The 1,024,684-nt window shown below is 36.6% G+C and overlaps 9 protein-coding genes across 20 annotated transcripts in view; 5 read left to right on the forward strand and 4 right to left on the reverse strand.

Annotated features, from left to right (window-relative positions):
- Positions 1-23,904: 23,904 nt before the first annotated feature.
- Positions 23,905-165,371, reverse strand: LOC143360356 (uncharacterized). The gene is made up of 27 exons (XM_076799111.1): positions 165,088-165,371; positions 100,882-101,067; positions 70,574-70,618; positions 69,274-69,495; positions 65,089-65,151; positions 57,286-57,525; positions 56,969-57,130; positions 56,478-56,604; positions 56,222-56,371; positions 55,959-56,135; positions 54,697-54,861; positions 52,046-52,392; positions 51,356-51,605; positions 48,520-48,713; positions 46,329-46,535; positions 46,136-46,241; positions 42,410-42,957; positions 37,190-37,388; positions 36,923-37,122; positions 36,676-36,775; positions 35,080-35,265; positions 34,140-34,432; positions 32,403-32,490; positions 32,155-32,325; positions 31,813-31,998; positions 29,542-29,834; positions 23,905-25,311 (listed from the first exon to the last, which is right to left on the reverse strand). Exons 1-27 carry the CDS (start codon positions 165,214-165,216, stop codon positions 24,826-24,828), a joined length of 5,520 nt encoding a protein of 1,839 aa, XP_076655226.1. The 5' UTR covers positions 165,217-165,371; the 3' UTR covers positions 23,905-24,825.
- A 641-nt stretch (positions 165,372-166,012) lies between these two features.
- Col4a1 (Collagen type IV alpha 1) lies at positions 166,013-212,949 on the forward strand. Its single transcript, XM_076799110.1, has 27 exons — positions 166,013-166,416; positions 167,727-167,769; positions 192,255-192,378; positions 193,025-193,147; positions 195,245-195,603; positions 195,886-196,020; positions 196,101-196,208; positions 196,556-196,777; positions 197,270-197,458; positions 197,532-197,648; positions 197,734-197,898; positions 198,214-198,516; positions 198,612-198,995; positions 200,823-201,029; positions 201,110-201,278; positions 201,355-201,482; positions 201,580-202,018; positions 202,104-202,453; positions 202,534-202,800; positions 202,886-203,057; positions 203,138-203,383; positions 203,486-203,851; positions 205,292-205,507; positions 206,611-206,982; positions 207,148-207,319; positions 210,738-210,852; positions 211,929-212,949. Exons 1-27 carry the CDS (start codon positions 166,397-166,399, stop codon positions 212,184-212,186), a joined length of 5,769 nt encoding a protein of 1,922 aa, XP_076655225.1. The 5' UTR covers positions 166,013-166,396; the 3' UTR covers positions 212,187-212,949.
- Positions 212,950-226,801: 13,852 nt separating this feature from the next.
- Tat (Tyrosine aminotransferase) lies at positions 226,802-275,365 on the forward strand. The gene is made up of 11 exons (XM_076799157.1): positions 226,802-227,199; positions 241,100-241,204; positions 244,692-244,759; positions 255,213-255,371; positions 262,505-262,696; positions 265,185-265,267; positions 268,839-268,908; positions 272,008-272,136; positions 273,197-273,280; positions 274,594-274,692; positions 274,770-275,365. The coding sequence occupies exons 1-11, from the start codon at positions 227,037-227,039 to the stop codon at positions 274,929-274,931; spliced, it is 1,314 nt and encodes a 437-aa protein (XP_076655272.1). The 5' UTR covers positions 226,802-227,036; the 3' UTR covers positions 274,932-275,365.
- Positions 275,366-336,596: 61,231 nt separating this feature from the next.
- On the forward strand, positions 336,597-859,408 carry LOC143360353 (neural-cadherin). Of its 4 annotated transcripts, XM_076799099.1 has the most exons (37): positions 336,597-337,274; positions 419,644-421,139; positions 422,417-422,461; positions 435,148-435,339; positions 435,810-436,056; positions 436,914-437,133; positions 440,453-440,729; positions 441,828-442,423; positions 443,463-443,609; positions 445,753-445,944; positions 452,138-452,328; positions 467,413-467,602; positions 471,790-471,972; positions 482,692-482,881; positions 833,304-833,447; positions 836,267-836,382; positions 836,969-837,133; positions 837,393-837,530; positions 838,337-838,523; positions 840,071-840,304; positions 842,139-842,311; positions 842,425-842,574; positions 842,650-842,955; positions 844,176-844,449; positions 844,524-844,732; positions 846,029-846,361; positions 847,041-847,247; positions 848,168-848,439; positions 848,885-849,090; positions 849,518-849,660; positions 849,818-850,429; positions 851,293-851,593; positions 853,278-853,467; positions 853,588-853,829; positions 854,353-854,568; positions 854,665-854,820; positions 855,416-859,408. In XM_076799099.1, exons 2-37 carry the CDS (start codon positions 419,711-419,713, stop codon positions 855,523-855,525), a joined length of 9,183 nt encoding a protein of 3,060 aa, XP_076655214.1. In that variant the 5' UTR covers positions 336,597-337,274; positions 419,644-419,710; the 3' UTR covers positions 855,526-859,408. The 4 variants fall into 4 exon arrangements, with proteins under 4 accessions (XP_076655214.1, XP_076655215.1, XP_076655216.1 ...); XM_076799100.1 differs by lacking the exon at positions 422,417-422,461; XM_076799101.1 differs by lacking the exons at positions 336,597-337,274; positions 419,644-421,139; positions 422,417-422,461; ... (6 more) ...; positions 445,753-445,944; positions 452,138-452,328 and adding an exon at positions 461,287-461,422.
- On the reverse strand, positions 501,799-509,302 carry LOC143360369 (fatty acyl-CoA reductase wat-like). 2 transcript variants are annotated; one of them, XM_076799146.1, is made up of 9 exons: positions 509,222-509,302; positions 505,175-505,359; positions 503,830-503,923; positions 503,517-503,762; positions 503,296-503,441; positions 502,927-503,226; positions 502,500-502,781; positions 502,144-502,401; positions 501,799-502,064 (listed from the first exon to the last, which is right to left on the reverse strand). In XM_076799146.1, the coding sequence occupies exons 2-9, from the start codon at positions 505,342-505,344 to the stop codon at positions 501,977-501,979; spliced, it is 1,584 nt and encodes a 527-aa protein (XP_076655261.1). In that variant the 5' UTR covers positions 505,345-505,359; positions 509,222-509,302; the 3' UTR covers positions 501,799-501,976. The 2 variants fall into 2 exon arrangements, with proteins under 2 accessions (XP_076655261.1, XP_076655262.1); XM_076799147.1 differs by having other exon boundaries at positions 505,175-505,356; positions 509,222-509,301.
- Positions 859,409-870,481: 11,073 nt separating the features above from the next.
- LOC143360316 (uncharacterized) lies at positions 870,482-871,835 on the forward strand. The gene is made up of 3 exons (XM_076799031.1): positions 870,482-870,573; positions 871,191-871,314; positions 871,773-871,835. Exons 1-3 carry the CDS (start codon positions 870,482-870,484, stop codon positions 871,833-871,835), a joined length of 279 nt encoding a protein of 92 aa, XP_076655146.1.
- Positions 871,836-918,374: 46,539 nt separating this feature from the next.
- Positions 918,375-972,842, reverse strand: Gw (trinucleotide repeat containing adaptor protein gawky). Of its 5 annotated transcripts, XM_076799108.1 has the most exons (17): positions 972,686-972,842; positions 964,308-964,357; positions 960,055-960,167; positions 954,466-954,643; positions 946,295-949,243; positions 944,992-945,341; positions 942,966-943,299; positions 938,791-939,315; positions 938,265-938,641; positions 937,007-937,204; positions 936,107-936,262; positions 935,503-935,982; positions 932,905-933,004; positions 932,681-932,829; positions 930,684-930,916; positions 929,801-930,167; positions 918,375-924,070 (listed from the first exon to the last, which is right to left on the reverse strand). In XM_076799108.1, the coding sequence occupies exons 3-17, from the start codon at positions 960,121-960,123 to the stop codon at positions 923,729-923,731; spliced, it is 6,807 nt and encodes a 2,268-aa protein (XP_076655223.1). In that variant the 5' UTR covers positions 960,124-960,167; positions 964,308-964,357; positions 972,686-972,842; the 3' UTR covers positions 918,375-923,728. The 5 variants fall into 5 exon arrangements, with proteins under 5 accessions (XP_076655223.1, XP_076655222.1, XP_076655221.1 ...); XM_076799107.1 differs by having other exon boundaries at positions 930,684-930,907; positions 932,681-933,004; positions 942,978-943,299; XM_076799106.1 differs by having other exon boundaries at positions 932,681-933,004; positions 942,978-943,299.
- Positions 972,843-988,353: 15,511 nt separating this feature from the next.
- Micu1 (Mitochondrial calcium uptake 1) overlaps positions 988,354-1,024,684 on the reverse strand; it is a 40,108-nt gene continuing 3,777 nt past the window's right edge. The window contains exons 2-11 of one of the 2 annotated variants that reach the window (XM_076799152.1): positions 1,020,446-1,020,596; positions 1,002,412-1,002,571; positions 999,116-999,153; positions 995,873-995,987; positions 995,441-995,601; positions 994,043-994,159; positions 991,470-991,594; positions 990,139-990,266; positions 988,738-988,827; positions 988,354-988,653 (exon numbers count right to left, since the gene is read on the reverse strand). In XM_076799152.1, coding sequence (XP_076655267.1) covers positions 988,499-988,653; positions 988,738-988,827; positions 990,139-990,266; positions 991,470-991,594; positions 994,043-994,159; positions 995,441-995,601; positions 995,873-995,987; positions 999,116-999,153; positions 1,002,412-1,002,571; positions 1,020,446-1,020,596 — 1,240 coding nt within the window. In that variant the 3' untranslated portion in view covers positions 988,354-988,498. Of the gene's footprint in view, positions 988,654-988,737; positions 988,828-990,138; positions 990,267-991,469; positions 991,595-994,042; positions 994,160-995,440; positions 995,602-995,872; positions 995,988-999,115; positions 999,154-1,002,411; positions 1,002,572-1,016,956; positions 1,017,117-1,020,445; positions 1,020,597-1,024,684 lie in introns of both variants that reach the window. The other variant, XM_076799151.1, reaches the window with a different exon arrangement.
- LOC143360368 (fatty acyl-CoA reductase wat-like) lies at positions 1,009,855-1,014,979 on the forward strand. 3 transcript variants are annotated; one of them, XM_076799143.1, is made up of 9 exons: positions 1,009,855-1,009,945; positions 1,011,839-1,012,024; positions 1,012,972-1,013,065; positions 1,013,133-1,013,378; positions 1,013,454-1,013,599; positions 1,013,669-1,013,968; positions 1,014,114-1,014,395; positions 1,014,494-1,014,751; positions 1,014,831-1,014,979. In XM_076799143.1, exons 1-9 carry the CDS (start codon positions 1,009,881-1,009,883, stop codon positions 1,014,919-1,014,921), a joined length of 1,668 nt encoding a protein of 555 aa, XP_076655258.1. In that variant the 5' UTR covers positions 1,009,855-1,009,880; the 3' UTR covers positions 1,014,922-1,014,979. The 3 variants fall into 3 exon arrangements, with proteins under 3 accessions (XP_076655258.1, XP_076655259.1, XP_076655260.1); XM_076799144.1 differs by having other exon boundaries at positions 1,011,842-1,012,024; XM_076799145.1 differs by lacking the exon at positions 1,009,855-1,009,945 and adding an exon at positions 1,010,905-1,010,983.

Genomic DNA, 1,024,684 nt, shown 5'->3' on the forward strand with positions numbered 1-1,024,684 from the left:
GCTATGACTTCAATTGGTTAAGCTAATGCTTTCGCTGTCGGTTCTGGGAATCTCGGCTGGATGTGGCGTACATTTTCCAAAATCTCTACATAGCTCAATGCCGCACGGTTGTGACATTAAAATGGTATATAAAATAAAGATAAGAATTATTGTTTTATACAATTAATCATGTTAAGCATAATTAATATTATGTTTATAATCATTTGTTGATTCACATTGGAAGTGTTTAGATTTTATAAATGCAAGCTGAACGAATTAGAAATTTATAGATATGTAATATTCTGTAAAATTCATTATAGTTAAAAAATATATTTATTTTTTAAGTAACAATAAACTATATTTACATAGTACCCAAAAATGAGTCCAAAAATAAATTATTTTAAGTGAGTTCCATAATAAAATTTATCATTTACTACCGCCGTTTAGTTTGGTGCTTTTAATAATTATTATTTTTATACAAGTGAATTCTACAAAAATTGCATATAATAGAAATATCACCGTCTTTCTATAAACTCTGTGTTAGGCACACGAAGAACATACAGTGAATCCGGGATACAGTGAATTCTCGTTACGAGTCAGTTGCACGGTTCTGGCGACTAACTAGAAAGTAACTAAGTAAAAATTTATTTTGCTCAATAATCCTTTTAATATGTTAGAAATGGCATATCGTTATTGTTAAACTCTTGTAATCTTTTTGCTGTTTTGAGTTACACCTACTCATTTTTGTCATAAATGCCTAAAATCCGCAGTCTAGTAATGAACAATAAAAGTTACTTCCCATTATAATTATATTAACGGAAAATTAGTGTAAATATGAACCGAATGATACAGTGTTTGGTATCTTTTTAATCAGAATATTTCCAGAAATATATTGGAGACAGTCTCACAAAAAAATAATTAATAATAAAAAAAGTGTAAGTTTTGATTTAATTTCATTTCATTAATTACTTTCATATTTCCCGAACGCTTCATCTCTCCGCGTCTCTTCCTTTCCCATACGCTGTCCGTTTTTGCGTCCGAAACTTTAATCGTTCATTATACAAGTAAATATCATCGGAATCATCATATTTGGTTCCATTTTAATCAGAAAAATGCCACGAATATGTTGGTGAATGTCCCATGAAAAAATAATGAAAAATAAAGAAGTTCTCGAGCTTCGCTGTCCTTTTCTATGTTCGGCACTGCATCAAAAAATAGTAGGGGCTCGTCAACAGCATTTGCGCGCTGTGACTTTGACAGATAACTCATAGGACACACGAATTACGACGTGTTTACCGACCGTGGAGAACTATAAATGGCGGTAAACTATCGTTGTCTTTTTTTAAGTTCGGCACTTCATCAAAGAATAGTGCCTCGACGACGACAACACCCGAGCTGCTGACATATAACACGGATTCACTGTATTTCAGCCTACATTTTTTTCATTATTATATCTGTAGATCAAAAAATGGGAGTATTTATTATACTTTAAACAGTATTTTTGTCAATACATTTTTATTTAAACGTCATGAATACTAGTTCTTTAATGTGTAGCACCTACCTGGGTAGTGTCCCCATCATAGCACCCACTTTACCCCTTTTACGACGCCATTCCCCCATTTCTCAGTTAGGGAATCCCCCCATTCCATGCTTCTGCCACACAGTCGTTCAAAACCGTAAAAACACGAACTAAAGTCGAACTTTTAATATCGTTGAAATTTTTTGAGATTTTAACTATAAATTCCTATATGCCTGAAGTAAGTTTTAACATGCATGTAGATGGCTCTAATACACTCAGAATTGTTTTGCACAGCGTTGAAAACAGCGAAAAAAAGAAAGATTATACAGTCAAACCTGTTTTTGTGCGGTACATAGGGACCGTATAAAAGAATCCGCACAAAAAAAAATATTCGGAAAGTTCATAAATAGCTACAACAAATAATTTTTTACAACGTATTAAAGAAAATTTTTTTTATACGTTGGAGAGGGACCGCATAAAAAAAGTCTCACTTAGAAAATATGTCAAAGATTTAGAAAATAACGAGAAAGTGCTTTCCAAAAAAATAAAGAATTAAATTACACTTGGAAACATTTTAAAAAAATTTAATTTCTCATTTTAAACATGGAGAAATTTTCAAAATGCACATAATTCAATACTACTCGTCGTAGTCCAAAACGCGCATCTTCTTGTGATGAGAACATTACAAGGGTGTTATAATGCTAACACCGTTGGCATTCACGTACCGCACAAAACAAATCGCACAAAAAAAAAAAAAATCGCATAGAAAAGGACCGCACAAAAACAGGTTTGATGACTGTATGTCCAGCTGAAATTGGTGTAGTTGGCCTAACTATATTTTGTGATTGATTGGAAATAGTTAAAATCTAGTCACGTAGTGTCAAAGAGCAACCTTTTAGCTACACGTATGTAAAAGATGAAAGCAATAACAATAATTTTAACCCTTTAAACAATATCCTTTCCTGAATCCCTTTTATTTCCTGCTTTTTAAGATTTAACTGGACCTACAAAAAATAATTAATCCTCGGTAACGATGAATCTTACACGGATGTATTCGTTAGAATCTATCGAAGGTTACTGAACAAGAATTGGCTGCAGCCGCTTGCAGCTTCGAAAGTCACAACAATATTTGTGCAGTCACTATGCCGAAATTTGCGGCGCGCCGCGTGAGGTGAAGAACTTGTGGGTCGTTGCATGCCAAATTTGATCAGAAGATAAACTTCATATTCCATTCTTAATGTTAATGCAAAAATTAACGCCACTACGGGCGAATATCATAAGTACATATTTCATATAACAAACTTGAAAATGAATCTCTTAAGACCTCCTCGTCCTACGTACTTAGTATACAATACGAATGGACGCGTTTCTAGTTTAGAGGATTAAGACTCCTTAGTTAATAACACATAATTATGTAGATCATTACTAAGGGAACGTCTACAATTCAATTGGTATTTTATCTGGTTTCCGTCCCTTTACCTGGTTAGGTATAATGCGCACCATACACTTAATGAATACCGGGTACTGAACGTGCACTAGATGATCGTAATTTGGGTTATCCCTAAGCTGTACGTGGGGCGTTGGTTGACTTGATATGTATAAATTTTACACATTTTCCCGTTTTTAAAGGTTAAAATATTTCTCTCGGAAGGAAAAGTCTCTTTTAAAACATTTCTATCCATAAGCCAAGATACTAATTATAAGGCCATTCGCTCTCAGAACGCTTTGAGAAGTACTCATTGTCAGAACGTGAATTTTGACAGAAGTATCTAACGTTCACAAACGTTGGGTTTCGGTCTTTTTAGTTCGTATTTGTTGTGTCACTACAACATTGGATTAACATTATGTTGAGCGTGCAATTTTTTTAGAATGTATAAAAATGAGCATGAGAATAAACTTTCTCCTTCAAAGTTCTCCATACATAAAGGTCAAGTGGCGTAACATTCTCCTATTTTTGTTGATAACTATGTGATAAAGCGTTAAACAACCTATGTCTATATAACATTTTTTTCTTATTTAGGCCTATAGAATATACTGACAAAGTTTGGCACTTTAAAACCGTGATTACCCTGTATAAAGGTAGTTTATAGTTTTTGTTACTTATCGTAGTAAAAAAATTACTCTAAAATCAGATTCTACGACCCAAGAAACCCCTAAATACGTTCTGTTCATAAAAAATAGCGTATAAATAACAACGTTATGAATTTAGTTTGCGTTTTCACGGTATCGAACCACTGCGTGTCACGGCCCGGTCACGTGACATGTTTCGTCCCTATCGTGCATGTGTTACAATATCACGTGACTAATCTGGCAAAGACAGAAAAAGGTATTCCCCTCAATTCCCCTCAATTCCACTGGTATGACGACACTGGCGAAGGGTGGTAACGAAGCTACCGAGGCACCAGCGAACGCGACAAAGAAGCTGAAGCAGAGACAACATTATTAAGAATCCAACCATCGACGAGTATGACTCCACGAAGAGGAAAAAATGTACATACTTCGACGCACGAAAATACAGCAAAATATGACTCCAAATGCAAAGCAATTCTATCCCAGTAAACAATTTGCTTTGAATTTGGCACCAAAATTTGTCTCGAACTTCCTATCCATATGTTTGCGCATTAGCCTCGGTATTTGAGTGCAAAGTCTGCAGCCAAAATTTCATGCCAAATTGAAGCCAAACCTTGGCTTCGTTCAGCTTCGTTATAGAGGGCAGGTCGGTCGCATTAAGAAAGAACCTAACTGTCGCTTGACTCTCCTGCGTCTCGATGGCAACTGCACTCTCTCCGATCGGCAGTTGATTTTCTGAGGACTATGGGAGGGGATGGAGCAATTTGTTTATGATTCCCTATTGAAATTTCATAGTGCTTTGTCTCAGGTACCAAACCCGCGGTTGTCCTCGACCGCCCATTGTAAGCACAAGAACGTACACCAGACAATCAATTTAACAATATCACGCTCATTAGGTTGGCACTTCCCGAATCTCGCGACCTTTCCTTAGCCTGGCGGCCCCGGATTAACCTTTCGGTCTCTCCGTGCACGCTAGTAAACCTTCATTCCGTGGGGACGTCTCCCCTATTTTTGAGGTTTATTGCGGCCTAAGGTAGACGCGTCGCGTCTACCTTTACACGCACTGGCTTGATATGCAACAGAACGCAACGCTTTGTCACAACGCGCCCACGAGATTCGGGTGACCATCGTTCGATAGTTTTCCACAATGTACAATTTTCAGCTAATACCGGTCTGCTCCATCCTCCTTCCATATCCTTTACAATACACGTGTATTTCCATACAATGAAATATTGCCGGAATTCGTTGATATCTAATTACCACTATATCTGCGTGACGGACACTGCACGACCTTAATTCTATCCGCAATATCCTCCCCCTCAAATTAAATTATTTAATTTCGCATGAGTTGACAATAGCGGGTCCTTCGCGGCTTTATTTAAACGCAGAACATTATTCTTATGTTGGTTTACATTTTTTTTTAACACTAATACATTAGAATATCATAAATATGGTTAGCACATATTTTAATGAAAAATGCTCGGAACTCGCAGAAACAAACATAGTTTTAACACTCCAACCACTACTACAGATTAATTAAATTTTTATACAATGTAATATTGAACATAACACACACACATACACACACCCCTTTTTTTCGTCTTCGTTAATTTAAACGACTTTTCTGGTATTTCGCGGACCTTCACCGCACATTAATTTGATCAATTTCCGCGTCGGTCTCACGAACTCGCCCTTCACAGTGCGCACTTTGGCCACTCTTACTACTTCATCCGAACCTGGATACACTTCGATTACCTTTCCCACTTTCCACGAATTTCGGGGCGCTTGCCTATCTACGACGAGGACAACGTCTCCAATCTTTAACGCCTCGTCCAAGTTGTACAATTTCGAGCGCGGAATCAGGCTAGGCAAGTATTCCCTGAGCCACCGCCGCCAAAACGCATCAGCGAAAAATTGAGCGATTTTCCATTGTTTACGGGGACATTCGGCCTCAGCATCATACTTTCCCAACCTAATTTCTCCCGATGACGTTCCCATTAAGAAATGGTTCTGGGTTAACGCTTCGTTGTCCTGAGGGTCGACCAAGACGTGGGTCAATGGTCTAGAGTTTACGGAATGTTCTATCTTCACTATTAAGGTGTTGAGCACATCTTCACTTGGCGTTTGATCGCGTAAAATCGCATTAAGAGCAACCTTGACAGATTTAATGAGCCTCTCCCACGCTCCGCCCATATGAGGCGCGTCTGGTGGATTAAAAATCCATTTTATTTTTCTTTGTAGCGCGTGATTCTGCAGCTTATCCGTTTCTATCGCGGTAATCGCATCGCGAAGTTCTCTATTTGCGCCTTTAAAATTTGTGCCGTTGTCTGTATAAATGGTCAAATGGGAACCTCGTCGCGCTGCTAAACGTTGAAGGGCCATAATAGCTGAGCTCGTGCTTAAGCTGTGCGCTAGTTCCAGATGAACAGCCCGGGTAGTTAAGCACGTGAAAAGTACCCCCAACGTTTCTCCCGACGCCTACCGATGCGGACGATCATCGGGCCGAAAAAGTCGGCACCGCAATGGCTGAATGGTCTCTGTCTGTACGCCACACGACCGGCTGGCAGGGCAGACATTAGTGGATTATTTGGCTTTCCCCGACGTAGCCTACATATGACACATTTACTTATTAAGGATCGAAGCGCGCGTCTAAGACCTACCACGTAGAATTGCTGCCGAATTTCATTTACAACCGCGTCACTGTTCGCGTGATAAAACCGTCGGTGATAATTTTCTATCAATAGCCTAGTAGCGGGATGCCTGCTATCCAAAATCACCGGCTGGTTGTTGAACTCTTCATCGTTCATTTTGGTAACCCGTCCCTGAGCTCTGAGAATCCCGTTGTCATCCAGAAAGGGATTCAACGCGATAATTTTACTTCCTTTCTTGATGTATTTCTTGGCTTTCAATGCCTCCAATTCCCCAGCAAACATTTCCGATTGGATAGTACGGTAACAATATTGTTCCGCCGAAATAATAGTCTCAGTTGTTACTGGGGCCTGTGGCCTTCCTTTCCATCGGTCGAACGCGGCCCTTACCCGCCTTGCAGCCACCAACAATCCGGGCCATCCTAACATTTTTGCGACGTGTGGCGTATAATATTCATGAACGTGAGCCACATATACTTGCGATTTTCGTAGCTCGGCGTTGTCAATTTGAGATTTCTCTTCCTCGGTCATATTCTTCTCCGTAGGCCAGCTCGATTCTGCCTGTCGTAAGAATTCTGGGCCGCCGAACCAATGGTTATCGGTATTCAGGTCTTTATTAGACCAGCGTGTCGCGTTGTCTGCAGGATTCAAGGACGATGGGACCCAGCGCCACTCGGAGCTTAGAGTCGACTCGCCTATCTCTCCCAACCGATTCGCGACGAATACTTGTCGTGTTCGCGGCTCTGATCTTATCCATCGAATAACGGTAGTGGAATCAGACCAAAAAAATCGTTGACCTATCTCGATTTTAAGCTCTTCCACGACAGTTTTGGCTAACCGTGCCCCTAACAACGCGGCCTGTAATTCCAGCCGCGGAACCGACAAGGGCTTCAAGGGCGCCACTCGGGTTCTTGCCATAACAAGGGTTATTTGTGCAGTGTCGTCTTCCATTATAAATCTTAAGTACGCAGCCGCTGCGTAGCCATTTAAACTAGCATCGCAGAAAACGTGCAACTGTATTTTTGCATATCGCGTTCCGGTGAGGATGTAACGACGAGGTAGACGGAGATTGTTTATTCCGCGGAGCCCTTCGAGCCAGGATAGCCAACCCGATTGTTCTTCTTTACGTAGTTGCTGGTCCCATACTACACCGCTGCGCCATATGTCTTGCATCAGTATTTTGGATTTAAGCGTAAACGGGGAAAGGAAACCCAACGGATCAAATACGGACTTTATGACGCGAAGAAATTCGCGTTTCGTTGGCCTCACTTCACCCCTTAAGACTTGCTCTGATATTTTACCCATCTCCAAATTGAAATGAAGTTCGTCTTTTCGGGTATCCCAGATAAGCCCCAGCACCCTTTCTCCCCCTCGATCGCATAGGCGCATTTCATTCGGCCTTGTCCGCCTTTTAATTTCCGGTATTGCGTTCAGAATTAGTTCGGAGTTACACGCCCAACCGTGCATTTCAAATCCTCCTCTCGAATTTATTTGGATCACGTCGCGAATGAGCGTTATCGCTTCACGTACGGTATCTCAACCGGCTAAATAGTCATCCATGTAACTATCGTTGATTATACTTTTTGACCCCTCTGGCATTGGTTCATGGTTCTCATTCGCGTTTTTGTTCTTTATGAACATAGCGCAGCACGGTGAGGATTTCGCGCCAAAGATCAAACGTGTCATTGCGTATGTTTCAGGGGATTTTGATTTGTTGGCGCCGCGCCACAGAAATTTTTGCGCCTCTTGATCCTCCTTTTTTACTTTCACTCGTAGGAACATATCTTTAATGTCTGCTTTAATCGCGAATACGTGCAAACGACAACGTAATAGGATGCCCGGTAAGGATTGTAATAAATCCGGTCCCGATTCCAGCTGGTCATTTAAACTGACACCCGCTGTTTTCGCCGCTGCATCAAAGACCAATCTTAGTTTGCCTGGTTTATTAATATTTTTGACTCCGAAATGCGGCAAGTACCACGATTTTCCATGATTTTCATTATCCTTTGTTTTTACCGCGTAACCGCTTGCGATGAACCGATCCATTTCCGCGCAATAAATGGCCGCGTATTCGGGGTCACGATCGAGTTTGTTTTCCAGGGAGATAAGTCTTTTCAAAGCCACCGCCTTGCTGTCCACGTTCTCCGCGCGGCTTTCTTTCCACAGTAGACCTATCTCCCACGAATTTCCTTGACGACGCGACGTTTTCTGTAATATCTTTAGCACCCGTTCCTGTTTCCCGTTATCTTTATTGAAATCGTTGACGCCGAGCGTGTCTATACCAAAATAGCTTCGTACTAGCGAATCAAGTTTTTCGTCGTCCTTCACCTCGCTCTCCGGAGATTCGTGTCGCGTCGCGTACGCACTGACTAGATTCTTTCTTTCCACGGGACGTTCGGAGACCCCATGCAACGTCCAGCCTAACTGACAGCGCGAAAGTGCGAAGCCTGTATTTCCGACTGTCCGGAGTTCCTCGTTGACTATCAGAGGCCAGTTGTCTTGCCCTATGAGAATTCGCGGGAGCGCGTTCGAGTATGGAGCTATTTTAGAATTCGTTATCCTTTCGACGTATTTTACCGTCTCTTCCGGGAGCGTCTGCGTGGGGAGGCTCAACTCTCGCATCGCTACGGCCTGCCTAATTTTGTGTGTTCCGTATCGACCTTTAATTTCGAATTCGACCCTCTCGCAATGGGTTATTAATTGCTCACGTGGTTGAACGCCTTTTAAGGTTATGTTTACGCGGGTTCCTCGCGCTCCTATTTCTCGCGACAACCCTCGGTCGACCAACGTAATTGTCGAACCTTCGTCCAACAACGCAAACGTACCCACGGATTTTTTCGGCCCTTGAATTCGAACCGGTAGTATCTTTAGTAGCGCGCACTCTACCCCTAGTCAAGTGCTCTTTGCGGTATCTCTTGCGACGTTTTCCGACGCGACGATAGTTTCCGGCGCTTTTCTGTTTGATTCCTTCCGACCCCTTCTCGTGTTTTTATTATCGCATCTGACATTATGGAGAAGGATATGGTGGTTGCCTTTGCAGGCTGAACAGCTCGCGCCCTTGCACTCGTTGCGCGGATGTCCCTTTTGCAAGCATTTGAAACATAATCTATGTTTTTTTACCAGAAACCATCGTCGCGATATCGTTTCCCGGGCAAGTCCCGTACAGTCGGCCGTGGCGTGGTTAGACCTATCGCAGAACACACATCTATTTACGCGTTCTTCGCGACCTTCTACTGCGTTTATTCTAAACTCTGCTTTATCCAACGTACTGGGACCCTTTCCCCTAATGCGTTTTGTCGTGCTAGGCAGCGCTCGCGACGTCGATGCAATATTCGATCCTACGTTGAAAACACCCGCCGCTACTGCGAGCTCCGCTTCTTTAAACAGGAAACCTGATAGTTTCTCTAGCTGCGAATTTTCCGCGGTCACTTCGATCGCATACCTGTTATAGGCGTATTTCAGAGCCGAGGGTAATTTGTTCCCGACGACTTGAACTAATTCGGGGCTGTGGAGGTAACCAGTGAGCTCCAAGGATTGAAAGGCTACCACCGCATTTCGAAGTTTAGTCGCGAACTGTGCTATGCTTATTGCGCCCGAGTCCAAGCGCGGTAGACCTTTAATGTCGTCTATAATCTTGCGCGCCACTGCATATTTATCCCCGAAATTTAACTCCAGTGTATGTATGACGGCTCCTGGATCCTGACTCGTGGCTAACAACGCACTTACGGTCTCGCGCGCCTCTCCCTTCAACGCGGCGAAAAGCCTGGCCATATTCTCCCGATCGCTGTACGCCCCGTGTTCGGACGTTAATCGGTAGGTCTCTTTGAAGTGTATCCATTCTACCGGATCTCCCGAAAACGTCGGCAATGACCCCGCAGAGGTAAGACGATTCATGAAGCGCGAACTCCCTATTCCCATCGACGCCTCGCTCACGGTTCGCAACGTATTTTCTATCGCTTGCACGAGACGCGCTATGGGGTCCGTGTGTTACGGACGTTGTTGCTCGCCTTGTTCTCGTTCCTGGTACTCACTCCGACCGGTCGACCCTTCGTTCCTGCTGCTGGTGCTTCCAGGTGAGCTTTCCGAGGACAACCCCTGACGTTGACGGTGCTTTCTCTCCCTGACGGCTGCATTCGTTGACGGAGTTCCAGGTCCGGGTTGAGTTCGACGCGGTGCTGCGGGTTGTCCTCCCCCCGGATACGGGTGACATCTGCTATGCAGATGACACCCTGGTTTATGCCGAGGGGGAGGACTGGAGGAGAACCAGGCACCTGGGTGAGGCTGCCCTGGACTGCGTGGTCGGGCGAATCCGGAGAATGGGGTTGACCGTGGCCGCCACAAAAACTGAGGCGATTTGGTTGTATTCGCCTCGGGTGTGGCGGCTAGCCCGCGGTCAAGATCTCCGGATTCGCGTCGCTGAAACCTCCGTCGCGATCGGGCCCAGGATGAGGTACCTGGGCCTGGTCATAGACGGCCGCTGGCGATTTGATGGACACTTCGAGCTCCTCGCCCCCCGACTAGAGAGGACGGCAGCCGCATTGGCGCGGCTGCTGCCGAATGTCGGGGGGCCGGATTTGAAAGTACGCCGCCTCTATGTGGAGGTGGTGCGGTCTATAGCCCTGTATGAGGCCCCCGTATGGCACCGCTCGCTCGGGGCCAGCACGCCCAGCCGCAAACTCTTTGAAAGAGTGCGGCGGCGGCTGGCCTTGCGGGTCATACGGGGGTACCGCACCATCTCCGCCGAGGCGGCGGGACTCCTCGCCGTGATTCCACCCTTCACTGTGGTGGCGGCGGAGCGGGCGAAGCTATACCACATCGCCCGCTCCTTCCGCCGCCCGCCGGGGGTGGGACTCACGCGCGAGGAGGAGTTGGAGCTGGAGGGCCAGAATCGCCAGGCCCGGACGGAAAGTTTATCGAAGTGGAGGGCGCTGTTGGCGCCCTCCACACGTCCGATTGTCCGGGCCCTCCTGCCCATATTTTATATATGGTGCAGGAGGCGGGGAAGGTTGACCTTCCGCCTCACGCAGGTGCTCTCCGGCCACGGTTGCTTCGGAGAGTACCTGCATAGAATGGGGCAGGAGCCGACTGCGCAGTGCCACCACTGCGGCGAAGATGTCGACACGGCGCGGCACACTCTGGAGGAGTGCCCTGCTTGGGCCGGGCCGCGCCGTGTCCTGAGAGCCGCAGTGGGCGGGTGGGACCTCGCGCTGTCGACCGTGGTCGACCACATGGTCGGCAGCGTGGGGTCGTGGAATGCGGTGGCCTCCTTCTGTGAGGTAGTAATGACCCAGAAGGAGGCCGCCGAGCGGGCCCGGGAACGGGACCCGGGCTCCGCGAGGAGGGTGTGGGAGCGGGGACGACCCCCGCGCCGACGTGTGGCCCCCAGGAGGGGGGCGGCGACGGCTGGTAGGGCGCGGGGGTCTCCCCCGCGCCAACGTGTGCCCCCGGTGGTGGGGGGCGGAGTGGGGTCGGCGCGGGGAGTTTCCCCGCGCCCTGTTATGCCCCCACCATTGGGGACGGCGAACCTGGGGGCCCGGGGCGTGAGCTGACCCGGGCCCCCGGGGGGGAGCATAGCTCCCCCCGTGATAGGCCGACACCCCCCGAGTTAGTTTCCCGGTGTGGGGGGCTGTCGGTCCGTCCCTCCCCGATTGGTGAGGGAGATCCGTGGGGGGTATTGGGTGAGGAAGGGTCGGGGCGTGCCGGATCACGCCTCCGACGGCCCTTCCTTCCGGTGGCGGCGTCTTCTTGCCTCGGCCGGGGCTGGTTCCTTCGGGGTACCGGCTCCGAGCGGGGCACGAAGACTCCGGGAGCTGTGGGTGGACCGAGCTGGGGTTCGGGAAGCCCAATCCGAAGGCTCCAGGGATGGGGACACCGGGCGGGTCCCTCCGCCCGGGGTCTTATAGCGTAGGCAGTGGGGGAGGTTAACCCCTCCCCCGGGGCATGATGATAGCTGGGAGATGTCCTGTTGAGTACTCGCGTGATCCAGGCACCTCCCGTGTAGCTTAGGTGGGCGTGAGGTTTTAGTGGGTAGTCCTCGGGGGTTCGTCCTCCGGGGAGAATCTCACATAACCCCGGCTTCCCCCAGGGAGTCGGGGTATGTATAAAACATGTAACGGGTATATAGAAGGCCCGCGACTTCCCCGCCTAACACCGCGCCTCCCACCGCCCCACTCCCAGCGAGCGCGCCGAGACCGCGGCCGAGCACAGCCTCTCGTCGCGGCCGCGAGGTGGCCGCCGCGACGAGCCGGCTGCTCGCGAGTGGAAGTGGGCGGTGGGAAGGATAAATAGGCCGCGAGAAGCAGCAATCGGGGCAGTTGAGGCCAGGCATGCGAGACCGAAAGCGACCGCCGAGTAAGCCCTCCACTGTACCTCCAACCCGACCGTACCACGTTCCGACCGTAACCACCGTTTCCGCCGAACACCCTCGCTCCCGTATCCGAGCCTGCACCGTGCAAACGGGCAGGAATCCCTCCCCCGAGGGGCGCAAGCCTGCGGGAAATTCATCCGAGCCGGCACCGTGCAAACGGGCCGGAATCCCTCCCCCGAGGGGCGCAAGCCTGCGGGAACTTCATCCGAGCCGGCACCGTGCAAACGGGCCGGAATCCCTCCCCCGAGGGGCGCAAGCCTACGGGAAACTCGTCCGAGCCGGCACCGTGCAAACGGGCCGGAATCCCTCCCCCGAGGGGCGCAAGCCCGCGGGACCGTCCTACAAACCCCTGACCGATTCCCCGACGCCGAGGCGATACCGCGCCGCCGCGATACCGCGCCGCCGCGCGACCGATCCGCCGCGCTACCGATCCGCCGCGCTACCGAACCGCCGCGATAACCCCGCGATACCGCCGCTATCGCGCCACCTGTGTAAATAGAGAGACTACGGACAATAAACGAGTATTTTTACCAGAAAACAACCCTACCCGTTATTCCTCCTCGAGGCGCTACCGACCCCTGGCAGCCGGCTGAGTCGGCACTCCCTCCACCCCGACGGATACCCGTCACAAATGGCGCCCGAACAGTCGAGATAAGGAGGAACCTCGAGGAAGGACCGAGTAGAGGAAAAGGCAGATGAGCCAACCGACCGGGTGGATATATGCGCTGAGAAAAAACGAAGCGATTTACGAAGCCAGCCAACGAGGATTAGCAACAACAGGCACGTTGGATGAATTAAGAAAACGTATAGCCGGAAAAATAAAAATGAAGGAGGATCCACCGAGCAAAGAGGAACTACCGAGCGCGATGGAGCAGATCCGCCGGTGGGGCACTCACTTCGACGGGAAAAACGCAGAAGATTTCCTGGACCGACTGAGAGACCTAGAAAGGAGCTACAAGGTCGCACCGGAACAAATCCTGGGGTGCCTCTCGGAAATATTCCGGGGACCTGCTCTACAATGGCTCCACAACGAACAGGAAAATTGGAGCACATGGAACGACTTCCAGAAAGCCTTCGAGGCACAATACCTCCCGCGAAACCGTCGAAGAGACCTCGAAGAGGCTATACGCGATCGCCTACAGAAACCAGGAGAACGGGCGAGAGACTACATAACGGAAATGCAAACGATGATGAGACGCCATGGAGGCTTCTCGACGGAAGAGAAACTAGAGAGACTCTACGTCAATCTCCGGGTAGAGTACCAACGGTACTTCAGACAAACCGAGGTCCGGGACATGGCAGAACTCCTAAGCCATACGGACGAGTACGAAGAACTCCTGGAACGAGAGAAACGCCGAAAGGCACCGGTAGAAAACCAAAACCAGATATACCAGGGCCCACGCATAAATAGCCTAACCGCCTACAACAGGGAAACCTGCTGTTGGCGATGCGGGCAACGAGGCCACCACCGGCAAGAATGCCAACGTGCGCCCCGGCTCTTCTGCTCATATTGCGGAACCGAAGGACGAACCACCGCCCAATGCACATGCAATCCCGTGGCGGGAAACGCCAACTGGATCGGCGGAAGAGGCACCGACCGATCGAGCAACCGGCCAACGCCTCCGAGGGGACACACCCCGATAACCGGCTCTTCATCAGGCTGGAAACCTACGGACGGCGGTTCCCGGCGCTAGTAGACACAGGAGCCACACGCACCTACATTCGGCAGGATGTAGCCGACTGGTGCCAAAAAAAAGGAGCCCACGTCAAACGAGGGAACCCGTCAGTCCGGGTCGCCGACGGTACATCCGCGAGGCTACAAGGAGAAATGGAGATACCGGCAATAATCTGCGAGAGAAAAATCCAACTAGCCTGCGCGATCCTGCCGACACTCTCACAGGCAGTCATTCTGGGGGTAGATGCACTCCACACGCTAGGAGTTACAATCACCCTCGGACCACACCGCTGGACCTTCGAACCGTGGGAGGAAAATGATACGCTGGAGGACAAGCAGGGCCTCACAGAATGCACAGAGGAGGAGGAGAACCGACTCCTAGAACTCCTAGACGAGGAGCTACCACGGTTCGAGAAAATAACGGGCACGACACACCTCATCGAACACCACATACGCACAGGTAACGCCGAACCGGTGAAACAACGGTACACACCACGAAATCCAGCGACCCAAGCAATCATTAACGAGGAAGTAGACCGGATGCTCCAAGAGGGGATTATCGAGCCATCGGCCAGCCCCTGGAGCTCACCCATCGTCATCGTCCGTAAAGCTAACGGAAAACCCCGCTTCTGCATCGACTTCCGACGGGTAAACAACATAACAGAGAAAGATGCATACCCTCTACCGCAAGTCCAGGCGACACTGGAAAAACTCAGGGGGGCAAAATACCTGTCAACTATCGATTTAGCAAACGGATACTGGCAGGTACCGCTGGCAAAAAAGAGCAGACCGGTCACCGCATTCACCGTTCCCGGGCGCGGGCTGTTCCAATTTAAAGTAATGCCATTCGGGCTACACTCAGCGCCAGCAACATTTCAACGGCTACTGGACACAATAATCGGCCCGCAACTCGAGCCTCGAGCGTTCGCATACCTCGATGACATAATAGTACTCGGGGCTACATTCGAGGAACACCTGGAAAACCTACGAGAGGTACTGCAACGCCTACAGCAAGCAAACCTGCGAGTAAACGCAGAGAAATGCCGGTTTTGCCGCACCGAGCTCCGCTACCTCGGACACCTGGTCACACGAGAAGGGGTCAGAACCGATCCGGACAAGGTGGAAGCTATCCGAAGCGTACCAGCCCCGACAAACATCAAGGGACTACGGAGATTCCTGGGGATGGTCTCCTGGTACCGACGATTCGTGCCACGCTTCGCAGACACGGCCGAACCGCTACACCGTTTACTACAGAAGCGTCAGAAATGGCACTGGGGAGAAACCGAAAATCAGGCGTTCGAGACCTTGAGAACGCAACTGGCCACCGCACCGGTCCTAGCCTGTCCGGACTTCAATCAACCGTTCTGCCTACAAACCGACGCAAGCCAGAACGGCCTAGGAGTAGTCCTCACCCAAGAGATCAACAAAGAGGAACGGGTGATCGCGTATGCAAGCAGGACACTAAATAAGGCCGAAAGAAACTACTCGGTCACCGAACAGGAGTGTCTTGCCGTAGTATGGGGCATACGAAAAATGAGACCATACCTGGAGGGGTACAAATTCACGGTCATCACCGATCACCAGGCACTCAAATGGCTGCAGCAGATGGATAACCCATCAGGAAGACTAGCCCGCTGGGGCCTTGAACTGCAGCAATACGACTTCGACATCCGTTACCGCAAGGGGGAACAAAACTTGGTGGCCGATGCCCTCTCCCGCCAACCAGAAGTGGCGAGCACACTCGAACCACCCAAACTACCGTGGTATGAAAGGGTAAAAACCACCGTAAAGGAAAATCCCAAGAAACTCCCAGAATATAGGATACACCAGGAAAACCTGTACCGCCACATACCGGACAATGCGGGACTAAGCACCGAATGGGAGTGGAAGCGCTGCATCCCGGCAGCCGAAAGGAACGGAATACTAAAGAAAATGCATGACGACCCCAAGGCAGGACACCTCGGAAGGGCAAAAACACTGGCCAGACTCGGCCAGCGATACTTCTGGCCGGGGATGAGACGCGACGCAGCAGCATACGTCCGTCGCTGCCTCAGCTGCCTAAAATACAAGGCACTGCAACAGGCACCAGCCGGGGAAATGTTCTCCACCCCGGCAATAGCCCCGGGGGATGTTATAACAGCCGACCTGGTAGGCCCGCTCCCCCGAACCAGCCAAGGATACAGCACGATCATCATACTGCAGGATAAATTCTCGAAGTGGACCGAAGCAAGACCACTCCGACAGGCAACCGCCCCAGCAGTCACCAGAGCACTCGAGGAACTCATATTCCTCAGACATGGATGCCCCCGGGTAGTCATAACGGACAACGGACGGCAATTCGAAAGCCATGAGTTCCGTAAACTCCTCCAACAATACGGAGTGGAACATAAGAAAACGCCGCCGTATACACCACAGTGTAACCCAGTAGAACGGACAAACCGGGTAGTAAAAACAATAATAGCCCAAACCACAGACGGCAATCACCGAGCCTGGGATCGTAGCCTAGCAAGCGCAGTGTTCGCATACAACACGGCCCGACACGAAGCAACCGGATTAACACCAGCGTACCTAACGTACGGCCGGGAATTACCGATCGAGGGAACAGACCGCCCTCCCACCGAAACGTACCGGGAAAACACCACCAACACAGACCTTCAAACACGAGTCGACACCATAGAACGATTGCACGAAGGTCGAAAAATGGCACGAACTGCGCAGGCACAGGCGACCGAAACACAACGTAAAAACTACAACCGGCACCGACGGAAATGGGCGCCACAAATCGGCGACGCAGTAATGCGACGAGAGCACCCTCTGTCGGCAGCAGCAGACGGCTTCTGCGCGAAACTCGCGCCAAAATTCTCCGGCCCGTATCGCGTCCGCGCAATCCTCGGCCCAACGGTAGTCGTAGTCCAAGCCGGTAGAGGGACACGCCACCGAGCCCACATCCAGGATCTTAAACCGTGCGACCTGGAGGGGGATTTCCGGGAGGAAATATTAAGTCGCGGAGAAGCGAGCGGAGCAGTCAGTCTGCAACAAGATGCCAAAGCAGAAAGACGTACCACCGGCAGCATGCCGAGCAGCGGCGATCCAGATGAGAAGAGACCCGAACAGCCGGCCAACGGAGGCCCGAATACGCCAGAGGTTAAGGGACGGGACGGTGCAATGGCCGAACCCCGCACACCGGCCAACACCAGCAGGGCCACCGACCAGGCGAGGACCGCCACCGCGGATGAGACCGCCGCGGAGGACAGCAGGCGAATTATCAGCGGTCACGGAAAGACCACCGGGCCCGGGGCAACAGCCCACCAACATAGCAGCGGCCACCCGGGAAAAAAGCGGGACGGAGGCCACAACGTCCGGAGGGCCACCACCAGCGGTGGGGCAGGCAGTAGGCCCCACCAGTCACCACGTGGGGGCAACACTGGCTGTCACCGACACGGACGACACCCTCCGGGAGCTGGAAGAACTTCTAGCCCAATACACGGTAACGGTACCGACACCACCAGCCGTACCCGCACCACCAACCGGGCCAGCTCCACCGACCGGAACACCAGCGCCGCCAACCGGGCCAGGCACACAAACAGCCAGGCCACCGGCCGGACAGCGGCCAAGGACGACAGCCCAGCCGCCAATACCAGGGGTGCGGCCAACCGAAGGCGACCAACCAGAGGGCCGACGACTGCCAGCCTCGGTCATGGAGGACGCGGGCCGACCGCACAGCTTCAACCTCCGCCTGGACCAGCTACCGCCGGGGGAACGCCACCGCCTGCCGATCCCAGGAGGGTGGGTCTACCTCCGACTATCCCGCGGAGGGATATTAAACATGACCTTTAAATGGCCGTCCAACCAGCCTCCCGGACCCACCCCATAGGTCGCACGGGAACCGTAGAGAGTAAGTTGTAAATAGCGTTAGTTATAAGTAACCGTAGTTCGTAAGTTATAAATAACCGTAGGTATAAGGTGTAGTTATAAGTAACCGTAGTTCATAAGGTGTAAATAACCGTAGTTCGTAAGTTGTAAATAACCGTAGGTATAAGGTGTAGTTATAAGTAACCGTAGTTCATAAGGTGTAAATAACCGTAGTTCGTAAGGTGTAAATAACCGTAGTTCATAACCGTAGGCTTAAGGTATAGTTATAAGTCCGTAGATAGTAAGTTGTAAATAGCGCGTAGGATTAAGTAGTACATAAGCCGATAACCGTTAGCGAGTAAGCCATTAGTAGATAAGCCGATAACCGTTAGCGAGTAAGCCATTAGTAGATAAGCCGATAACCGTTAGCGAGTAAGCCGTTAGTAGATAAGCCGATAACCGTTAGCGAGTAAGCCGTTAGTAGATAAGCCGATAACCGTTACCTTGGAAACAGAAAAAAAAAAAAAAAATGTAAATAGTACCGGCGAGGAAGTCTCGCGCCCCGAAGTAGGAGGGGGATGTAACGGGTATATAGAAGGCCCGCGACTTCCCCGCCTAACACCGCGCCTCCCACCGCCCCACTCCCAGCGAGCGCGCCGAGACCGCGGCCGAGCACAGCCTCTCGTCGCGGCCGCGAGGTGGCCGCCGCGACGAGCCGGCTGCTCGCGAGTGGAAGTGGGCGGTGGGAAGGATAAATAGGCCGCGAGAAGCAGCAATCGGGGCAGTTGAGGCCAGGCATGCGAGACCGAAAGCGACCGCCGAGTAAGCCCTCCACTGTACCTCCAACCCGACCGTACCACGTTCCGACCGTAACCACCGTTTCCGCCGAACACCCTCGCTCCCGTATCCGAGCCTGCACCGTGCAAACGGGCAGGAATCCCTCCCCCGAGGGGCGCAAGCCTGCGGGAAATTCATCCGAGCCGGCACCGTGCAAACGGGCCGGAATCCCTCCCCCGAGGGGCGCAAGCCTGCGGGAACTTCATCCGAGCCGGCACCGTGCAAACGGGCCGGAATCCCTCCCCCGAGGGGCGCAAGCCTACGGGAAACTCGTCCGAGCCGGCACCGTGCAAACGGGCCGGAATCCCTCCCCCGAGGGGCGCAAGCCCGCGGGACCGTCCTACAAACCCCTGACCGATTCCCCGACGCCGAGGCGATACCGCGCCGCCGCGATACCGCGCCGCCGCGCGACCGATCCGCCGCGCTACCGATCCGCCGCGCTACCGAACCGCCGCGATAACCCCGCGATACCGCCGCTATCGCGCCACCTGTGTAAATAGAGAGACTACGGACAATAAACGAGTATTTTTACCAGAAAACAACCCTACCCGTTATTCCTCCTCGAGGCGCTACCGACCCCTGGCAGCCGGCTGAGTCGGCACTCCCTCCACCCCGACGGATACCCGTCACAAACATTTCCTCACGATAAAAAAAAAAAGGTCCGGGTTGAGTTCCCGACGGTCCGGGCTGATCGAAGTTGAGAGGTTCGATTTCACTCCTCGCACTTTTCCTCGCAGAAGCTCGTGTTCTCTTAGCCATCGGCGAATCCTTATTCGCCTGTGGTGCAAGAGCCCTCTTCCTTCCTCTTGCCATCGACGCACTTTACACTCAAGCGAATTATAACTCACAACCGCCGAAAATTTTCCCGGGTTTCGGCACCACAATTTGTCGCTTGACTCTCCTGCGTCTCGATGGCAACTGCACTCTTTCCGATCGGCAGTTGATTTTCTGAGGGCTATGGGAGGGGATGGAGCAATTTGTTTATGATTCCCTATTGAAATTTCATAGTGCTTTGTCTCAGGTACCAAACCCGCGGTTGTCCTCGACCGCCCATTGTAAGCACAAGAACGTACACCAGACAATCAATTTAACAATATCACGCTCATTAGGTTGGCACTTCCCGAATCTCGTGACCTTTCCTTAGCCTGGCGGCCCCGGATTAACCTTTCGGTCTCTCCGTGCACGCTAGTAAACCTTCATTCCGTGGGGACGTCTCCCCTATTTTTGAGGTTTATTGCGGCCTAAGGTAGACGCGTCGCGCACATTTACACGCACTGGCTTGATATGCAACAGAACGCAATCGCTTTGTCACAACGCGCCCACGAGATTCGGGTGACCATCGTTCGATAGTTTTCCACAATGTACAATTTTCAGCTAATACCGGTCTGCTCCATCCTCCTTCCATATCCTTTACAATACACGTGTATTTCCATACAATGAAATATTGTCGGAATTCGTTGATATCTAATTACCACTATATCTGCGTGACGGACACTGCACGACCTTAATTCTATCCGCAACGCTAACCTTGTTCTGAAAGTAAATATTGGACAAAATCAGAGTATAACACATTTATACACATATTTTATCTTTTATAATACATTTTTCATGACGCTTTGTCTTTCACGGCACATTGTGGTGTTTACGCAGCACTTTCGTGAACAGAGCTATAGAAACTTAAATAAAATACCTTTTTCTACTCTACAAGAAGATATACTTAAATTTTTCCCGATATTTACTAACAGAACAAGGTTACGTCTGCTCTTCGTCCGACAGACCTGCCCTCTATAACGAAGATGAACGAAACCAAGGTTTGACTCCAATTTGGCATGGAATTTTGGCTGCAAACTTTGCACTCGAATACCGCACCTAATGCGGAAGTGGATGGGTCGGAATTTGAAGACTTTTGGTGGCAAATTTAAAGCAAATCAAGAGCAAATTGTTTACTGGGATAATTCTTGCAGGAATTTAAAAAGTTTCAAAATGCGTCTTGTATCCGCAAAGAAGTTCATAAACGATGAAAATTTAATGAAATATTCGAAATTAAATCCAGCGCAGGAATCATTTGTACCGTTAGGCCTCGTACAGACCTGAACATTTCGACGAACATTGCGCCGAACAGCGCGCCGAACAGCGAACGAAACGCAAAGTCGACATTCATTTGGGCGCGATTTTGCGTTTCGGACGCTGTTCGGCGCGATGTTCGACGCAATGTTCGTCGAAACGTTCAGGTTTGTACGAGGCCTTTGATGTATGTCGAAAAACCGACAAGCGATGGATCGACCGCGCGCACGAACGAAAACGGGTGAGCCTCGCACAAACCTGAACATTTCGACGAACATTGCGCCGAACGCCGCGCCGAACAGCGACCGAAACGCAAAATCGCGCCGTTCGGATCGCCGAAATGAATGTCGATTTTGCGTTTCGTTCGCTGTTCGGCGCAATGTTCGTCGAAATGTTCAGGTCTGTACGAGCCTTTACAGTTGTGCAATGTAGATAAAAAGGTAAAGGTAATATCATTCATAATTAGGTGGCTTCGGTTGGGTAAACTATTTTGTTCACGAAGACTTTATTTTTTTTTTTAGTGAGCAGTGACGAATCTGTGCATTTAATAAATCAGTATTTCGAATAAGTAATAAAGTTTATTATTTAAAACGATGATACACAGTATATAAATATAAAACTGCAATGCAAATATTGAACGGATAATAGCAACTATTTATTTATACTTTAGAATAACTTTTAAATGAAACTTAAAGAAATAGCATTCAGACGCGGCAAGTATCATACTATCGCGTTAATCCATAAATTTGTTCGTATTTGAGTCATACGTATGTATGATTCGCCACTACACTGACAATTAAGTGATATTAACGCTTCACGTACCAACTATTCACTTCACGTTCACTATTAATAGATTTTTAATGATTATAGAATAACTGAAGGATAACCTTATCAGTTTTCCTCAAAACAATAATTCCAAAAGTTGTCGTTATGGAAACATTTATTAAGCTCTTAACTGTTAGGTTGTCGCCGGTAAGTAAAGTGTTAGGTCATATCATTGTACACACGATCACTCAGTTTTCCCTCGACTTTTATCCACATTGAATCTAAAAAAGAACTCTTAGAATGTTCTTTCTATACGAACAAAATTATGGACTGGTTTAATATGAAATTATATATTATTATGTTCTTATTCAAGAACACTACATAACTGGCAGTTACTTTATTATATTTTGTTCAACTATAAACGTGTAATTATAAAGAACACTTGTTTGTGGAATTGGTTGATAAAATCTATGTATTGTCGAGAGAAATAAAATATATGATTATCAAATTTTACATTAGTTCTTTCTAGTGCTTGTTTCTTTTTATCTCTCCGATCGTCAAAGGCACGCTCGAAGGTATCTTTTATGCACACGTTCTCAAACGTATGAACAAAACATTAAATTGTCTTTTCTTTGCGACTGCGACTTTATACGTGCGTGTTCGATTTTCTTCTGACGCGTCAGCTTCAGTTATCTGAACTCTTTGTCAAATCCTCGTCCGTTCGAAGGTTGTGATAATTTGTAGTTATTCACTGGTTTTTGTAGTTATTTTCTGGTCGTTTGCAGCAGAACATAGCTTGTTCAGTCTATGTTTAGGATTATTAAAATCTCAATCACAGAAATAAAATACCGAATCAATAATCTATTATATCGTGTTATCTGACTTTTAACTTTAGATTGTAGCACATGAAATCATCAATCTTCAGCCACACATTACGTAAGTTGTTGACTCAAACGTATAATATAATTTGGAATTATTTAAAGAAGATTAGATAAGAATAATCAGATGGAACGTTAAATATATTTATTACAATGAACCACTTGGTCCTACTTGTCACTTGTGACGGACAAAGAATTTATGGAAATGAAAAATGAAAAATTGTCGTGAAACATTTAGGAAATGTACTGTCAAATAGCTCCAGCTAATTTAACAACCATTTGTATAAGGAAACGGACATTTACTGTAAAAAGTAATTGAAGATTGGCCTCAAAATACGAAGCAAATTTTAAATACTTTGGGATAAATATGCAAATATGAACCATTTTTTATTTTTGTGTTGAACAACCCACTACTCAAGATATGCCCATACGTTTTGGTAGATTTTGTATAAAAATAGAGTACTAATCACTTTCCCTAGATTATGTACGAACACGTGCACATAGAAGACACCCGAGGTATGCATGTACCCAGTTAGCCAAATGCTGTTTCAAACAAATTTAGTACCAAACCCCGCTTGGAGCAGAATTTGGTCCCCATTTTATATGAATTTGGCACCCAAATTTGTCGACAAATTCGTAGTAAAATTTGGAGACAGATGGATCGGAAATTGAGTGCAAAGTTTGCAGGCAAAATTCCATGCCAAATTATAGCCAAACCTTGGCTTCGTTCGGCCCTCGTTGTAGAGGGCAGGTCCGTCGCACGAAGAACAGACGTAACCTTGTCCTATTAGTAAATATCGGGAAAAATTGAAGTATATCTTCTTGTAGGGTGGAAAAAGGTATTTTATTTAAGTTTCTATAGCCCTGTTCGCGAAAGTGCTGCGTAAACACCACAATGCGCCGTGAGAGACAAAGCGTCATAAAAAATGTGTTATAAAAGGTAAAATATGTGTATAAATGTGTTATTCCCTGATTTTGCCCGATATTTACTTTCAGAACAAGGTTAGGTTCCTTCTTACTGCGACCGACCTGCCCTCTATAACGAAGCTGAACGAAGCCAAGGTTTGGCTTCAATTTGGCATGAAATTTTGGCTGCAGACTTTGCACTCAAATACCGAGCCTAATGCGGAAACATATGGATAGGAATTTCGAGACAAATTTTGGTGCCAAATTCAAAGCAAATTGTTTACTGGGTATCGATGTTTTAGACATCCTTCAACGATTCTCAGGAATCAGGGTCTGCACCACGGTTTTCGGTGGCTTCTATAAAAGACCTTTATTTAATGCAAAATACATAGGCAGTTACAGTAGCGATATATCGAACGAAGTAATCGGTGATTAAACTATTCGTTTCGCGAGTTTGTCACGTTCGAGGGCGGACTTCGAATTCGCAGTTTGCGTCGGGGATACGGGTCCCCGTACTATTTGGCATCAAGCATCGTCTCGAACTCAGACCGCACAATAGCCGTTGTAATTATATACGCTACAAGGAAGGGGCGTGATTACTTATCGAATAGGTTCTTCAAATATTTTGTTATATGTTATATACACAGAGTCGTTGCCTCCCTACGTTACATCACCGTAGAGGTCTTTATTTCGTGTGTATTCGACGTAACCGTATTTTAATCCGTGCAATTTTTAATAAACATTTACTTGCGTATTATAAGCCTCTGTTTCACGTGTACTGACATTTCACTAAATATCCAATTAATTTGATTCGATGTATGAATCAAATATCCAAGAATTTAAATAGATTTATTTATAGTACAAAAAGAATAGTGTTCTTTTTTTGAAAAATGCGATAGAATTAAAATGTAAGATATCTAAAATTTATCTAATGATCAACTTAATTGTTCTCTTTTTATTTTCGTGTGCAATAATACCGTATAAACGACGAAATAAACAATTAATAGGAAAAATCTAGACAAATAACTGGTGTAAATAATCACGAAGGTATACTTATTACAATTTACATAAATTAAAATGCGGATATTGTAGTACACGTATGTATACATCGACATCGGAATCCGTAATTACTCCCGTATTGGGAACGCATATCTTCTAATTTTGTAATGTATGCCGTACGTGTTTCGCGTATACGCGACTTTTGACTATAAGTTCAAAACCATGACCTCTGAATCGCCGACAACCGTGCCCCGATGATCGACTCCTTAACCCGCGTATGGGGTCTCGGTTGGTCGTTCCGGTTTGCGAACTCTGCCTCTTCTCCTGACCTGGTAAGCCACGTTTCGATTCGGTTGTCTTGCTCTGTTCGGCGGTTGTTGTTGCCTGTGATGTCCAGGATAGACTGGATAACGTTGCGGCGCGTACTGAATATTACCGGCGGACTCCCTTTGGCCGTTCGTCGAGTACGGGTGCAGCGTCCTCGTGCGCGCATCCTCCGTCACGCGACGACGAAGACAGACCGCGCAGCGACTCACTCGCGACGTATGATCCGCCTTCAGAGTCTGTTGCACCGGCTTACGGAACATCTCGTAGTCCTCGATGGTGGCCAACCAGTACGACGTGGCCGTGGAGAAGTAGTTGCAAGTGCCGAGGCCGCGGCATTCGATGAACGGTCGAATACGGAACTCCTCCAGACAGGAGCCAGGCGAGATCAAGGACTGACCGCCGCCACCTGCGCCCGCATCACGATGCTGCAAGTTTCGGTTTCGGATTAATCATCACGATATCATAGAACTTTCAGGGTAGCTGTCGGATCAATTTCAATGTGCACTCATAAATGGAACGGGGATGGACCAATTAACGGACCAATTTATTTCCTAGTTTTGGACTGTTACATTCGATCCACTCGTCGCGGATCGCAACAACGACGAAGAACGTGCCGAACGATTAGTACAGTTACTTAATTTATAATTCGGACGTATGATTTATAATTGCGCGTCAGGCGCAGAGGTGCTGCGGGCCGTTTCCAAAATTCCGCTAATTTTTCTGGCCACCGTGGGAACCTCGACAGTTATCGTAAAACACCTGGACACCACGTGCGAAACAACAGTAAGTTGCGACCGGCTAAGTGGTTGTAAATCACGACATCGATAAGACGAGATAAGACGAAACTAAACTCTCGACAATTTCCCATCCTAAGACGCAAAATAGACACACTCACGACCAATGACAGAATATAATTTTCCTCCACCCAAAACTGTAACCGACCAATCTCTAAAAAACCGAGTTTGCGTAAATTCAAACACGACGAGAACGCAGCAGAACGCTACGACACCACAAGACATACAGAACTTTTAGGAACACACAACCTAGCGAAATAGTGCTTTGTGCAACGAAAGTCCTCAACTCAGATAACTTATTAATAAATCAGTGTTCTACGAAACTCTCGCGCCGTCTATTTGTCCGATCGGGACAAGGGCCCAACCGTTTCGCGAAAAACCCTTTCGTGTGTTGCGGCAACGTAACATGGACCAATTCTTTTCTCAAAATGTCTAGGAACAAATTATAAAAGTAACGTGAGAAAAATTTGCCATCATGTTCAGGTATGAACAAAATATTTTGTTGATTCAACAGTTTGTGTTCCGTTGGCATTGGTTTAACCTTAGAAATGCATTTAAAATGTCTGATACGACTACTGATCGTATCGTTAGTGTTATTCAACAATTTAAGTTTAATCTACAAAATTTGTGTATCTATATCTATTGAGAATAATACAAATACGTTAAGAAAGTTGAGAAGAAATTGTAATATTTAACTCGTTATCATTTCACCTTCTATAGAGAACAATGAAACTTTAATGTGTTATACAGGGTTTTCGACTACAGGTGGGAGAAAATTTAAGGGGTCGTTCTACAAGACAATACAAGTCGAAAATAAAGAATAAAAAAATTGTGATTTCGGCTTAATTTTTTTGTTATTAACATTTAGAAATCCGCCTAATATGCGGCAACCCGACCAACAGAGGTGTATGTTGCGTACGTCACAAAGACGCGAGACAGTCACGTATCAAATAACAGATACTCCGCGTGCTTCACAAGAAGTGACAGCAAGGAATTCGGCAGAAGTGTACATCTCTGTTGGTCGGGTTGCCACATTTTTGCGGTCGGGTTGCCGTTAATAACTAAAAAATGAAGCCGCAATCGCAATTTTTATATTCTTCATTTTCGTCTTATATTGTCTTGGAGAACCACCATTCAAATTTTCTCTCACCTGTAGTCGAACATCCTGCGTATAATGTATACTTTAAGATAGAATTGCTACTTTTTGCTACCTTTGTCATGCAAGTTGATATAATACTATTTATGAGTGACTGCACGCCAGTGTTGCCAGATTAAGACGTGTCTCCCACTCTTCCCTTTCCCTTCTACGACACTATTCCCCTACGCTCCCGTCACAGCCCAATCGCGTGACGCAGTTCATGCATCTGTCACAATGTCACGTGATTAATCCGATACTGGCAGAGAGACGGTAGCTGTATTCCCCTAAATTCGAGTCAATTGCCCTGATCTAGCGACATTGTCGCACAACTATAGCTGAACACTAAAGACTTTTTTCTACATCGATTCTTTCATACGTCGTTATTATTTGTTTATATCATTGTATTTTGAGTTTTATTAGGTAGTTAATCGCGGAAAAGAAATCGCATTCAATCGAAGCGCCTTTGAGTTGTGTGTGTGTGTGTGTGGAGGTATAAATAATAGCCACGACGCGAATATAAACAACAGTATTATCTCTCACTGCTTATACATCCTGCTTATACATCGTGCCTTCTGGGTACCGCGGCGGTTTTTTTGCAGTATGTAGTACCCAACCTCCTGGTGTTGATCCGTCTTGTTGATGTTGGCCCCTCTGGTTGTAGTCGTCGCCTCACACGTCGTCGGGATCACAAATTTGGCGGCAGTTGAAGTGTCGTGAGAGAGGAGGAAAAGGAAAGGGAGCCTTTTGTCCTAGGTTTGCTAGAGGACTTGTCGGTAAGGTAAGGTTATCTAGCGGGCCCTGCCTCAGACGCTGGGATATTGGAAGGCGGTTGAAGACAATATATTGTCACGTCCGGTGGTTCGATCGCTCATGAATAAGACAAATAAAACTTCAAATAAAAATTATGCCACGCGAGGAGAGAAGAATAAATAAGATTAAGATAAGCCTTAAGATTCTAGGAAGTAAGACGGTGTCATGTCCGGTGATTCGACCGCTTAAGAATCAAACGAATAAAACTTCAGACAAAGAATTATTATGAACTATTGTTGAAACCCAATAATGTCACGCAAGGAGAAGGAAATAAATAGGATTAGGATAGGCGTTAAAATTTCTAGAAAATTAGATAGCGAACAAAACAATTCCAATTATCCTCCTGCGAGAGACGCAGCAAAGATCGATGTCACCCCGAAAAATAAACAGAAAGTGTGTCCAGTTGCGCCAAGTTCCAAGAAGGCACACTAATCCCATGGTAAGAATGACGCGCATTAGATAAAAGATCAAATCAATATCCTATTGAAACAATGGACTGTCCATCCTATAAAAGGGAACCAATACTTCAAAGATCAATCATTCTGTCATAAAGTTTGGACCAGACCAGTCCGTCATTGAAGTGAAGTTCAAAGTTCAGTAAAGGTTTAAGGTTTAACAAAAGTTCAGTGTAAGTGGTGAATTGGAATTGACGACCTGCGGCTGCGATTATTGGAATTGGCGACCTGCGGCTGCGATTATTGGAATTGGCGACCCGCGGCTGCGATTATTGGACTTGCGATCTGCGACAACTACATTTGCGAAGCGATACTAACCCAGCGACTCGGTAAAAATTAACATTATTATTATACGAAATATTTGTAAGCTATCTAGTTTATGCGTTAACTACACATAATCTCTATTTGTCAAATCATATTTAAAACATCTGATTCAGCATCTAATATTGAATAAATCAATAATTTTGTTTGTTTTTTGGAAAATAAGAATACAAATTATTTAAACAATCCTCAATTTTCCGAACCGTAGCCGGTGAATGCGGTAGGTTCAAAACTGCGTCTTATCTCATAAAAATCATAATCCGTCCTACCTGGGACGTAACAATATATAGGAATCGGTGACGGATCAGGTTAGTAGCGGGAAAGGTGTTCAGATGTTGAGGTGTCCATCTGGTGGCGAGCGTACGAGGTAGCCGCCACAAACTGCTACTCCTACTCTTCCTAATTTTCCACTATTTTCATCACCTTTCAAACACACCATCTAACCAATGAAATTCAATCGCCTAATAAATGAATCACACACCATTTTCCAATTCACACCTACCTCTGAGCTTCCCTAAAATCCTATGCGGCTACAACAAACTCAGAAATGTTTTCTCCATCGAACGACGATTGACTCCAAGTACAGCTGAGTCTGACTTGGAGCTCGCAAGCCACGTCTTGCACTTATCAATAAAGGAATACTTGTTCTCTAGAATTTGACCCTACGATCATTCACCGTAATTCCAGTTGTGATCCAAGTTCCCAATTTCGGGACCGACACGACACCACAACGTTATTACCGTAAATTTTAATTCTTTGATACGCAAAGATCCTAACTATCATCGGTTATCCAAGAAATACCGATCCATCATCACCCGAAACTATTTGGAGCCTAATCGACCTCTTGCAAGGACAACTAACAATTTCGCGCGGCGAGTATCTATCAGTATGATCAATACGATCTTATAACCGTAACAAAATTAGTAGTCGCGGAGGGGCTCCCGTAATTAGCACTTCTCAATGGACAACGTATTTTCCTTATTAGATCCGGATAGCTGCAGGGTCTGATTCGTTCACAATAACAAGTAGATTCTCTTTCTTTTGTTAGCCAACTTCTTATTTCTGTGTAGTAGTTTTCTATTTAAATTGTTATGGTGTGTGTAGACTTTTAACCAATGGCTGGAGTAATATACTCACCATGAGAAAACTGTAACCGATCCAAAGTTCCTCCCAACCTCCTGGGCATGTTGGTATAGACATAGTCTGGCTGTGCACCGCGATTAGCCGGGTAGGTGCTTCGCAAACGGAGCATCTCGAGATGTATCTACCGACTTCCGGTGACGGTATTGGCGTCATCGCCATTGGCATGGGCTCCGTCGTGCTCAACCAGTAGCTGTAGTCGTTACGATTCGCGTAATCGCACACGTTGTTGATGTTGCAGAACATATATGGCATGGCGGAGAATTTTCTAACACAACTGCCCGCGGCACCTAAGAAAAACAATCGGTTCACAAATATTAAAAATAGTCAAATTGTTTACTAGATCTAAATATACCTATTAAGTACACTTAATAGTCGTTAAGTTTTCAGTCTATCGGTTTTATAAGTTTCGTCATTGCTTCAGTAAATTTTTAGATTTAGACACCACTGGGGCATTTCAAAATTCTTTTTACATTGAGTTACACACACAAGCAGGGTGATTCCTGGAATTCAAAATTAAAAGCTATCGCCACCCTAACTATGCTCCCGTGAAGGTGATATGGATTCTACTAGGAATTACCTCAAATTTCGCAAGCCTTTAGATTCAATATCATAAGAGGTAGAAATCAGACACTTACAATTACCTTCAAAGATTCATAGGAACAAATTAATATTAGGGGGTCTGCGAGTGGGTTGTACTGTGCCCTCACGAGGGGGAGGGTGGTGGCTCCGCGTCGACGTTTCCCCTAGAGGGGGGTGGTGATTCGGGGGGTCAGGGTGCAAGCTGATCCCAGCCCCGGGACGGGTCGGCGCCCACCGAGTTAACTCTCAGCGTAGTTGGGGGGGGGGGGGGCGTGTAGGGTACGGTGGGGAGGGTCGTGACGTGCCGGATCGCGCCTCTGACGACACTTCCTCACCGGTAGCGGCATCTTCTTGCCCTGGCCGGGGCGGGAACCTTTGGGTTACCCGCTCTGGGCAAGGCATGGGAGCTCCGGGAGCCATGGATGGACCGAGCTGGTGCTCGGGAAGCCCAATCCGACGGCTCCAGGGATGGCGAGTAGAGTAGGTAGGGGGGGGGGAGGCTAACCCCTCCCCCCGGGTAGTAGGGTAGCTGGAAGGTGGCCTGTTGAGTACTCGTGTGATACAGACACTTCCTTTTTAGCTTAGGTGGGCGTGAGTTTTTAGTGGGTAGTCTCCGAGGATAGTCCCACGTAACCCCGGCTTCCCCCAGGGAGTCGGGGTATGTGTAATCAGTGGGTCAGTGGTGGTACTAGATTGAAATGCGCTCGCGGAACACGGGTGCCCCCAGAAGTCTAGAGACGGATAGGGAGGAGTTAGTGGGTATACATACTCGGCACTACACACCCCTGCCGAGGAGTCCAACATAACCCGGTTGGGTATTCTATATACTATAATAATATTTTGCCGAATATTGCAAATTACGCCAGAAAACGCAAAAGTAGGACTTTCGAGGGGTCAAGCGCTCTAGATTTATCTTTATCTAACACATTTGACCTCGGAACAGCCCCATCTTTGAATTATTGAGAAATGGTTTGCGGACTCCCGGACCCTTGCAATCCTCGTGTACGTATATGCGGATCTAGCGTTTTGAGCGTGGCACACTCTTACTCGAGCGGCCGGAGCCCAGGCTCTTAAGTAAGATTGATGAACCCAGTCAGACAAAACTGTCACGGCAAGAATAGCAGCAGAGTCTGCTAGTCGACGCAGGTATCAGATTTGCAGCGGACGGTTGGTACAGCGCCCCCTACACCATATCTGTTGCACCATCTAGCGACGATTTTAGTGACTGTAACTCCTGTTATTTCAATTACAACGATGGAGGGCGCGCATATACAATTATACATTTAACTGTTTAAAGAGCACTAAAAGCGACTGTTTTTCATTACTTTATAGGAAAAACAGAAATGTATTATTTCAGATTTTTAGCAATTTTTGCTACAATATATGTATTATAATTAAAATAGTCGCTTTTAGTTCTCTTTAAACGTAGAGCTCTCTTAAATGTATATTTGTATCTTCGCGCCCTCTATCGTAGAATTTGAAATTATTGAAATTGCAGAAGCCGCTTAGTGTCAAATAAAAATCTGCGCTAGCAGGCTCTGCTGCCAACATAGCACTAGGTTGCGGAAGCAGATGGGTATGGAGTTGGTCCGCTAGTCTCCCACCAGTGTAGCGGAAATTTGCTTACTGGAAAATACTGTCTCCATTTTAATTAAATATAAAATATTAAGGATATATCTTTCGTACCAAGATCTTGTCCGTATGGATGTCCATTGCCCATTATGTGCAGTAACGAGAAACCATCCCAAAGTTTAACCGTGTTCTTCGGACATAGGGGTATCATTTCAGACTGCGAGTGTCGCGCGAAATGGAAACCTCTGTTTCGCGGGCCTGGCCCTGGAGGCGCTGGAACTCCTGGTGGTCCAGAATATCCTAGAAAAATTCAAAGATTTCGTAAAAATATTTTAAATGCTTACAAACTTGGACTTTTAATTCGAACTGTAATGTTAACTTGTAGAATAAAAGCGAAGTATAAAATGCCGACTAGTTGCTTTAAGATTTATATTGACTATAGAATTCTAGTTATACCTGGTGGTCCTTGTCGACCAACAGCACCAGGATGACCACGATAACCCTCAGGACCATCTTCACCATCTGGTCCTTGGGGTCCTGACAAACCAATCATTCCATCCTCTCCTGGTCTTCCAGGAATCCCATCTTGTCCAGGTTCGCCCATCATTCCTTTCAGTCCAGGGAAACCTACGAAAAAGGTCGCCTTGGTAGTATTTTAAACAAACTTGTAAGTTTTTAAATCATTCAATTGAAAAGTGATTTACCTGGTAGCCCTACAGATCCCATGTCACCGGGTATCCCTTTCCGCGGAAGTAGCGAGAACGGATTCATACCACGATCTCCTTTTGGCCCCTGAAAAATATTATAATATAATATAAATATATGTAAATAATTATAATTAGAAATCGTACAATTAAGGTTGTCCAAGTTATTTCGAATAATAAATTACAAAATTAACATTTCGTTAATATTATTAATTATTACATTCTTATGTCTGGATTCGATGTTATTAAGCATCAGTTCCAGTATTAGCAAATTATAACATACATAGGGATAAAAACAACTGTCTAAGTAGGAATTAAATGGTACAAATTACAAAACTTTTTTCTGAAAGTTTTGCAATTAGTTTCCCATTATGTTATTTAAAAAGTTCGAGAATCAAGTTTCGTTTTTTAGATGAAACGAAAGATTATTTGATAGTACGTTTGAAACCGAGTTCAACAGTCTATACAGGGTGACTAATATTTACGATCACCTTGGAGTATTCCCGTTGTTTGTAATAATATGAAAAAATTAAATACACAAAACTTGCATGCTATGGCAGGGAAAATATAGTGATGCAAACATTTCTTATGTGGGTAAAGGCGTTTCGGTGATCTCAAGGTTACCTTGACTTCCTTGGCCTACGTTGTATATATGTATATCTATAGGTATTTGCCATATTGAAGTTGAAAGTTATTTCGATAATATCTTGTTAACTGTTAGGTTTAGGATATATGAACGTCAATAAATTTTTACCCAGAATTCGATACTCTATCGATTCATAATACAAAAGGTAAAAGCATTCTATTAAAAGGAATCGAGGCGACCTTGAGTACTTTGAAACGCCATTACTCATATCAAAAATGTTTGCATCAGAATATTTTCCTCTCTATATCATGCAAATTTAGTATATGTCAATTTTTTTCTGTTACAAATAGCAGAAATGTTCAAGGTGGTCAAAGTTATTAGTTCACCCTGTATAATATATGTATACACTTGATTATTTTAGTCTTGTAATGTGCGTACAAAACGGAGAAAACGGGACGAAGCTCAAAGAAAACGAAAGTAATGATAACCTAGAGACCTAGTACCTATATAAGTCTGTCGTCGTTTCTTTAATTGTTTAGAAATAGCGTTGTTTTACTTGTGGTTCTTGAAAACTATATTAGCGATGGATTTTCGATCTGCTCAAACTTTTCAGTCTGTTCGAACTGAAAATGCTTGACAATTCATCGTGAGATTCGATTCAAACAATTATCAATAACTCTACTTTTAGAGGTATAGATTCTGTCCTCTTCAAAAAATATGCATAGCATTTACATGTAAAATGCTATTGAAAATTAGTTATACAGGGTGTTGATTTGAAAACTTTCCAATCGAATATCTCGAAATGTATGAAAGATATTAAAAAAGTGTAAAACACGTGTCCAAGGATTCCGAGGGGGAAAGAGGGGGGCAGTATCAGTTTTTTATTTAGGCGGCGTTTTCAAGGTCATTTGAAGGTCGACTTCGTTTTTTCAAATGGAAACCTATATTTTTTGTTATGGAATCTTATTGCACGTAAAAAGACCAGCAATTTTCCTACTTTTTCATACTCTTTTTTAATCCGCGCACTAGTTTCGGATACCGTACAAACCTAGGTACATTAACTAGGTATATCCCTGTATATACATAGTTAAGGCAAATTATAATATTCAACTACTCAATGAGAAAAAGAATAAATATAAAACGTTACTAACTTTTGGACCTGGAGGTCCATCCAATCCTGGTAGACCAGGTTCTCCATGTTCGCCACGTTCTCCTTTAATTCCGGGTTGCCCTATGAATCCAGGAAGACCTGAGTCACCCCTCTCACCTTTGTGCCCGTATCTTCCATCGAATCCAGCCAATCCTACTTCGCCAGACTCTCCTTTGACACTGAAGCCAGGCAATCCCGGTTCTCCTGCGTAACCTTTTGGTCCTGGTAATCCAAGGAGACCTGGTAACCCTTCCAATCCCGGAGTTCCAGGATAACCAACAAAACCTTTCGGCCCTATTTAAACAAGTTATATTAACAGCAACAATGAGATTTGGTGCAGTATTGCGCCTCGAGTTTATTATTTCTGAACTTTTTCCGAATTATAAGTCACATTTCTTGTACTTGTAAATTGGTTAACAAAATGAACAAATTTGCAGATTCTTTAATGCAGGAACAAAAATTGATTACTAAATATAAAAATATTTCTTAACGAAATAAGGAGATAAAGAAACAAAATATTATAATGCGTGCAAGATGATTTTAGTAACTGGATCGAGCATGGTTGTGTTCCGAGTGGAAAAATCAAGAAATTGCAAAATGTAATTATGATTTGGTATGATATAGTACGCAAGTATAAGTAGATTCTTTGAAATATTCCGTGTCTAAATCATGTAAGATATTCTTTTGAATATCCAATTCCTTTTGTGCAATGTAACAATAACTTAGTTTATAAAGAACTCCACAATTAAGTTTTATCAATTCTTTCTCAGAAAATTGTTACTTCAAACTTATGAATACGAGTATATCTTCTTTTAATTTGTAGAAGTTCAATCTGCCGCACAAATTATCAGTATTATTAAAAAATGCGGGAATGATTAAATGTAACTTTTTGGAGATGAAGGTAGAGTACAGTGTTAAAGGAAAGTCTAATAAACACGAACCTTGATCTCCCGGAAGACCTTTCGGACCGCGGAAACTTAAACCAGGTTCTCCATGAATTCCTTTCGGACCATTTGGCCCATATTCTCCAGGAGCGCCTTTTTGTCCAGGAACTCCTGGAATGCCAGATATTCCATCCAATCCAGGTCGACCGTCTTCGCCATGTTCAGGGAATTCCCCAGGTGCTCCTAAAGTAGGATATTTTGTTATATAGTTGACACTGGATAACTACTCAGTCATGCATAAGTATCTTATAGGAACACCTTTCGGCTGAAGTTTCGAAAATCGCTCAAACCGGATTGAACTCAAATTTTGCACATAGCCTTATTTTGCATTAAATACATGTTTCCCAAAAGTACTTTTGGCGACTCGAAAAACTGTTTTATCATATTAGTATCATTTTCTACTTTACCGGCATAACGCTTGCATTAGGAATGGTTCTGAACATGTTATTGCTGTACGCAGGTTGGGTCAGGTCTGTATTAGATTTGGATACGATTATGTTTAATTTTTATTGTTGTATAGGCATGGTTGAGCGTGGCGGTAGATATCGCTTGGAAATGTATCCAGACACATTGATTGGTTTGATATAAAAACATGTTGAAATCGTTACGGAAATGCCGGTAAGGTAGACAATGTTATGTCAGTATGGTGGAAAATGACAATAAAATGAGAAAAAATTTGTTTTCAAATTGCCAAAAATCATCGAAATCCAAATCAAATTAATGCAAAAATGAGGCTATATGCAAAATTTGAGCTCAATCCGACTTGACCGATTTTCGGAACATTAGCCCACCTCTCGCTCATACGCTTTATTCACACACGAGCCCATTCTGTTCTGTCGCATACTAAGGTCTCACAATCTCTACAGTGGATGAAATTTCTTCTTTTTCAGTTGCCCGTCGTCATTTCCTAACCATTATAGTAGTTTGATAACTACTCATTTCTTGAGAGTGACCGTTTCTACAATCTCATAAACAGATAGTTATCGGGTATTCACTGTATTTAGAGCCAAGGGTAGTCACGTGACTTTTGCAAAACCAGCAGGTCGGCAACTGCTGTATAAGATTCGTCTTGGTCTGGATCCGACGGGCCTTAAAGTCTCTGACTAAATCTGTCACATTTTTTGCTCTGTATTATCGATATTATGAATTCTCACGCCAGAAACGTGCTTCAAGTTTTTGGCTTTATTTCACAGAGAATCAAGACAAAATATAGCTCAATTTGTAGCTGGAGATATTTTCTAGCGCGCGCTACTCTCGATTTCATCCAGAAAACTTATCAAATGCTATAAAAATGCTTGGATTTCACGGCATGCACATCGTCAATTTGTGGCCTACTTCTAACGCTTATATTACCAAATATTTGCATAATCTCGTCAGGTCATGACCAGCCCGCATTAGATTGAACCTTCCTCTTTCGAATGAGCCCTTTACCAGCGACAAAATATTCCTTTTTAAGGACGAAAACTTGATCCCCGTAAAACCATATTTTGTCGGTAATGTAGCCATTCTACTTTTGGCGCTCCGGGCCCTTAAGGTAACACTGCTATCATTCATTCGTAATTTTATCAAGGAATGAAAGTATATTATTTTCACCTGGTAGGCCTGGCCGTCCTTGGTTACCAGGAAGACCTGGCAATCCTGGCAATCCAGGGAAACCGTCAGGTCCATAGAATCCTATGTCACCTTGTTCACCCTAAAATAATTTCCATAAATTTGTTATGAACATTATATAGATTTTCAAACGGAATTCACTTTATGCAGCTAGTAAATGAACAAATTAATTTCTATCATCTAACTAGAATTTCTGAAAGATCCCTCGTAATGTCATTAGATTAAATACCTTTCGACCATGTATTCCTACGATGCCTTCGTCACCTCGCTCTCCCTTCTCACCCTGAATACCATTTAGACCAGGATTTCCGAAGTCACCTTTCTCTGCCACAGCGTACGATGGTAAACCTGGTTCACCTATGTAACCCTTCGGTCCTGGTACACCCGTTAAACCAGGCATACCTCGAGGACCTTGGTCACCAGGCATTCCTAAACAGAAATCGCGTTAAATATGTCTTGCTAATGTGCAAATTGTGTAACAGTATTGTAAGCTCACCTGGTATACCCATTAGACCAGGATCACCATCCAATCCTCTTTTACCCTTGGGACCATCAAATCCAGGGGGTCCAATTAGGCCACGTTCACCTTTTACACCATATCTACCATGGATACCAGCTGCTCCTTTTCTTCCCGGGAATCCCCAATCTCCAATTGGCCCCTTCAAACCATCCGGTCCCATATCACCGATTTCTCCCTGTGTAAAAAGTATTTCCAATTAATGTTTCGTTGCAGTGTCCAGTGCGGTAAGTATGAACAATAATATTAAATGTATTAATGCGAAGTCGATAACATTGATAGTGTGTAAGAATAACTTATCAACTAGACGTGTTTATAGTCACGCTACTAGTAGTTTGAAAATAATTTTCTGATAAAGACGAACCCTAACCAGACAATGAAAACAATTATAATATTAATAATATTGGTCCTTATTCTACAAAACAGTTACTTATTGCAGTTTTATTCCGATATAAGTCGATGGCTCGGGACGGCTTTCGTCGTAATTCAGATAAGGGTACCTATGTACAGTGAAGAGTAAAACTGAGTCCACACTATTTGAATCAGCATAACTTTTTTAAAATTAGATCAAATGACTTGAGTGTTTTTGAGAAGTTAGAAGAATTACTTTATTAGACGAGGTGTAAAGAATTAAAAAAAGAAATTTGAATTGGTAGGAATCACGAAAGAAACAGTAAAAGTTATTTTTTACACCTCTTTATCTGAGCCAGTATTAAAAATTTTAAAAATCTGTTTTATTCACACGGATAAATTATATCCATGGTAAAAATTTCATCGACATTGGTTAATTCGTTTACGAGTTGTAAACGATTAAAAGTGAGAAAAATTGCCATGTTTTACGATTTTCGACTTATAATTGCACTTAAAATCGTTTATAACTTGTAAACGAATTATTAAAAATTTGTGAAATGTTCAGCACGAATATAATTTATTCGAGTGAATAAAACACATGTTTTAAATTTTCAATACAGGCTCAGATAAAAAAGTTGGATACATCAATTATTTCTATTTCTTTCGCGATTCCAACTAATTCAAAATTTTTTTTCAAAAATTGTTTTCGCCTCATCTAATAAACTAATCCTTCTAACTTCTCAATAACATTCAAGTCATTTGATCCAATTTTAATTAAACTATGTTGTTTCAAATAGTGTGGATTCAGTTTTGCTCTCCAGTGTATGTATGTGGCTTGACTTTATTCTCGAGTAGGCGAGAGGTAGCAGCAGACCATAAAGTTGTCGACCGAGCAGTGGTATCTTTCGTTGGAAAAGGATAAAATATGACATAGGGTAAGGGATCCAATTACTGTGCCTATATTATTTATACTTATTTTTAAAGCATAATGAATATTAAAACGGAGATATAGAACATATACAGGGTGAGTCACCAAACGTTAGCACCTCAAATATCTTTGTTGTTTCTAAAGATACGTAAAATATGTTAAGGACAAAGTTGAATGGTACAATGGGGCTGACACGATGCAAAAATAAAATTTTGTTTTTATGTCATTTTTTTGGAGATATCAAGGTCACCTTGACTTTTTAAAATGGAACCACCCTTTTTTAAACACCTACAATGATAGTCCCTTTCATTAGGAATTTAGGGACTACAATTAGTCCAAGGTCATTCAAGGTCAAGGACAGAAAAAACGTATAAAACTAAAATATGGAAGCAGAATACGTTTATCACGGTTGAGACTTGTAGGAAATAGTAAACATACTATGGTCGTAGTTAAAGTAAACATACTAAGTTCCTTCAATGTTATTCAGCATTCTTATTTACTATCAGTATGTTTCCAAACGCGATTCCGCTATGTTATATTCGATGACTGAAAAGTGTGATATGATCACGATTTACTGTGAATGTAGAAAAAATGCAGGCCCGATTACTTTATGAAGAAAGGTACCCCAAGTGAAACACTCCTTCTAGACATACTTTCACTAATACGTACAGGTTGTTTCGAAGTACTGGAAGTGTACATGCAAGACAGTACAAACGGAAGAATCCCACGACTAATCAAGACAATGAAATTAATATTTTAGCAGCTATAGCTGTCAATCCTCACGTGAGTACGAGAAAAATTGCCCGGGAAGCAGGCATAAGTCAAAGTAGCGTAATACGAATTCTGGCCCGACATAAATTTCATCCGTTCCACATATCGCTCCATCAAGAACTGCACGGGAATGATTTTCAAAATAGAATTAACTTTTGTCAATGGGAATTGCTTCAAAATCATTCATTTTTTTCTAATGTCTTGTTTACGGACGAAGCAACATTTACTAATCATGGCTCAATTAATCTACGGAACGCCCATTATTGGTCTGTGGATAATCCGCACTGGCTGCGAGAAATTGATCATCAAAGACAATGGAGCGTAAACGTGTGGTGTGGTATTTTGAACGACAAAGTAATTGGACCATATTTCGTTAACGGAATGATGACGGGACGGAAATACGCTCAATTTTTGCAAGAAGATCTGCCAATTTTGTTAGAAGATGTCCCTTTACAAAATCGCTATGATATGTGGTACCAACATGACGGTTGTCCTCCTGCTCATTACGCACGAGTAGCAAGAGAAACGTTGGATTCTCGATATCCAAACCGATGGATTGGACGAGGCGGAACAGTTTCATGGCCAGCACGTTCGCCTGATTTAAATCCACTGGATTTCTTTTTATGGGGCCTGCTAAAAGAGACCGTGTACACGGATGCTCCAACAACAGTTGAAGATATGCGTCAGTGTCTCATCACAGCATGTACGAATATCACGTCGGATACACTTATCAGAGTTCAACATTCCTTCAGAGCTCGTTTACAACAATGTATCGACGCAGACGGCCATCATTTCGAACATTTATAAAATACAGGTATTCTGCTTCCATATTTTAGTTTTATACGTTTTTTCTGTATCTTTAGAAACAACAAAGATATTTGAGGTGCTAACGTTTGGTGACTCACCCTGTATATTAACTAATTTAAATGAAAGGAATTTAATATTTCTTCTCTAATATTCCAATTATTATAGTAATTGGCACCCCCACAATAATTGGATCGCTTACATTTCCCTCTCGTTCTGGTACTAACTTCTTATTTCGAAGTAAACATCGTCGTCTTATGTCGGATTAAAGCTGTGTATCGATTTTGTACGGAGCTTCTGTATGTACGAATTCATTATACTTTAATTCAACTGTCCAACAAATTGTAACCTGTTTATCACATTTTTATAATTGGTAGCTAACTCCGATAGAGCTTGACATGTTCATGTCGGCATGTATAAATATGGTTCTCTACTCTTAATCGTTTAACAATCATTTTTATGCATACATTTTGTTAACTTTGTTTCGAATTTATTAATTTTATTGTTAAATTTAATTTTTGTGAATAATTACCATTACATGTGCATTAGTAACCAAATTCAAATTTTTGTAAAAAATTTTGCCATGTACCGCACTCTCTCTAGAGTGCCAAAAAGCGAAAAATATTACATTAATTGTAGATGAGTGTTGCAATAATAATTCTGTATAATGGAAAGTGCTCACCAAGGTATAAGCATTCTTTTTACATTTTATAAAGTAAATTTATTTTTTGTATAAATTTTCAACGGTGGTTTTATTTATTACTTGCATATAGAACTTCAAATTAACATATAACAAAAACGGCAAAATATATCTCCTGGGATTCTTACATATTCGGATATATTACTTGTTATAGTTTAAGAATTTTATAGTTTTATTTGCAACTAACTGCTACACTTGTTAGTATTAGTGCACATAATATTGTTTTACAAACAGCAAAGATATCGTTAACGTTGAAAACTAGTGTTTTTGTTAATTTTAATGATTTTCGTATAAAAGAAATTGTTGATGTAGTTATAAAATATGTTGAACAATATCAGAAAATTTAATGAAAGTGTCTTGCTCGCTTTAAAAACTGTTTATACATATAATGTTATACTAAATATTTCCATTGTAATAAATAAAAGTTAAAAATTTGATTTTCTTAAAAATTACATTTCTCATAAACTAAGATGAATATCGGTGATTTCAGATTCGTATTCAGCGCATTAAATATTACTGCAATAATCATTCACCATTTATTGCGCTTTACTATTTTTGCTGTAGAAAATGTCGAGGATTGCAAATATTTTCGTTTATAAGTTCAAAGGTTCCTATGTATAATCCTCTGTATTTAGAGCAACCTAAATGTGAACGTAAAAATACTCTCTCTCATAAATTGTTTCGCATATAGAAAACCGATTGTACCTTCAAAACCGGCACAATAGGTCCAGAAGCTGAATGAATATAGGTTTGTGACAGAACCAGATACTTTAATTGTATAACAGTCATATTAACAATTATTTTCGGTATCGATTCAATCATTCAAACACAACATAAATTGCGTAACGACAAATATTAGATTAGGATTGTAAATTTGCCTTCAAATAATTAAATCCTTCAATAATGCTTCCGCTTCCGAAGTATGATCTGTACCCATTATTTTGTACCAAGGTACACTTTTTGTAGACAATTCAAATATTTGTAATAGACGATTTGAAGTTAAGGCGCTTATCATAAAAGATGGTGGTTCAATGGAGCAATTACCGAAGTAGCTAAAAGTTTTGAATATTTGTAAGATCAGTCAGCTAAAGCTAAGAAATGGATATAAGGAACTTTTTAAATAGACTGAAAAATGTCAGTGAAAGTATACGATAGTCGCAATAAATGAAATTTTTTGAATTTACTACCCAGGTAGCCAAATGCTGTTTCAAGCAAATTTAGCGCAATGTTTGCACCACACTTTGCGAGCAAAAGAGTTGCCCATTTGGTTCCAAACCCTGCTTGGAGCAGAATTTAGTCCCCATTTTATATGAATCTGGCACCCAAATTTGTCGACAAATTCCTAGTCAAATTTGGAGACAGATGGATCGCAAATTGAGTGCAAAGTTTGCATGCCTGTTTGCAGGCCCTCGTTGTAGAGGGCAGGTCCGTCGCACTAAGAGGGAATCTAATCTTGTTCTGAAAGTAAATATCGGCATGGAATTTTGACTGCAGACTTTGTACTCAAGTACGGAAATTCCTAATGCGGAAATATATGGATAGGAATTTGGAGACAAATTTTGGTGCCAAATTCAAAGCAAATTGTTTACTGGGTATTTATTAATAATGCAAAAATTACGTTTCATTTACTGTATTACATGCCTACCTTTGGTCCAGTTATTCCATGAACTCCATCATAACCTGCTTCACCTTTCATTCCCTGCAAACCATTGAAACCGTCGACAGCTAAACCAGGTTCACCGGGTAAACCAGGTCGACCATCCATGCCAGGATATCCGGGGGCTCCAATTTCTCCCATGAAACCATGTTCACCAAGTTCACCTTGCGGTCCACTAAACGAATTTTCTCCCGGGAGACCATCAGGTCCATCTAGACCTCTGTCTCCAGGTACACCTTTAAATCCAGGGAAACCTATGGCGCCGGGAAGGCCAGGGAATCCAGCGTCCCCTAGTTCTCCTTTAAGACCCGGCAGACCCGGAGGACCTTCTTCTGCACCAGGCCAGCCTGGTGCACCGGCGTCACCGACTTCTCCAACGTCACCATCTTCTCCTAGAGGACCAGGTGGACCCGGTGGACCGTCCCTTCCTAAATAACCCATTGGCCCATCGTCACCGTCGTTGCCTCTGCGTCCAATCATACCGAGTTCTCCTTTCAAACCCTTCATTCCGTCAAATCCGGGTGGACCGTCGGGACCTAAATGTAATGAAGCAATTCAGAAAATCATAAAAATTTTAAACATTTAAACTAGAAGAAAAATCATAACCATTTGCGTTCGCACCTGGGATACTGTTTTCTACACACATGTTTCTCGTTATTTTTATACTGTTCATGTATGTAGTATTGGTTAATAAATCTTGGCAACCCAGTTAGCCAAATGCTGTTTCTAGCAAATTTAGCGCAATGTTTGCACCACACTTTGCGAGCAAAAGACTTGCCCATTTAGTACCAAACCCTGATTGGAGCAGAATTTGGTCCCCATTTTATATGAATTTGGCACCAAAATTTGTCGGCAAATTCCTAGTCAAATTCGGAGACAGATGGATCTCAAATTGAGTGCAAGGTCTGCAAGCAAAATTCCATGCCACATTGGGGCCAAACCTTGGCTTCGTACAGCCCTCGTTATAGAGGGCAGGTCCGTTGCACTAAGAGCGGACGTAACCTTGTTCGCAAAAGCGGTACGTAAACACCACAATGTGCCGTGAAAGGCAAAGGGCCGTAAAAAATGTGTTATACAAAATAAAATATGTGTATAAATTATAAATATATTATACTCCGATTTTGCCCGATATTTACTTTCAGAACAAGGTTGGGTTCCTTCTTAGTGCGACCGACCTGCCATCTATAACGAAGCTGAACGAAGCCAAGGTTTGGCTTCAATTCGCATGGAATTTTGGCTGCAGACTTTGCACTCAAATACCGAGCCTAATGCGGAAACATATGCATATGAATTTGGAGACAAATTTTGCTGCAAAAGTCAAAGCAAATTGTTTACTGGGAATGTCTTTTCAGAAGTACGTACACTTGTATTACTTTTACTACCTCTATCTGTGAAACGTACAGGGTAATTCAGGTAACAAAAGTTTCCTACTGTTTGGTCTATGAAAAGATGATTGAAACGAAAGTTGTATGGATTCAGAAGTACCATATAATGTAATAATTAGTTTCTTTTATTTTTTTTTATCGAGATATAAAGATCACCTTGAGTTTTTTTCTATTGTGAGCGGTAAATTTTAATCTTACGGTTGAAAAGAGAATTTAATCCAAAGTAAAATACTCTAAGGGTAACTGGGGTGAAAAACAAATTGTTAGTGAGATATTCTTTATAAATGATTTGTAATGCAAAAATTTGCCAAAATGTTCTGCATAATTAAGAGATTTGCGTAGTCGATCGATAAGTGCAAGGGATACACGTTGAATTGTTTTTTCTTTTCTTTATAGCATAAATAAAGATCTTTTGAACAGCATTTCCTTCTGCAAACTTAGCTCACGCAGCAATAATTTCACTGTATTACACTGTACAACATCGTTGCTTATAATTAAAATTTTCCTTTTTCCAATGTGATTTGAATTAGCTCATGTTAAAGGTTATCATATTTTTTATGGGATGTGTATTTCAGAAAAATAGTAAACCATGATTAGTAGTAATCCACGACAGCAATAAACGATCAACGAATACGTATCGCTCGATTCACATATGCCCATCGATAACAGTGAGAATTGTCACGTTAATAAATTGCCAATGCTGATGAAATGGTCCCATTCAGCTAAATTCCGCAATCATGGCGAAAAATTAGTGCAACACGACCGTGGTTGATCTACCCATCTGTTTCCACAACCTAGCGCCATATTGGCAGCCGAGCCTGCTAGCCGCAGATTTTTATCAGATGCCACCACCTAGCTACTATTTTAAATGAGCTCTAGGTTTAAAGAGGACTAAAAGCGACTATCATAATTAGAATATCTATTATAATTACATGTATTATAATCTATTATAATTATAATACATTATAATACATTAATTATAATTTTAATACATTTCTGTTTTTTCTATGAACTAATGAAAAATAGTCGCTTTTAGTGCTCTTTAAACATTTGAATGTATAATTGTACATGCGCGCCCTCTATCGTTGCAATTGACGTGGCAGAAGTTGCAGATACTAAAATCGTCGCTAGATGGCGTAACAGATATGTGATATAGGGGGCGCTGTACCAACTGTCCGCTGCAAATCTGCTGCCTGTATCTCGTAGCAGACTCTGCTGATTTTCTGTCTTTGTCAGGTTTGGCTGACTGGGATGACTTTGATCGTGTTAATTGCTTCATGCGTTTTAGAAATGGTTTGCAAAACTAAGTAATTATCAACTTTTCACTACGTGGTTAAAGAAAAATGATTCGTATAGACTCTGTTTCTCTATAAATGTAAACAAGCCAAACTAATTACAAACCATTAATCTTAAAAAATTAACTGTCTTAACTATAATCTATTCGTACAAACCAAACGTTTCGACAATATAAAAAGTGTCTCTGAAATAATGCCTCCACTCTCTAAATTGTGTATTTTCTTCAAGCTGTTGAATGAAAAGTTATCTTATCATTCATACATGTTGTCGCTTTTCAGAAATTGTTCATCTTCTTCTTCATTCAGTCAATCATTTTTTCAATTTATTGTGTCATAGCGTGTACACACACCCAGTCGGCCAAACCCGCCATGGCAAGAATATCAACAGAGTCTGCTAGGCGACGCAGGTATCAGATTTGCAGCGGACGGTTGGTACAGCGCCCCCTACACCATATCTGTTGCACCTTCTAGCGACGATTTTAGTGACTGCAACTCCTGTCATTCCAATTACAACGATAAAGGGCGCGTATATACAATTATACATTTAACTAAAAGCGACTGTTTTTCATTACTTTATAGGAAAAACAGAAATGTATTTATTCAGATTTTTAGTAATTTTTACCACAATATATGTATTGTAATTACAATAGTCGCTTTTAGTCCTCTTTAAGCCTAGAGCTCGCTTAAATGTATAATTGTATATGCGCGCTAGATGATGGCATCATCATCTAGTTCAGAGTCACTGAAATCGGCGCTAGATGATGGCATATCGCGCCTGATGATGGATATTGCGCTATGTTGTGTAAACAGATGGATACGGGGTTGATCCGCTAGTCTCCGACCAGTCTAACGGAAATTTGTTTCCTGGATACATTTATCAAAACTATTATGCATATTGACATTACGACACAATAATTACTATGTCAATTTCATATATTTTATGTTATCACTTTTGAGAGCATTTTGAAGTTGAATAATCACCCAATGAAAGGTTAATTTTCAGAAATTAGACATTTTAGATAAAAGTCACGTACCTCGAATACCAACTTCTCCAATTCTTCCAGGCATTCCAGGTTGGCCAGGTATGCCAGGGAATCCGCGAGGACCCTGCACACTGTCACCTCGTTGACCCTTGGCGCCCTATTGATCGATTTTGTCCGTTAAATTCAATGACCAAACGCTTCACAGATTTTTTGTTCGTTTCTATTCGCAAGCGTGTAGTATTACCTGAAGGCCAGGTAAACCGGCCATACCAGGAGCTCCTTTGCTACCTCTGACACCTTTGGACCCGTCCAACCCGGATCTCCCTCGTAAGCCCATTGGTCCAGCATCACCGATGTCTCCCTTCTCACCCCATAAACCTTTTTCTCCAATGTCACCATATGTCTGATTTGAACCTGGCTCACCTCGCTCACCTTTGTTACCTACGCGACCCTGAAACGCAAATCGGAATAATTATATTGAGTAAGACACAGTGAAGGACGAAGATAGTCGTACCTTTCGTATATTGTACACACTTTTTAATATATAATTAATAATCTAAATAATTAATAATTTAAAGATAATCTATGTAAATTATCTAAACGATCTCCGTTATTGTTAGAAACATAAATTTTTATTCGTAAAAATTTAATGGTATTCAGAAGATTATAATATATAAGTTATTTGTTGTAAGTGCTAACACTAACCTAATGCACTATAATAGCTTGTCACTGATATGTTACAGCCCGTTCCGATACCATACAATTTTGTATCTAAAGATTTTTTGTATCCTTAATAACAACGATGATAATTAAGATGAACTAAGTCATTTCTTCCGTTTGTATACAACGCGGCAGAACAGGTAATATAAATGAATTTCTTAAAATAATCTAATTCTAACAATCTAATATTTTTTTGTGTTTCCATCATATTTATACTGTTGATTAAATTGAACTCCACATGAACCTACCCAATAATAATAAGTAAATTGAACCAACGTTTGAACAACATGACCGCGGTTTGTCTACCCATCCGTTTCCGCAATTAAGCGCAATATTGGAAGCAGAGCCTGCTAGCAGCAGATTTTTATTAGATGCCACCATCTAACGACGATTTTAGTGACTCGCTAGTTTATCTGCAATTTCTACACTTTCCATTTCTACAATAGAGGGCGCTCTAGGTTTAAAGAAGACTAAATGCGACTATTTTAATTATAATACATTATAATACATTAATTATAATTTAAATACATTTCTGTTTTTTCTATAAAGGGATGAAAAATAGTCGCGTTTAGCGCGCGTCCTCTATCGTTGTAACTGAAATGGCAGGAGTTGCAGTTACTAAACTCGTCGCTAGATGATTTAATGGTGTGGAGGCGCTGGACTAACCGTCTAAACTCGATCCGTAACCGCAAACTTACTGCCTATATCTCCTAGCAGACGTTGCTGATTTCTGCCATTCCCTGGTTAGACTGACTGGGTATTTTTATGAAAATATGTTTACAACATTTTCATTCATGAATTAATTTGAATTCCCTCTTTGCATAATACCTTTTTACACATAATTTCATAATTTATCCAAAATATTAGACATTCCATTAAAAAAACTGAAGGTGTCCTTCATATCTCGATAAAAAAGCAAAGTAATAAAAAACAGATTAGAGCACTGTATGTCCCCCAGAAAACTGTGCAACTTTTGTTTGAAACATTTTTTCGTACAACAAATAACTTACAAGTTATTTGAGATCGTCACGTTACTAGACTCACCCTGTATATGATAATTTGAACTATTTAAAAAATGAAATCTCTAACTTAAAAGACCGGCGTTGGACATATATCCGGTGAAGTGACTTTCCAGGAATTTATTCTTACGGTATCAGTAAGAATAAGAAATAGGTCGTGCGAGAAAAAGACTAAAATAAGTCGGCTCGTATCAAAGTGGGTCATCGTATCAAAGTTAACGCTTCCAATGAGGGGGGGGGGGACTCATGGCCATATATCCGGACAGAAATGTGGTCGTGTATGCGGACATCCCCACATTTTACACCGTAGTTGTACAGTATTTTTACGATCTCCAATTTTATACACAAAAATTTAATTTGCGAAAAAAAGGATTGTTTTTTATTAATTGAACAAATAAGGCTTTTACAGTTTGTGTACGTTCAATTTTGTGAGTAACTGTAGATAGTAGTAATGCCACATTATTTTTGCTGTATAAAATCATTAATTTCAATCTTAAGTTTACTTGTAATAAATCTTGTAGATAAGTCGATTATCTAAATGACTATAATAATTTTTCAATGACACGATTCTGAAACTGCGGCTTTAGATCTTTTAAATAGTATGGTATAAATTTGTTTCGATTAGGGATTATGTACTCAGCATTATTATTTATCATAATATAATTCGTGATCAATTTTCATATTCTATGCACTTACCGGAAAACCTACGGGTCCTTCATTTCCTGGAGTACCAGGGGCGCCACGTAATCCTTGATCTCCCGGCATTCCTGGGTATCCCTTCAATCCGACGGGACCTTGGCGCGCTATACCCGGAGATCCAGGTATTCCTGGTGCACCTGGATATCCTTCATCACCAGGACGCCCTTGAGCACCTTTTGCACCATCATCTCCTACAAAAATTTATGTTCATTGTTAAGTTCTACGAACCACTCTTCCAGTTCTTTGAATTTTGACAAAGCAATTTTTTCATACTTTTATAATTAACCACACGGTAGAAAACTGTGTCAATTGTAACTTGCATCGTTTTATCAGAGTTAGAGACACGTTTTACATATTCTTCTCCACGAAGATGTATTGTAAGAAGAAGAAGTACAAGTACAGTTTTTTTCTCGATATATGTCCCAAATATCTAGCCGATTAAAGTCCCAGAACTATCCCCACTGCCGCGAGGTGTACGCCGTGAGGGACTAAGAGGCTGGGACTGGCTTCGGGCGCCGAGGAGTGTAAACATAATATGGGTCGGGCATATCGGTGTGAGACGAGCAGACCATTACTAATTCAACAACAAAACTTCTTTATTCTTCATTATTTTTTATGGGACTTTCACCAACGTATTCGTGGCATTTTTCTAACGAAAATGATACCAAATATGATATAATTCCGATTATATTTAATTGTGTAATGAACGATTCAAGTTTTCGGACGCAAAGAAGGACAGCGTATCGGAAAGAAAGGGACGCGAAGGGTCGGGAAAGATGAAAGACTGGCGTGAGCTCAGACCTTTAAATAAAAATTTAAACATTTTTATTACCAATTATTGTTTTATGAGACTTTCACCAATATATTTGTGGAATTTTTCTGATTAAAATGATGCCAAACACGATATCATTCGGATCATGTTTACACTAATTTTCCGTTAATACAATGATAATGGGAAGTAACTTTCATTAAACAAGTAAATGTCATCGGAATTATATCATATTTGGTATAATTTTTATAATTAGAAAATGCCACAAATATGTTGGTAAAAGTCCCATAAGAAAATAATGAAAAATAAAGAAGTTTTGTTACTGGATTATTAGTGGTCTCACATCGATACACCCGACCCGTATTATGTTCACAATCCTCGGCGACCGTGGCCATTCGAGCTCCGCTGTCCTTTTCTATTATGTGATCTTATTGTACATAAAAAGACCACAATTTTCGTAAGATACTTTTTTTTTTATCTGCGCACCAGTTTCGGAGATATTTAAAGAAAAGTAGAGCGAGTCATACTTATACCGCAAGAAAGTTTGTAATTTCTTTATAACTATAACAAATTTTTAAAATGTTCTCCGTTGTTTTATAAACAATAATACAGACTCTACATTCCTGTAAAATTCAGCAACGCAAATCGTTGACGCTTCCTGGTTGTGTTTTATAAACAACAGACTTTGTGTCTCCAGAAAAAGAAGTCGACTGGAGTTAGATCTGGTGATCTTAGTGGGAATCGATTGTTTAACCACTGGCGAACTGGTAACGTGTAATGCGTGGGAGAAAAGTTCCTCATTTAACAAAAAATTGCAGTTTTCATCTCTTTGGTTTTCAAGACTTTCTGTTATAAGTGGACCAATGATGTCGTTCAGTTTTAGATACAGATTGTCATTCAAATTCTCTTGGAAAAACAGAGGACCTATAATAGCATTTCTCTATTATAAGATGTGGATTTTCCTTACTCCAATAACGACAGTTATGACGATTTACAGCATCATTTAAGAAAAAAGTGCATTCGTCACTAAAACAAATGTTTTTAATTAGATTAGGAGTGACGTTGATCATATTTGTTAATTCCTCACAAAACTCAATCCGCCTGGCAAAGTCATCTTCCAATAACTCTTGATGCAACTGCATTTTATAAGGATGAAACTTGTTATGTTTAAGTAATTTGTGCACAGATTTCACTGATACAACAGTTACCATGGAAACTTATCGAATTGAACTAGTAGGATTCACAGTAAACTGTCCTATAATTTCGATTTGATCAGCTTCTTTTATGAATTTTGGCTGGTTTCTTTTTAAATTTATCACCGATCCTGTTTCCTTAAACTTTGCAAGTAATTGTAACAAGTACGTATGAGAAATATGTGTATCAGGATGTCTCTCATTAAACGTAGCAGTAGTTCGACGAGCACTCTCATCGGCTCCATAAATAAAAATTATTTCTACTCGTTCTTCTAAAGAATACTCCAGTTTATACAATTAATTGTACTACGATATAGTATCTCTTATTACGATGATTCACACTTGACTAATAGTGCAATTTTATATTGAAAGACAGACAACATAAACAAGAGATAAATAGAGGACAATTTTGTTTTCAAACGGTACGTGCTAGTACAACTAGAAAACATCAACGATTTGCGTCAAAGAATTTTACACAATAATATGCCTCGCTCTGCTTCTCTTTAAATATCTCCGAAACTAGTGCGCGGATAAAAAAGTGTTCTACGAAAATTGCTGGTCTTTTTACGTACAATAAGATCCCATAATAGAAGATATAGGTTTCCATATGAAAAAACAAAGTTGACCTTCAAATGACCTTGAAAACGCCACCCAAATAAAGAACTGATACTGTCCCCCTCTTTCCCTCTCGAAATCCTTGGACACGTGGTTTATACTTTTTTAATATCTTTCATGCTAGGGTACAATGTGGCATTTTTGATGTGCAAATAACAAACAATAAAATAAGTAATTTCAAGCTGATAATCTGGAAGATCTGCTTATCTTATTTTCCTATTTAATATAAGCGACAGCGTTTTCCGTAACTTCTCACCTGGAGCGCCAACTTCTCCTTTGAATCCTTTTTCTCCGTCGAGTTTTATATCGTGTTGCGAAGATTCTCCTGGTTCTCCTTTCCTTCCTCTTTCACCTTCCGCGCCTTTCATCCCCGGAAGACCGGCGATACCTGGATCTCCTCTCAATAATTCACGCGGTACCTGTGCGTCGTCACCTCGCTCACCAGGAATGCCATCTATTCCTGGAAGTCCGTCTCGACCAGAAGGTCCTGGAGGTCCATGATCACCCTACAAACAAAATAGGTATTACGAATATAGAAGTTACTCCAAATGAGACACCTTATAAGTATGTTGAGAAAGAAAAATAATATTATCATAGGATTGAATCTGGACAAGAAAGTCTCCGAATATTTTATACGAATTCTAAGAAATATATTGTAGAACGGACGATATTTCAGTCTGCCCACAGTTTTATTTATCAATTTTTTTGAACATATTTTTAACAGTACTTCTTGTAAACACGTTATCTAGCCTTTCTATCGTTCCTAATGTAACAGCTATTGTCTACTTTGATACTCTGGATCAAAATTCACCCGTGTACCGCCGTCGGAGGGGTTAAGAAAATATAAAGAGGGTCGCTTACGGAACTCCTATACTTTCTAGAAGAACAGTATTTGTTCAAACATATAGTTAATTACAAGCTAAAAATTCAGATAACTTTGGTTAACCTTTTCTCCCTTAGGTCCTGGTGGGCCTGTGTCACCAGTAAGACCGAATTCGCCTTTTGGGCCCCTTGGCCCTTCTGGACCAGGATAACCCTTTTCACCAATGTCGCCAATTAGTCCTTTTAATTGTCCTCGAGGCAGTATGATTTTTCCTCTTTCTCCTTTAGGTCCTTGAGATCCAGCGATTCCTGGTCTTCCACTATCGCCTTCCAATCCTGTTGGTCCCATAATACCAGGTTTTCCGTAAGCTCCTTTCCGTCCACGTGGTCCCGTCAATCCAGGAAACCCAGGCGCTCCAGGATAGCCGTTCAGTCCAGAGTCACCACGTTCACCCTTTTCACCAGGCAATCCTATGTAAATAACGACTATGTTATTATTTAGATGTACTCGTTACATTAACTGATCAAACTGGTGATTAAATTGTTAGATTAGATTTGAGCCACGGGGTGTCGTGAGCTGGATGACGCGCGCGGTGTCCTATTAGATTAGGCATTGTGGGGGGGAGACCTTTACTTCCCCCGGGGTGTCATTATTGGGGAGGGGGGGGCGACGAGTTGTTTTCGATACGAGTTCCTCGCCGTCTCCCGTTAGCTCAGGGACGTCACCGTGGTAGAGTTAGTGGGTATACTACTCTAGGGAGGAGTCCCACATATTCCCTTCTCTTTCCCCGGGGAGGGCGGGGAATTCGTAATGCAATTACCACCACGTAAAAAAAAGAAAGATTACATTTAAGAATAAACTATATTCGAAAGAGGACTCCATCATAATAGGCGCCTGCCTTGGGCCGTTTTCATAATACGTGATCGAAAGGCACATAAGTTCGATAGCTTATTGTCAATGAATCGCAGTTCCCGTCTTTCGAAAACAGACCACAGTAAGTAAGTAAGTACTTATTGTAGCACGCAACTTCGTTTATCGCTAATACCCTTATTCTCTTAATAACTTTTTTTATTAAACTTGGGTAAGGGACTCAATTACTAATAATTGGTCCAATTACATAATGAATATTTTTCGTTCAAATCAGTTAATCTCTTTTTTAAATATTCATTATAGTTTAAAAATAAGTATAATTAATATAGTCACAGTAATTGGGCACCTTACCCTATTTGTATGTAACTTGCTGTGGCCTACATTAACATTTAGAATTTTTCTATAAAAGCCCAATATCATTGGTTTCCGTCGTGCAATCAACTACTTCAGATAATTTTTCATCTCTCATTCATATTTTCGTTTATTGTTTTTTTTTGAATTGTAATAACTCGGGTATTATTGGTTTAGTAACAACTATTATTGCTGGTGGCATGATATTTTTTGTTAATCGATAAATAATATTAAACGTGATACAGAAGTATGCTAAAATAGAACAAAATAGAAAAATTGGTAAACGTTAGCAATATTCATATTTCATATTTACTGTAAGGAATGTTGAATATAGACCATTTATAGTGTGAGCAGAAGTATCGATCGAAAGACTGCAAACGTTTCAAAGCTTGAGCCATCTACTTCATTCAGTTGAATCATAAATATTCCGTTGTAGACACGGACAATGTAAAATACTAAATAAGTTAGAGAACGACAACAACAAATCTATTAAAATCGGATAGCTGTTGCTTACGAGAATAATGATTACCTCATAAAGATTAACGCAAGAATTTAAAAAAGAAAAATGGAAGATATTTATAACGTAGCTTCGTATTTGTACTTTATTTATATTCGTGTTGTACAAATTGAATTAAACCCAATCATAAATTTGGATCTTCTGGATTTAGTTCATCGATTTTAGTATGGTAACGTTATGAATTCACTGTAAATTCAATTTACAGTTATAACTGACTGATGTTTCTGCATAGAAATGCTATCATCATTAGTTGCGCTAGTAAACTGATATTGTCTCGTCAATCGCAAATGGAGCGAAACTGTAGGATAATGTATGTAACTCATCAGACACCAATTTTCAAAGCCATACTCGGAGAGCGGGATATCGTTGACAAGCATCTTGACAAATTTTCAGATAACTTTGATAATTAATTTTCATTATCGTTTATTTCTGTTGATCTTGTTAATCTGACGGTGTTGTTCGAATGTTTCCTAAATAATTTTCTAATAGCCCAAATATTTTGACATTACTCGTCGAAGGGATTATAATTTGCAATATTATTAATTACAGTCAAACCTGTTTTTGTGCGGTCCTTTTCTATGCGATTTTTTTTGTGCGATTTGTTTTGCGCGATTTTTTTTATGCGGTGTATGAACGTTAACGATGTTGGCATTATAACACCCTTGTAATGTTCTCATCACAACAAGATGCGCGTTTTGGATTACGACAAGTAGCATTGAATTTGTGCATTTTGAAAATTTCTCCATGTTTAAAATGAGAAATTACATTTTTTTAAATGTTTCCATGTGTAATTTAATTATTTATTTTGTTTGGGAAGCACTTTCACGCCATTTCCTAAATCTTTGACATATTTTCTAAGTGAGACTTTTTTTATGCGGTCCCTCTCCACCGCACAAAAACAGGTTTGACTGTATGTTATTGCAATTTGTGTGTTACACATCCGGTGTATTTTATTTTTCATTCATGTTCGAACGGCTGGTTCTTCTAATTTGAGAAGGCGACTTTGTTTGACTGTTGCTGAATTCGATATACATACCTGGTGTACAAACGCCACAATCGTCACCCTTCAAGCCTTTTGAACCTCTGAAACCTGGAGCACCGGGCCATCCGTCCGGACCTGGAAGTCCTGGTAATCCTGGCAGTCCACGTTCACCTTGAGGTCCTTGAATTCTAATACCTTTGCCAGGAAAACCTTTCGGACCTTTTCATCACAGAAAAAATCGTTATTATTATTATTATTAGTTGTAGTAATATTATTGTTACTATTACTACATTCAAAGTCTAAAATATTATACTTTAATATTTGCGCTCTAATTAGACTGCTATCATGCCAGTGTGTGTGTAACATCGTACATCAATTATTTTGAAAAATGTTACTTAAATTATTCATTTATAGTTCAAAAATTGATATTCGGATAAATATTTACTATTTAACAATAATGTACAGTAATTTTTAGAGAATTGGACAATTTTTAGACGATAATATCGATCATATCTTTTAATTTCTTTAAATTTGCTTACATTACGAAACGTATTTATACGTTTATACACTACCCTGGGCAGAAAATATTTGATTAAAATCGTCAGTATGAGCGAATTATTTGGACATACATTAAATACGAAGAATAGTAAAAATAAAATTGTATATACATACACGTATAAGAGAAATAGGGTGTAAAACTTGATGATATTTTAAAAAAATATTATTACAATTATGAATTCTTTTGCCTTTTTACTAAATATAAAATAATAAGCCTGTCTACATCTATGTGAAAATTATAGAGAAATTTAAAAAGCATAACAACGTACTAGAACACTTTTTAATATTTCTCACGGTGAAGATGACGATAGAGATCGTCAAAAGAATGTTTTGAATGGTTCGGGACGATTAAACTCTTCCTTAAATCAACGCTTAATATGCTCATTCTCTATATTGTGAAACAATAAACATGTTTATTTTTACATTAATGTTTTCTTTATAGATGACGGGTATTATCATTATTGTATTTGCCTTTATCGTTAATGGAAATATTTTCTATATTGGAAATATGAATAATTACAAACATATACACTACATCTGTTTGATTGAATAATTTTTGCCAGGGATAGTATTTAACATTTAATTTGATACCCGTTTCCTATTGTTAACATACGTTTCTTGAGTAACAAAAAAGAATACCCTTACATAAATATCGTTATGCTGTAACGTTGAGTCGTTACAGTTCTCGTTATTAAATTGGACAATTGTTGTAATCGTTCGATGGCAATGGAAATAAAGATGTTTAAAATAATCGTTACCAGCAGTGCCGGGGTCACCACGATCTCCAGCTGCTCCTAAGCGACCAGGTGTTCCATGTTTCCCGTCGAAACCTGGTGGTCCAATAATTGTTACACCGGGAAACCCTTTTGGTCCAATGTCTCCAGGGGGGCCAACCAAACCTGGAGGGCCCTGTGTGCCCATCTGTCCAGGTAGACCTATCGTAATACAAATTGAAACATTTTTGTAACATTTCGATACATTGCCAGCAGTTTACGTACAAGGACTATTCTTAAATACGTACCATCAGACCCCGGCTCTCCTTTCACTGAAGTCCCTTTTGGTCCTGGCGAACCAGGAGGACCGGCAGGTCCTGGAGGACCAGGTGGCCCAATGTAACCTACTTTACCTGGTAAACCTGGCGTTCCTGGCTGTCCCATTGGACCAGAAGGACCTAAATAAAAAGAAGTGATTGTTAAAAATATTTCAATTGTTTTTCTACATTTAGAAAAATCTATAAAAATGTTCCCGATCCGGTACTCGAATAAATGAGAACAAACCTAGATCCCCCTGAATTCCAATATTTCCTTCGATTATTTCGTCGAGTTCCGGTATATATTTTCCAGGTTCTCCGGCTGCTCCTTGTTTACCGGGAGCTCCTTGATTTCCTGCTTCTCCGGGCTCGCCCTAAAGATATTTGCAATGCTTCTAACTTTAGGGTAATTTATGATTTTCTTCGTTTAAGAAAAACAGATACTAAATAAACAGCTATTTTTCAGCATTCATAATTATGCAGAGGGGCGGGTATACATTTTTCATTTAGATTCTCCAGATACTAAGGAGTGTCATTTGATTTTGTTATTTGCATATAATAAATTTAGCATAATAAGATTTAAAAAAAGATAATATCAAAGAAACACGCGACAAACTGATCACATGAAGTGTATGTATACTAGTCGTGTAAAAATATATTAAAATTCTGTTTAAACAAAATTTTTGTTTTCATATGGATTATCGACTATAGTTAGTAACTTCGACTATAGTTACTTACGTCTGTTCCGACTGATCCTGAATTTCCAGCATAACCTGGAGCACCTTTCTCTCCCTTTTCGCCCGGAGGTCCAGTTGGACCGTCTACGCCCTGTTTTCCTCTCGGTCCGTCACCACCTTGCTCTCCTTTCATACCCTTAATACCCAGAAACCCTGGACGACCCTGCGTACAAATTTTACAATCAGTAAATGCACTTTGATGGCGTGTATGGAGCTCGAGGTCATTGGAGGTGGGACTGCTGAAACTCACTTATACCCCGTTTCGTTTATTGTGATCTGAAGATTTGATCTTCAATCAAATTCGACGATATTACTTACCCGAAGACCTTTAGCACCTAATTCTCCCCTCCGTCCGCGTTCACCATAGTCCCCGTGCATCCCTTTGTAGCCTTTAGATCCCTTCACCGGTGTGGACCCGGTTCTCTTGATGTATTCAGTTCTACTAGACGGCCCAGGATCACCCCTGTCTCCCTGTTCACCTGGCGCACCTTTCACGCCGTACACTGTATCACCAGGTTCACCTTGCATACCTGGTAAGCCGCGCTCGCCTGGATAACCCTAAGATGAAACGATTATTTTCACACATTTTGTATAGAGTCATCAAACAAAGGGTATAACAAAAGTGCCCCTAAACCAAATTAAATTTACAATAGGCCATTCGATAGCTTATCCAAAGAAAATATTTTATGCCCATTTTCAACCCTATATGTCGACATGGGGATTAGTAATAGGGTAACAAAGAAAATCAGGTTTTTCCGTAATTTCTCTTATCCTCTTCAGTTCAAAATTCTGAAAAAAATCAGGCATATTTCAACTATTAGAATGCATGTCTATGAATTTTTTAAGAATTTTTAGCTTCGAAACTGAATCTTAAAAAATATAAAATTTTTGAAATGCCGATTTCTGGTAGAAGTTATGATATACTATGTTCATATGTTTACAGTTTTAGCATCTCGTTATGGTTGTTAACATATAATTTTTTTAGATTTTTCAAAGTGGAGTCACATAGCTAAAAAAATTAAAAACCGCTATTTTTTACCTTTTTTATGCCAATAATGAAATTTGAATCGTTTCCAATCCAAGATTGTATTAATGCTTTTCTACTACTTAGAACTTTTGGCATGTTTTTTGAATGAAACATAATCGTCACATCCCCAAAGTTTGTCGCTTCTTAAACTGATTCAAATTGACGAAATAAATATAGCACATAAAAATGGCATATGCTGTTATTGCACAAACTTTTAAACTTATATATCTGCAACGCATATGCAATAATAGAAAATTGGAACAAAATTAAAAATAGGAAATACATTTCTAGAATATAGAAATGACGTTATTTTCAATCCAACTCCCACATATTTATCTTTTTTCCATAAAACTATGCATTTGTATATATATATATACACTGTCTAGTCATGAGTGAACAATTCAAAATTTTGAAAAAAATCAGGCATATTTCAGCTATTAGAATGCATGTCTGTATTTTTTCGGAATTTTTAGCTTCGAAACCGAATTTTAGAAGATAAAAAAGATTGAAATGATTAATAACGAAGTTTAATAATGAAGACGAAGCTAAGAAGTGGTTGAACGTTCCTGAAAAAATTCATAGATATGCATACTAATAGCTGAAATATTCCTGATTTTTTCCTGAATTTTCAATTTAAGAGTTCATAAACAATTTTGTCACCCCATTACTATCCTCGATGTCGACATTTAGGGTTGAAAATTGGCACAACGCATTTTCTTTGGATAAGCTATCGAATGACCCATTAATTTGGTTTAGGGGCACTTTTGACCTCCTTATCCGGCTATACCCTTTATTGAGTGTGTCTTAATGATACGCAATATAAGTTTCAGTGCTTAACAAGACCGCTTTTATTAGATTCTCTTACATTGCACATTAACTGAAGGCGTGATTCCCGAGATTTGTATTTGGGTATAGAAGTTCATTACTTGGTATAGCCTCCAGTGCAATTCTCCATTATTATTACTCTCCGTTATCGCACGCTTTTACTCTTGAGAATACAACGCTACGTGCCGAATTGAGAGAGTTCTACAACCAACTTTCAGCTTAACAATAAGAATTATTCGAAAACGCAGAAGTACTAAGTTAACCCGTAAATTCATGTCCTTTTTTTAAATTATATGCAGATTAACATATGATAAAATATTTCCTGAAATTAACGCTGCGAACAATGCCATCCCCAAAATCATCCTTATATTCACGGCAAAATTGTGAAGATCTCATGAGAATCTTTTTTTCGTAAATATTATTTGTTATAGTATTGAAATTAAAATTTTTTAGATCCATCAGAAAGTACAGTTAATATTAATTAATACTCCATGATGATGCATTTGAAAATCCAGTTTATGCTTTTTTTTCAACGTCAAGTGTGGTTTTGTTTTGCTACAATAAAAAATTATATCCACTATCACCGTAATATGTAAATATGCAACAACCGTTAAAATAAAATGCAGGATACAATGAGATTAGGGTAAGGGACCCAATTACTGTGGAGTACCAATTACTGTGCCTACAAGGTCATTCCACGCGAAATCGGACACTTTTTGGAATAGGTAATGTTTCGGATTTTGTTCAGATTTAAAAATGTTGTAGTCTCAAAGGATTTTTCAATATCTTAAAAATTGTTGATTTTATAGACGTGTAAAAAAGTGTCACCCTTTTTGCATTAAATGGCTCTTTTTTCTAGCATAGCTTCCCAGTCGCTGCAACATTCACTTAAATAATTCACTCAAACAATTTTAAATAATTTTTAATTTCATCAATTTTAAAGTCTCCGCTTTTTGAAATCTGGTCACAATTCTGGTAAAGGGGTCACTTGTGGCTATATCCTTATTCCTCTTCAAATTTTTAAAAAGGTCCTTTCTATGAATAAATCGCATTTGTTTAAAACAATTGCAAAATGAATGGTGAAAAATAAATTTTTTTTAAAAAGGAAACATTTTCAGTAGATACTCTTATGTTTTCACTATAAGCTTCTAAAAACCCATTTCCATGGGTTTGTTAGTTTTACTCCTATAATTTAATGAAAAGAGGGTGACACTTTTTCTTACACGTCTGTAAAATCAACAATTTTCTTAGGTCACTAAAGACTGCTACATATTAAAGTTTGAACAAAATCCGAAACAGAAGCTATTTCAAAAAGTGTCTGATTTCGCGTGGAGTGTCCCCATATTAATGACACATGTTTAAAGAAAAAGAGATGTTCAATTCATTTAGAGCACACTGGGCTGAATAAAAAAGCCTTTGTAAACATAGGTCAAAAGGTCAACATTTCAAATATGAACATTTTTGTTTGCTAGCATTATGATCAACTTACTTCCAACCAGACCTGGGCAAAATTTTGAGAAAAAATATTAAAAATTCTATTTTAAACAGTATAATTTAATGTGGTTCAAATAAAATACTATTGTACTTGAGATAGAACGAAAAATTTCGGCAAATAAAATATTTTTATTTTCATAAACAGATTCATAACAAAGTATTATGTGTAGCTTAATTACGAATATTTGTGTGCAACATGTTGATAAACAGACGACAATATCGTAATAACATTACACGCAACAAAATATCAGAAAAGTATAAGTTACTATCAACTATTTGAAATACTATTTTACACAGTCCTACAAAATAAGTCTCATTATTTTCAATATTTTCCAAATAAAATACTATTTTCAAATAATATTTCAAAAACTTTTTCTTATAAATAAAGTAATTTATTTGCATGATTATAGGTATGCTTTAAAAATAAAGTGAATTATTTACTATTTTCTATTTAAAATACTACTTTGCCCAGCACTGCTTCCAACGCATGCGATGCTTAGTTCAGTGTTAATAAATCGCATTCTGAATGTCCTCGTTCAAGTGCCGACAATAGATTTTATCTGGAATCAGTCAGTTGTATATCAAAGGAAAAAGGACACGTGGAAAATATTCTGTAAATATCAAAAGGCCAATAGTAAATGAATCATGAAGTTAGCAAACAAAAATGCTTATATCTCAGAAACGGTTGACCTGTCGACCTATGTTTACCAAGGTTTTCTTACTCAGCACAGTGTGTTCTATATACCACACAAATATTTTTTAACGCCCTGTATATATTACATATCTCTTTTCTTAATATTCATTATGCTTCAAAAATAAGTATAATTAATCTAGTGTCAGTAATTGGTACCCGCATAGTAATTGGTTTCCTTACCCTAAATGTCGCGACAGTAATAGCGTGATTCTACACCTCGGGATCGGTGGAAATCTGGAAAAGAAGTTGCCGTAAAATCGTTTGAAATTAAAGGTCAAGAAGTCGAAATGTATTTCTTATATCGTGGTCCATTCATCCTCGAGGGTCAACTTTTTTACAGGTATCTTGGGACGACACAAAAACGTTCTCTCGAAAAATAACGTCAAAGTGTTAACATTTCTTAAACTGATTTGTGGTGAAACTGACTTAAACAAAGTGTAGTCACCCACAAATGAAATTGTATTTATTGAAGACATTTTAGATAAGTATAACTATTTAAATATCTTAAAACAGAATTTTAAAAAAACCGCCACAAATGTGGGGATTGAATTCTATTAAGACAATGACCCAAAGCACAAGGCCCGAATTGTGCAGGAATTTTTACTGTACAATTGTGCAAAAGTACTGCAGCCCCCTCCTCAAACCCCTGACTCAAATTCCATTGAGAATTTGTGGGATTAATTGGACCGCAGAGTTGGCAAAACGACGATGCATAACAAAAAAGCATTGAAAAACAGGATAAAAGAAGAATAGCATAAAATTAGCAAATTATTTGAAAAAAATAATTAGTAAAATGCCAAATCGCCTAAGACAAGTTATCAAAAATGTAGAGTACCCAACAAAGTATTAACTAATTATACTGAAGGTATTATTTTTATTTTATAAAGTGCCCCAATATTTTTGTAACATAAAATTTTCTAGATTTTTCTTTTTTACTAAAGCAATTATAAATAAGAAACCAGCCGTTTTTTCGGGAATACATTATTTATACTGTATTTTAATATAATTCAACTCAGTTTTGTACATAATTGCATATCCATTCAAAATACAAAGTTAGAATTCAAAATTATATTGTTGGAACTAATGCGTAATTCCCAGTTATTTCGTCAATAGCATGTGACATATAGCTATAGCATACAGCTATTAATCGTAAAAAAGTAATGCACGAAAGCAAAGAAATAAAGAATCATGTAAAGAGGGCTGATAGAAGAATTACAAGAATAATGTAAGAAAACGTAATACTGTATCAGCTGTGTAACTGACGACGTAAATATAAACATACTGAGTATAAAACCAGTTTAAGAACTGTTAAAACTTTTACATAATTTTTTGAAAAAATGACCGAGCTTCGTTCCTTTAACGAAGTTGATCCTCGCGATAGATGGATCACGGTATAAGACAAAATGTTAACCTTCTAACCTTGAACTTCAAGGTGAAGAATCTGATTTCCGCCGATCTTTAGGTGTAGAATGACGCTATAGTGGTTGTGACATATAATTTCCTCGCACCTTGTACCAGTATCGCCAGATCATGACTCATGTCCCCACTCTAAGTTCCCCCTCTAACGCGCTATTCCCCACGCTTCTGTCGCGCATACTCGGATACTGGGAGATAAAGGGTAACATTTTCCCCTCAATTCGTGCTGCCTCCCCTCATCAGGCGACACTGGACATATATATTTTATATTGTATCGTTTCACTTTGAAATAAATGTTGTTGTCATATCTTTAAACTCTTGGTACAGATTACTTCGCTACTACATAACGAGTTTCTGTTAATATTACTTAATTACTAATATGTGCAGTCAAACCTGTTTTTGTGCGGTGGATAGGGACCGCATAAGAGAAACCGCACAAAAAAGAATGTTCAGAAACTTCATAAATAGCTGTAACAAATAATTTTTTAAGAATTTTTAAAGAAAATTTTTTTTATGCGTTGGAGAGGGACCGCATAAAAAAAGTCTCACTTAGAAAATATGTCAAAGATTTACGAAATAGCGAAAAAGTGCTTTCCAAACAAAATAAATAATTAAATTAAATTAATTTCTTATTTTAAACATGGAGAATTCAATACTACTCGTCGTAGTCCAAAACGTAAAGTTTTGTTACCATTAAGTCAGTGATAAGTTTTTGCAACGACGGTCGTTTGATCAACTGCTTGTAAACGTCACGATAGCCAGATATACACAATCGAAGTTCTTTTTGGAATTTCAAACTCCTATCGAAATAGTTATCTATTTTAAGAAAATGCTTTTAAAATTTGTTGCAAAGCTGGATCCCTGTAGGGGATCCCCATTACAATGGTGTTATAATGCCAACACCGTTGGTATTCATATACCGCATAAAAAAAAATCAAACAAAACAAATTGCCGCACAAAAACAGGTTTGACTGTATATAGTTGCAAAGTAGCTTCACATGATATTGGTCTTCGAGAAAAACTAAACACAGCGTAATACGAGAGTTTGGTTTATTCGGATCCGACATCTCGTCTGACAGAGGATCCAAATTCTATCCAATTTCTCATGTTTTTCAGGACTAATCGTAAGTGAAAGCTGCACGCATGTATTCATTAGTTTCGAGAATTGCCGATGCAGGGAGCAGAGGTTTCGTGTTTCCGAGAAGTTGCCAATCTTCTCTCTCGAGAGAGAAGACGACAGCTCGCGTTATCAGTGACAGTCGTGTCAGCGGATGCCAGCCAGAGGCGCTAGACGAATCGGATTTCAGCAGATGCTGGCTCGTTTCGTATTTAACGATTGACACGTGGCATCCTTTTCTCCAGCCGCTCCGTCCTATGTGATTTGAAAATTCTTTTGCTATTTCCATTTACGAGCAATCGTTTCGTGTAATTTATTAGGTTCTTCCATACGAAATGTCCGATTTCTAACCGTAACAACATAATCCTTTCCGAATTAAAACCTATCGATCAAACCAACCACCATTGCAATCAACATGTTCTCTGAAGGAATCAAAAGTTTCTTGATTGTCTACAATTTTGACTGTCAACATTCTTCATTGTTTTGATTTTCTACGATATACATATATTGTTTCGACGTGTTGTCAATGCAACATCACTAAAAAATTGTTCAATTTTGAGCGCAATGATTTTTATCGATCTGAAACAATTTAGTTAAATACATTTAAACATTTATTTATTAATATTAAATTAAATATATTATTTATCATGAATTTTATTTGAAAAGCTACATTAGCTATGCGTCAACTGAAAAATAATTTCGGTAAAGCCATTTGTTACATAAAGCCAAGCGAGGCGGAATTTCTCTTGCGGACAAGTTGGATAAATTGCGCTGGAGTTTTTTAATTATTTCATTCAGCGAAGATAAGTTAAAAACTAGCTACATTCTTTCGACCACAATGAATGTTTAGCTATTTGTTATAGTTTACACCGATTAGCGAGGATTGCTCGCGCGCTTAACTTGTACATACGAAGCGAAACAGCAATAGCTGGAAGAATGTCATTCTTTCTAAAGAAATTCTTCCAATTGTAATTAAGGGCAGTCATCAGATCTGATTCTTTACTATCGCGACTGCGTTTAACGGCAAAGTCAGTGCACGAAGTCCGATTTGGATCGTCGGAAAGAAGTTTGCTGGCCAGTACAATAGTGGTTACGCGATTTTTACGAAAACCGTGTAAGGGAATTCCAGCGCGAGCGGTTTATCTCGTGATATCACGGCCGGTGAGTTCTCTCGGATTCTTTTCTCTGCTCGTTCGTCTGCTTCCTGGCATGGCTGTTAAATATTACCGAGGAATACTTCGTTGACCAGACGATATTTCATGCGAGCAGGTGGCGTTTCGCCAAAAGGAACGAGACATGTCCAGGCCCCGAAAGCGTTCTGCCTTTATCGCTCTCTTTTTCCTTCGTCCCTTCTCTCGTTCTCTCGCTCCTCGTGCCTTCTTGCGAATCAGCGCGGTGCGGCGCGGTGCGGTGCGGTGCGGCGCGGTACAGCGGTACAACCTAAACTCTCGTAAGAGAGGTTCACGAACCTCTCGGGTTGGCCCGATCGGTCGTTACGGTACCCGAGGTGGTACCCGAGGTACGAATAACTCGCGTTTCAGTACTCACCATGTCGCCCGTCTCTCCTGGAAGGCCCATTTCGCCAGGAATCCCGTACGATCCTGGGTAACCCTGAGGACAAAATTTCAGTGATTTGCCGGCGAACGAGATAAAGAAGCTTACTGCATATTAAACCAATCATTAGAGTCCGGATGTTCATGCATATGTTGATAGAATTTAGAGTAATACACCGACGGAGTAATACACCTGGCCATTATTTGCTAATAACTCGGTAAATACGTTTCGTAGCGGTTTGGAATTATGATATATGCTGTTTAATGATCGATTTGAACAGTATCTAACCGTCGAAAATCGTTTAGGACCGATATGGACAAACTTTCCTCTTAGCGGTGGAACTTGGACAAATTTTCGTCCAGGAGCCGACGGAATAATACACCTGGCCATTATTTGCTATTAACTCGGTAAATACGCTACGTAGAGATTTTTTTTTCGAGAAAAATTCGTAACCAAAGCTAAAATTTGTTTTGTCGTTAGGACAACCTAAAAACGGGTTATCTCTTTATTTTACACGCATTACGCAATGCATATGCTTTACATATTTATTTTTTCAGAACGCATGCTCAAATGTATTACACATTTCGTGCATATGCGCGTAACATATTTATTGAATCTGTTTTGCTACCAACGGTTGGTATTTGTGAATACCAGTAGAACTTTGGGACTCAGAGTTGTGCAGAATTACAATTGAATTACTCCAGGAATTATAATTACAAAGTAATTTAATTACATAGTAATCATTGATTTTCATTCAATTAAATTACATTGTAATTCGTAATTGCAATTGGAGTACAATTATAAAATACTTTGTAATTAATTTACATAAAATAGCGTTACGTATTATGAACAAGGACGAGGAAATTCTTCACAGTTCCGGGCTATACATAATTTGGAGAGCTGTATTTTAATTATATTGTATTTAAATTGCACATCTGATTAAAATAATTAGTGATTGAATTAACTGAAAGGTTGGAATTATGTAATTCAGTTCCGACGTCGTTGAATTACTATATAATTGAAATACAATGTAATTGAATTGCGTAATTCAATTATAATGTAATTAAATTAGCACAACTCTGTCTTGGGAACGATTTGAAAGAGGTTCGACAACATTTTTTTCTTCTTGTCCATTTTATTTTTCAACAGGTCGCGGAAACATTTAATAGAAACGATGCTGTTGCCTTTAAAACTGCTTAGGAAGAACAGAGATTAATAACTCCGTAACAAAGCATTTCCTAACAAACTTTATAAAACATTTCTTTCTTCTTTTTTAAGTTTGGAACATCCTGTATATCCCTTACATATTTTCATAGCTTTCTTACATATTTTATGTGCATGAACATCCGGACTCTACTCATTATGTGTTGGTATTGAATAAACTGTCTGTTACCTGTATTTTTTCTTAAACGATTTTTAATCCATTTATGCGATTATTTATAATAAACCAGCGAAGAAGTCACTTTCTTTCGATTTCTAGATGAGCTCGGGAAGTTTTGCGTAATTAGTGTTACTGTGTTCTCGAATTCAATTTCTAATAGTATTTTTTACTTATAAAAAATAAAACCACAAATTTTGCAACACTTCGATCATCACATTTGAATTTTGTGATAAGAAATATTAATATAATACAGAATGTATACATTCTACACACAGCAAGTGAACAAAGGCTTCTAAAATGCTTTTGCAAAATCAGTATTGGGCAAAATTTAATTAATAAAATTCTATTCGACATTATTGAATATCCAATCGAATCAAAATTTACCTGGATAAAAATTTACCCGAATAAGAATTTATTTATAGTTCTAACCAAACTAAAGATACTCTCGTGATTTAGGTGCTTGGCTTATTTGCAATAATAATTTTGTCGGGGACAAAATTAAGTGGAACTTAAAAATGAATAATTTCTTGAAAATTAGATCAAGCTACTTGAGTTTTTGTTTGTGATGTTAGAAAAATGAGTTTACTGAGCAATGTATACAAAAACTTGATTAAAAACGATATATTTTAAATTTTCATTTTAGGCACAGATAAAAAAATTTAAAAATCGTGCCCTACACTGTTTTCTTCGAAATTCCGGGCAACAGCAATTTCAAAAAAACCTTTTTACACATTATCTAGTAAACCTTCTAACATCTTAAAAGAACTCAAGTGGTTTGGTCCAATTATAGTTTTTAAAGGATTACTTAAAAATACTTAAATTTGTTCTCTCCTGTATATAAATACATGAATTATGAAAAGTAAAAAGTAGAATTAATATTCTATTTCAGTGGATCAATATAATGTTAATAAAATCTTTAAATTAACTTTCAACAATTTAATCTTTTGTAACATCGATAGGTGCTTAAGATAACATTGATCATGTTTTTGAGTGATGAAAATCAATATTAATTTCAGTTAAATATTAACTACGAAAATGAAATAACTGTATGAAGCTGCTTATTTTTTTTTTTTTGTTAATTGTCAAAAAACAAAATAAATTGTATTATTGGAGCAAATGATGGTAGGGATAGTTTTAGTAAGTTGATTTTTGTAGCCAGTACCTAATCGCTAAAAATGTAGGTATCACATTTAGTAATTTTGGATAATCGAAGTTATGTATTGTGTTACTATTGAGTGAATATTTGTTTTGTGGTTCGCTGAAATCAGAGGCATGCAGTATTGAAGTGTTAGACGCGAGCTTCAATCCCAACAAAAGAAACCAATTTCCAATTTAAACTCTTAAAAATCCGGCGCCTTAATGTAATCTACGTGAACGAAGAAATTTCGTCCTAGTTATATTCTACACGTTGCCCAATATGCCCGTCACGTTTCAAAGCTACTGCCACTCGCAAAACACTGTTTCTCTTCGAAGCTACGTGTCCAACAGTTCCCTTTCGACCTATCCTCGGTTTTACTCCCAGCGAGCAGTTTGATCCGGCGGAATTTATTCACAGGTCTTTCCAAAGTGTATGTTATGTACATAGGGTAAGGGACCCAATTACGGTTGGGGTGACAATTACTGTGCATATATTAATTATACATATTTTTAAAGCAAAATGAATATTAAAAAAGAGATATTAAATGTTTTTCATTAAAATCAATTAATATACAGTGTGTTTCAAAAGTGTTGTACTTTCTTGAAAAGGGTGATTCCCTAGGTCATTTGAAATAACTTTTTCCTTTGCGAAAATGTTCTCCGCGGCTACGTTCAAAAGGTATTAACAAAAAACATGGACTAACCAGAGCGCGGCAACAGCGGACCGGTCATTGGCCGAGCCGGAATCTGTCCGCTGTAGCCGCGTTCTGATTGGTCCGTGTTTTTCATTAATAATTCCTTAACAATGACGAGGAGAACATTTTCGCAAAGGAAAAAGTTACTTCAATTGATCTCAGGAATCACCGCTTTCGAAGAAGCGGTACAACATTTTTGGGACACCCTGTATATATATATACCTCTTTTTAATATTCTTTACGCTTTAAAAATAAGTATAATTAATATAAGCACAGTAATTGGCACCCCCACAGTAATGGGGTCCCTTATCCTACATATGTTGTTTATGGTACAGAACATATTTGGTTAAAAATTGTTGTATTATACATTCGGAGAAAAAAGAGGTACCTAATAGAGTCTATTAATTTTACATTACATCTGTTGGACGAGATGATTATCAAATAGTGACTTCTTCGTTGTTTATTTGTTGCAAAATCATAACGTGTAATTTGTTATTGTATTAGATTCACTGAAAAGACTTGTTCTTACATCTGTTTCGGTGGCCAAACTCTTTATAAACTTCAGAAAGATGGAATATACTTATGTATATAAAATAATATCATAACCCAGATTAACTGGCCTTAAAATACTATTGTTTTGTTATCACGATTTAATCTTGAAAATAAATGCACAGGATAAGATGGGTCAAAATACCCCTTATAATAGATATTACCATATTTCTCTAATTTCCTTTTGCATATTGAATAACTTTTAATTTTAGAAGTTGATTTAAATAGTCATTATTTAATGAAATGTTTCATATTTTATGGAAACTTAAAAAAAAAACGTCCATAATCAATCAACGTTACAAGAAATATTTTGAAACAGCTTAATAAATTTTTAATTGTCTGCTTTCTTAGCTTTGGTGTCAAGACAAACAATTTTTCGGTAATTTCATTCGATTTTATAGAATGATGTTAGATTACCTCAAGTCCATTGATGCCCGGAGTACCGCGGTCACCTTTTACACCGATCGAGTTGATACCACCCTCTCCAGGTTCACCAGTTGGTCCGTAATCACCTATCGGACCCGGAGGACCACGATTACCATAGACACCTGGCATTCCTGGTGCACCAGCACGTCCATCGGTCCCGTTGCACCCATCCAGACCGTCAGGTCCCATCACACCGGCTAGGCCAGTATAACCCTGTAGTCAATAATTTAATTATCATTAGTCTCTTATTTTTGGTTCTTTAATCAAGAAAGAATTATCAATAGACTGTACACTAGGGCGGCTATTATTCCCGACTTTCGAGTTTTGTTTATGCCTCCTCACCCACCAAAATTGTTCCACATAATAAACAAAAATCTGTACAAAGTTTGAGCACCCGCGGATAACGGGACAACGTGCCCCCGAGTCCATAAACATTAAAATAAACCTTATTAAATGTTCATAAAATCGTCTTTAAAAAAATGGAGAAAATTGTCAAACCAAAATAAAAAATTTTTGTTGAAATTTGAAAACTGAAGTGTTTACAGATAAAAGATGATAAAAACACACTCCAGTTTTCAAAAAATATTTTTTTGTTTTGTTCCGACATTGTTCTCAATTTTTTCGAAAACCGTTTGTTTTACGTAATACAGCAGAAAAGACGCAGCCTGTCGTATACAGAAAAGACGCAGCCTGTCGTATACATAAAAGACGATATCCTGTATATACGTAATTATCATTATCATTACTATAATCTGATCATGAATTGACGTTCACAGAAAGTGATGCTTTAGAAATTACTCTTGAAGTTATAGTATACATTTGTCAAAAGACAAACGCCTTTTAGACATTTCTAATGAAAAAATAGAAATGATAAATTTATTGTAGGGAATTTAAATAAGATCATCTAAACACTTCCGTCTGATAATGTCTTTAAAAAAGTGCTAAGGAGAAAGTTACATTACTTGAAGGTCATCGATCTTACAGATGATAAAACAACCAATTCGCATAATGATATTGATGAATATTCAAACGAGCGCAAAAATTTCTAATCATACGGTGGTTAACTAAAAACAATTTACTAAATCATTACCTATGGATTACGTAAGGACCTAATTCCTTCTCAGAAAGCATTTTTATTCGAAAGAATTGGAATGTTGTAAAACGCAATACTTTATACAATACTATCTGAATTGCATAATTTATGAAATTTTAACAATGCAAAAACTACCACGAAGAGTTTCCATAATTGATAACTTTTAAGATATTTATTAGAATAGAGGTTTATACAAACCGACAGTCCAGGAGGTCCAGGGAATCCTTGTATGCCTGGATCACCCTAAAAAGAAAACAAAGATTATATGCATTGCAAATGGTGGCTTCTTAAGTACTGCAATTTAGGTGCATGGTCTTTGTAGTAAATTTTTATGTATTCTCAGATAAAGTACTAATATCATAAATTAACAACTATAGATTTCGTGTATAATAAAAAATTACTAAAAAATGAAAAACTTCATTAACATTACTTGCACTTCAATAAATTGAAGATTTTTCTGTTATCTTTTTTCATATTAGGGAATGTCTGTACTATTGTTTATTTGGAGATTTTTTCCGCCCTTACCACGTATTTACAAAATTTGGTGATATTACATCGAATCACCCAATATTTTAAAACCATGAAATATAAAATCAATGGATTTCAAATATTATATTGCTTGAAACGATGACATATTTCATTAATATAAAATCCAAAATCCGTATGTATGTGATTTCTTTTATAATTTTTTACTGTTCTCGTGTAATATGGATGAAATTTTATTTAGTTGCTCGTTATATTTCGTTCGAAAAGTATAGACTACTTACGCAAACATTAACTGTAAAGCAGGATGTGAAAAAATTCAAGATTTTTGAGTTTGTTAATTTTTAAAAGATACCTATATCTCTCATTGTTTTAGAAGGTTATAAGTACAATGAAAATTGATTAAGATTTCATTAAATATGAGTAAGAATGATGGCTATTCGCATAAACAATACAATAATTTGATTTCGTCTATTAGTTGAATCGTTAACTTACTTTCCGATTCGACTGTAAATAGGTAGGGTCAGGAATCTAATTACTGTGCCTACATTAATTATACTTATTTTTAAAGCATAATGAATATTAAAAAAGATATATATATATATAAACTGATTTTAATGAATAAAATTGTAATATGTCTTTTTTAATATTCATTACGCTTTAAAAATAAGCACTCCACAGTAATTGGGTTCCTTACCCTATTCGTATAGATTTTAAATAAATAATAAATCAATATCACATTAGTTCCGGTTAATCCTTCGAAGTACATATGATTTTGTATTCACGAGTTCTGCAAACGCATTGAATCTACAATGTGTATTCACATTAATATCTTCAATGACAGACTCGCAAGTTTATAAAAAGAATCGGCTTCATGGTTACGCGATTGCCGCCTACTACATTTGTATAAACATGGTGCATCTGTAATTGAGAAGAACGATTATAACATCGCACCCTTGATTCACTGTAAGGTCATCTAATCAGCTTTGCAACTGTGAACAATCGAACGCTTCCTGATCTGTCGGGGCATGTAAAAGTGCGAAATCCCGACTATCAGCGAACACGATTTTCTTCCGGGTAAAATAAAGTGCGTCGTTAACAATTGCCTATCGCATTCAATTGCCTCGTGCCAAAGAGTGCAATATGATTGTACGCGTCGCATCATGATCACTAACAAGATTCGTGCCAGTTTTTTCGAGACCGCCAACAGTGTTTGCTCACGTCATTTACGACCGTGTAATTAGATATTCCCGACAAACTTTGCTAACGATTTCGTCATTACACTTTAGTTTAATTTATTCGTTGATGTGTTACTACTTTACTACAAAAGCTTACGACTATGTTTCGGCTAATATGTGTCCCAAAAATGTTGTACTTCAAAAATAGTGATCTGGATACTAGACTATATTCCTAAAAAGAATGTTTCGTTTCAATATACACGGTGTTTCAAAAATGTTGTACTTCCTTGATAGGGGTGATTGCTGAGGTCATTACAAGTAACTTTTTCCTTTACGAAAATGTTCTCCGTGACTTTGTTAAGGAGTAATTAATGAAAGAGACGGACCAACCAGAGCGCGTCTACTGCGGACGGATTTCGACTCGGCTAATGCCAACGCCACACTCAGCTGTAGCCGCTCTCTGATTGGTTCGTGTTTTTCGTTAATAACTCCTTAACAAACCAGCAGAGAACATATTCAGAAAGGAAAAAGTTACTTCATATAACCTCGAGAATAACCCCTTTCAGGGATATACAACATTTTTGGGACACCCTGTATATATACTCTGTAATAATGCTATATGAAAACTGTGTATAACACCGTACAAATCTAGGCTGAAGTTCCGAAAATCAGTTAAATCAGATTGAGCTCAAATTTTGAGCATAGCCTCATTTTGCATTAAAAACATGTTTCTTGAAAAGGCTTGGCGAATCGAAAAAAGATGTTGTATTATATTAGTATCATTTTATAACTTAGCGACACAACATTTTCTAGTTTACCGGCATAACGCTTAGATTAGGTGTCGGTTCTGAACTTGTTATTGCTGGACACGGGTTGGGCCAGGTCTGGATTAGATTTGTATATGATTATGTCTAATTTTTATTGTTTTGTAGGCATGGTTGAGCGTGGTGGTAGATATCGTTTGGAAATGTATCTAGACAATAAAAGAGACACGAACACATTGATTAGATTGATACAAAAACAAGTTGAAATTGTTACAGAAATTGCGGTACGATAGAAAATGTTATGTGTGTGGAAATATCAAGGACTTGCTCTGAAATTGATTATTTTACATTTAAGTAATGAATGATAACATGTTATCATTAAAACATTTATTTACGTATTGTTCACTTTTACCTATCGACATAGTGTACATTATTCAAATATTAGTATTTAATATACCAATTAATATGTATTTGTATGGTTTCTGTTTAATAACAGAATATTAAATTAATTAGTCGGTATTACTTATTCTAGATGAAATCTTTTATAAATTTGTATTATTGAATTTTTCAGAAATATTTTATAAAAATACTGTGGTTAATAAAAGTAAAAAACCATTGTTTAAATGTTGCATTTTTACTCTAAAGAACAGTGAAAAAGTACCAAATTCTAAATGTCGTGTAACTCAAATCATTATTTATTATTTTTATTTTAATATTGATACTATACAAAATAGCATTTTGTACAGTGTAAATTTTTAATTATTTCATTTAAAATTATTTATTTTATTTCAAAGCGGCCGTGTCAAGTTTTTAATGAAAATAATTAACAGAAATTGCAGTAACTGTTAATTTTTCATATGGTTTTTTTGTCTTGATAACTGTTTGCAGTTGTCGTAGCATATTCTCCACTAGTTTCGGAAGATATTTCTCATCCAATTATTTCCACGTTCTCTTCAATGTTGAATAATAATTTTTCTTATTGGTCACCTCAGTTTTTTTGTCTTCTAATAAAAAATCGACCATAGATTGTCTGTCAGATTTAAGTCAAAGAGTTGGGGAGGGCAATCGATAGCTTTCGATTTATTCGATTTAAAAAATTTCTGTGTAATTTTCGCCATATGCTTAGGGTAAGGGATGCCATTACTGTAGGGAGTACCAACGACTGTGCCTTATTAATTCTATTTATTTTTAAACCATAATAAACATTAAAAAAGAGATATTTCTTCATTAAAATCCGTTAATGTGTATGTTATACATCTCTTTTTTAATATTCACTATGCTTTAAAAATAAGTATAATTAGTATAGACACAGAAATTGGGTCTGTTACACTAGGGCCATTATTCTGTTTATATAGAAAATTGTTTCCCAATCCAATTTGAAGCAACGATGGCTGAAAATTTTCATAGGAAATGTCAATATACTTATTTATCGTCAATATACCATCGATTTTATTCAAAATACTCCCCACAATCACAATATTGCATATCTGAGTTGTGCTATCCTAGCACAACGAAGATATGCAATATTATGTGTGTCGGATGACCACAAAGTCTAAATACGGATATAGAATCCATGCGTGAAGGGCCGTGGATAAGAGTAAAGTGCCCTTGACATCGTTGTTCTGGGGAATTTGTATAGCATAACTCAGATATGCAATTATATGGTATTTGGATAACTGATACTAACTTAAAAATTACTTGCATATCCGAAACTATTATTTACCATAACTTTTTCCTGTTTATTTTTTTGAAGTAATACTTTAGCACAATGGTAGCACAACTCAGCGCAATTGAGAAAATAACAAAAAATTAAAAGTGGTGGACTACTCTAAAAATCGTTCTTTTTTTCTATTTTTTGTCGCATTTTTGATATTACACTGTTAATATTCGAGCACAATGTAGCACAAACTTAGCAGAATTCATCATAACAGTTGAAATTACGTAATTCTGAAAGTGAGGGGCTAACTTCTAGGAGGTCATTTTCTACGCACTGAGTCGTCTTTCACGACAGGAGAAGTTTAGATTTTCTTGAATGGTACGTACTGCGGTATACGATTTTTTCTTACTTCGCGAACAATAAGACAGGCTTCTCGACTAATGGTAAATCGAGTTTCTCTTGCATCAATTTTATGCACGTCACAACTGATTTCGCACACAATTTGTGAACTTGTGTCTTACACAAAATTTTCCTGCCACCTTCCTTTGCGAAAACCCTCGCGAAAAACTCGGCACGATATTTTTTATAATTAATTTTTGCACTTAACAACACGCGTTATGCACTCAACAAATACAATAGACACTAAAAATCAAACCATACTATAGAGTGACCAAAATACAGTCAAAGTTCACGCGTTAGAAAGGTTAAAGTTTTGGTCAGCATAAATAAGATAGTGGTCTCTTTTTGTCTTGGTAATTAGATGGAATATTCTTGATATAAAAATGAAGAAAACTCGATTTGTACAAAATGTTGTTTTCCATAGTGATAAGGAAAGGTTTAAATTACACGCAATTTAGGAATTCTTACTTTTTTTTTTTAAACATAAACAGTAACTTAAACATTTTGTTTAAAAAATTTAAACATTTTGACCGGTTTCCCTTAAGACTCCTAAACAATAGAAAACTGGAGTTTTATTTATTTCATCTAAATAACATAGATCTAAAACCTTTCTTGTCTGCTTCGACAATTGCTTTTCATATTTCTCAAGTTCTCAATGTTTAAAATATCAAACTTCGCAATCTTTGACACGAAAATTGTATTGCAAGTTTGAAAATACTTTGAAACGCGTATTTGTTCGAATGCATACATGCCTAAACTTTAAACTACAGTGGAAAATTCTCAGCTTCGTAAGATCATCTTCCGTTACGCAGAACGCACTTATCTTGCACGCGATTACGCACACGAATCGAAACTATAAAATACGCATAAAAAAGGAGCAGCTTTATCAGTTAACTTGTTACACAACTTCCAAGAAACGTGCCTGATTAAGGATATATGCCGTAAGACTCAAAAATAGTTATGTGTTACTTCATCGCGTCTAGCGCGAAAGTGATCGTAAATTGAAATTTTAAAACGTCTATTAACCTAGTATGCCCATTATTTAGATCTATTATTCAATATCTTCGGATCAGACCGACCTATATACATATATATTATCAATAAATAATTCATACTTTTGTTACTATATATTACTAAATAATAAACATTTGTCAATTAGGGAGGCGAGTCAAATCATCATTTTGTGTCCAGTTACGTTACAAGTATCATATTTTAGGTATGAAAGACTGAATATACAGTAATGAGCACACACAGCATGGATTGTACGTACACCTAAAAAAGATTTGTAAAACTCAAGGTTCAGTGATGAAAAAATATTAATTTGTCGCCATACTTTGTCCGAATAAATATAATCTTTGTAATATTCGAATTTCTAATTGGTGATTTTATGCACAATAGGCGATTGTTTCTCGCATATATCTAACAAGTTAGATCTCCTTCGTTCAGAGGAGAATGGATAAAATGATTAACACAACGTCGAAATTACTAGTGTGCAACAGTGGTTGTAAATGGTGAAAAAGCCTATCTCGTCGAGAAAGATAGATAGTAGGAACAAAATTATTTTGGAAATATATATACATGCCAATACATATGTACAATATACACATATGTACATGAAACTTTAATTATATCCGCCGCCGGAATTGATGAACTATGCGCAATTCTGTGCGCTGGACATCTAGAGAGCTAGCTGCAGCCGCATGTTCAGCGAAACCTTGATCGCCTCTTATTTAGAATCGTTAAAGTGAAAAATTATAAGGCGGCCGAACGATTCATGGGATCAATTATGCGCTTGTGTCGATTTATTATTTATCGAAATAGCACGCGGTCGAAGCGGCCCTCGTGATATTCAAGTTATTGCGAGAAAGTGGCCGAAGCCGGGGGGGGGGGGGGGGCTCGTGTTTCTGCGACGAGACCGATTAATACCAAACGTGGTTAAAAGCAACGTAATCGGGTCAGATACCAAATGTTCGAGAGCCATCGGTCCCGAACACTTATGGAAGTCTATGCGATGCATGGGACTGGCCGTTATCGATGTGAACATTTTCAACTAGATATACTAGAAGTAACTAATTCAGATAAATAATTTACTCTTTCTTTAAACAGACCGGAGGCATAAGATAAGGGATCCAGGTACTATGGGGGTACCAATGCCTGTGCCTATATTAATTATACTTATTTTCAAAGTATAATGAATATTAAATAAGAGATATCAAATTTTTTTTAAATTAAGTGTGTAAAACACAAAAGCTCTTAAAGTACGAAACAAATCATTTCGAATTTTTATTTCATAATTTAGAGCAATTTCGTGTAAAGCTCATGAGAAACCTTGAGAAAGTACTGAACAAATGAAAGTCAATATTCGGTAACGTAAATAATTCCAGCACACAGAAACGTGTAGTATATTAGTAAGACGCATTGAAATTACGAAACAATAACACTAATAAGAGCAATCTTTAAAATTTTTGCTGTTATTTTCGATAAATCCATTAACTGAAACGAATTTGGAAATAGCGCCATTTACTGTGTGCAGTAAGTAAGCTAGTTTTCGCTCAGTGCTTATTTACAGCGCTACACTGTGCCGCGTATAAGTACGTGAATTCACAGGTAACCAACCTCTTCCTGTACGCAACTCAGGTAAGTGCAAGCATAAACAGTAAATAACAAGTACATAACAGTATATATAAACAGTATAACAAAGTACGAATATCACCTAATCCAAAGACAATCAAAGATTTGTTGCTATTTACTTGTTTTTATCAGATTTATTTAAATAAATTGTTGATTGAATTATAATTAATTTGTTTATTCAAATTTATTTTTTTTTAATTAAATACTTATTAACATTATTACTATTGGAATTTGTTAAATTATGTCAAATATTAATCCTTTGTTATGCACAGTAAGGTGGGACCTCAGCTATACTTGACGAAAATTATTTTGTAGGATATTTTTAGTCTCACCCCCCAGAATTGTAACACTTGTTGGGAAAATGATCTGGAAAAAATTTGGAGTCGATTGGATCATGGGAACTTAAGGGACATCGAATTTGAAAATTTTGAATTTTTTAAATCTTCACATAAATACACGTTATGATATATCGTTGAATTTGTTTTTTTTTCTTTAAGGATACATACACAGCATAAACAGTTGTTAATAGAAAAAATATCCATAGCCTTGAAAATTTGAAAAAATGACCTTGACAAAATTTTTCTTTCCTGTCACTATATTCACTTCTTTATATACTACAACTTTCGTTTGAAAAGTTATTTCATATACAGGGTGTTCATTTGAAAACTTTCCAGCCCAATATCTCGAAAAGTATGAAAGATATTAAAAAAGTGAAAAACACGTGTCCAAGGATTTTAAGGGGGAAAGAGGGGAGTAGTATCAGTTTTTTATTTGGGGGGGGGGGAGGCGTTTCAAGGGCGTTTTGGCGTTTTCAAGGCCATTTGAAGGTGAACCTTGTTTTTTTAAATTACTTTGAAAACGCCACCCAAATAAAAACCTTATACTGCCTCCAGCTAGAAGCGGCTGCATCGAATAATTCCATTCTTTGAACCATTCACGTCCCTGGGGTTCGACACTAGGCTTTTTGTTTTGGCGACACGTCGGTCGACTCGGAGAGGTGACTTCTGTTTATACACAAACTTGCGATTATTCGCAGCGTGAACGGAATGTCCATAAATACAAGCTCTGCGCTTAACGTATAAAATCGCTCAAGTTTAAACACGCATAATTTTTGAACCAGTGAATCCCTAACATTAGAACTTGGATGTTTGGTATTTTCTCGTTAAAATCTACAGGATTATGTATAAAAAAGTTAAAAATTTACGGGTTTCCAAGGTACAGGTGCCCACAATTTTTGTATGTACAAACTGGCAAAAGAATATATTGACATTTCCCTGGAATTTGAACCGTTTTCTTGATTTTCTTGGATATCAAATTGTGAAAGAGAAAAAAATTCTAGTTACTGTAGCTGTAAAATAAATCAGAATAATATCAGAATCATGTTGCAAAAATAGGCAAAGGTAACTCCAGTATTAGATGTAAAATGTTTACATTAATAGTTGGCTGGTTATTTGATTGAATGAATGAGAGCCAAAATAAACGGGGGGGGGGATGTATGACAAACAATAATTGTCTTTGTTAAATTCACAGAACCGCGAACGGTTTGTAATTGAATGATATTTCAGCATCCTTTGTGAAATCTACGTGCTTCACTATGACCGAGCAAACGCGTAGAACTGAAATATTAGTGTGCTTTGTTGAGCCGTATATCAGCCGATTGATTTTAGCGTGTTATCGCCAGTAATGGTTATGCCAAGTACATACTTAATTAACAGAATCATGAAAAACTCTTCAAAAACCGAAAACTCAATTTTCGATGATATCAATCAAATTATCTTGTAACATAGAAATAACGTCTACGGTACTTTTACTCTTCCATATTCGCAATAATTTTTGAGATATGCACACGATACGTTTATATATGCGTCTGTTTATTACATTTGCATAGAAAACTAAACTCGTGCCAAAATTATATGTAAAATGAAGCATACAAGGGAAGTTGTCAAACTCGTAAATTCAAAAAATTATGATACTTTGCACACAAATAGAGTAAGTTATACCCAATACAACCCTACTTTTTTCGGTCTACTTATCGCATTATCGGGACGAAGTCAGCCCTTGAAAAAATTGTAATATTTTCTTTTTCGTGAAATATCTCAAGAACAATAAATGATATTTAAAAAAATTTGAAACGAAAGTTGCACGGTATTATTGTATCTACCAAACTGTGTAAAAAAATTTTTTTGAGAAAACTTCCCCCCGTAAGTCGTTTTTATATATACAATACGGCCGTCTGCAAGAACAACGTGAAATTCAACAGAAATAAAGTGAAACTATATTAAATTCTTTTTAATTTTGCCGATTAGTTTTGTATTATTTTGAGGATTTTTGTTTTGTCCTTTGAAAGATTGAATAAAAGATGTGCCGCCATAGCCAGCCAGTCTAAACATTTTACAACGACTGTTCGTCAATAATTGTAACTTACAATTAGAATCAGACGTACGGGATCCTCGAGTGATATGTCCTCCGAAAAGGTGACCTTTTGAGTGTAGAGGATTGTTAGTAACAAATTCCAACTCCATCAGTGAAGCTTTCTATCGCCATATCCACAAAACAAATCGAAAATTCGACAACCACCATTCAACTTCATGTGTAGTTGAAACTCACGACACAATTATAATTTGAAGGGTCACTAGTAGTCATGTTATTGTAGAAGACATAGAGAACACGAAATCATGTTAACGTCACGAATGGAATACGAACTTGTATGAAACATATTCAACATTGACGTATTCAATCATTGTAGCATATAAATATTATTAAATTATTAAGTCTTGAAGAGATTTATGTCTCATCCTCATTACGCATCTTAAGCCATCCCTTCGAGCAAACAAGGAACGAATAATGCTACTGCTGAATGCAATAGTTTTCGTATAACATTAATCCATAAAACTTTGTAGAAAATTCATCAATTACAGTGAAATTTCTTGTGTCTTCTTATTTTAAAATCGTTAGTAAAGGTTGTAATAAACTATCAAGCCAAAGCAGAAATTACTGTTAAGAAAATAATACTATTAAGTTCCTTTAAACCAGCCATTGTTTACGTTACTTTCACATTTTGTAAGGTTAATTAACATTATTTAAAGTTAAAGGAAAAGATTAATTTTCATAATTTATAATTCCAAATACAATGTTCTTCGTCGCACAAATTAAAATCTCTTTTTAAAAGAATCTTTGAAACGGAAACAATTTATAAAGTAAATAAAATTAATAAACGAACTTATTGAACATAAATGAATAAATTTAATAACATATATACACTAATATTTTGCAACAAATTTTGTAATTTGTGCGACTTTGAACTACTAAATAAGAAAGATATCTGAAACATTTGTACAGTCTGATTCAGTACATAGATGGTTTCATATGGAAGATTTGCAAATGTTTGGAACTAATTTTAATCGGTTTGTAACGCTTAAGAAAAAAAAAACATATCGGCAGAAAAATGAACAAATGAAAAGTATTGGAAGGAATATTTCTAATCGCCTAAAAAGTTTCTACTTTTAAAAAAAAATTGCTAATATAAGATACCTAGAAAGTGTTTATATCGATTGTGCTTAGTAATAATTCTTGAAATATTCATGATAATATAAGATATGTGACAGAGCATTCTATTTAAAGAAATCAAAATGACCTTGAAATCTTCGAAATGCCTACACCCATATAAAAAATACGATGCAAGTTTATTGTTTCGTATTATTACAAATGTATATGTTTCATATTATTATAATGGAAATATTCAAGCTGGTCAAAGTTATTGGTCCACCCGGTATGTATAGAGCGTGATAAAAACGTCTAAAGTTTATGCGACTAACATAAGAACCAAGGGTTGCGATAAGATGATTGAGCTTGGTCGAGAGAACAGTACTAAACTACAAATGCAGATTACTATTGTACAAGTCAGTCACCCAACAATTTTTATCAGAAAGGGATGGTACACAAAGTATGCAGTTCGGAGTACACATTCCTTCTACGATGACGTGTTTATGAAGTATGTTTATACACGCACTCATTTTACAGTGCGATTGTACAACAGTCTATGTAGCTCTTAGTAATGTCTCTGCTTGAGTATCTTGAATTGAATTACATACATACATACATACGAATATCTACAATGTAGATTGTTGTGACGCGACGTTGAAGCTGGTTGCTTTTTTATACTCTCCTGATTACTCAAAAAATACTATATCCTTAAAGTAGACAGTCCCTCTAATAATTTTTTGCAAACTATATATATATATATATATAGATCTGGCAAATCGATTTTAATACATCATATCGGGTAGTCGATTAAGGGAGTATTGTACTGTGAGCGTTTCATAAATTCTTAAAGAATATACCTTCAGAAATTTACGTGTAAAGTCTTATACCTGAATTCCTAAGATTAACGAACTTATCATTGTTTGAGGAGCGTCGATGGTTTACAACGACGTTCGACAGAAGTTGCAAAGACAGCTCGAATTTCCCAGAGAGGAAACGAATAAAAAACGTACCTTAGGATGGCTTTTATTTTCGACTTTTGAATTTCTTTTACGCCCCCCCCCCCCAATAAAATAATTAATTAAATTATCATAAAATCGTTTTTCTCGAATATCTCCTAACTTATGGACTGCATCGAAAAATATGTTCAACAAAACTTTCCGGCTCCGTCTTCTATGTTGTATTACCTTTTTCGTAAAACAAACGATTTTCGAAAAAATTGAGAAAAATATCGGAATAAGATCAAAAAATTTTTTCTGAAATCTGAAAACTAAAGTGTGTTTCGATTATCTTCTATCAGGAAACACTAACGAAAAACGTGTATTTTTTTTTAACTTGTTGAACTTACTGCTTTTTAATCGCATATTATTTTGCAGAAAATTGCGTATGTTTTCTTTACTAGAAGTCAAAAAATGTTCAGTTCACGCTTCGAAAATTCCTCTACACGTAAATATGGTCGAAGTACCTGCTATAACTAAGCTCATCCTGATTAAGAATCTTCTTGGCTTTCAATTTCAGATTAGTAGAACAGCCGGAATCATGGACACCATGAGACGATCTTTTTTTATCAGTTTTGATCGACCATGAAGCTAATCGGTTTTTTCTTGTTTACCGAGAAAATGTTCGCTGAAACTCTGCCAGACATTAAGGAAGGAAGGAAAGGTGGGAGGGAGGGAGGGTGGGAGGGAGGCAGGCGGAGCGTATCGGAATATGAGATCAGTCGACATCCGGTTCCACGTTGCTGGACGCATAGAATGATCTGTCAATGGGAAGTGCGTTATCGCAATACGCGTGGTATGCTATCCTCTCTTCTTCATTATTCTCCCTCTTTCGGTTTGTTCTACGCGTGCATTTAATGGGACGACCTAATTTCGAGAAACCGCAATCTTACTCTCCGACAGATCACACGGGGAAATTGATCTAGAAGTTTCTATCAAATATAATATCTGTAGTTACGAGGAAAAATGCCGCATATCACACGTATACTTTGACTTTCTTTCGAGATGTTATCGTTGAAAGTTATTAACACATTACTAGACTGCAGATTTTATGCAAAAGCAGAGTTGTGCTAATTCAGTTACGTTGTAATTCAATTGCACAATTGAATTACATTGTATTTCAATTATATAGTAATTCAACTACGTCGTAACTGAATTACATAATTCAAACCTTTCAATTAATTCAATTACTAATTATTTTGAACTTTGAAGAATTTCCTCGTGCTTGTTCGTAATACGTCAAAGTGATCGTATCATTGGTTAGTGGTAAGCTAAAAACGTTCCTTTTTTCAGTTTTTTGTTATTAGATAATGTATTTCATTTTACTTACATATAATATTAATGTTTGTTTAATGAGTCTCATTACATGATTGTCGTTATTTTTTCCTTTCATATATATCGTAGCCTAGGTAACGTATAGACATGTTTCTTTTTCCTGATTTTTATATTTATGTTTGAAATTTAATAAATATGTAACGTAGAAGTTATTTCTGTTCAGATATTATAAATTTGTAAATAATAAATTCCTTCTGTTTGAAACCTTCACATGGATTTTTCAAACTCTTATTACTTACCTATTACTTTATTATTCTTTAATTTTTAAGTTTGATTTAATTACATCGTAGTTCGTAATTGATGTAAATCCATTGCAAAGTATTTTATAATTATACTCGAATTGCAATTACGAATTACCTTGTAATTTAATTGAGTGAAGGTCTGAATTGTAAAGTACAATATGATTTAACTACAATGTAATTCAATTACTTTGTAATTATAATTCCTGGAGTAATTCAATTGTAATTCTGCACAACTCTGTGCAAAAGTGGGTAGGTGCAAATTGAAAAAGTAGAAAGATTAAAAGAATTGAAGAAAAGCAACATGTGATTTTCAACATTTTAAAATTATTAGTGATTAAAATTAAATGTTTAAACTCATTTTATCTGACAAAGGCAACAAGACACGTTTCAATCAAACTGTGCACATTATTATCCAAAAACGAACAATTCGGTTATTGTTTTCTTTTTATCATGGCTACCTATTTAATCTTTAAGGTAACCGAAGACAAATTTTTCATCCAGGAGCACATAATCGTAAACAGTTTGATCGAGTTCGACTTGTACTATGAAACTGTTGTCAGAAACTGCGAAGTATTAGATTAAAATGATGTGCTGTTGATTGTAGAACGGAAACGTTTCTCACCCCCGCACTTGGAGATACGAGAGGACGAACGAGCGCGTAGGACTCCGCTGCGTGTATCCGTTTCATGCCCGTTATCAACTTTCGATGAAAGTTATCGCCCATGAAATGTACTGGCAAATCAACAATAGGCCGAAAATGAATTGGAAAAGATTACGTTAGATTCTCGATAGATCTCGCATTGAGAACAGCTACATGTCTACATTTTTCATTCCGCTTTGTTATCGACACATACTGGTAGTTTTACTCTACCAATTACTCCAACTGAATTTTACGAATCTCTTGAACCTTTATGCATACATTTCGTAATGGAAACTTTAAAATTATTATTTTAATTATTTTAATTATTACTTTAAAAATTATTCGATTGAATTATATTTAATATTCATCTCTATCGAAACGGTGAATAGAAGCATAGTCAGATAATCAAGTTTTATCGAAATTCGCAAATACTATTTTTCAAATAGTTATATTATCAATGGTTATACATTAAATAATTATTAGCACAAATATTAGTGGGCCGCATCCAGCCCACTTATGGGTTAAACACGATTTTTACTAGTTTTCTAGTTTACTTTTCGACGTGTATTTAGCGAAACGATTAACTTTACCGTACAACCCATTTTTTTCATAAATAGACAGCGAAACGTTTCGACTGCAATCCCCCCCCCCCCCCCCCCGGGGGACCTAACCCAGACCTAACCTCTTTGGCAACTCCAAGAAAAATTAAAATACTTAACCTAACTGACGTTTGTATAGTCATTTTGAACGAATTTTGCCTAAGTCTGGGTTAGGTTTGGGGAGGGAGAGGGGGGAAGTTCGGGACCCAGGGGAAATTTAGTCAGTTGAAAAAGGTAGAATTTGTCACTCCAACAGTTTTCCACGAATATCTCACAAACCAAGGTCTTCCGGCTGTAATATGTATAGGAAAAAGTTGTTCAGAATGATGACCTTAGTTATATATTTCAAGGTCATTAAAATGGCTCGGCTAGGTCGTGCTATAGGTTAGAAAACAGACTATGTGCAGTAGCATCGGTTTTTTGTAGATGTCTCACAAACAGAGCTCGTCCGGTGATAACACGTAGAGGAAAAAGTTGTTCAGAATTATGCCCCCAACAACGTATTTCAAGGTCATTGAAATTTGTGAGGAATCCCTTATTGTAAATAGTTACCGATTTATGTATTCAATAGATATAACAAGCGAATACAATATTTAAATACATTTCGAATTCGGTCAAGAATAAATTACAAAGTGATAATGTATTTACCATTCGAATATTTTTTTGAAATGCTTTCTGTCGATCACTGTACGCATCATATTTTATGAAGCACCTATGATGACGGGACTGAAAAACGTAAACCATGCTCGTTGTGTCATAGAGCGACACATCGGGTGGCAAAATTTCTGTATGTATTGTGTACGTGCGTCTTGATGTTTATTTTGACATACCTTTCTATTTGTGCAATAAAAATGACTTATATGCTTCACATTTTACTAAAATATGTAGGAGTTCTAATATTTATTTCAAATATTGCTTCAACGCTCTGTGCTTTGTAATATTGATAAGAGATTATGCACATTTTTGTAGTTACTGTATTCCATGCGTTTGATCGTTGATTTTTATAAACAATCATGTCCGAAACATTTTTTTATATTTTTCGAAGAGAACCGCTGTCATTATATGTAGATTGACTTTCAGTTTATATGTTGATGAATAAGTATGCGATACATATGATCGTGTCTGCATGAAAACTGTGTTTGAATAAGTAAGCTTCAAATAATCTTTTGTGTAGAGTTTATACGGAGTAAAATCTAAAATTAGAAGTATTGTCTCATTAACTCCCGAGGTATTATAAAAGAAGCATTAAAAAACTTATTCCTGGAATTGTTAACAAAATTACTCTTCTCACAAGGAAAATGAGACAAGTATTTCACGCTACCCTAATACATTTTTGTGTAATCGTAGCGGGTGGTTCAAAGTGCGAATGTCACGAAGGGTTAATGGCACGTAACGCCTGTATATCAGAGAAGGATAGGTTCACGTGGCAGAGAGGCGTATCGACGGTGAAACAGAGATTTCTTTATCGGAGCATACAAGATACCCTACTTCGTCGAAACGAAACAAAACAAAACGAAACGAAACGAGGATTTCACGTGTGTCTCCTATGTCTCGTCAACGTTGACGTCTCTTTCTCAGTAAGCCTTGTGCCGCCTTGTGTCGCCTTGTGTTTCCTTCCTGTTTTTCCTTCTTCCCTTTTCTCTTGGTCTTTGATCAGTTTGACAATCTGCGCACGGCCGGCACGAAATTTTCTGTTTACTTTACTTGCGGAGCCTTCGCTCAGGAAACTTAATCATCGTGCACATGGTAATCAATACGAAACAGGTTGTTTTAGTCACCGCGTACTAAAACTGTCTAGTTTGCATTGCCACATAAGAATAACAAGATTGTACTCATTAACCGCAGTTAACTGCGGAGTTTAATTTTAAAAATTCCTCACGGCGCGGAATTAAAATCAAGCAATGACGAATATACACGTCGAACGCAGGTCAAATGCCTCTATAATAAATTTTACGAAAAAAGTAAAGCAGAATGAGAAAGAATTATATTTTTATTCGATAAGAAATTAACAATTCATTAACGTTAACCGCACCGTAATAGAGTTTTCGATTGACTTATATACACGTCGAACACAGTTAACTGGTTAAACCTTTAAGCGAACTAGGGTGAGGGACCCAATTACTGTGGGGGGTGCCAATTATTGTGCCTATATTAATTATTAGACTGCGGATCTTTATGCAAAATAAAATTGTTATACATCAATTGCAATCTATAAGCGCTAAGTAAACATTTATTTTGCTCATTAATAATTTTTATATGTTAAAAATGGTATAATGACACTGTTAAACTCTTTTAATCTTTTTACTGTTTTGAATTACACCTTCTCATTTTTGTCATAAATGCATAAAATTCGCAGTCGATTAATTATACTTACTTTTAAAGCATAATGGATATTAAAAGAGAGATATATAACATATAAATTACTAATAGCACAGTATTCGGGGGGGGGGGGGCACAGTAATTAAGGCACAGTATTCGGGGAGGGGGCACAGTAATTAAGGCACAGTGACTAATCTTTGAAGAGTATAAGCACACAGTAACTAACACGGGTACTTATATTCAAAGAAGGGTTTGTTTTATAAGAAAATTTATATAAAAAACGGAAGCTTTGAAATATAACTTTATATTCTTGAGAAAGGTTTGTTTAGAGAAAAAGAAGCTTTTGCTAGAGGAAATTTCGGAAGACCCGTTGCAGGACACAGTAATTGGGTCTCTCACCCTATTAGGGCTAATTTGGCCTCACTCCAATTTATGCCAATAACTATTTCATGTGCAACTCTTAATAATATATCTGTTTGTGGATTTGAGCGAAGCTCTATTTACCATTTCGATAGAGATGAATATTCAGCATAATCTAATTGAATCATTGCATCATTACTAAGGAACATTTTAAAGGTCCAGTTAAGAGTTAAATTTTGCACGATTTTTAATATAGATGCGCACAAATGAATACAATTATCCAATAGTGTCTGGTGCGTAATATACACTCGTGGCGGAATGTATATTGACACCTTTTCAAGCGGAATAACTTTTTTAAAATTGGTCCGAATGACTTGAATCTTTTTTAGATGTTAGACCGACTAGTTTGCTAGAGAAAGACTAAACAAATGTTTTTTTTTTAGATTACAATTGGTTGGAATGCTAAATAAATTAAAAAATAATGTTTTTTCAACTTTTTCATCTGATCTTATGACGATAATTTAAAAAATGCGCTTCGTAGATTTCGATAACTTATATGCATACTGAAAATTTTATAAAAATCGGTCAATGTTGCAATGCGCTACAAACGTTTCAAAATGATCACATAAGGGCGAAATTCCCTGGCAAGGTCGAAAATTTGCGACTTTCACCCTTAAACTCTCATTTTGATACGTTCGTAGCTCATTGCAACGTTGACCGATTTCGATGAAATTTTCAGTGTGCATGTAAGTTACCGAAATCAACAAAACGAATTTTTTAAATTATCGTTATAGGCCCAGATAAAAAAGTTGAAAAATCATCATTTCTTCATTTTTTTATCATTCCAACCAATTGCAATCTAAAAAAATGTTTGTTTAGTGATTCTCTAGCAAACTAGTTGGTCTAACATCTAAAAAAGATTCAAGTCATTTGGACCAATTTTAAAAAAGTTATTCCGCTTGAAAAGGTGACCACATACTTTTGAGCGGCAGTGTATGTTTCAAAATTAACAGTTTCGGAAATATTGAATTTGAAATACTTGATATTAGTGCAAAGATTTGATTTTATTGTCATTATCGAAGTTCTATGATGAAACGTGCACAGTGAAATAAATACTTGACTTTTCGAACAAAAGTAGATATATTTATTACAGCCAATATGTATTCAGAAATTAAACAAGATAGAGTCGGGGACAAAATTAAGTGGACACCCTGTGAAAACTAATAACTTTTTAAAATTGGACTAACGACCTTTTTTCTTAGATGTTAGAATAGACAAAAGAAGTTTGTTATTGTACAGTGTGGCCAGGATGCCTCAAATTAGATCAATATATGAGAAACCATCTACGTAGTGCTAAAGTTATTAATACCCATACAAGGTGGCCCTTAAGTCACTTTCCCATTTAAAAGATGAATAACTTTTCCTTAAATGTATGTTTTGAAATATTTGTTTCAGAGTTTTAAACTCTTCCTTTGGAAATTTATTACGGAAGAATTCACAACAGAGCAAAAACAATTAAATTGTATTTTTAAAATCAGTATTCCGTTATTCTAACGCAGGGAGCATACATTGGCTATTATAACGTTAGAAATCTACCGAGAAAAGGTGGGGATATTTGAACGACCAAGCGTACGTTAGTAACCCTCGAATAGGGAAGAAATTCAGGCCAGAAATTGGAACCAGAAACATTGAAACGCTTGCGAAAAAGAAAATGGAGCTCACCTACGCGACGTTATTTTCCGCTCCTGAATTAAAAATATAATTCCATTTCACGTACCTTGGACCATAATAAAAATAAATACAAATGATTAAAAAATAAAAAAGTTATTCATCTTTTAAATGGGAAAGTGACTTACGGGCCACCCTGTATATAGAAAATTTCATTTTTAAACTTGCTTTTGTCCGTCAGTATATGGAAGCCTTAAAATAAAGTTGTCTACGGATACGTTGCGTCGATACTAGACGTGGCAAGCAATCTGAGAGTGTCATTGCAACAGGAAGGGCCGCGCTTCCAGCGATAATTCGTGCCAATCCTGATAACGAGACAACGACGTAGACGATTTCATCGGGCTACTGGAAAAAGTCAGTCGCACGTGGGTATCCACGTAATATGTTATATCTGGGTAATCGTTACGTAGATAGGGATCAATGCCAAATGCCAGGAACGTGAGATGCTGTAATTTATCATTAACGCCTACGTCCAGAACCGGGCCGAATCATTAACCCAAAGCGCAGAGAACTGTGCCATTCCCACTACTCCTACCGTGTAATTTTGAAGCGCAGTCTTCTCTGCTCGCTTCTCTCCGCTGCCAGTGATGCTGATTGTCAGGGCAATCATGGATCGATCGGGCGCGACGTCGCGTCGTCAATATTTTACATTAGATTTTACATTATCGACGAGTTCAATTAGTTTTCTTCTTTTTTCGGGCAAAGACAAGAACAGTGTCTTTGCTCGCAGTGATCGATTTTATCGATTTTTCTACAAAGTAGGACAAAAATCACTATGACTCGGAAACTTAATTTATTTTACTACTTTAAAGACACATTTTCAGTTTTTTAAACAGTTCGGAGCATGTCAAGTTCGGTAGAAGAAAGGCATGAAACATTTTCAGTAATTGCAATTTTTTAGTTGAAATCAGATTAAATCGAAAAATATTTGTCAGTTATACATATTAGACATCACTAAGTAAAATTATATAATAAATTATTTAATTTTCCACTTAACCGTTAATGAATCCAATTATATAATAATTTTCAACTTCTAAAATAATTTCTTTTTATTTTCATCCAATTTTTTATACTTATCGACCACTATATGGCGACTTCTGTTTTTGTTTTCGTATGTGTGAATCTTTCACAGAACATGGTCGTTGACAATTTCCCAGTCTCGACAGTTTTAACTATTTCTATTTTTACGTTTCCACATTTTCTATATTTCTACATGCTTATTGAATTTTATTTCTATAGATCAATTTTAACATTTAAGATTCAAAAGAATCATTAATGAATCCCTAGATGTGACAACTTTTTATTTCAGTTTTCGTGATTTGTTATTAAAACGTTTTATAACGTGTTCTACTGCTGCAGGATTGAAACTAGTGATGAATTAATTTCAGAAGCTTATTTTCAACAATATAGATTATATGTGAAACTTACAATATGGGTATTGTTATCAAAAGTACTAATATATTGCGCAGAAAAGAGGATTATTTACGAAATGTATTCGCCAAGAATACATACGCAACTGAACCAACTCAGCTTGTTTAAAGAAGGATATGAGCGTAACTATTTTTTTTTTGTATTGCATTTTATATAGATAGGCTGGACTCGAACTACATTTTAATAAAATTGTAATTTCAATTGATTTTTTATTTATTCGTTAATTTTCCCTATAGTAATATATAGTATAGTATAGTTTATTCTGTCCTGAGCTTTTATGCAAAGATAATTATATTTTTAACACAGTACAGTTTTTTGTAATAAAATGTTTACAAAACAGTGAAATTTTTTTCTTAACATTTTTTTCATTTTATGAATAAATAACGGCAATTTTTAGTTGTACCTATTTTTAGACCCCATCCCCATAACAATGTGTACCGGTAAAACCGCTGCAAGACATAAAATCACACTTTCTATAAACTGTAAAATTCGCAATAACAATGCTTTTCGAAGCACTATTTTGTTACAGTAGATATTTAGACCAAAGTATTCTTCACCGAATTCAACTTCTCTTCATTATTACCATCATAACTCATAAACAAAGCATTGTCAGAAAATTTAATCTGCGTCATTTGAGAAGGCGTAAAATTATATCAAATATATGTAAATTACACGAAGTGATACATCGTTGCGTTAGAAAGCTCGACTTTTTATATTTTTCAACGGAAATAGCAAGTGGATGTTTGTTCGAAAAGTTACGACCCTGGAAGCTCTTTTCGTCTACTAAAAAATTTTTCGCGGAATTGATGCTGTATCCGTAGGGCTACTAGTGGGCAGAATTTCTAGGAAATATCGCGTGAGTAATTTTACGAGTTTTTTTCTCAATTTCATTGTATACACTCGAGGTGTTTTTTTTTCAATTCCTGAACTGCGTGGAAAATTAGAAATTTTTGCTGAAGAAAGAATTTTAAAATAATTTGATAACAGTAGATGATATCGCAAAAAATTGTCGCTGCAACAAGTGGTGAGTGTAAAAACACACAACTCACTTAAAAAATTTAGAAAGCTGTCTTAAATTAAAATTCATTTTCCGTGCGACAAAATTGGTAAAACGATGCGACAAATCAATGCTATGAATGTTTATAAAGGATCTCTAGGAATTATGGAAAACCGACTGTTTCTATTAATAACTTCATAACATAATCAAGTTATTAAATCTTCTCATTTCTCGAGTTCCAGGTAACATGCGAATGTTTCGCCAACCGCGATGAATTCACAATGAAGGATAGCGATTCCAGCGTTACCGTCACATGCCCTCGTAAACCCATCTGATTATTCGGAGTCCACGCATAAACCTATATCAAAACTGCTTCAATATAAGACCGAGCGTAGGAGGACATTCACAACTCTGTCGTCCGAAATGTCGAGAAACGTGGGTGAAACGTGCGATGACAAGAAGAAGAACAATATCGATACCGAATTGAGATCCTGTGGAATTTTTACAATTCCTTGAAAGATACAGCATCCTTATTCGATTGTATGTAAATTTCAGTGTAGATATGTAACATGCCGCTATAGCAGTCAGAAAATTATTCAAAATCATAATATAGGTAAAAGACCCAGTTACTGTGGGGTTACCAATTACTATGCATATATTAACTATACTTTAAAGCATAATGCATATTAAAACAGAGATATTGAATATTTTTCATTAAAATCTGTTAATACATATATGTTACATACCTCTTTTTTAATATCCAGTATGCTTTAAAAATAAGTAGAATTAATATAGGCATAGTAATTGGTACCCCCACAGTAATTGGGCCCCTTACCCTAGTTTTACGATCGTCACATTGAAAATGTGTCACTCAGTTCAGTCAATGTTACCTAATTATAATTGAATTTTGTGTTAACATGGATAACACGCGAATTCTAATTTAAAATTATTTGAAATTCATAGTGCAAATATTTTAGTGAAGAAAAAATTTTATTCGATTCAACTAATAAAGATATAACAATAGATCAAGATTAAATCTTTCTCTTTAACAATAAGTGTCCGAATATAAATGTGCTTCTTATGAAGCATCATTTTTGAAATTTATTTAATACTTTGCAGTCATCAAAGGCATCTTTGTCGTTCGATATATTCGTGAAACCGTATTTTCGGAAATTGAAAAGAAGTTTTTTCTTAAAATTCAAACAATTTTTTCATTTGTCTTCACCATTTTATCGACTATCGTTGTTTCTCATTTATTTTAGCTGTGACGATATTCACACTCATACTGCGCAAAAATCTTTTAAAATAACTAAGTTTAGTGTGTTGGTTTGATATTGTTGGGTTGTTTGTATCGATTGAGTGTAGTATAAATGAGTTTGAACAGAGTGTAGAGTGAGTGTGAAGTGTGAGAGTTGGCAGCGCTGAGAATATAGGTTAGATATTGTGTCACTTACATTATTGTTATTAAACTAGTTATAAACAGACTTGTGTGTTTCATAAATATTGAACTCATCTCCAATAGATGTGTGTTACGATATAATAGAATCTTCAATAACATGTCTGTTCTTTTAAAAATTCGCGAGCTTTGCTTCATTTCGGGATAGTTACGATAAAGGAACTCTTAATACAGTTATTCGATGCATCACTATAATCTCCACAGCTGGTATTACTGCTTGCAGTTTTCATAATTTACCGTACCAACAACAAACATACTTCTTTTGCAGACATCCTCCAAATTGGATTTACATTTGTTAAAAAAATATTTGTTATATAACACGAATAAATTTAAATTGTGTAACAACCGTTTTCTATTCTATAATTTATATTTTCTGTTCATTAAATAAATCGAGTATCAACATACACTGCTGGCCAAAATTATAAGTTCATTTCCTTTTTAGATCGTTTATTGTCGTAGTTATAACTGTTGTTCTTCCTTTTGCAAAGTTACGTAAAAATACATGAAAAATAAAGATAAGAAAGACAAATTTTTGTAATATTCGCAGAATCAATGAATTATTAGTGCTTTTACGAAAGTTGCTGTTAGTAAGAAACCATGTATTTATAAACTAAGTTTAATGCAAATTATTTCAAACAATTCCTCCATAACGGTTAAAGAACTAGAACGTTTCAGCTCGGACAATTAGAAGAATTTTAAAGAAACGTTCAATGATTAAGCATTTAACAATTAGAAAATTAATATGTTTGAAAAAATACATAAAATTCGTCGTCTTGAATTTGCTATCCATGGTAGTGCGAGTGTTTAAACATGACTTAGAAATCACTGCATGTTCTCCGGATATAAATCCCATTGAAAACCTATGGGGAATACTCGTTGAACGAATATGTACATCGAAACAATAAGCAATGTTTTACAACCCAGGAATTACAAGCTGCTAAAGCGTAGGAAGAAATTGATCAACAATTGATAGAAGTATTTGTAAGCAATACGAAAATAAGAATTTTTCAGCTAATTCATCCTAATGGATTAGCCACTGATTATTAAAAGCAATTTTCACCGTAAATAATTTATAAATAACTGGTTCTTTCTTAAATATCTAAACGTACAGTTTTGTGAATGCTACAATCAACAATTTTCTTAAATTGCAATGGATCTGCAAATATTGCAAAATTTTTTCCATCAATTTATTTGTCATGTGTTTTTACTTAATTCTGCCGACAATAAACGAGTCAAAAGAGAAGTGAACTTTTGGTGATCACTGTGCTGTAAGGTTCGACCATGGTCAAGCAGAGCGATTGAATCCTATTGCAGTGATCAACTCGACTTGGAATCATCAGTTATCATTTATCATCGCCGTGGCATGTTTTAAAACTGATTGTGAGAAAAAAAAGGTCAATGCTTGAAGAAAATCGGTGACGTGTACTGGCAACGCTGCAGCTCGCAGCGATCTCAAAAGGTCGCTTGATGCAGCGCAGCGGTACCAGAAAGGGCCATGACGTCATGTCCGCGACTCGTTTGGACCCGCTGGCGCGGCGTCCTAATATAAAGATGCAATCCGTTAGTGTCGTGAAAAAGAAGAAATGAAAAAACGCCCTCGTAAACTCTTATCTGGCCGCGAACTGATAGACGTTCATTAAGAGAGTTGACCGGCCGGTCGTCAAGCGGCGTGCTCTTAACATCATTTCGCATTGTTTCGATAAAGTTTCTTATCACCTCGTTACTGCACCGTCTCTTCTCCTGGTAACCTCGTTTAGCTTTTATGCAATCGCATTTCAAAGTGTGTTGCATTTTAATTAGCAAGACAATTCTGTGTCCCCAATGTATTCTACCTCGAATTTTTATAATTTTTACGTAAATTGCTTTGGTAACCGTACGTTCTGCATCTGCATCCAGTGTTTGTGTGCAACGTCGCTTTTAGTTGTTTCACCGAAAGAACGAACGATCATAACGGTTTAGTATAAAATATATTAAAAATTTACAAATTAAATTTATTAATTATTGTGTGTAATAATGTGCATGTCATTACCATTCCTCAGATGTTCAACTGAATCGAGTGTAAAAATTATATTTCAAATAAATATAAAAATAATAATGGATTATTTCCATTACTTTATTACTTTTGTTTTAAAAATAACATCATTTCATTTCGTGTTGAAATCAAATAAATAATTTTCAGATGAGTTTTTTTATTCGAGCTAATTTGTTCAAATAAAACTGTTTTATCTATGTGTTTTATCTATGACTTAATTAGAATTTCTAGACACAACGCATCGGCAGTTACACTTTAAATCTTTTCGCTCAGAACAGTTTGTCAAAAGAAATATATTTGAAATATTCTTGGCAGAAACTATTTAACAAATGATTTATTCAAGTACGAAATACAAAATTAATACAATACGAAAATATATCATTTAATATCCATATCCACACTTCATAATTATTTACTCCTTCAAATGAATCATGAGACATATTATTTAAATATTTATTATATCAAATGTGTCTGATTCGATTAAACAAATTCTGATTTCTTACGATTAACATTTTTAATTATTTGCGATTTATGTTATTATAAAATATGTAGAAGCTAGGTCTCCTCCTAAGACAAGTCATCTGAATAATTCCTACACCTTCGAAGTTATTTGATTTCGAAAAGAGACAAACCTTTTTCGTAGGTGAACGTGCTTGGAAGGTTTAGAGGTTTAATAGCCATAGGCAATTAAGTTCGTGAACAGGAAAGTAAATAATTCTTGGTTTTATTAACGGAATAAATTAAAACAATTTTGAATGTGTAAACTTTTGTTAAGATGCTTGAGAGTGTATTCGCTTTTTCTGGGACCAAAATATTAATTTCTTTTTTCGAAATATTTTCCAAATATTTTGAATATTACAGAAATTGTCAAAGTTGACGTTAGAATATAAGAAAGCATTATTACCATAACGAGATTGTAAAAATCTAGTTCCTAGAATATATCGTCTTATAAATTTCTTTGAATCCGTGGATTTGGACATTAGTTGTTAAACATTTAAGGAAACTGTACCATAGAGTAGATAGGACTCGCTAAATGATGAAGAAAAGACGTGACAAACGCGAATCGCGAATCGCAACGTTAGCATTTTTAAAATTATAAAGAATTTTTTGTTTCGGTTGAAACTATGTACCACCACTTTATCACTTTTTTCCTTTTCTGGTTTAGGAAAGTTACTGTTAGTTAGTTAAGGAAAACATAATGCACTTTTCAACAATGAATGAAATAAACGAATTACGTCCGAAAATATGGTAATAAGTAGTTAGTAAGTAATTAGGTAAGGCAATTCATTTATAACATTTCAATTTATTTTCAATTTATAACATTGAAAATATTGATTTTTCGACCTATAGTTATTAGGAACTTCTTAGAATTTAACGAGCACTAGATATCCTAAAAGTTATAAACACATTTTCATTACACTGTATAATCGGCATAACTGCTGGTTTGGTGATTTATTCGTTCAGATGCTTTTTGACATGTGATTAAATGGACCTAAACTTCGTGCTAAATGTTCAAAGATTTTCAAAAAGAACAAGATTTCCAAAAACTTGAAGAAATTCAAATAGAAGACATTCGAGATGAAGGAGAAATTTCTTTAGAAATCAGAAATTGTCCATTAAACAATAGTAAGAATATTATGTTAGTACTATGATTATTTATAAAAATTGCCGAAAACTGGAAATATATTTTTTTTTTAGATGTGGGTATAATAAGTAGCCTGGGGATCTTTATGCATTTATGGCTCTAGAAAATTTTCAAAAAATGCTAGAATGCCATATTCGACAGAATTTAGTACAATTTTGATATACTTCAGGTCTACAAAGGCTACTACCACTGAAAATAATATTTTATTTGGTTCCCCCTTAAAATTCCTCTAGAAAAATTGCAAACTGCATAAACTTCCGCAGTCTAATAATAAGTATCAAAGACAGTACCGGGCACGTTTGCCTCAATTGAGGCAAAGCCATCCCCGCCATAACACCTACTGTCCCCTTTCAGTAAGCGCCGTTACCGTGGGGCAACGAAGATGCGAGACTAAGGTGCGCACTGCACGAAAGAGAGGATGGTGGGGGAGGCAAGCGTTTGAGGGGCCACATCCGTCCCCAGCATTTATCTACGTCAGGGATGGGCATTTTTGTCTCGATTGAGACAAGACCGGCCCACCATAGTGCCCACTATCCTCTTCCACTGAGGGTCTTTACCGTGGGGCAACGAAGATACGAGACACCAGCGAACGCGACGAAGGTACGTGCTGCACGAAAGTGAGGATGGTGGGGGAAGCAAGCGTTAGAGGGGCCCCAACCGTTCCCTGCATTGATCTAAGAGCTGTTAAATAATCGTTGTCGACGAGTCGTTAGCGACTTTATTGAGGGAAGACGAAGAACAACTCTAGACTCTAAAGCGGAGCTTAAAGAACCGATAAAATAACCAAAATTATCAGCTAATATCTATTTCGATTGCGTTCCTATTACGGTTCTTGTATCGGTTCCATAAGAATAATTTTTTTGGTTCTGTATATCGGTTTTTAAATTGTTACAAAGTCAATCCTCGCATCGATTTTTCTGTAATAGAGAAAGATTTATGTATATTGTTGATTTTTAAGGAAGCATTGAAATAAACAACCTTCTTAGACTTTTAGCAATAGTATTCGAAGACTGTAAAAACGTCCCTGTTCCAACTATATGCATTTGTTTTCTCGTTGTCTCCACTCGTTGTTAGCGGTTTCCAAACACATCTGTACAACAAATTCGGGGTACAGAAAAGTGAACTAAATTTCTCAAACAGCACGAAATAAATCGATACTGTTCTAATTTATAATAATTTGAGTTATCAACTACATATACAGGGTGCCCCAAAAATGTTGTACTTCCTTGAAAGGTATGATTTCTGAGGTCATTTCAATTAACTTTTTCTTTTGCAAAAATGCTCTCCGCTACTTTGTTCGGGAGTTATTAACGAAAAACAAGGACTAATTAGAGCGCGGCTACAGCAGACGGATTCCGGCTCGGCGATATGTCCCGCTTAGCGTGACGTTGGCTTTGGCCAATGTGTTATTTTTTTTTTTTGGTTTGAAAAAACATGTGTTGTCACGATTCCGGTCCTTTTGCTGATCGAAAACAAAAAAAAAATGAGGAAGTATATTAATCAGTATGAATGTGACTATGGTCTGAACCGAAATAAACGAAAAATCTTGATTATTTACAAAATGGTATTTTATACTCAAATTACTGATTTTTTCCTTTTTCCACATTTAGTAAGTTATAAAAATAGGGAAGAAACGAGGGATTTAAAAAATTTTTATTTGTGCGATCACAGGGTTTGTGCTGGGGACCCTCTTCAAATTTTAAGTCGATTATTCAAGTAGAGCTCGAGATATCGTGGCAACGGTTTCGAAAAAAGTAGTTTCGAGAAAAAAGCGTTTAAATGCTTATAACTACGTTAATTTTGCGGATTCAAACAAATCCTCTCGCACACACATTCTACCACACGTATGCTTAAAGAAAATGCAACAAAAGAAATCGATCTTTTGAAAATAAAAAACCAGAATATCCTTAATGTCAGTCACATTGAGTGACCTTGAATTATTCTAATCGCTAAAACGTGTTGCCCACGGTTTAGGAAGTAGCGTTTCATGTTATTTGTACATTACAAATATATTTCCCATTGAAACGATTAAGAAGATAACAATAATCGCGATTCGTTTGACAAGAAAAAACAGGATTATTCATCGAGGACTATCATTCTGGATTCACGTCACGTCACGTCACATCGCGTCGCGTCGCGTCATCTCGTGTCGGCAAGGGGCTGGATCGAGTTGCGAAAGAACGGATTCGCGGTAGTTCGGTACGGTACGGGAACACCGAGTGCGGGCGGACTTCGTGGGAGTCCGCTGGTAATTCTCTCTCGTCCGGGCTGCTGTTCGTCTTCCTCCGCATTTGGACATGTTCTGATTCTGGTCGGTGACGCCATGGAACTGTCTTTTTTTTTATTCTTCTGTCGACTCACGTGTACGTTATCGCAGAATGATTGTATTAAGAACACGGAGAAAAGAAATATGAACTTGGTATCCTCGTCAACTGTTCGAATGGTCCTCGCAGGGATCGCGTCACGCCAACCCGATCGGTTGCGTTTGGTTACACACTTAACTCAGACCGATTTTTTCTCCAACTAAGTAACGTAGTAAAACCCTAATCATTCCAGCAGTTCGGATAATCGAGTATATATATATATATATATATATATATATATATATATATATATATATATATATATATAAGTACACCTCCGCTCAAAAGTGTGCGGACACTTAGGCTGAAGTTCCGAAAATCGGTCAAACCGGATTGAGCTCAAATTTGACACATAGCCTCATTTTGCATTAAAACCGCGTTTCCCAAAAGTATTTTTGGCAACCCGAAACAATTTTTTAATTATATTAGTATCAATTTCTACCTTACCGACATCACAATTTTTACCCTTTTTTCTACCTTTTTTCTTTACTTTACTTTAGTACTTATGTCTGCACGAAACGAATATGACACCTTCGAAGGGTTTAATTATCCTTGGCAAAGAAGTATGTATTGTGAATTTTTGTATACTCTGTAACATGTATATACATTATAATGCAATTAAAAAATTTACGTGTCCACGTTATCGTGTCAATTATAAAAGGCATGGGATTGTTAAAATGTATAACGTTGAAATATTTCATGATAAATATTACCATGACTTCGTGCAATGTACTTCCTTGTTTTAATACAGATAACATACATAGTTAATTTTAGCAAGATGAAGTACAGCTTTCTTCGGAGATTTTAACTCGTGTGATCATAACTAAAATAGCTCTAATGTTTGAAACTAGTTAAACACGGCTGACATACTATGATGTTGAAATTGACTCACAGCAATAAAAGAAATTTGCCTGTGTTTCTCGTTAACGCTTTTACGACGGGATTGCGTCAGTAACACAAGATTATTTCCACGTTCGTGTCGTCCTACACTTTTTACAGATGGTAACACATGAGCCTATCATTAAGATTATATGAAATTATATGCGACTAATCATGAAATATTTTCTATATTTAGTTTTCAAAACTAAAATTACCGATGTTGGAGAGTTTACATAAATTTAATTTAATCTTTTTTACATTGACTCTAATTGTTACTCGAGTTCACAAAATGCATATAAATTGATCACTACGATTATAACTACACGAAAGTACTATAGTTCATCAAATTTAAATGATGCTTACTTCGGACATCATATTTTTTGTCATTCGGTTAAAAAATTTAGGACTATACACTTTATATAATTAATATGAATACTCTCTGTATGCCTTTAGCGTCCTGCGAAACATTAAAATGCCTATTGTCAGCTTAACCTACTTTTCCTATTCCAAATTATTATTTGTCATTTCTCCATTAAACTACTTTCTTCTCAAGATTATCCTTCAGAAATAGAAAGAAATCTAATCAAACTTGTGTTTATGCTTCTGCAAACCTAATAATTTCGTGAGGCACTTAAATTAATAATACATCAACAAGAACTTGTTAAAAGTAATCTAGAGTACCTATATGTTGTACCTATATGATACTTTGGTTTGTATCCTCGGTACGTCAGGTTATACTACGAAATGTCATCCACTCTAAGACATTTTAAGATTCTTCCCAGAGTCAATGAAAAAAAATGGATTGCCTCATACATATATATCAACGTAATACTAATGACTACTGGCAGACACATCTAGTCAATTAATTGCAGATAAAATTGCTGACTTACCCGGTAACCCTTCTCTCCGGTGCCGCCATATTCTCCACCAGCACCTTTTTCACCCTTTGGTCCAGGGGGCCCATCTGGACCGATGTCACCCGGAAGCCCTTCCGGTCCTTGTGGCCCAGGGATGCCGGAAAAACCTGGATTACCTTTTATTCCCGTACAATTGCATTTGTACGAATCATTGCAGATCTAAAACAAATAAAACGAAAACGTAGGTCAAAAAATGTTCACTGATCGTGTCATTATTCTTTAAAGCAAGCACAAATACAAGTGTAGTTTATATTATGTCGTGATTCAATAAATAATCTAATTTTATTCTTATCTAGAATAATTAAACGAGTTATTGCCTGTCTGTAGAAATGAATCGATAACATATCGGTCAGTTTGACTTAGGCATAAATACCAATATGTTTTCGATTCTACTGATTCAACCTAAAGATATTATTCATAAAATTGGATTATGTGATAAACGACTCTTATCTATTTACAATAAGCATTATAAATTGATTAGTATCTTTTTCTTTGTTTGTGGGTTAAAATCATTGTAATGAATATCAACGTAAATGATTACGGTACATAGTGCATCACTTTTTGAATCTTCCATTAACCCCCCAGTGGGATTATTATGATTGCTGCGGCACTAATAAATTTTCTTTATTTTATTACGTTCTCGATGCAGCAAAGAAAAATTGATTTCCATTTACCAATTAAGTGGAAATTGATATTGAGTATATACATATATGTGTTAATTAAATACCGTTAATTAAAAGTACGTTTTTCATAAATCAAACAACCGTTTGTTTAAACTGTATAACAGTTCCAGAATCGAAGCACAATTTTATTGTGAAAATAAAGTTATATTATGTATGCGATTTCTATTATTTCACGATTCTACTCGTCCTTTTCCAAACGCACCTTGAATTTTTTAATTTAGATTGAAGTTACTTTTCTTCTGTTGTTTGAGTATCACCGAAGAGTTAGAGTAGCTGATGCTTTCAAAAACACTTGTGTTGTAGATCAAAATGTTTATTCTTGAAACGGGAAACTCATCTTTGAATGGTCCATACGCTAATCCTTAACGGCGCGTTTAATTCGGTACATAAAACATTCGTATATTTTCAAGATAAAATTGCATTCAATACATAAGCAACAGCTTACGTGTCCATCACAATGATGCTCGATTGAACGTCACGAATTTTTAAGAAAACTTTTCTTATGCAATAACTTGAAAAGTCTTTTGTTAGAACCAGGGACCAAAAATACCAGTTATTCTAAAATTTTCTACGATAAAAACCATTAATAAAAAGTTGATTATTATTGAAATTTTAGATCATCTACACAAAGTATAAAGAAAAAAATTCGAAGAATAAAATGATTAAAAAATATCGATTTTAATACTTTTTGGTTACAAATAACAGTTATTAGTGTCCAAAAAATTGAATCCTCCTCGATAACCGTTAGCGATGAAGAAAAACTGTTTCGATTGCTCATAACAGTTATCGATGATCGAATTTCTTTTCACTTGTTCATAATAATTATTGATGAGAAAATTCATTTCAGTTGCTTATTTAATTACTGAGTTGTCTACTCTTTTTCGGATGGACCAAGCCTGTGAAATTCATTGAGGAAGTTTCGCACAACAAGACGAATCAACAGACCATAAGAACAACACAAAATCTGAAAAAAATTTTTCAAAATTTTTTCAACTGGGAAACCAGAAATATTAGACTCCCGTATTTATCAAAATTAGCGTGAATAATTCACGCTGTGCCCGCAACTTAGGTTAGTGTTGAACGAACCTTTTCTGCTCTAAAATTAACGTTAGATGATTTGCGATGTAATTTGTTAGGAGAAAATGTGGGGAAACTCATGTTTGTCAGATTAAATTTTGATTCTAGCAATTAATTTTATCAATAAAAAATTTATTAAATAATTGATTGTCTACCATTTGAAAGTTGTACTATTTAATAGTGACTATTACAAATTTCCTTCATCAATAAGTGTTATGAGCGATCGAAATAAATTTTTCTCATTGATAACTGTTATGAGCGATCGAAATAAATTTTTCTTATCGATAACTGTTATGAACGATCCAAATAAACTTCTCTCATTGACAACTGTTATGAGCGACCGAAATAAACTTCTCCCATCGATAACTGCTATTAGCGATCGAAATAAAATCTCATTGATAACTGTTATAAGTGATCGAAATGAATTTCTCTCAAAGATAACATTTACCAATAAAAGAAAAAATTTTCGGTTACTTATAATCCTTATTTGTAACCAATACGATTTTAGTCGATGAAATACTTGTTATTCCATGACTGTTTTTCTTTTTGGTTATAACAGTTGTGGTTCCTGGTTAGAACTAGTCTTTGTAACTCAAGTTCTGATGTCGAGAATTTTTTATTGTCGTTGTGAGTTTCGTAAAAGAGGGATATTGTTCTGCAAATGAATTACACCATTGCACCTCGAAGGACGTTGTCTATTTGAGTAGTGTGTAAGAGGAGGTAGAACCGTACTTCCTCGCGTTTACTACGCAAAACGAAAGTTGCTCTGTTTGTGTCAACGAAACACGACCGGCGACCGGCATACAGCGTTTTTCGAGAGAAGCCTGTCGTCGTATGCACACACAAGACACATGTTCGTACATTACAGTTCTTTTGTACTTCAGTGTGAGATCGCTCATCCCATAGCTTTTTCCATATATACAGGGCAGCTTTTGAAACGTGCCGAATTTCAGTAAATCGTAGATAAATTTTTCACACTTGGCATCGGGGAACACATACAGTGGCGGACGCAAGAAAGTTTATTCTATAATTGTTTTGTAGTTAATGTGGCCTATGCAAGAATAATACGTTTATTTATTACGTATTCGGTTTTGTACCGTGCAAGAATCATTTTCTTTTAGCATTTTATTGAGTCTCAAAAAGGTCAAATGCAGTGACTGATTTTGATCGGGTTATTTAATTGAATATAATATTTTAGCTCTCGTTTCGCTGTTATTAAACACAGTAATAAAAGTAGCACACAATACCTTCCGCAATAACTTCCACAATATCACTTTTACTATTACCGAGCTTAGGAAACTAAACTGCCTATAAAATACTATGGTATCTCACGTTGATAACGTGAAAACTGTGTTTAAAAGCGTGACGTACCACCACCATTGAGAACGTTGCGTTTAGTCACGTTGATGAAATCTTATTTTTGAGTACATATACCAAATTACTTACATTTTGGATATATCTCGGTAAGTATAAAGTTTTGGCCCTATGTCTTTTAATACTGTTTTTTATGAAAATTTCATGCTTTATTCATATTCAATAAGAAATATGAAGCAGTTCACTTAAAAAAAAAAAAATTAAGATATGCTCCGTATCTCGATGAAAGGAGCAAAGAAGTAACTACAAAACAATTGCACCATGTAACTTTTGATTGGAACATTTTTTTCTATGATGAACAATTTACCAGATATTTGAAGTCGTTTCGCGACGAGAATCGCTCTAATGATCCGAACACGTTGCAAAACATTTCTTGTATTACAAAGGAGAACATTTCCGTTTATGTTTCGCAGCGTTCACGTTGGTTATTCAGGTGCACTCGTGTTTATTGTGAGTCGAATTTAGAGATTTGGAGCGTTAACCTGCTCAACGTCCCGAAACGAAACTTGTTTCGCTCGAAGTATCTCTTATTCTCTTGAATTGAAAACTTTGAAAAAATCAGACATATTTTAGCTATTAGACTACACAACTATGAATTTTTTAAGAATTTTTAGCTTCGAAACCGAATTTTAAAGAATAAAAATTGTTGAAATGCCGATTTCTTGTAGAAGTTATGAGATACGAAGCTTATACTTTTACAGTTTTAGCATATCGTTATGGTTGTTAACATATATTTTTCAGATTTTTCAAAGTGACGGCACATAATTAAAACAATCAAGAACTGCTATTTTTTACCTTTTCCATGTCCATACAAGTACCATGATCATATGATTCACACAATTAATTTCTTAGATAGATATTATATGAAATTCTAAATAATATGCATGTATTTCCATGGAAGAGTTCTTACTCCTCTGGCGCATTAGTCTTTGTCACTGTCATCATTGATTACAGGGTGTATCAGTAGACAAATTTTGGAGAGAATTTCTGCCGGCATTACAATTTGTGAAAGATATCGAACATGCGATAAATGATAAATTATCACAGCTATATGGGAGCAACAGCCAATGGTGCGATTACCATTTCCACAGTCACAGTAATGACGTAACTTTTGATTTCAGCATAATCTATTGCATCAGATGTATATTCTATGATTTTTTTAACTATGTGCTTTCACTTTGAAAAATTTGAAAAAATTATATGTTAACAACCATAACGAGACGATAAAACTGTATAAGTATAAACTTAGTATCTCATAACTTCTACTAGAAATCGGCATTTCAAAATATTTTTTTATTTTTTAAAATTCGGTTTTGAAGCTAAAAATTCTGAAAAATTCATAGATGTGCACTCTAATAGCTAAAATATGCCTGACTTTTTTTAGAATTTTCAATTCAAGAGGATAAGAAATATTACGGAAAAACCTGATTTCCTTTTTCACCCTATTACTACCCCGCGTGTCGAGATATAGGGTTGAAAATTGGCACATAGAATTACCTTATCTGACTACACCCTTTAACGCATGAAATATTCATTTACTTTTCAGTGATTAGATTTTTATTTTTGGTAGTAAAATATGTTTGATAATTAAGACTATTAGTTAAACGTACTGTTGAATGATCTTAAAAATCATGGTTCTATTTAAAAACGGAATTTAATCCTCTTATATTTTAAATTAATAATGCAAACCAAAAAGGAACCACCACCTAAAATTTTGTCGCCTGAACTGTTTAATTTCCATTAATGAAAAATTAATAAATTTAATCTCACCAAGTACATCAGCCTTTATGCACTTAGCTACGACACTGTATACATCCTGTTTCATCCTAAATTATTATTTTATATTAAAATTTTTTGATACTGATTATAGATTTGGAATTATTTACAATATTACTCTCGCCACTTATTATTTTTTACCTAGGCCCCCTTACTTTCATTTATCCTAAAGTTTATTGTATTAAAGTTTCTAAATATTTCTGAAATTACGAGTTTATATCAAATTTACTAATGCTGACTATCAGTAGCAATTTTATCTGTACTATTGACTAAAATATAAATAATTTAATATTTATAAAAGTGTGTAGTATGAATTTAGTATTGTTTGCAAGTATCGAATTACTTTCCGCTTATCAATGCACTTGAGATGTTTAATGAAAGAAACTGCATACCAAAACTCAAGATTTTATATAGTTTAAGGTAACAATATTTTTGAAATGTAAGCTAACAAGTGTGCAAATTGTCTAGCACATATGTATGTTCTGAACATTCTAAATTTTCATTTACTAATCCGTATAATAAATATCATATAAACCTGTTTAGGCGTGTTTGACATTGACTTACAATTTGGTATACAGCTATATACCAAAGGTGAAAAATGTACTTCTTTGAAAAGGGTGATTCTTGAGGTGATTTGAAGTAACTTTTTCCTTTGCGAAAATGTTCTCCGCAGCTTTGTTAAAGAGTTATTAACGAAAAACACGGACCGATCAGAGTGCGGCTACAGCTAAGTGTAATATTTGCATTGGCCGAGCCGGATCCGTCCCCTGTAGCCGCGCTCTGATTGGTCCTTGCTTTTCGTTAATAACATTTTATGTAATAAGAAAATTTTTGCAAAGGAAACAGTGTACCCTTTTCCTTTCAAGGAAGTACAACATTTTGGGACACCCTGTATAACTATGTAATATTAAACCAATTCTGATCGTTATGATTATTATTTTATGAGAAATTTGTTTAAAAAGTTCTTCAAACTTAAATTAGTTTACTTCTCAAAGAACTCAGTGTGCCAGTTATACGGAATTATTAAAATTATTCAAGAGGAAGCTGGCATGATTACATCATCTCGACAACATGAAGATCTGTTGTTTTTCTTTCTCTATTACCGTTTCGATGGTATCGTCAATGTGCCTCGGAATCTTTTCAGATAGCTTACTAAAACAAATATTTGCGATACCAGACGGGGTTCACCAATCAAATGTTTACTCAACCAGCCTACGGTACGCTTCTTTTTAAACAGATGCCCGGCGATTCGAGTGAAACCGTTTCACATTTTAATAACAAAGATTTATGTAACAGAAGAAAAAGTGAAACTGTACTTCTGCATCCGCCCACGATCGAGGATTACATAGTAGAATCAAGGTCACCTCTTGCATTAATGCATCAGTTTAATGCCTCCTACGTGATTGGTTGTGACGAGTCACCTTGTTTCCAATCGCATGTCAAGGTATCTTTGTCATTTTCACTTTAGATTTTCGCGGAGACACCGAGAACCACCGAACGTTTCGAACTTTTCTCTATTATTCACTTCAATAATTTTCGAAATTTATTTCGCTTAACATTCACACAATAACAATGTACACGGAAAAACTATTCGTTGTCTTGTGATTTAACGCAAAAGACTTTGGTGCATTAACTCACACAATTTCTTTATAAGATGCGAAAGTAATCATTAATGTGTCCCTATAATCCGTAACTGATGTTACAAAACAATTGTCTTCATGCTCGTGAGGTTTCGAACTCATTAAAACATTCAACGCTCATCTGACTGTCTTCTTTATTCCTTAAATAGAAAATTTTCTAAGTACAAGACACTTTGAAATTGTCGACATATATGTAATAAAATAACTTAATTTTATCTCACTCTTTATTATTACTAGGTATATATGTAAACAAGGTTTATGATGAAATGACTAGAGCACATGAAAAGGATACTAATGAATTGTGAACTGTTTATTCTGAAAATATATAATATAATAATTATTTTTGTTTCGAATATTGTGCAGTTCCACAGTTTCCACATTTTTTTTATATGTAAGCTCGTTGCATTTAAGTAATTTATACTTCATTTCTTAATTTTCTATTCTAAACCAACGCTGAAATTAGTTTTGCCGAACTACTATAGTTGGGTGATGTAGACTAATTTTTTGCAGACTAATTTAATTAAAATCGAAAGATATTTTAGATCTAAGTTATGTAGATTTAATACTACCAATTTATATTTATTCTAGTCTGAAGAATATGCATGTTTTTGACTATCGATAAAATCTATCGATAACTTTCGTAGCAGAAATATAAGTTTAAAAGACGGATAGAATCTTTCCATACGCCTAATATAATACAACCGTGGTTACTATCATTATGTGCACACAGAAGTGTAAGACTTAACTAAAACAAACACTATAATACGAATTAAATTTTGTGTACCGTTCAAATCAATTTGACAAAAAAAAGACGGTTTGTATTTATGTGTATTATAGTCGAGTTACGGACAAGATTTTATCATTAACTTCATTATTCACCAAAATCGTACAATATGTCTGTTAAATTGAAGAATAGGAGTTAAAAAACATAAATTATCTCTTGCGTATTGTTTATATAAGTTTTGGTTAATAATCTACGAAAGGCATAAATTTGCATAAATAAACCATTCGGTTTATAGCCATAATAAATAAATAAATAAATATCCGCAATCCACGTATTACTCATTGCAAACTGTTTCGTCAGTCTTATCCCGTTGATTTTCATTTTCGCATGTTGACCTCGAGCGGTAACAATCTTCCAAATATGTAATGTCTCGGTTTCTGGCATCGAAATGGCGTAACATGCCGGCTTGGACGAGAGTCGAGAAGATTACGCGATAAGACAGTCTGTCGCGAGTTATGTTCCACTTCGTCGCGAAAATCTTCAAATTCGAAGCCGCAAACTCCTGAGGAACAACTTTGCAACGTCATAGCATGCTAGAAGTTGGCAAAACTTTCCGAAATTTCTCTGTTGGGGACTCCAGTTTTCTTCTTCATTGTGGGATCGTTTGAGGAGAATAATGTTATTACAATCTCAAGAAGATGCAAGACTTTATATGTAAGCGCGTATCTGTATGAGAAACTTCGCAGATACAGTAAATATCGAGTACTGTAGTTCGAAACAATGATATGGTATACGAAGTAAACATGCTTTTTTCAGTTCTCTTAAAGTTCGAGTATACTTAACCTCTTCAGGGACGCATTTTCAATAATTCCTTGTTTTATTAAAATATTATCAGTGCTTCCATGCGGCGCAACTTTTGCTCTGGCTGAAGTTCCGAAAGTCGGTCAAGTCAGACTGATCTCAAATTTTGCACATAGCCTCATTTTGCATTGAAAACATGTTTCCCAAAACGATTTTTGGCGACTCGAAAACAAATTTTTATCATATTAGTGTAATTTTCTACATTACCGACACAACATTTTTTACCTTACCGGTATAACGCTTGGATTAGGTGCCGTTTCTGAACCTAGAATTGCTTTACGCGGGTAGGGTCAGGTCTGGGTTAGGTTTGTATATGATTATGTTTAATTTTTATTGTTTTATAGTCATGGTTGAGCGTGGCGGTAGATATCGCTTGGAAATTTGTCCAGACAATAAATAAGACGCGATCACATTGATTGGTGTGATACAAACACATGTAGAAGTTATACTGTAAGGTACAAAATTTGATGTTGCTATGGCAGAAAATGACAATAAAATGATACAAACCTTTTTTTCGAGTCGCCAAAAATCCTTTTAGGAAACTTGTTTTTAATGCAAAATGAGGCTATGTGCAAAATTTGAGCTCGGTCCGACTTGACCGATTTTCAGAACTTTAGCCTTTGCTTTTATCGTTGAGCGATTCTGCAGTGAATTTTTTGCTCTCCAACAAATTTTGATTATATTTCACTTCGAACAATTTTAATTCACGAAGAAATTGAACGTACACATATGTACCAATATCCCTAAAGAAGTTAAATAAAGTGCTGATTCAAACTTTGATTACGGCTAATGCTCATTGAAACGAGTAAAGTACTCTTAATGAACACTCGTCATCGATGGAATTTACGAACGAGAACTCTAGATAAAGTTGTGTTCTAAAAGAATGTTAAAGAGTCTTTTTAAAGTTTATTTCTAATAAGTTTGGTGTGACAATTGTCGCAGTAAAATGCAAAAGTTCTATGACTTAATTTACAAGTGTGTGGAGGTAACAGTGGATAGTAAACGCATTACACTCGCATATTCGATCAGTGCTAAAGGACGTGTTAAACGAGACGACTGATTGCGAGTACTATGTTACGCGTTATGACTGGTAATCTACATCGCGAACGAAGTGCACCACTTAAGCTAAGGAGACTGTCCTTGTCGCCAGAAGTCTGCATTACGAATATGTGTTTGCATCCATAGAATCATTGTTCAAACGTTAACTTCAATCTACGAAAACAGCCACCGCAATATCATTGTTCTTAGTGCTTAATTAGAGTACATACAAGTAAACGCACAATGCGATAGTATTATCATAGAATTCAAATTTCTGTCCCGTGTTTACATCACTAAAATAGTTAGGAATTCTTAACAATGCAATTGTGTTTATAAAATCTGACCAAAGAAATGGGTCGGTGTTTTTAACGTTAATACTTTCAGAATTAAGCAATCTTTAAATGAAGTAAATACAAATGGTTGTCAAATTGCATGGGTAAATAGTACTTTATAAGATATGAATAATTGTTTAAGTGCAAGTAACACTACTGATCAAAGTGATAAATATCTAGTTTCATTTTTTAAATAAACGCTACATATACATAGTGTAAGTGACCCACTTACTGTGCCTATATTAATTATACTTCTTTTTAAAGCATAATGAACATTGAAAAAGAGATATTAAATTTTTTTCATTAAAATCAGTTAATATATAGATTTTGTTATATATTTCTTTTTAAATATTCGTTATGCTTTAAAAATAAGTATAATTAATATAGGCACAGTAATCAGTACCCCCACAGTAATTGGGTCCTTTACCCTATAGCTTTTATCGTACGATTTGATAGTACGTGTTTGTAGAGCGAATGATTTGATAGCATGATAACCCGGTTTGATAGGAAGAGTTGATTTTGTATAAGCACAGTTGATCTATCACTGTTCTTTTCTAATTATTTTCAGTAGCGATTTGTTCGTGCAGTACAGCGGAACTCCATTTATACGTGCTTTATTCTCAAGATTTATGCTGAGTTTTGGAAATATCAACCAACACATCCGCAAGAAATACAGCGGTATCTTAGAGGCACAAATCCTCATACTCCAGAACTTTTGAAGTAATCTTGTAAATCTAATCGTGAGAAGCGAGCTCCAGCATGTGCCAGCCGTTTTCACCGAATGGCGGACGTTTACGAGACCCACAGGTCCAAATATTTATGCTACCGCCGAGGTTCCTGGATCTACGATGTCAAATTTAGTGTAAAACCTTGTAAACAGCTTTTTTTGAACCAGATTCACTGGAACTGTACTGTCGGAAGTTCTTTTTATGCCTCGCATCGTGTATCGTGCCCGAAATTACTGGAAAGCCACGGTAATACATTACAGACACGGATTGCGTAATTTCCATGACAGACAGTGAAAATCCAGCGAACACAATTCGACAATACATGTTAAAGCTCAACGGTGGCTATTAGAAACCAAGTATGTAGGATAAAGGACACAATTACTTTAGAAGTACCAATTACTGTGCCTACATTAATTATAATATATTAAATATAATGTATTCAATTATGATATACAATCATAATGAATATTAAAAAGGAGATATTCAATTTTTTTCAATAAAATCAGTTAATATATACATATTATATTATATATATTTTTAAATATTCATTATGCTTTAAAAATAAGTATAATTAATATAGGCACAGTAATTGGGTCCCTTACCCTATATAGTAGACGAGTTATTTCCGGGTGTTTTGCTAATAAGATATAGATGGATATCTTCGTTGATCTTCTTACATGTATATTATACCAATCATAATCTAAAATGTAGAGCAGTTGTTAAGTGTAGAGCCCGCGTCTCATAAGAAGATAGTCGAGAGGAATGCGAATGGAATTGGCAAAGAAATCGTCTGGTTGGTCAGGCGCACATAGTTGTGTCATACACGTTCTCGTTACTAGCTGAAAAGGGAACGTCGGGGACTGATAGACACTGATTTTGATGAAACTTTGCATAAATATTTATTAGACCTATCCGAGAAGATAGCTGTAATTCGTTCGTTCCCGTTTTTCACTTTGTGAGAGATATCAATCATTTGGTCCGAACCGCCCTCTCTATATACGTGCTTATAAGTCGTAAACAACAAAAGATATCAAAAAATGGTTGAAATAAAAGTTACACCATTTCTTGAGATCTATAAGTTGTACTTTTTTACCGCCTAAGAAAGCGGGGAATCGTTCAACTCTGGAATTTTATAGGTGCTGAGACCGGGCCGCAAAAAGGAATCAATCTTTTTCGAAAATTGAATTTCTAATATAAAAAAAATTTAGAGGCAGCTTTGTAGATCTCAAGAAACGGTATAACTTTTATTGCAACCATTTTTTGATATCTTTTGTTGTTTACGACTTATAAGCACGTATACAGAAAGGACAGTTCGGATAAAAGAGTTGATATCTGCTTACTAAACACGGACGGTACGTGTGTACATTATTGTGAAAAATATTATAGTTAATATTATAATCCACATTGAACTGTATTTCCAACTATAAACGGACAAAAATTTGGCTGGTTAGTTTTATTCCGAAAAGAACATTATAATGTGGCTGTGTAGAAATATGTACGATTTTTAATGTCTAACTGACGGGGTAGGTCCTGAAATATTCCAAAGAGAAAAGAACATTATTCGCGTTCAACAAAACGCAGTTATTTACTCGAACAATTTCAGAATATTGTCAATTTTATTTTTAGAAATAAGGAAAACTCAGTAGGTGCTAAATCTAGCGAACATGGTGAATAGTTAATAACAGGTATGTTTTTTTATTGCCAATATAAAATTTGTTGCAAGATATAAAATAAAGCAATTTCTCATGGCGGAATATTAAAGAACAAATAAACATATTGAAACAAGAAACTTGTAGGGCACTAACAATAAGAGAGGTTAAAATTACATAGTATTACTGTAACTTCATAAATGGGTTTACTACACAGTATATTTCTAAAAATATAAGTCCGAGAATTTTTTGAACATACCGTGTATAATAGAATAATTATTTAATTACAATGCTAGATCCATTCTTTAGTAATTTTTACAATAAACAGTGTTGCTAATGGGTCGCCATAGATTGAGCTATTTAAATTTGAAACATGCTGGGATACTGAAAACAAACAGCTAACAAACAAATAACTAATAATACGCTGGGTTGTAATTTACGAAATAATGGAGGTTCGGTTAAGAGTTCGTATAGACGAGGTTTAACATTAATTGATAAATTGGATAAACAAGGTTCTATTGTACCACGAATGAAAGTACAGTAAAGGTTCGATCTAAGCAAATTCGAACTGTTCGATCTAAGCAAAACGCCTATCCTCTCCACAGTGGGGGGCATACCCCGCGAGGGGCCATCAAGCATGAGTTACCTCGATCGCCGAGCAGTGTAAAGTGTAAGAGACCAGGAGATCACTAATCCAATTACAAAACTTCTTTATTTTTCACTATTTTTTATGAGACTTTCACCAACTTATTTGTGGCATTTTTCTGATTAAAATGACACTGAACACCATATAATTAGATCTGCATATAGTGGTTTAATTTACGGTATGTAATAAGTTTCAGATGTAAAAGAGGATAGAGAGCGAAGAAGAAAGAGAAATAGCGATCGCGACGGTCGGCAAACATTAAAAACTTATTGTATTGTTTAAAATACCGACGCGACGATAACTTTTTTATTTTTAGCTATGAAACCATTCCCAACAGATTTCTGAAGTGAAAGATCATGCTTCACATGTACATATGCACAGTAAATATGGGCCAAATTATATCTTGTTTGGTGTCATTTTAATCAGAAAAATGTCACAAATATGATCGTAAAGTTTCATTAAAAATAAGTGAAAATAAAGTAGTTTCATTACTGCGTTAGCATTGTCGTTAGCATTGTGATATGCCGTTTTATGTTGCACTTTTGGCCCCGCGCACAGTGCGGACAAATGGCCTAGTTTTGGGCACTTCTCTAAATTTGGTTATTAATGTATACGTTAATTTGAAGTTTTATATGTAATTAATAAATAAAACCACCGTTGAAAATTTATACAAAAAATAAATCTGCTGTATTCAATGTAAAAAGAATGCATATACTTTGGTGAGCACTTTCCATTACACAGAATTATTATTGCAACACTCATCTACAATTAATGCAATATTTTTCGATTTTTGACACTTTAGAGAATGCGAGTTTTAAAAAATGAAATTTAATAATAAAATCAATAAATTGAAAAAAAAATTAACAGTATTTATGCATAAAAAAAAAGGAACTTTTCGTACATCGTGATATAAACGTCCGCACTGTATTACAAAAGAATGAAAGAAAGAATGGAACTGTACGATCTAAGCAACGACACGGACTCGAGGGTTTTACTTACTGTTAGCATCTAAACCTTAGATCGAACCTTTACTGTATTTGTAAAAAGATGACAGCCTTTACAGCCTTACAGTCTTTTCCCGATATATGTTCTAAATATCTAGCCAATAAAAGTCCCAAAACTATCCCCACTGCCGCGGGGTATACCCCATAAGGACCCCAAAGCTCGAGTGTCCTCGGTCGCCCAGGAGTGTAAACATAATTCGATCTTTTAGCCGATATATGTATGTCCCTGGGTAGACCCGTGTTGTGGACATATATCGAGAAAACACTGTCTATTCTTTTATTGATTCCGTACTTTTATCGATTTTGTACTTCTCCGTCGTCGAATCGACCATGATTGAATAGTGACGATGCACAGTACAGCCAACCATTTATCAGAAAGAGAGTAAAAACTGTTGAGCAAATTGCACGAGTTGAACGGACTGGTTGAATTCTCCCTTGTCTCACGACAGCGCCTAAGAACAGCGTTCCTCCCGCTATAAGATCCCGATCTCGGACGTTCGCGCGATAAAGGTGAACCAACAATAGCCGTGTTGGCGAGCCGGAATTAATGTATTGTTAAACATGCTTCACACGGACAGGTAACGCGCGCGTTCACACCGTACGTGATATTGCTCTTATCGGTCTGCGGCATTATGAGGTTCAATTCCATGGTGGACATTCTCTACGCGAAGCTGTTCCGCGGTAATGGAACGGAATCGATGCTTGCAATTTGACCGCTGTTTCAGGAGCAACCTATACGTCACTGATTCTGGTACAACCGAAGTCTTACAGCAGTTTCCATTGTTATTTCTCGCAAGTGCAAATGTTTGTAAATCTAGTTTGAGAATTTTATCATTTATTAAGGGGGTATTCCAGTTTTTCATTAAAAAAAAATCGAGTTTTTGCATTTTATTTCAGCATACGTGTTGTGGAATATGTGTGCGAAAGAATCTCTTTGAATTCGTAAAATTAACGTAGGGTAAGGGACCCAATTACTGTGCCTATATTAATTATACTTATTTTTTAAGCATAATGAATATTAAAAAAGAGAAATTAAATTTTTCATAAAAATCAGTTAATATATATGTGTTATATACCTCTTTTCTTAATATTGATTATGCTTTAAAAGTAAGTATAATTAATATAGGCACAGTAATTCGGTCTCTTACCCTATACTGCGCCAGTAAAAATTTTCGAGTGGCGACAAAAGAAAATGATCCCGGCACGTCAGTAGCATTCGCTCGACTGACAAGTCACAATGTACACGCTACTACAGCGAGTTAGTGAGGTAACCTATAGACAGTTAACAGATATGTATTTGTTCTATTCTTAGGAAAGGCGTTATTCCGTATTAGGCCACTTGTCTCCAATACAAAGTAGAACTAATATAAAGTTTTTAATTAGAATTCATAAAGTATATTCAAATAACTGAATTTGAAAAATCAATTCGGCATTTCAATTATTGAATTCTAGCTGAGGTGGGCAATATTTGGCGAAATAAATATTTCAAGTACTATTTAATATTTTACAGTAAAATATTTTAGTAAAATATTTTTATTCTGACAATCTAAACCATGAAATAAAATGTTTGTATCTCAAAAATCTGAATAATAAAACAAAATATTTCCAGAACACAATCTACAACATAAAATATAATATTTTATTTCAATAATCTGGCATAAAACAAAATACTTATATTGAAAACGAACCATTATCTTCAGCAAGAATATTTAAAGTAAAAGGAATAAAATATTTCGAGATGAAATCCAAATATTTTTAATATTCTGCAAATAAAATACTATTTTAAAAACTTATTGCATCAAATAAAATATTTTATTTTCGAAGTTGTACGCATACTTCAAAATAAATAGGATTCTTTACTATTTACTATTTAAAATACTATTTTACCCAGCTGTGAATTCTAGTGATCTTGCATACTACTCTTGTAGCTCCAATAAAAAATGTGTAACACGAAGACAAATATTTTACTTTCTGGAGATGAATAAAGCTTGTAAAGTAAAAGAATTTGTAACTAAAATACTGCATTCCTATATGTAAGGTTAATTTGGACACCTAGAAATCAGATATCTACCAATCAAATTACTCTTACTTATCGAAATCCAGAAATTCCAATCTATTTTCAAAAGCTGTGGATTTAAAAGTTCAGCGTGTTGTCGCCATTACACGAAAAAAGCCATCGCGTTCGAAATGGATCCAGTTACATAAAATTGTGCAGGTCTAAACGTTCGACGGGTTCCTGCTAAATATTCAGCCGGCGAACGATCTACGAAACGGTCAGTTTACACAGTTTCCGATCTGATCGCCGAATCACCCTTTACGATATAAGCGAAAAATAAAAGACGACCAAGCTATTTGCAAGGAACGATAGTGTGATTATAATTTGTGTCCTATTTACGAATTCGAATCGAGGCTAGTACGGTTTATTTATTCGCACGCGGTTTCTTTTTTTACATTCTCTGATAGAATCGACTAATTATAGAAGTAATCATGTGTATCTGCATATATTTGTAATAGGTTATTCTGTGCTCAAACAATTAAAGGATATCGTTACAAGCATGTCGAAATAAAATGTGTAGTTTTATTTAAAAATAATAGATTGACATTAAAGTAACTGTTACACATAAATGTATACATATCACCATTTCGATAGCACATTGTGTAGAATATATGTACACGTCACTTGATCTAAAAGTTGGACACCAAATATTTATACAATTTAAACAAATTTTATGTCGCATTAAGAGAAAACATAAAACTGTTGAGTTAACAAAATTTCGTGTCGATAGTTGGAAAAATTCAAGATTAGTGAATAAAAATATAGTGGCATACATTAGGGAAACGTATGCTAGTTGCCATTATAAGATTGTTTATCTAATACAAAGAAATTATCACAGACAGGAGTGCTTTCATTAATGGTGTATCCGACGTTAAAGAATGTAAGTTTCTCTAAGAGCTTAAATCACCTAACAATAACACTAATGATTTTGAAGAAGAAAGTACAACGATTAACACTTCTACGCGATTTTAGAGTGGTTGCTTTTAAAAGTAACTGCTCATGCGCGATGAGTAATTTTTTAAGCTCGCCAAAAAGCCCAATCGAGTATTGTGAAACGCGCGTGACATTTAAAATTCTTGATATTCATTTAAGGTGTGGTGGAGAGAGAAAAAAAAATGATAAGATTGCATGCACGATTAATTGTGACACTTCGTGCCAGACGTCGTATTCTGTCTCTTTATGCAACCCGTTTCTGCGTAGAGATTGGTCGGACCGCGACCGGTCCAATTCGGTCCGGGACCGGTATCGACGGTGTGCCGAAATTACCGAACTTTCTCAGTGGAGAGTACCAGCATTAACCCATTTATGCTTGCGACTACAAGCATCGGATGGAACTTTTATCGATAATTAAATGTATGAAAACGCATGCTGCGATATCGGCGGCTCTTTTATAATTTAGCATCGATGGAAGATCCATCATGTATGGATCATTACCTTTTTCGATCATTAAATGTAAAGTATCGTTTATAATTATCCACCATTTATTATATATATACATATATAATATATATACAGTGTGTCCCACGAACACTGTCCACTTGAATACCTTGGTTATTACACACGATGCGGGAAAATGTTACTTACAGAAGTTGTAGGGTTCAAGAAACTATATAATATGGTATAAAATAAATGATATTCTTGCAAGTGGAGGCGTAGAGAAGATATAGAGGCAACCTTCGTTTTTTTTTTAAATGGAATGTCCAATTTTTTATGCTCAATTTCGATAGATTGGCGTATTCTCAGTATAAAAGTACTAAAGTGGATTTGTCCTAAAACTTACCGATGCTGAAATATTTGACTGTTTTCATTCTATTACTTTCATTATGGAACGTATTCAAGGATATGCTCACTACGTTAAATGTAAACATTGGTAGGCTTTCAACGTCTCTCAGTGTCAGTCAGATTCTCAGTTAGTGAACGTAAGATAGTCAATATGAAATTTTTATTCGAAGAACAATTAGAGATGCTTCTAATTTATGAAGAACGTAGGAGAAACGCAATTGTGGCTCGAAATTTGTACAGTGAAAGATATCCAAATCGCATATGCCCTTCACACAAGATTTTTGAAAGATTGTGTTAAAAATTAAAAGAAACTCGATGTCTCGCTGTTCGTAAGATGAATCGTGAAAAGCCTGTATGTAGTAATGAAGATAATGAAATTAATGTTGTTGCAATGGTACATCGTAATCCTCATATCAGTGTACGTCAGATTCAGCGCGAATCTGAAGTCAGCAAAAGTAGTGCATCACGAATTCTCACTCGTCACAAATATCATCCGTACCACATTAGCCTTCACCAGAAATTACATCACATGGATTATGTAAATCGTGTTAGATTTTGTGGATGGACTCAGGAGCAGTTATAAATCAATCCACTTTTTTTCTCTTTAATACTATTTACCGATGAGGCTACTTTTACCAACACTGTGCGTGTTAATTTACATAACACGCCTTATTGGTCAGTACAAAATCCTCGCTGGCTACGAGAAATTGATCATCAAAGACGCTGGTCCATTAATGTGTGATGTGGAATCATAGGGCAACAAATAATTGGGCCTTATTTCATTGTCAGCACTTTTACTGGTCAAAAATATGATACGTTCTTAAGAAATACATTGCCAAATTTATTAGAAAACGTGCCATTAAGCGTTCGTCAGACAATGTGGTATCAGCATGATAGATGTCTAACACCCTACGCTCGAAGGGTGAGAAGTACACTTAATACTAGGTTTACGGAGCACTAAAAATGATTATTTTGTATTGCTTCATAAAAATAACGTGAATGTATCTATCGAAATTTTTAGCCACTTTTTTAAATGATATATGCCCAAAGAAATCAATTTGTTAAATAATTCCTTATGGACGCATCTTTACAATCTCAATATTCGTAAATTAAGAATATTAGAATCCATCATTTTGACGGGTCCCGTAAATCTAGTGTTAATGAAATATTCCCAAATTGATGGGTAGGACGCGGTGGCACTATTTGCTAGCCAGCACGAAGTCCAGATTTAACACCCCTAGATTTTTTCTTGTAGGGAACATTGAAAAATATTGTGTATCGAGATGCACGAACAACTCCGGAAGATACGAAGCAACGAATTATCGCAGCGTGTGCTACAATAGACGCTCCAACAGTAAGACGTGTAAAAGACCTAACAGTTCAAAGACTACAACGTTGCATCGCTGCAGATGGCCGACATTTCGAACATTCTTCATGAAAACAGTTAAATATCTCAACAACGGTAAGTTTTAAGACAAATACACTTTAGTACTTTTATACTCAGAATACGCCAATCCATCGAAATTGAGCATAAAAAATTGGACATTCCATTTAAAAAAACAAAGGTGACCTGTATATCTTCTCTACGTCTTCACTTGCAAGAATATCAACAGCTTCTGTAACATTTTCTCGTGTTGTTTGAAATAACCAAGATATTCAAGTGGACAGAGTTCGTGGGACACACTGTATATACATAGGGGGAGTCACGAAAAACAGAACACTTGATTTTCTCTGTTGGTATGAAGGATAAACACAAGTTTCAAAAGTGAAATGAAACCGTTCAAACGGGGTAATACGATGATCGTCGGTATTTTTTAAAATAGTACTATGTTTTTTTAATCTCATTACGCGATGGCTAATGCCGAGACGAGTTCAACGACTTAGCACACTGTGACCATGAAATGATCTTGAGTGCAGAAATTAAAATAAAATGACATCAAAAAACGCGACTTTTATTTTATTAACTGTTCAAAATGGTGACCTTTGGCAGTTATACATGCATGAAAACGTTTGCTAAGACTTTCAATTTCACCTTGGGTTGTTTCAGGTGAGATAGTTGCACAGAAGTGAATAATTTTTTCTCGCATGATTTCAGGCGTTGTGGCTGATTCTCTATAAACATCATTTTTTAATTTACCCCATAAAAAGTAATCAAGGGGAGTAAGATCTGGTGAGCGAGCTGGCCTCAGAATTTCTCCTCCACGTCTGATTTGAGAATTTATTATTTAAGAACTCTGTCGCAGTTCGTGAAGCGTGAGCTGGACAGCCATCGTGCTGGAACCACGTGCTGGTACGAATATCTAAGGAAGCATCTTCTAAGAGAGCCGACGATGAAGTTCCTAGAAATGTGACATACCTGGCTGCGTTTAATTACTGAGCAGAAAAAAAGACTGGCTGTCAGTCAGGCTGTCATATTATTTTATTGTTTACTATTCCGGACCATACGTTGATCGTCCATGGCCGTTGCTTATCAATTCCTCGTAATCAGCGTGGATTATTATTGCTCCAATAATGCATATTTCTTAAATTCATTTGTCCATGGTTTGAAAATGGGGCCTCGTCAGTGAATAATACTTTATGAAAAAATTGTCTATCCTCGGTCATTCTTCTTAGACCCCACTTCCGTGAAATTCTTGATAAACTGATATGTAATAGGGATGCAATTTTTAAGAATGCAGTATTCGCATAATGCTGATTCGCATAAGACTGATTAATTCCACTTTCTCGAGCGAGCTGTCTGCTGCTAATGTGTGGATTCACATTTACTGCTTTTAAAACATTCACCGTATTTGCTGAATTTGTTGCAGTTTTAGTTCCTCCATATCTTTAACTTCCGACACTACCCGTTTCTTTAAATTTTTTAATTAAATTTGAATAATTTAAAAAGGACGGACAATTGCGTTCAGGAAATCGCTCCTCATACAGACGAACGGCTCCTCTAAGGCACTGGTGACTTTCATTATACAAAGCAATCAAATCGATCTTTTCTTGTGTCGAATAACGCATATTGAAACGTCTATCGACGAACTGATACTGATACACTGTCGCAATAAGTAAACGAGAATGACAGGCAGTAAATGATTCAAAGTTATGTATTGTTTGTATATGTTTGATGGAGATTATCTTTCACCAGCTGCTCAAGAATTCCAATTGTAAACGTTGGGATTTTGTGTAACAGAATTCAGATTTCTGGACTCAAAATCATTTCAAGGTCATAGTGTCCTAGGTCGTTGAACTCGTCTCGGTATTAACCATCACGTAATGAGTTTAAAAAAACATAGTACTATGTCGTAAAAAAACTTTAATCACAAAATCTATTGATGTCATCATATTGCCCCCGTTGAACGGTTTCATTTATCTTTTGAAACTTTCGTTTATCCTTCATGCCAAAAGAGAAAATCAAGTGTTCTGGTTTTCGTGACTCACCCTGTATATATTTATGTAACAAATATGTAAATGTTATCGTTAATTTCACTTTAATGTGTCCAGTGGAAAGTAAGATATAATTCACTTACTTGTTTTAGGGATTTATTTTTTGAGTACAAAACGAAGAAATTGTTAGGAAATGGGTATTGTAGGAGCAAGTATTCAGTATTGGGTTTTCGGTGTTCGCTTTTAAATACAAATTACAGAAGTATTTCACATTCCTGATTAAATACAAAATGCCAAGGTATTCGTCAACTGTTAGGAACAGTTATTCAATAGGAGTAATTTGTACTGACGTAGGGTAATGGACCCAATTATTGCGGGAGTGACCATTACTGTGTCTACAGTAATTAAACTCATTTTTAAAGCATAATGAATATTAAAAAAGAGATGTTACATTTTTTTAGAGGCACAGTAATTGGCACCCCGCAGTAATTGGGTTCCTTACCCTAACAGTCGAATGCAATATCGAAATGCATTTCGCATTCGCAACAAAAAGAATGAGAAATTTTCCAGTTGATAATGTATTTGTCATTCGACTATTTTTTTAAATGCTTCTCGCCCATCGTTGCTCTGGGGAAGAGACCGGTATAGGTACTGTTTTGTACATTACTAGATAGTAGGGTAAGGGACCCATTATCGTGGGGTACCAATTACTGTGCCTACATTAATTATACTTATTCTTAAGAGCCAATGGTAGTCACGTGGCTTTTGCAGAGTCAGGAGGTCGGTCACTGCTGTATAATTTCCGATCAAAGCCTTCAGCCACTGACTTAAGATCCGTCATGGTCTTGATTTTACTTTGATAGTTTCGGCTCTATTTCGCAGAGAATCAAGACAAAATATAGCTCAATTTGTAGCTGGAGATATTTTCTAGCGCGCGCTACTCTCGATTTCATCCCGAAAACTCATCTAATGGCATAAAAATGCTTAGATTCCACGGCATGCTCATCGTCAATTTTTGGCCTACTTCTAACGCTTATACTACCAAATAGCATAATCTCGTCAGCTGATGACCAGCGCGCGCTAGATTGAACCTTCCTCTTTCGAATGAGCCCTTACCCAGCGAAAAATATTCTCATATAAGGACGAAAAGTTGAGGCATGTAAAACCATTTTCCGCCTATTTTTGTCGGTAACGTGGTCACTCTACCTTATCGCGAATTTATGGAGTCTTGACTCTTAAAGCATAATGAATATTAAAAAAGAGATATATATACATTTATACCTTTTATACATTTATATATTATATTATATATTATTTTTGTATATTTATATTTTTTTTTATCTTCGTAATTGGGTCCCTTAGCTTACGTGTGTCTAGGGTAACAAGATCCTGCAAATGTAGATCTGCTCGGGGCATGTATCATGAACAATATCGTCTGGTAAAGAAAAGAGTCGACTGATCCGGCGCGGCGTGCGAAGTGGTCCACGTCCACGATCGCCTGCCCGTTGGGCAAGATACGGTGTGTGAGAAAGATAAGGAAAAAAGGAAAAAAGAAAGGACAGAAAATCAGGGTAAAACCGTTGCAGGGACCACGGTGTAGACTACTGTAGACGAAGAGGAGGTAGTCTATGGAATCTGCATAATGTGCAGTAATATTAAGCGACCTCGGCCCGACTAGATGACGCCGGTCAAGCGGATTCGTTGGCAAATTGTGGGTATATACAGGGTGTCCAACATAACGTTCGACTTGCGGGTAAAGGGTGATTTTGCGCACAAAAATTAGTCGAGAAATGGGAACAACGTGTTTCTACTGTTTTCCTCCTTTGTTCTTCTACAAACAAGATTTTGGTTGGAGGATATGTCGATCACGCGCAAACTCGATCGCGGGTCAACTTCACAATGTAAATTGTACACTCAATATGCATTCCTACTTCTATGTATACTTATAGACATTTCGCTTCAGACCTAGAATTTTCCAAATAAATTAAGACATATCCAGGAAAATGTATGCATTCCGTTGCCTTGTTCGCTTTAAATATTATTTTAATGTTAAAATCAATGATGAAATTAATATTCATCTGTATCGAAATGATAAATAGTTATATTATTAATAGTTATACGTTAAATAATTATTAGCCTTTTTAATGGGGCCGCTACCGTACAGTTCACCGCGTTGACCATAGAATTTAATTATCAGTATCTATCAGTAAATTTAATTACCACAATTTTTTACACTGTGCAGTGACCGTTCCATAACTATCCGTTTTTGCAACTCTAAAAATGGACATTTCCAGGATGTAAATAGCCTATCGCAGGCACGCTCAGCTGGTTAACCGTATTAGGGTAGAATAATAAATTTAATCAGTTCAATCGTCTCTACTAGTTTTGGAGATACAGTTTTCTTTCGATATAAGACGATGGCTCGAGATGGCTTTCGTATTTCGGATGAGGGTAACTATGTGGCTCGACTTTATTCTCGAGTGGGCCAAAAGTGAACACAGAGAATATGGGAGAGGCTCGAATGTAGCGGCAAACTATAAAGTGGTCGACCGAGCAGCGATATCTTTCGTTGGAAAAGGATAGAGATAGAATATGGCGTACCCTCTTATTCTGGCACTAAGCGGTGTCGATCTAACAACTTCAAAACAAGAAGAGGAGATAAAGATTTTCTTATTTCGAAAGAAATATACCAACGTATGAGAAATTATGTAAACGGATCACCCCATGTAAATAAACATTTCTTACATGTATGTTGCATTAACTACAAAGTGATTAGCAACCAGATGGCTGACAATTAACAATAATATAATTAACATGTAGTTTCAAATGCAGTTTGACACATATTAGTATAACTATTGAAATGATAATTGTACACACGTGTGAACGTTTATAATTTCTTGTAAAATAGAATTAATCCTACAAATTGCGATTTTAAATTAATACAATAATTGAAGCTGACTATATTTTACACATCTGGCATTTTATTTATCGAATATTAACGATGTTTCTTGAATAATCAAAAACATTTTAAAAAATCAAAGGGAGAGATACAAATTTTCAAAGCAGTGATTGCCAAGCTTAGAATATGGTGGTTGTCATACGTCAAGTTTTTTGTTCCTATTGTTGAGAGATTACGTAGTGAACAGTTCGCCAACAGATTTAGATTTTTTCTTCTTTCTTAAAAGTTACACGTAAGGGAAAGATTTATACTAATTTCATAGCATAATCGTTATTCATTTATGACAATAATTACTTTTTGATACAGTCTGCTTATTAACAGATTTCAAACATATAATTTGCAGGCCGCATTTCTAAGGTTTGCGGGCCACACATTGAGAACCCCCGACGAAAACGAAAAATCGTTACTTACTGTATATTTTTTATTATCCTTTTATAAGAAATTTAATCACGCCTGATTGTATTTCCCGCTCCCACATGCATACTTTGCATATTTACCAACACTTTTTATAGAGCGTGAAATGTTTACAGACTTAAATCTTCTCCAAAAAGTATGAAACACAACGTACGTTCTGATCTATCATATTAGATAGATAGGGGACTCAATTACTGTGGGGGTACCAATTACTGTGCCTATTTTAATTATACTTATTTTCGAAGCATAATGAATATTAAAACAGAGATATTAAATTTTTTCATTAAAACCTGTTAATTTATATATGTTATATACCTCTTTTTTAATATTCATTGTGCTTTAAAAATAAGTATAATTAATGTAAGCACAGTAATTGAGTCCCTTACTCTACGATACTCCAACCGTTCCAATAAGATCATGCCGACTGCGTTCGTTTCATAGAGCATACAGGTGTCCCAAAAATGTTTTATCTCCTTGGAAGGAGTGATTCCTGACGCTATTTGAAATAAGTTTTTCCTTTGCGAAATTTTTCTCTGCGGCTTTGTTAAGGAGTTAATAGCGAAAAACACAGACCAATCGTAGCGCGGATACAGCAGGAGGATTCTGACTCAGCCAATGCCAACGCTACGCTGAGCGTGAGCTGCTATAGCCGCGCTCTGATTGGTCCGTGTATTTCGTTAATAACTTCTTAGTAAAGCCACGGAGAACGTTTTCGCAAAGGAAAAAGTTACTTCAAATGGTCTCAGGAATTATCCCTCTCAAGGAGGTACAACATTTTTGGGACATCCTGTATACAGCAGACATACATAGAATATAATGACAATGGTGGGTACAACATGTATGTATATTGTAAAATGTAGAGGTACCCATTATGTAGGTATACTCAAGGACTTGGTATGTCCTGCACTTTTTAAATTGCGACAAACGTAAAAAAGTGAAGAGCAGGTTCCAACAAAATGAATCTTATGAATCCTAATGAGAGTCTCTTGATCAGATTGGGGTTGTATTATACATTCCGTCTAGAGTCCAAATACTTATGGACGATAATGTACGTCTGTCGTATCCCTTGAAGCTTTCTTCCTCCCTCCATCTCTAGATTCCCTCTGGCAGTTCTCAGTTTCTCTCCTTCTGGCTACCTTGCTGGTTCGTCTGCTTGTTTTCTTTATTGCATCGATCGCCGGCTGTGTCTTCTGGCACGTCGTCGTTCTTCGATTCGAAGCGGGCGAGTCATTGTCGAACGTAAAAGGTCGGTGGTACGCAATGATCGACGGACTTATAAAGTAGTGCTTAAAAAATCGAACGATTGCCGTGCTTGCATAACAGATTGAATTTAATGCTCCCCAGCCCCACAGTGTTCAAACTCTTATGGGAGTCGGCAGAAAATTAATAACTTCTGAACTAACTCGTTTTCGACCTAAGATCCCTAAATACTTTTACAAAGAGCACCAGAAGGTGCATCGATTAATGGAAAGGAAAAATACAATTGCGCCAGAAAAAAAAATAAAGCGATCGTTATCTTTGCATTGGATAAAAACTTTTTTCCTAATTTTTGTATTGCAATTTAGTATCGTATAATTACTGACCAACTTTTGTTTGAAAAATTGTTTCATCAGGTCATCGGAAATACGTGAAATGCGACACGCGATGCGCCCGTTGACCGTTGCGTACACCCTCGAATGTAAACGCGTTATGTTTCGGCAATTTTCTCCGATTCGGGCAAAGATGGGCAAATAAAATCAATGGCTATTTAAAGTATAATGTGTCCAGAAGTAGTGTACAAAAAATTAGGTAGGTACTGTTTGGTACCTTTTTCCAAACTCGAATTAAATTCGATAAACGTTCAACGTGAAAAATTGGGAGAAATTGTTATTTTTTGGAAAAAATTCTTATGGGCTTTGAAAGGCCTCATAATGCTAAAGATAACTTGTAAAAATCAAATTAATCGAATAAACATTCAACAAATGGCACTTGTTTCAGGAAATATATCGAGTTTTATATTCGATTTTACGCTTCGGTTTTAACAATAATATCACATTACATTACTATATTAACTACATTATATTACTAATGTTCTGTGCAACAAATTTTTTGAGGTATTATAATTCAAAAGTTGGACTTTTTGTGTGCGTCCGCGCCCGCGCGAATCCGACACATGATTGCGTAAGCAGCTTCGGCAATTAGTTTCTTCCGTCTCCTTCGTTCCTAGGGTGCTCCTCCTTTTCGTCGATTTCTGATATGTGTTCAGGTGGTCCGCGTCGAATCGTCCTTTTTTTGCGCTCTCGCCATGACGATCATCTTCGTTACGTGTTTCCTCTTTCCCCCATGGCCGCGTCGGCCGATTGCATCGCATCGCATCGGCGCGGCATACTAGCGACCTTTTCCATTCGAGCACGGACCGGTATTCGCTCGTTTTCGTCTCGTTTTTCTCTCACCTTTGCTCCGTACAAATTTCGTTTGGCGCGAGCCGTTCTGCTCTCAGGTTTCTTCTTGTAATGGCGATCGGCGAACTTTGTTAAGAAGCAAACAATGACCAGAGTTGTGCAGAATTACAATTGAATTACTCCAGGAATTATAATGACAAAGTAATTGAATTACATTGTAATTCAATCATATTGTAATTTATAATTCAGATCTTCATTCAATTAAATTACAATGTAATTCGTAATTGCAATTGGAGTACAATTATAAAATACTTTACAATTAAACTACATCGATTACGAATTACGATGTAATTAAATTAAAATTAAAAATTAAAGAATAATCAAGTAACAGGTAATAAGAGGTTGAAAAATCCATGTGAAGGTTTCAGACAGAAGGAATTTATTATTTATAAATTTATAATATCTGAACAGAAATAACTTCTGCGTTACAATTTTTATAAATTTCAAATATAAATATAAAAAGCAGGAAAAGGAAACATGTCTCTACTTTACCTAGGTTACGATATATATTAAAGGAAAAAATAACGACAATCATCTAATGAGACTCATTAAACAAACATTAATATTATATGTATGTAAAATGAAATACAAAAAAAAACTGAAAAGAGGAACACTTTGACGTATTACTGACGTAAAAACTGAAAAGAGAATCACTTTAACGTATTACGAACAAGGACGAGGAAATTCTTCAAAGTTCTGGGCTATACATAATTTGGAGAGCTGTATTTTAATTATATTGTATTTCAATTACACATCTGATTAAAATAATTAGTAATTGAATTAATTGAAAGGTTTGAATGATGTAATTCAGTTACGACGTAGTTGAATTACTATATAATTGAAATACAATGTAATTCAATTGTATAATTGAATTAGCACAACTCTGACAATGATTGTATCGTATAAACAAATAGAAATTAGATCTCATTTTTATTGCATTTTTTGAAGATATAGAATCTTAATAATGCTTTCCAGAAATATTAAGCTTATATTCATTGAAATAACAAAGTTACGACGATTTCTGGAGAACGATGCTTCGGAGTAGCGGTGTTACGCTGCCAGTAGAAAACTTGGCTATACTTTTCGTTAGGGGGCCACAAATTTTGGATTTTTTGTATATAATAAACAGTTATGCGTGTGTAAAGTTGAGTGATTTCAAGCGTTTTTGACAGGTAAGGAAGCAGCCACATTGGTATAACCATACCGATGAAGAATCATCTTGAATTTTTTGGTTTTTGTTCATCCTGAGATTTCGAATCATTTACACCAGCAAGATACAAGCCAAGACACAAGTGGATAAAACTATATCAAAAATTGTTCTAAGAGTAAATTGTAGTGAAGAGTAGCGAAAGCAATTACAAAAAAATTTCGTAGAACGTACCATCAGTTTGAAAAAAATGTTCGTGAAAATTGATGGATTTTTCAACGTTTACATGGGACACCTAAAGCGTCAATCATTCTGCGAGTACTTCTACACGATCTGTAGGAACTCAATCGTTATTTATCGTTATTTGTAACCTAATAACGATACTCTTAGGTTATCGAGAATCCTCCAAAATTATAAGGTACTGCGAGTAACTTCCATATTCGAATGCAACCACATTTCTACTTTGCCGCATTATAATTTTGTTAACACTAGGTTTACGGAGCATTAAAAGTGAGTATTTTACATTACTTTATAAAAATAAGAAGAATGTGTCTGTCCAAGTTTTCAGCCATTTTTAAAATAATATATACCTAAGGAAATAAGTTTGTTGAGTAATTCCACGTAATTTCACAATCTCAATAATCGTAAATTAAAAATATTAGAACCCGTAATTTTGACGGGTCCCGTAAACCTAGTGTTAATAATTAAAAAACCACATACAGACCTGTCTGGTACAATACTGTGATACTCTGTCTAGTTAACAATACCATACGTTTTATTTACATAATTTACAATGTCTGTTAAATAGTACATTTTAAATGAATATCTGATTTTGAATGTTTCTTTGAGATTCGAACCCTTGTGAAGATTAATCATCTTCTTCTTATTTTCTATACTTAGAATGTGAGTTAATATTTCGTAGGGCAACCCTCGTGTCTAATAACTTCTTCAAATATTCAGTATTAACACTGTTTCATTCTTCTTTTAATCGTTGTTTCTAATTTGTCTCACAAATTCTCAATGGAGTTGTAAAGGACCAAATTACTGTGGGGGTACCAATTACTGTTCGAATATTAATTATACTTATTCTTTAAGCATAATGAATATTTAAAAAGGGATGTATGTATAACACATATATATTAACTGATTTGAATGAAAACAAATTTAATATGTTTTTTTTAATATTCATTATGCTTTAAAAGTAAGTATAATTAATATGGGCAAATTAAATATATGCAGGACGAATAACAAAATTCTTATAGTTCACAGAATGACCATTTTTAATACTACCGATAAAGTTCATATTGTAAATATTATATTTAAAATAATTATCTGTTCGACGACAGAGATTTCTTAAAATTATTTTGGTCGCAGAAGTTGCACGAATAATAAGACAATCGAAAGTCTTTTATTAACGATAAAATATTTTCATTTCTTTCGATTGTTTTATTGTTCGTGCAACTTCTGCGACCAAAATAAAGAATTTGAAATTGGTTCATTGACAATGCTATGCGCGGTGCGTTAGCGATCCTTGGAATCGATAGAACCCGAAACGAGCCGACATCGGTGGACGTCGAATCAAACGGGGCGCTATCCAAAAAGAAAAGAAAAAAAAACGAAGGAGGAGAGCGAAGGTACGCGAAACGGGCCACAATATTTTATGCAAGTCCGTCAATCAATTTTTTTTGTTCTGGTCAGAACGCTTCTTTCGGACGATGGCCGAGGCAGCGAAGAAAGTGGCCCGCACGAAAAAAAAAAGAAGGTAGTAAAAGACGTCTCGTGCGGCGATGTTCATGAAACGGTACGAGGAGAAGTGGTGGACGAGGAAAGGAGTTAAAGTATAATCCACGTTTCCCCGACGCGCAGTGAGTTTGCATAACGAAAGGACAATCCGTGTCCTCTTCTTGATGCTTATCCACTTACGAACCTCCATATCGTATACACTTTTTGCGAGCAGACTTTTAGCAGATTTCCTTTTTCAGCCGCTTCTTCAGCGACGGGGCTCCGTAACCCGACACCTGAGTTTTGTGTTCAAGACAACGCAGGCACCGGCCGTGCGCATATTATACAACACAAATTAACTGCTCGTAATATTTCTTCGGATCAGCTGAATATCCGTTTTCACTCTTTCTATACAGATTTCGTACAATTAAATTAACTGTATTTTTACACTCCAGGGCAAAAAGATCGAAAACATCTTGCGTTTCTCATAGTTCTGTAAAATCCAATTTAATTTTACTTGTGCATGTTATTAAACGCAACGGTATATCGAAACTTTCAGTGGCAATTTGAAAATAAATTAAAATCGTGTAAATCTTAATGTGTGCTCTCTTTTTGTCCCGGAGTGTACGAGGAAGAAAGTTAACAGTCGAGAAAACATATTATCATGATTATACTCTAAATAGTAAATTATACTCTAAATTATTTTTAAAGCATAAAGAATACTGAAAAAGAGATATACAGGGTGTCCCAAGAATGTTGTACTTCGTTGAAAGGGGTGATTCCTGAAGTCACTGGAATTAACTTTTTCCTGGATAAAAATATTCTCCGCAGCTTTGTTGAGGAGTTATTCAAGAAAAACACCTACCAATCAGAGCGCGGTTACAGCGGAGGGATTCCGGCTCGGCCAATCCCAACGCCACACTCAGTCAGCGAAACCTTCGCCGAGCTCGAATCCGCCCGCTGTATCCACGCTTTGATTGGACTGTGTCTTTGTGAATAACTCCTTAACAAAACAGTTGAGAATATTTTCGCATAGAAAAACTTACTTCAAGGGAAAGTTTCTTCTAAGGAAGAACAAAATTTTTGGGACACCCTGTATAACATATATATTAACCCTTTGCACTCGAAGCTATTTTAACTCCAAAACGAAACATTTCTTCTGTTTCTTCATGTTATACATACGAAAATGGTGCAACTCACTCGTACAATACCGAAATGTTTAGTAATTTATTAAATACTAACAAATTTAATAATGTGAAAAATATTTTCAATAATGATATTTGAGTGTTAAGGGTTAACTGATTTTACTGAAAAAATTTAATATCTCTTTTTTGATATTGATTTTGCTTTAAAAATAAGTATAATTAATATAGGCACAGTAATTCGCACATCCATAGTAATTAAGTCCCTTACCCTAGGGTATTTACGAATAGGCACATCTGCGCCTATGTATCTGTATTATAACATAATCTCGACGAATATATATTGCATGAATTCGCTAATAAACAGAATTATATATCCTTTAGATTTTAATTTAAAATTTGCAAAAGGAAATAGGAGTTCGTAGAATATTGTAAACGTTAATATCGTGTATGGTTAAGATAATCATATCGTTTAGCTTAATGAAATAATTATTAATAACTCCTAAAGGAAAATTTATATTTGTACTACAATCTACATTTACTTGAATGCATTTGCTCTAAATATTGATTGCAAAAAAGTAGAATTTTATTCCGACCTAAATCTTCATCGCGAGTCTGACTCGTCATTACGGAAAGGGGCTAGAAAACAAAATGGTTGATTGATAGTGAAACTAATGAGAAAAGTGCTCGACTATGGCTTGAGAAAACAGTAAGCAATACCCCGTAATATTTGCGAAAAATATGCATAAAATCGAGAAAATCATATGCGGTCAAAATGATTTAAGCATGGAAACCATTCCGGTAGGTATCGGAAATTCAAGAGACGATTAAGTCTCGCGAATAACTTAATTTACGGTTATCAGAAGTTGAGAAAGGTCCGTCACGCCTATCGCTAGAACAGCCGAAACTCGTCGTATCGCTATAATCGGGCCATCTGATACGTCGATCGCTATATTCTGCCGGCAGAATGCAGAGCCCTACAAAAGAAACCGCGTCTGGCGCGTCACACAGATAAACTGTCTCGTATGTACAGCGGTTCGTTTGTGTTCGTGATTGATCGATCGGTAATCGCGCGGTAAATATGTACGAGCTTCGGGCGTCGATCTCGCCATCGATACCCTCGAACGTTATTACTTAACACCGAGCTCAAATTCGCGCATTGCGCCGATGCTTTTTTGCTTTTTCGATCTCTTGCTCGAAAAGAGGAAGTAATTATATGCAAATTTATCATTAATCTGCTCTCTTTTCGGCCAGTTTTGCTTTCTTCTTACGTTGGTGAAATGTGAGTCATCCAGTATGCGAAAACTCCATAATTGGAAGATTGGTAAGGGATTCTGGAATCGTTCGATGCATCGGTAATTTACAAAGCCCCAAATTTATATGCCCCAAATGTTTAAAAATGCGGGAGAAGGATGTAGCCGGATAAGCAGGTCAAAAGTGTCCCCAAACTAAATATCTTATCCAAAGAAAATACTGTGTGCCAATTTTCAACCCTACACGTCGGCACGGGGAGTAGTAATGGGGTGACAAAGACAATAAGGTTTTTCCGTAATTTCTCTTACTCTCTTCAATTGAAAATTCGGAAAAAAGTCAGGCATATTTGAGCTATTGGAATGCACATCTAAGAATTTTTTCAGAGTTTTTAGCTTCAAAACCGAATCTTAAAGAATAAAAAAAAATTTGAAATGCCGATTTCTTGTAGAAGTTATGAGATATGAAGTCTATATTTTTACAATTTTAGCATCTCGTTATGGTTGTTAACATATAATTTTTTCAAATTTTTCAAAGTGAAAGCACATAGATAAACAAATTATACAATATACACACATCTGATGCAATAGTTTGTGTTGGAACCAAACGTTATTACTGTGACTGTGCAAATGGTTATCACACCATTGCATTGGGTGTTGCTCTCATATAGTTGCCATAATTTATTCTTCATCGCATGCTTGATATCTCTCACAAGTTGTAAGGCTGGCAGAAATTCACTACAAAATTTTTTCTACTGAAGATATATAATACAATACAGTTTTTAAATTATGTGCTCCCACTTTGAAAAATCTGAAAAAGTTATATGTTAACAAACTGTGAAACTGTAAAAGTGTAAAAGTGTATCGTTTTTTTTACAAACAAACTGTAAAAGTATAAATGTAGTATCTCATAACTTCTACAAAAAATCGTCATTTAACAATTTTTCTTATTTTTTAAAATTTGGCTTCAAAGCTAAAAATTCTGAAAAATTCATAGATGTGCATTCTAATAGCTACAATATGCCTGATTTATTTCAGAATTTTCAATTGAAGAGGATAGCCCCATTACTACCCCTCATGTCGATATATGAGGTTGAAAATGGCAGAAAGTATTTTCTTTGGATAAGCTATGGAATGGCCTACTTCAAATTCAATTTGATTTGGGGCACTTTTGACTTCCTTACCCGGCTACACCCTTTGATGAGAGTCTTCAGTTGAGGGAGGGAGGCTGGTTTTTGGTTTCTATCTTCGAGAGGATTTATATAAATATGGGTGTCATTTAAATCATTAAACATTACTTTGAATTCTTAAGATGTTATGAAGATTAAATATAAACCATAGTTATTTATTAAAACCTTAAGATAATCTATATTAATAATGATCAAAACCGTCATAAATGTATATATTGCAAATCAACTAATCCAGTATCAAGACTACAGATAACAATGTATGTCGGACTTCTATGTTCAGAACTCACCGAATCCTATAATGCGATGTCCAAGTTTATGATGTAATAGGGTAACGATCGCTTTGATGACAAAAGGTCTAACAAGAAGCCATTTAGGTGCAAAGGAATCTATGTAATGTTTATTAAATCTAAACGAGAATAATCTAATCATTCTAGACATGTTCATCCTAAATCCCAAAAGCTATGGTAGTTTCTACTGGTGTGTAGAAATCTGAGGCTACGCACATCTTTATGGAGCCACGCAATCTTAGGGAGCATTCAGAGTTTAAGATATTTTAACGTTCAGAAGATCTAGGGGGGTTTGGGAATTTTGGGCCGTTCGGAGGTTCTAGAGATCGACTTGAAATATTAAACCCTTCAAACCTCGTAGAATTCTCAAGATTCCTCAAATTTCCCGAGACCCCTATTCTACAGAACCACTGAAATCCGCGGATTTCTCTGGATTTCCTGAGGATCTCGAGACTCCTAACGTATCTAAGGCTCTTTGCAAAGTTCTTGCCATCTATATTAAGTACACTATATCTTGGCTATTCGTGAAACGTAAAATATTTATAATGCGCATTGAAAAAATCTTTTGCCCTTCACAGCTGAAGAACGACCCAGCAAAGAATATCGTTTAACACTAACCGTATCGACCACAAAATGTGACCGATATAGCGTAAGTGATCCAATTATTGTGGGTGTGCCAATTTTTAAAGCATAATAAATATTAAAAAAAGAGATATTAAATTTTTCTCATTAAAATCAGTTAATACATGTGTTATATATCTTTTTATTTAATATTCATTATGCTTTAAAAATAAGTATAATTAATATAGGGACGGTAATTGGTACCCCACAGTAATTTGGTGCCTTAACCTACGATGTTTTGTAGAAACTGCAAGACTGAATTTATTTAGATTTTACACAATTTTTATAGCAATATATGTTCGAATGAAGCAATTTATATAATAATTTCTAATGTAAGTATCCTCGTAATTTGAATAATTATAAAATAACGGATGTGGAACCGGTCATTTGGCCGTGGTATGGTTGGCGTTAAAAATACAGGAAAATCTGGCTAAAAAAATGGCTAATCATTTCCGTGTGAATACTAATGTACATAGTAATAACGGTAATGACGATACTGTCATAATTGTTTGGATTCATTACATGTGAGAGTAACGAAAGAATTATAGTCGACAGTCGACGATGCATCGCGATATATCTCGATAATGAATGACTGGCTACAATAATATCAATGATTTACGATGTTCAAGATTAGCGGTCAAGTCGTGGTGTATCGAACAGAGTTTATGATAGTAAGAATAAAGTGTGACCTAAACGTATTTGAACACATCCATTAAAGTTGCACTTTCATGCTGTTCAATAAGATATAAATTAGAAACATGCACGTTATTATGTACAGGGTTTAAAGGAAGTGCTGCATCGTGGTTTTCAGCAGATGCATCTACACGCTGTAATCAGCGAGGACACGGTGAATTCAAGATCAACCTTTTTTGCATCGTATCGCATTTTACTTGTAAGGAGAAATTTCTTAAAAGATTATCCAAAAGTATCCGTATTTTCAAATATGAATATCGAAATTTCGTCACTAGTTAAACGAATTTTGTTAAAATTTAATGTTAGAACATTTTAATGTTAGGCTCCTAATTTTATGTTAGACCTTGTGATCTATATAGTCTCTCATTCAGTGAATCTTGTTTTTCCGATTTAAACATCAAAACCGGGGTCAAATTCACCTGGACAACCCAGAAATTTTTAACTTTTTTTTATACAATCCTGTAGATTTTGACGAGAAAATTCCAAAAATCTAAGTTTTAATGTTAGGAGTTCACTGGTTCAAAAGTTTTTTACGAATACCTCGTAAATTAAAGCCGACCGACACAAATAACATAACTGAAGATCAGTGAACTCTGAGGGGAAGATTCTAATCGACAAGACCACCGCATTTTTATACTGAACAATTAGAATATAAATGTAGAGATATTATGAACAAAGTTTATTAAATTAGTGACAAAATGTAGACACGAGTTTCTGAGGAAACGATTGTTTTGGAACATTTCCGTACATCCTGTGCATGATCAAACTAGATTCCAGAGAAGCATTGTTTTGTGTAATAAAGCTCCGTCGACGGGGCTTAACACAATGAATACAGAACACGGAATCATCATGAATTTAAATGCGATAATTATCATTTAAAATTCAGTTTCGAAAAGATTTAATGAAGCAACTAATTATTATAACAAAATTTTGTAGAAACGAACATTACATTTCTGTAACTTTCAATGCAATATGCGCGTGCAAATGGAGTGTAATTACAGATACAATTATTATGCATATGTTTGTACATATAATACAGAAATTAATCATTTTAAGAATATTCATTGGATGATAATATAGACATGTATATTGTGTACTGTGTATATTAAAGCTGTATTGGTTCATAAACTTGAAGTGTATTTCTCATACTCCAGCTCCATTTAATAATTATTTTATTCTTTACAAAATGACCGAAATTTTATATGTATCATTCAGCACTAGTATTTATATGATTATATAAATATTATCACGCGTGTAGTTTCGTGTTCGCAAACCAACATTTTTTAATACCTTCAATTCTCTTAATTTTTAACGACTTCATTAATTATTCTCACATATGCTTATTAACATTAATATTCGCAAGAGCGTACATTTCTTTCAGTTTAAACACTACATAAAATGAAAACACGAACTTTCATTTATAGAATTATATATTTTTTTATAGCAAAGCCAGTAGGTTAAGGGATTCAATTACTGTGGGGGTAGCAATTACTGTGCCTTTATTAATAATACTTATTTTTAAAGCATAATGAATATTAAAAAAGAGATGTTAGATTTTTTTACAGATATTAAATCTCTCGTTTAATATTCATTATGCTTTAAGAATAAGTAGAATTAATATAGGCACAGGAATTGGTACCTCCATAGTAATTTGGTTCCTCACCCTAATTTCATATTGCTTTTGAAACAAATCCCAGTGAAAATTCTGATATTTCCAAAAATCTAATGTGACGAACGTAACGTCCAATTTGACTAAAAATATATAGACTGAAATGACTTAAAAATTACAGACATTGATTCCTAAAAATAACAATAATTTTTCGGAATAAAAGCTTTCCATGTTCTAGGAAAGACGATTCGACAAACATCCATCGCTGACGGTTGCACTTACTGTTAGCATTGAACTCCGGTGTAACCCTAAACGTTCCATGCCAACTATAATCGGTCGTGCGCGTTTCTAGCGCAAGGGTCGAGTGTCAAGTTTAACTCCATCGACTCTGACCGTGTAAGTGCAATGTTGGCGCCTATTGTGACATCAATAATTGCAAACCATAGGCTTGGTTCACCATTCGATCATTCATCGATTGTCATTATTTCTTCCTACTGTTGGTGGTACGGGTCTATCGGACGTAAGGATAACAGGAATACGTCATAATGGTTCTTCATTATAGCCAATATTAGAATATTTTTATTTTTTAAATTCTGTAAAGGTATAATTATACTGTACCAACTATACTTTTTACAATTGATTTACACTTATGTTTGAATTACATTGTAATTACTAGACTGCGGATGTTTATGCAAATAGTTATGTGCTGCATCAATTATGAATCAATTATAGATAGATTTCGCCCCTTAATTATTTCGATACATCGAAAACAACAGAATAATATTATCAGATTTTTCTAATCTTTTACAGTTTTATATTTTACCCTATTTCTTCAAAATGTAAATACCATAAATGTCATAATCATTGAAGAATGAAACAATGGAATATAAACATGACTGAATGTGGTTGGAATATTAACTAGTATTAAATGTAAAGTAAATGTATTAATCATATAGTCAGTTTTGTAAATTGTGATACTAGAATATTGTTAAAATTTGTTTGAAATTATGAAATTATACAAAATTTTGTTAAATGTTGTTAATTTCGCACGCTAAAAAGTAATAGAATGAAATATTATAACAAATTATAAAACCTATTTTGAACAAAATTTCTTTAATTATTTCGCCGAAAAATCGTTATATTTATTTCAATAAAATATTTATCTTTGCAAATACATTGTTATGTAATAGAAAAGCAAATTGTTGCACTAGAAACTATTTGCGGTCAGTGATGTCTGAAAGCAATGCGAGCAAGTGGTGCTCGAAGATCATGTATCGAGGTGTAAACGGAAGTTTCAAGCGATAACGCGTTACACACTTAATACGTCAGCAAGTGATTACGGTCAATAATTCAATGTAGAAGAATCAGCAGCTCGTGTCGTCCTCTATACGAAAAAAAGTTAAAACTACACGATGATCACTCTTATCAATTCTGAAAATTCCAAAACGCAGAAAACTTTTAAGACCACAATCTGACACAACTAAATGCTACAAATGTTAAATACTTGCAAAGTCTTTTCTCGTAAATTGTTTTTTGTAGATTGCGAATCTTTATGGAAAATAAAAATGGTTGGCATGAATTGCAAGTAACAGCGTAACCTTATAAATCTTTCGGTTCTCCTTTAACAATATTACTAACTTTTTAATGTTTTTGTCATAATAAGATTGCTACAATAAGATTTAATCATTTTATAGAAGGTGTAATAACCAAAACAGCATACTAAGATTAAAATTTGTTAGCCAATATTATAATGGATTGCGGATATTTATGTCTAAATAGAATTTATCTAATGAACCTAGGTTACGTATCACATTCTTTATAAACTGGCGACGTAGAGTCATATAGGACATTACAATTTATAATATTAGCGAAGATTGAAGGGTTTTACGAAAGATCCACATGTTTTTAATTTCGTGGAAATGATTATTTTATTTTTATTTGAGTTTTAGTTAACAAGACATTGTCTTTAATGGAAAAAACGTTTAATCTCGACATACACTACCGCTCAAAAGTATCTGGACACTCCGCGGTGGATACGTCGATAAATCTCGTATTTAATTTTAGTGTAGTATTGGTAAGTTCCACATAGGTAATTTTTTATTTAAAACCTTAGATATTTCATAAGAAACTAATAAAAATCGATTTTAGTCACTATTTTAGGCACTGAAATAACTTTTATGCAATGCTAATACATATTTCGCAAGTGTCCGGACACTTTTGAGCTGTATATAATACTTATTATAGCTATAAACGACATTTTAAGTCATTCTACCACGACTCTATAAAACTCTTGTCAAAAGTTTTTTCTGTTACGAATATAGGTCAGAGACCCAATTACTGTGGGGGTACCAATTACCGTGCCTACATTAATTATACTTATTTTTAAAGCATAATGAATATTAAAAAGAATTACATAACTTATATATTAACTGTTTTAATATTCATTACGCTTTAAAAATAAGTATAATTAATATAGGAACAGTGATTGATAGCCCCAGTAATTGGGTCCCTTCTCCTAAAATATGGAAATATTCTCAGCTCGATATAACCTTTCTGCTAGTTTTACCCGCTGTAAAATTCATATTTCCAGTTATTCGTATAATCTGACGGAACTGGAAAGGACTATTTTTACGCGATATCGGGATTCCTGAAATTATGTCACCGTTGGACAGAGCGGTATTCATGGCGAACGAAACGAAGAGTTTAGGCAACGTCGCTCTAGCCCATAATTTTGTGTGCAACGAAACGCGTGAACGTGTTGCGCTAGTTCTTCCTGGTTTAATTTATCGGCGACACGTGAGTAGAGAGGAAAAAATATCCAGCTTATATACATAGAGTTCCGAACGCATCCCGGCTGGATACGTGCGGAAATAGAAACGGATATGCGGCCGGTAGCGCACCCTATTTTTGGGGATTGATCCAGCGACCGGAGCCGGAGCCGCTGCCGCTGCCGCTGCCCGTTCCCGAGGAATTCCTTGTGTCCCTTTTGTCATCGGCTCTAATCGTCCATTTGTCTCAGAACGTTGTCAGAGATTTTTTCTACGAGGGCAGTCCGCGAATCATCGATGGGGTTGTGGACACTTAACAGTGGCGGACAAATGAACGTTTAAACAGTAGCGTATACACGATAATTATCACAATTTTTACAAATTAAAATTTTACTCTAAAGTAGCAACGAATTTTTCATGAATAGGTTAAAGTACCCAATTGCTGTGCCTATATTAATTATACTTATTTTTAAAGCATAACAAATATTAAAAAGAGATATATAACAAATATATACAAAACATATTCAATTAATTAAACAATTGAACAATTGATATATGGAGTTACTTAATTAAACAATTGATATATGGAAAGCACTTGCTCTATAATCGTTCCATGTACTGTTTCAAGAGTGCTCGATAATAAGTGATTTAATTAATGTTCGTGGAGGACGATTTTTTTTTTTAATAAAAAGCTATGGACAAATTATGTAAAATGCGAATAAAGTTGTCTGACAAAATTATTTTCTGTTAGAACGTGTAGTAACGAACGACCTTTCTATTGTGATTTGACACATGACTGCGATGTTACAGTTAACAACATTGATTATTTATATATTACCTGCTAATTAGAATTATTCAAATAATGGTTAATAATATTATAACATAATGATATTAATATAGGAATTATTATTCATTTCAGACAACAACAGATTATTAATTAGTTCATTACCAGAGTCGCGTGTTACGAGTTTATTTACTGTTTTTTACTTCGAAATTTGAAACGGAGAAGCATTATTTGCTAAGTATAGGTCGGCGCGAAAGTAATTACAGTTTTCGTCACTTTAACCTTTGTCATGTTCGCGTGTTATACCGTCATAAGTTCATAGTTCACGCTATTAATTTGTGCAAATGATTTTTGCTTTTATAGTTTCGCGATGTTAACTTGGCACTGTTGAAGTAAGGACTTTTGCACCAACTTAATACTATTGTAAGAATGGTCAACCAATGCTGCCCCAAAAATGTTGTACTTCCTTGAAAGGGATAATTCCTGAAATCATTTGAAGTAACTTTTTCCAGTGCGAAAATGGTTTTGTTATTAACGATAAACACGGACCAATCAGAGCGTTGGCATTGGCCGAGTCAGAATCCGCCTGCTGTATCCGCGCTCTGATTGGTCTGTGTTTTTCGTTAATAACTCCTTAACAAAGTCGCGGAGAACATTTTCGTAAAGGAAAAAGTTTCTTTAAGTGGCGTCAGGAATCGCCCTTTTCAAGGAAGTACAACATTTTTTATACACCCTGTATACATATGTGTCTACGTTTAATTAATTAATTTCTTAGTACTATTAGTAATTAATATATTAATAATTATTGATCTTTTACTGATTGTTAAATCGTAATATCGTGAGTGTATATCTTCGAATAGTGTTAGCCAATCAAGACTTTAATTAGTGGAGAACTGGATGAAACGAAATAAATTCATTTGGAATGCAGCGTCTGATCGTCCGAGTGCACTTTTATAGATGCCATAAAGGCTGCATGTGGTATGTGTAGTGGGTAACGATTTTAGGTTAGCTATAAATACAGCTGAGCTAAGTCTTACTTTTATGTCGCCTTATTTAATAATCTATGTACATTGTATTATTAAATGCTTCTGCGATCTCACATTTTCTGTTTTAATTAGACATACATGTGTTCGTACTGAAACAATGATAATTAGGTTTTGCTATTATTATCACCGAAGTATACGACCCATAGTTCATTGTATCTTAAACGATTATTCAAATGTTATATCATTCTAAATGAAATGACATAACATGTACACAAATGAGTAAACATTTTATTTTTAAATCACACGTCTTAACACGTTTCCAGTCTCGTGTATCATTTCCAATCTGAAAACGGATTCCATTTTCAGACCAAGTGATATTTTTGTCATTAGTAGATACGGTATAGAAAAACTAAATAGTGTTGGCACCATTATTGCAACCGGGAAAAACGGCAATTTTTACGTACTTATCAAATTTTATAACGCTCTTGGTATACAATATGATTTGAAAATGATACCTCTTCTAAAGTAGCTTGGCAAGAAACGAATTAGCTTTTCAAGAGGAGAATAAATTTTTGTTTAACATGTTCGTATGAAACGAATTCTAATGGCCGAATTTTTATCAACATTCTCGAATTTGACCCCGTTCGAAACATTGAAATTTTATTGACAGCTTCACGAAAAATGTAGCCTGGATAGAAAAGTTGCAATTGTGTGCAGAAACCATTCTCTATGCAAACACGGGCAATATAGTGTTTTCGCGCTTAAATATAAATGGGCCATTATTACTCGAAGCATCGTTGTTACAAAAAGATATATACAATAAATTTCGTATATAAACGTTATATAGTGCAAGGAAACATGCATTTTGCCAAAGGTGACTATTAATTTAAAATATAAGAGGGTCTACATTTATTTTTAAATATGTATCTTTTTGTTAGATTTCTTATGAAAAAATTTGTCCAAAACGAAGAATTGCAAAAGATCTTTTTTCGAAGAAAAACATGAATTTTGATACACACAAAACGATATGTTAAAATTCCAAGGGAGTCGTTTAAATTATTTTCGTATAAAATTAAATAGCTACCGTTAAAAGTCGTAATATAAATTAATTATTTGTGGTGATACTTAGGAGAAACAAGCTGAACGTTTCAAGCATTTAATATTTACAAAAATATAATATTGGAATGGAACTTGACATGATGGTTCCGATAACGCAACACAGTTCATATGATAGGAGCTCGCTAATTTGATATTTGTAAGTCCACACAGGGTAAAGGACCCAATTATTGTGCCTATATTAATTATACTTACTTTTAATAATAATGAATATTAAGAAAGAGATATTTAACATACATATTAACTGATTTTAATGAACAAAATTTAATACATGTTTTTTAAATATTTATTATGCTTCTAAAATAAATATAATTAATATAAGCACAGTGATCGATACTCCCACAGTAATTGGGTCCCTTACCCTACTTGGAATCTAGCGTACAACAAATGGCAGTTTGTAAACATTTTGTGCACATTAAACTTGAAGAAGAAAGTCGAAAATGACATTTGCAAATGAAACAACTAGAAACTATTCGAGTTTTCGGAAGCGTCGCATGAGGAAACTCTATTAACATGCATTTGCATTGGGGGCTGAAATGCGCTATGAGAATCGAATATGTTCGATCCACAATTCTCGTGTAGTTTACAATCCCGCGAGAGCGTTACGCACCGAGACCCCTTGAACTCCAGAGCTTCTCCGATAGTGCATATCAAAGTCACACATTTCGTAAGAGATAGATTGCGTCCACCCTTAAACGTCCTACATAGATCAGGCACGCCGTTGTAATACTTGTGACATCGTTACTCGCGCCTGATATACATACGTAATTTACTAATTGATAAATTCTGCGGAATCCGCAAATTCTCCGCCCGATGCGCGCTTCATTGCTACCTTCGTCATGCTAATAGGGCTAGTTTGCCTCTATCTGTGCTGTCAGCGAATTCCTGGAGTTTGTAAGCGCATGCTAAATTGATGATATTACAGAGTTATAGGTATGTCGGTTCCAGTTGTTCGTGTGAATCGACAGCTTGAAATGTTAACTTAGAAAGTAGGAAAGACTAGAGACCCAATTGCTGTGGGGGTATATTAACTGAGTTTAATGAAAAAAATTCAATATCTCTTTTTGAATATTCATTATGCTTTAAAAATAAGTATAATTAATATAAGCACAGTGATCGATACCCCCACAGTAATTGGGTCCCTTTCCCTAGGTAGAGTAATATTTGTTTTACAAGGAGTTTGTATGTGCTCGTAATAATGTACACAAATATGTAAGCAGTAGCAATATTTATAGGAAGCAATATTTATGAAAGACAACGCATGTTACTTATTCGTAATTACTGTTATATCGTTGCTCTCTAGTTACATAAGTTACCATCGAATGCGTATAAAGTGGTGACTGAAATGTTCCGATTCGGTGAGACATTGTGTAAATTAACCAGTGAATTTCGGAAACGTACATAAATACTTATTCAATCAAGCAGCAAATGTTTATAACATTTAAATGCATTGGAACCTTTTGTAAAGAAAATAATTTATTTGATATTATCTGCATGTTAGAAATTGTTTTTTAAAAGTCGAAAATTGCATAAGTTTGTATATATAGTTAAAATATTTTATATACATAATTAAATTGCATCTACTTTAAAATATCTAATCTATGTATGTATGCCACGATGCAGTATCATATTATATTCATGTTAGTATTATCACTACGTTGCTATTAGTGATAGGAAACAGTATTGTTCTAATAAGATTTATTTAAACGTTTCAGAAAAGTTACGAATAGTTTATATGCATACATCTAGATATCATAGATATTATGATGTTGTTATTAAATATCTTCAATTCTTTCACTGGTGGTGAAAACTCAATTCATATTTATGAAGTAATTCATCATCCTATTGATATGACTTAGTTGTTATATTGGGAACGGAAGAGAATATAATATATACATTTAACACTATATTTGAATACTCCATTCGTATGTACAAAACGAATGTGACTTTTTTTTCATTACGTATGGCTCAAAGGCATTTTAGATTTAATTGCAAATAAATATTAAAAGTTCCTGAATCTTATTGTTCTCGAATGTATGATACCATACGTTTTGTAATTAATTTTTATGGTATACAGAAAATTGGAAGTGGTCTTGTCATTCGAATATTATAAAGTGTTACAATTTTAACAATTCTGAAAATTTCATACACCGTACAGTGGAGCAAAAATAGTAATATTTATTAACTTTTAACTTTATATACTTTTGGAATCATAGATTAGAAATATCTAAGGTCTGTTTGATTTTTATGGTCATTTCGTGTTTAATAATGTCAGAAAACACATTTATCATTTATTATATTACAGTCAGAAAAAAGTAGGCAATGCAGATATAAGATTACAAACTCATCAATTCCGATTTTTCGGTTATTATCGCCGCCGATAACATTCTTTCATTTTGATTTTAATTGCTCGAAGTATGTAATTCATTTTGTTTTTGTAAATCAACGTAAAAATATTTTGTATTAATTTTGTTTGCAATAATATATTTACAAACAATATAATATTTTACTAAATTTAATGTTATTTTGTAGAAATATGACAAGTGTTTCAGAGAATAAAATGAACGAGCATATTATCTTAATTCTCTGAATAGAAGTGGTTCAGAAATACATACTGTGACAGAAGATGATTACACAACGATAATATTTCCTAAATATCTTCCAGGAATAGATTTCGGGCGGAATGAATAATTACACGCATTTTGTCACATGATTGCTGAACTCAACAATTCTTCTACATATATGACATGCTCTTCGTAAAAACAAATCTTAAACAATAAACATACGATAATTTAATTCTACGAAATCGATTATTAGTAGCGACCTATCATTCGATGCATATTGTATTAATACTCATTTTGCAAGATGACCTTTTATTTATAACGTCTTTAAAGATAATGAAATTAAGAAAATCAGAGATGCTACAAATAAATGTTATAAAAGTTTCCATAGGAATGTCTGAATTTCCATAGGAATCGCGAAAGTAACACCAAAATTATAATGTTGCGCTTTCTCAATGGGTATTCGTACTGAATTTGATGAAAAAATAGACATGCAAAAACATTTCACCCGATTGTTTCGACTTTTTCGTATGAAGACTCTCTTACTTTGAACTTGTAATACAATTTCCAAAACACCCCATATCAAGGATGGGCATTTTTGTTTCAATCGAGACAAGACGGTCCCCACCACACCGCCCACTGTCCTCTTCCAGTAAGCACCGCCATCTTGGGGCAACAAAGACACGAGACATCAGCGAACGCAACGAAATTGCACGCTGCACGAAAGAAAGGATGGTGGGGGAAGCAAGCGTTTCAGGAGCCCCAACCGAGCCCAGCACTGATTTATACTTTAGATTTTAAATAAATTTACACGTATTGGTTACACTGCATGTAAACAATTCGTACTTGCAAAAGAAATTTTTAACCCTTTACACTCCGGAATTTTGTAAACACTTCTTAAATGTCGAGTCACACTCGACAAAGGAGTTCAAAGGGTTAAGGTGTGGTAGAGCTGTTGGATTCCGGGTTGGACCAATCGGACATCGTAGGGGTCACAGGTGACCGGCACTCGCCTTGGCTGCAGCGCCGTGGGGCCACCGGTGACCGGCATCGCATAATAAAAAATTCATGTTGGTGTCACGGGTAAACCACGTAAAATGCGCGTGTTACGTGTTAAATGTAACACTTGTGCATTATTCGCGATCACTTCCCGGTTGACAACTATTCGAGGATTTCGGAAAATGAATGCTGTGTCTCTGAATTGTAAATGCCGAATTCTTAGAGTTAGTATCCGAATATATACAATTAGCACGGACTGCGAAAAATACGGTGAGGGCTCGGATGACTACCCTGAGGATGCCTTATCCAGTCTGAGTTACGTGGATGCGTATGTCCTAGTGTCCAAAGTACCAAAAACAATTGAGTTATTGTGAACAACGAGATAGCCCTTGATGGTTGGTCATCCAACAGAGCACTCTTTATCCGAACATATCGTAGGGCAAAATGGTTTCGATGACTGCGTGTATTGTATAATAAAATTTCCCTAATTCGTCTCTCGACTTGCATTTGTCAGTTTCGATGATATGATATAATATAATGGAACCGAACATTGCCTCGTTCAGATTAGTAAAGTACAAATAAACAGAATTCTATTATATTCATTAAATACTGTTCGAACAATGGATCTTCGGATACGACAAGCTCTACTGTACTTTTTGCCAGGGGCACTGTCAGTTCTAATGCTTCAGTCACCTAACTGTTACAGTGGTGACATCGTTGTTACAGTTGGTTGATTAATGGGTCGATATCGTCGATTTCCACGAAACGAACTATCTTCGGGTGTCGCGTCGTGTCCCGAGCTTCCAGTGATTTCCATATATGCGAGTCAACTGACAAGAGGCTCGTTGGCGATAAACTCTTCACGCGGTTCATTAATTTTCGAATTCCTTTTTCCCCTCGCGTGTTTGCTGAGAAGCAGAGGCCGAGCACGATCGGGCGTGAATTTAGGTTCAAACAGGGGGTGGGAGGCGGAGGCGGAGGCGGTGGCAGGCGTGCGCGCCTATTAGCGGAACAGAGTGTGATATCGGTACGCTTATAAACAGACTCTCTATTCTCCTCCTAAGAGGCACTTTGTTATCTTCGATTGCCACGCTGAACTGTTTCATTCACGTTCGTAATAAATGGGTCGACCCATACAAGACCGGGACGGGATCGGGGACGTTTGGCCGCTAGATTCGAAACCAGGGTGTAGGGTTTGAGTCGACGGGGCTTCAGTGTTCCAAACTATATTTCTGCTCGCCCCGGTTGGGTCATTATCTCGAGCGTTTGACCATTTCCAGAAGGCCTTTCGGGAGCGCGTTGACAGTTCCCTGCTGTGCATGGCACAAAAAAAATGTTTTTAGGGCCTTCACGGTTCCTTAGGTAAACTATCGGTATCTCCCCTTTACAATACCATGGAAATAGGAAACCTTCCTACCTCTTGGTGAAACATCATACATCCTTGTATCGTATGTAAATTATACATACATATATTGCAAAAACGAGAATAGTTGTTACTTTTTTTTTTTAAGGAAATATCCACATTAGGAAGGGGATCATTCCATGTGAATTCGATCATTTTTTGGGGACTATGTCTCGAATTTTGATGACATTGAAGTATGTTGTGGTCCAAGAGAAAATGGGAGGCGGGGGTTGAGCCGGGTTATCACAAAAGACTGCTGTTCTCAAATAATTTATTTTTTCCTTGGTGAATGTCATTTCTTAATTAAAAGTATTAGAAATATCTTTGTTTTGCAAATTTTACCACTGGTTCAAGTGTGAAAAAATTTGAATAAATATGGCTGCATTTTACGTTTCTTCATCTTTCTCTTTGAAATTTCGTTTTGTAATTCGCGGAGCCGCAAAACTATTTATTGTACTATTCATTATTTTAGGTTCATAAAATTGCTGGATATTCTTTAGACATTCTGAAGTAAGGGTCGCTAGCGAAAAAATGTATGTATATGGAAAACTGCTAAATTCTTGTCCATGATAGCCTAAACATGGTTTGATGGAAGGTTCCCTGGCAGGAATGCGATGGCGTATCTATATCTTGTCCAATGAGACGAGACAGTAGACGTAAACATAGGCGCTCGAGTGCGACAGAGTTGAAGTTACCCTTACAAGACAATTAGCAAAGGACGCACGCTGGGTGCTTCACTGCCTTGGTCTCGTTGGACAGAGCATAGGTACGAATGCGCGGCCGATTGGATCAGAGTGCAAGGGACAGGCCTCGTTTCACGCGTACTTTCGGCTACAGTCGAGATATTGGCTACAGCGGTCACACATACCATGTAGCGGGTGACGTCGAAGCCAAAACAATGGGACTACGGGCGCAGCTGTGGTGGGGATAGGCATACCTAACGGTGGGCTTCTCAAGAATGGTGACACTTTCAAAATGGCGAAATTAAAATGGTTTCAAGTGTACGCTGCACCGCGACATTGCCTTCTTTTTGACGGTAGACGAGCGGTTACGAGCAGCAACCGAGCAGCTGTACTTGTTGTCCTTACACCATGTACATATGCGACTGCCACATGATCTAATACAATTATGAATTGTTAGAGAAATTCACTTCACGGACCTGTTTTTAAAAAATCGGACACTTCAAAATTGACGAAATTAAAATTATTTGAAGTGAACGCTGCACCGCGATACATAGCCTAGCAGCACGGTTGGCGCACGGTAGAAGCAGAGCCCGGGAGGCTGTTAGGCCTATGGCCTCCCGGGCACAGGGCCAACCGTGCGAGGCTGTGTATCGCGATGCAGCGGTCGCTTGAAATAACTTCAATTTCGTCAATTTTAAAGTTTCCACTTTTTTAAAAACAGGTCCGTAAAGGAGACACTTGGGGCTATAGCCTCAATTTTTTCAAATTTTTACCAATGTACCTGCTAGATCTTATAATATAATGAAAAAAGGGTGACACGTATTTTTACGCGTCTGTAAAACCAACAATTTTTAAAACATCGAAAATCCATTGAGTTCGATTGATAGGTCATCATCATCGGTGAAGTAGTTTTTAAAATAATACAACATTTATAATGTTTTTCTCCCTTCGCCACGGCGACCGGGGTCGCTGAGTATTCTTCGCAAGAATATTTCGTGAAACCCCGGGCCGGGCCCGGTCGGCTCTACCATAGGATCCTCAGGGGTATGCGGGGAGTAAACGGTGCTGGGGTTCTGGTAGCTAACCCCCGTGGTGCGCGGCACTTGGCCTTTGTTGCGAGCATCTTGAGCGCCTCTCAAGTCTGTATGGCATAGGGAAAACGTGCCCCGTTCCCGGTCCCGGTGAAACCCGTCTTGTATGTGTCGACCCTCGGCAGCGTGATGTCATTTGTGGCATCAGCACTCGCAACGGTAACAGTTGTACACTCCGTTGATTAAAACAATTGCCGAACACAGTGAGACTTATCCAACGTCTCATTCAGCTTCTGCATCTCTGCGATTTTGAGAAAGAGTTGTTTGCATATGTTGTGCACGATAATTTTAGAATTGTTGAGACATGGTGGTACAACATCACGTTTGTTTAAAAAAATTGAGAACACTTTTCTGCATTTTCTTTACGTTTTTCGTATGTACAGGATATACCGTAGTAAAAGGATCTCTTTTAATTCGAGCATTTAAGAAAGTTATGGCATTGAAAATGACTGCACGTCACAGGAGATAACTAACCTGATACTTCAAAACGCGTCTTCCTCGAAACTCCTCGTTCTGAAACTATTCATCTGTTCAACTTCAAACTTTAACAAATTATTTCCTATAGAAATTTTATACAATGGAATGTATTATTTTTCTGATATTTTAATATATTGAAATTCTATAAATATTTAAAGTTAAAATTATAAATATTCAAATTCTTAGAAAGTAAAGTTGTATTATTTCTAAAGATGAATTCTTTCCCCATTTTTTAAACTACTGAAAAACCATAGATAGTATCGATAAAATCTATACTTTTTTGTTCGTTAATACAAGAATTTTGTATTCTTTACTTTGCATTGAAGTGGCTTTTGGTGTTTAGCGTCAAGTTAGGAACTTCTGCATGATTATAAACAATATTATGTAATTCCGTCATTTTTTAAACAATAAAAGTTACGTAAAAGTAAAAGGTTAATATAATATACTGCTTAATATTCTCTAGAAAGATTGCACTGCTAATCATTTCTCGCGAAAAGGAATTTGGAAATTTCTTTCTAAACTTTTTATTGCTTTTATACGTAATATTGATACATAATATCGTTTTTGGATTTCTATTAATAAAAGGTCATTCTTTTAAGATACAATAGTCACTGATATTTCTAATAAAAATTACTCTTTTGCTCTGAAATCAATTAATTCTGATATTTCAATATTTGTTGAATTTACCTTTGAGAACAGTTTAATCACTATAAATGAACCAAAATGGTATAATAAAATCTGTAAATCTTGGAGAAGTATCTGGTTTTCCTTTTATTATCGTGAATGATTTTTCTATTTCTTAGAGTACTTTCATACTTCTTGGATAAATTTAGTTTGTTAGATATTTCATTCTCCAGAAGATATTTGTGAAGGCATGCGAGCAAAAGGCTGAAATAATAATTCATAATCTGACCGTAACATGCATTTGCCCCTTAACAATCAAACAACTAAAGATATGAGGTAACGGTAAATGACGCGTTTGTTAATAAATAATTTTAGACCGTGATGTCACGCGCAGCCTTCGCGCAATGAAACCAATATCGCGCAACATTTTAGTGGGCAAGTCGTAATTGTCAATCTCTCTCTTATATCCTAAACTACGCCTGTCAACGAATACAACTAGGCTAAGGGACCCAATTACTGTGGAGGTACCAATTACTGTGCCTATATTAATTCTACTTATTTTTAAAGCATAATGAATATTAAAAAAGAGATATTAAATTTTTTCCTTATACCTATATACCTCTTTTTTAATATTCATAATGCTTTAAAAATAAATATAATTAATATAGTCCCAGTAATTGGGTCCCTTAACCCAAGTCTTGAGCTTTTAGTAATACAGTATTTGTCATTGTTATGTTATTTAGTGTCTAATAATAATGAACTTCTTTACGTATTAGTACTCACAGATGTAGCTTTATAGTTTTATTTTAATTACAAATATTTCTGACAAGAGATCATTGAAAGTTGCTACTGCATATGTCACGAATGAGATCAGATTCTGATGTCACAGACTGTCCGTTATTTCTTGCTGATAAATGAAAGGTGAAGCAGCCATGACGCTCCAATGATGCGTATTCCATCCTCATTAATGTGCTGTCACGTTCCAGCACGCCTAACCACGCTTTTCTCAAATTTACAAATCAGCAGACCGCAAATAGACGTATTGTGTGCTGTGATCACATAACTGTTTGGATGACGTCACAGTTTCAATAGTATGCGAATAATGAACCGATCGACCGTATACAATCATCTTCTATTCGCAACGTTACTACAGTATTCTATCAATGAAACACTTGCGAAGTCAACGTTAAAAGTGGAATAGAATCTTAATGAAACAGTCACCGAAAAGGGGAAAGCAGGGAGGAGGTTTAATGGGTACACCCAGTAATACAAACACCTCTAATTGGGGAATCCCACGCTTCCCGAGGTTGAAACGGCCCCTGGTGTACAAAACACTTTACCTCCCTACACTCTAAAAAATAGAAAAAAAAGGAATCTTAATGATTTAAGCATCGCTTATCCGAGTATCTTATTATTGTATGTCTTCGTTGAATAAACAATACACCGTTGACTTAGGACTAGAGTTTAAGTGAATTTACATTGCTAGTGTAAAAATACAATTATACGCTGATTCATGGTTTCCCTATGTCGAATGATATTATTCTATAGCATGTCGTTGGATTCGTTTCCAAAACTATAAAGTCGCATTTAAAAGAATTTAGATTGATTTATAAATTTCCTCCACTACTTCACCCACACAAAAGTCATTTATAGCATAGTATGCTCCTTTATGCCAAACAACTTTTGTAGGAACACTTTTTTAACAACTTCAATCTTTCACGAGGTATTCCACCTTTCGTACTTAAATGTAAAATCCTGTTGATGCAGTGTCGCCAGACGAGGGGAGGGAGCACGAATCGAGGGGAAAAGTTATCCCCTCTCTGCCAGTACCGGAATACGCACGACAGAGACGAAATGCGTCACGTGACCGGGCCGCGGCGGAAGCGTGGGGAATAGCGCGGTAGAACGGGAAAGGTAGAGTGGGGGCACAAGTCTTGATCTGGCAACACTGGTAAGAATACTTCTTATATGTACCCTACCGTCTGAAATCAGCAGATGATTCCAAAATTTTTGATGGTAGTGTATATTCGTTTCTACCAATGTCTAAGTTTTAGCTAGTAATGTTATGAAAGGATGTGAATTTCCTTCTATCGTTTGGTTAAAATTTATTCTAATGAGTTCCACAGATGTGTAAAAATTGTTTATTTGCAAGTAACGGGGTATGCAGGACCGGGACGAAACGCGTCACGTGACCGGGCCGCGGCGGAAGCGAGGGGAATAGCGCGGTAGAAGGGGAAAGGTAGAGTGGGGGCACATCGCGCCGAGCCGGAATCCGTTTGCTGTGGCCACGTTCTGATTGGTCCTTGTTTTTCGTCAATAACTTCGTAACAAAGCCGCGGAGAACATTTTCGCAAAGGAAAAAGTTACTTCAAATCACCTCAGGAATCATTCCTTTCAAGGAAGTACAACATTTTTTGGACACTCTGTATAACAAAAACCTTACTAAGCATTTTATTCAGTTTTCGATAATCGTGCATGTGACATATGCACAAAACTTGTAATCTATGAATGAAGTTTCAGGCAAAATTGAAGTGTTATGAATCTGTCTGTATAGGTTTCAAGTGTAACGTGTCAAAATCGTGTAAGAATCTCTAAACATTAATTTCTATTTTCGTTGATGTTATTTTCGATTGTTATTTTCGTTTTTATTTGGTACGATGATGGGTGCATGAAGTCACAACTAAGGTGCTTGTTGGCAGCTTCAAATACGTGCTCAATTGTAATGAATACATTGCAGTAGTACATTCATCTAACAAAACTACTTGCGTGCTCTGTGTAATCGAAAAAATTAGTCGATGTGAACCATAAACATAAAGAGGTTAATTACGGTCAATGACATATTTGCATACAACCGTTCTAGAATGTGATGTCATTCATGTAACGCGTTTTACTACAAGTGACGCGTTATTAACGTGCTCTCAGCTAGTAGCACTAAAAGGTTTTCGCGCTGCGAAGGCCATAATGATTATAGTGATTTTAATTTCACAGTAAGGACAGATTAGAAAAACGTGATAGTCACACCATAACATCATTGCGATATTGTTTATGAACTCTGTTGAATTCAGTAAAAAAATTATGCTCCCGTATATAAAATTTACAGATTAGCATTTATAACAAGTCTGTTCCACGCATTTATATAATTTACATGTAAACAGTCAGAATTAATAATTAAATTGAACATTTGGAATTTCCGTTTAATTCTTGAGGCTATATTAATTGCCAACTAATTGATATATCTAAAAGTTTTAATCCAAAAGTATAAGATAATAGTATACTTCAAACACTTTATTGAGACATATAAATATAAAAATATTGAAAAATTTTTGTAAATTAATTAAATTGTAGTCAAACAGGTACCGGACCAAAACACCAAGATTATTGATTCACCATTAGGAGAATGACAATTGATTATTAAAAATGACAAAACAATGTGTATTTTGTATGAAACTGATTCACATGGAATTTATTGCTAAGAGATAAAAACTAAAGGTTACAGTATATGTTATTAACGTACTATTTACTTTAATATGCATATCATAATTTACAGATATGATAATTACTCCGAATAGTTTATGGATGTTATTTAGAACTGTTTATATTTTATGATTGAACAAAACTTATACTATGAACTACAGACATGAAAGAATTCACTGCTCTGCGTCACGTGTCGTCTAATGTACATTCGTACGAGTTTAAGAAAGGACTGTACCAAACGAATAAAATGTTCAAAGTGGGCGTTTTATTGGGCTTTAAGTACATCAGTCTTTTGCATTTTATTTAAAAATCGGAACTAAACGAACAGTTCTAAACAAAATTTGTTTTAATTAAAATTGCACCACCTTTTATAAACATCACGATCTATGCTATTTGCATTTCTTCTTGTCACTTCAAATGAAAATTACTTGAATACTACAATCTATCTTTAGAAAAAGAAAATAGTTTAGATAAGAAGTGAATGGTTTTGAGGGGGTCACGGTGATCGGGATCCGGCGGCCCGCGGGCGTTCGGGACAAAAATCATAACTTCTAAACGAATAAATTTTCGACTCAATACTTTTTTAAAGGGACTACAAAGATGAATTGATTTGCTGAAAAAAATTATATGATTTTAAATAAAGGTTTTTATGCAAATCTTCATTAACATAATTAATTGTTAGCTGAATATTTATTTAATTAGCTGAATGATTTATTTAATTTTATCTAATAATAATAAAAAATCATAGATCAAATAAAAAAAAACGTTTTATTGTAAATCTATGTAAGGAATAACAAATATGTACATTTCAAAAAACTGAAATTATTTTATTAGTATGATGAAGTATTTAATATTTCGTTCGTAGTATTAGCTTTCCACTTTTGGCTCAGTATAGTACGCAGGTTGTCCATCACTGTATTAGAGCATTAAAAAATGTATGATTCTATTTTTAAAAAACGCACATCACCTTCATGTGACCTCTACGCGTCCATTTATAAAAAAAAACTATTTGTATCATATTGTGGCCCCCTCAAAACCATTCACTTGTTATCTAAATTAATTTTCATATAACTTATAGTGTTTAAGTAACTGTCATTTAAAGATTAAAACTGGGCACCCTGTATAAACTATTACTCTTCATTGAAATCTTTACCGATTTTCTTGTAGATAAAAGAGCCGTGAACGAGTACCAAAATAAACGTATGCTTCCATCCGATATAACTCTTGTAGGTTAAGGGAGGAGGAGGGGCTGGGAGTAAGTTACTGTGGGGGTACGAATTACACAAAATTATTTGGCATTATTTGGCAATTATTTTGCCTATATCAATTATACTTATTTTTAAAACATAATGAACATTAAAACAGAGATATTAAATTTTTTTCAATCAGTTAATATGCAGTCTGTTGTACAGGATGTCCCAAAAATGTTGTACTTCCTTGAAAGGGGCGATTCCTAAGGTCATTTGAAGTAACTTTTTCCTTTGCCAAAATATTCTCAGCGGCATTGTTAGGGAGTTATTAACGAAAAAACACGGTCCAATCAGAGCGCGGATACAGTGGACGGATTCCGGGTCAACCAATGCCAATGCCACGCTCAACGAGACCTCTCGTCGAGTCGCTATAGTCCGCTATAGTTGCGCTCTCATTGGTCCGTGTTTATCGTTAATAACTCTTGAACGAAGCTGCGGAGAACATTTTCGCAAAGGAAAAAGTTATTTCAAATGACCCAGGGACTCAGCCTTTTCAAGAACAAAGTACAACATTTTGGGACACCCTGTAGATCTCTTTTTTAATATTCATTATGCCTTAAAAATAAGTATAATTAGTATAGGCACAGAAATTGGTACTCGCACAGTAATTGGGTCCCTTGCCCTAGTGACTGTTAATTGAATCAACTAAAAGTGAAATAGTTGTCGACTTCTAACGCGGCTGTACCTAACGTGACTTTTTCTAAAAAAGAAAAGAGCAGAAGGGGACAAGTAGTTCGAGACGCGTTGCAGCGAATGGTATTTCCAGGTCGGTAGACGGTGAAAGTATCATGCCGGCCGCGTCTACAAGATCGTAGGACAGAACACTTCTTCCCTATTTTTACCCAACTTCCCCTGTAGCCACGTGGGTGGAGCAACCTTACGTATTTAGCGATGTGAAATTCAGGTGAGAGTGTAAATCAGGAAATCGGGTGGCTACGGACATTTCGGAAACATGGGAAATATATGTAAATATCGAGGGAAGATCGTGTGAATTATATTATTACAATGCAAGCGTGGGCTTCACGCGGACATTCGAGACCAGATCAGGTATAAAATATGTTTCCGCGGTTCGTATAAATTATTCCACATATCGAAGCCGATTGTTTATTGTTTTATACGATTCATTGAATACGTTCGGCTAAATTTTTTGACCCACGACAAAAATGTGCTTCATTCCCGAAATTCGATAATTTATTGACATTTCCCATTTTAACTTGCAAGGTACATTAATTGTCGAAAGGATAAATCAAAATAAACCGAAAGTGTAAAACATTGTTTCAAGCTCGGATGTTGTAGCCAAAGTATTGACATCAAAGTATTAGAATCTTATGCAGGACAAGTGTTCGATGTGCTTTTGACAGATTCACGATAAGCCATAATGTGTCATTTTTTTTTAGGAAGCTATTGGATCAAAACGGAATGTATCGTTAAATCAGAAGCAAATACTAAAGCAAAATGCATTAGTCTAAATTGAGAGCATAAATAGAATAACAAAAATAAAAGATTACAAGAAACTCTTTTGTTGTAGGTTAATTGAATTAACAAAATTCAATCGACCTCTAACGATTAGAATGGAAGACTGATCAGTGTATACATAAATGAATTAATCCTACAAATATTTGAACACTTATTGTGTATAAATGCATGTCAAACGTATATATAATATAACATTCGCGACTGCTGTTATTAACATTTTCGTAAAGTCAGAATGACAATACAGACAAAAATTATAGACGACTATTACAGAAAAGTATATAATAATTAATTAACTGTGTATAATCAAATTTAAAAGCTACAACGCGACAAATTATTACAATTTACAGGAACATTTGTTAAAATGATCCATTGAATTGTTAGTGGTAAATCTTTGTCTTGTTAACTGCTGGATTGTTTCTGACAACTAGCGCATCCTCGCAAAGCGATTGTCTCCAAGCGACAACAACAGGAAAAGTTTATCGTTATCAGGCGTCTTCCTATAGAGGAATAACAACCTACATATTGTAGACAAAGTTGTAAAATGTTTCATAATATTTCTCATTCAATGGAAACACGCCTGATTTTTTATTCAATGGTTCCATCAGAGTAGGGGAAGGGAACCAATTACTGTGGGTGCGCCAATTACTGCGCCTATATTAACACATTGTTGTCGCGACAGTTCTACACACACATACTTGTATTGCCAAACTACTTTTGTTACGTATAGCGTTATTTTGAAGTTATAGCGATTTCTAAAAATGTCTAATTACTTACGCGGCGGCGAAAATATCGCCCAGGCTGAAAGCCGCGCGCGAAATGTCCCGCAAACAATGTGTCAATTACACTTATTTTTAAAGCATAATGAGTATTCAAAAAGAGATATGTAACATTTATAGTAACTGATTTTAATGAAAAAATTTAATATCTCTTTTTTAAAATTCATTATGCTTTAAAAATAAGTATAATTAACATAGGCACAGTAATTGGTACTCCCACAGTAATTGAGTCTCTTACCCTAATGCATAACTCACGCACAATAATAATTGAATCGACTTCCTTCCGTTTTAGAAGTTCCATTCTAGTATTTACAAAAATTAATTAAATCGTCGAAAAATTAAAAAATTCGTTCAAAAATTAATTAAATCAGTACGTGATAGAATGTCAATAGAATGTCTTGTTTCAAGTAGCAAAGAATAAACTGATACATAATTTAATTTCTTCATAATTTTCGTTCCTCGTTATAAATGATCCTTACGTATCCTTTACAATTAATAGACAATTGATACAATTAATAGAATTGAAGTGGTGCACGTTTACAATCGAAACCGTTCCAACCGTTTGAATGAATTACATGTTGGTTATACATATCGTATAACATAGCGATGACGAATCGGATAATTTGTTCTTTCACGCATAATTTAGCAATAACGACCCACGTCTACGAATGTTTAACCAGAACTGTATCGCGTGTCTCGAATGCAGGTTTTCTCGATTAGTCAAGATAAAGTAGCCATACCTTATAATCTCTGAAATAGATCCGTTTCATACTTTTCGAAAGCATACTTTTGTCCGATCTCGAACACTTGTTCATATAAATATTTTTCCAAATCTTTTATCGGTATTATTATTACAAAAATATAACGAAACACTATCGAAGGAAAAGAATACAGTGAATTCTCGATATATGTCAACAACACGGGTTTTGCCAGCGTCGTGTATCATCCAGAAGACATACCCGAGCTGTGTTATGTTTACACTCCTCGGAATCCGAGGCCTCTCACGGAGTATACATACACCGCGGTAGTGGGAATAATTCCGCGACGTTTATCATCCAGACCTTGGCGACATATATAGAGAAATCACTGTATTGTATATCTGAAATCTCTTAAAACATAATTCAACCGGTTAATATTTGATTTAACAACGATGCATCATTTCAAAATTTATCGGTATATTTGATTTTTACGGAAATCAGCAGGTGATTCCAAACTTTTGGATGGTAGTGTATATTCGTTTATACCAATTTCTAAGTTTTATTTCTTTATTTCTGTTTTCCTTTGGTTAAAATTTATTCTAATGAGTTCCACAGATGTGTAAAAATTGTTTGTTTTCGAAAAACTGAATAATAAAGGAACTGTATGAATTTTTTTATTGAAATCGCCGTTCTGTAAATATTGACACTTGTGATCTGTCTGTATCGTCGCAATGTTCTTAATCCTTTCAAGATGGATACTATTGTGTGAATAAAGCGCAACAATAATCGTCTTTTATATCAAGGGCAATAATACATAATATTAATATATGTAGACGATAGAAACGTAATAAACGATATGAAATACAGGGATCCTGCAATCTCCAAAATTTGGAAGTTTTGTAAGATATTCCCTAAGTATACGGATTTACATGTATAAACGTGCATACGCGAAACACAAAACTAAAATGACTAAAATGTCAAACAGTTTTTGTGAGTTACTTCGACAAAAAATTACGTGAAAATCCACAATGCAGTTATCAATATCTGAAAACAGTGCTGGGAAAAATAGTATTTGAAATAGAAAATAGTAAATAGTTTATTTAATTTTTAAAGCATACCTATAATCATGCAAATAAATTATTTTATTTATAAGAAAATGTTTTTGAAATAATATTTAAAAATAGTATTTTATTTGGAAAATATTGAAAATAGTGAGACTTATCTTGTAGGACTGTGTAAAATAGTATTTCAAATAGTTGATAGTAACTTATACTTTTCTGATATTTTGTTGCGTGTAATGTCATTACGACATTGTCGTCTGTTTTTCAACATGTTACATGCAAATATTTGCAATTAAACTACAAGTAACATTTTGTTAACTATTTTAGTTTCTTATGTTAAAAATTATAATTTATAATATTAACTATTTCCTCAACTTATTTTCATTGTAAGGAAATATTTGAAATACATATTTGCAGTACAACATGAAAATATTTTATGTTATGTATCTGGTTATCAAAATAAAAATATTTTTTTGCCGAATTTTTTTTTAAAGTAGTATTTTATTTGAACCACATTAAATTATACTATTTAGAATAGTATTTTAAATATTTTTTCTCGAAATTTTGCCCAGGTCTGTTCGAAAAGTAAATGTACTTTTAGAACATACTATATCCTTTTCTTTGGATCCCTAGACCATAGAATAAAAACGTAATAAAACCCAAAAAGGTCCACCATCCGTCAGCCTACCCATCTCCGTTTACGTGTGTATTTCGCTGCTGACACAACGGCATCCTTTATAGATTTCCGGAGAAAGCATCCAACATTTCGTCTATGTGTGCACAATTACCAGCGGACAGATTTATACTGTTATATTGTTGTGCTGGTGAAAAACATTTCTTCCAAACGTACCGAGAAAGTGGGGAACGGTGACCGGACTCCCTTTTCAACGATTTCTCACGATTCTGAATGACTGGTATACACATAGATATCTGTAGCAGGCCACTGTCAGCGGCCGAAACGAAGCAAAAAAGGTGCCTAAACCTTTTGACCCAAGCATTTACGTCGCCCCCATTCCAGCTACTGCGACCCATTCCCCAAACTGTTCAAGTTCTTTCCTTTCATGTTTCCGCGAAGGGTGCGCGCCTCTGTTCGGGCATCGAAATCGCCAACTAGCCTGTTTACTAGGTGACTTCAACGGGATACGATGTTACGTGGTGGTATGTTACGGGTGGAAACGCGTCGCTGCGAAAACATTTTAGGCTCAATTATTCTTTTTCCTCCTTTTGTATCTTTGCGTGCATATAAAATCGATACTTACATCAAATAAAAAAATGTCTACAACGTAATCGGAACTTTGCACAAATTTTTCTCGAAACTGTACTATTCAGCATAATATTAAGAATAGTTCGGGGATTATCGAATCGATTTCACTGAAATTTTGAAATAGTTTTTTCGAACAAAACTATATACTGTTATAACAGATTTTATTACAGCTGTCAAAGATATTACATTTACATAAAAGTCAAATGATGTTTAACCTTCAATAGGCCGTGGTGGCCATTATGGTGGGCAGAGACAAACTTGAGAGTTTTGCGTAACACGTACAACATAAATAAATAATCGTGGAGATCGTAAAGAAACTTCAAGTTTTCAATAAAAAAATCTCGGCTCTCTGGAGATTAAACTCGCGGGATAATATTTTTCAGTTCAAATAATTGTCATTCTCTGAAAAACAAAATTTTTTTAATATCAAGTAGTAATAGAAATGGCTTAACTTTACCTTGGCAACCCAGAAATGTTTAACTTTATTTTTATATAATCTTGACGAGAAAATGCGAAAAATCCAAATTTTAAAGTCGCTTAAAGTCGCTCAGCTTTAAACACGCATAACTTTTGAAACACTGAATTCCTCACATCAAAACTTGGATTTTTGGCATTTTCTCGTCAAGATCTACTGGATTATATAAAAATGTTAAAAATGTCTGGGTTACTAAAACGAAGTTTAACTCTGGAAATTTTTAGATATTGCTCTTAAAGCTACCTTTTCGAATAAAATTAATAGTAGCACGTAACTTAATAATTGTTGTCATTGTATCACAATTGTTCACACAAGTCAAATGGAATGAGGTATCGAACTTTTAAGTATTAACATCTTAGCTTAATAATTGATTGAGAGACATTTACACAAGCAGCAGACGATTGAAAATACTGATTTAGGTAAGTAGGTAACTTGATATTATAAGTTATAATATAAGTATATAAGTTATACTATAAGTTTTATGGAATCGGGTGGTGTGTGTGTGTGTTCTTAAATCTCACGTACGAATGATTACTATGACAGGCGTTCATTCGGGAGTCAATGGTACTTGTGATCTTAATAACTAGGTTCTCGTGAGTGCTGTGATAAACGTTGTGCGTACAGCGCATGTGTATCGACGTAATTTCTAAATATAAAGGGTGCAATTACCTTTGAACTACTTTACGAACAGCATACGGAAGTATAACCATCAGTAATAACTATGTCATTTTCTGAAACGCACTATGCGTAATGAGCGACTTTTATACAATTGCAATGAACTTCCTTAAAATGCTAGTTATTAAATCAAATTAAATTATAATTTCGTATTTGTTACACGCGTACAATGTACAACCGTATAAGCATTAAAATGAGAATTTAAAAATCACAACTTCAATTTCAACTGAAAGTACTACTGCAACGTATGTGGAATGCTAAATTATAAAAATTATAATTAACAATATAACAAAGAGCTATCAAATCTTTCAAAATAATTTACGCCAAATTATCAACGTTTGTACCTGTTATTTAAAATGATGTATTGTATTTCTAGAAAATACACTTTAATCTTTCATATTACAGAGACATACAAACGACTACCGAACAACAAAACATACTTTTCCCTGCAGATATATGCGCGGAAGCAGAGATATTTCAAAGAAAACATTGCATGATTTTCATACAAGATAGAAGAGTTATGAAATGATTATTAATCATTCAGAGTTTACGTGATCGTCAATTATTTCGATTTGAAATGTATTTTCAACTAAAACTATTATTTGGCAAGTGATCTATCTTGAAAAAATATGAATTGATTACGCATGCAGTAACATTGTTGCGTAAAGTTTTAATTAATCGGAACATTATTTCGGTATGAATTATTCATTATTTCCGGTCAAAAGATAAACAGTCTGTGAGATCACATACGAACCACACACGAAATCCAGTTTCGTATAGCGGGGGAGGTGTGATTTCTATTGTAGATGAACACATCCTTCCTACACGTATTATCCTAACTTTTACTTTTTGCATTCAACATCTAACAATTGATAAAATTGTGTAAAATGTGATTTTTGCTATGGATATCAAAAACTTCAGAAAATTTTGAAAATTTATTTTCAAAAAACAAAATGATTCATTTCATCTACAACAAGAGGAAAAAATTTATATGCACATATGTAGATATGTATATTACATAGTCTCTCATAAATCTTTAAAATATTAATGCACTTTTAACATATCAAACTATAATATTTTGAAAATTGATTTGCCTTCCATTCTTTTATTTAATAATAATGGCAACGATATCGAAAAACAATGACAAGTATTATTAATACGTTTGCTACCATCGTCACAAACGTGTGACGATCAGAATTTTGTATTTCACGTAAAGAAGATCAAATTAATTTGCATCTCATTATATAAAATAACAACGCATGACACTTGGAGAATTGTCAACTTTTCTATGGCAATATTTTTCCTCGTATTTTATAAGAGCTAAGTATAAGTTAACCTAAATATTTAAATTAAATATCACTTGTAATTTGTATATAATATATTAGAATTAAATTAAATGTCATAACTATGTAGGTTGTTGTTAAAACAAATGATGGCAGCGAACGTGCGAGGAGGTTCGTATCTTCGATTTCTTAGAAACAAATATTGAATTTCTTCGGCAAATATCGGATTACACATCGGTACATTTCGTTTGCAGAGTGTTGGAAAGTAGTATTTTACACAACAAACAGCTTTAGCTTTGAAATGAGAAACAGAATTTTCAACGAGCTTTGAAGTGAATAAAATCAGTTCAATGTTTTCAGATTATGAAACTCATTTTGCGAAAATATTGGATAGTGATACTTCTCGACGAATAATTCGGAACCAATGCACACAAGTAAAGATAATGTGACCTACATTTTAAGCATGTTCAGGAATTAACTGTAGTATTCATCATAAAGTTCATTCGACGTTCATTGCTCAATAAAATTTGAATATTTCCTATTTATTGTATTCGTCTGTAATGCCGATTTTCCCGAAAAGCCAATGGTTACGTCAGACAGTTATGTCACTTATAATCATTATAATAACAATAATAACTATGTGTAATCTAATAATTCTCAAATACCAAAGGCTTTCATTTTTCCAATTTCATCGATGAATATTTAATAACTAATTGAAAAACTTTAATCGTGTTAAAAGTATATCTACTTAAGTGTAAAAAGGTATATTCCATGAAAATGTTGCAATAATTCAATTTAAATCGTATTTCATATAGTCGTTTTTGTTTCTTAGAAACGAATTTATATGTAGACTCAGTATTGTTGAAAACGTTTAATATTCGATTAAAGTGAAATTCAGGTTCGATCGAGTAAATAATGGATCTCATCTTTCATTTGTAGAACAATCAATTTCCGACTGTGTGTCGAAAATTCTGTCTTACAAGCAGTAAACGCGACATCTTGGATTTCCGGTGCGCGATACGATCGAAACATTGAACGTAGATCAACGGTGAACACATAGCCGGCGCGCGGCTCGGCGTTCCCACGCGTGTCGTGTGGGCACGAGCCACGAATTGCCGTTCGCATTATGTTTCTGAAAGCAGTAGAACGACGAGCGTTGCTCCAGATGCTCGGGACATTATCTCGTCTTTTGGTAAATTGTCCTCACCTACGTTCATAAAACGTACCCACACCCGACGGTCGTCCAATGATCGATTTGCTGGGTCTCTGGGGGGTTCAGAACTCGAAGGAAAGCCGCAAACATCATATTCAGAATGACAGCGATAACAACGTCTCGGCACAATCTACCGGAAGTAGTGCTGACGAGTTGGTTCAGAGAACTTCTCGCATGCCAACTTTAATCGAGCGCGCTTCGCGCAGTGAAAATTTTCACGATAACTCGTGTGGAGAGAGTTCTCTCTCTCTCTCTCACTCCCTCTCTCTGCGCGCGCGTTCTCTTTCTGTATCTTTCTCCCCCTCTGCCTCCCTCCCTCCCCCCCCCCCTCTCTCTCTCTCCCCCTCTCGTTCTCCGATTCTTGCTCTCATAATTCTGAAATAATTTGGTAACGCGTGCTAAACTAACAATTCATTCGGGTAAAATTTCTATGAATGATGGTCGGATAACGGTTCCAAATCAAACATGTTTCCCGCCATCGGTGTTCGAAATACACACGTGTCAAACTTGCGTAACAGGTCCTTCGAGCGAGCGCATTAACGAGGCAACTTGAAATTGAAATAAATTACACGTACGGTGTGATAATTCGCTGTTGAGTCTCGCGTCGCGAGAACGCACAGTGTTTAGACTGTCAACACCATAGAGGTCAGCGAGGTAAGAATAAAGCACACTTGTTTCGTCATGATGATAGTTTTCAGGCGCCGCTACTAATATCTCGTGTTCACGGGAGGACATGCAAAAACCGTGATCCGACAGTTCTGTCAGTTGGCGTGGTTAGTCTATGAACGAACGGTATGCGACTGCGATATTAAAAGGAGTCACTCACCACAGCCTCGGTGACCGGTATCCACGTGACGACCAGTAGGGCAAGGACGCAGGTGACTCGTAGGACAACCGGGAACGGACGTAACCTGCAGGGTGCAGTGGTTGACGTTGTCGCGGCCCTAGGCCGCATTGTGCCGTCCGGGACACCTCCTCCTCCACCTTCTCGTTGTACAGAGGTACAGGTCCGTGGTTACTCTGTCCCGGTTACCTGTGCGGCAGCGGCGGCGGCGGTCCGTTCGAACGATAACACGCTCGTATTCCGTGTCTCGGCAGAGCTGGGTGTAACGATGCGGCGGTGGCTGGTCGGCCAGCCTGTCGACGGAGCGCGTGTCGAAGGGCCAGACAGACGGCAGCAGCCCGGTTGGCCCGTCCTCCAGATCAGTCGCTGCTTCACCCAGCCCGACAGGCCTAAGTTGGTGGCAGAGGAGGCGCTCTTCTCTCTTCTCCTCTTCGCGAGAGGCTGTATCCTTGCGCGCTGTAGCGCACCGCGCGTCACGCTGGCGGGTAGATTCTCCCCTCTCGTTCTGCTCGCCGGTTCGTTCGGATTGCTCGGTTCGCTCGGTTCTCTCGATTCTCTCGGTTCTCTCGGTTCGGCCGAGCCGTGGAGAGGCTTACACCGCGATCGACATCGGCTGAGGCCGTGAAACAGTCCTCGTGCGACGCGCGACCGAGCTCGCCTCGACCCGGTCACCAGTCCTCTTCTCCTCCGCCTTCTCCTCCTCCTCCTCCACCTCTTCTTCCTTTTCCTCCCTCCTTCTTCCGCGACTTCTTCCTCTTCTTCTGCTTGGTTCTTCTCTTCTTGCTTCCCTCTCCAGCCGCTGACTATTCTTTCCTTCCTCCACCTCCCTTCCTCGCTCCTTCGAAGCTTCTCCCTCTGTCCTTCCTTCTTGCGCCCTGTCGCCTATGGTATCTTCTGGTCCCGCAGTTGGCGGAGACAGGCTGGAGAGTTCGATTCTCTGGCCGCGACTGGAACGAGCAGCGGGGGAGGCAGGACGAAGAGTGTGTGCGCGCGTGTGTGTGTGTGGATAGCACGAGATCTCTCGCGGAACCGAGAGCCGAGAGCCGAGAGAAGCCTCTCTCTCCCGATCCCTTCGGCGGAGGAATTCTAGCTGGCGTGGCTCGGCAGCCGCCTCCACCTTCCTTCCCTCCACCCGAGTTCATTCAGAGCCCTCCCTGGATGGGATGGTCCACACACCACGTCTACTCGGTACCGGGTTCCCCGCGATATTTTGTGACTGCCTGTCCGTGCGGTGCTCTTCTTAGCCTGGCTCCGAGACTCCCTAGGCCCGTCGCGGAATAGGGAGGTCGACATGACCCGGTTGGGATTGCGGTGAGTTCCGATTCATCTTGCCTTCTCTTCGCTTACTATACAATTCTTCTCTGCGCCGCCGTTTCCTTCCACTTTTCTTTTTTCCTCGTCTTTTCCGCTTCCTCGTTCTTTCGAGAGTCTTCTTCGAGTCTTCTTCGTCCTTTTCTTCTTGACAGAGGCTGTGTTGGTTCGTCAACCTGTTGTTACGTCAATGATCTCTACCTATATTGCGCGCAGTGACACGTGCGTTCGGTGAACGGTGTGCTACTCGCTCGCTATGCTTTCTTCTCGACGGCGCGGCGGCGGCCGGCATGGGAGTACATTCCTTTGATAATCCCCGCGACTGGGATATATGTCGCGTCATTGAATAAAGTAGCGGTTTTCTTCGTGTCCCGGCAGTTCCTCTTTTCGCGGTGATCCCATATCCCAGCCCTTTCGTGTTCCGACTCTCGTTTCTTCTTTTACCGTTTCGTCGGGTTTTTATTTCGTTCTGGACTTCTGGTCTGTGCGCGGTCGCCCTCGGTGCACGCGCCACAAGTGTTTCCATGACAGACGGAGGGGGCTCTTTCAACCCCTGCTGACTACGTTCCGACGGAATGACGAGTGGATCTCAAGGACGAGGGACTCGAGTGTTTACGACCGATTATCCTTCGAAAGAGAAACGTTTATGGCGCGGCCGGCCCATTTTTTTATTCGTCACGTGATTTCGGTGTTGTCAGCTCGATAAATACTTATCGCGCTCCTCCGAATAACTGAATACGAAGAATTACGAAATTCTTACGAGATCTTCTATTTATGGAGAAATATTCGACAGGAAGAAGATAAAACCCTCGCGTCTTCCGACTCCGTTGCTTCACTTTATACTATATGTATGATCTTCTTCTTGTTTCGTTGTTCGATGCTCGTTCGCTTCTTTCTTTCTTTCTCGGTTTGTATTGTAAAATTCTCGAGGTCGAAAAGAACAAATGATTCGACGAGCAGTGATTTATATTGCACCAAACGTTTGTACAGATAAAGTTCGCAACGCTGAAGATTTCAAAGAACATGGTGGCCAGCTTTCTATCAACAGATAACTTCGAAGAGCGCTTCCTTTGCCAATTAATCAACTAACACTCAATTCCTCTGTAACCGAAATAAATTTGACATTTCACATAATTTCATCGCCGTTTTTACGATATCGCTTTCGCACGTAATATGGATAAAAAAATGTTACAATTCATTCTTGCGTGGTCCCACGCATACAAATGTTCTGACGCATGATACTTCTAAGCATTAAATTCTGATAATACCTAAATCAAACGACGGTTTTTCCATATTATTTCTCTTCACAGACTCGTCGCATCCGTAATTTTCCTGGCCGGGATTGTCAATGGGGTATGTACATTTTACATTTTTATACTTTGGCACTTTAGTTATAGAAACAACTGGATAGCGATAAATTTCATAATACTTGACAAATTGCTTTATGAAGCTACGGCAAAAACGTTATTTTACGATTACTTGTTAAATATCCTGTAAAAATATTAGAAGAGCTTCAGAATATTATAACATTACGTTCGATTTATTAAAATTATTGAAAGAAAAAATATATATTTATTTAAATTATATTATTATTATTAGTATTATATAGTTGACCCAGAAATTTTTTATTCTGCATAAAGATTCGCAGTTGATTTATCACTGATAATTTAAATTATATTTAAATTTATTACTGATAATTTGATTTAAAACTGATTGCTAGATTGCGGATTTAATGTGTGCGATATACCAGTAATACAATTTTTTAACAAAAAGTTTGAAACTCGTCAAGGCATATAATGATATTGTAAACGTATTGAGTATTGATGCGAGCTTCCATAAATACCTGTACTCTAAAAAATTATTTACAATCTACTGCCAAAACAGAATTGTTTGTTGGATGTTCATCTGTCACAGGGTGAGCGATTCTGCAGATTTACAGCACTCGATTTTCGAGCAAGTCAACGAGCGAACTCGAGAAACTGTTTTCTTAAACTCTCGCTACGCGAAGCGTTAAAACAGCAATGAAATAAAAATTCATGAAATTTCTGTTTCGCGAGGACGTGTGTTCAGTTACAGCAGCGACAAGTATCCAAAATACGTAGTTCGATTGTCGGTGGCGATAGAAGACAGTGTCGGAACAATCAGTTTGTTGAAGATACGTGGAATTTAAGAGGTCCGATTCGTTGGTACCGCTATCGTGAACGGTGCGCGATTCATTCATAGATTCGCGCGTGCATGCACGTGCCTGCGATGATTGCGTTGTACCGGCCGTTAGCCAAGAACTTGGCTGAATCGAGAGGATCGCGTTTCGATCGCATCGGGCCGTGCGATGTGCGATTCCGCGGCGCTTGCGATTCTGTCCGGCCTTCCCCTTTCGCGTTGCGCGAACACGCGCGCGAGCAGTCGCTGGTTGCCTGGTCGCATAGTCGCCTAATAGCATGGTCGGTGGAACCGCGCGAGGGCGAGAAAACTCCGTTGAAGGCCGTCAGACCGCTAATGCTGAAAGAGTAAACGCGCGCGACTCGCGCGACACTGTCGATCGTCCGCGCGATTAGATCATCTGGAACGTCGTTATTTCTGCGTTACGACGAGATGATGATCTGGGAGGTGCGTAGGACTTCAAACGATTTTTGCGATCCTGGGGATGCAGTGTGCAAATACAATGGAACGCGAGACCTATAAAGTTTACATACTTATTGTCAGTATACGAACAGGTACAATACGGTACGCGTATCAATAGTCCGATAAAATACGAGATATACCTGCAGTCAGGAGCAAAGTTCAGCCATTTTCATATTAAATAAGTAGAGCACATGATTATTACGTTAATTGGAACATAAAAAACAATTACAATTCTGTCACATTTGATTTGATAGTTACGCTATTTTATTTCTGACGCAATATTGCAAAATACACCAAGAAATATGTTTAATATTTTATTGAAGATCCTTTGACCGTTCTGACAGATGCAAATCGTCTCGACGTATTTGTTACTAGATCTTTACAATATTCTTGAGATTTTAATCCCTGTTGTTCCCCTACTCGGTACATTAATTCTTTCGGCGAAGGTGCTGGAGAGTACAATTTCTTTTTTTTTTGTTTTTAATTGCCTCTTCAAGGAAGTCCATATTTTTCGATTGAATTCAAGACTGGGCTTTGCATTGGCCTATCTAGGATTTTAAATATCTGAGAATTGTCATTTTTCTACTATAACATTGTATTTTTTACGTGTTTTTCGGATCTCAGTCTTGTCGCAAAACTGATATCGTCATCGACTGGCATATTTTCAATTGTTTCTGTCAATTTGCATTCGTAATATTTGTTTGCATGAGCACTGGTTAATTTGCCCTTTAACACGACACAGTAACCCTAATGCCATACCACACGTAAAATATCTTTACATCATGAGTCATCTTCGCTTCAATTCAATTCTACAGACCCTTTCGCGTGCCATTTTTGTAAGTTTCTCAAATCCATTCATTTTCGACCCATTTGACCACATCACTTTTTCAATTTTTACTGGTCCAATTGTTTATTTCTTTGCTTCTACATTTTGTTTTCGATCAATGAGATTTCTTTTCTTTTTTCATTCTCCATCTTGCGCGAAAGTCTCCTTCTAATGTTTTTTGCTGCCATTCAGGCTGATTTTGTCTCTGATTTTTTAATATATTTAACTACTCTTCTTTGCAAGCGATCGTTTTAAATGTTTGGCCTACCTCTGAAACTGCACGAAAGATTCAAATGTTCTTTTGGATGTTTTTGTACATTTAGGGTAAGGGACCCAATTACTGTGGGGGTGACAATTACTGTGGCTATATTAATTATTCTTATTTTTGAAGCATAATGAATATTAAAAAAGAGATATTACATTTTTTCGTTAAAATTTGTCAATATACATGTTATATATCTCTTTCTCAATATACATTATGCCCTTAGTCACATACATTTACCCTAATAAAAATATTCCTCACTTTTTTAACCATTTTACGTGTTGAAATTCTATGTTTCAAAAAATTAGGGTAAAGGACCCAATTACTGCGGGGGTATAGTAATTACTGCGTATATTAATTATACTTATCTTTAAAGCATAATGAATATTAAAAAAGAGATATCTAACATATGCATACATATTAACTGATTTTAATGAAAAAATTTAATATCTCTTTTTTCAAAATGAGTATAATTAATATAGGCACAGTAATTGGCACCCCCACAGTAACTGGGTCTCTTGCCCTAGAATATATGTGTATAAGGACGACACAAAGGTAACAGGTCGAGTTAGAAGAAAAATAAATTCTCGTTATTTTATCTGTGTTATCAAGCAACGCCAACAATATTATACAAATAATTGCTAAGATTTCGGAAAATAAAAGTATCGAATAGTTCCCTTCTTTCTGAGCGAAATCACATTGAATCGTCCGAGTGTCCTCGCGTAATCGCCACGATTAAAAGCCGAGAGATGACCATGGTTATTTAGTGCGATGACGAAATTTATTTGTGCTACAATAGTACATATGCACATGTAATAGTAATGCGGGTGAGATGGTTCTGCGAATTAGATTATTTGATTTCGTATACGTCATGAACAAATTTCAATTTTCAACTTTTACGACCACTTTTTTTATTTCTTCTTGACGTTATAATTTTACAAACATTTACTTTAATGCTTAAATATTTGTAAAAAACGAGACTAACGAAAACAAAGTGAATAAATTATGGCTGCACTTACATATAATTTTCATATTCAAATTGAATAAATGTGTTGTCCCTGATTATTAGGGCTTAAAGGGTGGATATATTTTTCGTAGGTATGAAGAAATCTGAGAATTTCAAACACGGAATGTATTAAAATATGCGGGCATAATTTCGTTCACAGCTTCAGTTCATTGAAATAAGAAATAGCATATATCAATATTGTCTAATTCGTATAAACAAAGTCCAATATCATATTTTTCCGAATTACAACTATTTCGCACGTCCAATAAGTATTTTCTCATGCTAATCTTTTTGGTATATAATACTATAATATACAGGGTGGTCCTGTAAAAATTAGGACTTGAATATCTCTGTTATTTTTGAAAATATGAAAAAACTATATTAACCGAAGTTTTTTTTTGTAAATGAAATATTTTCGAAGATTTCAAGGTCACCTTTCCTGATTTGAAATAAAAACGAATTTTTTTCTATATATGTACTATTCGATGTAGCTGGTCGTCTCTATAAAAAAAAGTAGTAAAGTACTACGTATGTCGAGAAATGATTAATTTAAGAGATATATCAACTTTAATTTTGTTGAATTCTGTAAATTTTATTTACCATCGTTTCGCGTTTATCTCGACACGAAATAAGATACACAGAAATCAACAAAAATCAACTCTTAAATTAATAATGTTTCAACATACATAGGTTACTAATTTTTTATAGGAAATGACGAGCTGCGTCGATTATCAGCTGCATAGAATAATATACGTTTCTGTTAAAAAAAAATAATGGTGACCTTGTAATCGTCGAAACACTTCCATCTACAAAATAAAAAAACTGTTATAGCCATATTGTAGTCCTCTTTATACTGATAAACTTTGGTTAATATTTCAAAAATAACAGGGATATTCAAGTGCTAATTTTTACAGGAGCACCCTGTATAACATTCCCATGCTCTGTCTGCTTGTTAAACGGAGTTTCCAACCAATCCCAACATCTGATAGTCTCGAATATGTCAGAGCGCCGGTAGTAAGACGTAAGGTGCTTATCTCGAGTCGGAGTAGGTTACTACGAGGCAATTTTTCTGGAGGCAGGTGAACAACCGGTACAATGCAAAAACTGCGGCTACTTGGAAGTATGTTCTCATTGAACATATGTTTATATTTTCTCTTATTTCAATGTACTCGATTTGTCACTAAACTTATACCCTCATGTTTTCGTACACCCTATGTATATAGGTACAGTATTATTCACTATTTTACGTAAATTAGCATGGAAGTTGGATAGGTTATTATAGTTGTCTCAGAAAATAATAGAACAACTAAACACAATTTTTCTGTTACCTTCGAAACTTGTTGCCGTTAATTATCTACATCAATGGAAATGAGTACGCAAAAATACTTAAAAGACTATAGCTAGGTTCGGGGGTCAACGCAAAAGAAGACATCCCATCATAATAGCTACGATTCCAAGGACAATAACTACCCAATATAAAAGATAGTCAAGTCGATGCACTTATTCCATATAAACAAATGTTAAGTAGAGCAGTAATACAGCCCGGAAATGATTAGAGGCCGAAAGTACTCGAAAAATATTTTTCCGAAAATTTATTTAAAAATAGTTTAAACATAGTTAAAAAATGTTTTTACAATGGTGTAGCAACATTCATACTGTTAGGAATCGAAAAAGACCTGATTAATGCAAAAAAAGAAATTGACTTAAACGGAATTCAAACCTGGTCTAAAAAAATTTCAGCGGTTTCGTCGTCGAAAACCATAGCCGCTGCACCAACCGACACCATTAAAAGTAAATTCGAAATATTCAAATATATCGTGCATATAATTTTCGTTTTTTTGTACTGTGTAAGTTTTAAAGTCTGGACGATGTTTTCTTGAACATGGGAATGTTTAATATTACATAATATATTTTTAAGATAAGTATAACTTATATTTTCACAGGAAAAACGCCGAAAAAAGTGGTTTTTATTTTTTCAACTATGGGTTAGGACAATATCTCATTGCTAAATTAAATCTGTAGTAGTGTCTCTTCAATTTCTGTATAAAATCTGCATTTTTTCGATTTTTTTCGTGTTTTTCGTATTTTACAACCACACTTTGCAACGGAAAAATCTGAAAACAATTCCAAATATGTGGCTTGGTATCCGAAATGTGTCAGATTTTTCCCAGAATTTTAAATTGATATTAAATGGGGAAAATGGGCCAAAAACTGGTTTTTCGTTAGGCGTTAATAGTATTTGTTGTGGGTGGGCGCATAGAGGACATATGAAGGTCACTAATTTTTTTCGATGGAAACATATTTTTTATTGCACCACTCGATGCATTTTGATATTCTTTACGAGAAAGTGTTAACCTACTTATGTGAAAAAATCATTTATTTCAGAGATACGAGAGGTTCGCTGTGACTTATAACATTTTTCATAACAATATAAAGTCAATTTTTCCGATAAAAATTGTAGTATCTTTTCTTCTGAACGTCAAAAGTCGATCAAATCTTCAAGTTTTTATTTTTCTAGAGGTTGCTGCAATCTCAATCTACATTATGGAAAAAGAATTATTCTTCTTTACATTTGCAAAACTATGACAGGAGCTACACATCACGCAAATAACAGCTTACACGTGGAACAAGTCGACATAATTGCACTCTGTCCGATAAATATATAAACAAATTCGAGTTACAAAAATGTGTACCAATAGATTAAGGACTGTACTTACATCTGTATATGTACATCCCACGAAAGTTAACTCTTTTGTTATTAATATTTTTCTGGAAAGAACTTCATAAAACTCGCTTATTTTTATACTTTGTTACACAAGACTTCCCCCTTAATTTAATAATAAGTAACAGAACAGAGTAATGTACATCATTCTCATTTTCGAATAATTCGAATAGATATGAATAATTTTTAATGTCTTCAGTCCTTCATCTGCTACAACATAAGAAAACCTATCATAATCACCAGAAAATGCGAAATCATCGCAGTTTAAACATCGACAATTTTTCAAGAATCAAAAATTTATTGTTCAAATAATTGTTGAATCCGGTCCAACACTTTTCTCCGATGGTACGATTAAAAGAATTAGTCAATTGTAAAATCCGTACACTTAGCTGAAGATAGTTTTATTACAAATAAACTGTAAACATTTTAAGGGTTTAATAAAAATTGACCAACAATGAGTTTTTTAACCACCCAGTTTGGAAAACGTTGTTTTGGGAAAATCGTGTTCGATGGAAGTGAAGTCTGTAACTGAAAGATACCGGATGTATGCAACCGCTTTGCGGGTGACTCTTTATCTAGTCTAAACAATATATAATCTGGTAATCTTTCTTATTGCATTCATATTGCAGAACATAAATTTTTCAGACAATCACCTCCAAGTTATCTGTGCGAACACTCGGCTCTGAGCGCTGCTCCACTTATGCAAAGCCTCTCGTTCTGTACTTTGAGAATTTTTTCAGATCTACATTGAAATTGTGCGGGAAATTTTGTTGGAATTTTAGATATTAAGAAGCTACAAAAGGGGAAAACTGAAAAAGAAATATTTTTCGAAGTGGCCTTTCCACTTTAAAATGATACCAAATAGATTATGGAATACGTGATGTTCATAGATAAAACTGTCGCGAGAAATAAGTAGTTTGCCAATATAATATGAAATTATTTTTGATAATTTAAAATTTAAAAACTTATTAATTATTGTATTGAAATGAATAGCAGGTTGTACAGTGTGGCCTAAAAGTGGCTAGACTATTTTAACATAGTGACCCCTTTTATTGTTTCAAAATTCACATTTATTCTTTTATAAACAAATTCGAATTTTAAATGGTCTAGCGACTTTTGGGCCACCCTGTATGTAGATGTTGATTATACCGATGATGTAGAATGCTTATTTTGCGAAGATAACTATAGAAGTACAATCGGAACACAAGAAATGTGGTGCTTCAGATACATTATTTACGTGCTTAACTTGTACGAAACGGAAAAGCCTGCAAAAAATAAAATATATCTGCTTATACGTATCATACGTTTAATAGATATTTGTTTTCTTCATAAATAAAATAGATAAATTAATAATACCGACATAAATAGAATTATGTACAAGTTTCTTCATCTTCTAACGTAGATTTCAATAATAGAAATAAATTTTTCTACTTTTGGCAAACTTTTAAGATTCTTTTTGTTTTGGTAAATGATTATATGCTCGATGTTAATCCTTCGCATACTAGAGTGAAACAAATAACGTTTTCAATCTGTATGAACGATTCAAATGTATTTCCAAAAATTATATATTTTTACAGAAGAGTAAGGAGTGCATTTTCAACAATTACTGAATGGTATAGAAAAAATATATTTTGACGATCCTGAGTGACCACTAGGGTGGCTCTTATTTTTTTTACGGCACCCCTCGGGATTGTTCCAATTAATAAAAAAAATCTATGCAAAGTTTGAGCTCGATCGGATAACAGGAAAACGTGCCCCTGGGCTCTTAAACACTAAAATAATTCATTAAAAGCTCGTAACATCGTTTTTCTCGAATATCTTCTAAATTATTAATTGTATCGAAAAATATGTTAGACTAAACCTGTAGGTCTGGACAGGCTGCGTCTTTTATGTCGTATTACTTTTTTTTCGTAAAACAAACGATACGCAAGCAAGCAATAAAATACGTCGCACCTCGCCCGGTCGATTTAGAGATTAATTTTTCCGAAAACCGTTTATTCTACGAAAAAAAATAATACGACATAAAAGACGCAGCTTGTCTAGATATACAGGTTTCGTCCAACACATTTTTCGATACAATTAATAACAAAGAAGATATTCGAGAAAAACTATTTTATGAGCATTTAATTCATTATTTTAATGTTTGAGGACCCAGAGACACGGTTTCCCGTTATCCGATCGAGCTCAAACTTTGCACAAATTTTTTTTTATTAATTCTAACAATCCTGGAGGGTGCCGTAAACAAATTTTCGTCAAGAGTAATTAAGAGCTAGCCTAATCAGACATTTTCGTGATAAACTATTAGAACTAGTTTCAATATCGTAGTTGTTCATTAGCAACTGATTCTGCATATAATTCTTTATTATTACGCGTTTAAGTTACTTCACGTGTCAAGATATTCAATGTGTGACAAAAAATTGTAAAACAACAAACATCGGCGCAAGAATTACGGAAGCTACGACTAACTTGCAAAAGCTATTCGAAAAATGTTTGTCGACAACATGAAATTTTGCAATTATAAAGTATTGTTAAAACAAGAGAAAACAGCTTTATTCGTTGAAATGAAAGAACTCAATTTTGACAAACAGCGCGAAAAAATGGTTTCGATCAGTGGTATCAGAATACCCGAAACGTTCGGTTACCGTCATTCTTCTTCGACGCGACGCAACGGCGAGCTTATTTTCGAGCATTGTACACTGGGGACATCGATAAAGCGAGGATCAATCGTCGAAGCGATAACAGGGACACAGGTCCCGGCGGATTTGTCGTCCGTGAACAACGGAAAGGTGTTAAATCCGAAATAGGGCAGTCGTCTGTTAGCGACCAGTCCGCCCACGCCGCCGTAACCGCGCGCACTGTAATTTTATTACGCCATGTACACGCATAAGTACTTACTTACGCGTACAGGCACGCGAGCCAGCTTAGTCACTATTGAAAATAGTTCAGAATTGACTGCGACCTGATTGCCGCCGTCTGGCGAATTTAATCGTTGTTTTTAACTTTCTAACGGACACGCGGTCCAAACGGTTCGAACGGACACACGGTAAGTTCGGTATCCAAAATCCATGCCTGTTTTCCGTTTACTCTCGCTTTGAGACACTATTCGACGACCACTTGTTTCTGCGAATGAAATTGTTTTACGTTGTCAACGAAAGTAGACTCGATATGAGATCTTTCAGGCACACTGCAAGTGTAAAAATTACTTTGCAATAATGGCAAAAATATATCTATTCAGATTACTGGCGATTTTTATTATAATACGTCTAATGTTCCAAGATACAAATTTATTGAATACATTTCTTATATATGCATTTCTTACAATAATCGTAAATTGAGAAAATTTGAAAGGCATTATTTTGAAAGGTCCAGTAGTTTTAATGTTAATCGCGCATTCAGTAAACTTGTTATAGCGAGACTTAGGTTACTTGCGATCCAAAATTTATAACAGTTTCTACAGTGCAAAATTGTTAATCTGTTTCTACGAAAGTTTCCTGGCATTACTTCTTTCTATTATTATTATTATTATTATTATTACAATACTACCGTTGTTGGCTAGCTATTTCTATTCTAAAATATACTATTTTTTATTTGTGTAGTTTGTGTACAGTGAATCACACTAATATTTGGACACTTTTAAAAGGACGATAACTTTTTAAATATTTTTGGTTTTTTTTTTCAGAAGTTAGAACAATTAGTTTACTACCCAACGTGAAAAAATGTTTGAAAAATGTATACAGGACGAGGCATCTAAGACTTTCACCTAAAATATCTCCGTTGTTTTTAGTAATACAAAAAGTGAAGTTTTTTTTTATTTAGGTCATATTTTCTGATATTTTAAGGTCATCGTCGTTTTTTTTTTAAATAGAACGCCGTATTTTGGTTAGTGTAACATTATAGCTAATGAAAAGACAAATTCAACCATGTATAATATATTGAACTTCAAATGACTTAACGTACGAACAGTATGTTCATGCTCACCCTAATCTACTATGGTACCGTTGATGTAAACACTGAAACATATAAACAATGTTGTATATATGTGTAGGTATATATGTTTATTTAGTAATGTTAAAATAGTCAGTATTATACAGACTCTTCAGCAACAGGTGGGAGACACCCTAAAAGTCGGCTGTCGAATACAGTATCGAACGAAGATTGAAACAATTATGTACAATCTCGACTTCGTCTTTCCCCTGTTAGCAATAAAAATTCTATTCGAACTATACCGATCCACAAATGGTAGCACGTGTGAAATCTGTAGGCATGCGAGCAATGAAGTACCGTGTAATAAAGAGAAATAATAATTTGTTTGACGCATCGCTATTTCTTGTTTTTTTTTTTTGTAAGTCTAGAGTCGCATCAACAGCACAGGTTCTAGCGACTAATGCCTAGATGTGATATATTAGTAACAACATAGCTAGGTTTCAACAGTTAATGTGCAGCAGAGTGTTCTCGTGGAAGTTTAATTGTTAACAACTCGAAATCGAAGTAAAAATCTGAAATTATATGATTTTGATGGAATCGACAACGTATTTTCCTTGTAGAAAGTTAGGTCTAGGTTAGGTCTGGGTTAGATCTAGGTTCAAGGTCATTTGAAGGTCATTTAAATCGGTAAGGATCTCCCTCTTCCGAATAATTACCGATAGATGAATCGTTAAGATCATTCTTGAAAGTTTGCTAAGCCTCTATTAAGTTTTCAATGTAATTTATCTTCAAATTGGTTTGAGAACTACATAAGAAATAACAACAATAATACATTGTTTTGACTCTTTACTTCTCTATTTATGAAATATCGTTGTCCACTCATTCCTATATTTCTGCCAAAATGAACACATTATTATTCTTCTTCTATATAATAGAATTTAAATGCATTTACAGTAAAAAATGTATAGAATTATCCAATTTGTGGTAGTAGAAAATTAACTTTTAATTAAAGTATATAATGATGAACGTAAAGCGCATAAGGTCGTGGAAACTGTTGTTAAAATTTTTACACAGGTCGAAAAATCGGCTCTACCCCCAGAGGCAGAATTCCAAAACATAATTGCTAATGTTAGTGATATTTGATTTCGGTATGATTAATTGTATTACTTGTACACATCTATTTTAATTTCAAATTATATAATCATATTTTGTGGAAAACTATTCCATAATGCAAAGTATCGACTAACAGTAATAAAATTTGTAAATTTATATGTGATAGCACATATAAAAACACATTAATACAATTATAAATAGTAACACTAACAATGTAGATGAATACGATGTTAAAACGATCACATATATATATAGATAACACTACATATTAACATATAATTTTACTAGGATTTGGATATAAATGTAGATAGGGTAAGGGATCCAATTACTGTGCCTATATTAATTATACTCACTTTTCAAGCATAATGACTGTTAAAAAGGAGATATTAAATTTTTTTCATGAAAATCAGTTAATATAATATGTTATATATCTCGGTTTTAATATTCATTTTGTTTTAAAAATAAGTGTAATCAATATAGGCACAGTAATTGGTATCCCCACAGTAATTAGGCCCCTTACCCTATTTATCATGGAAGTGTTAATAATTCATACCTCAACATCGAAGTAATCATTCATTATTATATGTACGCCTCACACACACGAGAGTCTCTAATGCGTGGAGTGCGCGTGAAATCGTTTCGCGAAACGAGAATGACTTGTATCATAACGAATGCTTTAAGTCTGAAGAACGAGTTTACAGAGGTAGCGGTATTAATGATAGTCTCTGGGTACTCAATTGCATGGTGAGCATACTTAAAGAGGATCCAACTGACAGTGAGTAAATAAGTCGTATTCGTGGAAGTTTCAATTATACGCATGTAGTTGCCAATTTGCTATTAACGAGATAGTACATAGTTATGGGTGTAGTTTCAGATTGAAAATTACTGTTGTAACATTAAGGGATAAAAGTAACGCGCACGATGTAGTTTAAGATAATTTTCCGCCTACTGGGAACCTCATAATTTTAGAACCATATTAGTTGTTTACTTTGTAATTTTAGAATTATTGGCAGCCATTCACAGTATTTCGAAATGATGGATTAAAATGAACCCCTATTTCAAAACGTTGTGAGTATTCCGAAAATATTATAGGGTAAGTTACCGGAGTACTGTGGGGGGTACCAATTACTGTGCCTATATTAATTATACTTACTTTTAAAAAAGAGATATTAAATCTTGTCATGAACATCATCAGTTAATATACAGGGTGGGGTGTTATAAACAGGTCACCTGAATAACTCGCTTGCTTTTGAAGATAGAAGAAAATGTGTTAGACCAAACTTGGTAATCGAGGCGCTCCTAATCTGATGTTGCTAATTTTTTTATAGATGGAGACGTAGAGGAGATATGAAGGTCAACTCTGTTTTTTAAAATGGAACGGTATTGCTTTTTATTTAAATTTTGTTACAGTATTTCAAGACGAATAAAATTACTTATTATGAGGGTCATTCAAGGTTACTCAAGGTCAACTGCAATAGAAAATTAAATGTCTCAAAGCACTTTTCCAGTAGCTTTGTGTCTTTTCTGGTTGTTGGCATACCGCTATGGTAATTACTTATAGGGGTCACAGAACATAAACAAACATTAAATCACATTGTACGCTTATTTGTATGTACACACAAATGTTATTCGAAATTCGACTACCGACTAGAGTACGATCGGGAAATTTTTCATCCTAGACACACTTCCCTGATAATTCTATGACATTCACCATAAACGATAACCATTTCCACATTCTCTGCTATTGTGTAACGCATTCTTGAAAATTGAACACTATGATTGAATATTACGAAGCCGTACTTTAGTCGGTAGTCAAACTACGAATAACATTTGTGGGTACAGACAAGCGTAAAATGTGATTGAATGTTTGTTTATGTTCTGTGGTCCTTATACGTATTTACAAGAGTGGTATGCCAAAAACCAAAGAAGACACAAAACTACTTCAAGAGTGCTTTGAGATAATTTATTTTCTATTGCATTTGATCTTGAGTGACCTTGAATAACCTCCATAATAGGTCATTGTATTCGTCTTGAAACACTAAAAAAAAATGTATGCAAATAGAACACCATACTGTTCCATTTAAAAAAACAGAGTTGACCTTCATATCTCCTTGACGTATCCACCTATAAAAAATTATATATATAAATAATAAAAATAATAATAATAATAATTTAATATACTAAATATTAAATAGTGGATACAATATGATGTTGCAGAAAGTCTTTTCAAGTAAACCACAAGTTATCGTACACAAGAAAAAGAAATCCTGTTCTTGATATTTTTGTATTTGGAACCCTGAGAATCAACCGAAACCTTACTGCTGCCGCGAGCATTATCTTAAACATTCGCGAGGCGCGGCGGCTTGAAATAGCCACGGTTCGTTGCTGTGATTTTTTCATCGCACACGTACGAAGATTTTATGAGTACGCGTCTGTCGGGATTGTAAAAATCGCTGGCGAACAAATTAAGGTGGCCCGGTCCAACGTCGGAGTTAACGTCGCTCGTTAAATCGGTTGAATGTGACGGGGAACCGCAAATAAAAGACCGCTGGATCGGTAGCGAATGGCGAACAAGGTAGAGGCGGAGAACCGAACGCGGCGAAGGAGGCGAAGAAAGTCGAGGGTAGGGTTGCAGGAGAATCAGCCAAAGGGTCGACCGAGATCCAAGATGATTCTGCACCGGTTGGTTACGCAATCGTGAATTTACGAAGGCGGTCAAGATACAGTGATAAAAGGAACGATTCGTGGACCGTCACGAAAAGATGTCTGCCTATCTGAAACAAGAAAATTGGGCTGCCATCGTTTAAACTAAACGGAATTGTCGTAGTTGCGCGATCGCGCATATCGTTGCTCCCTTCCAGCTAAGCGTAGAATAGTCGCAGATGATAATATACAAATCGTTCACTTGCTGCGAGAGTAACAAAGAATTGCTGTTTTAGGGAAAACAAGTTCGAATGTTCTAAATTTTTATCAGTGGACTGCGGATTTTATGGAGTTATCAAAAAAAAAAAAAATAAGCAGGTGAAATTTGAATGAACAGAAAGATTGAAAGAACTTTAAAATGTCGATGTAATATATCCATATATTAAAACCATTATCGAAGAAACGAAACTTTTGATAAGTTATAGAACCAATACATTATAACCGGAATATTCTTATTCAATATTATAAATTCTCATCCATGCCCTTGAAACAAACCTTATTCTGATTTATGACATTATTGATCGTTATTGATTTTATTATTTCTCCAATCGAAAGTTATTTAGTAATATGTCGTTATCGGTAAAATAAATATTTTCCATGACTCATGTGCATTATTTCATCAATACAGTTATAAATTCAAATAATACATCATCGATGACAAAGAAATGACAGAATCTTTACCTAATTATATTTACAGCAATATCGTATTACGAAGTATGGCATTTCTTCTGATATTTTGAAATAATTTATATTCAAATTCAAGCATACAACCGAGGTATGTCAATGTTGACGTAATCCAATTCGATTAAATGTGATGACTGATGTCAAGAGCACTCGCGTCATTCAATTTGGGAAATTCACTCACTCTGTTTGTAGAAAGTATTAGAAAGATCCAATTTTTCTGACTTATTTTTCCGAGCAAACGAGCGACATGGTATACATACACTACCGCTCAAAAGTATCCGGACACTTGCGAAATATGTATTAGCTAAAATGGTGACTAAAATCGATTTTTATTAGTTTCTTATGAAATACCTAACGTTTTAAAAAATTACGTTTATTAAAAATTACGTATGTGGAACTTACCAATACTACAGTAAAATTAAATACGAGATTCATCGACATATCCACCGCGGAGTGTCCGGATACTTTTGAGCGGTAGTGTACGTACGCATTGTTTGCCCTGAGTTTTTGAAATTCTTCAATAAGAAATCGAATTTTTAAGGTACGAAAATATGTTTCTCGCTTTGTTATACAGTAGGGTAGAGGACCCGAATACTGTGGTCGTACCAATTCCTGTGCCTAAACTAATTGTACATATTTTTAAAGCATTATGAATGTTCAAAAAGAGATGTATAACATACATATTAAGCCTTTGCACTCGAAGCTATTTTAACTCCAAAACGAAACATTTCGTCCGACCTAGAATATTTTCCTTCAATATATATTTTTTTCATATTATACATATGAAAATGGTGCAATTTACTCCATACAATACTGAAGTGTTTAGCAATTTATTAAATACAAACAAATTTAATAATGTAAAAAATATTTTGAATAATGATACAGCAATTTTTAGTGGCGCCTTACGGTCGCCATTCAAGTGCTAAGGGTTAACTGATTTTTATGAAAAAATTTAATATCTCTTTTTTAATAGTCATGCTCCAAAAATAAGTCTAATTAATATATGCACAGTAATTGGTACTCCCCACAGTAATTGGGTACTTTATTCGTTCTATAGCTTATATCGTTGCAGAAACGTGTAATAGGTTCTAGAAAAATTTGTTCTTAACCGAATGTTAGAAAAGTGCTCCTAATTATAATACATTTATCAAATTTCAAACAGAATTTGAAAACTACGATCTAAAAAGAGTATGCATAACATGCCTTCGTATGAAGTATGAATTAAGAAAATTTTCCGGTAATAGAATTGACTTTTTTTTAAATTCATCACTCATTCAGAAGATCCTATAATTTATTTAGAAAACTTATGTGAATGAATTTTCGAAACATGTATATTGAAAATTACGAAAGTTACTTTGTCAGACTAGGCACATCCATAAAAAAATTAATCTGGTGTAAAAATTCAGAACAAATTCTGTGAACATATTTCTGGGGATTTATCATTCAATAAATTATTGGTGAAATACAATGTTTACTCGATATATGTCCACAATATGCTTACACTCCTCGGCGACCGACACCACTTGAGCTTTGCGGCCCCTAACGGTGTATACCCCGCGGCAGTGAGGATAGTTCTGAGACTTTAATCGGCTAGATAAGTGGGACATATATCGAGTAAAGGCTGTATTTCGGGTGTAAAACTCTAAAGATTAATTTAAATTTGGTTGTTAATGTAAACATTAGTTTGAAGCATCTTCAGGAAAAAAACAGCTGAGATCACGAAGGATCTTCTTTTTAAGTGTGATAAGAATTATGAGCATAACTATTTGAATCGGAAATCCATTTACAAATTTACAAAGAAACGAAAAATTGTTCAACCGATCCAAAACCCGAGCGTCCATTACTTTTAATATGAAACTAAGACTGTCGAATACCTTAAATTAAAAATAGAATAAATATTTAGTAAACGATATTACACTTATTAGGGCAGTATATTTTTCCATATGTTTATAATATCTGTATACGTATGAGCATACATAATTTAGTAATGGAGTCAACTATTTTGTTAGCTCTAAATGATTTTAAGTTCATATCTGGACTTTATAATTCAGAATTTGCTGAATTTTAGGTCCAAAATAGCTTCTCTTTTAACGCAACGGTACTACCACTAATCTGTTTACTATCTTCAATCCTTAGGTTGAAGTGCGTCAAGTGGAGTTGGCTTAATATAGTTCATTTACGATAACTTTGATAGTTGTGAACTAGTATTAAACACAGACAATCTTCCTAAAATCTTTCTTTAACTTTCAACTACCGTTACTTTAAATAGAAATAATTCGAATACATAATTTCAAAATAAACTAACTGGAGCAATTCTTAGGAATTTGAGTTTTAGATTCGCTACCATTAAAGTATAAATAACACCAAATACAAACGTTTTAGTAACTCTAACAACTACAATAATTATATAGTAATAAATCATAAGAAAGTAAAATTAATTATTATTATTAATAACATTCATCTGTACTATAAGTAAAATAAATCATATCAATTTTCGGTGTTTGAAAAACTCAACCAAAAAATTCGTATAGACTGTTTAAGGTGTTACAAACCGAGTGGCAAAGAATTCCAGTCCAGGTTATTAATAAATTATATGAAAGCTGTACGAGGAGAATCGAGGCAGTAATTAATTGTAAGGCAAATGGTGGACATTGGAGATTATATAATTTTTAACAGTATTTTATATAACGATATTAATATTATAAAATACACAACGTAACTGTGTATCGTTCTGCAATAGAACCAGTAAAGATGTTTTCCCATATGCAATTAAATGAACATTACATTTACGAGTATTTCATTTGATATAATGCACAGAGTAATCATTAGACTACGATTCTTCAGCTGAATAAAGTAAACAAAATTTTACATTCATCCAATAATGTTTTATGCTACACTTTTATCGAATCGAAATGGTTACTAATAAAATACATTTACTCGTAATTCCAGTCGAATGTAAAGCGGTATAGTAAATGTAAAGCATAAAGAGAACATTTCCTAGGCAGGCACATCTCACAATTAATTCGGTCATTGGTAGTCTTGATGTTTTTATTGCCACCCGATTGAGAAAGTAGTGGATCATTCGTTGTTAACTCCAACAAAATAATTAAGTCAGTAATACGCAAAATTAATTTTTTTCCCAAAACGAACTAACACAAGAATTCTGTATGAAATAGGGTAAAGGACCCAATTACTGTGCCTTTATTAATTATACGTATTTTTAAAGCATAACTAATATTTAAAAAGAGATATATAACATATATTAGCTGATTTTAATAAAAAAATTTAATATCTCTTTTTTAATATTGATTATGCTTTAAAGATAAGTATAATTGATATAGGAATAGTAATTGGTACCCCCACAGTAATTGGGTCCCTTACCCTACTATGTGTAAAATATTCCAGGATTTAATGTACTACTTATGTTATATTCGATTCAATTACACGATGGAAGAATAATTTGAAGGTCCAATTGTGTATGACACGCTAAAGTAATTCTTTAATGTACCTTCTTCGTTGCTTAGAAATAAGCGCATTATCGGTAACTGTACAACGCTGATACGACGTATTCATGCATCTCCTAGCCTAGAATCTCAATAATTATTTAGAAATTCAAGTTATATTAAATAATTTATTAAATTTTCAATTTTTAACTGTTCATTAGAAAACATATAAAACTGCACTATATTAACATTTATATTTCATTGATTCGTACCATTTTTCAAGTTTGTTACACCAACAAGGTGAAAGTGAAATTATTTGCAAATAAAACTGGAAAATAAAATAACAGATATTATAATTGATTACTTGAATGCTATTTTACTAATCTTATTCAGACTCATGCCTTAACCGTAACTGTATGTAAAATTCAGTGTTCAAATCTTTTTTTAATAAAACATGATCATGATTTGTCAATCTAATGATAAAATACTTCGCAGTGATAGTTCTGGCATTCCGGAGTTTAAAAAAAAATAAAACGCAATACAACGAATAAATGTAATTTTTTCTATGGATAATGGGATCTACTCGTACAATTGTACTCTGTCTACTTCGTCAAATTAAGGAAGTGTCATTTTGCATTTGCAGTAATGATGTCAGTAAATCTCTGTCGCATTTGATTCACACGAGGTCATTACAAATTAGCATGTGATCAACAGGTTTCGAGGATTCGTAGTGAAAACGTAAGAGAAATATTTAGGAAATTATGAAAAATATCTAAAATAGACTTAAAACTTGGTACTTAATTGAGTATAAAAGTTTGTGCTTCAGATTTTGTTAAATCATTCTTTTAAAGTGTCATCAAATAATTTGCTTGAATAACGAGTGTTCATAAAAAATTTCATTCTATATTTCGCAAATTTATTTCATGCATTTATGACAAAAATGAGTAGGAATAAATTTCGAAATAGTGAAAACATTAATTAAACTAATATGAAACATATTAAGAAAGAAAATAATTTTCTACTTCACTCCAGTTTGTTGCAAATCAGGTAGAAAATTTGTATTTTGCATAAAGTATAGTACACTAAATGCATAATTTTGAGTAGTGCAGTAATTAATGGTTATATATATACTGGGCTATGGATTTTACGTATTGCAACACAGGCAAACGATTGGACAATTAGACTGATGAATAATTTCTTTATGCCTGAAAGCCAGTAATGCATTTCATGTATAAGAAGCAAAAATGAAACTTGAGAATGATTGGTCCATGAAATATTTGTTTTATTTTTACTGGATTTCTTAATTTGCGAAGTAAAAGACTAAACTTGAACTTAGAGGACCATAAATTCTGGACTCTTTTTTATATAATCCCGTAGATTTTGACGAGAAAATGCCAAAAATCCGTCTTAACGTTAGGAATTCACGGGTTCAAAAGTTATGCGTGTTTAAATTTGTGCGATTTCAAGCGTTTTTAACAGGTAAGGACGCCGCCATATTGGTATGAAACCGATAATTTTCATACCTTCTTTATTTGAGCTCGTAATGAATATTTAGAATATGCGTTGTGTAGACCTATGCTAGTTATACACAGTCTGAATGTTTCGGATAAACACAAACAGTTAAAAATTGCAGAAATCGCAGTTTTTCACGACTTTTCTCGATGAGAACATTTTCGCACAGGACAAAGTTACTTCAAATCACCCGTTTCAAGGAAATACAACTTTTTTGGGACACCCTGTATAGAAGAACACAATTTATGTAGTCAATCGAAACATTATATGATATTCTTAGTGTTATCTTTTGGAAATGAACCAGTATTTTGGAAACTGCCATTTCACGTGTATAAGTACATTGCACACCTTTTTGAATATTTATGTACGTCGATTATTTTATAAAAATAAGAAATTAAGTTTTTAATTACGTTGACAAATGGGAAATAAAATGACAGTGTAATTAAATCGTCATTGAAACAATAATTTATTGCACATTTAATAACGCTGTAGCGAAAAAGGTATTAATATAGCACAATTCACATTTTTTGACAACCGCTTGTCCATTGAATTATTTAGAATTGATGATGAAACTTTCCTAATTCTCGAACGTTTCCACAAATTTTGATATCTCTCCCGACGCCTCTGATCGTGTTCATTTCAACTTTAGATTACGTTGATGGGTCACAATTATCTTCCGGTTCGATAGCGCTCGTGTTTTCATTCAGTGTTTAAAAAAAGAAAACAGAAAAAAAAGTCAGTCCACTCTGTACACCATTAATCGTGGCCAGAACGCTCACGAAATGGTCCGGCAGAAGGGAATCAAAGAGAAACAGAGTCGTGGCACGTCATTTCGAAACGATAACGAGCCGGCTATCTCCCCGCGTTTCCTGTCAGTGCGTGCCATCCCGAAACGTAAAAAGGATAAAACGTGAAAACGGGGGCAAGACAATGACTTTCTGCGAACACGATGACGCATCCACTGAATCGAGCCAATCTCTGTGTTATGCTCGCCGGACGTCGAATAGAAGCTAGACCAGAGACGGAGGTAGCGAGTGGTCCATGATGCCCAGACTGCGAAAAAGAAATTATTTATCGCGATAGTACTTAAGTACGTTGCGTACGATATACATTGTGCACCGCAACTCTGTCCACCTGAAGTATCTTCATTGTTCTAAGCAATACGCGAAAACGTTTCAAATAAAAGATGTAGGATTTGAAGCAATTAATAATTACACAGCGGATCTTTATGCGATTTAACAATTCTCCACCTGATTTTCCACCTTTGCAACAAACTGGAGTGAAATAGAAACTTATTTTCTTTCTTAATATCTTTAATAGGTCGAAGATAATATACATAACAGTATTTTTTAATTCTTCTAATGCTTTCACTGTTTCGAACTATAGCTACTCATTTTTATCATGAATGCATCAAATCCGCTGTCTATAATAATACAGTAATATCTGTATTTTTTTTACAAGTTGGCGCGTAAAGGTGATGTATAGGTCACTTTCATTTACTTAAAATAAAATGATGCATTTTTTCTGGTCGATTTCAAGAATGGTTAATCGTGAATAAAGAAAAAAGTACTAAAGTTTTTGATATAATTGCAACCTGTTTTCTCTCAATCTCAAATCGTACTATTTGTCATTGCTGAAAGCTACATTGGGGAGAGGGGGGAGGGGGAGAATGCTATATTTTCTTGTTTAACAAAGGAACTTTTTACTTTCTACATGTACTCACTGGATACACACTGTCGATCAAACAGTTGAAGTGCATTCTTTACATGATATCATCTTTCCAGAAAGTCTGACATACCTAGAATTTGAGTACAACTTCAATTATTTTAACATTAAAATACATAGGTTTACAGAGAATATTAGTTAGTGAATTTGTCTCGAGCACATGCATGGTTGTAAGATCTGCTCAACCATCATTCTAGGTCAATTCAAGCACTTTCATTCAAATTATTCTATTTACCATGTAATTATTTGAAATACATATATGAAAATAGGAGGAGCCATCATTTGGATAATTTATAGATTCGTTTTTATTTTCGTAATTATTGAACAATTCGGCGTTAGACTTATTCTTATCATATAGGATTGTTTTTGTAGGAAGATGTTTCATTATCTTGGATAGATTAACATTTATTCTGTTTTTTATATTCAATTTTGAGGTTAGTTTTTAAGAAATTTAGGTACAGTTTGACAAATGTCAAACAGTGTCGTGTGTTTATGTTATAAACCTATATAACATATTTAAAGAGATAAATATTAAGTGATAAATATTAAGAAAGAGATAAATAATAGAAAGAGATAAGTATTAAAATTGCACAGTGTTAAATGAAGATGAAACATGTTCTGCCGTTTAATCCAGACTTGCATAGTAAGCATGCCCAGACTAGGCTGTGTATGTATTTTAGAAGTATTGGTAATAGCGTATTGGCAGTTAACGTTACCTCACAAGTATTATGGAGTAAGAAGATTCTTTTGTAAACGCTTTTAATTTCATTATCAATACATTTGATATATATGTATATAGCTTAGATGTGCTCTTTCGTTTCAACCTGAACGTAATTTATTACAAGTAAAGTTGCTCAAAGGGAAATATTGCTTTCCTCTTTGTATTATTTCCTTCTTAAGCAATCCTCATATAGAAGGCTTGAAAATAATTTATAATTTTCTTAAACAATGTTCCTTCAGAATTTAGAAACTATGCAATACCTACGCAGCATTTAACAATATTACATTTGCTGAATAAATCTGGTTTTCTATAATCTGGTTTAAACCATAAATAAATATAATGAAAAAAAACATTTTTCTTTAAGTCAATTAAATTTGAAAAAATAAAAATTAAGCAACCTTCCGTTGCACTTGTATTTATAGGTTTGTAGGTTTTTTAATACAGATATTAGTCAATATCTGTTTTGCATAAATATTTTTTGGAATATACTTGTGCTTAAACTTTTATTCAATGTAAAGCAACATTATTTCACTATACATACATCGCTCTGTATATTAATAGCTACAATATCCAACTTAAAAATAATAAATTTCTGTGGATACATATACATAGTGCAGTGCTTATATTTTGGGAATAAACATATTCAATATGGTAAACAGCAATTTGCTGCGTAATATCATAATATTGTAATAAATGTCGACAGTAGTACAACATTTGCTTTTCCTGAACTCAATTGACGTTTTTATATGAACGATCGATAAGAAGATTTACTTAGTCGGCAAAACATTTTACAGATCGCTTCAGTAAATATCATTTGAAGTATACTACAAATTTTTATGTTTTGACTAGCTGGATTTGTATCAATTGGAAAGTAAGTGCTTGAACACTTTTATAAATTGTATTTGTAGCTTAAACATTTGCTGAATAGTTATATATTATTTTTTATATTATTTGCTGTATGTAGAAATAATGCAAAACACAAATTGCAGTGCAAATTGTACTCGATAACTTTGATTGTAAACAAATTATTATTTTACTGTATTCACGATAGCTTGTTATAATTTTTATGGCTTCTAGGATAAACAGTTACAGTTCTTTTATTGCGTAGTAGAATATAAGCATTGTGTTATAAAAGAATTTCTTATTTTGTCGACTAACATCAACTTTTATCAATGATGACTTTTATGTTCATTAACGTACATTAATCATTTTAACACCATTATTTCTAACTCTATTTTTTATGACTTTCCCATAGCTTCTCTGAAAAATAACTTGTACATATATTTCAATTCCTTACGATGTCTAGAATCATACTTTGGTATTTATTGTTCCGAACGAAAACTAAAATTTGCCTATTTTTAAATAAAGATTTTAATAAAAAAAAGAACATTAGGGGAAATATGTTTTGTAGCGAATGGAACGTAGTAAATATTACACAGATAAGTATCGAATAAAATGTTAAGTATAAATAATCCCCCTTGTTTTTTTAAATAAAATTAAAATTGAATGTGTTATAAGGTGAAACTATACATAGAGCAACTCGCATCAATATTCGTACACTCTTGAAAAGACAATAACATTGTTTTAAAAATAGATCAATCGACTTGGATGTTTTAAAAATTTAGGGGGATTAGTTTACTAAGCAATGTGAAAAAGAAAATTTGAAAAGATTGTAATTGGTCGAAATTGCGAAGATAATGTTAATGGTTGCTTATATATTTAAGGCTATATTAATAATTTACAAAATGCGTTGCGTAGATCTGTGTTAGTCACATACACTCTGAACATTGAAAATATATTCGAATTCGAAAGAAAATTTAAGGGATGGTTCTCCAAGATAATATTAGACGAAAATGAAGAATAGAAAAATTAGGATTTCAGCTTGGGTTTTTAGTTATTAGCTCTTAAAATTCCGCCTAAAATGCAGCAACCCGACCGACAGACCTGCACGTTGTTTACGTCATAATGGCGCGCGACAGTCACGTATCAAAGGGGGTTCTTGCTCGTACCCAATGGTTAGACTTTCACGTCACACACTTTAGCCAATAATTCGGCCAGATCCAAAAATGCGTGGGGAATGTTCCAATCGAATGGTTTACAGCCGAATTCCTGCCAGGTGACTTCTTGTGAGGCACACGCAGTATCTGTCACTTGATACATGACTGTCGCTCGCCTCTATGACGTACGCAACGTACACCTCTGTTGATCGGGTTGCCACATTTTAGGTGGATTTTGAATCGTTAATAACTAAAACATGAAGCCGAAATCACAATTTTTTTATTCTTCATTTTCGTCTTGTACTGTCATGGAGAACCATCCCTTAAAGTTTCTTCCATCTGTAGTCGAACACCCTGTGTTACGCTTTGGAACCGAAAGTTGTGAAAACGGTACTTTTCACGTGATCCAATTTCAATGAAATTTTCAGAATGTATATGTACACTTATGTATAATTACGTAACGTATATACATATATTAGAAGGAGAAGAAAACTATTGAAACTTTTATGTCATCTGCGAAAAATTATTATTAAATTGAACATGTAAAACAATTTCTAATTTCGTTATTTTTGTTTCAGCAACGGTTCAACAATCCACCACCGGTAGTACCATTAGGACGAGGTGATATAGGAAAACCAACAAATAGCGATGACGAATACAATATTTCACCACGGTGGAAAGCTTTCCTTGCGAATAATGAAGGTAATTAAAATGTCAGCTCTATACAATATCAAAATTCGAAATTCGAAAAGAAATTAGAATTTGAATAAATCGTGGTGAAAGTGATCAATTTCTTCTGTACTTTCTGTTTATAAATATAAGAATACAGTTCTGCCATTCCAAAAGTTTCATTTGATATTTAATACTGCAAAGATATTCGTACAATTTCTTACATTGTTACCTTATAGTCATCATTACTCATCATCGCATTTTGTATTTGAAGAATGCGTACATACCGGGTATCCCAGAAATGTTATATCTCTTTGAAAAGGATGATTCCTAAGATCATTTGAAATAACTTTTTTCTTTGCGAAAATTTTCTCCGCGGTTTTATTAAGGAATGTAAGGAGTTATCAGGGTGTCTCAACATTTTTGAGACTGTTAAGAGTATTGTTAAGAGTTTCATTGGATAAACAGTTATGAAATAAGGACTATGTCATCAACGTACTACACTGAGTTATAAAAGCATTCACACGAATTGTGAATATAAAATAGTAGACTTACTCTTTGCTATTCCTTCTTGTAAATAATGGTATTTGTTACTGTTTAATGTTTTAAACTATATTTTGAATACATATTTTATGTTTTTCAAAATGTTCTAACATTTTTTATATTTTTTGGTTTTCAGGTTCCGAAGAAGATAGGCGGAACGTAGAAGCCTATGATGATCGGATCGACGATGACGGTTATAACCGACAAACCGATGACCGCGAATATGGTCGTCGGTCTGAAGGACACCAATATGGCGACGGTAATTAATATACTGAGCTAAATATAATGGTAATACAAGTGCTAATTATAAATTAACTCAGAGAATTATAATAGAATATCTACTGTTACTACATTACTGGCAATATCCGTCTACAATTTTATTGTTAATCATGCTTTGCAATTACGTGCATGTAATTGTCGAGGTGGAAAATTTGAGTTCTTAACTTTGTTCAAAACTAGCCATAAATGCTTTTAACGAAAATTGTCATTTGCTACAAATAGATTTATTCTAATTTGTAGTTTCAAAGACAGTATCAAAGACTGCAGCCGATAACATTTCTAATCTAATTTGTCAAACATCAATACGGTATCAAGCACCACTATAGATATCTGGGAAAATACAGTCACCTTAGAAAGCATTGTAAATTAACGCTTGCCCTATGGCAATAGCAAAAATTAACCCACAGGAATCAATACGAACTCGCGAACAATTAGAGAAGTTTTGGAAATAGTGTTATCTGAGACAAAGAAACCCGGATACTCAGCAACTTCATTAGTAACAAACGATAGTTGAAACATACAAATTTAAAAATTAATATTTTATAAAGAAGGTTTCAGGCTTTTAGAATCGATGTAGATTTGATCGTTTAAACAATGTACACGGTAATTCAATAGGTCTGCACAAAGGGAACACATGTGACATAAGTAGAATGATTTATTTAGATTTTGCTCACGGATCAATATAAAATTGATGATATCAATAATTACAATATGTTGTCAAAGAAAAGCGTTTGTCTTGTTTGTAATGTAACAGCCTTAGTTAGTGTAATATTGTGAGATTTGCGGACTCGAGTACTGTCCATTAATTAATGGAACCGTTTATCTTTCGCCTTTGCACTATTGTATAATAGTTGGCTATTAATCGATAATACAACCAGTTATATGCGCGCGCAACTTTATGGTGTTCCATAAAATTTAATGGATTAGAAAATTGTTATTCCAGAGAGTAGGAAATTTACTTTTCCCACACTTTTGGAAGGTAGTCTTGATTAGCAATGGAAGACTAATATGAATATGTTACATTTTCTCTATTAACAATTCCCTAACATCATAATCATATTCAAATATTGAAGTTTTGCACACATGTTCTAGATTGCACTATCCGCTTGGTCCTACGCGTAGGTATTTTCTAACACGTATCTCGGACTATTTATAGAGAAAAATTAGCGCAACGTTTAAATGTCTTTTCCTTATATCGGTATGTATCTTTAAGAACGAAGCTAAAGTTCTGAAAAACGGTCAAGTTGGATTGACCTCAAATTTTGCACATAGCCTCATTGTGCATCAAAAACATGTTTGCCAAACGGATTTTTGGCGACACGAATACATTTTTTTATCACTTTATTGTCATTTTCTATCATACCGACATAACATTTTCTACCTTACAGGCATTTCGGTGCCAATTTCAACATGTTTCTGTATCAAACCAATCAATGTGTTCGCGTTTCTTGTATCGTCTGGACACATTTCCACCACATTCAGCCATGCCTATAAAACAATAAAAAATAAACATAATCATATCTAACCCAAGCTAACCCAGACCTGACCCAACCCACGTACAGCATTAACAAGTTCAGAAACGACACCTAATCCAAGCCTTAAGTCGGTAAAGTAGAAAATGCTTGTCAGTAAGGTAAAATGAAAAATTATACTAATATTATACATTTTTTTTCGAGTCGCCAAAAATCCTTTTGGGAAATATGTTTTTAATACAAAATGAGGCTATGTGTAAAAATTCAGCTCAATCTGATTTGACCGATTTTCGGAACTTCAGCCAAGAACGACACCAACAATATCTTGATTCGATAAAAGTTTGTTGTACACGTTAAATGATTTTTGTTACACCTAGTATAGTTTATTGCAACAATAACTTTCGAACGACTTTTTAGATACAAATTTTATTTTTTAGTTTGAATGGCTTTTGTATCAAATAGAGGTTACAGATACTTGATAAAATGTTATTCTTAAACTCCTTAATGTACACAGAAAATTCAATTTGGTTTCATTCGAATTATTTTGTTTTGAATTTTGTAGTTTAATCGCCCAATGCCACCAGTAATCTTTTTTATTTATGAAGGCGACAGAGATCGAGGACCTTACAACGACGGACAAAATCGAGGTGTCCCTGATCCGTACAATCAAGGAGCCGGCGATTTTCATGGACGATCTCGAGGCTACGAAGACCGTTACAATACCAGGACACCTGAAGATACTCGTGGATCTGGAAACCTCGAAGGAAATCTTGAAGGTCCTTACGGTCATGGATCGACTGGTTATACAGGACACTCGCAACGTCAAGGAGGATATGGTGCGGCTGGCAGTTCGGACAATTATCCGAGCAGTTATTCAGCTGTACCAGTTCCAGGACATACTCGGCAGAATTGTACAGGATCAGGTTGCTGCGTACCGAAATGTTTCGCTGAGAAAGGTTCCAGAGTGAGTACTCATTTTTGCAAAAAAAAAAATCACTGCAATACAGTAAGAGTCCACAAATGTGAAAAACTTGAAAAAGAAAGGTAAAGCTCGTGAATAAATTCATTTCCTCATTGAGATATAGGAATAGAGGTTTCCGGATTTTTAAACAACAATGTAATTAAGTGCCGGGAGACCGTTGTTTCTTTTGAAAGAATTGTCTTTTTCGTGATAATTAATGAAACCTTATTCAAACACCGTGGTATTTTTATAGTATAACACAGCCAACGTAATTACTGTGCACAGGGTCCACCAGGTATAATGGGACCACAAGGTCCCAAGGGTCAAAGAGGATTTCCTGGAACAGAAGGTCTCCTAGGTCCAAAAGGAGAGAAAGGTGATCCTGGTCCTCAGGGATCGCGTGGGCAGACAGGTGATAGAGTACGTAGCATCGTACCGTCGGAAGGCAGCATACGTTAATTGCTATTCGTAGCCGTTCTAATTGTATCGCTTCTCCATAGGGAAAAATGGGTATACCCGGATTTCCTGGTATAAATGGTGTTCCTGGAGTTCAAGGTCCGCCAGGATCTCCTGGTTTTCCCGGTCGAGATGGCTGCAATGGAACTGATGTACGCAAATTAACGAGGGAATTTGATAAAACAAAGAACTGACACATTTATTTTATACGTTAAATTCTTGTAGTATAAGACTATTGCGTGAAACTTAAAACTTATTTATTTTTACTTGGTGTATTTTATAATCACATCAACTATTTCTACTTTTCTATAGACTTTTGAGTCCCGAATTTAATTGGTCGAATATGATTTCGAAATCAGATTATTTAGCATAATAACTTTTGGACCAAGAGCATTTGCAATTTCTATTAAAGATACTTGAATATTTCTCTAAGGATACTTGAAAATAATAATTTAGATTTCAATGCATTGGTATTCATATAAATTCTTGTATCTGTTAGGGTGAACCCGGTCTCCGCGGTATGCCTGGAGAGCCAGGCCCACGTGGTTTTAAAGGCCCTCCTGGTCACAAAGGAGACAAGGGTCAACCGGCATTTGCTGGGTCCTTTCCCCGTGGTCAAAAAGGTGAACCAGGTATTGATGGCGTGAGAGGACCCCCTGGACCACCAGGACCTCAAGGAAATCGTGGGTCTCCTGGGCCAAAGGGTGAACTTGGTCCTTTCGTAAGTGACCTCTTCCTTCCACAGTATTTCTGAAATGAATTCAATCAGAAACAAAAAGTGTAACGAATCGGGTGGTATAGGAAAGGCACATACAAGTAGAAATGTTTCTGCAACAACTCAATTTATTTGGTACTATGTTTATAACAGCTTCGGCGTCACTATTTTTCTCGAAACAAAGGTAGAGGACGATCAGTCGACTATTTGATCATCTCCCGGCCGCGATTGTTTTGTTGCATTTCATTTTGAAGCCGAAATAGTTTATAGACGTTATATCTTGTTTCTCGATAGAAGAGATCTAAGAAATGGTGTCCGTTGTAACTGCTATTAGTACTTTCCACTTCAATTTCATAACATATCGGTAATAAGAGTGGAGTTGGTAGCATCGTGACTGCTAGTGAGTCTCGATATACTTCTTTTGCAAAACGGACCATAGTTGTACAGTTGCATAGTATCTAAATAAATCTCTAGATAAATAATTACATTGCTATACAGGGACCATCTGGACAGCCGGGTCCTAAGGGAGAAAAAGGAAACATGGGTCTTCGATTCGAGGGTCCGAAAGGTGATAAAGGTCAGAAGGGTGAGGTTGGACCTAAGGGTACAGCTTACCCTGAATTACCCTTAATAGGAGTAACAGAAATTACAGGACCTCCGGGTGAGCCTGGAGAAAAAGGAGATAAGGTATTTAAAAAATCAAACGCGATACATTTTGTTCTTTTATTAACGAAATAATTTAATACGTTGTACAATATAGGGCGAAATGGGATATGATGGGCAAAAAGGTGAGCCAGGTCCACTTGGTGATCATGGGTTACCTGGTAGCCCTGGTGGGAAAGGAGAGAAAGGTTTGGTCGGAGCTCCAGGCATTCGAGTAAGTTTAGTGAAATTTATTGCATTTACGAGCCACATGAGAATGTAATACATCATCAATTATTGTGAACTGTTGTTACAACCAGGGTAGAGATGGTTTCTCTGGGCCTCCAGGACCACCAGGTCGCAAAGGTGACCGTGGTTACGATGGTTTAGATGGATTACCCGGACGTCCTGGTCTGAAAGGAGAACCAGGACGCGATGGTCCATCGGGTGTTCCGGGATTGAGAGGACCTCCTGGTCCACCAGGAGTGAGTGTTATCTACTAATTTATTTATAATATATTCATAGTAAACTGTTCCAATAACTATTATATACTGCTGTAAGACCTTGATTTATAAAGTCTTATGTTGATCGAAATGTCAATTTCTTGTTAAAAATATATCTCGTAGAGTCCTTTTTTATCTTATTTCGCAACTTCGGAACTAATACTATTTGCAGTACCTATGCAAGCAAAAACAAAAAAAAATATTCAGCACTCAGAAAGATTTTTCGAACACTCTTACTACAATAAAATACTACAATAAAATGAGCTAAGTTTACGTTAGACTTATTTTAATTATCAGGGCGGCAAGGGTACACCAGGTCCGCCAGGGCCTAAAGGACCTCAAGGATTCCCAGGTCCAATTGGTCCACGAGGTACTGATGGATATCCAGGAGATCCAGGTCCAAGAGGGCCACTGGGTCCTGCAGGAGGCCCTGGTTCAGCAGGTATCCCCGGTCCGGAAGGTTTGCCCGGAGAGAAAGGAGGGAAAGGCGAACCTGGCATCACCGGATTCCCAGGACCAACGGGACTTCGTGGTTTTGATGGTCCTCAAGGTCCTCCAGGTCCACGAGGTTTGCCAGGAGAGAAAGGGTTATCGATAACTGTAAGCGCGAAATTTAATGAAGAATTAACGACCTCTTTTAAAATATAAGCACCTAATATCCAACCTAATTTAAATGCTGTCTATCCTTCGTGAAGGGTCCAAAAGGAATGGATGGTGCACCGGGTTTAAATGGAGAAAAGGGACAGAAGGGTGAACGTGGTTACGTTGGACCACGCGGATTACCAGGAGATTCTCTGGATGGAATTCCAGGATCGCCAGGTGAAGCTGGTTTACCAGGAGAACCAGGAATTGCTGGAAGTGACGGTATTCCGGGGAGTCCCGGATCGCCTGGTGAAAAGGGAGAATTAGGAGGACGTTGCATAGACTGTTTGCCTGGTTTAAGAGGGCCTAAAGGAGATCACGGTTTCGATGGCAGCCCCGGAATTACTGGTGCCCGAGGACCACCCGGAGAACGAGGTTTTCCTGGAGAACCTGGTTCTGATGGCTTACCGGGACCAATCGGTCCACCAGGACCACCGGTATGAACTAATTGTATTATAAAATCTTGAAAAAATGATAACACGTTATCCAGTAAACGAACAACACATAACATGATTACGATTAACACGTATAGTTAGTATTCGTAGAAATCCTTGATATGGTTCGTTACTGCAGCACGCTTTTATAGTGAAGCTTCTTTTGAGAATGAAAAATTAGAAATATTTACGCATTTATTTGTTTTTATTTTTTTTTTGCTGGATTGCTTTATTCTAGATTAAATAAAAATAGTATTATTCCTCTTAATACGGGAACTTTTAAAAGGCATTGTGAATGTTTCCATAGCGCTGTCAATGGAGTTCAAAAAATTTGCTTTTAAATAATTTGAAAAAATAAGAGAATATTTATTCTTATTACCAACTGAACAACGATGTGTTACAGCTTTGCCTAAGCCCTCAAATATTTCATCTAAATATTTAGCTCGTAATAGTGTGCTCCAGGTGTCAGTTGTTTGCAATTCGGGTGAATAATGAATTAATGTATTATCTTAGAAAAGTACACATGTAGAAACATTGCCTAGTAAATGGGTCCGTACAAGCATGGGCATCATTCTCTATGAAGTTGTTAAAAACGACAACTTTCTGGAGATTAAGTGAAAGTATTCAGAATATTTCGTAGTCAGTACTGGTGAAAAGGAAGTGTCGATAACAATACACATCATTTTATAATTATATATTTGCAATAATAATTATGGTAAATGTTGGCAAAAAGGGACCCAGTTCCATTGACATTGACCTTACAATGTGTTGTCAAGGTTAACATTCCGAACAACTTGTCCCTATACATGTAGCCGTCGCTCGGTCTTAGTTTCCGAGATATTCATTAAAAAACTTGATACAAGTACACTTTTTTTCTGGGACAAGCTGTCACCGAACAGTAATTAAAATACAGAATCATATACAGCAGTGCTGGGCACATTCGCCTCAATTGGGGCAAAACCATCCCCACCGTGACGCCCTCTGTCCCCTTCCAGTAAGCTCCGTTACCATGGGGAATGGAAGCGTTTCGCCTATCGTGAGTAGCTACGAGGGTATGTTGGGGCAACGATGACACGAAACATAAACGAACACGACGAAGGTACGCGTTGCATGGAAGAAAGGTCGAGGACCGATACGGAAAAAGTTTCCTCTTAGCGGTGGAAGTTGGAAAAATTTTCGTCCAAGAGCCGACGGAGTAATACACCTGGCCATTATTTCCTAATAACTCGGTAAATACGCTTCAAATCTAGACCGATTGGTGGTGGAACTAAGCGTTTGAGGGGTCCCAACCGTGCCCAGCACTGATATACAGGATCTCAAGGAGAAGGAATAGTTGAAGTTGATCGGCGTTAGGTGCCTGAGAGGGTGGAGAGCTTGCATGGTCCGCACTTCGCATGGGTTTTTGTATGTACGTCCTCGCCGCCCCCTCACGCACCTAACATCAACCAACTTCAAATTGGTGGGATCGTTTCTTTTTTTGAAGTAACGAGCAGAATGTATCCAATGAACAATTGGTTCAAGCTATTAATATTATTTTTGACTATCCAGTTAATACTTGCAGAATAAAGTGTACTCGTAATCTCGGTTTATCTAAAGTGTTTTGGGAATATCTCGAAAACTGACACCGAGCGACGGGTGCATGTATAGAAAAAAGTTGTTTAAAATGTTGACCTTGACAACATACATTGCCAGGCCAGGTCACTGGAGCTGGTTCCCCTTTTGTCAACATTTACCATATTTATTATATTGTAATTCATGCAGTAACACGTACGAAACTAGTTTAACGATTAACATATTTGCATAGTTTAAGCAATGTACGTTTGTTATTAGGGAAAAGACGGTATTCCCGGCTCACCAGGACCTCAAGGAGAATCTGGTCAACCTGCCAAAATATCCTGGGATATGATAAAGCTAGAAAAAGGTGATAAAGGCATACGAGGTGAGCCAGGTCGACCAGGCCCTCTAGGTCCGATAGGTCTATCTGGAGAGAAGGGTGCGATTGGATTTGAAGGGTTCCCGGGACTTAAGGGTACTGCTGTAAGTGATACTAGAACATGGCTATTTGATCTTTGTGGTGACTTTTTGATTGGATTTCTGTAACTTTCTATTGCTTCCAGGGTGATCGCGGTTTCCCTGGACAAGATGGTGTACCTGGCAGGCCAGGTGTTCCAGGTCGTAAAGGAGAAAGTGGTCTCAGTATAAAAGGAGAAGCTGGAGAACCTGGTTGGCCTGGATTGCGTGGAGAAAAAGGTGAACCTGGTTTAGATGGAGTAAGAGGTGAACCTGGTAAGTGGTGATAATTTACTTTCAGACACTCTTTCACTAAATACGTGGAATACATCTTAATTTTTGTTTTGCATAGGTTCATGTCCACCGTACAATATTGCGGAGGGTTTCAAAGGTGATAGAGGGTTTCCAGGAGAAAGAGGAGTACCGGGAATACCTGGAAGAGATGGATTGAAGGGGGATAAAGGCCTACAAGGTTTCTCGGTTAGTAAATAAATTGTTTTTAGATTAGTATCTAGGTTTTGTAAATCCAATATATAAGCGTAATGTGAAAAGTAATAACAACATTTAATAAAATTAGGGCCCTCCTGGACCGTCAGGTTCAATCGGTGCTCCTGGACCAGTCGGAGCACGAGGATTGCCTGGTCCTCGTGGAGAAAAAGGTCCAATGGGACCAATGGGCTTCCCCGGTGAACCTGGTCGTGAAGGACCTAGGGGATTCCCTGGTGCACCAGCTCCAAAAGGAGACAAGGGCGAACCTGGAATTTCAATGAAAGGTGCTCGCGGTTTGACTGGCCCAACCGGTGAAAAAGGAGAACAAGGTCTTCCAGGACCACCAGGAAAAGACGGCCCTATTGGTTATCCAGGATTACCAGGATTTGCTGGTGAAAAGGGGGATCTTGGAATTTCTGGAATAAGTGGTTTACCAGGTGCACCAGGAGAGAAGGGAGAAACAGGACTAATTGGTCCTCCAGGTCCACCTGGTGTAGCAGGAACTCCTGGTATGGACGGAAACAAAGGTACGTGTATCGATTCCTATCCTTATTGAAACTGATGTTCTCTATGCTTCAACTCAAAAACTTATATAAAATTGATTCTATACAGGCGAACCAGGATTGCCAGGAGAACCAGGTAGATCTGGTCTTCCAGGGTTCCCAGGTACGAAAGGAGATCGTGGGGAACCAGGTATTGACGGACAAAAAGGATATCCTGGACGGCGAGGTCCACCTGGATCACAAGGCCGAATTGGTCTAGAAGGTTCACCTGGTTTGAAGGGCGAACGTGGAGAAAAAGGCTCACCAGGTTTCCCTGGATTGCGTGGACTAGATGGAAAACCTGGACGTCCAGGGCTAACTGGGTCCAAAGGAGACACAGGTCCTATCGGCGAACCTGGTGCGCCAGGTCCCGTTGGATTCGACGGACCTAAAGGTGATCAAGGACCAGTCGGATTCCCAGTATGTATTTTGGAATAATAAAATTCAACTTGTCTTTGTGTGCATATGTACTAAAGTTTTATTGTGGTTTGCTTTACTAGGGTCGTAAAGGAGAGCCTGGTCAGGTGTCTGAAAAAGGACAAAAAGGTGAACCAGGAATGCCAGGAATTCGTGGACCTCCAGGACCTTCTGGAAGAGATGGTATAGATGGTGCCAAGGGTGAATCTGGATTACCTGGTGTTGGGCAAGATGGACTGCCTGGTCCGAAAGGAGACGCCGGTGTACCAGGTCATGATGGCTTACCGGGATTAGAGGGGCAGAAAGGAGACACTGGAGTTAGAGGATATCCTGGATTGAAAGGAGATCTAGTATGTTTGCCTAGTAAAGTTATGAGTTTCTGGAAATAAATGATCTCACTCGATTTTAACTTACATTTTGAATTAATTTCAACAGGGGCCGCCAGGTACACCAGGCGAACCAGGGACGCCCGGTATCGATGGGTTACCCGGTGAACGAGGTGACATCGGTTTACCTGGTCCACCTGGTTTCCCAGGAGAAGACGGTGAAATGGGAGCTCCAGGTCGTCCAGGCCTTAATGGCGTTAAAGGAGATCGAGGTCTTTCAGGTAATAACAGGGAATTAAAAAATATTACTGCACTGATTGTACCAAAAATTAGTTAACTAATAACATATTCTGTCATTAAGGTCCTACTGGATATCCTGGATTGTCTGGTGGAATCGGAGAGAAAGGTGACCGTGGACCACCTGGCCCAACAATCCAAGTTAAAGGTGAAAAGGGTGAACCAGGTGTTCCTGGACGACAAGGTTTATATGGAGAAAAGGGTGATAGAGGTTTGGAAGGCTTAGCTGGATATGATGGGGAGAAAGGAGATAGAGGCTTACCAGGCCCAGTCGGAAATCCGGGACCACCAGGACCTATGGGTGTTAAAGGTATGTATACTTTGGGGTATTATTTTACGTAATATTGTTGATGCGATCGAAACCAATAAATAATGTTTGCGTCATTTATACATAATCGATTAATTACTTCAGGTGAAGAAGGGCCGGCCGGACCTACAGGTTTTCCCGGAGCCACTGTCAAGGGTGAGAAAGGTTTGGCAGGATTGCCTGGAAAGCATGGACGAGAAGGAATATCTGGAATACCTGGACAAAAGGGCGAACAGGGTTTGCCTGGTCTACCAGGTCACAAAGGAGATCAGGGTCCTTATGGACCTATTGGCCCACAGGGTGAGAAAGGTGACACAGGTCCCAGTGGAATTCCTGGCTCACCAGGTAGAGATGGTGCCCCAGGTTTTGAAGGATTGCCAGGTCAGCCAGGTGAAAGAGGTGAAAAAGGAGATGTTGGATTACCAGGGTTAAGTAGTCTACCAGGACAAAAAGGAGAACCAGGACCTCGAGGTGATTATTAAGAAATTGGTCTTATTATATTATTAAAATTAGATTTTGCGTTAATCAATAATAAGGAATATAAAACATTAACATTTTTAAATTATTTTTGAAATCAGAGAATTATCTTATCTTTTATTTTGCGTGAGAAACAAAAATCTCTGAAACAAAAAAACTTTAGGAAATTTAAAATTTGAAAAGACATAGTAGTGTTTAGTATTGAAGATAAAATAAAACTTTATATATATTTTTTTTTTTGGAAATGTGAATGAGAGTGCCACTAAAGTACATACTCTTAACACTAGGTTCAGGGAGCACTAAAAGTGACTATTTTACATTACTTTATAACAATACAAAAAACAAAAATGTGCTGCCTAAATGATTAGTCATTTCTTTTTAATAACATATACCTAAAGAAATAAATTTGTTGAATCATGGATATATCTTTAGAATCCTAATAATTGTAAATTAAAAATATTAGAACCCGTCGTTCTGACCCGTCCAGGTTTTTATTTTCAAGTAAATAATGAATATGGGGCCATTCCACACGAAATTGGACACTTTTCGGAGTAGTGTTTAGGACTTTGTTCAAATTAGAATATCTTGTAGTATTTACAGTATTTAGATATAGAATGTTATCTTAAAGAATTTGGAAAAATTGTTCGTTTTAAAGACCTGTAAGATAAAGTGTGAACCCTTCTTCATTAAATTATGACGGCTAAACTAACAAACCGATGAAAATGATATTATAGGTGCTTATAGCGAAAACGTAAGAATATTTAATAAAAATTATTTCAGTTGTAAAAACATCTTTTTTAACAATTTATTTTTTAATTGCTTTAAACAAACACAGTTTTTGTAGCTGGGATATATTGAAAAATTAAAAAAAAATGAAGATATAGTCCCACGTCTTTCCTTTACGGACCTGGTTTTAAAAGAGCGGACATTTTCAAATTGACGAAATAGGACGCGGACGATTGACACGCAGTACTAGCAGCGGTCGGGTGTCTATAAAAGTTGTTCTAATATCATGTATGCAACAGCCAGAACACACAAGGCTATATCATCATTTTTTTAAATTTTTCAATATGTCTCAGCTATAGAAACACTGAATTTGTTTAAAGCATAAGAAGCTGTGAAAAATATTTGTTTGAACTGAAATAATTTTTATTAGTTACTCTTATATTTCCACTATAAGTACTTAAAATATCATTTTCATCGGTTTGTTAATTTAGTCGTCACAATTCGATGAAAAAAGGCTGACACTTTATCTTCCAGGTCTGGAAAACCAGCAATTTTCAAAATATCGAAAAATTCTTTAAGATACCTTTATATGTTACTAAAAATATTAAAAAAAATTTTTTTTTAAATAATGGATAAAAATTAATGGATAGGTATAATACTGTTATATTGAAGAATTCATAAAAAAACAAGGTTTCGATTAATTTGTAGGACCAAGTGGACTAGACGGAGTGCCCGGAGAAAAGGGTGACAGAGGTTGGGATGGTGTGAATGGTGTAAGTGGAGCTCCTGGAGAGAAGGGTGATATGGGTTACCCCGGTCCGACTGGATTAATGGGTGCCCCTGGTTACCTTGGTGACAAGGGTGACAAAGGTGACGATTGCATCGAACCACCGATGGGACCAAAGGGAGACCGTGGATACCCTGGTATGTGTATTGAACAAAATTAGGGTAGTACTAATGATTTTGTGGTTCGTGCCACTGATAAACCTATGGGGAGCGAGCAAGGGGGGGGGGGTGGGAGTTTGTCCGCGGTAATGGAGGCACTTCCGTGACGTTTATCATCCAGACTTTGGCGACATATACAGAGAAATTACTGTATACAGTTTTGTTTTGAAATAAGGCGAAGGTTTGGGATCGGCTTTCCCCGTATTTCAGATCAGGGTACCTATGCTTTTTCACTTTGTTTTCGACTGGACCGAGAAAGAATACGGAGAGTAAGCGAAAGGCCCGACACGGCAAAATACATTGTATAAAGTGGTCGGTCGAGCTCTATGGCCGGGTCGGCCATATTTTGCGTTGGAAAGGGATAAAATATGAAGCAATTTGAGTATTACCGTTGTTCGGTCGTATTCTCGGTTCATGGCTGACACTTTCTCACTTGTTCATTAATTTGTAGCTTATATAGTCAGTTATCTTGTCAACAATTTATTGTTGCTTTATTTATATTTGCCTTAAATATATATTATTTTTGGTGCTGCCCGAAAAAATTCCGGATTTTTGTACGTATTGTATTTTTGATCAACTGTACGTTGATCGCGGAACTGAAGCGCGCAGTATGCGATAATTCGTGGTGTACACATCGTTTATAAATGCGTCTGACACATACATCAGACATGTTCGTTTGTATATGTACCCGAATTTCCACCTTCACACGCATCAAATAAATACTGTTCCTCGACTGCCTGCATCGTTTCGCGTCTTGTCGTTCGTTCGCCGCGGCTGTCTTATCTGTTTAATTAACATCACAGATTAGTACATATTCACATCTACAACGCATAGGATGTACTAAATCACATTCATGCATAAGCACTTGTAATTTAAACTGCATTCCTCTATTATTTTTACTAATTGATTTAGTATTTTTTGGAATAAGTAAAACTTTCATTTTGTGACAACACAGATTCACATAGCAAGTATTAATAGAAATGCAGAGTAAATTTTAATCTTTCATCTTGGCTCACAGGAAAACACTGAAGTTGCTGAAGTTCAGTAACAATTTTCCACATAAACGTTATCGTATTTTACAGGACCTACAGGGCCACCAGGACCACCAGGAGAAAAAGGAATGTCAGGACCACCAGGATTCCCAGGATTGGATGGATTTAAAGGTGCTCAAGGGCTACCAGGGCCTATAGGACCATCTGGCCTCCCTGGTTTACCTGGACCCGTTGGTGCACCAGGTGTACCAGGTCTGCAAGGTCCTCCAGGAGCTTTAGGTCCTGCAGGAGAACCCGGTCTGCAATGTGAAGCTTCGCCTGATTATTTGACTGGTATTCTGTTGGTCAAACACAGCCAAAGTCAATCAGTACCGGTTTGTGAACGAGGACATATCAAGCTATGGGAAGGATACAGTTTGTTGTACACAGATGGCGATGAAAGAGCACACTCGCAAGATTTGGGTAAGTTTTCAAAATGCATTTAGTAAAAATCGTTAGTCTAGTAACTATAGTGACGTTAAATGATCAACAAACTCGCGTCCAACTCGTAAATCTCGCATCTTATACGAAATTTCGTCTTCTCCAGTAATAACAATAACTTATCTAAATAAATTGTCGCAAAAACAGGTTACGCCGGCTCTTGCGTAAGAAAGTTCTCAACGATGCCTTTCCTATTCTGCGACGTCAACAACGTCTGCCACTATGCCAGCCGGAACGATCGTTCTTACTGGCTGTCAACCAATAGTCCAATTCCCATGATGCCAGTGGAGGAGACGGCAATAGAAGGATACATCTCCAGGTATGTTTAGCGTTTCCTTTAAGAAAAAAAGACACGGAAAAGTTTCAAATAGCTCCCGTCATTTTCTTGCAACGAAAAATCATTTTACGGTGTAGCGTTGTAATCGCTCGGGTTGGGGTTATTACGCTATTTTAATATTCCCGCTAGTCGAGAGGGGGCGGTTACTAGAACTCTCCTAGAATTCCCTATTTGTTAACTAATCGAAAGAGAAATCATTCGTGCCTCCAAGCACTGGATAGCGGAGAGGTTTGCACGAAGGCTAAAGAAAACTGGAGACCGTTGTCCTTAAGAGCCAAGACTCCATAGACTCGCGATAAGGTAGAGTGACCACGTTACCAACAAAAATAAGCGAAAAATGGTTTTACGTGCCTCAACTTTTCGTCCTTATATGAGAATATTTTTTACCAAGACGGATCTTAAGTCAATGGCTGAAGGCTGTGAACGGGAATGATACAGCAGTTACCGACCTGCTGACTCTGCAAAAGTCACGTGACTTGTTCTGATATTCGGTGTATAGAACCCGTTCATGCGAATGTTGACGCGATCGGAATGTTCCCGACGTGACGTGAGAACTGAAACAATCGTTTTGCGACCTTTGGGACTACGGGGATGATACACGCCGATGCTCACAACACGAGCACGGGTATGCGTGTTTACTACGGCCTTTCGCTCGCGTACTGTACAAATTTTCCCTAGGCTCGTACATCCATTCCGCGGTGTTTATCGTTTTAAAAGGGAGTCCATGCAGTTGCGGCAATATAAGTGCTCCGCTCTATTAGATGCAAACGAGCGATTGAGGACCAGTCGCATCATCCACGCGCTCAACCGAATATTCGGGGAGTAGCATGAATCGAAATAAGCACTAGATCTTGGCCAGACTGCCACACCTAGGAGCGCATCACTCGACACGTAATGTGGGCTTGAAATGAACTCCGGTGTTGGGATGAATGACTTCGACCGCACGAGATCTCATCGCTTTTCGCGACGCGGCGAACAATATACAGTAAATTCTGGTTGTGAGTCAGTGCCAACTTCACGGTTGGGAGTCAGTGGACTACTCACACCACCGCGGGGTATACCCGGCTCTCGAGCTTCGCTGTCCGTTTCTACATGCAACATTGTATCGGAGAAAGACAGATTCTCAGCCTTCTTGTCACTATCTGTCAGTAGTCATAGGTTTATGATAGATAGATAGGTTTATGATTTCTCAGATTTCGTTTAATTGTCAGTTGCCAGAATCGCGCAACTGACTTATGACAAGAATTCACTGTAGTAACAGTCAACTAGTGCGACCGGAAAATTCCGGGGCGAGATGGTCGATGCCCACACGTTAGCGTCTCACAATACCGAAGGGAAACAACCAGGTGGTGACGGCTGGACACGCTTGCGTGGGCTGAGCGACACCTCTGTTGTCCAAACGATATTGTAAGCTCTTTCTGGAATTATTTTCCAACTGGCCAGTGATCGCGCCAGCTGTCCAGTTCCTCGTAAAGACACACGAGTACAATCAGAAAGTGCCCATAGAGCAACATTGCAATGAGCGACCCCTTGCTTCCTCAAACGAGTCTACGAGACATGTCCCGAATGATTAATGGCGCGGAATTCTTAGCGACCCACGGCCGAATCCACCTTTCACAGGGACAGATAGGAACGACCAGAAATTATGACAGGGCTCATTAATGTAGAATAGGATCACTAGGGGAGGGGGTGGTCGGTTGCATTCGATTTCGAGATCCCGGCCGCCTCCTAATTACCTCAGGGAGGCCACCGTGGGGTTTAGTGGGTATACCCGGCATTGCACACACTGCCGGAGAGTCCTACATACACCCGTTCCCCTCCCAGGGGGTTCGGGGGATGCGTTTGCCCGTTCGACTTAGTGGGGGACGTTAGAGTGTGCTCATGGTGGTGGAATGGGATAGTAGAATGGGAAAAGGAGGAGAGGAAACAGATACCCCACAGACTTATAGAGATAGACTGCGCGGTCTGTACGGAGCGCTGAAGGCTAGAATGGCCGCCGCCGGTCAACCTATCTTACCCGCACACCGATAGTTGGTGTGTAATATATATGTATATATCTCGAGGAAAATATACTGTCCAACTTGGTATCTATGAGTCAGTATTTTTCCTGTAAGCACAGAGCAGCACAAAGTATTTACTAACTACTCTGTGTGCTATATAGAAGAAAATAGGGGAACCAGGCTCTCTCCCCACCAACTCGCCAATTAGAAAGAGAGCGCATGACCGGCACTATTGCTTTCTCTCTCACTCTTTATACCCCGTCAACGCCATTGTAGGCTTCAACTCCCCCCGTAACATGGCTCAGTCTAAATATATAAGTTTATGAGATACTCAAATGAGCATCTTCTGGGGGCACTACTAATAAGCTGTACCACGGCGCGGTTTGTGCACGTGATTCCTCGGTTTGAGGCGCGTACGTACCGAGAGTAGAGTGGTCGGTTTGTCTACACTACCGGGTCAACTTGACCCCTTGCTTACGTACCGGGTTTCGCCGAACGCGTCGCCGGGTCGCTCCCAAACGTAGAGTGATCTTTCTCCTGCTCGCATCGACTCAGACCAGAGCAGAGCCGCCACATTAAAACTTGTCTCCGACTATAACCTTCCCCTTCTACGGCACTATTTCCCCACGCTTCCGCCACGGCACGGTCACGTGATGTGTTTCGTCTCTGCCATACATGTGTCACAGTGTCACGTCACCAATCCGGCACTAGCAGAGAGAGGGTAACTATTTCCCCTCAATTTGAGTCAATTCCCCTGATCAGGCAACTCTAGATCGGCCTCCTTCGATCCGTATCGAGTGGGAATCGATGCGCACTCATTGGGGAGTTCTACGCACGCATTCTCGCTAATGGGACGATATCCTACAAGTCGACAATGATCGAGAATATCGTCGTTGCGGGTATCGGTGGGGTCGATAGATAGAGCTCAATACTGCTATCGCTTAATATGTAAGCCACACGGTTACAATGTATCACTTGTGACGTGCTTGTTCTATAGAGTTCGTTTCTATACAAAGATGTTAATGGAATTTTTCGATTCGAAAATTACGAAATTGCTGATTGATCTTTTTAACATGAAACTATTCGATCGATAATAAGATCGCACAGATTTTTATAGATTTATATATTAAGAATATTAAGTATAATCTAAAAATGAATGTTATCAGTAACTGCTTTGACGACAACAAAATAAAAAATGATAAGGGAGACACGTGTAGACAGTTACTATGACTGCAAAGACTTAACTACCAGCCAATTTTTGCATTATAAATGTATTTCATCATAAAGCTTTGAACATGTTCAAATGTAGTTATAACTTTATTAATAATTACTATTATATCAACATAATATGTAGGTTATACTGTTCAATTAATAATTGAAATGTTCTTCGTTTTCCACAGATGCGTAGTATGTGAAGTTCCAGCGAATGTGCTAGCTGTACACAGCCAATCGTTAAACATTCCAGATTGTCCGAATGGATGGACCGGCCTTTGGATCGGATACAGTTTTGTCATGGTATGAAAACAAACTATTGTATCCGAATATTTAACTACTCTACAGCCGAGACAAATTAACTTATAAATATAGATTGTACTGTATCCACTACACCATCGCATAGTGGTACTAGAAAATGCACGGGTCTGTTGGGACCCAGTTATAAAACCACTTAATACGTTAGCTATCACGCGAGTTTACTGCATTTTACATAAATATCATTTGTTTCATTCCTGTCATAGGTAAACATTATCGGTAATAATTATTATGTGTTCATTTGTTCATGTTATTTAACCCCTCTGACGGTGGAGTCCAGATCTATTTTGACCCAGAGTATCAAAATCGTCATTCAATTATTCAGTTTCTGGCAAATTAGCTGAATGCACGGCCATTGCATTGGGAACATGGATTCTTTTTATTAAATTCCTTTTTTTAAATTAGTCGAATCTGATAGTACCATACGTGAACATAGTTTCGATCAAACACGTAAATATACTCGTTCAACGTGATGTAAAGTTATAAAGGATACCATGCTGTAGTAGAATCGCAGGTTAAAGTTCCGAAAATTGGTCAAGTCAGATTAACCTCAAATTTTGCACATAGCCCCATTTTGCATTAAAAACATGTTTTCCAAAAGGATTTCTGGCGACTTGAAAAAAATTTGGTATCATTTTATTGTAATTTTCTACCATACCGACATAACATTTTCTATCTCAAGAGTGCCAGCTTCAAAATTGAACAATATGTGAAAATTGAATTGAACAAAATTGTACACACTGGAACAATAATTTTATCAGTGAATAGAAAATCTAATTGAAAGACGATCTCCCTTTACATCCTTTGTCCCAAATCCTAGAATAAACATGTTCCGTGTTCTGAAGATAGGTAAACTGCTCGAGCGAATCGTATATGCAAACCGCAGTTGACGTGGTTAATTTTCCGTTATCTACATACGTACATAGGTTGATATTGCTCGATATAGTCGCTCGCAATGTTTCCTGTTGACATTCTGTACAGTTGTTCATTGTTGACAGTGACAACCAACGAAATATTCCGACATAAACGATGCAAACTAAATGTTCGCATTGTTGTTTCAGCATACTGGTGCCGGTTCTCAAGGTGGTGGTCAATCACTGTCCAGTCCTGGATCTTGTCTGGAGGACTTCCGCGCGACACCTTTCATCGAGTGCAACGGCGCCAAAGGACACTGCCATTACTACACGAACGAGTACAGCTTTTGGTTGGCCACTATCGAGGATAGGCATCAGTTCCAAAGGCCGGAGAAGGAGACCTTGAAGGCAGGAAACCTCAGGTCGCGAATAAGTCGTTGCCAAGTGTGTATAAAGGACACGTAGACCCATACACGCGCGTTTATACTTGCTCTCTTTTTCCCTATTCACGTTTTTCCTCTTTATTTTGTGTTCTTTTTTTACTCGAGAGAAATTACTACTGCCGATAACTAGACCATCCAAAAGAAAAAGAAATAAAGCTATGAAGAACAGATCGAAGTCTCGCGACGGAACGAAGGAACGATCGTCCGCCGGTTGATTCCCGAAGAATTCACGCCGGTGCGGCGCGTCGGTAACGTCTAAACAAAGAGAACGGCGTAGCTTCTTCCTTCGTTTCCTCCAATTCTCCTTGCATACATCTCACTCTTTCTTGATCCTCTTGTGGTTTGTCTCTTTCTCTCTATTGCTTCTACTTCAAAATAATCTCTTTTCATACTTTTCTGTCGTTCTGTGCCATTCTTTCCTTTCATCTCTCGCCGAGCGCCACTTCTCTTGTCTTACTGCCTGCCTTCGAGTTTCCCGCGAGCGTCCCCTTATACGCCGTAAGTTTTTTGTTTTTCTATAACTATTCAAACAAGTGCCTAGCGTACTATTTTCTAGCACGTAAAATAATATATATATATTATATATATATATTTATATCTCGTTAATGTCGTATGAAAATTAAGTTTATCGTACTATCATCGGACACTGCCCATATACAATATGGCATACTTTACACATTGTATATTAATATAAACGAACTTAGCCTGATAATCGTGTCAAACCAAATATTTAAGTGAATAGGTATTTTGCTACGTAGCTAATAAAATTCTATTTTCAAACTTTACCGGCTTTATTCTTTTCGTCCAGCCTATCCCCTTTTCATTGTCGTTTAAAATTAAAACCAGATATAGAAAGTGTGAAAGAGTTTTCTTGCTTACTTACTTAGGTGTGTGTATGATTGCGAGAGGTCGATGGCCTAATAAAGCATATACGAGAAAGAGAAACGAATGTGGTTTGACTCAGGTGTGGTGAATTCGGATGAGGTTGTTTAGAGATTACAGTCTTTTCTCGATATATGTCGCAAATACCTGGTTGATGAAAGTCGCAGAACCATCTCCACTACCGCGGGGTATACCCCGTGAGAGGCCATGAAGCTCGAGAGGCCTCGGACGCCGAGGAGTGTAAACATAATACGGGTCGGGTACGACGTTGAGCGTGGATCAAAGAATAGTATCTCCTGGACGATATATGTCGCTGGCAAGGCCCGTGTTGTTGACATATATAGAAAAAAAATGTACTTCACAATGAGGAGGTTTATGCTTGATCCACTGGTGATGGGGATATTCATGTATCGGGTAGAGCTGTGGGGGTTTGAAGAAAGGAGAGAGGTAGAAGCGATACAAGTTAATAGATATGTCAAGTGGATTCTGGGGTGAGCAGACAAACACCTGAGTATTTCGTTTCAGAGGAAACGAAAATGGAAAAGATTAGGGTCAAGGCAGGAATAAGAGCATGGAAATTTGAAGAAGAAAAAAGGAAGAGGGAGAAATCTGGTAAAGGGGTGCCTAGAGGAGAAAGGAAAATTAATGACAAGAAGACAGGAAGTGCAAAGGAAAGAGAAATCTACGTAAAAAGGAATTAATTCAGCATGATAGGCGCACAGCAGAGGCCAGAGATGGTAGTAGATATCATGGAAGAGTTGGACACAAGAGATAGGGATATGTAACCATAGGTGGATATGGGTGGATATAGGTGGATAGATAGGGATATGTAACTATAACCAAACGTACAAATATATTCAGGTTATGAATCTATCCGAATATTTAAAAAAGAGGGGAAACAAGAAATCCAGCAGTAATAGCACAAGCAAGATGCGGATCGCTGAAAACATGGAACAAGTATTTACAGAACAAGTATCTATACAGGGTGAATTCGATAAAGCAGGACACCTAAATATCTCCGTTACTTTTCGTTGTACAAAAAAACTTCGTAGGACAAAGTTACACTGTTTGAAGGGTCGCATATAACGGTGTAAGGGAAAAAAATTTCAATGTCATTTTTATGAGATTTCAAGGTTATCGATGTTTTTATAAATGGAATGATATATTTTCGTTAACGTAATGTTGTAGCTGACAAAATAACGAATTCATGCATGTAATACAATATGACCTTCAAATGACCTTCAACCCAGAAAAATGGTATAAATAAAATTCAACGTGTAAGATTCATTTGATGTATTTCTGTTACGCCAAATGTTCAAAAATATTCCCTTGAAACTAAGAAACTAAGTTATCCGTAAAGTTTTGGACCTCAGAGAACAAAAAAAGGCTGCTTTGAGATGACAGGTATAGGGACGTACGCAAATGTCTTCGCCGCGGAAGCGGTGAAAGTGGTATTGGCGAACCTATGTCACTGTGTGCGTGACCTGAAGCCAGCGGGTCAAAAATTACTCCGGCACAGCACTCGGAGGGTTAAGTGCAAAGTTTGCAGTCGCAAATTCATGCCAAATAACTGCCAAATCTTGCCCTCGTGTAGAGGACAGATCGGTCGCATTGAGAACGAACCTAACCTTACTCTAAAAGTAAATATCGGGCAAAATCGTTATTGCCATTATTTTAAGATTTGTAAATATTTAAGTTATTGAAAATACATGAAACTGAGAATACATGAAATGAAAATACATTTTCCCTACTACAGCAAAGTTTTTACTATGCTGTTTGTACTACAGCCCCGATTTTGTTCAATACGGTGATTTCTCGTTACGAGTCAGTGCCAACCTTACGATTTGGAGTCAGTGGAACTACCCACACCACCGCAGTGAGGGGACGAAGCTCGAGAGCCGTCGCCGCCGAGGAGTGTGCCACAACATTGTCGGGTATATCGGTGTGAGACCAAAAGACCACCACTAATCCAATTACAGAACTTCTTTATTTTTTTTATAAAACCTTCACCAACATATTCGTGGCATTTTTCTGATTAAAATGATACCAAACAATTTTTCCATTAATGTAAAAATATGGCATAATTCTGAATACGATAATAATATGTCGTATATGGTATAATTCCAATGATATTTACTTGTAATGGCCTCCGCGTGAGCGCAGGCCTTTAAATGAACAATTTAACTTCTTTATTATTAATCATTTTTTATGAGACTTTCACTAATATATTTGTGGCATTATTCTGATTAAAATGATACTAAACGCGATATAATTCTGATCACATTTACACTAATTTTCCGTTAATGTAATTATTATGGGTAGTAAAATTCATTGTTTATTACACAAGTAAACATCATCCGAATTATATCATATTTGGTTTTATTTTGATCAGAAAAATTCCACGAATGTGTTGGTGAAAGTCCCATGAAAAGATAATGAAAAATAAAGAAGTTTTCTTATTGGATTAGTAGTGGTGTCCTAGTCTCGCACGGGTGTGCCCGACCCGTGTCATGTTCACACTTCTCGGCGACGACGGCTCTCGAGCTTCACTGTCCGTTTGTACGTGCAACATCGTATCGGAGAAAGACATTTTCTCAGTCTTCTTGTCACTATCAGTTAGTAGTCATAGGCTTATGACTTATAGATGGATGTGACTCTTAGGTTTCCAGCGTGCCCTGTGTATTTCAAATGCGACGCTCAGCGAGAACCTCTTTCGTCTAAGAGTCAGTCGCCAGAACCGCGCAACTGACTCGTAACGAGAATTCACTTTTTACCATGGCAGATTTGGCATGGACGCCAAGTGCTCGCCGCGGAGGGTTCGTCCCTTAGGGCTAGTTCAGACACGGCGGAATCCGCGCGTTTTCGACCGCGCGATTTGAACAGCGTGAAAATTGATAGTTCAGAAAGAGGTGGTAACTGTGCAGATATACAGGAGAGAGGTTGAAGCGATTCATGCTGGCACACATCCTAAACGCGCATAGTCCGTTAAACAACTGAACGCTCTCATAAGATCCATAGTAAACAGATTGTGAGGACACAGCGCGGGTTTTGTTTCCCGCGATCTAATGGCGGCAGCCGCGCGGATAGGTGCGAACGAATATGGAGACGCTAATGTAAATAAGCTGCTTGCGGTTGATCCACGCGATTTGCAAACGCGATTAGATTAGACGCGTACGGACCGCGTAACGCAGAGCGTAGCGGAAGAAGAAAAGATGAGGAAAGTGAGGGTCGTCTCACTTCCGCATTCTTGAGTCACCACGAAATGGGTTACTGTTTCGTTGGCCCTAGTCGCTAGAAATTAATGTGTAATGTAGAGACCGCGTAATTAGTAGTGCCGAGCGCCGAGGGTCAGAGAAGTTGCTTTCGACCAACTGTCGCGCCGCGTCGCACAGTGGTCTAAAACGCGAAATTTAGTGACGTTTTGGTATACCCTTTAAACAATTAAAGATATCGAAGTGAAATTTGAAGTGTAGAATATTAACAAATCATCTTTTTTAATGGTGCATAATGTAGTATACTTTTTGTTTATTTAATAGCTTTTTTACTATTTTTGGAATATATCTACAAATTTAACAACTTTTAGAAAATTTATTGGCAATGAAACACGTTCAGCTTAGTCAATATATTGTTCTTCTAAATTTTTGGTAAATCGCTCTTTGAATCAAATTTGTTTCTTGATTTTTCAGGGACTGCAAAGAGAATTTAGGATAGATGACTGCATCTCATCCTTCTTAAAAATGTACAGTCTGTGGTACCAGTATATAACACGAATTAAAAAAATTTTTAGCATAGCATAAACATTTGAAGTGTCTAGAGCCTAAAGTGTTTTTAGTCGTAAAAGAGTCCCGACGAAGAATGCGAGAACCTATGCGCACAGCCGCATGGGCGGCTTTAAACAATAACGTGTGACATAGGACGAGATAGGAAATAATTCTTGCATAATTATATAGAAGAAACTATACTGAAAATATTCCATTTTGTAAAATTCTATTGAGAGAGAGAGAAAGAGTACTGTATTCGCTTACAGAATTCGCTTGCAATTAATTTCCTACTAAATGTTTTGAAATTGTTTTTTCATAAAACTGATTATTTAGACATTTTAACATACTATCAACATAGTTTTGAATCAATATGAAGCAGTGAATTTTTTATTTTTGTCCATGGTTTGCGATACTGTGTGCCGTGGAGAACACCTTGCGCTATTCCACGTGCGGTTCTCGCAGACTCAGATTCGTTGATAACTATTAGAAGTTCGTTAAATACAAAAGTTCTTCGCGTACAAAAAAGAGCTTGAGAGAAACCGTTTGACCCGGGTGGACCCGGCTTATTGCGCGGCGTGTGAGGACCCAGCAACCTGTGGACTTAGCAACCCAGAAATTTCTACTTTTTTCTATATAATCATGAGCGATCGTGACAGCGTTTGTGACAGGTAAGGACTCTGCCATATTCGTATGTCCCAGACATCGTTCAACGAGCGGAGTTAGATTCGTGTGGAGGAGTTGAGGGGGTTGTGTGGAGGGGTGGGCCCGACTACGGTTGCAATTCTACGTTATCAACATCACCTTGTGCTTGTGATGCCACCTAGCGGCTCCGCTCGTTAGACGACGCGCGATGCTGAGTACATACTGTTGCGCATGTTGAGGGTTTGAGGCGTCCTTAGCTTCGATAACAAGGCGTATTGTAATGAACCGTTATCCTTTATTGACCGGAGGAGGAGCACTTATCTTTTGTGACCCTTCACTGCGAGGTCCGTCGACCGACTCACTCTTGTCTTCGTCAGAGTTGTGCAGAATTACAATTGAATTATTCCAAGAATTATAATTACAAAGTAATTGAATTACATTGTAACTGAATCATATTGTAATTTATAATTCAGATCTTCATTCAATTAAATTACAATGTAATTCGTAATTGCAATTGGAGTACAATTATAAAATACTTTGCAATTAAACTACATCAAGTACGAATTACGATGTAATTAAATTAAAATTAAAAATTAAAGAATAATAAAGTAATAGGTAATAAGAGGTTGAAAAATCCATGTGAAGGTTTCAAACAGAAAGAATTTATTATTTATAAATTTATAATATCTGAACAGAAATAACTTCTGCATTACAAAAAAAAAGAGCAGAAAAAGGAAACATGTCTCTACTTTACCTAGGTTACGATATATTTTAAAGGAAAAAATAACGACAATCATCTAATGAGACTCATTAAACAAACATTAATATTGTTGCGGAGGCTTCGGCTCCGCCTCGCCGGCGAACACATCTCTCAACTAACACAATAACACCGAATACTATTAACAACTAAATAACTATTTATTAGCTGTCAACGGACAATGTCAAAAGATGCGATATAGGTGCGTGCTCTCGCTTCGACGACTCGAGAGATTCTGTCGTCTGTCTACTTCCGTTGGCCGGATACCACAATATCGATACGACGGCCAACTTCTCTCGATCTTCGCAATCGACAGCTTCCATCGTAACAATATTATATGTAAGTAAAATGATACGTAAAATAAATACATTATCTAATAACAAAAAACTGAAGAAAGGAACGTTTTTAACTAACCAATAATAGGATCGACGTAATCGATAATACTTTGACGTATTTCGAACAAGCACGAGGAAATTCTTCAAAGTTCTGGGCTTTGCATAATTTGGAGAGCTGTATTTTAATTATATTGTATTTCAATTACACATCTGATTAAAATAATTAAATAATTAAATAGTAATTGAATTATTGAAAGATTTGAATTATGTAATTTAGTTACGACGTAGTTGAATTACTATAAAATTGAAATAGAATGTAATTCAATTATGCAATGGAATTACAACGTAACTGAATTAGCACAACTCTGGACTTCGTTGTATCGTCGGCACCAAGTCGACGCTGCAACGAAAACCACTTGGCATGCCGACATCGTGAGATATCGATACTCGCAATGCTCGAAATTCGTAACAATAATAACAGGACGGCGCCCTTGCCTGTCAAAAACGCTTACAATCGCCCAACTTTAAACACGCATAAATTTTTAAACCAGTGAATTCCTAACATTAAAACTTGGATTTTTTGGCATTTTTTCGTCAATATGTACAAGTTTATATAAAAAAAAGTTAAAAATTTCTGGGTTGCTAAGATGAAGTTTAACCGAAATTATTATGATTATTATTCTTATTGTTATGACCATTATTTTTATTACTATTGCTGTCATTATTATTAATTTTATCTTCACGACATTCGAAAGACATTAGAAAATTCGAAATTTAGTCTTGCGAACATTCTTCGTAGGATACTAAGCGTTCTTAAAACGCACGAAATTTAAGTCCTAAGGACGTCCTAGTGATGTGTGTCCGAAATGGACGTAGAACGTTCGGACATAAACGGGACATGAAACGAACGTCCTATGAACGTACGCTGCTATCTGGGAAGAGCGAAGACGTGTAGCCTCGTACAGTTAAATGAAATGCAAACAAAATATATAATTGATTTTTGTTCAGAATATAAACACAAACTTCCTGATACATTATGAGTAAAAACAAAACATATTTTTTATATAATTGTACAAGAAACAACAATATACTACAACCTGTGTTTTACCCACTCAAAAATAAGCGTGTAGCCTTAGACATAATTTTCTTTACTCCTTTACTCCTCTTTAATCCTCTTAAAAAGTTCCTCTGCAAGGCATTTGGCATTTGATTAAACAAATTTTTTATATCTTTTCTCACTTTCATCTGCTTATTTTTAGCTGTACCGTTTGGAAGCTCATCTCTATATACGGAGAAGATAAAATCTTTTTTTAAAAGCATCGAGCGAAGGTGATAGGAAAAAAATAGGAATATTCATATTTTTTAGCTCCTCAAATACAACCTAAACTAAACAAATACAGCCTAACTGTGATGGGGAATCAGAATAATGAAATGTAGGGTGGAGTGCGGCTAAATGTCCCATTTTTCAGATAAACCTATGTAACATTTAGTACTGACGACCTAGAGATACTTTTTTTTGCATAAACTATTACCGCAATGCATATCATACTTTACTTTTAAATAGGTTTTTTATTGGTACTGTTGTTTATTGTTAAATTATAGCACAAAATGTTAGTTAACTCAAACGCGCACACGGGGCAAAAAGTAAATTTTTTGAGCCAAAAAATGACTATTATTTGACAACTGGTATTTTATATAATATGAAACTAAATAAACAAGAAATTCCTTTTAAATTAACAGATATTTGTTAAATAAATTGTTCTTGTTATACAATATTGCGACATTATTTTAAACAAAACAAAGATTGTTTTAGATTCAGCTATCTTAACCCTCGGATTTCTGTGGGTCCAGGCCTATGGCGGAGAACAAGCAAATTTTACATGAAATGATGATTTCTAGATTTTTAGAGCCACGATTCAGATTCTAAAGATGAGTAATGCAACTGCACCTGTGACTGTACTATAATGTAATTGTAAGTGAATAATTTAAAGGAAAACGTTGCTTTCATATCTATATTTTCTATTATACTTATATTTATTTTTATGTATTATTTAGTATACTTACATATTAATAATGACGTACTCGTAAGCTTTGATTAAGTATGATCACACATTTGTTTATAAAAGCAAAGTGTGATTGAAGACTGTTTAGTTCAGAGCGAACAGTCCTATTGTTAGTTAGTTACGGCAGGCATAACAGAAAAGAGTGTGTGTGTCGAGGAGGCGAATGTTATAACAGTTTAAAACAAAATTTCAGTTTCGGAAGAATTGAACTGAGAATTCATCTACTGAAAACCAGCAATAAAACAAAATTTTGTTTATAAATATCGTTTTTCAATGTTAAATAAATGACTATATTTATAATAATATCATATTGAGATTGCTTTCAATATAAATAAAAAACCCCACTTTGTTTCATATCTCTATCATAAACAGAACAAAAGTTATGGAATTTTGTCCAAAAAAACAGGCATTTCGGTACACTGTGGCAGCGCACAGTGCGGACAAGTCGGCACATCTCACTACATTTTTATTTGACGATGCACGAAAATTTCCTTTGGCAGAACTCTTTATTAGCAGGAAATGCATATTATTATTCATTTAAACATCATTTAACAATTTTTTTTATGCATAAAAATAATTTCTTTTTTTTCAAATTATTAATTTTATTGTTAAATTTAATTTTTGTGACTAATTACCATTGCATATGCATTAGTAACCAAATTTAGATTTTTGTGAAAAAATTTGGCCATGGAGGCACTCTCTAAAGTGCGAAAAATCGAAAAATGTTATATTAACTATAAATGAGTGTGCAATAATAATTCTGTGGAATGGAAAGTTCTTACCAAGAAATATGCATTCTTTATACATTTAATAAAGTAGATTTATTTTTTGTACAAATTTTCAACGGAAGTGTTATTTGTTAATTGCATATAAAACTTCAAATTAACATAAAGCAAGAACGGCAAAAGATGTCCTGACATTGATCCATATTCGGATACATTACTTATTATAGTTTAAGAATTTCATAATTTTAGCTGCCACTTTTTGCGACTCTCAATTTTATAAACTTTTTAAGAAGTGTCCATACCTTTCCTTTAGGATCTATCGTGGAAAATTTGTTATTTTCTTTTTAAATATATTAGTTATATTGTTAAATTTCATTTTCTGTGAATAATTAACAATAAGTATACATTTGTAAACAAATTTGGTTGTAAAAAATTTTGCCATTTGTTCGCCACAGTTACAGTGGGGAATTTACTAGGAAACTTCAATATTCGTGTATATCACGATATGAAATACATTCCTTTTGCAAAACATGCGTATTAGGATGAAAATTGTTAATAATAATTATATAATAACCATTTTTATGTATAATACAATTTTGCAATAATTATATATCAATCATTTTTATGTATTTTTAATTTGTTTTTAATATATGTTTTATAACTATTGAAAAAGTAATAATAATGTAAGGATAGATCGAAATGTGCAAGATCACGAGAGTCAATGATTTTGAGTCGCAATCAAAGTACTGAGAATGACTCGGATAGCGAAGCAGCTGCAGCATGCTCGAATAGCATTTTGTTGAGTTTATTCATTTTATTCACTAGTATTATAATTTGTTTAAGTTTATTATTGTTAATTTTACATATGGTTCATTTATTATTAATTTTGTTCTAAACTTGTTAGTTTTTAAAAATAAATTTGTTAATTTTTAATAATAAATTTTTTTTCTAAAAATTTTTTTTTTGTTAAAATTATAAACTATATTGGTAAATATAATTGTCTGTCAAAAATTTCCTCTATATATGCATTAATAACCGAACTACGAGAAGTGCCGAAAACAGGCGATTTGTCCGCACTGTACAGCCGTCCAAAGTAAGTTTAAAGTCCTGTGCATTGTAATCGTATTAACAACTACGTAGTGCACATTTTGTCGATTTATTTCTGCATAGATCAATTTAATTTTTAATTTAATTTTTAATATCTTTTTATTTCTACATTCATTAATTACATAGATAAATAAGAATAAAGGAATTGATTCAGGTCGTTTACCTTTCAGCAAAATATCAATCATATGCAAACAAGGTGGTATTTATCGTATACATAACTATTTGAACTTTCTCGTGTCTGCCACTATATGTTTGTGTATAAGCAGCCATGTTATCAACTGCCACTTGGTTCCTGTGTTAGTAGAATAACAAAGATATTAAAATCGGGGACCATAACTGTTATTACCAAAAAGAAAAAAAGTCATGGAATAACAAGTATTTCATCGACTAACAGAACATTTTTTCTCTTGTTGTTAAATGTTATCGTTGCGAGAAATTCATTTCGATCGCTTATAACAGTTATCAATGAGAGAAACTTATTTCGATCGCTAATAACAGTTATCGATGGGAGAAGTTTACTTCGGTTGCTCATAACAGTTGTCGATGAGAGAAATTTATTTCGCTCGCTCATAACAGTTGTCGATGAGAGAAAATTATTTCGATTACTCATAACAGTTATTGATGAAGGAAATTTGTACTAGTTATTATTAAATAGTACAACTTTCAAATGGTAAACAATCAATTATTTAATAAATTTTTTATTAATAAAATTAACCAAATTTGATGTGACAAACATGAGTTTTTCCAAATTTTCTCCTGGCAAATTACACCGCAAATCATCTAACGTTAATTTTAAAGCAGAAAAGGTTCGTTATAATAGCGTGAACTATGCGCGCTAGTAATATTTGATAAATACAGGAATCTATATTTCTGATTTTCCCAGTTGAAAAAATGTTGAAAAATTTTTTTTCAGATTTTGTGTTGTTCTTATGGTCTGTTGATTGGTTTTGTTGTACGAAACCTCCTCAATGAATTTCACAGGCTTGCTCCATCCGAAAAAGAGTAGACAACTCAGTAATTAAACAAGCAACTGAAATGAATTTTCTTATCAATAATTATTATGAACAAGTGCAAAGAAATCCGATCATCGATAACTGTTATGAGTGATCGCAATGAACGTCTCTCATTGATAACTATTATGAGTGATCGACATGAACTACTCTCATTGATAAATGTTATGAGTTATGAGTGATCGAAATAAACTTCTTTCTTCGATAACTGCTTCGACCAATCGAAACAGTTTTTCTTCATCGATAATAGTTATCGAGGAGGATCCAATTTTTTGGACATTAATAACTGTTAATTTTAACCAAAAATTATAAAAATCGATATTTTTTAATCATTTTGTTCTTCGAATTTTTTTCTTTATATTTTGTGTAGATTATCTTAAATTTCAATAATGATCAACTTTTTATTCATGATTTTTATCGTAGAAAATTTTAGAATAACTGTTATTTTTGGTCCCTGATCAAAATGTCCCGAGCTACTAGCCTTTTCCCTATGAAAAAATGGGTGAGCCTGTCGAAGTGCTACCTCCTCTCCGATGTCAATGAGCTTTAGTTGTGTTGTCAAGGTCATCATTCTGAAGGACATTTCCCTGTAAAGTTTTTGGCGATCGGCTTTAGTTTATGAGATAATTGCAAAAACTTTATTTGTAAATGCATGGATTAGGTCTGGGTTAGATCCCCACTCCTAACCCAAAACAGTTTGTATTATACTGAGCGTACAACGTTTGTGCCGTATGAAGCCGTGTCCGCTGTCAAGAACACCCATCGATTTACAAGTAAAGTTTTCTGCGAATATCTCGTAAACTAAAGCCAACTACCAAAAACTTTACTGGGAAATGTTGTTCGGAATCATGACGTTGACAACAAATTTCCAGGTCATTGAAATCGGAGAGAAGGCAGCACTTCGACGCGTTTACCAAAAAATGTTTATCGGAATACCGATATCACAAAAATTCTGAAAATATCGAATAACGTAGATATCAATAATTTAAATGTAACAAATCACTGAAAGAGTTGGCAAAAAACACACATTTAAACATTTAAAAACAACTAAATGAAACCTGAAACATAACGCGAGATAAATATTTCCGGTTGCGAAATTTTAAAAACAAATGCAACAAGGCCATTCTGGTAGTTCGATCGCGCCGCTGCGCGGCGACGTGATCACGTCAGGTGTAAATGATTGTAGCAGCTGGTCTACGTAAGCAGCGAATTCATCTGAATAACCGATGAAAGAAGGTGTGGTGCTCGGTCGACCAATCTGACCGGTTCAACCGTCCTCCATCCTCCAATCAAACACTATTTTCGCAATAATTTGTATTTGTTGCGTATTTTCCAGGAGCATGCGATATTATGCTCTACATCGTTTTCAATGACGCTGTCTCATATTGCATTGAAAATATTGATTATGTAAGAAAGAATTTGCAAACTGATTTTACGAACTTCCCATAATGTCGGAGCAGTTTATCGAAATTAATCGTTTACTGATCACTGTCGGAATCATTCCCAGTGTACCTACTTAAAACATTCTCTGTTTTTTAACTACTGACCAAAACATTCGTTAACTGAACTTACTGATTTACATCTACGGATCTACTAAATTTACGGAGTCACTTAGAACAACACAAAGATTATAATTGCATAATCGTATAAGAATATTATTTAACATCACAGAATATTTTTTATTTCAGGGTAATCCATTTCAACTGTCTGCTGTATTGAGATGAATTCATCTGGAAATGTATAAACAAATTTTACACAACGAAAATAAATGTATCACTATTTAAACATAAAGTAACATATTTTCATAATACAATTTCAAAGTTAAATGGCGCATAAGGATAGATACTATGTTTTTATATACAGGATAACGGTATGCACGATTTTTCAAGTACTTCCGATAATTTAATAAAAAAGAATGTTCTCGACAAAAGTTAGTCAGTCTCGAATCCGTTACGAATTATAATATTTAACATTGTTAAAGAATGCTTTTCGTTAACAAAAAATCAAGATCATCTGGTCTTTTTAAATGGCACAATTTATTTTTGGTTTCATAGTATTGTGGCCAAGTGAAGAGTTCAACGACCTGCGGTTCTAAATATAACCATAGGAAGACCTTGAATTCTGAAATCCAAATTTGATTAGCAGGTACTATAAAATGTCAAATTTAATTTCTAGACGTTGAATCATACCTTTACCGATTACGTATGTTCCGTAAAATTGTAGTAGCAAAAATGGCTAAAACTCATTTTATTTGAGAAAAAATTCTAGGACACTAACTATTATACATGGAACTATATAAACAGAGTGATTTTCCTAATAAGTTATTGCAGAAAAACAGCTGTTAAAACAATTGTATTATCTCGATGACAATAATGGGAAAATAAATATATAATTACAATATATAAAATATATAACTATATATAATTACAATAATTAATAATTATTTCTTCAATAATGGGAAAATAAATGTGTCTTTATGTAAAAAATAAAAAAGATTCTGATTTGTTTATTGGTATTAGAATTCTATAAAAGACTAAATCTTTTGTTTCAAAGTTTGAAAATTATTTTATGCAACATAAAAATTATCGTTGGTGTCAAAGATGTGTATCGTGTTGTTTTTTTATATTAAAAACTTCAATTAGTTTTACGATTGATAATAGTTCATAAACAAGAGTTATCAGCCATTATTTCTGTAATGCATCATCGTATAATGTATCTACAATATTGGTATCTGTCACCGACAAAAAATTGTTTTTCAATCAGTCGTACTCTTTCATTATTGGGTTGTGATTCGATGCGTGATTTACAAGGGAAATTATTACGCAAAAATTTAGCTCCGACATTAACAAAATTATTAAACCGAATATAGACGAAAGTGTACTGGATTTTGTAGATAATTTTTTTTCTTGTATTTTACACATTTCTTACGGGATAAATTCATAAATATCAATAGTCTATTTATTAATTATGATAAATAGATTATCGATTAGTTTACGAACTTGAAGCTATTTACCCTCAATCATCCGAAACCCAGGGTAAACAATATAAGTTCCTATTTGATCCGAATTTCTTTAACATAGTGCAACATGCAATTCTGCGAAAACATTTGCAGTCTGCATATAAGACTGATTTTATGATAACCTATCATAAGATCTTATCGCACTGAACGCAGTGAATTTTTGGAAGTAATACACTCGCCCCTGTAAAAAAAACCGAAATCGCAATTATTCCTTTGATCGTATGAAAAACGATATACAAAATAGCTCGAGGCTGTTTGTCTACATAAGCAGGGAATCCGTTCAAATTAATTATGAAAGAAGGTGTGGAATCTAGTCGACCAATCCGACCGGTTCATTCGTCCTCCAGCCTCCGGTGGAACATTTCGATTATTGGCGAACCTGAATCGATCTCGCCTCAGTAATGGAGTACCACTTGAACCAGAACCGTCGTCCTTTGATCTTTCGATCATTTTTCGATACGGCGACAAAACTAATTATAATTTAAGTCAGCTCAACAATAGTTCGGACTAAACTCGGAGTGGTATACTTTGAATCACGTCAACATTTGAAGGCGGGAATTTTGAACAAGAAATGAACAACTCCGGACTCAAGATGACCGCCTCGATTTCTCGTCAACGGTGGAATGTCCGGGCGTCCGATATTGGCAGGAACACACACAATCCCATACGGTCCATTGTGGAGAACATCGTAATTGAACCAAATTCTACGAAATCCATGATCTCATTATCTATTGGTGAGATTTGTTTTTTTCACTTTGTTTTCATTTGGAAAGTTTCGTTTATTTGATGTACGAGAATTATTAGAGAACTGCACGCAAAATGCATCCAAAGAAATGTTAAAATCCTTCTGTTAAAACTTTCATATTGCATTAAATATACATTATTATTTATAACCAAACAAAAATTTTAGAGATTCACATTCAATAACTAGTATTCATACACATCTGTATGAATATAAATAAAATGAATATGAATGAAATGTTTGAAATGTTTACGGATATAAACAAAACAAAGACTTTAGAGATTTACATTGAACAACTAGTATTCATATACATATATGTGTGTAAATATGTGAATTGGCATGTAATTATAAGAACACACCTAAGGTTTTTTCCTCGAAGTCAAAAGAAAAACGAGAAACTTATGCTTGGCTTATCTACAATATACTGGGTGAGTCTCGTAACGTGATGATCTCGAATAACTCGTAAGTTATTTGTTGTACGAAGAAATGTTTCGAACAGAAGTTGCATGGTTTTTTCGGGGACATATAGTGAGCTAATCTGTTTTGTTACTTTGCTTCATTATCGAGATATGAAGGTCATCTCCAGTTTTTTAAATGCAATGTCTAATATTTTCTCTCAAATTCGGATAAATTATGAAATTCTGCCTAAATAAGAATTATACAAAGTGGGATTTAAAATGAATAATCACTGAAATATTTTTAAAACAAGCGGTGTTCAAACTGCTGTCCATTGCAGTCGATGTAATTATTTCAGCACATGCACTAATAATAGTGGCTCGCGATAAACTTAATTTTTTAATGTTCCCCGAAGGAAATAATCGAGCGGCTTTAAATCTGGCGAGTGAGGTAGCCAACCAATGTTACTGCCACGTCCGATTCCACGATTAGGAAATATTCTTCTTAATACTTGCCGCGATTGCCAAGCATAATGTGCTGGGCAGCCGTCGTGTTGTTACCACAATATTTGACGTATTAAACATGGTACATTTTCTAATAGACCTGGCAGTGTTTCAGATAGGAATGTGGAGTATGTTTGACCTGTTAGTGATCTTTCAATGAAGTATGGTCCAATGATCTGGTGACCAATCATGACGCACCAAACATTCACATTCCACCGGCGTTGGTGGTCGACTTCACGAATCCTACGTGGATTCTCTGTTGCCCAATAATGCATATTTCTTGTATTCACATCTGCACAATTTGTGTATGTGGCTTCGTCAGTCCATAAAACAGTCTGTACGAATGTACCATTTGAATCTTGTATCTGGTGCAAAAACCACTCACAGAACTCTGCGCGTTTTTCAAAGCCTTGTCCATGTACAGTGGCTCACGAAAGTATTCGAACGCTTACGTTTACAAACGTTTATTGACATAATCTTGAGATTTCCCCCTTACTACAGATACCAAATTGTTCTATACAGATTAGTTTAGTACATCTTATTTTATTCGTTAAAATTTGTAAACGTAAGCGTTCGAATACTTTCGTGAGCCACGAAATCTGCCTTGTACTGATGTGCGGATTATGGGCAACAGCTGCTAAGGTATAAATACGACATCCTTCATTATATACAATTTTACGATGAATTTTACGTTTCTGTACCTTAAAATTTCCATGTTCTTTGAGTCTTTTATTAAGCCTTAAAAAAGTAGAATGCCATGGCTGGTTTCGATTAGGATACTTAGCCTGGTACAAGATCTTAGCTTTCATAACATTTTCTTCATACGCACCATAAGCAATTATCATATCGTATCTTCCACTGTTATTGAACATCGTAATAATAAATATAGCACCTTCATCAATACGACTTTAACTTTTACTAAGATACTAAATAGGCATTTCATGATGATGATTTCTAACTTCTAACCGGGATCATGTTTACAAACATGGCCTGCCGTCGCAAACAAAATCGTGTTACGAATCATGTTGACGGAGCGTATTTCCCAATAGAAGATTATTAATTTGAAAATATCTCAGTAATTATTCATTTTAAGTCCCACTTTGTATAGTACTTTTTTACGCAGAATTTCATAATTTATCCGAATTTGAGAGAAAATATTAGACATTGCATTTAAAAAAGTGGAGATTACCCTCATATCTCGATAATAAAGCAAAGTAATAAAAAACAGATTAGAGCATTAGAGTATTAGATTAGAGTATTTTTAGTATAAATGTTTACAATAAAATAGTGTAATGTACTTGCGAGGGAACATCGGGGACTGATACACTTCGATTTTGGTGAAACTTTGCATAATTTTGCATTTGTGTCCGTTTTTCACTTTGAGGGAGGTATCAATCCTTTTATCCGTACGGCCGTTCTATATACGTGCTTATAAGTCGAAAACAATAAAAGATATAAAAAAATGGTTGAAATCAATGTTATACCGTCCCTTGAGATATGCAAAGCTGCGTGTAAGATTAAAAAAAAATCATTCTCTTTAGAGAATTGAATTCCCAACTTTTTTCTTGAAAAGAATGTACACGCAGCTTTAGAGATTTCAAGAAACGGTATAATTTTGATTTCAACCATTTTTTTATATCTTTTGTTGTTTACGACTTATAAGCACGTATATAGATTATGATTTTATGAAAAGTCGGTAAGTGATGTGATTCAATTTTTACGAGAAAAAAACTGAAACTAATTTTTTCGCCTTCAGGGTCACTGCAAAGTCGTGGCGTGTAGATCGTTAAACTCATTTTGACGCCGCTAGCACAAAAAAGGGTACATGTTAATACGCACAAAAATGCGATGACCTTGAAAGAACCGTTAAAACGACCTTCACTGGATTTTTTTATCTCCATCAGATGCACACCCTAAAACCATCGAAGTAACATTAAGTCATTATTTCTCACTTTCAGTAGTAGCGGAAATAATTTAGGTGCTCAAGTTAAAATGAACACTCTGTATATTAGTAGGTAATACGAGAAACATTTGTCTTCATCCACGAGTGTGCCCTATAGTGCCAATCAGATTCCATTTAAAACTTTTCTCATGCCTTTCACAGTTCACAAAATAATTGATTGTATTTCTTAATTCTAATCACGATATACAGGGTGAGGCACTAACTATTGCCACCTACAATAACTCCGGAAGTATAATAGTAGCAGAATAGTTTTCAAAACAAAAGATGCATGGAACAACAGGGGCTGTAATATGGCGTTAATCTTTTTTTCCTAGGTGGAGCCGTTTCAGAAATGTCAGTGTCACTTTTGTTTTTTTAAATAGAATACTATGTTTTGGTGGCTATTTTCTGATAGCGGCTATTGAGACGAACCCAACGAGGTGCGACATTAAGGTCTTTGAAGGTCTGTGTTGAAGGTTTATGTATCCTTTAATATCAGCTGTCATTTTTCAGTTACTTCGGATTATCTGTCAAAAAACTGTTTTGAATAAACAACCTATGATCCAGAGATACAATGCGTGTATACAGATTGTTCCACGCATTTGTTTCGGGTGATAATTCCGTTATCAGTGCAGATACAGAAAAATGTCAAGGGAGAATCATAAATGGTTCGGAGAGTACTACATATGTAAGATCGTGTTTTTTTTCTAGAAGTGAAATGGTGCATGCGCAATCAACAATTGCATATATTTTTTTTTAATGAAGATGTACATCTTTTTACACTGCTGAATTTCTTTCGGTATTCTTCGTAAGAAAGTATTGGGGTACAATCATACAAAATTATTAGTTATCGACATATTTTAAGAAAATGTTTTTATTGAAAAGGACGCTCAAACGCTTCTCCATTGTACACATTTTGGACAAGGTATTTCAATTGTTTTAATAACTGAGTTAAGGTGATCTCTGATTATTGTTATATATTGCGGTATTATGCGTTATTTTAGATTCTCTACAGAATTTATTGGATTTAAATGAATCCTATCTTTTAAATAACTCCATAGAAAAAAGTCAAGGGGTCTTAAATCACCTGGACGGAGTAGTTAAGATATGCATACTTATTTCTTAAATATTGTACGGCCACTCGGGAATTGTGGAAAAATTCCATTGGTGTGTGTTATGACAACACACAGCAACGTCCACAATTAGGAAATTGCCACGAAGTGGTTGAACATCTTCTTGAATGAAGACATTTTTCAAAGACATATTGGTAACTAGTGAATTTCTTACAATTGTAACTCAATATTTGTTTACGTGAAATTACGAGAGAAATCTCACTATGTAGAAAAAATAAGCATTTCCATTTACGAAAATGTTGAGGTTATGTGGGTTGTTACGTATGGAGAAGTTTCTCCGCGTTTATTTCCATTAGAATTTTTCTAATCTCTTTCCTGAGAACGAAAAACGTCTCAGCCGACCCCTTTGATTATAGAAGGGATGACTATACTCAGATTGAATGCAGCCAGCACAAAGCATGATTCAGTAACAATACCGTATGATTCTCTGACAGGAAACATCCTGGTTAACGCTTCGTTTAACCCTATAAACAGAGACCCAGCTGCGAAACGACAAATACGAGGACGCGACACTAGATTAAAAACGGACACACCCTCTCATTTTTAGGGTATATAAACCTATTCCTTTCCATTCTCTTCGATGAGTAATTGTGCAGTCACGTGTAGAGTCACGTTGAGTCGCATACGTAAGAGTCAGTTCCAGTGAGGTATGGCTAAAGTTCCCTTTCGTATCAATAGACCCTGATAGTCCAGTAACAGTTCTGTTTCAGTACCCAATAATTGCTTAGACCCCGCACTGCCACTGCGTCCACACCGAGCACCTTAGACAACAATACTTTTATTGTACACTCAATTCAATACTTGTAGCACACATTCAAATCAGAATATATCTGTGTTGTTTGGTAAATCGTGCATTCTATAAAACCCTCAGTTATTGTCCAATATCCTAATCTAGTAATTGAACGTTACGACACGATATAATCTTACCTCTCGGATTGTATCAATTAAATTATACTAGTTACGGAGCCTAATAACGATCCTAGCGAATCCCTGATTTCGCATCAGGTTCGTTCGCGACATACCATAGTCCAAACAGAGATTTCTCCAACCCAGTGGCTCCCCAATTTCGCATTGGGTTCGTCCACGAAACCTATACCATCCTCTCCCCAATTTCGCACCAGGTTCGTCCGCGTACCTAACTAACAAATTGAAACCATATTCCTTGGGTAATAACCCTTCGCCGGCCTCTCGCGCTGCTTGCGGCCCTGGCTCGTAACAGGATTTACAATCAACGTTGTTCATATATGGAGATAATTTGTGAAATAGAAGTGGGTTTTATGTAATAGAATGATAATATTAAACAAATGTACAAGAAATGGTAATGTGCACTGCCTAAGTCGCATGGAGAATCTACCCAGAAAGAACTCACTGTAAACAGGGTTCACACGCCATCTCCAAGAGAGGCCGAGCTGTCACGTGATTGTACCCATCGCCCCTAGTCTGACCAATGTAACAAATTGGGAGATTTGTTTTGGATGTTTCAACAAACAATAATGCAACTGTTTGAATGCACATGCGTCATTGCACTTAAAAAAAAACATGGTCATACGGACGTAGTACTCGATGAATACTGGTACTACACCTGCGCTGGTAATGGAGTTATCACTTGAATGTGTGGACCTCCCTGTATATGGTTAACTGCATGTATAAACTCAAAATTACCTTGTCTCTGCTATATAAAACTATACGTATGTACACTACAATATATTTGTAACTTCATAGAATTGTAGCACACGTTGAGATCAATTTAACGATCCAAATACTATGACCTTGAACTTAGATACTCTAGTTTGATCAATAGACATGTATAAAGAAAATTTATATAAAAACCTTAATTTCTGGTGGATCTCTTGCGAACGCTAAAGGAAATGATTTTAAATTGTGATATGAATGAATGGTGGTATTATAATCGCAGACCGTAGTTTGGATTTTGTTGTGCCATTTGTTGTGCTTTACTGGGCTTTGCTGGGCCTTAGCTCTGCTCAGAGATAGTTCTTCAATACTTCATAGACCCTCTTAATACTTTTGTTTGTTTCTGGATGGAGAGGAAAAGTATACTTTAAATCAACACCTAGTACACTAGATAATTATTTTATTATGTTGTTCGTACCCAGTCAGTCAAATTCCGCCAACATTGCGCAAGGTTTGAGCACCACGACCGCGGTTAGTCTACCAATCTGTTTCCGCAATTCAGCGCGATATTGGCAGCAGAGCCTGCTAGCCTGCAGCAGATTTTTATCAGATGCCACTTTAGTGACTCGCTAGTCAATCTCTACACTTTCAATTTCTACACTTTCCATTTCTACGATAGAAGGCGCGCATATAGAATTATATCTAAATATAAAGAGGACTAATTATATATGTAGATTTAAAGTGACTATTTTAATTACAATACATTACAACACATTAATTATAATTTAAATACATTTTTGTGTTCTTTCTGTAATGTGATGAAAAACAGTCGCTTTTAGTGCTCTTTAAACATTTAAATGTATAATTGTACATGCGCGCCCTCTATCGTTGTAATTGAAATGACAGGAGTTACAGTTACTAAAATCATCGCTAGATGGTGTAACAGATATGTGTTAGGGGGCGCTGTATCAACCGTCCGCTGCAACTCTTCTGCCTGCATCGCCTAGCAGACTCTGCTGATTTTCTGACATTGCCTGGTTTGGTTAGCTGAATAATTTCTGGGTCTGTCAACATCTGTAAAGATATCCCGTAACGCAGATTCATTTAAACACACAGAACATTTTAATAAATATTTAAAAGTAAATGCACATCGGAAACCCGTGCTGCATTTGAATTAAAGTTTCAAAACTATTTCATATGCATTACTTTCAAACATAATCGTGTTTCATTATTTTGGAAATACATATTGGTGAATGTTTTGAGTATACATAAGTAAAATGTCTAATGCGGGCCGGGTTCCCGTTATTCGATTACACTGTCCAACACCAAAAAAATTTTGCAATACCTGTTGGGTGATTCTTATACACTTTGTCATCCTAAAACCGAATCTGAAAGTAGAATTGCTCCATCACGCAACGTTTTCGAAAAATTTTGGTTTTTGTAAAAATGCCCGATATTGATACGAAACGACGTGTTACGCAAAAACTAAATACGCGAGAAAGTTCAAATTTGAGTCAAGAGATAGAGGGGACTCTCCTCTACATATTCATATAGTCAATTATATTTTTATGTACTTCCTAATAGTTGTAAATGGTTGTTAAAGTTTGAAAATGTGCCGACGCGGGTACTTTGTACGCTCTATTTTTGTATTTATGTGAAAAATCCTTTATCTAGCAGGAATTTACTATACAGGAATGCATTCTACAGACATTTCTGGTAAAGAAACCATTCACGAAAAGTATTTGGTTCCCTTAATGTACGAGAAGGATCAGAAAATGTTAATTGACAGCGTGTGCGCGACGCGTTCGCGCCAGACGGCCATTGCAGCCTTTTCGCGACTCGCCAGGGCCGTCGCTATGCGTAGTCGACGTTGGTACCACTCAAGTATGCCTTTGCTTACTATGATTAATTAAATACATTTTTTTTTACTTTTTGGGTGCCAATCATTACAAAAGATTATAAAAATACGAGTTATATTCACATTTCATTGTGGAAATGCTTAATAAAGAAAATTGACTGCAGCAATGCGGTGACTGGAAAATTTTATTTTCAGTAATTGTTGTCTTATCTTTATAATTGTAATAACAATGGACATTCAAGATTCTTCCGATTAAAATAAGTCCAAACACTATGTAAATGGGACTATTTTTATCGATTTTATTGATCTAAGTACATAATTAAGACATAGATCGCTCTATATTAAATCGATAAAATCTCGCGGAAGTGTATAAATTTTTGTTATATTCATGACGAAATTATTTTAAAATCAAAACAAGGAATACAATTCCAGCATTAATCTTTCATCAAGATATTTCAACAATGGAAAAACGTTACAAAGGAAAATACTTATGTGCGGATGCTTGCTGATTACTGCTGGACACTTATTATTGAAAATCGGGATACCAGGAACAAACGTCAAGCAAGGCGGAAACATTTTTAATTTGTTTACATCAGAAATAGGTAAGTTTTTGTATTCAATTTTCTTTATTAAGCATTTCCACAATGAAATGTGAATATAACTCGTATTTTTATAATCTTTTGTAATGATTGGCACCCAAAAAGACAAAAAAAAATGTATTTAATTAATCATAGTAAGCAAAGACATACTTGAGTGTTACCAACGTCGACTACGCATAGCGACGGCCCTGGCGAGTCGCGAAAAGGCTGCAATGGCCGTCTGGCGCGAACGCGTCGCGCACACGCTGTCAATTAACATTTTCTGATCCTTCTCGTACATTAAGGGAACCAAATACTTTTCGTGAATGGTTTCTTTACCAGAAATGTCTGTAGAATGCATTCCTGTATAGTAAATTCCTGCTAGATAAAGGATTTTTCACATAAATACAAAAATAGAGCGTACAAAGTACCCGCGTCGGCACATTTTCAAACTTTAACAACCATTTACAACTATTAGGAAGTACATAAAAATATAATTGACTATATGAATATGTAGAGGAGAGTCCCCTCTATCTCTTGACTCAAATTTGAACTTTCTCGCGTATTTAGTTTTTGCGTAACACGTCGTTTCGTATCAAAATCGGGCATTTTTACAAAAACCAAAATTTTTCGAAAACGTTGCGTGATGGAGCAATTCTACTTTCAGATTCGGTTTTAGGATGACAAAGTGTATAAGAATCACCCAACAGGTATTGCAAAACTCGAAAAAAGTTTAATTTTGTTGGACAGTGTTATTTCCAAATTTGGCATACATAATTATTTCACCAAGTGTCACAATTTAGGCAGGTAAGATAAAAAAAAATGAAAGTTGAAAAATAAGGACCCTATTCTTCATACAAAAGTCGGAAGAAAAAATAACCCGTCTTTCTTTAAATCTTTTTTTCGAAAAAATGAGCTTGAAAAACCGTTAGTACTATCTTACTGCTGTTATTTTATTTTCGTGATAACAAATATTATTCTCCTTTATACTGTACCTAATTGAATATTTCCTTAAGTAAGGACAATCCAAAGTTTCAATACTTTTTAAAAACCGTTTTATTAATCTAACAAATGTTCGAAATTTTAAACTATACACAAGTGCTCGTGAAACTAAATTATTTTACATTTCTTCTGGTAAATTATGAAAAAATGCCAAAAGAATGTTTGCTTTTAATTCTTTAACATCATTCAATATGTTGTCATTGTTGGAGTACACTTTAGATTTAAAAAACCGCCATAAAAAAAGTCGATACAGTGAATCCAAGTTTTATGTCAGCAGCCCGGGTCTTGTTGTCCTTTAAGAGCCAAGGGTAGTCACGTGACATTTGCAGAGTCAGCAGGTCGGTAACTGCTGTATAATTTCCGCCCACAGCCTTCAGCCACTGACTTAAGATCCCTCTTGGTCTTGATCCGACGGGTCTTAAGTCTGTGACTAAACTTGTCACATTTGTTGCTCTATAATATCGATATTATGAATTCTGACGCCAGAATCGTCCTTCAAGTTTTTGGCTTTATTTCGCAGAGAATCAAGACAAAATATAGCTCAATTTGTAGCTGGAGATATTTTCTAGCGCGCGCTGCTCTCAATTTCATCCAGAAAACTCATCCAATGGCATAAAAATGCTTGGATTCCACGGCATGCACATCGTCAATTTTTGGCCTACATCTAACGCTTATGTTACCAAATATCTGCATAATCACATCAGCTCATGACCAGCGCGCGCTAGATTGAACCTTCCTCTTTCGAATGAACCATTATAGTAAAATCATTTTCCGCTTATTTTTTTTTTTGGTAACGTGGTCACTCTACCTTATCGCAAATTTACGAAGTCTTGGCTCATAAAAGTAAGTGTGTTTAAAGTTGTGCGATTTCAAGAGTTTTTGACAGACAAGGGCGCCGCTATATTGGTATATACTCACAATGAGCCGAGCCGCGCGCAGGTTGGTCGGGGTTTGGTTCCTGTTAGGGGGGGGGTGTTTTTCGAATCTACGTTATCGACATCACCGCGTGTTGATGGAGCTACCTAGCGGCTTCGCTCGTGAGATGACGCGCGACGGTGAGTACATACCAACATGGCGACACCCTTACCTGTCAAAAATGCTTGAAATCAGCCAACTTTAAACACGCACAACTTTTGAACCAGTGAATTCTTAATGATGAAACTTGGATAATTGGCATTTTCTCGTTAAAATCTGCAGGATTATATAGGAAAAGTCCAACATTTCTGGTCCCCTATAGAAAAGTTTAACCGGTTATTGTAATACGGTGTTAGGAGAGATACTACTCAAGAAAGGATATTAAAGCATTTATTAATAATAGTAAATGTATGCTATTAAAACCTACGACCTCATTAAGGTGAAGTATGTAAAGCGAAAGTATAATAGAAAAGTGAAATGCGAAGAAGTTATAAGTTGAAGTTCAAAAAGTAATAAAGAATACAGCGACGTGTGCGAGATACGGAGCAAATGAGTTTGACAGTTGTATTTGTACTACCGGTGGTACATCCCGTTGTGAATGTGTTCACCCCTTGCACTCGGAGTCATCAATTCTAGACTCATAATGTACCCTTAAAGGGAACGTCCGAGTGCAAAGGTTTAAAAGGGAGTGGACAGATGAGAGGATAGGGCAGATAGTAGTTACTTACAGAAGAAGTCAAGAAGCAGACACAGTCGATGGCAGGAAAAAAGCCCAATACCTCGAGAGCACAAACAATGACTGACAGCTGGCGAAAGAAGGAAACGTTAGGTTAGGAAAAACATAGAAAGAAGACTGTGAAGGAAAACGCGTTAATAGAATGAAAAGAACAAAGAGGAAATGCGGAAACAGAGACAAGACGAAAAAACAGGCCAACGAATAAAAAAGAACAGGACAGAATCAGGCTGATAGCTAGACGCCTTTTGAATAAAAGAGAACATAGAAAACAAGAAGAAATTGGAAGAATAGAAAAGAATATCAAAAAGAAACTAAGGAATAGTGGGAAAATAAAGAGGACGTCGAAGAAGGTGGTAGAAGGGGCTGACGAAAAAATCTTTGACGATGGTGGGGAGGAATAAGTAAAGGCATGGATGTGATAAGGAAAAGTAGGATAGAAGAGAGTGAATGAAAGCGGATACAAGGAAGAAGATGAAAACCAAGCATAGAAAAAGCAAAATAAGAAAGAGGATGTGAAGAAAAGTTCCGCAGAAAGAAGGAAACAGAGAAGAAATTATGAAAGGAACAATTAACGAAACTTCTGGATAGAGTGAAGAACAACGTAATGGTGGCAAGTAAACGAAGAGGAAACGATGGAGTGATGGAGGTACGCAAAAACTTCGAAGAGAATGGAGTCGGCCAGCCAAACAGAAGGCTGAGGTTCATATCGTGAGGAGAGAGAATATAGAACGGCGAAGGAGACACCGTCCCTTTATAAGAATTGTACATTGTCCGTGAATATGATGGCGGACATCCGAATTACTCCAAAAAGTGGCTAAAGTTCCGAAAATCGGCCAAGTCGGATTGAGCTCAAATTTTGCACATAGACTCATTTTGCATAAAAAATATGTTTCCCAAACAGATTTTTGGCGACTCAAAAAAATTTTTTATGGTTTATTGTCATTTTCTACCATACCAACATAGCATTTTGTACCTTATCGGCTTATCGGCATTTCCGCACCAACTTCAACATATTTTTGTAACAAGCCAATCAATGTGATCGCGTTTCTTTTACTGTCTGGACACATTCCCAAGCGATATCTACAGTTACGCACAACCATGCCTACAAAACAATAAAAATTAAGCGTAATCATATCCAAACCTAACCCAGATTTAACGCAGACCTGACCCCACCCGCGTAAACTAATAACATGTTCAGAAACAGCACCTAATCCGAGCATTATGACGGTAAGGTAGAAAATGATACTAATATGATACAAAATAGTTTTTCTAGCCGCCAAAAATCATTTCGGGAAACATGCTTTTAATGCGAAATGAGGCTACACGCAAAATTTGAGCTCAGTCCGATTTGATCGATTTTCGGAATTTCAGCCGAAAATGTTTTTAACAAGCGATTAGGAGAACAAGGAAAGAAAAGCGAGTGAAGAGTTACTAAAGAGGGAGAAAGAGTTAAATGACTAAACGAGGAGTATGGAAGAGTAGAGATAAAGTATGAAAGGGTTAGAAATATTCTCGACTATATGCGGTCGATGTGGTAGTTAACAGATAAAAATAAAGAAGATGAGATACAGAGAGAGAATATTGAAAGGAAGGAAGATAATGATGATGCAAAAGATCAGATGAAACAAAGCATCGATATCAAGGATCCTTGAAATTAAACTAATTTGTCAAATACTGTATTGTATGTATGACAAACGTTCGACTTTCATCGACACCCTTTCGTCTAAATTAGTTCGTTGTATCGAGGTTTTACTGTACTTAGCTTACAGGCTGAAGTGGAACTGGAACTGAGTGATTACCCAGATATGGTGAACCGGCAAGAGAAGATTCAAAAGGAACTGGAGCAGGAGGCTCTTTGGTAAACTAATGTGTGCTGAATACGGGGCGCAAATGTGGGAATGAGAGTAAAAGTTGACGATGGAAAAGCTGTAGGAGAGGTGTTGAGAGACTGGGAAAGAAGATACCTAGTCGAGTCGGTACCACAAAGAGAGTAACTAAGAGTCAAAGCGGTACAAGAGCCTTGAGAATTTGAAGAAAAACTCGGTAAAGGGAGAACAAATGAACTAATAAGATTGTGTTGACAGGAGATGAAGAAAAAAAGGACAAATAAGAGGAACACGAGGACGAAGGTAAGTGGGTAAGAAGATAAGATCCATTAAACAGAGAGGAAAGAAAAAATAGAAGTAAAGCAAAGGTACTTATGGATGATCTACAGTTAAAATGTTACAAGAAAGTGGCGGTGGATAAAACACGCAAGTACACGAAGAAGGGGCAGACTGAACAGAGATGGAAAAGAATAATGAAGTTCAATCTAGAAGCCAAGATGAAAGAAGCTCACAAGTGGTATCTGCAAGTTGTAAAGATGAAGTATGTGTTGTGAAATAAAATGATTGTAGGAATCTTGGGAAATGGGGAGATTAATCTCTTTGAAACACGTTGCTGAATATTAATATATTTAGAATAAATAACACTGACACGATTAACGCTGTTTCTCGCAAGGCAGTCGCAACTCTACTCTCGCTCTTACCGAACATCCACGCTTTATATTCTTTCACCCCCTTGCATTCATCTCGCTTGCACTCTGTTTCTTGCATCCATCGCTTTCATTCTTAGAAATACACAAACTCTCCTATCACTTAGACCTAAACACTTTTCGTTCACGCCTCTTCAGTCACTCGAGTTTTCCAAACATACCGGCGCCGGACCGTCGCAACATGATCCGGTCGCCCGCACGCACGCACGCACAATGAACCATTCATCCCACATGATTACTGCAAGAATTAAGTAAACGAGAGCAATGTAACATTCTCAGGACAATTTTGATGCCTCGCATTGAGCCCTGAGATAATTAAAATCGAAAATAGAATTCTTAACAACGATATCAATTAATACCATGGCGCTTGTTTTTATGTCTTCGCATCTAAGGCCCGATGCCGTATAGTGTCATGTATTCTGCATGTGTTGAGGTAGTTAGGGGATTAAAAACCAAAAAACACGTGATAATTGATAAGATTTTTGTATACAGATCAAAAGTATATGTCACAAGGATCACGAAAATCTGATTCATATTTTGTATCACTTAATTTCATTTTGTTAATAAATTATTTTGTTTTCTGTTAATAAATGTCAGTAAATAAATAACTATGCAATTTCATTCTTACACTCATGATTATCTCTTACAACTATTTATGTTTCAGGCGATCCTACAATATTTGGCAACTTAAAACCACCAAGGGAAGTGATTGCAGCCGTTCAAGAGAGTCTTGTTTCTGAATTGTATAATGGATATGCTCCCAGTACAGGTATTGATAAGTAAATTATTGATTATCAATAAAACTATCATTAAACTACAATTTCAAATTTAGCAACATCATAACATTTATGGATAGGGTACCTTAATTATTTTTAGAATGTGCATACTCTCCAGACAAACAATAACATTACATGTGCTACTTTCAATGTCTGCTAATATAATTTGTGGAGATAGGATAAAAATATATTATATAGTATATTAACCCTTTGCACTCCAAATTTTATTTCAATTTCGTTACCAGCAGCTCCCAACGCTTTTAAGTATTGATATTTACTTCAAGATCATTCGCAAGATCATTCGTATTATCCTCCTAAGTTACGTAAGTTTTCTCTCGCTTAATAATAATAATAACAATAAACCGGATCGGTAAGAGCGTCGGTAACGTGTGCGCGACATCTATTTATTTGGACATGAAAGAATGTCGAGTGGGACTCAACAATGGAGCTCCTGAGATAAAAACTAATGTCGAGTCACACTCGACATAGGAGTGCAAAGGGTTAATAGTATATTAATGAATAGTATATTCATTCTTGGGTTGACACTCTTTTTTTTCCAGCGTTAGAACTAAAATCATAATATTCTAAATATTGTTGCGACGGGGTATCGCTCGACGATTACCTAGTCGCACAGTTAAATATAATATTTGTATGTAACCCAAATTGCGTTGCGTCTGCGGCTGCGTCGTGACTGACTTGGTAATGACAGAGAGGGGGTAACTGTATTCCCCTCAATTTCCCCTGTCTGGCAGCACTGCTTGACAGTGGTATATTCAAATACGACAGACAGCTTTACCTGTACTTTGACGTTTCTATGGTGATATCCGCAAGATTCCCAATACTTTTTGATACTAACAATTAAATTTATTTTAAATCGTGGACTGATCGGCACATGTTTCGTGATTTGTTGGGCTTCGCGGGAGCGTGATTTTATGTTAGGCCCCTGCTCTTGAAAAAACTTACGTTGCACTACTGTAGCACAAGCGTGTCCAACCCGCGGCACGCGAGCCACATTTGGCTCGTTCTGCCACTTCTTCATTCCGCTCAGGTAGGAAGTGACGTTCTTCCACTATTTGACACGGTCTGATTGATGATGGGGACTGTGTGGCTCGCGACGAAGAAGAAGTTGCACAGCCCTGCTGTAGCGTATGAAAGAAGAACAAACACCTATCACGAGGCCTATGTTATCAGTCCACGGTGTGACGCACCTTCACTGATTTAGCATGCCTGATGAAACACGCAGTAACAAAAATATGCTTCGCGATATCCCGTGATACTATGCTCTCGTGTAGTCGTCGCAGGAAAGACAAGGGAATTTATTATACAGTATTGAATTCTACAGACGTTTCTGGTAAAGAAGCCATTCACGAAACGCATTTGGTTTCGTTAGTATATGAGCAGGTCAAGAAAATATTCATTAACAGCTTGTGTGCGATGCGCCACGCAAGAAAGACAAACATTGAATTACAGTAATTTCTTGACTCGTCAGGGCCGTGGATATGCGTAGTCGACATTTGTGCCGCTTAAATATGTCTTTGCTAGCTTTGCTTCATTCTTCTTTTGTCCTCTTGGGTGCCAATCATTGCACAAAATTATAAAAATACGAGGTATATTCAGAATTCATTTTTGAAATGCTTAATAAAGAAAACTGAAAACAAAAGAAAAACTTACCTAGGCTAAAGTTCCAAAAATCGCTCAAATTCGATTGAACTGAAATTTTGAAATGACTCGAAACATTTTTTTATCATACTAATATCATTTCCTATCTTATTGGACACTCACTACAGCGAATTCTGCATTTTTTAATTGATGGAACACGGGTTTTAGTACGGAGCCTCTCCTCTTGCACCTGCTCCCACCCCGAACCTATCCCAGACCTAACAAAAATTCGTCGGTAAGGTAGAAAATAATAGTAATAAGATAACAAATTTTTTTTTGAATCGCCAAAAATTCTTTTGGGAAACATGTTTTTAATGCCAAATGAGGCTATGTGCAAAATTTGAGCTCAATTCGATTTGACGGATTTTCGGAACTTCAGCCCTTACCTATTTCTAATGTAAACAAATTTAAAAATGTTTCCGCCTTGCTTGATGCTTATGCGTGGTATCCCGATTTTCGCTTTTATTTTTACAAAAACCAAAATTTTTTGAGTACGTTGCGTCAAAGAGCAATTCTGCTTTCGGATTTGGTTTTAAAGTAACAAACTCTATAAGGATCATCCAACCGTAACAGCTGAACTTTGGTGTTGTGCAGTGTTATTAGAAGACTGTTTTTGGGTTTTATTGATTTTATTCATTTTTAATACGTTTGATTATTTGAAGAACCCAGGGCAACAAATGGTCAGCTCGATTTAGACATAACTGCCCACTTAGATTTTCTAATCATTCGGAGCAACAAACAGTCAGAGCAACTGTAAACATTCGCTTCGGAAATTGTGCGTTATTCGAGATTCGCGCCAAGTGAAGATAGTCATACGAGTATAGCACACAAAAGCGATCGGACTGTATTAGTGAAAAATAACAGCGCCAAAGCAAGAAAAAGAAAACGAAATCCAGAGAATTGGTTACGAAATAAAAGAAACAAAGCTTTAGAAGGACAAAGTTATATTACTGTGCGTAATAAAGAAAAACCAGCATGGCAAATCGGTGATCCTTGTGAATGTAAACAACAATGTTTTAGTAAATTTACAAATGCATAGAGACTGAAGATATTTAAAGATATTATTTTTATAATTTCTTTCTATAATAACTATATTACATTTCGCAATAAAATGTATTCAATAGTATTATTACTAAAACAGAAACGTGGCCGTAAAGATGATAGTAATAAATATAACTTCTTGTAAAAAAATGTCTAGTTATGAAATTATGTTAAATAAAATATAAAATTCTATTCAATAAAATAAATATATCGTTGACTGTTTTCTAATGTTTTTAGTCAATAAAAGTTCAAATAGTTAACCGTTTGTTGCTCTCAACGTATCTATAGGAATAACAATAAATTTTTGAGAGAATTTCATCTCGTTCGGGGCAAAAAACAGACGGGGCAGTCACAAACGTTTCATGATATGACCGTTTGTCGCACCGAACTATCGAAAAAATTTGTTCTTTTACAGTCACGTTGAAATCGATTTAACCGTTTGTTGTCCTGAGCTCTTGATTTGCAATCACTTGACCAGATACATGATACTAAATAAAGAATATTTAAAGAAAATTTGAATGTAATAAAAAGCTAAACAACGTGAAATTAATTTTCAGGATAAAAATAACGCCAACGATACACAAATGATAATATAACAATTTAATATGAACCTTTTATGGTATATCTCCCAATATTTTAAGTTGAGATCTTTTTCAAATATAAATAACTTCCTGTATCAATAAAACTGTAATATTGATGCAACGAATCTTTAAATAATTGATCGTACAAAGGTATATTACTAATTAACTAATAGTCTTCTTGAATTGTTTCAAATTGTAGGTTATCAGAGCGCTAAAGAAGCCGTTGCCGAATACAGTTCCAATGAATTCGTGAAAGTGAAGCCCGAGGTGAGTGGAAAGTCATGGAAGTTATAATGATATAGAATATTTCTGTATTTATTTTATACTATTTAATAATACCCTACATCGGATAAGGACAGGAATTCAATAAATAAATTTAAATTGAGATTATGCCGTTTTAGGGAAATGCAACAATTTTATGAAGAATATAAACACAAATCCATCGAGTTTGTCAAATTAATTAACACTAGATTGCCGGAGCGAGTCAATTTGACTCATTTACGATTTTACTGCTATATATGTAGAAAAACTTAAATAACTTTTTTTAAAACACATGTTGGTTTTTAATAGAATTATGAAGGTAGGTGTTTGGACTTGGACTTGTTACTATGTATACAAGTCGCCACGATTACATTTCATTATATTTCGATTACATTTCAACCCATTTGATTCGTTTAGATGTTATGCTGTCTGTATCACTTTAGTGAATTTAACCAACTTTTGTTACACCAACGAAATTTGATTACATTATTCAACACTACTTTTGTGTTGTAATAACGATTTTTATTGAAACAATAAAGATTTTGAAATTCAATTTTAATGAAAAGTCAGATTTTCAATTTCAAGAATTTCTTGTTTTCACTGTGAAAGCTTTCCAATTTTTTTGCGTGGCGTTTCATGGCCAATTATATGTATTCCATTATAAAAATGAAATTCTCTTTATAGTATTTTCTACTATTATCCTTTCTATCAAACAATTAATATAAGCAAACTATATATTATAGACAAAATAAAGACCATAGTCGATTATAGTTAACTCGATTACACTGTTCAACAAATCTAAACTTTTCTACGAATTTGTAATTGTATGGAAAATATTTCTAATAGATTTTTCATAAACTGAAATCGAATTTCTACATTTCATTTAACTTCTATATGTACTTTCATAGAAAATCAACTTTGACAACAACAAAAAAAGTAAACTTTAAACATTATAGACGTCTTGTACCAACTTCAATAATAATTATTATTTAGTTCTAATTGACATAATAATCTGTAGATTTTCCTGATGAAGGTGATATAGTTTATTATTATATTATGAGTACATAAACATGTTTAAACAATACCTTGAATAAAAGAAAAAGATGCCTAAAATGTACCAATTTGTACGAATATTTTTAAATTCATTTAAGAATTTAATTATGTAGAGAATGATGGCAAAAATTACAAATTATTCATTTTCAGTCTCCGAACATAATAGGAATGCTAATAGGACTACGATTGTATTTTTCATTATAAACTATTTAATAGTAAAATAGTGGATTAGAGTGTAATGTCTCCTAACATACAGTATACAGTACTATTATCCTACGAGACAAGAAAAACCTGTCAAACATTGAATACCCCTACCATGTGACGCCATAACGTTGAGTGTACTCTTTATATAGTTGATGAATGTTATAAACGTGTGGAGACGATGATCAGTTTAAGCATATAAATCCCACATTTCACGGAAAGTTAAATCTTGCACATAATACCTCTACGAGTGTGACAGGGCAAAGCCTCATAAAGGTACCCTCGGAAAATTACAACGTCGCAATTTTAGTCGAGTCTCAAAATACTTTTCACGTGCATAATACAGGATGGACCATGAAATGTGATCAGTTTAGATTATTCTGCTGTTAGCTGTTCTGTTCTGCTGACTGGAAATTTTTTTACCTAAAATAAGATGATAGAGAGAGAGAGAGAGAGAGAGAGAGAGAGAGAGAGAGAGAGAGAGAGAGAGAGAGAGAGAGAGAGCGAGAGAGAGAGAGAGAGAGAGAGAGAGAGAGAGAGAGAGAGAGAGAGAGAGAGAGCTCTTTAAAAGCCAAGACTTCATAATTCACAATAAGGTAGAGTGACTACGTTACCGACAAAATTAGGCGAAAGATGGTTTACATGCCTCAACTTTTCGTCCTTATAAGAGAATATTTCTCGCTGGTAAAGGGCTCATTCGAAAGAGGAAGGTTCAATCTAGCGCGTGATGGTCATGAGCTGACGACAAAAATTGACGATGTGCATGCCGTGGAATCCAAGCATTTTTATGCCATTGGATGAGTTTTCTGGATGAAATCGAGAGTAGCGGGCTGCGAAATGAAGCCAAAAACTTGAAGCACGTTTCTGGCGTCAGAATTCGTGATATCGATAATAGAGAGCAAAAAATGTGACAAGTTTCGTCACAGACTTAAGACCTGTCGGATCAAGACCAAGACGGATCTTAAGTCAGTGGCTGAAGGCTGTGAACAGAAATTATACAGCAGTTACCGACCTGCTGACTCTGAAAAAGTCACATGACTACCCTTTGCCATTAAGATGATTGTACCAAATCTTTTATCAGTGTTATGAGATATGAGCTATCAAAGCCTCCATCAGGTTTTCATATGTAAACCTGCAATGTTTTTATATCTATCTTTTAAGGGATACTGAGACAAATTCGGAAAGCATCATAACAAATATTTTTTCTGAATCTAAAAAGACTAAAGAAAACTCTTAGTTGGAACAATTTTGCATGATTCTATTAAAGAGGAATAGCAAGCTAAACTGTTACTTGATCTGTCGCGTACTGTTTGTAAATATTCTGTTCTGTATCTTGAAGCACATTATGCAATGGCAGCACGTCAAGTACTCGATAGGAAGTTTCCTAGATGTTGGATCGGTCGTGGCAGAGTAGTCGATTGGCCAGGTCGCTCTCCCGATCTTACTCCGTTAGATTTCTTTTTATGGGGTACAATGACGGAAAAAGTTTATAAAAAAACCTCCAACAACGGCGAAAGATATGCGACAGAAAGTCATAGAAAGAACTAAGCATTCATTTCTTAATCGTTTACGCGTCTGCATTGCTGTTAGTGTGAACCATTTTGTGCATCGATTCGATTAAGGTAACTGATATTGTTTCAACATTTCTTTGGTTTAAATGAAGAAGATATACTTTTTATGGTGCTTGCTGAATTCGTCTCAGTATCTCCTAGAAGCTGGGTGTAAAAAAATGATAAGTTTATCTATAAAAACCTGAACGTGACCTTGATAACTCTGGAAGAAAAGGGTTCACAACAAAGGTACAATTATCTTAAAGCTCTCCTTGAACCATGTCATTTCAAATAAAAAAATTTTCGATCTAAATTCTGGCAGCAGAATAATTTAAGCTGATCACGCTTCGTGGTCCATCCTGTATACTGTAAGAAAAAAATTTAATTTTGTGTGTTAAAGTGATGCAGCTAGTAACTTTTCAAAAATAATAAGCCGATATTTTTGATAAGTTGCACAGCGATGTTAACATGTGTGACTCACAAGGTTATAAATGTATAGAAAATATTGTATACAATTCATTACATAGAAAAAGAACGTATCAGTATATTGTATACAATCGGCGACACTGAACATACACACCTTTAAGGAGCTGTGTCTCTGTCCTTTTCTACGTTCGGCAATGTATCAGAGAATGGTGGCTTTCTAACTTAAAGGACGACAAGACCCGTGCTGCTGACATATAACGCGGATTCACTATACCTCGCAATTCTCACGTACTTTCACGTTGTGTACTCTCTCGTTGTTTCTATATAACGGACTGACTCGCATTCCCTACTCTCGAGATCACCTCAATCAGTCACTGAATATATATTCATTTGTATTGTGACTTTTAGAATGTCTTCTAACAGTCGAAACAAACATACCGACGATTACGTGATCACCTGTATCTAATTCCATCTCAATATTCTGGCCCTCTATTTGTATTTTTTTTTATCGCACGCTCTCATGCTGTGTATTTCTTCCACTTTATTAAGGCATCGTAACGAATCGACTTTTCTCCGCTGGAAGTTTCTCATCTGGTATTCGTTCAATTGCATGTAAGCCCTCTCTCGTGGACCTGCATATCCTGGCCAGGTGCCCTATTTTTCTGCATTTATTGCACTCCGTGTTGCGGTGCGGCACAGCTTTAATATTCAAGCTGAAAAGTATTCAACAATGTAGCACAAACTTAGCACAACTCAGCACAACTATTGAAATTATTTAATTCTCAAAGTGGAGGGGGGGGGGGGACCTAACATCTAGGAGGTCCACATAATTGTATCTTTGAGATTTGCAATGCAAAAATTTGTCCCGTTATGTAGGTTATTTCATGAATCAACTCTTCATCTGCCTCTTTAAGGAAGCGGAAACGACTCGGATTTTCCTAAACAACGCATATTTGGTTTCTAGCATTTCTTGCTTGAAGGGCCCGGTATAGCCACGTGACTTTTTCAGTGTCAGCAGATCGGTAACTGCTGTATGATTTTCATTCACAGCCTTCAGCCACTGACTTAAGATCCGTCTTGGTCTTGATCCGACGGATCTTAAGTCTGTAACTGAACTTTTTGAAGTTTTTGGCTTTATTTCGCAGAGAATCAAGACTCAATAGCTCAATTTGTAGCTGGAGATGTTTTCTAGCGCGCGCTACTCTCGATTTCATCCCGAAAACTCATCCAATGGCATAAAAATGCTTGGATTTCACGGCATGCACACCGTCAATTTTTGGCCTACTTCTAACGCTTATATTACCATATATCTGCATAATCTCGTCAGCTCATGACCAGTGCGCGCTAGATTGAACTTTCCTCTTTCGAATGAAGCCCTTTCCAGCGAAGCCCTTTTCCAGTAAAACCATCTTTCGCCTAATTCTGTCGGTAACGTTGTCACTCTACTTTATCGCGGGCCCTTAAGTCGAAGTGGAATAAAAAGCGATACTAAAACACCTAAATCCTCTATGAGTCCCTTATTTTTCTGCTTGTAACGATTGAAACTGCCACAGTCATCGTAGCTCCATTTAAACATAGCAACAAGTTCGGTTAACGCGTTGTCAATATTAAAATGAGCTACACTAAAATTTTCACACATGGATACTCGATTTAGTGTTATATCAATCAGTGCTTGAAGTTCAACTTCAGCCATAAACTCGACAACTAGTATCTCTGATGATGTTGGATAACCAGGAAAACACCGTTTCTTGGCTTTCAAAATTTCTTTATACGATGGATAAAGCTCCACACCTTCCTCTCTCGCTCCCTTTCGTAATTGCATGTACTGGTCCGTAGCGAGCTTGAATGAGGTCATTACACCCAGTGTTTCATCAGGGGTGTAAGAGACCGTTGATTTTTTATTGACTCCCGATATGCAGGTTTTCTTTTTATGATAGTTGTTTTTCTGGGCAATACTACTATTATTTTTATTACGAATATTGCGTCTCCTTTGCCCGCTCTTCGTAGTTCTAGTTCGGATGCGAAACAAAAATCTTGAAGAGACCTTTCTTCTATTTTTCCCCTTTTGATTTTCGACAGGCTTACGAAAAATTTTTTCACTGGACGTCCCATCGAAGATGCCGAAGTACTGAAGGAAGGAAAATGAATATTCATAATTTTTATATTACCATGTAACCACCCTCGATGTTCAGTGAATAATCGGGAAAATATCCGGTTACATTACAGCCACTTTTCTCTTCCCTTGATTAAAAATGTCTTGACTGATCTGGAACCAAAAATGTAGCACTTTTTTTATACAAACCTGTAGATTTTGACGAGAAAACTAAAACTGTAAGTTTTAAAGCTCGGAGTTCACTTGTTTAAAAATTATACGCGTGTAAATTTGAGCGATTTCAAGCGTTTTTGACAGGTAAGGGCGTCGAAACGTCTAATTTTGAAAGGCTTTAAAACTTCAAACAACACCTGTGAACATTTTTATTTCTGAAAATAAATGTAATATTTGCTTTTCCCATTTCGCATTTTTCGTCTTATTTCTGTTTTCCGTTTACATCTTCACTTTTATTTCTGGATGAAACAAAATACAACTTGCATATCCAAACAAATTTTGTTTATACTACACGATCGCACAAAACATTGTGCAAAAGAAAACATCTGTACCTCGTTTCATTCCCACAGAATTAATTCCAAACAGATTCCTCTTTACTTTTTAGTAATTTCACTGTCTAGTGAAGTGTCTGAGAGTACTTGATCTAAAGAACTATACCGTCGAAACAGTTCGTCTAACGTTTAACGCAACTAAATACGTTGACGATTGCGGTTTCAATTTTACAGATGCTTCGGGTAGAATTGGTTCGGTGTGTAACCAGGTGCATGTAGGAAATCGTTCATTTGCAGAGACGCTGATTCTCCTGTATGCACTTGTTCCCTGGTTGTGTGTGCGCGCGCGAATGAACACTCTGTATGCATGCACTATGACGATATCTAGTTAAACCGCCAGTTGATCGAGCTCTCGATGAAGTTCGCAGGGAAAATCCGATTTCCCTCGACGATCAGCCACGAACTGGAAAGTATTTGTTCCCTCGTAAAGAAGAAATACCGTCAGTTAATCGTCGAGTGAGTTGTGTATCTATGCTTCAACGGAACGACCGCATGCAATAAAATTGCTAAAGAGGTTTTAATCATTTTCGCACCGAAACGTTCACTTTGTTTCAACGCCTCACTTACCAGCAATTTTCTAACAGTCTTATTAAAGTCATACATCAACAGCTGAGAATTTCTCAATAAATTGTTCAAAAGCGGTAGCAACATCATTTATAACTAAACAGATTTTTAGAGTTAATATAATGTAACAGCTTCGTCTGAAATTATTGTTTAAAGAAACAATTAAAAAGCCTATTAACCCCATGTCCCATGATTTATTTTACCTTTTTCGCAAATGAAGCTTTAAACCAAAATAAATGTTATGTTTTTTTTCGATTTATTTCTATATTTAAAGTTACAATTGGCAGGGGTGGTACCCACAGGCATGAGGTGGTTTTACTTGAAAAATAAATAAAAGAAAGAATAACATTTTTTCGGTTGACGCTGCATTTTCGAAAAAATTGAGTTACAAAATTTGGCGGTCACGCGACCTGCTGAACAGGAGTCGGCTGGAGCGTCTGATCATGACCAATCAATTCTACTTCTTGCGAATAATGGGGCACACGAATTCGTAGAACTTGCAGACTCGTTTTCGTCAAAAACAAAATGTCAACCGAAGAAATGTTATTCGTTTTCTTTTTAAATAGTTTTACTCTTAGAATTACCTCATGCCGGCTTGTACTACCCGCCCTGAGACACCGTGTATGTATAACATAAGTCACCTAAAGACACATAAATAACCTCTCTAGTTTTGCAGGTAGGAGAAACGAGGTACAAAAGAAATGTTTGATGCCAAAGTTGTTGGGTTTCAAATGGAGAAATATGCATTATGTGAATTGAATATGACTATACAATTCAAGCATTGTTACCTAAAGATGCTCGGTGTTGACGCACTGGCAATGCGGGGCCTAAGAGTAATTATTAAATACCAAAATAGAACTGATACCGGTCTATTAGGTTGAATTGATTCGAAAGGGAACTTTAGCCCGATCTCATTAAAATTAACTCTTAACCATTTTGTTACGAGCGTCGACTATAGTTGTCATCAACGCTACGACCTGTGCATGCGAGCGCCGACTATAGTCGGCATCGACGCTATGACCTGTGTATAGGAGCGCCGACTATAGTTGGCATCGACGCTATAAACTGTGTAGAGGAGCGCGGACTATAGCTGGCATCGACGCTATGACCTGTGTACACGAGCGCCGACTATAGTTGGCATCAAGGCTATGACCTGTGTATAGGAGCGCCGACTATAGCTGGCATCGATGCGACGATCTGTGTATACGAGCGCCGACTATAGTCGGTAAAAAGATTCTACTGTACCTCTAGAGTACCTCTTGATTCGTTATGTAACACTTGAAAAAGTTGACATACAAGAGAATGCCTAGGTGGCGTTGAAAGACGTAAGTGTGAACATCGAAGACTACCGACGTGCAGTGTGCACACTTTTCGGCGCGGTGCACTTTGGTCCAGATTGAGGATTTAGCTGTTCACAAAGATTTTAACATTTCAAGATTTCAAGATTTTCAAGACTTAAAGCCACAGCAAAGGAGGTCGTTGAATTCGTTTCGACGTCAACTATAGCATTATTAAGTAAAAAATATATTGCGACAATTAAAAAATCAAGGCGACATTAATTATTTATGTAAAAACATTTTTTAAATTTTTTATATTGAACTTTATAAAAGAGTAATTACTGATTAATTTTTGTTTAAAACATTTTCTTGTCAGAGTACCGGAAATGCCCGAAAAATTGCGATAACATGTGAATAATTAATGATATTTAGTATATTATTGAAACAAATTGTGATGTTTAAAATCTGTCTTGGCAGGTGTATTTCTTATAAAAAGACACACAATTTTTCCATGTACACCATTTTCCTATCTGCAGTAGTTTCCAAAATATTCGTGGAAAATGTTTTTTACCCTCGACTTTCAGGTTTTGACCTTAGCTGTTACCAGGTTTTGAAATATCAATATAATCTTTAATTCTGTAGATAATGTGTTTTTTATCTTAAATTGCGATTATTTGGCCATCTTATCTTAAAAGAATTATATGACAACCTTAAGAACCTCTTAACGCTGCGCGCAGTTCCGGTCACAGAAGTGCTTTAAACAATAATAACTTTTGTACCGGGACCGAATGGGATGTGAAGCTTGCATGAGTGTATAGAGAAAAATGTACTGAAAAGAATGCACTTTGATGCAATGCGGAACTATATGGAACTCAAAAGTTATCCTTTACCAATGATAGAAAACTTTGGAGATCCTCTTTAGTTTACTAAGCATTGTTGTTTCAATAAATTATAAATATTAAATCTTAGTACACAAGATATACTCTCAATATAGATAAATACTATTCATTTGAAACAAAAATGGACATATAATATTAAATAGATTCTCCAGGATATCAATAAGAAATGAGGTAATTTTTTCGGAGAAAAATAGGATTCATAAAGTGTTGGTTTTTAAATGCTTGTTCTAATCACAATTTTTAATAAATCTCGTTAATTTCACCATTTTCGAATGTCATGGACATTTAAGAAGCAACATACATTCGATAAACATCGATATAAACAAGCTAATTCCTCGATATGGACCACAATGGAGTGCCCCGTTCAGTGACATTACACCGGCGGACTGCCATGCCATAAAGAAAGGGTTAAGAATGTGACACGATGTGACCCTACACGTGACTGCACACATACTAACCGAAGAGAGTGAAAATGCAAAGGTTTATGCAATATCTTCAAAATGAATGGGGTGGTCTGTTCATAATTTGAGATCACATAGGGAAACAGTCTAGTTTTTTACGTTTCCAATTCAATCAGGCCGCAGTTCGGTCCTTGTTAAAAGGGTTAAACGGAAACGATCCAGGAAAGATTCCAGTGAGAAAGTTGAACAGAATCTATTCTCCGTACGTAACAATTGTATACTATCTTATTGTAATATATTGTATGTAAACAATAGTGATATATTACATTGTATATTGTATACAAAAGCATTTAATAATACTATTCACTATTTCATACGAGATCTGTTAACTCAAGTTACCAAACTATATTTGCATTAATAATACATTGTTGTAAATCATTATGTATGACGTTAGAATTTACTATTAGTTTAAATTAATTTGAAACATACATAATCCACATAAACACGATGTTGTATATGTGCACGGAAAACAACATATGTATTTATGAATACGCTGTTAAACATAAATGTCTGGAACACACATTTCTAACCAGGTGCTATTTATTGGTTCATCTGCTTTCCATAAAAATCTGCATTTGCATAAATATCCACTCTCTAATAATTATCCTGGCTCATACAGCAGCTATTTTTTTTATAGAGGACGCTCAAATATATATTAGCACATCATTATCTCCGCTGTTGTTTAAATATGAGGAAACTGTATTGATCAAAGTTTTCGGTGTAAGAGGACTACAATATGGAAATAACAGTTTTTTTTGTAGGTGAAAGATTCTCGGAGATTTTCGGAGGTTTTCTCTATAAAAAAAAATTATTAACTTATGTAAATCGAAAAATTAATAATTTAAAAGATACTTCAACTTTAATTTTGTTGAATTTAATTGTGTTGATTGATAAACACGAAAATATGGTAAATAAGATCTACAGAATTAAGAAGAAATTAAAGTTGAAAGATCTCTTAAATTAATAATTTTCCGACATATAGAGGTTAATACTTTTTTTTTATATAATAACGAGCTGCATCGAACATTGCGTAGAAAAGTATGCAGCTTTCACCTCAAAAAAAAAACTATTATTGCCATATAGTAGTCCTCCTTATACTAAAAAACTTTGGTTAATAAAGTTTTTTCGTATTTTAATATGTGCTGGACCACTGCGCAACTGTATTCGTAGTTGATGCATAATAATTAACGTCCTTTGGAAGAAATAAGCCGCTATGTTATATATAAATAAAAGCAAAAACGTACCGATTAATCCTATTTTATTAAAATTCTGGTTGGTGTTAATTAAAGTAATAGTTCTATTATTTGTGAATATCTGTGTTAAAATTTGTATTTGGAAAGCTTAAATTTTCTTTTTCTTTGTATTTGAAGGACGTAATCCTTTGCAGCGGATGTTCTTGCGCGTTGGATCTCTGCATAACAGCTTTGGCACGGGAAGGCCAGAATATCCTGATACCACGACCTGGATTTTCGATCTATCGAACACTGGCAGAAGGTCTCGGGATCACCGTAAAATCATACGATTTACGTGTAAGTACAAACATATGCTGCAAGAAATTTACACACGGAATTCCGGAGCCTAGTTCTCACAGAGCTGCGGTACAATGTTCCCGTTCAAACTATACTTGTATGAAACAATTTCGAATGTGTTTTATTATTTTAAGCACGGACCAAAAGAACAGTTATTCTAAAATTTTCTACGATCAAAATCATTACTAAAAAGTTGATTATTATTGAAATTTAAGATAATCTACACAAAATATAAAAATTCGAAAAAGAAAATGATTAAAAAATATCGATTTTTATACTTTCTGGTTACAAATAACAGTCATTAGTGTAAAAAAAAAAATGGATCCTCCTCGATAACTGTTATCGATGAAGAAAAACTGTTTCGATTGCTCAAAGCAGTTATCAATGAGAGAAGTTCATTTCGATTGTTAATAACAGTTATCAATGAGAGAAATTTATTTCGATCGCTCATAACGGTTATTGATGATCGAATTTCTTTTCACTTGTTCACAATAATTATTGTTTGAGAAAATTCATTTCAGTTGGGTCATCTGAAATCTCATTGCCTCATCTGTTCATCACGTACTAATTCCACTTCTTAAGAACGCTAGGCACGCGAATTTGACGGATTTTTAAAGTAAATTTTCTCGAAAACGATGAGTCTTATTTTTTCATGTAAAATTATCCCCTCCACGTTCATACCATTTTGGGACACACTGTAGACATATGAAATAAAATAGTTTACAGAACTTTGAAGATGTTCTTTAAGAAAAAGGTTGACTGTGACCTATAGTTGCTTTAAGACTTCGCGATGAGTACTATAGGATGCAATAAAAAATTTTTTACCTGGACATAGTCGGTGAAGATCAATTTTGCTCCAATCATTTTTAACACATCTTCGTCGAGGGGTTAATAACAATTTGCATTCTTATGAATCATTTTGCAAACCTGTATTTTTTACAAATATCCATTCAACATGTTGCTGAAACTCACCTCTAAAACGGATGTCCATTACTTTCATGACACACAGTACACATATATGTATGCAGAATATATGTTCATTAGTATTACGTCTAAACTACAAAAATCTTTTAAAAGTATCTGGTATATTCATGATTTAAATATAATAACTAGACAGCGGATCTTTATGCAAAATAAAAATTTTGTAACTGAATTGCAACAGACTCGAGTAAAATAGAAAATTTTCTTTCTTAGTATGTTTAATAGATTGAAAATAATTTTTAAGAGATTGATTCCAATGTTTTTACTGTTGTAGATTACACCTACACATTTTCATCACAAATGCATAAAATCCACTGTCTATAATAGTTATAACAAATAACTATAACAAAAAAAAGTTCATAGAACGCTCAGTTAATATTTGTTTCCATTGTTCTATAGTGACAAAAATCAAAATCTACAAGTGATGAGTAAAATTTTCGAAACGTTATAACAAGCGTTTAACAATAACATGAATCCTACTCAAACAACTCTATGAAAAACGATGAACTAACTTAAAAAGTTAATCCTCTGGTTTCGAAAAAGATTGCAAGTAGCCTCTCCAGAAGTGTAACAACCTCTACCAATACTTGTCTTGCAGTTTCGTAATTCTTTCGGCGAACAAAGTGTTCCGATTTAAACCTTGCAAATTGTTAAACCGAGGTAAGAATAAGTTCCTTTTTCGTTTTGTCTCTCACTTTGCTCCCCGGTAGAAGTTTTAATGTCGCCTCTGTTCTCAAGACACCGCGGACTGTTTTAGTTCGGAACAGTAATTAAAACCACAGTGTCGTAGCTTTCCTTGCCTACAAGAGAGTGGGTTATAATCTACAGGTTGACACTGTAAATACGATACTGCTTTACATTCTATGTTTTCTTTGCGTTTCAATCACCCTGTAAAGATCACATGCATAAAATCACGAGACACTTATAGAATACATAAAAAAATCCGCTCGTGTATCGCAAACTCATGTTTCCGTACACGAAAACCTTGACCTTGATAAATCCGTTCAAGGACAATTTTGCACGTAACTTTTCAAACAGATCTCCCTCGATCCAAAAGTAGAAAATCCAGTTGTGATAGTCTTTGCACATAACTTTGGTACACACTGTACACCGCAACATGAATTATTTTAGACTCGAGCCCAAAATACATTTGCTATTTTTAGTAATATTAGGAAATTTCGAATTGTACGGACAAAAAGATATGGTTTTACGAAATAAATATTGTAATGAAGTAGCCGTTTTGCAGATTGTTGGAATTCAACGATACCATACCGTCTTAGATATAAGGGTTTAGTGTCAAGAGGCGGTTTTTCCCAACGACGCAAAGCCCCAGACTAGGAGGGGGCACGAAATCAGGGCCCCCCATTAGAAGTTAGCCCCCCATTTTCAGAGTTATGTAAGTTTAACAGTTGTGCTGAATTGTGCTAAATTTGTGCTACATTGTGCTCGAATATTTACACTGTAATATCAAAAATGCGATAAAAAATAGAAAAAAACCATTTTTAGAGTAGCCTTCCACATTTAATTTTTTGCAATTTTCTTAATTGTGCTAAGTTGCGTTAATTAGTGCTGACATTGTGCAAAAGTATTACTTAAAAAAAAATAACTAGAACAAAAGTTATGATAAATAATAGTTTTGGACATGCTAGTAATTTTTAAGTCAGTATGAGTTATCCAAATACCATATAATTGCATATCTGAGTTGTGATAGCATAGTTCAAGTCAGCACAACTGCCAAATTCCCCAGCTTAACGATATCAAGGGCACTCTATCACACGATATCAAGCTCTTGTCCAAAGCCCTTCCCGCTTGGATTCTATAGCCATAGAATAGGCTAGGCTAGCAAAACTCAGATATGCAATTATATGCTATTTGATTAACTGATACTATCTTAAAAATTACTTGCATGTTCAAGACTATCATTTGCCATAACTTTTTTCCTAGTTATTTTATTGAAGTGATATTTTAGTACGATGTTAGCACAATGTTAGCACAACTTAGCATAACTTATTGTTAGCGCAATTGACAAAATTGCACAAAGATTAAAAGTGGGGAGCCACTCTAAAAATTGTATTTTTCTATTTTTTATCGTATTTTTGATATTACAGTGTAAGTATTCGAGCACAATGTAGCACAAACTTAGCACAGTTCAGCACAACTGTTGAAATTACGTAATTCTGAATGTGGGGGGCTAACTTCTAGGAGGCGAAGCTAGGACCGTCTTCACTCCGCTGAAAGCAGCTAGCCTGAGCACATCGCATCCTTGTAGATTCTCACATGAAGTCGTCAGTCATCTTACATATAGATTCACTATTGTTGTTTGCTCATTAAATACAGGATTCCCCGAAACACTGTGTCGCCTAATAGAACAGCATACGCATATAAAGACTTTTCCAACACAGATAACACTGTCCAACACCAAAAAATTTTGCAATACCTGTTGGGTGATTCTTATACACTTTGTCATCCTAAAACCGAATCTGAAAGTAGAATTGCTCCATCACGCAACGTTTTCGAAAAATTTTGGTTTTTATAGAAATGCCCGATTTTGATACGAAACGACGTGTTACGCAAAAACTAAACACGCGAGAAAGTGCAAATTTGAGTCAAGAGATAGAGGGGACTCTCCTCTACATTTTCATATAGTCAATTATATTTTTATGTACTTCCTAATAGTTGTAAATGGTTGTTAAAGTTTGAAAATGTGCCGACGCGGGTACTTTGTACGCTCTATTTTTGTATTTATGTTAAAAATCCTTTATCTAGCAGGAATTTACTATACAGGAATGCATTCTACAGACATTTCTGGTAAAGAAACCATTCACGAAAAGTATTTGGTTCCCTTAATGTACGAGAAGGATCAGAAAATGTTAATTGACAGCGTGTGCGCGACGCGTTCGCGCCAGACGGCCATTGCAGCCTTTTCGCGACTCGCCAGGGCCGTCGCTATGCGTAGTCGACGTTGGTACCACTCAAGTATGTCTTTGCTTACTATGCTTAATTAAATACATTTTTTTTTTGTCTTTTTGAGTGCCAATCATTACAAAAGATTATAAAAATACGAGTTATATTCACATTTCATTGTGGAAATGCTTAATAAAGAAAATTGACCGCAGCAATGCGGTGACTGGAAAATTTTATTTTCAGTAATTGTTGTCTTATCTTTATAATTGTAATACCAATGGACATTCAAGATTCTTCCGATTAAAATAAGTCCAAACACTATGTAAATGGGACTATTTTTATCGATTTTATTGATCGAAGTACATAATTAAGACATAGATCGCTCTATATTAAATCGATAAAATCTCGCGGAAGTGTATAAATCAGCCGCACTGTTTTTGTTATATTCATGACGAAATTATTTTAAAATCAAAACAAGGAATACCATTCCAGCATTAATCTTTCATCAAGATATTTCAACAATGGAAAAACGTTACAAAGGAAAAGACTTATGTGCGGATGCTTGCTGATTACTGCTGGACACTTATTATTGAAAATCGGGATACCAGGAACAAACGTCAAGCAAGGCGGAAACATTTTTAATTTGTTTACATCAGAAATAGGTAAGTTTTTGTATTCAATTTTCTTTATTAAGCATTTCCACAATGAAATGTGAATATAACTCGTATTTTTATAATCTTTTGTAATGATTGGCACCCAAAAAGACAAAAAAAAATGTATTTAATTAAGCATAGTAAGCAAAGACATACTTGAGTGGTACCAACGTCGACTACGCATAGCGACGGCCCTGGCGAGTCGCGAAAAGGCTGCAATGGCCGTCTGGCGCGAACGCGTCGCGCACACGCTGTCAATTAACATTTTCTGATCCTTCTCGTACATTAAGGGAACCAAATACTTTTCGTGAATGGTTTCTTTACCAGAAATGTCTGCAGAATGCATTCCTGTATAGTAAATTCCTGCTAGATAAAGGATTTTTAACATAAATACAAAAATAGAGCGTACAAAGTACCCGCGTCGGCACATTTTCAAACTTTAACAACCATTTACAACTATTAGGAAGTAAATAAAAATATAATTGACTATATGAAAATGTAGAGGAGAGTCACCTCTATCTCTTGACTCAAATTTGCACTTTCTCGCGTGTTTACTTTTTGCGTAACACGTCGTTTCGTATCAAAATCAGGCATTTTTACAAAAACCAAAATTTTTTGAAAACGTTGCGTGATGGAGCAATTCTACTTTCAGATTCGGTTTTAGGATGACAAAGTGTATAAGAATCACCCAACAGGTATTGCAAAACTCGAAAAAAGTTTAATTTTGTTGGACACTGTAATCAATGTTTTTGCAAATAAGGTGTCGTACTTTCATCAACCCTCTATTAAAAATTGACGTTATCGTAATATTTATTTGCTTGACAATTTAACAAAGAATAACTTACGTCTCCTAAATCTAACGGAGTTTGGAGTATAAGATACTAACACAGCAAAGTTCGTCACAGATACGATGAGGAAGATCGTCTTGTTCGAAGGTAGAAGGGAGAGGAAGTTTTATATTTATTAATTTTTAAGAATTTTGTCACAATAAGTTCCCAAATAAAGTTGCGAGAATGTAGTTTGACGTTCGCCGCACTGAATTAGTATTCCGTAGGATGTTTCGCAATATCGTAATCAATCTGTAAAAAATCGTATTGTAATCGGATTCTTTTCGTAGACAGCATGAAAAATAAATCCTATGCCAACGTACTTACAACTGTTGACTACAGAGCTGGGTAAACTAGTATTTAAAATAGTAAATAATCCTATTTATTTCAAAGTATGCGCACAATATTGAAACTAAAATATTTTATTCGTTGCAGAAGTTTTTAAAACAGTATTTGAAACTAGTATTTTATTTAAAAAATAATGAAAATACTTGGATTTCGTTGAGAACTATCTTATTTATTTTTGTATTCAATACATGTATGAGTATAAAAACACTGTTTCCTAATGGCAAGATACATTTAATATTGATATTATTTAACAACGAACCTCAATAGGGAATCTGCTGCGTATATTATAATGGTTATACGCAAATCAGTAATAAGTAGACTACGGATTTTGTGCATTTATGCCAAAAATTAGAAAATGAAACACAGAATACAGAAAACAAAAGAAGATTTTTAGAGATCGATTATATTATTTACAACTTACTAAAATTCTTAAGAGAAGAAGTGTAGTTTTATGCAGTTCCCGTTTCTTGCAATTGATGCAGACAATTTTTATTTTGCATGTACATACTTCTTCAGAATATTAAAACGATACAAGAAAACATTCAAAATTTATTAGAAATCCCTTTTAGCACCATTATCTGAAACTTGTTTCTTAATGTCTTTTAATAACTCGACGATAGAAACTTTTAAATTTTAAATCAAAGGATGAGTTTGAAAAACCGCATTACTTATATTTTATGTCAAAGTATTACAATAAAATATTTTATTTTGTGTTTCAGGTTGTTACAGTGGAAATATTTTATTTTGCGGTTTAGATTGTCAAAATAAAAATATTTTATTTTTTAAATTAGATATCGTATTTAAAACTATTTTTTTAAGCCTCACAAAATCTAAAATTTAAAATGTTAAATAGAATTTGAAATATTTATTTCGCCAAATATTACTCACCTCTGACAATGGACTGACCACATACATTAATGTATTATTACATAACATATCTTACTTACAATCTTAAAATTATACTTAAATAATTAATCCTTTACTCTTACCAATAAGCATTAAAGAAATATTTACATACATAAATCTACAAGCTTACAATTAGTATCGTCTCTGTATGTTAACTTCGATTTTATAAAAATAGCATCGTCGGAGATCATCGAATTTGTCCTTCTGATTTCAATGTTCAACACTGAAAATAGGTTGTCTTATTTTTAAAAAGTTGTTAATTCTAAAATACGGGAAAATATGATTTTGTTAGAAAAAAACCCATATCGTTGAAATGTTTGTCCCTCCTAAATAAATATTTTTGATTTGAGAAATGTTCTCGCGTAATTTACAGACCGTCTGAGATATTTTATATTATAATTAAAGATAATTCATCTTAACTATAAACTATAGAATGTTATTTACGATGAATATACTACAAACACCAGGGTAGCATAATTATGGTTTTATTAATAAAGTGATTATTAACTTTCAGCCTGAGCTTAACTGGGAGATTGACCTAGATGATTTGGAATCCCGAATTGACGAATCGACAGCGGCCATCATTATAAACAATCCTTCCAATCCGTGCGGATCTGTATTCAGCCGGGATCATATACTTGACATTCTCGACGTGGCCGCTCGTTACTATGTCCCAATTATAGCTGACGAAATTTACGAATACATGGTACGTGTTCAATAATTATGTTTTACAATACGTAATAAAACATTTTGTTTTTCATGAAAACTAGTGCACACAGTGGCGCAGAAACTGGAAACGCGCAGAATTCTATTATTTTGTGGATACTGTCTCTCTTTCTCCCGTTTTCCCGTTCTCCCTCTCTTTCCCCCTTCCTCTCTGTCTCTTGCCACTACCCCTTCTCTCGCTCGCTGCATTTATCCCTTCTTCCCTGTATCCACTTAACTCTTCCCTCACTCCCACTCTCCCTCTCTCCTTCTCTCCCTTTCTCCTTCTCTCTCTCTCTCTCTCTCTCTCTCTCTCTCTCTCTCTCTCTCTCTCTCTCTCTCTCTCTCTCTCTCTCTCTCTCTCTCTCTCTCTCCTTAATAGAACTAATTTAGGTCCAACAAAAGTCAGGGATCCCGAATTTGGTGCTATGGTTAGTTTGGACAATCTCAGACTTGGTTTCCGGGATCTGGGAGTGCCTAAGCTCGGGCTTCCAAACTACTAAACCTATACTAAAGAAGTACAGAGGTCCACAAGCTTGCGCCTATGTCTATACGGTTCGTCATGGTCTTGATCTCTTAGTCCTGATAGCTGGAAACTTTGTCGTCGAATTTAGACATCAAGGGCCCGGTCTTCGTAGATTCGCGATAAGGTAGAGTGACTACGTTACCGACAAAAAATGGTTTTACGTGCCTCAACTTTTCGACCTTATATGAGAATATTTTTTGCTGGGAAAGGGCTCATTCGAAAGAGGAAGGTTTAATCTAGCGCGCGCTGGTCATGAGCTGACGAGATTATGCAGATATTTGGTAATATAAGCGTTAGAAGTAGGCCAAAAATTGACGGTGTGCATGCCGTGGAATCCAAGCATTTTTATGCCATCGGACGAGTTTGCTGAATGAAATCGAGTGTAGCGTGCGCTAGAAAATAGCTCCAGTTACAAATTCAGCTATATTTTGTCTTGATTCTCTGCGAAATAAAGCCAAAAACTTGAAGTACGTTTCTAGCGTCAGAATTCATAATATCGATAATACACAGCAAAAAATGTGACAAGTTTAGTCACAGACTTAAGACCCGTCGGATCAAGACCAAGACGTATCTTAAGTCTGTGTCTGAAGGCCGTGAATGGAAATTATACAGCAGTTACCGACCTGCTGACTCTGAAAAAGTCACGTGACTATCCCGGGCGTTTAATGGAGATTGTGGGGTTTTTTTTCTGTTCTGTATTCCGTAAACCTAGATCGTGGTCTTGTGTTGTTTCTAGTAGAACCCTCAAGTTGGTATAATTTGAATTCCTTAGACCTTAAACAGGGATCATAACACGAACATTTAGTGAACGTTTGAAAGTAGACGAGACACCGAGGACAGAATTCTGCCCGTTCCACCGTTTATCATATCTCAAAACCGCGCTAAAACGAATGTACAATTTTGTTCCGCTGTAAATCGATGGCTCAGGACCGCTCCCGACGTATTCCGGAGCAGGGTACCCTATGCGGATCTACTTTGTTCCCGAGTGGGCCGGGAGTGAATAGGGAGAATGTGCCGGAGGCTGGAATGTGGCGGCACACTACAAAGTGGTCGGCCGAGCAGCGATATCTTTCGTTGAAACAGGATAGTATATAGCATACCCTCTCGTTCTGACACTAAGCCAGGCTTGGGCAACTTCTTCCCCGCCGTCGCTTCACAACCCCCACTAACAGTATGCAGGTTCCTCCACGACTGGCCACTTCATATTACCCTAATGTGCTTTCATCTTTTTTGGAGACAATCCCCTACATAGGTTCCTAGCACCCCTCCTCCATCTCCAACACTCCATAGGAGCATGTAGGGGGGAGGGGGGTCTTAGGAATGGTAAGAGAACCCGATATGGCTCGCGATCCACCAGTTGCCCAGGCCTTCACTAAGCGGTGTCGAGCGGACAACTTCAAAAGAGGAAAAGGGAATACCGATTTTCTTATTGCAAAACAAACATCGTCGTCTTACAGCGAAACAAACTGTATAGCGATACTGGCGGGACTTTAAGTGGTCGGTAAGAGTAATCGTTGAATTATACAATTATACAATTAATCGTACTACGTATAGCATCTCTTATTACGATGATTCACACTTGACTAAATAGTACAATCTTATATTGAAAGACAGATAACATAAACAAGAGATCAATAGAGGACAATATTGTTTTCAAAAGTGTACGTGCTAGTACAACTGGAAAACATCAACGATTTGCGTCAAAGAATTTTACACAATACTGTGCTCCCCTCCCCCCTCTTTCCCCCTCGAAATCCTTGGACACGTATTTTACACTTTTTTAACATCTTTCATACTTTTCGAGATATTCGGCTGGAAAGTTTTCAAATTAACACCCTGTATAGTTATTTCTATGTACATAATACTACCAATGTCATGTTCTTTTTTTATTTGTTATTTGTGCCCACCAAGTATGTTGACACACTTCGTATTATAATAAGTTTTCGTTTTTTGTTTCTACTAGGTTTTCCCAGGACAGAGTTTTTACTCCTTAGCGTCTTTGTCAAGCGAAGTTCCTATATTGTCGTGCAGTGGTCTAACGAAGAGGTATGTCACGATTGATTAGACTACATCGGCATAAACTTCTTACATTAAACTTTTACATATTTCATTTTATCCGTTGGCCGTATCTTCCACAAATACAGTACCGGACAAAAGTGTTCGAACACTTTATATGAGGCCGGCAAAGGGTTATTACCCTAGGAATATGGTTTCAATTTATTAGTTAGGTACGCGGTCGAACCTGATGCGAAATCAGGGAGCAACTAGGATGATATAGTTTTCGTGGACGAACCCATTGCAAAATTTGGGAGCCACTGGGTAGAAGAAATCTTTGTTGGACCATGGTGGAGCGCGAAGGAAGCTGATGCAAAATCAGGGGGTCGCTAGAATAGATAGTAGGCCTCGTAAGTAATATAATTTCATTGACACAATCCGAGCGGTAAGATTGTACAGTGAATTCTAGATATACGTCAGCAACACTATTCTTTGATGTAGTGCCGAACGTAGAAAAGGACAGCGAAGCTCGAGTGGCCTAGGTTGCCGAGGAGTGTTAACATAACACGGGTCGGGTATAACAAAACTTCATTATTTTCCACTATTTTTTATGGGACTTTCACCAACGTATTCGTGGAATTTTTCTAGTGAAAATGGTACCAAATATGATATAATTCCGATTATATTTACTTATGTAATAGACGATAAAAAACGGACGGTAAAAAAATTTGTTTGAATGCAGTTTTCTGTAAATATCAAATTTAAAGTATATTTCGACAGCAGTACTTAAGAAATTTACAGTTACTGTGTAACGGTTGCGACTCGCTTGCGTGAGGCGTGAGCGAGGCGCGCGTGCCCTCCCCTGGATTCTCTCAGCGGCCAGGGTCATTGGAGAGGGCGAAGGTGTTTACGAAATAAATTAACTAAGGTTTAATGAGAATAACTAAGGAAGTTTTATTCTTGCAGACCGGGTCTCCTGGTCGGGCTCTCGGCCGACCTACGGCACAAACGAGGGTAGACGACCCGATATAAATCTAATACGCGGAGCAACGATGTTCGGTGACGATGGGTACGCGGAGCGACGGTGCTCTGTGACGGCGGATACGCGGGGCGGACCGGCCTCGCGACGATGGAATACCGCAGAAAGACCGGGGCGCGCTGGTACGACGGAATGTACGGAACGGCGTCTCTCGCGGACGGCGGGATCGCGGGGCGAGCGGAACTCGCTTTACGGCGGAACGCGGAACGTCGGGATAGCGCGAAACAACGGAGACGGGGCGTGTCGATTTACCACGGAGCGAGCCGGTCTCGTTATACCGGATAGCGCGGGCGAGGTAGACTCGTCGTATTCGCTCGGACGGGATCGGTTTCTCGGGCTGCGGATGGAATTTGCAGGAACCACCGCGGCTCAGCGATCGTGATAGTGAATTAGACGTTCTCTGCGTGTGCTGAGCTCGCGGGGCGCGGTTCGGCTCGTTACCGGATCGGTGGGACGGCTCGCTTGATGCCCCCGGCCAACCGCGGTGCGAGATCGCACGTAACGGACGTAGACCCAGAAACGTACGGCTCGACACCGGCGTCGTCGCTCGCTATCGGGAGTAGCCCGCAGGGGCGAGTTTCGAACGCTGCGGCGGTCGACCGACGTCTAAGCGCACGAGACGCGAAGCACGGTCGCGGATCGGAGAACGAAGTCGCAGGAATCGGGAAACGAATCTCGAGGATGGGGGGGGGGGGAGCCGGAGTGTCGCGGCGTCGTTATACTGACAAGCACTGCCGACGAGCGACTGCCACCTACCTCTGGGCTTACTCGCGGTCTTGACTTTCCTTACACGGGACGTAAACCCTCGTGTGCGTACGGCCAATCCCGGCGTTTACACGCACACACTCGGTAGTAGACCGTAGCACGTATGTTTTCACGCTGCTGCGAGAAGTCCGGAGCTCGGAGAAGGTTCCCCGGGAGCTGCTCCAGGCCAACTCCGGTTCTAGCGGGTTTCGGCGCGATCTTTATAGGCAGAGCGCGGACCTCGCGAAATGTTCGCGAAGCCTCGGCGCCCGCGGATTGGTCCCCGCTCGGGCCTGACTCGCGGATTGGTTCGCCGCTGGTTCTCGACGGTGATTGGTGCGGGCCTGGTCCACGATCGTGGACTCGTGACGAAACGTAGTAGACGTTTCGTTGCAACTGTTAGTTTGTGTACATGAAAATTATCAATATATGTGCATGTCTTATTTTGTATATTTATACAAAAAAGATACGAATGTTTAAATATTAATTTTATTAATAAATATTGTTGCAATGTTATAAATAAATTTGATATTCATCATTTTCATCTACACAAATTAAAAATAAATGTAAAATTCTTAAGTACTGCACTTCCCGCCCTAAGGCACGTGTTCCGTCAATTAAAATCAGCAGAATTCGCTGTAGTGACTGTCCAAAAAGTAGGAAATAATATCAGCATGATAAAAAAATTTTTTGGAGTCGCTAAAACTCCTTTTGAGAAACATGTTTTTAATGCAAAACGAATCTACTTGCTAAATTTCAGCTCAATCGGATTTGGCCGGTTTTCTGAACTATCGCCAAAAAAGAAAAAATAAGGTTGTATTAGATATAAGTTACTCTACTCGTATGCAAAGTTTCACAATTTTTTGAATATACAGGTTCAGTAACTTCCCTTGTTAGATCTAAAAAAATGGCGTATTTTAAATTTTCATGATAGCCACAGATAGAAAAGTTAAAATCGTGGCCTTCATTTTTTTCTTCGCAATTTCGACTAATAGCAATTTTTAAAAAGTTTTTGTATACATTATCTAGTAAACCAATCCTTCTAACATCTCAAAAATTCTTAAGTCGTTTGGTCTGATTTTTAAAAAGTTATTCGTTTTTAAAGGGTGTTCGAATACCTTTGTCCGGTATTTTAATTATCCAAAGACAGGGAAATCCATAGTTCCGTTTGTAATAGCGGAAGGATAAAAATAATTAACGAAAACCATTGATTACTGAAGCTGGAACCACTAATTCAATTAATTTCTAAAATGTTCGACACACATATTTTAGTTTTAAATAGTATTGAAATGATGTGAAAGTAATATTCAGCTGACAAATAAATTGGCAATCGAATAAAAATATTGTTTCATTTCATACAGTGTCATAACATTGATAGCTGGGTTGCGAATACATACAAACTTACGTTGTAATGGATTAATTTGCAAAGAGCAAAAATTACATGAAAAATGTTATGTTTAAAATTGTTTTCTGTTTATTGCTGTTTGTACGTACCATAAATCCATGAAATTCTCTGTTTATTCGGTAACCACTGAAAGGACTCAATGTAAACGTATTAATCCGCCTACGCTCGATTCGTACTAAATTCTCAACAAATTCCCATTTTCGTCTGATTGTATCGCATGCACGACGAACTCACTTTTAAATACACAATTTAGAACACTTTAATCCGTTTTGCTAACAAATCCTACTAAACGATCTGTTAACTCGTTCTCCATTTTCTCATGGATTTTTCATCGAGTTGTGGTTCAATCATCGTTATCACTCGCCAAACGGTCGCGCTACAACGGTGTTTCCGTTTCATTGAATTGTAAACGAAGAATCCCGGCGATGTTGCAGATTTTTAGTACCAGGTTGGCGTATGGGCTGGATAATCATCCATGATCGTCAAAACATTCTAGAGAAAGAGGTGGGTAACGAAATGGCAAGTTATATACATACCTACGCAACAGCTTGAAAATAATTGCTTCTTCGCTCGTATTGTGTCTGTAACGAGGACGGCTCTCGTCAGTCCCGCGTCCCGCGAGCCTCGTGCTTCTCCACGATTGGATTAAATTCCGTTGATTAAACTTTATCTCATCATTAAGGTTCCGTACCGTTCTTGGCACCGTTCGCTGTGTTCTTATCTATTCTTCGGCATGAATTTTAATAAAAAAAGAAAAAGGATTTAGTAAAGAACGGACGGAAACGACGAATCCAGGAGGGGTTGTTGCGAAATGTAAGAACCCAAATTTTGTTTCGCGTAAACCCTACGTTCACAAGCTTATTCTAACCAGTGATGGGCAAGAACCATTTCAAAAAATATTCGAATGACAATTACGTTACCAACTTGTAATTTATTTTTTTCAAATGCGAAATACTTGCATATTTAGATATTGTAATCGATTGTTATGCATTACAAAATATTTCTGTTAAACATATAAATCAATTGACATTTTAGCATTTTGTATTTAATTATGAGCTCTCCTGTTTGCTGTAGCCTTAATAAAATAATAATAATCATAATAAAAATAATAACTTAATGTTGTTACTAATAACGTAATGAATTTTATTTACGTTTATATTATTGTAGAAATACAAAATTTTCGGGACACCCTGTGTACAAAGCGTTCCAATTTTTCTCGCCTAGATAGCGTCATTCTATGAGTTTGTAAATTCTTCTACAATTTTTCACTTTTATGTATGGAATAGCTTAACATACAAATAAAATATATCAGATACAAAAAGGAGTAGTCGGATAGGGAGGTCAAAAATGCCCTGAAACCAAATTGAGTTTACAATAGGCCATTCGACAGCTTATCCAAAGAAAATACTTTGTGCCAATTTTCAACCCTATATGTCGACATGCGGGGGTAGTAACGGGGTGACAAAGAAAATCAGGTTTTTTCGTAATCTCTCTTAGCCTCTTCAATTAAAAATTCTGAAAAAATCAGGCATATTTTAGCTATTATAATGCATATCTATGAATTTTTTCAGAATTTTCAGCTTCGAAACCTAATTTTAAAAAATAAAAAATGGTTGAAATGACGATTTCTTGTAGAAGCTATGAGATACTACATTTATATGTTTACAGTTTTAGCATCTCGTTATGGTTGTTAACATATAATTTTCTTAGATTTTTCAAAGTGGAGACACATAGCTAAAAAAATTGAAAACCGCTATTTTTTTACCTTTTTAATGTCAATAACGAAAGAATCGTTTCCAATCCAACTTTTGGCATATTTTTTTAATGAAACATAATCGTCACATCCCCAAACTTTGTCACTTCTTAAACTGATTCAAATTGACGAAATAAATATACTACATAAAAATGGCATATGCTGTTATTGCATAAGTTTTTAAACTTATATATGTAATGCATATGCAATAATAAAAAATTGGAACAAAATTCAAAATAGGAAATACATTTCTAGAATATAGAAATAACGTTATAAACAATGCAACTCCCACATCTTTATCTTTTTTAAATAAATCTATGCATTTGCATATACATAAATCCACTGTCTACTCAGAAGTGAATCAATAAAGAAAAAAAAGAGCTAAAGAAGTGTATTAAGAATTCTAACGAAGGACGGTTAACCGTCTGTGCGTAATGATGATTTCGTCGAAAAGTCGAAAAATACTTTGCCAGAACAAGGAATTCAAAATTTCATCATTTTCCTTTTATGTTTCACAAAATTTGCTATCACTTGACCATAAAATTGTATAAATCCTTTCGAAATTTTGGAATTTGAACAAGACGACATAAATAATTCCCAGAGAATATGATTTTCATCACACTCGGCATCATTCTAAGACGTAGTGGTAGAAACACTGGTGCCGGTTACAGCAAGTGCACTAATAACAATGGAAATTACGTAATAAAGAAGTTGAGATATGTAGAATGGATTGAAAATAAAATATTTTGATATTAAAATTTCGTTCTTTTTATACAGAGCCAATTGCAACTTATATTCTGAACACACATCGTATTTGATCAAATAGAACATGTAGTATTGCAAAAAGAAAAAGATCAAACAACTGAGGGTTACTGATTTGTAATTTTTTTAAATGTAGCCTAATGTATTGTCGCTTTAACTGCTAACGGCCTTAACACTTGTATATTTAATTAGCGTTTTCATACACCTACAACTTAAATTTTTGTTTTATTATTTCTTTCCAGTTATATAACATTTGTTTATGATTTGTTCATTATAGAAGACAAGTTAACTGTTCATCAAATAAGAGACCAAATATTTTAATGTTGAAGGAGAAGGAATTGAAACTTCGTGAGTTCTTAGTACTCACTAAAAAAAAACTGAAAAAATGCATAATTAATCAATCAATTATTAGTCTGAAATTAGTCCGTTTGGCGAACAATTATGGCGTATAGATTGACGCGTATCTACCAGATAATCCTTTTTGGTATTTGGTAATGTTGAGTTTTTGTTTTACACAAAATTAATTGACCTAATATAGTTCCGAAACAATTCTTTTATTTATATGGAATACTCGAAGGTTTAATTTCGGTACATATGACAATCAACACTATTTTCTAACTAATCCTCCTAACTAAAATAAAATTCTTGTTGTTTGGTCTCATTTTTAAAAAATTGTTTTGTTTTAAAATCTGGCTGTACATATGAGTCACTGTGTATAAAACAGGTCTTCAGCTCATTGCATTAGTTGCAAAGAATATAAAATGTAATAAACATCCTAACATAAATAAAAGTAAACATTCATATAGTTCATATAATGCAGCATGCGCAACTGATTGCTCGAGAATACTTTACTAAGATGTTCAAATTTAAAATTCGAATTGATATATTATTTCATGATTCTTTACCAAGTGCCAAGTCAATGTATTAGTATTAAATTAGTATTAAATATTATTACTATTGTTTTAGAAATTATTTCATTCATTTTCTATATAATTTAATAGGGATATTAACATTACATCAAAATAAAAATTAATTAAATAAATATATGCAATAAATATTTTTATACATATTTTCCGTTTTTTTCGTAGATACGAAAAGCTCTACAATGCCTAAGCCAGAGAATTATCGGTAGTAACACACTTATTCAGGGCGCTTTGCCTGCGATTTTGAGGAACACTCCACAAACGTTCTACGACGACGTCATGAACACTTTATACGTTAGTATTAATATTTCTAATTAAGTAAGGTCTTCTTTTTTTATTGTATTATTATATAGTATTATGTAAGTAATCGCTTTACTAGTAAGATATAATATTTTCTAGTTTATGCAGTAGGGTAACATGTGAATAGGTCTTTGAAAGTAAACAGTTAGACTGTAAACTACGGCTTGTTTTTCCGTTTTCCTACCGATGAAATACAGGGGCCAACCGAATAACATGTACATACTTCGAGGATATTTGTTATGAAAAATGAGAAAAAAATGACATGTTTGTACAACGCATAATTTAGAAGTTACTCGAGGTTGTCAAGTTAAGTGCTTCACCCTGTATATAGATTGTTACCACGAACAATCGTTCATCTTATTTCAACGAGGCTTTGTAATCAACATCAATTTCGCCAGTGCTTCCGAGTATCGTCGTAACCTAGCGAAACGAGATTTATGCAGTGTTGCCAGATGAGGGGAGGGAGCACGAATTGAGGAGAAAAAGTTACCCCCTCTCTGCCAGTAACCGAGTATGCACGACAGAGACGAAACGCGTCACGTGACCGGACCGCGGTGGAAGCGCGGTAGAAGGGGAAATTAGAGTGGGGACACAAGTCTTGACCTGGCGACACTGGATTTACGAGCCCGTGAAATTCAGCACACGAATTGCCATATTCGAGGACACTACACATACATCATGTAATAAAATTGATAAATCAACACATAGAAGATTACATAACTAAATTATGTGCTATTTGAGGAACTATGCCATAACCGTAACAGCATATGTACACAGCAAATTTTCAATCCGGATTTTCCCAAAAACTAATCCTGGAATGAAAAGATTTTATTGTATAATTTTTTCCTAATTTTTTATAAGGAATTACCTCGTGTCAGCCTACATATGTTATTTGGTCATACCTTGTATAATCTTGGAAATATATAAAAGTATCCCCTAAATATCAATTTTCTAGAGTGTAACATTCAAAGTACAATTACACTTCAAATGTTTGAGTAGAAAAGGGCGAATTTATGTAGACCTTCTTCATTATTAATTATATTTATGATTTCAGAGTCACTCAAAGTTGGCATACGATTGTATAGTAAAAATTCCTGGATTAAAACCAATAATACCAACGGGAGCAATGTACATGATGGTAATATATGATTTGTTTAACTAAATTTTCTGAACACCTTTTCATTTATTTTTATCATTTGTTTCTATAGAATATTAAATAAGCGAACGTCGTTTTTCAATTAATCCCGTATCTTTTCCATCACATTGATTTCTGCTGATTGTCGTAGTATTTTCATTATTTTAAAATTGATGAAAACTCTCATGTTTCAGTATCATTCTCGCAGTTGTTGTGTTTTATTTCGTTTTGTATTTCTTTTACTTTATATTATGTATGATGTCATTATTAACTCTAACCGTATCACAACCGGTTTCACACTTTTTGTTCTATAATTATTGAAATTATAAAGGTGTGTCCATTAGAAATTATTGGCAATTATTTACAATAGGGGATTCCTCACCGATTTCAATGACCTTGAAATATGTTGTTGGAGGCATAATTCTATACAACTTTTTCTAAAAAACTGTTGCTACTGCACAGAGTCCGTTTTCTAACCTACAACTGGACCTAACCCAACGATTTTAAAGACCTTGAAATATGTTGTTGGAGGAATAATTCTATACAAATTTTTCTAAAAAACTGTTGCTACTGCACAGAGTCTGTTTTCTAAGCTACAACACGACCTAACCCAGCGATCTTAAAGACCTTGAAATATGTTAAGATCAACTATTATATAGTATAGTTATTTTGAACGAATTTCGGTTAGGTCTGAGTTAGATGGGGGTGGGGGATGAAGCCTAAAGTGGAAATGTAGTCATTGGTAATGTATAGGAAAAAATTGTTCAGAATGATTACCTTAATAACATATTTAAAGGTCTATCCTATCGTAAATAATTACCAAATTATTAAATAAACTTCTTCAAGTACATATTTCTATAAAAATCGCGGGAAATCTAAATAAATTCTGTCTTGTAATTTTTTTATAAATAACGTATTTTAGTGCCCTTTTGTGCTGGGTACACTTAATGTTGATATCATTTATTTTAAATAAGACTAAGCATAGTACAATTTTCTTCATAGTACTGTACCTAATATTCGTAATAAAGATATATAAAGAATTTTATCTCTTTTCTTATTTCAAGAAAACTGTAAACTGTTTCATTAGTATTAAAATAAAAGCATATTCGCGTTCGCCAAAGTGTGCCATCACATTTTCGAATTCGACGTATAGGTACCTACTACTTGATAAGTCAATCAGAAGTGATATCTTTCGCGGAGAATTTCGTATAATTAACTGGGTATTGAGCGCGATTTATACGTACTCGTGAACATGGGTGCCGTTAAGGCCGGTCGGTTGCAATTTACTGGCTATAAATTATCCTATCGGTTTCCAGGTTTACATAGATCTACCCTCTTTTCCGGAATTTAATTCGGATCTGGAATTCGTGCAGCGACTACTAATGGAGGAGTCCGTGTTTTGCCTTCCGGGCCAGGTACGCCGTTTAAATCCTGTATCAACTCGTTCGATGTTCGCCACTGATTACACGGTCCTCGATCTTTTTTTAAACAGTGCTTCGATTATCCATCCTACATGAGGCTGGTCATTACGGTGCCCATGGATATGCTGGAAGAGGCTTGTCACAGGATCCAGGAATTCTGCGAGAAACACCATTACAAAACCGCCGAAGACGTGCGAAGGGACAGCTTGGCTGACACGGAAATTCTTTACTAAACAAAAAAAAAAAAAAAAAAATAAAAAAGTTTAAATTTTTATTTAAAGGCCTGTGCTTACGTCAGTCTTTCATTAGCTATCCTTCTTTGCGTCCGAAACTTTCATCGCTCATTACTAAACTGCGGATCTTTGTGCAAATTAAAAATTTTCTTCCTGAATTGCAACAAACTTGAGTGAAATAGAAATTTATTTTCTTTTTTCATATGTTTAATGTGTTGAAAATAATGTAACAGCGTTTCAAAATTTTTCGAATGTTTTTACTGTTTTAAAATACGCCCACCCATTTTTGTCATAAATGCATAAAATCCGCAGTCTATTCATTACACAATTAAATATCATCGAAATTATATCATATTTGGTACCATTTCCATTAGAAAAATGCCACGAATATGTTGGTGAAAGTAAGAAATAAATAAGTTTTGTTATTGGATTAATAGTGGTCTCCTGGTCTCACACCGACATACCTGACTCGCACTATGTTACACTCCTCGGCGTCCAAGGTTTTCTACGTTCGGTAGTGTATCAAAGAATAGTATGTATGTACAATCTCTCAGACCACTTGTCCCGTGTAGACGCGTGTAGACCTGTGTTTTGGACATACATCGTGTAGACATGTATGTTTACACTCCTCGGCGACCAAGGCCTCTAGAGGTACGCTGTCCTTTTCTACGTTCGGCGCGGATCAGAGATTAGTGTCTCCTGGAGAATATATGTTTCTGGATAGACCCGTGTTGTAGACATATTCATTTTCAGTCACCTTTCAGTAGACTACCAAAGAATCCGCGATCACAAACAACGCTCGAATGTTTACATTGAGTAACCTAAGTTGTTCAGCCTGGTCTAAACGTGATTACAGGTTACATAGGGTAAGGGACGGAATTACTATGCCTATATTAATTATACTTATTTTTAAAGCATAATGAATATTGAAAAAGAAATATATAACACCTATATTAACTAATTTTAATGCAAAAATTTAATATCCCTTTTTTAATATTCATTATGCTTTAAAGAGAAGTATAATCAATATAGGCACAGTAATTGGTACTCCCGCAGTAATTGGGTCCCTTACCCTAGCTCATTAAAGTTTCAAATGTTGAAGATATAGCCACTGTCCGGCATTAGGTGCCGTCTGTCATTAGAGGAACTCCCTCTATTGTTTATATTGTTTATCCTTTTATTCGTCATCCTTCAAGATTGAGCGATTCAACCGTCAATTCCTGTACACTGTACCGTTCGGTGTTGAATAGAATTAGTCACACGATAACAACATGTACTTCATATAGAGAATTTTAATTGCTTCTCTATTTGTGTGAGAGGATGTCTGGCGTAAATCAATATCTCATTAACCCATATGATTACTAATCTCTACACCATCCAGCAACTTCGGTACGCTCCAAGCACGCATTCAGCTATACTCATGCCAACGGTCTAATTAATTTCCATTTCGCACGGGCACGTTAAACTTTACACTGGCAGTCTGTCGCTAAACATACGAATCCTGGTTAATTTCGAGGCAAAATGTTTCCACTTCGAATTCTATTGCGCTGCGTGAATAATACTGTTGCATTTCCCGTCTTAATAATTGAATCCGCCGGCATTGTCGCGCGAAATCCGCCAAACAAATTTCTGCTTGCCTTGTTAACGCGCCTTTAACAAATTATAGGCGGCGACGAAAACGTTACGACGAAACCACACCGCACAGTCGTGTCGCGACTGATAACACTGTCCAATAAAATTAAACTTTTTTCGAGTTTTGCAATACCTGTTGGGTGATTCTTATACACTTTGTCATCCTAAAACCGAATCTGAAAGTAGAATTGCTCCATCACGCAACGTTTTCGAAAAATTTTGGTTTTTGTAAAAATGCCCGATTTTTATACGAAACGACGTGTTACGCAAAAACTAAATACGCGAGAAAGTTCAAATTTGAGTCAAGAGATAGAGGGGACTCTCCTCTACATATTCATATAGTCAATTATATTTTTATGTACTTCCTAATAGTTGTAAATGGTTGTTAAAGTTTGAAAATGTGCCGACGCGGGTACTTTGTACGCTCCATTTTTGTATTTATGTGAAAAATCCTTTATCTAGCAGGAATTTACTATACAGGAATGCATTCTACAGACATTTCTGGTAAAGAAACCATTCACGAAAAGTATTTGGTTCCCTTAATGTACGAGAAGGATCAGAAAATGTTAATTGACAGCGTGTGCGCGACGCGTTCGCGCCAGACGGCCATTGCAGCCTTTTCGCGACTCGCCAGGGCCGTCGCTATGCGTAGTCGACGTTGGTACCACTCAAGTATGTCTTTGCTTACTATGCTTAATTAAATACATTTTTTTTGTCTTTTTGGGTGCCAATCATTACAAAAGATTATAAAAATACGAGTTATATTCACATTTCATTGTGGAAATGCTTAATAAAGAAAATTGAATACAAAAACTTACCTATTTCTGATGTAAACAAATTAAAAATGTTTCCGCCTTGCTTGACGTTTGTTCCTGGTATCCCGATTTTCAATAATAAGTGTCCAGCAGTAATCAGCAAGCATCCGCACATAAGTCTTTTCCTTTGTAACGTTTTTCCATTGTTGAAATATCTTGATGAAAGATTAATGCTGGAATGGTATTCCTTGTTTTGATTTTAAAATAATTTCGTCATGAATATAACAAAAACAGTGCGGCTGATTTATACACTTCCGCGAGATTTTATCGATTTAATATAGAGCGATCTATGTCTTAATTATGTACTTCGATCAATAAAATCGATAAAAATAGTCCCATTTACATAGTGTTTGGACTTATTTTAATCGGAAGAATCTTGAATGTCCATTGGTATTACAATTATAAAGATAAGACAACAATTACTGAAAATAAAATTTTCCAGTCACCGCATTGCTGCGGTCAATTTTCTTTATTAAGCATTTCCACAATGAAATGTGAATATAACTCGTATTTTTATAATCTTTTGTAATGATTGGCACCCAAAAAGACAAAAAAAAATGTATTTAATTAAGCATAGTAAGCAAAGACATACTTGAGTGGTACCAACGTCGACTACGCATAGCGACGGCCCTGGCGAGTCGCGAAAAGGCTGCAATGGCCGTCTGGCGCGAACGCGTCGCGCACACGCTGTCAATTAACATTTTCTGATCCTTCTCGTACATTAAGGGAACCAAATACTTTTCGTGAATGGTTTCTTTACCAGAAATGTCTGTAGAATGCATTCCTGTATAGTAAATTCCTGCTAGATAAAGGATTTTTAACATAAATACAAAAATAGAGCGTACAAAGTACCCGCGTCGGCACATTTTCAAACTTTAACAACCATTTACAACTATTAGGAAGTACATAAAAATATAATTGACTATATGAATATGTAGAGGAGAGTCCCCTCTATCTCTTGACTCAAATTTGAACTTTCTCGCGTATTTAGTTTTTGCGTATCACGTCGTTTCGTATAAAAATCGGGCATTTTTACAAAAACCAAAATTTTTCGAAAACGTTGCGTGATGGAGCAATTCTACTTTCAGATTCGGTTTTAGGATGACAAAGTGTATAAGAATCACCCAACAGGTATTGCAAAATTTTTTTGGTGTTGGACAGTGTAATTAAAACGAACAGTGAACAAACAGATGAACAATAGAGATAACAAGCAATCACACAAGACTTTACTTTCTCGCAATTAACTCAATTAAACACTTTCTACTAAAATCTCTTCATACTAGGGTAAGGGACACACCAATTACTGTGTCGTGTAACAGGACTTCCGAAATATTTTCTTAAAAAAACTATTTTTTCTCTAAAAAAACCTTTCTTAAGAATTTAAAATTACATTTCAAAGTTTTCTTTACCGATATAAATTTTCTTATAAAACAAACATAAAAAAATGGGTAATATGAAGTGGCCAGTGGTGGGGGCACTTGCACACTGGTAGTGGCGATCGCCAAGGGAAGGCGGGGAAGAAGTTGCCCAGACCTGTACTATACCATGAAATATCTGTTGTACCATCTAGCGACGATTTTAGTGACTGCAACTCCTGCCATTTCAGTTGCAATTGTAGAGGGCGCGCATATACAATTATACATTTAAATGTTTAAAGAAGAAAAGCGACTATTTTTAATTACTTTATAGGAGAAACAGAAATGTATTTATTCAGATTTTTAGTCATTTTTACTACAATATATGTATTCAGGAATAGTATGGTCGTGGACGGAAGTAGAAATTAACGACACTAGAGTATTGCGAGTAGTAATACGTAGTATAGGGGTCGAACATAATATATTAATTATATTATATTATTATAATACATATTACATTATTATAATAAGTAGTACTAGGGGTCGAACCTCCCCGATCGCGAGATACGATCGCTATGGTATTTCACGGTATGATCCGGGGCCCGAGGATCACTCGCGGGCACGGTCCAGCAATCTAGGAATTCGCGTGCGAGGCGCGCCCAGTTAGGCATGTCGCGGATAAGGCGTAGGGTGGGGGAAAACAAAGATAAACGCGTCGCGTTACCGAAAATCGAAGGATCACTGTCATGTTTGGCTTCCGCCGCGGTTAGTTGTGTACTTAGATCTCGCGTACCGTATAATCCTGTGTCGTGGCGAAGCAAAAGACAATCCAAGTGGCCCAGGTCGAGCCTGTAGGACGTCCTAATAAGGTTAAGGCCAGGTCGACCAGTGATCCTCTTTGATTTGGTTTCGCGAGGAGGCACGATAGTTTTCGAGTGAGAACGACACGTTCCCCATCTCGTTCTCTACAGTCTTTTCTCGATATATGTTGCAAATACCTGGCGGATAAAAGTCGCAGAACTATCCCCACTACCGTGGGATATACCCCATGAGGGCCCTCTAAGTTCGAGGGTCCTCGGACGCCAAGGAGTGTAAACATAATACGGGTCGGGTACGACATTCAGCGTGCAAAAAATCAGGTGGTGACAAATCAGGGGATCGTGGTGGCCAAGCCGGAGTTATTATCACCCATTCAAGCAGACTGTCATTTCTTGTTGACATTTTCATTTCTTTAGCTTCAAGGTCGTCCGAAGGTCACGGTATCTAGTTCGTTGAATGCGTCTTGATACGGGCTATAATACTGTTAAGTCAGAAATACAAAATACCATTTTAAAAAATGAAGGTGACCTTGACAATACTAAAAAATAATTTTTTCGACCTTTTTTTATTGCAATGTATAGCCAATCGAAAACTGATCAACTTTTGTTGAAAATATTTGTTTGTCAGATTATCGCAAATACTTGAAAAACGTGGAAAGTGTTACGTGGGACACCCTGTATATCGGGAAAACACTGTATTTCGTGTGTGCCGAGGCGTTTCACGCTCCTAGCCATTAGCTCGCGCCTAAGTTGAAGGTGCTTAGAGTATTTGGGCAGTTTCTCGTCAGCTAAAGATTCGAAAGTCTTTCTCGGAGGAGTCGCGGACGTGAGGAGTATAGTCGTTTTCGTATTTCGTTTTGAACACCGTTTCGCGGGTAATATCGAACGCGTAGGCTCGACGCCGACCACGTGCCCTCACGGACACGCGATGTCGCGTATCGTGCGTCGAGCGCGTCGAAGTCCGTTTCGTTCCGGGAAGTATCGGAACAGTCAAATTGTGATCTCGCCGTCATCCGCGTTCCGCGAAATCTCATCCCGACGAGATGATTGTAACGTACCGAACTACCGTACGAGTGCGGAGTTTTATTTCACGACAACCACGCGCTACGAATTCCACCGATTCGAAAATCTTGTCTGAAGAGTGTGGGCTCTCGGGTGCGGCCACGTGGCCGCGTACCCTTTTGACTCCAATTAACACTGTTCCTACCAAGCGTTAACAGTATCTGGTAAATATTGCCTTATAAAAATGGCAACCCTAAATTTATTAAGATTGTCCGTAATTTTCAATATAATAAATGCTTGGACAAGGAAATTTATTCCAATATGTTCCATAAATGAATTTTTATAGTTTCAATAATTGTAAAATCTAAAACCGGTCATTTTGACCGCGATAGGTTTAGTGTTAAAGAACTATTGAATCTTTCTTTCGACCTGCGGGGCCTACCGTGAGGGCTGTCCTCGTTATTCCTGTGTCCGAACCTGCGGACCGTTCACGTCTCCGTTACCATCTCGCGATACTCGAAATCATCGTGTTTCGCGTGGCACCCTTCCGGTGCCTGGCGACCGAGCTGCAAGCTCCCTTTTTCGTGTCGAACCTTCGAGAACGCGTTTCTACCGGGTGGACCGCGCCCGTACTGCCAAGTACGGCCCAGTCTCAGTACCTATAAAATCCCGGACTTGTCCCATTTTCAGCTTTCCTAGGCGGCGAAAAAGTACAACGTTGCAATGTACTGGGTGGCCCACATAACTCTTAACAGCTTAATATCTCGAAAACTATGCCATCCATTTTAAAGTTCTTGGTCTTAAATTGCATGGATCTGAAGGGCCTTTCTAATTACATAAACGTGAAGTGGCGCCCCCCTTTCCCTTTAAAGGGGGCCGGGGTACCTTTATAATTTTAAATATAACCCCCTATAAAACGTTACATATTTAGATTCTAAAGGAAAAAACAAGTAAATTTCGTCTGAAATGTTTTTTTGTCAGATGTTTCCATAATGAGATATAACAGTTTGAAGTTTCGACACTGAAGTTTCGACTGAAGTGGACTCTCTTAAAAATCGCATAGCTTTTTTAAAATTGGTCCAAATTACTTGCCCTCTTTTTTAGATATTAGACCGACTAGTTTGCTAGGCAAGGAGTAAACAAACATTTCTTTAAATTGCAATTGGTTAAAATGATAAAGAAATGAACAAATGATAATTTTTCAACTTTTTTATCTGAGCATAAACGATAATTTAAGAAATGTGGTTTGTAGATTCCACTATCTTACGTACATACTGAAAATTTCACTGAAATCGGCCAACGTTGCAATGACGCTACAAATGTTTAAAGATGATCACATGAGGACGAAATTCCCTGACAAGGTCGAAAATCTGCGACTGTCACCCTTAAGCTCTCATCTTGAAACGTTTGTAGCTCATTGCGACGGTTACCGATTTCGATGAAATTTTCAGTATGCATATAAGTTACCGAAACTCAGATTCTAGACTCAGATAAAAAAGTTGAAAAATCATCATATTTTCATTTCTTTATCATTCCAACCAATTGCAATCTAAATAAATTTTTCTTTACTCATTGTCTAGCAAACTAATCGGTCTAACACCTAAAAAAAAAAATTCAAGTCATTTGGACCAATTTTAAAAAAGTTATGCAATTTTTAAGTGTTCACTTAATATCGTCCCCGACTGTACAAGTCGAAACTTCAAACTGTTATATCTCATTATGGAAACATCTGACAAAAAAATGTTTCAGACAAAATTTAATTAGAAAGTAAATGTAATTAGAAAGGCCCTTCAGATCCGTGGAATTTAAGACCAAGAACTTTAAAATCGATGGCATAGTTTTCGAGATATTGAGCTGTTAAGAGTTATGTGGGCCACCCGGTATACACAGACTCGCGAAAGTATTCAAACGCCCTTTTAGAACAGTCTAACTTTTTCTAAATTGGACCAAACGACCTGACTTTTTCTGAGCAATTAGAAGAATTGGTCTACCGAATGACGTACAAAAAAGATTTTGAAAAAATTTCAATTGCTAGGAATTATAAGAGGAAATAGGAACGGCACTTTCCAAAACTTTTTTATGTGAGCCTGTAATGAAAATTTGAAATATGCGTTTTGTAGATCTATGTTAGTTATACACATGCTTCGTCGAAGGACAGCGTATGGGAGAGAAAGAGACGCCGAGAGTCGCGGCCGCCGACACATATCAAAGCACGCGTGAGCACAGGCCTTTAAATAAAACATTTAACTTCTTTATTATTAATTATTTTTTTATGAGACTTTCACCAATATATTTGTGGCATTATTCTGATTAAAATGATACCAAACGCGACATCATTCGGATCATATTTACACTAATTTTCCGTTAAGGTAATTCTAATGGGAAGTAACTTTCATCGTTCATTACACAAGTAAATATAATCGGAATTATATCATATTTGGTTTTATTTTAATCAGAAAAATGCCACGAATATGTTGATGAAAGTTTCATAAAAAAATAACGAAAAATAAAGAAGTTTTGTAATTGGATTAGTAGTGGTCTTCTGGTCTCACACCGATATAGCCGACAATGTTATGGCGGCGACGGCTCTCGAGCTTCGGCCCCTCACCGCGGTGGTGTGGGTAGTTCCACTGACTCCAAATCGTAAGGTTGGCACTGATTCGTAATGACTCATTACTAATGAGAATTCACTGTAATATGTATAATATTAACTAGCGGTGTGCGGGTTTCCGAAATTAGGGGTACCCGAGTCCTCGGGTCGATTTTTTGTGATTTAGGGCTGGACTTTCGGGTAACCCGACATTTTCAGGCATTCCGATTCTGTGCCCAGAAATTTTTAACTTTTTTATAGAATCCTGTGGATTTTTACGAGAAAATTAAAAAATCCAAGTTGTAATGTTAGGAATTCACTCGCTCAAAAGTTAAGTGCGTTTGAAGTTGAGGGATTTTAAGCGTTTTTTACAGGTAAGGGCGCCGCTATGTTGGTTAGAGGTTGTGTTCATTCCCGAACATCGAGAGATACAGAGAGGACAGACTATGAAGCTCGCTTGTCAAAAACGTTGAAAATTGCTCAACTTTAAATACACATAACTTTTGAACCAGTGTATTCCTAACATTAAAACTTGGATTTTTGGCATTTTCTCGTAAACATCTACAGGATTATATAAGAAAGTTAAAAAATTCTAGGAACAGAATCGGAATTTCCCGAAAATGTCGGGCTGCTCGAGCATTCAAATGATGCGGGTACCCGCCCGAGCCCGCCCGAGCCCGCCCGACTTTTTCCGAGTTCAACACGAACCCAAAAACTCCGTTACCCGCACACCTCTAATATTAACCTTCAGCTTTTATTAAGCTTTTATTGTGCACAGCAGATTACGTGACAGTAATTTTTCTTAAAATACTGATATTACTTTGTTAATTATTCGTAATGCACTTTTATGCTACCATGAATTATAAGTTGAAGTATGTGTATTCAGCACGTATTTAATTTGTGTGTTATAGTTTTTTAACTTTATCGTAATTCACGCTATATTTTACAGCACTATATCCTACATAATCGCATCGTATAATATTAAAATTACAACAATAAAACAATCGTAGAAAGGTGTTTCTGATGTGTTTATAGTAATTGTTTCAACTATTATACAGGATGTTTGGGAAATCGTGGTACATCCGACAAGGGCATGATTCCTCACATAAAATCTAGTTGAAAATAAGGAATGTAGTTTTTTCATTCGGGGCTTCATTTTCGAGAAAAGCGAGTTTGAAAATTCGTTAGGTACGCGTGTACTTAGAGTCTGTTTTGTTCGTTCGGTCTAGCCAGCAATTTTCTGTGATAAAAAATATTTTCTTTGCATTTACAGGTTCAAAAGTCATGGCCGAAGATGTTCGACATCAGTTCTAGCTAAAACTTTAATTTTCGAAGATCCAGGTCATTTCAAGGTCATGTTATTGTACATATCTGGATGTATTTTTCGATCAGTTACACGATGCAATAAAAAAGAAGTGCAGTTATGTATCAAAAAACACCGATGACCTTGATAACTCCGAAAAAATGACCTTCGGAAGAAAAGATTCTTGCCAAATATTTGGTCCACCGACACCATGCACATTACGTAACAAATATTTTTTGCATCACAATAACCTGAAGAGATATTTAGGTGGCCTTACTTAAAAAAACCACCCTGTACACATTCAAGTATACATAACAATTCCTGATTCCATATTCTAAAATCTTTTTAAACAGTATGCAGCACTTTACGATAACAAATTTCTCACAATCAACATTTTTATGTCGAACTTCTTTAGTTAGCTCATTCGTTTAACGCACTTGAAATAAATTACATACATTTACTTATAATTTTCTTTAAACGAAGTAAAATCATTTCTTTCACTTTCTAAATCTTATTGCGTCATTTTGTTTCATCTAGAAACTAATACCTACATTGCACTTCTGTTAAACACCTTCATCTTCTTATACACAATGTCTACAGCACATACTCACCATTTTTTGGACCTCGATTAATCTCCATATCATGTCTGATGGTAAATTGGAAAACACGGACATCTCTCGTATTTCGTGTTTCATCAGAGCCGGAGGTGGTATTATTTTCGTTGAAGACTCCATTGTAACAGAGCCACTAACGAACGCGCACAAACATAACCCGCTCATTATGCCTCGTGTACCAGCATTATTATTCGCCTGCGTGATAATGCTGATTACATTTGAATGACTATAAATACTTCGTACAACCAAATGGATGAGATAAGTAATTGCATCCTTTTATTCTCCAATTCTTTTGTTAACCCGTATACGGGTTATGATGACAATATTATTGCACGAGCCTCCATGACAATTCTACGAGCTTCTGTTTAAGATTCTTAAATGTTTAACATTTTATCAAAGAAATCTAGAAGCATATTTCTTTGTATTGGTAGTTTGAAATTTAGTGATAGCCATAAAGAACTCATATTTTTAATAATAATTCTATGGATAGATGCATAGTTATTGTACTATAAAGGTGAATATTTGAAATCGTAGTTCTACTTCGATTAATCAAACTTATAAAGTTCATGAACATGTCAAGCAACACGAAAGAATCCATTTTATATGCACTGACCTAATGGTTACCAACTTAAGCAATCTCGCTTTGCGATCTCGTAAAAGTTTTATTATGACTAATGAATCTAATGCAATTCGGTCAGAATGTCTTATAGTTCTTCCATCTTTTTAAGTAATTTATATGTACAGATTATATTGGGCTATATGAATTTGCATTGAAACGCATGAGATTGTAATTTAATTGAGCAATAATGGCGGTATTTACACAGGTAGATGAATTGTTACTTGATGCACGATCAGATTGAAGTAACTGTATTGGAAAATCGATACCGACACGGAATAGACGGTGAAGGTAGATGTTTTTAAATCTGTGTTACTATGTTATCATTCAGTTCAAACATGCGTTCAAACATACGTTCTACATGCTCCTTTGGCGCTATCATTATATCAAATTAGAATTTACTCTATTGTTCGTTTTTATTATCTCCATCAATAATGATGTTGCCCTTATTGTACGTTAATATAACCATTCCATTCCTTTTAACTCATTGTATGTTAGGTGTACATATTCTAAACCTTACCATTTTTTATATTCATGTGTAAAACAACTTACTGTACATTTTTTGGAAAATAAAATACTAACATTTTCAAACAGCACATCTTATCACAGATTGTTTAAAATCTGAAAAAGTAATATTTTAAATATTCCTGCTGCCGGTATTCTCCATAAATTACCTCTTTTAATATGAGTTGAATGATATATGCACTCAATAATGTAAAAATCAAATATTTCATAACATAACATTACACAAGCGAAAAAATACTACTTGAAAAATTACAGTGATCGCTGTGTTCCATTTTGAAGTAATAAAGTTTAATTTTCTTTCCTTTCTTTAAGTAAACTGGTTTATTTTACCGCTGTTCTGTACACTCAGTGCACCGAATCACAATAAGGGAAGCATGGCTTGAAAATGAAGGATTACTTTCGTAATGGGTGACTTTACTCTCAGAATACAGGCTCGATGCCTTTGTATACAATGTTTGCGTTCCGTTCTCAGGTTCGTTATTTCTCGCTGAGACTGCAAAGAGGAAGAATCTTCATCCTGGTTCCTTTTCCACTCGAAACTCTTCTCGTCTACCGACATAGTTCTTGGTTCTGTGCAGTTAGCTACGTTTACATTCAATAGCTGTTTTCTTATGTACCGTATACCCCTTTTTCTCATAGTTCGGTTTTGCGCTATTCTTCTGCTTCTGGGACCAAACATTTTGCACTTTTTTAATATAATCCTGTAGATTTTTAGAGGAAAACTCCAAAAATACAAGTTTTAAAGCGCGGAGATAACTCGATTAAAAGTTATACGCGTGTAAAGTTGGGCGATTTACATGTGCTCAGACATCGTCCAATGAGCGAAGCCGTGAGGAGGTTGGACTGGGTTAGGTTCATGAGGAGGTGGAGACTCCCCACCGGAGAGGGCCAGCTGCCAGGCCTGCCCGACTATACTTGCGAATATCTATGTTATCGATATCACATGCACGCTTGTGGTGCCACCTAGCGGCTCTGCTTATTACACGATGTTGAGTACATACATACCAACATAGCGGCGGCCTTACCTGTCAAAAAATACTTAAAATCGCTCAACTTTACACACGTATAACTCTTGAACGAGTGAACTCCGCGCATTAAAACTTACATTTTTGGAGCTTTCTCGTCAAAATTTACGGGATTGTATAAAAAAAAGTTCAAAATTTTTGGTCCCAGAAGAAAAGGTTTAATCCGGTTTTGTCTTATCATATACTTGTTTCCCTTGTGGAACTGTGCTTCATTTACAATTAGCTTGACTTTGTACAAAGTGTTATATTGATTTAAAAACTGTAACGTTGATGTTGAACAACGATGTTTCTAGATGAACGCATACGGGGTGCTCAACATAACACTTTTCACGATTTTTCAAGTACTTGCGATAATTTTACAAACACATATTTTCAACAAAAGTTGATCAGTTTTCGATTGGCTACATATTGCAATAAAAAAGATCGAAAAAATTATTTTTTAGTATTGTCAGTCACCTTCATTTTTTAAAATGGCACTATATATTTTTGACTTAACAGTATTATACCTCGTATCAAGATGCATTCAACGACCTAGCATACCATGACCTTCGGATGACCTTGAAGGCAAAGAAATGAAAATTTCAACAAAAAATGACAGTCTGCTTGAATGAGTGATTATAACTCTAGCTTGGCCACCACGATCCCCTGATTTGTCACCACTTGATTTTTTTTATGGGGTCATTTACAGTTAATAGTTTATGCTATTCCAATACAAAATAAGCAACATTTAAAGCAGCTAATTAGTACAGTATGCGAAGAACTTCGCTGTGACAGTATCATAAGAGCAACCAATGCAAACTTACTACGTAGAACGGAATTGTGTCTACAACAACATGGATCACATTTCGAACATTTGATGTGACTTTTTCACGAAATCGTTTGCATTCATTTAGTCAAGGTTCCTGAATTGAATGTAATTTCGAGTCTGTATAATAAACACAAGTTATTATCACCCATTCAAGCAGACTGTCATTTCTTGTTGAAATTTTCATTTCTTTGCTCAAGGTCATCCGAAGATCGTGGTATACTAGGTCGTTGAATTCGTCTTGATACGGGCTATAATGCTGTTAAGTAAAAATGCAAACTGCCATTTAAAAAAATTAAAGGTGACCTTGACGGTACCAAAAACAAAATTGTTTTATTGCAATGTATAGCCAATCGAAAACTGATCAACTTTTACTGTAAATATTTATTTGTCAGATTATCGCAAGTCCTTGAAAAATCGTGAAAAGTGTTACGTGGGACACCCTGTATATTAAAAACGTTCCTATTAATAAGTAATGCTTAATAATAAATTTAACGAATTATTGAAACTGTGAAATCAATTTTATATAGTATAGTATTATATATATTTTTTACGTAGTATTTCTAAATGACAACGAGTTAAATTTTGAAATTCTTACAAATATGTTAGTGTTCTCAAAATATTAATGTTTTTATTACTTTGCAAACACAAAAATAAAACAGATATTCAGTTCTATTAGTCGACTCATTAAAGTAAAAATAATATAAACATTTAATAAATGCATCTGTGTAATGTACCTAGTTAGTACATTACTTTTAAAGTTTTTATAATATTCATATGCTAAAATTAAATAAAAATGATGTAATCACTGCTTCTATAAATGTTCTTAAATCGGTAGAGTAAATATATAAGTACATGAAACTTATAGTAATTAATCTACAAGACCGTTATGTAGTGTTGTAAGACTGATTGACTCTGGCAGTACTATTCGCAAGCTATTTCATTGTAGCCGTAAGCAGAAATCTCTATTATCGGAGTACTGAATGGAGATTCCTTTGATTAGATTTATGACTGCTTCTATTTCTGGCGTTCCAGATCTACTCTATGCAGATGATAAATGGCAGATTTCGCCTTGCCGCACATCTGTTTCCACCATCTTCATGAAATGATCTTCGTGATATTATGTAAAAAATGTCATACAATTCAATATTTTTGTGGTAGTATTTGCATATGTTTTCTAGATTTCAGCATCGTTTGTAGAGACCAAAAGAAAGAAAAATACGCCAAGCTTACTAACGACACTAATGACGTCACTTGACTTAATGATAAGGAATTTTAGTTATTGCTTTTTCGAGAATATTATAAAGATGTGACGTATAATTAATAATGTACAAAAAGCTAATAAAACTTGTCATCCCTTGGAGAAACAGTGACTAAGTGATGTTAATTAATTGGAGCATTAATACGTTAGTGAGAAATTACGTGTATCTATACGAAAGTACTGCTCACAATGTGCAACAAACTAATATAGTTGCGGTCGATGTCTATGTATGTTCCCCTTCAAAATCAATTTATGTGTAATTACCTACCTCAGCTTGCCAATCTCCTTAATTGAAGAACCCTCCACGAGCGAGGAATGTAGATGTTTAAGATAGCTGACGTCGGTATTGATGAAGTGCTGCAAGTAAAGGGGCGCGTCTTCCAGTTTTGGGTTGCATCCGAAACCGCGTAGTAAGCATTAATATCCATAGAGTTATGTAGTTATGCTAGTCGGAGATTCATACACTTTTGTATGAAGTAGTTCAGTATTGATAATTTGTTCATACGTCGTGCGTCCATTCCGTGATGCACAGCGAGCGCCTCACGGGTCTGCAGGACACAGTGCGGTCATAGTCGCCAGATTAAGACTTGTTCCCCCACTCTAATTACCCCTTCTTGTACTAGTATTACCACTCTAATTACGCTTGTAAGCGTAGGAATGGAGGGAGGTTACACTCCCCTCCCTCCATAATGTATGAAGTGTTAGGGTGACCAATAGCCTTGAAAAACAAATTGTTCAGAGTGCAATCGTGGACTAAATTATCGTAAAGTAGCCGAAAAATATAAAGTTTATAAAAGTGCAGTACATAAACTTTACCAGAAGTATTAACATAATGCTGTGGAAGGAAACGTTTAGCTCTTGTAAAGAAATTATTTTGAAAAAAGATTACATGGAGTAACGCGAGCAACTTTGAGCTACTACATAAAACACGAGAACACACGTGTGGGGAAAACCGAATGAAACTTTAAAAAAGCAATATGTGTTACCTACTGTCAAATATGGAAGGGGATGCATAATATAGTATGGGCATGTTTTCTTGACGTAGACAAATATAGGGTGTCATAAAAATGTTGTACTTCCTTGAAAGGGGGGATTCTCTAGGTCATTCGAAGTAACTTTTTCCTTTGCGAAAATGTTCTCCGTGGCTTTATCAAAGAGTTATTAACGAAAAACATGGACCAATCAGAGCCCGAGCAGACAGAGCTCTATAGCGGACACATTCCAGCTCAGCGACAGGTCCCGCTGAGTGTGGCGTTGTCATTGGCCAGGTCGAAATTCGTCCGCAGTAGCCGCGCTCTGATTAGTCCGTGGTTTTTGTCAATAACTCCTTAACAAAGCTGCGGAGAACATTTTTGCAAAGGAAAAAGTTAGTTCAAATGATCTCTGGGATCAAGGTAATTTCAAGGAAATTTTTGGGACACTCTGTATATTGACATTTTAAATGATAACCTGGAAGAGTTGACTCTAAAACTGAATCTCAATGAGGGATGAATGCTACAACAAGACAGTGATCCTAAGCATACGGCAATAAAAACGTAACAATTTTTACAAGACTCTGGGATACAAGTCCTTGAATGACCTCCACAAAGTGCACATCTTAATCTAATAAAAAAATTATAGAGCTTATTGAATTAAAAAATACCATTAGGAAGACGCTATAATAAAATAACGTTTCTAAACGAATTAGTATTAAGATTTCAACAAATTCATTAAAATTATCCCCAAAAACTTGTGCACAGTATGCTACGACGATTAGAAATGGTAATTAAAGCAAGAGACTACAACACCAAATATTAGTTGTTCATTTTGATAATATTTATAAAGTGTTCACCTAATTTTGTCCACCAAAAATTGTATGTAATTTAGCTTAATAATAATATATTCTAATATATTAGTTATCATTATTAACATTGCTACATGTATTTCATTAAATTACTATTGACTTAAACTTTTTATTAATTATTGAACCTGTACACTAAATTTTGTCCACGACTGTACATAGACAACATGGTTGAAGTTAGGAAGCTATTATACGAGTATACGTAAACAAATAGGACATGAAAATAATGAAAATTATGTGACAGATATAGATTCTAATGACTATCAATCGACGCAAGCAAACAGTTCTTCTAGTTTTAAAATGAAAGTCAATCGTTTCATCTGAATGTAATTTTTCATTGAAAATATAATGTATGGAAATCGGAAAAGATGTATCACTTCGACAAGAGAGCCCCTATTTCAATTAGCACATTTTTCTATTGAAAATAATTGCACACACTTCATCCAAATTGTTTTATTATTTTTGAGAAATACACATTAAAAACATCGAGTGTGGTGTATCTTTGGTTTTTTATTTCAATATAATGTTTTTCTATGCATTCCACATAGCTAGGATAAGGAGCCCAACTACTGTAAGGGTGTTATTTATAAGTTATTTTTAAAACATAATGAATATTAAAAACAAGATATTAAATTTTTTCATTAAAATCAGTTAATATACATTCCTCAAGAAAATTAAAGGTTCACCTCTACGAATCAGGACAATGCCTTTCAGGACCATTTTCATTACCATTTTCACCCTATTTAGGTGGTCTTCCGTAGTAGTCTATAACTAATTTTTAAATTGTATGAATGGTGGTAGTCATAACTTGAAATATTGAAAGGAAAAACACGAGTGTTAAAGCTAGTGACATTTCCGACTTATCCAAGTTAGAATTCAGCGATGGTCTCCCTTTCGAACAGTTTCGCAAAAACCGCTGCGGTCGATACCTATTACGCGCCAGCCAGGTCATTTTGGCGCACGAAACAACTTGGTTCCCAGTGGTCAGATTTTCGTGAAAGTTGATATCGATGCAGTATTGATAAAGCTACTATCGCAAAATTTCGTCGGCCGGATCTAATTTAGATTGCATTCGAATGGTTCTGCAAGAAAACCTTTACCCTCTCGCGTAGAATACTATTCGTTTAACTTTTATTGGAAACACTGAAAATAATTACGCGTATGAAACGAATTTCTTCCATTTCATCATAGTTGTAAGATATCGTAATACAGTGGTTACTCGATATATGTCAAAAACACGGATCTTGCCAGCGACATACAGTGACTCACGAAAGTATTTGAACACTTACCATGAAATACTTTATTTATTATAATAAGTATGTTACACAATACTTACAGAAATATTATTAACTTTATCATAAAGTTGATAATTTATCATAAATTATTTATCATAAATAATTATTATAAAGGTCAAGTTTCAACTGAATCGAAATATTTATAGAATAGTTATGAATTATTTCTCACAAACATAAACTTTGATGATGCCACAAAAGTATTTGAACACACAGAAATGAGCTCTAAGAATAAATGAAAACAAAGTTTTTCAGGCACTGAATGTAAACATTCACTGTTGGTAGTTGTTCTACGTGCGTCAGTCATAGTCCAGCATTCATGGTGAAATATTCTATTGAACATGTGTCCCAAAACATCTGAAATTCCTGAAAATGAGAGAAAGTTAATTGTGAAGTGGCGTAACGAAGGAAAGACGTATGGTGAAATAAGTAAATTATTAAATATAAATAGATCTACAATACATTATATTCTTAAACGATCGACATCTGAAGGAACTGTAAAAATCAAGTACCGTTCAAGCTGTCAAAAAAAAAAAAAACTAACGGAAAGAGAAGAAAGAGCTTTGATCGGTGACATAAAAAAAAATCCAAAGATTTCTGCTACATAACTTGCAACGATAGTTAGAGATCACTTCAAGAAAGATATAAATCCAGAATTATGTAGAAGAGTGATACGTGAACATGATTATCATGCCAGGGTTCCTAGAAAGAAGCCGTACATTCGTGATATTAATAAGAAAAAGAGATTAAAATTTGCCAAGGAATTTATTAGTAAAAATGATGCATTCTGGAATCATTCTTTTCAGATGAATCGAAATTTAACGTTTTTTAATCGGACGGACGCAGTTTTGTTTGGAGACAAGCAAATACTGAAATGGAAGTGAAAAATTATGCTCTGGGGGTGCATGTCAGCAGGCGGTACCGGGAATTTGGTCTTCTAAGCAGGAATAATGGATAAATAGAAATATCTGAACATTTTACAGGAAAATTTAAAAGAAAGTGCAAGAAAATTGGGTATGTACGAACACTTACTTTCAGCAGGATAATGATCATAAACACACCGCAGCAGTCGTTAAGGAATGGATCATATACAATACCCCCCAAATGTTGGTCACACCACCACAAAGCCCCGATATTAAGCCGATTGAACATCTATAGGCAATAATAGGAAAAGGATTAAAAAAATTTAATATATCGTCCAAGGCAAGTTTAAAAGAAAAATACTCGAAGTGTGGCATTCTATATCTCCGAGTGTTACAGAAAAGTTAATAAACAGTATGCATACTCGCTTGCAACATGTTATTCGTGCCAAAGGTGGACCTACTAAATATTAAAGCTTTAAAAGTCACCTGTTCAATCACTTTTGTGGCATCAGCAAAGTATATGTTTACGAGAAATAATCCATAACTATTGTATACATATTTCCATTCACTTGAAACTTGACAATTCTATTTCTTAATTTGCAATGTTAATAATATTTCTGTTAGTATTGTATAATATACTTATAGTAATAAATAAAGTATTTCATGGTAAGTGTTCAAATACTTTCGTGAGTCACTGTATATCGGCCAGGAGATACTATTCTTTAATCCACGCCGAACGTAGAAAAGGACGGCGAACCTCAAGAGGCCCCAGTTCGGTCGCTCAGAAGTTTAAACATACATGTTCTACATGATGCATGTCAAAAACGCAGGTTTGGCAGCGACAAATGCCGTCTAGAAAATTGTACTATTCTTCGATACACTCCCGAACGTATAAAAGTATAGCGAAGCTCGAACGACCTCGGTCGCCGAGGAGTGTAACATAATACTGGTCGGATATATCGGTGTGAGACCAGGAGACCAATAACAAAACTTCTTTATTCTTCATTATTTTTTTATGGGACTTTCACCAACATATTTATGACATTTTTCTGATTAAAATGATACCAAACACGATATAATTCGGATCATATTTATACTAATTTTCCGTTAATATAATTCTAATGGGAAGTAACTTTCATCATTCATTACACAAGTAAATATCATCGGAATTATATCATATTTGGTATCATTTTCATTAGAAAAATGCCACGAATATGTTGGCGAAAGTCTCATAAAAAATAATGAAAAATAAAGAAGTTTTGTTATTAGATTAGCAGTGGTTCACACCGATATACCCGACCCGTATTATGTTACATCCCTCGGCGACCGAGGTCTCTGGAGCTTCGTGACCCTTCACAGGGTATGCCCCGCGGTAGTGGGATAGTTCTGCTACTTTTATCAGTCAGGTATTTGCGACATATATGGTGTAAACACTGTACCTACTTTTATCTCTTCCATTCAACATCCATCATTGTGAAAAATTTTATGATCTACAAAAAGAATAGAAACACTAGGAAACTACAATAATTTGTCGTTATTTGTTAAAAAATACGATAATATCAATCCTAAAATCAAATAGGTTTTCTTCTTAAGCAAGCAGATACCTATATAAATCGAAATATTTCATCTAATTAATAGCAAAAATTATTTCGTTGAATCTTTCAAGTATTGTTATTGTTATTTATTATTGTATGTTTGCTTTACAGTAAAATTCCATTTATTTGTACTAATTTTGTCACAAAACCTGGTTTTCCAAAAATGGTAATATGCTCTTATTATTCGGGTGGTTCATACGAAGTACTGTTTGGTAAACTCGTGTCATCAAAACAAAAGATAAACTGATAGGAGATAATAATATGTATATAAAGCCATGAATAGAAATTCGGATATATGAATATCAGATCCTGTAATAAATATAAATTAATCAAGAGGGTAATGAAAGCGAAAATTATTGGACATTTATTGTTCGAATATTTATTATCTGTTATTAAAATAAAATGATGTTCATCCATATGGCATGTGCTACTTATTAGTAATAAAATATATACGTGAACATTTTATCTACCGTAGTTTTCGTGAATGTTCCTTGCGTAAAAAATTAAGGCGTGTGTTGTTAATTAAGTATCTTTTGGATTGAAATTTTTACATTCTCAAAAGTAGCATCAAAATTACACTGTACGAATTTAATAAATCGTTAAACTAATTGAATTTGATACGACCAAGTTCTTTTGATGACTTAATACCGTTGATGATGAAATTCTCGTTGATGACTTAATACCGCGGGGCTTTTTATATATACTTTAATGATCTAACACAGTGATTTGTCTGTTACAAGTGGCATTTTATAAAACAGTATTATTCATAATTGCATGCTTTTGTTGTACGTCTTTTTGTGTTATTCCCGTGTTGTAAAAATATATTTTTTCGCTATCTGTCGCGATTAATATTTAGTATTGTCGCAAAGACACTTTTCTATTTTGATTGGCATCCTTATTGTGTTACCCTTGATAATAAATTTGAGAAATACCAATTTTTCACGTAATACGATATGATATAAATAAACATCCGGTAATTATTTACAATAGGGAATTCCTCACCGATTTCAATGACCTTGGAGTATGTTGGGGGGCACAATTTTAAAAAACTGTTGCTACTGCACGTAGACCGTTTTCTAACCTAGAACAGGACATGCATACTATACATACCTCTCGTATTCTTTATATCAATTATACTCTATGACTGTTCTGGCAGGGTAAGGTGGGGAGTAATGTTCCATTTTTCTTTAGAACATAACACTAAAGTTGATGTTATTAGTTTGATGATGTGTGTTCGTTAATATTATCGTGCTAATTATATTCTGTATTCTGTATATGTCAAAATTACTACCACAGATAATAAGTTCTCGACAAATTGCAGCAGCATTTTGACGAGAAATAACAAATTGCTTTTACGTATGTAGGTGATATAAACAACTCTTACCGTAACATAAAATTAGTCTAAAAGTAAATATACATACGAAAGTAAATTGGACCTTCTTTTCTCATTTACTAATAAATAATGAGCAAACAAGATATTTCTTGGAAAGAAGTATTTGGCCAACGGAATTTCTAGAAAAAAGTATTCGGCCAAATAAATTTGCAGTTAATCTACATTGTAAGAACTGAACAATAATATACTTAAAATTCGTATTATCTAATATTTAATTACATTTCCACGTGCGCATTTAACCGTTTTTGTGCGTTTAGTCATTGATTCATTCAAATTTTTTCAACCATTGGTGTAATTTTATTCAATTACATCTTTTGCAACATAGAATTAATTTTTATTAGGTTTTTTTACATAAACTAAGTCCATCCTTGTCACCCATACATTTTTTATTGGACCCTTGGTTAAAGGGTTAAGACCCTTTTCGGTTTACATTACACTTTAAAGCTGAAAAGCTAACTAAAATAACAGGTAGGCTGAAAAGCCTACCGCATAACTAATTTGAAGTAATTAAGTGCACAGTTCGAAAAACAAAGACATACATACTGAAGAATGTTTGTAACGTCGTATTACAATAGGTTCGGAAAGGAAGTGATTTGGTATGAAAGAATTGGTAAAAAATGCAGAACAGATTTTGTTTTCGACAAAATCGATTGCGAAAATTCGTCGGATTTGCGTGCCATTAGTGGGGTAGGGTTGGGTCAAAAGTCTGGCGAGTTAAAAGCCCCGACTTCCAAACCCTCATTCGTAAACAATCGATTGAATATTGCTTTGTGTACTATTTAGACGGTGAGAGGCAGCAGATGGCACTGCAGAGCCGTTTTTTGCTTTCGAATAAAAAATTGACAAAAATTTTAATGTCGAGAATTTTTATCCGTCAGACTTTTGACCCCATCTTACTCTACTTACGAGAAGTAGAATCGGCCGGGCATGAGCAGACACGTCAACCAATAACTTTTCACATTTGATATTCTCGAAAATGGAGCTTTACACACCAACCTTTGTTTGGGCATTTTCGACTTATTTTTCGAGTCAATGAATTTCTCTTTTACTACAAAACTTAAAAACACAGTGTATCATCAATTTGTTTCAAAGACAATCTAAAATTCATGTAATAATATTTCATTGCTGTTCGTTTTGCCGCCCACAAAGCTGTATTAGCAGTGATAACAACAAAATTGATTATAACACCGACGCTGATTATAATCAGGATTATATCTATAACTAAGGTAACTGAAATAACAAAACTCTGGTAACTAAAATTTCTCTGGTGAAGCGTGTAACATGAGAATATAGATTTGTGTTTTACAACTTTATTATAAAACTTTATATAACTTCTTTATAAAACTTTATTATAAATTGTTTATAACTTTAAAAGTGTTATTTTTTGGGTCCACGTTTATTCAGAAATTCTTTTTCCGATTGGCGAATACTATCTATTTTAAATGATTGGTACCTTTACTTTTAACACATCGTTTATAAATTTCGATTACAGATCTAGAATTGGTTCCATAGTTATTATAATGTCGCGTCAAATATCAGTTTCAGAACTGCGACATTGATTCTAATAACCGTTCTAATACCGTCTGTGTAGCTGCCATAATAACGGTCGTAATATCGGTTCCAGTCAGGGATTGTAACCTTAACCCGATTAGGATACGGTTCTTTAATATCTTAGGTAACCCACCTAATCCGATGATCTGTACATTGAGATCGTGCCATCAACTTGATTAATTTGCTTTCTAACGGGTTACAGCAGCGTTATGGATACTTTCTCCTATACTGTTACTGTACAGGGTGTAGAAAAAGTAATGGTAATCCGCCCTACAGGTGAATCTACACCTCCGGATCACTGGAATTTGTCAAAGAAACTTGCCGCAAAATTGTTTGTAACAAAGAAAATTGTTGTTAAAGTTTTTTTACATCAAAACGTTCTACTCATCGAGAAGAGAAAACGTTTGAAAGGAACCATATGTCGCAAACAAATAGTGATTCAGATATAAGCTGATCCAGAGGTGTAGAATCACCTTTAGGGACCTTAAGGGAGGAACCTTGTGTAAATGGCCTGTTATTCAAGAATTTTTTTTGAAAAATGTAATTCGTAGATTGTAGATTTATTAATAATTTATTAAAAAGATTTATTATAAATTTTAATCGTTAATATCAATGGTGCAATGGCGGCTTGGAAATGGCATCCTGGAAATGCGTCGTGCAGCGTACAGTCCACAAAAAAGATCTCAAACAAAAAAATCAAAATGGAATCGTTAGTTTATGCAAACACGCACAACATGACATTCTTCTTTTATTAAAATTCGTAAACTTGCAAAAATGGGGAAGTTTTGAAAAAAACGGATTTTTTGTTAATAACAATGTTTTAAATAAAAAATTAAAAAATCGGAGCTCGTCACGTAGTGGCCAATTGTTTGTAGAATGTATATATCGAGTTTCATAAAGATCGAGTAATCAGTTTTTGAGCTACGTTGCACGGCGTGCGAAATTTTGCTAATCTGCGATTCCAGAGCCATAGAACAGATCTTCTTGTTCCTCAAAAAGTTGTACTTCAGCCGTTGTTTCTTCTTTTCGAGAAGCACGTGCCTTTCTGACGTGAGTCCGACTGTCTGAGCCGTTCCGCCCAATGCAACCATTCACTTTATTTTGAAAATAACGTACAAGAACATCTCTGATCACTTTCTAACTTTTTTTATCGTATTACTGAGGAAATTTCCTGTCGATTTAAACAAAACAAAAACAAAAAATGCTAAAAAATTTCATTTTACACAAGGTTCCCCCCTTAACATTGTTTATTTTGGTTTTCCGTGGACGCACACCGATAAAAATATTAACCTACAGGATGATTAACATAAATTTCAACTCCCCTAATGTCATACAGCAGTCTTGAGCAACGGTTTGTTTACGAGGATAAGTTCCACGAACTGTTATCCCTACTACCAAGCTTAAGTCGCATAGTAAGTCTTCTACTGCACCTATCACTACTACAATCTACTAGGGTCATTCCATGCCAAATCGATCACATTTGACTGCTGGCATTGCTTTGAGACCAGTGGTATAGGCAACCCACCATAATAGCAGAGCGCACGACCGCCTACGACCTGAAACGAGGGTACACCGCGTCCTTTCCCAGCTCATTGTAACGGCAATTTTCAAGTTTCCATCTTTTTGAGGAGCTCATTTTGATGGGATAACTTCAAGAAATCTGATAACATTTTTTTCAAAATTTAAAGAAGCTTGGCCCTTCATGGAAAAAAACGCAAAAAAAGAATTCGCTTACGTCTTTTGATATTATATACTTAATTATCGAGGTTGAAAAAATTATTTTACAATAGCCCAATCCTTCATGAACAAAACAAGAAAATAATTTAGCTCGATCAGACAAACAGTACATGTTTATTCATTTCAAGAAACAGTAAATGTTTCTTCCATTTCTGACCTTGCATGACCTTGAAGGTCACTGTGCAGTATACTAATTTGTCTAAACACACGCTTTCATGTGATATAAAAAACATATACAGCATTCCATTTAAAAATTTGAAGATCACCTTCATATCTAACAAAATATGTAGTATAAACACAACAAAATTACATACGCCATTGTGTTGCGTATAAAAACAGTACTACTTTTTCCTCTTTCATTTTTTTCTAATATTTACTATTTACAAGAAAAACGCTGGCTAACAATAGCGTGAACACCCAGTATAGAAGGAAAAATAGCTCCAAATCACACCCCAGATAACATATCTGAAACCCATCGGAATCGGAGAGGAGTACTCTTTTGTAAATAATTACCAAGGAATTTTTTTAACAGATCTCCACCGATCGAGAGGTGTAGAATCACGCTATGGTGGTCGTGACATATAATTTTTATACACCCTGTACATAAACTCTAATATAATTTAGTATTTAATGTACACACATAAGTTCTAAATAAAAGATCTTGCTGAGAAACACCTCGGTGCAACATTGGTTGTCGCGCTTTGTTGCCGAGGAGACAAATTCTGTAATATTGAGGCTTGTCCAAGATAGATAGGTCCGTTATTGGAAATTCAGCGCCGACCCTGGAGAATCTCTTTGTGAATCTTCAGTGAAGTATTAGCGAGCCGTTGCAACAGTGGCTGTGGCAGTCTGTGGCGCGCCTGGAAACAGACAGGATAAGATGACTAGAATAAGAATAATCTGCTCCTATCGAATGAGCAGCCCACGTCAAGAAAAGAAAAAAAAGAAAAGATCGAAAACTGGCCATGTTCATAACTTCATTACCACTAGTGTACCGAAGTCCTGTACCCACTCTTCTGAGTTACAATATACTATAGTTTCCATATTGTCCACGAGACAAGGAGGTGGTAAAATCAACGCGCTAGAAGGTGACTACGTTGTGGGAGAAGTATCAAATTCAGTTTAAGACAAAGAGCGCTGCCATGTTAGTTCAGTGTCGCGCGTCGTCTAACGAGCGGACCCGCTAGGTGGCACCACAAGAATGCGGTGATATCGATAACGTAGATTTGCTTCACGGCCTGCCCTCTGCACACCACTCCCCCACTCCCGCCAACGAACCTAACCTCCTCGCGACTCCACTCATTGGACGATATCCGAATTCCAATATGGCGGCGCCCATACTTATCAGAAACGCTTATAATCGTTCAACTTTACACACGTATAACTTTTGAACCAGTGAATTCCTAACTTTACAACTTACATTCTTAGCATTTTCTCGTCAAAATCTACAGGATTATATTAAAAAAGTCGGAAATTTGTGGTCCCCTAAGGAAAAGTTTAACCTTGTTCGGAATTGCAGAGAAAGTACTAAAAGTTATTTTTTTACAACTTTTTTATGTGTGTCTATATTGATATTTTAAATAATACTTTTTGTAGATCTGTGTCAATTATACATATTCTGAAAATTTCATAAAAATCGATGAAAGTTTGAATGAGCTACAAACGTTTAACACTTTGAACGCCAAACTAGAAAACCCCAAAAATTCCATAAAATCAAAGTAAGTTATTTAATAAAATAAAAATTGCAAAAAATTATATGTATGATACTGAGTAATCCTCCAACTTTCTTGCATGTTACAGATCCTAATCAAGTTCAGTACAATGAATATATCAACGTAAAAATTCATTTTAAAACCTGCACAAATAATTCCGTCAGCCACATATGGGTGACGTGGCATTCAATGTGTTAAAGATGGTGAAAATTGCTGTTTTTCATCATTTTTGCTCTGTAACTGTAATAAATAAATCTAAGGATTCTTATGTCTTTCAGTGCATGTTATTTTTTCCTATATCAACCGATTTTGATGAAATTGTCAGTATATGTATAATTAATACAGATCTAGAAAATTAATTTTTTAAATTCTCAATATAGGCTTGTCTGTTAGGCTCACATAAAAAAGGTTGTAAACAATTTTTAGTATTTTATCTGTAACTCTGACCAATTGCATTGTCTTTAAAATTTTGTCACATAGTGTAGTAAGCCAATTGTTCTAACTTCTCAAAAAAATTCCACGCCTTATGGTTCAATATTTAAAAAGTTATCGTCCTTTTAAGAGTGGTCAAATATTACACTGTGTTTGATTGTATGTATTTGATTTCAAGCCATTCAAATTTTCACTTGTGTGATTACACGTGCATTTTCCACCTATTCTTTCGCTCTACATGTCAACCAAGAAGAACGCAATATTAGAATGTATTTACTAACCCAATGATTGTAAATATATGGAATGTGTATTATGTATTATGAACCGGTAGAATGTATCCTCGAGTTATGCTTTGCATCTTGGCGACTGTAGCCCCCATTTGTAACCGCGACGACAGACTTGTCCCGAATAATATTTCTTTTTCGCATTGGAATCCCCACCGAAGTCATCTATCTTCTCTTGTAATAACCAGTGTTTCTCATGCGCGCAAGCTGAAATGCTCTTGAGCTTCAAAGCCGGGGACAACCCTTTACGGTGTACAGTTTACGCGCAGACGGAGTAAGTGGATGAGGCTGCAATATTCAAATGCTGTCGATGTGGATATTCTTGTCTGTGGTGAACACCCCAACTGCAAGCATCCCGAACCCGCATGGAAAACCTGGTCGTCCTGCGGTGACATTAAGGAATAACAAGTTTTGCCAGGATCCTTCCTCGTCGTCGTACGAGTGACAATACAGGGTGTCCCACGTAACACTTTTCACGACTTTTCAAGTACTTGCGATAATCTGACAAACAAATATTTTCAATAAAAGTTCGATTGGCTATACATTGCAATAAAAAAAGTTCGAGACAAATTTTTTTAGTATTGTCTAGGTCACCTTCATTTTTTAAAATGGCACTTTGTATTTTTGACTTAACAGTATTATAGCCCGCATTAAGACGCATTCAACGACCTAGTATACCATGACCTTCGGATGACCTTGAAGGCAAAGAAATGAAAATTTCAACAAGAAATGACAGTCTGCTCGAATAGTCACGTGACATTGTGACACATGCACGGCAGACACGAAACGTGTCACGTAGAGTGGGAGACAAGTCTTAATCTGGCGACATTGATCCCATTTATCTCTACACCCCCTATAACCTTGTTATTTATACGGATACAAAAAACTGTTTGCGGAGAAAGTTATAGTATTTAGAGGGGGCATAAGTCTGTGTGGGTGATGGTCATCTCAAGGTTATATTTTCCGAGATCTTACAAATCAATCAAATCTTACAATATTTTTTAAATGTAATGATATTGTTTTTTATTTGCATATTAATAGAGGCGTCACTCAAGAGCAGCTACATTACCGGTTACATTACCCTAAACACTAAACAATATACTTCCCATTGCACATTGTTCTTGAGTGACCTTGCATAACCATCATAATAGGTCACTGTACTCGTCTTGAAACGCTCTATGAAAATGCCAATAAAAAACCAAATCCTTCCTTTATAAAAATTTTTCCCTGTTCTTAGAAAGACCTTAGAAAGTATGACCTTGACATGACCTTCACTCACACAGACTTACGCCCCCCTCTAAATACGATAACTATCTCCGCAAACATTTTTTTGTATTTATATAAATAACAAACTTATAACGGGCAGCAAAGTTAAATGAGACACCCGCCAAGCGGCGCAATAATGCTCGTTTTTCTACAACGGTCAAATATAGTGGGTCTTTTCGACGTGAAATCTGAACAGTGCGGTTGCTGTACGTAGGACTCAAACGGTTAATATACATATTTAACTGTACACCGCACCAATAAATAAAGAGCAAAATTAGAAAGAAAGTAGAAAGACTCATTTTTAAAGAAAAGAGAAACAAAGCTTAGAACTTCAAATAAGAATAAAAAATTGAAAGTAAAAAGAAAAATTTTAAAAACGATGAAAATCCCCATAAAAATAAAAAAAAAGATTAATCATAAGAGAGATTTGAACATGTAACCTTGGGTTACGAGTTCAGTACTGTACTACCGCTAGAATATCAAGATATTTTCTGGATACCATAAAGTTAATTGTCTTTATAAATAATGAGTATTGTCAAAAACGCTCGGACATGGATCTGCTTATTTTCCTCTAGATTCATCAGAAAAAGTTTAATTAAAATCAACGACCCAATCACGGTGACCTCTATTGTTAGATTCGCGTCCCATCATAATCAAAACTTATTCTGTATCAATAATTCTTGCAACGTTAAAATCTCCGCGACAGTTTCACTCGGGAGCAATTATAAGTTCCCTTTTAAAAAATAAATTACCCATTTATACAATACCATTTACCCGTTTTCACATGTAACGCCCAGAGATCCCATCACGGTATCCATTTGCTGCTCGAGGTATACTAATTTAAATTATTATTCTGCAGCTCCTGATGTTAATTTTACATCAGTTTGTCTGCGCGTTTTAACTTATGCTGCGGTTCCGGTATGAACCATACCGGATTATTTTCTCATGTAGAATCACCCCCTCCACGGTTGCACTATCAATACTGGGACATCTTGTATAGTCAACGTATAAACTACAAGCATTCGAATAATTCTATTTATTATTCACTTTTTATAAAGTAATTTGTACTTATGACATTAGATTTCTCATAGTTTTTGTAACAATACAATATTATTGTACATATTTTTATAATTACTGTAACTTTAATTATAAGCAAATAAACTTTCAATGTTTATTAAAAAGAATTTCGTGTACATATAAATGATAAAATTATCTTCGTCGTGTTGAGCCATTATCTGGTTTTGTAATTTTTCAAGTTTTTACTTCTTAATGAAGAAGCATAATTTATACATAAAATGTCACGTTTCCTTCTAAGGTGCCGTAACTTTGTCAATTTAATTATTCTGTTAAGTGCCCTAGATAAGTTATAGCCACTATAATAAAATTTCATAAAACTCCATACAATTTCAAATTAGACCACAGAGAGAATTTCAATCACGCAAACGACGTAACGATATTTGCACTGCATGCATGCACGGATATTAATTTGTCGATCATATTCGTTTGCATTCAATTTCAACAATATTTCTGAATAGTTCATTGTCCCGTTCTCAATCAAACAAAAATTGCGGATGAATAAAGTATGCAGTATGTTATGTTGTTATTTCGTGATATCTTAATGTAAGATGTGAAGTGGATATAGATTTGATATTTATGAAGGAACGAAAATATAATTTTTTCACGTAAGTAGAGTAACATTTTTTCGTAAAGAATATCAAAGTACATCAGCTTGTGCAATAAAAAATATATGCATCCATTTTTAAAACAATTATGAAAAAAAAAACAACATAAATGTGCATTTCGCGTAAATGGTAGTGAGCCACCCTTTGCATGCATATATCCACGGGGTAATAACAATACAATGCAACGTGTTAAATACTAAGTCACCGTAATTGAAAACTACCCTGCGATGAACAACTCCTTAAAAAATAGGGGCTAACTTCACCTTGGAAATCCAGAAATTTTTAACTTTTTTTATGCAATCCTGTACATTTTTACGAGAAAATGCCAACAATCCGAGTTTTAATGTCAGGAATTCACTGGTTCAAAAGTTATACGTGTCTAAAATTTAGCGATTTTAAGCGTTCCTCACAGATAAGAGCGCCATCGTATTGGTATATACGTTCGTATATTAGTGCGTGTCCATTTGAGAGTAAGACTGTCGCGAGTTACACTCAAGAGTCAAATTCGTCAGTGTTTTATATTGCACGAATAGAATAGCACTCTCCGATAGGATTTGAATGTGATTCGTTACGAGTCAGTTGCGCCGTTCTGGTGACTGACTCTTAGACGAAATCTGAGGTTGTCGCCGAGCGTCGCATTTAAAATACACAGGGCACGCTGAAAACCCAAGAGTCATATCCGCCTACAAGTCATAAAAGCCTATGACTACTAAGCGATAGTGACAAGAAGACTGAGGAAATATCTTTCTCCGATACAATGTTGCGCGTAGCTCGAGAGACGGTTCTCGAGCTTCGGCCCCTTACCGCAGTGGTGTGGGTAGTTCCACTGACTCCAAATTGTAAGGTTGGCACTGACTCGTAATGAGAATTCACTGTAACACACTGACGAATTTTTACTCTTGAGTGTAACTTGCGACAGTTTTACTCTCAAATGGACACGCACCCTTAGGTTTGTGTTAGGGGGTGCAGACGTCTACGCTTACAAATCTACGTTACTGACATCACCGCGTGCTTGTGGTGCCACCTAGCGGCTCTGCTCATTAGACGATGCGCGACGCTGAGTACATTCCAATATGGTGGCGGCCTTGGCTGTCAAGAACACTTAGAATAAAACTTGGATTTTTTAAATTTTCTCATCAAGATCCACTGGACTATATTTAAAAAGGTTAGAAATTTCTAGGTTTCCATGGTGCAGTTAAGCCGTGTTACATTCTTTTTACTGTTCGCTGTCCTCTTTCACATTCGAAATTTTAATCGCTTATTGCACAAGTAATTATGATCGTAACTATATCGTGTTTGGTGTTATTTTAGATAGAAAAACGACACGAATACAATGGTAAAAGACCCATAAAAAAATCAACAATTCTAAAGTTGCAATCTATTGCTTCGCTTGCACTAGTGTGAGTATCGCCGATACTTACCACTTGACTGGTTCCAAGAGGGATCCTCCAGTGGTGGGGATAAAATGTTGACAGTTACGTTAGAGACCTTTGCGACAGTTAAGTAAATTGAAGACAAAATTAATTTTTTGTAAATTTTTTGCAGTTTTTTAGAGAAACAGCTTTGGAAAAAGAATGCAAATTTCTAACTGTAAAGACGTCTTACATTTTGGCAATGTTAGTAATACAGTTCTAAATTATATATTAGTACTGTGGGGTCCGAATAGACTGTAACGTAATGTTTAAGAGCGTTTAGGTTTAAGTAATCTGTGACTGGGCCATTTGGGACACAGATGGTTTGCAGGCGAGCGGCGATGGCCTGCAGAACCGTGTTCCAAGCCTTCGCGGACAACGTTAGGTTTATTGTTCAGGTAGAGAAAGAAAAGAATAACTGGCGACGAGAGCCCTTGACGAAGGGAAAATGGTCAAAGTGGTTTGGAAAGTCGAAGAGAGCGGATAGAGCGCATAGTGTAGAACAGCGTGGTATTGAGCGGACCTCTTTGGCATGGTTAGTTTAACTAAGTTTAGTATTACTAGGATCTAATTAAATATATTTTTACATTGTCTCACACACAGATTTGATTTCACAAAACCTTCGAATCCCCACAATTCCTTGCGAATTCTCTTGAAAAAAGATGATATAGTTTTATATTACATTATTAGTACGAGAACAATGTTCAACTAATGGTTTCGGTTTACATGTCACCTAAAATGTGTCAACTTTTTTGCAAATTGTTTTTGCAAGTTGAAACGCTAGGGAATTGAGAGAAAGAATTGTTAGAAGCACGAACGCTGATCGCTGAGCGCATAGGTTTTTACTTTTTACTTGTGTACATCCCGATGCACTACTTTCTTTCAAGGCGCTTTCTGTTGCCAAGTTTGAGAATTCTTTAAAACTTCGGAAATATTTTTTTGAAATCTTACAATGCAAGAATGTGCAAACAAATTTTAATTTTTGCAACCCACTGTACAAGGAAACACTCTTAACATCTACGAAATCGCTATTCCAAAACATAATACACAGAGTGTGTATGTATATGTATATCTGTGAGGAGATGGAAATGACAATTTAAGTATTTATAGCAATGGAATGCATACAGAAATATAGATTCAATAACTACAACATTTTGCATTATTTGCTCTTTATATTAAAATTATTTTCAATAATTGGCTTGATTTTATTGATAATTTAACTCTTTCATATTCTTGTATTCCGCAAGAATACAAGCTGGCTGGCTGGCTGGCTTGGCTGTATAATGCAACGATTTAATACTTCTACACTGACTGTGCACACTTAGGTATCTACATTTGTATATTTCACGTATGAGCTATTCTTTGTTAGAAAGCAAATAAATCGGCACAAGTGTTCTTCGCAATTTTTCTAATTTTGTATAATTACAAAGAGTTTATTATTTCTATTGTTTAGTTAGTTGCATTCTAAAATACTATGATAATAAATATAACTCAATATTTACATAATGTTAATAATAATTGCCTATTGTTTATCTTTTGCAGTTACTCTGAGTACTTCATGTGTTATAAAAGTTTGGATTTAGAAGAAACTTTGATGTCTTCGAACTTTTTTTGTAATTCATAGCATACTAAATTTTTATCCATAAATTTTATTGCGATTTTAACCTCTTGTACTAGAATTTATTTTCCGGTCTCAGTGATTAAAATTTGTTTGTAGTTCATAATTTCTCAGAAGGAGAAGATTTATATCTATTGTATGCCTACATATAGAGGGTGTCCCAAAAATGTCGTACAACCGTTTAAGGGGTGGTTCTTGAGGTCATTTGAAGTGGAATTTTCCTTTGCAAAAATGTCTGCCTCGGCTTTGTTAAGGAGTTGTTAACGAAAAACCCGGACCAATTGGAGCGTGGCCATGGCGCGCGATGGCGGGGAGAGTCCGGCTTGGTAGCAGGATCCACTGAGGAGAGTGTTGGTGTCGCACCGCGGTGATGCAGTGAACAAGAGAAGGAGCAGAAATTTATTTAATTAGAAGTCGCTTACTAAGCCGTAAATGCACTTGCGGCTTCGTGATGTATGTCACTGGGCCATTCGGAGACAAACTGCACAGCTGACTTTAGGTATACGGCAATGCTGAAAGCTAAGGGATGTACGGTCAGATCAACGAACTGCACAGCTAGTAGTAGATGGTAGGTATGCAGGGTGTCTCACGTAACTCGACCATCCAAAATATTTCGCTTGTTTTTTACGCAATAGCAGCAGCCAACTTTTATTTCGCATAAAAATCCGCAGCCTATATTAGTTTAAATATGACTATTAAAAATACACATATTAGCAACCGTAAGCTTTGAATTGACAAGTCTACAGAGATGTTCTCTCTCCCGCGGTTCGAACAACGCTGATCTAACGCAAGATTTTTTGCATGTGTAGAAACAATTTTTACTCCCACGGTAGTACCAATACACGTCGTGATTTTATAGATAGTTTATTAAAACTGGGCAAATTGATAAATATACAAAGTATCTAGATCGCGATAATGTGAACTTGGCCATTAGAGTATTGTAACGTGATGAGCATGTACAAGTTGCGAGTCCTGGAAGTCGGCAAGAAATCTGTCCAATTTATGAAAATCGTTGCAATGTTGGTAAACACCCAATTAGAATTTCTTTTTTACTTAAAGGGCAGTGTTCTTTAGAACAGAGGTCGGCAAGAAGAGCACATTTCGGCCGCTTTTCGAGGGCTACACCCCCTTGTCCCGGCCGCGCGTCTTGCTCCCAATGACAGTCATAGTTCTCGAGCCACCTCAGGCGCGTACCTTATGAACTGCGCGTGGCGCATTAGGGCGATACCCGTATCAATAGGTTTCCACATTATGAAGGAGGCACCATTGCCAATGCGCATTTTTCGCACTTCGAATTTACTGAATGTTCGGATCAACTTATTTGTGCGAATGTTCGTTCTCCAAAATGCAGTACATTACAACGAAAAAGCGCACAAAGTTGCACGATTCTTCGCTTTCGCCTGCAATGCGAACAGCGACGTCCAGCCTTCCGTTAGACATTTCGGATTTATCCAGCACGTCTAAACTCTAAACGTACACGAATATGTTATTCCATATCTAAATAAAATTTTGGCAACGAAATTAAAAGCTATTTTCCAAATTTATGTTCTTAATTTATTTTCCATATTTATGTTCTTAATTTAGTTTTCAAATTTATTTTCCAAATTTACTATGCGACATAGTGGATTAGGCCCATAAGGAATATCACTGACAAAAATAAACCGCATTAACGATAATATCTCCTCGGTAATGTGGAAACCTATTGATACGGGTATTGCCCTAATGCGCCACGCGTAGTTCATAAGGTACACGCCTGAGGTGGCTGGAGAACAAGAACCGTTGTGGGAAGCTACACGTACGGCCGGGAAAAGGGGGCGCAGCTCTCGAAAATCGTCCGAAATGTGCTCTTGTTGCCCACCTTTGTCTCATAGCATGGAGCAGAGTGAAGCTGATCGACAGTAACCGTTGGACAGTTGCCAGGACGAGAAATCTACATACATATGTGTCCTGGAGCCCTTGATAATACTACATTGTCTGTTCCGGCGCGGAACACAGACCATCAGACTACCCTTAATTTTAATTTTCACCTTAGGAGCCAAGACTCCGTAGATTCGCGATAAGGTAGAGTGACTAGGTTACCGACAAAATTAGGCGGAAGATGGTTTCACGTACCTCAACTTTTCGTCCTTATATGAGAATATTTTTCGCTGGGAAAGGGCTCATTTGAAATGGGAAGGTTCAATCTAGTGCGCGCTTGTGATGAGCTGACCATAAGCGTTATAAGCAGGCCAAAAATTGACGATGTACATGCCGTGGAATCCAAGCATTTTTATGCCATTGAATGAGTTTTCTGGATGAAATCGAGATTAGCGCGCGCTAGAAAATATCCCCAGCTACAAATTGAGCTATATTTTGTCTTGATTCTCTGCGAAATAAAGCCAAAAACTTGAAGCACGTTTCTGGCGTCAGAATTTATAATATCGATAATACAGAGAAAAAAATGTGACAAGTTTAGTCACAGACTTCAGACCCGTCGGATCAAGGCCAAGACGAATCTTGAGTCAATGGCTGAAGGCTGTGAACGGAAATTATACCGCAGTTACCGACCTTCTGACTCTGCAAAAGTTACGTGACTACCCTTGGCTCTTTATGGAGGCAGAGTCAAAATTATTTTATTACAACCCATGCACAATACGCCTTGTGCAACCCATGTGAGGTATCGAATAAATTAGAAGTGGAATATATTTTTATCAACAAACAACTTTTAATATAATATAGATGAAAAATACTGAGATACACTTGAGACCCGCAACACTCTGTCTTCGCAACACACTCGCTCTCCACACGACCCCACCACACACACAACCTGCCTACCGCCGCGCCATCTCCTCTATTATATATAAAACTATCTCCACAACCCAGGCACAACGAAGCGGCCCGTCTGTTTTGTTAAATATATGTATATGTTAAAATTAATTACGTCCAGCAATCCAATTTCACTTTATTGAAACCCCACCTCCCTATCTCCGTAAAAAGACGTAGTGATGTAGTACTACGTTTTTACTTCGCAATAATAGCATATGCTTTTTACCTTTGCATAATATGTTAATAAAAAATACTATAATTAGCATGCAACTGTTCAAATACGATTTAATGACATTGTGTATTTTTAAGACCTAACAACAACATCAAAAAGGTCGCATCTAACTGTCTACAAATCTTTTTTTCCACTCCATTTCTCACAATTAATGAATAAAGAATTGGAAATTCATCATGTTGGTATTACGTTATTTGTCATGTGCATACCAGTGGGTATTTCGGTAAAGAGCCCAATGTATTTCTAATGAAAGCACCGTAAATATTGCCAAGGGGATTTCAATCGATGAAGTTGGAATCAATAAATTTATCGCCCATTGTGCCACACCACATATTAACGGACCATTGTATTTGGTGTTTAATATGTTATAGCCAATGCTGATTTACTGACAATCCGTAATATGCGTTGTGCAAATTAACGTGCCTACAATTAGTAAATGTTGTTACATCGGTAAATAGCACAGAATGATAAAATATACTATTACTGTGTCTTTCGCATTGAGCACATTGACCAAAGAGTCACTCCATGCCAAGTCGATCACTTCTTGGCGTCACCATTGACGATTTTGTTCTAAATGAAATATGTTGTAGTCCATGTGAAATTAGGGGCGGGTTTAAATCATTATTTTGCCAGTTTAGAATTTGTTTAAAAATTATAGGCATTCGAAGTTTGCAATTTTTGCCCATATTGGCGAAAATGGGCTTTACATACGAATTTTTATCTTAGGAACTGTTTGTCTGATTGAGCTAAATTCTATTTTGTTTTATTCAGAAAATATTGGGCTATTGTAAAATAATATTTTTCAACCACTGTAATTAATTTTATAATGTCGAAAAATGTAAACGAATTCCTCGGTTGTCTATCTCAAGCTAATATTTCTGATCTCAAAGCAATACAGCAGACCTCGTATACGACTAAATGACCCTATTTATACCTCGAAAACTATATTAGTAACCACTTTTGGCCCACGACACCTTTTTAATCATAACTACATTTATAGATGTTAATTTCTGTACCAATTGAATATGTTCTACAAAAAAGGTGTCATTGCTCGATGGAAACCACAAGAAAATGGTGTTTTTCTTCCATCGGGAAGGGATAAGGACGGGTTATGTTCAGAAGTATGAATATGATCATTGTGTGGGGTACACTTAGGAGTTGCGAGAAAAAATATAATGGAAACTATTTCATTACACTAAAAACATCATGATTGCACGAGCAAGTTTTCACTCGATATATGTCCAAAACGCAGGTCTAACCACAGACATATATCATTTAGGAGATACTATTCTCTGACCTACGCGACCTTAGACTCCTCGGCGTCCGAGGTCTCTCGAGCTCCTTGGCTCCTCACGGGGTTTACCCCGCAGCAGGGGGGATAGTTCTGGGACTTTTATCGGCTAGAAATTTGGAACATATATCGAGTAAACACTGTATTTCTTTATTTGATAATGGCGTAAAGCTATGAAAGCTTCTAGTGTCAGTAGTTGGTAATGCTGTTTCAAAGCGAGCTTGTAAACAATCAGCATGTTTTTTGTATTCATTTTGGGTTAAGTAATTAAACGATACTTTTTAAAAAGATGTTTCTGCTGATTCAAATAAATCTTTAGGGGTGAGAATTTGATTTTCCAACAGTCTTTGTAAGCTAATGTGCATTGCAAGTCTTTTAATACTTCCTCCAAAACCGTCACATGGTCCCTTACCATGAGCTGTTGCAAAAAAGTGCCATTCAGCAGGAACACCAAAATTGTTAAAATGATGAGCAGTTTCTATATTGCGCAGCTGCCCCGTCAGAAAAGTATATGTGTAATCTATTTTATGTTTACCGGATATTTATGTTTAATCAGTTTCGAAATGTCGTGTTCGATCGGTGAAAAATGTGATATGGTAATCGTCTACTGCGAATGTAGACAAAACTCAGTGCAAGCTCAATTACAATATGCAAGAACATATCCTGATCGGAGACATGCTAGTGTTCCAACTATCAAGATCATCTTCAAGCTCTTTAGAGAAACTGGAAATAAACCAAAAACAAATGTAAATAATGAAATAAATGTAAATCATAATGAAAAAAAAATCATATTATGACACAAAATCATAATAAGTCATAATATGACAAAAAGTGCTGCACGGTACGGCATTTGTAAACACGAGACGTCTTTCGATAATGTTTCAGTGTTTACATCAACGGAACCCTAGTGGAGTGCGGTAAGTATGAACATGGTCTCCGTACGTTAAGTTATGCTTTTTGAAGAATGACTTCTTTCAATGTCATTTGAAGGTCAACATATTATACATCGTTGAACTTATCTTTTCATTAGATTATCCGACAATAATTATCCCACTGAACCAAATATTTTTTCGTATTACTAAAAACAACGGACATATTTTTGGTGAAAGTCTTAGGAACCTCACACTGAATTTTAGAAAGTTAGTGACTATAATCATTTAACCATACGGATTTGCGGCTTATAATTATATTTATCTATTAATAAACAAAAATCTATACAATAATTCTTATTAAGAAAAATAATCAATTTTTTATTTGCAGTTCGAATGTTTATCAATGATCGTATAATCTAAACAGTTCATAAGACAGGTCTGGGTTAGGTCTTTACGAGCCGCTGAGTGGTCGTTAACGCGTAAACTATCATAATTTCCGGGGTGGGCCGGGGGGGGGGGGGAGCGTGAACTTTGCAGGATCTTTTAGAGGAGATGTTGCTGAAAATATTCCACTTTGATAGAGTTTGCCTTTCTTTGACCATTTTAAGATATTCCTTACCAAAGGTAAGAAACATGATTCTCTTCAGTTCACAGAGTATTCTTTTATAAATACAGGATTAAAAAAATTTTTTATTCCGAGTGCGTCGTAAATATAGACACGTATAATATTCATAAGAAAAAAAATGGGCTCATAATATTCAATAGATTTTCCAGGGCATTATTACGAAAGAAAAGGAATTTTTACGGCGAAAAATGGTATCTGAAGAAGCATGATCATTGAACGCTTATTTTAACGAGAGTTTTTAATAACTTTTATTAATGTTACCGTTTTCGAATATAATGGACATTTAAAAAGCATTACAGATTCGTTAAAAATCGATATGAGGAATTTGATTTTTGAACCCATGAACAGTTAGCGCGTCGATCTGTCCCACTGTGGGTCGGCCTATAAGGTAAAAGACGTGGTATCGTTACGTTGAAAGTACACTAGCTTTGCCAATGGAATTTATTGTTAATTGCGCCATGTAAAACTGATTTTGCAATGTCTGAATCTGTAATCATATTCGGGGTTGCGAGGTAGATTGTCCTACTCACGTGTTACGGTGAGAATTCATAGAATCGAATCGGATTAGTGTGAAAGTTTTCCAATATGCAAATGGTAGAAAATCCCGCCTTTTACAGTTGCGATAAATGAAATGCCGCACTGCACCTTCAAATGATTGCCCCTGATTCCACGTAACCGGTCTGGCTGCCCCTGAATACTCGCAGCCATTGCATCCCCTTCAGAATTACGTATAAAGAAATTAAAGTGCACGGGAGTTTAAATCGAAGTTTATCGAATTAAATAAATTAGCGTATTTAATAAATTAGCGTCGCAATTAATAATGCACTGTTCGTGTATGTATCGACATATTTATTATTTATTATTTGTAGATTAACGTTGCAAAAGAATGATTCAGCTTGGCTCTCTCCCCATAAATTCAAACGACTGACATCGTGGTTCCATTTAGAGTTGCGTAAAAAAAATCGAAAGTGCACGGGAGTTTTCCGTTTTGAATCAAATAAATTAGCGTCACGGTAGATAATGCACTGCTCACATTGTTTCGAAACCTTCAATGTACATTTTGAAAATATCCATCGATTGGACAATTATATTTTCGAAACGTGTCATTCCTTTTTATTTTATTTCATGTGCTAATTTAAAATTAAGTCTGATTCAGATCATTTGTTTATTACAAAATGAAAACAACGAAGAGGAAAAACTTGATTTCAAGAGGAAATTTAAATGGTTCACACGCCTTCAACTTAATCATTTGTGATTGTCATAGAAATTGTATTGTTTATGTAAATTGTTATCTTTGCATGGTTGCATGTTGTATTGTCTGCCGTCTATGTTGCGTGTTCTATTTAATTCACTGTACTTTCATTTCAATCAAAATAACAAACATATAACAAAAAACACAAACTCCACGTCGTGAAACTTGGACAATCGTTGTGATTCTCGATTTATAAAATTTTGTTTCTATAAAATATTAAAAAACGACGACCACATCGAGCTAATGGCTGTGAAAATAAAACAATTCTTCGACATGATTTTGAACCTTCAAAGACTTTCAAAGAATATCGACGAATTACGTACCCTGTATTAAAAAATGTTACGTGAATGTATTAAAAAATCTACGAATTAAAAATTCCAAAACATTTAATAATTTTATATCTGCACAAACAATTATAAAAATGAAAAGGATTTTTGAACACGTCAACAAAAATTCGTTGAAATGATTTACGACTAAATTATTTACGACTGAAAATTGTATACTGTAAATTAAGAAGCAATATGCCTTTGCATTTCAAGGGAAACAGAGGAGAAACCACTGGAATGCTTTCGATGCGATCATGGGCGGTTTTTATATGAATATAATGCTGCAACATTGCACTTCTAAAGCTGAAAACGCTGTAAAATCTAGCTACCTCAGACACACACCTTTTATGTTGCAACGTCATGTAGTTGATTAGCTGACTTTTCCATTTAGACAGAGTCCGCTATCGTGCTAGTGGATTTTCTACGGAGCCGGTAATTCAGAACCGTAGACAGAAAAATGCATTGCATTCAATTAGTCTATACTAATCTCAAGTCTGTATATGTACTCAGCGTCGTGCGTCGTCTAAAAAGCGGAGCTGCTAGATGGCAGCACAAACACACGGTGATGTCGATAAGGTAGATTTGCAAGCGTAGTCGGGTAGGCCTAACAGCCGGCCCTCTCTGCCTCCGCCACATGAACCGAACCGTCACCATCCTTCCGGCGGCTCCGCTCATTGGACGATGTCTGAATACATTCCAATGTGACGGCGCTCTTGCCTGTCAGAAACGCTTAAAACCGTTCAAATTTACACACGTATAAATTTTGAACGAGTGAACTCCGCGTTTTAAAACTTGCATTATTGGAATTATCTCGTCAAAACCTACAGGATTGTATGAAGAACAGCGCAAAATGTTTGGTCCCAGATGGTGAATTTCAACCCTAATCCAAACATTATGTGGGTAAGATAGAAAGGTAAAAACGGTTCGTAAGGTAAAAAATAATACCAATATGATAAAAAAATCTTTTTCGAGTTAAAAATCATTTTGGGAAACATGTTTTTAATGCAACGGTAGGCTATGTGCAAAATTTCAGCTTAGTTCGATTTGACCGATTTTCGAAGCTTCAGCCATTTTCCATGTCTGCGGAGTGCGAAATGCGAGTCGTACAAAATAAAAACGAAAAAGTAGATGCATGGAGCAATATAGTACCTGCAATGAGTTGCGATGTTAAAGAAATTGAGAGAAAGATAAATGTGATTCGAAGTCAGCAATTGCTTATAATCTACTAGCGAGCTTTTCACGAACTTCAGTGCGAGCTGTTTGCGAGCAGTTTGTTTCGAATTTTTATGTTCATTTAGAGAAATATTTATCACGAAGCGTAATTTTCTTTAGTGAAGAATACCCAGCACCGGGTTTTAAAATGTAAATACTGTGGCCATGCCCGACTGCAGACAGTCCACACGAGATAAAATGGTTTCTTGAGAAGCTTCCGGCATTCCAAAAATACTAATTCAGTGTTCGATAAAAAGTGTGTTACACGAACGAAACCAACTCGCCAGTTCGATCTACATTCGAGAAAACCTTTAAGAACCGTGAGAATTCTGAATAGCTCGTAACGGGGCGGACGGTTCTACGTAATCGTACTGCAGAGGACGTTTCGCGGACCCCGGCAGGAAGGGTCCTCATAGAATAAACGGTGCGACCGAATTAGGGTTTGCAGATTGTTACGACGCGATTGTACCGTCTGTAGAACTTTTATTTTATTGAGTTGTACCACACGGGTGACTGTAATACGCCATTTCTGAGAAGTTTTATACGCGTAATGTATTCAGATGTTTTTAATTAGATAACATTGGAGTTTCGCTACTAGAAGTTATATTATTACGTGACGTGGTGCTAATCACTGCTGCGGTGTGAGGGCATTGTCTTTTACAACCTATATGCTTGACAATTTAACCGTGGAGAGAGTGATTTTACATGAGAAAATAAGTCGAAAATACGAGATAAATTTTTTTGTTTGAGGCTTTGTTTTCGATAAAATCGAGTTTGAAAATTTGACTACTGATTCTATTTCTTACAAATGCTAGGTACGCAAACTTGACGGATCTGCAAAGTTTTAAATGGCCCCATAAAAAAAGTCGAAGGGCGCAAAATCGGGTCGGATCAAGCTGAAGAAAGGGACCTCCTCTTCTAATCCAACGATTTAATGCGTTTCTTGCAACTAAAGCATCATGCGCAGGACATCCATTTTGTTGCATCCACACTGTTAGACGAATATGTAGTGGTACATCCTCCAGTACGACAGTAATGATATCTTAGTATTATTTAAATCGAAATATTTCCTAAACGACTAATTTTTCAACATAAATAGATTAATACTTTTTTTATAAAGAATGTCCAATTGCGTCGATTGGTATATTAAAAAGTATATAATTCTACTTAAAAAAACGAAGTTGACCTTCATATGACCTTAACGCGATCACCCACGAGTAAACTAATAACACCAAACTATGCCCCACTCAGCACCATTTAATTCTTATCTGAGACATTTTTTGGTAGGACTAACAATAGCGAAGAAATCAAGATGTCAAAATCGGGTGAGACACGCTGTCTATCGCGCTTCGACTAGTGTCATTAATACAATAGAAAATGTCTTCTTATAATTAAAAAACATTGACGGGCTCGCCTGCCCGCTGTACCCGCGCTCTGATTGGTTTGTGTTTTTCGTTAATATTTCTGAACAAAAGTAAACAGCGGCAGTTACATGAGTAAGAAAAAGTTGTTCACGACAATCACTTTGAAAATGTATTTCAAGGCCATCAAAAGCGATAGGGTTGCCATGATTCCGAATAATTATGGCGACGATATCGCCTTGGTTGGCGATGATTAGTCTGGGCTAATATTGGCAGATTCGCTCTGTTATGCTCATTGACATGAACAAAGCATGAGAGATTATCTTGGATCTTGTTTTCTTAATCCACCTTCACCGTAATAACCCAATTAGTTCTTTGTCTGCTCGAGAGATTGTTTAGCTAAGTAAGCTGCTCGGTTTGACTGCAGGGAGGGCTACACACTCTTCACAGGATTCACAACTTTCCTGTTTCGCTATGATTGTAGAATCTGGATATTCCATATATGGATGCCCCACCAATAAGCTTGAAAGCCACTGGGCACAATGTGCATCGTTGTCTTTATTTCAATGTCCTTTGAATTTTGAATTTCGTGAAAATCCATGTAGCTCAATTTTTTCGGAGTTGGTCGCCATTACCAACGATACAAACTACAGTCAAACTTGTTTTTGTGCGGTCCTTTTCTATGCGATTTTCTTTTTGTACGATTTGTTTTGTGCGATTTTTTTGATGCGGTATATGAATGCCAACGGTGTTGGCTACGACCAGAAGTATTGAATTATGTGATTTTTGAAAATTTCTCCATGTTTAAAATGGGAAATTAAATTTTTTTAAAATGTTTCCATGTATAATTTAATTATTTATTTTGTTTGGAAAGCACTTTCTCGTTATTTTGTAAATCTTTGACAAATTTTCTAAGTGAGACTAATTTTCTTTAATATGTTGTAAAAAATTATTTGTTATAGCTATTTATGAAGTTTCTGAATATTTTTTTTTATGTGGTTTCTTTTATGCGGTCATCTACCGCACAAAAACAGATTTGACTGTATTTTCACCCAATTGTGTGAAACCTTTTGAAGCGCCCCCTGTTCCTGCTTAAATCAATTTAGAAATGTACCGATTGTATATTTCCTCGAATATGTAGCACACCAAGAGCGCACGTTGCGTCCGTCGATGACCGCGATTTATTTTCACTGGTCGCAGTACACATACGCCATACATACCACATGCTCGCGTTTAACCTCTCGGACCCGACATCAATACACAGTTCTGATACTGAGAAATATTTAAAAATTGATTATAGAAGGTTAAATTATTAGATGCGACCTGTTTTCGTGTATTTTTAAGGCCTTTGCACACTAGACCGCACCGCCGCCTGACCAGCACCGCACCGCCGCCGACGTTTTGACATTCTTCTATGTAATTTAAATGGGAGTGCGCACATATACCGGCAGCAGCACAGCACCGGATCGCCTCCGTATCGCCACCGGAAAATGTGCGCACACTAGACCGCACCGCCGCCGCCGTTTTGACTTTCTTCATAGGCCTCCTTGGGAGTGCGCACACCTACCGCCAACAGCACAGCATGGGATCGCCTCTGTATCGCCTCGACAGAAGGACATTCTCGGCGAGAATGTCCGAAAAAGTCAAAACTAGATTTGGTCGATCTAGTGCGCCGCACTATGGTCTGGAAACTCGCTTTTTGTAGCCAAAAGTATTTTAGCGTTATTTCAAGATTATTAAGGTTATTTGTTTCGACACCAACTATAATATTATGAAGTCAGAAATATATAGTAATATTTAAAAAATCGAGGTGATCCCTATTTTTTATAAAAATCTGTGCGGTGAAACAATTCGTCATTATTTATTTAAAAAGCTGTTAACTAGAACATTTCAGAGTTCCTCGTGGTCACCGTTTTTTAAATTTCTCGGGTGTAGCATTTGTACATTCGTCGAAGAGGTCGGGGTCTACAAATTACTTTACAGTAAACAGATGTTGTTCGACTCTGCCGACTTCCAGCTCAATAGTAATGATCTGTCATAAACCGCTCCATACAGAGCAGCGCCGGGGGACGGTACCTAAACAAACCGAGTCTATCGTAGGTATGCCTATCCCCATCTCTGCCGCGGCTGTTGGCCCAATTTTTGAGGCCGAAGGTCGTCGCGTTACACAATATGTGTGACCGCTGCAGCCAATATTTCGAATTCAGTCGAAAATGCGTGTGAAACAAGGCCTGCCTCTTCCACTCTGAACCAATCGGCCGCGCATTCGTATCTAGATACGTCACCGCAGTCCTGCCGGGGAACCTTCTTCTAAGCTTCGCATCAATACAACGTCACCACTTCGAACCCATACGAAATGGCGTCTTGCCACCCCCTACAATCGTGTAGTAGTGGGCGGTAACAGTTTAATATCTTAGCCCACTCCTATAACTCACAGCTTACGTCCTATATCATGGAGTTAATCACACGGGAATTTCTTAGTAAAAATAGTATCTATTGAGTCATTGGGAAACAAGAATGCACAGGTTACCTGAAAGATGGCAACAAGTCCTTACAAATAATGGAAATTATATCATTGAATAATATGAAACACGTATTTTTATAAATTGATTCAAATGTTTTCTTTGAAATACGGCAGAACTTTCCCTCCAATCTAATATATTTTTATAACAGTTTCAAGTACTCAATATTTGCAATTTTTGATGCTCCGCGAATTAAAAAACTGAATTTCAAACAGGAAGAATCGTAGAATACGACCGTATTTTTAAAAATATTTTTACACTTTAACCGGTGGTAGAATTTGCAGAACAAAGATGTTTCGAATATATTTTCATTAAGAAATTACATTTGCGATAACATGATGAATTATTTAAGAAGTATTTTATATGTATAATTTACGTATGATAAAATACATATAAGGATGTGCGATCCTGTTTCAGCGTTTTGCTTAATCTGAATTTCACGATTTTGTCTTCAGAATGATATATCTTAGGACAAAATAATCTGAAATGAATAATAATTTGGATTTAGTAGCTTGGAAGAGTTCTTAGTCTGTTGCAAAAAAATTTTTTTAATATCTCAATCTGGAAAAATCGACTTTTGGCCCTGAAAGGCGGCTTCCCTACATATGCTTGACTTTACGATTCCCTAGTAGCATTTATAGTTGTCATTTTGTTGGGCCTTGATTGCGATATTGGTTGGCCAACCGTTAAAAATGTCGCCTTTTTATGCAAGTGGGCCATCGGTCATGGCCAACGAAGGGCCAACGCCATTATTAACACGAACGGCCAACTGGGCCCGCTGACATACATTCGGTCATCATGTACGTAGATGCTACGATCTGAGCTACTAGATACGTCAACAAATTCGCTTCGCCCCCTACTCGCTTCGCTCATCAGCCCCGCGACTTCGTCACTCGGAGTTTTTGCGTGACAGAACTATCCTATACAATAGAGAGATATCTAAAACACGAGATATTCGAGCGTTTAGAAACGCGGTTTCCAGACCGCATAATATCACGTTCATTATCAGTGACATTAAGAACCTTTGATTATCAATTTTTAGAAAATTTCGATGACATTTTGAATTTTGACCACAAGTGAGCATTGTAAAGGGAGCATTGTGAGCTTTAAAATAATTCTACAATAGTTTTGGCAATAGATTTGGTGCGGTGCTGGTCAGGCGGCGGTGCGTTCTAGTGTGCGGCAAACAGCACCAGCGCGGCGTCAACGCGACGCCGGCGGTGCGGTGCTGGTCAGGCGGCGGTGCGGTCTAGTGTGCAACGGCCTTTATTCGCTTACTAGAATTTGGAGATAGCTAGGGAAAATATAAAAAATTCTAAAGCATCAAGAGATCATTATAACATCTGTAACATCGCATAACGTTGGCTAAACAGATGCAATTTGACAATAAAAAAAAATCTGACATCGTCGTCCTCGAAGAGTGAAAGCGCTCGCCTGCAGTTTTTGTTTCAGATTGTTTACATGCAGAACAACTCAGTGGTCACGCAGGAAGTTCTTCGGTCGATATTTGCATATATTTGTTACTGAAATTCAAATATTTGTCTCCGTCGCGTCGTTAAGAAACCGAAGCACTCCTTAATCCTTTGTAATATTCGGCTCGGCGACGATCTACTCGATCATTACTCTTGCAGTTATTCTAACTCTTCCACAGAGCGCAAATTTTCTGATATTTTCAGTTTGCTAAAAACAATTTCACAAAGTAAAATTTTCTCAAACCAAATACCGGTGATATTAACCCATTTGCATCATAAGGAAATATGAAAAGAAGGTCTTTATCACCAAACTTTTTTTTTTATTACATTTAATTAATTAATTTAAGTACAAAATGACTACAAGTAAAAGAACTTCATACTTCAGCATTATAAGAAAAAATAAATTGAGCGTATATATACGCTAACGATGCAAATGGATTAAGCATTGTTTTACTGGATCTTTTTAATCTAAGTGTCAATCAAGACCGTTTCAACATCACAGATATACGTTAAACTTCACTTACGGGACACAAAAATTTTTAACTTTTTTGTTACATGACCCTATAGATTTTGACGAGAAAATGCCAAAAATACAAGTTTTAATGTTAGGAACTCGGTTCTCGGTTCGGTTTTGGAACTTGGTTGCAAATTTATGCGTGTTTAAAGATGAACGATTTTAAGAGTTTTTAATAGGTAAGGCCGCCGCCACGTTGGTGTGTATTTAGCGTCGCGTATCGTCTAATGAGCGGAGCCGCAAGGTGGCACTACAAGTAGGCGGTGATGTCGGTATCGTACATTTTCAAGCGTAGTCGGTTTAACAGCTTGAACATTGAATCCAATTTTCTTCACTATTTTCTAAACAAACTACGCAGATCGTTCTCCGGTTCACAAGTACCGCTTCTAGTGTTCTAGTACAGTCAAACTTGTTTTTGTACAGTAGATAGGGACCGCACAAAAAAATATTCAAAAACTTCATAAATAGCTATAACAAATAATTTTTTACAAGGAGACCACTACTAATCCAATAAGAAAATTTCTTTATTTTTCACTATTTTTTTATGGCACTTTCATCAACATATTCGTGGTATTTTTAATATGATATAATAGGATAGGTAAATATGATATAATTCCGATGATATTTACTTGTGTAACGAACGATTAAAGTTTCAGAAGCAAAGAAGAACAGCATATGGGAAAGAAAGAGACGCGGAGAGTCGAAGTATTCGGGAAAGATGAAAGACTGGCATGAGCTCAGCCCTTTAAATCAAAACATTAACTTTTTTATTATGAATTATTTTTTTACGATACTTTCACCAATATATTTGTTGAATTTTTCTGATTAAAATGATACCAAACACGATACAATTCGGATCATATTTACATTCATTTCCCGTTAATATAATTGTAATAGGAAGTAACTATTGTCGTTCGTTAAACAAGTAAATATCATCGGAATTATACCATATTTGGTATCGACCATTGTTCGGAGGTAGGGGAACTCCCCTACATTTTTAATGTTTATTCGTCAAAATAATACAAGCAGTATCACTTCCGTTTCATAATTTGTTATATTTCCTAACAATGAAAATTAAAGTTTTTAATATTTTTAAATGTCAATATTGGATTATACTACTTGAATTTTTTTGAGAAGTTAGAACAATTGGTTCGCTATATAACGTGAAAAAATGGTTGATTAAAATTACAATTGGTCGAAATTACAGAGAAAGTACTAAAAGTTGTATTTTGCAACTTTTTTATGCGGACTTATATTAAAAATTTAAAAAGTACATTTTGTACATGTGTATCAATTATACATATTCTGAATATTTCATCTAAATCGGTCAACGTTACAATGAGCTACAAATGTTTAACGATGAAAGCTTAAGGGTGCAAGTCGCAGAATTTTGGCCTTGTCAGGGAATTTCGCCCTTATGTGATCATTTTAAAACATCTGTAGCTCATTGCAACGTTGACCGATTTTGATGAAATTCCCAGAATATGTATAATTCATACAGATCTACAAATCGTACTTTCTAAATTTTCAATGAAAGTCCACATAAAAAAGTTGTAAAATACAACTTTTAGTATTTTCTCTGCAATTTCGACCAATTGCAATTTTGGTAAAAAATTTTTCTCACTTTATGTAGCAAACCAATTGTGCTAACTTCTTAAAAAAAATCAAATCTTATGGTCCAATATTAACAAAGTTATACGATTTTTAAAAGCGTCCGAATATTAGTGGGAGTCACTGTATATGCACTGTATGCGTCACTGTATATGGGGCAACGAAGACTCGAGACACCAATGAACGCGACGAGGTTGCGCACTGCAGGAAGGTTGGTGGGGGGAGCAAGCGTTTAAGGGGCCCCGACCGTGCCGAGTACTGATCTACGCACCAATGGCATTCAGCAGTAAATTGAATGTAAGCGTTACATTATGAGACTAGTGTTTCTACAGTACATATGTTTATTGAGACGTCGATAGTTTGCACATTCAGGTGTAGAAGCTGTGCATAACGAATCGCAGAATAAAAGCGTCAGAGGACCTTCACTTAGGACATGTTTATTTTCTCCAAAACCTCCGAATCGATAAGATGGAGTTGAAGATAAATATTTACAAAAAAGAGTTAGAGTTATCTATGATTTCGATCATTTTTTGTCAAAATTGTCGCCTTGAGTAGAGTGGTGAAAATTTTACTTGGCGATCATTGTTTTCTAGAAAATAACTAAACTTTACTAGAAAGTTATTAATAAGGAAAATATTAATTATAGGTATAGTCCATCTCTTCAATTTCAATGACTATTGTCGTTAGTATCAGATATCATACACAACCTTTTCCTTTACATCTAAACCCGCAGAAATATTCGCTCTAAATACGGAGAAATATTTTACAAATATGTAAAGCATTTCTTAGATTGAAGATAGGCTAAGGTCATCTTTGAAATTTCGTTAGGTTCATGATATCAATCATTAATTAGTTTAATTCTATCACTGAACTGCATTTATTTTTAAAAAATCATTTATTTTTGATCGAGGAGTAGATTCTTTTTTTAAAAATACCCTCTAACAGAAACTATAAATGAATAAACAAAATTAAATAAAGAAACTGTTAAGAACTGTCGAAGAAATGTTTTTGTTAATTTCTACATACAGAGCCAACCGCAGAGTGAACCTTCACAACACTATATAGGACGATGACCTTGACACATATTGTGCTACGTTTTTGTAAACACATATTGTGGGTTTCAATAGCCATACCATCTGCTGGACAAGGTTTCCTTTTATCACTCGGCTACACTAACTTCGTCAGCCATATGCAATCAAACTATGTATATACAATTCAGATACTATGAAAAATATACCTCAAACAGACTCGAATCACTTTCAAAAATATGTAGGGTCGAGTCAAATTCGGCGTACAATTTGCTGGGGCGTGATGACGAATCAAGCTCGACATAGGACCATAACGAGTTTAAGAAAATAAATCTAATTGTAAACATGGTACAGTAACTACAGATAGCTGTCTTTTAATTAAATCGCCCACATCTTAACCCATTAGTACTGTAGGGAACACCGGAGCACCATCGCACATTTTTTAAAATTTGATCATATTTTTTAAACACGGGAAAATTTACGTATATGGTAGACATATTTTGAACTAAATGAATTTTTCTGAGATTTTTGAACGGTGTTTTAAATAATTTTTGTTAGATTAATTCTTTTCTGGTTTTTGTTCAATTGTGCCCCGGTGTGGAGTAGTTTTCGACGGCATTGGCGCTCAATTGGATATAAATATTAAATGCTACAATAATGTTATAAATTTATTTAACATTGTTAAACATTATATGAACAAGATAAGAGACACAAAAAAGCAGAAACAAGAAGAGAAGGTCTTTATGTTCACTTATTCAATTTCGCACCAAAATGCAAATCAAAATACAAATTTTTTATATAAGCATTTAATTTTGATATTCCATGTATTTTAATAGGCAGCTTGTCAACTACATCCGAACGCATTACTATTGAAATATCATCTACTTCAGGATAAATGTTAATTTCACTTAGACATCGTACCTAAATGTGCCCTTGGTGCTGAGTTTACTTATTCATAGCTGCCATGAAATATAATATACAGATGTTGACAAGTTAGAAATGATAAAAGCTTCTAAAATGATTGTATTCTTAAACCAGAATGCATAAAAATATGCATCATCATTTGTTTAGCCAATATTCCAACTTTTAATAATTTCAATTATGCTTACCTTACTTAGCAAAATCACAACGTACATACTTGATTTGTCTCTTACATAAGAAATTAATCACACAACTCAATCGACATTAGAAGTCGAAAAGTCAAAGAGACAATGTAACACATATGTAATATCAGCTACATGTAAAAATATTGTACTTGCTAAATAAACCACTTGGTTTAAAGCAATAATAAATAAATCAAAGTTCATTTAAATTATTCTTATGTAATTCTTATTAGTAATTTCTATAGTAAAGACCTTTAAACGTAATTGAATGTCAGCAAACGTACTGAAAAATGAAAATTCTGTAACAATCAACTATTGTTAACACTGAAACACGGATGAATGAAAATTATGAGAGATCTGATAAACAGTCTTGTGTAGATTCGCGATAAGGTAGAGTGCCCACGTTAGCGACAAAAATAGGCGAAAATGGTTTTACGTGCCTCAACTTTTCGTCCTTATATGAGAATATTTTTCGCTGGGAAAGGGCTCATTCGAAAGAGGAAGGTTCAATCCAGCGCGCGCTGGTCATGAGCTGACGGGATTATGCAGATATTTGGTAATATAAGCGTTAGAAGTAGGCCAAAAATTGACGATGTGCATGCCAGGGAACCCAAGCATTTTTATGCCATTGGATGAGTTGTCTGGATGAAATCAAGAGTAGCGCGCGCTAGAAAATATCTCCAGCTACAAATTGAGCTATATTTTTCTTGATTCTCTGCGAAATAAAGCCAAAAACTTGAAGCACGTTTCTGGCGTCAGAATTTATAATATCGATAATACAGAGCAAAACATGTGACAAGTTTAGTCAGAGACTTAAGATCCGTCGGATCAAGATCAAGACGGATCTTAAGTCAATGGCTGAAGGCTGTGAACGGAAATTATGCAGCAGTTGCCGACCTGCTGACCCTGCAAAAGCCACGTGACTACCCTTGGCTCTTAAGGTTTAAAACAAACGGAACACCTGCAACACCTTCTTCTCCTATCCGAAGATAAATGAACAGAACATAGACCCCTGCTATGTCATTAAAAACTCAACTACTAATCGAGCACCGTATCTGATTTGTTCCCAACGTCCCTTACCCTATCTCCTCGAGGGCTTCAGAGGTGTGAGTAGCTCGACCCTGTCTCAGATTCCTGTCACGATAAACCCCCGAACCTGCGACAATTGTCCGGAAATTGCTGCAAATTGAAACTAAATGAAAATATTGAAGCAGCATTCGTAGACAGTGTTTCGACTGTCACGTTTGAACGTTCCATTTGTAAGTTCGTAGCCAGCACTTGTACCCCATCGTTTATAGTTTATAGTAGTCAATGGTTTGGTGGGGGGAACTTGAAAATCGTGGTGCCCGCATCGTGACGCTTTGAATTCGCAAGACCGCGTCGACACGACGCGCGACGCGACGCCGTCTGACCGGGGTGGTAAATGCGAAGAACACCAGCAGCGGCCTCGGAAAAAGGGGAGAAGAAAGCGGCTGGGTGTTTTGCACGAGTGAGCAGACCGCGTGTGCCGCCTGCTGCATCCTGTGTTACGTTTTCCGTCCGCCCGGCGTATGTCAATAATAGAAGTCGAAATAAAAAGGGGAGGGGTTGGAGGGGGGGGGTTCTCTGTGCGAAACTTTTGAATATTATCGGAATTCCTAAAGAAAAGTATATGTATATTCGTATTTACCGTCGCTGAAGAGAGATTGTTCCGATATTTGTAAGCTGCCACAGAATTCTCTTTATGCTGTTTCTCTCCATACATATGATATACATACGTATAACACTATCCATGTCCTCTATATTGTTCGAAATTATTAGCCCAAGTAACATACTCCATTTGGTTATTCAACAGTATTAAAATTATAAATTTATATTTGATACCATATTAGATTTCCCACTAATGTATACATCAATCTCACAGATTATGAATTATATTTTTTGAACTTATTAGCAGTAGGTTTGCCCGTAGCTGTGCCCACGGGCGTCGGCAGGCGCCCTTCCTCGCTAATAGAAAGTATTAGTATCGGCTGTCAGTATTCCGAATCGTAACAATACTCTCATGGAAAACTTGAATAACTATATCGTCACACGAATGGTTCTTGAGCTCAAAAGGAATTTGCAATGGCTCACAAAAGTACTTAAACGCAACAGTATAACTTTTTTAAAAATAGGACCGAACGACCTCATATTTTTTGAGCACTTAGAAGAATTGGTTTACCAAATGACATGAAGAAGATGTACAGAATGACAGAAGATCTACTGTGACAGGTCTTCAGGTCTTCAGTGACATGTACAGAAGATTTTGAAAAAATTGCAATTGATAGAATTACACGAGAAAATAAAAAAGGCATTTTTAATCGACATAACTGCTTTACCGTAATGGGAGTTAATTCGCAAAGAAATGGTTGGAAAATGTGACCAATGATCGTGAGTGTGGAAGAATTTCGTGGCATCTGTGTGAAATAAACATACGATTCAACGAATCAACATGATTCTTTTTGTTAAAAACTTTTTAATAAACAACTAGAGACGGCTAAAAACCTTTTGAAGGTTATTCGGGAGGATGACGTTGACAACATATGTCAAGGTCAAAGTCATTGGAGCTGGATCCGCTAAACGTAATATTTACCCTTTATGCGTAGTTACTGTTTTCTTGTCACCTATTTTCATTTAACACTTTCGCACTGAATGAGGCACACATGAGTATGTATTTACATAAATGGATATAACGTTACAAATGGTTCAATTTCTTTTCAGATATGTTGTAACAGATGCCTTTCAGGAGTAACACATGCCTTTCTCGTTAATTAGTTAAAGAGTTATAGTAATTTCTGTAACATAACGTAACTTTGCGAGGTGCCGCAAACACGCTCGGCTCCTACATTAGAAATAACTCGATGAGAATGCGTTAACAGCAACAGTATCAGCATCACAGGAGCGTAATTTCAAGCAGGATCAAACTGCAAAAACAAAACAACATCAGCATGACGCGATACGTCTGTGAAAACAACATTAAAACAACTCTGTATGGTGAGAATGCTTACGATTATTAAAATTAATATTTTCTCGGTATGAATTATTCAATTTCGTTAAAATATGGCCTAAATTAAAATTTCTACACGGGCGCATTTGTAGTAAACAAATATTGATTGAACGACTCTAAATTATTGAATTTAAGCAAGATCTTTTTAAAGATGTAAGAGTACTATTACGAGTGACTGTAATCATGTTCCATTACCATCGGAGATAGATTTTTCGAAATCTTTATTTAAGTGTTTGCAGATTTGAAACGCTTCAATCAACAACACATTTCCAACTTCTAACACTAGTTACATCTCTGCACACGTTGGACGTTGTTAATTAAGAGCGGAGTATAAATGCTGTCGACTGCAATTTTATTCCGTTCGTTGTAATGAAATTTCACAGGGTCATATTGAAAAGTGGAAATACTACAAAGACTACATAAACGTTCGCCAGCGTTTAATAAATCATTTTTTACTATTAATTCCGAGCGAATGGGAGTACCATTTCTTTTCATTTGCGTAGAATTGGGTTTCAACTGTGCACACGCAGTTCCGTCGTTTTAATTGAACTGCTTCCGTTATTGTTTGTAATATTCTGTTTCTCCATTTTCCATTTTAAATGCATGGAATGCATTCTATCTGCATCCGAATTCCAAATTTCAGGTTGCGTTCCGAAATAATAAGTGACATGATGGAATCAAGGAAGCATTCGAACAAGTTCGATTGAAATGAAAGTCAAAATACGAAATTTAAAATGCTTTTATTGTAGTGACATGCAGCATACAACTGTCACGGTTATATTATAATTTCAGTTTGAACGGTTTCCGACATTGTAAATAGTATTTATAAACTATTTCTTCAAAATATCGTCGATATAAACAACGCAGAAGTATAGAAACGACAAAACAGTTATACCTTGTCGGAAAAAACGTTTCATATTGTCCAATTTTCGCCATTCAGTTGAACAATTCATTTTGATCGATTATCGGCCAGTGTAACGACTGTTTTTGACCTCGACGATATTCTTTTTACCATGCAGTTTTGATGTTACTCGATTTCAAATATACATGTAATTAATACGACGTAATCTGAAAATATGTCTGAAAATCTGTATCTGTTTCTTTACAGTTTCTCTATGTTTGCTTGAAAATATTGGAGATCAGTAGAATACTTCGCTAAACTTCATTGTCGGAACCCAGAAATTTTTAACTTTTTTCTGTATAATCATGTAGATTTTGACGAGAAAATGCCAAAAATCCAAGTTTTAAAGTTAGGAATTAACTGGTTCAAAAGTTATACATGTGTAAAGTTGAGCAACTTTAAACATTTCTGACAGGTAAGGGCACCGCCATATTGGTATGTACTCCGATATCGTCCAATGAGCTGTGCCGCCGAAAGATTGGTAGGGGTTATCTACGTTATCGATATCACCTGTGTGCTTGTGGTGTCACCTAGCGGATCCGGTCGTTAAACGATGCGTGACGCTGAATACATACCAGAACGGCAGCCCCCTTACCGTCATAAACGCTTAAAAACGCTCAACTTTACACACATATAACTTTTAAGCCAGTGAAGTTCTAACACTAAAAATTGAATTTGGGTATTTTCTCGTCAAAATTTACAGGATCATATAAAAAAAAGTTAAAAATTTCGGGGTCACGGAGGTGAAGTTTAACCGAATACTCATATGTATGTCTGTTATTGTATTATTAATTATTATCCATATTGTCCATCGCGAACATCTGTCGCATCGTTTCGTTTTTTCCTGGTAAACTATAACGTAAACCCGTAAACCTAGCTTGTGTAACCAAATTGAACAAATAGCACCAATCTTATGCTGTAAGAAATTAGCCGGTTATTAACCCTTAGCACTCTAATGGCGACTGTAAGGCGTCACTAAAAATTGTTGTATCATTATTCAAAATATTTTTTACATTGTTAAATTTGTTTGTATATAATAAATTATTAAACATTTTAGTATTGTACGAGTAAATTGCACCATTTTCGTACGTATAACATGAAAAAAATATACAGAAGGGAAATATTCTAGGTCGGAAGAAATGTTTCGTTTTGGAGTTATTTTAACTAGCAATTTAGCTAGCTATTAGCTATTTAGCTAGCTTTTAGCTATTTTAGCTTCGAGTGCAAAGGGTTAATGTTTATTTGGTTATTAATTTTTAATAAAACAAATAGTTTACTTAGATTTACAAAAGACGTGTTTTAAATTTATATTATTGTTGAAGATTAACACTCGACTCTTTGTATCTCCGCACCATCTGACTTGGGATCAACGATTTATCGTGCGAACCGTTCCCGCCTTTTATCGATTATTCTCACTTCGTTCCGTCTCTGTACGCTGGTAAGGCACACGATATCGCGCGGAAGTATGTGTCGCGTAATAAAGGCATAATTCAGTTACTGTGAATAGTTTATACCCTGTGACACACACCCATTGAATCTTCACGTTTATAGACACAGACAAAAATTAAAAAATCGTGACCTTCACTTTTTCCTTCTTAATTGTTGCCAATAACAATTTAGGAACAAAATTATTTACACATTAGCAACAAATATACACATTACTATTATTATTTACACATTTACATATTACTAATCCCCCTAACAGCTCAAAAAAATTCAAGCCGTTTGGTCCACATTTAAAATGATTATTCGTTTTTAAAAGGTGTACGTTTTTAAGGTTTTACACTTACTGTATATTTTTTAAACATTAAACATTTCAATCGATAGCGTTTGAATATTGTTATGACTCACTGTATCAATTTATAAAAGCTATTATCACTTAACCATTGCTTGGCATACGTGTAGATTCAATTCAAATTATATTTGAACCATTTAGTTTTATTTTTAGTATATAAAAATGGAGTCCACGAGAAAGAACCGTCATGCATATCAGACAATTAATTACATATACAGGGTGAGTCACCTAACGTTTGCACCTCAAATATCTTTGTTGTTTCAATGGGGCTCACACGAGGCCATAAAAATATTTGTTCTTATGTTAATTTGTTTAGAGATCTCAAGGTCTCACCTCCATTTTTTCTAAACAGGACTACCCCTGTTTAAACACCTGCGATTAGAGTTCCTTTCATTAGGAACTTATTACTCAAAGTCATTCAAGATCACAGACGGAGGAAACGTATAAGATTTAAAATATGTGAGCAGAATTCTTAACCCAGACCACACCCAAACCACCCGTTACAAACACCCACGATGATGATTATTTTCCTCTCAATAGGAATTCGGTGACTATAATTACTCGAGGTCATTCAGGGTCACACGCAGAGGAAGCGTATAAGATTTAAAATATAAGAGCAGAATACCTCTATTTTATAAATGTTCGAAATGATGACCGTTTACATCGATACATTTTTATGAACGGGCTCTAAAGGAATGTCGAATTCCGAAAAGTACATCCGCGGTGATATTCTTACATGCTGTGATTTTCAACTGTTGTTGGAGCACTCATCCGTAGGCTATCTGTTAACAAAATAATCTGTTTAAATTTGATACGTTTCATCTGTCTGTGACTTTGGATGACTTATAACAAAAATAATATAAAAGAAAACTGATTGTTTTCTTTGTAAACACAAGCCTAGTTTATTTGAATGGTAGTTTATATTTATATTGAAAAGATTTCGTCCAATGCGAAAAATTAGATTTGTTCTTGAAGAAGCATGTTTATTTTAAGATGAATAATCTTGCATATCTCCATAACAAATGCTTCTTGCAATCAGATAACTCTCTGAGGCATTACTCGATGCTTTCCTCATAAATATTTAAACGAAACGCACCACTTTTGTGCAGTTTAACCACGGAATATTCATTCCACACGACGTGAATTTGCTAATAGATTGGCATTTATCTGTCGTCATTTTATAAATATAAATCTACCGGTATTTAAAAATCATGAGTAATTAAATTCCTCGAATTTGTTGTACCATACAGGTATGTAAATAGAAAATAAATTATACCTACAATCTATTCTGAAGCGGGTCCTTAGAATTGTACACTGACAATGATATACCATTTCCATGAAATAAAAAACTAAAGTAATCCTTCCGTTTATAAAACACTTTTCGTTGAATTAAAGAGAATGTCAAAAGCCAATGAAATATTACCTAAGGATTTTTTTTATAGCTACTTCTTATAGTAACCAGTGTATTTACAGGCTTAATTAGTTATTTCTTCCATCCTTAAGTGGGGAACCTTGTGTAAATGGCCTGTTTTTCACGAATTTTTTTTGAAAAATAAAATACGTAGATTGATTTAAAATTTGAGATATCATTTATTAAAGTTATAATGTAAAGAAAAATATTTTTTATAAATTTTAATCGTTAATATCAATGTTGCAATGGCATCCTTGGAAATGCGTTGTGCAGCGTACAGTGCACAAAAATGATCTGAAACAGAAAATCAAAATGGAATCGTTGGTTTATGCAAACATGCAGATATGCAAACACATGACATTCTTCTTTTATTAAAATTTGCAAAATTGCAAAAATGGCGAAGTTTTGAAGAAAAAACAGATTTTCTGTAATCATTTCCTGGTAATAACAATGCTTTAAATGAAAAATTAAAAAATCGGAGCGCATCATGTTGTGATGAATTATTTATAGAATATATATACCAAGTTTTATAAAGATCGAGTAATCAGTTTTTGAGCTACGTTGCACGGCGTGCGAAGTTTTGCGTTTCGAGAAAAATGCGTTTAACGTTTGAGTAACAGAAAAATCGTGAAAAAAATCATAATGCATTTTAACTTACCGCGGTTTTTTGCTAATCTTCGATTCCAGAGCCATAGAACAGATCTTCCTCTTCCTCAAAAAATTGTACTTCAGTCGTTTTTTCTTTTTTTTCGAGAAGCACGAGCCTTTCCGACGAGAGCCCGACTATCTCAGCAGCTCCGCCCAATGCAACTGTTCACTTTATTTTGAAAGTAACGTACAAGAACGTCTCTGATCACTTTCTAACTTTTTTATCGTATTTCTGAGGAAATTTCCTATCGATTTAAACAAAAAAAAAAGATGCTCAAAAATTTCAAATTTCACTTTTTTTTTAAACACAAGGTTCCGCTTTAAAGTAATAAATTGCAATTAAGTTTTCTTTCTGCTAGAAAAGGGAAGTTTATTCCATATTTACCAACTCGAGTCTTATGATGATGCAGTACTGCATGACTCGGTATAAATGCATATAGTCACGCCCCCCCCCCCCGGGTGGGAGATAAAAGTGTCAGAGGACGAAAGTAACATTGTAAATAATTCAAAATCTATTATAGCTATTATCGAAAATTTTGGATATATGATGTATAATTACAATTGCAATACGCACATCCATGTCCCAACAATATACATAGATATGCATTTATATATACAGGGCATTTGGGAAATCATGGTACAACCGGCAAGGGGATGATTCCTCACATAAAATCTAGTGGAAAATAAGGAACATAGTTTCTACATACGGGACTTCAATTTCGAGAAAATCGAATTTGAAAATTCGATAGGTACGCGCGTACTTAGACAGACTCTGCTTTGTTCGCTCAGTCTAGCCCGCAATTTCTGCTTGCATCTGTGAACAGTATCGTTTAGGATATGGTATGACTTTAATTAATAACAAGGAGTCTCCACATTGTTTATATACAAAAGCGGCAATGGGAATTGCGGGCTAGATCGGGCGAATAAAGTAGACTCCGTTAAGGGCACGCGTACCTAACGAATTTTCAAGTTCGATTTTCTTGAAAATGAAGTTCCTTATGTAGAAACTATGTTCCTTCTTTTCCACTAGATTTTATATGAGGAATCATCCCCTTGCCGATCATACCACGATTTCCCAAACACTCTGTATATTGAACAAAATGACTATTCGATATCATAAAATAACTTTTTCGTAGTGCTTTAAAATTATGTCGATTTTTGATACAAAATATATGGTTTTTCCATTTAACACGTTAACTGCCACGTCAGTCACATATGACTGACAGTGATTTTTGACTATGTTTAGAAATTCATTTTTATTGTGGCATATCCAGATAAACCGAATTTTAAGACAGCACCCCCTATAATACATTTTAAAGTTCTAGTTTCGGTTTCTTTAATTAAATTACACTGATTTTGTGAGAATCTTTGGGATTGATTTTTGGCTCTGAACGTGTTAAAGAAATCAAGGTGACCTTGAAACGCCTTCACGCACGTAATATGTATTTACATCACAATATTTCTCCCTCTACATCGTGCAACTTTCGTAGAAATCTTTTTTTCATATTATTACAAGCAACAGAGATATTCAAGGTGTGCAAGCTGCGTGACCACCCCCTGTATTAATATGAAAATAGTGTATACTTTACCGAGGTATAGTTACCTTTCGGAGCATGATATAAAATTTTAGAATTTTGCGACTAGTAATTTGTGTAGAGCCTTTACCTTCATAAAAACATTTATTATCGTGATTAAGTACCATCATAAACGACGTTAGGGAAATCAATAGGTTTGCAATAAATCGTCTCTTATCAAACAATTCCGGGAAAACCGCAGGTGTGTAAAAATGAATCCCTCGCAGCACCAAAGTGCAAGTTCCTTAATCAAAGGGCGAAGATTGTATCGAACAGTGTGGAAACGTCAATCTCCGTTCTTTTGCCGCCCTTATCAAAGCCGGCCGATATTTCACGAGTAACAGCCTGAAATCTTTTGCAGTCTAATCTCGATCATCATGAATGTGACATGGGCAATCGTAAAACACCTGAACCGAATCACGAACCCTGGTCCGTGGCTCTACCCTCATTTACATAATTCTTCACGACCGATTAACGTAGCAGGGTCAGACAGTGATTCTTTGTACGGCGCGGCGGCGTGCAGCGTGCACCGTGCAGCGTGCAGCGTGTGGCGTGCAGCGTGCAGCGTGCAGCGTGCAGCGTGCGACGGCGTGAGACGGCGCACGGGCCTCGTGACTCGAGACGCGGTGGCATCATCATAATCTCCAACCCTAATCGCTCACGGTGGATCGAGTGACGCGCTCGATCAACATTAACGACACAGCCGAACCAAGTGCATGACCGAAGCGCACGGCTCGGGACATGCGCTCGCGCACCCTGCAGGGTCGAGGGGTGACGACGACGCGGTTCGGCGCGGCACGACGATCGCGGCGCGGCGCGGCGCGGCGTCTGGACGACAGGGTGGGGAGGACAGAGGCGGGGGTGCAATTGGACGGAAAGAGATGAAAGATGAGCGTGAGGGTAAGGTTGGAGAGGGAATAGAACACATCGGTCGAGTGTAGATGGTAGGGGCAAAGAGAGAGTGGGGAGTTCGCACGCCGACCGGAACGGCCCCACCAAGTTTTATCCAACGATCCGGGAGGCTCGTCGAGGTAGTGGTCCGCGCCCCACAGCCGCGACAACTTGAAACGCGTGTCGTTGTCGTGCTGTCTTCGCTCTCTGTCTTTTCGCTCCCCCTAGCCACAGAGAAGCTTCCGTTTGACAGAAAAATCGCGAAACAACTCCCTCTACGCGAACCATCGGGATCCGAGCGATCGGTAGTTCCCTCGAACACGGACCACCCCGGGGGTTGGGGTTGGGGTGGCAGATCTTTGCCTTTCCGGCGCGGCACAGCACGGCCGGACGAGTGAAGAGCGCGCGATTCGGATACGAAACGAGCCCGTACGAGACAGCGAGGTGGCGGTGACAGAGGGCAATCGTCCCGCAAAGGAGCATCTTCGTTGCCAGTGTCGTTGTCATATCGTGGAGGATTTGAAGTTACGGTTAATGAAAGGTCGTCGACATACCGGTGCGTAGTGAGCCCGTGACAGGGCTGGTTTCGAACGTTTAACCCCGCCGATTAGACAATGAATGTCCGTCGTGTGTCGTGGTTCGTTTTTTTCCGACTCGAACGATCGATTTGAACCGATCGAACTGTTTTCGAACGAGCACCCTCGTTAACCAAACAGTATCACACGGGTGCCCAGCAGTTTCGGGAGTGGTTCTGGTTATTTTCTGCACCCTTACTCGGCGATTAGCAGTTTCCTCACGAAGAGACATCTTGGGATATTCGCACCTGATATTCGCGTACGTATTTTATAACACACCTGGCTCGTGGCACCTAGTGCGGCGGTGCCATGCTATGGCCTCTCTCCTTAGGTTCTCTCCTACACCCCCAAACAGGTTATTGATTTTGCCGAAGTAAGGAGCCACGGATGTAGCCCGTACGCCCTGCGGCCTGCGACCTGCTCATTTTTCCACCCCTTCGCCTCCTGTCTCCCGTCTCCTCGTCTCCCCGTCTCCCTGTCTCTCGTTCTCTTTATTTTACGATTTTTCTTTCTCGCTTGCGTGTCCTTGGTACTCGCCGCTCTCTCACGGCGACACGAGCTTTACACGATCTTTTGACACAGTTTAACAAACGTTGGAACCTCCGGCTTGTGTGTTTCTTTGCTTTCAAGAGACAGGAGAAGAAAGTGTTATCTTTTTTCGGACGTTACCTGATAATTCGCTCTATTCTATCCGATCGATGGTAACGGGAAGTAAATATGTGCATGTGGGACCAATAAACATATTAAGGAACCGGTGTCGGCACCCTGAAGCCTGGCTAAAGCCGTACGTTGTCGTCGTCGTCGTCGTATAGTGTATCGTGTCACTGAACTGGCCGAGTAGACTGTTGCAGTGTGGCAACGTGACTATACACGAGACAACGGCTGCGGGTGAGATTCCGACTGACAGCGGATCGATCGATCGGTGAACTTTCCGTTACGAGACTTGGCGATTCTTTCGCGAAAGCTTTCGCGTTGTGTAGTAGATCAATAGAAACCACGTGAAGCAGGACGAAAGATCGGCCTCGGCCTCGCGCTCGCGCTCACGCTCTCTCTCCCACTCTCCCTTTCTCTGATTCTCTTTCCTACGGATCATCCCCTTCCTGCCTTGGCCCTCCCTTCCTCCCCCCGTTCGTTGCTTCTCCTATTTTCTCTTATTTTCTCTCGCTTTCCTTTATCCCTCTAGCCAAAAGGATTCGCGCGTTTCGCGAATTTTCTCGAGCCAACAACCGCTGCCGGATCGATATGTCGAACGCGACTGCTTCGCGTTCATCTCCCTTCCCGCCCGAGACGCGGAACCAAATGATTAGCGGCGGTCATTCTGATAGGTCTCGTTGTGTCATTGTCATTGTGCCCGACGAGCAGACGGCTGCGGGTGACGTGCGAATCGTTCGAGTAACGTCACCAACGGGATTCGCTCGACTCCGGGACGTTGTGCGCTCGTTAATTATGTAAGATTTCCCGAATTTCTGTCTATCGATCGGCGGGAACCGCGACGTTCCTGAATTCTTTATTCGTCCATGCCCCGACGGAATTTCGTATTTTCGGTCGGTTCATCGGCCGCGGAGTATCGAACTCTTGTGCTCGATTCTCATCGACTCTGAAGCGAACGTAAATTTCACGTTTTCTATTTATTACGAGCATCGATCCGCGCATACGGTTGTTTCATTTCTGAGAATCGTACGGAATTTATGCCTCGTAGTAAGCGTGCCTTCGCCAAACTGTAAATTCGTTAAGCGCTTGAACATTATGGAGATACTTGCTGTCGACTGCGGATCCTTATGCATTTATGGCTTATGAAAATTTTCAAAAAAAGCTATAATATAAAATTCGGTAGAATGTACTGTGTATTTTTATTTGCCTTGAATCTACAAAGGTTGTTCTCATGAAAAATGGGATTTTATTTCATTCCCTTAAAATTTGTCTGTAAAAATTGGAAATTGCATAAACATCCGCAGTCTAGTTATCAGATATTTTTCCATAGTCAGGAGGGAAAATTTGAAGAATTTGAAAAATTGTCAATGGCGAATTTCTGAAACTGCCTGAGCCTCTTTGCTCGAAATAGGGCCAGCTAGTAGGCGTGTCCAAGCTAGTCTGTTTCCACACAGATACACGAGCTTCCGTGGTACTTTTATTGTGACAACGTGTCGTTCGAACAAATGGTGTGCCTTTCGTCTTAATCGATGAGATTAATGAAGATTCTATCGGATCTGATTGGCACGATATGAATCGTTGCACGTGACTCGTAATTGTTTCATCTTTGAACGACTTTTCTTAACACTTTCACGTCTGGTGACACCAACGTGGTGCCATTGGCAAGCCGTTTATTATTTGCGTATCATTTAATAAAAAGCAGCTAAGTTTATTATGTTATAATGAATTTTATATTTTATATTTGTACATTTTAATGAACAACTTTGCAAAAAGTTCCAGCGACAGAGAAGAGAATTTTTGTGAACCGTGCGGACGTGAAAGTGTTAAAAGAAAGATGCTCAGCACATTTTACTTCATAAATATTTCGGTGGGAAAGAAATAATTTATTTCGTGCTGGTAGCGTTAGGTTATGTTTTCAGAAATTTTCGTTTCAATTCTTGGACGACCGTCATCTCACACGTCCAGGATTTTAACGCCATTTGCTATCTTGTGTATTAGTTATTCTCGAATATTCCTATCGAAACAAAAGTAGTAAAGTAGGGGTCTGCAGCTACGAGTTTTGTGAACCATAATTTAACGTGGCATGATTAACAAAAAGTTTTATACCGGTTACTGATAACCGATAGAAATGAGAAGTGTCCAGAAGTATGAAGTAATTGTTGAAAATTATAGCTCTCCGGTTTCGCGTGTTGAAATAGAGTGACAGACGTTACTTTCACAGTAGCAGATGGCACAGTACGGCCAATGACCAAGCGATGCAACGTGCTGTGGCCCGTGGAAGCCCGCCAGTCTCGAAATACGACGGAAGTAATGCTAGAGGGGAGAGGGGTGTTTTCTGAGCAGTTCGTAGCCAGTGATTCCGGCGTCTGTTCGCTGAAATTCTGTCAGCCGGACAGACAAATGTATCGATAAAACTACGAACCACGCGTATTCTTTTTCTAATTACAATAAAATTATATTGTAATTATTTATTTTATTCTAATTATAATTTTAATACGAACGTCATAAGTAGACTGTGGATCTTTGTGTAAAATAAAAGTTATTTGGATCAATTGCAAGCAGCAGAAGACAGATCAAAATTTCATTTCTCTTTTTCATTAATGATCTTAGCAAATAAAGGGTTCTAATAAATTTAATTTGCGCGATTATAAAGATGTATCCGTGAGGACTTATTTAACAAATTTATTTCTTTAGGTATATATGTATTATAAATAGAAAGGCTAAAAATTTGGATACATTCATATTCTCGTTTCTTTTATAAAATAATGTGAAATAGTCACTTTTAGTGCTCCGTAAACCTAGCGTTAAACAATTGAAAATAATATATCGACGTCCTTTGACTGTTTTAAATTGCGTCAACTTGTTTTTGCTACAAATGCATAAAATCCGCAGTCTACTCATAGGTTCACACAGTATAATTTAAGACAAAATTGAAACATCGAGAAGTCTGAAACACGTTTTAGACCATCATTTTTTATTCATAACGTAGAATTACAGCTCGACTGGTTTCGTGATTTGTGTGTGTGTGTCAGAAAGAAGTATTTGGTTTAAATAAACCATTAAACATGATAATATTACTTTATATTTACCGGGTATACTCTGCGAATATAAAAAATCATAGATAGTAACACACGAATGTGTTCCAGTGACTGCCGTTAAAACTTTCAACCATAAAGATACGCATGATAAGCATACGATTTCAATTCGGACAGTAATGTTGCAAAAGGGTCGGAAGTATTCGCACACTTAGGGGTTAAGCGGGTGAACAATATTTTTGTATGCAAATTGTGTACATTGGTAGATTCAGTTGCTGTGAGAGCACCGTGTAGTGAGTTTAGTACTTCGCTTGTATAGCGACATGGAGTTCCAAAAAATAAAAATCGTAGATATGCGAGAGGAAATTAATATTGGAATTACAAGAAAATTATACGTATAGATGGAATGCCGAATTCGAAGGTGCATCTACAGTGCATTATATTATTAACACACTGTTCACCGGTCACGAGCTAACTCGTGTTTTCATGCCCAAACGTTGTTGGGACAATATCATACCAAAAAAGAATATAAAAAGTTATATAAAAGATATGTCCAAAGTTTTATTTCAATGCATTATGTATAAATAATGTTTATTTAAGTTTATTTAGATTGTTTTACTTCCGCATTCAATTACAAAATAATAGCTGGTGACATGAGAATTGCCGTTCAACAGTGTGTTAAGAAATCAAAAATCGAAGAAACAATTGTGAACGAATACTATATCGATCGACAAAAGATTTCGAATATGCTCAACATGAAAATGCATATCAAAAAATATATGTTCTACTACACAGCAGGGGGGTGGTTCTGTGACGTTATGGACGTCTATGACTGCAAACGATATTGAAAATGAAGTTTTCATCTGTGACGTTTTGGATGAATACAAATATTTAGTTATTTTCGAAAAACGATTGAAGAGAAAAAGCTAAAAATTGCAATTACAGAAAGTCGTTTATTGCCAGCAACGTTTTGTTTATCAGAATGGCTAGAATTGCATACCATGTATCAAAAAACATGGTTGTTGTAAAATACATAACGTATGATACACACACCCCCAAAAATCCGTACATCAATTTCATTGTATAATGTTTCCCTAGATTACGAATTCCTGCCTCCGATTGCATTGTAAAATATAAAGGGTGACCCAAAATGACCTGACATTTTAATTTATTAATAAAACTTATCTTTTTTTAAAGTATGAATGTTTATATTTTAAAATAACGTACAAACATGGGGGTTATGTGTGGAACACAATATCTGATAAATGGACGCCTCGTCCCTGTTCGCAAACGTTCATTCTTCTGACGAAATTTTCGATAACAGTTTGGCATAATTGCAGACTAATTTCAGTAACGCTGCGTCCATTTGCTTCCTTGAGCTCCGGAATGATCTGTGGATCATTGGCATACACTTTTCCTTTCAGAAAACCCCAAAGAAAAGAGTCCAATGGCGTCAAATCGCACGATCTTGGTGTCCAATTCACATCGCCGCGTCGGATTTCCTTTTAAAAACGGACTTTTTGAACCGTCTCTGCAGTCTTCACCATTTTCGTAGTAAATTTTCACAATTTCTATGCGTTGTTCGATCATGTAATTCTCCGTGACTAAACCTCAATACTTCCTGACGCCAGTTATCAAAGATTCTATGTTCGCCACAAAACAAAAAAGGCGCGCAATTTAAAATGTCAGGTCATTTTGGGACACCCTTTACATAAAGTGAATTCTGAATTTCAAAACATATCTACAAAATCTTACCTATAGGCAAGTTATAGGGAAATATTTCTAGAATTTTTAATAAAACGTTCACTATTCCACGTTGTAATTATGCTTCTTTTAGTGGGAATTATCGGCACAGTTCGATCGTAAAGCATACATACATACATATGTTTGCATGTTTTGCCAGCGGTCGTTATCGGAGGCAATTTTATAGTTTGATCGAGAGTCAACAGAGATAATCGTCGCGTTGCGTCGCTTCAATTCTTGGTAAAAGCGGTCCAAGCACGAACGAGACATAAAAAGTCGCAGGCAGAGTTATCGAGACGCGAATTCATTGCCGCGCACACAAACGCAAACGCTGCGTGCTTCCCTGTCGGCCACGAGACTCTCGTCTCATGGAAATGGGTTCCCTGTTTGACATCGGCATACTATACTATACATTCTACACGTTCGCGCTCGTGGGATACGAGACAGGAGACAGAAAAGTGCGCGCGCGCGTGCGTCGTGTCTGTGTATGTCCGCACGTGAGAGTGTGGGTGCGCTAGGGTGCGTGGAGAAGCGCGCGCGCGCAAGCGTACCACGCACGCGCTGACGCTACGCGAGACGACGCGACGCGACGCGGTGTCCGCGTGGAACGCGCGCCTATCCCGAGGATCAGCAGCCTCTCTCGTTTGCTTCCCCTTTCGTTCTTTAGGCTCCCTTCGCTTCGGTTAAAGGCTCTTTAACGTTTGTGTGGCGGCTAGCTTTCTAAGCGGCTACTTAGGTCAGAGTTCATCGTTTGCCGGTCGACGATCACGGTTACAACGGATGTCCGGTGCATTGCAATCACTTTGTCTCGACGCTAATTCCTGCTGGCTAAACTGTACGACCACCATTCCGCGACAAATCGACCAGTTTTTCCTCTAGATATTGGAAATTTTGTTCAAACATGACATGTGATTTAACACATGAAAAAATAGAGGAAATTTCAATCACCGTTTTACGGGCCGTATTTATGAATTTTTATCGTAGAAACTGTTGGTCTGATTGTTATGACCTTTTTCTTCTAATTTAGTTAGTTTGACCTGTTTCAAGAATTTTTTCTTATTGTAAGATGTATTTCGATAGGCTGAAGATTATACAAAATTTGTATTTTATTCTTGTTTGAATATTAACCCTACAATGACACACTTCACTGTTATTACGAAAATCATAATATTTTCGTAAAATTATTTTTTTCATTCTTCTTTGGACGTCTCAAGAACTTATATTTGTACTTTGTAATTTCTACTTAACCCTTATGTCAGTAATCGAAATTATCTATGACATTCAGTGATGTTGCACTTTATAGTTTCAACGCATATGTTCACGCGTCAAATATAAATTAATCGGTGATCATCTTTTTTTTTTGCTGTAAATCATTAAATTATTAAAGAAATTTTAAAAATCGATACATATCTTGTGTTCACGTGAAACAAGTGTAAAGGGTAAACAGCTTCATTATTTTGAAGTTTATTCGATTCGTGTAACAGGATGTGAACATTGTGTTTAAGTGTATGCAAACTTTTCAGTATAAGTGAATCTAATAAAGGAAGAAAAATTGTAGTTATTTCCTACAGAATTATCTCGAACTGACCTCGGAATTTCTGCAAGTTTAAATATTAGAATAAAAGATGAACATTTGTGTACCTAGAGAACTAAGTTTACATATAATACAGGGTGTCCCAAAAATGTTGTACTTCCTTGAAAGGGATGATACCTGAGGTCATTTCGAGTAACTTTTTCCTTTGCGAAAATCTCCGCAGCTTTGTTAAGTAATTATTAACGAAAAACATGGATCTGTCAACTAGCTGGCATCAGTCTGCTGTAGCCGCACTCTGATTGGTCCGTGTTTTTCGTTAATAACAACTTAACGAAGTAGCGCACAACATTTTTGCAAAGGAAAAAGTTGCTTCAAATGACCTCAGGAATCACCCTTTCAAGAAAGTACAACATTTTTGGGATACCCTGTATAATAGTTAGATCGCATCCCTTATTGATTTATTCTGACAATTTATTCAAACAACATGGATTATATCTTCGTCCCAATGAATAAATGAATGTATTGTACAATAGTACTCTATCAACGTACTTAACATGTGAAGTGAGTTTGGCGTGTATAACAATTGTATACAACATACTATACAACATACTATAACAAGTGTATAACAATTACATTACTCATGAAATTTTTATCTTTCTTTGTCTTACAGTAACCAATTTGTATTGCAACAAGTGCAACAATACTTATCAATATAAGTTGAAATAGACGAAAATGTTGTTGAAATAGAATGCCTTAGGAGTGCTTATTTTATTTATCAATTCAACTTACTTATATTTTGTGTTTTTCTTTATAATAAGTAAAACTCAATTTTACATTGTAAATGAAATGATCGTAAAAATTTCTGGAATAGTGGCTTAAATGCAATGTTTTGACATTGACTCTGACTCATACAGTAACGCTACATTCTGCTCTTAATTTTTGGAGAAGTTATTACATAAAAGTTCCGATAGTGCGATATTAAGAAAGTGGACATAATTCACTCGTCAACTGAGGGGATTGTATATTTGTATGACATTTACACGCGTTTCTGCAATATTTTATACGAGCGATCTACTTAGAGTAGATTTTTATAGTTTTTATTTGAGAATGAAATGTTATGTGATACGTAAAATGATGAAAATTAGAGCGTGAGAAGGGCAATCATGTCATCATTTCGCTGGTTTGTATACAGGGTGTCTCACCTGATTTTGACATTTGATTTACATCACGAATAGCATACGTGGTAAAAACATTTTATGATATTAGTTTTTTTCTAGGTGGACGCGTAAAGGTCATGTGAAGGTCAACCTTTTGTTTTCTGCAATAGAGTCATATATGTATTTTTGAATGCACAAATCGATGCAGCTCAACATTTTCTATACAAAAAGCATTTTCCTATGTACATATGTACGTCGAACAATCATTATTTTAAGAAATATCTTGATTTAACGTGTCTCGACATGTTTATGGGGCTACTTAAAGAGAGTATGTTTACGTTGAATCTCCAACCACAAGGGCTGACACGAAGCAAATGTACATATTGTCGCTGAATGTAGCAAAATATCATGCGATACTGATATAGGGCAATCACTAGACCGTCGATTTCAAAAGTTCTGTGATGCAAATGGTTATTACATTAAACCTAACCTGTGAATGAAGTCAAGCGATATTCAAATCAAGATGTAGTGTTTACTCGATATATGTCCAAAACACCGGTCTAACCAGGGACGTATATCGGCTAGGAGATACTATTCTTTGATCCACGCTGAACGTAGAAAAGAACAGCGAAGCTCTAGAGGCCACGGTTACCGAGTAGTGTAACATAATACGGATCGGGTATATCGGTGTGAGACCAGGAGACCACTACTAATCCAGTAATAAAACTTCTATATTTTTCATTATTTTTTTATGGGTCCTTCACCAACATATTCGTGGCATTTTTCTGTTTCGATTAGTAGTGGTCTCCTGGTCTCATACCTAGTTCTGGGACGTTTATCGGCCAGATATTTGAGACATATATCGAGAAAAGACTGTATTGCTTAAAATAATGATTTTTCGACATACATAGGTTAATACTTTTTCATAGAGAATGTCGAGCTACATCAATGAGTGGAAAACAAAATGTATGATTCTGTTTTAAAAAACAAGATCGGCCTTCATAAGAGGTGTATGCGTCCACCTACAAACAATCCCATAATATGCTAAACTGATATATATGACAATAGATAAATATTTTTGGTACATAGCGGCATAAACCAAATGTTAAAATGCAGTGACACGTCCTGTATATTTTTTTCTAATATCTTTGTAGAGTGGTCATTCGAATTCTGCAGACGTCTGGATTCTGCAATTTTTGCTGATTTTCATAAATACAACTTTTATTTACAAATAATTTGCATATACGTACGTATTGACAAGGTGATTTATATTTACATATTATTGTGTATTTTAATCTGGAAAAATGTTCTATAAAAATATTATCACTTGAAAGTTTAGCTAAACTGCGGATGACTCAAAATATATTCAACTTTTTATCATTTGTTATTTGACAATAGTAGAGATAGTTTAGAAATTCTACGACAAAATGCGTTTCCTATGAAAAAGATTCTTAAAAAAGAACATTACATACACTATAACAAGTAATCACCAATATTAGAAGAGGAATCGCATAAATTGAATCCATGTATAAAAAATTCAAGTAAATCGAGAGATTATTCACCACACACGAAGAAACTGCACGTAAATAATGTGGCCCATAAATCGAGAGATGGGTGTACGTAGTAAATGTCAGCTGTTTAAGTATCGTGGAATTTTATGTTTACTTACTCTTCGCACAATGAATTTTCTACACATCATTTTTTAATAGAACCAAGATAAGTACCTAGGGTAAGGAGACCCAATTACTGAGAGGGTGCCAGTTACTGTGCCCACATTAATTATACTTACTTTTAAAGCGTAATGAATATTAAACAGGTGATGTATAATATCTATATTAATTGATTTTAGTGAAAAACATATAATATCTCTTTTTTAATATTGATTATGCTTTAACAATAAGTATAATTGATATAGATACAGTAATTGGCTCCCCCACAGTAATTGGATCCCTTGCGTTAGCAGTTCTACAATTCCCGTAAAATGGAAAAATGATTATTTCAGACCGTTGATCGATAAGATCAACAAACACAGTGCAGCACGGCTTGTATGCAATCACGGAGTACCGCAACATCACTCATTGTCAGTGGCTTCGAATCAAGATGTAACGTTTTGATGAGGATGTTTTGAAATAATAAGAATATTTTCTGAAGAGAACTAGATTATCTACAATACACATAAATAATGAGAAAAATGAACAATATACACTCGTTGACGTATTCTACATGTACGGATCGGTGAAGATCCGTAAAACAGAGTTGCCGCGAAATTGTCCTTGACCTTGAATTTCAAGGTCAAATTTCTTTCTATTGCATTATATTTTACGCGCTATGACAGTAAACAAGAATTTGACCTTGAAGTTCAAGGTCAAGGACAATTTTGAGGCAACTTTTTTTACAGATTTTCACTGATCCGAAGATATAGAATACTCCTATGGTAGCCATGACCAAACATTTCTTTACACCCTGTACACGATTAAATTATACATTTACAACGTCGAGAAGTAGATGCGTACTCATGATGTTGTCAGTATGTCGATGTTCGTCCTTAAAGAGTCGAAAGTTCATAGTCAATATAATTCAGTTTTTCAAAGTTTAAAAGAAGGTATCATTAGGAATGTAGAGATGTTAATTAACCCGCACTGCGATTTATTTTACGGTGACGGTGATTCGAATTTCTAGACTAGATTCTAATTTCTTCTTATCGATCGCAAAGCGATTTGATAGAGTGTGTATAGGAACATTTTGATTGATCACTGAAACGACTTTCGAGAGACACGCAGTAAATTTCTTGTTTAGCAATATGGATCAATTTTTAATTTTGTTGCATTATTCAATAATTGAATTATTCGTGTAAGTAATACTTTCACAATTACAATTACTATGTTGATTTTATACTGCCTCATTTTGTTATTTAGCCCGTATTTGTAAAGAATAATTGTCTCAGGTTCATGCGAGAAGTCTACACTGCATCCTGACCTTTGACGCGATATGGACGATATGTTACGAACTTTATAAAAGCTATTACCAATCGTATGGTATTCTGTCGACACGACGGCTATCTTCGTCGACTTGGTCTGTAATTCACGGGAAATCAAGAACAAAATTTACATAGTTTCGCGAATATTTCTGCTATCTGTCACGCTGTCTCATAAACGAGCCATGGAGGACACTTTCAGAGACACAGTGTGTAGTTTCTCCGCAGGGACGCGGCTAGATATCTCCGTCGCCCCGGAATGGCCGCGCAAACTTCGAGGACCGTTACCGGGAATGGGCGATTCTCTATGCACTCACCCCAAGAGCTTACAAATTAATGTTTATTATTATTTATACACACACGGGACCAAAATATTACCTGCTCTATACTACAAGCGTGCGCGTTTAGAAAGACGTTTTCCGTGCTTTATGTTCATTAAGCCTTCATAGCTCACACTCAGAAATAATGTTTTCTTAAAAGAAAAAACATTTACCCGCATAAAAATAACCGCTATTAGTCAAAATTCGCATAAAACTCTCTATACATTTGTACAATAGATCCTGGTTTAATTAAAAATCTTCTCGACGATATTTGTATGCCATTACAACAGCACATAAGCGCGTGTAATTGTCGTAAAAAGTTAAAAATTTAGAAATTAGAGGTTAGATGCAGAAAGAGTGACAGGCTTTTTTAAAGATGCAAGAATCTTTAGATCTATTGTATTACAATTAGGCACTGAAAGATTATTGGAATGTTAATTCGAATGTGTATAACTGATATACAGAGTGTCCGAGTATTGATGGTACAATTCCGGAGGGGGTAATTCTAAATTAGAAAATAAGTCGAGAACATGGAATAAATTTTTTTCATTTGACGCCTCATTTTCGAGAAAATCGAATTGGAAAACTCACAATCAGCGAGCATGCGTGTTATTGTATTGGAATTGTCTGACGTGTCTGTTCATGACCTACCGGTTCTACTTCTTCGCCTACTTCTTCTAGGCACGCGTACTCGACAGATTTACAAACTAGATTTTTTCGAAAATAATACCTCGAATGAAGAAATTTGATTCCGTATTTTTGACTTATTATCTTATGTCGAATCACCCGGTCCACGATTGCACCGTCAATACTGGGCAACCCTGTATATCTGCAGACTTACATAAAAAATTGTAGACAGCAAATTTTATTATTTTCTCTGTACAGGGTATCACAAAATTATAAGTCGCGGATGCCATAGCGCGATTCTACACCGAATTAGCCGAAAATGTACATTTTGTTTCCCAAAATTTTTTGTGTTCCAAAAATTATATGAACTTCAACATCATTTTTGAAGAGTACGGTTGAGTTGCGACCTATGATTCGCAGTAGAAAATGATTAAGAAAAAAGTTTTAGTTTTCTTTTGATCTTATTTTTCACATTCAAGGTCAATCTCATGTCATTTTCGACTAAATCGGGAGTGTAGAATCGCGCTATGGTGTCCGCGACATATAATTTTGTGACACCCTGTACATAATCGCGTCCACTAGCAATTTCTTCATAATTTCTTTTTCACGTCGTCTAGTAAACTAATTCTTCCAACAACGCTTCAAAAAGTTATTCTTTTTTGAAGAATGAATAAATACCGATATTTATGCGAGTCGCTGTGGAATGTTGGGTAGTAGCAAAACGTACAACCTAACACAAATTTAAACGATAAAATCGGGAAGAGATCAGGAAATGTTTAAAAAGGCGTGCATATTGTTTAACATACGCGTGCATTACATATCCGTTATAATTCTGTATGTATGTTTCGACCAATCCAAATTTTTTACCATGAAATAATGTGTTACGGTGTAGCTTGTTCTACGTTTAAAAAGCTGAACAACAAAACGGAAAAATCTTTAGACTGACTGAAACTACACTGGAGTTCTAAGTTTTAAAACCTGAAAATTATCACTGAACGCGGCATGCGTCCGCTACGTTGACCGCGCACCCTTTGTTCTGTTAGTGAATTTATGAAGCCAGATTTTGCATACCTCGCTAAAATATTTCGTTGTCGTTTATTCTGAAGTAATTAGAATAAAACGGAAACGGGAAAACGGGAAACCGTAGGAAACTTGTATTTCCAAGGCGTAATTAATAGTTTGGCGAAGCTGCAGTCATTCAACGTAAATTAAGAAATAATCTTTTTAAGGTGCTCGCTCCGCATTGGAGTACAACTGCACTATTAAATGGTTACGTTTGTCTGAACGAACGGAACTTTGGGAATTCTACTTCACCTTCAGCGCGGAGATGCTATTATTTATCCTTGCGGAAGGAGAGACCTACAACAAATTTTAGTCGAACCAAAGCGACGCGACGCGACGCAAAGCACAGTACAGACAAATGGCAGAATTTCGGGAAAATTTGCTTACTAATGTTGTATATATAAATTAAAAAAAGAAATTAACAAATTTTATGCATATAAATAAAAATAAGAAATTAATATTAAATGAACTACATGTAAAATTAATAATAATAAACTTAAACAGATTATAATAGTAGTAAACTAAATTAACAAACTTAACAAAGCTCTGTTCACTATCCGACTCATTCTCACTACTTTGCACATTTCTTATTAAATACACATCAATTTTTAATAATAGTTTTTCGATGTGATGAAATAAGCGGATTGGATGTGAGCAAAAGACTAATGTTTTCTCGATATATGTCCACAACTCGGGTCTACCCAGGGACATATATCAGCTAGACGATACTATTCTTTGATCCACGCCGAACGTAGAAAAGGACAGCGAAATTTTATAGGCTTCGGTTCATGACCCCTCACGGGGTATGCCCCGCGGAAGTGAGGATAGTTCTCGGACTTTTATCGACTAGATATTTGGGACATATATCGAGAAAAGACTTTATTAAATAAATCGGTGTTTGTTTCCTGTCTACTTGTTTTGCGTGTGTGGTTCAGACGATATTTCCTAATTTCTTTATGTCTGGCTTCTAAAGCATATGACTACCAAATCTTATAACTACAAACGAGATCCTGTATCTTTTGCAGCGCTATCAATCACTCAGACATGAGCTTAACCACTTGTCTTCCACACTTCTATTGCCAGTCCTGAATGGTCCCCATTCACGTTCTTCCAAACAATCTCGATCTCTTCTTATTACTTTTCCAATAGGTATAAAACAAATATTAAAAACAAATTAAGAATACATAAAATCGATTGATATATTATATAATTATTGCAAAATTGTATTATGCATAAAAATGATTATTAATAATAATTTTCATCCTACTACGCATTTTCTGGAAAAGAAATGTATTTCAAATCGTGATATACAGGAACATTTAATATTTCCAGTATATACCGTACTAACTGTGGCGGTCAAGTGGCAAAATTTTGGACAAGAATTCAAATTTGGTTATTAATGTGTATGTATTGGTAATTATTCACAGAAAATGATATTTAAAAATATGATTAATAAATTTAAAAAGAAATAAAAAAATTTTCCACAATAGATCCTAAGGGAAAGGTACGTGCACTTATGAAAAACTATATAAAAATATGTCCGGCAGTTAGTTGCAAACAAATCTATAAAATTTTTATTATATAACAAATAGTATATTCAAATTTGTAAAAATCTCAGGATATTTCTTGTCGTTTTTGTTTTATGTCAATTTGAAAACTTTCTTTATCGACATAGATTTTCTTATAAAACAAACGTTAAACCTTCTTTGAATATTATTAAATATAACATAAGAAGTTCTCGAGTCAGTTACTGTGTGCTTATGATCTTGAAATATTAGTTACTGTGCTTTAATTACTGTGCTCCCTCCTCGAATACTGTGCTGCAATTACTGTGCGCTTTACTTCAATAACTCTGTATCAATAACTACGCATAATAAAAGATTAATATTTAACATAATTTCACAAATTACGATAGTAATAATGTTAATAAGAATGTAATTTGAAAAAAATAAATGTGAATAAACGAATTAATTATAATTCAATTAACAATTTATTTGAATAAATTTGATAAAAACAAGTAAATAACAACAAATCTTTGATCGTCATTAGATTAAATGATATTTGTACTTTATCGTACTGTTATACATATACAGTATTATATTATATATACATATACACTATAGTATATACGTTATATACTGTTTATGTTTGCACTCACCTACGTTTCGTACAGCAAGAGGTTAAGTTATTCATCAATACACGTATTTATACGTAGTATAGTGTGTAACGACGGTGTAACTAACAATAAGCACTGTGCAAAAACTAGCTTACTTACTGCACACAGTAAATGGTATTACTTCCAAATGCGTTTCAGTTACTGGATTTATTGAAAATAAAACTAAAAATTTCAAAGATTGCTCTTATTAGTGTCTTTTTCGTAATTTAATTGTGTTTTACTAATATAATACTGACTTTGAACGGAATATTGACTTTTATTTGTTCAGTGTTTTCATAACGTTTCTCATAAGCTTTTCACGAAATTACTCTAGGTTATGTAACAAAAATTCGAAATAATTTCTTTCGTACTTTAAGAGCTTAATTTTAATAAATAAACAATTAACTGATTTTAATGAAAAAAATGTAATATCTCTTTTTTAATATTCATTATGCTTTAAAAGTAAGTATAATTAATAAGGACACAGTAATTGGTACCCCCACAGTAATTGGATACCTTACCCTAGTTCCTTTATTCTTACAAGAAACGGTACCTAGTCGTCCCATTTTGGTTTTGATGAAATCTTTGTGGGCTCACAGAAGGGGCAATGCATTCTTTCGATTCAAAATTTTGAGGTGAAATACGATTCTCTGAAAATTGGTATCCATGGACATAAGATTTAAATTAAATTAAATTAGAATTAAATTAGAATTCAATTTTCTCTATATAATACAACATTTTTTTTTGCCATCCTATTATACGTAAGAAATCATACAAGCAAATATGTATACTGTTTTCTTTCGATATAAGACGATGGCTCGGGACGGCTTCGACGTATTGCCGATCAGGGTACCTATTTGGCTCAACATTGTTCTTGAGTGGGTTAAGAGTTTATGGGACCCATAAAGTTGTCCGGTAGACCATAAAGTGGTGAGTCGTTCAGCGATATCTTTCTTCGTTGGAAAAGGATAGAATATCGCATACCCTGTCGTTATGGCACTAAGCGGTGTCGAGAGGACAATTTCAAAAGAAGAGGAGAGGATAGAGATTTTCTTGTTGCAGAGAAAACATCGTTGCCTTGTGTCGAAAGAAAACTGGATTTATAAGATATTATTGTAGGTGCAAAATTTCGGAGGATAGTCACCCCCTCCCCCAAACATGAATATCTGTCAATAAGAAAGGTATAATTACATAATTAATTATACAATTCTAAACATCTCGAGCAAACATGTATGGAGGTTAATAGATTTTTACGCCGGATTTAATACTCTATAGATTCATGATGCAAAAGCCGGGTCTTTTCGTTTAAAGAAATCAAGGTGACCTTGAAATCTCCGAAACGCCCTGACGCACATAAAAAGTGTTTACATCCGAATATTTCCCCCTCTGTACCATGCATTTTTGCATAATTTTTTCATATTAGTACAAGTAACGGTGAACCAAGTTATTGCCCCACCCTGTATATTTTGGATACATTTTTATATAAATTATTTTTTTCAAAAACTTGGCATTAAGAAGTGTTTCCTTCTACGGTCCTTAGTTCTCAGGATATACAGTAAAATATATTTTACATCTCGAACTTTGAGGGCTGCTTTTACCACCCTAATATAGACGACTACCGATACAAACAAATGCACGTCAAATATTATTTGAAAAACTATTTCTCGCATAAACTTCATCAAAAACAGTCTTCATTCTCGTAGTTTTCTTACGAGCATGTAACAGGTACAATGACTCTACGAAAAATGAATTCTTCTCTATTTGTGAGCATGGTACCTCCTGGGAGTACCACTTTTGTTAGGGATATATTTTTAATATGTCAAACGGTAAAGGAAGTGTAAAACAGATTTCTTATAGCACTAACAGAGAAAATTTGTATATTTACTCATTTTAAAAAGCAAGGTTATATCAATGAAAGTTTACGTGTATATTCGGAATGCATCTCATTATCTCGCGAAAACTACGAACACTAAAGGAACATTGCACCGAGTGACGATAAATTAATTGTCGCCGTCGTGTATCTAATTGCTTATTCATCTCTTAACTAGGACGGCACGCGAATCGATTGAGTGAATGAATGAGTCACCCTGTGTCTTCAATGGTCGTCATTTAGAGAATATCATAAATAATAACTTCGTGCAAAGTGCTTATGAGCCACATGCATCTATCCTTTGTCCTGTTCAAAGACAATGTTTCATAACTGCAATGGAGAATCTATGCGTATGAATGTTAGGTATGATATGATTACCACAGATTTAGAAAACAACATTTTTTGAAGTATAAGTGCTATGGGATGAATATATAAATACCATTTGTATGGGTGAATTTAAATTGAAGATCAAATTTCGTAGATTCAGTCTAGAGAAATTCTCTATTAATTAAATGGTATTAATTACTCGGAAAAGCGGGGAGAATGTAATTTTGGGGTACTCACAGCTATTTCTGTTAACACTTCAAATTTTGAATTGTAACTTTGGGAATATATTCTATAGATTTACTATTGTTGATTGAAGCAGAAAAAATTCGATTTTTTTAGTCCTCTACACCAGCCCCCCCCCCTCTCCTTAATCGACTGAAACAATAATAATAACTGTTAAGATACAATTGGTTGCATTAATGAATGTATATAAAATTGATAGAATTTTACATTTGAACACATAGTATAAAAATGTTATCAATATTTATACCATTGTTAAATATGGAACCATGTTATTATTACGTTTTTATTTATTTATTTTTAAATTCGCGCTTCACAAGTCTTGATCTGGCGACTATGTACACTTCCGCTCAAAAGTATCCGGACACTTGCGAAATATGTATTAGCATTGCGTAAAAGTTGTTTCAGTGCCTAAAATAGTGACTAAAATCGATTTTTATTAGTTTCTTACGAAATATCTAACGTTTCAAATTAAAAATTACGTATGTGAAACTTACCAATACTACACTAAAATTAAATACGAGATTGATCGACGTATCCGAATAAAGAATTGAGTTATGAATTTTGAGTAGTTGCTTCGCAAATGCATGGGTACTGCCCACCAGAATATGCACCATCTTCAGGGTGGAGGTATAAATTGCTGTAGCGATGCATATACAGGGTGTCTCAGGTTTTAATGTTCAAACTTTGTCAGTATATTCTATGGCACTAAATAAGAAAAAAATGTTATGTAAACATAGGTCACATAGAGCTTTATTGGAAAGTTATGACAAAAATACAGAATAGAAGTAATATGGGAATAGTAACCGTCTTGCTGTTACTGCAAGCATTGGCTCAAATAGATCATCAATATTTACATTCAGTGTGTTTATGTAAACTGTGCTTACTATCTGAGGTCACTTAAGATTCAAAGTAATTTTCGCCAGTAACAGCAAGTCGGTTACTATTCCTACATTACTTCTATTCTGTATTTTTGTTATAACTTTTTAATAAAGCTCTATGTGACCTACGTTTACATAACATTTTTTTCTTATTTAGTGCCATAGAATATACTGACAAAGTTTGAACATTAAAACCTGGGACACCCTGTATTTTAAGTCTTAACACGTTTTGGATGGACCCGGTTTTACCGGTAACGTAATCATACGTTGTTTCGCATGCTTTAAGTGGAAAAAACCAGTATTTTTCGTGATTTTATATATTCGATCACATTTGAATAGCGGATAATTAAGATATTCAGCTATAGGCTTTTGCAAATGATATACGTCATTTAACTATAGACAACCGACAACTGTCAGTCGAAAATTTTGTAAGAACCCAGTAGATCTGGTACGGCCGTCTGGAAAAGAGAAAAACCAAGAGGCGGCACCTGATCGATCGCGTCCATTGCCACGAGTTCGCGCAGGAATATACGTCATTTTCTATTAAGGCACAGAAGCTCTCAAATGTCCTGGCAATAAATCTTCATTTATAGAGAAGATTTGTTTGTTTGTTTTTAGATTTGTTTTTTTCGTGTACACCAAACAATGTTTATTTCTGTACAAAATACGAAATAAAAATATTTAATTCGTGAACAACGTCTATGTACTGTATTACCTCTGCGGAATACTTCCAAATTTATTGCACAGTGTTAAAGAAATTTTCTTAAAGAAACAAAATCTTTATTGCTATGCCGCTTAATACTGCAAGAAATTCCTATTCCATACCTATTCTTACCATGCGCGGTCAAAATGACGATATAAATTTATTTTTATACGATTTCAGTTATATAAAAAACAATGCGATGCTCGCTCCTCGATTTACAAAATTGTACTGTATTGTCCACCATTGCGGTTTGGATGTATTTGCCATGAAACGTACGTAACTCGAAAGCGTCTCATTCAAGAAGGCGGCTCATTTATTTTGAGTTGGCCATGCCAGATTAAGAATAACCTTTCTTTTATACTGATTGTTTACGTTTAGAAGAACTATTTAAACACCACATTATCTTTTGCGGTCAAATTGACTCGCGGCGGTAGGTAGGACGGGCAAATAATTCTTGGAATGAAAAAAAATAAAACCTGTAATAAATACTGAAAAACACATTGTATACATACTTTAAGAAAAGTCGTAAAGATAAATAACGATATGATCATGCTGTATGTACGAAATTGCACGCAGAAGTTTGAAAAGGTCAATTTGTCCGGCCGTGGTAGGTTTAGTGTTAACAAATGATTTATTAAAAAATGAAACAGTATTTAGAAGTTTTTCAAGAATGTCGTATGAGAACTGTGAAAAATTACTCAGTAAATATAATTGGACTGAAAACATCAAAGAAGGATACGAATTTTCGTTAATAATAATCTCTGTCAAACAGATATTATTATTAACTTTACGATTTTTAGCAATGGGTGATTCCTGCTCAAGTTTAATACATTTGTTTAACATATTGAAACAAGTCATTTCTTTTATTTAATAAAAAACTGAAATTTTAAACTTTTAAGCTTTTATTTGAACTTTTTTGATAAAATTGTATTTTTTTCATCAACTGATAGATCTTCATATGCTCTTTAACCCTTAAGTGCATAGGTAAACTAAATATTAGGAACATGAATGCATACTTACCTAATTCCTTGCTAACTTTGATTACAGCAACAATTTATTTCTGTAAACTTTCTGTAAAACTGTAAAATTTCTGTAAACTAAAAATGGCGCGGCTAAAAATGTTAACACAAAATCCAACACTGGGGTCCTTTGCGGACCCCACTCATGCAGTTAAGGGTTAAAAAAGTACGGATGGTCTTAGATCGGAAATGTATTAGTTTAGGAATTATTAACCCTTTGAGGTCGTATGTCTACTCTCAGCCACCAAAGCTTTTTTACCGTTCCAGTCGTATGTCTGCTCTCAGCCACCACAGTAAAGAATAATGCTGATCTTACATTACCCCCATAAACATATATAAAGAAGATTAAATGATGGAGAACTATAAAATATAATTTTTACATAAAACTAAAACATATTATTGTGTTACATATACCTAACGTTTAAAAAAGAATTAATAAATTTTGTTTTTCTTTTGTATCACTTTTCGTTCAACAAAAATTAATTCCGACCAGCACGACACCTATGCATAAACTTAATACGACCCAAAGGGTTAAATTTGTTCCGAAATGACCTATAGAATCGAACACTGTGGGTCCACATAGACCTTCAGCTCGCGACCAGATACTTTGATGTACCGCTCAGCTCGCGAGCTGTTCGCTATTCGCTAAAGTGTCCACACAGCAGTCGGCGAACAGCTCGCGATCTGTTGGCGAACAACAGTGTGGATCCGGCATAATGGCCTCTTCTCTGGTTCCACTGTCGAGCTCCTCTCAGCCAGAGCAAGCTTCAATTTGCAAGGGTAAGCTCGTCTTAAGATCAGTGAACGGAACAGCGTCGGGTCGCTTCAGCTTGCCGAACTTCGTTCAACGCCGCGCCGTGGTTGTTCGTCAAAGGAATATTACTTCGAGTTGCTTAACAATCACGACGCCGTTTGTCATGAATTTTTTCTGTGAACACATTACAGTTAGTGTCAACTGAGTTGAGTAAAACGAGTCGACAGGGTGTTCCAAAAATGTTGTACTTTCTTGAAAGGGTTGATTCCTCGGGTGATTCGAAGCAACTTTTTCCTTATCGAAAATGTTCTCCGCGGCTCTGTTTAGGAATTATTAGTGAAAAACGTGGACCAATCAGAACGCGGCTACAGCGGACAAATTTCGGCTCGGCCAGTGCGACCACTACACTCAGCGGGACGGTCCGCTGTAGCAGCGCTCTGATTGGTCCTTGTTTTTCGCCAACAACTCCTCAACAAGGCTGCGGAGAATATTTTTGCAAAGGAAAAAGTTAGTTCAAATTACCTCGGGAATCGCCCCTTTCAAGGAAGTACAATATTTATAAGTACACCCTGTGTATGCAATAGTCGTTTAAACCTCAGGGATTTAGCTCGCAATTTCTCGCGAATTATTATCTGTCCTCCCAATAACCAGATGTTTTACGCATTCACAAAATGTGTCTCATATGCAAGTGCGTCGTATTTTCTATAACTTTAAATAAACTTGAGGCCGTTAGGCTAATCAATGAGGGAAAATAAATTAATTTTCAGTTTCGGTTTACAGCAAATTCTGAGAGGTTTTGTCTAACTCTCACATCCAGTTAAAGATTACAAAAGTCTGCTAGCTTTTAGCTTCTCAAGAAACATGAGAATGTTACTGCTGATGGAGAAGAGTGACTATCTAATATATTGTTATAACGGGTGGCCCAGTAAAAATTAGCATTTGAATATCCGTGTTATTTTTGGAGATATTGAAAAATTTTATTAACAATAATTTTTCAGGTCAGGGAGATCTATAATATGAAGGTAATAATATTTTTGCAGGTGGAGAATTTTCGGAGATTTCAAGGTCACCTCTACTTTTTTAAATACAATCATATATTTTCTTATCTATAAGTTGGATGGAGCTCGACATTTTCTATAAAAAAAGTATCATATATGTTGAAAAATGATTAGATTAGCGGATAACAAGAAAATGAAATGTAGTAAAAATGAAACAAAAGACAATAAAAGAGCGAGAAATTGTAATAAAAAAAATGTTTAATAGAAAAAGTTATCAGGGGATAACTTTTTCACTACAAGAAATATATTTTTGAAATATATTTTTTATTAACTGTAACGATTCTTCACCGATTTCAATAACTTTGAAACATGTTGTCAAGGTCATGATTCTGAATAACTTTTTCCTCTCTATGTTACCTCCGCCGGCCATGGTTTTTCAGATATTCGCGAAAAAAAACTGTTAGGATGACTACAGGAAATTCCGCACTTTCCCAATAACCGAATTCGTCCTTTAGAAATTCCTCTGCAAAAAATTTAACCCAGACCTAAACAAGATTCGTTGAAAAATTGTACAAACCCATCCTTCCGTGGGTTAACAATCTAGAAACGGGGTTTCTTACCAATTTTGATAACTTTCAACCATGTTATGTAAGGTGTGATTGAGAACAACTTTCCCCTGTACATGGTACCGCTGCTCGACCTCATTTTCCGAGAAATTTGTAAAAGATCTACAGCGATCTCCGCCACTTTAAACAAATTTTGGTTAGTTTTGGGTTAGGTTTTTGGAAGGGGGTGCCGCGGAGGAACGAAGCCTATAGAACGAATTCGGTCTAATCTTTTTTGTGGTATTTACGAATATCTAAAAACTAAGGCCGAGCGGCGGTAACACGTATACAAGAAAAAGTGGTTCAGAATTATGACCTTGACAACGTATTTCAAGGTCATTGAAATCGTTGAAGCACCGCTAAAGTAAATAATTGCTATATTTTTATACGCAGTGTACGATTTTCGCTATAAGTAATTAACGAGTATAGTTAACAAGAATAATTAGCGAATAATTTCACTTTATTTCTTGAAAATCTTCCTCACGGAATATCAAGTTGGGGAAATCTGTGATAAGGTTGAATCTCTAACTTGATATTTTATTTTATATTGATAAAAAAATTTTCAAGAAATGAAATGAAATTACTAGTTAATTATTAGGTTTAGGGTTAACGAAATTCAATACTTTTTTACTCAGAATTCGACATTCTTCCATACTTTGGTATGAAAAATATAGTATCCCATTTTAAAAAAAGACAAAGTTGACCTTCAAATCTCCGAAACGCTTTCACCTATAAAAAAAAAAAAACAAAATCTACTACATAATGTACCCTCTTAAACCATGCAGTTGCATTTTGTATACGAAACTTTTTTGCACAACGTATACTTTAGAAGTTATGGAGGTGCACGAATTGCGTGGACCACTCTGTATTTCACGGCCATTTTGTCTGCTACAACTACCACGTGTATTTATTTACTAAAGTTAAGAACACAAGCTACTCAATATACTGCAGAATACCTACAATATGTATGTACAATCAAAGAGGAAAGTCAAGAAGCGTCAATTCCGATTCTTAATCGTTAACACTGTTGCAAACATAATAATGATATAAAAATTACAAAAATTCTAATTTGTAATATTTACAAGAAGCGTCCCGTATGTAGATTGTATTCTCTCCAATTTAAAATCTGGAAGTAGCACGGTATTATTACTTTCAGTTTTTAAACAAATGTGTTTTTATAAGCGGCGTCATTTCTCGTAAGAAATAAGGTATTATAAAGAGTACAGAATTTGTCTCTTCAGGAGAAATGAATTATTGTTTCGATCCAATGACAAGGATTTTAATACAATTAAAATATTATTATTATATGTCTGTGTAACATTGAAGCAAATGGATTCACCATGTAATTTGTTTATGGTTTGTTCAAAGAGACATTATAATTTGCCATTTTGCAAATTTTCTAGGAAGCAGTATTGACAAATTAATTTTTATTTTCGTTAACAAGTTTGGACGTAGGTTACTTATTTCCCCCTTGATTGCAATATTAACACTAGCATTGATAATGTTTATTGGTATTACCATCGTGAAATTTAAATTTAGAGAAGGTAAACGATTCTAAGTGCATCCGATAGAATTTGTTGAGTTGGATGTTCCTTAGAAATGTAATACATACGAAGATGAGTAAACGGAATGCTCCACTAAGAGCTATTTAGCGATGCTATAGGTTTTCCATGTAACGATTAATTCAAGCAGTGTAAGTGAATGCAATTTACTGTGAGTACTATCGACTTTGGGTACTAATTATAAAGTTTAATGTGCTTGGAGAGACGTTCTTGTTGCAGAGAAATTTAATCCGACAGTGTAAAACCAAGTTTCGCAACGCTCAGTTGAATCAATTGGATTGAGCTCTTTTACTGTTGAATGAGTTCTTTATGATGAAATTTTACAAGAAAAAAAAACATATTAGTAGCAACAGAAAGATTACTAAGTATTTTAATAAACTTTCGGTTATTTACACATCTCACGAATAAAACAGAATATTTTTCAAATATCTTTTTATCCGAATGAATTTATACATCACTTTCTTGTTATTTTCTACTGAATAGGTTTCGTTAAAAATTAACTTAAACTAGTCTAATTCGGTTTTACACAATTAAGTATTATCGGACCGCATCAAATTTACGTATTATAAAACCCAGCAAGGAGTATAACTATTTTTCGAGGAAGAAAAAGGTTTTTTTAAATAGTTAGGGAACAGCGGTGTTATCTTTCCTTATTTTCGTCACGGAGAAAGGAAATTACGATACTTATCGCGATAACAATCATCTAAACGATTACCACGGGAAGAACTCTCATTACCGTTCACCCAAGAGCCAATTTCTTTTTATACAATGATCTGATAGCTTCTTCAGTGCCTCCTACGATCGTGAAGGGGCGGAATAAAATCTTGTGGCGTATAAAGAAGCCGCAACTTTCGGATCGTTAGGTTTTTACGTGGTTGAGAGTAGCGGGGCGATTCTTGCAATAGCATTTACTTGCTTTAAACGGTCGCCGCTGCAATGATAGCAGAATTCGTTCCCCAGAAAACACAATACATTACTAGGATAAGGGACCCAATTACTGTGGGGGTACAAATTACTATGCCTATATTAATTATACTTATTTTTAAAAGCACAATGAATATTAAATAAGAGATATTACATTTTTTTTCATTAAAATGAGTTGTATCTCTTTTTCAATATTTATTATGCTTTAAAAACAAGTATAATTAATATAGGCACAGTAATTAGTACCTCCATAGTAATTGGGTTCCTTACTCTATAGAGTTCAAATAAAATATGAAACAATAATACACACGATTGGATTTCTGTAGTAATACGTTGTAAAAATTTGTAATTAACAATTGTAGATTTTCGTTTGTACTGGGAAAAATAAAGTTGTTTCGTTATTTTTTGTTTCTTGGTCAGACACGTAACGTCTTATCATTGTAATTCATATGTTTTCGCATTAATATTCACACATTCATATGTGTGGACTGTACCAATTACTGTGCTTACATTAATTATAATTATTTTTGAAGCATAATGAATATTAATGAATATTAAAATCGGTTAATTGTTTATTTATTCAAATTAAGTGCATAAAATACAAAAGCTCTTAAAGTACGAAAGAAATCATTTCGAATTTTTGTTATGAAACCTAGAGTAATTTCGTGTAAAGCTTATGAGAAACGTTAAGAAAACACTGAACAAATGAAAGTCAATATTCCGTTCAAAGTCAGTATTATATTAGTAAAACACAATTAAATTACGAAAAAGACACTAATAAGAGCAATCTTTGAAATTTTATGCTTTTATTTTCAATAAATTCAGTAACTGGAACGAATTTGGGAGTGGCGCCATTTACTGTGTTCAGTAAGTGAGGTAGTTTTCGCTCAGTGCTTAATTACAGGCGTCACACTATGCCGCGTGTAAGTACGTGCATTGGCAGATAACTATGGGTGTGCCGAGTACACGTATCATATGAATGCTCGGACAATCCGAGATTTTTGGAAATTCCGATTCTGTGCCCAGAAATTTTAAACTTTTTTTTGTATAATCCTGTAGATTTTGACGAGAAAATGTCCAAAATCCAAGTTTCACTGTTAGGAATTCACTGGTTCAAAAGTTATGCGTGTTTAAAGTTGAGCGATTTTAAGCGTTTTCGCCATGTTGGTATTGTGTTCGTTCATTAGCAACTTTAAACACGTATAACTTTTGAACCAGTGAATTCTTAACATTAATACTTAGATTTTTGGCATCTTCTCGTCAAAATCTACAGGATTATATAAAAAAAGTTAAAAATTTCTGGGTTTCGGAGGTGAAGTTAAGCCTTACTAATAATTAAACATTGATAATGTTTATATTCTAAGTTATGTATATGACAACGTATACACTTGCCTGAAGTGCAGTGATAAGGGAATTTTTGGATCCCCATTTCCTTGATTAGGTGCGTTGAAAAGTTAAGCAGATAAATCTAAAAATTTAAATAAAAAAATCTTTTGAATATACCATGTTTTTAAGACGGACTAAAAAGTATATAATAATTTTTCCTAACCCCATACAGATAGTCCTGAAAATTTGTGATTATGAATTTTGAATAGCTATGAAAATACTTGTACGGTTTAAAACGAAAAACGTGGGGCGCATGCAATAAATAATTGATGCGTGAATAGCTCACCTAAGTCGCTAACAATTTTATTGCACTTCAAATGATATGAACTGTTGTGTGAGTTTTCTCAACGGCAGCTACTCTCTACACTCCTTACTATTATCTTGCGCCCCACGTTTTTCGTTTCAAATGTTACAAGTATTTTCGTAGCTACTAAAAATTTACAATCACTCAGGACTATCTGTATGGGGTTAGGAAAAATAATTTTATATTTTTTAGTCCATCTTAAAAACGTGGTATATTAACACTAAACCAACCATGGTCAAAATGACCAGTTTTATATTTTACAATTACTGAAACTATAAAAATTCATTTAGGGAAAGTAGTAGAATAAATTTCCTTGCCCAGGAATTTCTTATATTGAAAATTACGGACAATCTCAATAAATTTATGGTTGCCATTTTTACCAGGCAATGTTTACCAGGTACTGTTGGTAGGTTTAGTGTTAAACATTTTTTTTTTTGTATTTAAACAATTATTTTCTGCTTTCTAGTCTTGTGTGTATTGTCATCCAGTTCTGAGCTATGTTTAAAGTTTCAAGTCTCTAGCTCATCGGGAAGTCAATTTAAAATCAATTGCAAAATTTGTACCGAACAGATAAACAGACAGACAAGAAAGCGAGTTAATAAAAACGTGGTAAAATGGCATTTTCTGGTACTGTTGCTATTTCCGTAATCCAACTCTTTATCTTACAATCTTTTCCCGTCTCCATTTGATCTCCCTTAGCGTTTGGCGACCTTGAACAGAGCGCATACGGCCCCCATTGTATATGCAATCACCGAGAAACTAGAATGGTTATATATTGAAACTAATTACGATACGTGTCCACACGCGAGCCCATAACGCGTCGAAGGGTGCGCAGAGAGTTATGGGAAGGGGGGACGTTTCCTACACCGATCTGCGGTACGTGCGATTGACAACAATGGCGAAGGGTGGCGGACAATGAGTCGAAGAGTCGAACCGGGAATTGTTACTGGTGAGGGTGCCGCTGCAATTTTGTAAATAGGGAATAGTCGGATTATTCTAAGCAACGATGATTCAATCCCGGGCACCCTGGCAGCTGCGCATTCTGTTGGGGTTAAAGTTACACATCATCCGGACCGTTGTTAGTATTTCGACATGGACGTAACCTCGTCTACCTTCCATAAACCGATCGTTTATCATGAGATCATGCGGGCCCGTAGGATGAATGATCGTGAGAGAACAATCCCTCTTTTCGAACGTATATCCTGTTTTATACCGTTTTATATGGTTCTCATGTGTGGACCGCAGTTTCGAATGTTGCTTCTGGACGTAAAGGTCCATTGGACAGGGCCGATAAATTGGTCACAGTAGGTGAGCATCTTCTGTGTCGATGAATATGGAGATCCGACGAGGGTATTTTTATTACACTCTGGGGCAAAAAGATAGCACATATTTTTCTCGTTTGATACCATAAACTGAAGAAAATTAATATTTTAATATGTCAATATTTTTTGGACATGTCCGTATGTATAATGCACTGAGTATTATCCACAATATTTGCGTCAACAGAATTGTAGGAACGAAAACGGGACAAAATGATAGCACAAGCTGCAGATTTTCTATTCTCAGTTGTGTATACGATCCTGAAGTGGATACATGCATTGTACAATCTAATTGTACAAAGGGTATAAACAAAGGGTTTATAATTGATAAAGGGTGTACGTCGTTTGTTTGTGCTTATTTGATAAAAAGAACATAGTACAGTGTTAGAAATCGGTCGTGGAAAAAGATTAAATGAATGTGATATACATACAAATTTTGAAGTTAAAGGAAGAACAGTATTCAGTTACAAAAATATCAAATGTTGTAAATAGAAGCCGAAAAGTAATTATAAACTTATTAAAAAATCTTGAAAATTACGGAAAAAAGAAGAGGTTTTTGGGAGTCCACAAAGTTTAACTGCTCGTGAGAAACGTGCAATATTAAGAACAGCAAATCGCAGAAAGCGGTGATGTAAACATTAATGTAAAAAATGTACGTAGGGTTTTACAAAAATGCAAATGTGTTAAAAAAATGTATAAATCTTTACCAAACAGAATGATTGAAGTAATTAGATGTAAAGGAGGTTGTACAAAATATTGAGGTTTGATTTTTATTAATTGATTGTTTTATATTTCAAGTTTTTCATTAAGTGTGCTATCATTTTGTCCCATTTGCGGACCACAATATTTACGTTTTCGTTCCTAGAATTCTGATGACGTAAATGTTGTGGATGATACTTAGTACATTGTAAATATGGACATTTTCTTCAGTTTATGGTATCGAACGAGAAAAAATATGTGATGTGCTATCTTTTTGTCCCGAAGTGTAGATCAAAATCGAAAATTGTTGCATTGTTATTGTAAGATTTTTTTTGGGGAACAATAACATGTTTCCATGCAAGCTCTCTGAACTTTTAATCACAGGGACTATCTCTAAGGATGAGATTTTATTTTCGAAATTTTTGCCATTATCTTTGATAAATAGCGGTCATTCCATAATTTAAGTCAACTTAAAAATGACTGTGTGACGAAAATGTTCAGATGAACTTGACCATTTTGACCATTTTACTGCATTACACTTGTAATACGAAATTTTCTAATTTCAGGTGACACATTAATTAATTCAAAGCGACAATCACATTTAATTTACTCGAACCAAAGGAATAACTTGCAGTTTTTTAAAAATTCGCTCCACTGCACTGGCTACCAGAATAAATGGAAAAAAATGTGTTAATTTAGGTCAACTATTCAAATTATTCATTTCCACTTTCCCAAACTCTATATGAAACCGATAACAATATTAGATTTAACTTTTTAAAACATTGCAATAGTCGAACGGACAACAAATCAAACGGTACACGAAACCCTGTGATTGCATCGGTGTCACGTGCATTGTCTGATATTATTTATATTTTAATCATAAGACCCCATTATCATCGTTTGCTATCAAAAAACCCGGACCACGGTTACAAACAGGCCATATCTATTTACAGTGATTGCGGTGCGACGACCTCGAGATATAAATACATATATTTCCCGCCTGAAATACGCTGAATAGTCTGAATAACTCTAAAACGTCTCATTGAGAGGCGCCTCTTTCTGTGTATTCACGTCGCAACGAAAGAAAGGGTTAACTTATGTCGCGACGAGACGCGAATATGCGAAGTCGATTTCGCGCTTCATACTTCTTTGCGAATTTTCAAACGGGAAATGTCGCCGGAACGACGCCAGCATTCATGGGAAATAATGTTCGCAGACCTTCGAGTCGTTTTCAGAGATGCGCGATCTCTCCTCAGCGCAACGCAGCGCCGCATCGTGTCGTGAATAAAGATAACGCCGGAAAGTTTTCGTGATTTAAGAACAAATACCGGTCGAAAATAAATGTTCTTACCTAACAAGTACGTGACCATATATTTCACGTCATTTTACAAACAACTATTTTTGCAATTTGAATTTTTCGAAATGAACCAATATTAAAGAGTGTAAAGAAATATTTGGTCGTGACTATTATAGACGTATTCGGAATAAAATTTAAATAAAAAGTATTTTATAACAATACAAGGAAAATATTGCGTAAATTTTTTAAAAATTTTTTAAATTATTTTAAATTATTTTTCGTAAATTATCACGAAATTTTAAAGTGTTTTTCAAGAGAACGGTTCACTTGTGACCTGGGACGATTCCTTTGAGAATTTTGTTGTTCGTTATGCGCCTACTATACGACGCAACCAAAGAAAATTTTACCTTGAATTTCAAAGTCAAGGACAATTTTGCGGCATTTTTTTCTAATGATGTAAAATACTCCTGTAATAGGCAAGACCAAACATTTCTTTACACCCTGTACATATCCAGTATTGTACTGATAATAAGAATACTTCAAATACATGTGTTCATATCAAATAAGTACTTAGGTACTTATTGGTAAGTACATGTACTTAGTAAACAAGAAGTTTTCTTCATAAGGTTACATAATTACTAGACTGCGGATTTTTATGCATTTATGAAGAAATTAGCTGGGTGAAATATAAAACAATGAAAAATATAAAAAATCTAAGAATATTGTTACGTTGTTTCGATCGTAGAAAGGCAATTAAGGGATGAAATTAATTTGAATTTAACTACTGCCTCCCACAATCGATGCAGAATATTTTAATTTTGCATAAACACCCGCTGTCTAATAATTACATAGGCAATATCTTTAATATTCGAACTGCTCCTAAAAAAGAAAAAATTATTTAATTGCATAGAACATTGCGTCATGAAATTCAGTTAACAATAATGTAAACTTTATTTATAGAATGTATCACATTCGTTGCATGATAATATCATGATGATATGCATACTGTGGGTAAAATGAAGTCGCCATGAAAAGATAGCTTTTTTTTGTCTAATGACGAGTATACTAATCCTTTGCTATTAAATAAAATTTAAAAGACTGCGTGGTGTAGTACGAAAAAAAGCACAAAAGTAATGCCGGTTTAAAAATAATGAAGCACACAAGTGCACTCCCTGAAAATGAAGCAAAACAATTAACATGTTAATGATGTAAAAGTATGAAAAAATAGTGTTACTAAAAAGAAGCTGGTGCCTACTAACACAAAAACGAATAACAATAATTGTATAAAACAATTCCAAAGCGTTTTTTAGATGTTGTACAACGATAAAGTAATCTTACCAAATATTAATATCATCTTTCATAAAATATGTTTATAAACCACTCTACTTTGTTATTAACGTTCCATCATTTTTTGTAACTTTTTCTCTCCATAATGTTTAGACGTAAATGTCGGAAATAAATTAGTTTTCAACTAGGTGCCAGGAGGTACGACGCACTATGAAGCCATTTTTAAATATTCTGTCGAAGTAGACTCACAAGGGAACATCGGGAACCGATACACTCCGATTTTTATGAAACTTTGCACAAATATTTATTAGAATTATTTAAGAAGATAGCTGTAAATCGTTCGTGCCCATTTTTCACTTTGAAAGAGATATCAACCCTTTTATCCGAACCGCCCTTTCTATATACGTGCGTAAATAATAAAATAATAAAGCGAAACAACAAAAGATATCAAGAAATAGTTGAAATAAAAGTTATACCGTTTCGTGGGATCTACAAAGCTACGTGTAAATTAAAAAAAAAAAGTTGGGAATTCAATTTTCTAAAAAGAATGATTTTTTTTTTAAATTTACACGAAGCTTTATGGATCTTGAGAAACGGTGTAACTTTGATTTCAACCATTTTTTGATATCTTTTGTTGTTTACGACGTACAAGCACGCATATAGAAAAGGCGGTTCAGATAAAAGGGTTGATATCTCCCTGAGAGTGAAAAACGGGCACGAACGATTTACAGCTACATATATTCTTAGGTAGGTATAATAAATATTTATGCAACGTTTTATCAAAGTTAGAGGGTATCGGTCCCCGATGTTCCCTTGTCAGCACGGAGACATTGCTGCGGGATGATTAACACTAAACCTACCAAGCATTAACAATATCTGGTAAATATTGCCTTATAAAAATTGCAACTCTAAATTTATTAAGATTGTTCGCAATTTTCAATATAATAAATGCTTGCACAAGGAAATTTACTCTACTATTTTCCATAAATGAATTTTTACAGTCAAACCTGTTTTTGTGCGGTAGATAGGGACCGCATAAAAGAAACCGCACAAAAAAAATATTCAGAAACTTCATAAATAGCTATAACAAATAATTTTTTAAAACATATTAAAAAAAAGTCTCACTTAGAAAATATGTCAAAGATTTACGAAATAGCGAGAAAGTGTTTCCCAAACAAAATAAATAATTAAATTATGCATGGAAACATTTTAAAAAAATTTAATTTCCCATTTTAAACATGCAGAAATTTTTAAAATGCACATAATTCAATACTACTCGTCGTAGTCCAAAACGCGCATCTTCTTGTGATGAGAATATTACAAGGCTGTATAATGCCAACACCGTTGGCATTCATATACCGCATCAAAAAAATCGCATAGATAAGGACCGTACAAAAACAGGTTTGACTGTAATCGTAAAGTATAGAACCGGTCACTTTAACCGTGGTAGGTTTACTGTTAAGAGGAAATGAATCTCATTTGTTTTGAAATATCGTTGCGCATTTGTACAAGGTGTGCAGCAATCTATCGTATACTAAGTATGTATATGCATTTCGGATCGCAGCACGCGTTCGCGTGCACTAAGCACGGAGCATGGAGCACGAGCTGCAAGCATCACGCATGTCCCGTGTCACGGCTACTATAATATTGGTCACGCCATATGGCGTCGATGGAGCGTAAAGGGTCGCCGGTCCTCGAGCTCCTGAAAGCAGTTCGCTTACCAGTCCTTCACCTTGGTGAGAGAGAGAGAGAGAGAGAGAGAGAGAGAGAGAGAGAGAGAAGGAGAGAGAGAGGTCGCCATTACAAGGAGATCCCGCCCTTTTGTTCCAGCCACATCGCTCCGGTGTGTTTCGCGCGCGCACTCTCATTTTGCGCATACGTGCTCTCGCGACGCGTCGAAAGATCTTCACCTCGTCCTCGCTCCCCTGGGCAATTAACGCTTTTTTCCCTAACCCTCCGGCGAAGGGTTCATGTAAATGAACGGTAAACGACCGGCTACTGCAGGAAATATCGACTACGTGACCCCTTCGCGCTTCTTGCCACATCAACGAGGAAAAAAAACATCGTTTCAGCGATTTTCGAATATTTCTTCGCGCGCTATTCACCCTGTTGAGCTCACAAGTGACAAAAAATTCTATCGATGTAAGACAAGGGGACCCATTACCACGGGGGTGCCAATTACTGCGCCTATATTAATTGATTTTAATGAAAAAAATTTTTATACTAACCCTTTGCACTGGAAGCTATTTTAACTCCAAAACGAAACATTTCTTCCGACTTAAAATATTTCCCTTCTATGTGTTTTTTTTTCGTGTTATGCATACGAAAATTTATTAAACACAGCAAATTTAACAATGTAAAAATATTTTGAATAATGATGCAGCAATTTTTAGTGGCGCCTTACAGTCGCCATTCGAGTGCTGAGGGTTAATTGATTTTAATGAAAAAAATTTGATCTCTTTTTTAATATTCTTTATGCTTTAAAAATAAGTATAATAATATAGTCACAGTAATTAGCACCCACACAGTAATTGGGTCCCTTATCCTAGTTGATTTCTACAGGGTGGGTCACCACATACTACCACTTCCATTCACATGACTCTTATTATTCATAGCGGAATGAAGGTTATTAACTTTTTTCAATGGAAACATATATTATTTGTTGCACCACTTGATGCATCTTGATATTCTTTTCAAGAAAATGTCAACCTACTTATGTGCAAAAGTCATTTGTTTCAGAGCAAATGCTGGAGAGAGTAAGTATTTGCGGACATTATGACGAGAGTATCTGTTAAATAAATGATTTTTTCACACAAGTATGGAACAATATAGAATTGAATGTCTCCAACAATTTTCTGCGACCTTTCAGCGCGCAGCGTTCTGAATTCAACGAGACACGCTGTACGCATAGAAACTATAAAAACAAAAGTATTCTCGCAACAATGAACATAAAATAAATAAATCATAAGGTATCAAATACTTGACAATTTGATGCTTATACAAGAATTTAAGTACGACAGAACAATTCGAAATTTGATGTCAAGAAATTATGTTCTATTAAGAAAAAATATACATCATTTATTAGAAATTAATGAAAATTGGGGTAAAAGTTTTAAAGGTTCTTGTTTTAAAGATTTTGATTATACAATATACTATGCAATAATAAATAAAATTCTAACTGTGAAATTGTACTATAAAATTGTAGTTACAGCTCCTGCAAAAAAACTTTTCCATTATAATGTTAACGTTATACAGATTAAGCGATAACAATTAAAAGTTGCATAGCATTTGAATGTAGCACAAAAAGATATAAAAATAACTCAATTGAATTGCGTAAACTTGATTGTTCTAATAAATTGCACAAATTGTATCACGGTTTAATAACATTGCATTACTCTTCGATATCCTTCGGTTAATTATTTCAGTAATTGAAGCTTCTCGTGTTCTAAATTCAATTTAAATCTGAATTTGCATATTAAAAGGTTGCAGAAAAGAAACAGATTACTCTTTGTTAGGGGGAGATCGAGACCAAATGAGGAATTGCTTTATACCATAATTTACGTGAATGCTTTCATATGCTAGAAAGTACACGAAAGGAGAGAAATGAAAAGCAAGTTTTATTTATCGTTATCCTTCCCGATTGTTCTCGCCAATAAATGTAGAACTTTCTCTAGCGTGGAAAATATTCACTCCGACAGACCAGCTCGGTCTCAAAGCTGACCCTTCAAAGGGTTGAACGGCAGAATAACAGGACGTGAACGCAATCAACGACGAATACGCGACGTAAAAGGCGTCAGACACAATGACGCAGTGGACACGGCTCGGCTTCAATATTGTTTTCCTTTGATCCCCGACTAGGAAGGTTAATTATTAAAAGAACCAATTTACGTTACGTTGTAAAACTGAGAATGTCGTTGGAATACCTTTGAACGAGTAAATCCAATTTCAAATACAGAAAATTTTTAATCATGTCGAAAAATTTTCATCTGTTTTGCCTTACGTAGATTCCATTTTCTTTTTTTCCATAATTATTCACAAGACATTAATGAACTTTTAATCTTACAAGTTATAATCCTGTACAACATGGTTCAAAACTGTTTAATCACTTACAGTGTTAACTTCTTAAAAAAGAAATAAAGATATCGTAGTTTGAATCGATATGATTTTTCTCATTTCATTGTTTTTCTAAAAAAGTAATACAATATTTTAAAATGAACTACTAATTTCTAAAACAACTGAAAGGCAGCAGACGATATTATTATGTTTACAGGGCTGATTCCCGAGGACATTTGAAGTAACTTTTTCCTTGCAAAAATGCTCTCCGCATCTTTGTTCAGGAGTTATTAACGAAAAGCAAGGACCAATCACAGCGCGGCTACAGCGGATGGATTCCGGCTCGGCCAATCCCAACGCCACGCGCAGCGGGACCTCTCGCCGAGTCGCAATCCGCCCGCTATAACCGCGCTCTGATTTGTCCGTGTTTTCCGTTAATAACTACGGAACGAAGCCGCGGAGAACATTTTCGGAAAGGAAAAAATTCCTTCGAATGACCTTAGGAATCACCCCTTTCAAGGAAGAACAATATTTTTGGGACACCCTATATAACTCAAAAGGTGATAGGAAGAAGTTACAGGATTTTTACATAAGGAATATACAACACAAAAACGACAGTACACATGTAAATTGATAGTTATGTATCTTTATCCGTTCAAATACCGAAAATTATACACTCGATAAGTAGCCATTAGAATCGCCTCACGCTACCACATTTATGTACGTATAGTCTTATGGTTGAAGAGAATGTTAGGGCTGGATTGGGGTATGTGGCGCTCCTAGACTGATTTGCAACGCGGTTAGTTCAGATTAGCGTTATTTTTCATTTTTTCATACCCTACTCATATTTTTTAGTAGCGTCCTATAAATAATTTTCATACTCCATCCAGTTCATAGACTGTTAACTGTCTAGTTAACTGTTCAGTTAACTGTTTAGCTAACTAATAATTAATCGGTTGATCAGTTATATAATTTTTATAGTTTCAACCTAGGTCCAGATAAAAAACGTTGTAAAAAGCAACCTGTCGGATTGTCTCCGTCATCCCTGTCAATTGAAATTTTCTGAAAATTTCTTTTTAAGTCATCTGGTAAACTAATCCTTCTAACTTCTACAAAAATCTAAATCGTTTAGACCGATTTTTAAAATTTCACTGCGTTTTAAAGATGTTCCAATACTAAACAAATGTGAGTCACTGTATGCATACCCTGCAAAGCGCACTATTGTAGCATTTGCTCGATCCACTTATCTTTAGGATTCTTATTCCACCAATACCACTGCAAATATGGGGCTTACAGTAAAGTGGATCACAGGAGTTACATGGATACGTGGGTTGATGGTGTTGGACGACCAACTCGCTTGGGTGAAGATAATAACTAGAGAGTTGTACGAAATTATTAATTATTCTCAACACTTCTTGGGCTTCCTTAAGTGGCTTGTTAAGCAAGACCCTTGTTAAGTATACATTCTGAAAGAAAAAAATATTCTGGATGGTGCAGCGGTCAAATGGACCGGTAACTAAAATATTAGCGGACTTTCGTGGAACGTGAGAACTAATTGAAGAGTGCGGTGCGAGAGAAATTAGTTTCATAAAGGTTATAGCTGAGTAAGGAGGTCGAAAGTGCCCCTAAACCAAATTGAATTTTCAATAGGCCAATCGTTCAGCTTATTCAAAAAAATACTTTGTGACAGTTCCCAACCCTATATGTCGGTATGGGTGGTAGTAATGGGGTGACAAAAAAATCAGGTTTTTCCGTCATTTCTCTCATCTTCTTTAGTTGAAAATGCCGAAAAAAATCAGGCATATTTTAACTATTACAACGCACACCTGTGAATTTTTTCAGAATTTTTAGCTTCAAAACCGAATTTTAAAATAAAAAAAAATGTAGAAATTAAGTTTATATTTTTACAGTTTTAGCATTTCGTTATGGTTGTCAACATATAATTTTGTCAGATTTTTCAAAGTGGGGGAACATAACTATGTATGTCTGTTTTTTTTTTCTAAAAAAATAAGAAACCGGTAATTTTCGAGCGCCCTCTGGCAAAAATCGATATAACCTCCAAGGTTAACCCGATTTCTGCCAGAGGGCGTGGCGTTCCGGTCGGAACAAATCTAGAGGAGCACTTTGCAGTTTTTGCAACGTTACAAAACTAATAATATATAAATTAGTATAAGTGTACATTGTTAAGATGAGTGCTAAACATTCGCGATGTGCTGGGTGTAATTCTTCGCTTTGCGTGTAGTTCTTCGATGTCTAGATATGCATATAAATAAGTTATGAATATGTTAAATATTATAAAATTCATAAGACATGCTCAAAACATTGCTGTCTGCAGTGATGTTTATGTACCGGTCTAAATTCTGAACAGAATATTTTTTTCGAGCCTGTCGACACAAAGAGAACTGTTTGGGAATAATTAGCATTCCTCGGCAAGAGGGTACGTACTAACTAAAGCAATTTAACGGCAATGGGAGTAATTTGTCGATGCTCGGCAACACGATTTGTTAAGTACACGCTACTGTGAAGCGTTTATTTTAAACGTATCTCGCAATGTTTTTGTCTGACATTTCGGAAAAAGTGTTAGCTATGAACACTTTTAGCTATGAAAAATTTAATATACGATTAAGCAAAATTGTTCAATTAATTTGCTATGACTGAACAGTGGGTAGAGCATTTGGTACAGTTTCTAACATCACCTCGTTTGTAAAAGATATGATAAAAGTTATTAAATTATGAATTTAATTGTTATTCGATCATTTATTGAGCATTGAGAGTTTCGATTACTTTAAAATTAATAAGAATATTTTCATTAAATCCGTCGTTTTTAATCAAGTTTATACGATGCATTTTAAAAACATTTTTTCTCCTTCTTACTAACGTCGTTTCCGCTCAAGCAATTTCTTTGCCTCATCCAATCAATTTGCTACTGCAGCGTTCACTGGGTTCAAAGAATTCAATGAACAGCCTCTTTGGAACGACACCGTTCTAGAAAGTATTAAATAAAATAACAGACTTGGTCAGCATATGATAGGTAGGCCGTAGTTGAGCAAACTTTTTAGCAAGTATTATTATATACTTATATAGCAAGTTACAGTAAACGAGATTGGCCCGTGGTATCCACGAATACGTGTTTGTAATAAAAGAGCTTAACAAGTATCTTTTGGTATTTAATGGCATGTTTCTGCTGTTTTATTTGTTGTATATTGAGTACATAATATTCTACACAGAGTGAATCACCAGATGTTATAACCTTGATTTATGTACGCATTATTATTATTCCTAAATAACTCCTAAACTAATCATTTTTCGACATACATATGTACGTTAATAGTTGAAGAGATTCAAGAGATTAACATACTGGTATTATTACATTTTTTGTAGGTGGAAACGTCAAGGACGTATGAAGGTCTTCGAATTTTTAAATGGATATATTTTGCATATATTTTCTTATGCACCAACCGATGCAGCTTTTTATTCTATATAAAAAATTATTTTTTGACGTACATATGTTAATAGTTTTTTTATATAGAATAAAAAGCTGCATCAGTTGATGCATAAGAAAGTATGCGGTTCCATTTAAAAAATCAAAGTTGACCTTCATAAGTCCTTGACGTTTTCACCTACAAAAAAAGTAATAATGCCAGTATGTTCATCTCTAGAAACCACTTAATCTCCATCCAAACATTTCTCGCTGTGAATAATAATAATGACGTAAATCAAGGAGGTAATATCTGGTGATCCACCCTGTATGTTTCACGTTTACTATACGTTCAGCGTTTGTTTAGTATGAGTTTAGTTTGATTTAACGACGTCTAGAAATACACGCCTAAACGTACTAGCAACACGTATTACACAAACATTATACATGCGTACACTAGGCATACACGAGGTTTGATCGCGCAACGTCCTCGTAGCGTGCCATGGGTTGTAGTAATGCCGGCACATTTTTCATTCAAAATATAATAAAATGGTGACAAAAACCCATAGATCAATTTTTAAAAGGTTGTTGATTAACACAGAATTGCGATGGATGAGGTTTCGCAATTTTTTCAGCGATCCTGTCATTCGCAAGCAAGCCAGTATAATACGAAATCAAATTGAGTAGATTTCCATATTATGTTGACGTATACAGCAACCTTTTATCAAAAGATCATGCAAAATCGAATTTAGATTTAAAGAATTTAGATTTAAATTTCACCAAACGACCTGACTTCTTTGAGCAATTAGAACAATTGGTTTTCCAAATGATGTGCAAAAAAGATTTTGAAGAAATTGCAATTGGTAAGAATTACTTTTCACAACTTCTTTATTTGAGTCTGTAATGAAAATTTAAAGTACAGGGTGTCCTACGTAACACTTTTCACGATTTTTCAAGTACTTGCGATAATCTGACAAACAAATATTTTCAACAAAAGTTAATCAGTTTTCGATCTGCTATACATTGCAATAAAAAAAGGTCGAAAAAAATTTTTCTTTAGTATTGTCAAGGTCAGCTTCATTTTTTTAAATTGCACGACGCGTTCAACGACCTAGCATACCATGACCTTCGGATGACCTTGAAGGCAAAGAAATGAAAATTTCACCAAAAAATGACAGTCTACTTTTGTGGGTGATAATAACTCTGGCTTGGCCACCACGATCCCTTGATTTGTCAGCACTTGATTCTTTTTTATGAGGTCATTTACAGTCGACAGTTTACGCTACTCTAATACAAAATAAGGAACATTTAAAGCAGCGAATTCGTACAGCATGCGAATAACTTCGCTACGACAGTATCGTAAGAGCAACTAATGCAAACTTACTACGTAGAACGGAATTGTGTCTACAAAAACATGGGTCACATTTAGAACATTTGATGTGACTTTTTCACGAAATCGTTTGCATTCATTTAGTCAAGGTTCCTGAATTGAATGTAATTTCGAGTCTTAATAATAAACACTCGTTATCATCACCCATTCGAGAAAACTGTCATTTCTTGATGAAATTTTCATTTCTTTGCCTTCAAAGTCGTCCGAAGGCCAAGGTATGGTATGCTAGGTCGTTGAATGCGTCTTGATACGGGCTATAATACTGTTGAGTCAAAAATACAAAGCGTCATTAAAAAAAATAAAGGTGACCTTGACAATGCTAAAAAATAATTTGCCTAGAACTACTTTTTATTACAATGTACAACCAATCCAAACCCGATAAACTTTTGTTTAAAATATTTGTTTATCAGATTATCGCAAGTAGAAAAATCGTGAAAAGTGTTACGTGGGACACACTGTATACGTTTTGTAGATCTATGTTAGTTATACACGTGCTGAAACTTTCATCGAAATCGATTAATATACACACGAGCTACAAGTAGGTAAAAGTGGTGAAAATCGTAGTTTTTCACGACTTTTGGTCAGTTTCTGCTTAAATTCCACAGATCCTAACATCTTTTTATGCGTGCCGTTTTTATCTGCGCCAACCGATTTCGATGAAGTTTTCAGTATGCGTACAACTAACATAGATCTACAAAACGCATGTTTTAAATTTTCATTGCAGGCTGAAATAAAACAGTTTTGGAAAGTGCCTTTTTCATTTGCTCTTATAATTCCTAGAAATTGAAATTTTTTCAAAATATTTTGTGCACGTCATTCGGTGAACCAATTCTTCTAATTGCTCAAAAAATGTTGTACAAGCTTCTGGCGTGCAAGGGCGCCCGGCAATGCCCGCGGGTATAGCGGAGGGCAATGCGGCGGGCAATGTGACGTCAGCGGGAAAAATATTGTCATTATTCGTATGGACAACTTAAGTCTTTATGATCATCTAGGATGATCATTCTACTTCGCTCAGCCTCGGGATAATCTGCTGTCGATCGCCGTCACTGCCTTCGACCAATAGCGACAGTACGTGCGACGAACACACGCAACGTTGCCCTAGGAGGCGTGGTTCGTTGCCCGCCGAGGGCGCCAAGTCGTTTGTGCCCGCGACACAAAATTCTCTGCCCGCACGGGCGTTAGCTGAACGGGACTGACGTAGACGGTACAATTTTCAGCGAAGCTAATCATCATAGAGTCGGGCATCCTCTGTTCAATCCTCCTGACCGGGATTTTAGACTTGAGCTAGTTCCCAGACATTTTGTATTTTCTCTTGTGGTGTGCTTCGTGTGTCTAATTATAGGCAGTGTAATCAGTGTAATCAGGTTTGAGCTGTTTCTCGCATGTGCGTACCTTGTCCGGTGTCAAGCGTCCAGCGTCTGGCGCCCAGCGTCCGGCGCGGACGTTCTAAATTCCGAAAGTTTAAACGCGAGAGAGGTGCCAGGTGCACAACAACATCCGGAAACTTTGTAGATTAACTGCTCCCAACAATAACTGCGAGAATAGCAACGGGCAGTGGAGGTAGGAACGGCAAGGGTGGCTTTAGACGCATAGAACCGTTATCGATTGACGTCCACGCTTCGTCCTCCCCGCCAGAACCGCCATAGTAGTCGCCGTAATAGTCGTCGGAACCGGCGCGCACCAGCCTCTCTCGCCTTTTCTCTCAATCAATTCGAGTATTTCCCTCTTCTTTCTTCTCTCTTCGTCCTCTTTCTCCATCGGTTTCTCGCCCGTTCGTGTCTGTCTCTACCTATGGCTGGTGCATCCCTCCACCCATAAACCTCCACCCACCGCCCTCCACCCTCCACCCTTCGCTCTAGAACATCCGCAGCGTCTCCTTCCTCGTTCTCTTCCGCGGTGAAATTCCACGAAGATTCTCTATTCCCCGCCCCGCTTCCTGCCCCCCTGTGTTCATGACGCTCTCGCTCGATCCGTTCGTCACCCTCTTTCCTTCCTCCATGTCTTTTTCATTCGGTCTTTCAACGTCTCCCGTACACTACTATTTAACTGTTTCCCTATCTTGCTCCAGCGCTACGGCGCGGCGTAACCCTCGCACTCGGCGTTTTCCTAGCGCCGCAAAAGAACCTCTCTCCATTTCGATCCTCCGTCCTTTCCCTGAAACCGAGCCTCCTTCCCTCTCGCCACAACTTCCTCCTGCCTTCGCTCTCTCATTCTCTCCCCCCCCCTCTCTCTCTCTCTCTCTCTCTCTCTGTCTCTCCCCCTCTCGCTCGCACTCCCATCCCCTGACCCCGGCTGGGTCTCTTTCGACGTTCACCCCCCTTCCCAGCTCGAGAGTTTGTCGTCCTCCGCGTAGCCGTCTCACTTGGCTCTTCGCTGCGGGATTTCTTCCGTCAACCCCGACACGAGGGCTCCCCTTACGTCGAGAGGCAACACAGACATAGAAACAAGATGGGGGAGACACAGTGATCGAGCAAGGAACGTGCGGTGGGGTAAAGGAGAGAGGCAGAGTGAGAGAGTGAGAGGAAGACGGCGGAGGAAGAGGGAGAAAGATATAAAGCAATGGGGAAAAAGAAGACAGACAAATGGCGCGGCGTCCTCCAATCGGGATCGTCCGAAATATTTTACGAGCTAAACTGCAACGGCGACTTCTACACGCCTGCAAGAATCGATGCTCGAAAATCAGACAGCCGAGGATAGTGATGGGTACTCGATTCTGCTCGCGTCACGGGCTTGAAAGCAATTTAGCTGTCTCGAGACTTTAGCTGTTTTAATCTTCCAGATTTAAGTTGAAATAAACGTAATTCGCCTTTCCTTAACAGCAGAAGTGCTCACTCTATTGTAAGTGACATTTCCATCGCAGCGTTCACTTCTGTCGTACTCGTTTTGCATACGAGACACGAATTTGCACTGATAATGTGGATCAGAAATAGCAACTCCGTCAAACGTATAAGACTGCGAAATACGAGTTCAGAGAGAGAGAGGGCGATCATATTGAATGTACAGGGTGTTCATTTGAAAAGATTCCAGCCGAATGCCTCGAAAAGTATGAAAAATATTAAAAAAGTGTAAATGACGTGTCCAAGGATTTTGAGGGGGAATGAGGGGGCAGTATCAGTTTTCATTTGCGTGGTGTTTTCAAGATCATTTGAAGGACAACTTTGTTTTTTCAAATGGAAAGCTATATTTTTTATTATGGGGTCTTATTGTATGTAAAAAGACCAGCAATTTTGGTAGGATATTTTTTTTATCCACGCACTAGTTTCGTATTTAAAGAGAAGTAGAGCGAGTCATATTATTATGTAAAATCCTTTGACGCAAATCGTTGATGTTTTCCAGTTGTACTAGCACGTACCATTTCAAAACAAAATTGTCCTCTACTGATCTCTTGTTTATGTTGTCTGTCTTTCAATATAAGATTGTACTATTTAGTCAAGTGTCAATCATCGTAATAAGAGATACTATATCGGAGTACAATTAATTGTATAAAATGGTGTATTCTTTAGAAGAACGAATAGAAATAATTTTCATTTATGGAGCTGATGAGCGTGCTCGTCGAACTGCTGCTACGTTTACAACTAGTTGTAAAGTTTAAGGAAACAGGATCGGTAACAAAAAGAAACCAGCCAAAATTCATAAAAGAAGCTAATCAAATCGAAATCATACGACAGTTTACTGTGAATCCCACTAGTTTAATTGGACAAGTTTCAATGGTAACTGGTGTATCAGTGGGATCTGTGCACAAATTACTTAACCATAACAAGTTTCATCCATATAAAATGCAGTTGCATCAAAAGTTATTGGAAGATGACTTTGACAGGCGGATTGAGTTTTGTGAGGAATTAACAAATATGATCAACATCACTCCTAATGTAATTAAAAACATTTGTTTTAGTGACGAATACACTTTTTTCTTAAACGATGCTGTAAATCGTCATAACTGTCGTTATTGGAGTGACGAAAATCCACATTATAGGTCCTCGGTTTTTCCAAGAGAATTTCAATGACAATCTGTATTTAAATTTACTATTTTCTGTCTGTATCTTCTATCTGTATTTAAATTTAATAAGTATCACTCGCTCTACTTCTCTTTAAATATCTCCGAAACGAATGCGCAGATAAAAAAAAGTATCCCACGAAAATTGCTGGTCTTTTTACGTACAGTAAGATCCCATAATAAAAAATGTAGGTTTCCACTTGAAAAAACAAAGTTGTCCTTCAAATGACCTCGAAAACGCCACCCAAATGAAAAACTGATACTGCCTCTCTCTTTCCCCCTCGAAATCCTTGGACACGTGTTTTACACTTTTTTAATGTCTTTCATACTTTTTGAGATATTCAGTTGGAATGTTTTCAAATGAACATCGTGTATGTATTTTCAATTCAAATTACAACGTTTGTAATAATGGTGATGAGATGTCACCGTTGATAGTTAAAAGTGTTTTCAGACAAACTTCATATATACTTATAATAAAATTCTTTACCATTTTATCCGGCATTTGGTTCAAATTTGAACTAACGTTCGGCAAATTTGTATCTCAGAAGTTTCTTGTTGCGGTTTATCAAAACTTAGAAACTCGGAACAAGTGTAGCAACAAAGTTTGAACGTTAGAGAAAAGAGAAAAATTCCATTTCGCAATTTAGTCGTCGGCCAATATTACAGGAATACCAGTTATCTTTGAAAAAAACTCGCTTCATATTCCCTGATTTCTAATGTAAATAGAAGAAGCCTGGTTTTGCTAGTTCCTCCGCGATTCCATTACGAATCACAAAAGTTTACTCAATAAAGTTGGTTTCCGATTCTGGAATCCGAGGTATACCGAAAAAAGTGCTTTTCGGAGGAAACTAGTGGGGAGAAGCGAATTGGGTTCTTCCCGCTGCGCTGCCCTGATATTTCCTCTACAACCACCAAGGAAGATATTTTCACAGAAAGAGCTACCGAAAATTACGCTTTTCCGCCTCCGCCTCGTTTTCTCGCTGCTTAACCCAGTTTCTCTCGACGAGAGACACGCCTCGTTAGACGGCCTCTTCCACGATCGGCAAGAGTTCCGGATCGCGAGCTGTCGGAAGGTGTAATGGGGTCGACGCGACGGGACGCGACGGGACGCGACGCGACACGACGCGACGGGACAACGCGGCTCCACAGCACAACGGCATGGAATCGCGGCCCACAGGCTTGCGCTTTCGAGATAATCGGAAATCGAAAATTCCCTTTTCCCGGCTTACGGTCAAGAGGCTGCACTTTCTCCGGCAACAGACCGTCGAACAAGCAACGCCAGGGAATCGGCGACGCATCGTCGCAGCGACTGGACCTATCGACGGCGAGGGTTCGCGATGCTTTCAGAGACGTCGAACTAGACAGGCTGAAATATCTTCCGCCAAGAGATCTCTCGTTTTTCTTATCGTACGCCAATTCGTGGCTGCACGGTAAACGTTTGGTATTGACAATTAACCCATTTGCATCATTAGTGTATATACACACTGAATTTTCCTGGTCACTATCACCGGAGCGTATATATAGGGTGTTCCGAATTTAAATGTCAAACCTTTAGGAGCGTGTAGGGGACCGAAAAACTAAGACAAAAAGTCTTTTAGAGACTTGCTCGTTTTTGCTTCGTTTTGGAGAAAATCGCAAAAATTCAATATCTCATTGTCAGTTGCTCTCTTGAGTTGTTGTATACACTTGTATTTGGGATTGTTTTGACATTGTTGTGTGAGTTGTGATAGTGAGATATGTAAACACTTGATGTTATCCTTTACATTCTTTCGTTTGTTTACATTCTTGCTTTCTTCTATGATTCCTTAATCAGTCTTTAGTCAGTTACTCAGATATTTTAGAGTGAATAGCTTCAGCTACAATGCCGCGTACATATTCTAATGTTGAATACGCTGATATAGTTTTAACTGATATAATTTATCAAGTTCGTGCTAGATGTAATGCTTGCATTGCTGCAACAGGGCAACATTTTGAACAATATCTACATTAAATAGATGATAACGTAAATAAAATGTAAATAAATAAGTACAAAAATGAAAACTTGTTTTGTTTCTTTTTTGGCGATTTTCTCCAAAACGAAGCAAAAACGAGCAAATCTCTAAAAGATTTTTTGTCTTAGTTTTTCGGTCCCCTACACGCTACTGAAGTTTTGCCATTTAAATTCGGGACACCCTGTATACGCTCAATTTATTTTTTCTTATAATGCTGAAATATGAAGTTCTTTTACTTGTACTCATTTTTGTACTTAAATATAATTAAAAAAAAAGTTTGGTGATAAAGGCCTTCTTTTCATATTTCCTTATGATGCAAATGGGTTAAGCCCGGCTGGTAGAGTTGATTCAATGAAATATGCACGTTCACTGACATTTATATTATGGTATCGATGGTAAACAAAGGAAGAGCGATGAAATGTTGCTTCACAAAGTTTATCGGAATTCTTTTATTAGACAAAAGTGAATGACACTATTCCTATTTATACCGCAGTTTTCCTCGAAATAGTTTCTTTGTGCAATTATCTACTTTGGTCGGTGATCAAGCTATTTTTGCATATCAATTTCTTCGTCCATGTTATTTCAGAAAAACAACAATTAAATAGGCATGATCGAACATTACGTAATCATTTTTTAGCAATTTTATGGGAATAAGATAAAATACAAATTTCCCTTTAATTCGTCCGTGGACATCAGAATGTATAAGTAATTTTTTATTTTTAATGTTTAAAATTGTTTGGATGAATTTTCAGTTTGAAACTAGTATCTATTCTATTTATGTGTCATTCTTTATTATCACATTATATGGATAGGATAAAGGACACGATTACTGTGAGGGTGCCAATTACTGTGCCTATATTAGTTATACTTATTTTTAAAGCATAATGAATATTAAAAGAGAGATGTTACATTTTTTTCATTAAAATCAGTTAATATATAAGTTATATATCTCTCTTTTAATATTCATGATTAATATTCAGTAGTCCAATGCTTAGGCTTTGACGTCACACGCTGCATAGTATGTGCAACCGCTTTAGCCAATAGAGCAGCTGGAGGCGTGCCCCTTCCATTCTGACCAATCAGCCCCGCACTCCTTCCACGAGACTTCTTGTGCGGCACGCATAGTATGCGGTCCCTCTTTTAAGCGTAACAGAGTTCGACAGTTGTTCGCCTGGAACTTCTTGATTGGTTGGAAAATTAGTTATGCATACTGCTACAATTTTTTTATACAGGTAATTCCATATGAAATTGTCAATTCTAATTCTATTGGAAAATCGATATAAGCTATTGATTTGAACGGACGCCCTTGCGTGACCTCGACAGAAAAGTTAGTAACAAAATTTCATCCATATTAAAGTTCTTCTCTTCGAATATGTATTAGCACAACTAAAATTTTCATACTGATACACAGCAGTGGATTATGGATTATAAACGCTATAAAAAAGTTCTAGAACAGAGAGAAGTGTCGTAAAAGGAAGTGTGCATGCAACTGTATTTTTTGAAAAAGAAGAAATCATTGTGATTCCCGGCTACAAACACGTGGTTCGTAAATCAAACATAAGTGAAATCTGAGATGTGTATATATGTATATGTATCATGCGTCCAAAATATAGCGAATGCACTAGCTATAACAGAGACGTATGGAAGCGGAGTAGAACGTTGGGAAGCTCGAAGGAAGCGTTCCTTGTTGCCAGAAAATCTCTTCTTGCGTTTCCCCTTCTATTTTCCGTGCAATGTACGCGTAACGGTCCAGAAGGGCAGAAAATTTAGTGGAATTTCGGACGTATTTTTATTTGAAAGTTTCCCTGTGTCTGCCTTCTGTTACACTGAGATTTAAAGTCTCGAGTTCCGAGGACGTCGCACGAGAAACTCCGTGTTTTTACGCTCGATTTATTCGCGTCTGTGATACGTTAAATACTCCCGTATGGTGGAACACGACGTATTTTTCAGAAGCTTCTTCCTCAAGCGGGCCATTAAAAAGTTTGGAGCTTTTTAAATTGCTATTCTTTATATCTCTACTCTTACCGTTCAAATCCATGTCAGAGATTGCAAGTGAATCTTGAATATCGTGAAGGATGCAAATCGAAACTCTTCAACACCAATCTTGGATGTATCTTTTATAAAAATTGCTACAACATTTGCTCTCTTCAATGTATATCATACAGTGAGGCATCTAAGACAAGTCATCTGAATAACTTCTACATTTTTTCAAATAGGAAAAAATGTTTCTGAAAAAGAAGTTGTTTGGTTTTGTGGGGCCCATTACGTGATGTACATAACTTTTTTTCAAGTGGAGATGCTTAGGAGATTTGGAGGACAACTCAATTTTTTAAAAAAATGGGATGACATAGTTTTCAACTCCTACGATTGCAGCCCTTTTCGAGATAATTTCAACAATATAGTAATTCAAGGTCACTCAAGGTCGTTTATGGTCATACACGTAAAACAGGATGAAAAACACAAATTCACTTTGAGTGCTTACGCAATGTGATATTTTCAGCTTTATTAATAAGCGGCAGCAACCGATACAAGAAGACGAAAAGAGTCTATGCTGCTATTGATCACCACGCACGTTACTGCGTAACGCAATCAGTGCAGTGGGCGAATGCTTCAGACGCTGTCTTTTTGTGGCAGGTCATCATTTTGAGCATCTGTTGTAACAGATTATTTTGGATTTTGGCTGAAAATATCCTATTATATTTACATTTTTACATTTATATTTATATTTTTCATCCTGTTTTACGTTTATGACCTTAAACGACCTTGAATTATCTTAAATGACAATATTTTGAAATTTTCTCGAGAAGGGCCATAACCGTAGGAGTTCAAAAATATGTGGTCCCATTTTTTTAAAAACTAAGTTTTACCTTAAAATCTCCTAAGCATTTCCACCTGAAAAAAAATTACGTACACCACGTAATGGAACCCCTCGAAACCAAACAACTATTGTCTGAAACATTTCTTTATATACTACTTTTTCTTATACCTATACTATGTATAAGAGGTGTTTAGTGTTTCTAATTCGCGTTCCTCAAGTTTATAATTGGTACCAGGATGTAAATACAGTTCAATACAGCCGTCCAATATTGTGTAAAAACAAGAAAAAGTCAGTATCGCAGTCTTGAATATTACACGCACTTAAATGCAGTCAATATTTGTTCAAGTAGTCTTTTTATAATGAAGTAAAACCGAAACGTATTATTACTTGATACGTAAACACTGAAATTAATATTTCCAAATTTTCCTTTCATTCCTAATTTTTCGATTCTGTTAGTTGCTGAATATTAGAAATGTGTATTTACTTGAAAACATTGGTAGTTTACTAATCACAAAATAGAATCACGTCTGTAAATTCTCAAAAAATTCGTCTTCGAAGAGTCGGAGCTGTGAATGCGTGAGTATGTAATCAAATATGTTTGAACGCCGACCAATTGGGGTCCCGTCCTGGTTAGAACAGGCTGCCTATTCACAGCAAAAGTGTAGGGGAACAAAGGTGGGTGTCGTTAATGCATGTAGCATTTGTCTTCGCCAGGAGAAAAGCTAGGATTCGTTCCAGTTGTCTTATCGAGTGTTCCTCAAAACAGTGTCATTGAAGTTCGTGTATTGGTTGATTCGCAGAATTAAACTTCAGGAAAGGATACAATAGCCTACGATCATTTTACGCCACTAATTAAATATTAGCGTACTACAATGCACTGAATGCCCTTAATAGTTAACAGTTATTTTATGGAAACGACGAATGAACAAGCACGCGTTTCTTGTGTTTTAAGAGTTTCAAAATCTTTTTAAAACTAGATCACAGTCTGTATATAGGTACTGTTAGTCAAAAAAATCGTACACCCTCCAAAATGTAATAATGTTTTTAAAAGTGGACCTAATCACCCGAGTGTTTCGAGATCTTAGGTTACTACATGCATGAGCAAAAATCTTGTAAGAGCATTGTAATTGACAGGAATTCCGATGAATATAGTGATGATACATTTTCTATGTTTTCGGCCCGAGCTTTTCCGTTGTAATAAAAATGCTGTACCTAACTGTAATAAATCGAAATATTCTGAAAATGTTGTATGTATCTACGTGCCACTTGTTTTGGCATGAATATGTATAACTGACACAAATCTGCAACACGTATTTTTTCAATTGTCATTAAAAGCACAGATAAAAAAGGGTGGTAAAAAAACTTTCGTTAGTATTTCTATATTTGCAATTTTTTCGAAAACTTTTTGCATTCATCAGATAATAGACTAATCCTTCAAATGTTCCGAAAAATCTCGTTATTTGAACTGTTTTTACAAAAAATTTATTTTAAAATGGCATGTGTATGGCCTTGTATAAATGGCGTTTTTCTAGAATTTTTTGTGAAAAATGCAATGCGCAGATTGATTAAAAATTTGATGTATCATTTATTAATGTTATAATGTAAACAAAAATATTTTTCATAAATTTTGATTGTTAACATCAATGATGCAATGGCGGCTTGAAAATTCTATAAATGCTCCGTGCAGCGTACAATGCACAAAAATGATCTGAAACAAAAGATCAAAATGGAATCGTTAGTTTATACAAAAACGCAGAACATGAAATTCTTCTTTTATTAAAATTTTTAAGATTGCAAAAATTGCGAAGTTTTGAAAAAATGGATTTTCTGCTATGAACAATTGTTAATAACAATGTTTTAAATAAAAAATTTAAAAATCGGAGCTCGTCATGTTGTGGCCAATTATTTATAGAATATACATATATACCAAGTTTCATAAAGATCGAGTAATCGGTTTTTGAGCTATGTTGCACGGCGTGCGAAATTTTGCGTTTCGAGAAAAATGCGTTTAAAGTTTGAGGAACAGAATAATCGTGAAAAAATCTTAATTCATTTTAACTTACCGCGGTTTTTTGCTAATCTGCAATTCCAGGGCCGTAGAACAGATCTTCCTCTTCCTTAAAAAGTTGTACTTCAACCGTTTTTTCTTCTTTTCGAGAAGCACGAGCCTTTCCGACGAGAGCCCGACTATCTGAGCCGCTCCGACCAATACAACCGTTCACTTTATTTTGAAAATAATCTACAAGAACATCTCCGATTACTTTCAAATTTTTTTATCGTATTCCTGAGGAAATTTCCTATCGATTTAAACAAAAAAAAAAAAATGCTCAAAAATTTCATTTTACACAAGGTTTTCCCCTTAAAGTGTGTACGAATACTGTTTTGACGGGCCCGTTCCACTTAACCGACAATGATTTCCCCGACAATGTTTACATCGTCACTACTTCACCGCTCTATGTGTCCACCGACATTCTGTTTTCATTGACATTGTGATTTCACTGACATTAGTCTTCATCGACACTTTATTGTGGTCGGAATTTCGATTTTGACTCGCTACCAAAATAATATCGCAGTTTGCAAAATTAAATAGAATATCCACGAGTCGTTTACGAAAAGTCGTTTGCGAATCGAGTCGGCGACAACAAAGTGTCGATGAAGACTGATGTCAATGAAATCGGAATGTCAGTGACAACAAATGTCCATGAAAACTAATGTCAATGACATCAGAATGTCAGTGAAAACCGATGTCGGTGAAATCACAATGTTAATGAAAACAGAATGTCGGTGAAAAAGTGTCGAAGTAAACATTGTCGAGGAAACCATTGTCGGTAAAATGGAACGGAGTCGTTTTGATTGGCTGTAGTTGAAGATTTGTTTACAAAGCTTAAAATTCCATTTGCTCTAAGTAAATAGTATTTTATCATGTTATTGTTTGCTTCCCGTTATAGTGTCGCAGAAAAGTGCTCGGTGCGCATGTTCGAATTTCCAATAAAATTTTTTCGGTTTCGCGAAAATTCACCAATTTTCATATAAATATTTTAGAAATACGAGCTCCTTGACATTTTAGCAAAACTTGCTGCCAGTACCCTTGAGAATATTCCGTTGAAACTTGAAACGCTCTGTGCGCGCCTGACTCTGTACAATTACGCTCATCACGTATTAAAATACCATTTACTAAAGAATTCCCATTACACGAGCGTCTGTGTTGTTACAAGATTTGATTGATTACGTGCAGCAACAGCGGCTAGTGAAATACAATATTTGCCAGGCCAACGAACTCGAAACGTCAATATTGCAGGATACCTATAGGGAGTCGGCTGTTATTTCAGGAGGAAGGAATCGATCGCGCGTGCCTGGTCTGATGATCGTTGTCTCCCTCGTTCAGTGAACGTTGCGACCTGCGCCACATCGCAGGAACCCCTCATTAACCCCTTTCAACGATTCGAGTACTCGCGATAATAACCCCTGTTATTACCGGTTTTTTAGCCTCCCTTCTCGTTGTCCGTTAAACGCGCATTTTGCCGGCCAGACGGCCACGTCACTTTCTTAGAAAACATTGCCCGACTCGTTAGTATGCGGTACTACATCTTCGTAATTGGCTTAATTAAACTCCCCACGTTTATTGCTAATCACCAACACGCCGCCACTTCACGTCCCTTGAATTTGTGCACTTTTCCGTGGACTTCCTGCCGCGTACGACTTCACATATCAACTGCTGCACTAGCATGCAGGAAACATGTCATGGCTTCGAATCTCTTCCGTTTCGAGTAACTTGTATTGCACGTAATATACAGGGTGTTTCGTAAATGGGGGGCAAAACTTTACGGATAGATTCCTAATGTTTAGAGAAGATATCAAGATATCTTGAGATTTTTACATATTTGAATATATCAATTGTTACAGTTTAAGAATTTTGTAGTTTTGTTTGCAACTAACTGCTACTCTTAATTTTATAAACATTTTACGAAGTGCCCATACCTTTCCTTTAGGATCTATTGTGGAAAATTTGTTGATTTCATTTTAAATTTATTATTTGTAATGTTAAATTCCATTTTCTGTGAATAATTAACAATACATATACATAAGTAAACAAATTTGGATTTTTGTCCAAAATTTTGCCATTTGTCCGCCACAGTCACAGTGCGGAATTTAGTATTATAGAAAAATTCAATATTCACGTATATCGCGGTATGAAATACATTTCTTTTACAAAAAATGCGTATTAGGATGGAAATTGTTATTAATAATCATATGGTAATCATTTTTATGCATAATACAATTTTGCAATAATTATATATCAATTACTTTTATGTATTCTTAATTTGTTTTTAATACACTTAATTTGTTTGTGTAATACCTATTGGAAAAGTAATAAGAATGTAAGGATAGATTAAGATTGTTTGGAAGAAAGTGAATGGGGATCACATTCCAAGTCCTAAGAATGAGTCGGATAGCGAATAGCGATTTGTTAACTTTGTTAATTTTGTTTACTACTATTATAATTCGTTTAAGTTTCTTATTATTAATTTTACATGTGGTTTATTTATTATTCATCTCGTTTTAAAATTGTTAGATTTTAAAAATAAATTTTTTTATAAAAATTGGTAAATTATATTGGTAAATTTCATTTTCTGTGGAGAATTACCTATATCTATACATTAATAATCAAATTTAGAGAAGTGCCCAAAAATAGGCCATTTGTCCGCACTATGCATCGTCTTCGAGGCCCGTTTAAAGGCATCAACAATGTTTTTGAAGTAATCGCCGGTCTATATTTACGTTATCGAGGTGTATTATTCTTGTTTACAATTTATACTTTATTTGAGAGCGTGTTCGGATCCCAATGAGGCGACGAGCTGAAACTTGAAACTTGAAACTTGTATTGAGACAGGAGGTGGACATATTGAACATTTTCTCTAAGGCGATGTGACGAGAATTGTGGCACAAAAATATTAATAACTCAGAGATTAATCATTTCCGGACCTATGTCTATATAATTTCTTTTTCTTCTCTAAGCATTAGGAATCTATTCTTAAAGTTTTGCTCCCCATTTACGAAACACCCTGTATACTATCCAAAACATTTAAAGAGTTATTACTGAGAAACGTGTCTACTGCGTTAGTCAAGTTCAAGTTGAACACAATCGTTGACCCTCCAGTCCAGTGCACGGGTTAACACAATAGAACTCCTCGTAATATCTAGATCAGTCCCGTTCAGTTATCGCCCGTGCGGGCAGAGAATTTTGTTCTCCGGGCACAACCGACTTGGCGGGCACGGGCGATAACTGAACGGGAGTGCATTAACACTTTAACTGCCACGTCAGTCACATATGACTGACAGAGATTTTTTACTATGTTCAGACATTCATTTTTATTGTGAACATTTTTATTGGTAAACCGAATTTTATTAAGATCTTTCGAATTGAAAAGGCTTAAGATAGCATCCCCTATAATACATTTTAAATTTCTAGTTTTGGTTTCATTAATTACATTACTCTGATTTTGTAAGAATCTCTGGGGTTGATATTTGGCACTTAACGTGTTAAACTTTCTATTCAAGCTGCATGGTCTACGGAGGATCAGGTTATTGTATATTCTTCATAAACATTTATAAACCATGTAATTTGCGGGTAGCCTTTAATAGAAGTAATATAGATCTAGGAAATTCAACTAGAAGATAGAATCAGGAGATTCAAATCGGTGCAACGGAAAGTTCAATCATTCAAATTGAACACATACAAACCGCAGAGAGCTGAAGTGGTCTAGTTTTCGATTCACAGGGTGGAGTCAGCACAGTCTACTGCTTAGAGAGTTGAATCAGGTTACCAAGGACCAAAGAATTGAAATTGGACTAGTCCAGGAACGGATTAAATCCGACCAATTCTTAATCAAGCGACTAAACCAAACAGATTTCAGGATGACGGAGTCTAAGTTAGAGCTGAGACTTTTTCAGAGTCAGTTGAGCGTAGAAATCACCCACTTTGGATAGTTTTTCTTACAAATCCTCGACGTTCAGACTTGTGGGGTTTCCAAAGTTTTTGATTTAAATTTTTTGACTTTGCGTATATAGGGTAACGGACCCAATTACTATGTCGGTACAAATTACTGTGCCTATATTAATTATACAGGGTGTTTGCGGAATCGTGGTACAGCCGGCAAGGGGATGTGGATTATAAGGACTATAAATGATTATGAATGGATTATAAATGAGGATTACAAGTAACCGTATAATTTTTTATAAGTAAAAGTATAATTTTTTCTCTTGCTGGTAAATGTTAACGTTGAAAGAAATTCATTTCGATCACTTATAACAGTTATCAATGAGAGAAATGTATTTCGATTTCTAATAACAGTTATCAATGAGAGAAGTTCATTTCGATAGATCATAACAGTTATTGATGAAGGAAATTTGTAATAGCTATTATTAAATAGTACAACTTTCAAATAGTAGACAATCAATTATTTAATAAATTTTTTATTCATAAAATTAATTACTACAATCAAAATTTAATGTGACAAACATGAATTTTTCCAAATTTTCTGCTGACAAATTACACCGCAAATCATCTAACGTTAATTTTAGAGCAGAGAAAGTTCGTTCAATGCTAACCTGAGTTGCGGGCACAGCGTAAATTATGCACGCTAGTTTTGAAAAATACGGGAGTTTATATTTCTGATTTTCCCAGTTGAAATAATTTTGAAAAATTTTTTTAGATTTTGTGTTGTTCTTATGATCTGTTGATTCGTCTTGTTGTACGAAACCTTCTCAATGAATTTCATAGGCTTCCTCCATCCGAAAAAGAGTAGGCAACTCAGTAATTAAATTAGCATCTCAAATGAATTTTCTCATACAATAATTATTATGAACAAGTGAAAAGAAATTCGATCATCGATAGCTGTCATGAGCGATCGAAATGAACTTCTCTCCTCGATAACTGCTTTGAGCAATGGAAACAGTTTTTATCGTTAACAGTTATCGAGGAGGATCCAATTTTTGGACACTAATAACTGTTATTTGTAACCAAAAAGTATAAAAATCGATATTTATTAATCATTTTGTTCTTAGAATTTTATTCTTTATATTTTGTGTAGATTATCTTAAAAGTAACAATCAACTTTTTATGAATGATTTTTATCGTAGAAAATTTTAGAATAACTGTTATTTTTGGTGTCTGCTGAAAAGCGAAGGTCTGATTCAGATTGATACGCGTCAGCACTGAATTGGTTCGATTTGAGTTCTTTTTTTGTTTTGCTGACAATTAGTTTGTCAAGTATCATCTAGGTTCACTAATTTAGATCTTTTTGTATTGGTTTGGTCTGATTCGAGATTCTCGGTCCTCGATAACTGAAGTTCTTCTGTTCTGACATAATCTAATTGAAGTTTTTTGGTGCGAAAACACACGGAAACTATAGCACAGCTTCCATTAGTAGCAACGTTGAGTACGGCTTACGTCACCAAAAACGTGCAACGTGCGTTGACTCCATTTCTGGTGTGTTGTGCATATTTGTGATCATGTTGGAAAATATATCTATATAGTAACAAATTCTAGATACCGAAACTTAATATTATTTTTTTTTATTGATGCAATTTGAATTTCAAGGAAGACGTTACTTTGCAATACTGTACAGACGTTTCAATTGATAATACATTATATTACATTATTATATTACTTACATTATATTATATTACTGTACAGACGTTTCAATTCATCATAATACATTATATTATACTATAAAAACTATAAACAGTCGTATATCTACTACACAAGCAGTTTAAAGATGTACTCTTTTCTTAAAAAGTGATATTATACTTGACATTGAAGTCATTGTTATTCGTTATTTAGTAAATATAAATATAAGTAGTGCGATGGAATTTTTGTATGATTTTGTAATTTTGTAATACATCCAATATATTGAGTACTAGATCTTTAGAATCGAATTTATCAAACAATATTAAATTTACAATTTATAATTATATTTCAAAATTGGTGGAAAAATTAAATTCTATGAGTGTCATATTAGGACAACGCACTTATCACAACAAACATTGAAACTACAAATTAATTGTACAAATCATAACTTATGAACCATAATGTCCAAGTGACCATAAATTATCGGCAATGACCAAAAAATAAATCAGCAAGCGACTGTATTCCTCTACGAAAGTTGTATGGGTACGCTTACAAGTTTAATTTCTTTGCGAGTACTATATACTCACCGGCACCATTAAACTCTTAAAACGTTCTTTTTAATTAGAAGTCGCCTCAGTCCAATTGGTTCCCGTCTATACTCTTCAATTACTTCTGTTTCCTTACCCTGTAATTCTTTGAACCGCTAACTGGAAAACGCAGCTCACTAATCTTCCACGAAGGAAGGTGTAATTTGTACGAACCTAAAGGATTGCGTTGTACCGTATACTATTATTGAAAACCTCGATATTACAAGTACGCTACGCATGCAGAGTCCTTATTAATCGTTACAACTGTTAAATATTATGGAAAGAAATTTAATGAAATTGTTAACATTAGGTACATTTCTCGATTAATCAAAGTGCCACGATTCTATTTTTTTCGAAAAATTACACGAGTACATGAATTGAGATTTGCAATGACATCACTGCTATACTATATGTGCGAATTAATGGATTTATGTAATAAATTCTCCCAAATACACTTTTATGATCTCCCAAATCGTAAAACAGAAAATCTGAAATTAATCATTCTGACGTACCTACCTGGTGCTTTCTGTTTTAAAAACGCTGGAGACATCAATTATTTTCTGTGTTTGAACTTTACTACTTGGAATTCTCGCACAGCTCAAGAAAAATTACATTTGTGATTTATCAGTTCGTTACGTACAGCTTGTGTAATTTGATTTTGTTAAATTATTTGAGTTTACATTACTATTATTATTATTTTTGTTTTAATTCAGGACGTTTCGGAAATTTGATATCTACAGTTTTTCATGAATACAGCTACCTAAAGTGTTAATGTTCATCTATCATGATTAGACTGCGGATCTTTATGCAAAATAAAAACTATCTGTATTGGTTGCAAGACACAGGAGCGGAACAAAAATTTCTTTCTCCTCTTAATTATCCTATTTAGCTGAAACCAATACACCGATGTCCTTAAATCTTTTTAATATGTCCACTGCTTTAAATTGTGCTTATCTATTCTTGTCATAAATGCATGACATCCGATTGTTCGTGATTGTACATGAAGCTTTCCTTTATATAAACCAAATATCTACTTGATATTTTCAAGATCATCACATTGATAAACCTAATAGCCATTAACCAGCGATTCAGACCTACTTGACTCCTTAAGAATTTAAGAACTTATAATATAATTTTATAATATTTTTCAATAGTAAATGACTTCATACAGCACCTTGCTGAATTCGATTCAATAAACTCCACCATATTATGACAAAAATATACAAAGACCTATTTAAAAATATTCAATTGACTTTGAAATTTCTTTTACGATATATGTCAACAGCACGTGTCTTGCCAACTTCATGTATCGTCCAGGAGACATACCCGAGTCGTGTTATGTTTACACTCCTCGGCGTCCAGGGCCTCTCCTGCTTGTAAGAGTTGTATTTTGCAACTATTTTATGTGGACTTACATTGAAGATTTAGAGAGTACGATTTGTAGATCTGTATGAATTATACATATTCTGAGAATTTCATCTAAATCGGTCAACGTTGGAATGAGCTACAGATGTTTCAAATTGATCACATAATGATGAAATTCCCTGACAAGGCCAAAATTCTGCGACTGTCACTCTTAAGTTTTCATCGTTAAACGTTTGTAGCTCATTGTAACGTTGACCGATTTAGATGAAGTATTCATCTAAATATTTTTCAATTTTTAATATAAGCCCGCATTAAAAAGTTGCAAATACAACTTTTAGTACTTTCTCTGCAATTTCTACCAATTGCAATTTTAATCAAACATTTTTTTTCACGTTATGTAGCGAACCGATTGTTCTTACTTCTCATAAAAATTCAAGTAGTATAGTCCAGTATTGACAAAGTTATGCAATTTTTAAGAGCGTTCGAATATTAGTTAGTGTCACTGTACATACTAGCTCCGGCACACGTGGGCTTACGATGCGCCGGTGACTACGGAAAATTCTCATTACGAGTCAGTGCCAACCTTACAATTTGGGGTCAGTGGAACTACTCACACCACCGCAGCGAGGGGCCGAAGCTCGAGAGCCGTCTCCCGAGCTACGTTCAACATTGTATCGGAGAAAGACATTTTCTCAGTCTTCTTGTCACCATCGCTTAGTAGTCATAGGCTTTTATGACTTATAGACGGATATGACACTTAGGTTTCCAGCGTGCCCTATGTATTTCAAATGCGACGCTCGGCAAGATCCTCCGATTTCGTATTCGTGTCAGTAAAAAGAACGACGGGACTAACATACATCGAGATTTCACTGTATGTCTCTGGATAGACCCGTGTTGTAGACATGTATCGAGAAAAAACTGTATTTCACTCGCCTTTCAGCAGACTACCAAAGAATCTGCGATCACAAACAATGCTCGAATGTCTACATTCAGTAACCTAAGTTGTTCAGCCTAGTTTAAACGTGATTACAGGTTACGTAAGGTTAGGGACCCCATTACTGTGGGGGTACCAATTACTGTGCCTATATTAATTACACTTATTTTTAAAGCATAATGAATATTGAAAAAGAGATATATATTATGTAATATTATATTCGTCTAAGAGTCAGTCACCAGAACGGCGCAACTGACTCGTAACGAGAATTCAGTGTATCGAGTCGCAGGAAATGCTTCGAGGTGTCGTGGTAATAAATCTTTTAATGTAAGATAGCTAAAATACACGACTGAAAAAAATAACAATGATCCTGCGAATCACGTGGAGTACCAGCTGAAACTCAAAAATAGCAAGCATTATTATCCGCATGATAAACACATAAGTTCTGCACGATTCTTAACAGACACTTACCCTCGATTGATTTTTCCGTTACGGCATGGCATTGTTTCCGCGTCAGATATCCAATGTTCGATATCCGGTTGAAGTTCTTAATAACGAAATAATCAGAACCGCGACTGGCTCTCGAATTCTATCACACTTAAACCACGACGATGATGGGTTGGTTTGGTGTGTGCTCGCATTGGTGAACGTCAGTTGCAATAGTTTTCGTAACGTGGCCGCTACCACCGCCGCCGCGCCGTTGTATAACCGGTGCGGCGTTCAATCTGAAAATTGATACTGACGCTAACGAACGATCTGTCGATTCCTGCTGCACGACCAGCTTCGCTACCCATACATGTATATCGTGGCAATTTGCTGGCAACTCATTCCGTGTATCCTTCGAATTCGCTGATAACCCTTTTTCGATATCGTTGTTACTGATTTTCGACGATTTAATTGCCGGATCGTATCGTTACGTGGACTCTTTCGGCCGTTGCTCCGCGCCACGTCAAGCCCCGTCAAGCCACGCCAAGCCACGCCGTCCAGGTATTAATTTAATGCTGCACCGGCACCGGTCGGGGCAATGATATCGATTAATCAGCAAGACTGGAGGAACGCGGGAACAAAATGCAAGGGTGATTTAAAAATATTGAAAAACATGAGGGGTGCGCCGGCGTTAACAATCGAAGAAGAGTCTGGATAAAAATAAGCGTGAATTACCCTTTTTAGAATTACTTGCCCCCTTTGATCGAGGAAGTGTCGTGCCGCGACGTTATGAATACGTAATCGAGTATGAATATTAATCGCATATCGTTGTGCAAGTACATTTTGTGCATAATCATCAGAAAATAACAGAAATGTTTAGATCGATTAAATCGTTTTTATATTCTGCATATTCGTTTCTAATTCTGTTTATTAACCCTTTGCACTCGGCGCTATTTTAATTCTAAGGCTAAATTTTTCTTCCGTCTCAGAATATTTTCGTTTTATTCATACGAAACTGATCCGATTTCCACATATAATATTTAAATGTTCAGTAATCTATTAAATACAAATTTTGTAATGTAACAAATATTTTGTGATATTTTTTTTTAATTTCTTTGAAATAATGTCACAACAATTTTTAGTGGCGCTTCAGAGTCACCACTCGAGTGCAAAGGGTTAAAGCCTGCAGTCTAAAAAGTGGAAACAGTTTAGTATGTATTCAGATTTTTATTACTATGCAGGGTGTCTGAAAAACATTGTACTTCCGTGAAAGAGGTAATTCCTGAGATGATTTGAAGTAACTTTTTCCTTTGCGAAAATATTCTCCGCGGCTTTGTTAAGGAGTTATTAACGAAAAACACGGGCCAATCAGAGCACAACTTCTGGCGGCTCGCGCTAAGTCTGGCGTTGGGATTGGCTGAGTCGGAATCTGTCCTCTGTAGCCGCGCTCCGATTGGTCTGTCCCTTTCGTCGATAACTCCTTGACAAAGCCTCGGAGGACATTATCGCAAAGTAAAAAGTTACTTAAAATTACTCCTGGATTCATCCCTTTCAATGGAGTACAACATTTTTAATTACAGTAATATTTAATTACAATTACAGCATATTCTCTATGAAACATTTGATTATTGAAGGGATCGTTTATTTATCTGGAAATTTTTTTATATTGGTTTATTTTAGATCGCATCAACATCTCTGGTTATTAGGGACCGCGTTATATAATATTACAATCTATTACAATCTATTATATCGCGTTATGTATCATACATCGCATTACATTTCTTTGCATTAGAATCTTACATTACGTTACCTTACATTGTTCTTCGTTACTTTACGTTACATTACTTTGCATGTAAATATGCCCCGTATATCCTTCACTGAATTTTACATACCGCATATTAAGGTATTGCGCAGATTGTTAATCTACAAGGTGATAGACCTTTAAAGTCGCTTCACGATTAATATGTAACAGAGTACTGGCCTTTTACATCAGGCGAGCCTATATATTAAATTTATAAATTACCTGTTGTGGTTGAACTGTATGCCATACAAAAATTAGATTTTCAACGTTGTTTATAAATTAAGCTATAGCTTATCGGAATAAGTATCTTAAACTCATCTAAATCTTGTAATTCATACATTCATTATAAAGTTGATCAAAATCCCTGACATTGCGTTTAAAAAGTAATACGGTTGGTGAAAATACCACGGATGGAAGTTATTGCGCTAATAACACGGAGAAACTGGTAACATACAGTGAAAATTTTAAATTTCTTGATAAAAGATTAAAAGTTTACTAAGTGTACAGAGACCAAGCACAGTTCTTTCATTTACACGTCAATTATAATATTGTAGTATATTTTTAAAATGAACAAGTTTCTTACGTTGCGTAATTTCACTTTTACATGCTACACCTTGCGGAACTATTTTCTCAGAATTCTCGTAGGGAAAACATAAACAAATTGTTGAGGAGAAGGCTCTATGCAGAATGGGCGATTAATCTCTACGGCGCGGTGTTGGTCTTTTCTTTATCGCCTAAATCATGAGTCTAATTTATTCCGCAATATCTCGAAATCTATCACATTGTTATTAATTATTAGACTAAGAAAATTAGTAGGTGCAATTTAAAACAGTGTAAAGATTAAAAGATATTGATATATTATTTTCTCTGCATTAAATTTGTTAGTGAAAAATAAAAATTTATATCCAGTTTCTATACCTTGCAATTGATGCGTAACCTTTTTATTGTACATAAAGACCCGGAGCCTATCGATTACTAATACGATAATTATGATGTTCATTGTGTTTGTTTATTTTTTTAAATTTTGAATCAAAACAAGTCGTATCTGTTAGCAGCAATTGACATGATAAACAAAATTATACATTTCAACATAATTTCGTTTGCATAACTTGCAGAAGAATAAGTTATAAGAAGAAATTATTTAAATATTATGTCAATTTGTTTGTCGGACGAATGTTTATAAATACTTGTTCTAGTGTAACTGTAACCAAGCAAAGTAATTCACGTTGACAATCCTATTATAAAATTATATATTTTCTTTGTGCTCAAGAATTGAATGTTTTTCCGGAGGAAGTTTTTCAAAATTTTCACATTCTAACTGACGAAAGGAGAGTATCATTTATCACAATATTTTGAAGTATGTATAAATACTATTACATTTTCGTAGATATGAACTAGTGTTTCTTCAAAATGTAAATTTACTTGAGTCCGTTACTCAGCGTAATAGATTGGATCTTGATTTTCCTTCATATCCCAAATATAAACAAAAATTTATAATTTTTGACACCTCTGGTTGACACCCCCAATTTAATGGTTATTTAACCCTTTCGTTATGGCATACAGTGCGGACAAATGGCCTATTTTTGGGCACTTCTCTAAACTTGGTTATTAATGTATATGTAATATGTATATATAGGTAATTCTTCACAGAAAATGAAATTTACCAATATAATGAATAAATTTAAAAAGAAATTAACAATTTTTATAAAAAAATATATTTTTAAAAGCTAACAAATTCAACACGAAATTAATAATAAATAAACCATATGTAAAATTAATAATAATAAGAAACTTAAACAAATTATAATAGTAGTAAACAAAATTAATAAACTTAACAAATCGCTATTCGCTTTCCGACTCATTCTCAATACTTTGAATGTGATGCTCATGCACGTTCTTCCAAACAATCTCGATGTATCCTTACATTCTTATTACTGTTCCAATAGTTATAAAACATATATGATATTAAAAACAAATTAAGAATACATAAAAATGATCGATATATAATTATTGCAAAATTGTATTATGCATAAAAATGATTACTATATGATTATTAATATAAATTTCCATCCTAATACGCATTTTTTGCAAAAGAAATGTATTTCATATCGTGATATACACGAATATTGCATTTTTCTATAATAGTAAATTCCGCACTGTGACTGTGGCGGACAAATGGCAAAATTTTGGACAAAAATCCAAATTTGTTTACTTATGTATACGTATAATTAATTACACAGAAAATGGAATTTAACATTACAAATAATAAATTTAAAAAGAAATCAACAAATTTTCCACAATAGATCCTAAAGGAAAGGTATGGGCACTTCGTAAAATGTTTATAAACTTAAGAGTAGCAGTTAGTTGCAACAAAACTATCTACAAAATTCTTAAACTGTAACAAGTGATATATCCGAATATGTAAAAATTTCAAGATATATTTTGCCGTTTTTGTTATATGTTAATTTGAAGTTTTATACGCAATTAATAAATAAAACCACCGTTGAAAATTTATACAAAAAATAAATCTGCTTTATTAAATGTAAAAAGAATGCATATACCTTGGTGAGCACTTTCCATTATACAGAATTATTATTGCAACACACATCTGCAATTAATGCAATATTTTTCGATTTTTGACACACTAGAGAGTGCTGCCATGGCAAAATTTTTTACAAAAATCTAAATTTGGTTACTAATGTACGTGTAACGGTAGCTATTCGCAAAAAATGAAATTTAACAATATAATTAATAAATTAATAAAAAATTAACAATATTTATGCATAGAAATGATTGTCAAATGATTAATAACATCAATTTCCTCCTAATATGCAATTTTGCCAAAGGAATTTTTCGAACATCGTGATATAAGCGTGTAGTGAGATGTGCCTCACTTGTCCGCACTGTGCACCGCGCCGAAAAGTGTGCACATTGTACGTCGATAGTCTTCGGTGTTCGCACTTCTGTCTTTCAACGCCAACTTGGCATTCTTTTGTATGTACACTTTTTTCAGTGTTACATAACGAATCAAGAGATACTCTACAGGTGCAGTAGAATTTTTTTACCGACCATAGTCGACGCTCGTATACACAGAGCGCCGCGTCGGTGCCGACTATAGTCGGCGCTCGTAACAAAAGGGTTAAAACGAATCCGTTTACTATTTTCGCTAAACAGAAGAGGACAAGACGAACCATTCAATGTAAACTGTGCTTCCAGCGCTAAGTACTACAATATTATATTTCATAGAGAAAAGAGTTTGATAGTACATACAAGGAAAGACAATCTACTCCCGACGCAGCCATAACCTTAGCCACCTAATTTTCCTTTCTGTTAGCGAAACACGTAGACATAGGCCATTGAATATAATCATAGCATAACAAATGTTTTGGCAATACGACGTCGGATGCCTGCCGGCAAATAAACGCGCGATACGAATCAAGAGTTAACCGCGTACCATCTCGTGCCTGCGGACTGCGTTTCGCGGTAGACGATTTCATGAAAACGACGATAATTTACCTTGCAGCCGGTTATTAACTTTCCTCCCATAACTCATGAATCATATTCCTCGAAACTGAACCTCATCTTCCTTTGATGAAAGGTCTCGTGCTTTTATTCTTGATACGACGAACCGAGTGCGAGCGTTCGGAAAGGTCACACTAGCAAATATGTAAGTATGTGTTATAGAACGCTACGCGAAGGGAGAATGACGCACGCGAAGCGTGTGCCTTCCGACATTTAGAAAATGATTCGGGTTTAGGCGCCGTTAAATCGCGTGGGTGCACGCACACAAGTCCCCCGCTCACAAGTATCCTTGTTCAATGATAAATCTTCTTCGGTTAATAGGCTTATGTCACGCTTTAATATGAGGAACTCGCATTCGGGCCGATGCCATCGAAGAAACCGACTACAGGCTTGGTCTCGTAATGCCCCGTGTAAGCGGATTAGTTCATCGTGAGAAACCAGTCTCGCCATTGTCTTCCGTGTGCAAAATTTTTCGATGGCTGCGGAAGATTGACCGATCGCGGTGTCCCTTGATATATTAGGGGGACCCATAAGTAATCAATTATTTTGAAATCTAAAATAAACTTTGTAGTAAATTCGACTTTTTATTTCTTAATTTATTATATAATCTCCATCATTATCAAGGACAGTTTGCCATCTTTCCTGCAAACATCTTCTACAGAAGTGAATGTTTTATTTCTTAAATAATGATCCAGAGATCTGAAAAGATGATAATCAGAGGGAGCAATATCCGGTGAGTACGAGGGGTGCGGTAAAACTTCCCGTTGCAATTCTTTGATTTCTTCTGAGTGAGTTTCGCTGTATGGGGCCGGGCATTGTCAATTTGCTGTATTACACCTTTTCTGTGGACTAAAGATGCCCTCTTTTGCAATAGTTCTAAATACAGCCGTTGTAATTGCTAACAATACAACTCAGCAGTAACTGTTTCTCCAGGTTTCAAGAACTCAAAGTGAATTATGCCACGACAGTCCCACCAAATGCTCAGTAACACCTTTCTAAGTGATAAGCTAGGTTTAGGGATTGATATTGCGGTTTGATTTGCAGAAAGCCATTGCTTGGAACGCTTTATGTTATCATAAAGAATCCATTTTTCATTTCCGATAACGATTCTGCTAAGAAATGGATCTCTACGAAATCTGGATAACAATGAAGTACAAATGGATCGACGAATATTCTTGTTGGTCTCAGATAATTGATGCGGTACCTTTGCGATGCCTTTGTATAGTTGACCATGTGGACCCAAGGCTTCTCGATAATTCTTGTATACTTAAATTTGGATCAGCTTCCACTAGAGATTTTATTGTGTCATTATCAAATTCAACTGGTCGTCCACTTCGAGGCCTGTCAGAGAGATCATAATCACCAGCAGCAAACCTTCTGAACCAACGTTGATACTTGTTGACCTTCAATACATCTCCATAAACATCACAAATTTTCTTTGTCGTTACCGTTGCATTAAATCCCGCATGAAAATGAAAAAGTATGGAATGCCGAATATGATCCTCGGAAGGTACGGACGCCACCATTTTATTACAGGGTTGTAAAAAAAATTATACTTTTTAGAATATTTTGAACACAGGCTGCTTTACCGAAAACTGTAAAAGAATACGTGTTTCCTCTTCAACGATCGGTACAAAACTAAAGGCAAAACAAATTCTTTACAAATAATGGATTACTTATGGATACCCCTAATATTATACGTACGTATACATTAGGGTGGCTCTTACTTTCGACATTTCAATTTTTTTACGGCATCCCCCAGGATTGTTCTAATTAATAAACAAAAAATCTGTGCAAAGTTTGGGCTCGATCGAATAATGGTAAAACGTGCCTTTTGGCTCTTAGACATTAAAATAATTAACCAGTTAACTGTTTCTGTCGAGTATATTTGCCATGCGTAAAAAGTAGTGACACTTTGCTGTTTAAATTACAATTTTAGTGAAAACTAAAATATAAAACAGTTTTTCGTAAATTCTTTCTTAGGTCTCAAAGGACTCAAGCGCGTATAATTCCATAACGCTATTTCCGAGCGCTTCAAGTACCTACAACTCGAAACTTCAAACTGTTATATCTCATCATGGAAGTATCTGACAAAAAAATGTTTCAGACAAAATTGACTTGTTTTTTCCGGTAGAATATAAATATGTAACATTTTATAGGGGGTTCCATTTAAAATTCCAAAGGTACCTCCCCTCCCCCATTAAAGGGGAAGGGAGGCCACTTCACGTTTATGTAGTCAGAAAGGCCCTTCAGTCCCATGCAATTTAAGACTAAGAACTTTAAAATCGATGGCATAGTTTTCGAGATATTGAGCTGTTCAGAGTTATGTGGGCCACCCTGTATATATATGTTTACTGATTTTAATGAAGAAATTTAATATTCATTATGCTTTAAAAATAAGTATAATTAATATAGGCACAGTAATTGGTACCCTCACAGTAATTGGGTTCCTGATCCCCCTAGTCTTCCGCTGTTTACTCTTCAAAAACTTCAGGGTTCCCGGAAACACTAATGTCTTTTCCAAAAGGTTAACTATCTAAATTACAAGGATAGACACGTTTAAAGGTGTATCAAATCCACAGGGTTCCAAGTACTAAAAAACGCTCAGAATCTTCAATACTGAAAGTCTTCCATCTGAATCTTACGATCCCTTCATGCTGATTGATCTTTGCTATCTTTAAGAACTTCGACAGTTTTTCTAAGATTCGTTTGAAGCATCCCGAGACTTTTCTCAAGATCTTTGAGCTTTTTCACACATTTAGAACCTCTTAAATCAGGCAAGCAAGAAAGTTCTTCACAGCTGGCGAGCCACGTCAAGAACAAAATCTGTAGGGAACGGCGGAGGAAGTAGTCCGTGGGTGTGGGTGAAGTTTCTCAAACATATCTGGTATCCGTGGTAGATTCACAGATTAGCCAGTTACGAGACTCTTACTCTTCGAAACATGATCGATATACAGGGTGTCCCATTTAAATCGGCCCAATTAAGTATCTCTGAAACTGATGATGATACTAAAAAATGTTCCAGGTGAAAGTTAAGAGTCGAGGGTAGTCACGTGACTTTTGCAGAGTCACCAGGTTGGCAACTGCTGTATAATTTCCGTTCACAGCCTTCAGCCACTGATCTAAGATCCGTCTTGGTCTTGATCCGACGGGTCTTAAGCCTGTGACTAAACTTGTCACATTTTTTGCTCTGCATTATCGATATCATGAATTCTAATGCCAGAATCGTGCTGCAAGTTTTTGGCTTTATTTCACGGAGAATCAAGACAAAATATAGCGCAATTTGTAGCTGGAGATATTTTCTAGCGCGCGCTACTCTCGATTTCATCCAGAAAACTCATCCAATGGCATAAAAATGCTTGGATTCCACGGCATGCACTTCGTCAATTTTTGGCCTACTTCTAACGCTTATATTGCCAAATATCTGCATAATTTCGTCAGCTGATGACCAGCGCGCGCTTGATTGAACCTTCCTATTTCAAATGAGCTCTTTCCCAGCGAAAAATATTCTCATATAAGGACGAACAGTTGAGACACGTAAAGCCGTTTTTCGCCTATTCTTGTCGGTAAAGTGGTCACACTACCTTATCGCGAATCTACGGAGTCTTGGCACGCATTCCGATGTAGATATCTTTTTACTGTGTGGACGCGTAGAGGTCAACTTTGTCTGTAATTGGAATGGTATATTTTTTAATGCACTACTCGATGCTCTTTATCATAAAAAATCATTAGTTCAAAAGATATTTTAATTATAACATTGATTACTGCAGTTAGTACTGTACAGATCCTAGCACTTACCTTTCTAACGTTGGTATTCGAAAGTACGTCCACTAAACGAAATATTCCCTAACCGTTGGATTGGGCGACGTGGGCATATTAAATTTCTGTCAAAATTACTAGATATGACGCCCTTAAATTTTTTCTTATGGAGGTACTTAAGAAATAAAGTTTATACGGAAGAATGTACAAATCCAGATGATGTAAAGCTAAAAATTCTTCAAGCGTTTCAGCAGATATCTGTAGAAATACTTCTAAAAGTTCATAACTCAATTAGAATTCGAGCAAATCTCCGAAGGACGTACTTTTGAATACTGACTTTAGAAAAGTGAGTGCTAAGACAAGTACTAACACCAGTACTCATTATTAACATCAAAATATCTTCTAAACTAATGATTTTTTGCCTTAAGTTATTTCATACTTTTATGTACGGAATAACGAGTAGCATCGAGTAATGCATTAAAAAATATACGATTCCATTTTAAAAAATAAAATTGACCTTCATATGACCTCTACGGAAAGTGTGCCCCCTGATACCGTTTAACTATTGTCTGAAACATTTTTCAGTATCGTCAACAATTTCGGAGATATTCGATGTAAACGGGACACCCTGAGCAAGGAGATGGACTAATATACTAATAATGACCTTAAGGGATAACTCTACAAGTAAAAAATGTAGGACTTGTTAGTAAAAATCTTTTCAACCCATGAATAGTGGTGTGCATAAATCACATAAGTGGACCGCTATTGTTCGACTTTAAGCGTTAATAATTTGTAAGTAGAGCAGCTATTGTTACAACAAAATTGTCATTTTTCGTCCCAGACTGACTTGAACACCTTGTGCTGTTAAATACACATGTTCTGGTCGTATTGGAAATTATTTGCCACAAACAAGTACGTTGCGAACAAATACGTTCAACGTGTTCTCCTTAAACTTTAAACTTGTGGAAACTTTCAACACACCCTAATATCTTCACGAATTTCGAGACCCTCTGAAGTCTAGACTTTTCAACATTCCCCGAGCGTCTTAATACCTCTACAGCCCTTCGACCTCCACACCCTTTTAAGACGTACGGTACACTTTCCGTGACACCAGGTAACCCTTACACTTTCGATCCCCTCGACGTTAGCCCATATCGAATTCGAGCCTCACATACTCGATTCGACGAAATTCTTTTAGATGGCTTCTAGCACATCTGCACGAAGTCTAATAATGTCTGGCTCGTCTATATTGTATCAAGTGCTGTCCAAATGATGCTTACCATTTTTTGTTTTATTTTAAATGCTACATGCAATATGATTATTTATTACATCATTTGTTTATGAAATTTCTCCGTCGTTTTGTACTCTAACATATGAGTAATTCACCTTTGAGTGGCCATTGGGATTGAATGGAATATATGCTTGCATACCTTCGTAAAAATAAAAAAATCGTTTTTTAAAAAATGGTTCATTTTATTAATAAGATCTTTCTAAAATACTCTTACAAAGTTTTATTTGGAAATTCGTCCAACTGATGGATTTGTACCTCCGAAAGTACAGTCACATTGCATAGTATGTACAATAGTAACAGATAATTGAAACTTTAAACGCGTTTTTCTAGAAATTAAGTTTTCTATATCGATACAAGAAACATCTGGAAGGTTACTCGATCAAGTCTTTTTAAGAACAATAAAAGCTGAAAGTTGAAATGAAAAATTATATATTTGTGTTTTGCTAAAGTGGCATTGGGAAAATGGTTGTCACATTCTTCTAGTTCAAGGTATTTAGCTCAATTTTTTAACAGATACTACTTAAAGGGTATAGCCGGATAATAAGGTCAAAAGTGACCCTAAACCAAAGTGAATTTGCAATAGGCCATTCGATAGTTTCTCCAATAAAAATATCTTGTGCCAATTTTCAGCCTTTTAATTTCTCTTATCCTCATTAATTGAAAATTCTGAAAAAATCATGAATATTTGAGCCATTAGAATGCACATCTATGAATTTTTTCAGAATTTTAAGCTTCGAAACCGAATTTTAAAAGATAAAAAAGGTTTTAATAAGATATACACATTGATTTCTCAAACAAACATAATTTTATGTATACGCAAAATTGTTAAAATTCTTTTATTTTAAACGTTCATAACATTGTCGCATTAATCGTGCGAACTTTGTATTTTTGCACATATGTAGCTGAATTTATGTGTGCACTCTAGCGGTTTATAGCGGAACAAAGACAAAATACATTTTGATGAAAAATATGATGTTAATATTTGCCTAGATCATAGTTACATGTTGTGCCAAAGTTGTACACGAAATTTTGACGTAGTTTGATTATTCTGAGGAAGTAGGTGGGTAGGTCCTTACGTTGATTAGAATTAAGTTATAATGACAATTTCTTTGTATTTCTAATATTAAATTATAAACCTTGAGATGATTTTAATCGATGAAAGTCTCTTTCACGTTCTGTTTGGTTTTTAGAGTTTAAGAATGGAGATAGTATCATAAACATAATTGTTGTAAATATCTACCGAGAGACATCCGAAATAATATAGATTATAGGCGTTTTTCATGTAGGATCTAACAAACCCCACGTGGCTGATCATGTGATTCTAAGGCACGTGAAGAGTAAAAAGGTTAAATAACAAATCAATTCTCAAAAGTAAAGGAACTAGTTTTGTTCACTATAGTAAGCTGTATGTAAACTTGCTATGCATATTTTAGACAAGATAATCCAGGGCATTTAAAAACAGGGAACAAAAATAACAGTTATTCTAAAATTTTCTACGATAAAAATCATTAATAAATAGTTGGTTATTGTTGAAATTTAAGATAATCTACACAAAATATAAAGAAAAAAATTCGAAGAACAAAATGATTAAAAAATATCGATTTTTATACTTTTTGGTTACAAAGAACAGTTATTAGTGTTCAAAAAATTGGATCCTCGTCAATAACTGTTATCGATGAAGAAAAACTGTTTCGATTGCTCCAAGCAGTTATCGATGAGAGAAGTTCATTTCGATCGCTCATAACAGTTATTAATGAGAGAAGTTCATTTCAAAATTATTTCAACTGGGAAAATCAGAAATATAGACTCCCGTGTTTATCAAAACTAGCGTGCATAATTCACACTATGCTCGAAACTCAGATTAGCGTTGAACGAACCTTCTCTGCTCTAAAATTAACGTTAGATGATTTGCGGTGTAATTTGTCAGGAGAAAATTTGGAAAAACTCATGTTTGTTTCATTTAAATTGTATTGTAGCAATTAATTTTATGAATAAAAACTTCATTAAATAATTGAATGTCTACCTTTTGAAAGTTGTACTATTTAATAATAACTATTACAAATTTCCTTGATCAAGAACTGTTATGAGTGAACTTCTCTCATTGATAACCGGTATAAGTGATCGAAATGAATTTCTTTCAACGATAACACGAGAGAAAAAATTTTCGGTTACTTATAATCCTTATTTGTAACCAATACGATTTTAGTCGATGAAATACTTTATTCCATGACTTTTTTTCTTTTTGGTTATAACAGTTAGAGTCCCTGTTTAAAAATAATGTTATTTCAGTGTTGTCCAAGTACATTTAGAACATTTCATAACCATAGCTCTATGTTTACAGGGCACATGTGTATTTTAAATTTTCTGAATATGAAAAGTTAATAGATCAAAATGACCATCTTGATTGCTCTTTTAAAATTCCATTAACTATGCATTGCATCGCGAAATTGCATATTTTTCATGATAAGCGAGAATACTAATAACTTGAAGACTTCTGACGCTGCGTTTTACTAAGATTATCGCCATATTCGCGCCGCGGTAGTAGTTTAATCTGTTTCAATTACCTTTTAGATCTCCTAGTCTCATGAATTAATCAGAGATTATTCTTTATAAAAGATATTCTTGAATTATTCTGCGTGTACCATGAATGGGAATGAAATTAAATTTGAACTCTAGACTAATATTTTACCAGCAAAAATGGAGTCAAATATTTTCATGAATAATGTTAAAAATTTTATTCATCATACTAGAATTAGAAAATTTTGATCTATACCTAGTTAAACAATACACTGTTTCATCTTATTCTACTGCATTTAACTTTTACATTATTCATGGTTCGTAGATGATTTCGAGAATCTTTGTATTTAAAAATATTTTCCAGGAACTTTAAATTTATTATGCCGATCAATAAGAAATTTATTTTAAGTTATTACAGTTTCCTTTATTATAGCACCGCATTTATCATGTACATGTCAAATTATAAAATCCACAACCTAGAAATAAGAAGTGACTTTGAAAATGTTTAATGCATTTTTTAAATTTTTAGCTTATTAAATGCTCTAATGAAGGAAATTAATGACAAATCTATTTTTGATTTCATAAAACCAATTGTAAAATGTGATTTTGCAAACAGTGAACCTTTTTTCTACTTTTTCATTGGTTCATCTTGCAATATAATATCGCTTACATATGCATACAGGGTGTCCCAAAAATGTTGAACCTCTTTGAAAAGAGTGATTTCCGAGATCATTTGAAATAACTTTTTTCTTTGCAAAAATGTTCTCCGCGGCTTCCGCTGAGCGTGACGTTGGCATTGGACGAGCCGAAATCCGTCCGCTGTAGCCGCGCTGTGATTGGTCTGCGTTTTTCGTTAATAACTCCTTAACAAAGCTGTGGGAAATATTTTTGCAAAGGGAAAAGTTACTTCAAATGACCTTAGTAATCGTCCCTTTCAAGGAAATATAATATTTTTGGGACACCCTGCATATCTTGGCTTTGTAAGCAGGAAGTTGGATGTCGCTTACAAGTGCATCTCAACTCGAACGGCCGCTACTGTAGAATGAGCTCACTTTTTTTTAGAGGATGTGGGGGTACAGCCCAATGTATCGTTTTTCTTGCTTGAGACCTACTAGTCCAAGCCGAAGGAAGTCATTTAATACGTTCCAAAGAGGGATTGGGTGTCGCATTTCACCAGACTTAACCGTATATAATTCTGTTCCGACCCAGGATCATACGTTTATCATAGAATTCAGTTCGTCATGAATAGACGTATATGTACATTAACATGTTTAGCAACTTATTACACTAATAGTCTAGCAACGAATCCGGATTAATGGTTAATTACTTTGATTATACTCTGCAGAAGTTGTAGCGGAAACTAAAGTTCAACAGTATCGTGAATTAGTCTCTGCGGAATTCTTATGAAAATTAAATGATTAATATCTTCTATCTTGGTAATACCGATTTCTGAGTGTGAGCTGACACTTCTGTCAAACTACTTTTCAATCATTCTTATCAAACATTCTTTTATTAAATATAGTTAATATAGAATATAAGAATATATATACACAGCGTGTCCCAGGTTTTAATGTTCAAACTTTGTCAGTAGATTCTATGACATTAAATAAGAAAAAAATGTTATGTAAACATAGGTCACATAAAGCTTTATTAAAAAGTTATAAAAAAAAGAATGGAAGTAATATAGGAATAGTAATCGACTTGCTGTTACTGCAAGCGTTGGCTCAAATAGATCAGCAATATTTACATTCAGTGTGTTTATGCAAGCTGTGTTTACTATCTGAGGTCACTTCAGATTGAAAGTAATTTTCGCCAGTAATAGCTATTAGTAAATTGTTGGAGTTCATATCGAAATGCCACAAGTATTTACGAATCGAGAATATGCAGATATGCATTTCATTTGCGGCTTCTGCAATGGGAATGGCCGAGCTGCTGCAAGGGAGTACCAACACCGATTTCCTGGACGAAGAGCACCGGATTACAGAGTGTTCATACATTGTCACCGACAATTATTAACAACAGGATCCTTCGATCCTTCGATCAGAAATGAATTCAATGGAGTTACAAGACATCCGTCTCATTATACCAGCTGATTATGAAAAACAATTGGAATCCTGTCAGTGGTATGTGCATGCAGATAATTTGTAAGATAATTTATGACCGCCACTCGACTTCTATCTGTGAAGAACTTTGAAAGATAAAGTGTATCAAACACGAAATATTCACGTAATGAATTAATACAAAAGATTAGTAATGCATTCAATGGAATAAAACAGAATAGAAATGAAATTCGCACAGCTATAAATTCGATTTTTTATCGCTGTCAATCATGTATTGTTAAGAACGGTAGACATTTTGAAATGGAGTATTAATTAACTGTGGAAGTGACGATGACAAGTAGTAAATACATTGATCTATTCGAGCTAATGCTCGCAAGAACAACATGTCGGTTAGTATTCCTATATTACTTGTATTTCGTATTTTTGTTATAACTTTTTAATAAAGCTCTATGTGTAAAGCTTATGTTTACCTAACATTTGTTTCTTAGTTAGTGCCATAGAATATATTGACAAAGTTTAAACATTAAAACCTGGGACACCCTTATATACATATAATTGTAGTAAGTAGACATTATATATATATAATGTCTACTTACTACAATTTTGACAAGAATATACAGACAAATCAATATGTAGAAGTTTATACATCCATATGTTTGGCAGTTATGTCCAAGGATGATTCACTGCGCATGTCACAAGTTATGTGACCGCATATAAATACGTGTGTACGCGAACAAAAAATCTAAAACCATCCCAAGCGTGGGAAACGGAGGGAATGTTTATATTTTCACATACAGTCTTGTAACATGCATACATGTGTAAAGCACACCCTGTACAGAGTGTTCGCGTCATTACTGGCCACCGTTTTTCTTTTTATACACTGAAAACCTCTGTCAAGACAAATTCATTCGTATACAACACAATGATCTTCAAGGTCATACATGGTCAAAAATGGATGATACATTTTGAATATTTCGTACTAATGTGTTTAAAAGTATACTTTGTTGAAAAGACTAGAGTAATGACTCTATTAATGCATACGATTACGTCATTTTGCTTTTCAAGTCGTTCACATCTCTGGACGATGAATCGTAACCGATATCTACACGAAATATTACGTACGAAATATTCAAAGTATTTTTTACATTTCTCACCTTGTATGACCTTGAAGGTCATCGTGTTGTATACGAACGAGAATTTGTCTTGACACGCACTTTTAAATGATATAATTCAATATATGTATAGTATCCTATTTAAGAAATTGGTGGTCACCTCCATTTCTCGAGAAGTAATGCAAATATGAAAAATTGATATACACTGTCTTATTGGTTATAAAAAACTGTTCTCTTTCATTTTTCTTTTTTCGAATCACAATAGTTTAAACAAAAACGGTAGCTAGTAATGACGCGAACATCCTGTATACTCCGAACAATTATGCTTCCTGTCTTACAAGACAAACATAATTTCTGTCGAATATTTTTACGACCAATAGTTGACAAAGTAATTGATACTAATAAAAGATTGTTTTATATTCGCAGCGCTTGCAGACGTGAAAGCTTAATATTAAAGTGCGTGCTAGTACGGGTGTTGGATGTGACGCGACCCTAATACCCTAATCACAAATTATCAAATGGAATTATGTCTTCTTATGTCCTATCATTATTGTCTACGTATCGTCCTTAACATGCTATTTGTATATCTATTTATGCGCTTTATATTAGGTGATGATTAAAACTTCAATAAGAAAATTAAAATACATTATTATGTTACAACAGCCTGTGTGCAATAAATATTTCGTATTTTTAATATATTTTCTTGTTTTACTATATTCATAGTTTTCTGTAATTGCTTAAATTTAAATAAATGGGATATCAATGTAACTTGTATTGTTAGTTGAAATGAATGTTCATTATTACAGTTTTATTAAGCATTTGAGTTAGTATATTTACTTTTTAATGAATATTTTTTGCTGTTAAGTTCATTTAAATCGGCGATTAAATTAACAAATGTGTTTAATATTGAAGTCACAAATAATTGTTTATTTTGGCTTTCAAATGAAAATTGGCTTTTTGGCTTTGAAATTATGTACCAGTCTATTTGTAGTATAATCTAGAAAGATTAATAGGTTTAGCTTCAAATTAAAACGTGTATTACACCTACACACACTAAAGCTGAAAGGTATCACGAGTTAAATATCAACATATTAAGTATTCCGGTTAGCTATGAGGGATTTTTTGGACGAAAGATTTGTTTATTTCAAAAGGATCTTAAATTTCATTATATTCAAAATGTTCCCTTTTGCAAATTATAATTTGCTCCTGCACTTCTGGCAATAAGTGCAGTCCACGATAGAGAAAAAATAAAAAATAATTCCGCATTCAATGCTTTTCAAAACCAAAGCCAGCACTTTTTAATCGCTAAATAAGTAAAATGGCCACCGCTGCACAGTGTCGCGAATGGCCATTTTAGGTGAAAAAAGTCATGTCAGAAAATAGATATAACATTCATATGTTCATCTTTCGCAATGTTTTCTGTGCCTAATTATACCCATAATAATTCGTTTAATAGCAGTATAAGTATCGAAATCAATACGTGAAAACTCCGAACAGTAATACGGCGATATCGTACGTTTATATTTGTTTTAAAGATAATTATGTTAGAGCAATAAATATTAATTTTTAAGCTTCTATGCACGATATTCTATATTAACATAAGTAAATATTTACATTAATGTTCACAAAATTCGTTAATAAAGTCCTGTACAATAATTTTTAGAGATTTTTTAAGTACCAGTTTTCTATGCCGGTTAATTGACTTTAATAGAGCAGAACTAGAAAGTCTCAAAAGTTTCCATCTTGAAATTTTTATTGCATTAAATTCAAACTCTATATGGAAGAGATTCTGACAAAAATCAGCTGCAAATATCTGCTAACCTGCCTGTCACAATTTTTTTAAGTCTTTATAACACCGTACGGTGGACCGAATGGGCATTCTAGGAAAGCAGGAGGAAGTGGCTCCAGAAATGATGGTAACACGGCTAGACGTTTCTTCAAAAACTTGACAAAAACTTCGAAAATAACAGGCATTAATAAGGAACTTCTTGAACGATTTTTTAATATCGTATCTGCTCTTTCTTCAGATCACAACAAAAGATTTATATTTGAATTAATATCCTTGGTTTTATATGCCCGTTACAGTGGACAAATTATTATTTCATAGTGTAGAAATAAGTAAATCATGCCTATTGCCAATTGGTATGATGTCTGAAGAGGCTCAAAAAGCTCGCAACAAAGACATAAGAAGGTTCAGAATTGGCCACACAAGGAAGAATTCGCGTGTATCTACAAACTACGACTTAATAGCAATGCTGTTAATTACTTCTGATCCTATCATAAATTATTACAGGGTGATACCGAAAAAAAAAATACAAATTCGCTACCGTAAGGTGTATTAGATCTACTTTTAACAAGAACTTCCGTCTAATCCCATAAGTAACTTAGTTGATAGCGATATTAGCGAAGAATTATTTTTATATTGTTATATTTAGATATTATTGTTATACTTATTTAATATTATATTTTTAATTTATTTTTATATTTGTTTCTATAATTTATATAACATTTTTCAATATAAATATTATTTTTAAAGGTTCTGCATATGTTGAATCCCATTTCATGACCTAACTTAAAATTTCAATCGGTTTGAAGAAGCGTGAAACAATCTATGATTTTCTTCCACCTGGAATGGCCATTCGCGACACTGTGCGCTGTATGGCTAGGGGTAGTTCGAAAAATGTGAGAATGCCCGAAAAACGAGGAAGAATGAACAGGGATAAGATATTCCACGGAAAAAAAATAACAAAATAACAATCACTTCGTCATTGTCGGCCTTTGTCAGACGAGATATTAATGCCGTTAAATGTCGGTGACCATGCTTGCGAACGACTGAAAGCGTCTCCTACGCGGAGAGGTTATCCGCCAGAGAAACACCGACGACGCGCGGCGCGACGCGACGCGACGCAATGAACAATGTCCACCGCGTTGCACCGGAAATAAGAACCGGCGCGTACGAGTTGACCATTGTCATTTAGTAACCCCCCTGTTCCATTTGATTCTATTCACGCCTCGGGAGAACCGGACGTGAGGTCAGCCGCGGCTCGTTTAAGTTCAAAACTACTCCAACGAAAAAAGACCCACAAACGACCAAACTTTTTCGTGACGCCACGTAACGATGTTTCGCATTCAGGCTGCATTCAACTTCCTCACGCTTTCGATTTGTACAAGTCAGAGGTAATTAAGCTGTTCGGTGTTAATCACTCTAATAAAAATTATTTCAATCCCATTTCGACCAATTCTTAAACATTTTTTGGGGCTGAATGCGAATCTTCAAATCGTGCTCCCCGTCGTCCTCAGTTCTTGCGAAATTCAATTTTGAAAAAAGTAATTCAAATTTAAGTATTCATTCTGCTCTCACCGTAAACAATATGGAATCTCTTAAATGCAACGGTGTAATTGTTGATCACATTATAAACGTTTAAAGATATGTAAACGATTTTCATGAAAAAAATGCCACGAATATGTTGTTGAAAATCTCATAAGAAAATAATGAAAAATAAAGATGTTTTGTTATTGGATTAGTAGTGGTCTTCTGGTCTCACACCGATATACTAGTAGTGTGGATAGTTTTTTACTTAGGGATTTTTGAGTGCCCTCGAAGAGAAATCGATAACTACATAATATATAAATGAATAAATAAGTCGTAATGAATGTTTTTGTGCTCATTGTTTTATAATGGATTGATATGTTGTTGCGGCACGGATCATAGAACTGTAAATGGAATAAATCAGAGGAAATTGAATCAGAAACTTTCACAGGAAGAACGCGTTAATGATGTTCCGCAAGCTTACCAGCAATACGTAGATACATATGTACATGTATCCGTAGTTATGCGTGTTTCTCGTTGCGATCCAGAATCGCCCAACCTATTTGCGTTTCGTTCCCAATGGGACAAACCACAATCAAGAGGTTGAATGTATATGAAAAATTGTGGACTCCAACATGGGAATTGCTCGTTATGCTAAAGCGATGTTGGCTTTGATACGTGTGTGGGTGTATGGGCCGCGTTGTGTACGCGCGCTCTGTTTAAAGGGAGACATAAATTCGAATCAGGGACACGAATTACGCTTGTCGAAATAATTTATTGCCAGTTCAATGCTACCAGTCTTCGTCTGTGCTGCTGCACTTTTGTAGAATGATCAGCCTGGGAACGTTGCAGATTACTAGGAGGGTAAGAATTCCCGTCGCAGTTTCATCCCTAAGTCACAGGGGTACAATGGGCTCCTTCAAAGCTTTGATCTTAGCGCTATATTACGTTCTCCGGTAATGGATTGCGAATTGCAATTTTTTAATCGACATGGCGCCGGCGTACAACTGGTCCTTCGGCCTAATAACTAAATAACAAAGTTACCGTGTCAATATCAGATGCGTATGGATGAAACTTAACAGTGTTTCCATCCTATCTTGTTAGTTGTAATTTTTTTAGGCTAGATTGTTTTATTCTCTTTTTCAGAAATGTTTCAGACAAAAGTTAAACGATATCAGGGGGCACACTTTCCGATATATGTAGATATCTGTTTTCTATGTGAACGTATAGAGGCCACATGAAGGTCAATTTTATTTTAAAAAATGGAATCGTACATTTTTGAATGCACTATTCGATGCTACTCGTTATTTCCTACATAAAAGTACTGAATCACTTATGGCAAAAACTCATTATTTTAGAAGATATTTTGATTTTAACATTGAGTACTGGAGTATTGAATACTGTACATGTCTTACAATAGCACTCACCTTTCTATAGTTGGTATTCAAACTATTTAAAGTTGACCTTCATATTACCTGTGCGCGTCCACATAAAAAACAGATATTCCATAGGATGTAGCTTCAATCTATTATCCTGCGTTGATGTGACTTTTTAATTTGTTTTTCACGTATTATGTTATTTCAAGATCTGTATAGATCAAGATCAAGATCTGTTTCACGCAAAATCGGGCGCTTTTCGGATTACTGTTCAAATTTGAATATGTTATAGCCGTTAGTGACACGTGAACATATCTCAAAGGATTTTTCGAAATCTTCAAAATTGTTGGTTTTACAGACATGTAGACTAAAGGATCGACCTCAAGAGGCTGAGTAACAAACTGACGAAAATGAGTGTTTAGGTGTTTATAATGAAAATATAAGAAATCTTATAGAAATTATTTCAGTTGAAATACACTCTTTTCACCATTTATTTTGCGATGGTTTTAAACAAATGCAATGTTTTCATTGCAGGGGAAAATTGAAAAATTAAAAAAAAATTAGGATAAGTGTCCCATTTACAGACCCGTTTGTAAAAATACGTACACTTTAAAAATGGAAAAATGAAAATCCTTCGAAGTGAACGCTGCACCGGCTATAACTGCCATTCTTACAGGTACCAAATAATACAACCACCACAGGATTTAATACCGTTATAAATTATTGGGAAAACTTGTTAATAATTTCTTTGTTAATAATATTAATTGATCCTCTGACTCTACTACAGATCCTGTTTTATTGAAACGTTTATTAAGATGGAGAAACTGAATTTCACTAGATTGTACTTTCTATGGATATCTTTCTTCGTACACTAGTTTATTTTGTCTCTTGTTTTTATTAGACTCATAACAAATATTTAATCCACTTTTTCCTGCGTACAATAACGATACATAATGATAACGTATGGTTTGGCTGGTTGTTTCGCACAACTATACTGGAACTAAAGGATTAAGCTTGTCTTTCAAAAACATAAACATTCACATAGTCAGTGGAAGTCAAATTGAACATGAGATGTAGTCTTATCACTACAACATACTAGTAAATACAATACTACGAAATGTTAAATCCATTTGTTTTATTTCTGCCCTTATATGACCCGGAAGACCATAGTATACTACATGGTTGAACCCGTCTTAATGTCCGTTTTCATTTAACGTAAACAAATATGCAGCATACCATTTAAAAAAAATGAAGGTCGCCTTTGTTTCTCTTCGGTTTTTTCCTAATGTTTACCTTTTATGAAAAAAACGCTGGTACAAATTATCGTGAACACCCTGTATACTCCTATAATATAAAAGAAGAGCATGAAACATTAATTAACACTCATAGAAAACGATAAATTAAGATGATAGATATTTTTTAGGGCGGTTATCACTTCTTAGCTATGAATTATGAATAGAGTGCGGATTTTATGTATTTATGACAAAAATGGGTAAGCACAATTTAAAGCAGTGGACATATCAAAAAGATTTAAGGATATCACCGTATTGGTTTCAGCTTAATAAACTAATTAAAAGAAAACAAAATTTTTTGTTTCGCTTCTATGACTTGCAATCAATACAAACATTTTTTATTTTGCATAAAGATCCGTAGTCTAATTATGACAGAGAAGAAATTCGTATGAAATATTTTTCTAAAACCATGTCTAAGTTTGCAAATAATTTAGATGGCACGCCCATTTAGGTGGGTGGTTGAATCACCCTGTGTATGTATAGACAAACTTCGTATGTATAGAATCACGCGTGTCATACTAATAGGAACTTCGTCGATTCTGTTTTCAGGAGGCGTCAGTAATGCTGTAGTATCAACGCAACCGTACTGCGAGGGGAGAGGACAAGAGGCTGAACGATGTGGCGTATACTAGTCGCGACGGTGTTGCTAGTGGCCACATCGGTGGGTGACAAGGTAGCGGTTTTGCCTCACGATGTTTATCCAGGCTACGAAGTAACGCAATTCGATTCGAACCGGTCGTCAAACTTCCGTCTGATGCAGAACGATTATTCGAAGTACTTCACCGTACTTCGGAACGGTTTGGTGATGACCACGTCCAACTTATCACCGTTGATCGACTGGCCGGTGAATCTAATCGTTCTCGAGGATCAGGCCAACGGCACTGAAACTCATTTCCTTCGTCTCTACGTGATTAATCGTAAGAACATGGTCACCTTCTCGCACGATCATCTCGGCGACGGGGAGGTAACGGAGAACTCTGCGCCGGGCACTTTGATCGACGGTTTTCCCGTTCTGCGCGCACGAGGAATCTTCCCGATCCATTATTCCGTTCTACCTGACGAGACCGGGGAAAGACCGTTTGCTCTTAAAGAGGAAAACTCGGATCATACCGCGTTAAATTTGACGGTGAACAGCCTGAAGGTGGGCGTCAGGGTGGTGACGGCGAAACCCCTGGATCGGGAAGCTAAGAAACTCTACACGGTCACGGTATACGCTACCGACGGGAACTACCTCAGTAATTCGAAAATCAGTGGTGTGGTGTATATTGTGGATGAGAACGACAACAGTCCAGAGTTCGAGAAAGAACTGTACACGTTCGAGGTCAGACCAACTGAATCGGACCCGAATGCGGTCCCGACTGCGGCCCCGACTGTGGTCACGAATGCGGTCCCGGATGTGGACCCGTACGCGGACCCGAACGCGTACCCGAACGCGGGCCCGACCGCGAACCCGACCGCGAACCCGAACGCGAGCGCCATTGAGAAGAATGAAGTCGCGTTGACGAGATGGAAACGTTTCTCTACTGTTGGCAAAGTCGTCGCCAAAGACGCTGATGGCGACAGGATTGCATACAAATTACTAACACCCAGTCGCCTGCTGGTCATTGTTCCGCAGACCGGGGAACTTCTGTTGGTCGACGAGCCGGAAATCACCATGGACCAAGACACCGAGCACGTGGTGACCGTGCAGGCTCACGATATTCGGAGTCCAAGTCGATCGGCTGAGAAACCTGCCAAGGTTGTCGTCCGATTCATAACCTACAAGCCAGAAGAGGTGCAGACCCATCGGATAGAAAAACGAAGGGTGACTAGAGCCGTTAGGCCAACCAAGAAAGTAGACTTCACCGAAGCGGATGGGAATATCGAAGGGAAAATTGCGTTCTATTTGGAGAAAGAAAACGAAAATGAAACTTATAAGATTAGGGACGAGAACAAGTGGGTCAGCGTAGGGCCTAATGGGTCTGTTACTGTAAAGCAGAAATGGGATTACGAGGAGTTGGGGTCGGAAAAGACCATTGATTTTTGGGTGACTATTACGAATATAGGTACGAATATTTTCATCACAGAAATCAATGACAGCTGAATATTTTTTAGTTGTTACCAAAGGAATATTAATTTGATCATATTTCTGCATTGGGTTGTCCTATATTTGATTCAATTTTGACCTCGCGCATTCTTCAAACCAGAGTCGTCTATACAATATCCTACGGTTTAGTTCGTCAGCCATAACACAACGTGCACTCTATGTATTTCGACTATTTTGAGTACTAAGTACAATTTGTAATGATTAACTAGAAATCTCAAAAATTCCGTAAAATCAAAGTAGTTTATTTAATGATATACAAATTGTAAAGTTAAAATGTATGACATCGAGTAGTCAACCTTCAACCATATTGCATTTTCCAAATGTTAATTTGATACAATGGATAAATTAGCGTAAAAATTCGTCTTTAAATATGGAAAAATAATTCCGTCACCCATATGTGGGTGACACGGCAGTCGGCATGTTGTCGAATGGAAAGGTATTTTACTTATCGGCTAAATTATCATTTGCTGTGACAAAATATAACGAAATTAGCACACACGTAAAATTTGCAGAACACTGCTTCGTTGAATGCGTGAAAACAAATTAATGTGACCTAAATTAAACGATATGGAAGAAAAAGAATCGCGTTAGTTTCCAGAAAACAATGGAGATTAGTGTTAACTTTTTTTACATTAACATGGTCTTGTTGGTAGAAGGGAAAACAGTTGTAATCGAGCCATATGCTTCAAAAGCTCTGTTTTCTTAGTATAAACATAAATAAAAGTTAAAGTTTTGCACAATTTTGAAGATAGTGATAAGAATATTTATTTGACGTATTTAACTTTGAAATGCCATAACACCTTTGGGAAGAATGTAAGCATACAAGTAAGTAATACAGAAAATACATATGTAATGATATATGTATACATTTTGAAATTATATATTTTTCTAGCAAGTAGGTATTAACCTAAATCGAGAAGATTAAATCTCATTCTTGCGTGCTTGAATTCTGAGTCGGTGATGAAATAGGATTCAAATCTAAGTCAGTTCAAAGGAAATCATATATGAATAAATATATTGTACATAAAACTACAAGGTCATTCATTGTAAATTGAACATTTTCTCATTTTTTAAAGTGTCAGAATTCCCATCTTTATTACAGTTCATAGAACATATAGGACAACCCAATGATTGTAAATTTTAATGTTAGTTAAATCACTTCTTTCAAACAGATAGTATTGCAAATACTTCAAAAAAATTGTTGATTAATGTTTATTTTGATGTTCGTGGCCGAAGATAGGTGTTTACGGTACCCGCCGTATACTCGGTGTCCATTTTACGGTACATTTTTTATTATTTTCTCTTATTTTCACATACCACGTACATCCGATCGTTCATCTCTACAGTCACGTATGCTATGGCTGGGTTCTGTTCTCCTTCTTTTCGAATGTGTCTTCGGGGGTATAGCAATCTATACTTCTTATAACTCATGCACGCTGCAACTTTCGACTAGCATCGAACGCGAATCATTCTAGGTACTTTCAACTTAATAGATTTCTATCACAGAAGAGACGTATGGGTTTTCCCTTTCGAGAACTAAAATAACTAAGGTTAACAAATCAGATATGTAATTGCCAATAAATGTGTATAATAAAAGCGACTTCAACCAATTCATTGTCACTGGGTTAGGTAGATAGTTAGGTAGATAATTCTGAACAACTTTTTCCTATACACGTTACCACCAGACGAGCTTCATTTCCGAGATATTTGCAAAAAACTGTTGCTACTGCACAGAACCCGTTTTCTAACCTACAACACGACATACATACATGCCTGTCGTATACTTTATATTATTCTCTTTTAATATAATTTTAATTTTAAATAATTTTAATATAATACAATACATTGGTGTAAATAATTACCTACTTTCAACTAGAACGATCTAACACCTCGCGCACAGTAGTTTAAACTATACTATGTACATTACCGCTCAAAAGTATCCGGACACTCCGCGGTGGATATGTCGATGAATCTCGTACAGTGAAACCTGTTTTTGTGTGGTCCTTTTCTATGCGATTTTTTTTGTGCGATTTTTTTTTATGCGGTATATCAATGCCAACGGTGTTGGCATTACTATAACACCCTTGTAATGTTCTCATCACAAGATGATGCGCGTTTTGGACTACGACGAATTTTGAAAATTTCTCCATGTTTAAAATGAGAAATTAAATTTTTTTTTAATACTTCCATGTGTAATTTAATTATTTATTTTGTTTGGAAAGCACTTTCTCGCTATTTCGTAAATCTTTGACATATTTTCTAAGTGAGACTTTTTTTATGCGGTCCCTCTCCACCGCATAAAAAAATTTTCTTTAATATGTTGTAAAAAATTACTTGTTATAGCTATTTATGAAGTTTCTGAATATTTTTTTGTGCGGTTTCTTTTATGCAGTCCCTATCTACCGCACAAAAACAGGTATGACTGTATTGAATATTAGTGTACATAGTATTGGTAAGTTCCACATACGTAATTTTTAATTTAAAACGTTCGATATTTCACAAGAAACTAATAAAAATCGATTTTAGTCACTATTTTAGGCACTGAAATAAGTTTCATGCAATGCTATACTTTTGAGCGGTAGCGTATACGCAGACTATACATGATGACCACATATTTGCACTAGTCAGCAGTTAGCAGAGTTACTTTACTTTGCTTTGCTTTGTCTCTTTCATAGTTGTGAACGATTGGCAATGAAGCTTTTCGAATTTTTCGATATCCGAAAGTCTAAAGCCAAACCTAACCAAGATTCTTTTCAAATCGCTATAGAAATCTAACTCTCCGTGGTCTTTGGCAACTCCAAGAAAAATGAAAATACTTAACCTAACTAAAGTTTAGTCATTTTTATCGAATTTTGGTTAGTTCTGGGTTAGGTTTGGTGGGGAAGGGGGAGGCTCAGTCGCCACCCCTCCTCTGCCGTAAAGGGGAAATTTAGTCATTGGAAAAAGGTAGAATTTGCTATAGTGATTTCAACAGTTTTCCGTAAATATCTCGCAAACCAAGGTCCTCTGCCGGTGAGGATTAAATAACAAATCTTCTCGCTCTGTTGTGAAATGATCACGCTTCATTCCTTTTAACTGGAATTTTTTCAAAGTTTTCAAGATTTCCTTCCATTTCTTTTAAAATAATCTATGATTTTATTTACACAAGTATCGATAAATACCATAAAATATTTGTACCATATACTTAAATACATTCTTGTAGACAATGAATAAGTGATACCTCAGTTCTTTGGAGGTAACATTTATTTACGCTTATATTTAAATGTGTTTCTAAAATTCGTTAGAAACGTCCAGAAAGAAATATTGGGTTGTCCGGAAAGTTCGTGCCGATTTTTAAGGGAAACTCAAACGCAGTACATTGAAATTTCGATATACATTTATTGAATTATTATAAGTGCCATTTTATTCCATAATCTTTCTCCACTCTTCACGCAACTTGCGTTGTTCGGCGAAAAACTTTTAAATATGATTTTTTATGTCGACTAAAGAGTTAAAGTTTTTGTCATTATGGGAATTTTGCATTAATCTAAAGAGATGAAAATCTGAGGGTGTAATATCTGGTTAATAGCGTGAATGGGGTAGCACATACCAAGCAAGCTCTAACAGCTTTTGGAAGAAAAAAGCATCAAATGCCTATAATTCACTCTGTTTCTATCCTAATCAAACTTTTTTTACAACTGCCTGAAAGATCACCTTTTTAGACTATGTACACATACCATTTGTTTTCAATCATTCTGACATATTCGGACCTATCCTAATGCCATCTACAGAAAAACGGCACGAACTTTCCGGTCAACCCAATATTTACAAATGCTGTGTGAATATGTACGCACTATTGGCAATTAATGGCACTAGCCTATCCATAACTCCAGAATAAGTACGGCAACGAAGCACGTAAGCAAAACATAATTTATATTCGCTCCAATTGTGTTGATAATTGGAGCTTTATTGTGTAAAAGGTGAACGTAGATAGTTATAAGTTCGTGAAAAGGACACGACTTGACTTTGAAAGCTTCATAAAAGAGCAACTAAAAAAGAGTGAACTATAAGTACTTTAGAAATCTTTCTGAACCATGTTATTAGAAGAAAGTGATTTTCAATGGGTTCATTCATAAAGGAAACAATCTTTCAGCTTAATTTTTTCGAATACAAAGCCTCCTATGTGGTGGTTGTATTCCTTCTGCCACATCTTGTATATTAGTTTAGTCAACATAAGTTTAAATAATATCGTAATATTAACAACTCTACCTAACCTAATGATTTTTTTTTAATGTCGCTTTCCAATATGTCTAATAAGCTACTTGTGAGTAACTTATCGACAGTTTAGTAATACCTAAATATATCTAGGTAAACACATAAGGTACATATACATACTGATTCATCTTAGCAATGAAGAGGTCACGCACAATTCAGCTTTGATTTGGTTAAAACTTGATAGATTCGTAGAATACTCATTCATATTCATAGGTCGTTGAAACAGTTCAAGTTTGAAGGACCTTTCAAAGTTATGCCACCAACGTAATTCGGAAACAATCACAAATGCAGAAAATATATTTTAAGAAGCATTCAGTTATTTTTGTCATGTAATGGTGCGTTTAGACGCCTCCCTGCCCCCCCCCCCCCCGCCATCAACACATTCCTGCTCATTTAAATGATGAAATCCATCGCGATCGCGAGCGAATATATTAATATAATATAATTATAGTAAACATATCGCCGTATTTCAAAATTATGTATTGAGCTGAACATTCGGCGAACGTGGCATTTATTTATATTTATGAAATCGAGTAAGCATCAAATTTAATATATTCTCTTGGTATAAAACCTTTACATACCATTGCCGATAGGTCTTCTCTCTCTCTTTTTTTTAGTGGTAATTGAATTGCAGCATCGTATGCACTTGTGTAATGTATATTTTCTAATGTCCCCTTTTAAAGCATATCGTCTTAAAATTTTTATTTTGAAGCTATTTACACTTAAATTATATTTCACACTGAAATACAGCCAATAAATATTGAAAAATTTGGAATAGATGACATTGCATAAGAATGATCTCTGTTATATTATTTGTGTTACGTAAAAACATTCAATCGTAGTATCGATGAAACTATAGCTCTAAAAATTAACTTCTTTATAAAAATGGAACATAATTATTTTCATTGTACTTTTTTCTTTTATTTCATTTGTGAACACTTAGACGTCATACAGTATTATTAACGGCAAATTACAATCGCATTTGCCCCTATCTAATATATTTATCCTTAGAATATTTTCATACATTATTATGATACGTTGTTGGATAATTTTAGCCCTCATCCGTTATTTTTAGTAGTTTTATACATTTTTCGTTGTCTCCGAACAAGTAATGCATATCGTTTTAGCATTTCGCAACAATATGAAGAATCCTATTTTAACGTATTTCGTGTAACCTCATTTTTTATGTTGAGAATTTACGGCGCTGTTTGTATCAATCTGTCACATTTTTCCCTCTATGCCAAAAAATAACGTCAAAACCAAAGAGCGACTTTATGAAGGTATTATTCATATTTTCGTTATATCGATTTTTACCGCTGTATGATTTCTGTGCAATGGAACAAATTAAGTTGATAGAATAAGGGATGGATGAGGGTTAAGTGTCGTCATCGACTCGCGCTAAACTTCTTTTGTTTTCATGTCCTGACGTGATGTAATCAAGCAACGTCAAGTCCAGAGAACGGTCGGCTATGAAAATCTCCTTTCACGTGGAAAGCATCCATTAGGGAATTGTCTTTAAAGTGCTTACCAGAGGTGTATTTACTAGATAATTTGAAGAACAAGCGCTGTGTTGGTTCCGTGTCATGTACGATATCGAATCTAGTAGTCAACGACAATTAAAAATATGTAAAATCCCTATAGTTAGGACATGAAGAGCATTTCAAGCAATAAATGTTAATATCAGGGACCATAACTGTTATAATCAAAAAGAAAAAAACTCATGGAATAACAAGTATCTCATCGACTAAAATCGTATTGGTTACAAATAAGGATTACAAGTAGTCGAAAATTCTTTTTCTTTTTGGTAAATATTATTGTTGAGAGAAATTCATTTCGATCACTTATAACCGTTATCAATGAGAGAAATTCATTTCGATCGCTAATAACAGTTATCGAAGGGAGAAGTTTATTTCGGTCGCTCATAACAGTTGTCGATGAGATAAATTTATTTCGATTGCTCATAACAGTTATCAATAAGAGAAGTTCATTTCGATCGCTAATAACAATTATCGAAGGGAAAAGTTTATTTCGGCCGCTTATAACAGTTGGCGATGAAAGAAAATTATTCCGATCCTTCATAACAGTTATCGATAAGAGAAGTTTATTTCGATCGCTCATAACAGTTATCAATGAGATAGATTTATTTCAATCGCTCATAATAGTTATCAATGAGAGAAGTTCATTTCCATCGCTCGTAACAGTTACTGATAAAGGAAATTTGTAATAGTTATTATTAAATAGCACAACTATGAAATGGTAGACAATCAATTATTTAATAAATTTTTTATTCTCAAATTATTTGCTACAATCAAAATTCAATGTGACAAACATGAGTTTTCCAAATTTTCTCCTGACAAATTACACTGCAAATCAGCTAACGTTAATTTTAGAGCAGAGAAGGTTCGTTGAACGGTAACCCGAGTTGCGAGCACAGTGTAAATTATGCGCGCTAGTTTTGATAAATATGGGTGTCTATATTTCTGATTTTCCCAGTTGAAAATATTTTGAAAAATTATTTTTCAGATTTTGTGTTGTTCTTATGGTCTGTTGAATCGTCTTGTTGTACGAAACCTTCTCAATGAATTTCACAGGCTTACTCCATCCGAAAAAGAGTAGACAACTCAGTAATTAAATAAGCAACTCAAATGAATTTTCTCATCAATAATTATTATGAACAAGTGAAAAGAAATTCGATCATCGATAATTGTTATGAGCGATCGAAATAAATCTCTCTCATTGATAACTGTTATGAGTGACCGAAATGAACTTTTCTCATCGATAACTGCTTTGAGTAATCGAAACAGTTATCGAGGAGGATCCAATTTTTTAGACACTAATAACTGTTATTTGTAACCAAAAAGTATAAAAGTTGGTTTTTAAGCATTTTATTCTTTGATTGTTTTTCTTTATATTTTGTGTAGAGTATCTTAAATTCCAATAATAATCAACTAAACTATTCTATTCTATCCTATTCTAAAATTTTCTACGACAAAAATCATTAATAAAAACTGTTATTTTTGGTCCCTGGTTAATACATAGAAAATTACGTTGAGATGAAAAAGTTGTATTTACGGGATTAAAGGAAAAACAAAGAGAGATAACGTACAGGTATAAGATTGTTAAGCGCTGCTACAGCGGACGAATCTCGGCTCGGACAATGACAATACCACGCTAAGTGGGACCTGTCGTCGAGCCGGAATCCGCCCGCTGTAGCAGCGCTCTGATTGGTCCTTGTTGCCCGTTAGTAACTCTTTAACAAAGCCGCAAATAATATTCTTGCAAAGGAAAAAGTTACTTCCAATGCCCCCCTTATTACCCCTTTCAAGAAACTACAACATTTTTGGGACACACTATATACAAATCCCATTATTTAATACACTATTAAGTTTTTCCTCCACCATTATTATGTCCTATTTATATTACCCCAGCACCTGGAGTTTCTTTTTTTATTGAAGAAAGAATTGAGCCATGGACAAAAAACTATAAGGGTACTTGCACTTACCGATTGTGTCTATGAATGTAATTGTCATGGAGAATATGTCACATTTTGAGCATTACTTGCATTAAAAATCATTTGAAAATATCCCAGTAACTATTATTTTTTACTTCATGTACTCCCTATATACTCTTATACTCTTGTAGTCTTATATTTTACTCGCTATAGTTATTTACTGAGGGTTCATTTCTTTGTTCAATTACAAAATTCACATCTACCTTTTACAATAAAAGGAACTCAAGGTGACCTTTACGATCTCGATGAAGAATCAGAACAGAAAACAAAACTAACTATTAGCCATTTATATATAACCATTATATTATGTACTGAATAGTTTACATGTAATTTAGGCAACATACTTAGCGTACACGCATATTAAATCATTTGCATATTTACGTAAATATTTGTATTTACATGCATTTATTGATAAACGCACACATATACTATAGTTTTACATTTCTATTGTAACATGAACATTGTTTTGATAATAATGATAGGTTATTGAAAAATTTGAGTATTCTATTTGAATAGATGATTGGTGGAATAAACGCAAAAAGGAACAGAATAATGATTCTGTGGATCTAATATCCGGAGAAAGAGAATCTATCTGAACAGAATGAGAGTGGCCGAGTTAGATGAATCACTCTGTATATGTATACTGTGAAATTTCTGATACACGAACAAGAAACATGACGAAAGGGGACCCGCAGAGCCGGGTGTACGCAGTAGTAGTAAGGGAAACGTAGCGCGGCGCGGCAAGAAATGTGCAACGATGACTTCCGGCGCGGGGCTCGCACGTGGATACAATTTCCTTTTGAAATGGTCGACTGTTCGAGCATTCCCTCCGTATCGTGAGTTCCACGCTAATTACAGTTTCGGCGGGTAGATTGAAAAAGGACGCGCGTTACGCATGAAGGGGCCGGAAGCATTCAATTATATATTCCGCTCTACTCAAAAAATGTTAGTCTCGCAATCATCGTATTATAATTACTCCTGTTCAGATTTCATTTTATTTTGCAAACTTTATTCCATATAGGTACATTCGCTGGGAGAACAAGTATTCGTACGTCATTGATTTCTATTTTCCATTAAAAATATTAGTGCAATATTTAGCTGAAATCACAAATCAATTTCATAAGGTTATCCGAAGGTGTACAAAAACATTGCTCTATTGAATTAATTTACAACTTGAATAATTCGGAGATGTTGCAGCTAACTCCATAAACATACTCGAGCCTGCTTTATTTCGAAAATATGAGGAGCTATTTATTAAACCCAAAATATGTCAACTTTGACGCAGACCTCGAATCTGCTCTTTCTTGCTGTGCAATTCATGATTACTTGTGCTTTAACATCACTCATACTCATAATGAATGTTTTCTTTTTCCGCATCGTCGGCTTCCACAGGTTACCAATGTTAGTAGAAATATTTCATATTCATTTTACATATATTTAATCATTTCTATATTTTGTGTATGAGCTGTTCTCAGGTCAAAATGATTTAATCGTCTTTGGAGATTTTTTCAATTTTCTTGCCAAATCAAACCAGTTGATTCATGCTTGACTTCTTCCACTTAAAGTGAATTTCCAGAATAACGAAGGCTTAATAACACTGAATGACACATATTGAAAAACTTTTATCAACTTGACAAGTGAGCAGCTCATACATTAATATATATCTGCAGTAGAATCTTGATTATTGCAATACCGATCCATTATTTGTGATTGAAATATCAATTATTGGGGAACACTTTTTTTTATATTTTGTGAAATTTTCTGAATATATGTATACACGGGAATACTATACTACGCTATGCTATATTATACTACACTATACTATACTACACTACACTATACTGTACTATACTATACTATACTATACTGTACTATACTATACTATACTATACTATACTATACTATACTATACTATACTATACCATACTACACTACACTATACTATACTATACTATACTATACCATACTACACTACACTATACTGTACTATACTATACTATACTATACTGTACTATACTATACCATACTACACACTACACTATACTATACTATACTAAACTACACTATGCTATACTACAGTATATTTTTTATGTCTGTATTTCTATTTTTTTCTTCTCTTCAATTTCTTCTGTATACAGTAAGGAGCAAAACTGTTTACACGCTATTTGAAACAGCATAACTTTTTAAAAATTAAACCAACTGACTTGAATGTTTTTGAAAATTTAGAAGGACTAGTTTGTGAGACAAGGTGTATATAATAAGAGTATAAATACTTTTAGCTTTTTTATCTGAGCTTGTCTTCAAAATTTAAAAAATGTGTTTGATTCACTCGAATAAATTATATCCATGCTGAAAATTTCACTGGTTAATTCGTTTAAAATCATACATTTAAATTGTAAAGAAAAAATTGCACTTTTAAATTGTAAAGAAATTAAAATTATCATGAATTTTGCCGACAATGCACCAGTGTTGTTATAAAAATAAAAGAAATTAAGAGAAGGGGAGAAAAGAAATAAAGACATTCAAAATATAGTATTCCCATGTTAGCCTCGCATGATTCGTCGTAAGACATAGCGTGACGTTATTAGATAGTAAACAGTACTTCCTGTTCGCTGAAGATTCGGCTGTGCTACTTCGCTCAGACACGAAGAGGAGTACTGATGGATGTGCTACGAGATGGCTAAAATAAAAACACGCTGTTAACAGGTTACGGGCCGGCTGTGGTGAACCAAAACCATAAAGGGTGAACCAATAACTGCGATCACATTGAATGTTTCCGTTATTTGTAACAATGTGATAAAATGATATATTGAAAATTGCGTGGTATAAAGGGGGAAATATTCTAATGCAACCTTTTTTTTATATGGGCGACATTAGGGGTAACGTATTTCCATGTATATTTCCATACAGTAGGGTAAGGGACCCAATGACTGTGGGGGTGCCAACTACTGTGACTATATTAATTATACTTATTTTTAAAGAATAATGCATATTAAAAAATATATATAACATATATATTAACTGATTTTAATGAAAAAATTTAATATCTCTGTTTTAATATTCATCATGCTTTAAAATAAGTATAATTAATATAGGCACGGTGATTGGCACATTCGCAGTAATTAGGTTCCTTCGCCTAATCCCTAGTAGATACTATTAAGTTTCGGACATATGCAGTTTAATACATTTTTGAGCAATCTGTAACGTTCGGAAACGAAAGCAGGAGGAGATATACATAGGGTGTCCCACGTAACAATTTTCACGATTTTTCAAGTACTTGCGATAATGAGATAAACAAATATTTTCAACAGAAGTTGTTCAGTTTTCGATTGGATATACATTGCAATAAAAATATAATATCACCCATTCAAGCAGACTGTCATTTCTTGTTGAAATTTTCATTTCTTTGCCTTCAAGCTCATCCGAAGGTCATGGTATACTAGGTCGTTGAATTCGTCTTGATACGGGCTATGATACTGTTAAGTCAAAAATACAAAATGCCATTTAAAAGAATGAAGGTGACCTTGACAATAGTAAAAAAGAAATTTTTCGAACTTTCTTTATTGCAATGTATAGCCAATCGAAAACTGATCAACTTTTGTTGAAAATATTTGTTTGTCAGATTATCGCAAGTACTTGAAAAATCGTGAAAAGTGTTTCGTGGGACACCCTGTATACGCATAATTTTAACCCGGCCCGTAAAGTGTTAAGAGAGAAATGGCGTGCGTTGCTGACAAGAGAAAACTTGTAGTACGACACCTAGAGAAAATATGTTAAGCATGCCTAGCATGAAGCATTCAGTTAAGAGCTAATTGTAAGAAAAATAATGATCGATGAATATTGCTAAGTTTCTGTTCAAACGCTTGTGTTTAATATAACTGTTTACAAAATATTTCAAAGTAAACGGTCTTTGGATAATCAAGATTTTACGACACCATAGTTTATATTCTTTGTACATACCAAGTGTACCAATATGTGCTCCAATAAGTGTTTTATAATAAGAAGAACAATTTAACAACTATCCTTTTTATAATATTACAGTGACGGCTCGATAAGCATAGAAGTTTGGGGCTCTAGAGTGTCATTTCTAGGATCTGTCTTGTTACCGAATGTACAGTCACACGCACGCTCCCCTGCTGCTTATCTATTCGCACTCTCGTAGGATCACACATAGACGTAGCGTAAGCGAGAAGCGATACTAACGCATAAGAGGGAAACCACGATGACGGCTAATTTAAGGAATTTTTTGGGCAAAATAAATTGTTTCTTTCTCACTTCTAATCTCTTCGGAAAGTACGTTTCCTCAGTTTCTGTAAAAATTTGATATAAAAATATTAACTATTATGTATTCAGTAATACTGGTAACGAGTGCGAGAGGCTTCCAAAAATTATACGATTTTCCGAAACTATGTACAAGAGAATAACTTTAATTGCACGTACGGATTTTCAGAAAAAAAAACAATTTTTGTGCATCGCGCTACGCCGATTAAAACTTTTGAGAGACTTTTTCGTTTCAGCGAATTATACTTTTATATTTGAAGAGTTCACTTTGGAAAACGCGAATATTAAGGAAAGATAGAAATATGTTCAATGTTTTCATTTCATCGCAGTGGTTTTCCCCTTAAAGAGTTAATGCTTATCGAGCGATTACTGTCACATGATATCAATTAGCGAATCACTTCTTGGCGCACCAATATAGTAGAATAGAAATAACAATTTAATAACAGCTTTGGTAATTTGGTAGTTAACGTAGAATGAAGCAATTAGTTTCGGGCATTAGATGCTTGTTCGGTGTAGAGCTTGAAATCTAGTGTGCTGTTCACCGGATCGATAATGTTTATAGGCGGTGACGGAAGGCGACGTAAGTTAATCATTCAAATTATGTTTCCCTGAGATAATATATTACTGGATTTACATTCTAGTAAATCGGTTCCGAGAACACTTGATCACTGTTGTAAACAAATCGCCGAAGAAAGCGATAACATTCAAATTAACTACCTGAACAATACTGAAGACCTGTTTATTCTAAATTACATTTTATGCTGTGCATTTCGAGATTTAAACTCATATTACTTTTAATAACGTTAAGCCTGTCATTTTTTATTACTTTTTCGAGAGTCTCGCGTAAGATTCATTTCAGCTATAATACAATGTTTGGCTGAAGTTTCGAAAATCGGCCAAATCGGATTGAAGTCAAATTTTGCACATAGCCTCATTTTGCATTAAAAACGTGTTTCACAAAAGGATTTTTGGCGACTTGAAAACAAATTTTGTATCATAGTTTCATTTTCACCTCACCGACACAACATTTTCTACCTTACCGGCATAACGCTTGGAGTAGGTGCCGTTTCTGAACTTGTTATTGCTGTACGCGAGTTGGGTCAAGCTGGGTTAGGTATAGGTTAGATTTGGATATGATTATGTTTAATTTTTATTGTTTTATAGACATGATTGAGCGTGGAGGTAGATATTACTTAGAAATGTATCCAGACAGTAAAAGAGACGCGAACATAATGATTGTTTTGATACAAAAACATATTGAAATTGGTACCGGTAAGATAGAAAATGTTATGTCGGTATGGTAGAAAATGATAAAAACATTGTTTCGAGTCTCAAAAAATCATTCTGGGAAACATCTTTTTAATGCAAAATGAGGCTATGTCCAAAATTAAAGCTCAACGACGTGGCCGATTTTCGAAACTATAAGCAAGACCTTTTCGCACCGATGAAAGTATTATAATTTAATTATGTTCTTTACATTAACAACAAATCGATATTTACCAATGTGTATAACTAATGAAGGAAAAAACTATTGCACTATGTACAGTGTTATAATATTGTTATTGCATATAAATATTAATTTGATTTATTTTGATATTACTTTATCCATATTCATCTTTATCTCGTAGGCATCGTGTATTGGAATTTTTGCGAATAAAATTCCAGCTTGCATAATATGATCTCTGAAAATGTAACGAATCTCGTTTCGAAGTATTCGGGTTACAGCATTGATGCGTATCAATAGGATGACATATTGTAGTTTACATCGAGAGGTTTGAATTCAACGGACCCAAAGGTCAAACTGCGAGGGCAGATTAATATCAAATACTGTTGGGTCACCGCCTCTGAGCACTATCCACCGCTTTCTGTCAACGTGTGCGCACGTTGCGAATGCATATCAATAATCGATCGACAATTGCAGACACGGACAATCAGCGTGTCATTATCAACATGAAGGACGTTAACGACGAGCCGCCGTACTTCATAAATCGGCCTCTCCCAATGCAAACGGTGGTGCAGCTGAATGCACCACCGAATACTCACGTGTTTACTCTTCAAGCGCGAGATCCTGACACCGACAGCAATATTCACTACTTCATTGTTCGAGATCGGAGTACGTATAAATATTATATTATAATCTTCTTTTCTGGAGAACCTGTAAAACTATCAATTTTTCAAATTATCATTTGTGAATCTGTTACAAGCATTATGTATTTCATATTTTCATTTATGCAGTGATGCACACTTAAGTGTCCGTCGCTACTCCCTCCCCCTCCTCCCTAATTCCAAAAAATCGGACCTCGGGCAGAGCTTCTAGTCAGTTATATCTCACTCACACACGTCCCCTTCAGTTGAATTCGCAGAAGCTACTTCCTTCACTTAAGTGTCCGCATTCGGTCCCAACTCGGATTGCGAACGCTTAAACTGTGCACCACTGTAGTAGTTTAATTTGTCGAACATGATCAAATCTAAGTGGAGGGTCACGCTTGAGAAAGATAGTTTCATAGTAAAATATGAATAACTGATCGCTATGAAATGAATTTTATTCGAATGAGAAATAAGCGACGCACGCTTCACTTGCAGCCGGAGGCCGTTTTGAGGTGGACGAACGATCCGGCGTCGTACGCACCCGTGGGACCGATTTGTTTCAGTTGGACATGGAGTACGTTCTGTACGTGAAAGCGGAGGATCAGAACGGTCGCATAGATGAGAAGCGTTTTCAGTCGACTCCTGAGGAGCGGCTATCGATCGTAGGTGGAAAACGCGCACCGCAGTTTTATATGACCGCGTATGAAGCTGAAATACCGGAGAATCAGAAGAAAGACTCCGAGTAAGTTACATACATACCTCTTCAATTTGTTTTTTCATCTCTCTCGTCGGTATATTCGGATTAAAATGTACAACATTTTCTGTAATACAAATGTTGGTAAGCTCTAATCCATTTAAGTCTAACTCAAGTTTTATTTTGTTAAGAAAGCCAGGCAGGTATAGTGCGCCCTTTCATGTCAGAAACCCCTAAAACGGCGCAACTTGACACATGTATAACTTTTGAACCAGTGAATTCCTCGCCTTAAAACTTCGATTTTTGGCATTTTCTCGTGAAAATCTACAGAAAAATATAAAATATAGTTAAAAAATTCTGAGTTTCTTGATATTTTGATATTTTTGTGATATTTTGCTTCTGCCTTTGAACCGATACAAATCAAGCTTAGTCTTTTGAGAAGAAATTAGAAAACTACATGGCCTTTTGTCTTCTGATAAGAGTGCACAAGATTATTTATTTAATTGGTTGAACGCTATAGCAGGCGAAAAATAAGGCTGTTATGCAATATGAATATCGCTGTACCGCATAGTAGTGCATTACTCGAAATTAGAATACGAAACATAATAAACTATGATATTTAGTATTCGGATTATTGAGTTCTGCACCTAACGAATGTCAAGAGAAGCGTTAAGGTCTTTAAAATAGACATGTGCTTCGTCCAAAAGAAAATGCAACAGAATACGATAACGGAAAAATTAACACCGAGAAATTGTTATAATTATCATTCGTAATAATATTTACTATATGTCTAACTAGATGCTATTCTTATAATTAGATTTAAGTAATATTTTCAAATAATTATGTACTTATGTAGAATAAATAAGTCACGTGCAATCATTCATTTATACTGCTATTTATTTCAGCATCATATCGGTGAGAGCGAAATCATTCGCTGATCGTGAAATTCGGTACACTCTGAAGGCTCAGGGCCAAGGTGCAGCAGGAACATTCAATATCGGGCCAACTTCCGGTATCGTGAAGCTCGCTAAGGAATTAGACTTTGAAGATCTTCGCCAACTTCACATTTATACCCTTACGGTCACGGCTACGGAAGATTCTGGTGGTTTTTCTACAGCAGTTGAGGTATCTTAGTTTCATTTCTCGCATAACTTTTCGTTTATCATAACAATTATTAAGCTTATTAATAAATATTTTTGGTAATTTTTTATATTGATTAATATTTGCCTTCGGTATTATCCATCGCATATATTATGTACTATCGTCAACAAAATATTTGATCGGTTTAATAAAAAAGAGAATTGGTCTTTTCAATGAATAAAAGCGTGTTAATAATTCCGTTATTTATGACATGACATTTCTACAACGCGGTTTCGCTTGAACGTATCAAAGTTTCGTTCTAACCCAAAATAACAAAAACAAAAACAATATTTATCATTTCCTATTATATTTTATTATCATTAGTAACTGATACTATTCATCAGAGACAGTTTTTCTCAATAAAAATATCTCCGTTATTGTTAGTTATAGGATAAGTTAGTAATTTTTAGTTAAGTTGTTTTTGTTTTTTGTTTATTCTTTCTTTGTGTATAATACAAAGTCACACAACACAGTAGGCACATACATAGTTCGTATACACTTGTAAATACTTGAAATTAACCGGTGTAAGTAAAATTGTTAGAAACAACTCTCTACTGGGTGGAAATAAGGAGACAGTAGTCTGGAGAGTTTCAGGTTAATCTTTATTGCATCGAGCTGCACTATGTTCCAACCAGAGACCAAAAACAACAGTTGTTCTAAAATTTTCTACGATAATAAACATTAATAAAAAGTTGATTATTACTGAAATTTAAGATAATCTACACAAAATATAATGAAAAAATAAATATCGATTTTTATGCTTTTTGGTTACAAATAACAGTTATTAGTGTCCGAAAAATTGGATCCTCCTCGATAACTGTTATCGATGAAGAAAAACTGTTTCGATTGCTCAAACCAGTTAATGAGAGAAGTTCATTTCAATCGCTCATAATAGTTATCAATGAGAGAAGTTCATTTCGATCACTCACAACAGTTATCAATGAGAGGAATTTATTTCGATCGCGCTAATGACAGCTATCGATGATCGAATTTCTTTTTACCTGTGCATAGTAATTATTGTTTGAGAAAATTCATTTGAGTTGCTTATCTAATTACTGAGTTGTCTACTCTTTTTCGGACTGAGCAAGCCTGTGAAATTCATTGAGATAGTTCCGTACAACAAGACGAATCAACAGACCATAAGAACAACACAAAATATGAAAAAAAAGTTTTCAAAATTTTATCAAGTGGGAAAATCAGAAATATAGACTCCCGTATTTATGAAAACTAGCGTGCATAATTTACGCTGTGCCCGAAACTCAGGTTGAAATTAACGTTAGATGATTTGCGGTGTAATTTGTCAGTAGAAAATTTGGAAAAACTCGTGTTTGTCACATTAAATTTTGATTGTGGCAATTAATTTTATTTATAATTTATTCTCTACCATTTGAAAGTTGTAATATTTAATAATAAATACTACAAATTTCCTTCATCAATAACTCTTATGATCGATCGAAATGAACTTCTCTCATTGATAACTGTTATGAGCGATAGAAATAAATTTCTCTCATCGACAACTGTTATAATTGATCGAATTGAATTTCTCTCAACGATAACATTTACCAACAAGAGAAAAATTTTTTATTTTTATAATCCTGACTTGTAAACGATACGATTTTAGTCGATGAAATACTTGTCATTCCATGACTTTTTTCTTTTTGGTTATAACAGTTATGGTCCCTGGGTCTGTCTACTCCCCCGCGATCTCTACTCACACCGCTATCGTACGTCAGATATCGCTGTCGTTTGCCTGTCGTACCAATCCACAAGAAAATATTAAACTTCGTTCTTTTTATAATACATTGCTTACATTGATTATACACTTTAGCCAACAATAAGGGTCCCGGTATCAACACCCGGACACATTTCTTTTCTATGTTTATCGATGTTTTTTTTACATGCAACTGCATATGTTTTATTGCCTTGTGTAGTTGATCAAAAAATACATCCAGACGCGCATAATGATATGACCTTGAAATGAACTTGATCTCCAAAAAATTAAAATTTTCTGTAAAATTTACGTTTATCAAAATCACAGGCTTTCGAGACGATATACCCAATACGCGCGAACCTGTAAATGTGAAGAACACGTTTCTAAACATATAAAGTGTTTATTGTTAAACCCCTTGCATTATAATATCGAATCAGTCTCGTGACGAAGATTTTGAACAGAGTCTACTAAATATGTATATTATTAATAGACTGCGGATCTTTAGGCAAAATAAAAATTGTCTGCATTAATTGCATGGAATGGAAGCCACGTAGAAGATTGTTTCTGCCTTGAATAATCTTAATGAGTTGGAAATAATATGTTGGGGTTCCTAAATTCTTTTAATCTTCTTACCATTTCAAATTCTACCACTATTCTACCACCTTGTTTTCGGCATAAATGCATAAAATCCGCAGTCTAGTCATTTCATATAAATCGAAATAAAATTCTACTTTATCGTTGTCGATGTAGAGCCATTATAGAGAACACATAGACCTATGTACATACAATAAAAACAAATTTCTTTCTTCGTCCAAGAAATTATGAACGACAAAGAAACTAGAATCATTGTAACTGTAAAATAAATCGTAGTGCAAGGTACTAAGGAATCATTTTTTTAAGTTCTCATCTTCATTGTGAATAGTAATGTTATGAAAAAAAACATGTTAATTAATTATTTCTCAAAGGAGATCTTTCTAATTGCATATCAGCTGAATCTGCATTACTAGTCGATGCAGAATCTATGCCCGATCAAGGTCGTTTGAAGGCCATGGTGTTACGCGTATTTAAATATGAACGCGTATTCGAAGCATGAACTCGATATGAAAATATGCGAGCATGAACTCGAACTGAAAGTTTTAAAAGACAATTCAAGCTAGTGATATATAATTATTATTTTATCGTTTGTCTTTATACAATAATAACTAATTCTCCGTGTTACATACCTGTTATCGTGAACATGAGCTTAATATCTGACATATGTGATGGATAAACCGAGCGCAAGCATGTTAATAATAAGACAAAATTACCCCTGTTTTAAATTTTGAAAAAATGTTCTAAATTGTGTAGTTGTTGTCTTTCCGATTACTGGTTGTTAGTGATTAATTATTATTATTACTTGAATAATGAAAAGCTTGTAAGAAACTGTATTGTAATAATATTTTATTACATTTAGCAATGTGTTACATTGTCTCGAGCCAATACTCTAACTTTAAATTTGTATTAATGAAAATCTGTTCTGTGGTGGCTACGTGTGTATAATATCAGTTTGAATTGTAGAATATTTGTGTGATAAAACTCTTATGCGATTTTTAGTTGACTATCCGAGTGTCGGATGTGAACGACAACGCGCCGAAATTCGAATTGCCTGATTATCAAGCGCACAACGTGGACGAGGACATATCGTTGGGAACAAACATACTAAAAGTGAAAGCGACCGACGCGGATTCCGGTACTAATGCGGAAATAGAGTATCTAGTGTCGGACGATCATTTTAGCGTCGACTCGCAGGGGATCATAGTTAACAATAAGCAACTCGACGCGGACAACAACAATGCTTACTACGAATTCGTTGTCACTGCCAGAGACAAAGGTATTTTTATTCTTTATAGAAATATTTCAACAAATATTTCCCTCTGTGAAAAATACTATAATAGAAAATTTACATATGTTTTAATATGAAATTTTCATCGGATATGCTACATAATTCACAAGTAAAAGCATTCAGAGAGCGCCATAAAAACACCATTTATTATGGCATTTACAACAAACAGCGTCAAGAGTTATTATTAATATATAGATAGTCTCTGACATTAATAGTGTGAAAATTTACATTATCGACGACGAAAAAAAAAATGTTAAGATACATATTGTTCATACAGCGGTGTAACTACTAAAACATAAAATAAACGTATTCATAATTGTCTGAAGAAGTTAGCTATATCGTCATATCCGGTTAAAAATCGATTCTTTTTACGTGTTTTCATAGGTAGGTAAATATTGACGAAAAGTTGTGAAATAAGTCTGTTTTCAAAATTTACAAAAGTAATAAAGTATAAAATGGTCATTGAAACTGTAATTTTTCTGTATGTAATCATCAGGATTATATTCTTTACAAAAGATGTGTTTTAGTTTTTATTTATATTCGGTCCAAAATACATATCTTGAACGCGTTTTTATTTCCTTGACCAGATTCCTCATTCCATAACGAGGCCATTTTGAATCTAATTTGTTGTTACCAGTGAGAAAGATTCTCTTGTTCAAAAAAATGAAATTTTTAAGATTTGATTATAGTTTCCGAAGCTACGAGATTAACAAAAATAATAGGATCATATAAATCATTGAACCAATTGATCGGCTCATTGGTCGAGAAAATGGTTAAGGAAAAATCTGAAAATTGATAGGGCTCATTACACATTATAGACGATGAAATATTTAGAGTTGATTAAAGTCATAACTGCGACTATTTCATGATCATGATTTTGTTAAATGAAATGCTACTTTTAATTATAGCCTGTTTTAACCGATATTGAGGCAAAATGAACCGTATGTAACAACACCGCCTTTATGATTATTTAATACAAATACATATAATAGTTTAGTTGATAATGTTGTAATAACAACATGTTTCCAGTCGTGAATACTGCTTATTGTCATAATGTCCTTCTGATTTCGATTTTTTATTATACAGGTGAGCCACCAAAGACGGGTACGGCGACAGTGCGGGTGTACACGAAAAACAAAAATGACGAGGAACCGAAATTCTCTCAGCAAGTGTACACGCCAAACGTGGATGAAAACGCTGGGCCTAATACCCTTGTCACGACCGTGGTCGCGTCGGACAAGGACGGCGACAATGTGAGATTTAGATTCGTCGGTGGTAACACCACGTCGGGTCAGTTTGTCATCGAGGAGATTACCGGTGTGATCCGACTTCACGGAAATAACATTTCCCTGGACAGGGACAAATACGAACTAAACGTAACTGCCCTTGACGATGGGGCTTGTTGTCTGAACGGACAGTCAACCACGCACACTAGCACGGCGGTCGTCGTGGTTTTTATCACGGATGTGAACGACAACAAGCCGGTTTTCAAAGACTGTAGAATGTATAACCCGAAGGTCGAAGAAGGCGCACCAAACGGCAGCACTGTGATTAAGGTGCAAGCCACCGACGAGGACAAAGGTGTAAACGGCCAAGTCAAGTATTCGATTGTTCAACAGCCTAATCAAAAGGGAACGAAGTTTACCGTTGATGAGGAGACTGGTCAAGTTTTAACAAATAAGGTACGCTTGGACAAAGATTTCACGAATTTGAGGATAAATACTCTGTTACGAATCTGCGTGAATCGTATACCCAGTGTCGCCAGATCAAGACTTGTTCCCCCACTCTAACTTCCCCTTCCACCGTGCTATTCCCCACGCTTCTGCCGCGGCCCGGTCACGTGACGCAATTCGTCTCTGTCGAGCACACTCCGGTACTGGCAGTGAGAGAGGGTCACCTTTTCCCCCCAATTCCTCCTCCCTCCCCTCACCTAGAGACACTGCGTATACCTGCATCAGTCCCGTTCAACTATCGTCCGTGTGGGCAGAGAATTTGGTTCTCCGGGCATAAGCGACTTGGCGGGAAACGAACCACGCCTCCTTCCGATGGTTCAGCCTATGACAATATTTTTCCCGCTGACGTCACATTGCCCTCAGCTATGCCCGCGGGCATCGGCGGGCGTCCTTGCCCGCCGCAAAGCTTGCTGAACGGGTCTGATGGTGATTCAGCTAAGCGTGCCACTTAACACACTATCGGCGGGTAACACCATGAGCTTGACTCACACGTCTAGCGAGCGAAAACAACCTGAAGGTTGCTTACAAAGAGTTGTGCAAAACAAAATATTTATTACATGAAAAAAAACAAGCATTGGTAAGTGCTTTACTAACACTTAGCGTACGTTCTGCATAAAAGGTATTAATACCCGACCCGCCGATTGGCGCCAGTCTGTGGAAAAGGTATTAATACCCTTCCCGTCGATAGTGTGTTAAATGTTATGTAAACTATTTCGTCTATGAAAAAATGGCTGAGACGAAAGTTAATAGCATGTGATCTGACTATTTGTTTTTTTCCTATTTTGCTTTATTATCGAGAAAGAGAGATAACCTTGACTTTCATGTCTACAATACATAAAACTACAACAGGAACAAGAACGTTTAGTATTCAAATCATAAAAACGTAGGTGACACAGCTCGATTAAACCATTAAATGTATTATAATTTTGTAAATATATTTTGAAACTAAACATGAAGACGTTGAATTATGTGTTCATAATACTTGCAGGTATTTGATCGTGAAGGAGACGATGGGAAATTTGTATCCGTTACTGTTAAAGCAACGGATCAGGGTGAACCTTCTTTGGAAGGAGTTTGTTCTTTCACTGTTGAAATCACTGATGTTAATGACAACCCGCCATTGTTTGACCGTCAGGTGAGTAAATATATAACTGAATGCTAATAACTACCGTAGAATATGAGAATCTACAGATATACAGGGTGTTAGACTATAGGTGGGACAAAATTTAAGGAGTGGTTCTCCGTGACAATATGAAATGAAAATAAAGAATAAAAAATTTGCGATTTCGGGTCCTCTTTTAGTTATTAACAATTAAAAATCCGCCCAAAATGCGGCAACCCAACCAACAGAGGTGTCCGTTGTGTGCGTCATAGAGGTGCGCGACAGCCACGTATCAAGTGACAAATACATGCTTACTTCGGTTCTCGGTTGGGGCCCTAGCGAGGTGAAAATGTTTCAAGGATTCACATATTAATCGTTGGCTGACTTTGAACCTGGCTAAAATCCACAAGGGCATTTCTAATATCCTCCCTATAGAATTGTCGAGTAGAAGGGATCAATGCCTATTCACTTCACTATCAGGCTCACACAAGTAATTGATCACTATAAAATTGTTTGCATATATCCAGTGTGTCCATAAATATTGAATGAAATCCTTGCAAGTGCAAGTGTTCACAAAAATGCACATATGTATTTGTTTACGTAACTGTACACAACGTACACCTCTGTTTGTAATAACTGAAAAATGAAGCCGAAATTGAAATTTTTTTATTCTTCATTTTCGTTTTATATTGTCACGGAGAAAAACCCCTTAAAAGCCAAGGGTAGTCACGTGACTTTTGCAGAGTCAAAAGGTCGGTAACTGCTGTGTAATTTCCGTTCACAGCCTTCAGACACAGACTTAAGATCCGTCTTGGTCTTGATCTGACGGGTCGTAAGTTTGTCACTGAACCTGTCACATTTTTTATCTGTATTATCGATATTCTGAATTCTGACGCCAGAAACGTGCTTCAAGTTTTTGGTTTTATTTCGTAGAGAATCAAGACAAAATATAGCTCAATTTGTAGCCGGAGATATTTTCTAGCGCGCGCTACTCTCGATTTCCTCCAGGAAACTCATCCAATGGCATAAAAATGCTTGGATTCCACGGCATGCACATCGTCAATTTTTGGCCAACTTCAATCTCTTATATTATCAAATATCTGCATAATCTCGTCAGCTCATGACCAGCGCGCACTAGATTGAACCTTCCTGTTTCGAATGAGCCCTTTACCAGCGAAAAATATTCTCATATAAGGACAAAAAGTTGAGGCACATAAAACCAGTTTTCGCCTATTTTTGTCGGTAACCTGGTCACTCTACCTTATCGCGAATCTACGGAGTCTTGGCTCTTAAATTTTCTCCCACTTCTAGTCGAACACCCTGTATATAGGATGCATAGCGTAGTGCTACCGCGAAAATTCTGGTTATTACGTACAAAAGAAAATCGAGAATATGTGTAGAATGAAATTTTCATGTCCGGATGTTTCGTTTTCGAGAAAATCAATTTTGAATATTCGTCTGTTACGCGTATATTTAATCGTTCGTTTTCTGTTCAGCGCTATGTTCAGACTGAAACAACAACCAAAAACTTTTTGTTGATTAATGTTTTTTAAAATACTTTTAAATCTCGAGATTTGTTACCTATTCCATTTGGAGCAATAAAAATGAGGTAAAAATAAGAAGCACGCGGAAACTCATTTTCGCCGTCGACGTGATCGCAGTTTACTGTATAATCAAATATTCAGGATAGTAAAGTATCTTTCAAGTCGTGATGCCAAATCTATGATAAAAGCTAAGCAAACTGTATATTTATAATTATGATACTGATCAGGATTGATATCACCATTTTGTGACACTCTATAGACATATCGAATCAAATAGTTTACCAAACTTTAAAGTTGTTTTTTATGAGAACGGATGACTTGAGACCTATAGTTTCTCTAAGACTTTTGTTCTACACGATGAGTACTGTAGAATGAAATAAAAAAAATTTTGACCTTGAAAAATTCGGCCAAGGTCAATTTTGTACCAAATCTTTGAACAGATATTCGCCGATCCTCAGGTGTAGAACCGTTACGCCGTAACGGTTTTTACATATAATTTCACGATACCCTGTGTACAGGTCAAATTGATTTTAACGCTAGGTTCCAAAGAAAATTCGAAACTTATTAAGGGTTGAAATTTCGAATTTATTGTTCTCGATGTTCGTATAACTGAAACTTTCATCTACTTGCAGCGATACATTGAGAACGTGAAGCAAGATGCTAGCATTGGTACAAATATTCTAAGAGTGTCGGCATCGGACGAAGATGCCGACAATAACGGGGCCATAACATATTCGTTGAGCTCGCCTAACAATGATCAAGGCTTGGAGTACTTTGAGATTCAACCAGACTCTGGTTGGATCGTGTTAAAGAAGCCTCTAGACGTGAGTATTTCTATTGTCGGTCATCTACTACATGTCTTTATTTAACAGTAACGAAAGTAATTATTCTCTGATGGATCGCCGTGTGTTCTCGAACACACTTCGCAGACTTTGTTTCTGTTATTTAATCGAATTTCGACCGTGCATTTTTATCGATATTGTCCGCATCTTTGTACGACTTGTTGAGCCTCGACGCTCCACTCGAGTATACTAAAAAGTAGCCCGATTATTTCGAATGTCGAAAATCTCGTTGAATATAAAAAAATCAATTGACAGCCGAAAACACACGTTCCATTCATCGCCATTGTTACGCCCGTACGCACTCACACATATAAAGTGGACGATTCCATTTGTATATGTATGTGTGCGTCTATACGATAGAATATATATATTGATATTTATACTATACTATACTATACTATACTATACTATACTATACTATACTATACTATACTATATAAATACAAAACTTAAGTGTACACCTTCTGCCGATATATTGTACGTTTACGTTGACTTACGTTCTTTACCACGACTCCGTTTTGTTGCTGATCGGATAAATTATATATACTGATATACGTTTGGTCGGCAATTATTTCTCTAATTATCACTAATATGCAACGACAATAAGTTTCCTTTTTACGGCACATGTATAGAACTTTTTAATTCCCATTGATATGCACAATGTGTTCACTATGGTAAATACTTAGCTATGCCTGATTTCCTTCAAACGCTTCATGTACCTGAATCGATCGACCGTTCGGGCTATTTTTGCAACAGAACACTCTCTCTCTGTCTTTCTCATTCTTTTCTATCGAGTACATACTCGCGGCGCGAGTACCTGTTTTACAAGTTCCAAATCGAGCTTTTTTCGAACACACCTCTTGTCTCCAATATTTTTGGTTTTGATGAAATCGCCGCGGTCGGTCGCCGACGAACGTCTAACGCGTACTGTTTCTCGTTTCCCCCTTTTGTTTGTCTCGTTTCTTTGCGTTATCGACCTCCGTCTAAGATCATTTTGTCCATTATTCTTCTGTTGTTCCTTCGTCCTCTCGGTTCGATTCGTCTTTGGACTCTTCTTGAAATCGTCGACCGTTCAAATCTAAATTTTCTTTTTCTTCGATTGGAAATACCGGAAGCCGCGTTCTTCTCTCTCTTTCTCTCTCTCTCTCTCTCTATTTCGCGCGCGCACGCGCGCTCGTTCGAACGGTTGCGCTTTGTTTATTTTTCTGCGCGAATCGAAAGAAGAAAAAAAGAAAAGGAAAGAAATGAACGACGAACAAAAAATGAAAACGGTTCGCGGTTTCGCGTCGCGGCGCGGCGCGGCACCCAGGCAAATCGACCGGTGGCGAAACGAGTGTGTGCACTTTTTCATTTTCCATAACCTAGCCGAAGGAGGACGTCTGCGAAAATTTTTTGTTCCCCTCTTTTTGGACACACGTGTCACACTGAGCCCGCGGAGAAACAACGGGAAGGAACGAACGAATAACAGAGCAAAAGGAAGGGAAACGGTCGACTTTACCCAACTAATCACCTTTTAATTATTCTCCTTAAACTGAATACTAATGTGAATGTTTTTCAAAAGGGAAGTGATGTTTTTTGAACTTCCAGGAGCAGGTGGGAACGACATTTTTTGAGCCCCACGTACGGTGTACTTCAACCTCTACGCATTTTGTGGTGCATCAGACATAAACAATTTTTGAAAATGCTTGCATATTTTATATGAATGTGTTTTTGATTCCTTTACAGGAACGGATCTCGCTCTCATTCCTATCCTTCATCTCTGCTCTCTCTCTCTCTCTCTCTCTCTCTCTCTTTCTGTCTATTTCTCTCTCTCTCACTCACTCTCTCTCTCTCTTTCTCTCTCTCTCTCTTTCTCTGTCTATCTCTCTGTTTCTGTCACACCCCACCACCCCCACTCTTTTGTCTCTCTCTCTCTCTCTCTTTCTCTATCTATTTTTACTTTGAATTTCTCTTCTCCATTACGTATATTTCGTTCGTTCTCTTTCATATTTGCCATCAATTTTTTCTTCTACTTTGCATCGTGACTAATCTCACTCTCCCTGTAATTTTTTCCTTTGATTTTTGCGGACGTTCACAAAAGATCTTAGAATCGAAAGAAAAAGAAAAACAGAAATGACTTTTACCATTTGCATTTTGTTCCCACTGAATTGTGAAAACTATTTTGAGCTTTTTTCCTTTTCGATTTTTGTTTCCGGTCGCGTCGTTGGAACGATCCGAGTAAATTTTGTATCTTTCCTTTTTGTATTTTGTAATTTCCTTTTCTCTTTTCTTGTCCTTCTTCTTCTCTCTGTCCCTTTAAACACGTCCCAACTTTCCTCCTCTATTATCCCGCAAACCACGACGTGACTGACAATGAGCCAAAAAAAAAGTGCAAACGAGAAACATTTTTTGCCGAGAGCGCAATAATAAACGATAAACCGTAAGAAATCTGTCCGTGGTGTGACATTTTTTCTTCTGTGATTGGGGCGGCATACCAGTGTCGTTACGGGACAGAAAAAAGCGAAATAAAGCGGATCCATAATACAAACGACGAAACAACGTTTAAAAAAAGAACCACCTAAAAAGCTAACCCACCGTAAAAACGTCCATCGGTTTTTGAGTGTCGTTAAAATGAAAGAATCAGACGAAGGGTCGTCATAATTTTTTTTCCTTCTCTCTGTAACTCCGGATACCTATCCCGAACCGGCAATCAGCTCCACTCTCTCTCTCTCTCTATCTCTCTCTGTCTCTCTCTGTCTCTCTCTCTCTCTCTCTGTCTCTCTCTATTCCCAGCCACAGAGCTCTCTATTATTCTCTTTCTGTCTTTCTCGCTATCTCTATTTCTATCTCTGTATCTGTCTGTTTCTTTCTTTCTCACGTCAAACCCAAATTCCTCCCGATGCCTACTTTAAACGCATTCTCGCTTGCATGCAAAATGCCTGCATTGGTTGATTTCGTAAAGGAACTAATTTGAATTTCTTATTGTTTATGTTTGTGTTCATTGCACCATTTACTTTCTTCGGATTTGATGATGACAAAAAAAAAAGGGCTGTTTTCCAGTAAGTAGGAACTACGTTCTTGTGTTTCCAACACACTTTGCATCGAGAACACAGTATAACATTGATAAGCATAAAAATGTTATATGGGCGCAACAGAGACAAAAAAAAAATAAGAACAGAAAAAAAAAGTAAACAGATCATACGCGTATGATATTCGTTGCAGTACTACTATAGCGCAATTTTTCCGTTCGATTAAATTAAGTATGTGTAATCCATTGTGTTTATCGTTTCGATTCGTTTGTTCTCGCCTCTGTTGTTGTTCTAAATGATTACTGTCACTCGGAGACGTCACTCTTGTTTTTTCTTTTATGTATTGCTCTCTCTTCTCTCTCTCTCTCTCTCTCTCTCTCTCTCTCTCTCTCTCTCTCTCTCTCTCTCTCTCTCTATCTGTCTTCTCTTTCTCTATCTATCTCTCTATTTCTCTCACTCTCTCTCTCTATCTCTCTCTCTCTCTCTCTTCGATCGATTACTTTCTTTTTATATTTACGTTCTATCTTGATTACCATACGCGTTCTCTAACGGGTTTGTTTCGTTTTTTATGTGTCTTTTTTTTTTCCTTAAACAAATTCGTTTCTTTCTTTGATAATGTACACTCGCGTCACCGCGCCTTTTGTTCGTTCTCTTGTCCTGGTCTAAGGCGTATCCGCAGGTGAAGGACCTCTTTGACATCGGGCACTGCCGATAACGATTTCCAACTTTGGTGAATGAAAAAAAATCTTTTCAAAATCTACATTCAAGGTTCAGTCATTTCAGTACGTCTACGATTTGTCATCGCACTGTGTGTGCGTGTGTATATCATTCACTGCGTATATTAGCGTCAACTCCAAGTACAATACTGATCGAAAAAGTGAAACGTTATCGGCACACAAGATTAACCAACTCTAGTTTTTCTGTTACTCGCTTGCAAAAGCGTGCAAAATGCAATCGTTTCGAACATTTCCTTTATTTCGAACGTTGACTCTGTCGGGTATGTATACATATTGTCATTTTCCAAACGCGTAGATACGAAAACTGTAATCCGGTAAGTATAGCTTATAGGACCACATATCATCGTGCATCGTTGAAAGTCAAATCGTCAAATCGATCGACTATCCAGTGTCTGGGTAGAACCGATCCCGACGATGGCAGAGAGTTGCAGGTCGGTCAGAGATTGGCAGACGCGTCCGGAGACCGTTGTTAACCGTTGTTAACCGTTGTTAACCGTAGAACAACCCCGAGTAAAAGAGGTCTGGAACGGTAAAGCGGATACACACGAGACTGTACGGTCCTTCACTCTCTTCTATGTCTTTCGTTTCGTTTCGCGGTCAAAGAGAAACAAAGGGCCCTCTTTGGGTCATCACCGACGGCCGTTGGTAACCGCGCTCGTCACTGAGTGACTTATCTCCCCGATAAAACGTCGGTAACAAAGAAAAACCAAAAACAAAAAAAAATAAACGAAAAGAAAAGAATAAAAGAAAACAAATGAACAAAAATTAAAAAAAAAATTCATCCGCCGACAACAGTCCCGAAAAAGTGTCCTGTGAGTTGACGGCCCAATGTTTTGCCACTAGCGTGACAGCTATCGCCTGCGAGTACGGGCCTCCGACAGAGGGATGCAAGTCTTGTCCGCAGACGTGGACGTTGAGTTAGACGTCGTAGACAGAAACAATAAACCACCTGTGTGGGATCAGAATGTATACGGCCCCATTCACATCAAAGAAAATGTCACAGTGGGTACTGTAGTGACGTCGGTGAAAGCCAGGTTTGTATGCCACGACATGACCGAGACAAGACACGTGACATGCCGTGCCGTGCCATGCAGTGCTACTCCCTTTCTGTCTTTTCTGTCTTTTCTCTCTATCTCTTTCGACGTCCGTCACGTATCCGTCTAATTTTCGTTGCTCTTCGTTACTTTTCTTCTATTCCGTCACCATTTGTTTTTTAACCCAGTCTACTTGTTCCGTAGGCGTCAAAGTTCATACGTTCTGTATCATTGGATCATTAACGGACCCTGTCGCTTATGTTATTTGTTACGTACATTCTTCTACTTTTGTTCGTTTCATTACATGTGTATATCGATGCCACTCTGTTTCTTTCTACGCATACATGATGTATTCCACGGGAGCTAAGGCATGCATGGTTAAGCGCGGCGCGGTAGATCGCTGATTGGTCGGACACTCCTACCTACTACTACCTACTACTACTACTGTTACTACAACTACTACTACCATTACTATACTATTACCACTACTGTCTATCCCTTACTTATGTTATAATTGTTACCACTCGTCGGAGTCGATTTTCTAGCGAACGTTTGAGAATCGAGCATATCCGACTACCCGAAATGTATGTATCCGGGGGCCTAACGAAAAATTGAAACAACGCGAACTCGGCAGTGGAAAACGTTCGACGCGAAAGGATTCTCGAAAGTACCGGCGAACGAATCGGCTTCGACGATTTTAGCGGAAAACATCTTTAGATGTGTACGAGTTCGGAAAGCCAGACGCCGGATTGTCCTTAGCGCGATGATCCGTATAGGGTAGGCGAGGATGTAGCGAGAGATCCAGGTCCCCTTCAATCTGTGGGGGTTTTATTTTTCCTTTCACGAGCAATAATAAGCAGGTGCAGAAGCGGCCGCGAAAGCGTATCAGCGATCGGCGAGATCCCTTGTCTCAGGGGATTGGGTGTCCCCGTGTTCAGCACGGTCAGCTTTCAGCTGCCGCTAGTCGTGCTTTGCTTAGAGCGTGAATCATGCAACTAGAAGGCTAACAGACCGAGCAGCGGCTAAGGCAGAGAGAGGCTCCGGTGAATATCCTCCAGGCAGACCAATGACATACTAACGTGACACAACGATTAACTACTGGCTACACCAGGGTGCAAAGCAATGGCTGGCAGATTATAAAACGGGAACACGCACAGATACTGCTCGGAGAAGAGAGACAGATAGATAGAGAAAGAGAGAGGGAGAGAGAGAGAGAGAGCGAGCGAGAGCGAGAGAGAGAGAGAGAGAGAGAGAGGGAGAGATAAACAGAGCGAGCAACATATTTAATCGAGAGCAGTGCTCCTCTGAGACAAACACCAACTGCCACGAGTCGTTACGACTGACACTAACGCCATTGTTTTTTGTTCCCGTTTGTTATACACGCGGTCTGGTGTAGCGTGAGATGTACAAGCTGGAAGCGACGGCTCAAGACAAGGGTTACCCGCCCTTGTCGCGAACGGTGGAGGTTCAGATTGACGTTGTGGATCGTGCAAATAATCCGCCCGTATGGGACCACATAGTCTATGGCCCAACCTACTGTAAAGAGAACGTGTCCATTGGGGCTAAAGTTGTGTCTATTAAAGCCAGGTCTGTCACACTGTTAATGCTCCGTGCGGCTCTGCACGAACCCGCCCTGCACGCAATCTCGTGGCAGTATTGTTCTTGTGCACGTTAATTGATATTGTGTACGGTTTCAAAACACACACATACACATACACGCACACGCGCGCACACAAACAGTCGCGTGCGCGCATCTACATACAGAGTTACACACTATGCAACACTTAAACGCTCGCGTACGTAATGTTGATCATGTCGGTAGTAATGGGCTCAGGATGCTTTGAACTTGGGACGATGCGTGACGGCGTTGCGAATCGCTTTGCGTATTATTCGAAGGTAGACAGTTTTGTATCGAACGGTCCAAACCGTTTTTCCTGAGTCTTGAATGTTTTTGAAATGTCAATTGTAGTGGCAAGCTATAATAACGCTTCACATCGAACAACGCGATCCGTCGTATTTTCTCATTCGTGCTCAAAGTAATTTATAGAGTATCATACGATATAGATATATTAACGTTACTTTGGCACTTTGGTGCCGTTGCATGGCATTGTGTTACTCGCGCCCCTCAAGAGCTGCCCACATTTTCGACTTCTTCACTGTGCCAGTACACGGTCAGTCTTTTGTTTCGAGTTTCTTAGTGCGTTCGATAGTTTTCAATTCGAACAACACTTGAAGTGATTCTCACGTTTAAGTAATTGTATTCAATTTAACGAACAGAGGTGTTGCAGGTATGCAAAACACAAACGTGTTAAACAAGTCTCGAAATACAACTTGTTCTATTAAATTATGAAAATCGTTCGGCCTGATACAATTTTAAAATGACCATGGTTTAGTATAGATTGATATGAATGCATCAGAATCAATGTAATCCTTTATCACTTTTCTAACATTCTAACGTTGCATAGCCAGTCCGTTTAAACTTCATCGATTTAGAAAGATTATATTGTCCAAATCGGATTCGTAAACACGTATACTTGTTTACAGTTGCTAACATGTTCTATCGAATATGTATTATGAGATTTTGCTAGCTGGATAACGCCCATTGCTACACGTGACAACACAATGAACACTCGCACAGATGGACACGCATACACGTCGGGTGGTGAGCACGAGTATTAATTTGAAGGGACGAAGAATGAAAGAAGAAAATATGGGGGAGTACGACGAGCGAATCAATCGTGAGAGCTCGTTCATTTTCACACAGGTTGCGTGAATTGCGCGCCGAACCGATGCGTTCTCCGTTCATTTGAATGCCCAAAAAAGAAACCAGAAAACGATCGTGCAGCGAACATATACAACATGCTTCAATGATCCTTGCCACTTGAACCCACAAACCCCAAGGTTGCCAGCGGTAAAGATCATTGAAGCTGTTAAGCACATGTTAAGACATGACGCCAACGAATACGAAAAGAGCTGTGTATTGGGTATAATGCATAAGGTAGTCGTTTCTTTCTCTTAGCCTTCGAAAATTGCATTTTCTTTCAATGTGACTCGTCCGTTTCGTTGCATCCCCCAGTCATTGTTCACAGACTCGACGACACTTAGCAGCCGTGCCGTGTCGACGCAACTCGCAGTCGAGATCAGCTTTGTGAAATTGTATAGAATTAATCGGTGTACGGAAGTGGTTTAGTTACTGGTTCCGTAGAGCACGGTACCAGAAATGTAGCTTGACACAAATCCCTACGATTTGTGTAAACGATGACGTGAAACGATTGACGTGAATCCCGTCGATTTTGAAGAGAAAATGCCAAAAATCCAAGTTCTAACGTTAAGAATTCACTGGTTCAGAAATTATGCCTGTTTAAAATTAAGCTATTTCAAGCGGTTTTGACAGGTAAGGGCGCCGCCATATTGGTGTGTGCTCAGACATCCGTCCAATGAGTGGAGCCGCGAGAAGACTACGCTTGCAAATCTACGTTATCGACATTGGCGCGTGCTTGTAGTGCCACCCAGCGGCTCCGCTCGTTAGACGATGCGCGACGGTGAGGACATACCAACATGACGGCACCCTTGCCTAACAAAAACGCTTGAAATCGGCCAACTTTAAACATGCATAACTTTTGAAACAGTGAATTCCTAACGTTAAAACTGGGGATGTTGTCATTTTCTCGTCAAAATTTGCAGGATTATGTAAAAAAAAAAGTCCAAAATTTGTGGTCCCCTAAGTTAACGTTTAACCCACTGATGTATTCTACATTTTGTCTCAACTTAATACTGTAACTCATGTAAAATAATTAATTCAAAACAATTTTCACAAGCATAGAAACAATTTTTTGTTTAAATTATTGACTCTATTGTTTGAGATTCCGGTTACATGTTGTCGTTGTAACAATGGAAATTCAGCAAATTATTACACGAACGATTTGTCAAACATATTTCAAATCTTCCGCACTTCCGATTAATATTTAAATTAGTTAATAAATTTAAATTATTTTTCAGTTACAGTTAGTTCCAAAACTGCTTACTTATTTTACGAAATATAACTTTATAACCGACAGTGATGTGGATGATAAATTTTCAATAATTCACATTACAAATATTTTGAGAATATAGAATATTTAATAGTACAGAAGATCTGATACAGGGTTATTAGAGTATGTGTACATAACTTTAGTAGTGAATGTAAGACATTGAAATTAGAAGAAAAAGTTTATAGAGCTTTTCGGTTGATAACACGGAAGTTGGTAAGATAGACACCCATGTCAGCCAAACCTGCTTTGAGCAAATTTTAATCAATGTTTGTAATCGTACTTTACGAGTAAAAGGCAGTCATTTTGATGCGAAGACGATGCTTGGAGCAGAATATGGTCCTTAATTGCTATGAATTTGCTGACCAAAACCTGCTGCCAAATTCCGAGGATAATACGGACACTGATGACACGGTGTTTAAGTGAAAAGTTTGTAGACGGAATTCCATGCCAAATCGAGGGCAAATCGAGGCCAAACCTTGCCCTCATGAAGAGGGCAGGTCGGTCGCACTAAGAGCGGGCCTAATCTTGCCCTAAAAATAATTATCGGATAAAATTGAAGTAAACCTTGTTGTAGGAGGGAAAACGGAATTTTATTTAAATTTCTAAATTATATAATGTTATATAATGTTTAAATATTTAAATTATTGAAAATACATGAAACTTATTTACAAATCTTAGAATAATGACAATAACGATTTTGATCGATATTTACTCTTAAAGTAAGGTTAGGGTCGTTCTTAGTGCGACCGAACTGCCCCCTTCATGAAGGCAAGGTTTGGCCTCGATTTGCCCTCGATTTGGCATGGAATTCTGTCTACAAACTTTGCACTTAAATACGGTGCCTAATGCGGAAACGGATGGATCGGAATTTGTAGACAAGTTTTGGTGGCAAATTTATAGCAAATCAAAAGCAGATTGCTTGCAGAGCATTTAAATGGCTCCTGATAATATTCAGTGAATCAGATGATCAATAGTAAATCATCTCGAGGTATTTCTGTGAAGACAGAAAACCAAGGAATACGACATAAAAACTTCTACAAACTTGGAAGATGGTCATAATGAACATACACATATACAGGGTGGACTATTTCAATGGGAACACCGAATGGAAACATCTCTGTTATTAATGATTTTATGAAAAAAGTTCTCAAATCAACGTTGTATTATTTCAAGGGGCACATGCAATGGTAAAGTTATTTTTTGTTTAAGGTCTTTCTTAAAAATAATTTGTGGTCATCGGTGCTGTTTTAAATGGAATGATGTAATTTATTTGCATATTCCTTCAAAGCATAAGAAAACAAAATTGTCGACTTGTACAACCATACGGTTTCATTACGGAATTGTAATTGTTATTTATGTCATGATTAGACAGCGAATCTGTATGCAAAATAAAAATTTTCTACTTGGATTACAACAAACTGTAGCAAAATGGAAAGGGTACAGTCGAAAAGGATGATCAAAAGTACCTCCAAACTAAATTAATTTTTAGTCACACTATTCGATAGGGCTTCCAAAGAAAACTCTGTATAGCAAGTTTCTAGTCTGTACCCCTAGCACAAGAGGAGTTAGGATGAACACGGTTTTAATGAAGTATGCCTTACATCTTCCGTTCTGCTCAACAAAAAATTACGAAAAATGTATGAACATTCTATCTAATAGCACACACAACTGTGAATATTTTTCGAATTTTCTAATGTAAATTCGATTTTTAAAAAATTCCAGATTTTATATTAAAGTTATCAGATGACCATGTCTAGACTATTATAGTAGTTGCGTCTTATTATGACTAATATTGTGTACTTTTTCACATATATTAGGCAGACATGTTGAAAAAAATTGAAAATCTTCAAAAATCCGAAAAAATACCAAAATTAAGACATTGTTGAAAACACTGTTCTCAATTTTCGGCAGACTTTTGTATAGAGTTCATCGTAGTTAATAAAATAAAAAATCGATTTTTCATTACTTTTCTATACATATATTATGCAATATTGAACATTTCCATATTTAGAGAAACAATCCTAAGGCGTGCGACTGCTAAACCTCTTTTGTAGTTTTTTCCTTTCCATATGATTGTTGTTTTAGAAATATTTTGAGCAAAAATGTTTAAATTAATACCTTTATTCATTGAATCTGTTGAATATGAAATGGATTTTAGTTGCGTATGTATATTTTAATTTAACGTGTGTTCCAAAATTTATGGTTTTGAATTGAATTTTTAATTGTGTATATTGTTTCTTTTAATATGGAAATGTTAAATACTGCACAATATACGTACACAGAAAAGTAATGAAAAATCCATATTTTATTTTATTAACTACGAATAAACCTCGTATCTTTACAACTTCTATGGGAAATATGCATTTTTTGGATTTTTGAATACCCTATTTTTTAAAAACATGTTTGTCTAATCTAAAAAATCTAAAAAACTACTGATTATTAATCATAATAAGACACAATTACCATAATAATATTAAAGTGACCATTTGATAACTTCAATATAAAATCAGCAATCTTAAAAATTGATTTTTCAGTAAAAAATTTAGAAAATATTCACAATTATGTGTTTACTATTAGATAGAATTTTCATGAATTTTTTTTGTAAATTTTAGTTCCAGGTTCGCCCTATAACTACCCTTGTGGTAGGGCTACCCCTAGGCCGTATAAACCTATAGACACGACACAAATAATTTTCTTTGAAACAAAGATAACGGAATACGTGACGTCACAAGTTCCAAAGATGTATAAGCCATGCTCTACTCAACTACTATGCTATACTTAATATATCCTAATACTAATACTAATAGTTTCGTCTTTAGTATTCTTATAATTAATCGCATCTTCAAAGTGATTACAATATTGACGTGATTTACGAAATGTTGATGTAAATGTCTTGATAAACAATAATCGAAACTGTATTAAATTATTACTTGTGATTACCTGGTATACAAGTAGGCGATTTTATTCACTTATCCTCTAAATTACATAACCGTCTAATGCAGAAAATAGCAAAAATATATCTGTTGTATTAAAAAAATACCGATGACTACGAAATCTCTAAAACGAAAGATGACTTTAGAGAAAAAATAACCTCACCGGTGCATGTGAAAATACAGCGTTTACTCGATAAATGTTCAAAACAGGATTATTTGTCCATCAAACAAATGTCTAAAACCTGATTCGTGTCATTTACAAATTACATAAATAAATCACAAAAGGTTCCAAGGGATGCAACGAAACATGGTGGTTGACATCGTGGTTCGTGCTGTTTGCAGATACGCAATGTTGCAAAAAGCTGTGTTACGCAATTAAACGAAAATTTGTCCGAATCTATCGGGAATCGAATGGCGGTGCTACGTAATCGGTCGTGCGCGCAAAACGCAAAAAAAATATGCGGACATTACAAAAACCCACATTCATTTTAGCAATTACGTGGATGACTGCGGAAGTCGCATTTAGCCGCGGAACTCATACTGTTAGTGTGTGTGTGCCGTAAACAATTTTTTGGGCATGTTTTACAAATAGATGCTTCCCTTAAACACGGTACTCGAACCGATATACATACGTTCTCCCTGACTTTGTCCAATTTTTGAGCGCGACACCCCATATTTTCCGTTTCTTCTCCATGGTTTTCTCTTCTGTTTTGTACGTTTCTTGCACCGGATTGGCTTTTTTCAAAATTCTTTATCTCTCATTGTTTCCGTTCTTGTTTTGGTGTGGTCCATGATCACCCTCATACGGTTCTCTAACGCGAAAGGTGTCGTAGCGCATCGTTACGCTAGCAAGACCGCAGAGGTTAGTGACGTCGCTATGACACGCGAACCAAAGCTTCTCATGAAAATGGTTTTATTTTTCCCCGTGAATACGTCTAAGTGTACATTTTGTAGTGGGTGAAGTTGTTCGATTCGCCTACTTGGAATTAGTTCGAGAACTTAACAACTACAAGTAAATAACTCAAAAAGTATTTTAAACTATACTTTCTTAGTGTTATGTAGATTTTGTTACTTATTGTTACCATGCTACGTAGCTCAAAACAGGTTGTGAACGTACTTATTGTTTTCGACCTGTCCTGGCTAAAGATTTTAAAGGGAAACCCAAAAATGTATTAGATAACATGATTTTTAAATGGTTTTTAAATATTGTCAAACGCTGTTTGCAGTTTTTCTAATATTTATCAATTGATACATAACATATGCACAAATTGAGATATTCTTTTCTTGATTTCTTAATTTTTTTTAAATTTATTAAATCAATAAATATTAAGAAGTCGTGGTATTTAATAAATATACTATCATAATCAATCATCATCATTCTATCTTTTTATCTATCATTTATTCTGATTTTTTCTAGCATACTCTTCACTTATCTATCTTTGATTTGAAAAAAAACTATATCTTCATGAATTGATCCAAAACTTGTGAACGAAATAAGAAAATTACATATGGAACTTTTTCCAAATTATTTAAGAGCTACGTTATTTAATGTTCACTGATTATTCCGCCCATTTAATATTGCAAATAATGTCATTTGTCACTGTTTGGTTAAAGTTTGATCGAATTCGATTAGAAGTCGCAATGATAGTAAATAAACTAAATTTTCAAAGATTCCAAATATTATGATTAACTAAAATATTTTATTTTGTTTTAGTGGTAAATAACTCTTTTTATAACGATCCTTTGTACGATTAATTTGAAATGAAATGAATTCATCTGTCGTTGATGACGTAGGTAGTTACATACGTACATACATACTTACATATGTTTCTATTTTAACATAGTTAACAGTGATTTTTCCATTTCTTTTTGCTGTCACTTAAATCTACGAAAACGTTTAGTAAACAAATTCAATTATCATAGAATTCTCTCTGATTCGATATGTATCGTAATTGAAATTGTGAATTAATGCAAACATCTGCAGTGTTCGTGTCAAGGCACAATTTGTTTTGAGCTATGCAATATTCTTGAATATTATTTTCTTTCAAAGTCGGCATTTTCGAAGTTATCAAACTGGTTCCGGTTACAAGCTCCAGCTCACATACACAAGTTTACCTCTGACAATGCTTTGCGTCGCGTTGTCAAGCTTTGTCCGCCACGTTTTCCGTTCTCCGAATTTTTTCGTTTCCAATTCGTTGCGAGATTTGCATTGGGTATAGATCATGGATATATAATATACATATATATATATATATATATGTTTATATATACACATATATATATGTATATGTATATGCATATAAAATACATCATACATACGTATTGTACATTACGTGAATGCCGTATTAATTTTTGGGCATGTTTTGTCAGTTGCTTATCTGCGGTAGATTACCGTACTGTTACTGAAAGCAAACATTTTCGTTTTTATCGTTTGATTTTTCATTTTTCTCCCGATTGTAATCGAACATTTTTCCGTTGGACCACGATTTTTTCTATTTTGTCTTACATTCGGGAGAGTAGTATCATTCTTGTAGTGGTTTTTTGCCGGTCGGACATTTTTTGCGCCAATCAGCGGCAAGCTCTGTATAACAGAGGCTAAACTTTTCTTCGGGAAACCAGAAATTTTTCACTTTTTTTTAATGGAATCCTGTAGATTTTTCCGAGAAAATGCCGAAAATCCATGTTTTAATCCTAGGAGATCTGTAGTTCAAAAGTTATTCGCGTGTAAATTTGAACGATTTTAAGCGTTTTCTCGCCAAAATCTACAGGATTACATTAAAAAAACAGTTAAATATTTCTGGTTTCCCGAAGTAAAGTTTAACCTAACATAGACATTCAACAGTTAGCTAGAACGTCTTGGGAAGGTTCGTTAGCAGACCGAAGTCGAAGGTTAAGTAAAGTGAATGCTCCATTAGTTAATTTTAAATGTTTTGGCGCGTTGTTAGAACTGACTTCGATGCGGCTGTCGCCAAAAAACCATTTTTCAATCGAAGATCTGGTAACGACGGAGTAAGTTAAGGTTTCAACCACAATTGTGTTTCGAAAACGGTGTTTTCTATGATGCACTATGGTAAAAACGAAAAGAGTGACTGCGATTTTCTGTCTTGTTTGGTTCGTCAAGTCAGACGATGCGTTAATTAACGATGATCGCGCTCATACACGGCTACCGACCACCACGCACCATGGTTCAGGGACAGTTCAAAGCACAGATTGCGGGTGCAGCAGGTTCACGTTGCTCGTTTGTGTCGTAATTAATCTCATCTCGTTCTGTATCGGAAGCATCGGATGTTCTCGCTTTCTTAGTATGCAATCATGGATAAAAATACTAATCACGCGTACGTTGCACAAATGCGTGGGGAATATCAGGTGAAAGGGTCACGCTCACTAATTGCTAACCGACACTAAATCCGATGTACACTGAACGTTTCATCCTTCTTATACTCTGTATTTCCTTTTCAGTTCAGTTCCAACTATCCCGTTGGTACACAAGTTTACCAATCTCTTTTGCAATATACTTCAAAGAATTCGGTCTACAAACAGTGCGAGTGTTATCGTTTCAAATCTATTGATAAATATTTTCACAGCAGCTCAACGTCGATTTGCAACCGGACATTTTTACGGATGGTCGGGATTTAGCTTGCGACGTACGCTGCAGTAGAAATATCCTACCGATTCTGAATTTCCTTTCGAAAAACGTAATGATAGAAGGACACACAGGTAAACAGTACTACTACAATTTTCTATAGAAGAATTCAAACTTGTTGGCTCCATGTATACGTAATAAACGTGAATGTATCTGTAACTGGTCGCAAGAGTGCCTCAAACACGTTTTCGATTGTAAATTTTTCGAACTTTCGATATTCTATGGATGTATTCATTAATACATTAGCTAAAAGTACGTATAGGTGAACCGGAAGGACAAAGTCGTATAATTCTAGCGTACAGTTTGCAGACATACACTATATCAAAGTATACAGAATTTTATCTTCGAACTGTTTAAAAAATTTGAAATTTAGCAGGCCTATGTAGACTCTCGTGTGTCTGATTGTACGTGCAGGTACTTAATTCTCCTCATTGATCAGGATTACGTTTAACTTTTTAAACCTACACGATAATGGCAACAAACCAAAGAAAAAACGTCGATTTCTAATTTCGTTCGAATTTATTTTATATAGAATATTAAGAAATCATACAACATTTAATTAGTTCAAAGTTATGCGAAAATTGCAACTTCATTGTACCACATTATTTTGCAGATGTGCATTTCCTTTGTATTTCATTTTATATCTAAAAATAGGTGTTTTTTTACGTTTCTGTGAAACGTTGCTTCTATTTGAATTGTTTTAAACCGGTGGCCTTTTAAAATAGCATGAGTAAAAGTCGCAGACTGTAGAAAAACTATTTTAAAATTTTTCATGACTTTAACAGCCAACTTAAAAATCCTCTTAATATTCCAGCGCAGTGCAGTCTGTTTAAATAGGCAATTTTTTAGATGAGTATTTTTTATAAAAACAGTCCACTTTTAGGGTTCGTACTTTTGAGCAATTTCGAGACTGGTTAATTTAATTTTTTCTGTCTAAGACTACATCTCGATATATATAGATACGCTATCACATTGCTAGTAAAATATACTACAACTACCTCCTCTCCGGTTTTTTCTAATGTTTACCTTTTACGAAAAAAACGCTGGTACAAATTATCATGAACACCCTGTATGCATATTTAAAAAAAGGAACACGAAATACTTTAGCTTTATTGTGTATTGTGGTTTGAAAGAAACTGATACGGTATTAATAACATCAACCCTTCCATAATTACGCGTTGCCTTTAGTGAAATTATAACAATAACACTTCTACCTTTGCAATCACTGCATCCAGAATTTCTGATCTCCTTCCAATTTGTACAATTCGAATCATTGAAACGCAGTGTTTGTCAATATTTTTGACACGGGATTGTTTGTCCTCCAGTCACTGTGTAAACGTAGTGACGCGTAACATCGATTCGTCACTGCAAACGTACAGTTGAAAAGTTTACGAGAGAAATTTTTCCTAAAATTCAATATTAAACAAGAATCAAGGATGCAAACGTAAAATTTTGAACGGTTCAATCTCCGTATTCGCTAACTTTGTTGTCTCTCCAAACAATTACTTTGCTTCAAAAGATTCTTGCAAACATTGAAATTACTTGACTTTAGTTCCTCGATTTACCTTCACGAAAACGTGAAAATATACGAAAATCATTGACTGTCTAAAGCGATTTCATAAATGTAGCGATAATATGGAGCGATTAAATTATTTGATTAAATAAAATCAGGAAGTACCGTTCACAAAATAAAGTGCAATTATATGGATTTATAAAATTTGAGAAGTTTTTGGAACTCTACGTATTTCATTGTTAGATTGGAATTCGAAACGTTTAAGCATGCAATGCTCAAATATAAAATTAATGCAACGGTGAATTTATTTGAACGACCTTCCATCTGTTCGCTTTTTTCGTAATTCTTAACTCGTTGATAATTCATTAAACTAATATTAAATTTCTTTGTTGGGTCTTTGTAAATGCTAATTAATTTAATGGCTGCAGCGATTGGTTCGTACGAAGCGGTAAATCCGTATTATCCATGTTTCACAACGGAATTGTATTATGCAGTACAGCTGATGTTTTTCGAACTCACTGTGTGTATTGATTCGTGGGAAAATGCTAAACTAATGAGTTTTACTTTTCCGTAAATATCCCAGTTTTCTTTAAACCCCTTTCAACCTATTTTACATGTAAGCTCAATCTAATGTTGCAAGTTTGAGTATCTTCTTTCGAAAAAGCAGACCATATTTTCATGTATTGTGTAAAACTTATCTTTAAATGCCTACTTTATTATTCTCAACAAGTGTTGAAAATAACGCATTTTGATATTACAAATGCATAAAACAATCTTTCACTAAATTTATGCGTTTACGATAATTTCAAATACAATGAAGTCGCTCCAAATAAATCGCATATAAAGAATATTTATACCGAACGGTCTTCAAAACATTACAAAATATGTGTTTGATTAAAATTTAAACTTAACAACGAGAACGACAACAATAAACATTTTGCTATATTTTACAGTAATAATTTCATGTTTGTGCCACCGTGTAATAATAAATCATCGAGACTTCAAATTAGCAAATATAATAATGTCTCGATATATGTTAAAACCTCGGAATCCGACATGTCACTTATATCGTGTATGTTATAGACACTATTCCCTGATCTCTTACCGCCTAGCATTAAACGTGGAAAAAAAATACCGAGTAACCAAACTTTTCTGATTTTCACCATTTTTTTTTTAATGAAAGTTTTACCAAAATACTTGCGACAATTTTCTTACTGAAATGTGCACCGCACATGACACAATGTAGATCATATTTACCTGTTTCATTAACGATACAATAGAATCTCGGTTATCCATGCTAATGAGTAGATTATTCGAATGATAGAACAGTTACCTAGCTATAGTGTTGTGTGAAAGATGTGTAAAGTAAAGTCTCGATCTAAGCCGGATCCTCGGTTCCGTGCTCCGACATAGATCGTGTAGAGCTATTAGTTTTTTGTCACCTCAGCGACCACGTCAAATATAGAAAAGGACAGCGCGGCAGAAAGCGCGCTACACGCTGTCAATTAAACCACTAAATACAGTTCAAATTGCATCGTGTTTAGTGTAATTTTAATCAGAAAAATGCCACGAATAAGTTGGCGAAAGTCCCATAAAAAAAGAAATAAAAAAGTTTTGTAATTGGATCAGTAGTAGTTCACACCTATATACCCGACTGAATATTTACATTTTACACTGCTCGGCGACCGAAACAGCTCGAACTGACAAAGATCGTATAGCCCCGTCCGGCTTGAATCAAGACTTTACTGTATTCGGATAATGGAGAATTTAGGTATCATCGGTTGAAATAATCGAGATTCTACTGAGTCCACAGTTGAACAACAAAATATGATCCAAATTATACCATGTTTGGTATAACTTTAATTGACACAAATATATTGGTAAAAGTTTTACAAAAAAGAATACTTGAAAACAATAAAATTTTTTCATTGGGCTATTATACCCCTCAGTTAGTGGGGATAAATTTTACATAAATATCGAGACTTTCATGTATATCGAGACTTTTATTTATTTCTCCTAACAAATATACAGGGTGTTCATCTGAAAACTTTCCAGCCGAATATCTCGAAAAGTATGAAAGATATTAAAAAGATTTCAAGGGAGAAAAAGGTGGGGCAGTATTTTGGCAGTCATTTAAAGGTCAACTTTGTTTTTTCAAGTGGAATCCTATATTTTTTATTATGGGATCTTATTGTACGTAAAAAGACCAGCAATTTTTGTAGGATACTTTTTTTATCCGCGCACTAGTTTCGGAGATATTTAAAGAGAAGTAGACCGAGTCATGCTTATACTGAGAGAAAGTTTGTAATTTCTTTATAAATATAACAAATCTTTTTCGAGATATTCTGCTGGAAAGTTCGTTTGCTAATGGCCTTGCTAATTTGCATAGATTTGAAAAGAAATTTCTAGGACTGGCGAAAACTGCTTTTCACTGCTTTTCTCAAATCTTTTCGCTATCAGAAAGTTACGAAACCTTCAAATTCACGTTCTAAGAATCTACCATACAGAGTATACATGGAGTACGCTAAAGTATATCTTTAAAGAACAGGTCAGAAGTTTCACGAATGAGAGATGAGAGTAGAAATTCCCTTTCCTTCTCGACGGGATTTCCTTCGTGAGAAAACGTTTAATATCCGTTGGTTCATTCCGAGGCTGCAAACATTCTCGGTCGGGAGTCGACATAAAATAGTATTAATCGTCGAAAAATTAATGCAAAGCTGGATTTACTTTTGTTAAGCTGACCGAGGGGTCCCCGTATACGAATCTCCTCGACCAATTTCTCTGGTCGCTGCAAGATTACACCGAAAAATGGCCGACTTTACACAGAGAGGTTGCAGCGCTGAGGATATGCGGATCGATGTCATTTGTTAGAATTATATGCTTTAAAAGAATTTATAACATTATAAGCTGCCAGACGCGGACGTCGATACTCTTCGATGGTTCATTTATGCCCAGGCATTCAAACGACATCATTAATTTTTTAATCTTTCTAACGGTCATTAGCAAGTCATTAAGGCAAGACAGGGACAGCTTATTAATATCGTGGTATGAACAATGTGGTTTGAAATCCATTATTAATATATCTATTTTACATGTTTTATTTTCTTCTCCTCCGGATGCTAAGATTTGTTGCTGTCCATCTTTGATGAAAGTGAAATGCAATGAAAATAATTTTTGATCGAAAATTTTGTTGAAATTATTAAATTTATAGGTTTCTTTTAATTATGCAATTTAGGCGTTAGCGATATGGTATTTACACTCTTGTTCATACGTCAATACATTTTACATTTGTTGATAATGTTTTGCAAAAATTTGGCGTCCCTCGTTTCCCTTTGCTAAATTGATGTATAACAAATTCATTTCCAACTTTCAATGAACATTTTCCAGAGTACTAATCAGTGTCAAATCATTGCAGAATAACTGTAAATTGGTCAGACATGAGTCAAATAAATGACAAACAAGTCAAACATTGTCAGTTTTAGAACTCCATCAGAATTGTATGTTTTTCATTGGGAAATGATAAGTCTGCAGAAGGCTTTTTGAGATTAATAAGTAGTTGTCTTCTATTTGGTATGAAAAAAAAATTGAAATTGGTAGCGAAAGGGCCAATGACGAACAAGTGATCGCAAAATTATACTTGTTGGTTTCCAGTATTATTCTACCACATTATCATTCTCGAGCGGCACAATTTTTTCGAAATGGCGCAAGAGTTTCATCCGAGTTCCCATGCTCTGTGACCTCTCAAAATTTTTCGACGAAAATACTTTAAAAGATTATCGGAGCATAACTGAGCATAACACGATGAAACGAATGTGTAACACTAGAATGGGGCACACACAGACACTCGAACGCAGCGTGATAAGAGACACCAGTTGTAAAATTTGTTGGTATAGAAAGCTAGGGAGCATGGTGACTGGGTGATCAAATTCACAGCTCTACCATACAGCAAGGATGCTACTAACCCAAACACTTTTCGGGCTTGTAGTACGCTTAGGTTGTTAGGGGAATTAGTATCCTTCGATTCGGACGAATCAGTTAGATGTACTTGACGTGTGTACATTTGAAACGGAAAAGGCAGGCGGCGACGGGAAGTATAGTTACGGTTAGGCGAGGATCGTGAAATTCTAGACCGTGTGAGTAGATATCTCTTGTGTTGTATGATTAGATGTTCGATTAGAAGCTCAGCTTCGTCAGCAGAGGGAAAACAATACGAGTAAAAGATACAGAGGGAAGGACGCAGTATACAAATGGATGATACATAGTCGATGAATCGCATGGTGATACGTTTCGTTTTCGAGACGGTGTACTTATTATGATTCTATTATCTAGTATCTCTTCTAGTCGGTAAATTTGTTCCTAGTCATGTATTTTCCGATATATATATATTATACATATATATATATATACATAATGTCTACCCTAGGAGATTTCCGTTCTCGTTTCTGTTTCCGTTTCCCGTTTCCGTTTGTTAAGTCGACTCCACTCGCAGATGGAGCTGGATCAGCGACCGGCTGCGATTTTGTAACACGTGACTCTGGTGTGTGTCGACAGCTCGGGGATCGAAAATAATCCGACGGTGTTTTACCGGCTAATGCCCGGCTCCACGGCACAGACCAACAAGTTTCACACGTTTTACCTTCAGCAACGTAACGAGGAGTCCGTCACGTGGGCCGACATCAAGGTTAACCATCCCCTGGATTACGAGAGCATAAAGGAGTACAACTTAACCGTGCGAGTCGAGGTATGTGCGTCTAACCTAGGATTGCAGTTCATTCGAACGGACGCGTTTTGTCCATTTTGTGTCCCTGAAACCGCAGCCGAAAAGCTCCTAACAGGGCAAGGAACCGAATTACAGTGAATTCTCGATATATGTCAACAACACCGGTCTTGTCAGCGTCAGTGTTATGTTTAAACTCCTCGACGTCCGAGGCCTCTCGAGCTTCGTGGCCTTGGCGACATACAGTGACGAGCAAAAGTGTAAACACACTTCGCTAGTTTTACATAAAACGTGACAATACAACCTATTTTTCAATTGAATGATAAAGATTAGGTACTAATAATTACAAAGTGAATAGGATAAACAAAACACAGCAGTTTATTTTCGTTAATATTAATAATATACGGAATATTTATCGAAAATAGGGATTGAAAACAATTTTTACAGTTTTGCACTTTAATTGTGCTCGTCGAAATAAAGCTTTAAATTAATATTTTGTCCATTTTTCTTTACTTTCTTGTACTGCTTCTAGCCTGCGTGGCATACTATCTATTAAATTTTTAATCATTTCCGGCTCAATGTTGGACCATTCTTGTTCTGTCCTTTTCCACAATCCATGAACACCTGAAGGTGGATTGTCATATTTTGCTAGCCTTATTTTCACAATTGACCACAAATTTTCGATTGGGTTCATATCTGGACTTTCTGCTGGCCACTTCATCACAGAATACTTTTGATTTTCTAGCCAGGTTTTTACTATCTTTGAGGTATGCTTAGGGCCCCATCTTGTTGAAATACTACTTCGTCTTCAGCAAATTCAATAGAATTAACAACAGAAGGTTAATTATTTTGCAACATATTTAAATAATGCTCTTTACACATGATATCTTTTATCCGAACTAAGGGACCAGCACCCTTATGAGTAAAACAACCCCAACACATAATTGAGCCACCCCCGAACTTCATAGTTTGTTTTATGCTACTTTCTTGATTGCTATTTTCGGATGAAGTCCAGTATCAAGACCTTCCATCAGATTCAAATATATTAATTTTTGTATCGTCAGACCATATAACTCTTTTCCAATCTTCTGTTGTCCACTCTTTGTATGTGTGAGCAAATTTTTTCGTAGTTTTCTGCACTAAGTGGTTTCATCTTGACTTAGACGTGTCAACTAACTTTCAAATAGGAGAAAAACTGTGTAAACACCAGTCTAAACGTGTCTTACTACAGTTGGCTATCAGTGTTTGTTGACAATCTCATTTCCCTAGCATTTGTGTATTATCTTAACCGTTTCTGATGAAACGTGCAAAGCTGTAAACATTGCTTCAAATTCTTATTTTTATAAAATATTATATATATTGTTAATATTATCCAACATAAACTGTTATGTTTTGTTTAGCACATTCACCATATAATTATTATTACCTAAGCTTTATCATTCAATTGAAAAATAGGTTGTATTATCACGTTTTATGTAAAACTAGCGAAGTGTGTTTACACTTTTGCTCGTCACTGTATATAGAGAAATCACTGTACTGTGCCTATGTCAACTATACTTACTTTTATTTTAAATTGAATGTTTTTCATTAAAATCAGTTAATATTATATGTTATATATCTCTTTTTAAATATTCATTATGCTTTGCAAATAAGTTTAATTATTATAGATACAGTAATTGGGTCCCTAATTCATAATGTAGACTGCGAATTTTATGCATTTCTAGCAGAAGTGAGTATGTGCGTTTTAAAACAGGCGAAACATTATGCAAATTTCAGAGCATCGATTATTTTCAACTTTTTTAAATCATTGAAGAGAGGAAGCAGTTTTTATTCGGCTCCCGCTTTTCGCAATTGAAGCAAAAAAATTTTCATTTTGCATATAAATCCGCAGTCTACGTGTTATACATTCTCAAAACGCGGGTTGTCACGTTATCAGTTACAACCATTGTTAAAAATATTTACGCAAAAGTATTCTGTTATTCTGCACGACTCGTTTCTCTAACTGTCAGATCTAACTTGGCAGATTTTTTACTGCGACTATCAAAACCCTTATTATTAAACTTTTATATGCAAAACTTTTATGTTTCAACAAAAATCCACGAAAATTTTAAGCAAAAGGAAAATAACAGTTGACAAACTAAATACATTCGTGAAAAAGGCGTCTGAAAGTAACTTTTGAAAAATTTGTACTTTCTAAGTTACAACCATTAAAATTGAATATTTGCATTTCTCAAGACACGAAAATATTTCTCAGGAAACAGAATAATTTCTCGTATTTTACATTTCTCTATTTTAGCAGTTTTGATTTATTTATTCTATACGAAAATTTGTTACTTCTCCTCAACTGTGTTGCAATCTGATGCATTTGTTTAAACTATGAGTTCGCGAAGAAAATATAATTGTACAGATGTAGAACAAAAATGAGTAAAAACTACGGAAAAATATTTTACGCAACTATTTTTAAGGAGCATGCGTGAGCCGAAAATTCATATCTGCATACAATTTTACGGTTAAGAGGAAATATGTTATATTAAAATATATGCATCGAATTTAGATTGTCTGCTTCCGAATTATTTATGAAGTAACCCAATGAGTCCATTCGCGGATGCCAAGAACGTTCAGGGATATTGACAAACGTGTCATAAAATCAAGAACAGATAGTACAATTGAATATCAATTGCATAAAAACGCAGTAAATCGCGAAAAGGGTTTCTTGCATTTCAAAGTACCAGTAAAACGTAATATTAGATACGACTATGGAGTTTCACAGCGAGTGCATTTCCCAGGAAATTTTTGTGTGGATGCTCCTGGTTAAATAACCAACCTTCTTTAATCCTTTTAGAAACTGGGAAGGTACCAACTTGAAAATCCGCTTACGAATCCTGGTATTATTTATATTCTAGACTGTACCTTTTACTTTCGAGACAGTAAACACTACTGTTCGACGATGGTGCGCTTTAAGGTTTCCGTATTAACATTGCTTCTTAAGAAAAATATATCCTCCTTTTTCAGTTGTTTGTTCGAATTTTTTAAAATAAATTCCATTCAATTGAAACGTTTTCAATGAAGAAATATAAATGAATTTTTAGTTGAAACTTTTATATAGATCAATGTATTTTAACCAAATATTTAACCAAAGCAGGGTTTATGATTTTTGCACATTTTGCTGGACAATAAATTAATTTCATTGTCTCATATTCGTAAAAGTAATTAATTCTAAAATTCATGTGGGCACTTTTGATGCAAGACTTTTCTCTTGAATAACATTTCTTCTACTTTCTTGCAACGTAATTACTTTATATTCATTTGGTTGCTTTGAGAAGAATGCACAAAATGATGAGAAATTATATCGGTCGAGCGCGTGGTTTTTGGAAGAAATAGTGGATGGCTAAAATTTCATTTCGTAGAGGAGAAAGGTGTTACGTTTCTTAATCTATTTTCATTTATACCGACCACTTCATATTATTTTATATCCCCTTTGTAGAAATAACTTTTCTTTTTCTTGATGAGCGTTTGCTCACAGGATAATCTCATAATCCGTTGAAACCACTCTAGATATATGTCCTACTATGAATAAGAAAATAAGAAGAAACATTACTGCTTTCTGAAGTCATGTTAATCCAGAGAATAACTTTACATTTTATTATTTTTCATTAATCGTGAATATTAGAAACATCTCCACACAGGTAGCCTATACCATACAGCTGTATATTTTGATTTGACCATTTATTAAACAACATATACAAACGTGACAAACATATTTATTTTTTGTATATTTTATTTGACCTCTTTACATATTCAGAACGATTGTCACGAAATTTCCTGAAACGTGCCTATTACAGGTAAAACCACGTAGAAAATATAAATAAATATTCGAGAATCCGTTTCTGATTTTATGAAATCTTCAATTTTATGTAATTACAAAGGCAGCAGTTTTAAATGTTCTATTTTGTTCTTGTTCTGTACTTCCCGTTTGATGCTTTGTCCATTGAAATTTAATTTATTCTCGATGCATATAATGTCGGAATTAGTTGGATTAACCGAACTACTGTATTCTGGGATGTATTGCACGCCATAAATACGATCTGCTATTTCTACATTTGAAAATGTTTCATTGAAATACGATTTTCTCCGATGAATACGTAAAAATTGATATGTATGTTTATAATTAGACATGCAAAATAGAATTCACTCTATATTCCCTCTCACAGAACAATGGCGCCCAACAACTCGCTTCTGAAGCGACTGTCTCCATTATCCTGGAGGATGTTAACGACGAAATACCTTTGTTCACTGAGCGCGAGCAAGAAACCGTACTCGAGGGCGAACGGATCGGCACTAAAGTGACACAAGTCAACGCTATCGACAAGGATGGCACTCATCCCAACAATAAGGTAAGCGCGATCACGAGTATCGTGATTCGTATCAAAGATTACATTAAGCTGATCAATTGTAATAGTTTAAAACAGGAACCAAAAATAACAGTTATTCTAACATTTTCTACGGTAAAAATCATTAATAAAAAGTTGATTGGTATTGAAATTTCAGATAATCTATACAAAATATAAAAAAAAAATCGAAGAACAAAATGATTAAAAAATATCGATTTTTATACTTTTTGATTACAAGTAACAGTTATTAGTTTCCAAAAAATTGGATCATCCTCGATAAATCTTATCAATGAAGAAAAACTGTTTCCATTGCTCAAAGCAGTTATCGATGAGAGAAGTTAATTTCGATCGCTCATAACAGTTATCAATGAGAGAAGTTCATTTCGATCACTCATAACAGTTATCAATGAGAGAAATTTATTTCGATCGCTCGTAACAGTTATCAACGATCGAATTTCTCTTCACTTGTTCATAATAATTATTGTTTGAGAAAATTCATCTGAGTTGCTTATTTAATTACTGAGTTGTCTTCTCTTTTTCGGATGGAGGGAGCCTGTGAAATTCATTGAGAAGGTTTTGTACAACAAGACAAATCAACAGACCATAAGAGCAACACAAAATCTGAAAAAAATTTTTCAAAATTTTTTCAACTGTGAAAATCAGAAATATAGACTCCCGTATTTATCAAAACTAGCGTGCATAAATCACGCTATGCCCGCAAATCAGGTTAGCGTTGAACGAACCTTTTCTGCTCTAAACTTAACGTTAGATGATTTGCGGTGTAATTTGTCAGGAGAATATTTGGAATAATTCATGTTTGTCACATTAAATTTTGATTGTAGCAATTAATTTTATGAATGAAAAATTTATTAAATAATTTATTCTCTACCCTTTGAAAGTTGTACTACTTAATAATGACTATTACAAATTTCCTGCATCAATAACTGTTATGAGCAATCGAAATGAACTTCTCTCATTGATAACTGTTATAAGTGATCGAAATGAATTTCTCTCAACATCTCCGATAACATTTACCAATAAGAGAAAAAATTTTCGGTTACTTATAATCCTTATTTGTAACCAATAGGATTTTATGTATAGTTGATAAAATACTGGTAATTCCATGACTTTTTTTCTTTTTGGTTATAACAGTTATAGTCCCTGGTTTAAAAGTTTTCATATCATTTTTGCTTAGCAATGTACTTGGAAATAGAAATAATTGATATGCAATGAATGAACGATATTTTAACGACAAAGGGTGTAGCAAAGTGATTACACGATTAACACGACTTACCTACAATACATAGAAAATTAGCTTTTAAACCAACAGACTTATTGTTGGTTCTTCAGGTATGCATAAATGAAATTTATCTGTTCAAAACAGCTTGGGATGATTTTAGTTTTATTGTTACTAGATGCACATCTTCTGAGCGTATAAACTTTTGTTAGTAATTATTCTTACACAGATGAAAACAGTCCTCAAAACTGGGGTAAAAAATATATTTTGTTATCTTGAGAACAAGGTTGTAGGAGAAAATAATTTTTCATTTTGCTTGGTTTTAAATTACAAATTCAACCATGTAAAAAAGTTTTTCTAAAAAATATATTGCAAAATTAATTTCTTTTTGCAGTTTTTTGGAATTTTTGTTGTTACCATATAACAAAAATTATCGCGTATATTGATTTGTCCTACTTCGCGCGAGAAGTAGGTAGGTATAGTGTTCTGGCACGTATGCCAGGAAGTATATTAAAGTTTCATAATATTTCGGCAATTGTTCTGTGTGTATCTACTGTAGCGTGCTCTGTTGTCCCTTTAACAGCCAGAAAAGGCATAAGTGCTACGCGGCGCGCGCGCGCTATTAATCACTGCTACGCCATGCTGGAACCTTGTACAGGGTGTCAAGAAATTATGTATAAAAATCGTTACAGCGTGATTCTACACCTTAGGATCGGCGAAGACTGATAAAAAATGTCTGGTGCACAATTGACCTTGACCGATTTTTTCAAGGTCAACTTTTTTATGATTATATAGTCCTCTACTCTTAGAAAACAACTTTGAAGTTTCGTAAACTATTTCATTTCATATGTCTATAGGGTGTCCCAAGATGGTATAAACGTGGTGCGGGTGATTCTATATGAGAAAGTACAGTCGACAACAAAATACAACAAATTTAATTTATTTCTTAAGAACGTTATGTACGCGAACTTGGCAGGTTTCTAAAGTAAATTTTCTCGAAAACGACGCGTCAAATGAAAGATTTTATTGTATATTTTCAATTTATTTTCTCATGTAGAATCATCCCCTCCGAGTTTATACCATTTTGGGACACCCTGTAGATATGTGGAATAAAATAGTTCATGTAACTTCAAAGTTCACTTGAGACCTCCCTTTGGGACGGTTCCTTTAAGACTTTTGTTCTTTGCAATGACAAACTATAGGATGCAATAAAAAAATTTTTGACCTTGAAAAAGTCGGTCAAGGTCAATTATACACCAAACTTTTTTAACAGATCCTCACCGATCCTGAGTTGTAGAACTTCGCTGTAACGGTTCTTACACAGGATATCTTGACACAAGTAACTGTTCTTGCATTGATGTTTAACTGAGGTGATATTTATTCCGATATGGATTCCTATCAGCAGAAAGAGCCGGTTACCACCCGATAATCTTCTCCTGAAGGGGGTGAGGAAAGCGAGAGGTTCGTGCCCCCAGGCACAGGATAGCGGAAAGGCTTAGCAAACGGATACAGTGAAGCGCTAAAGATCGCGGCAAAATCAAACAAATGTAATTGAATGCGACTGTACATGGCGTTTCACCTAACTCGAGCATCTAAAATATCTCGCTTGTTTTTATGATAGAAAAAAATTGCAGAAGATAACATTAGTTGGCTCAGAGGGGCAAATATTATGATAGGCAAAAAGATTTGTTCAAGGTTATATTTTTTGAGATTCCAAGGTCATCGAAGTTTTTTTCAATGGAATGATATATTTTTATTATCGTTATATGATAGCCGAGGTCAAGACGAATCTAATGACCTGTAATGTTATGACCTTCACGTGACCTTGAGTTTGTTATCACCAACGATTCCACACCATACATTTACACTCTATGGATGCTGGTGTACAACTTGTCGAAGCCATTTCGGGTTTTCAGGGCACCAATAATGCATATTATGTGTATTCAGTTGTCCATGGTTAGAAAAAGTTGCTTCGTCAGTAAAGAGATCGTCATAAAAAAAAAGTTCATTTCTTTGTATTTGCTGCAATGTCCATGTACAAAAAGCAACACAATTCTCAAAGTTGTTGCCATGAAGCTCCTGATGTAAGGATACATGGTATGGATGAAATTTATGGCGTTACAATACTCGGCACACACTTGCTTTGTAAATGCCTAAAGTACGTCCAATTTGTCGACAACTTGTAGTAGGATCAATACTGATTGTAGCCAATACAAAAGTTTCGGCATCTTCTCCAGTAGCACGCTTTCATCTTTTTCTGTTCAGTGATTTAATACTCCCCGTTTTACAAAACAATTGAACTATGCGGCCAAAACTTTGTCTAGAAGCATGATTTCTCTCAGGGTATCTTTCTGCGCACAGTTGACATGCTTGTAACGAGTTGCTTTTAGCCTCACCATAAACTAAAATCATTTCTATCTTTTCTGCATCACTGTAGACCATCGTTTCAGAGAAGTAACGTTATCTTTCACAATCGAATAAATCCCGATGGATTTCTTAAACGTACCGATTAGAGTCACCAAAAGGAGAAGAATTTGTATCAGTGTTTACAATTTATTGTAAGTGTGTTTACAGGCATTAGTCAAGGATCAAGAACATTTCTTGAAACCTCAGGGGGATCATGTCATCGTTATTTCACTACCTACATCTACCCTACTTTTTTGAATTTTTCAGACTCAAGGTCACGTGAAGGTCATAATATTACAGGTCGTTGAATTCCATTTAAAAAAACTTCGATAACCTTGAAATCTCAAAAAATGTAACCTTGAACAAATTTTTTTGTCTAATATTATATCATATAAATTATAAAAAAACAAGCGAGATATTTTAGATGCTCGAGTTAAGTGAAACACCCTGTATATAATGCAGCGGTGACTAGAGCGGTGAGCAAGGCGGCGTATAATAGCGGTGCACATAGAAACAAAAATGTTTGTTTCTGATAGCGGAGACAATCGCGGTTCGTAGGCATTCGGCTGTCGGACGTCAATCGTATTACTGCAACTTGAAATCGTGTAATAATAATTTTATTATAACATATTATACACAAGATAAATCTTTCAAATATTGGTGATATATTCTATAACAAAAAATGGCTTAGATTTGGTTCTGAAAAAAAACCAAACCAGGAAATAGCATCTTAATCAATCGAAATAGAAATAAAAGTTACGGCTAATATCAGAGAAACAAAATGAAAAAGATATAGTACTTTTTCAAAGCCTCATTCCACACGTAAAGAAACTGCCAGGTGAAAGAAAATTGTTACACGTGATGGATGTACAACAAATTGTTTGCCGTTATGTTTATAGAACGTCACAATGATCAAACCCTCCCTTTCAACATCAAAATGCTCAAACACAACACGAGCCAAATCCAAATATCAGTTTTCCTCATCCGTATCATTAATTCTTTTTATTATTAAAGAATTCAAATTTTAATAAATACAAATGATTGAAACATATACAAATATGATTATATAATACGGAATTAGCTTTACTTACCTAATGGCAGTGTTTTCCAAACTTCCGACATCTGTGTACCCCTCGTAAAAAAAAAATTGCATATACTTCAATAACAATCAAAATATTTTATTTTTTCCTTTTTTAGTACACAAACAAAATAATAATAAATGAAAAATAAAATTCATTCATAACAAAATATAAATAAAAGTTATATTTTAAATAACGTTCATTATAATCAATGAGAAGGATGAAATTGTTATGTTCAGACGACAGATCATCATAATTTGGTTCCCTGGTTGTTAATTTTAATCTGAGATGCGGTTCCACATCCAAAAGCCTGTTTTTTGTTTGACTTAATGTCGACAAATGCTGAAAAAGCAACTTTACATAGAAATGAAGTTGGAAAAGGCAAAATGTGTTTCAGGACTTTCTCTGTTAAAACTAGATACACATTTTGCATTTGCAACCAGAATAATGTTAAAGCTCCTTATGTTTATTTTTCAATAATCCGTCTGAACCTAATTCCAACAATTGTTTTCTTCTGCAAGCGGTAAACCTTCTGGCATGGATGCTGTATTAATGTTAAACGGATATCTTATCCATTTAATATTTTTGTTTAAATCAGGAAAATAGTTTTACAGGACCACTTGTAAATTCTCTAAATGCTGTGTTATACGTACAAAATATCAGCATCAATTTTACCAGCCGAACTTATTATAAACTCATGAAGAGAGGGAAACGAGTCCGCTTCTCCATTACCAACTTTCTATTGCCACAAATTTAATTTTGCCATGGTAGCGTTCACTTTGTCTTGAACTGGAAACAATGAAATTTCTTTGCCTTACAACGATAAGTTGAGACAATTTAAAACAGAGAATATATCTGCCAAGTGTGCCAATTTACAGAGCCATTTCCAGTCACGTAAACAGTTTCTCAGCTCAAATCTATCATTAAGAAAAACTTGAAGTCCATGTCCGAGTTCAAATAATCGGTTTAGAATTTTCCCTCGGGATAGGCAACGAACCGCACTATAAAAAAGAAGCTTAGTATGACTACTTATCATTTCTTCACACATTCGCGGAAAAAAGTTGTGCATTCGAAGGATTTTCCAGAACTTTCTGTACATCAGCGGGCGTACAGTGCGGACAAATCGCCTGTTTTCGGCACTTCTCGTAGTTCGGTTATTAATGCATACAGACAATTATATTTACCAATATAGTTTATAATTTTAACAAAAAAAAAATTTTTTGAAAAAAAAATTTATTATTAAAAATTAACAAATTTATTTTTAAAAACTAACAAGTTTAGAACAAAATTAATAATAAATGAACCATATGTAAAATTAACAATAATAAACTTAAACAAATTATAATACTAGTGAATAAAATGAATAAACTTAACAAAACGCTATTCGCTATCCGAGTCATTCTCAGTACTTTGATTGCGACCCAAAATCATTGACTCTCGTGATCTTGCACATCTCAATCTATCCTTACATTCTTATAACTTTTTCAATAGTTATAAAACATATATTAAAAACAAATTAAAAATACATAAAAATGATTGACATATAATTATTGCAAAATTGTATTATGCATAAAAATGATTATTATATGATTATTATTAACAATTTCCATCCTAACACGCATGTTTTGCAAAAGAAATGTATTTCATATCGTGATATACACGAATATTGAACTTTTCCAGTAAATTCCCCACTCTAACTGTGGCGAACAAATGGCAAAATTTTTTACAACCACATTTGTTTACAAATGTATACTTATTGTTAATTATTCACAGAAAATGAAATTTAACAATATAACTAATACATTTAAAAAGAAAATAACAAATTTTCCACGATAGATCCTAAAGGAAAGGTATGGACACTTCTTAAAAAGTTTATAAAATTGAGAGTCGCAAAAAGTGGCAGACAAAACTATGAAATTCTTAAACTATAATAAGTAATGTATCCGAATATGTATAAATCTCAGGACATATTTTGCCGTTTTTGTTTTATGTTAATTTGAAGTTTTATATGCAATTAACAAATAAAACCACCGTTGAAAATTTGTACAAAAAATAAATCTACTTTATTAAATGTATAAAGAAAGCATATTCCTTGGTAAGCACTTTCCATTACACAGAATTACTATTGCACACTCATTTACAGTTAATATAATATTTTTCGATTTTTGGCACTTTAGAGAGTGCCTCCATGGCCAAATTTTTTTACAAAAATCTAAATTTGGTTACTAATGCATATGTAATGGTAATTAGTCACAAAAATTAAATTTAACAATAAAATTAATAAATTGAAAAAAAGAAAAACAATTTTTATCCATAAAAAAAATTGTTAAATGATTTTTAAATGAATAATAATATGCATTTCCTGCTTATAAAAAGTTCTGCCAAAGGAAATTTTCGTGCATCGTCAAATAAAAATGTAGTGACATGTGCCGACTTGTCCGCACTGTGGGGCGTCTCGTGTTGCCAAAGCCTCTCTGTACAGTGATTTCTTTATATATGTATGTCGCCAAGGCCTGGATGATAAACGTCGCGGAATTATCCCCACTACCGCGGGGTATGTATACTCCATAAGAGGCCTCGGATTCCGAGGAGTGTAAACATAACACAGCTCGGGTATGTCTCCTGGACGATACACGACGCTGACAAGACCCGTCTTGTTGACATATATCGAGAATTCAATGTATATGCAACGATGTGTGGATATGACCTTTGAGGCAACATTTTGAATTCTTGCAACGAGTCCTTTATTCATTCTGACCATACTTTGCTCCATCTGTGTTTATTTCAACACATCTATTCCAATTAGTTTTGTTCTCTTGCGTACATTTATTCATAACATTAGAGATATTTTCTCACGTTGTATGACCTGATGAATGCTGGCAAAATAAACAGTCGTCATGGATTTCTTGATCTTTTTCGTATCTAACAAACGCAATAAGATTTGCAAAATTCGCAATATCAGTGGACTCATCAACTTGTAATGCATAATAACGACTTTGAGAAATATCAGACAATAACATCTGCTTTACAATTATTAGACATATCAGTGATTCGTGGATGATCTGTATTATTTGAGAGAAAAAATTATATATTGTCGTTTGTAAATTTTAATTTAATATGTCTGTCGCTTGACTCTCCTGCGTCTCGATGGCAACTAAACTCTCTCCGATCGGCAGTTGATTTTCTGAGGGCTATGGGAGGGGATGGAGCAATTTGTTTATGATTCCCTATTGAAATTTCATGGTGCTTTGTCCCAGGTACCAAACCCGCGGTTGTCCTCGACCGCCCATTGTAAGCACAAGAACGTACACCAGACAATCAATTTAACAATATCACGCTCATTATGTTGGCACTTCCCGAATCTCGCGACCTTTCCTTAGCCTGGCGGCCCCGGATTAACCTTTCGGTCTCTCCGTGCACGCTGGTAAACCTTCATTCCGTGGGGACGTCTCCCCTATTTTTGAGGTTTATTGCGGCCTAAGGTAGACGCGTCGCGTCTACCTTTACACGCACTGGCTTGATATGCAACAGAACGCAATCGCTTTATCACAACGCGCCCACGAGATTCGGGTGACCATCGTTCGATAGTTTTCCACAATGTACAATTTTCAGCTAATACCGGTCTGCTCCATCCTCCTTCCATATCCTTTACAATACACGTGTATTTCCATACAATGAAATATTGTCGGAATTTGTTGATATCTAATTACCACTATATCTGCGTGACGGACACTGCACGATCTTAATTCTATCCGCAACAATGTCGAAGTCCCGTTGGTAGAGGAAAAAAATTACAGTGCATAGAAAGGAAAAACCAAACAATGCATCGCGGCGTCGGTACAGCGGCCCCAACGCTCCTTTTATTTCCAAAAAATAAATACAATCCCAGAACTAAGAATCGAATCACGGAACTGATTGGCAAGGAACGATGCGGTACAGTCAAACCTGTTTTTGTGCAGTCCTTTTCTATGCAATTTTTTTTTTGTGCGATTTGTTTTTATGCGGTATAGGAATGCCAACGGTGTTGGTATTATAACACCCTTGTGATGTTCTCATCACAAGAAGATGAACGTTTTCGACTACGACGAGTAGTATTCAATTATGTGCATTTTGAAAATTTCTCCACGTTTAAAATGAGAAATTAAATTTTTTAAATGTTTTTAATTTTTTTAAATGTTTCCATGTGTAATTTAATTATTTATTTTGTTTGGAAAGCACTTTCACACTATTTCATAAATCTTTGACATATTTTCTAAGTGAGACTTTTTCATGTGGCCCCTCTCCACCGCATAAAAAATTTTCATTAATATGTTGTAAAAAATTATTTGTTATAGCTATTTATGAAGTTTCTGAATATTTTTTAGTGCGGTTTCCTTTACGCGGTCCCTATCTACCGCACAAAAACAGAGTTGACTGTAACAGTAAATGAGTGCGAATACATAAAGTGCAGCAGGTATTTCTTGCAATCGATACGCTTCAACGAATAATTGTGTTAGAAATTCTATATGCAACTGGAAACACGTCGTCACTTGTAGTTTCTGGTCAAATTCTTAATTGGAATCGATGAATACGAGTGGTAATTATACAGTTTTGCCTAATGAGTATCATAGTTGCGACTGGGTAGTTCGGTGATATTATATCACCAAAACTTTGTCAATTTCAGGGGGCTGAAATTGTATTTGTCAATAACACGGGTGTGATGGAAATATCGTGTAACTTTCTTGCGACGTGTAATACCATTATACTGCAAAATGCCATAATCAAATTTATTCGCGTGAGCTGCGCTTTTATTATAATTTTAAATGTTCTGCAATCTCATTGCAAATAAAACATTGTCGGTGAATATGAAACGTTGCTTTGCGAGAATTTGAATATATTTATTCACTGTTATTACCATTCCAATAAGTTTGTAAGACTCAAAACCGGTTTTGATTACTGAAATCAATACGTAAAAATTAATTAAATATTTAGTCAAGAACCCTAACATTTGGACGTATAATTGTAAGACTTATTATTATTTATTATAATTTTCGCTTAAAAAGTACATTTTTGTTAGAAAGTCAATATGCTATCTCCTAAATCCTCCGGTTTTGTACAAAACAAAAGATGCTAACGAAAATGAATCTCAAAATACAAATTACATAAGTAAAATATTAATTATGTTAACTTAAAAACAGAGAAGCTGTAGAGACATATAAGTGCAATAAGAATTTTTATCTATGTATACAACATACGTTTTTATAAAAACATTTTTTCTGTTTGTACTGCCTGTTGGTACTTACTTTTTGAGAACTGAGTGTGAATATAATATAATATATCTTACAAAATCGGTCTCTTACTGAATCATGCTTTGTGAGGGCTAAACTTTAACTTAAGAGACCACAAATTTTGGACGTTTGTTTATATAACCCCGTTGATTACGACGAGAAAATACCAAAAATCCAAGTTTAACGTTAGGAATTCACTGGATTTCAAGCAGTTTTGACAGGTAAGGGCGCCGCCATATTGGTGGGTGCTTAGATATTGCCGCATGCTTGTAGTGCCACCTAGTGGCTCCGCTCATTAGACGACGCGCGACGGGGTGAGTACATGCCAACATGGCGGCGCCATTACCTGACAAAAACGCTTGAAATCGGCCAATTTGAAACACGCATAACTTTTGAATCAGTGAATTCCTAACGGTAAAACTTGGACTTTTGGCATTTTCTCCTCCAAATCTACAAGATTGTGTAAAAAAAGTCTCAAATTTGTGGTCCCCTGAGTTAAAGTTTAACCTTTGTGAGAGTTGCATCCAGCTGGGGCGTAATCAATGCCTCCTTATGAATGAAAGGGTCTGTATAAGCCGTTTTCCCTTCTTAGAAAAGAGATTAGAACAATTCCAATCGAAATTGCTGAGATGTAAGTTCTCCGTGCGTAGCAACACCTGCGTACCACCTAAGTCGACGATTCTGTTCAATGAAATCAGATTAATCATATTAGATGAATTGATTTATGTCTTAGGTCACCTACTACGTCGTGGACAGCGACAGGAACGAGGGATTGAGCTACTTCGAGATCAACGAGGAATCCGGCGACATCTATACCAAAGTGGTGTTCGATCGTGAGAAGCAAGGGGCGTACGCGTTGGAAGTGGAAGCCAGAGACGGTGCAGCATCGGCGCGGCCCAACAGCAATGGACAGCCCAATTCAGGTAAGAAAGTTATAGATTTTTCTTTGAATCCTTTCAGTCATGACTTTGCTCGATTTGATAGTGCCGTTGTACACATACTGGTTAAGACTACCGTGCTATTATTCGAGATTTTAATTTCTTGTGAAAACGATTAAAGATTCGATTAACGATTCTTTTAAGTACGTTTCGCTGATAGATTCAGACAATTCGTCTGGAAGAAGCGGAAAAGTCTTAAAATAAATAATACTATATAATAAGAAGTCGAAGTGACGTTATAATATTAACTTTTTTATTCGATTGTATTCGAACTTCTTTTATTCACTTGACGATTAGTTAACGTCTTAAAAGTTCTGAACCCTTTTTCAGTCACCCGGTATACTTATTGCTATATTAATTGCAATAGCAATGTATTTTAGGATGGTTTTATTCCGATAGATAAAAATTGAAAAAATATCCACTGTTTACACATACGTAATCATTTTTCCGTTTTTTTGCCGAGGACATTTAATCAATGGCGTATCTAATCGTCGTAACTTTTCCAATATCCATCAGGGAATTTCTTGCGAGAAACTTCTTGTTTTTGAAGTAGACGTCGAAGTTGGACAATATTTGAGTTTCTCCGAGTAGAAGGCACCATGTAAAAACTCTTTACATTATTCCTTACGAGTCTGTCGAGCGGTTCATAGTTTATACGTAGAGGAATATACGACCCTGATACAGGATCACCAGATTAAGGGCCAGGGATAGTCACGTGACTTTTTCAGAGTCAGCAGGTCGGTAACTGCTGTATAATTTTAATTCACAGCCTTGAGCCATTGACTTAAGATCCGTTTTCGTCTTGATCCGACGGATCTTGAGTCTATGACTAAACTTGTCACATTTTTTGCTCTGTATTATCGATAGTATGAATTCTGACGCCGGAAACATGCTTCAAGTTTTTGGCTTTACTTCGCAGGGAATCAAGACAAAATATAGCTCAATTTGTAGTTGGAGATATTTTCTAGCGCTTGCTATTCTCCACTTCATCCAGAAAATTCATCCAATGGCATAAAAATGCTTGCATTCCACGGCATGCACATGGTCAATTTTTGGCCTACCTCTAACGTTTATAATACCATATATCTGTATAATCTCGTCAGCTCATGACCAGCGTGCGCTAGATTGAACCTTACTCTTTCGAATGAGCCCTTTCCCATAAAAAAATATTCTCATATAAGGACGAAAAGTTGAGGCCGAAAACCATTTGACGTAAAACCATTTTTTGCCTATTTTTGTCGGGAAAGTGGTTACTCTACCTTATCGCGAATCTACGAAGACCAGGCCCTTAAGACTGGTCTCCCACTTTACCCTTCCCCTTTTACGACACTACACGCCCCCCCTCACGGCCCGGTTAAGTGACGCGTTTCGTTTCTGTTATGTATATGTCATAATGTCACATGAATAATCTGTACTCACCTCAATGCGCTTGGTCTGGCGACACTGCCTCCTTCTCCGTTTGCATTCGCTTCTCGCAGGTGTCGCTGAAGGGTATTTCTTACGTTCTCTGCTGCGCTTTCCTTTTCTGGCATATTCACCTTAACCTTGCTTTTTCCGTAATTCCACACACTCTAACATAGCTTTACACTTTCGTTCCTCACTGCTCCCTTCATTTGTACTGCTACTTCACACCTTGCCCTAGCCTTCTTTTTAGGGGTTTGACGCCTTTTCTGCTGGACTAAACACAAGTACTTTCTGCGCTACTTCAGATAAGTACTTTCACTGGGTCAGTTCCCCTTCCCCCGATTTAACTTTGTTAATTTATGGTAATATAGTGTTTAGACATAAACATCAAAAGGTTACTGTATCGTTATAAGTGAATATTGATTAAATTAACAGAGCGCGTACACGTGTTCATCGAATAATACAAACAGGAAGAAGCATGCCAATAAATTCGCGATGATTAACTGATCCAGAGCTGCTGCTCAGCATGTCTATTAGCGGGCAAGCTACGAACCACAGTCGCCATATGGGGGGAGGGAGCACGAATTGAGGGGAAAAAGTTACCCTCTCTCTGTCTGCCAGTACTGGGTGAGACACGTGACATTGTGACACAGCGTGGAGGAGTGGTGTGGTAGGAGGGGAAATTAGAGTGGGGGAACAAGTCTTGATCTGGCAATCGTGCTACGGGCAAAGATACGGGCAAATGACTTAGCAGAGTGGGGGTAGGTCGTAGCACAGCCGTAGCTGGTCACGTGGCTGTGACAATGCGTGTGGCAGATACATGCAGCTTTACCCGCAGGGGCGTGGCTTCGTGCCCGCCGTTTTGTGTATACCGAGGGTAAGAAAATCGCTGCCCGTACGGACAGACGTTAAACAGCTCTGAACTAAACTTCAGTGAATTCTTGTTACGAGTCAGTCCCGCCGTTCTTTTTACTGACACGAATACGAAATCGGAGGTTCTCGCCGGGCGTACACAGAACACGCTGGAAACCTAAGAGTCATATCCGTCTACGAGTCATAAGAACCCTATGACCAGTAAGCGCTAGTGACAAGAAGACTGCGAAAATGTCTATCTCCGATACAATGTTGCACGGAGAAGCGGATAGCGAAGCTCGAGAGCCGTCGTCGCTGAGAAGTGTGCCACACATTGTCGGCTATCTCGGTGTGAAACCAGAAGACCACTACTAATTCAATTACAAAACTTCTTGATTTTTCGTTATTTTTTTATGAAACTTTTACCAACATATTCGTGGCATTTTTCTGATTAAAATGAAACCAAATATGATATAATACCGATGATATTTACTTGTGTAACGAGCGATGAAAGTTTCGAACGCAGAGAAGGATAGCGTATGGGAAAGAAAGAGCCACTGAGAGTCGCGGCCGTCGGCACAGATCAAAGCTCGCGTGAGCGCAGGTCTTTAAATGAAAAATTCTTTATTATTAATTATTTTTTTATGAGACTTTCACTAATATATTTGTGGCATTATTCTGATTAAAATGATACCAAACGCGATATAATTCGGATCACATTTACACTAATTTTCTGTTAATGTAATTGTAATGGGAAGTAACTTTCATCGTTGATTACACACGTAAATATCATCGGAATTATATCATATTTGGTTTCATTTTAATCAGAAAAATGCCACGAATACGTTGGTAAAAGTTTCATAAAAAATAACGAAAAATAAAGAAGTTTTGTAATTGGATTAGTAGTGGTCTTCTGGTCTCACACCGATATAGCCGACAATGTTGTGGCGGCGACGGCTCTCGAACTTCGACCCCTCACCGGGGTCCTGTGGTTACTTTCACTGACTCCAAATTGTAAGGTTGGCACTGACTGGTAATGAGAATTCACTGTATACAATATAATGTATTGAGAAGTGCGATGAAATCATAGTCACAACATTAATCCTTCCAATTTGTTGTTTTATACAATTGTGTCTACTGTACAAATGTGTAGAGTTTTCAATCTAATGATTACATCGTACAAGATATGCTGGATCGTGTTTCCGCATTATGGAAATAATTCTGCGATTGAATCTGTTGCAAACACACGGCGCTGTTTCCGCGACCTGTTTTAAGATTCCGTTGCTGGTTGCACACTTATCGGTTCGCCGTGATACAGTATTTAGTTCCCTTGGTAACGTTATACTTCGCCCGTTAACGTGGAATTTTCAATCGCGCATGTCATTTACAGTGGAAATTATCCGCACGTGTGTTTAAAGGCCGAGCTGATTGGTCACGATTTCCTAACTTTCCTCGGGGAGAAACATTTATGTATAGTCTGCGGTGTAAACCAATTGTTCCCTGTTTCACGCTAAATCGGCGGTATAATTTGGAAGTTGCAATTTCGCGTAACTCACATTTCCTACTAATTAGAATTGCGAAAGTTGAACCGCGCAATTTTAAACCCAATGAAATTCGTAAACTAGAATCTACGAAATTTATCATCATTAGATTGTGAATATGTAACTACCGGAATTCATATTTTTTAATCTAAAGTAATAATATCCAACATACCACATTCCATAAACATCCGTAGTACACTAACGCGGATCGTTTCTACGGAATCATTTCTACCACGTGATTTTCCATACCTGTCGAAATGAAATATTCAGTTATTTATCTTCGACATTGTTTACACGTTATTCTGCAATAGGGTACCTTGTATGTTGCACAAAGCATTACAAGTTAAACAATATGGATGCTAACAATAATGTGTATAAGGATTAAAGTGAAAATGCAATGAGATATCTAAGTACGTGATAAGTAGACAGCGGATTCTATGCATTTATGACAAAAATGAGTGGGCGTAATTTCAAACAGTAAAAAAATTAGATGTCTTTAATAATGTTGTTATATTATTACCAGCCTATTAAACATATTCGAAAAAGAAAATAACTTCCTACTTCGTTTCAGTTTGTTGCAATTCAGGTAGAAAATTTTTAATTTGCATAAAGATTCGCAGTCTAGTGATCAGTTAACTAAAACGAAAAGTAAAATACTTGTCTCTGTTATCTATTAAAACAACTATTTTAAAACCCTCATATAATGACAGAAACAATGATTTTCGAGGCCATTTTGTGAAGCGAGTTGACGTATTTTCACTACAGCTACATTGACATTGATAAAGTTATAAATTCAACCATCCGTACAAATGATTGATAGATCTCGGTATTTAATGGATTGACAAATGTACTTCCTGTGTATGTGTATTTTTTGTTACAAATATTTTTATGTACTTACTCAAATTTTCACGTCCTTTCAATTCCTGTATAGGTATATACAAGGTGTACCACATAACACTTTTCACGATTTTTCAAGTACTAGCGATAATCTGACAAACAAATATTTTTAACAAAAGTTGATCAGTTTTCGATTGGATATACATTGTAATAAAAAGACAGATTGGAAAAAATTATTTTTTAGTATTGTCAACGTCACCTTCATTTTTATAAATGGCACTTTGTATTTTTGACTTAACAGTATTATGGCCCGTATCAAGACGCATTCAACGACCTAGAATACCATGTCCTTTAGATGACCTTGATGGCAAAGAAATGAAAATTTCAACAAAAAATGACTGTCTGCTTGAATGGGTGATAATAACTCTGGCTTGGCCACCGCGATCCTCTGATCTGTCACCACTTGATGCACTTGTGTGCATCGATTTAAATCAAAATTGTACTGACATTGTTCATATATTTAAATAATTTAATTATTATATAACCATACAGACAAAAATTTTAAACAAAAATTGATCAGTTTTCGATTGGCTATACATTGCAATAAAAAAAAGTTCCAGAAAAATTTTTTCTGGTATTGTCAAGGACCCCTTCAGTTTTTAAAATGGCACTTTGTATTTTTGACTTAACAGTATTATAGCCCGTATCAAGACGCATTCAACGACCTAGCATACCATGACCTTCGGATGACCTTGTAGACAAAGCAATGAAAATTTCAACAAAAACTGACAGTCTGCTTGAATGGGTATAACTCTGGTTTGGCCACCACGATCCCTTGATTTGTCACCACTTGATTTTTTTTTATGGTGTCATTTACAGTCGATAGTTTATGCTGTTCCAATACAAAGTAAGGAACATTTAAAGCAGCGAATTCGTACAGCATGCGAAGAACTTCGCTACGACATTATCGTAAGAGCAACCAATGCAAACTTACTACGTAGAACGGAATTGTGTCTACAACAACATGGATCATATTTCGAACATTTGACGTGACTTTTCACGAAATCGTTTGCATTGATTTAGTCAAGGTTCCAGAATCGAATGTAATTTCGGGTCTCAATAATAAACATAAGTTATTATCATCCATTGAAGCAGAATGTGATTTCCTATTGAAATTTCTATTCCTTTGCCTTCAAGGTCATCCGAAGGTCATGGTATACTAGGTCGTTGAATTCGTCTTGATACGGGCTATAATACAGTTAAGTCAAAAATACAAAGTACCACTTAAAAAATGAAGATGACCTTGAAAATACTAAAAAAAAATTTTCCTCGAAGTTTTTTCCTTTTTTCTTATATTTGTAACGTTTGTTTAAAATATTTGTTTGTCAGATTATCGCGAGTACTTGAAAAATTGTGAAAAGTATTACGTTAATTATTTCTAAAAAATAATTTACAAGACATACGACATCGCTAATTCTCAAAATGTTGCAAAAATTTATACCGACTTCCACAGAATAAACTAAAATGTTTTCCTTTAGAAGACGTAGAATGGTAATTATTGTTATACATACAGTGAAAACACAAAATTTAAAATCACGTATCCACTATTTCTGGTTTATAAATCACACGTACAAGTTTGAAAAATTATATGAAATTTTCTCTATATTTCTTAAAGAAATTATTCTTTCAAAAATGTTTTCAGATAATTGAACGTGTGACGCAAAACCATGCCCTTCCGAAGAGATATCTCGAAAAATGTGTTTTTGACTCTCAGCTATAAGGGCTGTGTACACCCCTTCAATCTGGACGATTGCCGATGAAAAAATATATGTCAAATATTTTTCCAAGAACTATCTTTGCCAAACGTTTCATTAATTCAGTGTGTCTACTTTCGGTACGTTCTATTAGGTTGGAAAGAAAGTAATTTCGGTATTTTTAGGTGAAATAAAATCTAATTTTTTTATCAAAGCCATGAACTTTAATCAATAAAATATTTTCCATTTTGTTCTATGATCTTTTGCCATCTTTCTGGTAGCTTCATAATTCCGCGATCATAAAACATCTGACCCTTTTCGGTGAAAAACTGATCCAAGTGCGATTTCAGACCATCATCATTAGTGAAAGTTTTACCATTCAAAGAGTTTTGTAAACTTCGGAATAAATGATAATCTGATGGTGGAATGTCGGGGCTATATGGTGGATGTGACATCACTTCCCAACCATGCTCCAATAACTTTTCACATATTACCAAAGATGTGTGTGGCCTAGCGTTATCATGGTGGAACACGATTCCTTTGCGATTTTGAAATTCTGGCCGTTTTTCTTTGACTGCTATGTCCAGTTTTGATAGTTGTCGATAATAAACATCTCAATTGATGATTTGGTTCCTTGGGAGCAGCTCAAAATACACAATACCGTTGTAATCCGACCAAATTGACAACATGATCTTCTTTTGGTGCAATTCAGCTTTCGACGTGGTTTGGGCTGATTCATCACGCTTGGACCATGATCGTTTTCGAGTTGTGTTATTGCAAACAACCCATTTCTCATCACCAGTGATGATTCGCTTCAGAAAAGGGTCGATTTCATTTCGTTTGAGATGCATATCGCATATGTTGATGCGTTGCGTTAAGTGAATTTCTTTCAATTCGTGTGGAACCCAAATATCGAGCTTCTTAACGATTCCGAGACTTTTTAAACGATATTCTATAGTTGTATGCAAGACATTTAACCTGTCTGCAATCTCTCGGACAGTTATATTACGATCCGATTCAATAATGGCTTTCATTTGGTCATCATCAACTTCAGATGGTCGACCAGAACGTTGGTCGTCTTCAAGTGAGTTCCAGAACGGAATTTTTTAAACCAATTCTGGCACGTGCGTTCTGTTAAGCAATCCACACCATAAACTTCACATATATCTTTGCAAGCCTCGGCAGCTTTTTTACCTCTACGGAAATAAAAAAGCAATATGTGCCTATAATGTTCGTTTTTGCACTCCATGTTCAAATTGACACAGAACTAACAATTTTAATCAAAATTACGTGTAATTTGCTTCAAAAGTAACCTAAAAGATGCAGTTATGAAATGTCAGAAGGAAAACAAACGCAACGTTAACAGAAATCAATCAAACAAAACATAAAGCTATCTATTAGTGAAAACCGAAATTACTTTCTTGCCAACCTAATAGTTTGAGTTGTATGACATGCATCTCAAATGCATTCAGAAGTGATATTGTCTGTGTGTATTTGTAGTTAGGTTAATCAACATGAATTCCCCGCATTTCGCCATAGCATATGCTTTATTCATTCTCATATGGTAGAAATGGCGGGACCCCTTGAGAAAGTACCATATTTAATTAGAAATTAGTATGAGAGAGAATTGTTCCATCAAGAGCAGAATGAAATGATTACTAAATTAATACTAATTTTGTTCAGAAGAATGTCACGGTGTTAATGCACAAGACAAACAATCAGCTCACTCAACATAATTAATCGATATTGCAGCCTGATAAGTGAATAGAAATAGATAAGTTATACAGTCGGTCACGAAAATATTGGGACACCACTATAGTTTTGACTAATATAGTCCGTACTTCAGAAATTTATGCAATAAAAGTAAAAAGAGGTTTCACGTATGTTACTATGCAGTGTATAGTTAACAAAAACATAAGAGATATTTATTTACGATAAGTGATTACATAAATAATAATAGACAAATGAAAAGTACGCTCGTTTTCATGTCACGAAAATATTCAGACACTTGCTATACTTCTCAAGTTTCCAGGTTCCAGGAACTGACTGAAACAATGTTTGTAAACATATCATTCATACTATGTACAGAGTATGTTAGAGATCGAATATTTGTCAGTCTTGCTCAAAATTTGTGCGAAATGGATCGGAAAAATAAGAACACGTCGTTTGATATGCGACAATTAGTAATTTTACATCGGGAAAAGGGGAAATCGGTTCGCAAAATTGCAAATTTATTTAATATTAGTAAGAGCACGGTATGGGATATTGTGCGACGTTATAAGAACGAAGATAGAATTGAATCTATCCCTCAAGGGGGACGCAAACCGATCCTCAATACTCGTGATAAACGCTCCATAATTAGGAGAATCAAATGTGGTCCTCGGATAAGTGCTCCAAAGTTAGCAGCTGAATTAAATAATGACAGTGGAATATCAGTGCATCCGGAAAACATAAGAAGGGTGTTACGATCAGAGGGCTATAATGGAAGAATAGCTCAAAAAAGCCGTATATTAACGCGAACAACAGGATGAAGAGACTGAATTTTGCAAAAAACTGTATTTCAAAGGAAAATCAGTGGTGAGAAGACATAATTTTCGCGGAAGAATGCAAATTTAATATTTATGGAAGCGATGGAAGAATTAGAGTATGGCGGAAATCGAAAGAAGAATTAAATCCGAGACATTTGCAGCCGACTGTGAAACACGGTGGTGGGTCTGTGATGGTGTGGGGCTGTATTTCGGCCCATGGAGTAGGCGAATTAGTTTTTATCGATGACATCCTCGATAAAATCTTCACATTTTACAAAACCATTTTTAAAAAAGTGCTGATAATATGGGACTTCAAAGTGGGATAAAATTTTATCAGGATAGCGACCCAAAGCACAAATCGCGTATTGTGCAAGAATTCTTATTATACACTTGCAAGAATGTCCTCACCCACCACCGCAATCGCCAGATTTGAATCCCATTGAAAATTTATGGGATGAATTAGTATTGGGCAAGATTATCTAAAAAGAATAATTTGTAATATGCCAACGCAATTACGGCACGTCATAAAACATATGGGATATCCAACAAAATAATAATTTATAAAAACAAGATTTATATATAGTGTTATAAACTTAGTTTTGATAGTGTCCGAATATTTTTGTGACATCAAAATGAGCGTACTGTCCATTTTTCTTTTATTATTTATGTAATCACTTATCGTAAATAAATATCTCTCATGTTTTTATGAACTACACACTGCATAGTAACATACGTGAAACCTCTTTTTGTTCTTATTGCATAAACTTTTGAAAAACATAAAATTTTGCGTAACAAAAATAAAGCAAATGAATCTTACACGTTGAATTTTATTTATTCCATTTTTCTGCGTTGAAGGTCATTTGTAGGTTATATTGTGTTACATGGATGAATTCGTTATTTTGTCAGCTACAACACTACGTTAACGGAGATATACCATTCCATTTAAAAAAACATCGATGACCTTGAAATCTCATAAAAATGACCTTGAACATTTTTTTTAAAAAAAGGTTACATGTGGCCCCTCAAACAGTGTAAGTTTGTCCTAAGAAGTTTTCTTGTACAACGAAAAGTAACGGAGATATTTAGGTGTTCTGTTTCTTCGGACTCACCGTGTATATGTTTGTTTTGTAGAATTAAGTATAAAGAAATTTTAAATTAAACTCTTCGCCAATCAGAAGCAATCACGAAAATCACGAATCACTGAAAAATCACAGTGAGCGGCAACGAACGTGATCGAATCACGAGTGATCCAAAAGTAGCAGTTCACGCCATCCCTAATGACAAATACATGCAGCATTGCCCGCAGGGGCGTTGGGGTTCGTGCCCGCCGTTCTGTATATGCCCAATGCAAGAAAATCGCTGCCGGTACGGGCAAACGCTAGTCGGCTTGGCCTTAGGTTTTTCGATACAATTTGAGACAATTCGAGACAATTCCAACACAGGGAGAAATTGCACGCCGCAACATAAATAAGTAAAACATACGGTAACCATTGACATGATAGATATAGTCTGCTCTACCAAAGTTACGAAACAATCTGAAAATTTAACGGTTAACTAAAGTAGCCGTTAGTATACAGCGAGCTTTCAACATTCGACGACTATACTTGCCATTAGTATCGAAAATGCTAGACCGTTAATCCGCTAATGCATTTGTCATTTCTCTTTTTGAAGCGTATCGGCTTTGTTAAGCTCTTAAAAATATAAGCCATTGAAAGTGTCAGTCACATCGAATATTCCAGCTCCAGAGCAACAGTAAAAATTGATCGCGAAAAATGTTAGTTTTTAATGAAGGAATTATTACTAGAACCGTTATCGTCTGCAAGTATTTCGTGCACCTTTTTTAGTCATTCTATTTTAGGTAAATGTCACAGCCGTAAGATTATTTTGCAAACGTAACTGCTGCAATGGCGTCGGCATAGAATTACGTGATAAGATTGCATCATCGACAAAATAATCTACACGAACTAAAACTCATCCAACTTCTGGCTTTGTACTCTAAACGCAACGAAAATTCAGGGAGAAGGGCCTTCGAAGCGTTGCAACTTTCCTTTGAGTTCGTACTGTAAGCGGATTGCAAAGTGCGGAAAACTGCAGTTAATTTGCGATTCTCTCTACCAGTTATCCCTGTTACCGAATTCCTGTGGCTCCGCGCAACCATTCTTTCTCATTGTTTTTGTTCATTTAATAATCCCTTCAAAGCAGCGCGAAACACTAACCCGACTACACGGAAGATCTTGTTTTTAAATTTCGAGCAACTTACCAAGCGCATTTCAGGTACTTCGTGCGAAAAAAAGTCGACGAAATCACGTGGTTTAACTGCGAATTATGCCATTCCATTCCGTTGCTCATTGTTTCCTCATTAGATTAATAGGAATAAGCGGACAAAATTTGACAATCACTGTAATAATTAATACATCCAATTTTCTTTGTATCTAACAAACACATTTGTTGAAGTTGGAAGCCTTAATATAACCACTTCAATTTAATTTGCCACTTCAACGACTGGATTAAATAATTATCTTTTCTGTCAGTAACAGTTTTAAATAATTTTGTGCGTCAGTGGATAAACATTTCAATATTTCTCGCTAATTAGTAAGAATGATGCATATAGCTGTATCTTTGAACTACTTTTTTTACTATACAGGGTGTCTCACCTAACTCAGTGAAATACATTAGTTGGTTCAGAGATGCAAATATTATGATAGGCAAGAAAATTGATTCATTTTTTTTTAATTTACTGAGATTTCAAGGTCATCGAAGTTTTTTTAAATAGAATGATATATTTTTCTTATCGCTATATGATAGCCGAGGTCAAGACGAATCCAACGACCTGTAATATTATGACCTTCACGTGACCTTATTTGCCCCTCTGAACCAACTAATGTTTCCTACTTTTAAACTAATGTAATGTATTAATAACTGATGTATCCTTCTTTTAAACTATGAAAAAAGACAATATTGTCACAGAAGTGTTATAAATTCTCTCTTTTAACAAGCTAGGCGTTATAATTCCAAAATAACGATATTCACAAAAGTATAATTCAGTATCTTTTACGCGATATAAAAAATCGTTGTCAACACATATGCGACATGTGTGACATACGCTTGTAGCGAACGTGTTAATATCCTCCAATAATATCGAAAAGAAATTAAACATTGTTTGTGTAGAAAGCAGACATTTGTTAGATGATAGCATTGTTATTGATTACGCGTAGCTGCAGCACTGACATGTCGAGTGAAACAAGTGATGGCGGTCCGGTCGTAGCGCCGCGTTGCGCTTCACCGCATCTAGGCAGCGCGCACGTTCTATTCCAGGATATTTTCTTGGCATTTTTGAAATAAAATTGGTTCCGACAATTTGTCTGAATGTAGAGACATTTCTCGAACGGCTAACGAAATCCGTTACTGCAAATTTCTGCCGCGTATAGAACTTCAGTAAAAATTCAAAAATAACGTGTTAATCTTGAAGATACGCGGACATTTCTAACATTTACAGTTATTCGAAATAATTCTGAACTTTATGACTGGGATATCTCTAGTATTATTTCCGGGAAACGATCCCTCACCCTTGAAAACTGAATAAAATGTTCTAGTGTTTTTAGTTGTCGATGTAGTACAATAGAATTCTGATTATCCGAACTGAACAGGTTGACATGAAAGTTCCTATAATAGAACAATTTAATTACTATATAATTACTATATACATAATTTAATTACTATATGCTAGATTAAATATCTACTGATTTGTACAATGAGTAGTGTCGTTTGTGGATCGCCCTAGACTGCACTAATTAAATTTGAAATCTGTTGAAATATTAAAGATTTCAAACATCTCAGGGGTGGACAATCGAGGTCTTACTGTACTTTATTTTTTGCGAAGTCACCAGTTTTCATAAAAACTCATGTTTTTAAAAAAGTTAAGAACTTGTAGGGTTGTTTTAGATTTTTATTGATATATCCGATGTTAAACTCAGAAGAATTCCCCAATTAATATTGCAGATTTTAAGTTTGAAATTATTGGACAGTGTAATTTGTATCTTTCATACTACATACGATTCTTAATATTGTGTTATTACACAGCACATCATTACATAAATTTAGAAACATCAATCCAATAAGCCATTCAATCACCATCTCGGAAACTTTTTACTATTATTAAATTAATTGAAGTTGCAGTTACTAAAATCGTCGCTAGATGGTGTAACAAATATGTGACGGTGTAGAGGGCATTGTATCAACTGCAAATCGGTTGCCTGCGTTTCCTAACAGTCTCTGCTGATTTTCTGCTATTGCCGGGTTTGGCTGACTGGGTATTTACAACATGTAAAAGTTCTTAACTGCAAACGAATTACACATACAGTCACAATTAATGGCGCACACTTTAAATGAGAATAACTTTTTTATAAATGGACCAAACGACTTCAGCTTGTCCGCCAAGCAAGATGGAATAGTTTACTAGACGATATTATAGAAAAGTTATTCTGATTTAAAGTGTATGCCATTAATTATTAGACTGAGTGTCTACTGTAAATGACGTTTGATAATGAAACATTATGATTTTAATTTAATTACGAGGAACAAAAAAAATGGTATAAATTAACAAAAATATTTACAGTTGCTTCCACTCGTATTCGGAAATGAAGAGCCGTAGACCTTTGTGTAAGACGATCAAAAAACTGCTTAGAAAAACTGCTGGGTTTTAATTAAAAATTTTTTGCTACATAGGGATCTACCGCATAAATAAAAAAAAACTTTTCTTAGCGATATCTTTCATTTCTGTGCAACATAATTCATTGTTAGCCTATGTTACATCTATTTACAAAGCAGGATTATTTTTCATTGTTTAAAAATACAAAAAAGAAAGAGAATATTGTTATAAATAAAAACCATCTCTCAACCATATTCATACGGTCAATAACGAAACAATAGAAATTAACGTACTGTTATGCCGCGGGAAGGGGTATATGAAGAGTATCCTCGAATAAACTCCAAACTCTTCCAGCACAACTTAGGTTTATTTGGGAATAGGTCGCCAAGCAAGAATACAAGCGATTTTTGTACACGACGAATAACTTTGTAACAAACGAGTCGACTGACGGGCTACTTGTAACTTCTTCTCTGTCTGTCCGCGCCCTTTCACAGGGCCTTATATAAGAGTACAACTATGGAAGTTTGGTGGGGATGGATGACACTAGCCCTTAGAGATAGGGAATGACGTGGAGGTCGGAGTTTTCGCAGGGTTGGACTTTAATCTGAAATCTCTGTACCGGTGAGTAATTTTGCCTTAGTCTAGTAGATGAGAAAGCCCGTGAGTTCTGACTCATCTATTTGTCTGACTTATCTATAGAGAATAGATAAGTCCGGTAGTCTCGCATAACAGTACTATATGTTTTTCACTCTATGTATAGTGCGGTTTCCATTCATTATCCATGAAATAAAAACGGTTGGCTGTTATTCTTTTGTTTCAACGATATTGATCCGCAGCATTCAGATTACTGATTACGCAACATGTGTAGGCAACGATTTAATTGACAGGCAAGAGATCTCAATTGAATTAAAAAAAATTGATTGTAGAAGAAGTTTAAAAGAAGTCAGTATCTAATATTGTTTTTTAAAAAAAGCCGATGAACTGTACAATACATTATAAAAAGATGTACAATTGAAAATAGAACAAAAAACGAAGTTTCTCTCATTTTCTGAGATATCAAGGTGACCTTTAATTTTTCAAATGACTGTATATTTTGTTGATGCTACAATGTAGTCCTTAAAAAGATGAGTTCAACGACCTATAACAAAGTAGCTTTAATTGACCTTGAATCTCAACACGAAACATTGAATATAAGTAATAGAGTTACATAACTCTTCGCTTCATATTGAGGGTCAAGGTCAATTGAAAGTACTTTGTCATTGAATTCGTCTTTTTAAGGACAACAATATAGCAACAAAAAAAAACTATACACAGTCAATCGAAAAACTTAAGGTCACCTTGACATGTCGGATAATGTAAGGCCTTAAAAAATCGGACCGTATTTTTCTAATAAGCCCTCTCGGATACAATAAATTTCATTTTAAACATTTTTTTTTATAAGGTCAATAAATTACCCTGTATGTAGATTCGACATATATTACACATATGTATGTAGATACTAAATAGATTATGAGAAGCAATTAGACAAAAAGGATAATTGGCAAGATTGTTAATATTTTGCAATTATTAATTAAAATACGTTTGTTTTTCTTATGTACGAACACACCTGAGAGATGATTTTCATGAGTGACGCTAACACATTTTACTAGTAACATTTTGTTTTTACTTTTTGTATTTTCAAACAATGCGAGCTCATAAATGTATTGAGTACGATCCATTATTTTCGACAAAAATATTTAAAATAATAAAAATAAATTAAAATTAATAAAATATTTTAAGACGAAATCCAAATATTTTCGATATTCTCGAAATTCCATTTTAAAAACTAATTGCACTAAATAAAGTATTTTATTTTCAAATTGATTTTGCGTATTCTGTTATTTAACAACGAATAAAAAATATCTCCAGGAAAGTTTTTTTTTTAATTATATTACATTTCCGTATAGTGTGCGAATACGAATGGAAGCTTGTTGAACACATTCACAACGGGATGTACCATTGGTGGTACAAATACAACTGCCAAAATACGGCCCCGTCGTGAACGTGTTAAACTAGTAAACATTATGGAGCCAAAACTTCATGTCGATCGATTCGCTTTGCCATGGCATAAACAACACCAATAAAAAAAAACAGATTCGTATCTGCGGTCTGTGCTCTGACCAAATTCATAATAATCTATGTATATTCACGTCGAAATACGCACTGATTTCAATTCGAATGTTCAGCATGAGATGAGTTTCGTAAGTTTATGTACTACAAACTTAGTTATAAAATGCAATCTCGTTGATTTTGAATGAATTTAATTATGAAAATTACGGAAATTCTCAATGTTTAAGAGTAGACAGTTTCGAAGTGTTCAAATCTTTACAAGTCCTCGAAGGAGCAAAACGTTGTTCATATTTGATAGATGATAAATGGAACAGGGTACCACTGCTCGCGCGCACGGCCCTTGTGGGCAGATAGAGGCGCCAAACCGTGGCGTCAGAAAGCACGGGATATAGGTCGAGGTATGCATTAGGTTGTCCGAGAAGTTGCCGTTTTTCTGTAGGTGGCATTAGGATAGGTCTGAATATGTCAGAATGATTGAAAACAAATGGTATGTGTACATAGTCTAAAAAGGTGATCTTTCAGGCATTTTTAGAAAAAAGTTTGATTAGGATACATTAATTTTTGTTAGTTTTATACGCTCTTAAATATGGAAGGTAACAGAGTGAATTATAGGCATTTGATGCATTTTTCTTCCAAAAGCTGTTGGAGCTTGATTGGGATGTGCTACCCCATTCACCCTATTAACCAGACATTACACTCTCAGATTTTCATCTCTTTAGGTCAATGCAAAATTCCCATAATGACAAAAACTTTAACTCTTTGGTCGACATAACAAATCATATTTAAAAGTTTTTCGCCGAACAACGCAAGTTGCGTGAAGGATGGAGAAAGATTATGGAACAAAATTTAAATGTACTGCGTTTGAGTTTTCCTTAAAAATCGGCACGAACTTTCTGGACAACCCAATAGAATAAGCGCACGAGTAATAAACCGTAGGGGACGAACAATTGTAAGAAAGGTACTAGAAAGGTAGATAACGCGAATCGTTAACTCAAATAAATGTGGGCGTATTACAAAATACTATGAATCTTTATTCACGACAACCGTACACGACGACAGTCAGAATAAGAATGTCCTGCTGTCCCAAAAATCCTCAGCCGTGAGAACGCCTTCGACAGTATGCCTCTTTGTTTATGACACCCCCAAGCTAAAGGACTTTCCCTTAGGGAGGGGCAACACGCTGACAAAACCTACATGGCCTGCCTCGACCGTTTGCTTACTTCGATTTTTCTAACACAATATTCATGGAGAATGAATTCTATCGGTACATAATATCTATATACTATAAATAGTTAATGACTGTAATGCATCATTACTAATGATACTCTCAAATATATGTATTAAATGATAGTTTTGAATCTTGAATGATTGTGATTATTTGCATTTTATTAATCCTTTAGCGAATTTTCAAAGTAATCTTTGGAAGTTCAGCTACTCAATTCTCTAATTTAATATCGATTCTGGCAAAATTAGAAGCATAGTGAAATAATAGGAGATTGATTTACATTTGAATATTTCAACTGTTATGTTGACAATCGTTAAATAATTATTAGTGTAGAATTGCAGAGTACTATTCTGATACCAATCTACTTAAAAGTTAAAATTGTTTGGTCACAGATAAATTTTCTGCATATCATCTATTACAAATTTACTTTTGCTCTCGTCAGTTTGGTCTCGTAATATAACAACTTCAAATAATTCGTAAATTATTAGCTGTGCAGAAGGAAATTTTAAATCAAAATTGCAATCGATTTATCATTAGTTTACTTTTTCATCGAAATTTAAGTACATAATCTGTTGGAAACTATTCGGTTAATTATTACAGAGCGCGGTTCGCTCGGTGCGTGAGTAAATAATAATTACGCGTACAACGCGTTTCGCTACACGTGCGGCACAGAGCGTGGTTCGCGGTTCAATACTACACGTGTGCCACGGGATGACGCTACGACCAGAAAGCCCGCGCAAACAAAAGATTGTCGAAAAAACAAAGGACAATCCACCACGAGGCGGTGGCTTCTTCGAGAAACGCACATGCGTATTGATCCGCATCAAACGAGTCCGATCATACATTATTTGCTGCGACGCTAATTTATTAAATTAGATATGGAACACTCCCGCGCACTTTAATTTCTTTATACGTAATGCTAAAAGGGAAGCAATGGATACAAGTATTCAGGGGCAGTCACATCGGCCGCCAGTAATCAGGGGCAGTCACATCGGCTGCGAGTAATCAGGGACAATCATTTGAAGGTGAATCGCAGCATTTTAATTACCGAAACTCTAAAGGCGGGATTTTCTACCACTTGCATATTGGAAAACTGCCAGATTGAACCGCTTCGATTTTGCGAATTCTCACCATAACACGCGAGTAACGTATGCGCAATGAACACTAAATTCCATCAACAAAGCTACTTTACTTTCAACGTAAAGATACTACATCTTTCCCCTTATGGGTGAACGAGGCGTTCGATACGTTGTACATATACATTGTGTATGTTTATTAACGCGATTGAACCACTATGTTGGGGGGTTCGTTAAAAATGTACATGCTGGTGAAACGTAGTGGCACGTTCCTTTCACTTGACGCTCACACACCATCAAATGGCCATGGCATACGTCGGTACGTTCAGGTGAAGCTACAGTGAGTTCCGCCATGAGTGTATCCGGTATAGTGCAGCCCCCTAGTCTAATTTTTAGCCTGGAGCAGAACCTGCATCATCTTTTTAGCCTGGACTAGAACCGGCATCATCTTACCTGCATCATTAGCAGCGGATTCCAAATAATGCCAGAGTGAATGCTACTTCTATGTTAAAAAAGGCTCTTCTATGTAGGCTCTGATCCAGCCTAAAAGATGATGCAGGTTCCGTTCCAGGCTAAAAAGATGATGCAGAAAAGTGGGGACACTAATATCTCGATCGTGAGCACTCTCATGTCCTCTCTGGTATGGGTACGCCGAATATCTGCGACCCGAGTCCCACACTACCCCCTTCTGGGGTGTGCATAAGGCATTTTCCCCCTCAACCTTAATAAAAAAAAAGTATCTCATATCGCGGAACTTGTAAATATTCCCTGAATAACATGTATAGGCAAACGCGTCTATTCCTTTATTACCTCAAGGTGCTCAGTTTCGTCAACCACACTGAGACAAGGCATCAGCACCCAGGACTGCTGACTTGATATACGCTACACATGATATATGTATGTATAAAAATGTAATTAAAAGAGCGAGTCTATTAAATCTGTCATATTTGTATTGCACTTATATTTACATATGTATATATACATTCACACGAGTATATTCCAACACTTTACACAAGGTGGTAAACTATTGCGAATTCAAGTCAGTTTAATGAACGTAATTAAGCTCGAATGAAAAGTTGCATAACTGATAACATTACGCGCTATCATTACCAAAGAAATGATACAAAAAATACTGCAATCCACAGGACCAACAGGCAAAATATTGCCAGTACCGTGTAATGTAGCATACGCAATCTGAAATATAAAAATTGAAATTTATAATGTCAAATGTCATTGAAGACAATAATTATAATACTGCTACAAGAAATATTACTTTTTATATCTGACAAGTGCTTGCTCCACATTATCCATTGGATCATTTAAAAGATACACGCGGACACCTCTCCAGTGATATTGAAAATAATTCTCCCAATCTAGGTTTTCCACATTAAAATCAAAGAGCTTCCGATCGACAGAATTTAATTTTGACCATAGTTTTTGTACATTTTCATTCCGGAAGTTCCACTCATGCAAGTTGAAGTGTTCCATGGCATTCATAAATTTATTTATTTTCCTATACGTATCCATTAACCTGCAAAACGTAATATTTTTTAATTAAAATGATGATTAATTTGCTTTATATACCCTAATTATCATGCACAGAATATCAGACACATATAGTACACATACATAGGTTTCTGACCCATAAGACGTAGAATTGTATCTCCAATAAATCCTGGTATAGTTTGTAAGACAAAAGATTCAATTTTATATAAATAGAAATATTCGCTAGCAACAAGTGCGCAGTACCAAATAGCTTTTGTAGGAGGGGCGTCAAAACCAACAGCTTCGTTCAATTTTATATATTGAGTCGCAGTTATTGGATTTTGTGCCGAAGTTACTGAATTATAAATGGGTATCTTTTCTTCATCACAAAGTTCTGAATCGTTTTCCAACTTCGTCGTACGTTCTCTAGAAAATTATTTAAATTCGATTTAAAACAATTCTATTTTGTTAAACTTATTCTACCATAAATTAACAATGATGTAGGATTTCTTTCTACTTTTACAATCATTTGATTTCTATTTTGGAATGGTGACATAGTTAAACTGTTTACCTAGTTCCAATGTCCCAAGCAGCAGCAACAATATTTGCTATAACATAATCAGCAGGTATAAGTTCTGCTTTAATATATAGCTTGGCATATACTGTACGTATCAGCCCAACAGAAGCTCCCGCAATCATACCAGTAATACCATACAAATTGTTTATCCATCCTCTAATTGGTTCTTCATGTGTTGGTATGACAATAGAAGGTCGAACAATCGTTACTGGAAGTCCATCTCCATATTTAAGTACAGCGTTCTCCGCGACCGCTTTGGTAAGAATGTAGTTATTGGGGGCTTTTCCGCGCAATCTACAAAATGGAACAATTAACTTTGCCATCTCTACCTTTACCGTACATGACTTCTGACGTAATCCTTACATAGATTCCATTGCTAGAAGTTGATCATCATTCAAACAATTAACCAATGTTATTAACTTATCAGCTTCTATGGAATGTTTGTAATGTATTTCGTCGATAGTAGTATTAACACAATTTGAGAATGCAGTTGATACATATACAAACCCCTGCAAACGGATTCATTAGAAATAAATTGATTTGTATATCGTGTTGTCAATTGTTCGTAACAAGTTTTACTGTACCTTCAAGTTTGGCAGTTGTCTTGCCCACAGTAACAAGCATTTTGTTGTTCTCACATTCGTGTTCACTGCCACGCGGAGTTTTTCGTCGAACCGCACAGTTGCAGCAGCGTGGAAAATAATATTCGTATCCGTCAACGTTGCTTTAACTTCCGGTGTGATGCCAAAGTCTTCTTCAGACACATCACCCTCTATCATCACTATCTTGTTTAAAAAATTTGGCTGCTCCTTCCTCAATCTATCATAGATCTACACACATTAAAAACATTGATTATCATTCTGTCATTACTTTCATTTGCTCAATTATTCTACTTACAACTTCCGCGAAGTTTTCTTTAAACCGTTCCTCTGGAGACTTCCCCTTTTTCGGCCTTACCAGCATGTAAATTTTCGTAATACGTGGACAGGACCTATGAATATACAATACAAACGATTCCATAAAATTTCCTATTTGTTTCACGATCAACTGTCAAATCAATATATTTCAAATCAAAATAACGAACTATTTCCATACGTATCCACAATTGATGTACATATTTATACATATATGTATTTAATGTATGTATAAGGAATGTATCCGAAATGAAATCATTTTGTGCAAGAGTTTAAAACAACCTGCCAATTGATGCAAAAATTTAAAGTTCGTTAAAAAAGATAATGTATCTTCGAACTAGACAATTATAATGTAAATTTCACACACAACTACGTCAATGTAAAAGAACCGAATGCTCCATTGAAACGGCATCTACTCTATCGTCCGCAAGAAGAAAACAGAGTTACGAGAAAGAGAGTGTTGACAAGTTTATTATGTACACCACATAAACGTCAATACGGAACCTGGTTAATAGGTACATAATTGAAATTTTTTGTAGAATATCTCGTCACGTTACTAGCTATCAATGTGCTGCATTCTAGAAAGGCCTGCTTTAGGACGTTCATTACGAACCTAACGCGAATGGTTATTACAAATAGACCGCGGATCTTTATACAAAATAAAAATTGTCTACCCAATTACAAGAAAAGTGAATTACATAAAAATTAATTTCTTCTGTTAATAATGTTGATGGGTTGTAAATAATGAACCACAAATATTACATTCTTTTGATGTTTCTTCTATTAAGTAGTTTCATCTACTCATTTTTGCTATGAATGTATTAAATTCTCAGTCTGGTTATAAACGAATCACCTAATCGGTTGAACCGCTTGCGTAGAATGTCGAAAAGATTTTGAACGGTTTCTTTGTAGGCTTTACGCTAATTTCCGGATACATTCTTCTCTCCAATTCTAATTCCTTAATACCATAATAAAATAAAAATATAATAAAAATAACGATAAAAAATAGAACCAAGCAACTGTTTTTTAAATTGTAAAGCGATGTCCACACTGAATCAACAACGAGCAACTTTTCGTCGTCTCTTGTTGCCTTCTTCTTCCGTTATTCTTATTTAGGAAAAAAAGCAGAAAGCAACAAGAGGCGACAAGAAGTTGCTCGATCTTGCTTCAATGTTGACACAGCTTAATACTCACACAGAGAAAAATAAATAGTGTAGAGGTGTAGAGTATAATAGATAGTTCAATTGTTGATAAACGAGCGTTCATTGAAATATCGAAGCATGAGAAATGAATGAAAAATTGATTAAGTATATAATTAAAATTATTACCTCAATAATTTTTCGATAAGTAACTTGCCAAGGAACCCTGTTCCTCCTGTTATCAAAACGTTCGTTCCAGCGTAAAATTCTGCGATTTCGCTCTTTTCATAGCTCCTCGAAACTTGTGGTTGTAACGAATCCAATGGTTGGCTCATCTTATGGATGTCTGATATTTTCATCTTTTTTTGTACCTGCTAATTTAATTCGCAGAATATAAGAATACTGAAACTTTTTTCATGATAATAGATGCAAAATTGCCGAAAGCGTGCAATTGTAAACGAAAAATTAATGTTTTCATAAAAAATACTCGTCTCATTTATTTTTCGAAAGCATCATTAAATTTTTAATTACATCATTATCATTTGGGTTCCTTTTACACGAGTATGTAATTTCGCGTGTATACTTATCGTAAACAAGTATGAATAATACAAGTATGTATAATAAGGCAATTATGTATAATGTCATCAATCTTATGATATATTTAAAATGTTCGAACTTATTGTCTTTTGAACTTTCCGAGTCGAAATGTATCAAAAAGGTTGGGGTTATATTTAAAAAATAAGTAAATGGAAAAAGTCCTAATTGCAAAGCACTAGTAAGATTTTCCGTGCAATTCCTTTTTTTCTATCTACATCCGGCATGAGATTTAACTTAACTGACCCTCTGCTAGGCTTTTTCGAAGGCTACGGTCCAAGTTCTCAAGCCACCTCAGGCCCGTTCCATATGAACTGCGCGTGGCGCATTAATACGACACCCATATCAACAGGTTTAGTTCTGGGATTAATTTTTATATTCTTTGGAAATAAAAGGGGCGTTGGGGACCGTTTCACGCCATAGCCGCTGTACTGACGCCGCGATGCGTTGTCTGCATTTTCCTTTCTACGCGTTGTAATCTTTTCCCATAGCAACGGGACTTGGAAATATTAAACTTAACTGTACAAACGACAATAACTAATTTTTTGAGTATTTTTCACCCAAGATAAATAGTCCTAATTTAAAGGTTTCCAACCTGTGGGTTCGACGAGCCCCCCCCCCCCCCCCCCGAGTGCTAGGGTTAACAGATGAAATACAAATAAACTGGGTTAAAAAAGAACAAAACTAAATCGCATGCACATTACTTACAGGCAACCGTCGAATAACATGATTACATTGAATCCGCTATACATATCTGAAGTTCGAGTCTTGTCGTGCTCGGGGCACTGTTCTTTGATGAAGTACCGAACGTAGAAAAGGACAGCGAAGCTCTAGAACGTCTTTATTTTTCATTACTTTTTATGGGCCTTTCACCAACATATTCGTGGCATTTTTCTGATTAAAATGAAACCAAATATGATATGATTTCGATGATAATTACTTGTATGATGAACAATTAAAGTTTCGGACGCAAAGACGGAGAGTGTATGGGAAACAAAGAGACGCCAAGAGTCGAAGCGTTCGGTAAAGATGAAAGACTGGCGTGAGCTCAGGCCTTTAAAATAAAAATTAAACTTTCTTACTATTAACTTTCTTTCTTTCCTATACGCCGTCCTTCTTTGCGTCCGAAACTTTAATCCTTTATTCCGCAAGTAATTATCATCGGAATCGTATCATATTTGGTACTATTTTCATTAGAAAAATGCCACGAATATGTTGGAGAAAGCCCCATAAAAAATAATAAAAAATAAAGAAGTTTTCTTATTGTATTAGTAGTGGTCTTCTGGTCTCGCACCGATATACCCGACCCGTTTCATGTTCACACTTCTCGGCGGCGCACAGTGGGCAATTTGGACAACATCGGATTCAAAATCAAGGAACTTTCGATAGGAATGAGGTAGAGCGATGAAATTTTTTTAAAATGAAAGCTGCAACTTTGTAGAATATGGGAAAAATAGACAGATTGTGGTATGAACGTTTGTTAACCTCGAGAAAATTCGTTAAACGCGCACAAATTCAAGAAAATTTTAGTTTTTCCAATACCACGCGCGGAAAAATTTTTTTTAACATGCTATACATCATTTCCCATAGATTTTTTCACGCTGATTTCAAATCTGGTCTCAAAATTTGTCTACGACCTCAGGATTTTGCAAAAAATAGATTTTTGTGACAAAATATAATGAAGTCATTTTTTCGTGAAATGATTGGATGGTAATAATCTAATTATTTTTTCCATATTCTACAAAGTTTCAGCTTTCATTTTAAAAAAATTTCATCGCTCTACCTCATTGCTATCGAAAGTTCTTTGACTTTGAATCCGATTTCGTCCAAATTGCCCATTGTGCGGCGCACAGTGGTCCAAAAGCGCCAAAACGTGGCCAAAATAGGAAGGAATACTTCAATTTAGTTAAAAATTGATACTCATAGGTTTCTCAGGTCGCTGATTATAAATCTGATGTCAAAATTACAAAAAAATGGCGGATTCAATATGGCGGATGCGTAACCAAAAAAAATGATTGGACTTTCTTGAAAATTAGTATTCCTATATTTTTCGGGCCGGCGAATATGAATCTGATGTCAAAATTACAAAAAAATGGCGGATTCAATATGGCGGATGCGTAACCAAAAAAATGATTGGACTTTCTTGAAAATTAGTATTCCCATATTTTCGGACCGGCCAATATGAATCTGATGTCAAAATTACAAAAAACAAAAATTAATTTTTTTTAAACAATAAAAAAATTGTTGTATCAGAAAATTCTATAAATGGAACCATACAATGCTTATTTCACAAATTTTATTATAACTTCTACATTTTTCGAAAAAATATGCTTGTAACTAGTACCATGACTACCTCTGCGTCACAAAAATGGATCGCATTACGAATGGGGCAGTTTTGGGCAGCTACTTTTTCAAAATAATGTTAAATAACAGTATCTACTACAAGACTCGACAAGAATCTTCGTGAAATATTGTGGAATATACAACTTTTAGTATACATTTGAACAATCTGTGCACTAAGTTTTATCTTTCACTTCATACATTCCAAACATTAATTAATATAAATCCAATGTTATTATTATACATAGTACTTACATCCAGGAACAGCATCCATCGTACACGCACAAAAAAAATTCAATTTCTGTAAAATTGTAAGTGTGACACCTTTTTTTTTCACAACGTAGTTCACTGCACGAAAACTGCGAGACGACTGTATGGGATATTTATACTCCCACCATTTAGCAGGTATAGATAGTAAGACCTTTTTACCTTCGGTTTCTTATACAGTCATTACCTGAGTATCCAATACGGCAAGAGCCATACCCCTAACGTGAAATTAATTTTTTTCATTTTGGCCACGTTTTGGCGCTTTTGGACCACTGTGCGTCGGCGGCTATCGAGCTTCACGGTCCCTTGTTGTGGGATTGAGGTGTTACTTCACAGAACTCCGTTCATTATATATATAAACTTTAATCTCCTTGAAATAAACTTTACATTATGCGAACAATAAAAAACTAATTAAATGAAAATATACTGAAAACGCTACATGCTCGTTGTCTCATGGTCAGCGAGAGAGAGAGAGAGAGCCCTTCGTCTGTTCCACGCGGGAGAGCCGTTCTCTATTTTGTTTTCTCGAGTGCTGCGCGTGCATTCGATACTCTCCATATATACGTATATTTATGCTACGCGATACTCCATCATCCCTCACAGGGTATGCCCCGCGGTAGTAGGGATATTTCGACGTCGGTTAACTTAGAAGTCTAGGCGACGTATAACCCGTTTTCACTGTACTTTGTTTTAAAAAATTCTTTATGTTTTGTCTGTAGGAAATCTTCTGGAGAGAATAAACATTTGTATGTTTGATTCACAATAAATGTTCAAAGTAATCAGTCTGTCTTTACAAAATTTAATTTCTCAAATACTGAAGGCGATGGACAAAAGTCAATTACATTAGCACACTCGTATAAAATGATATAAAATGACGGGGTTAATTTTCAATCCGGTTTAACAATTTTGTATCTATATTGTGAATTCTTATTATGAAGCAAGACTGTACACAAAATTGATCTATCAGTGTAAAACATTTAGGAGACAGTTAAAGATTATGAGAAAAGTAAAGAAAGTAATACTGGAAAAGTTTACCTATCGCCTGTTCGAATAAGACTATCTTCGAGAGTGATGGACAATTTAATCCAATCGATGTGCATTCACCAACAAGGAATTCGAACTGCTGAGCTTTGTGGAAACAGTAGATCTATATAAAGTAGCTATAGGTTACGACCTGGCAAACATAATTACAGGTGCGTGCGTGAGTAGCGTGCGTCTAACATATGCATTGACAAGCAATTGTATATCAATACGGTTCATGACGGTTCAAGGTATAAACAATTTTTTGTATCACAACAGCAAAATGTATTTTTATTTGCAACTTATTACATTGTGTACTTTCTGGATGCATTCACTAACATGAAAAATATAATATAGTAAATTATCGTTGTACGTCAGTGCCTCTCTCACGTTTCCAAGTCAGTGGAATACCTCGCACAACCGCGGTGAGAGGCCAAAGTTCGAGAGCCGTCGCTGCCACATTGTCGGCCATATCGGTGTGAGACCAGAAGACCACTACTAATCCAATTACAAAACTTCTTGATTTTTTGTTATTTTTTAATGAAACTTTTACCAACATATTCGTGGCATTTTTCTGATTAAAATGAAACCAAACATGATATAATTCCGGTGATATTTACGCGTGTAATGAACGATGAAAGTTACTTCCCATTACAAGTACATTAGCGGGAAATTAGTGTAAATGTGATCCGAATTATATCGCGTTTGGTATCATTTTAATCAGAATAATGCCACAAATATATTGATGAGAGTCTCATAAAAAATAATTAATAATGAAGAAGTTAAATTTTTCATTTAAAGGCCTGCGCTCATGCGGGCTTTGGTCTGTGCCAGCGGCTGCGACTCTTCGCGGCTCTTTCCTTCCCATACGCTGTCCTTCTCCGTGTTCAAAACTTTTATCGCTTGTTACACAAGTAAATATCATCGGTATTATATCATATTTGCTTTTATTTTAATCAGAAAAATGCCATGAATATGTTGGTAAAAGTTTCATAAATAAATAACGAAAAATCAAGAAGTTTTGTAATTGGATTAGTAGTGGTCTTCTGGTTTCACACCGAGATAGCCGACAATATGTGGCACACTTCTCGGCGACGACGGCTCTCGAGCTTCGCTGTCCGCTTCTCCGTGCAACATTGTATCGGAGACGGATATTCTTTCCGTTTGAATGTCAGTCATGTTTGTATGCCATGACTTTCACGCGGGATGACTCTTAGGTTTCCAGCGTGCCCTGTGTATTTCAAATGGGACGCTCGGCGAGAACCACCGATTTCGTATGAGTGCAGAGAAAAGAACGGCGATACCAACATACAACGATAATTTACTATACAGTGAAAACGGGTTACACGGCACCTAGACTTCTAAGTTTACTTTACGACCGACCAACAGCCTACAATGTAAGCAGCGTCGAACATTATTGACAATTTAAGCTTTTATACTTTTAATCAGAATAATATTGTTAATACGAATAAGTATTAACTTGCATCATTAGCAGCGAATTCCTAATAATCCAGCCTAAAAGATGATGCAGGTTCTGGCCCAGGCTAAAAAGTTGATGCAGGTTCTGTTCCAGGCTAAAAAGATGATGCAGGTTCTGTTCCCGGCTAAAAAGATGATGCAGAAAAGTGGAGACACTAAAACCCCGAGCGTGAGCACTCTCATTTCCTATCTGACAATGCTCACCATGAACGGCAAACGAGTCGTGTATCACGGCATACCGCGAATTGAACGTTTATTAATAATATCCGCGAACTATAATCCACTTATCGGAGTGAAAGCTATTTATCTGTACGGCCAGATTTCCCAATTGAAAAAAGAACAGTACTTCTACAGAGCCCGCTCGTTAATTAATTTCCAGCTAGGCTTAACTTCACCTTGACAACCCAGAAATTTTTAACTTTTTTTTTATATATTCCGGTAGATCTTGACGAGAAAATGCCAAAAATGCAAGTTCTAATGTGAGGAATTCAATGGCTAAAAAGTTATGCGTGTTTAAAGTTGAGCGATTTTGAGCGTTTTTGACAGGTAAGGCCGCCGCCATATTGGTTTGTACATCTCTGTTATCGTTCTGACGTTAACGAGATAGCTCGCGACAAAGGAAATTTATGTAAAGATCCACAGTTTAAGTATAATAGTTTCTTTGAAAACAATGGAACATTTCTATACAAAGAAAGTTTTTATTTCTTATCTTCCATCGACGTCTGCTTTGAATTAAATACCTATTACAATTTAAATTTCTAACCTTCTTAACTTTCGCACGATTCATATTTCTTTGTCATAAATAGAGAAATTTCCGACTGAAGGTCGCCGCAAGTTTCTAACAGAGTGCCAGGCCTTATAAGCACGTCCAAGTTCGAACAATTAAATCCGACTTGTTGGACGGAAGTCAAGCATTGAACTAGCATTAGAGGAAAATTCGTCCGTAATACACAGTCTTAAATCGTGTCGCGACGTGTGAAAACCGCGACATGATACGAGCAGACGTAAGTTTCGGTAAATTCATTGGGGAGCAGGATTCGAAAGCGGATTCCGTAGCAGGTTAACCGTATTTATTGGAATGCTGGTCCAAGTGGACAATCTGGTCTCGTTGCATTATGAGGGGAGAAATGTGGTTTGATTTGGGGTTCTGTTCCTATCGCTTCGTGTGTTTTGCGAGGGCCTCGGAGGGCTTGCAGCCGCTTAATTAATTAACAAATACCGTCACGGGTTTATTCTGTATTTTCCGGCTTTGACTATGTTTTCCACCGTACCCTACTAGCTAATTCTCGGTATTGATATCTCTCCAAATGTTGACGAATCTTTTCGACACAAAACAATGAAGAGATGACAATTTTTTTCGTCTTTGTTGAAGTTTTCTTTTTAGTCGTTTCAGTTAAATCACGTATTTCGAAGAGTCGCATAGTTACGTATTTACATGAGGTAAAATAACTGAATTCGATAAAGGTTGCATAATGATTTCGATAGCAATTGAATAAAATTAATAAAAGAACATTTTAAACAGGAGACATACCCACGCCGTGTTATGTTTTCACTCCTCGGCGTCCGAGGCCTCTCGAGCTTCAGGATATACCCCGCGGTAGTGGGGATAATTCCGCGACGTTTATCATCCAGGCCTTGGCGACATATATCGAAAAATCACTGTACACCAATTTTAATAAAATTTATATGGAGGGTGGTTCTCAGAAAATATGCATGAATATCTCGCACACATATTTTTAGCGGTCATAATTAGACTGCAAATTTTATGCATTTGTAGCAAAAACGAGTTGATGCAATTTAAAATGGCTAATACATCACTTTCGACTTACTAACATTATTATAGAAAAAGAAAAGCTTCTATATGGTTGCTGTTTCTTGCAACTGATGCAGACCATTTTTATTTTGCATAAAGATCCACAGTCTAGTCGTCATTCTCGTTGCAGAGGTAAAATGTACACTTTCTTGAATATTTAGAAAACTAGAGGGCGTAGAATTTGTTTCTAAACTACGTCGTTTTGACTTATGAATCTAACTGTGTAAACCATGTTTGTTTAGAATCATTTGCTTAAAAACTTTAATGAAAATTTTATTCTTTTTGTAGCTGTTGTTATTAAATTATAATTCACTTTCGTCACAGCTGGTGTGTGGTTTTTATGAACCAAAATAGCAGACACGCTTTCTTGAAATTTTTGTTTTTTACCATACAACAATAATTATAAGCTATAACATACTTCACGTGAGAAGAAGTATGTATTCTGATATATATTCTAGGAGGTATCATGAAGTTTTATGTTTCTGGTAATTGTTCTGTACTAATAAAATGTCATTAATTTTCCCTGTGACAGCCAGAAAAAGTACAACATGGTTGGATTTGTAATTCAAAATCAGACTTCTTATCTTTTTCCCTGAACTTTGGAGACTATTTTCACCTTTTCAATAGGAATAATGGCCGCTAAGAAAAAAAAATATGCGTTGAATGCTTTTCCGACCCCTGCCTCTCAGATAAGCGCCATCAAAATGGGTGTATCTAGGCACCGTATAAGTGCCCCCTTTCATACCAAATAACTTTTGTTAAAACATTTTTTCACTATCTTTCGTCGTTTCTGAAACATTCTGAATTTCAAGATAAATGGCACACCCTGCAGGATTAAATATACAGCAACAACGAGACAATTTTAATTAACAGTTGAAGAATGCCGGTGTGATATTTCGTTCTGTGTTACGTAGATCTTCGGTTTTAGTAGATCTTTTTATTCATGTCACTTTGGCACTTGCAGACATTCTTTGTTCCGAAGATGTATAGGAGATATGATTAATCGTCGAGGTAATCCTTTGGTTACCACTGAGTCATAAATTCAGTGTAGAGCAAAAAAGTGTAATGTTCGACTGCATCTGCAAAAGCGTTTCGTGATTAATGAAATGAGCTACTCGGAGACAATTTGGAGAATGATAGAACAATTCTTTTCGGTAGAGTTTCTGTTATTTTGGTTTATTAAAAAATTCAGACGACTTTCGTAAAGCGTCTTCACTATTTCTCTCAGTAAATAAAACAATAGATTGGAATCGCTGAAACAATTTTTATAATAATCTAACTTCTGTGAGACAAATTAAAATACTTCTCTAAAAAAAATGGAATAAGCACGAGATTAAAAAAAGTAAAGTATACTTCTTGATTCTATTATAATCCTAGCAGTAACTGCACTAGTATACGTGGTGTAAATACTACAATTTACAGTAGTATTTACCTATAATAGTGTTACATAATAAACTGTACTATTCATATGTTTAATGTGAGAGCAGATGTTTTTGATTAATTCGTATATTAACAGCAGTTTTTAGTTTCTATTTTTTAATACCAAGAATCTTGTTTATTTTCGTTTGAGGCATAGAAGTGACCAAAATTTTACGTAAAAATTCGCATAATTGGTTAATTAAAGACAATAACTATTTTTTACGACCATTATTTACTCTTACTATTTAAGCATAAAAGATGTTTAAAATTGAAAAGATTCCTGTTTTTGAAATTAAATGTCTCGGAAATGAATATCTAACAAAATGGAGTGTGAGGAAAAAGAACAATTTTTAGAATCGCATTTGACGAATCAAAATTTATAGGAATCATCCATGGATTATTAGAACATATGAACAATGTCAAAATATGTATAATGAAACTGCCAATACTATTTCTTTTTTTTTTGTTTTAAGATATTATGGTATTAAGTCAAGGAAACTTACACAAGTACCGAAAGGATGCTACATTTACTAAGATTAAAGGATCATTCATTCGTACACGCACAACGCATGAAAGCATCTCTCATTAACTAATTAAGCTTTTTCAACTCCGACGAATTAGAATTTTCATCGAGTATCTGGCAGTAATAATTAAACTCGTCTCCTGCGAACGCGCGGTAATAATTACGTCTTTTGATGCGGTGAATTCTAATCGTATGAATGTGATATTGGTTTCATGTAAATGCAGTTTGGAAGTTTCAAGGTGATGCACACGTCGACGGGAAGACTGACGTCTAGAATTGTGATTAAATTCTCTTTCCCTATCGCTCTTTGCCCTATGACAAGTGCTAAAATACAATTATGTTAAATCGTGTCTTCTTGTTGCGCGAAGAGAAATATGGTACGACGATTTGGTAAGAGATACTGGTGCTAACGATACAGCGAAGCGTTGTAAAATTTACACGGTCCACGTTTCGGAGGTAATTAGAGTTTTGGATGTGATATCAAACGAGTAGCAGTTTGTAATTAATTGCTTCTTCCGGATGAACGGTAATTAAACGGCTCGGCTGTTGCTTATGCTCTACCCGGACGATACACGAAGCTAAATTGATGTAAGCGTGTTGTCGTTTTTCCTAGATAATTAGAAACTTAGAAGGCTTAGTTAGGCTATCGTCTCCCGACTTGCTATTATACGTACAATAAAGGGGAAGCGTGACATGTATTTCCGGCGTATAAACGCATAACAGTTTTTTATCATCTCAACGAGTAGAACATGTTTTACAAGATTCAACATTCACTTTCATTGTTATAAACAATTTTATGGAAGGTTTCTTTTGTGTAAATGCATGTGGAACATGTTCTGTAGATAACTGAGGAAGCTTGGAGGTCACACATGTACACATTGAAAACCACGACCTTATTAGAAAAAATTATTCCAAAGTGTATGCGATTATTTTCGATTGCTATCTTTAAAAGTTCCTATGTCTGCGTCTTTCTTTTAAAATAACCCAGGGTAAGGGACCCAGTGACTGCAGTATAATTGGGGTGCCAATTAGACCGTCCTTCCACGAAACGTCGCGTCATAGACGCGTACACGTACGCGTGGCGTAAAAACTGAAACTGAAAGTGTATGAATGTGTAGAAATTTATGCAGGAGTGAGTAACAAGGGATATGTATACAGGGTGTTCATTTGAAAACTTTCCAGCCGAATATCTCGAAAAGTATGAAAGATATTAAGAAAGTGTACAACACGTGTCCAAGGATTTCGAGGGGGAAAAAGATGGGGACTGTATCAGTTTTTTATTTGGGTGGCGTTTTCAAGATCATTTGAAGGTCAACTTTGTTTTTTCAAATGGAAACCTATATCTTTTATTATGGGATCTCATTGTACGTAAAAAGACCAGCAATTTTCGTAGGATACTTTTTTTTATCTACGCACTAGTTTCGGAGATATTTAATGAGAAGTAGAGTGAGTCATACTTATACTGCGAGAAAGTTTGTAATTTCTTGATAACTAGAACAAATTTTCTAAATGTTCTCCGTTATTTTCTAAACAATAATACAGACGATTTTCAAATTGTGAACGAAAGTTTTTGAAGGTATCTGTTGGAATAGCTTTAGATTTCTGTACAATTCTGCGACGCAAATCGTTGACCCTTTCTGATTGTGTTTTATAAACAACAGACTAAGTGTCCCCACAGAATGAAGTGGCCACTCAATAACACCTCTTCTACCGATCCATCTTAGTTGGAATCGATTGTTTAACCACTGGTGAACTGGTAACGTGTAATGCAGGGGAACACCATCATGTTGGAAGTACAAAAGTTCTTCATTTAACAAAAAATTGCCGTTTTCATCTCTTTGGTTTTCAAGACTTTCTCTTATAAGTGGATCAATGATGTCGTCCAGTAAATTTAAATACAGATTGCCATTCAAATTATCTTGGAGAAACAGAGGACCTATAATAGCATTTCCTAAAATGCCTGCTCAAACATTTATTTTTTCCGGCCATTGATTACTTTCTCTAATAAGATGTTGATTTTCGTCACTCCAATAACGACAGTTATGACGATTTATAGCATCGTTTAAGAAAAAAGTACATTCGTCACTAAAACAAATGTTTTTAATTAGATTAGGAGTGACATTGATCATGTTTGTTAATTCCTCACAAAACTCAATCCGCCTGTCAAAGTCATCTACCAATAACTTTTGATGCAACTGCATTTTATAAGGATGAAACTTGTTATGTTTAAGCAATTTGTGCACAGATCCCACTGATACACCAGTTACCATTGAAACTTGTCGAATTGAACTAGTAGGATTCATAGTAAACTGTCCTATAATTTCGATTTGATCAGCTTCTTTTATAAATTTTGGCTGGTTTCTTTTTAAATTTGTCACCGATCCTGTTTCTTTAAACTTTGCAACTAATTGTAACACGTACGTACTGTTATACCGCGAAGAAAGAAGGATGGGATTCTCTCGAGAAATAGTCCTTGTCTTCTTGATAACCTGAAGTTTTTATTGAGTAGGCCACACACACGCCAACAGATTGCTTACAAGAAACTCGCGCTTACAGAAATTATGCGTCCGTGCAATAGAAGTGTTAACTCGGAAGTGGGGGTCGTTTGATAAGAAGGCTCCTTACATGGTCCTTTTCCAAAGACCTTTGGAACCCTAATATGTGTCACCGGACACGTAACTCCGCCGTTCCTAGTCCAGTCAAATAGGTGAATCAGCCGGGCAAAAAGGGCGAAGATAAGGTTGGAGGATGATGCGGCATAACAGTACGAGAAACATGTGTATCAAGATGCTCCTCAATAAACGTAGCAGCAGTTCGACGAGCACGTTCATCAGCTCCAATAAATAAAAATTATTTCTACTCGTTCTTCTAAAGAATACACCATTTTATACAATTAATTGTACTACGATATAGTATCTCGTATTACGATGATTCACACTTGACTAAATAGTACAATCTTATATTGAAAGACAGACAACATAAACAAGAGATCAATAGAGGACAATTTTGTTTTCAAACGGTACGTGCCAGTACAACTGGAAAACATCAACGATTTGCGTCAAAGAATTTTACACAATAATATGCCTCGCTCTACTTCTCTTTAAATATCTCCGAAACTAGTGCGCAGATAAAAAAAGTATCGTACGAAAATTGCTGGTCCGTTTACGTACAATAAGATCCCATAATAAAAAATAGAGGTTTCCATTTTAGAAAACAAAGTTGACCTTCAAATGACCTTGAAAACGCCACCCAAACAAAAAACTGATACTGCCCCACTCTTTCGCCCTCGAAATCCTTGGACACGTGTTTTACACTTTTTTAATATCTTTCATACTTTTCGAGATATTCGGCTGGAAAGCTTTCAAATGAACACCCTGTATACAGTGATTCCCACTAATACACTGTCCAACACCAAAAAAATTTTGCAATACCTGTTGGGTGATTCTTATACACTTTGTCATCCTAAAACCGAATCTGACAGTAGAATTGCTCCATCACGCAACGTTTTCGAAAAATTTTGGTTTTTGTAAAAATGCCCGATTTTGATACGAAACGACGTGTTACGCAAAAACTAAACACGCGAGAAAGTTCAAATTTGAGGCAAGAGATAGAGGGGACTCTCCTCTACATATTCATATAGTCAATTATATTTTTATGTACTTCCTAATAGTTGTAAATGGTTGTTAAAGTTTGAAAATGTGCCGACGCGGGTACTTTGTACGCTCAATTTTTGTATTTATGTGGAAAATCCTTTATCTAGCAGGAATTTACTATACAGGAATGCATTCTACAGACATTTCTGGTAAAGAAACCATTCACGAAAAGTATTTGGTTCCCTTAATGTACGAGAAGGATCAGAAAATGTTAATTGACAGCGTGTGCGCGACGCATTCGCGCCAGACGGCCATTGCAGCCTTTTCGCGACTCGCCAGGGCCGTCGCTATGCGTAGTCGACGTTGGTACCACTCAAGTATGTCTTTGCTTACTATGCTTAATTAAATACATTTTTTTTTGTCTTTTTGGGTGCCAATCATTACAAAAGATTATAAAAATACGAGTTATATTCACATTTCATTGTGGAAATGCTTAATTAAAACATTTTTAATTTGTTTACATCAGAAATAGGTAAATTTTTGTATTCAATTTTCTTTATTTTCTTTTTTCTTTATAACATATATATACTAACTCATTTTCATGAAAAAACTTTATTATCTCTCCTTTAATATTCATTATGCTTTAAAAACAAGTATAATTAATATGGGTATAGTAATTGGGTCCCTAACCTCAGTAAGTAATAGCGCCAAACTTAGATGATTGTTCGTACCGTGGTCGTTATTGAAATTATATGTCTAATTCTTATTGTTCAACACTATCCTCAAATTACATATATGAAACAATAGAGCCGTGTAACCGATTATTTTTTCACCTACTTACATATGTGGGTGATATCTAGTAGGCCATGCTACTCCGAAAAATCCTTATACACAATAACAAACAGTTTTTATTGATAAAGTAATTATTCTGCAACAAATTCCTAATTAAACTATTTCTATCTCCTACAAGACTTTTCTTCTTCCAATAGTGTCTATCTTCTTATGGTTGTCATCAAAGCGACATTGTTTATTTTTTTCAAATTAACACTGCAGATAAAGATTAAATAAACGAATTTTCAGAATGTTTTCATACATGTGTTTTCCGCTTATCTTGCTTATATAATGACTTCTATTCAAAATGTTTTCCACTTAAACAGGTGTTATACATACGATAACTATTCAAATATATTTTATAATTATTTACATTTTTGTACGTGCCAAATTGAACAAATTCCAGAGCACATGAGATTCGGTGACCATCATTGTTCGTTTTTCCATATCCTGGTCTATATGTTTTCGTTTGTTTTACATTACTAACGAAATGAAACCATGTTATAGCGAAAATAACTTTTCATATTTCTGTAGATTGCATTTTCAGGCTTCCTCGCATGGCAGCTTTGAAGTTGTTTATGCTCTGCCACGAGTCTGTTAAATACTTGGAAATGTTGTGCGGTAAAGATAGAGACTGTTTGAGTTACATTTTACCTTATGTCTCTCCTTGTTTTACATGCAAAACTTAGTAAAGGAATGAGTTTAATGCAGCCGAACATAATTCCTCCACGAATTCCTTGCAGTTTTCGGAAAGGGAAAATTCATACAAGTCGGTAAAATTCCGAATTCCATTGCTGATTATATTGTTTCACGCGTACCTGAATTTATGCCTTAACATTTTTTTATAATTCTAGTGTATAGGGTAAGGGACCCAATTACTGTGGGGGTGCTAATTACTGTGCCTATAATAATTATACTTATTTTTAAAGCATAATGAATATTAAAAAGAAATATTAAATTTTTTCATTAAAATCAGTTAGTATATGTGTGTTATATATCTCTTTTTTAATATTCATTATGTTTTAAAAATAAGTAGAATTAATATAGTCATAGTAATTGGATCCGTTACCCAAGTTGTCGAGAAAATTAATTTTGTGAAGGAGAACGGAAATTTTGGGGATGTGTTGTTCTTCAACAGTAATAGCTACACAATCTTAACTTGCGTTGTAGTATTCTGTGGATTTTATTGAAAAAGGTGATATTAGATTAATATTACATTATCACTTCAAAAGTATGCTTGAACGGTGTTTAAGATGAAAGAAAAACGTAAAAGAAGGTGTCAATTACCGTGGATATTTTTCAATTTATTTTATAAAGTAAACATGCAGCGGACAATTTTCTTTACGCGACAGAGAGCAGCGCCAGTGTCGAGTATTACTACTGGTAAAATATAGCAGTAATAATAATATGTTGCAATTAATTTGTAGGCACGATTTTTCTATGCGCGGACAGAAACAAAACACTGTTAACGTCTCTCGAATTTATTTTCCAAATTTATTTTCTGAAATTATCATGCGACATGGCGGGATAGGCCTACAGGGGACCTAATGAGATCTAATGCGCCACCTGCAGTTCATATGATACGAGTTCATACGAGCACGAATTGAGGGGAAAAAGTTACCCTCTCTCCGCCAATACTGGGTTAGGCACGTGACTTTGCGACATAGACAGAACAGAGATGGAACACGTCACGTGACCGGGCCGTCGCGGCAACATGGGGGAATAGCGCGGTAGTCAAAATGGGAAGATTCCAAAGGAAGCAAATCAGAAAAAAAATTTCTTATCCCCCTCCACGACCCACAGGAGGCCGGCAAACTTTGAGGAAAAAATTAAGAACGTGAAATGGTCTCTTTTCACATGATTTTCCCAATATTCAAGTGCAACTTAAAAGAAAACTATTAAAACGATTTTAAAACAAGTAATTGTTATTACATTTTACAAATTATAATTTTTTCAAGGGAGCACATGTTTTTCGCCTAAATTTGAATTTTTAGTATGCATATGTCGGCCGGAACCTAACAGAACCTAGCACCGACTACACTGCGATAAACTATGATTTGTTGACCAAACGATGCAAAAACAATTCATTTGCAACAACTTGCAACAAATCTACCAGAAATTACAGATTTACTTCAGGAATATTAATGCAGAGAAACAGGTCTATTAATTCCACTTATTCTATAATTTGTTTAAAACCTGTGTAATTAATCAACATCGTGTAAATTCAAATTGATTTTTATTGGAATTTGAAGCTACAAATGTTACCTTTTTACCTATTAAATTTCATTCAATTGTCTCTAACGGTTTAGAAGTTATTATTTTAGAGCGCCAAAATGGCATTTTCGTCCACTGTGCGGCGGTAGCTAGTAGGCTGTGCCTTCGAGAATCGACCGAAAAGAGCAGTTCATTCTGTAGTCTGGTGTACAGTAACGAAATTTTCTTCTGCATATATAGTTGTGTAGCAATTTTAATCTTTCTAGTTTACTTATGATGCGAGGTAGAACACCGTTACTATGCAAAAGTTGATGAAAAATTGCGTGTGCGCATGAGAATTAAAAAATAGTTATAGATTCGTACTATGCTCGCAATAATCTATTAGAAACGATTACGAACAGTGTTTTTAACAGAAATCACTGCATTTGTTGCACGGACGCGTCAACATTTGTTGGAATTTGTTAGTTATTGCTCTTAATGACCGTAAAATGTAGTTTTATTTGAAATGAGCTTTTCCATTCGTGCTCAATTTTTTTTGTAATTAGTGAATGCGAATGTGAGGCAGGAACGGTACAAAAAAATCTGAAATCAATGTTCTTGTTAAAATGCACCGGATACTGCGTTTCCGTGGTAACATGAGCAATTGAGTAATTGATGGAGGTATCATATTGTGTGATATTTTATTACTAACGTGATGATAATAGCGTCGAAATTTATGTGCTGGTTATATTATTATTAGACTGCGGACGTATATTCAATTTGCAGTTTTCGTAGACGAATTTTAATAAAATCCAATCAAATAGAAGCTTCTTTCCCGCGATGGTAGTCTCTTTAGGTCAGAAATAAATTAAAATCTTACTCAATTCTGTCGAATTTTATATTCTAGCGTTTTTTGAAAATTTTCGGAAGCCATAATTGTATAAAGATCCACAGTCTAATTATTGTATTGTAATAATATTATTATTATATGATAATAATAATAATAATAATATATACAGTGCGTTCGCGGGAATACTAGCCAGCGTTTTTCTTGTAAATGGCTAACATTAGATAAAAAAATGAAAGCGGAAAAAGTTATACTGTTTTTGGAATGTTTTTGGATGAATGTTTTTAAAAATGAAGGTGATCCTCAATTTTTTAAATGTAATGCTATGTACATTTTTATATCATATGAGAGCACGTCACAAAACGAACTCATTCGTATACGACGTAATGACCTTCAAGGTCGCACAAGGTCAGAAATGAAGATTGTCATCAATATTTCTTTTTTATGGTGAGTTTTACTTTTTTTCTAAATACGTGTAGTAGTTCGAAAAATATTGAAAATCAAGAATACACTTTATGCGCTGAGTGGAATAGATATTCTATCAATTTTATCAAATATGTTGAGAGGTGCTTCTGAAATCTATGTAAAGTGACAATCAAGTTTAATGGAATGTAATTTTTCTATCATTTATAACCTAAAAGCAAAACTGAAATGGAATATTGTCATTCTTGAATTCTATTTTTTCTTAGATTGGCTTGCAGGATCATACTCTAAAATATATGAGGTATTAAATATACATATAGGACAGTCTTTTTGTACTCGCAGTACTTCGTGATATGAAACAGTTTTGCAAGAAAAATAGGGAAACAAGTTTCCTAATCACTCGAAACAAGTAAAATCAAATAGGTACACTTACTCATTCAAAAACGGTCGGCATAGGTATTTTTATAGATTATTGCAAATTTTCAATAATCTTACACAAGGTTGCAAAGGTACTAGTATGACGTCGAACTTAATTTTTTCTCGAATACGTTTTTCATATCCCTTCATAACTTTATTGATATAGAGGATAAGGACACCTATGGTTACCTACTTACGTAGGTAATGTCTGTGACGTAACTTTAATTAACAATTACAAACAATACTGTAAAATCGTCAAATGTGTAGTTCAAGAAATATGGGTAGACGTGAAATTTTCAAGTTCTATTACTAGAGAAATAATCCAAAATACGAATATAAAATAATTAAGAAATATTTATGGTACTATTACACAAAGGTTCCTTGAGTTGCAAGTTCCTCCACGGTTACTAGATTTAAATCCAACTTTGAATTTATGGGCCTGATGTTATCCAGACTATGCCCATAAGGACAAAAGAAGAACTATAAACATAACTATCAAAAGAGTGAGTTATTTGTATATATATAGTAAAAAATTTTCGTATTTGTATGTATATATAAAAGCAGCGTCAGATTTTACGTACACAAATACTGTTTTGTATTGAAACGAGTAATTTAAAAAAATTTGAAAAGACAGTTGTCAAAAGTGTGCAGATGAACGCGGGATTTGCCTTTATTGGTTAAACTTTACCTCAGGTAACCAGAAATTTTTGTGAATTTTTGTAAATGCCGAAAGTCCAAGTTTTAATTCTAGGAGATCAGTAGTTCAAAAGTTGTGCGTCTTTAAACTTAAAAGCTAAAGGTATAAGAATTCAAAATCCTTTCGACTTGGATGGGACCGTCGCGAAATCTTAACCGTAATGGGATACGCATCGGGGCAGGGCCGCCCGATTCGGGTCGACACCGCATAAAGTAATTCCTCGTTTTAGAGAAAGGTTTGCGACCATCTCACGTCCAATCTCTTTGTTTTTCATGTCGGGTGTGGTTACGTCGCGGGACGGTAGTTTAAGTTGCAGCCAATGATATCCGGCGCGACGTAACCTCTGTTCGTGATCCAATTGTCGACGACCGATCCATTAAGTCTGCCCGGCAGATCTCGTTTCAGTGGAACGCAAACCATGCTCGAAATGCATACACGAAGGGTGTGAAAACGTTATTCTTCGAAGCTTTCACCGTTCGATTCACTGGATCGACTTTATGGAAATTTAGCGAGAAAGGAAATCCCGGAAATTCATCTTCGCTGCGGAATTCGTTCTTCCTATCGCTGTACCGTACAAGCTGCGCTGTGTCATCATTTCAGAGACGCGCGTGTTAAAAATCATTTTATTGCTAAAGGATATACAGCGATTATTCTATATATATGTCCCAAAATCCTAACAGCTAAAAGTCCCAGAACTATCTCCACTGTCGCGGGGTATACCCCGTTAGAGGCCACGAAGCTCGAGTATCCTCGGTTACCGAGGAGTGTACATAACACGGATCGGGTATATAGGTGTGAGACCAGGAGACCACTACTAATCCAATAAAAAAACTTTTTTATTTTTCATTACTTTTTTATGGGACTTTCACCAACATACTCGTGGCATTTTTTCTAATGAAATGATACCAAATATGATGCGTCGGCGTGGGTCAAAGAATAACAATCTCCCAGACTACTTGTCCGGGGCAGACCCGTGTAGACCCGTGCTTTGGACATGCATCGAGTAGGACATTTACGGTTCCAGCAGTGTCTCTAGGCGACCGAGCTCTAGACCTTTGCTGTCCTTTTCTACGTTCGGCGTGGATTAAAGAATAGTATCTTCTATCCGATATATGTCCCTGGCTAGATCCGTGTTGTGGACATATATCGAGTACCCACTGTAGTTTCTAATCAAGGAATACACTCGCTTTGGAGAAAAATTGATTTTGCTACAAGCAATTGCTTCTACGTTCGTATCTTCTATCCGATAATTGTCCCTTGCTAGATCCGTGTTGTGGACATATATCGAGTAACCACTGTAGTTTCTAATCAAGGAATACACTCGCTTTGGAGAAAAATTGATTTTGCTACAAGCAATTACTTCTATGTTCGTATCTCATATTACATCGGTAAAAGGTCTGATTGTGAGCTAATTAATCATCTTCATAGAAAATTAAATTCTGAGTGATAGAAATATTCCATTACCCTGACAGCTTATTCATCCCTGCAAGTTTTCATTTTACGTTTGTATATTTCTTTTCATATTCGAGCATTTTGGTTGTAGTTCGTAAGCCGATTTATTTGAATTTCCATTCACCCTGCAGATTTACTTTACGATTGTATTCGTCTGAATAGGATGACTATAGTAAAATTTCACGTGGATGTGAAAATATAACAATTAAATTGTGGATAGATTTTATGAAAGACAGAATCGGGAATAATATGTTTAATTAATAGGAACGACTGCATGGAGGGTTTATTGATTATATGTAGCTCTATTAGCTTTCAGATTTGTTTACTTAAATTTGAAAATTTTTTATTTAAAATGAAATTAAATCGTTTATATTTAAATTTTTCGGTATCGTACAAGTAATGTTGTACAATAGTAAAATAACTTGTTCTTAATATGGAACGGAGAAAAGTTTCTTAAAAATTTTCAAATGGATTGCAGAGAAATTTTCTGGAATTTTGGTTTGCGAGAAATTAAACCCGAGAAAGACGTAAAATAGCAAACAATCGATCGCGTCTCGGCCACAACGCTTCTCGGAATACGTTACTCGGGTCGTTTGCGTTCGAGCTTGCATTCAGTTTCAACGTTCGCGAGGTGGAATGTCTAGCATTATTTAAGTATTCATTGGTTTGCTTAAAAATTTCCGGAGAACGTGTTCCGCCCAAATGTTTGACTAGGCGTTTGCGCAGCGAAATTCCGTGGAAAATCGTAGGTCTACCTGAATTTTAAAACGCAAAGAAATTGTTAGTGCGTGCAGCGATACGTGAATAAAGCAGGAACCTGAAACGTTGGCATCAAGAGCTGCGAGCGACGTTAACAGAAACGAAGCCATTCGATCAGAAAAACGTGCACCGACGCGACGGTGGATTTCACGCAACCTCGGAATTCTTCAAGGTCTATATTTCAATTTTCACCGAGAATCAGGCAAACTTTTCTATTAAAGTTTTCTTCCACTGAACCGATGGTTCTACCGCTTCCACAATTTTTACACTTTTGTTTGCGAAACAGAGTTGGTGATCGATAGTGCTTGTTTCGTCTCAAATGTGACAACTCCAATTTAAATAGGTATATTCAATATTTTTTTCTTTCTATAATAACCACGATCTTTTCTTTTGTACACCGTATAAAAACTAGAATTTAGTTGGAAGAATTAGTTGGAAGCAGAGTTGGCCAAATTTTATTTTAAATAATAGATAACAAATAACAAATTAAATTAATATTTCATTTACAAAGAATAATTAAATTTTTATTTAATGAGAAAATCAGTGTGTGTGTGTATTTTGCGGCAAGTTTCTTTGACAAATGTCCACCGACCCAGAGGTGTAAATTCACCTCTAGGACGGATGACCATTACTTTTTATACACCCTGTACATATATCAAGATATCTGTTTAATTGTGAGTCTACTTAATAGAAAGCCAACAATAAATGGACATTTGATAGGCCTCTCGATGCCAATTGTCCTTTTGTAACGACAAATCTATTAAAGCATAAGTCCACATACAGTGTGTCCCACGAACTCTGTCCATCTGAAATATTTTGGTTATTTTCAACAGTACGCGAAAATGTTTCAAATAAAAGTTGTAGGATTTGAAGGAATTAACAATACACTGACAGCAGTTTCTTGACAAGTGGACGGGTAAAAGAGATACAAAGGTAACTTTAATTTTTCTAATTGGAACGACTTACTTGTTATGTTTCATTTAGACAGAATGGTAAATTCTAAGTAACAAGGTACATTTGTCCCGAAACCTACCATTTGTGATATAATTTGACTTTATTCGTCCTATCGTTTTCCTTATACAATAAGGATAGATGACACTTCGAACGCGTTTCATAGCATTCATGACGAAAGTAATAGGACGAATAAAGATAAATTATCTCAGAAACGGTAAGTTTTAGGAGAAATATACTTTACTACTTTTTGATTCAAATATTACCATTCCATCGAAATCACGCATTAAAAATATGCCATTCCATTTAGAAAAAACGAAAGTGACCTTCGTATCTCCTTTACGCGTTCACTTATAAGAAAACTGCTATTACTACATTATTAATTGCTTTAAGTCCTATAACTTTTTTATTGTATTGTATTGTATTGTTGAAAATGACCAAAATATTTCAAGTGGACAGAGTTCGTGGGACACACTGTATAATGGTATTTTAAATTACACTGCATTAAACTATAGAGAAATAGATTTAAGAAATACATTCGATAACAGCGTTTTAATATGCTGCAATATGCCAAGATTGTATGAATCATATTACATAAATATTTTTAGTGATAAAATGATGATCTCCGGAAACAGTGTTTTAATAAAAATAGCTTTTTAAAGTAACTCGAGGATATACAAGTATTAAGTATGCCTCATCTAAATCGAGAACCAGAATGAAAACAATTTCGATGTTGATAGGCCGCAAGGAAAGTTTATTAAAAAATTTGAATGGAGTCGTTCAGTTCCTGTTTGGGGATTAATAATCTAGACTGAATTTGCACCGTTCAGCAGATACGATGGAGTAATGGTCGGGTAAATAATGGGAGCTGATGAAGTATGTAATATTTCTAGGAAAGAGGATGAGGATTCGTCGTCGGTTGAATTGGCTACGATTTCACGACACGTTTCAAGCTACGAAAATGCAATTCTGCTGTTGCACGACGACGCGCTGAATCTGAATCGCTATTTCGATCCTATTCAACCGGGAATGATAAATAGGAACCCGTTGAAATAGGGAAAGTGCCAATTTAAAATCGCGTTTCCAGACCAGAATAAAGCGTAGGCCGCGCCCTTTGTGTGGTCCTTCGCGTGGAAGATTGCGCGCAATTGAACGCGTTGCGGCTCTCATTCAACCATAACTTTCGTTCTGGGAAATTTTTCGAAATGGTATTCTTCCCTCTTTTCGATGTTTGGAAAAGATCGCGGTACAATCTTTTGCGAAGGGTTCGTTCTCGATACAAAACGAAAAATTAACTCGTGCGTTAGGGTTATATAGAATTTAAGCGTTCAGGCTATGGAAATCCTGGGACAGAGATTCGTCTTACGCACACGGAATGGTGTATCTAATATAAAGGGTGTCCCAAAAAGACCTGACATTTTAATTTATTAATAAAACGTATTTTCTTTTTTTTTTGTGGAAAGTATGAATGTTTTTATTTTAAAATAACGTACAAACATGGAGGTTATGTGTGGAACACAATAACTGATAAATGGCCACCTCATCCCTTTTTGCAAACGTTCACTCTTTTGTCGAAATTTTCGATAACAGTTTGGCATAATTGCAGACTAATTTCAGTCTCTGCAAAGTCTTCACCATTTTCATAGTGAATTTTCACAATTTCTATGTGTTGCTCGATCGTGTAATTCTCCATGACTAAACCTCAATACTTCCTGATGCCAGTTGTCAAAGATTAGTACTCTATGTTCGCCACAAAAGAAATGGCGCGCAATTTAAAATGGCGGTCATTTTGGGACACCCTTTACTAACTCTTCGTTACTTACGTTAAAATATACTGGGTATCTCACCTAACTCGACCATCTAAAATATCTCGCTTGTTTTTGATGATAGAAAAAAATTGCAGAGGAAAACATTAGTTGGTTCAGAGGAACGAAAAATTACGAAAAATTCATATGTTATCACCAACGATTCTACACCATACATTTACACTCCATGGACGCTGATGTACAACTTGTCGAAGCGATTTCGGATTTTCAATGCACCAATAATGCACATTATTTGTATTTAGCTATCCATGGTTAGAAAATAGCTTCGTTAGTAAAAAGATCCTCATAAAAGAATTTCTTTGTATTTGCTGTAATGCTCATGTATTGTACAACAAGCAACACGATTTTCAAAGTCGTTGCCATGAAGCTTCTGATGTAAGGAAATATGGTATGGATGAAATTTATGACGTTGCAATATTCGGAACACACTTGCTTTGGAAATGACTAAAGAACGTCCAATTTTTCGACAACTTGTGGTAGGATCAATATTGATTGTAGCCAATACAAAAGTTTCGGCATCCTCTTTAGCAGCAGGCTTTGACCGTTTTCTTTCCAGTGATTTAATACTCCCTGTTTTACAAAACAATTGAACTATGCGGTCAAAACTTTGTCGAGAAGGATGATTTCTCTCAGGGTATCTTTCTGCGTACAGTTGAGATGCTTGTACCGAGTTACTTTTAGCCTCACCATAAACTAAAATCATTTCTATCTTTTCTGCATCACTGTACACCATTGTTTCAGAGAAGTAACGTTATCTTTCGTAATCGACTAAATCCCGATGAATTTCTTAAGCGTACTGATTAGTAAGTAGAACACTAGGGGGGTCATGTCATCGTTCACTATTTATATCAAGTGCCTCACTTTTATAAATTTTTCATACTCAAGGTCACGTGAAGGTCATAATATTACAGGTCGTTGGATTCTTCTTGACCTCGGCTATCATATTCATATTCGGCTATCATATATAATCGGTTTACCGGTTGACTGGTTCCAAGGGGTATTCTTTTAGTTGTGGGGATACAATTTTTACAGTTATGGTAGAGATCTTTGCGACAGTTACGGAGATAATACTGTACTTACCGCTGCTAGTACCTGCTAGTCAACCACTATCGCATATTCTTCCCGTGCAGAGAGTCGTTAGAGGGGAATCTGATGGTAGAGAGGAAAGTGAAAAGACTTTTTTTGGTAACTCTGACTTGGTATTACGTCCGCAATGATGCACCGATTTTTTTAACCGATAGCGTCGCGATACACTATTGTTCTTCTTTACGGGTCAAACCACCCAAGAAATTTACTCAGGGTCGGGACTCTGATACTGGACAGTGAACTAGGTTAAAACTCGAAGATTGTTTATTAACAAGATTTTCGTTGGATTTTTAAAATAAAACTTCGGTTTGATATGCATACCTATTTTTTAAAAATTCTGTACATACATACAAGTTTCAGGTTAAATCGGTCATCTTATTTCCATAAACTAGTTACTATGGGCCTGCTCGTGAAATAATATTTTATTTTGGGGTTTCTGAGCAAACTAAATGATTTTGATAGTATGTTTTCTTAAATGAAAATGATGTTTGTAAATTATGGAAAATCGTAAATTGAACTATTTTGCCAATCACTCGATATTTCATTAATTTCATATTTATTTTATAATGTTAAATCTCATTTCCATTTGCCATATATTACAATTATATTATAATTAATAATTAATAAATTTGTAATTGAAATTAATAATTACATAATGTTCTATCGATTAAATAAAAAATTAGTTTTCAACAATGTAAATATTATACAAATTTCATATTAATTAAAATAGTTATATTATGGAAATTATTACTCTCTGCTGCTTTTGAAACAAACAAATAGAATATTTTCCTTCCTCACACTGTTAACATAAAAAATTATAATGTCTTTATAAATTAATTTAATTTTACCAAATTGTATCTAAATATTGAACAGTAACAATTGATAAAAATGTTTTCGTGATTCGATTTCAACTTCTACTTAATTCAATGGTAACGATAATAATGTAACAGTGCGTCCATAATGAATAAGAGTTAAGATGATTGAAATATAATTATCAACGTCCAACTTCGCGATTTATAAAATGTACGTTTTAACCCTTTGCACTCTAAGCTATTTTAACTCCAAAACGAAACATTTCTTCCGACCTAGAATAATTCCCTTCTATATATTTTTACTTCATATTATACATACCAAAATGGTGCAATTTACTCGTACAATATTGAAATGTTCAGTAATTTATTAAATTGAAACAAATTTAATAATGTAAAAAATATTTTAAATAAAGATACAGCAATTTTTAGTGACGCCTTACAGTCGCCATTCGAGTGCTAAGGGTGAAAAATTAAAGAGTAGTCAAAATCAATTGATATTTTGGCTTTAACACTAAGTTTACGGACCACTAAAAGCGGCCAGTTTGGATTATTTTATAAAAATATCAAGAATATATTCAACCAGATTTTTAGCAGCTTTTACCATAATATATGTTCCAAGGAATAAATGTGTTAAATAAATTTGTTATAACTGCATTTATGCAATCACAATAATTGTAAATTAGAGAATGTAGAATCCGCCATTTTGACGGGTCCTGCAAATCTAGTGTTAATGATCGAATAGTTGTACTACTTGGATTCATTTTGACCCAATTTTCTCAATGATTTCATTCATCTTTTTGGTTCTGGGTAACTGATTTAACTTGTTGGTTATTCAATAAATTGCCTTTGAAAGTTCTTGTTACAATTTCTGTCTTACCTTAGAATCAGTTGTAGTTTCCGCTTACTTTTAGAGTCTCGATTCATTCTCAAACAATTTTTCTTGTATGATTTCTCCGTTATCGAAGTTACTTCAAACATTTTTCGGCGTTTCGAGCAAGTCATTTTCCGCAGGTACCTCCAACTTTAGATATAACGTAATTAATCTATACGTATTATACTGGCTCATAATATTTTATCTGTGTTTTCAATGGGCACCATTCGAAGGAGTTTGTTTGAAAATCATTTAACTCCAAAACGAAACATTTCTTCCGACCTAGAATATTTCCCTTTCTAAAAATTTTTTTCATGTTATAAATACGAAAATGGTAGAATTTACTGGTACAATACTGAAATGTTTAGTAATTTATTAAATATAAACAAATTTAATAATGTAAAAAATATTTGCAAAAATTATATAGTAATTTTTAGTGACACCATCGCCATTCGAGTGCTAAGGCTTAAAACAAGATGTAAATGAACAAAAAATTAAGGTTCAAATTCATTTATTGTTAGATAAAGAGTCGTTTAAAGAATCGTAAAAAATATTCACCTTCCGAGGGTTAAAAGGAAGTGATTTGAAATACCTCTTTTTATTTCGTTCCTTAATCCGTTTAATGTCGAACAACAATATATCATCGTTGATTACACTTGCGAAAAATGCCGATGATGATACCAATATCGTTGCACTTGAATTACTATACTTCCTGCCACCGTGAATCCATCGTTGATTGTTTTATTCCAACTTAAAAAAGGATTAATTAGTCAAAGGGGAAATTTATTATAATCAATGATTTTTTTTATTCTCTACGTCCATGTTCCTCTATAAAAATATGCAATATTTACGGTAAAACACTGGCAAAATTATGGACCACATACGAAAGTACATACGTTCTGATAGCTGGTAGAAATTGTCAAGGAGATATAGAAAAAGAAGTACAATAGCTGTGGACTGTAAATCTACTTATATTTATTACATAGCAATATAAACATAAAATAAAATAAGTGTTGACAAACACAAAAACAATAAGTTGCTATGATTCGATGTAGAAAAATATTTTACATCCCTCGGGTAAAATTGTGCGATGTAGAGTTCTTTACGGTTTCCCAGGGGTAACCCTTGGGAACTAATAAAGAACTGCAAAATCTCAAGTTAAAAGGGAAAAATGAAGCAAACAGTGTCCGAAGAAAGATAGATTGTTGTTAGTTTCTAACAGGGATAAACGTTATCGTGAAATTTTTAAAATTCTGATTTATATTAATAGATGCGTCTATACCGTTCAGTATAGGGTAAGGGACCCCATTATTATGGGGTACCAGTTACTGTACTCATAGTGATTATACTTATTTTTAAAGCATAATGAATTTTAAAAAAGAGATACTAAATTTGTTTATTAAAATAAGTTAATACATATGTCATATAACTCTTTTTCAATATTCATTATTCTTTAAAAATAAGTATAATTAATATAGCCTCCACAGTAATTAGGTCCCTTACCCTGCAGTCCCTTAATGAAGGGATCAGAGGAAGAAAATCGACTAGTAAATAAGTCGTAGACAGGCCCATGCATAAAAAGTTTAATATGTACGATGAAAGGTGGGTAAAGAAAGATCAACAGGAACTCGAGGCTTCATGCCCCGAGGAATATTCAAGCAAGGTTATTAGTCCAGAAATAATAGGGGAGATGAGAACAATAAGAGATTTAAGAAAGCTCAATTTGCATGGTTGTACGGCTAGAAACAAACCGCTTCCGATCGAGAAGAATAAAGGATAAAGATTAAAATTTGCCAAAGAATATTTAGCTAACGATTTGAATGCCTGGGAAGAGGCCACTTTTGCCAACAGAAGCAGATTTAATATCTTCTAAATATTAGATTTTTAATACTACATTTGTTTAGACGTTTTCAAAGAGAATTTAGAAGATGGTGCTTACAAATTAGGAATTATACATCGCTGTATACTCAATCGCTCAATATACCCTGTTCTGGTATATTCTGGTAAAGTATTATGATATATTCTAATATATTCTAGTATATTTTGGTATATTCTAGTACATTCTAGTATATTCTAGTATATACTGGTATATGTAAGTATATTCTAGTATATACTGGTATATTCTAGTATATTCTTGTATATTCTGGTGTATTCTGGTATATTCTGGTATATTCTGGTATATTTTAGTATATTTTAGTATAGTATTAAGGTATATTCTAGTGTATTCTGATATATTCTAGTATATTCTGGTATTTTCTGTTATATTTTTGCATATTTTGGCGGAATTAAATAGAAACCCGCAGTAAATGTAATAAGGATGTGGCAATTACACAACTGTCCAAAGGTGATTAATATCCTTCCTCGGTGACCTGGTTTATATAATGGTAATAGTTTGGCATGAACTGGACATTGAAATGTGCAAACATGCGATTGCAAACAAGAATGTCACGAAGAGAATAGTAACAGAAAAATGGAATCTATAAAATAACAAGAAAGCGAGTTAACGAAAACGTGGTAAAATTGAGCCTGTTCAAAAATTGATAAAATCTATACCGACGAGATTCAGGACAGTAATATGTGGTTGGGAAAACCATTTTCAGTTTATAAAATATTTTTAAATAACTAACTAGATCGGCAATTAGTTACAGCAACCTTATTGTTTCTCTGCTTTTAAAGATTTTTTTATTTTGCTATTTCTACCTAATAAATAATAACGTACTAACTACTCTTTTCTATATCATACCGTCCTTCAAATGTTTATTACGTGAAACATAGATGCTTTTACATGCGTTGTACGATTTTCGCTGTGACTCACTGTATTAGTCGTAGTATAATTTATTCCGATAATCTCGATGCACGGCGATTGATGCAGAACTAATACATTATCGGTGTAATGTCTATGGAGAATCCATGCAAACCTATATTCATAGTAATTGCAATATCACGTTGGGTTTCGATAACAAATTCCGTCCAGCCGTACTACAGCGCATAACAGTTATTTTCGAAACTGTTTCAACCCTTGGTTTTGACAGATGAAAGCACATTTGGAGCATAACTCGTCGAAAGAAGGTAGATCTAGCTTTAAAGAGATTGGAAGGCAGTGCTTTAGAGAACGGTCGAGCTGCTCCAGTAAAAACATTGTTTCCGCCCACAAAGCTTGCGGGCTTCAGCCAAAGACGAAGCGTGTAGTTCTCGTGTTCCCTTTTTGTTTACCTTTCTATCGGTAAGAATGTGCTAAATAGAACGAACGGGAAGACAAAAGACCAAGAACGAATTAGGACAGACTTTCTTTGCCCTAGGTGGATTGTCGTTAGAGAAGCCGAGCTCACGCCGTCCAAAAGACATTCTCTTAATGTCGGGATTTCGGTATACTACTGCGTACACTAATCCTTCGTTTTGTGCATTCGCGACGGCCTGCAAATGATCTAACAGCAGGCTCATGCAAAAATTGTTTACTCAAGTATTTCGTTTTATAGGTGAATTTATAAGAGATGAAGCGAAACAGGAATTTATTTCTATTGCCGAGGATCTTACACGATACAAAATAGAATAAAAATATTATATTATCGTTGCAAACCGTAGATGCCTCGTGAAACGAGATAAGAACGCGTAGTAACGAAAGAAAGTTTATTACAATCATATAAAAATATGATCTCGTATAAATTTCACCGCACTTCCATATGTACTCTTCGGGACGCAACAATCATATCTCTCCACATGACATACAATACTGTGCAAAAGTCTCAGGCTACTTGCATTACACTAGAAATTTACATATTTGTCGATTACACAGTTACGTTGAGCGTATATGTATACACAATATTTTATTATACTAATATCATTATATAATGTACAGTTAAAAATTATGTAGTGTTATGATAGTAAGTACATAATGTTGTAATGTTATTGATCAAAATTGTAATACTTTGAATGTCCACCTTTTGTCTTAGTCACAGCATCAACTCCTCTCGTACTGCTTTCATAACATTTACTAATAACCACGATTGGAATTTTTTACTATTCTGTCCGTAAGGGTACGAACACGGCGGAGCCGTGATATGTACTAGCGAAGAGAGCGAAGCGTCGAAATAGAATGTAAGTACCTACATATACTTTTATGGTGGAAGCGTTCACATTGAAGCTCTCCTCGCTACTATGGCAGCTACTATCGCAGCTCCGTTCCCACTCGTACCCTTACATCTGAAGCAGTTCATCTGCATTTTTTGGATGACTTCGTACTCTATGCAAATAATTTCAAACATGTTTAGTAATATTTAAATCAGAGATGTGAAGTGGTTAGCTCACAACTCCTGCACTACATTTTCCAATAAATACGGGAAAACACGTGTTTCTTTTTTTATAGACCAGTATAGCACAACGACGTGTTAGAATTTACAGCAACACGGTACATGGTAACTAGTATGTATAATTGGCATAGATTTATCCAAGTATAAAAATGTACAGTGTTTATCCTATATACAGTATGTCCCTCGAGCTCTGTCCACTTGAATATCTTGTTTATTTCAAACAATACGAGAAAATGTTACTTACAGAAGTTGTAGGGTATAAGAAACTACATAATACGGTATAAATGATATTCTTGCAAGTGCAGGCATAGAGAAGATATAGAGGCACCTTTGTTTTTTGAAATGGAATGTGCAATTTTTTATGCTTCATTTCGATAGATTGTCGTATTCTGAGTATAAAAGTACTACAGTTGCTGAGATATTTGACTGTTTCCATGAAGAATGTTCGAAATGTCGGTCATCTGCAGCAATGCAACGTTGTAGTCTTTGAACTGTTGCGTCTCTTACACGTCTTATCGTTGGAGCGTCTATTGTAGTACACGCTGCGATAATTCGTTGCTTCATATCTTCCGGAGTTGTTGGTGCATCTCGATACACAATATTTTTCAATGTTCCCCACAAGAAAAAATCTAGGGGTGTTAAATTTGGACTTCGTGCTGGCCAGCAAATAGTGCCACCGCGTCCTATCCATCGATTTCGGAATATTTCATTAAGTGTATTTCTCACCCTTCGAGCGTACTGTGTTGGACATCAATTGTGTTGATGCCACATTGTCTGACGAACGCTTAACGGCACGTTTTCTAATAAATTTGGCAATATATTTCTTAAGAACGTATCATATTTTTGACCAGTAAAAGTGCCGTCAATGATATAAGGCCCAATTATTTGTTGCCCTATGATTCCACACCACACATTAATGGACCAGCGTCTTTGATGATCAATTTCTCGTAGCCAGTGAGGATTTTGTACTGACCAATAATGCGTGTTATGTAAATTAACACGCACAGTGCTGGCAAAAGCAGCCTCATCGGTAAATAGTATTAAAGAGAAGAAAAGTGGATTGATTTGTAGCTGCTCTTGAACCCATCCACAAAATCTAACACGATGTACATAATCCATGTGATGTAATTTCTGGTGAAGGCTAATGTGGTACGGATGATATTTGTGACGAGTGAGAATTCGTGATGCACTACTTTTGCTGACTTCAGATTCGCGCTGAATCTGACGTACACTCATACGAGGATTATGATGTATTATCTTCATCACTACATACAGGCTTCTCACGATTCAGCTTACGAACAGCGAACTTCCAGTTTCTTTTAATTTTTTACACAATCTTTCAAAAATCTTGTGTGAAGGGCATATGCGGTTTGGATATATTTCACCGTACAAATTTCGAGCCACAGTTGCGTTTCCCTTTCTTTCTCCATAGATTAGAAGCATCTCCAATTGTTCTTCGAATGAAAATTTCATATTGACTATTTTATGTACACTAACTGAGAAACTGATTGACTCTGAGAGATGTCGAAAACCTACCAATGTTTACATTTGACGTAGTGAGCATATCTTTGAATACGTTCCATAATGAAAGTAATAGAATGAAAACAGTCAAATATCTCAGCTACGGTAAATTTTAGGAAAAATACGCTTTAGTACTTTTATACTTAGAATACGACATTCGCAACTCCACTTGCAAGAATATCATTTATACCATATTATGTAGTTTCTTAAACCCTACAACTTCTGTACGTCACATTTTCTCGTATTGTTTGAAATAACCAAGATATTCAAGTGGACAGAGTTCGTGGGATACATTGTATGTCCTAAATGCCTAGCCGATAAAAGTCCCAGAACTATCCCCACTGCCGGGGGGTATACCCCGTGAGAGGCCAAGAATCTGGAGAGACCTCGGTCGCCGAGGAGTGTAAGGTCTCGTGGATCAAAGAATAGTATCTCCTGGCCGATAATTGTCCTTGGCTAGACCCGTGTTTTGGACATATATCGAGTAAACACTGTATTCACTGGCTTTTGCACAGTACTGTACTTCCAGTGGAATTATTCGGAAGAATCATAGGATCGGTAATTAGTTTTCTCCAAAATAGTCAATTTTGCTCATTTTGCTAGTTTGAAACCAGAGAATGATGCCAGGTTGTGGAAAATTTCTTTCGATCTGCATATTGCGCGTAGTTGGCTGGTATTTGCGTTGGTTCTGATTCCAATATTTCTCTTCCATTCGCGCCCTATCAGAATCATCACGGGATCCATCGGTTTCCATCGAGTGCCATGAATGGCTGTACGTGCGCGCGAGCACAATCTTTCGCGTCAGCTGCAGACCACACAGCCATTTTTTGGCGTTGGTTTACACCGCGGACCAGAAAGTCCTGTGCGTGGTGCGGGACGTAGCGCGCGATTAGAATCGCTGGCTGCCGTAGCTGCACACGGTTTCGAGGGCAGGTCTCATGAAAACAGCTACGAGATATCGATTCCATCCGCCGCAACTTCCGCGCAGCAGCCGTGCAACGTGCAACTCCTAACACTTGGGTCCATGCTCGTGCCTGTAACAGGTAACACGGGATTCGGGATTCGGGATTCGGGATTCGGGATTGCGAGGAATGATACCGCGCAGAGCACCGCCACGATGCTCCTGTGCACGCCATCGAACCAACGATTCTTCTTTTGTATCTCCGTGTCGTTTCACGGTTTGATTGGCAGGCTTGTTTCAGGACAAAGATTTTGGAATGAAAGTTCGCGGCGTATTATTAACCCGTGGATGACGTGTTCCCATTCGAAGTAACTTCGCTTCAAAACTAGGTGCATCGTATGTGCTGAAATTTCTGCGATCTTTTGTACATACATTGCTTTCCCTTTTTCTTTTTTTATTCTCTCCGCAACATTGAAACACGCTGCTGCGTTCTTATTTATCCGCTGCAGCATAACATTGGTGTCTGCTTCGAGATGGAAACCGTTCCTTTTTTAATTCTATAGATTCGAATGAATGCTGGTTCACTCGCATGGACTAGAGGGCTGCGACAGCGACGAAACACTAAAGGGGGGTATACGTGTCGAGTGTGTTGCTCCTTGTGGTAAATAATTAGGTGAATCCTCTTGCTCGTCACTTTCTGCTCAGGCAATAAAATATCTGGTAATAATACTAACACATACATCGTTACTTATCCATTGTTACATTCAAATTCTTGGTTTTATAATACAAAATTTTAGTAATATAAATTCATTCGCACAGATACAATTGTTGAACCACTGCAACCACGTTATTCTTATCGTGTAATTCGTAAGATTTTTATCTTATCATTCTATACGCTGTAAAATATAATAATTTTTTACTATCTCCTTTTCCCAAATTTTAAAAACGAGCGATACGATAATATGAGAAGGAACTGTATATGTATATATAGAGCTGTATACAGAGTGTTCGACTACAGGTGGGAGAAAATTTAAGGAGTGGTTCTCCAAGACAATATAAGATGAAAATGAAGAATAAAAGAATTGCGATTTCGGCTTCATTTTTTAGTTATTATCAATTAAAAATCCGCCTGAAATGCGGCAACCCAGCCAACAGAGGTGTACGTTGCTTAGGTCGTATAGGCGCGCGACAGTCACGCGTCAATGGGAATCCTCGCTCCCACCCAATGGTTAAGCTTTGACGACACACACTATATAGCGAATAATTCGGCTAGAACAGAAAATGCGTATGGCGGAATGACCCAATCGGCCGCTTACACGTCGAATTCCTGCCAGATGACTTCTTGCGAGGCAGATGACTGTCGCGTGCCACTATGGCGTACGCAACGTACATCTCTTTTGGGCGGGTTGCCACATTTTAGGCGGATTTTTAAAACTGGAGCCGAAATCACCATTTTTTTACTCGTTATTTTCGTCTTATATTGTCATGGAGAACCACCCCAAAAAAATTTTCTCCCATCTGAGTGTAGTCGGACACCCTGTTCAGAACTACTTTCCTATTCACCGTAAATTATAAGAGAAAACCTCTTTTCTTCGATCTTTTGTTTAACTTTACTTTTCTTTGATTTTACAAAAATATAAGTAAGAAACAAAATAATGGCGGGGGCTATTTGAAAATTCGAATTTAACATGTACAGGGCCTCTGAAATATTTGAAATCGTGTTAAATCATGTTCTCTAATGTTGTACACAGTATTTCATTTTCGCGTGATTCTCCGTCACACCGCCGGCGAAACAAACACCCCAGCGTCTCTGAGGTTCTGATTTGATCTCGTCCGCGGAGAAAGATGCAGGAGATGACGCGGGAGAACTATTTGCCCGGACACGATTGTCCGGCATAGCGCTCGTATACAAAGGGTAGCGAAAGGGTTACGTTGACGTGCCCGAAGCACGATTTGCCAGGAAACTTTCGGGCCGGGTGCGCATACAATTTCATGTTTATCTCGTCGCCTAGAAGGCGACGAAGTTACGCGGCTTCGGCTCACAAGCTATTGCCGCGCGAGGTACAAGGACAGGAGTTCCGAGCTTCCGAGCGTCCGTACTTCCGAGGGTCAGAGGGTCAGAGAGAAGCGAAACGTCCCCGAGTTCAGAGAAATGCGCTAGATGGAGGGGGTGTAACGGAGAAAGGTAGATAGGGGTAAATAGAGAGCCAGTTAATAAGCAGGTGGCGGAGGCAGGGACGCGAGCAAGGCGAGATACGGGAGAAAGAGAAACGCGCGGGTAAACTGCGCGCGAGCGAGGGTTAATAGTGAATTAGAGTTGAGTGGAAAGGGTGAATGAACGATGTAGGCAAGAGAAAAGAGAAACCAGGACTCGAGGCGAAACTTGAGGGAGAGGGCGAGGGAGAAACTCGAGGCAACGTTGAGTAAACGAACAGGACCGTCGGAGGAAACAGAATTTCGTGCCAGGAGCCACAATGTCTGAATTCTGATGGTGACCATACTGCGACCCTTCTGACTTCCGGTGCACCGCGATAACGTATGACATTATCTGCTTCGCGCTCCGCATTGTCCGTAGTTCTGGTATTTATGGGTGCGAATCTCGGTCGAGGGCGTAGATTCTTAGCCGGTGAGATTGGCTATCGGGTACAGTATCTTTATATCCCCACCCCACTTGGACCGTTCTTACGATAAAAATGCAGAAGTACGTTTCCTCGCGTCGCGTCGCGCCACCCACCTAACAATGCTTTTCCTTTTGAGAAGCTAACAATCGGCATTCAGTGCTTACTTCTACGAGAGTGATCGAGCGATTTAGTAGCCGAGATGAGTATAATTTTCTTCAAATTATACATACTTCGGGAATAGGAACAGTACAGCCCGATGTTTCAGTCATTTGCCATAATAAATTCTACATGTTTGTAGATAAAATCTCTTACTTAAATTTCGGCAGTATCAGATTTAGTGTAAACTGTTTTGAAAAAAAATTAGTGTTTCTAAGCGTTGTCAGTCCAATATTACCGCTGGTACAGAGGCAATTAACGCTCTAGTTCAAAACTAATAATTACTGTATTCTATATTCATAAAATAAACGTAGCGTTTGTAATAGTCCAAAAGTTCAGTTCCAGTTCAAGATCATGTTCATAAAGACGTGCAAAGTTCAAGCTCAAGGTATAAGATCAAGAGTCAAGATCCACCAAGTTCAAACGTCCATGATCAAAGTCCCAAATCAACTTGGTCAAAAGTCCAAGATCAAAACCCAAGATTAAAGTATTGTACAAGATAAAAGCTAAGATTCAACAACTGCAAAAGTTCATGATCAAACTCCTAGATCAACTTGTTCAAAAGTCCCAGATCACAGCTAAGATCCAAACAGTTCAAAAGTTCATGATCAAGGTCCAAGATCAGTTTGTTCAAAAGTCCAAGATCAAAGTACAAATTCAAAAGCCAAGGCCCAACAAGTTCAAAAGTCCATGATCGAAGTCCCAGATCAACTTCTTCAAAAGTCCATGATCGAAGTCCCAGATCAACTTGTTCAAAAGTCCAAGATCAAAGCTAAGATCCAACAACTGCAAAAGTTCATGATCAAAGTTCTAGATCAACTCGTTCAAAAGTCCTAGATCAAAGCTAAGATCCAACAAGTTCAAAAGTTCATGATCCAGATCCTCTTGTTCAAAAGTCCAAGATCAAAGTACAAATTCAAAAGCCAAGATCCAACAAGTTCAAAAGTCCATGATCAAATTCAAGATCAACTTGTTCAAAAGTCCAGGAACAAGGCACAAAATATAAAGTCGAAATATAAAGTTCAAATGTAAAGTCTCCCAATTCTTATCGTTACGTCGATTTGTGATGTTCTCGAAGGTTTAAATTCAAGTTAACTCGTAACCTCATGAAGGTTCCTAATATTCTGCCTCTGGTTCTCCCACAAATCCCTATCAACAAGTCGAGTAAAGATTATTTCCTTAGTAGGGATAGATAGGGGACCAATCAACATTTAGGGGCGTCATCCAAAATTGTGCAATGCCTACTGACCCCGTGATTTAATTTTCTGACGTAAGCCTCGCAGGGCGCTGCACACAGATCCCTTGTTCAAGGACCCCAAACCCTAAACTGGTGTCGCCTCTCCACCGACTGTGGGCCTGCGATGCGTCAATCGTCATAGAGTGGAGGACGGCTGGTCTGTTTTCCCGTTTCGAAACAAGACACTTAAGAGCCAAGTGTAGTCACGTGACGTTTGAAGAGCCAGCAAGTCAGTAACTGCTGTATAATTTCCGTTCACAGCCTTCAGCCACTGACTTAAGATCCGTCTTGGTCTTGATCCGACGGGTCTTAAGTCTGTGACTAAACTTGTACCATTTTCTGCTCTGTATTATCGATATTATGAATTCTGACGCCAGAAACGTGCTTCAAGTTTTTGGCTTTATTTCGCAGAGAATCAAGACAACATATACCTCAATTTGTACCTGGAGATATTTTCTAGCGCGTGCTACCCTCGATTTCATTCAGAAAACTCATCCAATGGCATAAAAATGCTTGGATTCCACGGCATGCACATCGTCAATTTTTGGCCTACCTCTAACGCTTATATTACCAAATATCTGCATAATCTCGTCAACTCATGACCAGCGCGCGCTAGGTTGAACCTTCCTCTTTCGAATGAGCCCTTTCCCAGCGAAAAATATTCTCATATAAGGACGAAAGGTTGGCACGTAAAACCATTTTTTGCCTATTTTTGTCGGTAACCTGGTCACTCTACCTTATCGCGAATCTACGGAGTCTTTCAGCCGTACCCACGTCCGTAACGAATTCTGAAAGCCAATCCTGCCAATAAATAACTCAAAATAAGTGTTCCACTCGGTCGCAGCACAGACCCAGACATGATATCTAGACATTTTTAGACAATTAGATAGCTGTGTAGGGGTGTTTACATCGATGGAGTTAGAATGAATGAGCTGATAATGAATAAGCTTGAACGGAGTGTATAGTGAGTATGAGGTGTGAGAATTGGCAGCGCTGAGGTTGTAGGTTAGAATCGCCGCGTGTGTGTGATATGGTTTGTTAGAGAGAATAGCGTGTATCGCGTGCTGCATTTATGTACCATTAACATTTTATTATTAAACCAGAATTAACCAACTACTGCGTTCCACAATTATTGAGCTAATCTCCCACAAGCTGTCACGATCTTCTAGATCAAACAGAATAATAGATGTCGCGATTCTACCTCAGACCTTTATTTGTCAAAATATTTAAAAATATCTCTCTCTCTCTCTCTCTCTCTCTCTCTCTTTTGCTCTGTGATGCATATGTCCGTGTACGTGTGCGTAAAGTAGAAAAAATCTGATGCGATAATTTCTATGTAGTCCGGTAAAACTTTCATTTTGGAATGTTTCAAGAGTAAGCCGAGTTCTCTTCATAAGTTTGGGAGAAGTCGAAGCGACTCGAGCCTGCTGCTTCAGACGTATGTGAGTTTTCGTAGCCGGAGTTCGCTCGTTCTTTACTTTCGTCTTCTTCTTTCTTGTTTCCGTCGTCGCCATAGTGCTTTGAGATGCGATGACTTCAGCCGTCTAGTTGAATGCGTGTCTTTTTGCCGGTGTACAACTAGAGAAGTGAAAAAAAGTATGGTACGCGCCATCTTTAAATTCACCTTGTCTCGCCGCTGTTCGAGAGCGTTACATTACAGCCGTGATGTTCCACGTCGCGTCGGCGATCGCAGGCCGGATTTCCGAATTTCTTGTCGCACGTCCGTTTCTACGACGCCCTTTTGGCTCTCGCTTGGAATTCCTGCGAGCTTTGCACGATTTGGCCGAGAATTGTACGAACGAAACGTAATCGTTTCTTCGAAACTTGGAAGCGAATTACGTGAGATGTTTTGCCCACGCGGAAAAATTTCGTTTCAAGTTTTCCTCGGAAATGATGCTTTTCAAACAGCGCGCCAGATACTCTACTGAATATTGTTTTTTACACTTTTCAATTTCAACACAAACGACGTTATCAAACTATTTCGAACAATACGTACTACAATTTCATGTACATTTACTCAAGCTAGTTAAGGGAGGAACCTTGTGTAAATGACCTGTTTTTCAAGAATATCTTTTGAAAAATGTAATGCGTAGATTGATTTAAAATTTGTGATATCATTAACTAACGTTATTATGTAAACAAAAATATTTTTTATAAATTTTAATCGTTAATATCAATGGTGCAATGGTGGCTTGAAAATGGCACCCTGGAAATGCGCCGTGCAATGTACAGTGCACAAAAATGATCTGAAACAATCAAATCAAAATGGAATCGTTAGTGTATGCAAATACGCACGACATGACATTCTTCTTTTATTGAAATTTGCAAAATTGCAAAAATGGCGAAGTTTTGAAAAAAACGGATTTTCTGTTAATAACAATGTTTTAAATAAAAAATTAAAAAATCAGAGCTCGTCATGTTTTGGCCAATTATTTATGGGATGTATATACTAAGTTTCCAAGTTCAAAGTCCAAGTCCACCAAGTTGCACGGCGTGCGACATTTTGCGTTTCGAGAAAGATGCGTTTAAAGTTTGAGTAACAGAGAAATCGTGAAAAAATCTTTATTCATTTTAACTTACCGCGGTTTTTTGCTAATCTGCGATTCCAGTGCCATAGAACAGATCTTCCTCTTCCTAAAACAGTTTTAGATCAGTCGTGTTTTCTTCTTTTCGAAAAGCCTTTCCGACGAGAGCCCGACTACCCGAGCCGCTTCGCCCAATACAACCGGCCACTTTATTTTGAAAATAACATACAAGAACATCTCTCATCATTTTCTAACTTTTTAAATCGTATTCCTGAAGAAATGTCCTACCGATTTAAACAAAAAAAAATTGCACAAAAATGTCATTTTACACAAGGCTCCCCCCTTAATGAATAATAGCCGCTATACCTCAAATTAATGATGTACAGCTAGTTTTTGTTCGATAGTGTACATTTACAAATATTTACAATCAATTCCGTACTGAGATTTACTTTAAGGATGCTCATGGATCGGTTTGAAGCCAAGAGTTAAAGGGAATGATTCTCTGTGTTAGTGACTGAGGAGTCTTGACAAAGGTCAAAAGACTGAGGCGAGATTGAGGAGTCTTGATTAAGGTCGAAAGACTGAAGAGTCTCGACTAATTGAAGAGCCCAGGGCAACAAATGGTCAGCTGGATTTCGACGTGATTTTAAAAGAACAAATTTTTTTAATAGTTCGGTGCAACAAATGGTCATATCATGAGACGTTTGTCACTGTTTGTTGCACCAAACGAGATGAAATGCTCCCAAAAATTTATTGTTATTCCTATAGATACACTGAGAGCAACAAACAGTTAACTATTTGAACTTTTGATTTATTAACTAAGAACATTAGAAAACAATCAACGATATATTTATTTTATTGAACAGAATTTTATATTTTACTTAACATAATTTCATAACTACAAATTTTTTTACAAGAAGTTACATTTATTACTATCATCTTCACAGCCACGATTCAGTTTTCGTCACAAATCATAACGTACCGATGATATGTATTTAGTAGTAATACTATTGAATACGTTTTATTACGTTTTTCAATAAAAAATATTCGTGAATAAATTTCACCTTATATAGAAAAAAATAATTTCTTCGTTTGGACGAAATTTCATTGCGAATCTTATCGGTTTCATCTGGTCACTTTTATCATTTTCATCATTATCTCGACTATTGAAAGCCAAAGTTATTATCAATCATTCAAGCAGACTGTCATTTTTTGTTGAAATTTTCATTTCTTTGTCTTCAAGGTCATCCGAAGGTCATGGTATGCTAGGTCATTGAATGCGTCTTGATACGGGCTATAATACTGCTAATTGTAAGTCAAAAATACATAGTGCCATTTAAAAAAATGATGGTGACCTTGACAATATTAAAAAAGACTTTTCTTTGAACTTTTTTCTTGCAATATATGGCCAATCGAAAACTGATCAACTTTTGTTGAAAATATTTGTTTGTCAAATATTTGTTTGTCATTATCGCAAGTTCTTGAAAAATCGTGAAAAGTGTTATGTGGTATATATAATATGTATAGTCTGAATTCATGTTTCCCCTTCTCTTCCAATATGCCACGATTTATAATAGAACATATTTACGTGCGAAGCTGAAGTTTGTCTTAAGTATTAATTAACAATTTTATTTAGTTACGGTTTTTTCATAACATGTTTAGCAATACAATAATGAATACAAATTTCTGAAATATTTATATTAACTTTTGGCATATGTTGTAACGATTTTGGGATTTATATTTAAAGATTATACCGTCCCACGCGAATTTCGCGTCATTCAAACGTGGAAACCATATTCCAAAAACCAGAATTCAATTGACGCATTTTCAGTACAAAGCACAAAAGTGAAGAGTAATATGATAGTATTTGGTGTAATAACTGTGTGCTCACGATATTTTCTCTGTATGAATGGAATATTCATATAATAAAAGTTATTAACAATAAATTTAATGTCTAAAAAAAGAATACAGCCCGTATAAAAAAGTAAAAGTTGTAACATTATGACCAATAAGAAGACAAATTCTATAATACGTTGTCCTTCAAATAACCCTAACGGAGTTGTGCAAGACCTACAATGTTTATTTTGTTTCGTATCATCATGTGAACAGAGATAGAATATTAATGAACGCGTTTAAAATGGTGGCATTTTCACATTTTCATAATTCGCCCACGCAAAGTAGGAATTATTCAGATTTTTCAGTCTATGAAAATCTTATTCATCCACGTGAAAAGAATACTGCGAAATTAATATTTAAATTAATTATGATACAATATTATACAATATTTGAAAGTTATGCAGTGAAATGTTATATCAAAACCAATACATAAATCATATTATCCAATTAAAGCAATTCCACTGCAACACTGTAGTTTAATGATAGTGTCGTAAAAATAAATAGAAAAGAGTAAATGATCAAATAAATGATATTTATTACAACTAGAGCTTTCGTTTTTGCATAGTTTCGAAAAGAAAATAAATGCAAAGGGAAGTTACTAATTTTTATCGACGAAATATTTCTGAATTTATTCGAGTTGATATAGTATTATATTTAGTGAATACTAATAGATAAAAATAGATTCATTTTAATATTGATTTGTTGCAATGGTGGGTCTGGTAGATAGTCGTCCAAAAATAAAATTTGTATAATTATCGAACACAGAATCTTGTTTGTCTCATAGGCGTAACTATAGCCCGCTCAACGAGGCGAAAAGAAAACGTAAACACGAGCGCATGTTCAAAATTTCTACGACTTATGAAATAAGAAGACATTTTTCTGAAAAATCTTCAATTTCATTACAATCATCACAATCGTTGCTCGTTATGAATATAATTATACCTAAATAATGGAATTACAGTAATCTCTCTCAATAGTTCGCTATACGGAGCTGTAAGGGAATATTCTTCCAAGAAATGACATAGTAGCAACATTGTACGTATTTATTTATTAACAAATGTGTTATTATTTTTAGTATCTCGGGAAGAATATTCAAGTAACGAAAATAACGATAACAATATAGTAGATAAAGATCAACCAATATAAACAATGAACCAGATAATGATATAAATTACATATCTTCATCTTTAAATATTTTCGCATTTGAAATACAAAGCGTTCGAACGCGTTGTAGGGGAAGACGAACTATTGAGAAAGAGTACTGTATTTGGGAACGTTTTTTGCCATATTAAAGGATTGAAAAAAAATTCGATTATTTACGATTGGTTCAATTTTTCTAAAATTATTCAGTTTTAAGGGGTGTTTGAATTAATTTTAGAACCACTGCAGGAACCATAGAATAAAGGTAGCTATTCGCAGCTGAGAATCGTCAATGGTAGCCAATAGCTGCGGCCGCATTTATCAAGCATGTATTTACGTTTACTGTCTCGTCTCGTTGGATAGACTATACCAATTAAAGTACGTATGAAACCGGCCAACGTAAAATAACCATGCGCCTTTTATAAGTACATCGCGCATGAAATGGGGTATAGATACTAGTAGGCCATTCAGTAGGCAAATTCATTATAATGCATAATAAAAAATTTATATATTAATAAACAAGATAGAATTCTTACTCATTCTTACAATTCATTATTTTTACTTGCATCTGATAATGATGAAGATAGAGTTTTCTGAATGTAGATAATTCTGATAAAAACAAGTAACAAAGTAAAAAATGTTATAACCATTAAAATAAATTATTAAAATTAAGGTAATCGCACAGTTTAATTTTAACGATAGGTAATAATTAAATTGTCGATTTTCTTACAAATATAAATTTTTAAGAGGTAATATATGCCAAATGGAATCGCAAAAAGGTTTCTTCATTTTATTAGAGACGTTATTGTATTCCAATGAATATACAAATCTTGTAATACTGTTTTTTGATAATATATTTAATAGAATCAGAAGTACTAAACAAGGAATAGAAAAGTATGAATAGTATATGAAGTAGTAAAAAACGAAGATTCCGAATAGATCTGATATGAAAAAGATAAAACCATCTAAGGACGAGGTTTTTTAAACATTAATTGGACAAGTAACAAGCGTAGATCATAGACAGCTGAAATATTACGCTATGCGTCAGATTTGCAAGTAATAACGTGCAAAGCATGAATTTTTTTTTTTTATTGCAAAAAGAAAACAAGATGGCAAACATGTTGATGTTACTGTTATTAAGATAATTATGACTATTATTAGCGCCATGAAAGGAACGAATCAAGAAGTAATTTTGGTGCAATTCGGGTCGAGTTTCTTCGAATGAAAGAAACGAACGATCCGAAATTTGCGGCACGGAGAGATCTTTTACAATGAACTAGTAAAACCCCGACGTCAGCAGCGATAGCTTTGCGGCATACGATCGCCGGCGGCCACGAACTCGGAAATGGTTATATCAGATAATTTCGGGATTATATGTCAGCTATATTATCTCTTTTCCGAACAATTTCGAGAAAACTTGCCCCGTGCAGCGTGCCCGAGCGACGCGACGCGACGCAACGCAACGTCCAAGGGCCAAAAGTACTAGGTAGTACCTAGTAGGTACTAATGCCATATCGTTTCGGGGTAGGAAGAGCGCAGCGATCGCGTCGATCTCGGCCACAGCGGTAGTGTCTGATGCGTTTCAGATTATCTGGTTGAATCGTTGAATGTAGTCCCAATCGTTGCGTTCGAATGGAGGTCGAGTATTCGGAAAAGGGGAGAGCATTGGGAACTTTGCAGCGCGGAACTGAAAATTTTCAGTGGTTCCTACCTTCGTAGCAGCATAAAAAATGCAATTTATAGACCGGGGCCGTGTTTTATTTTCTCTCTCGCTCGGAAGCGAATGCATATTATATTTAAATAGCTTCATGGGCGGACAAACTTCGCTCGTTGTTCCGGAGAGCGTGTTGGAAAACTGTGATAAATAATACATTGTATTACTTTTTCGCCTATCGGTAGTTCGAACAACATTCTCTGCATTTAATGAACGCATGCATCTACATTTATGATGTACAGTTAACAAGAAAAAGAGGCAGGGAGAGGAACACATTTAGGTTGCACCTAGAAGTTTTACCGATGCAATCGTAACGTAATATTAGGAGGACCCATAAGTAATCAATTATTTTGAAATCTAAAACAAACTTTGTAGTAAATTCAAGTTTTTATTTCTTAATTTATTATATAATCTCCATCATTATCAAGTTTGCCATCTTTCCTGCAAATTTTCAATCCCCCTCTTATAGAAATCCAGGGTTCATCAAGCAAATTATGATTTAAGGTGCCTCCTTACATCTTCTACAGAAGTGAATGTTTTATTTCTTAAATAATGCTCCAGAGATCTGAAGAGATGATAGTCAGAGGGAGCAATATCCGGTGAGTACGAGGGGTGTACTAAAACTTCCCATTGCAATTCTTTGATTTTTTCCTAAGTGAGTTTCGATGTACGGGGCCGAGTATTGTCAATTTGCAGTATTACACCTTTCTATGGACTAAAGATGCCCTCTTTTTCAATAGTTCTGAATACAGCAGTTGTAATTGCTGACAATACAACTCAGCTGTAACTGTTTCTCCAGGTTTCAACAACTCAAAGTAAATTATGCCACAACACCTTTTTAAGCGATAAGCTAGGTTTAGGGGTTGATATTGCGGTTTGATTTGGAGAAAGCCATTACTTGGAACGCTTTATGTTACCATAAACATCCATTTTTCATCTTCGGTAACAATTCTGTTAAGAAATGGATCTCTACGAAAACTGGATAGCAAGAAAGTGCAAATTGATCGACGAATATTCTTGTTGGTCTCAGATAATTGATGCGGTACCCATACCCCTTGCCTATATGCTGTTCCCATTTCGTGTAGGTGCCTTTGTATAGTTGACCATGTGGACTCAAGGCTTTTGGATAATTCTTGTATACTTAATTTTGGATCAGCTCCCACTAGAGATTTTAGGGTGTCATCACCAAATTCAACTGGTCGTCCACTTCGAGGCCTGTCAGAGAGATCATAATCACAAGCTGCAAACCTCCTGAACGAACGTTGGTATTTGTTGACCTTCAATACATCTCCATAAACATCGCAAATTTTCTTTGTTGTTACCGTTGCATTAAATCCCGCATGAAAATGAAAAAGTATGCAATGACGAATATGATACTCGGAAGGTACGGACGCTGCCATTTTATTATAAGGTTGTAAAAAAATTATACTTTTTAGAATATTTTGAACACAGGCTGCTTTACCGAAAACTGTAAAAGAATACGTGTTTTCTCTTCAACGATCGGTACAGAACAAAAGGCAAAACAAATTCTTTGCAAATAATTGATTACTTATGGGTACCCCTAATACTTTCTACTATTTTCGCTTTCGTGAATTAACGAGGGAATATCTATTCAAGTTACACAAGTCGATTCTAGTGAAACTTGTATGTGAAATGGTTCTTAGAAAAATATTCGGAACACGTTATTTCTATCGGCCATCGTCTGCCTGCATTAAAGGAATGAAAGCAGATCTTAAACTTGGAGGTTAGAAGTACACTTTTCTGGAGAAAAATTTCAGGAACTAGAGTGTAGGACACTAATTTTTTTTTTAATTATATGTTTTAAACGGAGAATTTAGTTGCGTAAGGAGTTTTTTTTTTAATCATATGTTCATGGATTTTAATTTCAAAGCATCTTCTTTCACTTTACCATTCCTTTAATCCTTTCTTTCTTTATTGTGGATGTCGACGCAAATAAGAATGAATGTACCAGTACAAAGAATGGCCTGACTGATGAATTAGGAATGGTGTGTTAAGAAATCTGAATAGAAGTGTGAGGAATTTCAGAATGCGGTTGTGTGTACATACAGTGTGTCCCACGAGCTCTGACCACTTGAATATCTTGGTTATTTCAAATAATACGAGAAAATGTTACTTATAGAAGTTGTGGGGGTTAAGAATCTACATAATATTCTTGCAAGTGGAGGTGTTGATAATTACGGCAAGTATGCCGTAATGAATTATCAAATGACCGAGCGTATTTTAATTCGGGGTAAGAACATGTTTAACCCTCTCCCTTATTTAACAGTATGGCGGCATGTTATCTGTCGTCGTTGCAATGCTAGATCAATCAAATGATTTTGTAAGACATTGTTTCCTTTGTAATGTAGAGTGGAAGGGTCTTTTCAGGAAGCTAAATCGTGTAATTTAGAAAGATGCTTTATTAAATGTTCTCTGCCAAGTCTGAACGTGAACTGAACTCGCTTAACGGACAACTCAAAACGAAAACTAGTGTCGGCGGTTTTTCACTCTGACCTTATAGCTCGAGTCGTCGTCGATCAGTTATTGTGTCGAAAAACACGGGGCGACGACCGCGCGCCACAACATTGTCTGAGGAACGACAATCCTTCCTCGCGCAACGGACACACGCTTGTATACAAGGCAGCGCAAGGTGTTTCTTTTACAGTAAACTGATAACAAAATGTTCACCACTAGACTCGTGTTGGTCCACACTTTAGTTGCCATCGAATTTGTTGGCCTTAAGTTGTTTTACTGGAAGACTAACTTTCTTAAGCTTAACTACTTAAGAGCAACTATAACAACATTCCGATTAAACCGTAACTACTTCTTGTTACTAGTAATTACATTTGACTCTGCGCACTTTATCCTATTAATGCATACGTTCACGAACTCGACGAATAATGTCCTCCGCGTAGACGAGAACCTAGATCAGTCCGTTCGCAAGCCCTGCGAGGGGCAAGGGCGCCCGTCGATGCCCGCAGTCATAGCTGCGGGAAAAATATTGTCATAGACTGAACTATCGAAAGGAGGCGTGGTGCGTTGTCCGCCAAATCGGTTATGCCCGGGGAACCAAATTCTCTGCCCGTACGGGCGATAGCTGAACGGGACTGATCCAGATCATTGAAGAGATTATACGAAACGAAAATTGTCCGTCGTATCTTCTAAATTAATGACATCAAAAAATTCACCTCCGAGAAAGTATAGTTTCCCTTGTACCAAGTAATTTTCATGTAAACATTTTTCTCGGATATATGCATGTACAGTACTTTTAGTTGAGAGATAGTGGTCCATTTACGCTGAGCTACTTCACGGTGAATATACTGTACACTGTGTACGTCACTTGCGCTTGCAACGGTACTATCTCTGTGTTTGCTGGGTTTAAGCATTGTTCTTTTATAAATTTCCTTGTTAAGCATAAATATTTTCACTCAAAATGGCTTTGAAGGAGAATCCCGTCACTTACCGGATGTTTCGACGAACAGAAAATGGTAGTATCGTATCACAATGGATACAATATTATAGAAATCTCCGAAAACGGCTTAACACTTATCCTACCACGGTCAAAATGACCGGTTTTCTATTTGACAATTATTGAAATTATAAAAACGTTTTCATAGGAAATTACTGAATTGACTTCTTTATTTAAGCATATATTAGGGGTATCCATAAGTAATCAATTATATGCAAAGAATTTGTTTTGCCTTTGGTTCTATACCAATCGTTGAAGAGGAAACACGTATTCTTTTACAGTTTTCAGTAAAGCAGCCTGCGTTCAAAATATTCTAAAAAGTATAATTTTTTTACAACCTTGTAATAAAATGGCAGCGCCCGTACCTTCCGAGTATCATATTCGTCATTGCATACTTTTTCATTTTCATGCGGGATTTAATGCAACGGTAACAACAAAGAAAATTTGCGATGTTTATGGAGATGTATTGAAGGTCAACAAGTACCAACGTTCGTTCAGGAGGTTTGCAGCTTGTGATTATGATCTCTCTGACAGGCCTCGAAGTGGACGACCAGTTGAATTTGGTGATGACACCCTAAAATCTCTAGTGGGAGCTGATCCAAAATTAAGTATACAAGAATTATCCAAAAGCCTTGAGTCCACATGGTCAACTATACAAAGGCACCTACACGAAATGGTAAAGACATATAGGCTAGGAATATGGGTACCGCATCAATTATCTGAGACCAACAAGAATATTCGTCGACCAATTTGCACTTCGTTGCTATCCAGATTTCGTAGAGATCCATTTCTTAGCAGAATCGTTACCGGAGATGAAAAATGGATTGTTTATGGTAACATAAAGCGTTCCAAGTAATGGCTTTCTCCAAATCAAACCGCAATATCAACCCCTAAACCTAGCTTATGGCTTAAAAAGGTATCGTGGCATAATTCACTTTGAGTTGTTGAAACCTGGAGAAACAGTTACTGCTGAGTTGTATTGTCAGCAATTACAACTGCTGTATTCAGAACTATTGAAAAAGAGGGCATCTTTAGTCCATAGAAAGGTGTAATACTGCAAATTGACAATACTCGGCCCCGTACAGCGAAACTCACTTAGGAAAAAATCAAAGAATTGCGGAAGGGAAGTTTTAGCACACCCCTCGTACTCACCGGATATTGCTCCCTCTGACTATCATCTTTTCAGATCTCTGGAGCATTGTTTATGAAATAAAACATTCACTTCTGTAGAAGATGTAAGGAGGCACCTTAAATCATAATTTGCTTGACGAACCCTGGATTTCTATAAGAGGGGGATTGAAAATTTGCAGGAAAGATGGCAAACTTGATAATGATGGAGATTATATAATAAATTAAGAAATAAAAACTTGAATTTACTACAAAGTTTGTTTTAGATTTCAAAATAATTGATTACTTATGGGTCCCCCTAATATTATAATGAAAATCGTACAAAGTTTAAGTAAATTCAATTTCCTCCCTCCTATAAGACGTTTCACTTTTACATGCTTTATGTTTGATAGGTTTAATGTTAAACGACTTCAATGAGAAAGAAATATAGACAAATGAATTCCGGAATAGTGAATTATGGATAACAATTTTGTTGATCGTATAAATGTTATTTAATTTTGCAATTATTTACAAATTATTAAAAATTAATTGCTAATTCTCTACGTTTTCCTGAAGAACGTAAAGTTCCGGAAGAACCTAATGCTTATACAGAAATCTGCTCACGATTACAACATTTCAATCCTAAAAGAACAGGATTCAATACAGTTAAAGCGACTCCAACGACACTTTTGTGGAAATCTTTCATTTCCTTGAGAGGCTATTTCAGTCCATCTTTTATATTTCGTCACCTTACACAGTATTCCACTTTACGGTCGTGACATAGGGTTTACGATTACTGTACTCAATATCCCATGGCGCGGCGCCCCTTTGTGCTACGGACAATTATTTGGTTCTGGTAGGTGATTGTGCGGATGACAACGAATTCTCATAACAACTGATAGAGCTCGCTGACGTTAAACGACAGTTCTCTCTGTTCTATGTACAGTGACTCCCACTAATATTCGGACGCTCTTAAGAATCGCATAACTTTGTCAATATTGGATTATATTACTTGAATCTTTTTAACAAGTTAGAACAATTGGTTCGCTACGTAACGTAGAAACAAATTTTTGATTAAAATTGCAATTTGTTGAAACTGCAGAGAAAATACTAAAAAATGTATTTTGTAACTTTTTTATGCGGGCTTATATTAAAACTTTAAAAAGTTCGTTTTTTACATCTGTGTCAATTATACATATTCTGAATATTTCATCTAAATCGGTCAACGTTGCAATGAGCTACGTTAGTTTAACGATGAAAGCTTAAGGGTGAAAGTCGCAGAATTTTGACCTTGTCAGGGAATTTCGCCCATCATTTTGAAACATCTGCAGCTGATTGCAAAATTCTCAGAATACGTATAATTCATACAGATCTACAAATCATACTTTCTACATTTTCAATGCAAGTCCATATAAGAAAGTTGCAAAATACAACTCTTAGTATTTTCTCTGCAATTTTGACCAATTGCAATTTTTGTAAAATTTTTTTTTCATTTTATGTAGCAAACTAATTGTACTGACTTCTTAAAAAAAATCCAAGTCGTATGGTCCAATTTTAACAAAGTTATACGATCTTTAAAAGCGTCCGAATATTAGTGGGAGTCACTGTATTTCAAATATATGATCAGCAACGAATCTACGGTAGTATTTTTAACTGTTACTGAAATTTCTTCTTTTCTCCATAGTTAGTAAATCTAATCTTACATTCGATGTAAGTGATATTCTTTTCGTTTGTTGTAACAATTTTGCTCCTTTCTCGGTCCTATTATTTTCCACAAAATGTTGTTTACAGAACGAATTTCTTGATTATATTTCCACAGTGATATATGATTTTCGGAAGGTAAAATTTGTTAATTACGATGACATAAATTTGTTCACCCGTCAAACATGTATAATACGGTAGTAGCGCACACAATACGTGCTCGCATACATATGTAGAAAATGCACATGCACCCTTTTTAGAAAACTGCATCTTCATTAGATGACACGAAATTTTATTCTACAAAGAAATAAAATAATAAAAACACTGCCTTGATAATAACACGAACTTTTGGATCGGCCCATCACACCTTTTTGCATACGAAGTTTCAGCTACCTTAACAATTCTTAATTTGCGTGAACCAATTGTTAAAAATCGATAAGTAACAACACTGCATGAATCGGAGCAACACAATAGTCTCCATTGTGTTATATCGGTTTTCGAATTACGAGTATTTCGAACCAGGGATTGCGACGGTTATCGGCAAAACAGACGCTGAAGTATAAATTTTGGAAAAAATTGTTAGAACTACGAACTTCAGAAATTATATTTTTTTCAAATCTTAGTTAATGTGTAGTTAATGTGTATTGGAAATAGAGTCTAATGATTTGTTTAAACTTCATAAGGTTTACGAGTAGATAATCATGCCCGAAATAATTGCGGTTATAGGCTACACATGATTTGAATTAGTGAGAATTAATGAAACTTAATGGGAACATGTCTGCCGTCATAAATTTTGGAAAATTAAAGAAACCCTCAACATTTGACTTTCAGTTGCACATTTTTAGGTAAATAATACCATTGCATTATTGTATTTTTAAATCTAAACTTTAATTTTTTCGTCATAGTAATTTTAGTGAATTTTTAATGACGAATTTTCAGTGAATTATATTAAGTTTACGTGTAAACTTAATATAATAGATGATTTAAAAAAAAGAGAAAATTAACAAAAGGAAAGAAAAAAAAACACGATACTTATTATTAGAGTCTCGTTTGTTTTTATATTGATGATTTATTTTTGTGACCATCGTTCGTAACGTTCTTATACTATACATATTATGCATATCAAAACAATAATGGATCTTGCGATTCTCTTTTTCTTGGAGAGAGGCTGAAAATTTGTTTCGCTGACTCTAGGATTCGTATTAAAGCATTTTGCCTGCATTATTTCACATCACGATATCTATTTGTGGTTAGGATTGAAAGATCGACTGCTTTGAAAGAATACTGCAAAGTGCTCCTCTAGATTTGTTCGGACCGGAACGCCCTCTGGCAGAAATCGGGTTAACCTTGGAGGTTATATCGATTTCTGTCGCAGAGCGCTCGAAAATTAGCGGTTTTTAATTTTATCAATTATGTGTCCCCACTTTGAAAAATCTGAAAAAATGATGTGTTGACAACCATAACGAGATGCCAAAACTGTGAAAATATATGTTTAGTATTTCATAACTTCTACAAGAAATTGGCATTTCAAAATTATTTATTTTTTAAAATTCGATTTCGAAGGTGAAAATTCTGAAAAAATGTATAGATGTGCATTCTAATATGCCTGATTTTTTCAGAATTTTCAATTGAAGAGGATAAGAGAGATTACGGAAAGACCTGATTTTCTTTGTCACTCCATTACTACCCCTCCCCTTTCCCCTGTCGAAATATAGGATTGAAAATTGGCACAAAGTATTTTCGTTGGATAAGCTATTGAATGGCCATGCAAATCTAATTTGGTTTAGGGACACTTTTGACCTCCTTATCCGGCTATACCCTTTTTCTTTGATGCACTTGACACATTAAATATTCATATTTACATACAAAAAGTTCAGTTCATATTAATTTTCTTGCCATAATATGTTTGCTAGTACTATTCCACAGGAATTGTATGATCAGCAACAATCGACGAATTAATCGTTTGTTTGCACGTATGCTAACCGTTCCTCGTTTCAATACAATTCTACAGCAGCCGCCGGAATCGGTGACACTAATTTGCCAAAGTGTATAGCATGTGACAAATATATGGAAAATTTGATGCTATTTGCATCGCGAGCTGACGCAATTGATGACTACTCTCGTGCCAGTTCGAACAATTCCGTTGAAGCTTGTAATCGGCATTTCGTTCAAAATTGGAAGCTAATTTCATTGTTATTCGAGGTACCGTTGTCATTGAAATTGCATCGTTCAATTAGAAACAATTCGGGATAATTTATTGAAAATTTACAGCTGAATGCAAAACTGTAATTGAATCGCGCCTGTAATCGTCGTTGTGAAAGTACGTGCTAAAAGAAATATTGTCGTTAACGTTTCGCTACGAAATGATGATTTTCATTTCAAAACTAATAATTGACTCCCGTTTTTCTGGGATTGGATTAACTTTTGTCGGCCGTACATGTTTCTTCTTTAGTAAATTGTAAACCTCGATAGGTTTTTAAATTTAAATTGTTTTTATATCAACTATGACAAGGGTTATTATATTAACTACTGTTTTTAACGACATTTTTCAATCAAAGGACTTGAAAAAAATGTGAAAATTGCGTGTGTCAGAATGACGCACAGGGCCCTTGTTGGGACAATTGCTGTAACATATTTTGCTATTAACAGTACTATAAAATATATATTCATATTTACAGATTGTATCATGTTCAAAAATAAAAGTCATAAAAAGCACATAAATTGTTCAATAAATGGCAGAATAATATCATCATTTACGTGGAAAATGTGCCAAATTGGCACGAGGGACGGATGGGGGTTAAATTGATCAATAATTTGAAACTGTGAGAATTTCGCTATTATTATATTTTAATTTCTGTTATTATTCCCAATGAACCCAGTATACGTGCGTGTAGTATTAACTATAATAATTAGACTGCGGATTTTATGCATTTATGATAAAAATGGGTAGGTCTAATTTAAGACAGTAAAAGCATTTGAAGTATTTAAATATACGATTATATTATTTTTCAATCTATTAAACATATTTAGCAAGAAATTAAATATTTATTTCGCTCAAGCTTGTTGCAATTTAGGCAGAAAGTTTTTATTTTGCATAAAGATTCTCAGTCTAATATTGGGTTATCCGGAAAGTTCGTGCCGTTTTTCTGCAGGTGGCATTAGGATAGGTCTGAATATGTCAGAATGATTGAAAACAAATGGTACGTGTACATAGTCTAAAAAGATGATCTTTCAGGCATTTGTAGAAAAAAGTTTGATTAGGATACATTAATTTTTGTTAGTTTTATACGCTCTGAAATATGGAAGGAACGAGAGTAAATTATAGGCATTTGATGCTTTTTTCTTCCAAAAGATGTTGGAACTTGATTGGGATGTGCTACCCCATTCATCCTATTAACCAGACATTACACCCTCAGATTTTCATCTCCTTAGGTTAATACAAAATTCCCATAATGACAAAAACTTTAACTCTTTGGTCGACATAAAAAATCACATTTAAAAGTTTCTCGCCGAAAAACGCAAGTTGCGTGAAAGATGGAGAAAGATTATGGAACAAAATGGCACTTATAATAATTCAATAAATGTATATCGAAATTTAAATATACTGTGTTTGAGTTTCCCTTAAAAATCGGCACGAACTTTCCGAACAACCCAATATTAATAGAGAAGATCGTAAACTACTGCAGCTACAGATGTGTAATTTAATGCAAATATGTAGCTTTGTATCTTTTCCTTATTGTTCGAATTTTTGTTTGTCGCTTGTTAAAATGCGAACGAGAAGCAGGAAAATGGAAAAGCTGACGAAGAAGATCATATCGCGGCACCGCACCAGCTCGTAAAGAAACTGCCGTCGAAGACACATTGTAAAGACCTTCCATTTCAAACCCGGACTTCCATATTCACCCGATCTAGATTTCGACGATTGTTATCTGTTCCTCAATTTAAGGAAAGTGTTACGAGAAAAGAGATTCAAGGGAAATTTTTAGGGAGCTCCAGCTGCTGAACTTTTGGATTAGAACCGAGAATTTCAGACGACGGTCTTATAAATTAACAGCAGACGTACAAGGCAGAGAGTTTTCAATCGGTGAAAACGTTAATATTTAAACTAGAGACTGTCTGAATATAAAATTACATTTTTCTTATTGTTTCGAGAATAACGACGCAAGACTGTTACAATTTTTATCACACGATATTTCTTAAGTAACAACTAGAATGCGGATTTGATGCATTTATATTATTTTCAATCTGCTAAACATAATAAGATTCCATTTCAGTTGGTTGCAATTCAGGTAAAAATTTTTTATTTTGCATAAAGATCCACAGCCTAATAATAACTAAGATTGCGGATCTGTATGCATTTATGGTTTATGAACATTTTCAAAAAATGCTAGAATATAAAATTCGACAGAATTTTCTACGATTTTTATTTGTTTTGGATCTACAAAGGCTTTTATTTAGTTCTACTTTTTTAAAACTTGTCTATAAAAATTAGAAATTGGACAAACATCCGCAGTTTATTATTAATAACTGTGGACAGAAATGATTCGAGCAATTCATTTATTTTTCACTGCTAGTGACGTCTTCCAAACCAACCTATTTAAGCATTTAACATTGCAAAAGACCTTCTTTTTGTTGCCGACCCTAGCCGAGCACTTCTTTTATGCAGATCGTCCTGAATTTAGAAAATGGTGTTCATTACTCGGCTCTTTGTCCCTATTCCAGCGCCATTTGTCCGATTTCAATGAACGCCTGACCTATCGCTACTTAGTTTGCATAGACTAGCTGTGCATTTCGATTTCACGACCTGCGAGCAGTTCCTCTGATAGAGCTGGACGTTCCTTCGAATTCGCGTTCTAATCTTCGCAATCAGTCTGACAAATACACGACGCGACGGTCTGCTCTACCTAGTGCAGAACTCAATTACCGCGGCTAATGCTCGAACTTTGGCCTTTGCTGTTACCGCTAGAAAACATCGTATACTTAACTCGGAATTTCTTTTCTGATCAATTTTTTGCCAAATTCTCGGGTTCGATTTTAACAGATTCTTCCTTCGCTTTCTTCGGATTCCGACAGAATGTTTTTTCATCTTGTTCATTAGAGGAGGTTAAACTAATTTTTCATTCTCATCAGGAACGTCATATGATGTATTAACAGAATCCATTGCTCTTTAAGTGTAGCGCGACGTTAAACTTTTATTGCTGTTAGAAAATATATTTTTGAAGCGTCAAGAATTTTTGCTAAAACTCTCAGCTACTTCACTTTACTTTTAAATGAATATTTTAATTTTGCTGTATGTACTCGTCATCTAATACATATTCAAATTAAATTGACGCACGACAATCTTATAATTAAATTGATGGTTAAACTTCACCTTGGCAACCCAGAAATTTTTATCTTATTTTTATATAATCCTGTACATTTTGACGAGAAAATGCCAGAAATGCAAGTTTCAATGTTTGAAACTCGCTGGTTTAAAAGTTATGCGTGTTTAAAGTTGAGAGATTTTAAGCACGGAGAGAGGTTTTTGATAGGTAAGACCACCGCCATGATGGTATGTACTCAGCGTCGCGGGTCGTCTAATAAGCAAAACCAAAGTTCCCAAGGTGAAGTTTAGCCAAATTGATTTATATTTATGATGAATAAAACGAAAACATAAAGGAGAGTTAATTTAAATTTATTGAATTATAACAACACTGTACCAACGTACCGAGGACGTTAGTAAGAGAGTTTAATAAATACAAATATGGGAGTTGCAGGTACATATTTGTAGCTTATGAAAGGCGAAGAATATTTTCAAATCAAAGTACAAAATCATATTACAGCAAGTAATAATACAGTAGACTATATTAATTTGCCGCTGAACTTAGGTTTACGTCCATACTCAAATTTTGCGTCGCACTTGCGACTACATAATATTACTTTTGTATTCTCAATAAAATAGCACAAAATCACTTTGTATATTCATTATTTTTTGTAATATTACATTGATGCACAAAATCACTTTGTATATTAATTGTTTTTTGTAATATTACATTGATTTATATTTGTGACATCAACTATAAGCTGAAAATGGTCATATTTAAACAACAACAAAATTTTGCCCATGAATCACCCTCGAGTACATCTACATCGTATCATTTGAATCCCTCTTTCAGTTTGTAAAAATCATGTATTGCCGAAACGGGCTGAAAACTACGTGATGAAAATAAATAAGAAATATCAATGAAAGAAGCTTCATTGTCACTAAAACAAATTGCAAACACGTTTTAAATTCATGAAATGGTCTTACTGAAAGAATTGCTATTCGTATTTAAAAATTTTTCTAACAATAAAGGAACTTCTCATTTTACAAGCAGATTATGATAGTATAGATTGAAAGTACGTAATTTCTTGCGCACAATAACATTTCATTGTACAATACATTTAAAATAAAAAGTTATCACATTTTCACGTCACATTAATATTCGGACACGTATTTTTATCGCACATTTTTAAATCCAGAGACTGTGAAGGTGGACGTAAAACTTTAGAAGATATTTGTAACTTTTAACAAACAATCTACTAAAAATGCAAATAATATGAGTACACAAAGTACTTTCAAATTTTATCAAGACATCTATTGTATAACGCGAGTACAGTACAGGACTATGACTTAAAATCACAAAAATAAGCGAGATATTTAGGATGCCGAAGTCAGGTGGGATACCCTGTATACAATGAATTCTCGATATATGTCAACAACACGGGTCTTCTCAGCGTCGTTTACACTCCTTAGCGTTTGAGGCCTCTCAAGTTTCATGGCCCCTCACAGAGTATACCTCGCTGTAGTGGGGATAATTCCGCGACCCTTAACTTAGAAGCCACGGCGACCTATATTCCGGGTTCACTGCACAGTGAATTCGCGATATATGTGAGCAACACGGGCCTTGATGTCGTTTATTCTCCAGGAGTCACAATTCTTTGATCCACGCCGAACGTAGAAAAGTACAGCGATGCTCGCCGCCGAGACCTCGGTCGCCAAAAAGTGTAAATACATTCGTGCTATATTTTATTAGTCAAAATCACAGCGGCTGTCGACGAGATCCTACTATTCTTTGTGTTATGTTAGACTCCCCGGCGACCGAGGTCTCTCGTGATTCTTGCCCCTCACGGGGTATACCCCGCGGTAGTGGGGATAATTCCGCGACATTTATCATCCAGACTTCGACGACATATAACACAAATTCACTGTTTTCTGTACCGTCTATTTTCAAATTTTCAATTGTAACACGTAAAGAAAAAGAATCAAAATGTCTTTTAGCAGGAACGATATTTTTAGCGCTACAATTCTAATAATGCAGAACAAATTACAAAACAAAAAATTAAGTAACTTATCAACTTGTCCTAGTTCCCGCTCCTTCATTTATCTCTGTAATTGTGTAATACAATCGAACGAGTGTTAGAATAAATTTCTTAAAGTTATTAATTCAAGTATGATATATTGCAATTATATTGTATCAGGAAGGAAACTTAATACATTAATCAAATTTGTTGTTCGAATCATTCACGAAAGCTTATTTCACCAATTTCCACCGATCGATAATTTTATTTCACGAATGTTTCGTTCTCGATCTCTTGTTTCTACTCAATGACGGATATGTAATAATTTCTACTATAATGTTGTTATTTTTAACTTCATACTTTTCGAGTCTAATCGAAATCTTTTCGGATTGTATAAGCATTAAAAATTGTACAGACATCCGCTGTCCAATAATTGCTTTTGGAAAACCTATGATAAAATGATGATATTTGCACGTCCCTGCACCCCTCCCGATACGAAACGAGGTAATCTGTGGTTGTCTGAATACCGAAAATGTAATTAACACGAGAAAATTATGCAAACTCGGATAAATATTCGGCATACCTCGAATAGCTGGAACGCTAATATGAAAATCGGTCAGTGAATTAGCTGTTAGGCTATGTAGAAATCCCCTATCGTGGAATCTTCTGCATGTCAGTGTGGTTCATGCAAACGGAATATTCATATGAATAATTATAGATGACGGTGATTTTTAACGTAGCTGTATGTTTTCGTCATTCATTATTATAAACCATCTGTAATTTGATTCACGAACGAAAACTATATTTCGCATTCACAAATATAATCATTTTGATGCCTTTGATATGCATTTTGCGGTAAAATGGCGTTAATGATTATTGAAACCAGAAACCTAATTATCATGCATTATCATCTATAATCGATAATATAATTACCAATGTATGAGGTATCTTATTACTTTTACTTCTCTCAAATTGAATGCAGACCATTTCTCGATATAATTCCCCGTTGTCATGTGTAAAAAATGTGAAACAAAATGATTATCAGTTTGTACGGGAGAAATCATGCTTTGGGTATTTTTCAAAATACAAACAAATTTTATTTCTAAAAGTTACAATGAACGCGTTTTGATCGTAATAAATAGAACGTATCATATAATATAAACTATTTTGGCTCAGAGCTATAACCGTTCTTTGAAGATTTTATATATTTAGCAATCAAACTAAATTGTTCGTTATTTATATTAAATTTAATAAAAGGGTCAGCATCGATTTTAAGAAAATGGGGGCAATAATATGTAAAAGAAAATTGATGCATGAGAATATAACTGGACTTAGCTATGGAGTTGCCGAAATATACCTAATAATTAATACAATTATATTAACAAATCTTTTAATTGACGCAATAAATTGTTTTCATTCTAGTTTTCAAATAGTCAACAGCCTGTAACAATAAAGACCACCAATCTTTTCTAAACGTTTTGTTATAATTGTTTCAAACTAAATCGGATCTTATTATTCAGAACGTTTCTCTTATAATCGACATTTAAGTTCATTCTAAAAGGAGTAGAATGCAAAAAAATTATTACAAATACTTTGTGCAGCTTTCAAAAATGTATTTGATAGTCGTTGTTTTGTTAAGTCACGAAAAGCGGATTAAATACCGTTGTTCGTTGGCGAGCGTGTTTAACAAACGTTTGGAAAGTTCAGCCAAGAAAGATTCTTTTTAAAAACATACATTGATAGGAGAAACTGATACTAAATAATTTACTGTAATTTTAGCGATAACCGAATACAGGTTGTCAGGTGAAAACTTGTTAGGTAAACATGTAGAAAAGGGGACTCTTCATCGATTTTGATGTACCCGAAATATAGAATAAATATAGAAATCAAATACAATACTTACAATCTTTGTTGTGTGCAACATTATACAAACTCCAAGAAGTGTGATCGCAAGCCACATCAACAGTTTTGATTGCTATTTATTGTTTCTTATGTATTATTTTAATACTATATTTCATTTCTTCTTCTTATGTATAATTTATAATTATTATCTTTTGTGTATGTAGTGATAGTTCTAGTATTTCTTCTGTAAAATAATAAGTGTCATTTTCAATCAGTCCTTCAATCATTAAAAATATATTATTTAAAATTTATTGGAAATCCAAAATGGATTTTTACGTGTGAAATATAGAAAAAAATAAGTTACCATGAAGGCTACACCAAACTGCTGCGTAGAAACATTGTGAACTAAATTGACATTTTACAATTACGTCAAAACTTGAATTGTAAATATCTTGCAAACTATTGAGTGTCTGCCCCTATAAAGAGGTATTTTCGTAATCAGGAGAACTATATCTATAACTCTGCAAAATCTCAACTAAATCGGTGACGACAAGGCTTTGCAGTCTCCTTTAAGATCTTCTCTACTTATACAGTGTGTCCCAAAAATGTTGTACTTCCTTGAAAAGACTGATACCCGAGGTCATTTAACATAACTTTTTCCGTTACGAAAATGTTCTCCGCGACTTTATTCACAAGTTATTAATAAAAAAAAAAAAACACGGACCAATCAGAGCACGGCTGTAGCGGGCGGATTGCGACTCGGCGTAAGATTCCGCTGAGCGTGGCGTTGTCATTGGCCAAGCCTGAATCCGTCCGCTGTAGCCGCGCTGTGATTGGTCTGCGTTCCTCGTTAATAATAAAGCTGCGGAAAACATTTTCGCAAAAGGAAAAAGTTACTTCAAATGACCTTAGAAATCTCCCCTTTCAAGGAGATACAAAATTTTTGTGACAAACTGCAATTTTCGCCGTTTTCAAACGTTTTGTAGCTCATTGCAATGTTGACCGATTTTGATGAAATTTTCAGAATATCTATAATTGATACACATCTACAAAATGCAGTTTTTAAAATTTCAATGTAGGTCCAGGTAAAAAAGTTGCAAAATTCAACTTTTAGTATTTTCCCTATAATTCCGACGAATTGCGATGTTTTCAAAATTTTTTCACACATAATGTAGTAACCTAATTGTTCTAACTTCTCAAAAGAATCCAAGTCGTATGGTCTAATATTTAAGAAATTATCGTCCTCTTAAAAGTGTCCAAATATTACTGTGATTCACCTGTATATAAAATTTGAATTGCTGGAGAATTTTCTCCCGTCATTATAATATTCTTGGGGTTGTCTATTTGATCGATGAAAGAAAATGATCGAAAATGAAGAAAATGATGACATCTATGTGTAAGTTATAGGAATTATCTCTTAAACCCGTATAATGGTTGCATAAACCGATAACCATCGATCCGAACATTTCCAGTGTCAAATCCAAACAATCGCATTTTATCCGGCACGGATACGAATATTTGGGAACGGAAAACGAGATATTAAAAAAAATCCGGATTATTTCCGGTGACCTATATCGGGGCGTCCAAGTATCATCGTGCTCGTATAAAGGCGAGCCCACATGCGCCGCGATCCGGTCTGTATAAAAGGGCAAAATACCTATAGACAGGAAGGATATGAATTTAACGAACCATTGCACGGTTCGAGGTTCCAAGCCGATAAAATCGTAGCCATCGACCGATTCCGGGGACGTGTTAGTGGAGAAATTTTCTCAATATCCGCAGCGACCAATATGGCTGTTATCTGTCCGTGAGCATACTGTTGTCGGGACACGCAAAAATCGCTAGACTAAATGGACTCTTTTACGGTCCGTGTAATGTGTTTTTGATTGGGACGAGTATTTTGAAATCTTATCACGCTTTAGGACTGTTACGAACTGAATGAGAATGCATGACCGACCGTTTATCCTCTTACACTTCACCGAATCGCAGCTTATTATGAGAAGCTTTGCGTCTACACGGCGAAAGCTACAATATTCGAAGTGGACCACCAGTGTCGCGGAATTAATTAACGCTACCTACAAAACAAAGAAATTTACTAAGTAGATTAACTCTCTGCACTGGAAAACATAAGGGATGGTAATATGAACCACATTTTTGTTTTAATGGTGATACATTAATTTGTATATAAATACCGTGGAAGAAGTCCACTGTAATACATATTACCTAGCAACTATCAGTGAACTAGCCAGCGTTTTTCAAAAAAAAAAAAAAAAGAAAGAGGAAAAAGTAGTACTGTTTTTTATACGGAACACAATGGTGTATGTAATTTCTATGTGTTTATACTATTTTGTTAGATATGAAGGTGACCTTCAACTTTTTAAACAGAATGCAGTATATTTTTTTATATCACATGAAAGCGTGTGGCTAGACGAATTCATCCGTCACCTTCATATCTAACAAAATAGTATAAACACAAAAAAATTATATACGCCATTATGTTGCGTATAAACAACAGTACTACTTTTTCTTCTTTCATTATTTTCTAATATTTATTATTTACAAGAAAAACGCTGGTAATAGCGTGTAATAGCTGGTAGTAGCGTGAACACCCAGTATATGTAGAATCGAGACATCCCCCGCCCTCAAACAAATACAGCAGCGTGCGGTTAAATCTCACTTGTAAATAAGATCTGTACGGTTAAATTTAACTTGTACATAAGATCTGTACGATTAAATTCATACGACTCAACTCCACTTTTCTCCCTTCATTCTTGAGCTTGCTGAAGACCATCTGAGTAGACAAGAATAGAGATGAATATAATCAAAAGAAAGTAGATAAAAAGATGTGCCGTTCGACTGCCAGCGAAAATTTAACTGCCGACGCCCGAACTAATGTAAAGGGTATAGCCAGCTAAAATAGTGAAAAGTGACCCCAAACTAACTTGACTTTTGGTCACACCATTTGATGGGGCCCCCAAAGGAAACCCTCAGTGGCAAATTGTTTTTTTTTCTACTCAACAAAAAATTACGAAAAAATTCATGAGCAATACCGATTCAATTTTTCAATTATTTTCACGTGTCAATAAAGTCACTAAACTACTATGTAAATGATGAAATATTGACAGCATTGTAATAAGATGATGTTAAAAATAATTTTGGATTTATGCAAACGAATATCTGAGTGATTCGTAGCAATAGTATATGAATGAAACGATGAAATTGATTGATTAGCAGTTTAACTAGAATTAATGTATTAATGCGTCAGTGATTTATTAATTGATTCCATTTCAGAAAATGTCCAGGTCGTAGTAAATACTGGATAATTGGAACGTGCGCATGCATGTTCCACGAAAATCAATCGCGTTAATAAAATTGCAATTACCTACATAGTTCACACTCATGTAATAACACGAAACACTGCCTCGATCTGAATGAGAATTTCGGTCTACAAAATAAATTATAGCCTGCTCGCAATATTTTCTACATCAATTAACGAAATAATGGAGTGTTACCACTTAAAGAGAACTTATTATATGGCCGCAATTATTTCACTTTATAGCTTATAATAATTATAAAATAACCAAAACACTAAAAACGTTTTAACATCTACTTTGAAAAGCTATTTCACGACAACTGGAATGGAAGAAGTTGTACCAATCGAAAAATTCTGCTATAAACACGATATCTTAAGGACTTGTTTGGTTAACCTATTTTTGAATGGAAGTATAATCTAAAAATGCATCAAATTTTTAATTAATCCACGAACTTGAAGTTTACAATACCGTGATAATTATTGCTGGCTCCATTGTCTGTTCCATAAAAAAATACTTTATTTCGTAGAATGAAAGAAGGAACGATCTATATGTTTATCATGTGGTCGTTAGGGTTATTTTCAAGAAGGCCAGACTGTTAGGAAATTATTGATCGCGGATGAGAATTCAAGAAGGCAGGAACTAGTGCTGGCTGTCTGCAGCACCTTGCGGTTTCCGGTTCGTAAGCCGCGTAAGTGTGCCGGAACCTAGCGTTTTGAAAACGAGCAACGCGCCACAAGCTTCCTCGAGAGCATTCTCAGCCGGGTGTTTTTCCTTGCTCCTGTCGACCGAAGAATTACTGCAACGACACCGGTAATAAACCGGTATATCGCGTAATTGCGATACCAAGATCGCGTCACTTTATCGAAGCAACGTGATTTTATCCTATTTTATGTAGCACCGTTACTTACGAACGACATGAGTTGCCTTTTTTCGGAAGTGCTGTTACTGCACTTTAGCTCGATGAATATCCCATCAGTTAGCGAGACCTTTTGTTTGATTCGTGTTACGTACTGAGAAGTTTTCTCCACGTTCATTTCGATTAGTTCTAATCTCTTTTCTGAGAACCAAAAGCGTTCCAACAGGCTCTTTTATTAGTGGAAAGTATTGTATGACTTCTTTATATGAAAATCTTTAGAACACTCCATTCTGGCATCCGTTAATTAAGATTCTGATAGGAAATAGCCCGGATAACCTTCATTAACTCCATTTAACGAGAATCTAACTGAGGCCTGGTTTTCATTAGAAGTGACAAAAAATGTGATTGTAATCCTACGTGACATTAAATCATAAACAGTGCGTCAAAACCGTGCATCATAGGTAACAATTTCTCCAATTGTACACCCACTAAATTCACTCGCGACACAAACACCAACACTTGTAACAATTTCAATTCAGAATACATTTGTCTTGTTTGTTAACTCGCGTAATCTACAACCCTTAATTATTGCCTAATATCCTAATCTAATAGTTGAACGTTCCCAGACGATTCAATCTTATCGCTCGGATTGTATCAATTAATTTATATACACATACATAACTTATACTTCTATAAGTTACGAGGCTTACTAAACTTAAACTTAAACCAACAAAGATTTCTTCAACCTAGTGGCTCCCCGGTTTCGCATTGGGTGCGTTCACGAAGTTTCATCCTCCTAGTAGCTCCCCGGTGTCCCATCGGGTGCGTCTGCGTTTGACTCCAACCTCCCAGAGGTTTCCTGATTTCGCATCAGGTGCGTCCTTGACGTCAACTATCCTAGCGGCTCCCCGATTTCGCATTGGGTGCGTCTGCGTACCTAACTAACAAATTGAAACCATAATCCAGGAGCAATAACCCCCTCGCCGGCCTCTCGAGTTGCTCGCAGCCCTGACTCGTAACAAGTTGAAACGTCGCGTCGCGTCTTGTCGTTCTCCTCTTATCGATATTACATTTGGAGATATCGTTTGATAAATAGGCATTTCAATATAATAATTTTAACTGATTGTGAGAATAAATCAAAAACTTGGAACTCTTATCGATGTAATACTACTTTTGTTTTATTTAATTGTAAGATATTGCAAAACGTCCAATTCTGTTGAAGGTCGGACAATTATTAAATATTTATTTGCAGTGCATTGTGGAGAATTGTTCAGATAATACAACTATTCCAAAGTTCTTATTGTATGGATATTTAAGTGATGTCTTTAGTAACACACGCTCTCGCTATAGCGTAATAGGGGATTCCTCACCGACTTCAATGATCTTGAAATATGTTATTGGGGGTATAATTCTGAACAACTTTTACGTATACATGTTACCGCCGGACGACCTTCGTTTTCGGATATTTGCAAAAAACTGTCGCTACTGCACAGAGTTGGTTTTCTAACCTACAACACGACATACATACCTCTCGTATACGTTACATTGTTCTTTTTTCTGTCATTACGAGTCACGGTCTTGTATCAATTGTTGTTTCTGCGGGATGACATGGCTGGATTGGGATGGGAAGAACAAGAACGATCTATATAGTACCTTGCGCACCGTCGTTCATACTACATATTATTCGCAATCTAAATAGTTTCTCAATATTGCCGTGGGAAGGCGCATTCGTCGCAGGCATACGTACAGCGGTATATACTTGAACACATACTTACACTAGTCTGCTGCTAACTGCTGTTAGCAGTGTTATGTACATAGTCTTCTTCAACTATTTAAGGTAAATAATTGGCAATGAAGCTATTCGAATTTTTAGATATCCGAAAGGGCAAAACCAAACCTAACCCAGACCTAACTAAGATTCTTTGCAAATAGCTACAAAAATGTAACTCTCCGTGGTCTTTGGGAACACCAAGAAAAATTCAAATACTTAACCTAACTGAAGTTTGTATAGTTATTTTGAACGAATTTTGGTTAGGTCTGGCTTAGCTTGGGGCGGGGGGTCAGGTCTAAAGTGGAAATTTAGTCATTGGAAATAGGTAGAGTTTGCTATAATTGTTCTATAATTATTATAAAAAGTTGTTTAGAATGATGACCTTAATAACATATTTCAAGGTGATTGAAATCGACGAGGAATCCCCTACTGTAAATAATTATCCATAATAGATAGATACACATCTGCACGAGAGGATACATACATACATATATTCATAGAGATCGTAAGCACGTGAAATCCGTAGTTTATTGATGGTTATTGAATCTACCGCGTTATCGCGATCAAACAGCAATAATTAGCTGCAGAATTTGTGCAGGTTATTAGCTTAAATAAGAGTAACAAGTAGGTTAAATGGACCATTGGAGAGACGTAGCAACGGAAAGGATTGCATCCATGGCGTTCGACCTACCGGAAGAGCTGCGTAACACCGCACAACTGACCGGGAAGTACCCGGAGAAACTCGCTAATTAAGCTTGAGTTAGGGATGCCCAGGAGGGTCGATGCGAGTTCTATGAAATTAATATTGTGATACTCAGTATCCTCAAATCATTTACCCGTAAATCTCAGTAAATTAATTATTGTGAACAGAAACAGTACACTGCTTATTAGGACGTTTGAAGATATATTAACTTTATGATACGATCAATTAAGGACAACGATTTTCGTTGATCTTCTCAGTGGTCAACAAATTAACTTTAGACCGGACCAGTAGAGTTCATTTTATTATCGAATATTTCTGCACATTTCTTGACTAGGTAATGGATGCGTAAAGGAAAACTTGTTTGTGGTCAGAAGAATGGAATGAATCTGCAAAGAGGACTGGTGACGATTGTAATATACATACTTATCAAACACTCTTGCACGATTATAACTTATTTATTATTCTACATTTGCTAATAGGCATACTATTCAGTGGCAGAGATTCTCAGAGAATCTCAAAACACGACAGTATCATAGCTCAATAAATTTTGAACGATAGCAGGCCACTGAAACGTATGCTTGCTAATGCTAAAATTTATATTCGTTCATTGTTCCGCTGTGAAGCAGTCGGCTTTGTTCGCATTTCCGCCGAAAATCCAGCGATGTATTTATAAAACATTTTCTTGCCTGATACCGATATGGAACCACTGCACCGCACCGCACTAATTCAATTGTCTAAAATTCATTTGGTAGGCAATAAGTCGCGAGTCAACAGAGTATTACTGCGATCGAATCTATGATTTACACTCCAACGGGATTTCAGAGAAAATTCGCGTGATTTTTAGTGACATAAAACTGAACGCCAACTTCAGTGACCACCAGCAATTAATTGACCTGTAATAAGTTTGTAAGCAATAGACCAAGCTGACCAATAGGCTATACCAGGCCTTTTTTTTTATCGTCAGGGAAATGCATTACGCATCCCCCGAACCCCCTGGGAGAAGAACGGGGGTATATGGGACTCCCCGGCGGTGTGTGGAATGCCGGGTATACCCACTAAACCCCACGGTGGCCTCCCTGAGTTAATGAGGTGGCGGTCGGGATCTCGAAATCGAATTTAACCGACCACCCTCCTACCCTGGCAACAACGGCCCCACCCCGGAGAGAAGCTACCCCCATGTGATCCTACTCTAGTAGGACCCCGCGCGGGCCCCCCACACGGAGTCCCCCCACCCGAGAGCCGCTAGGCTCGGCGATACAAGTCCCATCTTGTGTTGGAGAACCCCACCCTCGCTCGAGGGGTGGAGTAGCCCCGAGGGGCTCCCCACCCGGCCGAGGGAGAAGGTCTCCGCACGCAGTAAGGAGGTGTCAAGGCAACTTCCGGCTCCCGGGGTATGATGTCAGCTGTGAGGTGTCCTGTTGGGTACTCGCGTGATCCAGGCACCTCCCCTATAGCTTAGGTGGACGTGAAGTTTTAGTGGGTAGTCTCGGGGGGATTCCTCCCAAAGATGGTCCCACATAACCCCGGTTCTCCCCAGGGAGCCGGGGTATGCGAAACGCATTTCCTCACGATAAAAAAAAGGCAACTTCCGGCTCACCCAGTCCCCTCCCGCTCCACCCAGCCCGTGACGCCTGGTACGGAGGGCGGAGGCTACACTAGGCCTGGGCAACTAGTGCTCCGAGAGTCGATGACATAACCGGCTACCCCCACTATCGCGCTCCGGCCTTACCTTCCTTACGGTAGGGATGGACACTTTTATCTCAATTGAGACAAGACCGCACCCACCATAGCGCCCACTGTCCCCTTCCTATAAGCGCCGTTACCGTGGGGCAACGAAGACGCATGAAAGAGAGGTTGGTGGGAGAATTTGGCGTTTGAGCGACCCATCACTGCCTTACAGCGAGCTCGTATTCCCCTCTCACGCTGGTGTCAGTCGGCCTGTTGGGCGACCGTAGCGTGATAATGGAAGTAGCCGAGTCATCGACTCGGAGCACTAGTTGCCCAGGCCTGGGCTTACGTTTCTATTGAGGTTATACCGTATAAATGTGGAAACCTTTCTTGTGGCGAACTCTAACATATACACCGCAAACTGTGGCAGTAATCGTAAATAATAACTGTTATTGTTCAACTGATATGTGTTACCATGCAAATGATAATCGGGTCACTGTTTGCTTTAACTATTGTAAATACCAATTATTGACGCCACTGTGGTGTCATATGAATTTCAGCGATTAGTAACCAGTGCTACCACTTTGATATGCTTTATCATCATATTGTTTACGTATATTTACAATATTTAAATGTGTGTTATGTGTACACGAATATATATGCAGAATGTCTGCCACTTTTAAGTACCTGGAGCATAATTTAAACATGTTATCCAACCCAAGATTATTTAGAAATTTACAAACTGTGTAGAGCTGTATGGTTTAGAGGATCAATTTTTGTTGTTTAAATCGAACATTTCATTTTAAATGATTTTCGAGATTTAACGCGTTCAAAGTGACAACTGTGACACTGTCCTTATTTAACATAAGGACTGTGAACGAATGTGAAATTCCCTTATCTTTGATGGCGAATATAAAGGGTGTCCCAAAATGACCTGACATTTTAAATTGCGCGCCATTTTTTTGTGGCGAATAGAGAGTACTCATCTTTGACAACTGGCATCAGGAAGCATTGAGGTTTAGTCATGGAGAATTACACGATCGAGCAACGCATAGAAATTGTGAAAATACACTACGAAAACGGTGAAAACTTTGCAGAAACGGTTCGAAAAATCCGTTTTTAAAAAGAAATCCGCCGCGGCGATGTGAATTGGTCACCAAGATCGTGCGGTTTGACGCTATTGGACTATTTTCTTTGGGGTTTTCTGAAAGAAAAAGTGTATGCCAATGATCCACAGACAATTTCAGAGCTGAAGGAAGCAATTGGACGCAGCATTACTGAAATTAGTCCGCAATTATGCCAAACTGTTATCGAAAATTTCGTCAAAAGAGTGAACGTTTGCAAACAGAGACTAGGCGGCCATTTATCAGGTATTGTGTTCCACACATAACCTCCATGTTTGTACGTTACTTTAAATAAAAACATTCAAACTTTAAAAAAAAAGAATACGTTTTATTAATAAATTATAATGTCAGGTCATTTTGAGGTACCCTTTACTTTCCCTTCCGTCCATCCCTCGTCCGTTGCGTCACAGTGATAACTCACCGAGCGTCTACTGTAAGTTGAAAAGATGCACTTCCGCCTTTCCATCGCAAAATATGTTTAAAAAAGTAGAGCCGTTGGCTTCTGGATAGACGAGGTTAAACGAGGTTTTCTGGTAAGCTCGGTTTGATCGTGGATGCTCGTTTGCTAGATGAGCTTTCCTCGATGTGCGCGTCGCTGCACCGGAACGCAAAAGGTGATGCTATATGTGTGCTTATGTTGAACGGCTGACCGTAACGGCTCTGCACTCGTGCATGCACTTGGAAACACTGACTTCCCCGTGGAAGCTCGTAACGTTACGGCTTAATGGTACTTGTCCAGTTGCTGTTATTAATTGTCATTGTGATACACGCAAGGTAACATGAACAACATGAATCCTCAGCGGATGTTGTTGTTTGAAGTTCGAATGCGCGTACGAGTTCCGTCAGACCGTTCCATCACCGTTCTCGAACAAAGCATTTTTGGCGGTCATTCACCTGCGATCACGCCATTAAACGCAATAATGGGTAATAATTACTAATTTTGATGAGCTTAAAGTATGTTGTTTGTCACTATTTTAAACAACTTTCTGTCTATGTACAGGGTGGCGCAATAACTTTTTCCACCTTGAACATTTCTGTTACTTGTAATAATATGAGACATGTATACAAAAGTTGCATGGTATGGAGAGGAAAATATTGTGACATAAAAATATGTTTTATGTGGTTGATGGCGTCTCGGAGATTTCAAGATCACCTTCATTTCTTTACATGGAAAGACTCACCTTTTTTATTACGTAAAAATGTATTAACTTTCATGCGTCCTAGATCTAATAGTTAACTAGACATTATCGAATTAATTTACCATATGTACTCACCATATTTAAGTCGAAGGACATCAATACGAGCACCTACTATTATGTAGCTTCCAGGTAAATACTAGGTACGTATTAAAAATTGTTTCGATAATATATTTTTAACTATTAGGTTTAGGACACATAGAGGTCAATACATTCTTATGCAGTATTTGATAATCTATTGATTCATGATCCAAAAGGTTGATTTTTCCAGTTAAAGAAATCGAGGTGACAGTAATCTCAGAAACGCCTCCACGCACGTAAAAAATATGTTTAAGTCACAATGTCTCACCCTCTATACCATATAATTTTGTATACATCATTTTAACATATTACAAGTAACGGAACTATTCAAGGTAGACAAACTTATGGCCCCACCCTGTACATAGACATAAAGTTGTTTAGAATAGTGATCCGAACAGCACACTCCAAGCTGATCAAAACCTGTGAGGAATGGCTACTGTAAATAATTACCTACAGGAGTTGGCTAACTTTGATCGTTCGTTAATATTTGCTACTGGGTTTGTTTGAAACAATGTTCTCGGGATGAAAATAATCCCACGAATCGTTCGTCCTGCCGTCCAATAAAAAGTCTTATTTAAAACTCGTTTTAACACTTATACGCTCCTAAGAAATAGTTACATACAATATTTTTGTTTTACAATGTATTGTAGTTGAACCAATTTATTCGTAACTTCATATTTTACGTAACTACGTTAAATTACAACGAGATCATGGCAACTTCAAAGATTTTATAATACCTAGACACCAAAAATGGGTCAGTTTTCACCCAAAGAATGTATGAGGTTTCATTTAATATCCATAATATATCTATTAATATCGGTTTTGTGAAGGACAGGTCTTTTAACAGTAGGAAGAAATGGTGAACTTAAGATTTTATTGATCATAGTTAGGGGTGTGCGAGAACCCGAAATATCGGGAACCCGATGGTCGGGACAAGTCGGGAAGAGGTCGGGTCGGGTCGGGTCGGGTTCCCGACAATTTTGACATTCCCGAAAGAATCGGGTTTCCCGAAAATTTCGAAAATATAACATATGACGCTCCTGAAAATAATTCACGATTCTTTGGGGAATCCCGATTATTTCGAGAATCCCGATAAATACGAGAATCCCGACTTTTTGGGAATCCCGACACTTTCGAGAATCTCGAAATTTTCGGGTACCCGTTCCGAACCCGAAAAAATTTCGTGTTCCTGACCCGACACGATATTTCGGGTTCTCGTACACCCCTAATCATAGTTCAAATAGGTAAAATTCAAATAATATAAAGAGGTATGATAAGAATTGCGAATACATTTAAAAAATGGTGCCTTTGCGTGCGATCGTTAAACTTGAATATTGAACGTACTACAGTTCAGCGTGCGGATATATATTTTCACCCTTGAAAATGTTGAACTGTACTTTTTCAGCGGACACATTGTTGGTTCTTTTCGAAAACTGTTTACAATTTTCAATATATCTACTTATTTATTTCTTATTTACTTCCGACTACTTACATACAGAAACACGAGACGACTTTTTTCCAACCTTACTTCTGCGATAATTCACAAATACGTAGACGTTTACAGAAAACTTCCTTTTCCCAGAAAAACCACCAAGAAAATAATAAATTGTTTTGTATGTTGGCTAAACAGGAGGTATTCAGTGCATATATAGTAACCATTTCGAAGGTCTAATTGTAAGAGGTTAGTCCTCTACACTGTGTTACTGTTTTTCATATACAGGCGGTGGTCTGGTAGTTCACCAGACTTCATCACCTTCATTTACGTCATTATTATTATTTGCAGCAAGAAATGTTTGGATGGAGGTGGAAATGTGAATTGTGAAATGTTTGAGATGGTTTCAAGAGGTGCACATACTGGTATTATTAGTATTTTTTAGGTGGACGCGTTAATGATTTATGAAGATCAAGTTTGATTTTTTAAACAGGACCTTATATTTGTTATGCACCAATCGAGGCAGCTTTCTATTCTGTATATAAAAGTATCAACCTATGTATGTCTAAAAATGATTAGTTTAGAAGTTATTTAAAAAGTCAAAATTGACTTTCATAAATACTTGATGCGTGCTCCTACAAAAAAACAACAACAAATAATACCAGTATGTGCATCTCTTGAAGCCATCCAAACATCCACATCTCCATCCAAACATTTCTCGCTACGAATAATAATAATGACTAGACTGCAGATTTTATGTGTTTATGACAAAAATGAGTAGGTGTAATTCAAAACAGTAAACAGATTAAAAGAGTTTAACAATGTTAATACACCATTTTTAACATATAAAAATTATTAATGAGCAAAATAAATTTTTACTTAGCGCCTACAGATTGCAATTGACGTATAAAAATTTTATTTTGCATAAAGATCTGCAGTCTAATAATGACGTAAATGAAGGTTATAAAATCAGGCGAACCACACCGTATAGAGGGGACAGATTTTTAAAAAACTTGAACCACGTGTTAAAGTAGAAAAAACTCAAAGGACGAATTAGTGTAGTACTTTCTCAAAATTTTTTTATGCAAAGTTTCATCGATTTTTATGTTTGGCTCGGAAATATTAGCAAAATTCTTAAAGGTAACACAAATATAGAGAATATGTTTAAATAATTGTAATTAATTTCTTCTAATTCTAGTAGTAGTAATTCCCAGCTAATTGCGTGTTATAATTTTTCATGTTACAGGTAAGGAATTTTTATGACTATCATCCTCCGTTTTTCTTGGAAGATTCCTGAAAGTCACACCGTTTAAATGAAGATTTATTGAACACGTAAGTAATAAACTTAAGTTGCCGCTGAACGTTTGCTATGAAATGCACGCTAGACGTCTTATAATGTTATGAATATCTTAATAAATTGAATATCGGCGTATTTATGTACGTTACCAAACCATACGTAATTGGACGCTTCGTTGAATCTATTTAAGAACTTTTTATCATTGTTATAATCCGAATATCGTACTTGGACTTAAAAAATGGATTTTGATTTGTCACAAATCTTTCTTCTAGATTTTCCGAAGATTAGAATATAAAGCAGTATTGCTTTGCCTAAAGCATTTGTTTTTAATTTAATTCCTGTATTTAAGATTTAGATACTCAAGCATTTCATACATTATAAGATGGTTTTAAATGTTCAGATACTTATGAACGATAGTGTACCATATTTACCAAACAGCACCTGAAAGTAGAGAAACTGAACGGAGGTGTTACAGAGGAACTAATAGAAATTGTACACAAACGACATGTTTAACCCCTTGTCCTATGAGCTAAGTCTCGATGGCGCGGTCAACAATTAACAACAAGGTCGGTCACGCGTCAAGCCATTTAGCTGTTCATCCGTGCTCTCGAACTTGTGCGAATTGTTTACGTTTGCTGCGATCGAAATAGCACCAGTCAGATTCGGGTTGTTTACGTTTTGTCCGATCGAAGTACCACGAATCATGCTCGTGTTTCTCATTTTTGACCCAAATTTCTTACCACGAGTCTCACTTGATATTGTAGATTAACCCATTTGCATCATTAGCGTACATACACGCTCAATTTCCTGGTCACTATCACCGGAGCGTATATATACGCTCAATTTATTTTTTTTTATAATGCTGAAATATGAAGTTCTTCTACTTGTAGTCATTTTTGTACTTAAATATAATAAAAAAAAAAAAATTGGTGATAAAGGCCTTCTTTTCATATTTCCTTATGATGCAAATGGGTTAAGGGCTTAAATTAAGAGTAGCGTGGGTAAAGGTACGGTTCAATAGTGAGATTTATACACTTATCAAAACTCAGTTAACTGGATACCTCTGGTACCGTTAAGCAGGCAATTCTACACGCATTGTGCTATTTTCCCGTTGGAGAAATAAGAAACTTATCTACTGTTTCCCCCGCTTATTGCTAGTTTCCTTTCGGAAAAATAGACTTGATCACTTTCCTACTAAAGGCTATAGCCTTTAGGGGGGAGGGCGGGTGTCAAATTCGCTCCCAGCCCAATTTTAATCGAGTTTGAACAATTCGATAGCTTACCAAAAAAGAAACCTTTCTGCAAAGTTTCAGCCCGATACCTTATCTGTAAGGGTAGTTATACAGCAAAATCGAAAAACAAGTTTTTAGCCCATTTTCCCCGTTTAATGACAATTTAAAATTCTGAAAAAAATCTAACAGATTTCGGATACTAAGCCACATATTAGGAATCGTTTTCAGATTTTTCCGTTGCAAACACTAGTTGTAAAAAACGAAAAAAAATCGAAAAAATTCAGATTTCATATAGAAATTGAAGAGACACTACTACAGATTTAATTTAGCAATGAGATATTGTCCTAAGTGTTATACTCGATTGTTTTCAAATTCCTGAGTCTGGTGCGTCATAGTTGAACAAAATAAAAACCACTTTTTTCGGCGTTTTTCTCGTGAAAAACTAAGTTATACTTATTTTAAATATATATTATGTAATATTAAACATTTCTAGGTTCAAAGAAATATCGTCCAGACTTTAAAATTTGCGTAATAGAAAAAACGAAAATTATATTTCGATATTATTTTTAATAGCATTGGTTGGTTCAGCGGTTATGGTCTCCGGCTGCGGAGCTGATGAAGACTTTTTGGACCAGGTCCGAATACCGCTCAAGTCAATTTCTTTTTTTTTCGTTAATTAATAATAATCAAAACATTTTTCAACTATGTTTGAACTATTTTTGAATAATTTTTCGGAAAAATATTTTTGGAGTACTTTCAGCCTCTAATCATTTACAGTCTGTATTACTGCTCTGCTTAACATTTTTTTATATGGAATAAGTGCATCGAATTGACTATTATGTCTTTTACATTTTGATTAGTTATTATCCTTGGAATTGTAGCTATTATAATGGGATGTCTTCTTTTGCGTAATCTATAAATAAGATTAATTAGTTTGGTAACACGAAATGTATAATACTTAGGACAATATCTTATTTCTAAATTAAATCTGTAGTAGTGTCTCTTCAATTTCTACACGTAATCTGCATTTTTTTCGATTTTTTTCATTTTCACAACCGGACTTTGCAACAGAAAAATCTGAAAACTTGATGAAATGTGTCAGATTTATTCAGAATTTTAAATTGTCACTAAATGGAAAAAATGGGTCAAAAACTGGTTTTTCGATTTTCCTTTGTAACTACCCTTACAGATGAAGTATCGGGCTGAAACTTGGCAAAAAGATTTCATTTTTGGTAGGCTATCGAATGGTGCAAACTCGATTAAAATTGGGCCGGGGGCGAATTAATTTGACCCCCAAACCCGGCTATAGCCTTTCACAAATAAACAAAATTCTTTATCTGAGCATAGTGTATTCAGAATTTGAAATTATAGGACATGATTAATTGTTTAGTATCAGTTCCTATATAAAAAATATATTGTTTAACGTGGGAAAAGGATTAGAGAACAAAAACTTATTAGAGTGAAAAACATGAATTTATAACATTTCCATGTTATCGAGGAAGTATAAAATAAGCAGAAAAATTTTAAATGAATACACTGTGTATAACGCTATGTACTTTGAGGGAAATATTTTTAAACGTCGTTTTTATGAATCATAGAAATATATGTGCTATATACTGGATAATTAGTTTCATAGAAATAACAGTTGCCTTTAGCCAATCAGCATTTCATTTTACCTTATATGGCAAATAATACGGCACCGAGGCGAGGCTTTCATTAAATTCAGGGGGGGAATATTTCATCGCGGATTTTCATTAAAATTCACCGGCCCGTTTCACTTTCCATTAAAAGCAAAAAATTAATAGAGATTACTTTGCATAAAGCGTTGAAGTTTTCACGGAGAAATGCGTACCTCGTTCGGTGTTTTAGCTTGCGGCATAATCTTTCCATTTGCACGTGCAGATTACAGTTGGACATGATTTTATACGTTGTGCGAACGCGCGGCGGAGGCTTTTTGGAACGTTTGATTTATAAAAATCTCTAAAACTTTGTGACTGCCGGATGGTTCTCGCATGAAGAAAGGATTTTACAAACACAGGTGATTCGGTTATACTGTTTCCACTTCGCATTAATGATTTATTACGTTATACAATAATAAAATAGACCTGATAACATTCTACTATTGGAAAAAAAAATAGAGTTCATGATCATAGACATGCCTCTAATTCTAAACTTTATCGTACATGACTTGTGTCTACGATATAAGTATACTGTGAATTCTCGATATATGTCAAAAGCTTCGTTGCCCCACGGAGTATATCCCGCAATAGTGGGGATAATTCCGCGACATTTATCATCCAGGTCTTTACGACATATATAGAGAAATCACTGTATCCTGCACGTTTGTGACGTACAACCTATTATTTTTGTTATCGTAATTTTCAACCTAAAATGCAGTTCAGAAGTGGTTGGGAAAAATGTAAACAATGATCAATAATTGTATTAAGTTATACTCTCGTAAGTACTTAGGCATGTAATATCATCACTAGACTGCGGATCTTTATGCATTTATGGCTTCTGAAAATTTTCGAAAAATGCTATAATATAAAATTCCGCAGAATTTAAATAGTACGATTTTTATTTATTTAAGATGTACAAAGGTCACTACCACTGAAAATTAGATTTCATTTGTTTTGGCTTTCCTAAAATTTGCCTACAAAAAATTGAAAATTGCACAAACATCCGCAGTCTAATCATCACACGTTAACGAATAGCGCAAACTTTACTATCTTTATTCGTACTTAATTACGTGTAAAGTACTTCATAATATGTTCACATATTAATTATCTACGTATGTCTATAAAATAATATTTTCTACACATATTGTCTGGATATCAATTCGGTACAGAAAAAGGATTGTTCGAACAGCGATTTCATATCCTTCGAATCGCACAGTTCCGTCAAAACTAAAAATAAATGAAAGTCCACTTATCTAAAATTTAATGCATCGTTTTCTAGGGCCATTATAGATTTCGCCGAGAGATAAACTTTTTCACAGAATGTTACAGTAATTGGCCTTGGAATGTATGTTAATGTAATTCAATAGAAGCACAGCAAGGGAAAGAATCGAGAATAAAAGCTATGAAACTTTCCGTGCAACCACGCGTAAATGGGTTTTCCAATTTTCGTCGAAGAGGAGGCGATACGATAGAGAGGATGGGCGTCCTGGAAAATCAGAAACGCAAAGAACGTCGGTACATATTTCTTTATGGTAATTCTTCGTTCCTTCTTTTTCTTGGAAGTCACTTTTTTGTCTTGACTGTTCGATTTCTTGACTTCGGCGAAGGTGGTAGTGTGGGAGCTGCGTTTCCACGTTGCTGGAAATATTCTTCTAACGGGTGTGAGCCTTCCATTTCTCCCTTCTCCTTTCTCTTTTCTTAACGAAGGGAAACGAAGAAGTAATTCTCTTTCGTTACACAAAAGGAATTTCACATTAACACAAGCAAAGGTGGACTCGGAGATTTTCGACAGTTTCCAACGATGCGCGGCGGCGGCTGCGCTTGGAAATTCACGTCCTTTTTCTACTCTAGCTGCGCCGGGAACACCGTGCAAAATTGTTCACCTCTTTTTTCGCCGTGTGCTGATGATTCCTCCTACTGATGCTACACAATTTCGACGCGTTCCTTCATTTTACTCTTAATAATATTGTCATAGGTTGGAACGAAAAATGCGCAAAAATTCATTTTATTCAAATATTCTGTAGGAATTCGGTCTCGACGGGTCTTTTCGATGGGATTAGGATTAAGGTCAGTGTTCAGTTTTTGAAATACTTTCTATCTTCATCTTGAAAATGAAATCCGATAACCTGGTTCCAATTCTAATCTTATTCGAATTATAAATTCGTGGAAAAATTCACTGAAAATATTCTAGAAACTTGTTTCTGTCATTTTTCTATTTTTTCAATATGAAAATATCTTTTAAAGATATTGTGTGTTTTTCAATTCGATACAGTTCTTATCATCAAAGTTTCATAAAGTTTGTAGCTGTCGTAACTTTAGTCTTGATAAAAAAAAAATGTTCTAATCTCACGTTTTTAGCTGGTGAAATTCGTCAATTATACCAGGGTTTTCCAGCATCGGTACAACCGAGAAGGGGGTGATTCTACATTAAAAAACAAATGGAAAATAAAGAATAAAATTTTTTCACTCGGGCCTTCGTTCTCGAGAAAATCTTGTTTGAAGATCCGTCGGGTTCGCTTGCTATAGTATATGCAGGAAGTAGAATTGGTTGGTCATGATCAGACGACTCCTATCGAATAACATGCGTATTCGCTGCATGTTCAAATTGGATTTTCTCGAAAACGAAGCTTCAGATGAACGAATTTTATTCTATATTTTCGACTTATTTTCTCGCGTAGAATCACCCCCTAGATTGTAACACCAATGCTGGGACACCCTGTATATGCAACTTTACTAAAAGAATTTAAAGTTGACAGTGGTGTTTGACAAGTTCACAGTAATTTATTGCAAGAACAGAAAACAATTGACATAGCTTTACGATTGTCGGAGAAGGAGATTAATCCATTTTGTCATACCAGCTGCATAGATATTAAAAAAATAACTAATATTCATATATGTATACATGATACCGCCGTAGAAATAGTGTTAATCATCGATGAAATGAACTTGATTATTTTGACATATAACGTGCATAAACACGACAAAAGTGTAGGTTCTGAACAGAATAAATATGAATACCATTTAATTTCGAATTCACGCATGGTGTCTTATTCAGTTTGCCGTCAATTCCATGCGTCATAAGTTTATTATATAAATAGTATATACAAAGCCAGTAACTGCTTTGCTGTCGATTGGTATCAGCTGTGCGTAACGCTTAAATAAACAACTCCGATATTTCCTGAACGGTTGTTGATCAACTAACGCTGTTAATCAATTATCTGTCGATAGATCATTATCGCATTTACAGTCTCGTGGCAATAATTATTGCTTATTACAAGCAACAAAAATAAATTCTGCTTACAGCATATGTCTGTCTATGTCAATTTATTATATCATACAGATCGCTGAACCGTGTGCGGAGCGATATGAACTCCATTGAAATAATTAATAAAGCAATTGCATTGAAACGACGAACACATAAGTTGTCGAATTAACATGGTAAAATTACTCCAACTGCGTAGCAGTATGCTGTATGCTTGCTATGATTATATTACATTTGTAAATTATTCATTGAACTTCGAAGTAGATTCGACATTGTATTATATCTACAACGCAAAAGGAAATGTTCACTAAACTTAATATTGTTGGGTTGTCATAACTGACTCACGATTACGTTTCGTGCTCCGTGCCATAATTAACCTTCTGTATTTAAAGTGGAGACGCCCAACAGGGGGTGAGGTATTAGACCTGGTAAAATAATTAGGCGACTTTAAAAAATGAATGGAAACAGAATACCGTACACATTATTCAAACTTATCAGGAAAATCAATATTTTTGGTCATTTTACATTCCCGACCTATCACCACTACCTTATTATCCTACATACAATTCCAGCAATACCATAGCGAGCGAACAATAGAGAAGTCCATAGTAAATAGTACGTAATGTACGACGATAAACATTTAGGGACTGCAGCTTTCCAAACATAATGATAAAATAACGCTTAAATAAAAAACTAAAGCAGCGAATATACGCATGTCTTAATATTACTTTAATATAACTTGGAATATTCAATGTGTAGTTTCTCTACATATACAGTCTACATATGTATAGTCCTATTTCACTTATTGAATCCGATCAACTGTTTTTATTTACCGTAGTAACAAAGTTTGAATTAGGATTTCAAAACTATCGTTGTATCAGCGCGTGGTCTTCCTTCTGTCTTTTTTAAGACACATTTGCTAAATGCCATTTTTGTTACAAACATGCCGTTTCCATTATTGATAGTTATCATTAACTAACGCACATTTCAATGAATCTCAAACAAAATAGAAAATACATGACTCGCGTTATCGACGGACTATGTACAAAAGCAGTTGCACATTATGTGGTAGTTTCTTCTTCGAGAAAGTTTTATTACTCTGATTGCGAGAAATTTTTTCTGTATTATATGTATGTATTTTTCATACTTTATTCATTTTAATATCAACAGTTCAATATAGTTTAAGAGTTTCGAAAAAATTTTGCTAAGTTCCTTTACAAGATGGTCACATAAGGACGAATTTCGCCCTTATGTGATCATCTTGAAATGTTTATTGCTCACAGCAACGTTAACCGATTTGAATGAGATTATTTGAAATTTTTTTCAATTATTTATATAATTGACGTAGATCTACAAGATGCACGTTTTAAATTTTCATTGTACTCGTAGATAAAAAAGTTTAAAAAATCGTTTCTTTGTTAGTTTTAATATTAGATTACAGCGGATAACAAACGTGTTGAACAACGAACGAACAGAACAGAACAGAGCAAAAACAGAATAGAACAAAACACTATGGGACCCGCAATGGTCCCCAACTCAACGGTAGATGTCGCGGCAGAAGATACAAAGCAATAGCGCGTCGCGAACTTATAAACTAATACATATGCGGATTGTAATCGCTAACATTCTGACTTTTCATTTATTTTTTTTTCTTCGCACTTCCGACCAATAGCATTTTTTTCAACATTTCGTTTACCTGTCACTTAGTAAACTAAGTCTTTTAACGTGTCAAGAAAACTCAACTTATTTGATTCAATTTTAAGAAAATTTTGCGATTATGAAATGCGAATACTTTTAGCCAGGGTTTGTATTATTGTGACTTATAAGGTGAAAGTCTAAATAAAAGTCCAAAAACAATTATGTCCAGGGCCACACGCTTATTTTTAAGTGGGTTAGAAACAGAGACTGTAGTATGCTGCCATGTTTTTGTAAAATTATTTTAATTGAGGATCTCATTGTGTTTAGCCGATTTTTTAATGTATTATTTTCTATTATTTTAGATTACGGATACGTATGTTAATTTTCTGTTCTGTAAAAAGTGTTGTCTCAATAACCAATTGAAAATTTGTAGATTATAAACGTATCTTCATCATCTCCTAGAGGTGGATATAATGTATAATATTCCGTTTCAGTTTTCTTGTCGAATTCAATAGCAATCATAATCAATTCATCGTCAGAAGATATTGCCATTTTTTGTACAAACTGGACGCGAACAAGCACGTAGGTTGAAACGAAACTGATTTTCGAGAAGCGGGAAGACCGTGAGCGACACAATATACGACAGTGGGTTTAAGTACTATACAGGGTGTTCATTTGAAAACTTTCCAGCCGAATATCTCGGAAAGTATTAAAGATATTTAAAAAATGTAAAACATGTGTCCAAGGATATCGAGGGAAGAGGGAGGCAGTATCAGTTTTTTATTTGGGTGGCGTTTTCAAGGTCATTTGAAGGTCAATTTTGATTTTTCAGATGGAAATCTATATTTTTTATTATGGGATCTTATTGTACGTAAAAAGACCAGCAATTTTCGTAGGATACTTTTTTTATCTGCTCACTAGTTTCGGAGATATTTAAAGAGAAGTAGAGCGAGGCATACTATTGTGTAAAATTCTTTGACGGAATTTGATGTTTTCCAGTTGAGTACAACAAGTACCATTTGAAAACAAAATTGTCCTCTATTGATCTCTTGTTTATGTTGTCTGTCTTTCAATATAAGATTGTACTATTTAGTCAAGTGTGAAAAGAGAGTTTTTTCAACAGAATTTGAATGGCAATCCGTATTTAAATTTACTGAACGACATTATTGATCCACTTATAACAGAAGTCTTGAAAGTCTTGAAAGATGAAAATGGCAATTTTTTCTTAAATGAAGAACTTTTGTGCATCGAACATGATGGTGCTCCCCCCGCATTGCACGTTACCAGTTCGCCAGTGGTTAACAATCGATTCCCACTAAGATCACCAGATCTAACTCCGGTCGACTTCTTTTTGTGGGGACACTTCAAGTCTGTCAACGATTTGCGTCGTAGAATTGTACAGGAATGTAGAGCTATTTCAACAGATACCTTCAAAAATGTTCGTTCAGAATTTGAGAATCATTCGTATTATTGTGTAGAAAATAACGGAGAACATTTTGAAAATTTGTTATAGTTACAAAGAAATTACAAACTTTCTCGCAGTATAAGTACGACTCGCTCTACTTCTCTTTAAATATCTCCGAAACTAGTGCGCAGATATAAAAAAATATCCTACGAAAATTGCTGGTCTTTCTACATACTATAAGATCTCATAATAAAAAATATAGGTTTCCATTTGAAAAAACAAAGTTGAACTTTAAATGACCTTGAAAACGCCACCCAAATAAAAAACTGATACTGCCCCCCCCCCCTGTCCCCCTCGAAAACCTTGGACACGTGTTTTACACTTTTTTAATATCTTTCATACTTTTCGACATATTCGGCTGGAAAGTTTTCAAATGAACACGTTGCATATTCGGGTATGTGATCGAACCGAGAGCGAAACGTGAGCATATCTGTATACAGTGTGTATCGAATCTAATTGTAAGGTGGTTTCTGTTCAATATCAAGTAATACATGTCTGCTCGAGCAGCGTATTACATTCTAAAACTTCGCTAATTCGATATGTACGTGTCAATCTGCATGTTGAAAATATTTTATATATTCTTTGATCGTTAATTTTCCAAATCGTGTTCGGAATATCGTAGCGAAAAATAATATCAAGTGCGCATCACGTTTTATTAATTGGTCTTGTAGGAGACACGAGTTTACACAGACCGCAGGCTAATTGAATTTCATGAGAAACGCATGAGTCGATTGTATCGTACTCTCGCGCGAGAATTCATCGTTAAAATGTCACAGATTTTACGCTATCCGTGAATAAAAATTATTAATGATAATGAATGCAATTCAGAATATGATTTAGACTCAAACCATTAACAGGATGGAATAATTAATAAATTCGATGCAAAGACAGCACATAATATTGAACAGAACGCATTTATTGTGTATTAATGCAAGAATTATTGAACCTAATGGGCTCAAATCGCCCATTACAAATGTCTTATTGTACAACGACTGAAACCATAAATTTAATATTGTTGGAAGTTGTTAAATAAATTGCTACCAAAATAATATTATAATACAAAGTGATCGATGTTGAGTCGTGATTTGTGGGGCGATTCGAAGTAACTTTTTCCTTAGTAAAATTTATCTTAGTGGCTTTGTTAATGAGGTATTAATGTCGAGGAGAATCATTTGGACCGATCTGTTTTTGCTATTTTCTAACGCAATGAATGCGGTGACTCTTAGGAGTTGGTATATGGTGGAGTGGTGTTGCCTGAATCCGAATTGTTGGTTAATCAGGATTTGGTTGGATGTGAGGTGAAGATTTAGGTCGTTCAGGATTATCTTTTCTAGGACTTTCCTCAACGTACTGATGGGCCTGTAACTAGTGGGTGTTTTGCTGTTCTTACCGGGTTTTCTGATGCGGATGATTTTTGCTAGTTTGCTAGACGGTGAGTTTTATAGAAAGGTTTTTAAGTTTGATTGGGGTGATTTTGTCGTATCCAGATATTTTGTTGTTGGCAAAGGTGGAGATGACGTCTCTGATGGATCGAGGGGAGGGAGGTAGGGGTATAGGGCCGTTGTCAGATGATTCGAGTTCGGAGATGGATTTTTGTACCTCTGGTTCTGCGTGAGAGGGAAGGGAGAGGAAGTTGTCGTAGATTTGTTGGAAGACGTCTGCCAGAGTGTTGGCTTTCTCGTTGTCCGTGTAATAGCTGGAGGAGTTGTCGGTTAGAACGGGGGTGGGTGCATGTTTGTTGCTGGTTAGTCGGTAGGTGGTCCAGAAGGTGTTGTCGCAGGTTCTGATGTTTTGTAGTTTGGCTTGCCATTTGATGTTTTTTGCTTCTGTGATTAGGCAGCGAATTTTACCAGAGAGGAGGTTTCTTTGGAGTTTAAAGAAGGGATTGCCGGTTTTTTGATATTTTCTTCTGTGCTTGTTCCTAAGTTTGATTGTTTTTGTTAGCTTTGCGTCGGATTGAGAGGGTGGATTGTGGTGTGTTTTGGTGGCTTTTTTGAATGAGTGATTTATGTATTTTTGGAGTCTATCTACTTCTGTTTCTATGTCGTCGGTGGTGTTAATGCTGGGGTTAAGGAAGTAGGAGTCGTTTAGGGGCCTGTACTTGTTCCAGTTGATGAAGGAGTGATTTGGGAGGGTGGCATACTTTTGCTGTTTGCGAGGGAAGGTCGTTTTCTGTGAAACAGGTCATTGCGTGGGGCAGGTTGGAGGGAGTGGAGTTTGGTTGTTTGTACGTGTAGGTGTTGCTATGAATGATGTTATAGTTTCTGGATTCAGAGTGGGATTTGAGGGTGCTTCCGTTTCGGTTGTAGGAGGTGTTGTTCCAAAGCTGATATTTATCGTTCAGATCACCTCCTACGCGGAAGTATTTGGAGTGTGGGTGGGTTGTGATGGCGCCGTGGTCGGTTTGCGTGATTTTGTTTTTCGGAGGAGAATAGAGAGCACCGTTTGTTATGGGGGGATTTGTTTTTGTTAGGATGGTGGCTATTTCCATGGAGGAGGTTGTGGGCTGGGGATGGTTTGGTAGGGGATGGAGTTCTGTATTAGGATAGCTACTCTGCCACTTTTGCGTGTTTGTTGGGATCCGCCCGCTCGGATCACTTTGTACTGTGAGATTCTGAGGTTTCCGGATTCTGAGAGCCAGGTTTCAGAGATTAGGACTATTTGTATCTGGTTTGCACTTAGGTAGTGTTGGAGTTCTGTCAGTTTTGGGAGAAGACTGGTTGCGTTCCAAGTCATGTATTTGTGGGTGGATGGGATCGAATTAACCATCGAGTTGTTGAACGATGAAGATGATCGCTCTAACTTTGTCGATGCTGGTTTGACAAGGGATGTAGTGGGTTTTGATGAGGTCTAGGATTTTGCAGAAGGTGTCTAGTTCGCCTGAGGCCGTTTAAGGAGTTTATGGTGTCGGAGGTGTTGATGGGAGAATTGATGGAGGGGGGTCTGGGGGTGGCTGCCGTGGCCTTGGCATGGAAAGATGTGGTTTTGTCGTGGGGAGGGGTCTGGGAGGTTAGGTTTTTGGGATGTGGGGAAATTGGACGGGTTAGAAAGTGGGTGAGGGAGTTTAAACGCCTTTGTCTTAACCATCAACTGATTTGCTGACAGGTTAAGGGGAGGGAACCGAACCTGACCAGGGCAAGCTCCGAATGCCCCGACACAATAATGATCGTCACGCTATGAAAGAACGAACGGCCGCTAGAGGAAGCTAAATAGTAACATTTCTGTCCAGTAGGGGAGCTAGGAACGTTTTCCAAAGTTCAGTATCGAGCAACACACTGTATTGGTAAAACAGAGGAAGAGAGAATGTACGGACGTACAACAACGTGGATGGCGCTGTCGTAGCTTCGTTCGAATAGCCGTGCCGCGGCACACTCACACACCGCCTGATCAGCGTGTACGTGTGCCGACGGCGATCGCAAGGGTCAGGGATGCCTGGAAATATTTCCCAATAATGCAGTCACGGGACTTGTCAATGGTGAAAAGAGCTAGATGAAAGTTCTATCTAGGGTGGAAAGGTCCTCAGAAGTCGTACTTTTGCATCATTGAGAAACGGTTAGCAATATTCGGCAGCACGTCGTTTCTCAGGGAGGCTATGGGAACTGACATGGCGGCACACTCACACACCGCCTGGTCGGCGTGTACGTGTGCCGACGGCGATCGCAAGGGTCCGGGATGCCTGGAAATATATCCCAATAATGCAGCGACGGGACTTTTCCATAGTGAAAAGAGCTAGATAAAGGTTCAATCTAGGGTGAAAAGGTCCTCAGAAGTCCTACTTTTGCGTCATCGAGAAATGATTAGCTATATTCGGCAGCATGTTGTCCGCCAGAGAGGCCCGTAGGAGCATGAGCGGCGCGACAACGTGGATGGCGCTGTCGTAGCTTCGTTCGAATAGCCGTGCCGTGGCACACTCACACACCGCCTGATCAGCGTGTACGTGTGACGACGGCGATCGCAAGGGTCAGGGATGCCTGGAAATATTTCCCAATAATGCAGTCACGGGACTTGTCAATGGTGAAAAGAGCTAGATGAAAGTTCTATCTAGGGTGGAAAGGTCCTCAGAAGTCGTACTTTTGCATCATCGAGAAATGGTTAGCAATATTCGGCAGCACGTCGTTTCTCAGGGAGGCTATGGGAACTGACATGGCGGCACACTCACACACCGCCTGGTCGGCGTGTACGTGTGCCGACGGCGATCGCAAGGGTCCGGGATGCCTGGAAATATATCCCAATAATGCAGCGACGGGACTTTTCCATAGTGAAAAGAGCTAGATAAAGGTTCAATCTAGGGTGAAAAGGTCCTCAGAAGTCCTACTTTTGCGTCATCGAGAAATGATTAGCTATATTCGGCAGCATGTTGTCCGCCAGAGAGGCCTGTAGGAGCATGAGCGGCGCGACAACGTGGATGGCGCTGTCGTAGCTTCGTTCGAATAGCCGTGCCGTGGCACACTCACACACCGCCTGATCAGCGTGTACGTGTGACGACGGCGATCGCAAGGGTCAGGGATGCCTGGAAATATTTCCCAATAATGCAGTCACGGGACTTGTCAATGGTGAAAAGAGCTAGATGAAAGTTCTATCTAGGGTGGAAAGGTCCTCAGAAGTCGTACTTTTGCATCATCGAGAAATGGTTAGCAATATTCGGCAGCACGTCGTTTCTCAGGGAGGCTATGGGAACTGACATGGCGGCGCACTCACACACCGCCTGGTCGGCGTGTACGTGTGCCTACGAGGGCTGGAAGGGTCTGGAATTCCGCAACCCATTTCTCTATAATACAGGGATGTGAATTTTCAGTAATGATTCGCACTAGATAAAAGGATCAACCTAACATGCTGAATCCCTCGAAAATCCGTAAAAATTATTGTTTGCGAAATGTAACAAATGGTTTGACAAACTATATTTAAATAAATGATTCTTTTCTAGTTTTTATCTCTAGATACAAGTGAACGCATTCTAAATATTTTCAGTAAAAATTTGCTTTCTATAACTCCGTGCCGTGACATTGACACTGGAGGGTGTCATAAATTAGCCCTCCCACGACACTGTCCCGCCGAAGACGAAAGAACTTTCCTGTAACCTCGGTGCAAAACACAGTCATTCTCTAAAGTCTGAAACATCACCGCTTCGCACGAATGTACGATTGCCTAGTAAATATGATCCAAATTATATCATGTTTGGTGTCAATTTTATCAGGAAAATGACGCGAATGTGTTGAGAGAAGTTTCATGAATATATTATGAAAAACAAAAGAATTGGGACATTGCATTAGTATTGTCTCACCGATATACCTGCACCCGCATAATGTTACACTCTTCGGCGGTCTAGCTTCTGGCCCCTTTGAAAGGTAGACACTTGGGGGCGTCATAAATTACCCGTTCTCCGATAGTGTCCTGCCGAAGACGAAAGAGCTGGTATGCAGCCTCGGTGCGAAACACAGTCATTCTCTGAAATCTGAAACATCGTCGCTTCGAACAAATGTACGAATGCGTAGTAAATATGATACAAATTATACCATGTTTGGTGTCATTTTTATCAGAAACATTCCACAAATGTGTTGAGAGAGGTTTCATGAAAAAATAATGGAAAACAAAAAAGATTATGTCATTCCATCGGGATTGTCTTACCGATATACCTGACCTTGCACAATGTTACACCCTTCGGCGGTCTAGCTTCTGGGTCTTTCGACAGGTACACGCTTGAGGGTGTCAGAAACTAGCCCTCCCAATATAACCCCAGATAAAAGAGCTAAGGGGCACAGAATGCCTGTGGGATTAGGACAAGTTTCACCGATACGTAATGTTACGATAAAAATTACAATCTCATTAAAGACAGTCCAAATGATGCTTCATGTTTTTAATCTATTTATTAATACATGCTTTTATTTTTTTATGCTTTTATGTTTTTAATCAGAACAATATTGTTAATACGAATGACTTCTAGAGCTTATCTAGAGCATTTGGACCGTCTTTAATGAGATTGTAATTTTAACTTTCAAATTTTAATACAAATTTTTTTATCTTTCATTCGTTATTCGAAATTTTTATTTCGATAACTATTTTGCCCAACTCTGCGTATTGATAATATCATTAAAATATACTTACGAAGTTACATACGCCTAGAAGGTATGACAAGAAGGTAAAGTATGACAATTTTTTGAGGAGTGCGGTAACTTCGTGAGGATATTTTAATGATATTATCGATACGTATGCAACTTCATTCGAAACAAATTCGTCGGAATTCCAGAAATATTTAATTTAATTTAATTTAATTTAATTTAATTTAATTTAATTTAATTTAATTTAATACAAAATTTAATGCAAATAAAGATTATGCACATGTTTGCTAAATATACCTACTGTAATTATAAAAAAAACCAAGTATATTAAAAGTTACGTTATAAGTTATGAATGAAGTACCGTTATTACCATTATGTATTTCATAAAAACGCAGAAACTCTCGGACCCCGCGTACCGTCAGGCCGGCCAGACAATGCATACAGAAATCCATATAAAATGCGGAACATTGCAAGCGTAGTCGGCCTGGCCGTTCGGTGTGCCGGTCGTTGGGTGTAACATGGGTCAGGTACATCGGTGAGACAATACTAATGCAATGTCATCATTTTTTTTGTTTTTCCTTATTTTTTCCTGAAACCTCTCTCAACACATTCGTGGAATGTTTCTGATAAAAATGATACCAAACATGGTATAATTTGTATCATATTTACTACGCATTCGTACATTTGTTCGGAGCGACGATGTTGCAGATTTCAGAGAATGACTGTGTTTCGCACCGAGGCTGCATGCCAGCTCTTTCGTCTTTGGCTGGACACTATCGGAGAAGGGCCAATTTATGACGCGCCCAAGTGTCTACCCTTCGAAGGGGCTAGAAGCTAGACCGCCGAAGAGTGTAACATTATGCGGGGTCAGGTATATCGGTGAAACAATACTAATGCAATGTCCCAATTCTTTTGTTTTTCATAATATATTCATGAAACTTCTCTCAACACATTCGTGTAATTTTCCTGATAAAATTGACACCAAACATGATATAATTTGGATCATATTTACTAGGCAATCGTACATTCGTGCGAAGCGGCAATGTTTCAGACTTTAGAGAATGACTGTGTTTTGCACTGAGGTTACAGGAAAGTTCTTTCGTCTTCGGCGAGACAGTGTCGTGGGAGGGCTAATTTATGACACCCTCCAGTGTCAATGTTATGGAGCGGGCCATCGACGCAAGATACTAATTCGCAACAGGTTGCTTTCAAACCATTAGAGATATTGAAATCAAATTTTTACAGAAAATATTTAGAATATATTCATTTTTATCTGGAGATAAAAACTAGAAAAAATCAATTGATAAATATAGTTTGCCCAACTATTTGTTACATTTCGCGAACAATAATTTTTAGGGATTTTTGAGGGATTCAGCATGTCAGGTTGATCTTTTTATCTAGTGCCATTACTGAAAATTCACATCCTTGTATTATCCAACCTTCCAAGATGCTAATTGGCTAAAGCGCTTTTCACTATGAAAAAGTCCCGTCTCTGCATTATTGGGAAATGGTTAGTGGCATCCTAGACCCTTGCGATCGCCGTCGGCACACGTACACGCCGACCAGGCGGTGTGTGAGTGTGCCGCCATGTCAGTTCCCATAGCCTCCCTGAGAAACGACGTGCTGCCGAATATTGCTAACCATTTCTCGATGATGCAAAAGTACGACTTCTGAGGACCTTTCCACCCTAGATAGAACTTTCATCTAGCTCTTTTCACCATTGACAAGTCCCGTGACTGCATTATTGGGAAATATTTCCAGGCATCCCTGACCCTTGCGATCGCCGTCGGCACACGTACACGCTGATCAGGCGGTGTGTGAGTGTGCCGCCGCACGGCTATTCGAACGAAGCTACGACAGCGCCATCCACGTTGACGCGCCGCTCATGCTCCTACAGGCCTCTCTGGCGGACAACATGCTGCCGAATATAGCTAATCATTTCTCGATGACGCAAAAGTAGGACTTCTGAGGACCTTTTCACCCTAGATTGAACCTTTATCTAGCTCTTTTCACTATGGAAAAGTCCCGTCGCTGCATTATTGGGAAATATTTCCAGGCATCCCGGACCCTTGCGATCGCCGTCGGCACACGTACACGCCGACCAGGCGGTGTGTGAATGTGCCGCCATGTCAGTTCCCATAGCTTCCCTGAGAAACGACGTGCTGCCGAATATTGCTAACCGTTTCTCAATGATGCAAAAGTACGACTTCTGAGGACCTTTCCACCCTAGATAGAACTTTCATCTAGCTCTTTTCACCATTGACAAGTCCCGTGACTGCATTATTGGGAAATATTTCCAGGCATCCCTGACCCTTGCGATCGCCGACGGCACACGTACACGCTGATCAGGCGGTGTGTGAGTGTGCCACGGCACGGCTATTCGAACGAAGCTACGACAGCGCCATCCACGTTGACGCGCCGCTCATGCTCCTACAGGCCTCTCTGGCGGACAACATGCTGCCGAATATAGCTAATCATTTCTCGATGACGCAAAAGTAGGACTTCTGAGGACCTTTTCACCCTAGATTGAACCTTTATCTAGCTCTTTTCACTATGGAAAAGTCCCGTCGCTGCATTATTGGGAAATATTTCCAGGCATCCCGGACCCTTGCGATCGCCGTCGGCACACGTACACGCCGACCAGGCGGTGGGTGAATGTGCCGCCATGTCAGTTCCCATAGCTTCCCTGAGAAACGACGTGCTGCCGAATATTGCTAACCGTTTCTCAATGATGCAAAAGTACGACTTCTGAGGACCTTTCCACCCTAGATAGAACTTTCATCTAGCTCTTTTCACCATTGACAAGTCCCGTGACTGCATTATTGGGAAATATTTCCAGGCATCCCTGACCCTTGCGATCGCCGACGGCACACGTACACGCTGATCAGGCGGTGTGTGAGTGTGCCACGGCACGGCTATTCGAACAAAGCTACGACAGCGCCATCCATGTTGACGCGCCGCTCATGCTCCTACAGGCCTCTCTGGCGGACAACATGCTGCCGAATATAGCTAATCATTTCTCGATGACGCAAAAGTAGGACTTCTGAGGACCTTTCCACCCTAGATTGAACCTTTATCTAGCTCTTTTCACTATGGAAAAGTCCCGTCTCTGCATTATTGGGAAATATTTCCAGGCATCCCGGACCCTTGCGATCGCCGTCGCACACGTACACGCCATTCACGCTTTCGCGCCGCGCATGCTCCTATAGGCCTCTGTTTTACCGATACAGTGACTACTGACGATGAGACAGATCGGGAACATAGTACAGCGCTCGTAGCGAAAAATGTCGGAACTATATTTTGATGAAATACTCAATGATCTAATTTTTCTTGGTGCCCGCTTTCATTTGTTTGATACGTAAGCATACAACATGATCGGCGTGGCATTGAGTTCCTATATGTTCCCGCTAGGGTGGAAAGGTCCAACGAACTCCATACGAGCTCTGAATCTCTCGATATTTACGATAATGTCACTCGATTAAGCAGTATGCTGCTGAATATTGCAAATTACGGCTAAAAAACGCAAAAGTACGACTTCTGAGGACCTTTTCACCCTAGATTGAACTTTTATCTAGCGATTTTGACTACAGAACAGTACTATTTTTGCATTGTTAACAAATGAGAGCGGGCCTCCCGTACCCTTGCAAAACTCGGGTACGTGTGCGGAACTAGGGAGGGGATGCACTCACACAATCTTGAGCCGTGCCCACCGCCTTAATGACCGTTGTGTGATGTGCCTCTCCTAGCGTGTGTTTATGTCTTCGCGCGTCGATGTGTCCTCGCGGCATCGCGAGTTTGCTTACTCGGATTATTTCTGTATCTTTTTTCTTTGTCGTTAGCTGTTTTGCTGACCGGTTAACGACCGCTACACCAGTATACGCGTATGTTTTCGGTGGCTCTGGTTTTCTTTACTTAGGACAGGATAGTGCCCGCTTTGAAGGTGATTTTGTAGGTGGGGTATTTAGCGTTGGTGGGGAGTTCCGTGCAGGAGAGTGGGTCTAGGCCCCGATTTTTTGTGTTGGTGATTATTTTACCAGTGACTGTGCGATCATTTAAAGGCAAAAGTGAAATGCGATTTGTTCGTGCAACTATCTATCCAACCAATCGTACGCCGACAAGTATGACAAATCGTATCGCCCGTAGGCGATTTAACTAATAACGATTGTTATTCGTTATTCGAAGAAACATTTGTTCTACCAATCCCCAACTCTGCTGTATTGTATAATGTAATCAAATGTTCTATCGAAAACACAGAAACTACACAACGGTTGCGATATTGTAGCCAGAAGTGCGGTTGATTGATATGTCAATTCGAGCAGCATAGACAGTGCTCGCGTTTCGTTCCGTATTGCGCTCTAGCCGATCGAACATTCGTTTCGGCCAGCAAGCGCGCGTAAAAGGTGAACTGCCCGAGCAGATTAACCTCTACGAGTTTTTGGCGGCAACGATGTCATGCGCGCAACGATTGACACAGTTGGTGAGATGGAATGAATATTGTATCGTGACGGTGAGCAAATTCGTTACAAACCGGGTTTCATCAACTGGTCATACTGCAGCTTTTCATTCCGACGTGAACCGGACTGATGCTAGAAGCCGAATCTTTCGATCGATGTTTTATCATTTTTCAATAAGGATCTACGAGAGCTCGGTATGAAACATGTCCATACCAAGTGCTGAATCTCGAGAAACTGTTTCATGTTACTGTACGGGTTCCTACCACTCATCTTTCAAATAATTTTTCGGGAAATTCTACACGAATTGAAATACTTTCTTTTTCATTTGCGTACCTTTAAAATTGTGAATTACATCTCAGCTTGTACGGAATTTTTCTGTTTCACAGCATATACAGGGTAACTATTCGTTATGAACTTACTACGTAACTTCTTTACCATTGGAAGTTAATTCGCAAAGAAATGATTGGAAAGTTGGAGAGGACGGTAGAAATTTTTCGGGAAGCATTTAGATAGTTTCCCGCGTTTCTCCGTCGATGCCCATGACACTAGCACAACTACCATACCCTCAGAAAATACGATCGCAAACAGTTAAAATCGGATTCTGCTCCTTCTATTGTTCACGACTCAACAACTGCTCGACGCTATCACTACGCTCCGCACGGCCAGTCGCCGTCAACAGCGCTCCGATTGGTTCGTGCTTTTCGTTAATAACTTGAAAACAAATCGCTCCAAGGCGAAACGGAAAAGGAAAATTCTGCTTAGAGTCACCTCAGGAACCACCCCTTTCAGGGTTCTCCATACTTTTTGAAACACCCTGTATAGGTCTATAAATACTTTTCTACCGAGTTAAATAAATTGAAGTTGCATATTAATCTGAAAGACTCAATATAAATATTCATATTACAATTAATATGCAATTTGTACGATCGAACGGGTAAGGGACTTTGGAGGAATGAATGAATCGGCAAAAGGAAATTCCTCATTGGAAATTATTCTATCAAGTGGATGGAAGTAAGCGCAAACAAAGAGATGGACATTCAAATTGATATTTCTGTCTGTTCTTTGAAGTAAATGCAGATCCCTATGATATACATCTACTACTTATTTATCTAAGAACAGACGAAGTGCTGGGAAATACAACTACAAAAATAATACAAAACTTTAAAAGATTATGTTTCATATTACGGGATTAAATAGAAATGATTAACAAACCAAATAGACGCTGCAAGTTTCGCGGAATCTCAATTAAAATATATATTTAAAAATTGTATTAACCTTAGCTTTAACTCCTCCGACTACAGTAAATCCGCGTTATATGTCAGCTGCCCGGGTTTTGTCGTCGTCGGGTCACTATTCTTTGATGCAATGTCGAACATAGAAAGGGACAGCGATAGTCAGCTTTATTTATAGTTCGCCGCGGTCTGTAAACACGTCGTAATTCGTGTGTCCTATGAGTTATCTGTCAAAGTCACAGCGGGGAAATGCTACCGACGAAACCCTACTATTCTTTGATGCAGTGCCGAACGTAGAAAAGGACAGCGAAACTCGAGACTTCTTTATTTTTCATTATTTTTTTATAGGATGTTCACAAACACATTTGTGGCATTTTTCTGATTAAAATGAAACCAAATATGATATGATTCCGATAATAATTACTTGTGTAATGAACGAATCAAATTTCGGACGCAAAAAAGGGCAGCGTTTGGGAAAGAAAGAGACGTGGAGAGTCAAACCGTTCGGGAAAGATGAAAGACTGGTGTCAGCTCAGGCCTTTAAATCAAAACTTGAACTTTTTTATTATGAATTATTGTTTTACGAGACTTTCACCAATATATTTGTTGAATCTTTCTGATTACGGATTTCTGATTTCTCCTCGGCTGTGGCGGCTCTCAATTTATAATATAATAATTTTCTTTCTTCTTTGAATAATATCTCGTTAACTATTAGGTTTAGGACATATGAAGGTCAACGCTTTTATACTCAGATTTTGATACTCTATCGATCTTTGGTATAAAAAATGGGATATTCCATTTAAAAAACTGAAGTTGACCTTCATATGTCCTTTACGCATCCACCTACAAACAAGCTACTAACATCAGATTAATGCCCCCTCGAAACCAAGCAAGTTCCATCTGATGTATTTCATCCTAACACCAATAGCAGCCGAGTTATTCAGGTGGCCTGTTTCTGGCGCCTCACCCTGTATAATATAAATACTAGCAACCTACCTTCAAGTATTGATCTGTGATTGAATGATTATGAATGTTAACGAGCACTCGTATTTTAATAAGTAGCTTTCAATATGAACAACAGATTGGTAGAGACTCAGAATTCATGATCAGTGAAAGAGGATATGTGATGTTATTTTAAAACACTACGATGAAGCTTCTGGTATTTGTATTCGTTTAAGTTATTTATAATTCATTTTGGTACATACGAGTTTTATAAAACCAGTGCGGAATAATATTTTACTTCATTACGTGAATGTAAAAGAAAGAACGGCTTGTATATTTCAAAGTTAATTTCATGTTTAAATTATAATTTAACAGGCAGTATAACTCTTTCCTATGCTCGTATAAAGTAGAAGCATATCTTAAGAAAACTGTCACACTTCCAAACTAGATTTACTTCGAACAAAATGGAAAACTACTTAGCTTCTAATGAATCTATAATTTTTCTCCTTCGATTTAATTGCTCCACACGTTCTTAATTGGAATTGAAATGGCTCTCGCCGTACCAAAATCGCGTCGCGACCAATCGTTGGAATCTTTGGAGTCCATGCTTCAGTTTTATTCACGTTTTTACGTCGTTTTCCCGACGGTAGCAAAAAATCTAGGTCACAGGATCACCGATGAGAGGAAGTGTGTAAAACCAAGAGGAAGAAAACTTTCTAGTGTACATTGAAGCATTCACGAAAGGAGCCCGTGACACATAGCAATTAGTGCTTTTAGTTTATACAGTGTCACCTCGAAAATATGTCGCATGGGGTTTCATTATGTAGCGAAACATTCAGTTTGTCAAAGTATTTTATTTTAAATGTATGATGTTCGATACACAATTGTGTACAAAAAAACTAAAGACAAGATTAGTCTTTGGTGGTTGCACTCAAGGTATACAAATAGAATTAAGTATAATTCTATAGAGAATTGTTTTCATATACAAAGTTATATTTCTTCGAGTAACTGTTAATAGTGTTCGAAGTTACATTGGTACAACAGTAGTTTCCGAATATTTCATTAAAACGTTTCTTGCAGAAAGAACATATTATTAAATAATTAGCTGAGCATCATGTGTTCTGTCTGTGTTTCCTCTTATATGTGTTAAGGCTGTTTACAAGGCTTTCCAATATTTTGGGATGTAAAAGGGAGAAAAACAAAATGATGTCGAGAATTCCTCGTTTTCCAAATTCTACTGAGAAGGAAAATAATACATACCTTTATGAAAATATTATGATTCATCATTCATCTTCAAATAAAATAGGTCAATTGTTAATCATAAATGAAATAAATCAAACATCGCTCCTGAACAATCATTCAATTTCAATATTTTGTTTTTTTATGTTTTGCCCCTAATATTAAATTAACGGATCCGGGTTCCTAAATTAATTTTAGACTCCTTAATTAACGGCTCCTTCTGATATTCACGTGATACTTTTCAGGTTTTTAAAATACATAACCTCATACCTTTAATAATTCATTATAATTTGCAGTACAAGTACGGGAGTTTCCTTACCGAAGAACTTTACCCGTTCTTAAATGTTTTCAATATTTTTAATATCAAGTTACGGCGAAGCAAAACTGCTTGTACTGAACAGTAAATATAACATGAGATAATAATCAAATGAACATTTTCTTACCGATGCATTCCTTTAACTACATTTTCCGTTGTGATATTGCACAAATTAATGTAGTTTAATTATATACATTGTGATTAAATTACAACGTGGAGTCAGGTTTTTATATTGTTTCAGGACAGTATGCTTTTATTATTCTCATTCACTCATTGCTTTTTTCACCCATTAAAGGCTTCGTTATTTTTTCATTAAATTATTCTCTTGTGAATTTTTCTGGAAAATAATTCAGCCTTCCATAAACGTAGGTTGTATGTGTGTAATATTCTTCTTTGAAGTATGCTCATTGTAGTTTTCTTGATAAAGCTTAATTAATACGTAATGTTTAATTTCGTTTAATGATCAATTGGTTTTCACTACATTTTTCTGATTACTTTCATATAAATTACTTGTGTTAAGTATTTTTAAACATCGTGTTATTCATTTTAGAGAGTTTTTCGAAACGTAGTTTTCTTTATAAGACCTTTGCTTTTGATAAAGTGGAACCTGAAAATTTTTTTACTTATAACATAAAAAATATGTGCAATTTCCGGCAAAATAATATACAATTAAAAAAGATATGTTCCGTAAGTTCGAAAAAATTCACATTTTTCGTTAATATTTATTGATAAAAGATAACGAAAATACACTTCAGTTTTCAAATTTCAGATTTTGATTTGACATTTTTCTCAATTTTTTCGAAAACCGTATTTTTTGCGAAAAAAAGTAATACAAAATAAAAGAGGTCGCCTATCCAGATGTATAAGTTCAGTTTAACATAGTTTTCGATACAGTCTGTAATTTAGAAGGTATTCGAGAAAAACGACTTTATGAGCATTTAATTAATTATTTTAATGTTTAAGGGCCAGGGGGCACGTTTTTCCGTTATCCGATCGAGCTCAAACTTAGCACAGATTTTTTTATATTAATTGGAACAATCCTGACGGGGGGGCATAATCAAAATTTTGAAAAAAATGTTCGTCACGAGTAAATAAGAGCCACCCTAATGTACATTCTCGCGTAGAAGCATTCGAGACACTTGAAGACTTCTATGGTTTGAGGCACAAAAATAATGTATGCAATTTTATACAGTTATTTACTTTGAAAAGTATATGTGATTTAGCAGTTAACAAGGCTTGAGATCATTAATTACTATACGAATTTTAAAGTTTCTTGATTTTGATTTAAATAAATCATATTTAACGTCATAAAAGTGATTGTTCCGTTATCCGAACATTTTTGTCTCCTTATTAGTTCGGATATGACAGGCTCTACTGTACTCCGAAATTAAACTGAAGAGCTTTAAACATGTATAATCGTTGAATTTAAAGGTTTCTACAGAATTCCGCGCACAAATGCATATATGTATATCGTTTCTGCGATCGAGAGAAAAGGAAGCTTTGATTATCGATCGGAGGTCTTCGCTGATGGATTACGTTATTGACAATGCGTGGTATACCAGAGTAAGTTTGCGTTAGCTATGGATTAGGCCTAATGAGTTGGAGAGCAGTCGAGGCTTGGTTCAATTCCCGAGAAGCACTGACTGTATGATTTCCCGAAATCCAGCGTACATACAAATTCCACGTATACATATGTAGGTCTGGGTTACATATGACGCACATACGCGGAAACGACGAACGTCGTTGGCTCCGGTTTATTACACGCTCCAGCTTGGGCGTCGAACGCCTCAAAATCGAATTTATCGTCGCGATAAATATTACCAGTAGAAAAGGGAACTCTGGTGACATTTCGTATGGAGCAAATTCTTTCCGCTGTTCTTGACGTTTTCCGATTTCTATTGCTAGCCACTATAAATCGTGATCAATAAACGTAAACTCGAACGTTTCTCACTAAGATATTGAGTTTTTCTTATTGTTCGACACTTAAACAACCAAAGCGTTAATAAAATGATTATTACTACTCGAAATTAATTAAGACCTTCTATATAGACGATATAGAAGAGATGTCTAGGACATGTCACTTTTTAAAAATATAATATATTGAATTTTTTTCTCATCGTTATATTTCACAGATTTCAGCAAATTATGATTAAAACTCGTTCAAAGTACAATATTCTTTACACTTTACAATACAGTGAATTCTCGACATATGTCAACGACACGGGTCTTGCCAGCGTCATGTATCGTGCAAGAGACATATCCAAACCGTCTTATGTTTACACTCCTCGGTGTCCGAGGCCTCTCGCGCTTCGTGGTCCCTCACGGGGTATACCCCACGTTACTGAGTATAATTCGGTGAAATCACTGTATTCTACTTCTTGTATTAAAGGAAGAAGAACTGAATTCCAGAACGGCCATATATAAATTATCACGTCTTTTTTAAACTTTAGATATATGTAACACAATAATATATGTTAATTTTATGTTATGTAAAAACTATATTTTATATTTTTCTTGTCGACTTAATATAATATAAGATCGATATGGTTCTTTGCTGTGGTGGCTGAGAGCAGACATACGACTGGAACGGTAAGAAAGCTTTGGTGGCTGAGAGTAGACATACGACCGCAAAGGGTTAACTAATGCGTTCGCAAGTGTCAATATATGCTCAAGAAGTTTTTAAATCTGATGGGCCAAACTGGTGTAAAGAATGTCGAAGCAGCAACTTTTTGTCAGGGTCGGTGATCTCGTAGTACGTTCGAGAATTTAAGTCGATCGTCTGCTTCTCGTGGTCACTTTGTCGAAGAAATGGGATCAGCAGATTTTCTCTCCTGAATCTCATGGACTCCCGGAAATGTCGATAACCTAATGCACTCGGTGTCCAAACTTCATGATGGAACTTGACTATTAAGGTCGAAAAGTCTGTTTAAAAATTTCTCTTTCTTCTTATAAATTTGATTATAAGCAGCGGAATAGTATAATATCGCATGTACAGTGTTGAAGATATTAATAGTTGTGTACATATAATTGTATAACTAAAAGCTGAGTATGCCAATATGGATTTTTCCTTAATGTGACGACACGTTCGGTTTGATTGCTTTATTGCGACTGACTTTGCGACTAACTCTTTTAACAGTTGTCTTATATCAGTAATAATCTCGAGATATTCGACGCACGTACACTTCTAATTAATTCGCTAATTCATAATAAACTTCTGATACACATCTTATTAATACACTTCTAATTAATTCACTTGTAATTAATTCACTTTTAGTTAATTGCATCTCGTTTCAGGTATAAGCAGGTAGATCTATTTAAAATCTCTAAAATTTGAATATATCTGATTCTTTTTTTAATATTTCTGATATATCTGATTCGGTTATCAATACCTCGCAACACGGTGATGTATCCGATTGTGGATATTTTGAACATGATAAACGTGGCATAATCGTCGGAATTTAATGAAGCGAATTCGCCTAACGACGCTCGGAAACAATTATTGTCGTTAAGCAACGAATTCAGGGATGTCACTTTGGTCTGTTATTGCACCGACGAAACTCATTACCAACCAATCGTGGTCAAAATGAGTTAAATAGTTGAGTGATTGCGCGGGTCGCCGACTTTCCTACCACGCACGGTTCATTTGTTGCAATTTACGACGAAATCCATATAAACAGCGGCGGATAATGAATTTTCGAGTTCAACGTTCATTCTTCAGCAGGCCTGCGAGCAGAGTAATAGCGTTCCATCGTTTAAAACGTGAAATTAAATTTTCCCAACTCCTCTGGACACGTTTCAGAAATCCACTCTGCAACTTTTGTATGGTAGTACTCAGAGAATTCGTTTAGGTCACATTTATGATGTACTCGTCTGTATACACGTCTGTATATGTACAAATACACACATATCTTAATATTGCCTTCAAACTCATTTTAAAAAGATCTGACACAAGACGTATGTTACCAAATCATAAATTAATAATGTAAAAATAAAACTTTCTGCAGCTTTGCGACTAACTTGTTTCATTCGAATCAATAAGAGGGTTATATGCAAAGAATAAGTTCTTATGAACAAAACATGTTTGCTGGATGATTTCAAGCACTAAATAATAATACTAAAATACTCGAATATCGCAGATATGGTGTATACGTTACAAGTGGTTGGCGTGTACATGCGTTGGGTTTGCAAGTTGACTGTGTTCTGTCTGTTTCATCTAAGTAAGTACAGTCTCTACTCGGTAAATGTCCTAAATATCTAGCCTATAATTGTCCCAGAATTATCCCCACTACCGCGGGGTATACTCCGCGAGGAGCCACGAAGCTCGAGAGGCTTCGGTCGCCGAGGAGAGTGTGACGGCTACGCGGTCTCTCGGAAGAAAGCACGATCTAACCCGAGAGCGCGGGATCTACAAGCTGTCCGGATTTAAAGAAACGCGGGTTCGATAGGAATATTATGGATCGACACAACTAATCGAGTGACCACGCAGTAACAAATGTATATTCTCAAAAGACAAGTAAAAATAACAAATGATAACAATATAAACGGATAACAAAATAGCTCACCAAAATCACAGCCTCTCGTAACAACAAAACAACGCAATTAAAACGCTGAACAAAGAATAATTCTCGGTATACAACCTGTAACTAGAAGACAAGAGAAAACCGTTACAAACGCTCAAAAGAGAGACCAGCGCGGAAACTAAGACTTTACGAATAAAAATACAATATTAAAACTGGAACTTAACAACTACGAGCACACGGGCTCGGCAAGACTAATAGAATAAAAGAAACTATAACTAATTAACGGAAACCCAGACTTTCGCCCGGGCGATACAAAGAAAACCCTGAACGAACTCTGTCTTAACGAGTTTACGGCTCTATCGACACGCACCTCGCGCTTGTACATCGAAGAAGGACAATTCTTCGCTAGGTTTCGGCTAGCTCGGCCCGCTGACCGGCTCCCCTCCCTTCGCGCCTAACCAATTAGATTTGGGTCTTAGTTCGACAGCCCAATCACGCGCGTTACGCATTCTTCTCACTCACGCACAACATTCCTCTCGCTCACGCACTCTTCTCCAACGGTCGTCGAACGGCGAAGCTACGGTAAACAAAAAGGACCTAGGACGGTCACTATACCCGCGCCGAACGCTCGGTGTGCTCAGTTAGGGTGACCCCACAATTGCAAAGAATTACCGAGCACAGCCCTTTGTTCGCACGCCCAACACCACGCGACTAGCCTCTCCTCGACCGTTGGGATAACCGCTTAATGCCCACGGCCCGACTGGCGAGGACGCGAAACAATAAACAAGGTGACGAACGGGACGCCGTCAGCTCTGCCTATACCTAAACTAAATACTAAATCTAAGATATAAACGTTTCCGGACGGCGTTGATTCCAAGAAGGGTATTCGTTACTTAAATACATTCAACGCGTAATAAACTAAAATATTATACATCGTCAAAGGCAACACTGTGATCAATTAGGGAGATCCCACAATTCCTAAGAATTATCAATCACAGTGCCACCGACGGTTAAAGCCAAATGGTTACAAAAATAATAACTATTGCTTAAAACGAATCATTATCAAAAGCCGCACCGTGGTCAATTAGAGAAATCCCACAATTACTAGAATTATCAACCACGGTGTTACCGACGATTTGAAACCCCAAACAATAATTGTTCGGAACGTAACAGTCCTCCCTCCTTAAAGTCATCGTCGTCCTCGATGATGTAACATACAACTATACATTTTTGCGCCTAACCGGAGCTTACTTTAAGGAAATAGTGGTTCAAAACGGCGGTCGAAAAAGACCTGGACGCGAGCGTTCTTCTTATATTTCGTATACCTGCTAACTGCAGTATCCGCCATAAACATACGCAGTGTCTGTACTCTATCCGATGCTCTTACTGTATTGTATGCACATGTTAATACTACCCTATCTATTTTCTTACAGCCTTCCACATCAATGATTCCTATATACGGGCAGTTCCTAATCACTCTACAAATGTCTTCGCCACTGATTAATGGATTTGACCTGCAATGCACCTCCTTTAGTCCTTTTAGTGACCCCAACGCGTACCCTGGCACTTCTGGATATAAATTATTAATTTCCAGGACCTCTAATTCCTCTAGATTTATTAATGAATCGAGGGCAGCCTCTCCTCTTATATTGGTACACCCACTTAAATTTAAGTGTGTGATTCGTGAGAGGTTTGCGCTGATTACGCGTACCGTGTCCACCGTCACCCAACCGCAAAAAGTTAGTGATAGGTGGACGATCTCTCGCATTACACGAAATATGGGCAATGCCGGATTTACTGGCCCTAGGTCTATTTCCACGAATTCTCCTTCTTCCATATGAAGCTGAATGTCCATTTCATTCGGGTGCAACTGGGCTTCGGCGAAGGTCAGCGCATGGATCTTAAGGATTTTTAAAGATTGTTGCAGGCCTCTATTGTTACACAATGTAGTGAGTATCGTATCGTCCGTCAGTGTCTGTAGCAATGTCAACTCTAAGGAAATCAAATTCTGTAATGTTTTTATCGTATCTATCAAGTATTCTGCTGTAATTCCAATACAACGGTCTAATTTAAAATGACTTAGTCCCGGATTCAAATGACGGAATGCTTTTCCACCTAATACCGTCCCGGAGAGTTCAAGTGACTTCAACCCTTTAGCTCTTTCGAACACCTGCGCTAATTCGGGCTCTACTGGCGGTTGCGATTTTCCTAACGTGATACTCTCTAATTTACTCGCAACCTCCACCAGATTTCTAATTGCCGATGGCCGCACGGTTGACGCCGTAAAATCTAAGTGTAAAAGGTTTGGACACTCTTTCACTAATATAGCTAATATTTGCGGTTGTAACAATCTCGAGATGCTCTCATCATTAACCATTATTACCGTTATATGCTGCGCTGTTCTACGCAGCAACCAACGTAAGGCGCTCATACTAACCGTCTTCCCATGCCAACCGTGCGGCCAACGCCAATCCGTTATATCTAAACGCTTAATCGAGCTATATGACGCAAGGGTCCCCTCTCGCCACCTTGTTGATACTAACTCTAGCGCGGCCCTGTCTTGAAATTGTAAATACGACGCTATTTTTGCTATACAATCCAACGGTAAGGGTATCTTGTCCGTTAAATCTAGGCCCGGAAATGGATCTGCTGATGGTCGTGGCGCTATGAGCTTTGCCTCGTGCCATGGGTCCGCAGGTCGGATCCTCAGCTTTCTTTTGTGTATGACAAAATCCTGTCCCACCAGCTTCTTGGCCTGTTCCGGGTTTCCGAAGGTCAGAAATGCCTGATTGCCTGTGGGCTTCCTCAGGACTACCGCATGCTCTGCCCCATGTGGTCGGAAGACTTTCATCAAATCCTCCTTCTTAGTATAGTTAGCCAGTCTCAGTATCAGCAACCTCCTTCCTTCTCCTGCTGTCCCTGAGCTGCACCCTGGTTGTGGCTCCATAGTTATCAATATAATCCTATGGTTACAATGTTGGTGTAAGTACGTGTAAATACTATAGGAGACAACACAACATATAAATAATAATGTTTCCTCGCGCCAAATGGCAGCGGTTCGCATCCACATCGCATCGCAATGAGTAGTTGTTTATGTCGCACGTCAGTTATGTCCACAGTCTGGTTTATTTAACCTTACAATTGGTTGTACCCATCCGAGGATGTAGCTTAACCTAAGTTGGTCTGTAACTTATTACAATAATTATTAATGTTTGCTTAAAATGCTAACGCAATTCGCCAGTCGGGCCCATCGTTGCACAAGCGCCGGCTGCGTTAATGCGTCTCATTCGTTAAAATTTGAAAAGTGAACAATAATAGATCTTTAAACATTAACGTGTTTCTCTCTTTCAGCGTTAATCAGTTTATAACTTTAATTTATCTATGTGTTTGGTAAATTGCTTTCCGTTATCGTCTTCTAAAATAACATTGTTTTTTGCTAAAATTCCAACAATTTTATATGGTCCCCGATAACGATCGCTGAATTTTCCAGCTCGCGGTTCGATTATGACGCGTACCATGTCCCCTATTTTCCCACGGAACGGTCGCGCCTTCTTATCGTAGTAACCTTTAGATCTTTCTTTGGCTTCATTCTGATTCTTTGCCGCTATTGTATGCATCTCGTTTAATCGAACAATTAGATCAGAAAGATAAGTATTATATGTAGGCAGTCTTTCGTCCTCTGGGAACGAACTCGGACAACGAGCAACCTTTCCAAACACTAATTCATAAGGTGTGAAATTGGTCGCTTCATGTACCGAAGTGTTGTACGAAAACATTGCAAACGGTACTAGCCTATCCCAATCGTCATATTTATCTACATAGTGGCTAATATATTCTGTTAATACTATATGACTTCTCTCTAATGCTCCATTCGTTTGTGGTCTATAACCAGACGTCATAAAATGTCGGATTTTGAAAATCCTCGTCAATTTTTGAATAACCTTATTCAGAAAACTTGTTCCTCTGTCTGTCAATATTGCTCTAGGAGTACCATATTGTAATATCAAATGGTTCGTTAAAGCGTGCGCGATTGTCTCAGCTCTAATGTCAGGAACGGGAACTGCTATACCGTATTTTGTTAAATTATCTTGCATTGTTAATATATGCCTATTTCCATTGGGAGTTGTTGGTAATGGTCCTACTGTATCCAACGCTACCCTCTCAAACGGCTCTGCGGAAGTATCCGTTATCAACATGGGCTCGCGTGTTTTGGAACGGACCAACTTTTTATTTTGGCAACTATTGCACGAACGAATAAATCGTTTTATTTCTTCGCGCATGTTCGGCCAATAAAATCTCTCCCTAATTCTATTGTAGGTTTTAGTGACACCCTTGTGTCCTCCTATTAGGCTCGAATGCATTTCAGTCATTATTTGTTCCCTATATTCCTTAGGTGGTATTTGGATGTTTCCCTGACAAATGGTTGCTGTTATTTCGCTTTCGTCTAAAATATCTGCTAATATGCGCTTTAACTTGTTTTGCGGTACTTTCCCTAGCATTTCATCCGTTTGCGATATCCGGAATGAATTTAAATTTAACTGTGACAGTTTATGTTTTAAGTTTTCTAATGCTATCTCCAAGTTTTCTATTGTTGGTTCGTCAAAATAATTCTTTTTAATTACTACGCTGAATATCACGTGCTTTCCTTTTTTGCTAACCAGAATCTGACCTATTTTTAATCTATTACTTTTAAGGAACTCCGTGTTTAATATTCCTAGATCTACCAATAGTCTATTTAATGGTGTAGCCAATTTACAATCTGTTGGAATAAAATGCACATAATTTCCTGGTCTGTATGTCAAATTTTCTCGGGTGTTGCTAATGTTTTTACTATTGAACTGTGGTAAAGCTGGTTCTGGTACTATTGTTTCTTTTATTTGAATGTTAGATGAATGTGTGGCCATACGTGTATCTCCCTCCTTAGAATTCGGTCCACGTATTAGGTTTCCTAATCTATTGTATAAACTCTGGTTGTCTATGTCATCATTATCTGACTGTGTGCGATTGTGTGTTTGTTCAAGAATGGTTGTATCTTCTGATGAGTAATCTGTAAGTGTTTGTTGTGTTTTATTCGGTGTTAAGAAGGTATCGTCTGTGTCGTCACTGTCTAGTATTTCTGGCAAATCTATTGAAATATTGTTGTCTACTTCTGATTCCGACTCATCGCTCGACGAGGTGTCATTCGGACTTGAAGCCTTAGGGTTACCCCACAATTGCTTTGAATTAGGCTCCAGACCCGGCAAAACACTTCTACGTCGTCGAAGTATCGGTGTGTCTGTCAGTCTGTCGTCTGTCGTGTCACTGTATATGTCCGTATCAGTGCTGTCATAGTCAATCTGTTGTTGTGCATTTTCTGATTGTTTAGATCTTGTTCTTGTTGCTATGGATTCTGGATCGGGAGTTCTAAACCTAACTCTAGTTGTTTTAGAGCCTTTCGGTCTACCACGGCCTCGCTTTCCTATTTCCGGTGTTGACTCTGTTAAAGGAAGTACCCGTTTAGCTGATGGTCCTTCATCGTCGATATCTGATGATGACGACAGTGAAAAATCATCAGATGAGACTAATTCGTTGACTACTACTGGGTTTCGGGATAATGCATCAGCATTGGTGTTTAACTTCCCTGCTTTATGAACAAAATCGTATTCGTAGTCCCTCAATTTCAGTCTCCAACGAACCAATCTCTGTCCTGGGTCCTTTATAGAATCTATCCACCGTAATGGCTCGTGATCGCTAACTAATGTGAACTTCCGTCCATATAAATAAGGTCTAAAATGGATAATTGCATATAACACAGCTAAACACTCTTTTTCAGTAGTAAAATAGTTTTGTTCTGGTTTTGTTAATGTACGAGATAAATATGCTACTGGCAGATCGTTCCCATTGACTTCCTGGCTAAGGACTGCGCCTATGGCTGTATCCGAAGCGTCAGTTGTCAATGTGAAAGGTTTTTGAAAATCTGGATATTGCAAAATCGGATTCTGGCATAATGCTTTGCGTAGTTTCTTAAAACTTTCCTTCTGTGGTTTACCCCAAACGAATTTCGCATTTTTCTTTAATAGTTCTGTCAACGGTTTAGCCTTTGCTGCAAAATCTTTAATAAATCTACGGTAATAGCCGGCTAATCCCAAAAATTGTTTAATATTTTTCGGGTTTTTGGGACGCGGAAAATGTTTAACGGCTACTATCTTTTTTGGATCGGGCCTTAAGCCTTTTCTGCTAATGATATGCCCGAGATAACCTACTTCTGTTTTCAAAAATTCGCATTTATCTGGCTGTAGTGTTAGGTTTGCATCTGCCAATCGCGAAAATAAACGTCTAACTTTCTTCTCATGTTCTTTTAAATTTTTCGCATACACGACTATGTCATCTAGATATACGAATACCTCGATTCCTTGTAATCCTCTCAGTAATTGATCCATTAACCTTTGAAAGGTTGCTGGTGCATTTTTTAAGCCTTCGGGCATTCGCACAAATTCGTAATGCCCATTAGGTGTTGTAAAGGCTGTTTTAGACCTATCTTTTTCATTCATTTCAATTTGCTGGAAACCACTGGCTAAATCGAAGGTTGAAAAATATTGGGCTTGACCCAAATGGTCCAGAATCTCAGAAATATTTGGTAACGGATAAGCGTCTCCTATCGTTTTCTCATTTAATTTCCTAAAATCTACCACCATCCTCCATCTAGGATTGCCTTTTGAATCGGGTTTTTTCGGAACTATCCATAATGGAGAGTTATATGGTGATTTAGATGGCTTAATAATTCCGTCTTCTAATCTTTTTGCAATTTGTTTATCTATTTCTTGTTTATGAACTATTGGAAATCTGTATTGTCTAGTGTTAATAGGAATGTCATCTGTTGTGTGAATGTGGTGTTTAATACAAGAAGTTACAGGCAATTTATCAGTAGGTAGGTGGAAAATATAAGGAAATTCTTCAACGATATCTATTACATGATCTTTTTCTTCTACGCTTAAGTGGTCTAGATGTAATCTATTCACTATTTCTGTGACTCTGTCAGTGGTTTCTGGCATTTCTTTATCTGAATCTGTCTCGAAGTATTCCTGTTCTTCGGGAAAATTATGCAATTCGAAAGGAATCAATTCCTGAGGTGGAATCTCTATTTGCACGTCTTCATCTAGAGAATTTATAGCTAGGACATGGCACACGCCGCAATCGTTGACCGATACGGCTGCTTCGCCAATATATAATCCATCCTTACATTGCAATCTTGGTAAATATCCTTCCTCCAGATTTTCATTTACTACGTCTATGGCGATCGCTTGTCGACTTCTAGCTTTTATTGTTAATATACGCGGTTTTAAATTCTTACGTTTCGGATTTTCCAATGCGTTTCCGTCTACAAATGGAATCGGTCGAATTGGGTCGCTCATGGTTACAATCGTATTATTTGTAAATGAAATTTCTGCTTGTTCATTACGAAGGTATTCTCTACCTAGTATACCATCGCATTGTAGTGGAAATGTTTTCCCTACTACATGAAATTTCACCGGTCTATTTCGCAACTTAACCATGACTGTACCTATCGTCTTTACCTTTTCGGTAGTTATTCCCGACATTATAACCGATTCGTCAATTGACACACGTAATTCCTCATTTAATGAATTTAACTTTATAATGTTTATTTCTGCACCGGTGTCGATTAGAAAGTGTGCTGCTCCCGTGCGTAGATCTGATGAAATTATTTTTATTATTGGGGCATCACGTTTAATTTCTATTGTATTTACCGGCTGTTCTTCTCTAATGTTTTTACTAACGGTTGACGCTGTGTTCCTAAAGCTGGACTCTCCGTCGCGTCTACACGGCGAGTCGTTTGTGAGTTTAAATTCTGACTATTGTGTGTTTGAAAACGAACGTTATGTGGTGAAGGTGAACGAGACCTAGCTATTGTCGGTTGGTAATGTGTTTGATCTGAATGTTTTGAAGTTGAAGGTTGAGGTGACTGTTGCCGGGTTTGGAATCTACTATTATCTCTATACCGATAGTCATTTCGAGGTCGTTCTGAATACCAATTTTGTTTATCATCTGTACGATAGGACGAACAACACGGCGGAATTCTACACGTACAATGACAGTGTGAATTTACTGGTTCACGAAATTTTGAATATCCGAAATCATTATATCGGTAATTTTGCGATCTAAGTGGTGAAAAACTTCGCGGACTCGGCGATCTTGACCGATGATCTCGATAAAGCGGGTAGTTTTGAAATTCCCTATAGTTGTCTCTACGTGATTCGCGCGGAGGATAACTTTCCGAGTGATCAATACGCCTTCGATTATCGTAAGACGGTATCAATCCCGTACTCATTTGATCTTCTACTCTTAGAGCAATTTCTAGCGCGCTCTCTAACGTAGATGGATCTCTCTGAGCTACCGCTCTCGCGAGTTCATCGGGCAAACCGCGGATAAACGAATTTAACGCGGTCGCTTTCGCATAAACGACTATGCTATCTGCCTCGTCTACGTATTTATCCTTGATCGAACTATGGAATTTACCGATTAAGATTTTTAATCTATCGTAAAAACTATACACCGATTCATGCTTTTTCATACGAATTTTTGATATCTCTTGCTGATAATATTCGTGTGATTTGTCCTGAGAAAAACGTCTTTTTAAATGTTTAATTAAATTGTCAATTGAATCAAACGATAGGTCGTATATACAGTCTCGAGCTTCCCCTCGCAATTTTGAAATCACCGCGCGAATAAACATTTTCTCACAGGTTTGCGGAAGGCAAAACGCGGCATTTTGAATATCTATCAGAAAATCCGAAATTGAAATGTTACTTCCGTCAAAATACGGTATCAACGCGGTTGCTTGTTGCATCGCGAGAGTCTCAGCCATCGCCTCAGACGTAGCATCATTAAAATATTTCGATTTTAATGCCGGGTTAGATACTGGATTCGGCATTTTTACCAAGATAATGCACAGTCAGTAATGATAAAATTCTCAGATAAAACAATAGATAATATCATAAATAGCACAATAAATATAAAATAAATAACACAATAATCGATAAATAAATAACACAATAAATAATATAATAAATAGCAAAATAAATAATATAATAAATAGTACAATAAATAATATAATCATAAAATATCAATGATTGTCAATAAATAAAACAAATCAATCTTTCGAACCCAAAATTATTGGAACTTTTGCAAAACAATTTTAACAATTAACATAATATAAGTTCAGAAATATGTGTATATACTCAGGAAAAAAGAAAGAAAAGAAAATATACAAGAATAAGTAAATCAATGAATGAATAAATAAATAAACAATTAATTAAATGAATAAATGAATCGATAGATCAATAAATAAATAAATAATAAGAATTAAATAGATTATTAAATCATACAGCTACATATATATATACATATTCACTCGACTAGTATCTCAAAGAAATTATTGAAAATATTTCATAAAAAAAAAAAATAAAAAAAAAATACTGCGGTCAATAAGATAAAATATCATAATCAATCCATAAGATTCCAACTCTAATTTTCATTCAGTAACGAATAATATCTAATCAAAGGGCAAATTTTGAAATTCTATATAAAAATGTATAGAGAAAAATTTCCAAGAAACGGGGTTGTACAACGAATTGTAATAAACTAATTTCCGATACTAAATTCTGTTACGAATTTAATGTTAAGCTAAATTTTGGAATAAAACTTTGTAAATGAAATTTTAAAAGAGATCCTCTTTCGAGAATATCTCATAAAGAAAAATCAGGATTTGTAACGAGATATTCTTCAGAATTTTCCGTTTCTTATAATGGCGAAAAATTTTAAACAGCATCCCACTTCTGACACCAAAATCTGTGACGGCTACGCGGTCTCTCGGAAGAAAGCACGATCTAACCCGAGAGCGCGGGATCTACAAGCTGTCCGGATTTAAAGAAACGCGGGTTCGATAGGAATATTATGGATCGACACAACTAATCGAGTGACCACGCAGTAACAAATGTATATTCTCAAAAGACAAGTAAAAATAACAAATGATAACAATATAAACGGATAACAAAATAGCTCACCAAAATCACAGCCTCTCGTAACAACAAAACAACGCAATTAAAACGCTGAACAAAGAATAATTCTCGGTATACAACCTGTAACTAGAAGACAAGAGAAAACCGTTACAAACGCTCAAAAGAGAGACCAGCGCGGAAACTAAGACTTTACGAATAAAAATACAATATTAAAACTGGAACTTAACAACTACGAGCACACGGGCTCGGCAAGACTAATAGAATAAAAGAAACTATAACTAATTAACGGAAACCCAGACTTTCGCCCGGGCGATACAAAGAAAACCCTGAACGAACTCTGTCTTAACGAGTTTACGGCTCTATCGACACGCACCTCGCGCTTGTACATCGAAGAAGGACAATTCTTCGCTAGGTTTCGGCTAGCTCGGCCCGCTGACCGGCTCCCCTCCCTTCGCGCCTAACCAATTAGATTTGGGTCTTAGTTCGACAGCCCAATCACGCGCGTTACGCATTCTTCTCACTCACGCACAACATTCCTCTCGCTCACGCACTCTTCTCCAACGGTCGTCGAACGGCGAAGCTACGGTAAACAAAAAGGACCTAGGACGGTCACTATACCCGCGCCGAACGCTCGGTGTGCTCAGTTAGGGTGACCCCACAATTGCAAAGAATTACCGAGCACAGCCCTTTGTTCGCACGCCCAACACCACGCGACTAGCCTCTCCTCGACCGTTGGGATAACCGCTTAATGCCCACGGCCCGACTGGCGAGGACGCGAAACAATAAACAAGGTGACGAACGGGACGCCGTCAGCTCTGCCTATACCTAAACTAAATACTAAATCTAAGATATAAACGTTTCCGGACGGCGTTGATTCCAAGAAGGGTATTCGTTACTTAAATACATTCAACGCGTAATAAACTAAAATATTATACATCGTCAAAGGCAACACTGTGATCAATTAGGGAGATCCCACAATTCCTAAGAATTATCAATCACAGTGCCACCGACGGTTAAAGCCAAATGGTTACAAAAATAATAACTATTGCTTAAAACGAATCATTATCAAAAGCCGCACCGTGGTCAATTAGAGAAATCCCACAATTACTAGAATTATCAACCACGGTGTTACCGACGATTTGAAACCCCAAACAATAATTGTTCGGAACGTAACAAGAGTAAACATAATACGGGTCGGGTATATAAGTGTGAGAGCACAACTAATCCAATAAAAAAACTGAATCCAAATATGATATAATTCCGATGATATTTACTTGTGTAATGAACGATTAAAGTTACTTTAGAGATATTCGGCTGGAAAGTTTTGAAATGAACACCCTGTATAGTACTTAAACCCACTGTCGCATATCGTGCCGCTGACGGTCTTCCCGCTTCTCGAAAATCAGTTTCGTGTCAACCTACGTGCTTATTCGTGTCCATTTTGTCCAAAAAATGGCAATATCTTCTGACGGTGAATTGATTACGATTGCTATTGCATTCGACAAGAAAACTGAAGGGGAATATTATACATTATATCCACCTCTAGGAGATCTAGGAATTAGTATTAATTTATAAATGTTTATATTGCGGGGAAAAAACCATTTTGATTTATGTGGTTGTCACTCTCGTAGAATACCTGAGTGCGGGACAGAAAAGCTTCTATGAGTTTTCATTTGGAAACGCAATGTCCTGGCCACGTCTCGAACTAAAGTCAAAGAGTGGCTTTCATCGCATGTTCCATCGATCGATAAGAGCGGTGTGACCCAGGAGACTTTGACAGATTTTTCAATTTTTTAAGTTTTGACGTTTCCGGGAAGGAAGTAGTAGCGGTTTAGTCGCGTCATCTGCTAAAGATTGCGGACAAAATGGCAGAGAGACCTCAACGACAGACTTTCCGAATGGACCGGGTCGAGGATATTTCGGGATCTTCTCTCTGAAGGCTTCAACGTAGAAAATCCGGAAGCAAATCTACTGCACGCCCGAGTTCATTTCTGTTTAGCTGCTTCGAAGGCTAGAATCGAATTCACAGCCGGTGCCTTCGAGTTTCATTTTATTTATTCGTGTCGCGAACGCGCGTGACTCGATGGTGGGAATTCTCTGCGATTTTAGCGAACGAGGAATTGAATCTTGGAACACGTGAAACAGTGGGAATCAGTAAGGTGTCCAGTACCCAGGTGCTTTATTTCCAATTCTATCAACACTTTGAATTAAACCAACCGACGATCTGCAGTTCGTTCCGGGAACGAAATTGTGGTAACGTGGCCTGTTGACACGGCAACGAGATTAAAACGGTAAATTCTCCGATGGAGATGTAGCTCCTACAAAATATACCTATATTATACGTAGAGATACTATTTAATATTTGTTCAATCAATACATCTTTTCATTATGTGTAATTTTCATATATGTATATGTATACATATATCATAATCTCATCATCTGACATTTTGTTTATTATAAAAAAATTAGATATTTAGAATTGCCAAGTTAGGTGGAACACCCTGCATATTGTTCAACATAAGAATTTAATCTATTCATTCAAAATATTGTAGTATAAAACTAAAATAATATAAGTATAATGCGTAAAAAATTCATACCTACTTAACCCTTAAGTGGACCTCCAAAATGTACTATGAAAATGCAGTGATTCGATTAAATTATATTTATACTTAACATTCGTCTCTATCGAAATGGTAGATACAGGCATGCGTCGCTAAAATGGCGGGAATACGTTCTGAGATGTCCGTCGTTAAGCGATTTTGTCATTAAGGGTGGACTCTCGTATAAACGGAGACAAAGAAGCCAATTTTCGAGGAATGTTTATTCGAAATCTATTTATTAAACATATCTGTGACTTTCTACAATTATAGATGAGTATTTGTAGGAATAAAAAAAAATAAAGAGATTACATAGATATACATAGCATTTCATTTAAAAAACTGAAGGTCACCTTCGTTTCTCGAAACATAAGTAAATATTGAAAATTGACATAGTGTGAATTCTTCCTCTTTCATTTTTTTGAAATACTTACAGTGGACAAGAAAAATGCTGGTCCAATTGAACACCCTGTATGGTTGTGTAAATGAACATGTATTTCAGCGTACAAAAAATAAAATAAGCATACGATATAAGAGAAGAAAATGAATTCTTTTTACTGTTTAAATTTATTTACTGTAAACTAAAATGCAGACATATTAACCAATATATTTTGTCTAACTGAAGGATCATCGGGAGTGCCTAATTACAATAATAATAATAACAGCTCTCACGTAAATACCATGTAATTTGTTTACCGCTGCCAATCCAACTTGTTGGCTGTATTGGAGTTTCGCAAAACTAGATCTACAATAACAAAAACAGAAACGTGAAAGTATAAACAGTATCGCTACTTAAGCATCTCTTTGTTTATACTCCTCCATATTCCTGTTTTTCAGTTTTCAATAATTACGGATGCTAATTAGCTTATTAGAGTTATTCATCATCGAATAAAATGTCCTCGGTACAATTAAATCGTGCCCTTAAATGTACAACATCAATTGAAAAGCCAAAAGAAAAATTTATTTATTTGATTATGTTATATAATATAAAGAAGTCTAAACGCAGCTCTTTGTAGCGCTACGAGCAGTGCGAGTAGTAAATTGGAGTCAAGCAACAAGCGTGAAGTTCAAACTTTAACAAAAAATTACACCGGGTCAACTCATTAGCAGCATATTACGTCAAGATCAAAGTTATTCGAGTTGTCTCTCCGACAAGTATCAAATAATTTTTCGAAAAAGTAGATTATAATAGCGAGAAGCACCAATCAATACATCAATGGTCTCAAATAAATTGAAATATTAATGCTTTCCATTGAACGTTAGGGTCAAAGAACGATACTAATTATACAGGGTGTTCAACTACAGGTGGGAGAAAATGTAATGGGTGGTTCTCCGTGACAATATAAGACGAAAATGAACAGTAAAAAATTGTGATTTCGGCTCCATTTTTTAGTTATTAACAATTAAAAGTCCGCCTAACGTGCGGCAACCCGGCCAACAGAGGTTGCGTACGTCATAGAGGCGCGCGACAGTCACGTATCAAGTGACAGATACTCCACGTGCCTCACAAGAAGTCACCTGCCAAGAATTCGGCGTGTAAACCATCCGATTGGTTCATTCCACACGAATTTTCGGTTCTAGCCGAATTATTGGCTAGAGTGTATATCATCAAACCATATAATGTATAACGTCTAAGCCTAACCATCGGTTGCGAGCGAGGACCCCCTTTGATACGTGACTGTCGCGGAACTTCATGACGTAAGCAACGTACACCTCTGTCGGTCGGGTTGCTTCATTTTAGGCGGATATTCAATTGATAATAACTAAAAAATGAAGCCGAAATCGCAATTTTTTATTCTTCATTTTCGTCTTATATTGTCTTGGAGAACCACCCATTAAATTTTCTTCAACCTGTAGTAGAACACCCTGTAGAGAAACACATTGAATTATTTACGGGTTACATTTACGAATTACTTATGCGTACTCAATCGTCGATTAAAGAAAAGAAATACTTGTGAAAGTAAGCAGTCTGTTGAAAATACATGACAGAAAACATCGGTTTATTGTTCGTTGTATGAATCGCATGAGCATTGAATCAAGAACAACGTGTTACACGCGGTACACGCCGTACCCGGGGTACACGTCGTACAAGCTGTGGGCTGTGAGTTGTGGGCTGTGGGCTGTGGCCCAGTTTTCGATCGGCACAGAAAATCAGGAATTAATTCAGCCCGCGATTACCGAGCTCCGGCGTTGTCTGTCGACGCCAAGCAATTGCAGAGCGACGCTCTCCGGTTTCACTGATTTCCGGGGAGATGCGCCGCGGGCACTATTCCTCTTATTGCACGTACTTCCTGTCACCGCGTATTGACCTAGAAATCCATAAATTCCGGCGACAATATCGATGCCGATCATTGGGGAGTGACAGACGGCGAAAGAGGGCGATAGATGGTGCAGATACTCCTCGTACGTTTCCGGATAATGCGCGGATTGCTACTCTATCGGGTGTAACGTTAATCCTACTATTTGGAATCGATGAATTCATGTCTGTCTACGCGATCCCCTACGCGGCTTTCGATTCTTCAGCGTTCGTATTCAGAGACGCGCGCTGCCGCAGATTAAAGAGTTCAAAGCCGATTACTTGCTACCACGTTGAATATCAGAAAATATAGAGAGTGCGGTCGAATCCGTATTGCTGGAGAAATAGAAGTGAACGCTAATGGGATACTATATCGTATTGTCGCATTTTGGCCTCCTTCCTGACCAGTGCTAGAACTCGTAGTTTTATCAATAGTATTCTTCAAAATTAACAAGTACTCAACTATTGCAATACTATCCGAATTTCTTACATTTAAATAAATAACCATAAAGCACGCAAATAGTTTCTAGTGAAAACGTAATAACACTTTACCATCCATTTAGGTTACACAAAACACCGTGAAAGTAAAAAGATGTTATACAATTATACAATGTATTGTTACATACGGAGACTGTTCCGTTTGTGACTCTTGACCCTTTGAAAAAGCTATGCGCGGAACAAAGCGTTAATTAAAAATGAAAGGGCCCGTTCAAAATCGACGAGAACTAGCACGCTCTCCCTCTCCCTCTCCCTCTCCCTCTCCCTCTCCCTCCTCTCTCTCTCTCTCTCTCTCTCTCTCTCTCTCTCTCTCTCTCTCTCTCACTTTCGATGGTACAGCGAGTTGCACGATTTCCAAAAATTCAATTGTAATAAAAAACGCACGTGGCCCCTCACCATCTTTTAAGACGATTTCTCATAATCGGGTGAATCGAGTCGACATAACTCGTTTAAAACCGTACCACGACGCACAGTGGCCTAAAACGCGAAAAGAGACATTTTGCAAAAAAAAAACAAGTATCTCATATTCACTTGTATTGAATGCTTATTACTTTCTAAATATTCATCAACCTTGAAAATTAAAAAATTAATAAAATTTTATAAATACCATTACTGTAATAAACGGTTGAAGTTGGAAGTTTTTGAAGACAGCCTTTCTCTTTGAGATGCCCTTACAATCCTTTTTAATATTTTCCTTCCTCATATTTTTTTCCTTAAACATGTTATGCCAAATGCAATGTAGAAAATTTTCAAAATTCTTAAGACTTCGCAAGGAATACTTCTGTATCATACAAGATCATAGAATTTTACAAAATGGAGTATTTTCAGCATACTTTCTTCTACACAATCATGTAAGAATTATTTTCAATTTCGTCCAATATCGCGTGTTATTATTGTTTAAAGTCTTTCTTTAAAGGTCTTAAAGGTTCTCAGGTTCTTCGTCGGCACTCTTTGACGACTAAAAAACACTTTAGGCACTAAACCAAATTTTATTTAAAGAACGATTTTTCAAAAATTGAGAGGAATAATATATTTACTAAGCTGAATGTGTTTTTAAAAGTTGTTAAATTTGGAAATATACTTAAAAAATAGTAAAAAAAGCTATTAAATAAACAAAAAGTATGGTACATTATGCACCATTAAAAAAAAATTACTTGTTAATATTCTACACCCCAAATATCACTTCGATATCTTTAATAGTTTAGAAGTTATACCAAAATGTCACTAAATTTCGTGTTTTAGACCACTGTGCTTCGTGATGACGTAAGCAGCTCCTCTGTTGGCCGGGTTGCCGACATAATAACTAAAAAATGGAGCCGAAATCACAATGTTTTACTCTTCACTTTCGTCTTATATTGCCATGGAGAACCACCCCTTAAATTTTCTCCCACCTGTAGTGGAACACCTGGTATAAGGAGTAGTATAATATTATGTCGATACTAAAAAAGTGCAATGCGTCTAATAAAGAATTGCGGAGTTATAAGAGAAACAATATACGATTTTAACATTTTATGAAATGGCACGATCGATATGTTGAAAATTTGTTGTGGCGCATCGAATAAACACTACATGTACACATAAATTACGATAATGGAATAGGTCGATATAGGTACACATTTCTTACCTCAAATTCACACGAATCAGTAGAAACTGTGTTTTAAAATTTTCCGCAGTCATCTTTTGATAAAATCATAAAATTGCTTACTCATTTTGTGATCGTTCTCTATCATCAGACTTTTAAAATCTTCAAATAACTATAGCGATCACTTTCTATGTAGTGTGACGCCAGACACTACATCCACAATGTTTTAATAAACCGTAGCATTCGTTTCACTAATTATATATAAAGATATTACGAATGATTTTATTAGAAATTGACTCACTAAATAGAAGCAGTCTTCGGAATCGAATGTTCCGAATTTTTGCAATCGTAAAGACTAAAGACTCAGGACGTTATATATGGAAAACGTTTGTTTACGAGTTATTTAAAGGAAAAATGAAATTGTGCACGGTACAGGTACAGATACGATGTTCATCGTGATTCATAGATGCATAGAGCAGCGATGCTCTGTCATTAATATCTTCGTCAGGTATTTTGCTCTTGATTTTTAACACAAGATAAGCGACGCTTAGATACACGATGGAAAGTAATCAAACACAGACGAGTCAGATGAACAGCATACAAAGGGATAGTAAATTTAATTCCGGGGATGCGGATACAAGGAGAAAAATATTACCCTGCGATCGTTCCCAGAGATTGAGGCTGGCTTGTCTGTCGCGTCAACGTGTTTCTTGCGCAGCCCATCGCCGCCAGCGCAGCGGATTAAAATCTTGTTTTTCATTAATGCCTTTTTATGAATTACTGCCGACCAGACTCATGTTTTTTGTAGATTACTCGTAACATACTGCGCACATTTGCAAACGTTACTCATAAATATTATCTATTTATTTAAGTGCCTGACATGTGCGATAAATACGCTTGGAGATTTAAAGATTTTTAGATTAATAACATACAAAGGAAAATTGAACGTATTATAAGTCTTATGTTAGGATTAAACTAAATTTAACGTGCTAAATTAATAAATATGTAATCATGATGGAGATGGGACCCAATTACTGTGGGGGTACCAATTACTGTGCCTATATTAATTATATTTACTTTTAAAGCATAGTGAATATTAAAAAAGAGATATATGTATAACATATACAGGGTGAGTCACCTAACGTTTGCACCTCAAATATCTTTGTTGTTTCTAAAGATACGTAAAATATGGTAAGGACAAAGTTGAATGGTACAATGGGGTTGACACGATGCCAAAAAAATTTTGTTTTTATGTCATTTTTTTAGAGATATCAAGGTCACCTTGACTTTTTTAAATGGAATCACCCTTTTTTAAACACCTACAATGATAGTCCCTTTCATTAGGAATGCAGTGACTATATTATTCCAAGATCATTCAGGTCAAGGACAGAAAAAACGTATGAAACTAAAATATAGATGCAGAATACCTGTATTTTATAAATGTATAATTGGGCCATGATTAGTGAATGTTGCTTCGTCCGTAAACAAGACATTACAAAAAAATGAATGATTTTGAAGCAATCCCCATTGACAAAAGTTAATTCTATTTTGAAAATCATTCCCGTGCAATTCTTGATGGAGCGATATGTGGAACGGATGAAATTTATTTCGGGCCAGAATTCGTATTACGCTACTTTGACTTATGCCTGCTTTCCGGGAAATTTTTCTCGTACTGACGTGAAGGTCGACAGCTATAGCTGCTAAAATATTAATTTCATTGTCTTCATTAGTCGTGGGATTCTTCCGGTTGTGCTGTCTTGCATGTACACTTCCAGTACTTCGAAAAACCTGTACGTATTAATGAAAGTCTGTCTAGAAGGAGTGTTTCGCTCGGAGTACCTTTCTTCATAAAGTAATCGGGCCTGCACTGCATTTTGTCTACATTCACAGTAAATCGTGATCATATCACACTTTTCAGTCATTGAATAAGACGGAATCGCATTTGGAAACATACTGATAGTAAATAAGAATGCTGAATAACAATAACATTGAAGGACCTTAGTATGTTTACTTTAACTACGACCATACTATGTTTACTATTTACTACAAGTCTCAACCGTGATAAACGTATTCTGCTTTCATATTCTAAATCTTATACGTTTTCTCTGTCTGTGACCTTGAATGACCTTGGAATAATTATTGTCACTGAATTCCTAATGAAAGGGACTATCATTGTAGGTGTTTAAAAAGGGGTGGTTCCATTTAAAAAAATGAAGGTCACCTTGATGTCTAAAAAAATGACATAAAAACAAAATTTTTTGTTGGCATCGTGTCAGCCCCATTGTACCATTCAACTTTGTCCTTACCATATTTTACGTATCTTTAGAAACAACAAAGATATTTGAGGTGCAAACGTTAAGTGACTCACCCTGTATATTAAATGATTGTAATGAAAAAAATTTAATATTCATTTTGCTTTAAAAATAAGTATTATTAATATAGGCAGAGTAATTGGTACGTCCACAGTAATTGAGTCCCTTACCCTAATCTAGAACTCTATTAGATCATGAGACAGATTCTGTATCCGTTAATTATTACCGGTTTCGATTAAATTTTTCATCGTCCATGTAGTTTTTATCTAAAGTTATGTAGTCATAATTAGAAGTAACGTAACATACGGCTGCCAAAATTTATCTGACTGAACATTTTTTATACAATGATTTCCTGTTCAGATTATTATACATAGAATAGCAAGAAATAGTTGAACTAATGCAACGAAATGGTACGTATTAGGAACGGTTTTATCTAATTTGTTATAATATACTTGAATTCCAGATTTTATGATGTTTTTCTGTTTTGAAGATATTTAAAACCAATTAAGATAAGAGAAACTATATAATTAATGTTATAATATTACCACTTACGAATTAAGAATTAAGACTATCGGTCAAATCATTATTTAATGCTATGAGAATACTTTCTCGTCGAGAACTTTTCTAATATAAAAATTATTATTATCTAATTTTAAAGGGGAGACGGAGACATATAATTTTGAATTTCATGAGAATTAATTTTAATCCGTATTGACTAATGGTGAACCGATATTCAGTCAATAACTGTACACCTACATCACATTTAAAAATGTTGCGGTCTGGTAATCGAGTGACATAAATCTATGGATCTGAACTAATTATGCTAATGTGGTATTTAGTGTCATTTTATGTAACTACAATTACATCGTTAATTTCGCCTATATCAATAATTTAACATAATTATATTGAATTATTCTGAATAATATTTGAATTACAATCATCTCATAAATTCTTCCTGGTCTAATTAGATCCAATGGGTGGATTTAATGATAAAGGATCATAGTACAATTTATAAGAAATGTTGGATTCGATATCGTGTTGTAATAGTTAAAGAGTCTACAACGTAACTAGTCCAACGCAACTAGTAAAAAGTTGTTTGAACTAAAATTTTATTCATTCGTAAAACCTTTTACACGAATTGGTAGTCTGGCTATAATTATTAAGAAAGATTTTATTTTGATTTGTTTGATTATCATAGCATAACACATCGACGGTGCTCTTTAAACAGAAAAGTTTAGGGGCGCTTACATTGAAAACATATAATTTTTAGCCTATTATTTATCATTAACTAAGATACATTAACGATAAATGGAAATATAGGTCAAATTATAATGATCACAACACATGTGATCGTTAAATAAAACTTTGTAAATAGTTACTAATTAATCCAGATACTTCGCTACGAAGAAAATGTTAACAAGTCATTGTTTTAGTAAAAAGTGAATTTTGCAAAACTCATATCACTAGATAAGGTTACATTAGTAACAGGTGACTGTAAAATGGAAAAATCAACAATACTTTTTACTCCTTCGTTTTTCGTCTGCTCTTACGTTATGTCTACGGTACCGACTAAAAATGCAGGACTATTCTGTGAATCAATGAAAATGTTACTACATTTATGTTACTTGGCTGTGTAGCTCAATTTTATAAGTGGGTGCTAAGAATTTTTAAATACTTCTTTTTAATTTTCGTTTAATTTTACTTCGTTTTAATTTTCGCCGTGGGTCATAAAGATGCTTCTTTGTAGTGTGCCGCATGTAGAGAAGGATAGTGATTGAAAAAGATAGATGGACTGAGGTTCGACGCTTCGATTCTCTGCTTCTCTTTCTTTTCCGTTCGCCGTCTTCTTTCACGTCTGTAACTTTAATCGCTTACCACACAAGTAATAACTATATCATGTTTGTTGTCATTTTATTTAGAAAAACAACACGAATACGGTGTCAAAAGTTCCATAAAAAAACCAACAATTCTAAAGTTTCAATCTTTTGCGTCGAGCGAGTTTACCGGTTGACTGATTCCAAGGGGGATCCCCAGTGGTGGGAATAAAATGTTGACAGTTACGGTAGAGACCTTTGCGACAGTTACGGAGAGAACCCTGTATTCCGCTAGAACCGAAAATACGCGTGATTTGGGGCGTGCCCTTCCCGCATTCGTTCCAAGAGAGTTCTTTTCAGCTCCCAATAATAATATTGAAACTAAAGCTTCACCTGAATTTGCAATTGATTCCTCTGATCGGAAGATCAAGGCGAATGGAAAGTTTTCCGAAACTGACATCCGAGAGGCCAAATGGAAACGGAGTCGAATTGCTTTGAATGCAACTATGCGAGATGCGACGATGCGACGATGCTGTAAGCACAGTTTCCTCTGGCAGGGAACAAGCCGGAAACGTCGCGTCGATTCGTGCCAGACGCTTTGAAAACCGTTCTCTATCGTATTCATTACGGGGCGGAGGATGGAAAAATCGATCGAAGTACAAGTGGCTTAAGGCCAGTTTCCGGAGACAACGAGTGCCGATCGTATGTTTCCCCGTAACGGGCTCTACGTTATCGTGTAATACTGGAAACAACTTGTTAAAATAGAGAACGGCCTGGCGGTTTCATTCCGTGCCCCCACGTGAGTTAAGGTGTACGCTGTAACTTGGTGACATTCTACGGCCCTTGGCTCCTCCGATCAACTTCGCCTTTCGTGTTCCATTCAACATTATAGGAATTGGTTTTGAACCAGTGTGCTCTTAGTTTAGAACTTTTCTCTGAGGAGCTCTTCCTGCTAAAGATATAGTTTTAAAACCCGGACAGAAAGCGTTCTTACTGGATATGAAAAACATACACCTATCGATGATCCCTGAAATCTTATACCGGACCAAGTTGAATGTTTCTATACGATTATAAAATTACAATTCTTGACCACCAATAAAATGTCATGTTTTGAAATGGAGGCAAATCGTCTTCAACGCTTATAACATGATTATATCGTCAATGAAATATGTATAAATGATAGAAAAATTAAAATATAACAAAGCGATGCATTGGTCCTGGATGATTTATTCTTTATCATTTATTCACGACACAGTTGACAATTTTTGATGGTACCACCTGCTTTAGAAAGGAATGAATAATTTGTCGACCCGACTAACAAAATATATAGTATAAAAATACTGTTGAATAGATATCGAATAGGTATTACAGCAAGCTCCTGCAAATTGATACTGGCACGATTCATTATCAGTTTCGGCATACCAATTGCCAAGAGTTACGCGCTATTGAAGCTATGTTCCAATAACGTCAGGATCACGAGGTGGAGAAATCTGTCAGTGGAACACTGCCGTGAATACTGCTATCATCATACTGCGACCCTGCAGTCATTCCCTTTCTACAAGATTCATTTACCATGGAGTCCAATTAGATATATCTATATTATCACTTCTATTTTCAGAATCTCTATTATCTTTCTCGGACAACTTATTGATATTGTAAAAGTTCCTCTATTCGTCCACGCTTTTCGAGGGCGCTACACTCTCTCCCCATTCACTACTTTCTCACTGGCCGTTACCGGCTTTGTTCTCGATATATAATAATCCCCACGTGGTCGATCGTGTAGTGAAATGCAACAACCAAGCAACAATTATAAATATTAGTACTGTTAAAGTTAATGGGAGAATGTAACTATAATGTCGTATATACATATATAAAGATATACAGACTGTTCGACAGATGGGAGAAAATTTAAGGGGTGGTTCTCCATGACAATATAAGACGGAAATGAAGAATAAAAAATTTACGATTTCGGCTTCATGTTTTAGTTATTAACAATTAAATTTCCGCCTGAAATACGGCAACCCGACCAACAGAGGTGTGCGTTGCGTACGTCATAGAGGCGTGCGACAGTGACGTATCAAGTGACAAATACATACTTACCTTGGTTCTCATTTGGGACCCCAGTTAGGTGAAAATGTTTTAAGGATTCACAAATTAATCGTTGGACTGCCTGCCCGCTAAAATCCACAAACGCATTTCTAATATCCACCCTATGGAATCATCGAGTAAAGGGAGCCTTTTCATTTTACAATCAGTCTGACTTATTTATTTGTGATTACTACAACATGGTTTCCATATATGCATTGTGTCCATAAATATTGAATGAAATCCTCGCAAATGCAAGTATTCACAAAAATGCACATATTTGTTTACGTGACTGTCGCGCATCTCTTTGACGTACCCAACGTATACGGTAGGGTTGACGCATTTTACGCGGATTTTTAATTGTTAATAAAAAAATTGCGATTTCGGCTTCATTTTTAAATTCTTCATTTCCGTCTTATATTGTCATCGAGAACCACCCCTTGAGTTTTCTCCCGCCTGTAGTCCCACGTGGGTAACGTAGGACCGAAACACATGTATATAGTGCGCGAAACGAAACCAGAAGACGCTGCAAGAACAAACGCGATTTCACACATACATATAATTACAAAATATCCAACGTAAAGTGGCGCGCGAATCAAACTCACACCAACAAGTACATTAAAGGGAACAATGAGAAATTATGTTTAATAAATAAAATGTGTAAATTGTGTTTATTTAAAACTAATCGCAAAAGAGATTTCTAATTCATGCACATATGTATATGTTTTCTACATATACATAAAGATATCACCAAAATCTCATATAACAAAACCATTAAAGATGATTTATTAAGCAATTGTAATAAAAATATGACATATGAAGATAAGTTACAGCAATAGTATGTTTTTCCCGTAACGTAATCATAGAATAATTTTGGATAATAATTTTTATGATCCTGGGTGTTGATAAAAATAAGGGACCACCGTTTATCGTTTGAGGCTTTGCTTTAAAAAACAATGAAAAATTTCATGGAAAAACAACAAAACTGTTATTTATGCACTATGAATCTTTATACAAACTGCTTTCTTGCATCTATTGCGAAAGATACAGACTTCCTCTCGTTAACAAAGTCAATCACCTGAAACTAATTGATCCATATTTATCAATACATTTACTCTATCTATTGTTTCAAATGACTTCTGATCCTTTCTGTAACTGCCTAAAATTCGCAGTGTGATTATTTATTATCTCAATATCACACTGAAAACAAAATAGTCTGTAGGAAAATCAAAGTGAAAACAATTTAATTTACACAGAAAGTTATTTTCTGTAGCAATAACATTGATCCTGGAGGCAAAGGCGTAAAAGATGAATAGTGGTTTTTTTATTTCCATCATTCACCTTATATTAAAGAAATCAACGTTTTGCGACAAAACTTTATTCTTCATAGTGAATACTAATGCTGTTCAGTAAGCTTTGTGGCGGGCATGGGTAATTTGGCACACACCGATGCTTGCGGGCAAATAATGAGGGCAGAGCTACGGGGCTCCGTAGTGAAGTCATTTGAATTAAAGCGGAAAAAGATCGTGATTTGTCTCATGCCAATCGGCTAATGCAAGGTCACCGATTACGAATCTGAACTTGAAATTTTAAAAAACAAGATGACCGATCTAATATGGCGGACGGGTATTCGAAAAAATAATTTGATTTCGCCATTGAAATGGCGAATCCAATATTACAAAAATGAATATTACATTTCAATAATATGACGAAATAAATAATATATTTTAAACATACTCTTTAAGGGTGAAAGTAAAAGCAAAGCATATTTGTGTGTTAGTGGGGGGCTACCTCAACACCTCCTTCCTTTCCCCTCGTTCTCTAATATTGACCTAAACGAGGCGAAAGACTTATTCACATATTACATATAAAAAAAATTTTCAGATATATGATTGTTTATTAAAAAATGGACATTCTACTTCCTCCATACATTCCAATTATCGCCGGTAAACGCCAGTAAAACTCTGTAACGTCAGTTGTGTTTTGATATTCATGAAATCCAGTCGTCATAATGGTATGTATGTAAATGTAATACATACTAGTTTCAATATACGGCAACTTACGAGTTTTCATAATATCAACGGAAGATCGTAATATTAGATTAAAACGTATAGGCAGGAGAGATTAAATTTTGCAAGAGAAATCGTTTAAAAAAAAACATACAGTTTGGAACGGCGTCCTCTTCGGTGACTAAAGTAATATTTCCGGTTCTGATGGACGACAAATGGTGTGGCGGAAAATGAATGAAATATTTAAATTGAGAAACATGAAATGCACTATAAAACACGAAGCTGCAAACGTGCTTGTATGGGGATGCATTTCGTCGTTTGAAGCAGGCAACTTAGTTTGTATTGATTATAGGTATAACATTTAAAAAAATAATTTAGGCAGAAATAATTTATAAAAACTGAAATCCCTGACACCTTACCAAGTAGTACCAACGTATTGTGCAGAAATATTTGCTATATGTATAACTAATTAATTTCTAAAATTATTGCAACCACCACCACAAACTAATCTGATGAATTAGAAAAGTTGCAACAACTTCCAAAGAAATGTTGAAACAACGATTAGAATAGTACAAAGAAGAATAGAATAGTATTACCATTGGACATTTGAGAACAATAATTTGTAATATGCCCCAACGCTTAAAGGATAAATTAGTCACGAAGTTAACCCAACAAGATATTAGGCAATTTTCGAACTATAAAAAATAACAAAAGCGTTAATAACTTTTAAAAGTGTCCGAATATTAATATAATGTTGAAATCAAACGTTATTTCATTTAAAACGTACCTACTATTAAACAAATATTGTAAATTACGTAAATAATATTTAGACTATTGTTAGCCAAACACAGTAACTCGATTCAACAATATACCAGTCCATGTACATATGTTTTCTTTTTGTTGCAAGCTAAATTATAATGCCACAAATGATATGTAGTACAAAAACAAGAATTGGAGAAGCGAATATGTGTACTTTCTCCATATCGAAGGAATGGTCTCGCATGCATGTATTCTCATTTCCTTAATTTCACAATTAATACAAAACAATGAGGAATAATGTTGAAAATTGCTGCGAAAATTATCCAATAATTTGCTTACCTTGCAAGCCATGTTTCAATGATCCACAGTTTGGAGAATGCACCGAAATTAATTTTATACGTACATACATGGTGGGGTACAACGAAGCGCATTTTCAGTTTACAACTTTCTAGAAAATTACTGAGGACTGTTTCATCTTGTTCGTTTACGCAGTTTTGGGAACCGCGAGTTGGATTATTTCAACGTGGATTACGAAGCGAAAATAACTGCAGAAGTCATTTAATGAAACAGTTTCCACGAACGCAATACATGTTATCCAAATTGGACACAAATGACTGATCCATTTGCCATAAAGAAGTATAAAAAAATGTAATTGTGACTCTAAAAAGGAAAATAGCTTTTTCCAGAAACAGTTAATTATTGAACTGTCACTTTCTAGTAGTTTCTATCTAACATTAGAAAACAAGACGTGTTATGGTCGTTTCATTAATTTCACGGTACAAGATAGTTGGGATTTTAAAATCCAAATATGAGACAGGGTGTATACAGGGTGTCCCAAAAATGTTGTACTTCCTTGAAAGGGGTGATTCCTGAGGTGATTTGAAGTAACTTTTTCCTTTGCGGAAATGTTGTGCGCGGCTTTGTGAAGGAGTTATTAACGAAAAACACGGACCAATCAAAGCGCGGCAACAGCGGACGGATTTCGTCCTCGGCCAATGCCAACGCCACGCTCAGCGGCACCTGCCGCCATGACAGAGTCCCTCAGCTTTTTTCGCGCCTTGATTGGTCCGCGTTTTTCGTTAATAACTCCTTAACGAAACCGCGGAGAATATTTTTCCAAAGGAAAAAGTTACTTCAAATGACCTCAGGAATCACCAATTTCAAGGAAGTACAATATTTTTGGGACACCTTGAATGTAATTGGTTTTGACATCCTTTAATTTGAAATTTTTCTGCGCAACCACATTCGCTATTCATTACGTAATATGCTCGCAGTATATTAACAATCGCTATGTTCCGAACTATGCCATTCTTATTTTGCACCATTTTATTCTAAGCGCTTTAGGACTGTTCAAACTGCTCATGCTATACAGCAACGGACATTGTTCCCTAGGGTCATTTTAAATTACAATAAATTACATCAAAGAAGCTTATTTAGTTCTTTTTTTAAATTAAAGTATCTGCGTGATCTACATTAATAGAGAAAGCTTTAAAAATGTTCGTAAAAAAGAGAAATAGTAGCAGGAAACTGGTAAATTATACGGTAAAGAAACAGTAAGCACGTTATACGTAATAGGAAACAGAAAAATTCCACGCCACCTTAAACAAATAATCACATGTTCATACTTCTAAATTGCGGTTGCAAAGCCGGCAATAATATTACCAGGTAGCGTAATATCCGCTGGGCAAAGAATCCTTGGAAAATTTAGGTTCGAAAATTTCCGTGCGCGCGAACTTTCGTATACGTGACCGACCACCGCCCAACCTTGGCTTATCCCGATGGCGTGTTAGCACTTTCAACGCGTTTATCGAGAATAGAATCGGGTAACCGGATTAACAGGTAACCCGTGCCGTATAAAGAAAAAAACTTGTATCACATCGCCGCGCCGCGCCATGCGGTTAACAAGGTAAACAATGTTTTCCTACCAACGATGTCCGCGTTCCTTTCGAAAATCCGTAGACCGTCGTTGTTTCTAAAAACTTTGACTTTGTTACGAAAATATTTTATTTCCTCCACTTTTGGATTCCAAGTCTCTTCAGTTGCTTCATTACATAATCTTTGCGACATACGCGTAATCAACTGCCTAATGTTTCACACTAAATCGTCATTGATTGAATTGTCTATTGGTACAATATACGTATACAGTACATACATGTATTCAGACGTTGGTAAACTTGTCGAAGTGCTACGTTCTCTCCGATTTCAATCAGCTTTCGATATGTTGTCAAGGTCATCATTCTGAATTACTTAGAATTCAAATGTTCAAGTACGAGAAGCTTTAATGTATGTAAAATATACGTGTGTAGGCTGGCTTGTAACTCAGAGAACTAAACATAATGTTACTTTTAAAAATGTTATTAAAATCATCAATTGAAGACAGTAGGTAATGGAAAATGAAAGGATTTTTATACTTTTGAACCGGAAGCTGCATTGCTAATGTCATTGTTAAACCTTTCTTTTTAAACTCGCTTGTTTATGTATCTACCTACAATTAACGAATTAACCGATAAGAATTTTATCTGATCAGAAGTTCCGTGAACTAGAATACTGCTCTTTCAAGTCATGAAACTTACAAACTTGTTAAAAGACTCTGTAGTCTTCGTTAAAATGCGTCGATTTGAAAAGAAACGTTAATTTAAAAAAGCAGGTCATATCTTGATCGGAAGGTTTTAGAGATTTTTGGAATTTTTGTTACACAACATCATTTCCCATGAAATTATTCCAATCATCACATTACAACATGGAATCAAATTCTAAAATTAAGTCTAACTTCGACTCTTTCAATGTTTCAAGATTATAATGCACGTAAAAGTGGAATGAAATGAACAATTTATAAATCTATGAATTAGATAATGGTAAAAATGACATTGCAATGAAACTTTATTCGCGATTTGACTTTTTCTTTCATCATTCTGCAGGAATTCTGGAATTCAACTGAAATGTAATGCGCAAAATGCGATGCATTTTTTCTTCTGCTTGTTTCTCGTCTTTTTTATTTGCTTCACGCTACTTCCCTACATTATCCCCGAGATTACGAGTGTTACACGTAATTCAACGTAATAACTTTTAGAGTGCAGTCGCGGCCTTAGTGTGAGGTTATTGCAGTCGAACATGCCCGGTGAATTTCCGTACGAAGAATGGAGAGTATGCTCGAGAAAAAATATCCACAGGAAACTTTTACTTCTTTTCTCATGCAATGTTCAAAGATAATATTATGGCTGTTACGTTACTCGTGGAACGAACTACCTTTCGACGCGACGTTTGGTGTAAACAGACGATTTCGATCTATCTGACCTCTAGGGAATTGAAATTATAATCTTTACTAGATGAATTATTTGTATTGGAGTTACTTCGTTTGATAAAAGTACGATAGTTTTTTCTTGATCAATGTTTCTTGAACCCTTTGCACTCTGGAATTTTGTAAACTCTTGTTAAATGTCGCCTCAGCTTCGACATAGGAGTGCAAAGGATTAATGGTTTTTGAAGATCATTTTTAAGGTCACCACCGTAATCATGTTACTAATTAAAATATTACATATTTTGTAATTTTTTATATTTTTCCATTAAGAAAAAGGAACATAATGGAAAATTACGACGAACAACAATAAGCACAGAATACCACCAAGAAGTGACGAACTTCTTAAAATGTAATTGATGATTAAAGCAGTACTGATCCTAAAGGTGGTGTAATGGACGATATTGGTAAAACATTCGGCGATTACTTTTGGAGAATGCTTTAAAGTTTATTAACCCTGCAAATAGCCAGATTAACTGTCGAATTCAGATGAACCTCGTCTTTATTGTTTAAATGAAATTTCGTTATTTTTCCAATGCAGAGCAATCGACAAAGATGCCACTGAAATAGCTATACTCGTCTATAAAATCCATTCAGAATTCATATCTTGTAGCTATATTACGACTGTTTATTCGTATATAGTGTGCGGGACAAAAGTATTCGTACACTTGGAATATAGAAACAAAAGCAACAATATCTTTTATGTTATTAATTGTATTTAAACATATGTAGCTGTATATTGTATATAACACTTATAACAACAAATGAGCAAGAACAAAACTTAATTACATCATTTCGTAACTTACAATAGCAAATTCGTACATTTCATTATTACAAGTGTTGCGATTAATTTAACGGGAATTTCCTAAATTAATACTTAGTAGGATAGCACTTCTGACGAATTACTTCATGTAATCTGTTGGGCATTGATAACACTAAACTTTTAATGAAATCAGATTCTAAATTACACAATTCTCTCTTTAATATTTTTTTTTAAATATTCTTTCGATGTGATGTCGCATTTTCGTACATTTTTTTTCAAGTTTTGCCCATGCATGTTCGACGGGATTTAAATCTGGTGATTGCGGAGGAGTTACTAGCATGTGGGGAGTATTATATAACAACCACTGACGCACTATATGGGCTGTATGTTTCGGATCACAGTCTTGTTAAAGTAAAATGTTCTCCCAATACCTAATTTATCTGCACTTTCGTGTAAATTTTCCTTTAAAAAATTTAAATATAAATGTTTATCCATTATTCTATCTATGATTACTAATTTTCCGACTCCAGAAGCAGCAATACATTCCTACACCATCACACTTCCATTTCCGTGTTTCGTCGTCGGTTGCATAATTTTGGGACTAATTCAGTATTAGCTCTCCGCCACACTTTTTTATGACCATCCGACTAAAAAATATTAAATTTCGACTCATCGGAAAATATTACATTCCTCCAGAAGTCGTCGCTAGCATTTACGTATTCTTCTGCAAATTCCAATCTCTTTTTTTATTTACTTTGCTGATGAGTGGTTTCCTCTTCGCAACTGTGCTGTTATATCCTCCCCGATCTAGCACTCTTCGTACTGTTTTCGGACGAACTTCCTTGTGCATATATTCTTGAAGGTGTGTAATAATTCGGACGATTTTACGCACCTCTCTCACAGTTAGCTTCCAGGCTCTGCCGTTTCTTTCTTTATTCTGCAATGTTCTCTCTCTTTTATATTTACTTATTATACGCTGTACAGTTGATCGCCTTCTTTTTAGTATTTCTGATATATTTCTATATGATTTTCCCTCTTCGTATAACTGTATAATAATTTTTCGTTCTTCCAACGTAGTTTCATTGCGTTTTCTACCCATATTGCAAATATTCACTAATAACGTGTACTCGCCACGACTAGAATTAATGAAACTAACACGATATCTTCTAAAGTAATGTTTACATTGATCGGAATGTTGTGATTCCTTCGTAACTGCTGTGTTTATCAACAGAAATGGTGGTGTAGGAATACTTTTGTCCTGGCAATTACTTACGGTAGTGTGAATTTTCAATTAATTTCACGTTACTAAGTGATGTTATTGGCTTTGTTTTTTGCTCATTTGTTGTTAGAAGTGTAATGTATAATATACAGTCACGTATATTTGAATATACTTAATAATATAGAAAATATTGTTGCTTTTATTTCTATATTCCAAGTGTACGAATACTTTTGTCCCCCACTGTATACAGGGTGGTCCACGCAATTGTTTCAGAACATAACTCCGTTATTAATGGATTTACGAAAAAATATCAAAAGAGAAATATAAATGGTTCGAAGAACGCTACATTCGTAGACCTTTAGATCTTTTTTTAGATGCAACTGTGCATGTGCAATTAACAATTGCATCATTTCTTTAAATAGTAATGCATATTGTTTGTTGTACTAATCGACTCCTCTGTTCATTCTATGTAAAAAATTATTAGGGTACCATACCAAAAAAATTATTCGTTCTCGAGATATTTTCAAAACATGTCTCTGTTATGACAGCAATGTCGAAACGGTGTTTACGTTCACTACATTGTCGTGAAACGCTTGAACATCTTCTTCAATAAAGACAGGTTTTGAAAATATCTGGAGAACTAATCATTTTTTTTTTGCCATGGTACCCTAATAATTTTTTACGTAGAATAAACAGAGGAATCGATTATAGCAACAAAAAATATGAATTTCTTTTTAAAGAAATGGTGCAATTATTAATTGCACATGCACAGTTGCACCTAAAAAAATCTAAGGGCCTACGAATGTAGTGAACTTCGAACCATTTATCTTTCTCTTGTGATATTTTATCGTAAATGCATTAATAACGAAGTTATGGCCTGAAACAATTGCGTGGACCACCCTGTATATCTACCTGAAACTGATTTATGAACAAAACTGCTTCCAAAGAACTTCAGTCTCCGCTAGCAACATGCTCAGTCTCATAGCATGTTGTTATTATGACGAGTCGGTTACAACAAAACGACAAAGGATGGTAAATGAAAATTGAAGCAACTGTCTGCAGTTGATAATAAGAAAGAACGAAGAAAGTAAGATAGGATAGATAAAAAACATTCTAGCTTGGCAGCTGCGTCGCGAGGGAAAACTCTTCCCCGTCGTTTTTTCGAGGATCAACGTTTTCAACGGGAAACGCTTTGTCGTGGCTCGCTCTTTAATTCCTTTTCAAGCTTTGAAATTATTTTATCCGACGTCACGGACCTAGGCGCTGGTGTGGGTGAGGGTATGGGCTGTGGGTGTGGGTATGGGTATGGATATGGGCGTGGGCGCGGGCGCGGACGCAGGCATTTGCATAACAATCTCCGCAACCTTTGGTCTCCTGTTTACGCGGACACGAGTACCCCACCAGAGACCGGCCATCGTAAAAGATGGCAGTGTTTTTGGATATTTGTTCCCGCGACCGACCTATTTCGGCGAGTTTGATGGGCCGGGGACTTATGCGGTGAATTATGTACTGCGAAAGTTCTCCCGTGCGATTTTTACCCTTGGATCGTTTTGTCATTCCTTTTTCCGGGCTCGGTTGCGACGGCAATGGCGGCGACGGCGACGGCGACGGCGATGGCGGCGGCCACCGCGGCAGCGGCTTTTAAGCCAAGTAACTTTTCCGCTTTTATAGCGACGGAATTCAGTTCCGAAGCGAGAAACCTTCGATCCCGATCGCCATGGTCCGACGACTCGTCGCTTTTCTTTTCGAACACCGGCGACGCGACGCGACGCAACTGGGCTCGAACGGCTTTTCTACGATCGTTTCGAACTCTTCGTTCAGCGTCCGACTGCAATTAAGGTCGCATTCTTACGTTAAAGTACACCGGTAGCTTGCCGCCTCTTTCTTTTTTCTCCCGAGCTCACAGGTTTTTTAACTTCATCTCTGAAGCTTCGTACAAATAACTCGGAACACCGTTGCCCAGAGATAATAATTAAAGCTTGCGCATTATTGTGAATGTATAGTGTCCTTGGGAATAGAGCGAGTGTCATTCCACCCTCGTTCCGTTTCTTTCAGTGAAATAACTGGAAGAGTTTAATTATTTTCATCCAACGTAGAAACGGAATACGGGAACTTGAGGAGAGAAAAATATATATATGCGTACATATACCGTTCGTGTAAAGAATTCCATGTAAGCTTGATTACGGATATGGAAAAACTATATTTAATTGGAAACGAATATGATTATTTCGTTTTTTGTCTCGACTCTGGTACGTTCTTCTTGAAATTATTACGCGACCATATATCACGTCTTCGGATTCATATTACATGGTGCGCTTACATGAATCACGTGAACTTTATGTAAGCAACATTTCCTTACGACAGAATATCAATAAACGTTACATGCTCGATTTAATTCCATTATTATGAATATTTTGAAAAATACGATCAGGTACTTCGGCCTTTTTTGTTTCAAACGGAATCGCCCCAATTCTTTGCAGAATTGACACTTACGTAAAATTATAAAGCGGAATAGTGATTAAGATGACACACGTTTCGTATTTAGTTATTAACCCTCGGACTTCTGCGAGTTCTAGGACTATGCCGGAGTCATTTCTGACCCTCGCCGATGTTTCACTAGTTTTCTTTCGATATAAGGAGATGGCTCGTGACCGGATCGTCGTATTTCGGATGAAGAAAGAGAAGGGGATAGCGATTTTCTTATTTCGAAATAGAAAGCGTCGTCTTATATCGGAATAAAACTGTACAAACTGCGACTGGTCACGAATGACTCCGACATAGCATACGGTAGGATAAATTGTTAAAACTGATTAACCACATTTCTTGCGATTTTTAATTTTTACAAAACACTATAAAAGTTGAAATTCTTTTCCGAAGCTGTATTATATAATTATTCGGAAAATCCTATTCAGATTGTTACAAAATTACGTATTCTTGTTCACGCATTTATACGTTTAATATATTATAACATAAAACAAAGCAACGACTTCGTTAAATACTTTTAATTCTGAAGATATGTTATACGCACCGTTGGCTCGCAAAATAAATTAACGCTTCGACGACACTGCTGTAATGAATTAACAAAAAGGAATAATAACAGTTTTAATATCAACACGGAAACGAGTCGATAGATATGGTACATTGAATGAAACGGAAATTCGACGTTTTTTTATTACAATAGACAGCAGTATAGTTGTATATCTTTATTTTAAGTAAAATCTGGTCTTGTATATCCAAAAAATCAGGATAGAAATGCCATACATATTCTTTCAGGATTAAAACTCAAAAATATTTAAAAATTGTGTTTAAACGCTTGGAACTACAAGATACCATTCATTATGTAAAAGTATTTTAATTTTTTTACATTATATAAAAGTATGAATATTATTTTATTTTTTTCTGAACGTTAAAACAAATAATATGCTTCACGATATTTGATATTTGAGTTCATATTAAACATATTGTACCACTCACGTCTCTTACCGAATATTACCAATATATGTCTATACAGTGAATAGAAAGGAGTAAATATAATTGTTAAATTCGAAACCACAAATAAATCAATTATATTACAAAAAAATTGTTACAGTTAAACATAAATATTATTTTACTATTATTATTATTTTGTTAACAGAATTCAATTGTCACTTATTGAAGAGATTGCCGGATGTATGCCTAGAAATTTAAAAATCAATTAAATCAATTATGTTGCTTGCTAAATACCATAAATCCATGTTCATAAAAATCTAAAAAATTAAAGATGCGCGTCAGTTCAGGCTCATCAAAATCGAGAAATCGTGAGAAATAGATAATCTAAACAATTACCTCGGCTTTAGATACTAAAATTAATATGTAAAAATTAATTATTTAATTAGAACATTTTAACAGGCAAGATATTTCACGAGCCTGTTTTATATTTACGGTTACAGGCATACTTCGATACAAAAATGATTGCACTTTTTACATAATGCTAGATATTTTTCTAATTCCTGTTAATAATATTTCAGAATAAAGTTCAATATTACGCTTTTCTTAAATTTTTACGCATTTTTACTTAGGAATTGTATATTCCTACACAGTAAAAAAAGAGACTTAATCCTTATATTTTCTACGTTAAGTCCTAGTATAGATATCATCTCGTACTACAGCAGCTTTCATAGAATTATATATATGTATATTACTATTATACTACGAAATACGTTTGAAATTTAGAACATGTTGCTATACGGGCGCAGTAGGTGTAAATGAATCAAAAACTTCCCTTGGTGGTAGTTCGGACTGCGACCAATCCGAACTCAATTGAGTATGCGAACGTAATTGCAATACAACCCCACGACGTGTTGAATCACACAGTACACGTGTTCGATCTCAGCAATAACTGTCGCCTCCACCTAGTTGCATTTATCAAACGGACAAGTGACGGTCTAACAATATTCAACGACGTGTTGACACTGCAGACATTCCGTAACATTTATGGCCATGATTGTGAAGGAATATACAGACGTATGTACGAGCGAACTAAAATGGTTGTAGTCACATAAATGTTAACTCTTTTGTTTCAGAATTGGATACGATATGATATAATTCCATTATACAGGGTATTTGGCTACAGATGGAAGAAAATTTAATTTATTAAATTTCTCCATGACAATATAAAACGAAAATGAAGAGTAGAAAAATTTCGATTTCGGCTTCGTTTGTCAGTTATTAACAATTGAAAATCCGCCTGAAATGCGGCAACCCTACCAACAAAGGTGTACGTTGCGCACGTTATAGAGGCGCGCGACAGTCACGTAAACAAATATGCGCATTTTTGTGAATACTTGCACTTGCGAAGGTTACTTTTCAATATTTGTGGACACAATGGATATATGCAAACCATTTTATAGTGATCACCAGTAAATTACTTACGTGAGCGTGATTGTAGAGTGAAAACGCATTGATTCCTTCTACTCGATAATTCCATAGGACGGATATTAGAAATGCCCTTGTGGATTTTAACAAGTGAGTAGGTTCAATGTCGTGCAACGCTCAATTTGTGAATCCTTAAAACATTTTCACCTCGCTGGCGCCCCAAATGAGAACCAAGGTAAGCATGTATTTGTCACTTGTTACTGGACTGTCGCGCGCCTCTATGACGTACACAAAGGACACCTCTGTTGGTCCGGTTGCCGCATGTTAGGCGGATTTTTAATCGTTTATAACTAAAAGACGAAACCGAAATTGCCAATTTTTTATTCTTCAGTTTCGTCTTATATTGTCAGGGAGGACCACCCCCTAAATTTTCTTCCACCTGTTGTCGAACACACTGTATTTCAATAGGTAGATCTACTGACCGATTTAGAACGGTTGAGAAGCACTATAATTGTTCTTGCGTACCATATAATTGTGATTTTATTGATGAACGTAATAGGAATCAATAAAATAAAAAACTATTGGTGCAAAAGTCTATGTCGAGTCTGAGTCGACATAGGACTGCAAAGGGTTAACAGTATGAAATTTGATGCAAGATACAGTGATTTCTATATATGTCGCCAAGGCCTAGATGATAAACGTCGCGGAATTATTCCCACTACCGCGAGGCATATCCCGTGAGGGATCACGAAGTTCAAGTAAACATGACACGGGTCGGTTATGTCTCCTGGGCAATACACGACGCTGGCAAGACCAGTGTTGTTGACATATATCGAGAATTCACTGTACTGCGGTAATTATTTATTTTAGCAATTTCTCGCCGATTTCGATAATCTTGAGATATGTTGTGTTCTTTTACAAATGCCCATCGATCCAGAGGTGTAGATTCATCCCTAGGACGAATGACCATTACTTTTCTTATACCCTTCTCTGATTCTTCTCTGTCGTGCATGCGCGACAGTGTCACGTGACTAATCCGGCACTGGCAGAGAGAGGATAACTTTTTTCCCCCTCAATTCGAATCAATTCCCTTGATCTGGCGACCCTGGGTGGGCATGGGCATATTGGGCGCACGCCAATGCCCGCGAGCATAGGTGAGGGCAAAGTTACGGGAAAATTACGTCATTTGAATTAAGACGGTGATCATTCTATTTAACAATTTTTCTATGTTCGGAGAAGTAAAATACACTGCCCGTACGGACGATAGCCGAACAGCAGTGATCTTGTACAATTAAAGAAAACGTAATGAATTATTAAATTCGTTAACGATTTCCGGATTCTTTGTTTCTCTTCTTTGTTACAATCTCTGTCGATTAACCTGTTTATCGAGGCAACGATTAGGTAACAAATTAAAAATTGTAGGATCTGATCAATCAAATTAGGGTTATGAATATTTCTTATTTAAAATAACATGTAAAATTGTAGTATTCGACTTAAATAATTGAAGTGCTCGAGAACGATATCTATTTGTCGACGATTAAGCAACAGTTTATGAAAATCAATACGTCGGTGCACTGTTCATTATATGTATAAATATATGACAGTCTTTCTGTCTGTATAATATTGATTTTTCAGAATATGCACTGCGTATGAAATTATGTTGGCTCAATGTTTCTGCTATCTTTTGATGCTTCACGGGGAAATACTTTTTCTATTTTTCTCTGTTGTGGTAAACAAAATTGTGGAGCGATAAAGAAAATATCTTATAACTTTTATATAATATAACTTTATAATATAACTTTTTCTACTGCCGGTATACTGCTTGTGGATGTATTGATTCAACTATAACATATCTCGCACTTTTTACAGAAACAATACAGGGTGAGACAGTAAAAACTACCACATGAAATAACTCATTGTTTATTGACTCTTTCAAAAAATGTTTGAAATGAAATTTATTGTATCCGAGGGGGCTCGTTGGAAAAACACAGTTCGATTTTTTAAGGGCTTATATTTTCTAAAACTAGATATCAAGGTGACCTTGAGTTTTCAAATGACACTATATATTTTTTTGTTGCTAGTCCCTATAACAAGGTACCTTCAATTCACCTCGGACACAATAAATCTCATTTCAAACATTTTTTTTTTTAAAGTTAATAAACAATTATTTACTTCAGGTGGCAATTTTTACTGTCTCACCCTGTATAAGATAACGTAACATTAACTGAGTAAAACAATATACTGCGAATTTTTTGTCTTGCAGTGCATAAAACAGGGTGACGATAGTGATACGGTCGAAAATTATTGCTTGAAATTCCGTTCCCAGAGTGATCGTATAAGTTATGGGCTACGCCTAAGCGAATGTATTCGAATATCTAACCGAATGAAAATATGTGTTTCTGTAACAGAAATGGAGCAAATTGCATAGCTTATCGGTAAGACATTCGAGACCTTTCCCTAAGGCCTAAGGTTTCATCCGTATTTGAAATTTGTGTGGTACCCAGCGCGAAAATAACGCACGCGTATCGAATTCCGCATCTAAACGGGCCGCGTTTGCTCGGTTGCTCTCGAACTCGAGTAATTAGTTCGGCTGATCGAACATTTATGAACGTGGGGCGGCATTCGTGAAACGCAATCGCGCCTCACCCCGTGGTCCTCGCGATTCGATGGCACATGACTGCGCAGCTTGGAAGAACAATCTGCTGAATCCGGGAGTGGCGTTAGACATGTATGTATCCGCCGGAATTACGTTGCCCCTGGCTACCATAAAATGTAACCGGTAGACAAACGTTACGGGACTTTAACGTGAATCATTTACTTTCATGAATGACGCATCTCTTCGGAGCTGTTCCGACCTTAAAATCTCCCGGCTACCATCTCTTTTTTCTCTCCCTAAAATTTGTATTTCTATGATAATTTACGCTATCTTGCCGCTTTACTTGTTCATTTCATTTTATTACGATACGAAAATTAATTGTATGCGTGTACCAAACTTTTACACTCCCGTGTACGGTTTTAATTGTTTAAGATATAGGTACTAAAATTTTAGATAAGCAAAACATAGTAATTTGCATTTATTAGGAATTTTGCACTTCCCTGGCTCGGTTTTAATTAGAAAATACGAATAAGTTAAGTTTGGCCTGGTATCATTTAGTCGTCTTCTTCCAACTGGCCTATTAGATTGATGGTACATTCCCTCGCAGTTAATCTTTTATGTTTGAAATTTCATGTTAAATTGTATTTGTTTGGCTACATGCTGAATGTTTAGACGAGTGCTGGGCACGGTTGGGGCCCCGGAAACCCTTGCTTCCCCCAACAACTTTTCTATCGTGCAGCGCGCACCTTCGTCGTATTCGCTGGTGTCTCGTGTCTTTGTTGCCCCACCGTATGTAGCTACGTAGCAATACGCAACAGGCAAAGCGCGACCTTTTTCCATGGCAACGGCGCTTACTGGAAGGGAACAGTAGGCTCTACGGTGGGAATGGTTTCGTCTCAGTTAAGGCAAATGTGCGCAGCACTGGTTTAGGCAGTTACTCGAACGTACCACCTTAAGAGACAGTGAATTCTCGATATACCGTGTGTCCCGCGAACTCTGTCCACTTGAATATCTTGAAGTTGTAAGGTTTAAGAAACTACATAATATGGTATAAATGATATTCTTGCAAGTGGAGGCGTAGAGAAGATATAGAGGTCACCTTTGTTTTTTTAAATGGAATGTCAAATTCTTTATGCTCGATTTCGATAGATTGCCGTATTCTGAGTATAAAAGTACTAAAGTATATTTGTCTTAAAACTTACTGTTGCTGAGATATTTGACTGTTTTCATGAAGAATGTTCGAAATGTCGGCCATCTGCAGGGATACAACGTTGTAGTCTTTGAACTGTTGCGTCTCTTACACGTCTTATTGTTGGAGCGTCTATTGTAACACACGCTGCGATAATTCGTTGCTTCATATCTTCCGGAGTTGTTAGTGCATCTCGACACACAATATTTTTCAATGTTCCCCACAAGAAAAAATCTAGGGGTGTTAAATTTGGGCTTCGTGCTGGCCAGCAAATAGTGCCACCGCGTCCTATCCATCGATTTGGGAATATTTCAGTAAGTGTATTTCTCACCCTCGAGCGTATTGTGTTGGACATCCATCGCGCTGATACCACATTGTCTGACGAAGGCTTAACGGTACGTTTTCTAATAAATTTGGCAATGTATTTCTTAAGTACATGTCATATTTTTGACCCGTAAAACTGCCGTTAATGATATAAGGCTCAATTATTTGTTGCCCTATGATTCCACACCACACATCAATGGACCAGCGACGTTGATGATCAATTTCTCGTAGTCGGTGAGGATTTTTTATACTGACCAATAATGCGTGTTATGTAAATTAACACGCCCAGTGCTGGTAAAAGCAGCCTCATCGGTAAATAGTATTAAAGAGAAAAAAAGTGGACTGATTTGTAGCTGCTCTTGAGCCCATCCACAAAATCTAACACGATGTACATAATCCATGTGATGTAATTTCTGGTGAAGGCTAATGTGGTACTGATGATATTTGTGACGAGTGTGAATTCGTGATGCACTACTTTTGCTGACTTCAGATTCGCGCTGAATCTGACGTACACTGATGTGAGGATTATGATGTACCATTGCAACAACATTAATTTCATTATCTTCATCACTACATACAGGCTTCTCACGATTCGTCTTACGAACAGCGAGACTTCCAGTTTCTTTTAATTTTTTCACAATCTTTCAAAAATCTTGTGTGAAGGGCATATGCAGTTTGGATATCTTTCACCGTACAAATTTCGAGCCACAATTGCGTTTCTCTTACTTTCTCGATAAATTTGAAGCATTTCTAATTGTTCTTCGAATGAAAATTTCATATTGACTATCTTATGTTCACTAACTGAGAAACTGACTGACACTGAGAGACGTCGAAAGCCTACCAATGTTTACGTTTGACGTAGTGAGCATATCCTTGAATACGTTCCATAATGAAAGTAATAGAATGTAAACAGTCAAATATCTCAGCAACGGCAAGTTTTAGGACAAATACACTTTGGTACTTTTATATTCGGAATACGGCAATCTATCGAAATCGAGCATCAAAAATTGGGCATTCCATTTAAAAAAACAAAGGTGACCTCTATATCTTCTCTACGCCTCCTCTTGCAAGAAGTTTTTCTTAAACCCTACAATTTCTGTAAGTAATGTTTTCTCGTATTGTTTGAAATAATCAAGATATTCAAGTGGACAGAGTTCGCGGGACACACTGTATGTCAATAACACGGGTCTTGCCAGCGTCATGTATCGTCCAGGAGACATACCTAAGCCGTGGTACGTTTACACTTCTCGGCGTCCGATGCCTCTCACGGGGTATACCCCCCGGTAGTGGGGATAATTCCGCGACATTTATCATCCAGATCTTGACGACACATATAGAGAAATCACTGTACAGAACAACTCGGAGATGGTAAAAGTAATAATAAGATGGTAATGTAATAAATGAAACATAAGATAGTTTGAAATGAATGAAATGTTACGTACGGAGGTTTGTCCTGCTTGACTTTTGATCCTTTTCTGAGAGGCATATGCTAGTGCAAGGGGCCTGCTGTTTAGAACCGAACTGAACCGGTGCAGCGGTCTCACGATGGCGCAACAGGCTGGACCAATTCCAGGAAATTCTGGTCGAATCTAGAACACACCAGTGCCACCGCCATCTTTTAAAATCAATTTTGCTGGTATACATACAAGGGGCACGGTGGTATATGTATAAATCTTCTCATGAGCAGGTGCACTTCAGGTATAGCTTCGACCGGATTATAGTCGCTTTCACTCTTCATTAACCATGCAGTACTTACTGTTAGGAAGTCTAGTCTAAAACAACCCTGCACTTCTCGGCGCATCAAAATTTGAGAGAAAAGATTCGGTGTCCACGACAAAATACACACAACCAATTGTAGGCTTAAAGCTGAATTTGAATATGTACGTACATACATAGAGGGTGTTCATTTGAAAACTTTCAAGCCGAATATCTCGAAAAGTATGGAAGATATTAAAAAAGTGTAAAACACGTGTCCAAGGATTTCGAGGTGGAAAGAGGGGGGGGGGGGGAGCAGTATCAGTTTTTTATTTGGGTGGCGTTTTCAAGGTCATTTAAAGTTCAACTTTGTTTTTTCAAATGGAAACCTATATTTTTTATTATGGGATCATATTGTACGTAAAAAGTCCAGCAATTTTCGTAGGATACTTATTTTTTATCTACGCACTGGTTTATTATTATTCATTATTATTATTATTATGTGTACAATTGTGTCATTGAGACTAGAAAAATCAAAAGCTATGCTAATAACATTAGAATAATGAACATCAATGCACTAATGAAAATTTGATCAATATTGTTAATTAAATGATATTTAATTCACTTAAAATAGCAATACATGGAAAATATCTTCAATTTAACATTGAATTAAGTAATTTATAATTAGCAGTGTTTAATGTCAGTATAGAAATAAGAGGTAAAGTAATCCGTATAAATGTTTCATTAACGCGAATGCTCAATTAATTTGCATGAAATTTGATTTTGAAGGATATGTTCGATCTCCTTGTTCAATTCACGTGTCGAGTGTAGCAGATAATTCAATCGAGATCCGCGCGGTGATGTATCAGTATGTAAATGATGTCCATTAATCAAATGGCATTGTATTAGATCAGACACAGAAACAAAATGGGGCGTGCCACGTAACTGGGTGTAATCGATTCAGCTATCAATGATAAAAATGAATTCCGACGCGAGGACATACTACATTTATGGTAAGCTAATGAATTCAATTTGTTAAAAAGACCATCTCTGGAACACAATTTCATAAATTGTAGCATATAGTTGTATAACGATAATAATTCATAATTTTTGGCAGTAATATTTCATTGAATAATTGATTTTATTATTTAAGTCTTTTCATTTTATTATTTAAATCTCCAACTGGATATGAAACAAAATTTTTCCATTAAAATTGTATCCCGTAAACATGTAAATTCCGTTACATATAACTTTTAAAAATGTGAAGATAATAACAGCTATTTTAAAAATTCAGTAAACAAGAAATTTTCTGCATACATATGTATAAAATCTGCAAAAATTAGCACTTGTGAATACTTCTGTTATTTTTTAAAATATGAAAAAACTTTATCAACCAAAGTTTCTCAGTATGAAGAGGACTACAATATGGCTACATGTTTTTATACACTATTCGATGCAGCCCGTCATTCTATATACAAAAATAGTAACCTATGTATGTCAAAAAATTATTAATTCAAGAGATATTTCAACTTCAATTTTGTTAAATTCTGTAGATTTTAAATACCATCATTTAAATACCACAGATGGTAAATACCATCATTTAAATACCATGGATGGTAAATACCATCTTTTCGTGTTTATCTCAACGCGAAATAAGATCTACAGAATTTAACAAACTTGAAGTTGAAATATCTTTTAAATTAATCATTTCTCGCCATACATAGCTTACTACCTTTGTATAAAGAATTATGAGGTGTATCGAATAGTGTATAGAAAAATATACGCTTTTATTTTAAAAAATTAAGATGACCGTGAAATCTTTGAAACTTTTTCACCTGTAAAAAAAAACTGTTATAGCGATATTATAGTCCTCACGGTACTGAAAAATTTGGTTAAAAAGTTTTTCACATTTTCAAAAATAACAGAGATATTCACAAGTGCTTATTTTTATAGGACCACCCTGTATGTAAACATATCTATAGATTTATGTTATTTGTGTTAATAATTTACAAATATATTTTGCCTTATAACATGTCAAGAGTAGACATGTAGATTAAAGATATGATTTACATTTCTATCGTCTCCAGATTCGTAGACACGATTTCGTAACCGAAAAAAAGTACATGACAGGAAATAAAGTTTATTTTGCTGATGACTCAAAATCCATTTCACTTTAGACATCGTATGGTACGAGATTTTATTTAGTAATTTCCGTTGGTGGATAAAAGTGGAAAATAGAAAAAAATTAATTGTATAATGCTATAATTTCCCGCGTACCATACTATTTCTGTTTGAAATATTTTTTAATGCTGCGAAGAATTTATTAACGATTTAAAATCATTACGTTAAACGTCTCGCTCTGAATAATCCACTGTGAAGAATTTATAAAACTTTGTTTTCAATGTAATTTAATTGAAACATTTCAATATGAAAATACTGTACAGAACACGATATTTTCACAGATATTGTTTTTCAAGAAAAATACAGAAATTTATTATTATCGAATATTAATACGAATAACAAATGAATGATAAAAATGTATCGTTACATTCGGGAAATAAACGTCGGAATTTTAATTGGAAAATAATGTCAGATGCGTTACTGTCAACGATTGAATACACCGGATGATTTTGTAGTATGTGAAAAATGTTGTAGGATACATACATACATAGATTCAGGCACAAATAATAACGCAAAAAGTTTATATGTACGAGCATTCGGTACGACCTTGTTTTCAAATTACCGCGAATTTTGTGACAATCTTTAACACAGATGCAGACATAAAAACTCCTCATCACAAATTGTCTGTATCATTTAATTTTTGATTTTATGAAAAACATTATTTATTTGGTAATAACTGTTTCCAAACGTAATCTGAACTTATGACCCTCATACCATTCATATGAAACCGTTGATTTATGACAAATATTTTTCAATATTTCGAATGTTGTTTCAAATAAATATTCAAGGTATTGGAAAGAACTATTCAATGCGCGCATGATACATAGGACACACCACATGTTGACAATGAGTAAAGAAACCTTATTAGAGATACTATACATAGTTCGAAATCTCAACCCTTCAAGTGGTACAATATATTTTTTCATGCTAACATCATTTTACTGGGTTGTACGTATTGCATACACACTTTACCTCATTGTTTATCAAATGCATTTATGTTCCGAATGTCTCTATTTAAATTTCATAGATACTTCTTGGCAGAAGTTTCATCAGAACTTATAATTTTATTCAAATTTCGCTTTTACCGTATTATTCCTTATAAAAATCTAAGTCATTTTTATTTATATAATTCTTTTCTTATATCTGTTAGTTTTAGAGTTATCGAGCTTAACAAATTTTCGGTAATTATTTACAATAGCGAATTCCTGACCGATTTCAATGACCTTGAAATATGCTGTTGGGCTTCTGGAATTGGCTTCTTCAAAATTTTCATAAACTGTACGGTTTAGTAGTTATTCGAGGTAATCAAATTAGCTTGAAGCCCTGTATATTGTATATACAACTTACTGAAACATCAAGTTCTATTTTATCCAAACTATTTTATCATATCTACCTATTATATTATTATATCTATCTATTTTATTCAATTCTATGTTGTTCTATTTTATTTATTTATATTTTACTTTATTTATTTATTCAAACAGATTTTCCTACTTAAATACAATGCAAGAAATTGGTGACAAGGTCATTATTTTTTGTTCTTCCTTTTGATGCAAATGGGTTAAATGAGTCGATTTTCGGGATATTTTATCTTGAATTGGCGAGGCTTTTCCGCAGGTCTACGATGCGCGTCGCTTTGGGATTTTATGCTACGCCCAGTTCGCGCGACGAGCAGGCTACGAGCGCTGCACTGCGTACATTGCAAACTAGCTGCGAGATAACAATCGGGTATTCAGTAATAATGTTCTTTAGAGATAAGAAGTGTAATGAGCTATGTGGTTACGTCGTGTTTTATATTCCGTCGTTTGAACGGTTGTTTACGTTTCATTAGTTCTGTCTCGCTTTTCACTTTACTTTTAAATTAAATTTACATTTATTTGTAATTTTAATTTACTTAAATTTAAGTTAAATTTAAAGCAAAAGATTTGGTTTACCTCATTTCTGTTTAATCTGTTTCAATCAAATCTATTAAAACGGTTCCTATATTTTTTAATATTGTATGAATTCTATATTATATATTATTATTATTATTTTATAAATCCAATACCGTCGGTCCCCAAGGACTGGCATAACGTTTAATGTATTAAGCGTAAATATATTTCACCTGTTTCGGATAAGTGTCCGAATAAAAACTTTCATGAACAGGTCTCACTCGTTTTTTTTTTTAATACCGAAATAACATTGGGTGTATAGGTTACCTATAGAATGGAGCAAAACAAAACAAACCCATATAAATAATAATTCTCATTTAGTGTAACCGATATTTTCGGAAATTTTAGTCCAACCCTTGATAAAATGTGTGTACACTTTCCCACCGAAATTTGGGTAAGCGCTAATAACCAAAGCCGCCATCCTCTAGAACGCCTTTAGTTATCCGTGGGTCGTCCCTTCTACGTGGACTCAGCATTAAAGTAGTTTGTGTAGGAGGAAATTCGATGGGCGGATTAACGGAACAGCACAGAAACTTCGTTCGATACTTCGTTGGTGGCGGCCACTGACAAAAATCTGCGCAACTGAGTTTCGGTACACGGAAACTGGACCAAGCGATTTCGCCGGTATCGAGATTATATAGATTACCTAACTGCATTCGGGCGGCGCGCGGCGCGGCGACAGAACTGATTTACTTGGAACCGATATCGATGTCGAGAAAATGTTCGGGTACGAATCTTCTGAGTAGCTTTTCAACTTCTTGAAGCACTGCATACACGAGCGCGTCCAGTTTAATCAAGAAAATAACTCGACGCATCGTTAGTGTGAGAGGGTACAGCCGGATAAAAAGTGCCCTTAAACCAAAATAAATTCACAATAGGCCATTCGATAGCTTATGCAAAGAAAATAATTTATACGAATTTTCAACCCTATATTTGGACATGGGGGGTAGTAATCGGGGACAAAGAAAATCAGGTATTTCCGTAATTTCTCTTCCCCTCTTCAATGGAAAATTCTGAAAAAATCAGACATATTTGGGCTATTAGAATACACATCCATGAATTTTTTCAGAATTTTTAGCTTCGAAACCGAATTTAAAAAAATAAAAACATTTTGAAATGCCGATTTCTTGTAGAAGTTAGCAAATTTAAGTTTATATTTTTACACTTATAGCATCTCGTTATAGATGTTCACATATAATTTTTTCAGATTTTTCAAAGTGGCACACTTTCAACACTGACAATCTATGGAGCATGTGTGCGTTGGTGTGTATTACAAGTGCAAAGAGCAAATCATGGGCAGACGCGTTAACCAATTTTCGGTGGATAAATCGCATGTTTTACGATTTTTAAAAAACGTTTTCTTTGAAGCAAAGCTTAGTGAAAAACAATTTCCTTCCACACTTTCGACTTACTTTTTCACGTAGTATCGTCTCCCCTCTGATTATACTACGAATATTGGAACACCATGCATATTTTGACGGAAGCAAATATTGTTTTATATTCTTAGTTTCTGAGATGCGATAGGTAAGCATATTTTGATTTCTTAAATGGATGTGTTTGTTTTTCCAAGATCATTTGATAGTATCACATACGTCTATATAGATAACTTCAACAAGCTATTAAACGTACAGTCGATTTCGAACAATTTTTAGGATAGTGTGCATACTACTGTGAATTTAGTTTGCATTATTACTGCTCAAAACAGTTGGAAAAGTACCGGATTGAATATTGCTGGTCCTACGAATCATCGATACTAACTACTCGAACTGGATTTGTCCTGCTTTATTCGTAAATGTTCAAACCCTCAAAACTACTATAATTGTTGAATGTAAAGGTATATTTATATTATATTGGCGCCGACCTCTATCGTAGCGTTTGGAAGTATTCGACCGCCACATGAAAATGGTACTGAAGTTAAGGGCCCGGGACCCAAGTCACATGACTTTTTCAGAGTCAGCAGGTCGATAACTGCTGTACAATTTCCGATCACAGCCTTCAGCCACAGACTTAAGATCCGTCTTGGTCTTGATCCGACATTTTTTGCTCTGTATTATCGATATTATGAATTCTGGTACGCCAGAAACGTGCTTCAAGTTTTTGCCTTTATTTCGCAGAGAATCAAGACAAAATATAGCTCAATTTGTAGCCGGAGATATTTTCTAGAGCGCGCTACTCTCGATTTCATCCAGAAAACTCATCCAATGGCATAAAAATGCTTATATTCCACGGCATGCACATCGTCAATTTCTATCGCTTATATTATCAAATGTCTGCATAATCTCGTCAGCTCGTGACCAGCGCGCGCTAGATTGAACCTTCCTCTGTCGAATGAGCCCTTTACCAGCGAAAAATATTCTCATATACGGACGAAAAGTTGAGGCACATAAAACCATTTTTCGCCTATTTTTGTCGGTAACCTGGTCACTCTACCTTATCGCGAATCTACGAAAACCGGGCCTTTAAACGAGTAACGCCATCTAGGTTAGTCGGAGACACGTGCCTGTAACAGTGTCGGCAGATCAAGGCTTGTGTCCCCCCTCTAACTTCCCCTTTACCGCACTATTCCGCCACGCTTCCGCTGCGGCCCGGTCACGTGACGCGTTTCGTCTCTGTCGTGCATACTCCGGTACTGGCAGAGGGAGGGTAACGTTTCCCCTCAATTCGTGCTCTCTCCCTTCGTCAGGCGACGCTGGGCTGCAGTGGCGCAAAGTTATTATAATATCGTTCAGTTAAATAAATGCTACATACAACGGTTATCCACGCCCTTTTTCTCATTAATAATAACGCTGTATACTCAAATATACTGTGCGTATATCAGGCCTGGGCAACTTCTGGCTTGCGAGCCACAGACGACTCCTCGTCCTACTTCTGGGTCCCTCCATAAAATTCCTGTGGAGTGTAGATATACACGCATATATTCGCAGTTACGCTGTCACGCGAGGCAAAGCGTGAAATAGTTGATAGTGGGGGAACCGTTACACTGGCAGTGGGAGTTGTGAAGCGACAGCGGGGAAGAAGTTGCCCGGGACTGCTGTACGTACATACTGTGCGTATGTAAATCAAGTAAATACGGTTTGAGGTATGCACACAATTCACGATTCTTTATTGAAATTTGCGTGGAATAAAAACTTCACTACGGGCGAAAATAGGTCGGCGGTTGTGAATCACATCTGTGTCACAGTTCGGTTTTTGACAGGCGTGAGTCTGTCTTTGTTGAAGTCTCATAAATGTTTAACACTATACAAGGAAAGGAAACATTTCTCTGGAAAGAAAGTGACGGTGCTAGCTGTAAATCTGTCAATTTTCGATCCATCGAACCACTGTTGTAGACCCTCTCATTGTCAGATCGTCCTTCTATAGATCATTCCTTTCTGTTACTATTGTAACATAGTATTCGCAACTGCGCGTAAGATTACCCAGAAACTGATCGACTAGACAGCCGTCCGACGGCATGGCATCGTATTCCAAACACGTGCGCGCGCGGAAACTCTCGAGGAACGCATTATCATCGTATATGCGATGCTCGTATTATCGTAGCCGTGGAGTTTTCGGGCGGGCCGCAAATCCCTCGGCGTTCGGCCAGATGGAAATGTGGAAAAATGTTTCGTTTATACGGGTCGTTTCACGGTGTTCGAACACGTGGGTCGGCCGCGTTTCTATGCACGGGTTGGAAATTGTTCGAAATTCGTGAAAACGTTTTCGGGAATTGGCGAGCTGCGATCACCTCCTCGGCTGAAACGGTTGTCGAACGCTGGAATTTCTATGAAACACGAAATCATAACTCGCATGTTTGCGGAAGAGGAGGGTCAACCGTTTAGGTTTCCATCGTAAATCAATTATGCGTTTCAGCTTATCGCTTATCGTTCGACACGGGAAAAACAGGGCGACTTGATACCGTATTACGGTTATCTATGTTCCAATCGAAGATGGATTGCAGTTCCTGATAGGATCCTGATTGCAGATCCTGATAAGGATTATGGTTAGATTGTATTTTGACAACGCAGTGGAGCCTACCGTACTCGCACAACGTTGCAAATATTCTAATTACTTAATACATATTTACAAATAGTCATTCTTTCTTTTGAACATTTTATATTATATAAATTACATACTGCGGAAGCTTAGGTTCAGAACCATTTGTCCACTGTCCTTCAATCCAATGTGAATAATTGTAATAGAAGAATTGTAATGGAAGCAATTTTTCTCCTATTGTTAAATTCAAACGTGGTCAAACTTGGTTTTATGCGGTCCTTTTGTGTGCGTTTTTTTTTTGTGCGATATGTTTTGTGCGTTTTTTTTTTATGCGGTATATGAATGCCAACGGTGTTGGCATTATAACACCCTTGTAATGTTCTTATCATAAGAAGATGCGCGTTTTGGACTAAGACGAGTAGTATTGAATTATATGCATTTTGAAAATTTCTCCATGTTTAAAATGAGAAATTAATTTTTTTTTAATGTTTCCATGTGCAATTTAATTATTTATTTTTTTTGGAAAGCACTTTCTCGCTATTTCGTAAATCTTTGACATATTATCTAAGTGAGATTTTTTTATGCGGTCCCTCTCTACCGCATAAAAAAATTTTCTTTAATATGTTGTAAAAAATTATTTGTTACAGCTATTTATGAAGTTTCTTTTTTTTTTTGTGCGTTTTTTTATGCAGTCCCTATCTACCGCACAAAAACAGGTTTGACTGTAATACATTTTGAACAAATACTTTTTGTCAGCCCTGACAATTATTAAGTCTGGCTAATATCCCCACTAGAGGGAAGAAATTAGTCGATAGTACAACGGGTATATTAAACTGTGTCCTTATAGTTGTAGAACTTCTTGTAATATCATTTAGAAATAATAAGTTACTAACAAAATTACAAGAAGTTCCAGAACTGTGGGAACACAGTTTAATATACCTGTATTAGACTGAAGTAGAACTTCAGGCACATTATTATTATTACACACATTGTCTATTATGGCAGGATCAGGGAATCCGTGTGGCACCTCTCAGGGCGTAGTTCCGTCTAAGGACAAACCGCTGGTGAATTGATGATGGCTGGAAAGTTAAAGTTGTGCAGAATTCCGTCGAGGCGCATTCATTAACACATGTTTAGAAATTTAGGGATCTTTATGTATGGCCACGTTGGAGTGCACCTTCTTTTCCGATCGTTGAATTTTTTCCGGGACACCCACTACGATTGTAACAGAGGCTAAAATAATTCTTCATTGTAGTACAGTAAATTCTCGTTGTATGACAATGCTAACCTTACAATTTGAAGTCGGTGGAAAAACTCACACCACCGCGCACAGTGCGGACAAACGGCCTGTTTTCAGCACTTCTCGTAGTTTGGTTATTAATGTATATATAGATGAAATTTTTTACAGACAATTATATTTACCAATATAGTTAATAATTTTAACCAAAAAAAAATAACAATTTGAAAAAAAAATTCATTATTAAAAATTCTAAAAACTAACAAGTTTCGAACAAAATTAATAATAAATGAACCATATGTAAAATTAACAATAATAAACTTAAACAAATTATAATACTAGCAAATAAAATTAATAAACTTAACAAAACGCTATTCACTATCCGAGTCATTCTCAGTACTTGACAAAATCAGACAATAAAAAAGACTTGTCCGCACTGTGATGCGGTGAGTGGCCGAAGCTCGGGAGCAGTCGCGGCCCCAACATTGTCGGCTATATCGGTGTGAGATCAGAAGACCACTACTAACCCAATTACAAAACTTCTTTATTTTACATTATTTTTTTATGAAACTTTTACCAACATATTCGTAGCATTTTTCTGATTAAAATGAAACCAAACATGATATAATGCTGATGATATTTACATGTGTAATGAACGATGAAAGTCTTCCCATAACAATTACATTAACGGAAAAATAGTGTAAATGTAATCCGAATTATATCGCGTTTGGTCTCATTTTAATCAGAATAATGCCACAAATATATTGGTGAAAGTCTCATAAAATATAATTAATAATAAAGAAGTTAAATTTTTCATTTAAAGGCCTGCGCACACGCGGGCTTTAATTTGTGCCGGCGCGGCGGTCGCGACTCTGGTCTCAACTCTCGAAACTTTCGTCGCTCGTTACACAAGTAAATATCATCGAAATTATATCATATTTGGTTGGACTTCCGTTTCCGGTCGCGTGAGAAATTGAGATTCGAAAGAGTGTGTGCGGAAATTTAGAGTGAAAGTGCTGAGAGAAAGAGGTGCGTGGGGAGAAGGTGTGTGGAAAAGGGTGGCTTGAGGTTAGGGTCAGGCGTTAGAGAAAGGGATAAGGGCGGGGAAGTGAGATAGAGAGTATTGGAGGAAGGATAAAGTGAGTGGAGAAAGAGGTTAGGTCCGGGTGACGGTAGAGAGGAGTGCACGGCATTACTTCTGGAAGGAGTGGAAGGTGGCGTAGTCTAGCGGGAGGCAGATAGCTCAAGGAGGCGGGAAATTTGAAAAGGAGATAGGTAGAAAATAGAAAAGAAGTGCAGCAGTAATGAGTGGGAGAGATGGTGAAGTTAAGGGGATGGGGAAGGTAGAGGGGGAGACGGAAAAAGAAAGAATAGGGAAGATTCCGAAAGATGACGAGTTGGAGCGGTGGTTTAGCGCGGAAAGTTTGGAAAGTTTAGAAAGTGGCGGGAGGAAAAGGGGAATAGAGGAAATAGAAGGAGGAGAGAGGGAGGTAAGTGGAGTTTTTAAAAGGAGTGAAAAAATAGAAAGGTCACCAGAGAGGATAAGCAAGGAGGAGGGGACAGAAGTTAGGGGGCTGGAGGAAATGATGAGAGGGTTAATAGAGGAGGTGCGGAGGATGGTGGAAGAGATCAAGGAGGAGAGGGAAGAAGGGAAAAGGTGGGTGGAGGAGTGGAGGAAAGAAATGGAGATGTGGAGGGAAGAGAGGAAGGAGGAGGAGAGAAGAAGGGGAAGGATAGAAAAATGGTTAGAAAGAATAGAAGGAAGGGATGTAGAAGTAGAGGGAAGGGTAGAGGAACTGGAAAGGGAGGAAGGGGAAGAGAGGAAAAAAGGGGGAGAAGGAGGGATAGGGAGGGAAATTGTAGAGGATAATAGAAGAAGAATTAGGAGAATAGAGGTAATGCAAGATAGGTGGGAAAGGAAGGAGAAGAGGAAGAACATAATAATAAAGAGGATACAGTTAGAAGGAACGAATTTGAAAGAGGAAGTAAGGAGGGTGTGGGAATTAGTGGGGGTGAAGGAAGAGGGAATAGAAGAAATAAGGATGATAGGGAAAGCAGGAAAGGACGGGTGTGGGATGGTGCGAGTCAAAATGGTGAATCTGGAGCAAAAAAGGAAAGTAATGGAAAGAAGGAGGTTGCTAAAGGGAAAGAATGAATGGTTAGACGATGATTTAACAGAGGAAGAAAGGAGGGCAAGATGGAAAATAGTAAGGGAGGCGGAGAAGGAAAGAGAGAAGGGAATGAACGTGCAGGTAGGTTATATGAAAATGTGGGTAAATGGAAAAATGAAGAGATGGAATGAGATAGAGGAAGTGTGGTATGAAGATCAGGGAAACGGGAATGGGGAGAAGGGAGGGGGAAGTGCTAGGGGTCGAGGAGGAAGGGGAGGAGTGATTGAGTAAAGTGGACGAATGGTGAGAGAATAGGAGTGGAAGAAGTTTTGGAGAAGTGGGATGAATGAAGGAAAAAATTTAGCAATCAAACAATAAATTCGAAATAAGAGAAAATATAGGAGGATTGGAATGAATGGTGAGCGACCGGAAGAGGGGGTCCGCTGGCTAGGGAAGGGAAGGCGTGGATGTGTGTGTGAGAGGGGAGGTGATTCACAGAAGTGTTAAGAGTAATCTAACTTATATAGTTCATAGTTCATGTAACATTATGTATTTCTTTCTATACGTATGTTAGTACAACATCGCACTCTCTCTCTCTCTTTCTCTCTCTCTCTCTCTCTCTCTCTCTCTCTCTCTCTCTCTCTCTCGAATGCTGTTGGCGTGGGTGCTACAGTTCATTTATATGTTTAGTTTTAGTTTCATTTTAGGTTAAGATATAGGAGATAAGATATGGGATAAGATGATAGAAAGTAAGGTAATTTTAAGATAGGTTAAGGTTAGGGCAGGAGCGGCGCGAGGAAGGAACGAGGAGGTTATGTGAATTGAGTTGTTATGTAAAATAAAGTATACATATCATATTTGGTTTTATTTTAATAAGAAAAATGCCACGATTATGTAGGTAAAATTTTCGTAAAAAAATAACGAAAAATAAAGAAGTTTTGTAATTGCATTAGTAGAGGTCTTCTAGTTTCACACCGATATAGCCGACAATGTGTGGCACACTCCTCGGCGACGACGGCTCTCGAGCTTCGTTGTCCACTTCTCCGTGCAACATTGTATTAGAGACGAACATTTTCGCAGTCTTCTTGTCACTAGCGCTTAGTGGTCATAAGTTTCTTATGACTTGTAGACGGATATGACTATTAGGTTTCCAACGTGCTCTGTGTATTTCAAATGCGACGCTCGGAGAGAACCTCCGATTTCGTATTCGTGTCAGTAAAAAGAACGGCAAGATTGACATACAACGAGAATTCACTATATAACGCAATTTCTCTGATACTTGGTATTTATGGAATCCTAACTTCCGCCACAAATCTCGAGTGGCTTCGTACACTGGACTTAGTCCGGACCGTTCCACCTTGGTTCGGTAGGTCCGGTTCCGGACCGTTCGGCTTGATCCGGGCCGTTTGGCTTGAAAGGCTTGTACGCCTTAAATCGGATTATTGGTCCGACCAGCTTGTTTCAAGTCATTCGAGGCAACCCATATGCTTGAGCACGTTTGTTGACTTGATGACCCAACAATACGTATAACTTATACGTAATGGAGGGTGTTATCTGACTACCTCATATTGTATGATTTGAAATTTATAAATACAGATACTGGACGTAATCGTTTTTACTTTCATATATAGGAAAGATTGAAACGATTGCTACCGTTTGAATACAATGTACATGCAGGGTGTCCCAAAAATGTTATGCTTCTTTGGAAAAGATGATTCCCGAGGTTATTTGAAATAACTTTTTCCTTTGCAGACATGTTCTCCGCGGCTTCGTTCACGAGTTATTAACGAAAAAGACAGACCAATCAGAGCACGGCTATAGCGAGCGGATTGAGACACGCCGAGAGGTCCCGCTGAGCGTGGCGTTGGCATTGGCCGAGCCAGAATACGTTCGCTGTAGCCGCACTATGATTGGTCTGCGTTTTTCATTAATAACTCCTTAACAAAGCTGTGGAGAACATTTTCGCAAAGGAAAAAGTTACTTCAAATGACCTCGGGAATCGCCCCTTTTCAAGAAAATACAAAATTTTTGGGACACCCTGTACATGGTTTCTTCATTTTTCTTATGACGATTCAGTAGAAAACACTATCGTTCTATCACCCGGATCAGCACGGACAGATATCGTAATTTTAATTGCTCAGTTTTTCGAGTTTCTTTCGAGGACATAGCTGAAATTCAGGTTGTTTCATGACCTATATGCTAATACGTTTCGCTACCTACCTACTTGCAGAATTTCAAATTGATCTGGTATTTACATGATTCAGCAATCAATAGATAAACGAACGAACAACATTTCTCCTTCGCATGTATTAAATATTTAGTATTTGTGTAAAAATTTCGGTAATTTAGATGCTATAAATACGTCGGGTCTGTAAAAATTGAAATTATATTTATTGTATTTCTATTCAACTTGTTGAAGGACAAATTGTCAAGGAAAAAAGTTATTCATAACATTCAGAATTGTTATTAATTTTTAGCAGGTCGATATAGGCTCCTCAACGAAAAGGAGGACGGTTCAAATGGAATCATTGTCGCAATCAAAATGATTTTCGAAATTGAAGTTAACAAAGCTTTAGCAATTATCTACAATCTACACTACATATACCTGCATAGCTATGCACATATGTATATGTATGTATATCTGGTCGTGAAGTTACGAATACGCGTGAATGGAAACGCTGGTAAATGATTTGCCTGTCTATCAATTGTGAGACTAACACGAGTCAAATGACGTGCATGACCAATGACCTATGCAGTGGAGGCCGGTTTAATTAATTCAATTCAAGTGACGTGCAAAGGGACGAAAAAACATTCAGGATGCATCTACCCAAATCTACTTTAAATAGTGTCCTTTAGTAGTATAAAGAGAATATTATTTAACGAGCAAATTATAATATGTATGCAAGTAATGTCTTTGAAGCACTCAAAGCCTTCAATTTCTAGTATAATATTTAATTTATTATACAACAGCACCAGTTGAACTGTGAAGCACCCATGTTATATAGAAGATATAACTAATGCTAATGCAATATGCTAATGAATGTTAAATTAATATTAAATTACGCTTTTCCTTTGTATTCACAGAAGACTACTGTTTTCATTTATGTCGCGCAAAATTCTTACGTGTCCACCATTATTATTCGCATACTTGTTTTAATCTGTTCCTTATTTCACAAATTTGTCAAAGTCATTCTATTCTATTGTATTCGGCAATACTATAAACGACCAAAAATGGAAAGTGCTAATTGCTCGACGAGCATGCACAATCAATTTATATAAACGTTAAAGTAGAAGGATCTTAAAACATATTATTATATATTATTATTCTAGTTACAAATTTGCAATTTACTACTACCTGTTTATACTGATTGTATCAGGAGAATATAATCAATTAAATGGACATACGTCCAGTATCCTGTTAATTCTGTTTGCAGGTGTGTCCAATTAGATTTGGGTAATATGTAACGTATGCAGTCAGTACAAGTGGTATCAAGCGATTTTTTTATGAAACGTATAGTCTTTACGTCTTTCATTTTCATTCAAGAAAGGGTGACTTTCCCACTTCACCTTTTTCCGAAATATTCTGTAATACCGTTTTTACAAGTTAAGAATTTTATTACTTTCTAAAATGGTGTTGCATCTTCGAATATTTGAAAATATAATATTTTTTAAATAAATTCAGTTTCTCCGTCGTTACGAAAATAGAATTTTTATACAATGTTCTGAAATGTTCGGTCTTTCTCTTATTCCTGACCTTGTATGACCTTGGAAGTCATTATGTTACATATCAATGAATTCGTCTTGTGCCACGCTTTATATTTTTAATGCCTTATGGCATTAAAAAACATATAGCATTCCATTTAGAATACTGGAGGTCGCCTTCGTTTCTCGAAATATGAAGTGAACATAAAAAATTGACATAGGTTACCGGGTTGCCATATGCCAGTAAGACTTATAGTATAAGTTTATAACAAACACCCTGTATACGTACAGCCTCTTGCAGGGTAATTCCGGGAGAGACGCACCACATTTTGTTTTCTGTTTAATAAAAATTTTATTGAAAATAATTGAAAGTATAACCAGGCATAGTTTAATAATTTATTTAAATCTCTTTAATAATATATGACGTTAAATGAGTAAAAGTTTTATTTTACTACATTAATATGCAGTTTAAAAAAGTTCGAAAAAGTGCATTTCTCCCTAGGGCCTGGGGTTAGATGCACTCCTGATTGGGGATAGACGCACTCCTTTCGTTTATACTTTCTTCTCCCTACTTGTATTCTATTTTCTTTTGTCTACCACATATTACACAAAGGAGAATACATAGTACATGTTGCGTGGAGCCATTTAAGGCATTCTAAACAAGAAGTCCAATCTACATTAGGTGTGAGTTGAATAATAATCTTCTAAACATTCAATAAAATAGTTATTAGAATCTACTATGCAGTCGTTTTTGTAAAAAATGAAGCATCTCCTTTATAATTACCTAATTACAGAGCAATAAATATAAATTAATTAATGTTAATTAATTAAAGTGTAAGATGTTAACAAATAGTGTGGCAAATAACAACTCTCAGTTTTAATTTATTGCTTCTTAATTAATTAAAAAAGGGATGCTGCATTTTTTATAAAAACGACTGTCTAATATACTTAAATACGTTAATGGTGCATCTGTCCCTAAATTGAGGGAGAGACGCACCTATGCAAAAACAAGAACCAGTACAAAAAATTTGGTCAAAACACGATGAAAAATCGTAAAAGAGAAACCATTGTCACTATTTAAGTCGATACTGATAGTTAAAACCATGCCATAAGAAGGTAAAAGTTTGGAGCATTAAGAGGTTTTAATATTTCTGTTACACGTAAATAATATAATACCCGCGTTCTTCGTTTTGAGATTATTCACAAATCTTAAAATGTTATAAATAATAACAGAAAAACAGTTGAGAATCGTCCAGTATTGCCACAATAAGAACTGGTGCATCTCAGCCTATGGTGCGTCTACTAGCTATAAACCGTTTTGAAAAAATATTGCGATGTTCAATTATTTTGTTTTTGTGTCGAAAAAGCTTCGACATACATTTTTGTATGGTTGTCCGTTTTCTCGTATAACTGGTGTACATATCCGCCAAAGTTGGGGATGGAAAACCTATCGTACTTTATGAAATATGTTGTACCTTGTGCGATAACGCGACAATCATGCAGTAAAGTAGTTTCCTGAAACTTTTGCACGCCGCTATGTGTACAATTTTCAGTTGAAACCCAACGGTGGAACTTGTGGGAGGAAAATGATTATCACGGTAAACGGAAGTGAATAAAACATTCATCATCATTTTTAAAAGATAGATTATTTCATCTTCCTGATCCTTAATGGTTCTAGGATTAATGATCCAGAAATCGACGATCGTTCCCGCCGTAAGAAGCCCCTCTAACGTCTTCCCGAACTGTATTACGTTAATCCTCGATAAACGTTTCTCTTCGGACGATTCGAGTCTTCTTACCGTCCGATTAACAAGAACCGCCTTCTACCAGCGAGCAATCGACTCCATCGAGAAATTAACTCTGGCGTTTACGCCGTAATCAGCCTCTTCGTAAACGTCGACCTGCCGAGAGATATTCACGGAACAATTAAATTATCTCGATGACCCCGAATCTCGATGCTTCATTAGTCGCGGACGCGAATAAGATATCTTCAAGCGGATTAAATCGATCGTCGCTTCGTTCTTCTCGGAAAGAGTTCAGCATAGAACGTGCTGGACACGAATTCATCGTGACGACATTTGAGACCCTCGGGTGGCGGGATTAGTGTCTCGAAAAGTAATTTGTACTTGGCAACCGGGACACCATTTGCCTAAGTGCTAGTTAACTGCAATCAAATCGGTCAGACAAATACCAGACCGGAGATTCTCGGATTAAATAGGGAACAATTATTCGAGCGATCGTATCCTACGGACGATATCCGATTACCATTTGTCTGATGATCACCATGCAGGGCTAATTCTGCTCTTCGTGTATCTGCTCGCAACGAATCAGAGAGAGTGCCGAACATAGAGGCCGGCCGAAATTGTCTGGGGGCTGGTTGCGTAATGGAGTTTTGGATCAGTTGGTCCGGATTGTGTCGGCAGTTGTTCCCGTCAACGTCGTCAGACGTGAAAACCGCATTTCCGACGTTCCCTGTATCATGCACTCACTGGCCCAGTAAATTGAGCAATGACGATTTTCGTTGCCACGTTAGAAATTCGAGCCGACACTTTCTCTCGAAATGTTTCGACAGAATTTATTCGGTAACTGATATCTACACTTTCCATTCGAACTACGAACTCTATGGTTTTTTTTTAATCTATAGTCGTAGCCGAGCATCCGTTATTGAAAAAAAGTGTCGGTAGACACTCAGGTGCCCTGCAGTCGGAACCATCCGGTTGTTCGGAAGCCTTAACACTAAAACTACCGACCCTTAAAAGTGACTAATACATGTTGTCTTATAAAAATGACGAGGTTGAATTTATTTGGATTTTGTGCGGTTCTCCTAAATATATTTATTTAATCATTTCCCACGAAAGCATCTTTACCATTTCAGTAATTGTAAAATAGAAAATCTGGAACGGTCATTTTGACCGGCGGTGGTAAGTTCAGTGTTAAGGGGGGCACCTTGTGTGAGTGGCCTGTTTTTCAAGAATTTTTTTTTAAAAATGTAATGCGCAGATTGATTTAAAATTTGAGGAACAATTTACTAATGTTATAATGCAAACAAAAATATTTTTTATAAATTTTAATCGTTAATATCAATGGTGCAACGGCGGCTTCAAAATGGAATCCTGGAAACGCGCCGTGCAGTATACAGTGCACAAAAATAATCTGAAACAAAAAAATCAAAGTGGAATCGTTAGTTTATGCAAATACGCACAACATGACATTCTTCTTTTATTATGATAAAATTTGCAAAATTGCAAAAATGGCGAAGTTTAAAAAAGACAGATTTTCTGTTAATAACAATGTTTTAAATAAAAATTGTAGCCAATTATTTATAGAATATATATAGCAAGTTTCATAAGGATCGAGTAATCAGTTTTTTAACTACGTCGCACGGCGTGCAAAATTTTACGTTTCAAGAACATCTCTGATCACTTTCTAATTTTTGTTATCGTATTCCTGAGGAAATTTTCTATCGATTTAAACAAAAAAAAAAAGAATGCTCACAAGTTTCATTTTACAGAAGGTTCCCCCCTTAAGAGCCAAGACCCCGTAGATTCGCGATAAGGTAGAGTGATCAGGTTACCGACAAAAATAGGCGAAAAATGGTTTTACGTGCCTCAACTTTCCGTCCTTATACGAGAATATTTTTCGCTGGGAAAGGGCTCATTCGAAAGAGGAAGGTTCAATCTAGCGCGCGCTGGTCATCAGCTGACGGAATTATGCAGATATTTGGTAATATAAGCGATAGAAGTAGGCCAAAAATTAACGATGTGCATGCCGTGGAATCCAAGCATTTTTATGCCATTGGATGAGTTTTCTGGCTGAAGTCGAGAGTAGTGCGCGCTATAAAATATCTCCAGCTACAAATTGAACTATATTTTGTCTTCATTCTCTGCGAAATAAAGCGAAGAACTTGAAGCACATTTCTTGAGTCAGAATTCATGATATCGATAATACAGAGCAACAAATGTTACATGTTGAGTCACAGACTTAAGACCCGTCGGATCAAGACCAAGACGGATCTTAAGTCAGTGGCTGAAGGCTGTGAATGGAAATTATTAATTAAAAAGTCACGTGACTATCCCAGGCCCTTAAGAAAATGAATAATAAATAAATAACCGGTTTGGGTCAGATTTCTTATAGTGGCGGTGCAGGGTGAGGGGTGGAGCCCCGTTCCCGCTCTAAATGACGAATTCGGTCATTAGGAGAAAGCGGTGTTTGCTATAGTCATCCTAAGAGTTTTTTGCGAATACCCAAAATACTAGTATAGGGTAAAGTTGTTAAGAACGATGACCTTGATAACATATTTTAAGGTCACCAAAGTTAGTGATGAGGACCAACTTCTATATAATTACGCAAGTTTGCTTTGCGACTACATTTGACCTTGGCTGACCTTCAATCAAAGCATGCTAAAATCATCTGAACACCGGCTATCATATCGCGATAAAAGAACGCAACAATCCATTTAAAGGGATGTAGCCGCGCACATGAAAAAAGTTAGCGTCACAATATTTCCTCATCTATTCTATGCAAGCTTTTAATTTTTTCATATTATTACAAAGAACGAAAATATTCAAAATGGATCTAGTTATTGTCCGACCACGTATAAAACAGAAAAATAAAAGAATTCGTTGGGAAAATATAAAAGATAACGTTAGTTACCAGAAGTCATTCGCACATTTTCTACAAAATGTATCGCATTGTAAAATACAAACGTAAAATGGTATCGCTTGGGTTGGAAATTATATCTACCACATTTCAACCATGTTCGGTGTCCGTGTGGGTAGTTACAGGGAAAATTAAAAAACCCGGTCTTCCCCATTTCCCTCTTTTAATTACGTCTAAAAATTCTGAAAAGGCTGACACATTTCAGGTTACGAAGTACATGTTAGAGAATTTTTTCACCTTTTTATTGCAAATTCTGGTTATAAAAAATTAAAAATCTAAAAAGAAATCGAAAAAAATGGAGACTTTTCATAGAAATTGAAAAGACTGTCGTTGTTTCTTCCGTGAGAAGCTAACTTGTTCTTGCGTTTTCTTCTTTCAATAAATATACTATGTAGTATTAAACATTTCTACTTGTTTATTCGAACATTTGAAAAATATTTTGAAGAAACGTGTTGGAATACTTTTAATTTTACCGTTTCTTGAGCTTTTACCTGCAGCAAATATTGGCGGAATGCAAAAAATAATAGTTAGCCTTCTAAGTTATTGTTACTAAATTACTGTTACTATTGTTACTATCGTTACTGTTTTAAATCTTACGTTTATACAAGCAAGACATACATGTTTGCTGCATTGCACCTTGACTGATCAAAGATCGGTATTTTTAATTAAACCTCATACGTACATTTACTATAATTAACGGGGCATGTGGAAAGAGAAACCGCATGCTAACAACGATAATTGAGAAGGCTTGCTTTAATTTTTTTAATTCCACCTACAGTTAGTGAAAATGAAAGACTCGACTATTAAACAAGTTATACAATGATTTATATGATGATATATTGCATGACGATATTTTTAAAACGACTTGAATTAGATGGTAAGAAATTGAAAAAGAACGTGTAATTTATGAAATAAGGAAACTTATCCTGTCCGGGATTTCAATTCGTGTTAAAAAAGTTTCCAAAGGTTCCGCAGTCGGACATCTAAGCGCTGCTCCACCTGCGATGCTGAAAACTTCGTGAAGATATTGGAATATAATGCGCATATTATTGTCGTTTATTTAGAATTTACTAAAACTGTTAGATTTATACATTGTTTCTCTGAATGTATAATAGAAATATTAAATACTATCTACATAATATCCTATTTCTTGTATGAAAACAATACAAGTGCAGTTTTTCACGGATAAAGCATTGAAGAACTTGATTTTTATCTTTTTTTTAACTACGATGTACCTTATCAAGAATGTGGAAAAAGTTTACCATAACGCTTATACTGACTCATTGCAGAATTAATATGAAAGTAGCATTCTTTCAATTTGAGTGAGAAGTTTGAATTTCCTCGATTTTTTGAGGTTTTTAATCTTTTATACCCTGAGTTTACAACAAAAAAAATTGAAAAAAGTCTATAACACGTCTTTTGTAACGCAAAATATGTCTAAGCTTTCTTCAGAATTTTTAGATGCAATTAAGAAGGAAATTGAAGGAAACCCGGGGTTATGTAATTTTTCCTATAACTACTTTTACAGGCAAAGCACAGGATCACAATTGGCAGAAAATGTTTTTTCTTGGTTAACTATCGGACCGTGCAATATCCGTTAAAATCGGTTTAACGACCCCCTTAGCCGGCTATACCATTTACTTAAATGCCGTACTGAAACATCTTCTGGCCTTTTTGTAGATGCACCGTTTAAAATTTTCTCAATTTTATATAACGAATTATGATCAGTATTTTCTTTAACGGTTTTTCGAAAAGTATCGTGCACGCTTTCTATATTTCTCACAATGTTTGCAGATTGAGATAACTGTGATTCTTTGTCACAGTTAATCTGTTCACTGCACACCAGGTAAAGAACAATACCTCCTTCGAGAATAAACGTTGCATCGACGAATTCATTTGTCAATTTATCCATTCGTTAAACGCAAATTGTTTGGCAGTTCTCGCTAGGCATTGTGAGGAAAATTAATGAACACTTCTAACGGTCACTAAACTGGCTGTTACGTTGAACTTACACGTTAAACTGACTGATTATTATCGGATTTCCCGAGAGTTGCATAACAGTATCATGAATTATAACTCTGCAAAAATAACCGATGACAAGGGAAAAGTATTTAAAATGCGCAAGAAATATGTAACATATTCAGTCTGTCATATAAAATGTATAAAACATATGCAACATGAAAAATATATATTCGCACAAGTATTCGCAGTCTAGTCATGATAAATTAATATCATATAATAGGGTAAGGGACCCAGTTACTGTGGGGGTACCAATTACTATGCCTATATTAATTATACTCATTTTTAAAGCATAATGAATTTTAAAAAGATATCTATCGAGGGGCAAAGAGGGGAGGCAGTATCAGTTTTTTATTTGGGTGACGTTTTCAAGGTCATTTGAAGGTCAACTTTGTTGTTTTCAAATGGAAACTTCTATTTTTTTGTAGCTAAAAAGACCAGCAATTTTTGTAGGATACTCTTTTTATCCACGCTCTAATTTATATAAAATTGATAACTGATTTAGCCTGACTTTTCTAATTCTGAACTAATTTTAGTGAAAAAATTTAATATCTCCTTTAAAAAGAATGTTAAAACATTCATTATGATTTAGAAATAAGTATAATTAATATAGACACAGTAATTGGTACCCCCACAGTAATTGGGTCCCCTACCCTATATCAATGAATTCTGAAAATCAGAAGTTAGTTTCTGTTGGCCAAATTTCTATTTGTGAACATTAGGTCATAAAATACTACTCATTTTTTCTATAAAAGTTATGAAATCAGAAACGAACTAGCAGTCCTTTAATTTGTGGTAGCGTTGGCCAACGAGGAGATCAAGCGAACGTTGGGACTTGGCGGCTTCACGTCTCTGAGGGCCGTCGTTATTAGAGCCCTGGAGGTTGAAGCCGTCGAATCAATTACCGGAACGAGTAGGGGTTACGATAATCGCTTCAAGCCGTATTCTTTTTCAAAACAAAATGTTCCTGAACGGAGTTGGGGAGAGCGTGGAAACGGCCAGCGTGAGGATTCCGGAGGGAACAGGGACTACGTACAGAAGACGAATTTCGTGAACCGAAATTCGAGGATGAACACCCATCAGGAAAATTGACCCTGGAAATGTTGGAGTTGCGGGCAAACTGGGCACCTTCGGAAGCACTGCCCGAAGATGCGAACAAAGATGGGAAACGTAAAGAAGTCAGCGTAACGGGAGACCGTCCGACTTCGTCATCTGCTCTTCCCTCTGTTGTGCTGCGTCTGGAGGCTGTTCGACGGGGAGTTTCTTTTATTCAAAGCCAAGAAAAGGAGGATCATGGTTGATACGGGCTCATCGGTCAACCTTCTTCGAAAGGATTATACCGAGGGGCAGCCTAACCCGGCGAGCAGGACAGAGATGAAGAATTTTCTCGGTTTCCGGTCAGAGACTGCCAATTCTCTGTACAGAACGTTTTCCCGTCTTCGTCGGAGGTGTCGGACCGAGGAGGATTTCTTCCTCGTGAACATGACGAAAGAATGTATTCTCAGACTTGCATACTCGGAGAAGCATGCCCGATTACTGGACTTCGCGAACGAGGTCATCCATCTGAAGGGAAAACAACTATTGTTGATGTCCGAAGAAGGGAGAGAAAGACGCTGAGATTACCCTTACACCGTCATCGAATGTGTTCATAAAGTCTGTCCGAAGATCAAAAGACAGCTTTAGCCGAATTGTCGACGGAATTTGCGGATGTTTTCGCGGAGGATTCCGAGGAGGTGAGAAAGTGTGACATAGTGCGTCACAAAATAGACTCCGGAGACTTTCCCCCCATAAAACAAATCCCCAGACGATTACCTCTGCATCGACGTTCGGAGGTCGAAGAGCGTTCGGTAGTTATTGTCGAAGATGGAACGTTAGGGGGTCATTGAAAAATCACAGAGCACCTGGTCGTCACTCATTGTATTAGCGATGAAGAAGGATGGAACCACTAGATTTTGCGTGGATTATAGGCGTCTGAACGACATCACTAAGAAGGATTCGTATCCTTTTTCTCGTACAGAGGACACGTTAGACGACCTGGCTGGTTCCTGTTGGTTTTCGACAATCGATCTGGAAAGTGGTTATTGGCAGATATCTATGGATCCACTGCATAAGGAAAAGACTCCCTTTTGTGTGAACTGGGCTGTGACAATTCAAAGTTATGCCCTTCGGTCTTTGCAATGCTCCAGCTACCTTCGAACGCCTGACGGGCAACGTCTCAAGAGGGTAGAATTGGAAGATCTGTTTACCTTATCTGGTCGACGTTATAATATTCGGCAGAAGTATCGAAGAGGAAATTGAGCTCCTGCGGAAGGTGTTTGCTCGCCTGAGGGAGGCCTGCCTGCTGATGAGCCCGAAAAAATGTAGCTTTCTGTGAAGAGGTAAAGTACCTCGGGCATTTGGTATCTGAAGACGGGGATCCTTCCATTCCGGATGACAAGGTTTGGCTGTTCAATCCACGTCAAACAAGGGGCCGGTGTCCAAAGCTCTAATCTGACTGGGAAGGACCGTATATTGTCAAGGACCGATTGAACGAATTAATTTATCGCATTATTCGTCTTCCCAAGGCGAAACCGAAAGTTGTACACGTGAACCGACTTGCACGTCACAATGGCTAAAGAATGGAGATTTGGACACTTTTCGCCCAAGAAGAGGACGTTTCTTCGCAGAAGGCAAGGGTGTAAACTTTGTTCCGGCACCTCGGTCACTTTCCATTTGTGGAAGGAACGGTCCCAAGAATTGAGGGGAGGAAGTGGTATCCTGACTGGGATACGTCCCCAGGAGGGTCCTCCCCCCTTCGTAGGGTGGTGGTCGGTTGCATTAGATTCTGACATCACGACCACCTCCCAATTAGCTCAGGGAGGCCACCGTGGGGTTTAGTGGGTATACCCGGCACTGTACATACCGCCGGGGAGTCCCACATATCCCCCATTCCCCTCCCAGGGGACCGGGGGATGCGTAATGCATTTTCCTCACAATAAAAAAAAAGGACGGTACCCCCTTCCCCGAACAGTGCACAAAGAATGATGCACCGGTCCCATTACATTACTGCAGATGGATTTCTACAGTAGTGCATCCTGGAGAGGGTCCGACGGTTGCTCGGTGGAGGAAACACCCGAGAAAACGTCAAGAAAGAAGCACTTAAAGCACAAGAGTCAAAAGGAAGGGCGAGAAATGATGGAATGGCGTCTTCGCAGGACTAAGAGAAATACCTCGTACTAGCTTCCTGCTCAGGGTTTTTGAGGTGGTTTTCCCCAGAGATAGAGGACGAATGTCGGGACATTTACTGTCTGTTAAGGACCACAAAGGTGAAACGTAGTCGTTTTCTTTCGGCAACCTTTCAGTAGAGGTTGACGTGCCAGACATACAGGCTGACCAGAGGCTTAAAGTAGGACATCACCAAGCATGAATTTAGCCGCGGTCGGGACTCCCGCTTTTCGAGAGGGGGGAGTAGTGTTACGACGGCATGATGTCGTGACACTCGATAACCATTCGATCAAGAGAAGTCGACCATCGGATCGATATTCTGGTATCCAGCCAACAGGGCTGCTGTTGATAAGAAGGTCGATAGAACGACTCGAGACGCCGAAACGAGAACACGCACCATCTACTACTATTGTCCTTATCGGAAGTTTCCATTAGTTGTTAATAAAGAGTTGTGATGTTTCTTCCTGTTGTGAATGTGTTCCCCGGCAGAGCGGAAGTCTCCGCAATAATACGATTATTCAACTTGTACGATAGATGTGTATAACATGGTAGAAATATGTTCACAAAAAGTTGTCATAAGTTGATGGTTCCTCTAAAATATCGTCGGTTCTAATGACATACGCATGTATACATATGCATAGACATAAATTCATAAATAATCATTCCTTCCACGTTTATACCATTTTGGGACACCCTGTAGACATATGAAATGAATTAGTTTACGAAACTTTAAAGTCGTTTTTCAAGAGAACGGTTGACTTGAGACCCACGGTTTCTTTGAGACTTTTTATCCTGTCGACGAGTAGATTACGATTCAACAATACAAAATTTGACCTTGAAAAAACCGGTCAAGGACAATTACAAAGTTTAATGAAACTCCGATATGAAAAATTTGACAAGTATTTAGATACATTACACATACAGTGATGTCTCGATAAGTGTTGCGTTCCTGCCTGCACTTGACTGATACATGTTACGTATACCACCTTGTTATTCCATTCGACCAGAGCTGCTCAACATGCCAATTAACGGGTAAGGGCGCCCGCCGATGACCATGGCAGTATCGCCAAATGAGGGGCGGAGCACGAAATTGAGGGGAAAAAGTTACCCTCTCTCTGCCAGTACCGGAGTATACACAGCCAAGACGAAACGCGTCACGTGACAGGGCCGTGGCGGAAACAGGGGGGAGTAGCGTGGTAGAAGGGGAAATTAGAGTGGGGAACAAGCCTTGATCTGGCGACTCTGGCTCGTGGGCACTGCTACGGGCAAAGATACGGGCAAGTGACTTAGCAGAGTGGGGGTAGGCCGTAGCACAGCCGTAGCTGGCCTCGTGGCTGTGACAATGCGTGTGACAGATACATGCAGCCATGCCCGCAGGGGCGTGGCTTCGTGCTCGCCGTTCTGTGTATGCCCAAGAAAATCACTGCCCATATGAGCAGACGCTGATCAGCTCTGCATTAGACCCTTAACTACTGAACGAAAATCCTATCGCATTCTCTTTCAATGTTTCTTACTCCAACCCGCTAAGTCTTCGAAAGGGATGAACAATTTTACCACATTGTAATTTCGCGTTGCAGCAGACTCTATCATCTGTGACAGTTATCGAGGCGTTACTGTATTTTAAATTTTGATTTTTGTCATATATGACAACGAAAAGAATCGCACGACAAGGGACCAGGTATTGGAGTTTTAGGAATCCATTATCACGAGTTGAAACTTTTCAAGCATAGAAGCAGTTCGAGCATACTTACTTTCATAAGAACCCTTCATAAAGTGTCGAAAGCGGTATCGTAGGACGTGCCCATCGCAAAAGTATCAAAAGTATTACGCTTTTACAAAGAGAAACGCTTTCCTTGTAAAATCTCGGAAGCGCCATAGCGGTACGTACAGTGTGTCCCACGAACTCTGTCCACCCAAAATATTTTAGTTATTTTCAACAATACGCGAAAATGTTTGAAATAAAAGTTATAGGATTCAAAGCAACTAACAATACACTAACAGCAGTTTTTTGACAAGTGGACGGGTAAAGATGATACAAAGGTAACTTTAATTTTTCTAAATGGAATGACTTACTTGTTATGTTTCATTTCGACAGAATGATAAATTCTGAGTAAAAAAGTGCAAAGGTACATTTATCCCAAAACCTACCGTTTCTGAGATAATATGACTTTATGTGTCCCATTATTTTCCTTATATAATAAGGAAAGACGACACTTCGAACACGTTTCATAGCATTCATCACGAAAGTAATAGGAGGAATAAAGTTAAATTATCTCAGAAACGGTAAATTTTAGGACAAATGTACTTTAGTACTTTTTTATTCAGAATTTACTATTGCATCGAAATCACGCATTAAAAATATACCATTCCATTTAGAAGAAACGAAAATGATCTTCGTATCTCCTTTACGCGCCCACTTGTTAGAAAACTGCTATTACTATGATATATTATTAATTGCTTCAAATCCTACAATTTATGTTTCAAACATTTTCGTGTATTGATGAAAATAACCAAAATATTTCACGTGGACAGAGTTCGTGGGACACACTGTATATGTAGTGAGAAGTATTTCTTGTAGAGCGTCAAAAGTCGACGATTACCATGAACGTTACTATCAAGAATCTTTCGAACGCTACGATGCTGCTGCAAATGCACTTCACAATGCATCCTTAATACCATCGAAAATTGTTCGTTCGTTACACGTGCCAAACAATACCCCGGGATAACTCTGGAATATACAGTCAGCCGCAAACGGCTTGAGTTTTTCTTAGATGTTAGAAGGATTAATATACTAGGAAGTTTATAAAAAAAAATTAATTAAAAAGTAACATTGGTGAAAATTGCTATGGAAAAATTAATGGTCATGATTTTATAACTTTTTTGTAGGTCTAAGTAAGTTATGTACAAGAACAAAGTATCATCGAAATCGGTTGACGTATAAAATAGGTACAGGCATTAGAAGATGTAAGAATCTTTGAATTTTGGGCTTACGATTGATCTGGATCAGAGGTTGGCAAGAAATGTATGTTTCTACCGATTTTCGCGGGCTCCGTCCTCTGGCTCCCACCACAAGTCTTGCCTCACAGTTACGGCCCTAATGCTCGACCGACCTCGTTTCAAATTTCGAAATCACCTCGAAAGGACTACAATTCTAGTAGTTCAAAAATAAATGATTCCATCTTAGTTACTAATATTAACGGTTTTAAATCCCTCGCATTAATATTTCATATTTCATTATATAAAGCCATATTAAAATCTAGGCTGAAGTTCCGAAAATCGGTCAAATCGGATTGAGCTCAAATTTTACACATAGCCTTACTTTGCATTAAAAACATGTTTCCCAAAAGGATTTTTGGCAACTCGAAAAAAATTTGTATCATATTAGTATCATTTTCTACCTTACCGACGAATTTTGGTTAGGTCTGGGCATTAGGCCTACAGGGAATCTCGAATATTTGCTCGCACCGTAGAGATCGACTCGAAATAAATTCAGGCGTAAAATGACATGATGCGAGTTATAGTAGGAAGATCGCTAGCTGTTCGCTAAAGTGCCCACACTGCAGTCGGCGAACAGCTCGCTAACAGCAGTGTGGATCCGGCATTAGAGCCCCCGTTCCATTTCGGTGTCGCGCCCAATGTTACCGATGTTTCACGCATTTAGGTGTATTAGCAAGCACTGAATATGTATTCTGTATACTTTATTTCTGCTACGGGCGTTTAATATAATTTAAAGATTACAATTGTACATGGCACGTGTATTTCAACGGTAGAATTGATGTAATTAGACAGTGATGATGTGTAGTACTGCAGTAAGACAGATTAATAGATTCACCAGCATAAGTATCCTTACATATACAGGGTGGGGCAATAACTATGACCACTTTGAATATTCATGTTATTTGTAATAATATGAAAAAATTTTATGTACAAAACTTACACGGTGTAGAGGGGCCATATCTTGACACGAACACTTTTCTGCGTGGCATAGAGGAGATTTCAAGGTCATCTCTATTTTTTTAAAATGGAATGCTATGTTTTTTTGCGTGATGTGATGGCCGGTGTTGAGACGACTGCAGCGAGCTATCATTGAAGGTTACGCAAGGCCAAATGTGGCAGTAAAATAAACTTTCTTACATTACAGGAGAAACTCGAAGACATGACCGTTTGGGTTAATGCAAAGTTGCAATCTTCGTATCGCTGCATCACGTGCATGTCTTATCGTCACTAAACTTATTCTAGCACATGCTGCAATTATCCGTTGTTTCATATTTTCTGGTGTAGCGGGCACTTCTTGATAAACAGCATTTTTCAATGCTCCCCAGAGAAAAAAATCTAATGGGGTTAAATCTGGAGAGCGAGCTGGCCAAGAAACTAATCCTCCACGTCCTATCCATTTATTTGGGCAAAGTTCGTTCAGTAGATCTCTTACTCTCCGAGCGTAATGTGGTGGACACCCGTCGTGCTTTAACCATATCATTTGGCGAACGTTTAGTGGTACATTTTCTAATAAAGTCCCCAATCGACTTCGTATAAAGTGTTCATATCGTTCGCCAGTAAGATTTCCATCGATAAAATGCGGTCCGATTATTTGATCACCAACGATTCCACACCACACGTTAACTGACCATTGTCGTTGATGCTCAACTTGTCGTAACCAGTGTCGATCATCGATACTCCAATAATGCATATTATGCAAATTGAGATTTCCATGGTTAGTAAACTTAGCTTCATCGGTAAATAGTATTGAAGAAAAAAATTTGATTTGTATTTTGTGTAGAGCCAACAGATAATAAGCGACACGATTCATAAAATCCGTACCGAGTAACTCTTGATAAAGAGTAATATGGCATGGATGAAATTTATGCTGTGCAAGTATTCGTAGCACGCTCCTTCTACTGATAGCCGAGTCACGTTCAATCTATCAGGAACTAATCTGCCGGTTATGAGCTACAACTGCAAGAACACCAATTTCATTTCTTTCATCAGTTGCTCTTTTACGATGACTGCTTTTACGAGTACCCAAATTTCCTGTTTCTTTCAATTTTTTGCACAATCTTTGGAATGTTCGGTGCGTAGGATGCGTACGGTTTGGATATCGTTCAGTATACAAGGAAAGGAAATGTTTGTGTCACAATAGGCCCCCTTTGTACCGTGTAAATTTTGTACATAACATTTTTTCACATTATTACAAATAACGGCAAACTGGACATAGTTATTGCCCCACCCTGTATTCATTTTATTGTTATGGGTGTGATTATTCTTATCAATTAAAAAATTAAAAAATATGTATTTAGGATAATTTTATTTGAATAGTTTTTCATTTTATATTTATCTAATACTTTACATCGACGTTAAAATTTTAACGTAATAATATCAGTATGATATTTCTATGCAGTTATTCAATGGACACGATATGTGTTGGGTTCTCGAAAAGAACTCCATCTTCGTATTTAATCGCGGAAATAAATATATCTTTATTCAATTAAATACAAGCTGTTGCCGGCGGAGTTTATCTTTGGGCAACTAATTCCAGTAGTCGAATGGACGATGTTGTGTTTACAAGTGTCGGTTGAAATTGAAATAGCCTTGTCTCCGACACGAGACGTGCTGTTCGCGAGAACGTTAACAATTTCTTGAAAGACGTTGTAAGTGTCTAGTCAAGCCGTAATATCGATATAGTCTCGGAGAGATCTAAGGACTATCTGCTGCCCCGAGGTCCGCTGTTCTTTTTCGTCACCTCGGTGGTGACGCTATTTTGTGGCCATGGGCCCGTTTTCGGGGGAAGAACCATCCCTATTCGTTAATTTGACTTGAGGGCGGAGGATCTTCTGGAACGGCCCTCACCGGTGGAGGAGGAAGTCCCACCTCAAGTCAAATAAGGAAAAGTTCCCAAAATGCGATTTATGGGACCCCGGAACAGCGCGACGAAGGCCTAAGTGGCCCACGTAAGCCGTGCTAGCCAAGTGGCTAGCAGCTAATTTATTGCCCCTTGGCCGAGGTCCGGTGACGAAGACCAAGGGCTGGAAAAACGTGCGTTTACTGTCTCTGGTTTTCGTCCGTTTGACGAAAACCAGAGACACGGTTATTGGGGTTGTAGCGAAACCCGAGCGTACCTCGCGTCGTGCGGAAGAGGATTTACGACCCCTTGGCCGCCGCGTGTAGTGGGCCATAAGGCCCGCTGTGTCCGAATCCGGAACCCTCAAGTACCTCGCGGACGGTACACGGTGTGAGGGTCGCACGGATTGACTTATGGCCACTTTTCCAATGCCATCAGCTCGAATCCTCAAGCGCCTCGCGTGCGGCAACTCAAGGATTAGCCTTCTTCGTGATTAGTCGAAGGACGGACAAAAATCGGAAAAGGGCCTTCAACGACATCTGGAGAACGTGAAATTACGCCGTAAAAATAAAACTACGGTATTCTACGGGGGCCGCGGCATGCATCCTCTCGGAACCGTACATGCTCCCCCCGTTGAACTATACAAGTAGTTCAAAAAATCGCGCAATGTCGTTAATTACGATAAATCGAAAGGAACATCACATAACATAAACGTAAATCAAAAACTAAATATAAAGAAAAACCGATATACAAAACGATACGTAAAAATACGAAATATTCGAGAAACACGTAAAACGAACGAAACATAAACGCGTATAATATACTAATAATATGTGTCTAAAACTAAAATGCATAAATGATAAACGAAATACAAACGAAATATTAAAAATTCGAAAATTAAGGTTTCACGGGCTCGATCGGTAAAGGCGCGAGGTGTCGAGTGTTGCGTTTGTACGTGCCGTGAGTTGTGCGTACAGTTACCGCGCGTATTATGTCATCCTTGCCTGGATGAACCTCGATGACCCTTCCGATGTTCCATTGGAGTGGTGGCAAGTTGTCGTCCTTTAACACGACAATCGTCCCTTCCTTGATGTCATGTGAACCCTTTGTCCATTTTGCTCGTACGTTTAGGTGGTTGATATATTCCTTGTACCACCGGCTCCAAAAGTCCTGTTTTACCCTTTGAATATGTTGCCAGGTGGAAAGCCGATTGGTAGCTGTCTTGGTAAAATCGACTTCTGGTATGCTCGTCATTACGCCACCAATTAAAAAATGACCGGGAGTCAGGGCGGATAGGTCGTTAGGGTCTGAAGAAAGGGGTGTCAAAGGACGTGAATTTAGGATTGCCTCGATTTCGGTAGTAAAAGTCGCAAATTGTTCATACGTAAACAGTTCGTCGCCGACAACGCGACGTAGGTGGTGTTTGAATGACTTTACCACTGCCTCCCACAATCCCCCGAAATGGGGAGACAGCGGAGGTGTGAAGTGCCACGTAATCTCTTTTTCTAAGATATATTGACGGATTTCTTCATTTTCGCTTAAGGTCCGAAGCAAATCCGTCATCTCATTTTTCGCACCGACAAAATTTGTTCCGTTATCGGAATAAATGTTCCGACAAATGCCGCGTCGCGCAATAAAACGTTTTAATGCGGCTAAAAAGGCTTCCGAGCTCATGTCGCTGACGACTTCCAAATGTACGGCCTTTGTCGCGAAGCAGACAAACACAGTAACGTAAATCTTAATACGGTTACGGTTGCGGTATCGTCGTTCCTTTATATAAAAAGGACCGCAACAATCGACTCCGACATTCGTAAATGGTCGGGATCGCGAAACTCTAGCGGCCGGTAGATTCCCCATGACATAATTAGTCATCGGAGGATTACATCGAAAACATTTTATACATTGGCGGATAATTTTTCGCGTTATGTTTTTCCCATCGATGGGCCAATACAATTGTCGAACGTGGTAAAGAGTAGCTGTCAAACCCGAATGATAACCTTGTACATGAGATTCGCGAATAATGAGATCGGTAATATGATTATTTTTCGGAAGAAGAATCGGATGCATTTGATTAAACGGTAAATTCGAATTTTGTAAACGACCTCCAACACGTAAAATGCCCCTTTCGTCGACAAATGGGGATAACGGTAGCAACTTGCTTTTTGAATTTAATTGCGAACTCGTTTTTAAATCCTGCAATTCTTGAGCAAATGATTGCTGCTGAGTTAGCGAGATAATTTTTTCTTTCGCGCGTTGCAGTTCTTCGACAGAAAGATGTCCGGTGATTCGGGGTCTCGATATGAAACGTAGACAATAAGCGATGACTCTGGTTAATCGGCGGATACACGAATATTTACTTAAAATTTCCAAAGGTTGTACGGTGGTGGAGATTAAACACGTAAGTTTTCGTACTTCCGGTAAAACTTCTGGAATTTCGAAATGCGAAATTGGCCAAAATGTTTCGTCTAATTTCAGCCACGGTGGCCCATAACGCCAGAGACTGTTTGCCATGAAATTTTTAACGTTAGAACCGCGTGAGAGTAAATCGGCAGGATTATCGATCGATCGAATATGTCGCCATGTCTTAATATCTGTCGTTTCTTGAATATTGGCAACCCGGTTCGCGACAAAGGTTTTTAATGTATTCGGAGACCGTTGTAACCAATGAAGAACAATTGTAGAATCCGTCCACAATACGGTAGAGTGGATTTCCCTTCGGATTATTTGTTTAACATTGGTATACAGTTCGGCAAGCAATTTAGCTCCACATAACTCTAATCGCGCTAAACTAATGGTTTTTAGCGGAGCTATGCGGGATTTGGCACAAATCAAATGAACTGCGATATTTCCAGACATGGATATAGTGCGTAGATAGATATTGGCTCCGTATGCGCGCTCACTAGCGTCACAAAAGCCATGCATTTCAATTCGTTTAACTTCGTGTTGCGAAATATGCCGTGTAAAAGTGAAATCTTTTAACAACCTTAACTGCGCTTGATAATTCGACCACTCGGTTTGGATATCTGCAGGTAAGGATTCGTCCCAATCTAGTCGCAGTTGCCATAAACGTTGCATAAGTATTTTCGCGCTTACTGTTACAGGTCCAAGGAGACCTAATGGGTCAAATATTTTGGCAATAGACGAAAGGATTATGCGTTTAGTATGCGTTTGCCTGTTGTCAATAGATACGGTATATCTAATTGAATCGTCACGTGGATTCCAGATCACGCCGAGGGTCTTGACGGATTCATCGCCGAAATACTTCGGATGAATCTGATCTTCCGATAGTTCTGATAATAAATTTGGGTCATTCGATACCCACTGTCGAATGTTAAGTTCCCCTTTCTTCAACAAATTAATAATATCGTTACGTAATTTACGGGCTTCGCGGAATGTTGCAGCACCGGTCAAAAGATCATCAACGTAAATGTCCCTTTTAATGACCTCGGATGCTGCGGGATAATTGTCCGATTCGTCGTTCGCTAATTGGTGTAAACACCGTATTGCCAAGTATGGGGCTGAAGCTACACCGAAAGTGACTGTATTGAGCTCGTATGTAGAAATTTCGTTTTTGTCGTTCCGCCAAAGAATCCGTTGATACGGACGATCTTCGGGACGCACGAGAAATTGCCGATACATCTTCTCAATATCCCCGGTTAGCACGTATGCATGACTTCGAAATCGCAATAATAAAGAGAAGAGATCGTCTTGAATCGTCGGACCAACTTCGAGTGCATCATTTAACGATATACCGGTATCCGATTTAGCCGACGCATCGAACACAACTCGACATTTCGTCGTCGAGCTGGTGGGTTTGATGACGGCGTGGTGCGGTAAGTAGAAACCGAAAGAATTGTCGGGTGAGTCTATCTGTGTCATATGACCTAACGTGATGTACTCATTTATAATCGCGGTATATTCTGTCTTTAGATCGGGATTTCGAGCGAATCTGCGTTCTAAAGACATAAATCGGTTTAATGCTTGTGTTCGGGATTCGCCGATGTCTCGCTTCTTCTCGTTGAACGGAAGCGCGACAACGTATCTCCCGGATTGTTCGCGTGCAACGGTACGGATAAAATGGGATTCCACTTCATTTTCAATTGCCGACAAGTGATATTGTTGTGGTCCCTCTTCGATTTCCCAGAATTGTCTAAGATCGAAATTAACGGTATTGAGGAATGTTCGCGTTTTTCCGATAGAAACAGTAGGTGCGCTCCCCCCGATGAGCCATCCGAATTGGGTTTTGTGCAAAATCAAATCTGGTTTTCCCTTCGATTGAATCTGCAGTTGACCGATACTGAAACTAGATAATGTTGGTCCTGTTCCAATCAACATATCTACAGGGGAAGGCTTGTGAAAATGAGGATCCGCAAGAATAATATTCGAAGGAATTCGTAATTTACTGCGATTTATTTGGTGGTCTGGTAAGTGTCCTGCGATACGCGGTATGATAAAAAAATCGAGAGTGCGAGAAAATTTATTTAATCGAGACATAATCTTGACCTTTACAATCCGACTCGTAACCGTTTGAAGTTCATTCAACACATCGATATTCACCATTTGCATGTTAGTAGGTAGATTTAATTTTGCTGCAAATTCTTCGGTTATTAGGTTCGCGTTAGAACACGTATCTAATAAAGTGCGACATTCGATAGGTTGTTCTTGGTTGTCAAATGCACGTACGATTGCAGTCGTTAACAACCCGTGAGTAGCTCCGTCTGTTATTAAAGTTTGATGATTTTCGAATTTGGTCGGAATATCGATGTGGTTAGTCTGGCGTCATTCTTGATTGTTTAATTGCGGATCCGAACGAGATTTGATTTTTTCCAAAGGTGCGTGCGCGGTTTTATGCAGTCGTGAATTGTGTTTTAATTTGCAAAATTGGCATGTCCCCAACCTGCATTTATCCACCGAATGACCGGGCAACAGACAGTTCAAACATAATTTCGCATTTCTCACGGCTTCGATACGCTTTTCTATATTCATGTCTAGAAAATGAGGACATTGATACGTACGGTGCCCTTCGTTTTTGCAAAAAGAACAGGGCCATACTCGCGCCTGAGTTGCAAAGGCGGTCCGGCGTTGAAATTTCGGTGACGGAGGAGGTGAATTTCGCGATCGCGTTTGTCGAATGTACTGATTTTCACGTTTGTAGCTCGTAGGGCGAGACGACGTATATACGAGCGGTTTATTCATACATGCAATCGATGCATAATCCTGCGATTGGTGGGAAGCATTATGTAAGTGTTTGAATATGTCGTTTACTTTCGGAACTTCTGTGTCTATTAACGTATGCTCCCACGTCTTTCGCGTTTCGTCTCCCATCCGAGAAATGACAATGCTAGTTAAGAGATCATTAGCTATGTCTTCCCATGTTCTGCCTAAAGCTTCTAACGATCGAATATGAAGTTGCATATGCCGAACTAATTCTCGAATCGCGTCAGAAGAGTCATTTTTCATGAACGGGGTTTCCCGTAATAACGTCGCATGTCGCAGAACTAATACGCGTTTATTGTTGTATATTTCTGTTAAGTGGTTCCATACCACGTCGTAATTTTCTTCGCTTATTGTGAACGCTTCTATCGATTCTTTGGCTTCCCCGGTTAACGACAAAGTGAGATACGTTAATTTTTGTATCTTTCTCAGACTTGTGTCTGAATCGATCATCGATAAAAATGCATCGCGGAACGTTACCCATTTCTCTATTCTTCCGTCAAATTTTGGCAAATTGATGTTTGGTAGGTTTACAGAAATTTTATTCGCGGTTATTTTATGTTCGGATAAACTAACATTTTTATCATCATTCGGTTTGATTGACAGCGAATCTTGGAGCTCGAGAGCTGCCGCAAGAACTTCGTCATACGCATTCGTTATTTCCTCACGTTCTGATTCTATGGCATCATAATCCTCGGTTAACATACCCAGTTCGTCTTGGTTGTCGTTAAATTTTAGAAAAAGAGATCGGATTCGATTTATGCGTTCTTGTAATTTAATAAGTTCTCTTTTTGATTCTGTGAATGACTCGACAAATTTACCTAATGAGGTGATTTGAGCTTTAAAATAACTTCGATTCTGTTTAATCGAACGAACTTGTTTTTCAATGGCTTTGTCGGCTTTCTCGATATGTGCCATTTTTACCACGAAATTCGAGACAGGGAAACGAAAGGATAAATGGGAAATTTAATTGGCGCGAAAATTAAACGAGCCTACCTTCGCCGGTGTCGTCGTCCACGGAGTTGTCCCTGGTCACGATAATGCAGGAACGTCTCTGGAGTTTCGGAGGTTGACTGCTGACGTCGTCGTCCACGGAGTTGTCCCTGGTCACGCTAGCGCAGGAACGTCTCTGGAGCTTCGGAGGTTGACTGCTGATGCTGTCGTCCACGGAGTCGTCTCTGGTCACGGTATTGCCAAAGATGTTGAACTTCACAAAGTTCGTATGCGAATATGTTCATTGACCGACACTTTATTCACTCCAATTACGCCACTGGATCCGGTTCGAAGGACCATGTGTTGGGTTCTCGAAAAGAACTCTATCTTCGTATTTAATCGCGGAAATAAATATATCTTTATTCAATTAAATACAAGCTGTTGCCGGCGGAGTTTATCTTTGGGCAACTAATTCCAGTAGTCGAATGGACGATGTTGTGTTTACAAGTGTCGGTTGAAATTGAAATAGCCTTGTCTCCGACACGAGACGTGCTGTTCGCGAGAACGTTAACAATTTCTTGAAAGACGTTGTAAGTGTCTAGTCAAGCCGTAATATCGATATAGTCTCGGAGAGATCTAAGGACTATCTGCTGCCCCGAGGTCCGCTGTTCTTTTTCGTCACCTCGGTGGTGACGCTATTTTGTGGCCATGGGCCCGTTTTCGGGGGAAGAACCATCCCTATTCGTTAATTTGACTTGAGGGCGGAGGATCTTCTGGAACGGCCCTCACCGGTGGAGGAGGAAGTCCCACCTCAAGTCAAATAAGGAAAAGTTCCCAAAATGCGATTTATGGGACCCCGGAACAGCGCGACGAAGGCCTAAGTGGCCCACGTAAGCCGTGCTAGCCAAGTGGCTAGCAGCTAATTTATTGCCCCTTGGCCGAGGTCCGGTGACGAAGACCAAGGGCTGGAAAAACGTGCGTTTACTGTCTCTGGTTTTCGTCCGTTTGACGAAAACCAGAGACACGGTTATTGGGGTTGTAGCGAAACCCGAGCGTACCTCGCGTCGTGCGGAAGAGGATTTACGACCCCTTGGCCGCCGCGTGTAGTGGGCCATAAGGCCCGCTGTGTCCGAATCCGGAACCCTCAAGTACCTCGCGGACGGTACACGGTGTGAGGGTCGCACGGATTGACTTATGGCCACTTTTCCAATGCCATCAGCTCGAATCCTCAAGCGCCTCGCGTGCGGCAACTCAAGGATTAGCCTTCTTCGTGATTAGTCGAAGGACGGACAAAAATCGGAAAAGGGCCTTCAACGACATCTGGAGAACGTGAAATTACGCCGTAAAAATAAAACTACGGTATTCTACGGGGGCCGCGGCATGCATCCTCTCGGAACCGTACACGATATGTTTCTTGCATTGTTAGTTTTTTTAAACAAATCTTTAAAAGTATATGGTGTCTAATTTGACTGTTTTTGGAAATACTTACATATATTATATTTTATTTTACATTATTGTTAATGATACGGTTAAATAATCAAGATTCAAATATAGATTATATTTTGAAACAATATATTTAATTACGGCGTGCTAATTAGTTTTTTATATATTATAAAATTTTTTTCAATTGTAAGTTAAAATATGGATTACTAAATTAGCATTTTTTATTTAATGGATACTCATGAAGCTGCTGAAACGGTATTTAAAATATGATGTTGATAGTTTTCAATATTCTTCGATTATAACATATTTTGGCTTGACTTCTCGTCGTCATTGACCCCGGGAAGAGAAAATAACATATACACTGTCCCGCTGAAGACAAAAGAACTGTCAATTAAACGAGTAAATATGATCCAAATTATATAATATTTGGTTTCAATTTTATCAGAAAAATGCCACGATTGTGTTGGTAAAAGTTTCATGAAAAAATAATGAAAAACAAGAAAATATTGACATTGCATTGGTATTGTCACACCGATATACCTGACACCGTATCATGTTACACCGTTTTAACACCCCGTATCATGTTATACCGATTATTATAAAATGTTCCTTACAATTTATAATTCTATCACTGAAACATTATTAACCGATTGCAAATGGTTTTCTGATGAAAAGAAGTCTAAACATGCCGCAAATTGAATAAGTTGGACTATGCCGGTATTGAAACGTTTCCTTCGAAGTTCATCAACGACCTTTATTTGTGACTTTCGAGGGCGTATTCTAATTTGCGTAATTTTTAATATACGAATATGGGAGTGCGGATACACATGTACACTGCAACCATTATCATGCTACGATTGTTTATACTTTTCGTAATATTTTCGTACCGGAAAATAATATCTTTCCTATTAAAATTAAAATTAATTACATATGTTGTCATGTTAACATTTGTTAATAATACGTACGAAACTGAGCGGCTGGTGGAAGATAATCTCCGTCTACATAAATGTATAAAAACAAGACTTAACTTTGAAACATTTACTGCGTGCCACTGTCGCCTACTCATTGCGTCACTATATGAGTGTCAGTTCATCGATAGATGTTTCAATATGCGTTATTCAACACAAGAAAAGATTGATTTCATTGCAGCGTATAATGAAAGTCACCAGTGTCTTAGAGGAGCCGTTCGTCTGTATGAGACGCGATTTCCTGAACGCAACTGTCCGTCCCTTTCGAATTATTCAGATTTAATTAAAAAATATGAAGACATTGGTAGTGTCGGAAATAAATTTTATGGACAAATTCAGCATTTTTCAGAATTTTTTTGAGTGGGGTCTAAGAAAAATGACCGAGGATAGGCAATTTTTTCATAAAGTATTAGTCACTAACAAGGCTCCATTTTCAAACCATGGAAAAATGAATTTAAAAAATATGCATTATTCGAGAAATAATAATCCGCTCTGGTTACGAGAAATTAATAAGCCATGGACGAACAACGTATGGTGCGGAATAGCGGACAATAAAATAATAGGACCCTTCTTTCTGTCCAGTATATTAAACGCAGCCAGATATGTCACCTTTCTAGAAAATTCATTGCCGGCTCTCTTAGAAGATGTTTCCTTGGATATCCGTACCAGCATGTGGTTCCAGTACGGTGACAGTCCAGCTCACGCTTCACGAGCTGCGAAAGAGTTCTTAAATAATAAATTCTCAAATCGTTGGATCAGATGTGGAGGAGAAATTCTGTGGCCACCTCGCTCACCAGATCTTGCTCCCCTTGATTATTTTTTCTGAGTTAAATTAAAAAATGATGTTTATAGAGAACCAGCCACAACGCCTGAAATCATATGAGAAAAAATTATTCACTCCTATGCAACTATTTCACCTGAAACAATCCAAGGTATAATTGAAAGTCTTAGCAAATGTTCTCATGCATGTATAGCTGCTGAACGTCACCACTTTGAACAGTTAATCAAATAATCGCATTTAAATTTGATGTCATTTTATTGTAATTTTAATTTATACGTCCAAAATCATTTCAAGGTCACAGTGTCCTAGGTCGTTGAACTTGTCTCGGCATTAGTCATTACATAATGAGATTAAAAATACATAGTGCCATTTAAAAAAATACCGACGATCTTGAAATGACGTAAAAAAAAGTTAAACACAAAATCTGTTGATATCATCGTTTTGCCTCTGAACAGATTCATCTCAGTTTTGAAACTTTCGTTTATCCTCTATACCAACACAGAAAATCAAGTGTTGTGTTTTCCGTGATTCACCCTGTATATGCATGTATTAAAAAATTTACAAATTAAATATTTCGAAACATTTAGCAATTATATATTTGCATAAAAAATTTTAGAAATTAAAAAGATATGTGAACAAGTCAATGAATATTTAGATGATCGTATAATAAAATTATTTACGATGGAAACTTCTATACTTTAAATTAAGAAGCAATATGCCTCCGAATTTCGATAGCTCCGGAAAGCAGGAAAGAAACCAGTCGAAAGCTTTTGATGCAAGCATCGATGATTTTGTATGAATATAATGCGACAACATTGCACTTTTAAAGCTGACAACGCTGTAAAATCTAGCTTCCTCGGACACGCCGTTTGTGTTGCAACCTTACATATGTAGTTCACTAACTGACCGTTTCATTTCAATAGAGTTCGCAATCGTACGAGGACATTTTCTACAGAGTCGGTAATTCAGAACCGTAGACAGAAAAATCCATTGCATGCACAGTGTGTACGATTGTTAAGTCTGTGGTCTGGGTTAGGTTTCGGTTGTCTATATATTATCGTCGGTTTTGAGATAATTTAAAAACTTTTGTTCTCAGGTTAGCAGAAATGGTACAGAACTCTATGATTAATTCAATTATTAGTTTAGGCATTTATTGATATAAATGTAGTGACATGAAACATTATAAAGGAAGATAAAAGCACTATAACTGAGTTTGTATCCTCTACGGTTCACAGACCATGAGAGAAGATGTTGCTTCGCTATATTCAAGCCGTCGCGCGTCGCGTCGGTTACAAAAAGAAAAAGAAGTGCTAAGAAGAAACTAAAAAACAAGGCGTACAAATAAAGAATGGAAGAAAAGACAAACACGATTTGCTTTCACCATGTACTTTTTCTGATATAAATCTCACTGTACAGTTTTGAAATGGTACAATACTACCTCAACTTTCACCTAAATGCAGGCAGGAAGTGGGGGACTTATTGTTAGTCAAAATCCTATGTAAGCGTAATATTTTGAAATCATAATTTAAGCATCTCGTTATAAACAGTTTCTTAGTACTTTAAATCAACGCGATTTACAGCGTGTTCAAACAATAATGGTTTACGTAGCAGGATTATGTCCAAAATGGTTCCTGTGTAATTATAGCTACAAAAACAACGCGTCGAAAATATTTCGGTTTGTAAAAATGGAATACTTAATTCATACTTAAAAGATGTTCCTTGTAAATTATGATAAATATTATATTATTATAATGTCATATATTGTTAACGTAAATTTTCAGAATTGTGGAAGGTAATATTTTAAACAACAAATGGACATTTTTAATTTAAAAAAAAAACAGATGAAGAATAGTCAGTAGGTCCGTTAGGAAACCTAAATGCAAAAGTAATATCTAACTTTAAACATTTGATGCTATTAAAAATTTGATTACGTCTTATTAACTACTTTATTTTTGAGGTCAACGAGTATTTAGTCGATATACACGTACAATAAATATCGATAGGAGAAAGTTAACATTTTTAATAAAATGTTACTAAATTCTTTAATCCTGAACGGATTACGCTTCTTTGCAACCGTGCGTACAAGTGCCACATACAAAGATTGAGTTTCCAATGGTTCGTCTTTGAAATATATCTACAATAGTTGAGAATTAAAAATTTCGAATAGTTTGTTATTTAAGCACTGCTGTGTTGTATTTAATTGTACAACTTAACTGTAACGCGCATGCGTGTTCTTAGTACTTATACGAAGTTTTACTACTTTAAGAGGCAAGAGTATATTGCTTCCGTAGATTCACGATAAGGTAGAGTGACCAGGTTACCGACAAAAATAAGCGAAAAATGGTTTTACGTGCCTCAAGTTTCCATCCTTATATGAGAATATTTTTTGCTGGGAAAGGGCTCATTCGAAAGAGGAAGGTTCAATCTAGCGCGCGCTGGTCGTGAGCTGACGAGATTACGCAGATATTTGGTAATATAAGCGTAGGCCAAAAATTAACGATGTGCATGCCGTTGAATCCAAGCATTTTTATGCCATTGGATGAGTTTTCTGGATAAAATCGAGAGTAGCGCGCGTTAGAAAATATCTCCAGCTACAAATTGAGCTATATTTTGTCTTGATTCTCTGCGAAATAAAGCCAAAAACTTGAAGCACGTTTTTGGCGTCAGAATTCATAATATCGATAATACAGAGCAAAAAATGTGACAAGTATGTGTCTGAAGGCTGTGAATGAAAATTATACATCAGTTACCGACCTGCTGACTCTGAAAAAGTCACGTGACTACCCTTAGCCCGCCTTGCCGCCTTGATGACTCTGTGCTATCACACACCCATAGAAGAAACCCATATACGTATACGAAAATTGAAGATTTCACGAGGGCTCAAACTGACACTTCAATATCGCAATGAGCAATTCAGAATTGGTCAATTTGGCTTCCTAAAAGTTTATTTGTACGTTATCGTGGAGTAATTTGTAATATTCGGCGGCATACTGTCTGTCACGAGGCGTCTGACTTGCACCTCGCGGTTCCGACATTTTTCACTATTAGCGCCACTGTCGCTATTTACTTATTTCTTCGCAAGTTTAGTCACAAACTTAAGACCCGTCGGATCAAGACCAAGACGGATCTTAAACCAGTAGCTGAAGGCTGTAATCGGTAATTATACAAGTTACCGACCTGCTGACTCTGAAAAAGTCACGTGACTATCCCGGGCCCTTAATTCACTTGGAAACTTATGTCAGTCCTTGTAGTGTTATAATAAGCAGAACTAAGACGAAACGTAATTATTTACGTTTAACCTGAAAATCATTTAACTCTGTTTGAACGCAATTAATTCTGCTCTATTCTAGCGTTGAAATTTTGTCGGCGAAGAATATTCTATGTGCATACACATATCGAGACCGGTCAATCTCCTGTTGGACCGGTGCGACGACGCGACACGGCGTAGAATGCGAAACAACACTCGACATAATCTGAGCGCAGGAAATACGCCAGTCAATCCATTTCACTGCGATTTATGTGATAATCACCGGGCACTGTCTAGAACCATTCCCTGTGTCTCGGCTCCGGTAGATCGTGGTCGTGGTCGTGTATGAAATTGTTCTCGGACCACGTAACGGGACATCCGACTATAGGGACGTCTTGCCTGTCAGCGTTGTCTCTGTCCCTGTTGTCAGCTTCCACGCCATGGCCCGACAATATAGCGTTGTTTACGTACACACCAGGGTACTCTCTAGCACAAAAGTGGGTCGTCAGTCGAGAAAAGACCGGTCGGTTTTACAGTTTTTAACTAAAATTGAATTGAAGATAAACACTATGGGAGTATCGAGTAAAGCATGGTTGACTTTCGCGATGGCTTAAGATGGATGGATAGACTCTTGGGGCTTTTTTTCGCAACGTTTACTCAACGACCTGCGATCGATTTTCAATCGTATCGGGGAGCGATACGACGTACTGCCGGGTAACAATGCTGACCATAATACCGTTCGACAATTTTCTACCGTTCGGAAACTGGAACGATCCACCAACGAGAATAAGATGTCCTTGAGACTTGGAACGTTAGGAGCATGTTAATTTTTCGACATTGTGCTGGCCATCTTCTCGAAGGATTTAGGCCGATTTACATCGGAATATTTGATTCGTTTTAACGACAATGCAATTTGTAAAAAATTCTGACAAAATTGAGAACAATTTTTTCAATGATATCTAACTGGTATCTCCAAAACTTCAATACGAAATATGCATTTTTTCGAATTTTTTGAGATTTTCAATTTTTTGAAACATGTTCGCATCATTTTTAAAATCTGGAAAACTACATTAATAATCATGAAGAGACACAACTATCAAAATAATATGAACGTGGTACCCTAAAAACTTCAATATAAAATCGTTAATTTTATGCTTCCGGACTTTTTTAAAAATCGATTTTGCAACCAAAAATTCGGAAATAATTCTCTGTCACGTGTGCTATTCGGTAGAATGTTCATAAATTTTTTCGTAATTTTTTGTTGAGCAGAACAGAAGAAATAGAGCATAATTCATTAAACCTTGCACACCCTGTAAGGGTGGTAAGGGTACCGACTTAAAACTTGTCACACAGGGTTTTCTTTGGGAGCCCTATCGAATTGTGTGACCAAAAATCAATTTGATTTAAGGGCACTTTTGACATCTTATCTGGCTATATCCTTTCATTGGAAATGTTCAACAATTCACTTTTAACTTTTCCTTGACAATTCTCGATATTCTCACTTCTTTGAAAGTTGTAATATCATATGAGAATTATACGATACCTATATGTATAAAATACAGTATGTGTATACCTATAGAATATATTAATTCACTATTTATATGATTTACCCGCGTATCAATACACAATCGTTAATCTCCAGGTAATATATGCACATACATATGTACGATAATAGATTCCCGTCAATCATGATTGACAAAGCACAATTATCTATTTTGGTCATTTTATTATCCCATTTATACCTTTGCAATTACACTATTTATTCTATGCACTAAATCACTTATTTATTCTATGCACTTCTAGCAAAAACCAGTAAAATATTTCTGTTGTTTCCAATATATTATAACAAATCACTAAAATGGGGATACCTGGTATATAACGACGGAAACTGTCAACAGAAACGAGAGTTTTGACAAACACTTTCAATTTATAATAAAAAATTTGTAATAAAAAATTGCCAAAATTCTACGGAAAAATCTCCCGCGTTATCAATTAATCATCCAAAATTGGATACTTTTTGCACCAGTCACACTCGTTGCGCGCGTACTAGTGTGAATAACATAATTATCGATACATTCGCACACATTCTGAAACCAATTTTGACATACTTAATAAGTTACCGCAAGCGCTCCACAGACCATGCAAGTGGAAGCTTGTACATTTGAAGATCCGCACGAAACCGAACCCTGTTAACAATCGCGAATCGGCCGACTGAATCGGAATGTCGCCGGAAGACAAACAAATCCGCGTGGCCACGAGTTGAAAAATCCGAGAATTTCAATGTTGCGAGTCGAACACCGACTTTCAATAGGGTGACAGGCGGATGAAAAGCGTGCGGTCGGACAACGTTCATCGACACGATGCTGTACTACTGGGTGTCGTGTTAGTAGGCATAACCGTGGCACAGGCTCCGTAGACGGCGTATTCCAACGAATTCGGATGTACGGGACGACACAGTATATTGACTTAGAGGGTGGATTGTGCGCCCCCGACTGATTTGCCGCGGCTGCGCAAATCTGGGCTCGAGCTACGACTTCAGTATACCCGTTGGCCTGGTCGTGCCGCGTACATACTGTACCCTCGTGACTCGTTCCGTACCCGTACCCGCACCCGTACTCGTACCCGTGCCCGTACCCGTGCCCAGAGCCTGTGTCAGTGCTAGTGCTAGTGCCAGCGGTCCACACATCGGGCTTACCTCGCGCCGACGATCCTACTGCCGTCGGCTCCGACGCCGACGCCGCCGTCGACGCCGACGCTCAACGACTCTGCCGCCGCCGCCGCCGCGTCCACCCCCACCCTCATCCCCCTTCATCCCTTGCCTTGCTCTTTCCACTTTCTCTCGGTTTGGACATTCACTGGCGCGCACACTGACTTGCTCGTTCGTTCGTTCGTTCGCCGCACAAAATATACCGCGATAAAAACATGTCGATGACAGGCGCCGTGCAGGACGCACGGATTCGTCAGTACCGGCCCGCGGCGAGACAACATCGTGCGATATAGGAACCGACCGCGGAATAAGCGGCGAAATACACGCTCGGTTACCGCGGCCCGGTGACACACTGCCGTACAGTGAACGATGTAACAAAGACTACGCGAACTTTCTTCGAGGGACCCTGCAGAGTGTCGGAACCATTCACACGTGCGATTCTATTGTTTCTCTGACCTTCTGTCTGTCGCCTTTTTTTATTTTCTCCGTTTCTGTCTCTCTCCGGCGAATAGTTGCAGTGTACTGGATGGTTCTTTTGATTTCGCACCGGTGATCGTGGGTGATGAACGTGCCAGTGATTTCGTTGGAAAATTTTGACACTTGTCAGTGGAAGAATCGTTACAGTGTCGCGTCAGCAGTCCAGTGATCTTTGGCGCGCTTGACGGTTTGCGGTTCACGGTTCACCGTTTACGATTTACGGTCTTTTGTGGTCGAGTCCGCGCGTCATTCTGTTACCGTACAGCTACCGTTCCTCATTGCAGTGAGTTGTTTATGTGATCAAAGTGGTTTAATGGTTGATCCGCTAAAACTCTTCTGGGTTATTACCAACAGCACTTACCTAGGTAGGTGGAACCAGCGCGATGTATCAATATCGTTGTTACTCTTCTCTGTTGCGCGGTCACGTGTCACGGTTTTAGGTTGGAGGATTAGACGGAAACACGGCGCCTTTGAGTCTCAGCACGAAAAACAACTACCCGTCGCGTCGCGTCGCGTCGGGTCGGAGTTGTTGAGTTTTCGTGTCACGATCTCGGTACGGGTTCGGTCTCCGGAAAATTTGACGATATACGAGCTACTTCGGAGCTTTTTGAATCGTTGGGTAGATCGTGTCGTAATTAACGAGCCTGTTCTTCCCTGATTTCGTGCGCTTTTAATAAAAAGCGAATCAAGCCATTGCAATCTGTGCAACTTGAGGGGAAATGAATCAGCGTTCTCGACGACAAGATTCTAACATCTTTGCAAAGAAATCGTAATATACACTTAGTATTTATACACTGAGCATTTCTCAAATTGTTTTCTCAGCGACCGCTCAGCATTTCTCGCAGTGTACACACAGCAAAAGAAAGCGATAGACGCTTGAGTAGTCGTTCTCCGAAGTTAGGCCGTGAACTGGCTCACAGTTTGCTATGACAGTCCGATAGATCTCTGTACGTTTCAAATTTCTTGCAGATTTCTGTAAATTTTTGCACAAACACGTCGTTCAAGTGAATGGTACCAAGTTTTCAAGGGTACCCTACTCGAGGGGTTCAAGTCTAATAAACATGCCAGACCAGGATATAACGGTCAACGTTTGGTTGTTTTGATAGTATTAATTGGTAATATGATGATTTCGAAAATATGCCGAGGCAGAAATAGAGATGTGTCCATATCTGCAAAGCAGTGTTCATTTGTTTGTTCATCGTTTTACGGTTTATCGTCAACGTTTTCCTGCAGTGTCAGCGTGTATAGTGGCACAGTTTCCCCTAAATTATACGTATTTAGCGATAATATCAATTTTTCTCAAAGTTGTTCCACATAAACGAAAATTTCATTGAGCTATGTTGCTTACTAAAGCTGAGCTTTATACGCGCTCCCGTGTCCTTAGTGCGCTTTGTTTACGTAAACTATCTGTAATTAATTGACATGGAGAGAGGGAAGATTGAAGGAATGTGATATACATGATATATAATAAACTACTTTCAAAGATTCTATGCGATCTATACGCATAAATAAGAACGACGAATACTGCAATTTTCTTGAGAGCTCGAGGAGAAGGTGTACAGGCAAGAGGAAGGTTTTGTTCACTGCAAGTTTACGTTTTCTCCAAAGGTTGGATGCACCTGTGATGCGACAATAACACTTTTTGACACAAGTTCTTAATTCACAATCAACGCAACGTGATGCTACGCTAACTAAGAAGAAGCTATGAACATCGTTATAATGGCCAAAATTAAATGTTAGTGTCAAAACTAATACTTCATCTCGTCGAAGTTAAACGAATAACATGGATATTTGAGCTGTTTATTTTGAAAGTGGCCTAAGTCCATTTGTCAATTATTTTATGTTGCCCGTAATTGTCCAACCCATTATCGCTAATGTCTGAAGAATATTATCAAAAAGTGCCGGAAAGGTAATAACTTTATTCTAAAAGAAATGAAACAAGAGGATTTCATATCAACAAAATTTTTGGAGGACGCAATTTTTAAACAGGTTAAGAATTCTAACGGAGAAACAATAAATTAGTTAAAAATATGCTGGATGCGTTTTTTGAGAGATGAACCATATAAATTTTTGTATAAGATATCAATGGATGAGAATGCGAAGTTTCAAATCCTGGATTTATTATCGCATCGGGATAGACCAAGAACGTCGAAAATATTGTAGTGCCACCTCGTTATAAAAATATAATACGAATTACAACAGCGAAATACAAGGACATGATGGACTTACTACGATACATACCACCGGAGCACCATGATTTCTTCAAATCCCTTCCGCATACACAAAACGTAGATGAGCAGTAAACAGTTATGTAATTTATGTAGTTAGAAAATGTCCAGAATTGCATAAATTGTGTTTTTGAAGTGTTGTAAAGATATATAAAGTAAATTGAGTATTGATTTTTCAATTTGAAGCATTTTAAATTATGTCGAATGGACTTGGACTCTTTCAACTTTTATAACGAATCTGGTTGTTGACTTTGAAAGTGGCTTAACTCCATTTTTTGTAAGAAAACACATATTATTCACTTAATAACTGCTATTATTTTAATAGGAACTGTAAATTTAACTCTTTTAGATACACTTAAGCAGTATGAGACATTGGTATCCTATACGTATATTTTTAATTCTATGGAAACGCAAACCCTTATATTTAAATTGAGATATTTAAGTGGACTTAGGCCACTTTCAAAATAAACGGCTCATTTATTAAATTCTGGTCGAAATGTGACCAGCGAGTCTGGCCCGACAATATAACTTAGGAATTGTGTAATCTTCGAACGACTTTAAAATAACGATACTCGTGACGGGTGAGCAGCCACTGGCGGCAGATACCAAAACGATTTGTGCGAGTAACAATGTTGCGTTCGTGGTTCGACTTTCGACGACTCGTTGAGGCTAAAGCACGCGGTAAAGGAGTGGCAAAACGGACGCGTCGGAAAACGTGTGGAATGCTGGTGAAGTGTTGGCGTAAACGATGAAATTCTCGTTAGGTTGTTTATACGCCGAAAACAGGACACTTGGTGAACGTCAACCGGTGCAAGTGGAATCCGTAGTTCCCGCGTGTGGCATCGATCGACGCGACGGCCCACGTTATTTTGAAAAGGCGCTGGATGTATACATTGTACGTGTACAACGACACCTCGGCCAACCCACTCCGGTGTACGCGCACAATTGGGATATCGTTCCATTCAAGCGACGGAAAATCAATTCTGCTTGGTAATTACGATGCGCGCCGCCGGCGAAGGCAGTGGCAGCATTTTGTGTGTACGTCGCAGACGCAGGCCTTTGTATATTTTGTGGTTGGTGGAGAGAGAGAAAAGAGAGAGGGGGTGGGGAAGTAACCGAATGAGTGGTATTACTTTAAAAAAACAGTGGAACATCGATATTCTGAGACGATACGCTTGGGAATCCTCGGTGACATCCTGACGAAACGCTTCACCCTGTTTAACGATATTCGGCGAGGATTTGCTCGAGCACCAGGGTAAACGAGAATTTCGAGATTTAATTTGACGATGCGGCAATAAAAGTGCACTTCTCGTAAACAGAATGGGCTAGATACTCAGTTTATCGCGGTGTCTTTCAAGTAGCTGAAAGATATATAGCATACTTAAGCAACGAAGTGGGCTGTTGTGTATCGAGTCGTTGCCTAAGCAGCGTCTTTATTGAAGAAGATTTTAAGTCTGAGATATTCATTTTCCCAACTACACTGGAAATATTTAGCGCATCTCTCTCAGATTTACGGATCATCGACAGGAGATAAAATAGAAAATCACAAAGTATTATAATTTATTTTTCTTGTGGTACTGCAACTATACTGGATAATTTAATTAATATTTGGTTAATACAGTAAATGTTTTCCATAATACTTGTTCGAATCTATATAATACCTTTAGTAGGGAGATATCAGTACATAACAGAAACTCGAATCGATTTGAGGACATTAGCTTTGTTAAGGGATTCATCAAAATTAAGCGAAAACCGACGCTGTATTGTTAAAGTCATTCTTCTCGCTCAGTTTTTGGTGTTTTTAGTTTTCATAGCGTAAAATCTACAGTTACATAACTATACTTCATTGGAAATGAAAATAGCAGTGATATCAATTTTGTTTTCTATTTCGAAGTTACTAAAACATGTACACAAAAGTACAAGAAGAAAGAGTAGCCTATCGTATCAACTTTTCGATTTACTTCTAATTAATACTATACATATGTATATGCATATCTAGTAGGCTCGTTTAGACAATATGATGGATGTATTGTTATGTAGCTACTATTTCCTACTATTTTCTAATATCGATTCTACGCTAACAAGATCCTATGAACAGACAAACACCATTTTACCGAGATGATAGAAATCTTGCTCCCGAATGCCGAGAAGTGTCATTGAATAGAATATAATGGTAATTATTTATCATAGGGGATGTTATTGGAGGCATATACATAGTTCTGAACAACTTTTTGCTATACATGTTATCGCCGGACGAGTTTCGATTCCGAGATACTTGCAAAAATTGTTGCTACTGCACAGAGCCCGTTTTCTAACCTGCAACAGGACACACATACCTCTCGTATACTGTATATAATTCTCTTACCTGTCATCACGAGTCGCGGTCCTGTACCAATTGTAGTTTCTACCCGATGACGTGGCTGGATTGGGATGGAAAGATAAGAAATACAATATATTGGTTCAAATAGTTACCTACATTTAACCAGAATGATCCAATACCTCGCACACCATAGTTCATATGGTTCATACTACATGATACTACACGAATCCAAAATAGTTGCTCAATATTGCTGTGGGAAGGCGCTATCGTCGCAGACATACGTACAGGAGTATATAATTGATGAACACATATTTACACTAGGCAGCAGTTACTTTGTCTCTTTCAACTATTTAAGGTGAATGATTCGAAGTTTTAGTTATCTGAAAGATCAAAGCCAAACCTAACCCAGACCTAACTAAGATTCTTTTCAAATAGCTACAGAGATCTATCTCCTCGTGGTCTTTGGCAATTCCAAGAAAAATTAAAATACTTAACCTCACTAAAGTTTGTATAGGTACAATTTTGAACGAATTTTGGTTAGGGCTGGGTTAGGTTGGGGGGGGGGGGGGGGGCTAAAGTGGAAATTTAGTCATTGTAGTCCTCCCAACAGTTTTTCGCAGATATCTCGCAAACCAAGGCTGTCCGTCGGTAACATGTATACGAAAAAGTTGTTCCGAATGATGACCTTAATAACATATTTCAAGGTTATTGGAATCGGTGAGGAATTCCCTATTGCATATAATTACCAATAGAACTTCTGAATATCACCACACCTCTTTGTAATTTCAGAACTACTAGATTGAAGATGCTAAAGGTCAACGCAATTGAAAGCTGATCGGAACTTTTCGAATATCGGAAATTGGAATCGTATTCAGCGAATACTCAATTGTATTACATGTATTTTCTTTGTTATTTTATTTCCGAAGTAATTTTATCTAACAACGCTGTGCAATGGTTAAAACGGTTAAGTTTGCGAAGAAAATATCTAATACACAGGCGAATTCGGTAACAAAACACGAAAGAATTTTCGAGAAAACAGACGTTTTAATTCGAAATTACGAGTCTCGCGAAAAAATCGATTAGCGCTTACAATGGAGCGCCAACTTTAGCGATTTGACAGCACGTGAACTATGCTTTAAATCTACCGAGAGCTAAACAAACACGCCATATTTTATAAAGAGAGCGTCACTAAAATGTTTGGCCGAACTATATCAATGTCGACTACTTTGATCATTAAAATGGATGCTCGATTTTACATTGTTGAAATGAACATTGTATTATGCATTCTGTGCATCTAACAAGTGATTGTATTCCGAAACAGTGTTTTCAAAAGCGACACGAAAGATATGTTTAATTTTATAACTATAATTTTAATACTATAATATCGTATAATTATTTTCGATCTTTCCAGCTGAAACGATTGTCATTTATCGAAAAACTGAATCTTTAATGCTATTTACGAATTTATAAACTTTATTCGTCTATGTTGAAGGAATTAATTTCTTGTTGTATTAATTCACCAAGAGTAGTACGCTCCTTCAATTTTTTAATGAATTGATATTCATTAAATAAATATTGTGATCATTATTGCATGAAATGCTACATATAATTTATGTCAAATATTACGAAATAGAAAAATTAAATCATTCATTAATTTCCCCAATATTATTCTATGTGTTATTGTTTCAAATAATAATACATTTTAAATTAATTCTGTCTCTTTTACGGAAAATGTGAAACGGTAATCGTCGCAACTAGGTTAACGCTGGTAGTGGACGTTAAATAAATTTGTAACGAGTACCTATATCACTTGACTTTATTCAAAGAGTGCAATCAAATTTAAGCAATCATATTGGAATATAAAATACACGGTGACTTGCAGAGATACCAAGCATACGTTTTTATGTGCATGTACTACATTTGTCAAACGTCTGTGGCCGAGAATTCGTTAGCATGTTGCATTCGTTTCAAGCATTTTCGAAGCAATAAGAAATTCCTTGCAAAACATGAAAAAAGCCAAGGAACGAAAACAAAAATGAAAAGTGGAAAATATTATTGACTTTTAACGTGAATGACGGATCTTTTGAAAATGTGCATATACTGGTAAAACGTCAATAAATTTAGAAAACGAAATTTTTAAATCGAACATTACATTTTAGAGAAATAATTCATAGTCATGACATAATTATAAACTGTGAGAACAACACACGTGATACATTAGCGGACTTGTAAATCATTAATTAATATGTTAGCCCTTCGGCGGGCCATTTTTTAATGAATGTAAATGAGGACGTACTAAAAAGAAATAGAGGATACGTAATAGACACTAACTATATTTGTTAATGTTACGATAAATATACAGGGTGTCCCACGTAACACTTTCCACGATTTTTCAAGTACTTGTGATAATCTGACAAACAAATATTTTAAACAAAAGTTGATCAGTTTTCGATTGGCTATACATTGTAATAAAAAAAGTTCCAGACAAACTTTTTTTAGTATTGTCAAGGTCACCTTCATTTTTTTTAAATGGCACTTTGTATTTTTGACTTAACAGTATTATAGCCCGTATCAAGACAAATTCAACGACCTAATGTACCATGACCTTCGGATGACCTTGAAGGCAAAGAAATTAAAATTTCAAAAAGAAATAACAGTGTGCTTGAATAACAAAGTTTTTTGGAATCTGTGTGCCTAACTGATTTTCCTATAAAATTATGCAGACTTCCGACATTTAACCTATTTCTTTCGCTCTAATAATTTTCAATACCTTTTTCAATATACACGATGGTCGCTAAAAAACCTGCTTGCTCCCAAATAATATATATAAATAGTGGAAGGTTCAATGGAATGTTATTATAATAAAATACAGTAAACACAAATACAGAGCTGTTGTTTCATAATGTTTATGTATGTAAATTTGTTTTTCCACGAACATGTTTGCGCTGATCCATAATTTAAAGGGTTAGGATTATTATATTACTGGACTGTGGACTTTATGCATTTATAATATTTACAAGTAAGCAAAATATATACAAAATAAATGATTAATTGTTGGTTTAATGCATTTGAATCATCATTTCCCGAATCGTTAAGCACACGAATGGAACTCGGTAATTTTCGTTTTCATAAAATAATGACGGGAAATGTATATTTAAATAAAGATTCACAGACTAACTATTACAAAGGAATCTCCGTGGTATCTTGCGCATTTAAAGTAGCTCATTAAGAACTTATTTGATAGCGTCCAATATTAAATGCCGGCTTATTATGAAAAAATACACACTACGAAGATTTTATGAAGAAAGTACTGTTGAAGTAATTCAGAGTATATTTTGAATTGGCCTACAGTGTGATTCTTGAAGTTTCGCTATAGTTAAAACACTGCCAAAAAACGCACTCTGTTAATAAATCTATATAGAATTGCCTTAAGAAATTTAAGGACACTCTTTTTATACTCATTTCATACTTAGGTACCGTATTCAATTTCCTGTGTGGCGATGTTTAGTTCCTATGGCTGTGGCACTGATACGCGTAAAAATAAAAAGTTTAGAATATAATGTTCTTTACGAACATAACCGAAACAGGTAATTAGATTACGCATGTGCGTACAAACCTCGCATAATGACAAAGCACATTTACACTACACAGTGATTTCTCTATATATGTCGCCAAGGCTTGGATGATAAACGTCGCGGAATTATCCCCAGTACCGCGGGGTATATCTCGAGAGGCCTCAGACGCCGAGGAGTGTAAACACAACATGGCTCGGATATGTCTCCTGGATGATACATGACGCTGACAAGACCTGTGTTGTTGACATATATCGAGAATTCACTGTAGTTTGGTACTAACATGATCTCGGTATAACATGCAATTTACACAGAAATTTATAAAGATCTACCAAGGGACACTAAACAGAAAAGAATAACGAACTTTTTGAGCAACGTTGAGTATCGAAAAATTATGCTGCAGCAAGAAAATCAAGATAGATGTTTTACAACAATGAAAATGGTTCTGCTTAATGGTGCTTAGCAGCGATGAAGATAGTTACGTTTCGGTTGTTTTCTAGGTAAATCAATTCCATGACGATGACAATTTACGTTTGATAATCAGCACAGAGTAATTCTTAACAGGATATTTGTTTGCGTTAGGCAACTGAGGGAACTTCATACTTCATTAAAAATCTGTCTTTGTCAAAGTCACATATTAGCTCGATGTTAGCAGTGAATTCATTAAAAAGAGGGAGCCGTGTCCCAATTCAATGCATTGTGTTCGGCGACGTTCTCAGAATGAAATTCATAACGATCATGACGTTGTAAGATATTAAATTCTGTTCTCCCCTCTTAAAATGAGTTTACTTTCATTTTTATATAAAAAAGGTCAGCTATTAGTTGAGCGCAATTTCGTTCAAGATATAGACTTCCTCAATCATTCCTGTTTGCAACATCATTCGTATAAAACACACAAGGACTGAACATAATTCATGTGTATAATACATAGCGAATAGAACCGATATCCGCGTGTCTCCACACTTATGCGAATTAAGTGATTGTTTCTGTATGCGTTTACTTTTGGCAACAACTAGAATTTGTCAAGTTATTCAAAACAATTGCCAGTATTGCTTTTTTTATTCAAATCATAATTTTGTGTATTTTTTCAATAAGAATGTAGCTTATTCTTAATTTTGTGAAAATAGAGAACGTAAAATATAAACATGTTTTTTACAATTCAAGTTATGTCCCCCTCGATACTATTCAGCTTTTGCTTCAAACATTTTCCAATATTATAAATAATTTCAGAGATATTCGAGGGTATCGATTTAAATGGGACATCCTGTATGTTTATGTATACAGTGTGAGTCACTTAACGTTTACACCTCAAATATCTTTGTTGTTTTCAATGATACGTAAAATGTCTGAAGGACAAAGTTGAATTGTTCAATGGGGCTCACCCGATGCCATAAAAATATTTGTTGTTATGGTATTTTTGTTTTAGAGATCTCAGGGTCATCTTTATTTTCTAAAACAGGACCACCCCTTTTAAACACTTACAATGATAGTCCTTTCCATTAAGAATTCAGTGACTATAAATGCTCAAGGTCGTTCAAGGTCACAGAGGAAATGAAAAAAAGATTTTAAAGGAATATTTTGTGTATAAGAATACATATAAGAAGACTTTCTATGTTTCTGGAAACATTTTTAACGGACGTATACTAAAATACGAATATAATTAATGCGAAACAAGAAAAATTTGTATAAATATAGCTTTACAGTTAAAGCACAAAAAATTCTTAACATTGAAAAGTTAATTTCTTTAAAATTAAGACAATGCAATTAGACAATAACTTTTATAAATTGTTAAGTTTTATTATGTGGTCGTGACTAAATTTATTGTTAAAGCTTTGTAATTGGTAAGTAAATAAATTGAATACGTTAACGCTCGTGGATGTACATAACATTCGCTACCGATGAGTCGAATCGATTGAGTTGCTCGAGTTTCATGGTTGCCATGGTTATGTGCGAACCAGTTTGAAAAAAAATGTGCAGTAATGCTCCCAGCGCAACGCGGCGATAAATCGACGTAAAATGCCCTCTGAAGATCCGTTGGACGACTTTCAAACGGCGAGATAAATCATTCATATGTTCACGTTTGTCCGGATACGAGTGGGACAACGATCTCAAGGAGGGATCAGTTTGTTGGTCGGTCGATCCATTTTTCCTTTCCGGCACTCCTCGCGATGGCTACCATCCCGAGTTTGCGTCCCTATATGTAAATATTATATCTATAACACTACTACTGCGTCTTTCGTGCTGTAGATCGCATGAAAAATCTTCTCCTATTCTCATTTCATATATTCATATGTTTATTCTCCTATTTTTCTCCTTTTATTCAACAACTCCTTGGACTAAAAATGTTGGCCCAGACGATTTTTTGATAAAGCACTGTGTTTATTTTTCGATTATCAGAGCACATAGTATAGCAAGAACTCTTGTAATTTCTATGGATGGTCCAAGATGAAGTTTTTAAGAAATAAAAAATAGTAATTTATAAATGCGAAAGTTTGAATGGTTTTATTTCCTGCATCATGGATGGTGCCGGTGGTAGAACGTATATCGAGTTAGATTTTCTGAAAATTTTCATTTGACGGCGTATTCTGGATTAGAAAACACCCACGGGCTGTCCATTGGTTTCAGAAATTTAATATCTCTACGTTCGTCTGACGCGTTTCAGTAGCGATATCAGAGAGGCAAACGTTTTGACTATGACACCCCAGCCAATAATCCAGCTACTTTGATCTCGATGCCTGCAGTCAACGTTTGCAGTAAACACTGAGCGATTCCGCCCATGAATGTCCAGTTCCTCGTCGTTCCACCACACCGTCCAGTCTCTGCAGAATAGCGATCGTGCACACGATGGACCACAAGGGTTGTAGACTGCCTTCAAGTGAAATTTTTATATCTAATATAAGTCGAGAGGAATTCGCTATTTCTACGAGGCCGAACGATCGATCCAGCTACAACCGACGAGAACGTTTCCCCTACTTCTTACGTTCTCTTGCTCGGAGACACAACCTTTCTCGCGTATTTGCGTCGCGTCTTCGTATCTTCTGTCTCGAATATCCGCTCAAACGGTTACAATTCACCGTTTCATACGCGTCGGTCCACCTTTCTGCTAGTAGACCAGTCCTAACAATCGAACTATCGTATATTCGCGCGAACACACCTAATGGTCAGCAGGCTATACTGTCATTTAGATTTTTTTTATCATAATTCAAACGAGGCTTATACATATACAGTGTGTGTCACACGAGCTCTGCCCACTTGAATATCTTGGTTACTTCAAACAATACGAGAAAATGTTGAGAAGTTGTAGGGTTTAAGAAATTACATAATATGGTATAAATGATATTCTTGCAAATGGAGGCGTATACTCAGAATACATTCCATTTAAAAAAACAAAGGTGCTACGCCTTCACGTGCAAAAAATATCACTTATTCCATATTATGTGGTTTCATAAACCCTACAACTTCTTATAAGTAACATTTTCTCGTATTATTTGAAATAACCAAGTTATTCAAGTGGACAGACCTCTTGGGACACACTGTATAATAACTTTGTTTGATCAATCTCGCTTTTGTAGAGTTTGATTTTTGTTTTGTTCTATTTTAAATTATTTCCTTATCTTTCTCGTCTTATCAGTTTCTAAAATTTACGTTCCCGTTTGTGATTTTGACATATACCTATAAGTATTAGGTTGTTGTATCTTTAACATAAAGTTTCATTTGACAAACTGTATTCATATTCCATTAATCGAAATAATGTCCATCGACATCAGTGCACTTCTTCCATCGTGATACAAGTGCCCCAATTCCTTTCTGGTAAAAATCTAATAAACGTGAGGCAATAAATTCATCAAACGCAGTTTTTACAGCACAGTCTCCTTTGAATATTTTTCCATTCAAAAAGCCCCTAGGTGCTTGAAAAAATGGTAATCTGTAGGTGACAGATCAGGCGAATAAGGAAGGCGTGGGAGAACTTCACACTTCAACTTTGCTAATTGTTTTACAGTTTGTTTCGCAATAAGTGGCCGAGCATTATCGTGAAGCAATAATACACCACGTCTATTGACAAATGCCGGCTGTTGAAAACGCAGTTTTTCGTACATTGTATCAATTTCCTGACAGTATTTATCAGCATTTATGGTTTCACCCTTTTTTAAAAATGAGTAATGTACAACACCCTTTTGCTGACCACCATACAGACATCAATGTCTTACGCGATGGAAGGTTCGATTTCGACATATGTTTTAGAGTTTCATCTGCGTCCAGCCACTGTGCAGAACGTCGTCGATTGTCGTAGAGAATCCATTTTTCATCACAGGTAATTATCCTGTTTAATATGCCTTCATTATTCTGTCGAAACAGTAATGAAGAACTGATCTCCAGTCGGCACATCTTGTTTCTTTCAGTGAGTTCATGTGGGTCCCATTTATCTAACTTTTTTACTTTTCCCAAAGCCTTCAGATGTCGGGAGACAGTTGAATAGTACCATATCTTCTAATTCTACCATATCTGCAGAAAGCAATATAATGTAGATTAAATTGTATAGTTACTATGAGCAGAGTGCGTTTAATTGACGTTCTAACATACACATCAGTTTTAATTATCTTAACGTTCTAACAAGTAATAAAAATTATTATGACAATGAAATTATGATAAATATAAAAGAAATAGAGCAGTATCACAAATAGGTTTTTTTCGATGTGCAGAACGGCGCCGATTGTGTAGTGTCTCTGGTAGTTATTTCGAACGGACCAATATAAATTTTTTAACTTATTTGACAAAATTGTAAGATTATGAACCTAAACTGGTGTGAACAATCGCAATAATCAATTTTTTAAAAATGCCGGCACTTTAAACAATTCAGTATATACTTATACTTATATTCAGTATATACTTGTTCTCTGTCTGTATTTTACTGTATTATTTCTCTGTCTGTATCTGTCATAGTTTTACGATAAGAAACTAACTTTACTGACAGAATTATGTCATTTAAAACATCTTGTGCAATAATTCAACGGTAAACATCAACGTAGTGTAACCACAATTCCTCCTTTTGTCATTTTTCGATGCAACAATAAGACCTTTACGAGTGATGTTGTGTAAATAAGGCTCGTAGAGAGATCTAATTGTAAGCGAGAAGTACATACGCAGGGACAGTATTCTTGTCCAGCACATCAGCCACAGATTACCACACCGTGGGGCTCGCGTTGTATGAAGGGTAGCTATGCTAGCGTGTGACTTTTAACGGTTGGCTTAACTACATTGCCTCGTGCTAGGAGAAGCTTGAATACGCCAAGTTTAGTCCAGTCATGTGCCACCAATGGTCTCTCCTCCTCATTGAGTGACCAACTCGAGACTGTCTCGACGAGACCTTGATGTAGGGATACTATCAGTATTAAGTTACCCAAACCTCTAGGTATTGATGACTCTCAAACGTCAATATTCCTCACTTTTCATTACAGAAACTAAATTAAGTTGATTCACCCGTTCATACTGGATGGCCAACACTTTGTCCCATTGAAAACCTTCCACCAAAGGACTTGTCACTTTAGTGTTTAACCCTCGTGACATTGCTGTAATTAATTTGCACAAATTCCGCCTTGGAGGTGCTTATACTATTAACCCTAGCACTCTCGAGCCTCGAGCCGTCACGCAGAGTCCCAAGGGAGGGCTTCTCGAGCCTGTACTCTTCTTTACTCATCTCTCCTAAAAAAATTTGTTTTTTAAAAAAAGTTTTGTAATATTTAAGCGTGTAATACTTTACGAATAGTTTACATTGTATTTAGATGTATTGTAATTCCTTTATTCCATATTTTGTAATACCGTTTTTACAAGCTAAGAATTTTATTACTTTCTAAAATGGTGTTCGAATATTTGAAAATATAATATTTCTTAAACAAATTCAGCTTCTTCATCGTTACGAACATAGAATTTTTATACAATGTTACAAAATGTTCGGTCTTTCTCTTATTCCTGACCTTGTATGACCTTGGAAGTCATCATGTTACATATGAATGAATTCGTCTTGACCCACGCTTTATATTTTTAATGCCTTATGGCATTAAAAAACATATAGCATTCCATATAGAAAACTGAAGGTCTCCTTCGTTTCTCGAAATATAAAGTGAATATACAAAATTGACATAGGTTATCGGGTTGCCATATGCCCGTAAGACTTACAGTATAACTTCCTCCTCTTCCATTTTTTTTAAATACTCACTATTTATGAGAAAAACGCTGCTCCAATTGACTACAAACACCCTGTACACGTACAGCCTCTTGTAGGGTAATTTCGGGATAGACGCACCACATTTTGCTTTCTGTTTATAAAAATTTGCCAATGACTTTTCTCATATCAAATTACCTAATAATTAGACTGCGGATCTTTATCCATTTATAACAAAATTGAATAGATAAAATTTGAAATTGTAGGAAATTAAAAAAAATTTCAAATATCAATATACTATTTCTCATCTATTAAAATTAACAAGTGGAGAAATAACATTCTGCTTGGTTTCTATTTCTTGTAATCGATGCAGACAATTTTTATTTCGCATAAAAATCCGCAGTCTACAAATAACATACCAAAGAGTAAACATTTTTATAATGAAAGTGAATAAGCTATCGTGATAAGCGCTCGCAGTTGCGCTTGTACTTGCAATTTCATTTAGAATATTGTCAATGTTTCTCAATTCTGAGCTGTTTATCGATAACTTTCCTCGATAGAATATCTTTGAAATTTTAGCAATTGAATTTGCTGGCAACTAGTAACTTGTTCGATCGCCTTTCCGCTGTGGCATCGTTCCCGAGTTTCGTTCCTCGGGAATTAAAAGCTTTTATCAAGGGTGTTCCTTCAGGGCTTATTCCTTCTTATGTTCCCCCGGAATTCCCTTAGATTTGCATAGATTTTCGCCGTGTCTTGTACGTAATCGCAATAGGAATTAGGTACGAGGCATTTCAATTCGATCTAGTTATACATATGCACAGTGACGGGACGAGACAGGAGAAATTATCATCAAAATTTTTTCATCCTTTTAGCCGCTCGTATATCTACTCTAACGTCGACAAGCTGACACGAACGGAAATCTGGAAAACTGTTGTCAACGATTCGAAGGAGTTTCCTTGCTCGAAAATGCTTTCGCCCCAGGATATTAAACGGGTGCGGCGCGATCGGGAAGATCACTGTAATTGCATTCAGAACGAACGTATTTTAATCGTCTAGCATCTTGCGAGACAGTTGCTTTGCTCGTATATTCGTGTAAAATTTATTAGCTAAATCTCTAAACATTTTATTAAACGATTCAATGATTATTAAAGCTACACAGGTTAAACCGACAGTTTACTTTTGAAGAAATTCTACCGAGAATTTGTATTCATAAATATGATACACATCCTTAATATATAGTATTTACCAGTATGAAATAACAATCGTAAATTTGGATGCTGTTTGTGTCAGTAGGTTCGTCATTGAACAAAATAATGGTCTTGTTAAAAATATATATTAAATTTCGTGCAAATGGATGGTGTTTCGATATTGTCAAAAGTAAATCAAACAAATTTAATGCAGGATGTAGTCGCTAGGACGTATTTTGCTTTTTGTCTTTGAGCACAAAAAAAAAGAATTTTCATCAATATGTTTCCAAACAAACTGTGAACGAAAGTTTAAAAACTGAAATGATATTTATGTAGTACCCAGTTGAAACCCAGGGGACCACGATTTGATTCGCGAGAAGTCAAATAACGAAGGTCGGAATATTAACATCTAGGACTCTCATACCCGGAGTGTCAATAACGTTTATCTGGGTCACTTCTGAATGGACTCAGCAACGAGTTTGCGTATACACTCTGTACGTATGTACGTAATGCGTGTACGAAACAGGACAGCGATGGCTAACATTTCAGCCGACTAGAATATGTTGCTTATGTGCACGATGCAGTGACCAAATTTTCTGTTATTGTGCACTGGCACACAGCCTAGCCAAATATGTAGATACACGTTCCGTGGCAACAACGGAAATAACTGTCTCCGAGACACAAGAGCTTAGGGTGACATCCGAAAGGCGGTTCGTGACAGCGACTGTTCGATATGTTGGGAGAATGTGACGCAGAAGCTTGTTGTAGATCGGTCGGAGCCAAGACTCCGTAATTCACGATAAGGTAGAATGACCACATTACCGACAAAAATAGGTGAAAGATGGTTTTACGTGCCTCAACTTTTCGTCCTTATATGAGAATATTTTTCTCTGGAAAAGGGCTTATTCGAAAGAGTTAGGTTCAATCTAGCACGCGCTGGTCATCAGCTGACGAGATTATGCAGATATTTGGTAATATAAGCGTCGGAAGTAGGCGAAAAATTAACGATGTGCATGCTGTGGAATGCAAGCATGTTTATTCCATTGGATGGGTTTTCTGGATGAAATCAAGAATAGCGCGCGCTGGAAAATATCTCCAGCTACAAATTGAGCTATATTTTGTCTTTACTCTCTGCGAAATAAAGTAAAAAACTTGAAGCACGTTTCTGGTGTCAGAATTCATAATATCGATAATACAGAGCAAAAAATGTGACAAGTTTAGTCACAGACTTAAGACCTGTGGGATCAAGACCAAGACGAATCTTAAGTCAGTGTCTGAAGGCTGTGAACGGAAATTATACAGCAGTTACCGACCTGCTGACTCTTCAAAAGTCACGTGACTACCCTTGGCCCGCCTTGCCGCCTTGATGACTTCCAAACTTGAAGAGTCCAAGGGGGCTCAAACTGACGCTTCCATATCGCAATGAGCAATTGAGAAATGGTCAATTTGGTTTCCTAAAAGTCTAATCTAGGACTGTATGGTCTCCAAAATGCCTATTTGTACGTTATCGTGGAGTAATTTGTAATACTCGGCGGCATACTGCCTGTCACGACGCGTCTGAAACTGCACCTCGCGGTTCCAACATTTTTCACTACTAGCGCCACTGTCGCAGTCAGGCAGTATGTCGCCGAATATTACAAACTACTAGTAATAAACTACTAGTATGAAAAATATATTTAAACACGCGAGATATGGTTATAACGGTTATGCTATGTTGATGGTATCGTTCCAAGGAAGTTCATTTGTTCCAACAATCAAAATGTTTTGACCACAACCACTTGTCCGAGAATTCCAGTTTACAATGTTCAAGTAAAAAACTGGGATCTAAAAAACACAATAATCGAGGACACTAGTGCTTCAGCGTCAATAGAATTTCAACATTGAAAATACGTTAAATTACAAGTATTATTACTAGAAATTCGTGAGGAAGTTTTCGAAAATTCTCCACCATAATGTTCAATGTTTATGTAGTAACAAGAATAGAAATTTCTTCATTATTCTACTAATAAAATGGCAATGTTGATTGGTTTTTGTTCTATAATTTTCTATAGATTTTGTAACAACAAATTAACTTGGGAAAAGGATTTTCAAATTTTTAAAAGTTGATTTATAATAAATTTGTGACTCTCGTACAATTCCAAACAGAATGGGCTAGTAATGAGAAAAAAATAAATCAATAACGAAGCAGTACGGATTATTTTATCGAAAGTTTTAAACAGATTCAGACTTTAAACGATCAATATACATGTAATACCTGCATCCAAACTTCTGAACATGTTTGACACCTCTAGTAAAGTATTGGTATTTTAACTTTAAAACACGTAGTTTAGCATAATGTCTTGATAAGTCACAAAGTTTTCGAACTAAAGTTACCATTGAAGGTCCCGAAGAATTTAAATCAGGTATACTGACATTTTCAGCCCACGTGTTTCCATCCTACATAATATCGTGACTCCAGGTTTCGACAAATATTTACGTTTCAAATAATAGAGAAACTTCTACTATTCGGACATAGGTACAATATATCCGAACTCACGTACAGCTCATACAGCACGAGTAACACATGTGGCTACGTCTCAATTAGAAGTTATTTTCGCCGAAAGCAATTTCACTTTGTGACAGTATCAGACAGAAATCAAGAGAAACGTACTGTTTCACTTTTGTTTTCGAGTTTTTAATTTCAGTGGCGATGCGCATACATCGGAATGGAAAACAACACGAATAAGAAAGTCATTATATAAAGTAAAAAGAACGCTATTAAACAATTAATGACTCTGATTAATCATATTGTTTCGTATCGATCCACGAAATACGAGACTTGGATCACCACGACTGTAAAGGACGGATAGAGATTAACATGATTTCGGAGAATAAGTTTGGTAATTATTTACCGTGGGGGATTCCTCGCCAATTTCAATGACCTTATAATATTTTGTTGGGTCCATAATTCTGAACAACTTTTTCCTATACATGTTACCACCCGACGACCTTCATTTCCAGGATATTTGCAAACAACTGTTGCTACTGCACAAAGTCCATTTTCTAATCTACAACACGACCTAACCCAGCGATTTTAATGTCCTTGAAATATGTTACTAAGGTAATCATGCTGAACAACTTTTTCCTATATATGTTACCGCCGGACGAGCTTCGTTTCCGAAATATTTGCAAGAAACCGTTGCTACTGCACAGAATCGGTTTTCTAACGTACAATACGACACACATACCTCTCGTATACGTTATATGTACATATGTAGAATGCCCATAACGATAAAAAATCATAAATCATAACGATAAAAAAATATTCGTCGGGTTCGCGTGCTATAGTTTACGCAGGAAGTAAAATTGTTTGGTCATGGATTTGCACATGCGTGGTCAGGCCCTCTTCGCCGCCCATCCCCCAATACCTAATCGCAACTCACTCTCAATTTTTTGGAGTGAGAAAAAAATAAAAAATATTCCAGAAACGGGTGAAAACGTGGATTTTTGTATGCATGGTCGAGCCTGCCCTCTCCGCCCCCCTCACAACCTAATCCCAAGTCGCTTAAAAAAGTGGAGAGTGAGTTCGGATTAGGTCAGAAGAATGGGTGGGGGTGGAAAGGGCCGGCTGTTAGGCCGACCCGACCAAGCATGTTTAAATCCATAACCAAACAATTTTACTTCCTGCGTATACTACAGCACGCGAACCCGACGAATCTTGAATCTCGATTTAGATCTCGATCTCGATTTTCTTGAAAACGAGGCGTCAAAGGAAAAAATATTCTTCCTTTTTTTTTTATTTATTTTTACATATAGAATCATCCTCTGCCCGTTTGTACATGTTATTCGGTCGCTGTATTCCATAAGGATATGGCGTTTTCACCCGTTTCAGCAATATTTTATATTTTTTCAAACTCATCGACGTCCGACCGATAGTTTTTTTTTATTTTTCCTGTTACTTGTAGGTTGAAACGAAGGGATTAAAAAAAGTCCTGTTAAAGTCTAAGAGGAGGACCCTGATCGGCAAGTTCACCGTTATTGTAAGTGAAATAAAACACGACTGAGAGGACTGAGCCATGGAGACGTCTATCAGAATAGAAGTATGAGTAGGAGCGATAGGCGAGGAGTACAAGCGATAACAGATCATGATAAAAGAATGTCAGTTATGGGCAGAATACAAGAGATGAAAGATAAGCATAGAAGATTGCCAGTTGTAGGCAGAGTACAAGCGATGAAGGATGAACATAAAAGAATGTCAACTATGGATTCAACACACTGCCCAACGAACCATGGACATTATATACAATGTCCGGGCCATTTGTGAAATGCATGCCCATTATACACACTGCCCAAAAAATTGGGCATTGTATACAGTGTCCACGGCATTCGATGCATATAATATCTACGTTAAACACATTGACCGTAGCATATAAATGATAAGCACATATTTACACTAGTCAGCAGCAGTGTCGCCAGATTTGGGGAGGGAGCACGAATTGAGGGGAAAAAGTTACCCTCTTTCTGGCAGTACCGGAGTATGTATGACAGAGACGAAACGCGTCACGCGTCACGCGTAGAAGGGGAAGTTAGAGTGGGGACACAAGTCTTGATCTGGCGACAGTGGTCAGCACTTAGCATGAAGCTATTCGAATTTTTAGATGTTCGAAAGGTCAAAGCCAAATCTAACCCAGCCTAACCAAGATTCTTTTCAAATAGCAATAAAAATCTAACTCTCCGTAGTCTGTAGCAACTCCAGGAAACATTAAAATACTTAATTTAACTAAAGTTTCTATTGTTATTATGAACGAATTTTGGTTAGGTTTCGGTTAGATTTGAGGAGAGGGAGTTCTCTGGAAGGGGCGTATATATACATATATATAATAAATAAATAAAAAAAATATATATTAGATACATATATATTTTATATATCATATTATACATGATATTGTTATTTTATATTATTATATTATATTTTTATTATATTTTTTCATTTTTTATTATTTTTATTTATTTATTTTTATGTATTTTATTTATCATATTATTTAATATAATAAATAGTTATTATATATATAATAAATTAATGTACTCTAAGGATTAACCTTTTATCTATGTTATAATGAAAATTTATTCTCTTTTGTGTTACAGGTAAGGAGTTCTTATGTCTTCACTTCGCTATCGTTTGGTGAAAAATATTCAAAAACTGCATTTGCAAATATATAGGCTCTACTTTCCGAGTAAGTAAATTCAAAAATGTTTTTATGTACATACCATCAATTCTGGCTGCAGAAATCAATGAAGCTTTTATTATTTTGCTTTCATTTCTTCGAAAACATGAAATATTTCTATTGAAAAGCAGTCTTAAATTGTGCCGACACTGTTAAGGTACGGTGTGATCTTAAATGACAGAATCATACTGCTTTAATAAAAAATATTACACTGAAACTAAAATATTAAACTTTCGGTCATAATGGACTTATTGATATATTGCGTGGAAAAAGCTCGTGCGTAATGCTTTGGATATGGCTGAACATGAAAGGAATAATTGATTATGAAATTTTGCATTCAAATCGGACTATTCGTTAAAAAATTTGTTGCAAAAAATTACAAAGTTTGCGGTAAATTGTCGTTAATATTATTACCTTATTTACCTTATACGATTATTACCTGTTCAGATCGTTAAAAAATTACGTGAACAGGAAAAGCTTCAAAATTTCTCAACTAAAACTGGAAGAATATTTCTCGCTAAAACCGCAAAAATTTTATTAATTCGGAATTAAAAAGTTCGTAGAGCGGTGGGAAAAGTAAGAAACTTATGGGAATTATATCATTGACTATAAGATAAATAAATCGTTTCCATTAAAATGTTACACGGTGCAATTTATATAAAATAAGAAACGCACGAACAACACATTTTGGTTGATTCTAAATTCCAGTTCAGAAATTTCAATTTTACAGGTAGTTATTCGCAATCATTGTCTCCGATTTGCTCGCATACGCACACGTGTTTTCGCTTTGACAACACCGATTTGCAAATTCGGTTTAACGTTAATTCCCCGTGATTGCAACGGTAAACATTTCGCCCGGTATCTCTACACCCTTCTGCGGAATTCTTTAACCGACTAAAGACCGTAATTTCGACTTATCTTTTCGCCTCGATCAAGTGACGCCCGTATTCGTCTATTTTCGCTCCTCCGTTTAGGTTTCAACCTCCACCATTAGTTTCACAGGAGAAAGAACAATGCGGGAAGAACCTCGAGCCAACGAAAAATAAAGTAGACAGTAAATCACTGTTGGACTATAAAACGTTCCGCAGCTTATTTTAGCGTTTTACTTGTGAATTGAATTGGATGGATTTCTGTTTATTTATGTGTATAATACTGAGAGGAATAGCCTGGCACTGTAAACTACCGCGATGATGTATTCATGATTGCTTTTACCAAAATTACTATGATTACCTATGAGATTATTAAATGTAACAGATTAATAGATGCAATTTCTCATTTTTTAAATACATTATGAAGCGTTCCCTTTGGGTTCTTCCAGTGTTGAATTCTTAACGATAACCAAACATAACTTTACGTTTTTTGAAATAATTATTTCCAGCGCTAAATATCTGTTTTATATAGGTATATTTCGAGAACAAAAAAGAACAAAAAAGAATAATATTATATAATATTAATAATAAAGATTCTGTATTCATTTTCACATAATTCAAAGTTACTCTAAATTTTGTAAACGATAATTGTTTGTGTTACGCATACTGACAATGAGTATCTATGTATATTGTTGTAAGTGGTAAACGAAATAGTATGAATAGTGATTAAAATATATCAAATGTCATAGTATTTTTAGTTTACTGGCATGGAACACTATTCAATTGATGATAAAGTCGCATAGTACGTGATTGAACCAATACTAATTTTTACAGTAACTGAGAAAAGCTTGAACAGTAGCTAATTTACTTATGTCACCTGGAAGGTTGACTCTTTTTTCTCAATTTTAAGTAGATGTGGAAGATATTTTTTAGTTTCGTCAAACAGTATGAGCCTCACAGTTGACATAAAGTCAATTTTAAAATTTTTAATTATACGTATATTACATGTCAATAAATCTATTTTTTTATCCAAAGTATGTTAATAATAATAATTCGATCTTATTACACGAACAAGAATTTGTGATAATAAAATAGAAGAGAATATATATTCACTCTGGCACCTCACCGAGAAAAACGCAAAAACAGAATTTGTTTACATTTCTTGACAGTATAAAGTTAGTTATCGAGGTTGAAAAAATTATTTTATAATAGCCCAATTCTTTATGAATAAAACAAACAAATGTAGTTGAATTTGACAAACAGTTCCTGAGATAAAAATTCGTAAGCAAAGCCCGCTTTCGCCAAAAGGGGCAAAATAGCAAACTTCGAAGGCCTGTAATTTCTAAACAAATTCTAAACCGACAAAATGATGACTTAATCCCCCCCCCCCTTCCATTTTCACATGGGCTACAACATGTTTCACTAAGAGTAAAATCAAAAAATGATCTATTTGACATGAAATGACCCTATAAGTATACCGAAAGCTATCTACAGTGTTTACTCTATATATGTCCCAAATGCCTAGCCTATAAAAGTCCCAGAACTATCCCCACTGCCGCGGGGTATACCCCGTGCTTCGCTGCCCTTTCCAACCTTCGTCGTGTATCAAACAATAATATCTCCTGGCCGATATATGTCCCTGACTAGACCCGTATTTTGGACATATATCGAGTAAACACTGTACATAGAAAAATTTGGAAAGAAGAAAAAATATATAACGTAGGGGATGAAATAAATGTAATCAATTGTTAGTACACTGAACATTGATCAATTTGAAGTAGACCACTGTTGAGTAACCATGTGTATTAAATTTATGAAATTCAACGATTCCAACTATTTTTTCTAACTTACAGAAATTCTCTTGACAATAGTTAGAACGTTGCACAAAATTTTCAATAACTTTTAACTTACCAAATATAAACATGGAAGTTATAATTCAATCAAATAGACAAATTTCTGAACGGTTTTTATGAACTTCTTCCAGAACAGAAAAATGTGTTCTCGGAGAATAACTTTGAATTGTGAAATTGATAATATAGAAACGAGAACCTAATCATATCAGAACTTTCAATTGAACTATACCTAGAATGGACTTTTTATGGTATAAGTTGAGATCGTTCTTTCAGCAAACGTTCCTTGCAACTTCCGATATTTCAGTACCTCAATGCCGTATAGGGGCATACCGAGGAACGTAATAGCCAACTAATTTTGGAAAACTATCATTGAAAGTTTGAATAAAACAATCGCGAACAATGGTACGTGCACGAACGAGCAACCAAACGACTTTGATCTTTTATAGATTCCGAAATTTTATAGCCTCTTTAGAACTCCTCTCGTCGACGCAAGTGCAGTTTATCTCTTTGAAAGGAAAACTGTCGTAATGATTTACAGAAACTTGTATATTGTTTCTTTTCATAAACATATTTCGTTCTACTTTCTAGAACAACGATACTTTTACTTCTAAAATAAAATAGGAATAATTCTGAGAAAATTAAATGGGATACACAATTTTCACGCATTTGCAACAATTTCGTTAAAATTCATTCAAACAATTTTATTTTATGAATATGTACTTAAGTAAATGATTTTTGCCCAGAATCAATTTAATTTGTATACATACAATACTTCTTATACTAGTAATTTAATTCAGTAAACTATTAACACTGTTAATACATTTGACAATTTTTCTACAGCCTTGTAAACATAATAGTGATCGAGACAAAAATTTGATTTTGTCACCTTCTAGATAAAATTATTGTTGCAATAACTGTTTGTAATAAATATTCATGAACTTAAAATATGAATACAGTTACCCTTAACGACGTTGTTAAACCTAGACAGAAGTCTTTAATTCTTCTTGAAAAATAATTTGTCAAATGTATTTTCAGTAAAAAGGTAAAACAAGAAATGTTTTCGTAATTTTAAAATGTTTTAGAATAATAACGAACTAAACAAAACGCAACGATTCGTCATTCTTCTCTCCGAATGCAAATTACATTCTTAAATTCTAATTTCTCTTTACCAAATATTTGATCATTTGACACAAAAAGATTTTTAGGTCTAAATAATGATTATTCTTTTTTTTTTGTTTACGAATTAGTCAAATTTTAAATTCTGTAAATGCCATTCATGGATCTTTAAAATATGAATTTTGCAACAAAAAAAAAGAATTGTTTTTTTTGCAAGAAAACAATTGGAAAAGTGTGAGCTTTACAGTAAGTGCACTTAGTCTGTTTTTGTCAAACATACTCATCGTCGCTTAAAAACAATTAAGCGCACAATCACACTTTTTCAGAATGAAATAAAACATCTAAAGAGTTAAGAGAGACTTCGTACGCTAAGGATTAATGCATTTTGGTCTTCTGTTTAGGCTCTAGTACTGCTCAATAAAGTTTTTTTTCTATTTGCCGTATCACAGTCTTAAATAATTATGTAATACTGTATATTACATATTTTTAACAAAATCGCCAAATACGAGTTATTTTAATGAACAGTTTTGTACTGAATATCTCTGTATATTATGCAGGCGAATAATTCTAGCAAGAAGACTCGTTGAAACGGTACACGTGTAATGGAAATATCGTGCAGCGAATTTAATTAGCGATTGATGAAACGAAACATTTCCGGTGATATTTACGATGTTCTGTTTCTCGTTTTTTTTCCCTTTTTCAAAACGAGTACGCGCGACCAAATCGATTCAGTGCCCGGAATAACTAAATCGACGACCACTCATTCATGGGAGTCGTATTGGGTCGCGTCTGTCGATAAAGGTTTTCAAATGTTTCGTTATATTATGTAGGTACGTATATAATGGCTGAAATTTTTCCAATTTCTATTAATAATAATCGAGAATAATATTTAGTGAAAGTTGCAGTTACATTTTTTATACTAAACCTAACCCGGACCTAACTTAAGCTTAAAATGAACACATATTTCGCGTCGGTATTTCTATTTACCATTTCGATAGTGATGAACATGAAATGTAACTATAATATCAAATATAACTTAATTGGATCTTTGGATTTGTAAAGTACATTTTGATAGTACACTTAAGGATTAAGATCCAATATACTTGAAATAACTGATACTTAAAACAAGTGAGTATGTAATTTGAATGTCTCGTGCGTTTTAAATGGCCATGATCTATTTCTTTTATTTTTGATTTTTTACTAATATTTCGGCAGGAACATTGTATTTAGATAAAATTTTGCAACAGGATAGACCCTTTCGAAGACTTGAAATGGCATGTTTCTTCAAAATTTGACAGATTGGTTTCTGTCTACGCTTAAAAGTTTTATGAAAAACTAATAACAAGAACTTTAAATAACAATCGTACAATCTATGTAAAAATATTAAATCTCCGTACTTACGAGAGAATATAAATATAATATGACGAGCAAAGTGGAAATATAATAAAATCTTTGGAATTGAAACTCTAGAACTTAATATATACCGCAAGTAATACACATATATTTTTAATTTAATCCTGAATTAAATCACTTTAACAGCCCATAAATGTTCAACCTAAAGTTATACGTTATGTTATGAAGAATGTAATTATTGAACTGCATTCACATTGTCTTCCAAAGAACTTTGCTTCGATTTATTAGATTTTCTCGCTATCAATATAGGACAGCCATTATTTCTGCAACGATTAACAACAACTGCTACCGTGTTCTGTTCGCATCCAACGCAGGCAAGAAATATGCATGTACGTACAAATAATTTACGGAACCAGAGGCAAAGGTTGTTCGTGTAATGAGCGTGTTTTATTATTTAATCCCCTTAAACTCTTCCGGATTATGACACTTACGCTGGTACGTCCACCCTCCGGTGGCGTCTCTACGCTAATTAGCATCCATCCTGGTTTCACCTGCTGCAAGACCTGCTTTAGAATCCGTTACATCTCCTGCCAAGTCCCGTGCGTTTTTTGCATTTTCAATTTAGCCTTTCTGGACCCGAGTAATTTGCACAAGTGACATCATGTGTGTTTCATTCTTCCTTTCATTTTTCCTCACATAAACAATTTACCAATTCGATTTGCAAAGTAAAAATGTTCGTTTTCGCAGCGAGATGTATTTATCCAGTCTATCCATCTGTTTCCGCAATTAGGCGCGATATTGGCAGCAAAATCTGCTAGCTGTAATTTCTACGATAGAGGGCGTGCATAAAGCGACTATTTTCATTATAATACATTAATTATAATTGAGATACATTTCTGTTTTTTCTATAAAGTAGTGAAAAATAGTCGCTTTTAGTGCTCTTTAAACATTTAATTGTATAGTTGCATGTGCGCGCCCTCTATCGTTGTAAGTGAAATGGCAGGAGTTGCAGTTACTAAAATTATCGATAGGTGGTGCAACAGATATTTGATAGTGTAGAGGGCGCTGTACCAACCGTCTGAGTTCATCCCGGAACTTAAAAAATTATTGTTGACATAATCTTGCAAAATGCACGGTGTCGCTTTAATTCTTGCTGGGATTAGTATAAAATTCAATGCCACAAACACACTTTGTCATCAGGCATCTCTTCTCCTGGGTGGCTTTTAATCAGTCTTGAAGAAAATTTTTTTTCAAAACTCCTTCGCTGCACCCCTCAGAATAGTGCAAAAGAAAATAATCTGTGCAAAATAGGAACTTGGATGTTGAAGAAACCTACTCCCGAGCCTTTAAATTAAAATATTTAAATGTCCATACAATCGGGTTTTTTTCGAATATATCCTAACCTACCAATTATATTAAAACATATGTATGAAACAAAGTTTCTATTACTTTTTTGCAGAACGAACGCTTTTCGAAACAAATGGTCGAAAAAATTCAAACGTCTTCGTACAATTTTGAAAATTGAAGTGAATTTTTATTATTATTTTTAAAGAACAACGACTAAAAGCTTATACGTCTTATTTAGAACTTCAGAAGTTTGATTTTATGAAATTTCATGTCACGCCTGTTGAAAAAAGCCCATTAATTACTTAAAAAAAATGGTTTTTAGAGTCGAAATACAAAGTAGGTATTTTTTAGTTTTGTAGTATAACAAATTATCAAAATGTTTTAATTTTTGAATTTGCAAACAAATTTCCTAATTTTAAACATGTGTTCTGTGTAAATTCCGCAAATCTGGTTTAATACATTTTTTGCAAAGCAACTGCCAATTGTAAAAAAGAGAGATGTGTTCTTAAGCAGAATTGAAAATGTCTACTTCATGCCAACGAACGTATTTGGAAAATCAATTTTAATTTTTCGCTGTGAATTTGCAACGATGCACAATAAAAAAATATGGTTCAAGTAAATATTATTCAGTTTCATGAGAGTTGTCAGAGTAACAAAAGATCAATATCACTTCTCCTTTAAAAAAGTTGAGCAGCTCTGCTTTTCTGCTTAGTAGTTGATGTATTGATTAAAAAACAAGCAGCTTGTAACACTTTAATTCGCACACTCTGTATGTATGAGTAGTTTCTAACAAAAAGGCATATGCGTTTTTCTTGGTATTAATAGTCTTTTTACAAGTAACTTTTTAGTGTATATAAATAAAACTTTGTTATAACCGGTATAGGTATCTACTTTACAAATTTTCTGTTAATGGAGAGAGGTCAGAAGGTTGGAGGGGGGGGGGGGTGGCGTATTCTTCTGGAGTAATTAGCAAAGTACTAAAGTTCGTGGAGTGTACGCTCAGCGAAACCATTAATTGTTATGTATTTAGCTTCGCAAGTAACGACATGTCAATTGCTACTGAATTTGAAGGCAGCATCTTTGAAACGCACGTGTTTGTCAAATGCGTACGATAACGAAGCAACTTTTGATCCCACTTGCAATGACAATTTGTTAGACTGCAGCAGAATTCCTCTCGTGTGATTCTGAATAGCAGATTCATGTTGTCCGTGTGATAAACCTGTTCGAGTAAGACTCTTCGCGTTTTCAAAATCAAACATTTACATCTGAACAAGTTATTTAAGTAAAAGAGTACATCACAACATACGAGGGTCGCTGAACATGCTATAAGCGGAAGACTCTTGCAAAAACGTGCTAAATTTTCTGAAAAATTATACAGTGAATTCCCGTTGTAAGTCAGTGCAAGATTCGCGGTTGAAAGTCATTGGAACTACCCACACCAACGCGGGGTATACGATATATCGAGCTTCGCTGTCCTTATCTACGTGCAACATTGTATCAGAGAAAGACATTTCCTCAGCCTTCTTGTCACTAACCGTCTCTATGTCATAAACCTATGGTAAATAATATAAAATGTAATAATAATAAGTAAGTGTAATAATAATAAACATAGACACGATAAATTTATGACATAGAGACGAATAGTGACATTTGCGTTTCCAGCGTGCAATGTGCATTTCCAATGCGACGTTCGGCGGAACCTCAGATTTCATCACAATGTCTCTTGCCAGAACCACGCAACTGACTTATAGCGGGAATTCACTGTACCGTCTGTTGTAGACACGTTCCAAGCCATTGATACACCCATAGTGGTCACTAATAACCTCAGCAGGTGCATGTGACCTTAAACACACTATAAAAAAAAAATTAAATTTAGCAAACTTTATCTAAAATGTGTCTACGAAAATAAATTGATTGGTTATGTGGGAGTATAAAGATTTATCGCGAGTAATTCTTTGTTGGAAATAATGTTTGTACAGTTGATTTTTTACCACGTAAACATAACTGATAGGAAGCATTTCATGATATTTTGTAACGATATCTATAGAACTATAGCTATAGCACACAAACCGCATACGAAATGGGCATCTACATAATTTAGCATTACTTTTTGTTTTAAGATTGAGAATGTTCAAATCAAAATCTGCTTTTTCAAATTTCATATTTTTGTACAAATTTTGATAAAGTATTTATGGTCTTATTGTTACACGACATGTTGGTCTTATTTGATACAAAAGTTAATGTATTCACATAAAAGAGAAATATGAATCGAAAGTACATGTAAATTACGAATACGCTCTGACAATGACTTAATAAAACTGGAAAAGTAAATAGATTTTGTAAAAGAATAAAAGCTCGAAACACTGGAACCGCGTATACACAAAATGCACGACAGAAAACGTATGATTGTGATCGATTGGCTATCCCAGTCACCAGATAAAATCTCATAAAAAATGTTTGGTCGAATTGGAAATTCGAAGAAATTGGACCCACTGTTTAGTTAAAATATTTTGGATATTCTTTTTATACACATCTTCTAAATTTTGTACAAATATATTAATCCAGAAATATCACCAATACGCTTTTGTGAGATATACTGTACGAATAGAATAATATTTGACTTTAGAAAATGTAATATTACCTCGCTTACATGAATACTGAATTTAATAGATTTTGTTTTACAATTTGCAGTGAAATAGCCATCTTTAAATTATATCTACATTAACATTCGTACTTGTTTGTCATACTATTTAACACTAGATTTCCAGAGCATTAAGAGTGACTATTTTACATTACTTCATAAAAATAACAAGAATGTGCTGCCCAAATTTTTAGCCATTTTTTTTAAATAACATATACCCCAAAAAAATTTGTTGAATAAACTCCTCATGGATGTATCTTTAGAATCTTAATCATTGTAAATTAAAAATATTAGAACCCGTCATTTTGACGGGTCTCATAAACCTAGTGTTAATAATCTTCATTTAAATATCTCTTTCTCTGTTGTTTATTGTGCTTCTTTCAACTTTAAAAAGTTTTGGCATTTGAGTGGTTTTATCAATGTTTCCTTAGATGTTTCATGGTTTATGTTTCGTATATTCTTTTATGTGTCCTCTTTTCGTGTGAGAAGTATTGTGTTTCTCATACTATTTAACTTATCTCGTGGAATTGTAATGGAAGTAAAGTCTGACAATTTAAACTTAACGCTATGTATACGTATGTATTATGTATACTCATAAACAGTCACCTGCGCTAATAAAAATTTGCTCCTGAGTGTAGTCAAATTATTGTCGTTTAGATAATGCAATGTAAAAAATAAGTTAATTAATCTAAGCTAAGAAATTTTAGAATCAGAGAAGTATTATAGAAGTAATTACACTAATAATAACAAGTGTTCGCAATATGTACCATAAAAGAGAAAGTGTAGTAAACAAGAGGTAAACAGAACAATACAACGAAAATAAACAATGAAACAATAAAATTGAATTGTCGTTGCTAACCTGACGATGGGAGAGCAAAAAATAGTGGTCAAAATCGATCGCTATTGACTCTTGTATCGATAAGTTCGTAGATTCGCGGTAAGGTAGAGTGACCACATTACCGACAAAAATGGGTGAAAAATGGTTTTACGTGCCTCAACTTTTCGTCCTTATATGAGAATATTTTTCTCTGGGAAAGGGCTTATTCGAAAGAGTTAGGTTCAATCTAGCGCGCGCTGGTCATGAGCTGACGAGATTATGCAGATATTTGGTAATATAAGCGTCAGAAGTAGGCGAAAAATTAACGATGTGCATGCTGTGGAATGCAAGCATGTTTATTCCATTGGATGGGTTTTCTGGATAAAATAGAGAGTAGCGCGCGCTAGAAAATATCTCCAGCTACAAACTGAGCTATATTTTGTCTTGATTCTCTGCGAAACAAAGCCAAAAACTGGAAGCACGTTTCTGGCCTCAGAATTCATAATATCGATAATAGAGAGCAAAAAATGTGACAAGTTTAGTCACAGACTTCAAAGATCAAGACGGATCTTAAGTCTGTATCTGAAGGCTGTGAATGGAAATTATACAACAGTTACCGCCCTGCTGACACTGAAAAAGTCACGTGACTATCCCGGGCCCTTAAGTAATTAAGGTACCGGCAACTTGGAAATAAATACCGAAACCGGACTTTTAATTTCAACTGGAGTTAACAGCACGAGATGGATCGCTGTGATCAATCGTTCAAGTTCTGTCCCTACGATTTGTCACTGACAATGAGACTCCTTGTCACGGAAATACAATCCTTTCTTTCCACTCAAAAATGGTGACCATAAACTTCGAATGTACAAGCTCGTGTACGTATCCCATAATACAGCACACCGGTATGAAACACAAATCGTAATACCATCGCAAATCAGGCGAACTCATTCGTAAAGCTAAATAAAATGTGAACGTAGTATCCCATAATTTTTCAAAAAATTTCAAAACAATTGTTTTTAAAATATTCATACAATAAACCAGCTTTCCAGCTTATTGAAATAAGGGGTAGATAACAGATTAAAAGTTCGTGGTGATAACTTTGAAAAACTAGTTCGCCAAAATTAGTACAAGCGATTAATTGATATGGACTAATATGAATTAACGTAACAAGGACGCCGTAACGAAGAAAACTTTTAAATGCACAGTAACGAGTTTAGTTTTTTTATATCATCGACACGCCTCTGTGTTATGTTAGAAATACTATCAAATATGTTAAATTAGAATAAATTCTATATCGGTTTTCTATTGAACATTTTTTGAAACGACTTAAATTTCACACAGCGCGTATTTTTAGAACATTGTTTTCTGACTTTTATTCGAAAAATATACAGACAGAGTTTAGATGGAAATTCATGGGATGTCGTGAAAAATTTAATTCCTTCACAGAACGTTCCACTTTTGAGAGAATCGATTTTCAGCATCGAACGAGTCCTCAGGCAGCTGGATAAAATACGACTTTCTCTATGTTTCATGTTATTTTTGCTAACATTAATGTTTATAAACGTAGATAGTGTTATCGTGCTATCTGTGATTAAAAAAATTTTCATTATAAGCTGGTATAACTAGGAGATAAATAGTAGAGTTAATACGCATTAAATAATTCCGTATCATCACAATATACACTGGAACGTGTAGTTTTATATATAAATTTCTTTAGTGGTCAAGGTAAAGGCTATGATTTACATTGCAATTTGTTCTTTTTGGCCATCAAATCAGAAAAATGCCACGAATATGTTGGTGCAAGTCCCATGAAAAAATAATGAAAAATAAAGAAGTTGTGTTATTGGATTAGTAGTGGTCTTCTGGTCTCACACCGATATACCCGACAATGTTGTGGCACACTCCTCGACGGCGACGGCTCTCGAGCTTCGGCCCCATACTCCATACCGCGGTGGTGTGGGTACTTCCACTGATTCCAAATTGTGAGGTTGGCACTGACTCGTAACGAGAATTCACTGTATCTATATTATGAGGAGAAGGTAGTGGGGTAGTGATATTGGCGCGAAAGCACCGGAATAATCTCTTCCGAGACGAGGGGAGTGTCCTACGAGTTTATGATGAGTTATTGTTAATATTTTATTATACAATGGCAGCTAATATTGGAGAACGAGCTACAAAGAGGAATAGAGTTCGCTATTTTCAAAATCAAATCATAACAATTTTTAAAAATTTTGCAGGGTGATCAAGGTATCCTATTTTACCCAAAATTTTACTTTACTGAGGCTAAAATCGCCGCGCATGCGCCATGGAGAAAGGACAATCGTCGCCTGTCGCGTACTGCTACGAAGGTACTGTGCGTGACCCACAAGACGTCCCGTGAAAGGAATGCGGAGTTGGTTGGTCAGAGTGGAAGAGGCACGCCTCGTTTCGCACGCATTTTCGGCTCTAGTCAACTATTGGTTAAAGCAATCGCGCATACTGTGTAGCGTGTGACGTGAAAGCCTAAACATTGGGTGCGAGGACCCCTCTTGCCTCTGTGCCGTCTCGAGGGACTCCTTGTGAGGCAGGGACAGCACATCTACATTCCACAGGAGATTGGTGGGGGGACCCAGGAATAGGGAGAGGAGTCGTCTGTGGCTCACGAGCCACAAGTTGGCCAGGTCTGCTATAGGCTAACGATTGCTAATAGGATACGCCTGATTTCAACACCTTGCAATACGTAGAGGAATTTGTTTTGCACTTTATATTAATGGAATCCACGTAGAGGAGGACAAAGAGAGTAAAGTTTAAAACAATTTTAAAATTTTTAAAGTTTAAAACAATTCGAATGTTTTGAAATTATACGAAGATAAACTAAAAGAAGTGAAAATAGACAGTTTGAAAAGTGGTTGTCTAAGGAACACCTAAAGAGTGTATAATGAATGTCGAACAATTTTTATTTTTCTTATAAAAGAAGACGACAAGAATAAACACATATATATTTTTTGGAACGCACCTTTTGGAACTTACTTTTTAAAAAATGCACAATTGCGCCTTGCAATTTCAAACGTTCATTCCGATGTGAAACTATCAAGGAAACTCCGGCACTCGTGTTTCTCAACTGCGAGTTATAAGTTTCCCATCTCACAGTTCCGCGTTTCGTCCTCTGAAATTTCCAGTCTGCTCCATTCAATTTCTAGACGTGACATGCCAACCTTGCGCATAACGCTCATATGCCAATGCGACGAATTTGTTCTCCCGCTTTTCAGTATAATCGCAACTTTAATCAGTCAATTCCACTCATAATTTATTCCGCAGACTTCATCCGCTTTATCTATACATAAAAATTAATTTATAATTTAAAAGAATATATTTTTTCTACTTTATTTTGAACATCTACAAAGTGTAGACAAATTTTTGGTCAAACATTAGTTGCGAGGTTTTAATTGATTGCCAGTACTACTTATCAGCCTTTTTGAAATGCGAATTAAAAATGAAAAATATGTTTGCCTTTAACTGGGAAGGTTTCAAACCTGCTTCAATCGTTAATCTTCCATAGAAAAATTGTCATATTTCGTTAAATTTCTGCACCAGCTGTCTCGTCTTTAGAAACGAGAAAAGAAATATAATCGAATTGTTAATCGTTTTAAAATTTTTAAAACCAATTATAGAATTAATTTAATAATATCCGCCAACAAATAATGATTAAATGAAATCACATTATTAAAAGAAATTTTCTCAGAATCGATGAAAACGTCCAATTAATCTTGCATTTACTTATGTATGTGCATTCATGAAACCTATAGATGTTTCCTCTTCAACAATCGGTACAGAACTAAAGGTAAAACAAATTCTTTGCAAATAATTGATTACTTATGGGTACCCCTAATAATATCTCCAGACAGATTGAAGAGCCAACACAAATATTGACTTTGCTGCTACAAAAACAAAAACGATTGAATAACACATATCCACGTCTGCATAAACAGACGTAAATTCCATCATAAGGAACAGTCAACTAGCAAACTTCAAATATGTAACCATAATTGTGCTACATATACACAGTGTCTAGATAATCGCATTATATCAACCTGCCTCTGCATCAACTTGTCTCGGTCTTCCCTATAATAGTACCTCGCTCGTTGCACGAAACGGGACCGAAAGTGCGTGTAAAAATCGAGATTGTGCAACGAAAGAGGCAACCAATCACGCGAACTGTTTCTCCACTCTCCGACTCCACGTTTCCCCTACGTAGCCATCACAGTCCCCACCACGAGTTCCAGAACTTCTAACATTTCGGGGTGGGAATCACTAGTATGTAACGAACGAGAATTTCGTGCAATTAATGAGGTTCCAACCAGCGAGGTTCTATTGTAGGACGTACTTACCTTTTGGGGATTGGATTACGTCTGGATTAGTTAGATTAGGTATAAGTAGATTTGTCTAACGTCTGTAGTTGTACCCTTGCTATGGTTAAAGCAGAGAATACTCGTTTAAATAGTTAAACTATAGTATTGAGGTGGATGTGTAATCCTGATCTTCACTTTTAACCCTTTCGTTACGAGCACCGATTATAGTCGGCATCGACGCGACGACCTGTGTATACGAGCGCAGTCTATAGTCGGTAAAAAGATTCTACTGTACCTGTAGAGTACTCTTGATTCATTATGAAACACTTAAAAAAGTGTACATACGAGAAGTCTACCGACGTACAATATGCACACTTTTCGGCACGGTGCACTGTGCACCGTTAGCATTGTTTCAAGACTTCAGGCCATAGCAAAGGAGGTCATTGGATTCGACTTGACGTCAACTATAACATTATTAAGTAAAAAATATATATAGACTACTACAAAATCAAAGCGACAGTAATTTTTATTTCAAAAAAATTTTTTTTAACTTTTTATATTAAACTTTATAGAAGAGTAATTACTGATTAACTTTTGTTTGAAACATTTTTTCTTGTCAGAGTACCGGAAGCGCCCAACAAACTGCGATAACATGTGAATAATGAATGATATTTAGTATATTATTGAAACAAATAATGGTGATATTTGAAATTCGCAAGTGTATTTCTTATAAAATGACACCCAATTTTGCCATGTACACCATTTTCCTATCTGCAGTAGTATATTCGTGGAAAATGTTTTTACCCTCGGTTTTGACCTAAGCTGTTACCAGGTTTTAAAATAACAAAATAATCTTTAATTCGGGAGATAATGTGTCTTTTTATCTTAAATTGCGATTATTTGACCATCTTGTCTTAAAAAAATCACATGGCAACCTTAAAAACCTCATAACACTCCGCGCAGTTCCGGCCACAGAGGCGCTTTAAACAATAATAACTTTCGTACCGGGACCGAATGGGATCTTGCATGATTTTATAGAGAAAAGTGTACTGAAAATAATGCACTTTGATACGGAACTCAAAAGATAACCTTTGCCAATGATAGAAAACTTTGAAGAACCTATTTGATTTACTAAGCATTGCTATTTCAATAAATTATAAATATTAAATCGTAGTACACAAGATATACTCGCAATATAGACAAATACTATTCACTTGAAACAAAAATGGACGCATAATATTAAATAAATTCTCCAGGGTATCAATAAGAATTCAGGTAATTTTTTCGGTGAAAAATAGGATTCGTAAAATTTTTAATAAATCTCGTTAATTTCACCGTGTTCGAATATCATGGACATTTAACACATTCGCGACCGGCAAATTTTTTCCGTTTCTAATACTGAGTACCGGCGAAAATAATGAAATTCTGAAACTGGTTGCCGCAAACTTGTATCGCTAAAGCAAAGGATTAATTAATTTATTAAATTAATTAATAATTTAAATTTAAATCCAATTCCATTAATGCGCGTAATGTTGCCGCATTCAGAAACAAAAATTGCAGGACGTGAATTCACGTCAGCGGCAATCAGGAATAGAATTTAAAATGACGTGAGTTCGCGTCAGCGGTTGCGAATGTGTTAAGAAGCAGCATACATTCGATAAACATCGATCTGGACCACAGTGCGGTACCCCGTGCAGTGGCATTACTCCGACGTGGCGGACTGCCATACTATAACGAAAGGGTTAAAAAGTGGCATACAGTAGAAATAGTATATTAAAAGAAAATATACTGTCTCCGAAGGTTTTTTATCTGCTTTTCTCTCGATTCAACTGCCCATAGAGTTTAAGTGTATAAAGTTTTCATTTTTTTGCGTACTGCTTTTTGGAAATCACTATCTCAACATCTTCCTAAATCGGTCAACTGGAGGGTAGATAATTCTTCAATGTCTCAGCTTTTATGTGTTGCGCATGCGATACGGCTAGACAGCTAACGACCTATTATTTATGAGCGGCTTTACGGAGGAACATTAACGTTTTTTCGTAAAATAGAGGAAACGCTCGTAAATATCGATCGAACTGCAAGAAAAGATTTAATCGTAAAGTCTATAGTCCGATAAGCGTGGGCGATCGGCCACCCCATCTAGTTTTAGTATTTATGTTTTCGGAATAATGCCCTTTTCATTAAAATAACATTTCAAGAAATTTCAGATTGCTGCTCTCACTCTTTCTCTCTTGTAAAGGACATTTGGAAATGGGACGTTCTAGTTTTATACATAAATATTTTTAAATTATTATTACATAAGATAGTTATTGTAGGTAATCAAAAAGCAAATAACGGGTATAAATAAGCTGCAGGTATTTTTTTCAAAATTTGAGGTCACTCACAAGAGTAGAATAAACTACTTAATTTCCTTTTCTAAGATGGTTTCTGGAAACCTCTTCAGTCATTGCCTAAGTATTTGTATACTACCCCTTTACACCATTTCTTTTCTAAAAAATAGATCTAATACATTCTAGCTCTCTGGCACAGATTTGCAGTCCGTTCTTCACTTCATGAATTTCAAAATAGAAGAAAATATGGAAATACCGAGTAAACGGTTAGTTGAGTGTGTACCCACCTGTAATTCTTCCTGATATTATTATCCTTGTAGCCTTGTATTCTAAATTCTAGATTGATAGCATTATCATTGTGATATAAACTATGTTCACGTGTATAAGATACTCCTTTTGCAATAGTTCACATTTATTGTCATTATCTATGGTCAAGGCATCTGAACAAATAAGCAAAGCGTGTCTTGATAGTTTCTGTTAAGAGCTTATTGTCAATTTCGACACACGCAAAACTTTTTTCCTAAACTTCACACTGGATATATTTACGATCCCTTTAAATCGCAATCACCCGAAAACGTGTTGACCCCGCTGGCTGACTTTAAAAGGCCGATTTAAGGTCGATTTACACTATACTGCACGAACACATAACGTATCTGTATCGGCACCGTTCCGATACAGTCAGTAGTATTTACACTATCCGTCAAGGCACGGACAGACGACAGACACTTACCGTCGAGGCAAAAATAAATAAATAAATAGATCTTAAAAGTTCAAATGGGAAATTAATAATTTCTTTTACTATTGTCTAAAAGTTGTATTTTTGTATTCTGTAAAGTTATATTCTGCTATATTCTGATATATTCTAGTATATTGCCAAATATTCTGTTATATTCTAGTTTATTCTAGTATATTCTAGTATACAGGATGTCCCATGTAACACTTTTCACGATTTTTCAAGTACTTACGATAATCTGACATATTTTAAACAAAAGTTGATCAGTTTTCGATTGGCTATACATTGCAATAAAAAAAGATCGAGAAAAATTTTTTTTTAGTACTGTCAAGGTCACCTTCATTTTTTTAAATGGCACTTTGTATTTTTGACTTAACAGTATTATAGTCCGTATAACGACAAATTCAACGACCTAGCATACCATGACCTTCGGATGACCTTGAAGGCAAAGAAATGAAAATTTCAACAAGAACTGACAGTCTGCTTGAATGAGTGATAATCACTTGTGTTTATTATTAAGACCCGAAATTACATTGAATTCAGGAACCTTGACTAAATGAATGCAAAAGATTTCGTAAAAAAGTCACGTCAAATGTTCGAAATGCGATCCAGCCGTCTGCTGTCCGTTGTTGTAGACACAATTCCGTTCTATACGTAGTAAGTTTGCATTGGTTACTCTCACGATACTGTCGTAGCGAAGTTCTTCGCATGCTGTACGAATTCGCTGTTTTAAATGTTCCTTATTTTGTATTGGAACAGCATAAACTATCGACTGTAAATGACCCCATAAAAAAAATCAAGTGGTGACAAATCAGGGGATCGTGGTGGCCAAACCAGAGTTATTATCACCTATTCAAGGAGACTCTCATTTTTTGTTGAAATTTTCATTTCTTTCCCTTCAAGGTCATTCGAAGGTCATGGTATGCTAGGTCGTTGAATGCGTCTTGATACGGGCTATAATACTGTTAAGTCAAAAATACAAAGTGCCATTTTAAAAAATGAAGGTGATCTTGACAATACTAAAAAAAATTTTTCTCGAACTTTTTTTTATTGCAATGTATAGCCAATCGAAAACTGATCAACTTTTGTTTAAAATATTTGCTTGTCAGATTATCGCAAGTACTTGACTGTTATTTGGGACACCCTGTATACTAGTTTATTCTGGTATATTCAGGTATATTCTTGTATATTTTAGTATATTCTAGAATATTCTATTATATTCTAGTACATTGTGGTATATTCTGTTATATTCTAGTATATTCCGATATATTAAATTCACAATTTTATGCATAGAGTTTGGCAAAAAATAACTTTTATTTCAGAGTTGCGGTTTCAGGTTACGGTATGAATAGATATACAAAAATCTCGGTACGTTTATTGTTAAACATGGGTAAAGAAGTTCCTTCTCGCTTCCACGATTGTGCCTGTGTCTGTACGATGCCGGAACTTGGTATGACTTGAATCTTGATATGGTTTGATCGGCTCAATCCAGATCGAATTGTTCAGCGATTTGATCGATGGCTTCCTCAAATCGCCGTGGATTGTGTCGACAAGCACTTAATGTGTTTGCTAACTTGATTCAGCTTGCTACTTGATAGTCCACCACGAGTCGTGCGCTTCGCCACTACAGTCGATTATCCGCACCACTCGAAACCTCGAAACCCATCCTACCAATAATGTCGTCTAAGAACGATTTCAACAAATATTGTACCTGTTTCAATGATCTCATTCTTCTTCATTTTTTTAATTGATTAGCGAAACTCTTCTGGAAGTGTAAATAAAACAATTGATACTTTATCTCTACCCACCATGATGCGATAGTTAGGTGCATACCAGTTGGGTGAATTACCTCCTTGTATGGTGCCTCTTATAATTCAGCTACCTGAAATTTAAGTGGTGCTTGTGAGAAGTCAAATCTGCAATTTTCAATTATTATTAATATTATGGACATAGTTTCAAGGACGAGAGTTCAAATTTCGCTACTCTTCTTCCTAAAATCCTACAATACCTTGGAAAGAAAGTCGCAATTTGCAAAATAATAAAGAACTTCCGATTGGTATATGCATCTATGATATGCACATTAACTCTGATTGGCACTCTATATTCGATACTGTGAAAGGTACATACAATATGCATTAGTATCATGTGCTGTGCATAGTAGATCCTGCTATCATGCAACGAAGTAATGAAGCGATCATGTTTTAAACCGTGAAATCATATCGAAACATATCGCTTGTCAAGTGGCTTGTCAAATCCATTTATTCCGATAAACGCATAATTATCCAGTAGCCAATCATACGGGCGTTCTTCTTGCGATTTTTGTTTATTGATCTTCTGTTTACCGCAAAATATGAGCGGCACTGAACGAAGGTATGTTCCTAATAGTTTTTTATTTGACACATACCTACCCATCTAGCGGTGGTTGTGCGATATTGAAAGCGTGTGTACGATGAATAATTCGTTAATGATTTGGCTCCTAGAAATGCTTACCTCTAGAGCAGTACTGGGCAGTGTTGCCAAGTGATACCCAAACGGGTAGCTTTTTTTCTCCTCCTTTTCCTCTTCCACTATCCCATTCCACCACCATGAGCAACCACTCCAACGTCCCCCACTAAGACCATAGACTGGTCACGTGACGTGCTGCGTGGTGCCGCGCGCGACTGAGGCGACGCACAGTGGGTAATTTGGACAAAATCAAGGAACTTTCGATAGGATTGAGGTAGAGCGATGAAATTTTTTTTTAATGAAAGCTGCAACTTTGTAGAATATGGAAAAAATAGAGAGATTGTGGTTCGAACGTTTTTTAACCTCGAGAAAATTCGTTAAACGCGCACAAATTCAAGAAAATTTTAGTTTTTCCAATACCACACGCGGAACAAATTTTTTTTTAACATGCTATACATCATTTCCCATAGATTTTTTCACGCTGATTTCAAATCTGGTCTCAAAATTTGTCTACGACCTCAGGATTTTGCAAAAAATAGATTTTTGTGACAAAAACTAATGAATTCATTTTTTCGTTGAAATGATTGGATGGTAATAATCTCCCTATTTTTCCCATATTCTACAAAGTTGCAGCTTTCATTAAAAAAAAATTTCATCGCTCTATCTCATTCCTATCGAAAGTTCCTTGGTTTTGAATCCGATTTTGTCCAAATTGCACACTGTGCGACGCTTGGCGATGACGGTGGCGTTACTAAAAATGTTAGTCATTGACACAAGGGGGAACCTACGAAACCCTTAATGAATAAAGTAAACAATTTATTTTCTAGTAACTAGAATACGCTTTCTAGTATACGTTGAGAACCGTCTAATTTAAAAATTGCACGTGTACATATATCAGACAATTTTTCCCAAAATGTCTTCCGCTAAATGTCTTCCTTTCCCTATATAAAAATGTCTATATATAAATGACTTCCATCCTTCCCTATATAGTTGATAGACTATAATTTCCTACAATTTTATTGTATATTATTGTATTATGTATAATACATTTATTATATTCAGTATTCAGGTTTACAATTTGTTTCATCTTTCCAATACCGAATTTTTAATATATACATTGAAAAAGGTAGTTTCAATACTTGCTATGTCCATTCCTTAAAACTATTAAAATATATTGTGATTTATTTTGATGACATTTATGATTTTGCTGGAATGTAACTCAGTACTACAGATTTCAACATTTTTTTCAATATACATTGTAAGCATTGATACTTCACTTCATAACTGAAACTCCCACATGTTACAATTCATTTTATTTATAATAAAGAATGTCTATAATCTCTAAAACGATTCATACGGTTCATTTCATTAAGTTGGTAATAGGTATGTTACGCGGCAATAACCTAAAACTTGCGACATGTCAAATCATTGTTGCGTTTTCATCGCGCACGCGCAACGCGTCTCGCATTCGCTCCACTCTAAATATCATCGGACTTATACCATATTTGGTTTCATTTTAATCAGAAAAATGCCACGAATATGTTGGTAAAAGTTTCATAAAAAATAACGAAAAATAAAGAAGTTTTGTAATTGGGTTAGTAGTGGTCTTCTGGTCTCACACCGATATAGCCGACAATGTTGTGGCCGCGACGGCTCTCGAGCTTCGGCCACTCACCGCGGTGGTGTGAGTTTTTCCACTGACTTCAAATTGTAAGGTTGGCACTGTCATACAACGAGAATTCACTGTATATTGCAGAAAGTGAATTGATGAGGAAAGATTTTCTGAGGGCTGACGTGAAATTAAAGTTAAAAATATTCTTCCGTTTTTCCAAACGAGAGTGATGGCAATGAGTACGCAAATCGTGTTACATCGTGCATTCCAAAGTTTTAATTGTGACCGACTCCCGCACTATTTATCGTTCGTAACTTTTAATCGCACCGTCCACTTTCTCATTTCATTCTCCTGTGATATAAATGAATCAGGGCGTGCAATTAGTCGTCGTTGCCATAGCGCCACAAATTCACGGATGATTAACAAACACGTAGTTCAACGGCGAATTAATCATTCAGATAAGTGTAGTAAAGTGAGTATTGCGTTTGACGTGGTAATTGTAGGATTAATTCAATTACTGTTGTTGAAACATTACCGCATAAATTGCAGTTATTCTAGTTAGTCTGATAGAATTCCGCCGCAGAACGACGTTGAATGACCATAAACGTTTTAAACGGTCTCCTTCAATACTTATTTGGATTTTACGAGCTTGTAAACCTCATTTACAGACCCGCGCGAACATAACGACTATCGGAAAATTCATAATGCCAACTTTATGTTACCAATCGACAGTCGACAATCTACTAAAAAATTAAGATTTCTTGAAATTCTGTTTTAACAATAAAAACGAATTCAAAAAATGGAACTTCTTATTGAGGACTTCTTTGACTTTGAACTCGCTTGATCTTGAATAGTAATGGGTATGTTCAACACACTCTTATTTGTAGTGAAAATTCATAATATCAGTAATCTAGTAACATTTTTGTTCAAGCAATGGCTGATGTCTGGATTTCTTTCGATACATTACTATTGAATCATGATTGTATTTTCCCGAGACCAAGATACAAATAATCAAGATAATCGACGATTTAAAAACAAAAAAATCCCGAATAATCGTTGATACGTCGTTCCAGTTGGGAAAACGCGAAGCTTATAGTAGGCCACAACAGTTTTTCAGAAACGCAATGCACCATTCATTACACAAGCAAATATCATCGGAATTATATCATATATGGTATCATTTTCATTAGAAAAATGCCACGAATATGTTGGCGAAAGTCCCATAAAAAAATAATGAAAAATAAGCAAGTTTTGTTCTTGGATTTGTAGTGGCCTGTTGGTCTAACACCGATATATGAGCTTCAGGGCCGCTCACGGGATATACCCCGCGGTAGTGGGGATAGTTCTCGGACAATTAAAGACCAGGACATTTGGACATTTATCGGGAAAACTCTGTATATCATATACAAAAGCAGGACAATGATCACCACACCGTCGTCTATCCCCATATAAGGGAGGGTCGCTTCATCTTGTCCTTTAAAACGGTAGAAGCCTCATGACAAATATAATAAACAAATTAATTCTGGAATTAAATAACTTCGAAAGCACCAAACAGAACTCAATGAAATTATTACAGTCTCTTTATTGCACTTTCTCAACTAAAATAAACTAGACTCGAGACAAATAAGGCAACTCTTCAAAACAAATGACAAGAAGGTCGATCTTTGTCTACAGTGTCCAGTTAATACCTGGCATCCAGATACTACCATTAATTTCTAATGTTTTATAACAGTAAACAACATAATGTGATATGTCGTTGAATTTGTCTCGGAAAACGCCTTGCCATTCGAGTCCTGAAAAAAATTACACCATATGATTGTTCCCTTCATACCGAACAATTTTTGTGAACTTTTTTTCGTAACTTTAGTGCGTCACGAGATATTCCGTTTTCAGATAAACGAAACACCCTGTACATATATGCTGTTTTTGGCATGCCGTGCACAGTTATATATTATTATATGTTGAGAATTTGTTATTTTGCTATTAAAAATACTTTATAATGGAAAAGTACAATAGTCCAATATGTCGATATAAGTATTGTACGTTGCCGATAGTAACCGTCAGTGTTATGGATGTATGCAATCAGTATCGATATCATGTACAACAAAAAAAAATCATTCCGGAAATATTCCAACGAGAATTTGTGTAGTCATGCAGTTCGCTCAATATTGCAATCACGAAAATGCTCCTTGCAGTTCACGCGATTCGATCGAGCACCGTAACATTCAAACTCAAAAAAGGTTCGATATCCCATTAACTAATAGGATTCCATCGATCTCGGAGAGGCTATTACAAACAACGAGGTACGATTAAGTTCTGTCAGTGGAGGAGGGGCTGATCTTCAACGTTCGATGCGCTTCAACAAGAACAGTTAGATAAAAGGAAAAAGTTGAGACGAAATTTTTCAGATGAAGTTGGTCCTCACAGAAAAGTAGGGGGATCTTTTTCTGAATCTCACAAGTAGTAAGTCCGCGATGATCGTAGCTGAGAGGTACTAAAAGAAAATGGTGGAAGATAGAAGAGAAGAGTCGAACAAGTGGATCTTAAGGACGGTGCTTAAACTCGTAGGGAGAAAAGTTTTACCTGGGAGAATGTCGTCGTTACGTTTATTCTCTGCCGTGTGCAGCCACGTATTAGAACAATGCGTATAATTTATTTACAATGTTTATGATACAATTTGTTACAAAATTAGTAACGTACGTATTGTATCTGTGAATGATCGATATCCCTTTGGCGATAAAATGCAACGAAATTGCGAATCGCAATCACATATAACCGAGTGTACATCACGTGTATATCACGATGTACGATAAATTCCTTTGGCAAAACTACATATTACGAGGAAATTAATATTATTAATCATTTAACAATCATTTTTATGCATAAATATTGTTAATTTCTTTTGTAATTTATTAATTTTATTGTTAAATTTCATTATTTCTGAGTAATTACCTTTACATGTACATTAGTAACCAAAATTAGATTTCTGTAAAAACTTTTGCCATGGTCGCACTCTCTAGAGTGCCAAAAATCGAAAAATATTACATTAATTGTAGATGAGTCTTGCAATAATAATTCTGTATAATGGAAAGTGCTCACCAAGGTGTATGCATTCTTTCTACATTTAATAAAGCAGATTTATTTTTTGTATAAATTTTCAACGGTGGTTTTATTTATTAATTTCATGTAAAACTTCAAATTAACATGTAACAAAAACGGCAAAATATATCCTGAGATTATTACATATTCGGATACATTACTTGTTATAGTTTAAGAATTTTATAGTTTTGTTTGCAACTAACTGCTACTTTTAAATTTATAAACTTTCTAAGAAGTATCCATACCTTTCCTTTAGGATCTATCGTGGAAAATTTGTTAGTCTTTTTAAATTTATTAGTTGTAGTGTTAACGCAAAATGCGTTATAGGTACACTGTTCGACGATCCGTACCATAGCCGTAACAGCATGCGCACGCAGTGGATTTTCAAACCTGACTTTTTCGAAAACATGTGCATAACATTTCTTATACATGTTATTCGGTCGGAACTTGTATACTGGACGTAATACTTGGAAACATTTGGCCAAGTCGACGATCCTACAAACTACAAAGAATCAAAGAAGTCTCTTGCACCGCACCCGTGGTCGCAGGACTATTCGTTGATCTTCGATATACTGTCGGAAAGAGCACATTTGTGACACTCTCAAGTATCTACCTCCTGGCGCTAGAACTCTACTTTTTCGGTATCAGACCCCACGCTTGCAGGATTGTAGTTCTTTTCTGGGAAAATCGACTTGTATCGACGAGTATCGATACCGTGGACCAATAACAATACATCGAGACAGTTTTATTATTTTCGGTAGCTCGATTATCCTCGGTTTAGTTGCCTTCTGAAATGTAAATATTCTAAAACGAAGGTTTGTCTTCTGGTCTCATTTTTTACCAAGTCTTACACTTTCGAGGGTAAAAAGAAATAAATCACACATGCACATGCATGATTTGCGCGTTTTCAAGATTTAAACTTTGGGTCGAGCCGAAAATATTGCACATGAATGTGGGTGGGATGCGATGTCACTTCTGTCTGAAAATATTTCCGTACAGATGACTGCTCGCGAGCTTGGAACTCTCGGATAGCCGAGATTCAATTCGGTCTTCCATTTGAGGTAGATTCTAGCGCGCGGGTTGTGTCCTCACGTACGTCGGATGGTCAACCTTTTTGGCTATCGCGTAAAACATGTGCAAAGTCTTTGTTTATATAGAAATTTCGAGTAAGATTATTTTTATGCAAAGAAATGTTTTTCATAACGGAATAAGTATGCAAATATTGTTCCCGTTTTTAGTGGTATCATTATTCCATATAACCTGTTTTTATTCGTTTTGTATTATGTAAAATTGTATGTATGATTTTACGCAGTGGGTGTGGAAAGTGTTCGTACATCGTTTGAAAACGAACAACTTTTTAAAAATTGAACCAAACAGCTTGAGTTTTTTTCAGATGGTAGAAGAAATAATTTATTAGGTAATGTGTAAATAATTTTTCTTTAAACTTGCTATTGGTCGGAATTGCGAAAAAAAAGTAAAGGTTACGTTTTTTAAGTTTGTTATCGGTGCCTGTAATGAAAATTTAGAAGGTGCCTTTTGGATCTAACAAAATTTATACACATGTACAAAATTTTCGTCGAAATCGGTCAAGGTTGTTATGAACTCAACGAATATAATAAAAATTACAAGAAACTGCAATTGAAATGATTCGCAAACCCTAAATTTAAAGATTTTCATATCTTAGAATGCCTATAGCTTTTTAATATGTCAACAGATTTCGATGAAATTTTGTGCATGTATAAAACTTACTTAGATTTACAAAAGACATGTTTTAAATCTTCATTATAGACACAGATATTTACCCATTATTTAATGTATTTAATTATTTACACATTAACTAGTAAACTACTCCTTCCAACATCTGAAAAACAAACTCAAGCCGTTTGGTCTAATTTTAGAAAAAGTTATTCGTTTTAAAGAGTGTATGAATTCTTTTGACACTGACTATATGTATAAAGTGTACCTTTTTTTGATATTGTGGTATTAAATACGCATATAAAAATTAATATTTGTAACATGTTTGATCGTAAAAAATGTGTCTAATACATGTACACGAATATTTCCTGAATATGATCTAGTACAGTCTCGTTCAGGAAGGCTTGCGGCGGTCAAGGCCACCCGCCGATGCCCACGGGCATAGCTGGGAAAAATATTGTCATAGGCTGAACTATCGAAAGAAGACGTGGTTAGTTGCCCGCCAAGTCGCTTATGCCCGGGGAACCAATTTTCACGCTCGCACGGGCGATAGCTGAATGGAGCTGATCTAGAGTGATGACCCGATAACTGTCGTATGTTTGCTAGCACTTAGCTGTTGCGTTTCGTTTACCTCTATACCTGTTAGGACCAACTGCTTTCACGCAGCACGCCTCCGTCTTCTGTCCTCAGAAATGAGAGCAAACCCTGGCTGAATTCTCAAACTCTCGACTACCACTACCAAAACAAGATCCTACCTCGTACTCTCTCAACATTCTTCGTTCCATTTCCCTAAGTCTCTGATTTTAGCACCAGTGAAGTAAAATTCTGGATAAAATAGGGTACCTTGATCACCCCGCAAAATTTAAAAAAATTTTTATGATTTATTTTTGGAAATAGCGAACTCTACGCTTTTTTCCAGCTCTTTCTTCAATATTAGCTATCATTATATAATAAAATATTAACAATAACTTACCAAAAACTGGTAGGACACTCATCTCGTCCCGGAAGAGATTGTCCCGGTACTTTCCCGCCAATATCAATGATGGGGGGGGGGGGGGGGGAGAGAGTCCTAGACCGGATCATTGCATTCTGTCTTTTGGCTGTGTTTGCTCGTAGCTGACTAGGGTTTAAGTAGTGCGTGTCGTAAGTCAAGTCAATTTTTAACCATGAATACCTCAGAAGGGGAACCCTAACTTAGAAAATGGTAAAGGGCGGTTCGATTTATATGTGCCTCGGAAACATGTTCCATTTGGACTATGTTTGATATACTCGGTGTGGTAAACTGTAAAGTGTTAAAGTGTATGCGAAACCCAGCTACCTACTTTGTAAAACAACGTAATGCCCGCGGCGATAAGATATTCGCATACACCATCCGTTAACTCACTATTTACTTATACAATTCGTAGACGCCCCGGAAATTGACGGGAGGAGCAACTAAGCCGCTCCTCCTGCCCGTACGGCTGACCCAACCCTGGGGTCGCAGTAAATGGCAACTCCCCATGGTGGCGGTGGAGGGATTAACTCCGCCCACCGCCGCCATCTCTGCGTCTGCCCCGTAATGGGGTCCGACGAGCCCTGGAGGGATGTCCCCCAGCGGCTTGTCTCCTCGCGGAGAGGAAGTCTCGCTCTCGCTCTCCCTCTCCACCGCCTTTTTCTGCGACGTTACTTTTTTGCAGAAGGAGGCCATCGCTTTCCATCGGTCCCACCCGATAACGCCATTAAAGACACGGCGCGGCCCTGACCACGCTGGGCACTTTTCTAGCGTATGCCGTGCCATATCCCGGGCCCCCCGCGGTGATGGCACTGCGCTGTCCATTCGTTCTTGATCCGGCACAGGTACTCCCCGAAGCAGCCGTGTCCGGAGAGCAACTGCGTCAGACGGTAGGCGGGCCGTCTCCGTCTCCTGCATCATTTCCCCAGAATGGGCAGGAGGGCCCAGACAATTGGCCTGCCCGAGTCAGCGGCAGAAATCTGCTGCCGCCAGCGGGCAAGCCTGTCCATTCGGTTCTGGTGTTTTCGCACTTCGACGGGTCCCCGGGTCTCTCTGTCCGGGTCAAGCTCCCCCTCCCGGATGGAGCAGGCGATCCGGCATCCGATCGGATCACAATAAAATTTTGAAATGCGTACCTCCATTATTTGATTACACATTCTTGTAGTTGGCAAAGACCCGAATTTGAAACAATACACATAGTTGTATCTTTCGAACAATCGAAAGTGTGTCGAGTTATAATCTTCTAAATGTGGCATGCTGCCGCGGAGACATTTGCGTTATCTAATGTACAACTCGGGGAAGGGGAACTGGCAATTATGGAAGCTAAATAGACATGATTTATTGATGAAATTGCAAGCATAGCTATCTTAAAATACAATGGAAACAATTTTATTTTACGAATGTTATATTGAACGGGTCGAGTTACACTTATGAGTGTCAGGGGTCCTGACAGAGTTTGGTTACCCTGTTTTTGTATATAGCCTACTGCAGAGTAACCAAACTCTGTCTGGGCACTTGATTTGGCAACTGCACTGATGAGTATAAACAGTCCCACTTGTGAGTATAACTCGACCCTAAAAACATTTTTATGTTTTATTATGTTTTATATTTTTGTATTACAATAACAAATAGCATTTGCTTGGACGACAGGTATAACAGTTAACACAGATTGATAAAAATATGCTTTCTATTAAATTAATGTTTTCAAAATCAACTACCAAGCATTGAATTATTATGCAATAGTCATCAATGCTCCTCCTCCCTCCCCCCTGATGCGTAAGACATCTGGTTGTATATACATGTATAGGAAGTATACCAGGTGTAGATTTTACAAATTAAAATAAGAACAAAATTTCATGTAAACGTATGCCTGAGACGAGCTTGTTAGCGAGTTACAGCTTGTTTTGTGTTGTAATAACTGCCCGTCTACTGTCAGAGAAATTGCTCGAAGTGACTATCTTCATCTTGAATCTAGACGTGAATACGTATTATCACAGTTTGTTGAACGCGTTCGGGCAGGCCTGTTGTTGTACGGATTTGAAAGTAGCCTCGATCGACACGTTGACGAAGTGTTTCAACATTATCTGTTACGACCTAAGGCAGTCAGCCGCGTGTCGCAGCGACCATTGGCCCTTTGAGCCGTTCAAAACGTATGCAGACCATCATATAAGTATGTACGTGGACAGCTGCACACGCTAAGCCATTCGCAAAAACATTGTCCTAAGAAAGCAGCCTCTCTCTTTTATCAGCACTCTCAATATACACTAACTAGTAGAAACGTTAAACATTCGTATTAAGAGCCAAGTCTCCATAGATTCGCGATAAGGTAGAGTGACTAGGTTACCGACAAAGATAGGCGAAAAATGGTTTTACGTGCCTCAACTTTTCGTACTTATATGAGCATATTTTTCGCTGCGAAAGGGCTCATTCGAAAGAGAAAGGTCTCACAACCCGGTTCGATTCTAAAGAGTCGCGATAGTTCGTTACCGGTAGCTCATCCAGCCAGCTACAATTATCATCACATAAATAAGTATCCAGTTTGAGATATTGATCGGTAAATAATTAAATGCCGTTTATGGTACGGTACGCAATTGATTGTATTGAACGTATGAATCGAAACAAGAAATGAAAGAGAAACGCGAAATCTTTAAGTTTAACCGTTAAGTGCCATACTATTGTTTCAGTACGAAGCGGATTCCTTATTAGCATTAGCTAATTACCAGTAGCTCATCCAGCCAGCTACAACGAGGCTGGGCAATATTCAAGGGATACAATAGTTTATCGAATGACAGTTTCAGACGTTTACGATGGAGACTTGATGATTTAATATTGGATGACCATGAACAAATACTGAGGACCTAAATGTAACGTAACTAAAATTGATAGTATAACTAAAATACGTAAAATACCTTGGTATACAACAAATGTTGTATCTTTAATAGCTAGATACATTTGTTTGCATTTTTATTTGAAATTGTAATCAAAACATGTGTATATGAAGTCATACATAAATACATATGTATATGTAGCGACGTAATTGACCTGGTAAAATGGCCAGTGCTTTAAAGTTAAAGGCGTTGAGTAAAGTTGCAGAAAGTCGAATCATATTTACAAATATCATAGTATTTCAGAACTACCTGTAACTACCATACACCACGTCTCGTTGCGTCGCATCGTTTCGACGGTACTTGCGAAATGCTTCGCCTTACTACCGTATAATTTCAGGGCTATATATTTATGCTCGCGGCGAAGGTGAAACCCCGCCCGAAGAACTTTGTGAACTCTACTCTCCGGTCGAAAATGACGGCGGGATATTAACCATAAACGTAACTCCCGGTCGATTCGTATTCGCAAGCTCGTTTCGAAGGTAATTAGAACGCTTGTGCAATCCCGTGTTCTGTGTCGATTAACATTTCACGGTCGATTCGAAACTCTATTTGCGAAAATGGTCGTCCAAATGTATTTACTTACGGAAATTATAGACTTGTTCACAAGATTCATGATACCTACGCCGCGATCTTTCCGCGTTTACCGTCGAACGCCCAATTTAAGAAATGTATTAAAACCTGCCATAAAGTTCAGAATTTGGCAAAAAGCTAATCAACGATTAACGATTAAATTTCTATTTTAGTGGAAAATAACAATTGAGTTAGCAGCCGTTAATCGCAAGTAATGATTAAATTCCTACTTTCGCCGTTCATTGCGATTGACGATTAGAGTACTTTTAATTGTTATCTGCGATTAAAGGTTAAACTCGTACATTAATTGTTGCTACGAATTTGCCACGTTGCTTTTGTTGCTACGATGACTAAACTAAATCATATGATCACTAAACAGATCATAATTTTGAAAAAGGGTGATATTAAAAGCATATATGCAAAGATAAAATTAAAAAACAAATAAATACATTTCTCTCTCTCTCTCTCTCTCTCTCTCTCTCTCTCTCTCGCACAAAGAAAGTCAAATTCATGGTTACCGATTAAATAAATGTATAAGTATGGTACAGATTGGCAACAGTTTTAGACAAGCATAAGAAATAAAAGAGACTTATTTCCGTATGCTGATTCCACCACTAAAATTATGCTTGCGCGTAAGAAAATACCCTCCGTATCATTGTTAACGGGCCACTGTTAGACGGAATATTCAAAACTTCCAAAAGTTCCAGTTCGAAATTGGACTCATTGAAAAAATGCATAGATATGTAGTTCTTCAACTTCCCTCGATAGTCACAGAATTGTTTGACATTCACAACAGAATGTTGAACTTGATCCCAACAGTATTTGAAATTCACAACGTCAAAGCAATTTTCGCCACGGAAACTCCGGTTCTCGAGTTCAATGCAGTTAAACGTGTCAATTATGGTGCCCCGAGTTGCCGTCAAAAAATTGCTAGTTCCCAGTTGACAAACGGAATTTGTTTCAAGTTTGTTTGTTATTTAAACAACGAGTAGAGCGCGCGGTATAATTTCGGCGCACAGACTTCTTGTTTACATTTTTCTCGGCGACGAGAATTTCACCCAGTGCGAACGATGAACTGTGCGCTTTTATTTTTGCTACTGCAGATGAAATCATTTTGGGAGACTGAACTGATTGTTACCAGCACCGATAAAACATATAAAATAAGGTTTCTTAATTAACGAAACCGAAAATTGTTACTGTACATGGATCTAACGTAAACGTACGTACGCAATTTTTATTATAGAATTCCGATAATTCGGCATGCTGGGGATTTGGCACTGCCAGATTTTTTTCTAAACGACCTACCGTACCAAAGCAATTGTAAAATTTATTTATTCAAAAATGAAACGTAGAACATAAACATAAACATCGTCAATAAGTAACTGTTAAAATACGCACATAACACACGCCAAATCAAAGTTTATTTTTCAATACAATAACGCAGGTTTACATAAAGTAAAGGTAGTAAAACTTATCTCGGTAAGGTTTGCCGACACTCCGTAAAATCGCGATAAGGTAGAGTGACCAGGTTACCGACAAAAACTAGGGACACAGACTAGCCAAATATGTAGATACACCTATGTGTCTCCGAGACACAAGAGCTTAGGGTGACATCCGAAAGGCGGTTCGTGACACCGACTGTTCGATATGTTGGGAGAGTGTGACGCAGAAGCTTGTTGTAGATCAGTCGGTGTCAAGATTCCGTAATTCACGATAAGGTAGAGTGACCAGGTTACCGACAAAAATAGGCGAAAAATGACTTTACGTGCCTTAACTTTTCGTCCTTACATGAGAATATTTTTCGCCGGGAAAGGGCTCATTAGAAAGAGGAAGGTTCAATCTAACGCGCGCTGGTCATGAGCTGGTCAGATTATGCAGATATTTGATAATATAAGCATTAGAATTTGTTTGACAAACATATAATTTGTAATTTGTTTAACGTTAATTTGTTGTCACAAACGTAGGTATTTAGTAGGTGTAACTACGTACATGCGTAGATGCAGTTGGATCTCTGAAAACGGCGAGGATGATAACAATAGGAATTTGAGGTTTACGTTACCTTTAACTTTTTCAATCGTATATTTCATGGAAAAGTCGATGTTCTGGTCGCGTGTCACACAGATAGAAGATAGCCTGACGAGAAAGACGATAAATGGTCGACGCGTTGCCGCCGCTGTCGTGGAATTAAACTTTCTGTTCGTTCCGTCGCATCGGTGACTTTGTAGATTTCAAATGCATAAAATTTTATGTGCCTCGAGGAGGAACGGAATGGAGAATATCTTCAGCGTGTGGCACCACGCCTTCGTCGAATTTTGAAATTTTATTAGGGACGTTGGATCGACAGTCGGGATCGTAAAATGGAAATGGATTCCATACTTGCGTTATCATGGGATTTGTGTTACGGAACTCGGTTCATTTTGCGAAATTGAAGAAAGGACTATTTCTGTTGCAACCAAGACTAAACGAATTTGTAGCATCTTCGACTCGATGCGATATAAACAAATTCCGTGCATAACATGGCTACGCAGAACATACATTTTACCTATAAAAGATTTAAAGAACATAATTTAACATACGTAGGTAATTTTGTACCTGTTGTACATGGTTCTTCCTTTCTTATAAGTTTTAATAGTAACTGAACGTACTACACTACTGACTGCACTTGAATGTAATGCAATGTTGTATTAGTACTGAAATACTAACTTATATGTATCGAATAATATGAACAACATCGATCGTCTTAAATATTCATTGTCATTTATAGATAATGTTGCGGTTTGAAAATACCGCAATCCGTAAATCGACTTTTGTCAGATTGTAAACCTCGCTACGCTCTCTCGCAATGATACCTTAGGACAGGCCTGGGCAACATCTTCCCCGCCGTCGCTTCACGACCACTACTACCAGTGTACAGGTTCCCCCACCATTGACCACTTTATATTACCCTATCGTGTACTTATCTTTTCTAGAGACAACCTCCTATATAGGTCCCCCCCCCCACCTCCTTCTCTCACACTCCATAGGGTCATGATGGGGGGTTTCAGGAGTGGGAAGTGGACTCGCATGTACTGGCTAACATGGTACACAATTAATTGCAATTTGTTAGATGAACATGAATGCCTCGTGTTTACACCAACAAGGTATATATTCATGTAGATCAGGGGTTCCCAAAGTTTTACCTAGATGGGCCAAATTGTAAATTCCAAAATAATTGGGAGGCCAAAGAAAAATCGTAAAAGTTAGACAGAAGGGAAAGATTTATACTAATTTTATAACACAAACGTTCTTTATTTAGGACAATAATTACTTTTTATTACAAACTGTTTATTAATATATTTCAAAAATATAATTCGCAGGCTGCATTTCTAGGGTTTGCGGGTCGCACTTTGGAAACCCTTGATGTAGATATACCTGTCAGCACAAACATATTTTTGAAGGAAATTCAAAGTTGATGAGAACTCGCCAGCTAACATTCAAAGTGCATTAGGTTACCTAGTTATCACTCGGTATAGGAATGCTTATGGAAGATATGGTGAGTGAAAGTCACGCAGGCAAAACAAACAACTCGACGTTAGGTTGCCTAAGGAATTGCTACTAACATTCCAATATGCCTGTGCATACATACAATATGTAATCTTCACTGTGATATATATTATCAAGGACACATTTTTCAGCCGTGACTGATTGTTCCTTAACACATTATTAACAAAATAATTTTCATAAATAAAACATACTTTATCAACACCGGGTACATAATAAAAAACACAGCATGTGATATACATATACGTGATGTACACAGTAAACTTGATGAGAAACTGCAACCTCAACGATTTGAAATTGGTTGTGGTTAGGGTCATGAGGGGGGGATAGGACCTTACATACATTCGTTATCGAGGGAAGTGTCCTTGACAACACATTGTATATCAAGGTCATTTGAAGGTGCTTCCCTATAGTAAATAATTACCCTTGTTTTCACCGCGAGAGCAAGTATGACTCTAAAAATAAGGAATTGCCTATCTTTATAGGTCATCTAGAATATGTATACTCTACCATTTGTGTATCTTCTCTCACGTATACTCTACCGTATGTGTATCTTCTCTCTTTTTTTTTATGTGAATTGTATCTGTTGTATAACTGCGATTGTTGTGTATCTGTTGTGTACCTGCGATTCTCAAATATGAGAATAGTTGAAAATGGTAGTAGAGCTGCTGTCCAATTATCTTGGATGCCACTCGTTAGAGGGCATTAGAGTTCGCTGCGAAGCTACCTCGTTGCAGATTTCGTTAGGATAGGTCTTTAGGCAGAGTGGGTCAAAGCAAGTTTGTTACAAAACAAACCCGTGTGGCCATCATCTTTGATGGCTCCACATCAGAATCGGAGTTAATAAACTCTTAATATAACAATTAAATATATATTTTCTCGTTTAGAATTCATATAGCGACATATAATCTTTCCCGCGGTGAAGAAGAATAACAAATTCGAAATATGACGACATTTAGAATATTTAGAGCAGTGATGAAGGGCCCCTCGAACACCTACTTCTCCCACCAACCTCTCTTTCATGAAGCGTGCATCTTCGTCGGTTTCACTGACGTCTCGCGTCTTCGTTGCCCCACAATAACGACGCGGCGTTTACTGGAAGGGGACAGTAGGCGCTATAGTGAGGACGCTATAGTGAGGACGCTATAGTCAATTCTCGTTGTATGTCAGTCCCGCCGTTCTTTTTACTGACACGTATACGAAATCGGAGGTTCTCGCCGAACATCGCATTTGAAATACACAGGGCACGCTGAAAACCTAAGAGTCATATCCGTCTACAAGTCATAAGAAACCTATGACCACTAAGCGCTAGTGACACGAAAACTGCGAAAATGTCCCTCTCCGATACAATGTTGCACGGAGAAGCGGACAGCGAAGCTCGAGAGCCGTCATCGCCGAGGAGGGTGCCACAGATTGTCGGCTATGTCGGTGTGAGACCAGAAGACCACTACTAATCCAATTACAAAACTTTTTTATTTTTCGTTATTTTTTTATGAAACTTTTAACAACACATTCGTGGCATTTTTCTGATTAAAATGAAACCAAATATGAGTGAGTTTTTCCTCTTCAAATTGTAAGGTTGGCACTGTCATACAGCGAGAATTTACTGTATAGTGCGACGGCGAAGCAACCAATACTGACGGGTTCATGGTTACAGATGCACAATAATGGGCAGAATTAAATGTGCTTGTACCAGCCGTTTTTTTTGCGAATATCTCGGACACTAACCGAGTGTGTACCCCTTATAAACGTGAAAAAATTGTTTAAAATGTTAAGTTTTATAACATATCCAATAACACTGTCCAACAAAATTAAACTTTTTTCGAGTTTTGCAATACCTGTTGGGTGATTCTTATACACTTTGTCATCCTAAAACCGAATCTGAAAGTAGAATTGCTCCATCACGCAACGTTTTCGAAAAATTTTGGTTTTTGTAAAAATGCCCGATTTTGATACGAAACGACGTGTTACGCAAAAGCTAAACACGCGAGAAAGTTCAAATTTGAGTCAAGAGATAGAGGGGACTCTCCTCTACATATTCATATAGTCAATTATATTTTTATGTACTTCCTAATAGTTGTAAATGGTTGTTAAAGTTTGAAAATGTGCCGACGCGGGTACTTTGTACGCTCTATTTTTGTATTTATGTAAAAAATCCTTTATCTAGCAGGAATTTACTATACAGGAATGCATTCTACAGACATTTCTGGTAAAGAAACCATTCACGAAAAGTATTTGGTTCCCTTAATGTACGAGAAGAATCAGAAAATGTTAATTGACAGCGTGTGCGCGACGCGTTCGCGCCAGACGGCCATTGCAGCCTTTTCGCGACTCGCCAGGGCCGTCGCTATGCGTAGTCGACGTTGGTACCACTCAAGTATGTCTTTGCTTACTATGCTTAATTAAATACATTTTTTTTTTGTCTTTTTGGGTGCCAATCATTACAAAAGATTATAAAAATACGAGTTATATTCACATTTCATTGTGGAAATGCTTAATAAAGAAAATTGAATACAAAAACTTACCTATTTCTGATGTAAACAAATTAAAAATGTTGCCGCCTTGCTTGACGTTTGTTCCTGGTATCCCGATTTTCAATAATAAGTGTCCAGCAGTAATCAGCAAGCATCCGCACATAAGTCTTTTCCTTTGTAACGTTTTTCCATTGTTGAAATATCTTGATGAAAGATTAATGCTGGAATTGTATTCCTTGTTTTGATTTTAAAATAATTTCGTCATGAATATAACAAAAACAGTCCGGCCGATTTATACACTTCCGCGAGATTTTATCGATTTAATATAGAGCGATCTATGTCTTAATTATGTACTTCGATCAATAAAATCGAGAAAAATAGTCCCATTTACATAGTGTTTGGACTTATTTTAATCGGAAGAATCTTGAATGTCCATTGGTATTACAATTACAAAAATAAGACAACAATTACTGAAAATAAAATTTTCCAGGCACCGCATTGCTGCGGTCAATTTTCTTTATTAAGCATTTCCACAATGAAATGTGAATATAACTCGTATTTTTATAATCTTTTGTAATGATTGGCACCCAAAAAGACAAAAAAAAATGTATTTAATTAAGCATAGTAAGCAAAGACATACTTGAGTGGTACCAACGTCGACTACGCATAGCGACGGCCCTGGCGAGTCGCGAAAAGGCTGCAATGGCCGTCTGGCGCGAACGCGTCGCGCACACGCTGTCAATTAACATTTTCTGATTCTTCTCGTACATTAAGGGAACCAAATACTTTTCGTGAATGGTTTCTTTACCAGAAATGTCTGTAGAATGCATTCCTGTATAGTAAATTCCTGCTAGATAAAGGATTTTTTACATAAATACAAAAATAGAGCGTACAAAGTACCCGCGTCGGCACATTTTCAAACTTTAACAACCATTTACAACTATTAGGAAGTACATAAAAATATAATTGACTATATGAATATGTAGAGGAGAGTCCCCTCTATCTCTTGACTCAAATTTGAACTTTCTCGCGTGTTTAGCTTTTGCGTAACACGTCGTTTCGTATCAAAATCGGGCATTTTTACAAAAACCAAAATTTTTCGAAAACGTTGCGTGATGGAGCAATTCTACTTTCAGATTCGGTTTTAGGATGACAACGTGTATAAGAATCACCCAACAGGTATTGCAAAATTTTTTTGGTGTTGGACAGTGTAATCATTGAAATCGGAGAGGAAGTCGCTGTTCTACAGTTTCATCACAATTGACTACAGTCCTGAATAACTTTAATACGATGCTCATCAATATCGTTAAAAACTTGTGATCGTTAAACAATGTTGGATTGATTATCCTTAAATTTCATTATGTTTTTTGCACTACACTAGAATTGAAGTTTCGATGTATAGCTTAGAAATATTTAAAACCCGAGTTCGGTTGCTTAGGACAGTGGCGGCTAAAAGAAACAAATTTAAATAATCTGATTCAGCTGTAATTAGATATAATTATAGTAATCTTCGATCGTGAGAGACAGTAATGGCAGTGCAAGCTTGGATAGAGTGGAAGTAAAAAACGGGTATTTTAGCCCTCAACGGTCCAGAAGTACTTTAAGTTTACTTCCCACCAGGTCCAAGGTATTTTTAATACAAAGATAAACTGTGGACTCAACATGTTTATATCAAGTATAGAAAGGAAAATATTTATATTTTAGTGAAAATTTATTAATATTATATTCAGAGTAATAGGATAACAAGATGATTTAAATTTGATTTTTGCCGCCAAATACGCGGCATTGGACCCAGTAAGTAAAAGTGCCATGCCGCTTATATGGCGGCATTAGTTCGCTAAGGGGTAGATATATTAGTGATTATAAATTTTCAAGCTAACGAGGAGAGAAAGCTAACCGTGTCGCTTTCAATTGTATAGACTTTATGCTATTTCGGCTATTCAAATGACCATAATAATATTTCTTCTATTATTAAATGTCCAATCTGCATCTAACTTTGAACAATCGTTCTAGAATAAGTTAATTAGTTCATTTCAACGATAATTAGTTAGAATTCGAAACTTTCGGTTACCATTTAAAGCACGAACTCCAGATATTTGTATTTAACGGGAAAGACTGAATTCTATGATTTTCTGATACTATTATAGATGCAAGGGAAAACCACGAATATTTCTAACGTTAACGTTAGAACTGATATTAGTAGCGAAATTCATGCTGAAACGGCCAATTTCTCGTGGACTAAACAGTACGTAGATATCTGCAGGATCTACGATCATGAATTTAGGATTTCGTTGAATTAAGCTCATCAGTTTTGCCGGAACAAATCGGATTTCCCGAATGAATGTGCAATAATGCCGTTCAACTGACACGTCCGATTAAACTCGGATATGCAACAATTTATCGTGACTTTATTATTCCAAATCTAATATGTTCCATATGCATTGTATGTACACACAGTAGGGATAGACACAAGACTTGTTTCCAAAAATATGAGTCTTTTTTTGGATTTCATAAATAAACGGTCGAGAGGTTCAAGATAATTGTCTGATTTATTATGGAAAGAGATCCAAAAATTACAATAATTGTATGTGTTCACACTAAGAATCAGAGCACCATTTATGCGCAAAGTAAACGTCATTTCATTTTTGCTGTATTAACAATTTCAGTTCATAATCTATCTATGCTGCACATCTTCGACGAATGGGTAAAAAATTGTAGTATTCTAGACTAAATTGTACCTATTCCTTACAAAAGAAAAAAGTTATGGAACATGGGTTGTAGATAAAAAAAGAGTCAGCTTCCAATCAATAACTTTTATTTTGGTTTTCCAGAATGGTAAAATAATTATTGATGAAGTAATGAAATTATAGGTAATTATGTAGATTTGTTTTTACATTATCGATTTTAATAATTATAACATGAACTACATATCTTAAAAATCGATATAAATAAGACAATAAATATTTCATTTCTTTTCGCTTCACTTTTATCATACTTCAAAATAGTAGATATCGTAATAGCTTTAATTGAATATTCAATTTTTCTCTAAACAGAAGAAACAAGTTACATAACTTGTCGAAATTTTTTATAAACAAAGAATATAATTACTACATTTACAGTTTTATTTTAAGTAAAACTTCAGCCGAGAACTACTAAATTGCAAATGAACGAACAAATTCCCTTTTACGTAGATTTTGCAACGCTGATGCACTTTAATGTACCATGGTATATAATGTTTAGCTTTTCAGTTTTACCTGCCATTTTACCCTTTTTCAGTTTATCAGAAGAAATATGCGCTTCTCGTGCTCTCCACGCACCGCTCTAAATAAAATGGAAAATTTCCTGAACTCTGCGTTGAACATTAACTGAAAATGGCAAGTGCATGTGTTTTAGCTAAAAAAAGTGCAGACGTTGAAATGTATATAGGTCCGGTCATAGTTTTTACGTTTTTACCAGAAGGTAGGGAAATATCAGCGCAGTTATTTCCCTACTGTGTCAGTATTTTGTCGGAATAACATTTAGAAAATCAATAATCCGAATTCAAAATGCCGTCATCTTGTAAATAATCAAGAGTTTTAATTTATTCTGGTTTAGATCACAGCTGCATTTATAATTATTAAGATACTTCCTCATTTTTCGTTTTCGAGCAGCAGGACGATCGGAAATATGACAACAGTCAGCACACTTTTTTTTAAAGCATACTCTATAATATAGAACAATATATAACTTATGCCATTTTTAGTGTTTTTACATAAAAAAGAATAATTTGTATCCTTCTTGAATCGTATACTATTTGAATAATTGTAATATAACTATTCTGTTATTACTCATTCCGAAAAAAGATCCCCAAAAATTGGAAAAAAATTGCCTTCAAAACCAAAATACTCCCTTAATAAAATTTCCTCAAAAGTAATACCTCTACAAAAGATAATTGATTGAACAGGGTTACTAGTAGCTGTTCTAGAAAGTACTACTCACAACTACAAAAAACAAATTATCCATTCTCTAAAAGGAAAAAACAAAGTAACAACAAAACGATTACTACACTCTATGCACTCCCCAAAGCTAAGTAACTTTGGTTCGAAACAAAACATATTCTAAACATATTCTTCTACGATGAATAATTTACGAGTTACTTAACCAGTTAAGCGCGTTTGACGTGTATACACATCATCCAAAATTCTATTGCGGTGCGGTTAACGTTAATGAATTGTTAATTTCTTATCGAATAAAAATGTTATTCTTTCTCATTTTGCTTTCTTTTTTTCGTAAAATTTATAATAGCGGCATTTGGCCTGCATTTGACGTATATATTCGTCATTGCTTGATTTTAATTCCGCGCCGTGAGGAATTTTTAAAATTAAATTCCACAGTTAACTGGTTAAAGCGGTCACGACAGAAGGATATCGCCTTGTGGACAGTAGGGTAGAGGACTCAATTACTGTGGAGGTATTAATTACTGTGCCTGTATTAATTATACTTATTTTTAATGCATAATATATATTAAAAAAACAGAGATTAAATTTTTTCATTAAAATGAGGTAATATATATGTTATATATCTCTTTTTTAATATTCTTTATGCTGTAAAAATAATACTGATTAATATAGGCACAGTAATTGTTATCTCCACAGTAATTGTTTCCTTTACCCTAGAGCAGTGATGGGACGCTTCCCCCACCAACGTCTCTTTTGTGCAGCGCGCACCTTCACTGCGCACCGGTGCCTCGTACCTCCGTCTCTCCCCTCGTACGTCCCACCGTAGCCGACCCATGCACGGCTTATGCTGTCTATCCACTTCCACGAGGTACCGCTGCGCAGCGAAGATGCGCGCTGCACGAAACAGACGTTGGTAGGGGAAGCAGGCACCTCAGGGGCCCCTACCGTGCCCAACACTGCCCTAGACGATTCCATTTAAAATAACGAAAGTTAGTTCGCCTCTATTAAAATGTAAAACTCTTTGTACAATTTAATTTGTGTTTACAGAGTGGTTAATATCTGCAATGCTTTTGAAATAATCTGCTAAACATTCCCAATCTAAGTATAGCATTGTAACACAGCAGTTTCTGGTCACTCAACGAATTCATAATTACAGTATTTAATGGTGCGTTTAGGTCAAATGAACGAATCCTCGGTCGTCACCCCCCCCCCCCCCGCCCCACTACAACAAATTCGTGCTCGTTTAAACGTTGAACGAGAGCGAATGTTTAAAAGATAAATAAAATAAATAAATGTTATTCACACTCCAGACCTTGCTCGGTCTCGTGAATTGTCACGATGTCTGGTGAAGAAATTGTAACTGTGGCTGCTAGTTTTATTATTAATTTCAGTTTTAATCCAGTAAGCGTTCTTCGAGCATTCTGAACGTTCGGCGAATATTTTAAAAAGCACATACGCATGCTCGTTCGAATTTCAATTTTTTCGGAGTGGGGGCCGAACGAACATTCGTTCGTCTGATCCAAGTCTGAGGTTCCCAAAGTGCAGCCCGCAAACCTTAGAAATGCGGACCGCGAATTATATTTTTGAAATGTGTTTGTAATAAAAAGTGATTAATGTTATAAATAAAGAACGATTATGTGTTTTTGGGACCGGCAAATATTTTGAAATATACTATTTGGCCCACCTAGGTAAAATGGGAATCCCTTGGGAACCCCTGATCTAAACGCACCATTATAAACATAATTCCTATGAATTCGATACCGAACTCTCCATTATGCTCTGCACAGTGGAGCTTTGAACGTTGCAGTAGAGTAGGCTAATTTTAAGTGGAAATCAGCGCAGCGATTGACAATAGAACGGCGAAAACAGTAAATCGTGTATTAAACAAATCTTGGTGAGTGAACCTCAAAGCAATTTAGTTCCGACATACACGTACAACCACGTAACTACGAATCAACAGTCATTAAGTAAAGGTTTCAATCCTGATTACAGAGCTTCGAATTCACGGCCGGTTTGTGTTCACACAGCTGTCAATAAAGTGATCAAACGATGACGCGGGAAACGCGAGTACGCATATATTCCATATATTGATATCCTTGCATCTACGGAAGCTTCAAAACACGAAAGCTCAGCAGTAACAGTAGTGCAGTATCAAGCGGGTTGTAGATGTTGAAGCGTGTTCGTATACAATGTGTCTGGTTTAAAGCGGAACGCCCAAATATTCCGTAAAATGCAAGAAAGAAATGTTTCAATAAAAGTTGTACGATATCATAAGCACATATCGTAATCTTATTTATTTCACCTTGCAATGACCTTAAGGACCCGGTCTTCGTAGATTCGCGATAAGGTAGAGTGACCAGGTTACCGACAAAAATAGGCGAAAAATGGTTTTACGTGCCTAAACTTTTCGTCCTTATATGAGAATATTTTTCGCTGGGAAAGGGCTCATTCGAAAGAGAAAGGTTCAATCTAGCGCGCGCTGATCATGACGACGCTGAGCTGACGAGATTATGCAGATATTTGGTAATATAAACGTTAGAAGTAGGCCAACAATTGATGATGTGCATGTCGTGGAATCCAAGCATTTTTATGCCATTGGATGAGTTTTCTGGATGAAATCGAGAATAGCGCAAGCTAAAAAATATCTCTAGCTACAAATTGAGCTATATTTTGTTTTGATTCTCTGCGAAATAAAGCCAAAGACTTGAAGCACGTTTCTGGCGTCAAAATTCATGATATCGATAATACAGAGCAACAAATGTGACAAGTTTAGTCACAGACTTAAGACCTGTCGGATCAAGACCAAGACGGATCTTAAGTCACTTAAGACTCTGTAAAAGTCACATGACTACCCTTGGTTCTTAAGACTTACCGAAACTAACGCTCCAATATTGTAATGAGCAGTTTAGAAGTGGTCAATTGTGTTTTCTAAAAGTCCAATCTATGTCTATTTGGTCTCCAAAATGTCTCTTTCTACCTTATCGTAGAGTAATTTGTAATATTCGGCAGCATACTGCCAGTCGACGAGGCGTTCGAAGCAAGCGTGACGTCACGAGATAGCCTGTTGCCAGAGTTTCTAATCAATAAATTTAATGTTTGTATGGACGATGGACAACGTTTACATTGGACAACGTACCTTTTCTCAACTACATGGGAATATTTTAATATTTGAAGTCTAGTACAAATGATACATACATAGGTAAACTTGTATTATCGACCTGCATCATCGACCGTATTCTATCGCAACGGACACTGTGTGCGGGGAAACGACAGTGGCGCTAATACTGGAAAATGTCAGAACCGCGAGGTGGTGTTTCAAACCTACTCATTTTTCGTATTTAAATAAGTGATCAATTAAAAATGCACACCACCGCCTTTGTACATGTCCTTGCTATGTCTGTTCGGTATTATTTTTTCGATACGAACACTAAATCTCTCGACATTAAGAAAATCTGTCAGCGGCGGACATCTTGTGACATCACACTTGCTTCAGAAGTCTCGTGACAGCCAGTATGCTGCCGAATATAACAAATTATTTACGAATAAACATAGATTGGATTTTTTGGAAACATAATTAACCACTTCTAATGACATTTTAAATGGTTTTCAATTGTTGTGTGCGATACATTTAATCTCTCTGCAATTTCTCACACAGTTGTATGACGATCCGATTCAATGATGGCTTTCACTTGATTATCATCAACTTCGGTTGGTCGACCATAACGTTGGTCATCTTTAAGTGACAAATCTCCAGACCAGAATTTCTTTAAAAAATTCTGACACGTGCGCTCAGCAGCTTTTTTCCCTTTACGAAAATATAAAAATAAAATGTATCGATAACATTCGTTTTTGCACTTCATGTTAAAATTGACACTGAACTAACACTTGTAAACAAAATTACGATCAATTTGCTTGAAAGGTAAGCTAAACGTTCAGTTATCAAATGCCAAAAGGAAAAACTCGTAACCTTAACAGAAGTCATTGAAACAACAGTGGAAACCGAAATTCCTTTCTTGCCAACCCAATATTTATCAGATTGTAGAATGGAAACATTTTAATTAGAGAAGATAACAAAATAGATCTATGAACTAATGTATTCTTATACAGTATATTCTTATAAACGTAGTATGTAATCATTTATAACAAATGCTCATAGTCTGGAATTATAATATCCGATATTTATTTCTAACAATGCCCAAAAAATCGTTACATTTTATGACCGTCTAACTAGAAATACCCCTTAATGGAAGGAAAAGTGGTCATCGCTATTTTTTCGTTGCAAAGCAGAATTAGAAAGAAAGCTTTGTTCCATTTCGACTACAAGCTACGGTTGAAACATGGAAGTGCTGCAGTGTATCAGAGGAATATGTAGGAAAGTATACCACGTAAAGTCTCCGATTACGCTGAAGACATTATAGGATATATGTACATAGTTTCAAGAAGTGATGTTACATAGGGTAAGGGTCCCAATTACTGTGCCTATATTAACTATACTTCTTTTTAGCATAATGAATATTAAAAAAGTTATGTAATCTGTTTTTGTGTTATTTTGCTGTTTTATCGAGACACGAGTTTTTTAAAAATAGAACCTTCAGTTTTTTAAATAGATTGCTCAATATTCTTTCTCGAATTCGGATAAAGCGCCAAATTTTGCGTCACAAAGTATTATACATGGTTTTTCGTCAATGGTGGGCAAAACTTTAGAAAACTTTTTTGTTTTGCCCACCATTCACGAAACACCCTGTATACAAGGTATATGTACATATGTACCCTTCTGTTTTCACCAAACTGTACATTTTGTACATTTCATTTGTTCACACACCTAGTTGAAACATAAAGTAAATTAATTTACGTCACATTAAATCGTTCGTAACATTAAGCTATAAACAATCATGTTTACTATAAATGCATAATATCTGCAATTTTATCATAATTAAATTAATATTGAATCAGTTAAATGTTTGTAAAATATGGACTATGGAAATTTCATTGGACCGTATAAGTAGGATTACTTTCTTAATAATAATGTAACACGCTCGAGAATCATTTATTACCGTCAGAACTATCTTTCCCTAAAGATTGAACATTTTTCCGGAGGAAAAAGGGATATCCACCTATAATTTCAGATCTGTTTCTCCACGCGTTATTGGATTGGGAAACGTTTCGAAAATAGTACGAAGCTGAGATAAAAGGTATATCCGGCAAACTGTAACACGAAAAGGAATCGTGCAAGATGAAGTTGAGGGAGATCGGCAAACAAGAATAGAGTCTGTAGAAAATTGCCAAGTTATTGTTTAAACACATCTGTTCTCATTTAATCTTTTTCGCAACTATACTCTCTAACAAAAAGATAGCACACGCGTGCTACTTTTAATTTATCATGTTATAATTATGGTAGTGCGAAAATTTTGATGACTATAGTGAAAAATATTCTTGAATCATTTTTGCCGTATATACAACAACGTTGTATGCAACATTAGTTCCTTTCCACACAACAAAAAATGAATATGCTTGATCTCACATAGAGAAAGAAATAAGAAATTTACCGTAGCCAACATTCATATTTTCTATGAAACGAATTACTTGTATTTACGCCAAGCACACGAAAAATGTTATCAAGAGGAGAAGATTTAAAATTACAGGTAATGCACTTGTGTGCATCGATTTAAATCAAAATTGTACTGACATTGTTCATATATTTAAATAATTTAATTATTATATAACCATACAGACAAAAATTTTAAACAAAAATTGATCAGTTTTCGATTGGCTATACATTGCAATAAAAAAAAGTTCCAGAAAAATTTTTTCTGGTATTGTCAAGGACCCCTTCAGTTTTTAAAATGGCACTTTGTATTTTTGACTTAACAGTATTATAGCCCGTATCAAGACGCATTCAACGACCTAGCATACCATGACCTTCGGATGACCTTGTAGACAAAGCAATGAAAATTTCAACAAAAACTGACAGTCTGCTTGAATGGGTATAACTCTGGTTTGGCCACCACGATCCCCTGATTTGTCACCACTTGATTTTTTTTTATGGGGTCATTTACAGTCGATAGTTTATGCTGTTCCAATACAAAATAAGGAACATTTAAAGCAGCGAATTCGCACATCATGCGAAGAACTTCGCTAAGACGGTATCCTAAGAGCAACCAATGCAAACTTACTATGTAGAACGGAATTGTGTCTACAACAACATGGATCGCATGTCGAACATTTGATGTGACTTTTTCACGAAATCGTTTGCATTTATTTAGTCAAGGTTCCTGAACTGAATGTAATTTCGAGACTTAATAATAAACACAAGTTATTATTACCCGTTCAAGCAGACTGTCATTCCTTGTTGAAATTTTCATTTCCTTGCCTTCAAGGTCATCCGGAGGTCATGGTGTACTAGGTCGTCCAATTCGTCTTAATACTGTTAAGTCAAGAATACAAAGTGCCATTTAAAAAAATGAAGGTGACGACCATACTAAAAAATAATTTTTCTGAACTTTTATAATTGCAATGTATGGCCAATCGAAAACTGCTCAACTTTTGTTGAAAATATTTGTTTGTCAGATTATCGCAAGTACTTGAAAAATTGTGAAAAGTGTTACGTGGGACATCCTGTATTTAATAAACGAATACTTTCAGTCTTCCTTATTTTTTTTTCTTTGCTTGATCTGGCATGAAGAGAAATTTTGAAATAGCGCATTGCGGAGCCGGACTCTCTGTTTCATAGCCTCACGGTGTCTCCCTCAAGTTGCACGATGTTGCGCAGGGAATAGTGTACTTACTGTACATGCAAGATTATCCGGTTGTCACGTGAGAGTTCAGTTTAATTTATTCGAAAGTAATGCTTGGCAAATTGAAATTCTCCGATCTAAATAAATATAAAGAAATTAAAGTTATTCGCTGTTCGCTTAATCGACATAACTTACACACATCGCTTTCAATTAAAATGGTTTCCCTCGACGTAATTTGCAAAAGTCATACAAGTAAAATATCAAAATTTCTTTCGGTATTAAATATTTAAACCAGTTTAATATGTATAGAAGATTGCGTGTTATTAATATAACAGACAAAACAGTATATATAATAATAATAATAATAATAACAATAATAACAATAACAATGTAATATATTTATTATTATTTGTATATATTATTATTTGTATATATTATAATTTATATTTATTAGAATTTATATATATTATGTCGCTTATGTCGCTTTGTCTTCGTAAGGTTAATTTATGCTTTTTGAAGAATAACCCCTTCGAAGGTAATTTGAAGGTCAACATATTATAGATGGTTCAATTTGTCTTTTCATTAGCTACATGTATTGTTATACTAATCCAAATGCGTCGTTCCTCTCAAGAAAACGACGATGACTTTGAAATGTCGGAAAATATAACCTAGGAAAGAAATTCTGCGTCACAATAATCGCCCCATGGAACCAAATATATTCTTCCTGAAACATTTTTTTGTATTACGACAAACAACGGAGATATTTTCGGTAAAAGTCTTAGGTGCTTCACCCTGTACGTATGTATACAGAGTGTCCCAGAAAGCTTGAGGGAAACTGAAAGGGGTGATTCCTGAGGCCATTTGCGGTAACCTTTTCCTTTGCGAAAATGTTCTCTGCGGCTTTCATGAGGAGTTATTATTGAAAAACACGGGCCAATCAGGGAGCGGTTACAGAGGACGGATTCCAGATATATGTATAGTATTTGTATGCAGGTTAAATTGTAAGAACGAGGATTAAAATAAGAGAGACTCGAACCTAACCCTACTGACGTCTTAAAAAATGTCTTGTTCCCAAAGCTTTTGACAATTGTTGTCGTTTTCGACAAAGTGAAATGATTTAAAGTGCAATGGGCGCGAGTTGACACTCGCCGATGTCCTGCTGAATCCGATCATGGCAATCCCGTTCCAACAGGATTAATTGGAACCGCCGCGCTGCGTCGTCTTTAATTAATTAATTAGTTATTTCTCAATCATGCTTATATCTCTGAGCATTAATATTCACACGATGTAGCAAACCATACTCGTCGAGTGTTTAGTATTTAATGCGATTATGTGTTGCGTGTCAGTTCCGTGGATGTTCCTTTGACGATCGCGCGGTCGAGAAATGTTTCGCGTTTGCAACGAAACACACGTTACTGGGATCCCGCATCCCTGCGAACCAGCAGTAGCAGGTTTCGCATGCCATGGACAACGGGTAGGGCAAGTTTGACGGCGCGGCGTCTTAACTATCCGGTAAAGGTAAAGGAACGGGGCCCAACCCTCTGTTCCGTTAATGCATCTCATTATCATAGTCCCGCTGAAGTCTGCTATGAGAATTCTATGACACGTTGCACAGGAACCACCACCAATGAAATGTGACAGTTGCGCGTTACCAGTAATTTCGTGAGATTCCCACCCGTTGGAAATGTTTGTCAAACTGTTCTCCTGTGCTTGCCGAGTGCAATCTCCAACTGGTTAAAGCAAATCGATGTAACGTATACGGTTAGCTGCGTTGCCTAACAGGCTATGCAGGGTGAGCCGCCTAAAACGGGCCACCTCAATGCTGGTTGCTGTTGGCGATAGAAATAATCTCTCAGATGAAACATGCGTGGTTTCGAGGGTCGCATAATTCTATGTCAATAGTTTTTTCGAGGTGGACGCGTGGAGGATATATGAAGGTCAACCTCGGTTTTTAAATCACAATGATTACTTTTCCATCTAAAGGGTGTCCCAAAATGGCTTGACATTTTAAATTGCGCGCCATTTTTTTGTGGTGAAAGTATATAGAGTACTAAGCATAGAGTACTAATCTTTGGCAACTGCCATCAGGAAGTATTGAGGTTTAGTCATGGAGAATTACACGATCGAGCAACAAATAGAAATGGTGAAAAGTTACTAAAAAAATGGCGAAAACTTTGCAGAGACGGTTCGAAAAGTCCGCACTGATTTTGGTCATCATAACGCACCATCTCGCAAAATCATTTTCAGCGATGAGTGATGAATTTGGGGGACCGAAAATCTACAAGTGATTCAACAGCTTCCCATGCATCCACCACGAGTCACTGTTTGGTGCGGATTTTGGGTTGGAGGAGTGATTGGGCCTTTCTTGAGAATGCTGCTGGAAATGCGGTTACCGTCACTGGTGTTCGTTATCGTGACATGATAAGCAACTTTTTATGGAATCAATTGAACTGCATGGACTTGGAAGACATATTCTTCCAACAAGAGGCCACACTGCGGGCGAAACAGTGCAGTTACTGCAGACGAAGTTTCCTGGTCGTGTTATTTCGCACCGCGGCGATGTGAATTGGACTTTTTTCTTTGGGGTTTTCTGAAAGAAAAAGTGTATGCCAGTGATCCACAGACCATTCCGGAGCTCAAGGAAGCAATTGGACGCAGCATTACTGAAATTAGTCCGCAATTATGCCAAACTGCTATTAACTGTGAACGTTTGCAAAAAGGGACGAGGCGGCCATTTATCATATGTGTTCCACACATAACCTCCATGTTTGTACGTTATATTAAAATAAAAACATTCATACTTTTAAAAAACGCGTTTTATTAATCAATTAAAATATCAGGTCATTTTGGGACACCCTTTACTATCTAATAAAGCGTTTTAAGACGCGTACAGTGACCTACGACTCAAGATCATTCAAGATCGATGATGATCAACTGCGGTGAAAAATATTCTATTTTGAGGAACTGATCGAACACTTCGGTAATTTACTTACCTAATGATACGCTGTTAATCCAAATGCTGAAAATGATGACCTTGAGCATCGATGCGAATAATTGCAGCTGTTACAATGTCTTCTGTATTTCTGTTATTGGTTGCTGTTTAAGATCGTTTACGTGTTTTCTTTTCCACACTTCCAGTTTCTTGAAAAGCTCTGATAATGTCAGTAAAGATAGACCGTGAAGGTGTAGCACGTTCGGGAATCTGTCAGAATACAAACGCACTACTACTCTTACAATTTGGTGAAATTAGTCATAAATGAAAAGCATATCCATTTTCTCCGCTTTTGTATAACGCATTATCTAAACCTGAGCGCAGTAATTAGGCTGATAGTATTCATGGGTACAGATAAATGTGGTTGCTTACATTAACGTGGAGCGACAATGGGTTTGCTTACATTCAATGGCCCTGAAGAGGAGATTACAAGAGCGACGCGACATCCACGAAAATGTTCGATCAGCTCCTCAAAGTAAAATATTTTTCATCGCAGTTGATCTTCAACGATCTTGAATGACCTTGACTCGTAAGTCACTGTATGCGTCTTAAAACGCCCTATTAGATAGTACATGGAAAAGTAATCTTTGCGATTTAAAAAACGGAGTAGACCTTCATATGTCCTCCACGCGTCTACCTACAAAACGACTATTAACATGGAATTATGCCACCCTCGAAACCACGCAAGTTTCGTCTGACAAGTTTTTTCTATCACCAACAGCAACCGAGTTATTCAGGTGGCCTGTTTTAGGTGCTTCACCCTATACGCATTGTATGTATTCTACTTGTACGCGTATTTATTACAAAAAATTTGTTCGAAAATAACTTCCTTCCACAGTCAACATTACTATAACGCGATTAATTACCGTCTTATATGAAAACCATGTTATAAGAAACTCAGAATTAGTACAAATCAAATCAAATTAAACTAAATTTGATGCAAAAGACTGTTCTTTTTTACTAAACTTTACTTCAAGAAACCGGAAATGTTAAACTTTTTTTATGCAATCTTGTAGATTTTGGCGAGAAAATGCCGAAAATCCAAGTTTTAATGTTAGGAATTCACTGGTTCAAAAGTTATGCATGTTTAAAGTTGGCGTATCTAGCGTTTATAAGAAGTAGAACCGGTAGGTCATGAACAGACACGTCAAACGATTCCTATTCAAAAGCGCGCGTGTTCGCCGAATATTCAAACTCTAATTTCTCGGAAACGAGGCGTCAGATGAATAATATTTATTGTATATTTTCTACTTATTTACTCTCCACGTTCATACCATCTTGGGACACTCCATAGACCAATGGTTCCCAAACTTTTTTGTCTGGCGGCACACTGAAATCATTAAACAAAATTCATAATACCCATATTATTTTTATTATATTTTTTTTTTGCCTTCTTCCAAATAAATTTTTAGTTTTTTTATTGTATAATATTATCTTTGTGACATCTTTAATAAATCAGAAATACTCGGGATTATGGATAGTAATAAAAGCGTTCCTATGTTAGCAGAAGGAAATTACCAATGTTAAAAGTAAGAAAAATTCTTTTTCAGTGAGGAAATATGTATGTGTATAATAAGTATTATTTGATACACGTTTGCAAATATATTTGATGCAGCATTAATATTACTAAATAGCGCTAGTTCGGTTAACATATCTATGTATTTGTTTGGTACATTTCATGGATTTTATTCTGTACGAAGGCATATTCAAAGAGAAGAATACGTATCACAGAATCTGATTACTTGGTGATGGTATCGCGCAAGCACTTGAGAAGACAGTATGTATAAGGAGGTTGCATCAACCAATAGATGCACCGTGAAATTAAGATTGATCGTGTTAGTGGGAAGCCGGTGCGCTAAGTCTATTCTGATCGATAGCCAAATCGTGCTGACCTCACAGTTTATCCATCCGCATTTGTCAGGCTAGAAAATTCAAATTACCATAAAATGCCGATAAAGTTGCATAATCATGAATGGGGCAGAGTACTTCGAAAGATGTTTAAATATCTTGAATGTATAAATGGACAATTATTTCTTAAAATATTATATGTATGGAAAAGATATTAATACATACTAATATTACGAAACACCTAAGAGACACTTAAGAGCCAAGACTCCCTAGTTTCGCGATAAGGTAGAGTGACCACATTACCGACAAAAATAGGCGAAAAATGGTTCTACGTGCCTCAACTTTTTGTCCTTATATGAGAATATTTTTCGCTGGGAAAGGGCTCATTCGAAAGAGGAATGTTCAATCTAGCGCGCGCTGGTCATGAGCTGATGAGATTATGCAGATATTTGGTAATATAAGCGTTAGAAGTAGGCCAAAAATTGACGATGTGCATGCCGTGGAATCGAAACATTTTCATGCCTGAAACATACTTTGTTTGTAAAAAATATCTTTGTGTTTCTTCGCGCGTTATTTGTTTCGAGAAAAGAAAAATAATAATTTTATCAACAATGTTTATTGATAAATAATGCCAAACTTTATGAAGTATAATGAATGCTTTTATTTAAAACGCTTTTCAGAGTCTCTAGCTTATAGTTACATGTTTTGAAGGGCTACCAAGTATAAAAGGGAAAATGGAAACTATCGAGCAGCACCAAAAATATGAAAGAAACTAGCTAATTTAATCTAAAAGTTTAAAATTTCAGAGGCCGGTCACATGTTTTCCTACCGTTTCAATGTTCAAAAAGTTAGTTCGACAATCGTCGGAATATATGTTTTGTCAAATTATTAAAAGTTGAAAATAGAGGAACAAGAAAATGTAGAAACCAGAAAGAATAAGTACCATGAGATGAAATTTTAGAAGAAAACTTTGGTAACCTGAAAATTCTGTTTCTTTTCTAACTTTGCTTATCTTCTCGGCAACGAGCTTTATACATATGTCGTATGGAGTATGGTTTCTTTACGTTCGGCCACCCTCCATACGTCACCTCCAGCGAAGCATTCTAAAAAGTCAGAGATCAAACAATAGTTTTCGAAACAATATAAGATAAAATATTACACTCCATTATTACCTCTATACAACATTAATTTTAATCGCAACACAAATATTTTAGACAATACATTTACATGACGTTCTCTGTAGCTCTGTACTTGCCTTTTTATATTTTCACTTTGCACCTTCAAGTTCACTAGTCATATATCTATTAGTTTCTTAGTAAAGCAAATAAAATATTATTATCATAGCAAATAAAAAGCAAATAAAATATTATTATCATAGGATGCATAATTTATTACAGATTTGTAATCAATTAATTTTATTCGTTTAAAAATAATGTAGTACAGAATCATCCGGCCGCATACAAAGAATACGTGAATTTCTTTTTTGAGGGGTTACGCGAATAGTACTTCAATATACATATCAGCTGGTAAACACTTCTGCTACTTTTTAGTTTTCAGGGGAATTATATACACTGCTAAAAACCGTTAAACTTTTTATATTTTCTATAGCTATCACGATATATACAGGGTGAGTCACTTAACGTTTACACCTCAAATATCTTTGTTGTTTTAAAAATACGTCGAATGTCTTGAGAACAAAGTAAATGGTTTAGCGAGACTTCAACGATGCCATACAAATATTTGTTACTTTTTTTTTAGACATCTCAAGGTCACCTTCACTTTTCTAAACGGGATCACCCCTTCTTATACAGCTACGATGATAGTCCCTTTCGTTAGAAATGTAGTGACTATACTTAATTACTCACAGACAGAGGAAACGTATAAAATTTCAAAAGATTATTTTTGCTAAAAGGTAGCGTACAGATGAGTGCTCCAACATCAGTTGAAGATATGCATCAGCGTATCATTACAGCATGTACGAATATCATCTCGGATATAACATACTTGTCAGAGTTCAACATTCCCTCAGAGTCCGTTTATAAAAATATATCAATGTAAACGGCCATCATTTCGAACATTTATGAAATACAAATATTTCGCTCTTATACTTTAAATCTTAAACGTTTACTCTGCGTGTGACTCTGAATGGCCTTGAATAATTATAGTCACTGAATTCCTAATGAAAAGAACTATCATCGTGTGTGTTTAAAAAGGGTGGTCTAGGTTAAGTCTAAGTTAAGTATTCTGCTCTCATATTCTAACTCTTATATGTTTCCTCTGTTGTGACCTTGAATGTCCTTGGAAAAAAATACCATAAGAACAAATATTTTTATGGTATCGTGTGAGTCCTGTTGAACCATTCAACTTTGTCCTTAAGACATTTGACGTATCTTTAAAAACAACAAAGGTAATTGATTTGCAAACGTTAGCTGGCTCATTCTGTATAAAAAATAGGAGAACACATAGGTATTAGTCTTCGGGAAATGATTGCACTCTACAAACAATAAAACCTGACAAAGAATTTGATTCGATTTGATTTCATTTGATTCTTACCGCAGACGAACCTCCTGCACACAAGCATCCTCGCCTCTTCTACACCTGTAGTAGATATACTACACTAGTTGCGATTTTCCGATTAATTCATGGGAAATTTCCGAGCACGGTTGTTGGCGGGGTCGCTTCAGTTTACAGGATTCTCTGGGTTTCCCTCTTTCCAATTTCCTATGGGTTCCGCGATAGAAACAAAAGTTACGCATCACGTTTCCTTGTCAAAGTGGAACAGTGCACTCCTTGCGTTACTTGCACCGCTTCAATCTGGCAGAAGATTGGTCCGTCACTTTCAGTTTGCGAGCAGCTTGATAAATGTGTTTTCTGGATTTATACAATCAGATTAATTTCCAGAAGTTTACAGAATTTCCCAGAATTTCACACTAAAACTACAAATGCCGCTGAACGTTATCATTTTTGCTCACACCTATTCAAATTAATAAGATAAAATTTTTATGATTTCCAGTACAATAAGGTTTATATAACTAGTGTGATATTTAGCACAAATAACTTGGGTGAGTAACTTCAACTTAATCCAGAAATTTTTAACTTTTTTTTTTATATAATCCTAAGGCGGTTAAGGTGTCTTAACTAAATACGGCGCCTAAGGCAGCGCCCTTAACATTAAAATTAAAACTATCTAAAATTAAACTATCATAAAACTTTCCTAACATTAAGACTTGAATTATTGGCATTTTCTCATAAAAATCTACAGGTTTATATAAAAAAAAAGTTAAAAATTTCTGGGTTGCTAAGATGAAGTTTAACTTATTCAGCAGTTTACTTTGTATCTATAATACATGGCACAGATATCCACGTTAAATCGAGCATAAGAAGACTAAATTTTCTAATGCTAGATGACAGAAAAATAAATTATGCCTGTATATTTCATTTACTCGAACAAGACGGTTGAGGTAACCAAGTGTTCCCACTGATTATCAAAAATTAAAGTATTAAAGTGTGTAACATGTAACAGGTTCAGATTCGTACGATTTTATTGAACCCTCCGTTCTACTATTATTATTAGTCCATATGCTTTCACATTTTTTATATCATTGTTATAATTGAATATAAAAATTGAAAAACTGGTCTAAAGAATGCATAAGTTATTTATAGTACCGCGTCAAGATTGAATTTGTTTTTGTTTCAGGTAAGAAACACATACAATTCACCTTTCTTGAATGACATTGTGGAGCCATAATGAGGAAAGTGGAAGTTATCTTCAATGAGTAAGTAAATCCATTGAAATGAAGAATTTAGAAATTTGATTATTACAGTACGAGTTTCGAACGATAAACGAAAAGTAAGTCTCTTAAAGTTTAAGGAACAGTTCTCGCCTGCTTTGTAGCATTAACTTTGTCACATCTTCTCACCAACCGAGAGCCCCATCTATACAAATAATAACCTTAACTTTAGTCAGATTCGGTTCCAGATGACTATATTGATCTGAAAAGATGTCTTATGCAGGGAAGAGGAGGAGGGGAGTATAGGTATTTCAATGAACCCTCTTTCGAAGTTTGTTAATAGCCCCCAGGGAACAACAGAACACGACAGGGAAAGTCAATAGAGACATTAGGAGTAAGCGAGACAGAACAACAGTAACGGTAAAATTCAAGCTTTCAGTGAAATTACCTATTGCAGATAAAATCAGACACTGTTCAGATATTTCACTCGCGTTTCCCTCATTGTAACCGAGTAATTTCCTTGGAGCTCGTCCGCTTTGTTTTTTTTTTTTTTTTTGGACAACAGCAAGTAATGCGCTTGTTAAGTGTGATCATCTACAGGGTGTTTCAAAAATGTTGTACTTCCTCGAAGGGGGTGATAGCGGAGGTCATTTGAATTAACTTTTTCCGTTTCGAAAATGTTCTTCGCGATTTTGTTAAGGAGTTATCAATGGAAAACAGGGTCTGTGTTTTTCTTTAATAACTCCCGAACAGAGCCGCGGAAGACATTTTCGCAAAGGAAAAAGTTACTTCAAATGACCTCAGGAATCAGTCTTTTCGAGTACAACATTTTTGAGACATCCTGTATATCGATTACGCATACGTCCAATATGTCTGGTTTATAAGTATACACGCAATTATTTCCTGAACTCCTTGCACCGTAACATCGAATCAGACTCGTCATGAAAACTTTGTAAAGAATCTGCTAAATACGTATATTGTTAGTCCCCGTTAAATTGAAATGAAATTCTATTCAATATTTAGCCATTGAAAAACACGTGGGTATACAATAAATCCAAATTTTCCTTTCTTCCTAGTCGATTATAAACGCAAAATAAGTTCCGATCGTTGTAATCGTAAAATACATCGCAGCACAAGGGGTTAATATCGACTAATATTTTAGGTTTCTTTTCCTAGAAAACTATTATCTCTAGAAGTTTATTATTTTATAGGTACAAAGATACATTTCGAAACGAGAAAAATTGGGGGGATTACAGTTACCCTCTCTCTGCCATTACCGGGTTAGTCATGGCGCAACGCGAATCCGGTGCGCGCATCAAGTCACGTGACCGGCGAGGTCCATGGCGAAAACGTGGAGATGCTCACCGCCGAATAATGGGGGAATAACGTCGTAAAACGAGAAGGGTAGAGTGGGAGACAAGTCTTAATCTAACGACACTGGCCTTTTTTATCTTCCTGCAGATCCTACAATATTTATAATGTTCCAAAAATACCTATTTTGTTGCTTTTCGACGTTACAACTTTGTTATCAACTTTGTTGTTGCTTGATATTAATATCGGGTAGAATTAATAATGGTGAAAATATTCTTAAACAATAAAAGAAAAGATTAAACAAGCTTGAATGCATAAGTATTATACAGTCAAACCTGTTTTTGTGCGGTCCTTTTCTATGCGATTTCTTTTTTGTGCGATTTGTTTTGTGCGACTTTTTTTATGCGGTGTACGAATGCGTTGTTGGCATTATAACACCCTTGTAATGTTCTGATCACAAGAAGGTGCGCGTTTTGGACTACGACGAGTAGTATTGAATTATATGCATTTTGAAAATTTCTCCATATTTAAAATGAGAAATTCAATTTTTTTTAAATGTTTCCATGTATAATTTAATTATTTATTTTGTTTGGAAAACACTTTCTCGCTATTTCGTAAATCTTTGACATATTTTCTAAGCGAGACTTTTTTTATGCGGTCTCTCTCTCGCATAAAAAATTTTTCTTTAATATGTTGTAAAAAATTATTTGTTATAGCTATTTATGAAGTTTCTGAATCTTTTTTGTGCGGTCCCTCTCTACCGCACACAAACAGGTTTGACTGTAATATATTTGATCTGATCGTGTCGAAAAGGAATTTCAAAAAAGCTCAAAATGATTGCGGCATCAAATTGATTGAATCTCGGCTTTTTTGTTTCTGCATACTCGATCAAAGTCGGGTTTCAAGCGGATTCTGCTTGATGGAACATTTATTATATTATTGCTAGCACGTATGTTGTGGAGACACTTCATTCTTTAAGCTTTTTTATAATAAGTGTAAACATACGTAATACGTAAAACAATGGCGAATTAAACGTAATGTATATTTTTCTTCGATCAGGTTTACGCTTATTAGCTTTATCGTATGCTTTACAAATTTTCCTGCGTAATTATGACATTCTCCAATAATTGTTTAAAATACCTGGAAATTCAACCGCAAACTTTTGAAGAGAGGAATAACTCTATTCTAACATAAAATAATATTTCTCTTTGTGTAAATTAATAATATTAACAATTATTTAATCGAATTAATGATTTCAATGTCAGGATTGAACTGTGAAATACAGTTTCAATTCAAATGGATTTGTGGCCATTATTGCTATCGATCTCGCAAGCCCCTGTCTCCATACAAAGTTCCTATTATCAAGCTTGACAATATAAGCTTGAACAATAGACATTAATTCACGACAACAATAATCTCGACAATTAATATCATTCGTTTCTCCTCAAAGCAGTCGAGTGTTGAACTTCTCATGCGTTCGCTTCAATTCTGGCGGAACTCGTTCACCTGTGTAATTCCTTGTTCATTCACCCCCTCGGTTCATGTCTTCTTTAACATGCTAAGCTTGTAATTCTGTATGCTATAGTCAGCACATGAAAAACTTAGAACACATTTCGAACACACGTCTCGGTAACTACCTATTTTGGATAAGAATAAAACACTCCTCGTTCTTTCAGATTTTTTAAAAATTAACACGACTTTTCATGTTCTATGTCAATTATACATAGTGGTCACATGTAATGGTTGCATTCTGTTGCAACTTCTCTGTTGCATTCCATTAACTAATACACGATATATTATATTATATTATACACGACGTATTAATACACGATTCAAATCAATTTTGACGTGCTGAACAAGAATCTGAAACCTGTTTCTTCGTCAAATTAATTTTGAGGTGTGGTCAAATTTTAAAAAGGTTAGCATTCAAATTTTAAATATATTTTTTATATTACGAACTGTAATCAAGTGTCATGCATAAATTTTCTAGAATTACTTCCCGATTTGTTTCGAAAATTAAACATTCCTACACTTTTTTCATACGAAAGCCTTTAAGTAAAATAACAAAACGCAAATTTTGTAACGAAATATCGCTAGCAATCGTTTCACGTTCGTGGAAACGATCGATTTCGTGAAAAAGTCACATCAAATGTTCGAAATGTCATCCATGTTATTGTAGACAGAATTCCGTTCTACGTAGTAAGTTTGCATTGGTTGCTCTTACGATACTGTCGTAGCGAAGTTCTTCGCATGCTGTATGAATTCGCTGCTTTAAATGTTCCTTATTTTGTACTGGAACAGCATAAACTATCGACTGTAAATGACCCCATAACAAAAATCAAGTGGTGACAAATCAGGGGATCGTGATGGTCAAGCCAGAGTTATTTTCACCCATTCAAGCAGACTGTCATTTTTTGTTGAACTTTTCATTTCTTTGACTTCAAGGTCATCCTAAGGTCATGGTATGCTAGGTCGTTGGGTGCGTATTGATACAGGTTATAATACTGTTAAGTAAAAAATACAAAGTGCCATTTAAAAAATGAAGGTGACCTTGACAATAATAAAAAAAATTTGTCGAACTTTTTTTATTGCAAGTACTTGGAAAAATCATGAAAAGTGTTATGTGGTATACCCTATATATAGGCTGTCCCAGCTTCGATGGTACAACCGAGAAAGGGGTGATTCTGCATGAAAAAAACAAATCGAAAATGAAGAATAAAATTTTTTCATTTGAGGCTTCGTTCTCGAGAAAATCGACTGAATATTCAGTGAATACGCATGCTATTCTATAGGAATTGTCTGACCCGTCTGATCATGACTAACCAATTCTACTTCCTGCTTATACTAAAACACGCGAATCTGACGGATCTTTAAACTCGATTTTTTCGAGAACGAAGCTTCAAATGAAAAAATTGTATTTTTCATTTTGACTTTGATTTTTCATGTAAAATCTCCCCCTTCTCGATTGTACCACCGATGCTGAACACTCTGTATAATAGAAAATTTTAATATCGCACACTCCGTGGATGAAGTATCGTGCATACACTGCCAGACAAAATTGTAAACTCACTATCTCTTTACCGTTATTCTGTTCAATAAACAAATACAAAAGCAACAGATTCTCAAATATTTATTACATAATATATTTTGGTTGTTCACGATCTTAGAATATAATCAAATTATGCTTACAGTTTAACAAATGAACATTCAATTTATAAAAATAAGTCGGACCCATTAAATTTGGCAGGAGAAATTGTGAGCACGCTCATGAACTTAAGCTAAACTGTGAAGTTGGCAGCACTGTTAGCGACATCAAAATCATGTAACTAACATTTGGGGAATCTCTGTGGATTTGACAGAGAATTTTATTTGCACTGTAAGAGTGTGTGCAACACAGGGAATAAAGTAGCAATGAAAACAAAAAGGAAAAAAACTGATATTACAGAAAAAGGAAATTAATATTACAATTGTATAAATAAAATAAATCATACAGAGGATGATTATTGGACGAAGTAAATTTACAAAATTTACAAAAAGCTTACAAAATAATCCTGGCAGAGGGCGACATTATAAATTAACTTATCGGAAAGAAAGAAAAATATTGTGAATTATTAGAAGGACACCAAAGTTTACATAAACAGTTAATGCAGCTCAACTTTAAAATGAATTAAATAACGAAATTCACTCTAAAGCATGAGAAGAGTTACGCTGCGACATGATTATAGATCGCGGGTAGCTCATAGGAAGTTCTATATCAGCGATGTTAATCGTAAAAGAAGACAGTTTGCAAATGAGTTTTTTCGTAAAGGATTGAATTTTGGAAATACATTTTTTTCGGATGAAAAAAAATATATATACATGTAAAATCGCAAATAAATATATAAGTCAAATGACAAAATTAAAGCGTGGAAAAAAAACGCGGAGGTGGAACCGAAGAATTTGCGGAACATTATAAAACATGGTGGCGGTTGAGTTATGGTTTGGGCATGGTGTATGGCAGCACAAGATGTTGAAAAAATAAAATTTGTTGAGAACACAATAAATAAAATAGATTACTTGAATATTTTGTAAAGAAATGTGAAAACATCTGCTGAAAAATTAAATTTAAAACATATGGCCGAAATAGCCCGTTTATGGATTATATGGAACTTGCCACATACTTGATCAACTCCTCCCCACTCCCCATACCATAACACGATAGACCATTCATGAGTTGAATTAGATAAACGAAAAAGAAAGTATGAAATAATTGGTAAAAGACAATTGAAAGGTATATTCGAAAAGAATGGAGTACAAGTTCTTCACGGCGTTACACAAAAATTCGTATTTTCTATGCCGAATAGATTAAAAGATGTTTTAAGAAACAAACGATATCCAACACGATGTTAAATTATAAATTTTAGACGAAACTTATAAAAGATTTGTAGGCGTGCTCACAATTTAGTTTCATCAAATTTAATGAGTCCCGCTTATTTTTATAAATTGAATGTTTCTCTTTTACATTTTAAGAATAACTTTATTACAATAAAAAAATTTTGAGTAACAAAAATATATGACATAATAAATATTTCAGAATTATATTATTATTATTATTATATTATATTATACTATATTATATTATATTATATTATATTATATTATACTATATTATATTATATTATATTATATTATACTATATTATATTATATTATATTATATTATACTATATTATATTATATTATATTATATTATATTATATTATATTATATTATATTATATTATATTATATTATATTATATTATATTATATTATATTATATTATATTATATTATATTATATTATATTATATTATATTATATTATATTATATTATATTATATTATATTATATTATATTATATTATATTATATTATACTATATTATACTATATTATATTATATTATATTATATTATTATTCTTATTTCTTTTGTAGTTATTTATTGAACAAAATAACGGAAAGGGGACAGTGACACAATTTTGTCCAGCAGTGAATATGGAAAGCGATAAAGTCAAGAGTCGCACACGTTCTCCGTTCCCGCAGCGTCGAAACTTGAAAATTCGATACATCGCGATGTATCGTCGCGTCGTATCACACCACATTATCCACCGAGCTATTCATATTTTATCCACCGAGCTATTCGTTTCATATTTTATCCGATATTAATGGCCAATTGATAATCGTGTTTGACGCGAAGGTGGTCATAATATGCCACGTTTAATTAACACTCGGTTTGCTTACCCTGTTGGTCAAAGGGGAGGATTTCACAATGCCGGTAATTAGTGTAATTAGCAGGACGCGCACTTGCCGTAATAGCTTTTGTACCAGTCTTTTGCCACGTTCGTGGTTGCTGCGGGATAAATCGTTATAATATTACGCGGACGTTATAACGTGGTACGTTGTTGAAAATATTTCACGGTTGAAACAAGATTATCGCGGAATATCAATGACAATTAAGTCAGTGGGATAATAATTGTTCGAAATTATAGTGTGCATTGCATGCGTGGTTCCAAATTCTTTCCCAACAAAGCACTGTAATATCAGAGAGGAAAATCTCTGGTAATATGTAAATAAACTTTTGATTTGTACGGTATATTTTTCAAGTGATACGCCGTACCACTTTGTAGCATACGACTTCGAGCCAATGAATAATGAATATATTATAAAATTTTGTATCCATAAAGTGATTTATATGATAGATATTTATTATGTTTATTAACTGTGTTTATTAAAAAGATATGACGTGACTTATGATGGAACGACAACATCATTTCGAAAGCGATCGTCACTACGGTGTCGTAGAAAAACAGAAGATATTCTAAAATTATAAAGTGAAAACGTTTTCTTTATACATATGTCACACATATATGGAGTGCGACCGAATAACATGTACAAGCGGGAACAATGCGATTCCTTATGAAAAAATAAGAAAGAATAAAACTTTTTCATCCGAAAAAATTCGTTCCCGAGAAAATCTCGTTCTCGAGAAAATCAAACTTCAAAATGCAGCGAATATGCGTGCTACTAGATAGGAGCACGCGCGTCGTCTGACGCGTCTGATCATGACTAGCCACTTCTACTTCCTGCATATATTAAAGCATGCGAAACCGGCGGATCTTTAAACTCAATTTTCTCGAAATCGAGGCGAAAAATGAAAAAATGTTATTACTTTTTTTCGATCTATACATATGTGTGAATCAAATATCTGTATCATCCTAAAAATCATGTCGCCTATCGAAAAATGTTTGTAATCTTTACTAATTGCTTCAATTTAACAATCACGTTATCCATTAACATTGTATTGGACGTGTAGCATTATATACATATATTTTTTTTCAAAATTATCCCGAAATTATATTAATAATTATACCATAGAGGCATAATTATTATATCTAATTATTATATCTAAAACTACAGTTTTAGTTAAACTAAAACATTATTATATCTAAAACTACAGTTTTTTTTTAAATCAATTAAAGCCGCAACCAAGATACGATTCTTTAAAACACAATTTCCGTTAATATCGCAAAGAGATAGATTTCATCATGAGATATAATAAATCATCCACGAAGTTATTTTTAAATAAAAGAGAAAATGAACATCATTCAAGCAACAGTCGAAGTTAAAAATAATGACAGAACAACACGCAACAATAATCTTTTGTTCTCATTGTGTATGCTACGATTCATCCATGATGAACCGACCTAAAAACTCGGGCTGATAGAGGGAGCGACTTTACACAATTTTCTCCAGAAACAACATTAGAGAATACAGCACGTTATTGCTGTACACTATTAAGGAAGTATAACACGATTGCTTAAACAAAGTTTAAATCAGGTTTTATTTTATTCCAATTATTAGACTGCGGATTTTATGCATTTCTGATAAAAATGGGGACGCACAATTTAAAGCAGTGGCCATATTAAAATGATTGAAGGACATCATCATATTAATTTCAGTTTAATAAGATAATTGAAACACGGACAAATTTTTTATTTACCTTGTGTGTCTTGCAATGAATACAAACATTTTTTATTTTGCATAAATATCCGCAGTCTAATAATTACGTACCAGGGTATAAATTAATTGTCGTGATCAAACCTAATCCTTGGGAATTACGAACGATTTACTATATTTCGTTTCAGTGGGAAGAGCCTCGTAACGGTCTGGCGTTGAGTTTTCTGCTCGGTTTTCAAATAGCCGAGCGAGCTCGAGCTCGTAAAGCACTAGCACACGCAATTCACTGCACCTGATTTTAACGATCTCGTCCAAAAGACAAGCCCGAGTTTGTCTCTCGAATGATTATCCTAGACTTTAGCGAATTGCAAACGGGCGTGGTTCAGACTACGTTCGAATTTATGAGCATCTCGGTAGCACCAGCAACAAGGTTAACAATACGCAGGGAATTTCGATGACGCTTCCCTAACCTCAATACCATTTCAACGCAGGTGTATTAACTTGAAATCTAATACATCGAATGCCGCTGAAAGAGAGTCTTTACCGTTATTCTGTTCAATAAACAACTACAAAAGAAACAGATTCTCAAATATTTATTACATAATATATTTTGGTTGTTCACGATCTTAGAATATAATCAAATTATGCTTACCGTTTAACAAATGAACATTCAATTTATAAAATTGAAAAAGTTTGAGATGTCCAGAAATATAATGTTCTGAAAAAGTACAAATTGGGTGAGAGACCTAATTACTGTGGGGCTGCCAATTACTGTGACTATATCAATTATATTTATTTTTCAAGTATAATAAATATGAAAAAAGAGATTTAATATCTGTAAAAAATGTACCATCTCTTTTTTAATGTTCATTATGCTTTAAAAATAAGTATAATTAATATAGGCACAGTAATTGATACTCCCACAGTAATTGGGTCCCATACCCTACATGCAGCGAATATAACGTGTTAGAAAATTCTTATGAACTGCCCTTTTCCGAGGTTCTGGGGTAAGTGCTGTGCGGTCTAAGACAGTCCTCTTACCAGAAGGCACCCTTGCCGTCCCCCACTCCGTGGCCAGATCCTTCATAAGGACTATCTTTGTTCTTTAAGATAGCAGTACGACGTCGGGTCGTCTGCCATACTTAAAGACTCCTAACTATCCAAACATATGTCAACGAATGCGCCCCATCGAGTACCTGAACAACTTCGAGTTGCCAGACATCATCTGGGGTTTGTCCGTCGACAGGAACTACGGCTTCGAGAGGTTACGCGAACCCTCGACCCTACCATAAGTTAACCGAAAGCGGACTAGCGTCGGGCTATCTGCCTTCGATTTCTTTCAAAAACAAACTGTCGCTAACAAACGCGAGCCTAATTCTTTTTGTACTATAAGTTTTGATGTTTGGAATTACACTTTGAAAATGAATTTGATTGTCAGAGAAATCAAGCTATTTCTAGAAATCAAGTTTTTACACTTTGCAAAATATCAACTCACTTTCGAGTAAATTCTACACGTACAATGTATAATACGTGAACATGTATTGCAGTTATTATTATATCATAATTAAATGATGGTTAAAGTGGACGGTTATACTGAATGCGATTTGCATTGGACAGCTCGTCCGTTTCAATTTTCAATGCATTGTTAATGTGACTGAATCATTCTCGCGACAATGCATTGGCCACGCGCAAATGGCTCAATTGCACTTAGAGGCGAAAGTTTGTTGAGCCATAGTTTGAACAATACAGCATTAATTTGTTTGTATACATCAGCTGTGAATAAACGAGATTCTACTACACAGATAAGGACTGGCACGGTGTTCGAATACATTTGCTGCTCACTCTATAATCAAAGATAAATTAATTAAAGACAAAATATTAAATAATTAAAAATAATGAATTAAAAATAAATTACTATTAGATAAATTATTTAGGTTATATAGGGTAAGGGACCCAATTACTGTGGGGGTGCCATTTACTAAGCATATATTAATTGTACTTATTTTTACAGCATAATGTAAAAATAATTTTAATGAAAAAAGCTTAAGAGCTCTTTCTTATTAAGCCTTTTTCATTAAAATCAATTAACATATATGTTATATATCCCGTTTGTTAATATTCAGTATGCTTTAAAAATAATTATAATTATTATAGTCATAGTAATTGATACCCCCACAGTAATTATGTCCCTTTATCCCAGATTATTTCAATTGTCTAGGTTGAGAATCTATGTTTTTCGAAAGAAGGATTTTTTCTAACGGTGACAGCTTTTATTGTGACAGTAACAGAGAAAGCTAATGGAGAACAATCTATTCAAGAATAGTTTCCACCGGTTTATCGCCGAGTTTAAGCGTTTACGGGCGTTATACGTCGCTTATATTAATTAACTTCACGACGTGCCCTGCGTTTACACAGAGTTTCGCGGTAACGGCAGAAATTACGGGAGGGAATACGGCTTTTCGCAGACAGCCATAAAGGAACCAAAGAAACGTTGTTTATGCGAAGACGGGAACCGTGGGTTGGATTACAAAGTTTCTTCCGCTCGGCGCATGGTCATTCATCTACAATAATAAATGAACAATGAGCTACAAGCAACGATCCCCCTAGGAGCGATCCCATGTTAATGCCGCGATGTGACTTATTAGTGTTAGAATGATGATGAAGGCAAAGAACTTCATGGTGAGCTACAAAAATTCTGCCAGCTTAATCTGCCTTTTAATATTTGTCACTGTATTTCCTACGCAGTGTGTCAAATTTTTACCTCCAATACATATTTGAAAGAATTACTCTAGTAACGTTTATAGTTGGTCAACGGTAGCCAATAGTTGGGATATAATTAGTGTTTTTGTCTACACATTCCCAACATGGGGCCTGCGACAAAAAATTTATGACAATTGCCAACGAATATCCAATGTTGGGCCCACAATTATTATAGTTGGTTAATTAACGAGAAATTTACATACTACATTGGCCCAGCCAAAGTTTGCCAACGTTTAAATATCGTCTTACAGATGTTAGAAATGTTGGTACAACCAAAAACTTGTTAATTATTATATTCCAAATTGATTTTTTGTTCTCTTATTCATGAATATATATTCGCAATTTATTAATGTCGCGCAAAGTGTGCAGCCTTGGAATTTATTTATTTAAGTTTTTCATTTTCCAAGGAGAGGCACAGGTGTTTCCCTCGCTTTTAGAACGGCAATATATGGAGGTCGTAGTGCTTATAAAACCTTTTCGGGTTCCTTCAAAATGGGCCTTCGTTTTATAGATATTTTGATTTAAATTTGTTGACGCATCTAGTAGCCCAGATCATAGCATCTATACCAGCGCTGGGCACGGTTGGGGCCCCTCAAACACTTGCTTCTCCCTCCAACCTCTTGCGTATTCGTTGCTCCATGATAACGGCGCTTATGGGAAGGGGACAGTGGGCGCTATGGTGGGGATGGTTCTGCCGCAATTGAGGCGAACGTGTCCGGCGCCAGGAATGTAGAGCTATTCCAACAGATACCCTCAAAAATGTTCGTTCAGAATTTGAGAATCGTCTGTATTATTGTTTAGAAAGCCACGGAGAACATTTTAAAAATTTGTTATAGTTATAAAGAAATTACACTTTCTTGCAGTGTAAGTATGATTCGCTCTACTTCTCTTTAAATATCTCCGAAACTAGTGCGCGGATAAAAAAGAGTATCCTACGAGAATTGCTGGTCTTTTTACGTACAATAAGATCCCATAATAAAAAATATAGGTTTCCATTTGAGAAAACAAAGTGGACCTTCAAATGACCTTGAAAACGCCACCCAAATAAAAAACTGCCCACTCTTTCCCACTCGAAATCTTTGGACACGTGTTTTACACTTTTTTAATATCTTTCATACTTTTCGAGATATTCGGCTGGATAGTTTTCAAATGAACACTCTATATGTATTGGCGTCTGGATATGGATATTATCCAGTCAAGTAGGCCGCTTGGCTCTTGAACAGTGGCTTGGACTCACAATCAGATATTTAGACTGCGCAAATCTTATCTGCTTGTTAGTATTACTTGTCATAAACAGATATTGGTTCTTTCTATGCATATTTATTTTTCTAAACGTCCTCTATATTAAAGGATCTTATTGAGTTTTATGCGTGTATATCGTTTAACTATTAAAGTTTAAATTTTGTGTAGGTATATTCAACTAATACTTAGTTGTAGAATAATTTACACGACGTGATTCATAGGTGAGCGTAACTGAGTATTTTTTAATTAATAAATATATCTTATTATAATTTATTTCTTTTTCGTTTTTTTTTTTCATTCTTATTTAACATTTTATTTAATTTTATAGTGTTATGGGAACATCAGACACTTTGATATCTACAATAAGTTTAAACAAACGAAGAGAAAAGTACAGTAATAATCTAAAATTAGCTTCTGAGGTCTTATCTCTGTTATGTCCTCCGTATATTGAGGAAGAACCACCTGTATCCTCGACAATTGGCACAGAATCAAATGATGATGAACAACATTTAGATGAAGAGAAATATAAATTACCTATGCTTGTGTATTTGGGTAATTTGGAATTAACATCAGAAATATAGTTATAATTATAAAATAAATAATATAATTAAAATAACTTATGGACCCAACTACTGTGGCGGTATATTAATTATTCTTATTTTAAAACATAATGAATATTAAAAAAGAGATATATAACATATATATTAACTGATTCTAATGAAAAATGTTTAATACCTATTTTTTTAATATCCATTATGCTTTAAAAATGAGTAATTAGAGTTATTTTTATGGATACATAATTTTTTTAGTAATTTCAATGAAAAATCCTTCTTATCTTTCAACAACCGCACGTATGAGTTAGTCGAAATAAGAATACATTTATAAACAATACCCCCTTATGCAAAAGACAAACATACGGAATTTCTTCTCATTCTTTGCTAAGTGTGCTGAATTTTGTGTACAGAACAATATGAGATGGTAATATACTCGTAAAGTGTAAAAGCTTTCAAGAATTTTCAACCGAACGCAAACCTTAGGGGAGGTAGACTAAATTGTTAGCATAATAAGAAACACGAATACTCGTATATTCAAATGGGAAAATTATATGTTTATGAAACGTATTATTCCGTTCTCAACAGAATTTCTAAAGTGCCTTTTCCTGGCATTCTTCGAAACGGCTTATTAAGATTCTTTAATTTAAAATGAGCTACTATTTCGAAACAACCTTTTAAATGCGAGGGACAATGTGTCCATTTCTTAAATATGTCCCGTCATCCAGTAGAATTTTCAAGGTTCTTTTTCCTTACATTCGTTGACACGATTTATTAGGTCCTTTCAATTGAAACTAGTTTACAATACAAAATAATCGTTTTAGTGCAGCAAGACAATATCCATTCTTCAAATAGATGTTGCCCTCTTAATAACATTAGGTCTTAAATTTATTAAATTTTCCAAATAAATGCCGCCGATCCATCCGGCAACAAAACCATTAGTATACTTGCCCACAATGGGACATTACCAAGCACTAGCCAATCAGCCGCTAGTTATTCATGATCGACGAATATAAAATAAAGTATAGTCACAGAGTCTAAAATTATGCAAAGCGCGTTACCAAGTCCTAGACACTATGTTCACTATTAGACAGAGTGTCCCAAACTTAAACTTCTAAGGTTTACTTAGTCGACACATAAAAAAAGAAAAAAATGTTACATAAAGTTTGTCGGGAAACGATTTGTTACAGAATTACAAAGAAATAAATATTGTACGTACGAAACGGGCAACTACGTATGTTTCATTACAGCAGTTCTGAGTGGTAACAGTTACGGGTATAACATTACTGGCTTAACTTCACCTTGGCAATCCAGAAGTTTTTAACTTTTTTTTTATATTATTCTGTAGATCTTGACGAGAAAATGTCAAAAATCTAAGTTTTAATGTGAGGAAGTCACTGGCTCAAAACTTATGCAATTAAAAGTTATGTAAATCACTTCGCTGCGCAGATGTGTAAGAAATTGAACACGTCCACGGCAACACCCGCCCGACGAGAAGAGCCATGAACACTTAAAGTTATCGATCACAATTCTTTCGAGAATAAACCACTGCCTTTTTAAGGTTTTTGCTGATCGTGTTCATCACCTTGTTTTCGTATCTTCATCTGAAATAAAGTTCGTGTTTTCTCTTAGAAATTAATATCGTAAACGAAAAATTGTGTTGTAATAAAAGTAAAAATACGAACCTCTTTATTTTTTCTTTGGAAATTTCATTTTGACATTTTGTATGATAACAAAAATGTAATCGATATCACTAAATACTTCTGACCGCACAGCTGCAGCTGTGCGACGCGGTGCCGCTGTGCGCTGGCGCGGCGTTACAATATTGTGGTTCGGATTTTAACGCGTAAATCGAGACACGAAGCACATAATAACTTCCGCAGCGGGTAATTACTTTGAATTCAAAAGCGTTGCAGCTTAAGTTAATATGAAGTAAACTTTAATTACCGTTAAGTTGAGTAAACACGGTAAAGGTTAAAGTTTCGATCCTCCCGAGAAATTAATCTTCTCGCGACGAAGATGGAGTGAGATTCGCGGAAAGTTTGTGACCGTTAGTTACTCCATACTTTCTGCGGTCGTAGCTGTTCGTTCATTAAATTATTACCACTTGCTCATGCAACGACACTTATTCGGAACTTCTTCGTTGAAATCAATTTAGCCTTTCTTTCCTCTGGTATACCTATTCTTTTTAATAAAACAATACTCTATTTCATATGACAGTTACATAACAATTAATAGAGTAAACATGTAAACACGCGTTTTATCGCTTACTCGATCAATATCATATTTAAAAATTATCTAATATACAGTGGCCAAAATAATAATAGGATCACTGTGCGAATTAGATTGTTTAGTGTTCTTATTTCTACCTACGTTGTGCAACGTATCTTGCGGTGTTCGTTATTGTTTTTAATGGGCGTGGCGTATCCCCTGTAACAGCAGTCATTTAAGTTTCGGCAACGTAGATAGACGTGGTTTATTAAAGAATTTATTGTAAGTTATCGTGTTAATATTAAAAAAATACTTTTGATAATTCATAGTTTGAAAAAATTTAATTAGCGAAGAACTCTGTGATGTTTGTATATTTTCATACAAATTATATAATCATTTAACGCTTTTAGAGAATTATGGGTTATGGAAACCTTTACATGATCATGAAAAGGGATAGATCACTTTCAATGACATGAATTTCGCAAACAGAAAAATTTCAGACAAAATTCATAAATCGTTAAATATTGTGAATCATTTATACAATTAGGCAACAAATATGACTCTTAGAAGAAGAGAAGAAGAGAAGAAGAGAAGAAGAGAAGAAGAGAAGAAGAGAAGAAGAGAAGAAGAGAAGTTTAATCAGAACAGAAATGTTGCAAAAATTAATAGATTTAATGCAAAGAATACTTAAATTCATCAAAAACAACGGAGGATTAATTAAGTAGGTGAATTGTCTTTGCTTTTGTCATATTTTAAAAATTTTAAATAGAAAACCATCGAGTGAACTTATGTATGTTTATTTCGCATTTAAATTCTGAATTTTGTAATTGAAATTTGTTGACTATATTAATATATATTTATAATTATAACACACACAGTTACGTCACAAAAATAAAGTAAACCTAACGTTATTTCCATCACTGTACATGTATGTACTTTGACGTACATTATTTCTCTTGTCGTACACCAAAGTGCCACTATATTTAAAATACTTGTATGTAAAAGATATCCTCCAAATCTTACACCATTGCATATGTAAAAAATTGAAAACGTATATCTGAAATAATTAAACGCGATATACAATAAAAATATAAATTAATAAGATACTCTACTCTTAGAATTAAAGATTAATATTGTATAAATAATTATTGAAGGAAATTGAAGCTGGAATTTATGAATTAAACTTTTGATTGGATATTCTTTTTCTGGAATAGAAAAACAAGGAAACGGCGCGAATGGTGAATCTCTCTCTGGGACAAAAGAGAAACGACGCTGTCACTGTTCTGTTGAAGTTGATATTTGTTGCTCTATAAATCTTTATGAAGTTATGCATGACTAGCAAAACGGGTTGAGAGAATTGTAAATTATTAGCAGTTACCCGGTAACAAATTTCACGTCGCGAACAACACGCGTGAATTTCTTTCTCGACAGCATCTTTGATTAGACGTCCCGTTTGTTTTAGTTATCACACATTGTGCGCATTGCAATATTCCACTTACTTATTTATATTCAAAGCAGTTTCGTTTCAGCCACGAACACAAATTTTGATTCAATTATGTTACAAGTTAGAGAATCTTGAAACTATGTAGGAGTGACATAGGTTTGCATATATGTATATATATGTACACATACGACATAGTATGCAAGGTGTGCCAGCTAAAGGAGGCTAAAGGAGGCCACCTACAAATCGAGCGGTTCAAGAATCTGTTGTACAGCCAAATCTTACTCCGCATGATTTTTTTCCTATGAGGACATGCGAAAAGTCAAGTTTATAACGAAGCCCCCAACTTTTGCCCTAAACACGCAAGGAAAAGTATTATACTTTATACTTTCGTATCCAAAAATTTCTCGAAGTCAATAAAAATTACTTCGATCATTCGTTGTAAAATAAACATTTAGCATGGGAAACAAAGAATGTTTGATTTGCAAATCTTGATTGATTTATTGTAATTTCCGTTTTCTTTCAAGGTCATTTCAGGATCATGGTGTTGTAAGGCGGCGAATTTGTCTGGGTGTCTAGTACAATAATGCATTATAAAAAACATATGATAAACTGCAAAAATTGTCGATATCCTTGAAAATCGTGGGTGGTAATGACTTTGGAAAACAAAATCACAAGTCACAGTTTTCAGTAAAAATAACGAAGATATTAAGGAATCCATGGTAAACGAAACAGCCTGTATAATACTGTAAATGCTTGTCATTTTTTCATTATCAAATCCATCTTTCGTTTTTAACATGTATTCTCTTTTTTTGTGTGTGGAATTGGGATTGCTCGGGTATGCAAACTACATAATTTATACCTTCGGATCGTTCGCTACTTCTTAATTCACCACAGATAATTTTGAAAATAATTACAGTTAACGTTTCCACAAAATGATTAGCATTTATTTTCGGTTGTAAACAATGCATCTGGATTGATAAAAAATAATAGTAACAGAAGTTACAAAGGAATCACGAAGAAAAACACAAATCTCAATTTTTTTAATTATATGGTTTAAAATCAGAAACATAATCTTTATGTTCCATGTATGTGTTAGTAGTAAAGAAGACAGAAAATAAGATCCTTCCTTTCGAGGCTCGGTATTTTACTGAATTGGAAGCAAACTGTAAAGCAGCTTATCGTGCTGTAATTCTTTATGAATAAATGAAAAACAAAGAAATGAGTGCACAGTAATCCTCAGAAAGTGTTCCTGCCGTTCGATTTCTTGCATCTGCAGGCTTGCGAGCCTCTCTTCTTCGGGTGTGGATCGAATACGCGAGACATAAACAGATGAAGTGGGAACAAAAAAAGTACCCCGCTGTTCCGAGATAGGATTTTCCAGCGTGAAACGCGTTTACCCGACATTTAATTTTCCTGGCGAGGCAACCGTCTCTTTCCTTCCTCCGTTCTTTGCATTCAACTGGGCTCGGTGCTCCGGCTATGGCTCCGGAGCTAGCTCCGGCTTTGACTCCGGCTCTAGCTTTGGCTCCGGCTTCTGCTCTGTCTGTTTTCCCTTTCGAAATAGAAACGTTACGCGGATCGGGATTCACCAGTTCTTTTTAAATCGCATGACGTGCAGCTTCACTGACATGTACAGTTCGTCAGTTCTGGTTTGCAAATCTGTTCGAAATACACATGTATACATACATGCGTACGATAATAATATGAATAGGAGCAAAGAAATGGCGCAGGAAATATTGAGGGTTTTATAGATCATGTAGGGAGAGTTCCTTTAGTACTGGATACTTAAAGGCCAAGACTCCGTAGATTCGCGATAAGGTAGAGTAACCATGTTACCGACAAAATTTATTGACGATAAACGGTTTCACGTGGCTCAAATTTTCGTCCTTATATGAGAATATTTTTCGCTGGGAAAGGGCTCGTTCGAAACAGAAATTATACAGCAGAGACTCTGAGAAATTCTCAGAAATCTGAGAAATTCACGTGACTATCCCGAGCCCTCAAGGTTTTTTTTAAATAAATAAAACAAATATTGATTTATTTTTATTTTTTTTTACATTAATTACTAGTTGACTTTAATGGGAACTGACATATATTAACAAAACTACCAACATTGTTATAATACTTAAATTAAATTAACATTAATTCAGAGTATTGATTTTAAAGAAATGTGGAATAGCACCTAATATCTAGTATAGTAAACATGTTTAGATTGTTGCACGATAATTTTTAAATAATTTACAACGATCACATGTATGTAATCATCGGAACATTCAGATACGTCTGCACAAGCTTCGTGAATCCATTCTTGGCACTTCGAGCATTCTATCCAATTCTCAGAATAAAGATCTCCAAACAAACCACACAAAGTGTTTCCTCGTTTATATCTTCCGGTTTCGCTGCTTTGGTTTTCTTTGTTTTCTTTGCTCGATTCGTCTTCTCAACGCTACTTCTCAAATCATTCTTTTGTTCTTTCATTTGCTCTTCATTTCAACGTAATTTATAAGATTCCACAGTAAGAATTTCATTCGTTTCTGATTTCCTCAATAATGGGGGACAATGACCTGTCCGACACTAGGAGACAGTGAACCCATTAAAAAATTATATTTTTCGGATTTACTAACATTAATGCCTATGGACACGCAATAGAAGCGAGCGAATTCAGCACACAGTGCGGACAAATGGCCTATTTTTGGACACTTCTCTAAATTTGGTTATTATTGTATATACACTACCGCTCAAAAGTATTCGGACACTCCGCGATGGATACGTCAATGAATCTCGTATTTAGTTTTAGTGTAGTATTGGTAAGTACCACATACGTAATTTTTAATTTAAAACGTTAGATATTTCATAAGAAACTAAGAAAAATCGATTTTAGTCGCCATTTTAGACACTGAAATAACTTTTATGCAATGCTAATACATATTTCGTCAGTGTCCGGATACTTTTGAGCGGTAGTGTATATAGGCACAGAAAATTAAATTTACCAATATAATTAATAAATTTAAAACGAAGTTAATAATAAGTGAACCATATGTGAAATTAATAATAAGAAACTTAAGCAAATTATAATAGTAGTATACAAAATTAACAAATTTAACAAACCACTATTCGCTATCCGACTCATTCTCAGTACTTCGAGTGTGATCTCCATTCACGTTCTTCCAAACAATCTCGATCTATCCTTAAATTCTTATTACTTTTCTTAAATCTGCGAAAACAGATTTTAAATATCACTATCTGTGATACTATGTATTTAAAAGAAAGTTTTTGAAACTAGATAAAGAGTATAATGTTATGGAATTTAAGTAACGAAAATATATTCGGCCTTTTAAAAAAAGGACAGAAAGAAGTCGAGCTTTCTGAGAGAAAGAAAAAATCACTTTCTGTCATTTGTGTAAGTAAGAATCAATGACCAACTTCTTTGCTCCGAGAAACTTCAACAATTGTTATAGTTTTTGTAAAATAATTGGACGTTAGGATTTTCTGTTTCGGAGTTTAATTAAACGCCATGTCTAAAATTGGGTCTGTATTTCCTGTGTTGCTGTTCCGCTAGGATCGCAGAATTCGCATGGCGAAAGTTCCGGTCGTTTCTGTATAACAAGGTGGGCTACATGTACCTATTCGTTGAAATGCGTTTCGCAGTAGCGACTGGCGGTTATGCTATCATATCGTAGATAACATTTCTCAAGTATTATAATTGTGTTATTAATTTTACTTCGACTTCTAGGTCCGGCAAAACTAGTTAAAGTTTTTAAACAGTGTTGTTAAAAGTCAAAAGTAAACTCAAATAAAATTTAAGTGGTAAACATCGTGATCAAACAATTAATATTCACACAAGAAGTAATTTTGATAGAAAACACTGGTTTATAATTAAAAATTGTACATTTTTTATTGATTCATAAACTATAAAGTATAAGGTTATGTATGGATAGCATAATGGATAAATGACCTCCACGGCTTTGTTGGCACATACGCACTCTTTTGTTGAAATTTTCTATAAACGTTCTGCATAAATGTTGTTTTGCACGAACTGTTTCGATGTTTTGTGTTGAACAACTTGTTGAAGGACGGCCAGAGTGTTTAAGATCACTGATTGATCCAGTCTCCCTAAATTTTTTAATTAATCTCTTCACAGTTGATGAAGTTAAATCATTATTCCGACCATACTTTGTACGAAAATCACGAACTGCCAAACCTTCATTATTTTTAAAATATTGCTCAACAATGAAAACACGTTGTTTTTTCATGTGGCTCTCCATTTTTAATAACCCTGAACTGTCAGCTGTAACGCTGTTTTTTTTCGTTGGCAACACTTTACCACACAAATGGCACAAAATTCAAGTCTTCCGTGAATTTTGGGACACTCTTTACATACAATAAAACGATATGATTTAACCATCATGTAGATTACAACTTTTAAATTGTTACTGCAGATCATGTTGACCTCGTTTTAAGTGCAAATTCCGTAGGAAAAAGTATAAAATAGTATAAAAACATTTTTCCATTTATTAGGTATGTATTATTAGCGATTATTGATCACATCAATATGTAATTCCTACATCGTCTACAAACATGTCGTTTAAATTAAAAAAAAAACATAAATAAAATTTAAATAATAAAAAGTAAAAAAACAAACATATATATGTAGGTAGTATATAATATTGTGTGTGTATATATATATAATGTATATTATATAGCGTCCCTTTAATACACGTTTGAAATTTTAATCTCTAACGAACACCTATGTAGTCTACCTGGATTAGATGAACTCATCTCCTTTATAAAATTAGCTTTACACTATTTCTTCCTGTCATGAAATACAAATAAAGCATATCTTACTACAATAATAGTTCCGATGCGTTCCATTGTTTATTTATTTTTTATGTAATACAACTTTTAAAACCAGTTACGAGTATTTGCTTTAGACATTTCAAACCTAGAAGAATGAATCTGTTATCAAATCGAACATTTTAGCGGTGCGACCACGATTATAAATTAATTCATAGCAACCAAAAATAAAATTTATATTCGGTTTATCGCGTTTTCAAACACTAAATGCTAAAACCAGCTTCATTTTTCGAGATCCGACTTTCACGTGGTTGGTGTAGAAGTATGAAATATTTACGTTGCAGCCTTGCCGTTTCACAAATACATTAAATTTACGTCGAACTGATTCCTTCTGGCTCGAACGTCTCTTCAAGCGTCACAGCTTATACAAATTAAAATGCAACGCTCATCGGCGTACCAGACGCAATCCAAAGCTTCACGTGCGGTATGCGGACTACATATACGGGTGAACGTGCTTACTTGAATGGGCTCCTGGGTTTCCCTATATTTATTTACCGTACCTAAGCATGCGTTAGAAAAAGTGATGATGTCACACAGAGATTTTCCTACATGTATAATTAACATTTCATATACATATATTATATAAAAATAGACATTTCGCAGACTAACTCAATATTTTTATATCTAGAAAAAACAGCATCAGATTTATCACACGTACATATGATACCTGGTGGTGCATGGTGTCAGTGGACCAAATATCTGGTAAGAATATTTTCTTCGGAGTTATCAAGGTCATCGGTGTTTTCTGATACATAACTACATTTTTTTTTATTGCATCGCGTAACTGATCAAAAAATACATTGAGATATGTATAATAACATGACCTTGAAATGATCTTGATTTTCGAAAATTCAAGTTTCACCTAGAACTGATGTCTATCGAGATCGTAGGCTTTGACCAAGACTCTACAATCAAGAGAGTGAATGTAAATAAACATGTTTACTGTCGTAATACTAATGATACCTAACGGTTTGAAATCCCGATCAGTTTCAATTTATCTATCAGTGTATCGACATACTGTTTGAAATGAATTACTCAATGCAAGAGAAAGTTGATATGGTATTCATTTACGGTAAAGCTGATCATTGTTTAAGGGAAGCAGTTCGAATGTACAAAGATGAATTTTCAGACCGTAATTGTCCATCGCGTAGTACTTATGCAAAGGTGATCAGTAATTTCCGTGAAATTGGTAGTGTTGTGAGAAAAAGTAACCAGAACTGTTACGGACTATAGTCGGGACCCGTAACGAAAGGGTTAACTGCCGGCTCCCAAACAGATGTAAATTTAACCGAGCACCACTGTACAACGATATCAGATGATGTAAAATTATGTATAGTATTGTAAGAAATAGGTTATGATAATATAACAAACAGAACTTCCACAAGTATCGTACTTTTCATGGACAAGTATCAGACCACTTCACCGAAAATTCACACCGATACTCACGAGGTCTTGCCAGCTCTTTCCTAATTACAAGGGTTCCTTGAGATTTATTAATAAAATCACATATTTAAAAATTGTCACTTTGGCATAACCTCGGACTAGATGCCGTTTGCTCGTATTTTGCTGGTCTATCGAAGTGTTCACCGGTGAAAGAACAGGCTGTCGTAGTGTAGGTGTAATTCAACAACATATGTTTCAAAGATGGGTCCAACACTCAAGCATATTTAAAAGGCTAAACTTTACTTCAGGAAACCAGAAATTTTTAACTTTTTCTTATGTAATCCTGTAGATTTTTACGAGGAAATGCCAAAAATCCAAGTTTTAATCGTAACGTTAGCGTAATAAGCGTTTCTGACAGGCAAGGGCGCCGTCATATTGGTCTGTACTCAAACATCGTCCAATGAGCGGAGCCGCGAGGAGGTTGGTCAGGATTAGGTTCGTGTGGGGACAGAGAGGCTACGCTTGCAAATCTACGTTATCGACAGCACCATGTGTTTGTGCTGTCATCTAGCGGTTGACGGTGTCTTTACCTGTCAAAAACGATAAAATCGTTCAACTTTGAACGGTCGTCTAGGATTAAAACTTGGATTTTTGGCATTTTCTCGCCAAAATCCACAGGATTACATAAAAAAAAGTTAAAAATTCTTGGTTTGCTGAGATAAAGTTTAACCTGTTTAAAATATTAATGAAAAAGAAGCTGATGAGTAGAAATACTGAAACAATATCATCTACTAGTGTAATATCGATTAGCCGTGCTCATAAAGGGGCTGACCTCGTAGCCGAGCTTTTGCCGGTTCGATTGCCAATGAGATCAAATTTTTTTTTAATCGAACCGCAAAAAGCTTTACCACAAGACCAGCCCTTTTACGAGCACAGCTAATCGCTATTACACTAGTAGATGATATCGTTTCAGTATTTCAACTCATCGGCTTTGTTTTTTGTTAATATTTTAAAAGCGCTTGAGTGTTGGACCCAACTTTGAAACATATGTTGTTGTATTACACCTACGCTACAACCTGTATGGCACACATTGAAATTCGTATTTCGATATGATTTTCTGTGACCCATTTACATTTATGTGCATTTATTATTGTCTCGCATTGATTAATCAGTGGATATTTGATGTATGAAGTATTCACAATGCAATTCGTATCGTGCATTATAAAGTCAAAAAACATGTAGCGTAGTAAAATGTCTATTAGAGAAAATAGCAGTGAAATTCTTCTGAATTGAGAGAGAAAATGATGCTATTAAACAAGTCGAACTGTTTTCAGCATTTGTGCTAATGAAAGTGCAGTCATGTGTACGTCAAATAAACGAATAAATACAGAAAAGTCTCATTTGATCGCTTTTATCAAATTTTAATCTCAATGTCAAATCAAATTTTAATTTCAAGAAGAGGTGGAAATTCTATTTCACATACAGTCACTCACAGTAATATTCAGCCACTTTTAGAAGGAAAATAACTTTTTTAATATTGGACCATGCGACTTTGATTTTCTTGAAAAGTTAGAACAATTAATTCATTTAAGAATCGTTTTATTGTCGGTTGGCCTCGATGTAGTCATTTTCATTTTAACTGAAACAATTTAATGTTATTTGCCTTTCGCATATAGTTCAACAGTTTTCCATTACCACGTAATTTCGCGTCACTGCGCGTCGCGCAGCACCATGAATGTCGACGAGAACTTCTCGTTACTTTCGAGATCCAGTAGCTTTAGAGAATTGATATATCGAAAGTTACGATGGCTTCGAAAAGACACGAAGTCTGCAAAGTCTATAATAAGATGAAGGACATCGAACGTCTTGAAATCCTTGTGAGTACGGCTCGAGAAGCCTGAGAAACCTTAACCCGACTAACATATGATCCTTTGATACTTTTTTTACAAGCTCGTCTCTGGAAAACTTAAGATCTCTAAGAAGTAATACATATGAACTCGTTGAAGCCGTTTTACATACATTCCAGATATTATTCTTTTAAAATTTTTTACTTGAAAGCTGCCCATTCGATGTTACATAAAATTATTTTTGTATAAGTATCTCTTTTATACATTAAAACGGCGTAGTATTATATCTTCTAAAATCTATATTTGGTATTCATTGATGCAGTAGTACGTCTTCTCAAAATTTGAGAAAACTATAAATTCTTTTTCCAGTTTTGCATATCGTTAAAAATGTTATTACAGTCAGGTCATTCGAGTTAATTTAACTTCAAAGTAAATTCCCTCTTTACGAACATGTTAAGTACATCGTAATACATGGAACATCATTTCTATATTTCATGGTGATATTGGAAATATCTCCGAAAGTATTGTATCTGAAAATAAGTATCGTAATTCTTTTTTTTTCAAAACTCCTTTTTAACTTGTTACGTATGGAGACGTTTCTCCACGTTTATTTCGATTAGAAGTTCTAATCTCTTTTTCTGAGAACGAAAAGCGTCCCAACAGGCCCCTTGTTTAATAATTGTACTCCGGCTGGACGCAGCTGGCACGAAGCATGATTCAGTAACAGCACCGTACGATTTCCTAATATGGAAATCTTCAAAACATCCCCTTCTGGAATGTATTGTCAAGATAGTGTTTGATAGGAAACATCCTGGCTAACCCTTCGTTTTACCCCTATAAACAAAAGATCCAGCTGCAAACCTTAAACTCACTAGAAACGACAAATACGAGTATGCGACCGTAAAATAAAACAGATACATTCCCCTCTCATTTTTAGGGTATATAAACCCATGCATTTTCATCCTCTTTGGTTCAGTCGAGAAGCGGTTCAGTAGAGATTCAGAAGTGATTCGGTCGCGGTATAGTAATCGTGCAGTCACGTCGCGCTACACGCGTAAGAGTCAGTTCTAGTGAGATCGGGTAAAAGTCCCTTTCGAATCAAACGTAACCTTATAGAATCCGTTAGTTCGTGTATATTCTATTTGGCTTTCAACAATCGCTCTCCGACCCCGCATTGCCAGTGCGTCAACACCGTGCATCACTAGGTAACAATTTCTCTAATTGTACACTTACCACATTCACTCGCGACACAGACAATTACACTTGTAACTATTCCAATTCAGAATAAATTGTCTTGTTTGTTAACTCGCGTAATCTACAACCCTTAATTATTGCCTAATATCCTAATCTAATAATTGAACGTTCCCACATGATACAATCTTACCGCTCGGATTGTATCAATTGAATTATATATAAGTTACGAGGCTTACTAATCCTAATTCAAATCAACAAAGATTTCAATATTAACTAATAATAGAAACCATATTCCTGGGGTAACAACCCCTCGCCGGCCTCTCGCGTTGCTCGCAGCCCTGGCTCGTAACAAAACTGGTGACAGCGGTGGGATACATTCAATTATTTTAGGATCGCTTTAATTTTTGGTTTTTTACAAGTTAAATTACTCGTAACTGAGTATCGACAATATACTAGTTTTCGCTAGTCACGTCGTAATATTATAAGCAATATACTAGTTTTCGCTAGTTACGCTTTTATTAAAAAATTATATACTAGTTTTCGCTAGTTACGTTTTAAAAAATGCTGAACGGAATAGCAAATACTTCTAACGCTGACATAATGAACTTGACGGTATCACTTGCAAATTCTATGTCGCTGTTGACGCAAAGGACATGTTTACAAAACGTTACTTCGACAATTCCGACTTTTAATGGGGAAGACCCACCCTTGTCTCGTTTCGCGCAGACTATAGAGGACGGGTTAACGTTGATTCCTGAGGGTACGGAAACCGAGTATCTAGCAATTGTTCTTACTAAACTCGTCGGGCCAGCACGTAGAAGCACATTAGAGCACAAGTTTAAGACCGCAAAAGCATTAATTCAGCACTTAAAGAAAAGATTCGCGCCTGGCAAAAGTTTGTCATATTTCCAAGTGGAAATCGCGAAGTTACGCATCCGCGAAGGTGAGAGCCTACGACAATACATCGATAGGACAAGCCACCTAGTCTATTGTACGCGCGGAGCCATTAAGGAAAAATACGAGGTCCACGCTGAAGAATTCATCAAGGAAATGGAGAAGGACGTTTTGGAAAACTTCATCGATGGATTACCGGATCGTATTGCCTTGAAGGTGTCGGCTCTCCAAAAAGATACAGAAAATCTGGAGGAAGCTTACGACGCTGTGCTGCAAATAGATAAAAAACTAAGAAATCGAAGACAATCGCCTCGGAATGAATCACCAGCAAGGTGGTCCCGCCGAGATTCTTTCGACCAAGATCCTCGTTATCGCGAACGTGAAGTGTCGTACCCTCTATCTCCGAGCAGATATGATCGACACAGAGATCGACGCACGAGACCATCTGGTTTTGAGGAGGAAAGAGAAGAACGCGCTTCTGCCTGGACCTTGCGTCACAGGAGCCCCTCACACTCCCCCTCTAATCGCTCCGAGTCATCAATGGGTGATGACGGAGAAAAACGGTATACGATTCTAAAGGGTACCGATAAAAATCGCATGTCAAACATGTATTGTTGGCATTGCGGAACTTCCGGGCACGACGGGAAATTCTGCAGGAATCGTCCCCGTAGCCCGCGATTCCGACGAGATTCGCGAGATTCGTCCGTGGAATCAAAGAAATTTTTAAACTACGATCGCGCTCACCGTACAGGCGACACGATGAGCGAAAAGAAAGAAGATCGCCCAAGATCCGTCCGCTTCGAAGAGAAACCCTCATCAAGGAAGCACCTGCACCACGGATAAAAATTACGATCCCAGAACTGGAATCAGGAACGGGAGAATTTTTAATTGACGGTGGAGCGTCCGTAAATTTGGTAGTCCTCGACGCTCTAGAAAGAACAGCAGAGATTTCACGAGAGGAAATCGAAATAACTGGACTCACCACAACCCCGATTTTCACCGTAGGGACGACAATTCTCCATATCCATGAAGCCCCAGCAATATTTTACGTAGTAAAACACCTTGCCATAGAAGCAGATGGACTAATCGGAAGCCCATTCCTAAAACAAGAACAGGCTGAGATTTCCTATTACCATGGAACACTGGTATTAAAGAACAAACCTATCAGGCCTATTCGATTTTCAAATTATTTAGAAGCACCAGAAAAACCAACTAAACACCGCATTCCAGCAAGAACCTCACAACAAATCGCTATTCACATAGCTAACCCGAAGATCAAGGAAGGCTACTTGCCTCGCATAAGAACACATGACCAATTGTACATAGGAGAAGCAGCTGTCATAAACGATCAAGGAAGGTGCCATGTTATGGCAACCAACACCAGCGAAGAAGACCTGGATATAGAAATAGAACCACAAATTTTGGAACCCTATGACATTGTAAGCACTTCGGACGAAGACATCTACTCAGAGGTACAAGGTCATGCTAATTTCAACAACAGAGAAGATAGGGCACAGGGAATCTCCCAAATGTTAAATCTCAAGCACTTGAACAAAGAGGAACTGTGCAGCATCACTGCTCTGTTAAAGGAGTTTCCCGACCGATTTTACCTCCCCGGAGATAAGCTAGGGAAGGCCTCCGATTTCAAACATTCCATACACACCGACGAAATTCCAATAAACACAAGACAATATCGCTATCCTCCGATACATCAACATGAGATAAAAAGGCAGATAGACGCATTACTATCCGAAGGAATAATAACTCCGTCGAAATCCCCATATAATTCACCTTTGTGGATTGTACCTAAGAAACCGGATGCACAGGGAAACAAACGTTGGCGTATGGTCATAGACTTCCGTGCGCTTAATGATAAAACAATTTCTGATAAATACCCGCTACCACAGATTACAGAAATATTAGATCGTCTCGGTGGAGCTAAGTACTTCTCCGTTTTCGATCTCGCAAATGGTTTTCACCAAATAGAGATGGACCCGAAAGATAGGCAGAAAACAGCCTTTACCACACCTAACGGACATTATGAATTTTCACGAATGCCGTTTGGTTTAAAAAATGCACCACCCACCTTCCAACGCCTCATGGATCAAGTACTAACTGGACTTCAGGGAACGGACGTGTTCGTTTATCTGGACGACATTGTGGTTTACGCATCATCACTACATGAACACAACGTTAAAGTCAGGAAATTATTCAATCGTTTACGAGAACATGGCTTAACCCTTCAGACCAATAAATGTGAATTTTTACGGAAAGAAGTTACTTACCTTGGACACATTATTTCAAGACAAGGAGTAAAACCTGACCCCAGAAAATTAAAAGCCGTCAAGGATTTTCCAACACCCACCAATCAGAAGAATATACAACAATTTTTGGGATTAGTAGGATACTACAGACGATTCATATCAGATTTCACCACTAAGGCAAAACCATTGATTAGCCTCTTGGGAAAAGGAATAAAATTCAAATGGACAGAAGAACAGGAAAACAGCTTTAAACAATTACGTGAAGAACTTTGCCAAGAACCTATTTTACAATACCCCGACTTCAGCAAACCATTCATCGTTACAACGGATGCATCAGAACATGCCATTGGAGCCGTGCTTAGTCAAGGCGAGATTGGAAATGATCTGCCGATTGCTTACGCATCGCGCAGCCTCAATAAAGCAGAGAAAAATTACTCAGCTACAGAAAAGGAATGTTTAGCCATGGTTTACGCTGTTCAATATTTCAGACCGTATGTTTACGGAACCAAATTGACTCTTGTGACAGATCACAGACCTCTAGTTTGGCTACATTCTGTAAAAGATCCGACATCAAGACTCATGAAGTGGAAATTGAGACTTCTGGAGTACGATTATCAGGTTATCCATAAATCCGGAAAAACGAATATGAACGCAGATGCTCTTTCACGCAACCCTACCATTTCTTGTTTACCACTTATTCCACGTGAACTTCGAGATCCCGATTTCAAGACCCAACTACCGAAGACACATGAAGACAGACCGGATTCAATTGGACAACGTATCAGACAATTACGTCGAGACCGAGAAAAACGACCGAAATATCAGGAAACAAGCAGTTCAGATGAAAGAGAAGAGCCCGCTCTTGGAAAAGTGCGACACTCTCCCATAATAAACAAAAATCGGCCCCTTCCGAGCCTATCTAGAGAAGTGTTGATGCCAGATGAAGACCAGGATACCACACACCAGTTTTTACCCGCAGCAAACTCCACAGAAATTTTTTCTACAGATAAGAACCAAAGCTTATCTGATGATTTAATTTCGTTTGAAGAACCGCTCGAAAATACAGTTATTGAAAATACAAACAATTTGCAAGTGGATCCACCTAATATACTGCAGGAACAATCAGACAGAACAGATGGAATTTTACAACCCACCATAATCCGGCTACCCACAAGCGAAACAAGTGCAAGGCAGTTACCTGACCGTACAGCAGACCCTTACCCATTCTTTGACACCGCTACCGACAGTTCTTCCACCGAAACTGACCTGGAAGCGCCGCCAGAACCAAAACAAAAGATTATCGTTTCTTCAAACACCCTCACAGCAAAAGAAGACAATTACGTGCACTTTATATCAGCCGACTGCAATTTAATAACTCCCATCGGAAAATTACTCTTGGACACCGAATTAATAAACAAACAGGAATTTCTAGCTGCAGGACCAAAGAAGGGACAAGTTGTAATTTCAAACAACGGACTATTTAAAATATTCAGCATAATAATTTCCGACAATTTTTATGATAAACCAAATAGAATGGACATAGTCAACGGATTGAAAACTCTCCAACCAGCTTTAAAAGAAAACAGGATCGAATCATTTCGAATATCAGCCACCGGAGATTTGCATAAATTGCCACTCAACGAATTTTTCAATACATTGGAAGAGACCTTCACAGAGCAAATTCCTCAAATCACAATATGCAATTGCATTATCACCACACCTTCTGCAGAAAATAGACAAGAGATTATTCACGAAGCACACGATAGTTTAATCGGAGGACATAAAGGAGTCACAAAAACCTACAATCGTATTCGAGCAAGATTTCATTGGCCACACATGCGCAATGAAATTCAAGATTACATCCGAAAATGCAAAAGTTGCCAGGAACAAAAATTAGTCCGTGTAAAAACTCGTCAGCCTATGCTGATCACCGACACACCTTTGGACGCATTTGATAAAATTTCTCTGGATACCGTTGGACCATTACCAGTCACACCAGGAGGCAATCGATACATTCTTACTATGCAGGATAATTTAACCAAATACTGTATTGCAGTAGCAATACCCAACATCCGAGCGACTACCATTGCCGATGCTTTCGCAAGGCATTTCATCGCAGTTTATGGAACACCTCGAGCCATATTAACAGACAAAGGAACCAGTTTTATCGGAAGCCTCATGAAAAACTTATCTGAAATTTTCAAAATCAAACAGATCACTACTTCAGGATACCGACCGCAAACCAATGGATCATTAGAACGAAGTCACATCGTACTCACGGAATATCTCAAGCATTACATGAATAGTTACGAAGACTGGGATTTGCTAATTCCTTTTGCAATGTTCTCTTACAATACCTCAGTTCATGAAGCCACCAATTTTACACCATACGAATTAATTTTTGGTAAACAAGCTCGGGAACCAACCTCATTCCCAACTGGTACGAACTTGAAAACATATGGAGACTATTTAACAGAGTTAATAACCAACATAGTCCGAATACATAATCTGGCAGGCAGTAAAAATGGTGCGGAGGGGCGTCCGCCCCCGTAACAACAAAGCCATCCGCCGAATCAACACCATCTCTGGGATAGTAATGAGAGACCGAAGCGACTACGCTAGCGGAGTGACCATCACCAGTAGTGGCCACGCTGAGGGCCACCTCCTGTTGGACTAACCACCTGATCAACCCCACTGGATGTTGCGGAACACTGGATTCAAATGGGTTACGCAATCGAGACCACACCTAAAAATAAGTACACTAAACATCACACTACACTACACTACACTACACCCGACATTTTTCTTTATCATAGTTCTCAGGACGTTTTTCTTTCTCAGATCGAAAGCATCACGCGAACCGCGATGTTTCATTTAAGGGGGGAGATGTTACGTATGGAGACGTTTCTCCACGTTTATTTCGATTAGAAGTTCTAATCTCTTTTTCTGAGAACGAAAAGCGTCCCAACAGGCCCCTTGTTTAATAATTGTACTCCGGCTGGACGCAGCTGGCACGAAGCATGATTCAGTAACAGCACCGTACGATTTCCTAATATGGAAATCTTCAAAACATCCCCTTCTGGAATGTATTGTCAAGATAGTCTTTGATAGGAAACATCCTGGCTAACCCTTCGTTTTACCCCTATAAACAAAAGATCCAGCTGCAAACCTTAAACTCACTAGAAACGACAAATACGAGTATGCGACCGTAAAATAAAACAGATACATTCCCCTCTCATTTTTAGGGTATATAAACCCATGCATTTTCATCCTCTTTGGTTCAGTCGAGAAGCGGTTCAGTAGAGATTCAGAAGTAATTCGGTCGCGGTATAGTAATCGTGCAGTCACGTCGCGCTACACGCGTAAGAGTCAGTTCTAGTGAGATCGGGTAAAAGTCCCTTTCGAATCAAACGTAACCTTATAGAATCCGTTAGTTCGTGTATATTCTATTTGGCTTTCAACAATCGCTCTCCGACTCCGCATTGCCAGTGCGTCAACACCGTGCATCACTAGGTAACAATTTCTCTAATTGTACACTTACCACATTCACTCGCGACACAGACAATTACACTTGTAACTATTCCAATTCAGAATAAATTGTCTTGTTTGTTAACTCGCGTAATCTACAACCCTTAATTATTGCCTAATATCCTAATCTAATAATTGAACGTTCCCACATGATACAATCTTACCGCTCGGATTGTATCAATTGAATTATATATAAGTTACGAGGCTTACTAATCCTAATTCAAATCAACAAAGATTTCAATATTAACTAATAATAGAAACCATATTCCTGGGGTAACAACCCCTCGCCGGCCTCTCGCGTTGCTCGCAGCCCTGGCTCGTAACAAACTACAACTCTAAAAAGTATTGTTAGATCGAGCCAAATCATGTCAAATGTTTAAGAACGCGTCGAAAAACCATGTGATGCTATCGCATACATGCCTAATCATTTTCAATTTCGTACTACTTTTAAAATATAAAAAGTGCTAATTTAGTAACCCAAATTTGAGTTACAATTGAAAAAGTTTAAAATAAATAAAAGACTAATTAGTACGCCGTAATTCAGCATAGTGTTTAAAAATATAATCTATATTTGGATGTTGATTATTTAATCGCATCGTTAACAATATTATAATTCAAATAAAATTTATATGAGCATATGCAAAAATAATCAAAGTATACGCTATAAATTTGTAAAGATTTGTTAAAGAAACTAACAATGCAAGAAACGTATCGTGTCCATTGAATAAATCCATAAAAATATCATACTGATATTATTACATTAAAATTATAACGTCAATTTAAAGCGAAAGATAAATATAAAATGAAAAACTATTGAAATGAAATTTTTCTAAGTAAATTTTTTGTAATTCTGTATTTAATAAAAATAATCACACCCATAACAATAAAATTAATATACGTAAAGATATTTATGCTGATGAATCTATTAATCTGTGTTACTGTAGTAGTACACATTGTCACTATCTTATTACATCATTTCTACCATTCAAATATACGCGCCATATATGATACATTTGTAATCTCCAAATAATATTGAGTACTCTTAGTAGAAATAAAGTATACAGAATATTCGATGCTTGCTAATACACCTAAATGCATCAAGTATAGGTAACATTGAGCCTCCCAAGGCCTAGACATAAGATACAACGTATGTACTGATCTTAAGTCTATATTCTAACTCAACAATGAGACTATTTCAAACATATACAGTCAAGTCAGCAAGTAAGTTACCAAGTAGCGTATTTGTTTATTTACTTGTTCCTTCGCAATCAAACAAAATAAAAACTGGTTTTTATATTGAGAAATAACCAAATATGTCAGTAAAAAATGTATTATCATTACTAAAGATATATCATGTTCATTTGCCTGCATACGCCGATCGTTAACTTACTTTTCGACTCGATTGTGTGCATGTGATTTTCTTTTTCATTTTTACATACTAAAACCAGCATTAATGTATCACAATTATATGGTGTCATATCGTGAAACATATTTTGATGTGCAAACCTATTGATAACGAGCACAAAAATATCAAATGAAAAGGGAAAAGACGTACAGGAAGAAAATATATTCCAAAAATATAGTATGAATGATACATGGAATGTAGAACCCCCAGGAAACCAATAGAAAATACTATTAATCCAAAACCCATTATTAAATGTTGATGTATGTAGCACATTTTAAAGAAAACAAAAATGTGCGACAACGAAGGGTTCATTGCTCTCTATGGAAATGTGCAAAACACTAGCGCGTAAAGCTGAATTTTCGACCTTTATGCGACACGACATTAATTTTGCTTCACACAGCAATATTACAGGAGACACGTGTTTACATGCATTACCGTAGATACGTGTGCCCGAACGTAATTTGCAGTCATGTACGAAAAAGAATTTCGTGCCGTAAAATGTGCGCTTTCGAGCAAACATATTCTTCTTATTACACAATAAATATTTAAACAAACTTGTGTATTTGCAATTTACTTCACGGGGGATGGATTTAAAAAGAAATTTATTTCAGTTATTTAGAGACGAGTTCAATTAACAACGAAACAAATGCATTACTAATAGGATTTATGCAAAAAACAGAATTTGAAAACCCGGCTTTCGAATTTCAATATTTTAAAACATCCGGTTAATACGATTTTTGAGTTTTTACTACAAGAAGATAAAATAAATGTAAATAAAATATTGGAAAAATATTTATACTTATTTTAAAAAATTTTAGTTTATTCAACATCTTTGGAACTGTCAACATATAACAAAATAAAATATAAATTATCCATTTTTATATTATAAAATGTTTTTCCTGTGGAAATATGATTTAAAGAAATATAAAACGGCCAATGAATTGTTATTCTTCTGAATTTTAGCTCGATTCTTTTTTAGAATCAGGATCGAGAAGACTAGTTTCTTCACAATATGACGATGATGATTTCAAGTAGAAACAATTACGTTTTTGTTGAAATATTTAATTAATTTTCACGTATCAATATTAGTATTTGAACCTGGTGTTTGAATTTCACAAGATCTGAATAAATCGGTCCGTAATGTTTGCAGAGATTTGATTTTAATGTGTTTCACATTTTTATGTTTCTCAAATATTCATAAAAGTTGCCATTCAGTTATTATTATAATATGAATTATAACGTCAACCTTATTATAAATTTTATGAAATTCTGTTTGATTATGATTTTAGTAAAATCAGCTGGAGTATTTTTAATTTGTACGAACAGGAGAGAGTGGGGAAACACGAACGCGGGGTAATTACGTATTGGAATTATGTCATATTAGGCGAAGGCGAACAATTTTTCTTGCTGGCATCTGACAGCTCACACCACGACTAATGTAATGTCACAAAAGCAGAACAGTCTCACTGTGACGCATGTCTTTATCGCTATCTTGAAAAGACAATTGTAAATTTTTCTTTGTCTCAACCTAATTTATTGTGAAATTAAACTAAGCATAGCTTTTAAGAAGACAAGAAAATGGAGACCAACAACTAATTTAAAGCCAGTATATTTTCAATTTGATGTTTCTTACCCAACGTTCTCTTAACACGTTTCATGCCACGTCACCCATATGTGGGTGACGGAATTATTTGTGCAGGTTTTAAAATGATTTTTACGTTGATATATTCATTGTACTAAACTTGATTAGGATCTGTAACATGCAAGAAAGTTGGAGGATTACTCAGTATTATACATTTAATTTTTTGCAATTTTTATTTCATTACATAACTTACTTTGATTTTATGGAATTTTTGGGGTTTCTAGTTTGGCGTTCAAAGTGTTAAGTGTTTTTGTATTTCCTGTTATGAGGTGTCGACGAATTAATTGTGTGGGTCAATTTCCAATGTTTGAAATGACTCAAAATAGTTTTGCGATAATGCTCAATCAATTTTAATATTATTTGTTATGTAAAAGAAAAAGAAAATAAACAAAAACATTTCAACGCTGAGAGCGTACGAAGATGAATATTATTGTATGTACCGTAATGAAAAATATGAGAACCCCCCCCCCCATTAAATTAAATTATAGTTTTTTGCGTTTAGAAGTAGATGGAGATGATGATGACTTCAAATTTTACTAAATTTGTTTACAGTGTTACACATATCAGCAAATACCTTGTCTTTGAACATATGCAACAAAGAAATTGTTACTTTTCCAATATTTTGTTCTAATTAACTTTCTTCTCAGGTGTTTGTATAATACAGTAATTTCTCTATTCTGCCTTACTCGAAAGTTGACTACGTCTTACGTATTAACAACAAGATTTTCGAAAAGAAGGAACGTTCAAACTAAAATTATTTAGATGTTATTTGGAAGTAGTATCACTCTACCATAGAGCAATCCTTGAAAAGGGATATCCCTATTGTTGCACGTCAGTATATGTATAAGCACTACTAGCTTGAAGAAATTCAGTCGTCGATTTATATCGAGAAGCCATGCATTATTCCACGAGGTACTGCGTCAACTGGAAAAGTGAAGCTGGTAACTCAGATTTGAAATTGAATTCCCCATCGTTTAGGAAGTAAGTTCAAGTGCCGTATAACGTACCTTCGGGTCCCATCTTTTATTCGCAACCCTAAGCGTTGTATTCTCACCAACATAGAAAAGCATTAAGCTCAAATAAGGCAGTGATACCACGTACAAACAACTGCTTTTACTTCTCTTGTTGTTGCTCTTATAATACAATACATTCACTTTTGTAATAAGATTGTACATTTCCATCTCGCATTGAGTAAATATAATTCCGAAACAAGATATTTGTTTTCGGAAAATCAATTTTTGAGAATTCAAAGCCATGATTTGTTTTTTCAAGATAATTTCGTATGTTATTTCTACACTATCATGGGGTGTAAAAAGACGAATACAACGATACAAAAAAATATGCATAAGATAACGATATAGTACATTCGGGAAAAACAAGTTACGGGAATACACAATACAGAATATTTGTTCCATTTCAATGGGGCAATCCTGTGAGGATGTCCTAAAAACAAATCAATGTTCGAAAGATAAGTGAAGTGCGCATGTTTAATAGATTTAGATCAAATACGAATGTGTCACCTAATAGAATATGAATACTTACAATTATATGAAATTTTTTTTCTGAATTTGTCTTTATTTTCCCACGAACAGATAATATTATATTTAAAGGCTTAAGATCCAAGGAACGAGATAAGGTCACGTGACTTTCGCAGAGTCAGCAGGTCGGTAACTGCTATATAATTTCCGTTCACAGCCTTCAGCCACTGACTTAAGATCTGTCTTGATCTTGATCTGACAGGTCTTAAGTCTGTGACTAAACTTGTCACATTTCTTGCCCTACATTATCGATATCATCATTCTGACGCCAGAAACGTGCTTCAAGTTTTTGGCTTTATTTCGCAGAGAATCAAGACAAAATGTAGCTCAATTTGTAGCTAAAGATATTTTCCAGCACGCGCTACTCTCGATTTCATCCAGAAAACTCATCCAATGGTATAAAAATGCTTGGATTCCACGGCATGTGCATCGTCAATTTTTGGCCTACTTGTAAGGGTTATATTACCAAATATCTGCATAATCTCGTCAGGTCATGACCAGTGCGCGCTAGATTGAACCTTCCTCTTTCGAATGAGTCCTTTCCCAGAGAAAAATATTCTCATATAAGGACGAAATCAGTTAATATATATGTTCTCTTTTTTAGTATTTATTATGCTTTAAAAATAAATATAATTAATATAGGCACAGTAATTGGGTCCCAACCGTAGGTGTTTTATTGATACTATTCGGCGGGAAACCTGCATGCGCTGTGAAATCGTTTAAAATTCCAGATTGGTGCAGGTTAAAAAGTTTGCTCGTAAGAGGCGCCGGTCGCCGGTTGCCGGTATAGTCGATTCTTCACCCTAGAGGGCTGCTCATGGCTTTACGATAGCACGCGTCGGCAGCCGGTGACACTTTTACAGTGTCCTAATTCATTCGATCAATGCGGCCGTAATTAGGCGGCATTATGCAAGAAGATGAGTCGTCAAGTTTGGAGTTCCCTGACCCGGATCTGTTTGAAAGACTCGCCGGAGATAGGAAATGTTGGGGGAAGTTTCGAGAGAGCCGAAGCTGGCGCTCAACTTGCGAAAGTGGATTTCGAGAGAGACTGATGACTGAATGGGAAATTCGAAGAGAACGAGCTAAATTGTTGACGACTTTTATGCCCGATTTACTCAGGACAGTTAGAATGTCGTAAACGAAATCTATTAGGTTCATGTACGAATAGAATAAAACACCACTCTTTTTAATATGTAATCAAATGTCCATCAATTTTAATTTCAATATACCTTATTATATTCCTACTGGATGCAAACCGAACAGAATATTAGGGAATTGTGCATAGAACTGAAAGTCTATGAAGCGTAGATTAAATAATATGTTATACACGCATGTATATTACAAATAATAGATATTAAACGCTGTAACGAAATTTCTATTATACGAATACATTAGATTCATAGATTTTCGATTAAGTTCTGCTGTTCTTGCTTAAGCAACTGTATAGCTTCAGGATCTAATAACTCTCTTTTCTTTTATATGATTTTAATCTAATTGTTGATTTGCGTGAGTCAGATGTTAATAATTAGGCAGCGGATCTTTATGCAAAATAAAAATTTTCTACCTGAATTGCAACAAACTGGAGTAAAAAAGAAATGTATTTTCTTTCTTAATATGTTTAATAGGTTAATGATAATGCAACAATACATTTAAATTCTTTTCCTACTCCTTGTGAATTGTACAAATTTTGACAATTTTCTGTGCCACATTCAACATTACACTTTTAATAGATTGCATATAACTGTAGCTTCAATTATTATTTAGATAATTTTGCAGATTGGTTACTCCTCACCGATTTCCATGACCTTGAAATATGTTGTTAAGGTCATCATTCTGAACTACTTTCTCCTATATATATATTACCGTCGCTCGGGCTTAGTTGTTTAGATGTTCGCAAGAAACACACTGTTAGTTCCACTATAGCGAATTCTGCCATATCGAACGAATGTTGATTAGGTGTGGGTAAAACACGTGTTCCGTCAATTAAAAAGGGCAAAATTCGCTGTAGTGAGTGTCCGTAGTTTTTTGCAGCGGCGGCAAAATGTACAGGAAAGAATGACGACCTTGACAACATATTTGAAGGTCATCGAAATTGGTGAGGAATCGCTAATCTGTATAATTATCATTATTTCTTAACGGAAAATAATACTGTTTACTGTAGAAAAAAGGCAAAAAAAAGATTCAATAGAAAATACGTTTTTTAATGAAAGGCAATACCAATGATTATTAGACATCGACATGAGAAGGTTCATTTTTTCGTAAAATGTCACTAAAATCTTCTATCCAGCCTACTAAGGGCCGGCCCGATTAGACTTGCAATGTTCCGCACTTCGCAATGGATTTTTGTATGTAGGTATAGTCGGCCAACCGTGAAGTCGGCCCTTGCCCCCCCCCCCCCCCCACCACGCACCTAACCTCAACGAACTCCAAATCGATGACGTCGTCGTATCGATGTATTTGTTGAAATAAAGAGCAGAATGTATCCAATAAACAATTGATTCAAGTCATTAACATTTTATTTTTGACTATCCTGTATTAAAACTTGCAGAATAAACTGTACTCCTAATTTCGATTTATTTAACATTTTTTTGCGAATATCAGGAAAAGTTGTTCAATAACCTTCTGAAGATTTCCACCGCCGCTCATTTTTTATTAAAAAGTTATGAACAATAGTATTTCGACGCTGCTAGATTGCAATTTGCCAGTGTGTACATTTATGTGATCATGGTTGTCACACATGTTGTCAAGGATATCACGACACTCTTCGAAAGACGACCTCAACCGATTTGGGATTGGTTAGGGTTAGGAACGGAAGGGAGCGAAAAGGGCCGGCCGACTACGACCGCAATGCATTTTGCATGGATTTTTGTATGCATGACCTTGACATATGTTGTCAAGATAGTCTGATTATGGTTATGTTTAGATTCTTTTTTTTTTAATTTAGACTCGTATCCATGTGCAATTCATCCTATTGCATGAGGAGAGGATCAGAACATAAATAGATTGTACACCGTTGGTGTCGCCTCCTACGCTTGCCGACATGATTCAGCTCGATCGGTAACGACTGCACGTAGTCGAATCTGTTTGATGAGCCAACACAAATTGGTGGTGGTAATGTGCGGTGTAAGGGGGAATGGGAATAGGAATGAGAATGGGAATAGGTATGGATGTGGATGCCTACAGCCGACCACGACACGACGTAGCCTAGTACCGTAGTAGCGGAGCACGCGTACTACATAATACAGTGAATCTTTAACACATTCACTACGGTGGGTCACACGTATGTATGTACATATCTAACTCGTCAAATTCTATCCAGGGGCATAGCGTTCCACAGGCATGTGTCTCGGCGATTGCGTTATAATTTTCGACAACAGAAATGGCTGATGTTTTATCTACTTTCATCAGAAGTGCTTCTGCACGACACATACAATGCCAGACTGGACCTAGTCTGTTGCTGTAACGTTTCAACGCGTTTTCCCGGACAGTGACAGCAAGACAGTACGGTTATGCTATCATTAAGTCCTCCGCGGTATATCCAGAATTTTTCAAATACGATAAATGCTATGTCAATATCACATTTTAGTGACATGATATTTAATTACGTAAGTTGATGGTTATTGTGTGTCCGCATGATATGACTGACACAGACTTCCTCGACAATGTTTACATCGCCGCTATTTCATCAACATAGACTTTCCCAAAACCAGAGCTAACCCAGGCCATTCTTGTTCATTGTAAAACTATCGATTGTAGACATTTTCAATTGATAACTGTTTCATCACCTAAGATGTAATTTAGCAATGCATGATGCCAAATCATTGGACGAAGTAATAATAATCTATTGGTAAGAAAATTATGTCGGTGAGAATAGAATATCGATGAGTAGGGGTTATCGGTGAAAACTTTGTGTTAATGTTGGACACATTTGCCTTTACTGAGGCAAAACCATCCCTACCGTAGCACCCACTGTCCCCTTCTAGTAAGCGCTGTTACCATGAAGAAATGACGCGCTTCGACTGTCGCGAGTAGCTACGAAGGTACGTACGGTAGGGTAACGAAGACACGTGACTTCAGCGAATGTGACGAAGCGAAGGTTCGCACTGCACGAAAGAAAGGTTGGTGGGGGAAACAAGCGTTTGAGGGGCCCCAACCATAGTCGCCAGATCAACACTAGTTCCCCCACTCTAATTTCCCCTTTTACTGCGCTACTTCCTCATGCTTCCGCCATGGCTTGGTTACGTGGCGCGTTCCGTCTTTGTCGTGTATGTGTCACAATGTCACAATGTCACCCGGTACTGGCAGCAAGAATGTAACTTTTTCCCCTCAATACATGCTCCCTCTCCTCGCCTCGCGGCTATGACCCGACCGTGCCTAGCACTGCTGTATGTCGATAAAATAGCGTTATCCATTAAGGGCTAAGGGTAGTCTCGTAACTTTTGCAGAGTCAGCAGGTCGGTAACTGCCCTTTCCCAGCGAAAAATATTCTCATATAAGGACGAAAATGTGAAACACGTGAAACCATTTATTGTCTAATTTCGTCGGTAACATGGTCACTCTACCTTATCTCGAATCTACGGAGTCTGGGCCCTTAATAAAGGAAAGATGTGAAACGGGTTGGCGAAATGATGACACGTTTGAACTTTCATTCAGATTACTTACTGCTAATATTACATATTCTTCTGGACTTCGAGTCATGCAGACATGGGGTTTTGTAGAAGTTGACCTTCAGAATCATTACAAATTTTCGTAATAATAATGGGACAGCGGGAGCAATTAAACACAGAGCAAAACACATGAAGAAGTCAAGATAACAAAATTTATTAATGTCGAAAGTTGCAAAGTCTATAAAGGGAAAAGGAAAAGTTATCTACAATAAAACGTGTAATTCTATGTGCTGCATCAAACTTTTGCCTTAGATCATGAGCCATTTTTTGCAAAGACGAAACTGAATGGTGATTATCCGTATTGAATTATCGGCAGGTGTATTGAATTATCTTTCTGTTAATTAGGTCAAACCCCGTGGTTCATTTGGTTTTATATTAGAGATCGCTTGCTTGCCCCTCCTTTAAATACTGCGTATTTGAATGATGTCCTCTACGTAGAAGATTCGTTTTTAGACGATTCACGCTAATACATTTTGTTGAGCGATACTGTATACCTTAAAAATTCGTCCCCTATGTCCTGTAAAAGCAAGTTTTACGTTTAGTTTTTTAAATAATGCGGCCTGGACTCAGGTTTTTAAATCAGGTAAACCAGGTTTTTCTGGCATATTGTTAGGTTATCGGATCGGTAAGCCAGTATATGTATTCCGCGGCACAGTCCATATACGTGGACGCTTACAATTAGCTGCGTCCACGTATGAATACACTAGCGCTGGTGTAGAGTGTACAGTGTACACCGTCCGTACTCGCGTCCGCGCTCGTAAACCAAAAACGCGGACGTGATATACTTGACCCACGCTTTAACGCGACGTTATTTTTTCTTCGCGATTTATTGCCGTAAATTTATCACTCGAGATTTATTTCTCCAGAGAACAGGAAGAAAATTAAGTCAGGAACCTTGACTTCCTTCTCGCCTTTGTTTTGTCGCTCGTCCCTCTAAACTGCTCGTTCTACCTCTATCAACTTTATCAACTACATTTTTTTTCTCTTAAACTTCTATCGCGCTGCGGTGAGAGTTTTCATAAAAACGACGAACTTCACACTCGCGCTATCTAAGAATTCATACCTGAATAAACGATCTTAGGGAAGCTATAAATCGTCCACGACGTTACGCTTGTTCCAGCTTCGGGCGATCCATCTTACTGCTTCGCTGGACCAACCAACCCGAGAGAATTCGACCCCAGTGATTATCCACTTAAGGAAGTTATCGTCTAATTACAGGGTTCCTACTGTCTCTAACTTTTTTTAGGATCTCGTTAGCAGTTTGCACGACTTCAAAAATACAATAGAGATTATTGGTTTACGATAGGCATTCCAAGTGAAACGAATGTCACAACGAGTCTTACCATCGATTGATGTCAAAGAAATGTATCCGTTGATATTGTTTAAAAGTGGAACAATATATTCAACCATTTCAAGAGTAAAACAGAAGAAGCATCGTATAGAAAAATATTTTACGGATATTGCAACTGTACCTGCTTGGTCTATGTGTATGAGGTGTAAGGGGATGACCACTGCTCGATCACCATATTACCGTCCCAATCTAGCACCATCCCTAGTCTCGAGAAACACACTCGAGAATCGATGATGAACGCACTACAGTAGTATCTCTGTAACTGTCCTTGGAAAAGTTGCAATCTCTTGCTTCGCTTGCATTAGTGTGAGTCTCACCGTTACTCGACCTCTCGCTGGCTCGGTCGTCAAGCGTGTTTACCGCTTGACTACTTCCGGAGGGGGGGGGATTCTCCCAGTAGCGGGGATAAAATTTTGACAGTTACGGTAGAGGCCTCTGCGTCAGTTACGGAGATGATATATTTTACACAAGAGTTTTTGCCGCCTAAGAAGGGTTTAGCCTACACAGGCTAAAGTAGCCCCAAAGTTGAAGATTAAAAGATGTTCATTAAAAGATTTTCAAAACTAATTCTTTTTTCCTCAGTATAAATTTCTTATTGTGCACTGTTGCCCAGGACCAATATTAATGATACAACCGTGAAAGGTATGATTCTACATGAGAAAATAAGTCGAAAATACAGCATATATTTTTTTTTATCTGAGACTTCGTTTTCGAGAAAGTCGACTTGGAAAATCCGTTGAGTAGAAGCGGTAGGTTATGAATAGTTGTGTCAGATGATTATTATTTTCAGAAAATTAGAATTTTTAGAATTTTCATTCACATTAGCAAAATGTATTGCATATTTTTTATTTATTTTCTAATGTAGAAACACGCCCTCCACGATTGTATTAATACTGGGATACCCTGTATATTAGAGAGCCAGTGAATTAGTTACTTTCTTATTTTTCTAATGGGTGTTTCGTAAATTCCTAATTCCCGGAGATTTATCCTAACCTTTTCACCTCTTGCAACCATTCTCTTCTCCTATGTATACGTTTTAGCTATTCATTATGTTTCCGAAATCTATTATCCGTAACCTCAGTCTTAAAATCTTGAATTTTTCTATCGGTACATGTGCCTACATGATTCTATACCATTTTTTCGTACCACTATAAACTGAAATCTCATATTTTAATTATCAGACTGATAGATTACGCACGTTGTGAAAATTGCTCTTCCATAATATAATTGGTAATTATGACAACACAGAGCAAGGGACAGAGAAGAATGATGCTATTTACGATCATAGTATACGATGCATAGTAAAATTAATGATAGAGCAGGTGCATATTATGTATCTCGAAGTATTAAGCGCATCTTAAGGCCGTGTTCCCTCATGAAGTATTAACGAGCTCCGTAATTCTGTTAGCCTAGGAAATGTTATATATTTATTTTGAAATATCGACACGTTTTCTTGAACATGTTTTCTATGAACAAATAAAGTAATATAACAAAACACTTCTTCTCTAGAAATCTTATCATTCAATATCTATGTGTACAGTATATTTATTTTAAATCCTAATTCTAAATTATTTGCAATAAATAGCGATCAATTTGAACTAATATTACTTTGCTTTGTAATATTTAGAGTCACAAAATACCCATGAACTGACGAAAGTATTATAGAATATATGAAACAGAAAAAACGTCATTCAATAGTGTTAGAAACAAATGATATGATTCAGAAAACTTGAAACATCGTGTTAATCAGTATTTATCTAATTACCAATGTAATTAATTTCAGATGATTATTGTGGAGTACTCTAGCAGTGTGTATAATTGAGAATGTTGTTCCCAAGTTTTCCGAATGATAAAATGTAGAAATGGATGCAGGAGTAAGATAAAATGTAAAGCACAGCAAAACTGTGATAAAACAAGTATACTATTGTAGACTATAAATAACTAATAGAAAACTATAAATAACGGAATGATGCGAAATCAGCGAAGTTCGTGAAGCGCACGAACTGGGCGAAAGCAAAGTATAATCGCGAAGTGCATGAAAGTGATCGAGAACAAAATTACAATTGTGAAGCGCACAAAAGTGTGCGATTAACACAGGCCTGTTTATACGGCTGTGGGCCATTGCACAATGTCATCAGGTTAAGACTTGTCTCCCACTCTATCCTACCCCTTCTACGATAGTAGTCCCACACGCTCCGCTACAGCCCGGTCCCGATAACCGTATTCCACTCCATTCGAGTTAATTCCCCTGATTTGGCAACAGTGCCTATGTCAGTGACCAGCATGAGAAGGGCCTTCTTCTTGGTACGAGTGTACCACAACACTAGTCACAGTTCTCGTTATTGTAGTTCTTTCTGCGTTAATACACGTGTTTCACAATTAAATCTGTCTCGGTTCTTTGTTGCGCGTAAACCCTCACCGTTCCGCTTGCTTGCGTCAATGCTAACCTCTTAAGTACGGCGCGCTTGTCCGCGACTCTCTCTCCCAGTAAGGCGCGCTTGTCCGCGACTCTCTCTCCCCGTACGGCGCACAGTGGGCAATTTGGACAAAATCGGATTCAAAATCAAGGAACTTTCGATAGGAATGAGGTAGAGCGATGAAATCTTTTTTAAATGAAAGCTGCCACTTTGTAGAATATGGGAAAAATAGATAGATTATTACTATCCAATCATTTCAACGAAAAAATGACTTCATTAATTTTTGTCACAAAAATCTATTTTTTGCAAAATCCTGAGGTCATAGACAAATTTTGAGACCAGATTTGAAATCAGCGCGAAAAAATCTATGGGAAATGATGTATAGCATGTTAAAAAAAAATTTTTCCGCGCGTGGTTTTGGAAAAACTAAAATTTTCTTGAATTTGTGCGCGTTTAACGAATTTTCTCGAGGTTAAAAAACGTTCGTACCGCAATCTCTCTATTTTTCCCATATTCTACAAAGTTGCAGCTTTCATTTAAAAAAGATTTCATCGCTCTACCTCATTCCTATCGAAAGTTTCTTGATTTTGAATCCGATTTTGTCCAAATTGCCCACTGTGCGGCGCGCTTGTCCACGACTCTCATTTCCAGTGCGCACAGTGCGGACAAAAGGCCTGTTTTCGGCACTTCTCGTAGTTTGGTTATTAATGTATATATAAAGGAAATTTTTTACAGACAATTATATTTACCAATATAGTTAATAATTTTAACAAAAAAAAATAATTTTTAGAAAAAAAATTTATTATTAAAAATTAACAAATTCATTTTTAAAAACTAACACGTTTAGAACAAAATTAATAATAAATGAACTATATGTAAAATTAACAATAATAAACTTAAACAAATTATAATACTAGTGAATAAAATGAATAAACTTAACAAAACGCTATTCGCTATCCGAGTCATTCTCAGTACTTTGAGTGCGACCAAAAATCATTGACTCTCGTGATCTTGCACATCTCGATCTATCCTTACATTCTTATTACTTTTTCAATAGTTATAAAACATATATTAAAAACAAATTAAAAATACATAAAAATGATTGATATATAATTATTGCAAAATTGTATTATGCATAAAAATGATTATTATATGATTATTATTAACAATTTCCATCCTAATACGCATGTTTTGCAAAAGAAATGTATTTCATATCGTGATATACACGAATATTGAACTTTTCCAGTAAATTCCCCACTGTAACTGTGGCGAACAAATGGCAAAATTTTTTACAACCAAATTTGTTTACAAATGTATACTTATTGTTAATTATTCACAGAAAATGAAATTTAACAATATAACTAATACATTTAAAAAGAAAATAACACATTTTCCACGATAGATCTTAAAGGAAAGGTATGGACACTTCTTAAAAAGTTTATAAAATTGAGAGTCGCAAAAAGTGGCAGACAAAACTATGAAATTCTTAAACTATAATAAGTAATGTATCCGAATATGCATAAATCTCAGGACATATTTTGCCGTTTTTGTTTTATGTTAATTTGAAGTTTTATATGCAATTAACAAATAAAACCACCGTTGAAAATTTGTACAAAAAATAAATCTACTTTATTAAATGTATAAAGAATGCATATTCCTTGGTAAGCACTTTCCATTATACAGAATTATTATTGCACACTCATTTACAGTTAATATAATATTTTTCGATTTTTGGCACTTTAGAGAGTGCCTCCATGGCCAAATTTTTTTACAAAAATCTAAATTTGGTTACTAATGCATATATAATGGTAATTAGTTACAAAAAATTAAATTTAACAATAAAATTAATAAATTGAAAAAAAGAAAAACAATTTTTATGCATAAAAAAAATTGTTAAATGATTTTTAAATGAATAATAATATGAATTTCCTGCTAATATGCAGTTCTGCCAAAGGAAATTTTCATACATCGTCAAATAAACATGTAGTGAGATGTGCCGACTTGTCCGCATTGTGGTGCGGCGCGCTTGTCCGCGACTCTGTCTTCCAGGGACGGCGCGCCTGGCCGCGGATGCTACAAAATCCACCATAGTGGTTTGTACCGTTCAAACTGATGCTTTTCACGGAAACCGCTATAGTGGCGTACCGTTCAAACTGATGCTTTCCACGGAAACCACTATACAGTGAATTCTCGTTGTATGACTGTGCCAACCTTACAATTTGAAGTCAGTGGAAAAACCCACACCATTGTCGGCTATGTCGGTGTGAGACTAGAAGACCACTACCAATCGAATTACGAAACTTCTTTATTTTTCGTTATGTTTTTATGAAACTTTTACCAACATATTCGTGGCATTTTTCTGATTAAACTGAAACCAAATTTGATATAATTCCGATGATATTTACTTGTGTAATGAGCGATGAAAGTCTTCCCATAACAATTACATTAACGGAAAATTAGTGTAAATGTGATTCGAATTATATCGCGTTTGGTATCATTTTAATCAAAATAATGCCACAAATATATTGGTGAAAGTCTCATAAAAAATAATTAATAATAAAGAAGTTAAATATTTCATTTAAAGGCCTGCGCTCACACTGGCTTTGATCTGTACCGGCGGCCACGACTCTCCGCGGCTCTTTGTTTCCCATACGCTGTCCTTCTCTGCGTTCGAAACTTTCATCGCTCGTTACACTAGTAAATATTATCGGAATTATATCATATTTGGTTTCATTTTAATCATAAAAATGCCACGAATATGTTGCTAAAAGTTTCATAAAAAAATAACGAAAAATAAAGAAGTTTTGAAATTGGATTAGTAGTGGTCTTCTGGTCTTACACCGATATAGCCAACAATGTGTGGCTCCCTCCTCGGCGACGACAGTTCTCTAGTTTCGCTGTCCGCTTCTCCGTGCAACATTGTATCGGAGACGGAGACATTGTTTTGCAGTCTTCTTGTCACTAGTGCTTAGTGGTCATAGGTTTTTTAAGACTTGTAGACGGATATGACTCTTAGGTTTCCAGCGTGCCTTGTGTATTTCAAATGCGACGCTCGGCGAGAACCTCCGATTTCGTACACGTGTCAGTTAAAAGAACGGCGGGACTGACATACAACGAGAATTTACTATAGTGGCGTACAGTACTAAAGAGGTTAAGGATCACTGGCGGATTTAAAGGCTGACAACGCCTAGTTGACAATAAAATTGAGTCTTTGGAGTCAACACTTTTACCATATTTTAAAACTTAAGAAGCTGTACAAGGTTCGTGTTTACTAGTGGATTCGTTCTTTGCTCGTTTATCGTGATTTTATGGTGTTCGTGATGTTTTGAGTTCTGGGAGTGTATGGGTCTTGAGTATGGGATGGCTAAATGCTTTCTTATTGGTAGGTGGGTGCCCCGCTATGATCGTCGAAGTAGGGTTCGTAGGGATCGTTGTGTTTTGGGAAACTATGCTATGACAAGAAGAAAAGGGGAAAGCGATAAATTAGGATTTGGCGCACTGTCCATGGGGTTCGTTGACGGAGGTCTTGAAGTGGCGTCTGATGACACCCGAATGCTTCTGCAACCGTCGAGTGTCCCAGCTATTGTAGCCTACTGTGCCTAATTCTCACATTCGATCTGCTTCAGTCCGACCAAACAGCACGTCACAAAATGGAAGCTTTGCACGCGGTAGTAGTTTTGTCTTACGCTTTTGATTCCGTGGTCTTTATATGTGCAACTTCTTCGAAATACATACACGTCGATATTTACGTGCATCATACAGAGTATGTCATCATCAACATATTTTTAGTGAAGTCGAAGAAAGACGGTAAGGCGCTATTCAGGGTTCGAAGAGTTTTATGGGTGGATTTTAACTCGTCTGTGGGTTTAAATGAGGATGCTTATCACTACAGAAAACTGTTGTCAAATGGTAGTGATTGAATGCATTGGACATTACATTGCTGTGAGAATAAGTACATTGTTCCTAGAGAATGTGGACATGGAATGGGGAAGCGAGAGTGTTTTAGTAAAGGGACTGCATTACTTCAAGCAACATTTACCTCAGAATCCTGAACAAGCCAAAGCTACATTCTTCTATGGATCATTGAAATTAGGATTGGATTCATTACTGCATTGTTCATATTCGGATATGTTGTAGCCTTTCGTGGCGTATCAACGTATCTGAAAGGGTTTTTCGAGATCTTAGAAATTGTTAGTTTTACAGATGTGCAAATTTTAGTGTCAACCATTTTTCATTAAATTATAATAGTTAAGCTAATATACCGATAAAAATGAGTTTTTACGCGTGGCTGCGTCGCCTGCGTAAGACGGTACATAATACATACATCGCGATGCCGCGTCCACGTCAAATAATTTTGATTTCCCCAATTTTAAAGTGTCCGCATGTTTAAAAATGGGTCCGTAAAGGAGACATTTGGGGCTATATCCTCATTTCTTTTCTTTAAATTCTTAAAATTACCCCTGCTATGAAAACATTGCATTTGTTTAATAAATGGTATAAACAAATTTGTTTCAACTGAAATAATTTTTATTGGATACTCTTATATTTTCGCTACAAGCAATTACAAACTCATTTTCATTGGAGTATTGGTTCAGCCGTTATAATTTAATGAAAAGAGATCAACACGTTACTTTATACATCTGTAAAACTAGCAATTTTTAAGATTTCAAAAAATCCTTTGAGATAAATTGATACGTCACCAATGGCTGCAACATATCCGAATTTGAACAAACGGTATTCCAAAAACTGTACTAAACATGTTTCAGTTAAACGTAAGGCTGATTTTAAAACTGTCGCCTGATTAGGTTTGAAGTACCTGTACATAATACTTTTCTTCAAGCACTATACTATAATATAAACTTTTTCTTCCATGAACAATCCTAAAGATCAATTTTTTACAGCTACTTGCAACTGAACCGATAAATCAATTTCTCGACGACATATAGTGGATGTGAATGGCGATAATTTCATGTCTGACACGTCATCGCGAGCGACGACAAAGCGGGCAGAAAAAAATTGACTTGCACCTTTTTCGATTTCCTCGTTTCATTCACCAGATGAAGCAATCTTGTCCAGATCAAATAATCGATTACATCATTGTCGCAAATAATTCCAATTAAACGAGGACCGTAGCAATTGGGTTTGGCATTTAGTCTTTTTAGATAGCTGTTTTTCTATTGATTAAAACGAAATACATTATCTATTACTTATTGTTCGACTTATGACCATTCAACAGCTTTGTAAATCAACATTTTCAGAAAATTTCATTTAGACTGTTTTTAATACGTTTAAAAATGTGCAATTAGCACGACGGCTAATACTGTACATACACAAAAAGATGTGATAGTAATATTATTAGGTAGAAACATATTAGAGCTTCTAAAAAAGAGGCCTGGAAAAACTGCGAAGAAACCGAGGCCCTCCATTTTGTGGCTAAGCTACGCAAGGTTCTAGTATCCGGGCCTCCGACCACTAATATTGATGCAATTGCTCTGCCGAATTGAAGCATTAGAACTGATAGCACTCCAGTGCTGAGGCACCTCACCGAGGTACATTTCCTAGGGTGCACAGCTTTATCTTAGGGGCAGCCAACCCTTATGCTGAGTACCGGTGATAGAGTACGAGAGTATTGGGAGGTCGCCTGTAGGGTGTTCTCACGGGGAAGAGTGATCTGGGCGACACGTTCTTTCGACAGGTACAAGAGCCCAGGTTAGGACGGTATCTTCCCTTCTTTTTTATCGTGAGGGAAATGCATATGCATCCTCCGAAACCCCTGGGAGGAGAACGGGGGTATATGGGACTCCACAGCGGTGTGTGCAATGCCGGGTATATCCCACTAAACCCCACCCCTCTACCCCTGGCAGCTACGGCCCCATCCCGGAGAGAGAGAAGCTCCCCCCATGTGATCCTACTCTAGTAGGACCCCGCGCGGACAACCCTCACGGAGTCTCCCCACCCGAGAGCAGCTCGGCTCTCCCACACGAGTCCCAGCTCGTGTCGCTCGCGGCCCCCGGAGAACCCCTCCCTCGCTCCTGTGGTGCTGAAGCCCCGAGGAGCTCCGTACCCGGCCAAGGGAGGAACGGTATCTTCCCTGCGCTACTTCAAGAGGGCATGGAGATCTTGGACAACCATTTAAGGGAGGTGTTTAAGTCCTGCCTCGCCATAAGGCCACATTCCAATACTATGGACGGTGGACAGAGACGTTTTTGCGACCAAAGTGGGTAAAAGCGACTATAGTACTGCCAAATCCTTCCAACCCATACATCCCAATGGACGCGTAGGAGCTAGGCTGGATCCTACCTCGCGGTGAGGACAGATACGATCCACACTACCGTTTCAACAACACACGCTTCTCGAGCAGGTGTGACTGACAGGCAAATGCGATTGAGCTCCTCTCCCCGCAGGGGTTTGTCTCCTTCATGAACGGCTCGCAGAATAGAACCGGTGTCAGCCCTAGGGTGAACAAGTCCTACGCACTGAGACACTGCGTACCTGTTTTTCAGGCTTAAGTATTTGTTATCCTAGTCTGTGTCAGGGTAAATCTAGACAGAGGCTACAGGAACAAACACGTCTGCATCTGCAGTGACAGCCGGGCGGCATTCAGATCTCTATGCAGTATAGTGTCAGATCAAACATCGTTCGGGGCTACGCTGCAACACTAGCACAGCTTGCGGACGGGAACAAAGAGGCGAACAGGTTGGCCCATGAAGGAGCTCAGTATCCAAACGAGACCACCGACTACCCTCCCAATTTAGCACCGAGTGTGACAAAAGGAAGAGTAAAAGACTGGGCAATCAGGCCTACGGCACACTAGGGCCTTGCTAAAGGGCGGCTGGTGGGCATTACCACGGGCCACTGGTACACTGTGATGCACCTGGCGCGGCTGGACATCCAACATGACCACGGCTGTCCAAGATACGGGAGGAGGACGAAACCCCTCTACACAATTATATTGCGCTGCAAGAGCACAGAGGCCCAAAGAAGGAAACTCCTTGGGCCCTCAAATGATGGCTCAAATTCAATACACGCGTGTATAGATGCTAGATTTAAAAACAGGGTAACCAAACTCTGTCCGGGCTCCTAATTCGGCACTGCACTAATGAGCATAGCTTGACCCTAAATCAGCCATTTTATTTTCGTCACCGTTATTGAGTAGACGATAATGGAGCTGGTCAAGACACTAGAGATTCTGTGGTTCGTCGGAATTGGAAAAGTGGCTGTAAAGGGGCTGGGGATAAGGTTCGGGAATGGGGTGGAGGCTTCATCGATTTCTTACACATAGCCCACTAACGCGACTCGTACACTTATTGTGTATCGTCATCGGGCGTAGCCTTCATCGGCCCCGTTACGAGAAAACAATCCCAACTTCTTTTCGATTATCGCCGATGGCCCTTCTAACTCGTTAAACTTTTCTCTCGCCATTCTTTCGCGAATTTAATGGTCGATACGAGATACCGCTCTTAGTTTAAAGACATTTCAAAGTTTACACAGTAGGTAGGTGCTAATTGTAAGTTCTCCGATTTCGCTGTTTCTAGAACTAACTAAAGAGTAGGTGTTAAGACGACTCTAACATGGTTTACGGGTGATAATAAGGTGATGCAGACATTTAGAAAACTGTCGCGGAGATAGTAACTGAAGAGGAGGTAGTTGTATTATATTTTACTAGCAATATGATAGCGTATCTTTTGTATTTTTAATATTTTTCTAGAAACAAAGGTGACCTTCATTTTATTAAATGGAATGCTACATATCTGTTTACGTCATATGAAAACGGACATTGAGACGAGTTCAACCATGTAGTATACTATGGTCTTTAGGGTCATACTAGTAAATACAATATTACAAAATGTTAAATCTGTTTCTTTTATTTCTGCCCTTGTATGACCCTGAAGACCATAGTATACTACTGATAGTTCAACTACTGTTGAACTCGTCTCAATGTCCGTTTTCATATGACTTAAAACGTAATATGTAGCATTCCATTTAATAAAATGAAGGTCACCTTTGTTTCTAGAAAAATATTGAAAATACAACAAATTGACGTTTATTGTTGCTTCACGATTTGTGCATTATATCCCTGGCCATGTTCTCCATACAATCCTTTTTTCCCTTTTAGAATACGTAAATGTGTACACATACCGACTGGTATGCATTTTGCTCGTAATGAAGTGACTCGTATACACTGTAAATTTTGCGAACGGTTGGCCGTAACTCTTTTTAAACATCTACCGCTCTGAATAGATAGATAGTCATGACGCACCGGCCATTTAGATATCCCCCATATGGATTGCCGCCCCGTTAAAAGTTAACGCTGGTTTCTGTGAAAATTTATCACTGTCCCACGTACCACCGTTAAATTTTATATTATATACCTATAGTGCTGGCGGTGTATTTATTTGACCAATATGGCTGATGCCGATATGTTTACTGCGTTCCATTGGCCGTAATCATTAGAAATTCCATAAAAGCCTCTGTGACTATACGCGTATACTTGATTTGATTACATTGTTATGGCTATCGCGGTTGTCAGGTTATCAGAGTCCCATAGTACAATAATAATTAGTAGTCATTTCTAATTCTAAGTAGTATATAAGGGAAGAATGGGGGATTTACGAACACCCAAGGAAAAAATTAAATAAAACAAATAATAATTTCTTTATCGTTTATATTCAAAGACATATTATACGTTTACATATTTCTATAACCAATTTTAATAGAATTTTAAAATGATAAAAAAAATAAGACCCATAGCATAGTTTCCACTTTATCTCGTGTCACAGAGAAATATTATTGCATGTTAAGAGATACTGCACTCTAGTCTGTCATTGTACCATCTAATAGTTGATAATGGATTAGTACAGTAGTAGAACACGTTGATATAATCGCACGAATTCCTATTACGCTCAGCGGCCCGAGATACGACTGCCGTGTGAATACCATTTCCGGTCTGACACATCTCGCCAAACTATTTCGTTTGCATTTTAAAAATGAAACGTAATTTTCAACTTTTACCAACATCAGGCATAGGTCGAAGAACCACTTTTCCGTGTACAGAAAGCAAATTTTCTTACGCATGTTTCATTTTTTGGGCAAAATAGTATTTGAAATAGAAAATAGTAAATAGTTTATTTTATTTTTAAAGGATACCTATAATCATGCGAATAAATTATTTTATTTATAAGAAAAGGTTTCTGAAATACTATTTAAAAATAGTATTTTATTTGGAAAATATTGAAAATAGTGAGACTTATTTTGTAGGACTTGTAGGATTTTGTAGGATGTAAAATAGTATTTCAAATAGTTGATAGTAACTTATACTTTTCTGATATTTTGTTGCGTGTAATGTTATCACGACATTGTCGTCTGTTTATCAACATGTTACATGCAAATATTCGTAATTAAGCTACAAATAATACTTTCTTAACTATTATTGTTTCTTATGTTAAAAATTATAATTTATAATATTAACTATTTGCTCAACTTGTTTTCATTATAAGGAAATATTTGAAATACAACAGTACAATATTTTATTTTATATATCTGATTATCAAAATAAAAATATTTTATTTGCCGAAATTTTTCGTTCTATTTAAAGTAGTACTTTAGTTGAACCACATTAAATTATACTATTTAAAATAGTATTTTAAATATTTTTTCTCGAAATTTTGCCCAAGTCTGCCTCCGCGTTCTTTGCGATACCGACGGCTCGGCACCATACCACCATTCCTACCGCTTCTGGTTAGGCGATAAATTGTTGAAAGCCGTGCATTAAGAATTACGTTCGAGAGAAAGTGGGTCGCGAATCAATCGGAGAAAGAAAACCCCCGAACTGTTGAGACTCGGACCGGGCGGTTTTGCTGGTTGGAAAGAGTAATCACTGCGGAACGACCTACCAGCATAATTAATTCCACGGTCCAGCTTCCACGTCGTTCCCGGCACAAACGTTAACGTGGTTCCTCCGTTTCTTTTTTTTTTTCTGAATTCCGGACGGAAATTAAACCGAAGTAACCTCAAATACACGAAGGCTGGCAACCATATCCGAGAATCAAAACTATAATGCAGAGAGACGGGTCAGAACTTTGTACGCCGATCGTCCACGTGCGCTTATTATCGTAGACATTCAAGAGGCTATTGTGCACCGCCGAATCATTCTTTTACAGCAAAGCGATCATTTTCTAGACTAGCAATTATCGACTCTGCGCCGTAACATTATCGTATACGAGATACCAAACCCTTTACATCGAAAAACAAAAATGTGATTCCTTTTTTTTTTTTCTTATTTATTTTTACATGTAGAAACACTTCCACCCAAGTTGAACTACGATTTCCGTGTGCATGCAGGGTATCTCAAAAAGTATCGAGAAAGGGGTGATTCCTGAGGTGGAACTAAGCACCACTTTCCATTGTCATTTTGCGCTGGATAGATTTGTTTTCGAGTTATTAACGAAAAACACGAGCCAATCAAACCGCGGCTGCTCACATTCGGCGATAAGCCGCACAGAACGTAGTGTCAGCGTCACGCTGTCGTTGAGTCGTGAACAAGGGAAAGAGCAGAAATTGATTTTACCTATTCGCGAATCGTACTTTTTCTAGGCCTCGAAGACATTATTCCTTTCACTTTTCGATCATTATAGTTTATCTATGGTTTCATGATGATAAGACGAGACTCTCGAACGAGTGTCTGCCAAATGTCGACTTTAGTGCAGAAGTATTCTATTTTTCTAATTAGAGAAAGTTTGAAGGTCTCATGCAGGTGTTACAAAATAAAGTAATGTGATTGTTTCGAAGCCGTCTGTACCAGAGAAAACTCATAACACAACATCTTTTCGGAGCTTTCCCCACAGCGTACTGCAAGAAGATACCCTTTCTTCGCGCTACCGTTAAGGGACAGCAATTCATCTTCCTTAGCTTACTCAATCAGAAAATGACCAGATTTAAGGGCCAAGGGTAGTCGCGTGACTTTTTCAGAGTCAGCAGGTCGGTAACTGCTGTATAATTTCCGTTCACAGCCTTCAGCCACTGACTTCAGCTCCGTCTTAGTCCTGATCCGACGAGTCTGAAGTCTCTGACTAAACTTGTCACATTTTTTGCTCTATATTATCGATATCATGAATTCTGACGCCAGAAACGTGTTTCAAGTTTTTGGCTTTATTTCGTAGAGAATCAAGACAAAATATAGCTCAATTTGTAGCTGGAGATATTTTCTAGCGCGAACTAATCTCGATTTCATCCAGAAAACTCATCCAATGGCATAAAAATGCTTGTATTCCGTGGCATGTACATCATCAATTTTTTACCTACTTCTAACGCTTATATTACCAAATATCTGCATAATCTCGTCAGCTCATGACCAGCGCGCGCTAGATTGAACCGCCCTCTTTCGAATGAGCCCTTTCCCAGCGAAAAATATTCTCATATAAGGACGAAAAGTTGAGGCACGTAAAACCATTTTTCGCCTAATTTTGTCGGTAACTTGGTTACTCTACTTTATCGTGGATTACGGAGCTTGGCTCCGTAATTGGACCTGACAGCGACAGTGGCGCTAACAGTGAAAAATGTCGGAACCGCGAGGTGCAGTTTCAGACGCCTCGTGACAGGCAGTATGCCGCCGAATATTACAAATTACTCCACATTAACGTACAAATAGGCACTTTGGAGACCGTATATTCCTAGATTGGACTTTTAGGAAACCAAATTGACCAATTCTGAATTGTTCATTGCGATATTGAAGCGTCAGTAGTGTATTGGAACATTGTGTATTGGAACATAGTATTTATAGAGAATTTAAATGAAATTATTTAAACTAAGAGTCGTCACGATTTGGCACCGTCCTGCAAAATTGCAAGCCAGCAAATCCTGTCCCCACACGATCCATCGGAACCACGGAACAACGTCTATCTCATTATCCATCTATCCGTCTATCCGCCTATCCGTCTATCCGCCTATCCGCCTATCCGTCTATCCTTCCATCCGTCCATTTGTTTATCCCTTTATCCGTCTATTCGTCTATAACGGCCTTTAACCACCGTCGCAAGTATCTACATGCAATCGAAAAAGGTACGAGTTTTCGTCAATTCTTACGTACTGTTCTCCGTAATTGGCTGTACTTTCTCACTTTACGTACCCCCTCTATTAAAAGCGATACCGAAGAGGAATCCATAAATTAGAAAAAGACAATCGACAATTTAGTGACCGGATGAAACAGTCGGAGTTGAAGCGAAACGGTTATGGACTCTAGTGACAGGAAATGTGCATATGTTCTGTTTACTTAACAATCCTTTAGTTCAAAAAAGTGACGAGAATGAAAAGCAACAGTTAAATATAGCAAAAAACGTGACATTTGTCAGCGTGTTATTATTCAAATTATTACAAACTATAAATTGTGATTGTTCTACGTTGAAGCTATTCGTAGAAACATTGCTTGAAATCCATAATAAAGCTAATGCTAATAAAAAATCTACTTCGTACTGAAACAATAATGTAGCACTTAAGAGCCTAGACTCCGTAGATTCGCGATAAGGTAGAGTGACCACGTTACCGACAAAAATAGGCGAAAAATGGTTTTACGTGCCTCAACTTTTCGTCCTTATATGAGAATGCTTTTCGCTGGGAATGGACTCATTCGAAAGAGGAAGGTTCAATTTACAATCACGCAATTACGAAGCGAGTGGTTAGAAGTGTATCGTAGATCGTTTAAAGCGGTGGATCGATACGAATGTTCTACTTGTCTTGACAAGAGTCGAAAGACTGACACAGAAAAACGGAGTTGGTGAGCTTAGAATTGCTTATGTCGAAGTGACTGAGCTAACTAACTAACTTATTTGAAAACGGACTTTTATGTACTTGATCGTGAATGACTAGCGGCTGATTGGCCAGTGGCTGAATGGAGAGGGAAACGCGATAATGTATACGAATGCAGGTACGTCAGGTACCCCAAGCAGGGGACCGAAGTGAAACGTGAGCAGGGCCATCGTCATAAACCTTGGGTCACTGAGGAGAGGCCTAATGTCCTATTGTTCGCAAGTGTCCTAATGATTTTATCGTCGGAATGTTCGACGCCATTGATTTGGAAAATTTAATTTTCCAGATAATAAGAGCTAGTGTTATAAAAGGGGGCAATGTCCATTTGAAGAATGGATATTGTCTTATTACACTAAAACGATTATTTTGTATTTGTAAGCTAGTTTCAATTGAAAGGACCTAATAAAAGAATCTTAATAAGCCGTTTCGAAAAATGCCAGGAAAAGGCACTTTAGAAACTCCGTTGAGGACGGAACAATAATCGAGAACACGTGGTCATCCTCCCAACTCAAGCAGCCACGAGTCACACCTAGTCATGTGGCCCGTAGCCACATGGTCGTACGCACTCACGGAAAACCTGAAAATTCGAACATTTCCTCCTTAGGCTAAACACGCACTAGCACGGCCTGGCCACGACCACGACCACGGCTGGCTGCATGGCAACCAATTTAACACGACCATAAATGCACCAACGCGCACTAATTGCGGCCAAGTAAAAACGCGGCCTTTTGTTAAAACGCCCAACCATGGTCGTGGTCGTGGTCATAGCCGGGCCGTACTAGTGCACGTTTAACCTTAACCCTAGCACTCCAGAGGGGGGGGGGGCGTGGGGGCTCGTCGAACCCACAGGTTGGAAAACTTTAAATTGGGACTATTTTTCTTGGGCGAAAAATTCTCAAAAAATTATTTATTGTCGTTTGTACATTTAAGTTTAATATTCCGAAGTCCCGTTGCTATAGGAAAACAATTGCAGTGCATAGAAAGGAACAACCAAACAACACATCGCGGCGTTAGTTTAGCGGCAATGACGCGAAGCGATCTCCAACACTCCTTTAATCACAGAATACCAAAAATAATTCCAGAACTAACAAGAACTAACATTCAGTTGATACAAGCCAATTTTGATGCAACTTATGTGAGATATAGTTCTTCGAAAAATATTTGACGTGTTATTTTTTATCGGCAACCATCCACTTTGAAAGGGTGAAAACAGCCCCCAAAGTTGAGGGTCAAAACAAAATATCCCGGAAACCAGAGGTCGAAAATATTAAATTTTTTTTTAAACTGTGTGTCTTCTAATGGGAAATGTAGTCGCGCGAGAAAATTTTGATAAAAATTTGTTGTGTAAACAATATATTAAGAATTTGATTTTTTTGCAGTTTCTCTCATTTATTGTTAGTACATTTTAATGTAAACTCGGATATGTGATCTTTGAACTTTTTCTAAAATAGGGGATACGTGTTTTAGGATTTTTTTTTCTTTTTGCCATTTAACAATAATTATGCATAATTAAAGATAGTACACCTGGTACCTGGCGTGCGAAGAAAGGAATTCTGGCTTGTTTTGTGGAAGTGTAAGTGTATAAACGTGTATAGTATTTTGAACAATACCACTGGGTTATATGTCGTCTATTATTTTATTAGTAGCTAAAGAAGGTGGCGCCAAGTAACAGCGTGACGCGGTGCTAATCACCGAGGCGCTCAGCGCGAACAAATGGCCTATTTTTGGGCACTTCTCTAAATTTGGTTATTAATGTATATACATAGGTAATTCTTGACAAAAAATGAAATTTAACAATATAACTAATATATTTAAAAAGAAATTAACGAATTTTCCACAATAGAAAAATAAAAAATAATTAATTTTTTCATGTATATACTTTATTTTACATACCAAATCACAAACTATCATAATTTTTACTATAGAGACATGTACTCTTGTATCTTCGGATTGAAGGCTGTAAACGGAAATTGTACAGCAGTTATCCTCCTGCTGACTCTGCAAAAGTCACGTGACTATTCTTGGCCCTGAAACCACAACTCTTAATATATGCATTGTAATTTAATTGTACGAAAAGGTGTAACGCATATACACATTAATTATATAAAAATTAGTACTTCTAGACAGAAATGAACTCACAAAAGTAATGAAATGGAAATTATTTTTTATTTTTTATTTCTGCAAGATTTCTTTTGTATCGAGACGTTCGTTTAGACATCTGTTGAAATGCTCCAATTTCGTTTGTGTAACATTGCATTTCGATGACAAATGTGGAGTAACATGAATTGTTTTTGAGATAAAATTAATTTTTCGATTGATTCGGAATCTTCTAGCGTTGACGCTGAAGCGGACAAGCGCGAATCAGTGATCTACCAAGTATTTATCGCGCAAAGAGAATCAGGAAAATTAAACTTCAGGTTTCTCTGAAGATACTGCCGGTGCCTAGACAAACCGTAGCAAATTGCCTGCAGCAGTAAGCATTCCGACATCCGCTAAATTGACGCGGGAATCCATCTTAATAATCCACCTATTAACAGTGCATAGGTATTTCGAACAAAGCGTCTCGCCGATTACGCGTTCTGCCAGCCTAGCCAGGGCCACGTGAATCCTACTTCCCTGAAAATGGAGATGCAACTAATGTGCTCTGTCGACAAGCATATGGCACTGTACAGCTTCCCCCCCCCCCCTTCACTCTAAATGTCAATTGTCAGTATTTAGTGTCGTTTATGTTTATTTTTATATTATAAACCTACGATAACCTCGTTTATAAAGTTGTAAAATGATTATTGTTCATTTCGAAGAGATAGAATTTCTAGAAATTATATTATCTTCTCTGTGTAACAATTGTATGAATGGAAGGGATTGATTAAATCTTCGCAACACTGTCTTGAATGAAACGTTCAAAACGTGTCTTGAATAGTTCACGGGTCTCTTTCTAAGTGACACCCGGTGATGAAACAGCCACCGGTTAGTCTACAATCGATTATTGCCGTGAAATTACAAACCATCCTTCGTTCACGCATAACCTGCCTCTATTCACAACAGGCTATTTAATGGCTGAGCTATATGAAGAAGAAGCTCAATAATCTTCTTTTAAATGATAATTTCAGAAGAGAACTTGTTAAATCATTAACACTAGGTTTACGGAGCACTAAAAATGTTATTAGTTAGTTTATAATTAGTTTATAAAAACAACATGAATGTATCTATCAAAATTTGTAGCCATTTTTAAATAATATACACCCAAAGAAATGAATTTGTTAAATAATTCCTCGTGGATGCATCTTTACAATCTCAATACTCGTTAATTGAAAATATTAGAATCTGCCATTAAAATGACAGGTCCGATAAATCTACTATTAATGACAACGTTATTGCTTTTGAAAAATTTACTGGGAAATTCCCAACTGCGCAACTTCGATTTTAAAAAGTTTCTTAGCTATTTGAAAATTGCCAGAAAGTAAAGTGTTAATAGCTGCGAATTAATCGTACGAGGAAACAACATGATGTTACATTTCAAATATACTAAACCACGCCTATCTCGTCCGTAACAAAATGTAAAGCTTTGACATGGTTTGAAAAAAGAAAGAAAATTGATTTTCTACTTTCAGGACGTACGTTGGAATGAAATCTAGAAAGCTTTATATGTTTCAAAAGAATTTCGCGGAACCTAGATTCACTGATTATTCGATGTTACGACAGACGATTCCCAAATTGGAAGTACTAACACAATGATTTTTTCCGTTTGTTACAGTAACGAAATTCATCCGTATTGGAATAGCTGACAAGAACGACAATCCGCCTTACTTTGACAAAACCCTCTACGAGGCTGAAGTAGACGAAAATGAGGACATTCAGCATACGGTTCTCACTGTCACCGCCAAGGATCACGACGAGTGTAAGTGGATCTGAATGAAGCCGTTACATATGTATAATACTTCTTTCGTTCTGATGGCTAGCTAAAAAGTTAAGCAAGGTTATTTTGTATCGATAGTAACATTTCACTGGTTCATACGTCAGAAGACTAATTGTTCGCTTTTATTTGAGTTTTGGTATTTCAAACACCATTTTCCGTTAACTCACTTCAAAGCAGCAATATGAAGGTTCTTCTGAAAAATAGACCATTGTAGAAACATGATATTGATTATTTGTATTTAAATACTGAAGAAAGTGGTACTTTCCACGCAAATTTTACAAAAACGTGGGTATTTCAGCACATCAAGAAACTGTGTATGTATCATCGTAATTAAATTAACATTTCGTTAAACTTTATCTCAGGAAACCAGAAATTTTTAACTTTTGTTATGGAATCTTGAAGATTTTGGCGAGAAAATGCCGAAAATCCAAGTTTCAATCCTAGGAGATTACTAGTTCAAAAGTTATGCGTGTGTAAAGATGTGCGATATTCAGCGTTTTTGACTGGTAAAGGTGCCGCCATGTTGATATGTAGTGAGTCGCTAGATGGCAAACACGCGCTAATGCCAATAACGTAGAGCACCGATATTTGAGAGGAAATATGTTTTCCACACACACGAATAAAAAAAAAGTTTTAAATATATCATAACTTGCAATTCTTAATCGCTTGCGTGGCTGGGAGCTTCGCCCCCCCCCCCCTCTCCCGACCAGAACTCACACAAACCCAACACCAATTGGATTTTGATGAAACGGTCGACAATCATCTGACGGCAATAGTAGAACCACGCCGGAAATAAATGGATCTTCCACTGTAAAATCCATCAACTGATGCACGGTATCTGGCGGCTCCGCACGTTAAGCGTCGCGCGACGGTCACTGCATGTCAACATGGCGGCGCCCCCTTACCGGTCAAAAACGCAGAAAATGACACATCTTACACACGTATAACTTTTGAATTAGTAATCTCCTGGGATTGAAACTTGGATTTTCGGCATTTTCTTGTCAAAATCTACAGGATAACATGAAAAAAAGTAAAAAATTTCTGGTTTTCTGAAGTAAAGTTAAGCCTAACATTTAATTCCTTGTGGCAAAGACACTGGCGTATATTTCAGTATACGTGTAAGTAAACAATTATTTCGAATATGAATTAGAAAAATTATGAACAAGATAACATATCAACGTGTCCCAGTTTCCTCTATGTACTTGTAAATCCCTACACATTATCTCAGCGACGAAGTGCTGTTATGTATTATTTCGAATATTAATTGTCGAAGAAGACGCAGCAATGGAATGAAATCGATAAATCCAATTTGTAGACATAAACGAAACGGCTGGGCCAAAGTATTCTATGGTTGTGTAACTGCATAGCACGAAAAATTCCAGTTGAATAAACGAGTTATCGACAATTGAACAAACTTCGTCGGCAATGTGTTTTCGCTCTGTTCCGCGTAATGACTTGATCACAGGTCGAAGTTTCGTGTCCTTAACCGGGGAACGAGTTCCGTCGAGTAACAAAATCCATCCGTCTCTCTGCAGGTCTTGGGAAGTATTCCAAGACGCGTAAACAGTTTACGGAAGTTGAAATACTGGACGGCCATGCCTACGTAGTCACGGAACATATTTATCTGGCGGCCTACAATTAAGAACTTCAACGTTCGAAAGGTCCTCACATTCTAATAAAACTCGTTTAACGGCCTCGGTTCCGCGACTTCGAACCTGTCGTTCTGCCAGTGAAAGGAGTTCGGTCTAAACTAATTTCTCCGCTATTTATGATCGAGCACGTTCCCCGGGAAAATGTTCATCGGGAACATTTCAAAGTGGAAATAACTAGTTTAACGAATAACCAAAGGATTCAGAATCAAACGTGCCTCGAAGTAATCGCTGAGGAATCATCAAAATAACAACTGGAAGACTTGTTGATTAATTCAACAAGGTCGTAAACAACTCCCAGTTAAAATTCTAAACGTTTGTCGACAAATAAAGTAATCTTTCTTCTTTCTTTAATGAACAAAGTGCTTCGAAAATAACATTCAACAATTTTTTCATAATTCATAATATATTAGGTTTTTGTTAAACAATGGATAGATAATTAGTTGGAATAGTTGTAAATAAGAAAGAATTTCAGAAAAGCTATATGAACCAATTAAATGTTAACCTACTGCTCTCTAGTGCTATAACAATGGCAATAGTAAGACACTTTTGTTAACAGTAGTCTGTCATCTAGTTGTGTTCTATTCAAAAGTATAGGACAAAGTTGTTATTTAGGTATAACCTTATACATAGACGGTTGCCGACAGATTGTTAGTTGAGAATATTACAACTATATCAAGCAAATGTTGCATTCCGTAGCTTTTTCCTAAAGGTTTACATAGAAAGTTGTTAACGTGAACCCTTTTCTTATTTATACATAATATTATAGTATTACAATAGCGAAGACTGTTTCTCTGTTAACATAAATTACAACGTAAAAATAAAATTTCGTTACAATTTGCACAAAGAGCAAACTGCTGGGCGAAATTTGACAGAATATACTCCAACGGAATCCGAGCTCCGTAACTTGTAATCCTGTAATGAAACGTCATTTACGCGTGAAACGACGGACGTAGAAATTTAATATCCATCATTTAAACCAAAGAGGATATCGTTTGCGATTCAACCAGAGCAAGGTATCTTTCGCCGTTAAGAATAGAAATTGAAGACATTTTGCGGAAGTCGGATTCGCGGCGACGTGACGCGACCGAACAAGCAAAAAGCTCTTTCAATTGGTGCCCATCTCAAGAAATGTTTTTCTGTGTTTTACAGCCTCGCGTATTCGATACGAGATTACAAGCGGTAACGTAGGCGGCGCGTTCGCTGTGAAGAATATGACTGGGGCCATTTACGTCGCAGGTGCATTGGATTATGAGACGAGAAGACGGGTTAGTACTTTAATACATCGGTCTGACTGAACAAAAAGATAGTAACGAAACGAAATACTGTAACACTGACAAAAAGAATTAAGAACACGTTCCGTTGGTTAATCCTTTTTAACCGTGTTACTACTCGCTTTATAGTAGGATATGAAACCCCAATAGAACTCTGTATAAGATAGTGCGAAAAACTTTCGTGTTTATTGTATCATTATTCCCGTCGCTTCATGTGCCGTTGCTTTAACAAGATTTTAATTATATGCGGTCGAATCTACCATCGGTATTCTACCACCCGCATTATACAGGGTGTTCATTCGAAAACTTTCCAGCCAAATATCTCGAAAAGTATGAAAGATATTAAAAAAGTTTAAAACACGTGTCCAAGGATTTCTCGGGGGAAAGAAGGGGGAAGTATCAGTTTTTTATTTGGGTGGCGTTTTCAAGGTCATTTGAAGGTCAACTTTGTTTTTTCAAATGGAAACTTATATTTTTTATTATGGGATCTTATTGTACGTAACAAAACCAGAAATAATTTTCAATTCTATCTGTTACAACTTAGCAGCTATTATACGCTTATATCTTTTTAATCTCACAGTACGAGCTTCGTCTTACTGCTTCGGATAACTTGAAAGAAAATCATACAAAGGTGGTGATAAACGTGAAAGATGTAAATGACAATCCGCCCGTCTTCGAGCGACCAAATTACGGTGCGCAGATCACCGAGGAAGATGACAGGATGCTGCCTAAACGTGTCCTAGGGGTAACTAAACTCTATCCATGCCACAATTTATACTGCCTAATTTCATTTTAAAAGCCAATAGAAAACAGTTAACGAATAAAGAAACATCATCAAATGGTATCAAAAACTTTTAAATATTGTCAATATTCATAAATCCAATACGTTTGTATGAAAATAAGAAAATTTCATAACTTAAAATATAATAATTAATTATCTAAATAAATACAAAACCCGAAGATCGATGACTTAAACATTTTGATTTTCTTCTTTTTTCTCACAGGTCTCAGCTACTGATGGCGACCAGGACAGAGAACAAAGTATTGTTTACTTCTTAACGGGTCAGGGAATCGATCCTGATAATCCAGCAAATAGTAAATTCGACATTAACCGTACCAGCGGAGAAATTTATGTTCTACAGGTTCGTATCGTTCACAATATATGTCACAAGCTAACAATCTATTATAAACTTCCAATTTGTGTTATTTTGTCTCCTTCTATCCACATCCTCTTATATTCTATTATCCTATCCATTATCGAACAATATTCTTCAAAGTAAAGCGTCAACAACCAAGAAAAACATTTTATATCTTTGTTATAAAAATCATACATTACTGTAATTTGTATTGTATGCTATACTGCAGACTATAGTATAATGTATAGTGACTGCCATGGAAAATTTGAAAAGAAACGTCCTGTTCATGATAATTATAATTTAGTTCGAAGAAGTTATTGTATACTCGTATACAGGGTGTTTCGTTTTTTCACTGAAATCACGAGAAAAATTTGTTTAGTCAAAATTCCTGTGTCAAAATTAACATACAGTCATTATAATTATAGCTAATCATAGGGATAAAAAATCACAAGATTTTCACATGCATGGTCGGGCCAGCCTAATGGCTAGCCCTCTTCCTTCCCCTTCCCCACGACCTAATCCTAAGTCACTCTCAATTGTTTGGAGTGAGAAAAAAATATAAAATATTTAAATAACGGTTGGAAACGTGGATTTTTGTCCTAGTTACTTTAAAAAATTGAGAGTGAGTTGGGATTAGGTTTTAGGGGGAGGGGAGGGAGATGCGTCCGACCACGCATACGAAAATCCACGACCAACCAAATTCTTATATTATTTTGGCGGCAGGAATGTAGACTCTTAGTTCTATATTTTATAAAAATTTTTTTCACGCTGTTGGCTATATAAACATACAAGTTCCTATTGTATTTTTTCAGCCATTGGATAGGGATCAGCCAAATGGAAGACCTCAGTGGCGATTCACTGTGTTTGCTCAAGATGAAGGAGGCGAAGGTCTGGTCGGATATGCTGATGTCCAGGTGAACTTGAAGGATATTAACGACAACGCCCCAACGTTCCCTCAAGGAGTTTACTTTGGCAATGTAACAGAAAATGGCACAGCAGGTACCATTATATCAATTGATACTGACTAAACACATTTTGGTGTTATATTGCACTACAGCCTTTGTGTAAAAATTGGAAAGCGTGTTGTTCAATTGCAGTTAAAGCTTGTCTTATTCTATAATAATACTTGTTACCAATAGACACGATCTTTTCAAATAAAGCAGGGGTATTAGAAAACAATTTCTAATTATAACGTTTATAGGAAACATGAAAGTTTTTACATTGGCGGCTTTCCCACACTTTGGCTATTTCACAGTTTTTGTTTGAAGAGCTTTAGTTTATCACTAAAACGAGAAGTCAATCAGGGAGAGTCTGTATTAGTAGCTTCCCAGTAATGAATTTGCTTTGAATATGGCACCAAAATTTGTCTCCAAATTCCTATCCATATGTTCCCGCATTAGGCTCGGCATTTGAGTGCAAAGTCTGCAGCCAAAATTCCATGCCAAATTGAAGCCAAACGTTGGCTTTGTTCAGCTTCGTTATAGAGGGCAGGTCGGTCGCACTAAGAGGGAACCTAACCTTGTTCTGAAAGTAAACATCGGGCAAAATCGGAGTAAAACACATTTATACCCATATTTTATCTTTTATAACACATTTTTTATGACGCTTTGTCTTTCACGGCGCATTGTGGAGTTTATGCAGCACTCTCGCGAACAGGGTTTTAAAAACTTCAATAAAATACCTTTTTCCACTCTACAAGAAGATATACTTCAATTTTTCCTGATATTTAATATTAGAACAAGGTTACGTCTGCTCTTAGAGCGACGGACCTGCCCTCTATAACGAAGCTGAACGAAACCAAGGTTTGGCTCCAATTTGGCATGGAATTTTGCCTGCAAATTTTGCCCTCAATTTGCGATCCATCTGTATCCGAATTTGACTAGGAATTTGTCGACAATTTTTGATGCCAAATTCATACAAAATGGGGACCAAATTCTGCTCTACGCAGAAGTACGAAACCGTTTCGTACCAAATGGGCAAGTCTTCTGCTCACAAAGTGTGGCGCAAACACTGCGGTGCTTGAAACAGCATTTGGCTAACTGAGTTCATAATAGCACTGGTAATTCAAAAATCTTGGTTTCGAGTTTTAGGTTATGCCTACCAAAAAGACGAAAGATAAATATTTCGTTTAGATTTTAAGCAAACATTTTGTTAAGCATCATAAACAAAACTAATTGCAATAATATTCGCAAAATAATAAAATATATTCTACACTTTTTTCAAATAAAATAACTAAAAATATTCTACTTTTTCGAGGTTCCGTATTGATCCTTTGTTTCATTGTTAAACTGGAGATTTCGAGAAACTAAGTGGACTGAAGTAGGCAAAATTAGGAAAAGCCGCTAGAATAAACTGTTGCAAAATATATATCAAGAGAAAAAAATGGTTGCAGTAGAAGATGAAATGAACGTAACAATTTGTTACTGAAAGAGGCGTTGCTTTATTTACATACAATGATGGATTTTGAAATGAAATCTACCGCGGTTGACCTCCTCTTGTTTAGTCACGAGCAATTTACGATCCCTTCTCCTTGATGTTTGTTTCAGGAATGGTGGTGATGACAATGACAGCAGTTGACTATGACGATCCGAACGAAAGTACGAATGCTAAGCTAGTTTATTCGATTGAGAAGAATGTTATCGAAGAAGAGACTGGTTCTCCGATTTTCGAAATCGAACCGGAAACTGGCGTAATTAAGACTGCGGTGTGCTGTTTAGATAGAGAACGTACACCAGATTATTCTATACAGGTTGTCGCGGTGGATGGAGGGGGGTTAAAGGGTGAGTAAAACAAAAAATTAAAAATTGCCAATTTATTTGAATAGATTATCGCAATTAGTATTTTCCCTTTTTTGTTTGGTCGCATCAAATTATATTTCTCTTCGCATATTTCATAAAATTATTAGAAAGTATAATATTAACTAGACAATAATAATCGTCCGTGCAGAATTCGAGCAGAAGCTCAGTAGCGATTATTCAGTTGCCCAATCCCGAAAAACACAGTTGCGCACAGTCTATACCAACGTGCAGTAGCTATCTCATATTGTTGTCGCAAGTTCTGTGTCGATATGTATTTCACCGAAGTAGCCTGCATTTGTATCCTTAGTCTGCGATCACGGAGAAAAAGAAAGCAAAACAAATATTGGATGCAATCATTTTGAAAAGCTTTTCGAACGGCAATTTTATACAATATAATATACAAGGTGTCCCACGTAACACTTCTCACGATTTTTCAAGTACTTGCGATAATCTGACAAACAAATATTTTCAACAAAAGTTGATCAGTTTTCGATTGGTTATACATTGCAATAAAAAAAGTTCGAGACAAATTTTTTAGTATTATTAAGGTCCCCTTCATTTCTTTAAATGGCACTTTGTATTTTTGACTTAACAGTATTATAGCCCGTATCAAGACGCATCCAACGACCTAGCATACCATAACCTTCGGATGACCTTGAAGGCAAAGAAATGAAAATTTCAATAAGAAATGACAGTCTGCTTGAATGGGTGATAATAACTTGTGTTTATTGTTAAGAGTCGAAATTATATTCAATTGGGGAACCTTGACTCAATGAATGCAAACGATTTCGTAAAAAAGTCACATCAAATGTTCGAAATGTGGTCCATGTTGTTGTAGATACAATTCCGTTCTACGTAGTAAGTTTGCATTAGTTGCTCCTACGATACTGTCGTAGCGAAGTTCTTCGCATGTGCTGTACGAATTCGCTGCTTTAAATGTTTCTTACTTTTGTATTGGAACAGCATAAATTATAAGTGGTAACAAATCAGGGGATCGTGGTGGCCAAGACAGAGTTATTATCACCCATTCAAGCAGACTGTCATCTTTTGTTGACAGTTTCATTTCTTTGCCTTCAAGGTCATCCGAAGGTCATAGTATGCTAGGTCGTTGAATGCGCCTTGATAATAGTCTCTATAATACTGTTAAGTAAAAAATAAGTGCCATTTAAAAAAATGAAGGTGACGACCATACTAAAAAATAATTTTTCTGAACTTTTATAATTGCAATGTATGGCCAATCGAAAACTGATCAACTTTTGTTTCAAATATTTGTTTGTCAGATTATCGCAAGTACTTGAAAAATAGTGAAAAGTGTTATGTGGGACACCCTGTATACTATTATATTCTGAAATAAAAAATACTACACTTTATCTATAATAAGCTAATCGTTTTAAAATTTTCTGTACATTTTTCGTTATTTTTATAAATAACAGAGTGGAATTATTACTGAGTAATGACTTGGTGAATCTTCTTCAAATTTTACACGCATATAAATTAGAGACCCCTTTATCTTGTCAATCGACGATCATTTTTTCTTATTGTTTGAAGAAATTTCAATTTTAATCTATTTCTGTTTAAACAAATTTTTTCTGCATCATTTTAGTTCACAAGATAAAGGAATCTCTATTTCGTATGTGTGTAAAATTTGAAGAAGATTGATCAATTTATTATTGAGGTGTTGTTTAATAACATTGTTTGTGAAAACTTAGTTTAATAAATGATATATTGTAAACTAAGAATAGCGACATTTGTTTGTGTATGCTATAGACTGTAGACATTACACAGAATTAATCAAATGTTTCTCTCTCCTTTTTAGGGACGGGGACAGCATCTATACGAGTGAAAGATATAAACGATATGCCCCCGCAATTTACAAAGGAGGAATGGTTGACCGAAGTGGACGAAACAGAAGGTCCAGATTTGCCTGAAATGCCAATTCTTACGGTCACCGTTCACGATGAAGATGAAACCAACAAGTTCCAATACAAGGTTCTCTACTATAATAACCCCTAAAAATACTTGAATGAGAATAAATATAACTTGATAAGAAAGAATAATTTTTGGTCCGGTATAGTGATAGTAATTGTTATTCATTCTAATAGGTAATAGAGAACAGTGGGTACGGTGCCGACAAGTTCACCATGGTGAGAAACAATGACGGCACAGGATCTCTAAAGATTGTACAATCGTTGGATTACGAAGATCAATTGCAAAGCAACGGTTTTAGATTTAGGATACAGGTCAACGATAAGGTACGACATTTAAAGTTGACCGATGCCTGACAAATTGAAAAATAAATTTCCACTATTGCCAACGCTGTTTTTCAGGGTGAAGATAACGACAACGATAAATATCACGTTGCCTATTCATGGGTAGTAGTGAAATTACGCGATATAAACGATAATCAACCACAATTTGAAAAAGCCAATATCGAGGCTACTGTGTTAGAAAACACTCCTATTGGAAACACCCTTGAAACATTTACAGCTACCGATCCTGATCAGGGTGGGAAGAGTAAAGTGTATTATTCAATCGACAGATCTTCTGATCGCAAGCGGCAGTTCTCGATCAATGAAAACGGTACAGTATCGATCCAGAGGAGTTTAGATCGTGAAGAGACCCCACGACATCAGGTAAAAATACAATACTGCAATACATATATTTTAAAATTTTCTTTTACCGATTAATGTACTTACTATTCTTTTAATTCACAACTTAACCTAAATCTAATCCTTTGGTTTAAAATCAACTTTTCTTTTTTGGTAGGATATCGAATGGTTGCACACTCGATTATAATTAGGCCGGGGGCGAAATTGACCCCCAAACCCGGTTATAGCCTTTTGTACAATGACAAAATATATGTATACTTATCATCAATACGAAGTGCCGCGTCGCAAACGTTACCAATTTGAACGCAACTATACGATGTGTTTTGTTTGTTTCTTGAAGTAGTCGGTCAAGTAGTACCCAATCAGCCAAACCTGGTATAATGGCAGAGAATCAGCAGAGTCTGCTAGGAGACGCAGGCAGCAGATTTGCTGCGGACGGCTGATGTAGCGTCTCCTTCGCCATCAAATATCTGTTACACCATCTAGTGATGATTTTAGTAACTACAACTCCTGCCATATCAGTTGCAACGATATACGTGGACGCGCATATACAATTATACATCTAAATGTTTAAAAGGCACTAAGAGCGACTATTTTTTTTTACTTTACAGAAAAACAAAGATGTATTTATTCAGATTTTTAGCAATTTTTACTACAATGTATGTATTATAATTCAAATAGTGGCTGTTAATCCCCTTCAAACCTAGGGCTATAATTTTATATGCGCGCCCTCTATCGGAGAAATTAAAAGTGTAGAAATTGTAGATTGACTAGCGAGTTATTAAAATCGTCGCTAGATGGTGGCATCGGATAAAATTCTGCCGTTAGCAGGCTCTGCTGCCAATATTGCGCTAGGTTGCGGAAAGAGATGGGTAACCAACCGCAGTCGTGTTGCGGTAATCTTGCGCAATGTTGGCGGAACTTGGCTGACTGGGTTATTATGGCAGTGTTAGCTTCCACGTGATGACCGTGATTTATTGATGATTAATTTATTTTATTTCACATATTTTCATTTCTATTTACTCTTACGTTACGTAATTATTACTTATTCTACACAGCTGCTGTGACAAACTATTACTACATACAGATACATATCATACTACATATCAGATTTATGTTACTAGAACTTTTTACAGTTAATCTGAATTAATCATTTTAATAACATGATTCAAATAGAACGCCAAAAAGAACGATTGATTCATCAAATGTTCGACTTTTCTAAATTTTTCCAAAAATGATTACAGGTGAAAATCTTAGCTATCGATGACGGTATCCCGCCGAAAACCGCGACGGCTACATTGACCGTGATCGTCCAGGACATAAATGACAATCCACCGAGATTTTTGAAAGATTATCGGCCAGTGCTGCAAGAGCATTTACAACCGAAGAAAGTCGTGGAAATTTCAGCGACCGACGACGATGACCGATCAAAGAGCAACGGATCCCCGTTTACTTTCAGAATGGATACGAAGGCAGACGACGTCATTCGAGCCAGTTTCAAAGTTGAGAGCGACATAAGTAAGTCTCCTAATGATACTACTATTCATAATTTGATAATTCCCTTAACAAACATCGGCTTTTTCTTCCTGCAGAGGGGGCAAACGGAGATGGTATGGCCATTGTATCTTCGTTACGAACATTTGATAGAGAACAACAAAAGGAATATTTGATACCGATCGTTATTAAGGATGACGGTGCTCCTTCTATGTCTGGGACCAGTACCTTAACAGTTATTATCGGGGACACTAACGATAACAAAATGCAGCCTGGATCGAAAGACATTTTTGTATATAATTACGCAGTATGTATTTCAAAAGCTCCTTAAACGCTCGATGAAAATTTAATTCTATATTACATCTCACTTGAAATTTGCAAAAAGAGATTTATATGCCATGCGAAAATCAGATGGAAGATATTAAATAAATGAATGGGGAATTATTTTGAAATACCCTGAAGTAAACTCTCGAGGTTCGAACGATTTTAAAGCAAAGTGCGAAATAAGAAGAAAGAAAACCAAAAGAATGTTCGTAATTTCGACTCTTACTCGAGGTCCGACCTCTAAAATTTAGTTAAGTTGACATTATTTCAAACGGGATAATGTAATTCGATGTTCGAACAACTCAAAAATCGAACGGTCATCTGGGATAGATGTCCAGTCAGATCAATGTTTGTAATCGTACTTTGCGAGCAAAATGGGTCATTTTGGTCCCTATTTGCTCTGAATTTGCCATCAAAACTTGTCCACATATTCTGAGCCTAATACGGAAACAGATGGCACGGTATTTGAGTGCAAAGTTTGCGGGCGCAATTTCATGCCAAATCGAATCCAAACATTGCCCCCGTAAAAAGAACCTAATCTTGCTCTAAGAGTAAATATCGGGCAAAATCGGAGTAAACTTGCTATAAGAGGGAAACGGAATTTTATTTAAACTTCTAAATTATACAATTTTAAGTTTCATGTGTTTTCAATCATTTAAATATCTACTAATCTTAAAATAAGGTCAATAACGATTTTGCTCGACATTTATTCTTAGAGCAAGGTTAGGTTCGCTCTTAGTGCGACCGACCTGCCCTCTTCACGAGGGCAAGGTTTGGCCTCGCTTTGGCACGGATTTGGCATGGAATTGCATTTGTAAACTCTGTATTCAAATACCGGGCCTAACTAGGAAACGGGTGGGTCGGAATTTGTAGACAAGTTTCTGGTGGAACATTCATGGCAAATCAAGAGCAGACTACTTATTGGGTTGTGTTTGAACGTCCAGGGTCTACTATAACTGAATAAATAATATTGATTTGAACTTAATAAATCTTTGTGAAATTGATTACATTGCATCGTTACGTTATTTTTAAAATGGATTTTGTCTATTTTTATAAAAATTACACTAAATCGACATGTAATCAATCAATCGTTTATTAACAAAATTAAATTCCTTCAAATTAAAAAAATTTGTAAAATATTAAATCAATTCACGTTCCGATGGTGAAATGATCGAATTTGCCCGCTACATGTGGAAAATAGTGTTAAAAAATCTTTACATATATTAAGTCGGAAATAAACCTAAATCAATTTCAACTATAAACAAAATTATTGCACCAGGGACAATCACCAGACACCGAGATAGGCAGAGTATACGTCTACGATTTGGACGATTGGGATTTACCGGATAAAAAATTCTTCTGGGAAAGCCTAGAACACGATCAATTTAGATTGGATCAAGATACTGGTATGATCTATATGATATCAGGAACGGCCGATGGTAAATACCATTTGAAGTTCAGGGTATTCGATCGGAAGCATACACAAACGGACGTACCCGCAAACGTAACTGTTACCGTTAAAACTATTCCTCACGAAGCAGTATTAAATTCTGGATCTGTTCGAATATCTGGCATAACCGATGAAGACTTCATTCGTGTCTGGGATTATAAGGTAAATGAGTCATTTATTAATTATATTAATTTATTTTCAGTCAGCAGCCTGTTTATTTCTGACCACGTACTCAAATCTGTCCGCATTTTTTTCTGCCACCTCCACCATCAAATTCTGATCCTTAATGATACGATTTATTCAAGCGCTAGTCTTCAGTATTCGTCCTTATTCGAAACACTAACCGGTTAAACTTCACCTTGGCAACCCAGAAATTTTTAACTTTTTTAATATAATTCTGTAGATTTTCATGAGAAAATGTCAAAAATCCAAGTTTTAATGTTAGGATTTCACTGGTTCATAAGTTATGCGTGTTTAAAGTTTAGCGATTAGTGATTAACAGTTAAAAATTTCTGTATTGGCAAGGTGTCGCCCACTAAATGTCTAAAATGGTATTCAGCAGCCGCCATAATTCTTAAATAAATTTCTTGTACAGTTATAGTAATTTGCGGTCCAAATTATTCCAAATACAAAATTTTAATGAATAGTGTTAGACATTGCGTTATGAGCAAAGTCGAGTTTCCATCCAAGAACGTATACTACAACCACGATGTATACTGAGAACTCTTTCAAAATTCAGTTTTAGATCTAGACAAATAATTTCATCACCTAACAGATTAAAAGCTTAATTCCTTCTGCTACAATTTTTAACCGGCGAAGACTAACCTTTCACATTTTTCAGTCTCAGTCCCTGTCACGAAGCAAAGCAGAACTGTTCCGGGAGAAATTGGCTCATCTATTAAGCATCGACAGAGACAACGTTGATGTATTTAGCGTTCAATTACGCAGAATGCATCCACCGTTAACGGACGTCAGATTTGCAGCCCATGGGTCACCATATTACAAACCTGTGAGGTTGAATGGAATCGTGTTGATGCACCGCGAGGAGGTAATCTTCTGATTTTCACTGTAAAATTTAATTTTTAATAGCGAGCTCATGAAATCTACCTAATACTTAACGGTGTCTCTAACTAAATGTATAAAGGCGTATTTTGTACGAGAAATCTCAAGGTCACCTTCATTTTTCTAAACGGGACCACCTACTTTTAAACACCTACAATGATAGTCCCTTTCATTAGGAATTCAGAGACTATAATTACTCAAGGTCACTCAAGGTCACAGAAGGAGGAAACGTGTAAAAATTAAAAAGATTATTTTTGCTAAAAGATAGCGTACAGATGAATGCTCCAACAACAGTTGAAGATATGCATGAGCGTATCATCACAGCATCTATCAATATCATCTGGGATGTACTTGTCAGAGTTCGACATTCCTTCAGAGCAATCAGACCTTGAGCAATTATAATTACTGAATTCTTAATGAAAGGAACTATCATTATAGGTATTTAAAAGGGAGTAGTCCCGTTAAAAAAATGGAGGTGACCTCGAGATCTCTGAAAAAAATAACATAAGAGCAAATATTTTTATGAGATCGCGTGAGCCCCATTGTACCATTAAACTTTGTCCTTAAGACATTTTGCGTATCTTTAAAAACAACAAACATATTTGAGGTGCAAACGTTAGGTGACACGCCCTGCATATTTTATTCGATAAAAATCAGTCACCACTGCTAAAAAGTTTGCCCCGTTATGCTATTTAATTTCTATTTTCAACAGAAGAAATTTCACGCTCATCGTCATAAAAGCTGTCCACCTGAACGTGTTACGTCATACTTCGAACATAGTAGTGAAGTGGACAGCTACTATGACTATGAGAATATTTGAAAAATTTCCTTGCAAAAAACAGGCCACGATATGCCAATAGTCCACTGAAAATTCTCTGAAATAAATTATTACTTTGTATTGCTTAGATCGAGAAAGAAGTGGGAATTAACATAACAATGGTGGGCATCGACGAGTGTTATTATGAGAACGAAATGTGCGAAGGTAGTTGCACAAATACCCTGGACATCAGCAGCTTACCATACATGGTCAACGCAAACAAAACTGCTCTTGTTAGCGTGAGGGTAGATGTGATTGCTGAGTGTACATGTGGAGCACGAAATTTCAGTAAAGGGGAGTCTTGCCGAAGTAGCCCATGTTACAATGGCGGTCGTTGTGTAGAAGGACGATTTGGTTTGTCGTGAGTATTCTTTTTGTTATTAACTCAACAACAGTTATCAATCAACCCTGATAGCAAAGACTCACACACACGCTCATGATATACACGAACTGTTTATAATGCATACAACAGTTTATCCTTGAACGACGAAAATAATCTATAAATGCGGTTCATAATGTGTAAAACTTAAAAATTGCAAAGCTAGAAAATAACTACATTCGTTAAAAGAAAATAAAACTTATAAAATGTTAGATACGTAATAAATCCGTTCGCGTTTGACAGACCAAGTTCTCTTAAATGTAACGCAATGTAAACGTTACATTTATAATTTACGAAAATAGGGTGGAATAGACAGCTACTATAACAAATGTTGGCCCTTAGGAGTTTCCTTTCGAAAAACATGGTGTAGTGTGCTTTGAGGTACGCCTATGTAGATTGGGAGTTAATTATATTTTTTAATACACAGATGTCAATGTCCCGCTGGATACAATGGTCCAAGATGTCAACAAACTGCGAGAAGTTTTCGTGGGAACGGTTGGGCTTGGTACCCTGCTTTGGAAATGTGTGATAACAGTCACTTGAGCTTTGAGTTCATTACGAAAAAACCTGATGGTCTACTTTTATACAATGGGCCGATTGTTCCTCCAGAAACTGATGAAATTATGGTTTCTGGTAAGTTATTATGTATTGTCATTTTATTTTACTTTCTCTTATTACTTTGGGATAGTACAAGAATTTTAGCATATTTTTTATGGTTGGTGTAAGTTATTATTAGAATAAAACGGGATATAGGTGACAACAACATTAACGTTTCGTATGGTTAAAGTAATAAGATGAAACAATAAAAAGTAATCTGCTTTCAAATGGTTGCAACATAATAGATATGTATGTGGGGAGAAATAAACAATTAAAGTAGTAACTCTAAGTAATCTTTGATTCTTCGAAAGTTATACTTACATCAATTTTTTTTTATTTTTTGTAATTATATAATTTATTTTTTACAGCTATTTATCAATAGTAATAGTAATTTTTTAATTTATTTCTACGGACATCTTTATATGCTTCGTGTTACTAACTATTAATATTTTTCAACTTATAGATTTCATATCCGTCGAGCTAGAGCGTGGAATACCCCGATTGTTAATAGATTTCGGATCTGGAACCCTGGAACTGAAAGTGAAACCAAAAAGAACATTGGATGATGGAGAATGGCATAGACTTGACATCTTTTGGAATACAGAGGTCAGTCATATCTTTGATTTGTGGAACTATTTTGAAAATATTTTAGAGCTTAATTTTGCAAGCTAATCTAATAAGATGAAAATTGGTATTGACGAAATAGCGATTTTACATGACACACCATTTGTAACCGTTTGCTGAAAAATATACTACTTCGCAGACTGTGAAGCTGATCATCGATTACTGCAAATCTGCTGACATCTCAGAGCCGGAAGACGGCACACCACCGGAATTCAATGATACCAGTTGCCAAGCACAAGGTACCATACCACCATTTAATGAGTACCTAAATGTGAACGCACCTCTTCAAATTGGTGGTTTATACGTCGAGCAATTTGATCCAACTCATTACAAATGGAAACACATGCCAGTTGGAAAAGGTTTCGACGGTTGCATAAAAAATCTCTTCCACAATAGCAAGCTCTATGACTTAGCCCATCCTGGTCTCTCAAGAAACAGTGTGGCCGGTTGCCCTCAAACTGAAGAAATCTGCAATAACCAAGAATCCACCTTCCGTTGCTGGGAACATGGGACCTGCGTGGGAAACTTCACAGAAGCTAGATGCCAATGCAACCCAGGATGGACTGGTCCAGGATGCATGACACCCACTATTCCAACAACGTTCAAACCACAGAGCTATGTTAAATATGCTCTATCCTTCGAGCCAGACAAATATTCCACTCAAGTGCAATTAAGATTCCGTACCAGGGAGGTTCATGGTGAATTGTTCAGAGTTAGCGATCAACATAACAGAGAATATGCAATTTTGGAGGTTAGTGATCCATACCCTGCCTATTTCTCAAATCATTCTGTCTCAAATTGATTTTATGAATTGTACTTTAATCAACTTAGGATTCATAAGTCAGGTCTTAATTGAACAGCACTTACAATTTTAGTATTTCCGCTCTATTATAATTTTTTAATTTTTTACGAACTTTATCGTGTTTTTTCTTCCGTAAATATTATACATAAAAAATGATTAGTTGCATTCGTAAATCCCTTTCTGCAATATTCTATCAAATACACTGAGAGATCATGGCAATGTTAGCAATATATGTTCAGTCATTAAAAAAACACTTCATTTATGGCATATGGTATAACATATTTTCGGTTTAACTTTATCTCAGAAAACCAGAAAATTTTAACTTGTATTATGAAATCCTGTAGATTTTAAGATGTACGATTTTCAGCGATTTTGACAGGTATGGGCGCCGCCATATTGGTATGTAGTGACCGATGGCATTACACAAGCACGCCGTCGATAATGTAGAGCACCGATATATCAAAAACGACGTGTAACAGTCACTACATACCAATATGGCGGCGCCCTTACCTGTCAAAAACGCTTAAAGTCGCACATATTTACACACGTATAACTTTTGAACTAGTGATCTCGTAGTATTGAAACTTGGATTTTCGGCATTTTCACGCCAAAATATACAAGGTTACATTTAAAAAAGTAAAAAATTTTTGATTTCCTGAAATACAGTTAAGCCATCGTTTCTCTTCAAAATAAAAATGCACTATAGCGAAAAGGTATAATTAACATTTTGAATTTTGTACAATAAATGTGTCACAGAAATTTTTGAACTTAAAAGCAGATAGCAAAGTTTGAATCGACATTTTAATTCGCAGATCAAGGATAGCAGGCTGCATTTCCGATACAATTTGAATAGTTTGAGGACCGAGGAGCGTGATATCTGGCTCACCGCAATAGCTGTTGACGATGGACAATGGCATACCGTCAGAGTATCGAGGTACGGATCGGCTGCGACTTTAGAACTGGATGGTGGCGAAGGAAGAAGGTTCAACGAAACCTTCTCCTTTGAAGGCCACCAGTGGCTACTAGTTGACAAGCAGGAAGGCGTTTACGCAAGTGGTAAAGCAGAATACACGGGCGTTCGGACATTCGAGGTGTATGCCGATTACCAGAAAGGTAAATCTTTTACCATGCAATGTCACAACAATATACACAATATGCAATACGCAACTGTTAAGTAACGGAATTGCGCTTGGAATGTTTTATAAGTATTATATTTTATACAATATACAATTACTATGTCTGTTAAGTAACGGAATTGCGATCTCGCACACAATTATGTCTCTAATCAGACTTCCGCATAGTCTACTCAAATATTTATACTCCGCCCCACTTCTTCCTCTCTTAATAGTGGGGTTGAGCCCCCTCTCGCTGGCTTCGCTTGGCTTAACGGCCCCGGTTCGATCTTTACGATCTTACCGTGCTCGTGGACCTGGTTTCGGAGGGGTTTGATCACAACCCCCTCCCGGTCTACCGGGCCTAGGCTGTTGTCCATAACAAACTTACCCGTGGCCATCTGCGGGGTTTCCGTCCATGTGACGATCTCCCTGCAATACGCGATGCCGCGAGAGGTTTATAACGCTTAATTCGGAACACATTTTCTCCCATAGTAGCATTCTATACATATACAGATCTGTCACCACACCATTCAATATTCGCACGCAGTTTACAATATTTCCGCATCGCACCACTGCTACGCTACAAACTTAACTCTATTCACGCTATTAATTTATTACGGTATTTGTTCGTCGTATACACATACATAATTCGTCTTTTACATTTCACACTGTCATCTCGCGCGAAGAGAGGATATCCTAGTAACATCTTAACTTAAATTATCAATTCGCAACACCTAACTAAAACAAACAATTGATTCGTAACACGCAACGAAATAATTCATGTTTGCTGAATATACAGATTGTTTTGAATTTTTAGAGTATAATGTTCTATCTTTATTTTTTAAAGAAATTAAAGCATATAATAGTACTTGTAGTGTATACTATACATGTTATGTGTGTATACAATGTTTAAGGATAATAATATGATATGATTTCATATTTAATAGTGATACAAATGTTGATCAAATTCTGTTTTATTGTGTGTACAAATTTCACGTTCTGTCGATTTTATATACACTCACTGATGCAACCATCTCTATTGTAACAGTTATTACTGTTTCAGCCGATTAAGTGATAATATTTTTGTGCAGTACAGTGCAATAAAGTCGACCGTTCTACCGTGAAATGAAACATGTGAAATAAATGTATCATCTACACATACTTTTCTGTGTGAACGTACTACAATGAATATAGATTTAGAAAAATAATAGTTTTAACTGTAGTTTTTCTAACTACTGGAGCACGCTACTTCGTTTCTGAGCAATCTGTTTCCGCATTAGGCTCGAAATTTGTCGACAAGTTTTGGTGGCAAATAGGAACCAAATTCAAAAATAGAGACCATTCATAGCAAATAGGGACCAAATTCTGCTCCAAGCATGATCTCGACACCAAAATGACCGCCTTTTGCTCGCAAAGTAGGATCAAAAACATTGCTCAAAATTTTCTCGAAGCAGGTTTGGCTAAGTGGGTACATTGTTCAAAATATGACAAAATTCTAATAAAACAAGAATAAATTGTTTACTGGGTACATACACGTGAAATAGGAATCCCTAGTACATACTCTAGACCGTGTATATACATATTTTTAAGTTGAAAACAGTTTTTCTGAATTATAATACTAATTACAGAGATACAACGTATACATATTCACTTTCTCATAATACTTTTACTATTTCGACCAGGATGTCTCGATGATATCAGATTAGAAGGAAAACACCTCCCACTACCACCGGCGATGAATGGAACACAATGGGGTCAAGCCACGATGGCCAGGAATCTAGAACGGAATTGCCCGTCTAATAAACCTTGCGCCAATGTCATTTGCGCCGATCCCTACGAGTGCGTCGACCTTTGGAATGAATACGAGTGCACGTAAGTACTCCTTAACAAGAACGATACGTTGCATTTATTTTCTGTCCCAAAGTCTTTCAAACAAGTTGAAAGACATATATTATGTTATATTTATGAACATTATTGAATTTTCTCCTTTAGGTGTGGAGAAGGAAGAATTCCATCGCCTGATAACAAAGGATGCATGGACAAGAACGAATGCATTGATTATCCCTGCTTAAACGGTGGCAGGTGTATCAACCAGGATCCTCGATTACGGTATCGATGTATTTGTCCCGAGGGCTTCTGGGGTGAGAATTGCGAACTCGTTCAAGAAGGTCAAACACTGAAACTCAGTATGGGTGCTTTGGCAGCCATTCTGGTCTGTCTTCTGATTATTTTAGGTAAGCTTCACTTGTTATTGTCAGTTAAACAATTGCATTCACTAAAATTCACAACAAAACTACATCAAAAGTTCAATAATGTTACAAACCGTGGATGATTTTGTTCTTTTTTTATGTTCTGAAAGACCATTTCATTTTTAAACAGTACTGATGATTTTGGAATCTCTGGAAAAATAACGTTACCGCTGCATGTGTCCCTGAAAACATTGCAACCTTATCCTGAGCACTTTTTCCATGAAATCATTAATAACAGAGACACAATTTAGTATATAATATAGTATATAATATAAAGCTGATTTATACTAAACTGATTCTTAAAAAATATCGAGTAATATGCTCTTTAAACAAAGCATTTTCGGAACTTTTTATAGTTATTTGTATAGCACTTATTGTTTTTCTCTTATTTTAATAGATTTCTTAATTCATAATTTAATTATGCTTTAATATGATAATATATTTTAATTAAGTAACATAATAATATACATAACATACATAACATAATAATATGTTCTTTATGTTACAGTACTCGTCTTAGTATTTGTTGTTTATAATAGAAGAAGGGAGGCTCACATCAAGTATCCTGGCCCTGACGATGACGTCAGAGAAAATATTATTAATTATGACGACGAAGGTGGCGGAGAAGACGACATGACAGCATTTGACATTACACCGCTTCAAATTCCTATCGGCGGACCGATATCGGAAATGGGTGGAAAATTGCCACCTTGTAAAGTACTTTGTAAGTTGTGTTATTTTCTTATCATGAATCCATTCTTACATATTATAATTATTATGTATTGAAAGATTGGTTATTCCAAAAAAAAATCTTATCCAGATCCACTAGGACCGGAGCCAAATGTAGGAATCTTCATAGAAGACCATAAAAAGAGAGCTGACAGTGATCCAAACGCACCACCATTCGATGATTTACGAAATTACGCTTATGAAGGTGGCGGAAGTATTGCAGGCTCATTATCATCACTAGCTTCCGGTACATTCGAACATTATACCTATATTTAAAATATACAAAAACTGACTTGGTAACCCCTCAAGTAGGGTGCTGGTACGCCGTATCAATACACATGTCTCTGCTAGCGGCCGAAGTACGTTCTGCCGACGTATATTTAATTTTTTACTTGAATTATAGTATTTGAAATTGTTGATCTTACACGCTTTTAAGTTAAAGTGTCAAACTTTTTCATCGAATTATAACAGTTGAACTAACCAACCGGTGAAAGTGGATTTTTGGATGCTTGTAGTAGAAACATAAAAGTATCTGTTAAAAACGATATCAGTTGAAGAACAAAATCCTGTTCTCTATTAATTTTGTAATTGTTTGCAAGAAATGCAATTTTATAATATCAGGGGCTATTGAAAAATTTAAAAGAATGAGTTTCGCGATCTCTAGTATATGCAAGTATTCCCTTTCACGGACCAGTTTTTGAAAATACGAACACCTTACAATTGGCGGCGTGAAGTCGGTCGATTGAAGCTCTGTTCTTGATAGAAAATTGGTATTTGACGAATAATTCCTCAATGATCGAAATATGTGAAAGAAAACTAAATAAAAATGTTTAACCTGTCAGGCACGGACGACGAACAACATGAATACGAGTACTTAACAGCCTGGGGACCCAGATTCGACAAACTGGCTAACATGTACGGTCCAACGGAGGAGAGTGAGGAGGAAGAATAAAAGAACACGAGGAATTTCCAAAAAAATTCGTGTGAATTCGCACGATCTATGCACCCCTGGGGAAGATTAGTGATTGTGTAACCTTGTAGAAAGAAACTGTCCTCTAAGGAGTGTGAATTCGAACGAACTTTCCCAGGACAATAGAAGAGAAGCAACAGCCGAAGAATACAGAAATGCGTATCCACCGGAGCAAAGTATTTGCCCCAGCCGAGCAAAGAAAAATACTACGTTTCACTTAATGAACATCGACCACATTCATGGATCGAAAATTGTTTCCCGATGCATGGATGTAATGTTTCAGTATGAATTTACACAAACAAAGGTCGGGACAGTCATACGGGGTGCGTGAACAAGACAGGGAAACAACATTCTCTGGCCGACAAACGCAGCCGTTTGTCGATGGTGATCTCAGAAAAGAGCTTTCTTTTAGCCCATCGTGTTACGAGGCGCAACATTGTTGTAAACAATCCTGTCGAGTCACAGCGAAAAGAAGGCGTCATAACGCGCCAGAAAGCACGCGTAATACGCGGAAACGGTGCACACCTAACTTGTATAGCACTTTTGCGCGTATACATAGCGAAATTGCGTGCGCCCTCGTGCGTCCCTATACGCAGCAAGGACTTTTCTATTGTAATACGATAAATCTATATACGTATATAGATTTATTATAAATATTATACATATACATACGGTTCATTATTTTTAGTCACAGTCATAATTACTATTTATCGGTACCATCGACCTCGATGGTTCGGCATTCGCTCGGTTATTATCGTACATCGTGACAGTTCAGTTAATTGAACTTACTCGTAAATGTTTTACTACTGCCAGTATCATTGACGTGCGTGTGATCGTCATTACGTTTTTTTTTATTGGTGGCCGCGCGATCTAAGGCCATGTTGACTCTGAAGGGCATTTATCATTTTTTTAACTGTTAGTACCTCCATTCATCGATACATAATCCGAAATCCAACGATCAGTAAAGTAAAAGACTAAAGTTCTGAAAATCGGTCAAGTCGGATTGAGCGCAAATTTTGCACATAGCATCATTTTGCATTAAAAATATGTTTCCTAAAAGAATTTTTGGCGACTTGTAAAAATTTTTCTGTCATTTTATTGTTATTTTCTACCATACCATCACATTTTGAGCCTTACCGGCATTTCCGTACCAACTTCAACATGTTTTTGTGTCAAACCAATCAATGTGATCGCGTTTCTTTTATTGTCTGGACACATTTCCAAACGATATTCACCGGCACGATCCAACCATGCCTATCAAACAATAAAAATTTAACATAATCATATCCAAATCTAATCCAGACGTAACCCAGACCTGACTCAATCCGCGTAAAGCAATAACAGGTTCAGAAACGGCACCTAATCCAAGCGTTATGCCGGTAAGGTAGAAAATGTTATGTCGGTAAGGTACAAAATGATACGAATATGATAAAAAATTTTTTCGAATCGCCAAAAATCTTTTTGGGAAACATGTTTTTGATGCAAAATGAGGCTATCTGGAAAATTTGAGCTCAATACGATTTAACTGATTTTCGGAACTTCGTCCAAGTAAAGTTTGAACGCGATCTTTCATTTTCTTCCAGCGAATAGGTTCCGGCTCTCGATCCCATGTGCACAGACTCGTATCATTGTTAGGTGTAATGAATCCTGAGAGACGGCACATTCGCGGCTCCTTCCTCGTTCGCGGCATGCGGACGGTCCTACCGTAATGCGGTCTGTCGTGCTAGAGTTATTTAAGATGCGTTTAGCTGTTGTTGGCGAGTCGAGAACCATCCTCATCGTTGTCACTGTCACCACCATCCTCATTAACGATTAATAGTATTATTATTGACACTATATACATATATGTATTATGTATGTATGTAATACGTGTATATGTATATATATATGTATATACACACACACATATATATATATATATATTATAAATATGAATTTATAAATAAAATATAGAATATATAGAAAGAGAGAGAAGTGCGTAATGAACAAACAAAGGGTACAGCAAACGTGGAACGTATGGATGTCCACATAACAAAGAGAGTTACCGCATATGTAATTATTATATTTAATATTATACAGATATAAATATATACATATATATACATATTAACATAATGTAATATGTATAAATATATACATATTATACAATAATAAAGAGGTACACACGACCGAAGGACACGTAAAGCGTAGAATAAAAAGTAAAAAAAAAAGGAAAAATAAAAAAGTAGAACAAAATACGAAAAAGTCGGTCGCCGAGTGAAGTTAAAGATATTTGTCATAGTATTTATATTTATTTTCTGTCGGTAACAAACTCGGCCGACAAATACAATTATTAGAATGGAAGGATGTTCCGTTGAAACGAGAAGTGACTCGGGAAAAAGTTTAATCGGCGAATAAAACAAAGAAGATAATGGCGAAAATCCCTTTCTCATGATGCATACTGTGCGTGAGAGCTCAATATGATTCTTGAATAAAATGCGGCGCATTCTGCATCCGTACGTGAGCAACTCGCTCGTTACGACGAGGGACGATAAGGGACAACCGTTGTCGAGAACATTTTTCCGTACGCGTGTCTCGACTGATTTGTAAAATTCTCTACGGAAATATTAATAGTCAATTTATCGGTTAAGTGATGCCCCAACGGATTTCCCAAGAGATCCAAACATAGTATAAGCACTTGTACGAATGTTGTAAGTAACGTGTATCTCGATACGCCAGTGCCGATCGTAATGCGCCGCGATCGGCACCGAGCATCGTTGTATATTCGTCCTACCAATTTATCGTCTTGCGTAATATTCTCCCCAACGAGTTTGTGATATTACGGTTCTCGCGATCGTTTATTCGGCGTGTCCTCTTCGACACGACGACACCTCGCGAACTCTGTCAATATCAAGAGAAGCATCGAAAATACCTCCTTCTCCGTACTACACTTTTCTGTTACGATAGTTTCACATTTGACAATCATTTATTTACTTTAACTATACACGTACTTTTCTTTGTACATAACGATCAGACAGTTCTTCGGTAATAATGCTCATGAAAATCTGTTCTTGACTGTGTGCAGTAATAAAGCTGATTGTGTACTCATCATTTCAGTCTCCCCATTTTTTAAAACTGTTTCGGTAAATGTATTTGCACAAAGATTGAATATTGTTTTCAATAGAGTAATATTGCATTTTATACTGAATTTCGAATCACTAAATAAGAAATAAATTAGTGGTAATAATTCAATTTCTATTTTTTAGAGAAAACGATAACTTCACGCTTGAACAATTACTTTTGTTTTGTAAATAACATAATCAGTACAGTATGTTTATTTTTAAATACGGTTATTCAATTGATTCGGATTGTATGTTAATACCTTGTTAACAACAATATTTAAAATTTCTCGATGTTCGTAAACTCGCTCCAGTCACACTTACAATTGGTCACCGTACTTTATTTTCTCACGTTATTTCATTTTCTTCGTGTTATTCTCATTCGTTTCTTGTAGCAGTTTTTATCGTTGTTTTCATCATGCATGTAGATTTTAAGCAAATGCAGTATTCTACAGATTGACGTTCCCCAGGGGCGTGTGGTTTATCGTTGAGTAATTAAGTAATGAGTTGGGTAGCGTGCATGGGCCCGCGTACATTTGTGTGTGTGCACGCGCGTGCATGTGTATGTATGTGTACAGTGGCAAACTATGGGTGCCGGCGATTGTTCATGGCAACGAATCTCATACGAATCACGAAATTAAAATGATTTTGGAAATCTTGGAGATTGGCTTTGTCCAACGACACACCTACCAATTAGAGCCCCTCATGACCGATGGATTCATTCAGAAATATTTCCGAGCGATTCCACTCGAATTATTCCTATAACAGAGTCGTACAAATAAAAGTATTATAATATACTTCTAAATAAAATAGTAATTGTTTTAACTGTTATAATCATTTTCAAACGCATTGCCATAGGCTCTGCTGGCAAAAACATGTATAACTAAATCATACTAAATCAAATTTTGTTAATACTCACATAACATGATTTCGTTATTCTAGATACCGTCTTCTTGCAGTTAAAATGCAAAGTCGGCCTCCGAGATTTCTGTTCCGCTGAGCGTCGATCTTGTCAGACATAATTCAATGACTCGCCATCGAAAAAGAGTTCGATCCATTCGCTGGACGTAGACATTTCAAAACGTTTACACGATACAACACGAATGCGGAATATGTCCTTTCACGAGTTATTACAAATATTACTACAGGGTGTTTCACAACGTATCTCCATACTTTGAAAAGTAATAAGAAGGGAATTATATAGTTTTTCGTAAATGTTATTAGCGTAGATAATGTGCATACAAAAGTAGATATCCTATAAATTTGATCCTCGCGACGTTGTATTCTACTACGGGTCGACGCATAATTTTGCTGAATTAGGAGTACGAGCATAGTCGCCAGATGAGGGGAGGTAACACGAATCGAGGAGAAAACGTTACCCTCTCTCTGCCAGTACCGGGTTAGTCACATGACATTGTAATACATGCACGACAGAGACGGAACGCGTCACGTGATCGGGCCGTGGCGGAAACGTGGAGGAATAGCGCGGTAGAAGGAGAAATTAGAGTGGGGGGAACAAGTCTTGATCTGGCGACTATGGGTACGAGCATAACGCATATCGTAGCTCTGTTGTGCTCGTACCCTAGTTCAGGTTGAACGACCGTCTCGAATTTTTGGATTTCTTTTCTATTAACAGAAAAAGATTGTTTAATGTTGCGTACATAGTACGCGTCACGATACTCTTATCCACTTTTAAGCAGAAACGTGTACGCAGAAAATGCATTTCTATTTCTACCGCAATTGGATTTTTAAAGAGCTACCTATCATTTTAAGTACACTTTCATGTACAGTTTCTCCAGGTATCACGTATACGCATGGCGAGATTCAAATGTAAACGAATTTATGAGACGCCCTGTATTATCCACAAAATAGAAAATAACTGAAAAATTTGTATACGAACACAGTATTGATGCAAGAAAATATTAAAACATCGGAAAACGAAGACAGCTCGTAAGATTGCATAGGAAAAATTTTCATCGTTGCCAATAGCGTACGAAGTAATGTCTGAAGTAATGTCTACCAGACGTGCTCAAATAATGTGCGTTAAAGTCTTATTTGCCACTGATGTTAAATACTTACTAATAAATGAGGAGTCGAATATAAAAAGAAGAAAACAGATAAAATCATTGCGAGAAAACATTTCTTGTCCTCATCCTTAAATTCTTTTTCATAAATAGTCGAGTCACATTGTGTCGAGTGACATTTACACAGCCTATACGCTTATAAAACATCATAATTTTTTTTATTTACTCGTACCCATTGATCTCTATGGACTCCGTTCACTCTCCGTTTAAATAAACAAGTAGAAAGAATTATTAATAGCGTGCGTTGTAGCCGTTCGATGACAAACAAACGAGTAGCGAGTAAATGAGACAAAATTTCCGTAAATGTGTCTATTTATCTATTTCTAAAGTGTACGACTAATTAAGTAATTCACATAATTGATAATCTAATTTACATCTTAAGGAAACTATGATTCAATCAAGTCAACCAATTGTTTGTATTGTACAAAAGATACATTTTCAACCATGGCAGTTTCGATCGTCGGCTCTAGTTCATTTACGTACAATTAAGGATCTTTTTTAGCAATACGAATTATACATACAGTGGCTCAAAGTAAAACTCGGACACTTGCCTGTTTATGCTGTATAAAGCGATTGGTAATGTAAACAGAAATTTTAAACAAACGATGAAGTTATTTTTATTAAGTTATACTCAAGTACGTAAGCAAGCAAGCAATTTGCTATGAATTTGCCATCAAAACTTGTCGACAAATTCCAACCTATCTGTTTCTGCATTAGGCTCGGTATGTGAGTGTAAAGTTCGCAATCACAATTCCATGTCAAATCCATGCCAAGTCAATGCCAAACCTTGCCCTCGTGAAGAAGGCAGGTCGGTTGTACTAAAAGTGAACCTAACCTTGCTCTAAGAATAAATATCGTAGGAGGGAAAGCGGAATTAAATTATTCAAAGTACATAAAACTTAAAATTATACAATCTAAAAGATTAAATAAAATTCCGTTTTCCGTCCTGCAGCAAGGTTTACTCCGATTTTGTCCGACATTTACTCTTTGAACAATGTTCGGTTCGCTCTTTATTCGACTCTTCTGCCCTCTTCACAAGGGCAAGGTTTGGCATGGATTTGGTATGAAATTGCGACTGCAAATTTTGCACTCAAATACCGAGCAATCTGTTTCCACATTAGGCTCGGAATTTGTCGACAAGTTTTGGTGGTAAATTCACAACAAATAGGGAACAAATTCTGCTCCAAACATGGTCTTAGCACCAAATCGACCGCCTTTCTCTTGCAAATTACGATTACAAGCATTGATCAAGATTTTCTCGATACAAGTTTGACTAACTGGTTAATTTCACCGAAAACAAAAGCCGAATTTATTTACATTAAATTTCAGAACATCAAAGTTTTAAAAATCATTGAAGTTAACGTTAAACTAAGACTCGAACAGTAAGAAATTTTTAAATGTATAAATGCCTTTTTGGGTTATTTTTATTAAACTTTAATATTTTGTTGGTAGTCCTTTATTGGCTCTAACAGTTTTTAATCTATTTAGTGTAGAGCAGACTAATTTTTCACAAAAAAGGTTCAATCTTTACCCATTCATATGTTGTGATTCTTCAATTTTTTTTACATTTAAATCTGAACTCTGAGTATTAACCAATTTTTGTACACTATTCTTGGCATTTTGTTTCAGAATTTACAAATACTTAATCTGGTCCACAATTTCATCAATGCTTAACAGGCGGCCATAAATTAAATGTATTTTTTATGTAATACTCATTTAGTGTTCTTCATACATATGATTGACCACCGGAGCGGAAGACATTGAATTTACTTTCATCGGTAAATTAGACTGTCTTCTAAAATGAAAAATCCTTACTTCTATACAATTTTGCGAAAATTGTCTTTTTTAAACTTTGAGCGACTTTTCAATTGAAATTATTCTTCCGTAATACAATTATAATTCTTTCTGGATTTGCGTATTTCCCAAAATATCTTTTTTTCTCTACAGCTAACCTTGGAGAAGTTAATTTCGGATTTTTTTTCTATTTGCCTTAAGATCTATCGCTCTTCGGATTAAGATAATATCTTCCGTTTGCTTGGTTTTCATTTGTTTTCCAGAGTTTTTGTGTTTTAAATCGTTTGATTGTATCGTGAACTGCATAATAACTTCGTAAAATTATTTTCGATGATTTTTTATGATTTAAGACAATCTTTCGAATTTATAACGACGTTTGTCTGAATTGTTTTTCCATTTTCAGATAACAAATATGAATTTTGCAAAAAAAAATTCCAGCACTTACTCGACATAAATAGGACGTGGTATTAAACGATAAAGTAATTGGGATTTCCCGCATATTGGAATTGTCTACATTTTCTGGAACAGTATTGCCAACTGTCCGAGTTTTACTTTGAGCCACTGTATATACTATACGCAATAGCCGAATTTGTCTGACAAAAGAAACGATGAATTTGCAACCGTCGATTTACAAAAATGAATTAATAAATACCGGGAAGTCGATAATTAATTTAAGCTAGTCTATGCTGCACAAACGGCTGAACTTTTTTTCATCAAGAACGAGTTAGCATTCGAAAGGACATACGAGGAAATAGGAGGCGTACTTACTACGGAAATGATCTGACAAGAAACCGAAGGGTTTTTCATTAGGGGATGAGTAAACCAAAGAAGAACGTCAAACACGGAGGCCTGAAAATAAGAAGATTGCTATACGAGTTTTACATATCCGTAAACTTATTCTAAGCACTGCCTGCGTTCACTGCATTCGTGCATAAAGAATAGTTCAGCACGAAAAAGTCAATTTGAAGTAACAATTAATTTCACACTACTAATGCTCTCTCTCCCTCTCTCACTCTCTGCTTCCTCTTCCTTTCTTTGTTATTTAACATCCGGATGCCAGTAAGCTCGTATTGCGATCATGAATGGGCGAGACACTGTATATATTGAAAATGAAGTTTTGCTCATGTTGACGGAAATATTTGATCGGGTGTGAGTAAATATATAAATATATATTAAAATTAACCTGATTACTTTAATACCATACTAATTTGCTTCCAAAAGACAAAACAAAGAAGTTTGTTGACTATGCACTTCTATTGTTTCAAAACTGCGTTTTGTTATAAGTATTTGTTCACATTAGGTTGCAACAATTCAGACAGAAAATGATTAGTAATTAATGTCTAATATCTTACTAATTATTATATTTCTGCAGACTGAGCAAAAGTTTCTGCGTGTAATCAGTACGCGCTCAATTAGATAGTGAATGTGCCGACAACGCACGAACTTTGAATAATGTGAACAAAATAAGTAAAAACAATATCAATAAAGGGGAGAAAATGACGCAATCGAGTTGCCGATTTGAGTCATCGACAAGCGAGAATAAAAGGAAAAGTAATTGTAATATACTTTTGATTATAGCGATGTAATGCTGCCACTGAACACATCCCGAGTAGTACAATTACCGTACATATATTCCGCAGTATATTGGTACACAACGTATTATTAATTGAATTGATATTTATTAATGATTAATTATTACATTATTACTATTATACTGTCTATGCAATTTGTACTTTGAATTTCAGTTCGAACGAATAAATGCCTTCTTTTTCATAAAAATAAAGTTTTCGCTGCGCCGTTTCGACTTATTGAAATTGAATCATACATGGTTAACTCTGGCTATAAAATTTGCTTCTTAGCCAGGATTTGCTTCACAGCCAAATACCAAACGGAAAGAGTATCTACTTTGAAGTTGTCTTTGCCCAGATGCGTGTCTCTGGTACAGTGAGGCCAAAATAAAAACCCATGTCATAAATGACTACACAAATAAGTCCTAAACAACGCACACGAAGAGCTGGTAGGAGCTACCAGCTACACCTACGCTGAGAACCTTGCTGACGGTTACATTCGAGGCACCGGAAGGCTTCTACTATCCGATTAACCTTGGCACCGAGATAGACTACGAGATGCAGAATGATACCCTTCACCATCCCCCGTTTTACACCAAAATGGAAGCTGTTGCCCATAGCAAATCCGTTACTAGAGGAAACTATTTTCAACATTCGAACTCAAGACCCAAGAGTCCTCCCATTCATATTCAAAAACCGTATCCTCCCGCCCTCTCTTTCACCTCCTAGAGAGGACTAAATTACACAGACGCTACATTACACACAAAAATGTACTAAGTATACAGGGTGTTCATTCGAAAACTTTCCAGCCGAATATCTCGAAAAGTATGGATATATATTAAAAAGATATTAAAAATATATAAGATATAGATATTAAAAAGATTTCGAAGGGGAAAGAGAGGGGCAGTATCAGTTTTTTATTTGGGTGGCGTTTTCAAGGACATTTGAAGGTTAACGTTGTTTTTTCAAATGGAAACCTATATTTCTTATTATGGGATCTTATTGTACGTAAAAAGACCAGCAATTTCCGTAGGATACTTTTCTTTATTCGCGCACTAGTTTCGAAGATATTTAAAGAAAAGTAGAGCGAGGCGTATTATTGTGTAAAATTCTTTGACACAAGTCGTTGATGTTTTCCAGTTGTACTAGCACGTACCGTTTCAAAACAAAATTGTCCTCTACTGATCTCTTGTTTATGTTGTCTGTCTTTCAATATAAGATTGTACCGTTTAGTCAAGTGTGAATCATCGTAATAAAAGATACTATACCGTAGTACAATTATATAAAATGGTGTATTCTTTAGAAGAACGAGTAGAAATAATTTTTATTTATGGAACTGATGAGTGTGCTCGTTGAACTGCTGCTACGTTTAATGGGAGACATCCTGATACACATGTTTCTCATACGTACGTGTTATAATTAGTTGCAAAACTTGAGGAAACAAGATCGGTGACAAATTTAAAAAGAAAACAGCCAAAATTCATAAAAGAAGCTGATCAAATCGAAATTATAGGACAGTTTACTGTGAATTCTACTAGTTCAATTCGACAAGTTTTAATGGTAACTGGTGTATCAGTGGGATCTGTGCACAAATTACTTAAACATAACAAGTTCAATCCTTATAAAATGCAGTTGCATCAAAAGTTATTGGAAGATGACTTTGACAGGCGGATTGAGATTTCTGAGGAATTAACAAATATGATCAACGTCACTTCTAATATAATTAAAAACATTTGTTTTAGTGACGAATGCACTTTTTTCTTAAACGATGCTATAAATCGTCATAACTGTCGTTATTGGAGTGACAAAAATCAACTTTTTATTAGGGAAAGTAATCAATGACCGGAAAAATAATTGTTTGGGCAGGCATTTTAGGAAATGCTATTATAGGTTTTCTGTTTCTCCAAGAGAATTTGAATGGCAATCTGTATTTAAATTTACTGGACGCCATCATTGATCCACTTATAAGAGAAAGTCTTGAAAACCAAAGAGATGAAAACGGCAATTTTTTGTTAAATGAAGAACTTTTGTACTTCCAACATGATGGTGCTCCCCTGCATTACACGTTACCAGTGCGCCAGTGGTTAAACAATCGATTCCCACTAAGATGGATCGACTTCTTTTTGTGGGGACATTTAAAGTCTGTTGTTTATAAAACACAACCAGAAAGCGTCAACGATTTGCGTCGCAGAATTGTACAGGAATGTAGAGCTATTCCAACAAATACCTTCAAAAATGTTCGTTCAGAATTTGAGAATCGTCTGTATTGTTGTTTAGAAAATAACGGAGAACATTTTGAAAATTTGTCATAGTTATAAAGAAATTACAAACTTTCTCGCAGTATAAGTATGACTCGCTCTACTTCTCTTTAAATATCTCCGAAACTAGTGCGCAGATGAAAAAAGTATCCTACAAAAATTGCTGGTCTTTTTACGGACAATAAGATCCTATAATAAAAAATATAGGTTTCAAAGTCTGTTTATTAGAAATAAAAATAAATTAATTGTGTGTTTTTTCTCACAGGTTGTAACGTAAGGTATGTATTTTAAGATGTAATACAAAAATATTACATTATATTATAATAAATGTGCTTTTTTAATGTTTGGATTTTGTGGCAAAAGTACTCTGCTACGAAAACATTGCATTTGTTTAAAACAATTGCAAAATAAATGGTGAGAAATAATATTTTTTCAACTGAAATCATTTGTATTAGATATTCTCATGATTTCACTACAAGCACCTAAAATATCATTTTCATTGGTGTGTTAGTTCAGCCATCATAAGTGAATCATAAAACGTGAACATCTTATTTTACAGGTCTTTTAAACCGACAATTTCCAAGATATTGAAAAATCCCGTAAGATACGTTCATATATCTCTGCAACATATGCAACATATTCATTTGAATAAAATCCGTAACAGTACTCCGGAAAGTGTGCGATTTCGCGAAGAATGACCCAATAGGAGCAAATACAAATCGAATACAAGAGGTACAGAATCGGTGAAAGCATACCAAATTGAAGGTACGGCCACTGTTACCTCTCTAGATGTAGTAGCGTAATCAGAGCATTACGGATAAACCATCACTAAACGATCGATCAGTACGAATTCAAACTCTGTCAGTGACTTCAGTCCTTCGTAAATACGCATCGCTTATAGCCATATTTAATCCTCCTCAATCGCTATTAATCATCATTATTACAACTGTTACAGCGAATACATGCAATATGTTGAAATTTTTTACGGCTACATTTGTTATCTTACTTTTTACTGTTACGAGTGCTGGAAGGGGAATACGAAATCATCCTCCAGGTAATATACTAACGAAGGTTTCTTTTATATTAGCTTATTGATTTTACATATTTCAATAGTATCAGATAACCCTTGCCTCTCCTGCCGTCGCACAGCTTCTGCGTCTAAACATTAACGTTACTAAAAATAGCAGAGATCATTTATGCGATGTAAATTACACTGTCCAACACCAAAAAAATTTTGCAATACCTGTTGGGTGATTCTTATACACTTTGACATCCTAAAACCGAATCTGAAAGTAGAATTGCTCCATCACGCAACGTTTTCGAAAAATTTTGGTTTTTGTAAAAATGCCCGATTTTGATACGAAACGACGTGTTACGCAAAAACTAAACACGCGAGAAAGTTCAAATTTGAGTCAAGAGATAGAGGGGACTCTCCTCTACATATTCATATAGTCAATTATATTTTTATGTACTTCCTAATAGTTGTAAATGGTTGTTAAAGTTTGAAAATGTGCCGACGCGGGTACTTTGTACGCTCTATTTTTGTATTTATATGAAAAATCCTTTATCTAGCAGCAATTTACTATACAGGAATGCATTCTACAGACATTTCTGGTAAAGAAACCATTCACGAAAAGTATTTGGAAGGTTCAGAAAATGTTAATTGACAGCGTGTGGCGACGCGTTCGCGCCAGACGGCCATTGCAGCCTTTTCTCGACTCGTTAGGGTCGTCGCTATGCGTAGTCGACGTTGGTACCACTCAAGTATTTCTTTGCTTACTATTTACATACATTTTTTTTTGTCTTTTTGGGTGCCAATTGTTACAAAAGATTATAAAAATACGAGTTATATTCACATTTCATTGTGGAAATGCTTAATAAAGAAAATTGACCGCAGCAATACGGTGACTAGAAAATTTTATTTTCAGTAATTGTTGTCTTATCTTTATAATTGTAATACCAATGGACATTCAAGATTCTTCCGATTAAGATAAGTCCAAACATTATGTAAATGGGACTATTTTTATCGATTTTATTGATCGAAGTACATAATTAAGACATAGGTTGCTCTATATTAAATCGATAAAATGTCGCGGAAGTGTATAAATCAGCCGGACTGTTTTTGTTATATTCATGACGAAATTATTTTAAAATCAAAACAATGAATACAATTCCAGCATTAATCTTTCATCAAGATATTTAAACAATGGAAAAACGTTACAAAGGAAAAGACTTATGTGCGATGCTTGCTGATTACTGCTGGACACTTATTATTGAAAATCGGAATAAAAGGAACAAGCGTCAAGCAAGGCGAAAACATTTTTAATTTGTTTGCATCAGAAATAGGTAAGTTTTTGTATTCAATTTTCCTTATTAAGCATTTCCACAATGAAATGTGAATATAACTCGTATTTTTATAATCTTTTGTAATGATTGGCACCCAAAAAGACAAAAAAAAATGTATTTAATTAAGCATAGTAAGCAAAGACATACTTGAGTGGTGCCAACGTCGACTACGCATAGCGACGGCCCTGGCGAGTCGCGAAAAGGCTGCAATGGCCGTCTGGCGCGAACGCGTCGCGCACACGCTGTCAATTAACATTTTCTGATCCTTCTCGTACATTAAGGGAACCAAATACTTTTCGTAAATGGTTTCTTTACCAGAAATGTCTGTAGAATGCATTCCTGTATAGTAAATTGCTGCTAGATAAAGGATTTTTCATATAAATACAAAAATAGAGCGTACAAAGTACCCGCGTCGGCACATTTTCAAACTTTAACAACCATTTACAACTATTAGGAAGTACATAAAAATATAATTGACTATATGAATATGTAGAGGAGAGTCCCCTCTATCTCTTGACTCAAATTTGAACTTTCTCGCGTGTTTAGTTTTTGCGTAACACGTCGTTTCGTATCAAAATCGGGCATTTTTACAAAAACCAAAATTTTTCGAAAACGTTGCGTGATGGAGCAATTCTACTTCCAGATTCGGTTTTAGGATGACAAAGTGTATAAGAATCACCCAACAGGTATTGCAAAACTCGAAAAAAGTTTAATTTTGTTGGACAGTGTTATTTGTCCACACTGAATAATGAGATGAATGTAAATTTTATTCTAACTCAAAGATGTAAGTACACGTGCTTGTCGAGTACCACGGAAGCTACTATAGTGGCGTACAGTGCTTAAGAGGTTAAACTTCACTTTAGGGGATCAAAAATTTTTAACTTTTTTTATACATGATTCTGTAGATTTTGACGAGAAAATGTCAAAAATCCAAGTTTTAACGTTAGGAATTTACTGGTTCAAAAGTTGAACGATTTTAAATCTGTTTGACAGGTAAGGCTCGAACTTTTTTCCGTTTACAAAGGACATTACCGGTAATTCATTTTTTGGGTTTTGCCCAGCTTTTGGGGATTTGGAACCATTGTGCGCTCCACCTCATCCCCCACCCCTACGAACCTAACCCCGACTAACCTCCTCATGGCTCCGCTCATTGGACGATGTCTACACATATCAATATGGCAGCGCCCGTACCTGTCAAAAATGTAGAAAATTGCACATTTTTACACACGCATAATTTTTGAACTACTGATCTCCTAGGATTAAAACTTAGATTTTTAGGAGTTTCTCACCAAAATCTACAGCATTACATAAAAAAAGTTAAAAATTTCTGGTTTCCTGAACTAAAGTTTAGCCCTACTTTTGTATTAGTCAAACAAATATAGCTATCTAAAATTCGTTTGCGCAGTTCTATTTCTTATTAATAAATATGTCGCTTTGCTATTTAAATCAAGATATTCGGTCAAATATGGTTCTCATTCAAAACTTTGAGTTTGGTGTTTGATCATTCTAATATGAATGATATTCAAACAAAAAAGATGTGCCTAATATTGGTGAAATAACAGCTTCTTCTCAGTGCGCCATTGAGATCTGATGTTACTTCGGTGTGTTCTCGTGTGATAACAGACACTCTTAAAGTTCGTAGCAAGATTATTAGTAAACATAGAATTATTTTCTTTAATTCTTAATTTAATCAGTTACGGAATATTATCGACAAGAAAATGCACGCTTTGAATCAGCTTTATAAAGGGTAAAATTTTATTTCAAGAACTATTAACTTATTGCTAATAAGTATGAAAAATATTCCAGACGATGGAGATAAGCTTCAAGGAAAGTCAGATGACGGAATTCTTGACGAATTCGCAATGAAAAAGGAACTTTTTCAGTGAGTGTATAATATAGTGAATTCTCGGTATATGTCAATAACACGGGTCTTGCCAGCGTCGTGTATCGTGCAGGAGACATGTCCGAGCCATGTTATGTTTAAACTCCTCGACATCCGAGGCCCCTCGAGTTTCGCGGCCCCTCACGGGTATACCCCGCTGTAGTGGGTATCATTCCGCGACGTTTATCATCCAGGCCTTGGCGACATATATAGAGAAATCTCTGTACTCGTCTCTTTAATATACAGATTACATTTATGAAGAAACCTTCATTTCTTCAATGTCATTGCAATGAATAGTGTATCTCAAATTATACAATAACAAGTACAGCGATAGACGTAGAAACCTAAATCGGGAAACTGGCATGAAAATTTGTTTATATAAAGTTTTATTATTAGAAAAAATCAAGATGTATTAGCAGATATACGATATGCTCTTGTGGAAGTTAAATCATACTAAAACATTTGCGATGCATACCAAACGGGTGTTTGAATTCGATTCGCGCAAAAATGAAACTGCATGTGAAAATATTTACATGGCTTCCCGATGTGTTTTTGTGTCTAAATTTAAAATTTCATCACAAAAGTTGATTCCATTTCAAGAGCATTAAAAAATTTAGGGACATTTTCCTGGAACGCCAACCTGAAACTAAATTGCAATTCGGATATGTTTGTGAAAATCCGATTCAGTGGGAACAAAGATTTGAAGAAAAAGATTTTCTAGAAAATCGTCATCGAGGAAAGGTAATGACGAGAATTCTATATAGAGTGTCCCAAAATGTGGTATTTTCTCGGAAGGGTTGATTCCTGACGTCATTTGAAGCAACTTTTTCCTTTGCAAAAACGTTCTCCGCGGCTTTGTTAAGGAGTTATTAACGAGAAACACAGACCAATCAGAGCGCCGATACAGCAGGCGGATTCAAACTCAGCCAATGCCAACGTCATGCTCATGCGGGAGCTATAGCCGAGCCGGGATCCCTCTGGTATAGCCGCGCTCTGATTGGTCCGTGTCTTTCATTAATAACTCCTTAATAAAGCCACGGAGAACATTTTCGCAAAGGAAAAAGTTAGTTATAAGTAAGTAGTTAGTGTAGTTAGTGTGTCTGTTTGTTAGTTAGTTAGTTTGTTAATTATTTGTATTACAAAATTCATTGACATGTGACGAATTTTAAACGTGTAATTATATTTTCATATTTTTATAGGTGAAATGGGCTGATATAGGCGGTGCCTATGGTGAACATTACTGGGATATAAATCATAGATAAATTCTATTCTATGATGAGAGTCTACATAAGCAAGCAAGAGCAATCGATCATCAGTCATTGATTTCAACTGGTGGTATTATCAAAATATTGCAATCCGTTAGAAAAGCATTTTCATTTTTTGTAGAAATTAGATTTTAATCAAAAAGAAAACTCAAATAAAATATCATACATTTTTAAGGTGACCTACTTATATTGCATGAATTGTAGTTTCAATATTTGACTAAAACATTAAGAAAAATATATGTACATTGTCACACTGCTTATTTTTCATTGCCTCCACGGAGTGGCGGAATTATAGACGGCTCCGTACATGGAATGACACGTCGATTGTCCGGACAAAAATGTATGAGTTGATGTGGCAATTATTCGTAAACAGCACAATGATTACGCCAGGCAATCCTGTCCTCCTCCACGCAAAGTCATTCAAATACAATCAGAAAGTTCCAGCCGGAAAAGGTTTGCAATGAGCTACACCATCGAGTCGACCATTTATAGATGCAAACAGGTACAGTCAGAAATGACAGCAGGGCACATTAATGTGAGCTGTGCGATATCTCAACTGCCTGATTGAGCCTGAGAAAATGTGAGAGACGGAACGATTTCCTGAATTCGCCTCTGTTTGGTTTTACGACGAGAATGTAATAAAATGGCAATGACTTGGAATAAATACGACGTTGTTCGTTCAGCTAAAGTTCACTTGTTAATCTATCTATGTTTACTGCGAGTTCCTTACGCTTGCATGGCGCAATTAAAACTTCACGTTCTCAGCGTTTATGTCCTAAATTTATTAGAAAAACTCGTTGTTTCGCGTTTTGTGCTCGTGACTCTTCGGTTTGAGGCGCGAACGTATCGAGGGTAGGATGGTCGATTTGCCTATGCTACCAGGACGGTTTGGCCTCTTGAATACGTACCGGTCTTTGCGCGTGCGTCCGGGCGCGTGTTGTTTGGACTGCTTCAAACGTAGAGGACGCTAAAATCACTGGCATTTTGAGGTGACGGTACTACAGATATCTAAGACACCAAGTCCCATAAGGTGTCAGGTCTATTCCTTTATCTCGTCGGTGATAGCACAGGGGCTGGCAGTCTTTAAAGGTCGTATCTCGTTGGTGTCAACAGGACGACTCTGTGTGACCACACACATACATGAAATCCATACACGTACATGAACTTGCAAGGGTCAAAATCTTGACAAATTGGTCACTTGTGTTTCTTAAAAGTCCAATCTACGTCTGTCCAAAGCCCAAATTGCGAATTTCTACCTTATCGTTAAGTAATTTGTAATATTCGGCAGCATACATATCGTACATACGTAAACCTGTACTATCGATCTGCATTATCGACCGTATTCTATCGCAACGTACAGTGTTTGCCGCGGAGAGACCGTGGCGCTAGTCAGCGGAACCGCAAAATTGTGCCTTTTTTCTAGACATTTTACGTTAGTAAAAGTAAGTAATCAATTAAAAATGCATACCACCGTGTTTGTACATGTCTTTGCTACGTCTGTATAGAGCCTTTTTTTGGATACGAACACTAAATCTCTCGAAATTAAGAGAATCTCTCAGCGACAGCCATCTTGTGACGTCATACTTGCTTCAGAATTCGAATTTTCTGCCGAATATTACAAATTACTCCACGATGAGGTAGAAATTCGCAATTTGGGCTCTATACAGACGTAGATTATACTTTTAGGAAACACAATTGACCGATTCTAAACTGCTCATTGCGATATTGAAGCGGCAATTTGTCTAGATTTTGACCCTTGCATACGTATATGGATTTCAAACCATGGCGGCCCCCTCTTTATAAAGGTTCTGTTTCATGCTAAAAGATAGTGTGGGTTCTGTTCCACGCTCAACGTGGATGTGAGATCTGATCCAGGCTAAACGTGGATCCTCTCTTCCGTGGGTGTAGGATCTGATCCAGGCTAAAATTGGGTGTTCGGGGCAGCATAATAGTGGAGGCACAAAAACTTCGGACGTGATGCCTCTCATCTTCTCTCTGATAAGAAATTTAGAGATTCCTAAATCTGTCAAATGAAAATGTGTCACTTGACTTCTTCTGTTACGTCCCACTGTTTGAGTCGTGACTGAGATGTTAGTTCACGGCTTCGCCACAGCAAAGACGCCAAATATGTAACAACCTCTGGGGACCACGGTTTTACGCGTATGCGGCTTACAGCTAATACTCACCGGTACCGCGCAGTTTGATTTCCCTGATTTGAGGTAAGGGTCGGGTGATCGAAATCTTGATCGCCTAGGCTAGAGCGACGGTGTCCGCGTAGTACTAGACGACGGCAGTCAGGTCTACCATTGTCTGCCCGTGTTAAGTCGGCGAGAGCTCCTGCTATGGCTCTGATCGTCGTTGTCGGGCAGCGTCCGTCCTGGTGACGCGAGATGCAATGTCTTGCAGAGACTTGCGATTGCCGCGAGTAGGGACTGACTTTATGATTGGAGATAATTGAAATGATTGATATTAAAATTAACGGTGTATGTATATTTTATAAGATGGTTACACTGGCTTAGAATGCTACGACTACTAGATACGTTAACTTAGGACTTAGAAGATAATATGGAAATATAGTGCGAGGTGCATTCGTTGACACATGCTTCGAAAATTAGAGATCTTTACTATGCCCTACACCTAAGGTTGTGCCTCTCTTAAAAGAATAAGGACCACATGTTCTTAAGTGACCTAGTCACAGAGTGGGGGAGGACTTCTCGTCACTTATCCTAGAACAACGCTCGTAACCCACGATTTAGCGTTATAATAGCCGTCAAGAAGGTCCAGACCCATTTCGCGCAGCTTGGAAGACTTTGGAGCGTCTCAACAAGAAGGTGCGCGGTGACACAAAGGTCACCGAACGAGAATTAGAAGGAGGCAGGAGTAGTGTTTAGAGGAACAGAGGGACTGATTGATGGTGAAGATTAGGGAGATGAATGAAATGACACGTTGTTGGGCATTTGGCCTTTGTTGCGAGCATCTCGAGCGCCTCTTAAGTGGCCTTTGGATACGCACAGTCCTGTGTAGCCTACGAAAACGTGCCCCATTTTCTCAGACTGTCCGAATTATCTTGGTTAATCCGACCCTAATGCGTCGGGTGCCTGGTATGTTCTTGTCGGACTGGAGGAAGTCGAGCGAGCTCGGGTGGGTCCCCTAACATACGAATACTCGGGGAACTCGACTGTTTCGGGTAGTCCGAATGTATCGGGTTATCCGACTTTTTCGGGTTTGTACTGGAAGTTTGTTCGGGTAAACAAAGTTCGGGAGCAGTATTTGAATGAATATTCATTTGATTCACGTGTAGGACAATCTTTATTACTTAATGTAATACTAAGTACAACATAGTTCTACAAATTGATATAATAATAATATCCTTATATTATTATAGTTTCAATCACTAAATTTTTAGTTGTATTTCTTAGGTGCGTGCGTGTATGCTTAAGTATTAGTCTCACGTAATCATACAAATACGTACATACATACACACATACAGCCATACACACACACGCTTGCACATACATACACACACACACACACATACTTACACCGATTAATTCTTTCATGTCATATAAATAGACTATTACATGCGCGCTTATATTTGTGTACACATGTATACTTAGACGATATACCCTTCCATATAGGGTTTGCTTTTATCCCTTATTTATCTTAACCGATAGTCGATATATTGCAGATACTTCTATATATGTATATATCTATACATATATATTTATATATATATATTTATGTATCATCAAGATATTATAAATAATATTATATTTTATAAAAGCACTTTTTCTTGCCTATAATATTAACACTAATTTTTAATGATCGCATTGTAGCTTTTCCATTTTTAAGGATTTCTCTTCGCATTATTCGTCTTAAGATAATAATATATAACGCACTCTGTCTATAAAAAACGCCGTCCTTGGTTTCGGCAGCACATCTATAGGCAGAGGTATGTCGAATTTCTTTGGCCAGCAGGACACTTCAAGCACTTTTAATGCTGACATCGAGAAGTATCGGGGGTGTTTACGAGAATAGAGGACCTATCCTATGATAATACGATCGTCCGTACAACGAGACGCATATTAAATACGATCTATCTTACTTTGTCATTTGCGTACCTCCATTTTCTGTACTTGACGGTTGATTGCGGAAAAGAAGCCAACTTTGGCTTGTATATCGTTCAATTGAAAGCAAAAAAAAGGCCGCCCGTGCCGGTTACTGTGACAACATAACCAAGCGTGTTTATAGACAGACCGTACCGTATGGTATCTATCGCCACGTATCGTATCATATCGTATCGTAATATACTGTACTGCAGGGATGGACATTTTTGTCTCAATTGAGATGGGACCATAGCGCCCACTGTCCCCTTCCTGTAAGCGCCGTTATCGTGGGGGAACGAAGACGTAAGACACCAGCGAACGTGACGAAGGTGCGCACTGCACGAAAGAGAGGTAGGTTGGAGAAGCAGGCGTTTGAGGAGCCCCTCCCATGCCCATCACTGCTGTACTGTAATGTACTGTTCGCAGAACCAGTGTCGCCGGATTAAGACTTGTCTCGCACCCTACCCTTCCCCTTTTACGACGCTATTCCCCCACGCTTCCACCATGGCTCGATCACGTGACGCGTTTCGTTTCTGTCGTTCAGGTATCGCAATGTCACTTATTTAATCCGCTCCTGGCAAAGAGAGAATAACTGTATTTCCCCCCATTCGAGTCAATTTCCCTGATCTGGCGGCACTGTGCAGAACTTCTAGATATTACATCCATAAGGAGATTCTTTGGGAATATTACGGAAACCTGTTATGCATTAACTATCGTACCAACTAAACGCGTCGAGACTTAATACTAAAAATCAATTCGCCCTTCATGAACGTACCTGCCGAGTACACAAATTTTGAAAATATTCCCCAATATCTTGCTCTTAGCTCGTTCAGAAATTCATTTCACATCTCGCTGTACATTCCTTCTACACGTATTACGTATACACACGAGTAGCATTATGTAAGTATGCGGTGTCTGGGTTCTTGGAAGACTATCGAATCTTTGAATCTCTTCCTTGTCACAACCGCCGATCTACTGCTACATTTTCTTTTTTTTTCAAACAACAGACAAACCATACAAGAAGAGCGAAACAGGAATCCAAACAGCAAGTAAATGCTGCGCGTCGATCGAACTGATCTAGCAACTTCACCAGACTTGTACCCCTATTATTACACGTACATATATGAATAATATATAAAATAAAATGTTGTCTTTGAGTTTGTTGCTCGATTATGCAAACATCAGTCGACGGACCGACTTGAAATGTTGCACGTAGTCAGGCAATATATTTTATTAACGTACGGGCTATCATATCATGCGCCCCGAATTTCAGTCATATTTTCAAGAGATACCGGAAACATTGTATATCGTGAAGTGCGCGGTTGCTTCCCTCGGAGGCAGAAGCAGAGGCAGCGTAGTGGGAACAGCCGAAACCAGAGCTGCGGCCGCTGCTCGGCTATGTTGCTTACGTTGTTAACACTTTATACGAATTACACGTGAAGTCGTGAAGGCAGGCGGGATAGTCTTTTGTTATCGAGCGTCGAAAATCACGTGACATAATCGAATCAAACCGTTACGGGTTTTGCGTCAATTTGGACACTCATAGCAGAGAGGAAATGAGAGTGCTCACGCTCAGGATTTTAGTGTCCCCACTTTTCCTACATCATCTTTTTAGACTGGAACAGAACCTGCATCATCTTTTTAGCCTGGAACAGAAACTGCATCAACTTTTTAGCCTGGACCAGAACCTGCATCATCTTTTTAGCCTGTATTAGAACCTGCATCATCTTTTAGGCTGGATCAGAGCCTACATAGAAGAGCCTCCTTTAACATAAAAGTAGCATCCACTCTGGCATTATTTGGAATCTGCTGCTAATGATGTAAGTAAGATGTTGCAGGTTCTGGTCCAGGCTAAAAATTAGACTTGGGGAGCAACACTATACCGGGGACACCAAAAACCCGGGCGTGAGTACTCTCATTTTCTCTCTACCCATAGATATACATACAGATGTAATATGTATACATAATTATATTCAAACACGTTATCGCCTCTTGAATATACATGTATTCGTACACACAGTGAGTAATGAAGATATCTAGATACCTGGTAACATTCGAATAAACCGATCCATATTTTATTTATTTACAGGCGGAGTAAGTATTTTCTTCTTTCCACCTGACCAGTCATTTACCGATGGCAACCTAAATATAAAATCTAATGCTATAACGACAGATTTCTGATTTCATTATAGGTAGGGTAAGGAACCCAATTACTGTGGGGGTACTAATTACTGTGCCTATATTAATTACACTTATTTTTAAATAATAAATATGAAGAAAGAAATGTATAACATATATATTAACTGATTTAAAAAAAAAATTAATACCTTTTTTTTAATATTCATTATGCTTTAAAAATAATTATAATTAATATAGGCACAGTAATTGGGTCCTTTACCATACTTGCATCAACCTCACATGATCTAATATTTTACTTTCACGTTACCCAACTACAGTGGTTACTCGACATATGTCTACAACACGGGTCTAGCCAGGGACATATATCGGATAGGAGATACTATTCTTTGATCCACGCCGAACGTAGAACAGGACAGACGGGACTTTTGTAATATTTACTTTTGTAATAAACGATGAAAGTTTCGGACGCAAAGAAGGACATCGTATGGAAAAGAAGGAGACGCGGAGAGTTTAACTTTTATCTGTAAGGCTTTTGGAACATACATAGGGTAACCACTGTACATCGTAGTTTCAGACAAAGCACGACTGTAATCTTTAACATTTTATACTTTTTATAGAATTTCAATACTCTGTAGCATAAACTTTTTAATTTACAGCATGCCTCAAATGCTGAGACATATTCAATCTTACTTGCATTTTCAAATATTCTAGACTTGTACGTTGATATTTCTTTTATAGTCCCTTTGTAATTCTGTTATTGTAAGTCTTGCGGGAGTAACTCCCAGTATTTTGAGATTCAATTTGTTCTATTAAATTTTTGTTGCATTCGAATTCGGAAATTTCCACTTCATCGTTTTAGCAATGAATATTTTCTTTCTTAACAACTCGACCATTATGCTGGTTCTTTTTTACTTTCCTGTTTCTGGGGCGATTTCGGGTGCGCGGAACTTTCTGAACAATTTTTAGCCGACCGATTCTGTTACGCAACAACCATATTTCAATCTTCTTATGACGCGCGTAATAGTGCACTTTAATTTAACCCTCTATAACGCCATATGATTTTGAAGCCTCACCCACATATCTATGCTTTACAAGATTCGTATTATCTTCCTGGCAAAGACTAATGTAACTTTTATTTGATTTTCAATCTTGATAAACAAGAAAAAGTTCACATAATAATTATAAGTACATTATACGGTTTTGGAGTTTTCTAACGAATGCCTATTGAAAGAATTATTGCACTGGAAGAATTTTTCTGAAAAACTGTGCCCTAGAAAAAGATTCTTCGATTATTCCGTGGTAAGATAATTTTCCTGAAGATGTTAAGACACCTCACTCTCTCAATGCAGAGGGGTTCGTTTAACTTCGGAAACTAGCAGTTTATTGAACAATTGATAAGGAAGCTAAAACCAATGAAATGATCGCAGACCTCAAAAGTTATTTAAAATTAAACCATTATTATTAATGAGATTGCATGTGTAATTTCCTTACAGAGGACCGATAAAGATTGGATTCAGTTTTTGGATTGTGATGGGTGGGTCCACGAGTTTTCGTAACTAAATGCGTACCTGGTTAATCACGTGACATTGGAGACTGGGGCAATCTCCACAAGGACCAAGAAGCTTTTGCTGCCTTGGTCACCGAGCAGTGTAAAGTGTAAACGTGAACCACTACTAATCCAATTACAAAACTTCTTTATTTTTTTATGGGACTTTCATCAACTCATTTGTGGCACTTTTCTTGTTAGAATGACGTTAAATACGATATAATTTCAACTGTAGTTAGTGAACTCGTAGTTAGTTTGGATAAAAATTAAAAACGTATCGTATTGTTTAAAATACCAATGTGATGCTAATTTTTTTATTTTCAATTTTCTTCTGATAGAACTTTTATCAACACCGACCGTTGACTTACTTCACGGGAGGCTTCTTGTGCAAAGTGTCCAAATTCATATCATATCAGGTCGAACGGGTTAGAGTTCCGTTAATTTGCAAAATTGCAGTCTAATTCTTTGACAACATATTCTCGAAATATGAAGCTGTTTATGTGAACAGCAAGTTTTTGTTCATTTTTGAACCTGTTACACAAGAAGCTCCCCTTAAAAGCTCTCTCCCTCCCCTCTCCCTCTCCCTCTCTCTCTCTCTCTCTCTCTCTCTCTCTCTCTCTCCCTCTCTCTCTCTCTCTCGGCCCGCTCGCGCTCGAGCACAAAGTCAAGCCGAATAGCACACCTGATCCGATAAACAGCGAAAGCTAGTCCCGAGCCTTGAGCTCATCTCGGAAGAATACTGTATATATACAGGTACTTGTTATAAATGCCACTTATTTTGAAATCGTACTTTTGTGTTAATAAATATATTTCTTCAAACTTGTTCTTTTCTTTAATGTGATACTTAATATTGAGAATGCAATTTAAACACAACGCACAACCAATTTCGCGACATAATTGTCGTCTTTTGTAAGCAAAATGAAGAATTGCAAATTATGATATCGCTGTTGAAGGTGATAAGTTCCTATAACAAACAATGTTTCTAAACATGTGATTTGGAAATCAGATATTACATCATTTAACGTTTCTATACATAGAATGTTTGTTAACTATAACGAGTGACTTGTCAGAAGAAAAAAGAGTGGATAGTGTTCCTTTGTAAACAATTAAGATACAGATCAATTGCCAGGTTCCCGAGAATTTTTGCTACTCCTTGCATGCTTAGTTTCCCTGCATATTTATGTAGCCGTCAACGTTTTTACATGCTTACGTTGTGATTGTTGAACAATCGCAACTACATGCCGATCCACGCTGTAAAGATATTGACGGCACAAGGAGAATATTGTTTGAAATCTGCAGAGACTGCAGCATAAACATAATAGCTTAATAAAGTTGTCTAATAGAACATTGGACAGGAGGCCAACAGATGAATACATATATACATACAATGTTATGTTATAATACATACAAGATATAAGGTTGTTACTTGAGCAGATAAGAAGCCGCATGGCGAGCACGAACAACATTGTAACGCTCTCACTGTTAACGTCTCAATTAATAGATTGTACTCTATGATTCAATTTCATGTAATATGTATCAGGCCTGGGCAACTTCTTCCCCCACCACTTCATATTACCCTACCGTGCTTTTATCTCTCCTGGAGACAACCTCCTGTATGGGTTCCTAGCCCACGCCCCCTTCTCCCACACTCCATAGAAGCATGGTAAGGGGTCTCAGGAGTAATGTCAAGACTTGTTCCCCCACCCTAACTTCCCCTTCTCCCGCGCTATTCCCCAAATTTCCGACGTGTTTCGTCTCTGTCGTGCATACTCCGGTACTGGCAGAGAGAGGGAAACTTTTTCCCCTCGATTCGTGCTACCTCCCCTCATCTGGCGCTACTGGCCGGAAGTGGGAAGAGGACTCTCTTGTGGCTCGCGAGCCACCAGTTGCCCAAACCTGATGTAGATAATACAGCGAAGTCGAGTATTTCGGCTATACAATGTATAATATAACAGTACGTAAAAGCAAAAAGGGAGGTTCCCCTGTGCTGTGTAAGTACATTTTGTGTGCAGGAAATAATTAATTGTTAAACATCGGATAATACGTAGCGGTTAATGATGTACGTTGACACAGAGACAAATGTGTAAAATGTGTCGATATCGATAGCAGGGCATTCGATTTCGCATCAAGCGATTTCTGTTATGTTATGGTCGCATATCTTCACGTAGCAATCACTTCTCTACGTTCACGTATAAATGATTTTCTAATTATTACTCACCTTTGTACCACACAGATACAATAATGATCGCATCGCATTGTACATACATAGATATAGCTTTACACGTATCAGAGTACTTTTGTAACGCTCGATTTACGTTTCTTATCAAAATTATTAATTTCAACAAGTTGCCACGTCACTGCTAAACTCTTAAAGTCTAAATTCCTTCGACAATCGTTTTTTCGTATACATCTATCATATCGTACATTGTGCTAGTGGGATAAGTGTATGTATACGTGTAACAAATTCCTCCTGCCGAAATTCGAATCGTTCTCAATTGTAAGGTTCGACATTTTATAATTTTTTGTATTGTAATTCGTCTCCGATCAAGGAGAAATTGTCAGTTTTACGTACCGCGGGTTCTAGGACTGTTTCAGAATCGAAAGGCCGCGGTTTTGTGTGCACACTTATTATCTTTTAACATACGAATACTTTGGAGGCTTTTTGGCAAACTTCGTCTATTAGACTTATGTTTAGAAAATGTCTTTGCTATAAAAATAAAGAAATTTTTCAATATTTCACTTTCCGTACAGATCACGTTTACGCGCTGATCAAACAAAGTTCGGTTTTGTGATTCCGCAAAAATTCGTGCCTCCATATTGTAAATTGTAAGCGTTTGTTTTTCGGTTTGATCGTTTCCTAGACTTTCGTCGCTAGACGATGTTACGAACATCGCTGATGCGGATAGACAGCATCGAGTTCACATTGTAGCCAACACAAAGAAAACACTTTCCGTTAACGAAAATATTTGGACCGATCACATTACATTACTCGAACACACCACTAAATGCTTGATATACGTACATACTTCCCATAAAAGATCCATGATTCGATCAAAATTTAGTGAAACACTTCTTCGCTAGTTGTTGCTCGTACAACGTTGAAAATCATATCGTGTCGATTTACATGTTTGACAAATAGTCCAGTTCAAATGTTCATTGCTGATAAATGTTAGTACTATGTTAATTCACAGGTCAACAACACAGGTCTACCCAGAGACATATATCGTCCAGGAGATACTATTCTTTGATTCACACTGAACGTAAAAAAGAACAGCGATTACAGAATGATCAATTAGTAATGCATTATGTTTCTCCATTGTTCCATAAGTAACCAATGTAAACACAGATCTTTAAAAGCCTAGCGAATGACCTACACCGCGTTCAGCGGGCAAAATTCATTTCTACCATTCCGAAAGTGAGCATTGTAAACACCCGAATTCGCTTCGTGCACCTCCGAAAGTGTGATCACGTCTAAACAATAGAGAGTTTCATTCGTTGTGAACTACTTTCTTCATTTTTAGTTCCACTTGTACAAAAGTTTCATCAATAGATTTGTAAGAATTCCCTGGTTAAAAAATACCAAACTGGACAGAGTTTCAATCATATTTACCTATATCATAACGAATTACGATCACGCTTTAAATAAGTAAATATGGTCCAAATTAGGCTGTATTTAGACTCATTTTAATCAGAAAAATCTCACAAATACATTGGTAAAAATTCTGTAAAAAAAGAATGGAAAATAAAAAACTTTCTTATTTGCATTGACATCGTAATCGATACGCAGCCTTTTAAACTGTGCCGGCTGCCTCGACCCTCAGTCCCTCTTTATCGTTTACGCGCTGTCCTTCTCTATGTTCAGCAAATTTCAAATAACGTAGTACCTACACGATTCTTGAGACTCAATAGCCCCGAGGTTATCGCATTATGGGAGAGAATACTGTATATCGTAGAAGGCGTTAGAAAACATCAAACACGGACTTAAGATTACTACAGACATTGCATTTTATGGGCTTTCCTGTCTAGACCTCGGGGGGCACTAATACTCCCCGTACCATTTCGGTATCACGCCCAATGTTACCGATAGTTCGCGGATTTAGGCACATTAGCAAGAACTGAATATTCCATATACTTCATTTTTCCTACGGGTGCTTATTATGACTTGGAGGCTACAAATGTATATGGCACGCATTTTTGAACGATGGAAATAGTATTTATGAAGAATGTATTACAAAAATAGGAAATATAGCAAAATCAATTTTAGTTTATTACTCATGTCATTAAAGAAAGTATATAGCAATAGTTTTACATACTTTAAACCAATGCTCTACTTTCTTTGTAATTATTGAATGCGTACACACATATTGAATATTCTTGTGTTTCCTTTCTTTTAAAATAAGTACTTGCAGGTTTGTTCAAAGAAACATTGCTTGATTACGCAATACATATGTAGAAAAATAATATATTTTACTGAAAAGATATAAATTTTGCTTTTGTTCGTGTGCTATTAATTCTTATTAAAATTTTATCAACGTGGGCACATGATTCATTATTTCTATTTATGTTTCTGCACGATCCAATCCTCAGTATTCTTCGATTATGTATACATATATTTATCTGCAATGATTCTTACGTGTACGAAAACAAATGCCATAAGCAACAGTTGCCGGACTACCACATCATCCAGCTCGAGCCTTTTCAGATTTGTCGATCCGACTAACATGTGTTAACAATATGTACAAAACATAATTTTTAAACTATACTTGTGTTCTGTAGATTATGTACTTAGGTGAACGTGCATATACAATCAGGTTTACGTGAATGTATTAAAAAAATCTACGAATTAAAACTTTTAAAACATTTAACAATTTTATGTTTACATAATCAATACATTTTTTTTTTTAATTTTTGAACAAGTCAACGAATATTCAGATGATCGTTTAATACAATTATTTACGATTGAAAATTCTATACTTTAAATTAAGAAGCAGTATGCCTCTGAAATTTCGACAGCTCCGGAAAGCAGGAAAGAATCCTCTCGAACGCTTTCAATGTGAGCATCGACAGTTTTTTTGTATGAATATAATACGGCAACACTACACTTTTAGAGCTGACAACGCTGTAAAGTCTAGCTTCCTCGGGCACACACATTTTGTGTTGCAACGTCATGTAGTGCGCTAGCTGACCGTTCAATTTCAACAGAGTCCGCTATCGTACCAGAGCATTTTCTACAGAGTCGGTAATTCAGAACCGTAGACAGAATTGAGAAAGAAGAGAATTTAGAAAATGCATTGCATGCAATGTCTGCACTAATCTTAAGTCTATGGTACCAACTTCAACATGTTTTTGTATCAAACCAATCAATGTGATCGCTCCTATTTTATTGTCTGGACACATTCCCAAACGATATCTATCGCCACGCTCAACCATTCCTATAAAACTATAAAGATTAAACATAATCATATCCAAACCTAACCCAGACCTGACCCAACCCGCGTAAAGCAATAACAAGTTCAGTAACGGCATGTAATCCAAGCGTTATGCCGATGAAGTAGAAAATGGTATGTCGGTAATATGACAAAAAATATTTTTTCGAATCGCCAAAAATCCTTTTGAGAAACATGTTTTTAATGCAAAATGAGGCTATGTGCAAACTTTGAGCTCAATCCGACTTGACCGATTTTCGGAACTTCGGCCGTACCTTTCATTTCCCAGACAAATTTGTATGTTCTACGGAAGTGTGTTTTCAATATTGACAGTAAATATATATGTATATACGCCAATAGTTCTGATATTTAATATTACATCACATGTTGCCTCCGAAAAAAATGTTGAAAAATTCAATGTCGCATGTATCGAAATTGTTCGCATGATTATCGAAGGGACTTCAATTTTAAAAGTACCAAGAGTGCTAACCTCTACTAGTGGTTAGAAATTAATAATTTTATGCAGCTGTGAAAAAACAGTTATTAACTGGTTCAAGAAATGCTATTACGATATCAATATAAAAAGAACGTTATTGAAATTATGGAATACGCTAATTATTGATATTTATATTAACACTTATTGTTAGACACGAGGGTCTTTCTGGATGTTTTGCAATAGAATGAGTTTTGCCCGCAATCAATGTCATATTGTATGTAAAAGGAAACGTCCTGTCGTTCCGAATTATTTGGGTTTTAAATAATTTTTCAAAACTTTTGAAGTGTACGTCATTATCGTGTGTGAATTGCCTGTGATCGAACGATCGAAGTGCGTAGCCATCGCCGTAACCGCAACCGTAACCGCAACCGTAACCATAACCGTATCCGCAATCGCAACCGCAACCGCAACCGCAACCGCAACTGCAACCGCAACCGCAACCATAACCGTAGCCGCAGTTGCAGAATAACACGCAAAAGTGAAGTTTCCGTCTATGGTCCCGCTTTGTTTATTATGTCGCTATTGTGCATAGCATCTCCTTAATAAACACGTAAGTAATTTCGATGTCCATGTTATTAGAGTACATTGTCGAGAAGTACTAGTCTCTCAGGGCCATCGAAAATAAAATCGTATTTTATTTTCATAAGCATCGTATTTTCACTCCTTACCTAGTACATAATGTATACATGTTGATACGTATAATGAATCACAAAAGTAATCGGATTCTCTCGATCAGTGATTGAAGTCTCAACAAAAAAGACGTATTAAAATTAACGCATAATATACCACGGTACCACACTACTGTATTATATATTATGTGTTACAATAGAGTATGCTGTGCTACTGTCCATAAACGCAAATGTACCATCACTGGCAAGGAACTGTTACACTGTGATTTTAAAAGTGATATTTTTTAGAGAGCCCCTCCCCTTTCTTAATTTCAGTCGCAATTAAAAAATTGTTTAATGATTATCGCCAAATATAAGAGCAAAGTGTAAATCCTTTTCATGTCAAAAACGTTTCTTCATATCTACCTTTTTAACCATTTTAATTGTATTCTAATCTATGCAAACATGCAGTCATTGTATAAACTCGTTGAAAGAGTTTCAACATAAAGTTGACATCGCTTCCTCTCGAAAAGGTTCCCAATGATATAATCATAATTATAATCAATCAACAGCCGACACAATGCATATATTATATACTAATTTTCTAAGCATTTACTTCAATTCAGGTTCTTGTTATTCTAATAAATTATTACTTGTCAATATGCTGACTCAAAACTTGGGTAATTTAGCATAGATTTTTACTACTAAGCATTTAAGAACATTTCTTGTCACAAAAGTATGTTGCCTGTTCAGTCATTGGTTAAGAGAGTGTGAATACTTTCTGTCGTTCATTGTATATACTAGTATATTGGTCTCGAGTGTGATTTTTCACGCGGCACGTTCCCTTTTCACGAGCCAGTCTAATGAACAATCCAAAGGTCTTAGTCTTTTGCTGATAATGAGCATTGCCTGGACAATCACAAAAGAGGAAGAGGAAGAGGATGTATATGTATATGTATAATGTACATATATGTATATGTCTATGTCTATGTCTATGCCCATGCCCATGCCCATGCCCATGTTCATGTCCATGTGTATGTGTATGTGTATGTCCATATGTATGTGTATGTATATATGTCTATGTATAATCGCAGGAAATGCGACGATTGCTAAATTATCTCTATATTTTCTTTCGTAGGTTAATTTTTCTTGCTGGATTTATAGTTTGGATACTGTTCTCGCAAAGATACGATAAGATCAAGCCAATTATTAAAAGCTCAATTATTGAGCTTTCCATTTATCCTACATGTGAGATAAGATGGAGTAAATATTTATATTTAATTTTATTCCAGAACAAAAATATGTGTCCTGTAATTAGAAAAATATGTATTTCGTAATGATACAGAATTACTTTAAATTGTCCGAAGATTCTAGCATTACTATCACGAATTGAAAGAAAATTATTGCCGTAGCGAATTCGGATATCCGTATCAGTGTGTATAGAGTGCTGTGTCAATATTTAGTAACAATATGCGTCGGTGGTAGGAAATCGTTCATACGCTAACATCGATAAGACGATAAGGCAATAACTTGTGACTTGTAACTTGTACGCAGATTGACAGAAAACGAGTTGTATCTGTCAAGTTGTTCAATATTATCCATCTGTATCATTTGAACAGATGCGAAATAAAGAATGCCGCTTATCAAGTCTGTATCAAATCTGTGCAGAGTGTCCATCAAGGGTGCAACGAAGGTATCGTACAATTTTTATATGTTCTTTACAATATGTAATTACTGCTAGCAGGGATTGAAAACCGGAATGTAATGGTTCTAGTTTGTGCAACAGTTATAAAGCATGGGTATAAAATACAGGGTATCCCAAAAATGTTGTACTTCCTTGAAAGGAGAGATTCCTCAGGTCATTTGAAGTAATTTTTCCTTTACGAAAATGTTCTCTGTGTCTTTGTACAGGAGTTATTCGCGGACCAATCAGGGCGCGACAACAGCGGACGGATTCCGGCTCGGCCAATGCCAACGCTACGCTCAGCGGGACTTACCGCCGACTCGGAATCCGTCTGCTGTTGCCGTGCCCTGATTGGTCCCTGATTTTTGTTAACAACTCCTTAAGAGCCAAGGGTAGTCACGTGACTTTTGTAGAGCCACCAGGTCGGTAACTGCTGCATAACTTCCGTTCACAGCCTTCAGCCACTGACCACTTGATCTTGATCCGACGAGTCCTAAGTCTCTGACTAAACTTGTCACATTTTTTGCTCTGTATTATCGATATTATTCAAGTTTTTGGCTTTATTTCACAGAGAATCAAGACAAAGTATAGCTCAATTTGTAGCTGAAGATATTTTCTAGCGCGCGCTACTCTGGATTTCATCCAGAAAATTCGTCCAATCGCATAAAAATGCTTGAATTCCACGGCATGCACATCGTCAATTTTTGGCCTGCTTCTAACGCTTATATTACCAAATATATGCATAATCTCGTCAGCTGATGATCAGCGCGCGTTGGATTGAACCTTCCTTTTTCGAATGAGCCCTTTCCCAGCGAAAAATACTCTCATATAAGAACGAAAAGTTGAGGCACGTAAAACCATTTTTCGTCTGTTTTTATCGGTAACCTGGTCACTCTACCTTATCGCGAATCTACGAAGTCTTGGCTCTGACGTCACACGCTACATAGTATGTGTGACCGCTAGGGTGGACCTTAGCTATACCTGGTGAAATTGTAACAAAGCCGCGGAGAATATTTTCGCAAAGGAAAAAGTTACTTCGAATGACCTCAGAAATCACCCATTTCAAGGAAGTACGACATTTTTGGAACACTCCGTATACACTTTTGCCGTATGTACTTTGATAAGTTCCTACTTCTACAATGGCAACCTTCTCTGGTTTTTGTGGTCCGGTGCGTTAACATTTTTAGAAAATATACTATCTCCGGTTTTCTATATTACTAATTATGCTGTTTCTTCCTTTATTTTTCTTATTTTTCCATTTTTTTCTCATTTCGGTTTATTTCAAGTCCGTCGATTTTTCCTTTACTTTTACGTCTTAATGGTTCATATATTTTGAGAGGGATACGTTACGATATTTTCTGTTCCATTCGTAAGGTGATTTATAAATTTACTCGATCGTCTCGTTAATTGGACTGATAATAATGGCGATTATAATACAGGGTGTTCGGTCATAGATAGGAAAGAACTTAAAGGCGACAAGAGAGAATAAAAAATGTATGGTTTTAGCCTCGTAGTTCAAATACAAAATTTGTTAAACGGGTCAGAAAGGCAGCACGAACGGGAGTATCACCGACAAAAGTAGAATAAGGTAGAACTTTAATGAATAAATCGTAACTAAAGCTTGCATTTAGCATGATTCCGACGATATCCTCTACAAACGTGTAATATCTGCCTTACAGGACTTTGAGTATACCGTGTGAGGTTGTATACGTAAGTATAGTTCACATGCAGCGTAATTGAAACTTTTTGCGCTCTTTTGTTATACATATTTCGCTTGCCTACTAAAACCAGTTTGACCAGAATATTTGAAAATAACTGTAACGATTTTTTTCTTTCTACGGATAGCATTGCGTTATTTCACAAATAACTTCACATACCTTACCAGGCACCACTTATGCATAACGATCAAGCTCTTAACCCATTGCACTATGATTCATTTTACTGTTTCAGTGATAAGAACTTTTTTGTAATTCGTTATTTCGTTATTTCCTAAAAAAAAAGAGTAAATTTATATCTATTGTATGCCTATATGTTCTTCAATAGCTGTACATTAACAACGCCAAAATAGAATTTTAATTCGGTTTAAAGAAAATTAATAACATACATATTTATTAGACTCTGTTCAGAACTTTCATCGGGAGTATGACTGGATATTGTAGGACAAGAGGTTAATTAACATAATTAAGTAACATACTATTACAAACAGAACCTTGTTCGCAATAATAGTAGAATACGCCATACAGAAATAAAAAGATGGTTGACAGGACAAAAAAAGTCTCTGTTTAATCCCGTCTATTACTTCATCCAGTTTGTTAACATGAATATTTTCGCCAATGACAAAAATACATGTACAAGTACCGGGATTTGATTTAGTGCGTTAAAATGTTAAGCAGGCAAACCTAAAAAATGGCATGTTTAATCAAGTGAAACCTGAAAACTATTTTTACCTCTAATACGGGAAATATACGCGATTTCCTTCAAAATAATATGCAATTTAAAAAAAAATAAGTTCCGAAAGTTCAAAAAACATACACATAATTTTCGTTAATGTTTAGTGATAAAAGATAATGACAACACACTTCAATTTTCAAATTTCAGAAAATTTTTTGGTTTGATTACGACATTATTCGGATACCGTTTGTTTTACGAAAAAAGCAATATAACATAAAAGACGCAGCCTCTCCAGATCTATAAGTTTTGTCGAACATATTTTTCGATACAGTCAATGATTTAGAAGATATTCGAGAAGAACGATTTTATGAGCATTTAATTATCTTAAAGTTCAAGGTCCCGGGGGCACGTTTTCGCGTTATCCGATCGAGCTCAAATTTCGTACAGTTTTTTTTTAATTGGAACAATCAGAGGGGCGGAGGGGGGGGGGGTGGCACTAAAGAATTTGGAAACAATTTTCTTTATGACTAAATAAGAAACACTCTAGCAGAGTACTATACGTGTGGCTCCGACTATTTTCCTGTACTTACCTAGATACCTCGATATGAATGAACTTGTCAATAACCGGTCAATAAATCCCGATTGACATAAGACCAAACTACCATAACTACCTACTAGAATGCCTATTATTTTAACCCATAGCACTCGAATGGCGACTATAAGGCGTCACTAAAATTTGCAATATCATTATTCAATATATTTTTTACATTATTAAAATTAAAAAATAATTAATTAAATTTGTTTGTATTTAATAAACTACTAAACATTTCAGTATTGTACGAGTAAATTCCACCATTTTCGTATGTATCACGCGAAAAAAAATATATAGAGGGAAAATATTCTAGGTCGGAAGAAATATTTCGTTAGGAGTCAAAATAGCTTCGAGTGCAAAGGGTTAAAGATGCGTTTCAATCTCAAATACAGTTGGTTTCCGCAGTGTCGCCACATTAAGACTTGTCCCCCACTCTACCTTCCCCTTCTACGACGAAATTCCCCCACAGTCCTAGCTTCCGCTACGCGTTTCGTCTCTTTCATGCATGTGTCACAATGTCACGTGACTAATCCAGTCCTGGGTTCTCGTTCATTGTACTCCCGATCAAATGCCCTTTTTTACGTGCGCCTCATTTGTTACGTTTTGTTCGCGCAACGTGGAGAATTTAGCTTATAGTGTAAATGGTAATTTCGTGGAAATGCTGCGAATCGCGTCGCAACTGTTTCTTATATGTATGTACAGTGTTTCCTCTGTATATGTCCCAAAAGCCTAGTCGATAAAAGTCCCAGAACTATCCCCACTGCCGCGGGGTATACCCCGTGAGGGGCCGCGAAGCTCGAGAGTGTAACATAATACGGGTCGGGTATATCGGTGTGAGAGCAGGAGACCACTACTAATCCAATAACAAAACTTCCTTATTCTTCATTATTTCCTATTTTCACTATTCTCCTTTTTTATGTTCAGCGTGGATCAAAGAGTAGCATCTGCTGGCCGATACATGTCCCTGGCTAGACTCGTGTTTTGGACATATATCGAGTAAACACTGTATATTGTTATGTGTACATATTAAACCTTGGCTTCGATGCAATGGGGGGGGGGGGTCGTAGGTGTGAAATCTTATGTAAATGATTGGACACCTCGCTCCTTCCTACTGTAGTAACATTCGCAAAGCAGAAGTGCTAGCAAAGTGATGGTCAAAAGGAGGCACAGGTTAGAATCTCAATGCAATTACAGTTACTCGAATGCTTGTTACGGCATTACGTGTTGATCAATGGATGATAACGTACCAGATCCGAATCTAATTTACGAGTAAGACTTATTGTGACCGACTAGCGTGTAACAGTATTAAAGCCACATGCAGTGATTGTCGTCGAAACCGAAACAGGCTTCGTGTTCCTTTACTTAAACGCATCGGGAAAAATCGCGAATCATTTGAATATTGTGTAGGTTGGATTGAACATATGTAGACTAATATCGTATCTCGAAACTGTTATACATATAACGTGCAGGACATTGTAAATAAACCAAACCGTTTCACCGAATATTATTTGTATGTTGGCTCGTTGTCTTTATAAATATCGAAAATCTAAACTTTCGGCATTGATTTTCCAATTCCACTATAACTTTCATTCGATAAATCATTCATATTCATATCATTCATTCGATAAATCTAACATTTTTTTCAAATTGAAATGGACAAACAGAAGATTTCAAACAGAATTTATTAAATATGCTTGTTACAGTCTTTACTCGATATATGTCCCAAATATCTAGCCAGTAACAGTCCTAGAACTATCGTTCGGGTGTATTTGTACCTATCGAGTCGGGTGTATCGGTGTGAGACCAGGAGACCACTACTAATTCAATGACACAACTTCTTTAGTTTTCATTATTTTTTTATAGAATTTTCACCAACATTTTTTCGGCAATTTTTTAATGAAAAAATGTTTACTTGTGTAATGAACCATGAAAGTTTCAGACGCAAAGGTTAGCGTTAGGGATGGCGTGAACTGCTACTTTTGGATCACTCATGATTCGATCACGTGATTTTTGTGATCGCTTCTGATTGGCGGAAAGCACAACTGTTCTTTGCGCAAATCACAGAGACATAACCTGTATGTTCTATATTAACGACATCAAAAGAAAATTGTGAGTTACATCACTTCCATCGCATAAAGTAAAGGAATATTAAGGAACAATTAGGAATAATCAATAAATTAATGATTACGAATAGTAAGCGTAAGTTTAATTTAAAATTTCTTTATACTTAATTCTACAAAACATAAATATAACTCTGTTACAAAATAATATAGATAGAATACAAATACATAAAAACTTAGCATAAATAATGGAAAAACAAAAAATAAACAAAGTTGTATATTATGTAGAATACACTAAAAATATGTAATATAAAAACAAAACAATAGAATAGTGTTTATATATAAATAATGTCAGAACAATAGTGAAATATTTTAAGAGTACGTAATACTTTAACTATATCTTTTTTCCTAAATCTTCATTAGAGGCTCAGATGACGAAGTGATTAAACGTGACCTTCGTTTACCTATTTTTTCAAATAATGTTTGCATGTCATCTAGTAAATTAATCCTTCTAACTTGTCACAAAATATCAAATCATTTGGTCCAATTTTAAAAAAGTTATTCTGTTTTAAAATAGAAATATTACAGACAAAAAATATAAACTTTTATCAGGTCGAACACCCTGTATATGTACGCTGTATATATTGTATATTGTGAACTTGTGAAAACTTTCTCTCGCGTTATTTCTTTACCTATTCTAAGCTATCGCGCCCGCATAAACTATATGTATATGAGATTCACGGTTTGGCCTTTTTTTTTTGCCTTAAACATTACAATTTATATTCAAATTTCCCTCCGTCTCCATTAATCGACCATATGGTACAGTAGCGTCATAATAACTACTTGTTCACATATCAAAACTAAAAAGTCACGATCATGGCGTGAAAGAAGTTAAAATCACGATCGTGATCGTGATTCTGCGATCGCCGTCATAAATAAAAAGGCCTTTAAGTCATAATTTAAACTTTTTTAATATTAATTATTTTTTGTGACACTTTCACCAATATGTTTGTGGAATTTTACTGATTAAAATGGTACCAAACCCGATATCATTCGGATCATATTTATACTCATTTACCGTTAATATAATTGTAATTGGTATCATTTTCAGTTTGGTATCATTTTCATTAGAAAAATGCTACGAGTACGTTGGTCAAATGTCCCATAACAAAATAATAAAAAATAAAGAAGTTTTGTTATTGGATTAGTAGTGGTTCGCCCCGTATTATGTTCGAGCTTCGCTGTCCTTTTCTACGTTCGGCAGAGCCCAGTAAACAATTTGCTTTGAATTTTGCACCAAAATTTGTCTGCAAATTCCTATCTATATGTTTCCGCATTAGGCTCGGTATTTGCAGCCAAAATACCATGCCAAACGGAAGCCAAACCTTGGCTTCGTTCAGCTTCGTTATAGAGGGCAGGTAGGTCGCACCAAGAGGGAACCTAACCTTGTTCTGAAAGTAAATACCGGGAAAAATCGTTTCATCTGTCTCCGAATTTGACTAGGAATTTGTCGACAAATTTTGGTGCCAAATTCATATAAAGTGGGGACCAAATTCTGCTCCAAACAGGGTTTGGTACCAAATTGGCAAGTCTTTTGCTCACAAAATGTGGTGCGAACATTGCGCTAAATTTGCTTGAAACAGCATTTGGCTAACTGGGTCTATCAGAGAATAGTATAGACCCGTGTTTTGGACATGTGTGTTTGCTTCGCTGTCCTTTTCTACGTTCGGCAGAGTATCAAAGAATAGTATCTTCTAATCGATACATGTCCCTGAGTAGACCCGTGTTGTAGACATATATCGAGTAAACACTCTATTCATTATTAGCTCCTGTGAAATTGGAATGCAATTCTATTTATCCGTTATAAATATTCGGTGTGCATATAAATTCGTTGCCTTTTTCCAGCGATATTTAGTTTTTATCCGTAAAGGAAGTATACAAGATTATTTTCTGACGTGTTCACCATCATTTTATAGTACTTTTTACTACCTAGTTGCATTTTAAGTCATCGATGAATTTTTCGACCTCTTCAATGGAATTGTAACATTCCTCGGAGAAATTGTGTCAGAGGGACATGAACAGATGATAATCTGTTGGGGCCATGTCCGGAGAGTATTTCCCGCCCGCGACATGACTTCCCATCCTAACGCATACAGAGTGTACCTCGTCCTTTGCGCAAAATGCGACCGATCATTGTTGTAGGATTACGTGCCTACTCTGTTGGCCGATGAAAGAACGTTGACTCTTCAATTCGTCGTATACATGCAGTAATTGTTTGATCAGGTAGAAGCAGCTCATAATGTACGATGCCCTTACAATCCCAGCAAAATGACACCAGAACTTTTTTTACGTGAATATTGGGCTTTGCCGTGAATGTAGAAGGTTCTCCGGGGCTGGGCCATGATATTCTTCGTTTCGGATTGTCATACAGGACCCATTTTCATCGCGCGTTATGATTTTGTGCAGGAAACTCTTCCTTTCAAAGCGAGAAAGCAAACATGGCGCTCTATCAATTATGTTTCTTTCAATTTCTTGGACCCAGTTGAGGGACCTAACTACCAAACTTTTGAATTTCACCGAACTTTTTAAGGCGAAGAGATTATTGCATGCAAGACAGTATTTTTAAAGCTGAATGTATCATTTAAAGCAGGGCTGGGTACATCTGCCTGAATTGAGGCAAAACCGTCCCACTCCCTACTTACTGTCCCCTTCCAGTAGGCCCCGTTACCATTGAGAAAGGACACGCTTCGCCTGTCGCGAGTAGCTACGGAAGTACAGTGAATTCTCGTTACGAGTCTAGACTGACTCTTAGACGAAATCTGTGGTTCTCACCGATCGTCGCATTTGAAACACACAGGGCACACTGGAAATCTAAGAGTCACATCTGTCTATAAGTCATAAGCCTATGACTACTAACCGATAGTGACAAGAAGACTGAGAAAATGTCTTTCTCCGGTACAATGTTGCATGCAGCTCGAGTGCCGTCTCTCGGCCCCTCACCGCGGTGGTGTGAGTAGTTCCACTGACTCCAAATCGTAAGGTTGGTACTGACTCGTAACGAGAATTCACTGTATGTACGATGGAGCAACGTTTGAGGGGCCCCAACCGTGCCCAGCACTGATTTAAAGTAAAGTTAAGACTGATCAAGTGAAAAGGCACCGAACTTATTTGCACACCTGACAGTTAGCAGGAAGCGGTAGAACAAGTGTAGGCACACAATAAATACAAATCTTACTCGTCTTTTGGAAAATCGCTAATAAAAAAAAACCGTAACTGTCGAAGTCGTGGAAGAAATTATACGGCAATAGTTTCAAATAGGGAGGGAACCAGGGAGGGACCTAGGTATAGGTATAGGTTCAATAGGTTTGTTGTTTCTCGCAATCAATTCGACCAGCCGCGCCTGATTCCTCTCGAAACCTGAATTTTATTTAAAAATAAAAGATAAAAAACAATAATAATAATTTGTTTGTAATTTTCTGATCAAATTATGAAATAAACATAATGTTCTATGTGTATCCAAATCCACAACATGACTCGAAAAAATCATTTGCTGAGTACGGAATATCAATAGAGAAAACAAAACAATAGTTATTATATTCTCAAAAATCCGAATTACGGAAATGTGCAAAGCAGTAACAAAAGAAAACAAAGTTAGGTTTGATCGGGAGAGGGTAATTCGAGATAGAGGTCACGATTATACTAACTAAGGAAAAAACGAAGAAGAGTACGATGCCACAGTGGTCGATTTCCTTTAAAAATAGGACAAAAATCAATATCGCCCAAGAACTCACTTTACTGGAAGTATCGCTTAAACAATAATATTAAACACACCTTTTAACTTTCGTAAATAGTTGTTTTGTAGATCTGTGTCAATGACAAATATCCTGAAAATTTCATCAAAATCGGCCAACGGTGCAATAGACTACAAAGTTTAAAGATGATGAAAATTGCAGTTTTTCACCATTTTCAGCCTATGACGGTAATAAATGTGGGGATTCTTGCATCTTTCAATGCCTGTACTTTTTTCCGCATCAACCGATTTTTATGAAATTTTCAGAATATGTATAATTGACACACATTTATACAAAATGTATTTTTTAAATTTTCAATATGGGCACACATAAAAAAGTTATAAACAACAACTATTAGTATTTTCTTTCTAATTCCGACCATTTGCAACTTTCTCAAAAATTTCTTTTTGACTTCATGTAGTAAACTGATTGTTCTAAGTTCCCACAAAAATCCAAGTCGTATGGTCCAACATTAAAAAAGTTATCGTCCCTTTAGAAGTGTCCAAATATTACTCTGATTCTACTGTACCTTTGCATACGACTTTGAGTCTGTAGAATTCAACAAACCGCAAAAAGCCACTACTGTTTCTAAATTTTGCAGTTGCAGTAGTGAATATTGTATTATATGCAACAAAAAAGAATTGATTCGTAGACGTTCCAAAGAAGATATGTAACAATATTTAAACCATCGGATTTTTTGTAAATTGTACCTGTTGTCTAAATAATTGATGGATTATTGTAATATTTTAGGTCCATATTTTCAGTTTTTCGAAAAATTTTGAACATATTCAGTTCGGTGTAGCAAAAACGTAATCTTGAAAATTTGAGTACTTTCTTATTATTCCAATTATTTCAGTTATAAATAAGAATAAAGTAAAGAAACTTATCAGTTTTACGTGTTAGACATTAATAAATCAAATTACCAAAAAATTTTCATTTTTCAATGAATTTTTTTTTCATTTTTGTCCCATTTTTCGAAGAAATCGACCACTGTGCGACGTCGCGCCGTACAAATAAAGAGTATGAGTACTCGAGGCTCATCCTCTGATATTTCAGACACGAAGATTTCTCATTGAATGCCTGCAATAACGCCGGTACAACATGTAGATTTTGTGATGGACAATCTGTAGACAGAGATGGTGAAATATGGATCAAATGCATAATATGTGAATTATGACTTATTCTTACAAGAATTATATGCGTGCGACTTTTGTTTGTGAACAGTAGAGTTTGCTTTGTTCACGTTTAATTTAGATCTCGAATGCGCCTGAGGAGTTGGCTTCTACGATGTTTATACGGTAGCCACGTTAGACGACACTTTGGTAAACATAACCGAAATGACTTTCATGGTAGCTTTGATTCTAAAGACAAAAAACGTGAAATTATTATTATTGTTTTTTCGTTTGTCCTACGGTTCACTTATTGTCACAAAAGTGGAAAGAAGTTATAACTAACAAGGAAGAGAACAGTTTGAATAAAATGCACTTTAACGTCCTTCTAAAATATTTGTCTTTTTTGAAAAAATCCATCAAGAATAGCCGAACCATCTAATACACGTTTATCAACCATCTAGGGCACGTTTGCCTGAATTGAGGCAAACCGTCCCCGCCGCCCCCTAGAGCCTAATATCCCCTTCCAGTTAGCGCCGTTATGTGTTGCCAGATCAAGGCTTGTTCCCCCATTTTAGTTTCTTTGTCGTGCATCACTGATATATATATATATATACACTATGGATTCGAGATGCCGTGAAACGAATTGAAGTGGCTTTACATGCCAGTGCCGCCTAGTTAGACACCTGTGTACTACATCCCCCGTACTCCTCTTCACCCCCGCGGTGCTCGACACTTTGCCACTCTTCAGGTGGCGTTGTGCGCAATACAGTTGCGCGTTAGGGAGCAGTTTGTTTTATAGCGTGGTTTGGCGTGTTTTCTGAGCGTCTTTTTTTATATTTAGTGAACTTTCTTTCTTTTACTTTATTACTTCTTTATAAAGTAATTAATAAATTTATTTCAGTATTATTATGAATCTAATTTCATTTACTGCTTCTCGTAAAACGTAAAAAATACGTACCTCCACTTCCTTTATCTATAACAGTGAAGTAAATGATAATAATGTTTAGAAACATTCTTAAAATTACTATTCACTTTCTGATAACTTCAATAATCATTACTTCTGTTTCTTTTATATTATATTTATATATTTATTTCACTATTTTCATGAATATCATTTTTTGCAACCAGTTTTTTTTTTATTTTAACGTTCATACAAGTAGTTCGTATTATTCTGCTATATTAATACGCCTCCCTTGTAAATTCAATCTTTCAAACTTCGCGCTAGTTCCGTTAGTACACCGGTGTCTAACTTGCGGCGCTTGCATGTAAAGCCAGGTTCAATTCGTTTCAACTGTTGTACGGCTGGCTTATGGGAATCTCGTGTCCATAGTATATATATATATCAGTGGTCGTACATACTCCGGTACTGGCAGAAAGAGAGTAACTTTTTCCCCTCAATTCGTGCTCCCTCCCCTCATCTGGCGACACTGGCGAACGCGACGAAGGTGCGCACAGCATGAAAGAGAGGTTGGTGGGTGGAAGCAAGCTTTTGAGGAGCCCGAACGGTGCCCAGCACTTAATCTAGTACAAACGTGGAACGACACAACAGAATCCAGAACAGCCCGTATAAATAGAGTGTGTACTCTGCAGGCAAAGAATACTATTTTATTGTTGCGTATTATCTTTTCAATTTTTCATTCTACTGTCCGATCAGCTTTTATCGTGGCATTTCCTGGGAATCGCCTGACGGGAGAATCATTTTCATTGGCGCACCAAAATGATCCCTACACGAATAAAATTAGAAAAAAATAAAATCAGTAATACAACGAACAACACAACTCCTGTAAACTTAAAAAAAACATATAAAGAAATTAACAGTAATTCATATCGTAATATCGGTGATATGTTGAAATAGATGAAAGATAAATACACAGGATATTCAGCAATAAGTGCAAGAAAATATTTGAACGGTGATTCTCTGTCACCACATAAAACAAGAGATCAACAGCAAAAAAAATTGTGTTCTGCGTTTCAGGTATACGCATTCAAATTGAAAGTATTAAACATGGTGTATGCGTACCATGCGACAAACAGAAACGTGACGCACGCACAGCTACTTTTACTTTTGATTTTTACCATATACTGTCATGGTAGGTCGTGTACTTAATTTTTTTTCGACTTGTTACCGAATATTCTGTACAATTATCCGATTTGCGCAAGGGATATTGAAAAAAAAGAAAAATTGATTTGATTTTAAATAACTTTATTTCTAGTACCATTATAGTTATTAAAAAAATGATAGAACACCCATGATCGTTCAATCACTCGTTATTCAATTTCTCACTCAACGATTACATAATTAAGGTATTAAGAAAGCAACCCAGACACTTTTCCGAAATAAAGAAGAAGAAAGTAAACATCTTAATACAAACATATATTAAATTCATACAATTAATTAATATACATATGCTTTTATATATGTATTTTATATATATTTATATATCTATATGTATAACGTATATATTAATCAATACAATTAACGCCTACAGATTCGAATTAAAAATAAATAAGAAATGAAAAAACCACGGCAATTCATCTCCAGACTTCTCACAGGTATGTAATATTATAATACCTCTATAATGGATCAACTAGTTAATTAACTCGCTTATTGGTAGGGTTTCTACGATAATCAATTAATACCGTCGCAATGATTACCTAAAAATTTGTAACGGTTACGTTCTCCTTGGCGCGAGACATCCCCGCACACCGCCACGCCGATAAGCGCGCAGCGAAACTGCGACTCGCGTCGCAGCCACCACGACAAGGCGGCTTCCCGCGAGTGGGTGTGTATATCCCAAATAATCTACCGATCGGGAGTCAACTGTCGTCAGCCACCGCCATCTACACCCCCCCCCCCTCATTTCCAACCTCCGATCACCGTCCGATCCACCAACCAGCAACCCGGCCCGAGTGGTGCAACACCGACGGGGCCCCCTCCACCTCAGAGGCGGAAGTCCGAGCAGGACACAGCCCCGAGTGGTGCACCACCGACGGGGGTCCCTCCAGCTCAGAGGCGGAACGCCGAGCAGGACACAGCCCCGAGTGGTGCAACACCGACGGAGGTCCCACTGCCTCAGTGGCGGAAGTCCTAGCAGGACACAGCCCCGAGTGGTGCAACACCGACGGAGGTCCCACTGCCTCAGTGGCGGAACGCTGGGCACGACCTCCCTCCGTTGAACCCCTGCGACTGTTCGAGCTCTAGGACGCAATCAGAGATCGCCGGCAGAAATCAGGGGGATCCGCTAATGAATACATCAACGACATCCGGACGCTAATGCGCCGCCACGGAGGAATCTCCAGCAAGGACCAGTTCGAGAGAATGTACCGGAACCTGAGGACCGACTACCGCAAATACTTCGGCTGGGCTGAAATAACCACCCTGGAAGACCTCCTGGAACGAACCGGCCCGAAACTCCTGACCGACGAACGACAACACGCGCCGCCAAACCCTCTGCGCGCCGCCGCATTTAACCCCACCAGCCGAAACGAAAACCCACCAGCCCAGACCGTAGCAGAAATAAGGCGCCCAGACCCGGGCCGGAAACCCGGCCGTCCGCGTCGCCGATGGATCAGCCGTAGCCTTGAACGGTGAGTTTGAGATAGACATAGCGATCTGCGGAAGGACAATCCACCATCTTCATAATCATGGATGTCCTTGAGTGGAGGATGCGCCGATTGGAGTGGTATTATCCATCGTCTGGGTACGGTAGGCACATGCACTACATGGTTCGCTGAGACATTCCTCACGGAACATGTGGGATGGAATTGGAACATGAACGTTATTCGTGGCGTGGGTGGTTCCGAGACCTTAACAGGTATTAGGACCATGTCGGCGTGGAATCGCTCGAAAGAAATCGGAGGATTTGATAAAAAGAGACTTCATCGCGAGACTTCATCTCTATGGGGGAGAAACTCAACTATGGTTGAGAAAACCTGAAAATGAGATTATTGCCATATAGTTGTATTGTTTGCATCTTGGGGTCGGGTGTGTTTGAGGACGGAATCCATATGTTTATACGAGTTGCTTATCCCCGGGTTGGAGAGGGTATGCTTAACAGGTATCAAAGTTTGATACCTGGTACAAAGTTGTACCTACAGGTACAAAGTTTGATTTTTGTGGTTAAAAAAGCTCTTAAGCGTTCCCGACTGTGTAGAGTCTGAGGATGTGGTTCCAGCCTGCGTATGGGGTAAGCCTGTCATTGTATGATGGTGAGGAGAGATCAACATTTTGTCAAAATGGTACGCAAGCTTCGTTTCGGTCTCGGGATGAAATGCTGGCTAATCTTTCGCCAGTTAAATATGCCAAAAAGCCGTATTTTAATTATAGCGAGAATGGAGATAACGCGAAGTACTTTTTACGAATTGAACCTCATTCTGCCAGGTGAGTTTCGATGCTAACAACGAGAGGGTAGAGCCTTTTCTAGTATCCACATAAAGAAATGTGTGATGAGGTACTAAAATATTCTTTGGTTGGAAGACATTTGAGGAAAATACGACGAAGTGCGTCTCAGGGGCAATCTACTATGTTAAATAGGTTATTTCCAAAAAACTTTTGTTTCAAACCTAGATAGGATGGATGAGTTGTGGAACTGCATGACTCGGCTGCTTAACGTTCCTACCCATGAGGATATTCGACGTGTTACGGGGCATGAGAAGGTTAGGAATGTAGAATGCAAAACGAATGGCCAAGTGTTAAATGTCTTATTAGATGAATACACGAAGAAATATAATAAAAGTAGATAGTAGGAAGAACTTTCGCGTAGGTGCGAAACCAGTTGATGGGGTAATTATGTCGGATGAAGCGATCGCCAACGAGCTTATCCGCCCTGTGAGAGAGGAGTTGCACGTGATGCAAAAAAGTGAGACCATGAAGGTTAGGCCCGTGGTAAAAACAGGTAATGCATGGGGAGGGGATAGACGGCGGTGGCTGGTGACAGGGTGTCGGAGCGGGTTTCTCAAAAAGCGAAGTCAAGTGGGTGGGTCTGATCGAGAACGAGCCTCTAACGATCGATCGATCCGGTGCGCTGACTCCCGATCGGTGGATCATTTGGGATATACATACCAACTCGCGGGAAACCGCCTTGTGGCGGTGAGCGGAAGTGGGCTGGTGGTACACGTGGCGGTGTGCGGGGAAGTCTCGCGCCAAGGGGAGCGTAACCGTTACAAATTCTTAAGAAGCGTACACAATTGGGTTATAGTTTGTTCTGATAGAAGAGGCAGCGTTTAAGGAAAAAGATATTAGAAACTTTTCAGGGTGATCAAAGAATGATGGTGCAAGAGGCAATATAGAAATCTTTGAATAGAAAACAAGACGATTTTCGAACAGGGCCTAAGTATTATCTCGAGTTTAGTTAATATAACCCATTCTGTTAATGCACAAAGTAACAACAGGTTGGTATTTATTTTGTTTTCACTTAGAATACCATGATCATACATATCGTGCTTCCTTGTTGTACTATACTTTCTCTCTTCAAATCCATCAGCTGGAAGTCAAGCTTTTTTTTATGTTGCAGCTTTTCGAATATAACGCGAGTGAGACCAATCGACTACGATAGAACAAGTATAATATCGTTTCCAAGGTTACCTTAAATCAGGCCTGGGCCCACTTCCTCAGTTCCTAGCCCACTGCCCCCTTCTCCCACACTCCATAGGAGCATGGTGGGGAGTCTCTGGAGTGGGAAGAGGACTCGCGTATGGCTTGCGCGGCACCAGTTGCCCAGGCTTGTCTTAAATTACCGAGTTTTTCATCACTAAGCAGCCATTGATCGTTCATCTTACAATTTATGAGATCGTTTCGAGTGTATGCAAGTTAGGTAGTTCGGTAGTAGGTAATATTTTGCTTCAACGGGGCATGCAATTCATGTTTCGTGACATGCACTGGAACGTACGATTTAAAAAATGTACTCCCGAGTATCTATAGCTGGAATGCATGGTTCGCCAAATTACATATTCATCAAACTCGAAAGTACCTGCTACTTCAATTTGTAAATTCAGAAACTTGACTTTCGTCGATGAGGTTATGATTTAATAACAAACTGAACTTTAGTAAAACAACGCATGTGCCATGTTTTTAAACGTTTGAAATTCAATTGGCTCGAGAAAAAGAACAGCATCGTAAAATCGTTTTACTTTCGACTCAACAGTTTTCTAGTTTTGCAGCCGCAATATTAATTTCGAAACATGAAAAACTTCTTAGACTTTCCATCCGTTTCGTCGGTGGAATACCGTGTTTAAGAATAAAATTCCTTTACCTCTATAAAGGCCGCAATTCTCTTGTACTATGATCTTTACAACACCCTGATCTGTACGTATACACATACATATACATATGCACACATATGTTACGTATGCATATGCTCTTGTGTGTGATTATGTGTGTGTACACACGTACACATGCGTACACTGGATGGTATGTGTGTCTCTACAAATTCATGAGCGAATGCACGCACGCGCGTGCGCAGAGTTCATTCACGTGCGCATGCATCTGTATACACGTACACATATTCGTGTACGCGTGTATGCGGTGTACAAATGGATCTGAAAGTACGATATGTAGGATTCCCGGATTCCAATTACGCGAATTTTCTGATACAATAAATTTCTTCGGTCTAGTTTTTCCTTTCGAGATGAATCATGGTTAAAGGCGAGCGCCCAAGCAGCCTTACCCCGCCTCGCTATCTGTACTTAAAATGAAGGATCCACTTTCAAAATAATTTATTACTCGCAAGTATATCATCTAATATCGAAATAAAAAGGATATATTATTTCCTTATTGTACTTTTTTTCCGAACACCCTGTGTACAGCGACGCGTGTAGCATAGAAAGTTGAATGCAAGAACACTTGTAGACAACGGAAGAGTAACAGGAAACTCTACTCATTCTTATCGTTTCTCCTGAGTGGTTTAACCTAACGTTTAAAAAAGACTCCGTTACAAATATAGGGTGTTTAATTCGAATGACGCCTATAATATAGATACATGAAATATGTACCCGCATGCAGCTCGAAAGTTTTTGTCAGTAACCCCCCCCCCCCATCCCACCCGTCAGTTTCACCTATTTTTACAAAACAAAACAATCGGAGGTATTTTTTCGTACCCTCTCGCGAACAATTCGAATCGAAGTCAAGGGACAAGACGATCCCAAAATCGAAATCGACATCGAGACCAAAATCAAAAAAACAAAAGAGTAAGAGAACGATGGTTTTGAAAATCATCGTATTTACCCAGTGAGCAATTTGCCATGAATATGCGACCAAAACTTGTGGAAAAAATCGCATCCATCTGTTTCCGCATTAAGCTCGGAATTCGTCGACAAGTTTTGTTGGCAAATCCATAGCAAAAAGGGACCAAATTTTGCTCCAAGTATGGTCTTGGCACCAAAATGACCGCCTTTGCTCGCAAAGTACGATTACAAACATTCACCGAAATTTGCTCGAAGCAGGTTTCGCTAACTGGGTACAATTGAAAAATCGTGACTGCGCTCTTGTACTATAATTTATGAGACACCCTGTACAAGTTAAATCGTTCACAAGCATATTTAAATACACGTACACATCACGAGCGTTGAACACAAGAAAAGTGTTTTTTGTACATCGCAATCGGCACACACATACAGAGACACAGGTAGAAAGTGGGACAGGTTTACCATGTATACGCTACCGTGCGTACCCTTCTTCCAGTAGAAAAAGATGAGGCTTTTGAAAGTTTTGTTTCTTTTCATTTTTCTTTTTCTTTATTCCAAATTAACCCGGCGCATTGTTTAACCGCTAATCCTTTACAGTCATGATTTATACCCTAAAACAGCTATATATTCAATATTTATTATCACAACAAATATCTTTCCGCTAGCTCAAGAAAGCTCTCTGCCGCCCTTTGATTCGTTTTGATATTGAATGTCCCTCTTATCTCGTGGCTATCTCTGGATGTTTCCATTACTTTTGAAAATACTGGTAAATCCATAAAATGATCGTCTACAAGTATGTATTGCATACTATCCGAGGATCGAATGTAATCAACGTTCAAAGGTGTTCGATCTTTCCATTCGTTGGAATTGCGGTAATTTGCACGCCGGTGGCATCGGTCAACTACAACAACGCGTGAACTTTGAACCATTCTCCGTGCACGTAAGTACAGTAGCCCACTTCCATCCGTACATTTCAGGCAATGATCCTGACGGGACCAGAACTATGGAACCTACATATATGGCAGTGGGAAAATAATAAAATCCTGAAACCGCAAACTTGGGGTGTGCCTGAAGAATCCATAAAAGTAACTATTGTATATACTAGGGGCTCAATACGTAACAGATGAGATAAAATCTCTCTAACTCTCTCGATTTCTAGATATGGTAAAGAAACGAGAGAATAAGTCGATAATATGAAAGGTTTGACGACACACGCTTCAGCGAATAATTCGACTAGAACCGAAAGTTCGTGTAGAATGACCCAATCGGACAATTGAACCTGAATAGTAGAAATTGCTCGGTCGGTATAACTGCCGGATAATCGACAAGAGTTTCAATGCAAGAGCTACTAATTATACGATAACCTGGAATGAAAATTCTAATATATCAGCACTACCTTTCAGCAGGTACGTACTTAAACACCAGCAGGAGCGGTGGACTTTCCTCATGGTCTTAGCAAGGACCAGGACCCGGTTACACTAATGCCTGTTCGAAAACGCCAATGATCCAATATATTTTATGGAACACAATTTTCCATCAACTTTCAATTTTATTTACGGCATTTAAAAAACGTTCGCTTGCATTCCACTTGAACCACTTATTTGGAATTTCTGAAACGATCTATTCACGGACAACACTGCTTTGTTCTGGTCATTAAAAATTAGAATTTAGATTATACCTTGTTGCAAATATGGATGAAGAGAAACTAGACGAGTTTGACTGGAGTGCTAATTATTGAAAGAAACTGTTCGATTATGGATTAGCTACCGACAGATAGTCCCTACCCATTTCAAAACAGACCACTAATCATTTAGGATGAGTCATTTCCGAGGGGGGGGGGGGGGGAGATTTTTTACTATTCGCTTCCAACTTATCTTATCATTGCTGAAACCATTCAGATTTCAAATCATGCCTCCCTACAATTTTGCATACATTTTAACATGTAATGAATGCACTTAAAAGATCACGGACATTCAGTTCGACATTGATGATTTTGATCAAAACTACATCGAGCAGAATCCTTCAATTCTATCGACAGTTCAACATTATATGTTACTTGTGATCCCGAATTATTTATTGATGATTAAGTGCCTGTCTGTTCATATTATAGGTTATCTTATTCGATTATTATCTGATAGCAGCTATCAAGTGTCATACGATGAAGGGATCAGTGAGATTGGTCAGGTTCCACTATCTGGACTTTCATTAATTTATCATAAGGATTGTACAGACATTTTCTAAGCTTAGAGAGATATGGTTGGTATGTCGTGCTTACGTTGTTCGAGCGTAATATAAGAACACCGCTGTGAATTCTCAAGCAAGTCTATCCCCTCAAGTTGTTCGAGTAATCCAGGAATGCTATAGCATCCTTTTCCGTTATTGCTGCGTCCACATACATGATATTACTTTCTTTTATCGCGACGATAAAATGTAACATCGCTTGCTTTCTAACACGAATGGACATTCTAAGCGTGTGTTAGGGATGGGCATTTTTGTCTCAATTGACATAAGGCCATCCCCATCATAGCGCCCACTGTCCCCTTCCAAAAGAGAGATTGGTGACAGAAGCAGGGGTTTGAGGGGCCCCTACCGTGCCCATCACTGGCCTATAAAATCACAGCAATGCGTCCTGCAAACATACGAGAAAACCCACGAAACGTTAGCCAACAGATTAAGAACAACTATTTTATGCACTCGATAATCGTAAATTTCCCACGCACTTTTCCTCGAGTACGATCTTTTCGAATAAAATCGGTCGCATATGATTGAAAATATCGATAACCTTGAAACTCTTGAAAAGTGTGTTGCAAAACAATGTAATAACATGACTCCTTTCGAAAGTAGTGGAAACATTCAAGATAGCTGGGACATCCTTTGCAATATGCGTACCATCGCGCTCGTGCACGTGTGCATCTGTGTCTGCCGTTACACGCATAAATGTAACTTGCGTATTCAATGTACGCAAAGTTCGAGTATTCAGCTGTTCACTTTGAATTCTTTCTGGATATTTTTCTGTATCAACGAAAACCTGATACGCGGTCAAGCGACACGTTGGTCTCGACCATATGTAAAATTTGATCAACATAAGCATGCGCTAAAGAATCTGCGACTCTCCTGGACCGCAATTCAACGAAAAATATATCGTGGCGACGATGTTTGTTAAAGAGTTTGATATGTGTAAGGTTGAAAGATTTTGTCAACGAAGAAAATTGACATCGACAGAAAATCCGATTGAATTTCATTTTTTAAACTGATTTTTCGTTCGAGCAATGTAGCACGTCAAATGTAAATAATTTGCGCGAGGACATGTATCCGAGCTAGAAAACAATAAGCTACCAGAAAAAATTCAGCACTGCATCGTTGTTGAACAATTTTGACGTATTGTACAGTACAAACAGAAAACTCTTTAGAATCGTCGTTGTTCAACCCCTTCTCTTACCCACGCATATACACACACGCACACATGTACACACACGCGCGCGCGCGCACGCGCACAAAATCTTTTGAAACGTTAACCTAAGCTTCTTCATCGGAGTCGTTAAATTGCTATGCTACTCGTGAATATATCTCTCGTTACCATTAGTCAGCGTGAAATCGCAAAATTGTCATAATTACCTTTATCCCTATTATTATTTCGTACCGGTTCTCTATGCAATCAATGTTAGTATCGTGTCACATCTTAATTAATGTTACAATCATTATTATCGTTAATACCTATTCTTTAATCGCTATTCATTATTATTATTATTATTAATTATTAATTATTAATTATTAGTAATCTTTTTAAAATTAATTCTTTATTCTTGCTAGGAATAGAGGTTACTCGCGAATTAGTCCACTTTGTTGCATTAACTCATAGTAATTTTTTTACAATGATTTATTACCTTATTGATTAGTGTTCATTCCCGAACTGTTTACTGGTAGAGTATCATATAACGTCATACACACAACACATATGTATATCTATATATATATATATATACATATGCGTGCGTGCAGCCGCGTATGTGTCTGTCTGACTGTGTATACGTACGTATGTATGTTGTGTGCACGTCTTGTATCATTAGTATACGTATATGTATACTTTTTATTTATATGCAAATGTATGCAGATACGTAATATATGCTTAGAAGTCTGTTCGCTTATTTTAAATGTCATTTTTTAAAACTACTAATGCACACTAAGGTGTGTGTGTGTGTGTGTGTGTGTGTGTGTGAGCGAGCGAGCGAGCGTGTGGCTTAATGTGCAGGCAGGTGTCCCCACATTTTACTTCCACCCCTTTTATTCGATAAAAAATGTTTCAGTTAAATATTGAAATGTCACGCGATCAATTCTCAATTTCCCATTAGTTGTAGTTCATCAACCTTGTTTTCATTTATCCTTTCGGAATGTTTTTCTCTTTGGAGCGTGTGCACAAGGGGTGTCTCTAAGTCTAGGTCACCGATTGAGATTAAAAGGGAAATGTCCAACGCTCACCATCCGACTTTTCCGTACAATACCCATCGTAAAAAGAACATGATCGTCCCCACTGCTTCGCGATGAAATCAGCGCATGGCACGCCGTTCTATGGAACGGTTTTAGTCTCGGAACGCGCGCGATACAACCATAGAAATGTGCTCGTGAGTTGACGAGTTTTTGGTTCGGGTCAGGAGCATTGTCGCCAGATCAAGACTTGTTCCCCCTACTATAATTTCCCAATTCTACAGCGCCATTCCCCTATGCTTCTGCCAGGGCCCGACCACATGACGCGTTCCGTCCCTGTCATGGCCGTGTCAGAATGTCACGTGACTAACCCGTTACTGGCAGAGAGAGGGTAACTTTTTCCCCTCGATTCGTGCTCCCTCCCCTCATCTGGCGACACTGGTCGGGAGCATGTCTGCGGCAGCGAAAAGAAATTAGCTCGCGCTTTATTTGTCTTTCACACGGTTCTTTATCGATATTCGTCGTACAGAGAGTAATAGCGAATTCTTCCGGAAGATCGGTTCCGTTACGGTCACTTGTGATAGTTTGGGTTTCTACCTACGCGTAGTGGTAGTATTACCATTAGTATTAGTATTAGTATTAGTATTCGTATTAGTATTAGTAGAAGTAGTAGTAGTAGTTGTGCAAATGCCAGCACAAGCGGGCGGTGAGTCCCAATCCCTTGGTTTCGACGTCCACGACCGTCGAAAGATCGTGAACGCGAGTGACGTTGCTACGAAACACAGCTATTATTACCCCAAAGTCCTACAATCCTATGGAATCGATGCTTGTATATACGTTCTCCACGAATGCCTCTGTATTTATAATTATTTTAAAAGAGCCCTACCAAATTGTACTAAATTAATTCGATATCTACATCAAATAGGATGTGTGCGTAAAAATTTCACGGAAATTCGATTGGCTTACACGTAATAAGTCGTAATATACTTTGTAAATCATACATTCCTCTGAATCATTTGGCCCGGATTATTTGGAATATACACGCTTGTTAAGTCTTTTCACGCACGGAATTCAATGCATAGCAACTGAAAACCTAATAAATATAAATAAATTAGAAAAATATTCTTTATTCGTAAATTTGGAATTTCTCGAACGACAAACATCGTTCATAGGAGCAAAGATTGTCACTAAACATAGACGATCATTCCAGGTTGGTACGCACTCTCTCTCTCTCTCTCTCTCTCTCTCTCTCTCTCTCTCTCTCTCTCTCTCTCTCTTTCTACCTTTCGTGAAACTTTCGAGTTTATGTCCAATCCTTCTTGAACGTCAAGCGTAGTATAGAAATTTAAGTCACAGTACAGTGTACAACAGAACTGTTCAGCGTTTGCCCGTACGGGCAGCGATTTTTTTGCAATGAGACTTGCAATGGCCAGAGCTACGACTGTGCTACGGCCTACCCCCACTCCGCTAAGTCACTTTCCCGTCGCTGTGCCCAGAGTCGCCAGATCAAGACTTGTTCTCCCACTCTAATTTCCCCTTATACCGCGCTATTCCCCATGGTTCTGCCACAGCCCGGTCACGTGACGCGTATCGTCTCTGCCGCGCATACTCCGGTACTGTCAGAGAGAGGGTAACTTTTGCCCCTCAATTCGTGCTTCCTCCCCTTATCTGGCGACGCTGGCTGTGCCCGCGGGCATCAGTGGGCACCCTTGTCCGCGAATAGGCATGTTCAGCAGCTCTGGTGTACAGTGTACAATGTACAATGTACAAGTTCAACATCTAATCTCGCATTTTTCCGTTTTGTCCGAGAGAAAATACACTTACATCGTTACATTATTTAACGATGTTAAATAATGATTATTTTCCCGATTTTTAAGTTAGACTCGCGCAAGTCAGTTTCTTCGCGATACGCGTCGAAATCTATCAGATGGAAGAAATTTTATACGGCACAAATCTTACGTTAATATTACAATTATTATAAGTAGTCTTACGCAGAGAAATTTTTAATTTTCATTCACCGTTTTTGTGTTACAATTTCGATATACGAAATCGTTAAAGCTCTCTCTCTCTCTCTCTCTCTCTCTCTCTCTCTCTCTCTCTCTCTCTCTCTCTCTCTCTCTCTCTCTCTCTCTCTCTCTCTCTCTCTCTCTCTCTCTCTCTCTTCTCTCTCTCTCTCTCTCTCTCTCTCTCTCTCTCTCTCTCTCTCTCAAGGGATATTTACTGGTGTATGTAAGGGTCTTTGTTTAAACTTCAAACTGCAAACTGTAACTACACTTAACTATAAGTATCCCGTTCGAGGGTTTTGCAACATCCTTGGCACAAATTGGTATATTTATCTCTCTGAATGTTCGTAGAGCACACTTTCGAAAATCTAACGGAACGTATCTCAAGAACGTGTCAGTGGTTCGTTTGTTTATAATTGATTGTGATCGATTATATGATCGCAATAACAATTATGCAAAACTAGTCGTACCGATAGATACTATGCAGAAACTATCTCTGATTCGTGAAAAGCCATATCGATCGTAACAATTCTGCGACCAAATTGATTAGATCGTCTCGGACCGGAACTAGGAGTTACACTTTAAATGTCTAATTACTTTTTCGCATTCGTTTCGCATGCATGTTCTTCCGGAAATAGGCAAAACTTAAATAAAAAGTTTAATAAGAAAAAAAAAGAGAGGATGAAAAGAATTAAAATTTGATCACGCGCATTCGCAACTGTTAAACAATATTTGTATCACATTTTTAAAAATCAGACTATCAGGATAATTATTTCTAATAACTTGAATTGTTTCTTTTTTTTAATTAATTACACATCAACGTTCGTCACCTGTATAACTAGAGTTGTCATTATCGACAATGCTGTGTAAAGAGACGGGTATTGGTATAATTACGAAATTATCGGGAAATACAAACTATCGATATTACCGGTTAGGCATCGATCTTCCCTAATCCCATGTATAATTGGCTATTAAAATAACTATCGTTAGCATAATAGTTTAGACACGGTACTAAACAAAGTACAATACACGTGCGTGTACATATTTATTGTAAGTATAATATTGTATAAGTATAAGGGCAATACGGAATCGTGGTATTTTCACCAAGTAATTCGCTAGTCGTTAAATCCTCGACATCGGAAAAAAGTATGCCACTTAATTAGAAAGAAGGCGTGTACGTATGGAGCGTGTATATGTCAAGAAAAAGAGAATCACAGAACACGATTGCAGTCGAAATCTCTCAACGTGCACGTTCAATTTTATTCTACCGAGAATGACTAAAGTTTCATCAAAGTAATTTCAAACGATCGTTTACTGTTTTCTTCGTTAGTTTACCTCCGTTTGAAGCATCAATACCTTCGCGATAGTATCGATCCGATTACATTTTCACAATTAACAACGGTATATTTATTGATATGACAAAGTCGACAATCGATAGTGACACTTCTACTTATAACGGCTTTCGTGTATAGTATCACTTGACTTTGTTGTTTATTATTTTTTTCTTTTTTCTTTTTTTCGTGCATAAGATTCTGCGTATATTGCAACAGAAAATCAGGCATAAATCCATTTGTTTGTTTACTTTATGATCAGTTGCATTCTCAACTCCTATTGGTCATCAGCCACTGTAAAACTATTTAAAATATTTCTAATGTCTAAAACGTTATACTATTAAATTTACTGACTCGGACAATTGAATTTACAATTATAAGAATAATATATCTAAACGTTATTAAAAAGTTATATATATATGTATATATATATGTGTGTGTGTGTATTTAATATATACATATATGTATGCATATATATGTATATTAAATGACAAAGAAATATACAAATTAATTGTCCATTTCTTGACTTAACTCGACTCGACTTGATTCGACGCACGGTTCGACTAAAATAAATTAAGATGCTACTCGTTACCATTCCCGTCTACAAAGACACGCTTGTTATATTTCAAATGATCGAGCTCTGATTAAATTTCTAGTATCGCATATATAATCGTTATAATCGTTGAAATAATTTCTTAATACAACCGATAGAACCGCGCATTCATCTCGTAATATCTCGTGTACGTATCAAATTAACGAACGATGGCACATGCCCCGAATGCACACATGGTTATGCCCCAGACAAGAGAAAAAAAAACAATCGGATCCCGAAAGGGAAAAGCCAGCTGCATGTATATGTATATGTGTATATGAATGCGTGTCGGAATCGTGTAGAAGCGCGTGTGTACGCATACGCTCAAACAATGTACGTACTATTCGTTCCAATAGTTTGTCTATCGTGTAGCGTTGAACGTTGAGCGTTCAGCGTTCAGCGTTCAGCGTTGAGCGTTGAGCGTTCAGCGTTCATCGTTGAGCGTTCAGCGTTCAGAGTTGAGCGTTGAGCGTTCAGCATTGAGCGTTGAGCGTTCAGCGTTGAGCGTGGTACAATAAACGAAGAAAAATAAAAGCGTACACATAAACGCGTCCGTGTCCACGGATATTCTGTTGACTCGCCTGCATGCGCGCAGATACAGTGTTTCGCATCGAATGCATATCGAAAATTACGAAAAGGCATCTACATATAGATAGATTCACGCAACAATATTGACTGTATTCCTTTAAAACTTGTTCACCGCTTCTGTTAATACGCTCGATATCGTTCGATCCCCCCACCATCTGATGTTCCACATACCGATGTATGTATATCCTTATTCTAGTAAACACGATAACAATTTATCAAGTTACAAACATCCAACATTATATTACTTTATTACAAGGGGATTGCGTTGTAACAAATACTTCCAGCCTTCGAGGCTCCAACTTTCATTTTTTGTTGGTCGGAAATTTGTAAACTTAATTTCGATGAAAATAAATAAATAAATAAAAACCTTTCGGAAAGGAAATGCAACTCTAGCAAGATTGATAGAGTTAAAACTATTATACAGCATATACATACATAAACACATGGTAGAAAGAATTTTTCTTACGAATCGTTTCGCAGTACTATAGATCTCGCAAACAATCAGTACAAACAATTGATCGAACATTCGCGAACAATTCAGCGTGACGATATTATATATTTAAGAACACTTGATCGTTATCTTTAGATGAAATCATCGAAAGTATTCTCGTGTTCGACAAAAATATAATGCTGCTGAATAGTATCGATATATCGACACGACGATAGTGCATACAGATATGAGATAATTAGTTGAAGTAGACAGCGAGGAGACGTGGAGTGATTTCCGCTTACTCTGTCTCCAATCAGGAACCAACCGAAAATCATCTTAATTCGGATTCAATTAAGAAGTTTTCAAAGAACACAGACAATAAGATCAATAACTATAGCGAAGGTTAGGCACGAACGTGTAATCGATAGAATTATAGGGCGGTAAGCAGGAAAGAAACCAGGTAAAATGGATAAATCAAATGGGAAGCGTATCACGAGGGGGGAAAAGAACACGTGATTTTTGCACATGCGCACAAAAAACCGTAGTGTCACCTATCATCATCATTATCATCATTATCATCATCCAACTGATTGGCCCTTACATGTATTATGCTAATTATTCATTATTCGCTATTCATTATTAATTACTGTCTTATATTACTCTTCTTTTATAGAATGGTAAGTAACAACACTGAGGAAAATGGCTGCTATTAGTCGATAATTACTTCTGCTTGTTTCCTATTTCATCACATTTTTCACATTTTCTATATTTTCTATATTTTTCCTGTTTTTCACATTTTTCACAATTCTCGTAAATTTCACGACTCCGAGCAACGCAACGTACATTATCAACCGATTTACCGACAACACGAAAAAAAGTGAATTGTTCCTTGATTTCGAATGAAACTGTCGATTCGCGCATCACTGTCATGTTCCCCTGTCATGAAAGCGAACTCAATTCTTAATCGGATCACGTGACACGTCCGTTAATCAACTTTGCGACAGAGCAGAGCATAAAATAAACCTTCTCGTGGAACGTGGGACACCTAGCGAGTGAATGCTGAACAAACAATACGTAGCACCGAAGTAGTTTTGATTGTATTTATGGAAACGAGGAATCTCAAAAAATTCGAAACGTGCGTAAGCGTCGATGGCGTATTTCGATTTAGAGAAGTCTTTCGAGTTACACCGTAAAGTTTTACGCTTAACCCTCAGTGTCAGAAAAATTTCGATTATGTACTCATGTTTTTTCTTTACCTTACAATTAGTAGTATATCAAACGTTTACAGTTACAAGTATTGTATATCTCGATCATACTTGGAGCGTGTTGCCGTCTATCCTCACGATCTAGGATAATGGATTGTTTCTTAGGTTGTATCTCGAACGAGAAAAAGAACATTGTCGTTGGAAGTACCAGCGCTCGTATAAATTTAGTTTCCCTTTCACGATATACATTTAAGTTCCACGTTGCGGAACACAACAAGAGTACATTTACTATGATTAAACGCCCTCAGACCTATGCTCCTATTCGTTATATTATAACGTTACTCTTATTAGGTATTCATTGTTATCAATACTATCGTTACCTATTCTTAAATGGCTGCTGCTTCTTTAAAAAGACTTAAACTACCGTTACTGCTGCCGAAACTTTAAGCATCACAAGTATTATTCACTACTACTCTTACTACTATTAATACTTATACAATATTATTACGATTGTAACCGTTTATACTATACCGGGTATTAATGTTACTACTCGTTATCATAATCATCGCTCTTATTATTGTATTTACGGATTATTGGTTATTCAATATTGTTACCAGTAACGCTGTGGCCATTTTCGCACGTACAATGTACATTATCAGTAGTAGTCTTATTACTACTACCATGGTTAATTCTATTCCCTTTAAAACTACTGTGACTACTGCCACTGATTTTACCTACTACTATTATCATTCCACCACTACTGTTATTATTATTCTTACTATTATTATCACAGGTGTAAGAAAAACAATAGTGACAATAGTAAGAAGTGATAGTGTTAAATAATGGTATTATTAATAACCATAACGGAAGCAGTGATAATAGGCGTAAAGCTAATAATAACAGTCGCAGTAATTTGCAGCACCATCTATTATAGAATAATTTCATTTCTTTTATTTTATTTTAGTATCAAGTAGTAGTAATAGTAATGGCAGCAGTAACAATAATTGCACTCAAAATAATAGTAATAATAATAGTTATGATATACTGCTTTTCTAAATAATATTTAATAGTAAAATTAAGAATCTGTGGAGGAGGTGGAGGAGGATGAGGAGGAGGAGGAGCAGTAGCAGCAGCAGCAGAAACAGTAGCATTAGCAGAAATTAGTTCTGGTAAGAACAGTTAAAAAGCAGCGCAAACAGTAATAGCAACGATATCAATAATTAATGTTTGCAATAGTAACAATGGTAGTAATAATAATAATATTAATACTAGTAGTAGTCATAGTAGTAGTAGCAGTAGTCGCAGTAGTAGTAGTAGAAGTAGTAGTCGTAGTGAAAGTAATAGTAGTGGTAGTGGTAGTGGTAGTGGTAGTTTAGTAGCAGTAGCAGCAGTTGTAGTAATTATAGTAATAGTAGTAGTAACAATAGCAACAGCAGTAATCATAGTAGTAGTATCAATAGCATTACCAGCAGTAATTTCAATAATAGTAGCATATCAAATATAATAACCAATACAATAGCAACTACAGAATTACCCAAAAATGTTTATATATATCAAATACAAAAATTGAAAGAATGTCAACTGCAGCAGTAGCAGAACCAGTAACCATAGTAATAGCGGTAATACTATGGTTAATACTATTATCACATTAAATAATATTACTGCTGTTACTATCATTATCATCGGTACTGTTACCGTTACGATCACTATTATTATGACATGCGTTATATATAATTTTGTAAACACTGTTACCACTAGCTACTTGGACAACTACTTTCGTTAATACTACAGTTATAATGTTTACTGCTATTGTTAATACTACTGTCACCATTATTTTATTATGTAGAATATTACTATCATTGCTATTACATTCGTCAAGTAAATTATCATTGTAGCTATTGTTGTTACCATTATTATTAGTAGCAATATTACTATTAATATTGTTATTTTTGTTATTTATCATCAGCATAAGCATCATCGTCATCGCCATCATTATAATGATCATCATCATCATCATCATCATAAGCATCGTCACCATCATTATCATTGTCGTCGTCTCCATTATCATCATCATTATCATGATCATCGTCATCAGCAGCAGCAGTATAAGCATCATCACCATCATTATCATTGTCGTGATCGCAATCATCATCATCATCGTCGTCGTTATCATCATCATCATCATCTTCTTCTTCATCATAATCATAATCATCATCGTCGTCATCATCATCATCATCATCATCATCATCATCATCATCATCATCATCATGATTCATCGTCATCATTATTATAATATTCATCATCATCACCATTATTATTATTATTATTAGTGTTGTTGTTATTATTATTACTATCATTATCATTATTTTTATTATTATTGGAATTATTACGTCTAGAATTATTGTTATAATTCAATGGTTCCATTGAACTTGAGATATCTGGTTAGAAGCTTAACATCAACTAATTTCGATGAGTTGCAGAGGCAGCTGTTTTCAAGCATTAGCATGAAAGTTTCTAAATTATATGTATTATCGAAGTATATGTAATCACTAATCACTCTAAATTCGGTCAAGTACTTATCTCGAAATAATACATCTCTAAAACTCTAGGTTACAAAACAGAATATCTTGTTAAATATATATTGTGTATTCGTACATACTCAAAGTCAACAAAGCTTTGAAGAAGTGAACTGAGGAAAATGCACGTATAAGTTATATTAACTTCTTAAAGATTTGTAAATTTCTTACTTCTTTACTGAAACTACTCGTATTGGAATAGTATACTACCAACTCACGTAACACGTAGCATTTGATGGAAGTCTTTTTGGAATACTTTTCTTTATTTTTTTTTTTTTTGGTTTTTTCTTTCGTTTTGTTTTTTTTTTTTAAGACAAATACGTGATATAATATACATTTGACGTTATGCTAACTACTTACCAGCTTGTGCAAGCCACCTACTAATTTGTTTAATATACGTGAATACTACTATACTAACGATATATATATATATATATATATATATATATATATATATATATATATATATATATATATATATATATATATATATATATATATATATATATAATTCGTATTAGTAGTAGATAAAATATTAATAAGCGTCTTCCAAAATATTAAAAAAACGGGCATGATTCAATATACATCATTCCCCAACAATACATTTCATCTGTGTTGAATAATGTAGTGTAAAGTGAAATTAGTTAATACAAATTCTTTGAAGAATTTCTTGTAGAGGAAGATAATAACACAGATCTAAAATAAAACACTGATTAATCGAAACGACATTGCTTTTGTTGTTGTGTCATAAACGTGTAAGCCTGTTACTAAAACAAATCTAACATTTATGACTGAATACATGTATCAGTCTATATTGTACTCCTCGTCTATACAGCATTTACTTGTATTACCAAGGACAGTAGTTAATTGGTAAAAAACGTTTTCTAGTATCGACTTTCTTTGGTTTTCCGAACTTACTACTGGGAAACTTTATATTTTAAGTAGTTCTCTATCTACTTACACATCTATCAATAATTTCACACCTACTAAGTGTACACATAAATTCATTACATTCTATAACTTTTGAATAAATATGAAAATTCTAACATATACGGTTTCCAAACTTTTGATTTCGAAAGAATGAGCCTTTTAAATTTTAGACAATTCCAAACTAAAGATACCAAATCTTTTTTGATCCCTTCATTTATTTCCTATAATACGATAACCTAATAACTTTTATGTCGTGTAAATTTGTTCACTTTTCGTTAGTCTCGTGTACTAGTAAACTTAGAACTCATAAAATAATTTATATCCCTACAAATATTCAAATGCTAAACGTCCTGTAAAATCATATTCCAGAGAATCAATAAAATGTCATATTAGTATTTAAAATGCATCGGCACTTGACGCAGATCAAAGTTGATGTTTAACCTCACATACTTCTTACATTACCGCAAAATCTTTCGTCTGCCTGTCAGCAGGTTGTAAAAAAAAAAGTCCTGTAACTGAACAAGACTAAAGGTCTGAGGGCGTTGCGAAATACTTTAAAACGTCAGAAAGAAAATATTGTGCAATGAATAAACACTTTTTTCCCCATCGGTATGTTTATCATTCCATTCAGGTACCTTTGACGTTGAAATCATTCAGAGCATACAAATACACGCACGCTTAAGCAGATCGTCAACACAGGCACACAAAATGCATACATGTACATACATACGTATGTACGTATGTATGTTTGTATCTATGCATGCGTGCGTGCGTGCGTGCGTGCGTGCCTCTGGGTGTGCGTATGTACGTATGTATGTATGTATGTATGTATGTATGTATGTATGTATGTATGTGTGTGTGTGTGTGGGTATGTGTGTATGCATGTATGTGTGTGTATGTTTGTATGTATATATGTATGTATGTATGTATATGTTTACACATCCGTACACACGTACATACATTATGTGTATCAGTTTCAGGCACGCATTAACTATTCACGTAGCCACATGCATACAGCGGAGAGGGAGGGGGCCACGAGAATTCAATAAGGCTTCGTTTAGATCTCGATTCTACATCTTATTTTCACCCCTCTTATATCATCGAACCACCCTCCCAATGGTCCAATCAGAAATGTACGCTATTATCAACGTCTATTTTTGCTTTGATTGGTCTTCCGAATTTTCAAAGTCAATTCCATTTTGCTCCGTTCGAGAAGACAGACGTTTAAATTGAAATCACAATGCCATGAATCACGATGTTCGGTTACGAAAACTATGAAAAACATTTAAGAAACCACAAAAATGCAGTACCATCCTAAGATTAAATTTACCCATAAACGTAATTGTACTTTCTATACTTAAAATAATAAGTTTATAGACCCTTTCGAACCTTATTCGCATCGATATCGCGTTGCAAGTGAAAACCAGTTTTGTTAACAGGTTGATAAAACTTTAATCACATCGTATTGAAAAACAATCATGTGAACAAAAAAAAATTAAAGAAGAACATTTGTACACCCAAAGTACGAGTAATTATTAATAGAAAACGTTTGACACGAAAATTCGAACTTTTTCAAGTAAGATAAATTTGGTTTAGAATATCAGCTCAAAGTTTACGTCTGTACGAACTTCTCGAATACGATTTTATATCTATCAACCAATGGGAAGTGGTATATATTCTCCTCACTATCAATCATTTTATAAAGTATAGAGTGAGCGAGAGAGAAACAGTGAGAAAGAGGGGGGGGGGGTGAGAAGTAGAGAGAAAAAGAAAGAAAGAGAAAGGCAGACAGACACACAGATAGGCAGGCAGACAAAGATAGCTAGAGAAAAAACATCAAATTGCCATATTCGTTATAACGCTATAATTACTAAATGGTAAAGAGACACGCTGGACATTGGCACGACAGGTGGCATTTAGATTTAATATAGAATAAAATTTACGTTATTGCGATAACATTTGGTATCGTTTTTGTTGTCGTCGCAAGAATTCGGACTCCGATATACTACCCCTTTAAACGTGTCTGGACATTTTAAGACGAAGAATCGATTTTTAGTTGAATTAATAGTAATAGTAGTAGTAATTGTAGTTGTAGTGGTACATAGTAATAGTAGTAGTAGTAGTAGTAGTAGTAGTAGTAGTAGTAGTAGTAGTAGTAGTAGTGGTAGTAGTAGTAGTGGTACTAGTAGTAGTAGTAGTAGTAGTAGTAGTAATAGTAGTAATAGTAGTAGTAGTAGTAGTAGTAGTAGTAGTAGTAGTAGTAGTAGTAGTAGTAGTAGTAGTAGTTGTAGTAGTAGTAGTAGCAGTAGTAGTAGTAGTAGTAGCAGTAGTAGTAATAGTAGTAGTAGTAGTAGTAGTAGTAGTAGTAGTAGTAGTAGTAGTAGTAGTAGTGGTAGTAGTAGTAGTAGTAGTAGTAGTAGTAGTAGTGGTAGTAGTAGTAGTAGTAGTAGTAGTATTAGTAGTAGTAGTAGCAGTAGTATTAGTAGTAGTAGTAGCAGTAGTGATAGTAGTAGTAGTAGTAATATGTAATATAGTAATAGTATTAAAATTTGACTAATACTTAAAAAATGTAACAGTGCACATCGATGAAGAATACCATTACAATTAATGGTTCTCGTCATATAGAAAATGATGATAACAATACTAACACACAAACGTAATATAAAACACAAGTTACTTTGCAACCGGTTTAGCCGATTTTAGTCAAATTGGTTGTTCATTCGGTGATTCGAAAGTTCTAATAGTTATGATAAAATAGAAAAATAATTACCAGCCATATTGATTACTGTTACGATTTACTCCTGATAGCAGTTATTATCTATGTCGCTCTTGCTACTGTTACGTTTAAACTAATAAAAATTCCACTAAAAAGTCGATTCTTTATTCCCCGTTGCTAATGGAAGAGGTAGGTATAGCCCGTAGTATCGACGAGGATCTTCGCTTCGTTTCGTTAAAGATCTTTCTTTCTGCTTATTCATTTATCTCTTTTTCCATTTTTTTCTTTTTTTGTTTCATTTATATCTTAGTTCTTTTTGTCACTTTTCCTGTTTTGATTAGATTGGTACAGTCTACGTTTGATATATAATACGCATTGCAGTCTCGATTAAAGGAAACTGTTCAGAGCAAAAAAGTGGAACACTCGTGAGACCATCGATCATGATTTACTTTCTTACACGTACATCCCTAAGAAAGCGTTGGCAGCGCCACGTTTAAAACATATAGTTATTATTTTTGTTTCTTGGAACCTAACGGCTACGGTGTAGACGCATAGTTTTAAGTTCTCTATCGTTTGTGCTTCAATTCCCGAATTACCCAACAACAGTTCAAATTTCTGTTACGTCAATGAAATTGTTTGCACATCGATGTTTTAATATATGGATTGATGTATGTGCACGCGCATATTTAAACATTAATAGATTACTATAATCGAAACAAAATTATAACATACACCAATATATAATATTTAAAAAATCGACGGACAGAGTTATTTATATTATTACAGGAGGTCAGAGCATATATGTGCTGTAATAGTTGTATAAACTTACAAATAAAAAATGTACTAATATGCGTTTATTAAATACAACGCATTAGGAAATACACACATTACAGAATCACTAATAGATAAATCAATAACAACTGGTCGAAAAACTAAATATTGAAAAATGCAATATTTCATCATATTAAAGTTGAACGTCCTCTAGGGTATATTGCACTGCAGAAGCATGCGCGTGCAGTAATAAATAATATCAGGACTATTAAAACATCGATGTATGGTACGCGGCAATATGCCGAGGTACCAACTTAAACTTTGTAGTACATTAATAATACATGTTTGTTGATTAAACGGAATATCAGAAATTTATGTATATACATATATAAATAAATAAATATATATATATATATATGTATATACATATATTTTGCCATATACACTTATTTATACATACATACATACACACATACACACATACATAATATGTGCATAGATATAAATAAATGTATACATTGCGATGATACTCTTTTATTAATATATATCTATTAATATCTGTTCATTAATATATATTTATTAATAAAAACGCGACCTGCACAGGAAGAATAATACTAATTCAATAATTGAAATGTCATAAAATGAGCCTATTAAAAGTGATCCGCGTTTCACATGTTTTGTATGCGGGTATCATCGGATGAAATTAGTATTACCTTAGAATACCGAAACACCAAAAGTTGTAACACAAGCAACATAACGATAATACTAATTTTAAGATTTAAAACGGCTTAGTACGCGATCATCACATAGTACGCGTTATATTAACAGCATTTACGCGGATTATCAATTGTAGTTGTAAATGGTACTACCTCAAACCATTAAGAAAACACAGCGCACACCGAAAGCCTTAAAATTCATAACATAGCTCCTCCCCCGTAAATCCCGATTTCGAACTTCTATTGAGAGAAAGGAAAAGAATCAAATCGGATCCCCTATTGGTGACGGAATCACACGATAAGTTACGATGCACACACACATGTGTATGCGATATACACATATATGCAGCACTAATTTAAGTTTAAGTAACTAATTCAAGAGAACCGACCCGTCTGACAATGCGCAATATAATTGACGTATCGTGAAGAAGAAGGCTTGGTCGTCGCACGAGTGATATCGCCTTTCCGTGCGGCACTCTACATTGACTCACCTCCCAGAAGGTCTCCGGGTAAGTACGAATTCAAAGAACTGGGTGTAGCACGTTGTTGATCGTTGTTGTCGATGCTAGCGTTGCTCCAAAGAGAATTACTACTCGGCGGAGCACCCCACAGCTGACTGGAACTGCCACCCCATGTATCAGGGGGTGGACCACTCTTGTTCGACGGTCGCAATCCCCAGCCAGCACCAGCTGTCGCTCCAGCTTGCTGTTGACCACCATGACCCAATTGCTGCAGCAATGCGTGTACCTCGCTGTCGGCTGGATATTCCGCAAATATAGTCGTGTTGCCCAACACACAATTGTTCAGAGCCCCTTGCGCCTACAACATCATACAGTACAATACAATACAATACGACACGAAAACACTATTCACTTTTTGGATATCTCTTCGATAGATCTATTGAGCTAAAGTGACGAAAATCGGTCAAATCAAATTGAGTTAAAATTTTGTACATAGCTTCATTTTGCATTAGAAATATGTTTACCAAAAGGATTTTTGGGGACTCGAAAAAAAATTTTATCATGTTAATATCGTTTTCTACCTTATCGACACAACATTTTCTACTTTAGCATAATTTAATCAGAGCATTTTAATATACTTATAACTTTTTAGTATACTTATAATTTTTTATTCAATAGTGAATTGAAGCTTTTTTTCTATCAAATATCTAAAATTTGATGCTTCTACACAAACTTTCGTGACGAACTAGACTAAACAAAGATACAGTAAATGTAATCGTATCTTCATTACTTACATTGTCCTACATAAAGAATTTAAACCAATTATTATATATTTATATGTCAGAAATCCACCATAACAAAAGGTATTTGTATAAACCATCATTCCTCATACACTTTGTAACATTTTTGAACCTAATTGAATTGTTGACACGGGAATCAATGTATTACAGATTTATGAAATATGACAAGTTACGAATCTTTTATCTACGAAACATATTATTTTTGTATTATATTTTGTATTATATGGAAGAGGCCAAGGTGCGTAAGCAAAGGGCCCAAAAGGGCAGGCTGACCCTCTGACAGAAGCAGGGTGCAGCAGTCTACTCGGATCAGCTAATTGTCCAGGCTGTCCTGCCCATTCTGGAAAAATGGTAGAGAAGGCGGGGAAGGCTAAGGAACCGACGACACAGTGCCATCACTGCGAGGAGGCTCGGGACACGGCGCACAGTGGTGCCAAATGGCCAAAAAGCGGCAAAAAATCTGTAAAAACGAAACTATTCAACGAATTTGTTTGAAAATTTGTGGAGAGATTGCCACAGGTACAACGCTTATTTGGTAAAAAAATTTTTGTAAAAAGTTGTTAACATTAAGTAATATGGGCTAATCGAAAATCTCTGTTTTCTGCCCATTTTTTATTTATGGAAGCATAGAACAAATCCTTTAATAGATTTTGGTCTGGAACTAATCGTTTTGGCAAGGTGTAATATTGATCTAACTTTGTGCAAAAAATCATGAGACCCTTCGAGACCCTTTCGTCACAATTTAAGTTTAAATATCAACTTTCAGAATTTCCAAGAGTGAATCGTGCGGAAGTTACGATTATGTGATGTCCAGGTGAAATTTTTTAGGAATATTTCTAAATGATAAAGAAAAATGTGAAGTGCATATGATTTATTAATTTTTTATGTATAAAAAAATATTTAATAACAAGTTTTTTTATCTTACATAAATTGTTTTTATAGCGTTCATTGGAGCACTACCAAAAAATACCTGTTGCATTTTTGCGACAGTGGTCCAGTGAACGAAAACTTTGTTTATTTAATATAAAAAATTGTTATTAAATATTTTTTTATATGTATGAATGTCACATTTTTTTTATTATCTGATATGTATCCCTTAAAAATTTCACCTGAAACATCAAATAATGGTGACACTTCCGCGCGATTCGTTCTTGGAAATTCCGAAAGTTGATATTTAAACTTAAATTGCGGCGAAAGCATCTCGAAGTATCTCATGAAATTTTGCACAAAGCTAGATCAATATTATAACTTGCCAAAACGATTAGTTCCAGATCGAAGCTATTCAAAGGATTTTTTATATTCCTCCATAAATAAAAAATGCGCGTAACGCAAAGGGGCTTCAGGTTAGTCCATATTACTTAATGTTAAACAACTTTTATTGGAAAATTTTTTTACCAGTTAATAGTTGAAGCCATTTGCAATAACCCATATGATTTGTGCACCCCTAAGTATTTAATTATAGGCGGAGTAATTACATAACTATCGCACTGAAAACTGATGAATTCCCAGGAGCGAAGAAATGGTTATTTACCGTGCGTATATCTCCGTAAAAAAAATTTTTTTCAAAAATCTGACTTTGGCACATCATGCACGCACTATTAGGCTATACAAAAATAATTTTTTTTTTAAATCGAAAATTTATAAAATACGATTTTTTGCCGCCTTGGCACCACTGTGCTGCGCGGCACACGCTGCAAAAATGTACAGCGTGGTCCGAGCCGCGCCGTGTCCTAAGGAGGGTGTTATTGGATGGGGCCGCGTGGAGAAGCCCCTCTCCACGAGGAGACGCCTTTGGGGGACGTCCCTCCAGAGGCCATCTGCTACTGTGGGAGGTAGAGGTAGAAATGCCGGCGGTGGACGGAACTAACTCCGCCACTATGGGGGAGTACTGTATGGTCTCCCACAGGGGCGGGCTAGACGTATAGGCGGGAAGTCGCTGGCCGCCCATTTTCCAGGGCGTCCACGGGATTGGAAGCAACGGGAACCGGGACACGCCGGAACACGTCTCCGCTGGCCGCCTCTTTCCGTGAACGGCGACATCCTGCCACGACCGGGGCGGGGACAGTCGGGTCCCCACCCCCCGAGCGTGGGAGGGATGCGGTGGGGCTCGTGGCGCACAAGCGAGCAACCCACTGGAGGGGAACAACGTGTGGTTGGGGGGAACTTCAGTTCCCCTGGGAGGGATGGTGCTAGCAGAGGGAGGGCGGCCAGAGTGGATTCCGGTTACGACTTCCTGGCCTCTTCGCTATTAGCTCAGGGATGTCACCAGGATGGAATTAGTCGGTATATCGGGACCCCCAGCAGCCCCTTCGGGACGATAAAAAGGGCTTAGTGTGGGAGTGGGTGCAGGGGAAGGGGTTCCGTCACTTCCCAGCCATAAAACACGTGTTTCGTCAATTAAGAAGGGCAGAATTTTCTGTACTGAGTGTCCGTAGTCTTTTGTAAATGTGTATCTCGAAAACGAAGGCCGAGCAACGGAATTTTTATTTCGACGACAATACGACTTTAATACGGGAATAGCTGAATTTTTCGACATGATGATTGAAATTTTTCGAGTTTCTATTAATTATAATTGAGAATATTATTTATCAAAAAGTGCAGTTATGTTTTTTACACTGAACCTAATCCAGGCCCAAGCCTATCCTAACTCAAACTTGAAAAATATTTTTGCGATTATCTAAAAAACGTTTATATTATTATGTTAGCTGTGAATCATCGTGATTATTAATGTGTATTGTTTGCAGATTTTTCGGAATAATGCGAACCTGTTTAAAAAAAGATTGGAAATCTCTAACAATTCAAAGAAAATGGAGTTATATTCAGAAAAATTATGTACAAACTTAAAAATGCAATATAAAATATTTTATTTGCCTTATATTTCAATGATGAGGATAACTCCTAAGAGTTTCAGTTGAGAGTTATATGAGGATAACACCTAAAATGAAATAATAATATTCTTATAATGTTTTTAGTGTTTTAAGATTTTCACACTCTCATATTCGTTAAAAATCTACAATCTAGTTATTATATTATAATAAAGAGTGTAAATGAATATGTCGTTGTCATAAAAGTGTATACGGTATTGCCCAGTTATAATATTTTGGTCCCCATCTCCTAGCCAGCCTTCCTGAAAATGACGTACTTCAAATAAGGTATCTACTAACAAATTTCTATAGATTTGAGTCAGCACAATGGTCAGTCTACTCCTCACTTCCACTAAATAGCTTCATGCCCCTATGTAAAAAATTAAAAAAAATAGTATGTATATTGGTTACACTTCACCTTGGCAACCCAGAAATTTAACTTTTTTTATATATACCTGTAGATTTTGATGAGAAAATTTTAATGCATGAAATACAAAAATGTTAACTTTACATTAGTTCTTTACAGGAAAAAAGGTCGGAAAAGGCAATTTTTATTTTTTTTTTTACCACGGCACACCTAAACAAAAAGTCTGAAAAAATTCATGAACAATACTTATGCCTATACACCGATACTGTAAAAATATAAGTGATGTCGCTCTTGTCGGTCTATTTTTTCAGTATTTTCGCATATGACTAAATAGGAAAAATAAGCCAAAAACTAGTATTTTCCATTTTACCCCATAACTACCCCTAGTGGGGATATAGGGTTAAAGTTTTACACAACATGGTTTTTCTTGATACTCCATCGAATGGTCCGTTAGCCTTTTAATTTTGTCCAAGGGCATTTTTAATCATCTTATCCAGCTATACCCTTTCAGTAAAAATTATTTGCTAGTTGATTTTGTACGTTCTGTATTAGGCTCTCAACTCTTTATTTTAAATATGACTCCAAGTCATCAAGGTATTTAAATATGACATCAGTGGGTTAAATGGCCGATTACTGGAACAATTACCCCAAGTCATCCGCGGATCAATTTAAATCGGACCTGAACCATTCGATAGCCTACCAAAAAAACGAGCTCTTCTGCCAAGTTACAGTCCAATACCTTATCTATAGGTGTAGTTGCAGGGAATAATCGAAAAACCAGTTTCTGTCCCATTTTCCCTATTTCCCTATTCACCTGGGGTGTCCCAAAAATGTTGTATTTCCTTGAATGGGGTAGTTGCTGAGATCAGTTGAAGAAACTTTTTCCATTGAAAAAATATTCTCCACGGCTTAAGGAATTATTAACGAAAAACGCGTCAGCTTTTGTCGCACCCTGATTGGTCCGTGTTTTTCGTTGATAACTCCTTAACGAAACCGCGAGAATATTTTCGCAAAGGAAAAAATTACTTCAAATGACCTCTGGAATCGCCCATATCAAGGAATTGCAAAATTTTGGGACACCCTGTATATTATAAGAACAATGAAATGAAGGGTAAACTAAAAATATTTTTATGTAAATGTATTTAAAAACAGTTCAAATATGTTTCTTGAAAGGTAACCTTTGTACGGTTAAATGTACACGATTCTACCCCACACTTCTCCCTTTACTGGCAGTGTCGAGCTTTGCGTAAAAACATGTAATAAGGAATATTTTCAAATTCTGTCATTTTTTTCTTACTTTTTCAAATGTAGTTCCAATGCAGTGGTTTGTTGAGATTCTTCCGATTAAAATGAGCCGAAACAAGACGTAAATCGGACTATTTTTATACATTACTTTATACATAGCAATCATAGTAGGCGTATGACTTGACAGTGTTATATACATTAAATCTACAAAATTTGTCCGATTTACGTCAGTTTGTGGACTCATTTCTTAACTGTTAGAATCTTAACAATCCACAATGTACTATAGTACAATACTACATTTAAAAAGGTAAAACAAAAATGACTAAATTTGAAATTCTCTTTATTACATGTTCATATTTCTTTAGTGCTCACGGCATCCTTTTAACACTAGAACGACCGAGCAATAAATGCGACTAACGTATATTGCTTTGTAACAGTGACAAGACTGTGCCCATTCAGACTTCATACAACGTTTATTGTAATATGTGCTTCAATGAAAAGGTTCATTAAAAAATTTCCGATGAAAACATTTTTACAATTTCAGTAATTGTAAAAGAAAAAATTAGGAAGCAGTCATTTTGACTGCCCCGGTCGTTCTAGTGTTAAAGTTCCGAATCTCGACTGTCAATACACGGCGGCTCTACGTCGCTGCGTCGTGTCGTCTCTCACATTATTATTATCGAGCTTTGCTCGAGTCCAGGTATTCTTGGTAGACAAACGCTACCCTGTTACGCAAGAATTTTACGTTTGGGTCCCAAATTATGCAAATTAAAGTGAGCACTACACAGTAGTAATTATAATGAGCACTATACCTTAACAGCTTCGTCTCTTGAGGAGTACTTGGTTAATGCAATTCCATGACTGAGGAATAATCGGAAGTCGAGAACAGGACCGTGTTGCATACAGAGAGTTTTCAATGTGGAACCATCGATTTGAGGAGTTAAGTTCTTGAGTAGTAGCCAGGTGGAAATCCAGCCAGCGTTTGTGCTAGATTGAAGGCCCCAAGAACTGGATGATCTGCTGACAGTGCCGAGGCCTGTCCAGCCATTGCTTGTATTTGCTGCGGTTTTGTTGCCTAGACCAGGCGGGGGGCCGCGAACCTTACTGATAGGTGCTCCCCACAGTTCGGAAGTGACTGCAGTTGGCGGTGGTGCAGACTCGCCCCACGTGTTTTTAGTGCTGCAAAATAATATTTAATCGCTTCAGGTATATGTTTCATTAACTAAGCTTACTTGATAAGTAACCGATAAGGTTACGAACGCCCTTCGTTTATTATACGCATCCGATATCGTTTTACTAAAGTACATATTTCACTGTTTTATTGAAGTGTTTGACAACAACTCGTGTCGTAGCTTATCAAGAAGAAAGCAATTTCTGCTAATAATAAGTTCCAACCCTATGACTTGACGAACATCTTTCGATTCGAATTAGAGAAATCAAATAATGCACTTAAAAACATTCAATAGATTATTCAAGTTAAAGTAAACTTATATTTCGACTTCGGAAACAGAAATTTTAAAACGGAAGCGGGAAGGTGTAAATAAACAAAATTATAGTCTCGTGGATACTTTCAGACTGTATTCCATTTCATGTGTATACACAGCCAAAAAACAGGGATTATGCCATGTCCCAAATATGTGTAATTATATTTTCATGCATAACGATCATTTTATGTGAGAATTTTCAGAAGCTTACCTGGTGAATGCACTAGGAGTGGTAGCAGGTGGATTAAACGTCCATGTAGAGTTGCTCAAACTTGGTATCGACGTGTCAAGGTTAGTAGGTTGTTGAGGAGGTGGTGGTGAAGTCTTGCTGCTCAAGTTGAATATAGCGTCCGGATCCTTGATTGTAGCTAAGGACAACGGCGAACGCACCACAGAACCGGGAGTAATGCTTGGATCATCCTCGATGCTCTTCATCTGTGTACCCTAAAATGAAATTAAATATAGGTGGACCTGAATGAACCTCAACCTCAGAATTTATATCTTAGCACTTTCTTCGAGTTTGTACGTACACTTTTCATTGAAAATTTACAAACTAATTTAGGTACACCCTATGTACCACCTTCGTACACGCTACACATAGTATGAAGGAATTATTGAGCATAACCTCAGAGACAAATCGAAATTTCTGGATTGGTAGATATTTGTTAAAAATACTTGTCGTAAAACTGTTTATCGATTACTTCGATGTCGTAAAATAATGTGATTTGGAACTTCAAGGACACCACGTTTTACTCATACTTTAAGATTCGCTCATTCGAAGCATTCTCTCCTCTTCCTTCTAAGAGTGTTCTAGGAAAGAGTGAGAGTTTACATCAACATTTCATTGGTGTCGAATTATTGATTTCTAAACAATTTGGAAATCGATGAGATGTTGATTTTAACTCCTTCTCTCGTACTTCCATATAGATTACACTATATCTAAATTTTGAAATTCAATTTGGAGCGGGATGTCCATACACTGCTTCGCTTCATGAATAGTACATAATGAAAAAATTAATTTTACGTAGTGAGTGAATGCCGAAACAACGGCATTAAAGTATATGTGTTGTATATGTATTATAATTTTGGTCATTCAAACAAAGTATTGTTTGTTTTATTCAATTATCCTACAATATCGTTAAGTAATGCTTTTATTTCAACTACAGGGCTGAAGTTCAGAAAATCGAACAAATCGGACTGAGTTCAAATTTTGCACATAGCCTCATTTTGCATTAAAAGCATGTTTCCCAAAAGGATTTTTGGCGATTCGAAAAACTTTTTTTATCATATTAGCATAATTTTCTACCTTACCGGCATAACACTTAGATTAGGTGCCGTTTCTGAACCTGTTATTGGTTTACGCGGAGTGTAGGTTTGGATATATTGTTTTGTAGGCATGGTTGAGCATAGCGGTAGATGTGGCAAGGAAATGTTTCGAGACAATAAAAGAAACGCGATCACATTGATTGGTTTGATACAAAAACATGTTGAAGTTGGTGCGGAAATGCCGGTAAGGTACTTTTTTCGAGTCGCCAAAAATCCTTTAGGGAAACGTGTTTTTTAATGCAAAATGAGGCTATGTGCTAAATTTGAACTCAATCTGACTTGACCGATTTTCGGAACTGTAGTCAAATTTAGTTTATATTAAAACAATAAAAGTTATTAATGTTAAAGACTACAGAGAATAGCAAAATCTCTTAGAGGGACGCTTTTGATGGTCGACTGCGTAGTTCTACTTGCCGGTTCAACGTGAACGCCTCCGTTATAAAAGTATACATTCTATTTGTTTTAATGGTACCCTTCATTGGTTGTTTACGCAATCTTGAGCATCAGATGTTATTATTTTGATAGCTTAAAGTTAACTTGTTTGAAGTGTTTAGTTAGTTATTTAATTAGTTACTTTTAGTCATTTATTCAGTTATTTATTGTTTTCGGGTATATGAATATTCAGAGCAGAGACATTACAACAACACTACCACACAACGAAATAGGTTCCTTCTTATTTGGTGTCAACTATAGTATCGCAAATCCGTTGTACTTGCACCCTAAGAAAGTGACGGAAAAGGGTGCGTTTATAGAAACATAGGAATAACAAGCTAACTTTAAGTTAACAAAATGATCACATCTGAGGCCGAAGATCGTGTAAATAACCAATGCAGAGCTAGTTCGAAACATTTGATAGAAAGTACGGTATTGGAAATGGATTACCTTCCACGGTTTGCCAGGTTCAAACTCAGGTACAAGGTCAGTGAAAGTAGCCGCACCAGTTGATTGCCAATCCTTTCCATCGGTAGAGTCTGTATTACCTGGATCAGGCCATCCACTCTCTCCGAGTCTGGTGGACCATGTACCATCTCCTTGACCCAACAAAGGATTCATGTTAGGACAAGTGTGTGATTGTGTCAAACCAGCCAATGAAGCTGCTGGCTTACTAGTAGTTCCAGGTGCTCTCGAGAATTCGTTCGTAACTAACTCTCCGTCCTTGTCCAATGAAGGTAACTTCCACTGGTTCAGTCTTGATTGTGGCTGAGTCTGTAACAAAAGTATTGATCATTATTGCAGGCAGTGCAAGGTGATTATTTTTTTAAACTAAAACATTTGATTGCTAAAAGAAAAACAGTTTTAATGTTTCACAACATTGCATATTGTACTTTCAAAATGATTAAACTGTTCAAGCGATAACGCTAAGAACCCTTTTGCTAAACACTATGAACTTGGTAGATACGTGAAAATTATGCTCAACCACGCTACACATTCTTGTCACACTATTGCCAAATCTTCAATGTGTGAATCACTGTATCAATGCATGCATATCATTTTCCGAATGACACTAGATACAGGTTGCAATTTATTAGAGTGACAAAATCCTGTTTATCTCGATACAATTTAATTTCTCGTAATATAGTTTATCCTTACAACTCCAACATGCAGGGTGTCCCAAAAATGATCTACTTTCTTGAAAGGAGCGATTCCTGAGGTAATTTGAAGTAACTTTTTTCTTTGCAAAAATGTTCTCCGTGGCTTTGTTAAGGAGTTATCAACGAAACACATAGACCAATCAGAACGCGGCTACAACGGATGGTTTTCGGCTTAGCCAATGCCATCGCCACGCCCAGCGGGACTTATCGCCGTCCGCTGTTGCCGCGCCCTGATTGGTCCGTGATTTTCTTTAATAATTCCTTAACAAAGCCGCGGAGGACATTTTCTCAAAGGAAAAAGTTTCTTCAAATGACCTCAGGAATTACTCCTTTGAAAGAAATACAACATTTTTAATACACCCTGTATACACAATGTATCAATGAATTGATTAAGAAGTATCTCTGGTTTCCAATGCATAAGGTTTTCACAATAATCAGAAACAATGAACATTACATATTATATTCAATACTTACGAGGGAACATGTTAAAGTTACACAAGCTAATTTTTATGAAATTTGTGTGGGAGGTAGTACTTAGAAAAATGCTTGCCTCTTCTTTTTGTGGGCCACTATCCTTATTGCAGACGTAAAAAAGTCCATAAAAGTTGAAGACTAAAAACACATACTTCAAAATATTCGAGAACTAATACATATTAGAGAGCGTAGGATAGTAAAAATCAAACTAGATTGTGTGTTTTCGAATGAGAAATTTAGTAGCGCAAGAAAATTTTAGAAGAAGCCATTTGTTCAAATAATAATATTGGAAATTTAATTTTTTTGCAATTTTTCTTACTAATTTGAGATCTAATATTCTTTACGGTTTCCGGAGGAAAACGATTCATTGTGTTGGGTGGTGTAATTAGATCTTGTCTTAAACCCATAATTATAAAAAAAAATTGAAAATGTCCACGAAAATTAATATGTTGAAGGCATCTTGCCCTCTCTCCCTGAACGTTATTCCGATAGATTTAAATGTTCATAATTAGTCAATCATAATATTAAACATGTGACACATAATTATTATTTCCATCAATATGTTTGAGGCATTAAATGCATTCATTTCTATACGTGTAACATGAATCGAAAATGAACAAATCAATTAATCTAAAAATGAACAAATAAAAGACTAATAACAACATGATTTAATATTTAATGATTACAGAATTATTCATGAAGTTTGTTTTCATTGTATGGTCATATTTACAGTTCCACCATGGCAATACTTTTACGTGTAATGCAGGCAAAGTTTTTTAATATTAAAGGGAACATGTCTAATAAATGTATTCTTTACGAATGTTTTCTCTATTATAACGTACTACTATAATAAATAAATTCATAAAAATGGTATCTGCCAGAGTTACTCGAATTACTTACTTATGTCAGTTCATTACAGTTAGTATTTGTTTACATCTAGATTTATTTCTATAAATATAGAAATCAACGCAATCAATATTATTAGACATTTTCATGGACATTTGTAATTACCTATATATATGGCAATTAGTACCGTGTCACGCTAAAACTCGAGGTGTACCTCTTCTAATTATTGGGAAAACAACTAACGTCATCTAATACAGTTTTATAATTCAAAATATGCAAAAGGTGTGTACATTATCATCTAGAAAACATTATAAATTAAATAATTATTGTTCAATGGCAAAAAATGAAAAATCCAGATACACGTATTCAGTTCATACATCACTCATGCAAGTTTGCATGAAATGGATCAACAATTATAATAGTACGAATATTGTAAGAAAATCAAATTTTTAATATGCTATTTAAGAAATGACTTCTCAAATTCACTTGAGCGATTAGATTGTTTTACTTCTTCCGAGTGATCATATTATTATTATTATTATTATTATTATTATTATTATTATTATTATTATTATTATTATTATTATTATTTTACATTGCAACTTGTGGTTCTGTGTCACTGAAAAGTGATTTCTACACTTTGGCATCCTCTCGTGAGGAACGAAATAATTCTGAGATTTTACATTATTATACCAATATAATGATATCCGTTTCTTACTATTAAAAGTATCAACACCACATGTGCTATGAAATGATAATTCTGGTAAAATGCATGCTTCAAAAAGTACTCACGATAGGCGGCTCCTTGTTCATGGTCAATTCTGTAAAACTGTTTTGCAAGGCTGACATGGGGTCATGAACAGAACTCTTATAATATTCTGAATTTTGAGATGGTGGAGCAGGATGTTGTTGTTGCTGTTGCTGTTGCTGCTGCTGTTGTTGCTGCTGTTGCTTCATATAGGTGGCTTGTTGCACCGCAATTTGATTTTGTAAATTGGCTATTTGTTGTTTTGTTTTTGTAATTTGTACACTGATCTGGAGGACCGATTGTCCATTACCCTTCATATTACTCTGTACCGAATGCTGTTGATGAAGTTGCTGTAGAACTTTGATTTGTTGCAATAATTGGTTCAGAAGTATTAAAGTTTGAGGTGCAAGAGGTTGATTTAGAATTTGATGGTTTAAGTAACCTTCCTGGACGGCTAACTGAATTTGTTGCACTAACATGCGTAGCTGCTGAGTACTTGGTTGATTTTGCGGAGTTCGAGAAGGCTGAAACAAAAAAAAAACAATATAATGAATAGTAGATTCATGAATTATTGAAAAATATCCTTCCAAAAGGAACATACAAATCTATGACGTTATTACGTACTAAGATAATTGTTATAACATGTACCTGGTTGAAAGGTGGTTGTGGTGCATTACCACTTGGTTGTTGTTGCTGTAAAGGAACAGCAGCTTGTTGTTGCTGTTGCTGCAGTTTCAGCAAACTTGCACTAGCAACCGATCCTCCTACGCTACCAGTTGTGTTTCCGCTTGCCACCCCAGCTCCCTGCAATTTTAAGAGTCATTCATGCTATTATAAAATAAAAAATAAAAAAAAATTATAACATAAGAAATATAACATGAGACATAAGAAAATAATATTCTCAAAAGTAGATTCGTTTTCAGTACGTTCAACCGACGGCAGATACATTTAATTTATTGTCAACACTGTGAAAAAGATGCGACGACGATGAAATAAAAACATTTCAGTGGAACAGATCAATTAGAAAAAAAGAAACAGCAGAAATCGCGCTAGCTTTAAAAATGGAATCAATACATTTATGGATATGACACTTCACACAGTATGTAACATGTTCGATCCTCTTTTGACAATGGAACCAGGTAAAGAAATTATTGCGCGCAATTATGTACAAACAAACAGGGCTACTAATATACAAAGTTTAACCTTTTTAGGGATGAATTTTTCGAAGTGAAAACCAAATTATTTAATTGAAAATCGTCTTCGTTAGACCAAAAGAGAGGTGGGGAGGGTTTCCGCTCAAATCGGTGGTCAAAATATGATAAATAATATGTGAATAATTTTTTACTTATACTTTGATGAACTAATAATAATAAAATTGTACGAGTGTAAATTCTCTATAATTCTAAAAAAAACACCGGGTATAATGGCCTTCCTTGACTATGTACCACTCCACTTTTGTTTAGTATTTGTAAAAATTAACGATACCGCGTAACGAAAACAATGAAAAAGGAACACGAAGATGTTGACAATTAAAATTATTCATCTTACCGGTGGGAAAGACATCTGCTGTGCGACGTGATTAAATCTGGGATATGCTGGTGCAGTTGTAGCCTGATTACTCGGATCATAAGTAGAGTGTGCGTCGTGTCTTCTCCATTGATCCAGAGGCCGAATCTGACTCAAAAGTTCCAAAGCTTCGTCTCTGTTCATCTCACGATTCCTCAAGGCCAATTCAACATCATCTTTCTGCGAACAAATACACATTACTGAATTTATTGAATGAAAACAACTATTTATAACAACAAGTGAAACAGACCATATATTTTATATGTATGTATATACAGGGTGTCCCAAAAATGTGAAGGAGTGATTTCTGACGCCATTTATACCATTATTTTTTACTTTGCGAAAATGTTCTCCACAGCTTTGTTAAGGAGTTATTAATCAAAACACAGACCAATCAGAGTGCGGATGTAGCAGGTGGATTCTGACTCGCAATCAGTCAATGTCATCACCACGCTTAGCGGGATCTGTCGCTGAGTCGGAATCCCTCTGCTATAGTTGCATTCTCATTGGTCCGAGTTTTTCGTTAATAACACCTTAATAAAGTCGCGGAGAACATTTTCACAAAGGAAAAAGTTTCTTCAAATGATCTCAGAAATTACCCCTTTCAAGGAAATACGACAATTTGGGACCCCCTGTATATATTATTATGTATCTGTTATTACGTGTACAGTATGTAGAATAATTGCATACATATTGTCCAATTTAATTGAAAGATTATTGTTTACATTCAGATTGTCAAATTTATCGCATAATTTGTTTACTGTTCAGTTTTACATATGTCTAAGCAATAACGACTTACGTTTATGTTTCTCTGCATATTATTATTAATCCGTTGTTAACATAGTTAATTAATAATTCAAAGTGTTCATAATAATCATCATGCATTGTATTATGCATATTCAGAACGTTTTAATCTTACAATTAGTTGTTCAATAGACATGGCAATACTTTGATTTAAGCACAATATACCCAGAAGCTTGTAAGTACCGTGCAGTGGCAAGTAGAATGCTAACGGGACGGCACATAGGTAAGAAAAGACTCTGCATATTCATAAATCTGGTTCGGTAACATTATCACATCAATCAGTAGCAAAATTATTTCCACTAGCCGACTTCTCAGCACTACACGGTACTATGGAATAGTATGCGTCTGGTATACATGAAACGTGTTTTGAAAGCTGTAAAATTGAGTTGTACATCTACTGAAATCGTAATAATTAATTCGAATAACTTGTACGGACCTTGAATCCTAAGTCACAGAGATAACGGAATTCTCGGCTACTCCAGATGACTTCCTTTGTAAGGATGGGTTTCGTGGGATGAGCCCAACTAGGAGAATGGTCCATATCTGTATCGCCCCAACTTCCAGCAGGTCCCATTGGTTTGGGTTTGTGAGTACTAGGTCCACCCCAAGTACCAGGATTCAACTGAGCTTCGTTCCAGGTACTCGGTGTCTTTGGGTCGTCCCATGAACTTGTATCGTGTGGCCCTTCCGTCCAGCTACCATTTCGTCCTCCGGGGGCTCCAGGATGGCCCCACATTGGTCCACTCACGTCAGGTTTCATTCCAGGTTGACCAGGCATTCGGTTTTGTGGCATTCCTGGAGGACACTGTGTACCTACAAAAACAAGTTGCATTCCTTAAAATATTCAATTCTGCATTTGCTTGCGACTCTAACAGTGCTATTCCTTCTTTTCATATAGGATACTTTCTTTTTTCCTCAGAAAAAATTCATGTACGTGTAATAAAAATTAAGGAGATACAAACCTCCCCGAGCAACATTTGGTGTTGGAAGATCCTTCCAATGAGAAACTTTGCTTCCGGGAATAGTCCTCTGATTAGTTGCAGCATTACCCCATAAACTAGTACCGTCGTCGTAGTTCGGAACATTTCGTCTTTGCGTTGGTGGAGAAGGCTCCTCCCAACCCGATGGTTTTCCTGGCATTATATCTTTTGGTGGTGGAGCAGCCCACTGATTTATACTTGAGGGATTCAACATTTTCGTTGGCGGTCCAGAAGGATGTTGATGTCCCATTTGGTGATGTGGAGGCCCAGGGGGTTGACCCCACATGGTATCCGTATTCGCACCATTCAATCTGCCGGAAATACCTCGCGGATCCCCGCGCATGTCTGTCATTCTGGGATCTCGAGCCATAGGATCCATTACGCGTATGTGTTCTCGAGGATCCAGAGACATTCTATGGTCACGGGGATCTCGTATCTCGCGAGGATCAACCGAACGTAGATCACGAGGGTCACGGTGGTCGATTCTTGGATCGCCCCAATTTGATCCTATAAAAAATATGTATTACGTGTCATACAAGAAAATATTTAGAATTTTTTGCTATTATTAATACGCTTAATTTCTCACGTATAACGGGTAACGCACGGACCATTTACAATGTAGTATAATATAGTTTATCAATTAACATGATACTTTCACATAAGATATTATTTCATTATCTTTTAATGAAAAATAAGTACCTCAAGTCTATCAACTTTGACAACTGTAGGTTTGCCTTTATTATAAAAAAAAACATAAATAAATGTTCATAAAGCTGAAGTCAAGGTCAAGTGTATTACGTTGTATCAAATATTGATAAAATTATATTTTATCCAAATTTCATGATGCTAATTTACAGGAAAATGCATGTTCCTTTTCCTTATTATTTTATGGTTCTATGATGATAATAATTGTTATCATTTTTTTTTCATAAATAAACAAGATCGTTTAAGTTGTATACTACTGATTACTTGTCTCTAAATTTCGTGTATATCCGGCCTAATATATGTCATACACTGTCAAATACTTTCCAATTCTTTTAAGCAATTAATAAAACGAACTGCTAACTAATCAACAAAGTTTCCTAAATTGATCATCTAAGAATGCTAACGATACTTTCTTTTCGGACTGTTCATATAACGTTCTTGTCAATCCATTGATGACACCGAATTTCTTCTGATTTTTTGCTAGTTGATGTAATTTTGAATACCTATAATGAAATTTAAATAATTAGATATCATCTATCGTACATTGTCCTTTCTTAGATTAGTTAGGCCATTAAGTTTATGTAAAAATGATCTAATGTATTAGCTTATTTTTTGTATAGTATAAGTATAAAAAATGCATTATCTTTATTGTAAAGAGATACTTTACTAATTATATTATGATCATATTAAATTGAAGAATTTCATTCGTACTTTAAACCGTAAAGCCCCCTCCCCTCCCTTTCAGAAACGATATTCTCAAGTAATCATATTAAATGATGATGCTCTACAAGAGTTAATAAGGATTACATACAGTGTTTTCTCAATAAATGTCCAAAACACGGTTCGCAGTAAAGGACAGCGAAGCTTGACGGATTCGGTCACCAAGGTGTGAAACATAACACGGATCGGGTATATCTGTGTGAGAACAGGAGACCACTACTACAATCCAATAAAATAAATTATTTTACATTATTTTTTTATAGGACTTTCGCCAAACTAATTCGTGGCAATTTTTGTAATGAAAATTGTGACGATATTTACTTGTGTAATAAACGATGAAAGTTTTGGATGCAAAGAACAGCGTATGAGATAGAAAGAGACGCGGCCACCGGCACAGTTTAAAGGGCCGCGTGGGCAAAACTGTACTTCAGGAAACTAAAGATTTTGAACTTTGTAGAATGTAATCCTGTAGATTTTGCCGAGAAAATTCCGAAAATCCAAATTTTAATCCAAGGAGATCAGTAATTTAAAAGTTATGTGCGTGTAAAAATGTGCGAGAAGGTTAGCCGGGTTTAAAAGTGTGATATTTACATGGAAGATCCTCTGGCGACCAGAGGTAGGCTATATGGGGTAGTTCTGGGACAATTAAAGGCAAGATCTTTTGGACATTTATCGAGAAAACACTGTAATTGTTCTTTAGAAAACAAATTGAATGTTGAAAATTGAATGTTCGAATTGAATGTTGAATTAATGGAAATATATAATCTTTTTAGGATCAACATGAATTTAGGGTATATTTTGTCTTGGTGTAGGTTGTTCTGATATCAATTTTTTACAGAAACGTTTCTTCAAATATGCATGCACAAATGAAAGTTAATAAATACATACGATATTTACCTACTTACGTTCTGAAAAGTCATCTATTATGTGTTTTTAGTTTTTCAGAGCAGTTAAAGTGTTAAACTAACTTAAAGCCAATGGTAAATTAAAATGTTTTAAATATTAACATCTTTTTAATTTCTCTTAACTTTTGTCTTATTCATTAAAAATTCTATAATGAGTATGTGCTTTGTAAGCCGAAATACGTCAAATTTTTCGAAATTTTTAGTTGCTATTAAGAAGAGAAAAGTAGGGAAAACGAGGGAAAAACGGGATTTCGAATTTGTACTGGTCGTACGAAAAGCTACATGGTTGGAACGTAGTAAAAAGTGTTTTTTCTTGGTAAGATTTATCGGTTTGAAAGTAGATTTAACTACCTTATTCGACTATTCCATTTACCAAGTATGTATTCACTACTTACACTTAATAAATATATTCTTAGGAACCAATATATCGAGGGTGTCCAAAAAATGTTGTACATTCTTGAATGGAGTGATTCCTGCGGTCATTTGAAGTATTTTTGGCTTTGTTAAGAAATTATTAACAACAAGCACGATCTAATCAAAGTGAGGCTACGACAGGCCCCGCTAAGCGCGTTGTTGGCATTGGCCGAGCCGGAATCGGTCCACTGTAACCGCGTTCTGATTGATCCGCGTTTTTCGTTTATAGCTCTTAACCAAACTGGAGAGAACATTTTCGCAAAGGAAAACTGTTACTTCAAATGACCTCGAGAAATGCCTCTTTCAAGGAAGTACTACATTTTTTATCACCCTGTATGCGTATATATTGTATATATGTATATACGGGGTGTGGCCGCACGGGTGGTACAACCGAGCAGGGGATGATTCTACATATAAAACTAAGTCGAAAAAAGGAATAACATTTTTTCGTTTGACGCCTGGTTTTCGAGAAAATCGAGTTTAAAGATCCTCTCGGTTTCGCGTGCTTTAGTATATGCAGGAATCAAAATCAGTTTTCTCGAAAACGAGGCGTCAAACGAAAAATTGTTATCCGTTTTTTCCGACTTATTTTTACATGTAGAATCATCCCCTGCCCGGTTGTACCATCCGTCCGACCACACCCTGTAATACAGTAAAATCTTGATCTAAGCGCAATCCTCGGGTCCGTGCTCCGACATTGTAGATCGTATAGGACTACTATTTACTGTTTAATTACTACTATTTACTGTTGTAAACCACTAAATACTGTTCAAATTATATCGTGTGTAGTGTCATTTTAATCAGAAAAATGTCACAAATAAGTTTGTGAAAGTCCCATAAAAAATTAATGGAAAATAAAGAAATTTTATAATTGGATTAGTACCAGTTCACACCGACATACCCGACCCGATATCGAATTACACGGCACGTTTTCACTTTACACTGCTTGGCGACCGAGGCAGCTCGAGCTTCTTGGCCCCTCACGGAGTATGCCCCCCAGGGGAGTGGATAGGCAAAACGACGACGATCGTGTAGCCCAGTTGCGTTTAGATCAAGGTCTCACTGTACTACTATTCTCTACTATTCTCTGAATCTATTATATGTATACATTTCTTAAGAATTCGTTAAAGTTGCAATCGAACAATGAATGTCCTTTTGTTGTAAGATGCTGCTCTGTCTGAAGAACTATAAGTGTGTATGCATATAAATAGAGTCTACGCACAGCTTTGGAGATATTTTGAGAGACCGAAGCACATATAAAATTTGTTAAATGTTAATGAAAATGATGCAGTATACTTATTTCTAATGAAAATAAATGGTATACCTTCAATCACTTCAAAATGTCCTATAAACTTTAAAAAAGGTATTCAAGGTAGTCAAATCGGGAGGGGATTCGGTTATGACTAGTATTACCTCCCCACATACCGGCTTGATTACCGGTGCCCGTTGTCCACTGTCCCGCGGCAGTGTTTGGTTGTGAAGATGTAGGAGCTCCGGTCCACATGTTTGATGAATCGGCGGCTTCGTCATCTTCACCCCACGTTCCACCAATATTTGTTGCTGGCGTATGACCCCAAGGTGTTTTCGGTTGCTGTTGAGGTGGTGGCTGCCCACCGTTTCGGATGTTGGCCTCCCACAAATCTGTACCGGTGTTTACTGGTGGTTTCCACACAGGAACTCCATCTTTAGACGAATTAGGCTCTGGAGTTGTTGGAACGTCCCAGTTTGTGTCTTGATTAACATGTTGCTAAAGAAAGGCAAAACATTTTTCCAATCACTACAGAAACTATTCGACATATACAAGTAACAGAGTAATATTTTAAACTTATGTACATGTACACGTGCAATGTGTATATGTTACGTTCAATTCTGTGTATCTTCGTTGGTATGAATATGAACATTAATATTTCAGTTGACCAAAAATTAAAACACAAACCGATTATGAAGAATTTATGTAATATACGAAATACAAGGTGCCCAACGAATGACTGTACAACATTCAATGGAAGGAACGAGTCTTAATGGAAAAATAAGTCTAAAATGACCTCAGGAATCATCCATTTCAAGGAAGTGCAATATTTCTGGACACCCTGTATACAATACGAACGGATGTCAGGATCTCAAAACGGTACTTGCATACACTAACTCCCATAAATATTTTTCAAAAATGGTTTACTACATGACATTACAAAATTTCTTTTCGAAAATTATAATTGTTCGGAATTGCAGAGAAAATACTGAACTTCATATCCTTTTGCACAGACTTAAGGGGGCCGGCAAGGTTTGAAATCCATATGCTTATGCATGGGTCAAAACCTTTTCAAACTATCGCTTTAATATTGCAATGAGCAGTTTAAAAGTGGTCACTTGTGTTTCCTAAAAGTCCAATTTATGTCTGTATAGAGCCCAAATTTCGAATTTCTACCTCATCGGGGAGTAATTAACAATATTCGGCAGAAAATTCGAATTCTGAAGCAAGTATGACGTCACAAGATGGCTACCGCTGAGAGATTCTCTTAATTTCGCGAGATTTCGTGTTCGTATCGAAAAAAGGGCTCTATACAGACATAGCGAAGACATGTACAAACATGGTGGTATGCATTTTTAATGGATTAATTACTTATTTAAGACGTAAAATGTCTAGAAAAAAGGCACAGGATAACATAGCGTGACAGTCAAGGCCAAATGCCTGCCGGCCCCCTTAAGTTCAGTAGTACCATTTATTTAAGTCTGTGCCATCTGTTTCCACAATTAACCGCAATATTGACAACAGAGCCCACTAGCAACAGATTTTCATTAGATGCCATCTAGCGACGATTTTAGTGACTAGTCAATCTGCAATTTCTACAATGTTAATTTCTTCAATAGAGGACTCCCATACACAATTATACATTCAAATGAGCTGTAGGTTTAAAGATCACTGAAAGCGACATGCTGCCATGTTGGGTGTGCGTAAAAGCATTTTCCTCCCTACTAAAAAAAGACATTTTCAAGTGAACCTCCAAATGTAGGAGTTCGGGAAAAGAGAGATTTGTATACCTAATCCAGTATTTGTAATTTGTATTATAAAAATGTATCGTATAAAGTTATTGTATTATATAAACCATAATTTGTATTATAAAAATTATTTTCCCTAAGATCAATAATAAAAGTAATCTACCTGTGAGGAATTATTCAATAAATTTATTTCATTCAGCATATATTCTATTAAAAATTGCTAAAACTCTAAATAAATACATTTCTGTTTGTTCTATAGAGTAATGGAAAATAATTGCCTTTAGTGATTTTTAAACATTTATACGCATAATTGTATATGCGCGCCTTCTATCACACATCACCAATCTGCTGCCTGCGTCTGCTAGCAGACTCTGCTGATTTTCTGCCATGGCAGATTTTGCTGTCTGGATCTGTATTCTGAACTACTTGCTACAATACTTACACGACCCCAACCGTCCTGGCTGAATAACGCTTCCCTCATTGTGTTCAGTTGCTCCAACTGTTGTTTTGTCGATGGATTATTGCTAGCAGGTGTATTACTAGTATTAGCGGACCCCTGACCCTGATTATTTGGCTGATTATTACTGCTATTAGAGTTTGACTGTTGCTGCACTGTATTATTATTATTTGGAATAGAAGGGTTTGGACCTGGTCCCCCAGGATTACTGGACATCCCTTGTGACCACTGATTATTATTCTGACCACCCTGACTTGTGCTACTTGATTGTGAAGTTGGTGGGCCAGATTGCTGATTCGATTGCTGGTTCGGGTTATTCATCTTATTCACATTACCTAAAAGACATCATCGTTAGTTATTGCAATTACACTATATGTATACGTATATAGTACGTAGTGCCAAAGTAAACCGAGTCAACTGCGATCGCATAAATTCATTTTACAAGTTATTCAAGTTCGCACATCGAGTATTTCCCCTTTTCTTGGTTCGCAAAACTCCACGAGACACAACAAAACTCTATGTCTATGACGGTGCTGCCTTCTGTGGCGTGACCAGAGAGTCAGACAAAGAGGAGTAGTGTCGAACGAGCAACAGAGTATACGAAGAATATAGAAAGTATTCGTATAGCCATAGATTTCAATAGCAAGTTTATGCATGTGGTTATGCAACTATTCGTCTATTATTCCATTTTTCTAACACATACACAATGTTGACATATTTGTGGGAACCGTAGGAATAAATCGTACATAAGCGGTATAAAGTATATGCGTAATGAACTTTTTAGTTGACTTTTAATTTGACAATAAACTCTAAACGTTTTGATAGATATACATACCTACCATTTTATACCATTTGATTCACCTCAAAAAGGTCACTTTATTGTTAAGTTCAACTATAGAATTCCTAAGGTCTCTAAAGCATTATGTCACGGTCAATTTCAACAAAAGTTAGAATGTGCTTGACTTACTCTAACACGAGTACAATAACTGCTGTTACATTTACTGTAACTGGGAAAAATGGAAAAAATATAAAAATATTGTCGTCGAATGCAGAGTGATTAACACTATGGAGACATAGACTGTTTCGATTGGATTGATATCTATAGATTGAAAGTGGTAATAAAAATGTGATGCGTTATCAAAGACGGCATCAAAGAAGTGCATTGAGCCCGAGGTTTTACGCTAAGGACATGAATCAAATTGCTATAAAACTAGCCGTGGACCATGGAAATTCTTTGAGTTGCCAAAGCCGCCCTAAAGCGATAAAATGTGAAATGCGAGTCACTCACCTGGAACATTTTGTCCTCCGAGTGGTCCTGAGTTCTGATTCGAATTTGGATTGCCATTGACGGATCTGTTCACATTGCTCCCGGACCAATTTCCGGAATTGCCGCCATTTCCGGAGGGATTCCCTGATGTCCCTCCCCAAGCTGACTGATTGTTATTATTATTATTCGTGGCGCTTGCCTGCGTAGATCCCCAATTGGTGGATCCACCATTGTTCAATGAACTTTCGCCACCGCCGGCTAACCTAAGCATAGCAGAAATACCCCAACGCTTCTTGTAGTCCAAAATGGGTTGTCCTATATCGTAAACTGGTCCAAACAGAAGAGACAACACGCGCTTAAGATCATTCTTCTGGGTTTGTAGAGTATCGTTGGAACCTCCTGCGAACGCTGCTGCTATGAGATTCCTTGCACGATCGATGAGATGTCGTTTCCGGTTTGAGCTATTCGAGTTGAGAACGTTCTCGTTTTCCGTTTCCGAGTGATTAGGAATCGAGTTGTTCACATCGACGATTTCGTTCAATTGTGTTTCGACACAACTGGTTGTTGGACTTTTGTCCGAGTCTTGGCGATTCTGGGAACGAGCTTCTGTCTGAGTCTGAGTCTGAATCTGAGTTTGAGCCTGAGCCTGACGCCTTTCGGATTTCTTCGAATCACACTGGCGCCCTACGGGGGCATTAATCTTCGTCGGTTTCGGGTAATTTCCATGAAAATCTTCATTGTCAACGAACTGGGCAGTTTGTAAGGTCAATTTAATTAGAGCATTGCGATCGAAATGCATCAGATTTCCTGAGAAATGGTTCTCATCAGCGTGAAATCCGACAGCAGTGTGCATTTTGTACGTCTCTTTAAATCGACATGAATCACAGAGATTTGTTAGAGAAGAAATGTTCTCTACCAACGTCGTCGCATCGGTAAAAGCTTGATGTTCTCGTTTGATTCGTTTCGCTGAACTAGAGCACGACGAATAATAAATAGAAACATTATCTTCCATTGACTCGCGCTTTGTATCTTGGCAATTAGTAGTTTTCTCAGGTCCACGAAAACGAAATACCCCTGTCGCTTTCCCATAACGTCTATTAATGTTTACGTTCGACTGGATAGCGGTTTGAGATTTGATCGTTTCTACTTGATTAGAATCAATAGGTTTGTCAGAGTCTCGACGCACAATTTGTTCGTTAAAGCAGTCGAAACATCGCGAAGAAGCGTATTCTTCGTGTTCACCCTCTGGAAGAGAATCATCGCGATATCCCACAGTTCTACAGTACGGCAGACTGTCATAAAAATCGTGAGGAGTGTGCATTTGGTCGGGCCATAATGTCTCGAAGTAGTTCGGCCGAGATCCAGGTACACCGATTAATCGGGATGCAGATTGGCGATTAAGCGTCATCGTAGGCTTGCAGGTAGTCGTAGTAGGAATGTAGAGAGCGAACTCGGCTTGGTTCTCCCCCTTAAAGCTACATCTATTCCCTATAGTAGACTTAGAAAGAGCCTTATCAAACTCGGCGCCATCACGCACATACGGCCCCGAGTAGCTATAGTTCACGAAATAAGCGCCCATAGGCTCGTTAGACTTAACATTATCCTGAAATAAAAGAGCACCAACAGTAATTGTTGCCACGTCACTAATACCATTAATTCCCCAGGACAACATCTCTGCTATTGTTTCTTCCGTCAAGTTCAAAGTTATTGCTTCCGAGGTTCTTATTGTTCTTACTTTGGATGAAACGAGTAGTATTTTAGATGTCTTTATGCCCTTTAGAGTAAGCGTCAGTAATTTTTCCATCATTTTCACGTAAAACGGAAGGCGAGATTCGTCTTTCAAAAATAGATATGTGGATTGAAATTTCAGTATCTCCAGTTGAATTTCGATTAAAGATGCACAGTTTGCAAATGTTTCAGGATTATTGGAGTGAATTGCAGCGGATAAGAATCCTTTCCTGATTGCGTGTTCATCCAATGGCTCGTGTATCGGAAATCTGATATTCTCCGAATCAATTTCGCTCAATGATATACGTATCAAACAAGATTCTCTCCGTGCGTCCTTAAAATAGTTTGACACAAAATTCTGCAGGATCTTGATCATCTCGATGTCACGTTCCATCGAGAGACGCTCGCTCGAAGCAATTTGATTATTCGTCAAGAATATTTTCATAATTCTAAGATGTTCGATCTGCGGCGCAGAAAGCAATCGTTTCTCTAACAATAAACCGTCGAAAGAAGAGTTCATCATTAATCTGTATGAATTCCAATGGGCTCTTAGTCTCATTGCGATCGCACCACCGTCCATTTCGACGCGGAGGAAATAATGGTTATTGGTTGAGCTGAGCAATATCACAGACTTGTAGTTATCGTTATTATTACTTAGGAGGCTAGAATTAGACTTAACGTTATTGTATTTGCCCGGATGAAGGCAGGACCCTAATAAAGAGTAATTGTCAAGAGAGTCGAGAGAAAAGTGGCCTGATGAGGGGCGATCAGACTTGGGTATCCTAACTAGGCTAGGTACCCCTTCACCGATTGCGCACTTATCCCCTGTTAATCGTAGATATATGCTTATATTTAGTACCCTAATATTTAGTACGCTAAAGCTAGTCTTATTATCACTTAGTGTCTTAGATATAGACTTAGAGTTATTGGCGGAGCTGCCCGGTTCACCTTCCCCGGGCGAGCCCGATTCTTTTCTTTTTCTTGTTGCATTAACTGTTGTTTTTCGATCATCTTGATGATTATGTTCTGCTCGAATTGAGCGATTATTTACTGTACCATTATTATTCTTATTATTAGTACTGTTGTTATTATTAATATTATTAATATTATTATTAATGTTACTATTATTCTTAGTATTATCGTTATTATTATTATTATTAATGTTACTACTATTATTATTATTATTATCGTAAGTTAGAACTGACTGGCAGGTCGGGCTTCGACTGATCAAGGTGGACTTGCCTGAAAAAAAAAGAAAAAGCATATTTTTCAAAAAATATTACAGGTGTACGTATTTTCTATATTCCCAATATCAATAGAAATCTAATCAATCTACAATTTCATTGCAATATATTACAGTTTCAAGTTCCGTATTTCTTTATCGCTACTCCCGATTATATTTAACACTTGGATGACAGGACCCGGGTCCATTTAGGCCAAGTACAGTGAATTCGCGATATATGTCGCCGATACCTGGATGACGAAGGTCGCGGAATTATCCTCACTACCGCGGGGTATACCCGCGTGAGGGCCCAAGAAGCTCGAGGGACCTCGGTTGCCGAGGAGTGTAACATAATACGGGTCGGATATATCGGTGTGAAACCAGGAAACCACTACTAATTCAATAACAAAACTTCTTTATTTTTCATTATGTTTTTATGGGACTTTCACCAGCATATTCGTGGCATCTTTTTAATGAAAATGATACCAAATGTTGATGTTGTTGGATTAGTAGTGGTCTCAGACCGATATACCCGATCCGTATTATGTTTACAACCCTCGGCGACCGAGGCCGTCGAGCTTCGCTGTCTTTTCTACGTTCGGCAAGGGTCAAACAATAGTATTTCCTGACTGATAAATGTCCCTAGCCGGACCCGCGTTTGGACATTTATCGAGAATACACTGTATGTGTGATCGCTTCCGCCAATATTTTGCTAGAGCCGAAAATGAGTGTGAGCCCTTCCCGCATTCCTTACCAGTCACTTCTTTTCACCTCCCAATAATACAAAAGGAATACGGAGCCGATTAATCGGAGGAGTTCAAGGAGCACCCCTCGTTACATACGCACTGTCGACTGTAGCGCCTCTATCGGCTGAAGCGATCACTAGGGTGGACTACTTTTCGACCATTAAAATTGGGGGCACGCCCCCTGTTCCCCCAAATTTGTTCCTTTTCATGAAAAAATGATACATACAAATTTTTAGATTGATTGGACGTCGGGAAGACATGGCACATCGCATGTGAAGTTTTGAAATGGAAATAAATACACGCTAAACGTAACGAATACACTGAACATTTAAGTTAAGTGTTTTATACCTTCAAAAATATAATTCAAGCACAAATCTACTTTGTACGAATTAAGATTATTTCACATTAATTGGCCTGACGAATTTCTGTCGGCCACCTTCCAGCTAACAAAGTCCGTTTTTGCGGAGCATAGTACCGGTGAAAACGACGCATTCCAGTTCTTAATTGTTAATAGTTTTGCGGGGTGTTTTTGAGGAAACAATGTTTAAATCTTCTGGACCTAACATTCGTATAATAAACGGTTTCAAGGTTTCCGGTCTCAAATAAATACATTTAATTTTAGATCAGAAGTTGAAAATGAAGTAGTTACGGGTCACTTATGAAGACTATCGAGAGTTTCTCAAACTAGTAATCATATCTCTTAATGGAACCGTTCCACAGTTTCCATTTCGAGGACCAGGAGCACTTCGTCATGCTCGATGGATGGCGAAGGATACATAATTCTTTAAAAATATTCTTATTTAGAGATCAATTTACATTATCGAAGGACGAAGAAAATAGAATACGTCAAATTTGTATTCTTGTCAGTAAATTGTACATGAAATCATGAATACAAGACAAGACCGTGAGTTGTTAGTCCAAGCTCCATGACAAGACTATGAGTTTTTAAAAAACCTATACGCGTATAGTGCCATCAAAGACGATGTAAGTCGCGTAGTACTACCAAAATTTTGTAATCATTTGTGGTATCTAACACCCGAAACTGTAGTGCTAGAAAAATGAATGGAAAATTCATTAATGAAATTAATTAATATACTACATTAATGAAAAATTTGTAAAATGTCTTTAGAATTGTTGCCTTGTATATATTAAAAAGTATTTAAACTCAATACCTCTATTTTCATTCCTTCGCTTTCATATGGTATAATATTCACCACATCCAGTTAAAAATATTTTGCTCTGATTAAATATAATATACATATTTATGTTGAACGTTAATATCTCTACTTTTTAAATTAGTATAAGAATTCAACTAAAAGAATTCGTTCTTTAAATAAAATACATAAAATGTAGCATATATATGTATTTACAAAAATATGATAATTAGTTAATTGTTATGTTGGAAATATTACATTTTGGTACTGTTATAATCAATATTTTTACGCAAGAAGATCGTTTAGTCATAATCAAAGGTCTTCCCTTCAAATATTCCCATTCCTATAAAATTTCATGTTTTTCGCAACTTCAACGCCAATGTGCTACGTCTTCCACTAGTCCGATCAATTTCATCTTTTGCAGGAACTATTTTCTTACACAATGGCACAATTTTCGGGGAAGAAGTGAAAAAAATCTCGCAAAAAAAATTACAGCAGGTATAGCTAACGTCCACCCTAGCGGTCACACATACTATGTAGCGTGTGACGTCAGAGCTTAAGAGCCAAGATTCCGTAGATTCGCGATAAGGTAGAGTGACCAGATTACCGACAAAAATAGGCGGAAAATGGTTTCACGTGCCTCAACTTTTCGTCCTTATATGCGAATGTTTTTCGCTGGAAAAGGGCTCATTCAAAAGAGGAAGGTTCAATCTAGCGCGCGCTGGTCATGAGCTGACGAGATTATGCAGATATTCGGTAATATAAGCGATAGAAGTAGGTCAACAATTAACGATGTGCATGCCGTGGAATCCAATCATTTTTATGCCATTGGATGAGTTTTCTGGATGAAATCGATAGTAGTGCGCACTAGAAAATATCTCCAGCTACAAATTTTGGCTATATTTTATCTTTATTCTCTGCGAAATAAACCCAAAAACTTGAAGCACGTTTCTGGCGTCAAAATTCATAATATCGATAATACAGAACAAAAAATGTGACAAGTTTAATCACAGACTTCAGACCCGTCGGATGAAGACCAAGATCTTAATTCAGTGGCTGGAGGCTGTGAACGGAAATTATACAGTGTTACAGACCTGCTGACTCTACAAAAGTCACGTGACTACCCTTGGCTCTTAACCATTGGAACTACAGTGAAATCTCGTTGTATGTCAGTGACAACCTCACGTTTCCAAGTCAGTGGAACATCTCACACCACCGCGGTGAGTGGCCCACTCTTCGGCGACGACGGCTCTCAAGCTTCGCTGTCCGCTTCTCCGTGCAACATTATATCGGAGACGGATATTCCTTCCGTTTGAACGTCAGTCACGTTTGTATGCCATAGGTTTCTTATGACTTTCACGCGGGATGACTCTTAGGTTTCCAGCGTGCCCTGTGTATTTCAAATGGGACGCTCGGCGAGAACCACCGATTTCGTATGAGTGTCAGTGAAAAGAACGGCGGTACTGACATACAACGAGATTTCACTGTACTGGAGTGTCAATGGTGGGGACCAGCGGAGCGAGCGAGGCCCGCCTTTGTCCTTATGCCGTCCCGCGAGACTTCTTGTGAGGCACGAACAGTACAGAATAAAAGTCCAACCCAACAACCTCCTAGCTCTGTGTAGCGGATAATGCTAGTCCCGGCGACACGCCGAGTTTGAACTTAAGAGGAGAAACCCGATGTAAAAGGTCGAGAAAATCGATTTATTTTGCATAAGTTATAATAGTGATAGTAACGGCGCTATAAGAATGTTTGTTGAAAAAGACGGTTTCCAAATTGCTCGACCTTCGTTTGCGAGATATTTACAAAAAACTATGGAAATCCCCTACTGCGAATTCTGCCCTTTGTAATTGACCGAACACGTGTTTTCGGGTGACCCCTACCCAAAAATCCTAACCCAGACTTAATCAAAATTCGTTTAAAATGGCGGAGTTTGATGTATGAACTTAATATGTTTTTTTTTAGAAATGTCTCGGAAACTAAGGCCGAGCGGCGGTAACGTGTATAGGGAAAAGTTGTTCAGAAAGATGACATTGAGGTTACATATCATGGTCATTGAAATCTGTGAGGTGTCGTATTTTCTATATAATTACCAAAATGCTTTTTTCGATAAAAACTCAAAAATTAACAATAAGCTGTCTTCTTAAATGACACAATGCACTTTTCGATGTTGAGAAAAGTTCGAAGATCTATCATACTATAAACTTGAAATGACATCGAGTTCAGAAATCTGGATTACATGCCATAGAAACAATAATGCATATGTATAAAAAATGAATGGATCTATTATTTAGAAGACAAGATATCAATTTTTGATTCAAGAAAATAATGTAGTTCAGGTGTTAGGATTTTTTTAAATCAATATAGTGTGTACATGAGATTAATCCTCGAATAGTTCTTTATACACATAATTTATGTATCAAAATAACCAATGACTTGGATCTGTTAAGTAGAGTAGAGTATGATGAGCGTATGCCGTATAAGTAACAATATTTGAGACGAAGATCGAGAAGCGCCTTGAAAAAATGTAATACATATTATTTTCTTTAAAAACGTATTTTTTTAATATTTTTTAAATTATGCCTTTACAATCGGAAATATAGTTTCTCTATATCTATCTCTATTTTATTTATGCACTGAAGAGCTAAATGTATCAATTGAGTTAACAAAAGCACGTTGAGTGTAATGAAAATTTGTTTAACATCATTTGACAATAATGCCACTTTTTATTGCCACAGGGATGGCATTTTTACGCAAAGGGTTAAGTCAAGCAGCGATTATACAAGGTGCGATTATACATAAATTGTATTTATGATAACTACACGTATGTACGTTTCAAATATTTTACAGCAAAGTAGTGACGAATATCTTCGTGTAGTTATTTTATTTCTTTCACGATTTTACATTGTAAAGGTAAACATTGAAATTGGTGCAATTAGTCAATTAAAAATTGGGCTAAAGTTCCGAAAATCGGTCGAACCGGATTGAGTTCAAATTTTGCACATAACCTCATTTTGCATTAGAAACGTGTCTCGGAGAACAATTTTTGACGACTCAAAAAAAAATATTTATCATTCTATTGTCATTTTCTGCCATACCAACATAATAACATTTTGTACCTTACCGGCATTTCCGTACCAACTTCAACGTGATTTTGTATCAAACCAATCAATGCGATCGCGTCTCTTCTATTGTCTCAACACATTTCTAAGCGATGTCTACCACTACGCTCAACCATGCGTTTAAAACAATAAATGAATGTATCGGGTATAATCGTTGTATAATCGCTTTGAACTTTTACCATTAAAAAGATAAGATAGAAATAAACATATGTATACTTACCAGTTTGACCCGACAGGACGGTTAAAAAGTCATTGGCGGCGATATTTTTGAGATGGTTTATAGGTTTTACCATCGTGTTGTTGTTTATGAATTCGATATCACAGTACCTAGCATTCTCTGATTCTCTTCCCTTCCCCACCCCTATCGGACTGTTTTTCCCTAATACTACTACATCCCCCTGAAACAAAAGAAATAATCACTGTAGAAATATAAAAAATCAGTGTTAGATTTTAGATCAAACTAACCGTACACAACAATTTTCCTCTCATGACAGCAGCGCGAACTGTCAATAGCCAATGACGATGGAACTTTACAATTGCATTGTTAGATATATCGGTACAAACGAATCTAGTAATTGTTTTAACGAATTATGGTCGGTACAGACACAGATGTTAATACTATATCCGCTTCATTACACGGAGTACTACAAGGTTGAAAGTACAAATGATTTGAAGTAAGTTAATTCCTTTGGGAAAATGTTCTCCGCGGCATTGTTAAGGAGTTACTAACGAAAAGCACGGACCAAACAGAGCGCGGCTATAGCAGTCGGATTCCGACTCGGAGACAGGTCTCACTGAGCGTGGCGTTGTCATTGGCCGAGGCTGTACCCGTGTTCTGATTGGTCTGTGTTTTTCGTTAATAACTCCTTAGCAAAGCCGCTTACTTCAAATCACCCCAGGAATCAGCCCTCTCTAGCAAGTACAACATTTTTGGGACACCCTGTACATGAAAACTGATATGTGGGTTATATTCCAATGTTTCGAACGGCGGCCTTATTCATGAATGTGCTACCACGTTACCGATGATATAATCGAATTCACAAACGAAACTTTTAATAACTTGGCATAATCTATTTTATTAATTCCTTATTTCTGTTTAAACTTCATCTTGGCAACTAAGAAATTTTTAACTTTTTTATATAATCCTGTAAATCTTGACGAGAAAATGCCAAATATCGAAGATTTAATGCGAGGATTTTCAGCGCTTTTGACGGCAGCAGAGTATTAGATGGCAGCACAAGTATGCGATCATGCCGATAACGTAGACTAGCAAGCGTGGTCGGGCCGGCCTGCTGGCCGGCCTTCTCCGCCCAGCCACAAACCTAATCCCAACTAATTTGGATTATATCTTCTCTTTGAGATCCCGTACATGATTCTCATGAACTAAACTTTCTTGCGAATTGTTATTATTGAACACAGTCGAAGATAGAAGGAATCTAACAGTAGCCGAATACTGTTGACACCTCTCACGACCGATAGGGCATCGAAAACGGCCAATCCCAATGAATACAAGCACTTTTATATGGTTTCATTGGCACACGATGTACCCTACAATTTTTAAATTTCCGTAAGAGCCCGTATTCGCGAGACGAATATTACATGCATCAAATAATAGTAGGGTCTCGTCGGCAGCATTTTCTCCCTGTGACTTTGGCATGTTACATATAGGGCACACGAATTACGACCTTAATGTTGCACCTCGTTGGATTCGTCTCAATAGCCGCTATCAGAAAACAAGTACCAAAACAAAGCATTATATTAAAAAAAAAAAACAAAGGTAACCTTCACATCTCTGAAATGACTTCACCTAGGAAAAAAAGATTAACGCCATATTACAACCCCTGTTATCCTATGCATCTTTTGTTTGGAAAACTTTTCTGCTACTATCATACTTTCGGAGTTATTGTAGGTGGCAATAATTAGTGCCTCATCCTGTATATTCTATGGAAAACGTCATATGGGAGAGGGACCCGTCGATAAGAGAATTTCATTGACAATGTGTGCTGTTCTCGGATCAGCAACCTAATTAAGAGAGTGCAAGATGAAAGGGTGTTAATGTTACAAGGTTACGAAGTCAAGCGGTAACAACGCGTATTAACGCTGACAGATGAAAACTACCCTATTTGTCGATAGGGGTTCCTCTATGTCTTTGTCAATAGGGGTTCGTTATTGGCTGGTCTTATACGGTATTTCAGAATTGCAGACCTAAAATACGTCAAGAAGATGAAATTGCAGAACAGCTACCTGCCCTCGGATTTCGATGATTTTTAGATATGCTATAAATCTGATAATTTTGAACGACTTTTCTTTTGCATGGCAATGGCGGTCTCGCTTAGTTTCCGAGAAGCTTAGTTTCCCTGTTTAGACATGAGGATCGAGTGAGTCAGCTTAAAGATCTCATGTACAAATATACATGTATATGTATATTGTGTATGCGCGACTGCAAGAAATACCTGCTATAATTATTTCACGCAAGCGCGTTTATCACATAGCCTGACCCAAACCAATGCAGTCACTTCATTTAATTGAGCAATAACATTAACACGTGGACTGCCGAACGCATTTGGTTTTGTGAGTTTTGCCTCCTCCAGCATCGGAGTAATATTGTCCATGTAGAATCACATCATATGTTTATATGTATATTTGAGTTTATGATACTAAATATAAAAATATTGACATGTTTACATGTACTTACAATTATTAATGTAAAGCACTATTCTGATATTAATTTTGTTCACAAAATAATAAACGTTATTATATGCGAATTTTACGCATTTTCACCATGTTCGGTTGCGTAACTATGACTATGACAGCGTCGTTGGAAAGTCCAGGGCCGGTCAGTAGTAACCACCTTGACAGTCAACGTATTAGCAGGCATTTCTTGTAGTCTCTCATATGCAGTTGTGCAGTTGTGAACCTTGCTCTATTCTCGTATCGAAAGTAGTCTGCGACCGGCCGCATTGTGTGGCATTACCTCGAAAAGCTGGCCAAAACTACAGTAGAACTCCATTTATATGAACCTGTCGAGAGACAAGTTGGTTCACACAATCGCATGGTTCATATAACAGGAGTTCACCTGCTGTCTCCCACTGCTGACTATGATTTTTCGTTCAAAGAGCCAAGACTCCGTAGATTCGCGATAAGGTAGAGTGACCACGTTACCGACAAAAATGGGCGAAAAATAGTTTTACGTGCCTCAACTTTTCGTCTTATATGAGAAAGATAGGTTGGGAAACACTATTGGACTCCCGATACGGGATCAGGTAGCTCTTGGGATATGTTAGTAACAGAGCCTCGTAACTTTAATATTATAAATTAATTGATACAACCCGAACGGTGAGATCGTATCGTGTGGGAACAGTCAATTAGGAATTGCTGCAATCTGAATATGGGTTAAAATGAAATGTCACTCAAAATTTTGAACTAGGTTGTACATTACAGGAAACTGGTTCTGTTACTACTGTTATTGTCGCGGTAAGAATTGAGTGTGTATGAATAATATGGTGTAGTTGCCTAGACCAAAAGCCAAGCGACGGGTACGTAAATAGGGAAAAGTTGTTCCCTTTTAAGAAAGTATCTATTAAAAAATGAATTTCTCTGATTTGGGCTAAGATGGGCGAATCAAATCAATTGCTATTTCAAGCATAATATATGCAGATGTAGTGTACAAAAAATCAGAGAGGTACCTTTTCGCATGAAGAAGATATAAGGGTGACACGCGATACACTCGGCTACCGTTGCGTACGCCTCGGAAGTGAGCGCGTTACGTTTCAACAATTTTCTTCCATTCGTGCAAGTTCGAGGAAATAAGATTAATTACTACTTAAAGTTTAATATGTCCAGAAATAGTATGCAAAAAATTCAAGAGGTACCGTTTTCATACTTCTCATCAAAATCGAATCAAAGTTGATAAACAGTTAACATGAAAAATTAAGAGAAAATTGTTAATATTTCAAAAAAATTTGTGTGGGGTTCAAAATACCTTTTAATACTAAACATAACTTGTAAATATGAAATTAATCGAGTGAACATTCAGCAAATAGACAGCACAGTTTTAAAAATAAATTCATACATTTAATAAAAAACGAGTTTTACGGATACGGTCCACAAACGATAAACACAAGTGTTAGCAAAATTCGCAGTAGCGGTACCGACAGTTTTCCGCGAATAATTCGCAAGAAATTGTTCAAAATATCAATCTCTACAACCGAAAAAACCTAAAAATCATTGAAATCAAAGGATAGGTAGCTATTCTACAGTTTCACCCGCATTTACAATACACCTTACAAATACATCACTTTGCTTATTTAAATGTTGAAAATTATTATGCATTAACACCTAGAATTTGACGCGCATATCTTTTGATTTGTAGTCCCTTTGTCGTCCCATTTTTCGCATGAGTACACAGTAGGTTTTAACAAAATCGGAATTTTCAGGTTTTCTGTTACTATTCTTATTATACTTTGTTTTCTAGAAAGAAATTAGGAGACAGACCAGCATCAAACGCATGTCTTCAAGCGAATAAATATCATTTTCTTAGTTTATTCAAAATTCATTTTCATCAGGTAGAATTCTCTAGAATTCCTAAAATAAAGGTATGTTTAAAAGAAATGTTTGGTAATTATTCGGAAGTTTATTATTGCACAGTGTTGCAAGCTATGGACAAAAAACGAAAAAGTCACTGTTTCATACTGATTCAAAACTATGTTCATACTGTGTTAAAATGTCTCAATAATCAGTTTACAAAAACAAATTCAAAAATCTCAATAGGCAATTAATTGCAAGCGAATTCTGTAAACGAATATTAGGAAGATCAAATACTACACCAGTTCATAGCGTAACTTGTTTACATTGTCTTATAAAGAAAAGACGTTTGTACGAAATAATCTTTTTAGAAAATGCTGGCTAAAGGGTTGTATAATTGTAATTCGTCTTAAAAAATTTTGTAATACTTATATGCAATATAATAATTGACCTGAAATGAAACAATTAAGTTTTATTTTTTCCCCTAATCTTTAGATAGGGGATAAGTAAAATGTTTAGCAAAGTTAGGCCAAGTTTCTTATTGCGTCGTATTCGTAAGAGAGTACACTTTGATAGTATATAAGTTTCATTTGCAAGAAGTTGCAAGGATCAGAGTTATTTAACAAAATATGTACCAATAACCAGTCAGCAGCAGAGTACACGGATATACACTTGTAGAAATATGAGATTTGAGTATGAACATTAAGTAAAAAAATTTTGATATTATATAAATTACAGATATGTTTAAATAAATAAATCTCGCTGATTTTTTAATATGTTGTCCAGGTTCTATGTAATAATAATAATAATACATTATTTAAACATTAAATACGTTTATATTTGTAGAAAAATACTAAACACGGATTTCTTTGTAAACATTAAGAAAATAATTTTATGTATTTATGGTAAACATGAATTGATGAAATTGAATACAATAGAGAAATTAAAAGAATCTAAGAACATTGATATATTATTTTAAATTTATTAAGATTGTTAAAAAAATAAGTAATCGTAATATGTCTTGTGCTACTTGCAATTGATGCAAACAATTTTTATTTCGCGTAAAGATCAGAAGTCTGTTTATGAAATACCCGAATACCCGGGTAATTTTTGTTTACCCGGGTATCTCACGGGTAACCTGGGTATCTCATAAGTGACAGCTTTAATTTAAATTTCCATGTGTTATATTGTACTTACGATTAGAAGAACAATTAATAAATATCACAAAATCGTTACACCAAGTAATAAATAGACAAATCTGATAAGGAAATCACTCAAAACTTACCATGGAATTTTGTACGAAGGCATTTGTTTCTGTAGAAATCTCATGTGAACTAGAATTGTGTGGAAACATTGGGCTCAGTTCTTCTTTGGCAGGCAATGCATAGAAACCAAGATCTACAATTAAAACAATGGACTCATTAATCACTTTAGTCGTACTATAAGAGAGCTTTCTTTCTTAAATCTTATATCGTATATAATACATTCATTATGCATTGGCGCTGGACAATAAAAAAGATGTACCAGTTTTGTGCTCATTCAAATGTGCAAACAAAATTCGGAAATGGCTCGTTCGATATCTTATCAAAAGAGAATCTATTCTCTCAAGTTTCAGTCCGATAACACGTCCGAAACGGTAGTTGCGGGAAACAAATGAAAAACCTGTTTTTGCCCCATTTTCCCCATTAAAAAATCTACTAACAATCTGACATATTTACAGGTCAAGATGTAAAAACGTGTGCTCCCAGGGTTTTGGTTTTCAACTAAATAGCAATTCATGTGATAATAACGTGAATTGAAGACTGATTATATCGTGTGTCGTAAATAGACTGCGGCGATCTTTATGCAAATTAAAAATTGTCTGCATCAATTGCAATTCATTTGTTGTTTCTTTTATTTTGTGTTCCACATACTCGTTTTTACCATAAATGCGTAAAATCCGCAGTCTAGTAATAAACCTTATACAATACAAATTCTGTGGATTACGATTTTGAACGATCTCACTAATTTAATCGAAATTGAAAGTGAGATACGTAGCAGTTGGAATCGTCGAAATCGTTTAACTGTAAGATTAGCAACAGAAAATGCTATAAGACTATAAGACGCCTTGTGTTTATAATCATTGTACAGACTCCTTGTTATTAATTAAAGTCATACCATATCCTAAACGATATTGTTTGCAGATGCAAGTAGCAATAGAAATTGCAGGCTAGAGCGAACAAAGCAGACTCTGTCCAAGTACACACGTGCCTAACAAATTTTCAAACTCGATTTTCTCGAAAGTGAAGCCCCGTATGAAAAAACTATATTCCTTATTTTCGACTACATTTTATGTGAGGAATCTCCTTGCCGTTTGTACCACGATTTCCCAAACACCCTGTATAATCATATTTAAATCTAACCCAAACCAAAGACTTGAGATCCGTATAGACGTTGCATCTTATGGGCTTTTTTGTCTAGACCTCGGGGGCTCTAAGAATCTCCGTACCATTTCAAATATGACATAATTCCGATGATATTTACTTATGTAATTAACGATGAAAGTTACTTCCCATTAAATTACACTAACAGAAAATTAGTGTAAATATGATCAGAATTATATCGTGTTTGGTATCATTTTAGTCAGAAAAATACCACGAATATGTTAGTGAAAGTTCCATAAAAAAATAATAAAAATAAAGTTCTCGAGCTTCGCTGTCCTTTTCTACGTTCGGCACTGGATCAAAGAATAGTAAGGTCTCGTCGGCAGCATTTTCCCCCCATGACTTTGGCATGTAACGTATAGTAACACACGAATTACGACGTGTTTACGGACCGCGGTGGGCTGTAAAAGACGTGAGACTATCGCTGTCCTTTTCTCTGTTCGGAACTTCGTCAAAGAATATTTCCGCGAGCACGACAAAACCCGAGATTAAGACGTATAAAGCAGATTCACTGTAGAAGGGATTCTGACAGAAATCAACTGCTAGTATGAGCTAGCCTGCCTGTCGCAATTATTTTAAGTTACGATTTTCGGCCTCTAACTATAATAAATTTAATTGTTAGATCAGGGCTTTTCTGTAATATCGGTTCTACAGCCGTTATTTTTCGGTTTTTCAGAACCGATATGTTCTGTATCGGCCCCGTATTGGTTCTGCAAGTGATGTTTTTTTGGTTCTGTATCGATTATAGTTCGGTTCTACGTATGGTATATGTGTAATATCTAGTATGTATCTGTGGCTTACCGCGAAAATAATGTACGTCCACAATTAGTCTTTTCGAAAAAAATGCACTAAAGTAATAGATTCGGGGATATATAATATATAAAAATATTGTTTTTGATACATTTGTAAGGTAGATATATCCATTGAATCAAGGTTTGCATTTTTAGTATGATCCTTCAGTGTTATGAACGTCAGTAGCATTTCTCTTATTTCCTTCATTTTCAACCATAATAATTGTAAATTCGTTTGGATGCTGCAGTACCAAATGTTTTAGTAAATTAGTAGAATGGTCCTATAAATATTATATTTTTATCATATTGAAGTAATACATTTAGACTTACATTAAAATAGTAACTTTACATAATGAAATCATTGCCGTGCCGTTTTTAATTGAACATCATAATTTTCTGTCGTCGTCGAACATTTCGAAATATTTTCTGACAATATCGCATTCTTTCCTGCCCATTGTAATACTTCTCCTTTGTACGAGTTTGTATACAAATATGATTATTGTTAACAGTGACACTAATTATTAATTACTAATTAACAATAATTAATTTTATATTTAGTTATTACAACTAATGATAACTAGGGTTGAACTTCACCCTCTGGGACCAAAAATTTTGCACTTTTTTAATACAGTCCTGTAGATTTTGACATGACAACTCCTACAATGCAAGTTTTAAAACGTAACGTCTACTCGTTCAAAAGTTATATGTGTGCAAAGTTCAGCGATTTCAAGAGTTTTTAACAGGTAAGGGCGCCACAATGTTAACGTAGATTTGAAAGCGTGATCAGGCCGGCCCTCTCCACCCCCCACATGAACCTAATTCCCATGGACCAACCTCACCGCGGCTCCGCTCATTGGACGATGTCAAATCGCTTAAAATCGCTCCACTTTAAACACGCATAACTTTTGAACCAATAAATTCCTCACATTAAAACTTGGATTTTTTGTATTTTTTCGTCAAAATCTGCAGGATTGTATAAAAATAGTGCACATTTTTTTGTCCCAGACAGTGAAATTCAGCCATAATAGTATTAATAATTTTATAAATAATAATAGAACGCTTTTAATATGAAGTAAAAATGAATTCTCTGTTGACTGCTGTTATAAAACCAAAAGTTTCACGACAATCGATGACCGCGGCAAGGTCAAACATGCACATTGCGTTAACCGAATACGGTGCCGAATATAAATAAATAATAAATGTTCCAAACTGAAGAACCGAAACCGAACCCGAAATCCAGAACCGAAAAATAACAGTTATAGAACCGTGACCGTAACAGATATTCTCATAACAGTTATTTATACCATTTTTTCGGTTCTCGTTTCAAGAACCGGATTCGATACCATAACTGTTTTCAACCCCTGACTCGTGCCCTTAGCAGTCCATCGCTTCGGTTCGTTCACAACAACCAACCTCCTACAGCACCTGATATTGACCATACATCAATTCGTTAGCGTATCTATTTCCTTAACTAACAATTTTATAATAAAAACCCCCGGCTAACTTCCAGTTCAGGCTCACTCTCCGACTCGTAACATAACTATTACAATACATACATACAACACATACTCACATACTCTCATACTTACATTGATTAATTATTTCTTTAATCAATTAACATGCTGCCGAAAATTACTAATTAGGCCACGAAAACGAAAAGGTAGGTCTTCTAAGGGGTCTAGCGTGCTAGAATGATCGTTCATCACACGCTTGACTAATTACATATAAGCTTCATTTTTTTCGTTATCAAGGCATACATCGTGACCTTCGGGTGTGATTGTGCCACCACACTCTCACTCGAATAGAGGACTAAACTTCATCTTGAGAACTCAGAAATTTTTAACTTTTTTTTTTATATAATCCCGTAGATTTTGACAAGAAAATCTAAAAAATCCAAGTTTGTACATTAGGAATTCACTGGTTCCAAGTTATGCGTGTTTAAAGTTTAGCGATTTTAGGCGCTTTTGACAGGTGAGGGCCTCGCCATATTGGTATGTACTCAAACATCTTCCAATGAGCGGAGCCGCAAGAAGGTTGGTCGGGGTTAGGTTCGGCCGGGGGGAGGGGGGACTACGCTTGCAAAGGTATGTTATCAACTTCACATTCGTGCTTGTGGTGCCACCTAGCGGCTCCGCTCGTTAGACGACGCGCGCAATTGAGTACATACCAACATAGAAACGCCCTCATATGTCAAAAACGCTTAAAATCGCTGAACTCTAAACACGCATAACTTTTGAACCAAAGAAATACCTAATATTAAAACTTGGATTTTTGGCATTTTCTAGTAAAAATCTAATTTCTAAAGTAAAAATATAATTACCCACCTTGTAGACTATCACTATCAATGTGCTCCTAGCTCCATGCCAGTGGAGATCTGGAAGAAAAATGAAATTAATTAATTACTATTTAGTTTACTATTTAGTAATATCATAAGACAATATTAATACTTGGATGCTAGTAACAGTAACAACATTTGGTTTTCTAACTGATAAAATACAAATCTCCACTAAAATGAACAATTATATTTTATATAATAGAAGAAAGTTATTTTGTTTAAAAGTTCGAAACATGTCCTACTGAAAATTTTGAAAACCGTAACACGTAACTAGAAACAAATTTATGTTATAGGAGTAGATACTACCTGAACGACGACATCGTCCAACTAAATTATACTTTGACAAAATTTTATAAGTTTAAAAGATATATTATACATTACATTTAAGATTTGCAACTAATTTCTTTCAGTGTTATTCCACGCGAACTCGGAAACTTTTCAGAGTAATGTTTCTGATTTTGTTCAAATTTGAGTATGTTGTAGCCTTTAGTAACATATGAACCAATCTCGAAATATTTTTCGGTCTTAAAAATTGTTGATTTTACATCTGTGTAAAAAAAAGTGTCAACCGTTTCTTAATTAAATTATGACAGCTGAGCTAACAAACCGATGAAAATGAGTTTTTAGGAGTTTATAGTGGAAACATAAAAGTGTTTAATAAAAATGTGTCCAGTTGAAAAAATTGTATTTTCCACCATTTATTTTACAATTGTTTTTAAAAAATTCAATATTTTTATAACAAGGAAAATTTAAAAAATTTGAAACAAATGAAGATATAGCCCCAAATGTATCCTTTACTGATGTGTTTTTAACAAAACGAATACTTTTATACTGACGAAATTAAAATGATTTGAAGTGAACGCTGCAGCGTAATATACCGTCTTGGACACTAGACGAGCGGTACGAGCAGTGGCCGAGCGGCTATACCAGCCGTTCTTATACCATGTATGCGGTAGCCACAAGATTTAATATCGTTATAAATTATTGGGAAAATTCATTGCTCAATGAACATCACGAAAAAATGGTGAACAGTGTCGCCAGATCAAGACTTGTGTCCCCACTCTAACTTCTCCTTCTACCGCGCTATTCCCCACGCTTCCGCCGCGGCCCAGTCACGTGACACGTAATGTCTCTGCCGTGCATGTATCAAAATGTCACGTGACTAATCTGATACTGGCGGAGAGAGACTTTTTCCTTTCATCTGGCAACACTAGAAATGATGGCATACGTTCCCTTGGGAAATGATGGCATAAAGTGCGAAAGAAGTGTAGACTCAAAACTTAATGTTTCGTTGCGTTATATATTATGATCATTAATTAAATAACCCAGATATACAATAATATGATTACTTAACTTCTAATTGATACAATTTGTGGTTTTTCACTGTTTGAGAAAACTTTAGCAGTTGAGTGGGATACGTTTGGTATGAACTATAAACGAATGAAAATTTTCGTAATCCATCGCTTTAGCTAACACACGTTAACTCAATAAAATTTTGTATTGTACATTACCTTCGTCTATTGAATCAAATTGATAATTATTGTTTTTAATGTTGGGGGTCATAATTAAACAATTTCTTTATTATTTTTATTTGGATTTCTACTAGTCTGCGCAAACTGGCTCGTGCTGAAAGTCGTTTTCGAAAAGCCGCGTACACTATTACACCGAATTTTTAATTTTCTCATATGCTTATAGTTTAAACCAAACCACATCGTCATTCAATTGCTCACTCAATTGCTAAAGTTTACTCAGACAGTAAAAAATCGCAAATTGTACCAATTAGAAGTTAAGTAATCATATTCTTGTAGATCTGGGTTATTTAATAAATGATCATAAACCGACCAGGATTTTCAACTTTATCATGGATTTTTGCATGTATGGTCGAACCCTATCCATCCCCTCGCCACATTATCCCCAACCCACTTCAACTATACCTTCTCTTTGAAATCCTGTATACTCATTAACACTAGTTTTACGGAGCACTAAGAGTGACTATATTATATTACTTTATAAAAATAATAAGAATGTGCTGTCCAAAGTTTTAGCCATTTTTTTTTAAATAACATATACCCAAAGAAATAAATTTTTCTAATAATTCCTCATGGATGTATGTTTAGAATCTTAATAATTGTAAATTAAAAATATTAGAATCCGTCATTTTAACGGGTCGTAAATGTAGTGTTAACGACGTAACTTTTACATGTAGATCATAATTTTTTGACGCTGGGTATACAGTATCCTTTGGGTATGCAAACTACCTTAAAATTTCATTAACAAAAACGATTTGTTGCCAAAAATCGAATTTCACGCGTGAGCGAAACTAGCAGCAAAAGGCACTCGATAAGAAAGATTCTTCAGAATCTGAATGCAGATTTTTTTTTAAGGTTTCTGATTTTTTACAACCAGGATATTATACTTAAAAATCTGAATTAATTGCAGTATACCTACTTGGAATTTTCATTTTATCCCATAACTACCCTCCCGATCGAGATTGTACAGGTTTAAAATTTTACACAACGTAGTTTTTCGTGATATCCTATCAAACGATCCAGTAGCATTTTCAATCTTATTCTACTATACCCTTTATTTACATATTCATTATTAAATATATATTTATTATTTAAAAAATTATTACAATAAATAAATTTGTATGATGCGTATGTATATAATGTGCACTTAAATATACGAAAGGCATGTTTTAAATTTTCATTACAGGCACACATAAAAAAAGTTAAAAATCGTGACCTTTACATTTTTCTTCGCAAATTCCGATCAATAGCAATGTTTAATAAAAATTATTTACATATTACCTATTAAACTAATCCTTCTAACATCTCAAAAAAACTCAAGTCGTTTGGTCCAATTTTTAAAAAAGTTAATCGTTTTTAAAAGGTGTACGAATACTTTGTTCACCACTGCATGTAGGTGCATAACAGTTTGAAAATTATATTTTCAGAACCTTTTCAGTCCTTGTATTCGATAAAGTTTGTTAATCTGATTACTTCGAATCTAATTTACAACATTCTACTGCATAAAATGATACGTAGTAGATCGCAGTCTTCACCTCAGAGCTATGTATATTATAAAAAAAAAGTTAATTTGACCCTTCGTTTCGGTCGAGGCATTCGACTGTTTCCAGTTAAACGCAATACCCCGCATATGAATGCATACCACACTGACTAACCTCAATCCACCTAGTAATGATATTATCAAATTCAATCAATGTATTTGGACGAAGACGAAAATTTATGCTTTTTTTAAAAACAATTTCGTTGACAATTCGAATTCAACCTCGAAACAGAGAAAACAGTGGAAAACTTTGGAAGAATCGGTATCGATTGATGTTGCGAGACTTGTTCGATGTCATCAACTCTCGAGCTCGATTTCGACGAGCGGCGCACGGCGCGCGGCGCGGCACGGCACAGCGCGACGTGACGCCTTTCTAAACTTCATACTTGACATTTTTACGACCGCTTTGAAATCTGCCATATACCTAACGATCGTGGGCCCATGAGGATCTGTCTCTAACATGTTGAAGTTCCACCATTCAGTCAATTTTGCATTTTCTTCGTGAAATAAGTTTCAACAACTGCGCAATTTTATTTTTATTTTATTGTTATTTTACATCTACGAAACCGTTTGATTTTTGTTTCTTTTTTTTTTTTTATTGTGTACAGATTCAACGGACGCTACTTTATATTTCGTTTGTGATAAGTACTTTATTTTTAAACAAAAAACATCTTTCCTAATTTAGAAAATTTACAATAACATACACTGAAGATTTTAGAAAAACACGGAAAGAAAGTTTTTACATAAAAAAAGTTTCTACATAACACCGAAAGTTTCTACATATAAAAGAATGTCCAAATATGGACTTATTTTTAGATACGAGTTGCTCCTCTCAATGTATACGATACGTAGGCTTAAACAGTCCTAGCAATCCAATTCTCAAGAAACTTCTATATCACTATGAAACGAATATTATAACATTGTATTCAAATAAACAAAATACATAATTGATGTTTTATGAAGTTAATGTATTCTATGTCATCTAATTATCGTTCTTTAATTTTTAATACATTTCCTAAGTAAATGCAATTTCCTCTCTATTTCTGATCAACAGTTTCTAGTTGTGAATTGAATGTTCAATATCTTTCATAATCTAAATACTATATAAAATTAACACAACATCTTAAAGCGTCAGTATTGTTGTGGGGCCTGGAACTATATTACACGGTATTAAGATTGTTATAATCTTGCTTCAATGCAACAGAGAACATTCACACGATAATCATTGTTTAGGTTAACAATAAGTTTTATAAAACCAATGTCTTTCATTTCAATACTAGTATTGTTTAGGAAGTAAAAGGTAAAAAGCAAAAAAAGAATACTATATTAAGTTTCCTTCAGTTGTACAAATTATGTTTTCAATAGTTACGTGTTCCATGATTCAGCAATTATATGAATTATTTGTGATTTATTTATTTTGACACCTTTACATTTTCATTGTGTTACTGCAACAGATAGGTACTAAAAAGCTGATGATAAACTTGCAGCAGTTAAAGAATTCTCAGAACTTGTTCGAACAACTTATCATGAATATTATGCACTGGGATACAATATAGTGGTTTATATAATATAAATTCTACTTCATGGTAGTTTTAGGTTTTGAATGTATGTAATCACAATGAATGTATTTCAATCACAATGCCTATCGATAATAATAGTTATATTCAATATGTTAACAATATACATATATTCTAACGCTTAATGCCCCGTTGGCTCTGCTATGGAGACATCTAACATTTGTTTAAAAACTAACTGGAGCATTAATTAACAAATGTTAAATGTCTCCATAGTGCAGCCAACGGAGCGTTAAGGGTTAGAATGTATATTGATAACATATTGAACATAATTATATATTTTCTGCAACACCCTCTTAATATTCCATGATACTAGAAATATTCATATACTGAACTAAAATTTTAATATGATTTTACATGAGAAAATGTCAGATAAAGTAAAAAGAATTTAATATGTAATAATTGAGATTTGTGAACCCGACATGGAGTCGGGTATCACAAGAGGCTAAACATTACAGAGATGCGTGAAAATAAATATTTAAGATATTTGTAAGTGATTAAGATTCTACTGAATCAAATATACAATATAAAATTATTGAAGGAGAATTGTTTATATCAGCATCTTCCACTCATCGAGAAGAAAAAAATTTTAAGGGAACCATATGTCGTAAACAAATAGTTATTGAACTATAAGCTCATAAAGTTTTTAAAAAATTCAACTGTCCAGAGTTATACATATACGTTATACCTCTATAACTATTTGTTTGTGACATATGGTTCCTTTCAAATTTTTTCTCTTTCCGATGAGTAGAAGGTATTGATGTAAACAATGTATAACAACAATTTTCTTTGTTCTAAACAAATTTGCAACATGTTTCTTTTACAAATGTCCAGCAATTCAAAGGTCTAAATTCACCACCTGAATGGATGATCATTAGTTTGTTTATACCCTGTGTAGATATTTCTCCTGTATTTATAACTATTTTATAAAGCATATGTACGTATACAATAAAATACAGTTATAACAATTTGAGATATTAACTATGGGAAATTTGATAAGAGAATCAATTTAATAACCATAAGAATTGATATATAGAACTGAGAAAGAGTAATCGAACAGATATTAGCTGTAAATTTCAGTTCTTCAAACAATTACTTGAAATAAAGGTTCTTTGTGTCTGTCTTAAGAACCAAAACCGATATTAATAAGTTTACATAAAAACCACAACGTTTACACAATTGTACTAGTAGAAGTAATTCTTATCACATTACGTATAAGATGTATAGCATTACAAATCGGTAGAACAAGCAGGAAACTTGTATTTCCATCTATTATTTGAGCATTTGATTCTTTAGTGCACTACTTTGTTTACATATTGTTTTGTTTTCAATATCATTTACATCTTATGCAACTAATAAAATAAAATTTTTATAATTGGTATACTATAATGAGTTTTTTATAAATATTACAATTGCATATAAGTTTATCATATTGGGTCTCTAGCAGCATTGTCATAATGAAAAACTTAGGTAAATAATTGAAAAACTAAGGTATTTAGTTTTGTGGTACAAAAAGGATTGTTACATATAACATACAACACTTTGGAACTATTGAAAAAAAATCTGTTCTAACTTTACAATATGCTAGTCTTTCAAGTAACAGCATTGTTTTGTAATCATCCTAATTGATTGAAAATTATTTTGATCTGCAATGCTTCTGAAAATATGAATAGTGTTGTCAATTTCATAAAATGAACTATGAGTTTCATTTAATACATTTTACTATTACAATCCGTAACGCTGCGTATAAATTCTACAAATAGAAATATATAGTTTCCTGAAATTACATGAGACTACATTAAATATAGTATATTATATAGCATAGTATTTGTATTCAATAAGAATTCAAACAGTAATCTACCCTATTAAAATCTTAACCTCTACTATATAGAGCTAAAAACATGTATAGTCATGTTGAACTTCTTTACATACAGCGTAAATTTCCAAGATATTTCAAGCTGTCTACGTCTACAATGAATGCAATGCTAATCATAGCTGATTAGCAGAACAAATGCAGAACAAATTAAAAGACAAAGTAATTATTGATTTTTCTTTGACAATTTGATTACTCTTTTCTCTAAAAAGATAATACATAATTATTTGAATAAGTTTTGAAACCATTATTATGGAATAAGGGTGTACGCAGTTTTTTAATGTCGTAAGATTTCTTACGAGTCTTGCTATTATAGTACCATTTATAAAAAATAGAATATGAAATTTCCTATGAAGAAACAAGAAACAATATGCATATTTTTAGTATCAAAGTGAATAAAACAATATGCATATTTTTAGTATCAAAGTGAATAAAACAAATCAAGTTTTTAGATATTGTGCACATGTAAATTTAACCGAACTTATGCGACAAACAATTTTCTTGCGTTATTAAGGAATCACGTTAAAATTTTGTTCATTCATATAAAACATTTAATTATCGTGCAATATTGTCATTGTTATAAATGCTTATTAACGAATACAACACTTTTTTCTGTATTAAATGTTCTGTTATAAAATATTGCTGAATAATAATGAATGCAAGCAAATGAACTAGTAAATATTTGGGAAGATTGCATTGAATTTGATTTACCCATGAAGATGACCTATTTTTTCTGAAGTAATAATCTGTATTCAAATCTACCGATAAATTGTATATGTTGGTGGATATAAGAAATTTGGAGTTGGCATAAAGCGATATATTTTATCCAACTATCGTAAACACACACAAAACATGAAAATGTAAATCCTTTCAATTAATGCCAATCATTTTTGTAATAAACTCACAAATATTTCAGTAATTTTACTTCGAAATATAACAATAGCACAAAAACATGTTACTGAACAAACCTGTGCATAAAAAATGGCAAATGATAATAACAATGCGAATGATGGTATCAAGTGGAACAAAAAGATATAATTTGTACTTTCGAAAATAATGTTTGCACAGAAATATATACGTATACTATCTCCTACATACATGTTGTGTGTGTGTGTCCTCCAACTAAACGTCTATGCAAATACAATTAAAGACAATTTTTCTAGTCTGTATATTACATACATATAAAATATTAATGTATATATCGGTGTATGTATATAGAAACGTATCGTACACACTGCTTAGAGACTTTATATTTTCATATTACGTGTATTTGTACACAATACGTGTATCTAAATGTACAATCCACGTATTTATCTGTATATATGTATATAGCAATATGTAGAAGGTGTAAAGTACAGCAATACAATTTGGACGATAGATATACAGATATATAGATAGATACCTAATTATATGTATGCGTATTTTTATACATATATATTATATGCGTGTATGTGTATATAAATTATACGTAGATGTATGTACACGCACAAAAGTCTACTTGCACACACATAGGCACACATGTATACACATCACATACGTACCCGTATATGTATATATACCTGTTATATGCATACGTGTATATGTATATATATATATATATGCACATATATATGCATACACATATATATGTCTATATATATGCATATATATAGATATATATGCATACACATACATATGTTCTATATATATATGTATATGTATATATATACATGTATAACAGATTGTAAAACGTAAAATCTAAGGAACTAAGAAATCAGAAACAAATGAACACTTTTCCGAAAGGTTTGAAAACATTAATAGCCAAAATATAAACGGTGCACTACGGTGAAAGAAGAGAAATTGAAAACTTACTTTGTAGGTTCGGTGCCCGGAAAATATTTCAGTCTAGACGAAGATATTTCGTTGGCGCACAGAACGGGCAGAGCGAGTACCGCTCCGCTGGTGGGCTATTCCCGCGAGCGGCGCTACTCCCCCAGATTTGGAGGGCACAGTGCTGCTGATGCGCTCATCGAAACCCAATTCACAGTTATACGTGCAAAAAGACCCTTTCACATTTTTTAGATAAAGTCAAAGGTAAGTAGGTACATAAAGAATAAAGAAAAATATTTGATGGTGTTACTTTTATTCTTATTTAAATATTTTGAAATATAATTTATTTTTAACATATAAGTATTACATATGATTTTTCAATTCGAAAAAAATTTAACATGACATAGTAAGTACATAAATTCGTATGTAACGTTATCTAAAAATTTCTTATTACTGTATTTGTAATAGGATAATGTAAATACGTGATAGATAATTAAACGTATTTAATGACAATACTTTTGAAAATATTTCATTTCATTCTGTTTTATATACATTAATATAGTTATAGTATTCTGTAAAAAATTGCGACTCTAAGAAAATATATATACAGTAACCAGAACGACGCAGGTAGTTATACACTTCAGTAAATGTGACCGATTCAATATTAAATATTTATTAAACAACTGAAATTAAAGGAACTTGTTGATGACCATCGTTGTAGTTTTCATATGCAATTTATAGAAAATAAAATACATTAGATTCGTTTAGTTCATCACGGTCTTGCAATTTTTGTGTAGTGTGTTGTATTTTAATGTATAAGTTGGAACATACACACACTAAGCATCCGTAAGATGGGGGGGGGGGGAATCCTTACTTACTGCTACATACAGTGGTGCTCATCAGAATTTATCCGACTCTCTACGAGAATGTAGTAATGATTAAAAACTAACCATTTTCGTACTTCTAAAATCTCTCATTTTTCATTTGCCTTACTTTTGTTTGCGAATCCTTTCAATTCTACTTAATTGTAATAGAATATAAAGAACTTTTTTCTTTTCAATATATATTTTCGGAGAAGTTCCCAGTAGTCTGACATACTCGAACAATATTATACTACACGAACAACAATTGATACTTACGAAAAGGAATATCCGATAGTTTGGCAATATTCGAAAATTCGAACAGCCTAAATAAGTGTATAACATACTCCTGACACACGTTGTTCAATCAATAGCGTGCTTAGTCACATTTTGATCAAGAAAATCTTGTCATATATATTGACAGTATAGTGTTATAGAAATGTAATAAAAAATGTAACAAAATTTTTTCGTTGAATCAGTGGTCAAAATACTAAAAAATCGTATTAGTATTACTGTTGAACGGTTTGAATCCGTAATGACTATCGTTATCTATATAATCAAATAGTTTTCAGATGTGACAATAACTCATAACCAGTTCCAAATAGGCAAACGTTTCAAGATGATGGCGGAGATAAAAGTGTATTAACAAAAAGATATCAACGATGTTGTCACCTATTGGTACTCGCAATACATATAACTGTAATTAGATATAATTTGTTAGAAATATAAGTCTAAAATATGAAATAAAAATATTTAGGAGAGATTTCATTTACAAAATAATCAAATTCTTAAATGAAAAAAAAGGTATGTCTATTCAACTGCGCAATGTATCGTTATATACATTCAACAGTGCACAGTAGGTATTTTACAGATATAATAATTTGTATAATTGGTATAATTTGAGAAGCCAAAGAAAAAATACGAAAATCAACAGTGACAAAACTACGGTTGCGGTTTCGTTTTCAAACTATTAAAAATTTAAGTCCGCCAAAAGCAGCGTGTAAAACTAGACTCTGTTCTGTTTCTTACACTGTATCCTATCCGCTATCCAATATTCGTGCAGTCCTGATTCAGGTGCGTCGGTATCGGCGCATCATCATAATACAAAGAAATTTTTTATTTTTAACATTTGTAAAATGAAACCGAAACTTCAATTTCCTCATTCTTGATTTTCGCCTTATTTTCGCCTTATCCAGTGTCAAACAATCTGTACGATCGTGTGCAGTAAAAGGATATAGCCTATGTGTATATGTAGATATGAATATGGAATATTTTCGACATTTTATTTCTATAGATTACTTCATGATTTTTATCAGTAAATCTTTCATTTATATCTTATGACTCTATTATGCACTGCGCACTATTCCAGTTAGTCAAACCTATACTTTGAGAGAAAAAGATCGTCATTTTGCTACCAAGACCATGCTTGGAGCAAAACGGGAACAGAGAATTTCATTTAAACTTCTAAATTATATAATTTTAAGTTTCATGTATTTTTAATAATTTAATTCCGTTTTCCCTCCTACAGCAAGGTTTACTCCGATTTTGCCTGATATTTGCTCTTAGAGCAAGGTTAGTTCCGCTCTTAGTGCGAAAAATTATCTTAACTAATTGCAAGAAACAGGAGCTATATATAGACATTTATTCCTCCTCATAATAGTATAATAGTATGTTTCAAATCTTCTAATATTTTCACGGTTTTGTGTTTTACCTACCTATTTTTGTCATGAATGCATAAAATCCGGTGTTTCATTATTAAATAGGATAGTAGGATTAAGTAAAGAACATAATGTTTTTTCGGTATATTAAAAAAATTGAACCCAAGCGTTCAATTCTATCACGGAGTTGTCAACTGTAGCGTAATTGTGTTTCAGTCCTGTTCAGTGTCGCCAGATCAAGACTTGTGTTCCTACTCTAACTCCCCCTTTTACCGCGCTATTCCCCACGCTTCCGCCGCGGCCCAGTCACGTGACACGTTATGCCGTGCATACGGTTGTCCCCTCAATTCGTGCTCCCTCCCCTCATCTGGCGACACTGGTCCTGTGATGGAGAGGAAACAAAATTTTGTAAATTATAGAAAAAGCGAAAAAAATCGCAACATATGGATTACCAGACATTAATAAATAAATACTCAATAAATAATATTATTTGTGTGTAACTTAATTCATAAACATTTAAATAAAATTGTGAAAGTTTGCTCATAATTAAGGAAATGCAAATTCGTCCAAATGACGATTTGCAAATCAGTTAGTTAATGGTGTGTAATTAAATATTACACGAACACAACTATAGTTAATAAAACGATTTACTTGTGATACATGCACGACAGGGACGACACGTGTCACGTGACCGAGCCGTGGCACAAACGTAGGGGAATAGCGTCGTAGAAGAAGAAGGTAAAGTGGGGAGATAAGTCCTAATCTGGCGAATCTGAGGGGAAATAGGGTTTTGACATAGGGTATAATATCGACTATATTTGTGTACATATACTCAGTTATGCATTTTTATTTCATTATGTACACATAGATATGTATTTATTGTGTGACTATTCCATATCAGGCCCATGAATCACACGGTACAACATCAATTATACATTTTGACGACCAATAGGCGCTCTTACCGACTTCGATGCGCAGAATACAAATTCGAAAGTCCCTTATCTTCATCGCCTTCAGTTTTTGAGAAGTATAATTTTGTCAACAAAATTAAATTTTTAACTTGAAAAAAATGTTTTCCCTGCTAACTATCTATCTATCTACAATAGATTTCTCTGTTCTCAGCCTAGGAATTTTTTAGTTATCGCAATTTATTGTGCAATTCATTTTCAACCGAATTTGTTAATATTATTTACGTTTCTTAATTGTAAAATTTGTATAGAATGATAAAAGGAACATGAATATAACGACAATATAGTAAGATGAAAAGCAATACAGAATTTATAATTCACGAAAAATATAGACCACTTTTTTCGATTGAAATTCTATAGAACTACTTTATCACCAACTTACAACTGGTAGAACGATTTCTGATAACGTTACCGCACATGAAGATTTCCTTGTTATATTTAGAACTATCAAGTATTGTAGACTGGAAATCAAAATACATCCTATCAAATTATTATAAGATAAAGTGTAGAAATCTCTGATAAGTAACACAATTATACAGAAATGTTAAAAGTAAGAACGTGTAGGTAGTCAAAGATGTTTTTTAGAAACCGACAGCTTTTTATAGATTAGGCTAGAATATTTCGTTTTCATTTGATACACTACTGAAAGTACCTGAAATGTTTAAATTTAAAGAATACGGAAAGACATATTTTACGCTGTTAAGATTTGGAAATTATCGATCCGTTAAAGGTGGTGGTACTATATACCTATAATGGATGAACGAGAGTCTTACCTATATAGAGTGGACTATAACAACTGTGCGTGTAGATACAAGTGCGTGCTATTCTCTTGGGCGCACGTCTGCCCTTCACTGTGACAAGTATGATTGCCGGCATGATTGCCAATACTATTGCGTATTTCTGTATTTTTAATCTTTTCCCTTTAATATTAAACGCATTGTTAATTAATGTTATTCATGTAAAAAAACAAAAACTATTACTATTTCTAGATGTATATAAAAACGAAAATGATAATTAATGTATGTATGCATATTATTTAAAATTATAAGTAATACACATAACGTACATCAAGATGAAAATTATATTTTATTATTTGTATCCAATACTTATACTTGTCATTCGTGAATTATTCAAATTTATGCTCGATTTATTCAATAATCTTTCCAATATGTTACTAACAATTATTCTTATGGAAGTTACAATGTTGTTTCATTGTCATAACAATGTATTGAACAAAATTGTATTCTTGCTTTGTTCAGTGAATTTTGTTTCTTTTTAATAACTACTTTAATGTATTTGTTAGTAAAGAATACATACATGAATATTTCTACCAAATTCTAAGTGGTCAGAAACACATGGATTTATGCAATATACAGCCAAATGCTTTAAAATTATATATATATAATATGGTATAGCATACGATTACTAGAAAATTCAGAAAAACTTAATATACGATAAATTTGTGATTAAAGTCTATGTAGATACTTTTATGTATTTATGAAATAAAGGAAGTAGAAATAATTAGTTATATGTATGAGTGTGAAAGCATACATAAACTTATTAAAAAAGTGACCTTACATTTAAAGTTGTACAATACACATACATATATGTACAATTATAATTTATGTGAGAAGTGCTTTTATCCAGTGTGCAATTGTTCAAACTGTATTATGTATAATTTACGCATGTGAACACCTTCAAACAAGTCCCATTAAAAATTTGTACTTATGTACAAATATCAACGTGTACAACTACAACTACAACTTTTGAATGTATTAGAAATAATTATGGATATCCCACCAAAAGTTATACGTACATATAATATAATAAATACGTATGTAAGTATATCAAATACGTTCGTTGCACAATGTTTAATATAAGATTGTCTTAAACTACGAACTTGTTATATGTATTACATGAATTTGTTAGATTTATTTTTTTTCAACATGTTCATTGTATACCTTACTCCATGAAACTTATCTAGTATGTACTGTGTTTACTAATAATTATAATTAAACCATCATCTAATAATACACTATGTTAAAAGTGTAAGATATATATATATATTGATCATGAAATAAATGATATGTATGTTTAAAATTTTCTAGCGACAACTGTATTGAACTAATTGAATTTTGTCATTTGTGTGTTAATTTCACATAATATAGAACACTGCATCAGATAATGGAAGTTTCTTCAATTACTAATACTAAATTTATCGTCTGGCGAATATATTGGTTGATCAAAGTGTTATTTAACTTCTGTTATTTAAATCTGTGTTTTATTCTAGATTTCTATTGTATATTTCTATTCTATTTCACCCATTCATTTGGAAGTCAATAGAAATTAAACAAAGACATCACATTAACAAAGTAAATATTTGCAATAGGAGGGAGATATGTGTACACATACATACAAGATCAAAGAAAAGAAGTAGTGGATTTTTTTAGCAAATATTTTTAAGGAAAAACCATTGCGTCACAGAGGCAAACTTCTAGAAATTGTAATATTGAAGAAAATAACTGATGTTCATAAGAATTATGAAGAGCAAGTAGCAGATATTTATAGTCAGAAGAGAGTATTCCACAAGTCATAATGCCTAGCAAGTAAAGTAATATTTCAGCATATGTTTGAAGGAGTATTTACTTCTATGAATAATAGTTTTGTGTTACACCAGCTTTACCTTTTTCAACCTTACAAAAGTTAAGGACAAATAATATTTTCTTCTGCTTAGTAATATCATAATTAATATTTATTACTATTGGTGGTTTCACTGAATAATTTATATAGGGCAAGAGTTAATATTTTACACTAAAACACACTAATTACAATGAATAATTAAAAAAAAAAGATTAAGTTGTGTGAATCAACAACTGTTTTATTAAAATTGTGTATAACAGTTTGCTAAATCAAAAAAATTGTAGTCACAGTGTATTACATGAAATATTTTGCAAATTAAACAAACAGAGGGGAATAGGTTATTAGCCACATAGATTCCCAGAAATGTAAATACATATGCATTGAAATATCCAAATACGTAATATGGACGCTTAAGTTGCGTCAAATTTATTTCATGACATCATGTTCAAACTGCTTTCATCCTGTAACAATAATATTTTTTTAGAAGATGTCATTAGAGAAGGAAAAGTGGTTTACCTATACCACAGACTTAAGATCAGCACAGACATTGCATGCAATGTATTTTTCTGTTTATGGGTCTGAATTACCGACTCTGTAGAAAATGCTATATACTTGGAGCCCACGTAAGAAGGAACCTGGAGAGATTTTACTCCGATTGTGACGCCAAGGGGACTCGTTCATTGGCTAATCCCCTACTCGCGCTCTTACGACCGCGCATCTCTACTGCGTCGAAATGCTAGTTGTTGTCAGAGAGTATCCTTACTGTGTAGTGTTGGGATTTTGACAGGTTCAGGTGCCCGTGAAGCGCTGAAGCACTCTGCTCGTGGAAGCCGCGTGGATAATAAACTTTTGACAAAAACATAATTTTAAAATGAATGTAAACTTTATTATCTGAGCTCTTAGATGTGGACTCTCTGATTCCGGAATAAAATCTGACTTGTCGTGGAGTTTGAATCTCCTTCCAGCTTCTTCATTCCCGTCTTCCTTTCCTTAACCAATAGGAAAATCAGGATCTTTCAGCTGAACGTTGATTCGTCGGATGACTGCTCTTTCGGTTGCAGCTTGATGGTGATTCGTACTGGAGGCGCCTCGGTAGCGCGCGCACGAGGGTAGCGGCACAAACGAGGTATAAGATAGACCTATCATCTTATGGGACTTCGTGTCTCATGTTCTGAAATACCGACTGTTCAAAAAATCAGAGGTTTTGGTACGCCCTCTACGATTTAGAGTGGTGAGTTTAGGAAGTCCGCAGGGCTCTAGAGCCCTCTTACCATTTTGTGTTACATCCTACCGTATCGGTTGGAACTAATATAGTGGAACCAATATCACAGACGAGATGTAGGAGTACACCAGTCACCTTGTTATACTGTTTAGTGTCGCATGATATGAAATACCGAGTAATCTTAATTAGAAATCTGAATGAGAATCGAGTATCTTGTATACTTGAAATAATCATGCATAAAAGTTACTTTGACATGCTTTAAGACATGTTCAAGACATGCTTTAAAAGTTACTCTGTATCTCGAGTACTATTAGCCATTTTTACTAAAAAGATTAGGTGGTAAGATAGCCAAGGGGGTATTCTCGACAGCATCATTGGTAAGAGGAGTTCAAAAGTTATTCAGTACCTTAAGTTCTATCATCTATCTTTACTAAAAAATTAGGTGACAAGATGGTCAAGGGAGTGCTTGTCGACATCATTGGCGAAAGGAATTGTTATAAACATTTGTTTGGAATTATAGCGACGGAAGAAGGTATGGAAGTTGCGATAGGGAAGGACAGAGAGTAAGCGTGGACTGTATGGTATTAAAAAATATATTATAACAGGAGGTGAGGGTTATACAAACGGCGAGATGACAAGGCGGTAGATCAAGCGAGCCAAGGACGACGGGTAGCGGATTTGATATTTTGGAATATGGGAAACGATGGCTCACGCGATAAGTATGACACCAGACGTAAACAGAAGGTTTACGTCTGCGTTCGTTCACCCGGTCCTGGTTTCGAGCTCCACCAGCTGAACTATGGCCAACGCCGGAACACGGTCGCACCGAGGCAGTTCTTATATGGATGCCATAAACTTTTTGCCTGGTAATCCACATAACAACTGTGGTGGCCCGAAATGGTTTTTCCTTTACCGGAGTTACCGGTAATGCCTGTGATGATTTCGAACAACATTAAACAGCCAGAAATAATAAATTTAACAGTGAATTGTGTACGATAAATTAATGCGTGCGAATATTCATGGATAAAAAGTTATTCTGTATCTCGAGTTCTATAATTTATTTTTACTAAATAATTAGATGGCAATATGGTCAAGGGAGTGCTTATTGATATCATTACGAAAAGAAATTGTTATAAATATTAAACAACCAGAAATAACAAATTTATCAATAATCACTATCACGACGATCGAGATCTACCGAAATTAATTGTGGTGGGAGAATTGCGCACCGCGTACCGCGCAAATGATCTCGGCGGCCGCGCTCAGTCAGTCAGTCGAAGTGCGCACTCAGAAGGGAGCGGAAGTCCTGCGGGACCAGAAGGGCGAAGGACCTTGGTGCTGCCCTGGCCCACCATGACTACCCCGGCCTACTCTTGCCTACCTTCCAGTTGGCCAGGGATTCTCAAGAACTGCACTGGATATCACTGGACACCATTGGCCTGCCTTGGTCTACCTTTAACTGGCTTAAGGTAGCTCAGGGTGGGCTAGAGATTCTTGGAAGCCTTCACCGCTCACCTTGGTCAACTTTCACCAGCTGTATGTAAGTAACAATTCAAATATACACTTTTTGTTTTGGAATAAGTGTTCATGCAACGAACGCCGTCAATTATTATTTTTGTATTTCTAATTCGAACTTGCGTCGGGACTTTTCAAAAGTTTCTCTTCTTGAAATTATATTATATTATATTTTTGACATAAAATTGGTATTCTGACATTATATTATATCACATTTTTGACATAAAATTGATATTGTTCCGAACGGAGGTCCCTCAGGGGCTCACTCACGGATGGGGCCGTGAGTGAGTACGGGTATTGGCGGACCCGGGGCGTCCCGAAGCGCCATTTCAGTAGTTTGAAATTCTGACTTCAACTACTCTTGTTCAATTGTTGTTGGTTAGGCCGCACTCGTGTGCGGAGTTACCTTGGCTCTCGTGAGCTGGTCTTAGGTTGGCTCTCGTGAGCTGGTTAGATTCGCACTCTTGTGCGTGGTAGGTAGGCCGTACTCGTGTACGGGGTTTAGAGTTGTTTCTAAAAGTATTTTCATCGTCATCGTTTGGACTTCTTCTCATCGTCTTCTTTTATTTTGTGTCGTGTCTAATTATTGTTAGTCTGTTTCAGCTGAAATCCAACAGCTGAGCATCTTGTTCATCGAACGAAGACATCATATCAAACAACGCATCGACGAAGACATCGAAATAATTGTAAGTTAGAATTAGTTTAATTCTTAAGATCGTCGTTGTAAATATGTCGAGTAATTATTGCCCTAACTTCACTTTGCTCAACTCGATTGTTAACTCAGAAGGCAGAAGGCTGTGTCGGACCTTGCTTGCAAGTTTTGAACCGGTCCAGTTGCGATGTTCGGCGTGGATGCACAGAGAATTGATGGTTAGGGAGCAGTACTCGCCAGGTAGAACCCTTCCTTCGTAAAATGTCTGCCTAAGTCATGTCAACGCTGGCGTGACTCGCACCGGGAGCAGGGGATCCTTCGCCCATAAGTCTCTTCGTCGCCTTGTCGCGCCAGCGTTGCTCATGGCGGGTAGTTGGGGTTAGGTTGATCTACCAAAACGTGGAGGCGTGCCTGGTGATCATTCTTCGTGTGGAGCGTCGGGTATCGTATACTGGTCGGCAGAAAGCTCTGCAAACATTGTACGCGTCGCGTCACCCTCGAACCAGAGCCTTTTGCTGTGGGTCGGTTTTGTTTCTCTCTGAAAGAATCAGAGCCTTCTGCCTGATTCGTTCTTGATCCCCCGTGGATCGGAGACTTCTTCTCCGATTCACACCTTTTGACCCGCAATAATTACTCGACATACGCGAAATGGTAAAGTGACCTTTTCCCTCTGTGGAAAAGTAATCTTTCCCATTTAGCGATCTGCGAAATTTAGTTTGTAAGATTGTAAATTGTCGGAAGAAAGGGAGTCAGACGGAAGCGAATTGAATTCCTTCTGGCTTCCTTTCGGGTCTCTTATGCAGCAACCTCCTCGTGGTGAGACCTGGGCAACCGGTATTATTCTCTATTTGTAAGATTCTAGTATCTTACAAAGAGAGAATAATATCGAGCTAATAGCTGCTCATTTATAATTTCGTATAACATTGTAAAATAGAATTTAAGACTTGCTAGTTATAAAAACTTGTGTATTTAATTGAATTGTGTCTGAATTTACTTTAGGCTACCTCGGGATGAGCCGAAGGTCCTTCAATGCTTTCCTTGTTTACTATCCTGACTGAGTCCAGAGTTCGACTCTTTAATGTATGTAAAATTGAAGAAGCTCCTTCAAAAGTCTACGTGACTTTGGCTAAATTCCTCGCCAACTAGAATTTGGTCGAGGATTTCCGTGGGAATTCTCTCTCTCTCTCTCTCTCTCTCGTTATTTTCTCTAAACATTAATAAACATAAACATTAATAATCTAAACATTACATCTTATATTCACATGCCCCCATGTCGCCATTAATCGCACGTATGGTACAGTAGCGTTGTTATAACTACGTTCGCGTGGTCACGCAAGAATTGATACTACCGTGTGTTCGTAGCGTTCAGAGAGATATGGTTGGAGAGGTTATGACGAGACAAATTACAAATTACTTGTCTGCTGGTATATGAATATTCATGACGTTGTGGGTGATCGAGTAGGGGAGATGAGACTTTACAACAAAGCTAACCCACAACGACATCTGCGAAATAGTTTCCTTCTTACGTGGCACCAAGCATAGTACTGTCAGAGAGGAAATGAGAGTGCTCACACCCGGGATTTTAGTGTACCCGGTATAGTGCTGCTCCCTAGTCTAATTTTTAGCCTGGACCAGAACCTGCATCATCTTACCTGCATCATTAGCAGCGGATTCCAAATAATGCCAGAGTGGATGCTACTTCTATGTTAAAGAGGGTCTTCTATGGAGGCTCTGATCCAGCCTAAAAGATGATGCAGGTTCTAATACATGCTAAAAAGATGATGCAGGTTCTGGTCCAGGCTAAAAAGATGATGCAGAAAAGTGGGGACACTAAAACTCCGAGCGTGAGCATTTTCATTTCCTCTCTGGTACTGTTGCATAACTACGCGAACGCAGAGAGAGAACACACTTGGAGAAAAGTTCCTACAGATAATGCATCTTATGGACTTTTTTGTCTAGGCCTCGGGGGCTCTTAGAGCCCCCATACCATTTCTGTATCGCGCCCAATGTTATCGATAGTTCGCTGATTTAGGCGTATTAGCAAGAACTGAATATTCCGTATACTTCACTTTTACTAGGAGTGTATGATATGATTTGGAGGCTACACGTATTTTTGAACGGTGGAAATAGTAATTATGAAGAATGTATTAAAAAATAGGTATTACAACAAAATCAATTTTGGTTGGAAAGTATGTAGCAATAGTTTTACATACTTTAAACCAATGCTCTACTTTTTTGCAATTATTGAGTGTGTACACACATATTTAATATTCTTGTTCCTTTTTCTTTCAAAATAAATACTTTTACAACCGACCACCCACCTACCCCTGACAAATGCGGCCCCATCCCGGGGGGAGGGAAGCTACCCCCATGTAATCCTACTCTAGTAGGACTCCGCGCGGGCCATCCACACGGAGTCCCCCAACTTGAGAGCCGCTCGGCTGGACGACACGAGTCCAGCTCCCTCTCTCCCTCGCTCAAAGGGTGGTGTAGCCCCGAGGGGCTCCCCACCCGTTCGAGGAAGGAGGTCTCCGTACGCGGTGAGGAGGGGTCAAGGCACCCCACCCAGCCCGTGTCGACCGGTACGAAGGGCGGCTGGCTCATCCCCTGAGGGGAAGCTTTTTGGTAGTCCCCCTATGACGGCGATGGGAGTATTAGTTAGTCCCATCGCCGCCATTATGTCTGTGTCCTCTAACCGGGGACCGCCGACCTCTAGGGGAACGTCCCCTAGTGACCACTCTCCTAGCGGAGATGGGGTCGGCCTCCCTCTCCCTCTACGCCGACTCCTTCCGCTCCGTCAGCTCTCTGCCTAGTTTCCACTGGTACTCCCCGAAACAACCGTGTCCGGAGAGCACCTGCGTAAGCCTGTAGGTTAGCCTCATAGGACATTGCACAAAGATCCCTTCTTCAAGGATCTTTCCCTGAAACTGGTGTCGCCTTTCCGCTGAGTGTGGGCCTCACACATGGGCTGCGATGCGTCAATTGTCATTGAGTGGAGTACGGCTGGTCTGTTTCCCATTTTGAAACAAGACACTTAACTTTCAGCTGTATCCAAGTCCGCGTGAATTCTTAGGGCCAAGCATGCAGCTGTCGCAAACAAATGGTTATTGAGATATAAGCTGTTAAAGTTTTTGCAAAATTTGATTGTGTGGAGTTATACTTATAGACAAAAGCCTACTACTACAGCCCACCTGGCCGTGTATGACGAGACAGAACAGAATAGTGTGCGTGCCTTGAGACAAACGATATCTAAAGGGACATTCGTCGCTAGAACCGTACCAAGCCATTGTCTCCCTGCCCATTCGAATCAAAGCCCGACGGAACTCTTGCAAGGACCATTCAACCACTTCTCGTTTCAAGATGCTGCTTAGCTGAAATTTAACACGTATGTACAATGCACAATGTACATACCATATATCTACGGCAGGGAGTTCTAACGTTTTCTAAGGCAGGAGTTCCCTTTTTTTCGGTGTCCCGAAGGAACCAGCCCCGGCCGAGGCGAGAAGACGCCGCTACTGGAAGGAAGGACCGTCGGACCTCCGGATACGGGTGTCATCTGCTATGCGGATGACACCCTGGTTTATGCCGCGGGGGGGGGGGGGGGGGGACTGGAGGAGAACCAGACACCTGGGAGAGGCTGCCCTGGACTGCGTGGTCGGGCGAATCCGAAGAATGGGGCTGACCGTGGCCGCCGCAAAAGACCGAGGCGATATGGTTATACGGACCGTCTCGGTCGTGGCGACCACCCCGTTATCAGGACCTACGCATTCGCGTCGCTGAAACCTCCGTCGAGATCGGTCCCAGGATGAGGTACCTGGGCCTGGTCATAGACGGCCGTTGGCGATTCGAAGCACACTTCGAGCTTCTCGCCCCCCGACTGGAGAGGATGGCGGCCGCATTGGCGCGGCCTCAGTTCAAAGTCCGCCGCCTCTACATGGAGGTGGTGCGGTCGATTGCCCTGTATGGGGCACCCGTATGGCACTGCTTGCTCACGGCCGGCCGGCGCCGTCAAGCACTCTTGAAAAGAGTGCGGCGCCGGCTGTCCCTGCGGGCCATACGGGGTTACCGCACCATCTCCGCCGAGGCGGCGGGACTCCTCGCCGTGGTTCCACCCTGCCATATTGTGGCGACGGAGCGGGCGAAGCTATACCATATCGCCCGCTCCTTCCGCCGCCCGCCGGGGGTGGACGTCACGCGCGAAGGGGAGGAGGAGCACGAGGCTCAGAATCGCCAGGCCCGGATGGACATGTTCGCGGAGTGGAGGGCGCTTTTGGCGTCCTCCGCGCGTCCAATTGTCCGGGCCCTCCTGCCCATATTCGATATATGGTGCAGGAGGCGGGAAAGGTTGACCTTCCGCCTCACGCAGATACTCTCCGGCCACGGTTGCTTCGGAGAGTACCTGCACAAGATGGGGCGGGAATCGATTGCGCAGTGCCACCACTGCGGCGAGGATGTCGACACGGCGCGGCACACGTTGGAGGAATGCCCAGCATGGGCAGGGCCGCGTCGTGTCCTGAGGGCGCGGTGGGCGGGTGGGACCTCTCGCAGGCGGCCGTGGTCGACCACATGGTCGGCAGCGAGGGGTCGTGGATGGCGGTGGCCTCCTTCTATGGACGTTATGTTGCAGAAGGAGGCCGCCGAGCGGGCCCGGGAGCGTGACCCGGGCTCGGCCAGGAGAGTCTGGGCGCGGGGACGACCCCCGCGCCGACGTGTGCCCCCCACGAGGGGGGTGACGAGGGAAGGGAGGGCGCGGTGGTCTCCCCTGCGCCTACTGGTGCCCCCGGGAGAGGGGGGCGTAGTGGAGTCGGTGAGGGGGGGCTCCCCGCGTCATGATGTGCCCCCACCATTGGGGGCGGAGGATTTGGGGGCCCGGGGTGCGAGCTCCCCCCGTGATAGGACGACACCCCTCAGGAGTATTCTCGGTGTGGGGGGGTCTCGGTCTGTCCCTCCCTTAGGGGAGGGAAATCCGTGGGTGGTTTTGGGTAGGAAGGGTCGGGGCGTGCCGGACCACGCCTCCGACAGCCCTTCCTTCCGGTGGCGGCGTCTTCTTGCCTCAGCCGGGGCTGATTCCTTCGGGATACCGGCTCCGAGCGGGGCACGAAGACTCCGGGAGCTGTGGGTGGACCGAGCTGGGGCTCGGGAAGCTCAATCCGAAGGCTCCAGGGATGGGGACACCGGGCGGGTCCCTCCGCCCGGGGTCTTATAGTGTAGGCAATGGGGGAGGCTAACCCCCTCCCCCGGGGTATGATGTTAGCTGGGAGGTGTCTTGTTGAGTACTCGCGTGATCCAGGCACCTTCCCTTTAGCTTAGGTGGGCGTGGGTTTTTTAGTGGGTAGCCTTTTGTGGATTTTCTCCAGGCTCTCCCCAGGGAGCCGGGGTATGCGAAAAGCATTTTCCCCACGAAAAAAAAAGGAGGGGCCGTCGGAGGCGCGATCCGGCACGCCCCAACCCTTCCACCCAACCCCCCAAGGGAGGAGTTCCCCTCCAAGAACCGCAAGATCCCCATCATTAGCCAAACCTCTTAATTGCTCCTCCCGTCAATTTGGCCGGCTGGTCGCCCGTTTCCGTGGCACCCACGGGGGTAGGGGAAGTGCCGTTACACGTCGTCGGCCACCGCTTCCGCGAACGGCAACTTCCTCTCTCGGCCGGGGCGGAAGTCTATGGGTCCCCTTCCCCTGAGCGAGGAAGGGAGTTATCGGAGACCGTGGATGTCGCGAGCTGGGACTCGCGGCGCTCTGCCGAGCGTCCGCCGGGTGAGTGACCCGCGCGATGTCCCACTAACTTAGGTATTTTTGGGGGGGGGGAAGCTTCACTTCCCCTCGGGGTGGCGTTGTTGGCGAAGGGGGCGGCGAATTGATATCGACCTCGAGTCCTTCTCCACCTCCCGTTAGCTCAGGGAGGTCACCGTGGTGGAGTTAGTGGGATATCTTCGGGGAAGCCCCACATATCCCCGCCTCTCCCTCCAGGGAGGACGGGGAATCCATAATGAGCGATTACCACCACACTAAAAAAAAAAAAGTAGTGGTACGGGAACAGGGACTATGAAGACAGGCGGCTCTCATGATGGCAGCTCGCAAGCCACACGTTAGAACTCCCTAATCTACCGTATCGGGAGCGTTAGAAGTTATTTGTCGGATATTGTAATAGGTAACGATTTTGGAAAACGAATTCTGTATGAAATGGATATAAAGGATAAAATTCAACAAGACAATATACTTTGATGTTTCAGTAGCCTTTTATTCATTTAATAATTTACGTTTAATCATTTCAAACAAATAAGCCATTAACGAATACTCTATCCCTTCATATATTATTCAATGATTATTTTGAATGGTTCATTTTAATTATCGAAAGACATGTTGTAACTAGCTTTCAAGCACTTCGCCATTGACTCAATCAATTTCACAAAGCCAGTGTCTTTTGGTTTTTCTAGTCCTCTCAAAACTCTATTTTTCATAACAGCGACAAATTCTTTGTTACTTAGCTGACCATCCACTGTAAATTTATACAAATTGAGATCATTATTTATCTCGTAGAAAGATACGCATGTGTTGCACTTTTATAAAAACTGGAACTTACTATTTTCATCAAATATAGTGTAAACAACTTGTATAATATGATCACTTAGATCCACATGGGCCACTGTTTTTGCAACATGCTTCAATGTAGCTGAAAAAAGTAAAAACATAATTAAGTATTTTCTTTGGTATGACTGCGAAGTAAAGGGTATTTTTGAATATTTTCTTGGGCAAAATATAAAAATTAGTTTCTGACCCATGAGCCTTTACGCGAAAATCTTGTGGGATAGGGGGGGGGGGCGCTCTATCACACTCAACCTTGTGGTGCACAATTAATAGAAGCAATGAGTCTGAACACCAGAGATCTTAACCGCTACCTAACCCGAATCGTAAGCCAGATTCCAAGGCAAGGTTATTGTTCCGGATGTTAAAGTAAAATGGTTAAATTAAGCTCAATTATGAGAAGCCGAGCGAGATATGTTAAGTTAACTTTAATTATATAAAGTAAATTATATAAAGTTAAGTTAAGTGTAAGTATATGAAGTCGAGTGAATTATGTTAAGTTAAGTTAAGAGAGTTGTATCAAGCTACGTACACTGTCGAATTGAAATTTAACGTATATTACTACGTGACAAAGTAGGGGGGCAAAGGAACACGGAGAGAGCGAGAGGTATTAGAGATTCTTCGGGTTAATTGAGATTTACGCTGGTTTCGCGCGGTCATGTCAAGATAACAGCACAATTGAAAACCTCTTGTAGGCTCATGTGGTAAGGTCGCTCATAGAAGCGACATAAGTCCATTCAGGGTGCGACCTAAATGTAATTTTTTACATTTGTTGTTTCCATTTTAAGTTTGAGTGAGGTCTGGGTTAGGTTTAATATAAAAAATAGAACTGCACTTTATATGAAATATTATTCTCAATTATAATTTAACTTATTTAAATTTAATCAAAATCTGAAAACAGTACCACTTTGTAAATAATTACCAAGCAATTTTATCTTTCTCAGGTTAAAAATATGAAATATTTGGTATTTAAAGAGCTCTTAAATATAAATTACTGAAGTTCTTCATATTCCATACCTCAATTAAATACAAAATACCAGGGTATTCGTTAACTGATTCGATGCTACCCATCACCGCTCGTAATATACCTTCAATTATTTCAGATTTTAGACATGAAAAAAATTATTCAATATTCGTAGAAACAAATGAAATTTCGAATTTGTAAAACTTTGGAACAGAGGAAATATCTTTGCTTTCACACTCGCGACATGATGTAAAAACGTATTTTTTTTTTAATTAATTCAGAATTGTGAAACATAAGGTTTAACGGTTTGAATGTTAAAAATTACCCTGAGTGCTTTAGCTTTGCACATTGGTATATGATAAGCAGACAGACAAAGATGTAGCGAAAGATAATAACTCCACTGGTAAATTATTCTGAATTAATGTTGACACAAACCTGGATCAATCGATGCTCCCGCAATGTGATAGAATGTTAGCGCAGTGTCCACATCATTGATATTGTTCAAAAAATGGAAGAACTTTAAATATTCGTCTTTACTTATTCCCTGTGGATTTTGTTTGAAACTGAAACAAAATATACATTGATATAAGTGATTATAAGGAAAGGGTATAGCAGGATAAATGGTCAAAAGTGCCCCAAAACCAAATTGATTTTTGGTCGCACCATTCGATAATGCTCCCAAAGAAACCCCTCTGTGTAAGTTTCAAGTCGGTACTCTTACCACAAGGGTAGTTATAAGGTGAGCACGATTTAATGAATTATGACCCATTTCTTTTGTTCGGCTCAACAAAAAATTACGAAAAAATTCATGAACATTCTACCTAATAGCATACATGACAGTGAATTATTTCATAATTTTTGGTTGCAAAATCGATTTTTAAAAGAATCCGGGAGCATAAAATTGCTAATTTTCTATTGAAATTTTCAGAGTACCACATTTATATTATTATGTTAGTTGTATCTCATCGTAATTATTAATTTGTAGTTAGTCGATTTCGAAAAGCAGTATTGTGCGGACAGGAGATTTTTTAAGTTTGACGACATCACACACTCACTTTGACGAGTGGAATGCGAGTCAGTTTTTAGAAAAATGGTGTTCCGTACGCAAGAATTTTAACTGCTGGGGTTGGTTCCCGAAATGATGTAAAAACCGTACACTACTGAATTTCAAAATACAGTGTTTACTCGATATGGTATATGTTCAAAACAACGGGTATAGCCGGAGACATATATCGGCCAGGAGGAGATTACTATTCTTTGTTTCACGCCGAACGTAGAAAAGGGCAAAGAAGATCTTTAGAGGGCTTTTGGTCGCCCACGAGTGTAAACATACATGTCCCACACGATGCATGTCCAAAACACGGGTCTGGCAGGGACAATTATCGGCTGGAAGATTATACTATTCTTCGATACATTGCCGAACATAGAAAAGAACAGTGAAGCTTGAGTGGCCTCGGTCACAGAGAAGTGTAAATATAATACAGGTTGGGTATATCGGTGTGAGACCACTACTAATCCAATGACAAAACTTTCAAGTCCCATAAAAAATAATGAAAAATGAAGAAGTTTTGTTATTGGATTAGTAGTGGTCTCACACCAATATACCCGACCTGTATTATGTTTACATTCCTCGGCGACCAAGGACCCTCACGGGGTATACTCCGTGGCAGTGGGGATTGTTCTGCGACTTTTGTAGGCTAAGACATTTGGGACAAATATCGAGTAAAAACAGACTTTATACTACTAGTGAAAATACATATTCTTACCGTTTTTTAATGGTTTTTAAAATTTTTTCTTTTTTCTTGTCAGGATATCCTGCGTATGCCAATAATAACTCGGTGAAATCTTGTTCTGTTATTCTGCCGTCTTCATCAGGATTTCTTCTCTCGAACTACAACATTATTGTTACACAATTGAAGAGAAGTGTTAATGTACTCTTGAAGTAATTTCTAAAAATAATAAAGAAAAATACCTTCATAACAGAACATACTAATTATAAATTACATTACAAATGTCAATTACATTAACAAATATTTATTTAAGTGGAGAAAAATTTAGCAGTTGGAGCGAGCAATCCGTCCCTAAGCGAACAAGTTCATATCTGTAGATATTACCCAGTTCCATGTTTAGTTAATAAATTATTTTACGTTTCCCATTAATAAGGGTCAGTTAATGGAGCAGGCGTTTCCCATTGCTGCTGTACAGGATTTCCTACCTATCTTGAACATCTTGAATATTTTTCTTATTTTTTATAATAAGAAAAAATGCCAGTGGAAAACTTAATTTTATTCGAAGAGGTAAATACTGTGATGTGTTAAAAATTTTTCTGAAGGTCATATTTTCCGAGATTTCTAGGTCATCGGAGTTTTTTTAAATGGAATTATATAGTTTCATCATCGTGATACGATAACTGAGGTCATGATATATCCAACCATCTGTAATACTATGATCTTCGCGTAATCTTGAGTACAAAAAATTCATGAAAACTAGACAATTGATGGAAATAGTGAAAGAACGCTGATAGAAGGATTGTTGAATTAATGAAAATCGACCCTCTTGTTGAGGATACAGACTGTCTTGCAGACACTGCCTTGTAGGGTACATGGCGCTGGCGTCGTGAGGAGGCAACGAGGGGTCGTGGAAAGCGATGGCCTCCTTCTGCGAAGAAGTAATGTCGCAGAAGGTGGCAGCGGAGAAGGAGAGAGAGCGAGACCCCCTCACTGTGAGTAGGAAACCGCTGGGGGACATTCCCCCAGGAATCGTCTGTCCTCACTGCGGGGCGGTCGGCCAACCGTGTGGGCGGGTGGAGTGGCTTAATTGCTCCTCTCGTCAATTCAGCTGGCTGGCTGCGCGTTTCCAGGGTGTGTACAGGGAGTGAGGTGAAGGTGCCGGGGCGTGCCGGAACACGCCCCCGGTCACCTCTTACCGTGAGCGGTGACTTTCCGTGACCTTTCATATCGTCTCCGACTCATTCAATACCCAATTAAAGCCTCTCTGCTTTCCATGCCAGGAGGCACGAACCATTCGTTAACATAAAATAAGGGTTGTAACTGTCCCTGACCTCTCGCTGGCGGCCGTGGTCGACCACATGGCCGGCAGCGAGAGGTCGTGGATGGCGGTGGGCTCCTTCTGCGAGGATGTAATATCGCAGAAGGAGGCCGCCGAGCGGACCCGGGAGCGTCACCCGGGCTCAGCCAGGAGGGTTTGGGCGCGGGGATAACCCCCGCGCAGATGTGTGCCCCCCACAAGGGGGGTGGCGAGGGAAGGAAGGGCGCGGGGGTCTCCCCCGCGCCAACCGGTGCCCGGGAGAAGGGGGTGGAGCGGGGTCGGCGCGGGGAGATTCCCCGCGCCTTGATATGCCCCCACCATTGGAGGCGGTGGATTTGGGGGCCCGGGGTACGAGCTGACTCGGGCCCCCGAGGGGGAGCATGGCTCCCCCCCGTGCAGGGGCGGCACCCCCGGGTTAATTTCCCGGTAGGGGGGGGTGCCGGTCCGTCCCTCCCCAAGAGGGGAGGGGGATCCGTGGGGGTGGGGTAGGGAGGGTCGGGGCGTGCCGGATCGCGCCTCCGACGACCCTTCCATCCGGTGGCGGCGTCTTCTTGCCTCGGCCGGGTCTGGTTCCTTCGGGACACCGGCCCCGAGCGGGGCACGAAGACTCCGGGAGCTGTGGGTGGACCGAACTGGGGCTCGGGAAGCCCAATCCGAAGGCTCCAGGGATGGGGACCCCGGGCGGGTCCCTCCGCCCGGGGTCTTGTAGCGTAGGCAATGGGGGAGGCTAACTCCCTCCCCCGGGGTATGATGTTAGCTGGGAGGTGTCCTGTTGAATACTCGCGTGATCCAGCCACCTCACCCTTTAGGCGGGCGTGAGGTTTTAGTGGGTAGTCTCTGGGGATTCTCCCTAGAGATAGTCCCACATAACCCCGACTCTCCCCAGGGAGCCGGGGTATGCGAAAAGCATTTCCTCACGGAAAAAAAGGGTTGTAACTGTCCCTCGTTTACGAACGGTTAACGATAAAATAAACAGTTACAATATACCCTTACAGTTGTTTATTCAGTCTTCGTATCCCGATAAAAAAGCAAAATAGAAAAAATCTAATGATTACATTATATGCTACTTTTTAAAGAACGCAACATTTGTTTCGAAGTCTTTTTCATATAGCAAATAGTTTACACGTAATTTAGGTGGCGCGCTTAGCTGAATCACCCTGTACATTTGTTTTCGTTACTATTATTACTATTACCATCGTGAATTTAAGTATACAATAAGTCTCGAAAATATGTTTATGAGTGCATATCGACCCCCCAGGGATAACTAATGATACACAATCCATAGACTTACCTCTAAACTCAGTATTTCTTTTTGCAGTTGCTGCTGAAAGTCCAGGAACTTTTCGATAGTTAATTTTCCTTTCATATTTGATCCAAAGAAGTATGTAGTCAACGCAGAATTGACACCCTGAACACACAAAATACAATGAATGAATTATATGTACTACAGCATATCATACAGTGGAATAAGACAAAGCCAATATGCATATAAAAATAATGCATGAAATTTCATGAAACCATAATGTTCCATTTATTTTTCTATAAGAATATGTCGTTGTTCCAGTCTGAAAAAATAGAGTAATACAAAAATATAAAGTTGTAACGTAAAGGATTGCGGTGGTTGCGGAATGACAGGAGTCGGAATATCTGGAGACATAGGATATATTTTCCAAACACGTTAGTACAAAGGATGAGGTGATAGGTTTTGTTATAAAATAGATTCTTTCAAAAGAGTGAGAGACAAAGCTAGCAACGATTAATTTAGGAAAAGATTTTATATAATACGCGATACCACCATCGGGCGTCCGGTTTATTTCAACCGTACTCTCCCTCTGGGAATACGACGACGACGCGGTTTCGCCTGTTTTCTCATGTCCGATCGGCGGCCGGCCTTCATGGCCGTCCTCTCCGAAACGTACAGAGGAACCAGGCGTCCCTACTCTCAGGCGGCCAGGAAGCTACCCTATTCTTTCCTCTCGGCGGGCGGCCGGCCTTCATGGCCGTCCTCTCCCATGTATCCAGAGAGGCGTCCAGGTGCAACTCCTGTCCTCTCCTGGGCTGCTGGGCGTCCGATAGCATTGCTTCGTACTCTCCCATCCTGTGGGCGGCCGTGGTCTTACTCGTCCTCTCCCACAGGTGCAGCTCTGCTGCTGGGCGTCCGATAGCATTGCTTCGTACTCTCCCATCCTGTAGGCGGCCGTGGTCTTACCTCGTCCTCTCCTACAGGTGCAGCAAGAGTGCTTGCTCCGCGGTAATCTACCGATATTTATATGGACTCGTTGCTATCTTTATCAATAACGCGTTATTAGGGGTCTAGAAGGTTCCAGACCCCGCGGTTCCCCTTGAACCGCCGGCCACGCTGCCTCGGCGTTACAAAGTGTCATTTAGAAAAATTATTTTGGTTTTTAAATCTCCTCCGCTACTTCAACCTCGGAATACTTATTTACACCATTATAGTGTAGCCATATTTACAGCAAACAACTTTTTAGCAACACTTTTTTCAGAATTTCAATCCTCCATGAGATATTCCACCATTCGCACTTAAACGTAACACCCTGTATAATCTTATGTAACAAAAGAGAGTTTTTTGAAAAATATTTGACATGTACTTTTTTAAAACTAAATTAATCAAATTATAAAATTATTAAATTAATTACATTATTCAATATTGATAAATAATGATTCATACTTTAAACATATTGCCAGTAGCTATATGATCGCGATGTCGATTTCCAATACTGGTTTGTTGTCGGATTAAAGTTGCAACTTTTCCAAATTCTTCAGAGTCAACATCTCCATCGCCATTAAAATCAAACATCCTGAAGGCAATCTCAAAATGCCTTCTCGAAGCTGTAACAGAAAAATAGGTTTGCTGATTAAATATTAGGAGTTATTAATGTTGCTAATGTGTTCAAATACCTTTCTCTTAATATGTTTAAAAGCTCTGGTTGTTTTATAAAAATATTTAAAATATCATGTTACGTGTATTAACATAATATACATTTCTTCATATTATTATTTGTAGAGAAAAATGATGAGAAAAACTAACCCGACCGCCTAATAGTTTATTGGAAGTTCATTAGGATTTAATTAAAAAATTTTTTGTATAAACGATACTTACTGGATAATACGGTGAGAAGAAATATGTAGTCGGAGAAAGTAATTAAACCAGCACTTCCCAGTTTGTAGAAGATGCTATCTTCGTCTAAGGCCAATTCGAGTTTGTTATGAATATTCTGCATTAAAAAGGTAAACTTTTGATATTAATGAAATTTATTAGACTTTTGTTACGATGAATTTTGCTGCACAATATGAAATATTCTACTGTATTTACATGAATTAAATATTTTCCTACTAAATATATGGGGTTGTTGTTTGAAACAATGCATTAAGCAGATGTAGCGTGGTGAGATGAGAATTAGAGCTCCGGGACGCCACACAGTGGGCAATTTGGACGAAATCGGATTCAAAATCAAGGAACTTTCGATAGGAATGAGGTAGAGCGATGAAATTTTTTTTAAATGAAAGCTGAAACTTAGTAGAATATGGGAAAAATAGAGAGATTGTGGTCCGAACGTTTTTTAACCTCGAGAAAATTCGTTAAACTTGCACAATTTCAAGAAAATTATGGTTTTTCCAATACCACGCACGGAAAAAAATTTTTTTTACCATGCTATACACCATTTCCCATAGATTTTTTCACGCTGATTTCAAATCTGGTCTCAAAATTTGTCTACGACCTCAGGATTTTGCAAAAAATAGATTTTTGTGACAAAAACTAATGAAGTCATTTTTTCGTTGAAATGATTGGATGGTAATAATCTCCCTATTTTTCCCATATTCTACTAAGTTTCAGCTTTCATTTAAAAAAAATTTCATCGCTCTACCTCATTCCTATCGAAAGTTCCTTGATTTTGAATCCGATTTCGTCCAAATTGCCCACTGTGCGCCACAGGGACAAGAGGAGTCTACCGCTAGCGGAACGCTTATCACCACCCGTGGCGCTCCTATAGTCCCAATGTTTATACTTTGATGTCACACACTACATAGTATGCGTGAAACGAGGCGTGGTTCTTCTACTCTGATCCTATCGGCCGCGCATTCGTGCCTACGTCGCCGCATTCCTGCCAGTGTCGCCAAATGAGGAGAGAGAGCACGAATTGAGGGGAAAAAGTTACCCTCTTTCTGCCAGTACCGAAGTATTCAAGGCAGAGACGAAGCGCGTCACGTGACCGGGCCGCGACGGAAGTGTAGGAAGTACATAGCGCGGTAGAAAGGGAAATTTGAGTGGGGGAAGAAGTCTTGATCTGGCGACATTAATTCCTGCCAGACACCTTCTCTCGTTTCATCACAATATGCATTCTACCTCGTGGCAGCGTGGCCAGATAGGAGAAATTAAGGGGAATAGAGTAACCTTCTCTCTGTGTCATTACCGAACTGCTTACGTAACATTGGGACACGTGCGCAACGGAGACGAAGCAATTTCACGTGATTAGTGCGTCTACAAATTAAGAAGCTAAACACCTATTGGCGTCTTGCCTCTTGGGACCACCCTCTCACGATTTGCTGCCCACCATACAAAAATCCCGTGCGCACAGGTCAAACGGAAAAGGGGCTGCCGCACAACCCGGAGACAGCGATAAGGACAAAAACCCCCTCAAGACATCAGACTATTTCGCGGCACTGTTGCTGTCTCACGTAACCGAGGCAGAGGTTCTACGTGCATGTATGGTATGATAGCTCTCTGGGGACGTTTCGAACATACTCCAGTCACCAAGGCAACACTCAGGGAGAAACAGAGACCGCGTAAAACTACCGAACTTGACGGAAAAACGTACGGAAACGCGTTGTAATACGTGCGAACGACAACGTACTCACTTACTCCTACTCACCTACTCACGACAATTTGTAACTCGTACTCGGCGGAAATTGACCACTACCGGTCTCCCCCGGTAGCCTAACATTTTACAGCCACGATTAAACATCTAAGAGCCGTTCTCCTGCATTCCGATTTAAAGGGTGTCCCAAATAGAGCTGACAGTTTAAATTGCGCGCCATCTTTTTTCTGGCCAACATAGTCATGGAGAACTACACGATCGAGCAACGCATAGAAATTGTGAAAATTCACTACAAAAATGGTGAAAACTTTGCAGAGACGGTTCGAAAAGTCCGCACGGATTTTGATCATCATAACGCACAATTTCGCAAAATCATTTTTAGCGAGGAGTGATGAATTTGGGGGCCCGAAAATCCACAAGTGATTCAACAGCTTCTCATGAATCCACTACGAGTCACTGTTTGGTGCAGATTTTGGGTTGGAGGAGTGATTGGTCGTTTTTTTGAGAATGCTGCTGGAAATGCGGTTACCGTCACTGGTGTTCGTTATCGTGACACGATAACCAACTTTTTATGGAATCAATTGAACTGCATGGACTTAGAAGACATATTCTTCCAACAAGATGCCACATTGCGGGCGAAACAATGCAGTTACTGCAGACGAAGTTTCCTGGTCGTGTTATCTCGCGCCGCGGCGATGTGAATTGGCCACCAAGATCGTGCGATTTGACGCCATTGGACTTTTCTCTTTGGGGTTTTCTGAAAGGAAAAATGTATGCCAATGATCCACAGACCATTCCGGAGCTGAAGGAAGCAATTGGACGCAGCATTGCAGAAATTAGTCCGCAATTATGTCAAAAAGATATCGAAAATTTCGTCAAAAGAGTTAACGTTTGCAAACAGGGACGAGGCGGCCATTTGCCATCTATTGTGTTCCACACATAACCTCCAGGTTTGTACATTATAATAAAATAAAAACATTCATACTTAAAAAAAAAAATACGTTTTATTAATAAATTAAAATGTCAGCTCATTTTGGGATAACCTTTATTATGAGAATCCTTCCCGCCGCGGGGACGCGTCGTGATATCCTACGTAGAATCCTGCGTCCATTCGCGATCTACCCAGGATCTCGCGCGGTTCTCGTAGGTTCGGTATTGCCGGTAAGGAGTAGAACTTCGAGATTTAAGTGACACCTCTGGGTGTCTACCGCTCGATATTAGTACGAAAATCCGTAGATCACGGCGAGAAAACGAGCCTGCAAGAAATCCTTTGTAACGGGTGGACTGCGTACCGCGCGGCCCGACCTTTCGGCCTGTAAATAGCCAGAGTCGCCGAGGTTACCGTCCTTCCAACGGGAACGAGGAAGTAAACGACGTGACAATGCGCAAAACATATTTACATTATATTTATGATATTTTTATATCATACACGTTTTATAATAAAAATGTTCAAGATAGACTAAACTATTGGTCCACACTATATATTTACAAGTTTTTTTTTATAGATGAAATAATAAATAACTCACCTTTGGGTCGAAGCGTTTATATTTATCCAGACCAAGTCCTGAAAATGATTATGTCATTTTAATGCATGGAGTATTTCTTTAACAATGAAAGGCACAATTTAATTGCGGTAATTCTATCATGCTGTGTTTACATGCTCATGCAAAAGTTACATGTAAAAGCAGTACTGGTACCATAGAGACCTTTTTAAAACTTAATCAGTGTAACAACAACTGTTCTCAAAATAACCATTTTCATGTCTAAAAGCTTTTAATGTTATAAATTGAACTAAAAATATCATTAATTTTTTTTCTACACTCAAATGTATATATATATTAGAAGACTTGAAAAATATGAATGTGGGAATGAAAAACAGCGCACATGATCCCAGCGTGGAGCGCGTGTGTGCGTGGGTACGTGTATGTGTATAAACATTAATGATGTTCTTAGTTCAATTTATAACATTAAAAGCTTTTAGATATAAAAATGGTTATCTCCAGAACAGTTGTTGTTACATATATTTCTTTTGCCCATTAAATGTCGTTTTTTAGTACAGTATCGTGTCTCCAGTTTTTTTTTTCGTTTCTTCCTGGTATCCTATCCTACAATAATATATTATTTTCACTACATTAAAATTATTAGTGGAAAATATAAATTTATATTTAGCTCCTATGTCTTGCAATTAATGCACAAACTCTTTATTTTGCATAAAGATCTGGAGTCTAGCAATAAGTAATGTTTTTTTGTAATTATAAGAAATGTAAAATGATTGCTTAAAAGTTGTCTATATGTTAATCATTATATTTTTTCACAAGTGAAATAATACATGTGCATTTTGCTGTTGTACTATCTTTTAAGTAAAAACCTTTTCACTTGTTTAAATATACATATTCTACATAAAGAAATGTTAGGGAACAAAATCAAAAAATGATTAATTTGAGAAACTTGGATAAAATGTGCGACGAGGAAATCGCTCGTCGCGACAAGGGCTGACCAGGAACGCAAACGTGAAGCCAATCAGATCACGCACCGACGACGGCCCAAGAACCAGTGTCGCCAAACTGGGGAAATTGAGGGGAATACAGTTACTCTCTCTTTCCGTCATTACCGGATTAGTCACGTGACATTGTGACAGCACCGAAAAATGGAGGAATAGCGTCGTAGAAGGGGATGGGGAGAGTGGGAGACGAGGCTTAATCTGGCGACTCTGCAGAGAACGAGAGAACACGGAGTTCGTCTGAGGCTGACTACCGAGTTACTCCTCGGCAGAGTTGCCAGAAAAAGTCTTTGCGACTCTCTTTGTACCCCCAGATTCCCCTCTAGCGACTCTCTGCATGAGGAGAATATGTGACAGTGGTTGGCTAATGGTACTAGCAACGGTAGTGGGAATAATGAACGTCACATATTCTCCTCGTGCAGAGTCGCTACAGGAGAATCGAGCCACATTTAGCGGCAGAGAGGGTAGCATCTAGTGGAAATACACACCGTCTGGTAACCCTGCTTGTAAATAGACTTTTTGGAAAAATTATAAAAGAATCAAGAAAAAAATTCACATCTTTTTTGTATGCATGAAACAAATATAATTTTAAAACGCTTAAAGATAGAAAAAAATGCCATAAGCCGAAGTTAAATGGTGTAGAATGAAGCATGTCCTAATATTTAATATGTCACAATATATCGTACTCTATACTTTCTTTTATTTCAAAAATGGACTAATCCAGAAATTACGTCCCCTTGTTCCGGCCGCGCGTCTCATTCCCCGTGACGGACCTAATCTTGAGCCTCTTCAGGCGCATACCGTATGAACTGCGCGTGGCACATTAAGCTGCGTACAGACCTGAACATTTCGACGAACATTGCGCCGAACAGCGCGCCGAACAGCGAACGAAACGCAAGGTCGACATTCATTTCGGCGCGATTTTGCGTTTCGGACGCTGTTCGGCGCGATGTTCGGCGCGCTGTTCGGCGCAATGTTCGGCGCGCCGTTCGGCGCAATGTTCGTCGAAACGTTCAGGTTTGTACGAGGCCTTTGATGTATGTCGAAAAACCGACAAGCGATGGATCGACCGCGCGCACGAACGCAAACGGGTGAGCCTCGCACAAACCTGAACATTTCGACGAACATCGCGCCGAACAGCGTCCGAAACGCGAAATCGCGCCGAAATGAATGTCGACTTTGCGTTTCGTTCGCTGTTCGGCGCGCTGTTCGGCTCAATGTTCATCGAAATGTTCAGGTCTGTACGCAGCTTTAGAGCGTCACCCGTATCAGTAGGTTTCCACATTACCGAGGAGGTACTATTGTCAATGCGAAGGATTCTTTGCTATGGTCCGCAATGCGATCGGCGACGTTCAGCCTTCCGTTCGACATTTCGGAGTTACCCAGCATGTCTAAAGTCTAACGTACGCGAAAATGTTTTTCCATATCTAAATAAAATATTGGCGATGAAATTAAAAGCTATTTTCCAAATTTATATTCTTAATTTGTTTTTGAAATTTACTTTCCGAAATTATCATGTGTCATAGTAGAATAGGCCTACAGGGGATACCACTGACAAAAAAAAACGCATTGACAATAGTACCTCCTCGGTAATGTGGAAACCTACTGACACGGGTCTCGCCCTAATGCGCAACGCGCAGTTCATACGGTACGCGCCTGAGGTGGCTCGAGAACTTGGACGGTCACGTGGAACGAGATCCGCAGCAGGGACAAGGGGCGTAGCCTTTGAAAAAGCCTCGGATCGGGCCATTTAAATGTCATGCCTGGTCTACTCCTATACCTCGTTTGTGCTAGAGCTCATTTATATGTATAATTCTATATGCGCCCCCTCTGTCGTGGAAACTGAAAGTGTAGAAATTGCAGATTGAATTAGGACTCATTCACAAGTCGTCGCTAGACGGTGGCATCTGATAAAAATCTGCTGCTAGCAGACTCTGCTGCCAATATCGGACTTAGCTACGAAAACAGATGGGTAGACCAACCACGGTCGTTTTGCGCAAATCTTGCGCAATGTTGGGGTAATTTGGCTGACTAGGTAGTTAGATTATGAGACGATGCAATGAAAATAAAATGGGAGATGCTTAGTAATCACCAAAGCGCAATATTTCGATGACCTTGATTAGTCGACTTACCTGTTTTCATTGAACTATGGTAAAATAAATAATGTTTCGATACATCATCGCCAGTTTTAAAAATATTTAACATATTGTGCCGAATGTTCTATTAAATGTTGTTTCATGCCCATCTCGAAGCATCATACTAGACTAAAACGACATCTACGCACATTAACAGTTATTTATATATTGTTTATTGAAAATTTACCATCGGGTTGTTTCACACCAGGCGTTATAGATCTCAAGAAGTCGTCTGGTGTCATGAAGATTTCATGAATGTCGTTGTTAATCACTTGTAATGTAGCAAAATATCGAAATACTTTGTCTGGAGTGGAATAGTGCCTCACACGATTTTCATATTCAATGATCTGCATAGTAAATATTTTTAATGTTTTCATTGGACCACAATAGTTCCACAGCGTAAAATTATGGAAAATACGACACTTTGCATGTAATGATTAGATTTTAATCAATGTAGCGGGGATTGCAACCGTAGTCTAACCCAAGCCGAAAAACAATAGTGGCGGCGGAAAATCACAATTATACGTACACTCTGCACCACGAGAGAACTGTACCGCGTGAAAACCGATTTTCGTTCGTCGCTGCGCATCTTCGCCCTGATTGGTGGTATTCCCACTCCGTACGCTCCCTTCCCAATGCACAGCACATGCGCGCAGTGACGCCACGCCATACCGGGTGTTTACACAGTATGGTCACGATTTCCTATACCCTATATTTCCATGCTAATCCGTTTAATTACGGTACGCCGCGTATATGAAGTGGAGTGGGAGTTGTGAGGTTCGCAGCGCCTTCCGCGGCCAGTCAAGCTGCGCGAAACGGTACGGTTCTCTCGTGGTGCAGAGTGTAGAATAGAATACGAGGAGCTCGAGAGCAAGTTACAACCAAGCTGTGACACCAGTAATAAAAGGAATATTTTTCAAATGTTACGAAAAATAGGACTGATACGGAAAAATATTTCAGATGAAAATTGTATTGTACAGAGTGTATAAAAAATAATGGTCATCTGTTCTGATTGTGGATTTAGACCTCTGAGATCAGTGGACACGTGAAAAAGATGCTTGCCGCAAAATTTTTGAGAACAAAGAAAATAGTTGTTAAAGTATTTTTTACATCAACGCCTTCTACTCATCGAGATAATAAACTCTATAACTCTTTGTTATAAACAAGTTTCTTTCACAAATGTTCACCGATCCAGAGGTGTAGATTCATCCCTATGACGGATGAACTTTTTATGCATAATGCACTCTGTAACGACTTTCAAGTGATATGACCTTGTGCCCTATCTCCTGTACTCAATAGAATAACCATAGACATTAACAAAATGATTTTGTAACAATTTCGTCGCTACAAAGCCTCCGTGTGTTTGGGTTTTTCCCAAGGTCCTAATCGACCTAGCTCTTAACAATTTACGCATCTGACAGCCAGACAGGCCAGTATTTTTTATTTATAGTCGCGTGAACATTTAAGTCGTTAGCAACTACGAAGTATTTTAACAAATTATATTACATCAGTAGTTGGTTCTTACAACAGTTCGCTGTTTATGGGCCGCCTGCTTATTCGCTGCCTAGGTTATGAGCCTAGCCAGGTGGTGCCATAAGCAACGAGAAATGAACACTAGCAAATAAGTTAAGTTGCCTCATGAGAATCAACTCCACGAGAGGAAAAAACGTTCAATCTACAGTGACGAGCAAAAGTGTAAACACATTCGCTAGTTTTACATAAAACGTGATAATACAATTTATTTTTCAATTGAATAATAAAGGTTAGGTACTAATAATTACAAAGTAAATATGATAAACAAAACATAACAGTTTATTTTCGTTAATATTAACAATATACGGAATATTTATCGAAAATAGGGATTGAAAACAATTTTTACAGTTTTGCACTTTAATTGTGCTCGTCGAAATAAAGCTTCAAATTAATATTTCGTCCATTTTCCTTTACTTATGTGTACTGCTTCTAGCAGAATGGTTCATTCACTTGCATTTATTCCAACGTCTTGAGCCGCAATTTTTGGAGTTTTATGACCTTCAAAAGAAGTGTTGGTGAAAGATACTATATTATAAAGAAATTGAGTTATATACAAAGGGTGAAATGGTATAAAGTGATATGATAAGATAGAGAAACCGATGTAACGCACAAATCGTGAAGAGCACGATTTGAGGAGATGTGAAATGAGTCGTGAAGCGCACGAGAGTACCGTGAACGTGATCAAGCGATCGAAATAAGTCAAAGGAGACGAGTGAGCGATTAACGCTGGCCTATTTATACTGCGCGGAGAAATTATCGGTAATACCCGCAAAGATCTTAAACATTCCCCTCGCCTTCGACGGTCGTAAAATTGAAATGACAAAGACTACATGAATTAGCGGTGGAGGGCGGCACACGCGAATGAGAGTGCCGAGTGTGAGCTCCGCCTGATGAGTACAAGATCCCCGACATTCAATGACAGCTGCGTGACAGTTCATTTGGGTCTGGCCTGCAGCTGGTGAAGGTATTCCGGAGACCATCGTCGCCAGAAGTGTACCAGGCGCTGCTGGACCAGTTGTCATCAGGCCAGTCTCGAACGTGGAACATCCAGGAGTGTTGGCTTCGGCGCTGCCGTAAGCCGCTTATGAGGAAGTGACCTGGCATCAGCGGGGTTACATCCTCGGGGTCATCCGTTAGGGCCTGTAGTGGCCGAGAATTTAGGCAGGCTTCCACCTCCTTCTCCTCCAACCAGTAAAGGGGCTCCCGGGGGTGACGGGGGACCCCCCAAGGGTGGCCACCCCTCCGAAAACACTGACATCGCTGTCGATACCGGAGAGGTGCAAGGCCACCTTGGGGTAGGTCATGGCGGTGGCTAAGGGGCCATCAGCTCCTTCTAGAAATCCCTGGTCCCGAGGGGGCAGCCCGGGCTGATGCCATGGCAGCCCGAATGGTAGAGGTCCTCGCGACAATGGCGGTGAGGGTCTCTAGGCTCGTCAAAACGGCAGACCTCCGCCTTAGGGACCTGGATGACTCTGTCATCCCCGAGGAGATTAGGGCTGTGGTGGTGGCGGCGGCAATGAGGTGCCCACCCGAGGCCGTTAAGGTCGGGGATGTCAAATCCCCGGCAGGCGGGCTGGGCACGGCGTGGCTGCAATGCCCCGCTGAGGCCGCCCGCTCACTAGCGGACGGGGGGAAACTCCGTGTGTGGCCATGGGGCACGTCAGGCAGTGGTGTCGCAATACTGTTAAGTGAAGCGGCCAGTGCTTCAAGTGCGGCGCGACTGACCACCCGTGGCCAATGTGTGCTCGGCGCTCTCGGTTGTGCTGACGAATCTGAACCGCTCACGTCGGGCCCAGGACCTGTTAGTCCAGGCTGAGCGTCAGGTTCATCCCCTCCTCGGAGGGGATGGGCGGGGACCCGCCCCGTGCGGTGTTCAGTTCACCTGGACCGAAAACTCGGGGCCATTATGCTTGAACTTTCCCGAGATGTTCTGTGAATCCGGGACGGGGACATTAAGACCACCGGCCCTCATGGGGTTCCTAGACGGGTGCCGGCTTTGGCGTTGGACGTCTTTGCCCCGGCGCTAATACAGATGTCGAAGTCCTGTTTGACTTGTCTTGTCCTGTTTCCTTAGAGCTTGGACTTTCTCAGGAATAGGGCTTGACCCGTGCAGGTTGATAATATGACCCAAGAACACGAGAGTCGACTTCCCGAATTCGCACTTTTAATACTCCTGCAAGCGTTGGAGGACTACGCGTAGGTGATTTTCATGTTCCTCATGATTCGAGGAAGCAATGAAATTCTCGAACTGACGAGCTGTTTGAATTCCGCTTTCGCGGCGTGCAGTTTTTCCTGTGTTAACCTACGCGCACGTTCCGCTATTGGGGGACCCTCGGTCACGATATGAGGAAGGACGTCTTGTGGCGTACGGTCATTGTTCTGTGACGGCCCACCAACATTCAAAAACTCGGACAAAATTCTGGCGAACGTGGAAGATGGATCGACCGATTTAACATAGCGCACATACGAAGGTTTTACTTACAAAAAGCTTTTACGTACGAATCCTCCGGAGGAGGCGACATGAACAGTATGTCCTTGATCGTGGGGACGACGTCATATTTCAACGCGGCCACCACTATGTCAGCCATCAAGGTGCCGATGGTCGGTGGCTTCACGCATGCGGTGGCCGCTCGATGTCGGACCCTGGTTAAGGCGCCGTAGGTCGATGGCTTCACGAAATCAGCGACACTTCCTCTGCGGTAGCCTCCGTGTAAACGTGCACCGGCTCTGGGCGCGTGCAGCATGATTTTTGAATTCCAGATCACGTCAATGTAACAACTTTATTCGATAACGGATCGAAAGCACTGTATCGACACGTGTATTTCGATCAGGGATCAGGCGGCGAGAGAGCATCGATGGCGGTTCTCCCGCCTGCTTTGCCCGAGGTTGGCAGCGCCAAACTCGTCGGAGCATATTCTCTAGGCGCGTGCCTAGGGGAATAGGACGGCAGCGCCAATGTCCCTACAATATGAGTACATACCAGAGAGAAAATGAGAGTGCTCACGCTCGGGGTTTTAGTGTCCCCACTTTTCTGCATCATCTTTTTAGCCGGGAACAGAACCTGGATTATCTTTTTAGCCTGGAACAGAACCTGCATCAACTTTTTAGCCTGGACCATAACCTGCATCATCTTGTTAGCCAGTATTAGAACCTGCATCATCTTGTTAGCCAGTATTAGAACCTGCATCATCTTTTAGGCTGGATCAGAGCTTATATAGAAGAACCTCTTTTAATGTAGAAGTAGCATCCACTCTGGCATTATTAGGAATTCGCTGCTAATAATGCAGGTAAGATGGTGCAGGTTCTGATCCAGGCTAAAAATTAGACTAGGGGGCAGCACTATACCGGGGACACTAAAATCCCGGGCGTAAGCACTCTCATGTTTCAACGTCGGCTTCGAATAAATCTTGGAATAACTTTTGCCAGCTCGAATAAACGGCGACGAGGTCCGACGATCGCCGGAATTCAAAGACCCAGCGACTGACAAACGGCATACAATATAAGCAGATGGAGAATCGCGCACGAATGAAAGTTTAAACTTTTAGATTCTTCAATATACCTTCATAAAATTGTGATGAGTGAATTGAGGGGATTTTCCTGATGAAAATGAGTTCCAATTCGAGTGCAATCGAACAATTTTTTTTATACGTAATGTTACGATAAAAATGACAATCTTATTGAAGATAGTCCAAATGATGTCGTGTTTCGACTCATTTTCATCGGGATAACGTTTACAACTTATTCGTATTAGCAACATTATTATATTATTTTTTTATTAAAAATATAGAAGCTTAAATTGTCAATAATGCTCGACTCTGCTTACATTGTAGGCTGTTGGTCGGTCGTAAAGTAAACTTAGAAGTCTAGGCGCCGTATAACCTTTGCTGTTGACCTTTAAGGTCAATGCATATCTCACAGGTCGGCAAGCCTTTTTTCCGTGGGAAAATGCTTTACGCATACCCAGGGAGTCGGGGTTATGTGGGACTGCCCTTGGGGGAAATCCCCAAGGCTACCCACTAAAAACCCACGCCCACCTAAGCTAAAGGGGAGGTGCCTGGATCACGCGAGTACTCAACAGGACACCTCCCAGCAGGTCGGCAAGCCTGGCGGTTTTCCCAGTTTATACGAATTTTAGGGTCCGGGACAGCCACTTGAGAGGGTTCGAGAGGCTCGGAACAAAGGCACAGCGTGTCCTCTGCTACCAGAACCCCAGGGGTTCGCAGGCCAATGCTGCAGCCTGCCGGCCTCGTAGAAAACATTCTCGACGAGAATGTTTTCCGCAAGCCTGACAGCTCGTGGCGGCACGAAGGCAGAATGATACATGCTGTATTTATTTAAAAAGCTATCAACCAGAACTTTTCAGAGTTCCTCGAGGTAATAGGTGGAGAATACGTTGTTAAGGAATTTAATCGTTATAATAAACAAAATAACGATTTATTACTATGCTAACAAACCTATCCCCACCTCAGCCGCGCCTGTGTGCCCAATGTTTTAACGTCGAACGTCACACGCTACATAGTATGTGTGACCGCTGTAGCCAATATTTCGAATACAGCCGAAAATGCATGTGAAACGAGGCCTGCCTCTTCCCCTCTGAACCAATCGGCCGCGCATTCGTATCAATATAATGTCACCACTTCGAACCCATACGAAATGGCGTCTTTCCACCCCCTACAATCGCGTAGTAGTGGGCGCTAACAGTTTAATATCCTTAGCTCACTGCTATAATCCACAGCTTACGTAAAATATCATGGAATTAATCATACGGGAATGTCTGGTAAAAATAGTATCTATTGTTATGTTTTCCGAGTAGGAGGTGCGATATTATAATTTAGTATGAGGAAGTCACTTCCAGCACGTGTTGACCGTGTGTTTTCCTTCGTGTTTTCGTCGAACGGTGTTCACAAAGTAATTAAAACTCGTCGTAGAAAATAATTTTTACGCTAGCCTCATTTTTAGAGTTGACCAACATCTGATCTTGCCCGTCATAAAATTGATGGGCTTGGGCTAACCGAACGGTACAACACCTTCTACCTGCATTATCGCCCTGCGTACCATACCTAAGCAGATCATTTTGCTTGTAAATCAAAAACACATGTTGCTATTGAGTCATTGGGAAACAAGAATGAACAGGTTACCTGAAAGATGGCAACAAGTCCTTACAAAGAATGGAAATTATATCACTGAATAATATTAAACACATGTATTTTTATAAATTGATTCAAATGTTTTCTTTAAAATACGGCAGAAGTTTACCTTCAACCTAATATATTTTTATAACAGTTTCAAGTACCCAATACTTGCAATTTTTGATGCTCCGCGAATTAAAAAACGGAATTTCAAACAGGATGAATCGTAGAAAACGACCATATTTTAAAAAATTTTTTACACTTTAACCGGTGGTAAAATTTGCAGAACAAAGATGTTTCTAATATATTTTCATTATGAAAATACATTTGCGTATAACATGATAAATTATTTAAGAAGAATTTTATATGTATAATTTACGTATGATAAAATACATATAAGGATGTGTGATGCTGTTTCACTAAGTGCCAGGGACGTTTCCTATTTCCATGGTGTTGTAAAGGAGAGATACGGATAGTTTACCTAAGGAGCTGTGGAGCCCCTAAAAACATTTTTTTTGTGCCATGCACAGCAGGGAACTGTCAACGCGGTCTCGAAAGGCCATCTGGAAAAGGCTCGACAGGCCAGAGAAGAAATTCGGTTTCAAAGCCTGGCACGGTTGCCGGCTCCTAAACGCTAGGGCCAAAACCAGGGTTGTAATGTTGAGCCGGCCGGACTGGCCTGTGAGATACGCATTGACCCTAACCCGTTTTCACTGTATTATATTTTTCAGCTTAGTGAATGCATCCAGAAAAATAGACAATGTAATAAGATGCACATAAAAATACATAAATTTGCTGTTGCGATACAAACAATTGTTTATACCTTGAACCGTCATGAACCGTGTTGATGAACACTTGTTTGTCAGTGCATATGTTAGACGCACGCTTCTCACGCGCACAACTGTAATTAGGTTTGCCAGGTCGTAACCTACAGCTACTTGATATAGATCTACTGTTTCGATAAATCTCAGCAGTTCGAATTCGTTGTGGTTGAATGCACATCGATTGCATTAAATTGTCCATCACTCTCGAAGATAGTCTTATTCGAACAGGCGACAGGTAAACTTTTCCAGTATTACTTTCTTTACCTTTCTCATAATCTTTAACTGTCTCCTAAATGTTTTACACTGATAGATCAATTTTGTGTACAGTCCTGCTTCATAATAAGAATTCACAATATAGATAAAAAAAAGTTAAACCGGATTGAAAATTAACTTCGTCGTTTTATATCATTTTATACGAGTGTGCTAATATAATTGACTTTTGTCCATCGCCTTCAGTATTTGAGAAATTCAATTTTGTAAAGACAAACTTATTACTTTGAACATTTATTGTGAATCAAACATACAAATGTTTATTCTCTCCAGAAGATTTCCTATAGATAAAACAAAGAATTTTTTAAAACGAAGTACAGTGAAAACGGGTTATACGTCGCCTAGCCTTCTAAGTTAGCCGACGTCGAAATAGCCGCCGCCGCCGCCGAGATGTGTGAACATGACACGGGTCGGGTATATCGGTGCGAGACCAGAAGACCACTACTAATACAATAAGAAAACTTCTTTACTTTATTATTATTTTTTATGAGACTTTCTCCAACATATTCGTGGAATTTTTCTAATGAAAATAATACCAAATATGATACGATTCTGATGATAATTACTTGCGGAATAAACGATTAAAGTTTCGGCCGCAAAGAAGGATAGCGTATGGGAAAGAAAGAAAGTTAATAGTAAAAAAGTTTAATTTTTATTTTAAAGGCTCACGCCAGTCTTTCATCTTTACCGAACGCTTCGACTCTTGACGTCTCTTTCTTCCCCATACGCTCTCCTTCTTTGCGTCCAAAACTTTAATCGTTCACCATACAAGTAATTATCATCAGAATCATATCATATTTGGTTTCATTTTAATCAGAAAAATGCCACGAATATGTTGGCGAAAGTCCCATAAAAAAGTAATGAAAAATAAAGACGTTCTAGAGCTTCGCTTTCCTTTTCTACATTCGGAACTTCATCAAAAACAGTGCCCCGAGCACGACAAGACTCGAACTTCAGATATGTAAAGCGGATTCAATGTAATCGTGTTATTCGACGGTTGCCTGTAAGTAATGTGCATGAGATTTAGTTTTGTTCTTTTTTACCCCAGTTTATTTGTATTTCATCTGTTAACCGTAGCACCCGGGGGGGGGGGGCTCGTTGAACCCACAGGTTGGAAAACTTTAAATTAGGACTATTTATCTTGGGTGAAAAATACTCAAAAAATTATTTATTGTCGTTTGTACATTTAAGTGTAATATTCCCAAGTCCCGTTGCTATAGGAAAAAGATTACAACGCGTAGAAAGGAAAATGCAGACAACGCATCGCGGCGTCAGTACAGCGGCTATGGCGTGAAGCGGTCCCCAACACCCCTTTTATTTCCAAAGAATATAAAAATTAATCCCAGAACTAAACCTGTTGATATGGGTGTCGTATTAATGCGCCACGCGCAGGTCATATGAAACGGGCCTGAGGTGTAGATAGGATGTAGATAGAAAAAAAGGAATTGCACGGAAAATCTTACTAGTGCTTTGCAATTAGGACTTTTTTCATTTACTTATTTTTTAAATATAACCCCACCCTTTTTGAACATTTCGACTCGGAAAGTTCAAAAGACAAGAAGTTCGAACATTATAAATATATCATAAGATTGATGACATTATACATAGTTGCCTTTTATCGTGTATATGTACATACTTGTTTACGGTAAGTATACACGCGAAATTACATGCTTATGTAAAAGGAACCCAAATGATAATGATGTAATTAAAAATTTAATAATGCTTTCGAAAAATAAATGAGACGAGTATTTTTTATGAAAACATTAATTTTTCGTTTAAAATTGCATGATTTCGGCAATTTTGCATCTATTATCATGAAAAAAGTTTCAGTATTCTTATATTTTGCGAATCAAATTAGCAGGTACAAAAAAAAGATGAAAATATCAGACATCCATAAGATGAGCAAACCATTGGATTCGTTACAACCACAAGTTTCGAGGAGCTATGAAAAGAGCGAAATCGCAGAATTTTACGCTGGAACGAACGTTTTAATAACAGGGGGAACAGGGTTCCTTGGCAAGTTACTTATCGAAAAATTACTGAGGTAATAATTTTAATTATATACTTAATCAATTTTTTAGTCATTTCTCATGCTTCGATATTTCAATGAACCCTCGTTTATCAACAATTGAACTATCTATTATAGTCTACACCTCTACACTATTTATTTCTCTCTGTGTGAGTATTAAGCTGTGTCTACATTGAAGCAAGATCGAGCAACTTCTTGTCGCCTCTTGTTGCTTTCTGCTTTTTTTCCTAAATAAGAATAACGGAAGAAGAAGGCAACAAGAGACGACGAAAAGTTGCTCGTTGTTGCTTCAGTGTGGACATCGCTTTACAATTTAAAAAACAGTTGCTTGGTTCTATTTTTTATCGTTATTTTTATTACATTTTTATTTTATTATGGTATTAAGGAATTAGAATTAGAAGAATGTATCCAGAAATTACTGTAAAGTCTACAAAGAAACAGTTCAAGATCTTTTCGACATTCTACGCAAGCGGTTCAACCGATTAGGAGATTCATTTATAACCAGACTAAGGATTTAATATATTCATAGCAAATATGAGTAGATGAAACCACTTAATAGAAGAAACATCAAAAGAATGTAGTTGTGGTTCATTATTTACAACCCATAAACTTCTTGCGGACGATAGGGTAGATGCCGTTTCAAAGGCGCATTCGGTTCTTTGTGACGTAGTTGTGTGTGAAAATCACATTATAATTTTCTAGTTCGAAGATACATAATCTTTTTTAACGAACTTCAAATTTTTGCATCAATTGGCAGGATCTTTTAAACTCTTGCACAAAATGATTTCATTTCGGATATATTCCTTATACATACATTGAATACATATATGTATACATATGTACATCAATTGTGGATATGTATGGAAATAGTTCGTTATTTTGATCTGAAATATATTGATTTTAAAGTTGATCGCGAAACAAATAGGAAATTTTATAGAATCGTTTGTATTGTATATTCATAGGTCCTGTCCACGTATTACGAAAATTTACATGCTGGTAAGGCCGAAAAAGGGGAAGTCTCCAGAGGAACGCTTTAAAGAAAACTTCGCGGAAGTTGTACGTAGAATAATTGAGCGAATGAAAGTAATGACAGAATGATAATCAATGTTTTTAATGTGTGTAGATCTATGATAGATTGAGGAAGGAGCAGCCAAATTTTTTAAACAAGATAGTGATGATAGAGGGTGATGCGTCTGAAGAAGACTTTGTCATCACACCGGAAGTTAAAGCAACGTTGACGGATACGAATATTATTTTCCACGCTGCTGCAACTGTGCGGTTCGACGAAAAACTCCGCGTGGCAGTGAACACGAATGTGAGAACAACAAAATGCTTGTTACTGTGGGCAAGACAACTGCCAAACTTGAAGGTACAGTAAAACTTGTTACGAACAATTGACAACACGATATACAAATCAATTTATTCCTAATGAATCCGTTTGCAGGGGTTTGTATATGTATCAACTGCATTCTCAAATTGTGTTAATAGTACTATCGACGAAATACATTACAAACATACCATAGAAGCTGATAAGTTAATAACATTGGTTAATTGTTTGAATGATGATCAACTTCTAGCAATGGAACCTATGTAAGGATTACATCAGAAGTCATGTACAGTAAAGGTAGAGATGGCAAAGTTAATTGTTCCATTTTGTAGATTGCGCGGAAAAGCCCCCAATAACTACACTCTTACCAAAGCGGCCGCGGAGAACGCTGTACTTAAATATGGAGATGGACTTCCAGTAGCGATTGTTCGACCTTCTATTGTCATACCAACACATGAAGAACCAATTAGAGGATGGATAAACAATTTGTATGGTATTACTGGTATGATTGCGGGAGCTTCTGTTGGGCTGATACATACAACATATGGCAAGCTATATCTTAAAGCAGAACTTATACCTGCTGATTATGTTATAGCAAATATTGTTGCTGCTGCTTGGGACATTGGAACTAGGTAAACATTTTAACTATGTCACCATTCCAAAATAGAAATCAAATGATTGTAAAAGTAGAAAGAAATCCTACATCATTGTTAATTTATGGTAGAATAAGTTTAACAAAATAGAATTGTTTTAAATCGAATTTAAATAATTTTCTAGAGAACGTACGACGAAGTTGGAAGAGGATTCAGTACTTTGTGATGAAGAAAAGATACCCATTTATAATTCAGTATCTTCGGCACAAAATCCAATAACTGTGACTCAATATATAAAATTTAACGAAGCTGTTGGTTTTGACGCCCCTCCTACAAAAGCTATTTGGTACTGCGCACTTGTTACTCGCGAATATTTCTATTTATATAAAATTGAATCTTTTGTCTTACACACTATACCAGGATTTATTGGAGATACAATTCTACGTCTTATGGGTCAGAAACCTATGTATGTGTACTATATGTGTCTGATATTTTGTGCATGATAATTATGGTATATAAAGCAAATTAATCAGCATTTTAAATAAAAAATATTACGTTTTGCAGGTTAATGGATACGTATAGGAAAATAAATAAATTTATGAATGCCATGGAATACTTCAACTTGCGTGAGTGGAACTTTCGGAATGAAAATGTACAAAAACTATGGTCAAAATTAAATTCTGCCGATCGGAAGCTCTTTAATTTTAATGTGGAAAACCTAGATTGGGAGAATTATTTTCAATATCACTGGAGAGGTCTCCGTGTGTATCTTTTAAATGATCCACTGGATAATGTGGAGCAAGCACTTGTCAGATACAAAAAGTAATATTTCTTGTAGCAGTATTATAATTATTGTCTTCAATGACATTTGACATTATAAATTTCAATTTTTATATTTCAGGTTGCGTATGCTACATTACACGGTACTGGCAATATTGTGGCTGTTGGTCCTGTGGATTGCAGTATTTTTTGTATCATTTCTTTGGTCATGATAGCGCGTAATGCTATCAGTTATGCAACTTTTCATTCGAGCCTTATTACTTTCATTAAACTGACTTCAATTCGCAAAAGTTTACCACCTTGTCTAAAGTGTTGGAATATACTCGTGTGAATGTATGTATACATATGTATATATGAATGCAATATAAATATGACAGATTTAATAGACTCGCTCTTTTAATTACATCTTTATAGATACATATATCATGTGTAGTGTATACCAAGTCAGCAGTCCTGGGTGCTGATGCCTTGTCTCAGTGTGGTTGACGAAACTGAGCACCTTGGGGTAATAAAGGGATAGACGCGTTTGCCTATACGTGTTATTCGGGGAATATTTACAAGTTCCGCGATATGAGATACTTTTTTTTAAGGTTGAGGGAGAAAATGCCTTACGCATACCCCAGAAGGGGGTACTGTGGGACTCATTGTCAGGTCGCAGATGTTCGGCGTACTCGTACTAGAGAGGAAATGAGAGTGCTCACGCTCGAGATTTTAGTGTCCCCACTTTTCTGTATCATCTTTTAGGCTGGATCAGAGCCTACATAGAAGAGCCTCTTTTAAGATAGAAGTAGCATCCACTCTGGCATTATTTGGAATCCGCTGCTAATGATGCAGGTAAGATGATGCCGGTTCTGGTCCAGGCTAAAAAGATGATGCAGGTTCTGGTCCAGGCTAAAAATTCGACTAGGGGCAGCACAATACCGGGGACACTAAAACTGTACACGCTGTACTCTGTACACGGGTACTTTCTCAACAATTATTACAACGTATTATTAGTGCATATGCCACAATAAATGCAAAAACACTAGAAAAAGTTCTTCGTCCACACATAATCCAATTACGCAAGTGCATTGATTGTAATGGACAACACTACTTCAAGCATTACTTGAAATAAAATTTGTTTTACGAATATTTTAGGAATTATTCATTTTAATCCCTTGACTTACAAATAAAACGGAATTTAATGCGTCCGAAAAATACTATTTAATTTGACTCAACTGAACAGTTATGTACAAGCTTAAAAATAGAATATTTTATTTTGAAATTTGCATTGCTATATAACATTTAATCAGGTTGATATATAATGTTAATAAACAGTAATTAAGTAACATTATAAAATAATAAATTAGTAGTTCTGTAAAGTATGAAACAATTCAAAACATTTTGGAATATATAGAGGAACTAGACATTTTTTACACTGTCAAGTTGTTTCGCCTTTTATATTATTACAGATTCGACGCACAAGTGAAATAATTGAACAATCTAATAATATACTGCACGGCGTCCACCGGAGACAGTTCTTGACGTCTCGGAGACGTCAAAGTCTACAATGGCACATGAAATGGCGTCTCGCAGACGTCATTCTATGTCAAGGGGTTAAGCCCTATTTGGTGTAATACTTTTTTATGGCAAATTTGGTACTTTATCCGTATTCGAGAAAAAATATTGGGCATTTTATTTATAAAACTCTAAATTAAAGTAACAAAACACAGTCCCCCTCGAAACCATGCAACATTTGTTTGACAAATTGATTCGTATCACAAATATAACTAGAGTTATTTGAAGTCATTATGTTACGAGACTCACCCTGTATAGTAGAATTACACCGTATCTGAATACTCTAATATGTATCTGAACTAAACTTAAATTTTGTTTGAAACAAAGATCAAAAATAACAATTTAGAATAATAAATCGTTTTACTACTTTATTAGTTTTATCAATAATAACGTACGAAAAGTAACTTCATTTTAAAGAAAATAACAGGTAATCGCTTCATAGGGAAATTTTTCTCACTCTAAGCTTAGAATGTCTAAGAACTTTTGTAAGCTAACAACGAAATCTCATTAATTCGGATACGACAGGCTCTGCCATACACTTATCAAAAAATTCAATAACTTATCTTACAATTAGTATTAAGTATGATAATGTTATGATCAACTCAAACAGGTGAAATAAATGTTAGTAAAGTAAGAAGTGATAAATGAAATCATAAAAGAAAGACACCATAAGAAAATAGAAAACTATACCATCTGGTTGCCTCATGCCAGGAGTAATTGCTCTCAAAAAGTCATCAGGAGTCATGTATATTTCAGTACTATCTAAGGTCGATACTTTTACAGTTGCAAAGTAACGAAATATTTTGTCAGGTGTAGAATACGCTCGTAAACGATTTTCGTACTCTATAATCTGCAATAATTTATTACATAACAGTAAATAAATATTTCTTTTCTACAGTTACGTCTATATTCGCAGCGATAATTTCAACGTTTTCTCAAATGAAAGATTTTACCATGAATACTTTTGGTTTACAATTATCAAATCTTTGAAATTTTATGAACTCTCGTAGCATGTTCTGATAAAAACTTTCCCTGGGATAAAGTGGACTACTGGCTATCAAATACAACATTTTAAGCAATATAAATCGATTATAAGGTAATAATAAAAATCCAATTTCTTTTTATTAAAGATAATACGGTTGAAGTATTATCATTCTGCTCGATTAGTTTTTGTAATAAAAACAATTAAAACAGATGAAGATTAAGAAATTTCTACTAGCAAGTGATCATGTTGGAGTGAAAATCTTGAATTATGCTAAAATCGTATGATACTGTGCACAGAATTAGAACACCTAAAGTGCCCACAGTGTAGTAATATCGTAAGGAATCCTACATATATTTTGCTAATATTTGTTAAACGTACTACAGGGTGTCCCGTAACTGGTGGTACAACCGAGCAGGGGGTTATTCTACCCCCCCCCCCCCCTTTCGACTGACAAGGAGAGGCCACGTCCTTCGGGTCACCGATTCGGTTGAAACTTTGCACACTTATAGATCTCGTTCTCCTCTTTACGAATATATACCATTATAGGGGCAGATACCCAATACTTTTTGAGATATTGATGATTGAAGTTTCATTATTTTCCATGTAATGCCGTATTTTTTCTGCTCTACGACAAGAATCGATGTGGCGCAACGGTAGCGTGCCAAGTTTTCAGCCGGACGACCAGGGTTCAAATCCTGCCGACTAACGCATTTTTTTTTAATTTCATTATGTTTTCTCATTGCATATTTATATTATCAATTTCAAACGATTAAATTTCACGCATAAAATTGCATTTTGAATTACAAATAACATGTATTTATTTACTAACAACAGGATTATTTACTATTGTTATATATTAAATAATAAATAATAGTAATTAAATAGTAATAGTAATTTATATATTAAATATGTGGCGACCATGGTGCGTGGGAACGTGGAATTTTCGGACGCGGAAATTCCATCCTTCTCAAGTGCGTACCATGGGAGGTCGGGTTGAGGGCTTGGTCATTTAAGTGACGATTGCCAGAACCTCGGCTCGACCGTTACAGTACCCTTAAGAGTGAAGTCCCCGGATGCAATGTGTGGGGGAGGAAACTTTCTCCATGCCCTTGTGGAGGTGGAGAACCTCTCCTTATTTTAACGGTTTTTCGGGGACATCATTTAACGCGCCTCAGAAACGAGAAGGGCAGAAAGCTTTGGACTCTCGCGGAGAACGATAGCTCCAGAGAGTTTAGTCTGAGTCACCCGCGACGGTTTTGTTATACGCGACGTTGAGTTACCGTATATTTTGTCTTCGCGTTTTTCTCATGGACTCAAGTTTTCTCGTTTTGTTTTATAGTCTTTATTATTTGTTAATTGTTAATCGTTCTCGTGAATAAACTATATTTTTTGTTACCCGTGAAACCATCGTACTACATATCATTTCATTTACCCCACGTCACCTAAAAATATATATATTAAATTTTAAGAACTCTTTATAAATATCTTGTGTTAACTTTCCGGATTTCGAACAAGTTACTATTACGTTTGTGTGATGTGACATAAGTTCATCTACCTTTTTTTAAACAAGTGCGGTCTTTACTCCCTTATATGTTATTGTCCTTTCAAACGTTGATTGATACTGACATCCTGTCTGATCCGTGTTGATTATATAATTTAAATGGAATTGCGAAATACGAAATACATGTTATTTGTAATTCAAAATGCAATTTTATGCGTGAAATTTAATCGTTTGAAATTAATAATATAAATATGCAATGATAAAACATAATGAAATTAAAAACAAATGCGTTCGTTAGTCGGCAGGATTTGAACCCTGGTCGTCCGGCTGAAAATATGGCACGCTACCGTTGCGCCACATCGACTCTTGTTGTAGGCTAGAAAAAATACGGCATTACATGGGAAATAATGAAACTTCAATCATCAATATCTCGAAAAGTATTGGGTATCTGCCCCTATAATGGTATATATTCGTAAAGAGAAGAACGAGATCTATAAGTGTGCAAAGTTTCAACCGAATCGGTGACCCGAAGGACGTGGCCTCTCCTTGTGAGTCGAAAATATAGAATAAAATTTTTTGATACAAAATTTGTCTAGTGCGCGTGCACTCGGCTTACTTGCGGCTCAACAGACTTTATTCTGAGTTATCTCAACCTTTTTTCGCAAAGGTTTTCGAGGTTTGTATACATCGAATAAATCGAAGGTCAAGGTTACAATGGTAGAATTACCTTTCAGGAATTCGTTTAATTCATAAATTGCTGGAAGTGCTGTCCACGTTGTTGTAGACATAATTGTGCTCTTCGTATTAAATTCCTTCGAACCTCTTGTAATGTGCAATTATTATGTTGCTTTAAGTGTTCAAACGCTATCACAATTTTTTGTTGTAATTGTTCGATGCTCGTTATGTCATCACGATACACAATCGATTTCACCTGACCCCACAAATAAAAATCTAATGGTGACAAATCCGGAGATCGTGGCGGCCAAGGTACTCTGCCACCGCGACCGATCCAGCACTGACAATTTTCACTGAAGAAACGTCTTACTTCGCAACTGTAGTGCGGTGGTGCTCCATCCTGTTGAAAAATTAGCGTTCTTTGAATTCTCTCGATTGCTATAAGTTGCCATTTCGACGGTATAATGAGAACTGGAGGCGTAACTTCATAAGGATGGGAAAAGAATAGGAGCGATAGAAGTGATATCATTATACTGACAATGTTTGTAAACATATCTAGAAGTACGAAGACAATTTCCGAGAAATCCAGACGTGAGATCCAGTGGAATCCATTGAGCCGCAAGTAAGCCGAGTGCACGCGCACTAGACAAATTTTCAAACTCATTTTTCTCGAAAACAAAGCCTTGTATAAAAAAATTGGTCGTTAAAATTGGTTGGTAAAAATTTTATTCTATATTTTCGACTCAGTTATTCATGTAGAATCATCCCCTGCTCGGTTGTACCATCAGTTACGGGACACCCTGTATATGAAGTATGATATGTAACAGCAATTTAAATGTACGATGTTTCGCGTCCACTTGATGTCATGTGTGTTCTATTGTAGATTTTAGTTAAACGGTCCAATGTAATTTTTGTACGATCTACATATTTGTCTACGTTGCACGTGTATGAACATCAACTGCAGATTATTTAATGACATATTCAAGTAAATAATAACAACAACATTTAAATTACTCACCTTGCGATCGCGAAAGCCTATCTTCGTCTTTTTCTTTTTTTTCTTTTGATCATCTTCTGCCTGTTCTAACATCATTTTCTCGTCTTCATTGCTCACCTCTTCAGTGACCATCTCCGATGCCTTTACCGAAGAGAAATATCTTCCATTTAATCTGAAACACAATTCATTCGAAAACATGCAATAATAATAACAAATAATAAAATATTATAATATGCAAGTACAACGAATGGATTCTGTAATAAAATCGTTCCATGACTGTTCCATGTATTTACACCAAATTATAGCTGTCAAACTATAGAAGGTACGTAACAATTTTACCACCTGGCCTGGAGACCAACTGTAGTGTGGCGGTTCGCATGAATGTGTGAATGGATGAACGCATGGATGCGTAAACGGACTCGGACCGCGCGCGAGCGGCCCTTTAGAATAGTTGACTGCCGACCGGGCGCGTGTCCAGGTGGTGGACCTGGAGACCGGTACTGCTGCAGCAGTAACAAGTCTTCGGGGAACGGCTTAAAAACCATCAGTCAGGTGAACAACCCAGATAGCACGCGACGTCTTAAAGACGTCCGTTTTACGTCCATTTTACGTCTGAAAGTCTTACGTCTGGAAAAGGCGTCTTTAAGACGTCTTAAAGACGTCTTTTTCGGGACGTCGTTTTTACATCTGAAAAAGACGTCTTTAAGACGTCCCATTTCAGACGTAAAATCGACGTCTTCTTTCAGACGTCTTTAAGACGTCTTAAAGACGTCTTTTTCAAGCATTCGTTGACTCCTGCTTCGAAGGTTAGGGATCTTTTTTATGGCCTATACCTAAGGTTGTGTCGCTCTCAGAAGAATAAGGACCACATGTTCTTAAAGGACCTGGTCAGAGAGTGGGGGAAGACTTCTCGTCAGTTACCCTAGAACCGTTCAGGGCCGCGTTTCGTTTAACTTTCGAGCGATTTCGTTAGGTCTAGTTCAGATACGGCGGAAACTGCGCGGATCAAACGCACGGTGCTTATTTACATTAACATCTTCATATTCGTTCGACTGCGCTGTTTCCGCCGTGTCTGAACTATCCTTTAGTGTTGTGATTCTTCGAACGTTGTGAACTGGGGACTTTGGACAGCGTTATTCCACATCGTTATTGCACGTCGTTATTTACATATTATTTAGACAAGTAAGTATTTTCATTGCTATTATTTGTACCGTTGTTATTTTTGCTTGTGCCCTTCTGCTATATTTATTTCAGTGTTGTGTTATAAATTTTATTAATTTTCGTTCATTTTGTTTAGGATACAGTTTGTCTAATTGCTACTCGGAGTGTTGCAGTATAAAGTGCCTAAAGTTCACAAGAGGCGAATATATGTTTGGAAGCCAAAAGGACACCTAGGCAACTATACAGATGTAGCTGAAGAGGGCGGCCGATTGTATTAGTTATTATTAATTATTAATTATTATTTGTTAACAACATATCTTAGAATTATTAACAACATTGCATTAATATTTACATACGTACCCATAGTTATTATAGAATAGCAAAATTATAACAAATACACATGGAACATTTTTTGTTTATCAAAAGCAATATCGATGGTATTGTGCTGCTTGTGTTAAAAGAATCACAAATTTTAATTGTATTGTTTAATTCTAATTTTAATGTTTAATTGCAATGTTAATAGTTAATATTTAATTTTAATGCTTAATGTTTAATATTTAATGTCTAATTTGAATATTTAATGTTTAATTTGAATGTTTAATGTCTAATTTTAATGTTTAATGTTTAATGTTTAATTGTAATGCTTAATGTCTAATTTTAATGTTCAAAGTTTAATTTTAAAGTTTAATGTCTAATTTTAATTTTAATGTTTAATGTCTAATTTTAATGTTTAATGTTTAATTTTAATGTTTAATGTCTAATTTTAATTTTAATGTTTAATGTTTAATGTTTAATGTCTAATTTTAATGTTTAGTTTTAATTGTAATGTTTAATGTCTAAGTTAAATGTTTAGTTTTAATTGTAATGTTTAATTTTAATTTTAATGTATACTTTGAATGTTATAATAAATATTAACAATAACAATAAAATATTGCTTTATTCATTTAAATTTATTTTATTTTAATTACCATTTATGAACATCTCTAAGTCGCCTAAAAGACGTCTTAAAGACGTCTGTTTCGGGACGTCTTAAAGACGTCTAACGGACGTTCAAAAGACGTCTTTAAGACGTACCGTTTTGTAACAAAGACGTTCCAGGGACGTTCCACGGACGTTCGGAAGCCGTTCGCCGACGGACGTCTTTAAGACGTCTTTAAGACGTCTGTGTGCTATCTGGGAAAGGCCCTGCAGCGGACCAACTCCCCCAAGCCAAGATGGGAGCTATCGTGCCGAGGGCTGCATGGCACCGGGGTTACAAGGTGTCATGAACGATGCCTGCTGGGTTGTTAGCGTTACCACCGCAAAGCCTGCTTTGCGGGGGCGGTTGCCCCAAGGGGGACGGTGGATTTTGGGGACCGGGGTGTGAGCTGACCCCAGCCCCCGGGGGGAGCATAGCTCGGTGTGGGGGGTATGTTAATTCGTCCCTCCCCTAACAACGCAGTCTGGGTGGGGGGAGTCGTCGGGGTGGGGCGGGAAGGGTCGGGGCGTGCCGGATCGCGCCTCCGACAATCCTTCCTTACCGGTGGTGGCGTCTTCTTGCCTTGACGTGGTTCCTTCGGAACAACTGCTCCAGACGGGGTACGAAGACACTGGGAGCTGTGGGTGGACCGAGCTGGGGCTCGGGAAGCCCAATTCGAAGACTCCAGGGATGGGGATACTGGGCGATTCCCTCCGCCCGGGTTCTTATAGAGTAGGCAGTGGGGGAGGCTAACCCCTCCCCCCGAGTACTATGATAGCTGGGAGGTGTCCTGTTGAGTACTCACGTGATCCAGGCATCTCCCCTTTAGCTTAGGTGGGCGTGAGTTTTTAGTGGACAGTCTCAGGGGACTCCTCCCGGGGACAGTCCTACATAACCCCGGCTTCCCCCAGGGTGAAGCCTATTTACCTCAAGGTTAATGAACATTATTGCGTTGAAGTTTTTAGGCGTTTGAGAGAGAGGGTCAGAAAAAACAGGCCCGATCTTTGGGGTGGAAACTCATGGCTGCTCCACCATGACAATTTCCCTTCTCATACCGCCTTGTTAATTCGGCAATTTTGTGCGAGACATCGAGTAACTGTTGTGTCCCAATCTCCCTACTCCCCCGATCCTGCACCAGCGAACTTTTTCTTGTTCCTCAAATTAAAATCAGTGTTGAAAGGGAGACGTTTTGACTAGCAATCACAGTTTTGAACGTGTACTCAAATACACGTGCACACGTGGCATATGAACCGTGTAGTGAGAAATTAAGAATCCATATATAATATATACGAATCCGTGAAGACGGATCCGTGAATACAGATCCGTTCGGCACGTTCGAGTCCGGCGCAGAGTTTGGCATCATTTAAGTAAATGTTCATTTAAATGATAATTTACATAAAAAATTATTTGTTACTTGGAAGTTTCAATAAAAAACATAAATGATTATTTATTATTTATATAGATAAAATTATCATTTAATTACTTTTTATTTATTATTTATTCGGAAAGTTATAGTCAGTCTGTTTCAGTCAGAACCGATATATAACAGTTTCAAACAGTTATTTTCGGAACCTTCTCAACCCCTGGTTTATACTCCTCCGTGACCGAAGCCACTCGAGCTCCGCTGTCCCTTTCTACGTTCGGCATGGATCAAAGAATAGTCTCCTGAACGATACACGTCGCTGGCAAGACCCGTGTGGTTGGCATATATCGAGAAAACACCGTACACGGATATTAAAAATGACACTGATTGAGATCCGAATTCATTTACTACACGTGAAATAGGGATCTTTAGTTTTGACGCAATTGACGAAATTAAAGCGAATTCACAACAGGCTCTGAAAGACATCGCAGAAACTGCGACATTGAATTCTCGTTTCGAGTCAGTTGCGCGGTTCTGGTGACTGACCCTTATGCGAAATCGGAGGTTTTTGCCGAGCGTCGCATTTGAAATACACAGGGCACGCTGGAAACCTAAGAGTCATATCCGTGTACAAGTCATAAAAGCCATATTTTTTTAACTGATGGCATTGGAAAGGCAATATTTGAAAATTCAGGTCACAAGGGAGAATAGTAATAATAATAATAATAATAATATTGCTTTATTCAGCCTTACGGCCAAGAATTGGATTCGGTTTACA

This window comes from Halictus rubicundus, chromosome 13, assembly GCF_050948215.1.
Source record: "Halictus rubicundus isolate RS-2024b chromosome 13, iyHalRubi1_principal, whole genome shotgun sequence".
Classification (NCBI taxonomy): domain Eukaryota; kingdom Metazoa; phylum Arthropoda; class Insecta; order Hymenoptera; family Halictidae; genus Halictus; species Halictus rubicundus.

Bases quoted from the DNA above. Each gene is read 5' to 3' on its own strand.
- LOC143360316 (XM_076799031.1), top strand. From the start codon at position 870,482: ATGAAAAATATTCCAGACGATGGAGATAAGCTTCAAGGAAAGTCAGAT. The intron at 870,574-871,190 runs GTGAGTGTATAA...TAAAAAATTTAG, and splicing joins ATGAAAAAGGAACTTTTTCA to GGACATTTTCCTGGAACGCC. The intron at 871,315-871,772 runs GTAATGACGAGA...ATATTTTTATAG, and splicing joins AAAATCGTCATCGAGGAAAG to GTGAAATGGGCTGATATAGG.
- LOC143360368 (XM_076799143.1), top strand. From the start codon at position 1,009,881: ATGCACATCGATTGCATTAAATTGTCCATCACTCTCGAAGATAGTCTT. The intron at 1,013,066-1,013,132 runs GTACGTAGAATA...TAATGTGTGTAG, and splicing joins AAGAAAACTTCGCGGAAGTT to ATCTATGATAGATTGAGGAA. The intron at 1,013,379-1,013,453 runs GTACAGTAAAAC...ATCCGTTTGCAG, and splicing joins GACAACTGCCAAACTTGAAG to GGGTTTGTATATGTATCAAC.
- Col4a1 (XM_076799110.1), top strand. From the start codon at position 166,397: ATGACCCGGTTGGGATTGCG. The intron at 203,384-203,485 runs GTATGTATACTT...TAATTACTTCAG, and splicing joins AGGACCTATGGGTGTTAAAG to GTGAAGAAGGGCCGGCCGGA. The intron at 206,983-207,147 runs GTAAGTTTTCAA...TCGCAAAAACAG, and splicing joins AGCACACTCGCAAGATTTGG to GTTACGCCGGCTCTTGCGTA.
- LOC143360369 (XM_076799146.1), bottom strand. From the start codon at position 505,344: ATGAAAATATCAGACATCCATAAGATGAGCCAACCATTGGATTCGTTA. The intron at 503,763-503,829 runs GTAAGTAGAATA...TAATGTGTGTAG, and splicing joins AAGAAAACTTCGCGGAAGTT to ATCTATGATAGATTGAGGAA. The intron at 503,442-503,516 runs GTACAGTAAAAC...ATCCGTTTGCAG, and splicing joins GACAACTGCCAAACTTGAAG to GGGTTTGTATATGTATCAAC.
- Tat (XM_076799157.1), top strand. From the start codon at position 227,037: ATGAACAACTCCGGACTCAAGATGACCGCCTCGATTTCTCGTCAACGG. The intron at 255,372-262,504 runs GTAAGTACAAAC...ATTAACTTTCAG, and splicing joins TAAAATCATACGATTTACGT to CCTGAGCTTAACTGGGAGAT. The intron at 265,268-268,838 runs GTATGTCACGAT...GCGATGTTGCAG, and splicing joins TGCAGTGGTCTAACGAAGAG to ATTTTTAGTACCAGGTTGGC.
- Gw (XM_076799104.1), bottom strand. From the start codon at position 960,123: ATGTTTCCACACAATTCTAGTTCACATGAGATTTCTACAGAAACAAAT. The intron at 933,005-935,502 runs GTGAGTACTTTT...CTTTTGTTACAG, and splicing joins TGAACAAGGAGCCGCCTATC to ACTCAGCCACAATCAAGACT. The intron at 930,168-930,683 runs GTAAGCTTCTGA...ATTATTTTGCAG, and splicing joins ACTCCTAGTGCATTCACCAG to CACTAAAAACACGTGGGGCG.
- LOC143360353 (XM_076799099.1), top strand. From the start codon at position 419,711: ATGTGGCGTATACTAGTCGCGACGGTGTTGCTAGTGGCCACATCGGTG. The intron at 436,057-436,913 runs GTAAGTTACATA...TATTTATTTCAG, and splicing joins AATCAGAAGAAAGACTCCGA to CATCATATCGGTGAGAGCGA. The intron at 848,440-848,884 runs GTGAGTATTCTT...TTTAATACACAG, and splicing joins GAAGGACGATTTGGTTTGTC to ATGTCAATGTCCCGCTGGAT.
- LOC143360356 (XM_076799111.1), bottom strand. From the start codon at position 165,216: ATGCGGCCTAGGGCCGCGACAACGTCAACCACTGCACCCTGCAGGTTA. The intron at 42,958-46,135 runs GTACGTGACTTT...CATTACATTTAG, and splicing joins TGGAGAAGTTGGTATTCGAG to GTCCCGACGGTCCACCCGGA. The intron at 32,326-32,402 runs GTAAATCACTTT...CCTTTTTCGTAG, and splicing joins GGGATCTGTAGGGCTACCAG to GTTTCCCTGGACTGAAAGGA.